Genomic DNA, 1,153,433 nt, shown 5'->3' with positions numbered 1-1,153,433 from the left:
TCATCATCACCATCACCATCATCACCACCATTACCATCATCACCACCATTACCATCATCACTATCACCATTACCATCATCACCATTACCATCACCACCACCATTACCATCGTCATCATCATCACAGTCACCCCTTCTTCCTTTCTTTTACTAAATGTATTTTCTTTTTTTTCTTTATTTTGCTTTATTTTTTATTTTTATTTTTTTGAGATGGAGTCTCACTGTGTCACCCAGGCTGAAGTGCAGTGGCATGGTTTCAGCTCACTGCAACCTCCTGGTTCAAGCAATTCTCCCGCCTCAAGCAATTCTCCTGCCTCAGCCTCTCGAGTAGCTGGGATTACAGGTGCCCGCCACCACACCTGGCTAATTTTTGTATTTTTAGTAGAGACAGGGTTTCACCATGTTGGCCAGCCTGGTCTCAAACTCCTGACCTCAGGTGATCCACCTATCTCAGCCTCCCAAATGTCTTTTCTATATGTCATTGATTTATTTGAGAAAGTGAGGTCATTTTTCATTGTGTGTTGATTCACTTGTTTTTTAAATTTTGTTTATTTAAAAATGTTTTTATTGAGATAGGGTTTCACTCTGTCACCCAGGCTGGAATGCAGTGGCTCCATACTAGCACCCTGCAGGCTTCACCCTTTGGGCTGAAGTAGTCCTTCCCCCTCAGCCTCCCAAGTAGCTGGGACTACAGACGCTACCATGCCTGGCTAATTTTTTTGATTTTTATTAGAGATGAGGTCTCTCTATGTTGCCCAGGCTGGTCTCAAACTCCTGGACTCAAGAGATCATCCTGCTTTGGCCTCAAAAAGTGTTGGGATTACAGGCGTGAGCCTCGGTGCCCAGCCCTCTTTTTAAAAATATATATGCACTATTCAGAGATTTACAACGGGAATATGTTCAGATAGGGTGAAATTAAAACTAGATAACTTTTTGCCTAAAATAACAGAAGAAAAAGTCTGGTCACTCACTCTCACTAGTAGTATTTTGATAGCTCTCCTTCCAGTCTTAATTTAATGAAATGATATGCAAATAATTTTTTCACTGAATAGGGAAGAAGGCAGTCCATGATATTTCACAATGAGCTTCCCTCACTGGGTGATATGTCATAACACATCATGCCATATCATGCCACCGTGGTCCTTGTATATTTGCTTTGTGATAGGGAAACCTCATGTGTGACTATGGCCAGCCCCTCCCACCTGTCCTCATGGCTGGTCAGTGGGACTATCCTCTGTTCCCCACCTCCGTCTTTCCATCTTCATCCCACTATTCCTTGATCATCAGCCCCTGAACTACACCTTCCAGGGGACCCTTGCTCCCTTGTCCTCTGGGATCCTTCTCCTCACAGGGGGTTTACAGCCTGTATGTGATCTCACCCCACACCCTTGTCACACATGTCCTGAGGCCCTCCCACTCCAGACACTGGGCTGGGTATTGGGGACATAGGGACAGCCCGGCTGACATTATTTGACCCCTTACAGGCACCAGGAATTTACTTGTCTAATCCCCTGCATTTTCACAGCCCATGAGGTGTGTTCTGTTATGTTCCTGAACTGAACATAAATAAAGTGAGGTGGAAGTTGCACAGTGAGCAAGAGGAGAGGCCGGACTTCACCCCAGCCCATCAGAATCCAGGGTTGAGCTCATGCTAGTCCATGGCCCGAGCCTGGGAGGAGGTCACCCCGTGTCAGAGGACCGTTCCCCTGTCCCTGTCTTGTGTCGTGAGGAAGGCCAGACAGGGACCTAGGTGCTCTGAGCAGCTGGAACTCGTTGGGATACAAGTGACAGAAAAGCCAACTTTACCCAGGGGATTTCGGATTCAAGCTCCTGCACAGTCCAGGGCTAGAGCTGGCTCCTGCAAGACTGGGTTCAGGCTCCGCGGCACCATCAGGGCCCGATGCCTCTCTCCCCTCACCACTGTCTCCTTGCTCCTTTCACGTTGACTCCTTTCTCTGACAGGCTCCTCCTTCATGGATGCAAAATGGCTGCAGCACCTCCGGACCTCACATTGTCTCAGCTTCACGTCCACCAGGAAGCCATCTTCCTAGGTCCCAGCATTCCCTGCAATCATCTCATTGGATCGGATTGGGTCACATGTCCATCCCTGAGCCAATCACAGTGGCTGGTGGAATCAATGCCCTGATTGGCTTAGGCTTGGGGAAGTCACATGGTCTTGCCTGAGGAGTTCTGGAGCCTTTTCCAAAAGACAAGTCTGAGCAGGAAGGGCCAGCTCAGCAGAGATGCCCTGGCGTGGGCTCACCAGGGAGAGGGAAGAGACAACGCTTGGCACAGCCAACAGCACGGCTGCTCGTGAACACTCACAGACCCTCCGAGTCAGAGGACCTTCCCCACCACTGACATCGGGCTGGGCCATGCGACTGCCTTTGTCTATAAAACTGGAGAGGAAGTGAGGGGCGTGGCTTCTGGGCAGAAGCTTTAGTACTTCATGAGTTGTTCGTCACAGTCTCTCTTCTTCCCTCTGAGCAGCATGAAGTGCAGATGGCGAGGACGACACGCCCAGCCAAGGGACAACAGACGAAGAGCGTGGGCGGGGCGAGCCTTTCCCTTCGTGAGCAGCTGGGCTCGGGGATGTTTGTTACCGTGGCGCAGCCTAGCACATCCCGGCTGGTTCCCACGTACACACACAGAGCGCGTTTGCCATGGACCAGGACCTGGTTATCTCTGGGGTTTGTTTCCCTACAGAGCCAAGTCTGCAGGGCACCCAACAAATAACCCCCAAGTCACTGTTCACGCTGCTCCTGCTCCCCCGGGCTCTGGGTGGCCCCTTCCCCCGCCAGAGCCTCCGCAGCCGCCCGTGCTCCTTGCTCCATCCTGAAGCGCCCAGGAGGACCCAGCGGCAGGTCAGGAGCAGTGACAAGCTCACGCCGCTGAACCGTGGAAATGAGTCTGGTTTCGATCGATTTCCTCGGGGCCTCTGGGCTTGGGTGTGATGAGTTTCTGCCCTGGATCAAATAGCTGGAGGGGAGAGCTTGTCCCAGACGGATGGACACAGGAAGAAAACAAATGTCTTTTACTGTTTTTCTTTCTGTTCTCTCCACTATTCAGGAAATATTGGTGCCAGAATGTTCCCCAGCGTCACACAGGGCCAGGCCTCCAATGCAGCATTTGCTCAGCGGCTGACCCGTTCTTCCGCGCACTCGGAGGCATTGACACCCCCAGAAGCAGTCCCTGCTCCCTCCCGGGTGACGCGGTCTGTGCATTTTCAGGTGAGGGATGGCCTGTGTCATCGTTGGAGCTTCCTAAGACTCCCAGAGGCTGACGGACCTCCCAGACCCGCCTCGGCCCGGCTCCCTGGGCCCTGCTCCAGGGGCTTCATTGCTCCCCGCCCCGGGTCACCCCTCGGCTCTCAGGTAGGCGTCTTCACATCAGATTTGTGGCTTTTCTGTTAAAATTCTTCACAAACTGGCTGTGCCCTGGCGGGCGGGGCCCAGGGCTGAGCAGGGGCCTTGTGGAGAGTGAGTCCCGGCTCCCACCAATTCCGATTGTAGGACATCAGTCTCCTCCTCTGGGGATAAGGGGATAAGGGTGCCTTCCTCCCGCGTGGTTGGGGGGATTGCCCGGGGCTATGTGTGGACATCAGCGCAGCCTGGGGAAACACCAGCACTCACGCGGGTGTTGCTGTCCCTGGGGAGATGGAAGAAACAGCCGACTTGCACCGAGAAGAAAGCAAAACACTCTCTCGTGGGTAAGGGCATTGCGCAGTTGCTCTCACAGGGACCGGTGTTCCCTGTTGGGAGGGATGTGGCTCTGCTGTGAACCAGGCCGAAGGAGTTTCACGGCCTCTCAGCTTGGAATGTTGAGAATTTTAAACCTACCCAGATGTTTCACGCCTGGCTGTGCCAAGAAAATTCTTTTTTTTCTTTTATTTCTTTATTCTTCAATTTGGGCAAATACCTACTTAGAAAAGCAGCATAAATCATGTGCTCCCTGCAGCTCCTACACGGGGCGGCTGCCCTGGGGTCTTAACAGGGTGTTTGGTGCAAACTGCCTCTGTTGACCAAAGTCAAAACCAATTCTGTCCTTAGCCCTATCGATTCCAACTGTGGAAATGTATTCAATAAATGAGTTCACACCTGAACAAAATGTATGTTCACACACAGTGGCCGGAAGATTGTTTGGAGACTAGAGAACGCTCTCACAGGGCCTGGTTGGACACCGCATGCTCGTCCACATCATGGGGCCCCACGGGGTTCTTCCCACGGGAGCCCCGCACACCTGTGCTGACAGCAGCAACCATGGAGCTGTATCTGGCCCAGGAGTGGCCACGTGGTGTGAGTTCCCGTTGGCGTAAATGGGGACACAGGCAGGTGCCCCATCCACCACCTATCCTGTCCCTGCTCAGTGTCACCCTCCTTGCTGTGTGGGGTCCCATTGGTGAGTTTTCAGATGAATCAAGGCTGCTCCAGGTAGAGCCCCTGTCACTCCAGGCAGAGCCCTTGTCTGTGGGGAGCTGCCCCTCCTCGGGTGCCGGGAGAGGGCACATATGTTGGGGGTGGTCAGTGTGGCTCAGGTCTCCACACTACCTGCCCCCTGCTTCCCTCCTGCTGAGGCTGGGTGGACTCTGGGGAGGGGAGCCAGTGTTCTTGGGTTCAGGGACACAGAGCAGGATGTGGGGACAGAAAAATCAAATCCCTGCACAGACCCCTTTGTTCTTCCCACAGATCCTCTTTTCCGTGCCCAAATCACCTGGACACACTTCTGTTGCCCCGGCTGGTTCCTAAAGTGGCCCTGATGCCCGCGTCCAGGGCGCTATCCTCACCACGTGCCTCTTCCCCCCAGCCAGCCCTGATCCCTGCCCCAGCCCACAGCTGCCCTGCCCAGGGGACTTGAGTCCCAGGTCCACAGCGGCTTTTGGGGGTCTCACTGGGAAGGCTTGGGTGGGTCACTCCCATTTCCCACCATCCCACTGGGGCCTTCTTGGTTAGTTCTGGGGTCCAGACCCCCATCTCCTCATCTAGATGGGGACAGTGAGGCTCTGGGAGGGAGGTGGCGCTGGGGGCACCACCAGAGATCAGCAGCCAGGCCTGGACTTGTGTGTTCTCAGGGCGACCTGGGGCCCTGCTGCCTGGCCTCTGGGGCCTCTCAGTCCAGGTCTGCAGCCACCTGTGGTCCTGAGGGCCACACAGCTCATGGTTTGCAATCCCAGCCACTTCTTTTCTAAATCAGTAAAGCCTGACCTCTGTGGTCACCGCCATCACTGCCAAAATCAGGTCCAAGGCAGCTCCCTTGTGCACAGAGTGGGTCCACTTCTGCTGCTGACAGGTGGGAGTCCCAATGCCCTGGGGTGCGATCAGCCACACTTCTGTCCCCATGGCAGGGCCATGCGTGCACCCCCCACCCTGCTGATGGACCAGAGGATACCTGGACACGGAAGCCAGATGTCACCATGCTCATCCCTAGAGCAGCCGTGCGGGGCGTGGAGCAGCAGAGCTCAGAGCTTATGCAGGGCTGATGCGGGGAAGCCGGTCTCCCCATGCTGCGTCTCCCATGGGGGAAGGAGCTCACCTGAAGGGGGCGCTCTCATTGGCTGGGAGCCTCCGCTGACTCCACAGCACTCTTCTGACTTGCGCCAGACACCTTCGAAACAGTCACTGGGCTGAAAAGTGACCAGGCCACGGGGTCAAGCTGTGGAGATGGGCTGGCCCTGGTTGTGGACGGCAAGGGAGGGAGCAGCCCTGGCCTGGGCTCTGGCAGCCCTGCTGAGTCCAGCTCCCTGAGGATGGGCTGGGCCAGGCCGGGGCTGGCACTCTGTGATGCGGAGCGGGGCGTGTTGGGGGAGGCTTTGGTGGGAAGGACTCCTGCTGAGAGGAGCCCTGTGTCGTGGAGGCTGTGGTTCCGAATCTCTCAGCAGGTGTGATTCTCTGCTTATTCGAATTAACTAAACTATAAATCATGCCTGCCACATCCCGTTCCCATTGGTTTCCGTGGATTCGCTGCTCATTTCTTCTTAGAAAGTGCTGTGGGCATCAGGAGTAGCTCAATAAGCAAAATGAAGCAGGTGCGGCAGCTTCAGACAACCGAGTGTCCGCTGGGCTCTGCTGTCTCCTTTTCCTGAAACCAATTTGGCCCTGGTCGGCTCATTATGATAGGGAGGGCGGAGTTCGCGCCTGGGGATGGAGGGGCGGGCTCTGGGAGGATGAACCGGGGCACAAACAAGATGACACGACTGTGGTGGGTGTTCCTGCCCAGGTCCCTCTGACATTGCAGGTAGCACGCTCTGTGGTCCGGCTGCACCCACGTCCTCCTTTGTCCCATCTCAAGAGGCATCCCGGAGCACCCGTCTCAAGGGAATTCCTTCCTAAGCCCATGTTCCCTCCCAGCACGCCCTTTAGTTCTTCTCCAATTTACAGCCTTGCTTTTTAATTCGTTTTAAATGGTGGGCTTTAAAAATGAGTTTATTTTTACCCTGAATATGCTGTGATTCTAAATGAAATGTCCTATTCCACAACAATTACTACTTAGATAGGAATCTCCAAGTTCTCTCTGTGGGCAACCCTGTCTTTTTTTTTTTTTTTTTTTTTTTTTTTTTTTTTTTAAGTCAGTGAGAAATACATTTCTTGTATAGGAAGAGAGTTTACTAAAATACATTTTATACATTTTCACACATTTGTCTCTTTTTTTCTTAATGCATCTTTTTTTTTTTTATTATACTTTAGGTTTTAGGGTACATGTGCACAATGTGCAGGTTTGTTACATATGTATCCATGTGCCATGTTGATTTCCTGCACCCATTAACTCGTCATTTAGCATTAGGTATATCTCCTAATGCTGTCCCTCCCCCCTCCCCCCACCCCACAAGAGTCCCCGGAGTGTGATGTTCCCCTTCCTGTGTCCATGAGTTCTCATTGTTCAATTCCCACCTATGAGTGAGAACATGTGGTGTTTGGTTTTTTGTCCTTGCGATAGTTTACTGAGAATGATGTTTTCCAGTTTCATCCATGTCCCTACAAAGGACACGAACTCATCATTTTTTATGGCTGCATAGTATTCCATGGTGTATATGTGCCACATTTTCTTAATCCAGTCTATTGTTGTTGGACATTTGGGTTGGTTCCAACTCTTTGCTATTGTGAATAGTGCCGCAATAAACATACGTGTGCATGTGTCTTTATAGCAGCATGATTTATAGTCCTTTGGGTATATACCCAGTAATGGGATGGCTGGGTCAAATGGTATTTCTAGTTCTAGATCCCTGAGGAATTGCCACACTGACTTCCACAATGGTTGAACTAGTTTACAGTCCCACCAACAGTGTAAAAGTGTTCCTATTTCTCCACATCCTCTCCAGCACCTGTTGTTTCCTGATTTTTTAATGATGGCCATTCTAACTGGTGTGAGATGGTATCTCACTGTGGCAACCCTGTCTTTTAAGAACTTCCAGAGAGATGTGTTAAACACATACAGGAACACGGAGACGTGTGTTTTCTAAGATCATATAGCACAGCGTGGACTTATCTTCTTCAGAATTTTTTTCATTCTTTTCCTTCCCCTACTGGTTTTTAGGATGGACATTCTGCATCTCTTGTTTCTTTATCTTTTGACAAGTGCATTAAATTCATTACACTTTCATTAATAACCATCTCTGCCTCTTTCTGAATTATAATTATTAATGTCAACAATTGCCCTCTGGCTGACAGCCTGTTAACATACAGCCTTTTAGCTGGGTTTGGTTTTATTTCTTCTGTCAATATTATTATTTAATAATTATTTAATATTGTACCAAATACATCATTTTCTTTTCTCACTGTAACTTACTGTGTTTCAAACTGCTTCTCAGCAAATTGTCTTCTTTATGCATTTCCTTCAGGAACTCTAGTAGGGAGAGGGTCCTGGAGTTAATCCCTCCTTTTTCTATATCTTTGAAAACAGCTCGAGTCTCATCTACCCCTCATATTTTCTATTTTCCTTCTGGCCCTGTTGAGAACTGTGTGGCTGCCTCCGGGATCCCGGGAGACGGTGTCCTCCTAAGAGGTTGACCTGGAGTCACCTTGCAGGGCCTGTTTCTCCCCAGACGCCCCTCGGGGATGTCCCCGCTCCTCTCTCCCCCCCACCTGTAAATAGCCCTCTGTGGGGGCTACGACAGACCCAGCTCGTGGCCCCAGGGCTTCACCCCTCCCTGCGGAGCCCCCACCCTCTGCCCTTGGCTTTGGGCTTGAGCCTGGGAGTGGCTCTGGCCAGCAGAAAGGGATGGGGACGGTGCAGAATCCCTCAGGCTTCCCGTGCCCGCGTCCCTGGCTCCTCACTGCACTGGAACAGGACTCCTGTCAGCAGCTGGGGAGACCGTTCTCTAGGGCGTCCTGTGAAGGCAGCAGGCTGCTGTGGGCTGAGGCACTTTTTAGCCACTTAGGAGATAATTCACAGCTCATCAGGAACACCGCATCACTGCTTATGGGTGTCTCACAACTGCAGTAGGGAAAATAGGTCTCTTATCGGAAGATTAAGGAAGAAAGATTCTCTCCCTACAGACTCCTCCTGGGCAGCCATGCACATGGCGTTTACTCCCAATGGGCGATGGGGTTTTCATCAGCTTCGATGTTCAGAAGGCAGGGCACACCTGGAAGCCGTCGTCGGGGGATGACCTGGTTGAGCTGGTGAGGCCCTGGGCGTGCGGGTAGGGTCTGTTCCTGATCAGGAGCGTTCTCAGCGCCGTGAGCAGCACAGGACTCGGAGGTTCGGAGGCCCCCAGGAGGCAGGCCCTGCAGCGTGGGGCAAGGGATGGGCACAAATGCTGGGCGCGTGCTGTGGTTGCCCTGGGAGGCCTTGGCAGCGGCGGATCCAGTAGCACAGGCATCATCGGGTACGCTCCCTGCTGGGGCCGTGGGGGTGGAGCCTTCCAGGTCCAGGCGACGACACAGGCAAGTGTGCGGCTGTGAGTGCTGGGAGGGGCGGCCCGTGGCCCTGGCAGCCCCAGACCCACACCCTGCTCTGTTCTGGGGGAGATGAGATGATTTTCCTGAAATATTCTTTCTCTTCCTGGCCCTGTTCTCCAGGTGTGGAATATCCTGCTCCAATCAAAGCCATGTCACCTGCTTTGTCCAGTGAAACGTCAATGGACAGACGCTGCCTGGGTTCCAGGGAGCTCCTCACTGAGGCTCACTCCCTGTGCCTCTGCCATCAGCACGGACAGACCTGCCTGGCTGCCTGCGGGCCCTTGAGGACACGCGGTGCGGGAGCAGAGCCAGCTACACTGCACAGCCACACTGCAGCTGCAGGCGCTGTTCATCTGAGTGGCGCAAGGTCAGCTGACACCCGTTGGACCCTCAGACCCCTGAGCCAGCCCCACTGAGATCTGAGCCACTGCGGCCAAAAATAGCAGTCACCTGGGAAGGAAGCCCCGCGTTCCGCCCCTGGGATGTGCGGCGCTTTGCTGTGCAGCAGGTGCGGATGCGTGCGCCTCCAGCCGCTCCCCTGCTCCCAGGTTTTGGAAGCTTTCCCTCTCCTGGGCCTCACGGTGCGAGGATCCACCGCGAGCCATCGCTTTGCTTGTTTCTCAAGTCCAGAGAAGACAGTTTTCTGTGCAGTGAAAACCTTCCTTGTAACACTGAGCAGAGGCTCCGTGTGCATTTGGCCGCCAGCCATGGGGCAGCCTCTGAGCTTCCCCTGGGGTGTGGGTTCTCCATTTTCAGTGGATTCGGCGTGGGCTTTCCTGGGTGCGTTTGCCCCCTGGGTGGGTGCCGTGCAAATTAAATCAAAGGCATGGAAAACAATCTCGATCACAAGGCTGCTCAAACACACTCTGTCCTCTGGACTCTGGTGTTTGTGTTCATCTCAGAAACAGGATCATAAATTAAAGGCCCTCTAAGACCCCTCTGTGTGGTCTAAGCAGGAGGATGAGTGGAGGTGTGGCGCCCACCTGACCTTCCCTCTGTCCACGTACGTCCCGCCCCCCTGCTGATGGGCAGAGTCTTGTGACTAGTCCTGGCCAATGGACTTAGGGCAGGAGGGACCTGGTGACACCTGGCTGAGGTGGAGAAAAGGCCCCCGGGCCCCTCCAGCTACACATTTCCTGCTGCCCTGACTAAGAGGCCACATGCTGTCTTGAGTGTGGGCATGAGGAGCGGAGCCTTGGTCATCAGGGCCCCGAGTGACTCTGTGGAGCCCAGCCGAGCCCCAGCCCTGTGCTCATGGAGTGTGAGTGAGAACTGAGGTTTTGTGCAGCTGCTGGGATTTCAGGGCCATTTGTTACTGGAGAAGCTGTCACAGGGGTCCCAGACCTGGGCCTCCTCCTCACTCGGTGCATCTTGGGAACTCTGGATATTATCATCCTCATCTCTATAGTGAGAATCATCATCATCATCAAACCTCATTCACTTATTGTGAAGATTAAATGAGTTAACAGTAAAGCTTTAGAACAGTGTGTGGCAAATGTAGTCACTGTGTTGGTGTTGGCCATAATGAGGGGAGTCAAACTTTTGAAGACCTTCCATACCAGGCTCAGGAGTTTGGTCTTCATCTCAAAGGCCTGTCTTGGCCAGGCACAGGGGCTCATGCCTGTAATCCCAGCATTTTGGGAGGCCAAGGTAGGAGGATCACTTGAGCTCATGAATTTGAGACCAGCTGGGCAATGTAGGGAGACCCTGTCTTTACAAAAATAATAAACTATTAGCTGTGCATGGTGGTGCACGCTTGTAGTCCCAGCTGCTTGGGAGGCTGATGTGGGAGGATCACTTGAGCCCAGGATTTTGAGGCTGCAGTGAGCTGTGATCATGCCACTGCACTCCAGCCTGGATGACAGAGTGAGACCCTGTCTCTTAAAAGAAGAAGAAAAAAAAACCTGACTTTTTCACAGTGTCTCCTGCAAACACTAATTCTACAGACTATTAAGACATTGTACAAACACAGTATTCTATGTTTTTTTCTCATTTTTTTACAAGCAGTGCATTAGCAAAGTGAATGCATTACTTTTTTTTTTTAACTGCAGAACTTGTCAGTGCCTTTAATCTGAGGGATGAGTCTCTAGGAGAGTTTGTTGTCAGGATTTAACACTTACTCTTGGCAAAGCAGTGATTTGTGCTGGAAATGAACTGGGCAGACCCTGCTCCCACCTCCGTCTGCCCCAATCTCTGTGCTGCCCACTCCCCATTAGCAGTGCCTGTAACCAAGTCACTGCACAACACCCACAAATGGAGAGTGGAGGAACATCACTTTCCACCCCAGGATCATGATGAGGGCTCTTTAACTTTAACAACTGGTCAGAAGACACCTGGGCTTGGGCTTGTACAGCAGCTCTGGAGCCTGCCCTCCCTTATCGTCCATGGCACCATGACTTTGGAGGTTCTCAGCTCAGTCCTCCCTGCAGAGGGGCTGTCAGTGCTGGGCAAGAAATTATGCATGTTCAGGGCTGGGCCCTAAATCTCCTGTGGAGGCACCTGCCATGCCCCTCCCATCTTCCTGTTGACTGAGGTGGTGATGCCCAGGTGACCCTGGAAACCGCATGTTGATGGTAGCTTAGCAGCCGTCAGCCTGGGTCCCTGAATGACCGCATGGAGCAAAGTCTTCCTGCCAACTGGAATTACCACTCCACGTTCCTGTGAGGGAGAAACAAGTGTTTTCCTCATGAGGTTCTTGAGTTTGGGATGTTTCTGAGCCAACGCAGCTAACCCTGGCCCAATACACAAGGTGAGGGCAGACTTTCCCCAAGACGAGAAAAATGGTGTTGGGCAGAGGAAGAGGTGAGGCCAGAGGGCAGGTGTGGGAGGATGACTGGCTCTTCCTGGAGTGGAGGTAGGGGTGGGATGGAGCTGTGGACCTGTGGGCAGGTGGGTGGGGGAGTTGGTGGCTGCCTTCCCACTCCCTCTGGAAAGGCAGCCCCAGGGTTCTCAGAGCTGGACTCTCTCTGTCCAACAGGAAAAGGCAGCCCTGTCCTCTTGCAGAGGGGAGAATACACCTGTGCCTTCCTCCCCACAGGCTCCTGTGGCTGAGCAGCGGGTACAACCCCTTCAGTCCTATGTCCTTCCCTCTTCCAGCATCCCCTGAATTGCTGGGATGAAGTGGGATGTGGACCAGGAGCCCCTCTGTCACCACTCAAGCTCAGGGGCTAGAGCTGGCCTGGCTCAGTTGCCAGGTCTGGGGGAGACATTGAGGATTCCAAAAGCTGACTGAACAAGTCCCTTCCCAAAATGAATGGGCAGAGTGGCCAGCACACTTAGGCCTTGTTTCACTTGTCCTGAGGCAGAATCATCCTCATAAATACAACCTGGGAACATGCACTTTGGAGATGAGGGCCCTGCTCTAGGTTTAGATCAGCCTCCTCCAACCCGCGGCATGTGGGCCACATGTGGCCCAGGACACCTTTGAATACAGCCCAACACAAATATGTAAAATTTCTTAAAACATTATGAGATTTTTTTTTTGCAGTTTTTTAAAGCTCATTAGCTATTGTTAGTGTATTTTATGTGTGGCCCAAGACAATTCTTCTTCCAGTGTGGCCCAGGGAAGCCAAAAGGTTGGACAGCCCTGGTTTGGATGGACAAAGTCTCCACGAATGAAGTGCATTTGGGCTGGGGATGAGCAAAGGACAGGCTGAGGCTCGGTGAATAGAAACCACAGCTAAGCAGGATGCAGGGTCGTACAGACCATAAACTCAGCTGCCAGAAGGCACATTTCCTCCTTTTCCTGTAATTGGATCCATTTCATACCTTGAGCCAATATTATGACTGGTGTAAAAGTATAATTTATTAAATTCTGAAGAAACTTAGACAAGATCAAAGTAATGTGTTAGGGCATGAGTAGGAGTTTTGCAGAAAAAAATCCAAGGAGAGAATTGTGTGTGTGCGTGCGTGCGCGTGTGTGTGTGTATACAGTTCACCCTTGAACCACACAGGAATTGGGAGTGCTAACCTCCCACACAGTTGAAAAATCCATGTATAATTTTTGACTCTCTCAAAACTTAACTATTAATAGCCTACTGTTGACCAGAAGCATTACTGATAACACAGTAGATTTACATATATTTTGTAAATTATATACTGTATTCTTACAATAAAGTAAACTAGCATACAGAGAATGTTATTTAAAATCATAAAGAGAAAATTTATTTGCTATTCACTAGTGGAAGCGCATCATTGTAAAGATCTTCGCCCTCATTGTCTTCATGTTGAGTAGGCTGAGAGGAGGAGGAAAGGGAGGTGTTGGTTGTGCTGTCTCAGGGGTGGCAGAGATGTAAGAGGTGGAGGAGGTGGAAGGAGGGAAGGCAAGAGAGGCAGGCACACTCGGTGCAATTTCCTGGAAATTTTGTCTGACCTGTTCGCTTTTTCATTTTTCTAAAAATATTTTTATGTGAATCCTACTGCCACCGTTTGCTTTAGATTCAGTGCCCGCGTCATAGAAGGGTCCGTGTCAGTAAGGAAGTGAAAAGCAGGATGGAATACTGGAACCTTCCTGGCAGATTGCCTGAGGTCAGTGTGTTTTTCTGGTATGGCTTCTTCTTTGTCTTCTTCCTCATCATCCAGCACTGGTTCAGAAGCACTCACCGCCATCAAGTTGTCTTCTGGTGATTGTCTTCTGCGACTTCCTCTGGTGTGGTGTCTGTTAGCACTTGCGTTTCTCCAAAATCCGTATCTTGAAATTCTTCAACCCCCCATCATTTTTTTTTTTTTTTGCCAGATGCACAATCACTTTCATGATTTTTTTGATTGGCTCTGTTGTAAACCCTGTGAAGTCATGTACAACATCCAGATGTAGTTTTTTTCCAGCAGGAATTTATAGTTTCAGGCTTGATGGCTTTCACAGCTTTTTCTAATGATGGCACTTTCCACGGTGTAATCCTGTCAGACTTACATGACATTCTTGCTACTGGAATTCTGTTCCATAACGCTGACAATCCTTGCCATACAGTACCATGCTTAATGGGCCTTAAAGGTCTTTATGACTCCTCATCTAGAGGCTGAATTAGAGACGTTGTATTTGTCTTGTATTGTATTGTATTAAAGACATTGTATTGTCTTTGGGGACAAGACCACTTTGATGCCTTTCATGTTGAACCCAAGGCGTTCTGGGTGGCCAGGGATATTATCCAAAATCAAACAGACTTTAAAAGGCAGTCCCTTACTGGCAAGGTACTTCCTTACACATCAGGGACAAAGCATCCATGAAATCAATCCAGGAAAAGGGTGCTCACTGTCCAGACCTCCATGTTGTACAAAAGACTGGCAGCTGGTGTTTATCTTTTCTCCTCAAGGCTTGGGGGTTAGCGGCTTTACAGATAAGGGCAGTCCTGACCATAAACCCAACTGCATTTGCACAAAACAGTAGAGTTGGCCTCTCCCTGCCTGCCTTCAGTGCTGGTGCTCACTTCTCTTTCTTACTAATAAATGTCGTTTGTGGCATTTTCCTCCCAGAATAGAGCACTTTCATCAGCATTAAAAATCTGTTCAGGCAGATAGCCTTTATGCTCACTGATTTTCTTAATGGTGTCTAGTAACTTGTCTGCTACTTCTTGGTAAGCAGAAGCCGCTTCTCCTGTTATCTTGACATTTTTGGAAAGCCAAACCTCTCTCTTTCTAAAATTACCAAACCATCTTTGGCTGGCATTAAACTCTCCAGCTTTAGCTTCTTCACCTTCCTTTTGCTTTAAGTTGTCAGATAATGACTTCGGTTTTTCTCAAATCATATTAAAGTCTACAGGTATGCCTTTCTCGTAGTAATTCTGCGCCCATACAAAAGCTGCATTTTCAATATGAAATTCAAAAGTATGCCGCACAAAGTGTGAGGTGTTTGTGCTTGCTGGCATAGCTGCAGCAACGGCTTCATGGATTTCCTTTTCTTTTTTTTTTTTGTAATGGTCCTTATGCTAAATTCATTTATCTTGAATTGGCAAGCAATCTCAGCTGCAGACCTTGACCTAGAGTACATATCAGGCAATTCAACTTCGTATCATAATGTCATGACTTTTCTCTGCTTCTTGGGGCACTTCCAGCATCACTGGTGGCACTTCTCATAGGTCTCATGGTGTTACTCAAGGTTTATGGTATTGCAGTAAATATGATTAAAAAAATACATGAGAACCACAAGAGATCACTTTTTACTGCAATATGTAATTTACTGGAGCGATGAGCTGTGCATGGGGAGGTGATTAGCATCACACTGCATTTCCAGCAAATACTCAGAACACTTGAGCTCACCGTAGTAGCAACAGAGGTGGCCATGAAATCATGACAGTGGTATGTTATGTACTACAGTGAGTTTTATGCAGTTATGATTCCATACTGCATCTTTATGTTTGTTTACATTTCTCTTGACTGTGAATGATGCCATGTAAAGTCTGTGTTTATATGTGTAATTTTGATAAATTTTAACTTTTATAATAATTTGTCTAATATTGTGGTAGTAAATGATAAGATAGACTAGTATCTACATTTATTTTATGTATTCATGGTATGCCTAACTTTAATTTTTTTCCAATATTTCTAGGTTATGTGTTTCATCTGCAGGTTTTTTCAAATTGTTGCAAATCTTCAAATATTTTTCCAACAAATTTACTGAAAAAAATCCACATATAAGTGGCCCCCCCACCAGTTCAAATCTGTGTTGTTCAAGAGCCAGCTATTTTTATAGGTGTTTTCAAAAGTTTGTGGAAAATGTGTCTTACAAAAAAAACTATGCATGGATTTCAAATTTCTTTTGCACCAAAATACACTCATACTAACTTGTTATAATATGTCTGAAAAGTATCTAGTTTGAGACACTAAGAAAGATAAGACATCAGTTTGGAAAGAGTCCCTATCAGAGCAACATGAATTATGCTAAAATTGAAGCAAGAACAAACACCAAATTTATGGTGAAGCTTAGGTAGAGGAATGGTGAAGTCATTGATGCTTTATAAACAGTTTAGGGGGATAATGCCACACAGAAATGAGCCATTTACAAATGGTTACGTCATTTTAAGAAGGAACAGGATGATGTTGAACATGAAGCCTGCAGCAGCAGACCACATCAATTTGAGAGGAAAACATTAATCTTGTTTATGCCCTAATTGAAGAGGACTGGTGCTTAGCAGCATAAACAATAGCCAACACCATAGACATCTCAATTGGTTCAGCTTACCCAATCCTGGCCAAAAAATTAAAGTTGGCAAATTTTCTACGTAATAAGTGCCCAAACTTGCACTCAGATCAGCTGCCAATGAGAGCAGAGCTTTCAATGGAAATTTTAAGCAAGAGGGGATCAAGATCTTGAAGCATTGCTTTGAAGAATTGTAACAGGAGATGAAACATGGCTTTGCTAGTACCATTCTGGGGACAAAGCACAATCAAAGCAATGGCTACCAAGAGGTGGAAGTGCTGTAGTCACAGCAAAAGTGGGCCATCCAAGAGCAAAGGTTGTGACAACAATTTTGGGGAATGTTCAAGGCATTTTGTCTGTTGACTTTCTGGAGGGCCAAAGAACAATAACAGCTGCTTATTATGAGAGTGTTTTGTGAAAGTTAGCCAAAGCTTTAGCAGAAATTTGCCTGGGAAAGCTTCACCAGAGACTCCTTCTCCACCACAACAATGCTCCTGCTATTTCTTACCATCAAACCAGGGCAGTCTTTTTTTTTTTTTTTGAGACAGAGAGTTGCTTTGTCACCCAGGCTGGAGTGCAGTGGCGCTATCTTGGCTCCTGAGTAGCTGGGATTACAGGCGCCTGCCACCATGCCCGGCTAATTTTTGTATTTTTAGTAGAGACGGGGTTTCACCATGTTGGTCAGGCTGGTCTCAAACTCCTGACCTTGTGATCCACCCACCTCAGCCTCCCAAAGTACTGGGATTACAAGCGTGAGCCACCGTGCCCGGCCAAACCAGGGCAATCGCGAGAGCATCCTTGGGAAATCATCAGGTGTCCACCTTTCAGTCCTGATTTGGCTCCTTCTGACTTATTTTTTTCCTCATCTTAAAAAGTCTTTAAAGGGCACCCCTTTTTCTTCACGTAATAATGAAGCCCAAGGAGAGGACATTGCCTGGGCCCTTCCCTGGGGCTGCCCCCTGGCTGGGAGGGGGGCTGACAGTTGCCAGGGGTGGACATTTGGGACAACAAGGCCTTTGTCCTGCAGCCTGAAAGCCCCTCTAGGGCTCCTGTCCCATTTCTCTCTTAAATCTAACCAGCTGTGTCAGGGAAGCTCGTGGGCGGAGAAGGGGGTCCAGGAAACTTTCCAGAGCCCCTCTCAGCCCTGTGATGGAAACAGGGGCCACCTGGGGAGGACGGTCATAGTGTCATCAGGCACAGTGCCCACTCCACTGCCAGGGACTGTGCTGAGGGCTCCTGAGCCGTCCAGGGACACTGCTTACATCCCAGTGCAAGATACAAAAACACTGGGAAAACCTAAGAACCGAACACAGGAAACTGTCTCAACTTCAGGATGGAGGCAGACGAGTGCTCTGCAGAAATCGGGGGTCTCACAGATCTGCGTTAATTAGAAGCAATGGTGTCTGCAATCTAGTGAGATTGGTAGATGACAAAATATTGTTTATAAAGTGGTCCCATCTAGGTATAAACAAGGTTGCATCTATTACATTCTATGTGTGCCTTTTTAAAAGTGAGACTGTAAAAGACGGTAAAAATTCAATCCTAATTGTTCACAGTGATTTGTCCCTGATAATACAAATTTATAGGGTTTACTTTCTTTGTCAGTATTTTCTGACCCCTTCCCCTTCCTGCCTTTATGAGTAATGAATGTGCATTACTTAGGCAGTTAAACAAATAGGAGGCTTTTAAAACTTGGCTTTGTTTCCTGGCTGGCATCTTCCTCTCTGGGCACATCTCCTAGCAAGAACAGCTTCTGAATTTTCCCATGTTTGTGAAATGCATGGACATTAGCTCTGCCTGGCACAGCCAAGAGCAAGGAAAAGTCAATCAGAAAAGCAGAGAAAAACAGATCCAAACGCAACTCGAGTTCCAGAATATGGTGACACTCTGTGCACCCACACTTAGGTTCGCCTCATTCACTCGTCCTGGTGGAAAAGATACCAGGAGATGAGTAATCTAAGAGCAGTCCATGGATGACGGAGGATTTATATTTGGCTTCAGAATAAATTAATTCCCTTTTTAATAATGATCTCCTCCCAGGAGAATGACATTTTTAAATGCTTGACTTGGCTAAATATTAAGAGTGGAGTCCTCAGTTCACGCTGATTAATGGAGAGGGCAGGGGAGGAGCAGGGGTGGGTGGGGGCACAAGGAGGGCACAGGTGGATGGGGAAGCCTGTCTGGGAGCAGAAATCCCATAGACAGCATCCCTGGGCCCTTCCATGCCCAGCAGGAACCAGTGCATGTAGGATGTTCCTGAACCATGGGCGCCGGGGCAGAGTCCTGAAAGTAACACCTTCATGGAATTCAGTAAGAAAAATCTGAGCAGACTTCATGAAATCTGATTTAATGATCTATTCTCATCATTAGAAGGGGGACTCTGGTTTGGGGCAAGGCTAGGGGAACTTACTTTTCAGGATTAATTAAATAAGCCACGTGTATTTCTCCATGGAGACCTGCCCTGTCTAGCTGCGCGCCGGTTAATCAGGGAATTGTCAGGACTTGCTCTTTGCTGCTTCTGGGTCATATCCCCACCCCGCTTTCCCTTTTCCCCATCCCCTCCTCCAGACTGCGGTCACCTACCCAGGCCAGGCTGGCACTGGGGGTAGGGGGAGCAGGTCCGTACTCTGTGGCTTTGTGAGAACACAGGCGGCAGGCGCCCCTGTGCATCCACGTTTCTCTCCCTGTCGCTCCTCATGCTCTGCCTTTGATGGTGAAATGGAACTAGCTCAAACTCGGCTTCCTTCTGTGAAAACAGTGAAAAGGCACAGGCAAACAATATGTGACCGTCACAGCGCAGCTGGGCTGACAGTCCTTCAAGTGTTTGGGAGTTCTTGTAAGGGAGGATAATTACATTTTCATTGTGTTAAAAAAGAGAGGAAATGTGGAATACGCCCGCCATCACTGCTTTCAATCTCCTCTAATTTCGTTTCCTTCTGAAACTGTTGGGAGTCACAGGCAGGCTGGACTCACGACACCCCGGTGGGTGGGTGGGTGAAAAGGTGCTCGGGGCCCTTCAGTGTGGGGTGAACAAAACCCCCAGGCCCTCCGCCAGCTTCTCTCCAGGACTCAGACCCACAACTGCACGAGGTGCTGAGCCTCGGGCACATAACTGAATGCCTCCCCCATAAAGATGTCATTGGTGCGGAAAAAGATGAACGTCATTGAAGAGCGAGTTTCCAGCTCAGCAGCACCTGGGCTTTGTCAAGCCTGGGCCAGGGAGGAAATGCGTTGAGGTGCTTCCCGGCCTGAGTTTGGATTTGGGGACCCGAGGAACCTGTGGAAGGTGAGGAGATTCCGTGTCGGTGTCAGTCCTGGGACCTCCCTGTGCAGAGAGGCTCACGTGTTCCCACGCTCCCTCCTTCAGCATGGTGGGTACCAGAGCCGGATCTGCAGGGAGGGCAGGGCGGAAGCCACGTGAGACGCCCCAAGCCGGGTGATCCAGCACCCGTCAGCGTCAGCGTGAACGCCATTGAAGCCTAATTGTCAGTCATTAAACAGGACAAGACTGCCCGGGATCTCAACTGGATAATTCAAACAATTAGATTAACAAGGGTTTGTTTGGTCCTGACATTGCTGAGGGGGAGAACAGTATTTGTGGCCTTAACTCTGAAAGTGTCTCGTACCCAGGACTAAGCAGGGCAGCCTGTGATTAGCAAATACTTCACCGGACAAAACCCCCCTCTTCCCTGTAGGATGGCCTCGGGGTCCTCCAGGGAGAGCCCACTCTGACCCCACACCCAGGATGTTCAGTACGACACATAGGCAGCTTCTTCGGGGTATAAAAAACATCACATTTTAATGACATAATCACCTCTCTTCATTATGTCATTAGCAAAAGCACCATAATTATACACTTAGAACCTGAAATCATCAATAGGGGCCCTGTTTTGTAATTTGAACTACAATTTATCATGGTGAACCCTCCACAGTTCCAGGCAACATGCAGAGAAGGTAATTTCTAGATAGATGACAAGGGGTGCCTTCAGCAGCCTGGGTAGTCACACTGTTCGGTAGTAAAAAAGAGGTTTGGAGCCCTGGTGGGGAGCTTCAAGTTAAAGAAGCCAAGAAATTAAATAAAGTAGATTTGAAATACACACGGCAAACTGGCAATTTGTCTTTGAGTGTTTCAAAATCACAAACTGTAAAAGACTCTAACACACTCTGGTGTTTTTCAAAGACAAAGGCTGGGATTTCCCCTAACATTTAGAAACAGTTGGGAGCATGTATTGTGAACTCTTGTGTTGAAACTGCTCTGCATTCATTTAGGACTTTTATCTTCAAGTCACCCTCTGAGGACTTGGGCGTGTGTTTGGAAGCGTCCCTCTGGAACCACGTGGGAATACTTAGCGTTCAGCCGCCTAGGTGCTGGGGAGTCTGGAGCAAATAGCACCCACCGGTCTGGGTCCCCTCTTCCTTGCTGAGGGGCGTCTGGAGAAAGGAGGAGCCTACAGGTGGAGGTGGGGTCCTGCCTGTGCCTGGGGTCCTGCTGCCTCAGGTTCAGGACCCTGGGAACCCCACCCCGACCCACCGTGTCCTGCTCTGACTTTGCTCTTGGTGGCGGCGGTGGGGACCGGGGGTCTCTCCATGGTTCTGCCAGGCTGGGAAATGCCTGCTCCGCATCTAGCTTCCTGCTGCCCCCTCACCATCTTGGCCGTCAGCACCGCTCCAAGACCCAAATACTGGGGCTGTGGATGGAGAACCTGGCTGGAGGCAGTCAGGGCTCCGCTGTTCAGGGACTTAAGGGGACTGAGCTGGTCTGGGGTTGGTCGCACACTCGCTACGGCTGCACATTCCCGTTCTCTGCTTCCAGGGCAAGGAGAGGACCGTGCATCCTCAGTGACGGTGGTGCCTCACCCTGCTTTAGAGAAGCCTGTCCTTGCCCCCGGGCTGCTCTCCACGGAGTCCCGTTTGCGCACTGGAGGCCCCTGTGAAGGAGCGTCCATCAGGTCTGGACGCGCACCTGACCTCGCTGACTGAGAACGTGGTGACTAAGGTGACTAATGCTCCATTACTTCTGCGTCTGATACCCAGGTCCATGCAGGCTACTCTGGCCTCTGTCCTTGGATCCTTAAATTAATCCAAGGATGCAGCAGTTGGGGCCTCACTGGAGAACTCGTGTATTTACCACACGGGAGACTGATGCGGGGAGTGGGTTACGGAGCGGACGGGAGAGCTGAGAAGTCAGACGGGGGCTGGGAGGCAACTCAGAGGCCAGGAGAGAAGGCGGCGGCTCCGTCCCTGGGATGGAGCGGGGTGGGTGGTGCTGGCAGAGCCCAGGGCTGGGTGGGGTCTCTGGGGAAGCTGGACCCACAGCAGCCTCGGTGTGCAGGAACGACGTACACAGCAGGCCGGAGGCTGCCTGATTCTCACGCGTGTTCACAGAGGCCCGTGTGCAGCAATGATCCCCAGCCAGCATCCGGGAACTTGGCTTTTGGGACGTTCCCTGCGTGACTGGTTGAACAGGTGGTTTGTGCACTCAGGGAACTAAGCCCTCCCCTACCAGCTGCCTGGACCCTGCAGCGTAATCAGGGCACGCCTGACTTCTGTCACCACAGTGGCTGCACAGGCAGAGGGTGCCTATGTGACCAGCCCCCTGTAGAAGCCCCGCACTCGGAGACCTACACGGCCTCCCTGGGAAGCAACACTCTGGATGTGTTGCTGACTTGATTGCTGGAGCAAGACGCGTGTTTGGTGTGAGGCGCCGTCCCCCAGGGAGAGCTCTAGCCTGCACCTGGCCAATCCAAACTCCCCTGGGTCTTTCTCCCCTGCTGATCTTGCTACGTGGCCTTTCTCTGTAATAAGCCATGGAGTCCGCTCTCTAATCACGCAGTGTGTAGTGACCCCAGGACCCCTGAGACATGGAGCTGGCAGGGAAGACAGGTAGCTGCCCCAGGCGCATGAGGCAGAGAAGGATGGGGAGTAGTCTAGCTCCTCCCCGCCCCTCATCGCCCACCAGGGCCTCTCACTGTCTGAACCCAGCCTGAGGCTAGCTGACCAGGGATGTGGGAAGCCCAGCTCTACAAATTCACAACAGATCAGCCCCCAAACCCCACAAATTCACAGCAGATCAGGAAGGGCAGGGCATGGATGCGAGGGCATCAGGGCCACAGGCCCAGGACAGGCACGTGGGTTGCTCTTGGGGGCATTTGCAGGTACACTAAGCTCCAGGAAGGACACACACACACACATATACACACACATACACACACATACATACACATACACATACACACACAGACACACATACACAAAGACACACATACACACACACACACACACACTCCCCTTCCCTCCCATCTCCAGACCTTGTGGTCCCCATGAGCCTCCTGATTCCTGGCACCGCGGGGCTGTCCTGAAGGCTCTTTTGGCCGGAAATGGGCAGGGATCTGAGGGCACCTACTGTCGGGTGAGTCCTGCTGTACTCATGGCAGAGATTAGGACGAGAAGACACAGGAGTGAGCGAGTGAGCTGGGATGGGGTCTCAGCTGCAGATGACAAGGAGAGCACAGAGGAAAGCCCGGCCCACCTCCCCTCTCCACTGGGCCCCTGGGTGGGATACCGCCATTTCCAGAACGGGCTGTGGGTTGCACACGCTCCTGAGGTTTGCTGAACCGGGGCTCTGAGGGTCCCCAAAGTGCTTCCTCCCTGTCCTGTGCCCCCTCCCCATGGGGTGGAACAGCCACCCTCAGGCCTGGGTTCCGCCATGCACAAGGGAGCTGGACTTTGGTGGCTGTTCAGGAGGGAGTCTCTGGGCCGCCCTCCTGATGACCACACGTCAATCCCCTTTGGCCCCGAGGGAATTTCTCATAACCCTCCCTTGGAGCAGCCCCCTCAGTGCCAGCCCACCCTCATCACTCTCTCCTGAACCCCCACGAACAGCCTCTGTGGCGCCTCCCCCTGTCTTTGTCCTGCCAATCCTCTCTGTCCAGAGCAGCCATGGGGCCTCTTACAGTCTGTCGGCATCACGCGTTTCCTCAGAGTCTCCTCAGGCCAGGTGAGTCCTCGTCCCAACAGGCCCTGTGTGCCCGGCCCTGCCTACCTCTCCTGCCTCACCAGGAGCTGCCCACACCTGTCCTCAGCCAACCAAGCTCCTAACCGTCAGGGATCCTGGGACTCAGGCCTGCCTTTGCTGGACGCTTCCTTCGGATTTCCACCTGGCCACGTTCCACTCTTTCTTAAGGATTCTGCTTAAAAGTCACGTCCTCTAAGGCTCCTCGCTGGCCTTTCCCACCACGATGATGTCCAGGTCAGGAGCTCGGGGGTTTAAGGAGCAGATGGAGCTGTAGGGCTGGGCACAGATATTGAGGCAGGGGTGGGGGCAGGAACCAGGGAGTGTCAGGCTTTGACCCAGAAAGGAAGGGAGCCATCGGAGGGAGCGTGTGACCTGGTGACTGTGGTCGGGAGACCTCTCCTCCTTAAGCGATAGTTGCAGTGGGCATGTGAGGAGTGGCTGGGGCGCTGCTGCATGGCTGGGCTGCGTCTGCCCTGCGGGGCACCAAGCGGGGCAGGTGCTCCTGCAGTGGAGCTGCTTGCAGTTCCTGTCCCTGCCGCGTCACATGGGCCTCCGCAGAGTGTGAGAGGGTCCCTTGCAACTCTGTCTGTGTGATTTTGTAGTGTCTTCCCCAGGAACACCCTCCCAGTCACATAAACCTCAGGCCCACAAGGCCTGGGCACGTCTCCTGCTTCCCTATGCCACGTCCCCGGGGGACGAGGGCCCCACCTGCCAGCTTGTGGATTTCAGTTCCCATCAGTGCTCACCCTCCTGCAGCCCATTCTCACTGCAAATGCTCTTTGTTTTATTTATTTATTTATTTATTTATTTTTGATAATTGGGAAAACTTTTAATTGTGATTCATTACATTAATACCCAATAGATGCATCTGACAAAATAATTAAATGATAAAAATCACAATAATTTTAATTTTAAAATCAAAATAATTTAAATCAGCTTAGTAAAACCTTTCTCACCTTCCACCTACCCATTTCATCAGTGAGAAAAATCTTGGTCTAGTGAAGTTGGGGCAGGGGCAATGTATAAGCCCTCTTACATCCCCAGGACACAGCTTAAGTCTGGAGTAGATGGTTCAGTATGCAGTCTCTTAAACTGCATCGTGATGATGAAGTCCTATATTAAGAAAGATCCCAGAGTTGGTTAATAGCAGGCAGGCTAAGAGTTGAAACATCTAATATTTTCCTTATGAAATACTGCTTCCAGTTTAATTGATTTTATTTATATGGGTTTACACTTAAGCACAGATATTCAGGCAGCACTTGTATTTCCCTGGGGACTCTGTTTATAAACATTCAGAGATAGTTACGGGTAAAGTTAGAATATCTTTCCCTTTTGCTTAATACTTATTAAGGACTTACCATGTGTTATATTCTGTGCTATGTGTTTTACATAAAATATATCATCACAATGACCTTGTTTTGCAGATGAAGAAACAAAAGTTCTGAGCGGTCTTCAGGAACTTGTATATAATTACAGAGGTAATAAGGATTGGTTGGAAATGAAACCAAGGGCTACCTCCTGTCCCCAAAGCTCATGCTCTTAACCCCTTCACCATGAGTTTCTGGTTCTATTCCTAGACTCCAGGCATCAGATACTCCTGTTAATACTTTCTGTCTTCAAGCAAGTCCATTTACATTTATATTATAAAAGGTTAAGTTGTTCATGAATATAGCTTCTAGATTGAGACCACCTGGATTCAAATTTAGACTCCACATATACTGGCTGTGAGATATTGCCCAGTGTGCATAATCTTACCAAGGCTTCAATTTCCTCACTTATAGTGTAGGGAAGACAGTATGGCTTCCCTAGTGACAACGGATGGTTGTGAGGATTAAACGAGATAAATCATGTAAAGCATTTGCCTGACTCTTATTAAGAGTTCAATAATACTATCATAGAGTGTAAACTCCTTTGAAATTAGGCATAAGACTTCAGGTATACAAAGAGCCTGGACAGAGATGTACTTGAATTCATGTCTTTAGAAAACAAAAATTATTGCAACAATCTTCAAATAGTCTTCAAGCCTTCTCCACAAATTGTTGTAATCTATGTAAAGGAAAATAAAAAAGTCTCAGCCAGGCGCGGTGGCTGAAGCCTGTAATCCCAGAACTTTGGGAGACCAAGGTGGGCGGATCAACTGAGGTCAGGAGTTCGAGACCAGCCTGGTCAACATGGTGAAACCCCATCTCTACTAAAAATTCAAAAAATCAGCCAGGCATGGTAGCATACACCTGTAATCCCAGCTACTCTGAAAGTTGAGACAGGAGAATCACTTGAACCCGGGAGGCAGAGGTTGCAGCGAGCCGAGATCGCACCACTGCACTACAGCCTGGGCGACAGAAGGAGATGCTATCTAAAAAAAAAAAAAAAAAAAAAAAAAAAAAAAAAAAAAATATCTGGACCCCATTCCCCTTATGCCTGGAGACTGAGTCATGCAGCACCCCTTCCAAATGAATAGCCGTTACTAGCATCATGAATAGCCAGATCCCCATGGAAAGGTAAAAGTCCTCAGGTATCTAGAAAAGACTGGCCTGTTTTATTTTTAAAATGCAATTTCTTCCAAAGCAAATAACTCCAAAGCAGGAAGGGGGCAGTGGAGCTGAGAGGCACAGCTGTGCAGAGAACGCCCCATGGCCGGTGTGAACGCCCAGCTCCTGATTCACGTGCAGGGTGCTTCACGGCAGGGTTGGAAGGTGGTTATATCAGAATGGCACAGTGGGGGAGGGACTTGCCTGCCATTGCTTGGACCCACAGCTGCAGCGTTTGCATGCTGAAAGCTGTTGTTATTCTAACTGTTGACACGGGGCAGCTCCAGCACAGCTCTCAGCAGGAAGCCTGCTCCTCCTCCAGTGTCTGTGGCACCATCACTGAACCAGTATCTGCAGCAGCCAGCAAACTGACTAATTACTGATGAGCCCCTTGTTCCTCATGACCCCCTGGCTCTCGTCTGGGGCAGGCCATGTGCAGAACATTTCACCCAACAACAGCAGGAAACACATTCTCTCCACCTTCACATGGTACAAGGAATACATCCTATTCCAGGTGATAAAATAAGTCTCAGGAAATTTTAAAGAATGACATTATACCAAGTAAGTTCTCCAGCAACACTGGAGTGAAATTAGAAATCTGTAATAGAAGAAAACTTGGTAAATTGGTCTGTCTGTGAAAATTAGACAACTGATTTCTGAACAATAAAATGGGTCAAGAAGAAATCATAAGGGAAATTAGAAAATACTTTGAGATGGATAAAAACAAAAGCACAATATACCAGAATTTATGGGATGCTATGTCACAGGGAAATTTATTATAGCCACATACATCTAGATTAGACAAGAAGAAATAGCTCAAGTCATTAACCTAACTTTCCACCTTAGGAAGCTGGGAAAAGAAGAGCACACTAAGTCCAAAGGAAGAAGAAAAAAGTGAATACAGATTAGAGCAGAAATAAATGGAATTCTACTCATTTGGAAGAATCAAGAAAATCGACAAAACTTTAGCTATGTTGACCCACGAGAAAAGAGGGAAGACTCAAATGATTAAAATTAGAAATGAAAGAAGAGCATTACCACCAAGCTTATGAAGAATAAAAGATTGTAAGGAAATACAGCTGGGTGCGGTGGCCCACTCCCGTAATCCCAGCACTTTGGGAGGCCAAGGTGGGCAGATATCTGAGGTCAGGAGTTCAAGACTAGCCTGGCCAACATGGTGAAAACCCATCTCTGCAAATACAAAAATTATCCAGGCATGATGGTGGGTGCCTGTAATCCCAGCTACTTAGGAGGCTGAGGCAGAAGAATTGCTTGAGCCTGGGAGGCAGAGGTTACAGTGAGCCAAGATTGTGGCATTGCACTCCAGCCTGGGTGGACAGAGCAAGACTCCATCTCAAAAAAAAAATAAATGAATAAAAAATAAATAAATAAAAAGGATTATAAGTAAATACAATGTACCATGTACACCAACAAATTAGAAAACCTAAATGAAAGGAACAATCCCTAGAAAGTTGCAAATTTCCAAAACTGACCCAAGAAGAAAGAGAAAGCTTGAATAGACCTATAATAAGTAAAGACACTGAGTTCATAAATAATAACGATTTCTACAAAGTAAATTACAGGACTAGATGGTTTCATTGAGAAATTCTCCAAAGGTTCAAAGAAGAAACACCAATCCTTCAAAAATTCTCCTAAAATATGTGAGTGTGGAATACTTCCTAACTCATTCTCTGAGGCCAGTTATTACCCTGACACTAAAACCAGACAAAAGTATTACAAAAAAGGAAAAACTATAGATCAATGGCCTTAAAAATACAGACACAAAACTCCTCAACAAGGTACTATTAATCTAAACTGAGGAGCATATAAAAATTATAATAAAAAATTGTTACCAAATAAGATTTTTTCCCCTGGAATGCCATGTTGATTCAACATAAGAAAATCTATCAATATAACAATATATTAATAGAGTAAAGAACTAAAACTATGTGATGTCTCAATAGATGTGGAAAAAATAGTTGCATTTGACAAATCCAACACTTTTTCATAATAAAAGTATTGAACAAATTAGGAATGAAGGGAACTTCCTCAACCAGCTGAAGGGCATCTGTGAAAAGCCTATAGCTAAAATCATGCTTCAGAGTGGAAGATGGAACTATTTTCCCATAAGATGAAGAATAAGATAAGGATGTCTGTGCTCACCATTTTCATTCAATATTGTACTGGAAGTTCCAGCTATGGCACTTAGGTAAGGACATGAGATAAAAGGCATCTGGATTGGAAAGGAAGAAGTAAAATTATCTCCATTTGCTGAGGATATGATATCTATAGAAAATGCTAAACAACCTACACACACACACACAAAATCTATTAGAGCTAATAAATGAGTTCAGCAAGGATGCAGAATACAAGATCACTACACAATCTCAGCTGCGCTGCTAAACACTATCTATGAAAAACCTACAATGGAAATTAATAAATAAGTGCCATCTATAATAGCATCAAAAGGAATAAAACAGGAATAAATTTAACTAAAGACATGCAATATTTATATACTGAAAACTATGAAACATTGTTGAAAAAGAACTAATAAATGGAAAGACATCCCATGCTCATGTATTGGGAGACTGAATACTGTTAGGGTGGCAGTATGCCCCAAATTGATACAGATTTAATGCAGTCACTAGAAAACTCCAACTGTCTCTTTTGTAAAAATGAATAAGCTGATTCTAATTCCATAAAAGCCCTGACTTGACCATTATGCAATCTATGCATGCAACAAAATTGCACTTGTACCCCAATTTATAGCTTACCCCATAAATTTATAAACTGCATAAATTTATACAAGTAAAAAAATAAAATTCATGTGGACATGCAAAGTACCTAGAATAGCTAAAACAACTTTGAAAAAAGAACAAAACTGGAGGACGCACACTCTCAAGTTCAAAACTTATTACAAAGCTACAAACTGAATAGTCCACAGAAGAGTGAACTTGGATCCTCACTTCACGTTATGTATGAAAAATAACTCAAAATGAATTAAAGACCTAGAAATAATAGCTAAAAATATAAAACCCTTAAAAAACACAAAAGTACAAATCTTCATGACCCTGGATTAGGCAACTGTTTCTTAGATTTGATATATATATAAAAAAAAACCAAGGGGAAAAAACATAAATTGGACTTCATCAAAATTAAAACATATATGCATCAAGGAACACTATGAAGAAAGTGAAAAGGCAACCCAGAGAACATCTGATAAGTATCTGGTATCCAAGATATGTGAAGAATTCTTAGAACTCATCAGTAGAATGAAAAATAAATTTTAAAATAGGCAAAGTATTTGAATAGACATTTGTCCAAAGAAGATACACAAATGTCCAATAAGCACATGAAAAAATTCAAATCATTAGCCATCAGGGAAATTCAATCAAAACCACAATGAGATACCACTTCATACCCACTGGGATGCCTATAATTAAAAAAAAAAGCAAAATAAAATAGTACAAAATAAGTATTGGTGAGGATGCGGAGGAAATGGATCCTTTATTCATTGTTGGTGGGAATGTAAAATGGTGATGCCAACAGAGAAAATAATTGGGCAGTTTCTCAAAAAGTTAATCATAGAATTATCCCATGACTCAGCTATTCTACTCCTAGACAGACACGCAAGAGAATTGGAAGATATGTTTACGCAAATACTCATACACAAATGGTCATTGCAGCATTATTCATAATAGCCGAAGGGTGGAAATAACACAAAAGTCCATCGACAGATGAATGGATTAGATAATGTGGTCCATCTCTACGATGGAATGTTATTTAGCCATAGGAGGGAATAAAGCACTGACACAGGCTACATAGTGGATGAATCATGAGAACATTTTGCTAAGTGAAAGAAGCCAGACACAGAGGTCACATGCCGTACGATTCCATTCATATAAGGTGCCCAGAAACTGCCAGTCCATAGACACAGAAAGCAGCTGGTGGTTGCCAGGGGCTGGGGAATGGAAAGAGGAACGCATGCAATTTTTGGGGGGTGGGGTGATGAAAATAGGACTGTTGCATAACTTTAGGAATGTACTAGAAACTACTAACTCGTGCAGTTGGTGCAATGGTATGGTACGTGAATGATATCCCAGTTTTTAAAGTGTAAAAAATAAAAGAATTGGGGAGCGACTGGACACATTGGGGGTGCAGGTGTGGGCAGTGCAGACCCAGTGTTTGCACTCAGTGGGGGCGGGAAGCAGCCCCTGCCTGAGGCTCCTGCACCTGGGATCCCAGCGTGAGTCTCATTTCTTCCTTGGACTGGGAGGCAAGGGCAGCCTGTGGGTGAGCAGTGTGGGGCTGGTGCAGGCTCCTCTCCTGGGCTCGCCTCCCCCCTCCCCCTGTCTCCTGCACAGCGCCTGTCCCTCCCTGGTGTCTTCTGGTGCCTAATTTCCCGGGTATCCGAGACTCCTGACTACTCCTTCATGAACCTCAGTCAGTTCTGTTTCTGTCCGGCGATGCCTCGCCCAGGGAGGCCCCCACAGTCCCAGTTCCTGAGTTCTGGCCTCCTCCTGGGTCAGGGCCCCAGCCAGGGTGACATCGGAAGAAGCCCTGCTCCCAAGGGAGGCTGTCCGCCCTACAATTTCTCCTTTTAAAATTAACTTTCCTGACATTTTCCTATTCTAAGCACAACTTGTCATTGCAGGACATTTAGAGAATGTAGAGAAGTAAAAAAAAAAAAAAAGTCCCCATTCGTGGCCACTGTTTTCCCGAGTTGCACAAATACAGACAAGTGATATGTTTTTCTTAACAAAAAATGTAACCACCCCGTCCAGGTTATTCTAAACCCTGACTTTCTCACGGCATGGTGTTTTGTAAACGGTTCTTCATGACAATAAAATGACCTTCCTGGGCCTCTATTTCAGCAGCTGCGCGGCACCCCCAGCGCCGTCTCCATGGAGAACCTGACCCCTCATTCGTGAGGCGGAAACTCACCCGAGCTGAGCTCCAGGGCATCTCTGCGGGGAAGCGGGGTGGGGGTGGAGCAGCACCTGCCCTCCTCAGTGCCCCAGAGACAAACTGGCCCAGAACCCTCTTCCAGCAGAGGAGCCCCGCGCCCCCGGGAATGGGGATCAGTGGGCCCTGGTGGGTGGGCTCCGCTGCAGAGGGGGCGCTGAGGCCCAGGAGGGTCCCCACAGGCCAGGCAGACCAGACGATGATGGCTTTAGTCTGAGCCACAGCAGCCTGCCCCTCGGTCTGCCTTTTGCATCTCAGGAAAAGCCCCACCCTCCCGTCCACCAGGGGCACTGGTTTCTGCACCAGCTGCCTTCCCATCTCCAGTAATGGCCTTTGCTTTGGAGGAGCCCATCCCTGTTGGATGTAGATGAAGATGCCAAAGGGAGCCTGACTGACTGTGGAGCCATCATGGAGGGAGGCAGAGCTGAGGGCTGGGGGAGGTCCAGGCTGCATCATATGAGCCCCTGGATCCAGCCACACCTGAAGGTAGATACCCTTGCACCTCTGAGTTACATGAACCAATAAATCCCCTTTCTGTCACTGAGGCTGGAGTGCAGTGGCGTGATGTCGGCTCACTGCAACCTCTGCCTCCCAGGTTCAAGCGATTCTCTTGCCTCGGCCTCCCAAGTAGCTGGGATTACAGGCATGTGTCACCACGCCTGGCTAATTTTTTTAGTAGAAATGGGGTTTCATTATGTTGACCAGGCTGGTCTTGAACTCCTAACCTCGTGATCTGCCCACCTCGGCCTCCCAAAGTGCTGGGATTACAGGTGTGTGCCACCATGCCCAGCCCCCTTTCATTTTCAAGCCAGTTTGAAGTGGGTTCTGTCCCTGACAAATGGAGTCCTAGTTGGTACCCTTCTCTGTCTCTCCCAGCCCAACTTCAGTCTTATCAGCCTGGGAAAATGTGGAGAGAAATGAGGGGCTGTGGAGAGCCAGGTTCTGAGGCTGCGCCCGCTGCACCCCTCCCACCACATAGGTGAGCCGAAGTTTAGGAAACGCTACTTCCATCAAAGCCTTTGGTAACATCCTCGTGCCCGCGGCACCCACGACCGGAGACCCGTCCCCAGAGTTTCTGTCTGCTCTGATGAGCCCCCAGCTGCTCTCCCCCGACACCCCTGTGCTCAGCAAGACCCCAGCTCCTCTCTGATATTGGATCCCGTCCCGCCTCCCCAGCTGCGCTCACCCCTGAAGCAGGAGCTTCGGAATGTCCTGGGTTTCTTGTCTCCTCACAGAGCCCCAGGGTCCCTGATAAATGTCTGGCACCGGTGGTGCACCCGGTAACTGTTCACCCACTCCCATAAATACGCCATTTACTGCTGAATTATAAAGGGTGTGGGAACAGAAGAGAGGTTTCAAATCACTTCTCATTCTTACGGTTTGAATACATTACACAGTGATCTAATTAGGCTTGTATTTCATGCAGAGACCACACTTCAAAGTAAAATTAAAAAATAATTCTACTGTGAGAGGAAATGAATGTTTCTAATATAAAATTTCAACCGCTGTGCTTGGCAGGCAGGGAAGCTTGCGGAGGCTGGTTATCCTAATTGAGGAAGCTCCAGAAAGGAGGGCCGTTAAAAGTGACATTTTCCTGGACGTCTGTCCTGACAGCTTTCCATCCCTCCCGGATGCTCCAGGTCTCTGAGCACTCCAGCCTGTGGGTTCTGACAGGAGGTGGGTGGGGACGGGATGGAGCCCCGGGCAGGTGCCCCAGCCCCGTTGCGGGGAGCAGAGGTGGGGCGGTGGGGAATTGCTCAGACTCTCCTTTTCCTACAGCCCCGGCGCCGCATGGTGGGACTCTGGGCAGGGTCCTCCCTCTCCGTCTTCCCCTCACGGGGACCGAGCACGGCATAGGAGGGGCGGCCAACACCATTTAGACACCAGAACTGTTCGGAGCGTTCTGCCCTCTGTCTTAAGTCATGACTCCGGATTCCCCCAGGCAGCCACACACAGTGGTCTACACCGGGAGAAAGTCGCCGTGAGAACTGTGGCACCGCAGGAGGCTGTGCGTGTTTGCTTTGGTTGATCTGTTTGACTGCAGCCCTGATTTATTCCTGGGGTGGGGTTGAGCTGGTACCGTAGGTGGGTTAGTCTGTGACCATCAGCAGGCAGTCCTTCATCCCACTCTGCTTGTTCCCTTGGATTTATTTTTCCAGCGAGCACAGCGAACCTCCTTCCTTTTGCTAAGGGATGCTGACGGCCTAATTGAATGATTGCTGTTATTGACCCAGCCCAGCTCCCAGAGGCTCCTGTGTCAGAGCTGCTTGGGATTTGTTAAGGACACACAGCAAGCCGTTCCTCTCATAGTCATTTGTCATCTGTGTCTGAATGTTCATGACACGTTTTTCACCTAAGTTACCTGATCTACATGACAAATTATTTGAGAACATAAAATCTGAACTTGAAATTTTAGCAAGAAGAAAGCTGACGTTGTTCACTTTTCACCTTCACTTGGGCTCTGAGCTGTCTCGGAAAGACGTATCTGATTCTGTCACATGAACGACGTATTTCTTTTTTCCCAAGTTCTGAGGCCTCCAGCTCACAAGTCAGACTGGGACCAGGCCCTGAGAGGCAGGAAAATCCTCCTGCCTCAGCCTCCCAAGTAGCTGGGATGACAGGCATGTGTCACAGGCTGTGCGTGTTTGCTTTTGTTGATCTGTTTCACTGCAGCCCTGATTTATTCCTGGGGTGGGGTTGAGCTGGTACCGTAGGTGGGTTAGTCTGTGACCATCGGCAGGCGGTCCTTCATCCCACTCTTCTTGTTCCCTTGGATCCATGTGAGACCATGTGAGAGTTAACTCCTCACTCCCCACAGGGCTCTGGGGGAGTTCCCCTTCCTGCTAGAGGGCTTTGCATGGAGAGCTGGGCCCTGCCAGGGGGAGCCCCTCCAGGCCAGCTGCCCTGGGTGCTGGGAGGAGTGGCTGCCCGGAGGCGAGGACTGATCTGTGTTAAACACTGGAATTCTGAAATGACAGTGGAATCCAAATGAGAGACCAGGGGATTCCCAGACCTGGGAGGAAACTGCATTTTGGCTGGTCAGCCCTTGCCCTTGGCCTCTGCAGCCCAGGACAAATACTTCAGGGCAGTTGAACAGCATTAAGGCAGGAGGAAGAGGACCCTGGGTGGCTCCGGTGAGGGGTGGCCCGGGTTGGGGTGGGAAGGAGGTTGTGCCCGTCCCAGGTAGAAGAACGAGGCAGAACCAGTGAGGAGAGGCCTCTCATCTGCCTGCCCTGGACGAGTTCCACCCCGTGGCCCCGCGTTCTCCCCTGTCCTTTGAGGCTGCCCCAGGGCCATGGTTTAGAACAGCCGGTGCCCATGGGGAGCCCCACCCCACCCAGGCCTCTTGGCCCAACTAGGCTCTGACCTCCTGAGGAGGGTGAAGTGACTAGATGGGAGGCAGGAGAGCATGGGGGGGGGGGGGGAGTTCACTGCAAGTTTAGGTGCAGGGCCCGGGGCTACCCAGAGAGCAGCCACAGCCACAGCCCTGGGGCCGGGGGGCAAGGAGGGGGTGTGCAGGGCCCTGCTCAGGTCAGTGGGAGGTGGGGGCGCAGAGGGCTGTCCCAGGGACACTAGGCAGTGAAGGATGCAGTGAGAAATCTCAGGGCATGGGGCCCACCCGGCGCCCCCTCCTTCTTTCCTCCTGCTCCTGACTCTGCCCTCTGTTGGCCAAACCCCGGCAGGGGCCAGTGGACTTACAGCCCAGACCCCGAGGGTCAGCCTGCTGGACACAGCCGGACAGGCTGAGGAGCCTCTGAGCAGAGCCCGGGGCAGCAGCCTCTCCATCCACCAAGGCCTGGCTTCCCAGGCTGCCCCGGTGCCCTCAGGTCCTGATCCCGCCAGCCTCGGTCCCACCATGGCCTAAAATGGGCCCAGGGCTGCTTGGGAGTGAGTCTCCCCTTGAGGGCAGAGCTGCTCCTCCTGCCTCACCCACCGTGGGCTCTGCCTCGGCCCAGCCGGAGGGACTCAGGGGCCCTGGTGGAGGGGACCGGCCAGAACCGCTCAGAGCCCAGCGTCCCTGACTCCTCAGCACAGGCCGAGGTTCAGGAGCCGTTCCTAGAAGGGCGCCCTGGGTGCAGGTGTCAGAATATGGGGGACAGGTGTGGGGAGGGGTTGAGAGGTAGGTCGGGGTCTCTGCCCATGTGAGGCTGGACCGAGCCCGCCCTGGCCTCCCTGGTTTTCTGTGGACTTTAGGGTCACCTCAGATGTTTCCTCTGACAGCAGCTCCCAGTTCCTGTCCCAGGAGGACCCCATACTGTGCCTGAGGCCACCTGGTCAGGGCCCTTCCTCACTGGCTGATGCCAGAGGGCTCCCACGGCTTAGGGTGGCTCCAGGACATGCCATCTGCTGGCCTGGACACTGGGACCTCAGCACAAGCCTGGGCCTGGGAGGGGTGGGGACAGAGACCCCCAGCTGCAGCATCCTCACAGGTGGAGTCAGCCCAGGGGTTAAGCAGAGGAAGGGAAGGGTGGAAGTGTGGGAGGAATGTTCCCCACAGTTTCGCACCTCCGGGACACGTGGCCAGAGCGGGGCTGGAGCTGTCACGGGAACACCGTGTTGTGGACCCAGCCCCCTGTGCCCTGACCCTGGGCGTGTTTGCTGCATGACATTGAGTGGTTCTGCTGAGCACAGCCAGTCCCCAACTGCACTGCATCCAGCATCAGCTTCCTGGAGGATGGTTCTGCTGACCCCATGTGGCTCTGGGCTTCCTGCTGTCAGCGCCAGCACAATTCCAGTGCCTGGGAGGGACAGCGGCACAGCCCACCTGACAGCAAGCCCCACCCATATGTCCGTGGTGAGGAGTGCGGGCTTGAGGTGACCGTGGGACTGAATAATTAGAGACGACGCAGACATCGGCCCCCTGGAGGGCCCTGTGGTCTTTCCCCGCAGGAAGGCACAATTATAGCCCAGAGTCTCCCAGGGGAACCATCTCTTCTCAGGACCTGGATCTGCATCGCACCCCCAGGCAGGGCCACGGGACCGGAGGACAGGCTCAGTGCCCCGAAGTGAGCCCCTCGCAAGCAGGGGGGAAGCCTGGCCTGGCAGAGCCGCACAGGTGCCCCTGCTCCGTGACCCCAGAGAGCACCACAGGCTCCCAGGGAAACCGGCCACGCAGGCCTGGCGTTGGTGACCTGGGAAAACTCAGCCACTTCGGACATTAAGGGGGCTCCTGGGGGTGGCTTCCGCAGGCCCAGGGCGTCTTTGGCAGAGTGGGGAGGATTCTTGGAGCAGAGAATGTTCCCCTGACAACCCGATTGGGTGAGTTGAGCTTGGCTGAAAGAGCATCACTTGGGGACAGTGACCCACATGTGTTGGTTTGTTCTTTCATTCATTCATTCATTCACTCACAAATGTGTTTCACTGAGGCAACCGAGAGGAATCATGCACAGGTGACCTCATGGGGGACTGAACACAAGTGTGGCCAGTTCATACCAGGAGTCCAAACCACGCAGGCCCCAACCCGCTCCCCTTCCACCCCTGTGTTCCCTGGGTAACCGCCCATGGGGTTCATCTTGCCTGCTGCCTAGACAGAGCCGATTTATCAAGACGGGAATTGCAATGGAGAAAGAGTAATTCACGCAGAGCCCGCTGTGCGGGAGACCAGAGTTCTATTATTACTCAAATCAGTCTCCCAAGCATTTCGGGAACAGAGTTTTTAAAGATAGTTTGGTGGGTGGAGGCTTGGGAAGTGGGGAATGCTGATTGGTCAGGTTGGAGATGGAATCATAGGGGGTTGAAGTGACATTTTCCCGCTGTCTTCTGTTCCTGGGTGCGATGGCAGAACTGATTGGGCTAGATTACCGTTCTGAGTGGTGGCAGCTGATCCATCCAGTGCAGGGTCTGCAAAATATCTCAAGCAATGATCTTAGGTTTACAGCAGTGATGTTATTCTCAGGAGCAATTTGGGGAAGTTCAGACCCTTGGAGCCAGAGGCTGCATGATCCCTAAACTGTAATAATCTTGTAGCTAATTTGTTGGTCCTGCAAAGGCAGGCCGGTCCGCAGGCAAGAATGGGGCCTTTTCCGGAAAGGGCCTTTATCAATTTTGTTTCACAGTCAAACCATAAACTGAATTCCTTCCCAAAGTGAGTTCAGCTTACACCCAGGAAAGAACAAGGACAGCTTAAAGGTTAGAAGCAAGATGGAGTTGGTTAGGTCTGATTTCTTTCATAGTCACAATTTCCTGTTATAATTTTAAGAGAACCTGGGACAGGTTCCTTAATGTCTCTGTTTCTTCCTCTATAGGATGAGGACAGCAGCCAGCTGACCTTCTAGGGGTGCTGGGCTGAGTCCTGCGTGGAAGGTGCTCAGAGTGGGGCCTGGCCCAGGAGGCCCCCCAGCTCTCAGCCGCCCTCACCGGGGAGCTGTGAGGCGGGTGGTAATTGATTTTCTTGTTCTGCTGACTTGAGACTCTGCACCTGCGAGGCGGAGGCTGCCCGGTGCTGTTCAGGGAGCCTGGGCTCTGACTGGCCATTCCGTGATTCAGCAACTTTGGATTCTCACCGTATCCACATGTAAGTTATAGAAATTCCAAGATATGCATTTTGCAAGACAAAATGAGAGAAATAATTCAAATCAAATCCAAGTTAGATTTAACACATACACCATTTATTATCCGCGGTTCATTTCAGTCTGTGTTCTGCTTCCTGAATATGTTTGCATCTGTTCTGTATGTATTTTGGAGAACCACTGAGCACTGTGTTTTGGGGTGATTTGTAAGGGCAATTTTGACCAAGCAGTTTGCTCTCTGTGCCGGCATTAGGACAGAGTCCACATACGGTGTGTGGGTCTGCCCCATAAACAAGGGATCTGTTCCTATCTCAGGATGAACATAAAGGTGTGAAATGAGAATTCTGTCAGTGCCCTCCCTCTGCTTCTGGGCTCCAGAAAGCACTTAGGAGCCTGAGCTGGGGCCACCTGCAGGCTTGTCCACACTGGAGACAGCACAGCTCTGTGTCAGCCGCGCAGGGGACACCGTGCTGAGCCAAGGAAGCCAGTGCTCCTCCTCTCCTGAGGAGGTGGGGCTGTGGGGAAGGCGGGGGCTGCAGGCCGAAAGCATCTGTGACATCCAGCACACAGCGGGTCAGGGTGTGGTCAAATTATAGGGGTGGGGCCAAGATGGAGGGGTGGGGTCAAACCACAGGGGCGAGGTCAGGGTGGAGAGGCATGGTCAAACCGTAAGGGCAGGGCCAGGGTAGAGGCGAGGGATCAGAGAAGGAAATGAATAGAGAGGGGGTGGGGACAGGATGGACAGGTGTGACCAAGCCATGGGTGTGGAGAAAGGGATGAGGCCAGGATGGAGGGGCAGGGTCAAACCACAGGGACAAGGTCAGGGTGGAGAGGTGCGATTAACCATAAGGGCCGGGGTGGAGGCGAGGGATCAGAGAAGGAAATGGCTAGAAATAGGGGGTGGGGACAGGATGGACGGGGGTGGCCAAGCCATGGGTGTGGAGATAGGGGTGGGGCCAGGATGAGGGGAGGAGCCAGATAGAAGAGTGGGTCCAGGATGAAGGGCGTGGTCTAACCATGGAATGCTGTCAAGCAGTGAGGGAAGCCAGGATGGGGGGGACAAGGTCAAACCACAGGGGTGGGGCCAAGGTGGAGACGTGTGGTCAGGGTGTGGTCAGGCCATAGGGGCAGGGCCAGATTGGAGGGGGCTGGATCATCCATGAGCGGGGCCAGGCTGGAGGGGCGGAGCCAGGCAGGGGGTGGGGTCACACTGTCCTGTAACAGGGGAGGGAGGACACACACAGGCTGACGCGCAGCGTTTGAGGTCTCCATGAGTCTCACATCCCCTACTTCACTGCCTCCATCTCTTCCCCCACTTCATGACTGGCCCTCAAGAGTCAGGACTGAATGAACCCCACTGCACAGTGTGTGACACATCACATATCATCTGTGTGTGGATTCCCTCAGGCTTCAGGCTTTATGATGTATTTTCATTCCTTCCCATTCCTCCTCCCATTCCCCTCCCTGCTGTTAGGAAATCACTGAGCCGTGTTTAATGACGATCTTGTTATTGGGATGTGGTCTTGGAGAGTGCCCATTGCTGTTTCTGGGCATGAACATCAATGGTCTCATGTGATTAATTTCACTCTGTGTATTTTTAAGCTTTTACAAATAATCATGTTTTAAAGATGCTCTCATGTCGCTCCGTGTGCACCAGCTCATGCTGTCTCATTGCTGCATGGTTCTCCGTGTGGGCCCACCCAGTTTTCCTCTCTGTTCTCCCAGGGACACCCACCCAGGTCCTGTGCCCCTCCTGGCCCCCACAGACAGGCTCAGAGGTCATCTGTGGGCCTGGGTCAGCACCTCCCTGGGTGTCTACTTGAGGTGGGACCCCTGGGCCCAGGGCCCTCTGTCCACCCCCACCTTCAGGACGTCCCAGCGTCGCTGCCTCCCTGCCCAGGCTGGGAGCCGCCAGCTTCCTAATCACCACCAGGAGTGAAAGGAGACAGCCTGGGTGTGGCATCGTGGCCTGCAGGGATTTCCTCTCCTGGGTGTTGGCTGCTCACATCGCTCCGTCCATTCTTTGGGATTTCTCCTTGTTTCCTTGTGGATTTACAAAGTTACATTGTATATTTGACACGTTGATCACTCTCCAGTTTTAAACTTCGCAAATCTCTTTTCCCATTTTGCCAGTCGTCTAATGATTTGGTTCACGGTCTTCTTCATTAAGCAGGCATCCTTTGTTTTGATGGGACAAAACTCATCATTTTTCTGTGGTTTATGCTTTCCAAACGCGTTTAAAAAATTGTTCCCAGGCACAAGTTCCCAAAGACTCTGTATGTTTTCCTATTTTCTCTCTTTTCATATTCAGGTTTTTAATCCTTCTAGACTCCACCTTTGTTTGCAGTACTGGTTAGGGAATCTGACTTTCCTCCACACAGACGACCCGTTTTCCCGGTACCGGTTTTACACAGCCTGTCTTCTATCAACTGTTTGTGGAGCCGGTTTCATCACAGTTTTAATAAATATCATGTGAACATGTTACTTAGCTTGGTTGGTATTCCTGAAATGTTCTATTTTCTGTGGACTGTGCTCCTTGGGGAAAATAAACCCAAACCACACAGAATAATGGAAACGTCATCATCATCAACAGCCAAATGCCTCCTGCTTTTCCTCCAGCTGCGGTGCTGGTTAAGAGCAGAGCTTTGGAGCCTATCAGGCCTGGTCCCCGGAAGCAGATCCTGGGATGAGGACTTGGGAACAGGTGATGCGTGAAGGGAGGGTCTGGGAGCCGGGACAGGGACGGGGTCAGGACTAGCCAAGCTGTGAGCGCCAAGTCTCCTGACTGCAATGGCTTCCTTGTGGTCCTGCAGGGGCACCCTGGAGCGTGAATCCAGCCTCAGCCGCCCTGTTGGAGGCTCCCACACCCCCGTCACTGGTCAAGGCCTCGCTAGGTGGGGAGGATGAGACAGGGCGAGCTGCTGAGTGTGGAACAACTCGCTCCCGGGGGCAGCAGCAGCACAGCCCCTGCCAGGTTCCTGGGGTGTGAATAATTTCACTATGACTGATGTTAAGCCCGTGTCATACCTGGTTTATATAATTCCTGGAAACTGTAAGCACCAAAATCGTCTCCCACAAGCTGGGAGGAGGCAGCTTCAGCACGGCTGGCCCCAGGCCACTCCAGCTCACTGCAATGGGGCTGGTTGGGCTCAGTGGCCTAAGGACAGTTGTCCAAAGAGGAGTGTCAGGAGCCAGCCCTGGAGAGAGAAGAACACAGAAGCCCAAGAGGGGGTCCTGGGAATGCTCAGGGCCAGAGGATCTGAGTGGAGCTCCCCTGGTGTCCAGGCCCCTGGGGTGGGGATTCCTCTCCTCCCCAGCACAGGCAGGTCCTAGAAGGTTATCAGGGAGCTGTAGCTGTCCCACAGCAGTTTGTGGGAGCTGACGCTCACATTTTCAGGGATTTTATGAGCCAGTTTTTAAACTGGTCCCATCAGCCTGCCATGGCCGTGAAACGTACCAGCCATGCCCATCCCCTCCTGGAGAGAGGAGTTCAAGCTCACAGAGACCGTCAGTGCCAAGATCAAACCCAGGTGATATGGTTTGTCTGTGTCCCCACCCAAATCTCAACATAAACCGTATCTCGCAGAATTCCCACATGTTGTGGGAGGGACTTGGGGGAGCGAATTGAATCATGGGGGCCAGTCTTTACTGTGCTATTCTCATGAATAAGTCTCATGAGATCTGATGGGTTTATCAGGGGTTTCTGCTTTTGTTTCTTCCTCATTCTCTCTTGCCACCACCATGGAAGAAGTGGCTTTCGCCCTCCGCCGTGATTGTGAGACCTCCCCAGTTATGTGGAACTGAAAGTCAAATTAAACCTCATTTTCTTCCCAGTCTCAGGTATGTCTTTATTAGCAGTGTGAAAACAGACTAATACACCAGGCTATTCTGCACTTTCGGCCAACAAGGCAAATCAGCATTCTCAGGGCCAGGCTGTGAGGTCAGCCTGTGAGGGAAGCAGGTGTCCCTGCAGCTCTGGCCCCCACTGCTGGGGTGGGGTGGGGAGGGAGGCCTGTTCCCCAAGGAGAGGCCAAGGCAAAGGGGCCCCTCTTTCCAGAGCTGACAGCAGGATCTCAGGACAAGAGCAGAGAGAACTGAGCAACCCAGCTCTGGCCTTTACCTGGTAGGACTCGGCCTCCCTGCAGCCCCACCTACAGCAGCTGTCCCTGCTGGAGGGACAGAGAACAGCCTGCCCTGCAGACCACAGGGACCACCCAGACCCTGAGCTGTGAGGAGACCCTGGGAAGTGGGAGCGCTGGTTACAGAGGCCTCTTCTGGAAGGGGAAACCCCCTCACAGGCACCAAGGGAGAAAGTGCCCCTGGAAACACAGCTGATGCCTCCTGCAAATAAATTTCCAGGGTGCTAGGCAGATTTGAATTTCAGATAAGCAGGAATGATTGTTACTCTGAGTATGCCCCCCCCGTGGGTAGTGCTCCCAGCAGATGGGCCTGCTCCATCAGGAGGAGGGGGGACCGTGGGCAGGGAGGACCCGTCTGTGTCTGCCCTGAGCCCCAGGACATGGATCACTCTGGATGGGCGGGCCACAGGGTCACAGGAAACACTGGGATGAAAACATTTCAGATAATCTGTTAAAAGCTTATCCTGTGCACTAATTTCCCTGGAAGATTGTCCGTGGGTGGAAAACAAGGTGTATCCTGTAGCTCAGGGGTGAGGACAGCAGAGAAACGGCTCTTTTCAACGCTGATGTGCCCCAGCCATGTTTATGGGCTGGGAAGAGGCAGCCAGAGGAGAGGGAACAGTTGGAGGGGGAGAAAGCCTGGGGCCTCTTATCACTGAGCAGCAGGTGAGGGCGGGGGGCCAGGCTGGCTGCAGCCATGCAGCTCTCCTGAGCCGGGAGGGGACAGGTGGCGGGAGGTGTTCAGACCTGTCCTGCCTTCCTATCTGTGCACAGATGTCTTATGTATAATATGTAAGGACATTGAACACATTGATGTGTCACATATTTAGCTCTTGGATAGAGAACTTTTTTCTAAAATCTGTTATTTTGCTTTTCAGTATCCATTTCCCATTCTGTTGCTAAATGAACCCCAGTGTTCTTTTGGGTCATCACTCGGACCCCCTGACACAGCAGTTCCTGTGGTTTAGGAGGAACTAACCCAGCGCCTCCATTCCCGGAGTCCAGGTCTGACCCAACAGAACCAGTAAGAGGACAGGGAGCTTTCTCTCGTCACCAGGATCCTGTTGCAAAAGGTCAGAATCGGTGCATGAAACCACGAACCAAGGACACGTTTTTCATTATTCCAAATGGAAAAAATTACAACGCTTCGTCCTAAAATTTCCAATCAATCCCCTAAAACAGTTAAAGCACAGGAAAATGCTTACATATGAAGATGCAGCTGTCCCGTCAGGGTGCACAATACTGACAGGGTCCCTTCTTGATCGGCAAATACATGATCGACAGGGTTTTCAGCTGACCACCACCTGTGTGTGGATGGAGCCCCCGCCCAGCAGCTCACCTCAGTGCCGGTGAGCGACCCTCGGTCCCTGCTGGCATCTGGTGCACTTTTCAACACAGGGCTACGTGATCACCACAGGTGTATTCGGAAGTCACTTGATTTGTTCCTGGATATTGTTTTTTACATGGATATTAAGATTTGTTCATGGGAGTTGGATTCATTCTTTTTTTTTTTTTTTTTTTTGAGACAGAGTCTCGCTCTGTCGCCCAGGCTGGAGTGCAGTGGTGCGATCTCTGCTCACTGCAAGCTCCGCCTCCCGGGTTCACGCCATTCTCCTGCCTCAGCCTCCCGCGTAGCTGGGACTACAGGCGCCCGCCACCACGCCCAGCTAATTTTTTGTATTTTTAGTAGAGACGGGGTTTCACCGTGTTAGCCAGGATGGTCTCGATCTCCTGACCTCGTGATCCGCCCACCTCGGACTCCCGGATTCATTCTTATGTAATCAGCCATTTTTTCAAGGAGACATCTGCACTTTCTATGAATTTTGGATATTAAAACCAAGAGGTGATTCGCTGCAATCCCGGCCATGCCCAGGAAGGCATATTCTGCAGATTATGTCAACTGAGTCGGACGTTCTATGGAAAGGAGAAAGTCCTCCAACAGCCAACACTGTGAGGAAGAACAGAGTTGGAGAACCCACATACCTGACTTCGAGCCTTACCTTAAAACGACAGTGACCACGACAGAGTGGTATCAGTGCAAGAACAGACAGACCACTGGGATGAAACAGGGAGCCAGGAGTAGGCCCACAGAAGCGCTGTCAGCTGACCTGTGATGGGGAAAAGCCAGCTCTGATGTGGCCTTTGCCCAGCGGCCACTGTTCAGGATGGGGGAGCAAGGACACAGGTGATGCCAGGGCCCCACAGGGAAGAGCTGGGCCAGTAAACATCTTCCGTCAAGACCCAGAGCCCGTGAGGCCTTCAGACATCTTTTCAGGGCACACAGGCTCTGATGCAGCTACTGAAACCTGCCACTGTTGTGTGAGAGCCACTCAGGAAACAAAGACCCAGCCCACCTGCAGACCCCTCTTCATGGGCCCAGCAGAGGTGAATGGTCCCCGAGAGGCTCCCATGGGCCTTCCCAGAGGACAAGGCCAAGCCGGGGCCTCATTACCCACAGATGTCGCACGGCTCCTCCTCCTTCTCCTCCTCCTCTTCCTGTTGCTCTCCTTCCTCCTCTTCCTCTTCCTCCTTCTCCTCGCCCTCCTCCTCCTCTTCCTCCTCATCCTCCCCTCCTCCTCTTCCTCCTCCTCCCCTCCTCCCTGACTCCTCCTCCTCACCTCCTCCTCTTGTCCCTGGTGGGTGAGCCATCAGCAGTGACCAGCCACACATTTTGAGTCTGGGGACAGCAACCTGGATTCTCGTCTTCCCTCTGCCTCAGCCTCGCTGTGTGGCCCTGGGTGAGTCCTGTCCCTTCTCCAGGCCTCAGTTTCCTCACTCGTAAAATGAGGAAATTGGACTCATTCTTGGCTTCCCAGACTCCAGTCTCCACTTCCTGCCTTCCATGTTCCATGCACATTACTTATTCCACGTTTTTCTTTAAATCATCTCACTTTCACTTCACTAAATTCCTCTAAAGAGGAAACATATTTCACCACCATAAGCAGAAAATCATTCTCATTTACCATAAGCAGAAGGTGGCTCGAACGTGAAATGAAGACAAAATGATGTTATTTACAACTAGCTAAGGCCTTGTCTGCCCAAAGCTCTGAGCCCAATGCCCACTCACAGGGGTCGAAAAATCAAACACCACCAGAGGCCAGGATGGGGTTTTATTTGCATGTTAAAGTGATAATGATGAGGAGGAAACTTAACAATCTATGGTCTTCAGGTGTACCGGCTCACTCAACCCTCGTAAGCGCCAGAAAAGGGGCCGGATGCAGCGGCTCATCCCTGTAATCCCAGCACTTTCGGAGGCTGAGGTGGGTGGATTGCTTGAGCCCAGGAGTTTGAGACCAGCCTGGGCAAAATAGCGAGGCCCCATCTCTATTAAAATTGTTTTTTAAAAAGAGCCAGAAGTGGCAGGTGCTGTTCTCACCCCCACTCACAGACGAGGGACCTGAGGGTCCGAGACACAGGAAGCTGCTCAATCCTTCAGCTGGGGTGAGGAGGCTGAGGGAGAGCCCAGGCCAACCAGCTCTCGGAGTTTGGACTTTCAACCGTGAATTTTCCACAACTGTGCGGAAATGTTCATCCAGGCGTTCTGGAAATACTCAGGGTCTATCTTCTGTTTTCCTATTTTTGGTAAGCATAAAAACAAAACAAAACAAAACAAAACCTTCCCTTTCCCTGTTGGTCCATTCTGAGGAAGCGTCACCCAATGTGGTGACAAACAGCAAGTGGCATCAGCCTCAGCGTGGGAGTGATAGGGCGTGGTGGGGACAGTGGCGCAGAGAGGGTGCAGTCCCAAGGGGAGCAGCAGCACCACCCACAGATGCTGCAGCAAGGAGCCCCGTGCCAGCTGCCCAGGTTATTGGATCCAGTCAGGGATCCGGCTTGAACGTGGGCCCATGAAGGGGGTCTGCACGCAGGCAGGGTCTTTGTTCCCCCAGCATCTATCCCCAGCACCTACAGCAGTGCCCAGCTCAGAGCTAGGGTGCAATAAGTGATGTGTGAACTGGTGAATTCATGGAAATCTCCCACTTTTTAACTATTGGGGATTAATTCCATGTTTTAAGCCTGGGCTGGCAGTGCCGCATGGTCCTCCAGGTGTGTCCTCTGTTGGGTGCTAGAGGACACTCCAAGGACAGCAGGGGCTTCTGCTGGGTCTCTGAGCCGTTATTCTCTCTCCTGCCTCACGTGGACACAGGTTTCCCAGGTGGAGTTTAGTTGAGAGATCTCAGTCATTTGCAGGAGGAAACCTGCTGCTCCCTCAGGGGCGCAGTGAGTTTCAGGCATTAGGACGGAGCCAACACCCACGCTTCCTAAAGCCCTGAACATAAATTTCTCTCAACTCCCTTTTCTTGGGAATTAGCAAATCAAATGCTGTATTTTTCAGTGTTTCAAATCTCCCTTCCTCCCAGCTGAGCCCAAGGAGAGTGAAGGGCAGAGGGTGGCACAGGGTGGAGATTTGAGAAGTTTAATTAAAGCCTCAGGTTCAGGTGAGGGGTGATCATGATGCCTCACCAAGGTGTGGCTGCTCCCACTTCATGAAGAGACAGCCCAGCCCTGAGGATCAGAGCCATCTCTCAGATGGAGGAGAAGTCAAAACCTGTCAGCCTTCACTCATTTGACAGATGCTTCCCCTGAATTCTCCTCTTGGTAATAAAGTGGTCTCCATGGTAACTGTTGAGGCCTTGATGATGGATTAGACAGGCTATTTTTAATCATCCTGAAAACAATGCTGGCAGGCACATAAAATCCTTCCAGAATCTTCCAGCTCAGCCGAGCCTCCAGCAGGATGCAACTGAGGAAGTGAACCCAGGCAACGCCACAGCAGAAGAGCCACCTGGCTGGGCCCTGCCAGAGATCCTGACCACAGAATTGTGAGAAATAATGGATTACTAATTTTGTTTGAAGTGACAGCATTTTTTGGGTGGTTTGTTAAGCAATGAGACATGAGTCAGGACAGGTGGCACAGACTGGGCATGGCTGGGACTTTAGTCAGCCAGGAGGAGATGCCTGGCACAGCTGTCCACCATTCCAGAACCCAGGCCACACCACCCTGCAGCTGGTGACTTGCAGCTCGTGTTAGTGCTGCATGGCCATGTGCATCCCCTCTTTCTCATTAGGTGCTTTACTGCCCTCCTGGAATGTCAGGATTTAATTTCCATTCAGCTTTAATAAGTCCTCCTGGACTGTGTGCTCACACACCAAAATTAATTTCTCCAGCCTGGCTCTGGCGATTTTCATCCTTAATTCCTCCATGTCCCCAGGGCACCTCCAGGCATGTTGTCTTAATTCATCTTCTGTGATTCATCAAAGGGATTGTCCCAGCGTGGGGCACCTGCATGCCACGCATGTCTCACCACAGCCACACCTGGGCCAGGTAGGATTAGTTCAGAGCTGCTTTTGAGGGGCTGTTGTCATGGACACCAAGGGGCAGGTCCATTTCTGGTCACAGACGTGCATCCAGCTTCTGTCTGCAGCCAGATGGAAGCAGCTGCATTTGCTGAAGCCACAGGGGCCTGTGGTCACCTGTCCTGTGTCATTTTGCCTGCCTGGTATTTGTTCCCTCTACTTCCAGTAACAAGCCCTGATGGGCTCTGCGCAGCCACACCTTCCCCCTCAGCTGTCACAGCCCCATTGGAATTGCTTTCTCCTGGCCCAAGCACTTCACAGAGGCTGCACCACTCAGCCCCTCCTAGTCCCCTGGAGAAAGTGGCTGAGGGGGTGGTGGGGGATAATTGCATTTCCAAAGTCCGGGCAATCAGCCAACGTAAACAAGCACCTGAGTCACTGTGTGGGCTCTCTAGGAAACAGGTAAAATAAATTAAATACACACAACTTCCCGACCTTCCAATGCATTTCTGCATGAGCTGGGATGGGGGAGGCCACTGTTCCTCTCAGTTGTTTCTCCTCTCAGCTCTGAGCCAAGCAGCAGGTGGGCTCCTGAATCCCCACCTCCAGGCTCAGGGCTGCTGGTCACCTGCCTGACAGTCCCTTTCTCACCAGAGCCAGGCTCTATCTGCCCTGCTCTGCAGAAACCTCCCCAGCCTGGCCAGCAGCCTCAGAGGCCTCAGAAAATGTCCTGGCTGCAGGTGAAAGAAGACAAGGGTGCAGCTTCCCCAGTGTGCTCTGAGCTCAACCTACCAGACGCAACCCCTTCTCATGGTCACGCGGGCTCCCAGGCTCCCCTGTGGGAAAGGCCAGTGGAAATGGCAGCGTGGACGGAGGCATCCATGGCCCTGTGATGCATGGCTGTGTCAATGGCTGATCTGAGAATTCACCTGGTCCCCAGCACCTCATCCCCGCCAGCCCATCCTGCTGCTCTTCTTCTCTCTCACGACCTTCTGCCCCTCTGGGCTCCTCACTGAGGACCACCAGGACTGTCCCCAACGCTGATGCTGGCCAGGATGTCCGGGCGTCCCTCCCACAAGGTCTGTGCTTGGACAGGGATGGGCGCTGGTGTGAGGCCCACTGGAGGGGAGACCAAGGGTGGGCGGCTCACCCAGGTGCAGAGGGAATCCAGGCAGAGCACAGTGTCCTTTGCTGCAGGGTCTGAGGGTTCTCTGCCCATAGAGCTGCTGCGGCTATGCACTGTTACATCTCCAGAAGATGTGCCTTGCTATGCTCTCAGTACTTATGAAAAAGGAATTCTCTGTCCACAATTTATTCCTGTGCTTTAAAAGTTTGAATTCCAGTGGAAAAGCAGCAAGAAGACATGAGCCTCAAGGATGGTTCTGGAGATGGGTCTGATGATCACGTTTGGTCCACCAAAGCTTCCCACGAGAACAATGTTTGTCGTTGCTGACACCCCCAGCCCCAGCTCAGCTCCTCTCTTGGGAGGCTGAGGGGTCACAGGGCCCTGAGGTGTCCCAGGGCTCACACCCAAGAGGAAGACCTCTTTTCCTCAGGGAGTAATCCTCGCCAAGCACGTCAGGTGTAGGATACCATATGTCAGAAGTCACAATGAGAGGCCAGGCGAGGTGGCTCAAGCCTGTAATCCCAGCACTTTGGGAGGTCGAGGCGGGTGGATCACCTGAGGTCAGGAGTTCGAGACCACCCGACCAATATGGTGAAACCCCGTCTCTACTAAAAATACAAAAATTAGCCGGGCGCAGTGGCTCAGCTATGAGGGAGGCTGAGGCCGGAGAATCACTTGAGCCCGGGAGGTGGAGGTTGCAGTGAGCCAAGATGGCGCCACTGTACTCCAGCCTGGGTGACAGAGTGAGACTCCGTCAAAAAAAAAAAAAAAAAGTCACAACGGGAGCTGATGAAAAGCAAAACAATTTCCTCTGCATCTTCAGTTCTTAGCAGGCTTCCACTGGGTGCTGAGTTCCAGGTCTGTATTTATTCACCATCCCTTCAGTCACTGAATTTGAATTATACACTTTTGAGGATTCTGAATGGGAAGAGGCACTCATAAACTGTCTGTGTGTATAATCCCGAGCCTTGTTGCTGTGTCGGCCCCATGGAAGCTTTTCATTGGTAAATATCAAAATGCAACATTTCCCTCAACTTACCTTTAATCCTCTTTTTATTATGTTTTCTAGACTGGAATTTCTTCTTTCCAGGAAGGCTGTCATAGAAAGACATGTCACCTTGAGGTGTTCCTTATCATTGTCAATAGTGGAGGACACGTTGTCTCTCTTCTCTTCTGTTTCAGCCCCACCGTGGGTCCTGAGAGTCTGCACCTGCTGTAACTCCACCGTGCTGTTTGTGCTCTTCCACCTCAGCCTCCCTGGATGGCTCTTTAAGTCAACTTGCATTTCCCTAGGAAAGGTTATTACTTTGTGCGTAGCTAGGCAGAGCCTGGAGTCAGGCAGCAGGGGTGGAGCCCTGGCTCTCCTTTCACCGGATGTGTGGCCTTGATAAAATCTTTTCGTCAGGCGCGGAGGCTCACACCTATAATCCCAGCACTTTGGGAGGCTGAGCTGGGCAGATCACCTGAGGTCAGGAGTTCGAGACCAGCCTGGCCAACATGGTGAACTCTCGTCTGTACTAAAAATATACAAATTAGCCAGCCATGGTGGCAAGTGCTTATAATCCCAGCTACTCGGGAGGCTGAGGCAGAAGAATTGCTTGAACCCGGGAGGCGGAGGTTGCAGTGAGCCAAGATCACGCCACTGTACCCCAGCCTGGTTGACAAAGAATCCATCTCAAAATAATAAAAAACTAAAAAAAAAAGTCTTTTCATCTCTGTCACCGTCAGTTTCCTACTCTTGGACTGATTGTAGGACATGTCACATAGAGCCGATGGATGAGTTACTAAATATACAGAGGTTAGCACCAAGCCTGACTGGAACACAGCAAGTACTCAATAAATGCTAGCTATCATTATTATCATGATTATAATTCTAAACATTTTGTTGGCTTTCTATATTTCTTTGTTACCTCAGGAGACAGTGTTTCCCTAGAATATTTCTACTGTGGCTCCTGATTATTTACAAAGTTTTGTCAAATCTGAAACAAAAGGAGACAGACAGGAGAAATCCCTGCTGAAAAATAATAGCCACCATGTGTTAGGCATCTACTACGTGCCAAAAACTGTATTAAGGACAATTGTCATCTGTCTTTTAATTCTCACAACATCCCGGTGAGATTTATACTATGATCTTTTTCCTTTTTCAGACAAAGAAAACGAGGCCCGATGCCTGCAGCTAGCAAGTGGCAGAGCCAGCATTTGGATCAAAGACACACCCCCACTTTTCACCATGGGGTGTTTCTCCTTCCTGGTCCATCCCTAATTACCTTAAATCTAATCCTCAATTCTCTCTAGCACAGTCCAAAACAGGACAGAACATCTCTCATTTTAGAGTGTGCTGAGAACTTACTTGGAGACATGAAGATTTAAAAATTTGTCCCCCCTCTTTCAGTTTTAGTTGTTTCCCATGGAGACAAGTCTACTGACCTATCTCCATGATTACGTATTCTTTCCTTACCTGTGTGTCAAGTCTCCTTACCTGGTGTCACACAGACAGTCTGGGGAAAGCGTTCTGCAGCTCCTTTGTTGAGATTTTTCTCTTGCATAAGCATTTCATCCTCTGTGGTCATTTCGATCTCTCTGCTGAAATTTGCTATATTCATTCATGTTCTTCAACTTTCCATTGAAGCCTGTAATATATTAATCAACATTATTTTACATTCACTGACTGACAGTTTCAATGTGTGTGATATCTGAGTATGGGTTTATCATGTTGTCTCTTGACATTGGATTTTTTTCCTTGCCTTTTCTTGTGTTTTGTAATTTTGGTTGGAAGTTAGATATGAGGACCAGGCACAGTGGCTCATGCCTGTAATCCCAGCACTTTGGGAGGCTGAAGCCAGCTTATTGGTTGAGCTCAGGAGTTTGAGACCAGCCTGGGCAACACAGCAAAACTTTGCCACCACCAAAAACACAAAAAACTAGCTGGGCATGGTGGTGTGCACCTGTGGTCCCAGCTGCTTGGAAGACTGAGGTGGAAGAATTGTTTGAGCCCGGGAGGCAGAGGCTGCAGTGAGCTGAGATCATGCCATTGCAGTCCAGTCCAGGTGACAGAGTGAGACTCTGTCTCATTAAAAAAAAAAGTTAGACGTGGCATAGACAATAGGAATTGAGGTAACAGTACTTGTACCTGAATTGGGCATATGCCTCTTCTTTAACTAGGCCTTTATTTGGGATGGGAGGTAAATGATTCTAGACAGTGAGCTGCGTTTAAATGTCTCTGTTCTGTGGTTACTGTCAGTGTACCACAAAGCTTCAAATTCTGCTGGTGTTACCTGTGTCTACAGTAGGGATTGAGTCACTGGAGAATTTTTCTCAATGCTCTTGCTTCACGCTCTGCTGTAGGCTGTATTTATGAGATTGAGCCTCAGACAGGGTCTCTCTATAGCAGCTTACCCCTCTCCCATGTGTTCTGTTTTGTCTTGTCAATGCCTGCTAACCTCATGATGAGGGCTGGGGCATTCTCTGTTGTCCTGGGTCAGCATAAGTATTAGGTAGGCTGTGTGTCACTGAGACTCAAGGGAGAGGCTCACCTAGGGCTCCTGCTCCCCCTCCAGCAGCATTCAAACTCTATCTTGTCGTTTTGGTGTTTCTTGTGTGGGAGTTTCCAGCCCTCCCTCAACAGAAAGCATCTCTTACAATCCGGGCCTAGGGTATTTTTGGCTCTCCCCCGGGAGGGTGTTTCTCTCTTCCCTTTGTCTAGTCACAGTGGGTCTCTGTCTATGGCCTGGAGGCAGCATGATTTGTTGTCCCATCCCCAGTGCCCTCAGTTATTTTTAAGATTTTTGCTCCTTGGGTGAGATTGGAGAGAAAGATCTAGGAAGGCTCTATCCATTTTCTACAGTGACAACTGTACCCTTCACCCAGGCTGATGCCACAGAAGGGAGCTTTCTCCACTCTCATCTTGGCTCCAATATTTCTTTTGAGTATATAGCAAGCTCCATGGGGAAACCTCTGAAAATGTCTGCACACTGCCCATGTATCTGTGCCCATTAGGATTCTATACTCACCAGAAAGAACATACATACAGAGCCTGTAGAAACTTGCTAAACATTTTGGAAGTAATGTTCTTAACAGCATTTATAGAGGCCTTGTGTTGCCCCCACTCCCTGTCCAAGTTAAGCCAGTTGCTCCCTCCCCATCTTTCTTTGGAGGCACCATGAAACCCCAGCTCTCTAATGGCTTTAAGGAAATCCAGTATGATTTTGTAGATTGCCTGGGTTTTCCTTGTTGTTAGTGTAGGAATTATGTTTTTTTTATAGCATTTTACAACCTCAGTGGAAACCACACATAACCCTTTCTGTTAAGGGTGCTGCTTTTTTTCATGACCTATTAGTCAGAAATTCGTTGCTTCACTACACACAGCTAAACAGAACACTGGAGAATGTAGTTTGTGTTCTAAATAGTCATGTACCTAGCTAAATATTTTGACAATGGAAGATGCAAGGAATGGTCATTGAGGTATAACCAGTAGACTCTGCCGCACCCTGGAATCTTCTTATTCTTCACATTTTCCCCTTAATTTTATAAATAGAAATACTAAGGTTGAGAGAAGTGGCATCCTTTGCCCCAGTCACGTGATTCCACAGCATCAGAGCTGAAGCATGAGCCAGTGTCTCAAGATGGGAAAACTTACCTATTCAAGAACCATTCATCCAGGGCCCACTCTGCACTGTGCACCATTTTAAACATAAATGTGATGATGTGAGTGAAAAAAACTCAGTGGTGACGTGATATGGGGAGAAGAGCAGACGATGCAGCAATTCACTATCTGGGCTCATCAGTGCGGCTTCCTTCATATTTCCCAAGTCTTTGCGTGGAGATAACTAACATATATGCCTAACACTTTCTGTGCTGAAGCTTGTTATTTATATTGAGTTCACTTAAGACACAAAGATGGATGGCAGATGAACGTCTTCACTTGTCTTACTGTGAGTTATCTGATGTAGGTGTTTTAATTGGGACTAATATTTTATAAAACATATCTCATGTGTATAAAATTCTGATTAACAATTTAATTTGAGCCTGGGGTAGAAACAGGGGTTCAGGAGAAACTCTCCTGCCTGTGCAAGTAAGATTTTGCAATTTTCCAGTATTTTACATCATTCTGATGGGGAGACATTTCTAGTCTGTTGATCCATCCTAAATCCTCTTTAAATACTCTGCAGCAGTCTGGATGTTGAGGAGGTTCTTCCTGTGCCGTCCTAGGGAGCGGCAGAAGAATAGAGTTCAGGGATTGAGAGACGGTGGCAGGGAGGAGCTACAGGAGTCACTTTGAGCACCCCAGCTGGGGGCTACACATCCTCTCCCCAATACAGGCTGCGGGCTGCCAAGAGCCAGCAGACACCTCCACTCCAGACTCCACGGGCTTTGTTGTTATAAGTAAAATGTTTATTTAGAAATAGAATGCTTGTTCCTCAGTACCTCAAGGAAAAATCAGCATTCGGACAAAAAAGTTTTTCTCAGCAAGGCAATTTTACTTTCTGCAGAAAGGGTGCTCCTCGCAGATGGAACAATGGCAAAAGCACACCTGAACAAAGGAGGGGAGCAATTTTCATCCCTTATGCAGCTTGCCCCTGCTACGGTGTCCTATTTCCATTGGCTGGAGCCAGATTGCACAATCTAAACTAAATCTGACCGGCTAATAATTTAAAACTTTCTTAAATAGGTAAAGGAAATAGAGAACAAAGGAAAAGGGGAAATTGCTTATGAAAAGACTTAGAGAAGTAATAATATTTCTAAATAGGGAAGGGGCATAGACTGTGAGCTGGGACATGACTGTGAGCCTGTTCAGCACAGATATCTTGGTTAAAGTACAAGGACATAGAATGTACATATTCCCTTATGTCTAACAGCTACATAGGGTAGGGCTTAACAAAGAGTTATTAAGAAAAAGCAAGAAGGCTTTAAAGAAAGTTAGTTTTTAAAAGAAACTATTATTTCTAACACTTATGATTTATTCTTTAACAAGAAGGGAAACTTTGAAGAGGAACTTTTTACTTTCAACACTTGTCCATGGCTGTAGCCCCACTGTGAAACACAAAACCTGGCACATAGTAAGTGAGCAGAACATGGTTAGAATGAATTAAGGGACGCACACTACTGAGGACCTAACAACCCCATGTCCCTGAGGAGGCAGGAATCTGGGCTGAGCAACAGGGGAGGGGAGTCCATGGCTCCATGTGTGAGAGGAAGTGCATGGTCAGGAAGGTTCAGCTGTGGGAAAAGAGACCCCCAAATAAGAGTGGCTTAAATGAAATGGGGATTTCCTGTTATTCACACTCCAGGCATAAATTGTCCAGGGCCCTGTGTTGACTCCAGGATGTCAAGGCCCCAATCTTCCAATATGGTTGCTCCACCAGCCCTGGCTGCCCCTTCCCTACTGTGACCCAAGATGGCTTCAGGCATCCACTTTCCTTCAGGGGCAAGTGGAGAGAAAGAAGAGGGCAGGCTTTAGGGGCATGACCTAGAAGTGCTACACACCATTTCCTCTCTCATCCCATTGGCCAAAACATGGTCATGTGACTACACCTTGCTGCAAGGGAGGCTGGAAATTGTAATCTTTATTCCTGGAGCACATGTGTCCTGCTAAATCCTGGGAACTCTATTGCCACAGCACAAAAGAGGAGGAAAGCACACTGGGGGCAGCAGTCACTGTCCCAAGGCTGTGTCCAGGGAGAGTCTCAAAGCCTTGAGGGCCCTTCCCATTTCTAACTGTAATTAATTAGAGATGAACAAAGCAGAACTCAAGGGAAATTTCAGCTGGGTCGGGTGATCACCCACAAGGTTAGGGAGAGAAAAAGAGGGGATTTCAAACAAGCTGGAATTTTAAGTTCATGAGGCTTGTTTTCCTAGAAATAATTAGATAATACAAATTTAAAAATTAAAAAGAAAAAGAAAACAGCCAGCTCCACGTGGGAATGATGTGGAAACTGCTTCTTAAAACATTTATGCTACAGCAGCCAGAAGAGCCCGCCATGAATGCCTAATGATATTTTTAAGTTGCTTTTGTGCTATTGGACTCTCTTTAGCAGTTATTGCTCTTGTTATTTGTCATGATGACAAGCCATTTAATGCATTTCATAAAAATCCATGTGTCAACTGTCTTCCCTTTGCAATGTGAATTCGAATACAGCAATCTCGCTAACAGCTATTTCCTTCCCTGGTCTCCGATACCACCCAGGAAGCTCACCTTGGAGCAGGCAGGGTGCCCTGTCCCTGTGCCCCTGGAGCTGCAGTCAGCAGGCATGGGCAATACCGCTGCTCCATGTGCACACAAGGCCCAGACTCCACACGGGAATATTGCCATCTGAAAGGAGAATTGGAACGCACAGCCAGTCTGACTCTTGTCTTGCTGAGACATTAAAAATGAACACGCCCCATATCTGTATGCACAGAAGACAATACCGCCAGCTGTGTGAGGACCAATCTTTCTCTCTCTTTTCGTGCACAATTTTCCTGCACAATAATCACTAACTTGTCTTTCATTTCTGAAGACAATTGTCCACCCGAGTGTCAGATGAAGGGAGAATTATCTCCAAGATACAGTGCGGGAGCACGACCCTGTTTCCAGTGCTGAGGCTTTCTCTGCAGCTCTCTGAACCTGTGTCAGTGCATCTGCAGGCAGACACGCGAGTCTGTGCTCGGGAGGCAGCCCTTGAAAGGGAGCCAGGAGGCCCAGACACACACAGGCACCTGTGCCCAAATCTGGGCAATGATCCAGAAACTAAACGCCCAGGTCTGTCTCTAATTGTACGTTTCAGCAGCACCGCCTACCTAATACATCACTCTCTGATGTGAAGGGAGGGGGAAATTGCAGCCAGAGAGTCTGGTCTTTCCTCCGGAAAGGTCGGGAGATGTCAGAGAAGTGGCAGCAGCAAGTCATCTCACATGAACCCTGAGGTGCTCTGTGGTCCCCAAGGGGCGGAGCCTGCAGCTGCTGGGGTCTGGGATGAAGGGGCTTTGCACTGGACCACCTGAGCTATCCAGGGTGTGGGGCTCCACAGAGGCCCAGACAGGGGCTCAGGGACTCCCAGCCAGGGCAGAAGAGCTCAGGGGTGGTTTCTGGGCGGTGAGTAGGGTGTTAGAAGACACCAAAACAAAGCCCCTCCCCCTTGGATCTGCAGGGCATGGGCTGGTCGTATGTCAGCTGTTGCTGCCACAGAAGTCAGGGTTCCAGGGGTGGAGTGAGCCCTGGGGTGACCTGGTGATTCTGCAGCCACTGTGACAAGGCATGGAGTGTCTTACGGGTCCCCTGCGGTCCAGTGGTAGAGCACCAAGTTACGTAACCCATGTGCCCCTGGGCTTCCCAACACGGCGCAGGCTTTCCCGTAGACCCTCCTTCACGCTGGAGTCCCTTTGACAGGAAGGGTGAAATCAAAGGAATCGTTCTCTCCATGAGGAATGCCAGCGCTTGCAGCAGCTGCTCTGCGAGGGCTCGCATGTTTGCAGACCTGGACCTCAGGAAGGGAATGCCGGTGACCACAGCAGCGCATTCAGGAGGGTTTGGCGCCAGCTAGCAGCCACATGAGGAGTCTGCCCTCCCAGGTCAGTTGGTTTCCTGGCTCTGGTGCTCCAGTCCAGCGTGGCACAGCTGCCTGTGCCCTGCTCAGAGGACTGCCAGTCTCTTCTAGGACTGCCCCTCTCTCTCCCTGCAGGTTCCTCGGTCAGGGATGGAAGCTGCAGAGTCACTCCCACTCCACTGTCCAGGCCCCGCCCTCAGTGGGCGGGACAGGAGCCTCCTATGTCCATCACAGGACCCTCCCTTCCCAGGAGGAGGCCCAAGTGTGGCTGAGGGCACCTTCAGAAAGCGGCAGCCGCTGCCCACACGGGACTCTGGGAGGCGGGAGACGGGTGCTCCAGGGCCTCCTCCCGTTGCCAGCGCCTGCCCTCTGTGCCTCCAGTCCCTGGCATGTTTCCCCTGCAGGGGCCCAGGGTGAGGGATCCACTGTTGCTTGAATGCTCGGGTCCTAGTTCCATGACTCTTTCTGCTGGAACAGAAGCTTCTCAAAGAGACTGTGCCTGAGCACAGGCCCTGGCGGACAGCCAGGGCGCAGGGATATTGATCGAATGGTTTCTTAGATGGTAGTGACGTCCACAGCAGAGTCCCCACCATCTCGCCATAGGCCGCTCTGATGTAGACCCTCGCCATGGTAGGTCACGTGATCTTCTCTTCAGGCCCTTAGATGGGAAGCGCATCATGTGACCTCTCCAAGCTTTTCTGTGTGGGACACATGGAGGTGTTCCGGAGAAAAAGGTTCAGCCTTTTTCCCCACGCCTTTCCACGGAGGCCCTGCCTCAGAGCTCACGGCCACACCAGCACCATGAATCCGGCCTAGGGTTCCAAGGCCCCGCTCACCCATTCCCCGAGTCCCACCCCAGCAACCCACGGGGGCTGTCCCAGCGGTGACTGCACCTATCGTTCTCAGACACGCCTGGGCTGGGCTCTGCTCCTCACTTCCTCCGTCAGCTGAACACCGGCTGCTGTCCCCACCCCGAGAGCGCGCATCTCTGAGGCCTCAGAACTCTCCACCAGCAGCCAACACCGGGGACTTGTGGAGGTGTCAGGGGTGTGCTGAGGAGAGAAGCGAGGGGACTCAAGCAGAGGGAAGGAGCCCCCGCTTGGGGGCAGGAGGGTTGGCGGCAGCTCCAGCGTTGCTCTGACCCGGGCTGAGGCTGTATCCCAGGGACATTTGCAGCAGGCTCCTCTCCCAGCTCTGTGTGCTTTTCTAGGCTGATCCTCACCTGTCCCTCCTTCCTGACCCGACCCTCTGGGTCTCCAGACTTTACGCAGTCTGTATCACTGGCATCATCAGGTTCATCCCTCCTACTGAGAGGGCTGAGTCTCCAACCCGTAATGGGGCTGCATCTCCCAAGGTCGGTCAAGTGGCTTCTCCGAAATCACCCTGCAGGGTCCTTGAACTATTAATCAGCTTCAGCCTCAGCTATCTCCTGGACTGGGTCACCTGTGCCCAAGGCTCCCAGTTTCAGCCAGACTCAGGCCTCTGATATTCCTCAGCTCGCCCTGGTCATTAACCAGACTTTCTCTCTGAGCCAGCCTCAGGCGTCTAAATGTGAGTCCTCCCCACTTCTGTGCTCACAGAAGTTGAAGCGAGGCGCTGCGGGGAACCAATCTCTTGTTTTTGATGAGATATTTTCCCTGTGAAATGGCCTGCACGTTGCCTTCCATTTCCAGGAGCAACGGTCCATCTGCCTGTCAGATAAAAGACCCAGATGCAGTCCTGGATGCAACCGTGACTCTCAGCACCGAGGCGTCCCCCCTTCAGCGTTCAGAATGTGAGTCCATGCTTTTCAGACACTGACATCTGAGTCTGTCCATCAGCAGCAAAGCAGCCTCCTTAAGTAGCTCCCGCAGGACCCAGACACACACACACACACACACACACACACACACACACACACACACGTCCAACCCCATGGCAGTGATCTAGAAGCCAAACCCCAGGTACCTCTCAGTCAGACATTTCAGGAGTGCTGGCAACCCAGTAATCACCCTAGATTCAAAGTGAGGAGAGAAACTGCAGCTTCCAACCTCTTTAAAACGGCCAGAGGATGTCAAAGGCACCGAATGGGGTGGGCGGTCTCGGTTCTCAGTTACCGACACTGTGAGTGACCCGTGTCCCTCATGGAAGCCGAGCCTGGGACTGCTGTGCACGCAGCGGGGGGAATGCAGACTGATGGCCTGAGTCCTCCAGCAGCGCGTGGGGTGCAGAGCCCCAGGGGACAAGGGCAGGGCTTCAGGATGATTGATCTTCGAGGGCAGATCCAAGGCTGGGTCACCCTCTCAGGGGGTGGTTGTCCTGGGTTTCCCTGCAGTGCCTGGGGGTCTGAAAGCCCTAAAACAAGCCCCCTCCACCTCTTAGATCTGGGGCTCAGAGCACCTTTCAGTACTGTGGTTAAAAACAGGGCCGGGCACAGTGGCTCACGCCTGTAATCCCAGCACTTTGGGAGGTCAAGGCGGGCGGATCACGAGGTCAGGAGATGGAGACCATCCTGGCTAACACGGTGAAACCCTGTCTCTACTAAAAACACAAAAAATTAGCCGGGCGTGGTGGTGGGCGCCTATAGTCCCAGCTAGTCGGGAGGCTGAGGCAGGAGAATGGCGTGAACCTGGGAGGCGGAGCTTGCAGTGAGCCAAGGTCGCACCACTGCACTCCAGCCTGGGTGAAAGAGCGAGACTCTGTCTCAAAAAAACCAAACAAAACAAAACAAAACAAAAAAACGGAATGGGCAGTTTTTCAAATTTTGATAAGTGCTGTCTGTCTGATGACATATCACAATGGCCACAGGTAATAGAATCCACATAGGGGCTTCACTTCTCATCATTCCAGCACCCCCCCACCGTGTGTGGAAATGCACCTTCTGTTCCCTTCTGTTCTTAAGGGAGACGTTCCTCCCATCCAATCATCTGGTTCCAGGAAGATACTGTGCTCATACATGACTCCACCCCCAGAGCCACCACTGATTGGTCTATGGCTGGTCACCTGACCCCAGATTGGCCTTCCTGGGATTTTTTCAAACTGGAACTGACATGAAGCCAAGAGGAGGAAGAGACCGCATGCTTTCTGGCGTATGGAGAAGGCTGATCTACCATGACAAAGAGTTAAGCCAATCTCATTAGAAGACAGAGCAGGTGGGGCTGGACCATCCAGGGCTGGCTGCTCCTACACTCACCTGCACATCTGAGCTGCTCTTTGGCTGCACAACCTGAGTCCAAGAGCAGACCCACAGGGCTCCCTGCAGAGAGTTCAATGCAGAGGCTATTTACAGAGGTCTAGGTAGGGGTGGGGAACCTGCATCCCAAGAACTGGATAAGCAGGGAAGCTGTTATCCACCACAAGCCCCAGGGCACAGGTATGGGGCTTTGTTTCTGGAATGCAGGGAGGGTTGTAACTCTGGGAGAGGGGTCACCTGGCAGGATCTGAGATCTTATTTGGGGAAGAACTTCACTGGTAAACGTAGTCAGGCAGGGGTAATACCTGCTCCAACTTCTGTCTTCTCCCATCTCAGGCTTCTCCTGGGGACTCTCATCGGTCAAATCCAACAGAATCCAGAGGGCAGGGAGCCCCACTGGTGCCATTTATAGAGGTCAGCCTGCTGGGCACAGTGAGGTCAGAGAAGGGCACAGAATCAATGCAGAGGGGCAGTCGAAGAGTAACTTGTGCAAAACAACCCTTCTTGGATTCCTTGAGTCAGTAAGTGTTCCCATTGGTCTTAGCGTTTCTGAGTTGCATTTCTCTTATTTGACTCCAAAAGTCCTGTTCTGTAAGTAACTCCCCAAAGACAATAAGTTTCTCAAGCCAGTCACTAAATCAAGTCTGGGGCTGGTGAAGCTAAGTAATGCTCATTGCATGGCTAGATGAGAAGGTGAGAAAGCACTGCAGAGGCTCCATCAATGTTAGATAGATGCTGCCCTGGTTTCATCATCTGCTACCTACCCTTAGGCAGTGTCTTTGTTAAACCATCTTATGATCTTGCCCAAGATTACCTGTGATGGAGTATGAAGGCCCTTGGCAGCACAACCACTCTTTTCATGGTCTTTGTAAAACCAGCTGCCCAGCAGTGCCTGAGACTGAGCAGTCATTCGATTCATGTTGTTTGAATGAAGGGACAGATGAGTCGATGATGGGTAGATGATGGATGGATGGATGGATGGATGGACGGACAGATGGATAAGTAATTGGATAGAAGAGGAAATGGATAAAATGGATAAATAAGTAAATGAGTAGATGGGTGAATGGGTGACGGATGAATGACAAATTGATGGATGCACGAATGAGTAGATAGATGTGTGAATGACAAATGGATGAGTATGTGGGTGGGTGAATGAATAAATAAATGGGTAGATGGGTGGATGGGTGAATGAATGGAGGATGAATGTACAGACATGTGGATGGGTGAATAACTGGGTGGATGATGGATAGATGCTAGCGACTGTTTCCACACCATCAGGAAGCCATGTGCCCTCTAAGATAATTAGGGGCTGAGACTTCAGAAAGGCAGTGTCCCAACTCATCTCTGTGACTCTTCCAGCTCCACTCCCACACTCCAGCAACTTCCCCCTGGGAGGACCTTGAGCACGAGAAGTCCTTATTTCATGATCTCACCAGAATGAGCAGCTGACCGTCCCTGGAGGGCTTCATGTTGAGTAACTGCACTTATAGTTCCAAAACATCCTCTTGAACTGAGCTTTGCCAAGGGCTGTTTATAACTGTAGTTCGTATTTTATTGCATAAGTTTAGCAAGTGCTGGTCTCTCCTAGTTTTAGTACAGAAGTCTGTGGATCTCAGAGCAGCTCAAGTGGCAATTAAAATCCAGGAAGTTGTGAGGTATCTAGTGTGTGCTGATGTGGAGAATGAATGGACCCGGGAGAAGTCAGGTGAAGGGCCCTTCAGAGTGGACCTGAACCAAGGCGCCTATTCAAGCTCAGACTCTCACTCACTATGGGGGACTTTAGAGCAGGCATTTAACAATCACCTTTTCACCTTTTAAGAACAGACTAGAGTATTTGCTTTCCCTTCTCCCTCTGAAAAGAAGAGCTTGAATCTCTCAACGTTAATCAGGCTAAGTCACCCGGTATAAAGATTTATTCCTCTTCATGGACCACACTGATTCTCCAACCATTAACCAGGCTGACTCCAGACTACTCAGGCTGAATCTCCTGGGAACATCCAGGGAAATCCCTGGATGTTAATTATCCCCGTTTCTCAGTTATTTGCGAGACTGAGTCTCCAACCACATTTCTGCCAGGCCCCCACATTTCTTAGAATCGTTCCCCAGGACCTGGGCCAGGAACTGTAGCATCAGCCAGGCCCACATGCTGGACGCTCCCCTGGTTGACTCCCCGTCATTCACCACGGTGGATCTCTAGATATGAGCCACCCCAGGCCCTGCACGTGGGTCAGCTGATGGGACAGCGTTCAGTCTTAGCCCTTTGAGCATGGCCACGAGGCTCTTGAAGCTGCAGGGCTTGGCGCTGGAGCCTCTGGAGAAGTGCTGGGGAGGAGATAGTGGAGGCAGCTTCAGAGGAAAGCTGGAGAGATGCCAGGAGTGCACGGCCGGCGGCCCTGGTTCTCAGGGGAAGGTTGCAACTCTCTCCAGAAGGGATTATTAACCGTTCTCAGGTGGCGTCTCAGCCCATCAAGGTCTGGGCATCCTGGCCCAGTCCTCTTGGCAGTTCCTGTAAGAGACTAGTCGTGTTCTCCCGGGACAACCCGGGATCGATCCAGTCTCACAGCCCCATACAGGGTCGGCAATGCTGCCCAGGCTCCGGTTGCCTCGCACCTGAGATCTCCGTATTAGGAAGGAGGATTCTCCTGCCTGACACACCCGGCCTTCTGTGCAACATGCCGTTTGGTCTGAATTCATCAAAGAACCCAAAGCTGAGCTGGACTCAGGACTGACGTTAGAGCTGCACACACTGGCATCTCACTGTGAGGAAACGGGGCCAACCAGGCCATGTCCCTAGAGTCCCAAATCTCAGGTCCACATCCCCACTACACTTTCTTCTGACTGAGAGCTGGCCCAGGCTTGGGCGATGGGTAAAACCGGAGGGAGATGGAGGCAGTGCCGGGTGCCTCTGGAATGCATCCATCAGGGCCTCTCAGGGGCAAGAGAGGGAATACCCATTCAACCCGGATTAGAGCATGCAGGAGCCTTCCTGACTCCTTTCACCAGCCGGAATGAGCAAGATTGAGAGGCTGAAAATGTTCACATCCAGTTTTCCTGGTCCATCTCCTGGCTCATTGTCCCTAGATTCGTGTATGTGATGACGGTTCCTGTGTTCTTTTACATAATTCCAGCCCCTGTGTTAGTTTATATTAGGACAGTCCCTTCTCTAGCTTATCTAGGGGCAGGGTCTTCCCTGCAGGTGGCCACTCCACCTCCAGCCCACACCCAGGGGTTCAGATCCAGCAATGAAGGAGCTCGTTCTGGACCACCCACACTAGTCTTAGGACTCTGATTGGACCCACACAGGTCACGTGCACATCGTGAACCAACCACTGTTGAGTTCAGGGGCTCGGGGCTCTGATTGGCCCTGCCAGGAAACCTACATGACAATCAGAGGCCGTTAGTGCAGAGGGGCAAGGCTGGCACCACAAGGTGGGGATGCTTGCTGTTGGCTCCCTCACTACCTGTCCTGGCTGTCTGAGTTCCTGGGAACTGGGAGGTCACAGAGGGGCCGCGCCTTCCTGATACCCACAAGGAACCAGTGTAGCTTCTCATTCCCCAAGTGCCCTAGAGCCTGTGTAGGGGCCTAAGCTCTGGGCGGGACCATGGGAACAGGACTGTGGGAACAGGACCGTGGGAACAGGACCATGGGAGCTGGATCGTGGGACCGAGACCGTGGGAACTGGGCCAAGGGAACAGGACAGGCTGCAGGGCTGGATCCCCAGCTAAGGGGATACACCTGGCCTCCCACGTGGAGAGGAGGGCTCAGCCCCAGTGGGAGTCAGGGTCCCGGACTGCCCTGTTCTTGGGTCCTGCCTGTGAATTCTAGGGACTCAAGTCCAGTTCGCTCTTTTGTCCTGGAGGGATTTCCAGCTGTGATTCCCGGAAGAAGTGGGTGGTGGGTTTTACCTGCGTGACTCCAGAGGTCGTGTTACTTCATCCCAGGCACTGCCCCTGTCCCCTGGATCTGATTTGCTTCTCATTTGTCTGTGCCCTGCCTCTGGCTACTGGGGACTGTAGACAGTGACAGGCGTAGGGAAGCTCAGGCTGAGAATGGAGCCATTTCCCAGCATCACCCTCACTCTCAGGAAAGGGTGTGGAGCTCTAGAGAATGGTGGTGGGGAGGCCATCTGAAGGAAAGCTGTCCTCGCTCTGGTGAGAGATCTCTGACCTTTGGGAACCAGCCCTTCCCCACTATCATTCTACCTGGGGCACATAGCCCAGGCCAGGCCCATACGTCACACACATGCAACCACAGCACCTGGCACCTGGCTCAGGGGTGAGCACAGGAGGGTGTGTGTGTGTGTGTGTGTGTTTGTGTGATAGAGAGAGAGGAGAGAATATATTCTGGGAAGGTCAGGTAAAGCCCAACGATTTAGCCAAGCCTGCACTTTTCAGACACATTAAAACATAAATCACTTTTTTTCCAGACCTGGTTTCTGATTTGCCCATGCTCTGTCTCCTTCAGAAGGCATCCCACTGCTACATATCTGGGGAGCCCGGTGTGCTGGGTAGTGGTCTAGGCCCCATCCCTGCCTGAGTGGTCTTAGGGAACCAGGTCTCCCACCACACCTGTTCCCCCTGTGTCTCTGGGGGGGCTGGGGTGATGCTGTCTTCACCTTATCTGCTCTGAAAGCCCATGTCCTGGTGACTTGGGCAGTGCCCCTTCCAATCCAGGCTGTGACTCTCTGCTTTCTCTAGAGGTTGGAACGCAGTTGGGGGAGAGGGGACCAAAATCCAGGTGGCCCTTCCTCCTGCCTGTCCTCAGCTCCATCCCAGACTTGAGTGGTGTGTCATCCTGAGCCCTCCGGCCAGATAATTCATGCACACCTGCAGGGGCCACCTTGGTAGCCACCCCCTGCCATGGAGCATGGACAAAGCCCAGGTGGGTACAGCTCTTTACTTTCCTGCACGTGGAGGATGCAGGTGATGCAGTGCCTCTGAAAACCCCAGGATCTACACACTCCCCTAGGGACAAAGATTCCATCCACTGCAGACCGCCGGCAGCTTTAGATCATTGGGGGTAGGGAGATGAGAGTCTGATGTTACAGGAAATTTCATTCTTTCAAATCCAGAGTGTCCAAGAAAGTTTTATGTAATGAAAAGAGAAAAGTCAGTGTCTGTTTCAACAGACAAACCAGATTCATCCAAAAAGGAAAAGGTAAAGTTCACATGTGGTAGTCTAGGTACCTTCTCACAGGGACATGAGATAATATGGCCATGAAAACTCAGGTCAGTTAAACCTGAGCTCATGTCTTTACTCTGAAACCTTGTTGCTGAATGACCTTGATTGAGTTGCTTACCCTCTCTGTGCCTTTCTTGTCTGTAAAAGGGTGAAATGGCAAGCCTTATGATATGGTTTGGCTCTGTGTCCCCCCCTACCCAAATCTCATCTCAAATTGTAATCCTCATGTGTCAAGGAAGGGACCTGTAATCCCCATTTGATGAGGAAGGGTGGTGATTGGATCATGGGGGTAGTTTTCCCAGGCTGTTCTCTTGAGAGTGAGTTCTCACTGGGTGTTTGATAAGTGTTTGGCATTTCCCCCTCCTCTCTCTCTCACTCCTGCCGCCATGTAAGATGTGCCTTGCTTCCTCTTCCCCTTCTGCTGTGATTGTAAGTTTCCTGAGGCCTCCACCTCTATGTGGAACTGTGAGTAAATCAAACCTCTTTCCTTTATAAATTACTCAGTCTCAGGTAGTATCTTTATGGCAGTGTGAGACCAGATGGATATACCCTAATTGATGGGCGATCGTGAGGATTAAATGAGATGACACAGTAAGGTCCTCACACATGGGACTTGCTCAGCAGATGTAACACACCTTGGCAGATCAGTCCACCCTCCTAACCTGCTCCCCACCACCTTCCCATCTTGGTAAGGCCTTTACCATCCTCCTGCCTGCCTGGTGCAAACCGTCAAAGCCCTCCGGCCCTCTTTTCCCCACTCCCACCTGTCAGCATCCTGCGGGCTCTGTCTCATTCAACGTGTCTGTCTTCTTTCCTCCACCTGAATTTCAACCCCCAGGTCTAGCCACACTCACGCCACCTCTGGGCTATTTCATCAGCCTCCACCCACCCACTGCCTGCACAAGAGCAGATTCACCCGCCTCAGCCTCCTAAATTGTTGCAATGACAGGCGGGCACCACTGCACTCGGCCCCTGACCCCTTCTTGAGAGAATAACAGAGTTCACCTGCCCCATGTCCATTTTCATGGACACCTGGGGGCAAGTTCTGCCTGCTGTGGCCAAACCTGCATTCTCGTCTTCCTGGATACGTAGCCACAACACACGCTGGGCCCCTTGGTGTTATGTGAAGTTGAGAGACAAGATCAAGATCAAGGGAAGGGAGCAGAAGTGAAGCCACCCTGCTGGGCAGACCCAAAGAAACCTCCCTGGAGCCTCTTACCCTGCTCTTTACCTTCCACCCACCTGACCCGGGTGACCACAGGACCTTGGAGCTCAAGCACTGGAACCAGCGGAGCTACAAGAAGGTAGTGACTGGGGCCCTAAGTCACCTTTGGAGGGGAGGCATCCCTGTCAGGAGCTCACGTGCTGGGCTTTGGTAAGCGAGGACACATGGCTGCTTACCTGCTGAGCCATCTACATGGCTGCATCTGTTTCAGTAGCTGGCATTACCCTCATCCATCCACCCACCCCTGGATCTCCACAGCAGGGTGGCTTACTAGGGGGAGTCAGGTTACTATGCCCACTCCAGGTGAGACCAGAGGCCAGTGAGCTGGCTGGAGTCCTGTTTTGCAAAGGGCGTGACAGTCTGACACCACATCACAACAGGGTGTTCAAGCAGGCCTCAGTAGGAGGTCACACAGGACTAGCTTTTTACAGGAAAAAACTTCGCTAGCAAAAATGGTTTGTTAGGGGCTCCAAGGATCCTAAGCCATCTTAGAACAGCATGTCCCTTAGCATGGACAGTCCTAGCCAGGTTCACTCTTTGGGTCCCTCCCAAGCCCTGCCTGTTGTCCTTTGAGGGGAAACACAGCCACTTGTTGGATCATATGACAAGGGGCAGCCCTCGAGGGTTAGAGAGAAAGGCCACTCAATGCCGGATGATGGGTCATCTTGCTTTCCATTCTGGTTTTCCCCAATCAGTGATTCTTAAGCTCTGCCGCATGTTAGGATCTCTGGGGAGCTTTAACTATTCCCCGCCTGCCTCAATGAACCCAGAGTCGGGAGGTGCACAGGTTTCCTGGGAGACACCAAGGCACAGCAGGTATGAGCACTTGAACCATCCTTGCCTCCTGGGATAAATCCCACTTGCTCTTCACAGCAGCTTCTCAAGCTGCATAAGCACAGTGGCACCTGGGGTCAGTTAAAGTGCAGGTTCTGAGGTTCTGATCAGATAGCCCTGGTGTGAGGCCTGGAGTCCAAACTTCCAGCAAGCACTGAGTGACATCAAACTGTCAGTCCCTGGACCCCACCTAGAGAGGCCTCAGAGCATCTAGAGCCAATGGAAGGCCATCTTTGGATGCACCATTTACAGACACTCCTTGACTTATGATGGGGGCTACACCCCGGGAAACTCATTGTGAAGCCAAAGCATCACAAGTTAATCCATCACAAGTGCAGGACCATCTGTATTTTCAATTGATTTTCATTTGGGCCTTTGGAATCAAGTGGTGAAAACCAACTGAGCTTTAAGCAGCACGAACACACCCACCCCCAAGCAAGTGTCCCACGAATAATGGGCTAAACTCTGCTGCTACTGTTTTTCAGGGAATGAGCTAAGGGGAAGCCAGCCACGGTCACAAACACAGATGCATGACGAACAAAAGTCACGAAGCAGAGGAGTTCCTGCAGCTTAACTTCCACTCAGTGTTCCTAGGTGGAAAACTCACCCAAAAAAACAGGCAACTAGGTGCAGTGGCTCACGCCTGCAATCCCAGCACTTTAGGAGGCCAAGGTGGGCAGATTGCTTGAGCCCAGGAATTTGAGACCAGCCTGGGCAACAATGGTAAAACCCCATCTCTACAAAAAATATGAAATAAATTAGCTGGGCATGGTGGTGCAATGCTGTAGTCCCAGCTACTTGAAAGGCTGAGGCAGGAGAATGACCTGAGCCGAGGGAGGTCGAGGCTACCATGAGCCGTGATCAGGCCACTGCACTCCAGCCTGGGCGACAGAGTGAGACTCTCTCTCAAAAAAAATTCTTTTGAAGAAACAGGTGACCCCATTCTTGTTCTCCCCTCAGAGTCTCTGGGTGATATCAGGGAAGAATCCTTGCTAGGCACCCACAAGGAATGGGAAGCAGACCTGGATGTTCATAAAACCCAGGCTCTTTTCTGAGAGAAGACAAGACCTAGGGCTTCTCGGAGCTGCTCTTCCTTGGACAGTTCTTGTTCCTGAAAAAGGGTCCTAAAGAGACTGCACAGCTCTGAGAACCTCTGAGAAGCTGGCAGCAGTCAGGGGCAGTTTGGAGTGGTGCATGACTCGGACCTAAAAGCCGCATTGAGTGAGATCTCAAGAAAATGCCTCTCCGTGTGATAGAGACATGATGGCTCCTATTGCATTAGAACACTGGACCCTCTTTTTCAAGACAGTCTGGCAGCTTAGAGAAAAGAGTGCTGGGTGGACAACCAGGAAACTTGAGTTCCTGTCCTCATCCCCACTGGACCCACTCTAACCCCTCTCCAGGCCTCAGTTTCCCCAGCTGCAGTATTTGTCCTGGGTGAGCTCTAAGATTCTCCACCCGATGGTCAGCCCCATGGGGTGGCTGGTAACAATGACACAGAGGAGAAGACGCAGTGAAGAGTTGCCGTTAGACAGGGAAGGGAGGAAGGGCCTCCCTGGGGAGTGGTCTTTGAGAAGAGACCTGAACAAGGAGGGGGGAACACGCAGAAATCCAGGGGAAGAGCAGTCCAGACAGGAAGCAGTGAGCACAGAGGCCCCTGAGCTCATTCAGGAACGGAAGAAGCCCCTGTGAGGCTGCAGGTGGTGACCTGGGGAGCTGGGGTGGCAGCTCATGGGCAGAGGCCTCCTTGGCCTTGATGGGAATTTTATTCCAAGCACTGAGAGAGAACAGAAGTGTCCCACCGTGAGAGAGACACCATCTGACTCCATCCGGGGACGGTTTGTGCGGGGGATAATGAGATGGGGAGTCGGAAAGCGGAAGGAGGGAGACGGATTACTTCATCCCAGTGGGAGGAGCAGGGTGACTTGGGCACCCTTTATGCCCTTCTCCATTTACTTATTCATTCATTCATTGCCCATCCCTGCCCTCTAGAACGCATTGTCCAGGAAAGCAAGAAAACCTGCTTGTTTTGTTCATTTCTGTGTCCTCAGTACCTACCACGTGCTTGAAAGATGATCAAAACTCAGTGAATGTTTGTTGCATGAGTGAATGAAGAAATGCATGCGCAAATGAGTGAGTGAATGAATGATGCATGGGTGAGTAAATAAATGAATCTACGTGTGAGTGAGTGAGTGAGTGATTGGGCACATGAGTGGGTGAGTGAATGGGCACATTGGTGAATGAGTGAATGGGCACATGGGTGGGTGAGTGAGTGAATGGGTGCATGGGTGAGTGAGTGAATGGGTGCATGGGTGAGTGAGTGAATGGGTGCACGGGTGCATGAGTGAGTGAGTGAATGGGTGGGTGCATGAGTGGGTGAGTGAGTGAATGGGTGCATGGGTGGGTGACTGAGTGACTGAATGGGTGCATGGGTGGGTGAGTGAGTGAGTGAATGGGTACATGGGTCAGTGAATGACTGACTGAATGGGTGCATGGGTGGGTGAGTGAGCGAGTGAATGAATGGGTGCATGAGTGAGTGAGTGAATGGGTGCATGGGTGAGTGAGTGAATGGGTGGGTGCATGAGTGGGTGAGTGAGTGAGTGAGTGAATAGGTGCATGAGTGGGTGAGTGAGTGAGTGAGTGAATGGGTGGGTGCATGAGTGGGTGAATGAGTGAGTGAGTGAATGGGTGGGTGCATGAGTGGGTGAGTGAGTGAGTGAGTGAATGGGTGCATGGGTGAGTGAGTGAGTGAATGGGTGTATGGGTGAGTGAGTGAGTGAATGGGTGCATGGGTGAGTGAGTGAGTGAATGGGTGCATGGGTGAGTGAGTGAGTGAATGGGTGGGTGCATGAGTGGGTGAGTGAGTGAGTGAGTGAATGGGTGCATGGGTGAGTGAGTGAGTGAATGGGTGTATGGGTGAGTGAGTGAGTGAATGGGTGCATGGGTGAGTGAGTGAGTGAATGGGTGCATGAGTGAGTGAGTGAGTGAATGGGTGGGTGCATGAGTGGGTGAGTGAGTGAGTGAATGGGTGCATGGGTGAGTGAGTGAATGGGTGCATGGGTGAGTGAGTGAGTGAATGGGTGCATGGGTGAGTGAGTGAGTGAATGGGTGCATGGGTGAGTGAGTGAGTGAATGGGTGCATGGGTGAGTGAGTGAGTGAATGGGTGCATGGGTGAGTGAGTGAGTGAATGGGTGCATGGGTGAGTGAGTGAGTGAATGGGTGCATGGGTGAGTGAGTGAGTGAATGGGTGCATGGGTGAGTGAGTGAGTGAATGGGTGCATGGGTGAGTGAGTGAATGAGTGAGTGAGTGAATGGGCGCACGGGTTTGTCAGTGAGTGAGTGAATGGGCGCACGGGTGTGTGAGTGAGGCAGGGAATGCCTGCATGGGTGAGTGAATGAATGCATGCATGCACAGATGAATGAGTGAGTGAATTCACATGCGAGAGAACGACTGAATCAACGAATAAATGCATGCATGGGAGAGTGAGTGAGGGAATGAATAGGCGCACAGGTAAGTGAGTGAGTGCTGAGTGGTGGTGACAAGCAGAGCAGACCTGCCCTCCAACTCCTGCCTGGGTCTTCCGCCCCCTTCATCCAAGACCTGCCTGCATCTGGGCGGAAGCCCTGCACCCCTCTGACCAGTGGAGCCCCTGCCCTGCGTCACACTGCTGCGTCTCAGGCACCTTCATTCTCTGGGAATTTGTGCCCCCACTTTATCTCATTGGTCCTGGCATCTCCACATGGTAAGACAGGCACCCTGTCCAAGAGGAATAGTGGGCTGGCGCCACCTCCCTGGCAGGAGGAGAATGAGTCTGGTGAAGGCTGGGCAGCTGTGCCGGGGCTGGGAGGGGCATGAAGATGGCTTCTCCAGGTCTGGGCCCAGGAACTATGGTTTCTGCACAAAGTCAGAAGCACAGGAGACGGGACAGAGACACGAGTGGACCCAGCATGGTCACCATCTGAGAAGAGTCCACGTGGCAGGCATCAGACCCCACCTCTAGAGACAGCCTCTTGGCGTTCCTCAGACAAGCACCCACGGTCTCAGGCCAGGGATTGGGGGTGAGGTCTACCTCAAGTTTTGCTTCACAGAGAGCATGGGCCCCCGCCAGCTCAACACCCATCACTCATCAGAGTGCCAACTGAGCGGTGCCAGCCAGACCAGGTGGAGCCCAGAGGCTCTGCTCCCCTGGAGATGCTTGAGGGGAGACACTCTCCACCTACCCACTCTGCAATTTTTAACTCCTATTTACATAAATGCTTCGAATGCAAATTTTTAATATAATTAATCCAAATTTTTTAAGTATGGAGTAATGTGGGAGATGCTGTATTTATCCCCTTGGGCTTTTAAAATAAATCTTTTCAAGGTCTGCAGCCGCAGCCTGCTGTGTCCTCTGTGTCCTGAGTAGTCCAAGCGTCCTGTGACTGTTAAGAGTGCCCAGGAAGCATCTGCCATGTGGATGCTAAGAGTGCCCAGGAAGCATGTGCCACGTGGATGCTGCGTCTGCCCTGTGGATGCTGGGATTGTGCTTCAGAATGAGCCCAACAGAGAGGAAGACGCACAGCTTTCCAGAACCATAAAAACACCTCCTGGTGAGGCCACCGAGGGATCAGAGGGCACAGGCGTGTGTCTCCCACCCTCACGGTCCTGGGAGATGTGTGAATAATGCATTCTCTGTCAGCCCATGCTCACCTCTGGGGTCCAGAAAATAGACTCGATATTCATGGAATTTCACACTCCATCCTCATGGGTCTAAAGGCATCATCGGAGCTTGAGGTTTCTGAAGAAGATCTTCTGTTATTCTAGGTACAAAGCAGGATCAGGCCTGAATCGCTGTGACCTAGCACTCCTCCGAGGAAGGATTCTGGCTTGTCCTTCCTGAGACCCGAAATGGAGGTGGATATTCCCCCCACCCCGGGTTCAGTCCTCCTCCGTTTCCTTTCATGATTTCCCCTCTTCTCTTCAGCAATTCAGGCTTGGCCCTGGCCCTAATTCAGGCCCTGCCCTGGCCCTTTGTCTTTTCCAGGCATATTAACCGTGGCTTCAAACATCATCCACCAGCCCTTCTGTTCAGATCTGCAATCTGAAGGCCCCTTCACCCAGGGACCTGGCTGCAGCCTGCTCTGGAATGAGGAAAGGAGCAGTGGCCAGGTCCTTCCCCAACGCCCCCCGCCCCTCCACTGGGCCTGTTTTGGCCACTGACACCCAACAGTGCACCCGGCAGGCCCACCAGAGACCACGCCTCACAATGCCACTGCAGAGAGCAGAGAGGGCTTCCATGTCTTCCCTCTCTCCAAGTCCGCCTGGTGACCACCTTTGCCAAAACGTAACTGGACACCAGCTGGCAAGAGGTCGAGTGGTGGAGAAGGAGTGGTGACAGGCTGAACACTACCGGCCTTGTTTGGGGAGATGCTGGGTGGGAAGGTCTCAGGTCCGTGAGGAACTGAGCCTGTGAGAGGGAACGCCAGGAAACACTGGATGCTGAAATCCACAGGTGTGGGAGGTGCGGATCCAGGATGCGGCGTGCGGGTGGATCAGAGACAGGATGGGCACCAGGCAGGGCAGAGCCCGCACTGGCAGGCCCACAGTCTCCAGCAAACCTGACAGTCACACGAGGGAACCCCACGGCCCTCTGCTTGGCATAAAGTAGGGTCCTTGTCTTGGCTGCAGGAGCCCCTGAAATTTGAGTTGCAGAGAGTGGCAGGCAGTGGGCTGTGGAAGATGGCGTGGAATCTATCTGTCCTCTTTGCAACTGGCTGGCTGTAAGTGTGGCTCTGAACAGGGGCCCTCTAGGACCCCCACATTTCAGGTCTTTGAGAGAAAAAGAGGGTTAAGTCCAAGCTGTACACATGGAGAGGGTGGAAGGGACAAGGAGGAAGAGAGAGGGACAGCTGACAGCCAGAGGAGGGAGGCAGCAACCGACAAAAGGCGGGTGAAGAACACACGGTGGGACGGCATGGCTGTGAAGCAGGGGAGAACCGTGCCCCGCAGTTCTCCACGGGTTCAAAGAACCGGATGTCACCTGTGGCCTCCGTGGATCAGGAACTTGTGGCAGAGGCACAGGCTCGAGGAAGACATCAGAAGACAACAAAAGGTGACGAAAACCGAGGTGGTGGCGCTCAAGAAAGAGGAGGAAGGAAATAGTCAGACATCACAGAAGAGGAGGTCACAATGACAGAAAGAAGGAGAAAGGGCGCGGATGAAAACAGAGCAGCAACAAGAAGGATACGTTTGCAAAATAAACGGAGCAGAAATAATTTCAAGAAGAATTAAAGAGAAAATAATTCATATGAAAGCACAAACAGGGCCAGGTGTGGTGGCTCACACCTGTGATCCCAGCACTTTGGGAGGCCAAGGCGGTCAGATCACCTGAGGTCAGGAGTTCGAGACCAGCCTGGCCAACATAGTGAAACCCCATCTCTACTAAAAATACAAAAATTAGCCAAGCGTGGTAGCACATGCCTGTAATCCCAGATACTTGGGAGGCTGCCGCAGGAGAATTGCTTGAACTCAGGAGGCAGAGGTTGCAGTGAGTCGAGATCACACCACTGTACTCCAGCCTGGGAGACAGAACGAGACTCTGTCTCTCAAAAGAATAGAAAAAAAAAAAAGAAAGCACAAAGAGGTAAGGCGTTTGCATAGTTTGTTTCTGCAGAGAAGAGAAGAGTGAAATGGCGAAGATTCCAGAGATACAATTAAGAGAACTTTCCTGAAATCTCAGAAGGGTTGAAATCAGAAGATGTAAGGTGTTCCGGGTGAAATCAACACGGATTTATCAACCCCAGGCTACTTTCTCATTTCACTAAACTTCAAAGAGAAGCGGATTCCAACAACAATAGCAACAAAAAAACAAGTCATTTTTCAGGACTCATCAATTTGCTGAATTTACAGGAAAATTCAGACTGGCTCAAACTTTTCCAAGCAAAACAGAACATTAGAAATAAGCAACCATGAGCTCCTCTTGAAAAAAATCTGTGAGTGCCTATGAACGTGGGCCACTCGGGAGGGGCAGGGAGGTGCTTTGGGGAGTAGGACGGCTGGTGAGAGGGGATGATGCCTCGCAAAGCGCTCAGGGGCCCAGCTGTGGGGAGGACACCCACAAAGCAAAGGCAGCCTGTGTCACCCGGACGTCATAGAAAGGTCCTCACTGCCACTGCTAATGCAAACCTGTGTATACATAAATATCTATGTCCATGCACACACGCATATTTTAGCAGAAATGGACGTTTAACTGCACATCCTTCCTTTTTTATTTCCTAATCTGACAACCCTAGGTCTCCCTCCTCTTTCTCCCAAGTTGACCCATATCTGGGTCGGCTCCAGCCCCCATGACTTCTGGAAATCAAACCTTATGATCCCTGCCAGCACCCTCCCCTAACGCAGTGAACCCAGGTGGTGTGGGTGGGAGAGTGTGCCACCTCTCCCTGCAGCAGGGACGGGGTGATGTCAGAACAGCCGTGCCCCTCGCTCAAGACTCTGCTTCAGCTGCCGCTGGGCACCTTGTGAGCCTCCTCTGGGGACCACGACATTCCATCAATGCATCCAGCTCACCCCTGTGCATCCTCTGTGTGTCGGGGTAGTGGAGAGGGCTGGAGGCCCCTCCAGGAGCTGTGCAGCGGGTAGCCAGGAGTATGCAGGTGACTTTGAGAGAAGTGGTATTTGCAGGTAGTCACAGCGGCTGCAAACCCTTGCACTGACATCCGGCCCTCTGCCCCCCAGTGCTTTAGGAAGATGGTGCTGCCCTCTGCCCTTCAAGCTCTGAGCTGGGGGTGGTGTGGGGGCAGAACAAGTGCAGATTTGGTGGTCCCTGGAGAGCTGGGACAAGGACAGGAGGGCACTGATGGGGAAGCATCACTGCCGGGCAGCTGGGAATCCCTGGAAGAGCCATTCCTCATCCCCACTGCCTGGCCCCCTTGATGTCCCCAAAGCATCTCACTCCACATCACTGCCTCAGATGTAGCTTCTGAGTCTACACTGAAGCTGGGATGCTGCAGGCTGAGCACAGGCACCCAGCAGAGCCGGGTGAGTGGACGGGAGGGGCCACCAGGCCACGCAGCAACAACCACAATGGCCAAGAGACGGGAGCAACCAGCGGGCCCTGACGGTGAGCGAATATTGGAAACGTGGGATGTCCACACAACAGAGCATTATTCAGCCTAAGAGCAAGGAAGCCCTGCCATTGAAGACAACATGGATGAACATGGAGGATGCTGTGCTGGCAGAAATGAGCCAGCCACAGAAGGACAATGTCACACAATATCCTTATATGAGGCATCTGACAGAGGCTCACGGAAGCAGAGAGGAGCATGCCGGGGGTGCCAGGGGCTGGGGGAGGGGGATGGGGAGCTGTGAGTTCAAGGGCGTCATGTGTCGCTCATAAAATATGTATTGGTCCCTTCTTGCGTTGTTTAAAAGAAACACCTGAGACTGGGTGACTTCTAAGAAAAGAGGTTGAATTGGCTCCTGGTTCTGTAGGCTGTACAGGAAGCACAGCAGCTTCTGCTTCTGGGGAGGCCTCAAGGAGCTTTTACTCGTGGCAGAAGGTGAAGCCGGAACAGGCACATCACATGGGAAGAACGGGAGCCAGCAGGTGGGGGTGGGGAGTGCCACACGCTTTTAAAGGACCTGATCTTTCAAGAACTCACTCACCACCACAAAGACAGCACCAAGCCATAAAAGGTCCACTGCCCTGACCCAAACACTACCCCCCAGGCCCCACTTCCAGCACTGGGGTTACAGCTCAACTGGAGTTGCAGGCAGGGACATGGATCCAAACCATCTCACAAGACGAATACGCCCCGATGTCTGCTGCAGGCGTGGAGCCTCGTCTCCAATCATGTTGTGTGCTAAAAGGGCAGATCTTATGTGAAATGTTCTTATCACGCTCAGAAAAAAACCAATAAACACACGGGGTGGGAGGAACTTTTTAGAGGGTGTTTATGGCATCGGCAGTGGCAGTGGTTTCGTGTGTTTATGGCATCGGCGGTGGCAGTGGTTTCGTGTGTTTATGGCATCGGCAGTGGCAGTGGTTTTGTGTGTTTATGGCATCGGCGGTGGCAGTGGTTTCATGTGTTTATGGCATCAGTGGTGGTGGTTTTGTGTGTTTATGGCATCAGCGGTGGCAGTGGTTTCGTGTGTTTATGGCATCGGTGATGGTGGTGGTTTTGTGTGTTTATGGCATCGGCAGTGGCAGTGGTTTCGTGTGTTTATGGCATCGGCGGTGGTGGTGGTTTCGTGTGTTTATGGCATCGGCAGTGGTGGTGGTTTCGTGTGTTTATGGCATCGGTGATGGCAGTGGTTTCGTGTGTTTATGGCATCGGCGGTGGCAGTGGTTTCGTGTGTTTATGGCATCGGCGATGGCAGTGGTTTCGTGTGTTTATGGCATCGGCAGTGGCAGTGGTTTTGTGTGTTTATGGCATCGGCGGTGGCAGTGGTTTCGTGTGTTTATGGCATCGGCGGTGGTGGTGGCTTCGTGAGCGTACACTCATCTCCAGACCCATCCAGTTGCACACATTAAATATGGATAGCTTTTTGTATGTCAATCATTCCTCAATTAAAAGGTTTTAAAAAATGTTAAGATGGTGAATTGTATGTTATGTGTATTTTACCACAATTAAAAGTAATTTTAAAAGGAAAAAGTTGGTATTATCATTATGCCTACGGTATTATCTTCTTTTTACATATATACATGTGTGCAGGACTTATAAGTTTTATTTCCTCTATAATCATATCTATTTTCAGGCATTCTACAGCGAATCATTGCAATAAGAAAATACAGTGTGGGCAGCTTCTTTTGAAGATGCCTGGGAACCGTCTCTGTGTCTTTAAAAGTCTTATGTTGAAATGTCTGTGAAAGTTACACTGATCAGTGTGGGCAACAGCCGCAAGACCTCTTCCTCCATAAAGCAAGTGGAAGAGAAAAGCAAAGCAACCTCGAGGGTCCTGTGGTCACCTCAAGTGCACAGACTCAGACACCCGTGAAAACTGCAGCTGGCAGCCAGCAGGAGAGAAAGGAAACAGGCTGAGACCTGGAGCTCAGAGACCAGCCACAGTGACCCCTGAGACCCGAGTTTCCCATCCCAGGCCTGTGTTCAAGAAAACCCTCATCTTCCAGCCGCCAGCACATCCTCCCACCTTCTTGAAAGCACAGTTAAGCTGTGATGTTGCCTCTGTCCCCTTTGAGGCCCCTGGGGGAGAGAGGGGTCACACGGGAGCACAAGACCCCAGTGAAGGGTCCCAGCTCCCACCGCTCCTGACCAGGCTATCCCTGCCGATGGAGGAATGGGGTCGCTCAGCTGCCCGCAGGCCTCGTGGACAACAGGCCCAAGGAAGGATGGCAGTCTCACCAGCTGACCAGACCCTGCAAGGGTCCTGCTGCCCCAGGCTGCCCTGAGAGGTGGACACAGGGCCCCTTTATGAGGGAGCACGAAGGGTCGTCGTGGCTCTTTCTGGGAGCAGCCATGCCTTCTGAGCGGGGTGATGTGGGTGGAGCCCGTGGTGCTGTGGAAACATAGTTCTCAAGGCCAATTACACTCTCGCACACTCATATGCACTCAGTTACCTCCAGTACAATTTATGATAGTTCTGAGACCATAGGGGCCGCTCTTTCTATTTATCCCTTGTCCACACGTGCTAGTGGGGAGGTCGCGTGCACCCCCATACAAGTGTCCTTCTGCTCAGAAGCTCCTCACGGTCAGCTTCCTGCCTTTTTCTGAAAACGCCTTTTCACCTCTCTCCTCTCCTGCCCCCTGGCTTTCTCCAGCTTCAGGGCCTCTGCACACGCTCTTCCTGTGACTGGAGACAGCCTCTCCCCGGGGCCTCTGCACACGCTCTTCCTGTGACTGGAGACAGCCTCTCCCCGGGGCCTCTGCACACGCTCTTCCTGTGACTGGAGACAGCCTCTCCCCGGGGCCTCTGCACACGCTCTTCCTGTGACTGGAGACAGCCTCTCCCCTCCATTCTTTGCTTGATTTCTTTCTACTCGCTCTGTAGGTCTCAGCTCACACTTCAAGGTCTGGGATGTGCATCCACCGCTCTCCATCCCATCCTTCATTTGATATGATCTCGAGCGACCTGTCTTTTTTTCTTCTCAGGACTTATCACAAGTTCTAATGACTTATTCATTTCTATGATTGTTTGTTAAATGTAAGATTTCCTGCCTAGACTATAAAATCCATACAGATGGGAACAAAGAGTCATTTTTATGCCGGTACCCGGCATGATGCTGCTAGACATTTGCTGAATGCATAGATGATTTTTCCAGAGCCTGTACTTTACAGGGAGAGCAATGGAGGCCCAGAGGGAAGGTGATTCGGCTCCTCCACTCTGTTGAGGATCATGTCCTAAGGACCAACACATCTCTGAGACCCCCCTCACCACCTCCCGTGAGAGACAGGCTCTCCCTGCCTGAGCTTGGATCCAGGCCCCTTCTCTGCTGAGCCCTAAACACATGCTTGACTGTGGTGTAACAGGGTGGCAGCCCCCACAGCATTGCACATGCCCTGTACTCAGTGTGGGGAGATAGGACGCGTGGACCCCACATTTGCAGGACAGGCTGCAGATGACCAGCTGTCACTCAGCTCCCATCTCTTGTGATAGAATTTTGGGCTCAGTCTTTTCCTGGAGTGCTGGGTGGTGACAATGGGTGTCTTTCAGCCTCCCTGGAAACTAATGTCAATAGCCCCATTTAGCCCTGATGCGCCCCGACCCCTGTGAATGAGAGTTTACCTCTGCAGGAAAGAAATGGCAAACGAACAGCGGAGATAAACAGGTCCATTAGGGAGACATTAAAAGAAGAAAATAAAGTCAACATTACCTTCCCTGCTAAATTTCCCGGAACACCCCGGGCGTGCGTCCCTGAGGGCGCCCACATGGGGTGCAGAGGGCTCCTGCCAGATCCTCCACTGGCGTCAGCAGTGATGACTCAGCTCGGCAGGACAGGAGAGGCTCCCGCTCCAGCAACAGCATGGAATCCAGCGACTCAAAGAGCAAATGTTCCTGGGTTCTGCGAAGCATTTGCTGCTTCCAGTTTTTCTTCTTAAACTACATTTGTCAGGGTCCTTTTTGTGGCAAGTGACAAACCCAACTGAAGCTGGCTTAGGTGAAAAAACAAATAAAACTCATGCGCCCTTTCGTGTAATGGAAGCTTCTGTCCAGACCTCAAGGACAGTCGTTTCCGTCCTCTCTCAGGCTCTCTCCAGCTTTAATTTGCTTTCCTCTGTTGCCTTTAATCGCAGGGTTTTCTCTGTGCGATGCTCTCAGCCATCCCAGGCTGACACCCCACCAGCTTCCCAATTGCAGCGGAGAGAGAGCTCCCTGCTTCTGCCAGTTCCCACAAAGGTCTGGAATTCAGCCTCCTGGCCTGGCAGGGGCCGTGAGCCCGTCTCTAACCTATCGCTGAGTCCAGGGCCAAGGCTGACGCTGACCAGGCCTGGGCTACAAGAGCTGGGGTGGAGGATGGATCAGCCTCCTTCAAATCACAGGTGACAGAGGGAAGGTGGGGGAAGGGAAAGGTAAGAACTGTCTCAAAGGGATGGAGAACAGACGTTTGGCAGGAACAAACCAAGTGTCCACAAACGAAGTTAATTCCTGTGCACTGCGGGGTGAGATCCTCAAGTTGGGAGGAAACAGGACATGGGCCGTTCCAGCCAGAATTAACTTCGGGCCCTTCTCCTGCAAGGAGGCCAGTCTTCTCTCCTTTGTCCCCATATGGGAATCCCCCAGAGCATGTCCCCTGGAACAGGGGAGCTGATACATTCAGACCAAAGTGGGAGGAACTGAGTCTGGACTCACGGCTGTTTGGTCAGGGTGGGGGACAGACCCTAACAGCGGACCCCACTTCTGCAGGGACTTCAACCAGTGTGAGTCGAAAGTTCATTCAGGAGATTCCAAAGTGGGACACAAGATCACCCACCCCCACGGTCAGTCAGGGCCCGGGCTCCTGCGTCGACTCCCTCCACTGTCTTCTGAGCCCCTGGGGTCCTCTCTGTCCAACTGGCTCATAAGGAAGAGAAAATGCGAGAATTGCAGGGCCCTTCTTCATGGGCCCACCTAGAAGTGCTGCCCTCTGGGCAGAGACTGGTCGCCTGACCCCACCTGACACAGGGAGGCTGGGAATGGGTCTAAATGAACCTGGGGATAGGGGGAGGTATGGGGTCTGGGGCACTGCAGGCTCTGCCCCCATGAGGACCTCTCTCTGCAGGCACCCACTGTTTACCTGGGGACACAGCACTGGGCAAAGGACAAAGCTGTCCTGGAATAATTCCAAGCATTTCCCAATGAGGCCAGTGAGTGGGGAAGAGGATGGAGGGGACAGGGTGTGGGCTGGTGCATGCTGGGGTCTCCCCTTCTGAAGCAGGGCAGGAGAGTCCCAAAACTGGGGCTTGGCCCAGGGCAGTAAGCTGAGGGGAGTGGTTGGGGTGGCTCTGCAGTCATATATATCTATATATACCCACTCTTAATTACATGCAAATAAAGGAATGAATTATGCAGAAATTTCAGGAAAACGGTGGTAACTTCCAGGTCTTGGGGTTGTTGCCATGGAAAGGTGAGGTAACTTCACAGTGTTGTCGTGGCAACGGTAAACTGTCATGGCGCTAGTGGGCGTGTCTTATGGAGAGGCGCTGCGGCCTTTCTCTGTTTCAGCCACAGTCTTCAATCGGCTTCAGAGTTGAGCCCTCACCTCCTACCCCACTTCCACGCACGCAGCCCCATACATGATCTCAGCGTCAGAGCACCCATCCCCTGGGACTCAGCCAGGCTGTCATGGGGTTTGATGACAGTCAGAACTCAGAGAACTCACCCTGAGGATCTGAGATTAGGTTGGCTTAGTACCAGGGACGTCTCATTAAGACAGTCACACACCTCCTCATGAGAGCACAGCCTCCTGGGATGGCACAGTTCATGTGCAAAGCCGAGCAGCGTCATCAGATGAAAGCAGGGTCCGGAGGACTCTGGGCACCCCACCAGCTGCATTTCTGATCATTGACTTTCCTGCAGGCAGTCCTGCAGCGGGAGCCAGGGCAATGAGATGTTTAATTGCAGCCTTGCCCCTGACAACAAAGCTGCCCACCCCCTGCCTGGTTGTCCTGCCTGCAGAGATGTGGCCCACCCAGGCCTCCAAGATGTCTAGGATAACTTCATAAGGGCTCAGCTGCCTCTACTTATAAATTCACCCCAAAGTCTCTTGATGACCTGGGAAGGGGCCAGAGCTCCCATGGTGCTGTTGACTTGTATACAGAGAGAGAAACTCTCACAGAAGCACAACCTGGATCTAATTCCCAATGCTGGGCCCCACCCTGGCTGCTGCAATCCACTCAAATGAACACACATGCCTTGATTTGCACAGTGGTGTCCTGGGCCAGGTCAAGACATTCTAGCTCCTGAAAATGGGGTGTGTTAGGAGTGCCTTTCCCAAACATGATCACCTCAGAGAGGGCTCTTGCCGTCTTGCTCGTGATGTGTTTATAATTGCTGGGCGCAGATTCCTCCCAGTTTCCCCAAGACACAGCAGAGGCCCCCACCTGCCCCAATGCCCAGAATCAGCATCACACACTCAGGCATCATGGAGTGACTGAGGTGACTCCCTGCAGGGGCTCCGGGGGCTTCCACCCACTCACAATAAGCCCACACCATGTCCCATGGACTGTGAGGCCCCCATGGCCCGGGCTCCATCTCCCCCTCTGTTTATTTTGCTTCAGCCTCTTTGGCCTTCTTGCTGTTCCTTGAATGCTCCAAGCTCACTCCAACCCAGGGCCTTTGCACTTGCTGTGACACCTGTCTGAACACTTCTCACGACCCTCATCCTTCCCATCTCCAACCAGTGTTTACTCAGAGAGGCCTTCCTTGACCTCTCATTGAATGCAGCCTCCTCACCCCAAGTCACACTCACATCACCCTCTTGAGGGTCTTCATGATACTTGTTGCTGTCTAAAAGTATTTGCCTATTAGTTTATGGTGTTGTTTCTGAGTCCACTGCTTATGGGATGAGGTGCTTGCTCTGAATCCCAGCACTAGCACATCCTGTGTGCTTTTAGGAAGGTGACTTAACTTCTCTGTGCCTCAGTTTCTCATTTGTAAAATGGAGATCATGAGCACATACCTCAGGTGATGTGGTGTCAATTGAGTGACCTGATATATGGGTGGTGTCTAGAATAGCATCTGGTGCATAGTAAGGGCTGTGTAATATTTATTCAGATTGCTAGTACCGTGCCTGCTTCCTCTGCTGACACTATCATGATCACCATTATCACCATCATCACCACCATCACCATCACCTTAATTATCACCATCACTGCCATCACCATCACCACCATATCACCACATCACCATCAACATCATATCACCATCATCATCATCATCACCATCACCATCACCACCATATCACCACATCACCATCAACATCATATCACCATCATCATCATCATCACCATCACCATCACCACCATATCACCACATCACCATCAACATCATATCACCATCATCATCATCATCACCATCACCATCACCACCATATCACCACATCACCATCAACATCATATCACCATCATCATCATCATCACCATCACCATCACCACCATATCACCACATCACCATCAACATCATATCACCATCATCATCATCATCACCATCACCATCACCACCATATCACCACATCACCATCAACATCATATCACCATCATCATCATCATCACCATCAGCATCACCACCATATCACCACATCACCATCAACATCATATCACCATCATCATCATCATCACCATCAGCATCACCATCACCATCAGCAGCATCGCCATCATCCCATCACCATCACCATTATCTCATCACCATCACCAACACCATCTCCATCATCACCATCATCCCATCACCATCACTCTCATTACCATCATTATCACCATCATCATCCCATCATCATCACCATCATTACCATCATGACAATCATCACCATCCCCATCACAACCATCACCATCACCATCATGACCATCGTCATCACCAACACCATCATCACTGTCATTCCATCAGGGACCACAAGCTCAGTGTGATCTGTGAGCTGTTAGTTCACTCTGCCCAGCGTCTAGATGTGTGTCTGGCACATAGGATACAGGCAGGGTATTTATTGAATGAACATGGGAGTTATAAAATGAGTACCTGGGCAAATATCCAGGTTGCGGTGGAATTCTGCTGCAGTGCCAGCATTACAGGGAATAGACATCTCAGTGCTGGAGCCTGACATTACAGGATCAAAAATAAAAACCGCCCTTCCACCCACTCTGGATGCTCTCCTCGCCTGGCCTTCACTCCTAGTGCCTTCTGAGTCACGCGGGGCTCCCTGCAGCCTCATTGATTAATGCCCAGATGCACTAAGTGATGGATTTTGCATCAATACCATCCTGCCTTGGAAGCAGGTCTGGGCAGGAAAACTCACTAAATAAAGACATCCAGTGACGGGTTTGCGAGCCTGGGTGGAGGGAGGCAGGGGAGGGAGCTTCCATCTCAGCAACCGAGGCCAGAGGAGGCCGAGCAGGAGGAGGTGTGGGGGCTGAAGCCTGCGCTCGCTCTGAGTCGGAAAAGCCTGGCTCCCCAGAGCTGATTGTGGTGAGGAGCCCTGAGGCGGCTCAGAACTTCAAAGGAGGCTGGGAAGGTCAGTCAAGTACTGAGTTTCCATCCCATCTGCCTGGAGAGGGCCAGGAAGAAGAGGTGGGGAGGACGTAGAGGTGGCTGTCCACAGTGCCTGGCAACCAGGACATCAGACAACATTGTTCATACAATTTAGCCCTCTGGGTTACAGTAGGAATTTGGTTATCCAATATTAATAATACTTTACTAAACCAGATCAAGAAAATATATGTCTATGTATCATTCATGCTTCCAATAGAAAATTATCACTGAAAATTGTACTTATACCTTCCTTTGATATGTGTTTGTTAAATTGCTAATATCCTTGCACATCTTACACCCCAGCAAATGATATAGATCTTTCCTCAGGATTCTCTTCTTTGGATTTGGAAAGTTCAGTGGGGTCCCCAGGTTTTCACATATGCCCGGGGGGCCGGTCTCCGCTGGCACTCAGCTCCCGATTACTTCATTCATTTCTTCAACGCACACAGCCGGCCTCCATTCTGCCCAGGAAACACCACGAGTTGGGAGGGAGATTTGCTCTTGATTTTCCAAAGGAAGTAGGGGAGGGAGGGAGAAAGAGAGAAGCAGACAGAGAAGGGAAAGTGGGTTTTCCTTGGGGGAACGTAGGTACTCTTGAAAACTGCAGCCAAATATTCGGGTTCACAATGCTTACCTGGGACCATAGGATTCATGCCAGGCGGGTTCCCCATCCGCAAATCAGATGAACTTGGCCAAGATGGACAGGGAACTGCAGGTTGGAGAGGAAGCCAAAGAGAAGGGCCTTATCCCGTGACCCTGTGCTGGGTACAAAGGTGGGGAGACCTGATGGGACAGGGGCCCTGGCTCTTCCCAGGTGGAGACTCATATCACATCCACACCCATCCTCTATATCACATCCACGCACCCTCCACATCACACCCACCCACCCTCCATATCACACCCACACCCACCCTCCACATCACACCCACACCCACCCTCCATATCACACCCACACCCACCCTCCATATCACACCCACCCACCCTCCATATCACACCCACACCCACCCTCCATATCACACCCACCCACCCTCCATATCACACCCACACCCACCCTCCATATCACACCCACACCCACCCTCCATAACACACCCACACCCACCCTCCATATCACACCCACACCCACCCTCCATATCACACCCACACCCACCCTCCATATCACACCCACACCCACCCTCCACATCACACCCACACCCACCCTCCATATCACACCCACACCCACCCTCCATATCACACCCACACCCACCCTCCATAACACACCCACACCCACCCTCCATATCACACCCACACCCACCCTCCATATCACACCCACACCCACCCTCCATATCACACCCACACCCACCCTCCATATCACACCCACACCCACCCTCCATATCACACCCACACCCACCCTCCATATCACACCCACACCCACCCTCCATATCACACCCCACACCCACCCTCCATATCACACCCCACACCCACCCTCCATATCACACCCCACACCCACCCTCCATATCACACCCACCCACCCTCCATATCACACCCCACACCCACCCTCCACATCACACCCACACCCACCCTCCATATCACACCCACACCCACCTCCATATCACACCCACACCCACCCTCCATATCACACCCACACCCACCCTCCATATCACACCCACCCACCCTCCATATCACACCCACACCCACCCTCCACATCACACCCACACCCACCCTCCATATCACACCCACACCCACCCTCCATATCACACCCACCCACCCTCCATATCACACCCCACACCCACCCTCCATATCACACCCACACCCACCCTCCATATCACACCCACACCCACCCTCCATATCACACCCACACCCACCCTCCATATCACACCCACCCACCCTCCATATCACACCCACACCCACCCTCCATATCACACCCACCCACCCTCCATATCACACCCACACCCACCCTCCATATCACACCCACACCCACCCTCCATATCACACCCACACCCACCCTCCATATCACACCACACCCACCCTCCATATCACACCACACCCACCCTCCATATCACACCACACCCACCCTCCATATCACACCACACCCACCCTCCATATCACACCACACCCACCCTCCATATCACACCCCACACCCACCCTCCATATCACACCCCACACCCACCCTCCATATCACACCCCACACCCACCCTCCATATCACACCCACCCACCCTCCATATCACACCCACACCCACCCTCCATATCACACCCACACCCACCCTCCATATCACACCCACCCACCCTCCATATCACACCCACACCCACCTCCATATCACACCACACCCACCGTCCATATCACACCCCACACCCACCCTCCATATCACACCCACACCCACCCTCCATATCACACCCACCCACCCTCCATATCACACCCACACCCACCCTCCACATCACACCCACACCCACCCTCCATATCACACCCACCCACCCTCCATATCACACCCACCCACCCTCCATATCACACCCCACACCCACCCTCCATATCACACCCACACCCACCCTCCATATCACACCCACACCCACCCTCCATATCACACCCACCCACCCTCCATATCACACCCACACCCACCCTCCATATCACACCCACACCCACCCTCCATATCACACCCACCCACCCTCCATATCACACCCACCCACCCTCCATATCACACCCCACACCCACCGTCCATATCACACCCACACCCACCTCCATATCACACCACACCCACCGTCCATATCACACCCCACACCCACCCTCCATATCACACCCACCCACCCCCCATGCCCTGGCCCCAGGGATGGAGGGTGGGCTGGGCAGGGCGACTCTGACTGATGGACGCTGCTGGTCGTTCTCCACGTGCTGCCTCTCAGCCTGGATCTCTTACCCTGGAGAACACAGGGGCTGCTGCCCACAGATGCCACTAATAGTTTCTGTTGAGTTTGGCCAAGGGAGGCCCCAGTTGGAGATTGGGAGAGGAGAAAGGGAAGCTTTTCCACCCCTGCAGGGAGGGAGACTCATTCCGGGTCACACCGACTCCCAGACGCAGAGAGCACCCCTCTGCACACCCGGACATATGGCCTGGGGTCACCCTTGCCCCTGGTTCCCAACGCCTCCTCGCTGTCCAACGCCACTCCCATTCCTCCCCTAGAAGTGGACTCAGAGCTGCCTGAATCTACAAACAGAGCTTCCAGAGATGACTTCGCTCCTACAGGCACTCACAGTAACAAGGGCACAGCCCAGGGAAAAATGCGCCATCGCGGGGAAGACTGCAAGGACAGCGCAGACCCAAGACCCCTCGGTCCCAGCCCTGGCCACCTGCCCTGCATCGGAGGTTCCCAAAGCGGCAAGACACGGACACCCCTGGGAATGTGGGAAAGGCAGCAGCCTCCACCTCAGCATCCGGCTCTGGACAGGGATGAACAAACATGTGCATCCAAAGCCCTCCCCTCCCCCTGCCAAGCTGTTTCTAAGGCAGGTGGTCTGCAAGCCACCCCTTGGGAACACGTCCCCGGCCACACCAGGGCCACACCTCAATACCTCCTCCCTGGGGCAGAGCTGGGAAGATCTCTGGGGTTGGCACGGAAGAGTGTGGGCCCAGGAGCCATTTGTCACCCAGGTCATTACAAGGAGGATGCGTCCCTTGGAATCAACAGTAGCTCTTTAGGACAAGGGAAAATTGTTGTCCAAATAACTTGGCATCTTAGCAACCAGGAACATTGCTTTGTCCTGCCCTTGACGGGGATGTCTTGTCACTTAATTTCAAGCCCCTGCCAGAGAGCTTTTGAAATACAGCCTGTGTGTCCACTGTGTTATAAATGTGCACACTGTTTGCATACACCTGCGTATTAGTGGCATTAGCGTTTTACGAGGAAAATGCTGCGAACCTTTAGGCGGCCAGGACTGCTATCAGCATAGGTCATTTTCCTCTCACCATTATATTAACTGGGAGCATTAAATGGCCACGTAAAAGTCACAGCCGTCGCTGGGAAGGACAGTGTCCTCACCCACCCGTGTGCTCTGGAAGTCAAAGCGGAACATGATGGAACATGATCTACGGGTGGAAGGCAGCCTGTGCTCCCCACTGTTACTAAATTAACTGGCCTGGCGGTGAGCGCAAGCATTGAATTATTGAACACAGAAATGCTGGCCCCATTTAAGCGGACTTCCTGTTAATTCAGTGCTGGGGAAAAGGTCACAGCAGAAACCGCGTGGAGATGAAAGAACCCACACAGAGTCTGGGCCCAGTGGTCACGTGCCGCAGCCAGAGGAAGAAGAGTGCAAACGTCTGGGACGAGAGGAGCAGAGAACCCCAGCTCCCCAGCTCACTGTGGGCCATGGGTCCCAGCCCTCAGAGGGGTTTTTGTTCCAATTCCTGAGGGAGGATCCTGAAGCAACACTGATCTGATAGGAGCTTCTGAGAATAATCTAAGCCAACGCCCATTTCTCCTGCAGCTGCTCCGGCATCTGCTAACCTGGTTCTAAGGATCTGTCTCCTCACTGTGACCATGCCAGGGTGCAGGTGGCCCACCAACTACATGAAAATGCCACATGCCATCCACGTAGGGTCGCTGGGCTATTTGAACTTGAGTTCTCTATTCTAGGTTTAGATTTTGGAGACAGAAATGAACCCTAGATCTTCAGACCTCAATCCAGGACTCTTCCTGACTGTGAAGCAATTTCAGACCAAATTTCTTCCCTCAGGAAACTGAAGCAGCCACCCAGCCCCCGGCCTCCGGCCTCCAGCGTGGCATGGCTGTGATTGGTGAGGCTCTCTGCACTTCTGTCTTCACTCAGCTGAGATTCTCTGTCTCTGGGAGCCTCGCCCATGAATCAACACAGTGAAGTGAGACCCCGTTGTCCACACAGACCCCAGGCGAGAGCCTGCTGTGATGGCCCCTACCAATGGGAAGACGGTGCTCTTCTCCAGAGGCTGAGAACAAATCCCCTTTCTCCAGGACGGAACTTCAGCACCCACGGCTAGGGCTTCCAGCTCTTTCCCACAGCCGGGCCTTGAGGACCCCAGCTGGGGACCCCATGAGCTGCCCTCAGGGGTCTGAGCCCAAAGACTGGCAGGTGGGGCAGATCTGGTCTGGGGCCCTGGGAGGAAGGCTGGCGGGCTCTCTGCTCTCCCTTCAGGCTGCGTCCTCTGCCCGTGGGAAGGGACCTGCTCATGTCTTGGGTGTGAACCTAGAACATCTGAGACAGGTCTCAGTTAATTTAGAAAGCTTATTTTGCCAAGGTTGAGGACACACCCAGGACCCAGCCTCAGGAGGTCCTGATGACACGTGCCCAAGGTGGTTGGGTACAGGTTGGTTTTACACATTTTAGGGAGACATGAGACATTAATCAATATGGGTAAGAAGTACATTGGTTCCTTCTGGAAAGATGGGACAACTGGAAGCAAAGGCGGGAAGACTCAAAGTGGGGAGGGGCCTTCCAGGTCACAGGTAGGTGAGACACAAATGGTTACATTCTTTGGAGTTTCCGATTAGCCTTTCCAAAGGAGGCAGATCAGATATGCATCTATCTCAGGGAGCCGAGGAGTGACTTTGAATAGAATGAGGCAGGTTTGCCCTGAGCAGTTCCTAGCTTGACTTTTCCTGAGAGATTTTGGGGGCCCAAGATAGTCTCCTCTTCCAGGGGGAAGGGAGTTAGGGCCAGCATCCGTGGTCAGGAGGCCGCCTCTGTTCCCACAGCTCCTGTCCTTAGCGCCGCCCCCACCCCGTGACCTCGGAGCCTACCGTGGGGCAGAAGCTGTGTCATCCTTGCTTGCACCTGCACCCGTCACCAGGTGAACGGCACTGGAGACATAGCCCTGAGTGTGGGTGTGGCCTCCTCGGGGCCCCGGCATCCTGCTGTGTAGGTCACCTCCAGGACACCAGTGTCATCTCTGCTGTGCTGTGGGGTCACTTCTGGCTCAGCCCGGGGACTCAGGACACCAGTGTAGCCTCTGCTCTGCTGTGGGGTCACCTCCAGCCTAGCCCAGTACTCAGGACACCAGTGTAGCCTCTACTGTACTGTGGGGTCACCTCTGGCTCAGCCCGGGGACTCAGGACACCAGTGTAGCCTCTGCTCTGCTGCGGGGTCACCTGCAGCCCAGCCCAGGACTCAGGACAAGCAACAAGCCCTGAGTCACACAGGGCTGGTTGCCTGTGCTCTGCGGCTGTAACTTCCAGCTTCAGCTGCTGGAGGAGGAGGAGTTAGGACATCAGGAAAGAGGAATTGAGCTCCTTTGTAGAGAAGCTCAGAGGTTTCCAGAATGCAAAGCAGGCCTCCTGCCTCAGAGCACGCCCTGCAGTTGGAATAGCAAAGCACTGGCTTCCTGAACCCCAGCCCCAGTGGGCTCTCTGCCTTGGGGAGCAGCAGACTCCAGGCTTCAGGGTGAGAACTCTGTTCTCTCCTTGCATTATAAATGTGGATCTAACAATTACAGCTGATTAGCATGCAAAAGACAAACAACATTTGGCAGAGCCTCCATTCACCTCTAATTGTTCCCATCTGAGCTGCCCAAATGGTCGCCTGGCACCTGATTTGAGTGGGCCCAAGGGGTTTGCTCTGCCCCACGGCTGCAGGGGGGAGATGGGGGAGGCCCGTGAGGGAGGCAGCAGCTGGAGCCCAGAGGACTCCAGGCCTGTGGTTCCTTCTGTCCAAGGCCCCAGGTTTGCCTTTTCCCCAGGTTTCAGAGTCTTCCTGCACTTGTTGAGTGATGCCCAGGATATTTTGTCGTGAAACGGAGGAGCCAGGAGGGCGGCACTGCTCTGTCTTGGCAGGAACCGGAGGACCTGTCTGGTTGATTCTTGTGTGGCTATTGTAGTTGTAGCTTTGATGGTTCTGCTTAGGTTTTGAGGAACAGCAAGGTCACTCGGTGTACTGTCACCCAGCCCGTGAGAGCACACAGCAAGGTCACTCGGTGTACTGTCACCCAGCCCGTGAGAGCACACAGCAAGGTCACTCGGTGTACTGTCACCCAGCCCGTGAGAGCACACAGCAAGGTCACTCGACGTACTGTCACCCAGGATGTGAGAGTGCCCATGCACCCTGGTCCAGCCCCTCTGTCAGGTCCCACTGCCCTGACAGCTCGCTGACGTGGATGCCACAATGAAAGACATGTGTCCACAGCAAATGGAAAATGGGCTGGGATCCCTGTCATAACTTGTTCGCTTTTCGGGGCTGGCAGCTGGGGTGTGTTCTTAGGGGTGGTCTGCGGCTCCAAGCTGGACTCTCTCGCCATAGCTCACAGCAGCATGTGCACGGTCACCCTCAGGCAGGAGCCACAGCACAGCCTCAAGGTGCTGCTGCCCATCTGTCTGACAGCCTCAAAGCAGAGACGCAGACGGTCTGGTCGATCCTGAAACAGCTACAAAGGCCCCTAGGACCATCGGCTCCAGGACTGGGGCAGAGGGGGTCAGTCCAAAGTTTCACAAGCCCTGGAACAACCACCAGCCCCTCAGGGCACCCACAGTGTGGGGAGAGGGACAGGGGAAGGGAGAGGAGCTCCTCCGCAGAGGCCAGGGTCTTCTCTTCAACCGAACTCTGTCCCCTTCCATCCGGGATCCTCCCAGCCTCTTAGAGGGGCCTTGAGTTGTGGGGGAGGGGAGCCAGCAGGAGCAGCTTCACGCAGGGCTTCTGCTCGGGGGGAGCCTCAGAGGAGGGAGTCTCCCAGAGGCCACATCCCTGGGGGGTAACTGGAGGACACGGGCAGGTGCTGCAGCCCGTGGGGTGTGGGCGAGACCCCAAGGCCTCCAGACACGCATGAGTTAGAAGGAGAGGGTGTCTGGGTTCTGTGGACCTGGCCAGACTTTCTCCTGCTAGGAGTCACTTCCATCGGCGGGGGAGCGGGCTCTGTCTGACATGAGGCTCAGGACCCCTCAGGCACCTGATCCTGGAAATCCTCCAGGAGCACGTGAGCTTGACACCCAGGAATGAGCTCTCCCGGGGGTGAAAGCCATTTCCCACCCACCCCCACCTCCCACCCAGTGCTGCCCTTTAGGAGCTTCTGCCTGGGGTCGGGGGTGAGGCAGGCAGGGGCTGCACTTGCAATTTGCAGACAAGAGCCCCCTCCAGGGAGGCTGCTCTGACCCCATGGGAACCCAGGATTTAGCTCACAACACCCCTTCCTGGTACTTTAGTGAAACTCCCCAGTGCTCCAAGAGGCAAACCTGCAGTGACTGCTCCCATCCCAGGGCCACATCAGACTGGGGAAGGTGAGGTGGCCCTCTGTTCCCCTGAGAGCCTTGGTGATTTATGTTAGAGATTTGCAGAATCTCCCTGAAATTTGCTTAAAAATGTTATTTGCCCCAACTTTACTGAACTCTCATTAGAGCAATCAATCCATATGCTTGCATAAGCATTTGATCTTAAGAAATAAGAATGCTGGAACTAGGACCATTTTGGCTATTTCTTAACATCTAAGCTTAGCTAACAAATAATTCAACAGGTGGCCGTAGAAAACCTGGAGACATTTCTACCTAAGGACAACACATTCAAAGACTTATGGGTTATTTATTCCTTTAATTTCCCCTCAAATACAGCCATACATCCATATTATGTGGTTTTAATGAATATTTATTTCTCAAATGAAATATGTGGCTGTTCAGATTTTCTAATGAAAGGCAGGGGAGGAGGGAGGCTCAGCCTTTTGTAGGCTCCCGGCCCCGACAGCCCCAGATGCTCCCTAGAGCCCCCAGCGCAGGAGGCCTCCCCCGATTGGCCTGGTCACTGCATGAGGGGAGGCTGGACTGGGCAGGCGCCTCAGCGTTCAGTGAGTAAGGAGGGGGAACTGAGAGACCCAGGGTTCCAAGCCCCCAGGGCAAGCTCCGTTGAACTTCACTTACAAGGCACAAATTCAGACATAAAATTAAGAATTTCAAGATCTTTGCAGCCCGACTGCAGGGCCTCTGGGCATGGAGGGAGCCGCTGACCATCAGACGCATCTGTGCCACACTCGAGTGAGAGGCCCACCTAAGTCACAAAGCTGAGTGCTGGGGGCGCTCCGGCAGCCTCGCCCTGACTGGGACAGTGCCATTGTTGTGATTCCCATTCTGCAGAGCAGGAAACAGGCACAGAAGGCTGGGTAGCATTCCCGGCGTACTTGGGAGGGAGATGGAGAGCCAGGCTTGCTTGCACCCAGGTGTCCGGGTCTGCTAAGATCCCTGCTGGCCACGCAGTGAGCTCAGTGTCGTCGTCACCATCCTTGATGTCAGCCCCACAAGGAGGACGCTGCCCGACGTCCCAGCCTCCCGCTGCGGAAGAGAGAGGTTTGATAAAGAAGGAACGGGTCTCAGAGTCCCGGCCTGTGGGCTCTGGGGAGGGGAGTAGAAATAGTGCTTCCAGACTGCCTGAAAGGAGGGAAGCAGCTGCCAGCGCCACTGTCATTATCTACGTTCAGGATGACACAGCACCCTCAACGATGCTGAGTGGCTGTTTCCAGACTCAGGGGCTCCCCGCCTCGCTCAGCTGAGGACCCGCCCTGGCCGCAGCCCATCCTTAGCCCTCGGCAGAGCTGGGGCCTGGGCAGCTTGGCCGTCTCCTTCCAGAGGGGCTCAGACATTCAGGCGCTGAGGGTCAGCCCAGGTCCTAGCGTGTCCCAGCCCTGGATGTGGGTCCCCCTACATGAGTGCTGGAGTCAGACAGCACCCCCATGGGTGGGAGGAGCCCTTCCCAGGCAGGAGTGTGCCCCGTTGCAGCTCCGTTTGGAGAGAGACTTAACACGTTCCGACACGCAACAGGCTTTCTCTTCAACTCTCCCAAGACCTGGGCATTGATTTTCTCATCTATAGGCTGAAGGACTGGGCTCTGGAGCAGAGATACAGAAATCGAGATGGCAGCCACTGACCCGTCGGTGTGGGAGAAGCTCTGGAGCCCGTGGGTGGGACGAAGGTGGTGGGGACGTACAGCTGCCCCCAGGCCCTGGGCCCTGCTCACCTCCTAGCGCCAGGCACAGCCCCACCCAGAAATCCATAGACAAAGACAGGGCTCTCCAGGGAAACGTGCTCACCCTAAGGGTGGTCTCGCTGGAGACTGGCACAGACTTGGCTTCTGTCCCGCACCAGGTCCAGCCTGGACCCTTCCCAAGAGCAGAGGCTGGGAATGTTGGGAGCCGGGGGGTTCCAGGAGTGTCCCCAGGACCGTCTGCCCAGTGTGGACAGAGACACAGCAACCAACAACATAACACAACACAACAGCTACAACCATACAACACCAGCACCACACCACAACATAACACAAAACAACACTGCACACCACACCATCAACACCAGTGCATCAAGATAACACAACAACACAACAGCAAGAACATCTACAGCCATTCACACCACACTACACCACAACGTAACAAAACATCACCACACACATCACCACACCAACAGAACACAAACCACCACCATACACCACACCACAACATCACAACAGCATCAACCACACAGCACACCACATCATTACAACATAACAACACAGCATCAACCACACAGCACACCACAACGCCGTGACAGCAGCACCACAACACAACACCCTGTGTGGTTCTGTCACGTGCAGTCAAGGGTGCCCCAGCCCAGACGTGCTGGATGAGAAGGAACTCGGTTACAGACGACAAGGACACTCCGGCCTCGCTGGGGCTGAGCGCTTCCCTCCTGGGGCTCCCTCCACATCTGGTCCTGGCTCCCGGTGGCCTCCTGCCTCCTGGAGCAGAGCCTGGCCTCCTCTCCTCTCCCCTCCGCTCCCCTCCCCTGCCCTCCCCTCCCCTTCCCTCACTGCGTTAGTCCAGGGGCTGCCTGGGGGAGGGGGGATCCCAGAGCCACCTGCCCATCCCCCCTGGAGGTCATGGGGTCTGTCCACCTTCCTCCTCCCCTAGTCTGGGCCCCACCTCTTCCCCTGCCCCATCCCCTGGAGGCCATGGGGTCTCTCCATCTTCCTCGTCCCCCAGTCTGGGCCCCCCCTGTTCTCCTGCCTCCCCCATCCTTTAGAAGCAGAGGAGGCCACGAGGATCCAGCACCCACAAGTGAGCTCCGTGCTCCCTTCCCAGGGAGGGGAGGGGAACCCCCACCTGATGTCACCCGATTTCAATGACAAGGCTCTTAGTGTGTGATTAAACCAGCAGGATTGAGCGATTGTTCTTGGACAGGTTCTCGACCATCACCCACGACTCTCCCGGTGTCCACTGCAACCATCTCAACCCAGAAGCCCTGGCAGGTGCCGCGCGGCCCCTGTCTTGGGGACAGAGCCCAGGTGTACAGGTTCAGGCTCTTGGTGGGAAGCGCCAAAGACAGACATCAGCAACTAATGCAGAAACTAACCCACAGGCAGGGCGCTGGGAGGTCCAGGCTTCGGGACACAGGCCCTTCCGCGCCTCCGTCCCCCACCTGAGGTTCTGGTGTCATCGTCACCACAGAGGCAGCCCCGGGTGCAGCAGGGACATTGATGTCCTAACCAGCAGGACAGAGGGGCACATGGCTCCCTCGGATAAGTCAGGGCTCTCCCCGGAGAAGATAACAAGGACGTGTGGTGAGCATGTGCTCCCGGCAGCGCCAGAGCCCGGCACTACAGCTGGGTTCACTCTGCTCTTCTCCATGGCGCTGAAGCACACCATTGTGTCACCACGGTTTTCTGTGGTGTGACAAGTAATGTTTTTCTAAATACCCAGGCGTCACAGGTTGGGAATGTTTTACTTTTTAATAAATAAAAGGTCATTAGAGTAATTGACGGTGGGTGACTTCACCCTTGCTACATTCAGACGCGCTGTGTCACCAGAGAGGAGGGCTGGGGTCACAGCTGGCAGGACAAATGCCCAGCTCGGCTGTCCACAGTCAGGAGAGGGCGAACAGCTGGGGGCAGTTCTCTGTGGAGCATCAGAAACCCTGATGCCAATCAGGAGATGCCCGGGAATGTGTTGTCTCACATAGTGAAGAAATCTAGGTTATTCTAGCTGGTTTCAGGTATGGCTGTGTTCTGGCCTCTAGAGAAATCTCCAGGACGTTCTCTCTCTCTCTCGCTCCATCTCTCTCTCTCTCCTGGTCTCTCTCGCGTGCGCTCCATCTTTCTCTGTCTCTCCCCTGCCCTCCCCTGCTCTCTCCTCTCTCTCCTGAGTCTCTCTCTCGCTCCATCTCTCTCTCTCCGTGTCTCTCCCCTGCTCTCCCTTGCTCCCTCTCTCTCTCCTGGTCTCTCTCTCTCTCTCTCTTCCCGGCTCTCTCCTGCTCTCTTTTTTTCTCTTTGTCCGCTGCTCTCTCCTCTCTCCTTCTCGCTTTTCCCTGCTCTCTCCTCTCTCTCTTCCACTCTCTCTCTCCCCCCTGCTCTCTCCTGCTCTCTCTCTCTCTGGCCGTTAGCTCTTCCCTCCTGTGCTGCTTCCATCTCAGGCCCCACATGCTGTCCCCTGGGAGCCCCAGAATCCCCTCTGGCTGTGACCCCATCAATGCTGCAGCACCTCCCCTCTCACTTGTGCTTAAGAAAAAGCACAGGACTTCCCCAGTAGCTTCTGCAGTAGTCCTATCTTGCTCTGATTGGCCCTAACGAGGTCATGTGACCCACACCCTACAGAGTGCTGTCCTAGGGAGGTTGTCTGTTTACTATGTGGGCCCCATCAAGTGATTTACCTAAACAAAAGGCGAGGGCCTCACCTGGCCTACAGTGACTGAATGTGGGGAGGGGCAGCCCCACAGGGAGAGCCAAGAGCACCACGGGAGGCAGGGGAGGGGCTGGGGAGGAGCCTCGTGTCCGCGTGGCGAGTCCTTCACAGCAGAACCGTCCGTCCTGGTGTTCAGGGGCTGCTGTCTCTATTCACTCCCCGGAGGAACCTTTCTGGGCTCGTCAGAGTCCACATCAGCCCCCAGGAGTGTGTCTGCTGCACACTTGACCGGCATCCCTCATGCACATACACCAGAAGAAGGGCTGAAAGCCCTGGTCTGTTTCACACCTGAGACACTGACCGGGTGCGGTGGCTCATGCCCGTAATCCCAGCACTTTGGGAGGCCAAGGCAGGGGGATCACAAGGTCAGGAATTTGAGACCAGCCTGACCAACATGGTGAAACCCCATCTCTACTAAATATACAAAAATTAGCTGGGTGTGGTGGCATGCACCTATAGTCCCAGCTACTCAGGAGGCTGAGGCAGGAGAATCACTTGAACCCAGGAGGCGGAGGTTGCAGTGAGCCGAGATTACACCACTGCACTGCAACCTGGGTGACAGAGTGAGACTCTGTATAGAAAAAAAAAAAAAAATGAAAGCAAGACACTGAATCTTGGGTGCTTTGGTCCTAGGTTTCTTACATTCTTCGTTTAAGGGCTTTCAACATATTCCTGGACATCGTCTTCTTTAGAGACACTGAAAAGTCTGCAGATTCTGCTAGCTCTTTTGGGCCCCAGGCAGCGAGACACCATAGTATCAGTCAGTCCAGGAATGTCCTTCTCTCCTATTTTTTTTTTTTAACAATAACCAAGTTGAGAACGCTGAGGTTGGCATCCACAATGCAACGGCGAACAGATTTTCACTGTCTTTCTCCAGTTCTCCTTGGTCTATGGCAGGAATGCCGCTTACTCAGTAGCAGGTGGACACGGCCATGGGTCACGTCACCCTGCTTCATGGGAAGGCTTGTTTGTCGTTCCCACCACTGATCCGGACCACAGAACCCTTCCATGCTTCGCAAGAGCATCAGCAGCAACTTCTGTGGCCACAGGCATCTCATACAAAGTATGAAGTTTGCGTTCATGATCCACTTCAATGAGCTTCTCGCAGCCAGCGGCTGGGAAGATGTTCAGCTTCATCTTGAAGCAGCTCTTCTGTTGGTGTTTTCTTTGTGGTTACTATGGGGACTGCATAAAACATCTCATAACAATCTACCTTAAGCTGGTAACAACTCCAACTGCGTGCAAAACCTCTACTCCTTTCTACAACCCCGTGCTTTATGTCCTCAGTGTCACAGATTACACCTTCTTACACTTGGTATCAATTCGCAGAGCTTTGTAGCTGCCTCAGAAAGGCTTCTGGGCCTTGCTGTTGTGAGTTGCTGTTTCTGTCGGGAGGGAGTTCTGGGTTTCCTGTTCCGCCTTTGTGCTCTCCTCTCTGGAGGTCTAAACGCTCAGCCAGGATCATGTGACGGCCCCGGACTCTCTGTGCTTCTGTCCTGCCCTAGAACAACCTCCTGAGAAAGTGCCCAGAAAGAGCGACCTGGCGGGCCTGAGACGGTGGTCCTGGGAAAGGCCTGCTGGTGCGGGTGCCCTTGGCTGGTGTCTTGGATTCTGGCTGCAGCAGTTCCCTGCGCAGACACACAACCTCCCTCAATAGCGAGGAGCTCCTGTGTCTAAACGCCTGTGGAAGCCATGTGGTCTGTCCTGAGCCCGTTTCCTTCTGGGGATCTGGAATGTCTGTGCGCCAAGCAGAGGTGCCCCCGTGACCAGCCCCCTAGTCGCTGGGCGCTGAGTCTCCGTGGGCTTCCCTGGTGGGCGGCGTCTCACTGTGCTGTCACGTCACGTTGCTGGAGGGACTAAGCACACCCACTGTGGCTCCACAGGGAGAGGACAGGGGTGCTTGTGGCTGGTGCCCTGGACTTGGCTGCCCAGCCCCTGGCTGTGCTCACCCCTCCCCAGCCCCTGCAGCCCTGGATGGCCGTGGCTTCCTGCTGATGCCTAACTCAGGGTCACCACCCCACCATTTCTTCTGCAGCTCCTCCAGCCCCTCTGGGACGAGTTCCATGATTAAGTGGCCCCCATGGGACTCCCTAGGTGGCTCTGGCTTCCTGGCTGCCCCAGCCGACTCATAGGACCCTTTTCTACCGATCATGTCCTCCTGGGAGCCTCACACCCCAGGACACAGAAGGGACCTGGGCCCAGCAGGGGGGTTGCTGACCCCGGAGACAGTGTGTCCACTTTGCTTGGGCCAGAAGTCATTTCATTATCTCTAAGAAGCAGATGGTCTGCTCCTCCTGTGTCTATAATTTTATCTACCTTCACACACACACAAAATGTCAATGTGACTTCCTACCTCTAACTCAGCAAGGAGGACACAGATGCTCAGATGGGAAACGGCTGCTGCAAATGCAGCCTGAGTGTGAGGTCAGGGGCTGTGCAGATAGACAGGCAGACAGACAGATGGAGAGATGGACAACAGATGGATAGATGGATAGGCAGACACACAGATGGACTGACGGACAGACACACAGACAGGCAGGTGGACAGATGACAGACAGACACACATGGACAGGCAGACAGACAGACAGATAGATGGAGAGACAGCAGAGACACACAGGCAGACACACAGTCAGGCAGACCTGGTTAGATCCCACCAGCTGCCCTAAGTAGTTCAGTTGACCGTTCAGAGCTTTTATTGCTCACTTGCGAAGAGGGGCGGGGGCTCCGTCTCCTGATCTTTGGATCACCCTCCATCCCCACCTACCCGTGGGGAAGCCCCCGCCCTACTCTCAGTGGACCTGGGGTGCACATAGCACCGCTCCCTGATGCCAGGCTCCTAGGGCAGTTGCGTGGCCCAGGCCTGGGGAGTCCCTGGACTCCTGGTCACAGGGAGGGGCCCAGGATCAGCGGGGTGCGTGAGGTGGAATTCCAGGCTGGCGGGGATGTTCCGGGCTGGCGGGACCCTGTGGATGCGGATGCAGCTCCCCATTTCTTGCCTTCCAGGGTGTTGTGGTTCTGAAAGAGAAACCCCAGTGCAGTAGGTGAATGCGTCCCCCAGAAATCCCCCAGAGGGTCCCCAGTCACAGTGGACAGTGAAGCCATGACTCAAGCAGGCCCCCCATCCCCGAGTCCCACTGTCCCCTAGTCAGAGCCCACGGGGACCCGGCCTGGGTCACTGTGCAGGAAACGATGCTGGACTCTCTGCGGAACCCATGGGGCCCAGTGATCTGGTCTGACCCAGGAGGACTTAAACGGCCCAGTCCCCAGGGACTTCCTGTGTGACATCACAAGCAGACTGACACCCGTCAGAGCCGCCCCAGGCAGTTGTGTGAGGTGCTCTCAACTTACACCCTTTAAAACAAGGAGGACCCACCCTGCTCCCAGGAGCTTTCCAGATCCACCAAGGGCAGGTGGGAAGAGACAAAGTTTCAGGGTTCCAGCCCCAAGAGGAGATCCAAGGGGACCCCCTCCTCCATCTGACTGAGGAACGGACTCCCCGTCTCCACCGCCCCATGTTGTCATGGCTGCTCACAAATCTCATATTCAACTCAAAAAAGGAGGCAAAACTCCTCTCAACGCCTGCATTTTAAGCAGCAGCTCCTCGGCTCCTGTGTGCTGTTCAGGTGCTCGCAGATTGTCCCTGCTCTCCCCTCCCCCCTGCAGTGAGCTCCCGGCAGCTGGGCCGTACGCAGCTTCCCGTGAGCGGAGGATCGACCTGGGAGCCTGGTGGGAGATCTCCGCCCAGACCAAGCATGAGACCCCCGAGTCTAGTGGGACAGGCCACAGACCAGCGACTGCTGCTGCCCACGCCTGTCCTGGGGACTCCAGACAGTGCTGAGGGGAAGAAGAAATCATTCATTCAGCTGTTCATTCGCTGATCCAGGCAATTATTCATTCATTCATTCAACAGATATTGATTGAGTCCTCCCTTTCAGGCAGGAACTGTTTTATGCACTGAAATACAACTTTTTATACAACAGACACTCTTCCCTCCCTGCTTCATGAAGTTCTGTTCAAGCAGGGAGACAAACATTTGTTAAATGAAACATAAAGTCTCAGTGACAATTAGAGCTTTGAGGGAGAATGAAGGAGCAGGAAGAGGCAGAGGAGGAGGAGCCAGGGCTGCCAGGTGCAGTAGCCCAGGTCGCGCACTGCTCAACTTTGCTGTAGGATTCACGTCACAGCCATCAAAGTCACACTAGGGACTTTCCCAGTAGATGGCCGCACTGTGTCTCAGGAAGGGCCCGTTGCCGCTTTGTCCAGGGCCATCTCGTGGGCTCAAAACCATGGGAGGGGAGGGGTCCTGCCAGGATGACACAGAGTCTGGGGCCCTCACTTTCCTCCCATCAGATGATGCTGAGCCTGGGAAGGCACTGAGACCGCAGCGGAGTGGGCCAGGGGGCAGTGAGAGGAGGGGACGTGGGTGGGGCTGGGCTGGGGCACTGGAGGAGCAGGTCAGGGCCGTAGAGCTGGCGGCGGGTGGGACAAGCCCTGACTCAGGGTCCTGGGCAGGAGCGTGGATTTCGTGCATTCCGGGGGAGCCACAGGTCCGGGCTCGGTGGCTGTTGCGGGGGCAGCGGGTGGGGAGGGCAGGACGCATCTCTGTCTACACCTGCTTCACCTGCTTAACGACACGAATTAGCGTCCTCCGGGCAGGGACCCGGAGCTGGCTGGAGGCGTCCGCAGAAGACCCGCGCCGGGTCCGAGGGCTGCATGGGGGCCGCAGACTTGCAGGGAGCGCAGCCCCCGGGTGGGCAGGGCCGAGGCGGGGACCTGAAGCCGGGGAGGGAGGCCCAGGGGGGGCTCCGTGCGTCCAGCAGCGTGTGGGTGTCTGAGCCGCTGGGGGTTCCAGAGAATTCTCAACCGTCCCCGTCTCTCCCCCGTGGGACAGCGTCTCTATTCCAATCTGACACGGACACCAGGAGCTCCCGCTATTTGTCATTTTAAAAAGAAAACACAATTTACTTGTGCAAAGTCGAGACGAGAAAGCTCGCGGATGCCTGTTAGTAGGATTTGTGGGGCGAGACGCGAGAATTCACACCGGTCCCAGCGACCCTCCCGGGAAAATAGAATCCACGAATGTGTCAAGTCTCCATTGATGGATAATCGCGTGTGCGGGGAGGGGCTGTGCTCAGTGTCCCCCGTGAGGCTCCTGGGAGAGCTCCCTCCCCTTCCGCGTCTGGCTATGGGAGGGCCCTTGACCCTGGGCGGCCAATCAGGATCCCCATTGCCTTCGCCAAAGTGCTGGGTCCGGTACAGGCCTGTGACCCACGTGGCCTCCAACACGGTCCCTGTTTATCGCGCTGTCGTGGTTCTGGGGTTTGAGGAAGAAAGCCCAGCGCTGTCGCCATTTGGTCTCCCATCCAAGTTCTAACCAGGTCCGACCCTGCTTAGCTTCCGAGATCAGACGAGCTCGTAGGCTGAGTTAAAGATAGGAGTAAATTACTGTCGGAAGGAAGGAAGATAGAAAGAAGGTTGATGTGATTAGGATTTTCGTCCCAGTAGGAGCTACAGTATATAGTCCTATTGCAAAGAGTATGGTTCGTATGCTGCTTAATAATATGATGAAATAGTAAAAGCATTCCATTAAAGGGGTAAGGAGAGGTGTTAAAGATAAAAATTATGTAGGTGTTCACTTATCTTTTTAAGGAGGAGGGGTTTTTCTTCAGGATCAGTGGTAGGAGCCTTTTTCGTCTGGGATGTTTCCTTCCGAAATAGGAGATGCAAGTCCTCCAACGGTTCACAGCTGTATCAAGACTGCTCTGGCTAATCTTGGGACCCCCGAGCTGACGGTCCTGCAGGTTCCTCAGGGGTTGTGGACACTCTCACACCCAGTGCAGCCGCCTGTGGCTACCCAAGGACAGTCACATGGTGCTGAATTTGCCTCCTGTGTGACGTCAGGACCCTACTCCCCAACGGGGCCTCATCCCCAAAAATGTCTCTGGAGTCTTTGGGGTGCTGCTGTTGACACATGAGATCAGTCCTGCTGTCTGATCTGGCACTGCTGCTGGCCCTGCTGCTGGTCACTCAGCTCCTGGCCACCGTGCTGGGGTCTGAGCCCCACAGACGTCCTCACCTCTCAGCCCAGGTGAAGGAGGGACACAGGGAGTAGAGTGGGGCGATGCCTCCATCACCTCCCGAGGCCCCGGGAGTGAATGCCGGGACCCTCTGTCCTCACTCTCTGCCTCCCTGGCTGTTAACCCACCCGGGCAAAAGTGCACGGTTCAACGCCAAGGCCAGGGCCATGGGCCCTGCGTTTCCCTGCAGAGTCCCTGGGCTTCTCGGCCCATCACAGGCTTGAGGATCGGCACCTGCAGCCTGTGGTTGTTGTTTTCTCATCTGTAAATGCGGATTTGGGCTTCAGAGCTGACTCTCTGTCACCGGGAGCACAGCCTGTCTTCTCTGTTCCTTTCCTTTGTGACTCAGAGGCCCTCTGCGCCTTAGTGGGAGGAAGAGGAATCGTCCTTGTTGCTGACGCCCCGTGACGGCACTGGCTGGACGGGGTGGGCATCGTGCCAGGAGCTGGTCCCTCATTCATCCTCACAGCAGCCCTCCCAGGCTCGCCCACCATGACTTTCACTCCCATTTCACAGACGAGGTCCCTGAGGTCCAGGGAGGCTGAGTGGGCCGCCCTCCCAGCTGGAGCGTGGAGGGGATGTGAACTCGGGCCTCAGGGCAGAGCCTGTTGCTGGCTGGGCTGGGCTGAGCTGACTCCCCAGGGCCGTCGGCTCCACTGCATCCTGACCACCCGGGAACCGTGGCCAGCACTTTCCAGGCTCGAAGGCATGGCTGCTCACAGCATGCCTGAGGATAGGCGTCATCGTCCTCACCCTGTGCACTCACTGTGCAGGGTGAGGGCCCTGCTGGGTCCTACTCTGGGCACTGAGGTAGAGAGGGCGGCCCTCCTGCACTGCCCCGGGAGGGTGCTGGTCTCCACCAGGACACAGAGGGAGGTGGGTGAGGCCACAGCCCAGAGGAGAAGGGCAAGGTGGCGGGGGGGGGGTGCTGGTAGAGGAGTAGGACTAAGGGTGGTAGTGACACTGGTGAACCCCAGCTGAGGAGGGGCAAGGACTCTTCTGCACATCAATGGGGAGCCACAGAAGGTTGTAGAGGAAGGTCATTCTGCCCTGGGTCCCCAGGGAGCTGAGGTCTCAGCCACATTCACCCTCACAGCTGGGCCCTCCAGCCCCTTCCGCCCTGGGAAGTGTGGCCTCTGTTTTTGGTGAGGTCACAGCTGCAGGGAGAGCCAGGGGCGCCGGATGCCTCAGGCTGCAAATGGCTTCACCCAATGCCTCCGGCTTCGGGGCAGAGGCCAGAGCTAGAAATAGACCCGCAGTGACCCCCACCCCAACCACACAGTGCAGGCCTCCTGACCACAGGTCCTGGGCCACCTCTTCCTGCTCACGTGGGAGGGAACCCTGAGATTGGGAAAGTCTGTTCCCCAAACAAGGCTGCCTTGTGTAGCTCTCTGAGGGCCTTTTATAAACTCCTTCCCTCCCCCGAGACAGCCCAGCCGCAGCCCCTCCTCACCAGCGACCCCTGGGCCCTTCGCCTCAGGGCCAGGCTAGCGGGGAGCAGACAGCAGTGTGTGAGGAGGGAAAAGAGCCGGAATAAGGGACCCCAGACACCCGACAGCCCCTCCCCTGCAGCCTCTCTTCCCAGACGTCGAGGTCCCTGAGCTGCCCCGTGCAGGGAGCAGGGCCAGGCGAGGTCCAGCGGAGCCCAGGAGCTGTGGCAGGAGCAGGATGGAGGAAACCCTGGGGAAAGGCCCGGCTCCTGTCCTCCCTGTGTCCCCTCCCCTCCACATGCCTGCCCTGCCTCCTACAATGGTGGGATGGCCTGGAGGTGCAGAACAAGGCTGGCCCTGCCTTCTCTGGGGAGCTCAGCCACTGGAGGTGCCTGAGTCTGGGTTCATCATTGCAAAGACAGAACCTGTTCTGCCGTCTTCAGGGAAGAGAAAAGGGCCCGAGGGAGATGGGGCAGTCCCCCTCGTACCGTTGGTGGCAGTGCACGTAGGAGCAGTCTGTTTGGAGGACATTTTGTGTGATATCTATTCAAATCAGGTGTGCCCAGCCTAACCTGGGGGCCAGTCCTTTACCATCCTCACACGCTCACATTGGCAGCCAATACCTGGGCCATCTAACGAATCAACTGGTTCCACTGACTCACTGACTGGCCTAACCCAACGGCATGAGCAGGGCTGGGGCCACAGGGGAGGAGCAAATTTAGACAGTACAATCTGCCATGTCTCCAGCAATTCTTTAGGACATTCTATTGTACCTGTCCAGGCTCTGATGCTGGCCTCAGCAGCCCCCATCTCCTCCTCGCATGAGGTCCTGGGCTGTTCCACTGAGCCCTCCACTTTCTGAAATGAATGGGGACACGTTCTATAGTTATTTGAATTGTGGGAAATTCGACAGTTGTTTGAATTGTGGAAAAGCAGCCTCCAGAATGTCTTGGAGATGTGACTTAGCAATCTGCAGGTGTCCGCGGTGAGTCCTCCCCAGTAGGAGGAGAGAAGAGTCTCTCTGGAAGGCGAATGCCACAGCTGCCCAGATGTTCTCCTGCAGGGGAACCAGACACCATCACGACCCAGAAGGGCTGCACTTCTCGGGGCTTTGCAGAATGTGGCAGAGGTGGAAAAACTCGAAAGTCCTTAAACACAGGTAAGCAGATAGCACAGTGGCGGTGGTGTTTCCCGCACTTTGAGTCTGCGTTTGCATGTGTGTGCACACGTATCTATATGTGCATTTGTGTGTATCTGCTTCCTCCATGTGTGCATGCATGTCTCTGTGCTTGTATCTGCATGTGCATGTACTTGTGTCTCTGTGCACCTGTGCGTGTGTCTGTGTGAATGTGTTTGTGTATCTGTGCAAGTGTTTGTGGTATACATGCATGCATATATATGCATGCGCGCGTATGTGTGCTTGTGTGTGTCTGTGTGCATGCATGTGTGCGCATGTGCAGATTCATGTTTCTGTGTCTGTGTCATGCACGTGTCTGTACATATGCACATGTACATGGGTGCATTCATATGCACACGTGTCTTGTGTACATGCATGTGTGCCTGTGTGTGTGTGCCTGTTGAGTCAGTTCTGTGCGTCCCCCTGAGGGCCAGGAGGCTGTGGGCAGGGCTGGTCCTGCAGAGCACTTCTTTTCTACGCACTTTGGCTTCCCCCACCGAGTGCAACCCCCGCACTTGTCTGGCTGCTTTCACCCCAGCCCTGCTCCTCCTGTGCCCAAGAACCTCCTCCTTGTCTCCTCCTCAGCCACACGTGTAGCACACCAGGCCTGCACTGAAATGCATCGGGGAGCAAAAGGGAGGTGAAGTCAAACATCCCATCTGCTCCTGTCCACGTCCTCAGGTTCACTGCCAAGTTCTGACACTGCCGACTCCCCACACTGAAGGCAAATGGCCTCCCCGAATGCAAATCTCATTCCCTGCTTGCCAGCACCCAGAGATTCTTTCTGAAGATGTGTATCTTTTCTCATTCACTCTTCAAAATCCTCAGTGTAGAGAAAATGCCTTAGAATTTCCTGAATAAAGAAACAATGGGCAGCATCCTCATTTAGATCCCCTCGGGATTGCTGAATGGAATGCAGAGAGGAGAGGAGAGTGGAAAATAGCCCCTGGGTTTTAGGAAATATTAAGCAGTTTTTCAAGAGCCAAGAGCCCGCAGGAGGCAGAAGAGGATATTATTTTGCAGTTTTGCATACGCTTTTCTCTGGAAGTAGCACTTTTTTACCAGAGGCTGACACTGGAGGGACCACCTGACATCAGATTAGACATTCACAAAAAGGCACTGCAGGCAAGTGCTTCATAAAAAGACCCTCACCAAAGATGCATCTGACCCCCGGGCTCAGGGAAGCTCTGGTTAAATGGAGGATATTATGCCTGCTCTATTTACAGTGGGGCCTCCTTGGGGCCAGTCGGAGGTTGCTTCAAATCTATGCAGGTAGATGTATTCCTGCAATAATACCTCATCTCCACTATATTTTTTTTTAGCAAAAGATACTTTCATTCATGTTTTTATCTTTATATTGTGGACAATTTTAAACATGCAGAAATGGATGAACACCCACTTACCATCAGCCAGATGTCACAATTACCAATAACTTCCTGCATTTGCTTCTTCTCTAGATTTTTTGGAATTAATTCGAAGTACATTGCAATCACGATGGCCTTTCACTTCTAAATTCCACACTCTGCACCTCTAAAATATACAAGCATGTCCGAGGACCACCCTCAACTACTTCGGGTCCCTCAGAAAAGGGTAAGGTCAGCCAGGCTGGACACCATGCTGTGGGTGACCTTAGGTCCTGCAAGCAACTGTGGCCGCCAGCGTCGCAGCGGCAAGGTGAGCCTGAGCATGAGCACGCTGTCCCTACCTGTTTCTGTTTCTTCCTGCCCCCTGGGGTGTGGGCACCTTGCCGGCTGGGAAGCTGTAGTCTGTAACAACGATCATCGTGCTCTTCGCTGCCGTCGTTTCCAACACTGTCCGAGAATTTACGAAGTGCCAGGAATCCCTCTTACAGCTTCTCCTATATTCAACTACTGAATCCACACAAACCTGTTTTACAGATGGGCTTATGGAAGTGCAGCGATGCAAATCCAGACCGTTTAGCTTCCAAGTTCATAGCCACCATCATCTTCTGCTCAATTGCAGAAGCATCAGGGTGAAGCCGGCTGTGCTGGGCTGGTGGGGCAGGTGGCAGTGGCTACCATGCAGGTCCCTGTGGGACTCCCCAGGGGACTTCATGCTGCATGATTCCCACCTCACGTGTGGACCTTGGTACCAAACTTGTGCTTAGGATTCAATTCCACATGTGAGTTATTCCGGGATTCATGTTCTGTACATGTTTTCCAGGTACATCCACTAAAAACAGACAGAAACTTTATATCTAACTGATGGCTCTGCCTAAGACTGTAGCAGGATTGATAAGGAATCAGAGACCGATGGGGTTGAGGAGGATATTTATTATTTAGGTGCACCGGCCAAGTCAGATTAACATTCCAATGACTGAGCACTGAACAAAGAGTTAAGTTACCTTTTAAGCATTTCATGGGGTGGGGGGACGGAGATCTGTGCGGGGGGAAGCATATTACAGAAGCGAGAAACAAAGACAGTTATTCAATTGAGACATGCATTACATCATTTCTTACTTTTCAAGGAAAAACATGTTTTGCGACTTGAGTTTATCTGTCTGGTGACCTTGCAGCTGCACAGCTAGGGAAACAGGGTCTTCACAATGCCTGGGGAGGGAGGAGAGATAAGGCTCACTAGCCACAGAAAAACAGGCAGTTAATTTTTAAAGGACTCCAGCTCTTTCTCTTTCTCAAGCGCAATTGGGCTTTCTTACGTACAACTGAGTTTCTGCTTACACATTCTTTAATTTCTTTTTATTCCTGTTTTAAGACCAGAAAGAAGATGTGGAATGTGGAGGGAGCTGGGTTGTTAGGACATGGAGTTTTGATTGAGTTTTATTATCAGGAACTTCACAGTGAGAATTCCTCAGAGAGGATGGTGTGGTAATGCTGTTCACACTCAGGTGCATACGCCAGATGCCCACATTCAGATGCCCACGCTGGACAGATGCCCATCCCAGGCAGGTGTTCACACTCGGGGGCTCACTCTCAGAGGCTCACCCCGGGCAGGTATTCACATTCAGGGGCTCACCCAGGGCAGGTGTTCACACACAGAGATTCACTGTCAGGGGCTCACCCCGGGCAGGTATTCACATTCAGGGGCTCACCCAGGGCAGGTGTTCACACACAGAGGTTCACTGTCAGGGGCTCACCCCGGGCAGGTATTCACATTCAGGGGCTCACCCAGGGCAGGTGTTCACACACAGAGGTTCACTGTCAGGGGCTCACCCCGGGCAGGTATTCACATTCAGGGGCTCACCCCGGGCAGGTATTCACATTCAGGGGCTCACCCAGGGCAGGTGTTCACACACAGAGGTTCACTCTCAGGGGCTCACCCAGGAACGTGTTCACACACAGGGGCTCACCCAGGGCAGGTGTTCACACACAGAGGTTCACTGTCAGGGGCTCACCCCGGGCAGGTATTCACATTCAGGGGCTCACCCAGGGCAGGTGTTCACACACAGAGGTTCACTGTCAGGGGCTCACCCCAGGCAGGTATTCACATTCAGGGGCTCACCCAGGGCAGGTGTTCACACAGAGGTTCACTGTCAGGGGCTCACCCAGGGCAGGTGTTCACACACAGAGGTTCACTCTCAGGGACTCACCCAGGGAAGGTGTTCACACACAGAGGTTCACTCTCAGGGGCTCACCCAGGAATGTGTTCACACACAGGGGCTCACCTAGGGCAGGTGTTCACACACAGAGGTTCACTCTCAGGGGCTCACCCTGGGCAGGTATTCACATTCAGGGGCTCACCTAGGGCAGGTGTTCACACACAGAGGTTCACTCTCAGGGGCTCACCCAGGAAGGTGTTCACACACAGGGGCTCACTCTCAGAGGCTCAACCCGGGGGTGTTCACATTCAGGGGCTCACTCTCAGGGGCTCAGCCCAGGCATGTGTTCACACTCAGGGGCTCACCAAGGCCCACCTGGGGAGCACAGGGGCTCAGTCCCATACTTTTCACCAGCAGGTCCTCCCAGACCTCAACAGCACTGCTCAGCAGTTTGGGAGAAAGGGGAGCATTTAGAGAACAGAACCATGGGAGATATTATTTGACATGTCCCTCCTCTTCCTCTTCCTCCTGTCACGACATCAGGATTTCCCCAAAGAAAGGGACCTGCACTTTGCCCCAGCCACTCACATCACCAGTGAGCATGTGTCCTATTGCTGGCCAATCAGTCATACACAGCCCAGCCTCATCATGGTGATTGGATAAGAGGTGGGCACATGACCAAATCAAGCCAATCATAGTCCCAAACATCCTCATCACAGTGATTGGATAACATGTAACCACATGACAAGATCAAGCCAATCAGAGTTACACACTCTCATCACAGTGATTGGATAAGGGATGGGCATGTGACCAAATCAAGCCAATCGGAGATGCACTTCCTCCTCCTCGCTGGGATTGGATATTAAGGGCAGTAGATACTGATTTTTGTTTTGGAAAATGATGTAAATTTTCCTTTTTAAAATGGAATTATGTAAAATAAGGTAGTCAATGGAAAGGAAAAAATTAAGTAACAGGTGATAAGCTAATATCTCAAACATGGAGCTCTGTGAAAAGCCAGCCTTGAAGCCCTGAGTTAATCCAGCCACTAGAGCCTCCCTGAATCCTGGTTGAGCCACTGGCCCTGGAGGGTGCAGGGGACATCGTCCACCAGGTCTCCCTGCAGCTCCGCAGCAGGCTGCGGGTACCAGCCATTCTAAATGCAAAGCACATGCCCGCCCTGTGAATTATGAATGGTGTTTACAGTTCCTCCAACACAACCGGGCCATCAATAATTTATAGGTGCACCAATGGCTCTGCCACTCTGAGGTCGCTGGAGGAGGACTGACCAAGCCCGATGGGTTGGAGGAGAAGCCGGCGGAGGGGCCGGGATGGCCTGGCCGGGCCTGCTGGAGCCAGAGGGAGGCCGATTCTAGGACCAGTGTTCTTTCCTTGGAAAACACGGAATGAGCTTCCTGACATCGCTGACCACTTCCATGAGAATGGAAGAAGGAGGATGCACTCCGGAGGGCAGAATTTCCTGTCCCGGAATGCCGGCAGTCAGCGCCTCACTCCCGTCTTCCCGCAGAGGAGGCTCTTCAGGAAACAGATTCCACTCGTCACCGATAAACCAGCTGCAGGTTTCGGTATCCTCGCTGCCAGGCTGCCTGGCTGTGTCTGGCCTTACCTGATGATCTGACACCACAAGTGGGTGCTGTGCTGTATGCTCACCAATTGCTGCTCCTCCTCCCTTGGTACATGGTGAAGCCACATTGCCCAGCCTGCCCAGCAAGGATATGTGGTCACATAGCTGCGTTCTCAATCAATAGATGGGATGGGGACCATTTCTGGCCCAAGGAAGTATGATTACCGCCTTTATAATGTCTTGTCCATTCTCCTGGAAGGACACAGACATCAATGAGATGGTGATTCACATCATGGAAGGGGCTTGGGTCTCAGAAATACACCGTGGAAGAGAGTTACCTGTCTAATAGCCACTTGGACTGCCGTAAAGGCAAGACATAAACTTCTACTGGATTTGAGTCATCACGTATTGTATGAATGTGTGCAGTTGTTTAGACAGAAACTTGCTTGCTGACACAGAGACCATGTGTTGAGTATTTAATATGTGCTGAACATTGTGCTAAATGCTTTGCATATATAGCGTTGCCTGAGCCTCAAAACAACCTGCAGACCTGGAGACTATTATTTTCCCACTTTAGAGATGAAGAAATTTAGATTTAGAGAGGTTAAACTTGCCGTGGGTCACACACCTACTAACGAATAGAATCGGGACTCCACAGCCCAGGTTCTCAGTGCCAGCTAGAGTGTCCTCAAAGCAACATGAGGAAGGAGTATTAGCCATGAAGATATTCTTTCTCTCTGCTCCATCCAGCAGGGAAGGGGCCTGCCTGGAGCTCCCCAGCAGTGGGCCCCAAGAAGGTGGGTAGACAGGAAGAGAGGCCACGTGTACCACTGCACTTCAAGCTCAGCCTGGGTTGGGGCCTGCAGGTCAGTCAGGAACCTCTTTCTGCAAATGGCAGAAACCCAGCTCCCAGTGGCCGACACAGAAAAGGCCACATACATGCTGTTCATCTACCTCGACGTTCCAAGCAAGGCTGGATCAAGGTGTTTCTTGATGAACTCAGGAGTCTCCTTCTCCATCTCTTATCTCTGTTTTCCCTGAAGAGGAAGCAAGGCAAAAGAAACTTGAGGCTCATGTTCTGAAAGCTAGATAGTGAAGTGCCCTCTCCTCTGTAGCAATCACTGAAGACCATCCTCTACACTTGTCACCTTGCAGCAACCACTCAGGGTGACTCACCTGCCCCTGCCACCTGCAGCAACCACTTAGGGTGACTCACCTGCCCCTGCCACCTGCAGCAACCTCACCTGCCCCTGCCACCTGCAGCAACCACTCGGGGTGACTCACCTGCCCCTGCCACCTGCAGCAACCACTCGGGGTGACTCACCTGCCCCTGCCACCTGCAGCAACCACTCGGGGTGACTCACCTGCCCCTGCCACCTGCAGCAACCACTCGGGGTGACTCATTTGTAAATGCTGCTGCATAAGCAATAAGGGTGCACCCAGGGAGGGAGCAGCTGGAAGGGAAATGCAGAGAGAAGTTCTGGGGGGTTCCAGTTGGGACGAGTGATCAGCTGACAGCCCTCCAACCACGATGTGCAGTCCCCCATACCATGACCCCTGTCCCCATCCTGCCTCTGCGGAGGAGTCTGAGAGCTTAGTCCTTGGCGTCACCCTGTTCATCCCTGCATATGTGCAGATCTGCTGTCACACTCCTGAAGTGCTGGAATTCTGTGCAAGTTCAGAATCTCAATTATGTCTGACCTCAACCCTGTAAGCCTCCCATAAGTCTTCTTCCTTTGTCTGAACTCACAATAGCCACTGAAGGGAGAGATCTGGTGACTTCATTCAACATTTGGTTATTAAGTACCCGCCTGTACCGGGCTCTGTCCCAGGCGCTGGGGACACAGCCCCAGGAGAGCCATGGCTCTGCTCTCCTGGAACTTACGTTCCGTTCCAGTGGAGAAACATACAAGTATGTGAGAAAATGAATACGATAATCCTCGGTTGTCAAAACGGCCATCGATGAAATAGAATGGACCATGTGACGGTGTGGCTGGGGAAAGGTCATTATGAGCGGGGGCAGCCAGGAAAGATCTCCTGGAGGGTATGACATTGGCACCAAAAAGGAGCCAACAGCATGCAAACCTGGGCAGGCGCATACCAGGCAGCCGCCTCGCCAGGGAAAGGTCATGCAGCAGAAACCAGTGTGGCCCCGTGAAGAGCAGAAAGGAGGCTGAGGACAAGGAGAGGAGGCCAGAGCTGCAGCAGGTCAGCAGGGGCCAGGCCCCGTGTGCCTTACAGGCAGGGGAAAGGGCCTAGCTTTTGCTAAGTGCCCTGGCCACTGGTAATGTGGGGAGGCAAGACAGTGTGCAACATGCTTTGCCCCCTGAGAGGCCTTCCAGGCTGCACTGCAGAGAGAGGCGAGAATGGAAGGAAATGAGTTTGCAGGCTACTACACTGGTCCAAGCAGGAAATAGGTGTAGCTCAGACTACAGCGGTGGCAGTGGAGATGGAGGGAGGACACTTTTTCCAGATCTATCTTGGTGCTGGAGATGACAAGATTTGCAAATGGACTGGCTCTGGGGAGAGACCGAGAGAGAGAGAGAGACAGAGAGAAAAAAAAAAGAATTGGTCTTCTGATCTTCTCTGCAGAGGAGGAGACAGGTTTCGGGGAGATGCAGGAAGGCTGATGAAGCACTGGTATTGGCTTTCATGCCCGTTTGGAAGCCTTGGGAAGGCCTACATATTCTCTGGAAATAAATTGCTCATGATTCCAGTTAATTATCCACAAAATAATGCAAGGTTTACAATAAACTGTATTTCCCAGCTACTGGGAAACAAAGCTGGTAAGAATGAACGGAGCCCACGCCTGACGTGGGACAGAAACACACGTTCCATCATTCTGAGCTGAAAGGGGGCAGCCTGGACAGAGCACGTCGTGGGGAGAGGCCACTGTTCCCTGCTGTGCCGGGCCGGGGTGACTGGCGGTTTATAAACAGCCCCGCTCCTAACAAAGGGCCCGGGAGCGGGAGCTGGCACAGTCGATGTGCCTTTTATCTTAAGGCTTTCATGGAGGGAAAATATATTAAAAAAAAAAAAAAAGCTGCTAGGAAATGGACAATTATTAATGAAATTCTTTTATCAGTGACTTCACTCGTTTGCCAGGAAGGGAGATGCTGACATACAAGAGTGAGGCCAGGCAGGCTTTGGAAGGGGTCGAGAAGGTGGCCAGGAGCACAGCTCCCTCCCTTGGTTGTCACTGGTTTGCAGGCCACAGATGCCCTCTCTGAGGACAGCTTTGGGAGTAAGGGCTGCTACGAGCTTCGTTTGCCTGATGTCTGGGGAAGCCCGGGGCTGGGTTTGCAGGAGCCCACGCTCATGACACAGAGGGGCCTTCTCTGCAGTTCTCTGCTGCACGTCCATCACAGAGCAGCCGCATTCCCATCTCTGGTGCAGATGGCTCCACTTGCAGGCCCAGGCAACAGCATGGACCTCAGGACTGCACGGGGCAGCTTCTCCCGGGAGGCCCAGACGTCAGCAGTGGACACACAGCTCTCCAGACCAAGTCACTCCTGGGTGAGAGGCCCGACGCTGTGAGGGTCACGTCCTCACTCAGGCTGGTGGCAGCATGGACAGCTGCTCTGCATGGAGGGACGCAGGCCCAGCTTGTCCCTGAAATCCAAACCCAGCAGGCCCTGGGCTGCCATCAGGTGTGCTGATTCTAAGGTGGAGGGAAATATCCAGGAAGCAGGAGGTCCATCTGAGGAAAGAAGCGAAGGCCACCCAGGATGGTGGAAGAGCACAGAGCAGAGTGAGCTGCAGGCATGGGGGGACCTGGCCCAGACGGGCACAGGGCAGAAGATTCGGGAAGGGGAGACAGTCAGCACTGCTGATCCCAGCGAAGGTCTTGAAAACTGACGTGGTCAATTTATGGAGAATTGGGGTTGAATTAATGATAACAAAGCAGTTCTTTTAAGCTACGGATTTGAGGGAAAAGTGAAATATCCAGATGAGGAAAGTGCCCGCGGTCTCTGTCTTGGCTCCATGGTGAACGGGGCTCAGGTGAGCTTGGTGATGTCAGCAGCCAGTCTCGATCTGAGGGAATCCCAGTGGCAGGGTGGACCAGGGTGCCTGTGGGTGGAGCAGGCCAAGGAGAAGCAGGTCCCGACCTTCCCTGTCGAAGGTGGTGCCTCGCATGGAAGCATCAGGAAGGGGAAACACAGGCGTCTCATTTGGAGATGGGAAGACAGACAACACGACAGACGACTGAAAGAATGAAAGGTGGTCTCTGGGGAGGGACAGTGGAGGAAAGAGGGAGAATATCATTTTCGTAGCTATGGAACTCATTAAATTGGGTGCAAATACCATTTCTTTCTGAAAAGTAGAAACAAAATTATTAAAAGAACCAGTCAGTGAGAACTGTGGCGACCAGCCCGCGTGGCTGGAGGAAGAGAAGATTATGACTCATTCGCTGGCCTTGACCCCTCCTCTCTGGGCCAGAGCCGAAATTCCTAGTTTACAGCTGTGGAATGTGTCTGCTTCCTCCTGCACTGCTCCTGCACATATAATTTAAATTGCCCCTGATAGGTCTACTGCTTCAGAGTAACATCCAATCATTCCAGATACTTTGAGCATCTGGAAGCCTATAACAGCTGGAGAATCTAATCTTGAAGCACTAAATGAGGTAAAGCTTGGGTGAGACAAACACCATAGGCCACCTCTTCACCTCCATTATTCATGAAACTATCTCATTATAACTGTGGGTTGCCATGGTGACAGGTAGTGGAGAGACAATTCTAAAAAGTTTGGAGAAGATATTTTATAACTAAGGGCTTTTGGTTGCAAGCGACTAAAACCTGGTTCTTGATGGCTTAAACCGAAGGTTGTTTTGTTGTCGTTGTTTGCCAGCATTGCAGGGAAGGCCTGGAGAGTGCTGACAGCCAGCACCAGGGCCCAGCAGTGTCATCAAGACCTCAGTCTCTGCCCTGGGGGCTCTGCCTTCTGCTCTGCTGCCGTCATTGCTGGGCTCCTGGGGCATCCCCTGAAAGCCCCAGGCTCAAATTACCCTTAATATTAGCAGGCCCAGACTCTAAACAAGTAATGGCCAACCACTGAAAGCAATACCACCAAGGCAAAATACTGTCAAGAGGGGCTGGATAAAGTCTGTGGGGCACAAGGGAGGCATCCAAGAAGGACATCTAAATGAAAACCTGAAGAATAAATATGAACTGTACCGAAAATGGGCACAGGAGAGCACTCCAGGTCAAGGGAATTATAGACACCTAAGAGACAGGTCTGGGAGGATCCTGAACCATTTGAATAACTGATTCCAGGTCCTTAGTAGGAAATGTTCAAGATGTACCTGGGTGATATGGTTTGACCCTGTGTCCCCACCCAACTCTCATGTTGAATTGTTAATACCCAGTGTTGGAGGTGGGGCCTGGTGGGATGTAATTGGATCATGGGGGTGGTTTCTAATGGTTTAGCACCTTCCCCCGGTGCTGTCTTGTGATAAAGTTCTCATGAAATCTGGTTGTTTGAAAAGGGTGTAGCACTCCCCCCTTTGCTCTCTCTCTCTCCTGCTGGCCATGTGAAAACCGTGCCTGCTTCCCATTCGCCTTCTGCCATGAGTGTAAGTGTCCTGTGGCCTCCCTAGAAGCAGAAGCCTGTACAGCCTGCAGATCCATAAGCCAATTAAGCCTCTTTTCTTTATAAATTACCAAGCATCAGGTATGTCTTTATAGCAGTGTGAGAATGGACTAGTACACTGGGTCATCTCAGTGTCTCACAGATCAAAGATGCTGCCATGGGCTCATGAAGTGGTGTCACCCAGACACAGGAGCTAGCCTGACGCTGTCGCTGAACAGGGATGCATTAATACAACATCAACAAGAATAATGACTGCAATGGATTAGAAGACTCAGGGTACATCAAAAGCCATGAAACAGAGTCAGAAATGAACATGTGGCCATTATTACCTACCTTGCAGAAATAAAAGGATTATAAGACAATACTAGAGCAATTGTATGCCAACAAATTCAGAAGCTTAAATGAAACAAATTCCTAGTAAAACACAAACTACAATAACTGACGCAAGAAGAAATAGAACATTTGAACAGACCTACAACAAGGAAAGAGACTGAATTCTAATCAGAACCTCCCACCAAAGAAGACTAGGGGACAAGGTGGCTTCACTGGTAAACAGCACAAACATTTAAACAAACACCCAAAATTATCAAACTCTTCAAAAAAAAAAATAGGAAGAAATACTTCCTAACTCATTTTATGAGGCCAGCATTATCCTGATACCAAAGGCAGACATCACAAGAAAAAATTACAGATTAGTATCCCTTATGAATATTAAATCCTCAACAAAATACTAGAAAATGTAATACAGCAGCATGGTAAAATAATTATACAACATAACCAACCAAGTGGGATTTATCCCAGGAACACAAGGATGGTTAAACATGCAACAATTATTTAATGTAATACACAAAATTAGTAGAATTAAAGAAAAGATTATAGTAGTCTCAATTAATGTAGAAAAAGCATTTGACAAAACTCAACAGCCTCTTATGATTTAAAAAGCAAAACAAAAGCCAACCAAACAAAAAACCAACTCGACAGACTAGAAATGGAAGGCAACTTCTTCAACATGGTAAAAAGCATTCAGGAAAAACGTATTGCTAACGTTGTACTCAATGTTGAAGGACTGAAGCCTTCCCAGCTAAATTCAAGAACAAAACATGCCCACTTTTGCCACCTCCATTCGACATTGTGCTGACATTTCTAATCATAACAATTAATCAAGAAAACAAAATAAGAGACATACAAATTGGAAATGAAGATGTAAAACTATATTCACAGATGACTTGATCTTGTACATAGAAAATCCTAAAGAATTCACACACAAAAAACTACTAAACCTAATAGAATTTAATAAAGTTGCAAGGTACAAAATCAACACACAAAAATCCATTGTATTCATACACACCAGCAATGAACAATCCTAAAACAAAATTAAGAAAACAATTCCATTTACAATGGCACCAAAAATAATAAAATATCTAGGAATAAGTTTGAGGAGGTGTAAGATTTGCACACCTAAAACAAAACATTAATGAGAGAAATTAAAGAAGACCTAAATAAATGGAAACACATCCTGCATTAATTTCTTGGAAGATTTAATATTGTTAAGACTTCAAAACTTCCCAAAGCGATCTACAGATTCAGAGCTATTTCTGAATCACAATCTCAGTGGATTTTTTTTCTTTTTTACTCCTTTTTCCTTTTTTTTTGTAGAAACTGCAAATCAGATAGAATTCATATGAATTGCAAGTTATGGCAAATAGCTAAAATAATCTTAAAACTAACCAGATCGGAGGACTCACTTTTTTTTCATTTCAAAACATATTACAGTGCTGCAGTCATCAAAACAGTGTGGTTCTGGCATAAGGATAGACAGATCAATGGAATAGAGAGTCCAGAAACAGTCCTGTGCATCCACAGTCAAATGACTGACAAGGGTGCAAAAAGGATTCAACAGGGTGAGAATAGTCTCTTCAACAAATGTTGCTGGGAAAACAGGATATTCACACGCAAAGAATGAGATTAGACCTATCCCACTCCATATACAAAAATTAACACAAAGTGGATCAATGACCTAAATGTAAGAACTAAAGTATAAAACTCTTAGAAGAAAGGTGTAAGTCTTCATGACTGGATTTGGCAATGGACTTTTAGCTTTGACACCAATAGCATAAGCAACAAAAGAAAAAAATAGATAAAAGTTGACTTTAGCAAAATTAAACTTTTGTGTATCACAGAACACTGTCAAGAAAATGAAAAGACAACCTACAGAGTAAGAGAAAATATTTCCAATTTATATAACTGCTAAGGACCTAGAATTCAAAATATACAAAGAACTGATACAACTTAATAACAAAAAGACAACCCAATTAAAATAAAATTTAAGAACAGGCAAACGAGTTGGATATTTCTCCAAAGAAGATATATAGATGGCTGCCAAGCACATGAAAAGATGATTATAACATTCGGGGTCATTAGGGAAATGCAAATCAAAACCTCAGTGAGGAAGCACGTCACACCCCGTAGGATGGTAACATAGCAGTAATAATAACACGACAAAGGTAAGAAGTGGGTCAGCATGTGGGGGAAGCGGAACTCTGACGCATCGCCGTATGTAAAGTGTGAAAAATGATTCAGCACTTCCTCAAAAAGTTAAACATAGAATTACCATCTGAGCCAGAAATTCTACCCCTAGGTCTATAGCCAAAAGAACTGAAATTAAGAATTCAAACAGATACTTGTAGATGAATGTTCCTAACAGCACTATTCACAACAGCCAGAAGTTGGAAGCAGCACAAATGGCCAATTAATGAATAAACAAAATGTGGTCTGTCCATGCAATGGAACATTTCTCAGCTTTAACAAAGAATGAAGCACTCACACATATGACAGCATGGATTAGCCTTCAGAGTATCCCTAAGTGAAAGAAGCCGGGAACAAAAGATCATATATTGTATGATTTCATTTATGTTAAAAATATCCAGAATAGTTAAATCCAGAGACAGCAGATAAGTGGCTGCCACGGGCTGTGGAGGAGGGAGGACAAAAGGGATGAAAATGTTTTGGAGGTGACTGTCGCACAACAGTGTGAATGTACTGAATGGCACTGAATTGTACACTTTAAAAGGATTAATTTTATGTTATGTGAGACTCATTTCAATTAAAAACAAGCTATGAGTAAAAGAATGTGTATGGGGGGTGGTACAGAAAAGATATATACAACAAAACTTATTGCACACTTCTGGAGGTTGCTAGGATGCCAATCCATTATGCTGAAAATTGATAAATAAAGAGGAAAACTAAGCATTTATCCTGCCTTCCTGGTATTCAGCGTATTTCATGATAAATCATGGCCTTAGTGGATGAGGGATGGCTCTTCTAAACAGAAGCACTCAAGCAAATAATTTCCGAAGGAGGAAGAGAATTAGAAGTTCCAACACCTTATTAAAAATTAACTAGGTTAATGTCATGAATAGATGGTAAAACTCTTAAGTGGAAGATCGATAGAGAAACTTACATTGAATGGATCATTGTTGCCATCTGAATTCGCTGATCAGTCTCAGCATCATTAAAAGTGAAGTTTAATCATTATGTGTCTCCTGATATGCTGCAGTACAAAGAATACAGCTTCACCTACCAAGTATCCATGCACAGAGAAAACCTGGATCTCATCAGCCCTGGCATTTAATTTCAAGCCTGCAGCAATGTGTGAGGCAGGGGAACAAGTTAAACAGCCCCGGAAGCCATTGGGCAAATCCTAATGTGAACATCTAATGGGACACTTGACTTGTTTTCCTCAGAAAGCCAGCATGAGGCAGGAGATCTGTGAAATGGAGCGGGAGGTGAGGGCAGAAAGAGACGATTCTAGATTTAAAGAGACTTAACAGATAGAGCTTTCTGACATGACATACAGACTTTGCTTGGATCTGGATTCAAATAAATCAGCTACTAAAATTCAGTTTTTTCGATAATCAAGATCTTACCGGAAAGGAGTCCTGATCCAGACCCCAAGAGAGGGTTCTTGGACCTCACACAAGAAAGAATTCCAGGCAAGTTCATAGAGTAAAATGAGAGCAAGTTTATGAGAGAAGTAAAGAAACAAAAGAATGGCTACTCCATAGACCAAGCAGCACCAAGGGCTGCTAGTTGGCCATTTTTGTGGTTATTTCTTGATTGTATGCTAAACAAGGGATGGATTATTCATGAGTTTTCTGGGAAAGGGATGGGGATTTCCCAGAACTGAGGGTTTCTCCCCCTTTTAGACCATATAGGGTAGCGTTGCATTTGTCAACTGCCATGATGCTGGTAGGAATGACTTTTAGCACCTGATGTATTATAATTAGCATTTAACGAGCAGTGAGGACCACCAGAGGTCACTTTCATTGCCGTCTTGGATTTGGTGAGTTTGGGCTGGCTTCTTTACCACATCCTGTTTTATCAGCACGGCCTTTTTGACCTGTATCTTGTGATACCAGCTCTGTCCACCTCCTATCTCATCCTGTGACTAAGAATGCCTAGCTTCCTGGAAATGCGGCCCAGAGGGTCTCAGCCTCATTTTACTCAGTCCTTGTTCAAGATGGAATCGCTCTGGTTCAAACGCCTCCAGCAAAGGGAATTTGAATATAGACTAAGTGTTTGTCTTAGTTAGTTCAGGCTGCTGTAACAAAATGCCTTACACAGGGTAGCTTATAAACAACAGACATTTATTTCTCAGTCTGGTGAGTCAAAAATCAAGCCTCCTGCAGATTCGGCATCTCGCAAGGCCCACTTCTTGGTGCATAGTTGGCGGTCTTCTTGAAGCTGCATCCTCACATGGTGGAAGTATGAGGCAGCTCTCTGGAGCCCGTTTATAAAGGCACTAATCCATTCATGAGGGCTCCATCCTTAGGACCTAATCACCTCCCGAAGGCTTCCCCTCCTAATCCATTATGTTGGTGATTAGGTTTCAACATATGCATTTTGTGGGGACGCAAACCCTGAGCCCACTGCAGTGTTTGATTAAATGAAGGACTTGTTTGTTTTGCAAAGCGTGAGTGTAGAATGGTAGTCATGCAAGAAGAGATTCTTTATTCAGATGCATATCAGAGGATTTAGGAATGTGAGGACATGGGATATGCAATTTGCTTTAAAGCACCCAACCGTGCTGCAAGCCTCTTTCCCTCCACATACATCTCTCTCAGTGCTCTCTATCCAGTCCTGTGCCTGGAGGCTGACCCTAACATCCAGTAGTAAAGGGACTCTGTGTCCTCTGGAGACCTTTGGCTCAACCAGAGGCAAGGGGCTGTGCTCAGAGCACCTGCTCCTCTGCCCCAGCTCGCTCCCGCTCACCGGGCTGCAGTTCTTGTCTGGCAGCCCCTCCTGCAGAGCCAGCTGCTGCCCCGCGGGGTGAGTAACCACCCTCGCTGCCCATGCAGACGCACTGGTCTTAGCTGCACCGCTGAGACCCTGCTAAGATCCCAGCCCTGAAGTGCGGCACTGGCCCTGCAGACTTCCTCCACCCGCCCACGCCCGTGGGAGCCATCCCTGCATCCACCTCTCCCCTGTCCCGTTTAGAGTCACTTGTTACCTGTGGGACTGTGACTCTGGGGGAGGTAAAATGTTTGTGGTTGTTGATGTTGGGCGATGGGTATGTGAGAGTTTTATGTATCCTCTACCTTTCTGTATGTTTTTGAAATTTTTCATAAGCAGAAAACAAACATAAATATACACACTCTATTTTTCCATTATTAACATTATAAATTTATGTTTACAGGTACACATGAGATGTTTTAGAATGATACACACCATATTCCGACTGTAGCTACCTCCAGACGATGGGACTAGGAGGTAGCAGAGCAGGAGGGGGCGGAGTGGAGCGAGCTGGGAGGTATCCGTGAGCTGGGAGGTATCCGTGAGCTGGGAGGTGTCCGTGAGCTGGGAGGTGAACTCTCCTCCCCTCCTCCTCATAACTTCTCCCTCCTCATGACCTCAGCGCTTCCACTTATTTAAAATCACTTATTTAAATGAGTGGACCTCCACTCATGTAAAATCACAGCTCAATATTACTCCCTTTGGGGATGCTTAAACAGGGAGTGCCGTGGGCCGCCCTCCTGCACAGGCCACCACTGCTCACACACTTCATCTTCACAACATTTATCTCAGCGGTCATTTACATTAATCTCTGTGAAAATCTGAGAATTCTCAGGGGGTGATTCTCCACTGTTCTCTGTGGGAATTTCTGTTCCCAGGGCTAGTTTTATACCCATCCATGTGATAATTTGTGGATGCCTCCTAGCTATGAGCTCTAAGGAAGCAGAATTTTTCATTATATTCCCAGCCTTGATCACAGTGCCCGGCAAATGGCAGGTCGTCAAACACATGGGCTTTGTCAAATTCTTTGAAATTTCTACTAGAATGTATTCATTTTTCTGCCATTTAAAAATAATTTTTAAGTTATTGTTTTAATTTTGTTGTAAATTTTGTTTGACTTTGAGGAAAATGTAGAAAAATAATCTAAAATCTTGAAGGTAAGAAAGAACTTCTTAAGTGTAATGTCCATGGAAAGTAAGCAAAAGATAGGTTACGGAATTGCACAGATTTTAAAGTCTCTGAATGCAGAGTGTGTCATCATGACTTTGTAAGGCAAGTGAACTGGAGGAAAGCATTTGAAGACAACATGACAAACAACAAGTTTGTATCCTTAATACGTAAAGAGCATATTCAAATCAATATGAAAAAAGATATCTGTATACAAAGGATTAGCATGAATAAAAAGTTCAAGAAAGAAGACACACAAAAACAATGGAGCCGCAATGGAAACAACATCGCTAATTATCCAAGATACGCAAACAAAACGAAAATACTTCATGTTCATTGGGTGAGAAAAGACTGAAACTAACTGCAATAGCTGATGGCAGTGAGGATCTGGGGGATGGATTCTCAGGGCCCTCTGGGGGCTGGTAAGTGTCCCCTGTTTGAAGCTTCTGGGGGCAGTTTGGTGAAATGTGCCGAAAGGCTTTCACATTTGGAGATGTTTGCTCCATGAAGAAATGCCTACAAGGACAGGCTCACAGGACCTGTGACTAGGGCCAAGCCCCGAAGCATGCAGGGCTTAGCTGCTCCCACTAAGATCACCAGCCCTGAGTCACTGCCTCTGTGCACTTCTACTCTCACATCCCTGTGGGAGCTGTCTCTGCCCCCACCTCTCTGACTCCCCGATCAGGGACATTTGTTTTTTGGTTTATGCTGGAGGAGCAGTAACAACAGACCCAGCCCCTTTAGAGGGCCAGGGGTGGGGACCCACACAGTGAAATGCCACACAATAGGTCCACAGTCACTGTGAAAACGTGCACACCACAATGTTAAGTAATTTTAAAAAGGACCTTTTGTGTATTAGAACCCATTTTGTTTCAAAATACATGTATGACGTTACTATGTAGAAAATGTTAAAGCTGTAAAAACATGAACAGAATGCCTGAAGCGTGGGGCATGGAGGGGCACACTGACCTGCACACGCCCCCCACTTCATGGAAATGCCTTCGCGCTGCTTACTTTCTTGCTTTTCTTTCACAGGAGGCTTGTGTCACTTTTACAACCAGCGAAGCCGTGTGTAGGTGCCGTGTCAAGGAAGAGAACCCCACCGCCTCCTTCTGGATGGCAGGTGTCCCTCTCGGCTGAGCAGGGCTGTCTGGGACCATGACATCCACCTGGGCTCTCCTGGCCCCCAGAGAAGAGCTGTCCAGTGCCTGTGCTGGCTGCACCGCGACATCTCCTATGAACAAGGCCCACAGGCAGTGGCTGGCTGAGCAGACGCCCCTGCCCTGAGGTGGAGTCTCCCCAGGTGGCTGCTTCTTCCCCACCCCGAGGGTCACAGCCCAGCCCAAGCTCCAAGGGAATGGAGCAGCTGCCTGCACCAAGCTTCCCTCCTCGGAGATGGCGCCTCCTCTTCTCTCTCACGTGCTCCCTGATGACCACCCTGCTCCTTGACATGGTTCCCAGGACCAGCCTCTCCCGGGGTCCCGACTCCCAGTACCCCAGTCCTCACCATTTGTGACCCTTCAGCCCCTGCCGAACCCTGCCAGCCCCAGGACAGGCCACAGCTGTCATGCCACGTCCCAGCCATGATGAACGGGGAACGGGAAACTGTCTGACCTTAGGCTGGGTTCAAAAGCAGGGTCAGCCCAGGCACAGAGGCTGTTTGTTTGAGTGAATTGAGTGGGAGGCTGTTTTCTCGCCGGGCTGGGGAGGGTTCAGAGGATTGTGGTATCCAGCCGGGGCCCTGGCAGGAACCAGAGTTCACTCAACCGTTCACAGAAGGGTGCCTTGCAGAGGCACTGGCAGGGTGAGCAAGGATGGCGTGGAACTCGGAGAGGGGAGGCCACAGTGGATGTCGTCGCCACCTCTGGCCTGAGGAGCAGGGCAGGAGCCACGCTGCTGGGTCCCAGGGAGGCCATGTGGGGCCCTCCACAGAAGCTGGGCCTGGAGATGAGGGTCCCAGCTCTTGCCAGCAGCGCAGCCCCATGCAGGGAGGGCATGAGGAGTAAACGCCCTGATCTCAGCCTGTCTCTGCAGCCCGCTCTGTGCCCCAGGGGAGACTCCATTGGTGGAGCCCAACTCAAAAACGGGAGGGAAGGGAGTCTGGACGGACGGAGGGCCCCAGTCATCTTAGGGCGGGTGGAGTGGGGTCGGCGGAGCGGGACGGGGGCCTGGAGGGCAGCGGGTCCCAGCCAGGCCCACCTGCAGACATCAGGGGCCTCATCTGGGAATGCGGGGCCAGGATGCTCTTGAACAAATGGAAGTTTTGGCAACTCTGGACTCTGGAGGTAATCGGCTGGGACCATAGAGCTGTGACCCACAGCTTCCGTCCACGCTGGCTCTCATGGCCACTGGTCTCCCTCACTTGGTCTCCGGCCTGCCCTCTGCCTCCAAGTCTGCCACTCCTCACCCAGCCTCTGTCATTTGCACCCTGTTGATGAACTGCACAGCGCGGAGGTGGAAAATGATAATCTCTCCCTCCTCAAACAGCTCTGGTCCCACTAAGCCCGGCAATAAGGAGGGAATGCAAAATGAATCTGCCGCAGGAAACCAATAAGCATCGAGGCTCAGAGCCTTTGGCAGGGAAGAGCACAGAAATGCCAAATAGGATTTTTTTCTATTAACATTATATCCACAGGCTCTTGTCAAGGAAATATCTGATCAGATCCCAAAACGAGCAATAATGAGAGCTCACTGTGTGAGCTAGACGCCTCTGGCAGAGGAATTTAATTTTGGAAAGTGTCCTATCTCAAGCCATGGGTCTGGCCTGCTTTCTGGGGCAGGAGGCCAGCCCACCAGGGAGAGACTGCTCTGGGGAATGCGTCCCTGTGGCAGAGGCGACCCCCGGTCAGGCAGAGGATCCAGAGAGCATTGGAGGCTCAGTCCTCAAGGTCCCCAAGCATGAGGCCTTTGAGATTGGGGCTGGGGGTGAGACCAGAGAGTCACAGAGCAGCAAAAGCCTGGGGTCCTGTGTGCAGCATGGACAGCAAGACATGGCCACTGACTGGACACAGAGGGGACAAGCCCTAGAGTGACAGCATGGCCTGTCGGGCACACGGGGCCTGGGCTGCCACCAGCAAGTGTGCAAAGAAGGAAAACGTGCCCTCTCAGGACTGTTGAAATGGGAAGGTGCCCACCCCTTCTAGGGGAGGACCTGGAAGAGGCCCCTTCCTAAACTCAGCCAGGGTCAGAGCAGGCACCCTGGGAGCTGGTGGTGGCTAAACCAGACCCTCACCACGGCCGGGAGCCCTGGGGCGCAACCGGTGGCAGCTGGACCCACCCTCACTCCTGGTGCGTGTCCCGAGGGCATGCCTGCAGGGTCCCTCACTAAGGCCCTGGCCCAGGTGGTGACAGATGGGAAGAGAGGAAGGGGCATGGAGGAGGCTCTGGACTCAGAACACCCACCTGGCTGCTCAGGGGGCAGGGAGGCCGGGGGCCACCACACAGGGTGGACCTGGACATTTGCTCTGGGGAGTGGACTCACTGCTGAGGGTTTCCTGGCCAGGAAAGATGCCTGCAGGGCCCACAGCAGGGCAGGAAGGATCTGGGGGCTCAGTGGAGCCAGTGTGAGAAGCAGGGAGGTGTCTGTGAGCTGACAGCCCCCTCCTCAATCCAGGATCTCCAGGTGAGCAGCAGGCCCCTGTTCTTGTCCTCCCCATGGATGGCCCAGATCGTGGGAAGGGTCAGGCTCCCCCAGACCCCAGAGGCAGCCCTGCCAGGCTCCAGAGTCCCAGCACCGTGAGTGCCATCCAGTGACCCCAGGTCCTCTGCAGACACTTGCTCTCCATTCGTGGTCTCCTCCTCTCCTCACCTGATCCCCTCCAGGACTGCTTCCCTCAGCCTGGAATCCACCTCACTGGAGCCCCAGCTCCTGCCCTCCGAGCACTGTCCTGGAAGTGTCCTGGCCTCTCTCCAGTGGGGCCCGGCCTAGAGCTGAGATCTTCTTTCCGGGGCACTAACCTTGGAGGGCCTGGACAGAATGAGTCGGGGCAGCACCTGCAGGATTTCTATTCTAACAGCATGCCCCAGGCAGTTCTCCTAGGCCTGATTTCAGCAGAATTGGCCCCTCTGCCCAGGAACCTGTGTGGAAGCAGAAAACTTGGCTGGGAGGGGAAGTGGATGTTCAGCCCTGTGCTCTCATCTTGGCCAAATGTTGGAGCAGATCCACTCGCAGCCTCCAAATGTGCGCATACATAAGGATTTGGGGAGCTTTTGCAACGCTGCCTACACAACTCACCTGGACATCAGCAAGTGAGTTGTTTGTTTGAATGGAACCGGCTGTCTTTGGGGCTCTGGAGTCACTTGCAGAATGCACGGCGCCCTCTCTCTACTCCCTGCCTCCCTTTGACCATTGATTTGTCCAATGGATGCCAGCATCAAACCAGCAGGGCAACAAAATGCCAGCGTCTGTGACAAGGACCTGGCTTGTTGGCCACGGAAACCTAATCAATGTGGAGCTGCTCAGGGAACAATCCTCCACCTCTGGCACGTCAGGCAGAGCAGGGCAGGGGCGATGGGCAGGGCTGCTCGGCATGAGGCAGGAGAGAGCCCGCGGGGAGCCTCCCTTGGCTCAGGGGTCTCCTTCACCGTAAGCAGCGAGAACCGGGGCCCTTCAGAGGGAAGCAGACGGTCAGGGTCCAATGTGACCCCAGGAGGGTGTGGCCCACCCCAAAAAAACAGTGTTGGGGGGTCTTCTTACCTCAAGCGATGCCCCCTCGGGTCCCTAGCCAACCTGGGGTTCCAGGAATAGATGTGGGAGGAGGGACCCCCACGAAGGAGGTGACTTTCCTGAACAAAGCGACCTGCTAAGACCCTTAGAATCTGATAACCCTTCACTCTTACTCCTAGGGGAGAAGAGTCTCTTCCGGCCAGGCCAAGGCAACCATGGGTTTGATGAGCTGTTGAATTTCCTACTGGAAATTAACAGCCCGGAGCCCTGCTTCTACGGCAGGATCAGGCAGGGTCAGGCAGGGTCAGGCAGTGCTCGCGGCATGGACTCGGGAGTGAGAGGGCCAGTGTCGGGGTTTACAGAGCGTGGGGTGCAGGGAGCTGATTTTTCACTCTGTGTCTCCATTTTGTTTTTTGCAGAATGAGCTTTGGTGTGGATTTAACCTGAACAAGGCAGGCACAGAGTGTATGCTCTGTGTGAGTTGACTTTCTGTATTTTCATCCTTCAGACGTGGAACAAATAGAATCTCCTTTATAAATGCGTCGACCATTTCTGCCCAGAATCTCTTCCTGTTCTTAATCACTTGGCCTGAGGCTCCACTCCTGACCCCAAAACTGTACAGGGTTCCCTCAGGCAGCAGGCTCCTTAAAGAAAAAACTTTACTCTTTTTTTAATGGAGTGAGTCACATCCTTTTCAGAAGTAGCATCCTAACGTTAGTACATAGGGTAATGTCACAAACAGCAGAATGACTGACGGCGACACCTTCATAAGCCCTTGAAATACAGTGACGGACACAACACCCCTCCCTGGACCCACGGGTGGTGCTTCCTGCAGCCAGGGACCAGGTTCCTGTGTCTCCAGCGGATCCCCAGGCCAGGGAGTGAGCCTGCATTTAAGAGCCATGTTGCATGAAAAGCGTGGGTCTCTCTATGGCATGAACACGCACCTCGGCTCCCTGGAAGAATGAAGGGACACCCTAAGTGGCAGGCAGTAACCACTAACCAGGGACCACAGCTTCACTGTCAGGGTCTGCTGGAGCCGTGGCCTCACTAGGGTCCTAGGCTGCTCATCCCTGTGGCATAAAGGCCAACCAAGTTGGTGGAGAAAGGAAATAAATCCCCGCACGCATGGTGAAAGTTCTGTTGGACGTTGAGAGGGTTGTGGCAACAGCTCTCATCTGCGTCTTACCTGTGAGCAGCAGCCCTGTGGAGTGCAGCAGCACCAGTGTGTTCTCAAGAACCTCCTGTCCGAATAGAACAGATAGTGTTGCAGGCGTGGTCTAGTCGAGAGACAGAATTGACTCAAGACATTTCACAGGGAGGAAATGTAATCCAGAGAATTGGTGGAAGAACACAGGAGCCAAACCCAGGGGCGTAGAGCAGCCCCGAATTTAGCAGCAGCAGGAAGCCAGCACACTGCTCTTTGTCTTGGGTTGGAGGGAGAAAGACCGAGGCAAAGCTGGGACTTCGGTAACAGCAGGCGCTCCTAGAGAAGCCAGACACACTGGAGGGAGCCAGACAGAAAAGCACCAGGCTGTGGCCTCCCCACCTCTCCCGCCCGCCATGTCCTGCCGAGGCCTCCCATTGGCCAGGGATGCTGTGGGTGGGCCTGTTCAGGTTCTTGATATCGGTGCACGAAATAATTTGGGAGCAAGTCCAAAGTAAGAGTGGGCAAAGTAGTTTATTGCAAAGCGAAAGTGTGCTCCACTAGCTGGGTCAGAGCAGGCTGCTCTGGAATGAGACAGTGAGACTGGCACTGGGAAATTCCTTTGACGGGAGTCTCACATGATTATCCCTGAAGGAGCAGGAACTAAGCATGTTGTGGGTGGGTTCCTGGGCCTGCAGACGCCGTCACTGTACATGCTGGTACATACATTGCATGTCTCATTAGCATTTTAAATCTCCGCCCAGGCGTGTTTTTCACTATTATAGTGAGCAAAGTTCAACATGAGGACATGGTTCTTGGCTCAGCCTTTAGGACTTTTCCTCCAACAGTCAATCCTCCTTCAGCAAGGAAGTTGCCCACTGCGGGTGACCACAGATGTCTGTCCCAGCCCCTTTCTGGAGCGTCTGTTACTGCCCAGGCCCCTGTGCTAACCTGTTGGCCCCCTTTGGCTTGCTCTTAGCCACCTGCAGGTAATCATGCCTGTTCCCTCGGTAACTGCCTGCTTGAGAACTGCCCAGAAATGGGGGACAAGGAGGCCAGGGAGTACAGCACCCCCGGGAAGCAAAGAAGAGCAAAGCAAGGTCAGTGAGTGGGTCCAAGGGCAAAAGCAAGTGGCCCGCATGTCCCTGCATCTTTGAAGTTCCTGGAAGGTAAGTTTAAATGTTTGCTGTTTTTAATATATTGTGGGGCTCGGGGGCCAATTTTTTTATTGCGGTAAAATACAGATAACATAAAATTGACTATCTTAACCATTTTTAAGTGTACAGTTTGATAATACTAAGTACATTGCTTTTGCTGTGCAACCATCACCACCATCCATCTCTCCATCCATCCATCCCTCCATCCATCAACCCATTCCTCCCTCCATCCATCCCTCCATCCCTCCATCAATCCATCCCTCCATCAATCCATCCCTCCATCAATCCATCCATCCATCAATCCCTCCATCCATCTCTCCATCCCTCCATCAATCCATCCATCCCTCCATCCATCCCTCCAACCATCCATCCATCCATCCATCCATCCATCCATCCCTCCCTTTATCCATCCATCCATCCCTTTATCCATCCATCCCTTTATCCATCCATCCATCCATCCATCCATCCATCCATCCATCCATCCATCCCTCCCTTTATCCATCCATCCATCCCTTTATCCATCCATCCATCCATCCATCCATCCATCCATCCATCCCTTTATCCATCCATCCATCCCTTTATCCATCCATCCATCCATCCCTCCATCCACCCATCAATTCCTCCCTCCATCCTGTGAGTGGGATCCCACTGCACCTGCATCACCTCCCCCAGGTGCATCACACTGTGGCATGTGTTGGAACTTCCTCCCTTCTTAGGTGACTGATAACGGGGGTGGGGTGGGCTCGCCTCTGTCCTTCTGGAATGTGTTTTCTGCGTTCTTTATCGTTTTTCTGGTCCCTCCTTTTCTGCATTGTCTTCTATTGTGTTTAGTCAATTCTTTGTAGTGAAATGTTTAAATTCCTCTCTCATTTCCTTTTGTGTTTACTCTGCATCTATTCTCCTTGTGGCTGATATAATAAAGTTGTTACACTCTAACATGAATTTATCCCGGTTAAATGTCAATAATACAAAAACTTCCACTCCTTCACATCTCCATTCCCACTTCCTTCAGTTGTTGATGTCACAGAATTATATCTTTATATGTCATGTGTCCAAAAACAGAAATAAATAATTTTTAAATGTATCTGTCTCTTAAACTATGTGGAAAATAAAATGTGGACACACAAAACAAGGTTATAATACTACTGACAACTTTTGTACACCTGTTTACTATTCAGTTGGGTTGCCTGTTTCTTACTGACTTACAGACTTTACAAAATATATTCTGGATATAGGTCCTTTGCCAGTTATGTGTGCATAAATAGCTTCTCCTCCCGGGTGGTTTATATCTCTACTTTCGATTTTTTTTTTTGAGACAAGATTTCACTCTGTCACTCAGGCTGGGGTGCAGTGGCAAGATCACAGCTCACTGCAGCCTTCATCTCCTGAGCTCAAGTCATCCTCTCACCTTAGCCTCCAGAGTAGTTGGGACTACAGGCATGCATCACCACATCTGGCTAATTTTTAAATTTTCATTTTTGTAGAGACAGGGTCTTTCTATGTTGCCCCAGGTGGTCTCCAACTCCTGGGCTCAAGCAATCCTCCCACCTCAGCCTCCCAAAGTGTATAACTTTTTTTTTAACTTAATCCCAACTGTGATAGTATAAAACATGTTTTTTTATTTTAATTCCTAATTTTAATTAAGTGCAATCAAGACATTTTAACCCTTAAACTTGTCTCCTATTAAACATCTATCTCTGCCACAAGGCCAAGAGTTATTCCCCTGTTATCTTCTAAAAGTTGTTTCACATTTGGACTATGCTCTACCTGGAAGTGATTTGGGGGAAGATAAGGAATATTGGAAGATGCATTTATTTGCCTATGGATATCCAATTGGCGTGGCATTATGGGAAAGACTCCTGCCACCCTGCAGGGTCACCTTTGTCATAGTTGAAGTCTTGGTGCACACGTGTGACGATTTCTAGGCCCTCTGGGTGACCAATACTTCGGTTGTCTTTCTGACATTGTTGCTTCATCACCGTTGTAACATCTGAGGGCACAGTCCTGCACCTTGGTGGCTGCTGTTCTGCTCATCTTGGATGTCCTCTTTCCTTGCGTGATTACACACCCGTTAGAATCAACACATTTATTTTCGCAAAAACAATCTTCCAGGATTTTGAATAGGCTTGCCTTGAATGTATAGAGACATTTGAGGAGAATATCATCTGGACAAAATCCTTTCAAGCTAAGGATGGTTTGGGAGGGTATATGTATCTGTTGTGGTGGTGGTAGCCCATTAAATACTGTTCATAAACAACCTCTTTCAAAGGCCATTTGGCAATGTCTATTAAAATAGCGAGTGCACTACTCTGTTAGCCAACAATTCTACTTCTAGAAATTTATCCTAGTGATACACTCACTCAGATTCACAAAGATAAACTATTTTAATTGGATATTAATAGTATCTTTGTTTGACAAGATGAGGAATAATCTAAATGCTGTGTATAAGGAACTTGGTAAATAAACTATGGTGCATCCATATCACAGAATACTCTGGCAACGTTAAGAAGAATGAGGTTGGTCCATATTCCCTATGTACAATTGTGGACCCATATATTGTTAAGTGAAGAAAAAAGGAGAATGAAACAGAAAGAAAGAAGGAGAAAGAGAAATAGAAGGAAGGGAGGGAGGGAGAGAGGGAGGGAAGTAAGGAACAGGAAAGAGAGGGATGGAGGGAAGATGGGGAAACACAGGCCCAGTGCCTTCCAGAAAGGAGCTGCATCTGTGTGCGTGTGGATGCGTGTGCATGTGTGTATAGGTGTGTGTGCGCATGTGTGTGTGCGTATGTGTGGCATGTGTAGGAGATATATGTGCCTGATCTTAAGATATCTCTTAAAGGACACTAAACAGCTGCTAAGGGTTGTGCCTCCAGGAACACAAGCTGCTGGCTAGAGATGGGGGTGGGAAGATGTGGCTGAGATTGCCAGCAATTCAGCAGGCTTGGCCCATCTTCCTTCTGGGCACAGTGAGACCACATTGCTCAGCCCATGGTTGGCATGGGAATGTCTCTGGGCAGTGGTCAGGTCACAGGTCCGTTCTGTGCTGCTGTCGTCTTCATCTCTGAGGTCTTCCAGCTGGACAAGGCCTTGTCAGCAGGCGACCCCTCGCCCTCACACAGTGGAGCATTCTTTGCTCTGGAGTGGCGTTCCCCAAAGCACATCTGCAGGCCTCTGCCTCATGCAGGGTCACCTTGACACTGTTGAAATGCAGATTCCTGGCACCATCTCTGCAGAGTCAGACTCTACGTAGAGGCCCAGGATCTGGGGTCTGTGTTTCAAGGAGCCCTGGGAGGGCACTGCCTTTGAGAGCAATCACTTGAGGGCATCACTGCCCAACCTGCCTGATGCACTAGGATGATCCTTACACACCCAGACCTGGAGCCCTGGCCACGGAGATGCAAGTTTGGGAGCTCTGGGGGCCCAGGAACCTGTATGTCAAGCACACGTCTGCATCCCCGGTTCTTACCATGCAGAACACTTGGGAAGCTGCTTTAGGAGACCCCCCTTAGATGGTGTGGAGCCCCCTCATTCTAGGGCATGCGCACGCACAGGGACTCCCTCCCCACCAGCTTCGGGGGCTGTGATAGCATCACAGCTGGGGGAGGAGAGCCAGGCCGTGCACTCGCAGTGGCCAGGTCAGGGGGCCCGCCCTGGAGGGGCCTGCTAGGAGTTTTGCCTCTTGCCAACCCCCTCAGGGTGTGGGCAGGCACCTGGTCATTAGGAATGACAGAGTGGCAGCAGGAAGCTGAGACACACTTGACTGAAATGGGTGACCTTCCTGGAGAAGCTCAATCCACAACCTCTGCTGAGTGCCATTGTCAGCTGTTTTCTCCATCTTGAAATCAGCATCCCAGTGAAAGTCCCATGGGCATGAGCTTGGCCAGACTGCATTGATCATCTCTCTCACTTTTCTTTCTATTCTATTTTTAGGGTTTTTTTTCTCCTCTTCAAAGAAACAAGTTGTGTAAAAGTTGCAAAGGATTGAGGAATACTGAAAGAGATGAAAGGCGTCGTTTCATCCAGGCCTCAGGGATGAGCCCCGTAACAGGTCAGCGCTAGTTTTTCAGAGCCATCGAACACAGTCATGTGAATGTGTGTGTGTGATATGTGTACACGCACATACATACATGTGCACATATAGTCTTCTAGGGCACACAGGATGGTCACTTCTTCAGTAATTGCTACTCAATATTTCATGGTATAATTATGCTGTGATTTGTTTAATACGTTCTCTATTGGTAGAATTTTCGCTCTTACAAATTTGTTTCACTTTGTGCTCCTATAATTTTGCCATGAATAATCCTAAAAATACACAGTTGTGTAGCTATACAAGTGGCTCTGTCCTGCCACGGTTGAGAGAGGAGACTCGGGAGTTGGATGCGTGGGTTAGAGGCACAAATCCAGGCTCAAGGACTTACTACCCATGTGAGCCCTGTCTTAGTCCATTGTGTGTTGCTCTGAGAGAATACCTGAGGCTGCATAGTTTGTAAAGAGAAGAGGTTTATTTGGCTCACGATTCTGATGGCTGAAAAGTCCAAGTTTGGGCAGCTGCATTTGGTGAGGGTCCTAGACTACTTCAACTCATGACAGAAAAGAGAAAGGGCAGCAGGTGTGTGCAAACAGATCACACAGTGGGGGAGCAAGCCAGAGTGGGAGATGAAGGAAACCAGGCTTTTAAAGCATCCTCTCTCTCAGAAACAAGTCCATTCCTGGGAGAGCGAGAACTCACTCACTGCCAAGAGAACAGCACTGAGCCATTTGTGAGGGATCCATCCCCGTGATCCACACACCTCCCATCTCCCAACACCACACTGGGATCCCATGTCAACCTGAGTTTTGGTGGGGACCAGAGAGCCACATCCAAACTATAGCAACCATGGGCCCATTACTCAACTCCTCTTCACTTTCATCTGCTAAGTGTGGAAAATTTGTACTGTCAGTACTTACGTAAGTGCTTACATAAGAGAGCTTGTGTGAAGACTAAAGTAATATACTCAGGCATGTTGGAGCAGTGCTCACTTCACAGTAAGTGCTTGGTAAGTGTGAAGCACAGTTTTATTACTGGTGAGGGGTTTTCTAGTAAATACACAGAGGTGGAATTGTTGAGCGAAAATATAGGTTGGCCACTTCTTTTGTCCTTGGTCAGGTCACAATCTCCTGCAAATCTTTAACAACGCACAGTCAGTGATTTACATGCTTCTCCTTTAATCTCAGACTTAGTTTTTAAAACTAAGTGATTGCCATCTTCACGTTTCATCTCAGGGCTGTAAAATTATCCCAGCCTATGTCCAGGAAGGGGTAAGGGACCCTTAAACAAAGATGGAATGAGCGATGTCCATTCTTTTGCTGTTTCACCGCCAAGGCAGGAGAGATGGGAACAGGGGGGCAGATGTGGAAAATATTTGGAAGGAGATCTGATGACATGTGTCAGCGAGGGAGTGAGAGTGGGGGAACCAACGCTAACTCTCGCATTACAGACACGAGAAACTCAGCGTCACGGAGCCTGCAGGAGCATGGTAGACGGGATATAGGTAGGGTTCGTTCTGGGTAAATTTGAGAGGCAGTACAGGGTGGTGGACAAAGCTGCAGACTCCATATCAGAGAATTAAACGAGACAACCCCAGCAGGGACTAAGTACACAGCAAGCGCTCAGTAATGCCGTCACGATGAATGTCAGATGTCCCAGGGTCATTCAGGTGTCCACCAGAGACATGACCACAGGCTCCAGGGCAGAGACGTAGAAGCTTGTGATCTCCGTGGTGATCGCGGTGGAGGTGGGAACGGATCGGGCTCCACAAGCCGTCCTGCTGGCTGGATCTGCTGGCTGCCATAATGAAGGCTCCCTGGAGCCATGCCACACCTACCCATGTGTGTGTCGCCCGTGGCTGTCCTCACTCTACCACGGCAAAGTTGAGTGACTGCAACAGGGATAGTAAGGCCACAAAGGCTCCAGTCCCTACTGCCCATCCCTTCCCAGGAAGCCCTTGCCAACAGCTGGCTTCTTTTCCTGAGCAGGAGCACACAAAGAGGAGGGACGGGGTCTGAGGCCTCAGGAGCTTCAGCTTAGACATGGCTTACAGGAGAGGAGGGACCGGCGCAGGGCCCCAGGGGTGTCCTGAGAGACAAGTCAGGATAAGGGAAGGTTTCCATAAGAGAAGGGCCAGCCCGCCCCTGCTGAGATCCTTGTGGTTGCTTTGCTCTTCGCCTGACGACCAGATTTCTCTGCAACCTAATCTTCGAGGCAGATGAAGCCCCCAGCCCTTAAGGTGACGTCTCCTCTACCTCAGAGGAGATGTCCAGTCTGGGCATCTTGGAGTGTCCTGGAATCTTCTGGCTCCGAGGCCAAATGCCCAGGAAAGGGCTGGGGTTGGGCCGACTCCTGTCAGGTGTCGGTAAAGACCTAGTCAACTGTCCCTGACAGGCAGGGTCTCACTGCAGGCACTCGGCAGCCAGCCCACCCCGGGTGTCTGTAGTCCCACGTCTTCAAGACACCCTTTCAGTGGCTACCCCCCCAGACTGGGCCAGTGGGAGCCCTTTATTCTGGGAGCCTGACGCAGTGAAGAGGTGTGTTCGGCACTGCGATTCCACAAGGCACGCCAGGCATCTATGCAACTGTCCACTGGAGACTCCAGATCCCAGCTGCAGACAGGGTCGCAGAGTGTCCCCCGCCCACACACACAGCCTGACAGGCGGCCTCAGCTTAGCGCTGACATGGAGCTTTCATATGGCGCTCTGGTTCAGGCCAGCATGACGTGCTTAACTCTGCTACCTACCGAGCCCCAGAGTTCCCCCGGGGCCCCACGTCTGAGACTGTCATGACCACAGACACCAGGGTGGTGACCAGCTGCCTCCCCGGGTGGCCTCCCCTGCTGTGGGCGGCTCAGGGCTGCCCCACCAGGATGCCCCCATCAGCCGCCCAGTCTCTCAGGGTCTGCCGCGGCTGCCCCATTCCTGATTCTAGTCTTTGGGTTTTGAGACAACAGAGCGCAAATTCCGTTTCAGAGGCAACCAGGAGGCGTGCGACATGGCCGCAAATGGGGTTTATTTCTTGGATTTTTCTCTCCAGTGTCTCGCCTGATCTCAGCTCTGTTCATTAGAACTCAGGGCGTTTCTCGCTGATTGAGTGAGAACGGACACAGAGCCCTGAATTCTCCTGGAGGCTGCTCATTGGAAAGTCTGCTCCAATTCACTGCAGATATATAAAGCCTCGCACCAGACTGCATCTCGGGACACACCGTTCTGCCCTGTTCTATTTTGTCCTGTTCTATTTCCCCCAAAGGTTGAGTGCAGAGCTTCCTGAGGCAAAACTCCTGTGGACCCGCCATGAAGCTGGTCTTGAAAGATGCTGCACCGGACGACTCGTGCAGTCACTAGAGACCCACTTTGCCAGAGAAGGGCTCGGGCGTCGTTGGAAGAACCCAAAGCCAGGCATGAAAGGTCCTCAGCGAGGGAGGGCACCGCATTCACACAAATGCTGCGTGTTCCCATGGAAACAGCACAAAACCTGACCGAGGAAATGAATGCCAAATGTAAACTATTTGTTTAATTTTAATGGGAGTCCATTTTTAGCGGTGTATTCCCCGTGCTATTTGAGATTTTCATAGGGTAACAGGAAATGCCTCTAATCTTTTTGTTTTTAATTGGCTTTTCCAGTGGACTGATTCCCTGTGAATAAAGGAGAGGAACACAAGGCAATGTAAACAAAGCCGAAAGCATGAGCAACTCCAGGGCAAACGGAGGCAGAGTCCTCGCGTATCTGTGATCAGCACCGGCCCATCCTGGGTGCAGGAGAGCCCGCTGCCGACTCGCCCCCGTCACAGCAGCTGCCTCAGTGTCCCCAGCCGGCTGTCCCTAGCCCTGGCCCTCACCGCCCCTGCCAGCCTGTGCCATCCTCAGTTTCGGGGCTCACTGCGGCCACCGCTGGGCTTGAGGGAAGGGCAGTGGTGGGGTGAGAGGCGGGAGGTTCTTCTGCAGTGCCGGCGGAGTTGTTTCCTGTGTGGGGTGCAGGCTGCCCAGCTGTGTTCACTGTGAAAATCTACCCGGACACACACTCACAACTGGTAAATTGAACTTCAATAAAAAGGTAAAATGTAGGTCACTCCCTGAGCTGAGAAGGAAGCTCTCATTTATGAGAGGGACTGTGATGGACTACGCTCCATTTATGAGCTGCTCACCCCGGACAGACCGTGGGTCCAAATCGGGGCCTCCAGGGCCCAGCGATCCGCTCTGACCTCCGAACGTGAGACGGAGCTCCCGCCAGTTCTAAGAGCTCCCCTCCTCTCCCTCTCCCTCCCTCTATTTTCTCTCCCCCGACCTCCATTTCTCCCTCTCCCTTCATTTCTGTCTCTCACTCTCCCTCCCCTTTTCACTCTCCCTCTCCCCGTCCAATTCTCCCTCTCCCTCCATTTCTGAGGGACACGGCCTGGGCACTGGCACATGCCATGGTGAGCCCCAGGGGAGGACACAGGCTCCCTGCCACCCCCCGCAGGGGTCACTGAGCATGTGGGGAATAAATGAGGGAACTTGGAGCCTGACATTGTTCGTCTCAGGCCCTGCTCCCAAAGCCTGGTCCACACCCAGCAGCCTCCACCTCAGGACTGGGCAGGCTACAAAAGGGGAGCCTCGGGCCCCTGAATAGATCTGTGCGCTCCAGGGCAAGGGAGAAGACCTGGCTCAGGGGCAGAGAACTGTTCTTGGGGCTCTCCAGAGTCACTGCTGCTGTCAGCAGTTAGGCTGATGGGCAGCGAGACCCATGGGGAGCGAGAGTCCCAGTGGGGAGGGGACCCATCCCCCGTCTGCCTGTTTCGGGGTGCCAGTGTCCCAGCATGGTGGCCATGGCTGGGCAGGGAAGCTAAGCTGGAGTCACATAAGAGTGACAGAGAAGAGACCCGAATCTCCTGGCCTCAGCTGGGAAGCAGCCTCCCCACCTGCTGCGTGGATCCCACTCCCTGCTGCCGCCATGCTCTTGCCCCCGATCCACTGCCCCCAGAAACCCAGGCTCAACCCTGCCTGCGGCATTTCTGGATCTCTGCATGGATGCCTGTTGCCCGTCACTGGGTACCCAGACAAACATCCCCTCCTGGGGAGGCCCCCATCCTCCGTCTAAAGCAGCCCCTTCCCTACCAGTCCTCCCCCGACCCATAGAGCCACAGCCCTGAGCAGCCAGAAGCCTGGAAGCAAAGCCCCCACTCTCTCTCTTCCCTCCTCGTCCAAGCCCAACAGAAGCCAGAGGCTGTGGGAGCCCAGGGATGCTGAGTGTGGAGGTCGGCTGTAGAGGTCAGGACAGAGCAGGGCAGAGATGAGCGATGTGGGGAGGAGATGGGGTGAACTCTGCACCCCTCCCTCATCCCGCATCCAGCCTGCCACCGACTGACTCCCTCCCCATTCCCCCACCTGGCTCCGTGGGCCTCTGAGCAAACTGCTCCATGAAATTGCATTTGACAAGTGGGTGCGCTCCCTTCCTGGGGGGCCTCTGCAGGGCCCTTTATTTATTATTTATTTATTTTTATTCTTTAGAGACAGGGTATCGCTCCGTCGACCCAGCCTGGAGTGCAGTGGCATGATCTGGGCCACTAGCCCAGGTGATCCTCCCATCTCTCAGCCTCCCGAGTAGCTGGGACCACAGGCATGCGCCACCAATCCTGGTTAATTTTTGTACTTTTTGTAGAGACAGGGTTTTGCCATGTTGCCCAGGCTGGTCTTAAACTTCTGGGCTCAAGTGATCCACTTGCCTCAGCCTCCCACAGTGCTGGGATTACAGGTGTCAGCCACCTCGCCAGCTCCACGGCCCTTCAACCCAGAGCGTGGTTATCCTTGACCTGCACACACCTGCTAGGGGCACGGACGGTGTCTGAGCTTTACTTACAAGCAGGTCCTGAGCTAAGTCTGTACAGGGCATCTCTTACACCACACTCCACAGCCCGCAGCCTCGGAGCCCCAACCTGCCACGGAGAGCAGCCGTCCCTGTGCCCTGGTGTCTGTTGTTGGCTGACCTCACCTGGCAGCAGCTGCTGAGTGGGTGCTGCTCCCTCCACGCCCCTAGTGAGCCCAGTGGCTGGGCCCACCTCAGGTGATGGTGTCTCCAGGAGCAGCCAGATGTCCTCCATGAGCACCGTGTCCACGTCGAGCCGGGCAGGGAAGTGGGAGCACAGACGCAGCCCCACAGGCGCAATGGGGGCAAGTGGGGATGGGGACTCCTGTCTTCCCACAGGCCCCCGGGGGCCTCCGCCACTGCTTCACATGGTCCACACCTCCCAACCCTGCCCCCTCCCTGAGGGAGCCTGAGAACCCTGGGTGCCCCAGTTTGTGCACAGCGTTGAGACACCCCAGCCCTCCCGGGAGCCTCTGCATCTTGCTGGCAAAGTCACCTGCGCGGGCAAGAAGAGGCACAGACCTCAGCTGGGGCTTCCTGGAGAGCCGGGGGGTGGTGCAGGCAGAAGTTTCTGGAGAGCGTGAGTGGGCAGGCTGCAGCTCTTGCGCTGGGGGCAGCACCTGGCCCAGCCCAAGAGACCTGCAGAGGCCGGCAGCTAAGAGAACGCCAGAACTCACAGGTCCAGGTATGGTGTGGCTCCTGTGACACCCACAGGCGTGAGTGTGCATGCAGAGGGAGGGGAGGGCAGGCACTCTGCAAACTGTGAAGTGCGGCGCACCCTGGCAGGTGGTGGGAGCACCTTTGCCACCCTCACCTGCTTCTGCTCCTTGTGGGGTGAGGGGCAGCCTCTCCTTTCTCCAGAGCCTCCTGCAGACCCTGATAGGTCAGGACCTCCTGCACTGGGGGCTCGGGAGCATCTGAGGCCATCAGGGCCGGTAGAGCCTGCAAAAGGCTGAGCCTCCCTCCTCCCCTGCCTTTCATTAGAAAATCCTAACAGCCACATATTTCATTTGAGAAATAAATATTCATTAAAATCATATGATATGGATTTATGACTGCATTTGAGGGGAAATTAAAGGAATAAATAACCCGTAAGTCTCTGAATTTGTTGTCCTTAGGCGGAAATGTCTCCAGCTTGGTTTCCAAGCTTATTTAAATGAACTTGCTTCACTTGTTAGGAAATATGCTTAATTTCTACAGTTCTAGAATCCTTTTTTAGTTTAAATTTTTATGTAAAACACATGGGTTTAATGTTCTGTCGAAAGTTCAGTAAACTCAAGGCAAATAACATTCTTAAGCAACTTTCAAATGATTCCGCAAAGCTCTGACAGAAATGACCACACCTGACCGCGCAGAACGCTGCCCCTCCCCCAGCTGAAGGAGTCCGTGGAGACCCTACGTGGTCAGAGCTTGAGTGGGGGTCACTGCGGGTTTGCACCCTTGGAGCACTGGGGAGTTTCGCTAAAGTACCAGGAAGGGGTGTTCTGAGCTGAATCCTGGGTTCCCGTGGGGTCAGAGCAGCCGCCCTGGAGGGGGCTCCTGTCTGCAAATTGCAAGTGCAGCCCCCAAGCCCCCGACCTTAGGCAGAGGCTCCTAAAGGGCAGCACTGGGCGGGAGGTGGGGGTGGGTGAGAAATGGCTTTCACTCCCCCGGGAGAGGTCATTCCTGGGCATCAAGCTCACGTGCCCCTGGAGGGTTTCCAGGATCAGGTGCCAGAAGAGTCCTGAGCCTCATGTCAGACAGAGCCCGCCCCCCACCCTGATGAAACTGATCCCCAGCAGGGGAAAGCCTGGCTAGGCCCACAGAGCCCAGACACGCCCTCCCGCCAACTCATGCGTGTCTGGAGGCCTTGTGGTCTCGCCCACACTCCACCGGCTGCAGCGCCCACCCATGTCCTCCTGTTACCCCCAGGGATGAGGCATCTGAAGGACCCCCTCCTCTGAGGCTCCCCCGGAGCAGAAGCCCTGTGTGAAGCTGCTCCTGCTGGATCCCCTCCCCCACCCCCACTGCTCTAAGAGGCCGGGAGGGCCCCCGCGTGTTTGGGTGGACGTGAATGCTTATTGGCCCAGTGAAGCTGGACCTGCAGAGCGGTTGACATGGGGCTCCTGAGTGGGAAGCAACAGTGTGGGCCTGATGTCCGCCCATTAGCACACACCTGAGGCCAGGGCTGCTCCTAACCTGAGTTAGGCTTTGAAACACGTTCTCCGCCAGCTGCTCAGGCAGGGGAGGGAATCGGTCAGCTTAGTCCTTAGCGGGAAGACCCCTCATGACCCGTGACACTGTGGGCTGGGGGACCAGGGGAGTCTGAGCGCTGTGTCCTCCCCGGTGCTGCCACGGTGCAGGGAAGACCCCTCATGACCCGTGACACTGTGGGCTGGGGGACCAGGGGAGTCTGAGCGCTGTGTCCTCCCCGGTGCTGCCACGGTGCAGGGAAGACCCCTCATGACCCGTGACGCCGTGGGCTGGGGGACCAGGAGAGTCTGAGCGCTGTGTCCTCCCCGGTGCCGCCACGGTGCAGCGCTCGTTTTCTCAGGCTGCGTGGCCCAGGCCCCAGGATGGGGCTCCTTGTCTCCTAGCCCGGGAGTGGGAGAGGAGAAGGGGGGCAGTGTCCTCTCCCTCATATTCAGTGTTTCCACAAAGGCCAGGTGAGAGCTCGCCACATGCCTGGAGCTGTTTTGTGTTCTGAGGCCCTGGTGGAGAATTGAGGCTCTGAGACCCCTGCCCTCCCAGAGCCCCTTCCTGCACTGAGAGGATCCAGGGCCAGCCTCAGGCCTAGGGCTCACAGACGCCCAGAATCAGGGCCCTCAGGCCTGAGAGGGACAGCAGAGAAAAGGGGGTCCTCAGGCCCAGCAGACTCAGACTCACCAGGGGGACCTGGGAGGTGAAGCATTGCAGCGTCCTGGACCTGGATGCTGTTTTCTATCAGGCAGCTTTGAGGATTTCTGGTTGGGACCACCCTCTCCAGGAGGACGGAGCTTCCTGGCCATGGATCAGTCATCTCACCTCTGGTTGAAACTTCCCAGTGACAGGGAGCTCACCACCCTCCAGGGGACAGGGAGAAACCCCTTCCTTCTCCTGCCGCAGGTCAGCCCAGCCCTGCAGACCGCACTGCCCACTCCTCCGCTCCCGCTGCCAGAGGCTAACTTTCCCTGAATCTCTTCTCCAGCTGACACCTCCCCACCAGGCTGTTCCTGCTTCTGAAGTCCCCTCTGGCCAGAGCAAGTGCCCATGGAGTGCCAGCAGCTCCAGCTGCTGCCTCCCCTGCCTCCCTGCTGCAGCCTCAGGGCTGAGCAAACCCCCTGGGTCCACTCAAATCAGGTGCCAGGTGACCATTTGGGCAGCTCAGATGGGAACAATTAGAGGTGAATGGAGGCTCTGCCAAATGTTGTTTGTCTTTTGCATGCTAATCAGCTGTAATTGTTAGATCCACATTTATAATGCAAGGAGAGAACAGAGTTCTCACCCTGAAGCCTGGAGTCTGCTGCTCCCCAAGGCAGAGAGCCCACTGGGGCTGGGGTTCAGGAAGCCAGTGCTTTGCTATTCCAACTGCAGGGCGTGCTCTGAGGCAGGAGGCCTGCTTTGCATTCTGGAAACCTCTGAGCTTCTCTACAAAGGAGCTCAATTCCTCTTTCCTGATGTCCCAACTCCTCCTCCTCCAGCAGCTGAAGCTGGAAGTTACAGCCGCAGAGCACAGGCAACCAGCCCTGTGTGACTCAGGGCTTGTTGCTTGTCCTGAGTCCTGGGCTGGGCTGGAGGTGACCCCGCAGCAGAGCAGAGGCAACACTGGTGTCCTGAGTCCTGGGCTAGGCTGGAGGTGACCCCACAGCACAGCAGAGGCTACACTGGTGTCCTGAGTCCCCAGCTAAGCTGGAGGTGACCCCGCAGCAGAGCAGAGGCTACACTGGTGTCCTGAGTCCCCGGGCTGAGCTGGAGGTGACCCTGATCCTGGAAACCCTCCAGGACCTAAGTGGGGCTAGAGAGACATCCAGGTCAGTGTAGACACACCTGGGGGGTTAGGGAGACATGCAGGCCAGTGTAGACACACCTGAGGGGTTAGGGAGACACTCAGGTCAGTGTAGACACACCTGGCAGTTAGGAAGACATCCAGGCTAGTGTAGAAACACCGGGGGCTGGCACAGGTAGAGAGAGTGAGACGCTGATGGTCAGTGGGTGCTTGGCCTGAGGGACGTTGTGGTGTCCGAGTCCTCACAATGTGTCCCCCTCTGGTTCCTTTGTCCCACCTCCCAGGGCTCCAGTTGCCCCCACACTCCACCCCATGTGCACCCTGACTCCCCAGCCACCCTTTGTCCTCCCCTGGCTCTGCTTCCCATGGAAAGACCCGCCCGCCTCTGCTGGCTGCAATTCTGCACCTCTGTGCCTGGTTCTCCCGTTTGCCCTGAAGGCCCCTCTCGACACAGAGTTGCCCACCTGTGCAGGTCCCATCTCTTCAGTGCCTTTGTCCTTGGGCCTCTGGTTGGGTTTAGTCCATGGGAGCCCTGGTAAGATCAGAGGGAGGGGGAAGCATGAGGTCAGAGTATTTATGTCCCTGGCTACCAGTAGGGTCATGGTGGCTGCTGCAGACTTCGAATCTTCTATTTCCCTGTCTCTCTCTTTCCTTCTCCTCCTGGTTCCAACCCACACACTCCACCATCATTCCCTCTGGCCTGGGGGCTGCAGGGCAGGCCTGCTGTTTCCAGCTCCTCCTCCTCCTGTACCCCTGCCTCCTGTCTGTGCCCTCCTTGACAAACGTCTTATTTACACTCCTTGGCCTCCTGGCTTCGTGTGCCATCTATGTCCTACTTGGATTGTGACTCATGCCTACCTTTCAGGGCCCGGTTCAAGTCCCTGCCTTGGATGAATCCCACGTCAGGTGTGTAAACATGTGTGCATCATGAACCTGTGTATGGGATTCAGAGACGGTTACTCTGGACTTCGTAATTGTTTCTACCTCCCTCACTCACGAGCTCCCTCTTGAGAGCAGAGGCAGCTCTGTCTCATTTATCTGCAGGTGTCTGCAGGTGGCCTTACACACCCTAGGTGCTTAGTAACACAGCTGGATTCCCTGAGCATGGGGAGCTGTCTGCAGCTCTAGCCCTGGACGTTTTCAGGACCCTGGAGAGGTCCACACAGGTGTGGGAGGCTGGAGGTCACTTTATTCGGGGCAGAAACAGGCAGAGGATTTCTATGGGCGGCTCTGGAATGAACGTCTGGTTTTGCCTTCTGCTTTGGACAGCTGCTCCTTAATGTCTTCCCACCTCATAGGAAGAACAAAGTCTGACCCGGGAAAAAGCTCCACTGGGAAGTCTGGGCAGCTGGTGTTCTTGGCTCTGCACCACCTTATGCCCTTCCAGGCACTGGAGACAGACAGGCTCCCTCCCCCTACGCCTCTGGCTGCGGCATCTGACCACTGGGCCAGGTCTCTGTGTAGGTTTCTTTTCATCTACACACAAAGTTTTTGCTGTGACCTTTTTCCCCAGCACCGAGTTTACAGGAAGTCTGCTTAAATGGGGCCAGCATTTCTGTATTTAATAATTCAACACTTGCGCTCACCGTCAAGCCGATAATTTAGTAACAGCGGGGAGCTCAGGCTGCCTTCCACCATAGATCATGTTCTGCTTTGTCTTCCAGAGCACGCGGGCGGGTGAGGACACTGTCCTTCCCAGCGACGGCTGTGACTTTTACATGGCCATTTAGCGCTCCCAGTTAATATGATGGCAAGAGGAAAATTACCTGTGCTGATAGCAGTCTTTGCCACCTATAAATTCCTGGAGGATTCACCATATAAACATTACCAAGGAGTGCCACCACCTCCTCGTAATGACCCAGGTGACAAATGGCTCTGGGCCCACACTCTTCCGTCCCAGCCCCAGAGATCTTCCCAGCTCTGCCCCAGGAAGGAGGTATTGAGGTGTGGCCCTGGTGTGGCCGGGGACGTGTTCCCCAGGGGTGGCTTGCAGACCACCTGTCTTAGAAACAGCTTGGTGGGGGGAGGGGAGGGCTTCAGATGCACGTGTTTGTTCATCCCTGTCCAGAGCCGGATGCTGAGATGGAGGCTGCCTTTCCCACATTCCCAGGGGTGTCCGTGTCTTGCCACTTTGGGAACCTCCGATGCAGGGCAGCGGCCAGGGCCGGGACCCAATGGGACTTGGGTCTGCCCTGTCCCTGCAGAGTCTTCCCCACGATGGTGCATTGCTCCCTGGGCTGTGCCCTTGTTACTGTGAGTGCCTGTCAGGTGCTCTGGGAGCTCTGTTTGCAGTTTCAGGCAGTTCTGAGTCCATTTCTAGGGGAGGAGAGGGAGTGGCGTTGGGCAGAGGAGGCGTTGGGAACCAGGGGCAAGGGTGACCCCAGACCACACGACAAGGTGTGCAGAGGGAGGCTCCCTGGGTCTGGGAGTCAGTGCAGTCTGCCATGAGTCTCCCTCTCCCCAGGGGTGGATCCCTCAACAGCCAATTCCCTGCGTCTCTGTCAGTGCTGTTTCCTCCAGGCAGCAGGCAGAACTCTGCAGGAAGCAGAACTGGCCCAAGTGTTTCACAAGGGATGGTGTAATGAGGTTGCTCTCAGAACAGCGGCCAGGGAACAGAGATCCCACAAGGATGTGGGTGTCCCCAGGACTATCGAGGGCAGGAGGTGCCCCTCCCTGAGGCTCCAGGACAGGGAAGGAGGGGGTGTCCTGGCCATAAAGGGATGGATGCTGCTGGAACCACAGATACAGCAGGAAGGGCTGGGGGCAGTCACCAGCTTCCACCTCCTCCTCTCCCAATCTCCAACTGGGGCCTCCCTTGGCCAAACTCAACAAAAATGATTAGTGGCATCTGTGGGCAGCAGCCCCTATGTTCTGTCTCCAGGTCAGAGACCAGGACTAAGAGGCAGCACGTGGAGAATGACCAGCAGCAGCCATCAGTCAGTCACCCTCCGTCTCAGGGGCCAGGGCATCGGGGGTGGACATGGTGTGATGTGGGGGGTGGGTGTGGGTGTGATGTGGAGGGTGGGTGTGGGTGTGATATGGAGGGTGGGTGTGGTGTGATATGGAGGGTGGGTGTGGGTGTGTTATGGAGGGTGGGTGGGTGTGATATGGAGGGTGGGTGGGTGTGATATGGAGGGTGGGTGGGTGTGATATGGATGGTGGGTGTGGGTGTGATGTGGAGGGTGGGTGTGGGTGTGATGTGGAGGGTGGGTGTGGGTGTGATGTGGAGGGTGGGTGTGGGTGTGATATGGAGGGTGGGTGGGTGTGATATGGAGGGTGGGTGTGGGTGTGATATGGAGGGTGGGTGTGGGTGTGATATGGAGGGTGGGTGTGGGTGTGATGTGGAGGGTGGGTGGGTGTGTTATGGAGGGTGGGTGTGGGTGTGATATGGAGGGTGGGTGTGGGTGTGTTATGGAGGGTGGGTGGGTGTGATATGGAGGGTGGGTGGGTGTGATATGGAGGGTGGGTGGGTGTGATATGGAGGGTGGGTGTGGGTGTGATATGGAGGGTGGGTGGGTGTGATATGGAGGGTGGGTGTGGGTGTGTTATGGAGGGTGGGTGTGGGTGTGATATGGAGGGTGGGTGTGGGTGTGATGTGGAGGGTGGGTGTGGGTGTGATGTGGAGGGTGGGTGTGGGTGTGATATGGAGGGTGGGTGTGGGTGTGATGTGGAGGGTGGGTGTGGGTGTGATATGGAGGGTGAGTATGGGATATGGAGGGTGGGTGTGGGTGTGATATGGAGGGTGGGTGGGTGTGATATGGAGGGTGGGTGGGTGTGATGTGGAGGGTGGGTGTGGGTGTGATATGGAGGGTGGGTGGGTGTGATGTGGAGGGTGGGTGGGTGTGATATGGAGGGTGAGTATGGGATATGGAGGGTGGGTGTGGGTGTGATGTGGAGGGTGGGTGTGGGTGTGATATGGAGGGTGAGTATGGGATATGGAGGGTGGGTGTGGGTGTGATATGGAGGGTGGGTGGGTGTGATGTGGAGGGTGGGTGGGTGTGATATGGAGGGTGAGTATGGGATATGGAGGGTGGGTGTGGGTGTGATGTGGAGGGTGGGTGAGTGTGATGTGGAAGGTGGGTGTGGTGTGATATGGAGGGTGGGTGTGGGTGTGATATGGACAGTGAATGTGGGTGTGATATGGATGGTGGATGTGGGTGCGATATGAGTCTCCACCTGGGAAGAGCCAGGGCCCCTGTCTCATCAGATCACCCCACCTTTTCACCCAGCTCAGGATCACAGTATAAGTCCCTTCTCTCTGGCTTTCTCTCCAACCTGCAGTTCCCTGTCTGTCTTGGCCAATTTATCTGATTTGCAGATGGGGAACCTGCCTGGCATGAATCTTATAGCGCCCAGTTCAGCATTATGAATCTCTCAAGGCCAAAAGCAGAATATTCAGCTGCATTTTTCCACAGTACCTATGTTCCCCCAAGGAAAACCCAGTTTCCTTTCTGTCTCCTTCTCTCTCTCTGTCTCCTTCTCTCCCCACCTTCCTTCTGAAAATCAAGAGCAAAGCTCCCTCCCTACTCCTGGTGTTCCCTGAGCAGAATGAAAGCCGGCCGTGTGAGTTGAAGAAATGAACGAAATGATTGGGAACTGAGTGCCGGAGGAGACCAGCCCAATATGTGAAACCGCCCCCCGCCCCCCAACTGAACTTTCAAAATCCAAAGAAGAGAATCCTAAGGAAAGATCTATATCATTTGCCAGGGTGCAAGATGTGCAAGGATATTAACAATTTAACAAACACACATCAAAGAAAGGTATAAGTAGCATTTTTTTAGTGATTTTTTTTATTGGAAGCATGAATGAGACATAGACATATATTTTCTTGATCTGGTTTAGTAAAATATTACTGATATTAGATAAGCAAATTCCTACTGTAACCCAGAGGACTAAATTATATGAACAATGTTGTCTGATGTCCTGGTTGCCAGGCACTGTGGACAGCCACCCCAAAGTCCTCCCCACCTCTTCTTCCTGGCCCTCTCCAGGCAGAGAGGATGGAAACTCAGTGCTTGACTGACCTTCCCAGCCTCCTTTGAAGTTCTGAGAGGCCTCAGGGCTCCTCACCAGAATCAGCTCTCACGTTCGTGCCCAGCAGACCCTTCAGGCAGCTTTGTGAGATAGTCTTCTCTAACTCAGAACCAGCGCAGGCTTCAGCCCCCACAGCTCCTGCTCAGCCTCCTCTGGCCTCGGTTGCTGAGATGGAAGCTCCCTCCCCTGCCTCCCTGCACCCAGGCTCACAAACCCGTCACTGGATGGCTTTATTTAGTGAGCTTTCCTGCCCAGGCCTGATTCCAGGGCAGTATGTATTGATACAAAATCCATCACTTAGTGTGTCTGGGCATTTAATCAATGAGGCTGCAGGGAGCCCCGAATGACTCAGAGGGTGCTGGGAGAGAAGGCCAGGAGAGGAGAGCATCCAGAGTGTGTGGAAGGGTGGTTTTTATTTTTGATCCTGTAACGTCCAGCAATTAGATGTCTATTCCCTGTAATGCTGGCGCTGCAGCAGAATTCCACCGCAACCTGGATATTTGCCCAGGTACTCATTTTATAACTCCCATGTTCATTCAATAAATACCCTGCCTGTATCCTATGTGCCAGACACAGATCTAGATGCTGAGCAGAGTGAACTAACAGCTCACAGATCACACTGAGCTTATGGTCCTGTGATGGAGGGATGGTGATAGTGATGGTGATGATGGTGATGGTGATGGTGATGTGATGATGGTGGTCATGATGGTGATGGTGATGATGATGTGATGATGTTGATGATGGTGATGATGATGGTGATGTGATGATGGTGATGATGATGATGGTGATCATGATAATGATGGTGGTGATGATGATGGTGATGGTGGTGATGATGATGACAATGACGGTATGATGATCATGGTGATGATGATGGTGGCGATGGTGGTGGTGGTGATGTTAATAGGATGATGTGATTATGATGATGATGGAATGATGGGATGGGATTATGATGATGATGGAATGATGGTGATGATGGTGGTGGTGGGTGGTGGTGATTATGCTCATGGTGATGGGATGATGGTGGCAATGATGGTGATGATAATGGTAATGTGGTGATGATGGGAGGATGTTGGTGATGGTGGTGGTTCTGATGATAATGGTGATGATAATGTTGGGATGATGGTGATGATAATGACGTTGGTAGTGATAATGATGGTGATGATGGTGATGGTGACGGGATGATGGTGATGATTGTATTAGCCTGTTTTCACACTGCTATAAAGATACTGCCGGAGATTGGGTAATTTATAAAGACAGGTGGTTTGACTCACAGTTCTGCATGACTTGGGAGGCCTCAGGAAATTTACAATCATGGCAGAAGGTAAAGGGGAAGCAAGGCATGTCCTACGTGGCATCAGGCAAGAGACAGTGAGGAAGTGCCACACTTTAAAACCATCAGTTCCTGTGAGAACTTACTCATTATCACAAGAACAGCATGGGGGAACCATCCCCATGATCCAATCACCTCCCACCAGGTACCTCCTTCGATACATGGAGATTACAATTTGAGATGAGATTTGGGTGGGGACACAGACAAACCATATCATTTTTTTTAAATTTGAGACAGAGTCTCACTCTGTCACCCAGGCTGGAACACAATGGCATGATCTCTGCTCACTGCAACCTCCACCTCCCAGGCTCAAGCAATTCTCTTGCCTCAGCCTCCCAAGTATCTGGGATTACATGTGCCCACCACCATGCCTGGCTAATTTTTGTATTTTTAGTAGAGACAGGGTTTCACCATGTTGGCCAAGCTGATCTCAAACTCCTGAGTTCAAATGATCCACCTGCCTTGGTCTCCCAAAGTGCTGGCATGAGCCACCACGCCCAACCTCCTTTCACATTTCAAAACCAATTATGCCTTCTCAGCAGTTCCCCAAAGTCTTAACTCATTGCAGCATTAACTCAAAAGTCCAAGTCCGAAGTCTCATCTGAGACAAGGCAAGTCCCTTTCACCTATGAGCCTGTAAAATCAAAAGCAAGTTAGTTACTTCCAAGATACAATGCAGGTATAGGCATAGGGTAAATGTTCCCATTCCAAATGGGAGAAATTGGCCAAAACAAAGGGGCCACAGGCCCATGCAAGTTGGAAACCTGCCTGAAATCTTAAAGCTCCAAAATCTCCTTTGGCTCCGTGTCTCACGTCCAGGGCACACTGATGCAAGGGGTGGGATCCCACAGCCTTGGGCAGCTCTGTCCCTGTGGCTCTGCAGGGTAAAGCCCCCACAGCTGCTTTCACAAGCTGGCATTGAGTGCCTGTGGCTTTTCCAAGTGCACAGTGCAAGCTGTCAGTGGATCTACCATTCTGGGATCTGGAGGATGGTAACCCTCTTCTCACAGCTCCACTAGGCAATGCCCCAGTGGGGACTGTGTGCGGGGGCTCCAACTCCACATTTCCCTTCTGCACTGCCCTAGCAGAGATTCTCTATGAGGGTTCCACCCATGCAGCAGACTTCTGCCTGGACATCCAGGCATTTCCATACATACTCTGAAAGCTAGGTGGAGGTTCCCAAAGCTCAACTCTTGTCTTCTGTGCACCCATCGGCCCAACATCATGTGGAAATTGCCAAGGCTTGGTTGGGGCTCGCACTCTGTGAAGGAATAGTCTGAGCTGTACCTTGGCCTCTTTTAGCCACAGTTGGAGCTGGAGTGTCTGGGACAGAGGACACCATGTCCTGAGGCTGCACACAGCAGTGGGGCCCTGGGCCCAGCCCAAAAAACCATTTTACCCTCCTAGGCCTCTGGGCCTGTGATGGGAGGGGCTGTCTTGAAGATCTCTGACATGCTCTGGAGACATTTTCCCCATTGCCTTAGTGATTCTAAGACGTTCGGCTTCTCCTTACTTATGCAAATTTCTGCAACCAGCTTGAATTTCTCCCCCAGAAAATGGGTTTTTCTTTTATACCACATGGTCAGGCTGTAAATTTTCCAAACTTTTATGCTCTGCTTTTCTTTTAAACATACATTCCAGTTTCAAACCATCTCTGTGAACTCATATAACTGTATGCTTTCAGGAAAAATCAGGTCATTTCTTGAATGCTTCGCTGCTTAGAAATTTCTTCTGCTAGATTCCCTAAATCATCTCTCTCAAGTTTAAATTTCCACAGATCTCTAGGGCAGGGGCAAAATGCCTCCAGTCTCTTTGCTAAAGCATAGCAAGAGTCACCTTTGCTCCAGTTCCCAATAAGCTCCTCATCTCCATCTGAAATCACTTCAGCCTGGACTTCATTGTCTATATCACTATCAGCATTTTAGTCAGAACCATTCAACAAGTCTCTAGGAAGTTCTAAACTTTTTGACATCTTTCTATCTTCTTCTGAGCCCTCCAAGCTATTCCAACCTCTGCCAGTTATCCAGTTCCAAAGTCGCTTCCACATTCTCAGATATCTTTTAGCAATGTCCCACTACCTTGGTACCAATTCTGTGTATTAGTCTGTTTTCACACTGCTATGAAGACACTACCTGAGACTGGGTAATTTATAAAGAAAGAAGATCTAATTGACTCACAGTTCCATATGGCTGGGGAGGCCTCAGAGAACTTATAATCATGGCAGAAGGTGAAGGGAAAGCAAACCACATCTTACATGCTGGCAAATGAGAGACAGTGAGGAAATGCCACAGTTTAAAACCATCAGCTTTCATGAGAACACACTCATTATCACTAGAACAGCATGGGGAAACCAAACACCCCTGCCATGATCCGATCACCTCCCACCAGTTTCCTCTGTCAACACATGGGGATTACAGTTTGAAATAAGATTTGAATGGTGACACAGAGCCAAATCATATCAATGGTGATGGTGATGATGATGGTGATGGTGATGATGGTGGTAATGATGGTGATGATACTAGTGATGGTGATATTGGTGGTGATAATGGTGATTTTGATGGTGATGATGATGGTGTTGGTGATAATGGTAATGATGATGATGGTGATGATTTTGGTAATGATAGTGATGATGATAATGGTAATGTGGTGGTGATGATGGTGATGATTATGGCGATGGTGATGGTGATGATAGTGGTGATGATGATAATGGTAATGTGGAGGTAATGGTGATGATTATGGTGATGGTGATAATAGTGGTGATGGTTATATTGATGGTGGTGATAATTATGGTGATGATGACGATCATGACAGTATCAGCAAGGGAAGCAGGCACTGTAGGAGCAACCCAAATAAACATTACACGGCCCTTATTTGTACCAGACACTATTCTAGACATCTCACATATGTCAGGTCACTCAATTGACACCACAACACCTGAGGTAAGTGCTCATGATCTCCATTTGATAAATGAGAAGCTGAGGCACAGAGAAGTCAAGTCACCTCCCTAAGGGCACACAGGATGTGGCAGTGCTAGGATTTGGAGCAGGCACCTCATCCCAGAATCAGTGGACTCAGAAATAATGCCCTGAGCTAATAAGTAAATACTTTCAGTGACAGTAACAAGTGTCATGAAGACCCTCAAGAGGGTGATGTGAGTGTGACTTGGGGTGAGGAGGCTGCATTCAATGAGAGGTCAAGGAAGGCCTCTCTGAGTAAACACTGGTGGGAGATGGGAAGGATGAGGGTCGTGAGAAGTGTTCAGACAGGTGTCACAGCAAGTGCAAAGGCCCTGGGGTGGAGTGAGCTTGGAGCATTCAAGGAACAGCAAGAAGGCCAAAGAGGCTGAAGCAAAATAAACAGAGGGGGAGATGGAGCCCGGGCCATGGGGGCCTCACAGTCCATGGGACATGGTGTGGGCTTATTGTGAGTGGGTGGAAGCCCCCGGAGCCCCTGCAGGGAGTCACCTCAGTCACTCCATGATGCCTGAGTGTGTGATGCTGATTCTGGGCATTGGGGCAGGTGGGGGCCTCTGCTGTGTCTTGGGGAAACTGGGAGGAATCTGCGCCCAGCAATTATAAACACATCACGAGCAAGACGGCAAGAGCCCTCTCTGAGGTGATCATGTTTGGGAAAGGCACTCCTAACACACCCCATTTTCAGGAGCTAGAATGTCTTGACCTGGCCCAGGACACCACTGTGCAAATCAAGGCATGTGTGTTCGTTTGAGTGGATTGCAGCAGCCAGGGTGGGGCCCAGCATTGGGAATTAGATCCAGGTTGTGCTTCTGTGAGAGTTTCTCTCTCTGTATACCAGTCAACAGCACCATGGGAGCTCTGGCCCCTTCCCAGGTCATCAAGAGACTTTGGGGTGAATTTATAAGTAGAGGCAGCTGAGCCGTTATGAAGTTATCCTAGACATCTTGGAGGCCTGGGTGGGCCACATCTCTGCAGGCAGGACAACCAGGCAGGGGGTGGGCAGCTTCGTTGTCAGGGGCAAGGCTGCAATTAAACATCTCATTGCCCTGGCTCCCACTCCGGGACTGTGTGCAGGAAAGTCAATGATCAGAAATGCAGGTGGTGGGGTGCCCAGACTCCTCAGGACCCTGCCTTCATCTGATGATGCTGCTCGGCTTTGCACATGAACTGTGCCATCCCAGGAGGCTGTGCTCTCATGAGGAGGTGTGTGACTGTCTTAATGAGACATCCCTGGCACTGAGCCAACCTAATCTCAGATCCTCAGGGTGAGTTCTCTGAGCTCTGACTGTCATCATCCCCCATGACAGCCTGGTTGAATCCTGGGGGATCATGGATGGGGCTGCCATTGTAGAGAGGGAGACACCAGCATGCACCAGCCCACACCCCCACCCCCTTCATTCTCTTCCCCCCATCACTGGCCTCACTGGGGAATGCTTGGAATTATTCCAGGACAGCTTTGTCCTTTGCCCAATGTGGTGTCCCCAGGTAAACAATGGGTGCCTGCAGAGAGAGGTCCTCACGGGGACAGAGCCTGCAGTGCCACAAGGCCCATGCCCCCTCCCTCCTGGGTACACTTAGAGACCATTCCCAGCCTCCCTGTGTCAGGTGGGGTCAGGCGACCAGTCTCTGCCCAGAGGGCAGCACTTCCAGGCAGGCCCATGAAGAAGGCCCTGCAATTGTCCCATTTTCTCTTCCTTATGAGCCATTTGGACAGAGAGGACCCCAGGGGCTCAGAGGACAGTGGAGGGAGTCGACGCAGGAACCCGGGCCCTGATTGACCGTGGGGGTGGGTGATCCTGTGTCCCACTTTGGAATGTCCTGAATGAACTTTCGACTCACACTGGTTGAAGTCCCTGCAGGAGTGGGGTCTGCTGTTAGGGACTGTCCCCCACCCTGACCAAGCAGCCGTGAGTCCAGACTCAGTTCCTCCCACTTTGGTCTGAATGTATCGGCTCCCCTGTTCCAGGGGACATGCTCTGGGGGATTCCCATATGGGGACAAAGGAGAGAAGACTGGCCTCCTTGCAGGAGAAGGGCCCGAAGTTAATTCTGGCTGGAACAACCTGTGTCCTCTTTCCTCCCGACTTGAGGATCTCACCCCGCAGTGCACAGGAATTAACTTCGTTTGTGGACACTTGTTCTGTTCCTGCCAAACATCTGTTCTCCATCCCTTTGAGACAGTTCTTACCTTTCCCTTCCCCCACCTTGCCTCCATCACCTGTGATTTGAAGGAGGCTGATCCATCCTCCACCCCAGCTCTTGTAGCCCAGGCCTGGTCAGCGTCAGCCTTGGCCCTGGACTCAGCGATAGGTTAGAGACGGGCTCACGGCCCCTGCCAGGCCAGGAGGCTGAATTCCAGACCTTTGTGGGAACTGGCAGAAGCAGGGAGCTCTCTCTCCACTGCAATTGGGAAGCTGGTGGGGTGTCAGCCTGGGATGGCTGAGAGCATCGCACAGAGAAAACCCTGCGAGTAAAGGCAACAGAGGAAAGCAAATTAAAGCTGGAGAGAGCCTGAGAGGACGGAAACGACTGTCCTTGAGGTCTGGACAGAAGCTCCCATTACACGAAAGGGTGCATGAGTTCTATTTGTTTTTTCACCTAAGCCAGCTTCAGTTGGGTTTGTCACTTGCCACAAAAAGGACCCTGACGAATGTAGTTTAAGAAGAAAAGCTGGAAGCAGCAAATAATTCGCAAAACCCAGGAACATTTGCTCTTTGAGTCGCTGGATTCCATGCTGTTGCTGGAGCGGGAGCCTCTCCTGTCCTGCCGAGCTGAGTCATCACTGCTGACGCCAGTGGAGGATCTGGCAGGAGCCCTCTGCACCTCATGTGGGCGCCCTCAGGGACGTACGCCCGGGGTGTTCTGGGAAATTTAGCAGGGAAGGTAATGTTGACTTTATTTTCTTCTTTTAATGTCTCCCTAATGGACCTGTTTATCTCTGCTGTTCGTTTGCCATTTCTTTCCTGCAGAGGTAAACTCTCATTCACAGGCTCGTTAACTGTGCTTGCTATTCTGGGCTTACTCCGTGGGGGTGTCCTGGAGTTCAGGATCATTCACAGGGGTCGGGGGTGTGGATCAGGGCTAAATGGGGCCATCGATGACACTGGTTCTCAGGGAGGCTGAAAGATGCTCATCATCACCACCCAGCACTCCAGGAAGACTCAGCCCAACATTCCATCACCACAGATAGGACTCAGTGGGGGGTGGCGCTGTGGGAGCCGCCACCCCTGCTACTTCAGAGTCAAAGGTCCTGTCCGTGATGGGGGTCAGATGGGCCTGATAGCCAAAGGAGACTCATGGGCAAGGCTCACAGAGCTGCAGGGTGTCGGGAGCAGATAGCAGAGCAACCACAGTAAAGTGTGTGTCCTGGCCACGTGAGGGGGCCTGAGATGCCCTGGTTGAGATTTGGTGCCTGGAGGAGTGTCTTCCTGGGAGCAGCTAGAACACTGAAAGCCATGTCTGGGAGGCCTGGGGGCGTGGGGGGGCTGGGTGCACGTCCAGAAGGCTGGGGATGATGCCTGGCGGGGCCAGTGGCACGTCCCACATGCAGTATCCCAAAGGCAGCATGTGGCCAGGCCCCCCATGGCAGGGGCAATGGAGAGGATAGCCACTGGGCAGTCTGCCATGGCAGATCCTATTGGGAGCTGGACACATGAGTCCTGAAGGCCAAGGGTCTACTGGGGAAGCCCCGGGCCAGAGCCATCTAGAGGCAGCCCCATTTACACAGTCACAGAGGAGCTGCAGAGTCCACAGGGCGTGGGAAGACCAAGGTCTGCTGGAGAGTGGGTCAGTGGCCAGGACTTGGTGGACAGAGTGGTGGAGCCTCCCGGGACAGCAGCATGCAGGACTGACCATGGCAGAGAGGCTGACATAAGATCACAGACACCCAGCCAAGGGGAATATCCCTGACCTCAAAGCCCTACCCCGCCACTCACTCACTCACTCCTCACTCATTCCTTCATCAGTGAGTGCTCGCTGAGTGCCGGCCAGGTTCCAGGGACTGGGACTCCCATGGGGAACTGAAGAACTCAAATCTCTGTCGGGGGTCATGCAGTGTAGCAGAAACTATCAAGGGAAACAGGGAACAGAAGTAAATATAATGTACATTAGGAAATTACCCATCAGTGATTCTATGGAGGGAGGGCTGGCGCCCACAGGAAAACAGCTGTTTCCAGCGGCGGGTGGTGCCCTCAGGGTGGGTGACCTCAGATGTTCCCTGATGGTCACCACACCTGGATCCCCTGGGACATGCCCCTGTGCCTGTCCCTGCCTTGGTGCAGACACCTGAGTCTCTGGGCTCCTGGATCAGAGCTGGATCCGGGCGCCCAGAAGCCATCCCTCCTGCTCCTCACAGCTGCTCAGCCTTCACCGGACCCCTACCAGGGAGGCCACACCAGGCCATGAATCCTCCTGGAGACTACGCTCATCATCCTTGAGGATGCAGGACTGATGAGATACAGAAAGGGCATAGCTTTCTGAAGAAGACAGAGGGATAACTGAGAGGCAGCCGTGTGACACAGGGGAGAAGCTCCACTGGTCAGAGGCAGATGCAAAGCCCCAGCCAGGACATAGGTGGGGCATGTGACAAAGGGGACGGGACACTACTAGGCAGGAGTTGGTTGACAGTCTGTTCTGCTGGTCACCAGCACTCAGCCAAGAGGCCTTGAGAAAATTATCACCCCCATGTGCCTCCGTTTCTCCATCTGCACAAAGAGAAGTTGTGTGAATGAGCCCAAGTTCCCCTCCATTCTAAGAGCCTAGGCAAGGGGACCTTGTGAAGGACCTTCCGCCAGGGCAGGTGGCAACAGTGGGGACAAACTGGGGGACTGTCTGAGCCTGGAGACCCCTGAGCAGGGGTTTAGAAGGCAAGAAATATCCAGAAGGAGAAAATCAAGAATGAAAGGCCAAGTCATAAATATCCAGACTGCCTCTGTCCAGAAGGTCCAGCAATTGGTCTGCCACTCATTAGGTCATCCACCCCCCCACTCATCCATCATCCATTCATCCATCAACCCCCTCACCCATCCATCATCCATCTGTCCATCCATCCATCATTCATCCATCCATCCACCCATCTACCCATCCATCCATCATCCATTCATCCACCCATCCACCCATCCACCCATCATCCATCCATCCATCCACCCATGCACCCACCCATTTATCATCCATCCATTCATCCATCCACCCACCCATCCATCCATCATCCATCCATCCATCATCCATCCACCCATTCACCCATCCACCCATGCATCCATCCATACATCATCCAGCCACTCATCCATCCATCCACCCTCTCACCCATCCATCATCCATCTGTCCATCCGTCCACCCACTCATCTGTCATTCATCCATCCATCCACCCATCTACCCATCCATCCATCATCCATCCATCCACCCTCCACCCATCCACCCATCATCCATCCATCCATCCACCCATGCACCCACCCATTTATCATCCATCCATTCATCCATCCACCCACCCATCCATCCATCATCCATCCATCCACCCATCCACCCATCTATCCATCCACCCATCCACCCATCCATCCATCATCCATCATCCATCCATCCATCACCCATCCACCCATCCACCCATCCATCCATAATCCATCCATCCATCCACCCATTCATCCATCATCCATCCATCTATCCACCCACCCTGCCCACCCATCCACCCACATACCAATCCAGCCATCCACTCACCCGTCCATCCATCTATCATCCATTCATTAATTTATCCATTTATTCAGCGAATGTTTGACGAGTGTCTGTTGTGTGCCAGTGACTGTTTCAGGTACCATGAACAAAAGTGAACAAAGCAAAATGGCCCCTCCTGAGCACTGCATTTTAATGGGGAGAAACAGGCAATAAATTATTACATTGGTAAAATACGTACCATGTCAGATGATGTGTTGTGGAGAAACATAAATGGGGAAGTGGGTATGGAGATGCCCAAGTCACCCTGCTTCTCCCACTGAGATAAAGTAATTCATCTCTCTCTTCTGCTCCCCTACTCCCCATCTTATCATCCTCCAGACAAACCTTCCCCAGATGTAGCCAGATGGTGTCCCTCCCACATTGGGACACTTCTGATTCTTCCACAGTCCTTGGAATAAAATTTCTATCAAGGCTGAGGAGCCTTCTCCCCATGAGCCAACCCTACCTACCTTCCCAGGTCACCACCTGCACTGCCCCAGCCACTGGTTTCTTTCCATTCGTTGGTTCTGGACACTCACTATAGATGGCTTTTAGGTCTGAGTCACGCGCTGTACCAAACTACCGCTGACTGCTGCAAACTTCTCGGAGGTGCTCAAAGCTGTGCAGTGTCCGCAGGATCCTTTTTCAGGAACAAGAACCATCCAAGGAGGAGCAGCTCTGAGAAGCCCTGGGTCTTGTCTTCTCTCCAGAAAAGAGCCTGGGTTTTACGAACATTAAGTTCTGCTCCCCATTCCTCATGGGCTCCTAGCGAGGATTCTTCCCTTAGATCACCTGGAGACTCTGAGGATAGAATAAGAGTAAGGTTGCCTGATCTTTTGGCTGACTTTTCCACCTGGGGGTGCTGAGATGCACGAAGATGCAGGAATTTCTCTGCCACATGCCTCTTCTTCATCGTGTGTCTGTGCTTGAGACCACAGCTGGCTTCACCTTAGCTAATCCCCTGAAAAGCAGGAGCAGCATTTACCCATCAGTAGTGGGATTTTGAGGGTGGTTTGTTGCTGCTATTTAAACTAAGGTGGTTTAAATTCCAAGTGCTCCCTCCAAAATCCTTCCAAAATAAATGGTGCATCAAGAATGGGCTTCAGGACACTCTGGGGCCCCCTGTCTCCACCTGCAGCATCAGCACCACCTGGAACTCATTAAAGATTTGAATTCTTGGGCCCTCCCCCTCACCTATCCAATCAGAAAAAAACATTTTAACAAGACCCCCAGGAGTCCCTGTGCTCATCAAGCTTGAGAATTGCTACTTTGATAAATCAGTTCTCACACCTGCTGCACAGTGCAGCCTCCTGAGGACTTTAAAAGGTTCCAGTGCCTGCCTGCTTTGCACCCCCAAAATTTCTGAGAGCTAGTTGGCATGCAGTAGGGGAGCAGTTAGAGTGGCTGGGTGACCCCAATTTGTGGCAGAGCTTCAGAATCACTGATTTAGGGAAAGCACGAGAAAAGAACCAGGAAGCCCTGTCATCCGACAGTGGGTGGTCTCTGTCTATGCCCCAGAAAGGCTGTGCCTTATGGTACAATCCAACAGAGGGCTGTGTTTCCCCTCAAAGGACAACAGGCAGGGAAGGGAAGGGAGGGACTTGATCCCAGAACCTCGCTGGTGCAGGATGGTCCTCGCATGTGTGTGGCTGACCCAGCCTTCCCCTTCTCAGTTGTGGTTTTCAAACAACTGAAGAATGTGCTGAGAATGCAACATCCCCTGATAAGGAGGGACTAAAGCAACTGAGCCTCCGTTCCTGCCCCTCCTAGAACAGGATGTCCTACCTCGAGTTAGCCCGTCAATCATGTGTCCCCAGGGTAGACCCAGGGGGGGCACTTTTCCAAGTTCTCAGCTGCAGTGCCACACAAGGGAGACACACAGGTGAGACTCCCTGAACCCTGGGCAGTTCAGCTCGCCTGAGCTCATGAAACTGTTGTGCCATAGATCCAAGGGTTCTGCGGTCCCCTGCTGTCTATCTGGGAGTGATAAAGCTGATTTGTGTTCTGCCTCACCAGAGTCATGTGGGTGGGAGTGTGGGCTAGAGATTGGGCGGCCATCTGCGGGAGGACCCCACTTAGATAAACTACTACAGGGACAGAAATTAAATAAACACAGGCACTGGGCTCTAATCCAGGTTCAATGGGTTTTCCCTCTCTTGGCCCTGGAGAGATCCTGACGGGCACATTCAAGGGGCACCTGGCCCTGCTTCTGTCTCCCTGTGTTTTACCCACCACTCGAGCCTGGGCCAACTCTCAGTCAGAGGAATGTGTGGTGGGGACACGGTCCAAGATTTGGGACTCTGGGGGCATGGCCTGGTTGGCTCCGTGTCCTTAGAGTGAGGTGCCAGTGTGTGCAGCTCTCATGTCAGTCCTGAGCACAGCTCAGCTTCGGGTTCTCTGATGAGCTCAGATCATCCCACCCGATGCACAGAAGGCCGAGTGTGCCAGGCAGGTGCCCACTGACACGTGCAAGGGCTGAGCCATCCTTACTCCTCTGCAGAAGAACTGTCTGTCCTAACACAGAGATCCCCGGTAAGAGGGAACCAGAGCCCTGCACGGGACTGTGGGACTGGATCCCGGGCTGTCTGAGGCTGGGAGGTTTCCACAGAGAACATGACCAGTCTCTTAGAGGAACTGCTGGGATGACTGGGCCAGGATGCCCAGACACCCTGATGGGCTGAGATGCCACCTGAGAATGGTTAATAATCCCTTCTGGACAGAGTTGCAACCCTCCCCTGAGAACCAGGGCTGCCTGCCGTGCACTCCTGGCATCTCTCCAGCTTTCCTTCCAGAAACTGCCTCCACTGTCTCCTCCCAAATCGCGGCAGCACTTCTCCAGAGGCCCGGGCACCAAGCCCTGTGGCTTCAGGAGCCTCATGGCCTGGTTCATCCAGGCTGGTTCATCCTCAAAGGACTAGGACCGAAATGCTGTCCCATCAGCTGACCCACGTGCAGGGCCTGGGGTGGCTCATGTCTAGAGATCCACCGTGGTGAATGAGGGGAAGTCAAGCAAGGCAGCGTCCAGCATGTGGGCCTGGTTGATGCCACAGTTCCTGGCCCACCTCCTGGGGAATGATTTTAAGAAGTGTGGGGGCCTGGCGTGGGCTCATGTTTGGAGACTCAGTCTTGCAAATGACTGGGCAACAGAGATAATTAACATCTGGGGACTTCCCTGGATATTTCCAAGAGCTTCAGCCTGGGTAGTCTGGAGTCAGCCTGGTTAATGGTTGGAGAATCAGTGTGGTCCATGAAGAGGAATAAATCTTCTTACCAGGTGACTCAGCCTGATTAACGTTGAGAGACTCAAGCTCTTGTGTCCCAGAGGGAGAAGGGAAAGCAAATACTCTAGTCTGTTCTTAAAAGGTAAAAAGGTGATTGTTAAATGCCTGCTCTAAAAGCTCCTACAGTGAGTGAGAATCTGAGCTTGAATAGGCGCCTTGGTTCAGGTCCACTGTGAAGGACCCTTCACCTTCCTGCTCCTGGGTCCATTCATTCCCCACCTCAGCACTCACTTGACGCCTCACGTCTTTCTGGATTTTAATTGCCCATTGAGCTGCTCTGAGATCCCACAGACTTCTGTACTAGAGCTGGGAGAGACCAGCACTTGTTAAAATTATGCAGTAAAATATGAACTGGAATTAGAAACAGCCCTTGGTGAAGCTCAGTTCAAGAGGATGTTTTTGAACTATAAGTGCAATTACTCAACATGAAGCCCTCCAGGGACAGTCAGCTGCTCATCCTGGTGAGATCATGAAACAAGGATTCCTCATGGTCAAGGTCCTCCCAGGGGGAAGTTGCTGGAGTGTGGAAGCGGAGCTGTAAGGGTTACAGAGATGAGTTGGGACACTGCCTTTCTGAAGTCTCAGCCCCAGTGCTAATTCTCTTAGGGGGCACGTGGCTTCCTGATGGTGTGGAAACAATCACTAGCATCTATCCATCATCCACCCATTTATCCACCCATCCACACATTTATCCATCCATCATTCATCTATTCATCCATCCGTCAAGCCCTATACACATTCACTTATCCATCCATCCATCCACCCATCCATCATCCATCTATCCACCCATCTACTCATATACCCATATACCCATTCGCCTATTCACCCATCCATTCACTTATCATCCATCCATCCACCCAACTACCTATATACCCATTCACTTATCCATCCATCCATTCACTATCCATCCATCATCCATCCATCCATTCACCCATCTACCCATTTACTTATTCATTCACCTATCCACACTCTCATCCATTCATCATCCAACCACCTATCCACACCTCTACTCATTCACCCATCCATCCATTTATGACTTATCCACCACCCATCTGCCCATCTACTCATTTACTTATTCATCCATCCACCCATTTACCCATTTACTGGTTCATCCATCCATCCATCTACCCATTTACTTCTTCATCTCTCCACCCATCCATCATCTATCGTCCACTCATCCACCCCTTCATTCAAACATGAATCAAATGTCTGCTCAGTCTCAGGCACTGCTGGGCAGCTGGTTTTACAAAAGACCATGAAAAGAGACATTCTGCTGCCAAGAGCCTCTACGCTCCATCAAAAGTAATCTTGGGCAAGATCGTAAGATGCTTTGACAAAGATGCCGCCTAAGGTTGGGTAGCATTTTGATGACCTGGTGCAGCATCTATCTAGCAGTGGTGGGGCCTCTGCAGTGCTTTCTTGCCTTCTCATCCAGCCATCCAACAAACATTACTGAGCTTCACCAGCCCCTATACTTGATTTAGTAAATGGCTTAAGAAACTTATTCTCTTTTGGGGAGTTGGTCACAGGAACAGGACTTTTGGAGTCAAATAAGAGAAATGCAAGTCAGAAATGCTAAGACCAATGGGAACATTTACTGACTCAAGGAATCGAAGAAGGGTTGTTTTGCACAAGTTATTCTCTGACTGCCCCTCTGCATTGCTTCTGTGACCTTCTCTGAACTCACTGTGCCCAGCAGGCTGACCTCTATAAATGGCACCAGTGGGGCTCCCTGCCCTCTGGATTCTGTTGGATTTGGCTGATGAGAGTCAACAGGAGAAGCCTGAGGGTGGGAGGAGACAGAAGTTGGAGCATGCTTGACTGATGTTTGGCAGTGGAGGTTTTCCTTCAAATAAGATCTCTGATCCTGCCAGATAACTCCTCTCCCAGAATTACAACCCTCCCTGCATTCCAGAAACAAAGCCCCACATCTGTGCCCTGGGGCTTGTGGTGGATAACAGCTTCCCTGCTTATCCAGTTCTTGGGATGCAGGTTCCCCACCCCTACCTAGACCTCTGTAAATAGCCTCTGCATTGAACTCTCTGCAGGGAGCCCTGTGGGTCTGCTCTTGGACTCAGGTTGTGCAGCCAAAGAGCAGCTCAGATGTGCAGGTGAGTGTAGGAGCAGCCAGCCCTGGGTGGTCCAGCCCCACCTCCTCTGTCTTCTAATGAGATTGGCTTAACTCTTTGTCATGGTAGATCAGCCTTCTCCATATGCCAGAAAACATGTGGTCTCTTCCTCCTCTTGGCTTCATGTCAGTTCCAGTTTGAAAAATCCCAGGAAGGCCAATCTGGGGTCAGGTGACCAGCCATAGACCAATCAGTGGTGGCTATGGGGGTGGAGTCATACGAGCACAGTATCTTCCTGGAACCAGATGGTTGGATGGGAGGAACGTCTCCCTTGAGAACAGAAGGTGCATTTCCACACATGGTGGGGGGTGCTGGAATGATGAGAAGTGAAGCCCCTATGTGGATTCTATTACCTGTGGCCATTGTGATATGTCATCAGACAGACAGCACTTATCAAAATTTGAAAAACTGCCCACTCCATTTTTAACCCAGGAGCCCAGATGCCCATGGCAGTAACAGCCCCAGTACTGAAAGGTGCTCTGAGCCCCAGATCTAGGAGGTGGAGGGGGCTTGTTTTAGGGCTTTCGGACCCCCAGGCACTGAAAGGAAACCCAGGACAACCACCCCCTGAGAGGGTGACCTTGTCCCCTGGGGCTCTGCACCCCACGCGCTGCTCTAGGACTCAGGCCATCAGCATGGATTCCCCCCGCTGAGTGCACAGCAGTCCCAGGCTCGGCTCCCATGAGGGACACGGGTCACTCACAGTGTTGGTAACTGAGAACCGAGACCACCCACCCCACTCCGTGCCTTTGACATCCTCTGGCAGTTTTAAAGAGGTTGGAAGCTGCAGTTTCTCTCCTCACTTTGAATCTAGGGTGATTACTGGGTTGCCAGCACTCCTGAAATGTCTGACTGAGAGGTACCTGGGGTTTGGCTTCTAGATCACTGCCATGGGGTTGGACGCGTGTGTGTGTGTGTGTGTGTGTGTGTGTCTGGGTCCTGCGGGAGCTACTTAAGGAGGCTGCTTTGCTGCTGATGGACAGACGCAGATGTCAGTGTCTGAAAAGCATGGACTCACATTCTGAACGCTGAAGGGGGGACGCCTCGGTGCTGAGAGTCACGGTTGCATCCGGGACTGCATCTGGGTCTTTTATCTGACAGGCAGATGGACCGTTGCTCCTGGAAATAGAAGGCAACGTGCAGGCCATTTCACAGGGAAAATATCTCATCAAAAACAAGAGACTGGTTCCCCGCAGCGCCCCGCTTCAACTTCTGAAGTAGGGAGGACTCACATTTAGACGCCTGAGGCTGGCTCATGAGTACAGAGAAAGTCTGGTTAATGACCAGGGCGAGCTGAGGAATATCAGAGGCCTGAGTCTGGCTGAAGCTGGGAGCCTTGGGTACAGGTGACCCAGTCCAGGAGATAGCTGAGGCTGAAGCTGATTAATGTCAGTTCAGGGACCCTGCAGGGTGATTTCGGAGAAGCCACTTGACCAACCTCGGGAGACGCAGCCCAATTACTGGTTGGAGACTCAGCCCTGTCGGTAGGAGGGATGAACCTGACTGACTAATGCCAGTGACACAGGCTTCGTAAAGTCTGGAGACCCAGAGGATTGGGTCATGAAAGAGGAGCAGGTGAGGATCAGCCTAGAAAAGCACACAGAGCTGGGAGAAGGGCCTGCTGCAAATGTCCCTGGATGCAGCCTCAGCCCGGGTCAGAGCAACGCTGGAGCTGCCGTCCCCAAGCAGGATAACAGAAGCGTGAACAGCTTCAGGAAGAGGGAACAGAACCACGGAGAACAGAGGAAGACCCAGAGGAAAACAGATGTATCTGTTTTGCTGGATAATAAAAGGCCAATGTGGCAAAGGTAGAAAGTGAAGCTGGGGCGGACGCAGCTGCCGTGTGTTGGTGTGTTGGGGGCAGGATGAGGGAGGACTCTCCTGTGAGGAGGGAGGATGAGGATCTCCAGGGCCTCTGCAGGAGCCAGAGTCTGGGGGTGGATTCCAGAGGAGATGTGCAGCCCGGCCTTGTTTCCAGGGCTACAGCAAAGGGCCTCGGAAAATTTCCTGACATGGTCAGGGCGGCATCTTCCCAGCACTGAGGCTGAGAGCAGAGACGAGGCGAGGCTGCCTGGACGTCCACCCAGCCCCGGATGTTTCTTAGGAATAAGACACGGGGCAGGAGACTTAAGCTCCCTGTGCCTCAGTTTCCTCCTCTGCACAAAAGGGAGAATGACAGTACCCGCCTCATGGAGCTGCCGCAGGATCTCATTACTGAATAGATTCTGGGTGATTTAAGAGGCGGGCATGCAGCCAGACTCAGCCGTGCCAGGTGATGAGCCCAGGATGGGAGGCACCTGCCCTGAGTGGCAACCTGATGTGCTTGAGAATCACAGCCCATGCTTGTATCCCAGTCTTTCTGGGCCCCCTCATTGCTTGCACCTGGTATGGGTCGTGCTTCACCAGTCCCTGCCATGCTGTAATCTCTGCCCTGTGGACACTGTGATTTGTCTGCCTGCACTGGGGAGGCATGTGCGGATCCCTCACCCTGCACTCCTGCAGCTCCGGGGACCAGAGCACAGAGGGCAGATGCTAGCAATGGAAGGAGGCCCTGGAGCACCCGTCTCCAGCCTCCCGGAGTCCCATGTGAGCAGCGGCTGCCACTTTCTGAAGGTGCCCTCAGTCACACTTGGGCCTCCTCCTGGGGAGGGAGGGTCCTGTGATGGGCATGGGAGGCTCCTGTCCCGCCCCCCTGAGGGCCGGGCCTGGACAGTGGAGACGGAGTAACTCTGCAGCCTTGAAGCCTCCATCCCTGACCTAGGGATCTGCAGGGAGAGAGAGGGGCAGTCCTAGAAGAAACCTGGAGTCCTCTGAGCAGGGTGCAGGTGGCTGTGCCACGCTGGCCTGGAGCACCAGAGCCAGGAAACCAACAGACCTGGGAGGGCAGGCTCCTCATGTGGCCACCAGCTGGCCCCGAACCTTCCCGAATGCGCTGCTGTGGTCACCTGTATTCCCTTCCTGAGATCCAGGTCTGCAAACATGCGAGCCCTCGCAGAGCAGCTGCTGCAAGCGCTGGCATTCCTCATGGAGAGAAGGATTCCTTTGATTTCACCCTTCCTGTCAAAGGGACTCCAGCATGAAGGAGGGTCTACGGGAAAGCCTGCACCGTGTTGGGAAGCCCAGGGGCACATGGGTTATGTAACTTGGTGCTCTACCACTGGACCGCAGGGGACCCGTAAGACACTGCATGCCTTGTCACAGTGGCTGCAGAATCACCAGGTCATCCCAGGGCTCACTCCACCCCTGGAACCCTGACTTCTGTGGCAGCAACAGCTGACATACGACCAGCCCATGCCCTGCAGATCCAAGAGGGAGGTGCCTTGTTTTGGCGTCTTCTAACACCCTACTCACAGCAGAGAGCTCAGAAACCACCCCTGAGCTCTTCTGCCCTGGCTGGTGGTCCCGGAGCCCCACACCCTGGATAGCTCAGGTGGTCCAGTGCAAAGCCCCTCCATCCCAGACCCCAGCAGCTGCAGGCTCCGCCCCTTGGGGACCACAGAACACCTCAGGGTTCACGTAAGATGACTTGCTGCTGCCACTTCTCTGACATCTCCCGACCTTTCCGGAGGAAAGACCAGACTCACTGGCTGCAATTTCCCCCTCCCTTCACATCAGAGAGTGATGTATTAGGTAGGCGGTGCTGCTGAAACGTACAATTAGAGACAGACCTGGGCGTTTAGTTTCTGGATCATTGCCCAGATTTGGGCACAGGTGCCTGTGTGTGTCTGGGCCTCCTGGCTCCCTTTCAAGGGCTGCCTCCCGAGCACAGACTCGCGTGTCTGCCTGCAGATGCACTGACACAGGTTCAGAGAGCTGCAGAGAAAGCCTCAGCACTGGAAACAGGGTCGTGCTCCCGCACTGTATCTTGGAGATAATTCTCCCTTCATCTGACACTCGGGTGGACAATTGTCTTCAGAAATGAAAGACAAGTTAGTGATTATTGTGCAGGAAAATTGTGCACGAAAAGAGAGAGAAAGATTGGTCCTCACACAGCTGGCGGTATTGTCTTCTGTGCATACAGATATGGGGCGTGTTCATTTTTAATGTCTCAGCAAGACAAGAGTCAGACTGGCTGTGCGTTCCAATTCTCCTTTCAGATGGCAATTTTCCCGTGTGGAGTCTGGGCCTTGTGTGCACATGGAGCAGCGGTATTGCCCATGCCTGCTGACTGCAGCTCCAGGGGCACAGGGACAGGGCACCCTGCCTGCTCCAAGGTGAGCTTCCTGGGTGGTATCGGAGACCAGGGAAGGAAATAGCTGTTAGCGAGATTGCTGTATTCGAATTCACATTGCAAAGGGAAGACAGTTGACACATGGATCTTATGAAATGCATTAAATGGCTTGTCGTCATGACAAATTATAAGTGCAATAACTGCTAAAGAGAGTCCAATAGCACAAAAGCAACTTAAAAATATCATTAGGCATTCATGGCGGGCTCTTCTGGCTGCTGTAGCATAAATGTTTTAAGAAGCAGTTTCCACATCCTTCCCACGTGGAGCTGGCTGTTGTCTTTTTCTTTTTAACTTTTAAATTTGTATTATCTAATTAATTCTAGGAAAACAAGCCTCATTAACTTAAAATTCTAGCTTGCTTGATATCTCCTCTTTTTCTTTCTCTATCCTTGTGGGTGATCACCTGACCCAGCTGAGATTTCTCTCTTGAGTTCTGCCTTGTTCATCTCTTAATTATTTACGTTTATAAATGGGAAGGGCCCTCAAGGCTTTGAGACTCCTCCTGGGCACAACCTTGGGGCAGTAACTACGGCCCCCAGTGTGCTTTCCTCCTTTTTGTGCTGTGGCAATAGAGTCCCCAGGATTTAGCAGCACACATGAATTCCCGGAATAAAGACTACAATTCCCATGCTCTCTTGTGTGGTCACATGACCATGTTCTGGCCAATGGGATGAGAGAGAAAATTGTGTGTAGCACCTCCAGGTCATGCCCCTAAAGCCTGCTCTCTTCTTCCTCTCCCCTTGCCCCTAAAGGGAAGTGGATGCCTGGAGCCATCTTGGATCACAGTAGGGTAAAGAGGCATCAAGGGCTGGTGGAGAAAAATTGAGACCTTGACACCCTGGGGTCACCACAGGACACTGAACAGCTTATTCTTGGAGTGTCTATAACAGGAGAATCCCCATTTTATTTAAGCCACTCTTATATGGGGGTCCCTGTTCCCACAGCTGAACCCTCCTGACAGATGCACCTGTTCCCACACTGGAGCCGTGGACTCCCCTCCCCTTGTTCCTCAGCCCAGATTCCTGCATCCTCAGGGATGTGTTGCCAAGCACCAGGGGTTTGGTTAGGTCCAGTTACTCACCACATAGAAAGCCAATCACTAAGACAAGTACTGCCAGAGAAGAAGGGCTTGAATACAGACCAGTCCCAAATGACTCTCTCTAATCCACTAGTTAGGAGTAAGGAAGAGGAGTTGGTCAACAAGCAGCAGGTCTCGTTGGTTGGATGCAGTGATCTGGGAAAGTTCAGTTCCTTGATACTATCTGGAAGTCCTGATGGTTGGTTTTCTGAGACATGAACTCAGATAACAATCTTCTCAAGCTTCGGTCCTATGGAGAAATTGGGCCAGTTCCAGAAGCAGGTTTGCTTGGGCCTCAGTGGAGAGGGGGAGGTCCCAGGTATGGTGGTCCAAGGATGCTCTATGAAGCCTGGCTCTGCTCTCTGTAGTTCAAGTATATTCAACTCACAGAAATGCATCCTCCACCTCCTCTTTTCCACTGATGTGGTTTGGCTGTGTCCCTACCCAAATCTCACCTTGAATTGTAATCCCCATAATCCCAGCTGTCACTGGAGGGACGCAGTGGGAAGTGATTGGATCATGGGGGCAGTTTCCCCCATGCTGTCCTTGTGATAGTGAGTGAGTTCTCATGAGATATCATGGTTTTATAAGTTTGCAAGTTCCGCCTTCATTCATTCTCTCACCTGCCACCTTGTGAAGAAGGTGCCTGCCTCCTTCTCACCTTCCGCCATGACCGTAAGTCTCCTGAGGCCTCCCCAGTCATATGGAACTGTGAGTCAATTAAACCTCTCTCTTTGCAAATTACCCAGTCTCAGGCAGTTCTTATAGCAGCATGAGAACAAACTAATACATCCACCTTCTCTCTTTCTTTTTTCCTTGCACAGTGAAAGTATCAGGTAATGACACTGGCCATTTATGGAGCACACCCTTCACCAGGCACTGTGCTAACATGTATGAATGATCTCACTGATACTCATGGCAGGCCTATGGGGGAGGCCATGTTTGCCTCCCCATTCTACAGCTGTGGAAACTGAGGCTCGGGTCCTGAGTACCAGCACATAGCTGGCAAGTGGGCAGGGTGTGGACGGGGCAGTCTGGCTCCTGAGCCCTCTGACCTTACTGCATGGGGAGATCCTGTCACTGTCCCTTGTCAAGCAGAGGAGCCCAGCCTCTGTTCAGGACTTGTTCCTTTCATAATATGTCCCCATGGAATAAGCCATTGGTTCCCCCAGTGGTGCTCTCAGCTAATACTTCAGGTGGCTTCTCCTGACTGCCCCACTTGTGCAGGGTGTGGAACTAAATGTTCTCTGAGGGCATGGCCTGTGTGGCCAAGACTGTGAAGGCCCCACAGCCCTTTGGAAATGTATGGGAGGCTGGCCACAGAGCCTTGACCAACTCGGGCCCGCCATGATCCTACTGGGCCAAGCTCCAAGAATGGTCATCAAGAGCCTGGAGGGAGTGTCTAGGGCTCCCTCTGGAGTGGACACGGCAGCCTGTAGGGGGTCTCTGTCTGCACCTCTCCATGGTGTAACCCAACAGCCTCTATGTCCACCCCAGGCTTGAACCTCACTTTGAGGCTGGGCCTCTCCCACATCACTGCCCACAGCCACGTCAATATCTCCTAGGTAAGGAGCTCCCTGCATTCCCCTCTCAAACTTGCTTCTGCAAAGAAGTCGCTGAATTTACACCCTTAATCCAGGGTGATCTCTTCTTGAGATCCTCGAATTATATCTACAAAGACCCCGTTTCCAAATAAGACTACATTCACAGCTTCCAGGTATTAGGACATAGACGTATCCTTTTGGGGACCACGATTCAACCCACTATACCCTCCATCCAGACTTCTAGCCAAGAAGTTGAGAACTTAGGTTAGGCCACATGTATGGATCAACAATGCAGAAATGTCTCCCCATCAGAGTGATCTAAAATTCTGACAATCAGAAAATTTATCCTGAAACTCCAGGCTCAAATTAAAGTGTTAATGAGACATTTATTCATTTTCATTTGAAATATCTCTAATTTTTTTTTTTTTTTTTAGACGGAGTCTCACTCTGTCGCCCATGCTGGAATGCAGTGGCGCAATCTCGGCTCACTGCAAGCTCCGCCTCCTGGGTTCACGCCATTCTCCTGCCTCAGCCTCCCGAGTAGCTGGGACTACAGGCGCCCGCCACTACGCCCGGCTAATTTTTTGTATTTGCAGTAGAGACGAGGTTTCACCACATTAGCCAGGATGGTCTCGATCTCCTGACCTTGTGATCCACCCGCCTCAGCCTCCCAAAGTGCTGGGATTACAGGCGTGAGCCACCACACCCGGCCTTTTTTTTTTTTTTTTTTTAGACAGAGTCTTGCTCTGTCGCCAGGCTGGAGTGCAGTGGTGTGATCTTGGCTCACTGCAACCTCTGCCTCCTGGGTTCAAGCAATTCTCCTGCCTCAGCCTCCCGAGTAGCTGGGATTACAGGTGCCTGCCACTATGCCCAGCTGATTTTTGTATTTTTAGTAGAGATGGGGTTTCACCATGTTGGCCAGGATGGTCTCGATCTCTTGATCTCGGGATCTGCCAGCCTCGGCCTCCCAAAGTGCTGGGATTATAGGTCTTTATTTTTTTTTTAACAATCCCAGCTGAAAATCCCACATCAGATAAAATAAGACACATGAAGATATCCAGCTGCTGTCAATAGCTGTGACTTATATAAACCCAAAGTCAATAAACCCCTTTCAGTACTGAAGGTATTAAGCATGTAGTTTAATTATCTCCAGGGTTAAGTCTTGGGATAGATGAGGGACAACTCCCTGGTCAACCCAGAAGTGAACTAACACCACTGCCCTCCACACCAGCCGTCTTCCCTCACCAGTTCACTATTGACATTGAGCTTTTTCTCTGATTATCATGTGCGTGTTTAATAGGTGCTTGCTTGGCACCGCATGGGTGCTCAGTGAATGGTTCTTGGATGAGCGAGTTTATCCCATCCAGGGGCTCTGGTCAAGACCCCATGGCTCACTGGTGCAGCACTAACATGACCCCAGTATCCAGGTGCTCTTGGGGTGGCCGGCCAAAGCAGTCAGGACTTTTGGGGTCACAAGCAATGGAAACCGAAGGGGAGGGTGGAACAGCTGGCTGGGAAAGGACAGCTCAGGGTCCACAAGCAGGAGCAGCTCACGGAGCCTGTTCGGGGTCTTCCTGGAGGGCATGAGCCCCACTGACACACTCTGCCCACGCGGTTCTCACTTAGGACCCGAGTGAGGGGGCTGCTTGGGTTAAGAGGGGCATTTTCACCTGGATCGAACAGTGTCTGTGAGGTCTCTTCCCAGCAGGAAATGGGATGTTGTGGTTGAAGGAGGGAAATGGACATGAGTGACTGTCAGGCAGCAATTGTCCACTCACTGATGGTTCAGATCAATAGATTTGTGCAAAGTTAATTACAACAAGACATGGCATGAACTTACAGGGCATAAGGGCCAAAGCTTAATCACGGGTGGCACACGTGTTGTGTCCCTGAGGGCTACAGGACATTTCCTCCAGGGTAAGGGTGACCAGGGACCTGGTGGCAGCTGCTGAGTGAAGGAGGATGTATCCCTGCGGTGTGCAAACAAATCCAGCCCTCGGCCCTCCACGGTGGGTTGGAATAACCTTTCCTGCCTTCTTTCTTTTTACTCAGATTAATTATCCTCCATGGAGCAGTAAATCCCACCGCCTTTCAACAGCCAGGAACAGCAGCTGCTAAACAGAATTTACTGCAGGACAGTCTGCTTCCCTCCCAGGCATTTGCACGGGGCCTTCCCAGTCAGAAGGCTGGGCAGGAGCTTGTGCAGAGAGAACTGGAATTCTGGGAAAACACGTTCCATCACCATGGCTGATTCGGAGTAAAGAACACATTAACCAGGAAACTCAGTCTGCAACCCCTTGTGCAAGAAAGTAACTTTGAAATCGTCTTTCTGTAGTGGAAATGCACTTCCGTTTCTTCCTCCCATCTGTGTCCTTGGCAGAGAGGTCATCCCAGCCAGGTCAGGGTCTCCACTCACTCTTTTCCCTGGTGTTCAAAGTTCTGCAAGGGTAAAGTCAGCATTTTTAAAATACATGTGTTTGGCAAATTTGCAGACCTATGAATGTGAGCTGGATCAGAAATCCCACCTCCTCCCCTTGCATCCAGGTGTGTGTGGAGCTGTCGGCAGCTGCCGCGAGGGCTGATTCCTCACCTGGCTGGCTCTGTGCATCCTCCCAGCCCTGGTCCCCAGCCCTCCCGAGGACAGTTCTGCACACTCCCTGAGAGCCTTTACAGGAGCTCATGTTCACCTAATCAGCCAATGTCATCGTTGGTTCTTAAGGTAAGGGCTTTGACACATGCGTGGGGGCCGTATGACGCCATGACATTGTCTGGGAGGGCACCTGGCGCAGGGGTGGCTGTCCTTGTGGCCTCACTGGGACATCCTCACTCCTATGAGTCCCTCAGAGGAGTCTGGCCTGCTCAGGTCTCTGTGGCTTTCTCCTCTTCCCCTTAACCTCCTCTCCCACCTCCTCCTCCTTCTCCCTTCCTCCTCCTTTTTCTCCTCCCTGTCCTCCCCTCTTCTCCTTCTCCTTCTCCTCCTCCTCCTCCTCCTCCTCCTCCTCCCTATCTCGCTCCTCCCTCCTCCTCCACCTGTCCCCTCTGAGCCACCTGCAGAGTGGTCTGTGGGTGCAGCATGTTCATGGTGCCCTTGCATGCATCCCTCATGGGCAGAGGACTGGGGGAAGGGGGAGTGTGCTGATGGTGGGCAGTAGGGGGCCCAGGCTGTGCTGCCACTGAGCCTCCTGGGGTCTCCTCTCCCTGCTGGCTCAGGAGATTTGAGGAAAACCCCTGTGGCAGGCTGACATAGGGACAGTGAATCAGGGTCCCTCTGAGTGGGGCCTGGAGATACGAGTGGCAGCTCCCCATGCCCGGTGCTGGGCCATTCAAGTGCAGAGTCTCCAGGGCTGGCGATTCCCCTCCAGGAAAGGCCAGCAATGCCCACGCAGCAGGATAATATTGTGAAGCTTTGACTGATGTATGTTTGCCTTGGAGTGTCTCTTTTATTCCCTGACCCTTCCCCATTGGGGTCCTCACTGTTGAGGCTTTAGCTCCCAAGAGGAAGCCCTTCAGCCAAAATAGAGAACAAAGCAATAAAGTACTGCTTTTAGAATGTGTGTTTCAAGTACATGCTGCAATGCAGAGACACTTGGAAAATGTTTTCTAAGCCAGTTTTTTTCCTAGTCCTAAAATAGGTAGAAATTATTTCTGGGTTGGGGAAGAGAAAAGAGTCAGAGAAGAAATAGAGACATTGGGCAGGGTCTGCGAGAAGGGGGGCTGCACCAAACGCCATCTCTCAGTCCTAAAATGGAAAATGACTCATGACCCTGAGACATCTGGGGACTGAAAGCAAAGAGGACTTGGGTTCATTTCCTACCTGGGAATCTGTAAGCAGTGACCTCACGGTGGGCCCCACGCTGCCAGATAAGGGTAGACAGAGAAAAGGTGGCTGGTGAGGCTTCAGGGCACAGAGACTCAGGAGAGACTGGGTTCTCATCTCCCAGTACATGGGCGAGGGAGTGATGCACCCTGGGCCCCAGAGGACCAGGTCAGGCAGTGGAGGGGGGGATGCGGCAGCAGGGCTGCTCTGGGCTAGAGGAGGTGACACCAGACATGCTGAATATCGCACAGCCAGATCCTGAATGGGACATGCACGGACAGCAGGTGTTGACATGAGAGGGGATGGCTGAGGATCTCACCCCAGCCCCATGAGAACCAGCAACATACAGGCAACAGAGCAGGGAAGGGAGAAAATCCTCAATGGTCTAAAAAAAAAAACTACCACCCCAAATTGACGCCGTTCACCTGGAACTGAGTCTACTCTTTTCTGCCATTAGGTAATGTGTGGGCTGTCGAGAAAGACTATACTCAGTTATAAAGGAATCAGGCGATTCTGCACACGTGAGTTGATGGCTTGGGAATAGATGCCCACTGCATTTACAAGAGTGCTTTGGGAGAGATGGTTAAATTCGGTGTAACAAATGTCAAATTTCTTTTAAGGCCAAAGAGGAACAAAAAGATTTTTTTAATTATTAACCAGGAAGTAAGATTGACCCAGGGCCAACAAAGCTGCTGTGAGTCTGATACCACTCTGGATTTGGGGTGGTAGGGGTTAGGGTGAACACTCAGGGTGAGCAGACTTCAGGGTGGGCACAAGGACTGCTCAACCAAGTTCTGGGTGCAGCTGGGCTGAGGAGGAGATAGCAGAAGCCATAGACAAATGTAGGAAGGAGGAGAGAGACAGGGCTGGACTGGGAGAAGAAGCACTCTGCCTTGAGGAAGCCACAGGTGAAGATCTGATTCTTTCCTCAACCTCATGACTTGGGAGCACTACCTCCTTACAGTCAAGGGAGGAGGGATGAAGGCTTCATAGCAAAGGAGGAAAACCCAGCAGAGTTTCTTCATTAGACTCATAAAAAGTTGCTTAATTCATTCATTTGTGCACTGGTTTCTTCATCGCTTCGGGAGAGCTTTGTCTACTACATCACTGACACTGTCCATGCACTGCTGACCAAGGGAGATCAAGGTTAATAAGGGCCCTGTTCTCTTAGAAAACAGACATAAAATGACAAAATGAGCAGTAAAGCAATATAATTTTAGATAGTGATAATTGCTACAAAAGAAACCAAAAAGTGAAAAGATAGATAAAAACTTGGGGAGGCCACTTCCATAGGGTCAGAGAAGTTCTCACTGAAGCGACTTTTGTGCTGAGAACTCAAAGCTGAGAAGGAATCAGACATGTGGATGTATCGGGAAGAACATTCTAAACAGAGGGAAGGGCAAATGCTACATTCCACGAAGAGGGAAAAGATTCACTTATCCTTCAACTTTCAAATAAAGGCCTATTAAAAGAAGAGGCATGCCAATTTCCAGGTATAAATACTATTTATCTCAATTTGTATTGGCCAGTGTTTATCTTAATTTTGAATTATATATGCTGATGTCCAATTTCCAACCAAAATTACAAGACACAGAAAAAAGCACAAAAGAGTTCATTGTCAAGAGACAAAGCAACCAACAAAATTAGACAAATATGTCACAGATGTTAGAACTATAAGTCAGGGAATTTAAAATAATGATGATACTATGTTAAGGGATCTAATGAAAAATATGAAAAACATACATTAACAGGTCAGGAATTTTACTGAAGAGATGGCAACTGTACTGAATTAAATGCTAATGTAAGAGAAAATAATGTAGTGACAGCAATGCAGGTGACTTCCACAGACTTGTCAGTGAACTTGACACAGCTAAGGAAAGAATAAGTAATCTGGAAGATAGAGCAGTAGACATTAAACAAACCCAATTAAAAAGAGAAAAAAGACATAAAAAAATCTTTGTTTCAGAGTAGGGCTCAGAAAAATATGAATTGAAGTGTAAAGTTTACAGCTATCTTGTTTACACTGTGCTGCAGAGATTTGGGAATTGAGCTTGAAATGACTAGGAATGGAACAGAAAGGAAGAATGGTGAGAGGAGAATGAGCAAGGACTTCAGGGTCAGCTTTGAGGTCTGTGTTGTGCGCCTGAGGCAAGTTACTGAGCCTCTCTGAGTCTCCTTTTCTTTGTTAAACAGAGATAGTCATAGTACACATCTGACTGGAATGTTGCAGGAATTGACAGACAGACACAATTGTACCTAACACAGTGTTTGACACATATTATGTGTGTCAGATGTGGGGACTACTGTTTTGTTTTGTTTTGTTTTGATTTGTTTTGTTTTCCTTTCAGCAAGGACTCCTCTTGTGTCCCTCCCTTGGTTCAAATCTGACAAAGCCTGAGTCATTTTGGATCTTTATAAATAACCAGGAGCCACTATACAAATGTTCTTGGAGAGCAATGTACCCTGAGGGAACAAATTAGCATAAAGGGAAAGGTTTAGCAATTATAATAATGACCATAATGACATTCATTGAGTGCTTGCTATGTGCCAGGCTAAACTCTGTTTATTTTCTGACTTATTCCATCTACTTCATGTGATTTTTCCTATAACGTAGATGTGAAAACCAAAGCTAAGGGAGACAAAATGACTGCATCAAGGCCACACCCAGTGAGGGTAGAGACAGGACCATACCTGAGTGTCTGACTCCAGGCTCTGCAATGGAAGTGGCGTCATTCGTCTGGGGTAATACCCAAGGTTCGTTGCCTCATGCCAAGGAAATCAAGGACGTGGACACACACAGAGTGAGGTTAAGAGTGGAGGTTTAATAGGTGAAAGAAAGAGAAAAGCTCTCTGTCCTGCAGAGAGAGGGGCTCCCAAGTGGGTCTTCTGGTCCTGTGGTGCAATGCATGGGGTTTTACAGATAAGCTTAAGGAGGCGGTGTCTGATTTGCATAGGGGGCGAGAGATTGGTCAGACCAGGTGTGCCATTTGCATAACACATGAAGAAGCTGGCCATCCCACCCTAATCTTTTATTATGCAGATGGCGTCTCTATCTGGATGGTGCCTTGTTGCTTGCTTCTTTACTGTACACGTGGTTGACATAGAAAAGGGAAGATGGAGCCTCCATGTTGAACATGTCTGGCTCCCAGGTAGGCTTTTCCTTTTGGCCCAGCTGCTGGCATTCACCAGTGCAAGCTTCTAGCTTGCTTTTCTATGTCTGCAGCTTGATTTTTCAGGCTGCTCTTTGTTAGAAAAGAAATGATTTGGGGGCTGCTTTTTATTAAAAGGGAAACCTTGCCAAGGACTCTCTTCCCTTCACTTAACTGCCTAAACAATTTCTTTCTAGCACCTGTATCACAATGCTAACTACAACATGATCATCGCCCTCAGGGAAGTACAAAGTTATTTAAAAGGACCATCCAGGAAGCCTGAAGTACATGTTGTAAACCAAAAATAAAATTCTAAGGCCTCACCAACTATCTGGATGGACTCTTCCTCTCAGCCAAGGATATTCCAAAGTTAACCTGAAAACCTAGCTCAGGCCATGATGGGAAGGGGGAGCCAGGCATGCCTCATGATACCCTTCTCCCTTCTGGAACTACTGGAACAGACTCAGTGTGATAAAAAGAAAAAAAGAAAAAAAAACATTTACAGTCCATTCTCTCTAAAGCTTGCTAACTGGAGGCTTCATCTGCACGATAAAACTTCCCTCTCCACAACCCTTTATCTTAGCCTGGATATTCGTTTCTATCGATGATAACTCTTTCAGCCAATTGCCAATCAGAAAACCTTTGAATCCACTCATGACTTGGAAGTCCCCACTTCCAGTTGTCCCACCTTTGTGGACCAAACTAATATACATCTTATGTGTATTCATTGATGTCTTGTGTCTCCCTAAAATATACAAAACCAAGTTGTGGCCCAACTACCTTAGGCACATTTTCTCAGGATCTCCTGAGGGCTGCGTCGCAGGACATTGGTCACTTATATTTGGCTCAGAATAAATCTCTTCAAATATTTTACAGAGTTTGGCTCTTGTCATTGACAATGTACACAAACAACATGGGAGAACCAAAATGTGTAAATCCTTTTTGACCTACAGTAGACTGAAATAGAAGGAAGAGAAAGAAAGTGTCCTTCAGTTTTGTTTTCTTTTTCTTTTTTACAACTCAAGTGCTCGAAGCCCTTCCATTTTGACAAACATAAAGAACACTGTCAAGGTGACATGTCTTTCTATGTCAACCTTTCTTGAAAGAGGAAATTCCGGTCTAGAAAACATAGTTAAAAGAGGTGTAAAAAGTAAACTGAAGGGCAGGTTGCATTTTGACATTTCTCAAGAAATGAGCTTTGGTGGAGCTGATGCAGCAATAAGGCTGAGGAATGCACATAGACAGGGTATGGATGCCTGTTACCGTTCAGAATCCTCAAAAGTCATAATTTAAATTCAACGCCTAACAGACACTGGGTGTATACCAGGCCTGGAACTCAGAGCCCAGTGGAAGCTTGCTAAGAACTGGAGAGATGCAGATGAAATCGTTTTGCTTTTCATCAGCTCCCATTAGGGTTTGTGTCATATAGTGCCCTACACCTGACTTGCGTGGTGAGAATTATTCACTGAGGAAGGCAGGCCTCCTGCTAGAGGGTGAGCCCTGGGGCACACTGTGGACCTGTGACCCCTCAGCCTCCTGAGAGATGAGCTGGGGGCTGGGGGTGTCAGCAGAAGCAACCTATTGTTCTCGTGGGAAGCATTGGTGGACCAAGCGCAATCATCAGACCTATCTCCAGGGCTGTCCTTGAAGCTCATGTGTTCTTGCTGCTTTTCCACTGTAAATTCAAACTTTTAAAGCACAGCAATACATTGTGGACACAGAATTCCTTTTTTTTTTTTTTTTTTTGAGAGTCTTGCTCTTGACAGGCTGGAGTAGTGCAATGGCACGATCTTGGCTCACTGCAACCTCCACCTCCTGGGTTCAAGTGATTCTCCTGCCTCAGCCTCCTGAGTAGCTGGGATTACGGGCACCCACCACCACACCCCCACGCCCAGCTAATTTTTTGTATTTTTAGTAGAGACGGGGTTTCACTATGTTGGCCAGGCTGATCTTGAACCCCTGACCTAAAGCAATCCACCCGCCTCGGCCTCCCAAGAGAATTCCTTTTTTTATAAGTGCCTAGGGCATAACAAGGCACATCTTCTGGAGATGTAACACTGCATAGCCACAGCGACTCTATGGGCAGAGAACCCTGACCCTGCAGCAACAGACTCTGTACTCTGCCTGGATTCCCTCAGCACTTGGGTGAGCCACCTGCCCTTGGTCTCCCCTCCAGTGGGCCTCACACCAGCACCCATCCCTGTCCAGGGACTCCTGGACATCCCGGCCAGCATCAGTGCCAGGAACAGTCCTGGTGGTCCTCAGTGAGGAGCCCAGAGGGGCAGAAGTTTGTGAGAGAGAAGGAGAAGAGCAGCAGGGTGGGGCGGTGGGGATGGGGCAATGGGGACCAGGTGAATTCTCAGATCAGCCATTGACACAGCCACGCATCACGGGGCCATGGATGCCTCCGTCCGTGCTGCCATTTCCACTGGCCTTTCTCACAGGGGAGCCCGGGGGCCCGTGTGACCATGAGAAGGGGTTGTGTCTGGTGGGTTGAACTCAGAGCACACTGGGGAAGCTGCACCCTCGTCTTCTTTCACCTGCAGCCAGGACATTTTCTGAGGCCTATGAGGCTGCCAGTTGGGCCAGGGAGGTTTCTGCAGAGCAAGGGAGAGAGCGCCTGGCTCTGGTGAGAAAGGGGCTGTCAGGCCAGGTGCAATGGCTCACACCGGTAATCCCAGCACGTTGGGAGGCCGAGACAGGTGGATCACCTGAGGTTGGGAGTTCGAGACCAGCCTGACCAACATGGAGAAACCCCGTCTCTACTAAAAATACAAAATTAGCCGGGTGTGGTGGTGCATGCATATAATCCCAGCTACTCGGGAGGCTGAGGGAGGAGAATCGCTTGAACCCAGGAGGCGAAAGTTGCAGTGAGCCGAGACCGCGCCATTGCACCCCAGCCTAGGCAACAAGGGTGGAAATCCATCTCAAAAAAAAAAAAGAAAGAAAGAAAACAAAAAAAGAAAAGGGCTGTCAGGCAGGTGGCCAGGCCAGGGAGGTTTCTGCAGACCACAGCAGAGAGCGCCTGGCTCTGGTGGGAAAGGGACTGTCAGGCAGGTGGCCAGCAGCCCTGAGCCTGGAGATGGGGATTCAGGAGCCCACCTGCTGCTTGGCTCAGAGCTGAGAGGAGAAACAGCTGAGAGGAACAGTGGCCTCCCCCATCCCAGCTCATGCAGAAATGCATGGGAATGTCAGGAAGTTGTGTGTATTTAATTTATTTTACCTGTTTCCTAGAGAGCCCACACAGTGACTCAGGTGCTTGTTTACATTGGCTGATTGCCCGGACTTTGGAAGTGCAATTATCCCCCACCACCCCCTCAGTCACTTTCTCCAGGGGACTAGGAGGGGCTGAGTGGTGCAGCCTCTGTGAAATGATTGGGCCAGGAGAAAGCAATTCCAATGGGGCTGTGACAGCTGAGGGGGAAGGTGTGGCTGCGCAGAGCCCATCAGGGCTTGTTACTGAAGTAGAGGGAACAAGTACCAGGCAGGCAAAATGACACAGGACCGGTGACCACAGGCCCCTGTGGCTTCAGCAAATGCAGCTGCTTCCATCTGGCTGCAGACAGAAGCTGGATGCACGTCTGTGACCAGAAATGGACTTGCCCCTTGGTGTCCATGACAACAGCCCCTCAAAAGCAGCTCTGAACTAATCCTACCTGGCCCAGGTGTGGCTGTGGTGAGACGTGCGTGGCATGCGGGTGCCCCACGCTGGGACAATCCCTTTGATGAATCACAGAAGATGAATTAAGACAACATGCCTGGAAGTGCCCTGGGGACACAGGATGAAAATTAAGGATGAAAATCGCCAGAGCCAGGCTGGAGAAATTAATTTTGGTGTGTGAGCACACAGTCCAGGAGGACTTATTAAAACTGAATGGAAATTAAATCCTGACATTCCAGGAGGGCAGTAAAGCACCTAATGAGAAAGAGGGGACACACACAGCCATGCCGCACTAACATGAGCTGCAGGTAGCCATCTGCAGGGTGGTGTGGCCTGGGTCCTAGACCGGTGGACAGCTGTGCCAGGCATCTCCTCCTGGCTGACTAAAGTCCCAGCTATGCCCAATCTGTGCCACCTGTCCTGACTCATGTCTCACTGCTTAACAAACCACCCAAAAATGCTGTCACTTCAAACAAAATCAATGATTTATTATTTCTGACAATTCTGTGGTCAGGATCTCTGGCAGGGCCCAGCCGGGTGGCTCTTCTGCTGTGGCGTTGCCTGGGTTCACTTCCTCAGTCGCATCTTGCTGGTGGCTGGGCTGAGCTGGAAGGTTCTGGAAGGATTTTATGTACCTGCCAGCATTGTTTTCAGGGTGATTAAAAACAGCCTGTCTAATCCATTATCAAGGCCTCAACAGTTACCATGGAGACCACTTTATTACCAAGAGGAGAATTCAGGGGAAGCATCTGTCAAATGAGCAAAGGCTGTCAGGCGTTGACTTCTCCATCTGAAAGATGGCTCTGATCCTCAGGGCTGGGCTGTCTCTTTATGAAGTGGGAGCAGCCACACCTTGGTGATGGATCAGGACCACCCCACGCCTGAACCTGAGGCTTTAATTAAACTTCTCAAATCTCCACCCTGTGCCACCCTCTGCCCTTCACTCTCCTTGGGCTCAGCTGGGAGGAAGGGAGATTTGAAACGCTGAAAAATACAGTGTTTGATTTGCTAATTCCCAAGAAAAGGGAGTCGAGAGAAATTTATGTTCAGGGCTTTAGGAAGCGTGGGTGTTGTCTCCGTCCTAATGCCTGAAACTCACTGCGCCCCTGAGGGAGCAGCAGGTTTTCTCTTGCAAATGACTGAGATCTCTCAACCAAACTCCACCTGGGAAACCTGTGTCCACGTGAGGCAGGAGAGAGAATAACGGCTCAGAGACCCAGCAGAAGCCCCTGCTGACCTTGGGGTGTCCTCTAGCACCCAACAGAGGACACGCCTGGAGGACCATGTGGCACTGCCAGCCCAGGCTTAAAACATGGAATTAATCCCCAATAGTTAAAAAGTGGGAGATTTCCATGAATTCACCAGTTTACACATCATTTATTGCACCCTAGCTCTGAGCTGGGCACTGCTGTGGGTGCTGGGGATAGATGCTCGGGGAACAAATACCCTGCCTGCGTGCAGACCCCCTTCATGGGCCCATGTTCAAGCCGGATCCCTGACTGGATCCAACAGCCTGGGCAGCTGGCACGGGGCTCCTTGCTGCAGCATCTGTGGGTGGTGCCGCTGCTCCCCTTGGGACTGCACCCTCTCTGCGCCACAGTCCCCACCACGCCCTATCACTCCCACGCTGGGGCTGATGCCACTTGCTGTTTGTCACCACATTGGGTGACGCTTCCTCAGAATGGACCAACAGGGAAAGGGAAGGTTTTGTTTTGTTTTGTTTTGTTTTGTTTTTATGCTTACCCAAAATAGGAAAACAGAAGATAGACCCTGGGGACTGAGTGTTTCCAGAACCCCTGAATGAACATTTCCGCACAGTTGTAGAAAATTCGCAGTTGAAAGTCCAAACTCCGAGAGCCGGTTGGCCTGGGCTCTCCCTCAGCCTCCTCACCCCAGCTGGAGGATCGAGCAGCTTCCTGTGTCTCGGACCCTCAGGTCCCTCGTCTGTGAGTGGGGGTGAGAACAGCACCTGCCACTTCTGGCTCTTTTTAAAAAACAATTTTAATAGAGATGGGGCCTCACTATGTTGCCCAGGCTGGTCTCAAACTCCTGGGCTCAAGCAATCCACCCACCTCAGCCTCCCAAAGTGCTGGGATTAGAGGGGTGGGCCACCGCCTCCGGCCCCTTTTCTGGCACTCACAAGGGTTGAGTGAGCCGGTACACCTGAAGAACATAATATGCAAATAAAACCCCATCCTGCGTGCAGGTCACTTCCTGGCCCCTGATGGTGTTTGATTTTTGAACCCCTGTGAATGGGCATCAGACTCAGAGCTTTGGGCAGATGAGGCCTTAGCTAGTTGTGAATAACATCATTTTTGCCTTCATTTCATGTTCAAGCCACCTTCTGTTTATGCTAAGGGAGAATGATTTCTTATGGTAGTGAAATGATGTTTCATCTTTAGAGGAATTTAGTGGAGTTGAAAGTGAGACGATTTAAAGAAAAACATGGAATAAGTAATGTGCATGGAACATGGAAGGTAGGAAGTGAAGACTGGAGTCTGGGAAGCCAAGAATGAGTCCAATTTCCTCATTTTACAAGTGGGGAAACTGAGGCCCAGAGAAGGGACAAGACTCACCCAGGGCCACACAGCGAGGCTGAGGCAGAGGGAAGACCAGAATCCAGGTGGCTCCCCCCAGACTCAGTGTGTGGTCACTGCTGATGGCTCACCCACCAGGGACAGGAGGAGGAGGTGAGGAGGAGGAGTCGGGGAGGAGGAGGAAGAGAATGAGGAGGAGGAGTTGGGGAGGAAGGGGGGAGGAGGAGGAGGAGAGGAGGAGAAGGAACTGGAGGAAGAAGAGGAAGAGGAGGAGGGAAGTAGGAGGAAGAGGAGGAAGGGAGCAGGAGGTATCTGTGGGCTCTCATTGCCCAGTTTCGTCCTCTGTGGGGAAGGCCCGTGGGAGCCTGTCACGGCCCATTGGTCTCTGCACTGTCTGGCGGCTTTCACACAATGGCACATTTCAGTAGCTGAAATGTGGGAGAGCCCCCATGGCCCTCGAAGATGAAGGTATTTCCCATCCGGGTCTTTACGGAAGACGTTTTCTGGCCCAGCTCTACCCTGTGGTCCCCCCCCAGCATCCCCTGGGTCCCCTCCCCCATGTCCTGGCATCCCCTGCATCCTCTCCCCTGTGTCCTCTCCCCTGTGTCCCGGCATCCCCTGTGTCCTCTGTGTCCTCTCCCCCGTGTCCCAGTGACCCCAGCATCTCCTGTGTCTTTTCCCCTGTGTCCTTTCCCCTGTGTCCTGGCATCCCCTGCCTCCTCTTCCCTGTGTCCTGGCATCCCCTGTGTCCCCCGTGTCCTCTCCCCTGTGTCCCCGGCATCCCCTGCATCCTCTCCTCTGTGTCTCCGGCATCCCCTGCATCCTCTCCTGTGTCCCAGCATCCCCTGCGTCATCTCCCCTGTGTCCCTGCGTCCTCTCCCCTGTGTCCTCTCCCCTGTGTCCTCTCCCCTGTGGCCCGAGCATCCCCTGTGTCCTTGCTCCTGGACACCAGCCACCAGGGAAGGGCCACACCAGAGTCAGCTTTCCCCATCACAGATCAGCTGGCTGGGCTTTTGTGGGTCTATTCCTGGGCTCCCTGTTTCTTCCCAGTGATCCGTTTATCTGTTCTTTCATTGATACTGTTACCTGGGATGAATGCGTATGGAACATAGCTGAATTTCTATCCTGCACTAACTCTGCTTATCTTTAGGAAACAGGACTCCCGGGATAAAATTTCCCTTTGTAACCAGACCAGCTGAGACTGGTTCAAACCAAGATAGCCAACCAAACAACTTCAAAAAGACCTTCAGCCTCATTATCATCTCATTTCCATGCTCAGTGACACTCCCACCAGTGCCATGATAGTTGGAAATCACCATGACAATGACTGGAGGAAGCCATAAAAAGACAAAAAGGAAGGTCACACTCCAGTTCCAGGAAGCTCGCTGCCGGCTCCCGGAAAAGACATGAATATTCCTCCCCTTGCTTGGTGTGTCCAAACCTTTCCTGAGACAGTCAGTGCGTGTCAACCTCCCCACCCCTCCCAGGCTGAGTAGATTTGTGAGCTGCGCTCCCACTTCTCAATGCCACGGCCACGGAATAAATCCTGCACTGCGGACACTCACTTTCGGCTCCCACTTCTCAATGCCACAGCCACAGAATAAAGCCTGCACTGCGGAAACTCACTTTCGGCTCCCACTTCTCAATGCCACGGCCACAGAATAAAGCCTGCACTGCACACACTCACTTTCGGCTCCCGCTTCTCAATGCCACGGCCACGGAATAAAGCCTGCACTGCACACACTCACTTTCGGCTCCCGCTTCTCAATGCCACGGCCACGGAATAAAGCCTGCACTGCACACACTCACTTTCGGCTCCCGCTTCTCAATGCCATGGCCATGGAATAAAGCCTGCACTGCACACACTCACTTTCGGCTCCCGCTTCTCAATGCCATGGCCATGGAATAAAGCCTGCACTGCACACACTCACTTTCGGCTCCCGCTTCTCAATGCCACGTCCACGGAATAAAGCCTGCACTGCACACACTCACTTTCGGCTCCCGCTTCTCAATGCCATGGCCATGGAATAAAGCCTGCACTGCACACACTCACTTTCGGCTCCCGCTTCTCAATGCCACGGTCATGGAATAAAGCCTGCACTGCACACACTCACTTTCGGCTCCCACTTCTCAATGCCATGGCCATGGAATAAAGCCTGCACTGCACACACTCACTTTCGGCTCCCACTTCTCAATGCCATGGCCATGGAATAAAGCCTGCACTGCACACACTCACTTTCGGCTCCCGCTTCTCAATGCCATGGCCATGGAATAAAGCCTGCACTGCACACACTCATTTTCGGCTCCTGCTTCTCAATGCCATGGCCATGGAATAAAGCCTGCACTGCACACACTCACTTTCAGCTCCTGCTTCTCAATGCCATGGCCATGGAATAAAGCCTGCACTGCACACACTCACTTTCGGCTCCCGCTTCTCAATGCCACGTCCACGGAATAAAGCCTGCACTGCACACACTCACTTTCGGCTCCCGCTTCTCAATGCCATGGCCATGGAATAAAGCCTGCACTGCACACACTCACTTTCGGCTCCCGCTTCTCAATGCCATGGCCATGGAATAAAGCCTGCACTGCACACACTCACTTTCAGCTCCCCCTTCTCAATGCCATGGCCATGGAATAAAGCCTGCACTGCACACACTCACTTTCAGCTCCCGCTTCTCAATGCCATGGCCATGGAATAAAGCCTGCACTGCACACACTCACTTTCGGCTCCCGCTTCTCAATGCCATGGCCATGGAATAAAGCCTGCACTGCACACACTCACTTTCGGCTCCTGCTTCTCAATGCCATGGCCATGGAATAAAGCCTGCAGAATGCCTTGCTGGGATTGGCTGGGATTGCAGCCAATCACCTCTTGGCTCTAATAGCCAAAATTCATAGAATGTGCAGAACTCTCTTTGAAAAAATGGCCAATGATTACATAAGAGTGAATCCAATTCCCATTAACAAATCGTAATATAATACATCCAATAAAACTACGTCTAGAAACTAAGTGACATCACACATATGCTTGTCATAATCACATGTGTTGAAAACTGTGTTGAAAAGTGCACCAGGTGCCAGTAGGGGCCAAGGGACACTAACACACGCTGACCTGCACTGGTGGTCGGGGGGGCTCCATTTGCAAACAGGAGACAGTTGGCTGACAATCTTGTTGATCATTTATTTGCTGATCAAAAAGGGATCCTGCCAGTACTGTGCACCCTAAGACAATATTTAGACCTTCATATGTGTATTAGTCGGTTCTCATGCTGCTAATAAAGACATACCCAAGACTGGGTGATTTATCAAGGAAAGAGGTTTGATGGACTCACAGTTCCACATGGCTGGGGATGCCTCACAATCATGGTGAATGGCAAAGGAGGAGCAAAGTTGCGTCTTACATGGCGGCAAGCAAGAGGTCTTGTGCAGGGGAACTCCCATTTATAAAACCATCAGATCTCATGAGACTTGTTCACTATCACAAGAACAGCATGGGAAAGGCCCACCTCCATGATTCAATTACCTCCCACCAGGTCCCTCCCACAACACGTGGGAATTGTGGGAGCTACAATTCAAGATGAGATTTGGGTGGGGACTCAGCCAAACCATATCGATATGTAAGCATTTTACTGGGCTTTGGCTGTATTAAGGGATTGACTGGAGATTTTAAGATCATGCATTACAATTTTTCCCATTTAAAATAATGCAAAATGTGTTCTTGGTGCTTCCAAAGCACAGATTTTGACATTTTGCAACAGGATTCCGATGTTAAGAGAAAGCTCCCTGTCACTTACTGGTTCTGATGGGTCAGACCTGGACTCGGGGAATGGAGGGGCTGGGTTCCTCCTAAACCATGGGGACTGAGGTGGGGTCCGAGTGATGACCCAAAAGAACACTGGGGTTCATTTAGCAGCAGGATGGGAAATGGATACTGAAAAGCAAAATTACAAATTTTACAAAAAAGTTCTCTATCCAAGAGCTAAATATGTGACACATCAATGTGTTCAATGTCCTTACATATTATACATAAGACATCTGTGCACAGATAGGAAGGCAGGAGGCAGGACAGGTCTGAGCACCTCCCGCCACCTCTCCCCTCCCAGCTCAGGAGAGCTGTTCATGGCTGCAGCCAGCCTGGCCCCCCGCCCTCACCTGCTCCCTCTGCTGCCTCCAGAAACCCTGGGCTTTCTCCCCCTCCACCTGTTTCCTCTCCTCAGGCTGCCTCTCCCAGGCCATAAACATATATAAACCAGGTACGACACGGGCTGAACATCAGTCATGGTGAAATTATTCACACCCCAGGAACCTGGCAGAGGCTGTGCTGCTGCTGCCCCTGGAAGCGAGTTGTTCCACACTCAGCAGCTCGCCCTGTCTCATCCTCCCCACCTAGCGAGGCCTTGACGAGTGATGGGGGTGTGGGAGCCTCCAACAGGGCGGCTGAGGCTGGGTTCATGCTCCAGGGCGCCCCTGCAGGACCACAAGGAAGCCATTGCAGTCAGGAGACTTGGCGCTCACAGCTTGGCTAGTCCTGACCCCATCCCTGTCTCAGCTGCCAGGCCCTCCCTTCACGCATCACCTGTTCCCAAGTCCTCATCCCAGGATCTGCTTCCGGCGACCAGGCCTGATAGGCTCCAAAGCTCTGCTCTTAACCAGCACCGCAGCTGGAGGAAAAGCAGGAGGCATTTGGCTGTTGATGATGATGACGTTTCCATTATTCTGTATGGTTTGGGTTTATTTTCCCCAAGGAGCACAGTCCACAGAAAATAGAACATTTCAGGAATACCAACCAAGCTAAGTAACATGTTCACATGATATTTATTAAAACTGTGATGAAACCGGCTCCACAAACAGTTGATAGAAGACGGGCTGTGTAAAACCGGTACCGGGAAAACGGGTCGTCTGTGTGGAGGAAAGTCAGATTCCCTAACCAGTACTGCAAACACAGGTGGAGTCTAGAAGGATTAAAAACCTGAATATGAAAAGAGAGAAAATAGGAAAACATACAGATTCTTTGGGAACTTGTGCCTGGGAACAATTTTTTAAATGCGTTTGGAAAGCATAAACCACAGAAAAATGATGAGTTTTGTCCCATCAAAACAAAGGATGCCTGCTTAATGAAGAAGACCGTGAACCAAATCATTAGACGACTGGCAAAATGGGAAAAGAGATTTGCGAAGTTTAAAACTGGAGAGTGATCAACGTGTCAAATATACAATGTAACTTTGTAAATCCACAAGGAAACAAGGAGAAATCCCAAAGAATGGACGGAGCGATGTGAGCAGCCAACACCCAGGAGAGGAAATCCCTGCAGGCCACGATGCCACACCCAGGCTGTCTCCTTTCACTCCTGGCGGTGATTAGGAAGCTGGAGGCTCCCAGCCTGGGCAGGGAGGCAGCGACGCTGGGACGTCCTGAAGGTGGGGGTGGACAGAGGGCCCTGGGCCCAGGGGTCCCACCTCAAGTAGACACCCAGGGAGGTGCTGACCCAGGCCCACAGATGACCTCTGAGCCTGTCTGTGGGGGCCAGGAGGGGCACAGGACCTGGGTGGGTGTCCCTGGGAGAACAGAGAGGAAAACTGGGTGGGCCCACACGGAGAACCATGCAGCAATGAGACAGCATGAGCTGGTGCACACGGAGCGACATGAGAGCATCTTTAAAACATGATTATCTGTAAAAGTTTAAAAATACACAGAGTGAAATTAATCACATGAGACCATTGATGTTCATGCCCAGAAACAGCAATGCGCACTCTCCAAGACCGCATCCCAATAACAAGATCGTCATTAAACACGGCTCAGTGATTTCCTAACAGCAGGGAGGGGAATGGGAGGAGGAATGGGAAGGAGTGAAAATACATCATAAAGCCTGAAGCCTGAGGGAATCCACACACAGATGATATGTGATGTGTCACACACTGTGCAGTGGGGTTCATTCAGTCCTGACTCTTGAGGGCCAGTCATGAAGTGAGGGAAGAGATGGACACAGTGAGGTACGGGCTGTGAGACCCGTGGAGACCTCAAAGGCTGGGTGTCAGGAAGTGCGTGCCCTCCCTGCCCTGTTGCAGGACAGTGTGAGTGAACATCCTGCCTGGCTCCGCCCCTCCAGCCTGGCCCCGCCCATGCCTGACCCAGCCCCCTCCAATCTGGCCCCGCCCCTATGGCCTGACTGCATGTCTCCACCTTGGCCCCCCACCCCTTGGTTTGACCTTGACCTTTCCCCTCCATCCTGGCTTCCCCTAATGCTTGACACCACTCCATGGTTAGACCATGCCCTTCACCCTGCCCCACCCTTCTGTCTGGTTCCTCCCCTCATCCTGGCCCCACCCCTATCTCCACACCCATGGCTTGGCCACTCCTGTCCATCCTATCTGTACCCCCTCTTTCTAGCCATTTCCTTCTCTGATCCCTCACCTCTACCCTGGCCCTGCCTTTACGGTTTAACCACACCTCTCCACCCTGACCAGCCCCTGTGGCTTGACCCCACCCCTCCATCCTGGCCCCACCCCCCCATGACTTGACCACACCTTGACCACACCTCTCGTTCCCGCAGATCGACCCCGCCCCTCCACCCTGACCCCTCCCCTACAGCTTGACCGCACCCTGACCACACCCCACCGTGGCCCCGCCCCTGTGGTTTGACCCCGCCCCTCCAACCTGGCCCTGCCTCCTGGTTCGCACCTGGCCCCCCCGCTTCAGCACAGCACACCTGCAGAGGGCAGGAATGATCCCAAGGTGGGTGTAATGAGCTTTAATCTGTTGGGTCAAGCCCAGCGCTTTGGAAGCCCCTGGGTCTGCACAGGCCTGAACCTGAGCAAGGGGCCCCTTCTCTAATCCAAACCCTGACTCCCTCGGGTGGTGGGAAGCCTGTGCTGGCTCTGGGCCTGGGACAGCTGTGCTCTGTCTATTCCACCTTCCCCGGCTGTCCTACCTCTGTGCACCTGTGTCAGCACCTGAGGAAGGCAGCGCACTTGGTCTGTGGGGAGGAGCCTACAGGGATGTGGTCCCCCATAGCTCCGCTGCTGTCCACACACAGCCTGCCCAGTCTCCCCACCGGGAGCTCCCCTGAGTACCAAGACAGTGACACTCTGTGCACGAGGACCCCGCTGTGCAAACTGAGAATGATGAAGGCGTTGAAGCCAGGCCAGCTGTGCCAGCAACTTTCTTCCGCATTTCTCATGTTATTTCAATGTTGCCTCAGACAGGAAGGTTTTCTAGAGCCAGGATAACGGGGCCGCCATCAGTAGACGCGGCCTTGAAAAGAGACTTAGGGTCCGCGTATTTGAGGTCCCTGGACCGGAGGCCACTTCCCTTCTCCAGGCACCAGGGCCGGCGGTGGCCGAGGGAGCCACGTGCCTTTCTGGCCTCGGTTTCTCCTTCTGTACAACGGGCCTCATGGAGCACCCCTCCCAGGGCTCTGGGTTTATTTTCTACCTTTCACTGCTGCGTCCACGTTTATCTGTCCCCACTGCCACCGCCACCACCACCTCTTCCCAGGAGAACCGAAGTCCCCCAGCCCTGCTGCCTCTCACCCACCGGGCCGTTCTCTGCAGGGGGCCAGAGTCACCTTTTACTACGTTCACTGAATGGTCACTTGCTCCCGGAAAATCCCCTCTGTGGCTGTGCATTAGCCCCAGCCCGAACCACAGGATGGGGCCAGAAGGGAGGCCTGGCCCCCCACCCCACAGGAGAGCGGGAAACACAGAGCGGGGGTGAGGACTGGTAGGGGGGCTGGAAAGAGGGGACAAGGAAGAGGGCAAAGGTTGGAGGGTGCAGGGAGGAGGGGGCAGAGAGGAGCAGGGAAGATAGGCAGGGAGGAGGATGCCGGCCGAAGGGCGCAGGGAGGAAGAGCAGGGAGGAGAGGCCGCATGAGCCGTGGGCTCAGGGAAGCGCTGTAACCTCCCCCAGGCTGGGGCAAGGGGAGGGAAAGTGGGCAGGGCTCAGGAGTCCCCTCAACTGCTGGACCAGGGAGGGACCCACCTCCCACCCAGCAAGGTCCACCTTGGCTGGGGACAGACAGTCGGGCAGGGGCGCCACCAGGGTTGGGACCACGTGGAGGCACTGCAGCCAGAGCTGGGGGCTGGAGAGGGCACTCCTCTAAGGCTCCTCCCACCTCGGGTTCCTACCCACTCCTGTTGTCAGAACCTGGCATCTTCTGCCCAGGAGCCTCAGGCTATCTTTACAGGGTAGAGCAGGGGTGGTGTGGCTGAGTTGGCAGGATACACACACACATACTCACATACTAAAACACACATGCACACTCACACACCCATTTATATACTTACACTCGCATGCACTCACAAACTTACATTCAGCACTGAGGCAGACAGGGCTTGGCAGGCTGACAATAGAAAAACCAAATTCTACTAAGATATTGAAAGAGGTTTATTCTGAGCCAGTGTGCCTGCCCGCAGCCCAGGGAACACAACCTCGGCAGTTCCTGAGAGTGCCCCAGGGGCTGGTTACAGCTGGTTTCATGCATTGCAGAGAGACAGGGCCCGCAGGTACAATCACGAATCCATGCAGGGAAGGGATGCGTTGGCTCAGCCCGCAAAGGCGGGGGACCACGGGAGGCCAGGGCTTACCAGTCACTGGTGGGTTTCCGGAATTTTTTAGCTCACAGCTGGCTGAGACAGCCAAGCTTTGTCTAAAGTCTTGGAGTCAGGAGAAGGGGTGCTGGGGTTAAGAGAAGGGGTCTGCTGTCTGTCACGTGAGCTGTACCACAGTCAGGCTGGAAGGTGAGCCCCATTATACCAGGTTAATAGAAAAATCCATTTCATGAGATTGTATGGTTTTTAGGGTGTGACTCCCCAGGACTCTTCGAAAGGAATTTGGGCAAGAATTGAAAAGGTCAGAGTTCAGCCCTCAAGGGACTGACCCTTGAGCCTGGGATCCATCTCCCTCCTCCTTCCCCCAGCCCTGCTGAACCTCATTAATCCCAGGACACCGCAGCCTCCCCGCGGGCCCTGACCCCTCTGCCCTCTGCCAGCGAGGCTCCCTCTAGGTCTTGGCCGGTCCTGCTCACCCTTCACTCTCTGCCCAGCCCCTCCCCAGGGGGCGTGTCCCCACGCACATCCCCCAGGCCTCGGCCCCTCCTCCACCCACTCCGCACCGCAGCACTGGTTGGTGTCCACTTCAACTCTGTCCCTGACACAGGACCCTGTGCTCAGAGACTGCCCAGCCCTGCCTCACACACAGTAGGCACTCATTAATTGACTGTGGAGGGACAGTGGCCTGGAGAGGATTCTGGGTGTGGCCAGAGGGTCTCAGTGTCTCCATCCCACCCTGGAGGGTTTCCTGCAGGAGGGTGCACTGGCCCCACAGAGAGCGCCTGTCCTAAGAAAATAATAGAAGGAGGGCTCTGCTTCTGGGCTCCAGAAAGCGCTTAGGAGCCTGAGCTGGGGCCACCTGCAGGACTGTTCACACTGGAGATGGCACGGCTCTGTGCCAGCCGTGCAGGGAACCCTGTGCTGAGCCAAGGAAGCCAGCACTTCTCTCTTGAAAAGCTGAGGCTGTAGGAAAAGGGGGGCTGCAGGCCGAAAGCCTCTGTGACACTCCGCACACAGCAGGGAGGGGGGGTGTCCCTAGGGCACCAGGAGGGACAACCACGGCCCAGGAGTCACCGCTCACCCCACCCGGTCCCACCTGGCTGTCCACCAGGCCCCTGGCTCTTCCCCAGACCCACGCTGCCCTGGGCCATTCTCCCAGGTCCTGCCCTGCCCTGGGCCAGGCCACCGTCCCTAATCACTGGGCCAACAGCAAGGGCCCTGCCTCTGCAGGTGCCAGATGTGATCCCATCGCATGGCGGGGCTGAATTCAACCACGGCTCTTGGAAAGGAACAGAGAGGCCTGCACAGAACTCAGTGGGGACTGAGATGCAGCAGAGATCCTGCCACCCTGGAGGGAGGGAGGGAGGGAGGAGGAGGGGATGAGGGAGGAGGAGGGGGATGAGGGAGGAGGGGGAGGGGGATGAGGGAGGAGGGGGAGGGGGGATGAGGGAGGAGGGGGAGGGCGCTGCCAGAATTCTCATTTCACACCTTTATGTTCATCCTGAGATAGAAGCGGAGCCCCTGTTTATGGGGCAGACCCACACACCATATGTGGACTCTGTCTTGACGCCAGCACAGAGGGCAAACTGCTTGGTCAAAATTGCCCTTACAAATCATTCCAAAACACAGTGCCCAATGGTTCTGCAAAATATATACAGAACAGATGCAGAATACAGACCAAAATGAACAGTGGATAATAAATACTGTATATGTTCAATTTAATTTGGCATTTGATTTGAATTATTTCTCTCATTTTGTCTTGCAAAATGCATATCTTGGAATTCCTATAACTCACACGTGGATATGGTGAGAATCCAAAGTTGCTGAATCACGGAATGGGCAATCAGAGCCCAGTCTCCTTGAACAGCACTGGGCAGCCACCACCTCACAGGTGCGGAGTCCCACGTCAGCAGAACCAGAAAATCAATTACCACCCGCCACGCGGCTCCACAGTGAGGGCCGCTGTGAGCTGAGGGGCCTCCGGGGTCAGGCCCTGCTCTGAGCACCTTCCACGCAGGACTCACTCAGCCCAGCACCCCACAAGGTGAGCTGGCTGCTGCCCTCATTTCACGGAGGAGGAAACAGAGACATTAAGGAACCCGTCGCAGGGAGCACAGGAGTGAGAGGGGAGTGGGGTGGGGCCTGTGTGGTTTCGATTCCTGCTCTGAACTGGCCACACTTGTGTTCAGTCCCCCATGAGGTCACCTGTGCATGATTCCTCTTGGTAGCCTCAGTGACACACAATTCGTGAGGGAATGAATGAATAAATGAAAGAACAAACCAACAGGTGTGGGTCACTGTCCCCGAGTGATGCTCTTTGAGCCAAGCTCAACCTACTGAGCCCACGTGATCAGGGGAACGTTCACTGCTCAAAGAATCCCCTCCACTCTGCCAAACACCCCCTGTGCCTACAGAAGCCACGCCCAGGAGCCCCTCTTAAGGTTCACAGTGGCTGAGTTTCCCCAGGTCACTGACTCCCGGGTGGCACTGGGCCCATCTTAGGCCATGGTGGGACCGAGGCTGGTGGGACCAGGACCTGAGGGCACTGGGAGAGCCTGGGAAGCCCGGCCTTGGTGGATGGAGAGGCCACCGCCCCAGGCTCTGCTCGGAGGCCCCTCAGCCTCCCTGGCTGTGTCCGGCAGGCTGACCCTCAGGGTCCCGGCTCCGAGTCCACTAGCTCCTGCCTGGGTTTGGCCAACGAAGGGCACAGGCAGGAGCAGGAGGAAAGAAGGAGGGGGCACAGGGTGGGCCCCATGCCCTGAGGTTTCCTGCTGTGTCCTCCATGGCCCAGCGTCCTCGGGACAGCCGTCTGCATCCCTGCCTCCCACTGACCTGGGCAGGGCCCTGCATGCCCCCTCCTTGCCCCCCAGCCCCAAGGCTGTGTCTGTGGTTGCTCTCTGGATGGCCCCAGGCCCTGCACCTAAACCTGCAGTGAATTCCCCCTGTGCTCTCCTGCCTCCCGTCGAGTCACCCTCAGCCTCCCAAGGAAGTCAGAACCCAGTGGGGCCAAGGGGGCTGGCTGGGGTGGGGCTCCCCGTGGTCACTGGCTGTTCTAAACCATGACCCTGGGGCAGCCTCGCAAGACAGAGGAGGATGTGGGGACAGAGGGCAGGACGTGTCTGAGGCCACATGGTTTGGGGCCCGTGAGGCGAGAGGCCTCTCCCCTAGGTTTCACCTCGTTCTTCCACCTGGGAGGGGTGCAGCTTTCTTCCTGCTCTCACCTGGGCCCCACAGGCCACAGGCTCCTGGGGCAGCCTGTGGTCTTCTTCCTTCTCCCCGTGTGGGGCCCGGGGGCTTTAATGCTGTAAAGCTGCCCTGAAGTATTTGTCCTGGGCTGCGGAGGCCAAGGACAGGGCCTGACTGGGCTGAAATGCAGTTTCCTCCCAGGTCTGGGCATCCCCTAGTCTCCTTTTCAGATTTAATTGTCATTTCGGAATTCCAGTTTTCAACACAGATCAGTCCTCACCTCAGGGCAGCCGCTCCTCCAGGTGGAGAAGCAGGTTCACTAATTACCAATTCCAGAGAGCCCCCCGCTGCCTGGGGGTCATCGCTGTGCCAAAGCCCGGAAGCCAGAGTCCACCTGCTGCCCCAGCATCCTGGGCTGCTGTTTAGGGCCACCATGCCCCGGTCACCTATTTGTCTGCAAGTTTATTACTCACAGGCAGCAAGAAACAACAGAAGGCTGGGTCCACAGTGAGCCCGTCCCCCAGGCTCAGCTAAGCTGCCAGGGTGGACGGAGGCTGGACTGCGCCCTGCTTCAGCACAGCTGAGGGGCCCTGCAAGGCGGCCCACCCTGGGCTACATGCCTCGGGGGACACGTGACCAGAGGGTGACGGTTTGAAGGGCATCCGGCATGCAGCAGAGAGAGGAACAAAGCCCTCACTGTCCCGGGAAGCTCTTCCCTAACTCAAGGTGCTGCATTTCCCAGAGGCACAGGGGCAAGTCCTGGGGGCGGTTTCAGGCAGTTCCTCTCCAGCTGAGGGTGCTGCGTTCCTGCACATTCCACAACTACTCTTGAGAACTACGAGTGAGAAGGGGGAGAGAACCGAGTCGGTCCAGGCCACCCACAGAACTGTCCCACACCGGGACCCAGGGCAGTTGGCCGTGGGCGGGGCTCCTGTTGGCAAAGATAGGGGCTTTCCCTGCAGAGGTAAGTTAGCAGGGAGGTGAACTTCCCCCAGGCCCCCGTGGGAGTGAAAGAGGGAACTGTCCTTCCATCCGAGGTCCAGGGGCCAGAAGTGCTCACGGGGGACTTCAGTGCCTCTCAGGGGCCTGGTCCTATTATGATTTGAGAGCTGGAGGCCTCAGAACCAGGAGAGGAAAAAAAAAAAAAACGTGATTCATTTAACAAAAATCAGATTAACGCACTAGGAAGTCTCAGGACCCAAGGAAAAAGTGAACCTCGGCTTTCTTCTTGCTAAAATTTCAAGTTCAGCTATTACGTTCTCAGATAATTTGTCGTGAAAACTGGATATTTTAGGTCAGAAGCCTATTAAAACTTGTCCTTACCATTCAAAAAAAAAAAATGACAAATCAGTGTTAGGGTAAAGAAATGCTAGGTTTCGTGTCCTGAGTTAGATCATTTTTAAACAAACTTGGGAGCCAGGGAGTGTAATTATAGTTATCCATTAACTAAAGTTTCAGAGTCTGTTAGGGAAATAAATGTTTCCTTACAGCAGTTGTAAAAATAAATCCAGTTAGCACAGCACCGTAGGATTGATGATTGGCTGCTCATGGTTATGTATGAATAAACTATTGTCAACCTCAGAAAAGACATCGGAGAAAAATATCCCCACATACATTGCATTTATTTGGGGATAGAAAAAGAGGATGAGAATCCCAAATGCACTGTGGCAAGTAACGGGTGCCTCCAGTGAGGGAGGGTAAGAAAAAGCTCTCATTGGCACAGGGAAGAAGTTCGCCTGAGCTGCTCGAACGCAGTTCATCGGTTCCAGGGACCCACAGCCAGAAGTGCTGTCAGTTTATTGAAGGAGGGGTTGTCACTGGGAAGTGGTCTTTTGAGAGCATCTGATCAGAATCACTGCGGTCCTCAAGAATGTCTGGTGATAGATAACCCTAGCCATAGAAATGCGTGTACGTGTGAACCACGCAAGCCCTGCCAGGCCGGAGATGCGCGACGGACGCGGAGGGCCTTCTTTTGGGGCTTCAGAAAGTCCTTGGAAAAGCTCTGATCGCAGACACACAGCAGCATCCTCCCCTCCCCCAGGCCTACTGACCCTGTTTCCTCTGGGTATGACAAGAGTGACTTCATCCTGGTGTCTGTCACTTTCATACTACCAATAGTGTCAACTCAATTCCAGGATCCAGAAACATAAATCGGGCTGCAGTTAAACAGATCAACAAAAGCAAACACGCACAGCCTCCTGCGGTGCCACAGTTCTCACGGCGACTTTCTCCCGGTGTAGACCACTGTGTGTGGCTGCCTGGGGAATCTGGGATCGTGACTTAAGATAGAAGGCAGAACACTCCAGACAGTTCTGGTGTCTAAACGGTGTTGGCCGCCCCTCCTGTGCCGTGCTGGGTCCCAGCGAGGGGAAGACGGAGAGGGAGGACCCTGCCCAGAGTCCCACTGTGCGGCGCCGGGGCTGTAGGAAAAGGAGGGTCTGAGCAAGTCCCCACCGCCCCACCTCTGCTCCCCGCAACGGGGCTGGGGCACCTGCCCGGGGCTCCATCCCGTCCCCACCCACCTCCTGTCAGAACCCACAGGCTGGGGTGCTCAGAGACCCGGAGCATCCGGGAGGGATGGAAAGCTGTCAGGACAGACGTCCAGGAAAATGTCACTTTTAACGGCCCTTCTTTCTGGGGCTTCCTCAATTAGGATAACCAGCCTCCGCAAGCTTCCCTGCCTGCCAAGCACAGCGGTTGAAATTTTATATTAGAAACATTCATTTCCTCTCACAGTAGAATTATTTTTTAATTTTACTTTGAAGTGTGGTCTCTGCATGAAATACAAGCCTAATTAGATCACTGTGTAATGTATTCAAACCGTAAGAATGAGAAGTGATTTGAAACCTCTCTTCTGTTCCCACACCCTTTATAATTCAGCAGTAAACGGCGTATTTATGGGAGTGGGTGAACAGTTACCGGGTGCACCACCGGTGCCAGACATTTATCAGGGACCCTGGGGCTCTGTGAGGAGACAAGAAACCCAGGACATTCCGAAGCTCCTGCTTCAGGGGTGAGCGCAGCTGGGGAGGCGGGACGGGATCCAATATCAGAGAGGAGCTGGGGTCTTGCTGAGCACAGGGGTGTCGGGGGAGAGCAGCTGGGGGCTCATCAGAGCAGACAGAAACTCTGGGGACGGGTCTCCGGTCGTGGGTGCCGCGGGCACGAGGATGTTACCAAAGGCTTTGATGGAAGTAGCGTTTCCTAAACATCGGCTCACCTATGTGGTGGGAGGGGTGCAGCGGGCGCAGCCTCAGAACCTGGCTCTCCACAGCCCCTCATTTCTCTCCACATTTTCCCAGGCTGATAAGACTGAAGTTGGGCTGGGAGAGACAGAGAAGGGTACCAACTAGGACTCCATTTGTCAGGGACAGAACCCACTTCAAACTGGCTTGAAAATGAAAGGGGGCTGGGCGCGGTGGCACACACCTGTAATCCCAGCACTTTGGGAGGCCGAGGTGGGCAGATCACGAGGTCAGGAGTTCATGACCAGCCTGGTCAACATAATGAAACCCCATTTCTACTAAAAAATACAAAAAATTAGCTGGGCGTGGTGACACATGCCTGTATTCCCAGCTACTCGGGAGGCTGAGGCAGGAGAATCGCTTGAACCTGGGAGGCAGAGGTTGCAGTGAGCTGAGATCATGCCACTGCACTCCAGCCTTGGTGACAGAAAGGGGATTTATTGGTTCGTGTAACTCAGAGGTGCAAGGGTATCTACCTTCAGGTGTGGCTGGATCCAGGGGCTCATATGATGCAGCCTGGACCTCCCCCAGCCCTCAGCTCTGCCTCCCTCCATGATGGCTCCACAGTCGATCAGGCTCCCCTTGGCATCTTCATCTGCATCCAACAGGGGTGGGCTCCTCCAAAGCAAAGGCCATTACTGGAGATGGGAAGGCAGCTGGTGCAGAAACCAGTGCCCCTGGTGGACGGGAGGGTGGGGCTTTTCCTGAGATGCAAAAGGCAGACCGAGGGGCAGGCTGCTGTGGCTCAGACTAAAGCCATCATCGTCTGGTCTGCGTGGCCTGTGGGGACCCTCCTGGGCCTCAGCGCCCCCTCTGCAGCGGAGCCCACCCACCAGGGCCCACTGATCCCCATTCCCGGGGATGCGGGGCTCCTCTGCTGGTAGAGGGTTCTGGGCCAGTTTGTCTCTGGGACACTGAGGAGGGCAGGTGCTGCTCCACCCCCACCCTGCTTCCCCGCAGAGATGCCCTGGAGCTCAGCTCAGGTGAGTTTCCGCCTCACGAATGAGGGGTCAGGTTCTCCATGGAAACGGCGCTGGGGGTGCCGCGCAGCTGCTGAAACAGAGGCCCAGGAGGGTCATTTTATTGTCATGAAGAACCATTTACAAAACACCATGCCGTGAGAAAGTCAGGGTTTAGAATAACCTGGGGCTGGGCGCAGTGGCTCACACCTGTAATCCCAGCACTTTGGGAGGCCGAGGCGGGCCAATCACAAGGTCAGGAGATTGAGACCATCCTGGCTAACACGGTGAAACCCCATCTCTACTAAAAATATAAAAAATTAGCCGGGCATGGTGGCGGGCGCCTGTAGTCCCAGCTACTCGGGAGGCTGAGGCAGGAGAATGGCGTGAACCCGGGAGGCGGAGCTTGCAGTGAGCTGAGATCGCGCCACTGCACTCCAGCCTGGGGGACAGAGCAAGACTCCGTCTCAAAAAAAAAAAAAAAGAATAACCTGGACTTGGTGGTTACATTTTTTGTTAACAAAGAAAAATATATCACTTGTCTGTATTTGGGAAAGATTGCACTTGGGAAAGATTTGGCCATAGAGGAGGACATTTTTCTTTTTATGTAATACTTGTGTACATTCTCTAAATTTCCTCCAATGATGAGTTGTGCTTAGAATAGGAAAATGTCAGGAAAGTTAATTTAAAAAGGAAAAATTGTAGGGCAGGCGGCCCCTCTCTGTGGGAGCAGGACTTTTTCCGGAGATGTCAGAGGGGCCGCGTCGGGCTGGGGGCCTTGACCCAGTGGGCTGAGGCCTCTCCAGGCGAGGCATCTCAGGACAGGAACAGAACTGACCGAGGTTCCTGAAGGAGAAATCAGGCGCCTGGGATACCCAGGGAATTAGGCACCAGAAGACAGCCAAGGAGGGACAGGTGCTGTGCCTGAGGCAGCCAAGCCCAGGAGAGGAGCCCGCACCGCCCCGCACTGGCCACCCACCACTGCCCTTGCCTCCCTGTCCCAGGAAGAAATGAGACCCTCACTCGGGCCTCTCAGGTGCAGGGACCTCAGAGGTGGGGGCTGTTTCCTGCTTCCCCTGAGTGCAAACACTGGGCCTGCCCTGCCCACGCCTGCACCCCCAATATGTCCAGTCGCTCAATTCTTCTATTTTTCACAGCTTTAAAAACTTAAATATCATTCACATACCATAGAATTCACCATGTCAAATTGCAGGAGTTAGTATTTCTAGTATATTCCTAAGTTTATGCAATAGTCACCACTATCTAATTCCAGAGTATTTTCATCACTACCTGATATGGTTTGGCTGTGTCCCCACCCAAATCTCATCCCCATAATCCCCATGTCATGGGAGGGACCCAGTGGGAGGAGATCGAGTCATGGGGGTGGTTTCCTCCATGTCATTCTCGTGATGAGTGAGTCTCTGATGGTTTTATAAGCATCACATTTCCCCTGCTGGCACTCATTCTCTCTCCTGCAGCCCTGTGAAGAGGTGCATTCTGCCATGATTGTAAGCTTCCTGAGGCCTCTGCAGCATGTGGAACTAAGTGAATTAAACCTCTTTCCTTTATAAATTACCTGGTCTCGGGGATTTCCTTATGGCAATGTGAGAACAGACAAGTACCTGACCCCACCCTCAAAATTACACACACATTCCAGGTCACTCCCCATTCTCTATCCCTCACCTCCAGCTCCTGGCAACCATGACTCTGCTTTCTGTCTCTGTAGTGCTGGCTGCTCTGGATGTTTTCTATGAACAGGATCATAAAACACACAGCCATGGTATGTGCCTTCTTTCTTTTGGCATTATGTTTTTGAGGTGCAGCCGCATGGTGGCCTGTGTCAGTGCTTCATTCCCTTCATGGCTGAGGACACAGTCATGTTCCATGGTGTGAACACACCACGCTTTGTTTATTCATTCATCTTTCAATGGGCATTGGGGTTGTTCCCACTTTTTGGGTACTGTGAATAATGCTGCTGTGAACATTCTCATACTAGTGTTGGTGTGAACATATGTGTGCAATTCCCTTGTGTATAAATACCTAGGAGCAGAATAGCCAGGTCAGATGGTAGCTCTGTTTAATTTTTTAAGGAACTGCCAAACTGTTTCTACATTGGTTGCACCATGTTACTTTCCCACCAGCAATCTATGAGAAATCCAGTTTCTCCACATCTTCACTGCACTCGTCGTTTCTGTTTTGTTTTTTACTATAGCCATCGGCGTGGGTGGAAAGTGGTATTTCCATAGTGAGTAGCTGCTGAGTATCTTTGCACATACTCATTGGTCATTTGTGTATCTTCTTTGGACAGAGGTCTCTTCGAATCCTTTGCCTACTGTTTAATTTGGTTATTTTTCTTTATATTGTTGAGTTCTAAGAATTTTTATATATTCTGGATACTTGTCCTAAATGTATGATTTGCAAATATTTCACTCATTCTCTGGGTTTTCTTCTCACTTTCTTGATTTTGAACTTTAATGCACAAAAGTTTTAAATTTTGATGAAATTCAATTTATGTATTTTTTTTCCTGTGGTTGTATGTGCTTTTGATAGCACATCTAAGAGAGTGCTACCTAATCCAGGACCATGAAAATTTACACTTATGTTTTTTATAAGAGTTTTATACTTTTAGCTCTTACACTTAGGTCTTTAGCTCTTACACTTAGGTCTTTGTTGCATTTTGTGTTTGTTTTAGTCTAAATCTCTGGCATGAGTAAAGCAGGACTCACCCGATAGCAGGCGCTCTCAGATCCCTGCCCATCCATTTCCGGCCAAAAGAGCCTTCAGGACAGGCCCAGCAGTGCCAGGAAGCTGAGGAGGAGGGTCATTGTGACCACAAGGTCTGGAGGTGGGAGGGCACGGGTGTGTGTGTGTGTGTGTGTGTGAGACTATGTGTGAGTGTGTGTAGGTGTGTGTGTGTGTGTGTGTCCCTCTTGCAGCTTCTTAGTGTACCTGCAAATGCCCCCAAGAGCAGCCCGCATGCCTGTCCTGGGCCTATGGCCCTCATGCCCTCCCATCCATGCCCTGCCCTTCCTGCTCTGCTGTGAATCTGGGGGTCTGGGGGAGCAGAGCCATAGAACTGGGCTTCCCACACCCCTGGTCAGCTGGCCTCAGGCTGGGTTGAGACAGCGAGAGGCCCTGGTGGGTGATGGGGCCAGGGAGGACCTGGAGCATTTTCCCACTCTTCTCCAGAGACTTCCACATCCTAGAGCAGGGCTAGAAGCTGATGTGGTCCCCACAGCCCAAGTACCCCAGTTCCCTTTCTGCACCCCCTGCAAAGCAGAATGAATGTATTTTCTTAAAGTTATGGTTAATTCCCTCTTGTTTCTGCAAAGCCCCCACACCCACACCTTCTACCACATTACTTTGAACTTGAGTGCGTTTTCCTAGAATTGACTAAATTATGTTTTCTGCATCAGTCAGAATATTGGGGCAAAAGAGAGAATAACTCTAGTTACATAAAAGCAATTGCATTTGGCATGACTGAGCTTATGAATTCTAAAATGCGAGCCCTCCACAGCCAACACAGGAGGCTGCTGCTGGGATGTCTGTCATGGCGCAATCTGTCCTCATTCAGCCCAGTCTCACCCCCCACCATCCCCTAACCAATGGACACACAGGGCACTGGGCCCAAGGAGAGCCTGCTCCGAGTGTGAGTCCAGGTGGAAGTCCCCGCTCAGGAACCCAAAGCAAAAAAAGGTCAGCATGGTGCCATGTCTACAGCATTGCCACTGCTCAGCCCATTGATTAGGGGACAGCTTCCCCCGCTCAGCCTCCCATACCCTCCAGTTCTCCCGCAGACCTAGGAACAGAGCCAGGCTGGCTCTGGCCCATGGGCTCGAGTGGTGAGAGCTGGGGCTCCTGGTCCACATCCCATGCCATCCCAGCAGCTCAGGGGTTGCTGGCAGAGGGGAGGACACAGGACTGAAGGGGCTGCAGCCACTGTTCAGCCACGTGAGCCTGGGGGAGAAGGGCAGCCCCCAGGCATGGGTGTATTCTCTCCTCTGCAAGAGGACTGGGCTGCCTTTTTCTGCTGGACCGAGGGTCTCCAGCTCAGAGAACCCTGGGGCTGCCTTTCCAGAGGGAGTGAGAAGGCAGCTGCCAGCTCCCCCACCCAAATGCTCACACGTCCACGGCCCCATCCCACACACCCCTCCCCAGGGAGAGACAGTCACTCTCCCACACCTGCCCTCCTGCCTCTGCTCTTCCCAACACCATTTTTCTCTTCTTTGGGGAAAGTCTGCCCTCACCCTGTGTATTGGGCCAGGCTTAGCTGTGTCAGCGCACAAACACCTAAAACTCAACGACCTTATGAGGAAAACACTCATTTCTCTCCTCACAGGAATGAGGAGTGGTCATGGCAGTTGGCAGGAAGACTCTGCTCCATGCAATCACTCAAGGATCCAGGCTGGTGGCTGCTCAGCTACCATCAACATGTGGTTTCCAGGGTCATCTTGGTGTCACCATCCCAGTCAACAGGAAGAAGGGGGTCATGTCAGGTGACCAGGGGAAGTTTAGGGCCCAGGCCTGGATGTGATGCACATTGCTTCTGCCCACATTCCCCTCTGCCCACATTCCCCTGCATAAAGGTGGTTAGCTGACTATGCTCACTGCAAGGCAGACTGAGAAATGGAGTCAGCTCTGGTCCCAGGGGGGAAAATGGACTTACGGAATAGCCAGCCACCTCTGCCCAAGTGTCTTCTCATCAGGGCGCTTCACAAACCTCCCTGAGGTCACCTGTTGGTTTCCAGGTCTCTGTGCCCGTGTGCCACGTGTTCCTATGTCTTCAACAGGAAATTGGAAAATTCAGAAAACTGCTCAGAAATCTCAGGTGCCAAGAACCCCAGGCCTGTGTACTTTGGCCTCTGCATGAGTTCAGTGTGGACTTTCCTAACTGAGAATTTCATTGATGAGATTCGCTGTTTGGGAGCCAAATGGGTGCATTTGAGGGCATGGACTGAATTCTTCATGTTTTTCCTGATAGTTGAGTCTCAGGCTGGCACCTACCAGTGTGGGTAACACTTTGTGGTTCAGGAAGTTCAGGACTTGAATCTGCTATTGGGAAATGCAGTCTCCTCTGCGTGGGTGAGGTTTCTGCACAGACTCGGGCATGTGGGTGGAAGGATGTTAAGTGCCCAGAGCTCTCCAGAGACAGAAGCAGCAGAAGTCATCACTTGCAGCAGTTTTAAAAATTGCATTTCTTCCTCCCAGTGCCCTTGCTCAGGATGAGCGCTGGGTGGAGACGTCTCCTTGGTGGAGTGAGAATCTCCTGGAGGCCGGCTTTCTCTGCTCTCTGACGGAGGGCAGCTGGGCCCGGTCGTTGAAGGGTGATTTTCTGCCCAGCACTGACAGTCCCTCTGGAGGGAGGAATGAGCTGAGATCCTCCAAAGTCATGGTGCCGTGGGTGACAGGGGAGGGCAGGCTCCGGAGCTGCTGCACAAGCTCGAGGCCAGGCATCTCCTGCATGTTTGCTAACGTTACACAGCCCTCGTCATGATCCTGGGGTGGAAAGTGATGCCCCTCCACGCCTCCATTTGTGGATTTGTGCAGCGACTTGGTTACAGGCACTGTTAATGGGGAGTGGGCAGCACGGAGATTGGGGCAGATGGAGATGGGAGCAGGGTCTGCCCAGTTCATTTCCAGCACAAATCACTGCTTTTCCAAGAATAAGTGTTAAATCCTGACAACAAACTCTCCTAGAGACTCATCCCTCATATTAAAGGCACTGACAAGTTCTGCAGTAAAAACAAAAGTAATGCATTCACTTTGCTAATCCACTGCTTGTAAAAAATGAAAAACATTACCACAGAATACTGTTTCCATGCAACGTCTTCATATTCTATAGAATTAGTGTGTGCAGGAGACACTGTGAAACAGGCAGTCCTCTGAAATGAAGACAAAACTCCTAAGCCTGGTATGGAAGGCCTTCGAGAGTTTGACTCCCCTCATTATGGTCAACTCCAACACAGTGACTGCATTTGCCACACACTGTTCTAAAGCTTTGCTATGTTAACTCACTTACTCTTCACCATAAGCGAATGAGGTTTGACGATGATGCTTCTCACTTTAGAGATGAAGATGCTAATACCTGGAGTTCCCAAGATGCACTGAGCGAGGAGGAGGCCCAGGTCTGGGACCCCTAAGACAGCTTCTCCAGTAACAAATGGCCCTGAAATCCCAGCGGCAGCACAAAACCTCAGTTCTTTCTCACTTACGCTCCATGAGAACAGTGGGCAAAACCTCAGTTCCTGCTCACCTACACTCCATGAGCACAGTGGGCTGGGGCTCCGCTCAGCTCCACAGAGTCACTCGGGACCCTGATGACCTGCATCCTCATGCCCACACTTGACAGAGCATGTGGCCTCTTAGGGCAGCAGGAAATGTGTAGCTGGAGGGGCCCGGGGGGCTTTTCTCCACCTCAGCCAGGTGTCACCAGGTCCCTCCTGCCCTAAGTCCATTGGCCAGGACTAGTCACAAGACTCTGCCCATCAGCAGGGGGACGGGACGTACGTGGACAGAGGGAAGGTCAGGTGGGCGCCACACCTCCACTCATCCTCCTGCTTAGACCACACAGAGGGGTCTTAGAGGGCCTTTAATTTATGATCCTGTTTCTGAGATGAACACAAACACCAGAGTCCAGAGGACAGAGTGTGTTTGAGCAGCCTTGTGATCGAGATTGTTTTCCATGCCTTGGATTTAATTTGCACGGCACCCACCCAGGGGGTAAACGCACCCAGGAAAGTCCCCACCAAATCCACTGAAAATGGAAAACCCGCACCGCAGGGGAAGCTCAGAGCCTGCTCCATGGCTGGCGGCCAAATGCACACGGAGCCTCTGCTCAGTGTTACAAGGAAGGTTTTCACTGCACAGAAAACTGTCTTCTCTGGACTTGAGAAACAAGCAAAGCGATGGCTCGCGGTGGATCCTCGCACCGTGAGGCCCAGAGAGGGAAAGCTTCCAAAACCTGGGAGCAGGGGAGCGGCTGGAGGCGCACGCATCCGCACCTGCTGCACAGCAAAGCGCCGCACATCCCAGGGGCGGAACGCGGGGCTTCCTTCCCAGGTGACTGCAGTTTGGCCGCGGTGGCTCAGATCTCAGTGGGGCTGGCTCAGGGGTCTGAGGGTCCAACGGATGTCAGCTGACCTTGCGCCACTCAGATGAATAGCGCCTGCAGCTGCAGTGTGGCTGTGCAGTGTAGCTGGCTCTGCTCCCGCACCGCGTGTCCTCAACGGCCCGCAGGCAGCCAGGCAGGTCCTTCCGTGCTGATGGCAGAGGCACAGGGAGTGAGCCTCAGTGAGGAGCTCCCTGGAACCCAGGCAGCGTCTGTCCATTGACGTTTCACTGGACAAAGCAGGTGACATGGCTTTGATTGGAGCAGGATATTCCACACCTGGAGAACAGGGCCAGGAAGAGAAAGAATATTTCAGGAAAATCATCTCATCTCCCCCAGAACAGAGCAGGGTGTGGGTCTGGGGCTGCCAGGGCCACGGGCCGCCCCTCCCAGCACTCACAGCCGCACACTTGCCTGTGTCGTCGCCTGGACCTGGAAGGCTCCACCCCCACGGCCCCAGCAGGGAGCGTACCCGATGATGCCTGTGCTACTGGATCCGCCGCTGCCAAGGCCTCCCAGGGCAACCACAGCACGCGCCCAGCATTTGTGCCCATCCCTTGCCCCACGCTGCAGGGCCTGCCTCCTGGGGGCCTCCGAACCTCCGAGTCCTGTGCTGCTCACGGCGCTGAGAACGCTCCTGATCAGGAACAGACCCTACCCGCACGCCCAGGGCCTCACCAGCTCAACCAGGCCATCCCCCGACAACGGCTTCCAGGTGTGCCCTGCCTTCTGAACATCGAAGCTGATGAAAACCCCATCGCCCACTGGGAGTAAACGCCATGTGCATGGCTGCCCAGGAGGAGTCTGTAGGGAGAGAATCTTTCTTCCTTAATCTTCCGATAAGAGACCTATTTTCCCTACTGCAGTTGTGAGACACCCATAAGCAGTGATGCGGTGTTCCTGATGAGCTGTGAATTATCTCCTAAGTGGCTAAAAAGCGCCTCAGCCCACAGCAGCCTGCTGCCTTCACAGGACGCCCTAGAGAACGGTCTCCCCAGCTGCTGACAGGAGTCCTGTTCCAGTGCAGTGAGGAGCCAGGGACGCGGGCACGGGAAGCCTGAGGGATTCTGCACCGTCCCCATCCCTTTCTGCTGGCCAGAGCCACTCCCAGGCTCAAGCCCAAAGCCAAGGGCAGAGGGTGGGGGCTCCGCAGGGAGGGGTGAAGCCCTGGGGCCACGAGCTGGGTCTGTCGTAGCCCCCACAGAGGGCTATTTACAGGTGGGGGGGAGAGAGGAGCGGGGACACCCCCGAGGGGCGTCTGGGGAGAAACAGGCCCTGCAAGGTGACTCCAGGTCAACCTCTTAGGAGGACACCGTCTCCCGGGATCCCGGAGGCAGCCACACATTTCTCAACAGGGCCAGAAGGAAAATAGAAAATATGAGGGGTAGATGAGACTCGAGCTGTTTTCAAAGATATAGAAAAAGGAGGGATTAACTCCAGGACCCTCTCCCTACTAGAGTTCCTGAAGGAAATGCATAAAGAAGACAATTTGCTGAGAAGGAGTTTGAAATACAGTAAGTTACAGTGAGAAAAGAAAATGATGTATTTGGTACAATATTAAATAATTATTAAATAATAATATTGACAGAAGAAATAAAACCAAACCCAGCTAAAAGGCTGTATGTTAACAGGCTGTCAGCCAGAGGGCAATTGTTGACATTAATAATTATAATTCAGAAAGAGGTAGAGATGGTTATTAATGAAAGTGTAATGAATTTAATGCACTTGTCAAAAGATAAAGAAACAAGAGATGCAGAATGTCCATCCTAAAAACCAGTAGGGAAGGAAAAGAATGAAAAACATTCTGAAGAAGGTAAGTCCACGCTGTGCTATATGATCTTAGAAAACACACACGTCTCTGTGTTCCTGTATGTGTTTAACATATCTCTGGAGGTTCTTAAAAGACAGGGTTGCCCGCAGAGAGAACTTGGAGATTCCTATCTAAGTAGTAATTGTTGAGGAATAGGACATTTCATTTAGAATCACAGCATATTCAGGGTAAAAATAAACTCATTTTTAAAGCCCACCATTTAAAATGAATTAAAAAGCAAGGCTGTAAATTGGAGAAGAACTAAAGGGCGTGCTGGGAGGGAACATGGGCTTAGGAAGGAATTCCCTTGAGACGGGTGCTCCGGGATGCCTCTTGAGATGGGACGAAGGAGGACGTGGGTGCAGCAGGACCACAGAGCGTGCTACCTGCAATGTCAGAGCGACCTGGGCAGGAACAGCCACCACAGTCGTGTCATCTTGTTTGTGCCTTGGTTCATCCTCCCAGAGCCGGCCCCTCCATCCCCAGGCGTGAACTCCGCCCTCCCTATCATAACCAGCCGACCAGGGCCAAATTGGTTTCAGGAAAAGGAGACACCTGCAGGCAGAGCCCAGCGGACACTCGGTTGTCTGAAGCTGCCGCACCTGCTTCATTTTGCTTATTGAGCTACTCCTGATGCCCACAGCACTTTCTAACAAGAAATGAGCAGCGAATCCACGGAAATCAATGGGAACGGGATGTGGCAGGCATGATTTATAGTTTAGTTAATTCGAATAAGCAGAGAATCACACCTGCTGAGAGATTCGGAACCACAGCCTCCACGACACAGGGCTCCTCTCAGCAGGAGTCCTTCCCACCAAAGGCTCCCCCAACACGCCCCGCTCCGCATCACAGAGTGCCAGCCCCGGCCTGGCCCAGCCCATCCTCAGGGAGATGGACTCAGCAGGGCTGCCGGAGCCCAGGCCAGGGCTGCTCCCTCCCTTGCCATCCACAACCAGGGCCAGCCCATCTCCACAGCTCGACCCCGTGGCCTGGTCACTTTTCAGCCCAGTGACTGTTTCGAAGGTGTCTGGCGCAAGTCAGGAGAGTGCTGTGGAGTCAGCGGAGGCTCCCAGCCAATGAGAGCGCCCCCTTCAGGTGAGCTCCTTCCCCCATGGGAGACGCAGCATGGGGAGACCGGCTTCCCCGCATCAGCCCTGCATAAGCTCTGAGCTCTGCTTCTCCACGCCCCGCACGGCTGCTCTAGGGACGAGCATGGTGACATCTGGCTTCCGTGTCCAGGTATCCTCTGGTCCATCAGCAGGGTGGGGGATGCACGCATGGCCCTGCCATGGAGACAGAAGTGTGGCTGATCGCACCCCAGGGCATTGGGACTCCCACCTGTCAGCAGCAGAAGTGGACACACTCTGTGCACAAGGGAGCTGCCTTGGACCTAATTTTGGCGGTGATGGCGGTGACCACAGAGGTCAGGCTTTACTGATTTAGAAAAGAAGTGGCTGGGATTGCAAACCATGAGCTGTGTGGCCCTCAGGACCACAGGTGGCTGCAGACTTGGACTGAAAGGCCCCAGAGGCCAGGCAGCAGGGCCCCAGGTCGCCCTGAGAACACACAAGTCCAGGCCTGGCTGCTGATCTCTGGTGGTGTCCCCAGCGCCACCTCCCTCCCAGAGCCTCACTGTCCCCATCTAGATGAGGAGATGGGGGTCTGGACCCCAGAACTAACCAGGAAGGCCCCAGTGGGATGGCGGGAAATGGGAGTTACCCACCCAGCGAGACCCCCAAGAGCTGCTGTGGACCTGGGACTCAAGTCCCCTGGGCAGGGCAGCTGTGGGCTGGGGCAGGGATCGGGGCGGGCCGGGGGGGAGAGGCACGTGGTGAGGATAGCGCCCTGGACGCGGGCATCAAGGCCACTTTAGGAACCAGCCGGGGCAACAGAAGCATGTCCAGGTGATTTGGGCACGGAAAAGAGGATCTGTGGGAAGAACCAAGGGGTCTGTGCAGGGATTTGATTTTTCTGTCCCCATATCCTGCTCTGTGTCCGTGAACCCAAGAACACTGGCTCCCCTCCCCAGAGCCCACCCGGCCTCAGCAGGAGGGAAGCAGGGGGCAAGTAGTGTGGAGACCTGAGCCACACTGACCACCCCCAACATATGTGCCCTCTCCAGGCACCCGAGGAGGGGCAGCTCCCCACAGACAAGGGCTCTGCCTGGAGGGACAGGGGCTCTACCTGGAGCAGCCTTGATTCATCTGAAAACTCGCCAATGGGACCCCACACAGCAAGGAGGGTGACACTGAGCAGGGACAGGATAGGTGGTGGATGGGGCACCTGCCTGTGTCCCCATTTACACCGACGGGAACTCACACCACGTGGCCACTCCTGGGCCAGATACAGCTCCATGGTTGCTGCTGTCAGCACAGGTGTGCCGGGCTCCCGTGGGAAGAACCCCGTGGGGCCCCATGATGTGGACGAGCATGCGGTGTCCAACCAGGCCCTGTGAGAGCGTTCTCCAGTCTCCAAACAATCTTCCAGCAACTGTGTGTGAACATACATTTTGTTCAGGTGTGAACTCATTTATTGAATACATTTCCACAGTTGGAATCGATGGGGCTAAGGACAGAATTGGTTTTGACTTTGGTCAACAGAGGCAGTTTGCACCAAACACCCTGTTAAGACCCCAGGGCAGCCGCCCCGTGTAGGAGCTGCAGGGAGCACATGATTTATGCTGCTTTTCTAAGTAGGTATTTGCCCAAATTGAAGAATAAAGAAATAAAAGAAAAAAAAGAATTTTCTTGGGACAGCCAGGCGTGAAACATCTGGGTAGGTTTAAAATTCTCAACGTTCCAAGCTGAGAGGCCATGAAACTCCTTCGGCCTGGTTCACAGCAGAGCCACATCCCTCCCAACAGGGAACACCGGTCCCTGTGAGAGCAACTGCGCAATGCCCTTACCCACGAGAGAGTGTTTTGCTTTCTTCTCGGTGCAAGTCGGCTGTTTCTTCCATCTCCCCAGGGACAGCAACACCCGCGTGAGTGCTGGTGTTTCCCCAGGCTGCGCTGATGTCCACACATGGCCCCGGGCAATCCCCCCAACCACGCGGGAGGAAGGCACCCTTATCCCCTTATCCCCAGAGGAGGAGACTGATGTCCCACAATCGGAATTGGTGGGAGCCGGGACTCACTCTCCACAAGGCCCCTGCTCAGCCCTGGGCCCCGCCCGCCAGGGCACAGCCAGTTTGTGAAGGATTTTAACAGAAAAGCCACAAATCTGATGTGAAGACGCCTACCTGAGAGCCGAGGGGTGACCCGGGGCGGGGAGCAATGAAGCCCCTGGAGGAGGGCGCAGGGAGCCGGGCCGAGGCGGGTCTGGGAGGTCCGTCAGCCTCTGGGAGTCTTAGGAAGTTCCAACGATGACACAGGCCGTCCCTCACCTGAAAATGCACAGACCGCGTCACCTGGGAGGGAGCAGGGACTGCTTCTGGGGGTGTCAATGCCTCCGAGTGCGCGGAAGAACGGGTCAGCCGCTGAGCAAATGCTGCATTGGAGGCCTGGCCCTGTGTGACGCTGGGGAACATTCTGGCACCAATATTTCCTGAATAGTGGAGAGAACAGAAAGAAAAACAGTAAAAGACATTTGTTTTCTTCCTGTGTCCATCCGTCTGGGGCAAGCTCTCCCCTCCAGCTATTTGATCCAGGGCAGAAACTCATCACACCCAAGCCCAGAGGCCCTGAGGAAATCGATCGAAACCAGACTCATTTCCACGGTTCAGCGGCGTGAGCTTGTCACTGCTCCTGACCTGCTGCTGGGTCCTCCTGGGCGCTTCAGGCTGGAGCAAGGAGCACGGGCGGCTCCGGAGGCTCTGGCGGGGGAAGGAGCCACCCAGAGCCCGGGGGAGCAGGAGCAGCGTGAACAGTGACTTGGGGGTTATTTGTTGGGTGCCCTGCAGACTCGGCTCTGTAGGGAAACAAGCCCCAGAGATAACCAGGTCCTGGTCCATGGCAAACGCGCTCTTTGTGTGTACGTGGGAACCAGCCGGGATGTGCTAGGCTGCGCCACGGTAACAAACATCCCCGAGCCCAGCTGCTCACGAAGGGAAAGGCTCGCCCCGCCCACGCTCTTCGTCTGTTGTCCCTTGGCTGGGCGTGTCGTCCTCGCCATCTGCACTTCATGCTGCTCAGAGGGAAGAAGAGAGACTGTGACGAACAACTCATTAAGTACTAAAGCTTCTGCCCAGAAGCCACGCCCCTCACTTCCTCTCCAGTTTTATAGACAAAGGCAGTCGCATGGCCCAGCCCGATGTCAGTGGTGGTGAAGGTCCTCTGACACGGAGGGGCTGTGAGTGTTCACGAGCAGCCGTGCTGTCGGCTGTGCCAAGCGTTGTCTCTGCCCTCTCCCTGGTGAGCCCACGCCAGGGCATCTCTGCTGAGCTGGCCCTTCCTGCTCAGACTTGTCTTTTGGAAAAGGCTCCAGAACTCCTCAGGCAAGACCATGTGACTTCCCCAAGCCTAAGCCAATCAGGGCATTGATTCCACCAGCCACTGTGATTGGCTCAGGGATGGACATGTGACCCAATCCGATCCAATGAGATGATTGCAGGGAATGCTGGGACCTAGGAAGATGGCTTCCTGGTGGACTTGAAGCTGAGACAATGTGAGGTCTGGAGGTGCTGCAGCCATTTTGCATCCATGAAGGAGGAGCCTGTCAGAGAAAGGAGTCAACGTGAAAGGAGCAAGGAGACAGTGGTGTGGGGAGAGAGGCATCGGGCCCTGATGGCGCCGCGGAGCCTGAACCCAGTCTTGCAGGAGCCAGCTCTAGCCCTGGACTGTGCAGGAGCTTGAATCCGAAATCCCCTGGGTAAAGTTGGCTTTTCTGTCACTTGTATCCCAACGAGTTCCAGCTGCTCAGAGCACCTAGGGCCCTGTCTGGCCTTCCTCACGACACAAGACAGGGACAGGGGAATGGTCCTCTGACACGGGGTGACCTCCTCCCAGGCTCGGGCCATGGACTAGCATGAGAGTTCGGAGCTCAACCCTGGATTCTGATGGCCTGGGGTGAAGTCCGGCCTCTCCTCTTGCTCACTGTGCAATTTCCACCTCACTTTATTTATGTTCAGTTCAGGAACATAACAGAACACACCTCATAGGGCTGCTGTGAAAATGCAGGGGATTAGACAAGTAAATTCCTGGTGCCTGTAAGGGGTCAAATAATGTCAGCCGGGCTGTCCCTATGTCCCCAATACCCAGCCCAGTGTCTGGAGTGGGAGGGCCTCAGGACATGTGTGACAAGGGTGTGGGGTGAGATCACATACAGGCTGTAAACCCCCTGTGAGGAGAAGGATCCCAGAGGACAAGGGAGCAAGGGTCCCCTGGAAGGTGTAGGTCAGGGGCTGATGATCAAGGAATAGTGGGATGAAGATGGAAAGAGGGAGGTGGGGAACAGAGGATAGTCCCACTGACCAGCCATGAGGACAGGTGGGAGGGGCTGGCCAGAGTCACAGGTGAGGATTCCCTATCACGAAGCAAATGTACAAGGACCACAGTGGCATGATATGGCATGATGTGTTATGACATATCACCCAGTGAAGGAGGCTGGTTGTGAAATATCATGGACTGCATTCATCCCTGTTTGGTAAAAAAAAAAAGAAGAAGGCATATATTTTCAGAAAAGTAAGACCGAAGGAAAGCTGTAAAAACACTACTAGTGAGAATGAATGACCAGACTTTTTCTTCTCTTATTTTAGACAATTATTTGGTTTTAATTTCACAATATCTCAACATATTCTCTGTGTAAATCTCCAAACAGTGCCTGTATGTTTAAGAAACAAGTTAATCAAAACCGCAATGAAAAATGACCTCCCTTTCTCAAAGGAATGAAGACATATAGAAAAAGACAATCATTTAAGAAAAGAAAGGAGGGGAAGTGTAACTGTGATGAGGATGAAGATGGTGATGAGGATGACGAGGATAAAAATCCCAGCCCCGTTACTCACTCACTGTGTCCTTGGGCAACTAACCACACCACTGAGTGCCTCAGTTTCCTCGTTTGCATATTGAAGATAAGGCAATCCCCACCTGTTAGTGTGCAGGTCTTATAAGTAATTCTCCCACAAGTGTCGTCAGCACAGAGCAGGTATCATTAATACTAGTTCTTCCTGTCAGCACATGGATCGGGGCGGTTCAGGGTTCACATCCTGGGGCTGGAGTCTCCAAGGGCCCTTACAGAGGCCACTCCTACTCAGGCATCCCAGATTTCATTTTACAGTACAGGGAGTGCCTAAGATAATGAACTGTGGGGTCAGACTGCTGGGTTTGAATCCAGACTATGCCAGTCATTACTTGTATGACATTAGGTGAGCTCCATAACCTCTCTGTGGCCCAATTTCTTTATCATTAAAATGGGGATTATGATGACACCTACCTTCTAGGCTTGGGATAATGATAGAGAAGTAATAGATGAAAATCACCTAGTGCAGTCACTGGGACATGGGAGCACCATATTTCGTGATGGCTGAGATAATGGTGATGGTGAAAATGATGACAGTTATGGCAACAGTGAGAGTGAAGGTGATGAGGGTGATGATGGTAAAACATATGATAATGAAGAACACAATAACAGTGATAATGAAATGACAAGGATGGGGGTGCTCGTGATGAGTATGGTAAGAAATATGATGATAATGCAGAAGATGACAATAATGACAGTGATGGTGACGATGGTGTTGATGGTGAGGATGATGGTGATGGTGATGATGGTGATGGTAAGAATGGTGATGGTAATGATGGTGAGGATGATGTTTATGATGATGGTAATGATGGGGATGATTGATGGTGATGGTGAGGATGATGGTGATGGTGGTGATGATGGTGATGGTGATGATAATGATGGTGATGGTGATGGTGAGGATGATGGTGATGAGGAGAATGGTGATGGTAATGATGATGGTGAGGATGGTGGGGATTATGGCTATGATGATGGTAATGATGGTCATGATGATGATTGATGGTGAGGATGATGGTGATGATAATGATGGTGATGATGGTGATGTTGAGGATGATGGTGATGGTGAGGATGATGGTGATGGTGATGATGATGATGGTAATGATGATGATGGTGGCGATGGTGAGGATGGTTATGGTGATGATAGTGATGATGGTGATAGAGATCATAATGGTGATGACGAGGATGGTGATGATGATGGTGCTGGTGATGGTGATAATGATAATGGTGATAGTTATGACAATAGTGATGATGAAGGGGATGTTAACAAAGGTGATGATGGCAAAGAATATAATGATAATGAAGAAGATGACAATAATGATAATTATTACAGTGACAATGGTGAATGGTGATGGTGATGATGAGGGTGATGAAGATAATGATGATAATGGTAATAATGATGAATAGCCAGGTGGTAAGAATAAAATGGACTCCTCCTCCTTTGCCTTTCAGACCTTCCTCCTCAACTCCATTTCCATGTATATCCTTTCATTTCCCTGAGGCAAAAGAAAAAAAGGAGTGTGTGCTCAGCACCCACACCCCTATCCATGAACTTAGGCAACCTGCTCACAAGCCAGAGCCAAAATGGTACTGAAGCCTTGAAGGGCTGTAGCAAGTGGCACAGGCTTTTGTTAAATCAGACATGGCTGTAGACATGGGCCCCACCATTAGGAGCTGAGCCTAGCTCCCGCCTCTGTAGAATGGGGATAATTTTCATGCCTGTGCCACAGGATTACCTTAAATATGCATCAGAGGATGCATAAAACACGCTGAGTCAGCTTCTGGTACACATAAACCAGATAAATGGTGCATGTGTGGTCTTCCCTCCCCTCCACCAGCAGTTCTTCCATCATTAATGTCAGTAGGGAGCCACTGCAGATGCTGGAGCAGGGGCTATGTGTGCTGCATATTGAACATGTATTCTCTTCTCCTCTGCCCTGTAGAAAAGTACCCTTGACTTTTCACCCTCCCAGGACAGGGCAACGGCACCCACTGCCTGCACGACCAGGATCTGGGGGACTGGCTACCCTCTGAGGATAGCTTTTCCCTTCTGAAGCCAGGAATATGTCCCCATTAACCACCGGAAGGGCATTCTCTGCTACAGGGAGGGAGGGGACTGTTTATAGACTGAGAGTCCATGCTGGTTTATATCATTAATAAAATGCTGCAATTATACAAAGCTATAATAATAAAGAAGCTCTTAACCTTATTGTGTTAGAAAATTTTTCCAGCAATCTACTGAGGAGATGCAATAAAATCATACACTCTCTGCCAGTCACGTGACAAACATCACACTAGATAAGAGACATTCTGCCTTCAGGGAAATGGGCACTATTTTTTTTTTCTATTTTTAAAAATCAATTTTAATTGCACAGAGATGCATGAACACATTCCTAGTCCACCATCTTGGGAAACTAATTTTTAGTTGCACACCAGTGTAAGAACATTTTCCCCTCTAAAGCTAACACATAAGTCAAGAGGCTTTGAGTGCCTCTTCCAATCTAACCACACCTCACAAAACCCCCGTAACCCGTGGCCTCTGTGGCAAATATCTGCTACCCTGTGCAATGTTCTTACAAACACACTGATGCATGCACAGAAGCATAAGGCGCATCTGACAACACAACCAAGATCTATCTCTGACATTTTGGCTGAAATGGCCACCATTTTTCCACCTGACAAGACCTCACTGGTGATGCTCTGGCTGTGATATTGGACCACCATTTTACCACTGGGGAAACTGGGTAAAAGTCGCAAAAGGTCCATATTACTTCTTACAACAGCACACGAATCTATAATTTTTCTCAAAATCAAAGTTTGAATTGAATATATGTGATCTTTCATTGTTTACACACATGTACTTAACTTGCTTGAAACTTATGCTTGGCTCATTGGGCCTGTGTGTCAGGCACAGACAATCAAAACCTTGCATTTCCCCTGGCCACAATTATAGGAACATAGATGGATGCATGACCCAAACCTTAGGAGACAAGGAAACTAAATTTTGGAACTCTTGTTTTAAAGTACTTGAGAAATCAAGAACTTCCCCTTCCAGCAGGGTTCCTGAGAGGCTGAGATGCAAGCCTCACAACCTCTAGAAGGTATCTTGACACCACAGTGAGGGATTCTGTCTGAGGATGCAGCCAATACAGAGGAAGCACAGTAAGAGGCAACAGGAGAGAATTATAGATATTTCCTGGATCCAGCCATGCCTGAAGATAAACTACCCCTGGGTAGTTATTTACATCAATAAGCGATTAGGTGTTTAAGCCAATTCTAGAGATTTCTGCCACTTTGACCTGAAAATAAATTCTCATTCCACTGTTGTAGCTCCATCACCAACGTGAAGAAAAGTAGAGCCAAGAGGTGTAAAGAGACAGTCTTCAGATACCTAAGTTGATCTCCTAGATCCAGCCATGCCTGAAGCTGACACAGCTATGAATAGTTATATGTCAAAAAACTTTCCTTCTTACTCAAGTCAGTTTGAGTTGGGCTTTCTGTCACCTACAATGGAAAAAGTCCCGATTATCCTGCTGTATCACAGTGGTTAACACATAGTCAGCATCAGTGAATAATTGGTGAATAATTGGTACATAAAGAACAAAAGCGAACGTTGTGTGACCACCCCAGGATGCACTCTTTCTAAGCACCCACAAGGGGACTAGAATGTCCCAGCAGATCCCATCTGCAGGTGGGAGGCTTAGGACTGGTGACTTCCAGAGGTCGCACATGAGCAGGAACTTCTTAGAGGGGCTGAGTTTACAGTGGGGACTCCAGACAAGCAGGCAGCAGGAGCAAAGGGGCTGGGGCTGGTGCAGAGGACAGCAAGGAGTCTAGGTACCAGGGCAGACAGTGTGTGAGGATGAGAGGAGGATGAAATGGGCTGGGGTAGAGGCCTGAGTGTCCTGGTGAGGGGCATATCTGCACTAGGGTCCAACCAAGGAAAGCGGGGTCACTGCAGGTGCTTCAGCCAGGAAGAGATAATACAGGGATCTGCATGGAAGCTGAGAAGGCAAACAAGGGCCTGTGAGGCAAAGATCAGTGACAACGCGTCACTGACCCTGGGATAGAGGAGCCAAGAGAGAGGGTTCAGTCTTCAGCTCAGGGGCCACAGAGGGGACTGGCACCATGGTGGAGACACGGGCACTGCAGATGCGGCCCAGGCAGAGGGGGACACCCTGGGTCCTCCTGCTGCCACCCTCCACCACAGCCCCTGACCGCTAATCCAGGCAGACACCAGCCCAGTCAGAGCCCGGGAAATGTGGCCCATGGGGGTGAGCCCAGAGACTCATGGGAAGGGGGATGAAGGGGCCTGAGGACAAGCAGGCCCAGGGCAGCCCCAACGTCCCTCCAGACCAACCCTGAGTCCAAGAGACTTCCAGAAGCCCCTCGTGGTGCTGCTCTGAAAACACCACGCTTCAGGAATGAGACAGTCGGCTCTTAGAGAAGCATCATTCCTCATCAGAGCAACAGGAAATGTAGTTAAATAAGCAAAACTCAATCTCTTTTAGTCTAGACATAAATAATGAGATTTCATAGAATTCTAATTTCAAGTGCAATATATTGCACAATTACTATCCCTCTAATGCGATTTTATTCCTTTGAAATGGATTCGTGGATAGATTTGGCCTGGGTATGAATCTGTGTTTACAGCTGGATCATGGACAGAGGCTGATGTCCCCTGTCTCTACGCCCAGTCCCCTGCTGCTGCACAAATGGCACGTATCACGTTGTGCTAACCTGGGTCGCAGCAGGTAGCCTGCCCGCAATGTCCTGTCAAGGGCAAAAGTGCCCGCAGCAAACACACTGCCCACGGTCCCGCACTGGGCTCCAGCGGCCCCAGCTGAAAAGCCATTAGCATTTGACCCACATCGCTCTGCGGCCCTCAGCAAGTGGGCCGAGTGACCCTCCTGGACAGAGCCCGGAACGCCTGCATTTCATCTGGCCTGGAGCCGTGACGCTCATTACAGGACCCATTCTCCAGAACCCCAAGGTCACGGGCTTGTGGATATTCAATTTCACTTTCAAGGTCTGGAGGTGAGTGAGGGACCAAAGTCAGGCAGGCTCGGCTCCTTCCTGCAGATCCAGGGAGACAAGAAAGGAGATGTTCTGGGGTGAAGTCACCCCACCCCTGCTTGTGTGTTTGTGGTTCTGTGCGCCTGTGTAGACGGTTGTTTCTGGGTTTGTGTGTGTGTGCATGTGTGTCTAAGTTTCACCCGCAGGTGTGTGTGTCCGGGTCTTTTCACAGGTTTTGCATGTTTGTCTTGTCAGAGATGTGTTTTCTCTGGATACGTGCTGGCCTCCTGTCTCGCCTGTCTGCATTCCAGCAGCAGGACGGATAAAGGATGAACCCGATCATCTCACTCCCTGGTCACATCCCTCCCATGGCTTCTGCATCATCGGGTTCTTTGCTGTAACCACAGAAGCCCACCCCTCCAGCTGCATTAAGCAGGAGTAGCTCATTACAGATCATGCTTCTCTGACTCCCATTACACACAAATCCCCAGGGGTCTTGATAAAATGCAGGCCCTGACCAGCAGGTCTCAGCTGGGGTCTGAGACTGTGCATTTCCAACGAGACCCAGGGGAAGCGGATTCCTTGGGGCCAGTGTGGACATCACGAAGCTCCCAACCCTTTGTGGGGCAGAGACTCAGTGGCTACAAGTGTCCAGCCCACACCAGGGACTGCTCTGAAGAAGGCCATTCAACCAGATCCCACAGCTCGCCTGATGACCCCAGGAGGGGACATCAACTTCCTTCCCATTCCCCCGAATCCACCAGGCCTTTCCAGCCCCTGCGCCCACACAGGGATCTGCCCAGTGCCATCTTCTTGCCCTCTTCCTGAGCAGAGGCTCAAGGGAGACTTCTGATTGGTTGAGCCTGGGTCACATGATGGGATTCAGGTCACATGAGGGGCCTGACTGCAAGGGATGCTGGGAAATGGAGTCTGGTTTCCTCCTTGGAACTGTGCAAGGCAGCATGAGGGATGTGTGCATGTAGGAAGGGCACTCACAGAGATCATCAGAGGCCACAAAATGCCCATGGAAGCTTCTCCCAGAGCCTGAACTCTGACAAGACCCCAGGCCCCTTCCTGTGCATCTCAGCACACGCCTCCTTCACACCAACCAGGCCCATCCCCAACTCATGTCTGGAATATTCTCCTCACACATCTCCTTCCAGGCCTCAGCCAGAATGTCAGCTCCTCAGAGAGCTTTCCTGACCATCCCAGTCATTTCACAACGTGATACCCAAATCCAAGGCAGCAGACTGAGAAACCTGCCCATAAGGTTCCCCAATGCCCTCCCCCTTTCAACGTGAGACTCTAAAATGTCTTTCCAAGGCCATCCCAGCCAGACACCATGACCCCAGCGGATCTGGTCCATGGATGCTCCCAGGCATCTCCCAAACAGAGGCAGGGCTCCTCCCAGAAGGTATATTCTGGAAATGAATCTGAGTCTGTGCTGCTACCTGTGTCTGTGCACGTGCTTCTTCAAAAGTCTGGATTCTTTGCCAGTGCCCTTTTCTGCCAGCTTGATCAGAGTTCTTGGCCCCAGCATTTAACAAGAATCCACTGTGCATGCGACCACGCTGGACTTCTCCATGCATGACACTTTTAAAGGGTCTGCCCCTCAACAAACAAGGTTGCTGGAGGTGATGCAGGTGCCCAGGATGGGGAGGAAGCCTCAGGATTGGGGTCTGTCTGTCTGCCTTCCTGAAGCAGGATGAAGGACATGTTCTTCCGTGTTTAAATAGCAAATCATTTCCCTATGCTCAAAAAATGAGCCCAGTGATTCAGGGAAGGAAGGAAGATAGGGGCCAGTGGTGCTGGGCATGCTGGGTCTCTCAGCTGCTGCCTATTGTGGGAGGGGCTGTGGTGATCAAAGTGGGTCCATCCCCACAGCCAGTGGCAGGAACAGCAGAACGGCCTTCTGGCATCTCCTGCACGAACTGAAGACCTCTAGCTGGTGTGTCTCCAGGAAGGACACTGGCTCTGGCAGAATGTATCCAGGGACCTGGAGCCCCTCTGTGTGCAATAAATGGATCAGACTTGAAGAGCATGGACAGTGGGTGGAAGAGAGGCCTTCGGGGACTGAGCCGCAGTGGACACCTGGGGTGGTGCTGGATGCTAAGGGACTCCTGGGGGGTCCCCTCATCTGTCCATGCACACACTCACTCCCTCACTAGGTTTGGGTAAAGGGAGCCATGTCTCAGGAACATGGAGGATGGGACGGACAGGGTTGGGGAAAGAGAAGGGAGTGGACAGAGGGCGAATTGAATCACCCAGGTGAATTGAAAGTAAGTTTAGAAGTTTACAAGCAGGTGAGAGCCATGAAGATGGAAGCCAGGGATAGGGAGGGGGGAAGGTGAGGGCAGAGCTGTTGGGATGATAGAGAAATCAAAGTTCTTAATCCCGGCTCATTCAAACACTTGTGATCCCACTCCCCAGGGAGTTGCGGGCAGTAGTAGTGAGGGTTCCCCCAGGATAGGCAAGAGATCAGAGGAGTGAACTGGAAGAGGTTGGATCCCTCAGTTCTGTGGCTGAAATGAGGAAATTCTTCCTAACAGGCAAGCCTGGACATCAAAGAATGACAGAGAAAAATCTTGGTCCCCAAAGTAAGGCTCTGTTTCCTTTCATGCCTAGGATCTTCCCATTACAGTAGGCAGACCAACTCGAATAAAGTGGAGAATCATGAAAAAACACCTATAATTCTTGAAAATTATATTTTATCATAAAACATATAAATGTACACTTTTTTTGCTAATATTTTTAGTGTGGGTTTGATAGCTGGAGATCTGCCCCCTATCTCTTGTATCTCTTGCACCCATAATATGTCCGAGAATAAGAGTTTTATTTTACCTTTTTTAAATTTTATATTTTATTGATACATAATAGATGTACATATTTCCAGGGTACCTGTGGTAATTTGATACAGTCATATAATGTGTAAGTATAATTGGGATACCCACCACCAATTACATGATGGATAGTTGAGTACAAAAATTTACAATTTGAGTACAAAATCCTTCAGACTTCTACCAAATACTTCATAGTTCTTTGATCCCAATGTACTCATAACGGTTTAATTTTTAATGACTCTCTTTATTAAATAATTCTAAAACTAGCAATTCAGGTTTTACAGAATAACCCATTTTGTCCTTTTATCTCAGTGGGTTATGGTGGTTTGTAAAAGTCCCTAAACTCAATAACACATACAACCGGCACAAGCAGATTTCAGACCAGTCAGCATTTCCCCCAGCAGGAGCACACATGTCTGGGGACTGGAAAGGGGCTCAACCTACACGTGGTCCACACCCTTGGGCTGTGGTCAGCGTGTGTAGAGGGAAAAGTAAGTCAATGTGGGGGGTTCACCATGTGGATATAGACCAAAATGCCTTCTACTAAGTTATTACATGGCATAAAATGGGACTCTGGTGTCCACTCATCTAGCTTTTACGATTTAAATATATATAGCCAACAGAGAGAGAGCAAGAGCAATTTAAAGCCATTTAGGTAATTCCAGTCAAGGAGCTAAACCTTGACTGCAAGGGAGTTGTGGGTTGGAGTCTATTGTCCCCTCATCAATCTCTCCTGTGTGTGAACAGCTCACCATCCTCAGGGTGATCCCAGTGTTTAAAATTACATTTTTCATTCAAGAATCCTACAAACAAGGCATTCATTTCATCTGCTGCTCAACAGAAAAGAAAAACAAAAAACCAGTTATCTCTTACAATGCTGAACAATTCCATGATGTCTAAAGGAACTGCGCGTAAACTGTACACCCTACACCACGTAGTTATTATTTTTCATACCCACTGTTTATTGTGCTTCGCCACACCATGCTGGGTCCTGGGTGTGAACGGCCCAGCTTAGACTGGAACAGACTTGTGTGGGAATCCTGGATCCACCCCTTGCTGGATGCGTGGCCAACTCTGTAAACTCTCTGTGGCCTCAGTTTCTACATGGGTAAAAAGCACATGACAGTGGTACCAGCTTCATTGGGTAAGCATTAAATAAAATACTCCATTTAGACCCCTTAGCAGAAGGACTGTCATACAGTAGGTGCTCAGTAAATGCTATTGTTATTAACATCACATGCACAAGATGGACTTTACATCGAAGGATGCAGAAGTAATATAAATATCCATCAAGCTGTGTCTCAGGGCACTGGCGAATGAAGCACTAGCTTAGAAGGCTTTTGATCAAATACATTCACATCTCTCTCGTAAATAGGTACCTGGACTCAAATAATTCTTTATGTTAAATGTACATATTTGTCCCTAAACCCATATTTCTTATTGCCTCAGTCTTAATGCTTAAACCTACATTTTAGAAGAATAACAGGAATTGGAAGCCCTATTTATTATTTTTCAAGATTAAAATTGATTTTCAGATTTTATGCAATATTGCCTTTTTCACACTGCCTATGGGTTATTAACATTTAGTCAGAGATTCCATTTCACATTCTTCATATCTCATTTCTCCTGCTTGCCATCCAGAAGAAGAGAGTCTCTCTGAGTTTTTAGGCAACTCGCTTTAGATGATTTTTAATTTACTCTTGACAGAAAACTGAAACTGCTCAAACTTAAACTTCCCTATTTCCCTCAGGCTCCTATGTCAGCAAATATGATTTCTTTTTCTCCATTTTTTTAGCGAAAATGTATGTCACATAAAATTAACCACTTTAAAGTGAACAATTCAATGACATTTAGTGCATTCACAATGTTGTGCAACCACCACCTCTATCTAGTTCCTCAGTAGACTTGTCCCTCAGTATCCACAACGGATTGGTTCCAGGACCCTCTACAAATACCCAAATCTATGAATGCTCAAGCAGTTTATATAAAATGGCCTAGTATTTTCGTTATTGTGCTGCTAGTGTCATAGGATCTTTGGGGTGTCATTTTTCCAGCCTGAAACCTCTGTGGCTGGTGATGCCTTTGCCTGAGTTTTGCTCAGGCCTGCTGGGCTCATTCTGCCCACTCAGCCCGGCAGGCTGCACTTGGGAGTGCTACCAGCTCAGATCCCATGCCTGGCAAGGGTGCACCAAGTGCAGAGCAGTAAGGGGTGTGTGAGTGAGCATGGGGCCTAGCCACTGTGCACAGCCAGGCATGCCAGCTGTGGCAAAGTGGGAAGCTCCAGGTGCCAGCACAAGCAGCAGCTTCATTCAAGGCTACAGCTGGGCCAGGCATATTGCAAGCAGCTTCCACTGTGGGCACCAGGGAACATGGTGGCACCCAGAGGCTTGGAGATGCCAGGAACTGCAGAGCCCCAAAAAGGGTCTCACAGCCCTGGTTTGGAGAGCCCCTAGGTCTGAGCTCTGTGCTCAGAGTGCAACCTGCTGGTTGAGTGAGCAGAATGAGCCCAGTGGGCCTGAGCAATACTCGGGCAAAAGTGCCACCAGCCACAGCTCTTCTGTCCTTCTTGTTGCCTGCAACATGGTAGGGAGCATGTTTCAGCCCTGATGGTGTTACAACTCTTTCGATTGTGCCATTCAGCAGGTCCCAAGGTCTTGTCCCATGTCCAGGAAGAATGAGTGATATGGTTTGGCTGTGTCCCCATTCAAATCTCAACTTGAATTGTATCTCCCAGAATTCCCAAGTGTTGTGGGAGGGACCCAGGGGAAGGTACTTGAATCATGAAAGCCGGTCTTTCCTGTGCTATTCTCATGATAGTGAATAAGTCTCACGAGATATGATGGGTTTATCAGGGGTTTCTGCTTTTGCTTCCTCCTCATTTTTCTCTTGAAGCCGCCATGTAAGAAGTGCATTTTGCCTACCTCCATGATTCTGAGGCCTCCCCAGCCATGTGGAACTATAAGTCCAATTAAAACTTCTTTCCTTCCCAGTCTCAGGTAGGTATTTATCAGCAGCATGAAAACAGATCAATACAATGAGGTACACAGACAACAGGAAGGTGAGCAAGGTGGAAAAGAGCTTCAGTGAGCTACAGAACAGCTTTCAGGAGATCCAGGGGGAGTAGCTCTTCTTTCTGCAGGCAGGTCGCCCTGATGAGTGTCCAGGTCTCACTGGAGAGTAGACCCACAGTGGGTAGCTTCTTTCTGTAGGCAGGTCAGCTCTCAGTGGTGCCTAGCTATCAGTGGAGAGGAGACCTGGAGTTGATAGCTCCTTTCTGCAGGCAGGCTGTCCTGATGATTTGAGGAGAACCAAAGTGGGTACGTCCTTCCCACAGCTGGTAGTTATGATGTCTCTGTGAATCTGGCTGACTCTAGGGTTTGTGTGGGCCTCAGAAGGGAGGAAGTGTGTACTGATTGGTCCATGGACGGCCAAGGGCGGGCCCACAAAAAGCATCATAAGTTCTTACTCCAGGCTGCAGACACCACCTGGAACTGATTACACCTGGAATTGGTGGGACTCCACCTGGCCTCCATGCTTCCAGCCATCCCTGGCTTGAAGGTGGGGCTTCACTGGAAACCCACCCCTTTCTGCCTGCCCAGGAGCATGTCTGCCTCCTGCTGCCATCATTCATATTGTCCACAGTGCCCAGGTTGTTTGTGTCAATGGGCAGCTGTAGGCTCATGCCAAGCCACCCTCAGCACCACCCTCAGGCTCCCTCCCATGCTCTTCAGCACCCAAAGTCTGGAGGGGGCCAAGGTGGCAGGGTCATGACATCTTAGTGCCACCCTGAGCACATGCACAGCCAGCCAGGTTGAGACAGCATGTGGGCTTGGCCTCAACTTTGCTCCAAAATCAGAGCATCCACCAGGAACAGGGAGAGGCCAGGCAGCAGAAGGCAGTTCTGAGCCTGTGGGGGAAGGGGGATTCCCAGGCCCCTAAGGGTGAAGGAAAGCCTGGGTCTGCAGCCATGGCTGGGCAGCTGCAGCTGTGCCTGGGAGCATGGGGCTCTCACCCCAACAACTCGGAATGGGGCAGGGTTCCCACCTGTTCCTGGCTCCCGCTGGCTCCAGAGAGCATGTAACCCCGGCTGCACCTCCCAGGCTGCAGCTGGTGTCTTCACAGTGGCTGCTCCAGATAGGTCACCGCTGCCATCACTATCACGTGTACACAAGTATTTCTTAGAATACCTGTGTTCAATTCATTAGGGTATATACCTGTGAGTGGAATTGCTGGGTCACATGTCCTATAGGTGAAGTCTGATCCCAAGCATTGGAGGTGGGGCTTAATGGAAGGTGTTTTGGCCATGGGAGGAAATTTCTCATGAATATATTAATGCCCTCTCTCAGGAGTGAGTTCTCACTCCATTAGTTCCCATGAGAGCTGATTATTAAAAAGAGCCTCAGACCTCCCCTTCTCTCTCTTGCTTCCTCTCTTGTCAGTGATCTCTGCATCCCCTTCACCTGGCTCCCCTTCACTTTCCACCATGAGTAGAAGCAGCTTGAGGCCCTCACCAGAAGCCAAGCAGCTGCTGGTGCCATGCTTCTTATGCAGCCTGCAGAACCATGAGCCAAAGAAACCTCTTTTCTTCATAAATTACCCAGCCTCAGGCATTCCATTATAGCAACACTAAATGGACTAAGATATATGATAATTCTATGTTTAACTTTTTGAGGGACTTCCAACGTTTTTATAGGGACTACATCATTCTACGTTACCACCAGCAAGGTACAAGGGTTTAAATTTCTCCACATTCTGGCCAACATTTTTTATTTTCAATTTCTTATTTGTTTTTGTTTTTGTTTTTTCGCTTATAGCTATTCTTAGAGGTGTGAACTGGTATCTCATTGTGGTTTCAATATGCATTTTCTTACTGACTAATGATATCAATCATCTTTTCTTCTGCTTGTTGATTTACATATCTTCTTAGGAAAAACATCTATTTGAGTCTTTTGCAATTTTCAATATTATGTTGTCTTTTGTTGTCAAGTTTTGAGTTTTTATATATTCTGTATATTAGACCTTTATGAGATAAATGATTCACAAATGTGTTCTGCCATTCTGTGGATTGTCTTTTTACTTCCTTGGTAATGTTCATGATGGATGAAATATTTTAATTTCTTATTTTACTTATTTTTTAATTGATAGATTACAACTATACTTACTTACTGGATACAGTGTGATGTTTTGATACATGTATATATTTTGAAATAACCAAATCAGGGCATATAGCATTCCCATCAGCTTATACATTTATCATTTCTTTGTGGTGACAACATTCAAGATCCTCTCTTCCAGCTATGTTGAAATATACAATGTAATATTTTTAACTATAAGCACCTTATTGTGTAATAGAACACCAAAGCTTAATCCTTTTGCCTAACTGTAACTTTGTGCCTATTGACCTATTTCTCCCTCTACCCTCCCCAGCTTCTGGCAAGCACTATTCTATTCTCTACTGCTATGAGATCAACTTCTTTAGATTCCACATATGTGTGAGATCATGTGGCATTTGTCTTTCTGTGCCTGGCTTATTTCAATTAACATAATGTTCCCAGGTTCATTCAAATTGCTGCAAATGACAGGATTTCATTCTTTTTATGGCTGAAGAGTATTCCATTGTGTATCTACATCACATTTTATTTATCTGTTCAATCTGTTGGTGGACACTTAGGTTGATTCCATAGCTTGACGTTTGTGACTGGGTTTGCAATAAACATAGGAGCACATATATATCTCTTTGACATAATTATTTTCTTTTGCATATATAGCCAAGTGTGAAATTGCTGGATCATATGGTAGTCCTATTTTTAATTATTTGAGGGACTATGATATCGTTTTTCATAATGGCTGTACAAATTTACAGTCCCACCAACAGTGTATAAGGGTTCCCCTTTTTCCACATTCACCCCAGAATTTCTTGGGGTGAGGAGATATTGCATTGTGGTTTTGATTTGTGTTTCTTTGATGATTAGTGATGTTAAGCATATTTTCATATATCTGTTTTTCCATTTGTAAGTATTTTTTTCAGAAATGTCTATTCAAGTCTTTTTACCATGTTTCAGTCAGATTATTATTTTGCTATTGAATTATGTGAGTTCCTTATATATTCTGGATATTAACCCCTTGTCAGATGCATAGCTTCCTTCACTTTAAGTCTATTTGTGTCCTTACTGGTGAAGTGAGTCTCTTGTAGACAACATATAGTTAGGTCTTGGTTTTTAATCAATTCAGCCACTCCATGTCTTCTAATTGGGGGACATAATCCATTTATATTCAAGTTAATTATTGATAGGTAAGAACTTACTATACCATTTAGATAATTATTTTCCAGTTGCTTTGTAGATTATTTCTTCCATTCTTCCTCTCTTACTGTCTTCTTTTGTGGTTGATTTTCTGTAGTGGTATATTTTGACTCCTTGCTTTTTATTTTTATGTCTCTATTACAGATTTTTGCACTGTGGTTACCATGAGGCTCACAAAAGACATCCTATAGTTGTAGCAGGTTACTTTAACTGATGTCAATTTAAATTTGATGACAAAAAAAGAAAAAAAACTCTACCATTTACCTTATTTCTCCTCCTCCCATATTTTGAGTTGTTTTCTTTGATTGTTTGGTATTAAGTTATTTTTACTTTAGTAGCTGTAGGGGTACAAGTAGTTTTAGGTTACATGGATGAATTGTACAGTGATGGAAGTTTGAAATTTTAGTGTACCCATGATATGGTTTGGCTGTGTCCCCACCCAAATCTCATCTTGAATTGTAGCTCCCATGATCTCCACGTGTTATGGGAAGGACCCAATGGGAGGTAATTGAATCACAGGAGCAATTACCCCCATGCTGCTGTTCTCATGATAGTGAGTGAGTTCTTACAAGATCTGATGGTTTTATAAGGGTTTTTTTCCTCTCTGCTCATTCTCTCTCCTGCTACCCTGTGAAGAGGTGCCTTCCACCATGATTATAAGTTTCCTGAGGCTTCCCCAGCCAGGCAGAACTGTGAGTCAACTAAACCTCTTTTCTTTATAAATTACCCAGTCTCTGGTGTTTCTTCATAGCAGTGTGAGAACAAACTAACACAGTAAATTGGGACCACAGAGAGTAGGGTGCTGCTGTAAAGATACCCAAAAATGTAGAAATGACTTTGGAACTGGGTAACAGGCAGAGGCTGAAACTGTTTGGAGGACTCAGAAGACAGAAAGGTGTGGGAAAGTTTGGAACTTCCTAGAAATTTGTTGAATTGCTTTAACTGAAATGCTGATAGTGACATGGACAATGAAGTCTGGGCTGAGGTGGTCTCAGATGGAGCTGAGAAACTTGTTGGCAACTGGAGTCAAAGTTACTCTTGCTATGCAAAGAGACTGACAGCATTTTGTTCCTGCCCTAGAGATCTGTGAAACTTTGAACTTGAGAGAGATGAATTTAGGGTATCTGGTGGAAGAAATTTCTAAGCAGCAAAGCATTCAAGAGGTGATACAGCATAAAAGTTTTTTAAAATGTGCAGCCTGATGATGCCATAGAAAAGAAAAACCCATTTTCTGGAGGGGAAATTCAAGCCCACTGCAGAAATTTGCATAAGTAATGAGAAGCCAAATGCTAATCACAAAGACAATGTGGAAATTTTGTCCAGGGTATGTCAGAGACTTTTGTGGCAGCCCCTCCCATCATAGGCCCTGAGGCCTAGGATAGAGAAATGGTTTCCTGGGACAGGTCCAGGGCCCCCCTTTTGTATGCAGCATTGGGACTTGGTGCCCTGTGTCTCAGCCACTCCAGCTGTGGCTAAAAGGGGCCAAGGTACAGCTCAGACCATTGCTTCAGAGGGTGCAAGCCCCAAATCTTGGCAGCTTCCTCATGGTGTTGGGCCTGCAGGTGCACAGAAGACAAGAACTGAAGTTTGGGAACCTCTGCCTAGATTTCAGAGGATGTATGGAATGCCCGGATGTCCAGGCAGAAATCTGCTGCAAGGGCAGAGCCCTCATGGAGAACCTCTGCTAGGACAGTGCAGAAGGGAAACATGGGATCAGAGTGCCCACATTGGGGCACTGCCTAGTGAAGCTGTGAGACAAGGGCCTTTGTCCTCCAGACCCCAGAAGGGCAGATCCACTGACAGCTTGCACTGTGTACCTGGAAAAGCTGCAGACACTCAACACCAGCCCATGAAGTCAGCCAGTAGGGGGGCTGTATCCTGCAAAGCCACAGGGGCAGAGCTGCCCAAGGCTATAAAAGCCCACCTCTTGCATCAGCATGTCTTAGATGTGAGACATGGAATCAAAGGAGAGAATTTTGGAACTTTAAGGTTTAATGACTGCCCAGTTGGATTTTGGACTTGCATGAGGCCTGTGGGCCCTTTGTTACGGCCAGTTCCTCCCATTTGGAGTGGGTGTATTTGCCCAATGCCTGTATCCCCATTGTATCTAGGAAGTAACTAACTTGGTTTTGATTTTGCAGGCTCATAGGCAGAGGAGACTTGCCTCATCTCCGATGAGACCTTGGAGTTGAATTTCTGGGTTAATGCTGCAATGAGTTAAGACTTTGGGGGACTGTTGGAAGGGCATTGTGTTTTGAAATATGAGGACATGAGATTTGGGAGGGGCCAGGAGCAGAATAATGTGATTTGGTTGTGTCCCCACCCAAATTTCATCTTGAATTGTAGTTCTTATAATCCTCACGTCATGGGAGGGACCCAGTGGGAGGTAATTCAATAATGAAGACGGTTACCTCATGCTGCTGTTCTCATGATAGTGATTGAGTTCTCATGAGATCTGATGGTTTTATAGGGGGTCTTTTCCCTCTTTGGTCATTCTTCTCTCTCCTGCTTCCCTGTGAAGAGGTGCCTTCCACCACGATTGTAAGTTTCCTGAGGACTCCTCAGTCATGCATAACTGTGAGTCAATTAAACCTCTTTTCTTTATAAATTAACTCATCTCAGGTGTTTCTTCATAGCGGCATGAGAATGGATTAATACAACCCATCACCTAAGTAGTATAAAATGTACTCAATATGTAGCTTTTTATCACTCACCACCTTCCACACTTTTCCCTTCTGAGTCTCCAATGTCTATTATAACACTCTGTAGGCCTTTGTGTACCCATAGCTTAGTTTCCACTTATAAGTGAGAATGTGCTGTATTTGGGTTTTCATTCCTAAGTTGTTTCACTTAGAAAAATGGCCTCCAGCTTCATCCAAGTTGCTGCAAAAGACATTATTTCATTTTTTATGGCTGACAGTATTCCATGGTGTACCTATGCCACATTTTCTTTATTCATTCATCAGTTAATGGGCACATATGTTGATTCCATAAATTTGCAGTTGTGAATTGCACTATGATAAATGTACATATACAGGTGCATTTTTTATATAATGACTTCTTTTCCTTTGGGTAGATACCCAGTAGTGAGAAAGGAAAGTAGTGAGCTTGCTGAATCAAATGCCAGGTCAACTTTAGTTCTTTGAGAAATCTCCATATTATTTTCCACAGAGGTTGTACTAATTTACATTCCCACCAGCAGTGTAAGCAGTGTATGAGCATTACCTTTTCCCCACATCAACATTAATATCTGTTATTTTTTGACTTTTTAATAATGACCATTCTGGCTGGGGTAATGTAGTACCTCACTGTGGTTTTAATTTGCATTTCCCTGATGATTGAGTGATGTTGAGAATTTTTGCATGTTTGTTGGCCATTTGTATGTCTTCTTTTGAGAGATACCTATGCATGTCCTTTGCCCACTTTTTGGTGGGATTTTTTTTCTTGCTAATTTAAGTTCCTTGTAGGTTTCCAATATTAGTCCTTTGTCAGATGCACAGTTTTCAAATATTTTGTCTCATTCTATGGGTTGTCTGTTTACTCTGATGATTATTTCTTTTGCTGCATAGAAGCTGTTTAGTTTAATTAGGTCCCTTTTTTTGTTATTTCATTTGCTTTTGATATATTACTTCTGAATTCTTTGCCTAAGCCAATGTCCAGAAGAGTTTTTCCTAGGTTTTCCTCAAGATTTTTTTATAATTTGGGGTATTAGATTTAAGACTTTAATCAATCTCAAGTTGGGTTTTGTGTATGGTGAGAGATAGGGATCCAGTTTTATTCTGCTACATGTGGCTTTTCAGTTTTCCCAGCACCATTTACTGAATCAGGTATTCTTTTCTCAATTTATGTTTCTGTATGCTTTGTTAAGGATCAGTCGGTTGTAAGTATTTGGCTTTATTTCTGGGATTTTATTCTTTTCCATCGGTGTATATATCTACTTTTATACCAGCATCATGCTGTTGTGGTTACTGTAGCCTTGCTTGTAGTATAATTTGAAGTCAGGTAATGTAACGTCTCCAGTTTTTTTGTTTTCTTAGGATTTCTTTGGCTATTCAGGCTCCTTTTTGGTTCTATATGAATATTAGAATTTTTTTCTATTTCAATGAAAAAAATAATGTTGACATTTTAATAGGAATTTGAATCTGCAGATTGCTTTGGGCAGTATGGTTATTTTCATGGTATTGATTCTTCCAATCCATAACTATGGGATATATTTCCATCTGTTTGTGTCATCTTTGATTTCTTTCAGCAGTGTTTTGTAGTTCTCCTTGTGGAGATATTTCATCTCTTTTGTTAAGTATATTCCTAGATATTTTACTATTTTTTCGCAGCTGTTGTAAAAGAGACAGTTCTTGATTTGATTCTCAGCTTGGTCATTGTTGGTGTATAACAGTGCTATTGATTTGTATACTTTGATTTTGAATAAATAAAAGGAATAAATAAATACTGAATTCATTTATCAAATCTAGGAGTCTTTTGGAAGAGTTTATAGAGCGTTTTCCAGGTATACAATCATATCATCAGCGTGACTTCCTCTTTTCCAATTTGGATACCCTTTATTTCTCTTGCCTGCTTGCTCTGGCTAGGACTTCCATTACTATACTAAATAGAGGTGGTAGAAGTGTGAATCCTTGTCTTGTTCCAATTCTTAGGTGGAGTGCTTTCTACTTTTCCGCATTCACTATGATGTTGACTGTAGGTTTGTAATATATAGCTTTTATTATTTTGAAGCATCTTCCTTCTATGCCTAGTTTGTTGATGGCTTTTATCATAAAGGGATGCTGGATTTTATTAAATGCTTTTTCACATCAATTAAGATGATCATATGGCATTTGTTTTAATTCTATTTATGTGATGAATAACATTTATTCACTTGACTATGTTGAAGCATCCCTGAATCCCTGGGATGAAACCCAGTTGATCATGGTGAATTGTCTTTTTCACGTGCTGTCAGATTAAGTTTACTGGTATTTTGTTGAAGATTTTTGCATCTATGTTCATCAGAGATATTGGTCTGTAGTTTTCTTTTTTTGTTATATTATTTCATGGCTTTGGTATTGGGATAATACTGGCTTCATGGAATGAATTAGGGAAGATTCCTTCTCTCAATCTTTTGGAATAGTTACAGTAGGATTGGTACTAATGTTCCTTTGAATGTATGATAGAATTCAGCCGTGAAGCTGTCTGACCCTGGGCTTTTCCTTGTTGGCATTTTTTTATTACTGATTTAACCTCACTGCTTGTTATTGGTTTGTTCAGGATTTCTACTTCTTTCTGATTCAAGATAGGAGGGTTGTATGCTTCCAGAAATGTATCCATTTCCTCTAGGTAGTCTAGTTTTGTGCATCGAGGTGTTCATATTATTCTCAAATGATCTTTTGTATTTCTGTGTTGTCAGTTGTAATGTCTCTATTTTCATTTCTAACAGATTATTTGAACCTTCTCTCTTTTTTACTTGATTAGCATTGTTAACGGTCTATCAATTTTGTTTATCTTTTAAAAGAATTGACTTTTTGTTTCATTGATTGTTTGTATTTGTTGTTTCCATTTCATTTAGTTCTGCTCTGGTCTTTGTTATTTCTTTTTCTTTGCTAGCTTTGGGATTGGTTTGTTCTTATTTCTCTGGTTCCTTGAGGTGTGATGGTAGGTTGTCAATTGGTGATCTTTCGGACTTTTTGACGTGGCTTTTAACACTATAAACTTTCCTCTTAGCACTGCTTTTGCTATATCCCAGAGGTTTTGATAACTTGTGTCATTGTTATGCATTGCAAAGAATTTTTTAATTTCCATTTTGATTTCATTGTTAACCCAAAAATCATTCAGGAGCAGATTGTTTAATTTTCATGTATTTGTATAGTTTTGAGGGTTCCTTTTGGAATTGATTTATAGTTTTATTCCATTGTGGTCTGAGAATATACTCAGTATGATTTTGAATTTTTAAAATTTATTGAGACTTGTTTTGTGGCCTATCATGTGGTCTATCTTGGACATTGTTCCATGTGCTGATGAGAAGAATGCCTTTTCTGCAGCTCTTGGGTAGAATCTTCTGTCACATTCTACTCAAGAATATTCTGTAAGTATCTGTTCAGTCAATTTATTCTAGAGTGCAGTTTAAGTCCAGTGGGTTTTTTTTCTTTCTGCTTCAGTTATCTGTCTTGTCCTGTCAATGGCATATTAAAGTCCCCTATTATTGTGTTGCTGTCTAACTCTTTTTTTAGATCTAGCAGTAATAGTTTTATGAGTCTGGAAGCTGCAGAGTTAGGTGTATATATACTTAGAATTGTGATATATTCTTGTTAGATTATTCTATTATTATTATATAATGATATTCTTTTTTTGTTTTGTTTTACTCTTGTTGCTTTAACGTCTGTTTTATCTGATATAAGAATAACTACTGCTCACTCTTGTTTTCCATTTGTTTGGAATATATTTTTCCACCCCTTTACCTTGAGTCTATAAGAATCCTTATGTGTTAAGTGTGTCTCTTTTATTTATTATTATACTTTAAGTTCTGGGATACACGTGCAGAAGGTGGAGGTTTGTTACATAGGTATATACATGCCATGGTGGTTTGCTGCACCCATCAACCTGCCATCTACATTAGGTATTTCTCCTAATGCTATCCCTCCCCTACCCTCCCCACCTGCTGACAGGCCCCAGTATGTGATGTTCCCCTCCCTGTGTCCATGTGTTCTCATTGTGCAACTCCCACTTATGAGGAGAACATGTGGTGTTTGGTTTTCTGTTCTTGTGTTACTTTGCTGAGAATGATGGTTTCCAGCTTCCTCATGCCCCTGCAAAGGACATGAACTCATCCTTTTTTATGGCTGCATAGTATTCCATGGTGTATATGTGTCACATTTTCTTTATCCAGTCTGTCATTCATGGGCATTTGGGTTAGTTCCAAATCTTTGCTATTGTGAACAGTTAAGTGTGTCTCTTGAGGACAGCAGATATTTGGTTTGTAAATTTTTATCCATTCTTCCAATCTGTATCTTTTAAGTGGAGCATTTAGACCATTTACTTTCAATGTTAATAGTGACATGTGAGGTACTATTCCAGTCATCATGTTGATTGTTACCTAGTTACTTTGTTTTCTTCTCTGTTATTGTTTTCTTTTCCTTATGAATTTTATGCTTTCAAGAGGTTCTATTGTGTTGCATATTGACCCATTGTTTCAAGATTTAGAACTCCTTTTAGCATTTATTTTAGGGCTGGTCTGGTAGTGACAAATTCACTCAGCATTTGCTTGTCTGAAAAAAACTTTATTTCTTCTTCATTTAAGAAATTTAGTTTTGCTAGATACAAGATTCTTGTTGGACAGCTATTCTGTTTAAGGAGGCTAAAGATAGGACCCCAATCCCTTATGGCTTTTAAGGTTTCTAATGAGAAATCTGATGTTAGTCTGATAGGTTTTTCTTTATAGATGGCCTGATGCTTTTGTCTCACTACTCTAAGAATTCTTTTCTTCACATTGACTTTAGATAGCATGATGACAATATTCCTTGGTGATGTTATTTTTGCAATGAATCTCCCAGGAGTTCTTTGAGCTTCTTGTATTTGGAGGTCTAAATCTCTAGAAAGTCCAGGTACGTTTTTCTCAATAATTCCCTTGAATATGTTTTCCAAACATTTTGCTTTTTCTTCTCCCTCAGGGACACCAGTGATTCTTAGGTGTGGCCTTTTAACATAACCCCATATTTCTTGGAGACCTCATTTATTTAATTCTTTTTTTCTTTATTTTTGTCTGATTGGGTTATTTCAAAAGCCTTGTCTTAGAGCTCTGAAATTCTTTCTTCTACTTGGTCTAGTCTATTGTTAAAACTTTCCACTGTATTTTGTAATTTCCTAAATGTGTCTTTCATTTCCAGAAATTCTGATTGGCTTTTCTTTAAAATATCTATTGCTTTAGAAAATTTTTCATTCATATCCTGAATTGATTTTTTAAAATTTCTTTATGTTGGTTTTCACTTTTCTGTTGTATTTCCTTGAGCAACCTAATAATCAAGCTCTTGAATCCTTTCCTGGTATTTCAAAGATTTCATCCTGGTTTGGATCCATTGCTGGATAGCTAGGGTAATCTTTTCGGGGGTGTTATAGAATCCTGCTTTTTCATATTGCCAGAATTATTTTTATGGTTTCTTATCATTTGGGTAGATTATCTCTTGTAATTATTTTAATAGTTTTGATTCAACTGTGTTATTTTTCCTCCCTTGAGGATGTGACTTTAATATTTATAGTTTATTGTAACCTAATTTGGCTCTGGGTGCTTTCAGGGATGAAGACTTTGCATAAGTTCCTTGGTTACAGAGAGTCTTTGTATGATGGCTTTCTCAGATGCTGGTTGTAGTAGCAATCTGCTCAGTGTGTGAGCAGGTTGGGAATGGCAAAGGTCTCATGAAGCTTATCTCATGCCCCATTGGTGTGCACTTTTTAATTTATTTATATTTTCCTCGGTGTTTTTTCACTGGGTTGAACAGTTCAGGCTTCAGGCCAGTAGGAGGTGTCCACAAGTGACAAACAGTTGTGGCTAAAGCAGGTGGGTAAATGCAATACCCAATAGTAGGCAGTAGTCCCAGCCTTTACAGAGGAGGCTAGGGGAGCTTCTCCAAAGGAGGCTGGAAGAGAATCCTCCTTCTCCTCTGGGTCTAGCCACCTAGTGAGGCTGCCACACTCCAGGGTGGTGCTGGGGAATGTCTGCAAGGGATCCAATGATGTGACCTGTTGTCAAGTCTCCCAGCAGGCGGTACCAGCACCAGCTCAGTGAGACACATTGAGGTCTTTACAGGGGTAAGGAAACGAGCCACCTCAGCTCCTCTATCAGGCCAAAAGGAAAGTGATTTACCTCCTAGTCATACTCCTGACACAGTGTTCCAGCTATTTGGACCAGACAGGTACTTCTTTTCATCTGCTGGAATGCTGATGTCCTATGTAGAGAGGGATCATGATTCTACCCCTCATACAAGCCTGAACCTGGAGGACACTTCTCCTGTGGGGATGCAGTCACCCTGAAGTGTTCCAGAAAGGCTGTCTACAGGTGGGGTGCACTCATGCCAAACTTCCTTGGGAGAAGCCCCAGTTGTGACTGCAGTGATGGGGATGTGGGAGAAGAAGAAATTTTCTTCTCCAAGACCCTTCACAAGCGCCAGGGTTGCCTGACTGTTGAGGTAGAGCTGCAGACTTTCCCCACTGAGCCCAGCACTACATCTGTAGCTCTGCTGAAAGAAACATCCCATAAGCAGAAAATTCTGGGACTCAAGTCCTGCCACCTGGATACTTCTGTCCCATGGAATGCTCCTTTCATATGGTGCACTCCCGTTTCCCCTAGGAGTAGGAGTCCCTGAGTCCCTGCCAGATACTGTGAATCCTGCTCCTCCTCTGGGTATAGCTACCCCAGACCAGTGCTGGGGAATGCCTGCAAGGGATCCAGTGGTGTGACCTGTCCTCAAGTCTCCCAGCAGTGGGTACCAGCACCAGCTCTAATGAGGGTGGCGGGGGGTGATATAGATTCTGTGAGATTTCCCTGGTTACAAATAGCCTTAGTGTGTTGGCTTTCTCAAATGCCAGTTGTAGTCGTAATGAACTGGTCACATGGACACTCAGGACCTCCTGTAGCTGGGGTAATACAGGCAATGGTAATAGCTGAAGTCACACATAAGTTTTCTCTTTCCTGGGCATTGTGTTATTCTACCTGCAGATGTTATAATAGATTGTTGGCTGGCCTCCAGCCAGGAGGTGGTGCTTGCAAAAGAGTGCCAACTGCAGTGGTAGCTAGCAGTGGGATTTGTGCTTGCCTTGTTACCTAGGGGAAGTACTCTGATGTCTCAGGGAATGGGCAAGGACATGGAGCTCCCAAAAGTTTCTGTCCTTTGTGTTAAGCTACCAGAGAGGGTGGAGGAGCAAAGCCAGGTAGGGACTGGGTCAGGAAAGTCCACATTCTGGCTCCTCACATGCAGGCACAAGCAGCAGCCCCAGCGGGGAGTTGAGGGCAGTTCTCTGGCTATTGGGGTAGTGTTCCAGGGAGAAGCACAGCTGTCTCTGCTGCACAGAAAAGTCCACAGGGAGTGAGGAGTAGCAGGTGTCAGTAAGCTGCTTCTAGCTCCCATGCACTTGGCAAGGCAGGTCTCATACCGGCAGTGTCCCACTAGCAGCAGCTAGCTAGGTTCCAGGCAGTCTGTGCTCAGAACTCGAAACTGCCACAGGCCACAAGCCTTCCCCACTGAGGCAGAAACCATGGCTTTCAGGCCACACCACTACCAGTCTTCCCATGAAGCAGGGATATGCAGTTCCTGCCTCTGTGACTACAGCACACATCCCACTCTCCTGAGTTCTGGACAAGAGTGGTTATCCCCACTTGAGATTATATCATGAATCTCAGTTGGGAGCTTCTCTCAACCTGCGACTGCTGCCTGACTTAGCTGGCGGATTTCTGTGAGATCCCCTGTGAGGCAGGATCAGAAATGGCATCCCTCTGTCTTCACTGGAGTCTGGGAGTGCATACAAAGCACATCCTGATGCCACTCCTTCTTATATACTCCTCACCACTCACCAAATTAGTTCCAACACTGGGTAGGATTAAGGCCTTCCCCCACTGCCTAGATTGCCAGGTTTCCCAGTGGGAGCATATATGCTGGAGGCCGTTCCTCCTCCCTCTCACTCTGAGGACTCACAGTTTTCCACCTGGCTCATGGTGTAGGCTTCAGCCCACCACTTCTTTCAAAGGGTCTGTGATTCTTTCAGTTTTTTCTTCTCTTTTTTTTGAGATGGAGTCTCACTGTCGCCCAGGCTGGACTGCAGTGGCACCATCTCAGCTCACTGCAAGCTCCACCTCCCAGGTTCACGCCATTCTCCTGCCTCAGCCTCCTGAGTAGCTGGGACTACAGGTGCCCAACTTTCTTAAGTGCTGTAGTGCTTCTTGGAAAAAAGTTCATGGCATGAGTGAACATGCTATTTTGTCTTTACAGTGGGAGATGCATACAATGTCTCCAATCTGCCTTCTTAGAAATTTTTTTGTTACTTCTGATGTCATAATTTACATGTTTTATATTGCCTATTTCTTAATAAATTATTGTACTTATTATAATTTTAATAGCTTTGTCTTTTAACCTTCATACTAAAACTATAAATGATTTACACACCACAATTAAATTTAGAGTATTGAAAATTTAACTCCCTACTTATTTTCCCAGTGACTTACATACTTTCAGATGTTTTCATGTTACTCATTAGCACTCTTTTCTTTCATCTTGAATAATCCCTTTAGCATTTCTTGTAATACAAGTCTGGTGGTGATTAATTTCCTCAGTTTTGTGTGTGTGTGTGTGTGTTTGTTTGTTTTGTCTGGAAAAGTCTTTATCTCTCCTTCATTTCTTTACTGAATTTCTTTACTGAATACAGTAAAGAATACAGTATTCTTTACTGAATACAGTATTTTTGGTTGGCAGAGGTTTTTTGTTTTTCCCCACCACCGCCAGCACTTTGACTGTATCATCTCACTGTCTCCTGGCCTGTAAGGTTTTCCACTGAGAAGTATGCTGTTAAACATATTGAGACTTCCTTATATGTTATCTGCTTCTTTTGTCTTGCTGCTTTCAGGATCCTCTGTCTTTGATCTTTGATAGTTTGACGATAACATGTCATGAAGTAGTCTTATTTGGATTGAATCTGACTGAATATCTTTGACTTTCCTGTACTTGGGTATTTATATATTTCTCTGTATTTGCAAAGTTTTCTGGTTTTCTATTATTTCTTTAAATAAACTTTCTACCTCTTTCTCATTGCCTACTCTCTCATACACTGATGACCCATATATTTGTTGTTTTGTTGTTATCCCATAAATCCCATAAGCATTCTTCATTCCTTTTCATTATTTTTTCTCCTTTGAGTGTATATTTTTTATTAACCTGTCTTTGAGCTCACATATTTTGTTCTCCTGCTTGATCAGTTCTGCTGTTATGCTCTCTATTGCATTTTAAAATTTCATTGTATTTTTCAACTCTGGGCTTTCTGTTTGATTTTTAAAACTATTTCAATCTCTGCTAAATGTCTCTGATAAATTTCCGAATTACTTCTCTGTATTTGGTTGATACTTTTTGAGCTTCCTTAACCCTTTCCCATTTAGAAAAAAAAGTGCAGCTCACTGCCAGCACTCACTAAATTTTATGTAAATACGCTCTTTGAAGTTGAGGCGAATCTGATTTTCAATGTGAAAATAAAGTATAAAAACTGTTCTTACAGTTATTTCTAAACAGAAGTAACATCAGAATCATCTGAATCATCAAAATTGTCTATTTTGAAAAAATCAGATTCATCAAATGAATCTTCAGCCAACAACTGTTTGAGAACGATGTTAACATAATGCATAGGAATGCTACATTTTCTAGGACTTGACATTTTCAGTGATCAAGAATTACTATATTTTGTAAATGGAAATGCTACTACTAAAAACAGAATGCTATAAATAGAATAATGTCTTTTGTTTGCAAAGTCGATATACTACAGCAATGCAAAAATAATAATAAAAGTGAGATATTTTGTGGCAAAGTTATCTCGAGGTAAACACTACAGCACAAGCACCACTGGTGAGTATTCTCAAGGAAAATGGGAAAACGGTTACAACAGCTGCTTTGAATTCTTTGTATTCTTCCATCTCCACTTTCTTAGGGTCAGTAACTAGTACCTTATTTTGTGTTTGACAATGTCATGTTTCTCTCATTAATCTTGATCCTTGTGGCCATATATTGATGTCTGTGCATTGATGTCAGTACCCAATCCAGTCTTTATGGTCTGGCTTTTGGAGTTTCCTTCAGCAGGAAGCCTGTCCAGAAATTCCAGGCAGGTTGACTTGGAGAACCTTAAGCCCATGACTGCTTCAAGCATTAAAGCCCTAGAGGTCACCCAGGACCAGGACTACTGCAGCTGGAATCCTTTAGACACCAAGGCTGAAACAGCACTGGGTCACACTGAAAGCCCATGGCCACGGAGACCTGCATAGCACTGAGGCATGCCCAAGACCCATGACTTTTGCATCCTGCCCACCACTGAGGTTTATTCAGTGCCCAAGGCTGCTATAGTCAGCAGGTAGTGGTGTGGGCCAGATCTCACATCCATCTTCCCAGGGGCATGGGTTTCCCTCTGGCACCAATGCAATTAACAGGATCTGCCTATTGGTACCAACCTGGTATCAGGGGCTATGAGGTTCTGCCCAGTGCTGAGTTTTATTGTGGCAGTCCCAGTACTGAGTTCCAAGACAAAGCCCCATACTTTTCCCAAAAGTGAGTACTTCCTCTGCACTACACTGCAGTGCCTGGAAAACGGGTGACATGAGCAATTCCATGGCCACTGAGCCTGACAAAGTCGGGTTACATCCAAAGCCCACAACTTCCAAGATCAGCACAGCACTGAGGCATGTCTAAGGCCCATAGGTGCTATAGTCTGCCTGCCACTGAGATTTATTCAGAGCCCAAGGCCATTGTAGTCAACCAGCAGTGATATGGGCTAGAACATGAGTACATCTCACTGGGACCAGAGGCCCCTGTTTGGCACCAGATGGTACCAGAATAGGTCAAGAGGTTCCCTCTGTGGGTACTAGCCTGGTGTCAGAGACCAAAGGGTGGTGCCCAGTGCTGGGGTTTACTGTGGCAAGCACATTACTGTGTTGCAAGGTAAAGTCCTATGCTTACTTCCTTCTCCTTCCCCCAAGTGGACCATGTCTCTTTCTATGCTGTTCTCCATGGGGTTGTAGAAAGGGTAATGTGGGTAATGTAAAATTGTCCTTCCTACCCACTTCACTACATGTTTTCTTATTATTACGCTAAAACACTGTACTGTGACCTCTCAGCTGTTTCCTGAGCTCTTGTGAAGGTTTTCTTTGTGTGTGAACAGTTCTTCAAACTGATGTTTCTGTGGAGGAATTATCCCTGGAGAGTTCTGCCCACCATGTTGTTTCACTTCTTCTCAAGATTTTAATTTTTACAAAATTCAATTTATTCTTTTCTTCTTTTTGCTGCTTGTGCTTTTGGTATATTTAAAAATCCATTGCCAAATCCAAGGTTATGAAGATTTGCCACTATGTTTTCTTCTAAAAGCTTCATGTTTTTTCGTCCTTATGTTCAGGCTGCTGGTCCATTGTGAGTTCATTATTGCACATGGTGTGAAATAAGGGTACAGGTTTATTTTTTGCATGTGATAATTCAGTTTTCTTAGAACCATTTGTTGCAGAGACTGTGCTTTCTCCACTGAATGGTCTTGACACACTTGTCAAAACTCATCTTACCTTATAGGTGAGGGTTTATTTGGGGTTATTTATTCTATTCCATTAGTCTGTATGTCTGTCTTTATGCTAGTATCACCCTGTTTTGATTTCTGCAACTTTGTAGTAATTTTTGAAATCAGGAAGTGCAAAACCTTCAACTTTGTTCTTTTTCAAGGTGGTTTTGGCTATTTAGGGCCCCTTGAGATTCCATATAAATTTTAGAATGAATTCTCCTATTTCTACAGAAAGAAATTGAGATTTTGGTAGAAATTACATTAAATCTGTGGATTGTGTGGGTAGTATTGTCATTTTGACAATATTAAGACTTCCAATCTATGAGCACAGTATGTCATCCCATTTATTCTGGTCTCCTTTTTTTCAGGAAAGTTTTGTGGATTTCAGTGTGTAAGTCTTTCACTTCTTTGGTTAAATTTATTCCTATGTATTTTATTCCTTTAGATGCTATTATGAGTGGAACTGTTTTTTTTTTTTTGTTACACTTTAGGTTTTAGGGTACATGTGCACAATGTGCAGGTTTGTTACATATGTATCCATGTGCCACGTTGATTTCCTGCACCCATTAACTCGTCATTTAGCATTAGGTATATCTCCTAATGCTGTCCCTCCCCCCTCCCCCAACCCCACAACAGTCCCCGGAGTGTGATGTTCCCCTTCCTGTGTCCATGAGTTCTCATTGTTCAATTCCCACCTATGAGTGAGAACATGCGGTGTTTGGTTTTTTGTCCTTGCGATAGTTTACTGAGAATGATGTTTTCCAGTTTCATCCATGTCCCTACAAAGGATATGAATTCATCCTTTTTTATGGCTGCATAGTATTCCATGGTGCATATGTGCCACATTTTCTTAATCCAGTCTATCGTTGTTGGACATTTGGGTTGGTTCCAACTCTTTGCTATTGTGAATAGTGCCGCAATAAACATACGTGTGCATGTGTCTTTATAGCAGCATGATTTATAGTCCTTCGGGTATATACCCAGTAATGGGATGGCTGGGTCAAATGGTATTTCTAGTTCTAGATCCCTGAGGAATCGCCACACTGACTTCCACAATGGTTGAACTAGTTTACAGTCCCACCAACAGTGTAAAAGTGTTCCTATTTCTCCACATGAGTGGAACTGTTTTATTAATTTTTTTGATTGTTCTTTACTGGTGTCTACCATCACAACTGTTTTTTGTACATTGATATTGTATCTTGCAACTTTGCTGAATTCATTTGTTAGCACTAGTTGTGTGTGTATTTTTTTTGAGATTTTAAAAATATATAGGCTCATGTCATCTGTGAATACAGATAGTCTGACTTCTTCCATTCCAACCTGAATGCCATTTGTCTCTTTCTTCTTGCCTAATTGCTCTGATCATAACCACCAGTATAATGTTAAACAGCAGTGATGAAAATGAGCTTACCTGTTTTGTTCCTGATCTTAGAAGAAAGTTTTAAGTCTTTTGCTATTATGTATACTGTTTGCTACGGATTTGTCATAAATATGCTTTATTATGATGAGGATATTCCCTTCTATTACTAGTTTACTGAGTGTTTTTATGATGAAGGAGTGTTGGATTTTGTCAAATACTTTTCTTGATCATGTATTTTTCATAAATGATCACGTGGTTTTTCTCCCCCGCATTCTATTAACGTGACATATTACATTGACTGATTTTCTTACGTTGACTCACTCTTGCATTCTTGGCATAAGTCACACTTGGTCATGTTATGCTATGCTTTTACTATGCTTTTGAATTTGGTTTGCTCATATTTTGTTAAACATTTTTGCCTCTATATTCTAAGGGATATTTGTCTGCAGTTTTCTTCCTTCTGGTATGTTTGTCTAGATTTGGTATCAGGTAATATTGGCCTCATAAAATAAGTTTGGAAGTGTTGCCCTCTGATTTTTTTGGAAGAGTTTGGGAAGAGAGTTGGTGTTAATTCTGCTTTAAATATTGGTAGAATTTAGTAAAGCTATTTGGTTGTGGGCTTTTCATTATTGGAAGGTTTGTGTTTACTGATTCAATCGCTTTCCTAGTTATAGATCTGTTCAGATTTTCTACTTCTTCTTCAGTCAGTTTTAGTAATTTGTGTGTTTCTAAGAAATTATCCATTTTGTCTTGGCTATCTAAATTTTTTGGCATACAATTGTTTAGAGTATTTTCTCATAATCATTTTCATTTCTGTAACAACAGTAGTAATGGCCCCACATTTATGATTTATTTATGACTATGACTATTTATGGTTTTGGACTTTTTTTTAGTCTAGGTAATTTTGTTTTGTTTTGTTTTGTTTTGAGATGGAGTGTCTCACTCTGTTGCCCAGCCTGGAGTGCAGTGGCATGATCTCGGCTCGCTGCAACCTCCACCTCCTGGGTTCAAGCAATTCTCCTGCTGCAGCCTCCTGAGTAGCTGGGATTACAAGTGTGTGCCACCATGCCTGGCTAATTTTTATATGTTTAGTAGAGACGGGGTTTCATCATGTTGGCCAGGCTGGTCTCGAACTCCTGATTTCAAGTGATCCACCCGCCTCGGCCTCCCAAAGTGCTGGGATTATAGGCATGAGCCACCATGCCTGGCTTGATATTTTTAAAGAACCAACTTTTGGGCCGGGCACGGTGGCTCATGCCTGTAATCCCAGCACTTTGGGAGGCCAAGGCAGGGGGATCACAAGGTCAGGAGTTCAAGACTAGCCTGCCGAACATGGTGAAACCCCGTCTCTACCAAAAATACAAAAATTAGCCTGGTGTGGTGGCGTGCGCCTGTAATCCAGCTACTCAGAAGGCTGAGGCAGGAGAATCACTTGAATCTAGGAGGTGGAGGTTGCAGTGAGCTGAGATTGTGCCACTGCACTCCAGCCTGGGTGATACAGCAAGACTCTGTCTCAAAAAAAAAAAAAAAAAAAAAAAACAACTTTTGATGTTATTAATTCTATTGTTTTTTTTCTATTCTCTATTTTATTTTTCTCTGCTGTAATTTTTATTAATTACTTCCTTCTACGTTTAGGTTTTAGGTTTACATTGCTCTTCTTTTTCTAGTTCCTTAAGGTGTAAAGTTAGATTACTGGTTTGAGATCTTTCTTTTGTAATGTTCATGTTTACTGCTATAGATCTGTGTGTAAGAAGTGCTTTCACCACATTCTATAAGTTTTGGTATGTTGTATTTTTATTTGTCTCAAAATATTTGCTAAATTATCTTGTGATTTCTTATTTGGTCCACTGGTTGTTTAAGAGCATTGTTTAATTTCCATGTATTTTTGAAGCACCAGGCTGGGTGCAGTGGCTCACACCAGTAATCCCAGCACTTTGGGAGGCCAAGGCAGGTGGGTCACTTGAGGTCAGGAGTTCAAGACTAGCTTGGCCAACATGGTGAAACCCTGTGCCCACTAAAAGTACAAATTTAGCAGGGTGTGGTGGCCCACGCCTGTAATCCCAGCTACTCAGGAGGCTGAGGCAGGAGAAGTGCTTTAACCCAGGAGGCAGAGGTTGCGGTGAGCCAAGATTGTGCCACTGCACTCCAGCTTGGGTGACAGAGTGAAAAGCTGAGGAAGAAGACGAAGAAGAAAGAAGGAAGAAGAAAGAGAAGAAGAAGAAGAAGAAGAAGAGGAAGAGGAAGAGGAAGAGGAAGAAGAAGAGGAAGAGGAAGAAGAAGAGGAAGAAGAAGAAGAGGAAGAGGAAGAAGGGGAAGAAGAAACAATTCCAGTTTTTGCTGTGACTGTTTTTTTTTTTTTTTGAGATGGAGTCTCGCTCTGTCACCCAGGCTAGAGTGCAGTGTCACGATCTTGGCTCACTGCAAGCTCTGCCTCCCGAGTTCATGCCATTCTCCTGCCTCAGCCTCCCAAGTGGCTGGGACTACAGGTGCCTGCCACCACGCATGGCTAACTTTTTGTATTTTTAGTAGAGACAGGGTTTCACTGTGTTAGCCAGGATGGTCTCGATCTCCTGACCTTGTGATCTGCCCGCCTCGGCCTCCCAAAGTGCTGGGATTACAGGCGTGAACCACCGTGCCCGGCCTACAATTCCAGTTTTTATTCTAATACTGGTTTCTAGCTTCCATAGTAGTCAGAGAAGAGACTTCATATAATGTCAATCTTTTTAAACTTAGTGAGACTTGTTTCGTGACTTGGCATATAGATTATCCTGGAGAATGTTCCATGTGCACTTGTTAGGAATGTGCATTTGGTTGTTGTTCGTCTTCTACTTCTTATTCGTCTCTGTCTGTAAGTTGTACCCATTATTGAAAGTGGTCCCTCTTTCTTTTCTTTCTAATACTCACTCATATAAAGCATATTTAAATGACCCCCAAAACAATGGAACATCCCTCAAGAAAATCTTTCAGCATCCTTACAGCTGGAGGTATCCCCTTCACCCATTTCCAGGCATATTTCACACTTCCTCTCCTGCCACTCACCATCCAGCCCCTCCTGCTCTCTACAACCCCACATCTCTCAGGAAGGATGATACTCTGCAGCCTGCAGGTAAGGGCTGCAGCTTCACCTGACTAACGCTTCTTAGACTCGGGGAGATAGCAGGGGTAGATCCTGCAACAACAGGACACAGCTGAAGTTCATCACATTGATGAAAAAGCATAAGTTTTCTGGAAATCTAGAATGTTTAACGTATTAGGAGTGAAGTCAAAATAACCTCCTTCGTGGTATACAGATAGTGCAGATTTCATCCTGCTACAATCCCACCATCTCCGCTCCCCAAATCTCTGACATGTGAGTTGATTTACAGGACTTGATCTTCCCACTGATACTCACACCCTGCATCCAGGGGAGGGCCTGGTCCACAATCCACACTCAATAAAGATCAGGTTAAAGAGTGAATGTCAGGGAAGTGTGGAAGGGGGGCCAGGTTCCCAGGGCCATTCAGCCAGGTCCTTGTCATGGACATAGACTTATACCTAGGCTCAACATCATCATAAGAATTAAATGTGGGCTTTTTCCAGGAAGTCATAACCGCCACAGGTCACAGACAACGTTCTAGGATCCATGCCAGAGCTGGTACAGCTGGTGATCAGAAAAGCTGAGAGAAATTGCCCAACTACTCTATAAATAATAGTGTGTGATTCAGACCTGCCAGTGAAAGAAAAAAAAATGACCCCCTCCCTGAGAACCTTTCAAAAATATCAGAAGATCACAGCAAGCAAGGTGCAGTTTCTTAACAAAATCAATCTTTCAATGTATCATTTCACAGTTAGGACACAAAAAGCACAAACACATTTTCAATAGAAAATAAAAACACTTCAGCAGATCACACACTTTCCAACCTGTTTCTTTGCCCCAGCATTTCTAGGAAGTCGTTCTGCTGATCCTCTGCCAAGTCTACTAAGCAAACGGCAGCGTCAGCACTCTGCTAAGTGGGTAATTAGCTCTCAGGATTCCAGTTCACGGTGGTGGTTATTTGGGGCTGACTCACCCTGTTCTACCTTTCGGGATACTGGTGACCACCGCCAGCGTTCTCTCCTGGGCAGCTGAACGCATCCTTCTCACCACATTTGTTTCTATTCTCCATCCTAAGGTCAGCTCTCCCCACCCAATACCTTGCACATACACCCCTGGCCTCAAGTGGAGCTGCCTTCCAGTCTCTGCAAGCTGAAGGGCAGCTTTCCTTTACTTCCAGAACCATAACCACCTATCTTAGATTCCCACTACGGCCCTAACAAATCACCACAAACTTAGTGGCTTAGACAACACAAATATATTTTCTTGTAGTTCTGTAAGTCAGAAGTCTGACGTGGACCTCACTGGACTAACATCAAGGTGTCCACAGGCTGTGTTCCTTTTTGGAGACCCTAGGGGAGGATAATTTGCTGACACATTCAGGTTGTTGGCAGAATTCATTTCCTTGTAGTTATAAGACTGAGACCCCTGTTTTCTCTCTGCCTATCGGCTCAGGGCCTTCCCAACTTCTAGGGGCCATGTGCATGCCTTGGCAGCTTTCTCTACCTTCCACGCCAGCAATACGGTGAGGCTCTCTCAAGCTTTGAATCTCTCCTCCTTCTGACTCATCTCTCTGACCCAGCTGGGAAAGTTATCCTATTTTAGGCACTCACATGATGACATGGGCTCACCTGGACAACCCTGGATGCTCTCCCTATCTCAAGGCCAATACCTTTAGTCACATCTGCAAAGCCCTTTTTCCCATGTGAAGTAACATATTTATACATCCCACAGATTTAGATATGGACATATTGGGGGGGTTGTGATTCTGCCAACCACACCATCCCGGTTCTCCCCACTATTTCCACACACACATACTGTCCTGTGATATGTGGAACTGCTTGTCTGTCCATCTCATGTAACATGAGAGTCAAACTTTCTCAAGGTCAAAAACAGTATCACAATTTCCAAAGATCCATTCAGTGAATATGAGTTGATGCAAAGCTGGAATCTTCAGAACACCCTTGGGCACATGGCTACAGGAGAAATGGAGCAGGTGGGCTGGATGAGCTGGTGAGAGCGTGCCCCCAGGAGGGGATGTCCACTGCTCAACCATGGCTGCCATTTGAGAATGGGGCCTGAGGTAATCAGAGTCCTGAGTGTTCAGGAAAACCAGAAACCTGGATTACAAACAAAACCTCTCAATTTTAAGCATCAGCCACTAATTCAAATGTTAACACTGATCATGTTAAGCAAACACCTGAGGATCTTGCCCAGCATGTGGTCCTCCAGCATGAAGTCTCTGCCCTGGGAAATTTCTTATTTACCAGGAGCCCAGTGCCTCCTTCACAGGCCTGCAGATTAAATCTGATCTTGGTGACCATCATTTTACCCCCTCCCTCAGGGGATCCGGTCCTGGGGCAGAAGGCTTTCCCCTGCCTCCTCTCCAGCCTCACCTGCTGCCCTACCCTCCTCCATCTCCCATTTCCCCCACTCCCAGTAGTTCACTTCCACCCCACTGTGTGCACTCTTTAAGCCTTGGCCCCGCTGGTTTCCACCCCTGGAATGTCCTCTCCTCATTGTCAGCCTGGTGAATCCGCCTTCATGGAGAGCCCCCTCCTCTGTGAAGCCTTCATCTACTTCTCCAGGGCACTCTGGGCATATTCCTCTGAGCCTGTATCTTCCCCATAATAGGCGGCCACCATGCATGATAGATGTTCATGGATTCAACCAAATGTTTACCTACCACTTACTGTGTACTAACAGCCTCTCAATCCTGAAGACATAACAGTGAGCAAGACACACATGGGCTCTGCCCTCATCAAGACAGTGATGCCAGCTATGAAGGGAACCAAATTGGGTGAAACGGTGGAGAGTAGGGTAGGCTTGAAAAAGGGGGTCCCAGAGGGGGTTTCTGGAGAGGTAACTCTCTCACTAGAATGATGGGAAAGAGTTGACACCCAACTGGCTGTGGGAAGAGCTTTCCAAGCAGAAGGAAAAGCAAGTGCAAAGGCCCCGAAGTAAAGAAAAAGGAAGATAATCACAGAGGCAGAGCAGGTTGGAGGTGAAGAAAGTCAAGGACATGACGCTGAGGAAATGAAGACAGAGGAGCATGTAGGGCTTCACAGACCAAAGTAAGGGGGTTAACTGCTGATGTGGATTCCCCCCACAGCCCCCCCCTGCTGGGGGACTCATGAGTGCTGAAAGAGAGCACGCCCCAGTCACTTGAAGGGTGCACCGCAAGGCCGTGGGGTTCGGGCCTTTCTCCACCGTGGGACAGACTTACAGCACGGGCGAGTGCTCCCCGCATCTGGACACAGCTGTGGTGCTGTGGTCGCCCCATGTTAGGCCTTGTTTCTAGGAGACGTTCCCACCAGAGAGTGTCTCTCGTCATTTTCCCCAGGTGATTCAGGAGCTCCGGGTGTCATTAGGTTGCATTTTTCATTCCCAGATCGATGGGAAATCCCAGCCTGGCGTCTCCCACCAGCGCTCACGTGCATATCTGCAGCTCTCTGATACTTTGGGACTTCTGGGCGTGATGTCAGTTTCCGAGTTCACGAATCAGACAATTAGATTAAAAATTCAAATTCCACTTGGAACTCTCAGACCTCCGAAGCTCGGCGTGTTCTGCACTCAGTGGCCGCAGAGTCCGGGTCCTGGCGCGGATGCACTGGGGCTGAAGGACTATTCCTGACAGCGCCGTCCAGAGGTGCGGCCCGCGGCGGGGCTGGGGGAGCTGGGGACCCGCGGGCCCAGAGGAGACGCAGGACGAGGGGCGCCGAGCCCCACCAGGACCGTCCCGGAGGCCTGAAAGCGGTGTCTGGTGGGCCCGAGGAGGCCAAGCCCCGGGCCACGTCCCCGTCTTCCTGTTCCCAGTGTGGGGCCTCGGGGCACAGACTCCACATCTGCCGAGGGCCTCCCCGCTCCTTCCAGGACAGCCCAAGTTTCACTGAGCAGCCCGCCCACCCACAGCTAAGACGCTGGGACCACTACAAAGGCTCTTGGTCTATGGAGGGGCCTGTGGCCCAGGTGTGGTTGGAAGCCCCTTACACTGTCTCTGTGATTGGTGCAGGGCTGGTCACATGGCCTGAGCAAGTCCAATCGGAGTGAGCATCAGGATTTGTTCCCTGGCCAATGGGAAAGGCTGTTACACTTCCACAGGCTGTGCCCTGGCTTTGTGATTGCTGCAGAGCTGGCTACATGGCCAGAGCAAGTCCAATCAGAGTGTCAGGTGGCTGTGCCCTGGGCCTATGATTGGTACAGACCTGGTCACATGGCTCTGACAGTCCAATCAGAGTGCACGCCAGGACTTGCCCCAGGGCTGGCGGGAGAGCTACTGAGCTGAGAGGAAGCCAGGAAGCAGCTGCAGCCATCTTACTCCTTTGTAGGGGGAGCCTGACAGGTAGAGGTCCCTGATTAGGGCATTAGCGGGGCCAAAGCCGCTGAAGGCCCAGATATGAGATAGAAAAAAAGATCACTGGAGCCCTGGATCCAGTCGAGCCTGCAGCCAGGCCGGTGCTGCAGCGTTTCCAGGGCCAGGTCCCCTCCCCGCTTTTATTTCCTTGAGCTCATTTGAGCGTTTCTTGGCTTCTGGGTTTCCTAGCCCAAGGAGTCGTCATCCACACACAGCCGGATCAGAATCCGGAACCCCAGACTCCCCTTCCTCGCTGCGCTGTCCTGACCTGGGCCCGTGGCCTCAGTTTCCCTGCTGTGAAAAGAACCCAGAGGGCGCGGGCGTTGGAAGCGCGAGGGGCCTCAAGGCAGCATTGGGGGGCACCAGGCGGACGCAGCCTGGACGCCAGCCCCGAGCCCTCAGAGCCTGCTGTCCCGGCGTCTGCCCGTGCGGGACAGAGAGACAGGGTCAGGCCGGAGAGGGGCTGCGCCAGCCGTGCAGGAGTCCACAGGGGGGCCGCAGCACTTGCCACCCGGGCAGCAGTGGGACCCCCCGAGCCAGGCCTCTGGACGACCCCTGGTCGGAGCGGGAGTGGCTCGGGCTCGCTTCCAAGGGTCCAGGCCAGCGGAAGTAGGGGCTCAGGGACGGGCGGGGAGATGCCGTCGCGGTCCCGGTCCCGGTCCCGGTGAGGACAGCGGCCGGCTCTTCCTGTGACCCAGAAGGCCCTGTCGGAAGCAGCTTGAGGACCCGGAGTTCCCCAGAGTTTCCTACCAGCCTTCGTCTCTACCCCCGCCGACGCCGCAGTAGAGGGAAGGGTGCGTTCCGCGGGCGGCAGCATGTGAGTATCCCTGAGGCCCCATGCCTGGGTGACACTGGCAGTGTCCACATGTAGCACATAGGTAATAATCATGTCAGCAGCCTGCGTGTGTGACACCTATAAGTACAGGTGCAGGTGGCACAAACATGGGTGATGCAGATACACCCAGGCAGCGCCACACACAGCACCATGCAGGTCATACAAGGAAGGAATCCGCAGACTCCTCCCACGAGCAGCGCACATACGGGAGCATGCGGGAATGGTTTAATACACAGAGCAGCAGGCCCAGGTAATAGGAGGTGGCACACACAGCGGTTTACAAGCAAATGCACAGAAGTAGCCTGTAGCAGAACGCACACACACGACATATCAGGTAAAATACAAGACTCACGTAGCAACACAGATGACCACCAGCAAACAGATGACAGGCACAAGTGACACAAGATGGTGACACATTTAGGTAACATGAAGGCACCATGGTCACAGGAAATACAGACAGTGCACACCAGCAGCCCGCACGGTCATCATAACACACGCGAGCAGCCTGCACGGTTATAATAACACATGAGCAACTCATTCACTCCCCGGGTGAGTGAATGTGTAGGTTGCATGTAGATGGTATGCAGTTAATATACACATAATGCATGGAACGGCCCTTAAAGAAATGCAGCCAGGTGGTACACACATAGAGATAACATGCACACAAGATCCACACTCAGCATCAAGGGAGCATATGATCAGGAAACATGCAGGTAACATACTGGAGCATAAGTGTAGCACACAGGTCACATATGCAGAGATAACCTCCAGATAGCAGCACACGAGAAACACTCACAGATACCACACTCGCTGGGAACATAGTAGTACATAGATCACCGGGAAGGAGCACATGTGTCACACCCAGGTGACACGCAGAGGCTTACACACGTAGGACCTACATAGGTAACACACATTGGCAGCCCGTAAGTCACAATTCACATGGGGACCAGACAGGTAAGGCACAGGTTACTCACACAAGTAACAGATACCACCCACAGGATGCACATCCATAGATACAGACACGGGCAGCACACAGGTAACACATACATGGCTGATTCTGACCCCAGGCTCAGAGGTAAGATTGGAGAAGGTCCAGATATGGACCCAATATTACTTCTATCCTGAATGCCAGATGCTCTGGGAAATGCAACCTGTTTGGAAACCAGGGCGGAGGGTAGAGAAGGATAACTGGCCTGACTGCCTTGCTTGGTCCTAAGAAAGAGATGGCTTCGTTAGTGCATTAGGGTGACCCCTCCTTGCTATAGCACATCACAATTCTAACTCATTATCTTAAGATCATCCACAGAAAAGAACATCACGATGTTTAAATAAGGTAATTCGCAGGAGTTCATTTCCTTTTTCAGCATCACTGGTGCAGTAAATACTTTGCAGTGAAGCCTTCATTTCTTAGATTTTAAAAAAAGAGCTATGCAGACACTACTTTTTGACTTGCTTCATAAATCTTCCTGGTTGTGTCCTACTGCCAAGGCCTGTCCAAGCACCCCTCCCCTTATTGGAAGCGGGTTTTTACTGGGATGTTAAAACTGCTGGGCTGAGACTGGAGAGACGCCCTCAGATCCTAGGAGGCCTCAGGCAACTCTGGGAATCACAGTGGAGCTGGTGTTAGGTGACACTCGAGTTTACTGCACCCATTCCTAATACTTCAAAGAAAGTGGAGGCCAAGGACCCCTGGGAATTTTATAATGAAACAGTGGAAAGTGATGCTGCACCTGGACATTCCATCCTGAGAGCAGTTTCAAATCCTTACCCTTCAAGCGACTTGTACATCCTGTCTTTCAGCACTCATAAGTCCCCCAGCATTGCCAAGGTGGGCCGAGGGAGGAAGCTGTACCTGGGAGGTGGTGTTATCCACCAGGTCCCCTAGGGGAACCCCTACCAGGATGGGGTGAGGATGCAGTTTCACAGATGTTTGCCTGTGAGGCGGCTGTGATCCAAGCTCACTTTCATCTCTCCTTAATATGGCATGCACGAGGCGTCAGAACAGGGCAAAAGTCTCAAGTTCAGGTGGATATACATTACATTTCAAAATGTTTCTGTCTTTTCACGTTGGGCTTGATGGAGATATATATGGAGGTTTTGGCATGTGTATGTAGGCATTTACTATCTATGTAACCCTGGCCAAGTTCTTTGTCTATAAAATAGGGATAATTGGACTTACCCCCTCACATGATTGTAAGGATAAATGAGTAAATATAGGATCCCCATCCTTTCACTGAACCCATTTTATCTGAATTGGCCTGAGTCCAGGTCTGCTGCAAGACCTGGACCTGCAGGAACTATGACTTGTCCCTGGCAGAGATGGTGTCTTTGAGTGCAGCACAGCCTTGGACTCAGGCTACTTGGGAAATGAAAGGCCCTTCTGCAAATCCCTGTCACAACTCTGCTGTGATAGGACTGGCACCCTCACCCTTCGCACTCAGACTCCAGATGCCCCCATTGATGTCCACCATGGCATGGACTTGGGAGCTGGACATTTTTACTACAGCATCTCTGCCCAAGCTTACCCCGAGCTCCCCTCCCAGAATGTCACCTGTCCCCTGTGCACTCAGTGGAGCATAGAGAAGGGAGGCTCTGTGTGAATTAAAAATGTATCAAGGCTCTCAAAAGACATCAAACTCAAATTCAGTTTTCAAGAACAAAATGCATTTCATGGTACAGCATTGCTGTTACTTTGCATTATAAACACCCAGACCCTTTCAGACCTGTCTCCATCTCCTCATTTCTTATGCAAGATCTTAATGCACAGTGATACCCACCTTAGTTGTAATTAAAAGCTTATAATGCACAAAGGTATTTAAAAGGAAAAAGGACACAGATTCTCTGAGGATAATTATGTGATTGATAATAGCTCATTTTCTAAGTCTCGTGATATGTAAAACTAACCCTATGTGTCCACCAGGGGCCTTGATGGAGCTTTGTCACATGTCACTCAGCATGCATTTTCTGATTTTCTACCATGAGCCAGTCTCTGTGTGTTACTGATGGCATAAAACTTTGCAAGACAGAGAGAGCCCCTGCCTTCAAGGAGATTTCAGTCTAGAGAGGAACACAAAGAAGGACTGAGAAATCCTACCAACAAAGTTAAACTAATAGTCATTAAAAGGAAAAATACAGGAGTCTATGAGAACATAAAGCAGAGAAATTCAGGAGAGAAGTCCTGAGGAAGCAACATTTGAGCTGAGATTTTTGAACCAGGCAGCTGAGTGAGATTACAAAGCCTGGTGTTTCCCTGAAGGTCACACAGATTGTCAGTGGTGAAAATAGTGCCCGTGGATATTCAGATCTGACAGTCTGTCTCCCAAGACTGTGCCCAACCACCTTACTGGAATAGCTTACAGCCTCCCTCGCCTTTGGGAAAGGGAGAGGGTGGGCTCCTTATCCTTAGTGCCACCTATCGGCCCTTAAGAGCTGTGATCAAATCCCTCATGATGCCCCAGTTAAGAGCTCCGCAGGGGAGCATGTTCGGAAAAGGCAGATACCACCAGAGAAGGACCATGGCTCATCAGGAAACCAGAAGTTTCTCCAGAAACGCTATCCTGATGCTTTTGTCTTAGCGAGTTTGGAGACACAAACCTAAGGACCATTACATTGCCTCAAATTATTTTCTGCCTCTTCCAAATAGAATCCCTCTCCCTCACCCGCTACCCACTCTACCCCCGCATGAGGAACCTTGACAGGAGTAAGGGCTCAGTCCCAGTCCTGTGCATTCTGCTGCCATGGGGATCACCTGACTTTGACAATGTTGTAGGAAAGAATGTGAACAAATAGTGGTGATCAATAACCCAACCTCCAGGGATGGGGAACACACAGCCCTGAGATCACACCCCAGGCCTGTATGTTTGTGTGGCCACTGGGTGTTCACCCAGCTCTCCAGGTTCACCCTCTCTCGTGCATGTAGGAACTTGTCTTAGTCTATCCATTTTGTACTGCTAAAACAGAATACCACAGACTGGGTAATTTATAAAGAACAGAAATTTACTTCTCATAGTTCTAAAGGCTGCAAAGTCCAAGATGAAGGTGCTGGCATCTTGTAAGGTCCTTCTTGCTGCATCATAACATGGCAGAAGGCATCACATGCTGGAAGGGCAAAGAGAGAGTGAGAGAGCAAAAGGGGACCGAACTCCCCCTTTTATAATGAACCCATTCCTGCAATAATGGCATTATCATTCATTCTCCCCTTGGGGCCTAATCACCTCTCACTACACTCCACCTTTCAGCACTGTTGCTTTTGGGATTAAGTTTCCAACATGCTTTTTGGGGGACACATTCAAACCACAGCAGTGCCATTGACTCTTGTCCCCTTTCTAGGACCATCCAAGAGCTTAGGTTGAACGTATCAGGAATCCTACCCCCAGCTGGAAAGCATCTGTGGGGAATATTTTTACATATTTAACCTTTGACAATCATAGTGTCCAACAAGTACGTCCCCTACAGGGGAGGGCACAAGACCCCAGGAGCCCCCATCAGAATTTCTGACCGGGGGTTTCAGACCAGAGCCATGGGCCTCTCTACAATGGTGTTGGCTGGCTAGGCCAGGAAATGCCAAGCTCTGTAGGTTGATTCTCACAGAAAAAAAATTGATCTGAGAGTCACATTGACATAGAGAAGAAGAAGGAAGAAGGCTTGGTGAGTTTGTGGGTCCCTCCCCATTGAGGCCCCATAGCTTAATGGCACCCCTGCCTCCAACAAGTTTTGGTGAAGTGTGTGTGCAGCAAAGTTCCTGTGTTGGGAATCCCCAAGACCACCCTCAGGCTTAATAATTCACTAGAAGGACTCACAGGACTTAGAAAAGCTGTTATACTCTTAGTTATGATTTACTTTCATGAAAGGATACAGATAAAATCAGCAAAAAGGAAAAGTGCATAGGTTAGAGTCCCGGAGAAGCCAGGTTCAAACTTCCAGGTATCTTGTTGCAGTTAAGTCAGATGGACAGCACTTAATTCTCCCAGCAACAATGTGTGACAACACACATGAAGTACTGCCACCCTGGGAAGGTCCCCCAAGCCTTGGTGTGTAGAGCTTTTACTAACAAGACCCAGTGCAAAATGAAAATGCAGGGCCCCTCACTCAAAAATGAATGAATAAAATGCATTTTCTTAAAAAATGAACAATTGTTAGTAATAACAGAGCATTAAACCAAGCATGGATCTCTTCAAAATGCAGGGCCCTGAGTGTATGCCCATGAAGCTGGCCCTGCCCTCATGAACACAGCAGTTTAGGAGTGGATGTTGTTGAAAAGAGCATGTGCAAAGGCCCCGAGGCAGGAGCCTGCCTGGAGGGTGAGGAACTATGCATTCAAACAGTGTGTGCAGAGCAGAATAAATGCAGAGAGAAAGAGAGCTGAGGCCAAGAGAAAATGGGAACCAGACCACATGGCCCTGTAGGCCATTCCCAGGAGGCAGGCTCTACTATGAGAGGCAGGCCAGCTGCTGGAGCATTGGGAGTAGAGAGATACCATGGGCCTAGCTGGCAGGGCCCCACTTTACCAAGGCATGATTTACTGACAGTAAAATTCACCTATTTGAATGTACCTTTGATGAACTGCAGCCACTGTAGAGAGTCCCCATTCCCATGTGCTCTCCCTCCTGTAGACCAGTTGCTCCCTCAGACACTCCCCCTCTCCAGAGTGCAGTGAGTGTCAACTCCTTAGGGAAGCCCACACTGACCTCCTCGACCAGGTCAAATTGCACCACAGGTTCCCACAGCACCACGAATCTCTCCTCATAGCTGTCCCAGCTTCCTTCACATGAGTGTTTGTGGCTATTGGATTCAAGCCCATCTCCCACTAAACTGAGCAGCACAAGATCAGGGGCTATGTTTGTCTTGAGTCACCATAGAGGCCCTATCACTTGAATGAACATGGCCCGGAGTGGTTGAGCAAAATAGAATTACTGAATGAGTGAATAAATGACTGAACCTATAAAACTGGAAGATAGTAAAACCATTTGACACCCAATGCTGGCTAAGCTGTGCGCAGATGGGCATTGCCACTCCCTACTGTGCAGTGCTCACTGGCCTCTTCTTTCTGGAGTGTCGGTGACAGTTTGCCTTAGATATGATAAAGGTTCTTTGGCCCACTGATCCAGTTTCCAGAATGTATCCACAATACCTGACATATACAAAGATATATCTATTAGTATGTTATGTACTTATAAAGGCAATTATACTCCATAGATATCTACGAAGGTGAAAATACCCATTTCCAATTACGTGGCCATGGTTAAAGAGGGACTCAGACATCCATAAAATAAGACGCTATTCATTACCACATCAGCATGAGTCAATCAGCCTCCTGGGAGAGCCCAGGGTCTGGGTGTGCCCTTCAAGGCTCCTCAGGTGACTCTGAAGTTCAACCAGGGACAACTCATGCTAGAGAAGAAAGATCAATGCCATTAAAAATAAAGTTAGACTGTATTGTTACATTGTATTGTTAAGAAAAAAGCCCAATATTTTGCAGCCTTTAACCCCATCTCCCCATTTCCCTCACCCCCCAGCACCTGGTAACTACCACTATACTCTCAGCTTCTATGGGTTTGACTATTTTTGATTCCACATGTAAGTGAGATCATGTAGTATTTGTCTTTCTGTGTTTGGCTTATTTCACTTAACATAATGTCCTCCAGGTTCATCCATGTTGTCACAAGTGGCAGGATTTCCTTCTCTTTAAGGCTGTTTAATATTCCAATGTGTGTGTTTCTAGATAGAGAGACAGAGATAGAGATATTTTATATTTATCCACTCATCCTTTGAAGGACATTCATGTTTCTGTATCTTGGCTATTGTGAATAATGCTGCATTAAACATGGGAGTGCAGATTTCTCTCTTCAAGATCCAGATTTCATTTCCCTTGGATATATACACAGAAGTGGGATTGCTGGAGCATATGGTAGTTGTGTTTTTAATTTTGGAGGAAACTTCTCTGGCAACTTTAGTTAACAATTTCTGTATTGTATACTTGAAATTTGCTAAGAGGGTAGATCTTAAGTATTCTCACCAAATAAAGGGAGGGAGGGAAGGAGGAAAGGAAGGGAGGAGGGAAGGAAAGAAAGGAAGGGAAAGAAAGAGGAGGGAGAAAGAAGGGAAGACATAGTAACTATGTGAGGTGATGAATATGTTAATTACTTTGTGGTGATCATTTCACAGGGTAGACAAAACATCAAGTGGCATACCTTAAATATATATAATTCCTGTTTCTCAATTATACCTCAGTAAATCTGAAGACGACAGTTATAACATAGGATGAATCCATTTTCATGAAGACAATGCACAAATGTGTAAGTGTATACACAAGCTCTCACATGCACAGAACCTGAAAAGCTATGAAATATTCACCACCGTTTTCTCAGTGGCATAATTATAGGTGGTTCTTTTCCTTCCTTTTGGTTATCAATAATTGACATATTTTCCATAATAAAAAAAAATTGCTTCTAAGCTTCCAAACAGTTGTTGGCAGGTGGATACTTCAGAATGGATATGTAAGATATTGTTAGTACTAATAATACTATCACAAGGGGAAAAATCCCAAAACTCATGATTTTATAGACTGATATAAATGATTGAGAGTTGGAAATGAATAGAGGTAAATATGTATACCTGGAGTCTTAAACCGCTAAATTTTTTTCTAGTAGTTGCTCAAGAAAATGCTCTTTAAAAATTAATAAATGCACACCAATAAATAGATGATTTCCTGGAATAAGGCCAAAACTTGATTCACTGTTCAAAAAAAGTGATGAGTGAAAATGTTTCATTCAGGAAGGAGCAGAAATCTCTAAGCAATCAGGGGGGACTTCATGAGAACAAGTGGAAGGTCTGAGGGTTCATCATGAGAACTAGCTAATTTCCAGGCTGGTTCCTTGCAGCGCTGTCCTGAGAGGACACTGAGGTTAATGGGCCCAAAGAGAAACCAAGTTGACAGTTCCTCCAAGCCTGGCCCTCCAGCCCAGCACTGCAGCTTCCCCTCTGCGTTTATAGTGAGAGTCTGTGCAGGAGCCAAAGAGAGGACGGGAGGAGGTGTGGGAGAGTGATCCCTTCTGATTGCGGGCAGACATGCTGTCTTGAAGAGTGCTTAGCATCCTCAGGTACAGTCAGGGTTCCTGTGCTGCAGCCTCCAATTTCTAATCAACCTTCAGAAGACAGAAGGGAAGCCAATCTTAAAACCCAGCAAAATGGCTGATAAAGACTACTTCACAGACTCGGAGAAGCATGAATGGAAACTATTAACTCATCGTCTGGATCTTCCCCAGGCCTCTGATATCACAATGGTGCCACAGTCTCCTGCTATGGAATGAAACTCACAGGGGCAGCCAGGTGAGGAAAGGTAATACATTAACTGTCACTTGCAGCTGAAGAGTAATGGGGTGGCCTCCAGGACTCACAACATTGCAGAGCCCTCACTCTCTGCCGGGAACATCCATGTTAGATTCCTCTTTGCTGATTGCTTTTCTCTGAAGGCTGTTCTTGCAGGTGGGGCTGGACAGAAAGTGTCCTAGGTGGGGAATGTGAGATGCCTGGGCTGTGACCCCAGAAGGCATGTAAGCCCCTGCTACTCCAGGTGTGGAGTAGGACCTACAGCACAGAATCCTCTGTGAGCCTGTAAGAAATGCAGAATCCCAGGCCCCTGCCCAGACCTAGGAATCAGCAACTGCCATTTAACTAGTGCTCTAAGGAACATGGGGCTAAGCCACAGCAGGAGGGAAGCTGCTTTCTCCAGTAGCAGCACCGCACAGAGGGTCAGGAAATGCACATGCTATGGCCATGTTGGTTAAGGTGAGATCAGCTGTGAGCCACTGAAAACCACAAACACAGGAGCTTAAACGAGACAGGAGTGTACTTATTTCTCACAAAACAGTCTAGAGAAGTGCAGTCCAGACCTGATGTTGTCATTCATCTCCATAAGGGAGGGGGACTCCTCCATCTTGCTTCCCATGCATCCTCAATATTTGATCCTCCTCATGTTCCATGATGGCTGCTTGAGCTCCAGCCCCCACACTGCACTCCATCAGCCTGGGACAGGGAGGCCACCATCCTTATGTGACTCTACTCTCCCACCTTCTCCAGTCACCTCCACATTTGGGCGCAGCTTCACACAAAGCCCAGCAGCCGTGGCCTGCATCGTGGGACGAGCCCTGGGAAGGCCTAAGTAATTCTGCTGTGGGGCCAGGCAGGAGGATCTGTGTGCCTTGTGTCCCCCACACCACATGGAAAGAGCCTGACCAGCATCCGTCTACAGGACCCACCAGGGAGGAAAGAGAGAAAGTCACTTCATTTAGGAAACATCTCTCAAAACCCAGGAGATCTGCAGGACTGGGAGTAGAAAGGAGGGAAGGCACTGTTTGCAATCTCACTGATAACCATAGCTTGTTAACCTAATAGGAGCAGAGGAGTCTCCAGGATATGTGAGCAGGCTGGGCAGCAGGCATCAGTCTGGCCATTATCTCACTCATCTAGACAGACTTCATTAGACCATTGCTCTTTCTTTTTTTGAGATGGAGTCTTGCTCTGTCACTCAGGCTGGAGCGTAGTGTTGCGATCTCGGCTCACTGCAACATCTGCCTCCCGGGTTCAAGCAATTTTCCTGCTTCAGCCTCCCGAGTAGCTGGGATTAAAGGTGCATACCACTGCACCCAGCTAATTTTTTTTTTGTTTTTAGTAGAGATGGGGTTTCACCATGTTGGCCAGGCTGGTCTCGAACTCCTGACCTCATGATCTGCCTGCCTCGGCCTCCCAAAATGCTGGGATTACAGGTGTGAGCCACCGTACCCAGCCTCCCTTGCTCTTCCTTGATTAAATCTTCTCTAACGATGTCTGTCCAGGGAGGGAGAGAATAACCACATCTGCTGGAGGAAATGTGAGGGTGAGGGTGACAGGTGGTGCCCCTTCCAGATCTGTCCACACAGCCCCTCATTCTCCCTCAGCCCTAAGTCAGAAGCAACCAGCGCATGGGCCTTCCTGCCGTGGGGGGACATCCAAGAGGCCCCCAGCTGTGAACAACAAGAAACACTGCCCTGCTGGCTGAAGGGAATGAAGGAATTGTTCTTGTCCAGCAGTGGCCCTAAGGGGATTTCCAGGGCCGGTCCATAAAGCAGCTCCACCCAGAATCAGGAACCTCAGCTCACTCCAACTCCAGAACCATTCTTAGTAGTTAGCTGTAGCCTGACTAGATCTCCTGCATCACATGATGGTTCTTGACTTCCTGGGTGGACACCACGGCATCTGGGGGAGAGACAGGGAAGATGCCCTTATATTGTCATGGGATCCTTGGAGTGTCACTTCACCAGCCAGAAACCTCTGCTGCTGACAGCACTTCTGCCTGAGTATTGTTCATGCTCACTGGGCTCATGTCCACTCAGCCCAGCAGGCTGCGCTCAGCTCACACTACTGACCCAGAACCCACACCTGCCAAGGGCGAGCCAAACGTAGAGCAGCAAGGGGTGTGTGAGCGAGCAAGTGTGGGGTCTGGCCACTGTGTACAACCAGGCACACCAGCTGCTGTGGTGGGGTGGGCAGCTCCAGGTGCCAGCTCCATGTGAGGTGGCAGCTGGACCAGATGTACCACATGTGGCTTCCATTACAGGCACCTGTGTCTGGACAAAGAATGTGGTGGTGTTCAGAAACTTGGAGACACCAGGAACTGCGGAGCCCCAAAGAGGATGTCACAGCCCTGGCTTGGGGAGCTCCTAGGTCTGGGCTCCCCAAAGGGCTACAGCTCTTCTCTCCTCATCCTCCACAACATGGCAAGTTGGGGAGGGGGCGTGTTTCAGCCCTGTTTGTGTTACAGCTCTTTCAGTTCCACCAATCAGCAGGACTGAGTTCTTATCCTGCCAGGAAGCATGAAGTACTCAGACAACTGGAGGGTCAGCAAGGCAGAGATGAGCTTCATTGAGTAACAGAACAGCTCTCAGGAGACCTGAAATGGGTAGCTTCTTTATGCTGGCAGGTCATCCCAAGTGTCCAGCTCTCAGTAAACAGCAGAGCCACAGTGGGTAGCTCCTTTCTGCTGGCAGGTTGTCCCAGTGACTGTACAGCTGTCAGCGGAGAGGAGGCCCACAATGGGTAGATTGTCTCTGAAGCTGCTAGTCCCAACATCTGTGTGAGTCTGACTGAGTCAGGGGTTTTTATGGGCTGAGAAGGGAGGAAGTGTGTGCTGCCATGGGCAGGCCCAGAAAAAGCACTGTATGTTCCCACTCCAGGCCATGGATTCCACCCAGAACTGGCAGCCTGGACCTCATGCTTCAGGCCGTCTCTATCATTTGTCCAGAGTTGAGTCCAAGTTCCAGGGAGCTTCTGTAGCACCAAAGTATCAAGAAGTGGAATCAGATCCCCACTTCTGTAGCTGAGAGCCTGCACACTGCTCATTCCTCTCTCAGTATTCTCCAAGTCCCTAGAAAGACAATAAAGAGGGAAGAGGATGGGGAAGAGAATATTTCCAATGTAGTTAAAGTGCACCTTGGTGACATGCCAGGGGACAGCTGGCAGCCAGAGAATGGGAACTGTAGCTTGTTCCTGCCATGGTGCCAGCAGGCAGCCTATCTTCCAGGGTGAAGTATTCACCAAAGCCTCACCCCACCTGGGAGGGTGGTCCCTCCTCCCAGCCCCCTCAGGTCTTTTTATCTACACTAAGCGGCGAAATGCTATCACTGGAGTAACACTAGTGAGGGTTACCAACCTAGACACAAACCCACTAAAAGGCTGAGATTTATTGTAAGATGATAGAACATTTCTCCTACCCCACACATTACCCCCATGACAACAAGAATACAGAACAGCAGGAACTGACTACAGCTGGAAGAGATGCAAGACGCAGACTCTGTGAGGAGTGTACGGGAAAAGTCCGAAGTCAAGAATAAAGACAAAAGCAAGGACACTAGAGGAATTTGAAGCCTCTGTCACCTACAGCTACAGCAAACATTAAACAGTCCAACTCCTAGCCAGGTAACATAAGTCTTGACATTAAAGGCCTTGTTACCTCAGGTCCTAATACCCAATACAAAGTGTTCAGCTTTTAACAACAATAACAACAAAAATTGCAAGACTACAGATGACAAAAAAACCAACCAAGCATTAGAACTAGGTTCACATATGACACAATGTTGAAATTATCAGACAGGGAATTTAAAATAACTATGATTAATATGTTAAGAGCTATAATGGAAAAAGTATACAACATGCAAGAACAGATGGTTAATGTAAGCAGAGCTGTAAAGACTAAGAAAAAATCAAAATGAAACACTAGAAATAACCCTTTAACAGAAATGAAGAATGGCTTTGATAGGCTCATCAGTAGACCAAATGCTGCTGAGGAAACAATCAGTGAGCTTGAAGATAGGATAATAGAAAATTCCCAGACATAAATGCAAAGAGAAAAAAGACTGGAACAAATAACACCCAAGCCTGTGAGGCAACTGTAAAAAAAAAAAAAAACGTGTAATTGGAGCATCAGAAAAAGAAATTAGAGGAAAGGGTTGGAAGAAACATCTGAAATAATAGTAACTGAGAACTTTCCAAAATTAATAACAGATACTAAACCACAGATCCAGAAAGCTCAGAGAATACAAAGCAGGATAAATACAAAGAAAATCTTGATGTTTCATATTAAAATTGCAGAAAGCAAAGACAAAAAGAAAATCTTGGTCAGAGGAAAAAACGCCTTACTTATAGATGAGCAAGAATAAGAATTACAGCAGATTTCTTGTCACAAACCATACAGGCAAAAAAAGACAGTGGAGTGAAATATTCAAGTTATTGAAAGAAAAAAATCACCAATGTAAAATTAACATAATATCCAGCAAAATGATTCTATAAAGGTGAATGAGGCTGGATGTGGTGGTTCATGCCTGTAATCCCAGCACTTTGGGAGGCCAAGGCAGGTGGATAACTTGAGATCAGCAGTTAGAGACCAGCCTGGGCAACAGAGTGAGACCCCATCTCTAAAATAAAATAAAATAAAATAAAAAATAAAATAAAATAACAACACAGGTGGATAACTTGAGATCAGCAGTTAGAGACCAGCCTGGGCAACAGAGTGAGACCCCATCTCATAAAATAATTAAAATAAAATAAAATAAAATAAAATAATAAAATAAAAATAGGTGAAGGAGAATAAACACCATTTCAGACAAAACTTGAGGGAATTAGCCAGCAGAACTTCCCTGTAAAAAATGTATAAAGAATTTCTCCAGAGAGAAGGAAAATGATACAATCAGGACGTAAACTTAGATCTACATAAAGAATGGAAGAGTATCAGAGAAAAATAAATGGAGGTGAAAGAAAATATTTTCTTTTTTTTTTTTGCTCTTGATTGACCTAAAAATAGCTGTTTAAACTTATAGCATCAATGTAATAGATAATTATACCACATAGACAAGTGAACTGGATGATAACAGGGCATGGGGCCAGAGGGAACTGAGATACAGTGTTTTAAGATACCTGTATATCTGTGGTATACTCTTATTTGAAGATGGATTTAGATTAATTAAAATCTATGTTACAATCTCTAGGGCAATCACTAAAAATAAAATAAAAACTAGTTAAAAATAGACATTGGGCATGGTATTTCATGCCTGTAATCCCAGCACTTTGGGATGCTGAGGTAGGAGAATCACTTGAGTCCAGGAGTTTGAGACCAGCCTGGTCAACAGAGTGAGACCTCATCCCTACACACACACAAAAAAAGGTCAAAACTTGCCAGGTGCAGTGGTGCACACCTGTAGTCCCAGCTACTTGGGATGCTGAGGTGGGAGTATTGCTTGATCCCAGGAGGTTGAGACTGCAGTGAGCTGTGATCATGCCATTGCACTCCATCCTAGGTGACAGAGTGGGACCCTGTCTCTAAAAATTAATTAATTAAAAGTATATACATTGGAATTAAAAAGTAAGTCTAAATTCTACCAAACATTTAAATAAGAAATTATTCCAATTCTAAAAGTCAAAATAGATGGAGACATATTCCATATTCATGGATGAGAAGACTCAATATTGTTAAGAAATGAATTGTTCAAGATTGACCTGCGGATTCATTGAAATCCCAATCAACATCTCAGCAAGGCATTTTGTAGATATTGACAAACTGATTCTAAAATTTATATGGAAAGGCAAAAGGCCTAGAATAGCCAATAGAATTCTGAGGAAGAACACAGTATGGGGACTCATACTTCCTGATTTGAACAATTACCATAAAGCCAAATAATCAAGACAGTGTGGTATTGGAAGGAAAACAAACAGACACGTATGTCAATGGAATAGAATGGAGAACGCAGAACTATAACCATACAAGTATAGTCCACTGATCTTTGATGAAGGAGCAAAGGCAAGTCAATAGTGAAAGGAGAGATCTTCGAACAAATGAGGCTAGTACAACTGGATGTCCATTAAGATAACTACAGGCAAAAAGAATGTGTCTTGACTTCAGCTTCACACCTTATACAAAAGTTATTTTTTAAAGGATTCTATATTTAAATTTAAAGCTGAAACTATAGCCCTTTTAGAAGAAAATCTTTTGGATCTAGGTTTTGCTGAAGAGTTCTAGACATGATACCAAAAGTACAAAAGACAAAATTGATAAATTGAACTTTATTAAAATAAAACTTCTCTTTGGCAATTTCTCAAAGAAGTCAAAGCAGAATTACCATTTGACCCAGCAATCCCCTATTGGGTATATACTCAAAGGAATATAAATTGTTCTACCATAAAGACATGTGCACATGTATGTTTATCACAGGACTATTCACAATAGCAAAGACATGGAATCAACCTAAATGCTCATCAATGGTAGACTGGATAAAGAAAATGTGATACATATACACCACAGAATCTTACACAGCCATAAAAAAGAGTGAGATCATGTCCTCTGCAACAACATGGATGGAGTTGGAGACCACCATCCCAAGTGAACTAACAAAGGAACAGAAAACCAAGTACCACATGTTCTCACTTATAAGTGGGAGTTAAACACTGAGCAACATGGACACAAAGAGAACAGCAGACACTGGGGGGCCTACTTGAGAGTGGAGGGAGGGAGGCGGGTGAGGACTGAAAAATTACCTTACTGGGCACTACGCTTAATAATCTGTACATCAAACCCCTGTGACATGCATTTACCTGTAACAAACCTGCATATGTATCCCTGAACCTAAAATAAAAGTTAAAAACATCAATAAATAAAACTTTTGCTCTGTGAAAGACTCTGCTAAGAGAATGAGAAGGCAAGCCACAGACAAGAGGAAAATAATTGCAAAACACATATCTAATAGACGAAGTGCTCTCTCTCTCTCTCTCTCTCTCACACACACACACACACACACACACACACACACAATGGCATGTCAGAGGGACACAAGATCCAACTGAGAAAGCTCTCAATGGCCAAAGCTGGAATAATTTGAGCAACAAAATCATTAAAGTAGTATTGGATAATAATCCATCAAGTAAGTATCCATGAGTCTGTACTGATATCAATGGCTGAATTAATAAATGGGGAAGAATAGACATCTCCCATGCAGAAGAATTCAAAATAATTTATGCAGAGCCTCCTTCCTTGAGGAGGTAGAACATAACTCCACACTCCTTTAGTGTGGGCTGTGCACAGTGGCTTCCTTCTAAACAGGATGGAATGGGGAGACAGGGAGGGAGTAATTTCCCATTGGAGAAACCGGACAAACACTACCTCAGCTCAGTGACTAAGGTCATCATCAACATATAAGCCATATGTCAACATACAAGTCAACATATAAGTCATGTTGATAGTATGTACATCCCCTTGACATGATGCGATGAGAATGACACTTTACCTCTGTGGTCTTCCTCCCCAAAACCCATAACCCAAGTCAGGCATGAGAAAAACATCAGATCCATCCCAACTTAAGTACATTCTACAACATACCTGATCATTAATCCTTAAAACTGTCAAGGTCATCAAAACAAGGAGAGACTCAGAAACTGTCACGGCCAGGAGGAACCTAAGGAGACGCGGCTACTAAGTGTAATGTGGCATCTGAAATAGTATCCTGCAAGGGAGAAAGGATACAAGGGAACACCTGGAGAAATTGGAATAAAGTACTACTTTAGGTGATACAGTATCAATACTGGTTCATTATCTGTAACAAATGTGCCATATTAACATAAGATGTTAATAATAGAGAAAACTGGGTGTGGGTTACATGGAGACCTTCTGTATTCACAATTTTTCTATAAACCTAAAATGTTCTAAAATAAAATGTTTATGTTTTTTAAATGAGACACGGAGAACAAAACACAGGAATCCAATCTGTGGACAGTAGGAATTCTTTATGAAGACAAAACCATCAGGTCAATAATGGGATTGATATGCAGCCAAGTCTCACCTTTTGATTTACACAGAGCTGATTTTAATTGCTAATGCTGGAGGGCCCTGACTTTCACTAATAAAAATGACTGGTTGAACTCTCTCTCCCATGAGAGGAACTGCATGATAAATATTCACCAGTTAAAAAATACACAAGGTCAATCTACAGTTATGACTGCAATGAAGCTTTTAAGTGATCTTCTTATTAATTACAGCATGATCTACATTGGAAAGACAGGCACCTAGATGTAGGAGACACATTGTTTATTCAAACTGTAGACAATGCTTAGGGTAGATATTGATTAGCAGATACCCTGTTTAAAAAAACTGCTCTGTGTGGCCCACCACAGGCTGGGAACCACGGATCAGTACCCTGGAGGTCTGCCATAGAGTTATTTCCACTCAACCCACAATCTAGTCCCATCCCTGTATTCCAGAAAGTCTAATTAATAGCCACCCTAGCCATGGGAAAATCCATTGAAATTCAGGAAAACAACCCTGATCTCCAGAGTCAACTCAGGAGTAAGAAAAAAGTCCTGGCACTGCGACAGATTTGCATCGCAAACACAGCATAAAAAGGAGAAAATGTTCTTCTCGGAAAAGATTTTCAAGTGAAGCAAGTAAAATTCACAGCATGGCTGTTTTCTTTTATCAGTAAGATAAAAGAACACACTGCATCACATCAGGAAGAAACCATCTGGATAAAATGTGCTGTGCAGCAGAATGAAAACCACAGCAGACTAAATAAAACCTTTGTTGAAAGCAGGAAATGGAGAACTGACCCTGAAAAAAGTATAAATTTGGTAAGTATCGATTATTCTATAAAATATATCCAAAATATCAAGAAAATGTAAAAATAAAATAAAGAAAAATAAGAGATGATGAAAAACACAAAGGACACAGCACAGATTCCCAACTCGTGAACGACAGGAGTCCTAATGGAGATGAATGCACATCTCAAAGACGCCATCGGAGCTGCAGCTCAGAAGGGATAGCACAAAAGGCCTGGGATTCGAAAGAGTGGCATGTCTGTATTCTACTAAAAACTGAGAATGAAAACAGTATCAATATATAATCTGGTTAAAAATTAAACTGTCAGGGAAAGCATCTTAAAATTTTCCAAAGAGATCAGACGAGGGTAAGTTGACTTTCACATAAAATTGTATTATTAACTTCTGAATTTCTCTTCATTAAACAATCATACCTACAGATGTTTCTGGGGAAAAGGATGTGACATCAGAATTGTGTATCTTGACTTACAAAGAAAAAAAAACAAAAGATACTCTCTTTTTTAATAAAATGTTCACATGGCAAGTGTTCACTCAGCAAAGTACTTCAGAACAAATTCCAGAATCACCAGAGAACCAGTGAACAAAGAGGGTGCAGAGATAAGGAAAGACATTAGATGATAAAGCAATCAGTTCTCCAAGGAGACATAACAGTCCTCACTGTGTATGCACCAAACAACACAACACCCCAATACGTGAGGCAAACTGATGAACTGCAAGGAGAAATGGCCAATTCAGATACTGACTGGATTAGAACAAATACCCAAAACTTGGGGAGTAGTGCTCAATATCGTATGCCATTAGGGAACTGATAATTCAAACAATCAAATGTCACTACACACCTATTAGTATGGCTAACATTCAACACACTGACAACACAAAATGCTGGCGAGGATGTGGAACACAGAAACTCTCATTCATTGCTGGCAGGAATGCAAAATGGTGCAGCTACTTGGCAGTCTCTTATAAAACTAAACATTTTTGTACCATACAATCTAGCAATCATGCTCCTTAGTATTTATCCAAATGGGATGAAAACTTATTTCCACACAAAAACCTGCACACAATGCTTATATTAGCTTTACTCATCACTGCCAAAATGTAGAAGCAACTAAGCTGTCCTTCATAGGTGAATGGATAAAGTGTGGCCCCTCCACACAATGGAATATTATACAGCAATAAAAAGAAATGATCTGTCAAGCCATAAAAAGATAGGGAGGAACCATAAATGCATATTGCTATGCAAAAGAACCCCATCTGAAAAACATACGTACTGTATGATTCCAACTATACGACATTCTGGGACAGGCAAAGCTATAGAAACAGCAAAAAAAAAAAAAAAAAAATAGTGGTTGTCAGGCTTAGTTGGGGAGAGAGAGATGAACAGGTGAAGCCCAGAGGGTGTTTTAGGGCAGTGAAGCTACGTGACGCTGTAAGTCAATACCTCTGTCAAAACCCATAGAACAGTACGACACAGAGTGAGCCCTGGTGTAAACTATGGACTCTTGTTAACAACAGTGCATCAACATTCATTTGCCAATTGTGACAGACGCACCGCACTGACGCAAGACATTGATAATCGGGGAAACTGCAGGAGTGGGATGGGGAAAAGGAGGTATGAGGGAGCTCAGTTGTTCTGTAGACTTAAAAGTGCTCTAAAAATAAAGCCAATTATTTTTTAAAAAGTAGATTAACAATTTAAATTTGCTTAATTTATGAATAAGATTAAAATAGCATGAATATGTACAACCTTTAAGAATAAAAACACTAATATGAAAATCCTTTTATTTTTTATTTTTTGAGACAAGGTCTTGCTCTGTCACCCAGGCTGGCCCACAGTGGTAGGAACATGGCTCACTGCAGCCTCAACTTTCCAGGCTCAAGCGCTTCTCCGGCCGCAGCCCCACAAGTAGCTGGGACTACAGGTGCACACCACCACGCCCGGCTAATTTTTGTATTTTTAGTAGAGACGGGGTTTTGCCATGTTGCCTAGGCTGGTCTCAAACTCCTGAGTTCAAGTGATCTGCCTGCCTTGATCTCCAAAAGTGCTGGGATTACAGGCATGAGCCACTGTGCCTGGCCTGAAAATCCTTTCTTTACCAAACAGAAACAAAGTTGCCAACAGTAAGGGCACACTAAATACTAAGCTTTATGGGCCTGTATTATGGCATTAGTGCAGGTGTAGTCAGGGAAAAGCCAAGATAGCGCTGAAGCAAATTATCGTAAAAGATTGAAAGATTGCAACCCAGACATCAAAAAGCAAAACAAAAAAGAAATAAGAGAACAACACTCCCCCCAACCCTCCACCACAACCCCCCAGCACAAAAAAACCCAAGAAGCATGAATAAAATGACGGATGCAAAATGTTACAAATGGATCACATAAATATCAAGATGTCAACTCCCCAATTAAATGCAGAGATCCTCAGACTGGCTTTGAAAGCACAGCCACTAATACGCTCTTTAGAAGGAATCATCCTAGCGCAAACTGGCATAAAGGCTAAAAATAGAGGCTGTGCAAAGAGGAACCAAATGCCATTTAGAAGCAAGCAGGGAATCGGACAATGATGCAGACTGCCCACATCTTCTTTGCTCACATCCAAACTCCCTGAATTTAGCTGAAAAAAAAATTTTTAAAGGCCTGTTGGAGCACGAAAATAATGACTCCCATTTGTGAACAGTAATTTCTGATGCCTCTGAAGGAAGTCAGAGGGAGGCAGGAGCAGCTCGCTATGGAGGAGGGGCCAGGATGCAGGAGGGTACTCAGGGGAACCCCCCCTTCCAGGGTGGCCCCTCTGCCCCATGCTTGCAGCTCCACCAACCTGACTCGTCCCCTCATCCCTAGAGGCTAAAGGGAGAGGCCTGGCCAAGGCTGGGTGTCAAGTGGCTTGTGGGAGAGGGAGGGCCCTGCACCACCCTCGACGGGCGGCCCCGGCTGAGGCATTTCTCTAAGCACCCAGGACGGCCACAGCTGTTGGCTCCTGTCACCATGTGTACGGCTCCCCTGGGACCTGGTCCCACGTCACCACAGGAGAGCACAATTGGGATGAGTGCAGGGCAGTGAATGATACCGTAAACAAATGAAACATCTCCCCTGTATATTCAGAATTGTAGCCACCTTCCTAAGAAAATAAAAAGTAAAGACATATGAAAGACTGTTCAAACTCAGTAGCAATCAAGAAAATACAAATGATAAGTTTCACACATACTAAGCTGGTGATGAGAACACTGCTCACCTTTCCCGTAAAAGTTTTGAGAAATGAGAGTATCAATAAGTTCTGAGAATATTAATAAGTTCTCACCAGCAGTGAAAACTGACCCGATAACTCTTTTGGTAAAGAATCTGGCAGAATGTTTCAAGAGTCATGGAATTCTTTACTTTTTGATGCAAAACCCATTTTTTTCCAGATTTTTAACCTAAAAAATGATCAACATAAAAAATAAGGAAAAGTCATAAGCACAAAGACATTATATCTATCCCTCTATTATATATTATAGATATAAAAAATATTGAAATGTTACATAAATAAAAATATATATACGATAAATATGTAAATGTTGATATATGACACAGAAGCATAGAAATAATCCAGTTATAAAACAGTGCAAGATTTTTGGTAAAATATAATATGTAACGGAACACTTTATATTACAATCATAATTATGAACAACAGAGAGTAATATGGAAAGTGGTTTATGAGTGCATATTAAGTTTAAAAGCAGACGGTGGGCTTGGTGCAGTGGCTCATACCTGTAATCCTAGCACTTTGGGAGGCCGAGGCAGGCAGATCACCTGAGGTCAGGAGTTCAAGACCAGCCACATCAACATGGTGAAACACCAACATGGTGAAACCCCGTCTCTACTAAAAATACAAAAATTAGCTGGTTATGGTGGTGCGTGCCTGTAGTCCCAGTTACTTGGGATGTTGAGACAGGAGAATGGCTTGATCCTGGGAGGCGGAGGGTTCAGTGAATCAAGATGGCACCACTGTACTCCAGGCTGGGCGACAGAAAGACTCCGCCTCAAAAAATAATAATAATAAAAGCAGATGGCTGCACAGAGACAATGTAGGACCATGTAAATTACATCTCTGTAAATTCTGTAAAGAGCAGAAAAGCAGCATGGGGAAGGAACGAATGAGTGTATTTGGGGGTGTGGCATGTGGCTGAACTCCGCCTCCCTTGAAGCAGCGGACGTGTATTTTGCAGTAAATCACCCTGGGCAGACAAAGGCCTGTGCACGTCCCTCCAGGCCTCCTTCCCACGCTTCCTTCCCAGGCGTGCTGCTTGCCCCCGGTTTTTGTTCAGACCCCATCCCTGGGACAGAGGCTCCCGGGGCATCCCCAGAGCAAGAATGTGTGGGGCTCATAGTAGGTGCTGAGTGAATGTCTGCTGAGTCGATCCCAGCCTGGGATTCTCCTGATGTGTGTTAAGAGACTCACAGTCCCGTTCACATTCCACTAGCAACAGATTTTAAGGAGCACACTTTCTTTTAAGGACGTGACGATTTTATTTCATAAAATCACAACATATTTTCACAACTTAGTGTCATCATCTTTCTTCTACTATAAACTAAACATTTCATTCTTTCCAATTTCTTATTTTTGGCCAAATTATGTATAGATAATAAAAGTATTGCAGAAGCCAAAACATAGAGCCTATAAATAAAGTGCACGACTTTCATTCATTGGAAATAAAAGGTTTAGACAGGTTTTGTTCATTACTTATCTTGAAATATTAGCTATATAGATGAATATGGCAACAGTTAAAAACAAATAATTCCATCTAAACTAAAGATAGTTCCTTACTTGATTTGTTTCACTAGAAACTAAATAAGGAAAAATATCCAAGTGTAAATTGTAGGAATACAGTGTTCTCACTTCTAGGTGCTCACAGGTGTGATGAGGATCTGGCACTGTGGTCCACGTGACCTGGTTTCTGGGGTCACGGGAGCCTGGGGCAGTGGCTAAACATGGGACTTTAGTCCATACTAAACATGGGACTCTTCACTGACCAGCGGCCTTGGCCTGCAGCAGCCAGATGTGCCTGTCACAGCACGGTTGCAGGGGCCATACGCAGGGCCCGTGGCACTGTCACCATGTGTCAGGTGGCTGGTGCAGCCCGGGCCTCGCCTGACAGAAGAGCAAAGGTTCACCGCTGCAGACATGCTGCTCCCTGCCTACCCTCCCCATGCAGGAGAGGCCCACGGATGACTGGTCCACTCCAGGTGACCAGGGGAAGAGTTACATTAAGAAGCCACCAGGTGGGATGCAAAAGGGCCACAGGCTCCATAGAAAACTCACTCTGAAACAAGGCAGACATAGGGGTGCGGAGGGGCTGAATGAAATCATGGTCACAGTTTTAAAGGAAGAGTTTCCAGTATCAAACCCAGGTTTGAATGTCTTACCCACATTTCACAGACACCACGAGTGCTGTCGGCACAGTATGAACCTCACAGCCCGTATCTCAGTGGTGTCTTAATTCACATCTATGATCCCAAACCTATGTTCCACAGGATCACGCCCACACACGGGTCCATAACAATTATCCCATCTGCTCTGGGGCTGAGTCTGAGTCCATAAATTTCCCTCAACACAGAAGACACGGCTGTCGCCAGCCCTCCCTCTCCAGGTCAGTGCGGACTCAGCGCAGGTCGGTCTCATGGGGACCAGATGGAGCGCACTGTGCTACCTGCCGCGTGGTCTGCCCATTAGAAACAGTAGAGTGCCTGTGAGTCATGAGAAAGTCTCGGGGAAAGTGGTGCCTTGGAAAATGCTCTTCATTTCCACCTGGACACCAGGCACTGCAGGGACACGGCCAGCTCCTGTGGCCCAAGAACAACCAAGGAGGCTCGCACACGAGGAAGGTGGGCATCTTAAGGCCGAATTGGGGTCCAAAGAGGCAAAACTCACAGAGGACGGCCGAGGAGCTCCCCCAAGCACAGGCGCCATCAGGCAGCCTCAAGGCCCAGAGAGGCTCTTCATGTGAGCAGGGGGCACCCCCCAAGGACAAGGCAGAGGGGTCATGCTCACCTGAAGAGTCAACGACTCCCGCCAACGGCTTGAGCTCGGCTTGGGCAGGAGCCCCAAACTGATGACACAGCGCAGGTTGGCGCACGCCGGCACCACCTACGGAGACACACACCACGGCTGGTGCCGCCTGTGGGGAACTCACCACTCAGTGGATTCAGACACTGGGGACTCCTCATCTTCTTCCCCACACACCCCCAGCTGCCTGCGCCTGACTGAGGGTACGTGGGGACCGGAACCACCTCTTTGGCCCTGAGTCCCCAAGTCCCACCAAGGCACAGACGCTGAACGTCCCCTCCTGGTGCTGCAGGACCGGGCCCCGAGTGTCCTGGCCTCGCTGGGTCTGGTGCTCAGTGACGAAGGGAGGCTCAAGGGCACCATCGCAGTCAGGCCACTGTGTCCTGGGAGTCCCCAGAGGGAGTCACTCAGCCCACAGGTGGACGCGAGGCAGGAGGGCCCACGTTGGCCTGGGCATCAGGCTGCTGGGCTCAGCAGTGTGCTCTGACACCCAGAGTCACAGGGGAGGACAGCTGTCTCGGGGCCACAACACCCATGTCCAGACAGCAGCAAGGAGAGGGTCCCATGGGCAAAGGTGGGGCATTTCATTCCGTTTGGGGGGTGTGTTCTGAGCGCAGCCTGGCCTGGTTGGCAGCCTCCCGGCTCACACGGCTGAGAGGTCTACGCGGTGGGCAGAGTGGCTGCTCTTGTCCCAAGGGCTGAGCTTGGTGGAGGCCGTGCCTGGCCGGGTCCCATTCATCTGCAAAGCATAAGGGGATGAGCAGTGAAGGGCCTGCTCCCAGGGGGACAGCCATAAGCCCAGTGAGTGCTGGCAGCACTGGGCCTATAGCTGCCTGAGGATTCTCCCTGCGGGGGGGAAAGGTGCAGAGAGAGGGCAGCCCCCACGCTCCTGGGGGAGATGAGGATGTGCACACTGTGGCGTCTCCACCCGCAGAGTTCTCCACGCTGACTTCCCTTAAGGGCACTGCAGGCGTGCTGTGCTGAGCGCTCACTCCCTCCTCTGCTCACCCATCTGCCCGGCACCCACACTTTCACTCCCATGCATCTGTCCATGCTGCGTTCATTCCATGGTGACTCATGGAGCGTGCCACACACCCGGCACAGCTGTAGCTGTGGGGCTAGAGCAGTGTATGAGCCAGCCAGCTCCCATGCAGCAGGGCAGACATGGTCCCTAAGCAAATGTAAAGCCACACAGCTGCCGGCGGAGGCGCAGTGCGGAAATGCGTGGGAGCGCCTTGATTGAGCACCGTGTGTGAGGATGGGACACCTGAGCAGGGCTCCAGCAGGTGGGAGGCAGCGGCGCAGTGAGAACCCTAACAGGGCCTGCTCCAGACTGCCTGGGGGCCTGCCTGGGTTCTGGAGGGCAGCGGGGATGGGCCACCTCATGCTCAGTTGATCTCTATGTCCTCCCATCCCTAAGTGAACACAAGAAGCCCTGACTCTTCGGGGTCAAGGGGGAGGGCTGTGGTGACTTCATCAGGACACAGGGCACTGTGTGGGGGACACAAGCCCAGAGCATGTGCAGCCTGCAGGCCTCAGTCAGGCATGAGAGGGGGACAAAGACTGCTGGGCACCCAAAGCCACCTCTGCTGCCTGCACACCCCATCCTGCTGAGGACCGAGCCTGGTGAAGGAAGATGGGCTGGGACCCTCGGTTTAAGGAGGCTGCACTCACGAGGTCCGAGTGGAAGGGCTTCGCGTTGGCGATGCGGGCGGAGCTGCTCGTGAGGGACCAGACCTTGGTTTTGTGCTTGAAGGCGGCTCTCACCTTGAAAGCGGGGAAGGGATCATGAGAGCAATTTCAGAGGCTGCAACAGCCGTAACCAGGAGTCTGTGCCGGTGCAACTCCGGAGCCGGATGCATGAGGGAGGCTGGGATTTGGAAGTATCAGTCGGAGCTGGTGGCTCCACAGCTGAGCTGTGCATCGCTGCTCTGTGGGGCAGACCCAGGTTGTGTCGCAGGCCAGGGAAGCTGGGTCTGGAGTGGTCTCTGCTGGGCTCCTCCCACCCAGCAATGAATGTCCCAGGGTGAGTGTGAGAGAGAAGCAAATAAATGCGTGGCGGGCAGGCAGGCAGGTGGGTGGGTGGGTGGGAGGCAGGCTTCCATGGCTGCACTGCCTTCCTGCCACCTGGATCCACCTCAGGCCTTGCAAGGGGTCACTGGGCGCTGTGGTCATGCAGCCCTTCTGCCCGGCCACCATCCTGCTCAGTGACTCTCTGCTCTGCCCTCCTTGGCCCACCTGGCCTGTCCTTGCAAACGGACACTGCCACTGAGACAGACCGGGCAGGGCAGCCCCTCTGCCCTGGGCCCATTCCCCACCCCAAGGCAGCTCCCACAACCTCAGCCTGGCAGGGGCTCAAAGCTGACTTGGGAAAAATTCTCCTACAGGAACAGAAGTCCTTGGGGCAGCCCCTACTTCCCCCCAGCCAAGTACACGGCAGGTGCCAGGCCCAGAGCAGCACCGAGAATAAGCCTGCACTGGCTGCCCCAGAGTCCAAGGAGGCCACATCACAAAAGTCCTCTTCCCAGCTCCCGTGGACAGAAGTCCTCCCTCTCACAGCCAGGCCAGCTTCCCCAAGGCCCTTGAGGAGGACTGTGGGGAGCACGCCTACATCTCACTCTCCCCAAGATGCAGTCTCCACTTCTCCAGGGAGAGAGGATGCTTACACATCGCTTAGCAACTAGGCAGGGAGAGAAGAGCTGCTCAGCAGCAGGCCCAGGGCACACACTTGTCATCAGGAATGCGGCTGGCTCAGGATTTGAGTCCCAGACACCACCCTGACAGGGCAACGCTATTCCTGCTCCTGTGACCTTTCAGAAAGGAAAAGCCAGCTGCATACTGCCAGGAAGTAGAGTGGACATACCTCTGAATTCAGGAGACAATGAAAGAGGAATATGAACAGTCCCTGGGAAGAAGGAAGAAACACAGAGATTAGAGCCCTTTGTGCGTAGTTAGGAACACTGGAGGTTCCTCCCATGCAGCCTGGGAGTGGCACTGGTACCACATGCTGTGACACAGGTCCCATGACCTGGGGCCCATGAGCACGGAGGGGCGTCCTGGGTCCCACCCTGTGATCCAACCTAGATTCGGACAGCTGCTCGGACCGAGTTCAGAGAGGGGGTGCTGCGTGGGCAAAGGTGCAGCAGCAGGTGGGTTCCTAGGCAGGCTCAGTGCGGGGAAGGGCAGGCATTTCCGAAGATGTGCCACTGGCCTGCAGACACGGATGCAACTTGAGTAGCCCAGGGAGGGTCGGGAGGGCCGTGGATGGTGACGGGGACCCATCCCTGCCCTTCCTTGGGGGCCTGTGGGTCTGAGGGCCCTGACCCTGAGCATCCCAAGTCTTTGGTTCCCAGGTGACCTTCCCTGGCCCTTCACCCAGAGGGCAGCACCTGGGGGGCCACCCTGGCCACCTCTCTGCCTGATTGTCTTTCCAGAGCTGCCGCAGGCTGACTGTCTTACTGTTCTCCATTCCCAGCCAGGACATGCCAACTACAGATGCTGGCCAGAAGCACAGGCAGCCCCGCCCTGAACGGGTCAGGATCCTGCAGGCCCCACTTTCTGAGAGTCCTCAGGCTTCGGGGATGCCCCACATTACAGGCTCCTAAGGTGTGGCGGGGAGGGCAGGCCTCCCTCCCACACCTGCAGCCCTAGCTCCCTGCAAGCCTGCTCCTGACGGCTGGCGGCCCCCACCTCCCTGCCAGTCCCTGCGGGTTCTCACCTGCAGGGAGTTGAGCGTGGCGAACATGTACTGGAAAACCACAGCACAACCGTTGACAGCAAGCACGCCGAAGACCCACGAGGTGCCCAGGATGGGCAGCAGCACGGCCACTGCCTTGGCCGTCAACCTGGAGAGAAACAGCGACAGTCACCCTGAGCAGCAGGAGGGCAGGTGCAGGCTGTGAGGACTGCCCTCAAGACGCCAGGCTTCCAGACAGGTGCAGGCACCGCCCTGCTGGGAGCAAGACCTGGGGTCCCCCCTGCAGGTAGCCCTGGTTGAGGCATTTACCTGGGAGAAGCCTCGGTGTTTCCACACCTCCATCCCCTTACAGCTGGTGGGTGGGAGAGAGCTCTGGAAAAGTTCAGGTAGCACCCAGGGCTCACCCAGGCCATAGGGAGAATCTGTCCAGGCCCAGGGCTTGCATTTGAGCTGTTTGTAAAGATGAGGAGGCGCCAGGCCAGAGGGGAGAGATTCGGGGGACGGAAGCAGCAGAGGGTGCCCCGCAGCGTCCGGAACCCAGGCCTCCTGTGAGACGCTTGGAAGGGGGCAATGAGGCCTGGGCCTGAAATGAGGCCATGGCCAGGAAGACTTGTCCAGGCCTCGCTGGGCTGCAGCCTGTGTGTCCCCTGCTGATCACCCGAGCTCTCCTGTGACACTGACGGTGAGTTCTCAGAGGGCAGGACCAAGTGATCATCTTCATGGCCCTGGTCATGCTCAAAGGACGTGCTAAACGAGGGCTTGCTGAACTGCACTGTGAATTGAAGAGTCCCGTCGCCGAACACACCACCCCCATCAGCATGCATTTTTATCTCCCTAGAGCCCCATGGGCCCTCTTGACACAGGAGAGGCAGGTTATATATTGACCCCATTGTATAATAAGGAAACTGAGGCCCCACAGCCCCTAGTAATGGCTAAGGTGACACAGGGTTTCATCAGGGGCAGAACCAGAGGGTATTGCAGACGTCCCCACCTGGGCCAGAGTTAGCACCCACTCTGACTGGGCCCACCAGCTGTCTGCCTCAGAGCCATTCCTGAGGTGCTGTGTCAATCATGGCCAACTAACTCAAGTCCAGTCCATCCTGACTTCTGAAACAGCTGGGCTTTCCACAGCAGGGACCTTCTGCCTTTGAGCTTTAGAGAAAAGTCTAGAGACTAACGGGGTTCCTGCTGCCCAGGTCAGCCACTGTCACATGCCTCGGTTTACCCCTCATCACTCAGCCCAGTGACTGAGATTGTCTCCCTCATAGACTGTGGGTTCCCTAAAGGCTGGAACTTGGTCTTTTTGTCTCCGTAACACCAAAGTGCATCCCAGCACCAGGACTCAGAGGCTCTCAGGAAATAAACATTGAATGAATGAATGAATGAATGAATGATGAACAAATGGACGGCCATGCAGCAGTGCTGCACACGGATCTGGCACCTCCCCGGGAGGAGGTAAGATGCGGCCATAATGAGCTTCCTTGTCAAGAGCCCGAGAGCCTGGTACTGACAGCTCCTGGCAATGGGTGCCTGTAAAACCCAGAAGTGTTCCAGCACTTCAGCGCTCAGAGAAGCTGCAGCCAGCTTGTTCTCATAACACTAATGCAATAAAAATAAAACATCTGTCTCTGAGAAACAAAGATATGCATTATTCAGCTACAATCTTTAGATCCCGGGAAACCGTATTTGAAAGGAAAGGTCACCGAGAAATAAGTACCAAAATGTGCTACTTTTAAAGTGATGGTTTGACTTTTCTTAAAATGAACAATAGAAGATCTTGGGGGAAGACGCTGAGCTGAAGCTCTGAGGACTCTCAACACGGCCAGAGCTGTCAGTGTCCCTGGTCAAAAGCGAAAGGAGAGGGGTCCCTGGATCTGAAGGAGGCTCTGGGCAGGGGTGTGCTTTCCTCTCTGATCTATGACCCCCTCTTGCTCCCCCAAGGTCGGCCCTGGCCTGGGGGGCTCAGGCCCTGAGTCTCCAGCCCCCACAGCCACCTGCTCGTGGGTGCACTTCTGTGGGGGTCTCACCCTCACGCCCCCGCCCCCAGGGTCCCACTTGTAAAACCTGACCATTCTCTGCTTCTTTTTCAGGAGTGTGGAATCATCATCAATAAACAGAGACTTTTTAAAAAGTGAAAGCCAGGCTTCTCCCCCTTCTCAGACCTCACCTATTCTCCACTCTTCTCGGGGTGGGGGTGGCGGGGAAGTGAAAGCCAACCCTGTGGAGGGCCCCTGAGGAAGAATCTCATCTTGTTATTCACTGAGTACTGGGCTGCTTGGCACTAAGAAAATGACTAGAGTAAAACCAGAGGATGAAGAATAGGAAGGTGCTGGGGAAGCTTCCTCATGATGCAGTGACTGCCTCTTCCTGCCTGGCGCCTGCGGCTCCCCGGCTGCGCTTCATCAGCCCCGGGAGGCAAGTGTTACACAATCCACACTAAGAAGATTGTGAGGAAGCATCCCTGGGGGGTAGACCTGGCCGCCCAAAGGAGAGGAGCTGAAGGCATTGGGGAATGCGCTGGGTTGCACAATGGAGAGGGACCCAGAAGGGTCTGTCCCCAGAGACGCTTGCCTGCGCCTCCCCGGGAGGGACGCATCCCCGGGCTGCCAGGTGCAGACTCATGTGGGAACGATGGGCAATGCCTTCAGCTGTGCCCTGCAAAGACCTGGGCATGCTCTCCCGGGGCACGCTACCTCGAGCCTTCACAAGAGCTGCAGACACAGTGCCAGCCTGTCGCTTGGAGGACATTTCCATGGAGAAGCAAAGGCAGTGGACAGAAGCTGCTTCCTGGGTGGGCACTGATGGGAGGATGGGGGGCAGTGGGGTAGAGATGGAAGGCGGTGCACAGGTGCGGGGCAGGTGCATGGGGGTGTTCTGGTGGCAGTGGAAGTAGTGGTCTCATGGGGCTCAGACAGGGGAGTGTGAGTTTTGCTGGAGACAAGCTGGCAACAGACTGGCTGACCCTGAACGCTGAGGTGAGGGCGTGGGGAGCTGAGGGCTGGGGTGAGGAAGGGACAGGTCCCTCCCCGGCCAGGCCATGAGAGGTCCAGGAGACCAACTTGGTCTCAGCAATGGAAGAGGAAAGGACGTGATCTCTGACCCCACGAGCATCTCTTGCACGGGGCACAACCCTTGAAGGTTTCCAGGAGCTGAACAGCCCAAGGAGGCTGCAGCCTCTTGTCAGGTTAATTTATGGTGTTTGGAATTCATTACAGACTAATTCTCTCATAGATTCGCTGCTGACATATTTACCACTTTTGCTTTCACATCAGAAAAGATATACAGTGGCTGAAGTAACATTACAGAATGTCAGCTGCCTGGTACCCATGCCCTGCTTTTCATAAAGCCCCCAAATTCCCTGTAAGGGACGGCCCCCCCAGCTTTCAGCCCTGTGGTTTGGAGGTGCTGACTGAACAGTCACACGGTCATATGAGTGAATCCCCCTCTACAGGGTCTGGCTCAGGGAGGGCACAGGTCCAGCCTGAGTCCCCATCCTCCTCCAGGCGCAGGCCTCTGTCTCAGCAGGTGGGACAGAGACTCCTCCGTGGGCCTGAACCCCTGCCGCAGCCATTCTGCCACCAGGGGGCAGAGTTGACCTCAGCCTGAAGCCAACACCGAGGACGCCAAGGAGGAGCTGGGCGCCGATGCTGCAACTGCCAAAGAATTCCTGCAACGCCAAGGCTTCTGAGCTCTGGACTTGACAGTTAGCTGCGTCAGTGAGTCCCCCTTCTACTTAGGCCAGTGCATGCTGGGATTTCTGTCACCTGCAATCGGCTGGGCCCTAACAGATGTGGGTCAGGACACCCCAGATGGCAGTGAGTTGTGTGGCTGGAATCCCTCCCAGAGACCCCGCCCTTCTCCAGGCAGGCAGCCCAGAGCACGCCAGGACGTGGCTCTAACTTGCACCTTCCGTGATGTGCCAGCTGAGGGCGAACCTGTTATCATCCCATTCTGCACGTGAGGAAGGCGAGGTGCCGACGGGCTAAATAACTCGCTGAGCCCAGCAGATGGCCAGGGCAGAGGCGGGACTGGCAGGGGCTTTCTGGCTCTAGAATCTTCCCCGTTGCAGCCCCCCAGCTGCTCATCACCCTGGGGTGAAGAGATCCCTAGGAGAACATCCACAGACTCCATTCTTCTACACATGGGAGCTCCGGGGCTGGGTAAAGGCCCTGTCCTGGGTCATGACAGCCAAGCGAGGGCGTGAAGCCACAGCTGCCCCGAGATCACAGGGACACTGAGCAAGTGGAGGACTTTGGTGCCGGCCACAGGAGGCAGGAGTGGCTGTCTCTCCTGTGACCTCAGAGCAGTCCTCTGGGGGCAGAAGGGCCACGGCGCTGCTGTCAGCCTGAGGTCAACTTACTTGAGGGCACCGGGGTCCCCATGGATCTTGTAGCTGTCAGCGCTGATCTGTGAAATGACTCTGGTCACAGCGATCAGGATGCCAATGTTGACCTGCACAAGAAGCCATGGAGGAAGGTGAGGAGGGCCTGGGCTGCACCTGCAGGAGAACTGAGTCCACCTGGCCACTGCCCTCACCACAGGCTGCCCCTGCCCAGCCAGGGCTCCTGGGACACAGAGGCGTCACTGGGACAAATCTCACCCTGTTCCGTGGGCTTTTACCAACACGCACAACATGCAAGCTCGCCTCTGAGAGCTCCTGCGCTGAGAAGACAGCAGAGACAAGTTCTAGTCCCAGGAACACATCCGGGCATGAGGGGATGAGCCTGGGCCAGACCTCATCTTAGCATCTGCTTCGTTAGTGTGACCCTGGGCAACTCACCCAGGTCCTCTGAGCCTCAGTGCCCCAGGTGACGAGAAGGATAGTGCTCACTGTGCAAACAACTGCTCAATGTGCCAGGCCCCAGCATGGCAGCTGGCTCTCATCTCCCGCCCCGGCCCAGGCCTGCGGCTGTGTGAGCCACAGAAGCTGCAGCAGAGGGGGATCATCTCCTGCCAGCACCCTTCCTTGCTGGGAAACTGCTGGAAGGCTCCTGTTGGGACCTATGGGGCTGGGCGGGGCACTGAGGGGCCCCTGGCAGAGGCTTCAGCACAACCTGCCCCTCACCTGGGCAGCTCCGTCAGTAGGAGGCTGGCGAGGCAGGCACAGCATGGGGAAGAGCCCCCCAGTGTCCGCTGGCTGCAGGGTTAGGATAAGGGTTAGCCTTCTCCCTTGTGTCTGAAAAATTCTGAGGCCATGTACAGAGTCAGCAAGGAGTCCAGCTCCAGGATAAAGTCCTCTGCGTGAACCCTCAGGCTCGAACTTTCAGGCAATGAACAGGGCTCTACCTGGCAGCTTCACAGGGCAGCTGCTGTCCCCACGCCAGCCTGGGTGCAGCGAGAGCCTGGCAGTCTCTGAAGGGAGCTGCGGTGAGAGGGCAAGGCACTGGGGCCCCTCAAGGGAATGGCCAGCCTCGCCCTTCCCCAGCACGGGATGGGCCAGCCTCGCTCTTCCCCAGCACGGGATGGGCCAGCCTCGCTGTTCTCCCGCATGGGATGGGCCAGCCTCGCTCTTCCACACATCTGCACCCCTCGCCTAGGCGCCCACGCCAGGCCTTTCTGAAGCGCCTGCTGAGCCCGCCTCACCCTAGGGGCCTTGAAGGCACCTTTGTGCCCAGGACTTTTCCACTGTGAACCCTTCCCCTTCCTCCTCGAGCAGCTCCCAAGCCCATGAGCCAGCAGGAGCCCCCCGCCCAGGGCTCTCTCAGCAGGAGAGCGGCCCTGTCTGCACGGAGGCTTCAGACCCTCCTGGTGCTGTTCTTTGGGGGAGAATGGTGCGTGGTGGGGCCGCCCCCTCCTGCCTAGCCCCTTAGGACACTATTGTGGCAGTGAGCACCCCAACTGTTCCCTCCTCGGCTCCCGTCTTCACTGACAACTCAACACCTGGCAGCTCAGCTCATGCCCAGCTCAGCTGACAGTCTGATGCACCTTAGTTGCCCCTATTTTCCCATGTGTAAAGTGAGGCTAATAATAGAAGTGTCCCAAGGCCAGGGAAGGGAAAAGAAGTGAACGTATTAGCCACCCAGCATGGCGTCTGCACAAAGAGCATGTCCAGAAACGCTGATGCCCTCCAGCCAACCTCACTGTGTAACAACGACAAGAAAAGCCACACTCAACTAGGAGCAGAAAGCGGGAGCAGCGTGGAGGAGAGGTCAGTGGTTTTCACATGCAGTGATGATTCAACTAGGACAGTGACAAACGCGTAAGTGACTAATGTGCAGTTATTACTTCGAGTGGGGATTTCAATTGCAGACGGCTGATGGTCACTGATGTGTGAGTGCGGCCCGTGCCCTCGGAGCAGGCTGGCCTTGGCCATCTGCCTGGGAAGCACTTTCGTGCCTCCAGTGGTGGCTACAGCATCACACAGAGAGGGAGGTGGAAATGGAAGATGCCCCAAGTCAAACTGCCACAGACCCTGCCTGCTCTTCTTACTGAGATTCAGAAGTTTCTCTTGAATAAATGCTTTTAGTGTGCATGCCTTTGTTGCCAGAATTCCGAATATTTTTTCAAAACAATTCTTCCAGTTCTTTCCTTGTTTTGGGGGTGGAGATTTCCCCAGGTCCTGACTCTGCCATTCTGCATCTCATGCCCCTTTCCACTCAGGGGTTTCTATTCTGGGTGCCTCACCCACTGACACAGGCAGAGGCCTTATCTGTAACAAGATTGGAAACAACCTAAATGTCCACACCCAGACAGCAGGGCAGGCCTGTCACTCACACCCAGACAGCAGGGCAGGCCTGTCACTCACACCCAGACAGCAGGGCGGGCCTGTCACTCACACCCAGACAGCAGGGCGGGCCTGTCACTCACACCCAGACAGCAGGGCGGAGCTGCCGTCCACACCCAGACAGCAGGGCGGGGCTGCCATGCACACCCACTCTGTGGAACACTTTGTGGGTCTGAGACAGACTGAGGCAGCTCTTCCTCGGTGAAGAAGCCACAGCCCCCACATACACTGAAGGCCGCGATGGGGGGGTATAGTTACAGTCCCCCTATCTGCACAAAACCCCAGGATACCCATGAAACCAGCATCACGGGTTGCCTGTTTGGAGGGAAGGTGGAAACCAGGGAATGCAGAAACATACATAGGCAGACACATTCATGCATAGATTCTTAAGCTTTTCCTTTAAATTTTGTGTTGCCAATTCAAAAATCAAATTCTTTAAATTTTAGTTTTAAACAATTATAAATTAAAAGGAAATAATATGAAGCCCATTTCCTGTGAACGACTGAGCAGTGTCCTCGGGGTCAGGTGGAATAGAAACTCAGCCATGCAGTGTTGCAGTGATTCAGGGGATGGAGAAACCGTGAAGCCTGGGACCCACGAGAGGGATGCCTGGAGATGGAGAGGATCTCGAGCAACTTGAGTGAGTGCAGAGTTCCCGTCAACCAACACCCCACCTGAGCTCAGAATCCCATCACAACCAACCCAACCAACATCCCACCTGAGCTCAGAATCCCATCACAACCAACCCAACCAACACCTCACCCGAGCTCAGAATCCCATCACAACCGACCCAACCAACACCTCACCTGAGCTCAGGGTTCCATCACAACCAACTCAACCAACACCTCACCTGAGCTCAGAATCCCATCACAACCAACTCAACCAACACCCCACCTGAGCTCAGAATCCCATCACAACCAACTCAACCAACACCTCACCTGAGCTCAGAATCCCATCACAACCAACCCAACCAACACCCCACCTGAGCTCAGAATCCCAGCACAACCAACCCAACCAACACCTCACCTGAGCTCAGAATCCCATCACAACCAACCCAACCAACACCTCACCCGAGCTCAGGGTTCCATCATACAACACCCTACCACCCGAGCTCAGGGTTCCATCACAACCAACTCAACCAACACCCCACCTAAGCTGAGAATCCCATCACAACCAACCCAACCAACACCTCACCTGAGCTCGGGGTTCCATCACAACCAACACCCCACCCGAGCTCAGGGTTCCATCACAACCAACTCAACCAACACCCCATCCGAGCTCAGGGTTCCATCACAACCAACACCCACATAAGCTCAGAAGTCTCATCATCACTCCTGCTTTGCCGCGGGAGGCTATAAAGTCTGGTTCTGCCCCAGACCTCTCAGCTGTAAAGCTGAAAGATGCACACATGACTGTTCCCAGACTTTTGGGACAAGGCCACTGAAAGGATGATCGACTTGCAGCAAAATGTTTTGCCAACGTGAAACGCTACAAGTGATTAATTTGAGATTTCAAGTCCTTTACTTTATCTTGACCGCTTTGCGTAAGATCCACTCTAAGTGTTTCATAACAGTTAAGCTGATCACATTATTACTTGTCAGAATTAGTCATCTTTCCTTTTTCTCCAAAGATTTTGCTGGGTCTCTTTTTTTTCTTTTAGCCTGGGTCAGTCTGGTTTCATTTTCCAGGCACATTTTTTCCATCTTATCAGGATGATACATTTGCTGTGGCTTCCTAAGAGGAGGAGCGGCTCACCACGGCCTCCAATCCTGCATCGGTGCAGTTAAGTGGGGCACTATGGCTGCGAGTGGCACAAATCTGACGTTTCATGAAAATATAAGACACAATCGGGCCTGGCCCCCCTCACTCCATTTCACTCATCCTCACCCATGCCTTGCTGTACGGTACACCCACACTCGACTACAAAGCGGAAAATGCCCTGGGAGTGAGGCATGTCCAGTGTGGGTACCACAGATGTTCCAGCAGCTAAGCACCTCCCCATTGAAGGCAGATGTCAAAGAAACGACTCACAGTCCTCGCTGCAGAAGAAAAACCGGAACGCACGTGGAGGCAGTAGAACTGTAAAGCAAAGGTCTCGTGGCTCCTACGAAGGCCAAGATCACAGTGACCTCTGGTGGGAGGAGGGAGGCAGGACTGCATGGGAATCCTGGTGTTCTGTTTCTTGACCTAGCTCAGGGTCACCAGAATGTTGATTTGTGAATAAACACTGAGCGGGACACCACTATTTCACAATGAAAGGGCTATACAGGTACATACACACATACACAAATAGGTAGTTTACACAACAGTGTGTGCCTCAGTCTGTTTTCTGCTACTATAACAGAATACCACAGACTGGGTAATTTATAAAGAACTGAGATTGATTTCTTACAGTTTGGGAGACTGGGAAATCCAAAGTTGAGGGGCCTGCATCTCGTAAGGGCCTTCTTGCTGCATTGTCCCATAGCAGAAGTCGGAAAAGCAAGAGAGCACAGAGAGAGAGAAGGGGGCAAAACTCATCTTTTAATCAGAAACCCACTTGTTCAATAATGAAAGCACTCCCACAATAGCAGCATTAACCCATTCGCGAGAGCAAAACCCTCATGACCTCATCAGTTCCTAAGGTTCCACCTCTCCGAACCTCTTGCACTGGAAATTAAGTTACATGAACTTTGAGGGAAACATTCAAACCACAGCAGTATGTCTCTGTCTGTCTGTATTTAGGTATCCGTATCTATGTATCAGTATCTACGTGTATCTACAGGCAGTTCCTAACTTAGGAAGGTTCAAATAACAATTTTTCACCTTTTCAGTGGTGTGAAAGCAAGACATGTCAGTACAAACTGTACTCTGCAAACCTATACAACTAATTTTTCACTTCCAGTATTCAATTTCATTTGATATTCAACACTGCATTATAAAGAGGCTTCGTGTTAGATGATTTCGCCCGACTCGAGGCTAATGTAAGAGTTCTGAGAATGTTTGAGGTAGGCTAGGCTATGATGTTCTGTAGGTTATATGTATTAAATGCATTTTCAACTTACGATATTTTCTGCTTATGATGAGTTTATCAGGACTTAGTCCCATTGTAAGTTCAGGAGCATCTGTATCTATCTGTGTCTATATTTATGCTTATCTGTACCTATGCATCTATAGCAATTCATCTGTATCTATGTCTGTATTTGTATCTGTATCCATGTATCTGCCTATATCTGTATCTACATTTCTATCTGTGTATCTGTCTCTACGTACCTGTTTGCATCTATACCTCTGTACATATATCTGTAACCATATCTCTATCTGTCTCTATTTAGACACGTAGCTACGCTGGCTTCTCCCCAAGGGAGACAAAGATTTTAAATCAGAGACTCCTTCTCTTCCCCAGGCCTGGAGGCACTCTCCTTCTTTCCCCGGTGGGGCCAGCACAGAACAAGCCATTCTGAAGGCTCAGGCTAAAGTGCCCCTGCCATCCAGAGTCCCTGTTCTTTGGGGGAATGGGGTGTCTAGGCTCTGTGGCTTCTGGAAAATCAGGTGTTATGGGCTGAACTATGTCCCCTTAAATTCATATGCTGAAGCCCTAAGCCTCTGTACCTAAGAACAAGACCATTTGGGGACAGGTTCTTTAAAGATGTAATTAAGTTAAAACGAGGTCACTAGGGTGAGCTTTAATCCAATGACTGGCTTAAGCTGTCATTTATTTTAAGAGATTAAGATGCAGACATGCACAGAGGGAAAAGCATGTGAGGACACAGGGAAAAGACAGTTATCTACGAGCTAAGGAGAGAGGCCTCAGGAGAAATCAACCCTGGCGACACCTCGATCCTGGACTTCTGGCTTCCAAAACTGTGAGAAAATAAATTTGTTTGAGCTGTAGAGCCTGTGGTCCTGTGTTACAGCAGCCCGATAGACTAAGTCAGTAGAGAGAAAGGGAGAACAAGGAACAGCAGACTTGAATACAACTTACCCTTCCCACCCTCCGTCACTAAACGTCCTTTAAACCCCCTCCCACCTGGCCATGCTCCAGCCAGGAGTTTGATGACCGAGGGGACTGGAGTCCGCTCTGAAAGCGTTTCTGCATTTTGGTTGACAAAATTAATGGTCCTCCCAGACCCCCAGGGAGCGCGGGGACCTCTCACTGAAGCCTCTAACACTCTTTAAAGGGTAGAGTCGGTAAAGCGATGGCAGGTGATCCTCACGCAGCCCCGGGGAGGCGCTGCGGCCCCCAGACCCTAAGAGCTCAACCGCGCAGCCCCAAAGACGTCCCCTCTGCAGCTGACAGCGATTCACTGAAAGAAAAACCAGCCCTGCTCGGAGCTCTGTAGAAGCTGTGAGGGAGGCTCTGATGCCACAAGCCTTTCCCTTGCGACCTCCTCTGCTTGCACAAAGATTCCTGCCCCTCGGCTCGTGGCGTCCCGCCCAACACCCCTGGGCCCCTGATGCCCCTCAGTCCAGGAAGCTGCTCCAGTTCGCTGCGGGGCCCTGACCCAACCTGCAGACGGGAAGCCTGGGCCAGGACGTGCAGCCCGGGCCCAACCAGCCAGGGCCCTCAGAGACAGGCACGTGGAAGTACAGAAGGGAAAGCACAGACTCTGCTGAGGTCACACCCTCTGATCACGACCCCACCACGCCAGCAGCTCCTGGTGTCCACCGGTGCTAACTGCACAAAGAAATCACGTGAGGCAGACCTGACCAATCATTCGACTCCATCCCATTTCCCTGATTGGTTCTGGGACAGACACATGACTCACCACAGCCAATAAGAACCAGCCTGGGACTTGCGCTGGGAGTGCTGGGAGAAAGCCTCCGTTTCCATCCAGAGAGGCAGAAAGCTGAGAGACAAGCCTCATCCCAGCGCAGGTGCAGGAGCGCTGGGCCCAGCCTCCCCACAGATGGTCCTGACTCAGGAGCCCGTAAATCCCCATCCGTGTTTAAACTCTGAGTTGGGGCCAGGCACAGTGGCTCACGCCTGTAATCCCAGCACTTTGGGAGGCAGAAGAGGGCAGATCACCTGAGGTCAGGAGTTCGAGACCAGCCTGGCCAACACGGTGAAACCCCATCTCTACTAAAAATACAAAATTAGCTGGGCGTGGTGGCGCATGCCTGTAACCCCAGCTACTCAAGAGGGTGAGGCAAGAGAATCGCCTGAACCCAGGAGGCAGAGGTTGCAGTGAGATCGCACCACTGCACTCCAGCCTGGGAGACAAAGTGGGACTCCGTCTCAAAAAAACAATAACAAAAACAACAACAAAAAACTCTGAGTTGGGTTTTCTGTCACTTGCAAACCACTGTAACTGTAACTGTTGTGTGTGGTTCCCAGGAGGCTTCTGCTGAGATGCCCCTCTGCAGCCTTGGAGTCCTGGTGACGCCCGAGCAAGGAGCTAGCCGGTGGGTGAGAAGGCGCCAGAGGATGGGGAAAGACGAGCCCGCGCCTGTGCTGTTCTCAGGGCTGTGTGCCTGCACCTGCCGCCTCGGCTACAAGAACCCTGGGGCCTTAAGTGGACCCGCCTGGAAAGCACCGCCTTCCTGGGCATTCAGGGAAATAAGACCTTCAGTCACTGGCCCCGAGGAGCCCTAGCGAGGAGTGACGGAGGAACGATGCTGCATCCTTCAGAAGCTCCTCAGGGAGCCCCGCGCCATCACCAGAGCCCCGCACCCTCTCCTCCTGCCCCTCCCCAGCCCCGCTCTGCGCCCACAAGGGCAGGAAACGTACCACGATGACAAACAGGGCAGGAGCTACAAAGGCCCAGATGGCGCCACTCGCCAACGACAGCCAGCAACTGCGGAGGGAAGCAGAGCCGTTACTTCAACAACCTCGTTCCACCTGCCAGCGTACCTTCATCCAAAAGTAGTTGTTAAGGTGATGTCTTTCTCGGCTACAGGGTCCACCTGGGGCAGTCAAAAAACATTCCTATTCCCTGCAAATGTATTTTTATCCATGATGATCCCATGTCTCATTCTTGGAAAGGACTTTCCAGGTTTGCAGACCAGGACAGCAACCTCTGGAGAGTTTAGCCAAAATCCAAAATAGATTTTAATTTCATTATGAAACAGACCTTTGCTGGGGACTGGCTTTCCTGCAGAGCACTTCAAATATGACCCAGTAGGCGCCTTCTGTGAGGGATTACCATACTGATGAGTCGTCAGCGATGCAGCACCTGACCATTCCCATATGCCCAAAGCTCGGGGTCAGTTCCACTCCCTCAGTGCCCTCCAGCTGAGCGGAAACGTTCCAGAGGGTCCTAGTGGTTGCTCTGATGTCCTGAGAGCAGGGTCCAGTTTGAGGATCTGGCCTCTGAGAAGTGACCCCCAGAACTCAGGTAAAAAAAAGCCAGCTCCTTCACAATTTCATCTCCAGAGCCTATGGCACTGTCAAGAGCCGAAGATTCCCTAGGACCTCTGATCTTCTTGACTCCTGGACACTTTCCCAAGGACCTGAAGTGCCTTTAATTGGATCCGGGCAGGTGTGTGGCGCAGTCCCCACTAGCACACAATGTGGTGTCTCCCTGGGGCTGGCTTATTTCACTCCCTCCGTGACTGCTCACTGAGCAGCAGGTCTGCCCCACAGCACAACAAACTCCATCATCTCATTTAATCCTATGCTGCCCCTGAGGTGGGCGCTACGATCACTCCCATACTGCAGATGAGGAATCTGAGCCCTAAAAAGCTCAGGTGACTTCAGAGATCACTGTGGGCACACCGCCTCCCTGCCCCCATTCCTCCCCAAAGCCTCCCGGACCAGGAGACAGCAAATGCCCCAAAACAAGTGACAGCACCTGCAAGAGGCCCATTCATGGCTGCACACCCAGAGCACGGAGAGGAGAAACCTCTCATCTGAGGATGCACTGTTTAAAAGGAAAATGCACCGCAAGTCTGAATGGTACCTCTGCAAAGGTGCGATTCAAACCAGGCTCTCTGGAGAGTGGGATGCTTCTGCAAAGAGAGAGATTGTGCTTTCCAGCATTTCATGCAGAATTTTAAGTCAACGAGGGGCTTCTGATAGATACTCTATCCTGTTCAGAAACCCGGTGAGCTTCCTGAACCTGGCTGGTGCTGCCTGGCTTTCTGGCAAGAGTGTGGGAAAAGGCTTGTATTAGAGTCAGACCCTGGGACTCGGGACTGTGGGTGAGTCCATCGTCCCCAAGTTCCAGATGCGATAAAAGGGAACAAATGCCCTCGAGCTGTGTTTGAGGAGAACATTCTTCTTCTAATTAGTCCCTCAACTTCTAACAGCATCCAGAATTGAAAGGAACAGGCCAGAACAGTGATCTGCGTAACCACGCCTGTTTCACTGTGCACTCAGACACTGCCTTCTGTAAATGCTTCACCTTCAGGGAACCTGCACCAACGTGGAAAAGGCTGGATTTCTCCCAGTTTCACTATTCGTCTGTACTATTATCTCATTTCGAAGCTGTGAAAATGCTCAACTTCCTTTCTGTTTGTAAGCACCGTCAATATTTATCTTCCATGTTGTCACTCAGTGGTTTCTCAGCTTGGCTAGAACAGGTAGCAGCTTCCAAGAGACATTTGAGTGAAAGCTCTTTTACTTGTAAGGAAAGAAAATCATATTTCTGGAACCGGAACAGCTGATCTGGTCCCGCAGCACCATCCCATCCTCTTCCTGACACAACTGTGGACCCACGAGCTGCATTTCAAGTGGCAACAGGAGATACTGGACATCATAAGGTCCATCCCCTACTACCCAAGCAATGGGACCCTCAAGACCACCTGCCTGATGCAGAGCAGGCCCCACTTACTCCAACATGCATGTACCTGCTCCACTCTCAGTTACTGGGCACACGGTCTGCACAGTGCCCTTGCTGACAACCCCAAGAAAGGGTGAAAGGATCACAATTTAGCCTCCATGGATGAGCAGAACTGTGTCTGAGACCATATGGGTGAAAAATTGCCAAGCAGAAACTCCTACCAGGCCCCCTGCTATTCCGGGAGGTGCTCTATGGTCTTTGTTGCTAGTTCCAAGGCCCCGAAATGTCCAGAGCACAGCTGGGTTGTTTCTCCCTCTCCCTGGACCACGACTTTCTCACTGGCTAGGCCTGTGGGAACCAGCTTTGCACAGCACCCCTGCACCCAGAACAGCACAGGAAGGCAAGAGCCATGGGGCTCTCGCCACAACCTGTTCCATGGAACGTCTGCCAAAAGCAAGGCAGAGCCCTGCACTTACTTGTTGCTTGTTCCGTAACTGTCCATGGCAAATGACAGTGAAATGATGCAGATCAGAAGAGGAAAACCTGCAGAAGACCAGAGAAGATCATGTTCACTTGCTCCAGTTATTTCCCTCCCTCCCCCTCCCCCCCCTTCCTTTCTTCATTCCTTGTACACCTGATATATGTATACAGAGAGGGAACTATGTGCTAATCGTTGGGACACAGAACAGCCCCTGTCCTCAAAGAACTTTTAGTCTAAACAAAGGAATAACACACTCACACTCATACTCACATGTTCACATTTACGTACTAGACAAGAAAGTGTATGAGTCTTGATCAGAACAAAGCACGTGGGTGAGATGTGGCACTGTGACTGGCAGGAAGGGAAGCTCTGCTTGGTCTCTCTAGATCTGTGGTTCTCAACCAGGGCCAAGGTGGCCCCACAAGAGACAACTGGCAATGGCTTAAGTCATCTAGGATTGTCATATCGGGACGGAATCAGGCAGGCAGAGGCCAGGGCTTCTGCTAAACACCCTACAATGCACAAGACTGCCTCACAAGAGTCACCCAGCCCAAGTATCCATAGTGTTGGTTGAGAAGCCCTGCTCCAGAACAGCGGCGGAAAGGCGTGAGATCAGCTGGGACTGAGGGGACGTCGGACATGGCTGACTTTGCCACGCACACGGTCCGCATTCTTATAGTATTTGAGCCCATAATTTCCTTAGGGAACCTATCACACCCTATCTTTCCATGAGGTCCAGCTAGGCTGGTTCCTTCCTGGCTCTGAGGCATGTGACCCAGGACTGGCTGACTGGAACATCAAATCCCCCAGCCACAGCTGTTGGTTCAAAGATGGGCATGTGAACCTGGCTGGCCAAGTGAGACTCAATCAAGGGCTTTCTTGGAAACTGCTGAGAAGAAACTCTCTTTTCTACCGAGCCCCTAAGAGGATAAGGATGGCAGTGAGCCTGGGGTCCGGGCAGCCCTTTGGGCACCACAAGAGAGTGTGTGGCTCCAACACAGGGGAGAGCAGATCTGAGAGATGGAAAAAGAAAACAACATATTGCTTATACTACTTAAGTTCATGGATCAAGCCATATCTGAAGGCCAACATCTTAGAACTTTTTTATTATATGAGCCATTACATTCCCTTTTTGCCTTAGCCAGTTCAAGTTGGATTTCTATTACCTGAAACTGAGTGTGACAAATTAAATGTGTTTAATATTTGACAAAGCCAAGTGAGACTTTGGGGGGTGGTGACAGAAGGGAGGCCCACGGATGAGGTAGAGAGCATCTGGATCACAGCAGTCCCCAGAGCCTCGTCATTCTGCGACGAAAACACTCTACGGCCAAACTACTGTTAGAAACTGACCTAACCCAAATCTGACCTGGCCTCTACTTTCTCTTTGAAAGTGCAGAGGTTTTGTATGCTAATGTGTCTGATGACTCTCCAAAAGGAAGATCGCATTGCAACACTTCTGAAGCTCGGCCATCCACTGAATTTGTCTGGAAACATGGCTCTGCTTCCACATGCACATGTGAACTCTGAAACAGATCCTGCATGAATGGGAATCTGTTTCTGAAAAGAACACACTTCTGGTTACTCAGAAAGTGGGGCATCGTCCACGGGGCCTGCTCTGGTGCAGCCACCGTGAGCACAGCAGCCTCTGTCCTCTGCTCCCTCCGCAGGGAAGGATGGGAGAGAGATGGAGAGACTGCAAAGGACCAGCTCCTTACTCCACCCCTGAACCTTTTCCCCAGGAAGATGCTCAAGAGAAGCAGCTCCTGGCACATCTCGGATCCCTGGGATCGCAGGGTGGGGGATGGAAGCGCACGAAGCGCATGCGGCTCTCTGCCTCAGTAGCTGAAGTCACACAGGTTCTGGGAGATTTCTGCTCCAGAAGAAGAAGGAGGAGGGAAGGTGGCTCCTGGCATCCGCCCGAGTGCCTCCAGGCCACAGCCCTCCAGTGCCCTCTGGGGGCAGAGTACACGCCGTGCCTGCCCTTCCAAACATCAGGGTTTGGGTTTTAAGTTAATTACCCTGGAAAGACATTTCCTGGACAGTCTCGTCTCTGAAATACTTTGTTTTAAATGTCAAAAGGATTTAAATGCATTACAGAATGTCTGGGCAATAAAGTTGTCCAGAAGAAGACCAGGCAGCCTCTGTGGAAGAGGCGCTCAGTTGGGGCCCAGCAGTGACTGTGGGCCTTTGTCATCCTGTCACTTTGAGTTTCCCTACATGAGCTCCTGTGCCATTTCTTCCCCTTCATCTACCCCTGTGTCCAGCGGAGGCCAAGCTATGGGCAAGGACAAAGGGTCTGAGAACAGGGTGGGCCCCACTGTCTGCTTTCTCCAAAATGAGCTGCGGGAGCTGTGAAGTCTGGTGAGTGAGTTTGTGGGGCTTTTTAAGAAGAAAACATTCCTAGGTGGGAGGATGAGGAGAGGGGCAGTAAGATGAAGACAGTGAGTGGGAAGAGCATGCGCTTTGGGGCCAGATGATACCTCATGCTATTCCTAGGGCTGCCCAGGACCAGCTGTGCAGCTGCAAGGAACCAGCCAAAATTCTGTGCTCAGACCGTGGGAATGTAATGAGTTGCCTTCCTCATTAGGATGTGAGGATGACAGGAGCTGTCTATGAATGACGAACCCCTCGATGATGAAGCTAATCCTGCAATAATCTCCGTCATCAACCAGCTCAGACCTCACCCCTTTCCCACCACTGCTGTCGTCCAAAACTCTCACACAGTAACCCGGGCAGACCTGGAACATGCTTCTGCAGAAAATTTGAAGTCCCTCTGGCCCTGTCATCACAGACATTTACTTTGGGTGTTCCTCTTTGCAACATGGTGACCTTTAGAGGGACCAGACCGGTGCTGTCCTTGGCATTTGCCCCCTAAGATTGAGGGTCAGGTGAGGAGCATGTGTTATGAGAGATTAACCGAGGTGGGTGAAGCGAAGGCCTGGGAGGATGGACGCAGGGACAAGGTGTCTCGACAGATGGGGTGGAAGGAGACAATACCAGGGAACTGTGGAAGTCACCGGTGCCACCTATTTCCAGATGCCCCACATGTGGGCACAGGGGAGGTCTGCACCCCTGCCCCTCGGGGCTCTTGAGGCCATGGGGCTGGGTCTGGGCACTGAGTTGTGTACAGAAGGGACACATGTCTTATGGGCTGAGCACATGATTTCCAGTGCAGTGTCCTCTCTGACGCCTTCCCTTGCACAGCATCCAGCAATGGCTCGAGACAGTGCCTTCTCTGCCAGCCTGGGCTCTTGACTGTCCACCACCACTGGCCACCGTGGACATGTAGCATGCACAGGAAAATGACGTTTGTTCTTTCAAACCAAGGAGGGATGGAAGCTGTTTGTTATTGCAGCCTTGCCAGCCTACCCTGACTGATCCCCCTCCTGTGATCATGGCATTATGCAATCTCCCTGGAACGAAAATGCAGCTTCAGAGAAAGGTGGGGCCTAGAACTAAGATGAAGTTTTGTCCTCAGAGGAATAGGAGCTCAAAAGAAACTAAGTTGCAATAAAGAAAAATAAAACGAGTTACATTCCCTTCACCTCTGAGTTTGCAATCAGAGTTTCTTGTCTGCTTCAGTGATGTGTGAACTCTCCAATGGTTGTCACTCTGCCCTCCTGGCTAACTTGTGGGCTCCTTGAGGACAGAGGTTATCTGTCCCTCCCTTCAGAGTTCCTAGCACAAGTCTAGCAGTCAACAACACCTTAAGGTAAGGTGTGGATTTGATGCCCCCACCACCCCACCTCAGCTTCAGAACAGTCTCTAGGTTTCCAAAAAAATAATATTGCTCAAAAACTAGAGTAAGGCCAGGGTGAAATCTGCAGGAAGAAGCCACTCTCCCAGGGGCTCCCCCCGCCATGCTCTGGGTGGGCCTCCAGCTCCTTAATTAAAAACTGAAGGTCGAGAGAACTCAACTGCCTGCAGACCCCCCCGACTTCAGCTTGTAGCCAGCTCCAATCCATTTGGAATGAAAGACACAGTTCTTGGGCTCCTGATGAAATTAATTAAGGGAAAGCTGACAGGGAGATAGATGGAGGTTGCGGGACTCATAGAACCAGCCAGCACTCCATTTGCGAGAGCTGTGTCAGGGACTACAAGCTCGGTCTCCTACTGGGGCCGCACTGGTATCAGAAACCACACAGTTCTCGCCACTGTTGTCAAGGAGGAATATAAACTCAGGGCATCGGATCTCCTCATTTTTCAAAAGAACTTTGTAATCTTGTGTAAAATCCCTCAATCTTAAAATATTGGCAAATAATTCATTTTTTCCCTCCAGCATTGTGCAGATCAAATAAAACATCCTTCCAGGCTGGATTGGTGTGGCTTAGATTCTCTGTCTGTCACACACACACCCCAACCCCATCCTATCGGCGACACAGACAGCCCCGCTACATAGATTCCTCTCACTCTAGCAACAAATCCTGCAGACACTTCTCGTTCACCCAGCTGTCTTTTCTGTGGCTTATGGAGAGTGTGACTGTGTGTGCGTGTGTGTGCGTGCACACATGCCTCTAAATTACGTGACTGTATCCATAAAGAAACTATAATAAACTACAGATAGTTGGCCGTAAATCATCCTCTAAATCCTCCCTGATGAGGTCAGACATCATCAGAAAGGGCAGCTCTCCTCTCTGGGGCGTCACGAAGGCCTGAAGGAGCAGGTCATGCGTGACCTGGAGGGAGGGCAGAGGACACGGGCCTCAGGACCAGTGTGTGCAAAAGCATCCTCGTGATGATGTAGCATGAGCAGCGACACAGGACGGAGGACGTCCGTGGTGACTGGGGGAGCTCCCTGCATGACCAGCTGCTCTGGAGGTGGCTGCCCTAGTGGTCTCTTCAGTCTAACCAGGGAGCCACGAGGGGAGCACAATTTACCTCCACTTAATCCTCACATAAATTACATTTGCCAACTCAAAGCACAAGGTAAGCCTGTTTACCTGCTACTTGCATAACGAAGACTGTGAAAACTAAATGTATTTGAAAGAAGTAGCAGGTCCCTCAAGTCTGGTTAGTGTTTCACAACAATTGCGAGAATGCTAAGTGTCAATGCACAGCCCGAACCAGAGCCTGCAGTGCTCACTGGGACCCCTTGGGATTGGGCAAGGGCAAAGCTCAGCAAAGACGCCCCATCACTGGGGAGCTGACTTCCAGAATGACAGCACAAGTCGCTCAGCAGACCCCTCCCCAGAGACAGCTATCACTGAAAAAAAAAAGTTCTAAAAAACATAATCATTTAAAGTCTCTGTACATTTTCCTAAGGGTATACAGCAAATTAAGAAAAATTGGCTCAAGAAAATCTACTAAATCTTGTTAAGAAGACTGAGTCTGTGGCACTTCAGCCAAAACCTGCTTCCCTGCCCAGCTCGGTGTGAGAGAGGCTCTGCTCCAAGTAGGTGTGGGCAAGAAGACAGGGCTCTACTCCCTCCAGCTCCCAGTCCAGGGCTACGGTATCTCTCCAGGCTGGGGGAGGTGGGGAAGGCTGCCCGCATTTCTCATTCCCCCCAACTTTGTGCTTTAGAAGCTCTACTCCAGGTAAAAGCAGCTGAAAGGTTGGGACTCCCTTCCTCCTCCAACTCATAGTATGCAGGGCCTGTCCAGGTGTAGCAGGCTCAGAACACTGGGGCCTCACTGCCCTCATCTCTGTTGACTCATTGGGCAGAGGTTCTACACTGGGAGAGACAAGCTCTGAAGATTCGAAGCTATTTCCCCCACCCAGTGTCCTGCATGAGAGGCAGACATGTCACTCCACAAAAAGTGGGCCACTGTCCTTGCCTGCAGCTTCAGAGCAGTGCCTCAGGAATTCTTCCCAGGAAAAGAAGCTACCCATTAGGTTAGAGAACTCCAAAGTGCTCCCCATGGGAACGGATTTGAAACAGAGTGGAGAAGTTCGAGCCTAAGGTAGTCTGGGAAAGAATGGAACCTTTGCAGTAGGGAATGAAGAGGAAGCTGGTGGCTCCGTGACAACACCAAGATAAACCATATTCCGGCTGGTTTACCGGAGAGAGCCAGGGAAGGGACAGCTAACAAGAGCCTTCCTGGGGTCAGAACAAACCTCAAAGACTGGCCTCAAAAATACCCCTACAAAGGGGCCTGGATTTAATCAGATCAAGCTGTAGAGCAGCATGTGCCCCAAGCTATTGTTGGAAACAATAGAGCCATAGGCTGGCAATTAGTGGAACCTAACAGATGGTGTTACACAAACATAAGCAGATAGCTTGAGAGAGGGGTCATGGAAAGAGACAGAGAGAGCCCTGCTAAAACCACTGTCGTCCCAGGGTGACTGCACATGCCTAAGACTGCCCTCTGGGGAGTGATGTCAGAGGAATCACACCACAAGGGAAACAGACTGTGCTAAATAGTCCAGCCAAGTTACTAAACAAATAAGCAAGCAGGGAGAAGCCATGGAAGGAGGGAATCAGAATCAAGGGTGGCTACAATGTATCATCTAAGATGACAAGTCTTCAACAAAAAACTATGAGATATACAAAGAAACCAGGAAGTGTGACACATACATGGGGAAAAATCCAGGCAACAGAAACTGCCTGTGAGAAGGCTTAGTTGTCATATTTATCAAAAAAAAGAGACTTCAAAGCCATCATTATAAATATGTTCAAAGAACTAAATGAAACTATCGTTGAAAAAGTAAAGGAACGCATAGTGACCCTGTCTCATCAAACACAGAATAGCAATAAAGAGATCAAAATTCTAAAAAAAGAACCAAATGAAAATTCTGGAGTTGAAAAGCATAATAACTGAAATTTTAAAAATCCACTAGAGGGGTTCCAAAATAGATCCAAACTGGCAGAAGAATCAGTGAACTTGACGAGAGATAAAGAAAGATTATGCAATTTGACGAACAAAGAAAAAAAAGAATGAAAAAAAATCAAGAGTCTTAGAGAAATGTGGAACACCATTAAGCACAACAACCTATTCATAATGGGAATATTAGAAAGAGAGGAGACAGAGAAAGGAACATAAAAAGTATTTCAATAAATAATGGCTGAAATGTTCCCAAATTTGATAAAGAGAATTACTCTACACATCTAAGAAGCTCAATAAACACCAAAAAGTGGGCCAGGCATGGTGGCTCACACCTGTAATCCCAGCCCTTTGGGAGGCTGAAGTGGGCGGACTGCTTGTGCCCAAAAGTTCAGGACCAGCCTGGACAACATGGAGAAACTCTGCTTCTACAAAAATACAAAAATTAGCCAGGCATGATGGCAGGTACCTGTGGTCCCAGCTACTCAAGAGGGTGAGGTGGAAGCATCGCTTGAGGCTGGGAGGCGGAGGTTGCAGTGAGCCGAGATGGTGCCACTGCACTCCAGCCTGGGTGATTGAAACCCTGTCTCAAAAAGAAAAAAAAAAAGGTAAACACAATGAGATACACACCCAGACACATCACAGTTAAAATGCTAAAAGACAAAGAGAAAGCTTGAAAGAATCAACAGAAAAACAATTCTTCAAATACAAGGGACCCCAGTAAGATTAAGTTTTGACTTACTATGAGACACGATAGAGCCAGAGGCAGTGAGATGACATAATCAAAGAACGAAAAGCGAAAAAGAATCTTATATCTAGAAAAACTACTTTTTAAAAATGAAGGTGAAATAAAGGCATTTCCAGATAAACAACAACTAAATCTGTTGCTAGCAGACATGCCTTACAAGAAATAACACAGAAAGTTCTCCAGCTGAAAGAAAATGACCCCAAAAAGTAATCTCAGCACAGACAGAAACATATACACACATAGCAAGCAACAACACCAGATGGAAACTCAAAATTCACAGGAAAAAACACAGAGAACCAGAAATAGGAAATCAGAAGGTTAATGTAACTCTATAAATATGTACTTGCTCTCCTTTCATCCCAGCTTCTTTCAAAGATACAAGATTAAAGAAACAGTTATAAAAATGTATTATTGAATTCTGCCTTATACAGATGTAACATGTATAGCAATAATCACAGAACAAAGGAAGAGAGAATATGCCCATATAAAAATAATGTTTATATCTTGTAATTTAGTATAAATGTGGAATAGATTCTAATATGCTAAGATGTATATAGTAAGCATTAGGTCAATCGCTAAGAAAATAACCAAAAAAAAGTGAAAAAAATCATTAAGAGAATTAAAGTGTTACACTAGGAAATATTCACTTAATTCAAAAGAAAGAAGTAAAGGAAGAATAGAGAAACAAAACAGACAGTAGACATATAGAAAACAAAGAGAAAAATTGTTGATGTGAATCTACCCTATGTGTCATAACATTACATGGGAAAGGATTAAATGACCCAGCCACAAGGCAGAAATTGCCAGACGATTTTTAAAAATCCAATTGTATTCTGTTTACAGGGGATATACCTTCGGTTCAAATACACAAATAAGTGGAAAGTAAAAGGATGGAAAATATATATACTCTGCAAACAGCAACCGCAAGAAAGCTGGAGCGACTCTACTAATCATATGGGAAAAACAGACTTTAAAACAAAACATAAGACTAGAGATGAAGAGGTGTTTTATAAATGTAAAAGGGTCAACTCATCAGAAAGACGTAAGTATAAACATATGAGTACCTAAAAACAGAATCCCAAGCGACAGGAAACAACATCAACAAACTGAAGGGAGAAACAGACAACACAACAAGTGGTGACTTCAATACTTCAGTAATGGACAGAACAACTATTAAAAAGATCAGTGAGGAAATAGAAGATTTGAACAACACTGTAAACCAACTCAGGCCTAACAGGTATCTGTAGACCACTCCATCCAACAGCAGAATACACATTCTTCTCAAGGGCACATGGAACACTTTCCAGGATAGATACTTACTAAGGCATAAAACAAACCTTAATATAGTTAAAAGGACTGAAATCATACAAAATATGTTGTCTTTCCATAATGAAATAAAATTAGACATCAATCATAGAAAAAAGTGAGAAGCTCATGAATATGTACAAATTAAACACAAATAACCAAGGGTCAAATAAAAACTAAATAAATTTGAAAATACTTTGAGATGAATTTAAAATGAAGACACAAAACATACAGGATGCAGCTAAAGCAGTGAGTAGAGGGAAATATATAACCATACATGCCTATATTAAAAAAGAAAATCTCAACTCAGTAACCTCAACTTTCACTTTGACACACTGGAAAAGAAGAAGAAACTAAAGCTAAAATAAGCAGAAGAAATAATGAAGATTGAAGCAGAAACTAAAGAAACGGATAATAGAAAAACAAAAAAGAAAATCAAACCAAAAGTTGGTTCTTTGAAAAGATCACCAAAATTGATAAATCAAGTCAGGAATGTTGGAAATGTTTCCAAGTGATGGGGAATTTTTGCCTTTGATTAGCCAGTGGATTCTCCTTCCTATCTGGGTCTCCAGGAGGCACCAAGAAGGATAATATGAATATGAAAGCACATCTGACTTTCTCGGTCCCATCCTATCAAACCCCATTCCCACCTCCCCACCATCCCACCTGCCCCTTCTGTCCTCACTTCCACCTGTCTCATCCTGTCCTACCTGCCCCATCCCCACCTGTCTCTTCCTGTCCCTCCCGCCCCGCCATCCCACCTGCCCTGCCCCACCTACCCCATCCCATCCCATAGTAGTAATGGTGCTTGCTGTCCTCCGACCCAAAGACCTTGATCACCATGCTGTAGAGGTGCAGCCCCTCCACCAGCATCCATGCGAAGGCACTCAGGAAGAAGTAGTGCAGGAGCACGGCCATCACCCGGCAGGGGGTCTAGGATTTAACCAGAGATGGGAGGTGAGACAGCCCTGGGTGGGCCCTGGGTGTGGCTATGGTCCCAGCCTCCCAGTATCCATGTCCTGGGTGGTCTTTTGGTCATGTGACCATGTTTCTTCCCAGGGTATCTTCCTGTTGCTCAAACCCAGGGATTTGGGTGTAGCGCTTGACTCAGGGCTAGCCAATCACAGCACCATGTTGCCCCCAGGGATGCTGATTGGTTCAGAGAGGGCACAGGACTCAGGCCCAACCAATCAGCAAACCATCCATTCCTTGCAACAGGATTGGCTCAGGGATGGGCACATGACTCACCTGGTCCAATCAGGGTGGATTCTCGGCCTAAGGCAGGGACTACGGAAGAGTTTCCCTCCCCTCAAGTGAGGATTGGAGCAGGGAACTTTGGAAGCCACCTGGCTCCCAGAGAGGTGTGGAGCCTGCCACCTGCCATGTGGCTGAACCCTAGATGCTGGGACTTCTAGTTCTAACTAAATTGACTGCAGCTTCCAAGTTGTAGTTACCCAGAACTGAAAGGGGCTCAGGTGACCACGCTGCTCCACAGGCTTCCCCTCGATAGGGCTCAGGGACAGAAAGGCAGGGCCTTGGGAACCTCTCCATTCCTCGCATGTGGCCTGGAGGCTCCAGATGCCCGGGATGGAGAGAGTTGGGCCCTGCATAGTGCAGCCTCAGATCCTCCTGGGGCTCCACTGCTCTGCTCCCTGTGAGTCCAGGTGCTAGGAACAGCCAGGGCTTGTCCCTTAGCTCTGGATAAAAGGTCCAGGGAATCAGAGCCCAGGAAGGAACACAAACCAAGGACCCCAGGACAACCCAGCTCTGCTGGTGCTCCAAGTTCTGTCCTTCAGATGTGCCCAAGGCAGTTAGTTCTCAGAGAAGGAATGTACAAGCCACTAAATGTGTTTCTTGTCCTCATGATCTGTTATATCTAGATACAAAATAAGACACATCTGTTATTTTTGTTGGCTCAGCAACCCTTGGCCCTGTGTCTTTAAGGACCAGCTGCCCCTTTCCCTTGGGGAGCAGCCCCTCCCTACTCCAGAGGCTCTGGAGGGACCAACCGTTACAATCATCCTCTCCCATCTGGGCACAAAGGTTTACCCTGTAGGCATATCAATCAAACAGGACCAACCGGAGCCCTTCCCTGGGATTCAGACACCGGTCTCTGAGAGTGGGCCAATCAGAGCCCTTCCCTGGGATTCAGAGACAGGTCTCTGGGCGAGCAGGGCCAATCAGAGCCCTTCCCTGGGATTTAGACACAGGTCTCTGAGAGCAGGCCAATCAGAGCCCTTCCCTGGGATTCAGACACCGGTCTCTGAGAGCAGGCCAATCAGAGCCCTTCCCTGGGATTCAGAGACAGGTCTCTGGGAGAGTGGGACCAATCGGAGCCCTTCCCTCGGATTTAGACACAGGTCTCTGGGAAAGTGGGACCAATCAGAGCCCTTCTCTGTGATTTAGACACAGGTCTCTGAGAGAGCAGGGCCAATCAGAGCCCTTCCCTGGGATTCAGACACAGGTCTCTGGGAGAGTGGGACCAATCGGAGCCCTTCCCTCGGATTTAGACACAGGTCTCTGGGAAAGTGGGACCAATCAGAGCCCTTCTCTGCAATTTAGACACAGGTCTCTGAGAGAGCAGGGCCAATCAGAGCCCTTCCCTGGGATTTAGACACAGGTCTCTGGGAGAGCAGGGCCAATCAGAGCCCTTCCCTGGGATTCAGACACAGGTCTCTGGGGGAGCGGGACCCATCAGAGCCCTTCCCTGGGATTTAGACACAGGTCTCTGGGAGACCGGAACCAATCAAAGCCCTTCCCTGGGATTTAGACACAGGTCTCTGGGAGAGCGGGACCCATCAGAGCCCTTCCCTGGGATTCAGACACAGGTCTCTGGGAGAGTAGGATCAATCAGAGCCCTTCCCTGGGATTCAGACACAGGTCTCTGGGAGAGCAGGACCCATCAGAAGCCTTCTCTGGGATTCAGACACAGGTCTCTGGGAAAGCGGGACCCATCAGAGCCCTTCCCTGGGATTTAGACACAGGATTCTGGAGGAAAGATGCTCTCCCAGTCCCCTAGGGCCACCAGCTGGGATTATAGACACCTGGAGCTGCTGCAGACCTGCCTCCCCTCCTGCTGCCAGCACACAGTGGGATCTCGCTCCCCAGTATGGACTTGGACAGGCAGCGTCAGCATCACCTGAATGATTGATAGAAATATAGCATTCTGGGCCCCACCCAGAGCTCCTGAACCAAAATCTGCACTGTAAGGAATCCTCATGGGAGGTTTCACACCGGAGCCTGAGAAGCGTCCAGCAGGAGAACATGAGGCCAGTGCACACCCCGTCCATTCCACGGCACATCCAGGAACTTCTCAGATGCTCCCCTGAGTCTGAGGTGGGGTGCCCTGTGAGGGAGGTGCCTGCTGCCACATGAAGGTAGGTCTGTCCATAGGCAGCAGCCCCAGGACATGCATGGGGACAAAGGGCTCTGCTGCGCAGTGAGGAGGAGAGGCTCTGCTGACCCGCTAGGCATGGGATAAAGCGTTCATCTTCTGTTGGCCAATCCTGATTGCACCCTAAGACCACAGGCTTATCCTGCTGGGTTCCTAAGAGCTTCTGCCAGAATCAGCTCCCTTTTTCCTCCCACACATGAAGCAGGTAGACCTCTGTTTTTCTCTTCCATCAACTGGCTTACAAGCCCACGTCACTCCACTGCTGGGTCACTTCAGAGTCTCAGCTCTTTGCCTTCTGTGAGGTCTAAGACTTCTTAGGGCCCCAGAGAACCCCTCACTCCATGCAAAGGGCAGGGAAAGGTGGCATCTAGGTCTGCAGGTCTGCTTCGCTGAGCAGAGGTGGCACAACTGTTTGCTGTCAAGCACCTGATGAAGGGCACAGCCTGCAGCCGACGAGAGTCCTGGTCTGCCCACACCAGGCCGTCAGCTTGGCCAAGGCCTGTAAGCCCTGTGCCCCAACTCCTTTATCTGTAGGCTGAGAGGATGACAGGCTGGTTAGAGGGTGAGATGGCTTCGCAGATGCAAGCCCTTGTCACGGTGCCTCGCGCATAGCTAGTGCTAGGCAGTGTGAGTGGGTGGCGGCGGTGGCAGCTTTACCCGAGGCTGGCGTGCAGCACAGAGACCAGCTCGTGCACGTCACGATCTCTGCTTCCCCTGAAAAACCACAGCCCTGGTTGTCTGGGGAGATAGGTTCGGAAATTTGAGTGGAAAAAGCTAGCAGAAGGTGCCACCCGGTGACATCCGAGGAGGCAGGGGAAGGACAGTGCAGGAACACGGAGCTGCGCCCACTCACCGTGCCTGGCTCCAGGCGGAAGCTAATGAGCAGCAGGACCTGGGCCACCAGCACGGCGAAGGACAGGTTGGCGTGGATGTGGTAGCGCTGGTTCCGGATGGTGCTCACGGAGCTGAGGACAGAGGCAGGGTGTGAGGCCTGGGCCCTGCACCAACCCAGTCCCCCAGGCTGGGCCCCCTGGCCCCACGAAGTCCCTGTATCCATTCCTCCAAGAGCAGCCAGAGGGGTTGCTGTCACTCCCTGCTGTGGACCGTCAATGGCTCCCTATTGCTCTTGGATCTGATCCCAGCTCCTTCCATGCCCACCCAGCCCTACACAGTCTGACCCTGGGCCATGGCTCTGTTCTGACTTAGTTCTTTTCTTTCCCAGCTCATGTTCCTGCTTCTCAAAGCCCCAGCTTACTCCAGCTGTGGGGCCTTTGCATAGCTCTTCCCATGCGGTAAACCCTCTCCCAGGTCCCTGCATGGCGGCCTGAATGTCTCCCTCAGCATAAGCTTCCTGACCACTGCTGGGACCTAGCTGCACCCCTCCCTCTCTGCCCTGCTGCCTCGTGGCGTGATCACAGTGAAGATGTTTGTTCTCGCTTTTGTTTACTTGGTTATTGTCCAGCCCCCACCCAAGAATGTTCTCATCTCTCTTGGGCACAGTCGGGCCCTCAAAGCTACCACATGCCTGTGCTGAGGAACGTGGGAGCCAGGATGGATGACTTAGCACAGGGTTGAGGTGTCCCCAGGCCCATGGCCACCCCCTTTTACCTGGCTCGTGTTCCACCAGAATTCCTGAGCCTGGGCTGGGGGCCTCTCCAGACCTTTCCAGCTTAGCTAAGCCTGGTGCTCTTACCTCCACAGCCCCTCCCCTCTCCCGTCTCTTCCATCTTGGGATCTGGGGTGCAGGCAGGGGCCGAGGGGCTGTTGGGTGGATCAGAAAAGGGGACTCACGACAGCACGGCGAAGGTGACCAGCGTGGCCACCAGGCAGAGCACGGAGAGGGAGCAGCCCACGTAGCTGATAGACGACAGCGCCACCTGGTGTCCGCGTGCAAGCTGCGGGGAGCAGAGCAGAGGCGTCAGCAGCAGGCCCAGGCACCCCATTAGAGCCTGAAGCTGCAGAGGGCCCAGGTGGGTGCACAGCTGGTCCCCTGGGAGTGTGGTGCTGACCACCAAGCCCTGCCTCCCAGCCCAAATGTCTGTTGCTGCCACCGACAGAGGCCGGTGCTGGGGTTGCAGCCCTGGTTCTGTGCGTGCATGTCCAGTGCCCCGAGGTGCCCTACAGATCACTCAGGCTCCCTCAGCCACAGTCTCCAGACTGTGACTGCCTGGCCTGGCCAGGTGCTGAGCCTCCTGTCCACACTGCAATACACAGGGCTGCAGACGAACAGTCAGCTCCGGAGCCAGACCTCCCAAGTTCAAGTCCCAGCTGGGCCACGTGACACTCGGCTGTGAAATGAAAATAATGACCGCTCTCCACTCCCACAGTGGCGGCAAGGACTCCATGAATTTACAAACATAAAGTGCTGGAGAAGCTAGGGAAGAGCTGGTTACCGCCCCTGCCCAAGGCCACGCCCCTCCCAGTGCCTGCACAAAGCAGTGCTAGGGAAGAGCTAGCTACTGCCCCTGCCTGAGGCCACAACCCTCCCAGTCTCCACACAATGGTTGCCGCCTGCACACTGTGGGCCTCAGGAAAGCTCTCTAAATGGACACGGTGGTGATCACCGCACCCGTGTCTGCTGGGTCCCAACACCTTGTGGGAATGAGGCAGAACAGAACACACCTGGGGATTAAGCGGCTGCAGAGCCACAAAGGATAGAACCGAAGCCGCAGTTCACCGACTGCACAATCCAGACGGCGCTCCCTTGGTTCTGAAGTCGGGGCCTCCAGCTCAGCCAGATGTGACCCTGGGCTCCAGGAGGCTCTGGGCTCCTAAGCCACAGGCCTGGAAGGGCAGCCTCCCAGCTGCTTACGTGCAGGAGGGCGCCTCGTGCTTCCTCCTGTGGCCCATGGCTCTTGTCAGAGGCCCAGCTGAAGCCTGAAGCCTGCATCATGCTGTCCCTGTCTGGCACTGAGACCCCAGACCCCAGACCCACATCCCCCCCATCCTCTGAGACCCTTGCCTCCAGCTTCCTCCTGTGGCATGCGGGTAGGGGGAGTCTAAATGCCTTCTCCCCTGATCACCAGGACAAAGGAACAAAAGGAGGCCACTCTAGTGTGTAAGGAGCTGTTGGCAATGAGGGAGGAGACGCTGCAGGCCCAGGGGGCCCCAGCTCAGGGTGAGGCAGGCAGTGCACTGGACCACGGGGAGCAACCTGGGGCCAGGGGGCCATGGGAAGCCCGAACACTCAGCAAGCACCGCCTTCAACTGTGATTCACAGAGGAGTGGGCTACGGACGTGCTAGATTCCTGGGGGCGCAGGGCTGGGGTAGGGGCAGCCTGGACCCCACAGCCTGTGCCTCCCGCTTTAGCAGGCGCTCACTTTCACCCTGCAGGCCCTGGTGTCCTCTCTGAGATCCAGTGCTTGTGGAGGCAGGGCCTTGGCCTGGCCCCCTTCAGGAGTGAAACAGCGGTTGCCGTGACACCAGCAGCATTTCCCCTGGAGGGGCCCTTTTGTGCTCTCGGGCTCAGGGACAAGGCAGAGAGGCTGAGGGCTGGGCAGAGCCACCTGTGCCGGACGCCGGCTCAGGCCTCAGCAGGCAAGGACCTGCACACAAGCTCCAATTTCCCAGGGGCTGGACTTCCCTCCCCACGGACGTCGTGGCTATCACGGGAAAGGTGGGCACTGCGTAGCCAGGACCAGGGAGACGGAAGAATCCCCCTTCCAGGTTCATGATGCCCCAGGGAGGGAGGAGGGGCAGTCACAGGGGAGCCCATCAGTGTCCCTGAGGATGAGAGGGAACTTTGAAGAAACGGGGCCCCCTGTCCCCTCGGGAGAATGGCTGCGGTCTCTTGTTCCTGTTTCTGGTTATTGCAGAATCATCCAGTTAGGGGTGGGAGAGCCCCACTATTCCTTCCCCCATGGATAAACCTTTTTCCTTCAACTCCTGGGCCTGGCCTCCCATATTTGAGAAGACCTTCAGGCTGTTGACCTCTGCCCCCTGGGAATCACAGCCACGCCCGTGGGCTTCCCTGCAGCAGGTGCCACGATGTCCCCTGGGTGTGTGCCTCCATCTCGGCTTTCCCTGACCCTCATGGGCTCTCCTGCACTGGGCTCGAGGAATTCAAGGTGGAGACTTTGGTGAAGTCACACTGACCCTGCCCAGAGTCCACTCCGTATCCCTGCCTGGCAACACCCAGAGCACCTGGGACACTGTGGGCGAACACGGGCCTCCCAGGGGGCCGAGGCTGCCCAGTGCTGCCCATCTCTGCTCCACCAGGTGGGAGCTGAGGTCACAGGCGTCTTCTGCCAGCAGAAGGGGCCTTGTGGGAGGGGTAGGCACTCATCAGTCACCTTCCGAGTACGTTTGGCAAAACAAGTTCCTCAACAGGCGGGCACTGCCAGTGCTTTCCCACCGCAGCATTCTCGGCAATGGAAACAAACGTCTCCACCTGCAGATGGACAGGCCAACAGCTACTCCCATTAATCGCATAGCCGCAGTGGGTGAAGGGAACTCAATTTCTAGGCCACATTCCCCACACTAAGTGTGTGACACTCCAGTTTCTGCATGACATTATTAGTAAATCGTCCATGAAATGATGTTTCTGGTTTCAGATAAGTTTGGAAAAAGCTCCATTCTCTGCACCCCTTAAAAGACTTTTCAAATGAATATAAAGCCACTTAAGAGTTCTGAGGATTCTGCAGGTAAAATAAAACCCCCCTGTTCAGCTGTGTTCAACTTGGCATCTCTTAAACTCTTTGCAGGAGGAAGGGAAGAGACCCAATGACAACAACAGAGATGTGGTTTAAGAAATGCTGTTTTAGAGGAAGTGAGATTTTTCAGAAACTAAGAATAAAACCAAATACAGGACACACTGACATTATACTGGATATGCAATCTTTCCTTGCTGTCTCCTAAGACAACTGAAAAGTCTTGTCTCTCACACTGATCTCTGCCTAGAGATGGAAGTAAGGGTCAGCTACAAGAGTTTTGGGCCTCAGCAGAGGGAATGATTCTTGGAAACGAACGTCCAGCTCTTCAGCAGTCACCAAACTGAATTCAGTTAAAAACCAATGGAGGCCAGGCACAGTGGCTCAGGCCTGTAATCCCAGCACTTTGGGAGGCCGAGGTGAGCAGATCACCTGAGGTGAGGAGTTTGAGACCAGCCTGGCCAACATGGTGAAACCCCGTCTCTATTAGAAATACAAAAATTAGCCGGACATGGTGGCCCACACCTGTAATCCCAGCTATTCAGGAGGCTGAGGCAGGAGAACCGCTTGAACCTGGGAGGTGAAGGTTGCAGTGAGCCGAAATCGTGCCACTGCACTCCAGCCTGGGCGACACAGCCAGACTCCGTCTCAAAAAAAAAAGAAAAGAAAAGAAGAAAAATCAGTGGAAACACTGCTAGTAAAGGAAGGAAAGCAGTGGTGTCCAAAAGCCTGCCTGGCCCACTGCCCTGGGAAGCCCCCCAAGAGGTGCACCCCACACAGGTCTCCACCCCACAAGGCCCTGGCTCCTCCCTACCCCTGATCATCTCTGCTCTACCCAAGTCATCTCATGTCCCACCAGAGGGATGCGTATCGCTCTCAGACACCACAGCTGCATTTCATGGGGCATCGTCTCTCCCCCAGGGACATGGGAAGCCCTGAGGATGCATTAGGGAAGCTTTTCCTACCTCATCTTGCAGCTCTAAGAACAGCAGTGAGCACTACTGGGCACAATGGTAACCACAGGTATTTGCTGAAGGCATCAGGGGAGAAAGAGCCCTCACATCTACGCATCTGACTCTGCCACTGATTCAACAAAGAGATTTCCTAAATCTACATCACTGATTAATATCTTTTAAATTGAGAAAATAAAGCTTTAGCTCATCTATTTGCAAATGCAGTGAGGTTCCAGTGGGTTGACATGAGAGTTCACTGCACATTGGGTTGCAGTTGGTCAGTCAACTTTCTAAAACATCTTAATCTCCATTCTTGGCCACCCATTCTCCTGGGAATTTCTGACAAATGGGAGTCTAGCCCTAGCCCCAGACCCACACCTACCCACTTATGCCTTAAGCCTTCCAACCATATTATCAATCAACCTTATCGCCAACCAACCACGCCATCAACCAACCCACTATCAATCAACCCACCATCAACCAACCCATCATCAATCATGGTCGGTTTGGTTGATGGCCAGGCTGATTTATGGTAGAGTTGGTTGACGGGTTGGTTGGTGATGGGTTGGTTAATGTTAAGGTTGGTTGATGGTGGAGTTGGTTGATGGTGGGGTTAACCAAGCCTGCCATCAACCAACCTTACATTCAAACAATGCACCATCAGCTAATCTGACTGTAAACCAACTCCACCATCAACCAACTCCACCATCAACCAACCTTAACATCAACCAACCCATCACCAACCAACCCATCAACCAACTCCACCATCAACCAACCTGAACATCAACCAAACTGACCATGAACCAACCTTACCGTCAACCAACCCATCATCAACCAATCCACCAGCCAATTCCACCATCAGCCAAACCCACCATCAACCAACTTTACCTTCAAGTAATCCACTATCAACCAACTCTACCATCAACTGATGTATCATCAGCCAAACTCATCATAAACTGACCTTCAACCAACCCACTATCAACTAACCTAACCATTAACCAACCCATTAACCAAATGCATCATAAACCAACCTATCAATCAACCTGATTATCAATCAAACCCATCGTCAACCAACCCATCATCAACCAACTTTACCTTCAGCCAATCCTACCCTCAACCAACCTACTGTCAACCAACCCTATCTTCAACCAACCTTACCACCAGCAAACCTTACCATCAACCAACCCCACCATGAACCAACCCCATCATCAATCAAGTCTCTTTATCATGTACTTTTATCAAACCCACCCAAAGCCAGCATCATGCCAGGCGCAATGAGGAACACTAAAAAGAAAGACATATGGCTCTTCCCTTGAACAGAGCTAATACCCTGACCAGGCAGCCTTGAAATGATTGTAAGAAACATAAGGCCAGATATACTGGAGGGTCACATTGTACATGGGGCTTGAGTTATAAGGTGAGCCCATAGGTAAAAATGATAGATGATCAAAATGACCTTTGAAAACTCCTGAGATCTCCCATAAACTGGAGTCTCCATGGCTTTTGCACGTAACATCATACATTCTTCTTCCACACAATGGTCTGAATAATGAGGCAGACTTCAGGAGGGATCAAGAAGAAATGGCATGCACACGTCAGGGTCTGCAAACCTCTCTGCTTCAACACAGCTTTCAGGTCCACAGAGTGGACTGGGGCAGAAAGTGACAACCTAGGTGATCCTGATAGTGGCTCACTCCCTTCTCTTTACTACAGGGACTTCCTAGTTGTAACACACATTCAGCCATGGATTTGTCATTGTATTACTTAACCCTGCAACCTGTGTTAAACGTTAACTCCACCACGACCTGCCACAGCCTTAGGAAATTGGAAGGGAGAGAGGGTGATCTGACAGAGGGGGAGAGAAATACTGAGTGGGCCTTAGGAGGGAGAGGGCTTCACACAGGCCTCAATGCTTGGGCAGGAACCTGACAGACAGGACAGGAGACAGCCTTCTAGACCAGAGTGATGTGAGCTCTGACGGTAAGTTCCATGAAGACAGGTCGACTGTCTTGTTTAATTCTGAATCCCCGGGGCCCGACAGAGGATCTGACAAACTCTAGGCATCATGGAGAATCACAGAAGAGTGGTTGGAAATGACAGAAAAGAGGCACCTGCTGCTTGAAGGCATCAAATCCTCAGAGCAAGTCTGTGAGTGGACAGCGTGGTTTCTCTTTACAGATGAGGACACCGAGGCAGCCGCAGTAAGTGACTGCCCACCACGACACAGCTGGTGAGAGGCAGGGCTGGGGCTGACCCCTGATGGCCCCTGCTTCAGCAGCATGTATTCAGCACCTACTGTGTGCCAGGCATGGAAGTCTCATTGCAGTGGGGAAGCAGGTAATGAACAAAGACGTGGATGTGTAAACATGAATAAATACTTAAGGCTGCCAGTGTTGTGTTGATGAGGCAGCCCAGACAGCGGCCACCGTGGGAGGACGGCGGGAGACGGGATGGCAGCAGAGCCAGGCCGGGCCACCAGCAGAAGCTGCAACCAGACCAGCCTGGCCCAGGTGAGGCTGGCGTGGGGGTGCGGGGAAGGGTCTGCATGTAGGGGCTGGAGCCACAGGGGGACACCCATGCCAGCAGGGGCCCAGGCAGGACGCTGGTCCCTTCGCCCACCCCAGCAGCACCATCTCTCCTTGGTTGGACTTGGCAGGAAGCCAAGCGTAGAGCAGAGAGCAGGGCGAGTGGAGGATGGGTTCCCAGGCACAAGAGCAGGACCCCCAGGCTGGGTCCACACTCCACCCCCACACCAGCCCTTGAACCAACCATCTGCTCCTCCACCTTTGACGCCCACCCTGTCCCGGCCAGGCTGGCTCCTCCCTGTCTCTGGTTTCTCAGCGGCTGACATCCAGGCTCTTACGGGGCCTGTCTCCCCTCAGGGCAGCCCTCAGCCCCTGGCTGGGCTCCTGGACAGCACGAGCAACCAGGCCCTGGCGGATCTGTGACTCCAGGCATCCCTGGTTTGGCGGCCGTCCTTGGCCGTAGGCAGCCGTAGCATGTGCCAGCAGCATGCAGCCAGCCTCCCCCTGGGCTGGGTCCAGTTGCTGGCACATTTCACGTCCACTGATGGAAATGAGCCGACAGCCCGGGGACAGGTGGAAATGAGCTGCTTGGCCGCTTGAGGGGTGCTGCGGGACGGGAGAGAACTGGGCACGGGCAGGAGATCTTCCCCGAGGACCCAGCTGGGCTGCTGTGTGTTTGAATAGATGCTGGGACTGGCCTGCCTCAGGCCACCGTGACCTTGTTGAAAGTGTCAGCTGAGGGGACCATTGCCCCCTTGTTTTCCAGACCAGGAACCCTGAGGGCTCCTGCTGCCTCCCCTGGCCGCACAGCTTGTGCATCAGTCTGGGGCCAGCTGGGAAAACAGAAACCACTCCAGCCTTTCAAAGAGTGGAACATTTGACTCAGGGAATTGCTAACCCTCGGGAGGGGAGAGAAAGGGGGACCTCACAGGGGTAGTGAGGTGGCCCAGGAATCAGCCACGTCACAAATCCCCCAGTGGAAGCCAGATCCATAGACTGTCCAGCAGGGCTGCAGCCACAGCAGAGGCGTGGCCGCTGCCCGAAAAGCCACCTGTAGCAGCGAGAGAGAAGAGCTGCTGGGCCTCCTCCCCTCCCATCGCCTGCCCCAAGTGACAGACCTGGACTCAGCACAGTGGTCGGCCCTGGGAGGCAGAGCAGGCAGCAGGAGGCAGGTGGATCTCAGAGCAGAACCCAGGACCCATCATGACTGGGAACTCAGGGCCCAGTCCCCGCTGTGCCCCAGACGATGGCTGCTTTAAACAGCTGTGGCGATGTAAAACTGGACCAGCAGTGCCTCACGGGAACCCATCCTCACAGATGGAGGCGGGATGTGTGCACAGGATGCTGGTCATTTGCTGCGGCCAAAGACCGCCATGACTTCAGTGTCCACCCACGGGAAAGCTACACAGTGGTTAACACGGGAGATGTGGCTCTGTGTACCCCGAGAAGCAGCAACCTCCAACATACGTGGATACATTTTTTAAAGTGTGCCATCTTGCCAGGCTTGGTGGTGCACACCTCTAGTCCCAGCTACTTGGGAGGCTGAGGTAGGAGGATCTCTGGAGCCCAGGAGGTCAAGGCTGCAGTGAGCCGAGGTGGCGCCACTGACTCCAGCCTGGGCCATGGCGTGCAACCTTCTCTAAAACAAATAAATAGTAAATAAAAATAAAGGGAGCAGTCTTTATACTTCACTACCCTTTGTTTAAAGAACAAATAGGTTTGCATCCATTGAGGTACAGAAAATTTAAAAAGCAAACAAAAAAAGAACAAAGAGCAGAGCGGGGCCCCAGGCTCAGCAACTGTCTGGAATGACAGAAAAGCAAGCATGTGTCTAGGCCACTGCTCTGGGCAGGCCCGGGAGGCAGGAACGGTGGCCGTGACCCTAAGCTGCTGCTCTGGGCAGGGCCGGGAGGCAGGAACGGTGGCCGTGACCCTAAGCCGCTGCTCTGGGCAGGGCCAGGAGGCAGGAACGGTGGCCGTGACCATCAGTTTCCACACTCTGCCTTCTGTGTTCTTGCATTTTCCCACATGCATGTATCATCTTTAAAAACAATCCAACCTACAGAACCCCTCTGTCTCCTGACACCCCAGCTTCCTGTATGTCCCAGAAAGAGCCCTCGAGCTCCTGTCCCCACTCCTAAGACGGGGGCTGGCGGCTTCTCAAAGACGGCCCACATCCCCGCTCTAATTCCCAAGATTCAACACACTCATGACAAAAAATACGTGTTGACCAGAAACCTGGCCCGCTTCAGACGTCAAGCCCTGGCCACAGCCTTGCAGCCCACAGCTGCCCGCCAAAGCGACCCGATCCCTCGGCCGGGCTATGCGTCCATCTGCCCCGGGAACGTCCAGTCTGGCCCCCGACCGTGTTCCCAGTCCTGGCCACCACGCCTACCCTCAGCCCCACAGAGTAAGACCCCAATTCTGAGGGTAGCCCCGAAAGAAGATCCCCCGAGACGGGACCACCCCAGAGGCTGCTGCAGCTCCCTCTGCAGAGTGGATCAAGCACAGCATGACTCCAGCGCAGACACTTCTTCAGGAGAATTGGAATAAATGAAGCAACATGTGCTTCTCCTCTAAAAGGAGCAGCCTGGGTCTGGTTGGAGGAGGCAACGGCAATTGAATTTGTCAAGAGGGGCAGGGGTGGAACCCTCAGAACCTTGAACCTACGTCTCCCTACCCCCAGGACTGCGAGGTGCCCAGGCAGGGCTGGGGCTGAGCTGACAGCAAAGGTGAGTCCTGGCAGCTCCTGGCTGCTGCTCCACCCCGAAGTACAGGTTTTCACCTCTTAGGCCCATTTCCCAATGTCCCAGGTGGTCAGCAGCCTGAGAGTCAGGGGGACTGAAGGGAGAGATGGGGGTGGCAGGTGTCAGCCCTGTTCCCAGGGCTCACTCAGCTCTCCACTCAGAGAGGCACAGGCCACAGGGTACAGGGGAGGGCCCTGGGGGCCGAGAGGGGGCGTCTCGAGGGAGACTGGAAGGGCATGGGAGGGGTGGGTAGGGCGGGAGACGGGAGGGGGTGGAAGGACACATGCCCCTGAGCCTCCCCTGGGCGAGCTCCCAGCTCCCATCCCCAGCCCAGCTCTCAGCAGCCCAGGACAGGGCTCAGGAAAACTCACCCGTGAGGCGGGGTGCGAACAGCACGCACCCGTGCACCTGGAGGGCTTGCTGGTGGGATGGTAAGGAGCCCGTGCAGAAGGACCCAGCAGGCTTTGCCCACCACCCTCTCCTTCTGGAAGAACTGCACAGGCTGGGAAATCAGAAGGGATAGTGACAATTTTCTGGGTCTCTAAGAGGATGGTACTGAGGATGCATGCCCTCCCCACTCGGCTGGAAGACACTGGTGAACCATGGCATTGCTTGGGGAGTCGGGGGGGATGCTGAACAAACCAACTTCCTTGATACTCCTGGGCAAGGCAGGACCCTCTTCTGCCTCCAGGATTAGAGGGGTTCAGGGATGAGTAGAGGGGCCTCTCCTCTGAGCCCCTTCAGCCTCCACAGTTACCCCCACCCCCATCAACAGGGCAATAGACCATCCTGCCCCGGTGCCCACAGCCACAGGACTGAACCTTCCTTATGAAGAGTGAATGGAAGGAGACTTGTGGCCATGAACGGATCAGTGCTGGGACGGCTGCAGTTCCAGGTGCAGTAGTCAGGCCTGCTCCACCCCACACCACTCCCACTCCACTCTCATGGAGTCCTCAGGGCCAGGACATCCCCAGGGACCTCATACTCATGGCTCACTGTGACCTCACTCTGTCAGGCAGTGTTTGGGGCTGGGTGCTGAGGCTGGGTACGGAGGCTGGGTGCTGAGGCTGGGTGCTGAGGCTGGGTGCCGAGGCTGGGTGCCGAGGCTGGGTGCTCAGGGCTGGGTGCTGAGGCTGGATGCTCAGGGCTGGGTGCTGAGGCTGGATACTGAGGCTGGGTGCTCAGGGCTGGGTGCTGAGGCTGGGGACTGAGGCTGGCTGGATACTGAGGCTGGATGCTGAGGCTGGGTGCTCAGGGCTGGTTGATGAGGCTGGATGCTGAGGCTGGGTGCTGAGGCTGGATACTGAGGCTGGGTGCTGAGGCTGGGTGCTGAGGCTGGGGACTGAGGCTGGGTGCTGAGGCTGGGTGCTCAGGGCTGGGTGCTTGGGCCTGAGCTGTGCCTACTTCTGCCTCCTCTGATCACCACCACAGCTCCACAAGGAAAGGGTCCCACCCGTGTCGCAGCAGGGAAACTGAGGCTCAGAGCAGGCAGCTGCCCAAGGCCACTCGGCACATCACTGGGAGGGACCTGTGTGTCTAGCTGGCTGGGAGGCAGAGGGGCCACTACTAACACCAGCTGCATGCAGGAGGTGTTATTGGGAGGTGGTCTGGCTAACATTCACACAGAGACCCCATGGAGGGAGCCTGTTTCTGACTTGAGCTGTACATGCTGCAGCTGCCGGCACTGCTGTTGGCACAGTCCCCACTGTGACACACCCTCGGGACTGCAAATACAGTTCAGAGTGGTTCTCACAGCTCCCAGCGACACCGTGTAATTCAGGCCCCTGCCACTGCCCGCCCTGTGCCCTTCCCTGGAGCCAGAGCCCGTCTGAGGGGCTCAAGGCTACACCTGGCTGGGTAACCGCGGGGCACGGGGCCTAGAACCGTGGGTCAGGGCGGAGGCCGCGCTGCCGTTCCTGCCTCAGGAAGGCGTGGTGTGCCCCCACGGTGCCCTTCCTTTCCCACCCGTAGCTAGATTTAGAAATGCCCAGAAAAGCCTGCAGTTGGTTTCAGGACACAGTCTCCTCTGACTCAGAAACCACAACCTCAAATGCCTCCAGAGAGGCAGGGCATCAGCTCAGGAGGCCAGGGGGTGCCTGCAGACATAACCACCAGGTAGGACTGTGCTGCCAAAACGAGCATCCTCCCTCCCACAGTTCTAACCCAAGTCCTTCTCAGTGGATATGTCACTTTCCCGCCCAGACAAGAGCAGGAAGCATTCCACTGTCTCCTAAAAGCAGAAGAGCAATGAGAACATGATGAGGAGGGGCTGCTGCTTGTGGTACGGGGAGGCCATGGGGACCGGGGGGCCCTGGGGACCTAGCCCTGAGTGCAGGGGTGGCAGCCACTCGCCTCCAGCATCGTTTCCAGCCAGAGGGGGAAGCCCAGCGTGGCCACATCTTCCTCTTCTTGTTTTATTTAAAAAAAAAAAAAGAAATCCCAAATTTTAGATAAAATATCTGTGCTTTGGAATGTTGACAACCAATTTTTAAAAATTTAAGCCTCTGTGGGTTAAAAGAAGCCCATTCACTGGCCAGAGTCAGCCTTCAGACCACGGCTCATGACCGTCTTATTGAAGTGCTTTTTCCCTGTGACCGCCAGGCCCCAGGAGGGATGCTCGGGGACTGGCATTCCCAGGTGCGCCTGTACTGGCACAGGGCTCCTGCACCCCCCAGGTCAGAGCCACCCCAAGGCAGGTGCCCATGCCTGGGACACTTCCTACGCCTGAAGCCTGGGAAGTGGCCGCCTGGGAGGAAGTGGCTACCTGCAGGAAGAAAGAGCGCACCGTGGCGGGCCCTGGGGCTCCTCCCAACCCCCCACACGCTCCTCCACCACTGCTCTTCCTCACTGGGTACAGCCTTGGTAGGACTGTCCGTCAATATCAGGGCTCTTCCACCTTAGACAACCAGACCATCTCCCTGGCCTGCACACCCTGAGCGGGGAACACAAGTGCCAGGAGTAGGTGCAGCTGAATTTTCCCTAAGGCCGGGCCCAAATGCCTTCCACGACACCAGTCCCCATGCCCAGCACCTTCACTGAATGTGTGGCTTCGGCAAGAAATGCTGGGGCGTCCATGCCTGAGCCCTCCTCTCGGTCCCTGGCTGAGCCAGCCCACACCTGCATCCACCCCTGTGTTAACCTCAGGTCCTCGCTCCCTCGGACCCTGCCGGCCAGTCCTTAGGGAGGACAGAAAGTTGAGCTCCCACCTGCCTGCAGCAGTACAGACCAGCTGTGTCAGCATGACTGGGATCCACCGACTAAACCAGCATGCATGTGGCATTCTGGCCTCCAAGGAGAACGCATCTCTTTCCCTAAGTTCCTCTCCCCTTGTGGAACAGACTCGCTCCTCCGTACCCTCATTCACACAGCAAACACGGGCATGGGCGTGTCTCAGCGCCTGGGCATCAGGAAGGAGCGGTGAACATGAAACACCACCCCTGGGTAGCAGGCCTCAGAAACACCTCTTCCAGCTGGCTGACTTTATTCATTTGATCATATCACACAATTCCACACAAATACACACCTGGGTCAGAGCCCACAGGCTGGCGTTTACAATCCTTTCTCTCCCCAGCTCCTGCCACTGCCTCACCTGTGTGGCCCCCTCCTGTCCCCGCCCACTGACAACCTTGAATGCACTGTCCATGCCTTTCTGCTAATCACATACCAAGATACAAATGTTGCATATTTAAACATATATACAGAAACACACCCACGCATAGGGGATTTTGGCGTGTCTTTACAAAAATGGGATATGTATCACTCCAGTCTACATCTTGTCCCTTTCACATAATGTTACCTTGGAAATCCCTGCAAAGGCACTGGCATGGTGACAACCCCATTCTTTCACAGTTGCACCACGTTTCCTGACTTCATCATTCCTCTTTTAGTATAGAGATGAATAATCTCCCTTAGCCCAGATGTATTAGAATTTATGCAATCATTAGTGTTATGTTTACTCATGCTTCTGTTATTTCTACTATAAATAATGTAAATATTCTGATTTTATACTTTTTTATGTCATCTTACTTGCTGATTCTTTTAATTCTCTGACGTAGATTCTCATGGGTGTACTGAGAAGTTACAGGGTCTGTGCTGGATGAATTCTCTATCTGTTCCAATGGCCTACTTTTCTAGGATAATTTTATCCAATTAAAAGAACAACTTGTCTTCTCCGGGTCCTTACTGAATCTGGGGTTGCTAATTTCAAAGGTGCAGAAAGCACGCCTGGGGAATGGAGCAGTTGGGGTGGTGAGGGGTGGGTCTGGATGCAGATCTACTGGACAGCCCAGGGTTCATTCCCCTGCTTGACTGCACTCAGTAGGAAAAGTTAGAAGCACCCAGAGATGACGCCATGTTTCTGTGACTCACACGTAAAGCAAAGCTACCCATTCTTGCCCACGGCTGGAGGAGGAATAAATTGGTACACGGTTCCCAGAGTGCAATGCGGCAATGTCTTTCAAAATCAAAATGCCTGTGCCCTTTGCCCACAGATTCACCTGCCAGGAATTTATTCTAAAGAAGCATGTGCAGGGTCATGCACTCCGGAACCACTGGAAGTTGCCAGATCCTGGAAGCCATTGCAGTGTCCGTCAGCAGATGCCTTGACATGGCCTCTCAGGGCCTGAGGTCTAATCACCACATTGACAGCAGCATGCAAAGACAGAGTGTCGTTTTGGGGTCTCCCTCCCCTGGACAGCAGCCCTGGAGCCCACCCCAGCTAGGTCCAGTTCACTCAGGTGAACCCTGTTGTCTGATGGGCTTTCCACAAAAACGGCACTGCCCACTTAAGAGGAAGAGGGCTTCCTGAAACCACCACTGAGGAGGAGGCTGGGTATGGAGAAAAGCCAGGGGAAAACCTCAGAGGGAGAAGGGACACGATGAGGACGTGAGCTCCTGAGCAGAAAGCCTGCACCAGGAACCCAAAGACCAGCAGTGTGAACCCAGGGCCCCATGGAAGACATGACTTCAGGTCACAGAAATAAGGTCACTGGTGCTATTTTTATTAATTCTCTGAGTGTGCTGCAAATTTGGTTTCTACTTATGATATCAGCCTTAACTTTTCTTAATGTTGATGAGAATGTTCATTTTTAGCATGGATAATTTTAAACCATTTTCAAATCAACCTTTTCTGGCAATGAATAGATGTGATTTGCTCCCACGGAGACACCCACAGACTGTCGAAATCCAGTGTCACCGAGAGGGAACGGTGACGGATTGAGACCTTAAGTCCTCTCTGTTCCAGGTTTTTTACTTGCTGGGCCGGGCCCTTCCCTTCCTTCCTCTACCACAAATACACAACACGCACAAACTCAGTTTTCGGCTGAAAGTGTAACTCCCCCTCTCTCTGGCCATGCCACGAAGGAAGCCACACCGGGCTTTAGTTCTCAGCCTAGAGAGGATCCAGAGGAGGAAGCTCTGCTCCCAGGCAGCTGGTGCTCCAGAGCGTGGGCACAGCCCCAACATTCAGGACTTGGCTCAAGGCCGGGCTCTGCCCCCTGATGTGACCTCAGGGAATCACCTATGACTCTTGTCTGTGATGGCCACATGACAGCACCTCACTCATGTGGTGTGGACTGAAGGAGAGGGCAGGCCTGAATGCAAGCCCCAGTGAGGCAGGGAGCACCCACAGGCAGGGAGCCCCCATAGGCAGGGAACACCTTCCGGGCAGGGAGCACTCACTGGCCGGGAGCATCCACAGGCAGGGAACACTCAGGTAGGGAGCACTCACTGGCTGGGAGCACCCACAGGGAGGAAGCACACACTGGCAGGCAGCACCCATCAGGTAGGGAGCACCCATCAGGTAGGGAGCACTCACTGGCCAGGAGCACTACCAGGCAGTGAACACCCACTGGCAGGGAGCACTTGTAGGCAGGGAGTATCCAACAGTTAGGAGCATCTACAGGCAGGGAGCATCTGAAATGGCGCCTGTTATTGTCTTCCCCTTACTCCCGGGTGGTCGGCTGTGTGAAGGCCACAATCACCAGCCAGCATTCAATAAACGGCTCCTGGCAGCCAGTGGGGCCGGTGCCCACTCTGCAGAGCTGTGCATGAAGGAAGCCGTTCCCTGTTCCCTGAAGGCAATGCCTGTGTCCAGAAGCCCCGCCTACTGACCCTTGGTTTGGGCTCCTTTTTAAGCCACGGTCCGTTTCTCCTGTCTCTGAATCTTCCAGGTTCTCTCTTCACTCACTTCCAGGCTGAGGACCTGTCTCTCCAACTCCCTCTTCAGCTCCTGGGACAAGGGAAGTTTTTCACATGCCAATGAGCACACATGTGGGGCCAGACTATCTGTCCTCAGATTTGGTAACAATTGCTGCAGCCATCTCCCAGGACATGAACAGAAATGTGAGCTGATGTTTGCAGACTGGGCGCCTGTGCCTGGGTCTGTTCAGAGGGTGGTCTGGGACCGGTGGGGCCTCACTCCACCTGGGCCTTGTCGGAAACGAGGATGCCAGGCCCCACCCCAGACCCACTGAATGTGGGGTCTGCATCTTCACAAGACCCCGGGCGTCTGGTCAGCACACAGATGACCTCTCACATATGGCTCAGAAGTAATAACTGACGACACTTCTAACAGTCAGAAGATTTCATGAGAGAAACAGATCGCCAGCTTTTTTAGTCGGAAGATGGGGCAACCCTGGTCATCTGCAGTGGCACTCCTGCCCCTCCACCCCCGCCACACCAGCAGGGTGCCAGTTCTTGAGTCACTGCAGCAGCCTTCGCCACCTCTCCTGCTCCCTGCCTCCTGCCCCTCACGACCCCTGGGCCTGGATCCCCTGCCTCAGCCCTGGCGTCTCCCTGAGGACCAACCCTGGCTGCTCCCTCCTTGCCCTCTGTCCCCGCCCTGTCCTCTGCCTGGACTGTCCTCACTCAGGGCCAGGAGGCTCCATCCTCTCCACCCTGAGATGTAGAATCCAGTGCCACCTTCTCAGGCAGGCCCTCCTGGGCTTCCGTCTTTAAAACAGCACCAGCATCACCAGCACTGTTTTAGCGCCTAATTATTCCCAAGTCATCCTACATGATCTCCCGCGTGGCCCTTAAGGGGCAGGACGTGGTGTGCACTGACTTGCTGTGTCTCTGTGAGTGCCACAGCATCCTCACCGCCAGGTCCCCATGGCCCGGGTGCTACCTAAACAGCCCAGGCTCTATCGGTAATTCAGTAACGCACTGTTGAACGACGGGGGACCACCAGCAAGCGCCCCCCTCTCTCTGGAGCTCAGTTTCTCTGCTGGTAAGACGAGCAGCCTTGGCCACAGCACCATGCAGACCGCCCATCTCCAGGAATGAACAGGTGCTCTCCATGGGGGCAGCTCTGCACCTTCTCCCCTGGGCTGCTCCCTACGACACCAGGAGGGAAGCCCAAAGGAAGCCCTGTGGGCCGGGCCCTGGCAGGAGGGGAGATGAGAAACGGAGCCCGTGGGAGGCGAGAGAAGGTGTCACGGCCATCCATGGAGGACGGTGTTCCTCAGACTGAGGCCTGGTCCATAGCAAGAAATTTAAACCCAGGAACTGTTTCTACGTTCACCGCACTCTGGTGTGGGTTTCATTTATTCTGTTTAATTTTCTTTAAATTGCCACCAATGATCCAGGTCATGGCTCTCCCCAGCCGCGAACGGCCCATCTCCACACGGAGGCCCCAGGGTCTGCAGGCCAGGAGAAGAGGGGCCACTGGGAAGGCATGGGGGGGCGTGGGGACTGGGAAGGGGCAGTCGCTGGCTGGGCAGCTGCTCTCGGGGTACCACTCCTTAAGGAACACCCCTCGGGATTGTCTGGCGGGTCACACCTGCCTGCACAGCATTTACCACTGAAGCGTGCGGGCAATGGGTGGGCTTGGGTCCCACCAGCCTCACGACACAGCCGCCACTTCAGAACCTCTAAAACCCCACGGCCCTGAGCCAGAAAGCCCCGGCACGCAAGGGCTTGGCAGTTCCACTTGCTGTACAGCCGGCCCTTCTTGGGGGACCCCGACGGCTTGGAAGCTACTGAGGAGGCTGCTGGTCCCCTGTCACCTGACGCTTCATCTCACGCAGTGCCAAGGTTCCTGGGTCCAGGCTCCAAAGCACGTAGGTCTAGGATGCTGGGTGTGCGTTTGTGCACGAGGGACCCGAGGGTGAGTGGTGCCCCCTCCTATCCACTTAAGATACGTCTCAGAGCCTGGGCCACAAAGTGAGGCCCCATCTCTACAGAAAATTAATACACGCACACAAAAAAGCTGGTGCAGTGGCTCACACCTGTAATCCCAGCACTTTGTAGGCTAAGGTGGGAGGATTGCTTGAAGCCAGGAGTTCAAGACCAGCCTGAGGAACATGGTGAGAACCCATTGCTATGGAAAAATTTAAAATTAGCCAGGCGTTGTGGCATGTGCCTATAGTTCCAGCTACTTGGGAGGCTGAGCTGGAGGATAGCCTGAGCCCAGGAGTTCAAGGCTGCAGTGGGCCATGATTGAAGAACCACTGCACTCCTGCCTGGGTAACAGGGTGAGACCCTGTCTCTAAAAATTAATTTATTTAATTTAATAAAAATAAAATATGGCTTGGATATCTCTCTGCAGTCTCCATAAGTAATTCACAGTGTGACATCAAGCATGCATTTTGTGAAAAGAAAGGGCCTTCTCTTTGGAAACAGGAATAGCTGTTTCCCTCCGGCGTCTTCTGCAGAGTGAGGCTCATATGTGCTCATGTGAGCAGCCGCCCATCGGCCAGTGAGGCCGGGATCACGTTGGCTGCAGGTGTCACGTGCGTCTTTCACCCTGTGAGTGAGGCCAGGATCACGTTGGCTGCAGGTGTCACGTGCGTCTTTCGCCCATGAGGGGCTGCAGCTCAGGAGCATCTGCCATTTTGTTTTCCGTGGAATTTAAAGATGAGGTTATCTCCATCTGCCCCAGCAGCATTTACAAGTCACTTCCAAACACCAGGGACCTGTCTCCATTGATCTGAGAGTAACTGTGGTCCACCAGGCCTCTGCACACAGAACCCCGTGGCTCAGGTTTGCTGGTGGTTTCTGTTGGGGATTGAGGGGCACCTGGGCTGAGCACTGGACCCGTGACTGTGTCACAGTGAACTCGTGTCCTTCCCACAGTAACCCTGGGAGGCTGCATTTCTGGGCCCTCTTTCTGGAATAGGAAAAGTCTCCCAGGATGGGAGAAGGCGAAGCCAGGATTCTGCCTCCGTTACACCTTGAAGAGTTCTGTCTCCTGGTCAACAGGACAGTGGAAGCCCAACCCATTCAACCTCCACAAAACCCACACAAAACCACGCAGGACACGCGGGGCAGCATCACCCTCTGGCCCAGTGCAGACACCGTGGACGCTAGTGGATTCAGGCAGATTCCGCCTGTCCACGGCCTTGATAAATGTGACCACAGAGGCAGGCAGTGACCCAGGCAGGGACGGGTGTTCACGCCCTGGCGACAAAGTGCCTGCTGGGAACCACCCGAGCTTGGTGCCCCCTCCTGGGAGCTGCTGTGATCAGAGACATCCTGACTCTTCCCACAGCCACCCTGAAGAGCCCTAGACTGGGACGAGCCTCCAGAGTGAGTGGCCACGATGAGCACACGAGGCTCTAAGAGACCAGGGCCCCGCGCAGAAGATGAGTCTAGTGACAAATCCGTCCAGGAGACGCTGGAGGCGTCACTGCTTCCCTGCCTGACTTACCCTCCAGGCTGGCCCTCTCTCAGCCCCCAAAATGCTCAATGCCAGCCACAGGTTACAGCCCAGCATCCAACAGATCGCCGGTTCCCAACACATCTGCCAAACCCAGCTTGGCTTGGAGCAGCCACATCTATGCTGTCCAAACCAGCCCTTCTGTGAGCCCAACCGACAGAGGTGAGTGTGGGTGGGCACAGTGTCAACAGCAACACCTCCTTCCACTCCTGGTTTCCACCTACATGAGCGTCCACTTGCCCCACCCCAAACCCAGAGTAGCTCAGACCAAGCTGCTCCCCGGCACAGCTCTCCAAAGGCTTCCTATGCACCTAGAATGAAGCTCACGCTCCTCCCTGAGGCCTGGATGCTGGAACCGAGCCTGCTCCTCCCGGCCTCCTGCCTCCCCAGGGCCTCAGAGCTCAGGGTGCTCCATCCACGGCCACACCAAGCCCCTTCCTGCCCCCCTGCCCTGTGCACTTGCTGTTTCCTGGCCTAGAACATTCTCCCCCCAGGCCTTCAAGACATCAGCTTCCTCTGGCCATTCAGATGCCACGTCCCGGAGATGCCTCTCCTCACCACTCCGTGAAGACAGCCCCGTTCCCTGCAGTCTCCTCACCACTCCGTGAAGACAGCCCCGTTCCCTGCAGTCTCCTCACCACTCCGTGAAGACAGCCCCGTTCCCTGCAGTCTCCTCACCACTCCGTGAAGACGCCCCGTTCCCTGCAGTCTCCTCACCACTCCGTGAAGACGCCCCGTTCCCTGCAGTCTCCTCACCACTCCATGAAGACGCCCCGTTCTCTGCCGTCATCTTCTACTGGGCTGTTCTCTCCCACTTTCTTCTTCCACTGATTCAAAGTGACTAATTTATCTGCTGGTTTGTATACTACCTGTCTTTCCCACCAGAACACAAACTCCTCACAAGCAGGACTGTGTTGTTTTTCTTGTTTACAGCAGAGGCCCCAGCGCCCGGCTCACAGCAGGCGCCCAGTGAGAATCTGCCAGAGGGATGGATGCAGGGACGAGGGGTCCCTCCTTGGATCCCCCCAGGTGCAGTCTGGGCGTTGCTGTGGGAAGCACACCACACTGGACTTGGCTTACACAATCATGGGCTCCTTGGATATTTGCTGGCACCCAATACATGCAGGGCTCTGGACTACAGAAGCCAAGAGAATGGATTCTGTTTGTAAACACAGGCCCCATGGAGTAATGTGCCCAGGGCCCCGTGGGCACTGGCGGGCAAAGCATGCCTCCCGCCCCCACCCGCAGCCTCATGGCACATCCCCCAGGTCTTGAGACCCCTGAGGCCTGGCTCTTACCTCCAGCGGGACCACCTGCATGAGGATGGCAAAGTTAGTGAGGTGAGTGCAGTGGCAGACGGAGTAGGTGAGGTTTCCTCTCGTGAGCACACAGCCGTGGTTCGACCAGACCCCTTCTCCGGAGCTGAGGACACAGGAGAAAGGATCAGAGGAGGCAGCACCGCACCCTTGGCAGGCAGGGGACTGAGAGCAGCACCCCCCATAACGCAGGGCCCCGTGAACTCACGGCGGTGCCCACGCCTGCCATGCCAGGAATGCACAGCCAGACCGTGGTGTGGGGGTTGGGAGGAGAGATTCTGGCCATCAGGCCGGCGAGAGCTGGAGAGTGTCTGCTGCTGGTCAGGCCACAGCAAGCAAGGCCCTCCCTCTGGGACAGGGAAGGGGGAGCCGCTTCGGCACAATCACCCTGAAAAGCACCTGAACAAGGCCCAGCACAAAATGAAACGCACACAGCCCACAGCCCTGCGCCTAGAGAACGGGCAGCGGCACATGCCGGGGACCACATTCAAGCCCGGTCACTGAATCGTGAGTGACGGTAACTTAAATGCCCATCGGGGGAAACGGGTGAGTGCAGTGTGGGAGACAGAAATACGATAAAAGACCTCACATCGGTTAAAAAGAACATCCTTGACCAATGTGTACTGATAAGGATAAAACACCAAAACACAACGTACAGTGACTAATCATGACGCAAGGCCCGGGGAGCCAACAGCAGCACACACTTCCCACAAACACAGCTATGACCGATACAGAGACTACAGAGAAAACGCTCATACAGAAACTCCCCACGGTGTTACCGCCAGAGAGAGGGCGGCGAGATCAGGATGAGACGCAAAGGTCTAAGGAGACCCTTGCTTTTTTATAATGTTTTACTTTTTACGTGAATAACGTGTGGATATATTGCTTGCATAACTTTGTAAAATATAAACCTAGACAAAAATGACTGGAAGCAAACGTGCTCTCGGTTAACTGTGGTTAATCCTGTTGGTGTGAATATTGGTGAATATCATTTTCTTCTCCGTATTTCTCTATATTTTCTTTTCTGTTTGTTTGTTTGCTTTGAGACAGGATCTCACTCTGTTTCCCAGGCTGGAGTGCAGTGGTGCGATCATAACTCACTGCAGTCTTGACCTCCTGCGCTCACGCGATCCTCCCACCTCAGCCTCCCAAGTAGCTGGGACTACAGGTGCATGCCACCGTGCCGAATTAATATTTTTCTTTTTCTTTTTGTAGAGATATAGTCTTGCTATGTTGCTCTGGCTGGTCTCAAACTCCTGGGCTAAAACAACCTCCCTGCCTCAGCCTCCCAAAGTACTAGGATTACAGGCGTGAGCCACTGTACCCTGTCTTCTATATTTTCAAATTCCAAAAAAGAAGATTTAAATGGTTCTTCCCTGAAGTTAGAACCTCAAGTTATCAGTAAAGACAGATCCTTGCTCAGCCAAAGGCAATGGCCCTTGGGGGAAAGCATTTATAAAGGCGAGTAAATTAAAGCGTCTAGTTTGTATTTGCTTTGTATTCACTTTCAACTGTGGTGTCAGCATGGATGTGGCAGATGAGAGCTGTGGCTGTCCGGTGGCATGACTGATGAAGACCCATCTCGCACCTCTCTGGCCAACGTCTACCAGATAGAGCACGCACCGGCAGCCTTGGGTAACGGTAACCCTGCGTTAGCCCTGGGCGATGCGGAGCCCGAGGGAGGCATTTCAGACATGACCCAGGGGTGGCTCTGAGTTTGAGGATGGAGACTCAGACAGCGGCTCAGTGGTGATTTTCATGATTAATGATCTGCTCTTCTAGGCGAGGGAGAAGGCATTTAGCAGAGAGCAGAGGACAAAGTGAGAGCCACTCAGACATACCAATTGAGAGAAGCAAAACTCCATTAATAACTTCAGAATTGACGGGACTTAAAGACGGGGTCATGTCCTCCTCCTCTACCTCCCCACCCCTTTTGATCTAATTTTCCCAGGACCTTGGAGGGAGTCAGCAAACACCAGCTGTTGTGTTATATATTGCGCCTTTGTCTGTCAATTGGCTGCATGAATACCATACTTCAATTTGGGGGGGGGGGGGCCCGAACATTAACAGGCATTGGATTAGGTGAACATGGCCATGGGGATGAGCTGCCCCTTCTGCTTACACAAAGGGTAAGCTACACCATATGAAAGTCACATTGCTCAGAGGGAGCTGCAAAGGTGTGACGATGACCTAGTCAGCCAGAGGAGAAGAGCCTTAAGTGGCATCAGTGAAGATCTACTTCCAAGGGACAGAGAAAACAAAGAGGCAGGCTTGCAGCTGGTGCATAAATAAATCTGCTATGGAAGCCAGATGAAGCAGCATCAAATAACATTAAAGACATGTACGGTCCTGTGACCCAGGAAGTCTGCATCTAAACACAAAAATGTTCAGTCATGCATAAATGAAATGTAACATACATAAATATGGTAAAAAATGTGTGTCCATACACGCAAAACACAGAAACAAAAGGTGGAGGAATGATGGAAGAAACACTGAATTAAGCAACACTATATATTTCCTATGGTTATAAATATAAATTATATATAAATTATTGAAAAAACACACAAAAAATCCTCCCACAGTGGTTATTACTGGGGAAAGGGGTGGAGATCAGGATAAGAGGTAAAGATCAAAGGGAACACTTGCTTTTCTATAATGTTTTACTTTTGAACAAAATAACATATTGATATATTACTTGTATAATTTCTTAAAGTATCAGTCTAGAAAAAAAGCGGCCCAGAATTCTAAGCCTAATAAAAATCTTTCAAGACTAAAAAACAATACTTTTTCAAATGGTAACTGAATCTATTGCCAGTGGACCAGAACTACAAGAAGAATTAAAGGAGTATGATACTAGACAAAAATATACACAAAGAAATAGAACAGCTGGAAGTGGAATAAGTGAAGGTAAACAGGCAATTATTATTGTCTTAATTTTAATTGCTCTAGAAGATAACTCATTGTCTGGGGGAAAATACTGGCAATGCATTGTGTTTATGGTGTCTGTAAAGGTGGAATGTACTACAACAACAGCACACAGAACAGGCAGGAGGAAGTGTGAACCTATTGCTATAGTGTCTTAGAATACATTTGGAATGCTATCATAGTATTTGAAGGCAGGCATGAATGAATTAGACATATATACACTGTAAGCTTAGGTCAACCACTATCAAAAGAGTTAAAAGGATGTATACATTAGAAATCATTTATAGTAGAGATAAAATAGCATCATAAAAGATATCCAACAATCCAAATGAAGTCAGAAAAAGATAACATTTTAAAAAGATAGAAACGTTAGAAGACATCTAGCAAAATGGTAGATTTTAATCCAGCCACACCAATGATTACATGAAATATAAATTGTCTAAACATGTCAATTAAAAACAGAAATTTCAGGACTGGATTAAAGAAAAGACAAGACCCAGCTACATGCAGTCTAAAAGAAACTCACTTTAAATATAAATATATAAATAAGATAAAAGTTAAATTACAGGAAAAGATACAGCACTCAAACACTAACCAACAAAGCTAGGGTAGTTTTATCTAAATTAAACTAAGTAGACTTCAAAGTAACGCGTATTTCCCAGGGTAAAGAGGGACATCATGTAATGATAAAAGGGCTAATTTTCCAAGAAGACATAACGATCCTAAACATACATGCACCTAATAACAGAACTTCAAAATTCATTAAAGAAAAATTTATAAAACTAGGCCAGGCACAGTGGCTCACGCCTGTAATCCCAGCACTTTGGGAGGCCGAGGCGGGCGGATCATGAGGTCAGGAGATCGAGACCATCCTGGCTAACACGGTGAAACCCCGTCTCTACTAAAAATACAAAAAATTAGCCGGGCGTGGTGGCGGGGGCCTGTAGTCCCAGCTACTCGGGAGGCTGAGGCAGGAGAATGGCGTGAACCCGGGAGGCGGAGCTTGCAGTGAGCCGAGATTGCGCCACTGCACTCCAGCCTGGGCGACAGAGCGATACTCCGTCTCAAAAAAAATTAAAAAAAAGAATAAAACTAGAAGTAGACATAGATAAATCCACCACTAAATTTGGAGAATTCACACTCCTCTCTCTTTAATTGACAGAACAAGCTGACAGAAAAGTAGTAAGAATATAGAAGACCTAATCATAACTATCAATCGACTTGGTGTAATTGATATTTATAGAACACTCCACCAACAATACACTTTTTTTCAAGTGCACATGGGACTTTCATCAAAGACTGAACATATACGGGTTTCATAAAAACTTTTAACAAATTTAAAAGAACTAAAATTACACAAAGAATATTTTCTGATCATAAAAAACTATTTACAAATCAACAGCAGAAAGCTCTCTGGAAAATTCCCAACTATTTGGAATTAAACTACACACTTCAAAATAACACATAGGTTGAAGAGGAAGTCACAAGGAAAATTAGAAAATATTTTAAATTTAATCAAAATAAAAACAACATATCAAAATTTGTGGGATGCAGCTAAATCAGTGCTTACAGAAAAAATAGAGCATTAAATGTTTATATTAGAAAATAATAAAGCTTCATAGTAATAACCTAAACCTACATTTTAAGAACTTTTAAAATGAAAAGCAAATTAAACTCAAAGAAAGCTGAAGGAAGTAAATTAAAGACAAAGAGGATAAGTCAATGAAATTGACAAGAGAAACACAAGAGAGAAAAATGAATGAAGCCAAAAGTTATATCTTTGGAAAAATATCAATAAAATTAATAAACCTATAGTAAGAGTGACTCAGAAAAAAAAAGACACAGATTATAGATAAAAAAGTGAAGTGGGAACATCACCACAGACTGTTCAGGCATGAAAAAGGCTAACGATGGAGTACCACAAAAAACTCTGTGCCTATAAACAACTTTGATGAAACTGATGAATATTTCAAAAAAACATAAACAGCTAAAACTTATTTAAAAAGCAGTAGATGACCTACATAGTCCTGCATCCATAAAAGAAGCTGAATGTGTAGTTGAAAACCTGCCAACATTGAAAACGAAGGCTCAGATGTGACTTCATGGTGAATTCTACTAAAACGGAAGAAATAATATCAATTCTATATAAACTATTCCAAAGTGCATCCCAAAGTGTAACTTTTATGAAGGTATCATTACCTCGATATAAAAACAAAGACATTACCAAAAAAAGAAAACTGCAGACCAACATCCGACATGCACGTAGACACAAAAATTCTCAACAACTGTAGCCAATTAGATTTAGCTGTATACAAAAAGATAATACATCATGACCAAGTACGCTTTACCCCAGGAAAGCAAAGCTGGTAAAACTTCCAGCTTTAATCATAATGATCTCACTCTGAAACCTACCCAAATGTTCCTCTACTCGGGAGAAGATAAATAAACTACGGTACGTCCATGTAACGGAATACCCCCTCAGCAGTGAAACGTGAAAATGAGGTGTTGATACATCCAACAACACACGTGTGGCGACGCTCAACACGTTATGCAAAATTAAAGAGGATAGACTCCAAAAGGCTGCCTGTGCCATGATTCCATTTATGCACACTCTGGCAGAAGCAAAACTATATAGGAACAAAAGACAAATCAGTGCTTGCAGGAGCTGGATGTGAGAGGAAGGGATGACTGCAAACAGACACGGGGGCATCTTTGAGGGTGATGGATTGTTCTAATCCTGATTATGGTGGTTGCACAACTGTATTCATTTGTCAAAACTCACAGAACTGTACAATCATCTGCAAGTGTGGATTTTTCTGAATATCAATTATATAATAATAAGTAATAATTGCACAATGGACAGGAAGGATACAGATACTATATTCATGACGGTGGCTGCCTCTGGGAATTGAGGAAAAAGAACAGAAGGAGGTGGAGGGTTCGTTAACTTCATCTGCGATGTTTTAGTTGTTTCATTCTTAAAAATACAAAAATATAAACATGCTAATAACTATAAATTTGGGGCAATGGGTACCTGCATTTGTTATATGATTCTCCATACTTTTCTATGTTCTTACAATTCCTTCAAAAATAAGAACCAACACACCAATTTAGTTCTTACCAAACCCCATCCCGTTTTCTAGTCATAATTTTTTTCTCCAAACAGTGCCCCGGAATTGGGATAACTATTTCTAGGAGCACGTGCTTCCAAATTTTCACAATTTACAAATAAAGGAAAAAGAGCTGCAACCTGCTGAGCCTGACCAGGGCAGAATCACTGAAATTACAGAGCATCCATCCACATTGCAGAGGCATGACGCCAACGGTCATAGCCAGACGCCGACGGCCATAGCCAGAATGAGGCATCCCCGGGGACAAAAATGTAAGCAGTGTTTGCTGGAGGTGACAGGAGCTGGGCTGCATTTTCCTCACTGTTCACAGAACAGAGATAAAGGGGGATTATGCCGACCCACTGCTGCAGCCCCAGCTCAGCGTCTTACAATCTCCTGGCCCTCTGGGTGCAGGGAGCAGAGACGCTTTCTCTGACAGGGACCGTACCAGCAGAGGTGGCACAGCCTGTGTGGATCCTGCCCTGAGGCAGCAGGAGGAGCGAGCTGGGGAAGTGAGTCCAGGCACAGGAAGATGCCCAGGTGTCGGGGAGCCCTGACAACATGCAGGGTGATGGGCCACTAGGCAGCGTGTGAACTGATGTCCCAGATGTGTTCCAGCTGCCTGTGCAGTGTTTTACACATTGGGAAAGTTCATATAATAACCTCGCCACAGCCAGGCACAGTGACTCACACCTGTAGTCCCAGCACTTTGAGAGGCTGAGGCGGAAGGATTGCTTGAGCCCAGGAGTTTGAGACTACAGAGAAACAAAAACAAAAACAAAATCCAGCCATGAAAACTGATGACCTGGCAACACAGGACCTGCAACCTGCATCCCACATGGAACAAACCCCGGGGGCCACAGCTGAGCAGCAGCTGAGGAACCGGGAGCCCCGCCTCTCCCTCCACTCCCGGGCCCTGCAGGGAGCTGAGTTTTCAACACTGCTCTGACTGTGGGAGCCACTCACGGTGGGCTCACGTCTGGAGGAGAATTGTGATCACAGCGATGGTGGGAGATCCCCCGGACATCGGGCAGGTGAGCCGTGGAGGCGAGCTGGGGCGGGGGCTAGGAGGGCGGGAGGTGACTGCACACGACAGGTGTGACAGGTGGACATGGGAGATGCTGGGGAGGACGTCTCGATTGGGGCCCAAGTGGCAGAGGCTGAGGCCTCAGAGTTTTAGGCAGGCCTGATGGTCAGCCTGCTCCAGTGGAGCTGCCAAGGTTTCAAACAGGAAAATGCCAACGTGGCCAGTCAGAAGCCACTCCCCCAACCCCCTTCCTCAGCCGCTCCAGGACCCCCGAGGGGGACAGCCAGGGCCGTAGGGCCTGCCCCAACGGACAGAATCCTCCAGCTCCCCCAAGCATCTGCTGCACTGGCTTGAAAGTCGCCCTGGGCGCTCAGAGGCTTTGTCCAGACACATCGTGCAACAGCAGGCCCCTCCTCGCGTGGTCTGGACGGGGAGGCCTCCACCCAGCACTGCCGCCAGGCCCTGCCCACGTCTCCAGCGTTTCCGGCATTTTCACATGACGCAACCATGTCAGCTGCGGAAATGGGTGACCCAGATCCTCCCCTGGGCTAGCATGGGGCGGGCCTGGGCATGGACACCTCGTGCCCACCTGCTCTCCCCTGTGCAGAGGGTACCTGAAGTCCAGGAAGGCGCAGTACACCAAGACTCGGTTGCTGCTGTTGGTGGCCTCACTGTGCTGCTTACGTGTCTGAAATGAAAGAAAACAAACACGATGCATGACGCTGCTGAAGAGGCCCCTGGTTCTCAGCACTGACGTGAGAGCGAGACCCTCACAGCTGGGCGACCTCGGGCAGGGACGGGCACAGCCACCGATGTCCATCTCCATTCATTGTGGGTGTGGTCCCACGTCACCCCGGCCCAGGTCATGCTGCCCTCTGCTCTGCCCTCCCCAACCCACCCGAGGGCCCTGGCAGGTGCCAGGCCCTCCCTCTAGGACACTCCTCCCCCTAGGACGTGCCTCCCCATAGGGTGGTCCCCGCCAGGCAGCCACAGGCTCCTTCCCCACTCCCCACCAGGCCTCTGCAGGAGGAGCTCCTCAGAGAGACCTTCCCTTCCCTACCTGTTCTAAACAGCACCAGCCCCCTGCCCGCTCTAACTCCATTCCACTCACTGATGCTTTCATAGTCTTGATCACCTGTGGCATATTACATATCCACTGTCCACTGTGCGTTTGCTACCTTCCCCTCTACAGTTTCCACTACAGAAAGGACAGAGCTTATGTCTCATTCATGGCTGCATCCCCAGGACCTAGAGGGGCATCTGGCATACAGCAGGCGCTTACTAAATATCTGTTCAGTGAATGAACAAAAGAATCAGTGAACAGGTCCATGAGACCACCTTGTTCCGGAGACTGGCGTTCTCTCCTGGGCTGCTCCTGGGTGCCAGCTTGGAGGACTCTGCAGCTATGGCCCTACCCTAAATGAGAGGCACAGACAGCTTCAGGAGCCACAGTTGGAGGCTCAGGATGCCAGCGACTCCACCAGGACCCAGAGCTGCTCAGAGGCGGCATGCCTCCAGGATGAATGATGTCTGATGGATTCCCAGTCAGTCAAGTCAAGCATCTCTTATTTGCCCGATGCCCGCTCTGTTCTGTGACCCATTCCTGAGCCATCATTGCTCCAGTGAGACCCTTCCCCCATTTCAAGGTGACCAGCTCTCAGGAAGGCACTGACTTGTGCAGGACAGAGCAGCGAGGACAGCCCCCCTCATGAGTGCAATCCTGCCCTCTACCAAAAGCCCCTCCTTTCCCAGGAAGCAGCAGCTCTGGTGCCGCTGACAGCACCTCGGACACCACTGCAGAACCAAAGGGCTCACAGGGCTCTCATTGCAGTGTCTGTCTGACAGCTCCTCTGGCCTCAATCCAATTATCCTAGCGCTGTCTATTACTAACGTTTTGGCAAAATGGAATGTTTACTCCTTTTGCTTTGTCCCCCATCCCCACCGCCCCGTATCTTAGGGTTATTTTAATCCATCACAGGTTCTCTTAAAACCGCCTGGAAAAGACATCTTCTCCTCTGTCTTCCCAAAGCCACAGCCCGCCGTGAACTCTTGCACAGACAACAGAGGCCCCTGTGTCCTGCAGCCACCTGGACCACAGAGGGGCATCGGCAGGGAAGCTGCAGCACCAACCCCACATAGTAGAAAAGATGAACAAAAACCTGGTGGCCACAGCCCGGTTCTCAGAGGGGTGTAATGAGGCTTCCTTGGCCCCAGGCTACCCCAGAGCCAAAGCCTCCAGCAGACAGCGTTATATATAATTTTTAAATAAGGAGGCGTATTTGTGTGTTACTTGAGTAATTTAAAGGAAATTTAAAAAATAAGTCGGTGACCTGGGGAAGCCAGCAGCCAGACCCATACACATCAACACGGGGCAAGGGCTTCTCAGGAGTGAGGCGACGCCTCTTCCCATCACCCCCTCACCCAGCGCCAGCCCCCGCCTCTGCCCCGGGTGTGGCAGTGCGGCCTCGAGGGAGCAGAGAAGAGGCTGCAGTGGCCTCTGGAAGTCCTGACACTCTGACTTCAGATCTAAATCACTCTTCAAAGGAAATGTAGAAAACAGCCACCACCGCAACAAGCCAAGCATGTGTGTGGTCGGAGGGTGGGGAAGGCAGCTAGCTTTCTCTTGGATCTGAAGCCAAGATCACGCCCTGAAACAGGGAAACTCCCTCCCCTCCATTGTCAGAGGTTCCATCACAGCCTCCGCTCCTGGGATGAGAAAAGCACATTGACTCTTCATGTGTGTGGAGTTCCCCACTGACCGGGAACAAACGCTCTCAGCAAGTCTCCAGAAAAGGCAGCCTCCAGGGCGCCCAGGGGTGTGACATGGGGTGGGTGTGTTTTTGACATGGGAGTGTGGTGCTGCCAGAACGTGAGTCATCTGCATACAGGCCGCATCTCATGCAGAAATGTGGGAGATGCCCACAGCCCACCAGCCTCCCTGAGGCCTGGGTGAGGCACAGAAGCCAGTTCAGTTCATCACCAGGTGGCTGGGGAATGGGAATGAGGTGCTCCCTCCCTGTGGAGTCTTCAACAGTGTTGGGGGACAGCCACATTCACCTGAGCGTCCTCCTGAAACCTCAAGCCAAGAGCTGCTGTGCTCTGCTGGACAGAAGTGAAGGCCTCCTCACAGGGCCGGCTCCACAGCAAGTGACCTAATTTCCCACCAGACACACTTCACTGGAGTATGTCTAATGGGGAGTGCCTGTGAACCCTCAGGAATACCTCCCACAGGATCTGAGATGCCCTCCAACGACCATCATGATCTTTCCAGTCGGGGAGAAGCAAATGGGATTAACTAACTGCTTGTTTATTGCCTACTGTTCACGGGCAAGATACACCAAAGTGTCTCCTTCTAGGAGATACACGCAGAGAGAAGAAAAATATTTGATACTCATGATAGCCTGTGAATGCCCCTTGTTTAGAAATGTGCTGGCTTTTATGTAAGTATTGCTATGGTTTGACTGTGTCCCCCAAAAGCTCATGTGTTGGAACCTTAATTCCCAATGCAGCAGTGTTGGGAGATGGGGCCTTTAAGTGGCAACTGGGTCATGAAGGCTGAGCCCTCAGGAATGGATTAATGTCACTGTTATGGGAGTAAGTTAGTTCTTGCAGGAGTGAATTTGTTCTCATGAAATTAGGTTGATGCAAAAAGCAAGCTCGACTCGCTCTTAACAGCTCTTTCACTCACGCTGGCTTCCCTTTCCCTTTTCCACCAAGAGATGAAGCAGCACAAGGTGCTCACCAGACACGGCTGCCCAAACTTGGACTTCACAGCCTCCAGAACTGCGAGCCAAAATAAACTTTCCTTTATAAATTACCCAGTCTCAGATATTCTATTATAACAACAGAAAATGGACTAGGTGTACAGTTTTACCTATAAATAATTTGGGGAGCTACGTGTCCATCACTGTCCCAAGAAAAAGAGAGATGGCACCATGGTCCTTAAATTTGATGGTAAGTAAAGCAATATAAGGAGCCTAAATACCGACCCCAGAGCAGTGGGTCAGGTGCAGGTGGATCTCAGTGGAAAGTCTGGGGCAGCCCTCTGTGCCACCCTCTTCTCCAGCCCATCTCACAACTAATCAGGGTTCAGGACTTTGAATGCTTGAAATGTCCTACCTTTAGGGAAATCAAGGATAACAGAAGTAATGGGAGAGATACGACAAGGAAAAACCTTGAACCAGCCTCTATTTCTTGGTGCTTTCTGAGGTTTCTTGCTTTCAAAGAGTCATAAGACAGTCCAGCATGGTTGAGGCAGCCACAGCCTGATAGAGGCTAAGACAGGACTTTCAGAGCCTGGTTCCAGCACAGGAAGAAAAAGGTGGGAGGTGGGCAGGACCCTGACTGAGGCATTTCAGGACAGATTGATGAGCTGGGCCACCCCAGTGCTGAGAAGGAAAGGTTAGGCCAGGTGAGACCCTGGGATAGATGGCCCAGTGGAGCAGGGGCTCATGGTGGGGATTTACTACTCTGCCTTCACCCCACTAGTGTCATCTGCATGTGGGCCTGTCTGGTTAAGTCACTCTCCCCACTGCTGGCTCCTGGGAGGAGGTGAGCAGTGCCTTGTGGCACCAAGGATACCCACAGATGCAGCGCTCAGACCCTTAGGACATCCCACTCAGCCCAGGCTGCTTCAGAAACCAGAGGGGTCCTTCTTCCAACATGTGATCAACCCATCTGAGGACAACAGCAGAAGCCCTGTAACATGGCACCCCTGAGTCTTCCCGCTCCAGGCCTCCCAGGCCCATGAGCCTGCAGAGAACTCTTTGGCGTTAAGGCAGCTTGAAGGGGTCTGTCCTTTCTTTTTTTTTTTTTGAGACGGAGTCTCACTGTCGCCCAGGCTGGAGTGCAGTGGCGCGATCTTGGCTCACTGCAAGCTCCGCCTCCCGGGTTCTCGCCATTCTCCTGCCTCAGCCTCCCCAGTAGCTGGGACTACAGGCACCCACAACCACGCCCGGCTAATTTTTTGTATTTTTAGTGGAGACGGGGTTTAACCATGTTAGCCAGGATGGTCTCGATCTCCCGACCTCATGATCTGCCCACCTCGGCCTCCCAAAGTGCTGGGATTACAGGCGTGAGCCACCGCACGCGGCCGTAGGGTCTGTCCTTTCAATGGAACATCTTGACCACAGAATGCAGGCACCACCCCCCCCACACATGGTGCTGACATGTGCACGTCCTTATTTTGAGATCATGGGGCCAGACCTCAACCCTAGAGAGCAGCCTCCCCAACCTCACAACCTACTGCTTCCCTCTTCAAAGGCAACTGAGCATAGCCAACAGACACTGGGCAGAGGGGCAGACCTGTGCAGATAAGCACAGCCCATGGCCACCTGGGACGTGCCAGGGTCAGAGAGACCCACCGATGCCCCCTACTTCAGAAGACCCCAGGAAACATGGTTTTTGTCAAAGATCAAAAAGCTTCAGTTTCCTGTCTGTTCATCGTCAATGTGGGACGCTGGTCTGGTAAGAGACCCACCCTCCAGTGTGAACTGGACTGTAAACTGTGTCCCTCCCTCTGAGGTCCCCAAGTCCCTGTCTCCTCTGTGAAACCTCAGGAGTCCCGTTTGAGAAGAAAGGGGCCCGCAGACACCTGATTCTCAGGCTCGGTTTATGCACAGGTGCCAGCCTGCAAGCCGGAGAGGCACGCAGAGAGGAAACTGCGTTGCTGTTTCAAAACACAAAGAAAAGAAAGAACTCTGACATTGCGTGGGGATCTGGAGTTAGGGCAGCTTGCCTCGAAATTGAACAGAAAGTGTTTTCGTATCACCCCCTCGCCCCAGGTAGCACCCAGTCCTGCGGCTCTCAGTGGAAAGCGCAGCACAGGGAGCCAGGCCGGGATCCACAGCACAGGTTCTGCATTTGGCATTTAGCAGCTGCGATGTATCCGAGAACCCTGCAGAGACGGAGCCCACAGAGGAAGGTAGAGCGTGGACCAGAAGCCACCAGAAGCCGGGCGAGGCGGCTGAGTTCAGTGCTGTCAGCCAGAGGCTGGGGAGGGAGAACCCTGGTGCCCGCATCCCCGGTGAGCCTTGAACCCGGCATCCGGGCCTCCACCCTCTCCTTCCTCAGGCCTCCTGGACACATAGGACCCGCCAGTGCATGCACAAGTTGCCCTCTATGACCCAGCAGCACTGGGGTCACCTGCACTGTGGCCATGGTATGTGTGGAGAGGTTCTATCCTTGGGAAAGAGGTCCTGAATGTCCTGGGAACCAGGAGGAAGACTCTCCAGAGACAAACTGGAGAATTAACCACAGAGACCCCGCCCCCTTAACTCTGCCCCACTCACATGACCCCTTCCCACTCACATGGCCCCTCTTCTCTCAGTGGCCTCGCCCCACTCACTTAGCCCCACCTTCCTTGCACATGGCTCCACCTCCTTTCACTTAGCCCCACCTCCTTGTACATAGCCCCACCCTCTATCAAGTGGCTCCAGCCTCTTACATTCCCTTGATGGTGCAGCCCACAGCCCCTTCTCAGGCCCACTCTGACCCCAGGACTCTTCGCCACCATCCTGGATGGCCGACTCACCCCTGACTCTCCAGGACGTCCAGTGCAGACACTCCATGGCCACATGGGCAGGGCACTAGAGGCCAGCCAACCTATAAGGACACAGCCTGAAGTCACATGTGCTCCATACTCCAATCAGCTAAGGCTGTGGGTGGGGCCAGGAAGGTTCTGCCCAGGATAGTGCTGTGGGTGGAGCCTTGCGGTGATGGACACGCCCTCATTCCCTGGCAACCAGCTTTCCTCCCACCTCGGCTCACTGCGCACCTGGCTCTCCTCTCACCTGGATGATGCAGCAGCTTCCACCCCTGTCCCCTGCACCGAGTCCCCGCCAAGCAGCAGGTCAACTTCTAAAGTGCAGCCCAGACCACCTCTCCCTACAGAAGCCCCAGGGGCTCCCAGCCTCCGAGTACAACCCAAACTCCTACCCGCCTGCAAAGCCTGAGCCCCCTCTTGCGCCTGAGCTGTGGACACGCGACCCTCCCACTTCAGAAAAGAAAAATGGTGTCGCTGCCCTTCGTCTCTGTCTGTATAAGCGGACTCAGCACCAGGGGGTATTTGCGGGGGCTGCGGAGCTGCCTGGAGACCCCCGCCCAGCCACAGAAGGCTCTGGAAGGGGGCGGTCTCTGCTGAGGGCCTGGTTTTGCGGTCACCCCCTAGAATGCTGGAGTCTCGCCTCCTACAGGTCGCGAGCCTGTGGTCCCCCCACTCGAGTGTGACAGGTCCCCCAACGCTAAGCAGAGATGTGGCCCAGAAGGGCTCCAAGGACCCAGGGGGTGCCCAGGGAGGCTCTTCCCAGAGGGAGCATTTTCTCTCTGGGACAGGACGTGCATGCTCAGGACAGACCTGCACACGGACAGGCCTTTGCTTGTGGCTTCATCTCTGTGGGAATAGGAACCTCCACATCGGATCGTCGTGGATGAGTGACACTGAATTTTCTCAGGCCCATGTTGTTGGAAAGCAAGGGACTTTGGCATTTCTATCACAACAAGGCGACCTGTATTCTTTCATACATGCAATAATAATTAACACTTATGTTTTCAATAATTTTCACTCATTAGGCTACTCAAAACGTTTTCATACAGTTGTCTCATTAGGGCTTATTTTTGGCCTGCCCTTTTTGTGCCGAATACAAAAATAATATAATAATATGATACAAGATATTCTCTAAGACCTTGGATTTTGTCTTGTTTTCATGACTCCGCTCTGATACATTGTGCTCCCCTTATCCTTCCAACAAACTACCTTTCTGCTCAGGAGAACCAGAGTCAGCGCCTGTTGCTGACATCCAGACATCTCTAACACCTCTTCACAGGCTGCTAGAAGCCTCCACTGAGCTCATGTGTGTGAGCCCCTTGATGGTTCCTAACGATGGCAATAGTTAACCTTTTCCAAGTACCTGCCCTGCGCCTGGTCCTGCTCTGTTTTACATGAGTGAAGTCATTCAATTGCTCAGCCCTTGCCAGCTGTGCACACTCTTGCCCACTTTACAAACGAAGCCACGAAGCCACATGGTGTTTGGAGGACTCATGGCAAGTGATGGAGCTGGGAAGGGGCCAATTCAGGACTCAGGTCAAGACATCCTGGTTCCAGAGCCCCACCCTGACCCACCATGTTATTCAGTACAGGCGAGTTACACTGATCTTTATCTGTCTTTTCATGCCCTGGGGATGGAATTTTCCTAGAATGGCCACTGGCTCCCCCCGCCTGGTACATCATGGACTTGTAGCACATGGCCCTGCCCTCAGATGCCTGTGACATCAGAGATGGAGGATGGGCCTGCTGGGCTCCCCGGCTCTGTCAGCTCCAGGAGCCTCGGGGTGGGGGGATGAGCCACAGGAATCCACCTGCCTCCCAGAACATGGAAGGCCATGGCCCCAGAGCATCCAAATTCCATCTAATGGCATTTTTCAGGAGGAAAGAAAGAGGCAGAACAGAAAATCTATACAGCTGCTGTGCTCGGAATGAACAAGTTTACCTGCTGAAGGGCACTTCTGCCTAATCTCAGTGCTGCAGTCAGTCCAGAAAAGCAATACCTATAAACGTCTATAAAAGTGTTACAGCTTTTCAATTTGGCTCCTGGGCCATGGCTACTTGAAATCTCAACTAGAATTTAAAGGTTGTTTTTTTTTTTCCTTCCCTTTGTTCTTCTTGTCATGAAGTTGGCCAAATGGTTTCCATCAAAAGATCCAATCCATTCATTATCCTTTTATTTATTTCGTTATAGCTGGCCTCTACCCAAGAAGAATTTTGGATGACTTACAGAAACAAGCGGAAAGCATTGCTAATGCCAGAGTGTCTTTAAACTTTCAGGAGAAGCAGATATGCTGTGGTTTTTTGCCTGAGAACAGTCAGGGGTTCAAAGAGGTCTGTATGTGGAATCTTGTCAAAATCAGTACGGAGTCAAACAGCCTCAGCCACCTGGACCCTCCTCACGTTGGAAAAGTTGTCATGGTACCAAGGCCTAGAGTGGCCAAGCTCATCCCACTCCACGCCTTCCCTCCCTGTCCCTCTGTCTGGTGGGGAAGATGAACTTTCTTTCATTCCTAGTAGAATATCTGAGATTCTGGTCTGTCTAATGTTGGGCCAGAGGCAGAGAAAAGACCCAAATGCCCAGAGTTGACCATTCGAGTGCCACCCATGAGACATGAGCGTGCATCATCAAACCCAGCAACATGGTTTTCCAGAATGGAGCAGGCTGAGGTGTGCAGCCACTCAGCCCACTCGGCCCCAGACCTCTGCCTGTCCGGGGTTCCAAGTTTCCATGGGGTTCTGGAACCAGCCCAGGTCTCCATGGTGACTGATCTGGTGGCCTCAGGAAAGTGGCTGAGGTCTTTAGGGTTTGGTGGGACTTGTCTGAAATCTCCCTCCAGAAGGATTAGGTGCACAGCAATCAGACATATAGGAGGTAGAAGGCGGCCCCTGCTCAGAAGCCAGGTCTGGAGGAGGCCCAGAGAGGCCTGACAGAGCCAGGCACACCTCCTCCAGGGCCTGGGCTGAGCCTGATGACGCCTGACCAGTATTCCTTCTCTGGTTCTTTCTCACTAACAGAAGCAACTTTGCTCGGGGTGGCAACGTGCCCAGCTAGAAAACTGCAAAATCTGCATCTCTGTCCTCCATTCCAGCTCCAGCTCCACCACCACCACCACCAATGCAACTTCCCCACCTGGGGGTCCACAGGCCTCCCAAACGGAGCATGTCCAAACCTCCCTCCTGACCTCACTCCCAGCCCTGGACTGTGCCAGAGTCATGCCCTTGTCAGTTAGTGGCCACTCTGTCCTTCAACTTTTTGAGCCCCCAAATCCTTGACCCTGTCAGCAAGCCCCCGATAGCAGACCTGAAGCTAACACCCTTCACTCCTATCCTGAGCAGGGCTCCCCGCGATGGCCCTGTCTACCTGCTCACCCTGCCCTGTACAGGGTTTGTGAAAGCCCAAGTCCATCACTTCGTCCCTCTGCTCAGACCCTCCGGGGGCATCCACCTTACTCAGGGGAAAGCCGAGGCCCTTAAAGTTGCCCCCAGGCCCGGAAAGATCTGCCCATGGCCCCTGACCTGCCTCCTCCAGCCCCTCGGCCTCCTGGCCACTCCTCAGACTTGAAGGTGTGTCCCCCAACCGCCAGGTGTGTGATGCCTCTCCCCTGATGCCCCACGATCCCCCCATCCACGTGGTCACTCCTCAGGGCAGCCTCTCACAGGCTCCTGCCCACAGGCTTCCCAGGTGCTGCTCCCTGGGATCTGATCTTGCGTGTACCTGTCACTGCCTGTCTGTCTGCCTGCCTGTCACCTCCCCAGGTCCCCAGCACTGGGATGTGAGAGTCACAGGGCAGGATTCAGTCTGTCTGGCTCTGTCCTCTCCCTTACAGCCTGAACAGGGGCACTCTGTGAACTTCGGTGGGATGAACCCACGCAAGGTGGCCTGCGGGAGGGAGGGTACAGGGGGCTGAGGACAATGGCCCAGCCAGGAGTCTCTCTTGGGAGTGAATGGACAGGGCCACTGCCCCACAGCCTGGAAGGTGCTGACAGGCCACCCGAGCCCTAAATATCCTGATGGAGTCACCCCTTGGAGTGAGCAGCAGGTGCAGGCGCCTCAGCGGGAAACCCTAGGGAACCAAAGCCTGCGGTGCTTGCAGATGTGCGATCATATCCTGCGCCCCTCCCCATGGCAGAGGATGAGCGGCCAGGATTACTGTTTTCTAAAAATATTCAAATCTTGTTGTGAGTCACAATCCTATTGTGGCTCCTATGACTGCTGGACTCGGTTTTATTTCTTTACTGCCTGTTCATGAGTCTGGAGTTGCCCCACAAATTTGCTTCCAGTTTGGCTCAAATGGACTAAAGGCCCCTGGCCTGGCACTGGGGCTCTAAGGTTTAACCTCAGCCTCACCCCTGCCAGAGTTCACCACAGAGACATCAGGTGTCCCCAGAAACTCCCCAGGGACTGGGCAGCTCAAAAGGTCCCCAGCGTTCCTGAGAGGCCCGAAGACCAGGGCTGAGCCAGGTCTCCTCCTCCATCCCCGTAGACGGCCCTAACCTGGGAGACGGGGGCTTCCAGCCAGGAGCAGAAATTCAGTCTGTGGTAAGCAAGTCACAACGACTTTTATCCTACCTTATGTGGGGAAGAGAGAGGCAAACCTCTCCCTCATCTACTGATAAAAATACCCCCCTCCCTCGTGCACACACTAACAACCGAGGAATCACACCTTTAAACACACCTGGATTCCGGCAGGGGCCTTCCCTGCACTCTGACCTCCTCCCTCCCATCACAGACTCCGGCCTGGTCTCAAAAGGGACCCAGAGCCTGGGTGCCTGTCACCTGAGATCCGTACAAGGGAAGCTGCCCAACCCAGGACAGATCTGCATCAGGAAACACAGACAGTGACAGGCAAGGGCCTGTCTCTGATGCCTCCTCCCACAGGACAGGGGTGACTCCAGTTCTGTCTCCAGAGGGAGCTGGGTCCTGGCACCGCACACCAGCCTTGGTCAGTGGCTCCAGCAGACAGAGCCGAGGGTCCACGCTGCTACAGCAGGGCCTGAGCCTTCTCATGATGGTTTGCTTTCCAGACAAGGTTCACTCTTGTTCAGAAATCAAACCTGGCACGAGCAACACCAACAGGTGTGTTTTCACTCTGGTCAATCACTTCCCAAGCCACCCTGTCACTCTGTTTTCTCTCACCTCTACTGAGCCACTCACCTGGGACAGAAAAAAATCAACCCTGAACCCCGGCACCATTTAAGATTTGCAGAGCAGATGTTTATGGCATCAGTGTGGGGAATGGGATGGCCACGTGGCTTCTACAAGGGCCAAGGAAAGATTTATTCGAAAAGGACTTCTGAGAGTGGGGAAGGGAGTAGAAGGTAAATGCACACAAAGAGAGAGGAGAGGGAGAATCTGATGAATGAGGGCTGAGATAACAGCATGCCTAGTGCTGCTCATCCTGCTCAGTAGGTCTGGATCACTGGCTCAAGAGCTGGGCATTCTGATGGAATTAATTTACACATCTATAACGCAGGAACTATCTTGCATCTATAATGCAGGAATGCTCACCCAGACCAGTGCACCCAAAAGGAGCATCTCAGCACTTGAGGATTCACTGGTTCCCAAAGAAAACTCTCCTTTCCCTTTGCTTTCTGAAACAACATATGAGAGTGGGGAAAACATTAAGGTTTCTCTGAATTAAGATAAACTCACTTGAGTAGCGAAAGCGTCTTTTCTATAGAAGACATGGGATCCTCAATTGAGTCATTTCCTCCATTTAGAAAATGTGCTCCTTAAAGAGACCAAGTGCCAACACGTTTCCTTACAGTGTTTCATAAATTATGTGCCCATATATTCACATGCCCCGTGAAGCAAAAGATGATAGTATTCTCCTAATACACAGCATGAAGATTTAGAAAGAAAATGCACTATATAAATATAGCCCCAGTCTTCAATTGGAATGCTGTGGAATACCAGCCTGGCTCAATACTTGAAAATTAGTGTAGTTCACCATATTATCAGACTAAAGAAGAAAAAATCATGTGATCATATCAACTGATGCAGAAAAACCAACAAAATCCAATACCTGTTCATGATTAGGACTCTCAAAAAACTACGAATAAAGGGAAACTTCCTCAGTCGAATAACGAACACCTATAAAAAACCTAGAGCTAACTTATTAGTCGAAGACAGAATGGTTTCTTCCTAAGATAGGGAATAAGCAAAGATGTCTGGTCTCATTACTGTTGTTCAAATAGTACGGAGGATTCCAGCCAGCACGGAAAGGAAGAAAAAGCACACAGATCAAAAGGAAGAAGTAAAACTGTCCCTATCTGCAGATGGTATGAGCATTTATGTCAATAATTTCAAGGAATCCAGAAAGAAACTCCTACAATTATTGAGTTCATAGTCACTCAAAAAATGTATATTTAGGTGTAAATTTAACAAAACATGCATAGGACCTGTATGCCAAAAACTACAAAATACAGATGAAGAAAACCAAAGAAGATTTTAAATAAATGGACAGATATGCCATGTTAATGGATTGGAAGACTTAACACAATAAAGATATAAATTCTCCCCAAATTAATATACAGTCTTAATGTAATTCCTATTCATCCCAGCAAGAATTTTTGTAGACACAAAAAATCTTGCTCTAAAGTTCATCTTTAAAGGCAAAGGAACTAGAAAAGCTAAAACAATTTCGTAAAAGAAGAATAATGTGATATGAATCATGTGCTCAAGCTGATTTCACTCTACCTGATTTCAAAACCTACTACACAGCTACAGTAATCAAGACTAGGTGGGACTGGCACAGGGACAGGCAATTAGATCAATGAGACAGAGCCGAGAACCTGGGAACAGCCCCACACAAGTACAGCCAACTGATTTTTGGCAAAGAAACAACAGCAATTCAATGAAGGAAGGAGAGTTTTTTTCCCCCTCAACAAATAGTGCTGAAACAGCAACTCATACAAAAAAAGTAATTCAAAATGGATCATAGATTAAATGTAAAAAACAAAACCATAACACTTTCAGATAAAAACAAAGGAGAAAATCTTTGGGACCAAGAGTTTAATGAAGAGTTCTTAGTGATGACACCAAAAATATGATCCACAGAATTAGAAAATCAATAAATCGGACTTTACAAAATTTAGAAGCTTCAGCGTTGTGAAAAACTCTTGTTAAAAGGATAAAAAGATAAGCTGCAGACAAGGAGAAAATATTTACAAACCATGTAGCTGACACAGGATTCATATCTATAATAATCCAGATCCACAACTCATATCTATCTATAATATCTATAGATTCTATCTGTAATTCATATCTATAAAATAGAAAGAATTCTTAAAATTCAATGATAAAACCCAAAAAGAATCCAATCAGAAAATGGGCAAAAGATACTAAGAGACATTTTATTGAAGAGAATATCTAGATGACACGTAAGCACAAGAAAAAATTTCCAACATCACTAATCACTGGGAAAATTCAAATTAAGACCATGATGAGAACAACTAAAACAAAAAATAGTAACTATACCAAATGCTGTCAAAGAAACTCAATCACTCATGCATTGCTCATGGAAATGTAAAAAGGTACAGACATTCTGGAAAACAGTTTGGAAGATTTTTTTAATATTAACTATATTTACCACATGACCCATGACCCTTGTATTAGTTCATTTTCACCTTGCTAATAAAGACATATCCGAGACTGCATAATTTATAAAGGACAGAGGTCTAATGGACTCACAGTTCCACATGGCTAGGGTGGCCTCACAATCATGGCGGAAGGTGAATGAGGAGCAAAGTCCGGTCTTACATGGCGGCAGGTAAGAGAGAGCTTTCGCAGGGCAACTCCCCTTTACAAAACCATCAGATCTCATGAGACTTATTCACTACCATGAGAACAGTATGGGGGAAAGTGCTCCCGTGATTTAATTATCATCATCTGGCCCCCTGTTTGACATGTGGGGATTAGTTCAAGGTGAGATTTGGGTGAGGACACAGTCAAACCATATCAGCCCTGTAATAGTACTCCTGGGCATTTGTCTCACAGAAATGTAAACTTATGTCCACACAAAATGCCGTCCACAATTGTTCACAGCGGCTTTGTTAGTAATAGTCAAAAGCTGGAAACAATCAAAACGTCCTTCAGTGGGCAAATGGTTAAACAAACTGTGGTTTGGCCAGGTGCGGTGGCTCACGCCTATAATCCCAGCACTTTGGGAGGCCAAGGCAAGTGGATCACAAGGTCAGGAGTTCGAGACCAGCCTGGCCAACAGTGAAACCCTGTCTCTACCAACAATACAAAAATGAGCCGGGCATGGTGGCATGCACCTGTAGTCCTAGCTATTTGGGAGGCTGAGGCAGGAGAATCGCTTGAATCTGGGAAGTGGAGGTTGCAGTGAGCTGAAATTGCATCACCTCACTCCAGCCTGGGCCACAGAGTGAGACTCCATCTCAAAAAAAAACAAAAAACAAACAAACAAAAAAATCAAACTGTGGTTCCTCCATTCCATGAAATACCACACTAAGCAATGAAAAAGTATAAACAATTGACCTACACAACCATGGGAATTATGCTGAGTGGCAAAGTCCATCTCAAAAGATCACTTACTGTATGATTCTATTTACAGACCACTGTCATAATGACGAAACCATAAATACAGAGAACAGAACACTGGTTGCCAGGAGTTAGGGATGGTAGAAGGAAGGAGGGATAGCAACGAGGAGATCTGCTGGCTGGTAAAACGGCCTGTATCTTCATTTCAGTGGTGTTTCCATGAATCTACACCTGTGTTAAAATAACAGAACTATATACATACACGGCACTAACGTTAGTTTCCTGGTTTGACGTTGTGCTGTATTTCTCTCATTTGTAATCACTGGGGGAAACCGGATGAAGGGTGCACAGGACCTCTTTGTAATTATTTTTGCAACTTCCTGTGAATCTATCATTATTCCAAAATAGAAGTTTAAAAAAACAGTTAAATCAACATCAAATCAACTATAAATGAGTCAAGATTTCTAGCTGGAGGAAACACAAGCGTGGGCAGGTGAGAAGAGGATCCTACTATTAAGCCAGACACTTGAACATTTACGTCTCATTTTGATTTGCTGAGTTCTGCATAGGAACAGGGAAGTCAGTGGTAAGCCTGTGAAGGGGACGGCAGCTGACAGCTGGCTATTGATCCCAAGAGGACCCATGACTAACGTTCTCACGAAGCCAGGTCAGATGGGTTGTGGTCTCTCCTCCCCTGCCTTCAAGGCATAATCCCAGCCTGAATCACTGAGGGTGGGAACACAGGGACTTTTGGGGGCCACAGGCATCACCTTGAGAAGCTGGGCGGGGCTCCTGACTGCAGATCCTGATGTTATAAGCCTCATTATACTTATACCGCTGACCTGTAGGATTTGTTCTGAGGCCTGCAGTGGGGGCTGGGGGAGGGAGAATATGACGCCCTGCATGATCCTGAGTTCATTCACAGGGATGAGTCTCACGGGTGTCCAGGTCTGAGCAGTGTTACGTCAAATGCACCCCAGGAGGAGGGACCTTCAGGACTCTGTCCACTCTGTCCTCCATCCAGGTACATGGACGGGGTGGATGAGCCCCTGGGAGGCCAGGATTACCACAGCCCATGAGCTTGGCCCGAGGGTCAAGGAGAAGAAGGGCTGCCTGAGAATCCAGGCAGTGGGACCTCCACGCAGTGAGGTCGTAAGTGATTTTACATTCCACATCCCAAAGTTTTTGATCAAAAGAAACCAGGGGTAGCTATTGATACGTGAGGAAAGAAGGAAGAAACAGAACCATCAAGTGTCACAGGCAGGGGTAACTGACTCTGATGTTGTTGGACAAAGATTAAGAATCAGAATCCAAGTCCCCTGGTTTAGTGGCACGGCTGCTGATGCGCCTGGAGAGGCTGCTGGTGCCCGTAAGGTCCCCTTGGCCATGGCCTCTGTCACCCAGGACTGACTTGGCCAGTCTCTGCATGGTGTGGCCCAGCCAGCGGTTAACAGCCAGCATCGCTCTGACAGAGCAGTGTCCATGCTGCTGTGTCTTTTGAACACGACCCCTGCTGTCGCTGCCTGCGTGGATCATTTGCCTCATAAGCTATTTGATCTGATATGTCCAGTAACCACAGAGGACCAGGAAAGGGGCCACCTAGACAGTCAGTAATTAGCTACTCCAAATACCACGGGAGAAAGTGTGGCCCCACCCAGCCTCTATGAGCAAAGGCTGAGTGGGTCACAGGGCTATGGTGGATGCCCCAAGCATCCCCAGAGAGGTGGCATTGGAGAAGAACGAGTGTGGAGCCATGGGGAGAAGCAACGTGGGCATCAACAGAGCCCTGGGGGAACCCAGCAGCTGTGCGGCACCCAGCCCTCACCAGGACGCCAAGGGACACGGAGCAGGCACTCGGACTTTCGCCCCCACGCCGCAGTGCTGAGGCACATGGCCGTTCCCAGTGGTGGGTGTCAGAGGAGGACTGCTAAAACAGATTTAAATAAGATCCGGAGTGTCATAACATAATAACCAAAGTGTCCAGGATGCAACTGAAAATCATTTGTCATACCGAGAACCAGAAAAATCTCAACTTGAATGAGAACAGAAAACCAACAGACATCAACATCAAATGATGCAGACAGTGAAATTAACTGACAAGGATTTTTAAAACAGCCATCATAAAAATGCTTCCATAGTTACAGACACTCTCGAAACAAATCAAAAAGACAGAGTCTCAGCAAAGAATTAGAAGTGCTTCCAATTGTGGACTTTTTCAGATTTTGACATTTCTGCATTATACATACCCGGCTAAGCATGCCTAAGCTGAAAATCCAAAATCTAAAGTGCTCCAGTGAGCAGTTCCTTTGAGCGTCATGTCAGCGCTCAGCAAATTTGGAGTTTTGAAGCATTTCAGATTTCAGATTTTCAGATTAGGGATCCTCAACCTGTATAAAGGAGAACCAAATGGAAAATTTAGAAATGAAAAATAGAGTAACTGAAATCAAAATCTCAATGGATGGGCTGGGTGTGGTGGCTCACGTCTGTAATCCCAGCAATTTGGGAGGCCGAGGGGGGCCGATCACTTAAGGTCAAGAGTTCAAGACCAGCCTGGCCAACATGGTGAAACCCCGTCTCTACTAAAAATACAAAAAATTAGCCGGGCATGGTGTCTATTAGCGCACCTGTAGTCCCAGCTACTTGGGAGGCTGAGGCACGAGAATCACTTGAACCTGGGGGGCTGGCTGCAGTGAGCCAGGATGGCGTCACTGTACTCCAGCCTGGGTGACAGAGTGAGACTCTGTCTCAAAAAAAAAAAAAAACCACCTCAATGGATGGCTCAACAGCAAAAATAAAAATAGAGAGGACAGAGGAAAGAGTAGTGGACGGAAGGATAATTTGAAGAAAAACAACATAAATTACCCAATCTGAACAACAGAGATAAAATAGATTTTAAAAAATTAACAGAGCCTTGAGGACCTGTGGGACAACAATGAAAGATAAAATATCTGTGTCACTACAGCCCCATAAAGAGAAGAGAAAGGGGGTGGGGTTGGAAACACAGTCCAATGGCCAAAATTTCTTAAATTTGGCAAAACATATAAACACACAGATTCAAGCAGCTGAGCAAACTCAAACCGGAAAACCTAAACAAATCACTGCCAGACACATCATAATCAGACTTCCGAAAACCAAAGACAAAGAAAACAAATTGTTGAAAGCAGGGAGAGAGAAAGGACATCTCACCTACAGGGCCAGACAATTAGAACAGCGTGGATTTCCCATCAGAAACTGCCGAGGATGGAAGGGAGCGGCCTCTGTTAAGAGCTGGAGGAAATGAACTGTGCACCCTGAGTTCTATGTCCAGCGAAAACACCCTTGAGGGATGAAGAAGAAACAAGAACGCTCTCAAAGGAAGACAGAGAATTTGATGCCAACAGGCCAGACATAAAAAATGTCTAAAGTACATTTCTGGAAATGGAAAGGAAAATGATAAAAGAAGGAATCTTGAAACATCACGTATGAAGAAAGATCAGTGGAAAATAAAAATATGGTCCCAGCCTGCAAATGTGTACAGTGGTACCTTGCTCAGCAACTCAAACCCAGCACATTCCAAACAGACCACTGAAAGGGCATGGAGGTTTCTGCTGGGCCGAGCAGCCGGCCCACCCTGGGTCACATCCTCTCGAGGAGCTCCACTGACCCAGGACTCTCACGATGCTTCCCTAGAATCCAGCAAGCAATAGACACAGCTACTGAAAATATGTTCTGTAGGGTCTGGAATCTGAGCCCTCTGGAGGGATGCTATCAAATACAAAACCCAGACTCTGCCATCAAAGGACTTCTAGTCTCATGGGGAGGGCAAGGCCAGAATCCATGAAAAAAATATTGTCAGAAATGAAAAGCATCAAAAGAGTAACCTCTGAAGCCCCTCTTGCTCTCAACTTCTGGATCTAGCAAGTTGCCGTCTGCTTCTCTTAATACTTTTTATTTCCCAATAAAGTTACAAAGGTTAAAATAACAGAAGCTCATTCTCCCTGGTGCATAGACAAGGAAAAACATGGACAAGAAAGAAGCGAGATGAGCAGGAAGACGGCTGCGGTCAGTCCTGCAGGAAAGCACACAGGGTCCTTGACTAGGGAGGTGCCAGTGAAGGCAGAGACATGGAGACCCATTTTCTGCCTCATCCCAGCTCTACCCGTGTTGTGGGTTGAACAGTTTCCCCACAAAATTCATGTCTCCCCAGAACCCTCAGAATGTGACCCTATTTGGAAATGGGGTCCTTGCAGGTGTCATTAATGTAAGGTTGAAGATGACATTGTGCTAGATGGGGACGAGCCCCCAGTCCCATCAGAGTGTCCTCGTACACTGCGGAAAGGACAATGACACACGGAAGAGGAGGCCGTGGGGAGACGGGGCAGAGACTGGAGTTGGCTGCCGCAGGCCAGGACTGCTAGGAGACAGGCGGGGTGGACATTCCCGCCGAGCCTCCAGAACGAACCAGCTCTGCCAACGCCTTTGTCTCAGACTCGTGGACTCAAGAGCTGCAGGAGAATGGGTTTCTGTTGTTTAAAGCCGCTAGCCATTTGTCACGGTGGCCCTAGGAAATGGCCACAGCAGCGGGGACTTGGCTCCGCTGCCATCTGGTCCCTTTTTTCCACCGTTCCCCTTCCAAGCATTCTTTGGTCCGCGGCACGTCTCAACACATTAGGAACCACTGATGCCGTCCAACCCAGCTTCAGGGGTGAAGCACAGAGTTTCTCTCACACACCAGCAGGCGCTCGCCAGGTGGTGTTCCGTGCAGTTCTTCAAACCTGTTTATCACAGCGGGGGTAGCCTGTGATTACTTCCTGCAACAATTTCCTCCGCTTCGAAAATTACACCCATATCGTTGCCACAAAATCATCTCTCTAAATTTTATCCCGTTACTCTAATCATTGTGGACAACACTACCATAATTAGTAATTATCCTCCCCCTCCTTCCCAGCATCCTAAATCTCATCTATTTGGCGAATGTCAACACATGTGAGTCCAAGACCCACGACAATCAACGCCTCCACAACCGGCTCCTGGGACATGGGTGTCTTCAGTTCTCCCCGGGACATGGCTTCCTTCCTTGTCCTGGGGCCCTGGAAGCTGTATTAACACCTGCTTGCATCCAGAAGCGTGTGCTTTGTTTTCTCTTTCCAACACAAGGATCTCTTGTGTGGTCCATGCTAGCATCAAGGGAAGTGATTATCCCCACGGGGTCCATCCCTGGCCTTCCGTCCTGTGTCAGGTTCCATGGTCCACCCACATCAAAGGTGCTGGCTCTGCCTCTAGGTCTCTTTCCAGAATACTTTTCTTCTCAGGTGCCTCTTGCTCATGGAATATTCATGTTATAAATTATTTTTCTCCAGACACTTGGTTAGAATTTTGCCAAGTTCTCCACAACTTCACGTTAATGTTATTGGCGCTGTGATATAGCACAGTATCAGAGGAAGAAAAGAGAAGCCCAGCTTAAAATACAGCCTCAGCAATGATGGGCTCCATGCTTCCCAGAGGAATCCTCCACCTTGGCCTCTTGTCCCCAAATTTTGACAGAGTCAGGGCCCCAGCGTGGCTAGGCCTGAGCCTTAGGAGAACATTCTTTATAAAGATCAAAAGAATGGGCAGTGGCCTCTGCATTGATCATTCTCACTGGTTCCTGTTTCCAATGCCACAACTTGGGATTTTTCCCTATAGCCGGCAAACTTTCCTCCTGAATTGTAAACTAAAGTACAACCTCTAATGTGTGTCTGAAAAAGCATTTACGATCAGAACAAGTTAACACTGCCTCTGTATATCAGTGATCCTCAACTACAAAACAGGACTCTCAATATATTCCTTCAGGGTGGAAGATTTCCGATGATGGGAAAGTTTCCATCATAGGTTTGCCCCCAGGGGACCATATCAGGAGCTCCCAGGGGTGTAATCCTCACTCCTGTGAAAATAATGTTACGGATTTCAAAGTTTGTAAAATTCTGATCTATTTTACAGCCTAGCTCTGTGGCTGTTAATAATAACCGGTCATGTTTGTGGTCTTGAGCCCTCTGATATGCCACATCAAAAATGATGTTATTTTCCATGAAAGATGAGTGGTTTTGCTTAGAAAAGAATGGGGGAATCTGACAGCCCACAATTTGCATCTAGAACCGTCTAAGGAGAGATGTGCTCCGTGAAGCTCTGTGGCTCTCCCCAGAGTCTGTGCTCGTTCATATTTCTGTTCGTCTGCTTTGTCACAGTTTCCCTTATTTGCTATGCTATTTTGTAAGTTCACAAATGAAACAGTTTAAACCAGGTTTTCCCAGGCCTTGAGCACACACATGCATAAGAACTCTTAAGTCAACAACATAGAAAGCCTACCCCTTGAAATTCTCCCCCACATATTAAAGGATAACTTTTAACAAGGTAGATCATGACTCTCATACAGAGATAAAATGAACACATATCAAAGATATTATTTAATGTGTTAATGGATGAGGGAACCTGTGAGATGTGACCGTCACTTCAAAGGGAAATTCAAAGAACCATACGTACGTGAGCCCATCCCAAACGCTGAAATCAACGTGCTTAATAGACACAAAACTGGTGGAACTCGATGTCCAGGGAGAAGAATCAACTGATTCAACCAGACGAGACCTACATGTCAATGGCCAAGGCTCACGTGAATCTGTGGGCACGCTGTCACTCACAGGGTTGTGAGGTGGCTCAGGGATACGGAGGGGAGCACAGACTCCCGAGAATCAGGTAACCCAGATAACGCCCACTTCCCATGAAACGCATTCAGCAATCTTTTTGGTCTATTTCAAAGTCTTCCATAATTCTTCCCTCCACAAATTAAGTGTATTTCTTAAAATCTAACTTTCCAAACTAAAAAGATATGGCCAAGTTCAAAATTTAAATAAAATTTCCATGCACCAGAAATGGGATAGAAACATAAAGTAGCAAGCTCAGTCGAGACTTGTGCCCAAGACAGTGTAACAAGACTGGACTTACCCGCCCTTTGGCACCAACTGAAACCTAAGGCAACTGTGAATTTGTGCCTTTCACAGCACCGGACATCCATCAGGCAATGAAGGGGAGGGGTGCATGAGGGACAGGAAACAGCGCAGAAGCGAGCTCTATGACTGCCCCGGAGCTCAGCCTTGAGACAGTTCCCAGACGCTGCAGCAGCGAGGGGAACCTAGGCAAGACCCGGCAGAGACCCTGGTGCTCAGATATCCAAGATCAGTGACCAGAGAGGAGAGAGCTGCACAGAGCAGAAGGCCCCTCGAGTTCTTGGCACAGCAGAGACTGGCACGTGCAGGGAGGAAGCACCCAGAGCAGGGAAAGAACCACCCAACGGATTACAGGGAACCAAACTGGAGCTCACACAGGGCCGGGAATAGCCTGAGTCCACACCTGCTGGCTTGGAAACCTTGGAACTTCTAGGGCACTGGGTGGAGCGCTCAGAAGGGTCTTGGCTCGTTAGTCCAGTGAGCTAAACTGGACTTAGCTTGACACTAATGGCTTAGCAAAACAATAATGCTGAGTGGAAAACGCCAGGCCAGAAAAGAGTACATACTATACAATTCCATCATACAAAGTTCTAGAAAATGCAGATTAATCCACGGCGAAAGAACAAGTATTAGCGGTTGCCTTGGGACAGGGGAGGGAGGTGGGAAGGGACAGGGAGGGGACAGGGATTACAAAGGGGACCCAGGGAACTTTCGGGGTGATGCACACATTCATCATCTTCACCATGGTGACGGTTTTATGGGTATATGCTTTGAACACTTGACACATGTGCAGTTATTTTTTTGCCAGTTACACCTCAATAAGTGTGTTTTTGTTTTTTTATTGTTTGTAACTATGCAGGTGAAGCAGCTCTAGGCCTGAGGACTCTGATACAGGTTTGGGTTCTCGTGGTGAGGGGCTGAAACCCAAGGTGAGGGGAAGAGAAGATGGGAGGGAGACAGTAAATGGCATAGGCTATAACCAGGTGAGAGATGCTCACACTGACAGGTAATCAGGGAAATGCAAATTACATCTTCAGTGAGAGATCCTGTTTCACACCAGTGAGGGTGGCAAGACTTTAAGTCTACTACACTGGTGGGCTATCAGTGCTGCTCTGGACAGAAATTTGGCAAAAATCAGCAAAACTGAAATGTTTCTCACCATGTGACCCCATTCCCAAGCACACCCCCCAAGTAAACGACATGAATAACCATCAGCAGAGTAACGGCTGAGTCAGTGGTGGGGTTGTCGCGGCACGCTACCTCCCTCGCATTCTGGATGTTTGTCTTTGGGTTGACTTTCTTGAGATTTATCCATGTTGATTAGCACCGTTATGGTTCATTGACTTTGACTGATGTTATGGAAAGTCTAAAATTCTTAAAAACAGCCCTGTTTATGGGGTTACTGTGGGGTGATGGCCAATTACTTCCGAAATGATCACCTGTCATTCCCAGGCCACAAAAATCATGTCAGGTCCTCTCTAAATCACTATGTTTGCTTCTACAGAAAACCCTTTACTTAAAAGATACACATTTTCCTGATTTAGCAGAGCACTTCAGCAGAACTAAGCAGCCTTGATCGAATGAAGATGGGTTTCCAAGAAAATAAAACATTGACAACATGCCACGGCACACACGTGTGAAGAAGGCAGGGTGCAAAGGTTCACGGCACAGGAAATGGGGCAGGGAAGTGGAAGCAGACAGCAGAGGGCCCAGGCCATCACCAGCCTGCACTCCGTCATCACAGTGACTCTGCGGACACTGTCAGAGAAAGAGCTACCAGAAGGACTGTCAATTACGCTTTAGAACCCAGCATGCCACCAGGAGTGACTTGGGAGGCCCCAGTGCCCAGATCTGACCGAGAAAGGCCCAGTCCTGTGCAGAAGAGCGTCATTTGGCCCCACTGTATGGCAGAGGGAGCTCATGTTTTCTGGATCAGGCAGAAAAACAGCCATGGACATGTTCTGTGCTATAAACTGGGGCTGAGGTGCCTTGGGACCCAAGTCTTGGATGCACCTGGCAGACAGTGTCGTGTTCTCCACAAGCAGAGATGTGGGACTGGCTGGCCTTCGGCAGGTCTAGTGGCAGATGCTCCCACCTGCCCTCTCCAGGGTCCTCACCCCTCCAGAGCTACCTACGGCTCCTCAGGGGCTCATGAAACCACAGCATCTTCCTGGAGTCAATGCCATGAGGCCAACAGGAAGAAATGCAGTCCTAGAGGTGGGTTGTTTTGGCCACTCAGAAGCTACTCACACTACTGTCCATTTAACCCTAATTTAATTTCACTCTAGTGGGCCTCTCATTCCTCCCCCCACAAAGACCACTCCCCATTCCCTAGGTCTAAGCCAATCCGTGCATTTTATCCCCCCAGCTGCTCCTGAATAAAGCAGACCGTGCCAGCCCTGACAGAGGCAGATGCCTGGTTGCAGACCTCCAGGAAAGCCCTGGAAGCACCTTTTAATTCCTCAGTGAATGTGAAGCAAGAGCCCTCAGGGAGAACAGAGCTCTTGCCCCGAATGTTCCAGCTACAGAAGAAGAGCTCGCTTTGGGGACTGAGTTCAGGGACAGGTGAGAAGACAGGAGATGTGATGGTGATGTGGGCACAAGGTCGGGGTGAAACGGCAGGAAGCCAGCAGGAGCACCCCCACGCCAGCCTCGGGACACGGCCCTGACCAGGGTGGGACTCGGTGCAGGGGGTATCATCTCAGAGGAAATAAGCCCCAGGAGCGGCTCGCACAGCCCAGTGTTCCCAGGCAGAGCTTTTCCAATTTGCGGAGCAGCAGCAGCCTCCCCTTAGCTCGGCTCCTGCAAGCCATTCTCTCCAGGCCGTTTGTTCTTCTTGGGGTAATAAAGGAGGGTCCCGTGCAGACCCCAGGAGGAGCTGGAGGTTTTCAGATCAGAGCTCGCCATGCAGGGTTATGAAAGATGTGATTTCTGAAGCAGGAAGAGGAGATCTCAACATAAACCTTTAATTAAGAAATGCAAAGCAGGGAGATGCGAGTTTGGAAACATCCTTTGAAGCAAGCTTGATCCTCTCCATATGTATGTTTAAATTCATATTCAATTCAATTCAATTCTCCACCACTCTGGAAACAGAATGTTTTCTCCTTCTTTAAATAATTGCCTACTGGTAGAGAAATGCTAAGAAAGTGTTAGGAAAACAGCTGTCACTCTCGTGCGGTAGCTCACACCTGTAATCCCAGCACTTTGGGAGGCCAAGGCAGGTGGATTGTCTGAGGTCAGGAGCTCGAGACCAGCCTGGCCAACATGGTAAAACCCCGTCCCTACTAAATATGCAAAAAAATTAGCCTGATGTGGTGGTGGGCACCTGTAATCCCAGCTACTCAGGAGGCTGAAGGACAAGAATAGCTTGAATCTGGGAGGCAGAGGTTGCAGTGAGCCAAGATATCGATCGCCACTGCACTCCAGCCTGGGCAACAGAGTGAGACTTTGGCCCCCCAAAAAAAAAGAAAGAAAGAAAAGAAAAGAGAAGAAAGAAGGAAGGAAGGAAGGAAGGAAGGAAGGAAGGAAGGAAGGAAGGAAAGAAAGAAAACAGATATCCACTGCTCTCCCAAGGATCTTCTCCTCCAGAACATTATATGTTGTTCCTGAGATTCCCAATTTGTTTAAACAGGAATTTTGATGGAAAATTACCATTTGAATACAAACACCCAAGTTCTGTTTCAAATGAAATAGCAGAAAAGAAGGAAAATGAAGCAGGCCATTGGCTATTGTTGATGTCAATCACAAGAAACAAGGCATCGTTCCCGGAGCAGCATAATCCTGAACTCCCCACAAGCACGAGCGCCCCGGGCCATGGGCGAGACTTTGTGCATCTTCCTCCCCCAGCCGGACAGGGCAGTGCCCGTCTGAGGCAGGACGTGGTTCGGATCTGTGTCCCCACCAAATCTCATGTAGAACTATAATCCCCAGTGTTGCAGGCGGGGCCTGCTGGGAGGTGATTGGATCATGCGGGCAGCGTTCTCATGAATGGTTTAACACAGGGGGTCCCAACACCCGGGCCATGAACCGGGACCAGCCCGTGGCCTGTTAGGAATGGGGCGCACAGCAGGAGGTGAGCCGTGGGCAAGCAGGCATTCCCACCTGAGCTCTCCTCCTATCAGATCAGCCGGGCGTTTGATTCTCATAGGAATGCAAACCTGACCGTGAACTCTGCTTGTGAGGCATCTAGGTTTCAAGCTCCTCATGAGAATCTAGAGCCTGATGATCTGAGGGGGAACAGTTTCATCCGGAATCCATCCCCCCAACCCCATCCGTGCAAAAATTGTCTTCCACAAAACCAGTCCCTGGTGCCAAAATGTCTGGGGACCGCTGGCTTAACACCATCCCTCTTGGCACTGTCCTCACAATCATGCATTCTCGTGGATCTGGTCGTTTAAAAGTGTGGCACCTCCCCACCTCTCTTGCTCTGCCCATGTAAGACGTGCCTGGTTCCCTTCACCTTCTGCCATGACTGTAGCTCCCTGAGGCCTTCCCAGAATCTGAGCAGATGTCAGCACCATGCTTCCTGTTCCGCCTGCAGAACCGTGAGGCAATTAAACCTCTTTTTTAAAAATAAATTACCCAGCCTCAGGTATTTCTTATAGCAATGAACAGACTAACACACAGGGCAACACACAGTGGCTCATGATCTTGGGAAATTTGGGCTAGAAAAACACAAGTCAAATTTTAGTTCAAGCAACTCCGGAGTACTTGGCCTGCCCAACTAACAGCACTTTCTGGCTACGAATACCACCAGATGTCCTGACTGAGAATCTCATTGATGATGATGATGACGACGATGATGATGGTGATTTCAACTCCAGACAGGAAAATCTGTTATATAACAGGCCACCAACAGGCGATGAGGTTCGTTCTGGCCCAGCAGGACACACTGAATTCCCAGCTTCCTGCACACATTCCTGGACCCCTGTGTATCCAATCTGTGTGCTAAGCCCTATGCAAGAGAAGCATTCGTGCCCAGTTTCCCAGCGAGAGGGCCAAGCCCAGGAAGACGACTCTTCCTGGACCACCAGGGTGACATCTGCAAACCACAAACAACTGTCCTGCTTGTCCAGGTTTTAGATGCTCGGTTCACATCTTTTCCTGCTGTGTCTCCCCCGACTCCCTCTCCAGCCAGAGACCTTGACTGGGAGTGGCTCCGAGTCCCCCACGGACCCCACTCACAGGCACAGCTGGTCCTGCTGGACGGCTAGGCCCATGCTCTCCACCGCCCCAGGAAAGCCATTCCTAAAGGCAGCCCCACTGGCCAGCCGCAAACCTGCCCTTGCTCTGCAGCCTACACAGCCGCCCCTGCTCGCACCCCAGCCGGCAGCACACACTTGAAAGCACATGGTTATGGTCCTGTGGGGCAGACAAGAGGCTGGCAATCCCACTAACCAGCGCTTGCCGGGAGACAGGTGATGAGGTCACTGCTGATCTACAAGGTCACTCTGGGTGGTGCACGGATGAGCACTTTATTTTAGTGACATGTGCATTCTAAGGCATATTAGGAAGTGACATTGTTAACACTCTGTTTCCAGAATCTCTGGCTATAATGGCTTAGAGTGAGGGAAAAGCAGGCATGGAGGTGGAAAAGACGTTTCTCCACATCGAGTGGAGGAAGTGCATGGGGCAAGAGTGTGCAGGAGGCACGCAGGTGGGGCGGGAGTGAGTGGAGCAGAGGATGGGCATCAGGGCCATGCCTGGCAGCACAGGGCTCACCACCTGCCTGCCAAGGCCAGGTCCCACCGTTTGTGTGGCATGCAGCCCTTGTGCCAGCCCTGGGCTCAGACAGTGTCCAAGGCCCCGCCTGATAAGGCAGGAAGCTGAGACCAGAGACCCCAGGGACTCGGTCACAGTCACACAGCTAATCCACAAAGGAGCAGGCACCTGAGCCCAAGGGTCCAGCTTCAGAGTGCTCGTGACGCACGGCATATGAAGTATCATCCGCTTTTCCAAACTCCCTTCCTCGGCCTTCGGCTTTGCTCCCATCCCTTAAAACCCATTCTCACCCTCTCTCTCTCTCTCTCTCATCCCTTAAAACCCATTCTCACCCTCTCTCTCATCCCTTAAAACCCATTCTCACCTTCTCTCTCCCATCCCTTAAAACCCATTCTCACCCTCTCTCTCTCTCATCCCTTAAAACCCATTCTCCTTGTGCTTCCTTTCTCCTTTCTTCCTTCTCAGACCCCTCCTCTTGCCCTGAGTGTCAGGAAGCTAAGCAGGCTGCTTCCCCACCCCCCGGAGGCCCTTTCCCTGCACAGTCTCAGAGAGGGGAGACAGCAGGCCCTGCCGCCCAGCCCTTCAGGAGGGACCTGGTTCCTGGGATGTGGGTGTAGCCCCGTGGTGCACAGGAGGGCCATGCCAGCATCTGAAAATGATCCCTGCCCTGCCCACAAATGAAGACTGGTTTCTCAGAAGACAAGAGTCTTTCTGTGAACTATAAAAAGCTACTGGATCAACAACCTATTATCATTGTGGAAGAAATTACTGATCTGCACGTCAGCTGGGAGGGGGCCTGGCTAGGCCGTCCGCCCCGCAAATCCATGGAGCCCCGGATCACCAGAGACTCCCTCGGTGGCCACGCCCCACAGGCCACACGCCACACGCCACACACCCATCTCAGTGCTTCCCGTAGGCTGTGGGCTCAAACCCGGGAAAGACATCTACACATCTGGGCCGCCCCACAGCTGTAGCAGCGGGGGTGCAGGGAGACACCCGAGGATGGGCAGCTGCTTCCAGCTCTCCACGACAGACATGGGTGCACCCCTGGCCAGCTGCAGGATGTGCGAAAGGAAACGTGCTCCCTGGGGAGTGTGAGACTCACAGATGGTGCGGGGCTGCCCACCCACCGTGCCGTCCACTGCTGGATTCACAGTGTCAGAAGCGCTGCTGGCCCCGGCTGACCCTGCGCCCTCAGCCTTCCACTCAGCACGCTGCGTGCACAAGCCCCAGGTGCCCGGGCGGGGCCAGAGAGAGCTCTGTGTCCGACAAGCATCTGCTCTCCCTGTTTCAGGGTTGAAGGGCCTTTGACCACCAAGCAAGTCCAGCTGGGGAGAGGTCAAGAGCACATGTGAAGCCCCAACCCCCTTCAGGGGAGCCGATGCTCTGCCTCTGCCACCCCCATCCCACCCCTGTGACATGGGATGTGGAGGTGACCAGCGGAGACCCATCCTGGGCTTGGAGGAGAAGGGGCTGGAAGTGGGGGCCAGGTCCACAGGGCCTGGTCCTGCAAGTATCAGATGTTCAATCTCAGACCCTCACTTGAGGGAGAAGCAGGCCATCAGCAGGGCTGTCATTCTTTGGGGGTGGCTGTTGGTGATGATGTCTTTACGCTGAGCCAAGCCTCCTCCCACTGACCCACATCTTCCAAGAAATGCTGAGGTGGGGAATTTATGACCTCACCCAACCCCCAGAGCCACGCACAGTCGTGACGTCCCTGGCACTGACACTGGCTGGCTAACTGTTGTCTGGAATGGTCACGGCAGTGGAGGAGAGTCCCAGCCCCAGCGCGGCAGAGGAAGTGTCCTCACATGAGCTCACAGGGCGGTGCAACTGTCCTCACATCGCACATTATGTCACTGCCTCTGTGGCTCCTCTCACCAGGCCACTGACCTGACTCTGCATCTGCCCCTCTCCCCCCGACAGGGGGCTCCCTGGATGGCTGGGGAGGGGGCGCAAAAGGGGGCCGGGGGCTGCCTGCTCCTGGAATGCTCCCACCCATCTGCCCTTCAGAGCCGTCACCCCATTGTCCAGGCTCCAGGTGAGGAGGGCACCGGAGCAGTCACCAAACCACAGCGTCTCCTGGCCATGGATCACCTGACTCCCCTCCCTCAGGCCAGCACACAAGGACAGAAACTGGCCACAACCACGCCTGGAGCTCCTTACAGGACTCGTCCCTGCCCTCAATGGGCTCGGTCGTCCCTGCCTTAGAGACTGACCAGGGAGGACACTGACCAGGGAGGACACTGAGCAAGGAGAAACTGACCAGCACGAGCACCCCGGCCTGCGGAGAAGGCGCTCCCCAGCACCACGCACGAGGAACAAGAGGGCGAAGCCTGAACATCGGCAACAGAGCGGCCCCGCGGGGACCAGCCCCAAGAACCACGGCGCAGCCACGCGGTGGAATACGGCGAGAGGCAGGCGTGCTCTTGGGGTTTGCTTTCATTTTTGTCCTTTAATGAAGTAGCTCTGTGTGCTGGAAGGAAGTCTCCCAGAGGGCCGCTGCAGCTCAGAACCACACTGGCAGCGTGGTGCCGTCATAAGTGTGTAAAAAGAAACTTGCACACCCAGAGGTTTCCAATGGGTGCAAATCTAAACACGAGGGGAAATCTGGAAAGACAGCCGTGGAAGGGAGGGCAGCAGGGGGGCTCGAGGGAGGGGAAGATAAACCAGGACTGGGAATCGTGGTGAAAAGGACACTGCCAGCATTTGGAATATTTCAGGTTCTTAATGGAGATGTAATTATGTTAACAGAATTACAAATAAATATTTTAAGTGGGCCACTTTTAAAAGTAAAAGGGTGCAGAGCCAGTCCTCCGAGACCAGGAGCTGTGAGTCTCTTGTGACCCCACCCAGGACCAGTCCCCTCAGCCCCGTGTGCTTCTGCCTCTCCTGTCAAGGGGGGAACCCCTGGGTGGACAAGTTCCTGGGAGCCGGACGGCAACACACACGGACCCAGCTCTGCAGACACAGCGTGGTCTCCTCGGCCCCGATGCTTTTGTGCACGCAGGACACAAGGCCACCCACGTGAGGACAGCCGCTTCATCCTTCTAACAAGGCTCAGCGATCATTAAATGGTCCTAACACCACTTCCCACATAGCTAGGACTTCACAGCTGGCAGTGAGAAAGCGATGCTTTATCAGAACCTGTTCTAAGTTCCCACAGAGGTGTGTAGAGATTCAGTTCACTTTATAGAAACCCAATTAGAACCTCTATTTCTTACTGATGGGGTTCCTACACGGTGTCAGGCCTGACGTTAACACCCAGTCTTCCATCCTGTCTTGACAGCTGGTAGAACCAGGGAGCCTCTAGTGGCCCCGCCAAAGGCTTCCCTCCCAACTCTGCTCCTCGGAGTAAGGTCCCCAAAAGACCTCCCTCCTCATGGGGACCAGGCGCACTTCCTGCTCATCCCAGGGTGGCGGGTTTCAGTCCCACCCGCCTGCAGAATTATCCAAGAAGCCACTCACATCCTCCCCAGGGAACCAGGGCACCCCGCCCTCCAGTCACTACGCCCTCCGGTCACTACAAGCCTGCTCCCCAGCCGCACGAGCCCGTTCCCCAGCCCTGCAGGTGCACTCTGCCCCACGTGCATCCCTGTGTGGCCCTGTGTGTGTGTGCAGGGCCCTCCATCCCGGGACCCGAGCTTTCGCATCTTCCTCTGTCCACTACTGGGCGCCCCATGGCCCTCAGGCAGCGCTGCCTCCCTCACCAAAGGGTGCAGAGAAGGAGAGCCAGCCTCCTGCCCACATGCGGCCTGCAGGAGAGAGGCCTGCAAGGTGTCTGCAAGGACAAAGCCGTACGTTCCACACGCCCACGGCCAAGTCATGTTTTGCCAGGGCAGTGAGCGTGGCTGCTGGAGGAACCCAGAGCTGGTATACACCCAAAGGGATGGTTTTCACCCTGTCAGTCCAGGGGCCCAAAGATGCGGGTCCTACTCCCATTTCCAGTGCTTAGTGGCAGGTCTGGACTCACAGGACCTCCGGAAGCCTCAGTTTCCTCATCTGCAAAAAGGTAGTAAGTCCTCTCCCCAGCTCTTCACCACAGCTGTGGGAGGAAGCAATGAACCTGGACAGGAGGCCGTCTGAGAAAATGCACGGCATGCCCACCCCCGGGCTGGGCTGCTCCAGGGTGCACAGGACCCTGGCCTGTCTCGCCCCCAACCCCACCCCGCTGGCCTGTCTCGCCCCCAACCCCACCCCGCTGGCCTGTCTCGCTCCCAACCCCACCCTGCACTTTGCTCTTTGCTCGGCTTTGGGTTGACGCACTTGAGGTCTGCAGGCTCCCAGCTGAAAGCAGGGGCAACAACTCACCTGCCCACAGGAGCCAGGCTGGGCCCTGCCCAGGAGGGCACAGGTCGGGAGGGCCGCAGGGCGGGAGGGCCGCAGCCTCGCATGGGCAGACACTCAGCTGCAGACAATCCAACAGTTACCACGGGGGAATGCGCCCAGCTGTGCCCGCAGGCCCTAGTCCAGATTTCATGTGAAATCAACCATTTCTTAACTGTTGCCAGCTAAATCAAATTATTCTGCTGGCCTAAAGCCATCAATTCCAAACTCTGGCTCCAGTGCTGCTCCCACACGCCCAGGAGGAACAGCCTTTGTGTTGTAGACGCCACGCCGGGGCTGGAGGTCGGCATCCCCCTGCTGGCTCTACTGGTCTGCCGCAGACAGAGCCATAGCGCCTGTGACCCCACCGGGACCGGACACGGAGGTGGCACAAGCCCGCGGCAAGGCCGCTACCTGTTGGGAGTTTCCTTTAGAAACCAAACATCCGAGCTGGAAGCGTGACGAGTCCTCAAGGTTTTCAAGTGGAGGACGTATAGACGTGAAGTCAGGAGCTGTGTCTGCTGGATTTTCTTTAACTCACATGTAATTTCTTATGTCTACGTTCATTCATTCAACAAATATTTACTGTGTACCATGAGGCTGTTTCTGGAACATTCCTCGTGGCTCATCAATGTCGGGGCAGCAAGAACGTGGCTCGGGGGGGTGGGGGTAGCGCTGAGCAGGCTCCAGAACCTGAGGCTCACTGGGGAGTGGGAGGCTTCTCGGGATGATGCCAACCAAGGGCTCTGGGAGGTCCAGGATGTGGCCCCACGGAAGGGCCGAGTTTGGCCTGTTCAGCACTTAAGCTGTTTTGAATCACTTGCTAATATTTTAAAAATCGGGACAGTTCATAACTTTACCAAAAAAATCTGGATCGCCAGTTCTGTAAAAAAACATCCCTGTGGGCAAGTGGCAGCTTGGGCGCAGTGGCCCCCTTTCCTCACCTGCTGCGCAACTGCCCCATGCAGGTGCCTGGGGTGCAGATGATAATAAAACGCCCAAGGACACATGGCGCCTTCTCCTCGGGGACTCGGATTACAAACCAGACTGCAAAGGGAACCCTAGGTCATGTCAATGCCAGCAGTGGCATCTAGAAAAATAACCCAGGAAAGGAGGACCTTGGGGAGGGAATGTGACGTGGGCAAAGACCCCAATAGAGCGAGAATGTGCTTCCCAGGCAGGCGCAGGCAGAGGCCCCAGGCAGGCGGAGGCTGCGGCAATGGCATGCGGTGTGTTCCCCGGGAACTGCTCCCTGATTCATGCATGACATGTCCACTCTAGCACCTGGTGTCCCAGGGTGGATGGCCAGGCCCCTGGGTCTCTGCAGAGCCTCATTAAGCTGCACACCTGCCTCTCCAGCTATAACTGGATGTTTGCTTTTCCGTTTCTTTGATTCTGAATACATGCTGTCCTGGCCACCATGTTCTCGGTCTCCCTGCGGGGTTCACAAAGTGGTCTCGGTCTCCCTGCCAAGGTCACTAGTCATACCCTCAAGGGTGGGGTGGGAGGCAAAAGCCGCTTCAGGTGGCTGGGTCAGCTCCCCAGCGAGACTTTCCACTGGCCGGGGGAAGTGCAGACGGCTGCCGCATCCACACCTGCTCTTCTTCTCCCCAGACAACTTGCTCCTTCCAGGGCTGGTATCCTCTGCAGCTCCTTTGCACCCACATCCCCCACCCACACCCTCCGGCTCCACAAGATCGTCCAAGAACCAAGCCCTGGAGGATCCTTCTGGGTGCCTCCCCACACTCTCTGCACCAGTGGCCAGCACCAAGACCCCTGATTTTCTGTGCTCAATGAAGTCCCTGCTACCCTTTCCTGGTAACAGCATCAAAACATTCACCCCAGGACAAGCGAGGGCATCAGAGAAATGGCATCATCGCCAGAGGTCACAACTCAGATGTCGCCAGGGACCGTCCAGGTGGGGATGATGGCAAACTCCAGGGGGGCCACCATTCAGCCCCGCTGTCCTGCCACACAGCAGGTCAGACCTGCACGGCAAGAAGTTCAGGTTTCAGGAAGAAGCTAGCAATTCTGATGCTAAGTTAAGAATTGTCTGATGTAAATATTGGCCACTGTCTTGAAACTGAAACAGTGTTTGGGTCACCTGTAGGCTGAATGGTGCAAAGGCCGCTGCCTGGAAGGCTCCAGTCCAAGAGCAAGCAAGCCTGCCGTTTCCCAAAGGACTGTCACATGCGATCTGGCAGCCAGCAGCCCCTGAGGCTGGCACACACAGGATTGTTCTATCTCTGTCTTACAGATAACAAGGCAGCTCTGGAGGGCGGGTGGTTTACCCCAAAATCACAGTTCACCTAGGTGTGCACCTGGGGCTGTTTCTGAGCTGCCTGGCCCAGGCCTCTGTTAGTTCCTTGCCCTGGCTCAAGGGTCTGGCTGCCCACTGCGGCGCTCACAGGACGATCGTAGGTCCCTGCAAGTATGAGAAGCCTGTGAGTATTTTGTTTAATAGTTAAGTATTTAATGGATTTTTAAAAGGGTGTGCTAAACGCATGATTTTATGGAGATTACTGCTTAAGACTTTGCCCTTAAGAAATAATATACATTTACTTTAATGTATAATCTAAACATATATAACCACACATCAAAACCACGATTCACCTTTTTAATGAGAGAATGTCAGCTCCTTCTAAAAAAGGAGAAGGGGAGGATGAAGAGCAGGAGGGAGAGGAGGAAGCCACTGACTTCTCTGTACCAGTTGCATGTCTGGTTGACAAAACACCTCAAATCCCTGTCCTGTTAATGACAAACCCCATTCATCTCCTCCAGACTCCTGGGAAAAAGCATCAGAGATACAATAAGGTGGCCCCTGGGAGCAGGAGCCACTTCATGGGTCTAAACTCAGGCTCTACAGGGGCCAGGGAGGTCATGCCTGAGGGTGCTGCTGGTGGGGTGGGGCTCTGGAAGCAGAGCAGCCAGGTCCCTCTGTGGCCCTTGGTGTCTGTCTTGTTCATAAAACAGGGACAGAATGATTCTGTCTGCGCCGGCCTCAGGGGCCGCCGTCAGGGCCACCAGCACAGCTGGCCGCCGGCCCCTTCTCAGATCCCCTATTTGCCAAGGGAACAGAGAACTCCAGCTTTTTATGTGGCATCTCCCAGCTTTGAAATGTCTGCACGTAATTCGTTATTTTAAAGCAGAAAGCTCTGTTCGGGCCCAGCTGAGTCTGGGCCCTTTCCCAGCGTGGGCCTGGGCTGAGCGGCAGGGGCGCGGACCAGCCACCCTCCTCCAGGGAGTGCCACCCCAGCCAAGACGCCCCAGGGTTGGGTTCGGGTGGGTGCGCCCCACGTTTGAAATGGCAAAGCACTCAGGAAAGCCTTCAACAAACAAGTGACCCCCTCGGAGTCCACACAGCCAGCCTCCAGGGCCAGATGTTCGGAGCTGTCCCTTGTCAGAGCTCCCTGCAGGGAACAGGACTCATTTGTCTTTGTTGTGTCTTTCCATCTCAGGCACGGCCGTCGTGAACTCTGTGTGACTTTTTCGCAACTTTCTGGATAACGACCGAAGGTGGTCTGGACCGGGAAATCTATTTTTATGGAAAACCTCCTCTCAGGCTGAGCTGGCTTTTCCCCCATTTCCCTGGCGTTGAAAGGGTCACCCCGTGAGGGTCCTAGTGGGACTGGGGGCTGAGGTGGAGCCTGCGGGGGCCGGGAGCACAGGACTGTCCGCACCGTCCGGGCTCAGCGGGCAGTGGCCTGGAGGAGCACAGGCTCCATGCGTTCCTGCTCCACACACAGCTCGGGGCCTCCGACGGAGGACTAGACGCAGCAGTTTCCCGGCCTCTCGGCAGGTGGTTCCCTCTGAGCTCGGCCTGGAGAGGCTCTGGGGAGACGACCATAGGCTTCCTCCTCCCTAGGGGAATGGCCCTGCTCCCTCCTCCACTCGAGGCCATAACCCCCCTGCTCCATCTGCCCCAGGTGTCGGCCTGCGACCTAGTCTTTTCCCTTTTGTGTTTTGCAAATATTTAAAAATCAGAAGTCTCAGGCAAACAGCTCTTCTGGGAAAATCAGCAGGTTGGGGGACAGGACGGGTCTGGGGGACCCATCACATCAGGTTTGCTTCTGACCCTGAGGTCAAAGGTCAGGTTACCTGTCACTGCCGTCCCCCTCGCCTGCGCCCCAGCTGTGCTCTCGTGGCAGAGTCAGAGGCAGGTGGCCCCTCCATCACCTCTGCCTCCAGCCATGAGGAAACAGCCCACGCTGATGAGTGTCTACCTGCCCCACACCCTGGGCCACTCCAGTGGCTGAGCCTCACAGGCATTTCCACTTGTCACATCTGCCCCCTCAGCTGTAGTATCGGCCCCTCTGTTGTCTGGTCCCAGTCACAGAGAAGAAAGATGCTCTCAACTAGACGGTCCTGGGTGGGAATAAGCAGGGCTCGTTCCCTTGTGGGAGGAGTGTCGGCTCTGCGATACCAAATCAGAGTGGATGCCTGACAACCCGGAGGCGGCAGGCAGGCGAGATGCAGGTTTGAAGGTTGAGAGGAATTCTAACACATGGCTGCCCTGCGCCACCTGCCACCTGCCCCGGGCTCAGTGCACAGGCCCTCCCGGCACTGTGGAGACACTGGGCTATGTGGATGGGGAAAGTCCAGGGCTTCCAGACTGCTGGGTCATCTGAACCCCTCCACAGGGGCCTGGTGATGGTCCCCACATGTCTCAACAGAGCGAAAATCAGCAGAAATGGGCCAAACCCCCAAATGATGCAGTGAGTGAGACCTGGTGTAGTGAGTGAGGCCCCACACAGTGAGTAAGATCCTGGTGCAGTGAGTGAGACCCAGTGCAGTGAGTAAGACCAGTGCAGTGAGTGAGACCCCATGCAGTGAGTAAGGCCCGGTGCAGTGAGTGAGACCCAGTGCAGTGAGTGAGACCTGGTGTAGTGAGTGAGGCCCCATGCAGTGAGTAAGATCCTGGTGCAGTGAGTGAGACCCAGTGCAGTGAGTGAGACCCAGTGCAGTGAGTGAGACCCAGTGCAGTGAGACCCAGTGTAGTGAGTAAGACCCAGTGCAGTGACTGAGACCTGGTGTAGTGAGTGAGGCCCCATGCAGTGAGTAAGGCCCGGTGCAGTGAGTGAGACCCAGTGCAGTGAGTAAGACCCAGTGCAGTGAGTGAGACCCGGTGTAGTGAGTAAGACCCAGTGCAGTGACTGAGACCTGGTGTAGTGAGTGAGGCCCCATGCAGTGAGTAAGATCCTGGTGCAGTGAGTGAGACCCAGTGCAGTGAGTGAGACCCAGTGCAGTGAGTGAGACCCAGTGCAGTGAGACCCAGTGCAGTGAGTAAGACCCAGTGCAGTGAGTGAGACCCCATGCAGTGAGTAAGATCCTGGTGCAGTGAGTGAGACCCAGTGCAGTGAGTAAGACCCAGTGCAGTGAGTGAGACCCGGTGTAGTGAGTAAGACCCAGTGCAGTGACTGAGACCTGGTGTAGTGAGTGAGGCCCCATGCAGTGAGTAAGGCCCGGTGCAGTGAGTGAGACCTGGGGCAGTGAGTGAGGCCCCATGCAGTGAGTAAGGCCTGGGGCAGTGAGTGAGACCCGGTGCAGGGAGTGAGACTCGCTGCAGTGAGTAAGGCCTGATGCAGTAAGACCCCGTGCAGTGAGTAAGACCCCACCTCCCATGAATGAGACCCCCTCCAGTGAGTACAGCTCCCTCCAGTGAGTAAGACTCGCTGCAAGGCTGAGCCCTGCTGTCCCCATGCCTCTCCAGGGGCCTGATATAAAGGGGCCAGGAACAGCAGCAGCCTCATCAAAGTTAATTTCTTTTTATTTTTAAACCCAAATAAGCTTTGTTGTTTTTAAAGCAGGTAAACGAAAAGGAGAACAGGAGAACCTTAGTAGTGGCATAATGTGACTCGGTTTTGGCTTGGGTGTGAATAAATCTCCAAGCAATCAATTTGCCTTTTACAGATATAGTGAAAATAATTAACTAGGAGAATAACATTTTTATCTACATTATAATTTCCACTTATAAAACATTCATGTCTGTGTGCATAAGGCATAACAGGTCTATATCTAGGAAAATGGATCCATTTTTCTCCTTTTGATTTGGCTCCTATTAACATTGTTATAATACAGTTTCTTCGATAAATAATAGCAACATCATACTATGTAAGTGATTGACTGCTGCTGTGTTTCTATTTTCAAACAGGCAACCAGATATCATCTGTGGGGGCAGCTGTTAACACCCCATCATCAATTAAGCACAGAGAAGCTGTGTCTCGGCTCAGTGGATTTCCTTCTTGAGGCATTAAAATGCAGAGGTGGTCTGAAGGTGCAGACTGCAGTCTGAATTTATTCTATGGAGAAAACAGACGCTACCGAAGTCGCACTTGCAGTCAGAACTCCCGGCCCCTTGGGGCGTGACTGCCCAGCTGCGTCACCTGGACCAGCTCATGCTGCTTCTAAGCTCAGCTTCCTTGTTGGCAAAGGGCCCTACTGTGTGGCACAGGCTGTGCATTTCAGGACAAGCATAATGCATGGCGCACACCACCTGGTGGGAAAGGCAATTGTGCACTCTACAGCCACAGGAACAGGACACAGTGCAGTGAGCCCACCCGGTCCAGGAGCGCTGGGAAAGGGCCCCAGGAGAGGCAGCAGAGCTGAGACAGGAGGACGGCCGGGAGCGACCAGCAAGGGGAGGAGGAGCGTGCTCTGGGCAGAGGGGACAGTGTGTGCAAAGGCCCAGAGGCGAGGGCACGGACAGAGGAGGAGAGAGGTTCAAGATGAGGCTGGGCTGACCACACAGGGCTGTGAGTCACAGGTCAGGGTCTGTCTCCACCCTGAGTGACAGGGGCCCAGAAGAGTCCACAGCAGAGGAGGGAGTGACCAGATTTGCTTCTTTTAAAGGGCACTCGTCCTGCTGTGGAGGGAAGGGCTGAAGGGGCTGGAGGAGCAGCTGTAGGAGTGGGGGACCAGTGAGAAAGCCCTGCAGGCCCCAGGCAAGAGCGGCCCTCTGTTCAGGATGGAGGCTGGGGAGCGGGAGCCGGTGTGGTGACATTTCCAAGGTGATGTGACCAGGTTGGTGAAGGAGGGAGCCTAAGGTAGAACCACCTTCTCCAGAGCTGGGGGACACATGGCAAGCCCACCCTGCCCAGCGAGGGGCCACCACCTTGTCCTAGCCTCAGTCATTCAACAAACATGTTTGTGGAGACCCTATCATATGCCAGGTTCTGTTCTAGACTCAGGAAATAGCAATAAACATGACAGCCTCTCTCTTCCCCAACTCCCTCTCTCTCCCGCTCTTCCTGTCTGTCTCTGTCCCTCTCTCTTCCTCCCTCCCTTCCTTCCTCTACCCCATGGAGTTTACTTTCTAGTGAAGGAGACAAAGAAGAAAGAATAAGCACACACAGAAGACAGTGCCGCCTTCCAGGAAAAAAATGGAGCCAACCGATGTGATGAGTGGCTGGCGAGGCTGGGCTGGGCAGTGGAGGACAGTCAGGTCTGCAGTGGCGACTCTGGGAAGGTGTCAACCATGCGGGGACCCAGGGGAAGAGCATTCCACCCAAAAGGACAGGTGTGCAAAGGCCCTGGGGTGGGAATGCACTTGATGTGGTGCAAAGCAAGACAGACGCAGCGGCGGGAGCGGAGTTTGGGGGCGGGGAGTGGCCCAGAATGCAGCGGGGTGGGTAGGGGAACAAGGGTGTGTAGATCTTACTGGAAATGCAGAGGAAGCCCCGAGAGGGTTCAAGCACAGGGTGACGCCACCTGAGGGCCATGTCAAATATTACTCCAGCTGCTGTGTGCAGTGGGGGGCGGCTGGGAGGCCGGCGCTGGCCTCCAGGGGAGACAGTGAAACCAGGGGCAAGGTTGGTGATGGTGACAATGGGTACCAGTGGAAATCAGACATGAGCTGCAGGTGGAGCTGGCAACCCCCGGGGAGGACTGGCAGAGGGTGGAACTCTGTCCTGCCAGGGGCACCGTGAAAATGCACAGGCACTCCTACCTAGGTCCTGCAGATACCACGTGTCCCCAGCCTTCACCCACACCACCCAGGGAGGCTGCTTCCCCCTGGCAGACACAGCAGCCATGGAAATGACCACAGAGGATACACGGCTGTGCAGCCCTGGTTGGGCACCTGCTCCAGGGACCTGGCAACCGCCACATCCTGTGCCCCTGCAAGCCCCTGTGGCCACCCAGGCCCACGGTCAGCCCCCTCCAGGGCCAGCTCCAGTCCACTCCACTGGGACCCCAGCCCTGTCAGCTAAGGCAAGAGAGACATACACTCCCCTCTTCACTGAGAACCTGCCTCGCTGCCTCCGTCATCGCACACCCGCGCAGCCCAGCCCAGCCCAGCAGACGACAAGAATTCCCTGTGTTCAGGGGGCTCCGCAAAGATATAAGGAACCCAACCATGCATGCCACTCTCTGAGCAGGAACAAAGGCCACGTGTGGACGCCTGTCCTGCTCACTGTGTCTCCAGGGCTCTGACGGTGCAGAGCACAGATGCAGTGCTGGGGCAGTGCTTGTGGGGTGCATGATGGAAGGGCACCCTCGCCCCAGCAATGACCAGCTCTGGAAACCCTTGTGGCCTGTAAGTCCTTCCTTCCCACCCATCCCAGCCCCTACCACACAAAAACAAGACAATCCCATCTGGACACGGCTACAGGGGGCCCACCCAATGGCCCTGCCCACAAAAAAAAAGAGCTCGGGCAGGGCCGGCCTGGTCTGCACACGGAGGGTGGGCATGCAGGAGACCCAGGGCACTGCCCCGCACAAGCCACGAATGTCCTGGAGGGCAGGGTGGGGCTCGTCACGCGCCATTTAGCTGGGGAGGAGAGGAGGCTGCAAATGGAGTGGCCTCTGTGACGGGGTGACGATTTCTCTAATAAACGTCATCTCTGTGATGGGGTGGTGATTTCTCTAATAAACGTCATCTCTGTGACGGGGTGGTGATTTCTCTAATAAGCATCATCTCTGTGAAGGGGTGGTGATTAATAAACGTCATCTCTGTGACGGGGTGGCAATTTCTCTAATAAGCGTCATCTCTGTGATGGGGTGGTGATTAATAAACGTCATCTCTGTGACGGGGTGGCGATTTCTCTAATAAACGTCATCTCTGTGACGGGGTGGTGATTAATAAACGTCATCTCTGTGACGGGGTGGCGATTTCTCTAATAAACGTCATCTCTGTGACGGGGTGGTGATTTCTCTAATAAACGTCATCTCTGTGACGGGGTGGCGATTTCTCTAATAAACGTCATCTCTGTGATGGGGTGGTGATTTCTCTAATAAACGTCATCTCTGTGACGGGGTGATGATTTCTCTAATAAGCATCATCTCTGTGATGGGGTGGTGATTAATAAACGTCATCTCTGTGACGGGGTGGCGATTTCTCTAATAAACGTCATCTCTGTGACGGGGTGATGATTTCTCTAATAAGCATCATCTCTGTGACAGGGTGGTGATTAATAAACGTCATCTCTGTGACGGGGTGGTGATTAATAAACGTCATCTCTGTGACGGGGTGGTGATTTCTCTAATAAACGTCATCTCTGTGACGGGGTGGCGATTTCTCTAATAAACGTCATCTCTGTGACGGGGTGGCGATTTCTCTAATAAACGTCATCTCTGTGACAGGGTGATGATTTCTCTAATAAGCATCATCTCTGTGACGGGGTGGTGATTAATAAACGTCATCTCTGTGACGGGGTGGCGATTTCTCTAATAAACGTCATCTCTGTGACGGGGTGATGATTTCTCTAATAAGCATCATCTCTGTGACAGGGTGGTGATTAATAAACGTCATCTCTGTGACGGGGTGGTGATTAATAAACGTCATCTCTGTGACGGGGTGGTGATTTCTCTAATAAACGTCATCTCTGTGACGGGGTGGCGATTTCTCTAATAAACGTCATCTCTGTGATGGGGTGGCGATTTCTCTAATAAACGTCATCTCTGTGACGGGGTGGCGATTTCTCTAATAAACGTCATCTCTGTGACAGGGTGGTGATTAATAAACGTCATCTCTGTGACAGGGTGGCGATTTCTCTAATAAACGTCATCTCTGTGACGGGGTGGTGATTTCTCTAATAAGCGTCATCTCTGTGATGGGGTGGTGATTAATAAACGTCATCTCTGTGACGGAGGTGGTGATTTCTCTAATGAACGTCATCTCTGTGACAGGGTGGCGATTTCTCTAATAAGCATAATCGTCACTGCCCCGCCATACCGAGAGGAAGCAAAGGGGCCCTGGAGGAAGCACAGTAAGCGACCACGTGGAGCTGCAGAGCCCTCTCTGCTCACTGCTGTCCTAAGGGGGCAGCCGAAAGTTCATGGGCAGGTGCTGGCGCCCGGGCCTGCAGTAAGAACACTCGGGGAAAAGGCAACACGGCGGTGGGGGAAGTGTCAGCGGAGGCATCACATGTACTTCCAGGGTACCAAAGTGAGTTGTGAAACCTCCCACTATGCTGAATTTTCAAAGCAGGTGTCAGAACCCGTGAGCTGATTCGTGCTCGTGGAGGATCTAAGCGGGGTCGCAAGGGGAACAATAAGCTGTGAATCTGTGAGACTGTCTTTGAATAGAGCTATTTTGTGAGCTCTGCCTCCACCGCCAGGGTGGAGAGGGAAGGTCTGCTGCCTACTGAATGCCGGTGTAGCCTAGAAGGGGGCTTCAGTAGAGCCTGGGGGAGCCCTGTGTGCCCCTTGCGGGGGACAGGGTTGGAGCTGGTGCCTGACACTTGGAGGAGGACATTTGGGCTGTGTCTAAGGGCTAAGGGCTGCATTTTGGAAAGAAATGTCACCCCCTCTATCTGTGGGGCACAGCAGCAGGAACCCTAGGGCCAAGGGTGGAGTCTGCAATAGGAGAGAAGTCAGGCTAGTTCATCTGAAGGCCTCCCTTCCGGAGCAGCAGTTCACCAAACAGACACAAATGGCTCCCCAGCTTCCCACAGGGAAGGCAGGTAGACACCTGGCACGTGCAGGGAGGAGGCAACAACACCTCTCAGGGTTTCCGAGCATTGGCAGAAGTGACCTGGATGTTTGGTATGCAGAGCTGGCCCCTGGGGAGAAGCCAAGTCACTTCCTGAGGCTTTGGGGAGACAAGGTGTTGACACTCAGGCCCAACCTTGGGGGCACAAGAATCAAAGACACAGAGATCCGTGGAGGTGGCCCTGGGGGTCCATTACTCCTGCAGCCTCAAGGGGAGGGGCCAGTGGGTGACCTGGTTTAAGACCAGGCCTGAAGGAAAGATGGGGGGGCCCATGTTTGCTAATCCTGGAACCTTGGGAAAACAACAGACAAACGCAAATCTGAGAAGCGGTGAGCAATGGGTGACTCGTCGACAGAATCGCATGGGTGAGGGACTGCATTTATGTCTCAAGCTGTGTAAATGGTCATCCCAGCAACATGTCAGAACTCAGCCCCATTCCAATCATGCCCCACAGTCTCCCCGAATCCTCCCGCACCTGGGCTCAGACCTGCAAGAGGCTAAGCCAGGCCTAAAGGGATGAAGGCCATTGTCCAGTGTTTGAGCCGCACCAGGGCAGCACGCAGTACCCAAGGCTGCCCTAGACGTGAGTGGCTCCACTGTCAGAGTCCCCCACAAATGACATGGCGCAGGAAGGGAGGGTGGGACGCAGCGAGCAGCTTCAACAGGACCCCCCAAGGCAGCAGAGCTTCTGGCAGTGGAGCTCAGAGTTGAGACCGCCCAGCCCCTGGCTCCCCGGGGCCCAGTGTGGTGGGTTGGGATGAGGTGTTGCCCTTCCTGCGTTCCGGGCTCCCATGTGGCCTGTTCAGAAACCCTGGCGAAAAGAGCGGCCCTCGGTGGGGGCCCTGGCTGTGGATGAGTGCTCCTCTGGAAGGAGACTCCGACACACTGCACATTGTGACAGAGGCGGCCGTAATCAAGGCGACCCCAGAACAACAGGCTGCAGACACTGCTCAGTGTCTCCCCTACACAATAGCTGACCTGTGCTCTGCACATCCTGGCGTATTCAAAGCGATGAGCCCTCAGCCGCGGGTTAAAGTACTGGTGTCTTCTGTTCTTTACAGTCTCAGTGTGCCACATTGAGCTGTCACTCGCCACAGTCCATGGCATCCACGCTACAGATGCCAAAGGCCACGGGAAAGCGAGTTCGCCATTCTGCTGAGGCGGGCAGGCTACTATTCCCCGGGACATGGCTGACACCCCTCACCTGCCCCGATGTGCAGCTGAAGAGACCCCTCATCCGGCCTTGGCCTCAGGGGAGGGACAATGTCCAGCAAGCTTCTGTGTGACCCTATGTCTGTCACATCAACTGGAGCAGAGACATCTGGATACAGAAAATCCCGTTCACCAAGGTGGGTGCCCTCAGGAGGAAGGGCCTGAGCACGCTGCAACGTTGGGGATGCATTCTGAGATCTAGTTGCATTCTCAGAGATCCAGCCGCTGCCCCGAGAATTTCAGCGGCACGGTCTGGAAGGGCTTCCCACAGATTCTTAATTTACCCTCTGCGGCGGACAAAACACGACGCCCACCCTCCGCCAGAGGGGTCCACAACCTAACCCCAGAGCCTGGAAATGTCACTTTACATGGCAAAAGGGACCTTTCCTATGTGGGTAAATTAAAAGTCTGGAGGTGGGAGGTGATCCTGAATTAGCCACATGTGTCCAGTGTGATCCCAAGGGTCTTGACAGAGGGAGGCAGGAGGCAGGGGCAGAGGAGGGGGAGGCACGGAGGCTAGGGTCGGGGGAACAGATTCTCACTGCAGGTTCAAGAGAGGCAGAGGAGGGGGAGGCACAGAGGCCAGGGTCGGGGGAACAGATTCTCACTGCAGGTTCAACAGAAGCAGAGGAGCGAGAGGCACAGATGCCGGAGTCAGGGGAACGGATTCGCACTGTAGGTTCAAGTGTTCATCTGCATTGACTATAATAGTCAATATGAAAAATAGTCCTGGTAGATTGCAGCAGCAGGCAATGAGTTAACGTTGGAACTATATCGAGAGCTCTCAGAAGTCACTAACAAAACAAACACTCCACTGGAGAAATCACGAAAGAAGGGGGTGTACAACATAAAGAAAAATGCAGATGGCCAGTTCACTTGGGAAGCCTCACCAATAACCAAAGCAACGCACCTACGAATGACAACCAGGTGTGACTCCCTGCGTATCAGAGCCTGCAATGGCGTGGGAGAGGCGGCACTGCCAAGCCCCACCCATGGCTGGATAAATGGTTACGACCTTTCTGAAGGGCAGTTTCACGATGCGCATCAAATTTTTAAATGTGTCTCACCAAAAATAGCCGAGGCCGCCTGGAGTAACAAGCTGGAGGGTTTACACGAGACGATCTCAGGCCTTGGCATAGAACGTGGCAGTTACAATCGTACCGGCATGCAAATGGGATGACGGACAGAGCAGAGTCCAGAAACAGCCACGTCGCCCCTCCCGTGACTGACAGCAAAGGTGGCACCACAGCACTAGCGGAGAGGTTGGTCTTCCCACACGTGGAGCTGGGTAAATTACATATCCGTCTGGGGAAAGTGGTCAGTCTCAACCCCTACTGCACTGCAGACACAGAAACAAGTAGAGAAGGACCACAGGCCGAAACACGAAAGTGAAAACAACAAATGTTCCAGGTAACACAGGAGACTACTTTGATGGCCTCGGGTTAGGCAGGATTCCTCGACCAGGATGCAAAAGCACTGAACACAGAAGAGCTTGATAAACCAGACTGCACTGACGTTGAAAACTGCTGTCCACCAGCAGACACCATTAAAGTCAAAAGGCAAGACCCAGTGGAAGAGATATTTGCAATATGTGTATCAAACAAATGACTCATATTCAAAATACACAAAAACTCCTTAAAAAATCAATAAGAAAGAAAAGCAGACAGCACAACAGAAAAATAAGCAGAAGACTTGAGTAGATTTTTTTAAAAGGATATCGATGTCCAGTAAACATAAAAAGGTCACCAACGTCATTCAGGAAAAGCAAATGAAAAACAGAATGAGACGACATTAGCCACCAGAATGGCTGACCTGGAAAAGACGGGCCACACCCAATGCTGGACACTGGGCTTCTCACGCTCTGCCAAGGGGACAGTGAACAAGTGCTCGCTCTGGAGAAGGCACCGGGCACCATCTGTTCATGCTGAACATGCCCCTCGACCCAGCGACGCCATCCTGGGCAGATCCCACAAAGAAGGGCACAGTCAGGTTCACCAGCAGAAATGAGCTCACTAGAACATCCGGCAGCTCTGTTCCGCCGGCGTCTAGAAGGGCATTCCGTGGTGCCAGCCATGTGCTGCTTCTTGATCTGAGGGGTGATTTCTTGGGTATGTTCACTTTGTAAAAACTGTCGTACCACACACACATGTGCATGCTTTCCTGCAGGCATGTTATACTCCAGTAACACGTTTGCTTTTAAAACATGGCTGGCAGGGGGATGCAGGGTGATGAGAAGTTTGGTTTGAGTAACCTGAACCCCTAGCTCTAATTTTTTTGTCTATGACTCTACAATTCTACCTGCTCCCCTCAGTAAATAAATACAGATCTGGCTTAAACATCCGAAATAAATTTTAAAATGAGAAAAAAATGTGTAGACATTTAACAGAGCAATTCTACCTCTAAGAATTCATCCCACAGAGATAGCCCAGCAAGAACACAGAAGATTCATTACAGCATTGAGAGAATGCAGACCCGAAGCCAGACGCACACCAGCAGGATGACAAACGTAGACTATTAAGCAGCCGTGAAAATGATGATACAGTCTGAGTTACCAGCACAGAAATATAGACATGGTAAATTTAAAAACTGAAGCTGCAAAACAGCACAGACAGCAGAACCCCATTTATATAAAATTGTGTGCGCACACACCTAGAGAAGCCTCCGAAAGAAGTCACCACAATGTTGACACTGGTCATCTCTGGGGGATGGGATTTCAAACGATGTTTGGCTATGTGTGAGTGCATGTGTGTGCATGTGTGGGTGTTATTTAAACAGCCTGCAGAGTAGGAATATCCTGGGTCTACAGTGCACCAAGGAATGACCATGGGAAGAAAATGAACCTTGCTTCATTCACAATCAACCATTTTTCCCTCATTCACAGCAAATCCTAGAGAAATAACAGCTGCGTGCCACAATCCCTACCAGAAAGTTCCTGCCTCCAAGAGAAGCCACCCTCCTGCTTGCATCTCCCTCAAATATGGTTCTGAATCTGAGAAGCACAGGAAAGTGACTGTGTTTAATAGTCTGCAACTGGAAACAGCCAAATTACGGTTACGAGGACGAGTCAGCGGTGGTCTATTCATATAATGGAATATGGAATAGTGACGAGTAGCATCCAGCCGTGAATGCTGCCATAACCCCTGGGAGACTCTCACCTGGGAGTCTCCCGGGGATACTGGCGATGCCTACAGATGTATCTAGTTGTCATACCTGGGGAGGGGCTGCTGGCATCAAGTGGGTAGAGGCCAGGGATGCTGCTCCACACCCTCCCTGCAATGCCCCGGCCAGCCCCACAGCCACAGTGCCCCAACACCAATACATCTCAACACACCAGAACCAGTTCCCTTGGGAGATTAAGCCCCAGAAACATAAGTCGACTTCAAAAGGCCAAAGTCTGGATTCCACTCTATGCCTGGGAATATCCTCTGTTCAGGGGTGACACGGACGCTGGAGCTTCACGTGGTCAGGAAGTGCTCTGGAGCTCACTCCCTTCCAATGCCCTGAGAGATTGGACAGATGATTGCTGATGTCAGTGGCAAAGGACCCCCCCAGACATTAAAATGAGCCCTTTGGGAGAATAAGGGATTCCATCCAGCTCAGAAGGGCAGGAGTAATGAGGCCACCCGGCCCTCTGGAGGGCACCTGGAAAGGCCGGAAGCACGGTCTGTGCCCTGAGACACAGTCCACTGAGACACAGTCCGTGGCCCAGCCACGCCTGCGGCTGCCCCGTCTGTCTGTAGAGTGCAGGCTCCCCAGCAGGGGAGAAGCACAGATGGCACCTCACTGTCCATTTCCACTTGCCCTCTGCAGCCTGAAGGCCCAGACACACCGATGGCACTGGCGCATTTGACATGAACCAGGCACAGGGACACAGTTACGCGTCCCAGGGCCTCCGTGGGCTTCCGTGGTGCAGCCCTGGGGCATGCGGAGTGCCCAACCTCACCCCCAGACTTTACCAGGTGCCCCCTCGGAGCCTCCAGGATGGGCCTGCAACTGTGTCCCTCACACCCTGGGGAGCTTGCACCCCATTCTGTGCCAGCAAAAGAGGGTATCTCAGGCCAGGCACAGTGGCCCACGCCTGTAATCCCAGCACTTTGGGAGACGGAGATGGATGGATCGCTTGAGGCCAGGAGTTCGAGACCAGCCTGAACAACACGGTGAAACCCTGTCACTACTAAAATTACAAAAATTAGCAGGGAGCATGCCTATAATCCCAGCTACCCAGGAGGCTGAGGCAGGAGAATTGCTTGAACCCAGGAGGTGGAAGTTGCAGTGAGCCGAGATCGTGCCATTGCACTCCAGCCTGGATGACAGAGGAAGACTCTGTATCAAAAAAAAAAAAAAAAAAAGAAAAGAAGGCATCTCAGCCTCGGGCCTCAAGACCTCAGCCCATGTTGGGAGAAAACTCCTGCAGCCTCTATGTCATGGTTCCCTGACAATGATGTGGAGGACAAACGTGTGACTCTCTTCCGAGTTCACCTCCTCCTCACGGCCCGTGACAGAGTGCCGCCAGGGGAAATCTTCCCATCAGACAAATCACTTTAACTCAGAAGAGCAGGCCCCTGGAACATCCTCAGAAATATAAAAGCAACCTTCAAAAGAAAAACCCCAAAACCCTAGAGAACGCTTGGCTAAGACAAGCCTTAATTACCATCCTCTTTCAGTATGATAAAAATTCCTCTCCACTTCTCTTCAAGACAGGATTCCTTATTCAAACACTTTCTTTTTTTAAAAATAACTACAGTAACCAACCATTAAAATGGGGACTGCATTTTAATCTACCCTTTCTTTTTCTCTGGTTTTCAAACTGGCACCTTTCATACTTCACAGAAGACACAAACATGGCCTTCTAAAAACTTCCATCCACAGCATCAAGCCCCACAGGGCCTGTAATTCACTGCAGCAGGGAGGCAAGAAGTGCCTGCAGAGACGGTTCCCCCAGGCCACCATGCCGTCCCTGCCCTCCGGCCACGGCCAGCAGGCCTCAGGACCAGTGAGAAAATGGCCCAGAGAGCCCTGCCCGAGCTTCTCACAGACACGCCTGCTGCATTGCTCCCTTCCCATTGCCGCCTTCTCGTGTCTGGGAGGGCTGAATGGTGCCTCAAGGAAAAGGAGTACAGTCTTGCATTGCTTAATGACAAGCACACATTGTGAAAACGCATCATGAGGCGATTTCATCGTGCTGTGAACATCACAGAGGGGACTTACACAAAGCTAGACGACATAGCCCACCACGCACCGGGCTGTACGGAGTAGCCTATTGCTCCTAGGCTACAAACTGTGCCCACTACTGTACTGAACGGTGCCAGCGGCTGTAACACAATGGGAAGGATCTGTGCATCGAAACACATCAAAACATAGACAAGGTACAGGGAAAATCTGGTCTTACAGTCTGATGGGACCACTGTGGTATACACAATCTATCACTGACCGGAACACAAATGAATGTTTCCAAAACACACAGGACGCTCGATTGGGTCTGCTGCAGCACCAGCCACACTGGAAGCCATGGTGGCTTCAGGGACCACTAGAAGCCACGCTCGACCTCCCCTCTGCCCGGAGAGCCAGCACACTGAGGAGCTAGCCATCAGGCACCAGCACCAGGCTCCAGCCCTCCGTGTGGGCCTCTCTGACCCTGACGTCAGAGAGAACACCACTGACCCGGCCAGCGGGGCTGCCTGCACCTGCTTCCTGCACGACTCCCCACAGGCCGCTCTGCCGGGGGCAGGAAAGCACTGTCCCTCAGGGGTGGCTAATTCTAGGCTTTGCCACTCCCAAAACCATTACTCGGATCATCCAGATGCTAACCCCAAACACATCATTCGTCTCTCAGATCCGTTCTGTCTTCATCTGTGGTCGACAGCTCATCAGGTTGAATCTTCAGAAATGACTTAAATCCACACACCAGGGTCAGCAGCAGAAGGCGGCTAGCTGGGGGCCATTCTGAGTTGTCTATTTGCAGAGACTGGTCGTCTTCTCCCTGCTGTTTGTCACTTCATTGCCCCTCAACACTGCCCGAGGGTCAATATAAGGGGAAGAAGGTCCGTCTGCAGGTAAATAGAAACTTTCTGGGTTTCCAGAACAGAGGCTGGACCGCCCACTGCAGGAATATGCAGGTTCACAGGGTCATTTGCTGCAACAAGTTATTTATACAAAATATGGGTAACAACTTAAATGCCCATGAGTAGGAGACAAGCTGAATAAGCCGGTGATGGTTGAGTAAACCCACACAGTGGGGCTCTGTGCAGCTGAGAAGCTGGAAGGCCTCTGCGGATGGGTTTGGAGTGACTTCCAGGATAAACTGAGTACCAAAGAGTTTCTATGGTGTACCACCCTTCACAGGAGACAGAAGGGGCTATTTAAAAAAGTACATGTATCTATTCATTTGGCACAAAAGAGATACAGAAAACACACACACACACACACACACACATGAATGGGACCTGCTTACCTGGGGAAGTGGGTGGGAACAGGGTGCAGGGAATGGAGGATGGGGACAGAGCGGGGGTGGGCCATGCCTCAGAGGAAGTCTTGGTGTAGATCTGCCTTTAGAACCACAGTATAGTTCACATACCCCTCAAATACATCAACACTGAAAATCAACCAACCTGTGGGGGACCCAGAAGAGAGTACCAATGACAGCAGATGAACCTGGCTGTGTTCTAAGTGACGCTACAGGAAGGGAGGCAGAAGAAAAGAGGCAGCTATGGAATGCAGAGAAACGGTGTCTTAACTATATGGTGTAAGGCTAAAAGCAGAGAGGATGTGAACAAACACTGTCCCCTCATCAGTACATACGTTTCCCACAAGGGTGTGGGTTAGCAATTCTGAACCTGTGTGTGCAGCACATTTATACAAATAAAATTATTGAGAATAATGAGAGACAGGTTTCCTACTTTGGGAGAAAGAAGAACATACAAGGAAAGGCTAAATGAATCCCACAGTCTTGGACCAGAAACAGGTATCAGAATGCAATCATAGTTTGCAACACAGACACACACACAGACACACAGAAAAACGCAGGAAGATGCAGGTGCATGCGTGTGCTTCTGAGAACACACACACACAGATTTCCCGGCTCTGTCCACCAAGAGAGAGGACTGAGAAGAGTGACGCTCCAGCAGAAATGAGCACGCCTGTCCCTGATCCTGCTTTCTAAATGCCATTCTCCAACCAAAGGCACCAGAGCTCCTCAGGGAAAGAGCCGATTCCATGAGCCCAGCATATCTTTAATGCCTGAACGTAAGGAGGGACTCAAAAAATAAGGGAGGCATCAAAGGAGGCAGCAGCCAACTGGACAGAGCTCCCGATGGTCACAGCTGCAACAACGGGAGCAACAGAATCCGTAATGATAGAGCCGGGTCTACGGCCAATCCACCCTGCACGTGCCCGATCTCGTCTGATCTCGGATAGAGCCGGACGGCGCCCTGTGGGATGAAGTAGTATCCCTGAGTCATAGCAACACAAGCAACTGAATACATAAATCACAGTTTGTACTTATCATAGAATTTCAATTAATAAATGCAGAAGGAATGATGGAAATAGAAAGTCATCATTAGGCAAATATTACAGTCAAAATTTTTGCAAGCAAGAGCCATCAATGGATGTAGAAATTCATGGAGGAAGATGAGCTGAAGGAGGGTTGTGTAGTTTCACGGTATCCCCCACCACCAAGATATTTATTCTAGGCAAAGGGGAAAACCATCCCTTTACAGTGGGTTCATCTGGCAGACACCACCTCACCCACGCCATCCCAGTGAGCATTACCGGCAACAATGAACATTCACATCCCATACTTGCTATGCTGGAGCCGAATTGTTCCCCCCTAAAGTCACCTGTTGAAGCCCTAACCCCAGGACCTCAGAATGTGACAGTGTTTGGAGTCAGCATCTTTGAAGGGGTGATTATGATAAAATGAGGTCATTAGGGTAGGCTCTAATCCAATGTGAGCAGTATCCTTATAAGAAGAGATCAGGGCTGAGCACGGTGGCTCATACCTGTAATCCCAGCACTTTGGAAGGCCGAGGCAGAATTGCCTGAGCCCAGGAGTTCAAGACTAGCCTAAGCAACATAGTGAGATCTCATCTCTACAAATAATTGAAAAATGAGCAGGGCATTGTGATGCATGCCTGAGGTCCCAGATACTCAGGAGGCTGACGCAGGACGATGGTTTGAGCCCGGCGATCAGGGCTGCAGTGAGCCGTGACTGCACCTCTGCACTCCAGCCTGGGCAACAGAGAGAGACTCTGTCTCAAAAAAAGAAAAAATGGAAGATCAGGACACAGACACGCACGAGGGATGGCCACGTGACGATACAGGGAGAAGACACTGCCTGCAAGCCGAGAAGAGAGGCCTTGGGAGAAACCAAACCTACCGACACCTTGATCTTGGATTTTCAACCCCTAGAACGATGAGAAAATAAGTGTCTGTTGCTTGGTAGCCCACAGGCCGACTCACACAGCCTGATGCTGCAATAAGAAAGGACCATTTCACTCCCCTGGCGTTCTTGTCAAAGACACACAGCATCGGCCTAATCAGGAGGAAGCATCAGACAGTGCCCAGGGATGCTCCACAAAGCACCGGCCGGGCTGCAGCGAAGTGTCAAAGTCATGGGAGACAAAGGGAAGCTAAGAACCCATACAGACTGAGGTTGCCTAGGAGACGTGACAACTAAACGCTCTGTGCCAGCCAAGGTGAGACCCCGGGACTGAGAAAAAGCTGCAAGTGAGGAAACTGACACCATTCAAAAAACGTCTGTCGTTAATATCAGTGTCAATTTACTGGTTTTAATCATTGTACTTAAAAATACCACCGCCAGGGAAGATGGGTGAATGATCTGTATGTCTGTAGACAGACAGGGGAATTCTGTACTATTCTTGCCATTTTTTTCTGTAAGTTTAAAATTATTTCAGAATAAAAATCTTAAAACATTGAGGTTGTAAACTGTTGACCTCCTGGCTGCATGCAACCCACACATAGGGTTTCTTTGACAACACTGGAAACAAATTTGAATTAGCTGCCAACAAGACAAATCCAGGAATATAATTTAAAGCCCAGATTCCGGGCTGCTCTTCGAAAGTCACAAGCTGTGGTGACGGTGACACCCCGAGGAGGTCAAAACCCAGCCCAAAGGCACCCTGTGTCCAGGGCTGCTCCTCACACCGGCCATCCTGAGCCTGGCCCCTGAGAGCCACACCTAGAGGAGGGCCTCGTTTGAGGAGGTGCCCAGTCCTGATGACACAGGTCCCCCGCACTGCACAAGGAGAGAGCCTGAGGGCTTCTTCGAGGTCTGGGGGCCTCGGATCAACGTCCAGGGTTCAGCCTTAGCCAGGGCTTCATGTGAGGGCATCCACAGCTCGGGCAACTGCCTCGTTCAGACCCGGCCCATGTCCAGGTGAGCGTGGCCAACGTTTCGGAGTCTCAGCACTCAGCTTACAGACCTCCCTTTGCCACCAGTGCCTCCGTTTCTCTCCTCAGATCACCAGTGCCCCACTGCGTGTGAGCCTGGGGAACCAAACCTCTTCCCTGATCTCAGCCCTGGGGTGCTATTAGGCATGCATGAGGGGCAGAGCCCTGCCCTGGCCGGAGCTTGGGGTCCTGCCCCGGGAACATCTCCCTGGAGTACCCTCATTGCACTCAGTCCCTTCCAGAATTTGTGACAGCCTGAGCGATGGCCTGGCTTTGGGACTGACACATTCCGATGGAGCTGAGGCCGTCTGATGAGCACACTTTTGACAACAGCAATCAAACTGACAGCACTGGGCTCTTTGCAATATGTATTTTTGGTGCTTATTCTAATTCTAAAATATCCCAAGACTCTGCTTCCCTTATTCCTTGCTCCCTTCTAAGGAAAAAGGTTTCATCTTCATTGACCTGGGAAATTGACATTTCAATGTAGATTTAAAACTTAAGATTTTGATTGAATGCACTGAGCAATTTTGACTGAAAAGAACACTGCAGTTTCTGATCAATCATCATGTCAAAAACCCCTGGCATCCCAGGGTGGTGTGTGGGTACCATCCCTGTCCAGACCCTCAATAGAACTGCTGGAAAGGCTTCCTGCGTAGCCGTGGGTGAGGCACCCTGGAGACCTGCTCTGCCCAGCAGCATAGCCTGAGCTGCAGAAGGTCTCAGCCCACTGGGTGCCCCTAGAGCTGGGTGGGACAGTAGCCAGAGGTCAGGGTGACCAAGCAGGAGCAGCAGGAGCCGGTCCACCAGAGGCCACTGCTGAGTCGGTCCAAGGTCAGGGTCTGAATCTGGATTATTTGATAGTTTGGGGAGCAAACAATGTTAAAAAGCAAAATCCTGCAGAGGCGTCTGTGCAGGGCTCTGAAGTGTGCACACCCGGGCACAGGCTGGGCCACCATGGCTGTTCTGAACCAGAGACCTGTGAGTCTGTGCCCCGGCCTCGCTGAGACGCTGCCTGTCATGTCCCCAGGCCCCAGCCGGGCTCCTGCCCCCACCTGCGGGACCTCACAGAACCAGAATAAGCTTCGGGCCCTGGAAGCCAAAAGCAAAGTCCTTCTCAAACACCTTAGCCTGTCCTGAAAGAAAACGACTGAGCGTATTGAGAAAGGATGGTGGAAATGAAACGGCTGTGCTTTGAGAAAGAAGTTCCACGAGAATGTCCACACCTCTGCTAACAGAAACGATTCAATAGTGCCATTAAACAGCGTTAAGCAGAATACGTTTATTTGCCCTTCATGTGTAAAAGGCAAAATCCTCCCTATCAGGGAGGTGGACTCTTTTCTATTTCATTTTGCACCAGTCATAACTGACTCCAGTTGGTTTCCTAAGAAAATAGAATAGCTGGATTTTGTAACATACGGGTCCTCGTGGCCTGAAGTCAGCGAATGATGGGGCAGCAGGAGGGAAGCGCTGAGCGAGGCGGCCGACCTGAGGTGGAGCTTCCGTCTCGTCTCATTGGTGGACCCTCTTGGTGGGAAACCGCTGGGATGAGCCAATCTCTAAGACTAAGGTTCATCAGGCACCACAGGGGGCGTCCTCCACAGCAGGGGCCCGGCGCGATTTAACCAAAACCCGAGCGGAGACATGCAGACACCTGGGAGAATGAGGGCCTCAGCCCTGCAATCTAACCATGCGGCTGTGATTCAGTTTAATGCCACCCTGCCTTCCTGGGAGCTGGAGGGGTGGGAGAGGAGGGCGCTGCCTGGGCGGGAGAGCAGACAGGCGTGAGGCCCCGGGGTGAGGCACTCTGGAGACCCGCTCTGTGCAGGAGAGGGAGAAGCCGTACCAGACAAAACAAATCACTTTCCACTTTCCAAATTCCAGAGCTCCTACCTGCCGGCCCTGCAAGGATGCAATGTGGGTGTGTGTGTGTGGGTGTGTGTGGTGTACCGAGGCTGGGTATGTGCACGTATGTGCCCATATGGGTGCTGGATGCAGGTATATGCACTGGGTGTGTACTGAGTGTGTCTGTGCTGGGTGTGTGTGCACTGGATGTGTGTGTCTGTCCTGGCTGTGTGTATACTGAGTGTGTGTGTGCCTGTGCTGGGCGTGTGTGCACTGGGTATGTGTGGACTGGCTGTGTGTGCACTGGGTGTGTCTGTGATGGGTGTGTGTATACTGAGTGTGTGAGCACTGGGTGTGTCTGTGCTGGGTGTGTGTACTGGGTATGTGTGCACTGGGTGTTTGTATCTGTGTTGGGTGTGTCTGTGCTGGATGTGTGTGCACTGGGTGTATGTCTGTGCTGGGTGTGTGTGGACTGTGTGTGTGTAGACAGTGTGTGTGGAGTGAATGTGTGTGCACTGGGTGTGTGTGTGCTGGGTGTGTGCGTGCTGGGTGTGTGCGGACTGGGTGTGTGTGTCTGTGCTGGGTGTGTGCAGACTGAGTGTGTGTATCTGTGCTGGGTGTATGTGGACTGGGTGTATGTGGACTGAGTGTGTGTGGACTGGGTGTGTGTGGACTGAGTGTGTGTGGACTGGGTGTGTGTGGACTGGGTGTGTGTGGACTGGGTGTGGACTGGGTCTGTGTGGGCTGGGTGTGTGGACTGGGTGTGTGTGGACTGGGTGTGTGTGGACTGGGTGTGGACTGGGTCTGTGTGGGCTGGGTGTGTGGACTGGGTGTGTGTGGACTGGGTGTGTGGACTGGGTGTATGTGGACTGAGTGTGTGTGGACTGGGTGTATGTGGACTGGGTGTGTGTGGACTGGGTGTGTGTGGACTGGGTGTGGACTAGGTGTGTGTGGGCTGGGTGTGTGTGGACTGAGTGTATGTGGACTGTGTGTGGACTGAGTGTGTGTGGACTGAGTGTGTGTGGACTGGGTGTGTGTGGAGTGGGTGTGTGTGGACTGGGTTTGTGTGGACTGGGTGTGTGTGGACTGGGTGTGTGTGGACTGGGTGTGTGTGGACTGGGTGTGTGGACTGTGTGGACTGGGTGTATGTGGACTGGGTGTGTGTGGACTGGGTGTGTGTGGACTGGGTGTGGACTAGGTGTGTGTGGGCTGGTTGTGTGTGGACTGAGTGTATGTGGACTGTGTGTGGACTGAGTGTGTGTGGACTGAGTATGTGTGGACTGGTTGTGTGGACTGTGTGGACTGGGTGTGTGTGGACTGGGTGTGGACTAGGTGTGTGTGGGCTGGGTGTGTGTGGACTGAGTGTATGTGGACTGTGTGTGGACTGAGTGTGTGTGGACTGAGTGTGTGTGGACTGGGTGTGTGTGGACTGGGTGTGGACTGGGTCTGTGTGGGCTGGGTGTGTGGACTGGGTGTGTGTGGACTGTGTGTGGACTGGGTGTATGCAGACTGTGTGCATGTCCATGTACATGTATGCGTGTGCATGTGTGCTGTGCAACCTCACTGGCTGTGTGGCCCCCTGCAGCCCTGGCACTCAAGCTGTGTTCTCATCTCCTGCCTCCCCTCTCTGCCCGTGCCCTCCCCTCTCCACTTGCCCCCACCTCCCCTTCTGGGATGGTCCCTGACTCCCGCTCTTCAATGTCCCTCAGCCCCTGTGGGGGGCTGTGATTCACAGCGCCCGCCTCACTCACGAGGACAGCTTCAACACAGAGGTTCCAGAGTCCTTCAGAACAAACCTCCCGCCTTTACAGACTATTTTTTTTTTTGAGACAGAGTCTCACTCTACCGCACAGGCTGGAATGCACTGGCGTGATCTCTGCTCACTGCAACCTCTGCCTCCCGGGTTCAAGTGATTCTCCTGCCTCAGTCTGCCAAGTAGCTGGGATTACAGGCTCGTGCCACCATGCCCGGCTGATTTTTGTATTTTTAGTAGAGACGGGAATTCACCATGTTGGTCAGGCTGGTTTCGAACTCCTGACCTCAGGTGATCCGCCCACCTTGGCCTCCCAAAGTGCTGGGATTACAGGCTGAGCTACTGTGCCCAGCTACAGACTCTTGACTACAGGCTTGACACACCTCAGGGCAGTACTGCCCTACCCTCAAGCCTACAAGCTCGAAGTGTCTGTCTCTGCTGCATGTCACAGCCACATTTCCAAACACAGGCTGAGCCCGTGGAGCACACCCTCACTGATGTCACGGCAGAGGGGACAGCCTGTGCAGGGGACCAGGATTCTCTCCATACAAAGAGAAGACACAAATGTCAACTGCACAACTGCAAGACAGGGCACTGACTCCAGCACAGCACTCACTCAGCAAGCATCTCCTGAGCCTCCACTCAGTGCCAAGGCTCACTGCGGGCAGGTGGGGAAGGGCAGTGGGCTCTACACTGGATCTGGCAGCCTCTGAGAAGCTGCAGGCCGTTTAAGGGATTACGGATTACTGATTAGCATAAATGACTATGGCATACAGAGCTGAGACTCTGTGCTAATGCAATGCAAAGACGGCGTGGAGGGAGGTTCCCTTCTGTGCAGGCCGCAGAGGGCTTGGAGAAGAGAAGGCTCCCCCTGAGATGGGTGAACTCAGACAGCAGAGGTGTGGGAGAGGCCCACCAGGCACAGGGAACGGCACCAGCAATGACAGCAGCTGCCTGCTGGGCTTGGAAGGAGAGCCAGAGGTGCAGATGGAAAGCCAGACGGGAAGGGTCTACTAGAGATCTGCCGACAGGCCCAGAGTGTAAATTCTCCTGCAGGGAACCTTGAGTCCCAGAAGGTCTTTGAATAGGTAAGTAGCACCACCTGATCTGTGTGTTTGAAAATACATCTGTAAACTGTGGGGAGAATGGCGCAGACAAAACACGAGGAGGCTGCTCGTCCAGGTGGTGAGAAGTCACTGGGAAGGAGAGGGACACCGGGGAGGGGCAGAGGAAGCAAGGCAGGGGACACACTGAAAACAGGCTCATGGCTGGTCACCTGCAGAGAGGAAGGGCAAGGAGCTTGAGGTGACCAGTCTCATCTCCAATCCCCTCTCCATCTCCATTCCCATCTCCATCTCCAACGCCATCTCCATCTACAACTGGGTCCTCTCTTCATCTCCATCTCCATCTCCAGTCCCCTCTCCATCTCCATCTCCATCTCCATCTCCAGTCCCCTCTTCATCTCCATCTCCATCTCCATCTCCAGTCCCCTCTCCATCTCCATCTCCATCTCCAGTCCCCTCTCCATCTCCATCTCCATCTCCATCTCCAGTCCCCTCTCCATCTCCATCTCCATCTCCATCTCCATTCCCATCTCCATCTCCAGTCCCCTCTTCATCTCCATCTCCAGTCCCCTCTTCATCTCCATCTCCATCTCCATCTCCAGTCCCCTCTCCATCTCCATCTCCATCTCCAGTCCCCTCTCCATCTCCATCTCCATCTCCATCTCCATCTCCATCTCCAGTCCCCTCTTCATCTCCATCTCCAGTCCCCTCTTCATCTCCATCTCCAGTCCCCTCTCCATCTCCATCTCCATCTCCATCTCCATCTCCATCTCCATCTCCAGTCCCCTCTCCATCTCCATCTCCAGTCCCCTCTCCATCTCCATCTCCATCTCCATCTCCAGTCCCCTCTTCATCTCCATCTCCATCTCCATCTCCAGTCCCCTCTCCATCTCCATCTCCATCTCCATCTCCAGTCCCCTCTCCATCTCCATCTCCATCTCCATCTCCAGTCCCCTCTCCATCTCCATCTCCAGTCCCCTCTCCATCTCCATCTCCATCTCCATCTCCAGTCCCCTCTCCATCTCCATCTCCATCTCCATCTCCAGTCCCCTCTCCATCTCCATCTCCATCTCCATCTCCAGTCCCCTCTCCATCTCCATCTCCATCTCCATCTCCATCTCCATCTCCAGTCCCCTCTCCATCTCCATCTCCATCTCCATCTCCATCTCCAGTCCCATCTCCATCTCCATCTCCATCTCCATCTCCATCTCCATCTCCATCTCCAGTCCCCTCTCCATCTCCATCTCCATCTCCATCTCCAGTCCCATCTCCATCTCCATCTCCATCTCCATCTCCAGTCCCCTCTCCATCTCCATCTCCAGTCCCCTCTTCATCTTCATCTCCATCTCCAATCTCCTCTCCATCTCCATTCCCATCTCCATCTCCATCTCCATCTCCAGTCCCATCTCCATGTCCAGTACCATCTCTTGACTGCCCCAGCTCACCCAGCAGCACGAGCATGTGGGCCCCTCCCAGGTGGGGCAGAAACACAGTCACCCCGGAAAGAACAGGAGCACCCACCCAGGTATGCGCACAGAGTCGGCCTTGGCCATAGAGCAGAGCGAAACAGAATGAAATAGAAAATCCTGCCAGGAAACGCCTTTAGTGTTAATTCTGACCAATCACACAGTGAGTTCTTTAATAAACACTTGGGAAAATCTCACCCTTTGAGTGTTACATCAACACCATACCTCCTGACATGAACCTGGCGTGGGGAACAGTGCGTGCGTTTTTTAAAGAACAGCAGCATTATACTGTGGTTGCTCCTCAGATTGTATACATCTTTTGCCTTTTACTAAAGAACGGCAGCGCATCAGTATCCCCAATGTCTCTGTCAGTCCTGCTCACTGGCAAAAACAAACGACATGTGGAGAGGAGAGCGGTTATGAAGCATCAGGACCAACAGCTTATCACGCAATGCCTGAAGCATAAAAATGGTTTTTCCTGAGCTCTGAGGCATGTTTCTCTCTAACAGAACACAGTGCTGCATCTTGCTGATGGCTAACACACACGGTAACTGCGATGGCCAAGGTACCCCCTCCTCCAGTAAGGACACTTGCTATAAATGAGGAAGATCCATGATCACTCCACACACGTCTAGGAGAGCCATCTCCAGGCCTCTTCCCCAACACTGACACTGCGTGGCCAGCCCAGGCACTATGCGAGGGGCCTCCCACTGCAGCTCAGAAACAAAGGCCCAAGAAAAGGAGCTCCAGGGAGAGGAAGATTCCAGTTCGGGCCGGCACCAAGGCTGTTGGCGATTCTTTATGCAAGCACACAGACAACCCAACATTCCTCAGTGTGAAACCAGATCAAAGGCGGCGACAAGGGTGAAGGCACCACCACTCACCAATCTGTGCTTGAGGTGGACTGTAATGACCGGAGAGCCCGACAGGTTCTGAGAGAGGGTGGGCGGTGGGGACACCTCCAGGGAAATCAGGTGGCTGGTGGCGAACAGCAGGCAGTCCTGGTGATGCATGGCCTCCGCGATCCTTGGGAAGAAACGGAAATCATTACAAAATGGGAAACGCAGGGGAGCAGCACACAGCTAGAACCTGGGCTGGGAGCCAGCGTTCCACCCGAAACTATTGAGACGGAAATCTTCTTTGGATGAAACTGTGATTGCTATCATTCAGCTCCAGCTGCTCTCCTTCAAGATGTGAAGCCGGTACCTGCAGGCGAGTTCAACTATTCTGTGTTTTAACTCTGTCCCTTGAATTCTTGTCTTCAATACCTGCTCTCGTTAAGGTCTGATGCCAGGACCAAGAGGTGAGACAGAGCCCTTGACCTCAAAGAGTTTATAAGAAAACTGAGATGGCCCAAGAAGTATGGACAAGCAGAAATGCTCAAAACAACAGGGCATGAACCTCAGCAATTCCACTTAATCAGCTGTGCGACCTTGGGCAGGTAACTCACCCTGTCTGAATGTCAGTTTCCCTGATTATAGGATGGTGCAGTGGCCATCTGCTGTTTTGCCCACCCAGTATTCATTCGTCGTTTTCCTGATCAAAGCACCTGCATTCCCCTCTAGGTGGCCATCCCCTTCTCCGCTCACAGCCCATATAGCCTGGAGTTGACTCTATCTTGGCTCAGGAGGGAGCCCTGGTATCTGGGTCTGGATCAGTCAGTGCACTGCAGCCCTCAGGCCATGGAGACCATTTAGGAATGCCACCCAATCCAGTCAAATCCCAGGAGATGCCACAAGGCGAGGTGGGGGGAGAATGCGGGCTCAAAGACCCTCATTCTCCCTGCCAGACTTCTCCTCATGCCCTGAGGCACGAGGCCCTGGGAGCTGCTTGCAATCATGAGGAGGGAGACTGACTGAGAAGGGGATTGCTGAGAGATGGAGCCCAGTGACATCAATGGGATGCTGGATCGAGCTGCCCCTGAAGCCAGCTGCCTGCAGAGCTCTCGGCTTATGTGATCCAATAAATTCCCCCTTTGCCTAAAACTGTTTAAGATGGGTTTTCCGCCCCTTGCAGCCCAATCTAAAGAAGCCTAACTGAGGTCTACGGTGGCTGTCTCGTGGGGTTATGAGCTTGAAAAGATATTCAGGGCCAGGAGGAGGGTGAGGGAAGCCAGGCACCTGAAGGGCAAGATTGAAGACGGTGCTCACACTGGGCACGACCCCAAGGGTGACCAGCTCCTTTAATTTTGTGCCCTCAGCCCATTTGCCCGATTTGATCACAGCCCTGCCTGGCACACAGCAGGTCACCAAGTATCTGCTCCATGAATTTGAATTTGGGGTGACTACACAAAGATGCCTGAGACGTGCTGTCACCGGGGCCCCCGCGGTCACCCAGCCGTCTGCTTCTGTGTGGGCCTCCCCCGGGTCCTGTGCGCCTCCCCCGTCCACCATCCAAAGCGCTGACTGACTGAGGAATCTGCAGGTCCCTGTTTCGACGCCCACTGAACCACCTTTGGGACATCCCACAGGGCCCGGGGAGCTGGGGGCACCATATTTTTCCTCCCTCAACTTGTTTTTCCTTCTAACTAAGATTCAAACACCATGGTCAGTGACCCTGCTGTGGGGCTCATGGAGCAGGAGCACGTCGCACCTCACCCCTGGCCTCTGCACCGTCTCCTCACACACAACCCCGAAAAAGAGCAGGCCTCCAAGAAGCACGCAGAACTATTCCTGGAACTGTAAATACAAAGTGTTTACAAAGATGGCGCCATAGAGAATGAACACCCTGTCTGTTACCGCAGAAGCGACTTCCTGCAGCTCATCACCAGTTCACAGGGTCTGGAGCAAACCAGGGGCATCGATTCTCAGGCCTGTTAGTAACAACAAGCGACTGCTTGACCTGGTGATTCCTCTATGTGACCACGTTATTGATCCAAGCCCAAAGTCCAGATGACACACATGGAATAAAACACAAACTTAAAAAAAAAAAAAAAAAAACGAAAAGAAAGCATCACCCTAGGTCCATGTGTCTCAACCATTTTTTTCATTATAGCCCCTCTGAAGAGGCTTTTTAGACATTTTTTTCTAATAAACTTGCCCAGAAAGTTTTAGTCCCACAGAGATACAAGCTGTGTTTACGTACAGAACGTACATAAACATTCCACTCCGCAGAGCTGCAGACCTGGGTCATATCTCAGATATTTCCCCGGAAGAACAACATTCACCTTCTGAGAACATTCACCACTGCGCGTGCGTGGGTTCAGTCCCCGCCGCAGAAAGTGAGGGGGCACCAAGGCAGAGCCCCGCAGTGCCCAGCCTGACTCGCTCGGCAGCACCTTGGCCCTGCCCCGCACGTGACTCCAGGGCCCTAAGGCGTGTGGTGCGTACGCTTCAGCCAGGAGCCTGGTTCTCACTCTCTGTGCCCACTGCCCCGATGCTCGTGGCCTTTTCTGCAGAGCTCCATGAAAACACGTGTGCAATTCCACCAAACACGTTGGAAAAACCACGTTTCTAGCAACACTTAGGGCTGTGCCATTAGCCGGAACAGAAGCAGCTGTGGGCTTCAGGCCCTAAACACGCAGCGTGATTTGCCCCTTGGCTTTCCCTCTGTGGACATTCCCTGATGGTGCAACCAGTGGTCATCATCTCCCACCGAGAACAGAAGTTCCCTTGGGGCTCGGAGGCGTTCCCATTTGGTTCACTGCTCTCCCAGCTCCTGGAACCACGCCTGACACAGTGGGTGCTCAGCACACATGTAAGTGAGGGAGTGAGTGAGTGAGTGGATGAATCTACTCACAGGCAAGCAGCGAAGACTTAGATCCATTTCTTAGGAAAAACATAAGGAAAACATTAAGTGAGAACCTTCTATGAACACAAATGATATGAAAGCAAATCTGGAGTGGTTTCCTGGATTCCGCTCCGGGAACACGTGGCCTCCACCAGGCCCAGTTTGGTAATCAGTGCGACGCCAGACGTTGGCCAAGTCAAGATGAGAATGGGGCCAGACGCCTCCTTAGGAGCATTTTCCTCTAGTAAAGGTGGGGACAGAGGCGAGGCGGGGCAGGGTGGGGCAGGGGTGAGGCGGGGCAGGGTGGGGCAGGGGCTGCACTGGCTTTTCCTCTGCCCCTTATACCCTGTCTCCACCCGCCCTGTCCTGTGCCCATCAGCCAGGCTCTGGGCTCTCTGCCTTCATGTGCTCAGCAAAAGGGAAGCCCCAGAAGGTCAGAGGGCGTCGGAGCAGATAGTGGGGCCAGGATTCTCTTCCCTCAGCCCACCAGGGCACAGTCGCTGCCCCGGGGTCCCTCCATCTCTGCCCGGGCATGGTGCACTCCCCTGCCTGGCTGGCCCTGGGGAAAGCAGCGTGCCCCCATTCTTGTTCCTGGCCCGTGACTGTGCTGTCCCCCAGAGCTCTCCACTCCTGATTGCACCTTTGTAAATCCTCCTTCCTTCGATGTGCCCCAAGTTACTACCTGGCCCCATGGAGCCCCACCGATGGTCAGGCTCTGCGTCCTTCACCCCATGCAGCACATCTGTGCCAAAGCCACGCTGTTGCTCCGCCTTCCGTTACACAAAGCGGGGACTTGAAAGTTATGTGAGGCTTCAGAGGAGTGCTGAAATCTACGAGGGGACACAGAGACTTCCCGGCACGTACAGGAGACGAACTCAGGCTCTCAATCCAAAGAAGTCAGAACAAGGGGAGTAAGAAAAAGGGCTGTTATTAGGTTATTTGGAGAATTATCAAGTCCCCACAGTGACCATGTCACACTGGGGAGTGAACAAACATCGCAAATGAAAATATTCCCTGGGAAAGGAACTCCTTGATAACTGGCTCCTGCTGACACATGCCTGTGTGCTCAAGGAATCCCCTCACCCATCCGTCACACGCTGCTTGTCACCCTCCCTCAGCACGAGAATTCAACGCCACCCTGGGAACACAGTGTGAAGGAAACTCCAAATCTTGCCAACAAGGCGGCACATGGCGGCATCTCTGAGTGTGATCTTGGGTGACAGTGAATTCTTGAAGGAGACCTGAGCCCCTGACTGGCACAAACAGCAGAAGGAGAGAGCACCGAGGGTAACAGGCAACTTCCTCAGCGCCGATGCTGCCCAGGTGATGTTGTTCTCTGTTTCCAGCAGTACTGCAGCCAGGGCCTTTCAGAAAGGACAGCAACAGCCACAGTTCCTGCCCATGCCAGGAACCCCCGCAGCTTTGCACTGTTAAATAGTCAAACTTGGAGGAAATTTGCCAGAAAACAGTACAACCCGTACGCTTCACCTACACTCTCAGCTCTTGCCATGTTCACTTTATTGACAAACACACCACACACATACATGCAGGTATACACACATACCACACACGTACACACACGCACATGTACACACAAACATACAAATGCACACACGCACATTTGCATGCCCACGGCACACACAAAACACACATGCACATGTGTGCACACATAACACACATACACCACATAAGCACATACATGCACATGCACCTGTGTGCACACACACACCACACAAATACATGCACACATGCACGTTTCCTTTCTGCTGAAGCACTAGTGGTGTGTTGCAGGCATCACAGCATACTCCATCTCTACCACGTGTCTCCTAAAAATGGAGACTGCCTCCTACATAACCATCAAACAATGATCACACTCAGAAATTTAACGAGGACCCCACGAGATGCCCTAATGCACAGCCCAGAGTCAACTGCACACACCTTGCACCATCACTCACGTCCTCCAGAACTCCACTTCTCTCCACCCAGGAACGTGCATTAGCTCAGGCGGGAACCTCTTTAGTCTCCCCCAGTCCGGAACTGCCCAACTTCTTCTCCCTTGCAATCCAAACCACAGCAGCACACAACATCCCTTAGTTCAGGCGTGTCTGACCACTTCCTCGTGAGGGGCACCAGGCCATGCATCTGACAGGAGTATGCCACAGGAGGCATGGATGTCTCCCCATGACGTGGCAGCAAGAGACACGGGCACACAACGTGTCCCACGTTGATAATGTTGAATGTGGCCACCTGGCTGCAGGGGTGCCGCAGACCTCCCCATCACCAGGCACCCTCCTACCTGGTGACAGCTAGGACTCTGCAGGTCGGTGAGGTCCCCCGCCCCGCAACCCTGCTCCCGCTGGTGTACACATCCACTGATAGCTTCTGCCGGGGTCAGTCACTGCACTGAGGGCTGCAGAACCATGACCTACCGGTTCCATTGGTGCTCCGTGTCACTCTACAGTGACTAAGGACACACTGAGCCAGGTCCACCTCCCCACTCCTCTTTCTCGAGCACCTGTGAGTCCCTCACAGCCTGGGGAGGGGCCCTTCCCTCTGTGGGCTGTGGCTTCCATCTTCGCAGGAGTGGGAGCAGGTCAGTCTCAGCTCCATCCACCTGGAGGAACCGGCCATCCCGGGCCTGGCTGGGCCTAGCACGAGCACCCGTAAAAGCTGAACAGTCTCCATCATTACGGGACCACGCAGCAAGTGAGACTCAAAGGAGCCTAGGGGTACAGGCAGCCTGGCAGGAAGCAGCTAAGCCCCCACCGGGCCGTGGGTGGTCAGATATCATCCCCTCCATCATCACAGGAGCCCTGGAATGGTCTGCCTGGGGCTGGCTGTGGACACAAAAGTTCCTTCCGGCCCAGGCCCCACCCTTTGTGCACTGAGACTCATGTACTGACTTAGACCCTCACCCTCATCCCTGGAGAAGAAATTAAAGGACGCTATGGCACCAAAGCATCCTTTCATCCTCACAAGACACTGCGGACGTATGAGGATGACAGCACACAATACAAAGACAAAGACAGAGGGAAGTCCACTGCAGGCTGGCAGGAACCTGGCATATGTGCGCACATACATGCGCTGCCCGCACGGCGGCTGCACTAACCTGCTTCTCATCGTGCCCAGGATTTGATAATTACCTCAAAGGCAAAATGGCGCAAATGCCCAATCAGCTTACAAAATCACAAAAGCAGGCACTTATATGTCATGTTTAATACCAAGCCCTACTTACACCATTAACTCATTCAGTCCTCCTGGCAGCCCTCAGAAATCAGTGCTATTATTACTCCTGTTTTAAGAGGAGACACAGGCTCAAGTCACTTGCCCAGGGTCACACAGATAAGGAGGGCACCTGCAAACGAAACTCTTTGTCCCCTCCACTTGCGTCCACCTCTTCTGCTACAGGTACAAGGTACACAGGTACAATGTAACAAGTACAGAGACTTTACTGGATGAGCTGTTTGCATGATTTTTTCCCAGGTTAATTTTGATGACAAGGCATCTCTGCACTAAGTGCTGAAGAGAACTTCACCTGAGCTGAAGATCCAACTTCAATGCAAATGAAACACATGTTCCATCGCTGCACAGCAATTGTTTTGGCTTCAGCACGTAAATGTGCTGCTGATGGAACTTGTTGTGGGCCTGGTGTCAATGCTGACGAACCAGGGATGACTTGCCTGTCCAATTTCCAGGCCCTCGGTTTGCAGGGGGAAGTCAGAGTTAGCTGCATTGTTCTGGGACACAGTGGCCTGAATCCTGGGGCTCCAGTGTCCTGTCTGCAGACACCTGGGGCCGTGAGGATAGCAGAGGGAGAGTGAAGGCTGAGGCCCTGGGGACAGGCGAGACAGACTGTCTTCCATCTGCAAGGCTATGGGCTCCCCAGAGCAGGCCCCGCCAGCCTCTCCTCTGCCCATCCCTGCCAGCGCTGATCTAATGGAGGGTCTGGCAAAGATCTGCAAACTGCAGCTCTTGGGCTGGCTGCCTGGTTTTGTAAATAAAGCTGTATTGGACGGCAGCCACTCCCTGGGTCCCCCACGTAGTGTCTCTGGCTGCCTTCCTCCTGCGAGGGCAGAGTTCTGGAAAGCCAAGGCGATTTACAAGCTGGCCCTTCATGAAAGAGCTGGCTGACACCTGGCTGGAGTCAGATTCTGGTGGTCGCAGTGAATTGCCCCTGAAATGTGTGCACCCTGCGTCTGGAAGCAATCCTCCCGCCTTTGTGAAGTTGTGGGCCGTGGCACGGATGCCGCTTTCCCACGCAGTTTCTCACTGTGGCCGCACAAGGTACAGCGACACCTCACAAATGCACGTCTCATACATTTCACAGCAAGGCCAGTTTCGTGGTGGAAACTCCAGCAGGAGGGGCCGAGGAAGGGTCAACTTTTCATCACTATCTTGGAAAGGCCTCCCCACATAACTGAGATGGCATCTTTTTGAGGAATATCGATTGCATTTTTCTTTGCCCATTTTCCTGAAGAATTTTGGAAATCACACATGAAGAGTGGCGGGCTCCCCGCTTCCTTTCATTAGGAGGAAACTGGTAAGCATCAGGCTTCCCCCGAGAAATCTGACCCAGAAGATGGTGTTTCCTCCAGATCACAAAATGATGACTACATTCCTCAGGAAAGAGGCACACCCTCCCCTCCCTCCTCATTTCCCTCGTCCTCCCCACCCTCCCCGCCCCCCTCGCAGTCCCCACCCTCCTTGCTCTCTGGGTTCTCAGGACCCAAACCCACATGAAGCGACCTGCTCCTATGGAGGGGCCTGCCTGGAGGACAGCAGAGGCAGGGGACAGACAGAGCAGGTCTAGACGGCATCCTCAGGGTCCCTGGGTCCAGCCATGACTAAGGCCCATCTGCTCCTCCCTTTTCAGTCCCCTGAGCCCTCAGTTTCCTGGCCTTCCACTTAAGCTGGTGTGAAATGGCTTTGCCCATCTGTGTGTTTGCCCATGACTGACACACACAGGTCTATTGTCTTCCATTCCACGGCAGTGGAAACTGAGGCTCAGAGAGGTTAAGTCCCTTGCCCAAGGTCACACAGTTCTGTCCAGGCGGGTGGGTAGGGTCTTCTAGCCTGTGCTCCTGACCTCCACCCCACCAGCCTGGCCCCGGGCCTGCAGTTCCTGAGTGGCCTTCAAAACGCTGCATGTTTCCTTGCCCAAGCGGTGAAGCGCCTGGTACTCGTGTCCAGAGTTCTCAAACAGAGTTGTGCATGTGGGGCGGGCATCCCTGCGGCCAGCCACCCAGCAAACCCACGCACACCCACGCCCCTGAGCTGGGCACCCCCAAGACTCACTTGGTGTGGGCAGGCCAGATGTTGTTCAGGTAGTAGTGCATACTGTGGTACAGCAGACCCACGACGGTGGTCCAGGCTGCAGAGAGAGCAGAGGGGCAGGCGCTGTCAGCGCTCCAGGCCACAGGCAGGAAAAACACAAAGCCCCACGCCCCGCCATGCGTGGTGCCACCCCTCACTCCCAAGAACTCTCCGAGGAGAAGGAAATGAAGGACACTCGGGCAGAATTTGCAAGGACAAAGACCCTGCGGCAAGTCAGCAGCGTGACAGTGGCTCCCTGCTCCATCCCCTGAGCCAGCTACAGACGTGTGGAGGCTGCAACCCCCCAGGGAGAGCCAGGCTCACCCAGGGCATCACACGGATCTCAGAGCCCCTGCAAGCCAACGGGGGGCAGTGCCAGCCTCCAGCCTTGCCCCACGAATGCATCCCGTCTGCCCTCAGCACACAGAGGATTTAGGGCACCGCTGAGTGAATGAGGTGGTTTTCAAGGGGCAGAATGCAGATTTTCAAGGGGCAGCAGCCACCGGGACGTCTGTATGCCTTTGCCTGACCACACCTCTCTTATATCCAGCCATGAAGCAGGGTCACATGTGCTCTTGCTATTTCACTCCATGGCTCGGCCACGGCTCTGCCAGGATTGGAAATCAGGGCACTCCCAGCAGATCACGCGGCCAGGAGACGCTGGTGGATGTCGGCACCATCCCTGGGCCCTCCCTGCTGATGCTGGTGGAAGGTGGCATCATCCCTGGGCCCTTCCCTTGGCTTCTGGGGTAGGGACATCCCTGCCTCTGCCCTAGGAGCAGGGCACACCTGACATCATGCTAGGTGAGGACAGGGCAGAGAACCAGTCAGGGCACCTTTCCCACAGACAATCGAGATGGTGGCGGGTGCAGAGACCGGCTCCCCACTGCAGAGGGAGATGTCTGATCAGGGCTGTCCTGCTCCGCATCCCTAAGGCAGAACCCTGGGAAGGGGGCATGGCCTCTGGCCAGGGTGACAGGGGAAAAAATCTGAGGCTCTCCCCTGCTTGCCTGAGGTCCCCAGGGAGGGAAGGAGAGGAAGGAGATGTCTGCAGAGTCATATTCACTTTTTCAGGAACCAGAGAGGGTGACGGTCATTGTAGCAAAAAATGGCCAGGGCCATCTGGGCTCCCAACAGGGCTCCCTGCAGAGGCAGCGGGTCCCCTGAGCCTCTCATTTTTTATTATGTGATTTGACTTGGGCCTGCACAGGAGTGGAACCCCAAGTTCCTGAACAGATGAACCCCTCACCTGGCCCACAGCTACCTGAGCAAGAAGGGGAGGTAGCCCCATCTTTTTATCTTCGGCTGACCAGGTGTGTGCTGATTTAGGAGGATGTAGGCAGGATGACTTCCCAGTGGGCCAGATTCACCAGGCGAGCAGGTTTAGATGCTCCCAGACCCTACCCCAAATTCCAGTTCAGTGGCCTGGAGTGGGCACGGCATTAGCATCACTAAGGATCCTCTCAAGTGTGTCCATGAGGGTGGCCTGAGGACACGCTTTGACAACGGCTGCCCAGAGCCCCTCTCCTGCAGGACAGGACAGGCGGCCCGGGGGAGCACTGCAGATTGCTGGCTCGGTGGGCACCCACCAAAGCTTGGAGACTCTTCAGAAAGACTTGTGGGAGCCGCCCCGGAAGGGAGTCCGGTGCAGCCACACTCACCGTGCCTGTGGAAGGCCTCGTGGGGGATCTGGATGAAGCTCTGCCCGTGGGCTGGGAAGCGGTAATGGGAGGAATTCACGGTCTTGGGCAGGATTTTGGCCACGGAAAACTCTGTGGTGGAAGGAGCGAGAGAGCAGAAGTCCCGTCAGAGAGCTCACAGGCTGCAGGAAATCAGACTGCAAAACCCCATCTGCTTTTCTTTTTTGACAGGACAAGCTCCCCACGGGAAGTATAATTACCTTTAGAAAGCATGGCCTCAAAAAAAAAAAAAAAAAAAAGGAAAAAGAAATGAAGAGCCCAGGCAGTGACTGCACAGGGAGGCTCAGCATTCCGGCCCACGGGCGCGCGGCTCCTCACCTGGGGCGCCCTCCGCCCCAGCACAGCCCCTGGCTCTCAAGGCTGGTACAAGGATGGGCTGTGCCCAGCAATGCGGTGACATCGGCTCCTCCCCAAGCGCAGCAGGCGAGGGCAACATGGCCTGGAGGGAGAGGTCTGGGCCGACAAACTGCCACTAAACTAACTCGTGTAGCTTCAGCCCATTTTCCCCAGCTTGGCTCTTGCAGCGAAGTATCAGCACGATGATGCACTCCAGGTAAAGACTTTTAAAATGGAAAGGTCATCACCTCTGCCTCTACAATTAGACAACTGTGACAATTATCCTGGAGCGCAGCTGACAGCAAGCTGACTCCAGAAACCTGAGGCCACCCCTTTTATTCCACAGACACTTCCAGGCACTGCTGCTTCTGCCTCCTGCTCTGAACTGAGACCATCGCCCCAGGCAGGAGCTTGGCCCTCAAGTCACTGGGAAAAGCTTATGGGTCCTGTCTGCATATCATGGCCAAACACACCTGCCCTGATCTGACCACGGGTTTTCCTTCCAAATGTGGTTTGCGCGAGGCAGAGCAGTCAGGGAGACAGAGCATGGCTGTCTGCTAAGGGTGTAAAAAGACAGGCAGTGAAACGCAGCCTCCAGCCCCCGCCCCTGCCATGTGGCTCACCCTTACAAGCGACAGCTACCTGCCATGGCAGACGAGCCCTCCACGGTGACCTGGGGCGTCCTGCCGTGCAGGTTGGAGGATACGTGGCCCATGACGGTGTCAACAGTGTCGATGAGACTCAGTACCACGGCGCTGTCCTGCAGCAACACAAGCACCAGGCGCCATGAAAATCCACCCCACTCAGCCAGGACACCAGGCAGGTGCACCAAGCACACAAAATCAAGCTTCCCCACGTCGGCCACGAGGGAGGAAGAAGTCACACAACTGCCCCTTCCCATGGATCAGGAGGGGACCACACAGAGGGCCACATGCCCGACTGAGCTCATGGAGCATGGACACAGCCCAGGTGGACTCATCACCCCAGCCATCGCCGGCTCCTGCACTTCTACACTTAGACACGGGGACTGAGGGGACCCAACTCCTGGTCCTGCCTCCTCCCTGAACTCACAGAGGGACCCTCAGCACATCCTGGACTCTCCCCCTGCCTCCCTGTGCTTCACAAGGAGGGACTGATCGCCCCCAGGTCCACTCTGGGATGGGGACACCAGCAGCTCTGTCCCCTTCTCCATGAAGGCTGGCTGCTTCCGAGGTGCCGGCACCCCGAGCTATCTCTGACTGCCTTGACTTCCCAGGTGCTTGCCTTCTACTCCAAGAGCCCTCTGTCCTTTCTGAGTTCCAGAGCAGAGGATCCTGGTAGACACTGCCCCCAAGAAAGCAGGGGGCCCTCCCGGCCATCTGAATCTGCAGACAGCTCAGGGCCCGGTGCTCAAAGCTCAGTGCACGAGTCCACTCCGGGCTGACTGCCTTCATCCTCAGACACACATCACCAGGGGAGAGGCCTCTCTGAAGTCCTGCTGAGCTGGGCCAGTGAGCTCTGCCTTCACTGCTTCTCTTCTTCCCGCCTTTCTGGGGAAGCACCTGCCTGCTGCTAAGTCGTCAGCATTCTCCCACAAACATGTACTCCAGGAGAGCCTCATGAGCTGGAAATAGAATGCTGAGGCCAATTTTAGACATTTGCTCTTAGGCCCATGGCCTGATTTCGGTCAGCCAGGCCCAGTTAAGCACATGGAAGTCTGTGTTTCTGGCATGCAGTTCTGTGGGGCAGAGACCGATTCATGCATTCTCTTTAATGCATATTGGACCCTGCCTGAGTCTGGACAGTTTCCTGGTTACTCATATTTTGTAACAGATTTGCATATTTTGCCTTCAAAAGCAGTTAATTTAAAATCATGCACAAAATACGTCTGCGTGGATCTTCCGTCGGCTGTCCTCTGGGTGTTCCCAGCCTGCAGCTTTGGACACAAAGTCCCCTCGAAATCATGAAAAAGGTCATACCTTTTAAAAAAGAATTGTTTTCTAGGTAACACTGTATCCATCTTACATTCTTGAGCCTTTTTTTTCTCTCTTTGCCACTGTTAAACCTAATCTCATTCCACTTGAAATTATTCAAACAAAAGTTTATCAAATGTAAACTCTAACGCAATCTTACTAATAATGAGAGAATAAAATGCCACTTCTGCCTCTCAAACTGGCAAACATTTTAAAATATTATCAGGGCTTAGGAGAATGAGCACTTTAATATCATGGTGGTGTGGCTGGGACTCTTCTGGGCCAAGGCAGTGAAGAGTCCTCCTCACCCTTCTCTGCCCCTGCCTGGCAACCTTGGAAACCACATGTTGAGAAGCCAGCACTGGAAGACAGATGGAGCCACGATCCCTAAGTATCTGGGTAGAGAAGAGGCTCCTCTGACCCACTCTGGACTTTGCATGGGGGAGAGGTAAATTTCTACTGTGCTGAGCCACTGAGATGTGGGGATCTATTTGTTACTGCAGTGCACCCTGGCCTGTCCTGACTAATACAGTGTTGCAGGTGAATACTTAATATCATTGGAAAGTGTTATTGACATAATTAAGGAAAAACAAATTAAATCAAATATACAATATATTCGTTGAATACATATCTATAAGTGAACTGAAAACTAGACTATAAGGAAATATACAAGAATGTTAATAATCTCACAGTTTTAGGATATGAAGTGATTTTTATTTTATGTTTTTTATTATCTGCATTTTCTAACTTCTCCACAACTATTTGTTTTCTTTTTAAATAAGTACAATCAATAGTTATTTTTAGAAATAAAGGAAAAATTATTTCATTCTCCTTTCTAGCTATTTTGAGTACAGAGAACAAGAGAAGCTTTTTTTTTTGCACCTTAATCATGAAGTACATATTGTCGTGTGTTCTCCTTTTCCTTACTAAATCCAGTGACTTTTAACATAAAAAGCTTTCTATTATCATTCAAGAATGATGTGATGGTAAAAAAAAAAATACATATTATATGAAATGACCAAGATGAACCAAATACACATTTCTCATGGGGAATAAACCATTATTTCCTTCTTCCATGTTTAGGACAGTAACACATTACTGATACACGTGCATTTCTTTTGCCTTAGAGGACAAGGCATTGTGAATCCGTTGCACGTCTACTCAAAATGAGCTCTTATATCCCAGATGTCAGGACTGGGAGACACATCATTCTTTTTATGGATGTGACTGGGCCATATTATGCCACTTCTAGGAAGACAAAATGGTTCCCAAGCCACATATGTTTTGAAGATCAAAATGTTCTTTTCTCTCTCTTTTTTTTTTTTTCGAGACAGAGTCTCACTCTGTCGCCCAGGCTGGAGTGCAGTGGCACAACCTCGGCTCACTGCAACCTCCGCCTCCCAGGTTCAAGCAATTCTTCTGCCTCGGCCTCCCGAGTAGCTGGGACTACAGGTGCCCACCACCATGCCTGGCTAATTTTTGTATTTTTAGTAGAGACGGGGTTTTGCCACATTGGCCAGGCTGGTCTTGAACTCCTGACCTCAAGTGATCCACCCGCCTTGGCCTCCCAAAGTGCTGGGATTACAGGCATGAGCCACCATGACCGGCCATGTTCTTTTCTCTTACCTCTGACACAGCAATCCAACCAGGCAGTAGAAGGATCTCTCCCACAGCTTTTAAGAAGGTCTAAAGGTGGATAAAATGACACTGCTCAGCACCCGTCCTTAGGCAACAAACTTGAAGACCTTCAGTTTTCCCCACATCTTCCAATGGGTCTCTATCAACCACCAGTTCAGTTTTATGCACAGCAGTCAATAAAAATAGCTGAGTCATGGACCACATGCTATGTTACGAAGCCCTTTTACGGACGTTATCTTATTTGTTCCCTTGGCAGCCCTGTCAAGTCAGTGACCAGCACTGGAACGTCAGAATGAACACTGCTCAGTGACGGCAGGGGCCCTAGCACAGCGCCTGGGGGACACAGCAGGCCCTCACTGAAAGCCTGTGGAGTGGAGAGACGCGTGGGAAAATCATGGCCTGCTGGGTGCGCTTTTCTTGGGGCGAGAAACCAAACTGACGTGGAAGCACTCATGTTAACTGAAAATGACCTCCCTAGAAAGCAGAAGCTACTCGGGCCCTTGGTCAGGTCACCTTAAAACCATGTTTGGTTCGGCTCACTATTATTCTAAGGAAACAGTGAAATTAATTTCTACTGTTTCCTAATCAGGAGATTTAAATGAAAACATGTGGGTGTTCTACTTCGTTTTAAAAAAGCAGAATCTTGGACACCCCCTAGCCCATATTCCCATAAAACCGTAATTGACCACAGCTGAGTGGCACCGGCTTAGTGGATGTGTCCCCAGCCCACTCCAGACCCCGCCATCTCCACTGCCTCATACTCTCACGTCCATTTCACTCATCTGCATTATTCACACACACTCTTAACTGTTTGTCTCCAACTATTAGCATCAGAATTAAACTTAGAGGCTGACCAAACTCTCATATTTCCACCAAACCGCCATCTCCAGAATGCTCACGTTCTTCCTTACACTCTGAGACACTAAATTCTTAGAGAACGCATCATCAAAACTCATCATGCATTCATTTATCTTTATGAGATAAATATTTTTTGAGACCTTAGAGTGCAAAGCCTTAAGAATTAATGACATAGGGAATAATCGCCATCCTGTGTTCACTGAGCTGGAGCAGGGGCAGCAGACTTCTTAAAGTGTCACACAGGGACGAGGTCAGGCCTCATGGGTCATGCCCTGCATCACAAACACTCAACTCTGCCATGGCAGCGCAAAAGCAGCCACAGACAATACGCAAACAAATGGGCATGCATGAATAAAACTTTATTTCCAAAAGCAAGCAACGGGCCAGATTTGGTTCAAGGGCCATAGTTTGCTGACTCTTGATCCAGAGCAGTCTGTCACACAGAAACATAATATGGGCCACATCTATCATTTTAAATTTTCTAGCAGCAAGCACATTTTTAAGAAGTAGAATAAAAAAGGTGAAACTAATTTTAATAATGTATTTTACTTAGCTCAAAAACCTAAAATATTATCATTTCAACACAGAATCCATATGAAATTACTAATTAGATATTTCCCTTTTCTTTGCACAAAGTTTTAGAAATCCAGTGTGCATCTTACATTCACAGCACATCTCTAGTTGGACGAGCCACACGTAGCTAATCACTGCCTCACGGTACAGTACAGGAAATGACCCCTTGCCATTTTCCTGTCCAGCTGCTAGCGGACAGGTGAGAAGCCAGGACACCATAGAAACTCGTAGAATGGGGCCAGGCGCGGTGGCTCACACCTGTCATCCCAGCACTTTGGGAGGCTGAGACGGGTGGATCATTTAAGGTCAGGAGTTGAAGACCAGCCTGGGAAACATAGTGAGACCCCATCTCTACTAAGAATACAAAAATTAGTCAGATGTAGTGGTGCATGCCTGTAGTCCCAGCTACTTGGGAGGCTGAGGCAGGAGAATCGTTTGAACTCAGAAGGCGGAGGTTGCAGTGAGCCAAGATCGTGCCAGTGCACTCCAACCTGGGTGACACAGCGAGACTCCATCTCAAAAAAAAAAAAGAAAGAAAAGAAAGAAAGAAAGAAAGAAAGAGAAAGAAAGAAAGGGAAAGGAAGGAAGGAAGGAAGGAAGGAAGGAAGGAAGGAAGGAAGGAAGAAAAGAAAGAAAGAAAGAAAGAAAGAAAGAAAGAAAGAAAGAAAGAAAGAAAGAAAGGAAGGAAGGAAGGAAGGAAGGAAGGAAGGAAGGAAGGAAGGAAGGAAGAAGGAAAGAAACTTGTATAATGGATGCCAAAAACTTTGACTTCTCATCAGGTCAGAGATCACTGGGGTTTTGGGTAAATCTGCATGACTCATCTCCAGGGTCCCCAGCCAGATACCCCAAAACAGGTCTGCACCAGGGGTCCCACACGGATGGCACACAGGCTGAGCCTGCCTCGCAGATGTCTTGTATTTGGTCTGCATAGAATTTCACTTAAGATTTCAGTTCACTGCCTGTTTCTTAAAATTGGGAGATGTTCCATTTTAAAAATCCAGGTCTAGGGCTTTTCTTGCAAAATCAGAAGCAGTCACCCTAACGGTTACAGACAGGTGGCCTTGAGTCGCTAGCAACTGCTGGCTGCAGAGCAGGCGGTGCATTCAGGCTGCCACTACCTCCACTCCCCACTGTTGCTCTGTCTGGCCCATGCCATCCATTTCCTTTGGCCCCTGAAGCCACATGAGTCTGCAACCTCTGACTCTCAGGTATAGCTGAGGGAGAGAAGGAAGAGAAGCAGCAAGGAAAGTAAAAGTGATCGAGCTTAAAAAGAAAGTGTTTCCTGTGTAGCCCTGCATTGCCTTGTGTTCCAAACCAGACAGCCAGTTCAGGGACCTGCTGGGTGGTGTGGGCCACAATGACACGGCTAACTGCTGCCACTGCAGTGTCAGGTGCGAGACAGACCCTTTTAGCCCGTGATGAAGAGATCACAGAGCCAGGCAGGCGGTGGGCCACAGTGACTCCGGCCTGCCCTAGGGCAGGACACACACTTCTAGAAGATTCTGAGGAGTGACCTTTAGGACCAGCACCCCACAGGCAGCTTTCCAGATAACTGGACATGCCCCAGGCCACAAGCCCCACGAGGGCCGGGGCAATGCCCGGCACATCCATCACACATCCCCAGCACCAAGCCCAGCATCTGGCAGAGAGCAGAGGCTGCCCAATGTGCTTAATTAATAAAGTCATCAGTGAACCCATTCATGAGAATGCAACTGTGGCTCGTTAAGCCATCCATTTTATAATTAACGAAGCAACCCACCCACAAGTAGGTGTTTAATCAACATTCGTCTAATTAATTAATCCTCGCTTGGACTCCCTCCTTCCCTAGACACCCGGAAACACAGAGGGAGCCTGCTAAGTGTCTGCTGCACATTCCTGAGGATGCTTCAGGGTACCCACGGCCAGTCAGAGGGGAGGGCGCCCGTGCCCAGAGTGGGTGTTTATCGAGCGCCGACTGTGTACCACGGCTAGAGGGAGGCCAGTGCCCAGAGTGGGCATGAAGCCCCGACTGCATACCTTAGCTAGAGGCAGGGCACTAGTGCCCGGAGTGTGTTTACTAAGTGCTAACTGCAAAGAAGGCACCGCCTGTCACAGTGACCCCTTGTGGCCCATCTCAATAAAAACAAGAGTGTTAGTATTAATAAAGCACTTACTGCATACCAAGCCCTGTCTCGGCGCCTCACACCCGGTCCCGTGCATACATGCATAAGGACCCCCAGCTTGTGTATACGGCCCCTTTCCACCCAACACCGCGGGCCCTTCCCTTCAGAGCCCGGAAGTGCTCCCACACTGGGCAGCCGTGGCCCCACCCTAGAGCTCCTTCATGATTGGCTGAACTAGTGGCTAATCCCACTCCCCTTGGTTAGTGATTGGCCCAGGTGTGGTCATGTGGCCCAGCTCTGGCCAATGAGATGTGAGGGGGTGTCTCAACAAAGGGAACCAGGTGAAAGATTTCCCCCTGACGAGGAGGCAGTACCCTGACCCCGTTCTTTCCCTCCTGGAAGTGCTAGGGTAAGGCGAGGGTGCTGGGGGCCTGCAGCTGGGCGAGAAAAGGGCCGAGTGCCGAGAGAATTGTAGCGGTGCCTATCCAGCCCCTGCTGTGAGTGAAGACTGAGTTAGCGAATCCTCGGATTCCCACCTCGGGGCCTCTTGTTGCCTGAAGCAAGTGCATGGCCTGAAGTCTAAGTCCGCTGAGCAGAGGGCCCTGTTTGTCACAGCCAGAAGCACCTGAGAGACATGGGCGATCTCATTGTCCCCATGTCACAGTGGGCAAGCAGGTGTGCTGAGGTTAAATAACCTTCCCACGGCCACAGAGCCGGGAGTGGTGGAGCTGGGGTCAAAGCCAGGTGTCTGTGACTCCAGGACCGCTGAGCCCCGCAGCGCCATGTGGTTCCCTTTAAAGCCCCTCTCAGACTCCATGACCTGTCCTCACTCCCTCAACCCTGAGCCTCTTGCAAGCAGGGGCTATTAGCACTTGGTCATCCTGCACCCCCAGAATCTAGTATGTTCTATGAATGAATGAATTAATTAATTAATTAAATCTGAGAAGTCTAACTTCTCTTACGCGGACAGAAAAGCTGACGGCAACCTCCCTCCATTCCAAGATGTCTCAAGTCCCTGAACACATGGCTCTGCATGTGCTTCTTTGGGTGTGACTTCAGCAAGGAAATCAGGAAGAATTAAGAACCCTTGAGAAGTGCTCACCACGTACCCCGCACTGTTCTGTGCACATAGGAACCCACCTATCCCCGATGAAGCGGGCGCTGTTATTATTTCCTCCACATCTCCGAGGAGCCAAGTGAGGCAGAGACGTTACGTCACTTGACCAAGGCCACAGAGCAACTGCAGATCAAAGGTCAGTGCAGCCGTGGGGCTCCACATACCCTGCTGCTAACCCATATGCTGTGCTTTCAAGGTGAGCCAATCTCAAAACCCCTTCTGTCTTCGCATCCACCAAGATAAGCCCTAGCCCTGGAACAGAAGACAGCAAGTCTACGAGAGCCCACGATCCACCCTCCGCCTTCACCTGGAAACTATTTGGAGGAGCAGAAAGAGAAAGCATCTTGATTTTAATGCCATAAATGTTGCATTCTCTAAGTGTTTAGATAGTTTTGGGGATCCCCACTGTGCACAGGCTGTGGTCCACGCCCCATTGCTGGATCTGCCAGTGAGGCCCCTCCACCTTTTACCTGTTGCCAGGAGGCAGCAGAGTCTATTTGGACTAGGAGTTGCCAACCCACACGCCCACGGGGGCCAGGTGGCTGCACAGGGGGGGACCAGGCAGGTTGGGCATTGGGAAACCACAGCAAAGACTCAAGTGCTCCTAAAGGAGGCTCCACTGAGCTGTACAGAGCTGGCCAGAAGGGCTGCACCAGCTGGTCATTCATGAGAAGCCTGAAACCCAAACGTTTAAGTAAAAGTTCCTGCTTTTTTTTAAACTCAATCTAGATCAAACAGAAACATCTATGGTCCCGGTGAGGGTGCCACCCCTGGTCCACCAGACACAGACATCAAATAGCCTTACCTTGGTGAGATTCAAGGCTGTCTGCTCCGAGAGGGACTTACTGGGTAAGCTGAGGGATACATTTTGGAGGTAACTCAGTATCACTCCAGGACTTTGGAAGGTTTTTCTCTCTTCTGTCAGGTTGGTTATAATGGGATGGTAGGCATCTGTGGGCATCTGAAAGAAATTGGCAACATGAGTTTCCACTAAGAATTAAAACCAAAATATTATACAGAAGTTTAATGTGTCCTACTCTGGGTCGAATGCTTTTTTTAATTTTTTTTTTTTTTTTTTTTTTTTTGAGACTGAGTCTTGCTCTGTCGCCCAGGCTGGAGTGCAGTGGCACAATCTCGGCTCACTGCAGCCTCTGCCTCCCGGGTTCAAGCGATTCTCTTGCCTCAGCCTCCCAAGTAGCTGAGACTACAGGCGTGCACCACCATGCCTGGCTAATTTTTGTATTTTTAGTAGAGACAGGGTTTCACTATGTTGGCCAGGCTGGTCTTGGGCTCCGGACCTCAAGTGATCCTCCTGCCTCTACCTCTCAAATTGCTGGGATTACAGGCATCAGCAACTGTGCCTGGCTGCTCTTTTTTTTATTTATAGAGATGGGGTTTCACTGTGTTTCCCAGGCTGGACTTGAGCAGTCCTCCTGTCTCAGCCTTCTGAGCAGCTGGGACTACAGGTGCAGCCGCCACACCCAGCTGGTCAAATGTTTTTATACCATAATAGTAATATAGCTCCTACTATGTATCTGACACTTTTGTGAATATTTTGCTTATATTAACATTTCATCCTCACAACAACCTTGCGAAGTAAGTCCTCATTTGATGGATGAAACTAAGCACAGAGAGGCTTACTCAAAAATAAGTGGTAGAACTTGGATTTGAACCCAAGCAGATGGGTCAGAGTCTGTTTACTCACTATTATATTAACGTTCTCAAGAAAGGACAGTTCTTTAATTACAAACACTAATTCCAGACAAGAATTTTTCTATATGAATTGAACTTTTCTCCAACATCAAACGAAAAGGGCACAGAGAGAAGCCAAGCAGGGCAGATTCCTCACTCCCCACTCACGGTGCCCACGTCCCATGAATGAGCCCGGTATTTCCTTTTGGGCACCTGAGGTTCCTGGTGGCAGGAACTGAGAGTTTTCCCTTCAGTCACTCTTAGCACCAAGAATTAGTACTGCAGTTGGCTTCCCCTCCATTTGTTATTTCTTCCCAGACAATGTACTGCCAATAACAGAGAGCCCAGACACCTAATGGAATTTTCTCTCTCCCAGCAAACAGCCCAAGCAGAAGGACGTCAGCAAGGGAGGCCAAGGAAGATGCATCTGCTCACCATGGGGCTTGCTGTGGATGTCATGAAGAGGCTCGGCAGCGTTGAAGACAATAAAGCATGCTTTCCTGGAAAAAACAATGCTGGATTAAGGACTAAAACATGGTCACTTTTTTCACCACAAGGAAGAGCTGTCCTTATTAAAAATGTACTGACTTCAGACACATGGAAGAGAGTCTGAGAATGTTTTGAGTAGGAATGTTGCTGGAGATAAATTACGGGCTAAGAAATCAGCTGACTGAGTCGACCGTATGGATTTTCCCAGGTCACATTACTTTTCCATTTGTATCCTCAATCGCTTTTGAACACCCTTCATGCAAGTCAGCATACCAAAAGATGATTTTATACAAGGATTACTGATTTCAAATAAATAAAGAACCAAAAGAAATGGATTTCAGTTGCATCCAGACTGGTCGGAGGTAAAATGAGGAGTGCTGCAACTCGCTGGGCCAGCACAGACAGGAGCCCTGGGAGCGCCCTCCTCCGAGATCGATGAAGTGAGAATAGGCCCCCGTAAAGCAGTGGAGAAAACTCTTCCTGAGCCCCCTCTAGCCCAAGGATTCCAGCTATTCTTTGCACTCGGCCCCCATGGGGTTAATGATGAATAATTACAAACAATGAAGACATTTAAGACTGAAGACTAAGTCATGATTTGCTGTTCTCTGTCTGTTCACCCCCAGCTATTTCTAATCCCACTATTTCCTGATGAGAACACAGACTTAACCAGATATTCTACTTCATTTTTGGAAAATCTCTTGAAGTTGCTTTGGATGAGCTGAGGAGATGACGTCATCACCCCTTGCTGGCTGCAGGAGTGATTGAGCCCTTGGGCTTGGGTGGGGCTGGGCTGCTGGTGAACGCAGAAGGTGTGACGCTGCTGAGAGAACTGGACCCCAGAACCGCTCTGTTCTCCAAGTCAGAGTGACATTCGCTCCTCAGGTGCCAATGAATTACAGAGGAGTCATGTCAAACTCACATTTAACTGGTGTGTGTCCACAAAGCAGAGTAAGGGATAGTGAAAATCGGTCCAGCAATCCTGCCAACCCTTGCAAGCGATGACCACGGAGACGGGAGTGAAAATGAGAATCTGCCAGATCCTCAGTCGGTCCCAGTTCCCATGTGCTGAGTGTGTTTCCAGTGCCCAAAGGTACATGCTTTCCGATTGCACGGATCTGAACATAACCTTCTTCCTCATCTACAGAAAGAGCTGCTGTCCATTCCAGTGGTGGGGGAGAGGGGACACCTGGCCAGGGTGACAGATGGTCAGCACTGTGCCTTTGTATCAGGAAAGGCCACCACACCTGGACGGACCGGTCAGCAAATGGTGCCAGCTCTGGCTCATGAGATTAGAGGAGGGTGTCCCCTCTGGCCAGGTCACTCAGAAAAAGGCCCCCTCTGGGCACCTACAGCCCCAGCACAGCTTCACATGCAGACAGGTCTTCACGTAAAGAAAGACTTCTACCTACTTGTGTGGCCATGTCCCCACTGAGGCCTGGCCTGGCTGGGAGCAGGCTGGATTTCAGTTCCAGCTGTCACTCTGCATGGCTGCCCTGACCTCGGCTGTGTTGGACTCACTGAGCAGTGGTACATTGGGCCCCACACAGGCCTTCCAGGGACTTCAAGAGCCATTCTCCTATACATGCTTTACGTCATATGCCTTGTCTTCAGGACCAGGTCACCAGGTGAGATAGGATTCTGGTCGATCCAATTCTGGTTCAGTTCTGGTTCTGGCAATGGGAGTTTGCTCTGACAAGAACAAGAACCAGAAACAAGGGCACCTCTTTCCAGTGTTACCAAAATAAATAAACTGTCAGGAGGGCAGGATTTGTTTGAAGCTTTTCATAACATAAATACAAGTGATATCTTGGTTTCAAAGTGACAACTCTAAACCCTAGGCAATAAAATGCAGTAGATTGGTACTTTTTTTTCTTCTGAAGGACACTATCATTTGCCCTCTGTCCGTGCTGGGAGAGGGAATGCATTCCGTTGTCCTGGGTGGAAGCTGGAAGATGTAAATGTCGAAGGCTGTAGTGGACATAGGCTGTTTTTCCTGCACAGCATCTGTTCCTTCTGAGACCAGCATCCCTGATTGTCCCCTGGGAATCCCCTCTCCTCCACATGTTCTGGACGAGGCTGACCTCACTGTCATTTCAAGGGGGCTGGGGATGGGGGACTATGACCCAGACCTAAGCCAGTCAGCATATTCTGCACTCCCAGACACAGAAAATGACTCATGGAAGGTGCATGGATAAATGTGAGCCAATGTGAGTCCTGCCCAGCCCTAGCATGGGAGGTGATAAGAGAAAGAAGCTCCCTCTTTTCCGCAGAGGCTGCTGAGGGCTGAGGATGCAACCCTAGAAGCATGACAGCCACCTTGGCACCAGGAGGAGGCTAACAAAAGAGGGCAGGGTCAAATGCAGCGATTCCCACTGACTTCATGTGAGCACCTGGACCAAACCAGTTCTGAAGCAGTTTCCCCTAGAGCTTCCATTGCTAGAGCTGAAAAAGAAACACATGCCTTTCTTGGCTAAAGTTATTTTGAATTGGGTTTTCTCTCATACAATCAATAGGGTCCTAACAACTGAGGGACTCAGCATCAGAAGTGGAACGAGGGCAAGCAGCGTCTGGAACTCAGGCCTTTCTCTCCTGGTCCTGACACCCGCTGTGCTGGGTCCCAGTGAAGCAGCAGCCACGTTGTGAGTGCCTACATGGGGTCTGTCATTTTTTAGCAGATTATTTTATGTGGAAATAAAGAAACCCATTGGGGAAAAAATGGTGCATTCACTTGTGGGCAAAATGAAAATGGAATTGTAGGGGAAAGATGAATATTAATTTTAAAAACAGCTAAGAACCACTGGATTCTTACCATATGCCAGGCATTGTGCTAACGGCCTTACACACCTTTTCTCATTTTATTATCAACACCACCTCCAGAAAGGGAGTAGTAGTATTTTTATCCGTTTAACAGAGCAAAAAAAAATCGGAGAGATTAAGACAAAAAGGTTATACATTACACATTTCCATTTATGTGGAATCTCCAAAGTAGGTAAAGACAGAAAGTAGATTCATGGTTGCCAGAGTCTTGGGGAGGGGAAGATGGGGAGTGACTGTGCTCATTGGGTGCGGGGTTTCCTTTTGGGAGGATGAAAATGTTTCCAAACCAGGTAGAGGTGGCAGCTGCACAATGCTGTGAATGTGCCAAGTACTACTGACTTGTTCATTTTTAAATGGTTGTGTTTATGTTATATGAATTTGACCTCAGTTTTTAAAAATGACTTCCCAAAGTCTCACGGCTCATTATGGCACAATGAATATTTGAACCCCCGTCCACCTACCCATAGTCCCCTGCCCCGAACAACTGCCCTGTGCTGAATAGGAAGAGGTATCTTTGGGGCTTTCCAAGGGCCCATCCCCTGGGAGGCACACAGCTAACATTTGTTGATCAAAAACACTAATGGATCTGGAATATTTGCTCTCCAAAGCCTTCTATAATCCTCCATCACATATACCTTGAAACCCCGTGATGATCAACAGAACAATATTCATCTCAGAGCATCTCTAGTAAATTGTTAACTCCTCTATCTCAGGGAACAGGTGTTCTAACACACAACTGTGTTTATAAGGTTCATTAGGACACATCTCACGCCTGCAGTGCTGATAGCTGTAATGGGAGAGTGGGGAGAAAGGAGGCAGATACCAGGGTGAACCTGGGAACAGACAGCGGATCTGCCCCAGCCCTTCACACTCACTGACCAATGGCAGCAGTGAAGTACATGGCGATCTCATCCGGAGTCAGCGCCCGCTCCCAGATGATGAACTCGTCGAAAGCACCGTTCTCGTAACACTTGGCCTGGTCCTGCTCAGCCCCTATCACGAGGTTGACGTTGGACTCTCCGTAGTCACGAGACACTTTTCCACTCGGATCAGAGGTGCTCAGGGTCCCGTTGACGTAGACTTTCAGGCCCTCCTTGGATTTCCATGTAAATAGGACATGAGTCCAATAGGGGCCTGGAAAAGAGTGAAGGTCGCCATTCTGAGTGCCGTGGGAACGCACAGGCTTTTCCTGCTTGTAGGCCCATCCTTCTTTCTTAAGATGATCAATCACTGTTAACTTTGGTGAGTCCTAATACAAGGTATAACACAGACCTGACTTTCCCCAGTCCTTTGGAGCACAGGAAAGATGTTATCTTTTTGTCCTCATGCCCTAAATTCCAGAAGCAGTTCAAGGAGACTCCTTGTCATTTTAACATAGTAGTTACAAATTTAAATGCCCACAAGCAAGTATGATTAAAATATTTGAAAAATGGCAGGGCACAAGCGCCAACCAATCAGACCATAAGCTCAGTTAAGAACAAAATGGTCAGGAGCGAGGCAAGGATGTCCCCTCCTACCACTCCTTTTTAACATTGTACTGAAAGTCCTAACTAAAGCAATAAGGCAAAAAAGGGAAAAAAAGGAAATAGAATATACATATTGGGAAGGATGCAATAAAACTATATTTATTCACAGATGACGTGATTGTCTATGTAGAAAATCCAAAAGAATCGGCCGGGCGCGGTGGCTCACGCTTGTAATCCCAGCACTTTGGGAGGCCGAGGCGGGCGGATCACGAGGTCAGGAGATCAAGACCACGGTGAAACCCCGTCTCTACTAAAAATACAAAAAATCAGCCGGGCGTGGTGGCGGGCGCCTGTAGTCCCAGCTACTCGGAGAGGCTGAGGCAGGAGAATGGCGTGAACCCGGGAGGCGGAGCTTGCAGTGAGCCGAGATCGCGCCACTGCACTCCAGCCTGGGCGACACAGCGAGACTCCGTCTCAAAAAAAAAAAAAAAAAAAAAGAAAATCCAAAAGAATCAACAACAAAGCTGAAACTAATGAGTGAGCATAGCAAGATTACAGGGTACAAGGTTAATATACAAGTCAATTGCTCTCCATCTGCCAGCAACGAACAAGTGGAATTTACAATTAAAAAACACATTACCATTGTCACTGGTGCCAAAAAAGGAAAAAGAAATACATATATTATAACAATACATTTATAAGCTATATATGAAGAAAACTGTATAACTCTGATGAAAGAAATTAAACAAGAACTAAATAAATGGAGAGATATTCCATATTCATGGATAGAAAGACTCAATGTTGTGAAGATGTCAGTTCTTCCCAAACTGATCTATATCTTCAACACCATCCCAATAAAAATCTCATCAAGTTATTTTGTGGATATTGATAAACTATGGAGAGGGAAGAGAACCAGAATAGCCAATACAATACTGAAGGAGAAAAACAACACTGGAGGAACAACACTACCCAATTTCAAGACTTACTGTAAAAAGTTACAGTAGTCAAGACAGTGTGGCATTGGAAAAAAACAGACGAATAGATCTGTGGGACAGAATAAACAGCCCAGAGATAGACCAATAAAAATACAGTCAACCAATCTTTGACAAAGGAGAAAAGGCAGTACAATGAACAAAGAGAGGCTTTGCAACAAATGGTGCTGCAACAACTGAATATCCACTTTCAAAAAAAAAAAAAAGAATATTGGCTGGGCGCGGTGGCTCATGCCTGTAACCTCAGCACTTTGGGAGGCCAAGGCAGGTGGATCACCTGAAGTCAGGAGTTCAAGACCAGCCTAGCCAACATGGCAAAACCCCGTCTCCACAAAAATACAAAAAATTAGCTGGGCATGGTGGCAGGTGTCTGTAATCCCAGCTACTCAGGAAGCTGAGGCAGGAAGAATTGCTTGAACCCAGGAGGCAGAGGTTGCAGTGAGCCAAGATCGCACCATTGCACTCCAGCCTGGACAACAAGAGCCAAACTCCATCTCAAAAAAAAAAAAATAAATCTTAAACCTGTCATAAAAATTAATTCAAAATGGACTATAGGTCTAATATAAAATGCAAAACTATAAAACCTTAGAAGATAATATAGGAAAAACATCTAGATGACCTTGGGTTTAGTGATGGCTTATTAGATCCAACACCAAAGGCACAATCCATGAAAGAAATAATTGACAAGCTGGACTTCCTTACAACTAAAAATGTTTGCTCTGTGAAAGACGCTGTCAAGAGAATGAGAAGACAAGTCACAGATGGGGAGAAAATATTTGCAAAAGACATGATAAAGGACTATTATCCAAAATATACCCAAAAAGTCTTAAAATTCAACAGTAAGAAAACAAACAACCTGGATTTTGGGAGGCTGAGATGGGAGGATTGCTTGAAGCCAGGAGTTTGAGACCAGCCTGGGCAACCAAGTAAGACCTCACCTGTACCAAAAAAAAAAAAAAACTAGCAAGACATGGTGTTACATGCCGGTAATCCCAGCTACTTGGGCAACTGAGGTGGGAGGATCACCTGAGCCCAGGAGTTAAACGCTGCAGTAAGCTATGATTGCACCACTGTACTCCAGCCTGGATGACAGATCCTGTCAGAAAGAAAGAGAGAAAGAGAGAAGAGAGTGAGAGAGAGAGAGAGAAGATAAGAAAGAAAGAAGGAAAGAAGGAAAGGCAGGGAGCAAGGGAGGATGGAAGGAAAGAAGGAAGGAAGGGAGGGAGGAAAGGAAAGAAGGGACAGAGAAAGGGAGGAAAGGAAGGAAGGGAAGGGGAAGGAAGGAGGGAAGGAGGGAAGGGAGGGAGGGAGGGAAGGAAAAAAGAGAGGAAAGGAAGAAGAAAGGAAGGAAAAAAGAAAGAAAGAAAAACAGTCCAATTTTTAAAATGGGCAAAAGATCTACCTGACCAACCCATAGAATGTACAACACCGAGAGCAAATGCTAATGTGAACTATGGACTTTGGGTGACAATGATGTGTCACTGTAGGTTCATCCAATGTAACAAATGGATCATTCTGGTGGGGGAATGTCCATAGTGGGGGAAGCCGTGCCTGTGTGGAGGCGAGGGTAATGGGAATTCTCTGAACTTTGCACTCAATTTTTCTGTGAATCTAAAACTGTTCTAAAAAATAAAATCTGTTAAAATCTAACAGCAATACAGGCATTCCGTGGCACCCACAAACCCAGTCTGCAGCGGCCAAGGAGCGGGTAAGCACAGTAATGAGCTTTCCCTGAGGACGCGGCTTCTGTGCTGACTGCGGTGCGTGGAAGGGCGGCTGCCCCATCACGAGGTGGCCCCTACTCACCTCCCCCATCAGTAACACGAGAGATGAAGAGCCTGCCTTGCCAGTCTTTTTATTTCCAAGAGAAATTAGAAAATCTTAATTTTAAAATGAAATCACAACTAATGATCGTAAATCATTCCAAATATTGTTCTTACAGACATGGTCTACGCAATCACAATCTAGGACCACAAAACCCATCTGAGGACCCAACTCAGCCCACAGGCCATTGGCATCAGCCTCTGCTCTAAGCGAGGGTGTATAATGTTAACCAACATGGGAATGAGTTGGTAGAGGGAAGACCAACCTCCCTGCTCATTCAGGAACCTCCATCAACCAGCTTTTGTGTTACTCTTGTCTCTGGCACAAGAACCACACTCATCAACAAGAATGTTCATCAGACTTTGACTGTCAGTTCCCCCACAAAGGGTCCCTTTGTTCTGCCAGCGTGTGTGGTAAGCTGTCCTCCTGAGCTTGCTGCTGGGAGGAACAGGGCAGCCCTTTTAAAGGACACACATCACCTCCAGCCAGCTATGCATCTTAGGTCACCCGGAATGACATCAGGGCTTCTTGCCCAAGACTGTGCAACTTTCTGATAATTTTGAGTCTGGAGCACGCTTGGACCCTAGGCTGGTCCAAAGTATTATTGCCCCTGAGTTTGAAAGCAAGAATAACAAATGCCTTCAATGCACACAAGAGAGCATATTGCCACCCAGAAGTGTTTCTAATTGTCGCCCTTTCCCTGGGTGGAAAAGCAGCCAGAGTTGAGCATACTTTACCTTTGTTCAAGGTCAAAGAACCTAATGGGTGCCTGAAACCATGTTCCACCAGCCCCAAGGAGCACAGAGATAAGCTGCTTACAATCGGACTCTGATAGCAAGTGGAACAGGAAGGTCACGGACAAGGTTCAGATGGTTCTGTGTCAGGGTAGGGAGGCAGAGATTATTTCTGACCTTAGGGATCACAGAGGGCAAATTTGAAGTAGATGTTTGCTGAACTGCCCCACTTTACAGAGGTGGAGGCACAAGCTGGTCCGAGCACACCAAGCATCCACAGAAGAAGGCAAACACCTTCTGGGCCCACTGTGCCATCATTCCATGCTTTATGCGTAGCAGCCCACTTAGTTCTCACAGTCACCCTATGATGTAATACTGCTATTACTGTCATATTATGAATGAGGAAACTGAGGCATAGGGCAGTTAGGGAAGGTGCCCAGGTTCACACAACTACCAACATCCAGAGGCGGGATTTGATCCAGCCTGTTTGGCTCCAGAGTTCACACTTTTTAATAACTGGGCCATGCAGCCTCCCTTAAGAACGAGCCAGAAAATGGATTTCCCTTCAATACATCGAAGATGTTTCTTATCAGAGGAGACCATCCTAGGCGTTTGTGCTTCCCCCTCCACCTCTACCCTTCCCTTGTTGGGCTCCAGTCCTAACTAGGCCCCCACTCCATGCCACCCTGAGTCCTTCTGCGTCCCCAGCCACCTGTTCCCCTTCTCCAGCTTCCACTTCAGACCTTCGTCAGCCTCTGCGGCCTCCCACCCCACGTCCATGTCTCAACACCCACCTGCAAACTCAGCCAATGTGCAGGGACCCCCGTCCTCTTCCCACACATCCAGGGCCCCTCCCTCCTCCAAGACCACGCGCAGCCCAGCGCTTCACGCCCTCTCCCCCAGCCCTTCCTCTGCTCCCCGATTCTTCAGCCTCTTTCTCCAAAAGCTTCTTCTCGTCATGCTTTAAACAATTTCAAGTCTATACCACTAAGAAGAAGGAAGAAGACGAGGGGGAGGAAGAGAAAGAGGAAGAGACAAAGAATATGAGAGAAAAAGGAGGAGGATGAGGAGGAAGAGGGAAAATGAGAAGGAAAAGAAGGAGAAATGTAACCACTGCTTGCACTTTGCACACCATGTCCTCAGCTTAATTTCCTGGAAACCGTGAGGTAAGTACTGTTAATATCATCTGCACATCACAGGTGTGATCACTGAGGTCAGTGTGGCCGGGTAACCTACAGCAGTCACACAGCGCACGGGCAGATGGAGCCCAGGCTCTGCATCACCCAAAGGCGGCTTACCAAGGGCACATCCTTGCCTCTCCCCATGCACATCCCCAGCAACCCTTAAAGGAAAGGAGCTCGAGTGCCAGGAGGCAGCGGCATCCCTGGGCCCCTTGGGCTGCACTGGGCTCCTCAGCGTCCCGTTCTCAGAGAGGACTCCACTCCTCCAGGCACAGCCCCCCGGGGCCGACGCTGTCACTCACCTGGGGGGCTGAAGGAGGCCTCCCATGTCATGGAATTGTCCCGCGTGTACAGCTCCACAGAGCCTCTGCCGCCACTGGAGCAGACTTTGAACCCATTGGAGATGACCTGTCCCCCATATGCAGAAGGGATTGGTCTAGATTGTTCTCCTTGTGTCTTCCAGAAAAAAGAAAATGTGACCCCTGAGGAGAGGAAAGTCACAAGATCAGTTATTCACGGAGAGCAGGGGACTTGACTTCTCACAAGCACATGGTTCTCTTTGCTTTTTATTTTTCATTCGAAAAGCGTTTTGTCCCCATTCTAAAGGCAGTGTACGTTCAGTTCAGAAAATCCAGACAGTAATATTTGCTCATGTTTATTAAGGGATCACACAGTGCCAGGCACTTTTCTAGGAGCTTGAAATGAATTCTCGCCTTTTAAAAAGTACAAAAATCCTGCTTCATCCCCATTATACCGATGAAGGAACTGAGGCTAGTTCACTCCAGGTCACCAGTGACTGCTGAAGATGGCTGCAGCCCCAGGCGGTTCCCCGCCCCCACTCCCCGGGAGCATGCAAATGTGAAGACCTACACCCTCCAGGTTTCTCTCCTATTCCTCCAGAAATGCCGTTAGGGTGGCTCCTTCCTAAGCCTCTTCTATAAATAGATTTCACGAAGACATGAACCATCTCAGGCACACTGGTTTATAAACAACATTTCTATAAAATTTGCCCGGCCGTGAACTTCCTCCAATGTCCATAAATGCACTTTCACGTTGTCATTTTTATGTCTGCACAGCAGCGCATTCTAAACAAGTACCACAGTCTTTTTTTTTTTTAAAACAACAATCCCCTGTTGCTGGATCTTAAGGTTTTCTTCCACTTTTTGAAGAAATTTTCAAACAGAACTTGAAGCAATTTTTTTTGCATATCTCAGATTATATGCCTTTAGGATACATTCCCAAGAGGGGATTTCTTGCCAAAGGGAAGCACGCTTTTAAGGTTGTTGATATCTTCAATTGTTCATTTCCCACAGTTGGCTACAGAGAGGCCAGCAGGTGAAACCTTTTTCAAGACCCCAGTCTGCACATTAGTGGTAAGTCCTGACCCCAGGCCCACGCTGCGGGGGAGGAGGGATTGCACCTGGACTAAATGGTCTGAGCGACGCACGTTAGCATGAATGAGCTGGCTCATTAGTTCATTTTGCCTCCGCCACCAGAAGCAGATAGGACATCCCTCAAATGTGTTGTGGCAGTATATTACAGTATATTACGACAATTAGATATTGTACCTTTGTGGGTGCAAAGTCCTACTGTGATCAATGTAAACATGGAAAACAGTGTAATTTTTATGATCTTGATGTGGGATTTCTCCATCTTTCTACCATAAGAGGAACTGCAGGCCGGGCGCGTGGCTCACGCCTGTCATCCCAGCACTTTGGGAGGCCGAGGCAAGTGGATCACGAGGTCAGGAGATTGAGACCATTCTGACTAACATGGTGAAACCCCGTCTCTACTAAAAATACAAAAAATTAGCCAGGCGTGGTGGCGGGCGCCTGTAGCTACTCGGGAGGCTGAGGCAGGAGAATGGCGTGAACTCGGGAGGCGGAGCTTGCAGTGAGCCGAGATTGTGCCACTGCACTCCAGCCTGGGTGACAGAGCGAGACTCTGTCTCAAAAAAAAAAAAAAAAGAGGAACTGCAAAAGCCTAGCTCCTGAGCATGGCCCCCACCTACCCTGACCGCTGTTCTGCACTCACACCCACTGGTCTGGGGGCCAGGCTCTCTGCTGAAGGGGCAGTCGGGGCAGGGCCTGGCTGGAGGCTCCGTGGAGCTTGGGCGTCTCTGGCGTTGCATTTTGGAGCTCTGGTTGTCTCTATTCCTCTTCTCTGCCTCCAGTAGTATCTGCCCACCTGGCCTTTCTTTGTGTATAAACTCGTGTGTGTGTGTGTGTGTGTGTGTGACACTAGCTGCCTGTCAATACATCCAGCTGCCTCACCCCCACCAAGCCTGGCCCGGGCACATGGGTAAGAGGGTTCAGTGGTGCTGAGAGAGAACACGTGCCCAGAACTGGTTCAAAGAGGCCCATGATGGGACGGTGGGCACAGGGGACAGGCAGAAGGATATCTGTCCTGGGCTTTATTTCTATAAATAGTGTCAAATTTAGACCTTAGGCCTTACCTTCACATGAGGTTATGGACACAGTCTTAGAGAGTCACTGACTTCAAAGAAGACATTTGTCATTTGTGTATAAGGTGGTGTCTCATTGCCCACCGTCCTTTCTGTGATGCCTTATGAATTAACGTATCTGTTAGAAGTCTTTCAAATGTCTTGTGACAATATATCAAGACAACTATACCTTTGTGAGTTCAAAGCCCTCCCAGGATTCATGAACAACACAGCATACATTTCATAACCCTGGTATGGAATTTCTCCATTTTATTTTTTAAGAGAAGAACCACCTCAAAAAAATTGGAAGGGGCCTGGACCTTTCTGGACCTCTGAGAGGCTACAATGTACAACTCCAAGCCCTGCGGTGTCTGTCCTTAGGGCTCCTGGGAAAGAAAAAAGCCCTCACAAATGCCCAGTAACGTGGGTCACCGCAGAAGGGTGCGACTGTGGGGGCTGCACAGAGGCCTGGGGCAGCTGACGCTGGTGTCCCCAGACCTGGCGGGCGCCACCCACACCCGCCTCATGAACCGGCTTCCTGCAACACCTGCCTTGTGCTCTGAGGGGCACAGAAGCCAGGACAAACCCCCAAGCCTCCCGCCACTTCCCTCCACACTCAGAAACGACCCGTTTCACAAGGAAGTCAGCACAGTGCATTGTGAAATTTTTGTTATGAAACAAATTCCCAGTAGGATTCATGGAAGTTAATTTTTTCCAAAAACTTTGCTGCATTTTAAAATTCCTTTCACTCAATGCAAAATGAGCCTGTCTTGGCCAAATGTCTTTCTGTTCAGGAAGAAAAAGAAAAATAAAAAAATTCCATGTGGTGTTAGGTAAGAGTAGATTGAAGGCCATCCATGGTGCCGGTAACAAAGATTTTCGTTTAGTTATAACTCAACCCACAAAGCAATGACTTCTACCTCAGCAACAGCTTATATTTAAGTATCAATTCACGTCTTCATAGAGTCATAACAAATTCACAATGTGCCTTCCATATTAGCCTTTTAAGGAACTTTGCCTCATGGAGTTGGGCCATCAAGACAACAAGGAAAAATCTGAAGGAAAGAGAAACAAGTACAATATTGACAAACTAATCTGATAATTTTTTCTTGTTATAAGCACTGAATCCTAAAACATCCAAAAAATAAAATGAGGAAAGATCTTTTTTGACAAGATAAAAAAAGGAAAAATAAAAATCTAGGAGTCATAAGAAAAGACTAATAAATTTGTGTGCATAAATATAATATTCTGCAAGGCAAAAGAAATTACCATAACAAACTCAAAGACAGACAACCATCAAGGGAAAGAATATTTGTCATAGATTTACTAGATGAGAAGTTAATTCCCTTCATATGTAAAGACCACTGCATAAAACAAAGGATGATTTCTAGCAGGTGAGGAGAACTTATATGGGCTGAGGCTAAATCCTCCCAACAACCTGTGAATTAGGGGTCATTACTGTCCCCATTTCATAGGGGAGAAAACTGAAGCACAGAGAGGTGAGGTAACTTGCCCAAGGCCACACAGCTGGTCTGGGACGAGTCAGGATTTGAACCCAAGCAGCCTGGATCTGGAGTCTGCGTTTGTAACCACTGTGCTGTGGCTCCTGCCCTTCCCTTGGAGATCATGCATGGAGCTGCCCTTCCCAGGCCCACAGACTCAGCAGGGTGCAAGAGCATAATCAACACATGCCAAAGAAGCAGGGGGCCAGGAGGGCACGAGGTTCTACAGGCGTGTGGGCCCGCCTGGCGTCCGTACCCCCACCCCAGTCACTGCAGACCACGCACCTGAAGGCTGACTCGGGCTGGGCGGATCAGAATCACCAGGACTGACTCATGCACGGGCAGGTCACCTGACAAAACCAGACCTTGGAGCTTCTGAGCAGATGCTGCTCCCACACCAGGAAAGCAGCCTTGAGAACAGAGCCGGAGCGAGGCAGGGACAGGGTCTGATGGCCGTCCTGGCACCCGGACCAGCCTGTGGCCCACCCCGTTTCCCAAAGAGCCACGAGGATGCGCGTCCCACACGTTTTCACGCAAGACTCAGAGCCCGTTCCCCGGCTGCCTCATGGGCCCTGTGCCTGGTGTGGCCAGGAGGAGACACTCGTTTGTATATCGAGCCTTTAAAATTCTCACTCCACACCCCCACCCCAAAGCCCCACTCTAATCGCTTCCTGAAGTGCCTGGGGCTGTAGGACACTCACTTTCCCCACGGGAATAAGAAATTCTTCCCTTTCCCCTTTCCCTGCTCCTCTAACAAAGCCACACGCAGGCCATCCTGGGGAATGGCCACTGCCTTCAGCCACAGCAAGGGACAGCAGAGAGTCCTGCAGGCTGAGGACAACTGGAAAATGCTGGCCCTGCCTTAAGGGGCGGTCACTCCTTACCCCGACCAGCTGCTGCCTGTGGGGTGCAGGGGAGCAGTTCTCATATTTTAAGAGAAGTCAGAAGTGTAGATTTTTAAATGAAATTTTCCCATATATAAAGGTTGAATTTTTTTGAGACAGTGTCTTGCCCTGTGGTCCAGGCTGGAGTGCAGTGGTGCAATCATGGCTCACTGCAGGCTTGACCTCCTGGGCCCAAGTGATCCTCCCACCTCAGCCTCCTGAATAGCTAGGATGACAGGTACACACCACCTCGCCCTGCTAAATGTTTTTTTTTTTTTTTTCGTAGAGATGGAGTCTTCCTATGGTGCCCAGGCTGGTCTGAAACTCCTGGGTTCAAATAATCCTCCTGCCTCGGCCTCCTAAAGTGTTGGGATTACAGGTGTGAGCCACTGTGTCCTGCCAGAATCGAATGTTAGTTTTAAAAGAAAAACACTGAAAGCACGGGAAGAAATTCCATTACTGGAAACTTCGTGGGCTAGGGTATGTGGATCCAGCCCCCTGGCTGGAGACAATCTAGAAAGTCTCACTATAAAAACAGAAGATCAACACGGCGCCCACCAAACCAAGCACGTATAGTCAGCTGCAGATTCCGGGATGTGGTATCACATGAGTTGCGAGAATCACCTGGAGAGACTGGCTAAAAATGCAGATTCCCAGGCCTTGTCCACTGAGACTTGGAATCAGCACGTCCTGGCTGGGGCCTGGGAACCTGCAGTTGCTGCCATCCAGGGCCTATGAGCTGTACTTGGAGATGCACTGTACCACAGCATCGTGCAGCTCAGGCTCATCTTGCATCCTCTCTGGGCCTCGGTTTCCCCATCTGTTCAAGGAGTGTGCTGAATGAATGCTTCTCTGAGGATCGTCTGCTCCACAGGCCTCCAAGCCCCCTGACCCCAGATCACCTGAGTAAGAGAGTAGCTAGATCCCTGCCAGGCCCGTGTCCCCCAGGCCCCTCTGGAAATTTCTATCCTAAAACTCCACCTGCAAGTATTTTAGCATATTGTTGACAGCTTTTTAAATTTAGGAAACAAATGCACAGGGGGAAAAAGTCAACTCAAAGCTGAGAAGAGGGAAATGGCCGTGCAGAGATGCTCCAGCTGCTGCCTCGGGACCTCAGCAGCCTCCCTGGGGTTTATAAGCAGAAGAAGTTCTTAATGCATGTGAGGAAAAAGCGAAGGAAACATTCACAGAGGGAGGAAGGCGAAGCTGAGGGTCTCATCAGGGAGGCTGCCTTTCCCAGGAGCTGCTAAAGCCATTCACAGTAGAGCTGGAACTAGAAGCAACGGGCGGAAGTTACTCGAGACAGAATCTAGCCCAATATGAGAAATAACACACTAAAAGTCGAGGAGTCCGACAATGGAATGGGCTTCTTTTTCTGCCATTGTCCGTGTTTTTACCTGTTATATCAAATAACATTAACTCAACTGACATAGCAATAAATCAGAGGTAGAAATGAGAGTAAGCAAGGAAGAATTACCTAATAATCTGCACCTTGATGCTGGAAATGACCTTTTTTGGATTTTATGCAATCAGTTCCCTTTCATTTACTTTATTATGGTCAGAAACTTCACATGAGATCTACCTCCCAGCAACATGCTTGAGTGTCCAGTCAGTATTGACTACAGGTTCAATGTTGGGGAAATGACTTCTCTAGGAGTCGTGAATGGCCCTTGTTCAGTATTCAAGTGAAGGTGCAGCAAACCCTGGATGGAGATGCATTCAACGTGCAGTATCTATGGTGTGCCAGGCACTGAGAACTCATCACTGGCCAAGACAGACTCAGTCCTCGTCCTCACTGAGCTGAAGACCAAGCAAGGGAGACGGAAGTGACAGGCCATCATCGGTGGTGCAAGTTCTAGGAAGAAATGTAGGGGGAGCGATAAGGGCATGAGACAGAGGACCTCGCCTGGACTGGAGCTCATCCCTGTAAAGGTTACACCTGAGCTGAGCTTTCAGGGTCTCCAGGTAGGTGAAAGAAGGTGCTAGAACATTCTAGCAAGTGCCCCTTCCTATTTTCAGCTTCCCCACCTGTGTGCTCACTGGTCAGGCGAGTTGAGAGAGAGAATCCTGAGTATTGAGGGAACAGACTGTGTTTTCCAAGCTTAACATTCAAGAATGGCCAGGGATCCAAACAGCCTTTTTCTCTCCAATGTCCTCCAAAGCTTGCCCCATTAGCAGCAGGTGACCTTAAGAACATGTCCCCAGAAGGCACCATCTGCCGAAAGACAGGACCCACAGTAGCTCCTAGAATGAAGGCAGGCACCCAAGCAGCAGAGAGGCTCTGGAAGAAGCAGGGGTGGAGGGAGGGCCCAGAGCGGGGGTCTGGAGCGGGGCTGCAGCAGGGACCTCTGCCTTCTATGGGCACCCTCGGGGGATAGCCACGTTTCTCAGCATCAACCCTGTCTCCTGAAACATTATTTGTTAAAAAATCAGCTGAAAATATGAACAGAGACCACATCAGGATTTGGAAATCAGAAGTATAAAAGCAGTGGGCCTGTTAGGCAGGGGCCGGAGAGCACTTCTCTATTTAAATGTTGTTTTTTGTTATAAGAATAACACGTTATAAGTTTGTGCCCACACCAATAAGTGTGGAGGAGGACTCACTCAACACATCTGAAAAGGCTAATTCAATGCTTCCCACGTTCTAATCATTCACAATTTTTATCAGATCTGAATAACACCTGAATTAGGATTCTTAGGGAATATTTTCCTTTACATCTACCCATTTTTAAAGCTCAATGCTCACTGAAATCTCCTCTTAAATAATACATATGAAAACTCATTTCTGATGCGCCCATTATATTAAAATGAAAACATAACCATTGGTTTTTGTTTTCGTTGCTCCAAGCGCCCCCTGAGAATGCCTCCTCTGCCTCCTGCTACAGGGACTTTAATTTGGAAAATGCTGGGCGGGTCTTCCCTGTTCACGGCTTGTTTTCCCGCACACAGAAGTACAAGCTCATCGGGGCCCCAGGAGAATCCGCCTGAGCCAAAGATACAGCAGAGGAAAGTGGGAAGGGCATGCCATGGCCCTCGCACAGGCTCACGGTCCAGTCACCTTGTGAAGCTGAACTCAAGACCCAGGGGGGCCCAGTGCGAAATGCCCCACCTACCCTCTGCATCTGCATCAGGCCTCACGAGAGCAGCCCTCACCAAGCCAGCATTGATTGAAGGTTCCCTGACTTGGTTTCCTTTCTTTTCTTTTTCTTTAAGTGAGAGACAAGATCTCACTGTGTTGCCCAGGCTTGGTCTCAAACTCCTGGGCTCACGCAATCATCCTGCCTCTGCCTCCCAAAGCACTGGGATTACAGGTGTGAGCCACCGCACCCCCGGCTTTGTTTTATGTCTGGCCATGCTGTAAAGAAAGTGGCCACGTGAACAATATCTTAAAAGTTCTGCTTAACCGCGACACAAAAGAAATGGTCAGCAGTAGGACATGAAGCCTGAGTTCATGGCTCTTTCTTCCACCCAGGTTCTTGTGTGTCTCATGTTGGGGGCATGAAATGACTGAATACATGTCTGGGATTAGACCAAGGAGTGGTGCAGAGTCGGGGCCCAACAAGGGTATGTGGCTATTATGATCAGTTCAACCACAACGGCCCCTCTGTCAGAAGTCACCCTCCAGGCAGGCAAAGTGGTGTTCTTAGAAATGATACCCTAGTGAAGAAGGGCAAGTCTGGAATCATGGACACATGAGCGATAAACCCAAATGGCCTCCGACAGCTGGACCAACCACGTGCCAGGAATATGCTGTAATAGTTCGTCCAGTCTTCACAGCAACTCTATGGGAAGGTCCTTTTCTTCACTCACTTTACAGAAAAGGCTTTTCAAAGGGAAGCAGTGGTTGCCCAAGATCCCCACGAACAGGTCGGAACCGGAAGTGGAACCCACGCCTTCTGGCCCCAGAGTTCATGCTGCGGACCGGCTCTGTCCAACCTGAAGATTATTAAGAGGCGAGAAGTCTGGTGCGGGCTGAGGGGAACTAGAGACGGAAGTCCAGGGCCACCGCGACTTAGCTCCAGCCAGCCAGAGAAGTCAAGAGAGATTTCTCAAGAAAAACAGGAAATCTGTGGAAATTTCCTATTTTTCAATGTTGACAGCTAATTTTAAAATTTTAACCCAATGCCTGTCCAACCGAATACAGCCACAGGCCAGAATCAGCTCAAAGCCCTCTCATGTGTGACCCTGGTGTGCAGACAAAACTTGTCCAGTAGCTCTGATTTCCGGCTGGTCCCACCACAGTCTCCTTTCTTGGGTTCCTCATCTGTGATAGTCCCGGGCATGGGAACCCCTGGCACCTGCACCATCCTTGTCCTCAAATGAGATCGATTCCAGCATGGTTGCTGGAGCTTTCTGGATGCCTCTACTCCAAAGAGAAGCCGTTCCCTAGAAACCCAGAAAAAGCCACCACAGAGATGCCCCCGCCCTTCCCGAATCCAACGCAAGGAAGGAGCACATATTACTCTCCCGTCCTCCTCGCCCCTGCCACCGAGCCCACGCCGAGCCCATGGTTGTTTTTTACTTTGTAAAAATAAATAAGCCTGGGATGTTTATGGAGCTGTTTGAACTCAGGAACAGCTTAAACTATGAGTTTGTAAACCTGACCATGGTTTTGGGCCTCATAACCATTACTCCAAATTCTGGTTTCCACAAAGCCCAAGAAGTGTCCTCCCACATGTTTTTGCCTTGCTAAGCTGTTGTTTATTTTTACTGGAACATGGTCCATATTGTCCTACAATCATGTACAATGAAATCATCACGGAAGGCCATCTGATGTCCAAAATGCCTTAGAGCTTCATACGAGGCCTGCATTAAGCTTTTTCCTCCCTAGAAATCATACTTTTCATTTTGCCTGGGAGAAAGGAACTTGAAGGCTCCAAGCTGGTTTGGATGGCAGAGAACAATTTCCCAGAAAATTTGCAACGTGGTCCAGACGTGCATTGCCTGAAGCCTGGATACGAGACAGCAGGTTACACTTCACACGGTAAAAGCAAACCAAAGCAAGTCGATTCCCAGCTTTTCTTTTGCATCTCCGCTCTGTCCATGGCACGACTTTAGCCACAAGCCTGCGACTGCTTGCCAGGGCAGTTCGAGCCACTGCCCAGCCCCTCTCGATAAATGTAAAAGAACCAAAACCAGGCACGAGTGTTCGTGGGTATGCCCTGCCCGCTCACCGTCAACATCCCAGAGCCAGAAATCACACGCAGGCGCCATGCCATCAATTTCCTTCCCACAAATGCCACGGCCCTGTCCAATCCCCACCGTGACATCGCTGTGTCTGTTTTTTAGGAAGGTTTTTTTTTTCATCTTTTACAAGATTAAGTATTTTGATCTCACATCTCTGTAAGAGGATGTTATAACTTCCAGCCACCAGGACAAGTCTCTGCTTAGTAACCTCCTTGCCTGTATTCCTCCCTCCCCTGCCCTCCGATCCATCGCTGACATTCTCACGCATTCTGCAATTGATGAGAACCTCAGGTTCACATCTGCCAGTCACCAGAGGAGCAGGTGCTCCCTGATAATGAAATGCATGACAAAGATGCCACAGGGATCAGCCACTTACCTTCAGGGCCACACTGCTCTGGCTTGCTAATGCAGGAGCTGTTGTACCTGCCATAATAGAGAAGCGTGACTCCCTTTTCCTCTTTCAGGTAAATGCCTTTGTTGACCTTCCCTTCCACAATATCTAAGGAAGAAAAATAACAACATCATATGTTAATAACCTTCTGAGATTAAAAGTCTGAAGATGTGTGTCAGACCTACAAATAACTTATGTGTAAGTATGTGGTATTATTCAATTGTATATTTATAACATCATATATTATTCTATAATATTAATATTCATAGCGTCAGTAATATTTAATTATTAGTAATTGAATTGTAAATAATTTATGTGTGTCAGATAACATTTAATATTAAATGATATTAATATATTTGTATATAATATGCATGTATTATATACAAATGCATACAGACCTGTGCATATGGATTTCATATTGCATATCATATCATATGATGATGTGATAATTGTGATATTTGCCAACAGATGGGTTACCAAGCGTGGCATGGCGACAGCCTCCTGTCCTGGACTTTGACTGTGCCGACCTGCTTTTCGAGCCCTCCCTACTCCGGTCCTCAGGCTGAGCATTCCAAGTGGAACATTTCAGTGCAAGTGTGAACATGGAACTACAGCTGAACTCCTTCTCCTTTTGAGTTTTAATTGAAATCCCCTGAACCTGGACAGGTAGATTCGGGATTTTAGCGAACCCATTTTCAGGCGCCAGGAGTAAAACCCGGAGTAACATTTTGCATAGTCCCAGGAGAGCCTGCAGGTGACAAGCCCAGCTGGCCGCAAACCCCGAGGGGCACTGCCCCGTCCGATCATCTTGTTGTGTCCTGTTCCCATGGCCAGGGTATCTTATGGTGAGGGTGTGGGGTAAATGGTTTACAGAATATATAAGTGAAGACTATAAAAATCAGGAGTGAGTAGGATTTACTGTTAACTGGGGTCATAGTCGCTCAGAGATCTTTGCTACCACATGGGTCGGGGAGAATGTCTGAACCCCTGGCAGCCATCAGCCCAGCTGAAGACACACGGGAGAGCCATCAGGGTCTGTGGACCTGACCCCAACCCCAGCTCAGGCTTTCCAGCCACATTGTCACATGAATAACCAGCTCTAGGGACCTCAGAGTCTTTCCTTACTGCTTTTAAACTCATTTTTTAATTTTATCCCATTTTTGCTGAAGGAGACCTATATATTGCAAGGTTAAATGGATCACTAGTGGTTGCGTGATTGAGCTAGGCTGTATAAACCCCTAAGTCAGACTGCTTGACTGGAAACATTAGTTTTGGAAGCCAATCACCTTACAGGTGAAAGAGCAGTCAGTTTCTGTGTTAGAAAGGATCACAGGGTAAGATGGACAGGGTCAGAGCTGGCTTCTACACTGATCTAATAAATGCCTCAGTTTCTGTGTTGAAAAGGATCACAGGGTAAGATCGACAGGGTCAGAACTGGCTTCTACGCTGATCGAATAAATGCCTCAGTTTCTGTGTTGAAAAGGATCACAGGGTAAGATCGACAGGGTCAGAACTGGCTTCTATGCTGATCTAATAAATGCCTCAGTTGCTACTACCCCTTTTGCTTTGAGCTTCATGTTGAGCCATGTAGGCTCTGGAGGTTATCAAATAAGACAATAATTTAACCATGATTCTTGTGGGTATATGTTTCACAAACAGCTTCTAACGATTTTTTTAAAGTCCAGCTACAGACGAAATGCTGATTTTAATGTTTATAAGAAATCAAATGTTTGATGAGGTATTTTTAAATTAACTTTAATTTCCCATTAAAATGGCATGTTTTTCCTCCCCCAAAGAAGACAATTCATTTAAAAATCCAAACAATCTCTATGTTTAGAAAAGGCCTCATCTTGGGTCTGTTTTGTTCTGAAAACAAGCAGCTGGCTTAGCAGATCCTGGGAACTTGAAAGAATATATATACCTTCTAGTGCAGTGGTCCCCAGCATTTTTGGCACCAGGGACTGGTTTCATGGAAGATGATTTTTCCATGGATGGGCTGGAGAGGTTGGTTTTGGGATGATTCAAGTGCATTACATTTATTGTGCACTTTATTTCTATTATTATTATAATATGTAATGAAATAATTATATAACTCACCGTCATGTAGAATCAGGGGGAGCCCTGAGCTTATTTTCCTGCAAGTAGATGGTCCCCTCTGGGGGTGATGGGAGACAGTGACAGATCATTGGGCATTAGATTCTCATAAGGAGTGTGCAACCTAGATCCCTCACATGTGCGGTTCACAGTAGGGTTTGTGCTCCCAAGAGAATCTAATGCTGCTGCTGATCTGACAGGAGGTGGCACTCGGGTGGTCATGCGAGTGATAGGGAGCAGCTGTAAATACAGATGAAGCTTCACTCACTCACCCACCACTCACCTCCTGCTGTGCAGCCCAGTTCCTAACAGGCTACGGATTGCTGCCAGTCTGTGGCCCAGGGACTGGGGACCCCTGTTCTAATGTATTGCAATCTTCCTTTAGACTTAACCCTAGTGGTTATTTTTTTAACACCTTGGATCTGCTCTCTTGACTGGGACATTTGCTCACTTGCTAGCCAAGACATAGTGAATTCAGATACTACCAAACAGAATTGGCCTTAGAATTCATCGTAGATCCAAACTTGACAGAACGAAGAACAAAAGTACATAAATGCTCACCTACGGTTGCAGAGAGATTTGAGTAGGCAGAGTCATTGGAATACACAAAGGTAGCATTACGGGAAGGAAGCACAGTGAGCTTGTGGGTTCGGGATGCTGGGTGAAACAACAAAAAGAAAAAGCACAGCAAGTGAGTGAGACAAAAGACAAATGGCACCAACATATCTCTCAACCTGCAGCAGGCACCAGGAGGGGCTCTTTCATCCAAGAGCACCCTGGACTTTCTCTTTGGACCTCACGTCCCCCAGCCTCCACCACCCTTGTTTACTTTGGTCAGCAGCTTGGCCACTCCAATGGCCCCACTCAGTTCCCACGCCAGGGCGTGATGGCTGCTGAATTTGGCTGCAAGCGATAGTTCTAATTTCCTGGCTCCAACACCTATGCGGATACTTAGTTGAGAGATACGAAATTGAACTTGGCCACTTATAACACAGGCTCAACAAAAAGATGAATGGTTATGATGTCACAGGACTGATGAGACAGACACTCTGCATGAAAACGACTGTGTGAGATGATGACAAATGGACAAAACGACGGAGAGTTCGGCAACAAACGACAAAGCTGCACATCCTCAAAAGGCTTGCCAAAGCCATTCGCCTGTCCCCAGCAGCAAAATGTGCTCATGGGGTCTGTTCTTTTCTTTTCTCCCTTAAGAAGCCTGTAATCAAATTGAAATATGCCAGCATAGCATTACAACCTAGAGAAGGCATCCAGTAGGGAAGTGCAGAGAAACCTTCCACATTGCAGTGTTCCAGGACAAACAGGGATATATTAGTGCTTTACTGGAGGTCAATACATTCAGGGAACAAAATTCAGCCACAGTGTGTAACTGTATCTGTGTAATTCTATCACCTTAGGAGAAGAATTTTTCATAGGTAAAGGTTTCAGAGCACCAAGAGTTACTGATTTAAGCCACCACAATGAGTTCAGGTATAGGGGTGAGGAAAGAAAGACACTGATAGGTATTCAAGCTCTTGTTTGGAAAAACTCCTAGCATTTTCGTTGCTGGGTCCTGGAACAGTGAGCTGTTTCAAGAAGGCATTTCCACCTGATGAAATGACCCCATTTCCACGGCTTTAAAATAAAGGCCTTGAAAAAAGAAAACTAGATGCCAACAAAGGAACGTGGTTTGTTTGAACCCGAGCCAGTCGTGAAACAAACTTGCACAAGGGCTTTCTCAGCCCTGCCAGGCCGACCCTTTGGAAAAGACATCTGGCTCTAGGGTGGTTTCCAAATGTGGCCATATTGCTGCCCTACAGGCAGGCGGATGAGAGCGATGCTGGGCAGGGAGTGCGTGGCACCCACGCAGGTGCCCTTCACGGAGTGCGTGCTCCTCAACTGCGCCCCGCTCTGAGAACACCAGCAACAGAGGCAGCACTGATGGTTCTCAGTTTGCAAATTTCAAGGAAACATTTCAGAAGCTTCAGTGGTGATGTCCAGCAACATATTAAATCACAGGAGTGAGGAAAATGCCAGTGTGTCAATGTGGAAATCACAGTCACCGGCAATACATAGTTTTAAAACTAAAACGCCTCCCACGGAACCAGAACAGGGACGACCGAAGCACGTGCTAGGATTGCTGTACAGTAAACCCTCGCCGCCCATGTCAGCCATCTGACATGATCAAGAGCAATCAGTAAATAAAAATGGAAAACCATCGTAAGTCATACAAAACTTAGGGTTTTTAAAAAGTCCTTATTAGAAAGGAAAAAAAAATACCCAGGAAGATGTGAGGTTTCTCCTACCAGCAAATGTCTGAATTAACTCAAACAGAGACTATTTGGAATTGGGTCTCATTGGAAACGTCTTAGGCGATGCTTAATCTTTTCAAATGGAGCTGATGTGTGGAGAAGCTGATTGGTAGATGGGGATGCATTTGCTGAATGAAACAGGGGCCCTTCAAACATGTGAGTTGGTCTTAGTTGGCATGACCTTTGACATCTGCTTCAAATAGGCCCCTGCTGTGGCCAGCGTGCAGATGACGCCAGTCCATTCAACCTAGAAAACAGACTCCTGACTTGCACATCGAGGCATCCTCAGGCCAGCTTCTGTTTCAAGATTGTTGGGGAAAATGCACATTTTAATCATATTTTGAATCAGAAATTCTCCCATTCAATATATAATAGCTCTCTCTATAGCAATTCTAGTAAAATACTTTGTGGCCTGGCACAGTGGCTCACGCCTGTAATTCCAGCACTTTGGGAGGCCAAGGCCGGAGGATTGCTGAGGCCAGGAGCTTGAGACCAGCCTGGCAACATAGCGAGACCCCATCTCTACAAAAAAAAAAAAGCTTTGAAATAACTATTATGGGAAGTTACACAAGTATTTGTTCATCTCTATCACCCTGGCTTCAAAGCAGATTCTGTCCACATCTGCTCCCCTGATGGCCCTGGGATTCCCGGGCCCACAGCCACTCTCAGCACCCTTGTCTCTACCTCCAGTTGTATCCTGAAGTTCATGGATCCCATCCACATTCTCCAGCGGCCAGTAATGGGAAGCAGACGCCAACACCTGAAATCCTTGGGGAAAAAAGAATAAAAGTTTTAAATCATCATTAGGGGGGAAAGAACTAAAGGGTAAGAACCGCTTAGCATACACATTATGGGGGAAGAGTAAAAGGATCACATGGCTATGGGAGATACTGAAAACTTATTTAATAAAATTCAACACACACTCTTGGTTAGAAAAGGAAACTCTTAAATTAGAAGTTGGTAAATAGTTCCTTAACTGGACAAAACAGGGTAAATAGGAATAGATGCCTCTTGTTGCACGAAAACAGAAGCCACTGCATTTACTGGTGACATACTAGAAGCTTGCCCATTCATGTCAGGAAAAGATAAGAATGTTCCATATCCCACTGTTATTACCATTGTTTTAGAGTTAATATCTAATGCAATCACACTATAGAAAAAAATAAGGGTAAAATCATTTTAAAAGAGGAGAAAACTAACATGAATGGTATGCCAGACACTGAGGTCCCTAACAAGCACTTCCTCATTTCATGCTCACAATAATCTGTAAGAGAATTGAATTCTTAGCCTATTTGTGAAGACAGGAAATGAAAGTCTTGCACAAAATCTCACTGCCAGCTCATTGTAGATGCAATACTCACAGAGTAAGTCTTTCTCAATTTAATCCTGGTCATTCCATTTTCCCTCTATGCTTCCTCCACACTAAGCATTACTCAGTTCAAAATTTCCTCATGATCCTTGTACTTTGAGTAAACATAACTTTATGCAGGTATGTTATTTGCTATTCTGCTCTTCTCATTGAATGCTATATGAATTATTTCTTTGTTTCTATCTAGCCCTCATAATTGAGTTTGGGTAACAGTCTCTTGAGTGGCTGCCCCATAACAGGTTTAACCATTCTTCTGCTAATGAACACTCAATAGCTTCCATCCTTATTCGTACAGGTGGCGCTCACATGAGTGGCTTTATGCATACAATTTTAGTCTTCTCTGGGATTAATCCTGTGGGATTCATTCCCAGAAGTGGAAATAATGGGTCCGATGACTAAACAATAATCAACTGCCCCAAGTGACTTCTAGATCATAGAAAAGGACAGACTAATACTCTTTATGTTAGTCCTTGTTTAAAAAAAAAGAAAACTTTTTAAAGAGGAGATAATAAGATCATTATTTTCAAATGATATATGCCTGATAACCAAAGTGGAAAACGATTACAAATAAGAAAAGAATTTCGTAAGTGAAACACTATTACAAACAATAAAAGAATTTAGCAAGGAGGCTTGTACAAATTTAATATACAAATGTCAATTGCTTTTCTGTATTCCAACAATAATGCTACAAAAAAAGAAAAAGAGTTCTCCTAAGTGCAGCCAACAAAAAGAAAATATTTATGAACACAAGAACAAGAATTGTACAAGATTTTCATGAAGAAAGCCAAAAATAATAATTCTGAGGGACGTGAAAGAACCCTTGAATGCATGAAGGATTCAACCTATTCTTGGAAAACCCTACTCAATGTCATAAACTATACTTTAATCTATGAGTATTAGGAAATTTGTTGTAAAAATGCTGAGAGAATTTTGTGGGGGAGATGTCTGATTTTGGAGTTTTTATAAAAAATAAGCAAGAAAATCTGGAGAAGAAACAGAAGAGGATAAAGAGAGGAGATTCACACTCAATAAGGCACAGCATAAAACTACAATAAAGATGGCTGATTGCTACACGCGGATAGACAGTTCAGCGGGAGAAAAATCCACAAAGATCCCTAAGTACATACAGAAATTTAGTTTGTGATAAAGGGGGTCTTTTATTTTTTATTTACTTATTTATTTTTTGAGATAGAATTTTGCTGTTGTCGCCCAGGCTGGAGTGCAATGGCGCGATCTCAGCTCACTGCAACCTCCACCTCCTGGGTTCAAGCGATTCTCCTGCCTCAGCCTCCCGAGTAGCTGGGATTACAGGCACCCACCACCATGCCCAGCTAATTTTTGTATTTTTAGTAAAGACGGGGTTTCACCATGTTGGCCAGGCTGGTCTCGAACTCCTGACCTCAGGTGATCCACCTGCCTCAGCCTCCCAAAATGCTGGGATTACAGGCGTGAGCCACCGCGCCTGGCCCCAAAGCTGGTCTTTTAAATTAGAGGAGAAATATTATTCAACAAAGACATTGGAAGCAGTTCACCACCTGGAAAAAATTAAGATCCCAACCTCACTCTTTATAACAGAACAATTTCCAGATAGATCAAAATTTACATGTAATAAAATAAAACAAAACACAAAAGCTTCTGCAGAAAACAGGCTATACATTTGACAACATACCTTTTTAAGATTTCTGTGCAGAAAAAAAAATCGACCAAAATCAAACCGAGGAGTGTTATTTATATAATACATATTACAGAAAAAGGTACTGATTTCTTTTTAGAGGTATTAAACGTATTATATTAGTAAAACTCCTACTATTAAAAAGAACCAACCGAATATTGAGGCAAAGGAGATAATCAAATAGTTAATGAAAAAGAAATAAAAATTATGTATAAATATATCAAATGATGCCCAACCTTGCTCATAAGTTTAAAAAGTATATTAAACAACAATGAGCCTATTAGAGTTCACCCATCAGACTGGCAAGCAAAAAGTTAGCTATACTAAGCTGGCAACTTCCACCACATTTCTGATGGGAGTTCAAATCAGTACACCCCTTCTGAAGGGTAATTTGGCAATATCTATCCCAATTTTAAGTGTACATTCCAGGCCGGGCGCGGTGGCTCACGCTTGTAATCCCAGCACTTTGGGAGGCCGAGGCGGGTGGATCACGAGGCAGGAGATCGAGACCACGGTGAAACCCCGTCACTACTAAAAATACAAAAAAATTAGCCGGGCGTGGTGGCGGGTGCCTGTAGTCCCAGCTACTCGCAGAGGCTGAGGCAGGAGAATGGCATGAACCCAGGAGGCGGAGCTTGCAGTGAGCCGAGATCGCGCCACTGCACTCCAGCCTGGGCGACACAGCGAGACTCCATCTCAAAAAAAAAAAAAAAAAAAAAAGTGTACATTCCTTTTGATCTAGTAATTCCACCCCTAGGAATTTATTCTAGAGATACACTCATATATATGATCAAAGACCTCTATGCAAGGCTTGCTTGTTGCAGAATTTTTTAATAGTATCAGAAACCTGAGAACAGCCTAAATGCTCATCTACAGAGCGCTGGCTAAATAAATATACCACATCTACACTCTGGACTGGAATACAGCTGGGACGAATACTAAGGTTCATAAATGCACTGAGATGGCATATTCTTTCACTGATATTGTCTAGTTTTTAAAAATTAAGGTGACAAAAATGTGTATACTATGAGCTATTTGTGTAAAATATAGTTGGTTCAGGGCAGGGGTGGAGAAGAGAAGAGGAGAGAGAAGAAGAGAGAGAGAGATGTCTGGAGAGATACCGCAGAAACCAGTACTGCTGTTTTGGGAGTGAAGAAATAAAAAAACTGAGTGCAGGTGTAAGAAGATTTACATTGCATTATCTTTCTGTTCTATTTGAATTTTTCTTTTTTTCTTTTTTTTTTTCTTTGAGATGGAGTCTCGCTCTGTTGCCCAGGCTGGAGTGCAGTGGCGCCATCTCGGTTCACTGCAAGCTCCGCTTCCTAGGGTCACTCCATTCTCCTGCCTCAGCCTCCCGAGTAGCTGGGACTACAGGCACCTGCCACCACGCCCGGCTAATTTTTTTGTATTTGTAGTAGAGACGTGGTTTCACCATGTTAGCCAGGATGATCACGATTTCCTGACCTCGTGATCCACCCACCTTGGCCTCCCAAAGTGCTGGGATTACAGGCGTGAGCCACTGCACCCGGCCTCTATTTGAATTTTTCAATCTGTATTCCTTTAGAAATATTTTAAGGCTTGCTTTCACAATTGAAGTGCCATAGGTAGTTATGAGCATACCATCATTTTCAGATAAGAACTGATGCACCCCATCTAATATCTGAATTTTTGTCCACAGGGTGCCAAACATCCACACGTGTCCCGTTCCTTGGTTCCACTTTTCAATTTGCATCTGTCCCTCCAGTTTCATGTACACAAGTTCAAAATGCAAGCCAAGAACAAAGTTAACTCTGTAATATGAGCTAAAGAGAAGTATCTAAACAATAACTTAAGTGTCTTGTTACTCTCTAAATAAAATAGCCCTATCTAAATAAAGTAGCATGTTAGAAAGTAATGCCTGACTTCAGTTGATTTCCAGTGGGGATAGTTCTGCTATTGTAATGCAATATGAAAAATCTGAAATGCAAAAATCAAAAATATTCATTTTCATTCCTACTGTGCTTTTTTTTTTCCCTAATATCTAGGATATTCATTTTGAAGAGGACAAAACCTCATTGACTTGTTATTCAAGTCATCTGGGAAAAAAAATTGTAAAAGGAAATAACATCTGTTATACAAAGAACAGATGTGTCTTCAGAATCTTCATCTTTATAAAATAAACCCTGTGGACGATAAAGCCCTTCCTATTCTTTCCATTTAAAAATGGCCACAATCAGTCCTGGCAGAAAGGCTGACAGAGTAAAGTGATGGTGTCTCGTTCACCCCAAAGCCAGCCAGGGTTCATAGGTGGCCAGTGATGAGAAGAGCGGGGTTGAGGCCAGAACACTGCCTTCTCTCCACACCACTGCACTTCAGACAAGTGTAAAACACCTCAGTTGCCACAGATGTTTTGCAACTAGCAACACTGACTGGAAACAAGCAATGAAGGGGCTGCAAGCCGTGACACCGGCAGGGGCCGGCGAGTCCTGAGAAGTGACTGGACAGAGTCCAGGGATGGCATCCAAGGTGGTTAACAAGCTGGAAGGCACGGGCCAGACTCATCAGAGCAGGTGCTGGAAACCATCAGCTGGTACCCCCGGAGTCATAGGGCAGGAGAGGCTGTGGCGACGCGGAAAACTGTGCCCTGTCTAAATTAAGCAGCGCCTCCTGATGCCGAAGCATTGCGGCTCTGCAGGAAGCTTTGCCCAGGATTGTCAGGTCTTCATTTTTTAAAGCAGAGTCAGAAATCCAGATTTTTTTAAAGCAAAATCTATCAAAATTTTAATGTTAGCCATTTTTTAAAAATAAAACATTGTGTGGTGCTGATGGGATGGGCTGAATTCAGCCCACAGGTTCCTTCTCCAACTCGAGGAGTAAAATAACTCATAGTCTTACAAGTTTCATCAGAGCAAGAAAGTCTCATTCTTTCGGGAAGAAGGCACTCTGTGGCACTTTTCCCATCGAGAAGGTGGCATGAGACCACCTAGCTCTGCAACCACCTCGATTTTCACCAAACTCTTCTAAAGACTAAACGTCTTCTTAGGCAGGTCGGCCAGCCAAGCAAAACCATGGCCCATTTGAGGACTCCAAAACAACCCCAGCCTGCAAAACAAATAGCAGGGGACAGAGCCAGAGAGAAAATGGGGGGGTGGGGAGGAAGAGAAAGAACAAGAGAGAGAGAGGAAAGGGCAGAGAGAGAAAGGGGTATTTTCAGCCCACATCACCACAGTTCTTCAGAATTAATTTATCATCCATTTGTAGTGCTTTAAGTTTGGTGTGTGTGTGTGTGTGTGTGTGTCAGAGAGAGACATGAGAGAGATGAAAGACAGAGTATTAATACTCAAAACAAGTTAATAAAACCTTTAATTTTTCCTTTTCCATTTTTCTTCCAGATTTCCCTATTCTTCTCCCTTCCCTGTTACTTGTTCCTTGTGTGAGTCCAGGGAAACCTTTATCCCTTGGTTTCCTGTAGGGAAATAATCTTCAGTGTTGCACTGACTTGGTCCAGCTGGAATCTATACCACACAGAGGAACGCCGGCCCCTGCCGATGGTCGGGCTGGCCTTCGTGGCTCCATCCTCCTTGGCCTCCAACGCATGGAGCTCATTTTTCCTGCACAACTTTGCCTGCTGTTCCCACTGCCTGGAATGCTGTTCCTCACGTTTTGTGTAGCTGATCCTGATTCAGGTCTCAGTTCACAGGACCCCTCCCCTCATGCCACCCCTTCGTCGCCACCACCATCCACTCTTTCTTTCAGGTCCTTATTTGTTTTTTTCACGGCATTTACTATTGTTTGGGATTTTTTGTTGGTATATTTGTGTGTTGTCTCCTATATCAGACTCTGTTCCTTGAATGTTCTATTTACGCTGTATCCTCCATGTCTAAGACAAGGGGCCCGGGAGGTGTGTGTGTGTGTGTGTGTGTGTGTGTGTGTGAGAGAGAGAGAGAGAGAGAGACAGATTTTTGCATTTGAAATCTCCCAAATTTTTAATATTAGTAATTTAAAAACTAACTATACAGGTAGAATGAATGATAAAATGCAAAAATAAATACATGAATAAACATAGAATGTAATTATCTGTATAATTCTAGTATTTAGAAAATCTCTATTTGCCAAATTTCCATTTCTTCAATCAGATATAAACATTGTTTTTTTAAAATTCTATGATAAATACTACGAAGACGAAGAATCCAGTTTCTGCCATGGCCTGGCGGTTCTGACAGTTCTTTAGAAACTCTAAGGCATGATGGAGATGTAAGGAATGATAATTACTGTAATTATCTGCTTGGCTCCCAGACCCCTAAATAGAGCGGGTGAAGTGAGCCGCCCCAAACTTCTGGAAACGGCTGGAGCCAGCTGTGCCGTGTGCCCCGGGACCAGGAAACTGCCGGGTAATGACATGCTTCGGGTTTGTTTTAAGTTCCCTTTTCCTCATTACAAATGTCATCTATAAAAGGGCATGCTTATAAACCTTTTAAGAATGGCCTGCAATTCATTGGCCAGTGCCACTGATGGATTCAGATTAATCAACCATCACAGCTTCATAAGGGTGTCCCTGGGGAGCAGAGGCAAGAAATCGGGCAGCCTGGGGCCCTGGAAAAGCTTCCAGATGTGGGGAGGGGCCTGGACTCTGCCGACCCTGGGTTTCCCTCTCCAAACCTGCCTCCTGGCTTCCCTGTAAAGTGAGAAGGTGGCTTAAAAGTCCTGACAGTCCCTCAGCTACGACATTCTAGAATGCCTCCAGAATGACAATCTACGGTCACAGATAAGCAGAGTATGCAATGGCTTAAAATGATTTCAAGTTGTTTGGCAATTACTTACAAAACGAAACACCTCTCTACATGGTAGACATAAAGATCTGGCAAATATCTGGCTACCTCTGCCAGTGTAGACAGGCAAACCAGGTAATACACGCCAAAACAGCCACCCGTGAGCCGAATGCATGCTGGTTGGCTAGCTTTATTGACGCGGTCTACCAGACGACTAGCAAATCTTCAGTGACTATGCATAGACAAGTCAATAAATATATAGATATTTTTTGAGAAAGGGTCTCACTCTGTCACCAAGGCTGGAGTGCAGTGGTGTGATCACAGTTCACTGCAGCCTCAAACTTCTGGACTCAAGTGATCCTCCCACCTCAGCCTCCCAAGTAGCTGGGATTAGAGGCATGCACCACCACGCTGGGCTAAATGTTTATTTTTTATAAAGGTAGGGTCTCACTATGTTGCCCAGGCTGCTCTTGAATTCCTGGGCTCAAGTGATCCTCCTGGCTCAGCCTCCCAAAGTGCTGGGATTCCAGGCATGAGCCACTGCGCCAGCCCAACAAATATTTATTGCGTGCCTCCTGTGCATAAGGCACAGTGCTGAGTGCCAGAATGAGAAAACAAGAAATGCTTAATAGTTGTGAGAACCTTTAACAAAATAACACAGTTGGGTGTGGTTGTGGTGGACAGTAGGCTCTCGCCCTGCACTGGAGACTCCTCCTTAAGGCTCCCCTAGCACCTGAGCGAACCTATGTTCCGGTACTGACCACTTGGCTGCTGTTTTCCAAGAATCTCTGTCTGTATCTGTCTCCCCTAATTCCCCTCACGCTGTGAGCTTCTTGGGCTTAATACTATGTCTTCTGAGCCCTGTGACCTTGAGCAAATCGCTTGATCTGTCTGAAAGACACGCTTCCCCACCTGCAATGCGAGGGCATGGCACCATCGCAGGGCTCTTGCGAGGATGATGTAAAATCATTGAAAGGCCCAACGTGCAGACAAACTGGCCAGTTTTCATAGCTGTTTAGCACTCTTTAGAATGAAATGCTACACGTTAAGGAGCTGTTCTCTTGCGATGGAAACAGGTTGTTTCTATTGGTGTGTTTGTGGCGCCCGTGCCCGTCATGAGCGCTCCTGAGGAGACATGCCAGGGCCAGGCTTCCTCTACCAGAGCTCCCCAGGGGCAGGCGAGCCTCAAGGATGGAAGCTGGAAGATGAAGGAGGCCCCTAGATTCTGGTTCACACAGACAGCCAGGGATGGGGCTTTTCAGCAGGAAATGAGGTGAGCAGAGTCTGAGATGTGGGAAGAGAAAACAAAAAGAAAGGACTGGGGCTGGGTGTGTGGCTCACACCTGTCATCCCAGCACTTTGGGAGGCCGAGGCAGGTGGATCACCTGAGGTCAGGAGTTTGAGACCAGCCTGGCCAACATGGTGAAACCCCGTCTCTACCAAAAATACAAAAAATTAGCCAGCTTTGGTGGCGGGCGCCTGTAACCCCAGCTACGCAGGAGACTGAGGCAGGAGAATCACTGGAACCCAGGGGGCAAAAGTTGCAGTGAGCTGAGATCACGCCATTGCATTCCAGCCTGGGTGACAGAGTAAGAGTCTGTCTCAAAAAAAAAAGAAAGGATTGGATAGGATGGAGGGAGAGGGGGAGGGAGAGAAGGAAATGAGAGAGGAAAATGGAAAAAAGAAAATGAGACAGGAAACAAAGTGAGAGAGAAGGCAGGAGAAAGGAGGGGGAGGAGGGGAACAGTGAGGGGGAAGGGGAGAGAAGGAAGGAAGGCAGGCAGGCAGCAGGATGTTTTGTTCATGGAGGACACCTAAGTGTTCAGCAAATGTGTCCACCTTCACCATTATTCTAAAAAGGAAGGAAGGAGGAAAGAAGAGAAAAAAGGAAAAGGTCAGAAACAATTTGCAGTGAGAGGAGGACGAGGAAGGATGAGGAGAAAAAGAGGGACTGCTAGAAACTGGAAAGCTGAGGGGAGAGAAACCTTCCAGTTTCAAGAGCTCAGGAGGCATGGCCGCCTTCACCATGCTTTCCGACACAGACTGCGGGTCACCACGCCCTTCCGTCCCTTTCTACTGTCATCAGCGTGGCCATCGTTTCTCTAAGACAGTGCCTTGATCAGGAAACATTGATTTCTACCCTAAACCCAGACTTGGAAGAAGAAAGCTTCTATATGGAACAAAGACTGAGTTCAAACTGCTCCTTCAAGTTTAGATACAAGAATGCAAGTGCATGTGTGCATGTGTGTGTGCATGTGTGTGTACATGTGTGTACATATGTGTATGTGTGTGGATACGTGAGCTGTGTAAATGAATGTACATGTGTGTGGATGTCAGATGTGTGTGAATGTGTGAGGGTGTATGTGTGTGCATGTGTGTGCACACGTGTGAGTATGTGAAGACGTGTGTGGATATGTGCATGCGTGTGTGTGGACATGTGTGTGGGGTGTACGTGTGTGAGCATGTGTGTATGTATGTGCATGTATGTAGAGATGTGCGAACATGTGCCGATGTGTGTAGACACGCGGACTTGTGTGAAGGTGTGCACATGTGTATGCATGTGTGTAGAAATGTATGGATGTGTGTGGATGCATGTGGATGTGTGTAGTCTGACTGTGTGTGGTCATGTGTGTAGACACATGGATATGTGTGGGCATGTGTGAATATGTGTAAATACATGTATGTTGACACATGTAGACATGTGTTGGCACATGTGGGTGTGGGTGTGTGCATGGATGTGTATATGTGTGCATGTGTGTCTACACATATGAATTGTGTGGACACTCGTGTGGATGCATGTAGACACATGTTGATGCATGCAGATGTGTGCATATGTGTGGATGCTTTTGCATGTGTATGCATCTGTGTCAACACGTCTGATGTGTATGGATGTGAGTTATGTGTGTGGACATGTGATGTGTGTTGGCACATGTGGCCATATGTTGACACATGTAGACATCTGGTATGTGTGTGTGTGTGCATATGTGTCACCATGTGTGGATGTGTGTGATTTGTGTTGGTGCATTTGGGCATATGTTGACACCTGTAGACATCTGGCATGGGGGGCATGTGGACACGTGCATGTGTGAGGATGCATGTGGGCTTTGTATCATAAGCAGAAGTCCGGGGAGAACCCGCACAGCTTTTCTCCAACACTGAGCAGCAGTGAGGGCCATGCTGGGGCCTCGGGAGCCACCTGCCTGCTGCAGGAGCCAGGTGCGCAGCTCTGCCTGACCGCCCTGCAGTTTAAGGAGCTACCTCTCCCCTCCTCTCAGTCCTCTCCCCTACTGGAGCCCAGCCCAAGCCAGGAGGTCTGCATTCACGAGAAGCAAGGTGTCCAAGGTGGACACGTCCTCTCTTCAACACAGCGCTGGGCATGTTTATTCATTCCCAAGCCACAGGAGCCCTTGTTTCACTCAGCGATTTGGCTGAGGAGAGGGGAATGTGTGGAAACTCACAGCTTCCACAGCTTTGTAAAAGGAGCTCCCTATGCATGTGGACGAAACAGAGGTGGCAGCGTCCCCACCCCCGAGTTGGTGAATGGAGGTGGTGGCGAGGCGAAGATGCCTGGAACATCCTGGCTTGGGGCTGCCGGGCAGCCGGAAAGGAGACAGAGGCTGAGGGCACAGCCCCTGGCCCTAGACCCCAGCAGGCTCCTGGCACTCCACCCAGGAAAGGGGCTCTGCCTGCAGGCCAGGGCATCGCTCTGGGATCTGCCCACAGTGCTGGCCTGAGTCCATTTGTAGTTGATCATTAAAGCCTGGTTCCCAGCCAGGCGCAGTGGCTCACATCTGTAATCCCAACACTTCGGGAGGCCGAGGTGGTTGGATCACCCGAGGTCGGGAGATCGAGACCAGCCTGGCCAACATGGCAAAACCTTGTGTCTACTAAAAATACAAAAATTAGCCAGGGGTGGTGGTGCAGGCCTGTAATCCCAGCTGCTTGGGAGGCTGAGGCACAAGAATCGCTTGAGCCCGGGAGGCAGAGGTAGCAGAGAGCCGAGACTGAGATCTCACCACTCAACTCCAGCCTGGGTGACAGAGTGAGACTTTGTCTCAAAAAATAAAAATAAAAATAATTTTTGTAAAAAGTCTGATTTCCCATCAGAGACAGGCAGGGCCATACAATAGCACTCAGGGGGGTGCCCAGCCAAGCTCTGGTGGGGCTGGGGCAGAGGCTGTGCTCACAACAGGCTTCTCAGCGGGGGTTCAGGCACTAGCAGGGTCTCCTCCCCACCTCCTGCAACTTCCAGCAGGGAGCAACAGCCCAGTGACTGCCCGCTGCTCCCAGAAAGCCTCGTCTTCCCATCCCTGCCCCTGGCTGACCGGAACGTGTGCCCACACTCTCAACAGCAAAGCAAAGGGTGTGTGCCTCCGAGAGAAGCCCCGTCCTGATGCTTCCTGGTCGGGTGTCACAATGGCCACAGGAATGTGGCTCTGGGGCTGGAGCAAGGGTGGCCCTCTATCCTGAGTCCCACTCGTGGCTGCTCCAGGCTAAGCTGGTCAGCACTCTGAGGCTGGAGGTCCCGAGACCCTGCTATGGGCCAGAGCTCCAAGTCCCCGCCAGTGAATCTGCCCTGAAGACATGAGATGGGTGTGGTGGCTCACATCTGTAATCCCAGCACTCTGGGAGGCCAAAGCGGGCGGATCACCTGAAATCAGGAGTTCGAGACCAGCCTGGCCAACATGGTGAAACCCTGTCTCTACTAAAAAAAAAAAAAAAATAGCTGGGTGTAGTGGTCCACACCTGTGATCCCAGCTACTCAGGAGGCTGAGGCAGGAGAATTGCTTGAACCCAGGAGGCAGAGGTTGGAACCACTGCACTCCAGCCTGGGCAACAGAGCAAGACTCCATCTCAAAAAGAAAAAAAAAAGGAAGAAAGGAAGAAAGAGAGAAAGAAAGAGACAGAAGGCATTCAAGTGAAGGAGATCATATTTCCTTAATCACAGCGTTTCATATGACCCAGCTCAAGGGGCCCAGAACCACTTCTCCGTCCACCGCTCAGCCGGTGAGGGTTAGCGGAGCTGCCCAGGGTCACAGTGTGTGGTGCGGCAGTGAGGCCGGGGACGAGGAGCCCAACAAGGGCCATTGGCTGATGCCTCAGAGATGAACAAGTGGGCCGTTCCTGGGATACCCACACTAGGCGGGGGGAGGGCGGTGCTCAGAGTGAGAAGGAAACACTCTTACCTGGGTGGTCCTGCGATCTGGAGTAGACGCCACGCACCTGCGCACAAAAGACCACAGTGTGAGACACGCTCAGGGAAAGCCTCCGGAGAAACCCAGCCCATCGTCATCCTGGCCACTCGGGGACATTACCTGAAAGTTGTAATAAAATAGCAGCAGCCAGGAGTACCAGCAGCACAGCCGCAGCAGCTTTTCCATTGCTCTCTCGGAGGTCAAAGCTCGGAGCCAAGTGAAATTCCTGAGGGTCTGTGAGAACGGGACCTCTTAACCTTCACTTCCTTGGAAAAGGGACATTTTCACAGGTTCCAGGGGAGAAAAAGTTCTGTCTCCTTAAAGTTTGTGAAACGCAGCTGTCTTGGAGACCTAATGGGTGTTTCTTCCTTGTCTCAAAACTTGAGATTCTTCAGTGATCAATAAACACGTTGCGATGACCAGAGCAGCTGTGGAATGCAAGGAGGAGAAACCCAAACCGGACTGGCAGTCCTGGGAAAGCAATCCCAGGTCACCGCTGTGACCGTGACCTGCACCCGGGGACGTGAGGCTGTTTGTCCTGCGGTATTTTCTTTTTATTTCAAGAGCCTCCGTTTGTCTCAGTCAGGTGTGGAGCTTCCCTTTTCTCTGAAGAAGGTTTTGTGCGTGGTTTTTCCCTGGAGCGCCCGCCTGCTCCTCAGGCTTGTCCTGCGGCCGCTCTCGAGCTCCTTCTGGTCTGGCTCAAGTTCACACCTCCGTCCGCTCTCTGGGTGGAGGGGGAGTGAGTGATGTAAGTCTCTCTCCTCAAACTTTGCTCTGTTCTCCTTCTCTATTTATATCCCCACTGCTGTGTCCTTCCTGGGTCCTAACTCCAGCCTCTTAACAACGGCTGAAATATTTTCAGGATCTCAGGCTCAGAATCAAACCAAACAGACGTGTGTGTGTGTGTGTGTGTGTGTGTGTGTGTGTGTGTGTGTTACTGATGCCTTCTGGTCAGCACCTTCAAAAAGTCAGCATAATATGAATAAATACAAAATGCAAAACAAACCATAAACTCTGTTTAGATCTGAGTCTTGTTTGCCCCCAAAAAAGAATGAAGTTGATAGAGGGATGGAAATGAAAAACCAGCACACCCACTGTGCCCTCCATATTAAGCATTGACCACATTTTTCTCTCTAATCCTTTCAGACGTCAGTGAAAGCTACGGAATTAATTACAAGGTACGCTGCGCAATTATACCATACCACATATCCCCCACCCCAGCACCACGAGGATGTTCTCAATGTGATAGAGAAGAGCCCCTTCTCCAGGCGTGCCTCAGTTTACCGAAGACCAAAGTGTATCCGATCTACTCCAAATACACATGGACACACAGAGACACACACCCTATAATTGCCGTCACAGCTATATTTGCTATGTGATTTAAGTAATATTTAATATTTACCACCTCATACTTTCTCCAACATTCACCAGCTGTGCTCCTAGGCAGATTACTCGATCTCTCTTTGTTTTCAAATTCCTCATCCACAAAATGGGGGTCAATAGTTCCTCCTCCTCGGGGCTGTGACAATAAGTTAGAGGACAGATCCAAGGCTCTTCAGGCAGTACTTGGAAAATATGTGGCACTCAATAAATGCTATTTTTATTAAGAAAAATTATCACTCAGTAAATGTTGGCTATGATTATTATTAGCAAGTATAACATAACACCCAGTAAATGTTAGCTGATACAGTTATCTCAATTGTCCTGACTTTAAATGGGAATTAAGAATCCTGAATCCGACATACTTCCTAAAGAGGATAAGAAAATGACTTCCAATCTCTGTGGGATAGAAAAACAGAAAGTGCTGTCAAAACGTTAGGTAATTATTTTTAACTTGTGCCTGCAGCCTACAACCACTCAGATCCTCTGATAGCCTGAGCCTCTCGGTGGAGCTGGAGAAGGGTTCCAGAGAGTTCCATCTCCTAGCACTGGAGAAACTGTGAACTCCAAAGGCCCGGGGCTGTCTGTAATAACGACCTTTATCCTGTTGCTCAGGCTGGTCGGCTTCAGGGAAAACTAATTTACAACCTTTATCTCTGCCATTTCATCAGCTCTCCAGTCCCTCACTGCCTCGCGCTGGAGGAGGTGAAGCGAGGGACAGGCAGTTGCAGGTTTTTCTCAGCCCCAGTTTTAACCTGGAAGAATTCAACAGATTGCTAAATACGCAGACCTTTCCCATCTCCATGACTGAACAAAGCCAGCATGGTTTCTTTTAATCATAAAATTGTCATCAGATAACGGGAGACACCCCGATTCAATGGCTGTAATGAAAACTAGATAGAAAAGCAATTCAGCAGAGCTTGCCCTGCAGGCATCTGCACTCATCCACAGACTCACTCTGACTCTCCATCCTGGACTACAGTCTCGTGCCTCGTGCTATCTGCCTGCGTCCTGCCTCAGGCCTTGTTCAGAGGCCCAGATGAAGAGCCCGCCTCCACGTAAAGCAGCGTGTCCTAAAGCCTGGAGAGTTGAGACAGGGCTTTGAGTGGTCCGTGGGCCTGGAACCAAGCGCCTCTGATGTCTCTGTGTGTCTCATTCCATCACCCAAACGTCAGGGTGTTCGGCACCCAAACATCAGGGTGTTTTTGGTTCCAAACATCACCTTGACAGCAGGTCTCCCTCTCCCTAAAGCCCTCCCCTGCTGCATTTTCTCGATCCCACTAACCACGACCCAATGTACTTCATATCTTAGACGTTCATTTCATTTATTGTCAGTCTCTCCCCACTGAGGCGTAGGCCCCATGAGAGCAGAGAACTTCTTTCTGCTTGTTCGCTCTGTAGCCCAGCCCCGAGAACAGGGCTTGGTACTTGGTGGGTACTCAGCATTTGTCACCGAACCCAGCCTGGCTCTGCCCTCCCGCAGCAAAGCCAAATATGGACGTCGAGATTGCAGCGAGAGGGAGTGAGGCATTTAGAGGAGGGCGCCAGGCGAGGAGAACCTGGCAGCTCACACTTCAGAACTGAGCTCCCCCTACCCCCGACATGGCTGATGGGGGAGGGTTTTTCAAGGTGGAGAGGCAGAGGTTACAGGCTAAATCCCACATGAATAATACCTGGAGGCTGCACATTGATTTGACCTAAAAAGCCAGGACATCTTGAACTGGGGGCCCACAGGTCATATAGGTAGATTCAGAGGTTTTCTGATTTGTGATTGGTTAAGAAGGCAAGGCTTTGCGAAAAAATTTGAGATCAGCAAAAAAGAATGTTAGCTCTGGCCTGTGGGCATGACCTCCTCCAGACCCCTCAGGAAGAAATTTAGAACAAAGAATAGTGGTGGGCCCAGAGGGGTGGATCCCAACACTTTGGGAGGCTGAGGCAGGTGGATCACCTGAGGTCAGGTGTTCGAGACCAGCCTGGCCAACATGGCGAAACCCCGTCTCTACTAAAAATACAAAAATTAGCTGGGTGTGGTGGCACATTCCTGTTCTCGGGAGGCTACTCGGGAGGCTGAGGCAAGAGAATCGCCTGAACCCAGGAGGCGGAGGTTGCAGTGAGCTGAGATTGTGCCACTGCACTCCAGCCTGGGCAACAGAGCGAGACTCTGTCTCAAAAAACAAAGAACAAAGAACGGTGGTGGAGTTCAGCTCTCCACTCCCCCATATCTGGGGTCTGTAAGTCAACAGATCCATTTGGTGGGGGTCCAGGTTCTGAAAAACAACTCCGGGTGGTTTGCTACGATGTTGTCTTTTGTTTCTATGGGGAAGCAAAGAATTCCTGACTCTAACTCTCTTGACTATTGTTTCACGCCACTATTACCTTCTTGCTTCTCAAGTTGCTCATGTATTTCTTAAGACTAGCTAGGTGGCTGGAATTCCCCTTGAAGGAACCCAAGATTTTATTGTATTTCTTTATTTCTTTATTTCTTTTGAGATGGAGTCTCATTCTGTCGCCCAAGCTGGAGCGCAGTGGCACGATCTCGGCTCACTGCAACCTCCGCCTCCCAGGTTCAAGCAATTCTCCTGCCTCAGCCTCCTGAGTAGCTAGGATTACAGGCACCTGCCACCACACCCGGCTAATTTTTTTGTATTTTTAGTAGAGGCGGAGTTTCACCATGTTGGCCAGGCTGGTCTCGAACCCCTGACCTCATGATCCACCCACCTCAGCCTCCCAAAGTGCTGGGATTACAGGTGTGAGCCACCACGCCTGGCCCGATTTTCTTTTCTTTCTATGCTTGGGTGGGGAGTGCCCGGCAGGCAGCCTCACATGCAACATTCAAGTCATAGTTTTGGGCCACATGCATGTGTGCTTTACTTAAGGAATGAAAAACATTGTTACGCTTTGGTAAAATATATCAGACTTTATTGGGAGGATGCTAATTAAACATTAAAAATGAGACCTTACACTGTGATTAGACTCCACTCAAAATTTTACAGGGACATAAAGTGTGACGCCAGCTGCCAATGGGAACGTAACTGGATTACTTGCAAAGCTGATGCCCTGTGCACAGCAGAGCGTGTTTCCTGGTGCTGAGCAGCTCAGATGTCCCAGGAGGACAGATTGGGCCTGAACAAAGAATTCTGTGGAGTGGCCCAAATGCTGAGGGAGAGCTGGACAAGCTGTGAGCACAGGAGTTCCTGATGCCTGATTCACACCACTCCAAGGTGTGCCTCCCTCCAGCTCAGACCCTCCCATACGCCGGCATATTTGTGAGAGGCAGCAAGAGTTGTGTGTCCATCACGTTTACTCCTGTGTAGATAAGCAAGGTGGAGCAGCATTTCGTAAGCAGTGTGCTAGGAGGGGTGTGCAGCACGCAACATACATGGAAATGAACGGTGTTAGAAGCCTGGGGGTGAATTCACTGAGGAAGTCACGTGAAGGAGTTCGGGAATTCTTTCTCTGAGCGGTTAAGGGATGGGACATTCTGGAAAGAAGCTACAGAATGGGCTGAAGCTCCGATGCAGCGTGTCATGGACCGTGGGCGTGTGTTGTTTCTACCGGCCCAGCCTCTCCTCCGGCTCCTGTCGGCTTTCCTTTTGAAGGACGTTTCCTGTGAGCTCAGACGGGACTGTCAGAAGCTTCAGGTGTTGCGGGGGACTTGTGACCCAGTGGGAACACTTGCAGCTCCTCCATACCACAGGCACTGTGAATGGCCCAAAGGTGTACATGTGACCCACTCAGAACCAATCAGTGTCTTCCCTGGGATCAATAGATTGACCATGGGAGAGAAAAGACTCCCTCCGCCACTGCAGTTGCTAATCCAGAATGGTCTTCAATCAAGGCTGGTGATGCCCCTTTTTCCCACAACAAAGAAAAGAATTACACAGAGCTGAAGATAACAAGCAAACATAGAGACTCTAGCCGCCTAGCCTTGGAGAGGGTCAAGAGAAAACCTGATGCTGTCAGCTGAGCCCTTGGATCCTACAAGACCTATAAAGCCAGCATCCCCTGACAGGCACCGAGAAATTTATGTTAGGCTCAAGCAAGTTTGAGCTTGGTTTCTGTCCCTGGTCATTAAGAGTCCTGGTCAATGACACAGATTTGAGAAACCACAATTAATTATATATTCAATGAAAAGTAGGCACAAGTAGGAAAAGTGACAGGGGCTGAGGCTGGAGAGAGTCAACAACATAATCAAGACGGCCTGTGTACGGGGCCCCTCTCGTTCACTTCTTTAAATCTTCTCTGCCCTACTTCTTATCTACCTACCAGTAGGATGATCAGCTCCACACTGGCTTCCACCAGCTTTGCTCCTGATGGTGATGCCCTTAGAAGCCAGAGCGCGCTCCACCCTGGGGTCTCTGACTCAACAGATGGGAGGCCCAGGGAAGCCCTGCAGCCTCAGGCATAAGCACCCAGAAACTTGAGGGACTCGAGCCCATGAAGTGCGGGATCCAGTGGACAAAGCTGCTTTTCTCCCTCCAACCATCGTGGTTGCAACACGGTAGCATTTCCCTGCATTGCTGCTTCCCCACTTCTGTGTCTGTTGCCCCCGTCCCCCTCTTTGGCCCCCTGGACTCACACTTTAAAGCACTGCTCTGACGTGAGTGTTTGCACTGGGCTCTGCTTTCGGAGAACCAAGAACGAGACACTCGCGTAGGTTAGTCCCAGTGAAGCAGCATCGTTTGTCTGGGGAAATCCCCGGGGTTTGTTGTCTCCTGCTAAGGAAATCAAAGACACAGACACACAAGGAGTAGGTTTAAGAGCAGAAAGTTTAATAGGCAAAAGAAAGAAGAGTGCTTCCTTGTGTAAAGGAAGGGGGACCCAGCGGCTTTCGGGGTTTGGGGTGAGATGTGTTTGGTTTTATGGAAGAGCTTGAGGAGGTGGTGTCGATTTACATAAGGTGTAGTGGATTGGTCAGACCAGATGTGTCATTTACATAGCCCCGAAGAGGCTGGCTATCGCACTCTAATCTTTTATTATGCAAATGAAGTCTTTACCTATCTGGCGCCATGATGGCCACACATGTGGCGACAAAGAAAAGGGAAGAGGGAACCTCCATGTTGAACATACCTGACTTCTGGGTTTCCCTTTTCTATTGGCACAGCTGCCAGCATTCACCTATGCAGGCTTCCAGCTTACTTATCTACACTGGCAGCTCAATTTTTCAGGCTGCTTTTTGTTAGAAAAGAAATGACTTGGAGGCTGCTTTCTTATTAAAAGGAAACCTTACCAAGGCCTCCTGGACCCTCACTAACTGCCTAAATCATTTCTTTTTAGCTCCTGTATCACCAAGGATCCCAAAGGCATTCACAGATAGACTTCAGGGATCAGGAAATGCTCTGGATCACATGCACTTTTTTTTTTTTTTTTGGAGACGGAGTCTCACTCTGTCACCCAGGCTGGAGTGCAGTGGCATGATCTCCGCTCACTGCAACCTCCACCTCCAGAGCTCAAGCGATTCTCCCGCCTCAACCTCCCAAGTAGCTGGGATTACAGGCACCCACCACCATGCCTGGCTAATTTTTTGTATTTTTAGTAGAGGTGGGGTTTCACCATATCCGCCAGGCTGGTCTCAAACTCATGACCTCAGGTGATCTGCCCACCTCAGCCTTCCAAAGTGCTAGGATTACAGGTGTGAGCCACCGTGCCTAGCCCATGTGCACATTTTGAATGTGCATATGTAAATTGTGAGGGGAGGAGGTCCATAGCTTTTATCCAGTTTTCAAGGACAATGAAAGCAAGGACGAAAGTGTAAGAAACTGCTTAGTTGGTAAGGAGTGTTTTCAGCAAGAGTATGCACAGAGGGCATTGCTAATTGCCTACCCAAATCTGTTCTCTTCTTTCTCTGTATGCAGAATTGCAAATATATTTGGGTGCCAATATGCACAGGTAAAAAGGTTACTTCCCTTTCAGCTAGGGGTGGCCATGTGACCTACATGCAATGAGAGACAGGCAGAAGTCTCTTGAATGGGCTTCTGAGAAGACATTTTGAAAAGGCAAACTCCTTTTGACCTTTGCTCTTCCTGAAGGCTTTTGACCTTGACCTTTCTGGCTGGAATGTGGAAATGCTAAGCTGAGGTGGAGCAGCTATCCTCAAACATAAGAATGAAAACCACAAGCTTTTCCTCCTGGGATGTAAAAGGCTGGAAATAACATCACTCCCATCATGAGAAAAAGCCAGGTAATCTACAAAATCTTAACTTTTCTTGAACCCGTCAGAGAGCTGAGGTTCAAGGAAATCACCCTGCCCAAGATCTAGGGGAAGATAGGTCTAAGGAGAAATGGGACATGAGCGTCATCTCGCAGGTGGCAGAGTATGAGCTCAACAGGTAAGAAGCATTCAGCAAAAGCTTTTGATGGATTTCTAAAGGCCAGTGTAGGCTGGAGTGAGAGCATAGACTGCTGGCAGCTGCACACCAAGGAAGTTTGTTCCCATCTCAGCTTCTTCTCCCTGGATGCCCAGCAGGGAGAGAAGAAGGACTAGGGGCAGGCAGGAGTCTGGAGAGAATCACTCTGCACAGCTGGAGACGTGAGTGGCCACCACTGTGCAAGGGCACGAAGCCCTGCCTGGACCTTTCTCCCCAAGGAACAAAGTCCTTGTGCTGCTGGGGGAAGGACAGCCAGCTCTGCCAGCCCCAGGGCACAGGGAAGAACCTCTGGGATGCAGTGGGGAGAAACTACCCTCTATTCCCAGGGCAGGGGCAGAGACTCTCCTGGGCCCAGATCATCAAAGATCTCCTTCAGATGGGAGAGGGGCAGGGCCACCAAGAAAATCCATCTCAAGACACAGAGACACAAGGTCCACCTAAGACTGAGACTGGGCCTCAGAACCTTCTCTATTCCCCATGCCCAGGCTTGCAAGATCTAGCGTTCTAGGACTGAGAGGGCAGGAGCCAGAGGAGAGCCGGTCTGACATTCTGGCACACAAGAAACGCTTAAAACTGAAAGTAGAGCAGAAACACTGAGAAAAACCTTCTGCCAAACCAAGCCCCACCCAAAGCACAAGATTCTGCCAGAGGAATGTGAAGCTACCAGTGGACTGAAGGCAACCATAGCAACAGAACCCAAACCCAGCTCAACTCGCCTGATTGACTTAACACACACATCACACACACATGCACGTATACACACCAACACACATACCTTACACACATGCACATAAACACACCAACACACATACCTCACACATATGCACATAAACACACACATCTGCACACACACACAGACACACATGCAAGGACACACACGCATTAATGACCTAGCAGGAAAGACTTTTCCCCATTTCCTGGCATAAATACTATTTATCTTAGTCTCCACTGTCCTATGTGTGATGTCCAGCACTCATTCTAAAATTATGACACACACAAAAGAGAAAGAAAAAACAACCCACTGCCAAGAAACGAAGCAATCAAAACTAGAAGATAGACCATTTTAAACAGCTGTGATTAATATGTTAAATGTTTTACTGGAAAAATGATGAAAACACTGATGAACAAATGGAGAATTTCTGCAGAGAGATGGGAATTATATGAAAGGGTCAAATGGAAATGCTATCACTAAAGAAAAGCAGATAACAGATGAAACATTCCTCCTTTGGGTTCACCAGTACACTCCACACAGGCAAGGAAATGGAAATGCTATCACTAAAAAAAGGTAGATAACAGATAAAACATTCCTTCTCTGGGTTCATCAGTACACTCCACACAGGCAAGGAGAGAATCCATTAACATTGTGATAGGTCAATTAAAATTATCCAAACTGAAACACAAAGTGAAAAAGAAAATATATATATTTTTAAAATCAGAGCATGAAAGAGCAATGTCACAATAGCAAATAATCTAACATATGTGTAATTGAAACTGTAGATGTAGACGTGAGAAAATAAGACAGAAAAAAGTTTTGAAGACATAAAGTCTAAGAATTTAAAAAGAAAGAAAGAAAGATATTCAATTACAGACCCAAGAAGCTCAGACAATCCCAAGCAAGATAAATATCAAACACACACACCCCTAAAAACATTTAGACACATTATCATCACACTGCCAAAAATCAAATATAAAAGCAAAATCATGAAGGCAGCAAAAGGAAAAATATACACTGTGTACAGAGAAGCAAAAATCAGAATTATAGTAGACTTCTTATCAATAACTATGTAAGCCAAAGGATGATGTCATGAAGTATCTAAAGTGCTGTGGGGTCAGGAGGATGAGGAGGGCCCTGTCAACCCAGAATTCTATACCCAGTAAGAATATCTTTCAGAAATGAATGGCAAGTCTGGGAAGGGGGTAGGGGGGAGTGACTGCTACTGGATACAAGCTTCCTTTGGGGGTTGTTGAAAATGTTCTGAAATTAGATAGTGATGATGGTTGCACAACCTTATGAATATACTCAAAACCACTGAATTTTACACTGAAGATGAACTTTGTTGTGTGTAAATTTTATCTCAAAAAAAGACAGAGATATAAACTATTTTTCAAACAGAAAGTGACAGAATCTATTATCAAAAACCAGAACTACAAGAAATGTGAAAGAAGCTCTTTAGACAGAGCACAGTGACACCACACAGAAACTTGGATCTACACAAAGAAATGAAGACACTCGGAAATGATTAAATTTGAAGTAAGTATAAAAGGTGTTTTTCTTATTTTCAGTTGCCATAGAGAGAAAGAATTGACTGTCTAATGACAAAAGAGTAGAAGGTGCTGTGGGTTGATAGCATTTGTAAAAGTAAAATTTATGACTAAATGTAATAAAACGTGGGAGGAAGGAAGTAGGAGCACCCTGTCCTGAGGTGCTCACACTATGCATGGAGTGGTATAATATTATCAGAAGGTAATTTGAAGAGATAGGTTCTATGACAACCACAGGGGGCAGGAAAAAAGCATTTGGTAAGCCTTAGGACAGCCCCTGGGAGAAAATGTTACAGAGGGATAAATAATAAGCCAAAAATATACACGAAAAAGAATCATACATTCTGAATTAATCCAAAAGCAGATGGAGAAAGAAGGAAGGAGAGAACAATGGACAGATGGAACAAATAGAAAATAACTGGCAAAGATGTCCAATTTTATTCCAATCATATCAATCATTGCACTGAGCTTTAATGATCTGAATACACCAAAGAGAAGACAGAGATTCCCTGGATAAAACAAAAAGACCCAACTATATTCTATCTACAAGAAACACATTTTAAATATAAATACTTAGTGAGGTTAAAACCAAATAAAAGAAAACTAGAGCGGCTGTCTGGAGTGGAAAAAGTAGACTTCAGAACAAGAGAGACCATTAGGGATAAAGAGGGTCATTACGTAAGGATAAAGGGGTGTGTAGGGACCAGCCCCACAGGGTCAGTGGGCTTCTCCCTGTGTGTGGCGATGACAGTGTAGAAATAAAGACACAAGGCAAAGAGATAAAAGAAAAGACAGCTGGGCCCGGGGGACCACTACCACCAATGCGCGGAGACCGGTAGTGGCCCCGAATGTCTGGCTGCGCTGTTATTTATTGGATACAAAGCAAAAAGGGCAGGGTAAAGAGTGTGAGTCATCTCCAGTGATAGGTAAGGTCACGTGGGTTACATGTCCACTGGACAGGGGGCCCTTCCCTGCCTGGCAGCTGAGGCAGAGAGAGAGAGGAGACAAAGAGAAAGACAGCTTACACCATTATTTTTGCATATCAGAGACTATTAGTACTTTCACTAATTTATTACTGCTATCTAGAAGGCAGAGCCAGGTGTACAGGATGGAACATGAAGGCAGACTAGGAGCGTGACCACTGAAGCACAGCATCACAGGGAGACGGTTAGGCCTCCGGATAACTGCGGGAAAGCCTGACTGGTGTCAGGCCCTCCACAAGAGGTGGAGGAGCAGAGTCTTCTCTAAACTCCCCCGGGGAAAAGGAGACTCCCTTTCCCGGTCTGCTAAGTAGTGGGTGCTGTTCCTTGACACTTTTTGCTACCGCTAGACCATGGTCCGCCTGGCAACAGCGTCTTCCCAGATGCTGGCTTCACCGCTAGACCAAGGAGCCCTTCTGGTGGCCCTGTCTGGGTGGGCATAACAGAAGGCTCGCACTCTTGTCTTCTGGTCGCACCTCACTGTGTCCCCTCAGCTCCTATCTCTGTATGGCCTGGTTTTTCCTAGGTTATGATTATAGAGTGAGGATTATTATAATATTGGGATAAAGAGTAATTACTACCAACTAATGATTAATGATATTCATATATAATCATATCTAAGATCTATATCTGGTATAACTATTCTTGTTTTATATTTTATGATACTGGAACAGCTCGTGTCCTCCGTCTCCTGCCTCGGCGCCTGGGTGGCTTGCCGCCCACACCAACAACACATAGCAATCCTCGGTAGGTATCTCCCTAACAAAAGAACCACAAATACATGACAAAAGCCACTATAGCTGAAAGGAGAAATGGACAAATCCAGTTATATTTAGAGACTCCTCTCTCAGTAATCAACAAAATAAGTAGACAGAAAATCAGTAAGGATACAGAAGACCTGATTAACATTATCAACTTACTTGGCTTAATGACATTTATAGAACACTCCGTCCCACAACAGAGAAATGACATCCTTTTTCAGTGCACATAAAATATACACCAATTAGACCATACTCTGGGACATAAAATAAACCTCAGCAAATATGAAATTTTGAAATTCTATAAAGTATGTCCTCTTAATCATAATGGAATTGAACTAGAAGTCAAAATGAAAGAAAGATAACTATTTGGGTGACAAAATGTTCTAAAATTAGATTATGATGGTTTTTACGTGAGTGTCAATACACTAAGAAACATTGAACTGTACACTTTAAATGAGTGAACTTTATAATAAATAAATTACTAGAACTAATAAGTGAGTTTAGCAAGGTCACAGAAACAGGTTCAACATGAAAAAAATTAATTTGCTTTGATACAATAGCAATGGATGATTGGGAATTTAAATTTTTAAATGCTATTTTAAATATCATTTTACATATGATATTAAATATCTAAAATGTAATTTTTAATTACCATGTATAATAACAACATCAAAAAATTAAATACTTCCCTTCTTAGGAAAATTTTTTGGAGCATTGGACAAATTTTGTGTCTTATTATGGTAGTGGTTGCATGACTATGTGTTTTCAAAACTCATGGAGCTGTACTCTAAACAGAGTGATTATCTTCGTATATGAGTTACACCTAAATACACCTGCCTGAAATATCCCATAAGCTAAGAATGGCAGAGCCGCAGGCTAGAAGGTGCTCGAGTCCCTGGTGACATTGCAGAACTGCCATATTGCCCCTTTACTTACCTAAGCCACTGGAATCTTGTACTTGAAAAATAATCTCGGCCAGGCGGCCTGTAATCCCAGCACTTTGGGAAGCTGAGGCGAGCAGATCATGAGGTCAGGAGTTCGAGACCAGCCTGGCCAACATGGTGAAACCTCGTCTCTACTAAAAATACAAAAAATTAGCTGGGCGTGGTGGCGGATACCTGTAGTCCCAGCTACTCAGGAGGCTGAGGCAGAAGAATCACTTGAACCCAGTAGGCGGGGTTGCAGTGAGCCGAGATTGTGCCACTGTACTCCAGCCTGGGTGACAGAGTGAGACTCCATCTCAAAAAACAAGAAAAAAGAAAATAAAAAGAATCTCTAACTGACACAGTATGACAAGTGGATTAGGGCCTCATCTTGATTACTCAGGTGATTTCTCAGTCCAGAGTAGCTTTTTTACTTTGCCTCTGAACTCAGCGAAAGTCATGGGATACCTACCTATGAGTCCATTTTTATTTTCACCCACCTGTAACTGAGGAGTAAACAACTCTAGATATTAAAAGGTGGAATCCTATTAGACAGTGAGGCACTACATTATCATCTGTCATCACCACCACCACCATCACATGACCAATTAATAGATCGTCCAGCAAACAGAATGATTTGTCATTTGGAAGCAAAATCAACTGCAGGGGAAAAGACAATCAATTACCTTGCACCTTTTAGAAAGTCATGCTGAACCACTGCAGCAAAACTAGCCATTAATTAATACCTCACTCACTGTCTCAGTGAATAACAACGTCAAGCTCAAAAAAACCTCCAAAAAGAGAATTGCATGTCAAGGGACGTATTCTGGGGATAGCCTATACCAACAAGTGTTCCAATACTTCATTTTGTGAAAGCCCTAGAAAGAGAATTAAACTAGAAATCAAAAAAGATATCTGGTTTGAAAATCAATTGAATTGTACCACAATTTTGTGATGCATGAGGTACTATAACTTAACCCGTAACAATAAAAGGAATTTACCATAATATCCTTCCACAAAACCTTCTTCAAGACAGTATCAATTAGGGTGCTCTCTTGCAAGAAACAGAAAATACAACAGACTTAACCAAAAAGGAGAAAAGTATGTATTTTCACTCAAGCTATTAAAGTCCCAGAGGATGGTATGGCCATCTTCAGGGCCTAGTCAATGGCATCGGGAATTTATTTTCTATTTCTCAGTCTCCACTTACTTCCTGTTGGCTCCATTCTCTATCAGCCTCGTGCCTCACTGTCACAAAACGGCTGCTGAAACATCTTCCTACACCCTAGCATCTGCAGAAAATGTCCCCTGCATTTCACTGGGTCGTGTGCCCATCCCTAAACCAATCCCTGTGATCAAGGGAATGTGTTGAGCTGACTGATGCAGCATTGAGTCAGGTGTTCAATCCCTGGGTCCTAGGGCAGACCCATGTGCAGGCTGTAAGGACTGATAGGAAATAGAGCAGTCATTGATGCTGTTCAACAAATGTCTCTAGTTCTACTTCCAGGCACGTGCAAGGATTTCATTTCCTGCTCATTTGAAGTTAGTGTGACTATATGCCTTGCTGTGCCTCACAACAGGTGAGTGGAAGTGATACATGTCACTTCCATATGGAAGACCATACTCAAGTTTTCACTGTCTCATTGACTGCAGAAACTTGTGAGTGAGTGGATGAAACCTTCAACTGAGTGACTCCAATGAGCTGACCCTCTCCAGCAGTCCAATTTATACATAATGTGAGCAAAAATAAGATGAAATTTTGTTGTCTGGAGCCACTAAGATGTTGGAACTGTTGTTGCTATAGCATATACCTATAACCTATACTGACTGATATAGTGGGTAAGGAATAGAATGAAAATCAGAATCTGGAACTCAAAGAAGGGTGAATGAATGTTGAACAAGCAATCAGTCAATTTCCACTCCGCAGTGCTAAACTGCTGGTTAAGCTTTCATTCCTAGCCAGCGGTACCTCTATTCCTCATGTCCCTGGGCTCAAAACATCAGAATTATCTTCCCCACCCTACTCTTCTTTGCTGGAAAACTTCCAGCTGGTCACAAGGGTGGAGCCCTCATGTGTGGGATTAGTCCCCTTACAAGAAGAGACATGAGGGAGATGATCTGTCTCTGCCATATGAGGACAAAACAAGAAGGCATCTGTCTGTAAACCATAAAGAGAGCCCTCACCAGAACCTGAGTATGCTGGCACCTGATCTTGGACTCCCACCCTCCAGATGATGAGATATAAATTTCTGTTGTTTAAACCCCAGTCTATGGTACTTTGTTATGAAAGCCCAAGCTAAGCCACCATGCTGCAGAAACACTGCCCTTTATTCTCCACCTCATCATGGTCAATCCCTCCTGGAGGACTTTGCCCATCTTGTTTCTCCTGTCTGGAATCCTCTGTCTTTATTATCATTACACAGGTTTTAGTTCAGTTGCCACCTCTTCAGAGAGAACTTTTCATGACCAATAATAGATGATATAGATGTTGAAATTATCTGACAGAATTTAAAGCAGCTATTATGAAAATGTTCAAATGAGCAATCACAAACACTGTTGAAACAAAAGTTAAAATAGAAAGTAGAAAAGTTCTCTGGGATTAACATCTAATCTGCTTTTAGGCTCATTTGCTTTTAGGACAACATCAACCGTACCTGTACCATAACAAATGTCTCTCATAGGAAAAGTTAAATTATGTTTACAACACCATTTGATAGAATTAGAAACACACACACACACACAAAAGTAGAAAAAAATTAAAAATATAAAGAAAAAACAAATGGAAGTTTTAGAGCTAGAAAATACAATAACAAATAAAAAAGATGTTGAACTTGAAGTTAGATCAATAAAGATTAAGCAGTCTGAACAATAGAGAAAAATGATTAAAAGAAAAACAACAGAATATCAGGGACCTGTGGGACAACAAAAACAGACTAATATTTATGTCTTTGATATTCTGGTAGAAGAGGAGAGGGTGTGGTGCTAAAACAACTTTTTTAAGAAATAATAACTGTAAACTTTGCAAGATTGATAAAAAACATAAACCTACATACTCAAAAGCTGAGCAAATCCCAAACAGAAATCCATGCCCAGAGACATCATAATCAAAGTGCTGAAAACCAAAGGCAAAGGAAAAGCAGCAAAAGTAGGCAGAGAAAAAGAGCACATTACCTATAGGCAGACACTATTCAAAATAACTGAAGATTTCTCATCAGAAACCGTGGAGGCAAGAAAAAAATATTTTTCAAAAACTAAAATAAAATAACTATCAACCCAGAATTCTACATCCAGCAAAAATATTCTTCAGGAAGACCGGGCACGGTGGCTCACACCTGTAATCCCAGCACTTTGGGAGGCCGAGGTGGGTGGATCACAAGGTCAGGAGATTGAGACCATCCTGGCTAACACAGTGAAACCCAGTCTCTACTAAAAATACAAAAAAATTAGCTGGGCGTGGTGGCGGGTGCCTGTAGTCCCAGCTACTTGGGAGGCTGAGGCAGGAGAATGGCGTAAACCCAGGAGGTGGAGCTTGCAGTGAATGGAGATCACACCACTGCACTCCAGCCTGGGCAACAGACCAAGACTCCGTCTCAAAATATATATATATTCTTCAGGGAGATGATAAAAACATTGTGAGATAAAGAAAAGCTAAGAAAATTTATATCCAGCAGACATGCTCTAAAAATATACTAAAGAGGCCAGGTACAGTGGCTCATGACTGTGACCCCAGCACTTTGGGAGGCAGGAGGGTAACTTGAGGTCAATAATTTGAGACCAGCCTGGGCAATAAAGCAAGATCCCATCTCTACAAAAAATTTAAAAATTAGAAGGGTGCGGTGGCACACACCTCTAGTCCCAGCTACCTGGGAGGCTCAGGTGGGGGGATCACTTGATTCTAGAAGTTCAAGGCTGCAGCGAGCTATGACTGCACCACTGCACTCCAGCCTGGGGAACAGAGCAAGACCTTGTATCTTAAATAAAAAAAAAAAATAGATATGGTAAAGAAAGTTCTTTCGATACCAGAAGAAAAAAAAAATGGAACATCAGGAATAGCGAAAGAGTAACAGAAGTGGTAGGTATCTGGGTAAATATGATAGAATATTCTTCCCTTCCAGAATTTTAAAAAATACGTTTGACAGTTGAAAGGAAAAAATATAACATCGTCTAGTGGAGTTTTTAATATATGTAAATGTAATATGTAAGGCAACTATTGCATAAAGACAAGAGGACAAAGGAACTTTAGAGTGACAAGATTTCTACATTCAAATTGAAGTAGTAAAACCAGGCATGGTGGCACAGGCCTGTATGGGAGGCTGAAGGGGAAGGATAGTTTGAGCCCAGGAGTTCAAGACCAGCAGCCTGGGCAGTATAGCAAGACCTTGTATCTAAAACAGACAGAAAAAACAAATTGAAGTTATAAAATATTGATTCTATATAAACTGAAAAGTTAAGACTGTATTTTGTAATCCCAAGATTAACCACTGAAAAATATATACCAAAAAATACTCAAAATCAAAACAAGTTTAAATGACCTGCTAAAATATGCTTCAATAAACCTAAATAAGTTAGAAAAGGGGAAACAGAAGAACCAAAAAATCCAATAAACAGACAACAAATATTAAAATGATAGACCTAAATCCAAACTTACCCATAATTAAATTTAATATATGCCAATTAAAAGATACAAATTGTCAGATTAAATTTTATATACTGATGTAAGTATATGCTGTTTACAAGAAACTCACTTCAAACACGACAATAGTGGTAAGTTAAAAGTAAGAGAATGGAAAAAATATATATGTATATATCCCACAAATACTAATTTTATTTTTTTATTATTATACTTTAAGTTCTAGGGTACATGTGCACAACGTGCAGGTTTGTTACATAGACATACATGTGCCATGTTGGTTTGCTGCACCCATTAACTCATCATTTCATTAGGTATTTCTCCTAATGCTATCCCTCCCCTAGCCCCCCACCTCATGACAGGCCCCAGTGTGTGATGTTCCCCGCCCTGTGTCCAAGTGTTCTCCTTGTTCATTTCCCACCTATAAGTGAGAACATGTGGTGCTTGGTTTTCTGTCCTTGTGACAGTTTGCTCAGAATGATGGTTTGCAGCTTCATCCATGTCCCTGAGAAGGACATGAACTCATCCTTTTTTATGGCTTCATAGGATTCCAAGGTGTATGTGTGCCACATTTTCTTAATCCAGTCTACCATTGATGGACATTTGGGTTGGTTCCAAGTCTTTGCTATTGACAAACACTAATTTTAAAAATCAGACTGGTTATATTAATATCAGACAGGATAGACTTCAGAACAAATAAAATTATAAAAGATAAAGAACGATAATATATAAGCGAATTCATCAAGAATATAAAACAATACCAAATGTGTATGCACCTAACTACGGAGCTTCAAAACACATAAACAATTGACAAAATTGAAAGGCTTAATGGACAAATCCACAGTTAAAATCAGACACTTCAGCATTTCTCCCTCAGTAACTATGATGGTTAATTTTATGTGTCAACTTGACTGGGCAAAGAGATACAGAGATAGCTGGTAAAACATTATTTCTGGGCGTGTCAGTGAGGATGTTTGGGGAAGAGATTAGCATTTGAATCAGTAGACGGAATAAAGAATATCCACCCTCATCAATGTAGGTAGCCAAGATCCAACACATTGAGGAAGGAAGAATTTGCCCTCTTCCTGAGTTGAAATATCCATCTTCTCTGCTCTCAGACATGGGAGCTTTTGGATCTTGGGCCTTCAGACTCCTGGACTTATACCAGTGCCCCACTAAGTTCTTAGGGCTTTGTACTTAAACTGGGAGTTACACCATTGTCTCCCCTGGTTCTCAGGCTTTCAGACAAAAACACACCACCTGCTTTCCTATTTCTCCATCTTGCAGAGAGCAGATAGTAGAACTTCTCAGGTTTCATCATCACATAAGCCAATTTCCATATCAATCTCTCTTATTTATAGAGAGGTAGGTAGATAGGTAGACAGATAGATAGAAACATATCCTATTGGTTTCGTTTCTCCAAAGAGCTGTGACTATAGACTAATAGACCATACTATGAGGCAGAAAATCCGCAAAGGATTTAGAAGAAATGAACAGCATGATCAACCATCTGGATCTAATTGACATTTATGGAACACTCCACCCAACAACAGCAGAATACACATTCTTCTCAAGTGCACATGAGAAGCATTCACCAAGATAAAACAGACCTTAATCAATTTAAAAGAAGTAAAACCACACAAAATATGCTCTCTGGACATAATGAAATTGAGCTAGAAATCAACAACAGAAAAAATAGTAGGCAAATCTCAAATCACTTGGCGATTAACAAATATACTCCCAACTAATCCATAGGTAAAGTATTAACTCTCAATGGAAATTAGAAACTATTTGGAACTAAGTGAAAATGAAAATACAACATACCATAATTTGTGGGGTATAGCTAAAGCAGTGCTTAGAGGGAAATTTATAGCATCAAATCCATATATTAGAAAAGAAAAAAAAGCCTCAAATCAATAATCTAATAAGTTGCCATGTTAAGAAACTGGGGAAAATAGAGCAAAATATATTAGAAAAGAAAAAAGAGCCTCAAATAAATAATCTAGTAAGTTGTCATGTTAAGCAACTGGGGAAGATAGAGCAAAATAAACCTAAATCAAGCAGAAGGGAAAAAATAAGTTTTATTACATTATTATATGTTGCCAATGATTTCTGAGGAAGATAATTGTTGGAGAAACTAAGCCATCTCAACATCTTTCCTGCTTAGAGATCTTCGGTGACATATAATCACTCACCAAAAAGAGAATGGTTACTAATGTTCTTCCCCATTATGATCCCACATAACTTCCCAATATTATCATCTTCTCCTTCCCATTTTCTCAAGTAAACTGAGTATTCCAGCTACTGCCAACCATGCTTTCTTGCTCCTCATGCTTCTTTTGTTTACATGGTCCCATTTGGAAGTTCCTTGCCCACCTTTATCTTACATTTAAATTCTATTCAACCTTAAGATAAAATGTCTCTATCCTTAGTCCTACAAATTGAATATTTAGCAGTAAGATGCTGTTTTATATATGTCTTATGTGCATCGTTTTATCTAATATTTCTGATAATTCTAAGAGGTGGGTATTGATAGTTTCTATATCTTTAGAAAGTAAGGAAACTGAGGCACAGAACTGTTAAATAACTTAGCAAAGAGTACACAAGTAGTAAAAAGAGAAATAGAAAATTGAACCCAGACAGGCCTCCTCCTGCATTAATGCCCCTAATCACTTCAGGGCCCTGCTTCCCTTCTCTGAACTTCCAAAGTATCACGTCTGCACCTATCATGGCACTTACCAAACTCTGCCTGAAGTCTCAGTCTTTGTATCCTTATCTCAACTCCCTTAATAGATTCTTAGTCTCCAGAGCACAAAGACCAGACCATATCAACTTTTTATTGAATTAAATTAAGACTTTATACATATTTGTGGGATGGAGGAGGGAGGGAAGGCCACCAAAGCCTTCAGGTGGTGTCGTAAGTGCTTTAAGAGGACAAGTGAGGCTGACCCTTATCCAATGGAGAAAATTCTCTGAACTTGCACAAAATTGTAGAGATCTGATATCATGAGATTTTTCTCAGCGTCAGCCTTTCTTCTCACCATCACCACCTCCCTCCCTGAAACAAAGCATGTTTTACTAATATCTGTGTTCTAAAGAGGCTTCAGCTATCACTGGGTAACAACAGATCAGCAAGGAGCTACACGTCACCTGTCAGCTTATCAGTGTAGTCCATTTAAATTGTAAAAATTGTAAAAGGGAATCAACCTACAAAACAAAAGAAGGAAGGAAGGAAGGAAGGAGGGAAGGAAGGAAGGAAGAAAGGGAGGGAGGGAGGGAGGAAAGAGAAAGAGAGGAAGGAAAGAGAGAAAGAGAGAGATGGAGAGAAGGAAGGAAAGGAAAGGAAGGAAAGGAAAGGAAAGGAAAGGAAAGGAAAGGAAAGGAAAGGAAAGGAAAGGAAAGGAAAGGAAAGGAAAGGAAAAAGGGAGAAAGAAGCACAGCTTGGTGTGCGTGACTTGGGTGAAGGGAAGTGTTACTGCAGTTTGAGGGCCAGGGAAGACTCTGCTGAACAGGTAATATTTGAGCTGAGCCCGGGCGTGCAAAGATCTGAAGAAAGAGAGTGCTGGCCGGGCGCTGTGGCTCACACCTGTACTTGAGGTCAGGAGTTTGAGACCAGCCTGGCCAACATGGTGAAACCCCGTCTCTATTAAAAATACAAAAAACTTAGCCGGGTGTGGTGGTGCATGCCTGTAATCCTAGCTGCTCTGCTCAGGAGGCTGGGGTCAGAGGATTGCTTGAACCTGGAAGGTGAAGGTTGCAGTGAGCTGAGATTACACCACTGCACACTCCAGCGAGACTCCATCTCAAAAAAAAAAAAAAAAAAAAAAGAGTGTGCTGGATAAAGAGATCTTCACATTCCCCATGGCAAGAATGAGCCTGGTGTTTATGACAGCTGGCAAAGTTGGCATGACCAGAAGCAGTAGGCAAAGGGGGAGGCTGAGAAGGGGCTGGGGGTGCACAGGGGCCAGGCGCGAGCAGCTCCACAGAGCATGGGAAGGAGGCTGGACTGGACTCAGAGGGTAACGGAAGCCCGGATGCATTCGCCAATGGACACTGCCAGAAGATTGCTCTGGCTGCGCTGTAGATCCTCGGTTCCCGGGGTGGAGGGCAGCAACCCTGGAAGTCAAGCTGAGACGCCTTTGAGGACATCCAGCCACGACTGATGGCGGCTTGGACCAGGGAAGTGGAGGTGGGAGTGGAGCAGAGAGACGTGGGTCAAGTCAAGGCATCCTTTTGGAAACAGAGCTGAAAAGATGCAGTGATGGAGTGGACGAGACCAGGCGCAGAATCCGGGGAGTGGGACTGACTCCCGAGCTCTGGGATAAGCAGCCAGCAGGGGCAGCGGGCGTGCCCTGGATGAGAAGCAGGCTGGGGAGGAGCAGGCTGTGGCCTCAGACGGCAGAACCTGGAGGTAGGAGGTCCTGACCCCGCAGGGAATCAGCATCCGAGGTCCTGCCCGCCCGGGTCCGTGTGGGTCTCCACAGGCACCTGCTGTGACTCATGACAGCAGGTTGCAGCCATCCTAAGCCTGCCTCCGCGTCGAGGCCCTAAGGAGTGCCCGGACACCGGGAGACTCACGGGTGCAGCGATCAGGTGAACACCTGGGGAGTCATCCTGGGAACAGGCTTCAACCCCGGGATCTGACGTGGGGACGCCCCGAGGGGCCTGGATCCTCCATCTCAGACGGGCTCCCGTTTCCCAGCTCTCTGGGTCTATCCCACATCGGGGACTGTGAGGCTCCGGGGAATTCCCGCAGTGCCCACGGGAACCACTTCAGAAGCCGCCTGCACAACCAAAAACGTCCTTGTCTACTGTGGGGCTTGTCATTGAAGGGGGTGGTGACACCACGTCTGGGCTCGCCGTCTGACGTGTGTTCACGTCCACTTCACTGGTGAGAACCTCCCTGCCTCCCGCCCCCGCGAGCTGCAAACAAAAGAGCCCTTCACGCCCCTTAGAGGTTGCCTTTGTATCTCTTCTCCAGGGCTCACCCGTATTTATTTGTTTTCGATGTGGTGTTTTGCTAAGTGTCCGTGGAATGTGTCTCGGTTGCCAATTGAGCTGGAATAGAACAGAGAAGGAGGCGGCCATCAGCGCCGTTAATTCCTTAAAAATCATTTCTTAAAAAACAAGGAAGCAGCAGCACCCTGGCTGTTTCTCTGTCAGTTTCTCTTCTGTCCTCAGCTGTCATTCATCTTTCCAGAATGAAAGGCACCTGCTGAGTCCCTAGAGCACAGCTAGACCCCAGATGTACCTCAGAGCCCTGAAACCCCAGCCACGCTCTGTCCTTTCATGATGCCACACGGAAGGCAATAGATCAAATGTCACTTTTGACTACAGTTATGATAAAAAGAAGGGGAATGAACTTAGGAGACTCTCCCTGGCTGGCAGAAAGTTCATCAGGGTTGGTGTTTTTATCTTTCGCTTTAATCTATAGTTTCATTTTACTCGGAGGTTAGTCGATAATATAGCTAAGAGATCCCTGTGCCATCTCTGGTGCTAAAATATTTAGTAAATCTGGAAGAAAATGGTTTCATAAACTTCCCAGCTGTTAGATTGCATTTCTAGTTGGCCTCATTTCCCAAAAAGACTTACAACCCACGGAAACTCCAGAGGAGCTGGGTTATCTCACATCGTGTTGTTCTAAAATAAAGTGGCAAAAGCTATTGGCTGTTTAATGAGTCTGAGACTTCTCTCATTAGAAGGGAAATAAGAGAGATGCCATAACGGAGACGACTTTGCGGTTGGGGGTTTCAGGTTTAGGGGAGCACGGTTTGCAGAACCAGAGGCTCTCCTGGTATCTCTGTGGCTCAGGGTACAGGGGACAAGGAGGGGAGCGGGAAGAGTGTAAGTGTGTGTCCCAGCATCCCAGCGTTCAACCTCGCTCTCGAAGTTGCAGCCTCCCAGCCTCAGGGGGAGAGGGACAACAGAAAACACATGTGAAGGGATGAATAATGATTTCTGTGTCTCAATGATTTTATTTATTTCCTTGACCCTAAATTTTGGATGTCTATAAACCACACTTTAAAAAATTTCTCTAACTCAGAATGTGAGGAATTTGGGAAATTGAAAATGTTTATGCCCTGAGCTCATTCGTTTGCCTCCCATTTACCAACACCATGTGGTTCCACATCACTGAGGAAAAATATGCTATTTAGGCAATTACCAAAGATCGTATTTCCTGAACCCTGATCCAGAGCATAACCTCTTGCATGTCACTTTAAACTCATTAATTACCATTTTTAGTAGAAATGCAGTGGCTGCAGGGGCGTCGCTTGTGTGCCTCACTCCTTTTTTTTTTTTGGAGACAGAGTCTCACTCTGTCGCCCAGGCTGGAGCACAAGTGTGATCTTGGCTCACTGCAACCTCTGCCTCCCAGGTTCAAGCAATTATCATGCCTCAGTCTCCTGAGTAGCTGGGATTATAGGCATGCGCCACCGCCCCGGCTTATGTTTGTATTTTGAGTACAGACAGGGTTTTGCCATGTTGGCCAGGCTGGTCTCAAACTCCTGACCTCAGGTAATCCACCACCTTGGCCTCGCAAAGTGTTGGGATTACAGGCACGAGCCACTATGCCCGGCCCTCACTCCTTCTCTGGTTCTTTGTCACATTATTCCTATAATGGTATAAACTGTTCTTTTTTCTGTTGTTTTTGTTTTTCAGACAAAGTCTTGCTCTGTTTCCCAGGCTGGAGTGCAATAATGCAATCATGGCTCACTGCAGACTCGACCTCCCAGGATCAAACGATCCTCCCACCTCAGCCTCCTGAGTAGCTGGGACTATAGGCGTGTGACATGACACCCAGCTAATTTTTTAATTTTTTTGTAGAGATGGGGTCTCACTATGTTACCCACGCTGGTCTCAAACTTCCAGGCTCAAGGGATCTGTCCACCTAAGCCTCCCAAAGTGCTGGGATTATAGGCATAAGCCACCATCCCCAGCCCAGAAACTATTCTTTTTAAATTTATTTCTTTTGTACATGTGCTCAGAGATTATTAAACACAAAGCATGCCAAGTGGTAATGATAAATGTGGGAAGTAACAGTTTGTAATCTATTTACATGAATCATATTAAGCTACAGAACAGCACATTCTTCTGAGAGCCTTTGGCCTAGGATCCCGATCATATCCTGTTAGGGGTGATGGATTTGCCAAAATCCCCTTGAGAACTGGGGCTCCCAATCTGTACACTGACAATTTCAGGAAAATATTTTCAAAATTGTTTACAAAAATCAGAATAAAGTACTTCTAAGGAGTAAAAAGCCCTGGGAAAGATATTGTGTGTGAGAGAGAAAGAGAGGCTGGGCGAGGTGGCTCACGCCTGTAATCCCAGCACTTTGGGAAACCGAGGCAGGTGGATCACCTGAGGTTGGGAGTTTGAGACCAGCCTGACCAACATGGAGAAACCCTGTCTCTACTAAAAATACAAAATTAGCCAGGTGTGGTGGTGTGCGCCTGTAATCCCGGCTACTTGGGAGGCTGAGGCAGAAGAATTGCTTGAACCTGGGAAACGGAGGTTGCGGTGAGCCGAGATCATGCCATTGTACTCCAGCCTGGGCAACAAAAGTGAGATTCCGTCTCAAAAAAAAAAAAAGAGAGAGAGAGAGAAGGCTGAACCATTGATTATAACCAGCAGAGCCAGTTGGCAGTTACTGTGCAGCCAGCCACACGTCTCACTGAGACCTGCAGGAACAGCCACTAAATAAGTGAGAAGGGATGACCCTTGCACACGGCCCTACTCCAAACTCACCGCTGTGTCTGCAGCCCACCTTGTTTCCCTCCGGGAGAAAAATAACCTTGAGCTGTGCAGCTGCTGAGCTGAACATCCAGAGGACCCCAGCACACCCAGACCTGTAAGTGCCACAGAGGAAGCACTGGAATGAGGAGGCTTTAACTCATCCTGGAAGATAAGAACGCACACCTGAAACCATGACCTTTTTGAGATTTTTAATAACGAGCATACTTTTAGACTGCTCTTAAGCTCTGTGTCTCTGAATTTATAGAGAGAAACTCCTCAGTCAAGCAGGCTGTCCAGTGGGGCCAAGTCTTAGTAAAGGCTAAATCACCATCCCCTTCCTTCACCATTTTCATCTCATGATCAGAGACAATGTCATCCTCATCCTCAAAGTGATCACTGGTAGGGCAGCCCCCCATGCCAACCCTGCTCCGAGTGCCAAGCTGCACGCATCTGCTGATTCCTTAGGACAACCCTAGGAAGTTTATGCTATTTTTTTTTTTACTTTTTGGAGACCACGTCTTGCTCTGTCGCCCCCACTGGAGTGTAGTAGTGTGACCACAGTTCACAGCGGCTTTGACCTCCTGCGCTCCAGTCATACTCCTGCCTCAGCCTCCCAAGTAGCTGGGACTACAAGCACGTGCAACCATGCCCAGGTAATTTTTTAAAATTTTTTTGTAGAGATGAGCCACTATTTTTAAAACCTTCTTTTAAAGATGAAGTTCTGAGGGGTAAAGTAAGTTCCCCAAGGCCAGTTTGTGAGTGGAGGATTAAAGGTTCCAGAGCAGGGAGCCGCGCTCCAGCCCCTGAGCTCTTAACCACTCCACCACATCCTTTCCGTGTGTCCTAAACATTCTGAAAGAAAAATATGTTATAAAAAAGAAGTGCCCAAGTAGAATTTATCATTACCTTGATATTATATTCTGTGGTGCTTGAAGACAGTATCATCACCAGACACATGACCTGTGGTCACCTCTAACTCAATTCTCTCACACTCTAAACATCTCAGACGGACACACAGGCTCACAATCACGTGCACCACCAAGAGGATTATTTTTACGTTTTTATGATGATTTCTTGTGCAGCTATTCAAAGGCTTTGGAAACCTTCCCATCTCATAGCATCTTCAAGAGAATGTTTCTTTCTTTAACCCATGGAAAAAAAAAAACCTTCCTAGTCCGACCTTGCTCAAGTCTTTTTAACAATAGTCCCTGTTCCTCAGCCACAGTAATGAAGAATAAAAACGGGTGGTCAAGACACCCAGCCGTGTCCTCGTGAAGAGAGCACCACTCACACTCCGCTCTGCCTGATACAGTCACAAGCTTCTCGGGAAGAATTTCCAGTGTGACAGTCGGGTGGATGAGAAAATAAATGTGCAAGGAACATGTTTGTAAGAATTTACATCCAGCTTGTGCAACACAGCAAAACCCTGTCTCTACTAAAAATAGAAAAATTAGCCAGGCATGGTTGCACGCACCTGTAGTCCCAGCTACTTGGGAGGCTGAGGCAGGAGGATCGCCTGAGCCCAGGAGAGGGAGGTTGCAGTCAGCCGAGATCGCATCACTGCACTCCAGCCTGGGCGATAAAGCAAGACCCTGTTTAAAAAAAAAAATGTCCAGGACTCATAGTTTTTTCTATTTGAGGGGAAGGAAGGATGACGTCAGGGCAATTAGATGTAAACTTTTGGCAGGAACTCAAGAATGACAAATACAAGAAAACTCAGGAAGGAGTGACACTTCTCCATATGCCACTCCCCACACACTAGAGTTAAAATCATGGCAAAAATGTGTTGCCAAATAAGTTATGCTATTGCTGCATAAATACAAAGCATTGCTGGGTTTGTTGTTTTCTGTGTGTGTGTGTGTGTGTGTGTTTTGCTGTGTTACCTAAGCCAAATATGAACTAATACACAAGTACACACAGTAACCATGAATGCAGTCAGACAAGTAACGATTTACGCTGTGTACAGATTGTTGACGTTTTTGGTTCTTTGCAGGGTTGGAATAAATAGAGAACAGAGGCAGAGCATCCAAGAAGGAATAACAGAAGCTCCTGGCAGATGCTGAAACCAGAAAGAGGCATGAGAAGACAGCAATGGGATCTGACACTATGGCCCTGTCTGTCAGGGCTGTGTCAGTTACCAACCCATCTGACAGAAGCAGAAGGAAAACAAACTGGTCCATGGAAGGAAAGGCCAGTGGTGATTCTGGCTGCAGGCACAACTGGATCCAGGGCTTAGGTGACATCCTGGAGTTCAGCTTTGCCCTTCTTTTCAGACCCTTTCCTTGCTGCAGATATTTACAAGCAGTGCCAAGCCTGGAGTCACTCTCTGACTTCTCTTAATTATATCATTAGACCAGCTTTTCTTTTCTTTTCTCTTTTTTTCTTTTCTTTTTTGAAACAGGGTCTCCTTCTGTCACCAAGGCTGGAGTGCAATGGTACAATCACAGCTCACTGCAGCCTCAACCTTCTGGGTTCAAAGAATCCTTCCACCTTAGCCTCCCCAGTAGCCAGGACCACAGGCGTGCACTACCACACCCAGCTAATTCTTTTATTTTTTGTAGAGACAGGGGTCTCACTATGTTTCCCAGGCTGGTCTCAAACTCCTGACCTCAAGTGATCTACCCGCCTCCGCCTTCCAAAGTGCTGGGATTACAGGCATGAGCCACCGTGCCTGGCCTGTTATTACTTTTTTGAGACAGGGTCTTGCCCTTTCGCCCAGGCTGGAGTGCAGTGGTGTGATCACGGCTCGCTGTAGCCTCGACCTCCTGTCCCCACAAATTAAAAAATTTGATCTGGCTACGTTGTTCACAGGGCTGGTCTCAAACTCCTGGACTCAAGCGATCCTCCCACCTCAGCCTCCCAAAATACTGGGATTACAGGTTTGAGTGACTGTGCCAGGCCTCATTAGACGAGTTTTCTGACAAACATGACAGAGAAATCATAATCATTTTCTTGTTGGTTAGTAAGAAATAGAATAGAAAATAGCAACTCATTAATTCAAGCAAGTGAATACGTAGAAGAGGGGGTCCACACAAGAGAGAAGGTGGCCATTTTTCCAAGAAGGAACTCTGACTTGCTGCAGATATTTAGGGGAAAATTCGTAAAATAATGGCGATTTTAGGAAGCTTGGAGAAATTCAAGATGACCTATTGCCAGGTAAAGGAAGCAAGTTGTCAAAAGGTATGAATTTGAGGCTCTAGAATTCTCCAAAAGCTTTAGAGTGGCCTAAATAACCTGATAATATTTTTCAATCCTGGGGTGGCAGTTTATAGAATACACGAGACTAACATGGGAAGAATTCCAAGACATGTCGCATGAAAACAAAAATGAAACAAAAGAAATAAGTTACAGAAATATTAAGATCATGTGATATTATTTACATACAGCATATACGTAAATGACACCTGGGTACATATTACGCAAAGGTATAGGGAAAGTTCTGGAAGGATAGGATGCAAACCAAAAGAGAATATACTTCTGGAGAATGGAGAGAAGGGCCAGAAGTCACAGGTCTTTACTGCCCAGGGGTGTGTCTGGGACTATTCTACAGTCCCAGCTGCTTGGGAGGCTGAGGTGGGAGGATCACTTGAGCCCAGGAGTTCAAGGCTGCAGTGAACTGAGATTGTCACTCCAGCTTTGGTGACAGAGTAAGACATTGTCTTAAAAAAAAAAAAATTAAGGCCAGGTGCAGTGGCTCATGCTTGTAATCCCAGCATTTTGGGAGGCCAAGGCAGGAGGATCACTTGAGGCCAGGAATTTGAGACCAGCCTGGGCAACAAAGTGAGACTTCATCACTAATAAAAATAGAAAAATTAGCTGGGTGTGGTGGTAATTAGCTGAGTAGCTGTAATCCCAGCTACTCAGGAGGCTGAGGCAGGAGGATCGCTTGAGCCTGGGAGGTTGAAGGTACAGTGAGCCAAGATCGTGCCACTGGCACTGCAGCCTGTGCGACAGAGAAAGACCCCGTCTCAAATAAATTAATAAAGTTTAAAAAAAGAGCTCTCTAGCCTTGTCGTGACATTTTACATCTTCACAAGAAGAATGTATCCAGCCAATGACTTACGTAATAAAAATTCTTTTTGTTTTAGATGGAGTTTCGCTCCCGTTGCCCAGGCTGGAGTGCAGTGGTGCGATCTCGGCTCACTGCAACCTCCGCCTCCCGGGTGCAAGCAATTCTCCTGCCTCAGCTTCCCGAGTAGCTGGGACTACAGGCGTGCACCACTAAGCCCAGCTAATTTTTGTATTTTTAGTAGAGACGGGGTTTTACCATGTTGTCCAGGATGATCTCTATCTCTTGATCTTGTGATCTGCCTGCCTCGGCCTTCCAAAGTGCTGGGATTACAGGTGTGGGCCATCGTGCCCGGCCAAAAATTCTGTTTTATAAAAGTTTCAAGCACATCTTAAGACTTCTCATTTTAAGAAACCAGCCTGTGGCACTCTTCTTTATTATACATTCAATTCTTCATCCATCTTTTGTTTTTCCAAATCTGTGTAATTCACTCTTAACAACATCTCAGCATTTTGCAGAGGGAGAAGCCCGGCGGGAAAGCACGCTCCTCCCAAACCACATCAACCAAACCTATCCCTTACTTTCACGCAGAACCAGAAAACAAAGAGGATTCTTCACTAAGTTAGAGACTTTAAAATAGCAGATGAAAGAACGCCATGTTCTTCAAGATTCCGACCTCTCTCCTCTTCTATCTTTAGCATGAAGTTCCTAGGATGCTGTGAATCATTGCTTGTTTGGGGCCAGCATCTGCTGACCTGTTGAAGCAGCTGCCTTCTGTAGTAAGAAACCAGCCTATGTTTGGAAAACCACAAGTCTCTTATTTTTCATTGCCTGGTTGGCACTTGTTGCAGTTAGCTGTGGGTCAGAAATAAGGATCAAGGATGGTGCCTGGTCTCTTGCTGAGGGCCAGAAGGAACAGAGATTGCGTGGTCTCTGACCCAAAGAATTCTCAATCTTGCTGGAAACACAAACCCACAGGGAACTCCAGTTAAGAACGAACACAAATGTGGTGTGTGATTAGCAGCCACAGCAGGCACCAGCTGTCAGCTGGAGGGCATCTCGACCTCACTATAAATTATCTGCAGGAGGAAACGGGACAGATCTACAGGCAGTGGGGACGGGCACTGGGTCTTCTCGTCTGCTCTATCCACGAGAGTCTAGTGGGGGTTTCCTCTGCCACGTGAGCCCAGTGCTTTGGTGGGGTCATGCTTGAGGCACTCATTGGCGTGTTGTTCCCACGGCTTCCCTTTTTAGCCCCTCCATCTAAGCGGTCATTTGGGGTGTGACGATCTTCACTCACTCACTCCTGCCCTGAGCCCAGACTCGAAGGCTCACGTCAGCTGATGGAAGCCGAGATCAGACTCACACACGTGACGCCGCGCCCTCCCCTGCGCTCTGTGCACCAGGAGGCTGATCTCCCCCATTGCCATCGACAAGGAACTCTTGCCCTCTAGCTTCTGGTTGGCTCTGTTTGGAGTCAGACCTCCAGGAAGTGGGGCCTGCCTCACCAGGGCTGGGCTCTCTGAGCTGGGGATTAAGAAAACTGGTTCAGCCGAGTGCGTTGGCTCACGCCTGCAACACTTTGGGAGGCAGAGGCGGGCGGATCACCTGAGGTTGGGAGTTTGAGACCAGCCTGGCCAACATGGTGAAACCCCATCTCTACTCAAAATACTAAAATTAGCCAGGCATGGTGATGGGCGCCTGTAGTCCCAGCTACTAGGGAGGCTTGAGGCAGGAGAATAGCTTGAATCTGGGAGGCGGAGGTTGCAGTGAGCCAAGACCACACCACTGCACTCCAGCCTAGGCGACAGAGCGAGACTCCGTCTCAAAAAAAAAAAAAAAAAAAAAAAGAAGAAGAAGAAGAAGAAGAAGACTGGTTCTATAAAGGCAAGAAGAAGCTGAACATACCAGCATAGTGACCCATTTCTGGGACAATGACACTTCATGGAAAAGAATTCCAAATGGCCAATAAGCACAGGAACCATTGCTCAACGTCACTGGTCATTAGGAAAACAAAATCACAATGATTTCCCACTGAACACATCACACACACTCCGAGCAAGGCTAACATAAAAGACTGAGGACGCCAAATGTCAGCGAGGGTATGGAGGAGTCAGAATTCTCTCTTGGTTGCCGGCAGCCCTGAATGTTTCTGCTCCGGAGTGCTCACCGGAAGAGAAGACAGTGGCTCTGGAAGCCAAAAAGTCATCAGTATCTGCTCTAGAGGCGCCGCGCCTGTGTGGGGATCTTGGGAATATAGTCCTTTCTGCCAGGCAGAAGTGAGGACTCAGTTTGGTAAGATTGTCTGATTTTTGTGGGGTTTTTTGGAGAAGCTGAAAATTCAGAATTTTGTGTAAAACCTTCTGATGTTTCAACACTGACCATTCAAGTGCTCTGAAAAGATGTACTGGGGCCTGGCACGGTGGCTCATGCCTGTAATCCCAGCACTTTGGGAGGCCAAGATGGGCGGATCACCTGAGACCAGGAGTTGAGACCAGCCTGGCCAACATGGGGAAACCCCGTCTCTACTAAAAATACAAAAATTAGCCTGGTGTGGTGGTGGGTGCCTGTAATCACAGCTACTCTCGGGGCTGAGGCAGGAGAATCGTTTGAACCCAGGAGGCAGAGGTTACAGAGAGCCGAGATCATGCCACTGCACTCCAGCCTGGGCAACACAGCAAGACTCTGTCTCAAAAAAAAAAAAAAAAAAGGATGCCGGAGTCAAGTAAGTCCTGGGGACATCCAGTGCCCTGATCTCATAAAGATAGTGAAGCTGACCTATGTACAAAATGGATTTGACAACGAAAATAATAGCAAGTGGGTCAAAGATTGTTTTAGTCCATCCTGACTGCTATACAAAATACCATGAGTGGGGTAGATTATAAACCGCAGAAATGTGTTTCTCACAGTTCTGAGGGCTGGAAGTCCAGGATCAAAGCATGACAGATTTCATGTCCAGTGAGGACCCCCTTCCTGGTTCATCGAAGGCACCTTCTCACTGTGTTTTCACCTGGTGGAAGGGGCGAGGCAGCTCTCTGGATCCCCTTTAATAAGGGCACTAATCCCCTTCTTAAGGGCTTCATCCTCATGACCTATCACCTCACACAGGCCCCCACCGCCTAATACCATCACCTGGGGCTCTAGGTTTCAACATACGAATTTACAGGGAGAGCAGTAACAAACATTCAGACCATAGCAAAGATCATCGCAGATGTTTAAGGCCAGAAGAGGCATCACAATTGCCCCCGATCTCACGCCCATTTTTAAATAATTGTTATTATTACAGCTGAATACTGCAGACCATGGCTGCCGGTCAAGGGATCTGCCTCAGACGCTTTTTCTAAGATCTATTAACCAGCAGGGAGTTTTGGAACTTTACAAGCTCTGCCCCACAATCTTGCTAAGTGATACAAAATGGTGTTCTGTGAACCTTAAAACATCTATTTTCAACTAGGAAAACAGAACTTTCAACTCAGAAAAAGACTTTTTCTTCTTTCAGCTTTCTTGATAATTTTACATTCCCTAGTGGTGTTAAATGTTGCTTAGATTTATAATAGAAAGCCATTACCAGACAAATTCACCATCTCCAGCTAATATGGTTTCCTTTAAAATGCAATGTTTTTGAAGAAACAGATAAAAGCCAGGCTTAAGTGATCACATTGTGTGAGGCAATTCCTTTTATATCTTTTTAAGAGTGATTACAGACAAATTTGCTTTGCCAAAAAAGCCAACGCCTAGTACACTTGTACTTTATTTTTTTGGCATCCCTAAGTCCCTTATTTTTTTGCAATTAGAGAAATATTTGGTGACCATAACTTCTCTCGCTTGGATGAGGTTATCCCCCTTCCCTTCTTCCTCCCTACCCGGCCCCTCCAAACTGTACAGCTTTTCCCAAAATTCCTTCTGTGGGAAAATCCAGCCTCTGGCCCCTGCAGCTTATTTTCACTGCCTGTGGTTTATCTTGATCCAAATTGTAGCGTTTCATTCCAAACCCTCCCAGTGCAAAGTAGACTATATTTCAAGTCAAGGCTGCAGCCCAGCGACCCTTAAGTTTGGGTGGTGAATGGAATGTGTGAATCCTAGCTCTGTCACTGCCTAGCCAAAAAAAATCCCTCCACCACCTGTTAACTGAGTTTTCTCATTCGTAAAGTGGAAAGAATGGTATTTATGCCAAAGGGTAAATTAGCACCCCTAAGGATTAAGTGAGCTTACATCTGCAAAGTTCCCACGTGTAGTAGCCATTCAACAAATATTAGCACCCATCCCTCTCTCCTCAAAGCTCAAGAAAGGACCATATTCTCGAGTTCCCCATCCCCACATATATTTAGCCCTAGGAGCAGATATCAATTACTTTTTTTTATCTGTCCAGAAACCAAACATCCTCCCTTCCTGTAAAGGCTTATAGCAGAAGTGGTTGGCACCACGCAGCATCCTTCTGCTTCTGTCTCTCCCAGCATCCCTTGTAATTATGTTAGCCTTGTAATGAGTTATGGGAATATAAGCAAAAGTGAAGAATATCATTCATCCCCATCCTCTGCTCTATCCAAACCAGGGCATTTAAGATGCATTGGAGGTAACTCCCCTCCTTTTCTGCTTGAAAGAAGAGGGTCCTGAAATGGAGCCCCAGGTTGGGAGAGCCTGGATCCCTGAGTCACTGCATGGAAGGGAATACACTCACTAGGAACACCTGCATTAGACTCTGACACAGAAAATGAACTTGTATCAGGTGAAGCCCCTGAAATGTCTGGAGGAATTTGCCTTTGTGTGTGGGTGGAGTAGGAGGGAACATTTACACCTACCGTGAAAGCTGAAGTGGGTAAAATCCTTCCTTTCCCGACTGATACACTTCGGATCTGTGTCCCTGCCCAAATCTCTGGGTAAAATCCTTCCTTTCCCGACTGATAGGCTTTGGATCCGTGTCCCTGCCCAAATCTCACGTTGAATTGTAATCCCCAGTGTTGGAGGTGGGGCCTGGTGGGAGGTAATTGGATCATGGGGGTGGCTTATCTTGAATAGTTTAGCACCATCCCCTTGGGGCTGTTCTCGTGATAGAGTTCTCGTGAGATCTGGTTGTTTAAAAGCATGTGGCACCGACCCCCTTCCTCCTGCTCCCGCTTTGCCTTCCTCCATGAGTAAAAGCTCCCTGAGGCCTTTCCAGAAGCAGGTGCTGCCAGGCTTCCTGTAGAGCTGCAGAACTGTGAGCCAATTAAACCTCTCTTCTTTGTAAATTACCCTGTCTCAGGTATTTCTTTACAGTGGTGTGAGAACAGACCTGGCCTCGGCTGTGATTCCTGCTGTCCAGCCTTCTGAAGTGCCCTTGGTTGGTTCCATTTTCCAAGATAGACCCTCTAGCTCCACAATGATGCTGTGAACCCCTGACATCCTTTCAAAAATTCCCGTTTTGCCTAAGAAAGTCAGAGTGTTTGCAGTCGAGAGCCCTGACTAATACACTTGATATCAGTGGAGAAAGAATGTTTACACATACTTCGTGCATCCACGGCCAAGCTGGCCACCCCGACCTCCCCTCCACTAGCTCTGATGCAACGGCCGAAGTGGCCACACCCTTGGCAAGATCTCCATGAACATGTCTTGTGAATTTACGACAATCCAACCAGCCAGTTCTGGTCATCCGTTGGCCATAAAATGCACATTGGCAGAGAAGGATCCATGAAGCCAGTGCTGAATTCCAAGAGCAATCTGAGATTTCTGAGCGTAAGTGATAAAACTCGATTCGGGGTGGAGGAAGGTCAGGACAACGCCTCCTTCGTCTGAGCACATGGACCTCCACTCTGAAGAGGGCAGAACAGGAGAGATGGCCAGAGTGAACGCCCAGGGGACAGAGTTTTGTTCTCTCCATTCAGCCCTGCCGTGGTCTCACCAATGCCTGGGCTCACCAGGCAGTTCACACAACTTCTGGATCCATTAACTCTCCTCCAACTGTAGTGTCCCTAGATCCGAACGAAAATCTAATGCTGTGGCCACCGCTGCAGCAAACAAACCCAAACACAGAATGGCTCACACATGGTGGATGTTTCTTTCTCATTCTCACAAGTCCAAAGGGTGCTTCCATGCAGCTGTCAACTGTGTCCTTCACGTGGTGACTCAGGGACCCTGGTCCCTTCCATCCGTGGCTCCCTTTGTAATGTGTGGCCAGTGAAGTTGCCTTGTTAGTCACATCAAGCCAGTAGCAGAGAAAGGGAATGGCTGGCCCTGTGGAGGAAATATTTGCGGGTCACGACTGCAAGTGTCACGTACGGCTTCTACTCACATCCCATCGGCCACATCTAACTGTGCGGTGAGGCCAGGACACTTACCACGTGCCCAGAGAGTGAGGCCATTTGCCCAGGAAGAGGAAACGGGTGGCAAGTGCTGACACTCAGCCACGCAAAGACTCTCCAATGTGGAGGCTGACAGTGCAGAAAATACCGCAAGCAACCATTCCAACTCGAATGGTCAGGGGCTGAGAGCGCAGAAAACACCGCGAGCAGCCATATTCCAACCCGAATGATCGGAGCAGGTGTGTGTTGAAAGAAGGCAGTTCTCTAAATAGGTTGGTGTTTCTGATGACTGCCTGGTCTGCCCCTGGGAGCTAAAGTCCAGGACAAGATGATAAAAGTGTGACCCCAATTGATGCTCCAATTTCAACATGGGGAAGTATGATTTCAACATGGGGAAGTATGATTTCAACATGGAGAAATATGACTTCAACATGGAGGAATATGATTTTAACATGGGGAAATATGACTTCGACATGGGGGAATATGATTTCCACATGGGGAAATATGATTTCAACATGGGGAAATATGATTTCAACATGGAGAAATATGACTTCAACATGGAGGAATATGATTTCAACATGGGGAAATATGACTTCAACATGGGGGAATATGATTTCAACATGGGGAAATATGATTTCAACATGGGGAAATATGATTTCAACATGAGAGAATATGATTTCAACGTGGGGAAATACGATTTCAACATGGGGGAATACGATTTCAACATGAGGAAATACGATTTCAACGTGGGGGAATATGATTTCAACATGGGGGAATATGATTTCAACATGAGGGAATATGATTCCAACATGGAGAAATATGACTTTAACATGAGGAAATATGATTTAAACATGGGGAAATATGATTTCAACATGGGAGAATATGATTTCAACATGAGGGAATATGATTTCAAATAGAGAAATATGACTTCGACGTGGGGGAATATGATTTTTAGGTGCTAAGTATGAGCAGCAGAGACATTAGACTGGCAGACCCTTTGGAAATGGGCCGGCCCTGGATGCTCTGAGGTCAAGGGGGACTCTTAGCCTCAACCAAAACAAACAAAAGAAAATAAAAGAAAACCACTCTTCTCATGCCCCAGTTCAAACAGTTCCCTTTACAATTCTAAGCTGATGGCAGCATTGAGTAGCCGCACCTGACAGCACTTTCTCTCCTTCTTCAAGGCCTGTTTGCCACCAGCTCCCTTCTCTGAGTGCAGAAAGCCGGGGACCGATGCCCGCGAGGTGGGGTGAGACCATAGGCACTCAATAAACTTGGCCACCTGGCCCCCAAACCACCTGCCACCCCCGGCGTCAACGGCTCCTCCTGCCCTACCTCATATTTAATGCAGGATGCAATCACGTTGGCCGTCTGGCAAATCTACATGTCTGCCAGGGCCCCGCCACAGGGCGCGGTGGGAATTAATACTGGGAGGTTGTGCCACGTTCCTGATGAGTGCAATGTGGGTCAGGGAGGGGTGACCTTTCCCTCTCCAGATGCCGTTCTCACCCAGACACCAGCCCAGCCACCCTGAAGGAACTGAAACAGGACCGCTGGAGTGAGCAGGTGCGTGTGGGCCGCTGTTAGCGCACAGCTTCTTTCCAGACATCTAGAGTATGTCTGCAGAACTGTCAATTCTAGAATTCTACGACAAAACCTTTCTCATGCAGTTTAGACTGTGAGCCTCAGCGTTCTGCTCTGCTGCCCCCTCGTGGAGACGGGTGTCTACTGAGCTCGCAGAGCAGGTGGGCGCACCTGTGCTAACAGGTACTGAGTAAGGGGGTCCGTTCGTCAAATGGAAACACGCCACCCTTATCGTGAAAAGGGGAGCCGTCAGTCCTCACTTTCCCCTAATATCCACTATCTTTGCCATCATCTAATGACGGACGACGACCTGGTGTCCTAGCAGGATTCCCAGGATCCCACTGACCCTAGCCTCACCTCCAGATACTCCAAGCTCACCCAGCGTGTGCCCACCATGTTCCAACCACAGGGACCAGCCAGGTCCTCCAACAGCCCGCATCCCTCCTGCCTCAGAGGCTTTGCACAACGCCCCCTCTTCCTGGAATATTATCTACCCCGCCCCACCTGTGGCTCTGTTGGTCAATGAACCCCGATTCTTCCTTGAACCTCAGCACTTCCCTGACTTCTAAGCTCACAGCCCCCGTTAGAGGCGTTCACAGCTGCCCGCTGCGCTTTCTCACTGCACAGCATTTAAAAGTTAGGAATTGCCAATCTCTGTGCTTGTCTCCCAAACCAAAATAATAAGCCTCAACAGGAGAGGCACCAAGTTGAGTTTGACTCACACTTTGTCTCCAGCCACTAGCGCAAGTCGGGCCTCCCGCACAGGGCTGCCCAATTTTCTTGAGTAAAGGAATGAGATGAATCCTGCAGGTGGTAAACAGGGTGGAGGTAGGCTACTGCCCTGTGAGGAAGTGCTCTCCTCGAGGTACATACTGCATGGCACCCTAATACCAAAGCGTGGTTCAAGAACCACTGACATCAGTGTCGGCCGGGGGCCGGTTAGAAACACAGAGCGCCAGGGCACCCCCAATTTCTCATGAAAGTTTGAGAGGTGCTGCACAGTGAAACTGAGGAAAGCGTGCATGAACGAACAAACACCTGTGGCTGTTGTCTCAGAGTCCCTTTGCTAAAATCTTGCCGATTGCCTCTTTCCAAGCATCAAGACCTAATATCCTCTGAAATCTTAGAAATCCCTAAAGCGATGATATTTGACAGAGTTACGTGGCCTTACGAACCACCTGGATAGCTCAAAGGACTTTTCCAGCTTAAAATGATTTATCTGATAGCCCCACAATTGACAGAGCTACTGCAGCTGGCGTCACGACCTTAAGAGCTGCCACAAAGTCTTCTTGTTTTCTTGAGTTTTTATGTTATGCTTTCAATGATTGACCTTCCAGAGACACGATTTCACTGAGGCTTGGAACATTAAATTATTTCAAGACACAGCTCCACACACACATCTTAGTCTCCCTAAAAACCTGGATATTAGGCGCATCTGAACTACCCTAGGTATTCAGTGGCACAAAGTCTCTCTCGGCTTAAAATATGACTTCCTGATAACGTTGTTATTTCTACGATTCCTTTGCTGGCTGTGCATGCAGATATCTGCGGTTTCATGCGCCTCTTTGCAAAGGCAATCAGCCCAAGTAGCCGAGCGTAAACGCATTTCTAGTCATCTGTGCTGCCCAGGACGTCTCAGAAGACACACCAGTCTTTCTTCCCCTAAGTTGTAATGCTTTGAAGCACTTAAGGATTTCATTAGCAATGAACAAATCACTGTTCTGCAAGACCTAAAAAAAAAAAAAAAAAAAAATGTGACCCAGAAAAGGACACCGTCCTTTGGTACCGCTTAGGCAGCTGAATCTCTCTTGTTCCAAACGACACCTGCTTGATGTGGCTTTTCTTCCGTAATAAGTTACAAATCCGTACTGCGATCATTAATCGTAAGAGCCTCATCCATGTCCCCTTTCTGAGAAGGTAAGCTGGAGGGATGATTACCGCGGACCATTTGAACAAATGCTCGTAAGAGTGTGGCCACAGCATGGAGCGTGGGCACCCCCATGTGTCGTGTAGGGGAATTTATTCCATGAATGTTGCAATCACCAATTGCACAGGGATTCTGAGAGGCTGCAGCCGGGCAGGGTCCTGGGTGCCGGCGATGCGGACGTGCATTAGACAGACAGGCGCCCTATCCCCATAGCACATATTTCAGCTGGACAGCAAATATCTGTGTGCTCCACAAACAAGTCCCAGAGGACAGGGACCTCCTGCTTGGTTTACCAATAATCACTGAGCATCTAGAAAGGGCTTGACACAGGTGATCAATAAATATGTATCAAATGAACAAATACAAATAAAAAGATAATTATGCATTTTGGGCAAGGCATGTTGGCTCACACCTGTAATCCTGGCACCTTGGGAGGCCAAGGTCGTCTTGAGACCAGGAGTTTGAAACCAGCCTAGGCAACATAGTAAGACCCCATCTCTACAAAAAATTAAAAAATAAAAACTAACCAAGCATGGTGGCACATGCCTGTAGTCCCAGTTACTCAGGAGGCTGAGGCAGGAGGATGGTTTGAGCTCAGGAGGTCGAGGCTGTAGTGAGCTATGATCACACCACTGCACTCCAGCCTGGGTGACAGAACAAGACCCCATTTCAAAAATTAAAAAAAAAAAAGAAAAAAGGAAATTATGCATTTTAAAAATGCGGTTGCATGGGCCGGGCACGGTGGCTCATGCCTGTAATCCCAGCACTTTGGGAGGCCGAGGCGGGCAGATCACGAGGTCAGGAGATCGCGACCATCCTGGCTAACACGGTGAAACCCCGTCTCTACTAAAAACATACAAAAAAATTAGCTGGGTGTGGTGGCAGGGGCCTGTAGTCCCAGCTACTAGGGAGGCTGAGGCAGGAGAAAGGTGTGAACCCAGTAGGCGGAGCTTGCAGTGAGCAGAGATCGAGCCACTGCACTCCAGCCTGGGCGACTGAGCCAGACTCCGCCTCAAAAAAAAAAAAAAAAAAAAATGTGGTTGCATGTTTTTCTTCTTGAGTTTGAAGAGTTCTGGTATATTCTGGATACAAGTCCTGTATCAGATATGTGACTTTCAAGTATTTTTGCCCACTCTGGGATATACATACATTTTCATTCTTTTAGTATCATTTGAAGAGAAGAAATTCTGAATTTTGATAAAGTACAATTTATAATCTTTTTTATTTATAGATCATACTTGTGTCATATCTAGGAATTATTTACCTCACCCAAGATAACAAAGATTTTCTCCTATGTTGTCTTCCTGAATTTTAGCAGTTTTAGGTGTTACAGCTAATTCTATTATCCTTTTTGAGTTAATTTTATAGATGATACGAAATATTAATTGAAGCTTGCTTTTTCTGCCTATGGATGTCCAATTTCTACAGCATAATTTGTTGGAAAGATTATGTTTTCTCCGTTGAATTTCCTTTGCTGCTTTGCCAAAAATCAATTAACCATATGCCTATGAGTTCATTTCTGGAATCTCTACTCTATTCCATTGATCTTTTTGCCTGTCTTTATGCCAATACCACACTGTCTTAATTATGATAACTTTGTAGTAATTCTAAAGTCGGGTAATGTAAGTCTACCAACCGTACTGATCTTTTTCCAAGTTGTTTTGGCTCTTCTAGGTCCTTTGAACTACCATGTAAATTTTATAATCGCCACGTCAATTTCTTCAGAATCTGCTGAGATTTTTATTGGAATGGCATTGAATCAATAGATCAGTTTGGGAAGAATTGACATCATAATAATACTGAAACTTTCAACCAAGAGCACAGTCTATGGCCCATTCATTTAGACCTTCTTTCTCTTAGTAGTGGGTTGTAGTGCGGTGTCCTTTACATCTTTTGTGTATACATCATTTTTATGCCTTTGTAAGTTATATTTCTATTTCAATTTCTGCTTGTTCATTATGATTACATAAAAATTCAATACATGTTGTATATAAAAATTCAATACATGTTTTATATCCTTTTTTTTTTTGAGACAGAGTCTTGCTCTGTCACCCAGGCTGGAGTGCAGTGGCGTGATCTCAGCTCACTGCAACCTCCGCCTCCTGGGTTCCAATGATTCTCCTGCCTCAGCCTCCCCAGTAGCTAGGATTACAGGTGCATGCCGCCACACCCGGCTAATTTTTTGTATTTTAGTAGAGATAGAGCTTCACTGTGTTACCCAGGCTGGCCTCGAACTCCTGAGCTCAGGCAATCTGCCCACCTCGGCCTCCCAAAATGCTGGGATTACAGGCGTGATCCACCATACCTGGCCCACTTTTCAGTTATAGCACCTTTTTTGTAGATCCTATAGAATTTTCTACATATACAATATACCATCTGCAAATAAATAACGCCTTTACACTTTCCTTCCCAATCCAGTTCCCTTTTATTTCTTTTTCTTGCCTTATTGCATGGACAATTGCACATTGCACTGCACCTCCAGTACAACGTTGAGTAGACATGATGAGAACAGGCACCCACCCGTGCCTTGCCCTTATCATAGGAGAAAGTCTTTTTAACTGCTTAAGTATAAATATATATTAACTGTAAATTTTCCATAGATTTCTTTCATTATGATGGGGAAGCTGCCTTCTAATTGTAGTTTGCAGACAGACAGTTTTAATCAGAAATGGATGTTGAAGGCTGTCAAATGCTCACTAGGCTTCTATTGAGATGATCGTGTAATGTAGCTCCTGATATGTTTAATTATATTGATTAATTTTTAAATGTCAAATTAATCTTACATTTCTGGGGTAATGCCTACTTGTTCATGATGTATTATCCTTTATATATATGTTAGTTTGGATTTGCTAAAATTTTAAGAATTTTACTCAAATATTGATGTTCAGTGCTATAACTTTCCCTCTAAGAATGTAATGCTATAAATTTCCCTCTAAGACCACTTTAACTCATAAGTTTTGATATGCTGTGTTTTCATTCTCATTTACTTCAAAATGCTAATTTTTATTTCGGTTCCTTTTTTGACTTACGGGTAGACATGTGTTATTGAGTTTCCAAATACTTAGAGATTTTGCTGACTTTTTTTAATTGATTTCCAATTTTTCCAATTTTTTATTCCACATGACTAAAAAATATATTTTGTGTGACTTGAAGTCTTTTAAATTTACTGGGACTTTTCTTATGGCCAGAATATGGTTTTCCTTGGTAAATGTTCTGTGTGCACTTGAAAAGAACGTGTCCTACCATTGCCGAGTAGATCGTTTTAAAAGTGTCAACTTGGGTGATGATGTTCATGTTGTTCATGATGATGTTCATCTTTACTGAGTATTTGTCCACTTGGTCTATCAGTTGTTGAGTGAGGGTGTTAAAATCTCTGACAATATTTGTAGTTTTTCTACTTCTTGCACATCTATCAGTTTTTGCTGTGTATATTTTGATGCTCTTTTATTAGGTGCATGAATGTTTATGATTATTAAGATTTCTTGATGAATTTACCCCCTTTATAATTTTGTAATGATCCTCTTAATTCCTGATTTTTCTGCTACAAAGTCTACTGTCTCTAATGTTAATATAGTAGTGAGCTTCCTTGCTGTTAGTATTAGCATACTGTAACTTTTTCTATTCTTTTAACTTACTTGAGCCTCTATATTTGAAGTGAGTTTCCTGTAGGCAGCATCCTAGATTGTCCAATTTGGCATCTCTTTCTTTCAATTTGAGGTATTTATACCATTTACATGTAATGTGATTATTGGTATGGTTAGATCTAAATCTATTATCTTGCCATTTATTTTCTATTTATCCTATCTATTCTTTGTTCCTTCTTCTTTTTCTGCCTTCTATTAGATTAAATGTTTTAAATGATTCTATTGTATTTCCATGCTTTGCTTATTGGCTATAAGTCTTTACTGTATTATTTTAGTAGCTGCATTAGAATGTATCACATTCATCTTACACCTACCACACTCTACCTTGAGGTAACATTACGTCACTTCATGTATGGTATAAAAGCCTTGTAACAATACACTTCCATTTCTCCCTTATTGGTCTTTGTACTATTGCCATTATACATTTTACCTCTACATATGTCATAAACCTCATATGACATTGCTTTAAACGATCGATTATGATATGAAGAAATTTTAAAAGTAGGTAAAATATTTATATACCCACATAGTGACCATAACCAGTGTTTTTTGTTCCCTTGTGTAGATACAGATTTCCACCTGGTATCACTATCCTTTTGCATTTCTTATAGTACAGGTCTCCTGGCGATTAATTCTTTCAGCATGTGTTTGTCTAAAACCTTCTTTCACCTTTGTTTATGAAAGATATTTTTTCTGGCTGTAGAATTCTAAATTGTCATTTGGGGGGTTTATTTCATGATCAGTGCCTTAAAGATGCTGTTCCACTGTCTTTTCCATTAACATTTTTTCTGATGCAAAATCTGCTGTCTTCCTTATCTTTTTTCCTCTAAACAAAATTTGTCTTTCTTTCTCCTTTTCCTGCCATTCCTTGGCTGCTTTGAAGATTTTCTCTTGATTACTAGTTTTAAGCATTTTAAATATAATGCACCTTGCTGTGGTTTTATTCAGGTCTTTTATGTTTGGGGTTTATTGAGCTTCTTGGGCCTGTGAGTTCATAGCTGTCATAAAATATAGAACTTTTTCAGCAATTATCTTCTCAAATATTTTGTCTGTCTACCCCATTCCTTTTATATCTACAGATGGTCCCTGACTTACAATGGAGGAGTTAACATTTTTCAACTGTATGATGGGCTTGTTGGGACATAACCACATCATATATTGAGGGTATCTGGATTTAACGGTGGTTCAACTTATGACTTTTTTAATTTAAGATGGGTTTATTGTGACATTGAATGAATTTTCAACTTACAGTATTTTTTACATACGATGGGTTTATCAGGACGTGGCCCTATTGTAATTTGAGAAGCATCTGGACACTTGCAGTAATCCCACAGATTACCAATGCTATGATTATTTTTATTTTGTCCTTTTTATTGATTTCATTTTGAATATTTTGTATTGCTATGTCATCAAGTTCACTAATATTTTCTTCTGCCATTAATCCTATCAAATATGTGTGTGTTTTTTTTTTAGAGACAAGGTCTCCCTCCGTCACCCAGGTGGAGAACAATGGCACAAACCCAGCTCACTGCAGCCTTGACCTCCTGGACTCAAGCAATTCTCCTGATTTAGCCTTCTAAGTAGCTGGGACCACAGGCATGTGCCAGCATACCCAGCTAATTTTTTTTATCTTTTGAAGAGACAGGGTTTCACTATGTTGCCCAGGCTGGTATTGAACTCCTGGGCTCAAGGGATCCTAAAACCTTGGCCTCCCAAAGTTCTGGGATTACATGCATGAGCCACCACACCCGGCCTGTATTTTTTAATTGAATTATAGTTTTCATCTTGAGAGATCATATGGGTCTTTATAATACTCTCTATATCACTGCTTACCATGATCAGTCTTTCCCCTAGCCTCTTGAACATGTAGAACATATTTACAATAACTGAATGTCCTTTACTACCAGTTCTATCATCTCTGTCATTTCTGGACTCTTTTTTTTTTTTTTTTTTTTTGGTCGATTGATGTTTCTCCTTAACATGCATCACATGGCCAGGCATGGTGGCTCATGCCTATAATCCCAGGACTTTGGGAGGCCGAGGAGGCGGATCACAAGGTCAGGAGATCGAGACCATCCTGGCCAACATGGTGAAACCATGTCTCTACTAAAAATACAAAAAATTAGCCAGGCGTGGTGGCACGCACCTGTAGTCCCAGCTACTTGGGAGGCTGAGGCAGGAGAATTCCTTAAACCCAGGAGGTGGAGGTTGCAGTGAGCTGAGATTGTGCCACTGCACTCCAGCTTGGGCGACAGAGTGAGACTCTGTCTCAAACAAACAAACAAAACAAAAAAAAACAAAACAACAACAAGAAAAAAAGCATCACATTTCCCTGCTTCTTTGCATTCCTTGTATTGTTTTCATTGGGTGTCAAGTGGTGTAAATTTTACATTGTTGGTGGCTGGATATTTGTGTATCTGTGTATCCCTATAAATATTCTTGAGCTTTGTACTGGAATGTTATTTTGTCCTGGGATACACGTTACTTGGAAACAATTTAATCCCTTTAGATCTTGATTTTAAGGTTTGAGGCAAGGTGAGGGCAGTTTTTAGGTCTAAAGTCCAATTTTACATCACTTCTAAGGTTTCAAAAAAAGCCTTCTGGGGACTTTACCTAATGGACTCTTTGAAACTTTTATAGGCCAGGCATGGTGGCTCACATCTGTAATCCCAGCACTTTGGGAGGCCAAGGCAGGTGGATCACTTGAGGTCAGGAGTTTGAGACCAGCCTGGCCAACATGAGGAAACCCCATCTCTACTAAAAATACAAAAATTAGCCGGGCATGGTGGAGTGCACCTGTAACCCCAGCTACTCGGGAGGCTGAGGCACGAGAATCTCTTGAACCAGGAGGCGGAGGTTGCAGTGAGCTGAGATCACGACACTGCATTCCAGCCTGGATGACAGTGCAAGATTCTGTCTCAAAAAAAATTAAAATAAATAAAAATGCAAAAGCAAAAGGTAAATGATGAACTGGGGAAAAATGTTTGCATCTCATTACAAACGATGTTCTTCATAATAAAGAGCTCCTAGAAATGGATTTTCAGAAAGGAAAGACAACTAACAAAGAAAATAGAGAAAGGCAGGCTACGGGCATGCAATTTACAAAGAACTAGGAATAGCCGTTACACAAGTGAAGAGGTTAAATCTCACCAGTGATAAGATAAATGCAAATTAAAGCCACACAGAATTACAGTTTTCACTTATCAGAATGGCAGAGTTCCAAAAGTTTACTAACACAGGCTGGTATCAAAGCTATGGGAGAATGAGAGCTCTCCCACCCTGCCAATGGGAATATGAACAGCACAACAGTGCAGGCCGTTAAGAAACAGCTACCGGCTGGGCGCGGCGGCTCACGCTTGTAATCCCAGCACTTTGGGAGGCCGAGGCTGGCGGATCACGAGGTCAGGAGATCAAGACCACGGTGAAACCTTGTCTCTACTAAAAATACAAAAAAATTAGTCGGGCGTAGTGGCGGGCGCCTGTAGTCCCAGCTACTCGGAGAGGCTGAGGCAGGAGAATGGCGTGAACCCGGGAGGCGCAGCTTGCAGTGAGCCGAGATTGCGCCACTGCACTCCAGCCTGGGCCACAGAGCGAGACTCCGCCTCAAAAAAAAAAAAAAAAAAAAAGAAACAGCTACCGACGTTCATCTGTGACCCAACAATTCCACTTCTAGGGGTTGATCCTGCAGATATATTTGCACATATGCAAAATAACAAATGTGCAAGAATATATTCACAGCAGTGTTTGTAATAATTAAATATGATAACCAACCCAAATGTCCTCAATAGGGGGCTGGTTATTAAATTTTGATGCATCCATCCAGCCTCGATGGTATACAACTACTTAGAGAGATCTCAATACTCACTGTGAAATTATCTCCAAGATATGCTCTTATGTGAAAAAGCCAAATGCATATTGTCTAAACAAACTAGCTTTTGTTTGCTTTTATAACTGGTGGAAGAATAAGAGTCTATATTCTTTTGTGTTTGGGCATAAACAAATTATGACAGGACATCTAGGAAACCAACACCAACCAGTGTCTATCGGGGTGAGACAAAGATTGCACGGATAGGGAGAGACTTCCCACTGGTGAGCCTGTCAGCACTTCGTGGGCTGTGGATCATGTGAGTGTCTAAGTGTTCCCTGTTCAAATAATCCAAAGTATTAAAATTCATCTACGATGGTAAATATTAGATGTCAACTTGTTTGGACTGAAGGAGGCCTAGATGGCTGGTGAAGTATGGTTCTTGGGTGTGAGGATGTTGCCAGAGGAGATGGACATTTGAGTCGGTGGACTGGGAGAGGAAACGTACCCTCAGTGTGGATGGGCACCACTCAATGGGCTGCCAGTGCAGCTGGAACAAGGCAAGAGGAAGATGGGATGGCCTGGCTTGCTGGGTCTCCTGGCTTCCTTCTCTCTCCTGTGCTGGATGCTTCTTGCCTCTCCTTCTGCCCTTGGACATCAGCCTCCAGGTTCTCCTGCCTTTGGACTCTGGGACTTGCACCAGTGGCTTCTGGAAGGTCTCGAGCCTTCTGCGACAGACAGAAGGTGGCACTGTCGGCTTTCTCGGTTTGAGGCTTTTGGACTTGGACTGAGCCACTGCTGGCTTCTCTCTCGCCCAGCTTGCAGACGGCCTATCCTGCGACCTCGTCTTGTGATTGAGTGAGCTAATTTTCCCTAAGATCCTTTCATGTATATATACATCCTGTTGGTTCTGTCCCTCTAAAGAACCCTAATACACCATCAAATCTGTGCACACACACACAACACACACAAGCACACATACACAGTGTGACAACGGAGAAGGATAGACTACCAGGCTGACAGATGGAAAATAAAATGACTGTGCTTTTTAAAAGTCTGTAAGAAACCGGTCACGTACAATGACTTGCGCCATAACGCACAGAAGCTTGTCTCAGAGGGCGGGACTGTGGATGGCTGTGGTATTTCTATATACTGTCTGAATATTTTTATAATTAACATCCACTCGTGTAATAAAAAAAAATAGTAATTTTCTTTTCCTAGCTTGGCGCAGTGGCTCACGCCTGTAATCCCAGCAATTTGGGAGGCTGAGGCAGGCAGATCACCTGAGGTCAGGAGTTTAACAACAGCCAATATGATGAAACCCTGTCTCTACAAAAATACAAAAAGAAAGTGGCCAGATGTGGTGGATTTCAGCCTCTCTAGTAGCTGGGGTTACAGGTGCCCGCCACCACACCCAGCTAATTGTGTGTGTGTGTGTGTGTGTGTGTGTGTGTGTGTGTGTCTTTAGTGGAGACGGGGTTTCGCCATGTTGGCCGGGCTGGTCTTGAACTCCTGACCTCAGGTGATCCACCCGCCTTGGCCTCCCAAAGTGCTGGGATTATAGGTGGGAGCCACCGTGCCCGGCCAATAATAATAATTTAAGACTTTTTAAATATATGCATACGTTAACATTGTTGATTGACCTAAAAATATCCCTCTTTTCACAGTACCTACAGCAGTGCTGGGCCTAATGGTGTCACAGAGGCTCATAGGCACAGGGTGGATGACATTCTGCATGTCCTGGCTGTAGGACCTCGGCTGGTTATCAGGATTATCATAAGAATCCAATGAAGCACAACAGCTTCTCATTATCCAAATATCCTCATCGAGGTTGCAAGAGGAGGCGAAAGTCATCAACACCTGACGTCATTCACTGTTGATCACCTACAAAACGGCTCCTCAGCCTCTCCCCCTGCCTCGTGTTGGCACCTATTGTCCAAGTCAGGGAGGCAAAATCCCTGGCCTTGGTCATCCTGGCCCTCTCTGATGAATGGAATTGGAGTTAAATCAGTTAAAAGAGACATTGCAAATCCTGCAACAGAAGATCACTTGGGGCCAGGTGCGGTGGCACATGCCTGTAATCCCAGCATTTTGGGAGGCCAAGGCAGGTGGATTCCTTCAGCTCAGGAGTTCAAGACCAGCCTGGGCCACATGGCGAAATCCCGATTCTATAAAAACTACAGAAATTAGCCAGGTGTGGTGGCGAGCCCCTGTAATCCCAGCTACTTGGGAGGCTGAGGTGGGAGGATGGCTTGAGCCCAGGAGGCAGAGGTTGCAGTGAGGTGAGGTCGCACCATTGCACTCCAGCCTGGGCCTCAGAGTGAGACCCTGTCTCAAAAGAAAGAAAGAAAAAAACAGAAGGTCCCTTGGGAGAATTGCCTAACTATCCCAAGGACAATCGATGTCCATAAGAGAATATTCTGAGGACGAAAGATGAAGGAAGGGCCTCCAGGAAGCTGATGAAGCCCTGAAGTATTTTCATAGAAATATGTTCTTGGCCGGGCGCGGTGGCTCACGCCTGTAATCCCAGCACACTGGGAGGCGGAGACGGGTGGATCACGAGGTCAGGAGATCGAGACCATCCTGGCTAACACGGTGAAACTCCGTCTCTACTAAAAAAATACAAAAAATTAGCCGGGCGCGGTGGCAGGCGCCCGTAGTCCCAGCTACTTGGGAGGCTGAGGCAGGAGAATGGCGTGAAACCAGGAGGCGGAGCTTGCAGTGAGCCGAGATCGTGCCACTGCACTCCAGCCTGGGTGGCAGAGCGAGACTCCGTCTCAAAAAAAAAAAAAAGAAATATGTTCTTATGATTATGCTGTGAAAACCAAGTGCGAATTGAAGAATAAACTATAATTCTACCATACAAATTACGTTCCTCCCAAATGAACGCAGTTCGTTTTTTGCTTTGTTCCAAGAATCAGAATATAATTTCAATTATGAAATCCATAGCATCAAATCCAAAACTTGTTACATTGTCACTATAAGATTCCCATCCTTGTGTTAAGTAGACTCTTTTCAATTGGCTACTTTTAATACCAATTATCTTCAGATAACAAGACCTTCCTATGACATATATTAAAGAGCTTTATTAAACTAGAGCACTGTGAGGATTTAATAGGATTAAATATTGGGTGATTTAATCATAGGAGAATCCCGAGCCAGCACAATTTCCATCTTTCTCAACATCTCAGCAGTGATGTTGCCTCCAATGAGCACCGTTGGCCCTGCCCTCCTCAGCCCCTGCAGTAATCCTCAGTTGTCAGACACAAAATTCCAGGTGCCCTCAGCCTTCAAGTCCAGGCCATAGACCCCACACACTCCCGCCTTTCCTTCTGTGCTGGCCTCATTAAGATGAAGAGCAAGTACTCCCACTATTTCAAATTCGACCCAATTTCTCTACAATGAAAATAATTTATAAAATTCTGAGGAAGGCATTACAAATTTAACCATAGGTTGATTTCTTTTTTTTTTTTTTTGAGACAGAGTCTTACTCTGTTGCCCAGGCCGAACTGCAGTGGTGCAATCATGGCTCACTGCAGCCTCGACCTCCAGGGCTCAAGCAATCCTCCCACCTCAGCCTCCTAAGCAGCTGGGATTACAGGTGAGTGCCACCATGCCTGGCTAATTTTTGTATTTTAAGTAGAGACGTGGTTTCACCATGTTGCCCAGGCTGACAATTTCTATGTTATATAAACATGTTATAAGGCATGCTGAGCCCCCTCTGTATTCACACATGTGGACACACATGCATGCACACACACACACACGCATGCACACACACACATGCATGCACACACACACACGTAAGCACCATTAGAGCAGAGACATGTGTGTCTCATTCACAGGAAAACGGCAAAGTCCAGCTTATAACAAGAACTCACAAATTCAAATGCCTGTCAGCTAACGCCTACACCAAGTATGAGCAAGCAGGTCCACATTTTCCAGAAGCTGGAGTCCTGGTGATCTGCTGAACTCCAGACAGAAACAGGCATGGCCAGATATCTCATTTCTTGAGAGAAAATGGAAATCCACGCTTTCATGATTTTTTTTTTTTAATTTTAGAGACAAGGCCTTGCTTTGTTGCCCAGGCCAGCCTCGAACTTCTGGCCTCAAGAGATTTTCCCAGCTCCATCTCCTAAAGTGCTGGAATTATAGGCGTGAGTCATTCCATCTGGTCCTGAAAAGTTTTAAGTTGTATAAATTTTTTTAAATGACCTTGGCCAGAACAGAATACATTGCTGGTGGGAATGAAAATGGTTATGACCCCTAAAGGGAAGAATCTGGCAGTATTTAGCCAAATTGAATATGCATTTACCCTTTGACCCCAGTCTCACTTCTGCCACAAAGATGCTCTGGCACAGCTATATGAAATTATAAGTGCACAAGACTCTGTATTCATCTGTTCTCATGCTGCTATGAAGAAATACCCAAGACTGGGTAATTTATAAAGAAACGAGGTTTAATTGACTCACAGTTCTGCATGGCTGGGAAGGCCTCAGGAAACTTACAATCATGACGGAAGGCACCTCTTCACAGGGCGGCAGGAGAGAGAATGAGTGCTGAGTGAAGAGGGAAATGCCAGACACTTAGAAAACCATCAGATCTTGTAAGACTCACTCATTATCACGAGAACAGCACGCGGGAAACTGCCCTTGTGATTCAATTACGTCTACCTGGTCCTGCCCTTGACCCATAGGAATTATTACAAGTCAAGGTGAGATTTGGGTGGGGACACAGAGCTACACCATATCAACTTTCATTACAAAAGACTGGAAATCACCCACATGTTTTTCAAGAGGGTCTAATTGAACATATCCTGGAATATAACATGATGCGATGTAATACCTATGGTGTTGTAAAAATGAATTCAAAAGATCCAGGGATTTATTAATATTTTTCCCTTTCAAAAAAAAATGTTTCCTACCTCTGTCCCCCAGTCAAGTAGCAATGACAAACTGGTAACAGCAAACACCTTGAGCCCCTAGACCCAGGTCTCTGCAGAGCATTTCTCGTTAACAAGAGTCAGGGCTTGCTGGGGAAACAATGATACTTAGTCTGGAGCCAGAAATATGTACGATGATCCCAGGACATTTTGTCATGACTGAAAGCAAAAACGTTATTAAACAGGAAAAGTGTCATACTGCAATGATGCCAAAGATAGTGTAATTTGACCATCAAAAAAGAAAATAATGACCAGGCATGGTGGCTCATGCCTGTAATCCCAGCACTTTGGGAGGCCGAGGAGGCGGGCGGATCACTTGAGATCAGGAGTTCAAGACCAGCCTGGCCAACATGGTGAAACCCCATCTCCACTAAAAATACAAAAAAATTAGCTGGGTGTGGTGGTGCAAGCCTGTAATTCTAGCTATTCTGGAAGCTGAGGCATGAGAATCGCTTGAACCCGGGAGATGGAAGTTGCAGTGAGCCAAGACCTCGCCACTGCACTCCAGCCTGGGCAACAGAGTGAGACTCCATCTCAAAAAAAAAAGAAAGAAAGAAAAGAAAAGAAAAGAAAAGAGGAAAAGAAAAAGAAAAATAATGACTGCAATATGTGGAACCACACCAAACACAAAAATCTACGCCCACACGAGACTGCAAAGGGAAATACTCATCAGCTGCTTCTGCAAGTGACCAGGGCACCAAATCAGTATCCAGAAAATTGATAAGGAAAAAAATCAAGTATTAATTCTGTGTGTTCTACATGAACTGTATTTTAGGATAACCAAATGGTTGATGAAGAAAAGCCATTCTGCACAAGACAATCACACCTGACAAATGCAGGTGTAATAGGATAAGCAAGTAACACATCACAATCATTGATTAATAGATTAAATAGTGGATCTATTAATCATCAATGATTGCAGTCATTGATTGATAGATAAAATGGTGGATCTATTAATAATCAATGACTGCTGTGAAACTTTTTTCAATTAGTTTTTGTTGCTGTTATTTTTTGTTTCTTTGTTAGTTTGTTTGTTTTGAGACAGGGTCTCACTCTGTCACTCAGGCTGGAGTGCAGTGGTGCAACTATAGCTCACTGCAACCTCTGCCTCCTGGGCTCAGATGATCCTCCCACCTCAGCCTCCCAAGTAGCTGGGACTATAGACACACAAAACCACACCAAGCTAACTTTTGCATTTTTTGTAGAGACTGCGTCTCACCATGGTGCCCAGGCTGGTCAATGAGTTTTTTTATTACAGACATTTTCATACATATACCAAAGTAGACCTTTTAAAAACTTATTATCACACAAAAAATTAACAATTCCTTAGAATAATCAAATATAGAGTCCTCAAATTTATTTATCTAGCAAATATTTTTCTTCACTGTTAAAATCAAGATCCAAACTAGATCCAGAGATGGCCTTCAATTCACCAGGTTCTTAAGTCTCTTTTAAGCTACAATTTTACAATTCCACCCCTTGGTCTTTGTTGTAGTTTTTCTAGGAAAATTGCTGTTCTGTTGAGTTCCACACATTCTGGATTTTGCTGATTTTGTGTAGTGTAATTTAACCTAATCTTTCAGATCCTGTATTCCTATGAAACTGTAGTTTAAAAGCTGGATTCAACATTTTGGAATGAAATTTTGCAGGTGGAATTTTCAGCACCAGCATCTTGGTAAGAAAGGCATAAAAAGGCAACAGGGCATCTGCAGTTCCTGAAAACAGAATCGCAACAAGTCAACAAGCTTCTCCGCGGAGGCCAAGAGCAAAGTGGGGGCTGCTGTGAGGAGTCCAGGGAGCCCTGCAGGTGCCGGGGCGTCTGTACCTCTGAGCAGCTGCTACGCACTGAATGTCTCTGTCACCAAGATTCCTATGTTGGAGACTTAACTCCCAGTGTGGTTGTATTTGGAGTAAGGCAGGAATTAAGGTTCCATAAGGCCTAGGGGTGGGACTCAAATCCATCATTCATTTTTATTTATTTATTTTTCGAGACAAGGTCTGGCTGTATCACCCAGGCTGGAGTGGTGACGTGATCTCGACTCACTGCAACCTCCGCCTCCCAGGCTCTTGCCATCCTCCCACCTCAGCCTCCCAAGTAGCTGGGACTATAGGCACCCACGACCATGCCTGGTTAATTTTTATATTTTTTTGTAGAAACAGCATTTCGCCATGTTGCCCACAGGCTGGTCTGGAACTTGTGAGCTCAAGTGATCTGCCCACATTGGCCTCCCAAAGTGATGGGATTACAGGCGTGAGCCACCACCCCCAACCAAATTTTTAATTATTTTTAGTAGTGGTGGGGTCTCCCTATGTTACCCAGGCTGGTCTCAAACCCCTGGCCTCAAGTGCTCCTCCCACCTCAGCCTCCTGAGTTGCTGGGGTTACAGGCATTATCCACCGTGCCCAACTAAAATCAGTCATAAAAAAAAAAAAAAAAAACCGAAATACTTAACCTACCTGACTTCAAGGCTTAAAATTACATAAATAAAGGCCAAGTGTGGTGGCTCACACTTACAATCCCAGCACTTTGGGAGGCCAAAATATACAAAAATTAGCCTTGTGTGGTGGTACACACCTATAGTCCCAGCTATTTGGGAGGCTGATGTGGGACGATCACGTGAGCCTGGAAGATCAAGGCTGCAGTAAGCCAAGATTGTGCCACTGCACTCCAGCCTGGGAGACAAAGTGAGGCCCTATCTCAAACAAACAAACAAACAAACGACAACAACAAAACTACATAAATCAAAATATCTTGTCAGAAAGATAGTCACAGAGATCAATGACACAGAATCTGCAAGTTTAGGAACAGACCCACACATGTTTTGTCAATTGATTCAACAAGATATCCAGGTAATTTAACACAGAAAAGAAATTCTTTTCAATGAACGGTGCTGTATCAACTGGATACTCATGTGGGGAATAAAAATGACTCTTAACACCTCACACCATATACAAGTTTAATCCAAAATATATCACAGAGGTATATGTAAAATCCAAAACTATGAGTCTCTAGAACGGGAAGAAAATCTTAGTGATATGGCATAGACCACAGGAGAAAAAAATTAACTAGACTTCATCAAAATTAAAATATCTTGCTCTGGCTGGGCGCGGTGGCTCACGCCTGTCATCCCAGCACTTTGGGAGGCCAAGGTGGGAGGATCACTTGAGGTCGGGAGTTCAAGACCAGCCTGGCCAACATGGTGAAACCCTGACTCTACTAAAAATACAAAAATTAGCTGGGCATGGTGGTGCGCGCCTGTAGTCCCAGCTTCTCGGGAGGCTGAGGCACAAGAATTGCTTGAACCTGGATGGCAGAGATTGCAGTGAGCCAAGATCATGTCACTGCACTCCAGCCTAGGCAACAGAGCAAGACTCGGTCTCAAAAAATAAACAATAAAATAAAAAAATAAAATAAAATAAAATAAATAAAATAAAATATCTTGCTCTTTGAAATAACCCATTTTTAAAAATAAAAAGGCAAGCCATCCATTGAAGAAAACATTTGCACCACACATGCCAGACAAAGGGCTTACATCCAGAACATGGGAGAACTCTTAAAAGCCAATAACCAGAAAACAAATAACCCACTTTTTAAAAAACAGGCAACAGACATTTCATAGAATAATATTTATAAATAACCAATAAGCACATGCAAAAATGTGCCCCATGACAGGCATGGTGGCTCACGCCTGTAATCCCAGCACTTTGGGAGGCCAAGGCGGGCAGATCACCTGAGGTCAGGAGTTTGAGACCAGCCTGGCCAACACGGCAAAATCCCAGCTCTACTAAAAATACAAAAATTAGCCAGGCACTGTGGCATGCGCCAGTAATCCAGCTACTTGGGAAGTTGAGGCAGCAGAATCACTTGAACCCGGGAGGCAGAGGTTGCAGTGAGCCGAGATCCTACCACTGGACTCTATCTAGCCCAGGGGACAGAACAAGACTCATCTCAAACAACAACAACAACAACAAAAACAACAACAAGTAAAAAAAAAAGAAGGAAGAAGAAGAAATGTTTCCCTCCATCATCAGGGAAACACAAATTAAAACCACAGTGAGACACCACCACACACTTGTAAACAACAGGCATTGTCTCACACACGGCTGGTGGCAACATAAAATGGTATAAATCCTAGAAAAAAATAGGACTTTCTTTCTTAAAACAGTAAATATGCACTACCATATGACCCAATCACTTCAGACTTGCTCCAGAGGAAAAAAATACATGCCCACATAAGGACTGGTATACAAATATCCCTCACAGCTGTATTTCTAATAGCCAAAAGCTGGAAACAACTGAAATACCCATGAAATGACGTGGGCGGGCACTTCATGGACAAAGGAAGGGTGATGTATCCATACAGTGGGATGTTATTCAGCAATTAAAAAAGCAAGCTACTGACACAAGTGATAGCACAGTTGAACCTCAGAAGTACACAGAGTGAAAGAAGCCAGACAGAATCATAGCCGGGCGCGACGGCTCACGCCTGTGATCCCAGCACTTTGGGAGGCTGAGGCGGGCGGATCGCCTGAGGTTGGGAGTTCAAGACCAGTCTGGGCAACATGGCAAAACCCTGTCTGTACTAAAAATAAAAAAATTAGCCGGTTGTGGTGGTGGGTGCCTGTAGTCCCAGCTACTCTGGAGGCTGAGGCAGGAGAATGGATTGAACCCGCGAGGTGGACTTTGCAATGAGCCAAGATCACGCCACTGCACCCCAGCCTAGGAGAATGGCTTGAACCCAGGAGGTGGACGTTGCAATGAGCCGAGATCACGCCACTGCACTCCAGCCTAGGTGACAGTGAGATTTTGTCTCAAAAAAAAAAAAAAAAAAAAAAAAAAAAGAAAAGAAAAGAAAAACAGAATATACTGTATGATTCTATTTGTATAAATTTCTGGAACATGAAAACTAGCATATAATGACAGAGACCAGATCCTGGGGATGAAAAACAGATGAGAAAACACATCCTGGGGATGTGGTGGAGGTAGGGATGGATACAGATGGACACTAGCTTTTGGGGGTCATAGAAATAGCTGCTACCTTGAGTGTTATGGATGTGAAACTCCACATGCACCTCAAAAACAAAGGTTACACCATCAATACCTGTGTTTTAGTGTATTTCAATTATACCTGCATAAAATTGAAATTAAAAATACATGACAAGATGAAACCAATTCAGAATGAGGAATAAGTATAGAAGATCAGAAAAAAATATCTAATATAAATTTAATAGGAGTTGCTGAAGAGGAAAACCAAGGCAGTAATACAAAATAATATTAAAACGTATATTTGGGCCTGGCGTGGTGGCTCACGCCCATAATCCCAGCACTCTGGGGGGCCAAGGCAGGTGGATCCCTTGAGGTCAGGAGTTCGAGACCAGACTGGCCAACATAGTGAAACCCCATCTCTACTGAAAAAAAAAACACACACACACACACACACACACATAAATTAGCCAGGCGTGGTGGTGCATGCCTGTAATCCCAGCTACTCGGGAGGCTGAGGCAGGAGAATCACTTGAACCTGAGAGGCAGAGTTTGAAGTGAGCTGAGATCACCCCACTGCACTCCAGCCTGGGGACAGAGTGAGACTGTCTCAAAAAAAAAAAAAAGTATATTTTGAGAACTGTTTCCTGAAATGAAAAAAGACTTGAAATTAGGTATTGAAAGGGCACAATATCTAGGGAAATTAATCCCAAATGGCTAAGCCCATGTTGCTTCAGACCATCTAAATGACTGGAGAGACATCAGGGACTGCTGGTTAGCATGGAATATACATCTCCTTGCAGAATTAGGATGAATGCCTGTAGGGAAGAGAGTGATGTCATGTCACAGCTACGTGTTCTGACAATGTCAATACAGTACATATACATGTGCCGGGCACTGTGCTGTCAGGTGGGGGCAGGGAAAACAGCATGGCGTGGTTCCAGTGTGCACTAAGAGAAACATTAGCCAAACATGCTCTACAGATGTTCCTGTGGAAACAGACAGTACAACTTTCTCCTGTAACCATCACAGTCAACTATTACATCAGACATACGTCATTGTCACGGTCACCTATTACCATCACTGTCACCATCACCTACCACCATCACGGTCGACTGTTGCACTAGACACACATCACTATCATGATCACTTAGTACACCAGACACTTCTATCAAAATGAAGAAAAAAAATTTGTGCACTTTACTGAATTTCCTTACATATCAATTTCAGAAAGGATTCAAAGGAGGCATATGGAGAGAGTATTAAAAGTAGAACTGGGCCAGGCGCGGTGGCTCACACCTGTAAACCCAGCACTTCGGGAAGCCAAGCTGGGTGGACTGCTTGAGCTTGAGAGTTCGAGACCAGCCTGAGCTGACTCTTATGTAATTTTATGCACCAGGAGTGTTTGGATTCCAGATTTGTATTTGATAGACCACTTCCTGTGTCTCGTCTTGTACCTCTAATTGGAAACAAAACCCAGATGCCAACACTGCGATATGGCCAGAGACCATATGGTGCTGGGCTGCTTATTGCTGGTTATGATGCCTATGGGTCCTCACATTTTCCAAATCTGTCTATCTGGTAACTATTTTGACCACAGAGCTAATGTCCATTGGAGCCTGTTTTCAGTCAGCTCGTACTTACTTGGAGAGACATATATATGAATTTATGGAGTGCAATTTAAAGGAACTGGCTAAACATGGTCTGCGTGCCTTAAAAGAGACACTTCGGATGGGGTGTGGTGGCTCACGCCTGTAATTCCAGCACTTTGGGAGGCCAAGGCAGGTGGATCATCCGAGGTCAGGCGTTCGAGACCAGCCTGGCCAACATGGTGAAACCCCATCTCTACTAAAAATACAAAAAGAATTAGCTGGGCGTGGTAGCATGTGCCTGTAATCCTAGCTACTAGAGGGTGCTGAGGCAGGAGAATTGCTTGAACCCAGGGAGCAGAGGTTGCAGTAAGCCGAGATCACACCACTGCACTCCAGCCTGGGCGACAGAGCAAGACTCCGTCTCAAAAAAAAAAAAAAAGAGAGAGACACTTCCTGCAGAACGGGACCTAACTATAAAGAATGTTCCCATTGGAATTGTTGGTAAAGACTTGGAGTTTACAATCTATGATGATGATGATGTGTCTCCATTCCTGAAGGTCTTGAAGAAAGGCCACAGAGAAAGGCACAGCTGCTCAACCTGCTGACAAACCTGCAGAAAAGGCTGATAAACCAATGGAACATTAGGTGATAAGCCAACCTATATATGTATTATCAAATATGTTAGAAAGCAGGCACCACATACTGATGACAATAATCTATACTTTGAACCAAAAGTTGCAGAGTGGTGGAATGCTATGTTTTAGGAATCAGTCCAGATGTGGGTTTTTTCAAGCAACCTCACTGAAACCGTATCACAGAATACATTTTTCTTTGAGAGTGTCTATAATCATTTTCTAAAAAGTATAGGTATCTGTACTAATGTTTGTATATGAAGAAAAGGTATCTTTGTAGTTTTAAAGACAACTGTGAAATAAAATTGTTTCACCTCCTGGTTACAAAAAAAAATTAAAAATTAAAAAAGTGTGCAGTGGCTCACATCCATAATCCCAGCACTTTGCGAGGCCAAGGTGGGAGGACTGCTTGAGGCCAGGAGTTCATCAGACAACACAGCGAGACCCCTGTCTGCAAAAAATTAAAAATAAAAAGAATTAAAAATAAAAAAAGAAATGAAGTACTGATTCATCTACAACGTGAATGAACCTTGAAAACATGATGCTGATGAAAGGAGCCAGACACAAAAGGCCACACATTGCAAGAATCCATTTCTATGAAATGTCTAGAATAAGCCAGTCCATAAAAACAGAAAGCAGATTCATGGTTGCCAGGGGCAGAAGAAAGGGGGCCACAGGAGTGATTACCAATGAGTATGGAGTTTCCTTTGGGGGTGAAGCAAATGTCCTGGAATTAGATAGTTGTGTTCGCACAACACTGTGGCTGTACTAAACATCACTGGATCGTACACTTAAAATGCTTAATTTTTTTTTAAATTCAATGTTTTATTGACTAAGTCATGTGTGTTGGGCACTGTGCCGTCATGTGGGGGCAGGGAAAACAGCGTGGTGTGGTTCCAATGTGCATTAAGAGAAACATTAGCCAAACATGCTCTACAGATGTTCCCATGGAAACAGACAGTACAACTTTCTCCTGTAACCATCACGGTCAACTATTACATCAGACATACGTCATTGTCACGGTCACCTATCACCATCACGGTCACCTATTACACCAGACCACATCACTGTCACCATCACCTACACCATCACGGTCGACTATTACACCAGACGCACATCACTGTCACGATCACCATCACCATCATGGTCACCTATTACAGCAGACACACATCACTGTCACGGTCACCCATCACCATCATGGTCACCTATTACACCAGACACACATCACTGTCACGGTCACCCATCACCATCATGGTCACCTATTACATCAGACACACATCACTGTCAAGGTCACCTAGTACACCAGATAGTACTACTTTTTTTTCTGATGCTCTGCTATAAATAGGATCAGTAAACTCAGAATAAAGGTTGCAGAGGCTTCTATTATAGTTCAGTAGTCAATGTGCCTAAATTAGTGGCAGATATTTCAAGATGCAGATGTATTTAAAGACATTACTTCCCTGGTTCTATGCATAGAAATAATGAAGTTATTAACGATTTGCTCTCCACCCACGTGGCTTATTTTGGAGACTGGCAACTCCATGACTTGTTGCTGAGATGGCTTTAACCTGACCTCAATAAAACAAGTTTTGTAACTCACTTTCAATAGACTTTTTTAGAGCAGTTTTAGGTTCACAGCAAAATTGGGTGCAAAGTATAGAGAATTCTAGCACACCCCCTACCCCCCACATATGCACAGCCTCCCCCATATCAGCATCCCCCTAGAGTGGTCCATTTGTTACAATGGATGAACCTACAGTGACACACCATTATTGCCCACAGTTCACACTGGGGTTCAGTCCGGTGGTGCACATTTCGTGGGTTTCGACAAATGTGAAATGACATGTATCCCTGTGATCATGTTATACACTGCCCTAAAAACCCTCGGCATGACACCCACTCATCTTACCCGCACCGTCACTACTGATCTTTTTAGTGTCTCCGTGGTTTGGCTTTTCTGGAATGTCATATAGTTGGTATTGCGGCCTTTTCAGGTTATTTCACTTAGTAAAGTGCATTTTTCTCCCATGTCTTTCCATGGCTTGATGGCTCAGTTCTTTTCAGTGCTGAATAATATTCCATTTCTGGATGCACCACAGCTTATTCTTTCACCTGCTGGAGGACATCTTGGATGCTTCCAAGCTTTGGCATTTATGAAGAAAGCAGCTATAAACATCCAGGTGGAGGTTTTGTGAGGACCTAAGCTTTCAGCTCATTTGGGTAAATACCAAGGAACAGGATGGAGGAATCATATGGTAAGATACTCTTCAGTTTTGTAAGACACTGCCAAACTGTCTTCCAAAGTGGCTGCACCATCTGCATTCCCACCAGCAATGAAGGAGCGTTCCTGTGGCTCCACATCCTCGCCAGCATTTGGTGTTGTCTGTGTCCTGAATTTTCACCATTCCCATAGAAGGTGCTGTTTTCTTCCGGTTATGTTTAGAGATAGTCATGATAAAAAGTAGCTACACATTTCAAAATTCTACTAGAGGCTGGGTGCAGTGGCTCATGCCTGTAATCCCAGCATTTTGGGAGGTCAAGGTGGGAGGATCACCTGAGGTCAGGAGTTTGAGACCAGCCTGACCAACAGAGTGAAACCCGTCTCTACTAAAAATAGAAAAATTAGCTGGGTGTGGTGGCGCACACCTGTAGTCCCAGCTATTCAGGAGGCTGAGGCAGGAGAATCGCTTGAACCTGGGAGGTGGAGGTTGTAGTGAGCTGAGATTGTGCCACTGCACTCCAGCCTGGGTGACAGAGTGAGACTCTATCTCAAAAAAATAAAAATAAAAAATAAAACAAAATTATACTGGAGAAGTTGGGGTGCAGCTGGCATAAGAGACATTGCTGGTTTGATAAGTGTTTCAGGCACTGAGCTAGGAGCTCAAGACATAAAGGTGAGCCGGCCAAGTTCCTGCCCATACGTAGCTGAGTACAGCCAGTGAAAAGCAACTGGACGATGTCTGTCCAAAGTCCCTGTGTTCATACAGTCTTTGACCTGCAATCTGGCTCCTCAGAATTCATCCTAGGAAATATGTCAACTTCCCAAAAATAGCTGTATATTCAGTGTGATTTCAATCAAAATTCCCAGTGTTTTTTGTGGAATTTTCATGGAAGCATCGAACATAACCAAAACTCTTCTTAAGAACAGAGAGATAGGACTTGGTTTATCAAATATAAGTACTTATCAAAGTATAGTAAATTTTTTTTTTTTTTGAGACAGTTTCTTTCTTGTTGCCCAGCCTGGAGTGCAATGGCATAGTCTTGGCTCACTGCAACCTCCGTCTCCCGGGTTCAAGTGATTCTTCTGCCTCAGCCTCCCAAGTAGCTGGGATTACAGGCATGTGCCACCATGCCCGGCTTGTTTTTGTATTTTTAGTGGAGACAGGGTTTCACCACGTTGGCCAGGGTGGTCTCAAACTCCTGACCTCAAGTGATCCACCTACCTTGGCCTCCCAAAGTGCTGGGATTACAGGCGTGAGCCACTGAGCCCAGCTTATAGTAATTAATTAAGACAGTGTGATACTGGCCCAGGAAAAGGCATGCTGACCAATGGAAGAGAACAGGGAGGCCAGCAACAGTCATATTATGGATGTGACTGTGGGATGGATGGCATGTCAGATCAGCACAGGAGAAGGAACAATTCATTAGCTGGAACTGGAAAAACTGGTCATCCACAAAAAAAAGACAAAATCAAACCCGTATCTACAGCTGGGCATGGTGGCTCACACCTGTAATCCCAGTACTTTGGGAGGCCGGGGTGAGCAGATCACTTGAGCCCAGACTGACAACATGGTGAAACCCCACCTCTACCAAAAAAAAAAAAAAAAAAAAAAAAAAAAAATTAGCCAGGCATGGTGGTGCACACCTTTAGTCCCAGCTACTTGGGAGACTGAGGCAGGAAGATTGCTTGACACTGCAGGGGCAAGGCTGTAGTGAGCCTTGATCACGACACTGCACTCCAGCCTGGGTGAGAGTGAAATTCTGTCTCAAACAAAAAAAAGAAAAGAAAAAGAAAATCCCTATCTTACACATATGCAAAAAGCAACTCCTGATGGATCAAGGTTCATCTGTCAAAAACAAAACTTAAAAATTCCTAGTATAAAATGTAAGTGAAAGGCCGAGTGCGGTGGCTCACGCCTGTAATCCCAGCACTTTGGGAGGCCAAGGTGGGCAGATCACCTGAGGTTGGGAGCTCGAGACCAGCCTGACCAACATGAAGAAACCCTGTCTCTACTAAAATTACAAAAACTAGCCGGGAGTGGTGGCGCGTGCCTGTAATCCCAGCTACTCGGGAGGCTGAGGCAGGAGAATCGCTTGAACCTGGGAGGCGGAGGTTGTGGTGAGCAGAGATCGGGCCATTGCACTCCAGCCTGGCAACAGAGCCAAACTCCACCTCAAAAAAAATAAAATAAAATGTTAAGTGAATATCTTTTCAACTATGGGATAGGAAAGGATATTTTAAACATAGAAATGTGAACTAAAAGAAGTACCAATTAGTTGAACCATATTAAAATTAACAACTTTTGTGAATCAGGAAGACTTTAAGTGAAAAGAGACGTTACAAACTGGGGAACATTTTGTAACGTTCCTTTGGTGAGCATGTGTTGTAAATGTCCTTTTGATCCAGCCATTCAATGCTGTGTATGGGTGTGTGTGTCCAGCCAAGAGAAACTCTGGCACATTTACAACACAAGATGTAAAGGAGAATGTATAACACGCTTCTGGAGATCAAAAGCCTGGAGACACTCACTCACCACAACTGTAGGTTCAACTGTGTCCCCCAAAAGGACATGTTCACGTCCCAACCCCTTTAATCTCAAAATGTGACTTTATTTGGAAAGAGGGTCATTGTAGATGTAATTGGTTAAGATGAGGCCATACTGGAGTAGTGTGGTTCAGTTTTTTTGTTTTGTTTTGTTTGAGACAGGGTCTTGCTTTGTCACCCAGGCGGGAGTGCAGTGGTGCAATCATGGCTCACTGAAGCCTCGACCTCCAGGGCTCAAGTGATCCTCCCACCTCAGCCTCCTGAGTAGCTGGGACTACAGGTGCAGGTCACCACACCTGGCTAATTTTTTTGTTTTTTGTAGAGAGGAGGTGTTGCCAGTTTGCCTAGGCTGGTCTCAGACTTCTGGCTTCAAGTGATCTGCCTGCCTTGGCCTCCCAGAGAGCTGGGATTACAGGCATGGAGCACCGTGCTGGCATGTGGGTGGATATTCCTGGTGTTCTTATTAGGAGAGGCGACAGAGGGACAGACACACAACATAGGGAGAGGGCCCTGTGATGATGGAGGCAGAGATGGGAGTGATGTCTGTCAGCCAAGGGTCAGCAAGAGTGGTCAGCAACACCAGGACCTAAGAGAACACCGTGGAACAGGTTCTCGCTGGATCCTTCACAGGGAGCACCGCCCTGCTGACACCTTGATTTCAGACGTGTGGCCTCTAGGAGGCTGAGGAATAAAATTGTTCTAAGCCCCCCAGTGTGTAGTAATTTATTACAGTGGCCCTAGGAAGATATTCGCCGGGGGTAAAAGGCAGTGGATTTATGCAATTTCTACACTGCAGCCAAAGGAACGCACAACAGGAAGACAAAAATGATGCAACACATCTCAGTGACACAGACTACGCGAATCCACAGTGACGGAGGAGGCGTTCTCAGGAGTACCTAGAGGTGACATCAGTGATGCAGGCTACGCGGATCCGTGACGATGGAGGAGGCGCTCTCGGGAGCACCTAGAGGTGAGATCAGTGATGGAGACCGTGTGGATCCACAGACGGAGGAAGCCTTCTCAGGAGTACCTAGAGGTGAGAAATCTGTATAAAAAGGAAAGCAAGAAAGACAGGTGTGCCAGTGCATGCCTGTAGTCCCAGCTACTCAGGAGGCTAGAGGATGGCTTGAGCCCAGGAGGTCGAGGCTGCAGTGAGCTGTGATCATGACGCCATGGCTCTCCAGCCTGGACAACAGAGATAGACCCCATCTCTAATCAATTGATCTCTAATGTATTCTCATATTTGGGCCTCCTGGGATCTGGACCATTATGTGCTTTTTATTTTTGCAATTTAAGCTTTCAGTTTCCTCCTGTTATGACATTTTCCTTTGGTTAACACTATTTTTCCACAGATTTTGTTTTGTTTTTTTTTGAGACAGAGTCTCGCTGTCGCCCAGGCTGGAGTGCAGTGGCGCGATCTCGGCTCACTGCAGGCTCCGCCCCCCGGGGGTTCGCGCCATTCTCCTGCCTCAGCCTCCCGAGTAGCTGGGATTACAGGCGCCTGCCACCTTGCCCGGCTAATTTTTTGTGTTTTTAGTAGAGACGGGGTTTCACTGTGTTAGCCAGGATGGTCTCGATCTCCTGACCTCGTGATCCACCTGCCTTGGCCTCCCAAAGTGCTGGGATTACAGGCGTGAGCCACCACGCCTGGCCTGTTCTTGTAAGTCCAAATCCAACATCGTCAATCAATATTTTCTGAGCTCCAAATTGGAGCATCACAGAATATGAATATGTGAGAAGGGGTAAGAGCATACACTGACCTTGCACATCTCTGAAAAATTAAGTGTGAATTTTTTTAATAAAAATATATATTTTTTACTTCTAAAAAATTAGAGATGGGGTCTATGTTGCCAGGCTGGTCTCAAACTCCTGGGTTTAAGTAATCCTCCTGCCTCAGCCTCCCAAAGTGCTGGGATTACAGGTGTGAGCCACTGGGCATGGCCATAAATGTGAATTTATAGAATAAATCACATGAAGGGAACCATGTAATAAAATGTGTGTTAATTCAGTATGTGTTAGGACTTCTGCCTCTTCCCCATGTCCAATGCTGGGGATGCAAAGTGGAAGCTCACACAGCAAAAATCAACAAACGCACACACACAGACACGCACAGAGACACACACACACAGAGTCACATAGACACACACACCACACCAGAGACACACACATTCACACACACACACCCAGAGACACATACACACAGACACACACAGACGTACCCAGAGACACAGACACACACACAGACACACAAGAGACAGATACACAAAGACACATGCACAAAGACACACACACAGATACACACACACACACACACACACCCAGAGAGTTTATTTTAAAAGTAAGTTTGGTTTTCCATCTATTAGGAGTTTATAAAGCAGGACACACCCTCAGAAGTTTAAAGTAACAAACATATGGCCAGCACAGTGGCTCACGTCTGTAATCCCAGCACTTTGGGAGGCCGGGGTGGGAGGATTGCTTGAGCCCAGGAGTTCAAGACCAAAGCATGGGCAACATGGTGAAACCCCGTCTCTACAAAAAAAATTTAAAATTAGCTGGGTGTGGTGGCACACACCTGTAGTCCCAGCTACTCCAGAGGCTGAGGTGGGAGGATTGCTTGAGGCTGGGAGGTTGAGGCTGCAGTGAGCCGAGATCCCACCACTGCACTCCAGCCTGGGTTGACAGAGTGTGACTCTGACTCAAAAGAGAAAAAAAAAAAAAAGTAACAAACACAACAACCTGAGAAGCACGTGGAAGAAAAAGACCACGGATGGTCTACACATCTGGAAATAAACTTCCCTGCAAGAGTTAAACCCACTCCGCTACGCGGCATGCAGAGGAGTGGGACTAGACAGCAACGCGATCTGACAGGAACCACAGAGGCTGTCACACTAAATGACGGCCTGGCTGCGCTCTGGATCACTAGGTAATTATGAATAGTGCTGTAAAACTCACTGACATAGAAAAGCCCGTCACACAAAGTGAAAAATGGTTAGGAAACTGCATGATAGTATAATCCTCTCTTTTTAGAAAACATTTGAAAGGATAGATGACAAAATGTCGACAAGTTACCTCTAGTGGGGGAACTGTGCCGACTGTGTCTGTTTTAACTGCTCCAATCCCCACACTGTCAATACCCAGCATGTACGACTTCTTCCCTGGGTGGGGGAAAAGGAGGTCAGACATCAGGGGAGGGAGGAAGCAAGAAGCAAACGCTTCTCCCCAAGACCTGCAGCTCTGCCCCACCGGCTCCCCTGCCCGGCTTTCTGCTGCTATTCCCGGCAATTGGGTTCCCATCCTTCATGCCTGGGGGGCGGTCACAGTGCTACCTTGTCACAGCCACTCGACCACCTACCTGACCCATGGTTTTGTCACTGGAAACTGACGTTGACCGCAGGTATTGGTGGCTTTAGGCACCGCAGCTCACGCCTCACACTTACTGACTACTGGAGAAGCCCCGAATCCTTTTCTCCTGCCTCGTTAAGAAGCCCACCTGCGTGGGTGGGGCCCGCACCTGGCATTCGCAGTGGCACTCACGCAAGGGATGAGTCTGCTGAGGGGTTGGACGACGAGGCTTTGTGGTGGTCACGGTGCGACCCTCCCTTTCCTAGAGCACAGGCTTGGCGGGGGCAAGGCTGGGTGCCCTGGACCCTGGGCACCCACTCCTGTTGTCAAAATCTTATGACGCTTGAGCCTTCTGTGGCTTCCCACTGTGTTCTAAATACCAAACCTGTAAAGCGGCTTATAAAAAACCCGCACATCTGGGTTGAGAGCCTCCACCTGCGCACCCCACCTTCCCTCCTGCTCTCCAGGGGTGCTTCCCCTTAGGGTCTTTCCTGGACTCCACCGCCCTCCTTCTCAGGCCTCAGACCAGGCCCCTGCGATGCTCCCAGAGCCTCAGCTGTCCATCCTCGCACTCACTGCGGCGCTCAGCCTCATCCCAGGAACCCGACTCCCTGTCTCCCCAGGCGAAGGCTTCATGAGCAAAGCCACTGCAGCACCGCACAGTCTACCTCTGAGCACGGCTGACTTGACAGAAGGACTCAACTGTCCACATTACCAAAGACCGAGGTATACGGAATGGTTTCTATTTTGCTTCCTCAAGGCAGGGAACTGAAAACCAACTAAATCCAAGGTGCCTCTTCCAATGCCTGTGACTAAACTTCAAGCATCACAGCCCCAACACCTGCTGACGGCACCATTTTAACTGAGTTCCAACCCGCAAGCTTCCCGACTGTCCACACTGGCTCTCCCTACTCCTGTACGCCAAAGAAACAAGCCAGAATAAATGGATAAAAGACAGCGTACACGCATGCCTGTCCCAGCTACCCGAGAGGCTGAGGCATGCGAACCGCTTGAACCCGGGAGGCAGAGGTTGCAGTGAGCCGAGACGGCACCACTGCACTCCAGCCTGGGAGATACAGCGAGACTCTAAAAAAAATAAAATTAAATTAATAAATAAATAAAATTAAAAAGATAGTGTAGGCTACAAACCTCAGGAAGGAAATACCAGCATGACTTCAGAATAGTCAGACCTAATGGTGTATAAAGTTCTCCCAGCTCCTCTCCACCCACCTCCATCAATCCCACCCTCTCTCTAACCCCCAAGTTCTCTGTTCCTCGGTGCCCATATAACATTTAATAAACACTAGGGACATGAGAGAGCAGCGACATGGCCCTTGCCCTTGTGGCAATTAGACTAGGAAGGGAAAGTCGCAATCGCAAATTTGCCCTGCTGACTAGGGCTGAGGGCAATCTTATGATGTCTGTAGTCGGACATCTAACTCAAGGTAAAAACCAGAGTGAATTCTAAAGGAGCTAAAGCATTAACTGGTAGGACTGACTTCAGGAGAGGGAAGGGGGAGTTCTGGAAAGCAGCATGCACACAGGTGTGATCTCAGGATGCACGTGTGACCAGAGCCTGCAAGACCTTGTAGGAAATGTGGAGCAGGGGAGATACATCACGTTTTTTGAATAGGACTCTGACCCCTTAACTAAAGATAAGGTTTCCATGGTTAGCTGCGGTTTCTCCCCACCATACCCTCGGCTTCAAGGGTTAAAAGGTGCTGCAAGGAGTTAGGATGGGTGCTGTCCTAGTACAGGGTCTGCCTCGCACAGGGAAAGCTTAGTCTCATGTTATCTTGCTGGGCAGGATAGCCCTGTATAGCCCCAGTGTGGCAGAAGACATCATAGACGATGTCCGTCAGTTTGCTGGCACGAAAAGCTGAATCCAACCCTCATCCCATTTGCTCAGCAGGCAATTTTTTGTTTCTGATCTGTTTTTGCAAAAGAAACCAGAAATTCGCTGTACTTGAGTTCCTTCAGGTGAACAGTTAGCCAGGAAACCAGTCCTCTTTGGAGGCTATTTTGGAGTCTCATCTTCTCCAGACATTTTGATTGATACAATTAAAAAAAAAAACCATTGTTTTTAAAAACCTGGCTCTCACGTAAATTGAAACTACTAATTTACCAGTGTTTCACATTATATCCACACAAGACCTATGCATTAACTATGCTTTTTCTTAATGACTTTGCTCTAATAAGCTATTACTAGTTTGCAGTAACTTCGTATAAAGCTTTCAAGGCTTCCCCCATTAGACACGAGATTTCAAAAATCGGAGAGCAGACTTTTCCCATTTGTACAATCTGGAGAGAACTGACCCCTTCCCCGCCCCACCCCCCACCAAAAGATAATAATCTCTGCTAACTATTCAATATTTCCTAAAGCAAATACTAGAGATGATTCAAAAAATCCAGGCAAAGTAGAAGCAATATATTTTGCAACAATTATTCTTTCAATAAAGGACTTGTAAATTCTCTCCCACACCACGTTAGACAGGTAAGTGACGTCACTTCCAAATTTCAACTGTTACATAGAAGATCCAGAATGTCAACACCACTTGCAATCTCCACAAGGTTACAAAGAACACATACACCTTCAATTCAAAATATCTGAATGAAAGGTTTCATCCCAATTATGGGAAAAAAACTTCCCATCTCACAGGCTGGTTAGAAACTGGTTCTGAATACAGCGTAACATACACAGCAATTCAGATCTTAAGAAACTAAACTGTTGCCAGTTAATACAGTAAGTAGAACTTTATTCAGCTTCACCCTTATTTCATTTTCCATATATTTAAGTGATCCTTTCTATACCTTTTAAGGTAAGCAATCATCTCAAGATAATCAGACATCTAAAGAAAACTAGTAAGCTGGACTATAGTTGTAATTGTATGAGAAAAAAATAGCTCTTAAGATTCCTAACTGCTACAAGAATAGTGTTGATGGGATCAAACTCCTAATTATCCTAATAGACCTAATTCGTTTTTAAATGTGGAAAATATATAAATTAAATGCTTAGTTTAGAAAAAAAAAGGTTTCACCAACTGTTCTCCTTTACTGAGAAGCCCCCACACTGCCCCACTGTGCATATTCCTAGTATTTCATCTGTGTCCTGCTCTGCTGTGCTGCCCTACAAAAAAATCCTCCGGGGGGGAGAAAAAAAAACCAAACGGTGTAGTGTGTACTGCTTAAGAACTTAATGTTCAAGACATCTTTAAAGTCTGGGAGTACCTGAAAACTGTGGGTAAACATGGACCACTTTCCTTGCATATCAACTTCACACTAAGCATCTAACATTCAAACAAAAAAGTGCAAAATTTGTACTTATTTTTAACAGCAAGAATTCCCAACCTCCTGCCATCCACTGATGTTCCATCCTGTTTGAAGTTCTACATTAAAACATGATTACTTTCGCCATTAAAAAAAAATGTTACCCTTAAAATATCTATTTTGATATGTACAAACCACATTATTTTTATTCTGACAGGTCACAAATTTTGAGCAAGTGCTTCCCTAGGTGACCCTACCTAGCCAATGAAGGCGGAGCAAACACTGCTTTAGTTTAACTGCACTAATATTTACACCATGTAACCCTTCTAACCAAATAGAATACTGCTGACCTGTCATCATCAGTTTGTGTGACATGGCTCAAATGTACAAAAATAAACATAGGAAGAAATTAACCCAATAGATTTCAAATTAAGTGATAAAAGCAAGGCAATTCAAATATTAACATGGCATAAAACTTCCCTACTTTAGTGGTTTCCAAATGCTATTTATAAACAAGGGATGAGTTCACTTGCTTAGATATTTGAAATACAACTTTATTCTGATTCTAAACGAAAAGGAATGGGAATGACAGTAACAAACAAGATTTCACCACTGAATATTGTGATGTGACTGTAGCAGTCTTATATTTGAAACTCAAGGAATCAACTGCGTTCCGAAACAGCTAAATATGCAGGTCCAAACAATGAAGGTATTTTTTAAACTGCCACATTCACTCCGAAGCCCACTCATCTCCTTCAGCATTCCACAGATGAAGCACATGTTCCGCTTAGCTAGATAATAATGAGGTGGCACACACGCTGCACCGCTGACATCACAGGACAGCTGCCTATAAAACTAGACTTCTGACGCTGGGCTCCAGCTTCATTCTCACAGGTCATCATCCTCGTCCGGGAGAGCAGTTGTCTGAGCAACCTAGACGAAGAGATGAAAAAATGTGAACACTCCAGATCAAAACTGCCAGGAATAAACAAGCCAAACAGAACAACCTGAACAGCAAAGTGGCCACAATACCTCTAAGTCGTGCTCATACTGTGCTGCCAAAGCTGGGTCCATGACAACTTCCGGTGGGGCGAGAGCAGGCATGGCAACAAATTCCAAGTTAGGGTCTCCAATGAGCTTCCTAGCAAGCCAGAGGAAAGGCTTTTCAAAGTTGTAGTTACTTTTGGCAGAAATGTCGTAGTACTGTTTAAAAGAAAAGTAAAATTACTTTTTAAAATTCATTATTAAGATAACCATTTTTCTAGGACATTGCAACATAAGAAAATGTTAAGACTCTTGGCAAGGCATGGTGGCTCAGGCCTGAAATCCCAGCACTTTTGGGGGCTGAGGTGGGATTGCCTGAGGTCAATAGTACACGATCAGGCCTGGGCAACAGAGCAAGACACCATCTCTACAAAAAAACAAATTAGGTGGGCATGGTGTTGAGTGCCTGGGATCCCAGCTACTCAGAAGGCTGAGGTGGGAGCACTGCTTGAGCCCAGGAGTTCAGGGCTGCAGTGAGTTATGTTCATGCCACTGCACTCCTGCCTGGGCAACAGGGCAAGACCCTGTCTTGAACAACAAAGAATATATAAATACACATTTCAGTTGACCAACCCGGCCAACAGTGAAACCCCATCTCTATCATTCTTTAACAACAATAGTATAAAAAAGACAAAATTATTTCCAGCCGGGCACAGTGGCTCACGCCTGTGATCCCAGCCCTTTAGGAGGCCGAGGCCAGTGGATCACTTGAGGTCAGGAGTTGGAGATCAGCCTGACCAACATGGTGAAACCCCGTCTTTACTAAAAAAAAGTACAAAAATTAGCCAGGTGTGGTGGTACACACCTGTAATCCAGCTACTAGGGGAGCTGAGGCAGGAGAGAACTGCTTGAACTCGGGAAGCAGAGGTCGCAGTGAGCCAAGATTGCGACACTGCACTCCAGCATGGGGGACAGAGGAAGACTCTGTCTTGAGGGAAAAAAAAAAATCATTTCCATATATAATAGACACTGGTTAATTTCATGGTCTTACATATAATCTCCGCTAAGAGAAATAACTCAGGAAGTTTTAATTTTACACACCTGAAGATTCTTCTTTCGGTGGAAGACAATGGATTTCGCCTTCACTTTCCTGTCTTTAATATCCACTTTGTTGCCACACAACACAATGGGGATGTTTTCACACACTCGTACCAGATCTCTATGCCAGTTAGGCACATTCTTGTAAGTAACTCTCGATGTTACATCAAACATTATGATGGCACACTGGGCTGAAAGACACATTTGTGGTAATTAGTACACTCAGTTTACTGCACAAGTGAAGAATGCTAAGAACCACAGACTAGGATTCAACTAGTTATAGTCTTAGACCTCAACGACTCACCTGTCTATCTCCCCTCACCTTCAAGGTCTCTGTCAATTCTAAAAATGTTAATACACGATTCCTCCCAAGAGAGATGAGCTGACCCTATCAAATCTCCCTGATATACTTCACCATTAATACTCCCCTCATCCCAAAAAAGTATCTGAAGTAATTAATACTAACTGAGATTCTGGATAACCAAGCTTTCATATTCTGAGGTAGGGCCTGGAAATATATTCTTCAGAAGGTCTTTAAATGGCCGACTATACTAGAAAACATTATTCCTGTCTTTAAAAATCCAGATAGGCCAAGCAATGTGGCTCACGCCTGTAATCCCAGCACTTTGAGAGGCTGAGGTGGGTGGATCACCTGAGCTCATGAGTTCCAGACCAGCATGGGCAACATGGTGAATCCCCATCTCTACAAAAAAATACAAAAATTAGTCAGGCATAGTGGCACGTGCCTGTAGTCCCAACTACTCAGGAGGCTGAGGTGAGAGGATGGCTTGAGCTTAGGAGGCGGAAGCTGCACTCCAGGTTGGGCAACAGAGCGAAACCCTGTATCAAAAAAAAATTAAACAAATAAATAACCCAGATAAAGTCTATATATTCACCTGCAGGAATAACTATGGTACAGTTAGTAAGGCAAGAAACCACAACTTTTTGGTTAAAGGATTCTTTTGGTGGAAATTCTTGTGTTTATTTGTACATGCTCAAGGAAAGCAAAAGGCATGGAATGATTCCAGATAATATGTTATCAGCAACATGAGGTTCCAAGAGAGATGAGTATTTTCTTTATTCCTCTTTTTGGTACAATGAACATTTTCTTTGCAATCTTTAAATCAAACTATTTGAGAAAAATACTCTGCACAACTTAGTACAAACAATTTAACAAGAAATCAGCTAGTCTTTTATAACACTTGTTAAGATCTCCTATCTCTTCTGGTCTATCTGGTGTTTATTGTTTTCATACAGTAGAAACATTCATTGATCACCACACCAAAATACATAAATGAACCTAAGTTTTCAAATAGTGAAACTGCTGTTAACAGCCTATTATTCTTTTAAATATGACTTGTAAGTCATAGTTTTTTCTAAACCATGCCTAGCATGACACAGCATGCAAATGACACAACTTTAATAAAATTTTCTTTGCCACCAAAATGGTGGTCAACTCCCTGAAGTCCACGTCTTTTTTTAACCCAAAAATGACACTATTTGTTGGAACAGACCTGATTTTCTATAACCTTTAAGACTGAAGTACACAAAACCTCTTAAAAACTGTTCAGCAAGTTACAAATGCCTACCTTGGATATAATAGCCATCTCTCAATCCACCGAATTTTTCCTGGCCGGCTGTGTCCCATACATTGAACTTAATAGGTCCTCTGTTGGTGTGGAACACTAAGGGATGAACCTCAACACCCAAGGTGGCTGAAACGGAAACGATGCGATTGAGTAGATAAATTTACCGATTTCTCACATATTTCCACAAGCAAAGTTTTCCAGCACATACCTACGTATTTCTTCTCAAATTCACCAGTCAAATGACGTTTCACGAAGGTCGTTTTTCCAGTACCACCATCACCAACCAATACAAGCTGTTGGAGAACATATTTTGGAAGTAAACCCTAAACACTTCACCTCTAAAGATCCCAGAGTCACGGAACTTTAACCACCACAGGCTCACTTAAAACAAAGAATGTGGATGCGGGGCCCCATTACAGCCATCGTGGGCCCCGGGAGGAGGGACCCGCGAGTCGCACGCGGTCGGGCTCGGCCGCCTCCCGCCCCGCAGGGTTACCTACTTTGAACTGGACCTGGGGCTCTCCCTGCGCAGCCATCGCGGCGTTCCTGCGGAGGCAGAGGATGGAGGCGAGCGCTCGCGCGGCCCCGCAGCCCATGGCGGCCCCGCTCCCGCGCCCCCAGCGCCCCACGTGCCCGCCCCACAAAGGCCTCTCGCCCGCGGCGCCATGGCGGCCGGGCCTGGGAGCGGGAAGGCAGCGGGCGGGGCCGGCATCCGGGACGGCGGGGCCCGGAGAACGGCGGACGGAGGTGTCGGGAAGGGAACGGGACTGGGACCAGGACGGGGACTCGAGCGGAGGACGAAACGGGGGTTCGCGGGGGCTGGCGCCGACCCCACGCCCGTCTCCTGCCCCGGCCCGGCCGGGCCCGCACCACCCACCTACTCACAGCCGCCCGCTGCCCCTGGGCCCGCCGCCCGCCCCGGCCCTGGCCCCGGCTCCGACCCCTATCCCGCCGCCGCCGCCCCTGCCCCTGTCCCCGCCCGGCCCTGCCCGGCCCAGCCCAGCCCAGCCCAGCCCACCAGGTCTCGCTACCTTCCAGAAGCGTCTCCGCGCCCGTCCGACTGAGCCTGGAAAGATGGCGGAAGCGCAATTCAAACGCCGGAGACGCAGCCGACGCCGGCGCGCGAGAAGGGGCGGGGCAGGCGCGGGGCGGGGTTGCAAGGGGCGGGGCAACGGCGAGGCGCCCGCCCACGTGGCCCGCGCGTGCGCGCACGCACGCAACCCCGTTCGGTCGGCCGCTCCGGCGGGCGCTGCGCTTAGGGTGGGGCGGGAGGCGCGGTGGACCGCGTGGGAGGGCGAGCCGGGAGCGCGCACGCAAGCCGGCCAGTGGGGGACCACGTGCGCCGACGCCCAGGGCGGGCTCCCGGGCGCGCATGCGCTGAAAGCGAGGCGGCGCGCCCCTGGGCGGGAGACGTTGGGCGCGTTCCGACAGTCGCGGCCCTGCTGCCTCCCGGGTGGGAGGCGGTACTCGCTCGGGCAGGCGCGGTCAGGCACGCGGCTTCCAGGCGCTGGCCAGCCTGTCCTTGTCTGTGCCCCGTGGGGTGGGCGTTCTTGAGGTCCTGGGGCATAGGGTGGCGCTGGCGTGCGCGCAGGACGGGTGGGTGACAGAACGAATGAATGAATGAATGGGTTCTAGGCCCGTCCTCCAGAGTCAGCCCGTCTCTACAGATCGTAGCCTTCACGCCCCCAGGACCAGGGCCAGTTGGAGAGCGAGGAACCAGAGAGGGATGCACCCACCCAGAAAAACGGCTACTTATTTTTTTTAAGAGACGGAGTCTCGCTATGTTGCCCAGGCTGGTCTCGAACTCCCAGGCTCGAGCGATCCTCCCGCCTCAGCCTCCCGAGTAGCTGGGACTGCAGGCGTGCACCACATCCGGGGTAGTTTTTTAAAAATTTTTTGAGAGACAGAATCTCACTATGTCTCCCAGGCTGGCCTCAGGGGATCCACCCGCCTCGGCCTCCCAAAGCGTCCCGCTTCTCAAAGCGTTTCATAGGTTGGCAGCCTTGGCCGCTGCATGCTACAGACAAAATGATGAAATATTGTTTGCAGTCTGGACGCGTCTTCCAGCCCTAGTTACCAACGGGGACGGAATGAGTAAGTGCTCAGCTTTCCAGCCCCCTGTTGGCCTGAAGCTGTAAGAGCCCAAACAAGGTTGAGCTAGAGGGACCCGCCTTCCTGGGCGCCCCTGCCGACATGCAGACAGATAAAGACCCAAATCAGCACCGTCAAGCGCCTCAGAAGAGTCCACCATGGGGAAAGAGCCGCAGTGACCGAGAAGTTCTCCCTGCAGTCCTGAGCACATTTGCAGGCGAGTCCGCTAGGAACCCCAGTGACGCAAATGGGGCACAACGCAGGCGAGAACCGGCCTGCTGGGAACGCAAGTCCGAGCTCCCCCAGAACCCTCAGGGGAACGCCAGGCACCTCTCAGACGCTGCTGGCGGGAGAGCAGAATCTAACAGTAAAACGGAAATGCCCGTTGCTTGTGACCCCGGATTTCCATTTCTAGGGAGAGGCCCCAGAGTTAAACTCATGCCTCACGCATGTGCACAACATTTAATGCTGTATAACATTTAAAAGGAATGACGGTCATCTGTTTCAACAGGGTTAGAGAGATGTCAAAAGGATAGTGTTGAGAAAAGAAGAAAGAGGTGATAACAGCTTTATAAAGTCTAGGCCACCTGTAATCCCAGCACTTTGGGAGCCCGAGGTAGGAGGATCCCTTAAACCCAGGAGTTACAGGCTGCAATGGGCAATGATCTCACCATTGCACTCCAGCCTGGGAGACAGAGCAAGACCCTGTTTTCAAAAATTAATACATAAAGCCTAACACTATATGAAACTTTATCTAGAGGGATTTTATATCTATAGTATAATGTTATTTATGTAAGTTTTTTACAAGTACACATAAAACAAAAGCACATTGGCTATTGGATATATATGTATTTTGTTTTTTTTAAATTGACTGCAAGGATCTATATACCACATCCTGATGGTTATTGCTTCAAAAAAGGGTAGAAAGGAGTGTGATGGAACTGAGAAGAGGAGTCAAAGAAGACTTTAACTTTACCTGCAATGTTCTATTTCTTTTTTTTTTTTTGAGACAGAGCCTCACTCTGTCACTCAGGCTGGAGTGCAGTGGTGCGATCTTGGCTCACTGCAACTTCTGCCTCCCAGATTCAAGTGATTCTCCTGCCTCAGCTTGCTGAGTAGCTGGGATTACAGGCATGCGCCACCACACTCAGCTATTTATTTTATTTTTTTTTTATTTTTAGTAGAAACGGGGTTTCATTATATTGGAATAGGTAATCGAGTGGTCACTTCGGCAGCACGTATACCAAAATTGGAATGATACGGAGATTAGCATGGCCCCTGCGCAAGGATGACAATTTTTTTTCTTTTCTTTTCTTTTTTTTTGAGACAGAGTCTCGCTCTTGTCGCCCAGGAACTGGGGAGAGAGTCTCGCTCTTGTCGCCCAGGAACTGGGGAGAGAGGTCATAGAAGAGTTTAACCTTACCTGCAATGTTCCATTTCTTTTTTTAAAAAATGGTAATCAGGGCCGGGCGCAGTGGCTCACGCCTGTAATCCCAGCACGTTGGGAGGCTGAGGCGGGCAGATCACGAGGTCAGGAGATCGAGAACATCCTGGCTAAAACGGTGAAACCCCGTCTCTACTAAAAATACAAAAAATTAGCCGAGCGTGGTGGCGGGTGCCTGTAGTCCCAGCTACTCGGGAGGCTGAGGTAGGAGAATGGCGTGAACTCGGGAGGCGGAGCTTGCAGTGAGTGGAGATCGCACCACTGCACTCCAGCCTGGGGGACAGAGCAAGACTCCGTCTAATCAGGCTGGGTGCAGTGACTCACGCCTGTAATCCCAGCACTTTGGGAGGCCGAGGCAGATGGATCACTTGAGCCCAGGAGTTTAGGACCAGCCTGGGCAACATGGCGAAACTCATGTCTCTAAAAAAAACAAGAAAGAAAATTAATTTAAAAAATGGTAATCAAAGCAAGGTGACAATATATTAACCATTTGTAAAATTCTGGGTGATGAGAACGTCAGTGTTTATACCTTTTGGCATTTTTTCCCCTACAAGAATCCAGTCCAGGATTGCATGTTACACTTTTAACTTGTTTCTCAGGCCTCCTTTAGTCTCTAGTTTTTTTTTTAGAGACAGGGTCTCTGTCACACAGGCTAGAGCGTAGTGGCCCAATCATAGCTTACTGCAGCCTGGAACTCCTGGGCTCAAGTGATCCTCCCACCTCAGCCTGCTGAGTAGCTGGAACTACAGACATGTGCCACCAGGCCCAGCTAATTTTTTATTTATTTTATTGTAGCAATGAGGTCTCACTATGTTGCCCCGGCTGATCTCACCTATATACCTATATGTGATTTTATAAAGACATAATTAGGTGTGTGTGTATATATATGACTTTTTTTCTCTGAATTGAGGTAAGTGGCAAACACGATGCCCTTTGATGTGCATTTCTTAAAACCAAGGACATTCTGTTACATAACCACTGTACACTTACCAAAATCAGGCAGTTAACATTGCTCTAATTTCATTATCTAATCTCGACCTTTAACTGTCAGTTGTCTCACTAATGCCATTTGTCTGGTTCAGGATCCAGTCCGGGATTGCATGGAACGTTTGCTTGTCAGCCTCCTTAAGTCTCTTTCCATCTGCAAGTCCTTCAGCCTTTCTTTATCTTTCATGACCTTGACACTTTTTGCAGAGTTTTTTTTTTTTTTTTGAGACGGAGTCTCGCTCTGTTGCCAGGCTGGAGTGCAGTGGCGTGATCTTGGCTCACTGCAATCTCTGCCTCCCGAGTTCTGGCAATTCTCCTGCTTCAGCCTCCTGAGTAGCTGGGACTGCAGGCGCACGCCACAATACCCACCTAATTTTTGTATTTTTAGTAGAGACGGGGTTTCACCATGTACCATGTTGGTCAGGATGGTCTCGATCTCTTGACCTCATGATCTGCCCGCCTCAGCCTCCCAAAGTGCTGGGATTACAGGCATGAGCCACTGCGTCCGGCTGAGTATTTTTTCCCCCAAGACAGAGTCTCGCTCTGTCGCCCAGGTTGGAGTGCAGTGGTGTGATCTCAGCTCACTGCAACCTCTGCCTCCCGGGTTCAAGTGATTCTCCTGCTTCAGCCTCCTGCGTAGCTGGAATTACAGTTGCCTGCTACCACACCTGGCTAATTTTTGTATTTTTTGTAGAGGTGGGTTTTCACCATGTTAGCCAGGCTAGTCTCAAATTCCTGACCTCAGGGGATCCACCCACCTGGGCCCCCCAAAGTGCTGGGATTACAGGCGTGAGCCACTGCGCCTGGCCTTGCAGAGTATTTTAGAGGCCAGTTATTTTGTAGATTGTCCTTTCATTTGGATTTCTCTGATACTTCCTCATGATTAGATACAGGTTATGCAGTTTGGGTAGGAAAACCACAAAAGTGATGTTGTGTCCTTCTTAGTGTCTCAGATCAGGAGGCACAGGGTGGATTTTGTTTGTTTTGTAGTGACAGGGTATTTCTCTGTCACCAGGGTTGGAGTGCAGTGGCGAGATCATGACTCACTGCAACCTTGAGCTCCTGGGGTCAAATGATCCTCCCACCTCAGCCCCCCCGAGTAGCTGGGAATACAGGCACGCACCACCACACCCAGCAATTTTTTTTCTTTTTTGTAGAGATGGGGTCTTGCTACATTGCCCAGGCTTATCTCAAACTTCTGGCCACAAACAATTTTCCTGCCTTAACTTCTCAAAGTATTGAGTAAACAGGTGTGAGCCACTGCATGTGACCCAGAGTGATCTTTTAAAACCATATCAGAGGCCGGGCGTGGTGGCTCACACCTGTAATCCCAGCACTTTGGGAGGCCGAGGCGGACAGATCACGAGGTCAGGAGATTGAGACCATCCTGGCTAACACGGTGAAACCCCGTCTCCACTAAAAATACAAAAAATTAGCCAGGCATGGTGGTGGGCGCCTGTAGTCCTAGCTACGCAGGAGGCTGAGGCAGGAGAATGGCGTGAGCCCGGGAGGTGGAGCTTGCAGCGAGCCGAGATTGCGCCACTGCACTCCAGCCTGGGTGAAAGAGCGAGACTCCGTCTCAAAAAAAAAAAAAAAAAAAAAAAAAAAAAAATATCAGATCATCCTCTGCCACTGGTAAAACCTGCAGTAGTTTTCTATCTGTCTCACTTAGATCCATGAAATCTGTAGCCAGGGAGGTACTATGGGCTCTAGCTCATGCCTACCTCTCCCACCTCATCTCCTGCCTCTCTCCCTGTAACCTCACAAGACTTTCTGTATCTTACCCCAGCCAAATTTGTTCCTGCCACAGGGCCTTTGCACTTACTGGTCCCTCTGTTTAAAAGTATCTTACCGGCCGGGCGTGGTGGCTCACGCTTGTAATCCCAGCACTTTGGGAGGCCGAGGAGGGCAGATCACGAGGTCAGGAGATTGAGACCACGGTGAAACCCCGTCTCTACTAAAACTACAAAAAAAAAAAAAAAGTATCTTACCTTGGCTGGGCATGGTGGCTCATGCCTGTAATGCCAGCCCTTTGGGAGGCCAAGGCAGGTAGATCACTTGAGGTTAGGAGTTCAAGACCAGCCTGGCCAATATGGTGAAACCCCGTCTCTACTAAAAATACAAAAATTAGCCAGGTGTGGTGGCGCACACGTGTAATCCCAGCTACTTGGGAGGCTGAGGCAGGAGAATCATTTCAGCCTGAGAGGTGGAAGCTGCAGTGAGCCATAATCGAGCCACTGCCCTCCAGCCTGGGCAACAGAGCAAGACCCTGTCTCAAATCAACAAATAAACAAGATGCTCTTCTCCACACATCTTAGCCTGGCTGGCTCCTTCTCACCTTTCAGGCCCCTGACCACCCCCAGGCTTTCTCCACTTCAGCACCCATTTTCTTTTCTTCAGAGCACACTATTGAGAACATATTGCTTACTTATTTACATGCTCGTTTTTCAATCTTTCTTTCCTTCACTAAAATAAGTGGCATACCATGTCATGACATTCAAAGTATCTAGCACAGCGCCTGTCATATAATGTATGCTTAAACAATATTTATTGAAATATAGAATGAATTACTTTTTTTGTTTTGTTTTTGTTTTTTAGAGACACAGTCTTGCTCTGTTGCCCGGGCTGGAGTACAGTGGCATGATCATAGCTCACTGCAGCCTCGAACTTCTGGGCTCAAATGAACCTCTTGTCTTAGCTTCTCAAGTAGCTTGGATTACAGGTGTGTGCCTCCTGGGTGAATGAATGACTCTTGACTCCTTCTGAATACAGAAAGAGGAATGAGACACAGCAGCATTAGATTATAATAAAAATAATAGGCCGGGCATGGTGGCTCACGCCTGCAATCCCAGCACTTTGGGAGGCTGAGGCAGGTGGATTACCTGAGGCCAGAGGTTCGAGACCAGCCTGGCCAACATGGCGAAACCCCATCTCTACCAAAAATACAAAAAATTAGCCAGGCGTGGTGGCGGGTGCCTGTAATCCCAGTTACTTGGGAGGCTGAGGCAGGAGAATTGCTTGAACCCAGGAGACACCCGGGAGGCGGAGGTTGCAGTGAGCTGAGATCGAGCCACTGCACTCCAGCCTCAGCGACAGAGCAACACTCTATCAAAAAAATAAAAAAATAATAAATAATAAATATGCAGGCCTACTGAATGTTAATAATGGTGCTTCATGGCAAAGACTAATCTTTGCATACACTGCACTCCAGCCTGGGTGACAGAGTGTGACCCTGACTCAAAAAAAATTTTTTTTTAATTTAAAAATAAAGCCTGGACACAGTGGCTTATGCCTGTGATCCCAGCACTTTGGGAGGCTGAGGTGGGAGGATCACTTGAATCCAGGAGTTCAAGACCAGCTTGGGCAACATAGTGAGACCTCGTCTCTATAATTTTTTAAGGTTTTTTTTTTTTTGAGATGGAGTCTCGTTCTGTCGCCCAGGCTGGAGTGCAATAGCGCAATCTGGGCTCACTGCAAGCCCCGCCTCCCAGGTTCACACCATTCTCCTGCCTCAGCCTCCCGAGTAGCTGGGACTACAGGCGCCCACCACCACGCCCGGCTAATTTTTTGTGTTTTTAGTAGAGACAGGGTTTCACCGTGTTAGCCAGGATGGTCTCAATCTCCTGACCTCGTGATCTGCCCGCCTCGTCCTCCCAAAGTGCTGGGATTACAGGTGTGAGCCACCTTGCCCGGCCCTTAAGTTTTTAATAAAATGTTTGAATAGAATTGTTTATAATCTTTTAAAATTTTATTTTATCATTTTTTTTTTTTTAGACAGAGTCTCACTCTGTCACCCAGGCTGGTGTATAGTGGCACAATCTCAGCTCACTGCAACCTCTGCCTCCTGGGTTCAAGCGATTCTCCTGCCTCAGCCTCTGAAATAGCTAGGACTACAGGCATGTGCCACCATGCCCAGCTAATTTTTATATTTTTAGTAGAGATGGGGTTTCACCATGTTGGCCAGGCTGGTCTTGAACTCCTGACCTCAGGTGATCCACCCGCCTCGGCCTCCCAAAGTGCTGGGATTACAGGCATGAGTCACCGTGCCCAGCCTGTAATTTTTTTTTTTTTTTTTGAGATGGAGTTTTGCTGTTATTGCCCAGGCTAGAGTGCAATGGCACGATCTCAGCTTACCACAACCTCCGCCTCCCGGGTTCAAGCAATGCTCCCGCCTCAGCCTCCCAAGTAGCTGAGATTACAGGTGCACACCACCACGCCCAGCTAATTTTTGTATTTTTTTTTTAGTAGAGACGGGGTTTTACCATGTTGGTTAGGCTGGTCTCGAACTCCTGACCTCGTGATCCACCCGCCTCGGCCTCCCAAAGTGCTGGGATTACAGGCATGAGCCACCATGCCCGGCCTGTAATTTTTTTTTAATTTAAAAATTAAAAAAAATTTTAATAAATATTTAAAAAATAAAAAATACATAAAAAGATGAAAATAGTGCTGAGTGTACTTTTTGGTGGCCCATACGAAACAGAACCTTCAAGGGCGTCATCTGACCTGTGCTGGGGTGAGTCACAGCATGCTCTCCATCTGAACTCATTGACAGCGTTTTAAGATTGGATGGTTTTATGTCTGGAAATTTTTTGATCCCCCTCCATTGAAAAGGTTGATTCTAATTAATGTCTCCTTGAGTGCGGGCTGGACTTAGCAACTTATTTATAACAAGTGGAATATGTCATAATTGACAGTGTGTTACTTTGGAAACTAGGTCACAGAGGTTCTGTGGCTAGAATCACTCACTCTGTGGGGACCCAGTCACCATATTGTGAGGACAAACACAGCCCTACGGACAGGTTCTTGTGACAAAAATCTGAAGTCCACTGCAAAGAGCCTATATAAACCTGCCAGCCAGCCAGGTGTGGTGGCTCATCCCTGTAATCCCAGCACTTTGGGAGGCCAAAGCAGGAGAATTACTTGAACCCAGGAGTTTGAGTCCAGCCAGGGCAACATAGTGAGACCCTGTCTCTACAAAAAATAAAAATAAAAAAATGTAGCTGAGCATGATGGCCTGCGCCTGTAGTCCCAGCTACTCAGGAGGCTGAGGCCAGAGTATTGCTTGAGCCCAGGACATCCAGGCTGCGGTGAGCTATGATCCTGCCACTGCCCTCCAGCCTGAGCAACAGAGAGAGACCTGGTCTAAAAAAAACAAAGCAAAACAAACCAGAAAACCTGCCAGCCACACGAGCGCACCATCCTGAAATAAAATCTTCCAGCACTGGTCCAGCCGTCAGGTGACTGTAGCCTTAGCTGACATCTCACCTGCAAATTTCATGAGACCTGGATCCAGTTAAGTCACATAGAAACTGTGTGAGATAAAAAGGGTTGATTGCTGTTTCAAGCCATTAACTTTGTTAATGTACTGAGTACTTTGTTACAGAGTAATAGATAACTAATATGAAAGAAAAGGATATTTCACATAAAATCCAGGTATCTGGATTCCTTTGAAAATCATAATAAGATTGGGAGGCATTGAGCCTCCTTTCTTGTGTGGCTACAACCTTCTGGAGGTATATAGCCACTGCCCCCTACAGACGGGGCAAATGCTGCCAGCTGCCATTGCGCTAGCCCGCCATTCTCTGTTAAATCTCAGACGCAGGCCTCAAGCCATTTGCCCCTTGTCCTCTGATGCTCAGCCTTTTCTGCGTATTTGCTTATCTGCCTGAGCCCTGAATTGTTTGAGTTGCGAAACTCTGCTGAGTCTAAGAGGGATGAAAAATGCACAGATGTATTAGTTCACCCACCTAATATTGATTGAGCATCTGCTGTGTACCAGGCACTCTCCAGGGACTGGGACATTGAGTAAAACAGACAGAAAATGAACCTGAGAATTAAGTAACATCTATGAAATAGTGATGATTACTAAGGTGAAAAATAAAGCAGTTAAAGAAAATACAGGCCTATCTCACAACTGTAATCCCAGCACTTTGGGAGGCTGAGGTGGGTGGATCACTTGAGGCCGGGAGTTCATGACCAGCCTGGGCTGGTGAAACTCCATCTTTACAGTATATACAAAAATTAGCTGGGCATGGTGGTGTGTACCTGTAGTCCCAACTACTCGGGAGGCTGAGACAGGACAGCCACTTGAGCCTGCAAGGCAGAGGTTGAAGTGAGCTGAGATCCCGCCACTGCACTCTAGCCTGGGTGACAGAGAGTGAGACTCTGTATAAAAAAGAACATACAGGCCGGGCGCGGTGGCTCACGCCTGTAATCCCAGCACTTTGGGAGGCCGAGGCGGGTGGATAATCTGAGGTCAGGAGTTCAAGACCAGCCTGGCCAACATGGTGGAACCCCCATCTCTACTAAAAAATACAAAAATTACCCAGGTGTGGTGGCGAGCACCTGTAATCCCAGCTACTCAGGAGGCTGAGGCAGGAGAATTGCTTGAATCCAGGAGGCGGAGGTTGCAGTGAGCCGAGATTGCACCACTGCACTCCAGCCTGGGCAACAGAGGGAGACTCCATCTCAAAACAAACAAACAAACAAACAAAAAACATACAGAAGGTCAAAGGAAGGAGGTGGTTGTGCAGGTCGGGTGCCCAAGAGACCTTCCCTAAGATGGTAATGTTTGAGCAGAGGCCCACAGAAGGCAAAGAAAGGAGCCATGCAGATATTTGGAGGAAGAGAATTCCAGCAAAAGGGAGGGGCAAGTGCAAAGGCCCCAAGGCGGGAGACTGCCTGAAGTTGTCCTAGGACAGCAAGGAACCCAGCTGGCTGAGGCAGGTGAGCACACACAGGAGAGAAGGAGGAGGGCTCAGCCAGGTGCAGAGAGGAGAACATGCTGGCTTTGTTGTTGTGGAAGCTCGGGGTTAGGGTGAGGCAAGGAGCTTCTGCTGTGGTCTGAATGTTTCCTCCCCAAAAACTCATCTGTTCTGATCCTAACCCTGAAGGTGATGGTACCAAGAGGTGCGGCCTTTGAAAGGTGATTAGGTCAAGAGGGTGGGGCCCTCATGAATAGGATCAGTGCCCTTAACAAAGGGACCCCAGGGAGCTCCCTCACCCATTCCACCACCTGAGTTCGAGACCAGCCTGGGCAACATGGCAAAACCCTGTCAATGAATGAATGTTAAAAATCCTTAATTTTGGCTGGGCGCAGTGGCTCATGCCTGTAATCCCAGCACTTTGGGAGGTTGCGGTGGGCAGATCACAAGGTCAAGAGATCGAGACCATCTTGGCCAACATGGTAAAAACCCGTCTCTACTAAAAATACAAAAATTAGCTGGGTGAGGTGGCGCATGGCTGTAGTCCCAGCTACTCGGGAGGCTGAGGCAGGGGAATCACTTGAACCCGGGAGGTGGAGGTTGCAGTGAGCCAAGATTACACCACTGCACTCCAGCCTGGGTGAAAGAGCAAGACTCTGTCTCAAAAAAAAAAAAAAAAAATTCTTAATTTTGTGCATGGCACAATATAATTTACAACTTTGTGTGTTTTCATTGCTAGTGCTTTTATTTCTGTATATGTTGTTGTTAAATGAACTCTATTATTAATTCACTTATTGGGTGTATTTTTCTGGGTTCTTTGACTATTTCCACATATTGCTGTTTTTGGTAATCTTTTAAAGTATATTTACCAATACGTTTATGAATTATATAATCTATAATTCACTTTTTTCAATTTATCAAATCCAGTGGAGATTATAGCAGTGAAAAGTCTATGAACCAGAAGGCACCATATTTAAACCAGACAGCCAGTCCTCGGCAGACACCCTATGTGCTGATGCCTTGATCTTGGACTTCCCAGCTTCCAGAACTATGAGAAAGGAGTTTCTATTGTTTATAAGCCACTCAGTCTATGGTATTCTGTTATAACAGCCTAAACGGAGTAAGACAACCGCCCCTGTTAGGAACAACAGTAATGTCTTTTTTATTTTTTATTTTGACATGGAATCTCGCTTTGTCACCCAGGCTGGAGTGCAGTGGCACAATCTCGGTTCACAGCAACCTCCCCATCCTGGGTTCAAGTGATTTTCTTGCCTCAGCCTCCTGAGTAGCTGGGATTACAGGTTTCCCACCATGCTTGGCTAATTTTTGTATTTTCAGTAGAGATGGGGTTTCACCATGTTGGCCAGGCCGATCTTGAACTCCTGACCTCAAGTAATTCGACCTCCTCGGCCTCCCAAAGTGCTGGGATTACAGGCGTGAGCCATGGCACCCAGCCAGTAACGTCTTTCGTTCGGTGTTACCTGTCACTTTAGGAGAATCTAGTCTAATTAAGGAGGACAGAAAAAAATGTAGGAAAACATAAGAATATAACAGAACTTCTCAAAGGTTGAGAGATGCCTAGGATACTTCACAGACACAGAGTTTCAAACTTTACCTGTTACATTTTCCACTGTGTAGTTAAATTTTCAGTATTATTTTTAGGGTTTCAAAAATTGTGGACCATTTTGAATGCTTGCTTTTAATAAATTGACTCTTCTAACACATACCAACACCCAGTGCAACATAACTGTGCTATTCATAAGATAATTATAGGGTACCATCACCTTCCCAGGGCTGCCGTAGCAAAACACCACACACCGGTACCTTACAATAACAGAAATTTATTCTTTCACAGTTCAGGAGGGTAGAAGCCTGAAATTGAGGTGTGGGCAGGGCCGTGGCCCTCTGGCGTCTCGAGGGGAGACTCCGTCCCGTGCCTTTCTCTTAGCCTCTGGCGTTGTGGGCAACCCTTAGTTCTCCTTGGCTTGTAGACACATCACTCCAGTCACATGGCAGTCTTTTCCCTGAGTGTCTCCCTGTGGCCTATGAACGTGAGGCGTCTCTGTCTCTATGTATCTCTGTCTCTGTCTTTCCTTAGAAGGACTCCAGTCACCAGATTAGGGCCCACCCTGATGACCTCATCTTAACTCGATTACCTCTGTAAAGATCCTGTTTCCAAAATAGGCCACATTCACAGGTACAGGGGAGAAGAACTTCAACACATCTTTGAGAGGACACAATTCAACCCACAGCACAGGTTTTAGAAATATGTGTATACTGGCCAGGCACATGGTGGCTCACACCTGTAATCACAGCACTTTGGGAGGCCGAGGCGGGTGCATCACTTGAGGTCAGGAGTTTGAGACCATCATGGCCAACATGGTGAAACCCCGTCTGTACTAAAATACAAAAATTAGCCGGGTGTGGTGGTTCGTGCCTGTAATTCCAGCTACTTGCGAGGCTGAGGCAGGAGAATCGCTTGAGCATGGGAGGCAGAAGTTGCAGTGAGCCAAGGTTGCGCCACTGCACTCCAGCCTGGGCAACAGAGCGAGACCCCACCTCAAAAAAATAAAAATAAATACATAAACACATGTATATTGGCCGGGCACAGTGGATCACACTTGTAATCACAGCACTTTGGGAGGCCTAGGTGGGCAGACCACCTGAGGTCAGGAGTTTGAGACCAGCCTGGCCAACATGGTGAAACTCCATCTCTACTAAAAATACAAAAATTAGCCAGGTGTTGTGGCATGTTCCTCTAGTCCCAACTACTCAGGAGGCTGAGGCACGAGAATCGTTTGAACCCGGGAGGAGGAGGTTGCAGTGAGCCGAGATCATGCCACTGCAGTCTGGCCTGGGTGACAGAGGGAGACTCCACCTCAAAAAACAAAACAAAATGAAATAAATATATGTGTATTACATACACATGTAAATATATTATATTTGCTTATATATAAATTTAGAATATACTTTGGTAGAATAGTTGAGAACTAGGGCACGACTTGAAGGCTAGCCGGATGGCCGCCTTCCCCTGTGGGTCCTCACAGTGTGTTTCAGGAGCCTGGTACATGACCTCACCTGGGTGGAGATGGGGAAGCCGCAGCACTGCTGACTCATCTGATATGACTCTCTGCTGTGCACAAGAGTCACTGCATTGCTGAAGCCCAAGTTATTCAGACCTTCCACTACCAATAGACCTTCAGGCTTTTCTAGCTCGCTTTCCCACGAACACAATGCAGCAGTTAATATCCTTAAACATGTATGTTTGCACACCGGGGCTTTTATTTTATGGACCTTTAGATTCCTAAAGGGAAATTGCTAGGTCAAAGAAGTGTGCATTTTTTTTTTTTTCAGAGGTAGTCTTGCTCTGTCGCCCAGGCTAGAGTGCAGTGGTGCGATCTTGGCTCACTGCAACCTCTGCCTCCTGGGTTCAAGCAATTCTCCCACCTCAGCCTCCCAAGTAGCTGGGATTACAGGCACCCACCACCATGCCTGGCTAATCTTTTTGTATTTTTAGTAGAGATGGGGTTTTGCCATGTTGGCCAGGCTGGTCTTGAACTCCTGACCTCAAGTGATCCTCTTGCCTCGTCCTCCCAAAGTGCTGGAGTTACAGGTGTGAGCCACAGTGCCTGGCCTTTTTTTTTTTTTTTTTTTTTTTAGTAGAGATGGGGTCTCACTATGTTGCCCAGGTGTCCCTGAAACTCCTGGGCTCAGGGGATCCTCCCACCTCAGACTCCTGAGTAGCTGGAATTACAGGCATGAGTCACCATGCCCAACTGAAAGTGTGTGTTTTCTATTTCTGCTTTCACTAGAAGTTGTGAAAATGGTGTCACACCATGGTTTCAATTTTTAAATTCTATTTAAAATAAATAGAAAATATTTGATTGGTTAACGTGGAAAGTCCCTGGGTGTGGTGGCTCACGCATGTAATCCCAGTACTTTGGGAGGCCAAGGTGGGAGGATCACTTGAGCCCAGGAGTTCGAGACCAGCCTCTATAAATAAGTAAGCAAATAAATAAACAAGTTAAACAAAAGTCAATATGTATGAAGAATTTCATACTATTTCCTTCTCATTCACATAAACTGATACATGAAATAATTCTCTGAAAATTGTGGTTGGCAAATAATGGCCACAAGGAGGTCCCTGCCCTGGTCGCCGGAAAGTCTCAATGTCCCCTTCTATGGCGAGAGAGAATTTGTATTTGCATGACAGGTACAGATTTTCAGATGGGGAGATGATCCTGGATTGGGCAACTCTACTCTGTCTAATCGGTTGACTCCTCAAAAGTGGAGCCTGTTTCTGACTGTGGTCAGAGAAACACATGCATGGAGAAGGGTCAAAGTGGTGGCGCATTGCTGGTGCTGAAGACGGAGGATGGGTCAGGAGCTAGGACGTACGGGCACCTCTGGAGGCCAGGAAAGGCAAGGAAATGGATTCTTTCTGGGAGCTGGCAGAAAGCAGCCCCCTTCACTCCACGGATGCCCGCACCTGACATCTGACCCCCGCCAACTGCAAGATGGCAAATCCGGGTTGCTTTAGGCCACTAACTTTGCAGCCATTTCTGACATCAGGCATACGAACCTGATACAGCAAGTGACATTGTACTTTGAAAGCCATTTCCAGATAATGTATTCGGCCTCATCTTTAAAAGGATAGCTTATTTCTTTTCTTTCTTTTTTTTTTTTTTTTTGAGATGGAGTCTCACTCTGTTGCCCAGACTGGAGTGCAATGCGATCTCCACTCACTGCAACCTCTGCCACCCGGGTTCAAGCGATTCTCCTGCCTCAGCCTCCCGAGTAGCTGGGATTGCAGGTGCCTGCCACAGTGCCCAGCTAATTTTTGTATTTTTAGTAGAGACAGGGTTTCACCATCTTGGCCAGGCTGGTCTTGAACTCCTGACCTCATGATCCACCCACCTCGGCCTCCCAAAGTGCTGGGATTACAGGCGTGAACCACTGTGCCCAGCCTAGGATAGCTTATTTCTAAACTTAAACTTTGCATAATTGTTAGAAATAAATTTTTGGTGACACAAAAGAAATAGCATTAGAGCATAAATTTTCTCAGCAAGGCAATTTACTACTATAGAAGGGTGCATCTCACAGATGGGGCAATGGCAAGAGCACACCTGGGCAAGGGAGGGGACAGGGTTCTTATCCCTGACACAGGCAGCCCCTACTGCTGTGTGGCTCTCCTATTGGCTAGGGTTGGACTGCACAGTCTAAGCTAATTCTGAGTGGCTATTTTAAAGAGAGCAGGGGTGGCCGGGCGCAGTGGCTCATGCTTGTAATCCCAGCACTTTGGGAGGCCGAGGTGGGCGGATCACGAGGTCAGGAGATCGAGACCACAGTGAAACCCCGTCTCTACTAAAAATACAAAAAAATTAGCGGGGCGTGGTGGTGGGCGCCTGTAGTCCCAGCTACTCGGAGAGGCTGAGGCAGGAGAATGGCGTGAACCCGGGAGGTGGAGCTTGCAGTGAGCTGAGATCGCGCCACTGCACTCCAGCCTGGGCGACAGAGCGAGACTCCGTCTCAAAAAAAATAAATAAAAAAAAAATAAAGAGAGCAGGGGTACGAGTCGGAGCGGCAGGGGAATAGTTTGGCGAGAAGGATGGTTACAGAACAGGTGACTCAAGATGACTAAGAACAGAGCAGTTCACCAAGGATGACTAAGGTCACAGCAGGGGACAAGGGTGACTAAGGTCAGAGCAGGTGATAGAGGCTAGGTAGGGGTTGTTTATTGAAACTAGGGGCAAGCAGACGAAGAGAACGAGGAAGTTTAAAATGAAGAACAAAGAACAGGGGAGCTGAACATATGGATACATTGGTTCTTTGGAGAGGATCTCAGAACTCATTGTACTAAACAATGTACAGGCTAAAACCTTTGAAGAGGAATTTATTCTATAATAATGATAAACAAGGCGATTGGATTTTCAGATATCGTTAAAGCTTCATACCCACTTAAATTTACATTCTGTATCCAGGATGAGGAGAAGACACAATGAATTCTAAGCCAGCCTTGAACTTACAAGCAGAAAAAACACTGCTGTGGTTGACTGATATTCTCAATTCTTTAGCACCGTGAATGGGGTAATGGGGATGAATTTTAAATTTTCCCTATTATTTCATAAGTCCAGAGAAATGTAATGCTTTGAAATCACAGAATTTTATTTATTTATTTTTAACTAAAAACATTTTTGTAGACACAGGGGTTTCTCCATGTTGCCCAGGCTGGTCTTGAACTCTTGTCCTCAAGAGATCCTTCCACCTCAGACTCCAAAGTGCTGGGATTGCAGGCATGAGCCACTGCTCTCAGCCAGGATTTTAAAATAGGAACCTTGCTGGGTTTCTATCCACATTGCTGCCAAACAGAAGCCTCCTCCTAGGGGTGACAGGAGATTGAATGGGTTAGAAGGCTGTATACAGAAACTGCCTTTGCAGAATTATAAGCAATGAGAGAAGCCTAACATGACAGGCTCCATCTGGCTTCTAACCTCACAGGCTAAATATTTTTTTTTCTTATTCTAGCACAGAGGCCATGATAACTATGAAAGGGATTTAGTTTATGAAACTTGGAGGCTAGGGAAACTGATGCCCCTCTTGTCTGGAGACTGAAGCCTCATTCATGAGGCAAAGTTAAAAATTATGGTAGTGGCTTGGACTTTGCTAAAGAATAGGCACAGTTAAAGGATGACCTCCGACTGCTTGGCGTCTTTTCCTAGAAGTTGCTGACTGCCCCAGAATCACATAACCTGGCGGGGGTTGGGGGGGGAGTCACAAAATTTGTAACTTCCCCAACTACTCCTATCGATGACATTACTATTGCGAATCCTAAAGAACTGGTCTTTTAGGCCGGATGCAGTGGCTCATGCCTGTAATTCCAGCACTTTGGGAGGCTGAGGCAGGAGGATCTCTTGAGTTCAGGAGTTTGAGACCAGCCTGGGCAACAGAGTGAGAACCCCGTCTCTACAAACCACAAAACTAGCCAGGTGTGGTGGCATGCGCCTGTAGTCCCAGCTACTTGGGAGGCTGAAGTGGGACGATCACTTGAGCCCAGGAGGTCGAGACTGCAGTGAGCCATGATTGTATCACTGCACTCCAGCCTGGGTAACAGAGTGAGACCATGTCTCAAAAAAAAAAAAAAAAAGAAAAGAAAGAGAAAAAGAACAAAGACAGCCTGGTACAGTGGTTCATGCCTGTAATCCTAGCACTTTGGGAGGCTGAGGTGGGCGGATCACCTGAGGTCAGGGGTTTGAGAGTAGCCTGGCCATATGGTGAAACCCTGTCTCTACTAAAAATACAAAAAATTAGCCGGGCGTGATGGTGGGTGCCTATAATCCCAGCTACTTGGGAGGCTGAGGCAGGAGAATTGTTTGAACCCAGGAGGCAGAGGTTGCAGCGAGCCAAGATCGTGCCACTGCACTCCAGCCTGGGCCACAGAGCAAGACCCTGTCTCAAAAAAAAAAAAAAAAAAAAGAATTGGTCTTCGAGATCATTTTCAGATTTTTCATTTTGGTAGACCAAGAGATGCCACCTAGTCCTGAGAATCCCCTTCCCCTCCTGGGAAGGGACTCACCTGTGCAAACACACCCCTGGGATTTCATACCCAGCCAGTCAGTTGTTCCAGTTCCCCAGACCCCTGCCTGTCAAAGTATCTTTTAAAAACCTGAGCCTCCAAGTCGCAGGGAGAGGAGCTTGAGAAGTTTCTCCCAGTTCCCCTCGTGTGGCTGGCCCTGTGGTGATTAACTCATTCTTTGCTGCGGCACCTGCTGTTCTCATTGGCTCCTCCAGGACAGCAGGCAAGAAGAACCCGTCAGCCTGTGATACCCACACAGGGTGAGCGCTCATTAAGCCATGAATGTGATCGGAACCAAAGTATTCACTCTGCAAATTGAGGCCGTGAAGTTCACAAACTTGTAATTTGCTGTAACTCACCCACCACATTTGCTCACCCATTTACTTTTGAATGGATAAACGTACTAAGCAAATTTTGCAGTGTAACCTTTTTCTTTATTCATTCACTCGAAAAATATTAAAAACCTCAGGTGTGTCGGGTGTGGTGGCTCACACCTGTAATCCCAGCACTTTTGGAGGCTGAGGTGTGTGGCTTAACTGAAGTCAGGAGTTCAAGACCAGCCTGGGCAACATGGCGAAACCGTGTCTCTACTAAAAATACAAAAATCAGCCTGTGTGGTGGTGGGCGCCTATAATCCCAGCTACTCAGGAGGCTGAAGCAGGAGAAACACTTGAACTTGGGAGGCGGAGGTTGCAATGAGCCAAGATCACGCACCACTGCACTCCAGTCTGGGTGACAGAGCGAGACTTTGTCAAAAAAAAAAAAAAAAAAAAAATCAGAAAACAAAAAACAAACAAAAAACTTTAAGTGTGCCGGGCACCATTCTAGGTATGGAAGATAATTTGTGAACAAAGCAGACAAAAATCCCTGCCCGTAGGTTTTTGAGGAGGAAGGCAGGTGAGAAACAGCAGACGTCCCTGTGTTGAGCAGAGCCTGAGGAGGTTGCAAGTGCAGCGGGAAAAGCGCACAGGGGAGGGGATGGTGAGGGTGTCCCAGGTGGGCAATAACGTGCATTCGGTCTTCCTCTGGGTTCCCAAAACAGGGCTTCTGAAATCCTTGGAATTTCCAAGTGATGTGGCAATAGCGGCTTTTGTTATTCATAACAGGCCCTTTCACCCGTTCTAGTGTTTATGCTAATGAGGTGACTCCTGGAGGGTCTTAGGTTGCCCCCAGATGAGGACTGGTTGCCAGGGGAACCAACCTTGGGATTAGAGGATTGGGACTTTTAGCTCCACCCTTGATCTCTGGTGGTTGCAGATTGCATTAATCACCACTGGCCAATGACAGCAATCATGTCTACCGAATGGGCTCTCCGTAAAACCCGAAACTATGGGGCTTTGCGAGCCTCTGGGTTGGTGAATGCCAGGTGGCGCTGAGAGGGGCAGCTGGTAGGGAGAAGGCCTGGGCAATGCATTGTTGCCTGGGCAACACAGTGAGATCCCATCTCTACAGAAAAACAAAATTAGCTAGGGGTGGTGGCATGAGCCTGTAGTCCCAGCTACCTGGGAGGCTGAGGTGGGAGGATTGCTTGAGCCCAGGAGGTTGAGGCTGCAGTGAAGCACGATTGCACCACTGCACTCCAGCCTGGGTGACAGAATGAGACCTTGTCACACACACACACACAAAAGGATTCATCTTCAAGATCATTTTCAGATTTAGCATTTCAGCAGGCCGAGAGGTGCTGCCTAGTCCGGTCCCGAGACCTCCTGCACACCCCTCCCATCCTTACCTGGCCCTGGGCACCTCTCCTTGTGGCTGTTCCTGAGTTAAAGCCTGTATAATAAACTGGTAATAGTAAGTGAAGCACTTCCCTGTGTTCTGTGGCCCATTCTAGCAAATTATCAAACTTGAGGAGGGAGGGGCTGCAGGAGCCTTCTATTAAGGGCCAGTCAGTCAGACGCACTGGAGGCCCTGACCTGTGATTGGCATCTGAAGTGCGGGGCCGTCTTGTGGGCTGAGTCCCTGACCTGTGGGGTCTGGACCAATTCCAGGTAGTTTGGGGCAGAATGGAATGGAACCGTTGGACACTCTCTTGGGGTCTGGAGAGCTGGAGACTGGGTTGCTGGGGTGGAAAAGCCTGCAAGTCTCTTGTCTGAAGTGCTGTGCATAGAACAGTTCAAAGGGGGTGGCAATTTTTAACCGGATGGGTCTGAACAAACCTCACAGAAAGGTCATGGAACCAAAACCCCGAAGAAGGCGCGGGACAGAGCTGGTCCCTGTGGGGCCAGAGCAGCTTCTGCAGAGGATGCCAGGGTAGCAGGGATGAGGCCTGAGAGGCGCTGGCTGAGCTCGGAGTGCGCAGGCCCCGCTGCTGCTGTCAGGGTATTGCTTGGAAGTTGGCGCGGAGGAGCCATCTGACCCTCTGCAGGCTCCCCGAGTCCTCTGCTCCGCGCTTGCCCTGCTCCCTTCTCCCTGCGTGGAGAGTATGACTAGTCTCCTTCCCCCATTCCCATCTGTCTTGGGTCCAGTTCCTGGGAAACAGGAAGTCATTGGGAGGGTTGACACTCAGGGAGGAGAGAAGAAAGTGGGATTGGGAAGTGGGTTTGACCACCAAGGCCTCACTGAGGTGCTCCTGCCCTGAGCTCCGACATCCGCGCGGCCACTGGAGTTCTCCCACTTCACACCAGTGGGCATCGTGGCATGCAGCCGCCCCCAGGAAGCTTAGCGAGGGACTCAGGTGATGCCGTGGCTCCCGCAACACACGGAGCAGTGAGCAGGGAGTCCCTGAGGCCCCAGAAGGATCTGGGGGGCCCACAGTGGCATCTCCAGGGCGTCATCTCAGTGATGCTTTTCCCAGTCGACCTGCCTGAAACTGCACCTGCCCCGACACCCGCTGTCCCCTTTTCCTGCATCATTTTTCTCTGGAGCACTTTACACCCAGAACTTATTATGTATTTTACTTTTTTTTTTTTTTTTTTGGGAGATGGGTCCTTGCTCTGTTGTCGAGGCTGGAGTGCAGTGGTGTGATCAGAGCTCAGTACGGCCTCCTGGACTCCTGGGCTCAAGCAATCCTCCTGCCTCAGCCTCCTGAGTAGCTGGGACTACAGGCACATGCCACTGCACCTGGCTAATTTAAAAAGGTTTTTTTTTTTTTTTTTGAGACAGAGTCTTGCTCTCTCGCCCAGGCTGGAGTGCAGTGGCGCGATCTCGGCTCACTGAAAGCTCCGCCTCCCGGGTTCATGCCATTCTCCTGCCTCAGCCTCCCTAGTAGCTGGGACTACAGGTGCCCACCACCAAGCCCGGCTAATTTTTTTTGTATTTTTAGTAGAGATGGGTTTTCACCGTGTTAGCCAGGATGGTCTCGATCTCCATACCTCGTGATCCGCCGGCCTCAGCCTCCCAAAGTGCCGAGATTACAGGCGTGAGCCACTGCGCCCGGCCTAAAAGGATTTTTTGTAGAGCCCAGCTATGTTGCCCAGGCTGGCGTCGAACACGTGGCCTCAAGTGATCCTCCCACCTTGCCTCCCAAAGCACAGCAGTTACAGGTGTAGCCACAGTGCCTGGCCTTTCTCTTTTATCTTGTTTCTTACACACACACACACACGTGTGCACACACACATATGCACACACACAAATGCACACACATGCTCACACACACATGCACATGAATACACACACACTTCCACGCTTGAATATAAGCACACACACGTGCACACACATGCACACATGCAAATGCACACACACTCTCACACATACATACACATGTATACACACACACACACTTCCACCCTTGAATATAAGCTCTGCGAAGGCACGAATTTTATATTCTATATGTATACAATTCTATATTCCTGGAGCATAGAAGGGTCTATGGCACATACTGATATGAACCCAAAAGTCTCTGAGACACAGGTCTCAACCAGTTTAGAAAGTTTATTTTGCTGAGCTTAAGGATGCACCCATCACAGGCTCAGGAGGTCCTGATGGCTTATGCCCAAGGTGGTTGTGGCACAGCTTGCTTTTATACATTTTTGGGAGACATAAGACATCAATACATGTAAGAGTTACGTTGGTTCGATCTGGAAGGGTGGGACAACTTGAAATGGTGGAGGGGGAGGCTTCCAGGTCCTATGTAGATTTAAGACTTTTTTGATTGGCAATTGGTTGAAAGAGTTACTGTCACTAGAAAGAAATGTCTGTGTTACAATAAGCGGTTGTGGAGACCAAAGTTTTATCATGCAGATGAAGCCTCCAAGTAGCAGACTTCAGAGAGAATAGATTGTAAATGTTTCAACAGACTTAAGGTCTGTGTTGATGTTAATGCTGTTCGGCTTTTCCTGAATTCCGAAGGGAGGAGGGCATCATGAGGCAGGTCCAACTCCACTTCCCATCGTGGCCTGAACTGGTTTTTCAGGTTAATTTTGGAATGCCCTTGGCTGAGAAGAGGGGTCCATTTAGGTGGTTGGGGGGCTTAGAATTTTATTTTTGGTTTACAGTGGGTACTAAATACACATTTCTACATAAATGAACAAGATTCTCTTTAATTATTTGCTCCAGTTATCTACTGCATAATCGACTACCCAAAAACTTAATGGCATAATACAACAATGATTTGTAATTTCTCATGATTCCGTGAGGGAAAAATAAATACTCGGACCCCAATTCACTCTGCCAAAAGAAAAACATTAAGCTGAGACAGAGTCATGAATGAAACTGCCTTTCCTTTTGTTCTGAAGCAGACAGCTACAGATCGAAGGTTAAACACCTCCTCAGGTTGCTACTCTGCATTCACCTTATCTACATAAAGTGCAGCGGCTCACACCTGTAATCCTAACACCTTGGGAGGCCAAAGTGGGCAGATCCCTTGAGCTCAGGAGTTCGAGACCAGCCCGGGCAACATGGCAAAAACCTCATCTCTACTAAAAATACAAAAATTAGCTGGGTGTGGTGGTGGGTGCCTATGATCCCAGCTACTTGGGAGGCTGAGGCAGGAGAATCATTTGAACCTGGAGGGCGGAGGTTGCAGTGAGCTGAATTCACACCACTGCACTCTAGCCTGGGTGATGGAGTGAGACCCTGCCTAAAATATATATACAAAAATAAAAAATAAAGTGCTGATTTACTGGGCACTAGATGAATACATAATTGATGATTCCCCTACCTGCTCCTTTTCTCTCACAGCATGTGGATGACCACGCCCTCCCTTTTCCCCTGAAGCCTGCTTTTCCCCTTTAAACACTAAAGCCCTCAAAATCATCTTTGGAGAAAGGCAGAGGCCACAGATGATTGCTTCTGTGAGTCTGTGTTTATTTCTTCCAGGCATGTCCTTAACCTACATTGATTGAGACCTGTCTCAGGTACTTTTTGGTTTACAATTCTGAGGGTCAGGAATATGGGCAGGGCTCAGCTTGCTGGTTCTTCTACTCCAGGTGGTGTTGGTTGGGGTCCACTCACTTGCTACATTAAGCTGGCAGCTGGGTTGCGGTGGAATGCCCAAAATGGCTTCACTCACTGTGCTTTTGTTTTTTGTTTTTATTATTTATTTATTTATTTATTTATTGAAATGGAGTCTTGCTCTGTCACCCAGGCTGGAGTGCAGTAGCATGATCTCAGCTCACTGCAACCTCTGCCTCACCAGTTCAAGCAATTCTCCTGCCTCAGCCACCTGAGTAGCTGGAAGTACAGGTACCCACTACCATACCTGGCTGATTTTTGTATTTTATTTAGTAGAGATGGGGTTTCACTATGTTGGCCAGGCTGGTCTTGAACTCCTGACCTCAAGTGATTTGCCTGCATTAGCTTCCCAAAGTGCTGAGATTATAGGCATGAGCCACCATGCCCAGCCTGTTTTTCTTTTTAAGATGGAGTCTCACTCTGTCGCCCAGGCTGGAGTGCAATAGCGCGGTCTCAGCTCACTGCAACCTCTGCCACCTGGGTTCAAACAATTCTCCTGCCTCAGTCTCTGAGTAGCTGGGACTACAGGCTCGTTTTTTTGTATTTTTAGTAGAGATGGGGTTTCACCGTGTTAGCCAGGATGGTCTTCAGCTCCTGAACTCACGATCCACTCGCCTCAGCCCCCCAAAGTGCTGGGATTATAGGTGTGAGCCTCCGTGCCTGGCCCTGTTTTTTGTTTTTAATAGAGACAGGGTCTCACTCTGCTGCCCACGGTGGAATGCAGTGTCACAATCACAGCTTACTGCAGTTGACCTCTTGGGCTTAAGCGATCCTCCCACTTCAGCCTCCCAAGTACCTGGGCCCACAGGTATGCACCACCACGCCTTGCTAATTTTTTATTTTTTATAGGGATAGGGTCTTGCTATGTTGCTCAGGCTGGTCTTGAACTCCTGGACTTAAGTGATCCTCCCACCTCTGCCTCCCAAAGTGCTGGGACTACAGGTGCAAGCCACGATGCTGGCCTCCCTTGCTCAGTGCCTATTAACTTTCTCAGATTTCCTGTAGGAAGCAGTAAAGAGTATTTTTCAATCTTTTCTTCATTTTATGAAGCACATTTGTCATCATCTTTTATAAGGCAATATCATTCCTTATAATGAAGGACTTATGTTCTTAAGGTTTCAGTGCTTTTAAAACAACAGGCCAGGGGTCAGGCATGGTGGCTCATGCCTGTAATCCCAGCATTTTGGGAGGCTGAGGAGGGTGGATCACTTGAGCCCAGGAATTCAGGACCAGCCTAGGCAACATAGGGAGACCCTATCTGTAGAAAAAATAAACAAAATTAGTGGGTTGTGGTGATATACAGCTGTAGTCCCAGCTACCTGGGAGGCTGAGATGGGAGGCTTGCTTGAGCCAGGGAGATAGAGGCTGCAGTGAGGTGAGATGGTGCCACTGCATCCAGCCTGGGCCACAGAGTGAGACCCTGCCTCAAAACAAAAACAAAAAACATGATGCTAAGCCCCTGTTCCCCCATCTCCCTTTCTGCCGGCTTCTCTGCCTACTTGCTGGAAACCTTATTCTGTATAGTCGGGGTGTTCAGCCAGGCTTGTACACCAAGGAACACAAACACTACGAATATGAATCTAAGAATCCCATAAATCTTCATGCCATGTTACCAATGTGCTCTAATCTTTAGAGTGTGGGCTGAAACTTCAGTGTGCTTATGAATCAAGGCTATAAAAAAAAGAACAAGATCATGTCCTTTGCAGGAATGTGGATGGAACTGGAGGCCACTGTCCTTAGCAAAGGAACACAAGAACAGACACCAAATAACCACATGGTCTCTCTTAGAAGTGGGAGCTAAATGATGAGAACACATGGACACATAGAGGGAAACAACACACACTGTGGCCTTTTGGAGGGTAGAGGGTAGGAGGAGGGAGAGGATCAGGAAAAATAACTAATGGCTACTAGGCTTAGTACCCTGGTAATGTACTAATCTGTACAACAAACCCCCATGACACAAGTTTACCTATATAACAAACTGGCACGTGCACCCCTGAACTTAAAAGCAAAAAAAAGAAATCATTTCTTTTCTTTTCTTTTTTTCTTTGAGACAGAGTCTTGCTCTGTCCAGGTTGGAGTGCAGTGGTGTGATCCCGGCTCACCGCAACCTCCAAGTCCTGGGTTCAAGCTATTCTCCTGCCTCAGCCTCCCAAGTAGCTGGGATTACAGGCACCCACCACCATGCCTGGCTAATTTTTGTATTTTTAGTAGAAATGGGGTTTCATCATGTTGCCCAGGCTGGTCTCGAACTCCTGGCCTCAACTGATCAGCTGGCCTCCCAAAGTACTGGCATTACAGGCATGAACCACTGGCCAACAACCATTTCTGATGGGTGAGTCAAGTAGGAGAAATAAAACCAGTGGTGCAGAGGAAAATCCTAGACTGCACAGAGAAAAGCTGGGGTATGTTAGATTGAATAGAAGATGTGTATATTGCCTGTGAGTCTGCAGCCTGTGAACTCTCACATCTGTTTCCTATTGTGATTTCAGAATACATTCAGCTCTGTTCTAACTTTATATAGGCCCTTCTCATTCCCTGGGGACTAACTGAATATTTGATTTATTCAGTTCATGTCCACCAGAAACATAGCTGTGTGGGGTAAGGAAGGCTACCAAGATCAATAAATCACCTTCCTTGCCCTGTTCATTCATTCACTTGTAACATTTCTTGACAAGGGGTACATAATATATTATCTATCCTCCAGGCTATATCCCCTATTCTTCAGGAGCTAAATACCTAATTTTACTAAATGACTGTTAGTTTTCTGTTGCTGCTGTAACAATGATAAAGATGTAGCAACTTTAGGGCCAGGCACAATGGCTCATGTCTATAATCTCAGCACTTTCGGAGGCCAGGCAGGCGGATCACTTGAGGTCAGGAGCCCGAGGTCAGTGTGGCCAACATGGTGAAACCCCGTCTTTACTTAAAATACAAAAATTAGCCAGGCATGGTGGTGGGCGCCTGTAATCCCAGCTACTCAGGAGGCTGAGGCAGGAGACAGAGAATCACTTGAACGTGGGAGGCAGAGGTTGCAGTGAGCAGAGATCATGCCACTGCACTCCAGCCTGGGCAACAAAGCCAGACTCTGTCTCAAACAAAACGAAACAAAACAAAAAAAGATGTAGCAACGTTAAATAAGGCACATTTGTTAGCTCCCAATTCAGTAGGTCAGAAGCCTGAGTGGGCTCCACTGGCTCTCTAGACAAGGCTGAAATCAAGGTGCAGCCCCTGGGCTCTTGTTGGGAGGCACAAGGGAGAATTCACTTCCAAACCCACTCCTATTGCTGGCAGAATGCAGTTCTTCGCAGCTCAAGAACTGAGGTTCCCATTTCTTTGCTGGCTGTGTACTGAGGTCCACCCATAGCTCCTAGAGGTCCCTCTTGGGCCCTTGCGTGGGGTCCCTACATTTCAGAGCTAGCAAGAGTGCATCAAATCCTTACACGTGGGGTCTGACTTCCGCTTCTGCTACATCTTTTATTCCAGCTGGGGAAAGTGCTCTGCTTTTCAGGGCTTGTGTGATAGATTGAGCTAAATCCCAGTACTCCAGGAAAGACAATGACCTATGATTATAGACTTTGCCATCTAAGGTAACATGGTACAAATTCTGGGGATTAGGGTGTACTTCTGTTGGGGCCCATTCTTCAGCCTGTTACAGGTAGACAGGCATGAGTGGGGCAGGAGAGGGCTCTCCCCTGACCCCCCAGGAATGTCAGGAGATCATCAGGTGCTGGTTCAACAATGATCACACTGCCTCTCTCAAAATGATAATTCAGCAGCTAGCGCCAGGGAGAGACAATCTCCTGATGGTCTGCAGCTGTTATATTAGAGTGTTAATTGAAGGCAGGTGCCAGGGAGAAGCAGAAACGGCTTCCAGTAAAATCTCAGGTATTGGGCAAGGGAGCCTGAGCATGTGCATTAGGAGACAAAATGGCGGAGTATGACCTCCTGGGGGGCTCTCTGCTGGGAAAGGGAAGAAAGCCTCAGATGGGCATGTGTACAGCTTCCTAAACATACAGCACATGCTCACTTCCCCAGCGTGAAGAAAGCACTACACATGTGGGCAGCCCACCCTAAGGGAAGAATCACGGGAAAGGGGCGCAAGATGCCAGAGGTGGCCCAGCATAGAAAGTCCTAGAATCACAGTTAAACGGGGCACTTGACCTGTTACACATACAGTATATACATATTATACATACAGTGTATACATACTATATGTATATACTGGGCATGGTGGCATGTGCCTGTAGGCTACTCAGGAGGCTGAGGCAGGACGATTGCTTGAGCCCAGGTGGTCAAGGCTGAAGTGAGCTGTGATTGTGCCACTGCACTCCAGCCTGGGCAACAGAGACTCTGTCTAAAAAAAACATACATATATATACACACACACATGCACACACACATGCACACTATACATATATAGTATATGCATACTATACACACATATGGTATATGCATACTATACACACATATGGTATATGCATACTATACACACATATGGTATATGCATACTATACACACATATGGTATATGCATACTATACACACATATGGTATATGCATACTATACACACATATAGTATATGCATACTATACACACACATATACTGTAGTATATACTATATAGTATATACACTATACTATACATACTATTTATAGTATGTATATACTATAGACATACTTTTTATAGTATGTATATACTATAGACATACTTTTTATAGTATGTATATACTATTTGGTATATAGACATACTATATATACATATATACATATGTGTATATATACCACATGTATATACTATATACATATGTGTATATATACCACATGTATATACTATATACATATGTGTATATATACTATATATACTATATACTATGTAGTATATACTATATATGTGTATATATAGTATATATATACTATAGTAGTACATACTACATAGTATATACTATATATGTGTATATATAGCATGTACTGTATGTGTATATATAGCATGTATACACTATACGTGTGTATATCACTTGCATGTACTATACGTGTGTATATAGCTTGTATGTACTATAAGTGTGTATATAGCATGTATATACTATATGTGTGTGTATAGTATGTATATACTATATATTTACAGTGCATGTGTGTGTGTGTATATATATATTTTTTTAGACAGGGTCTCACTCTGTTGCTCAGGCTGGAGTGCAGTGGCACAATCACAGCTCACTTCAGCCTTAACCTCCTGGGCTCAAGCAATCGTCCTGCCTCAGCCTCCTGAGTAGCCTACAGGCACATGCCCCCATGCCCAGCTAATTTTTAAAAACTTTTTGCAGAGACAGGGTTTTGCTATGTTGCCCAGGCTCCAGTCAGATTTTCTCAGGAATGTAACTTAGCCCTTTGTTTCTCTTTTCTTTTCTTTTCTTTTCTCTTTCTTTTCTTTCTTCCTTCCTTCTTCTTTCTTTCTTCCATATTTCTCCTTCCTTCCTTCCTTTTTCCTTTTTTCTCATTCCTTCCTTCTTTTTTCTTTCTTCCTTTCTTTTTTCCTTCTTCCTCTTCCTCTGCCTCTTTCATGTTTTCTTAAGTTTTTTTTAACATTTATTTATTTATTTTTTAGAAACAGGGTCTTGCTCTGTGGACCCAGCTGGAGAGCAGTAGCATGATCACAGCTTACTGCAGCCTCCAACTCCTGGGCTCAAGCAATCCTCCCACCTCAGCCTCCATGTAGATTTCACTCAATGTTAGTGTTTGGCTGTTACGATGGTGTTTTGAACGCACTGTTGTGATCTGCCTGATGCTTTGACCCCGAAGACACCTTGACTACATATGTATGTATGTAATACGAACAAAAATGATAAATTACACATTATTATTTATTAGGGGAAATTCAGCCAGATATCGGGCAAAATTCACCTCCGATATTTCACGTAGGTTCTTTTCTATTTTCCCTAAGTGTCGGCTGGTCTGAGAAATAAAGGGACAGAGTACAAAAGAGAGAAATTTTAAAGCTGGGTGTCCCGGGGGGAGACATCACATATTGGAAGGATCTGTGGCGGGTGCCTGTAATCCCAGCTACTCAGGAGGCTGATGCATGAGAATTGCTTGAACCCGGGAAGCGGAGCTTGCAGTGAGCCAAGATCACACCACTGCACTCCAGCCTGGGCAGTAAAGTGAGACTCCGTCTCGAAAAGAAAGAAAAGATATGGTTTTTCTCTCCATATCCTGAACTTCCCCACCGGAATGCCTCCTGGACCGTGCAACAGGCAAGCACTTTTCTTTCAGCCTTCTTGCCTCAGCCACCACCATTTTAATTCTCCCTCTCCAGTAAATACTGGCCCCTCCCTCGTTTCTCCCTCTCCCCCAGCAGATTTTTCTAAAACATATAATAATAATAATAATAATAATAATAATATTGGCAGCAGCTGGATGGTGTTGAATTGGCAACCAAAACTTTTTGTTTGTTTGTTTGAGACAGGGTCTTATTCTGTCCCCCAGAACCCCATCACACCTAGAACCAAGTCCAAAACGTCCTGTTCTTTTCTGTGTAGCCTGTTGTTCTCAAGCAGATTTCTTAGCGCTGCCTTCTGGTCAGATCAAAGCCACCTCCTCCAGGAGGCAGTAAAGACTTTAACCTTGTTTAAAAAGAAGTCTTGCCTTGCCTTCTCCTCCTGGAAGGCAATCTTTGTTTGCCTGGGAGTCTTCGGCTAGCCAGAGATTAACAGTGTGATTTATGGTGGGGGCTTAGGGTTACATGGATATCACTTAACCAAGAGGCTGAGATCAGCCATGAGAGCAATCAAACAATCAATCAATCACGCACATGCAATGGAGCCCAGTAAAAGTTCTGCACACTGCGGCTCGAGTGAGCTTCCCTGGCTGGCAGTACTTTGTGTGTGTGGCCACACATCAGTGCAGGGCAAGTAATGAGGCCTGACTACACAGGGAGAGGACCACGGGAGGACCTCGAAGCTCCACGCTGTAATCCCCAGACTCCCCCTCTGCCCTTCTTCCTTGGCTGATGTTAATCTGTATCATTTCCCTGCTAAGAAACCATAGTTGTGAGTACAGTAGTTTTTAGTGAATTCTGTGATTCCTTCTAGCAAATTATGGAACTTGAAGGTGGTTTTGGAAACCGCCAGAATTTGCCGTTGGTGTCAGAGGCGATAATGGTCTTGGGGACTGTTCCCCCAGCCTGTGTAGTTCACCTAAGCTCCTGCACCTTCATGACGGCCTCTCTGCCAGTTCTTCTCTGTGTCCATGCCCTTACTTTCTTTTCTCATCTATCATTTATTTGTCTGTGTCTGTATTGCCTGTTTCTCCTGCCAGAACGGCATCCCAGGGCTGGGCCTGCGGGGGCTCTTCCCGTTACCGCCCCCTGCCATGTTGTGCTCCTTAAGCATCATGTGTGGTACACGATCTCTTCTCCTTCATTCACACCCGAGGCTGGGCGTGGACCGTTAAAGAGAAGGTTCGGCATATGTATTACTCAAAGCTGCACCCAGCACATTCCGGGAGCTTTGCTCTTTGTCACTATTCGTTGAATGCTCTATATTTTGATAAATAAAACAATGAATGTGAAAGCATAAAAGCAGATCAAGAAGGGACAAACAGCACCTGTAGCGGAACTGCCAGCCTGGGGCTCGGCCAGACCCCGCCCCTCCCCGCCTAGGCCCCACCTACCAGGCCCCGCCCCTCCGGGTTCCCGCAGGAAAGCACCGCCCCCGTGTGGGTGGGTGCGGGGCGCGGCGCTGGCCGGGCATGCGCAGAGCGCGCGGGGCGCGGTTGCCGTGGCAGCGCCGGCTCCGGAGAGGGCTGCTGGCGCTGGGCCGGGACCGCTGGGCCTGAGGTGGCGACCGGAGAGCCCGCGGCCGGGCCGGAGGCAGCTCGGGACAGGCTTGAGCGGCGGGGCGCGCTGCCCGGCCGGCGGGGATGCGGGACCGGCTGCCAGACCTGACGGCGGTGAGCGGCAGCCGCGGGTAGCGGTTCAGGCCCGGCCGGGGCAGGGTGTGGAGGGCGGGCGGGGGCTCGGGGCGTCTTGGGCGGGGCTCAGGGTGGGTCCCCAGGGCGGGGATCTCCGGCGTTCTGGGGCGGGGGCTGCGGGCAGGGTCTCAGGGAGTTTTGAGCGGGGGCTCCTGGTGGGGTCCCCAGGGCGGGGGTCCCGAGAGTCCCAGGGTGGGGGCTCCGGGCGGGGTCCCCAGGGCGGGGGTCTCGGGAAGTCCTAGGGTGGGGGCTCCGGGGGTCTCGGGGAGTCCTAGGGTGGGGGCTCCGGGAGGGGTCCCCAGGGCTTCCTGGGCGGAGTCCTCAGGGCGGGTTGGGGCAGGAGGAGGGAGCGGGGCAGGTCCCGGCCTCGACCCCCTCTTCAAGCGTGGCTCCCTGTCCGTCACTCCGCCTGGCGGATTCTATCTGGCGCTTACCCAGCCGGAGCCCACCGGTCTAACTTTGGTCCGCCCCACGGGGTCCCCGCAGCGGGCGTCAGCCCCGGGGAGCAGGCCGGGTCCTCTTGGTCGCTGCTTTATCCCTGGGGCTTCACACAGGACTCTGCACCAAGCGGGAGGCAACAGATGGGTGTGAAATGCGGGCGCCTTAGAGTGCTGGGTGCATGGGGTGGGGCGAGCGCGAACAACAGCTCGTGTCTGGTCTCCTACTAGTTTGCTTTGGGAACTGGGGCCGTGTGTTGACTCTGAACGCACCTAACGCGCCCAGCAGCCGGGCACACAGCAGATTACTGTTTACTTTAGCAAGGGAAAAGCAGGTCAATAAAAATTTTGGAAGGATTTTGATGCATTCTACACGTGTAAAGGTGACAGGACTGTGCATGGTGCAGTGACAGCGAAATGGTAGTGATGGTCGTGCACTTTCAAGTTTGTCTAACCCAAGACGGCTTAGGCCAACAGAAGTAGTTATGACTTTTTCCCTTTACAATACAGGTACTAATTCATGCTGCGTGTGTGCACAGATAGAGCCCCTGGTCTCTAAATTGTTGGCAGCCTCAGAACAGGGGTGCTAAGGCCCACAGCCCTACGGCACCCATTGCGTGTAATAAATTATTCTCTCTCCTCTGCTGCTAGAATGGAGCTGTTATGTACCCCCGAGTGGGAGAATAGAGAAAAGAGCCACTTAAATCATTATCTGTGTTCTGTGGTTCAGACGAGGAGCTCTGGTTGAGAAAGGCAATGATTTCATCCTTAGGATCATGGAAATTATGCTTTATATTCATTCCAGGGAAGTTTCTTCACAGTGATTTTTCCTTTTTTATTAATGGACAAATATTCCCTGTGGTCCGCAGGTCAATATCATCTTAAACACAGCAAATTATAGTTGTGTTGTCTTGCCCGATAGATTATCTTTCAGTGCCGTGTAGTAGGAGCTCAGATATTTATTTAATGAAGAAAAGCCGTGGCTCACGCCTGTAATCCCAGCAGTCTGGGAGATCAGGGTGGGGGGGATCACTTGAGCCCAGGTATTGGAGACCAGCTTGGGCAACACAGGGAGACTCTGTTTGTCAAAAAAAATTGAAAAATTAGCAGGAGGTGAGTCGCAGTGGCTCATGCGTGTAATCCCAGCACTTTGGGAGGCCGAGTTGGGTGGACCACTTGAGGTCAGGAGTTGGAGACTAGCCTGGCCAACATGGCAAAACCCCGTTTCTACTAAAAATACAAAAATTAGCCGGATGTCATGGCGCACACCTGTAGTCCCAGCTACTCTGGAGGCTGCGGCAGGAGAATCGCTTGAACCCAGGAGGCGGAGGTTGCAGAAAGCCGAGATTGTGCCACTGTACTCCAGTCTGGGCAACAGAAGGAGACTCTGTTTCAAAAAAACCAATAAAACAAAACACGCACAAAAAAAACTATCCAGGTGTGGTGACTCAAACCTGGTACTCAGGAGGCTAAGCTAGGAGGATTCCTTGAGCCCAGGAGATAGAGGCTGCAGTGAGCCATGATTGTGCCATGCCCCTGCACTCCAGCCTGGGTGACAGAGTGAGACATTGTCTCAAAAAAAAAAAAAAAAAAAAAGCGTAATGTCATTGAACATGAGAGCTGTGACTATTTTGGCAAAATATAGCCAAATTTATATGTTGGGGAATCGTGAGAAAGTACCTTTTCTTGGCTTGAATAGCAAAAAGCAAATAAGGCAATTATTTGTCACTCAGTTTCTATATATCCCAACCCTTCCTGAAACAGTAGAACATGTCAATCAGTTTTGTTCTAGAATGGCAGAGCTCAGAAGTCAGCTCATCTACTTCAATACTATCCTGCTTTAGATACAGCCACTGAGCAGTCAGAGAGTATATCCGTGGAAGTTTCCACTTCTGGAGTTTCTCATCTTGGGCAAATAATTTTTACATGTCTCACAACTTTTTCTTGTACATAAAGTGGGGACAGTGGTATCTCTCTTGTCCATCTCATAGAGGGAGTTACAAAGCATAAAATTATCTAATGTGTGAAGCTCTGGGAGAAGGTGGGAGGGAGCAAGTGCTATGTAATTATAAGTGTGATTAATGTTTACCAGAATTTTTGTTTTTAGGGAGTTATAAAAAGCAGCCTTCTGGCTGGGCGCAGTGGCTTTCATCTGTAGTCCCAGCACTTTGGGAGGCTGAGGCGGGCGGATCATTTGAGCTCAGGAGTTCAAGACCAGCCTGGGCAACATGGCAAAACCCTGTCTTTACAAAAAACATACAGTAAATTAGCCAGGTGTAGTGGCATATGCCTGTGGTTCCAGCTACTCAGGAGGCTGAGATGGGAAGATTGCTTGAGCCCAGGAGGTGAAGGTTGCAGTGAGCCAAGATTTTGCCACTGCCCTCCAGCCTGGGCGACAGACAGATTGAGACCCTGTCTCAAAAAAAGAAAAAGGAACAACTTTCTCCCTAATATAAAATAATAAGTTAAAACTGAATTTGAAGTTTAATAACTTTTAATATTTAAAAACCCATGTTAAAGTTACCAGATACAAGTTTAATTCCCTCCCCGCCCGCCCCAGGAAATGCGTCCTTTCCAGATAGTTCTTAGAGTAGTTGAATGTGTATTCACAACCATGCTTCTAAATGGCTGGTGTTTTTTTTCTAGGTAAAGTTTAATATTTTGTTGGTTAAAATGCCTCATCTACAATGTCCATATTAACAAAATATTTGTGGTGCTTCCAAAAAGTTTATTTTATTAGGTGTTGATGCTTGTTCCTGTGAAAAATGTACCTCTGATAATTACATGGAAAGGGCTTAAAAATTAATTTGCTCAATAGAATTTGTATTGACAGATGTCGTTTCTAATCAGTGATTCTGTTTTTGAGCAACCAGTCATTTGGGCATAGAAAGTTTGCGTGACTTGGTCCAGATCTCCGACTCTCTTAAATCCAGAAAGATATTTCTGATTTACAGAAAGTAAAAGACTCACCCATCCAACAGGTACTTGAATGTCAGGCCTCTAGCAGATCATGTGCTGGGTGCAGAGAGACACAGCAGTGAACTGAGTGTGGGTGCAGATGCATGCAGCCTGGGAAGGAAGAGTGACCGAGGTGTAACGAAATTCACTTTAGGATGTAAGCAAAACGGAATAGCTATTCTATAAGATAACCACCCCAAACATATTTTGATTACTTTTTAAAAAAAGTTTATGAACATTGATATATTTATTATATTTGATATATATTTATGATATATATATTTATTATAGTGAGGAATAGATAAACCACATATTTCATCTGTGGGAATTGTTTGCATGATAATAAACAATAAATACACAGTAGCTCTGTGGTGTTTTAGTAGACCTAAAAGAAATGAGAACGTTATTTTTCATCCTGGTTTCAAAGTGATGAACTGCAAATATAATCTCTTTTTTTTTTCTTTGAGACAGGATCTCACTGTGTCGCCCAGGCTGGAGTGCAGTGGCACGATCACGACTCATTGCACCCTTGATCTCCCAGGCTGAAGCCATCCTCCCACCTCAGCTTCCTGAGTAGCTAGGACCACAGGTGTGTGCCACTGCACCCAGCAAATTTTTGTATTTTTTGTAGAGATGGGGTTTCGCTGTGTTGCCCAGGCTGGTCTTCCACTCTTGAGCTCAAGCAATCTGCCCACCTTAGGCTCCCAAAGTGCTGGGATTTCAGGCGTGAGCCACCATGCCCGGCCTGCAAATATAATTTCTTAAATGGTGGAAAACACTGCTCAGATATTTTTAAAAGTTATTTTTTGACAGCTCATGGTTGCCCATGTAGTGCAGAATGTTGTAGAAGATTCAGGTTCCAATTCATAAAATAAGAAGATTAAAAAACTTCATTGGAACTTAAAATACTAAGAATTTCATATATGAACATAATTTTATATATGCATATATTTATAGTTTAGAATTTCATAATTTATGCAATCCTGCCAAATTTTTATATTTTGTGTGTTCTCATACAAACAGTTCCTGCAGTTGGAGTCTGTAGTTTCTCTATTCTTAACTATAATAGGTTTATTCATTTGTATATCTAAACATGTCCTTTGGTTTGAAGAGCAAAATCTATACATTTTCACAGATTAATCACTTCTTGTTTTTAACTTGAGGTCTATTCTGAATTTAAGGAGTAGCAACTCTAAAAAATAACTGATCCATAGAAGAGCTCCCTGGGAGCCCAGATCTATTGCCTTGTGGTGGCAGGATTCGCTCCTGCCTCCGGACTGATATGCCCCCTCCTCCCTGCCCTTGCAGGTGCTGCTCCCTTTGTCTCAACCACTGGACTTCTCCCTCTGTGCCTTCTCTCTTGCCTTGTACCCTTTTTTTTTTTTTTTTTTTGAGTCAGAGTCTCACTTTCTTGCCCAGGGTGGAGTGCAATGGTGCGATCTCAGTTCACTGCATTCTCTGCCTCTAGGGTTCAAGCAATTCTCCCGCCTCAGCCTCCCATGACACCCAGCTGATTTTTGTATTTTTTAGTAGAGATGGAGTTTCACCACATTGGCCAGGCTGGTCTCGAACTCCCGACCTCAGGTGATTCACCTGCCTCGGCCTCCCAAAGTGCTGGGATTACAGGTGTGAGCCACCGCACGCAGCCTCTCACCTTTTTTAGTCTCGGGTTAGGCATCACCAGGAAGCCTTCCTGCCTCCCTTTCCTCACATGTTCCCAGAGATGGCACATCTTGTCTTGGGGCATTCTGGACACAGATGCAGTCCTGTTTTTTCCTGCACCCTTTCCCTGGCTCTTCAACCTTTTCAGGGCAGATGCATGCTGTCATTTGTGCTCTGAAGCCTCAGTATTCTGCATGGTGCCTGATCCAGAGCATCTGCTAGGTATTTATTGAATCAGTGTGTTTTCATTTGAAAATGCCCATGGTAAGAAAAATGTAGATGCCACTGGAATCTGTTGTCTTCAAGGCCTTTTGGTTAAAAGGGACAGAAACCCATCAGCTAAAGCAGAAAAGGGAGATTTATTAAAAGGCAGAGTGGGCTGGGTGGGGGGGCTCATGCCTGTAATCCCAGTACTTTGGGGGTCCGAGGTGGAAGGATCACTTGAGGTCAGGAGTTCTAGATCAGCCTGCTCAACATGGTGAAACCCCGTCTCTACTAAAGATGCAAAAATTAACTGGGGTAGTAGGTGCCTGTAATCTCAGCTATTTGGGAAGCTGAGGTGAGAGAATAGCTGGAACCTGGGAAGTGGAGGTTGCAGTAAGCCAAGATCCTGCCACTGCACTCTAGCCTGGGTAACAGAGTGAGAATCCATCTCAAAAATAAATAAATAAATAAATAAAAAAGGTAGAGTGATTTCCCCCAGGCTTTGAGGGCACGTAGTACCATCAGCCCTCATGAGGGATGGAGTTAGGACGCAGCGAGCCACTGAGGTCCTTCCTGTCCTTGTGTCGTGGCCGTTTTGCACTTGCCGGGTCTCTGTGTGTGTGTCTCTGTTTCCGTTTCTTGGCTTCTGTCATTTGTGTGTACTTTCCCACTCTCCTCCCCCTTGTCTGTGTCTGCCCTTCTCTTGCTCTTCATTCATTCATTCAGTCGTTTGTTGACCTGGTCATCACTGACTAGTGGCTGTGTGCCAGGCACTGCTGTGGGCAGGATGCCTGGGTTGTGAAAAGACAGAAGTCCTTGCTCTTGTGCAATCTGCAGCTGGGAGATAGACAGCAGCTGAGCAGATGAATCAAGTGTCTTTCTCAGTCCTTGCTGTGAAGGAATAAGCAGGGTGAGGGTGAGGGTGTGGGTGTGGCTGCCTTGGCCGGGCGGGTCAGGGGGCCACCCCGTGAGCTGAGCTGAGCTGTGGATAAGAAAGCGGCCGTGGACAGGGCTGGGGGAGGGTGCCCTGGGCAGAAGGCATAGCAAGTCCAGAGGCCCAGAGTTGGGAATGAGTTCATGCAAGGGACAGAAAGATGCTGTCGGTAGTGAGTGGATGGTCAGTAGTGGGCGGAGGTGAGACATGAGTGAACTGGAGAGGTTGGCTGGAGCCAGATCATGTGGGTTTCTCTTCGTCTCCGCAACCTGGTGTAAGGAGGCGGCCCCCAGCCCCCAAGTTTAAATGCTCTCTAGTTCAGGTTCTCAGGGCTTCATCATGTCAGTTCTGATCCTCATTCCTGGGGCAAGATCATGTGATGGGCCCTTGGTAGCTCAAGATTAGCCTGGCAGTGTCTCATGTCCACGTGCCATGCTGGGGGCATCCAATTTATTGCAACTGCTTTGGAGAGCAATTTGGCATTGTTTAGTGAAGCTAATGATGCTTAAACCCCATGGCTCAGTGGTCCTCTCTCTGCATGTGTGTGTGTGTTCCAGAAAACCATCCTGACATGCATGTGCAGCCATGTAACTGGTTTGTTACATTGTTGGTAATGGAAAAATATTAGGCACGATAGGAGCCTGGATGGATACATCATGGCTTCTTATATAATGGAGTGTATGCAGCAATAAGATGAATGTATGAGGTTGAACCATATGGTGTGGTTTCACCTAACACTAGAGCGATATATGCTGAGTGGAGAAATCTGAATGTATAGCTGAGAGGAAAAACAAAAAAAGTGATTAAATTGCAGAGGCAGGCGGGGTGTAGTCGTTCACACCTGTAATACCAGCACTTGGGGAGACCAAGGTGGGAGGATTGGTTGGACCCAGAAATTCAAGGCCAGCCTGGGCAACATGGCCAGACCTCATCTCTAAAAAAATATGTGTGCCTGTAGTCCCAGCTACTCAGGAGGCTGAGGCGAAGGGATCACCTGAGCCCAGGAGGTCGAAGCTGTTGTGAGCTATGATCACACTACTGCACTCCAGTCTGGGTGACAGAGCAAGACCCTGCCTCCAAAAAAAAAAAAAAAAAAATTGCAGAAGTATAATACTATTTACATAAATTTTAAGTGCCTGTTAAAAAGTATTTATATAATAATAATGGAAACAAATGTTAGTAAAAATGCAAAAAAAATAAAAAAGTATAACATTTTATTATAGGTATAAAAGTGTAATTAAGCATACAAAAATATGAGAAAGTAGGTTACGTTTAGCACCGTAATTACAAACTGGCCCAGAGTCAGCATTTACATGTTTATTTATTTATTTGTTTTTTGAGACAAAGTCTCTCTCTGTCACCAGGCTGGAGTGGCAGCATCACTGCTCACTGCAGCCTCAATCTTCTGAGCTCAAGGGATCCTCACAAGTGTGAGCCACCACGCCTGGCTAATTTTTGTATTTTTTTTGTACCAAAAATGGGGTATCACCATGTTGCCCAGGCTGGTCTCAAACTCTGGAGCTTAAGTGATCCTCCCAGTTAAGCCTCCCAAAGTGCTGGGATTACAGGCATGAGCTGCCGCACCTGGCCAGCTTTTACCTATGTTTAATTACAAGTATTCTTTTCTTTCTTTACCCAAGTGATTTAATTGTGAAAAGTAAGTCAAAGTATTCTAGCAACAAAGTACTAAAACCACGGTGTATATGCCAAGGTTTATAATTTATTTGCCCACAATTATTATTTGTATGGAAGGTCCTTAGCGTGTGTGTGAACAACAGGCAGAAGAAAGCCAGGATTCTGTCCAGCTTTGGACTCTGCCATTTGTGGTAGTTCAGATTCTGTTGAATTATAAATGATGATCGTTCCAATGGCAAGTTACTCTTTTCTGTTAAATAGTCTCTAAACCAGGAAGCTACCTGCTACCTGTTCCTGACAATAGTATTCACACAGGGAGAGTTGTGATTTTACTATAATGCTACTTTTAAGGAGACTTCTGTTAACATTTAACAGAAATGGAATGTTGATATTTAAATGTTTATCCTGTACTTTGACACTTGGGAAATCAAGTATGTCATATAGGAGAGTATTCCCTGGCTTTTAGTAAACATTTGCCACAAGCAGTTTGGTTATTTACGATAAATACCCTCTCATAATCATGGCTATTGCACTATCTCAGCTTGAAAGACTGAATATGGACATTCATTGAAGACAAGAATAATGTAGCTTAGGGATAAAGCCAAAAAGATTGCTTTGGTCATTTTGTTTTGTTTTTTTGAATGGAAAAGCAAGGACGGTATTATTTCTGTTTCCTGTTACCTAATCAGTTTTGAGACTTCCAGGTAGAAATAAGACATATAAGTCAAGGCTTAAGAATAAGAAATAAGACAATAGAGGAAACATATTCCAGTCATGTGGATCTTTCCTGGTCTACAGGTAGAGAAACAAACTGTTTACCAGCAGGCGAATGACTCGGAACAAAAATCTGCCCGTGCCGTGGGTTCAGAGTGGAGGAGGATTGACGCCACGCCACTGTGGGGAGTGCATCGCACAGCATGGGACGGTCACCATGGGAGAGGAGGGTTGAGAGTCTGATTGTTTACGCCACGCCACTGTGGGGGTGCATCACACAGCATGGGACGGTCACCATGGGAAAGCGGCCTGCTTTCACAGGGAAGCATGGTGCTGGGGAGCATTGAGATGGGTGCAGCCTCTTTCCTGGAGCCGCAGGTGCAGTCTCCACAGTAGCATCTGCCTCGTGGGATTTGCCTCAAGATGGTCTTGTGGTGTGGGGGTAGGAAGTAGTGGGAAGCGGTGGGTGTCCACCGGAAACAAGACAGGCTGTAGCTTGACCATTGTTGAGCCTGGGTGACGGCGACACTGAGGGCTCACCATAGTATTCCTTCTACTTTTGTATATGTTTACAGTTTTCCAAACAAACAAAAATGAGGTGACTTTGAATCTAGAACCTAAAGTTCCTGGCAGAGCAGGGAGGTATGAGATTCCCCGAGAGCCATGTGGCACCTCCAGGGTGGGGTGAAGCACTTTTATGGCCCGGGGCTCAGGGCCACAAGCGCAGTCTGCAGCTCAGTTTCAGCTCTCCACCCCTCCTCCCCACCCCCTCCATTGGTATTTGGGTGAATGCACAGTCAGTCAATGACTTAACGCGGTGATGCTTCACTCCATCATTCCTGGCCCTGCGCCTCAGACCACACAGCTGAGAAGACAAGGCAGATAGCTATAGGGAACCAGTGAGACCAGCTAGTGGGATTTAGTGCCCAAGTGAGCACTTGGAGACAGGGAGGGAGCAGGCTGTGGGCCCGAGAGGCGGGGCTGGCACGCACAGGGGAGTAGATCCTCTTTCTGAGAGAGGGGGTCCCCCGCAAGGGGAGTCTGTGGGACCTGGCCACCAGGCCTGGCCTGCATGGATGGTGGGGTTCCGCAGCACAGCTCCTCCCCCCATCCCATCTTCCCCCAGGGTAGAGTGTGCTTGTTAGAGCAGGGTGTGTGGAATCACAGTCACAGGCCGTTTCTGCTCTGCCGTCCCTGCTGAGCGATGCCTGCACTGTGTTTCAGCCTCCTCACTGGCAACATGGGGACCATAAAATTAATGAGAACGTGTGTGTAGAGTATCTCAAATTACCAACTCTTGTGAGCTGGAAGTAAAGGATGGCTCTTAACTCTTTTCAAGAGGATCAACATAGTAATAGTACAGTTGTTAAGATGGGAAGTTTTGTAGAGTCAGACCTGGCTTCAGCTACTGGTTCGGCACCGCTTGGCTCTGAGACCATAACCATTGAGCATGTGTTCTACTCTGAAATAGCCATGCCAGTACCTGCCTCCTGGTGGGGACTAGGGGGTGTGGTACCAGGAGGATTGACAGATAACACACCTGGTTTGCCTCTTGCAGACCCTGGGCACCGGCACTCAATATCCTTCAGCCGTTCTGTTTTGGTTTTTAGAGTGGTGTGGGATCCTGGAGAAGAGTGTTAAACTATGTGTGTCTGTCTTAATGTTAGTTTCTGCTGCTTGTCAGTTGATTGCCATTTTGTCTTTTCTTTTTTCTTTTTGAGACAGAGTCTCGCTCTGTCGCCCAGGCTGGAGTGCAGTGGCGCGATCTCGGCTCACCGCAAGCTCCACCTCCCGGGTTCATGGCATTCTCCTGCCTCAGCCTCCCGAATAGCTGGGACTACAGGCACCTGCTACCACGCCCGGCTAATTTTTTTTGTATTTTTAGTAGAGACAGAGTTTCACCGTGTTAGCCAGGATGGTCTCGATCTCCTGACCTCGTGATCCGCCCGCCTCGGCCTCCCAAAGTGCTGGGATTACAAGCATGAGCCACCGCGCCTGGCCCATTTTGTCTTGAAGTGCTGCTTTGCTTAGAATTATGAGTGTACGGGCCGGGTGCAGTGGCTCATGCCTGTAATCCCAGCAATTTGGGAGGGTGAGGCGGGCGGATTGCATGAGCTCAGGAGTTCGAAACCAGCCTAGCCAACATGGTGAAATCCTGTCAGGTGCGTGTAATCCTAGCTATTCAGGAGGTTGGGGCACAAGCATTACTTGAACCCGGAAGGTGGAGGTTGCAGTGAGCCGGGATCCTGCCACTGCACACTCCACACTCCAGCCTGGGCGACAGAGTGAGACTTTGTTTCCAAAAAATAAGAGTAGGGACTAGAAATAATTTTATTAATAAAAGCCTTTATTGGTTTATATATTAATATTACCCATGAAAGTAGTGTTACCTTATAAAACACGGATAAATATCTTATCCTTAGGGTCTTCTGATGGAGATGGGACAATACTATCTCTATTTCATGGACAAGAGGCAGAGACTGAGACAAGCTAATGGGCTGCTGGGGAGGAGGCTGGAGCCCAGTTCTTCAGCTCCTGATCAATGGTCATTCTTCCGGGTGATGCTGGGTTTTTTGTTGTTGTTGTTGTTTTTTGTTGTTGTTGTTTTGTTTTTAGAGACAGGGTCACTGCAGCCTCAACCTTCCAGGTTCAGGTAGTCTTCCCACCTCAGCCTCCTAAGTAGCTGGGACCACAGGCATGTGCCACCATGCCTGGCTAATTTTTTGTAGAGACAGGGTTTCACCACGTTGCCCAGGCCGGTCTTGAATTCCTGGACTTAAGCATTCTGCCCCCCTCAGCCTCCTAAAGTGCTGGGATTACAGGCGTGAGCCACTGCGGCTGGCCAGTGTTTTTACTGTTTATGGAAAATATGCAACACAAGCAGTTTTGCTTCTTGAGGGTAAAACTGACCTGTGTTATATTGACTTACATAGTGAGAACTAAATGATTCTAAGCAGCTTAGTTTTGAGAAAGCCACCCCTTGCTTCTCTCCAGGTCTTCCGCCTTCTGGCTGCTTCAGCCAGGATCTGTTGTGTTGAAAATGTTGGGGAGTTCAATTGGGGTAGATAGTGGTGGCTGCTAGTTTGTTACAATTTGGTGCTCTAGTGAGTTGAGATCTTGTGGGTATTGAACTGTTTTTGTATTTCAGTTCGCTATTTGTGCCTACATAAACATTTAAAAAAACTGAATTTTCCATTTTTCATTGTAGTGTAGGAAAAATGATGATGGAGACACAGTTGTTGTGGTTGAGAAAGATCATTTCATGGATGATTTCTTCCATCAGGTAAGAGCGTTTAATGAAACCCAATCATAGCCTGCCTACCTGTCCTCCCTCCCTCCACCCCTCCCCCTCCCCCGCCCTCCCCCTCCCCTTTCTCCCTCCCTCTCCCTTTCCTCCCCTCCCTTCCCCACCCCTCCCTCCCTCCCTTCCTTTTTTCCTCCCTTCTTTCTTTTTCTTTTTCCTTTTCTTTTTCTTGTTTTTGGAGACAGAGTCTTGCCCTGTTGCCAGGCTGGAGTGCAGTGGCACAATCTTGGCTCACTGCAACCTCTGCCTCCCAGGTTCAAGTGATTCTCTTGCCTCAGCCTCCCAAGTAGCTGGGACCACAGGTGCATGCCACCACGCCCAGCTAATTCTTTTTTTTTTTTTTTTTGCATTTTTAGTAGAGATGGGGTTTCACCATGTTGCCTAGGCTGGTTTCAAACTCCTGAGCTTAGGCAATCCGCCCGCCTCGGCTTCCCAAAGTGCTAGGACCACAGGTGTGAGCCCCCGCGCCCAGTGGCTTTCTTCTTTAAAGATTTGTATCAATATGATTGTGCATTTATCATATTTGAAATAATACTTCAGCTAATATTTTTAAAAGTTGTTGTTTGAATTACGTAAGTTCTCTGGAATTTTTAGTATGATCACAATGTTAATAATGAGAAAAATGCAAATCATCGTTCTGATGCAGTCCGGGAGGGAATTGGGTGCGGATGGTGGAGCTGTGCACGTGGCCTCCGCGTGGGCTGGGGCCGGGCCTGCAGCGCCCTCTGCTGGTGGGCGGCCACTTCTCCCACCTGGTGCTGGCTGCTGCGGCAGTGCCTCTTCCTTTCAGGCTGCCTTTTGGAGGTCCTGCGGCGCCCCTTAAGAGAGTTTTACAAAGGCCTCCCTGCAAGACGGGCAGTGTCTCAGAACGAGGCCTCCTTGGTTCTTCAGGAAGTGGTGGTTCCGGCAGCAGAGGTGGCGCCTGGCTGCAGGTGCAGGGGTCAGGTGTGCGTGGCTCCCACCAGCACTGCCACCCTTCCACCGGTGGGTGTGAGTCCTGAGGCAAGTGCCTAGAGCAGAGGGCTCAGGGTCTGAAGTCGGTGACTGATCAGCTGTATATGAGCTCAGGCAGAAGACTCAGAGGAAAGTCACAGGTGACCCAGTGGCTGATATTTTCAGACGTGGCGGCCTGCCGGTGCTGGGATCCTATCTGAGGTGTGAGGCCTCCCCCTCCTGCTTATCTCCCCAGCGCAGCTCTTGGGCTTAGGCCCTGCTGAAATTCTCAAACCTAAGAATTATCTGATTGAATGTAGCATAATTTCACATTTTTGAAATTGAGTCACAGAACAAATACATTGACCTTGTAAAACATGAAGAAACGAAAACACACGTCCAGTGGGTTTTTTAACGACGGAACCTTCATTGCAGGACTCGCCTTGATTATGCTGAGTCTCATGGGATAGTTTCACTCAGCAGCCTCATCTGGCCTAGCAGGGCCTGGATTTGAATATTTTAATAGGTTTATAAAAGCATATGGAAAGTTATTAGTTTTTCATCTTCAACCAGAATTTCTTGAATATCTCACATAAGCCTAGTGACTGGTTTTCTAGTATTTGTTAGTTGCTACTGTTATTTAAAGGAAAAAACCATGAGATTAAATTGTTAGCTACAAGGAACTTCCTTTAATGTATAAAGGAGTTAAGATGCTGGGATTTCCTGATTTCACTTCTTGGAAATGAGACTTTTTAAATTGTCTTTAGCCTTCCTGCCCCCTTTGTCAAATTATTATTTTTCTGATTTAATTCCTTTTACTTGGTTGCTTAACTCTTCCATGTAAGTTCTTTGTAAAAATGTATTTATTTTAAAGAATCTCCTGCCATTAAGTGTTGCATTTATCGCTTCTCGGCCTTTTGGCTAAGATCAAGTGTGAAGTGTTGCATTTAATAGAAAAGTTACATAGTGCAGGCTGGGTGCAGTGGCTCATGCCTGTAATCCCAGCACTTTGGGAGTCCGAGGTGGGTGGATCACCTGAGGTCAGGAGTTCCAGACCAGCCAGGCCAACATGGCAAAACCCTGTCTCTACTAAAAATACAAAAATTAGCCAGGCATGGGGCGGGTGCCTGTAATCCCAGCTGCTTGGGAGGCTGTGGTGGGAGAATCGCTGGAACCTGGGAGGTGGAGGTTGCAGTGAGCTGAGATCGTGCCACTGTACTCCAGCTTGGGGCAACAGCTTGGGTGACAAAAAAGAAAAAGAACAGAAAAGTTACATTGTGCAATTCACTGAGTGCCATTAAGCTGTGGTCTTTGTCGAACTGGTGCCAGTCTGTCTTTGCTGCTGGCGTCTCAGGGCCATGTGGGAAACAGGTTACTCGTGCTTTTTAGGAAGGCTTGCCCAGTGCTTTTCCTCATTGGGTTCTAACTTAAGCTCAAGCTTTCATTTGTTAGTCAATTTATTTTGCACTTAATTTCTGTGAAATGACTTCCTAGACAAACACAGAAGCAAATAATGTTTGTTAATATAAACTCATTCTGATCTTCAATATCACATAGAAGTTTGCAAGAGAAATGAATTTCACATGGTGTTTGGTTAACACTAAAACAGCGCTCTGAAGGGTGGCCAGGGAGTCTCGTTTCTGTGAAGATGATTTATAATGGAGCCAAAGGACCCCTGTGCTATGTTATTCCCGGACATAAAATGGTAGCTGGCACCATTCTCTCTCAGTGCCTGTCTGGGTCCAGGGTGTATAGCCCTGCAGTTTCCTGTTCCTCTGGAGCCATACGGGGGCTTGGAGTTAGCAGCGGTATATATTGCAGAACTCTCCAAGAGTTAAAATAATGTTTTTTTTCTTTTACTTTCTAACATATGTGTATTACTTTAGAAATGGTAATTTTTCTTTCTTTTTTTGAGACGGAGCCTCGCTGTGTCACCCAGGGTAGAGTGCAGTGGTGTGATCTCAGCTCACTACAGCCTCCTCCTCCTGGGTTCAAGCAATTCTCTTATCTCAGCCTCCTGAGTAGCTGGTGCTACAGGCACACCACCATGCCTGGCTAATTTTGTATTTTTAGTAGAGACAGCATTTTGCCATGCTGGCCAGGCTGGTCTTGAACTTTTGACCTCAAGTGATCTGCTCGCCTCGGCCTCCAAAATGCTGGGATTACAGGTGTGAGCCACTGCTCCTGGCCTGCATGATTCTTTAATACTTAGACTTTTCAAACCTGGTCTGGGGTCCCTAAGACCCTTTCAAGAGGATTTTGTGGTCAAAGCTCTTTTCAAAGTAATACTAAGATGATCATTGCCATTTTCATTCTCTTATGACTGCACAATGATGGAGTTTCTCAGAGCCAACACACCAAACCCAGAAATACCTGTGATGATCAGGATGCTTTCTATTAAGCTAGACATTAGATTTACAAAAAGTGCAAATCACTGCCCATTTCCACCGATTTTTTGGAGATCTATTTTTCACAGAAATGTCTTATTTATGTTGATATGTGTGTCAGTTTCCTGCTGCTGCTGTAACAAATCACCGCAATCACTGTGCTTCAACAATACGTTTATCACCTCCTCCTGGTTCCCTTCAACAACACGTTTATCACCTCCTCCTAGTTCCAGGGCCTGGAGAAGCTCAGGTGCTGGCAGGGCAGAGCTGCAAGCCTCCTGGAGCTGCCTTCCTCTCCAGCTTCCGCAGGCAGCCTGTGTTCTTGGTTTTCCTCCCTCTTCAAAGCCATCACTCCAGCCGCTGTTTTCATGATCAAGTGTCCTTTTTCCAATGTTGGTCCCCTTGCCTTGTCTTATAAGGACTCCTGTGGTTACGTTGGGCCCACCCAGATAATCCAGGGTAGTCTCCCATCTCAAGACTCAATTTGATCATATCTGCAAAGTTCCCGTTGCCATGCAAGGTGACATATTCACAGGCTCTGGGGTTAGGATGTGGATTGTGCCACAACATGTAATGGTTAATAATTACTTCTTCCTTTTTTTGTTTTTAAGAGCAGGGTCTTGCTCTATTGCCCAGGCTGGAGTATAGTGGTGCAGTCACAGCTCACTACATCCTCAACTTCCTGGGCCCAAGTGATCTTCCTGCCTCAGCCTCCTGAGTGGCTGGGACTGCAGGCATGCACCATCGTGCCCGGCTAATTTTCCTTTTTTTTTTTTTTAAGTTTTTGTGGAGATGGGGTCTCTCTATGTTGCCCAGGCTGGTCTTGAACTCTTGGCCACAAGTGATCCTTCTGCCTTGGCTCCCAAAGTGCTGGGATTACAGGCATGAGCCACTGTGCCTGGCCTATAATTACAATTTTGAAATGAGGAAGGAGGTAGGAGCTGGCAGCAGAGGATCTTGCTCCAGGGCCCACCTTGCTACTTCTGTAGCTGGATCTCCCTCTACTGCTGTCTTCTAAGAACACTTGCGACTTTATCCCATTTATGCCTAGTGTTCCATTATTGGAATGCTAAGCTTTTGCGAGTTATTTATATCCTACTGCTCAGGGTCATCACCAAGGTCTGATTTTTCACACACACACATTGCAGCCTCTGGCATAAATGGGTTAATGAGGACCGAACTGGAAAATTCAGGATAATTTCCCATCTCAAGATCCTTAGTTTAGTCACATCTGCAAAATATCTTTTGCCCTATAAAGTAACTCACAGGCCCAGGGATTAGGAACTGAACATCTTTGGGGCCATTATTCAGCCTACCATAGAGGTTTTTGAAGATAATGTTACGACTCCATCTAGATAAATCTTGCTAATGATACATTACATTTTGAAACAAATATTGAATTTAAACATTTAGAGGTCAAAGATAACAATTATGAAGGCTTGGCTGTATGAGCTATAGATACCTCCTCCCATAAGAGTATTATTATTATTATTTTCTTCTTTTTTTTTTTTGAGACAGAGTCTTGCTCTGTTGCCTAGGCTGGAGTGCAGTGGTGTGATCTCGGTTCACTGCAACCTCTGCCTCCTGATTCAAGCGATTCTTGAGCCTCAGCTTCCTGAGTAGCTGGGATCACAGGTGTGTGCCACCTCACTTGGCTAATTTTTGTATTTTTAGTAGAGAAGAGGTTTCTCTGTGTTGGCCAGGCTGGTCCTGAACTCCTGGCCTCAAGTGATCCGCCTGCCTTGGCCTCCCACAGTGCTGGGATTACAGGTATGAGCCACTGTGCCTGCATGTTTTATGGGCTTACTTCCTGGTTATACTGAGAATGGGTATTAATAGTAGGATGCTTCTAATTGGCTCCATCTGTGTCATGCTTGGGACTTGACTAGAAATTTTTACAACCTAGTAGGTTTTCCTGGTGAATGTTGATTGGTACTGCTTTAGGTATGAAGGTAGAAATATTCATAGGATATATCTTTATTTTTTAAATTTAATGATACCAGTGTGAGAATGGGAGAGGCTTTTATTTCTTATGTGGTAATTATTTATTTCCCTCCTTTATTCTTCCCCTTTTCGGGGATGAAAAGTGGTCACAGATTTGAGTTTGCCATGCTGTAATGACTCTCTCTCTCTCCTAGGTTGAGGAGATTAGAAACAGTATTGATAAAATAACTCGATATGTTGAAGAAGTAAAGAAAAACCACAGCATCATTCTTTCTGCACCAAACCCAGAAGGAAGTAAGTTGTTGGTTTTCACATCAAAAAGTTTGTCTGTTTGTGTGTCTCTCTTGATGTCTGCAGCACAGGCCTCAACTCTGGCTTCACGTTACATTCAGGGGAGTTTGTACGAAATGCTGATACCCTAGAGAGTCTGAGGCGTTTGGCCTGGGGCGAGCCAGGGCATCTGTATGTTTTTTTTTTTTTTAAAGCTGCCCGTATGATTCTAGTGGTCAGCCAGGGTGAGGACCACGATGCATCATATCCTAAAGAACACACGAAAGTGGCTCTGCAGAACTTAGAGGCCAAGATTAGACCACAGTTCAGCAAGTCAGCATTTTCTGTTCGGAGGGCAGTGAGTCAGGGATTGATCTGGAAAACAGTACTTGTAAGAGCAGAGTGAAATAGGAAGATGCACTGAGGTGACTCTGAAAGTCTTAAGGAGGGGCTTTTGTATGGACTGTGCTGCGCTCCGTGCCTGTGGAGGATGGCGTGGAAGAAATGGGTTTCTTTGTTTACCTGTTTATCCAAGTTCTCCCTGCCTCACATTTGCTTCCTTTTGAATCTGAGGCACACAGGAGAGTGAAAGGAGCTCAGTGGAAGCAGCTGGAGAACCTGGATTTTTGTCTCAATTTGCTTCCCCATGGTATTTGCATCTCCTCATTGGGAGAAAAGACATGGTTTTAAATTAACTCAGCGTTAGGGGCATGGGAGCTATAGGGAAGTGTTTCATTGCTCTGGAATGATAAATATTGAAAGCTTTACAGGGGACATGGATCTGAGCAAGCCAGAGATTACAAATTGGAGTCCACACATCATGGTGGGGGGAGTTACTATGTTAACGACGTTGAGTCTTTGAATCCATGAAAATGGCCCCTACCTCCATGACTTAGGCCGCCTTTAATGCCTGCCTGCGCCATGCTGTGGGTTCCAAGGAGGGGTCCGCACATCTTTTGTTGTATTTATTCCTAGGTAGTCAATGTTTTGATGTTAATGCAAGTCGTATGTACTTTATTTTTTATTTATCTAATTTTTTTTTTTTTTGAGATGGAGTCTCACTCTGTCACACAGGCTGGAGTGTAGTGGCACAGTCTTGGCTCATTGCAACCTCCGCCTCCCGGGTTCGAGCGATTCTCCTGCCTTGGCCTCCTGAGTAGCTGAGGCTACAGGTGCCCATCACCACGCCCAGCTAATTTTTGTATTTTTAGTAGAGATGGGATTTCACCACATCGGTTGGTCTTGAACTCTTGACTTTTGTGATTCACCTGCCTCGGCCTCCCAAAGTGCTGAGATTTCAGGCATGAGCCACCGTGCCCAGCCGTATCTCCTTTAAATGTCATTTTCTCTGTTTGTTGTTGGTATATAGAAATACAATGATTTTTGCTTATTGGCCTTGTACCCCTTGTCTAATGAGTTATTAATTCTAATATTCTCTATAGCTTATGTTGGATTGTCTCTGCACCCAGTCATGTCATTGTGAATAAATAGTGACCGTTTTTTCCGTGCAGCTCTTGTGGTTGTTAGTTTGAACTGACTTATTTAGCTGACCTCCAGTACAGTATTGAATAGAAGTGGTGATGGGGGCACATGTACTCTTGGTCTTAGAGGAAAGTTGCCAGCAAATACATTTTTTGTTGGAATATTACTTAGTGTAGCCGTACGTTGAAAAAATAAGAAAGTAGTATTAAATAGAAAAAATGCATTTTAAAATTTTGTGTGTCTTGTAAAATAATGTTCTGAGCCTCTGTTTATACCCTCTCAGTGACTCAGAAGTGTGTTTCCCAAAATGTTTCTGGAGCCGCTGTCTCATGAGCTAGTCCGCGCAGCCAGGGTGCTGCGTGCGGCCAGATCCTTCCGGGGACCTCTTCGTGCCGTCGCCCAGCCCCTCTTGGGAAGTTGCAGTACCTGTAGAATAATCAAGTCTCTGAGAAGTCTTCCTAGAAGGAAGCCTGTTTAGCTTTGTTTAGTGTTTCACACATTTATTTGCCCGTAGGACCTTTTATGTAACATCTGTTAACATCATGCTTAATGCTTAGGGAAATTGTATTTGAATAAATATCAGCGCTTTTTTTTGAATAATTTACCTCCAAAACATTTTTTTTTTTTTTTTTTAAGACGGAGTCTCGCTCTGTCGCCCAGGCTGGAGTGCAGTGGCTCAATCTCGGCTCACTGCAAGCTCCGCCTCCCGGGTTCACGCCATTCTCCTGCCTCAGCCTCTCCGACTAGCTGGGACTACAGGCGCCCGCCACCACGCCCGGCTAATTTTTTTTTGTATTTTTACAAAATAGAGACGGGGTTTCACCGTGGTCTCGATCTCCTGACCTCGTGCTCCGCCCGCCTCGGCCTCCCAAAGTGCTGGGATTACAAGCGTGAGCCACCGCGCCCGGCCACCTCCAAAACATTTTTGCTGCCAAGTCATAGCAGAGAGAACTATTTTTTGAGTAAATTTAGAACTGTTACTGTTTCATGATAGTCCCTTTTGGGCTCTAAAGAAAACCATTGCTTTTTTGTCTTTTGTTTTGTGAGAATGTGAACCAAAATGTAGGCAGCAGCCTCCAGCCGCTTCCTTGGTCAGTCTTTAAAAAGCAAAATGCAGTGATTCCTCTATCCCAGTGATGGGCCCGGGATAATGCAGAGAGGGACAGCCTCTTGGCCTTCCCGCCTTGTTCCTAAAGGAAGAGGGGAAGGTGGGAGGGAGGAAGGGGGACTACTGTGCTCCGCTTCCCCCGTGTCTCCCCATCCTCGGGCAGGCGCTCTGCTTAGGTCCCGGTGAGCAGGGCGATCCCCGGGCTGCTGCCCTCCCGGAGGTCCCCCATTAATCTCAGGACCCGGGGCAGGGCTGGGCACGGCGGCCGCCAGGTGGCGCCAGAGGCAGCTGGTCCGGGGCGGGTCCCCGGTCCTAGCACCGCCCGCGCCGCGCCACCTGCAGCCGCGGATGCCAGGGCAGAGGTGGACGAAGGACCTTTTACCTGCATTTTTCTTTTTTCACTTTCTACTTTTGTATTGTTTCTTTTTTCTTTTGTATTAAAAGGGTGTCTTTGCAAAACGTAGAAATTTCAGGCCCTCCAAGACGCGGATCCAGCCCTGCAGGAGCATGAAGTGTGTGTGATTCTGGTTTGGGTTTTAGTGACGACGAGGCTGGGATTCCCCCTGCAGGACGGCGGGGATTTGATTCGCTCCTGCAGTCAGCCGTCAGCCTGGCTTGCACCCTGTGTTCGGGTGCGGTCGTCCTGCGGCTGCGTTCGCTCCCGTTTTCTCTGCTTCCTGTTCCCTCAGCGGTTCCCTGGGGCTCCGCTCCGAATGCGCTGGGACCGCGTCTGCACCGTCTCCATCTCCAGCGCAGCCTGCTCCCGTGCATTCTGTGCTTTTCTGCGGGAAATCAGACTCACGGAGACGCGGCTCCTTGTGCGGAGGCCCTGGAGGGAGGGCCTGGAGGAAGCCGCGCCTCTGTGGCCCTGGATTCAGATCCTGTTCCACCGGTTATCCCTGTGTGGCCTTGGACGCATCACTTAACCTCTCCTGGGGCAGTTCCCACACGTGTGAAATGAGCTAGTGGTGGCATCTGCCTTTCAGTGCCGTTGTGATTCTTCCTCCCCCGCCCCAGAGGAGTCTCCCTATGTCGGCCAGGCGAGAGTGCAGCTGCGTGATCTCAGCCCACTGCCACTGCAGGCTCAGCCTCCTGGGCTCAGACAGTCCTCCCACTGCAGCCTCCCAAGTAGCTGGGATGACAGGTTTATGCCACCACGCCCAGATAATTTATATATATATATATATATATTTTTTTTTTTTTGTAGAAACAGCGTTTCTCACTATGTTACCCCTCTCCTGTCCCCTCTCCTAAAGGGCATGGGGGCAGCTCATGGGGCTTTCTCCCTTCAGAAATGAAGCCGCGCGTACTCCCTGTAAGGAGCTGTGTGGCCAGGCTCCGGCATCCCCTCCCGCTGCAGGGCCTTCCTAGGGAGTCTCGGCTCCAGGACCCCTGCCCTGCTTCAGCCCAGCTGCCCCCACCACAGGCTGAGACCACCCCACCCGAGGCCTTCCTGCCCTTGCGGTTCCTCTCCCCTTCCTTCTTACCTCCTTCAGTGAAGATTCGCTATTATCTGAAATTATCCTCAGTTTAGTATTATTCTCGAAGGATATTTTCACTGAGTAGAAGATTCTAGTTTAGAAGTTATTTTCTATCACCACTCTGAAGATTTAAAACATATTTTTCCAGTGTCTTTTGGCTTCACTTTTTTTTTTTGGGTCAGCTAATTAGAGCTTTTAAGATACTTGGTTTTTGGTCTTTGGTTTTAGCAGTTTTACTTTAATGTTTAGAGATGTGGTTTTCGTTTTCTTTTTCTCTCTTATAAGGCTTCTTTAATCTTTGGATTGACATTTTCTGGCTGTGTTTTGAAAAACTTTGGCCATTACTTCTTCAAATAGCATCCTTGCTCCATTTTCTGTCATCTCTCTTTGCGACTGGAATTGTATGTCTTTTAGAGCTTTTCAGTGTATCCCTTCTGTCTCTCCTCTTTTGTTCTCTATTTTTCATCATTTTTTCTCTATATATTTTATTTTGAAAATGTTTTCCCTGACTTATCTTTCGATTTTTCTTCAGTGATTGTCTTTCAGGTCAGGGAATCTTTCTTCATCTATGGAATTATTTTTGGATTGGTTTTAACTCCTAGAATTCCATTTGGTTCCTTTTAATACTGTCCTATTCTCTGACAAAATTTATGATCTTACATTTTACCTCTTTGAATTTGTTTTAACGTCTGTGTCTTGTAACTTCATTAACTGGTGCCTCTGTGGATGGGTTAGTGTTGTCTGTTTTTGTTGGGTTTTTTTCATGTGTTTTTTTTCTTTGTTTGCCTGGTTATTTTTGATTGAGTTTTGAGCTTTGTATTGGAATTATTTGTAGTAATAATTTGAGTCCTAAATGGTATTTTCTTTTTAAAGAGATGATTTATTTTTATTTCTGGCAGATGGCTAGAAGCACCAGCAATTCTGGATCTAATTTTAGGGATTTAGATGATTTAGACTGAGGCTTCAGCCCCTGCGAGGGCCAGCTTCCCACCTGACTGTTCCTCCTAGGGCATTGCCTCTCCAAGTCAGCAGTTTTCTCAGCTTCTCTGCAGCTCAGCTGCCTTTTATGGAGTTGGCACATGCCCCCAGGTAAAAGTGGCTGCAAAGGTGGGGCCCACCTCTTTGGGTTTTCTTCTTCTGAGTCTTCTTTCCTGCCTTGTTAGGTTTCTTTATTATTATTATTATTTTATTTTATGTTATTTATTTTCACACCTTGTTAGGTTTCTAATGGCTTTACAGAGATTTGAAAAGAGCATTGTGTCTACCCTTTCTAATTGTTCTCAGCAGCAGGATTGAGCCGAACCACCTAGGCCGCTGGAAGAGGAGGTTCCTGATATTCCCGTCTGGTCTCAGTGATTTGAAATACCACCTTTATCAAATGTGACCTCATGGCCTGCGTCTGCAGCTTGCAGGATCGGACAGGCAGTGCCTCTTTTATTTTGCTGATGAGTTGCTCAAGCCTCGTGTGCCTGTAGTGGCACCTAGTTCACTCTTTCCTTCTTGAGTGCCCCCCACCCGTGCTGTGTAAGGGCCAAGGGCTTTCTTTGCCCAGGGGAGTGAGTCCTGCTGTGGACCACCAGCTCGAGAGGGAGACTCTCATCCACTGGCAGGCTCACCTCTCAGATCTCGTGGTTTCTGTGGCTGCGCAGTGGCTCAAGACCGTCTCCCGAGTCTAGTTGTCCTCAGCTGTGCTCAGGCGCTGGCTGGGCCGGACCCCTGCACAAATGCCCTTGCTGTGTGTACGTTTTAGCTTCAACTCCTACACTCAGTCCTCATTCCCCAGGCACAGTGGCCAGGCCTTGGGGGTGTTTGCATCAGCCTCACGCACCACAGGAGCCAGCATCCCTCCCACAAACTATGGACCTGCCACCCTCTTTATTCATAGCAAGTCTCTCTAATTCCTGTTAAATGCCCCATTTTATAAGGCATTTTGTGTTCCCTTTACTATTCTAAAATGAAGTTCATAGATGATATAGCCTACCTACCTCCATAATTTAAAAAAAATATATAATATCCAAACTAATATGAAGGAGACATAAAATGGAAGTAACTTACATATTGAAGTACAGATTGTATTGTGCAGGCTCAGGCACAACACCAGAAAACAAAATTCAGGTGCTTGCCCCCCTACAAACAAGTCCTGTGACTGTGACAGCCAAGGCTGCAAGCTGATGAGGCGTTGTGATTCAGCTGCCGTTAGCAGGCTTCTCTGTGCTTTTCCTAAGGCAGTTGGTGTCACTGAAATAGAACGAAGTACAGCTTTCTTGCCATGCAGAGCGGTGACATGGCAGTTGCATTCCTGAAAATCCACTGGATATTGAAACGATGCAGATGAAAATAGGGCTTATTTGTAAGCTGGAGTCAGGTTCTGGGCTCAGGAAAACAGGTCTTTTCTCCTGCCTGAGTGAGCAGTGTGCATTTGGCAGTTATGCAGGTCAGTGGGTGATGTGCTGATGTAATGAGGTTCGAGGGTGGCACATGTCACACGTGCACGAACACCCCGTCGTCATGCTCAGGAACTACAGGAGGATGGAGGCCAGTTCTTTGTTGTGTGGTGCTGGCTGGTGCCATTCCTGGCTCCTGTCTTCTGGATGCCAGCGGCTCTCCCTTTTTTATGATGACTGGAAGTACCCCACAAATTTCAGAATACCTCTTGGGGTGGTAGAAAGATTCCCCTGAGAATCTCCCTTTAGAAACATGTTCACAGAGGAGAACCACGAAATGACCCATTTGTGTCTAGTTTCTCTTTTTTTCTAGTTTCATCCATTATCAGAATAATTTTTCTTCATTTTTTCTTTTTCTTTGCTTTTTTAAATAGAGATGGCGTCTTGCTAATTGCCCAGGTTGGCCTTAAACTCCTAGGCTTAAGTGATCCTCCCGCCTCAGCCTCTGAAGTAGCTGGGACTACAGGTGCACACCACTGTGCCCTGCTTAAAAATAATCTTTCTAGGCTGGACGCAGTGGCTTACGCCTGTAATCCCAGCACTTTGGGAGGCCGAGGTGGGCAGATCACGAGGTCAGGAGCTCGAGACCAGCCTGGCCAATATGGCGAAACCCCATCTCTACTAAAAATACAAAAATTAGTTGGGTGTGGTGGCGGAGGCCTGTAATCCCAGCTACTTGGGAGGCTGAGGCAGGAGAATTGCTTGAACCCAGGAGGCAGAAGTTGCAATGAGCCGAGATTGTGTCACTGCACTCCAGCCTGGGTGACGAGAGCAAGACTCTCAAAAAAAAAAAAAAAAAAATCTTTCTAATGCATCTTTGCTGATATCTTTCTTTGCTCAGAAACCTTCAGTGCTGACTGGTGCCCTCAGTAAAAGCCCCAAACTCAGGCAGGCCTGCACACTGCTGCCCAGGCAGCCTGTAGTTGGCCTCCTCCCACACTAGTCACTACAGCCCACCGTCCTGCTGCTCTGTGCCATAGACCCTTCTTCTGCCTGGAATGGAAGCCACCAGTCTCTCCACTCCCAGGTCAGATGTCCCCTCCTGTGGGACAGCTGCAGTAGACGCTTCTCCTCCTCGCTGCCCATGGCATTTTGTGAAACCTGTCTCGTCCGTTGTTAGTTTCTGTGTGGCATTGGCACTTCCTGGGTTTGTCTTATCTTTTTTTCACCAAGTTGTCAGATCCCTGGTGATCGTCTTAGCCTCCTTAGTGACATGAGCCTTCGCACACATAAAGTACTCAGTAGGTATTACTGGTGCGTGACCTGTCACCTCTGGAGATCGTTCAGCCTCTGATCTGGCTCTGAAACCCTGGAGGAGCCAGGCTGCGTCTGATGACTGTAGCTGAACATGGAAAGAAGACTTAGCACACGCTTGTATGCAGTGGGTACTCGGGGCACCCTGCATGTGCTCAGCTGAGGGGGTGCCAGGAAGAGAATGGGCATCTCTGAAAGCTTTCATTCTTGGCCAAGTTGTCTATGGCAGAAACATTTGCCTTTTCCCCGGCTGATGCGTGTGAGATTGAGTGAGAGAGGCAAGTGCAGGACTCTCTAAAACGACAACAGGGCTGCCGCCCTGTTTCAGCAACTTCTGCCCAAAGGAGAGAGAAGCCCCCTTCAGGTCACTTCAGCCACTGGACTGGCAAATGTGAGTGTGCGGCATGGAGCAGACATCCTGCCACCCCCCTGGGCTCTGGGGCAGCCAGGCATGAAAGCAGAGGCTGCTGTGATGCCCTGGGTGGCCTTAGGTCTCAGCACCGCCCTGGAGTGTCGGCTCCTGCTCTGCTGGCCTCCCTCCGTGTTAGGAGGCTGGTCCCTGCCTCCATCGCCCCCTGCTTGCAGCCCTGAGTGTCTGAGAAGCCAGGCCAGGGCGACCGGCCCAGCAGCGCTGAAGTGGTGGCTGTGATTATTCGGGCGTCTTGGGGAGACAGCTGACAGCACGAGAGAAAAGCACACACACGGGAGACTTTGTTGAGATCATCATTACGCCTCCGTTTTCCTTTTCCAGGTCTAGGTGTTAGCAGTGGATTTAGGCAGCAGTTTCATTCATGGGTATAGACCAGCAAGTCTCAAACTTGTGTCACCTGGAGGGTTTGCTAACTCAGATTGCTGGGCCACTGCCCCCACCTCAGTTTCTGAGTAGGTCCAGGGAGGGCCCCAGGGATTTGTGTTTCTACTAAGCTCCCACCTGATATTTATGAAAGCTGCTATTTAGGGACCCACCTTGAGAACCACTGGTATAAGTGGTAGTTTTTCTTACAGAAAAAAAGTGAATATTTACTAAGCATACTGTTTCACTTAAATTTATTGGGTATCATTTATGTTGGATATTATAGCTCAGATGCTGTATTTTATTTTTTTATTTTAAATTTTTATAGAAATAAAAGAAGAGCTTGAAGATCTGAACAAAGAAATCAAGAAAACTGCGAATAAAATTCGAGCCAAGTTAAAGGGTAAGTTTGAAGTTTTATGTTTAATTATTGATGTTGGGAGTATGGGTATTTGTTATTTTATTCTTTATTGGTTTTTGTTCTTTTACATTTTTAAAAATTAAAATAGTGACTGCTTTAAAATAAATTATTTGTATGTAATTCAGGGTACTAATTCATATTCAAAAAGGTTATGTGTTTGCTTATAAACTGTTATACTGTTACATTTTTTATGACATTTCAGGCTAAGTTGCAGATGTTTGGGAAGGTGAATTGCCAAGCTGTTCTTGAATGGACCCTTCAATTGCTCATTTCTTTCAAACTTTCAGTAGAATTTATTTGATGATGTATGGCATTCCGCTTTAGCAGCAGTAGTATTTTGGGAGGCTTATAGCTTTTACATGGGACTTAACCAGGGGTTGCTTTTTCTTGATTTGGTAGAAGAACACATTGTATTTGATTTTTGCAGAATGGCATCAAGATCAAAAACACTCTCTGTGCAGATGATAAAATACTTTCATTACGGCAGGTTTCAGATGTGTGCAGAAGCAGAGAGAGGCGACCACAAGCCGACTCCCCACCTCCACAGTTCTCCATGAGCTCCCACCCCCACCCGCTCCCAGTCTATTCTGAAGCCCATCCCAGCCATCTGAGATTTCATCAGTGTGTATTTCAAAAACAGAAGCTTCTCCAAAAGCACAACCACAATTATATCTAAACCCAAATTCATTATAATTACTTAATAGTACAAAATATCCAGGCAGAGTTTCTATTTCCCCAGTGGTCTTACGATTTTTTTTTTTTTTTTGACAGTTTGCTTGAATTGAGTCCCAAATAAGGACCAAACCCTGGCTTTTAAAAATGAGATTCTCCCTTCATGATTTTTCTCTCTGGCACTTTTTCCTTTGGATGGTGAAACCAGGTCATTTGTCCTACAGAATCTGCCATGCTGCAGATTTTGCTGATCTTACATCTGCAGCACATTTAATAGGCTCTGCTGTCCTCTGAATTTGCTGTAGGTTGGTAGTTAAATTCTCCAAGCTTTATCTGATTCAGGCGTTTTTTGTGGGTTTTTAAAATGTAAAGATGCAGCATCTGATTACAGATTTTATGTCCTCATGGTTACCTTAAGATGTTAATGGTGGCTGGGCGCAGAGGCTCATGCCTGTAATCCCAGCACTTTGGGAGTCCGAGGCGGGTGGATCACGAGGTCAGGAGATCGAGACTCATCCTGGCTAACACGGCGAAACCCTGTCTCTACTAAAAATACAAAAAAAATTAGCCGGGCGCGGTGGCGGGTACCTGTAGTCCCAGCTACTCGGGAGGCTGAGGCGGGACAATGACGTGAACCCGGGAGGCGGAGCTTGCAGTGAGCCGAGATCACGCCACTGCACTCCAGCCTGGGCAAAAGAGCAAGACTCTGTCTCAAAAAAAAAAAAAAAAAAAAGATGTTAATGGTGACATTAACATTTTTTCTTGGCTCTAAGTAAGTTCAGTAAAATTTTAAATAAGATATAACGTTCTTTTCTATTCTGTGATATTGTCAAAAATGGATGATTATTTCCAAGATCCATAATTCATTAGAAGTTGCAAGCAGTAATATTCTGATTTTATTTTATTTTAGTTTTTATTTATTTACTTATTTTTTTTTTGAGATGGAGTCTCACTCTGTCACCCAGGCTGAAGTGCAGTGGCACGATCTCAGCTCACTGCAGCCTCCACCTCCCGGGCTCAAGCAACTCTCTTGCCTCAGCCTCCTGAGTAGCTGGGACTACAGGCGCCCACCACCACACCTGGCTAATTTTTGTATTTTTAGTAGAGATGGGGTTTCGCCATGTTGGCCAGGCTGGTCTCGAACTCCTGACCTCAAATGACCCGCCCGTCTCAGCCTCCCAAAGTGCTGGGATTACAAGCATGAATATCCTGATTTTATTATTCCTTCTTTGTTTAGTTGCTGGAATAGTTATTTAAAAAGAAACCTTTCCCCTTCAACTCTTGAATTGGGTAGTTTCGAGAATTTAACTATGAGCCCACAGTAAATACAGAGGACAGCAGAGCCTACTGAACGTGTTGCAGGGTGAAATCAGCAAAATGTGCAGCGTGGCAGGTTCTGTAGGATAAATGACCTGGCTTCTCCAACCAAGGGAGCCAAAGCACATTCTGGGTCACAGATCATGGAGGACAGAGAGGATCTGCGTTGGACTCTCTCTCTCTGGTGTAATTTTCATAGGGCGGTTCCCTGGACTCCTCCAGAGATGACCAGGGAGAGTCTCTGTTGCTGCTTCTTGTCCATCATCCTGAACATACGGATTTAAACACATCTGATGTTTTCATTGCTGCGTTATCCTTAATGCTCAGATGGTCTCTTTGGCTAGTAGGATGGACTCTTGAGTCCTTTTGGTAGCCCCCTCATTGTTTGTGACAGCCTTTCCACTTTTTGCTGTGACAAAAGTCCCTATGCTCATTTCACCCCTTTCCTGCCCTGGGCCTGGCATCAGCCATTTCCCCAGGGAGCCCTGCTCCTCTGTCTAAAGAATGTTCTAGACACCGAGATCGGCATGCTGGGGAATGTATGGCTATACATGACGATGACCTGACCATTCTTTCCTAGGCTTTTTCAGTGGACCGGGCTAAGATTTTTTTTAAAAGATAAAATGAATCATGATTTGTTACTGAGACTCCAAATTAAGATTAAAGGAAGGACTGAAAAATTTTTTTTGAAAGGATTTTCACTTAATACGGGCAATATTACATCTTTATCTCCTTTCAACTATGCCCCGAATTCTGGTTCTCACTGACACATAATTATTCACTTGCTATTCATAGTACATACACAACAGATTCAAAATAATTATGCCAGCATCTACTGTCAAGAGTATGATTACTTAAAGGTTTATTTTTTATTTTTTTTGTCATTCTTTTTGTCTATAGGTATATCCCACTGGGCTATATAATCAAATTACTTTTTGTTGTTGTTGTTTGACCTGGGGTCTTGCTGTGCTGGCCAGGCTGGAGTGCAGTGACTGTTCACCAGTGTGATCATAGTGCACTACAGCCTCAAACTCCTAGGCTGAAGTGATCCCCCCAGCACTTGTGACTACAGGCACACACCACTGTGTCCAGCTACAAATTACTGGGTTTTAAAGTTACTTTGAATAGTTTTTCCTCTGTGTGTTTATTTATTTTTTTGAGATGGAGTTTCGCTCTTGTCCCCTAGGCTGGAGTGCAATGGCGCTATCTCGGCTCACTGCAACCTCCGCCTCCCGAGTTCAAGCAATTCTCCTTCCTCAGCCTCCCGAGTAGCTGGGATTACAGGCACCCGCCACCACGCCCAGCTAATTTTTGTATTTGTAGCAGAGACAGGGTTTCACCATGTTGGCCACACTGGTCTCGAACCCCTGGCCTCAAGTGATCCGCCTGCCTTAGCCTCCCAAAGTGCTAGGATTACAGGCGTGAGCCACTGCACCTGGCTCTTCTGTGTGTTTATATCATTAACTTGACTTACTGTCAGGTTTGTTTTATTTTTCCTTTGAAGTTAAGGGATTTTTTTTAAATTTAGTTTTGCATTAAGTTTTGTGAAGTATTTATGTCATTCTGAAGTCAAATATATAAAACATATTCAGAGTCTAGCTTCTTTCTTTGTCGTCCCCTTGTTTCTCCTTTCCCTTTAGTGGTACCTAGTTTTAAAATTTGTTGGTTATGTTTCCATTTTTTTGTATGAGTAAATACGTAGTTGTACATATGTGTGTATATATATCTGTGTGTATCTGTGTATATATGTGTGCATATATGTGTGTATATATATATATCTGTGTGTATCTACATATACATGTTTCCTCTTGATGGGGTTGGGCACAGTGGCTCACACCTGTAATGCCAGCACTTAGGGATGCCAAGGCAGGCAGATCACTTGAGCTCATGAGTTCGAGACCAGCCTGGGCAACATGGCAAAATCCCGTCTGTACAAAAAGTACAAAAATTACCTGGATGTGGTGGCACACGCCTGTAATCCCAGCTACTCGGGAGGCTGAGGTGGGAGGACTGCTTGAGCCTGGGAGGCGGAGGTTGCAGTGAGCCGAGATTGTGCCCCTGCACTGCAGCCCGGGTGATAGAGCCAGACCTTGTCTCAAAAAATAATTTCCTATTGGGGGATTGTCTTTTTAGTAGATTGTTTTAAAAGGTCACTTGTTCATTAGCTTTAGTTTTATAAAGATACTTCAAAAATAAGAAATAAAAGGAATTTGAAGTCAGGCTTGGAACATTTTCATTTTTAAATTTGGAAGGTAATTATTTCCTATTTGTTCCTAGCTATTGAACAAAGTTTTGATCAGGATGAGAGTGGGAACTGGACTTCAGTGGATCTTCGGATACGAAGAACCCAGGTTTGCTATCAGCCTCGTTTAGATTGAAGTGATGTCGCAGAATAAGTGTTTTTACTTTCTTCTTGGAGACTCTGAATAATTTCATCTTTACTGTCATGCTTATCCTCATAGTGTTTCTGCACAAAAATAATATAGTATTGTAAAACAAAAGTATCTGAAACAGAGGTTTATTTTGCCAAAGTTGAGGACACACTTGGAAAAAAGAAATACAAATTAGAGTAGGATCTGTGGTTTGTGCCTTTCCCGAAGAGGGTTTTGAGGACTTTAGTATTTAAAGGGGAAGAAGCGGGCAGGAGAGGAAGGAGGAAAGGGGGAAAAAAAGAGAGAAAAAGCGGGGATAGGCAGCGAGGTGGCCACGCTGCTGTGAGGCTTTGCTCAGTGCTCACTGCGTTCACATTTCACATGTGGGAAGAGAGGAGTGGGGGTCGATGCTGCACTCCTCCCATGCCCAGATGCGCCTCTTACCTGGGCCAGTGTGAGCCTGAGTTGAGGGAGGAGCTACACATGCATTTCTCAGGGTGGGCCCAGGGTGACTTCTAGTCTTGTCTTTGTCCTGTACCTGTGAAGATAAGCAGCTAATGTACATTGTCAGGGTGAGATTCTGCAGAACTCTGTTTTAGAGTTAGTTTTTGGTGGGGGGGATATGGATTCTGAAAGATTCTGGGACCTACGAGGAATTTCCTTGTGAGCACTTTGTGCGGGAGGATGCTGGGGAGATGTGCGGTTTCTGTCACTGCAGCCATCTGTTTGGGAAGAGGAGGGAGGGCAGTATTTTGCATGACTCAGTTCCCAAGCTTAACTGTCCGTTTGGGGTAGTGAGAGTGAGGTCCTGCGATTTTATTTTCCTTTCACAGTATTTATAGAACATCTCTTTATTGTGAAGAAAAATCTATTCAGTCCATCAACAGAGTTCTATTCCGAAGAGTAGGGAGTTATCCAAATGATTTGTGTTTGTGGTAAGGCCGCCACGTTTTAGTGGTTTGTGGTACAGCCCAGAGGAAGACAGAGCCCTGAGGCCTCGAGGGCACGAGGCGATGAAGCACTGGGCTCTGGGGTCCACCTGCCTGGGTCCCCTCATGGGCATGAGGCGATGAAGCACTGGGCTCTGGGGTCCGCCTGCCTGGGTCCCCTCATGGGCACGAGGCGATGAAGCACTGGGCTCTGGGGTCCGCCTGCCTGGGTCCCCTCATGGGCACGAGGCGATGAAGCACTGGGCTCTGGGGTCCGCCTGCCTGGGTCCCCTCATGGGCACGAGGCGATGAAGTACTGGGCTCTGGGGTCCGCCTGCCTGGGTCCCCTCATGGGCACGAGGCGATGAAGTACTGGGCTCTGGGGTCCGCCTGCCTGGGTCCCAGTGCTGATCCGTGTTTATCAGAAAAGCCTGTGACCTTGGGCTAGTGACCTCGAAGTCATGGTTTTCTTTAAGTAGGGATGTGACTGGCATAGTAGGGCTCTTGTGAAAATTAGGTCAGATCATGCACGCAAAGTTCTTAGCACAGATACTGCCATGGGGACTTTGCCATCGTCATTTTCCATTTGCAGGAGCAGAATAACATGTAGTTTGAGTTTCCAAAATGCATGTCTTGCATGTCACTTTCAGTAGAAGGCATGGCCCTCAGATACGAATGTAGTTTTCCTGTGTTGTTAGCATTCGGTGCTGTCTCGGAAGTTTGTGGAAGCCATGGCGGAGTACAATGAGGCACAGACTCTGTTTCGGGAGCGGAGCAAGGGCCGCATCCAGCGCCAGCTGGAGATAAGTGAGTAATGGAGACTCCGTCTTTGTTAAAATCATATTTTTCTCCCTTAAGGTCTCACTTCAAATGACTTTAACTTCAGAAAAGGAAATCCGTGTCTATTTTCACCAATACTGTAAAACCCAAAGACCACTCGTAGCTTCCGGTGCCGTGAGTCGGGCAAACCCGTTCTTCCTGTCTTCAGGAAGTCCTAAGGTGGGGTTTACCTTGCTCATTGCTGTTGCTTTTAGAGTTTCAGGGAGATTGGGAGAGCACTCAGTCATTTCCTTTTTGAGTGTTTCCGTGTCCTCAGTCCCGTCCTGCCCTGGTTCCGGGGCATCTTCGTGGCTCCTCACATCTCTCCTTGTCTGTGAGCAGAGGCAGCGGCCCTATTGCCCCAGACTCTTTTCAGGGGTGTCTGTGGGGACAGTCGGCTGTGGCAGTGGAGATGGCGCCTTCTTTGGGGACAGACGGGTCTGTTTCAGGGATAAAGGTTGGTCAGGTTTGCAGACTCCCCATTGTGAAAGATTGGGGTTCCCAAGCTCGGGTCCTTCAGCTGTGACACAAACCCACTGTGAGGACGTCCCACTGCAGCTGCTCTGCCTCTCCCCATGAGACTGGGGGCTGTGGGCAGCTGCTCATGAGCCTCAGGTTGCCTGCTGTGCTGTGAGTAGGAAATCCCTTTGTCCCTGACCTGGGGCCTTGAACCTTCTGCCAGCCTCCACTGAGCCCTGGCAGGCCAGTGTGTCAGCTCGCATGTCAGGTGAAGCCTCAGGCCCATCCCGGCTCCTGATGCCGCACATCCCCCCCAGAGAATGTTGTCATACGCCCGCCAGGCATCCCCCTCAGAGAATGTTGTGATACGCCCGCCAGGCATCCCCCTCAGAGAATGTTGTGATACGCCCGCCAGGCATCCCCCTCAGAGAATGTTGTGATACGCCCGCCAGGCCGCTTGACCTTGTCCCACAGCTCAGCGAGGCTCCTCATGCTTTAGGTACTCTTTTCCGGTGTGTTTGCTTTTGGCCACTTTCTTTTCCTTGTCTGATCTGCCTGTAACCTCCTCTGGTGTATGTTTCATCTGAGACACTGTGGTTTCTGTTGCTAGTTCTGCTGGGTGTTTTACGTGTCTCCTGTGTTGCTCTCCACTGTACACCTGGGACGCACTTGTAGTAACTTGTCACGTCTTTGTCTGCCAACTCCAGTGTCCTGTCTGCTCTGGTTGGTTGATTTCCTTCCTTTCTGTGGCTTGTGTTTTCCTGCTTCTTTGCGAGCCTGGTAAGTTTCGAGTGTGTGCCAGACATTGTGAACGTTAATTTGTTGGGTGCCGAGTATTTCTGTATTTTGAGTATTTTTGTAAATCTCCTTGGGCTTTGTTTTAGAATGTAGTTAAATCACATGAGCATGGTTTAGCCTTTGGGATCTTGCATTTAGAGGGAGCAGAGCAGCTTTATTTGAGGGCCTGTCGTTCCTCACTCCTGAGGCAAGACCCTTCTGAGCACCTGCTCTGATGGCCGTGAACCTCATGGCACCCTCATCTGCCTGGCAGCGTGTTCCCTCTGGCACGCCGGTCAGCACTCCAGTGAGCATGCGGGGTCTGTGCAGCTTGCTCTCTGCATCTCTCTCATCTCTCGTACTCCATCTTGCAAATCCAGTTGCCTTGGTCTCCCCTGAGCTCTGTGCCTTTGCCTTAGGACCTCCCCTGGGCTCCACCTGGGCCCTGTCTGCTCTGTGGCTGACACGAGTTCCGTCTGAGGGCAGCAGCAGGCTCACCTGGCTTGTTTCCATCTGTTGGGAATCACTGTGTGGCCTGATGCTCAGTGTCTTGGAAATCATTGTTTTGTAGATATTGGTGGGTTTGTTGTTGTTATTTCAGGTGGCAGGGAAAATACGGTCCCTGTTGCTCCATCCTGGCAGAAATGCTCAATCATGATGTCGACTAGACTGCTTTTCTATGAAAAAGTTTTTACAAACCACTTTGACTTCAGGGATCTGTTAGTCCTTTTTAAAGTGAAAGTCATCATTACAGGCAGCCAGTTGCACTGTGAGGGTTTACGCTCTGGGACTCTGTGGTGAGCGCTTTTCTAGCACAGAGTTCCCCAGCCTGGGGTTGAAGGGCCCGCACCATCTCTCCTGCAGGTTCTATCCTGTCTTCACTCCCGATGTGAATCTGGTGGCGTGATCAGATCGCCTGTCTCTCCTCTTTCCCACATTATTCTATCTCAGCCCACAGAATTCATTTCCAGTTTCTTCTCTTGTGATCATACTCTGTCGAATGCAGTACTGTTTGTGAAAGTGTCTTACAAGCAATGAAGTATCATATACATATCGGGAGTTTTTTTTTTAGTAATTTCTTTAAGTCTGTTAAATTCTAAACCCTCCATGTGGCTATTCTGAAGTGAGCAGGTCTATGCACACTCACCCCCAAAGGCTGAGCGAGCTGAGGGGCCACAGAAAGAGGCTAACAAATCCGGTTTCTCAGAAGGAAACGTTGGCTAGGGACGTATGAACAGAAGCCCCTGAGAGACAGAGACGGTGGATCCCATAGCCGCCTGCCCTCAGAAAGCGTTCTTTACACAGCAGGCTTTCAGGGTAGAACGTGTGCAGCCGGCCCTGTCTTCTCACTTGCTTGACAAGACTTGTGACCACTGGTCAGGTTGGATGAGCATCTTGAGAGGTTGCCTGTGCCGGAGGCATCGTCTTCAGACCTTGTTGCAGAACAGCTTGGCATGCACGAGTCAAACATCGGTCATCACGGCGGTTTTGCTTCAGGATGGCATCACTCTGGCCACACAGCAGGCTGTCTTCATGCAGTGGTCTTCTCCAAATCCTTGCACCTAAAACCATTGTTTCCCCTTTCTTTCTTCCTTCCGTCAGCCCTGTCATCAGGCAGGTTTCTTACCTTGTATCACAGGATATTTTTTCCTGTGGTGTATGCTTTATTTCTTCAAATGGCAAGTGACTTTCTTCTTGGACCAGGGCATGTTACATAGGTCCACAGTGCTTTCTCTGGAATGGTTGGGGCTGTATGTGTTTCAGAGTTCAGGATTTTTCAGATTTTAGGAAGATAGTACAATGTATAAGAGGTGTATTATGTAATCCCCAGGTGGGGTCTAGGACTGCACCCTGGAATCAGGCACATTCACATAGCTCTCCAGTGAAATGTGAGGATTCACAGTAAGGGGGATGAGTTAAGATTGTAAATAGCCATGACTCAGTTTAGGTCAGATTTTGCCGCTCATTGAATTTTGACATCAAGCTTAAGGAAAACCCAGTTTTCATAATGTTTTGGATTTCAGCATTCTGGATAAGGAATTACGAATGTACACTACATTTCACATGCCGTAACTCCAGGCTGTTTCTCAGACTTAGCAGTTAGCCAGTGGGAAGAGCTTTGTGAACATGAGACATGAACTGTAACTTTTAGTTTTTTTTTTTTTTTTTTTGGAGAAAAAGTCTCACGCTGTCACCCAGGCTGGAGTGCAATGTTGTGATAACCACTTATTGTGGCCTTGAACTTCTGGACCCAAGGGATCCTCCCACCTCAGCCTCTCGAGTAGCTGGGACCACAGAAGCACACCACCATACCTGGCTAATTTTATTTTTTGTAGAGACGAGGTTTTCACTGTGTTGCCCAAGCTGAAATTTCTAGTTTTGATGATTATATTTTACATTATTTAAAACAATTTTCATGTTTTTAAAAAAGCAAAGCAAAACGCAGAGAATCTCCTTATTGAGCTATTTTGAATAGATTTTTAAGTTTTATTTTATTTGTTGTAAAGATGGGGTCTTGCTATGTTGCCCAGGCTAGTCTCAAACTCCTAGCCTCAAGCAATCCTTCCACCTTGGTCTCCCAAAGCACTGGGATTATACATGTATACCACTGTGTGTGCCCTTAAATAGATTTTTAAATGATTGAGAATTACCTCCCAAAAAAACAGTGTAAGTAAACAAATTTTGCAATTTACTAACTTTAAAACTTTTTTTATTAAATGACATCTCAACAACTTTATTGAGAAGTAAATCTCTTAATGTGTGAATGATATTTGCAGCATACAATTAATTCAGTGGTTTTTGGTGTATTTCCACACACAATTTAAAACACTTTTATCAACCCAAAAAGAAACTTAACACCCACCACCAGTCATTCCCCATTTCCTCTTCTCCTAGCCCAAGGCATCTGCGTTCTACTTTTTAGCCCTGTATATTTTCCCATTTTGGATGTTTCGTATAAATGGAATTATACAATATGTGTTCTGTGACTGACTTCTTTCCTGTAACACAGTCTTTCCAAGGTTTCACCATGCGGTGGGCAGGGTGTGGTGGCTCACATGTATACTAATCCCAGCATGTTGGTTGGGAAGCCAAGGTGGGAGGATCACTTGAGGCCAGGAGTTCAAGACCAGCTTGACAACATAGCAAGACTCCATCTCTGTAAAAAAAAAATTTAAAAATAAACCAGGCATGGGTGTGTGCCTATAATCTCAGTCACTTGGGAGGCTGGGGCAGGAGGATTGCTTGAGCCTAGGAGGTCAAAGCAGCAGTGAGCTGAGATTGCACCACTACACTCCAGTCTGGGTGACACAGTGAGACCCTATCTCTGTTAAAAAAAAATAAAAAGGGCTGGGGATGGTGGCTCACACCTGCAATCCCAGCACTTTGGGAGGCTGAGGCGGGCAGATCACTTGAGGTCAGGAGTTCGAGACCAGCCTGGTCAAAATGGTGAAACCACGCCTGTACCAAAAAATACAAAAATTAGCTGGGCGTGGTGGCACATGCGTGTAGTCCCTGCCACTCAGGGGTCTGAGGCATGAGAATTGCTTGAACCCGGGAGGAAGAGGTTGCAGTGAGCTGCGATGGTGCCCCTGCACTCCAGCCTGGACGACAGAGTGAGACCCTGTCTCAAAAAACAAAGCAACAAAAACCAAAAGTGTCCTTTCTTTTTGTGGCTGAATCGTACAAGAGTGTGCAGCTAGACCGCAGTTTACTCTGTCAGGCATCAGGGCTGAATGTGGCTGAATCGTACATGAGTGTGCAGCTAGACCTCAGTTTACTCTGTCAGGCATCAGGGCTGAATGTGGCTGAATTGTACAAGAGTGTGCAGCTAGACCGCAGTTTACTCTGTCAGGCATCAGGGCTGAATGTGGCTGAATCGTACATGAGTGTGCAGCTAGACCGCAGTTTACTCTGTCAGGCATCAGGGCTGAATGTGGCTGAATCGTACATGAGTGTGCAGCTAGACCGCAGTTTACTCTGTCAGGCATCAGGGCTGAATGTGGCTGAATCGTACATGAGTGTGCAGCTAGACCGCAGTTTACTCTGTCAGGCATCAGGGCTGAATGTGGCTGAATCGTACATGAGTGTGCAGCTAGACCGCAGTTTACTCTGTCAGGCGTCGGGGCTGAATATGTCAGTGTGCAGCTAGACCGCAGTTTGCTCTGTCAGGCATTGGGGACAGACGTTTGCGTTGTTTCCACTTTTTGGCAATTATGAATAATGCTGCTTATTAGATGACATTTGAATTATGACATTTATTCATTTACTTTTGTCTTCTGTGGCACAAACTATGAAAAATAGTAATTAACAATTAGGTTTCCAAAATCCTGTGTACGTGTTTCTTAGAAGTCATTACACATTTAACTCAAAAGGAAAGCATTAACTTCCAAAACATAGAAAGTGTTCAGGCATCTGACTCTCATTACGTGGACTTTATTGATCCCCATTTAATACATGCTACATTCAGCTTAACCCCCTTTTACCTGAGGCAGAGTTAAACTCTTAGGGAAACCAGTGTGCCGAAACATTGTTTACCGATTTCCTTTCTGCAGTTGTTTCTCACTAATATTAAAATGTTTATAAAGTTTCTCGGAGTATTTTTAGTTCTTCCTGTTCCTCAATCTTAGGTTCATTTCTCATTGTCAATATCTGCTTAAGAAAAGGTTAAAAAAGTTATTGAAAAATGCTAACAACTACGATTGTAGTTGTAACTTATGGTTGCAAACGGCTTTGTTTTTAAATTGCGCTGCATTCTGAGTGGGGCTGTGGTTGCGGGTCTTTCAGCTGGGAGAACCACCACAGACGACGAGCTGGAAGAGATGCTGGAGAGCGGGAAGCCATCCATCTTCACTTCCGACGTGAGTGGGGGTGTGGCCCTGTGGCTCCGTGTCCTCTTCTGTAGACAGAGCTTTTTAAAAACCCTTTAACGTCCACACCCATCATAAGTTTGTTAATATTATCTTTTATTTTTGTTTTTCCAAGATTATATCAGATTCACAAATTACTAGACAAGCTCTCAACGAAATCGAGTCACGTCACAAGGACATCATGAAGCTGGAGACCAGCATCCGAGAGTTGCATGAGATGTTCATGGACATGGCTATGTTTGTGGAGACTCAGGTAGTTACAGACTCTTGCATTCTCCAAGAGAGATGTCAGTCATATGTAAAATCTTACTGCATCCCACTCTATCTAGTGGATGTATTTAGGAAAGCTGTTATTTTGGATCCACCAAATTCAAGTTAATTGCAGTGTTAAATGTGATGCTGAAATGCTGGAAGCAGCTTTAACAGTTGAACTGTTAACAGGAAGGGACTGGTTCAGTTGATTAAATTATGGAGTGTTCATAGGTCAGCCTTTTAGGCAACCATAGGCAACCTAAACTTTGTTCCTGGAGAATTCTTACTGAAATATGCAGATGTTTGTGCTAGAATTAAGAGAAAAGGGAGATACAAAGATCTTCTGTGTATGCCCATACATACGTATGAGTACATAAACACAAACATGTGGCATGAGCTCGGCTCCATAAAACAGTATTCACAGAAGGAAAGGCGTATACCAAACAGTGTAATGGCAGTGAGACTATGGGAATTTTAATCTTCTCTAAAAGTATTTCTTTTCAGATTTTCTATAAGGAGCATATATTACAGTAATAACTAGGAGAAATGTCTGAAAGAATCAACCCCAAGTGGGGATACAATCTATGACACAGATACAAGCTTGTGCCTGTTACACGGGGTTTCCCATCTGTCCAGTATCACAGACAGGGAGTGAGAGCAGGTGTGGAAAGGCCCTTCTGAGTGAACCAAAGAGTTAATGCAATTCTTAAAAAATAGAAAACTCCTCTGGGAGGCTGAGATGGGAGGATTGTTTATGCCCATGATTTCAAGGCTGTGGTGAGCTATGATCACGCCACTACACTCTAGCCTGGGTGACAGAGTGAGACCCTGTCTCCAAAAAAAAAAAAAAAAAAAAAAAATATATATATATATATATATATGTATGTATATATTGAACTCCATGTAAAGTACAGGATGGATCACAGATCACATGCTCTGTGATGTGCATGGATATGTTCACACTCGCTCTTTGTCTTTGAATAAAGTCCTCTCGTTATTTTTTCAAATACCATGGAGATAAGACTGTTGCTGGTTAGGATTCAGCTGACCACTAGGTGAAGCGGAAGCATTTATATCGAACCATCCTAAGTAAATGGTTTCCTCACGTGTCCTGAGCCTGGTTTCGGATCTGTTTTGGCTGGAGTCATCCCCTAAGTAGGTTCACATCTGATGGGCTTATTTTCTGAGACTGCCTGGATTGTGTAAGGATAGGAATCCATCCACACACAGGATTGTTCCTGCCTGCTTCAGCAACCTTGTTAAGAAACACTGTTCATTTTGAGGAACTTTATCATGAGAATGTGTGTGAAAAACTCAGGTACCACGCCTATTTTTTTTTTTTTTTTTTTTTTTTGAGACAGGGTCTTGCTCTGTTTCCCAGGTTGGAGTGCAGTGGTACAATCTTCGCTCACTGCAACCTCTGCCTCCTGGGCTCAAGCAGTTCTCCTAACTCAGCCTCCTGACTAGCTGGGACCACAGGTGTGCACCACCATGCCCGGCTAATGTTTGTATTTATAAGCATTTGCTAGAGGAAACCAACAGCTACACAGAGGGCAGGGATGGGACGATCTTACTCCTTTTTGATTTTGGGGCCCCGTTGCCATTCATTATATGATAAGTGGAGTGTGGGTAGTCTGATTACCATTGGTTACTTATTTACAGGAAGCATTCCAAAGGAAACCAGCTGGACAGAAAGAACGAGTGATGATTTCTGTAATTACTAAAGCTTTTGTAGTACCTTAGACTTCAACTGTAATTGCTCTATACCAAATGCATTGCATTAAGCTCCGTTAGAAAAATGGCTGTATCCCTGGCTTTGTTTCACTGTTTCCTTTTAGAAGTCTGTTGGTATTGCATTATATTGACTCATCTAATGCAAATGTATGCATAGTCAGAGATTACTAGTAAGTTGAAGTTTGTGACTGAGTGAGTTAACTCTCCGTCATTCTTCAATGCTTTATGATTCACTGCTGCAGGTTGTGTCTGTGGACAGAAAACCAGGTAATACGTTTCCTCCCTCACACTTTGCTGAATTCACCTCCATTTACATTTTGCTCATGAATGTAGTCAATTGAGTATCAGATGTGAGCTATGCTCAGTTTACTGATTTGAAGAAGTAGTTACAATTTTCTACTTTGTGGAAAAGATGTCATTCTTTGTACATTGTCTGTCTGTGCATAATGGTAAAATACTAGTTCAACCAAAAGCTGGCTGCCTCCCTTCACCCTGCCATCTGTGGAAAGTGTCTGCGTGTTAAAGGTATGTCAGAATTGACTTGAGATGCCTTTAATTATCAACATGGTGGCCCATTCCTTTTCGTTCTTTTTAAAATATAAATTGAGTTTTAATTGCTTTGCACTGGCACATGTATAATGGCCTCATCTTTTATCTTTCTGTAAATGTGAAAAAAAACCTCAGTATCCATTACATGCACATTGTGTTTATATAAAAACTTTGTCCTGTGGTTGTCTTAAAGATACATAATTAAGCCATTTGAAAATGTCTTCTAAGTTTGAAACTTTTTGTTTTAAGGGTGAAATGATCAACAACATAGAAAGAAACGTTATGAATGCCACAGACTATGTAGAACACGCTAAAGAAGAAACAAAAAAAGCTATCAAATATCAGAGCAAGGCGAGAAGGGTGAGTTTGGCTTCGAAGAATTAAGCTGTGTTTTTCTCTTCATTTGGTTTCAAGTTGTGATACATTGATGTAAGCCTGCCTAAAAGGTATTCCAAGAAATAATTAAATAAATGTTTTGTTTTAAAATGGAAATAATTCTTTTTGCTAAAAATTTAAAAGGTTTATTAGATGAATTATTTGTAGTATAAACCCTTTTGTGTTCTAAGTAATGGAAACCCTAGGGCTGGGTGTGGTGGCATGCCTGTAATCCCAGCACTTTTTTTTTTTTTTTTTTTGAATTGGAGTTTTGCTCTTGTTGCCCAGGCTATTAGAGTGCAATGGAGTGATCTTGGCTCACTGCAACCTCCGCCTCCCGGGTTCAAGTGATTCTCCTGCCTCAGCCTCCTGAGTAGCTGGGATTACAGGCACCCGCCACCACGCCAGGCTAATTTTGTATTTTCAGTAGAGATAGGGTTTCACCATGTTGGCCAGGCTGGTCTTGAACTCCTGACCTCAAGTGATCCGCCCATCTCGGCCTTCCAAAGTGCTGGGATTACAGGCAATTTGGGAGTGAACCACTGTGCCCGGCACCAAATTGTTGGCTACACATTTGATGCAATGAACATTTATTTTTAATTTAGGTTATTTGTGAATTCTTGGTTTGGAGGAAAGAAGACAATTATTTGAGACCGTGGACCTGCAGTCTTAGGTAGCACCCACTTAAAGGGATCCTCAAAAGAAGGGAGCCCCTTTCACTCAAGATGCACAGACTTTGCATTAAAAGGGTTCAGGGAACCCTGTGTGATATTTTGTTACAGGGGCAAAAATTTAAAACTTACTGTCCTAACTTAGGCATCTTATGATAGTGCCTCTGACACTGGAGAGATTATGGGTTTTCCACATTGTCACCTCCTTGTGCTAATACGCAGAGATGCTGATATTCACCGTGTTAGGAAAAAATGGAGTGAGATGGTGTGTGTGGATGCACCTCCAGGTGATGGCCCTGAGACGCACCCCCGGGCTGCAGGCTCAGCCGCCAGGGCACACCCTCACTCACACCCCCGGGCTGCAGGCTCAGCGGCCAGGGCACACCCGCCACTTTTCCTGGGTATGTCTAAGTATGCTCGTCATCTCCGAAATGCCAGACGTGGTTTCTCACGTTATTTCATTTATTGCTTTAAAAAAAATTGGCCCCTAATGAAAATTGAGATGAAGAGATACCTGTATAAAGTGCTTAACTTAGTTCCAGGCCCAAGTCAGCTTTCATTAAAAAAAGGCAGTCCTGTTCCTTTTCTCCATGACCTGAACACATCAGTCTGGTGAAAACGATAGTGGAACTTCATTGGTTTTACAAAGGAGGAAGGTGGTGGGTGTGATACGTCTTCGTTCTCCTCTGTGGATGAGCAAGCCTGGCTTTGTGAGGTGCTTGGGGTCTGTGTGGTACCTGGCGTATGAACTCGTCAGAGGCGTGATGCTTGTTTCAGAAATGACACTGTCTTTTTGATTAGATGCCTGCTAATGGAACCCTCCTGGCTCGTCTCCCTGTCCCCTTGCCACCCAAATGCTTTGCTGCTGCCCCTGGCTCAGGTGTGGGTCGCCCCCACTCCTAGTTCCTGCATTTGTTCCCGGGGAGCCATGTGGCCCTCAGAGGGAGGCCAGGCAATGTTTGTAGAAGGGTTTTTTTTTCTGTATGCTGTGTCAGGAGCAGTGAAGAAGTAACTGCCAAGAACATAAAAGAAGGAGCGAAAGGCCGAGGACTGAGTGTGTAGGGGCTTCGTTGACGAGGCAGCGGGGCTGTCCGTCACTGAGCTAGCAGGCCCATACCTCTGTACATGCGGAAAACTAACTGCATGTCTCAGTCATCAGAAATGTGGCAAAATGACATGGTTGTGCTGTCCGCATGGATGAAACGTGAAATAACAGTTACATAGCAGCTTATCGCCAAGCAGTCTGACCTTACTAAGTCACTCTCAAGAAGTCGCGTAGCAGTATTAAGCAGTGTCCTGTAACTTAGCTTCTAAAGTGAGTTCTGATGGGTGTTTTGCTTTATTTTATTTTATTATTGTTTTTGAGATGGAGTCTTGCTCTGTTGCCCGGGCTGGAGTGCAGTGGCACGATCCTGGCTCTCTGCAACCTCCGCCTCCTGGGTTCCAGCGATTCTCCTGCCGCAGCCTCCTGAGTAGCTGGGATTACAGACCCACACCCGGCTGATTTTTGTATTTTTAATAGAGACAGGGTTTCGCCATGTTGGCCAGGCTGGTCTCAAACTCCTGTCCTCAGGTGATCTATCCGCCTCCGACTCCCAAAGTGCTGGGATTACAGGCGTGAGCCACCACTCCCGGCCAGGTCGTTTTATTTTAAGTGAAGGATGTCTTTTAATGTGGCAATATGAAATTAACCATGCATGATATAATCAGCTTGCTTTTCTTTGACAGAAAAAGTGGATAATTATTGCTGTGTCAGTGGTTCTGGTTGCCGTAATCGCTCTAATTATTGGCTTGTCAGTTGGCAAATGATGGTGTGGATGACGTCAGTGTGCATGCCTCTCTGCCAGGGTGGGAGTAAGTAACTCATCAACTAAATTACTTACTAACTTTTGCAATTAACCAATAATAGTGTTTGCTTAATTGTAATAGACATAAAACTAATAAAAGCTTGCCAGCCACGCAGTACAGATAATGCCATCTAGTGATACATCTGCCTGTGTGCTGATTCTAGTGCCCAACCACTATGTTTACTGAGAACAAACATAGGCTGGGTGGTAACTCATTTTTAAACCAAGGCTACCTTCTACCCCGTTTTTAAAAGTTTTTTTGAGACATGGTCTTGCTCTGTCACCCAGGCTGGAATGCAGTGGCGTGATCATGGCTCACTGCAGCCTTGACCTCCTGGGCTCAAACTATCCTCCTACCTCAGCCTCCCGAGTAGCTGGGACTACAGACGTGCACCACCACACTCGGCTAATTTTTTAAAAAATTATTTTTAGTAGAGATGAGAACTCTCTGTATTGCCCAGGCTGGTCTTGAATTCCTGGCCCTCAGCCTCCCAAAGTGCTGGGATTGTAGATAGACATGAGCCACTGTACTCAGCCTGAATCTTTTGTTTTTGATCTAAGGAGACCATTAGCTCTTTACATGTAGTGGGTCCTTCATTAAATCTCATAGAAATATCGGTGAAGATTAATTCTCAGTTAAAAAACTTGTAATGTTTTGTCTCCTGAGTTTTAACTTTTAGAGTAATTGCAACACTGAAAGGTACTTTATGAAATACACTAACGCATCATTTTACTATGGAATCGAGGGCATGCATTAACGCTGAGAAAAACATTGACTGAAAGGAAAATCCTTCGGCCTTTCTATAGGCAGTATCTATTTTATTTAAAAATACTTCCTTTAATTTTAAAAGGAAAATTACGTATTATATTTAGTTAGCATGCCTGTTAATTCTTAAAGAATTCTGAATATAACAGATATCAGTTTATTTAAAGAATCATTGCTTTTGCTCGCGGTGTGAGTGTCCCCTTTCCTAAACTTCAGTGGGCTTTATGGTTTCCCCGCACATTGGGAGCCATCCTTGCACTGGCCCTGAAGCGGGAATGCTGTCGGTGTGTTACAGGTGGACACAACAGTGATTTCTCTGTAAATGTTTGTTTGGCAAAATTCTTGCATTAGACAGTTGTGAACTGTTCCCAGGTGTCTAGAGTGTGGCAAGTCATCCCCGATGAATTTATTCTTGGGTTATGGAAGTGACTGCAGACTTGATAGTCACCCAAGGCTTTTTAAAAAGTTAACATACAGCAGAAAGGAATCATGAGCATGGTTAAGTCACATTATTGCTTTGTAATCTTTAAGATTTATTCGTTCAACATGGCAACACCCTGTCTCTACAGAAAAAAAAAAATCCAAAAACTAATTGGGCATGGTGGCACATGCGCCTATAGTCCCAGCTACTCTGGAGGCCGAGGCAGGAGGATCACCTGAGCCTGGGGAGGTCGAGGCTAGAGTGAGCCTAGATTGCACACGGCACTCCAACCTGGGTGACAGAGTGAGACCATCTCAAAACAAGAGATTGATACCTTAATGTGAGCATCTGTTACGCTTACCATACACAGCTACCAGATGAGTTTTCAAGTTAGTCTTCTGACATTTATGCAAAAGCCACAAAATTACACCTGAAATTACTCCATAAGGAGCTCTGGGATGCTGTGTGTGTTAACATTCCATTATTTGACAGTCAGAACTCTCTTACAGTCTATTTTTATTAGGCAGGATGTTTGTGTAGGATGTTTATTAGGCAAGATGTTCTATTTTTTTCTTCTTAGCTTTGCTGAAAATATTGTATGTGATTTTTCTTCATTGTTATAGTAGTATTTTTCAATATTTTCATGATTCTAACATGTACTTTCTGAGTTTTTTCCTAGTAGCTATAATACGGTTAGTTTAATGTGGTTACACTAAAGATAAAATTACTATTTTTAGCGTGGACACAGTGAAATGCGCTACTTTTCATGGGCACTACTTGGCATTAAGGTTGACTAAAAGAAGGCTCCTCTCAGTGTGACCCCTGGGGAGTGGGGCTTGAAGTCCTGTGCCCTGGGCCTGGCTGGCCATTTCACCCTAGTGTCTGTAAAGAAGAATGAACATAGAAGGATCCTCATTCATAAAAAACAGACCAAAATGAATACCAGCAGTTATCTTTGCATAGGAAGGCAGTGGTTAATGTCCTTAATTTCACTTTTAAAATATTAACATAGCCTTTCACCCTTTAGCAATTGGCCTTCTGGGGCTGGGTGCTGCCCCTCCCTGCAGGGTGTGCCAGGTGCAGGCCCGTCACCCCGGAGCATGGGTGGGATGTGCTGCTTTAAGGAGACAGGTGGAGTCTTACAGGTTTTCGGTGAGAGGGCCCTGGCCCCGACCTGGAGCTGGACTCCCCAGGGTGTGCCCTCTCCAGGAGATTAGATGACTCCTGAGTCCTGTATCCTAGACTCCATGTAGTTGACAGTCATCCTGAAAGCCAGATGTGGCAGGAAAGCGCACACACGTTGAGCACCCAGACACATGGCAGGCAGCGCAACAGCAGCAGGAGATGAGAGCGCGCTGCGTGAAGCTGACTCCTGGTGGCCCAGCTGCCAGCACACTCACTTGCTGAGCGGGAGGGCGCGCGCCTCCCTCTGGAGGGAGGGAAGGCATCCCAGAGAAAAGGAAGAAGACGTTTCTCTAGGAAGGTGCTGCTGAGAGGGGCATAGGAGCGCATGTAGAGGATGAGAGAGTGGCTGGGGCTTTGCAGGAAATGTGTGTGATGTTAACAGGGAACCAGAGTTTGAGGGAGGGGCCCTCCTGCAGGCAGCTCTCCCTGGTCCTGAGGAGTCACTGGGAGGCTCACCGGGGCCTGCCATGCACCTCTTGATAACCCTGCGTAACTGACTGAGCCAGCAGTCTTGGAGCTGTCCAGGCTCAGCAAACAGGATTTCTTAGGTAAAGGCACTCATACATTTGGAACTGTAATTAAAATGATGGATCTCTGCTGTTCAAAAAGAGAACTCAAAGTCCTACAGCGCGGTGCCTCCTGCCGTGTCTTTCTTCCCTTCCCTCAGACAAGCTTCCTGGAGGAGGCTCCATTTATTAAGCCAAAGGTGGCCTCGCTTTCCCTTGTGTGAGGATACTTGTTAATTTTTAAAAAGTTAAATGCTGTGTCACGCCCTGCTTCGAGACCATCAGTGCAGTAGAAGAATGAATGAATGTCTTGTTGATTTCTTACACATGTTTGTCATATTTAAATGTAAAAAATGGATAAGTCCAGGTGCAGTGGCTCATGCCTGTAATCCCAGCACTTCAGGAGGCCAAGGCAGGAAGATCGCTTGAGCCCAAGAGTTCGAGACTAGTCTGGGCAACATAGCAAGAGCCCATCTCTTAAAAATATATTTTTAATTAGCCAGGCATGGTGGTGCATGCCTGTCATCCTAGCTCCTTGGGACACAGGTGGGAGGATTGCTTGAGTCCAGGATGATGTGTTTGCAGTGTGCCATGTCTGCACCACTGCTCTCCAGCCTGGGCGACAGAGTGACACCTCCTTTCAGAAAAGAAAGAAAAAATAGGATTTTTCAGCCAACAAGAAATTCGTTTAAAGTTTTAAAAATATGTGTAATTCATCCAATTAACAGCAATCCTGGAGTTTTATTATGATTAAAAGAAAGTGTTGGCCGGGCGTGGTGGCTCACGCCTGTCATCTCAGCACTTTGGGAGGCTGAGGGGGGTGGATCACGAGGTCAAGAGATCGAGACTATCCTGGCCAACATGCTGAAACCCCGTCTCTACTAAAAATACAATAATTAGCTGGGCGTGGTGGCGGGTTCCTGTAGTCCCAGCTACTCAGGAGGCTGAGGCAGGAGAATCACTTGAACCCGGGAGGCAGAGGTTGCAGTGAGCCAAGATCACATTCTTTTCTATGACATGGAGGAGTCCTTTCTTGATAATGGATGTATTTTTTAAACTATCCCAAATCCCAGAAGGATTAGTTAGCAAATGACATTGTTGATTTCTTTGATACATTGCAAATTAATGTTTTTCTTTATCTTGCAGAAAATGATGTTCATTATTATTTGTGTAATTGTTTTGCTTGTGATCCTTGGAATTATCCTAGCAACAACATTGTCATAGCAACCATGTCCCAAGAGCCATTTATCCTTGAGACTCAGACCACATCTGCAACCAAATCAGCATCCTGTCATTTCGTGAATGAATCTCAGACGCTGTAACCCGGCATCGAGTGCTGACCTTTTAATGTATGAGTTCACAGAAGAAGCACAACCGAACGTCTTGTTCGGTGAAAGCGCCGTAAGCACAGTGGGTGTGATGCATGACCCTGAATGACACACTACAGAATGTGAGCAGTGTGAGACTTCTCTCACTGGCCTTGAAATAAGAAAATATTGAACAGTTTAATATTAAAAATATTTCAGTGTTACAAATGTGCATGAAGTTTAATTAGGAAGGAATGCTTTATGTTATGAAGCTCTTTTTTTTTTTTTTTTTTTTTTTTTGAGATGGAGTCTCACTTTGTCATCCAGGCTAGAGTGCAGTGGTGCGATCTCGGCTCACTGCAACCTCAGCCTCCCGAGTTCAAGCAATTCTCCTGCCTCAGCCTCCCGAGTAGCTGGGATTACAGGCGTGTGCCACCACACCCAGCTAATTTTTTGTGTGTTTTTTTTTTTTTTAGTAGAGACAGGGTTTTACCATGCTGGGGCCAGGCTGGTCTCGAACTCCTGACCTCGTGATCCACCCACCTCAGCCTCCCAAAGTGCTGGGATTACAGGCGTGAGCCACCGGGCAGGCCGTTCTGAAGCTTTTAGATCTCAGGTCTAAGGCTTCCTTTCCCTCCCTCTCCCAGCTAGTATGTGCTAATTAAGAGAACTTTTATACTGTTATGTTTATTGCCTGTTTGAAGAAATAATTTTTATCACATGTTTTTGTAAGATATCTGTAATTTTAAATGTTTATAAATTGTTTAATATATTAGCATCTTAATTTACCCCATTTTTATATACTGAATGTGGCCTTCTGAGTGAAACAGGAAGCTTCATGGTGTTGGAGCCACCTTTGTACAATTGTTTACAAAGTTTCCCATTGTCACAGAAAACATTGGGTGCAAAGCCCCTCAAAGCCCTCAAGTGCCTTCTGTGAGTTTAAACGTGCTGGTGCCCTCCAGAAAAGCCTCGGCCTCAGCTCCATTTCCGCCTGTTCCCTCCCCCGGGATAATGAATGGTTACTGCACTTAAAGACCGTGGTCTCTTTTCACTAAATAGGAAATTCGATTTTCCCAGTTTACATGAATAAAGTCTGAATTTAAGGCGGTGATGAAACTGAGGTTCAGTACTCTCGGGACTCGAGGAAATTATTCCTGAGACATGGAGTAATTCTTACAAATTTAAACTATTGTACAGATCACATACATATTGTTAAGTACCTAATGTTTTGCTGAACTTTAAAAGTTAATTTCCAAATTGTATAGGGATTCATGATCATTAAACCTTTTTATTGTTCATTTTTTTAGTAGAAGAATATGACTTATTTTTAGAATTGTAAAATGTATGAACTGGTGAGTGGACATCTGTTAAGAGAGTCACTAGTCAGAATGTTAAAGGGGTGCATGAAGGATGCCTCAAATATCGTAAACTCCTGTTACTCCTGCATGTGGTGGTGTAAGCATGTGACTTTTAACGCCGTTTGGTTTGAAACTAATGTAGAGATGCCTGATTCCAAACAGGTGTGGAGAATATTGAACGGCTCAGAAGCCGCGTCCCTTACTTAACACAATTCTGAATCTCCCTCATCCATGACGCGTCCATTGGATCACTCGCTGGTGGTCACTGTGTGGCAGAGTTACTAGGGGAATTCTGCCTCTGTTTTTTTTCTTTTGGTCTTTAAATACCCTGTCGTGGGACGTGCTCACTGATTTGTGGCTATGTTGAAGGTATCACTTGTCTTGAGGGTTTTCAGTATTTCAGGATCATGCTGGTGGCAACAGGACCCCACGCCTCTGTGGAATCATGTCCTTGGGGGGACCTGCCTCCCGTGATGTCCCACCTTTCCTTCAACATCCGTCATATGAGTCCTCCCCTTTTACAACACTTACTATGGTATTTTTCAAGTTGTTCTTCTTAGATTTGCAGTACCCACTGAAATTTGGGTTTTTATAGTTGAAGTTAAGAAAATGCTATTTGATTTGTATTTAGCTATTTAAGTCACTTGTCCAATGACGTGTATGTCTAAGCCTCATGTACCGATTTGAAGTCAGACTTAAAAATGTATTTACAGATTCACTTGTGGCTTTTTAATCGGTTCTTCAAATATTTCATGTTTACATTAAGAATTTCCAGAGAAGCATAAAAGTATTCACTTCCTGCCTTGTCATTTCTGGAAAGATTTTGGGGAGATATTTTATTGCATATTCATTAATAAATTGTTCTACTAGGAAAATTGCTCTTGTGGCTATTACTATGTGTAATGATGTAATTTTTGAAGTATTTGGTAATTTTTTGATTATTAGTGTTATATTACAAGCTTCTGTTGTTCATGGCTCAGTTGTCAGTACCATGTATTAAGGGACTTGCTGGAATTCTTGCTGTTTCTAACAGATACCAATTCAGCGAATTTGGGCTCTATCTCAAAGTCACTCTGTTTGAATTCTTTGTCAATTTGACACATTCCATTTGTTAATGGGGGGATCTCCCCGCCCCTCACTATGTTCTGAGTTATTTATCCTCTATACTTAATCCTCATTCAGGGTTTTTCTTATTAAGTAGAATTTCTTTCCTCAACTGAATTCTGAGCATATGGGAAAGTGACACTTGAAAACCACAATTTAAAAAAAAGAGAAGATAGAACTGGAGAAAACTAATTCATAGAGACAGAGCCCTAGATGTTAATTTTAATCTATTTCTCTATTTCTCCCAGAATGCATTTCCTTTCAAATCAGTCTTGACGTGTACAGTCAATATTTATGCTTTTTAAAGACACTGTACTCGTATAGTATTTATTGACTAAATGACTTTTTATGAATGTCTTCAACAAATCTACACTCGCATCCTTTCATGAGTTTAAAAAGTGGATTAAACCGAGGTGGAATTCAAACTGGAAAGGTTGCATATCCACCAGAGGAGCAGAAAAACCCGAAAAACTGCTGGCCTCGTGGAGAGTCCCACTCAGCTCCGGGAAGGGGTAGGGCTGGGTCCCCCACACCGTGGCCAGTGCACAGATGCCTCCTCCCACCCCTGCCCGCGCTCCCTGACTCCTGTGCTCTGCTAAATACAAACGCGAGTGCCCCAGGCGTGGGTCTGTGGCCGGTGCCTGCACCCAGGCGTGGGTCTGTGGCCGGTGCCTGCACCTGCGGAGTTGCCGAGGTTCTCCTCCCCAGGAGCACTGGCTGGCTCCTTATTTTAGTTGCCGCAACACTCACTGTTAACAAAAGCGAGCCCTAAGGGAAAGAACAGATCATACAGGGGCGCACACAGCTTCTCAAATGAATAGAAACCAGGCCCTCGGCGCAGCTGAGGAAAAGCCTAATGCGGATTTTCCTAGTTGGTTTCACATGGAACCAGATGGACCTGGTACCACGCAACCTTTTGTTAAGTTTTGGTTTTAAGATGTTGTTAAAATTCGTATGTGCGCGGTGTGGGAGGGGTGGAGGGTAACACCGGGTTTAAAGCAAGAACATTTAGACATCCAGAGGCAGGAGCCCTCCGGAGACGGGTCTGATTTTCCTGGCGTCAGAGGAGCTGTGGAAATGCGCGCCAGGCTCTAAATGACTGGCAGGTGGCAGGCTGTGATGTGGACAGCCCTGTTTCATTGTTTTCCGTTTGAGCAGTAAGATAAATTCAAGGCGGCACATGGCCCTCCTGTTCTGACTCGCAGCCTTTGAACAAGAGAGTGCAGATTCCTAAGCTTGAGAAAACAGGGCCTCTGGCTTCTTGGCAGGGAGAGGTTCCAGAGAGCGCAGGGGAGGCCCTGCCTCCCGGGGTGGGGTGACCTGGGCCTCCTGGGACCTCAGTTCCCTGCCTGTGAAAAAGACGGACGGAGTTGGAGAATCCCAGGGTGCCTTTATGTAAATTCCATCCTTCGCGAGTTCACTGTGGAGCGCTCTCCCGGGGCCCAGTCTCTAGGCGCAGAACACCCAGTCAGGTGATAGCTCTCCTTTGCAAATTGTACTTTTTAATGTGTCGTTGAGTTTGCTAAAGCAGGTTGCTCTGTGAGTAAAGGCTGGTCGTCAGGCGGGGAGAGTGACAATGTTTTGAAATTGTTGAATTTCCTGAGCATGCACCAGGCTCAGTGTCTTGGAGCAATGCGGGAAGGCTGGTGTTGCGGCGGCCCGGAGAAGCACAGCTGCAGATACTAAACGCAGGCCTGGTGAGCAGGAAGCCGGGGCGTGGCTCAGGCGGAGGGGAGAGCCCAGGGCAGGTCTGGCCCGGCCATGGGAGCCAGGCTCTGAGCTGGAGAGCAAGGTAAGGTCCTAAGCGTCATGTCCGGAGGAGTGGGCAGACAGCAGGGGTTGCACTGAAGTGGCGGGAGACTGGGGCTCTGTGACGGCCTGGGGGTGAGGCCGTGGAGCACGGGGTGGTGTGGGCAGCGGACTCTCCAGCTGCTTCCTTTCCCCCTGTGTGGCGTGGGCAGCTGGGTCTCTTAGGACTCAAAGCCCCCCCAAAAGTTCATGTCTACAAGCTGGTGTGGCCTTGGGTCAAGTAGGGGCAGGTCCCATGGGACCAAGAGATGGTCCATGCAGCTCCCAACATTCCCTGTGTCCTGTGCTGCCACTAGGAATTAGGACCCCGACGCTGAAACACTCAAGTGTAGAGCACTGCGCGGGGGGCGCCCAGTGCGGGGAGGGAGGGCCTCTTTCTCTGGCAGGCCAGCAGCAGGCCTGGAGGGGAGTATTATCTGCCATTCTTTCGTCGTGTTTGAAAAAGTGCTTTACTGAGGTATAATCTACCATACATTCATCCATCATAACTGTGTAATTATATGATTTTAGTAATTAATAGAGTTGTGTAACCATCATAACCCTCTTTTTTGGGAACATTTCCATCACCCCAAAACTACCGTTACGCCCATTTGCTGTTAATCCCAGCTCCCATCCCGGCGCTAGGCCACCCCCGGCGATGCTTTCTTTCCATCAGTTTGTCTTTCTGGACGTTTCGTGAAAGTAGGGTCAGGTATGAGAGCCTTCTGCATCTGGCTTCTTTCACTCGCAGCGTCCCCGAGGCTGTCCCTTTGAAGCATGCGTGGGTAGTCGGTCCCCTTTTGCTGCTGAGCGTCCTTTATTGTAGGGGGACACTTTGTCCCTTTGCCACCTCATGGACATTGAACTGTTGCCTTTTTTTTTTTTTTCTGAGACGGAGTCTCGCCCTGTCACCCAGGCTGGAGTGCAGTGGCATAATCTCGGCTCACTGCAAGCTCCACCTCCTGGGTTCACACCATTCTCCTGCCTTAGCCTCCCGAGTAGCTGGGACTACAGGCGCCCGCCACCACGCTCGGCTAATTTTTTTGTATTTTTAGTAGAGACGGGGTTTCACCGTGTTAGCCAGGATGGTCTTGATCTCCTGACCTCGTGATCCGCCCGCCTCGGCCTCCCAAAGTGCTGGGATTACAGGCGTGAGCCACCGCACCCGGCCGCCAGTTTTACTATGATGAATAATGCTACTATGAACATCTGTGTACATATATTTATATGGACTTATGTTTTCATTTTCCTTAGCTTTCTGGGAATAGAAATACTGGGTCATATGTAAATTTATATTTAACATTTTAAGGAACAACTGAACTTTCCAAATGCTGTGTCATTTTACTTCCAAGTAAAAGGGATGTATAAGGATTCCACTTTCTCCACGTCCTCTCCAACTCTTGGTATTGTGGTATGTTTTTAAACCTATCTATGCTAGTGGGTGAGGAGTGGTGTCTCACTTTGGTTTTCATTTGCATTTTCCTACTGATGAACAATGTTGACATCTTTTCATGTGTTTGTTAGCCATTCATAGATCTTTTAAAGTAAGATATTAACTCAAGTCTTCTGCACATTTTAAATTTGGCTATCTTATTTTTGAGTTTTATTTAATTTTAATTTAATTTTTTTTTTTTGAGACAGGGTCTTGCTGTGTTACCCAGGCTGGAGTGTAGTGGCACAGTCATGGCTCACTGCAACCTTGATCTTCTGGCTTCAAGGGATCCTCCCACCTCAGCCTCCTGAGTAGCTGGGACTACAGGTGCGTGGCACCATGTCTGGCTATTTTTAAATTTTTTTGTAGAGATAGGGTCTCACTATGTTGCCCAGGCTGTCTTGAACTCCTGGGCTCAAGTGATCCTCCTACCCCAGCCTCCTCAAGTGTTGAGATTATAGGCATGAGCCACTGTACCTGGCTTATTTTTGAATTTTAAGAGTTCTTTATATATTCTGGATAAAGTTATTGTCTTATACAATCTTCTATCTTTTAAAGAAGTTAATAAAATAAAGGAGAACGTATATTTGCAGACTGTTTTATGTTGACATACATAGTGACATTTCTGGTGCTCCTCATTTCTACCTGCAGGCTTGGATCACTCTCTAGAGTAGTTTTCTTCCAGCCCCAAGGACTTCCTTTGGTATCTCTTGTAAAGCAAGTCTGTTAGCAACGCATTCTCTGTCTTTTTTTCATCTGGGAATTTCTCAATTTCACCTTCAGTTTGGAAGGATAGTTTTGCTGGATATTGAATTCTTGGTTTACAGTTTTTTTTTTTTTTTCTTTCAGCCCTTGAGGATCTTATACTATCACTCTCCAGCCTCCTCTGTCTCATGTATGAATTTGGCTGTTAATCATATTGATGCTCCCTTATATGTGATCAGTCATTTTTCTCTTCCTGCTTTCAAGATTTTGTCTTGTCTTTTAGAAGTTTAGGTATAGATATCTGCATATTCTGTTTTTCATCGCATTTTGGAAGCTCTGGGCCACTATTTGCTGAAATGTTTTTTCTGCGCCTTTGTCTTCTTTCCTCCTGCCACTCCCACTGTGTGTATTTTGGGATGCTGGATGCTGGCCTATATGTCTCTGAGGTTCTGTTTGTTTTTCTTCTGTGTTTTTTCTTTCTGTTCTTAATAATGGGTAACCCGTGCTGATCTAACTTCGAGTTCACAGATTCATCCCTGTACCATCTTGGATCTACTGCTGAGTTCTTCTAGTGAGTGTTTTCATTTTGGTGATCACTTTTCAACTCTAGAATTTTAGTTTGGCTCCTTTTAAAAAATAATTTCTGCATAGTTGAGAATCTCTATTTGTTGATTTGTTATTATTTTAATTATTTAAATATAGTTTTCTTTAGTTCTTTGTATTTTATTTTTTTACCTGTACCTTAAACTATTAAGCATTAATATTTCTTTTTAAAATTGTTTCTTTTTGTTTTCAAGACAAGGTCTCACTCTGTCACCCAGGCTAGAGTATAGTGGCGCAATCACTGCTCACTGCCGCCTCAACCTCCCTGTGCTCAGATGATCCCCACTCCCCCAACCTTAGCCTCCCAAGTAGCTGGGACCACAGGTGCATGCCACCATGCCTGGCTATTTTTAAAATACTTTTCATAGAGACAGAGTTTTGCCATATTGCCTAGGCTAGTCTCAAACTCCTGGGCTCAAGTGATCCTCCTGCTTCAGCCTCCCAAAGTGGTGGGATTACAGGCGTGAGCCACCATTTTAAAAATTTTTCTAGAGATGGGGTCTTGTTATGTTACCTAGGCTGGTCTCCAACTCCTGGGATCAAATGACTTTCCCACCTCGGTCTCCCGAAATGTTGTGAGTACAAGCGTGAGCCACCACACCTGGTCTTCTTTAGTTCTTTGATCCTATTTATAACAGCTGCGTTGAAGTCTTTGCTAAATCAGAAACCTGGAGACACACAGAGAGAGTTTCTATTCGCTGCTTTTTTATGCTTTCATGGATGAGTTCCACTTTCATGTTTCTTTGCATATATCATTTGTTTAAAACTGGATGTTTTTAGTAATATAGTAATTCTGGAATCGGATCCCCGAAGATGATTGTTGTTGCTGCATTTTTGATTGTTCATTTTTAATTCCTTTCTTTGTTAGTAACTTGCCCAGGCTCAATCTGTGAAACCTGTCTGTGGTATGTAGGCGTTGATGTCCCTCCTCAGTTTTTAAATTTATTGTTTCTATTTTACGTCTGCTTCCCAGGGGTTGTCCCCTTGTCTGCATACGTCAGCGTTCAGCCAATAGCTGACAGAAGTTGAGCTGCATGCCCTCGAGCCTTGGCTGATGCACCTGTGTGAGGGTGGGGAGCGACTTCAGAGGGGAGCCTGTTTTTGAGTCCGCCTCAGCCCTTACTTTCCCCTGTGCCTCCAAGGTAGACGAGGGAGTAGGCGTGAGCCTGTTCTTCTCTATCTGTATCCCCTTTCCCACCACCCTCAGCCTCCTCTTGCTTTGTGCCCAGGTGCCGGGCCTGAGGGCCGCATCCACCCCTCATCTGTGCTCAGATTCCTGAGGCTCTGCGGTGGGAAGAACAAGCAGGAGGAGGGGCATAGGGCGTGCCTTCACTGCCAGCTTGCTTTGGACCCACGCCCCCGGGCTGGGTCACTGCCTGACCACAGTTCCCACCATGAGGAGACCCACCTTCCCTGGCCTCCAAAAATTCTGTTTCTCTCTGGTCCCTTCCGGCCTAGGGTGATGGGGACTTCCTGCTGTCACTGGTCTCTGGGCCCCTCAACATCTGTCCTTTGTTGCTTATCTCTGTCCCCATCCCTGAGAGTAGCCCTTCCAGTCAGGCCTTTTCATGGAAATCGTCCTTCTCACAGCTTGTTTCCTGCGGGGATGCTGAGGACTCAGGGGTGGTGCCCAGGCAGACAGGTCAGTGGTGAGATCATTTGCCAGGAGGAGAAAATGCAGGGGAAAGTGTTTGCTGGTGAATAATCAAGAGTTGTGCTTCGTAAATGGTAAACCTGGACATAGAAGTCAAAAATTAAATCAGCCATTGAAGATATGAGGCTAGAGCTCGGAGGAGGCGCTGATGACCTAAAGTCAGGGAAGCATCTGTGTAGATGGTGCCCCAAACCACAGACTAGAGGAGACCAACCCAGGAGAACGTGGGAGGCGAGAAGGGGCTCAGGACTGGGAGCTGGGGCATTGCAGAACTAGAGGTCTGGAAGAAGAGGAGGGTTCAGCAGAGGAGCCTGAGGTGGAACTGAGGGGAGGGCAAGGATGGGAAAGAGTACGGGGTCCTCAAGTCCAAGTGAAAAAAGAGGTTCAAGAAGGAGGGAGTGGTCAGCCAGGGAAGCTGCCCCTGGGAAGGCCAGGAAGGAGGGGCCACCGGGTTCAGCAACACGGACCTCGCTGGTGACCTGGACAGGTGTGGTTTCAGAGGGAGCTGGGGACGGAAACCTGAATGAAGTGGACTCAGCAGAGTTGGGAGGTGAGGCCATGCCCTGCTGAGATGGGAGGTGAGGCTGTGCCCTGCTGAGGTGGGAGGTGAGGCCGTGCCCTGCTGAGGTGGGAGGTGAGGCTGTGCCCTGCTGAGGTGGGAGGTGAGGCTGTGCCCTGCTGAGGTGGGAGGTGAGGCCGTGCCCTGCTGAGGTGGCAGGTGAGGCCATGCCCTGCTGAGGTGGGAGGTGAGGCTGTGCCCTGCTGAGGTGGGAGGTGAGGCTGTGCCCTGCTGAGGGCTTCGTTATACAGGGAGGATAACTGGAGGGAATGTGAGGTCAGTAGAGGGTGTTAGTATTTTACATGGGAAATAATAGATACTGAAAAGGGAAGAAATTATATGCAAGAGAGAGGGATTAATTATAGAAACCAAGACCTTGAGTCAGTGACAGGGTAGGGGAACCAGGGCAGCAGCAGAGGTTCGCTGGGCAGCAGGGGTCGCTCATCAGCTGGAGGGGACCAGGGAGCCGACACCTGCCTCCACCTCACAGCTGGAGGGGACCGTGGGGCCGACACCTGCCCCCGCCTCACAGCTGGAGGGGACCACAGGGTGGACGATCACGCGTGGAATAATGCAGTGTGCTTGGGTTCGTGCCTGGCACGTCGTAAATGTGAATTAGTATTGTGTGGCTTTACTCTTTGGTTTTCTGAACATTTTTATTCTTGAGTAGAATTCGGGCTTTATCTTTGCCTGTAGCCAGAAGGCCTATCTGACTACTTTCCCCTAGACCAAAACAACAACCAACTACGCTCCCATGACGTCTCTCCAAACAGGATTCTCTGTAAGTAGAAAAAGATGACTGAGTTTGAAAATATCAGTCGCTCCCCGGTTCTCATTATCATATTGTCAGAAGCATCCTGTGACACCCACAAAGTTTAGCACATAATCCCATGCACGGCAAGCCCAAAGCTGGCGGGCTGGGGCGGCCCGTGGTAGAGAAAGCTGTCGCCTTCGGGATTCCAAGACAGCAGCCTTGGTGCCACTGGGGTAGAAGCATCCGCGTCTCCGGCATTCGGTGTCAGCATCTACAGTTAGACCTTCCCATCCTTACGGGCTGGGCCCCTCTGCTGTCCTCGAGCTGCGTCTAGCACCGGGGAAATGAGTCCTGACGACCGAGGGACGTCACCAAGAATGTCACCACCCACGCCGAGCAGCCACAGGCTCCATGTCCAGCCCCTCCTTCCCCCGGGAGGGTGAGCCCAGGAGGTGAGAGCAGAGATCGGGGCCTGGAGGTGCGGCCTGGGAAGCCTGTTGTGGGTGCCGCCTCCCTGAGCCACAGCCTGTCCTGGGGATCAGTAGACGCTCCGTGGCTCTGCAGAGCTGCTTGTACTGCCCTTGCTGGAGGAGGAGGTGCTCGCAGTTTGCTTCTGTTTGTGGATGAGAGACAGGTGGGTTGGTTGGTTCTTCCTATCGAGGCATCACAGCCATTCCATGGGAGGCGATGGCAGCTGATCGTTCTGAGTCTCTGCTAAGTGGAATCACCCCACGACCTCGAGTGCATGGACCCACTGGGCTCTGGGCACCACAGAGACGTGCCCAGGCCTGGATGTGCTGACTGCTGGGCTGTCCCACGCAGCTGGAGCCAGGAGCCCACGGTGGGCAGCAGGACCTTGACTCCAGGTCGGCAGAGCCAGGCATCTCCTGTCTCCTCCCTGCCCTGGCTGGGGTAGGTTTGTGGAGTAACTTTGCTAGAGGGAAGATTCTGAGGCATCTGCGATCCTGAGCTGCTCCGGTGGGCACCTGCCAGAAGACAGGAGCCCAGGCTGCGGGAGTCGCTGGTGGAGGAGGGGTGAGGCGGCGCCCTGCCTCTGTGGTTCTGCATGGGGCAGGGCCCCTGCTGCTCCGGGCGGGGAAAGAAGGTAGGAGGCCCTTGCTCCCGTGATTCACTCCAGGCTCTACACAGGTTGGAGTTTTCTATTTCTTTCTGAGCTTCTGATGCAGGAATCACAAGCTCAGATCCCTTACAGATGCTATGTTTTGCTTCGGCGTGCATCCTAGGTGGGATTCTTAGACATGGGAAACACACAGCAACATCTTGCCCTTCCACAAAGAAGTATGTATGCTCCCCCAGCACCCTTTGTTTTTTGAGATAGAGCCTCACTGTGTCACCCAGGCTGGAGTGCAGTGGTGCAGTCTCGGCTCACTGTACCTTTGCCTTCCAGGTTCAAGTGATCCTCCCACCTCAGCCTCCCAAGTAACTGGGTTTACAGTTGCCTAGCATCACACTTGGCTAAGTTTTGTATTTTTTATAGAGATGCGGTTTCACCATATTGCCCAGGCTGGTCTCGAACTCCTGGGCTTAAGCGATTCTCCTGCCTCGGCCTCCCAAAGTGCTGGGATTATGGGTGTGAGCCACTGCGCCCAGCTTATTCTCCTACTTTTTTCATGAAACATGCAGCTCTTTTGTTCTTCCGATATTTCTACAACACTGACTGAATGCCAGGGAAGATTCTACGTGCTGAGATCCAGCAGTGAATGGTCCCGGTAAAATTACTGTCCCAACAAGGTGTAATCTAGAGGAGGGAGACAGGAAACAAACAAAATGGTTAAGTCAAATGTATCTGTGCTGGGTGGTGATAAAAATTTTGGAGAAAAATAAGTCTCCGAGGGGATGAAGAATGCTGTGTGGGGATTGTACATTCATGTGTAGGGCAGTCGGGAAGCTCTTATGAAAGGTGATATTTAGATGATGACCAGTGACAGGTAAGCGAGCGATCCCCTTGGATTTCTGGGGAAGGAGCTTTCCAGGCTGAGGAAGAGGCACATGCAAAGGTCCTGAGGTGGGCATGGGCCCGGTGTGTCCGAGCAACTGCAAGGAGGCTTGTGTCGCTGCAGTGACAAGACAGGAGGGAGAGAGACCACAGGGCGTGTGTGCTTGGGTGAGTGGGTGGGGGGCCAGATCACTCAGGGTCTAGGGGGCCATCATATGGACTGTGACTTTGACTCTGACAAAAATGGAAGTGACTGGAAGACCGTATACGTACAATTGATAACACTTACATGTTAAAGGCGTTGTGCTGACTCCTGTGGGTAGATGTGTCAAAAGGGTAGAAAAAGATAGAAGACCAAGCCAGGGGCAGCGGCTCACACGTGTAACCCCAGCACTTTGGGAGTCTGAGGCAGGATGATCGCTTGAGCCCAGGAGTTCAAAACCAGCCTGGACAACATAGTGAAAAATTAAAAATAGCTGGGTGTGGTGGTGTGTGCCTGTGGTCCCAGCTACTCAGAAGGCTGAGGCAGGAGGATTACCTGAACCTAGGAGGTCAAAGGTGCAGTGAGCTGAGATCCCACCACTGCATTCCAGCCTGGGCAGCACAGTGAGACCCTGTCCCTTTCCTCCTCAAAAAAACAAAAAGGAAGAGTGATTATGAGGTTTCTGAGGCCATCTAGACAGGAGGTGGCGGGGACTTAGTGTGACAGCTGAAGTTGGGGCAAAAGAGGTTGGACACTTTGTAAATATACTTTGAGGTTTGAGTCAAAAGCCCTTTGGCTGGGCTGTTAGAGGGTATGGGGTGTCTTTATGCGGTAACGAAAAGATTCTAAAATTAATGGTGACGGTTGCACAACTCTGTGAATATACTAAGAAGAATTGAATCGTATGGTATATGAGTTATGTCTCAACAATGTTATTAACAGAAATGAAGATTTGCAGATGGATTTGGCATTGGGGTCTGAGAAGGAGAGGAGGCAAGGAAGACCAGCCTGGGCAGCTGGAAGGACGGTCTTCAAGGAGGAAAGCAGAGAGGAGGGGCAAGTGTTAGGGGAGGGCTAAGAGTTTCAGGAGTTCAGTTGTTTTGTTTTGTTTTTTGACATGAGGTCTTGCTCTGTTGCCCAGGCTGGAGTGCAATAGCGTGATCATAGCGCACTGCAGCCTCAAACTCATGGGCTCAAACAAATCCTCCTGCCTCAGCCTCCCAAGTAGCTGGGACTACAAGTGCACACCACCACACCTGGCTAATTTTTAAATTTTTTATAGAGATGAGGTCTTGCTATGTTGCCCAGGCTGGTCTCTAACTCCTGAGCTCAAAAAATCCTCCTGCCTCGGCCTCCCAAAGTGCTGGGATTACAGGTGTGAGCCACTGGGCCTAGCCCAGGAGTTCAGTTAGGTCTAGGCTGTGATCAGATATGCAAGTGGATATGGGGGAAGCATTTGGACACTCAATGCTGGCTCTGGGGAGAGGGCCGCAGGATGAATGACAGGAGCACCTGGCTGGTGAGTGACGGGGAAAACAAGGGGCAGGACTGAGCCCTGGACCCCTGCTGCTCCCAAGTTAGGAGGGGAGGGGTGGCCAGCCGGGCAGGGGATGTCCCAGAAGCCAGGAGGTTCTGTGGTTCATTTCCCCACCAGAAGCAGAGAGCATGGGCACAGAGAGAACTTTCTTTACTGGGCAGAAGCAGCGTGCCAGCCCACAGTACATGACAAGTGCCTCAGCATGTGGGATCAGGGAGTGGGGATGCTGGCAATTGTGGATTGGAGGCTCTGGGTGGCAGGAGGCTGCTTTGGGGCTATAGCTGTTGCCATGTACAAATAAAAGCCAAGGGCTGCTGGGCATCAAATGTTCAAGAGAAACTGGAAATGATGAGATTTTGTTTGGCTTTTCAAAATGTCCGTTTCATTTGAGAAACAAACAAAAACCTATATGTGCCTAACCACACAAGTGTGTGTCCCCACCTGGCCTGTGGCCCGTCAGTGTGTGTTCTGCTCTCTCACATGGGGAGTTACTGCCAGGGGCATGTAGTCTCTGTTGGGCCTTTTCCTAGGCAGCTGTACCCTGGGAGAGGCACGGGCTGCTCAGGGCGTGGGTGCACCTGCACTGGTGTTAACCCTTAGCGTGATGCCAGGCAGGGGCCCTCAGCCCCCCAGGCCCCAGCTAGGTCTGAAGTTAAGGGAGGAGGTGGAATCCTGCATGAAGAAAGCTCTGCTGGCTGACAGCCTGGCTCCCACGCTAACTGTGTGACTGTGGGCAACTTATTTAATGATCCTAAGCCTGAGTTTCCTCCTCCGTAAAATGGGTTCATAGCAGTGCTCAAATCTTTGGGCCACAGTGAGTATTTAATAAGACTGTACATAAAAGCCAGGAGTGGAGGCACGTGCCTGGAGTCCTGGCTGCTTGGGAGTCTGAGGTGGATCACTTGAGCCTTGGAGTTCAAGGCTGCAATGCACTATGATCATACGTGTGAATAGCTGCTGCCCTCCAGCCTGGGCTGGATAGTGAGACCCCATATCTAAAAGGAAAAAAAAATTCTACACGTACAGAGCTTAGTGTGTTGCTTGACATACAAGAGACAGTAAATGTGACGAAATGTATTTTGCGTGATATTTCGGCTCTGGCTGCTTGCCAGGTATTTACACTAGTCCGGAAGGTGAACCCTGTGCTACTGAAGTTTTTATAGCAGCACTGTGAGCGTAAGCAAAACCAGCCACAGTGCAGCAGAACAGTAACAGGAAAGCTGGCTGGGGCCAGAAGCCAGCAGCTGGCCAGGAGCGCTCTCGTGGAGACAAAGCCTGTTGGGACCCCAGCTGCAGCCTTTTCTAGCCCTGCGGCGGCGCGTCCTCCCCTGCACTGCTACTTCCTGTTTGAACGATAGGATCTCAGTGCAACTTGATTCAGCGAGCATGAAATAAAATAACAGGAGAATGGACTTTCGCTCTGACCCCGGCCATAATGTTTGCTGTTACTACAAAGTGAGGGCCAGTATTACAGCAGATCCATCCACACGGAGGTTAGAGGTGTTTTCGGGGTATTGTCAGAGAGAGACTAACAGAACTGTCTTTGGACCCATGGATGGTTTTATAAGGAAGTAGTGCCTAATGCAAGTTGTGGTAAAGACCCATGGATAAATGAAAACGCCTGGCCTGGGACCCGGGAGACTGGGAGGGAGCTCCAAGGCTCTTGGCTCAAGGGCGACTTGCTGGGAGGTGCCTCCTTCCAGCTGGGAAGCCAGTGCCCAGAGCAGATGCCTCTGCTCCTTCACAGCGGCTTTGAAATGATGACTCAGGCTTCGTGCACGCCCACTGCTGCCCGTCAGAACTCTCGGCTTCAGCAGTTAGCTTGGAAGGCAGTCGTGAGCGGGGTATTTTGGGCAGCATCTCAGCAGAGGGGCGCCAGCTGTGCGGGTGTTCTCCCCCTCTGCAGGCGCTGCCTGCCCTGCAGAACTCCCCTCCTCGCGGCCCGGGGCGGCCGCAGGGTGCAGTTGGGATGACCAACCTGGCTCGGTTGGCTCCAGCCTGAGCCTTTGGGGCCGGGCTCCTCAGGGCAGCAGGCGCGAGCTGTGAAGACGATTCCAGCGCTGTCCACCATCGCTCGTGCCTTCTGTACTGCAGGTTTTCACACTGTGTGCTTCCTCCACCCTCTAAGGAGAATGAGATCCTTCCCCTGGGCTCCCTTTTTTCATGCAGAATGGAGTCGGGAATGGGCAGAGTGGAGAAAACAAGCAGAGAGCTGAGAGAAGGGGGAGAGGGCTCTGGCCGGCCCAGCTGGCTCCAGCACATTCCTTGGTGGGGAAATCAGAGTGAAATGAGTGGAGAAAAAACTAAAAAATGCCAGAGAAGCTCAGGTGGGCTGTGAAATAAAAAAGCTGAACAAGAGGAGGAAACCCAGGAGGGACTGAAACTCACAGAAACTGGGTGCCAGGAAGAGTGTGTTTTGGGGGATAGGTGGGCCGGGTAGGGAGTTAGTGAGAGAAAAGCAACAGAACAGATTGTAAAGTGCGGAAGAACCGAGGGTGAAAGGGAAGGAGATGTTAGATGTTACTGCTGCAACTTCCCTGTAAATCTAAAATTATTCCAAAATAAAAAGTAGAAGGCCAGGCGCAGTGGCTCATACCTGTAATCCCAGCACTTCGGGAGGCCGACGCAGGTGGATCACTTGAGGTCAGGAGTTTGAGACCAGCCTGGCCAACATGGTGAAACCCCATCTGTACTAAAAATATAAAAATTAGCCAGGTATGGTGGCAGGTACCTGTAATCCCAGCTACTCAGGAGGCTGAGGCAGGAGAATCGCTTCAACCAGGGAGGTGGAGCTGCAGTGGGCTGAGACTGTACCACTGCACACTAGCCCGGGTGACAGAGGGAGACTCCATCTCAAAAATAAATAAATAAATAAAATAAATGTAGATTTTTAAAAAGAAAGTATTGCTATGGATTATGAATTAGATGCCCTAAAAGCTTTTCCAAGAAGCACAACTAAAGACAGGAATTGCTTTTTATCACCTTTGGTTCATGAATCATGGTATTTCTTTCTATGTGGGCCACGCACAGCCTGGTTCACATGGGGCCTGGTTTTTGTGTGGGTTACAGGAGATCTTTTTATTCTCTCAAATCACACAATGATTAATGTGTTCCCTTTTAATGGGATGTGCCCTGTTCACCTTGATATTTGGGTTTTTGAAGAAAACCTATTAAAGCTGTAAAACCCGAACCATGAGGACACCCCGGGGGCACATGGGTCAGTCTGTTGGACACAGTGTATTTTCTCATTCGTTTCTTCGCCTCCTCTGGTGATATCCAGCCTTACTGCTAGGGAGGACATTTGGAAAAACCCCTTGAAGAAAGTCTGGGTCCCTTGGCAGAGTCATGTAATCTCCCATGTCCGGGCTACAGATGGGATTGATAGTCTTTGACCACTGATTTTAAGCAAGACGCACGGAGATCTCTGTGAGCTTCCAAGAGACAGACTGCAAGTCTGCAATGCAGAAGGGATGTGCTGTGTCCTCAGGCCCCTTCCCTGGCTAAAATGGCTCCTTCATTTAATATCCTGCTTGCTTTTTTTTTTTTTTTTTTTTTTGGAGACAGGATCTCTCTCTCACCCAGGCGGCAGTGCACTAGTGCAATCACAGCTCACTGCAGCCTCAACCTCCCAGGCTCAAATGATCCTCTTGCCTCAGACCCCTGAGTAGCTGGGACCACAGGCGTGCACCACCATGCCTGGCTAATTTTTGTATTTGTATTTTTTTGTAGAGATGGGCGTCTTATTATGTTGCCCAGGCTGGTCTCGAACCCCTGGGCTTGAGTGATCCACCTGCCTTGGCTTCCCAAAGCACTGGGATCACAGGCATGAGCCACTGAATCTGGCCTGCTTGCTCTTTTGATATATTTCTGATTAATTAAGGTTAATGCATCTGTTAAAAAAAAAATAAAGAGAAGAGAGACTTAAGAGAAATACCAAAGGCGGTCTAAACCATGTTGAGATTCCAATTTGAACAAAACCAACTGAATTTTTTTTTTTTGAGATAAGCAGATACATTTATTACAGACTGGGCATTAGAAGATAGGGATTGGTGTTAGTTTTGTTGGATGTGATAATATCACAGTGTTATGTTAATTAAAAAGTCTGTCAGTTTACAAAGCATCCGGAATACCCTCCTCTTCACAACCTCTTTAAAGACCTAAAAACCTAAGAATGAGCTCCCGGGCAGCATGCAGCGGTGTGCGTCGTGGGGCCTAAGAGGGACAGAACACTCTTAGGTCTGTCACTACCACTGGCCTTCTTGTTATTTCTCTCTCGCTGTGCTTTAAAAAAATATCCTAGGATGGTCTTTCTGAGCTCAGAGTGGGGGATCCCTGATGTTGGCACGTCATGGGGTGACGTTGATGACACAGAGCCTGGTGAATGGCTGCAGCTGTCTTGAATCAGTGCGGTGAATGCAGGCTTAGCTCAGGGGACACAGTCAATGGACATGAATTCAGAACAGTAGCCCTGCCAGCCCCACGGCCTTCCCGGCCTCTGAGAGGGCCGATTCAGGGTTCTCGGTGAAGTGTTGGCTTCCCAAGGCTGCCTTAGCAGGGAACTAGACATAGATACCTCTGAGCAGGAAACATAATCATCAGTGGATGAGGGCCCTCTCCAGGCTGGAGAATCCTTTCTTTGGGGAGGTTGCTGGGCTTGTTGATGACAAAGACTCAGCCGCCATGTAAGAAGGACTTAATGAATCCCTGGGGAACTGAGTTGTCCTCGGAATACAGATAAGTTATCTGAAAATCCAGCCCCCTTTCTTTGCTATAGTATATATGTGCTTGTGTGTGTGTATTTTTTCCTTTTTACAATAGGGACTGGTGGCCAGGTGCAGGGCTTGTGCCTGCACTCCCAGTACTTTGGGAGGCCAAGGCAGGAGAATCACTTGAGGCTAGGAGTTCAAGACCAGCCTGGGCAACATAGTGAGACCTCATCTCTACAAAAAATAAAAAAATTAGCTGGGCATGGTAGCTAATTGGGAGGCTGAAGTGGGAGGATCATTTGAGCCCAGGAGTTGGAGGCTGCAGTGAGCTGAGATCATGCTACTGTACTCCAACCTGGGTAACACAGCCAGACCCTGTCTCAAAAAAAAAAAAAAAAAAAAAAAATATATATATATATATATATATATATACACACACACAATAGGAACTTGTTAAAAATATCACAATTGTTGAATTTCCACATAAGCCCCTCCAACACTTTTACCTTGTCCTCTTTCTGCGTACACCTGCCTGCCTCTCCATGACTGGAGGTGGCTGAAATAGTCACCTTATCTTTCCCCAGATCTTTCTCAGATGGCTTAAAATCCCCCAGTGCGGGGTGGCCTCACTGGGAGTCCCCTCTGGAAGGCTGTGTGTCCTTGCTCTCACGCTGGGTCCTGAACCTCCTGTGTCTTGGAGGCCAGTGTTCAGGAAGTGATCACTAATGTGGTTTGGATATTTCCCCCTCACTGTCTTGTGGTAATGAGTGAGTTCTCACTCTATGGATCCCTGCAAGGTCTGATTGTTAAAAAGCCCAGCAATGTCCTCCCCTTCCCCCTCCCCCTCTCCCACTCCATGTGCTACACCTGCTCCCCTTCCCCTTTCTCCATGAGTGGAAGGAGCCCAAGGCCTCACCACATGTTGTCATATGCTTCTTGTTCAGCCTGCAGAATCATGAGCCAAATAAACCTCTTTTCTCTATATATTACCCAGCCTCAGGTATTCCTTTAGAGCAATGCAAAGTGGACTTAGATAGTCAATGAAACAAAGGGGGATGTGAGGCTGGTGGCCCAAGTCAGCTGAGGATGCTGGGCTGAGAGCATACCTTCTCTCACCTGCTGGTCTCCACGGCACGAACCCCTTTCTTTCCTCACTACAGCCACTGTATGTAACCAAGTCCCATTTTCTCAGCACCTAGAGCTGTACTGGGCATGAAATAGATACTTGAAGGAAAGAGCCCAGGTAGCAGAGTCAGCAGCAAAGCCAGCATGTGTCGCCCTGTCTAACATCGCAAGCCTTTTCAGAGACCCAGGGGCTGCTACCAGCTAAGGCAGTGTGCAGCCATTCAGCAAATATTCATCAGCACCTGCTCTGTGCGAGGCCTGGCTCTAGGTGCCCTGAGCAAGCCAAGCAGGGAACTTGCTCAATGGAACTTAGGTTCTAGTGCAGGAGATCGACAGTAAACCAGCCAGCCAAAACCCCCACACAGCTCTGAAATCAGAGCAAGAGAGAGACTGTGAAGAATTGGGAACACGGTATTGGGATAGAGTGGCCAGGAGGTGGTGGAGGTAGGGGTGTTCACCACAGTGGCCAGGGAGAGGCCAACTGAAGGGAGAACGGCTTGTGAAGAAGGTGGAGGAGTGGGGAGAAGACCCCTGGCTGCGGGACCGGTGAGGGTGGAGGCTGTGGAGTAGGAGCAACTTGGCAGTTTAAGGGACAGAGTGAGGGGTTGAGCGCAGAGTGTGGCGAGTTGGGGAGATTGGTGGGACCAAGGTAGAGAGGAGGGCAGTGGCCAGAATGTGTCGGGTGTGTAGGTCATGGCGGGGAGTATTCAGAGAGAAGTGTGGGACCATGGTTAAGTTTAAGAGACAGGTGTTCTGGTTCAGGGAGGCAAGAAGAGGGCAGAGAAGGAAGGCTGTATTTGGGTGTTATCTGGGAATTAGGGAAGCAATAAGGAGGAGCATGGGTTGCCAGAGTAGAGGCAGGAGGTTAGGAATACATTTTACATCCAAACAAGTGAGAGGGGACCCTGATCTCCAGAGAGGTAGGTTTGGGTAGCCATTAAGGGGAGGCAGATGGCCACGAGAAACACAAACAAATCAGGGACTTGGCTTGTAGTCTCAGGTTTAGCATCCACTGCTGTGCAGACTCAGAGAAGTCACTGACCCCTTCTGGGCCTTAGTACCAACTATAAATGAGAGAGTTGAATGAGGCTGGTAGGAGACCCTAACCAGCATAAGAGGTGATTTTTGGTACAATTAGATGCTAAAATGTAATTTTCAAAAGGCGGAAAACAACCGTTCTATAAATATAAAATAAGCACATGTAAAGGATTGTATTTAACTCCTCAGTGAACGAGGGAACTTGTAAGATGTTGTATTTAACTCATCAGTGAACGAGGGAACCTGTAAGATGTTGTCTTAGTCTAATTTGTGCTGTTAGAACACCTGAGGCTGAGCAATTTATCAAGAATAGAAACTTCTTTCTGACAGTTCTGGAGGCTGAAAATCAAGATCAGGATGCTGGCATCTGACAAAGGCTTTCTTGCTGCATTCTTATGTGGCAGAAAGTGGAAGGGCAAGAGAGAGCGAACCCACTCCTGAAAACCCCAGATTACAGAGGCACTAGTCCTTGTATGTGGCTGGGGCTCCCATGACCCAAGCACCTCCAAAGGCCCCATCTCCCGGCAACGTTGCGCTGGGGATTACATTTCCAACACATGAATCTGGGGAGACAGATTCAGAACATAGCAGATGTCAAGGCTGGTTCAAAGGACAACGTGAAGAACAAAGTCACTCTGAAATGAATTTGATAATAGATGCAAACTTGGGTAACATCCTACAGGACAATAAAGTGTAAGTAATACTTGGGATCATCTTTCCTTAGGCATGGGCGTCGATTGCATCTACAGTGAACAACACTGATTACAGTACCATAGAGGAGGCTTTGTGTTGCTCTCAGATAAGAATCATGTGCACTGCTGTATTCTCTACATGAACTTCTATTCTGCAGTTGTAAAATAGTTCAGTCAATAGAAAGCGAACCACAGAGACACACCTAGTAGTTTGTTTTTGCCTATTTTTAAGTTTTAAATATTTTTCATAACAGATACAACATTGAATCCGTAGTGAAGTTAATCACTTTTTAATTATCTATTTTTCTAATAATTAAATCAACAAGGGAGTCTCCTTTGGGTGCCAATCAGTCTCTAACCTTTCCAAACTCCTTGTTTGAAAAAGAGAAAGGCAGAAGTGGGCCTCAAGCATGACGCCTTCAACTGACTGTACAAGCTAGCTGCAGTTTGATGATACTGTTTTATTTTCTTTATTATATTGTTATGGTTACCTTTTATTAATGGCAATGGATATATTAGTTTTCCATTTTTGGCTGAGATAAGAGGCTTCCTTTAAAACATATTTAAGTAAAAAAGAAAAGTGAGTCAATGTGTTTAAACAAGCCAGAAGTATTCAAATGATGAATGGTGTAGATGGGGTGAATAGAAAGTCATGGAAAATTTATGGTGATCACTGAAGCTTGGGAAAAACCCAATCTGATGAACACTCTACTCTGTGCCAGGTCCTGCCTGCTGTGCTTGTCTCCCTGAGTGTCTTTTAACTCTCACCTTCTTACAAATAGTTGAATCTTAATAGCCATTATTACCTTACATTTAACAAAATATGCATATGCATATCTTTTCATTTTTCTCCCTCTCCACTAAGGAAAACTTCAGAGAGAGAATTTCTCCAGGGTCAAGCATCCAGCTGAGCATTCCAGTAGAGAATGGCAGTGCTGGAATCCTCCGCTGCTGTCCAGCTTCAAGACTCTTTTGCACTGCCTCCCAGCCCTGCTCCCATGGGAGTTGTGGAGAATTCCCAGGGTGAAGAAAGAACCTGGGGATAGAGCCTCCTTTTTGCATTTTTTCCTTTCTTTCTTTTCTTTTTTTTTTTTTTTTTTTTTTTTTTGAGATGGTCTTGCTCTGTCACCCAGGCTTGGAGTGCAGTGGCATGATCTTGGCTGACTGCAGCCTCAATCTCCTAGGTTCAAGCGATCCTTCCTCCTCAGCCTCCAGAGTAGCTGGGACTACAGGTGTGCACCACCATGCCTGGCTAATTTTTGTGCTTTTAGTAGAGATGGGGTTTCATCATGTTGGCCAGACTGGTCTCAAACTCCTGACCTCAGGTGATCCACCTGCCTCAGCCTCCCGAAGGTCTGGGATTATAGGCATGAGCCACTGTGCCCGGTCTCATTTTCTTTTCCTTTTTACAGAAATTGAAATAACATGGTAGGTCATAAGGAGCTGACAGGGCTGGGGTTCCAGTGAGTGTCTGCCCTGGCAGTGCGGCAGCAGACAGGGGAAGGGTGGGAGGTCATCTGAGCTGGTAGGGGTGAGAACAAATATACATCTCAGGGAGGATCCACAAGGGAGCCCATATCTTTGGTGCCACACAAATGCAGTAAGAGCCGAGCTGTGGACACGTGAATACCAGGGAGTGTTTAAAAGTCCCACAGGCAGAACACACACAGAGAAAACACGAGACTAGGCACTGTGGGTTCTTGGGAAGGAGCTGATTTTAGCTGAAAACGCAGAGGAAACCCCAGACATTGCATGGCTTTAGGCTTTAGCCCCAGCACCCTCACAAGTCTTCTGTCTCCAGGGGGCCATCGGTGCCTCAGTTCCACTCGGTGCAGACCCCAAGGTTCTTCCCACCCCTGCGAGCCACCCATCAGGGTGAACTGAGAGATCAGCAGAGTCACTTACAACTAAGGGGAATTGTTTTGGGCATTGGTTAGTAAACAGGAGAGCAAACGGGGAGAAGAAAATCGTGTACAGGGGTTGAACATCTCTAGCCGAAGAAGGTGAGGGATAGAGGTGTCTTATCACCAGGAGCGGATCTGAGTCATGCAGCACCAAGATACGTATTTGAATCATGGCATCAAAATGTTCCTGGTGGTGAATTCGTGTCCGTGTGGGTCTGCAGCAATCTCCATTCTTGCCTCCTCAGAAGAAAGAATTCGACTGAGGGGCATGAGGCAGAAAGAGAGATCGAAGCCAGTTTCAGAACAGGAGTGAAAGTTTATTAAAAGGCTTTAGAACATGAATGAAAGGAAGGAAAGGATACTTGGAGAAGGACCAAGCAGGTACCTTGAAAGGCAAGTGCTTTTTTTTTTTTTTAATTTTTTAACCCCTTCCTAATGTCACTGGAATAAGGGGCTAGTTCCAGACCCCAAGAATGGGTTCTTGGATGTTGGGTGAGAAACCATTCCAGGTGAGTGGCAGAGTATAGTAAAGTTAAAATCGTTTATTAGAGACCGCTTGGTTACAGAGTAGGGCGTCCTCCAAAAGCAAGAGAAGGAACGCTCACAGCTTAAATACGATTCTTGTTTATATAGGTTAACACAGCTAAGAAGGGAGGTCTTTTGTGCTTTATTACAGAGGCTGGTGATGAGCTTCTGAGAGGCTGTTAGTATTATTTTCCTATGTTACTACTGATTTCACCAAGAATTTACGAATGTACCATTAACCTTAAATCAAAGCCTACTCTTAAACTAAGAATGCTTTTTGTTCTTAAAATATTAAGACATTGCCATAAAGTTCTGGGTCTTTATTTAGTTAGCATCATTAACTTGTTGCCTCAACCATAAACATCTTGTGTCCAAGAGTGCCTACCCCCTGGGAGTGTAACCCTGCAGGCATGGCTATATCCCACATTTATTAATGACAGATTCACTGATTAGGACGCCTCTGACACTAGTGTTTGATCCTGAGAGCAGGATGCCCCAAGCTGATCATGTAGTGGTGATGCTGCTGGTGTTGCCTGCAGACAAGCCCGGGTGCCCCTCCTGTACCTGGCCTTGCCTACTGGGCCAGGTGGATTCATACCCAGGTGGGATCCAGGCTGAGGCTGGAGTTGAAATGGAGCCATCTGTTTGTGGACCACTGAGCACCAGCAGTCCATCCTCCTAATTTTGTGTTCTTTTGGTAGTGGGGAGGAGTGGATGGAGAGTTGCAGTGTCCTGCTGGGAGGGAGGTGCAGGGGTCATGGGAGGTTGGGCCCACCCTGCACATCATTCTTGGGCTGTCCTGAGTGCTCACCCTTTCTGTCTGCTGGGTGAGGGAGCCATCCCTGTAGCACTCCTCCTCCCAACCCTGCCCCACATCCGAGAGGCCTTTGCCCTTAGGGATTGAAGGGCCAAAGGGCCCAAGCCACCTCCTAGGATTTTTTTCCCTTGCCTTCTCTCCCTCCCATCCTCTCCTTTTTCCTCTTCTCCCCCCAATTCTTTCACTCCCTTCCTCCTTCCCTCTCTTCCTCCCTTTGTTCTTTCCACTCTCTTTCTTTCTTCTCTCTCTCTTTCCAAGCTTCCATCAGCAATGCGTGATAATTTCATGGTTTTACATCTCACTACTGGCATGGGACAGTGATAACGGTGGTGACGATAGGGATGGTGGTGATGATTTTGGTGATGATGATGATGATGGTAATGATAGTGATGGTGATGATAATGGTAATGATGGTAATGATGATAGTGATGATGATGGTGATAGTAATGATAGTGATAGTGATGATTGTGATGATGATGGTGGTGATTATGATGGTGATGGTGATGATGACAATGGTGATGGTGATGATAGTGATGTTGATGGTGATGATGGTGTTAGTAATGATGGTGATGATGGTGATGATATGGTGATGGTGGTGATGGTGTTAGTAATGATGGTGATGATGGTGATGATATGGTGATGGTGGTGGTGGTGATGGTGGTGGTGGTGATGGTGATAATGGTGGTGATGGTGGAGGTGGTGATGACGATGGTGATGATGATAGTGGTGGTGATGTTAATGTGAAACTGGCTTTGTAAGGCCTGAAGCTTATGCAAATTGGTGACCTCTTTAAGAAATACTACCTGGGCTTGAACCGTTGCTGCCCACTGTGTCCCTGCCTGAATCACTTCCACTTTCTGTGTCTCGGTTTCCTTGTCTAAGAGTCAGAGCCAACAATATTAATAGTTCTCCCTCGCAGAGTGAGGATTAAATGTGGTCATGGTCAGCATTTTCAATAGTGCAAATAGTAAGCACTTGATGGGTGATTTCTGTTTTCAACCTGACTCTGAGGTCTCCTCTATCATACATACACTTATTATTTTATTCCATGGTGAAGCTCACATAACATAAATTAACAATCTTATTAACTACTCCAAAGTGTACAATTCAGTGGCATTTAGTGCATTCCCAATGGCATGCATCTACCATTTCTGTCTAGCTTCAAAATACATTCATCACATCAGAAACAAACCCTGTTGCCATTAGTAGTCCCTCTCCATTCCCTCCCCACGTGAATCTACTTACTGCCTCTGTGGATTTGCCTTTTCTGGACATTTCCAATCATACAGTATGTGGCCTTACATGCCTGGCTTCTTTCCATTAGTGTGGTGCTTGCAAGCTCCATCAATGTTGGAACATGGGTCGGGGCTTCATCCCTTTTGATGGCTGAATGACTTCCCAAGGTATGGATATTCTGGCATTGAGATTGTTTTAAGTCCCTGGGGTGGAGGTGTGGGCAGGAGTGAATACACACTTCCAAGAAGCTGCTCTGAAGAAACTCAAGCTGCTCTCCCTCTACCAGCACTCCATGACATCATGAACATGATGATATCATCAACACCATGATATAGTCAGCACTGCATCATTAACACCACCACATCTTCAGCACCATGACATCATCAACACCATGACATCACCAACACCACGAAATCATCAACACCACATCATTAACACCATGACATCAACACAACAACATCATCAACACCAAGACCATCATTAACACCGTGGCATCATCAACACTGCATCATTAACACCATGACATCACCAACATGACAACATCATCACCATGACATCATCAGCACCATGATATCAATGCTGCATTATTAACACCGTGATGTCATCAACACCATGACACCATCAACACCAGGACATCAACACCATGACATCATTAACACCACGACATCAACACAACATCAACACAATGACATCACCACGACATCAACACAACATCAACACAATGACATCACCACGACATCATCAACACTGCATCATTAACACCATTACACGATCAACACATGACATCATCAATACTGCATCATTAACACCATGACATCACCAACATGATGACAGCATCACCATGACATCAGCACCATATCAACGCTGCATTATTAATACCATGATGTCATCAACACCATGAAACCATCAACACCATGACATCAACACCATGACATCATTAACACCACATCATTAACACCATGACATCAACACAACATCAACACAATGACATCACCACGACATCATCAACATCACATCATTAACATCATGACATGATCAACACATGACATCAACACTGCATCAACACCATGATGTCATCAGCAACATGACATCATCAACACCATGACATCAACACCACATCGTCAACACCACATTATTAATACCACATCATTAACACCATGACACTATAAAGTCCATGACATCAACACCACAACATCATCAACACCATGACATCATCAACACCACATCATTAACACCATGACACTATCAACACCATGACATTAACACAGTGACATCACCAACACGACACTTTCAATACCATGACATCATCATCACCACAACATCAACACATCATCAATACCGCATCATTAACACCATGACACCATCAGCACAACATCATGAACACCATGACAGTATCAACACAATAACATAATCAACTCCATGACATCATCAACTCCCCAACATTAACGCCATGACATCAACATCGCATCAACAGCACGACATCATCAAATCCATGACACCATCAACCCCATGACATCATCCACGCTGCATCATCAACACTGCATCATTAGTATCATGACATCAGCACCACGACATCATCAACATAACATCAAGACCATGACATCATCAACACCACATCAACATGACATCATTAACACATCAGCACCTGTCAACACCATGACATCATCAACACTATGACATCATCAACCCACAACATCAACACCACGAAATCAACACTGCGTCATTAACATGTTGGCACCACGATATCATCAACACGATGACATCATTGAAACCATGGCATCAACACTGCACCATTAATACCACAACATCATCAACACCATGATATCAGCAAAGTGACATCATGAACACCATATCAATACCACAACATCATCAACACCACATTAGTAACATCATGACACCAACACCATGACATCATCACCACCATGACATCACCATGACACCATCAACCTCACATCATTAACACCGCATCATTAATACCATGACATCAACATGGCATCATTAACACCATGACATCAACACTGTATCATCAACACATCATCAAGACCATGACATCATGAACACCATGACATCATCAACTTCAACACCACGACATCATCAACATAGAAGACTCCTGTGAGCAAACGCAGAATTGGGCTTTTCCCCACCATCGAGTGAGCAACAGTCCTGTAGCGGACACCAGCAGGGGTATCCTCCAATTCCATTCTGACCCCTCTACGTGGAGACAGCATCTGATCACACAGGGAGAGGGCTCAGTCCCTAAGACCGCCCCCCCCCACCACTCCAGACATAAGCTGCACGTCTCTGGGCCTTCTGACCAACTTCTTGATGTTTGGGTTCCCACAACCCCCTCTTTGGGTTTGATTAATTTGCTAGAGTGGCTCATGGGACTCAGGGAAACACGTTTCCTGGTTTATTATAAGTGATATTGCAAAGAATATACATGAAGAGATGCACAGATGAGGTACGGGGAAGGGGCACGGAGCTGCCATGCCCTCCCTGGGCAGCCCCTCCAGGAGCTTTCTGAAAGCTCAGCTTTCTGAAAGGTCCCTGAACCCTGTCCTCTTGGGCCTTTGATGGAGACATCATTGGACAGGAATGATTGACAACCATGTAGAAATGCGACTGGATAAACAAGGTGTGGTATAAACCCAGCAGGGCTTGTCTGTCCAGACTTCTTCTTTTTTGAGACGGAGCCTCACTTTGTCACCCAGGCTGGAGTGTAGTGGTGCGATCTCGGCTCACTGCAACCTCTGCCTCCCAGGTTCAAGCAATTCTCCTGGCTCAGCACCCCCAGTAGCTGGGATTACAGGCGCGTGCCACCATGCCCGACCAATTTTTGTATTTTTAGTACAGATGGGGTTTTGCCATGTTGGCCAGGCTGGCCTCGAACTCCCGACTTCAGGTGATCTGCCCACCTCGGGCTCCCACAGTGTTGGGATTACAGGCGTGAGCCACCGCACCCAGCCCAGACTTTTCTCAGCTTCTTGGCAGCATTTCTTCCTCTAGGGGATGGGGCAGAACTCACCCTGGAATGAGGATCTCCTGACCCACAGTCAGATTAGGGTCTTGAGATTCAGCTTCCTGACGCCTGCTTTGAGACCTAAATTGCCCCAACGTGATAACAAAACACTATAACCAGGGCTGTGTGAGTTATGAGGCAGGAGCTGTGGATGAAAACACACACATTTATTCCACGGTGAAACTCACAGAACATAAGTTAACAATCTTATCAACTACTCCAAAGTGGACGATGCAGTGGCATTTAGTGCACTGTGGACAGATGATTCAGTGGCATTTAGCGCACTGTGGATGGAAATGCAGGGGAGTCGACTGCCCTGCCACTCGCTCCGAGCCTCTGAGGGGTGACTGCCACACCCTTTGGCATTGAACTCTACATCCTTTGGGTCTGTCAGCACCTTTCCAGCAATTCCTTGGGTCGAGCATGTGTGATTCACTTGCTCTTAAAATGAATGGTTAACTGTGCCTGGGCTGGTACAACTTGGTGCTGTGTGACACCAGCTGTCCTCAGCCCTCCTTCTCACACCCCCACCTTGGCCAGTACCCACCTGGATTTCTCTCTGGTCCTCCAAGCTGCCGAGCTTGTCCCCTCCTCAGGGCCTCCAGCCCAGCATGCTCTTCCCTTGGAGCGCCGCGTGCTACTTCTTACAATTTTGGGTCTTGCTCAGATGATACCTCCTTGGGGCAGCCTTCCCCGACCACCCTGCCCAGGCACTCCCTGCCGCAAATGTCCCCACTGCACTTATGCTGTGGGGAGTTCTCTATCCACTTCCTTGTTCACCCTCACTGGTCTCCCCAAGAAAGCTCCAGGAGGGAGGCGCTGGTTCTGTGTATTCACCTGTGCCGGGGCTGGTACTCCAGGCAGAGCTGTGGCGGAAGGAAGTGGCCCGAGACACCCTGATTCCGTTTTTTGGTTTCTGTGTGTTTCCTCCTCATAGACCTGCACCAGCGAACAGGGAACCCGCAACCAAGGGGTGGACACTGAAATAAAAACAAAGTGAGACAGAAACTTCTGCTCCTGCACCTCGGCTGCCCTCAAGTGCTCAGTGGCGGGGCTGTGGCTGCTTGTGGTCGCAGTGCGGAACTTGCCTTGCGGAATGTTGTGCGGGGCAGCCTGGACCCCACCGTGGAGGGTTAGCCTCCTGTCCCTGGCCCTCCAATGCCTGCACAGGGCGTGTTCTGCATGGCTGTCCAAGGAATGATGCAGGCGTCCCGGCGCGGGAAACGGTGACCGGATGGAGCGACTGCTCTCCAGCCTTGTCCTAGCAGACAGCACCATCTGCTGGGCCCTGGGTTTGTGTCTGCAACTGGATGGGCTCTAGCGGGGTTCTGCCCAATCTAGCAATGTGAGGTGGCATATCTACACCAACATCCACCTGCTGTTTACCAGATGCCGTGCCAGGCAGGTGGTCAGCAGCGTGGATGCGGCCACCTGCTCACGGCCTGCACTGAGCTGTGTGTGTAGAGGGACCTGCGGGACCTGGGTGCCGCTTGTGGTGCAGGCCCAACCAGGCTCAGGGAGGGGCGTCTGCTGCTCCGAGGCCTCGGGGGGTGCCCACCTGCCCAATGGTCACCCACCACGTGCGGAGCAAACGCCCACTGCAGTGCTCACCTCCAGACAAACATCGCTGCCTTCCTGCACCTCCGTCCCAGGCAGGGAGGCACAGATGAGACGTGGTGGGCAGATGAGACGTGGTGGGCAGATGAGCTTGTTTCAGGTTGTGTTAGACAGTGTGGAGGAAGTCAACAGGGTGCCGTGGACAGTGACCGGGGGCGATGGGCAGATTAGGGACTGCACGCAGGAGTCAGTCATGGGAGGGGAATGGCACCACTGTTCCAAAAACAGCAAAAACGAGTCCAAGCGTGGCACTGATGGGACATCAGAGGAGACAAAAGGCGGTGGCTCTTGGTGGTGCGGTGAGGGGAGGTGGCTGTTGGTGGTGCGGTGAGGGGAGGAGTCTGGGAGGGGGCTGGAAGCTTGGGCAGGGCCTGTTGGGCTTTGCATTCTACTCTAAGCGCCATGGGAAGCTGTTGCTGGGCTTTAGGCAGCGCAACGAGAGGATCCGATTGAGGCTTTCTGTGCTGCTAGCAAAGGAATTCAACATTCCTGACACGGGTGAATGGAGAGAAAAGTGATGGGGCTCTTTCCAGAGGTCAAGGTTAAGGGGGCTTCCATGGATGGGATGCATGCTGGGACCAGCAAAGTGGGAAGCGGTCGCCTCGCCCAAGCCTGTGGGGACCAGAGCGGGAGTGGTCCCTGGAGGCCCACAGAGTAGGGCCCAGGACTGGGGAGGACACAGGAGCACCAGAGGCTGCCAAGGGAGTAGGAGGTGCAGCCGCCCTCAGATCTGGCCTGCAGGGCTGGAGCAGGAAATGACAAACACCCACCTCTTCTCTTGGGTATGGTGGAGCCTGGGGCACCACGTCCACGGTGTCCTCTTGGGGTGGAGGGCAGACCTGGTGGGGCAGACACACTCTCAGCTTCCAGAAAACTTTGACTCCGAGAAGTCACACTGAGAGATACCCCGTCGCTGGAGAGATCTCCTTTTCTGATATAACCACTTTATTCCCATATCTCTGGAGTATCTGGGGAGGTGACTCAGTCCCTCCAAAGGGAATGAGCATGAACTGGGAGGGTGTGTTGGACCCAGGAGACTTTCACTGCAATAACCACATCTCCCCTTGCCCTTTCAGCCTCCTTCAGTGGGACCCACTTCCCTTCCCTGCACTGAAAGGGGGTGGCTCATGGGTATTTTTAGATGAGGAACCTCTGCCAATGCAGTCCCAGGCAATGAGCTGAGCTCTCAGTGTAGTTTCCACTTCACTCCCGTCTAAGCTGTACCCTGCTGTGGGCTGAGGCTTTAGCAGGGGCCAGATGAGGGTCCTCTGTCAGCTCCCTGCTCAGCCCCTTATAGGCTGGTTGTGGTTTTGCTCCCCACAGCAGGCAATGCTGGCACCAGGAAGAGGGGTAAAGAGACAGGGCTGGGCTCGCTTGGCAGGGCTGTGGTGGTTGTGTGGGCTGTGGTGGTTGGCTTTAGGTGTCAGCTTGGCTAGGCCATGGCACCCAATTATGTAAACACACATGAATCTTGGTGCTCCCGGGAAGGTATTCTGTGGACATGGTGGATGTGTCCCGTCACCTGACTTTTAGTAAGGGCGAATGCCCTCCACAGCGTGAGTGGGCCTCACCCAGTCAGCTGAAGGAAGGAGACATTCTGCCCCAAGACTTTAACCTCAGCCTCAGCCTGGGTTTCCAGCCCGTTGGCCTGTCCTACAGATTTCAGACTTGACAGCTTCCAATCACATGAGCCAATTGTAAAAAGAAATCTCATATCTGGATTCACATCTACATTTATATACCCATATCCATACATATATCCATGAATACCTCCATATCCATACTTCCATCCATGTCCACGCCTCCATCCACATCCATGCCTCCATGTACATACATGTCTACATCTGTATCCATGCCTACATCCACATCTGTGCCTATGTCTGCATCCATGCCTACGTCCACATCCATATCTACACCCACATCCATATCTACACCCACATCCATATCTATACCCACATCCATGACTATACCCATATCCATATCTACACCCACATCCATATCTACACCCTCATCCTTATCTACACCCATGTCCATGACTACACCCACATCCATATCTACACCCACATCCATATCTACACCTTCATCCATATCTACACCCACATCCATATCTACACCCTCATCCATATCTACACCCATGTCCATGGCTACACCCACATCCATATCTACACCCTCATCCATATCTACACCCTCATCCATATCTACACCCATGTCCATGACTACACCCACATCCATATCTACACCCTCATCCATATCTATGCCCTCATCCATATCTATGCCCACATCCATATCTACACCCTCATCCATACCTACACCCACATCCATATCTACACCCTCATCCATATCTACACCCTCATCCATACCTACACCCACATCCATATCTATACCCTCATCCATATCTACACCCTCATCCATATCTACACCCATGTCCATGACTACACCCACATCCATATCTACACCCACATCCATATCTACACCCTCATCCATATCTATGCCCTCATCCATATCTATACCCACATCCATATCTACACCCTCATCCATACCTACACCCACATCCATATCTACACCCTCATCCATATCTACACCCTCATCCATACCTACACCCACATCCATATCTATACCCTCATCCATATCTACACCCTCATCCATATCTACACCCTCATCCATACCTACACCCACATCCATATCTACACCCTCATCCATATCTATGCCCTCATCCATATCTACACCCACATCCATATCTACACCCTCATCCATACCTACACCCACATCCATATCTACACCCTCATCCATATCTACACCCTCATCCATACCTACACCCACATCCATATCTATACCCTCATCCATATCTACACCCTCATCCATACCTACACCCACATCCATATCTATACCCTCATCCATATCTACACCCTCATCCATATCTACACCCATGTCCATGACTACACCCACATCCATATCTACACCCTCATCCATATCTATGCCCTCATCCATATCTATGCCCACATCCATATCTACACCCTCATCCATACCTACACCCACATCCATGTCTACACCCTCATCCATATCTACACCCTCATCCATACCTACACCCACATCCATATCTATACCCTCATCCATATCTACACCCTCATCCATATCTACACCCATGTCCATGACTACACCCACATCCATATCTACACCCACATCCATATCTATGCCCTCATCCATATCTATGCCCACATCCATATCTACACCCTCATCCATACCTACACCCACATCCATGTCTACACCCTCATCCATATCTACACCCTCATCCATACCTACACCCACATCCATATCTACACCCTCATCCATATCTACACCCTCATCCATATCTACACCCATGTCCATGACTACACCCACATCCATATCTACACCCACATCCATATCTACACCCTCATCCATATCTACACCCTCATCCATATCTACACCCACATCCATATCTACACCCTCATCCATATCTACACCCACATCCATGCCTACGTCCACATCCATATCTACACCCACATCCATATCTACACTCTCATCCATATCTACACCCACATCCATGACTATACCCATATCCATATCTACACCTTCATTCATATCTACACCTTCATCCATATCTACAGCCTCATCCATATCTACACCCTCATCCATATCTACACCCACATCCATATCTACACCTTCATCCACATCTACACCCTCATCCACATCTGTACCCACACCCACATCTACACCCTCATCCACATCTACACCCTCATGCACGCCAGCACCCACATCCACAACTACACCCACATCCACAACTACACCCACATCCACATCTACACCCACATCCACAACTACACCTACATCCACTTCTACACCCACATCCACGCCTACACCCACATCCATGCCTACACCCACATCCATATCTCACCCTCATCCATACCTCCGTCCACATCCATGCCTACATCTTTATCCATATCTACAGCCACATCCATGTCTACATCCACATCCATATCTACACTCTCATCATATCTACATCCACGTCCATTTCCAAGTCCATATCTATGTCTATACCCATAGCCACCTCTGTATCTATACCCATATCCATTTCCATATCCGTATCTATGTTCATAGCCATATCTGTATCTATACCTATATGTACCTCCATACCTATATTCATATCTACATCCAAATTTATTTCCATAGCCACATCTGTATATCTATATTCATATCCATATCTGTATCTATACCCATATCTATGTCCACATCCATATCTATATCCATATCTATGCCTAAATCTGTACCCATATCTGTATCCATATCCATCTAGATCCATATTCATATCTGTATGTATACCCATCACATTCATGTCCATATCCATACCTCTCTCTATATCCATATCCATATCCATATCCATATCCATATCCATATCCATCCATTCCCATGCTCATGTCCACTTCCATATCTACCCACGTCCTGTTACTCTGCTTCCCTGGGGACCCCTGGCTGAAACAGGAGGCTTCTATTGAACTCACTGGATGTGGCAAATAAAGAAAGGTTTCTCATGTTCTGGGGTCTTAGGTGACCCCTGCCGGTCCCCTCTGTCGGTGGTTTCCTTGACCCTGGGGTGCTGCCCTCTCTGCAGCGTCAGCGTCTACTGGTTCTTGAAGAGAAGCAGCAGGCCAGCCCCACCCCTCCGGCTTTATACGTGGGGGCAGATCTCTCGGTCATGGGTCTCATAGGTGCTAGCACCACAGCATGGAGTTATCTGAGTCGTCATTTCAGAGCAGGAACTCATCACCAAGGAGAGAGTGCCAAGCCATTCATGAGGAATCCATCCCCATGATCCAACACCTCCCGTCAGGCCCCACCTCCAACACTGGGGACCACATTTCAACATGAGATTTGGAGGGGACACACATCCAAACCACATCACCACACAGTTGTGGTGATAAGATATAAAATCTATCATGGCAAAGGCAAAAAATAAAAAGAAATGAAGTTGAGTTTAACAATCAGTGGTAAGTGGCAGCTATAACTGCTGTGTCTTCTGTCTCTTCGTGGAACACCGAGGCATGGGGCAGCTTCCCATCACCTTACCTTTGATGATGGTGCCTCTTACCTTTCTTCTTGGGGCCTCCATCTCCCCATTTGTAAGCAGAGTATTGGATTTGCTAGTTCCTGCGGTCCTCCCAGGGTGACATGCTAGGCTGCTGACTGGAATCGCAGAGGGGCCAGAGCAGACCGGCCCCAGAAGGGCCCGCCCAAGTAGGAAATGACAGCCTCCCTGCCTTGTCATCTCCTCCTCCCGAGTGGACGTATGGAGACTTCACTGCACATGTGGGGATTGTGCTTGTTGAGCTTGTAGTTCCCTCTGAAGAGGGCATTTGGGTCTCAATAGAGGCCCAGTTGCTGCCCAGGGAAATAAGAAATCCTGTAACATCCACAGCTTGTATGGCCTTAAAAACTCAAAGAAGGGCCGGGTGTGGTGGCTCACTCCTGTAATCCCAGCACTTTGGTAGGCCAAAATGGGCGGATCACAAGGTCAAGAGATTGAGACCAGCCTGACCAACATAGTGAAACCCCATCTCTATTAAAAGTACGAAAATTAGCCGAGTGTGGTGGTGGGCGCCTGTAGTCCCAGCTACTCAGGAGGCTGAGGCAGGAGAATTGCTTGAACCCGGAAGGTGGAGGTTGCAGTGAGCCGAGATCGTGCCACTGCACTCTAGCCTGGCAACAGAGCAAGACTCCATCTCAAACAAACAAAAAACACAAATAAACAAAACCAAAAACAAAGACAAAAAACTCAAGTCCATATGTTTAAATATTTGACAACCATTGCCCTTTTGGGGGATTCAAAGGGAGCAGGAGGTCTTCAGGGCTGCTGGGGCAGAATTAGCACCATTTACTCAAAGCTTATTGCTTCCTGAGCTCTTGTCTGTTAAATGTTCCTAGATGGTTCTAGCCAATGAAACTCATCTTAGTTTGCTTCAATTTTCCTGTCTCTGTTCATTCATGACCAAATGAACTATTTTGGGAGAGAGAAATTGCCTTTCCTGGTGAATAACAAGTTAGTGGATCATTGGAGGTCAATCCAAGGCCAGTTAGGAATAAATCCAGCCTTTGCAAGGATTATTTCAAAACCTGGCATTTCCATCAAAAAATCAAACTGGGCTTGCTGTTGACCTGACCACGTGTGTTGAGACCACAGTCCTCCGTCTTACTTGGGTCATGTTGACTCATACATCAGTAGTTTGGAACCCACTTTGTCCATGGAAATGGTGGTGTTGGTGGAAAATAAAGCATGGATAATTAAAAACAAAACTTCTGAAGTTACTGTCTGATTTTTTTTTTTTTTTGAGACGGAGTCTTGCTCTGTCGCCCAGGCTGGAGTGCAGCGGCACGATCTCGGCTCACTGCAAGCTCCGCCTCCTGGGTTCACGCCATTCTCTTGCCTCAGCCTCCTGAGCAGCTGGGACTACAGGCGCCCGCCACCACACCCGGCTAATTAAAAAAAATTTTTTTTTGTATTTTTAGTAGAGATGGGGTTTCACCATGTTAGCCAGGATGGTCTCCATCTCCCAAACTCGTGATCCGCCTGTCTTGGCCTCCCAAAGTGCTGGGATTACAGGCATGAGACACCATGCCTGGCCTACTGTCTGATTTTTAATTTACCTTTGAGCCAGCTTTTAAAATCAGTCCCCCTAATAAATGAGGGAGGTTGAGAGGTGAAAAGGAGGAAGACATCCCAGCAGCAGGCTAGGTGCCAGAAGGAAGCTGTCCTAGGGTTAAATGCTGGCCAAGGCTATTACTGAATGGGTAACTCAGATTCAGATGATGGAATCTGGCTGCATTTAGTGAGCTCTTGCATGTGTATATTTTTGTGCCATATACTGAACTTTCTTAAACTCAAGGTATTTGATGCACTTCATGTAGTGGTTCTGAGCAGGGAGCCTGCAGCTGGACTGCTGAAGTTTAAATTCAGTGTCTGCCACTCACTGGCTGTGTGGCCTAGCGCTGGGCTTGGGGTGACGGGAGTGAGGTGCCAGAGCAGTGCACGTGCAGGCGGACCCCTGAGCAGGGTGCCTTCTTAAATTCTGGGCCCCAGGCGCCTCACTTGCCTTGTCACAGTCCCAGCCCTGGAGTGACCCGGAGCTTTGTTTAGCTCTATACCTCAGTCTCTTCATCTGTGAAAGGGGGGTGACTGTGACACCCACCCCATAGTGTTGCATTGTTGGGGATAGCTGAATTAAAAGACTGGAGGTATTTAGGATGGCTCCTGGCACACGGCAGGCGCTGGGCAAGCATCAGCTGTCACTCAACACACACCGAGGCTGTTTTCTCAAGGGCAGGAAGCAGGGGACCTTGAAACTTTTCCTTCTGGTGGTCCTGCAGTTTCCATGCATGTGGTACTTGGAAGCCACTGACTTTCAACATCGAGCTCCTGCTGCACCCATTTTCTGGGGCTGGCCTAGTGCTTGGGAGCCTCATTCTTGCCTTGCCAGGGTCTCCCTGCTGGACTGGCCACTGGTAGGCTAGAGGAGGCTGCAAGGATGAGTGGAAGGGAGGACCTGTTGCCCTGCTTCCCTTTGGTTCCTGGTTTACTTCCTGTTCCGGCCTCACTTCCTGCTCCTGCTTTACTTCCTGTTCCTGCCTCATTTCCTACTCCTGCTTTCCTTTCTGTTCCTGCCTCACTTCCTGCTTCTGCTTTACTTCCTGTTCCTGCCTCTTTCCGGCTCCTGCTTTACTTCCTTTTCCCCCTTTAGTTTCTGCTCCTGCTTTACTTTCTGTTCCTGTTGTGCTTGCTGCTCTGCTTTCCTTTCCCACTTCCTGCTCCTTTGCTTCCTGCTCCTGCCTCACTTCCTGTTCCTGCCTCACTTCCTGTTCACTCACTTCCTGCTTCTGGTTTACTTCCTGTTCCTGCCTCACTTCCTGCTCATTTGGTTCCTGCTTCTGCTGCTTGTTCCTGCCTCACTTCCTGCTCCTGCTTTACTTCCTGTTCCTTTGCTTCCTGTTCCTGCTTCACTTCTGATTCCTACTTTGCCTCCTGCTTCTGCTTGGCTTCCAGTCTTGCCCTTCAGCTCTCACTCCTCGTCCTGCTCCTGCCACTGCTGCCCCACAGCATGACTTACTGTTGGTGGCAGGCGGGCTTGACCTTAGGACTTTAGCACCCAGAATGGGGAAATGGGCGGGAGAAAGTGGTCTCCTGGAAAGGCGGAAGGTGGGGACTCTGTGGCTCTGGGAATGTGGGGGTGCCAGAAGCCTCCTACCCTGCTGGTGGGAGTGAAAAATGGTGCAGCCGCTTTGGAAAACTATTTGGCAGCTTCTTAAAGAGTTCAACAGAGTCTTACCATGTGACCCAGCAGTTCTCCTCCTAAGTATTAAACTAGGAGAATGAAAAACGTGCCTTCACACAAAGGCTTTCTACAGATGTTCCTCATAGCATTATTCCTAATTACTATAGAAACTTCAAACAGCCTGAATGCCCATCCACAGGTGCCCACCTGAGCAAGTGTGGCCCATGCGCCCAGGGACTCACTGCCCCGCCGTCAGAGGGGATGCGCGGCAGCTTCACACCACAGCAGGCATGGCCTCCGAAATAGTGCATGACATGGAAGAAGCCAGATGACACTGCAAGACTTCATGGATAGGAAATTTCTGGGAGAGGCAAAACAGTAGAGACAAAAAGTAGATCTGTGGTTCCCTGAGGATGGGGGTGGGGATTGACTGCCAGGGGTACAGGGAAGCTTTCTGGACTGATGTGGCTGTCTTAGAACTGGATTTTGGTGATGGTTGCTGAATTATATGTTTACTAAAAGCCATCTAATGCCATCTTTACCATGGATCAACTGTATATTCATTATAATCCTATAAAGCTGCTTTTAATAAAATCATTGTCCAAATATTTAAGGTGGTGGATATCCCAATTACACTGATTTTATCTTTATAAATGATATGAATGAAATGATCACATGAACCCCCCACATATGTACACCTGTTATGTATCAGTTAAAAAAAAAAAAAAGTTAAAAATAAACAGTGCCTGGCCAAGATGGTGAAACCCCGTCTCTACTAAAAATACAAAAATTAGCCGGGCGTGATGGCACACGCCTGTAATCCCAGCTATTCGGGAGGCTGAGGCAGGAGAATCGCTTGAACCCGAGAGTCGTAGGTTGCAGTGAGTGGAGAACGCACCACTGCACTCCAGCCTAGGAGTCAGAGCAAGACTCCATCTCAAAGAAAAAACAAAAAAACCCCCAAATAACAGTGATTGTCCCCTTCTCCGTGCAGGACTTGGGACCGGGACCTGCCCTCCCTCGGGCATTTGGGGCGTTCTCCGTGTTCGCTCCCGCGGCCTGCAGAGCATGGGGTGAGCAGCAGAGAGTGTTCCACCACAGCTCCCAAGAGAAGCTCCCGCCCAGCTGTGGATACGGCTGCTTTGTCTCTGGCAACTTTTCTTAAAAAACTTGGGTCAATAGAATCTGTGTCAATCAAATCCCATTTTCTCCTTGGCCTGCGTGACCCCTTAAGAGCTGTGTATGGCCTCTGGGACTTACGGCCTGGAAATCCAGGCTGCACGAATGATCCGCACACAATGGCACCCGTAGGGCGTCGCTCCGGGGCATCCCTGCCCGAGAGTGCTTCTGTGAGATGGAGACCATTCAGGCCCTGTGGAGGATCCCAGACAGCAGGGGGCTCTGGTGGTCAATGGGTGGGATGAGCCCGCCGGCCTGTGCTTTCCTGCACAAGGGCCTCCTGAGGGGAGGACTCCAGGGGGTTTCCCACAATGCCCAGCAGCTCTGAGTAATCCTCCTGGGATGGGAGAGAGGGAGCACACAGAAGAGAATTCCTAGGTGACTGTGCCAGGGACAAATGGCTCAGCAGGCGGCTTGTCCCGAAGTGCTGTGGAATCTGAGCTCCGGTGGAATCCCAAGATTTAAAAACAATCAGTAATAAGAAGAAAACAGGCTGGGCACGGTGGCTCAGGCCTGTAATCCCATCACTTTGGGAGGCCGAGGTGGACAGATCACCTGAGGTCAGAAGTTCAAGACCAGCCTGGCTAACATGGGGAAACCCTGTCTCTACTAAAAATACAAAAATTAGCTGGGCGTGGTGGCACACGCCTGTAATCCCAGCTACTCGGGAGGCTGAGGTAGGAGAATCGCTTGAACCTGGGAGATGGAGATTGCAGTGAGCCAAGATCGTGTCACTGCACTCCAGCCTGGGAGACAGAGCGAGTCTCCATCTCAAAAAAAAAAAAAAATAATAATAATAAATAAATAAAAGAAAACCCACTGCACTAAAGGAATGTAACAATGCCCTGACAGTCATCTTCTCGCTAAGGCCCCCTTGATAAGACGAAGCTGGCCAGGTAGCGAAAGGGTTTAGACCTGGTTGGAACGCGACTGTGTCTACATGAAATGCGGGTTATTTTATCCTCAGGCTGCTGCGGCATCCACATGCCTGCTCTGAGGCGGCGGGACAGGGTTCGGTGACCAGCTGAACTGAGGGTGGGTTGGGAGGACTGAAGGTTTGGAAGCTGTGAGGATAACAATGCCACCGGCTTTGATCTTGTTAAATGTGAGATGCTGCTCAGACACACTGGGGCGAGGGCTATGGCCAGCTTTCACTATGGGTGTGGACAGAGAAGGAGTTTGAGCTGGAGACAGATCGGAAAGTTATCAAGGGAAGTGACGGCAGACCACCTGAGAGTGGTTTCACTTCCTGGAGGATGCACATTTACATGTATTCAAAAAAAAGCTCGGTGCAAGACCCTGTAAAAACAATCTGAAAATCAGTCAAAGAAGACAGATCTAGCTAAAAAGATGGAGAAATCCACGTGGCCAGAGAGTAAATAAATGAAACAATGCAGTGAAAGCAGCTCTTCCCATCAACAATTTTTATGGCAATTTTGAAACATCTAAAAAGGGAGAAAGAATTGTTCTGTAGCACAGACGAACCACCATCTGGATTCTGCGGTTAGCATTTAGCAGCATCCATCATCTCACCATCACTCTCTCCATCATGGAATCTGTCGTAGTATTCTTTAACCAAAATCAGCTTTTAAAATTCTAAAATTGAATTTTAGACTCAATTCTAACTTTCAACTACACAATTGAAAGTTATGTTGGCATCCTAAAGTCCCTTCCACTCCATAGGGTAATATTTAGATCAAATCTTCCTAATGGAAAATGTCCTAGAAGCCGGTGCTGCTCACAAATAAAGAATCTCATTTCAAGAGAGCAACTGTGAACTCAGGGTAGCGAAATCTGTCCACCTGCACAGGTGATTGAAAAAGCGTGCCAACCCTTCATTATGTGAACGGAAAATACCTTGGGCCTCTTCAAGCTGGGACCACACAGGGCAAACCTGCCTCCCATTCTATTCAAAGTCATCCCTCTGCCCAGAGATAGATGCATATTCTGATTGCCTCTTTTGGAAAGGCTTATCAGAAACTCAAAAGAATGCAACCATCTGTCTCTCACGTACTTGTGACCAGAAGCCCCCAGTGGGGGGCCTAGCTTTGAGCTGTCTCTGCCTTTCTGGAAGGAACTAATGTACTTCCTACATATATTGATTGATGTCTCATGTGTCCCTAAAATGTATAAAGCCAAGCTGTGCCTGACCACCTTGGGCACGTGTTGTCAGGACCTCCTGAGGCTGTCTCACGCGTGAGTCCTCAACCTTGGCAAAATAAACTTTCTAAATTAACTGAGACCTGTCTCAAATTTTTGGGGTTCACACTTAGTTAAACATGGGACGATTGAGGTAGCCAGTACTCGTGTGTGCAAGGCACTGTTCTCAGCGCCGTTCACGGATTCCCTTATTTCAGGCTCACACAAACCTACGCAAACCAAAAATAGAATTCTAAGGCTCCCAACCATCTGAATGGGCCCTTCCTCTTGGCTAAGGGCATTCCAAATTGAACCTGAAAAACTAGTTCAGGGCATGATGGAAAGCGCAGGTCGGTCACGCCTCATTTTCCTATCCTACCTTTTTTTTTTTTTTTTTTTTTTGAGATAGAGTCTTGCTCTGTCACCCAGGCTGGCGCAATCTAGACTCACTGCAACCTCTGCCTCCCGGGTTCAAGTGATTCACGTGGCCTCAGCCTCCTAGGTAGCTGGGATTACAGGTGTGCACCACCATGCCCAGCTAAATTTTGTATTTTTAGTAGATATGGGGTTTCACCATGTTGGCCAGGCTGGTCTCGAACTCCTGACCTCAAGTGATCCTCCTGCCTGAGCCTCCTAAAGTGCTGAGATTACAGGCACAAGCCACTGCGCCTGGTCTTCCTCTCCTTCCTTTTGGAACTCAGGAAGAGCTGACCAGCATTTAACATCAACGCAGACCCTAAGTCTGAAGTCTGCTACCTGGAGGCCTCATCAGCATCATGAAACCTTGCTCTCCACAGCCCCTTATTGTAACCCAGACATTTATTTCTATTGATAGTGATGCTTTCAACCTGTGAACCTAGAACATTTGAGACAGGTCTCAGTTAATTTAGAAAGCTTATTTTGCCAAGGTTGAAGACACACACCCATGACCCAGCCTCAGGAGGTCCTGATGACACGTGCCCAAGGTGGTTGGGTACAGGTTGGTTTTACACATTTTAGGGAGACGTGAGACATCAATCAATACATGTAGGAAGTACACTGGTTGGTCTGGAAAGGCAGGACAACTGGAAGCAAAGGCAGGAAGACTCGAAGCGGGGAGGGGCTTCCAGGTCACTGGTAGGTGAGACACAAATGGTTGCATTCTTTTGAGTTTCTGATGAGCTTTGTCAACGGAGGCAATCAGATATGCATCTATCTCAGTGAGCAGAGGGATGACTTTGAATAGAATGGGAGACAGGTTTGCCCTCAGCAGTTCCTAGCTTGAGTTTTCTTTAGTGATTTGGGGGGCCCAAGATATTTTCCTTTCACAAACCAACTGCTAATCAGAAAATTTTAAATTTACGTTTGACCTAGAAGTCCTACCCCTGCTCTGAGTTGTCCCACCCTTGCAGATGGAAGCAATGTAAATCTTACATGTATTTGGTGGAGGTTTCCTGTCTCCCTTAATATGCATAAAAGTAGGCTGTGCCCCCACCACCTGGGGCACAGGTTCTCAGGACCCCCTGAGGGCTGTGTCACGCGTCATGGTCATTCATATTTGGCTCAGAATAAACTTCGAATATTTTACAGAGTCCGACTCTTCGTTGATACCTGTCGGGCATCAACACTCTCATCACTCCGTTTTATGGATGAAGAAACTGAGGCCCAGAGAGTTTAGGTGACCTGCCCAGGGTCCCACAGCTGGTCAGGGGCCATGCTGGGATTTTACCAGAGCCCAGATCTCTGGCACCTGTCAGCACACCGTGCTGCCTCCCAGACAAAGCAAAGAGGTGCCATTTTAAACCCTCCAAGTGAGCCGTGATCCGTAAAAAAGGATGATGCTTCCTGTTGGCGGGGATGCAGCGAGAGAGGCCTGCCCACGGGAACGGAAGTCGGTACATCCTGGAAGGCTGTTTGGCAACCTGACTCAAGGGCCATGAAACGCATGTGTCGATTGATCCAGGCATTTTGTTCCCAGGAATAAATTGCCATGAAACAATGCAAGAGGTGGAGCCAATGTCCCATCCAGGGGTATTCGCCAGAGAATTTGACGAGTGAGGCACCAAGCAGCAGAAGACGCGTATCGTATACGTTATAAAATGCTCCTGTGATAGTAACTTTCACGGGTCACGATTTAAAGAAAAATTTATATGATGAGACAGTGTTTACTCTGTAGAACACATCAGGTTACAAAACAGAATTTAGGAAAACCAAATAAAATCACAATCATCTTCGCCTACTGTTATATGTGTATACAAGTACATATAATAAGTATAATGTATGTATAGTCCATCAAATAATAACATAAAATACATTGGAAAGGTAGGTGCCAAAAATACCAGCAACGGTTATTTCAAAGAAGGGCTTTTTGGGGTGGACTTGACATTTTGCTTTGGGCTTTTTTGTGTCTTCTGCAAGGGGCATGCATTACTGTATTACCTTAGGAATCTGAATGCTGTCCTTCCATTCTCATAGTGGTAGTTACGTAAGAAGAGACTGCAGTCAGCTCAAACGCTTCCCTTTTTTATTCCGGGTGCAGAGGCTTCGAGGGAGAGGGAAAGCTGTCAGTAGGTGGCGCCAGAGGATGGCAGTTGTCTCACGCCGCGTCAGGGCTGGTGCGAGTCAGCCTGGCCCTAAAGTGAAGCCCTTGGTTCTCTGCCATCCGATGTGCAACTGGTGATTTTGCAATTTCTGCATCTGTGTGGGGCCTGGCTCCCCCGTGGCTGGAGGCCTGCATGGAGCAGGGGGCATGCCAAGCTAGATAGTGACAAATTACTCTCATCAAGGGCACCTAAGCACACCTCGGGCTCTATAAAGCACAGCCAGAGCCAAGACGCTGCCCTTAAAAATCAGATAATCTCAGGCGGGTGTGAAGCAAAGTGAAAACAGGAAAATGCAAGGGGCGGAGAAGCTGTCGGTGGAGACAGAAACAGTGGAGAGTTCTGCCAAGAATCTTATGCAGCTTTTTCCTCTGAGGGGACAGAGAGGCTGGGAGAGTGGAGAGCTGACCCTGGTGGTCTAGACCCTTTCCTATGGAGGGAGCAGGAGTGAAAATAGCAACCCTGAGGACACGGATACTCTAGGTCAGTGTAGTAGTTGAGAGACCTTGACCTGGACAAGCCAGAGATGTATGGGTTCAGGCTCTCAGAAAAAATGGAGTCAGTTTCTCCCTCCATTAATGGGAATAGATAAACCCAGCTCAGCTAAATTCTTTTTTTTTTTTTTTCCGTTGCCAGGCTGGAGTGCAGTGGCACGATCTCAGCTCACTGAAACCTCTGCCTCCCAGGTTCAAGCAATTCCCCTGCCTCAGCCTCCTGAGTAGCTGGGATTACAGGCACGCGGCACCACACCCTACTAATTTTTGTATTTTAGTAGAGACAGTGTTTCACCCTGTTGGCCAGGATGGTCTCCATCTCCTGACCTCATGATCTGCCTGCCTCAGCCTCCCAAAGTGCTGGGACTACAGGTGTGAGCCACTGTGCCCGGCCAGCTCAGCTAAATTACAGAAGTGTTTATTGACTACCTTGGAAATGATCGTAATGATGATAATAGTAATTACAATTGCCACCAACTTTTATCAAACCCTTACTGTGTTAAGTACTTAACATGGGTTATTGCATTTAAGCCCCACCGTGGTCCAGCAGGTGGATATGACTGCTATCATCCCTGAATTACACATGAGGGCACTGAAGCTTAAAGAGGTGAAACAACCTTTCCAAGGTCACCCGTGGCTATTATTGCACACTTAATGGGGGCCAAGGAGAATTAGTCAGGATAGGGCAGGTTATGCTGCTGTAACAAACACATTGAAAACCTCAGTGGCTGAAAAATATGTTTATTTCTCAATCATGTTATATGTCCATTGTGTGTCATCAAGAGGGCTCTGCTCGTTGTAGTTCCTAGGGGTCTGGGTGGAAGGAAGCTCCATCTGAAAGCATTTTTCCATGTGGGTAGAGACAAGGAGAAAAGATCATGGTAAACCACACACGGACTCCTACAGCGCCTCACCTGAAGTGACACGTATACCAATGGCTGCTCATAGTGTGTTGGCTGGAGCAGGCCCCATGGCTGCTTCAGTCAGTAGAGGGGGATGGGCATGAATATGTTCCTCTTGCGAGAAAGGGAACCAAGTATCTGGTCTCCTTATTCTCCATAGCAGGGGTCCCCACTCCGGTCACAGAGTGGTGCCACTAGGAACCGCACTGCATGGCAGGAGGTGAGTGGTGGGCAGGCATGACCACCTGAGCTCCACCTCCTGTCAGCTCAGCAGCAGCACTAGATTCTCATAGGAGCGCAAACCCTTTTGCGAACTGTGCATGTGAGGGATCTGGGTTGCCTGCTCCTTGTGAGAATCCAATGCCTGATGAGCTGAGGTGGAACCCCTCCCCACCTCGGTCTGTGGGAAAAATTGTCTTCCACAAAACCGGTCGCTGGTGTCAAAAGTTTGGGGACCACTGCTGTATGGCTCCTATTAATGTGCATTTGTTTGGAAAATGTACATTATTTTATTTGATTTTACAACACACTGTGTTAGGCACTATTATTATTTTTGTTTTATGCAAGAGAAAACAGAGTTTCTGTAGCATACGCTAGCTCACATGCTAGTAAGCGGGGTATGTATGATTCAACCTTAGCTCTGTTCCAGTCCAGAACCCCAGCTCTTCAAAAACAGTTTTATCCCGTGGCGGGGAGGGGGGTCTCAGTAAATACGTTCCAGGAAGAGTATGCTTCTTGGTTTATAAAATAAGATTTGGTATTAAATATTTGGTATTTAAATATTGCATTTAAATATTTGTATATATTTAAACACAATGTAAACATTATATTTAAATATTTGTATATATTTAAATACAATTTAAATATTGCATTTAAATATTTGTGTATATATTGTTCCATTATTTAAATATTGTATTTAAATATTGTATATGATATATATGTTATGTATACCTGTATGTATATATGTGCATAAGCATGAACATATATGCATATACACATATACGTATATGTTATATATATGTTATATATACGTATATGCATATATGCGTATGTGTTATATATACGTATATGCATGTATGCGTATGTGTTATATATACGTATATGCATGTATGCGTATACATATATGTGTATATATACGTATATGTTATATATACGTATACATATACATATATAACACATATACAATATTGCACATAATATATATATATGATATACATATATCACTTCTCAGGAATGTATTTAAAGAGAAAATGTAAATTTTGGGTCCCTAAGTTCAAGGCAATATTTTAAACAAAATGATAAGTGGACAAAATCTCAACTCACACTCAACGTGCAATGCATAGAGCCTCGAAACCTTGTGTAGAAATTTTGAAACGGTCGCCCAGTGTCAGCAAAAGGACCGGGCATCTCACCGGGCATCTCAGACACGCTGGCACTAAGGGAGAAATCCTGGGGCTACCGCATTCAAAATGACGGTTTGTAACAATCATATGAATTGCTTGACGGCCAGGGAGTGACGCTCTGAGATTTCTACCTACCAACATGACAACGCGCTGTGTATATTTGGGCCATGTACTGGTTTTCAGTTATGTTTTAGGAAATTGGGTGGCACGTTCGGGTTTATGTGTAGCACATAATAGCTTAGTAATAGAAAGAAACTAGGATTCTGGAGAGGACTTTCACAAAGAAATTCTGATATTTTGGGAAGAGATTGTTGAGATATTAAATGAAAGATGAATAGTGGAATCAAGTATATGGTACAGCTGAAAAATATTACAAATTCTTGAGTCCCTGACATCAAGACATAGAATAGGAAATAAGGCCTACGCACCTGTCTGTGTGTGCACAGGTATGCATGTGTGTGCACATCTGCTTATGTTCAGATGGAGGCTGTCCGTCTGAACTTAAAAAATAAGGACTAATCAAAATATCCTCCAGGGACTCTAAGAAATAACCGAGACAGGGGTTGGGGTGGCCTAAGAGACTCTGTTATGCACGCTGTGGTAATAAACCTGTGAACAGCACATTGCTATGTTAATTCACACTTGTAGACACGTTGGCGACGCATACGGATATTTAGTCTGTGGAAGACTCTGGGGAAATCTCCTGTGTGAAGCATAAAACCCCTAGCATTACCATATAATGATTTTTCTTCTTTCCAATTATACTGGGCTTTTTGGAATCATCGTGTCTTAACCTAAATGAGTATCCTTCCGTGGTAGAATTTTTTATGTTTGAGCAATGGGTTGTCGCATGAGATGTATTTACACCAAGATTTTATCTTGGTCTTTGACTGGTACCATTCTTTCCTTAGCTGCTTCTGCCCCAAGAGTCTTATCGGCCTGTGCCATTCCAGTGTTGTGTATTTTAGTTGCTGTTGTTTCTGGATCATGCATTAAGCAGTAGGCATGACACTGACGGTTTTCTGTGTCGCTTCCTGAGGTGGGCTGGAGAGGGCCTGTTCCTGGAATTAGATTTCCTTTCTGGATCTGTCGACAAACGAATTTCACACACAGCTTCTCTGCTGGCATCAGCATTTGCTATTCCCCATGGAGTCCAGGGTTCATAGCTTTTCTGGGCATGAACCCTATGATCTATCAGCCGACTGGACAAACAGACCAGGCGGAAGAGCCACTCGCAAAGCCAGAAGCGCGTACACGAGCTGCTGGGTGGCCCAGGGAAGGTGGGCTGGAGCAGCTTGGCCCTTAGCCACCAGTCTCATGGAGACCCTCACGGGTGTTTTAAACATCCTTCCTGCTGGGCTCACCTCTTAAACACATCAGCAGCATCTCAGTAGCGAAGTAGATGTGGAGGACGCTGACTCTGGGAAGGAGAGGAGGAGTGGTCAGCCTCATGCAGAACCTTCCCCTAGTGGGAATGTCACCTGAATTAGGGCCTAAGAGCTGCTCATATTTTAACTGAAAATTACCTTGTGGGGAGAAGGACAGGAAGAAACCCTAAGAAAATATAGTGCAGTCTATTTTACCACAACTATATCTGGATCTTAAAATGAAAAGGAAGAAAATTGTTACATTCGTTTAAAATGGGTTTGAGCAAAGCAATAGAATACACAGCTAACAGTGGCTTAACAAATAGGGCTTTGTTTTTCTCACATGAGGAGGAGTTTGGATATGGTCAACTGAGCACAAGGATTCAATGCATCAAGGATGCCTGGCTGTCATTCTTATGATTGTCTGGGCCTTTGCCTCGTGGTTGAAGGATGGCTGCCACAGCTCCAGCCATCACATCTGAATTCAGAATGGGAAGCAGGAGAATGAGGAATGAGGGATAACATTAACTTCATCTGTTTCCTCTTATAAGGAAAGCCAACACTTTCCCAGAACTCTCTCCTCTCTATGCCCATCAGATTTTTGCTTAGAGCTCATTGGCCAGAAGAGTGTAACACAGCTACCTGTTGATCCAGCAGAATCAGGGTTCACTGCCACCCTGAATTAATCAGTATATTTCTGTTTATATAGGAAAAGGGGTGAATGGATATCAGAAAGCATTAGCAGTATCTGTCCCCTTAGGGGTACTGAGTTTTGCCTAGTGACTTTCTCCTCTTCTGTTTAGGAGAACTTTTCACCCTGTATTTCACCAGGGAGAGGGCGACGCCCTCCGCAAGGGTTCTCTCCACCAAATCCAAAGGTCATCAGTGCCACAGAGAATCCCAGCCCCTCCAGCAGGTGCCCAGGGATGCCAGGCTGGACAGACACCCAGAAATCAGTCCACTGGAGGTGAACAGTGAGGGCCCAGGGTGGGGTCGGTGTTCAGGCAGCTCAGAGTAAATGCCCTTTGCATTATTGGCCTGTAGATAAATGAGCCTGGAGAGCATGGCCCCCAGGAATGACACAGAGAAAAGAGCTTTCTCTGTCTTTGGCATGATTTCGAGATTTTTTCTACTGCATTAAAAAACTTTTATCATTTTGATATAATTTAATGCAGAAAAGCAGCAAGAATAGTGTAAATAACTCCTTCAAACCTTTATCCAGAATAACTAAACTGTTTATATTTTGCCCCAATTTTTTATCATTGGTTGCTTGATATCTGTCTATCTATCTATCTATCTATCTATCTATCTATCTATCTATCATCTATCTATCTATCTATCTATCATCTATCTATCTATCTATCTATCTATCTATCTATCTATCTATATTAATCATCTATCAATCTATTGATCATCTATTATCCATCATCTGGCTGTCCATTATCTATCATCTGTCTACCTATCACCTATCTATTACCTTATTACCTATCAATTATCTATCTATCCATCTTCTATCTATCATCTGCTATCCATACAGAGAGAGGGAGAAGAGAAGGAAATAGAGGAAAGAGATTCTCCCCCAGAATTATGTATTCGAAAGTAAATTCACATATCTTACCCTTTATCCTTAATATTTCAGTGTGTTTTTTCTAAGAACAAAGAGATTCTCTTATACCACCACAATACAAAGTTCAAAATCTGAAAATCTAATACTGATACAATACTATGACCTAATCTGCAGTCCGTATTCTCATTTGATCAATTGCCCCAATAACCTAATGGCCACTTTGTTTCCCAGTCCAGGGGCCAACCCAGAATCTCACTCTGCATGTGTTGGCCACATGTTCCAGTCTCCTTCCATCTGGAGCAGTCCCCGTCTCTTTGACATGAGTGAGGAGTACAGCCAGTTACTCTGCAGGCCATCCCTGGGTTTGGGTTTGCTTGGTGTTTTGTCATGATTTGGTTTAGTTGTGCGTTCTTGGCAGGCCCATGGTATGTAGATAATTTACTGTGGAAGTGACGTCCTGGCCTCAGTATCCCTATCAGGACACGCAGGACTTTGGTCAGTCCCGCTGCTGGTGATGTTGACTTTGGTTGCCTGGTTCAGGTAGTGTCTGCTATAGATGTCCCACTCTGAGGCTACTGGTTTCCCCTTTGTAATGAATAAGTAGTTCGTGGGGAGATGCTTTGAAGCTGTGTAAATACCTGGTATCTCACCCATACATTAGAGGTGCAGCCCCCATAGCTTTTTTACCAGTAGGGATATCTAAAGTTTAGAAATCTTTGATCATTCCTGCCAGTAGAGGTATGCTAAATACATGTATATCATCAAAAAGTTTGGAAAAAAACTTTGACCAAAAACAAACAAACATTTGGCCAGGGAACAGTAAATGTTTTCTGTAAAGAATAAGACAGTAAATATTTTAGGCTCAGCTGGCCTTATAGTCTCTGTCACAACTAGTTAACTTTGCCATGAGAGTGCAGAAGCTGCCATGGGGAATATGTACGCAATTAGTTGTGGCAGTGTTCCATTAAAACTTTATTTATAAAAACAAGTGGTGGGCCAGAATTGGTTCATGGGCCATAGTCTGCTGATCTGCACCTTATACCACAGTCAACTTGTTTGGCCCAGAAAACTCAGAATTCCCCCTTGGGGTGATATTTCTACTCTCTCGCATCTGATCTGGAAGATTTAGGGTCTTATTTGCTGGCACATAAATTTGCAATGAAGGAATCAAATTGTGCAGCAGCCTGTTGTATGATCTCCAGGGTGCTGACATCAACTGCACTTGGAATGGCCCAGTCCCCTTTGCCTGTGTCAAGAGGTTTTCCTCTAGAAACTTGTCTTAGTCTTTTCTCATGCTGCTAATAAAGACATACTCGAGACTGGGTAATTTACAAAGGAAAGAGGTTTAATGGACTCATAGTTCCACCTGGCTGGGGAGGCCTCACAATCATTGCAGAAGGCCAGGAGAAGCAAAGGTATGTCTTACAAGGCGGCAGGCAAGAGAGAATGAGAGACAAGTGAAAGGGGAAACCCCTTATGAAAGATCAGCTCTCATGAGACTCGTTCACTCCCACAAGAACAGTATGGGGGAAACCGCCCAAATGATTCCGTCATCTCCCACTGGGTCCCTCCCACAAGATGTGGGAATTGTGAGAGCTACAGTTCAAGATGAGATTTGGGTGGGGAACAGCCAAACTATATCAAAATTATTGTAAAGAAGGACCTCAACCAAGAGCTGACACACATGGGTTTTGTTTCGCTTGTACAGTTTTAAATTAATCTGAATTATTTTTGGTGGGCGTGGGCTCTCCAGTTCCCACGAGCCCCACTCCCTGCTTCTGCCTCCCGCCTCCCCACATTTATGGGTTCCGCTTGACCGTGAGATGACGTTTCTTTTCCACCTCTTTGTGAGGTCTTGACGATTAGGGAATCATTTTCTAGAATTCCTATCTCTTGCAGCCATAGGATGCTAAATCCCAGAAGGAAAATTCACCAAATCAGCATGTTTATATTTAGTGCCTCAATTAGCCACACTCCAAGAAGAGAATCTTCGTCATTGTAAGGCACACTCCAGGGAACCCAACGCTTCAGAAGGATGTGGCTCTTCGCTTAATTTGTTTAGTTCTGTCTGGTTGTGCAGATTGGGCAACGTAACCCGGATTAGTCAGGACAATTCTGGATCAAAGTATTGCACCCACAGCCGGTTCTTGGTGGCAAAAGAGCCCAGGCTTCTAGTCCCAGGGTGTTTCAGGTGACCACCAGCAAGTCAGCAGCTGAGGGGAATGAGTGTTCTAGGCTTGGGGGTTGGTTGGAGACAATCTGTTAGTTTATTTTCTCAGAGAGGGAGGTTTGTGGGCGATTCTCACAGTGGGACTAGATTGAAATAGTCGACCTGCTGTGTGACAGCCACCACACAGGCTCGACCAACAGTGGGGTTCTTGCTCCTGGATTTCCGGCCAAGGAGGCAGGGGTGTCAGCCAGTGAAATGCGCAACGTGAAGATGTCCGGGACTGGTGGAAACATGCAGCGTGTGCACACTTAAGAACGTATCTGGGGAGACATATGTGTGTGGACTCCCTTGGAATCTGTCTATCGGGGAAGGACGTGGGGGTGCTGGAGACCCACATCTCAAGCCATCTCTGTGTATTCTGTTTTTTTTCCCCTTTGCAAGGAGGATCGATAGTTATTTTAAAAAGTTGAAGTGGATGTTTCTTTTTTTTATTTTTATTTTTATTTTTATTATTATACTTTAGGTTTTAGGGTACATGTGCACAATGTGCAGGTTTGTTACATATGTATCCATATGCCATGTTGATTTCCTGCACCCATTAACTCGTCATTTAGCATTAGGTATATCTCCTAATGCTGTCCCTCCCCCCTCCCCCAACCCCACAACAGTCCCCGGAGTGTGATGTTCCCCTTCCTGTGTCCATGAGTTCTCATTGTTCAATTCCCACCTATGAGTGAGAACATGCGGTGTTTGTTTTTTTGTCCTTGCAATAGTTTACTGAGAATGATGTTTTCCAATTTCATCCATGTCCCTACAAAGGACATGAACTCATCACTTTTTATGGCTGCATAGTATTCCATGGTGTATATGTGCCACATTTTCTTAATCCAGTCTATCGTTGTTGGACATTTGGGTTGGTTCCAACTCTTTGCTATTGTGAATAGTGCTGCAATAAACATACGTGTGCATGTGTCTTTATAGCAGCATGATTTATAGTCCTTTGGGTATATACCCAGTAATGGGATGGCTGGGTCAAATGGTATTTCTAGTTCTAGATCCCTGAGGAATTGCCACACTGACTTCCACAATGGTTGAACTAGTTTACAGTCCCACCAACAGTGTAAAAGTGTTCCTATTTCTCCACATCCTCTCCAGCACCTGTTGTTTCCTGATTTTTTAATGATGGCCATTCTAACTGGTGTGAGATGTATCTCACTGTGGTTTTGATTTGCATTTCTCTGATGGCCAGTGATGATGAGCATTTCTTCATGTGTTTTTTGGCTGCATAAATGTCTTCTTTTGAGAAGTGTCTGTTCATGTCCTTTGCCCACTTTTTGATGGGGTTGTTTGTTTTTTTCTTGTGAATTTGTTTGAGTTCATTGTAGATTCTGGATATTAGCCCTTTGTCAGATGAGTAGGTTGCAAAAATTTTCTCCCATTCTGCAGGTTGCCTGTTCACTCTGATGGTAGTTTCTTTTGCTGTGCAGAAGCTCTTTAGTTTAATGAGATCCCATTTGTCGATTTTGGCTTTTGTTGCCATTGCTTTTGGTGTTTTAGACATGAAGTCCTTGCCCACGCCTATGTCCTGAATGGTATTGCCTAGGTTTTCTTGTAGGGTTTTAATGGTTTTAGGTCTAACATGTAAGTCTTTAATCCATCTTGAATTAATTTTTGTATAAGGTGTAAGGAAGGGATCCAGTTTCAGCTTTCTACATATGGCTAGCCAGTTTTCCCAGCACCATTTATTAAATAGGGAATCCTTTCCCCATTTCTTGTTTTTGTCAGGTTTGTCAAAGATCAGATAGTTGTAGATATGTGGCATTACTTCTGAGGGCTCTGTTCTGTTCCATTGATCTATGTCTCTGTTGTGGTACCAGTACCATGCTGTTTTGGTTACTGTAGCCTTGTAGTATAGTTTGAAGTCAGGTAGCATGATGCCTCCAGCTTTGTTCTTTTGGCTTAGGATTTACTTGGCGATGCGGGCTCTTTTTTGGTTCCATATGAACTTTAAAGTAGTTTTTTCCAATTCTGTGAAGAAAGTCATTGGTAGCTTGATGGGGATGGCATTGAATCTATAAATTACCTTGGGCAGTATGGCCATTTTAATGATATTGATTCTTCCAACCCATGAGCATGGAATGTTCTTCCATTTGTTTGTATCCTCTTTTATTTCATTGAGCAGTGGTTTGTAGTTCTCCTTGAAGAGGTCCCTCACATCCCTTGTAAGTTGGATTCCTAGGTATTTTATTCTCTTTGAAGCAATTGTGAATGGGAGTTCACTCATGATTTGGCTCTCTGTTTGTCTGTGATTGGTGTACAAGAATGCTTGTGATTTTTGTACATTGATTTTGTATCCTGAGACTTTGCTGAAGTTGCTAATCAGCTTAAGGAGATTTTGAGCTGAGACAATGGGGTTTTCTAGATATACAATCATGTCATCTGCAAGCAGGGACAATTTGACTTCCTCTTTTCCTAATTGAATACCCTTTATTTCCTTCTCCTGCCTGATTGCCCTGGCCAGAACTTCCAACACTGTGTTGAATAGGAGTGGTGAGAGAGGGCATCCCTGTTTTGTGCCAGTTTTCAAAGGGAATGCTTCCAGTTTTTGCCCATTCAGTATGATATTGGCTGTGGGTTTGTCATAGATAGCTCTTATTATTTTGAGATACGTCCCATCAATACCTAATTTATTGAGAGTTTTTAGCATGAAGCGTTGTTGAATTTTGTCAAAGGCCTTTTCTGCATCTATTGAGATAATCATGTGGTTTTTGTCTTTGGTTCTGTATGCTGGATTACATTTATTGATTTGCGTATGTTGAACCAGCCTTGCATCCCAGGGATGAAGCCCACTTGATTATGGTGGATAAGCTTTTTGATGTGCTGCTGGATTCGGTTTGCCAGTATTTTATTGAGGATTTTTGCATCAATGTTCATCAAGGATATTGGTCTGAAATTCTCTTTTTTGGTTGTGTCTCTGCCCGGCTTTGGTATCAGGATGATGCTGGCCTCATAAAATGAGTTAGGGAGGATTCCCTCTTTTTCTGTTGATTGGAATAGTTTCAGAAGGAATGGTACCAGCTCCTCCTTGTACCTCTGGTAGAATTCGGCTGTGAATCCATCTGGTCCTGGACTTTTTTTGGTTGGTAAGCTATTGATTATTGCCACAATTTCAGAGCCTGTTATTGGTCTATTCAGAGATTCAACTTCTTCCTGGTTTAGTCTTGGGAGGGTGTGTGTGTCGAGGAATTTATCCATTTCTTCTAGATTTTCTAGTTTATTTGCGTAGAGGTGTTTGTAGTATTCTCTGATGGTAGTTTGTATTTCTGTGGGATCGGTGGTGATATCCCCTTTATCATTTTTTTTTTTTATTATACTTTAGGGTTTTAGGGTACATGTGCACAATGTGCAGGTTTGTTACATATGTATCCATGTGCCATGTTGATTTCCCACACCCATTAACTCGTCATTTAGCATTAGGTGTATCTCCTAATGCTGTCCCTCCCCCCTCCCCCCACCCCACAACAGTCCCCGGAGCGTGATGTTCCCCTTCCTGTGTCCATGAGTTCTCATTGTTCAATTCCCACCTATGAGTGAGAACATGCGGTGTTTGGTTTTTTGTCCTTGCGATAGTTTACTGAGAATGATGTTTTCCAGTTTCATCCATGTCCCTACAAAGGACACGAACTCATCATTTTTTATGGCTGCATAGTATTCCATGGTGTATATGTGCCACATTTTCTTAATCCAGTCTATCGTTGTTGGACATTTGGGTTGGTTCCAACTCTTTGCTATTGTGAATAGTGCCGCAATAAACATACGTGTGCATGTGTCTTTATAGCAGCATGATTTATAGTCCTTTGGGTATATACCCAGTAATGGGATGGCTGGGTCAAATGGTATTTCTAGTTCTAGATCCCTGAGGAATTGCCACACTGACTTCCACAATGGTTGAACTAGTTTACAGTCCCACCAACAGTGTAAAAGTGTTCCTATTTCTCCACATCCTCTCCAGCACCTGTTGTTTCCTGATTTTTTAATGATGGCCATTCTAACTGGTGTGAGATGGTATCTCACTGTGGTTTTGATTTGCATTTCTCTGATGGCCAGTGATGAGGAGCATTTCTTCATGTGTTTTTTGGCTGCATAAATGTCTTCTTTTGAGAAGTGTCTGTTCATGTCCTCTGCCCACTTTTTGATGGGGTTGTTTGTTTTTTTCTTGTAAATTTGTTTGAGTTCATTGTAGATTCTGGATATTAGCCCTTTGTCAGATGAGTAGGTTGCAAAAATTTTCTCCCATTGTGTAGGTTGCCTGTTCACTCTGATGATAGTTTCTTTTGCTGTGCAGAAGCTCTTTAGTTTAATGAGATCCCATTTGTCGATTTTGGCTTTTGTTGCCATTGCTTTTGGTGTTTTAGACATGAAGTCCTTGCCCACGCCTATGTCCTGAATGGTATTGCCTAGGTTTTCTTGTAGGATTTTAATGGTTTTAGGTCTAACATATAAGTCTTTAATCCATCTTGAATTAATTTTTGTATAAGGTGTAAGGAAGGGATCCAGTTGCAGCTTTCTACATATGGCTAGCCAGTTTTCCCAGCACCATTTATTAAATAGGGAATCCTTTCCCCATTTCTTGTTTTTGTCAGGTTTGTCAAAGATCAGATAGTTGTAGCTATGCGGCATCATTTCTGAGGGCTCTGTTCTGTTCCATTGATCTATGTCTCTGTTGTGGTACCAGTACCATGCTGTTTTGGTTACTGTAGCCTTGTAGTATAGTTTAAAGTCAGGTAGCGTGATGCCTCCAGCTTTGTTCTTTTGGCTTAGGATTGACTTGGCGATGCGGGCTCTTTTTTGGTTCCATATGAACTTTAAAGTAGTTTTTTCCAATTCTGTGAAGAAAGTCATTGGTAGCTTGATGGGGATGGCATTGAATCTATAAATTACCTTGGGCAGTATGGCCATTTTAATGATATTGATTCTTCCAACCCATGAGCATGGAATGTTCTTCCATTTGTTTGTATCCTCTTTTATTTCATTGAGCAGTGGTTTGTAGTTCTCCTTGAAGAGGTCCTTCACATCCTTTGTAAGTTGGATTCCTAGGTATTTTATTCTCTTTGAAGCAATTGTGAATGGGAGTTCACTCATGATTTGGCTCTCTGTTTGTCTGTTATTGGTGTACAAGAATGCTTGTGATTTTTGTACATTAATTTTGTATCCTGAGACTTTGCTGAAGTTGCTAATCAGCTTAAGGAGATTTTGGGCTGAGACAATGGGGTTTTCTAGATATACAATCATGCCATCTGCAAACAGGGACAATTTGACTTCCTCTTTTCCTAATTGAATACCCTTTATTTCCTTCTCCTGCCTGATTGCTCTGGCCAGAACTTCCAGCACTATGTTGAATAGGAGCGGTGAGAGAGGGCATCCCTGTCTTGTGCCAGTTTTCAGAGGGAATGCTTCCAGTTTTTGCCCATTCAGTATGATATTGGCTGTGGGTTTGTTGTAGATAGCTCTTATTATTTTGAGATACGTCCCATCAATACCTAATTTATTGAGAGTTTTTATCATGAAGGGTTGTTGAATTTTGTCAAAGGCCTTTTCTGCATCTATTGAGATAATCATGTGGTTTTTGTCTTTGGTTCTGTTTATATGCTGGATTACATTTATTGATTTGCATATGTTGAACCAGCCTTGCATCCCAGGGATGAAGCCCACTTGATCATGGTGGATAAGCTTTTTGATGTGCTGCTGGATTCGGTTTGCCAGTATTTTATTGAGGATTTTTGCATCAATGTTCATCAAGGATATTGGTCTGAAATTCTCTTTTTTGGTTATGTCTCTGCCAGGTTTTGGTATCAGGACGATGCTGGCTTCGTAAAATGTGTTAGGGAGGATTCCCTCTTTTTCTATCGATTGGAATAGTTTCAGAAGGAATGGTACCAGTTCCTCCTTGTACCTCTGGTAGAATTCAGCTGTGAATCCATCAGGTCCTGGACTCTTTTTGGTTGGTAAGCTATTGATTATTGCCGCAATTTCAGAACCTATTATTGGTCTATTCAGAGATTCAACTTCTTCCTGGTTTAGTCTTGGGAGGGTGTATTTGTCGAGGAATTTATCCATTTCTTCTAGATTTTCTAGTTTATTTGCATAGAGGTGTTTGTAGTATTCTCTGATGGTAGATTGTATTTCTGTGGGATCGGTGGTGATATCCCCTTTTTCATTTTTTATTGCATCTATTTGATTCTTCTCTCTTTTCTTCTTTATTAGTCTTGCTAGCGGTCCATCAATTTTGTTGATCTTTTCAAAAAACCAGCTCCTGGATTCATTAATTTTTTGAAGGGTTTTTTGTGTCTCTATTTCCTTCAGTTCTGCTCTGATTTTAGTTATTTCTAGCCTTCTGCTAGCTTTTGAATGTGTTTGCTCTTGCTTTTCTAGTTCTTTTAATTGTGATGTTAGGGTGTCAATTTTGGATCTTTCCTTCTTTCTCTTGTGGGCATTTAGTGCTATAAATTTCCCTCTACACACTGCTTTGAACGTGTCCCAGAGATTCTGGTACGTTGTGTCTTTGTTCTCGTTGGTTTCAAAGAACATCTTTATTTCTGCCTTCATTTCATTATGTACCCAATAGTCATGCAGGAGCAGGTTGTTCAGTTTCCATGTAGTTGAGTGGTTTTGACTGAGTTTCTTAATCCTGAGTTCTAGTTTGATAGCACTGTGGTCTGAGAGACAGTTTGTTATAATCTCTGTTCTTTTACATTTGCTGAGAAGAGCTTTACTTCCAACTATGTGGTCAATTTTGGAATAGGTGTGGTGTGGTGCTGAAAAAAATGTATATTCTGTTGATTTGGGGTGGAGAGTTCTGTAGATGTCTATTAGGTCCACTTTATGTAGAGCTGAGTTCAATTCCTGGATATCCTTGTTAACTTTCTGTCTCGTTGATCTGTCTAATGCTGACAGTGGGGTGTTAAAATCTCCCATTATTATTGTGTGGGAGTTTAAGTCCCTTTGTAGGTCACTGAGGACTTGCTTTATGAATCTGGGTGCTCCTGTGTTGGGTGCATATATATTTAGGATAGTTAGCTCTTCTTGTTGAATTGATCCCTTTACCATTATGTAATGGCCTTCTTTGTCTCTTTTGATCTTTGTTGGTTTAAAGTCTATTTTATCAGAGACTAGGATTGCAACCCCTGCCTTTTTTTGTTTTCCAGTTGCTTGATAGATCTTCCTCCATCCCTTTATTTTGAGTCTATGTGTGTCTCTGCACGTGAGATGGGTTTCCTGAATACAGCACACTGATGGGTCCTGACTCCTTATCCAGTTTGCCAGTCTGTGTCTTTTGATTGGAGCATTTAGCCCATTTACATTTAACGTGAATATTGTTATGTGTGAATCTGATCCTGTCATTATGATGTTAGTTGGTTATTTTGCTCGTTAGTTGCTATAGTTTCTTCCTAGCCTCGATGGTCTTTACAATTTGGCATGTTTTTGCAGGGGCTGGTACCGGTTGTTCCCTTCCATGTTTAGTGCTTCCTTCAGGAGCTCTTTTAGGGCAGGCCTGGTGGTGACAAAATCACTCAGCGTTTGCTTGTCTGTAAAGTATTTTATTTCTCCTTCACTTATGAAGCTTAGTTTGGCGGGATAGGAAATTCTGGGTTGAAAATTCTTTTCTTTAAGAATGGTGAATATCGGCCCCCACTCTCTTCTGGCTTGTAGAGTTTCTGCCGAGAGATCAGCTGTTAGTCTGATGGGCTTCCCTTTGTGGGTAACCCGACCTTTCTCTCTGGCTGCCCTTAACATTTTTTCCTTCATTTCAACTTTGGTGAATCTGACAATTATGTGTCTTGGAGTTGCCCTTCTCGAGGAGTATCTTTGTGGTGTTCTCTGTATTTCCTGAATCTGAATGCTGGCCTGCCTTGCTAGATTGGGGAAGTTCTCCTGGATAATATCTTGCAGAGTGTTTTCCAACTTGGTTCCATTCTCCCCATCATTTTCAGGTACACCAATCAGACGTAGGTTTGGTCTTTTCACATAGTCCCAAATTTCTTGGAGGCTTTGTTCATTTCTTTTTATTGTTTTTTCTCTAAACTTCTCTTCTCTCTTCATTTCATTCATTTCATCTTCTATCAGCGATACCCTTTCTTCCAGTTGATCGCATCTGCTACTGAGGCTTCTGCATTCTTCGTGTAGTTCTCGAAACTTGGCTTTCAGCTCCATCATCTCCTTTAAGCCCTTCTCTCCATTGGTTAGTTATCCATTCTTCTAATTTTTTTTCAAAGTTTTTAACTTCTTTGCTATTGTTTTGAATTTCCTCTCGTAGCTCAGAGTAGTTTGATCGTCTGAAGCCTTCTTCTCTCAACTCATCAAAGTCATCCTCCATCCAGCTTTATTCCATTGCTGGTGAGGAACTGCGTTCCTTTGGAGGAGGAGAGGTGCTCTGTTTTTTAGAGTTTCCAGTTTTTTTGGTCTGTTTTTTCCCCATCTTTGTGGTTTTGTCTACTTTTTGTCTTCGATGATGGTGATGTACAGATGGGTTTTTGGTGTGGATGTCCTTTCTGTTTGTTAATTTTCCTTCTACCAGACAAGACCCTCAGCTGCAGGTCTGTTGGAGTTTACTAGAGGTCCACTCCAGACCCTGTTTGGCTGGGTGTCAGCACCGGTGGCTGCAGAACAGCGGATTTTCGTGAGACCACAAATTCAGCTGTCTGATAGTTCCTCTGAAAGTTTTGTCTCAGAGGAGTACCCGGTTGAATGAGGTGTCAGTCTGTCCCTACTGGGGGGATGCCTCCCAGTTAGGCTGCTCAGGGGTGAGGGACCCACTTTAGGAGGCAGTCTGTCCGTTCTCAGATCTCCAGCTGCGTGCTGGGAGAACCACTGCTCTCTTCAAAGCTGTCAGTCAGACAGGGACATTTAAGGCTGTGGAGGTTCTCGCTGAGTTTTTGGTTGTCTGTGCCCTGCCCCCAGAGGTGGAGCCTACAGAGGCAGGCAGGCCTCCTTGAGCTGTGGTGGGCTCCACCCAGTTCGAGCTTCCTGGCTGCTTTGTTTACCTAAGCAAGCCTGGGCAATGGCGGGCGCCCCTCCCCCAGCCTTGTTGCCGCCTTGCAGCTTGATCTCAGACTGCTGTGCTAGCAATCAGCAAGACTCTGTGGGCATAGGACCCTCCGAGCCAGGTGCGGGACACAATCTCCTAGTGTGCCGTTTTCCAGGCCCGTTGGAAAAGCGCAGTATTAGGACGGGACTGACCCGATATTCCAGGTGCCGTCTGTTTCCCCTTTCTTTGACTAGGAAAGGGAACTCCCTGACCCCTTGTGCTTCCCGAGTGAGGCAATGCCTCGCCCTGCTTCTGCTCGCGCACAGTGCGCTTCACCGACTGTCCTGAACCCACTGTTAGGCACTCCCTTGTGAGATGAAACCGGTACCTCAAGCAGAAATGCAGAAATCACCCGTCTTCTGTGTCGCTGGGGCTGGGAGCTGGAGACCGGAGCTGTTCCTATTCGGCCATCTTGGCTCCACCCCAGGAAGCACTCCCCTTTATCATTTTTTATTGCATCTATTTGATTCTTCTCTCTTTTCTTCTTTATTAGTCTTGCTAGCGGTCTATCAATTTTGTCAATCTTTTCAAAAAACCAGCTCCTGGATTCATTAATTTTTTGAAGGGTTTTTTGTGTCCCTATTTCCTTCAGTTCTTCTCTGATTTTAGTTATTTCTTGCCTTCTGCAGGCTTTTGAATGTGTCTGCTCTTGCTTTTCTAGTTCTTTTAATTGTGATGTTAGGGTGTCAATTTTGGATCTTTCCTGCTTTCTCTTGTGGGCATTTAGTGCTATAAATTTCCCTCTACACACTGCTTTGAATGTGTCCCAGAGATTCTGGTATGTGGTGTCTTTGTTCTCGTTGGTTTCAAAGAACATCTTTATATCTACCTTCATTTCATTATGTACCCAGTAAGTCATTCAGGAGCAGGTTGTTCAGTTTCCATGGAGTTGAGTGATTTTGAGTGAGTTTCTTAATCCTGAGTTCTAGTTTGATTTCACTGTGGTCTGAGAGACAGTTTATTATAATTTCTGTTCTTTTACATTTGCTGAGGAGTGCTTTACTTCCAACTATGTGGTCAATTTTGGAATAGGTGTGGTGTGGTGCTGAAAAGAATGTATATTCTGTTGATTTGGGGTGGAGAGTTCTGTAGATGTCTATAGGTCTGCTTGGTGCAGAGCTGAGTTCAATTCCTAGGTATCCTTGTTAACTTTCTGTCTCGTTGATCTGTCCAATGTTGACGGTGGGGTGTTAAAGTCTCCCACTATTATTGTGTGGGAGTCTAAGTCTCTTTTTAGGTCACTAAGGACTTGCTTTATGAATCTGGGTGCTCCTGTGTTGGGTGCATATATATTTAGGATAGTCAGCTCTTCTTGTTGAATTGATCCCTTTACCATTATGTAATGGCCTTCTTTGTCTCTTTTGATCTTTGTTGGTTTAAAGTCTGTTTTATCAGAGATTAGGATTGCAACTCCTGCCTTTTATTGTTTTCCGTTTGCTTGGTAGATCTTCCTCCATTCCTTTATTTTGAGTCTATGTGTGTGTGAGATGGGTTTCCTGAATACAGCACACTGATGGGTCTTGACTCTATCCAATTTTCCAGTCTGTGTCTTTTAATTGGAGCATTTAGCCCATTTGCATTTAAAGTTAATATGGTTATGTGTGAATTTGGTCCTGTCATTATGATGTTAGCTGGTTATTTTGCTCGTTAGTTGATGCAGTTTCTTCCTAGCCTTGATGGTCTTTACATTTTGGCATGTTTTTGCAGTGGCTGGTACCGGTTGTTCGTTTCCATGTTTAGTGCTTCCTTCAGGAGCTCTTGTAGGGCAGACCTGGTGGTGACAAAATCTCTCAGCATTTGCTTGTCTGTAAAGTATTTTATTTCTCCTTCACTTATGAAGCTTAGTTTGGTTGGATATGAAATTCTGGATTGAAAATTCTTTTCTTTAAGAATGTTGAATGTTGGCCCCCACTCTCTTCTGGCTTGTAGAGTTTCTGCCGAGAGATCAGCTGTTAGTCTGATAGGCTTCCCTTTGTGGGTAACCCGACCTTTCTCTCTGGCTGCCCTTAACATTTTTTCCTAAATTTCAACTTTGGTGAATCTGACAATTATGTGTCTTGGAGTTGCTCTTCTCGAGGAGTATCTTTCTGGTGTTCTCTGTATTTCCTGAATTTGAATGTTGACCTGCCTTGCTAGATTGGGGAAGTTCTCCTGGATAATATCTTGCAGAGTGTTTTCCAACTTGGTTCCATTCTCCCTGTCACTTTCAGGTACATCAATCAGACGTAGATTTGGTCTTTTCACATAGTCCCATATTTCTTGGAGGCTTTGTTCATTTCTTTTCATTCTTTTTTCTCTAAACTTCCCTTCTCGCTTCATTTCATTCATTTCGTCTTCCATCACTGATACCCTTTCTTCCAGTTGATTGCATCAGCTCCTGAGGCTTCTGCATTCTTCACGTAGTTCTGGAGCCTTGGCTTTCAGCTCCATCAGCTCCTTTAAGGACTTCTCTGCATTGGTTATTCTAGTTATCCATTCGTCTAATTTTTTTTCAAAGTTTTTGACTTCTTTTCCATTGGTTTGAATTTCCTCCTGTAGCTCGGAGTAGTTTGATCGCCTGAAGCCTTCTTCTCTCAACTCATCAAAGTCATTCTCCGTCCAGCTTTGTTCCATTGCTGGTGAGGAGCTGCATTCCTTTGGAGGAGGAGAGGCGCTCTGCTTTTTGGAGTTTCCAGTTTTTCTGCTCTGTTTTTTTCCCATCTTTGTGGTTTTATCTACTTTTGGTCTTTGATGATGGTGATATACAGATGGGTTTTTGGTGTAGATGTCCTTTCTGTTTGTTAGTTTTCCATCTAACAGACAGGACCCTCAGCTGCAGGTCTGTTGGAGTTTGCTAGAGGTCCACTCCAGACGCTGTTTGCCTGGGTGTCAGCAGCGGTGGCTGCAGAACAGCGGTGGCCGTAGAACAGCGGATTTTGGTGACCCACAAATGCTGCTGCCTGATCGTTCCTCTGGAAGTTTTGTCTCATAGGAGTACCTGGCCATGTGAGGTGGAGGATTCCATTCTTAAGGTGACCTCATAGGCCAGTATGGTGGCTGAAGCTCCAGCCGTCACATCTACATTCCAGGTGGTAGACCAGAAGAAGGGGAAATGGGACAAGAATGCCCCTCCCAGAGGGGCCTACCTTTAAGTGACCTTTCCTGCAGTTTGACACACAATCTCCTCTTATACTCATTGGCTGGACTTGATGTGCAAGAACTTAATTAAGGAACTTAATTTTTATTCTGGACAGCAATGTGGCCAGCTAAAAATCAGTTACTGGAGATGATTGTAAGGGTAAATATTATGTGGATAAAGAAAATGTGGCACACATACACCATGGAATACTGTGCAGCCATAAAAAAGGATGAGTTCATGTCCTTTGCAGGGACATGGATGAAGCTGGAAACCATCATTCTCAGCAAACTAACACAAGAACAGAAAACCAAACACCGCATGTTCTTACTCATAAGTGGGAGTTGAACAATGTGAACACATGGACACAAGAGAACATCACACACCGAGACCTGTTGGGGGTGGAGGGCTGGGGGAGGGATAGCATTAGGCGAAATACCTAATGTAGATGACAGGTTGATGGGTGCAGCAAACCACCATGGCATGTGTATACCTATGTAACAAACCTGCACGTTCTGCACATGTATCCCAAAACTTAAAGTATAATAAAATTTTTTTTAAAGGTAAATATTGTGTAGCATCTAACTTTTATTTTTAAAAAAGGAATTCTTCACTTAGGCGATCTCATGGCGGAGGTCAGAGGGAGGCACTGGACCAGTTTGAGGGGACAGAGCATGACTCCCTCCTACCTCGGGTCTGAACTTTCCTGCAGTGACCACCCTTCCTCCTGGGTCATAAGGAATTCTAAAAACAACAAGCAGACTGACAAAAATGATGATGGTGATGGTGCGGGACTTACCTGCAGCCTCTGTCTGCCATCTCCCACTTCTCCCTAGGTCTCAATGCAGATGCCTCCTGCCCAGGGTGACTTCCTGAATCCCTGGAGTGTCTCAGGACCCCTGTTCTGTGTTCCCACAGCTCTCAGCCCTTTTTCTTCATGCACCTTGCTGCAGTTTGCAATGACAGCTTCTGCGACTACAGCGCTGATGCCAGTCCCTCCCCAAGGGCAGACCTGAGCCCATTCCGTTCACTGTTGTGTGTCCCAGTGCAGGAGCCAGCACATAGGGGCCACGCGACAAAGAATTGCTGAATGAATGAGTTACCACAGGACCCAATATAAAAATAAAGGGAACTATAAGACCAGATGATAAGCAAAATAAAAAAATAAAACCAGAGAACTAAGAGAGCTAAAATCATGTAAGTAGAAAAATTTAATAGCTCAAGAGCTAGATCTCAAGGCATCTTCTATTTAAGATAAGGAAAGCTAAAGGTGGGAATCAGTAGTGGAAGAACAAAAGAAGGAAATAAAATAGTTAAAACAGGGGCAGTAGAGAGACGGCTGGCTCCAGCTCTGACGTTTAGGAAACCTGGAAGCCATCATTTGCTTCCAGCAAGAAACAGCTGAACAAGCTCAGAACCCGAGGATGTCCTCGGCCCCCTCAGAGAACAGGCTGTGGATGAGCCACCACCCCAAAATCTGGAAGGATGGGTGAATGCAGGCCTGGGGCAGAAGCCGTGGAAACCTCGAATGATGAGGGGAGGATGGGAACACTCCGGTGGTGACTTTGCTGAGCTGCTGCAGGTTGAGTGTGGAAGCTTGAGAGTGAGAGACTGTGGGGCCACCCTCCTAGGGGTCCCTCACACTCCTGTAGTTAAAGCCTCCAGGAAGCCCACTGGTTCTCACAAGTGAAGGTCCAAGAAAGATCCCTGTTGGCTCTGGAAAGGGGAGCAGAAGAGTCACCCTTGTGGAATCTGCCCAGAGCATCCTCCCCAACACAGGCTTGCTCCGAGGCCTGCCCAGGCTGGGAAGGCACTTCTTCCACCCCAGCCCCCTTTAGCCTGCCTGTCTCACCCAAGGGGAACAGAAAAGCTACGTCACTGGAGGAACGCTTGCGAAGGTCATAGCCCCTAAAAACGGAGACTCCATCGTGGGGTGACTGGATGCTTTCCTTCCCCCACACCTCACCGCCACACATACACGGCTCCGGTGCCATAACCCTGGGTTCCAACTGAAAGGGCTGCAAGATGTGGACCCTCCCTGAGGAGGAGGACTTAGGGAAGCCCCAGGTCAACAGGGGAGACACCAGCAGGGACGTTAGAGGAGCCGGAAGCCTCTGGCACCCCCAGCTGCAGCAACCAGTCAGCAGAACCCAGGCCCAGCCATGTACGTCCTCAGACTGCAGCCCTGCTCACCTCGGTCCTCTTACCTGGTACAGCATGTCTGGTCTCAACAAAAAATTGCAAAGCCTGTAAAAAGGGAAGAGAAAAATACAGAGACAAAGTAACCATCAGAGCCAGACTTAAAGATGACGCAGATGTTGGAATTATCATACAAGGATTTAAAATAACTACGATTAATGTGTTAAAGGCTGTAATGGAAAAAGTGGACAACATGTAAGAACAGATGGGTAAATGTGGCTGCAGGTACAGAGTTTCATGTGTGCAGGATGAATACGTTCTGGAGATTGAATGAGCGGCATGATGATTATGTTTAATAATACCGTATTGCAGACTTAAAACCTGCTAAGAGAGCAGATCTGAAATGTTCTCATCACACACAAATACCAAAAGGTAACTGTGTGTTGCTGGCTATGTTAGCTTGACAGTGGTAATCATTTCACAGTCAAAACATCACATTGTGTACCTTAAATAGATATGATTTTTATTTGTCAATTATACCTCAATAAACTTGGGGAAAAAAAGAACAGATGGATAGGTAGAGAAATGAAAATGCTAAGAAAGAATCAAAGAAAATGCTAGAAACTAAAATCACTGAAACAAAAATGGTGAAAGCCTTTCCCAGACTCATCGGTAGATGGGGCATGGCCCAGGCGAGTCAGTGAACTTCAAAGTGGGTTGGTAGAAACTTCCCAAGCTGACATGAGAAAAACGCAATGGGAAAACAAGCAGCAAAACAAGTCAGATCGAAATGGCATTCAACAACTGCGGGACAATATCAAAACGTGTCATGTACAGGTAGCTGGAATATTAGAAGGAAAAGAGATTAGGGCAGAATAAATATTTCAAGTAATAAGGGCTGAGAAATTTCTGAAATTAATGTCAGAACCGAACCAAAGATCCTGGAAGCTCAGAGAACACCAAGTGGGAAATACACCAACAGACATGGCTAGACATGGCACAGTCACACCGTGGAAAAGCAACGGAGAGACATCCTTGGGAGAAGCCGGGGGAAATCACCTGACTTGTGCAGGAACAGGGATAAGAATTCCCTGGGAATTTTCACCAGAAACCACATACGCAAGAAGAGAGAGGAGTGAAACATTTAAGGTGTCACGGACACACACACACACACACACCCCAACCTAGAATTCTATATCCACCAAAATTATCCTTCAAAAGTGAAGGAGAAACAAAGACTTTCTCTGACAAACAAAAACAGAGGGAACCAGGGAAATGAAAATTAAAACCACAGTGAGATATCACCTGATGGCCATTATTAAAAAGCCAAAAAACAATAGATGTTGGCATAGACGTGTTGAAAAAGGAGCGTGTGTACACTGCTGGTGGGAATGTGCATTAGTTCCACCTCTATGGAAAACAGCATGCAGATTCCTTAAAGAACTAAAAGGTGGTCCCATCATTGGATCCGGCAATCCCACTACTGGGTGCACAAAGGAAGTCATTATGTGAAAAAGACACACACACACAGCTGTATGTTTATTGCAGCCCAGTTCACAATTGCAAAGATATGGAGGCAACCCAAGTGCCCGTCAGCTAATGAGTGGATGGAGAGAATGTGGTATGTATACACCATGGAATACTTCCCAAACTCAGCTGTAGAATTTCTTTCGCAGCAGCTTGGATGGAGCGGGAGGCTATTCTTCTAAGTGAAATAACTCAGGAATGGAAAACAAGGAGCACGTGTTCTCACTTATAAGTGGGTGCTAAGCTCTGGGTATGCAAAGGTCGACAGAGTGATAGAGTGGACACTGGTGACTCAGGAAGGGGAGGCTTTGCAGGGAGGGAGGAAAAACTACTCACTGGGTACAATGTACACTACCTGGATGTACAATGTACACTACCTCTGGCGGCCGGGCAGAGGCGCTCCTCACTTCTTCCCAGAGGGGGGGCCGGGCAGAGGCGCTCCTCACTTCTTCCCAGACGGGGCGGCCGGGCAGAGGCGCTCCTCACTTCTTCCCAGACGGGGCGGCCGGGCAGAGGCGCTCCTCACTTCTTCCCAGACGGGGCGGCCGGGCAGAGGCGCTCCTCACTTCTTCCCAGACGGGGCGGCCGGGCAGAGTGCTCCTCACTTCCCAGACGGGGCGGCCGGGCAGAGGCGCTCCTCACTTCCCAGACGGGGCGGCCGGGCAGAGGCGCTCCTCACTTCCCAGACGGGGCGGCCGGGCAGAGGCGCTCCTCACTTCTTCCCAGACGGGGCGGCCAGGTAGAGGCGCTCCTCACTTCTTCCCAGACGGGGCGGCCGGGCAGAGACGCTCCTCACTTCCCAGACGGGGCGGCCGGGCAGAGGCGCTCCTCACTTCTTCCCAGACGGGGCGGCCGGGCAGAGACGCTCCTCACTTCCCAGACGGGGCGGCCGGGCAGAGGCGCTCCTCACTTCCCAGACGGGGCGGCCGGGCAGAGGCGCTCCTCACTTCCCAGACGGGGCGGCCGGGCAGAGGCGCTCCTCACTTCCCAGACGGGGCGGCCGGGCAGAGGCGCTCCTCACTTCCCAGACGGGGCGGCTGGGCAGAGGCGCTCCTCACTTCTTCCCAGACGGGGCGGCTGGGCAGAGACGCTCCTCACTTCTTCCCATACGGGGCGGCCGGGCAGAGGCGCTCCTCACTTCCCAGACGGGGCGGCCGGGCAGAGGCGGTCCTCACTTCTTCCCAGACGGGGCGGCCGGGCAGAGGAGCTCCTCACTTCTTCCCAGACGGGGCGGCCGGGCAGAGGCGCTCCTCACTTCTTCCCAGACGGGGCGGCCGGGCAGAGGAGCTCCTCACTTCCCAGACGGGGCGGCCGCTTAGAGACGCTCCCCACCTCCCAGACGGGGCGGCGGCCGGGCAGAGGCTGCAATCCCAGCACCCTGGGAGGCCAAGGCAGGCGGCTGGGAGGCGGAGGCTGCAGCGAGCCAAGACCACGCTACCGCACTCCAGCCCGGGCAACACCGAGCACCGAGTGAGCGAGACTCCGTCTGCAGTCCCAGCACCTCGGGAGGCGGAGGCGGGCAGAGCACTCGGGGTCAGGAGCTGGAGAGCAGCCTGGCCGACATGGCGAAACCGCGCCTCCAGCCAAAGGAGAAAAACCAGGGAGGGGTGGTGGAGCGCGCCGGCAATCCCAGGCAGCCCGCAGGCCAGGGCAGGAGAATCACGGGAGCCGGACGCAGAGAGTCTGCAGCGAGGCGAGTAGATTCCAGCCTGGGCCACAGAGGGAAGAAAAGAAAAGAAAAAAGGAAGGAAGGAAGGAAGGAAGGAAGGAAGGAAGGAAGGCAGGCAGGCAGGCAGGCAGGCAGGCAGGCAGGCTGGCAGGCAGGCAGGCAGGCAGGCTGGCAGGCAGGCAGGCAGGCAGGCAGGCTAGTCCCATATCTATTAAAGAAACACAGTGAACACTTAATAAGCGTGCAAAACAACCACGGCCCAGGTGGCTGCAGCCAACGTCATAGTTAGTGGCGAGAAACTGGACACTTTCCCTCTAAGACTGGGGACAGGGCAGGGATGTCCCCTCTTACCTGTTCAACTTTGTATACTGCAAGTCCCGGGTAGTGCAGTAAGATGAGAAAAGGAAGTAGAAGACATACAGATTGGGACGGAAGGAATGAAACTGTCTTTATTTTTATTCATTTATTTTTTTGAGATGAAATCTTGCTCTGTCATCCAGGCTGGAGTGTTGTGGTGTGATCTTGGCTCACTGCAACCTCCGTCTCCTGGGTTCAAGTGATTCTCCTGCCTCAGCCTCTCCAGTAGCTGGTACTACAGGTGTGTACCACCACACCTGGCTAATTTTGTTTGTTTGTCTGTTTGTTTCTTAGTAGAGACAGGGTTTCACCATGTTGCCCAGGCTGGTCTCAAACTCCTGACTTCAAGTGATCTGCCTGCTTTGACCTCCCAAAGTGCTGGGGTTACAGGTGTGAGCTACCACGCCTGGCCTCAAGAAATTTTTAAGCACAAAGTACAGTATTGCTGACTGCAGGCCCGATGCAGTGTGCCAGATCTCTAATGCACACTCACCCAGCGTGGCTGAGACTTTACACAGTTGATCCCCAGCTCCCCGCGCTCCCTCCCCAGCCCCTGGCAGTTACCACTCTCCTCTCTGCTTCTGTGAGGTGTTTGACAGTTTCAGAGACCTCATCTAAGTAGAATCATACAAGATTTGTCCTTCTGAGACTGGCTTATTCCACTTGGTGCAATGTTAAGGTCCACCCGTGTTGTTGCGTGTTGCGGAACTGACGTCGTTTGAAAGGCTGTGTAGTATTCCACGGTGTGGATCGTGGACCGTGTCTAGTGTATCCATTCATCTGTTGATGGACGTGTCAGTTGTTTCCACACCTTGGCTATTGCAAACAGCGCTGCGTGAAGTCCACATTCTGTCTACGGAAGTCTTGCAGGGTGGGGAAGAGGGCAGCGGTGGGAAGCGTGCGCAGAAAGCAGGAGGTGGTCATTGTGAGCAGCGCACCTGGGCTGAGACGTGCACTGGGAAGAGGACATTGTGTGAGGCATTTGCAACGGCCCAGCCTCTTGAAACAGGCAGGTGGCCCCTACCTGGCCGATAGCTATTGATCACTAAGCCAGCAGTGTCCTTAGCCCAGGGTACTGTGCAAACAACCAAAGCTTGCTCAGGGAAGACTGGATAGTCCGACAAGTAACTCAGACATTGACTGCAGACGTCACTGGGGGGATTCTGCCATGAGTCCCTGTGAAGGGATTGGCCAATATCCTCACCACAGGCTGGACACCAAACCCCCCGGCCTGGTCTGTCTTCCTCTGACGTTGTTCAAGATAGACTGCTGCTCATTTCACGTGGTGCCATCTTGTCCCCTCACAGTTTTCTGAGCTCAGAATCATTATTTGGTAAAGATCCTCGTTTAGGAACATTCTAGATTAGCTCTCGGGATGGCCTTATCCATGGTGTTGTGGGGCTGCTTTCTCGAGGAAGCCCTCCTGCTTTCTGCTTTATCTAGCCCCTTTGGGAGGGGCTCTGTGCGCCCATGGCTCTTGGGACAGGGTCCTGTGTGTTCCCTGTATTCAGTCTGAAGAAACCTCCATCCGTCATCTTTATCACTTTAAACTGCACGTTGCATACCAGAGACCTACACACAAGAGAAATAATTGGAAGATGCCACATAAACATACAGATCTCCGATTTGTCTTGAAGACTCAGAAGGTTCCTTTCTTAGGTGGCGACTCACATGGTGGCCCTGAGCAGGTCAGTGACTGTGTGCTCTTGGGTCCACCCCCTTCACTTCCTGCTCTGCTCTGTGGCCCCTGAAATTACACCCCCAGGCTCCCTTGCTGGGTGGCCACAAGGAGGATCCATGCAGGAAGCTATGGATCTCCAGAGATTGGCGAGTGGGGCAGAGAAGGGCCAGGGCATTTCTCCTGCTGTCTCTGCTCAGAGCACCACCTATGCCCATAGATCTCTTGTGGCCCCAGCTTTCCCTGGACAACACTTTCTTCTGCGGCCCCAGCTCCCCCTGGAAAGCACCTTCTTCTGTGGCCCCAGCTTCTGGGGAGCAGCCCCATCCTGGGCTCTCCCTACCTACCCAGCCTATGGTGTTGGCTTCCTGCTGTGGTCTCCGGGGTGCCTCTCTATCATGGTTGAGTTGTGTCTCCCCAAATCTATACATTGAAGCCCTAATTCCTAGCACCTTAGCACGTGGCTGTATTTGGAGACAGGGTTTTTAAAGCGGTGATTAAGGTCATGAGGGCTGGCTCTGACCCAATAGGACCAGTGTTCTTATAAAGAGGAGATTAGGACGCAGACATGCGTGGAGGGATGAGGACACAGGGAGAAGATGCCATCTGTAAGCTGAGGAGAGAGGCCTCTGGAGGAACCAGCCCTGTCAACACCTTGATCTGGGACTTCCAGCCTCCAGAGCTGTGAGATAATATGCCTCTATTGTTGAAGCCATACGTCTGCTGTATTTTGTTATGGCAGCCTGGACAAGCTCATATACTCACCATCCTCTGTTTGGCAATGGATATCAAGTTCCTCTTATTAAACGACCTAGTGTTTTCTTATCACTTTTATTATAGTAGAAGTAAGAGGAAAGTGACATATCTTTAATCCGATGTGCCTATCAAAAGCTGGAAGATACGAGACCCCAGGGGGACACGTGTTTCTCACTCGGCATTGACCCTTCCATGTGACCTGCTTGGTCCCTGGTCAGCATCTGACTGTGCAAACCCTGATTTAAGCTTTCAACTGTTCTGCTAAAGCAGTATCAAGAAAGACGAGTGCTTTTTATTGGAGTTTATTGAGTTTCCTGACGAGCTGGGTAAACTGATGCTGGTTTCATCGCTGGGGCCTTCTCTGTAATTGGTGGGACACACACAGTTTTGAAATTTCTGTACAAACAGGAAAAAAAAGTCCAAAACGTCTCTACTGCTCCTTGTTCATGAACATGGGTCTCCTCTGCTTTTAGATGAAATATTCTCAATGTTTTTTTTTTTTCACATAATCAAGGAGATGAAACAATTCAGATCTGTCTAAGGCTGTCAGAAATGTCTCCAACCAATCTCTTTCAGGGTTTATCTGTGCTTCGCTATGTTGGGCTTCAAGTCATTCTTTTTATAAATTTTTGGAGAAATTCCAAAGTCTGTAAACAACTCTTAACTTGTTCTTAAAGGGACTGAAGAAAAACACACACTCTAAGCAGAAGGAAGATAAAATAAGAGAAACCGCATCTCTGGGACTTCTGGGCTTGAACATGATGTCTTTGTAGATGTGAGCACAGGGGCTGAGCCTGATGAAGCGCCAGGCACGTGGGTTCTAAGCGGCTTTTTGCTCCTCTGGGGAAGTGTATTAAGAGTGATGCGTGGAAACAGCCAGTGGCCAGCGTGTGCCCCTGCCCCTTCCCAGGTTCCTTCTGTGCAGGGCAGCTGCCTTCTTGTTGGCTGTTACCAAACGATTTCATCCCTGAGCCAATGGAGAATTGTGATGTTTGACTTTGCGCTCTGCTGGGATGACTGTTAGAGCCAGCTTTTAAAAGCAGCAGACACCAGGCTGCATGGCTCTGCCCAGATCCCTCCAGTGACTCTTGTCTTGCTCACAATGAAGCAGGAGTTCTTGCAGCATCTAAAAGCCACACAATCTGGCTTCCGGGTCCTTTCTCTCCCTCCCTCTCTCCCTTCCTCCCTCCCTTCCTCCCTCCCTTCTTCCTTCCTTGTAACCCATCCATGCTGGCCTCTGCAGTTCCTCAAACACGCTGTACATCTCCTCCTGGGGCCTGTGTTCTCACCGTTGCCTCCACCGGGCACACGTTCCTCATGCACACCGGCTCCCTCATTCCCCAGATCACTCCCTCCACGGCCACCTTCCCAGGCCCTCCTGGGCCACCTCAGGCCCATCTCTCCCCAGTCCCTGGTTTCTTAGTACTGATTGTAACTGCCTTGCTAGTATTGATTGGTATTTGTTTACTGTTTGCCTTTCCATCCTGAGCACAGAGGCTCGGTGAGAGTAGGGGCCTTATCAGCATCTCTGCTGAATTCTGAGCACCGCGGGCAGTGCACGGCACAAAGTCAATGCTTGGAAAGATGTCCTGATGGGGGGGTGGGGGGTGGGGAGGTGGGGGTGGGGAGTAGGGGGAGGTGGGGGGGCGAGGGGGCGAGGGAAACTTCTCTACTCCAGCCACAGAGTCCACAGCAGGAGAACCTTCTCTACTCCAGCCACAGTGGTCGGCCTGTCTCTCCCCCTTTCTTCCTCTCTTTCTTTCTTCTTCTGCTCCTCTTTCTCCTCCTCCTCCGCCTCCCCATCCCCGTCACATCTACCTCTGCTGGAGGTGGAGGAAGGCCTGTCTCACCTGCAGAGGGAGACCAGGTGTGCGCTGTGATGGGATGCACGCCCCCTTAGCATTGCCTGAACTCGGGGGTAAGTTTCCCCAGTAGCTGGGCCCAGTGGTTCAGGCTTTCTTACTGTGCCCTGAAGGACTGTGATTTTCTGTTTTTCTTAGGTTTTGAAAGTAACCTTTATTTTTAAAAAGTTAATGTATGTGTTATAGGAAACTGAAAAACACAAGAAGCAAGAGCAGAGTCACCCACAGCCACAGCAGTGTACGGTGGGATGTGGGACTGGGATTTCCTAGCACAGGAAGAGCTGCTCGGCGGCAGCCCCAGATGTGGAGCCATTCCTCAGCCTCAGCAGGAGCTGCTGTGGCTGCTGGGACAGGTGTCTCCACAGGGAGTGTGAGTGTGAGTGCGAGTGTGAGTGCAAGTGTGATTGCAAGTGTGATTGTGAGTGTGTGTGTGCGAGTGCAAGTGTGTACTGAGTGTGAGTGCAAGTGAGTGTGTATGAGTGTGTGTGCATGTGAGTGCAAGTGTGTACTGAGTGTGTGCGAGTATGAGAGTGAGTGCGAGTGTGAGTGTGAAAGTGCGAGTTTGTGTGACTGTGAGTGTGAGTGCAAGTGAGAGTGTGAGTATGAGTGCACGAGTGCGTGAGTGTGAAAGTGTGAGTTTGAGTGTGACTATGTGAGTGCAAGTGAGAGTGTGAGTGTGAGAGTGCGAGTGTGTGTGTGTGTGACTGCAAGTGAGGGTGTGAGTGTGAGTATGAGTGTGTGAGTGCGAGTGTGTGAGTGCCAGTGCGAGTGTGAGTGAGTGTGAGTGTGAGTGAGTGTGAGTGTGAGTGTGCGAGTGTGTGAGTGCCAGTGCGAGTGTGAGTGTGTGTGAGTGTGAGAGTGTGAGTGCGAGTGTGAGTGTGAGTGAGTGTGAGTGTGAGTGTGAGAGTGCGAGTGTGTGAGTGCCAGTGCGAGTGTGAGTGTGTGTGAGTGTGAGAGTGTGAGTGTGAGTGCGAATGTGAGTGTGAGTGCGAGTGTGTGAGTGCCAGTGCGAGTGTGAGTGTGTGTGAGTGTGAGTGTGTGTGAGTGTGAGAGTGCGAGTGTGAGTGCGAATATGAGTGTGAGTTGAGTGTGTGTGAGTGTGAGAGTGTGAGTGTGAGTGTGGACGCTCCACCTTCCCCCGGCACAAGGCTCTGGATGAGAGGAGAGCTCTTCCCACAGTCCCAGAACCCAGGAGTCAGGGGACCTGAGATACCAACCTTCCATCCCGCACGGTGCAGTCTTATTTTGGTGGATTATCGAGGGCCGATTTTGTCTTCGATGCTTGCGTCCTATGTGGATATATGTGCATGTGTGTGAATATGTGTAATATCTAACATGTATATAGTATAAATTTAGTGATATTTAATAATAGCCTTTAAAAATAGCTGTAAGATTTTATCGTAAACACAGTAAATTTACCCTTTTTAGGCTTAAGTTCAGTGATTTTTACTAAATAATAGAGCTTTGAGTAAAAGAGAGATAGTGGTATAAAAGGGATCTTTCACTCCCAGACTCTCAGTCCCCAGCCCCTCTCCCTATGGAGGTAACCACCATTCCCATGGTGGGCATCCTGTAACAGTCAGTACACATACAGGCATCCTTGTCTAATATGCAAATACGAGACTACATAATACCATTCTTTTTTCCCTACTCAGTATGTTTTGGAGATCGTATTGTAGCACCACCTCATTGGGGGCTGCTGAACTGTGTGTCTATATCCTTTGCCATTTTTTTTTTCTATTGGATTGTTGGTCTTTTTCTTGTTGATTTGTAGGAGCTCTTTATATATTAAGCAAGGTAGTCCTCAGCTTGTCAAGAGACAGACTTATGAAACCAATGACGCTTAAATTTCAGAGACCTCTCTGCATAAGCTCTCGTGAGACCCTGGAGAGGACCGAGCAATGGGTTCACAAAGTTGACTCAGGTTTATTTTAACTGCAAGCATTTAAAATGATTGTATCTTTCCACCGAGGTTTTCCCTGGTGTGAGTGATGTCAGAGAGGGTGTGGGCATTTTTGGGGACTAGGCTAAGATAAATCTGAGTTACAGTTACCTTGAATTTGAATTTAGTGGGAAGTGTTTTAACTGGTTTGCTGTCACTTCTGGGTATGTATTATCAGCAGCCATCATGGTACCACTTCCTGTCATGCTTCCCCCACTCTCTATACTGAATTATTCTTCATGACCCTGTGTGACCAAAGCTCATGTCATCATATAACATGTATGGTATTTGGCACCACAAACATATGAGTAGCGGGTGAGAAAGGAGATTTGAAATGGGTGGGGATCAAACCCAGTCTGTGGCTAATTCTTTCAGTCTTTAGATATAAATTGCAAATGGGGGATGTGGCTGTCACCAATGCACGGTGAGAAGAAAAGTTCTTCTGTCCGGAATATTCTCAATGATGCAGCAAACACAAGTGTGAACCATCTTAAATTTATTTTGTTTCTTAATGGTACTCAAATAAAAAAGACTTATCAGAATTCCTGTGCTTAAAGGACACATTCTATAATAGTAGCTTAAACAGCAAACCCATTTTTACTACAACTCTACTTGAAATAAATTCATTTAAAAAATCATTTTTTTTTTAACTTTCATTTTAGGTTTGAGGGTACAAGTGAAGGTTTGTTACATACATAAACTCGTGTCATGGGGGTTTGTTGTACAGATTATTTCATCACCCATGTATTAAGTCCAGTACCCAACAGTGATCTTTTCTGCTCCTCTCCCTCCTCCCACCCTCCACCCTCAGGTAGACAGTAGTGTCTGTTGTTTCCTTCTTTGTGTTCATAAGTTCTCATCATTTAGCTTCCACTTATAAGTGAGAGCATATAATATTTGGTTTTCTGTTCCTGTGTTAGCTTGCTAAGAATAATGGTGTCCAGCTCCATTCGTGTTCCTGCAAAAGACATGATCTGATTCTTTTTTATGACTGCATAGTATTCCTTGGTGTATATGTACCAAATTTTCTTTATCCAATCTGTCATTGATGGGCATTTAGGTTGATTCCTTGTCTTTGCTATTGTGAATAGTGCTGCTATGAACATTCACATGCATGTGTCTTTATGGTAGAATGATTTACATTCCTATGGGTATGTAACCAGTAATGGGAATGCTGGGTCGAATGGTAGTTCTGCTTTTAGCTCTTTGGGAAATCGCCATACTGCGCTCCACATGGTTGAACTAATTTACACTCCCACCAACAGTGTGTAAGTGTTCCCTTTTCTCACAACCTCACCAGAATCTGTTATTTTTTGACTTTTAAATAATAGCCATTCTGACTTGTGTGAGATGGTAGCTCATTGCGGTTTTTATTTACATTTCTCTAATGATCAATGATATTGAGATTTTTTTCATGTGCTTCTTGGCCACATGTATGTCTTCTTTTGAAAAGTGTCTGTTCATATCCTTTGCCCATTTTTTAATGGGGTTGTTTTTTCTCTTGTAAATTTGTTTAAGTTCCTTATAGATGCTGGATATTAGACCTTTGTCAGATGCACAGTTTGCAAACATTTTCTCCCATTCTGTAGGTTGTCTCTTTACTCTGTTGATAGTTTCTTTTGTTGTGTAGAAGCTCTTAAGTTTAATTAGATCCCACTTGTCAAATTGTGCCTTTGTTGTGATTGCTTTTGGTATCTTTGTCATGAAATCTTTGCCCTATGCACAGGTTGGTATCGTCAAGGTGTTCCAGGGTTTTTATGGTTTTGGGTTTTACATTTAAGTCTTTAATCCATCCTGAGTTGATTTTTGTATATGGTGTAAGGAAGGGGTCCAGCTTCAGTCTTCTGCATATGGCTAGCCAGTTCTCCTAGCATCATTGATTGAATAGGGAGTCTTTTCCCCCATTGCTTTGGTCAGCTTTGTCAAAGATCAGATGGTTGTAGGTGTATGGCGTTATTTCTGGGCTCTCTATTCTGTTCCATTGGTCTATGTACCTGTTTTTGTACTGAAACAGTACTCTGCTGTTTTGGTTACTGTAGCCATGTAATATAGTTTGAAGTCAGGTAACAAGATGCCTCCAGCTTTGTTCTTTCTGCTTAGGATTGCCTTGGCTACTCAGGCTCTTTTTTTATTCCATATAAATTTTAAAATAGCTTATTCTAGTTCTGTGAAGAATGTCATTCGTGGTTTGATAGGAATCACATTGACTCTGTAAATTGCTTTGGGCAGTATGGTCATTTTAATGATATTGATTCTTCCTATCCATAAGCATGGGATGTTTTTCCATTTGTTTGTATCTTCTCTGATTTATTTGAGTAGTGTTTTGTAATTTTCATTGTAGAGCACTTTGACCTTCCTGGTTAGTTGTATTTCTAGGGATTTTTTTCTTTTTGTGGCAGTTGTGAATGGGATTGCCTTTCTGATTTGGTTCTTGGTTTGACTGTTGTTGATGTACAGGAATGCTAGCGATTTTTGTACATTGCTTTTGTGTCCTGAAACTTTGCCAAAGATGTTTATTAGCTGAAGGAGCTTTTGGACTGAGACTATGGGGTGTTCTAGATATAGAATTATGTTATCTAGGCCGGGCATGATGGCTCATGCCTGTAATCCCAGTACTTTGGGAAGCCAAGGTGGGTAGATCATGAGATCAGGAGATCGAGATCAGCCTGGCTTACATGGTGAAACCCCATCTCTTCTAAAAATACAAAAAATTAGCCAGGTGTGGTGGCACGTACCTGTAGTCCCAGATACTTGGGAGGCTGAGGCAGGAGAATCGCTTGAACCCAGGAGGTAGAGGTTGCAGTGAGCCAAGATCGTGCCACTGCACTCCAGCCTGGGTGACAGAGCGAGACTGTCTCAAAAAAAAAAAAAAAAGTTATGTCATCTGCAATCAGAGATAGTTTGACTTCCTCTCTTCCTATTTGGATGCCCTTTATTTCTTTCTCTTGCCCGATTGCTTTGGCTAGGAATTCCAGTACTACGTTGGATAGGAGTAGTGAGAGAGGGTATCCTTGTGCTGGTTTGTCTTGTGCTGGTTTTCAAGGGGAATGCTTCCAGATATTGCCCATTCAGTTTGATGTTGGCTGTGAGTTTGTCATAGATGGCTCTTATTATTTCGAGGTATGTTTCTTCAATACCTCGTTTATTGAGAGTTTTTAACATGAATGAATATTGAATTTTATTGAAAGCCTTTTCTGTGTCTATTGAGATGATAACATGGTTTTTATCTTTAATTCTGTTTATGTGATGAATCATATTTACTTATTTGTGTATGTTGAAACAATCTTGCATCCCAGCGATGAAGCCTACTTGATCATGGTAGATAAGCTTTTTGATGTGCTGCTGGATTTGGTTTGCAAGTATTTTGTTGAGGATTTTTGCATTAATGTTCATCAAGGATATTGACCTGAAGTTTTCTTTTTTTGTTTCCATTTCTGCCAGGTTTTGGTATCATGATGATGCTGTCCTCATAGAATGAGTTGGGGAAGAGTCCCTTCTGCTCAATTTTTTGGAATAGCTTCTGTAGGAATAGTAGCAGCTCTTCTTTGTACATCTAGTAGAATTTGGCTGTAAATCCATCAGGTCCTGGGCTTTTTTTTGGTTGGTAGACTATTTATTACTGATTTAATAAATCAGAGCTCATTATTGGTCTGTTCAGGGAATCCATTTCTTCCTGGTTGAGTGTTGGGAGGGTGTATGTGTCCAGGAATTTATCTGTCTCTTCTCGGTTTTCTAGTTTGTGTGTATAGAGATGTTCATAGTAGTTTCTGATTGTTATTTTTATTTTGGTGGGGTCAGTGGTAATATTTCCTTTGTCATTTATAATTGTATTTATTGGACCTTCTCTCTTCTTATTAGTCTAGCTAGTGGCCTATCTATCTTATTTGTCTTTTCAAAAAACCAACTCCTGGATTAGCTGATCTTTTGAATATTTTGTGTGTGTGTGTGTGTGTGTGTGTGTCTTGAATTCCTTCAGTTCAGCTCTGATTTTTATTATTTCTTATCTTCTGCTAGCTTTGGGGTTGATTTATTCTTGTTTCTCTAATTCTTTCAGTTGTGATGTTAGGTTGTTAATTTGAGATTTTTCTAAGTTTTTGATGTTATAAATACTTTTAGTGCTATGAATTTCCCTCTTAACACTGCATTAGCTGTGTCCCCAACATTCTGGTATGTTGTATGTTTGTTTGCATTAGTTTCAAATAACTTCTTGATTTCTGCCCTAATTTTATTATTTACCCAAAAGTCATTCAGGAGCACATTTTTAAAATTTCCATGTAATTGCATGGTTTTGAGCATTTTTTTTAGTCTTGACTTCTATTTTTATTGTGATGTGGCTTGAGAATGTGTTTGGTGTGACTTCAGTTCTTTTGAATTTGTTGAAGATTGTTTTATGTCCAATTATGTCATAGATATATGCCATGTGGCAATGAGAATAATGTATATTCTGTTGTTTTGGGGTGAAGAGTTCTGTAGAGGTCTATCAGATCCATTTGGTCCAATGTTGAGTTCAGGTCCTGAATATCTTTGTTAATTTTCTGCCTTGATGGTCTGTCTAATACTGTCAGTAGAGTGTTGAAGTCTTCTACTATTATTGTGTGGCAGTCTATGTCTCTTTGTAGGTCTCTAAGAACTTGCTTTATGGATCTGGGTGCTCCTGTGTTGGGTGCATATGTACTTAGGACAGTTAGGTCTTCTTGTTGAGTTAAATACTTTACCATTATGTACTATTGCCTTTTTTGATCTTTGTTGGTTTGAAGTAGGTTTTTCTGAAATTAGGATTGCAGCCATTGCTTTTTTTCCTGTTTTTAATTTGCTTGGTAGATTTTCCTCCATCCCTTTATTTTGAGCCTATGGGTATCATTATGTGTGAGATGAGTCTCTTGAAGACAGCATACCATTGGGTCTTGCTTTTTTATGCAACTTGCCATTCTGTGCCTTTTAGGTGGGGCATGTAGCCCATTTACGTTCAAGGTTAGTATTGATATGTGTGGATTCAATCCTGTCATTGTGTTGTTAGTTACTTATTATGCTGGCTTGTGTGTGGTTGCTTTGTAGCAACACTGGTCTCTGTGTTTAGGTGTGTTTTTGTATCAGCTGGTAGTGGTCTTTCCTTTCTATATTTAGTGCTCCTTTCAAGGTCTCTTGTAAGGCAGGTCTGGTGGTAAATTCCCTCAACATCTGCTTATCTGAAGAGGATCTTATTTCTCCTTTGCTTATGAAGCTTAGTTTGGCTGGATATGAAAATCTTGGTTGAAGGATTTTTTTTTTTCTTTAAGAATGTTAAATATAGGCCCCCAATCTCTTCTGGCTTGTAGGGCTTCAGCTGAGAGGTCCACTGTTAGCCTGATGGGGTTCCCTTTGTGGGTGACCTGCCCTTTCTCTCTAGCTGCCTAAAAAAGACATTTAAGCTTTGAATAATAACTTTAAAAAGCCAATTTTGATCATCATGCTAGAGGAAAGAGCTTTCTTTCCGTTCTCTCAAAAGAAAACAAAATTATAAAATTATTGTCATCTGGAGAAGTAATCAAAGATTACACAAATAGTGTTAAAAACAAATATTGTACAAATATTATAAGGTGATAGGTAGCCCAATTACACTGATTTTATTTTTATACTTACATGAATGCATCAAATTAGCACATGTACCCCTAAATCATGTACATTTATCATATATCAATAAAAATGATATTATAGTAGAGTCCTAGGCAGTTAATTACAATAAATATATGCTATTTTTCTGGATTTTGTGATATTTGTGGGATTTGTCAGCATTTTAAAATCTGGAATTTGTTGTGATTTATTTTCTTATTCTCGATAAATGATCATTTGTATATTTTGTATTGGTGTTCTTTGTGTTTTCTTTTTCTTTTTTTTTTTTATTATACTTTAGGTTTTAGGGTACATGTGCACAATGTGCAGGTTTGTTACATATGTATCCATGTGCCATGTTGATTTCCTGCACCCATTAATTTGTCATTTAGCATTAGGTATATCTCCTAATGCTGTCCCTCCCCCCTCCCCCCACCCCACAACAGTCCCCGGAGCGTGATGTTCCCCTTCCTGTGTCCATGAGTTCTCATTGTTCAATTCCCACCTATGAGTGAGAACATGCGGTGTTTGGTGTTTTGTCCTTGCGATAGTTTACTGAGAATGATGTTTTCCAGTTTCATCCACGTCCCTACAAAGGACACGAACTCATCATTTTTTATGGCTGCATAGTATTCCATGGTGTATATGTGCCACATTTTCTTAATCCAGTCTATCGTTGTTGGACATTTGGGTTGGTTCCAACTCTTTGCTATTGTGAATAGTGCCGCAATAAACATATGTGTGCATGTGTCTTTATAGTAGCATGATTTATAATCCTTTGGGTATATACCCAGTAATGGGATTGCTGGGTCAAATGGTATTTCTAATTCTAGATCCCTGAGGAATCGCCACACTGACTTCCACAATGGTTGAACTAGTTTACAGTCCCACCAACAGTGTAAAGTGTTTTATTTTTCTTAACTGTGGCTCCCCACATTATATAAACTCCAGGCCCCACAAAATTGGACCCACAACTGAATCTGAAATATGTGTTGCAAATATGTTATCTCAGTTGTAGCCAATCTTTTGGTTTTATTTGTGGCATTTTTCCACTGTGCAGAAGTTTACATTTCCATGTAATCAAATTTAATCAGCATTTCCTTTTATTTTTCCTGAGTTTTCTTAGAAAGTCCTTCTTCATTTGACAAAAATGAAAAAAATTCATAATCTTTCTAGAATGTCTAATTTTTCTTTTATATGTTTGAATACTTGATTGATCTGGAATTAACTTATGTATAAGAACTTTTTCCCTTAATTATCCTGTATTCTGACCATTATTTATTGAGTATTCTATATTTTCTTATTGATTAGAAGTACTGTTTTATCATATATTAAATTCTCATATGCAATTGGATTTGTTTATGGACCACCCAGTTTGTTCTATGGGTCTGTCTGTTCATGTACCAGGACAAAACAATTTTATTTATATATTTATAATATATTTTAATGTCTGGTAAAACTAGTTTTCTTTCATTACTTTTTCTTGCCTTCAACAAAATGCCTGGGTTATACTTTTGTGCTTATATTTCCATACTAAGTTTAGAATCAGCTTCCAGAGGTCTGGAAAAAATCTTGGCTTTATGTTGATTGTCATCATATTAAATGTTAAGGTTGATTTCAGTAGAATTTTATAAAATTTAAGGACCCTCTCCAAGTGTGGGGTTGGCTTTTCTTTTTGCTCGATTTTTCTTTTATTTTTTCCTCAGTTTTCTTCATATATATCTTACACATTTCTAGGCATGCCTTTCTTTTTGTATGCTATTATAAATGGAATTCTTTTCCCCTTCCATTATACTTCCTAACTGATTATTGCTTTTATGTAGGAAGCCTATCGATTTTTGTATATTATTTTTGTTCCTCCAAAATAATATGCAATAATATATAAATATATATTTGCTGGGAACCTAAAATACTATACTATTCTATTCAATTATGGAATATATCTAGAGCTCTCCTTTATTATTATTTTTTTTATTTTTTGAGACAGGGTCTTGCTCTGTTGCCCAGGCTGGAGTGCAGTGGTGTGATCATGGCTCACTGCGACCATCACCTCCTGGGCTCAGGTGATCCTCCCACCTTAGCCCCCGAGTAGCTGGGACCGCAGACATGGGCCATCACACCTGGCTAATTTTTTGTATTTTTCATAGAGACAGGCTTTTACCATGTTGCCCAGGCTGGTCTCAAACTCCTGAGCTCAAGTGGTCCTCCGGCCTCAGCCTCCCAAAGTGTTGGGATTACAGGTATAAGCCACCACGCCAGACCTATTCTATCCTCTCCTATTCAATTCTTATTTGTAACAGTTTTTCTGTGATTGGTTCATCTGGGTTTCCAAGTAGATCATCATGTCATCTCCAATACTGCCTAGTTTTTAGACCTTTCTGACTACCCTACTACTTGTAAACAGGGCAGGTTTTTCCGAGAGATGTTCCTAGCTGAGTGCTGCACTTATGGTGAACACCCAGCTTCAAAGGCTACTTGAAAGGATTTAGGGGTCTGCACTTACCCGCTGGCCTTGGAATTGGCCTCATAGAAAACTTGCTGTGCTTTGTGAAAGCTTGGGCCTGCAGAGGCGCTGATGTTCAGTGTCAGCACAGACCTATTATTAGCTGTCCAGCGACAGGAGATTCCACTTTAATGCTGAACCTTCAGAACTACGTTGCAAACAAAATGACTGGCATTTTCTCAGACAGCAGTTCCAAGTGGAAACTGTCTAGTTGTGCTGTCTCCGTACGTAGGGCTGGAAAACTGTGAATGGCAATTATGCAGCTTTGCATCTGACACTTCCTGACATCTGGCAAACACTCGTTCCATCCAGGACCAGATAAAACAAATGGTGCCTTATTCACAGGAGTCTTTAACAGCCTAATAGACCCGATGAGTAGCAATGCCTTTGTGTGGCCTGTGTCCAGTCCAGAGCTAGCAGGTTGCCTATAACAAGCGCTGGAGGGGGTCAGCACTTTTGATTCCATCACCGAAACTGGTCCCCACCACAGCAGCTCATTTTTCAGAACTGGCTAGCTCCTTCCTGCTGGGTTGAACACGTCCTCATTCTTCACAGGCCCAGAATGGCTTCATCTGGATTGTTAGTTACCTATGAAAGTCTCTGGTTTGTTACATTTTTTTCAGTATTTTATGCACAAAATTTACCTAATTTTTGTGAAATTAGAACATGACACCAAGAAATGGAATCCTGCATTATTTTTCTTTTCTTTCCTTTTTTCTTTTCTCTTTTCTTTTCTTTTTTTCTTTTTTTTTTTTTTTTGAGGCAGGGTCTCACTCTGTCCCTCAGGCTGGAGTGCAGTGGAGCAATCACGGCTCACTGCAGCCTTGACCCCCCTGGGCTCAAGTGATCCTCCCACCTCAGCCTCCTGAGTAGCTGGGACCACAGCCGTGCACTACCATGCCCAGCTAAGTCTTGTATTTTTTGTAGGGATGGTGTCTCACTATGTTGTCCAGGCTGGTCTTGAACTCCGAGGCTCAAGTGATCCTCCCACTCTGGCCTCCCAAAGTGCTGGGATTACAGGCATGAGCCACTGCATCTGGCCCTACATTCTTTTTCTGATTTGACCATGTGTCTCTTGGCAGCTACAGTCAACTCTTTGGTCTCAAGTTGTCCAGCCGACAAAGTGGGCACCTCACGCCGAGACCCATGACGTGCAGCCCCCCCCACACACGGGAAACTGCAGATGACAGTGCAGCCATGACAGAGACTCAGTGGGGCTGGCGCAGACAGCAATGGCCCTGTAGGGGGAGCACCCAGCATCTTTGAATGGAAACATTTTTTGCAGCTTATTTGTTTTAGAACCTTGGCTTTTTGGCCTATATGATCCATGGCATTCCTTAAAAATTAATTTCCTCTCTGCCGAGAAAATAGAGGTGGAGAGTCATTTTCATGCCACTGAATGACCTTTTAGAAGAGTGAATCCTTTCTAAGGGGGAATAGCTTTATTTCCTTCTGTCAAATATTTCATTTGTCCCCTAGAAGAGCCCCGTGAAGTAGACATCATATGATAAGTAGACACGATCATTTTACAGATGTGGGAAAAGACTGAGCTGCTCCAGGCCACACAGATGGAGCGAGGAAGGGGCAGACTGGGTCAGTGGGGCCCAATTCACAGGCGCTTTCTATGGTCTTTTCATATGTTTTTATGAGGTAAAGTTCACATCACATAAAATTAACCGTTTTAAAGTGAACGGCATTTAATACATTCACAGTCTTGTGCAACTGCCACCTCTGTCTTGTTGCAAAGTGCTCTCACCACCCCAAAAGGAAACCCCACTCCATTAAGGAGTCACTCCTCATCTCCTCTCCTCCTAGCCCTCGGCAACCACCAGTCTCCTTTCTGTCTCTATGAATTCGCCCATTTTGGATATTTCATAAAAATGGGCTCATATGATAGATGGGCTTTGTGTCTGGCTTCTTTCCCCAGTGTGGTGCTGTCAAGGTCCATCCATGTGGTAGCATGAATCAGTACTTCATTCCTTTTTCCTGGCTGAATAATATTCCATTGTATGGATATGCCACATTTTGTTTCCCCATTCATCCATTGATGGGCACTTGTGTCATTTCCACCCTTTGGCTGTTGAGAGCAGCACAGCTGTGAACACATGTGTACAAGTATCTGGTAACCAGTGCCTTCCACGATTTTCTGCAGTCTTGTAGTTCCTGTGACCTGATAACTCTGCTGCAGGGTGAAAAGGAATTGTCTGTGGTTTGCCACCTACTCCTGGATACAGCACGTATCTCTTTGTTCCATGCACAGAGGCTGGGGCCACTCTACACAGGACTTGAAGCCTCCAGTCTTGCAGGCAAATTCAGAGGCAAATAATTCAGAAGCCTATCCGGGAGGCCAAAATGAGTCCTGACTGGGAAAACTCGCAGGACCCGTCTGCCACAGTGTTGAAAAAGTTGTCTTAGGAAGAGGTTTCCTCTGGCTGTCTAGGTTTGAGACCTTTGCGGTTCCTTTAAGATCACAAGCAAAACCACGGTGATGGGAGGATGTGTTGGTTTTACTAAGGAGCCCATTTTTTAAAAACTTGTAAAGTGAGTCTGATGGGAGAAGCAGCAGAAAACACCTCAGGACAAGTCCTTCCTTTTTGTACAAAGGACCGTGGTGAGCCCTTCCTCGGAATTCTTGTGTCCAGCACTTGAGTCTTGTCCCTGCACAGGGGCCATCATTAGTAGGAACCCTCAGAGCCTCAATTAGGGCATGTGGAGCCCAAAATACCAAAGGGGTTTCCTCTGCATGAGCTACCTTATTTAGCACCTTTCAGTCACAAGCCATGGGATTTTTACCCCAGGGAAGGAAGGGCGTGTGTGAAGTCCGTGCATGTTTCCCAGGGTTTTTTCCCTCCTGCACCACCCGGTTGCTAGCTAGCGGGTATATCTGTGCCACCACCTGAAGTTCTGTGGGAAGGGGGAAGCCACGGGGCCACTGGAGGTTTGGGGTGGGGAGGGGAGCCAGACAGGAGAGCAAAGACCCAGGCAGCTTGGGTCGCTCCTCTTCATCACTTAATTCTGACGGCGCTTGAGTTTCTGAGCTTCCTGGAGTAGAGCCCAGGGCAGCTTTTACCTTGATGTGCTGATTGGTTGCCTGTGGGTTGCAGGAGACCCCCGGCCTCCTGCAGGGAAGATCTTGTGCTGTTTTCCCAGGGATGGAGGGAAAAGCACCAACCCCAAGCCCTGCGTGGCTGAGAGCTGTTTGTCTCCATCTCTGTCCGAGCTTTTCACCACAGCTCTGTGAAAGAGAAACTGGCAGTGAGGGGTATAGCCATCTTGGTGTGTGTGTGCACGTGTGTGTGCATGTGTATTTGTGTGCATGTGTGTGTGCGTGCGTTCAAACACTGACGTTTCATAGGCTCTGGTTACTGCTGCATGGCGGATGATCCTCTCTCTCTGTCTCTCTCTCTCTCTCTCTCTCCCCCTCTCTCCCTCTCGACCTGCTTGCCTGCCTGCAGAAAACTAATGAATCATGTCTAGCTGAATGCAAGCAGTGCGGACACACCAATGCCCTGCAATGTTGACTGGGCGCCGCCTCTGCCTGCCTCTCCCTCCCTGTCTCTCCCTCTGCTGCTCCCTCCCTCCCTCTAACCCTCTCCCCCTCCTCCCTCCCTCCCTCTCTCCCTCTCCCCCTCCCCCTCCTCCCTCCCTCCCTCTCGCCCCCAGTTTGTAATCTGACACAGTACACTGCAGTTGTCTCCGCGGTGAACCTCCAGAGCCTTGGCACAGCTCGCTTCTAAAGGTAGGCTGAGATTTATTTTTTTCTCCTAAAAATAGCTTCCCATCTCCCCTCGCCTTTCTGCACACGAGCTGCAGCGGCAGCGGCGTTGATCACAGGGGGTTAGCCGGAAACTCTTTGCCCAGACAAAGTTTATTTTGCAGCGGATGGAGGATGCCCTTCAGCGTGGGGTCCAGGGGCGCTGGGTGCGGGGAGCAGCGGCTCGCCCTGCTGGCATGTCGGTGCTGCTTGGAATTCAGGATCATCTCGGAAGGGAAGGGCTGACCAGCTTCTTCCTGGATGCTGGGTGTCAGCTGCAGGGGTGCTGTGGCTCTGTCACGGCCCCCACCCTAGGCTTTTCAGAAAGACCCCTCCAGGCAAAGTTTGGCACCCGATGGACACAGCCCCGCTCGCCTGGGGAGTGCGCCCCAGGCTTCCCAGACAGCAGGCGGCTCAGGGCCTGGACTTGTCTTCTTGGGGGCGGGGTGGAGCGGGGAAGGGGACGTGGGACAGACACATCAGAGTCCCCAGCTCGGCTCAGGTGCGAATGCACAAAGCCAGCAGGCTGCGCCCAGGAATCTGTCAATTCACGTCCCATGGACTGACTTGAATAATGTGTTTGTTAAAACAGATGTTCCCCGACAGAGTGTCTGCGTGTGTGCGTGTGCCTGTGTGAGCAGTGTGCGCGGGCTGCTGGCCGGGGGCAGACTCTCCCAGTGGAAACCGTATTTCACCGGGAAAGGCAGCGTGTAGGGGATCACCCGCCCAGGAGCTTAGGTCTGGGTAGGTCCAGGTGGGGGCCCGGACATCTGTCAGCAGAGGCCTCCTGTCCCCGGGGAGCACACGCTGGCTGAGGTCGGGGTGACGGCTGGCTGGAGGGAGGGAGGGAGGACTGCTTCACCTCCCGGCCTGGTCCCTGGCCCCAGTGGAGGCGGGGGGGTGCTGGCTCCGTGCCTGCGTGGCCTCTGGGTCCCTGGAGGTTCTTAGGGTGAGTGAGGAGGGAGGGAAGGGGACCCTGTCCAGCCCCATATTTCTCTCACAGAGGAGCCCTGAAGGAGACTCTGCTCACAAGGGTGAAAACCCCACTTCATCCAGGGAAGGGAAATGTCACAGATGGAGCAGGCCTGAGAGGAGAGAGAGCGGCTCCCTCTGAAAATGGAAGATCCGTGGGAAGAGGAGGTGTCCGGGCTCCTGGGCCCTGTGGCAGGCCAGGCTGCTGGCGGGCGGCAGCCACGTCGGGCTCTGAGCGGGAGTGGGCAGGGGAGGGGAGCTGGCGTGCAGGCTCGCTCACCTGCTTTCTAAGGGGAACAGTGGGGGAAGGCTCTAAAAAATCACCACCTCCCCCACGCACACGGCCCCTCCCCGGCTCCCTCCCAGCCTTGCTGGGCTGTCCTGGAATTAGCTTCAGACTCAGCCCCCGCTGGGCTGTGGGGTCCTGGCTTCTTGTGTGAGATGTGATCCCAAGCTCCCAGCGGGATGGGCAGGGTCTGACCGGCTCCGGAGGTTCCCCGGGGGCGTGGTGTGAGGGGAAGGCAGGCGGGCACCCCTTCTGCAGTGGGGGGTGGTGGGGCGTCCCTGGGGTCGGGGGCTGTGCCGTGGCCATATGGCACCCGCCTGGGGCTCAGAGTGGAGCCCTTCCAGGTTATTTCAGGGAAGGCGCTGGCGGCGGCTATTCCCCTGTGCCCCTTCCGAGAGGATGGCAAACTGGGTCAGGGAGAGGGTGGCACTGCCCACGTGCCCGGGAGACAGGAAGATGCTGGCGCTGGGGGGGCCGCCCCCCACGCAGGAGGCAGGCGCCACGCAGCCCTCCCCGGGGCATAGCAGCCGGCCTCCCCCATGCTGCAAGCGCCACGGAGAACCCCAAGCCTGCAGAGTCCGGGGGTGGGCGTGGGTGGTGGAGAAGCTTCCCAGGTGAGGCCAGCGCGCAGCTGGGCTGAGAGCTCTTGGCCGTGAAGATGAAGAGACGAGCGGTGGACCCTACACTGTGGCTTTCAGTTTCGTCTCTTTGGCCCCATGCACTGTCTGCGCCTGGAAGAGACCAGCATGTGCTCAGGGGGCGGGAGGAGAGGCAGGAGCTGGCTCTTTCCTGAGCTTGCTTCGCTTTCCATTTCAAATCCACCCCCTGCCACATTTGTATTTTTGGAGTCCGGTTGAAGTTTTAATTGGAGCAGCGATTCTCACACGCTGGTGAGCGCTGGCATCCTGGCGGGTGGGTTAAGGGGCCACAGATCTCAGAACCTCTGATCCAGCAGGTCTGGGGAGGGGCCGGGAATCCGCATTCCCACGCAGTCCCAGGGGAGGTGGAGGCATCCAGGGACCCCACTTTGAGAATCCTTGAATACAGCGTGACCAGGAGGCGCTTTACACATCTCTGGGGCATGTCGTCAGCTCTCTGTTGGCCTTTGGCTGAGGTCATACATGAAGCTGAGCGCACACCTCATAGGTTGGTCTAGACCCGCAAGTGCCAAACCTCAGGGACCAGAGGGCCTGACCCGGGAACTTCCTTTGTGTCTGGGAGTCTCCCTAGGGCACAGCAATGAGCATCGGTTCCAGGTGGGCAGAGACTTGCCGGCTGAACGTCTCAGCGTTTCCCACGTCTGCGTGAAGGTTTGGAATCCGCGTGGCGCTGGGAACCCCGGGGGAGAACCGGATCGGCTGTGCTGGTCTCTTGTTGATCAACCAGAGCTGCTGATTCCAGAAAACTCTGTTCTTCACTCGCCTCATCCCATGTAGATAGTGGTAGTGCATGGCTTATGTCCTCAGTTTCTCTTGTGACTTTCACTCATTTGAAAAGCTGTCTGATCCTCTGTGGTGTGGGAGGAGGCTTGCAACCAGCTGAGGACACCTGCGTCTCTTGTTGGTGATGCTGGTGCCACCACCCTTGTGTGGAAAGGTTTTGCTGAACCATATTCCTCAGTCCCTCCCCCCCCTCCCTCCCCCCTCCCTCCCTCCCCCCTCCTTCCCTCCCTCCCTCCCCCCTTCCTTCCTTCCATCCATCTTCCTTCCATCCATCTTCCTTCCTTCCTTCCTTCCATCCATCTTCCTTCCATCCATCTTCCTTCCATCCATCTTCCTTCCTTCCTTCCTTCCATCCATCTTCCTTCCTTCCTTCTTTCCTTCCTTCCTTCTTCTCTGTCTCACTCTTTTTTTCCTTTTATTTCAGTCTCTCTGTCCCCTTCTTCCCTCTCTTTCTCTCCTTTTCTCTCCCTGTTTTTTCTTTCCTTTTCTCTCAGTCTCCCTCCCTCCCTCCCTCCCTCGCTCTTCCTCTCCCTCTCTCAGCCTCTCTCTCTGACTCTCCCCTCCTTGTGTCCACCACTGGGCCACACTCCTGTGTGCATCCATCTTTCCTTGAAGAAAATCTCCCAGGTCACGCCCTGCATAATAACGACATTTCAGTCAATGAAGACCACGCATACTGCGGTGGCTGTGTGCGATTAGAACAGACCCGAAAGATCCCCATCCCAGTGTGGCTGTGGTAGTTTCTCAGCTTGAAGCTTTACTCTTACATGTTTAATGACGATGGTGTGGGTGAACCCACCGTGCTGCCTGGCGTGTGAACGTCCAGCACATACGGTCATGCATGGACATGATGCTCGATGATAATAAACGACTATGTTACTGGCTTATGGATTTACTGTAACTTTTATCATGATTTTAGAGTGTATTGTTTCTACTTATTAAACAAAAGTGAGCTGTGGAACAGCCTCCGGCAGGTCCTTCAGGAGGGATCCGGAAGCAGGCATGGCCATCGTGGGAGGCGACAGCACACCTTGCGTTATTCCCCTGGAGACCTCCCAGCGGGACAGGATGTGCAGGTGGAAGGCGGTGATGTGATGATGCTGGCCCCGGGGAGGCCTAGGTGAATGTGTGTGTTTGTGTCTTAGCTTTTAACAGCAAAGTTTAAAAAGCAAACAAACAAAAAATCAAATAGAGAAAAGTGAATAGATGAGGATATAAAGAAAGAAATTATTTTTGTACAGCTGTACAATGTGTGTTTTAAGCTAAGTATTATTACAGAAGAGTCCAAAAGGTAAAAAATTAAGAAATGTATAAGGCAACGAAGTAAGCTGAGGGCAGTTATGGAAGAAAGAATAAATTTAGCATAGTCTAAGTGTGCAGCCTCCGTAGGGTCTACAGACATGTACAGGAGTGCCTGGGCCCTCACATCCACTCCTCACTCACTCACTCACTCACTCACCCACCCAGAGCCACTTCCAGTCCTGCAAACTCCATTCATGCTAAGCGCCCTATACAGGTGCACCATGCTTTATCTTTTAGATCTTACTTCTGCTGCCTCTCTTCTATGATTAGATGCACAAGTACTCACCACTGTGTGGCAGTGGCCTATGGCACTCAGTACAGTCACGGGCTGCACAGCTGTGAAACCAGAAGCAATGGGCTTGCCCATCGAGCCAGGGCGTGGAGGAGGCTGTGCGGCCCGAGTGTGTTGCAGGTACACTGCGTGTGAGGTGCGCTCAGTGACGAAATCACCTAATGAGGCATTTCTCTGAACGCATCCTTGTTGTTAAGCAAGGCGTGACTGCTTTGATCTTTGAACAAGCCAGTCATACTGTACTAGGGTTTGTGGGGTTAAAAGTATTCATTTATGAGGTGGGTCCCTGAAAAGTAACACTTAATCTAAATCTATTTTAACTTTTTTGTGGTTATTTTCATATGTATGAGAAGCAAATGCATCTGTAATGAGAAATCTTCACACAATATAAACTTTAAGTCCAAATGACGTCCTAAGTAAATCACTCCAAACAGCATTTTCAAAAAATGGAGAAAAAAGACAAAGCACACTCGTTTTAAAAGCCCAGAGTAATCTTGATACAAAACCCTAGTGAGGGCGTCAGAAGGAAGAACATGTACTGGCCAAACCCTCATGATCACAGACACCACATTCTAAGTCAAATATTAGTAAATTAGAAAATGGAATCCAGCAAAACGTGAAAAGGGTAATAGACATTTCTTAATTTTTCCCTGGATGAGGAACCTCAGAAAATGGAGGAAATTGGGGCTTCTCTGGATTTGTGAGAGGCTGGATAGCTTCTTTTTCTTTCTTTTGAGACAGAGTCTTGCTCTGTCACCCAGGTTGAAGTGCAGTGGCACGATCTTGGCTCACTGCAGCCTCCGCCTCCTGGGCTCAAGCGATTCTCCTGCCTCAGCCTCCTGAGTAGCAAGGATTACAGGTGTGGGCTACCATGCCCGGTTAAGTTTTGTATTTTTAATTGAGATGGGGTTACGCTGTGTTGACCAGGCTGGTCTTGAACTCCTGACCTCAGGCGATTTCCCCGCCTCGGCCTCCCAAAATGCTAGGATTACAGGCGTGAGCCACTGTGCCTGGTCAGACAGCCTCTTCTTAATGCTCACCTACACGAGGAAGGGAGGTGGCTGTCAGGGCTCCATGGGTCCCCATGTGTGAAGTGCGGGGCCTGTGAGGATTGGGAGCAGTGGGGCTTGTGGAGGAGCAAGTAGAGCAGGGAGAGGCCTGAAGACTTCCATCTGGGATGTTCTCATTTGTTCGTGTTTTGTGGTCTGTCGTTGGTAGGTGCTGGATAAGCACTTGCTGGAAAGACCCAGTGTGGGAGATGGGGGGCTCTCTCCTTGGCCTGGCTGCATGGACAGTCCTTCCTGTTGGCGCTGAGCCCGGGGCGGGGGAGGGGCAGCACCTGCCACTTCTCTATCTGTGTGGGCCCCAGGAAGGCAGGGCATGACCTATTCATTCAGCAAACCTTTAAGCACCTGCTAAATACTGACTCACATTTTAGGTGAGCAGTGAACAAGCTAGAGTAGGGTGCTGCCCTCATGGGGAGCACGTGTGTGTGTGTGTGTATATGTGTGTGTGTGCATGCCTGTACGTGTGTGTGTGCGTGTATGTGTGTGTGCGCGCATGCATGTGTGTGTGTGTGTGTGCACGTGTGTAAGACAACGGGCAAGTGAATGAATAATCACTACACCAGAGACAGCTGACCTGACGGAGTGCCCAGCAGAGGGTTCTGACGGCTGATGTCGGGGGCTGCGCCTGGGTGATCTGGGAGGGTCTCAGGGAGGAGGTGGTGTTGAAGCTGAGACAGGATCCTGAGAAGGAGCCAGAGGTGCAGACACCTGGGAGAGAGGTTCAGACCCCGAGCGCTGAGGGAGGAACAGATCTGCGAGCTGCTCGGTGGCTTTGATTCTCATAGGTGTGTGCAGAAAGAGCTCCTTGGGTGTTTTTGGAGCAGCTGGGACCACAGGGGCTGCAGAGCCAACCCTCTCCTGGAGACCCTCGGTGTCCGCCCGTGAGTTCCTGGGGATAGCCGGAAACCAGGGGGCTGGAGGTGAACTTTGTCATTTCCATCCATGGGGAGTTGGTCATGGTGTCCCTTTGGGTGGAAGGTCCTCCTTTCCCCTCCTATGCCTCTTGCCGCGCTCCTTCCCCTGCCTCCCTCCTGCCCGGTGCTACCAAAAAGAAAGCCCATTTGGCCATTTTGGCAGCAGGGGCCTCCTGGGGGGGCCTGGGGGTGTGTTGGTTCGGGTTCCTCTGATTAAACACTCCTGGTGCCACAGCCAGTGTGTGCCCGAGATGGGAATGTCAGGAACCGGCCGCTGGGTTGGGTGGGAAGGGGGGGTTTTCCTCGAGGCATTCTTCATGCTTATTACCGACGTATTCCAAGACCAGAAACATCCCATCACGCTGCCCCTGTACCTCCTTGGACAGAGATATTGGGACGGGGGCAACAGGCTGCTTTGTTTCTGACTCTTCCTTCCCTCTCCCTGAGAGGGGAGCCCCAAAATCTTGGGAAATGATGCCTTGACTCAGCTCCAGGTCTGTAAAGGGCGCCGTGTTCAGGGGCCAAGGGCTCGAGGTGCGTGTTGACTCCTTAGCCTGGAGCTGCCCCGCAGGCTGCAGGTGCCAGAGCTCTGCTGTCGGGTGTCACGCCCAGAGACCTGCCCCAGCCCCAGCTGTGGTGTGGGTTCTGCATCTTCAGCCTGTGGCTGGGTCCCCGGTGCCCAGCGAGTGGCTGGGACCTGGCTGGGGCTCAATAAGTGCCCCTGAAGGAAGGGTGGATGCAGCGAATGGCAGGTGGGGCCCCTGGAGGGCCAGTGCCTCTGTCCAGACAGTTCCCCAGCTTCCTTCCTGCTCGTCCCCAAGCCCACCAGCCCTGGAGACTGCCACCCACATCGTGGCTTCTGGATCGTGAGAATTAAAGATGGGAACTTGTGTAAACAGCTTTTCCAGCTCAAACGCAGCAAAATGCATCCGACTGCTGTTGCTGGCACGTTGCTGGGTGCCTTCCTCGGTTACATGCATGACACAGCCCTTCTGCGGCAAGCTCTGTTGCTCGTGTAGACCCATTTTACAGACGAGACAATAGTCTTTGAGAGATGGACGGGCTCTCTGAAGATCACACAGCTGGGGAGGGATGGGCCCAGTTTCAAACCCGGTCTGCCCGACCGCGAAGCTGGGTTGGGACTGCAGCGCTGCACTACCTGCGAGATCCCGGATAAGCTGGGGTGGAGCCAGTTCTGGGCCAGATGCAGTCCCCAGGAGCTCTGAAACACGCCTTTGTCCAGGGCCCACGCGAGCCTCTTAGAGGAAGTGCAATGAGCTGGGGCGCAGGCATAACGGTATTTTCAAAGCAGCTTTATTTCATGTATTTGTTTTTTTGAGAGAGGGTCTCACTCTGTCGCCCAGGCTGGAGTGCAGTAACATAATCCCGGTTCACTGCAGCCTCGACCTACAGGCTCGGGTGATCCTCCCACCTCAGCCTCCCGAGTATCTGGGACTGCAGGCGCGTTTCACCATGCCTGGCTAATTTTTTATATTTTGTACAGACAGGGTCTCACTATGTTGCCCAGGCTGGTCTCAAACTCTTGGACTCAAGCGATCCTCCTGCCTCAGCCTCCTGAAGTGCTGGGATTATAGGCATGAGCCACCATGCCCAGATTTAAGACAGCTTTACTGAGATATAACTTACCTACCATCCAATTCATCCATCTAAAGTACAAGTCGGGTTGTCAGTATATTCAGAGTTGTGCAACCATCACTGTTGTATTGACAACAGTGTTATATGTTAGAATATTTCATCACCTCAAAAAGAAACCGCATGCCATTAAGCAGCCAGTCTCCTCTCTCCCCTCCTCCCAGCCCTGGCAAGTGCAAATCTGCTGTCTCTATAGATGTCCTGCTGTGGACATCTCACATGAACAGAATCATACTACACATGGTCCTCTGTGCCCGGCTTCTTTCCCTCAGCACAGCATCCTCAAGGTTCACCCGTGTTGTGGCGTGTGTCAGAGCGTCATCCCTTTTTATAGCTGAATAATATTCCGCTGTGTGGACGGACCACCTGTTTACCCACAGGCATCAGTACTTTCTAAAAGGCCTGAGATTATTGCAAATATAGTCATGTGTAATGCGTATAGTCTCTATCTCTCCCTCTCTCTCAACCCCCCCTTTCTTGGCTAAGCATTTTCTTTGCCAAACATGTCGTCTTCCCAGCCTCTATCTAGCTGTTCCCTACATTTGACCCACTAATATCCACCACTTTCCCTTCACATCCTGAATCTGAGCTCCTCTTGCTCTGGCTGCCTCGGTCCCCTTGGCCAGAGACCCCGGTCTCGTCCCTGGGCCACACTGCCTCAGTCCCCCCAGGCCTCCTGTGTCCACCTCTGCCTGCAGGGCACTCTCACACAGCAGCCAGAGGGCTCCTGTTGGAAACGGCTCAGACCACGCACACTCTTGGAAGCTTCCGATTGCATTTATTCTCACTCACAGCAAGCGTGAGGGCCTCCTGACGGCCACAGGCCCTGCCGGCTCTTCCTCCTTCATGTCTTTGTCTGGAAGGCTCTTCTCCCAGCTACTTACTCATCATGTTGTTCAGGGCTCTGCCCAAAGGTCACCGCCTCTGAGAAGCCTTCCCTGACTGTCTGCCATCTGCCCCTCCTGTCTTATCACCTGTTCTGTTTCTCGCTGTGCCTCCCTCCCTCCCCATGGGAGGACTCCTGGGCATGGGCGGGACCTTGTTCCCTGCTCCTCCCGGCTGCCTCCCTTCAGATGGGCACCGTTCCATTCCGTGAGGGCACGAATCCTCCGGGTACCTACGCCAGCATCTGCGGCCGGGTACGGCTGGCAGTTGGAAGTTCTGAGTGTGTCTGCGTCTTCTCGGGTTGTTCTGTGACCCCACCGCCGTTCCCGCTCTCAGGCCTGGGTGTCCCCTGGGCCGCTGTCCTGTCTATACCCCGGCCTGCTTCAGCTCTCACGACCGGGCCCTGCTCAGAAACAGGAAAGAGAATCTTGTCGCTTGAGGACATGTTCAGTTACTTGATGTTTTCTTGGTCATTTCAGGATTTTGCGTCATGAGTTTAGGATTTTTCTCTCTTCCACGGGGTAGGGCTGGGCAGGTCGGTCTCTCAGCAGAGGCACAAGCTAGACCTGGCAGAGCTTGTGGGAAATACCCATTCTCCATTAATCTGCAGAATGAGCCTGCGGCATTTGGGACCACTGGCGGCTGCCGAATCATTCCATGATGATTTTGGTGATGAGTCTGTTTGGAGAACAATAGCATAAGCCATGAAAACAAGAGCCGGCCTCATGGAATCCTCACTGCCCCTCAGGCCCGTTCTGCACGCTTCCCACCAGCTAGCTCATTTAATTGTCAAAAGGCACCAACACCCAGAAAGGTGAAGTCACTTTTTTTTTTTTTTTTTTTTTATTTTGAGATGGAGTCTCGCTCTGTTGCCCAGGCTGGAGTGCAGTGGCGCAATCTCGGCTCACTGCAAGCTCCACCTCCCAGGTTCACGCCATTCTCCTGCCTCAGCCTCTCTGAGTAGCTGGGACTACAGGTGCCCGCCACCACGCCCAGCTAATTTTTTGTATTTTTAGTAGAGACGGAGTTTCACCGTGGTCTCGATCTCCTGACCTCGTGATCTGCCCGCCTCGGCCTCCCAAAGTGCTGGGATTACAAGCGTGAGCCACCGTGCCCAGCCAAGGTGAAGTCACTTGCCCAAATCCTTATGGCTCCTGAGTGGAGCAGCCAAGATTCACTGGGCACTTTGGCCAGAGCGCCTGTCCCTGGCCACTACGCCACGCTGCCACGGGGAGCATGGAGCTGCCTGTGCCTCACAGCATCTGCACGGGGAGCTGTTCTGTGAACGTGTCCTCGGAAGCAGCCTTCACTGGTGGAATTAGCCACAGTCACAGGGCAAGGTCTGGAGCCAGGCTGGCAGGCTCCGATCTCTGCTCTGCTACTTCCGGCTGTGTGACCACATTCTCTCTTCTGAACCTCTCTGGGCTTTCATTGTCTTATCCATGAAATGCAGGTAACAATAGCATCCATCTTCTCCTCGAAGGATTATTATTGAAGGCATTCACCGGGGAAGAGTGCTTAGTATCTTGCAACATTCAATAAAGATTAGCAATTGCCTTTATTTTCATTCAGTTGGGGACTGCAGAAGGGGTGTTTTGATGATTAAATGACTTCAATGGCATACAGCATTTAGAACAGGGCCTGGTATAGTGTGAGGGTTCAACAAACATTAGCTATTATGATTCCTGCTATTATTATTAAACTCCAAACAGACCAACCATTAGCATGTGAATAGAATTAGTAGAATAATACCGATAGTCCCAGAAATGGGTCCTCTGAAGTTTGTGCAGCCCAGATTGCTTGTAGATGCTTCTGCAGTGTATTTATTTTCCCTTTCTCATGAGCAGAGCTGTCTAAAGTGTGTGCAAAGTGAGCTGGTCACGGTAGAGCCGGTCACGGTAGGAGGGAGAGACTTTTGCACAAAGTGACCATCAGCATTTTTGTGACCTTGCGGGGATGGGTAGGCTGGGAAGAGAATGGCTGCTGCCTCCGTTGGTCGCAGCCACACCTGGCAGCCTGGTTGGTGGGCGTTTGCCTTGGGGCACTGGGCCTGCCCTGTCTGTGTTGGGATGTTTTTGCAGGCTGGGCACCTGTGGCCCTGCAGCAGTTCACTCCTGCCATACCCAGCGTGCTCCAGCGTCACAGAAGGAGAGAAAGAGCAGGAAAGCGGTGTGTAGTGGGAGAGGCGTGAGAACCACAGAGAAACACAGCAAACGCCTGGGCGGAGTTTTTCATTAGTGAGGAGCTGGTCAGGAAGAGCGTTTCACAGAGAACCACATGGGCTTCTGTGTGGGCCTGGGACAGCTGCGTCCCTTCCCCGCCAGCCTCTCCCCCAGGAGGCTTCTGTGGCCCACAGTCATGGACATGACAAATGGGGAAACAACCTCCTTTTCCCCAGAGGTGAAAGATGCGTTAGGAAGCACAGGGCGGTGGTGTGGCTGCCAGGACCCTGGTCTTCGTTGCGTGGTGACTGGCTGGGAGGCTCCGGGCGGCTTCATGAGCTGTGTGGTCTTGGTCTCTGCTTTTCACAAGTGGGAATATGAACATCTCATCGGTTCTCCTGGGCTTTGGTTATGCAGGCATCTTCTTCTTAACTCATGCATCCTCCAGTGCCATTGATTTGTGAAAACCTCAGTTTCAGGCATCCGTGTGACTCTGAAGGCGGAACTAGAGCAATGCAGCCGGGGAGAGGAGCCCCTGGAGGCAGCCGGTGCTGGCAGAGGCAGGGATCCTCACGCAGCTTTGGAGGGAGCTGGTCTTGCCACCCCGGCTTCTGGCCTCTAGATCTGTGAGAGAATAGATGTGTGTTGTTTTGAATCTCCCAGTTTGTTGTCATTTGTCATGGCAGCCCAGGAAACGAGCACAGGAGGGTATCACTGTCCCCACCATCGTGGAGGCAGAGACTTGGACGCACAGACAGGTGAAGGAGCTAGCCCAAGATCGCACAGCTAGAAAGCAGCGACGCCAGGACCTGAACCGGTGACCCCGGTGGCGGAGCCCGGAGCCTCGGCCCGTCTTGCAGGTGCTCGCGGGCCGGCAGTCTACACTTTGGGAAACGGAGCTGTGGAGGTGGTGGTGGCAGGGAGAGGGGTTATGAGTCCACAGAGGGAGCGCCTTTGGAAAGTGGGTTAGAAAATGCAGAGTGCCACTAAATTAATTTGAGATTCAAAAACTTCCCTTTAGAAGCCATTTACTTATTATTATTATTATTAATTATTATTGAGATGGAGTCTGGCTCTGTTGCCCAGGCTGGAGTGCAGTGGCACGATCTCGGCTCACTGCAACGTCCACCTCCCGGGTTCAAGTGATTCTCCTGTCTCAGCCTCCAAAGTAGCTGGGATTACAGGTGCCCACCACCACGCCTGGCTCATTTTTGTATTTTTAGTGGAGATGGGGTTTCGCCATTTGGGCCAGTTGGTCTCAAACTCCTGACCTCAGGTGATCCACCTGCTTCGGCCTCCCAAAGTGCTGGGATTACAGGCATGAACCACCACCCCTGGCTTTTTGTTTATTTTTTAAACAAGAGGTCAGGAGGAGCCCAGCCCTAATGAGAGCTGCTTTGGGACGCGGGTTGAGTTGCCAGGGCCCACAGAGCACCCTCCCTCTGCCTCCTCCATCCTCATCCCTCCTGCTGCACCTCCTCCATCCTCCCTGTCTGTGTTCTGGTGCCTGGAGGGAAGTCGACCTGGCCATGGGGCGCTTCCCCAGCTGCTTTCCAGATGAAACTGAAATTTTAAAATGCTGCTTCATCTGGAAGGATGGGGCTCTGATTTATAGCATTCTTGGTACACAAAGGGAGATATTTAAGGGAGACTTTGCTGATGTCCCTAAAGTAGCAGGAAGGTGGTGTGTTCCCCTCACCGGCCAGCACAGCCGGGGCACTGCCTCCTAGGGTGGTCGGGCCCCAGACCTCCGTGCTGCCTTCAGGTTCAGGCTCAGGCTCAGGGTTTCCCTCCGTTGTGCTTCTAGACCTCTCTCTCTCTCTCTCTCTCTCTGTCTCTCTGTATTTCCTAAGCTGTTCAATTGTGGGTGCTGTTTTTCTTTGTTCTCCTGTAGGAAACACCATTTCAAACACACCCCCAATATACTACACATGATAATTGCTGAATCTTATTTAAGACGTGGAGAAGCCACCTGACCCCAGGGGAGGCTGCGCAGCGGGTGATGTAGAGTGCTAATCGGGGTTAGGCGGTGGCCCCCAGTCACGTGAGGGCTAAAGCGCCCGGATCCGATTACGGGATCGGATGGAGCCCACACCAGGGCCTGGCCCTCAGACTGCGGCTCAGCCCTGAGCTGAGCACCGGGTGGTCGCAGCAGCGGGTGAGGGATTGGGGAGGGCAGGCGGGTGGCCGAGGGAGCGCCCGTGCCACGCTTTTAAAAAACAGTGATCGTTTGAGAATACAGCACTCTTCCTACCACAGTTCTAACGCAAGGTCATTTTCAAACACTGATGTTAGATGGTGATTTTCTTATTAGTGAATTAGGGATTCTCAGGCAGGCTTCATAATAAGTGCAGGAACCTGAAAATGTCTGGGGCGGGGGGAGCCCATCTGGAGGTTAATCGTGATGCACAAGGCCAACACCAGGCATCAACTGTCAACCAGGAGGGTGACTTTCCTGGTTAATTGGCTTCCCCCATGCTAGGAGGCCGGACCACTTTGGCAACTGCAATTATCTCAGGCTGCCAGGCAAAGAATCCCACCCCTGGCCCGCTGCGGTGACCCAGTGACCTGGAGGCATTACAGGAAAATCCTGTTCTAATGAACTTCTCCGGGCATCTGAGGGGCAGCAGCATTTTTCTGAAATGAATAAATTGCTGGAAATCAGTCTCATTGTCTCAGCCCAGGAGGAAAGAAGTAGATGCTCTCAACCCCTGTCAACGCAGGCCCTGGCTGAGCACCCGGGATGGTTGACTTCATGGAATTTCCATACAGCCGTATGATTAACTCCAGTTTCATGGATGAGAAAATAGAGGCCCCAAGAAATTAAGCAACTTGTCCAAAGGCGCACAATTTGTAACTGGGTTTGGGGAAGGGGCCCAAGATTCTGATCGGGATCATCTGATTCCAGGGCCTCTGTCCTCACTGCCGGGCCATGGTTCTTACTGGAAGAAATTAATACTAACAAAACAGGCAGGGCTTGTACACAGCCTGTCTTGCTCTCACACACACCATTCCTATTTTCTTCTCCTTCATCTGACATGTCCTTCCTTCCTTCCTTTTCCTTCCTTCCTTCCTTCCTTCCTTCCCTCTTTCTTTCTTTCTTGTTTTTTTTTTTTTTTGGAGATGGAGTCTCGCTCTGTTGCCCAGGCTGGAGTGCAATGGCATGATATCGGCTCACCACAACCTCTGCCTCCAGGGTTCAAACGATTCTTCTGCTTCAGCCTCCCAAGTAGCTGGGATTACAGGCATGTGCCAACACGCTCAGCTAATTTTGTATTTTTAGTAAAGACGGGGTTTCTCCATATTGATCAGGCTGGTCTCGAACTCCAGACCTCAGGTCATCCACCCACCTTGGCCTCCCAAAGTGCTGGGATTATAGGCATGAGCCACCGTGCCCGGCCCCACATGTGGTTATTTCATTGCTGTTTGTGGTGGAGGCAATTTGGAAATTTACCCAAAATCATTGCTAAGGGTTCAGCTAGAGAGAAGCTTAGATTTTCCTCCCCCACTGTAATGCAAACAGCTGGGACCCTTGTTGTTTAGTTAGGAAGAGCATGTGTCCTGTGGGCTGGAGTCATCCTTGTACTGGATTATTGACTGAAATTGGCCGGCCACAGGGAGCAACATCCACATGAGGGCCTTTTTCGTGCCACGTTATGTTTTGGGGGGTCTTGTGCCTGCAGTCGCCTCCCCAGAACAGCATCGGCACGAGGCTGTCTTTTGTGCCACCTTATGTTTGGGAGGTCTTGTGACTGCAGTCCCTTCCCTAGAGCATCTGCTCCTTCTAGAACATACGTGTGTGGGCCACATGTGCCTCCAGCAGGGTGAAGGATGCGCTATGGGAAGGGGTGGGCCATGGCAACCCTGATCCCGGCTCCTTGGTTTTAAGGCAGGTTGTCAGGTGTAACCTGTTTCACCCACTGAGTTGAAGGATGCATTATTAAAAGACATGCTATTATTTGGCCCAAAGATCTTGAAGAAAAACAATGAATTTTGCAGCTTCCCACACTGTCAAGCAGGAGCGATTTGTGTCCCATGGCTTTGAGGGGGCTCAAGTCAGCATCAGGTGCTGTAGTCGGTCTCACAGTCTCACGCCTTCCTTGCTCAGAAACCTTCCCCTAGCAACATGCCCGGCAAGGCACTTTTCACCCCAAGTTCAGACGCGGGCCTGACTGTGAAGTTTTCCCATGCCCGGCTCCCCTGGGCTGCTGTCCATCCCTGAGTGTGATATGGTGACCTACTGGCTATCGGCCTTCTTTGTTCTTTGGAACCCTTGTGTCTGTAAACTCCAAAACAAGCAGTTCCATGTGTGATGCAAGCTGAGCGTAAGGCAGAAAGTGCCATGTAGCTTTTACGTCTTCCAACCACAACACCTGCTGGTTCTGTATTTATAGAACACTCCAAGGCCTTCCCAGGCAGCTTGGCAAAGGTGTCCACCCCGCTGTGTTAGGGGGGCTTACAGCGTGAGAGCCCTGGCTCAGCTCCCACCTGCTGGGGGGCTCTGCTGCTTCCCTTCTCACCCCGTGGGCATGGCTCAGAGTGGCTCCCTGTCTACGGCTGAACCCAGTGGCCTCCAACTGCAATGACATCCTGCCCATCCTTCGAAATCACACGGAAACTTCGTATTTGTGTTTTAGCCCTTCTCAGTGTTTACCTGGTGTTCTAGAGACCTGTGCACTCTTCTTGTCTGTCCTAGAAAACTACTTGCTAAAAGGCAGGGCCACGTTACATGGGGCACACACACCATGCTCAGTACAGGAAGTGCTTGTGCACAGTGGTGCTTACAAAGTGTACACAGTGGGTGCTCACAAAGTGTGCACTCTGTATGCAGTGGACACTCACAAGGTGTGCACAGGAGGTGCTTGTTGTGTGATGGAGCATTTGGAATTTGTTGGGTGGTTGGATCAGTTTCCTGCAGCTGCCATAATAACTTAGGATGAACTGGGGGACTTAAAACAACAGAAATCTCTTCCCTCCCAGTTCTGAATGCGAAAGTCTGAGATCCAGGCGCTGGCAGGGCTGTGCCCCAGGGTGGGATCTTTCCTGCCTCTTCCAGTTTCCAGTGGCTCCAGGTGGTCCTTGGCTGTGGCCACACCCTCCCCCCCGCCTCTGCCTCTGTCTCCACATGGCCTTCTCCTGTGGCTCTGTGTGGCCTTCTCCATCTCCAGAAGGACATTCTCATTGGATTGAGGGCCCCCGACCCAGTATGATCCCATCTGAATTCCTGCCTTAAGAATTGCATCTGCAAAAACCCTACTTCCAAGTGAGGTCCCATTCTGAGGTCTCGAGTGAACGTGATTCTCAGGGGACATTCCTCAGCCCACTGCCGTGGTTGACCATCTTGCAGACCCTTGCGGGGTGTGGCTGGTGTCTTAGAGATTCCTCAACTCCAGGCATCTTTCTGGGGAATGGGTGAAGGGAGAAAAGGACCTTGGCTGATGCGGGCCGGGGGCTGTGTGGGCCTTTGTAGAAATGGCCTGCCGATTTGAAATTGAGAGAAAATGAATGAAAAACCACACCAACTGGAAGACCATCAAATGTTTTCTGGCCAGTAAGAGTTCAGGAAGCATTTTCCTCAGTTGGGTGGCTGGGGAGGGACCATGGCTGCCCCTTAGGGGTAGCAGATGGGCATCTGTGGACTGAGAGCCACCCACACATGCCTTCTATTTGGCCTACGTAGAATTAGGGAAAAAATGGTTAAAATTGGTTGCTAGCATTTTAAAAATTGGGATATTTTAATATAAAACCTGTATTTCTTTTTTTTTTTTTTAAGACAGAGTCTCACACCATCACCTAGGCTGGAGTGCAGAGGCGTGATCCCGGCTCACTGCAACTTCCGCCTCCCAGTTCAAGTGATTCTCCTGCCTCAGCCTCCCGAGTAGCTGGGATTACAGGCACCTGCCACCACGGCTGACTAATTTTTGTATTTTTAGTAGAGATGGAGTTTCACCATTTTGGCCAGGCTGGTCTTGAACTGCTGACCTCAAGAGATCCACCCACCTCAGCCTCCCAAAGTGCTGGGATTACAGGTGTGAGCCACTGCACCCAGTCTAAAACTTGTATTTCTAGCATCTTTTGTAAACCGCACACAGTGGAATTTTGTGGGGCTGAGTCATGCTTGTCCCTTCCTGACGGGTCATGTGAAGGAGCAGCAGGAGAGGCAGAGACCAGGACATTAGGAGCGGTGGCAGGGATGGACGGCCTTCTGATGTGAGCAAGTTAAGGACAGTGTTTGAGTCCGTATGGAGGTGGGTTCTGTGGCTGTAACGAGACCCAAAGGAAGGGGCTTCACTAAGTCACGGTTGCACCCCCTCTGGCTCTGTGGCCCACGCCTTCTCCCTTGAAGGTCTTTATCTCTGGGGTCTGTTACTCTGCTGTCTCCTGGTTCCCCTCCCACCTTCCCTGTCCTTCTCTGTCTCCTTCATGGCCCCTCCTATGAAGAAGGGCCTCACAGCACAGCTCTCAACTTTCTCCTCTTCTCCAGGCTGTCCCTCTCCACACCTGTGACTGCAAGTTAGTAGTTGAAGACGGCTCAAATCCCTGCCCCAAATGTCCCCCTAAATGTTAAACATGGTTCCAGCTGCTTCCTAGACAACTTTTCTTGATTCTTGCATTTCCTGCAAGTTCAGCACATCCCAAATGGAGCTCACTGTCTCTTCACCAACATTTGCCCTTCTTTCCACTTTTATTTTTGTTTTTTTTTTAAAGAGATTGGGTCTTGCTTTGTGGCCCAGGCTGGAGTGCAGCAGTGCAATCATAGCTCACTGCTGCCTTGACTTCCTGGGCTCAGGCGATCCTCCAGCCTCAGCCTCTGGAGTAGCTGGGACCACAGGTGGGCACCACCGTGCCTGGCTAATTTCCCTTCTGTGTTCTTGATGAAGGTTGACGGCACCACATCCAATTTAGGAAGGACAAGAACAATCGCAGAATATTCCTCCCTGAACTTCTACCTCCAATCAGTTGCCAAGGCCTGCCAATTCTACCACAATTATTATTATTTTTATAAAAAGGCCAGGTCTTCCTCTGCACCCAGGCTGGAGAGCAGTGGTGCAATCATAGCTCACTGCAGCCTTGAACTCCTGGGCTCAAGCAATCCTCTCGCCTCAGCCTCCCAAGTAGCTGGGACCACAGGCGTCCACCACCATACCAGGCTATTTTGTAGAGAGATTTTGTAGAGAGGGGGTCTTGCTATGTTGTCAGGCTGGTCCTGAGCTCCTGGCTTCAACCAGTTCTCCCGCCTTCACCTCCCAGAGCACTGGGATTACAGGTGTGAGCCTCTGCGCCTGGCCACATGAATACATCTTGAGTCTGGAATTCTCTATGATTTCTGTGGTCTTAGTTCAGGATGGCTTTCGCCCGGTTTTGTGTCTCCTGAGGTACCTCCAGTCTGGCACTCTTCATTCATTCCATCCTGTGTGTTCATTATAAATATGAACCTGATCACATCATCTTATTTGACACCTTTTAGAGGCGCTTCTTTATTGCTTACGAAATAAAATCCCCTGTTTTCAGCCTGGCAGGCGAGGCACTTCCCAATCTGACTCCTGCCCACCTTACAGCCCCCGTTCACCTCTCCCTTTAGCCATGTGAGATGATTTGTAGCTTTCAAAACATGCTCGGCTGCTTCCTGCCTCTGTGCTTTTGCAGAAGCTGTTCCCACTGCCCTGAGTACTGCCTTTCCTCTGACCAGATACAGTGCTTGCCAAACTGGGACTCCAAAGAGAGGTTTAAGTGGCTTCTCAAACGTTGCTGAACAACGTGGCATTACAGAACAGCACATTTATTTCCTTTTAATTCCCCTTACTCCTTCTGATTAAATCAAGGAGAAAGTCTCAGTTTGGTGTTAGTTGGACTTTATATTTCTAATTCTTGCTAATCACCTTTGTTAAACCTCATTTGTTAAATGATCAATGTTCACAATGATCGCTTTGTGAACCTCTGGCTCAAAATGCTGAGTCAGCTCAGCTATCTGGCTAGAAATTCATATCCTTCTGCTTTTTAAAACAATCTATGTTAATTGTTACTTTACATTTAAGGATGATGATGTTGGCTTTCATTTTGTGGTGGTGATCTATAAATTTAAACTTTACTCAGGTTGAACGTCAGTAATTTAAAGAAAATTATTAGATCAAACTTGAGGGATGCAGATGACACATATTGAAGGTAGCCTCTGAATGACTGATGTATAGAAAAACCAGATCACCACACACATCCCCCACATTCCCATCAGTGGCCTCTTCCTTTCAGGAACTGAGTCTGTCTCTGCCCTCCCCAGGCAGCTGCGTTTTGCAGGCATCTTCTGCACTCCCAGTAAGGTTTTGTGTGTACCCGTGTTAAAGCCCTCATCATGTGCCTGTCCTTGTGGACACGTCAGCCTGCTGGCTGGGATGTGAGCATGGAGGGCAGGGTTGTGTCCATGCATCGTTGGTACCTTCTGCAGCTCCTGGAATTTAGTAGGTGATCAGTTGCCCATGTAGCATCTCCCCTTGGTGACCCAATGCACATCTGAAATGCATCTGTCCAAAATCATATACTTGCAATTTCTTCCTCCCATAAATGTACTCCTCCTCCAGTGTTCTTCATTTTTGTAAATGGCAACTTATTTCCTCTAGTTGCTGGAGTATAAAGCCTTGGGATCATCCATGGCTCCTCTTCAAGCCCATACCCAAACCATAGCACATCTGGACGTCTCTAAACTTTCAACATACCTAACCTCTTCTTCCCACCTCCCCTGCTAGCTCCTTAGTCCAGACCAGCCTGCCCGTCACCTAGACAGCCGTCCTAGCCTCTGCCTCATCCCCCGGCCTCTAGTCTTATTGATCAATGGTCGGTTGCCACTCAGAAACAGGGGTTGATCTTTTTGAAACAAATTAGGTCATGTCACTCTGTTGCTTAAAACCTTCCAGTGGTTTTCCTGCCCACTTGGAATGAGGTCCCTGCCTGGACCCCCCACTCTCACCATGTACCACCCTCCCTCCCAGGTTGGTCTTCAACTCTTGGACTCGAGCGAACCTCCCACTTCGGCCTCCGAGAGTGGTGGGATTACAGGTGGGAGCTGGCATGCCTGGCCTTCAATAGTTTATTTAAATGTCAAGTGCTTAACAAGGTTGTATGGAGATCAGCACCTTTCCATCCTGTCACCGTAGCTCTGAGACAGCGTGTCACTTATTTGGAGATCAAGTTGAAGTCTGAGTGTGGGTTTGGTGAGATGGGAGACTGAGGCCACGTGGTCCTCCTGGCTCGCGTGGGAGCTGATGCGGCTGGAAGCTAACAGAGTGAACAGGAACACAGGCTCGGAGGAAGAGGGGCCCTGCGGTCTTGTCATGACCAGGGAAGGCTCCAGGCGGGGTGTAGCATGTGGGTCAGACCTGGTGGCACTTGGATTATAAGAAAGAAAACCTCAGACAACTAAGTGGAGAGGAAATGCTCCCCGTTTCTGTAGTGAACAGATGCTCCAGAGCCTAGTGGAAGGGCAGATACTGTGTTCACGACAGTGGACATTTGCGTTCATAATGGGAGTGACACCGACGGGAAACTGATCTGTTGTGGGATCTCGCTTATCCTCAGTCTGACCTGGAATAAAATTTATGGCTCAGTTGCTGGGTTCTGTTTGTGTACTCATTTGGTTAGTGTTTGCTGATCACGTGCTATGTGCTAGGCCCTGTGTGAAGAACAAGGGCTGAGAAGACGGCTGTCCGCCTGTTCAACGTGGCTTCTTCCCTTTCTTTGTCTGCCCTCTCCAGGGCCGTCCTGAGCAGCCGGTCCACCCTATCATCTTTGTAATCACTTTTGTCAATGTCTGCTATCTCCTGTGTGGCAAGCAATGACAACTGCAAGGAACGTTGCCACCACGGGGACTAAGCCAGTCCAGGGGAGCACCATCCATGCAGAGAAGAAGGATGAGCAGAATTCTCTATGGGAGGGCCGTGGAAAGGAGCCTTCTAGGCAGGGGGGCAGTCCCGAGAAGGCCTTGGGCAGGAGCGCAGAGAGGCCGGCATGCTGGAGCGTGGTGGGAAGGAGAGAAGCACACAGTGAGGTTGGCGATGAGGCAGGGTGATATCACGAGCAGCAGTGAGGACTCTGGACTTTATCCTGAAGGTCATGGGTAGCCTCTAAGGTCCTTTATGTAGAACGATGGTTAAATATCCACTTTCAGATGATTTTTCTGCCTCCTACATAGGGAGAGAACTACAGAGGCCATGACTACTGTTGACTGACTGAATGAAGGGCAAAGTGCTGAGTTGATATTAAAGCCAAGGTTTTTGGCTCGTTCCCCTGGTTGAGGGCAGTGGCCTTGCAGTGACTCCTCCTCCAAGGAGTGTTTTGCTTGAGGGTTCTGGTTTGTGCAGCCTCTTGGCAGTGGTGGGGCCTTCACACAGCTGGCATTCACCACCCCCTTCTGGTCCACATGCCTGGGATGAATGTCCTGGACATCTCATTCAGGATTATGCTCAGTTACGCAGTGCCTCAAACAAGAGAAGGGTTTATATTCTTATGGCATGGAAGTTCGGATGAAGGAATCCCAGAGCTTCCTGGTATGCAGGCTCCACTGCATCCTTAGGGACCTGGGCTCCCTCTGGCTTGCTGCTCTGCCATCTTGATGACAGCAATCCTGTCTTAATACTCTCAAGGCAGCTGGTGGAGCTCCAGCCAGCACACCTGCATTCCAGGCAGGAAGCAGGGAAACGGTAATGGACGAGGGGCAAGAGAAAGTAAGTGACAGATGAATCATCTGCAGTTAAAGGGCCTTCTTGGGAACAACGCCATTCAGTGACTTCGGCTTACACCCACTGGTTGGAGCTGTCACGTGCCACCCTAGTCTGCACCAGAATCTGGGAAATGTAGGTATTTAGCTATTGCCATGACCACCCCCAGAGACTTGGGTTCTGTTAGAGAGGAGAAGGCCAAAATGCATATGGGGTGGGCCCCAGTGATCTTCAAAGCACCTGCTCTCCTCTCCCAGTGGACATTTACTTTCTGGCCCAAGAGCCTTTCTCGCGGTAGGCGTAGAAGTGGATTCTACACATAATTGCTGGGCATCACTGGCTTTGGGGGTCACCAGTTCTTAATGGAAGTGGTCTGAGAAGTAGCCATCCTTTGCGTGCTTGACCTAACAATCCTCAAGGTGCCCCCCCACCCCCATCACAGGCATCGTTAGGCTAGCGCGGGATTGTCTGTAAGTGTGTGTATACCCAGACTTTCCTCAATTGCCTAAATTATCTTTAAAAATGGAGTGAGAGATGGCCCTGTGCCTTTTTTTCACATTTCATTCATTCATTCATTCTTTCCTTCAATCAATTGAATCATTACATGACCATGGCATGGAGCATGGAGTCATATCACAGGAACCTCATGGGCATGGTGGGGAGACAGACGAGTGTTTCCTGAGAAATGCTCCCATAGGAGTACGGGGGCAGCTGGAGGGCCATAGGAGAAACTTCTGTGTTCAAATCATGTCTTAAGTACTTGGTCATGGAGCAACCTTCACTCTCAGTTTTCTTGTCTGTAAAATGGAGCTGATGCAAGTTCCTCACTTGTAAGTGTGTGTGCCATTCTATTCCCTAACTCTCACCTGTTCCTTTCCATCCCACTCCAGCCATTCAATCCCATCTCTCTACCCTATCCTACCCTACCCTACCCTACCCTACCCTATTCTATCCTACCCTACCCTACCCTAACCTACCCCACCCTACCCTACCCTATCCCATCCCATCCCATTCCACCCGTCCCATCCCACCTCTCCATTCTATTTGATTCCATTCCACCCATTCCATGTCTTCTATTCTATTCTATTCTATTCTATCCCATTCCACTCATTCCACTGCACCCCATCCCATTCCATGTTTTGTTTTTAAAGATCATTCTATGCCCTGCTAAATTGATTCCACAATCCAATGCAGCAGGACCTGCAGCTTGGGTAACTCTTTTTAAGAACACACCTTTGCCATTCCTGGGGAAAGAGGGTTTGGGGTGGTCTAGGAGTCAGGAGAGAGGAGAGGAGGCTGCCTCAGTCTTGGCTGGAGGGAGACCATGAGGGTCTCGGTTAGATTAATTATTGTGAATTGGGGCAGGGTGCTTTTAATGGTTTTTAATTAAAATTTAATAACTAAAAAGGAGAACAAAAGACTCATCAAATCATTCTTCATTCTTGGTTGCTCAACACCAGGCAATTAAGATGCTTTGTTATAAACAAGCAGTGGGAGGAGAGGGAAGGGGTAGGGGAGAGGATGGAGTCAATGAGGCATGAATAGGCTTCTGCAGCAGACCTGCCCTGACCACACAGCCATGTGGGGCCCCCCACGTGCAGGTGAAGGTGCCATCTCATGGGGACTCTCCTTCTGGCCCACCTCTGTCCCGAGAATGCTGAGGTATCATTCCAAAGGCAGGAGTCAAACCCAGGCCTCTCATCTCCCAGTGTAGTGAGTTCACCCCTTCCTGGCAAGTTCAGCTGCACACCAGCTCTGCAGATGCCTTCTCCAATTCCCTTTCTAGTCCTGTGATTACAACAAATAGAATCTCCTTTTTCATCGTGGCAGCATCCAGGGCAGTTTTCCTTAGACCCCTCGCAGCACCTGCGGACCACGTCTTAGACTGTATCCGCTTCTCCTCATTGCAGAAACCCGTCCCCCTGCCATGTTCCAGGCCCAGCTCTAACCACCCGGTGCCTCCACAAGGAAAGCACAGTCCATGCCCTCAGGAAGCCTCTATTCTCCTGCTAATTTCTACTTGAAGATTATAATTTTGCACGTCATCTGAACTGGGGGTGCTGGCACCCCCGCCGTGTGCTGCACTGTCTGCATGAGTACCCTCCCTTCTGGGCTGTTTTTCTCCCCCAAGAGCTGGGTGGGGCTCCCTGTGGTACCCTCTTCTCCTTTGTTTTGAGACAGGATCTTGCTCTTTGGTCCAGGCTGGAGCGCAGTGGTGCCGTCTCTACTCACTGCAACCTTCACCTCCTGGGATCGGGTGATCTTCCCATCTGAGCCTCCTGAGTAGCTGGGATTCCAGGTGTGTGCTATCACATCTGGCTAATTTTTGTATTTTTTTTGGAGAGATGGGGCCTCACTGTGTTGCCCAGGCTGGTCTCAAACTTTTGGGCTCAAGTGATCTGCCTACCTCAGCCTTCCAAGGTGCTGTGACGACAGGTGTGAGCCACCACACGCAGCCTGTGTACCTACTTGTTAAGTGAAAGGGGCATTCCTGGGTAGAAGGGGCTGCAGCCACCTGCCTGTTCCTGGCCTCTTTTTGAGCACACGTTCCTCGGGTTGGTTCCACTGGGCGTTCACCGACTCCCAGGAAGCCATTGCTGTGGTCAGCTTTGCAGGTGGTGGAGTCACAGGCTTCCTTTAGGTCTGGGGTGGAGTTACTGTGGGAAAACAAGGGCACTGGAGAGGCTTGAGCCCCTGCTCCTGGAGGCGTTTGAGATTTCTCCCTTTACATCTTATCCCGCCCTGTCGAGGCAGAGCTGGCAGCTCCTTTGAGGAACTGACCTCTGAGGAAAGAGAAACCCATTTGCTCCTCTCTCTCCTCCCCCAACAAGAAACATGCTGATTAACGTTCTTCCCTGTGGGCCGCTGTGAATTACAGGGCATCTCACTGGGGAGCGAGAGGAAGATGTCCCTCACCAGGCTTCCCTGTGGGCCGTTGGGTTCTCTCTGCATCTCTGAAGTGATATTTGAGTCCCAGGCTTCAAGCTCCTGATGTGTGAAATCATATTCCACCCAGAGAAAAAACTCAGCCCTTTTGTCATGTCTCTCAGTGTTGGGAGCTTCCGGTGGAAGTGTGTGGCCTGCTGCAGTTGGTGGACTCACTGCTAGCCCTAAAGGTTATGCGAAAATAGTACAGTTATTGCAATCAGGACCATTGGTTGCAAGCAACAGAAAATCCCTCTCCCACTGGAATTAGCCAAAAAGGGATGCATGGGCCGGAGTAAGTGAAAAATCTAGGATACAGCAGACATCAGGTGTGGCTCGATTCAGGGCTCAAATCATGTTGCCAAAGCGTCTGTGTTTCTTCTTTCTGCATTCTGAAATGGGCCCTTGCCTCATGATGGCAAAACGGCTGTCCAAGCTGTTAGAGCCACATTCTCTCAGGTTCTTGGGCAGCAGGAAAGAGCACCAGTTTCCGTGGCGGGCAGACCTCTAGCAGTGCCCAGCAAGATTCCGTGCTCCAATCTCTGGAGCCTGTGGATGGGACAAGGTCTCTCTCTGTGCCCATGGTCCCCACCCCCGGGGCATGGTGGGCCCTGAGAAAGGGAGGCCACCTGGGAGAACCCAGCCTAATCCCTAGAGCCAGCACAAGCCGAGAGCTTTCTCTGTCAGGTGGCAGTAGGGAGAGGTAGAGGGAGCAGAGGCAGCAGCAGGACTTGACCCACTCTTTCTGACTTTGAGGACAGAGGTGAGGACCTGAAGGCACTGCCAGTTGCTGAGAGGCCCTGGCAGCACCAGCGGGACATGGGGCCTCAGCCCTGCAATTGTGAGGCGCTTAACTCCCACAGCCTGAGTGCACTGAGAGTAGGTTCCCCCCTTACTCCTGAGCCTGCGGACAAGAGCCTGCCTGGCCAGCATCTTGAATTCGGCCTCATGAGACTGTCAGCAGAGCGCCTGGCTGAGCCTGCCCAGACGCCTGACCCACAGAGCTGTGAGCTAACACGTGGGGCTGTTTAAGCCGCAGTCTGTGATCATTTGGTACGATGCGTAGCAAACGAACACAGCCTCTCTACTGGGTCCTCCACTCGCGGGCAGGGTTTACAGTGATTGGCTCCACTGGTTCTGTGTATCTCTGTGTCCATCAGCACTTGGGATGCAGTCTCGAAGTGTTGATGGGCACATCCCGCTCCCCAGCTAAGCCTTGGGATCAGAGGCAGCTCCTCCACCTGTTCTAACGTCCAGGGGAGAATGGTACTGCACGGGAGACAGCCTGGGGCCCAGCTGAGCTGCTACTGATCCTGGATCATCCTTTTCCTCGGGCTTGCAGTTTGCTTATGTGTCAGGTCTAATGAAAGAGAAGGGCATGTCATTACTTATTTAAATTAATTAATTTTTGAGATGGAATTTCGCTCTTGTTGCCCAAGCTGGAGTGCAATGGAGCAATCTTGGCTCACTGTGACCTCCGCCTCCCGAGTTCAAGCAATTCTCCTGCCTTAGCCTCCCAAGTAGCTGGAATTACAGGCACGTGCCACCACGGCCAGCTAATTTTTGTATTTTTGGTAGAGACGGGTTTTCGCCATGTTAGCCAGGCTGGTCTCGAACTCCTGACCTCAGATGATCCACCTGCCTCAGGATTACAAGCATGAGCCACTGCGCCCAGCCCAGGACATGGGAGCCCCTCACGTTTGGTGCAGCTGTGTCAGCATGGAGGGGTGTGGGTTGGAGAAAATTGGTCTTGAGGATTTATCTGGTGTATCAATCAGTGTTTCTGTAAGTGCAGGCCATAGCCCATTAGGGAGCCATAAAATCAATTTTGTGGGCTGTAATCAGCACATTTCAAAATGAAAAGGGACAGAGGATATCAGCACATGCTGGGCAGTTCTCTGCTGCCTGCGACTGACCTTTGCTCCGGTTCTGCGGGGCAAAAGCGGGGTGGGCTGCTTCAGGCAATATGCGGCCCATGTTTCAGCCAGCGTTTTGCAGAGTTTAGACTTGGTTCGAGACATTCCAACTGAGCAGTTGGAATTGGGGGCCGGAGGAGATGGTGATGGTGGAGGAGGTTCTGTGTCTCTGTATGAGCCCCGAGGGGGCCATGTGGCCTCTGTTTTGGGGTCTGTAGAATGTGGGGTTTTAGTGTCCCCCTGCCTGTACCTGTCACTTGCCCTTGGGCACCAAGAAAGGCCAGCACACCCTCCTGCTGCAGGGCTGGGAGAATGCCTGCCGGCCATGCTCAGAGTCCTAAGGGTCACCCGGGGTAACCGACGGGGTGTAACCGATGGGGGGGGTGAAGATGACTCATGCTTGGGGAGCTCTCGGTCACATGGCCGCCCCCACAGAGGGACAGTGGTGTGTCTGTTCACTCAATGTGAAGTACTTCTCTTTCTCTTTCATTAGATCTGATACATAAGCAAACATATGTGTTATCCAATGGCCCCAGAGTGTTCCAGAGTGTTCTAGAGTGTTCCTGTGGCTCCCTGAGACCGGGAGCAAGCTTGGGAGGCCAGTGAGCCTGGAAAGGCTGGAGGTGAGGAGTTCAGAAACAGTAGGAGGGCCTGCCAGGTGCCCACGGTGCAGAGCTGGGCATGTGTTGCCCGTGCCACCAAGGCCGCTGAGAAGCCACCACATGACTGTTCACAAAGCCAAGTGGCATGAACGGTGCAGGCTGGGCGGGGAGGTGTGGGGCTATGCTTGGAATGGCATCAGAACCTGGTCACCGAGTGCGTCATTTTGTAAGCTCTCTGGTGACTTCTATGATGTGCCCCTCTTTCCCACAGTACGAATGTTAACAATAGTTGATCTGAGCTGTTGGCCAAGATTGTCAGGTCTTTGGGCTCATTTCACTGGCTCTCGTGGTAATAATTTTCTAAAATCGCAGATTGCTTTGAGCGCTATTTTAATTCATCTGTGGATACATGTTGGGAAGTAATTGCCAGCATTTATCATGCTGCTGCAAGCTCATTTCCTGAGGCACGTGCCCGAAGCACACTCTATGTTCAATGAACGTTTGCAAGTCAATGAATTAAAAGTAAGCCATTATTATACTTTCTTAGTAAAAGCCCATGGATTCTTCCATATGTGAATATGGGTAGAAAGATGTCTGAAAGTCTATATGCTCCAGATGATGGGAGTTTCTTAATTTTTAAGCATTTGCTTCCTTACCTTTCTGCATTGCCTAAATGATTTTCCATTCTGAAAGCACAACTTGTGTTTATTCATCTACTTTGTTCAATGCCTAGTCACCTAGAAGCTTTACCCACAGAAACAAACATCTAGGAAAATACACATCACAGAACCATGCAGAACAAAGGCACGAAGACCACCTTTCACACATCTTCTTTGTTTAGTTTTCCTTTAGTTTATAAAAAGAATTATACAGTGAAATGTGCAGAGACCACCACCTAGATGTGTTGGAGAGCGTGGGCGACTGGTTAACCTCCTATACCACATCTTACAGGTAGATTAAAACGCGAGGCATCTCTGAAATTGTTATGCAATAATAGGGCCATCGATCTCTTAAACAGGATTTACTTATGAATCTTTCGGGGACAAATATTCTTATAGATAGGGATACTCACATCTGAAAGAGGCACTTGGATGTGACCAGTCATACTCGTCACTCCCGATCCTGCCCTTTGAACATGGTTTTGGAGGACGGGTCTCTGATTCATAAAGCATCAGGAACTAGACGAGGTTTTAGCAGCAGGATCTGGGCGCTGACCTGAAAAAAGCTATAATGACATTTTCACTTTAACAAGGTAAGATAATGAAAGGATTAGCTGAAAAGAAAATGTAGTCTCTCCACGGTGATTTTATTTGGAAGCGGGTCTGTAATCGCTGCGCTTTGCAGCCTGTGCAAATGCTTCCCAGCGAGCGCGAGGTATCCGCCGGCAAATGGGTTGGTGCAAATAGCCGCCTGTGCCTTGCGATGTTCTCTCCCCACTTCCTTCTGGGCTCCTAGCGGTCTCTTCCTCCCCACAGAGCGTCCCCTTCTCGCCTCCACACCTTTTCCAGTTCACACTCCTTCCTCCTCCGGCCCCGCAGCCATCTGCTGCCCCAGGCCCCCGACGGTGCTGGCAGGTGCCGCTCACGCCTGTCGAGGGAGTTGGAAGACACGGCCTCGCTCCCGCTGGTGCGGAGGCCCGAGTGCTAAACGCCCTGGCCGTGTGCGCGTGGCCCGGGGCCAGCACGGCTGTGCCAGCGTTTGCTTCACCATCAAGTCCTGATCTTGGCAGACTTGGCTCCTCTCCTGGCACAGCGATGGGCTGTAATCTCAGCAGTAATTTAAATTTATCCGCCTCTACTTTCAGCCACCGGGGCCAGCAGCACAACGTGACTCCGGTGTGCCTGGCTCGTGTTTGAATGTCTCGTACGGGGTAAAGGGGACGAGGTGCCCGGGTTTCTGTCTGGGCCGAGCTTCTCAGTGCTGCTGCGCTTTCCTGGGAGGGTTTGAGCAATCTGACAGCCTGGGGGCGCGGGGTCTGTGCTGCTGCACCTCGCAGAGGGGAGTGAAGCGTGGCAGAGGCGTTTCTTAACCCATTGTCCTCCTGAGTGACCATAGCTCCATGATGAGGCCACAGAAGCAATCCTGGACTCCAGAAGGAGGGGCTTTATTCTAACCGATCCCTATGGCGGTAGGAAGGGGCAACAGGAACGTGGGGAGGGCTCTGGCCGTGACTCTGCCAGTCTCCAGGGCCGGGCAGCCTAGGTTTTCCCTTTCAGGGGAGGAGAAAACCAGCTAGGAAGAGCAGGTGCGGGGCGGTGTGCAGTGCGAGGCGCTGGGGCCACGGTGGCAAGGACCAGACAGCAGATAGGAAGTCCTGACTTGGGGTGCATCTGCTCCCTGGGGGAGGGATGCTGGGGGCCTTCTGGGGCTCATGCTTTGGGGGCGGGCCTGGGTGGGCCTGGGGGAAGGAGAGGAGCTTCAAGAAAATTTGGCTGATGCACATTTTGTTCCGGTCCGCCAGTGGACCAGCGGACACGCAGTTTAGCTCATCTCTGAGAAGGCAAAGGCTGAGATTTTGGAGGGGCTGTGTCTGGCCTTGTCACAGGTAAACAGAGCAGGGCATCTGTGAATCTCATCTCAGGCCTGAGGGGAAGGGGGCTGTTTGGAGTGATCTGCTTTTAGAACATAAAGAGTTGCAGGATCTCTTTAACCTGCGCCGTTCAAGGGCTCGGAAGCACCAGGCCCAGTGACTCCAGCATTGCCATGAGCTCCGGCGGCCACGCGGCTCCCTTCCTACCTGGGCTCTTTGGAAATGAGGCTTTTCGGTGGCTGCCGGGCCACTCAGTCTTCAAGGGGCAGAGATTTTGAACCCAAATGCTCACAGCGCCAGGCGGACGATGTCACAGGGTGAAGGTGCCTGCCCAGTCACCTTCTTCACTTCTCCAAAGGGACCTACTGTCTCTGATTGTTCTGGAATCATGCGGCCTTCCTGGTTCCATTTTTAACATCTGGTTTTCAATTTTATGTATTTATTTAATAGCTTTTATTGTGTATATTTAAGATATACAACATGATGTTATGAGATCCGTATATAAAGGGGTTACTGTAGTAAAACAAAGGAACATCTCCACCATCTGGAGACCGAGAGGTAAAAATGCACTTTCTTCTTAATCCTATCATTACTGTAACTCCATATTATTATTAATGAAGCAGAGTGGGGCTAGAAAGAGACGCCAGCAGACATTGTCCCAGGTGTGGGGGAGATAAGAGAGAGTGGCTGCCATTTAGGAAGGTTGCAGGAGCTCCTTCTTTTTCAAGAGAAACCAAAAAGTTTGGTTTCTGGATTTATCTTGTAAGTTTTAAATGTGGGTGATGAACTCATGTTGAGAAAAATGTTACTAGAAAGGGGTCCCAATCCAGACCCCCAGAGAGCGTTCTCGGATCTCCTGCAAGAAAGAATTCAGGGTGAGTCTGCAGTGCAAAGTGAAAGCAAGTTTATGAAGAAGTAAAGTGGTGAAAGAACAGCTTCTCCATAGACAGAGCAGGACATTCCCGAAAGGAAGAGGAGGAACGCGTCCACCCTGAGGGTAATACTCATATATATATGGGATAAAAAAAGATCATGGGGAGATGTGCTCTGCTGTAAGGGTTTGTGAAAAAGGATTAATTTTCTTAATTACTATATTTTGCAAGAATCGATATTATTATCTTTAAAGCAAAATTAGGAATGTTTCTGTTGTCGAGATATTGGGATATCAGGACACGCCTAAGTCCGGGTCTTTTTAGTAAATGTTATCAAACTGTTACCTTAACTGCAAACATCTAGAGGCTGGGAACACCTCACCTCCTAAAAATGCAGCTCAGCAAGCCCCAGCCTCGTTTCTCCCAGCCATCACTCAAGATGGAGTCACTATGGTTTGAACGCCTTTGACAAAAAGAGTGAAATTCCGTAAAATATTTGAAGAGATTTATTCTGAGCCAAATATGAGTGACCCTGGCCCATGACACAGCCCTCAGGAGGTCCTGAAAACATGTGCCCAAGGTGGTTTGGGCGCGGCTTCGTTTTATACATTTTTGGGAGACATGGGACATCAATCCAATGCATTTAAGATGTACGTTGATTTGGTGCAACTCAAAGTGTGGGTGGGGGTAGGGGTTGGGACTTCCAGGTGATAGGTAGATTTAAAAATTTTCTGATTGGCAGTTGGTTGAGTTTATCTGAAGACCTGGAATCAATAGAAAGGAGTGTCTGGGTTCAGAGAAGGGGTTGTGGAGGCTGAGGTTCTTATGATGCAGATGCAGCCTCCAGGCAGCAGGCTTCAGAGAGAGAATAGATTATAAATATTTCTTATCAGACTTATAAAGGTGCCAGACTCTTAGTTGATTCTCTCCTGGATCTGGAAAAAGTCCTGGAGAGGGAAGGGGATTCTCTACAGAAAGGATTCAGGGTCTGTAAGGTGAAAGCAAATTTATTAGGAAAGTAAAGGAATAAAGATTGGCTATTCCATAGGCAGGACAACCCTGAGGGCTGCTGGTTGGCTACTTTTGTGGTTATTTCTTAATTATATGCTAAACAAGGGGTGGATTATTCTTACATCCCCTTTCTAGACCATATAGGGTAACTTCCTGACGTTGCCATGGCATCTGTAAATTGTCGTAGTGCTGGTGGGAGTGTAGCAATGAGGATGACCAGAGGTCACTCTCTCTGGTCACTCTCGTGGCCACCTTGGTTTTGGTGGGATTTGGCCGGCTTCTTTACTGCAGCTGTTTTATCCGCAAGGTCTTTATGACCTGTGTCTTGTGTCGACCTCCTATCTCATCCTGTGACTTACAATGCCTTCACCGTCTGGGAATGCAGCCCAGTAGGTCTCAGCCTCATCTTACCCAGCCCCTATTCAAGATGGAGTCGCTCTGGTTCACACGCCCCTGACAATACCACCAGAGAATTCATTTCCTAGTTCATTCATCGCCAGTGATCAGAGCTGGGGGCCTTCACAACCGGAATGCATCCTCTGGCAGCTCTGGAGGCCGGAAGCCAGAGGCCGGGGTGTCCGCAGAGCTGCCTTCCCCCCGCAGGCTCTGTGGGGCATCTTGCTTCCTGTGTTCCCCCGCTGTCCTTGGCATCCTTGGGCTCATGACCACATCACTCCGACCTCTGGGTCCACTGCCATCTGTGTGAGCTTTCCCCTGTGTCTGTGTGTGTCCTTTTCTACCTCTCATGTGGACACCCTCATCAGATGGAGGGTCCACCCCAACCCCGCTGGATCTCATCTCTATCCTTACCTTAATTATATCTGCACAGACCCTGTTTCCAAATGGGGTCATGTGGGTTTTTTGGGGAAGGCACTATTCAACTACTACAACCTCACCTTAAAGATAACGAGACAGTGAGCCTCCGACATAATTAGACAATAAAATAAGCCCATCAGCTTCTAGAAACATGAGTTCCTTATAAATGCTTTTGGGACAAATGTTTTGCTCATAGCTCGGGGTACTTGTATCTGAAAGAAATACTTGGATGTGAACAATCTTATTTGAAATTTCAGACTCCTGTGGAAGGCTCCTTCCCTTGTGAGCATGGCTTTGGCCATTGGGTCTCTTCTTCATCAGTTATCACCAGGAGCAGAAGTCCGGGATGCAGAGACTGGGCGCTGCCTCCTAATGCCTGAGTGACTGGACCCGTCCCTCACAGGTCAGTGTCACAAAGTGACACAAGGAAATTGATGGTCTGCCCCCACTGCACGCACTCCGTGTCTAATATGTTTGGAATTGTTTGGAAGATCAAGTTTTACAGCATACAGCTATTTTTTAAAATTCAGCTTTTTAGCATTCAGCAGTGGCAACTTTTATTAAATGCCCCTGGTGTGCCGTGCATGATGTGAATGTAAGTTGCTCACATCCGTGAGCGGCGCTGGTGTTAGTCAGGTTAGTGTCGGCTGCAGCAAAAATGCAGGAACTGCGGGGGCTCAGCACAGCCTGTTTACTTCCCCTTGCAGGGAGGTGCAGTGGTCGGCGAGTGGCTTCCTCCACGTGGTCACTCAGGAACCTGGGTTTCTGTCATCTTGGGGCTGGCAGTGCTCCAGGGCCCCAGAGGCCACAGCATCCAGCTGGCAGTGGGGGAAGGGAGAGCGGACAAGGCTCTCTGGTTCAGAAAGAAGATTCATCCCTTGGCAGTGGGGGAAGGGACAACGGACAAGGCTCTCTGGCTAGGAAAGGAGATGCATCCCTTGGCTTGGGTCACATCCCCTCACCGGGATAGGGGACGAGGGTTGGGAAGGTGTCCCTGGGTGGGCCACCACCCAGCAGCAATGCCACGCTATGGAAGTGGGACCCCACATTTACGAGGGATAGTGAGATCTGTCTTTGCCACATGTATGCATAAGAAATACTTGCATGGCTGGGCACAGTGGCTCATTCCTGTAATCCCAGCATTTTGGGAGGCTGAGGCGGATGCATCACTTGAGGTCAGGAGTTCGAGACTAGTCTGGCCAGCATGGTGTACCTACTAAAAATACAAAAATTAGCCGGGCATGGTGGTGAGACCCTGTAATCCCAGCTGCTTGGGAGGCTGCAGCGGGAGAATCACTTGAACCCAGAAGGTGGAGCTGAGATTATGCCACTGCATTCCAGCCTGGGCTACAGAGAAAGACTCATCTCAAAAAAAGAAAAAGAAAAAGAAATACTCGCATGAGGTTGTCATGTGAGGGGTGGATAAAGAGTTATCACATCTTAATTACCAAGGCTGGCAATTAATTTACACGACCTTAGTTCATCTTAAAGTGTTGCTTAAACTTGGCTTATTAACGTGAAATATGAGATTGATTTTTAAAAAAAAAATCAACAGAAAGTAGAATAGAGGTTACTAGGGAATACGGGATGGAGGAAGGGGGAGTTATTGCTTAATGGGCATAGAAGTACTGTTTAGAGTGATAAAATATTCTGGAACTAGAGACAGGTGATGGATACATGGATTGTGAGTACACTTAAAGTTACTAAGGTGTTCACTTAAAATGGTTTACATCTTATTTGATTACAAAAAATTTGTAAAAAGTACATGCATTTTTTTATTTTTAATTTTTTTTAGAGATAGGGTCTCACTGTATTGCCTGGGCTATTCTTGAACTCCTGACCTCAAGTGATCCTCCCACCTTGACCTCCCAAAGTACTAGGGTTATAGGCATGAGCCCCTGCTAATCACAGTCTTTGTGAATAAAAGTTGGTAAGTATAGGAAGCTACTGTTACAGAATTTGCAATTATTGTTCCTCTTTAGAAATATTCAGCTTTGGGGCTTGAGATTTCTCTCTCACCTCTGGTGTCCTGATACCAATTATTAATTATCAGGAAAGCCTGCACAGAGAATGCCCTGTAGATGCTACAGAGATGAGTATTCCTCTGCATAAGCTGAGATTTCTCCAGGGTTCAGCTATGGAGACAGATTTAAAAACATACTTCAAAAGTTAATCTATCACACAACAAAATCTATACAGCACGAAATGAAGTGTGGCAGGAACTGTCCTCCTCCCACCCAGTCTCTGAGCCCAGGGCCTCTCAGCCTCAGCCGTGCTGCCGTGGGGCTGGGCTGCCCTTGTCATGGAGCTGTTCCGTGCACTGTAGGACATTCAGCAACGTCCCTGGCCCCTACCCACCAGATGCTGGGAGCAGCCCTGGCCACTCCCCAGATGCAATAACCAAAATGCCCCCAGACATTGCCAAATGCTTCCTGTGTGTATGAGTGGGTGGGGGCAAAATTGCCTCTCCACGAGAGCCGCGGTCCTACAAGCAGGCAGTGACGTTGGTGTCTTGTGTTATTTGAGCGAGAGCCTTTGCATGTCCAAGTGTGCATGTGTATGTGTGTATCTGAGTGTGTGTTCCCACATGGCCAAAACCCACAAGTGCTGCTTGACTGTGCCCACTGCCCTGCTTTTCTCACTGAACAATATGACACCATCCGTGTGCTCACAGCTCTGGCCCCCTCCATTCAAAGGCACCCATGGCACCGTGTACTACGGACTGGCACACAGGAGCTTTCTTAACCTCACTCTTACAAACCAAGTCATCCTCAACGTCGTTTCACGCTTGTGTTTGAATCCTTGTAGGATAATTCCTGGAAGAGAATCTGTAGGGTCACGGGGTATGTGCATTTTTAGTTTTGGGAGATTTTTACTGAGAACTTTCCAAAGAAGTTGGACTAGTTTTCTCTCCCACCAATAATGCATGGGAGCTCCTGTTTGCACACAAAGCATATTGCCTGCATGGCCACACTTGCCAGTCCTTCCCACGGTGATCCCACTGCCTGCGTGATCACACTCACGGGTCCTTCCCGCGGCGGGCGAACACACTCCCTGCGTGATCACACTCACAGATCCTTTCCGTGGTGGGCGAACACACTCCCTGCGTGATCACACTCACGGGTCCTTCCCGCGGCGGGCGAACACACTCCCTGCGTGATCACACTCACAGATCCTTTCCGTGGTGGGCGAACACACTCCCTGTGTGATCACACTCACGGGTCCTTCCCGCGGTGGGTGAACACAGGGACATTCATCTTTATATTTTTTATTTCTTTGTTTGAGAGAAGTTTGGCTTGTCTTTCTCATATTTAAAAGCCACTTATGTTACTGTTTCAGAAAACATGGATTTGAGGGGAGGGTAAAGTATTTTTGTACAGTGTTTATTTTTTAAGCCCAGTATCCATAGAGAAAAGGCTACACATCACAGCCATCTGAGCTGCTAGATTCTCACCAGGCGAATGCGCCCGCACCAGCGCCATCAGACAGAGACAGGACACCTCAGGACCTCGGGAGCTCCCATGCCCCGTCCCTCACCTCCCCAGTGAGAGAAGTCACCGCCTTGACCTCTAACACCAAGGATTAACTTTCTTGTGCAAATGTGAATGTTTAAAAAAGCGATTGTGAGATTAATGGTTTCTCCAAGAGAAAAGAGGTTGTTTCCTAGTAATTAACGAGTTGTGGGTTATGTCCTGCCCCGTGGACAAATGGTTCTCTAGACAGAAATGCACAGGGCCAGTGACCTTCGGTTATGCCAGGCTCTGTACTGGGTAAAGGGGAATTAGTCAAATCCAGTGAACTGGAATCCCAGCCTTCCTGATGATAAATGCAGGGTTTCCTAATTGTACAGGAGAGGCAGGTGTTCATTAGTTTGCATTACCTAAAAAAGTCCACATTCACAATTTATCATTCGTCTAGATTCTATAACCCTTCCTTTTTTTAGTTGTTGTTGGGAAATGATCAGGTTAGTCTTTTTTTATTTATATTGCAGTAAAATTCATATAACATAAAATGAGGTATTTTAAAGTATCCAATTCAGTAGCCTTTAGTGCTCTCACAGTGTTGTGCAGACATCACCAGAGTCTAGTTCCAAGATATTTTCATCACTTCCAAAGCAAACCCTGCCCTCTCTGGCCACCATGCCTCATCCCCTCTCCAAGCCCCCGCTGACTATGGGTCTACGTTCTGCCTCTGTGGATTTTCCTGCACATTCTGGACATTTTATAGAAATGCAATCCTAGGCTGGGCATGGTGACTTACGCCTGTAATCCCAGCACCTTGGGAGGCTGAGAAGGGCTAGATCACCTGAGGTCAGGAGTTCGAGACCAGCCTGGCCAAGATGGTGAAACCCCGTCTCTACTAAAAATACAAAAATTAGCTGGGCATGGTGGCACGTGCCTGTAGTCCCAGCTACTCTGGAGGCTGAGGCAGGAGAATCACTTGAACCCGGGAGGTGGAGGCTGCAGTAAGCCGAGATAGTGCCACTGCACTCCAGCCTGGGTGACAGAGTGAGACTCCATCTCAAAAAGAAAAAAAAAATGCAATCCTGCAGCATATGGCCTTCGTACCTGGCTCCTTTGACTGGGTGTCGTGTTTCCAAGGTTCACCCACGCTGTACCCTGAGTGGGCACTTCGCCCCTTTGGTGGCTGCAGAATATTCTATGGCACAGCTGTACCATGCTCCACTCGTCCACCCATCTGCTGATGGATGCTTCAGTTCTATCAACCTCGGGCTCCTGGGGACAATGTTGCCGTGAACACGTGTGCCAGGGCTTGTTCTCCTATCATGTTTCCTGTTGGCGTTTTCGCTGCTCCCCCAGCCTTCTTAATGAGTGTGGGTGGCACCAGACCCTCTGCTCTCTGGAGGCCTGTGTCTGGCTCTAATCCAGGCAGAGGGAAGAGTGGTCTAGGGTCATAGAAGCTGCACCCAGGTTTGTTTGTGGGAGGGACTTTGATAAGGAAAGAACTGGGCTCTTCCCCATCCAGTCACCCTCAGGCAATCCAGAACAGTCCTTTGTTCTTCCAAGAAGAAGGGGAGAGAAAGAAAGAAGGTGCCTGCTTTAGGTGCTGAGCACAGTGGGTGCAGAGAGGAGGGGAGAGGGAGTGAGGTGGAGGAGGGGTGCCTTCTGCGGGGCCTTCAGGCCAAGGCAAGGGTTCATCTGGGTGCGATGGAGAAATGGTAACAAGGTGTAATGTGATCTGATTTATGCTTTAAAATGAACATCGCTCTGAATGCTGGATAAAGAATGATTTTGGGGGACAGTGGTGGAAATTGCCGCAGTGGTCCGGTTTGGCTCAGGGAAACACACAGTCCTAAAGGCTTGACCCCACCCCAGATTGGTTTTGTATTAACAAATAGTTAACACCTGTGCTAAAGGTAATCTTTGTTTGTTTGTTTGTTTTGAGAGAGTGTTTCCCTGTCTCCCAGGGTGGAGTTCAGTGGTGCGATCTTGGCTCACTGTAGCTTCTGCCTCCTGTTTTCAAGCGATTCTCCTGCCTCAGTCTCCTGAGTAGCTGGGACTACAAGTGCCTGCCACCACGCCCAGCTAATTTTTGTATTTTTAGTAGAGACGGGGTTTCGCCATGTTGGCCAGGCTGGTCTTGAACTCCTGACCTCAGGTGATCCGCTCGCCTTGGCCTTCCAAAGTGCTGGGATTACAGTTGTGAGCCACTGCATCCGGACCTAAAGATAACCTTAATGGAACACACTCACTCATCATCCCAGTGTGCTCACATGACTGGTCACTTGTGAGCACTCCCAGTGCCTCTCCGTGTGCCTTTGTGGTTGACATAATCATCATATGCTTGGCCCATTTGTGGGGGCTGCCATGCTCCTCATAGGAGGCTGAGCAGTGTCCCTGGCCTCTACCCACCAGATGCCAACAGCACCTCACCCTAGTCGTGACAACCAAAAATGTCTCCAGGCATCACCTGCTGTCCCCTGGGGGCCACAATCACCTCCTGATTGAAAACCCCTAATCTAGACTATGTTCCAAAACTCACATTTGTGGAGGTAGGGTTTACACAGGTGCCTTTCTAGGTGCACACTGCAGTGACTGCTGACAAATGCATGCAGCTGTGTAACCCACAATCATCATGCCATGGGCTTTTTCCTGTCACCCCTAAGAGTTCCCTCCTGTCCCCTAGCAGGCATTTCCCTCCCCTCACCCTGACCCCAGCAGCCCCTCACCTGTCCCTGCTGGAGTTCTGCCTCTCCCTGCAGGCCACATGTGTGGGATCGGCAGGAAGCCTGTGGGTCTGGAACCCTCTCTTCTCATGGTACATTTGAGACTCATCCATGATTTGGGCTGTGTGGTGGTTTGCTCCTTTTCATGGCTGAGTAATATTCCACTGTATGGATGTGCCACTGTGTGTGTGTGTGTGCACGTGTGTGTGTGTTTTCTTTTTTTTTTGAGACAGAGTCTCGCTCTGTCACCCAGGCTGGAGTTCAGTGGCTCGATCTTGGCTCACTGCAACCTCCACCTCCCGGGTTCAAGCGATTCTCCTGCCTCAGCCTCCTGAGTAGCTGGGACTACAGGCACATACCACCACACCGAGCTGATTTTTGTATTTTTAGTAGAGATGGAGTTTTACCATGTTGGCCAGGATGGTCTCCATCTCCGGACCTTGTGATCCACCTGCCTTGGCCTCCGAACGTGCTGGTATTATAGGGGTGAGCAACCGTGCCTGGCCTACTTTTTTTTTTTTTTAATCCGTCCTCCACTGAGGGACATTTGGATTTTTTTTTCCAATTTTGGGCAGTTAAGAATAAAGCCCCTAAAAAAAAATTCACCTACAGGTTTTTGTGTGAACACATGTGTGTCCCAGTTCATCAAGGCTGCTGTGGCAAAACACCATCGACGGGGTGGCTGATAAACAGCAGGCATTGATTGCCCACAGTGCTGGTGGCCAGCAAGTCCAGAATCAAGACATCAGCAGGTCCGGTGTCTGATGAGGGCCACCTCCTGCTTCACAGATGGAGCCTTCAAGGCTGTGTCCTCACACGGTGGCAGTCGGGAACTCTGGTCTCTTCAGCCCCTTATGGCGCACTAATGCCATCATGAGGGCCCCAGCCTCGGGCTCTCATCGCCTCTTACAGCTCCCCACCTGCTGATACCACCACCTTAGGGGCTTAGAACTGCAGCATGTGAAGTTTAGCCGGGGGTCCCACATTCAGATCACGGCAGTGCGTTTCCATGTATTTTGAGTAAATACCCGAGTGAGATTTCTGGGTCATAAGCACAGTAGTTTCATAAGAAACCACCCAGCTGTTTAAGAAACTGGCTGTACCATGAACCTGCAGACTTTATATCGGAGTGCTGTAATTGTATCAAAGTCACGTGGATTTTTTCTTTGTATAAAACTGAAACCGATCTGATTGGTGTGGCTTTCAAAGAGCGGTTTCGGGGGAAACCTAGGATTCTCTTTAGACACCCAGAGCTTAGGATGGACGGCCTGGAGGATGGGGCTGGACAAAAGGGAGTGGGGACAGGAAGGAGGCCTGGGCACTGCAGGAGCAGGGGCTCTGTTGGAGAAGGGGAGGCAGCAACTCAGCAGGGAGATATTTTGCTTCTGTGCGGAGCAGGCGGGCGGGTGGTGGGTCAGGCAGAGCTGGGGCAGCGGAGCCTGTGGGCACAGACACAAATGAGGACAAGTACTGGGTGGGGAGGCCTGTTCCATGGGGTGCTCTGTGGAGCAGGACGAGGAGAGAGGGAGGCCTGGTGGTTGGCCTTAGGTAGAAGTGTGAGATACCCGTCGTTCCCGAAGGCCTGTGGACAAACCCGCAGAGGCCGCGGCCCCGCCAGCCAGGGCTTGTGTCCCTTCCTTCAACCACTATTTGGCGGCCAACAGGTGGTGTTTCAGGACAACTTGGGTCCTAATCCCAGCTGTGCCCTTTTGTAGTTTGTGTCTTTGGATCAATGATGCTCTCTTTGACACGAATGAGTGGGAACATCTGTAAAAAGCCCACTGCACGCCCCTCTACAGATGAGCAGATAAACGAAACGTGAATGTGTTCCATCCACACGATGGAATCTGATTCAGCCGCAGAAAGGAATGAAGCCTGACACGCTACCACATGGATGAACCTTGCGGACACGCCGTGTGGAAGAGGACGGACCTGAAAGGCCACGTGTTGCAGGATCCCACGTATACGACCCGTCCCGAGCAGGCAAACCCACACAGATGAAAGCAGGCTGACGGGTTTATGGGCGTGGGTGGGGAATGGGGAGCAGCCGGTCATGGATATGGGGTTTCGGTTTGGGGTTATAAGAAGGTTTTGGAACTGGGCAATGGTGATGGTCACCTAACATTGTGAAGCCACTCCATGCCACCGTATTGTATAAAAATGGTCAATTTCAGGCTGTGTGAATTTCACCCTAATTTTAAAATAACCCACGTGAGGGGTATTGGATCATGTTAGGGATGGTACAGGGGTGTTGGTGCATGTCGCTTGTCCCTGGCTCGCCCAACTATGCAGAACTGCCCAGGTGTCCAGGTGCACACAGGTGTCACCACACTGCCATCCTGCTCTGTCCCCCAGGAAGCAGCCCTGCTCTGCACAACTACGTCCTCATCCCCTCTGGTTCTGTGTGAGTCCATTCTGACATTGCTGTAAAAAACTACCTGAGACTGGGTAATTCCTAAAGAAAAGAGGTTTAATTGGCTCATGGTTCCACCAGCTGTACAGGACACATGGCTGGGGAGACCTCAGGAAAATTTTTATCATGGCGGAAGGCAAAGGGGGCGCAGGCATGTCTTACATGGCTGGAACAGGAGAGAGAAAAGTGAAGGAGGAGGCGCCAAACACTTAGAGAAAAAGTGAAGGAGGAAAAGAGGAAGCACCACACACATTTTTTTTTATTTTTTAAATTTTAGACAGAGTCTCACTCTGTCACCCAGGTTGGAGTGCAGTGACACACTCTCGGCTCACTGCAGCCTCTGACTCCCAGGTTCAAGCGATTCTCCTGCCTCAGCCTCCTGAGTAGCTGGGATTACAGGTGCATGATACCCCACCTGGCTATTTTTTTTTTTTTTTGTATTTTTAATAGAGATGGGGTTTCACCATGTTGGCCAGGCTGGTCTCAAACTCCTGACCTCAGGTGATCCGCCTGCCTCAGCCTTCCAAAGTGCTGGGATTACAGGCATAAGCCACCGCGCCTGGCCCAGTGCTACACACTGTTAAACAACCAGCTCTCACAGTAACTCACTAACATGAGAAGAACACCAAAAGGGAAATCCACCTCCCTGATCCAGGCACCTCCCACCAGGCCTTGGGGAATACTCCCAAACACGGGGGAATACAGTTTGACCTCAGATTTGGGCGGGAACACAGACTCAAACCCTCTGAGGTTCCATGAATGCAGTTCCAGTTCTATTGCAACGACCTTTCATCCAGGCTCGAAGCAGGATTTCTGGCAGGCCTTGGCCCACGAGTGGCATGCCCACCTGGCCTTCTTCCCAAAGCTCCGTGGGCCTCTGGGCTGTGGCGCTTCCCCAGCCTCTGGAGGTCAGTAGCTGGTGAGCCACGGGGATTTATTCTGGCATAGCTGAGTCATCACAAGGTTCGTCAGCGCCTCAGCATCCCTCGCTGCAGCTCGAGGTTTGGTTTTGGGGGTACTGACCATCTATTTAGGGTTCTGCCAAATAGGCTTTTAGCCTCTTGGTGCCGGCAACAGGTTGATGGGGTGGCAGCCCCTGGGAAATCGGACGGCCAGTCCCAGATCCAGGATGAGGTTGGCAGATGAGCCAGCCCACGAGTTGAGTTGTCCAGCGAGGGACCCACCTCCTTTGCCTGAGCAGCTGCTGCCATTTACTAGGAACCTAAACGGGGAGCGATGTGTGGATGTTCTAACAACTCAACCCAAGTCATGGTCCTCCAGGAAGGGCGGGAGCAGGCACTGGTGATTCTTCCATCCTCGCGTGGGAACTCTTCCTTGAGAAATCTCTGCCCTTTTTCTGAGACAGACTGTTCTTTCTTGGGGGCTTCCTTTGTTTCCTGAGAGTGGCACAAATCCCCGAGAAGGAAATGACTTGAGGTGGCTTCCTGAGGAATGAAGGAATTCGGGCAGAGGAAAGGGTGAAGGTCACAAAGTGTGGATCTAAATGCTAGGATAAGGCCTGCAAACGCTGTGTTTTCAATTTTGAATCGGTGGCTAATGTTAACAACCCACAGCACAAAACTTTCCTACCATAACCTGAATTTCTGACAGTTGTCTTGAAAAAAGAAATGAGAGGCTCCGGCGACACCTGCTCTGTTTCTGGGCGGCTGCAATCAGCTTGCAGAAGGGAGCAGTGGTTCTTCAGTTCCCCAAAGCTCCTACCTCCCTGCCTGCCAGGCTGGCCTCTGCAACCCCCCGTGGAGGTTTTCCTGTTAAAATCTTCAGTTCTGGTTCTGGCTTAGCTGGCAACTTGCCCACGTACTGCTTCAAGTTCGCATCTGCAAATAGAGATGCCGTAAGGCCGTTCCCCTCTGCAAAAGGAGGTACTGTTCTGGGAGATGCAAGGTCCTAAGTAGGTTTGGAAGCACTTGCGAGAGTTAAAAGAGGCCTCACAAAATGGAAGGTTTGGTTCATAATTACGTGAGCACGAGCTCAATCCACCCTAGCGACGCGAAGTGGTGTTTAGCCACCCTCAAACTTGCTGATGGAAAACGATTTCTTATTTCCATAAATAATCCTGCCAAGCGAGTGATTTAATTGATTTAATGAGTCGTATTGTGAGATGCAGACCTGGCCAAGAGCACATATTTATCTTTGTCTCCATCTGTGGAAATTTCCTTAGAATTAGAGCAGAGCATTTTTAGTGAGAGATTTGAGGGTTTGAAAGGGAATTATCTTAGAATTCTCCGAGCATTGATGAGACTTGGAGGCACGTTCTGAGTCGTCCAACCGACACGAATCTGTGGAGTTTTCAGCTTCCACTGGAGGTGGGAAATGTAAGAATGTAGCCCTTTTCCACTCTGAAACCGTATCATATCATCTCAAATTATGCCCAGGAACACGTATGCAAATATGCTGGCCCATTGACCATAGCATCATGTGATTCATTTGACAACAAATAATTTTCTTCTAAGTGGCATGAAAATAATTTTTTTTTTGGTGCCTGACTTTCTCATCTACCAGTATATTTCAAAATTATATCATTTCCACAGGCGCTTGGAGGAGGCCATTTCAGGCAATCATTAAACCCATTCATTAAACCAGCGGTTCTCAACCGGATGATTTTGCCCCCAGGGACACTGGTAATGTCTGGAGAAGTTATTGGTTATCACAGCTGGGGTGGGGATGGGGATGTGCTGCTGGCCTCTGGTTGGTAGAAGCCAGCGGTGCTGCAAAACATCCTTCGATGCCCAGGAAAGCCCTGTGCAACAGATGAGGCAGCCCACAGTTTCGATAGTGTTGAGACTGAGCAACGCTGGCTTGAACAAATCTTTGGGGCGGGGAGGTTCGTGTTCATAGGCACCCATCTAGGCACTGGGGATAGGCTGGTGACTAGGAGAAGGTCCTGTTCTCACGCGGCTTAAATCCCAGTGGTGGCGTAGAGGAGGCAGTCAATAATGAGATAATTTTAGTTTGTGCAATAAGGGAAATTGATCAGAGAAACGTGGTAGAGATGATGGAGGGAAAGACGCAAGTCAGAGTTGTTAGGGACGGCCTCTTGGGTGAGGAAACAGAGCAGTCAGGAATGACGGCATCTGACAGTGAGGTGGCGTAAACAAGGGGGGCTTCATTTCTCACTGGATCAGAAGTCTGGAAGTGGGCAGCTGTGACACTGGATCAGAAGTCTGGAAGTGGGCAGCTGTGACACTGGATCAGAAGTCTGGAAGTGGGCAGCTGTGACGCTGGATCAGAAGTCTGGAAGTGGGCAGCTGTGACGCTGGATCAGAAGTCTGGAAGTGGGCAGCTGTGACGCTGGATCAGAAGTCTGGAAGTGGGCAGCTGTGACGCTGGATCAGAAGTCTGGAAGTGGGCAGCTGTGACGCTGGATCAGAAGTCTGGAAGTGGGCAGCTGTGACATTGGATCAGGGCCGGGGTCTCTTATTTTTTTTTTTGCCCCCTCAAGGTCACAGAATGGTTGCTGTAGCTCCGGGCACCGCATCTGTGCTCATGGTAGGAAAAATGGCACCAGCCCCGTCTAGCCCCTTCTACTTTTCTGTCCTATCAGAAAAGGAGAAGACTTCCCGGCCTGTGTGGTGGCTCACGTCTGCCATCCCAGCACTCTGGGATGCCAAGGCAGGCAGATCACCTGAGGTCAGGAGTTTGAGACCAGCCTGGCCAACATGGTGAAACCCCGTCTCTACTAAAAGAGACGTACTGGTGGGCACCTGTAATCCCAGCTACTCAGGAGGCTGAGGTAGGAGAATTGCTTGAACCTGGGAGGCAGAGGTTGCAGTGGGCTGAAATTGCGCCACTGCACTCCAGCCTGGGCAACAGGGAGGGACTCCATCTCATAAATAAATAAATAAATAAATGGAAAGAAAAGTCTTCCTAAAGCTTCTTTAACAGACTTCTCATGAGCTGGTGGGTGGATCTATGCCCCATGGACAACCATAGCTGCAAGGGAGGGTGGGACAGTGAGCACTTCTCCTCTCCAGCCTCTCTAGTGGAGGCGGGTGCGAGAGAAGGGTGCTGGGAATGGGTGTCGGATTGGCGGCTTCATGGTGCTGAACAAGTGTAAACTTTATGTTGAGACCTCAATATATATAAAGTCAGCTAAGGAGCTGACCATGGAACACCTGGGGGAAGGGTGCCTCAGTTGGAGGGAGCTGCACATACCAAGGCCTTAAGCCCAGAGCTAGGAGAGAGAGCAGGGCTGGTGTGTTCATGAGAACCCACATGACCACCGCCCTCTAGTTTCCCAAGGCAAAATGCTCACACGCTGGTGGCTGTCGGGAAGATCCGCTTCTCCAAGCCTCCCTAGGACATCCATGAGTAAGAAATCACCATAAATATAGAGTCCTAAAACTTCAGTTCTGGAGATCAGAAGTCTGAGGTCCTGGGGCCGAGATCACGGTGTCGGCGGGGCTGTGCTCCCTCCCAGAGCTCACGGGGGGGCCCCTTCCTTGTCTCTCCCAACCATAGGCATTCCTGGGCTCCTGGCAGCATCATTCCAGTGTCCGCCCCCGGGGTCACGCTACCCTCTCCTCTTCTGTGTGTCTGTGTGCTCCTCTGTGAGTCTCTTATAAAAACAGCAGTCATTGGATTCAGGGCCCACCTGCATAATCCAGGATGCTCTCCTCAACTCAAGATCCCTAATTTAATTATATCTGCAAAGCTTCTTTTCCAAATAAGGCGACATTCATAGGTTCTGTAGGAAAAGGCCTAAACGTGTCTTACTGAGCCCCAGCCTTCAACCCACCACAGATCCCAAGTGCAGACACTTGAAGACAGTACTTGCTACTTCTTGGGTGGTTTTTACCGTCAGTGGCTACACTGCTTAGAGAGAAGAATCCTGGCAAACTTGGAAAGGGTATTCTGACCACAGGCACTAGGAAAGACCTCCTGCATTCCTAGTGTGTTCGTCCGTTCTCACACTGTGATGAAGACATACCCAAGACCAGGTAATTTATAAGTGAAAGAGGTTGAATTGGCTCACAGTTCCACATGGCTGGGGAGGCCTCAGAAAACTTACAAGCATGGCGGAAGGTGAAGGGGAAGCAAGCTTGACCTTCTCACAGGGTGGCAGGAGAGAGAAGAGTGAGGCATGGAAGGGGAAGAGCCCCTTATAAAACCACCAGATCTCGTGAGACCTTCCTCACTCTCGTGAGAACAGCATGAGGGAAACCGCCCCATGATCCAATCACCTCTCACCTGGTCCCTCCCTGGACACGTGGGGATTATGGGAATTACAATATAAGATGAAATTTGGGGTGGAGACACAGAGGCCAACCATATCATCTGGTGTGTCTTCTCTTGGATCTTACCTTGTTAGTACAAGCTACTATTCCAGTTTTTAGCCTATTTATTACATAATTATCAAGCATGTGCTATTTGCATTCTGTGCTGTGAACACTGCCCTCCCAGCCCAGCATGAGTCCTGCTGCTTCAGTCATGTCTCCCTCACCACATTCTTGTGTCGCCTCTCACCCCTGTGCCCTGGTTTGGGCTGTTCCCTGTGCAGAATTCTCTTCCCGCTGGTCTCTGTAAGATACATGGATGTGCTTTGGTTAAGGATAGGCCGAGGCAGATGTCCGGCCAGAGTGACTCAGTGAGTTTGGCACGCAGGCGCACATCTCTACGTGTTATATAACCTGTTTGTTTAAGTTCATACTTGGCTCTGAGCCACTGTTGTCTGCAAAAGGTATAATTGCCCTGCTAACACTGTACAGGGGCTCTCGGGGCTTGGCTTGGCTCAACTTGACTTAACATGGTGGGTGCACTGGCACCCAGAGAAAGAGAGAGAGAACCAGAGCTGTCCATCTGGGGAGCCCAGGGCATAGCTCGGCATGGTGTGGCATGGCATGGCACAGCTTGTGCTTGTGCCCAGAGAGAGAAAGAGTTAAGCTGCTAACCCTGAGGGCAGGGGAGAGCCGGCCATGCAGCTGCTTGTGGGAGCCACCGGCTCAAGCCGCTGACACTGGGCGGATGGTGTAAAGAGCCAGTGTGAGAAAGCTGCTAATGAGAGCTCCTGTTGAATAAAACCACTTCACCTGCCTATGGCCCCTGAGTGTTCTTTCTGCTCACCCACCCACTCCCCTCGGACCTCAGCATGGGCTGGACCCGGACCCCAGGATCTGACCATCTGACCATCTGACTATCTCATCCCACACATGCCGCCTCCTTTGCCCTTGCAGCTCCTCAGGCGCAGGAGGTGCACAGGCTGCCCACTGTTTCTTCTGTGCACTCTGCAGCCATTCTGTGCAGCCTCCCGTCCCAGGTCCGTATCTCTCTGAGCCACGGGCCCTGTATCTGTAAAATTAGGATATTACAGCTGCCCTGCCATACAGGCTGTTTGTGGGGGCTGAGTAGGGCCCAGGGTCAGGACCCTGTGTGTTGGAAGCACTAAAATGTTATTGAGTGTTCTTACCATCACCTTCACATTGAACTTGGTCTCAATGCAATTCTGACACTCAGTCCTCAGCATTAGGTCGGGTTTCACAGGTTAAGGGCATGGTCCATCCGAGGCCCCTGTGCTGCAGACACCAGTTACAAGCTCCAGGAAGGTGGTTTCAGGGGTTTCAGGGGTTTCAGGCCACTTGTACTTCTGAACAACTGGCTGCAAACCTGAGGAATTCCCATGACCCCCTCAGGTTTGAAAATTCCCTAAAACGCCTCAGGGAACTCAGGAAAGTGCTATGCTTATTACAGATTTGTCATAAAGGACACGAGTCAAGAGACACACAAGGCCAGGTCTGAGGGAGGGTCCCAAATGTGAAGCTTCCATATCCTCAGGACAGGGCACCACCCCCGTCTATCACTGGCAAGGAAGCTCCTTGAGCCTCAGTGGCCAGAGTTCTTACTGGGGCTTCATTCCATGGGTGTGATTGATGGGAGTCATTGCCAGGTGATCAAACTCCAGCTCCAGCCCCCGCCCTCCCTGGGGGTCAGGCTGATATCACCTGGCTCTCAGCCCCAAACCTCTAATCACAAGGTCCACCTTTCCTTCCCGACCAGTCCTCTGCCTGCAGCTGTGTAGGGGCTCAGCACAATCCCCTCACCAGGGGTCCTGGCTGGAAGGAAGCAGGGTGGCTCTTTCATCCCTGCTGGAAGCTTCATCCCTTTCTCCGAACTCACAGTGCCTGCCCCACATTGCTCTCCTCCCATGCCACATCATACCTTCTCTCTTCTCACAAGGGTAGGCTTCCAGATTTTGCCAGCCTGTGGAAACATCACTGTCTTTTTGATTCCTGTATCCTGTGACAACTCTGTAAACAATTCCTCTATTCAGTGCTCTTCAAATTATCCAGTTGAAGTGAACCATCTGTTTCCAGCGGGGGCAGGAAACTGTCAAGTCTCTTTTCTCCTCTGAAAGACAGGGATATTGTCTCTCTCTTCTCCCTTCCTCCTTCCCGCTTTCCTTCCTTCCTCTCTCCTTCCTTCCCTCCCTCACTCCCTCCCTTACTCCTTGCCTCCTCCCTTCCTCCCTCCCTCCCTCCCTCCCTTCCCTCTCTCTCTCCTTCCTTCCCTCCCTCACTCCTTTTTTCTCCCACCCTCCCTCCCTTGTTTTTTCCTCCCTCCCTCCCTTCTTCCTTTTCTCCCTCCCTCTCTTCTTCCCTCCCTCCCACCCTTCTTTCATACCCTCCCTCCCTTCCTCCCTCCTCTTCTTTCTCTCCCTCCCTCCCTTCCTCCTTTCCTTCCTCCCTCTGTCCCTCCCTTCTTCCTTCCCTCTCTCCCTCCTTTCCTGTCTCTTTTTTCCTTCTTTCCCTCCCTCTCTTCCTCCCTCCCTTTTGTTCTCTCCCTCCTTCCCTTCTTCCTTGTCTCCCTCCCTCCTTTCCTCCCTCTATTCTCTCTCTCCCTCCCTTCTTCCATCTCTTCCTCCCTCCCTTCCTCCCTTCTTCCCTCCCTCCCTCTCTCCTTCCCTCCCTCTCTCCTTCCCTCCTTCCCTCCCTCTCTCCTTCCCTCCTTCCCTCCTCCCCTCCTTCCCCCCTCCTTCCCTTCTCGCTTTCTCCTCATTCCCTTGTCCTTCCCTCTTTCCTCCATCCCTCCCCTACCTCCCTTCCTTTGGTAAACATTATTGACTGGTCTCCATGTGCCAGGATCTGTGTTGGGTATGGGAGACAGTTACCACCTCTCCTCTATAGGACACAGGATTGAACTCACAGCAGGTGATAGTGAAACTGGGGTGCACTGGGTGTGATTCACAATTTGGTATCTTGGACCGAAACTTTGTCTTGCAAAGGCAGTCCTGCCTTTAGCAATGTATGCAGTTTTTTGAGCATTAGGATAAAGGAAGACAATACTGCTTGGTGCCCTTGTATTGCAGAGTGGCTCATGAGTGGCATTGGTGGGTAAACAGAGAGTCCTCCAGGGCTTCGTGACCTGCGCCAAGCCCCTTAGAAGTGAGGGGTGTGCCATGTTTTAGACTCTCTCTCTTCTTGCACACTTGCTGCTTCCATATCCCTTGCAAAGTTCTGATAAAATAACAACTTTCCAGGTGTGCTTCTGTGTTCATTTGTTTTAAGCCCTTTAGTATTAATTTTAGAAAGAAGGGGGATCTTTTTTGGTAGCTTTTAATTTTGCTATAATTTCACACTTACCAAAAAAATGTGCAGGGATGGAACCCATACACCTCTCCTGAGGATCCACTCACTGCCGGCCTTGGGTCCTGTTAGCTTTGTCTTTCTCTCTTTTCTACAAGTTGCTGTGAGATGATTCAGAAAAAGAGGGAGAGAGGATGAGGCAAATGGCATTTGAGGGTGAGTTCCAGACGTGACACTCCCTTCATCCCATATGTGTCCCAGCATGCATTTCTGAAAAGCAGGAGCATTCTTTACAAAACCACAGGAAATAATCAAGAGGGGGAAGTGTAACATGGCTGCAGTATCATGATGAGTCTGCAGTCAGATGGTCTGAGTTGCCCCATAAGGTCCTTTAGAGCTGTGTGTGTGTGTGTGTGTGTGTGTGTGTGTGTGTGTGTGTGTGTGTCTTGTCCAGGATCCAATCCAATACCATGTGCTACTTTTACTGGTGATGTCCAGTCAATCCCCTTTAACCTGTAATGTTTCCTTGTCTTTCTTCCCTTGGACCATTTTTGAAGAGTGCAGGACAGTCGTTTTACAGACGGTTCCTCACGGAGGGTTTGTCTGATGTTTTCTCACAATTAGATTCAGGTGTTTTTGTTTGTTTTGAGGCAGGGTCTCACCTTGTCACCCAGGCTGGAGTGCAGTGGCACAATCTCGGCTCGCTGTGGTGTGATCTCAGCTCAATTCAGCCTCTGCCTCCCGGGTTCGAGTGATCCTCCTGCCTCAGCCTCCCAAGTAGCTGTGACTACAGGTGCACGCCACCGTGCCTGGCTAAATTTTGTATTTTTGGTAGAGATGGGATTTCACCATGTTGCCCAGGCTGGTCTTGAACTCCTGAGCTCAAGTGATCCACTCACTTCAGCCTCCCAAAGTGCTGGGATTACAGGGGTGAGCTGGGGTATTGTGTTTTTTTGGGAATTTGCCTCCATCTCCGAGCACGGTATCAGGAAGCACATGATTTCAGGATGTCACGTTACTGGGGATGTTAACTTGATCACATGGTTGAATTGCTCCCCCGTGAAATTCCCAGGGCCCCCTTTTCACATAGCCAGGAGTTGTGGTAGGGTTTGGTAAGTGAGTGGAGACTCCAGTTCCTCGCTGGACTCCAGCATGCTGCTCACACCTGCTGAGGGCGGCTCTGGTCCAGACCCCTCGCTCTTCCGGTTGATTGATTAGCACAAGAGGCAGTTTTCCTGTTGTCCCTCCAGCCTCTGTGAACGGGCCCATCCTCGGCAGGGAAACCTTCGCTGTCCTGCTCCGCTTTATTTATGTTCATTTATATCGGTATGGACTGATGGATTCTTATTTTATTCCAAGGTTAAATTTATTGCCATTATTTTAAAGCTGAAATTGAAAGGCCAGCGGGAGCACCTTCAAAGCTGCTTCTCATGTCTTTTGGACACGTGGCTGTCATTTCTGAGTCCCTCTTTACTTTCTACGAAATGAGATGCTGTAGGATCAACCTATACTTTCTCTGCCACAGCTGTAGAGTTAGCCCCTTCCCGAAGGAGCCCCTGCTTCTCTGGGTGGCGAGTGATATTTGGAAATCAAGATCCGGGTGCGAGGAGTGCTCATGACAACTGGTGTATCACGACCTCTAGGTCCTGCAGTTGACAGAGCCAGGATGGGGAGTGCGTGCGTGTGTGTGTGCGTGCGTGTGCATGTGTGCACGTGCGTATGTGTGTGCGTGTATGTGTGTATTTCTGTGTCTATTTCCAACTTACCTCTATTTGATGCTTTCAAATCCGGTTTAACCGCACATGTTTTATTCCAGCCTCTCCTCTTTCTGTATTTCAGCTCCCTCCTCTGAGAGTGTGAAACCTGGATTCTGTTTTAGGCAACATACATATTTATCTGCTTAATCCTGGGGGAAAAAACTTTACCAAGTAGGGTTCAGTATTTGTTGACACTTCCTTTTTCCTTTTTCTTTTTTGAGCCCGGGGGTTACTATAGATACACAATACATATATATACAGTTTTTTGTCAATTAAGAAATAGGTTTTTTAAAAAACCCACAATATAGCCTGGAAATTGCTCTATAATGCTTCACAGAGATCTCCCCTCCTCAGGTCCTGCACGGTTCTTCGCTGTGTGAAGGCAGTGCTTATTCAACCTGCCTCCTATGTGTGAGCATTTAGGCTGTTTCTGGTATTTCACAATTATTAACAAACCGGCATGGAATAAGCTATACATATGTATTTGCATATCATTAAAGGCCATTTTTATGTTGTCTTGAGGGTAAATTCCTAGAAGCAGGGTTGCCAGTCAGGAAGCCATTGAACCCAAGGCTTTGTTAAAGGACGAGCAGGAAGGTCCGTTCTGACTCCTATCCCACCCAGAGGCCTCTGGGGGCACCCATGTCACACAGTGTTGCTAGGCTGCGTAACTTGCCAGTTTGAGAGTATCTCAGTGTAGTTTTCATTTGCATTTCTCTTGTTACAGGTGAAGTTGAACATCTTTTCATTTTTTGAGTGGCATTTTAATGTCTTTTTGGTGAATCATCTATGTTTCTGGCAGTTTGTACTTTTATAAATCTAATTTTTACTCTTAGTTGTGTTTCTTCCTCTTTTCAATGGAAAAAAGGCAATTTTAAGAAAAAAAAAAGAAGCTTTCTGTCTGCTGCTGAACTTCCCTAGTTGAAATCGCTATTTTATTCTTTGGCCAGTCATGTGGATTTGAATCCATGAAAGGCCAGAAATTCTGTCCAGAGGTGCCTGGCCCTGTCCCAGGCTGTCCCAGGCTGTCCCAGGCTGTCCCAGGCTGTCCCAGGGTGCATGGACAGGGCTGTCTCCTCTCTGTCTTTAGGGTGTTTGACAGCAACTTCTGAGGGGGGTGGAGCAGGAGGGGAGGAAGGTGGCAGACACTTGACCTCTGACCGTCAGTCATCCCAGCCCTTCCTTCACTCTGACTGTCATCCTCTTGACACTTGGAAAAATAATCCAGCCGGCCCCTCCTGCCTTCAGAACCTGCTGGTTGAAGGCATTACAGCCAAACTTGGCCGCACGTGGGAACCACCTGGGATGGTTTAAAAATATCCAGGTGACTTCTTTCCCACCCACAGAGATTCTGGTTAATTATCCTATGGAACAGCTGGGACATCCAGATTTTTTTTTAGACAGGGTCTTACTCTGTCACCCAGGCTGGAGTGTAGTGGCACGATCATAGCTCACTGAAGCTTCAACCTTCTGGGCTCAAGCAGTCCTCCCAACTCAGCTTCCCAGGTAGCTGGGACCATAGGAGTGCACTGCCACACCCGGCTATTTTTTCTTTGTGGGGTAGAGATGGGGTCTTGCTATGTTACTCAGGCTGGTCTCAAACTCCTGGGCTCAGGCAATCTTCCTGCCTTGGCCTCTTAAAGTGCTGGGATTACCAGTGTGAGCTACTGTGCCCAGCCTATGTAGTTTTTTTTTTTTTTTTTTTTTGAGACGGAGTCTTGCTCTGTCAACAGGCTGGGGTCTAATGGTGCGATCTTGGCTCACTGCAACCTCCACCTTCTGGGTTCCAGTGATTCTCCTATCTAAGCCTCCTGAGTAGCTGGGATTACAGGCACACACCACCATGCCCAGCTAATTTTTGTATTTTTAGTAGAGATGGGGTTTCACCATGTTGGCCAGGATGGTCTCGATCTCTTGACCTCATCATCCACATGCCTCAGCCTCCAAAAGTGCTAGGATTGCAGGCGTGAACCACTGCACCCGGCCTCCAGATTCTTAAAAGCTTCCCAGGTGGCTCGGTGCTGAAACTAGCTGGCCTAGGAGACATAAGCAGGAAGCCTGGCCAAGGAGGAGACGCGAGACTTGGACCGTGCAGGCCCCCATGTCACCCTTCACATTGGCGAGAATTGCCCCAGACTGACCTCTCCCAGAGCTTGACGGGTCAGCTACTGGCTGGATTGAGGATGAAATTTAGGGAATTTATTGGAGGGGCCAAGGGGAGAATCCAGGTCTTGTGTGATGAGCAGGAGTGAATGCACCTGGGAGGGTGCTCAGGGCAATGGAGTCCGTGTGACCCATGCTGGGGCGTGGGGCCGGCTGCAGCCTGCAGAAGCACCTGGTGCAGCCCCATTCCCTCCAAGTAGGTAAGCCCAGGTGATTGCAGTCCTACACAGGTGAGACTCGGAGCTCCTAAGCGTCTTGCTCATGTGACACTTACAGAAATAGTGCAGAGAAGAGGGAACACAGTCCAGACTTTCAGAGTTCTGGAACCTTCATTTCTACAATTGTGACCGGGAACAGAGATGCATACTTACGAAGGGGCTACTCTGCAGGTGCGAGGCTCGGGTTTTTATCTAGGTGGCTTCATTTTATCTTCACTGACTGTGGTTATTGCATCAGCTCTGACTCATCAGTTACCAAAACTCTAACCCAAACTGTGCTTAAGCAGAGAGGGGAATTTATCGGTGAGACTGACCTGTCAGAGGCTGGGCACTGATAGGGTCATTGCGTGTAGTTATGTAAGCTTTATGCCACATCGGATGCTAATGCCTGCTACACATACCACAGCACTGCAGATTTGCTCACCTCACTAGACAGCTGCCAGTGGTTAGCACCTCCTTTCAGTTTGTGCAAAGGGGTCATATGACCAGTAATGGTTCAGGAGCTCAAATACTGTGTGTAGATCCTTGGTCTCTCTGCACTTCTCAGCCAATGGCTCACATGCTTCTGGGCTAGAAGGCCGGGGAAAGGACCCTCTTTGTATAACTCCCACAACAATGCTGAGGCTAGTTAATTACTAGTTAATTACCAGCTCAGCTCACCTGCCTAGCCCTGAGCCAATCACTGTGCCCAGGAGAATGATACCCTCCGATTGGCTAAGGTGTGGTCACATGACTGACCCTAAGCACCAGGGGCACCCAGATCACCTGGACTCAGTTGAGGAACAATAGATTAGTCCACAAGGAAAGCCAGGTGTCCTTGCCACCAAGAGGAGGCATGGCTGCTGGAATACAGATTGCGAATGGCAGCTGTCCACCATGGCAGTTATTCTGGTTTTAAGGTAAGAAAATTGAGAATCTGAGATATTATGTAACTTTTTTTGAGACAGAGTCTTGCCGTGTTGGCCAGGCTGGTCTTGAACTCCTGGGCTCAAGTGATCCCCCTGCCTTGGCCTCCCAAAGTGCTGGGATTACAGGCGTGAGCCACCGTGCTCAGCAAATTAAGTCATTTTCAACATTGTGGGTCTTGTAGAGGGCAGGCGGGTGGTGGGTCTGAATACAAGTCTGCCTGGCCATGATGCAGACGGACTGTGTGACAATGCCAGCTGTGATACTTCAGAGCCCTGGCACGTGCCACCATGTGAAATTGCACATGGGTTCAAGGGGCTCTGGCATCTTCACCTCAAATGCTCAATCGGAGAAGCAGGGTCCAGGGAAGGCCCCCACCTCACCTACCAAAGAGCTGAACCTGGGGTGGGGGCACAGGCAGGGTGGCCCTACTCCTGTAGCCTCCAGCCTGTGGCAGGAGAGCAGTTTCTGTCATAGGCCCCGGAGTTCGAGGCAGCTGGAGTCTGTGCCACCCCAGAGACCGCAACTCTTCCAACCCTGAGCCTCCAGCACCATCCAGATTTCTCCATATTCACGTCCCCATTTCAGGCCATTCCTGTCTCCTGGTTTCCCCTCATACGGTTCCCACCAGAATCCTGCCCCTCCTCAGAGACCTCCATCCTCCTTGGCCCATTGTTCACGTGGCAATAAGAACAGTCACTGAGAGGAGATTCCCATGAGATTTCAGAGAGGAGAAGGGTAGAGAATGAAGAGAGGAGGTTCCTGGCAAAATCTTTGGGCTTGTTTATTTATTCATTTTATTTTTTTGAGAAAAGGTTGCCCTGTTGCCCAGGCTAGAGTGCAGCGATGTGATCATGGCTCACTGCAACCTCTGCCTCCCAGGCTCAGGTGATCCTCCCACCTGAGCCCCCTGAGTAGCTGGGACTACAGGCATGGACTACCATGCCCAGCTAACTTTTCTATTTTTTGTAGAGATGGGGTTTCACCACGTTGCCCAGGCTGGTCTCAAACTCCTGGCCTCTAGTGATCCACTGGCCTTGGTCTCCCAAAGTGTTGGGATTAAAGGCATGAGCCACTGAGCCCAGCCTTCTGGCATATTTACATCCCAGTTACCAAAGCCAAGAGCTGTGGGCAGTGTTCGTGCTTCCTGGAGGTCTCCCAGATGTTTTATGTCAGCACCTGCTCCCTTCCTGAATACATGGTGCAGCGCTATCCCGGCCCTCTGCCTGTCTCATAGACAAATGAGCCACGTGTGGCCATCGAGCTCTGGAACTGTGGCTTGACTGAACAGAAATGTGTCATGTTAAGATTTTTGAAGACGTAGTAAAAGAATGGGCTGGGCGTGGTGGCTCACGCCTGTAATCGCAACACTTTGGGAGGCTGAGGCAGGCGGATTGCTTGAGACTAAGAGGCAGAGGTCGCACTGAGCCAAGATTGTGCCACTGTACTCCAGCCACGGTGACAGAGTGAGATCTGTGTGGGGAAAAAAAACAGAATGTAAAATAGCATTAATAACCTTTTTTTTTTTTTTTTTTTTTTTTTTTTTTGAGATGGAGTCTTGCTCTGTCACCTAGGCTGGAGTGCAGTGACAAGATCTCAGCTCACTGCAACCTCCACCTCCCGTGTTCACGCCACTCTTCTGCCTCAGCATCCCGAGTAGCTGGGACTACAGGCACCGCCACCACGCCTGGCTAATTTTTTATATTTTTAGTAGAGACAGGGTTTCACTGTGTTAGCCAGGATGGTCTCGATCTCCTGACCTCGTGATCTGCCCGCCTTGGCCTCCCAGAGTGCTGGGATTACAGGCATGAGCCACCGTGCCTGGCCGACATTAATAATTTTAATTATTAATTCATTCCATGTTGAAATGGTAAAACTTTGGATATACTGAGTGAAATAAAATATGAAAATTAGTTTTATCTGTTACTTTCCACTTTTTTTAAGGTGGCCACTGGACAGCGTAAAGTTATGCAGGTGGCTGACACTGTGTTTTTCTTGGATAGCACTGGGTGAGCCCACTCCTGACCTTGCCGTATACAGATCTTCAGTCTTTTCCACAAAGGGGGATGAAGATGATTTACGGGGAGTCCGTGTGCTGGCATGGTGGAGGAAGGGAGGTTGAGTGAGGTGAGGATGCCAGGAGCATGGTATAGAGCCGAGAGTTTCAGCATTTTTTCTCACGTGTGCACTTGCATCTCTACCTGGTCTATTGCCACCCGCCTCCCTGTGCAAGACCATCACTCACATTCTTCCAGGATTCAGGACACAACAACGAAGGCTCAGCGGGTGCGGGCTGGCTGCAGGAGCAGAATCCTCTCCTGCCCAGAATCCTGCTCGGGAGGGAGCTTGTTTTTTCTCGTAAAATGGCCCCAGCCTTGCTCCTCTGTGGACTCAGGGCAACCGGAGGCTGCAGCTACCGCACTCGCCTATGAATATTTAAGTGGCAGTTTAGCTTTCAGACCAAGCACATCAGTGGCCAAGATCAAGCTTTTTGACCTTTTGTCAATTTACTCAGTGAAATATGACGCTCCTGGTCTCCTTTTTTTAAACTGTTGTCTGCCGTCTTTTTTTTTCATAGTTGAAATGGCTGCGTGTTCCCCAAATGCAGCATAGACACTGCGAGTGTTCGCATCGATTGCAAATACATGCGTGCAAATGACAGATTCGTGTTCTTGCCCAGAAGGTAAGTGCGCGTTGGCTGCTTCAGAGATGGCCTGACTATGTGGAGTTTCGGGACCAGTGGCTGCTAGACAGTAGCCGGCGCAGGCGGTGCGTGTTAGTATTTGCTCAGGCTGGGCTCGGAGAACCCTTCTTGTCAACATGTGAGCCTGGCTTGTGCTGTTCCCTCCTCTGGGCTGACCTTCCCGCCCCAGGCTCCTGGAAGGCATGGCCTTCCGGTCACAAAGCTGCCCTCCCGGGCTGGGGCATTCGCTGCTGGTTAGTGCCGTCTTCTTTTAAGTACTGGGAAGGTGGGACGGAGTGGTGGAGAGAGGATGTGGGGAAAACCCAAGCGCCTGGGAGGCAGCGTCACGTTGCTGAACTCTGAACTCTGAACTCTGCTCCTACGCAAATGCGCGTGTGGAATGTGGGTTGCCTTGTGTCCAGCCGCGCTTTCTCTGATTTTAAATATTCTCAACCAGACCTATTTAAAGCCAGATAAATAAAACACCAAAAGGGAAATGTAAAAAACAACTCGTTGGGTAGCTGGTTCCGTGTAACATCAGAGGTTGGGGATCGCACACTGAAACCAGAGAAAATGTTCCAGTGGAAGGAGGGACCTGGAGCCTAGCGCGCTGGGGCTGCATCCTCCTCCGCCCTCACCGCCCCGCAGCTGGGGCTCCATCCTCCTCCGCCCTCACCGCCCCGCAGCTGGGGCTCCATCCTCCTCCGCCCTCACCGCCCCGCAGCTGGGGCTCCATCCTCCTCCGCCCTCACCGCCCCGCAGCTGGGGCTCCATCCTCCTCCGCCCTCACCGCCCCGCAGCTGGGGCTCCATCCTCCTCCGCCCTCACTGCCTCGGCAGAGCACTTCTGCGGGTCACTTCTCCCCTGTGCCCTGGACGGAGGTGCCGGTGGATGCCGCTGCATTGCTTCGACGGTGGATCTTTCTCTCTGTCTTCCATCCCCCAAGCTCTATCAGTTTAGTTATGAGAATATCCAAACCACATCTGACCTCGTCTGAACTTAGAGCTTTTTCTTTCTCCTCCCGGGGCCTGCTTCAGGCTGGGAGCCTGCAGTGTGTGCAGCAGGGGGATGATCTCTGCTTTATTTCCTGGCTGTTATGAGCTGAATTGTGACCCTCCCACCCCACAAAGGTGTTGAAGTCCTAACTCCCAGTACCTGTGAATGTGACCTTATTTGCAAATAGGTCTTTGCAGATGGGTAAAGTTAAGATGAGGACGTGAGGATGTGCCCTCATCCCATATGACTAGTGTCCCTAGAAGAGAGGGAAATTTGGCCACCTGTGGTGACACACACCTGTAATCCCAGCTTTGAAAGGCCAAGCTGGGAGGATTGCTTCAGCCCAGGAGTTTGAGATCAACCTGAACAACATAGCAAGACCCCATCTCTAGAAAGAAAAATGCAAAAAAATGGTAGGCATGGTGGTACATGCCTATAGTCCCAGGTCTGTAGGAGACTGAGGCAGGAGGATCACTTGAGCCTGGGAGTTCAGCTCAGTGAGCTATGATTACACCAATGCACTCCTGCCTGGGTGAGAGAGTGGGACCGTTTTAATTTTTTTTGGCAGAGTGTCATTCTGTTGCCCAGGCTGGAGTGCAGTGGTGCAATCTTGGCTCACTGCAACCTCCTCCTCCCAGGCTCAAACCATCCCCCCACCTCAGCCTCCCAAGTAGCTGGGACCATAGGCGTGCACCACCACACCCAGCTAATGAGACCTTGCTTTTTTTTTTTTTTTTTTTAAATACATAAATTTTAAAAAGTTAAAAACATAAAAATTTTAGAAAGGGGAAGTTTGGGCACAGAGATAGACAGACGTGGGGGGAAGACGGTGTGAAGATGCGGGGAGGTCACTCACAAGCCGAGGAGTGCCTGAGGCTGCTGGGAGTCAGGGGGAGCCCGGGGCAGGTTATTCCGACAGCCTCAGAAACAGGCCTGCCGGGCTGCTTGATCTCAGACTTCCAGCCTCCAGAGCTGAGAGAGGAAATTTCTGTTGTTTAAGCCACTTGGTTTGTGGCATTTTGTTTGCCTCAGGACACAAATGCCCTGGCTTAGTCCCAGGAGAGGGGACATGAAAGGGAAAGCTTCTCTCTGTATGATGCTGTCAGGAGCTGGCCCAGCCCCACCGGGACAGGCAGAATTCCAGCCCCTGCCTGCCAGGGGTCCCTGGAGATCCTACTTCCTCCTCCTCTTCCCTCCCCTTCCCCTTACGGGAGGGAAGGCGCCTCCTCAGATGGCTCCTTGTGATTCTGGCCAGGGTCCCCCTACCCCTTTAAAGACACATCTTCCACAGAACATTAGACAAACTGAGGCCTGATCTCTCACTCCTGGCCCTCCCGGGGCCCATACAGAAGCCTCTCCTTATTCTGCTGGCAGAGCAGCTGGCCACGTCCCCTCTCCCCACCCTCCACCACGTCCCCAGCCTCCAGCCTGCAGGCCGGCCTTGCTGGAACCCATGCTGTAAGATGGACATGAGGGAGCTCCCTCCATCCCCCAGAAGGACTAGATTCCAGGACAGCGCTCCCACCAGCATCCTCCTTCCACTTCTGGCTCTCCCAGCATCTTCCCTCTTGTCCCCTCTGCCATGGGCTGCGTGGTGCCTTTGCCCACATCCCTGTCGCCTGTGCCTTGGCCTGAGGTGCTCTGTCTGAAGCCAACGTCCCTCCCTTATCATTCTGGCTGGCTTCAAGATGGTGTCCAAACAAGGGCAAATTTGAGGAGCTGAGGGAGAGCTGAAGTTGATGGTGTGTGTGTGTGCACATATGTGTGCCTGTGTGTGCATGTATATACATGTGTGTGCCTGTGTGTGAATGTTTGAATAATTGAACTCTGTTCGCTCTGTGTAGTAACCACACACTTTTTTTTCTGTGTCTATGCAACATTTACAAACATAGATCGTATTTTTAGTTCAGAGAGAAAATCTCAATAAATTCCCTAAAGTGGAAATCAATGGTTTGGGGCCTATTCTATGGCCCCAGAGCCTCTCTCCACTGACGGTGTTTCTCCAGCTCTCTGCCCTGCCCACCCCTCCTTGGTCTTTTCCTCTCTCTCATGTGTCCTCCTCAAGTCCTGTCTTCTTCCCTCCCACAGATATTTGAATAGTTACAATGCATCGGGCAAGAGAAATAAGGTCCTTACAGAGTTTGCCTTCTCACAGAGGGACAGACAGTTGGTAAATAATGAAGTAATTTCAGACAGCAGCAAGGGCAATGAAGAAAATAAAACAGGGGAGTAATGCTGGCTGGGGAGGCGGGGTGATGTTACACGCAGATTCTCCTTCACTGGAGAGGCCTTTGCTGCCCTGCCTAGGGCACACTCCTCTTTGTCCTCTGTCCAGCACCCCATTCTCTCCCTGTAGAGACCTTCCAGTGTGTCATTTGTGCATTTTCTGCATCCAGATTGCTGGGTTATGTTGATATGGTTTGGATGTGTGTCCCCCCCAAATCTCATGCTGAAATGTGATCCCAGTGTTGGAGGTAGGACCTGGTGGGAGGTGTTTGGGTCATGGGAGCAGATCTCTCATGAATGGCTGGGTACTATCCCCTGGGTGATGAGTGAGTTTCTGCTCAGTTAGTTCATGTGAAATCCGGTTGTTGAAAAGTGTGTGGCACCTCCTCCCTGGCTTTCTTGCTGTTGCTCTCACTGTGTGATATGCTAGCTCCTCTTTGTCTTCCTCCATAATTGGAAGCTTCCTGATGCCTCACTAGAAGCTGAGCAGATGCCTGCACTCTGTTTTCTGTACAGCCTGCAGAACCATGAGCCAATCAAGTCTGTTTTCCTTATAAATTACCCAGCCTTAGGTATTTCTTTATAGCAATGCAAAAATGGCCTAATATGGAAAATTGGTACAGAGGAGTGAGGCATTGCTATAAAGATACCTGAAAGTGTGGAAGCAGCTTTGGAACTGGGTAACAGGCAGAGGGTGGAAGAGTTTGGAGAGCTCAGAAGAAGACAGGAAGATGAAGGACTGTTTGGAACTTCTTGGAGACTGGTTAAATGGTTGTGACCAAAATGCTGATAGTGATTTGGACAGTGAAGTCCAGACTGATGTGGTCTCAGCTGGAAATGAGAAAGTTAAGGGAACTGGAGTAAAGGTCACCCATATTATGCCTAAGCAAAGAACTTGGCTGCATTGTATTTGTGTCCTAGGGCTTTATGAAAGTTTGAACTTAAGAGTGATAACCTAGAGTATCTGGTGGAAGAAATTTCTAAGTAGCAAAGCATTCAAGATGTGACCTGGCTGCTTCTAATAACCTATGCTCAGATACAGAAGCAAAGAAATGACTTAAAGTTGGAACTTATATTTAAAAGGGAAGCAGAGCATAAAAGTTTCAGAAATTCACAACCTAGCCATGTGGCAGAGAAGAAAAAGCATTTTCAAAAGAGGAATCCAAGCGGGCTGTGGAGCGACTACTTGCTAGAGAAACTAGCATGACTAAAAAGGACCCAAGTGCTAATATCCAAGACAACAGGAAACAGGCCTCAAATGCATTTCAGAGATCTTTTTGGCAGCCCCTCCCATCGCAGCCCAGAGGCCGAGGAGGAAAGAATAGTTTCAGGGGCCAGGACCAGGGCCCCACTGTCCTGCACAGCTTCAGGACACTGCTCCCTGTATCCTGGGCACTCTGACTCCAGCCTCAGCTCAGAGGGCCCTGGGTATAGCTTGGGCCACAGTTCTGAGGGTGCAAGCCATTAGCCTTTGGGGCTTCCACATGTTGTTAAGCCTGCAGGTGCACAGAATGCAAGCATGAAGGAGGCTTGGTGGCTTCCACCTAGATTTCAGAAGATTTATGGGAAAGTCTGGGTTCTCAGCTAGAAGCCTGCCACAGGGGTGGAGCCCCACAGAGAAGCTCCACTAGGACAGTGCCGAGGGGAACTGTGGGGTTGCAGCTCCCACACAGAGTCCCCACTGGGGCACTGCCTAGTGGAGTTGGTGAGAAGAGGGCCACTCTCCAGGCCCCAGAATGGTAGCTCCACCAACAGCTTGCATTCTGAGCCCGGAAAAGTCACAGGCACTTAACTCTAACCTGTGAGAGCAGCCGCAGGAGCTGTACCCTGCAAAGCCACAGGAGCCTACCCCTTGCACCAGTGTGCCTGGATGTGGGGCATGGGGTCAAGGATTATTTTGGAGATTTAAGATTTAATGACTGCCCTGCTATGTTTCAGAGTAGTATACACCTTGTAGCCCCTTTCTTTGGCCAATTTGTCACATTTGGAATGGGAATCTTATTCAATGCCTAGACCACCACTGTATCTTGGAAGTAAACGACTTGATTTTACAGGCTCATAGGTAGAAGGAACTTATCTCCAAATGAGACTTCGAGCTTGAGACTTGAGATGTGGGACTTCTGAGTAAATGCTGGAATGAGTTAAGACTTTGGGAGACTGTTGGGAAGGCATTATTGTATTTTGCAATATGAGAAGGACATGAGATTTGGGGGACTAGGGGCAGAATGATACGGTTGGGATGTTGGCTGCTCCAAATCTCATGTCAAAATGTGATCCTCAGTGTTGGGAAGGGGCCTGGCGGGAGGTGATTGGATCATGGTCGTGGATCCCTCATCAATGACTTAGCACCATTGTGAGTCCTCACTTGGTTAGTTCACGTGAGATCTGATTGTTTAAAAGGGTGGCACCTCTCCCCTTGCTCCCATTCTTTTTTTTTTTTTATTATACTTTAGGTTTTACGGTACATGTGCACAATGTGCAGGTTTGTTACATATGTATCCATGTGCCATGTTGATTTCCTGCACCCATTAACTCGTCATTTACCATTAGGTATATCTCCTAATGCTGTCCCTCCCCCCTCCCCCAACCCCACAACAGTCCCCAGAGTGTGATGTTCCCCTTCCTGTGTCCGTGAGTTCTCATTGTTCAATTCCCACCTATGAGTGAGAACATGCGGTGTTTGGTTTTTTGTCCTTGCGATAGTTTACTGAGAATGATGTTTTCCAGTTTCATCCATGCCCCTATAAAGGACATGAACTTATCATTTTTTATGGCTGCATAGTATTCCATGGTGTATATGTGCCACATTTTCTTAATCCAGTCTATTGTTGTTGGACATTTGGGTTGGTTCCAACTCTTTGCTATTGTGAATAGTGCCGCAATAAACATACGTGTGCATGTGACTTTATAGCAGCATGATTTATAGTCTTTTAGGTATATACCCAGTAATGGGATGGCTGGGTCAAATGGTATTTCTAGTTCTAGATCCCAGAGGAATCGCCACACTGACTTCCACAATGGTTGAACTAGTTTACAGTCCCACCAACAATGTAAAAGTGTTCCTATTTCTCCACATCCTCTCCCCCACCTGTTGCTCCCATTCTTGCCACATGATGTGCTGGCTTCCCTTTGTATTCCACCATAATTGTAAGTTCTGTGAGGTCTCACCAGAAGCAGGTGCCGGCACCATGCCGCGTGTACACCCTGCAGAACCATGAGCCAATTAAAACTCTTTTCTTTATAAATCACCCAGGTTCAGGTATTTCTCTATAGCAATGAAAAACAATCTAATACATATGGCAAAACCTAAGAGCCTTGCAAGACCACTGAGATGCTCAGTATCTTCAAGGGAATGCAGATACGGCCCAATACAATCCATTAAGAAGTTGATAATAGAAACCCCCCACTCTGCAAATCTAACCACTGGACAATATTAACAAAAATGAATGTAACAGATTAAAAAGTTAAGGCACCAAAGAGGGAAACAAAACTACAAACCATTTAGAAGTTAAGGGCAAGGACCTTGCATTCTAAGGGTTGGCAAACTTTTTTGGAAAAAAGTCAGATGGTAAACACGTTCAGCTTTGCAGGCTAGATAGTCTTTGTGGCAACAGCTAAACTTTGCTGCCATATACTAAGGCAGCCATAGATACTATGTAAACAAGTGGTGTGGCTGTGATCCAACAAAACTTGATTTGCAAAAACAGGTGGTGGGCCAGATTTGGCCTAAAGGCTACATCGTTTCCTGGGTCCTGCTATATACCAATACATAAAGTTATGCCAAAGCTACACTCCAAGGAAAATACATAGCTTCAGATCCTCTTATATTAAGAAGAGTATTTAAAAAACCCAAATTAACCAAAACATTCAATGCCAGAAACTATAAGACTAACAAGATAAAGCTGAGGCAGGAGGAAAGAGTAAATAAAGAGAAAAGCAGAACACAATGATTTAGCAGACAACAGCAGAACCAGCAAACAACCTCAAAGCCTGGTGCTTTTTAAAACTTCTATGAAATAAAATGCTTTTAATTCCTAAACATTTTTTTTAACATCAAAATGCTTTCCAAAAGCTATAATATGATAACTGCTAAGACACAGGACTTGTTCAGTCTCTCAGTGAAGAGTAGAGCTGGTACATAATCTTACAGATAATTAAATTCCAAGCACAAATTCATAATGTGAAATGTGTTAAATTCATGAATGTGCATCACTAGAAATCTTTAACTTAAGAGTCTCACAAAGGGCTGGTTCTTTGAAAAGACACACAGAAATTAAAAGATTCAGCTCGAAGGGTGTTTCCAGATCCCGCCCAGGTGAAGTTTTGGTCTCTTCTGGGTTCGCCGCTGCATTTTCCATTAACCTGGGGACCGCCATGCTGGGACGGCTGTGCCGTGGGCAGGCTCTAGGGCTGCCCGTGGTTTTCTCCTCTATAAAGTGGGAATGACCATCTCACCTGCTTAATAGGGGAGTGATGAGCATGACACGGCTTTGCACGTACGCATCACAGGCTCAGCACCCTGCCTTGCACATGGGAAGAACTCCGAGATGTTGACAGCCTCCTCAACGACATCGCCCTGCCGTCTATGTAATCACAGTTCTTACATTCCCCTCTAACAATGGATGCTTTGGAACCTGTCTTTCAGAGCCCCCTGAGGTCTCCTCAGGCTGCCAGCAGGGCCCGGTGATCTCTCTCACCCCTGCCTCCAGTGCATGTGCCCTTGGGCAATACTGAGTACCCTGCAGAATAAAATTGAAAAGTGCTGAGCTTTGTGGGACCCCGGAGGTTGGTCTTTTTCAGAAAGCATCCCTGAGAAGCTTTGCTTGGAGGTAGAGAAGCTTTAAGAAGCCAGGAGTGGAGCCTCAGTCCTGACCCAGGCTGTAGTTCTTCATTCTCAACAGAAATAAGTGGCTCGGAAGCTTTCTCAGCCTCCGCCAAGCATCCTTCCTGTGACATTTACAAAGCAGTTTCTTTTTTTTCTTTCTTTCTTTTTTTTTTTTTAAAAACAAGGCTGTGTAAATTTTTGTTCAAGAAAACGCTGCTTGAAATCTCTCTGATATTTTCCTCCAAGGTCAGCAGGCTTGCATTTATTACCAGCGATTTTCTTTTAGGGCACAGGCCTAATTTAAATTATAAAAGCAATTGCTTGTTTTGAGGGGAAAAACGTCTCCCCCGACGCTCCACTTTGCCCCCCAGAAAACAATGATCGGTTAAGAAAACAACTCAAGAGTCTCCCTTGTTTACTGAATTGGTGGAAAGGGGTCTTCAGACAATTAAAGTAAATCTGGGCTTGGACTGAGGTCAGCATTTGTATTTGAAAGCACAATTTTCAGAAGGCTTCTACGGCGGATTTCAAATGCCAAGACAGGAGCATGCTCTGGGGACCCATCTGCTCACGTGTGCTGCTGCTGCTCACGTTTACACGGAGCCCCCCCCTCCCCCCAAGGTGGGCAGGCCCCTGTGACTGGGTCACGTCCTATGGCAGGGCTTCCCTGCTGAATCCACAGATAAAGAAAACGTGTTGTGAGATACTTGAATTTAGCAAAGTGGTAGCAATGAGCAGAAGGCTGGCTGGAGTAGGAAGAGCACAGATGTGGTGTTAAGAGCAGTTCTATTTAGAGCCCCAGGCTGGGAACTGGCAGCACGTTTCGGAAGGGTGCCCAGATGTCCCCTGGAGGTTTTTAAGAATGGACCCGGCAGCTGGCTGCTGGGGAAGGTGGGCACGAGTCAGCCCCCAGGGACCATGCTGCACATGAAGGGCAGAAATGTACCCTTTAGACAGCTTGCAAGCTGCCCACCAAGCCCCCTTGATGCTGGGGGCAAGGCAGCAACCGCAATTTTCTGTGTAGACTGCCTCCTTGGTTGCCTGCGAGCCCCCACTGCGTGTCCCCACTGCGTGTCCCCGAGGGTTCACCCCACACTTGAGGGACAGGTCCTCAGGTTTGTTTTTTTACAGCTTCAACAATATACTCTACACATCCCTCATCTCTGAGAGTCTTGTACTGCTTGTTCCTGTTGAATCTCCGACCTGCAGACAAGGCTTGACTTTAGACCCTCCTGAGCCTATGGGTTGAAGGCAGGTGGGGCAGCTTCTCCAGGGCCCGCAGAGTGTGAAGTGCTGGAGTCACTGAGTAGAGTACTCCCAGCACCCGCACGTCCCCTTCTGGGGCTGGGATAGCTGGGCACCCCTCCCTGTTCGGGTGCTGTCTTGGGTGAAACTGTGAGCAGGGGGCAGGGAAACCACATCTCTGATTTTCTCAGGACTGAGAGGATTTCCAGGCCTGAAACTGGGAAAATCCAGGCCTACCAGGGTGAGTGAGTTGGTCCTCCTAGCATGGGGTATCCATTGTTTGGGGGTCTCCTATGTGGCTCGTGCTATCTCTCCAAGGAAGAGTCTGCTAGCCATTCACCCCAGACTTTTCCCCATTGCACAGAGTGGCTGTGGGAAGCCGCTTCTCAGCGGAGGGGCACATTTCCCGACAGCCCTTGGGTCTGGCTGGCCACGTGGCTTGTTCTGGCCAATGGGAGAGTGGAGCCCTGAGTCGGGGGGGAAGGCACCGCCCTTCCCAGTACCCCACTGGCTGGATGCTGAGGCCATGAGGCCACAGGGGTTGGGGAGCCATGGAGGGAAGGGGCCTGGGTCTCTAAGTCACTGCATGGAGGGGAGCGGCCTCCAGCCAGGAGCACTCATTTCTCCTCTGAGGAAGAGGGAAAGGTACGTTGCAGCAAGCCCCACATTCCAGCGCCTTTCTTCGTCACACACACACTTGGCACGGTTCTGTCCCTCCGGTTGCTCTTTCATCCATAGCTTCCTCCTGCCACCCCCTGCCCACCTCCGACTGAGCCTATCGGCCGCCATGAAGGGCAGGAAAAGCCGGGAGATCTGCTCCCGTGCCTCTGAGTCAGGAGGTCACTGAGGATCATGGAATCCACATGAAAATGGCGTTCAGGGCCCACAGTATTTAACCCATGGTGCTGCAAAAATTACCCTGTGCGATCCATTTCTCGGTGGCTCACGCCTGTGATCCCAGAACTTTGGGAGGCAGAGGCGGGCGGATCTCCTGAGGTCAGGAGTTTGAGACCAGCCTGACCAACATGGAGAAACCCCGTTTCTACTAAAAATACGAAATTAGCTGGGCGTGGTGGCGCAGGCCTGGAATCCCAGCTACTCGGGAGGCTGAGGTGCGAGAATCGCTTGAACCCGGGAGGCGGAGGTTGTGGTGAGCCAAGATCGCACCACTGCACTTCAGACTGGGCAACAAGAGCGAAACTACGTCTCAAAAAAAAAAAAAAAGATACTAATTTTAGATAGTTTTTAACTTGATTATGATTAATGGAGTAATGTATATTTATTGTAGAAAAAATTTTAAAGCACAGAAAATAATTTAGAAAAACACATACCTCATTAAAATCATCATGGATAACATCATATGTTTATAGCTTGAATTTGATTTTGCTGGGGGATTTAGAAAACGCATATAGATGGAATGTATTTTAAGGGGATATTATGAAGTTTTTATTTTCTCCTTTATGCTTTTCAATTTTTTTTTACAATGAATACCTTATGTGTGTAATTCTAAAAGATAAGATGATTCAGTCCTGTCCATTATTATCCTTTAAATAAATTTATGAAGGTGGAATTTCTGGGTCAAAAAACCATGTTTTTAGGGCATTGAGAAGTGAGAGTTTGTGTCTGTTTCCTCTTCCATTAGTGGTGCATGAAATGGGATTTCCCCTTTTCCCTTGACAGCCGTGAGAAACATTTTTTCATCTTTAATATTTACGGTTGAAAATTTAGAAAAGAAAGATGTGTAAAAGTTTAGGAACTCATAATCTAGGGATGTATCTGCTCGGTGATGATCAGCGCGTGACTCCTGTCATGCCCTTTGGCTTTCTGTACCATGTGAGGCGTGTGTGTGCACACGTGTGTGCATGTGTTATCCAACGGAGCTGGGGTCCAACTCATTCACCGCAGTAAGGCCAAACAGCCACACCGAGGTTTGCAGCATGAGAAAGAGAGGCATTTAGTGCAGGGTGTCTAGCAGGGAGAACCTTATGTGGAAGACCTGGACTGCCGGATGGCTGAAAGGGGAGGGCTTTTAAAGGCAGGGAGGTAGAGGTTACTGGCAAAGTCACACACCAATACATGGAGGTTATGCATTGGTTTGACATAAAGGGTGGGATCTCTGGATGCAGGGGCTTACAAGTTGTAGGTATATGCAAAGATTTTCTGATTCATAGTTGGTTAGGAGGAGAAACTTTGTGTAAAAATTTAGGGTCATCAGAAAAGAATGTTAGCTCTGGCTCATGAGTGTGACCTCCTCCAGGTCCCTCAGGAAGAAATTTAGAACAAAGACTGGTGCTCAGAGCTCAGTCCTCGGCCCTCCCGTGTCTGAGGTCTAGGTGCAGGTGAATCCATTTTGGGGGTCTGGGTTTCTGAAAAACAACTCAGGGACAGATGCGATGATGCTTTAGCTTCTATAGGGAAGCAAACATCTCCTGACTGTGACTCCCTTGGCTGTTGTTTTAAGCTGCTATTACCTTCTTTTTTGTTTTTGGTTTTTTTGAGACGGAGTCTTGCTTTGTCACCTAGGCTGGAGTGCAGTGGTGCGATCTCAGCTCACTGCAACCTCTACCCCCGGGGTTTAAGAGAGTCTCCTGCCTCAGCCTCCTGAGTAGCTAGGATTACAGGTGTGCACCACCACGCCTCGCTAATTTTTGTATTTTTATTAGAGGCAGGTTTCACCATGTTGGCTAAGCTGGTCTTGAATACTATTACCTTTTTGCTTCTCAAGTTGCTTATTTACTTCCTAGGGCCAGTTAGGTGCCTGGAATTCCCCGTGAAGGAACCCAAGATTTTCCTTTATTTCCATGCTGAGGGGAGGGGGCCCACAGGCCCCTTAAGATGGGTCCCCACTCTGCCTCACATGCACATGTCTGTCCCGTGAGAATCGCATAGGCTAAGGCTGTGCCTCTAGGCCAGGAGATGGGGAGCAGGTGCAGCTGGCAAACACCGATGTGGCTCCTGGGCTGCTGGGCGTCCTCACCCACTGTCATGCCCATGGTGCCTGTGGGTTGTGGCTGCAGAGTCTGAACTGCTGGGTTCTCAGCCGTGGTTCAGGGACTCTGCGTGTGAATTGTGCGACCTGCAATAAATCATTCGCTCCTGGAGATGGCTTTCTCTTGCTCTCTAGGAGGTGACATCGAAGATTTTTTCCAACTCTAGCTTTGTACAATTTTAAGTTTTAGATAGGGCTTCTCTTTTCCTGACAATGGGGTAAATTTAAAGCTCCCTATACCTCTAAGATGGGTTGTCATTCTTCTTGTGGAGATGCGTGTGCTTGCGACCTTGGATTGGGGCAAGAAAGCATGTGAAAACAGGACCTCAAGGAGGAAATGGGAGCAGAGGGTCATTAGGAGCTAGAGGAAACAAGCCCTTCTGCAGTAGTGAGGGAGGTGGTGGGGGAGGTGATGAGGGAGGTGATGAGGGAGGTGATGAGGGAGGTGATGGGGGAGGTGTTGGGGGAGGTGGTGGGGGAGGTGATGGGGGAGGTGACGGGGGAGGTGGTGGGGGAGGTGACGGGGGAGGTGGTGACGGAGGTGACGGGGGAGGTGGCAGGGGAGGTGGCAGGGGAGGTGGTGGGGGAGGGTGGTGGGGGAGGGTGGTGGGGGAGATGGTGGGGGAGGTGGTGAGGGAGGTGGTGAGGGAACCGGCTGCCGCACCACAGATTTCAATGCTTCGGTGAAACGCAAAGTGTTGTTCCCTGGGTTTTTTCTTTCCTTCTTTAAAAGCTTGGGAGTGCAAACAAAGCTATTCAGTGATTTAGTAACTGAAAAGAGCTTTAATGAATCCATTTAGTTAGGCAAGGAAGACTAAACTGTAAAGACTTGGCTTCAGATTTCTGTTGGTAAGAAATCTTTCTATTCAAAGAAAGCACATCTCCAAGTGGCTTAAATATAAAAAGGATGTGTAGGTTTAAATAACCTGAAAGTCCAGCAATAAGGAAGAGATCAGGCACGGTTTGATCCAGAGACTTAATGTCATCAGCAAGGACTTTGTTTCTTCTCATCCTTCTCTCTGCTCTTTGGGCTAACACAGACTCCTCTTGTAGCCACAAAATGGCTTTGACCTTGTCCCCCAGGCTTTGTGCTTGCTCCAGTGGGAGAGGGCATGACTTTCTCCAGTCCTGAAGTTCACTTTGGACTGGCTTGAATTCTCTGCCCATCCCGTGTCCTGACTGTAGGGGTGGAAGGTGCTGGCTGGTTAACCCGACATCACATCCAGCCAGAGCAGTGTGAACTCCAGGGGCCTGGAGGGAGTGACTCCAATGTCTGTAGCATACGCAATTCAATTCTGGTTTATTTTCTCCTCTGGATAACAGAAGTTGGTTTTGGGGGAGTGGTGTGCTGGTAAAAGCTGTGATTTGTAGAGAGCAGCCTGGCCAGCATGGTGAAACCCGTCTCTATTAAAAATACAAAAATTTGGCCAGGCGCGGTGGCTCATGCTTGTAATCCCAGCACTTTGGGAGGCCGAGGCGGGCGGATCACGAGGTCAGGAGATCGAGACCATGGTGAAACCCCGTCTCTACTAAAAATACAAAAAATTAGCCGGGCGTGGTGGCGGGCACCTGTAGTCCCAGCTACTTGGGAGGCTGAGGCAGGAGAATGGCGTGAACCCGGGAGGCGGAGCTTGCAGTGAGCCGAGATCGCGCCACTGCACTCCAGCCTGGGCGACAGAGCGAGACTCCGTCTCAAAAACAAACAAACAAACAAAAAAAAAACAAAAATTTGCCAGGCGTGGTGGACACACTGTAGTCCCAGCTACTTGGGGGGCTGAGGCGGGAGACTCTCTTGAACCTGGGAGGTGGACAGAGGCTACAGTGAGCCAAGATTGCACCACTGCACTCCAGTCTGGGCAACAGAGTGAGACTGTCTCAAAAAAAAAAAAAAAAAAAGTTCTGATTTGTAGTCTTTGCCTATTTCTGTGGTGTAAACACTCCAACCACAACTGATTTCAAACTACCTGTGACTTAACGGGTTCACAGTGTTGCTGAGCATTTCACAGTTTGAGAGACTAGGCGCTGGCTCCCAGAATGTCCTTGGTCATTGCCACTGGCAGGTGCTGGTTAAGGGGCCTGTGTGGGGAAACCCAGTGGGCCACAGCCCTTGGAGTCAGTCAGCATGTGAAGTCAGCCCGAGCTGTTGGGTGCTTCCCCCAGTGTCTCTGTGCCACGTTCGCAGCCCGGAGGATGATTTCAGACACACCGAAGTAACGCAGTGGTTGTGGCCATACGCTCCCGAGGGCTCAGGGTCTCTGTCCTGTGGCTTTTCCAATGTCACTCGCTAGCCTTGCTGCCCCTGAAGTCTGACGGTGATTAGGATCACTTGGTTTTAAAATGTCTCCCATAATTCCTGGGCTTTATACGCAGACACTGGGCTTAGATACAGGTGTGCTCCCTTGCACAAATTAATTTGCACTTGATGATAAGGCTCCTTGAAGTAAGGATACTTTTAATCTTCCCATCCCATTTATATAGATTCTTTGTAATGGTTAATCTTCCTAGACTGGATAATGAATTCAGCCACAGGTAGAGTCCAGATCGATGTGCTATTGTATTTTAAATGCAGCACGTGTCTTGGGGCTGGATCTTACGGTGCTCTTAACCAAGGTGACACGTGTCTGCCCTAATGGATTAAGAGCTGAGCGGCCCGTGAAAGATAATTTGTCTAAAACCACGGGGCAGGACGTGGTGTGTTTCCTCGCAGCACCCTCTCTGCCTTCCAGTCTTGTAGCAAGTGTGTGTGTGTGTGAGTGAGTTCGAGGCCTTGTTACACAGTCTTTCTGGGTGAGTTCGAGGCCTTGTTAGGGAGTCTGCCTCTCCATCTCCTTTCCTTCGTCTCAGTGGGAGAGGCTACAGGCCCCTGAATCCACAGTCTAGCTTTTCTGCCAGTGAGAGCGGAATCCTTCACATCCATCAGACTGTTGGTGAGCACTGTTTTGGGAGGGTGGCTGCCTGGGTTCCAGCTCCTGCCTCAGGGCCTTTGCACGTGCTGTGCCAGCTGCCTGAGGTCTCTCTCTCTCTCTGTCTCTGTCCCAGCATGGCTGCCTCCTCTTCACTGCTCTAGGCTTTGCTCAGAGGACACCTTCTCAGGGGGGGCCCACCTTGACCACACTCTCTAAAATCGCTGCCCCTCGCAGACCCCACTGCTTGCTCTCTGGTTTCCTTGTTCTGTTTCGCTCTCATGAGCTGAAACTGGCTGTTGTTTGTTTGCGTGTTTCTTGCCTCTGTTGCTCTGTGGGCATGTCCGCTCCTCTGGGGCAGGACCTTACCCTTGCCCCGTGTTATTCACTGACGCATGTCCCGCGGTGTTCAATAAATGTGAGTGGAGGGGCGTGGAGCAGTGGTCCCCACCTCCACAGAGTGCGGCCTGGGTGGGCTTTCTTTCCCTCCGCATGTATAGAATTTGTTTTCTTATCTGTAAAGTGGGGGACCTCTTCCTGACCTAGTGATTTCTGTAGGCACCAGCTCTCCCGTCCCCGGTCCCATGGGGGGCCTGTCTGTGGCCCAGTCATTTCTGTAGGGACCGGCTTTCATCTCTGTGCTTCCATGGTCCTGGTCCTCAGGAGGTTTGGGCTCCGCCTTCCTGCCCTTCATCCTCTTCTGCTGGTCGCTTGTGGGGCTCACCTCTCCCTGACACAGGAGACACACGCTCCACACATATCATGGGACCTGCCGATGGGAGCTGGGAGCTGCTGCTGTGGCCCGTGCACCCGGGGCCAGGGCGAGTGTGAGCTCCCCGCATTCCACAGCTAGGAGGCCTACATGTCTCTGTGCAGCGGGGAAGTCTCGCCGGGGCTTAGCTCTCCTCTTAAAATGAAAGGTTGGCACAGGTTGGCAGGTGGCTGTTGCAGGGTCTTCGTTTAAGGACAGCCAGCTGAGCTAGGACCCCTGAGGCAGCTGTTGGAGAACCATTGCCGTTTAGAGAGCCAGGGATTTGGAATGTGTCCGGTCCAAGACTCAAACTCAAGAGCAGGTGGGGGTATAAATTCATGCTGTTCTGGGGAAAGAATTGATGGCACTCCACGGAGGGAAGCTGGTTCCTTCCTTCTAGCCCCTCTCTCAGTGAGCGGCAGTGTGGCCTGGCCAAGAGGGCACGTGTCCCGTTCAGAGCCAGCCTGGTTCAGATCATGGTGCTGTGACCTGCTGGTGTGAGCTTCAATGCGTAGCCTAGTTTTCTTATCCCCAAAGTGGAGATAATGATGGGACTTGACTTATTAGGTTGTTGCTATCAGGATTAAATGAGTGAATTTAAGCAAAACATCGTGGACAGTGCCTGGTGCTTAGAAGAGGATAGATGCATGTTAGTTGATGTGGGTTGTCAAAGTAATAAAGGTTATTATGCCTAGTGGGATAGTCTGACTTATAAGATTAAACCCAGGCTGGGCGTGGTGGCTCACGCCTGTAATCCCAACACTTTAGGAGGCCAAGACGGGCAGATCACCTGAGATCAGGAGTTCAAGACCAGCCTGGCCAACATGGCGAAACCCCATCTCTACTAAAAATACAAAAATTTGCTGGGTGTGGTGGCAGGTGCCTGTAATCCCAGCTACTCAGGAGGCTGAGGCAGGAGAATCACTTGAACCCAGGAGGTAGAGGTTGCAGTGAGCCGAGATCGCGCCATTGCACTCTAGCCTGGGTGATGAAGCAAAACTCCATCTCAAAAAAAAAAAACAAACAAACAAAAAACTAAACCCAGAGTCCCAGCCAGAGCCAGGGCCTCTCCCTAGAGTGTGGGGCATCATCTGGGGTGTCCTGGAGGGGAAGCCATTTTCTCTTTCTGGTCTGCCTTTGATTCCCACACCCCGTCCCCTGAACCCCGAGTACCAATGCAAAGATTTTTCAGGCTCTTGGGGCAGGAGGCTAGGGGTACAGGGGTTAGAAACATGGCTTTAGCACCCGAGACATGGATTTGACTCTGGGCTCTGCTATTTACAAATTGCGTGACCTTAGACGGAGCATTCGATCTCTGGTTGCCTCAGTTTTCTCATCTGTACAATGGGGATAGTGGCTTATCTATAGAGTCAGGGTGGGGATTAATGACGTACAGCACTGAGATATGACCCCATCCTCAGATGGCCCTGGTGAGCTGTCATTGTCACCTGTGGCTTTGAGGGGCCCACCCTGGTGCAGCCACGCTTGGCACCCCTTGCCGTGTTGACCACTGTGTCCTCCTGGTTTACTCTCCAGCCATGCATAAGGGGTATGAGATGCCCTGAGGCTGACTCATTTTCCCAGAGTGCTCTCAGCACGGCCACCTCTTCCTTCCCCAGGAGTCCAGGAACAATATAGGCGCAGTTTGTTTTTCTGTTTTGCATGGCAGTTAATTCCCAGGCACTAATGAGGGGCTCTCTGCCCATGAGGCTGATTAGCAGAGAAGAATTGAGGGCGGCAATTATGACGCAGAAGAAAGGCAAGGAGCTGCAGTCACGATCCTAAATCCAGCCCATGATGCCGGGCTGAGTGTCCGACAGTCACCATCCTAAATCCAGCCCGTGATGCAGGGTGACTGTCTGGCAGTCACCATCCTAAATCCAGCCTGTGATGCCAGGCTGACTGTCTGGCAGTCACCATCCTAAATCCAGCCTGTGACGCCAGGCTGAGTGTCCAGCATGCCACCGTGAAATGAAGGCTTCCTCCAGCCTTGGGTGACTTGGCCCTTGCAGTGCAGTCAGGGCTCGTGATTTAGCTTTCTGTCCTTGGAATGGCAAATAGAAGAGGACTTGGAACCATCTGACCCTTCCGTGATCTCGTAATTATGACGGCATGCATTCCAGTGGCTGCGAGTAGGGCATTGCGCTGGCGTTCCAAGGCACGTGTTAGAATCGGTTAAAATGATGGCAAGACCGTGGTTTCTCCCGCCCGTCCACAGAAACAGCGCTGAGTGCCGGGACGGCTGTGACGCCGACATTAGTTAGCTTTAATAGGGCCATGTCTGCCCTTTCTTTGGTTGATGGCGTTCCCAGTAGTTTCCTAGGATTGAAGTTATCAATTTAATGTTTCCAAAGGCCCACTTAGGCTTTTCTTTCATATCTGAAAAGAGAATAATTTTTCCTTTGTAAACCTTGGTGGCCCAGAGCGGCTGCCTCTCTCCCCTTGGTCTGTGTTGATCCTCTAACTTAGGGGGTGGCACAGGAGGGCCCAGAGGTGAAGCCAGTGGCTGCGTGTGGTCCCTGGGGCCAGATACCGACGTCCAAATCCCCACGCCTTGTCTTTCGAGCTGTAGGACCAGAAGGCGCCTGAAGCCCTCTGGGCCGTGGTGTCTCCCTCGTAACACGCGCAGTTCATCACAGTGCCTACCTCACGGGCTCTTTCGAAGCTTCAGTGAGCACTTTGAGTAAGATGCTGTGAACCTTGCTTAGCACAAAGTAAGCTCTCAAAAGGTTGGCTGCGGTTACGGACACGAATAGTGTTAATAATTAGCATTAAAACGGAAAATGAAATTCTGGACATAACTTTATTTTAGAAAATGGCACGATACACTGAACTTCGGTTTGAAAATAAAGAAATAATTGGGCTGAAGATAAGCTTAATCTGTGATGGAAGGTTCCATACATAATTGTTCCAGGGCTTTTAGTGGGAGCAAAATTAATTTTCGTGTAAGATGATTAAGCTGATGAAATTGCTCTTGAGCGGTAAGTGTGTTTAATTAAATGCAAGGCATGAGCTCAGGTACACATTGTTCCCGGGGAGTGTCCTGTTCTCTGAGCTGTTTCCTTGAGCAGCAAGGGTGGTTCTAGGCGGTGTGTTTGTTCTGCATCTTCCTCGGTGGCTGAAATGTCTGTGTTTGAGAATAACATCGTGAGATGCCCATTGTTCTGGGGCGGAGTGTACAGGCATGACCTGTGGAGTCTGCAATAATTCCAACCAACTAGAACTGACTAGAAAGCTAGCCAGGTCTCCACAGGGTGAGACTTCCTGGAACAGAAACGCCAGGAAGCCGAGGGCTCCCGCACACGTCAAGAATTTATGGAGTCATCGAGCGTCTTAAGCTCTCCGGAATTATTTTATTGATTTATATCTCTGGAGAATGGAGCAGCCTGACTACGTTTCCTGAGGGAGGTTTTAATTTTGGCTTTCGGTTTTTCACTTGTTAATGTTCTGTCATTTGTAGCTAAGTAGAGACACAAGAAATAAAATATTTCATTCAACAAAATAGTTAGGGTGCGGGTCCCATGAGCCAGGTGCCATTCGGGGTGGGAGTATAGCAGGGGACACGGCAGTCCCAGCCCCCGAGCTGCCTGAACTCATCTGAATGAGCCCAGCCAGCTGACCAGGAGGAAATCCACTGACCCGGAATGGTGTAGATGCTTGCTGTGTACAAAAGAACAGCAATTAAAAGGGTGAGGTACTTTTTTGGTCAGTTTTGAAAAAAATTTAATAGTTGTTTTTTTTTTTTTTTTTTTTTGAGGCAGGGTCTTGTTCTATTAGGCTGGAGTGCCTTGGCCTCCCAGAGTGCTGGGATTACAGGTGTGGGCCACTGCACCTGGCCAATAGATTTTTTTTTTTTTTTTAAGATGGAGTTTTGCTCTTATTGCCCAGGCTGGAATGCAATGGCGTGATCTCGGCTCAATGCAACTTCTGCCTCCCGGGTTCAAACGATTCTCCTGCCTCAGCCTCCTGAGTAGCTGGGATTACAGGTGCCTGCCACCATGCCCAGCTAACTTTTGTATTTTTAGTAGAGACAGGGTTTCACTATGTTGGCCAGGCTGGTCTCAAACTCCTGACCTCAGATGATCGACCCGCCTCGGCCTCCCAAAGTGCTGGGATTACAGGCGTGAGCCGCTGTGCCCGGCCAGACTTTTATTAAAAGAGCAGTTTTAGGTTTACAGAAAAACTGATCAAAGAGTACAGGGAGTTCCCAAGCACCCCCTCTTCCTGACCCCACAGTTTCCCCTGTTATTAGTATGGTACATTTGTTTCAGTTGATCCAATGTTGATATTGTATTATTAACTAGAGTCCATAGTTTAGATTGGGTTTACTCCTTGTCTCGTGCATTCTATGGCTTTTGACAAATGTGTCTCTGTCATAGCATCAGACACAGTAGTTCCACTGCCCTAAAAATCCCTCCTGTTCTACCTGTTTTTCCCTTCCTGCCGCTCACCCCTGGCAACCACTGATTTTTTTTAACTATCTCCATAGTTTTGCCTTTTCTGCAATGTACTATAGTTCAGTGGTCTCCAACCTTTTTGGCACCAGGGATCAGTTTCATAGAAGACAACGGATGGGGAGGGGGAAAGGTTTCACGACGAAACCTCAGATCATCAGGCATTAGATACTCATAAGGAGCACGCAGCCCAGATCCCTCACATGCGTAGTTCACAGTAGGGTTTACATTCCTATGAGAATCTAATGCCTGATGATCTGACAGGAGGCGGAGCTCAGGCAGTCACTTGCTCACCCACCATTCACCTCCTGCTGTGCGGCCTGGTTCCTAACAGGCCACCGTTAACAGCCTGCAGCTCAGGGCTTCGGGACCCCAACAGAGTTGGAATCATACAGTTTATAGGCTTTTCAGACTGGCTTCTTTCACTTAGTGATGTGCAATGAAGGCTCCTCTATGTCTCTTTGTGGCTTGATAACTTATTTTTTTAAAGTGTTGAGTTATTCCAGTATCTGGATATATCATTCTTTCACCTATGAAATACATCTTGGTTGCTTATGGGAGTAATTCTAAGCTGAACCTAATCGGCGTCTATTCCCAAACAGGGTGGCTTTAATGTGTGTCCATCTGGGGAGATGCTGGAGAAATCAAGAAGGCCAGACATTTGCGATTTCTGTGCTCTGGGCACCAATTTCGTGACTCACAAGTTATTCATCCATTGCTATCTCATTCTAGCAACTAGATGCTGGTGAAGTCACTACACCAAAGCAGCTGGGGCTGGGTTCAGAGGACGTTAGAACCCACGGTCATGAAGTTTGCATTCCAAGAAGCCTGATTTTCTCAACTGTCCACACGGTCAATGCCAAAACATTGGCCAAAGTCCTCAAATAACTTATTTACCAACCAGAATATTATCTTCTTAATAACTAAAGTCAGTAAAGCTGGCAGGACCCAGGGAATCTGCTCATCCCTCCTCTCCTTTCCCATGAGCTGTACAGGAAGGTACCCCAAGCCAGGCCCAAAGGTTTCTGGATAAACAACAAACGGGAAAGAGGACATTGTTGCCAGAAGGACATTTACACCAGGACATTGCAGCTCCACCTCATTCTGTTAGGCATCAGGGTTGGTTCTAACCAAGTCCCACAAATGCCCTTGCTCCTGGCAGACTGTGCAGGAGATACATCGATCAATTCTTTATTTTCATTAATTTTAAGATTCCTTAACTGTGGCCCGAAGCTTTGGTTCTAATCACGTTACTCTTATTATATGTTCCCAGGGTTGGTTTACATTGCTTTCATTTTAATGGGGGCTGCTTCTTGAACTCACTAATTGCATGACTAATTACACTAAAGCATTGTGGATTCTCCAGTCCGACGTGCTGTCTCAGGCACGCATTATTCATTCATTCACTTGACATGTGTCGATCCAGTGTTTCCTGCGTTCCAGGCACTGCTCTAGGCTGGGAGGGGCCCCGTGGGCTGTGAGACCAACAAGAGCTCTACTCCCAGGGGCCTCCCATTCTACCGGGGCAACTGGTTTGATAAGCATTTTAAATGGTGATGGGATAGGGAGATGCGGTGGGGCTTTAGCCTCTGCTGAGAGGTGATCTGAGGACAGGATGAGGCAGCAGAGACAGGAAAACAGGATGCAGCTCCCCAGAACATCTCAGTGCAAAGATTCAATGGCTATGGAGTGTGGAATTTTCTGTAGATACTGCTATGAACACTTTCCCATTTTAACATTCAAATGCAACCTGGAGCCAAAGAGATGGTACTGAATAGGCATGGCGTACACACCTTCATGATTCTCTGCTGTTCTGTATCCAGAACAAGGCAACAAGACACCAACCCCAAGACATTACTAGGTGTGTATTGGTTTGGGTTTGGTTTTTACTAAAAGTGGCAGAAAACCTAATTACACTGACTTAGTCCTAAAAGGGAATGTGTTGAAACACAACTGAAAAACCCAGCTGTAGGTATTCTGCTTCTGTTACAGCTTGATCCAGGGGCTCCAGTAATGCTGTCAGGACTTGGTTTCTCCTCATAGCTCAGCGCTGCTCTCTGCAGTACTGACTCTACACCCAAACTCCCTGTAACGCCAGGCTGACATTCCTACCTTGCTGGGCTCACGTCATGGGGCTGGCTGATGGTTTAGTGTTCACTCATTTCCCCATCCGTTCATTTCTTCAATAGTGTGTGAGTATCTGGCACATACCCAACACTGGGCTAAGAGCTATGTGGTTGTTACCTCATCTAGTCCATTTAAGAAGCCCTTGGATTAGGGGATACTATTATACCTACTTCAAAGCTGAGTCAATTGAGGTTCGGTGAGGTCTAATGAGCGTTCAAGGTGATTCAGCTGGTAAAAAGCAAAGCTGGGATCCTCGCACCTGCCCAGAACCAGCTGGTAAATAAGATACATACAACCGCCAATCTCCACTTGGTTCTAGCTTTGTGAGGACCACCAATAGGTAGTTAGGAAATTAGGAATCTGTGTGGTGCTCAAGAGTGCTGGTAGGGAGGGAAGATGACATGAGAACGCAGATGAAAGGTCTTAGAGGGAGGGCTTCCTGGGCGAAGTGACATCTGCCTGAAAGACAATAGAGCCAGCCATGTCAGGACAAGGAGTGTAGACCAGCCTCGCTGGGGGATAGCAAGTGTGAGGTCTGACCAAGAGAGGCCAAAGACTCCATTTGAGATCTTGGAAGGAGTAGTTCATCATAAAGCGTGGAAAGGGAGGGTGGTGGCAAGAGATGAACCTTGAGGGCTTAGCGTAACCAGGTCACGAGTGGCATGGTAACCTTCACTCAGAGGCTGGAAGGCAGAGGGGCTTTAGCAGGGGAGGGACATAGATTTCGGTTTTGCAAGTTGGCTGTGTGGAGAAGACAGTAGGGGGTGGTGGAGTGGATGTAGGGGCCCCGGTAGGAGAATGCAGGGGAGTGAAGTCAGAAGCTGGAATGTAGAGCGGGGAAGGGTTGGAAGGACGCTAAGATGTGTGGGCATTCATCAGGCCCCTTTCAGATGTTAGGTGGGACTGCACCCCGGGCCCCATCTTTCCATATGGGCCTGTGCATTATGCATGGAAACAGTAGCAGTTGCCACAACGAGATAGCATTGGATGAATAACTTGTGAGTCACGAATTGGTGTCCAGAGCACAGAAATTGCCAGTGTCTTGGGGTGTAGCTCTCAATGCCAGCAGTATCCCGTTGAGCTTCTTCTTCCCGCTGATGTGCAGTGACCCAGGTGGTGGCCATTCTGTCAGCCTGGGTCCCAGGTGGGGATGATTTGGAGCAGAGCTACAGACACAGGGCAGGTGCCGCCAATGCACCCAGGTGATCTTAAGCCACTGTAATCAGAATTATTTGTAACCACAGCAGAGTCCAGCCTATCCTCACTGCTACATATGGGAAGGCAACAGAGAGGTTGAAGACTTCACTCATTCGGCATCTCAACAAGTGTTTCAGTAGCTCCTTTGGCCGGCTGCTCTCCTGGGTGCTTAGAATACGATAAGCAGGGTCCCTCCCCTCCTGGAGCTGACTGTCTAATGGGGACAGAGGTAGGTCCAGGCACGGGCCCGCCTGGCTTGTGGTTTTTTACAGCAGTAACCAGCAGCCCGTGCAGTGGATGTGGAGAAAATGAGCTGCTGAGCTTCCTGAGGCTGGAACAAAGCAATCTGATGAAAGGCACCTCCTTAACTCTCTAGAAGCCCTGGAAGGAGAACGGAGAGGGGATGGGCTCCGTCCTGCCTGGTCCCCTGGGGCAGGGGGAGCTGGGCTCTGTCACCTGGCTAGGGTCTTCTCATCTCTGAATCTCAGCTCCCTTTTTTTTTGTGCGCTCTGGATTCTGTGACTTTCATTAATGTGCTGGAGACTCTGTTGTTATTGGAAACAGAAAATGATTTGGTTACAGGTAGAGTCAGCCGGGTGCGGTGGCTCAGGCCTGTAATCCCAGCATTTTGGGAAGCTGCAGCGGGTGGCTTACTTGAGCTCAGCTGTTTGAGATGAGCCTGGGTGACATAGTGAGATCCCATCTCTACAAAAAAAATTTTTTTTTTAATTAGCCAGGCATGGTGGTGAGCACCGGTAGCCTCAGCTACTTGGGAGGCTGAGGTGGGAGGATAGCTTGAAGCTGGGAGGTCGAGGCTGCAGTGAGCTGAGATGGTGCCACTGCACTTCAGCCCAGGTGACAGAATGAGACCTTGTCTAAAAAAAAAGTCATCTTTAAAGAGAGGCAGATTTCTTTGGATTGGATGATGTGACCTGCTGGACCAAAGGCAACATATGGCTTGTGATGTGAGATGGACCAGGGCTCAAAGACCCCCAGTCAGAGACTTCGGGTGTGATTGTTAACCTGCCTGAGGCTGATCGTTCATTTGCTCTAAGGGCTTTGATGAGGAGCACGTGAGACAGGGCGTAGAAAACATTAAACCTGGGCACTCCTGATGCAGGTGAGCTTTTCCTCCCTCTTCCTCACTCCACGTTTCTTGCTTCAGGTTCCTTCCCAACACGTCTGTCTCCTCTCTTTCCATGTATACTGCTCAAGAGAACAGGTGGCATTTCCCGCCTCCCCGTCTCCGCTCCCGAGGATATGTAATTCTGTGTCATGCATCTCCAGGAGAGTTGATCTGGGGTGGGAGATTCGGGGGGAAGAGAGCGACTGAGGAAAGGAAGGTGGTGTCTTGTGACACGGCTCATTGTGGAAGGACAGGTTCCCAGTGGCTCTGAACGCTGGGTGCTTTTCCCCCCGTGACTCATTATGACAGGCGTGCTGTGTGCCAACGGCTCCCATTCGCAGATTGAATTACCATCCTATTCAGCTGACACAAAGCAGTTCCTGGCCGGCTTGGGCAGCCCATGAATAAGTAAATAGCCTTCCAGCCTGGTGCGGAGCACAAACATCCGAGGCTCAGAGAGGCTGGCGTCCATGGGGACGGGAAGGGGGGCTGGCTGGGAGGCCTGGACCAGTCTGTCTGGTCCACTAGACCACTGATCTCCGGTGCCTTGTAAGTACCTGCTTTTGGGGCTGGGGAAAGAGCCCTGTGGGTTAATGAGATACAGCTTAGACACAGATGGGAAATCGATCTCTTTCTAGGCTGCGGGCTGTAGAGCAAGGGCTGTTTTCTGGGCTGAGAGGTGGGAAGAGGCATTTCCAGCCTTGGGGGGTTGTGATAACCCCCGGTTTCTAAACCTTTGGGTCTTAATTGCGGCTCAAATCACTGTTACTACCCTGTGGGTGTTCTGTTGCAAATCTGTCCTCAGGCCCTGTATCAGGCTAGAAAAGAACTTTGGTCCCGAGGGTCAGTTTGGGTAGGCTGTGGGCAGGACACTCGGGATAGGATGTGGCTCAGGAGGAAAGGCAAGGGCTGAGTGTTCCGTTATTTGTCCCTCCAACTTTCCTCCCTCAAGAATTCACTATTCTGGTGGAAACAGTTTGGTTTTGCTAGTTCAAGCATCACAGAACTGGCATTAGAAACAGCATCTATTTGAAGTTGTGAAATCTCAAGTGGAAATTCCTACTCTGTATTAGATTTTTGTGCAGCATTTTCAATTCTTTGAGCTCAAATGATGAGACAAAGTTGAACACCCTTTAGATAATGAATATACTCAGACAATGGATATAATTGTAGCATTTTAATTTCATGTAGGTCCACTGTTAGTTGAAATATGCAGCAAAAACGTGAGGGTGCTGACTCTGGCTTAAGAACTGGGTTTTTTTTTTTTTATTCTATGTAGCGAGGACCTTGTAGTAAACAGATGAAATGAACTGCGTCTATGCCTAACATTAAATAGCAAGAACTAGCTGCTCCCTCCTGGCAGAAGGCATGATCCTGTGCTCTGTGATGAAGATGTTTATGGGGCAGAGCAGGTGGCCGGTGTTTTATGTGTCCTGGCGTTCGATGGCAGCAGCAGAACGTACATCAATGTATCATTGGTTTTGTTTTCCTCTCGCCTAAACGGCTCTGTTAATTAAAACTTTGTGTAAAGTGGTCTTCGAGCTCTGTACTCAATTTTACGTGGGCTCATTAGGGTTGGTTATGCACAGCCCCGCGAATCCTTTATCTTGCCGGACCACTTTTGAATTAATAATTAACATACTTCACATGTAACCATACGGAGTAGTTTTTTATGCCCTATAATCATTAGCAAGCTCTCCAGTCAGCCTGGTGAGATATTAGAGCCCCTTAGCCTCTTTAACGATCGAGCAGGCTGAGCCGAGGGCAGGAGGGGCCCCAGAGCAAAGAGAACAGGGTAGTTGAAGAGGCACATCCCAGGAGCCCGGGAAGATGAGGGGAGAAAGCGGTGGGTTTACTTATTCTATACCGAGGGCACTGACATTCACTAAATGCATTGACAAGCCAGGAATCATTGCCCCACCTAAAATGTTTTCTTCTTTAATAGAACTAGAAAAAAAAAGTACATCACTTGCAGATTATCGTGACTTCCTGTAATCTGGTTTTTTCATGTTATTCTTAATGATTTCTCTGAGAGAACATGATTCCTTAGAGGAGCAGAATAGGATGTGTGTTGGTGGAGGTAAGGACTTGGTGGTATGCATTAAAAGGAGGTAGTCAGCAGTGATGACGCTGTGCCTCTGCCTGCAGGGATCTCACTGGAGGTGTCTACCTTGATTCGTTTGCATCCAGCCCATCTGATCATGGTTAGAAACGTCTCTGTTTTATTGTTTGCCGAAATCGTCCCACGATGAAGTAGGTGGACCAGTGGTGTTACATCAGTTGATTTTAGGAGATGTATAGATTTTTAAAAATGTTTTTATGTGATAGCTATTTGTTTCATGTAGTTTAAGAAAAGACATGAGCATATCAAGTAAGTTAATGTGATAGTATAAGGTTTCCTTTGAGAAAGATTTGTGGAGGAAGACTTCAGTGAGTTCCCAAACTTGACACAAGCATGCTTTCCTTTGTGCTGCAACAGTAGTTTTTAACTTGAAAGTGCACGCATATAATTTGAAAAATTAAGTGTATAAAGGTATATGAAAAAAATCTCGTGCTGTCTCTTCTTTCCATACCCAGTGTCTTGAGCCCACTTTCAATACTTCTAGTGGTTTCTTCTTGAAGTTCTTAAATAATAGTAAAAATTGCCTATATTGTGACTTTTTTTTTTGACTTACCAGTTTTCCAAAGTAAAAAATATTAACAGCACTTTCTGGGGAGGTAGATAAGTGGTTCTCAAAGGGCTTTGAGTGGCCAGTTTTGCCTTTCAGGTTTGGTGTTGGGAGACACTTCTGTTTGTCATGATTCAGGGAGACGTGTGTGCTACTGGCCTCTGGTTACTGCTGGCAGGGATGCTGCTGAACACCCCATAGTGCACAGGACAGCCTGCACAAGGAAGACTTAGCTGGCCCCAGATGTCACACTGCTGAGGTTGAGAAGCTCTGTGGTAAATGAAGATTTAGTTATCTTAGTTTCCCTCCCCCAGTCTATACACATAGTTAAATTGTTACTTTAAGTGAATACTTAGTCGTTACATTGTTATTGTGTGTATATTGTTAATGGTAACACGAATTAGTGACTGGTTACATTCCTTTCATTGTATGGCTTTTTAGTTTTCCTGAAGTTATTAATAGCCTGATTTTCAATTGTGCCATTTGCAATCCACGTATTAAAAACTCTTCTCCAGTTCTTTCTGATATCAAAAGCTTTTCTTGAGTCTGTCTTTTCTCTAGATTCTTTATTTCTAAAGCCCTTTGTCGTCTTGTTTCAAACCGATTGCTCTTGAGAGCTAAGGCTCAGCTGTCACCTTGGAATTCTTCTCTATCCCTGTTTAGGGTAGGATTTGTTGTTTCCTGGATGCTGTGGCTTTCCCTTTTATCTTTTTTTTTTTTTCCCACTTGTTTTGCTGCAGCACATCTTCCAGTCATTTCCTAAGAAAGAACATGCTGCGGAGGTACATTTTATGAGTCTTTGCATGTATGGTAATCTCTCTTCTCTATCCTCACACTTGACTGACAGCTTGTTTTGGGTATAGAACCTTAAGTTGGAAATAACAGTCAATCAGAATTTTAAAGACATTCTGTTGGCTTCCAAGATTGCTGCTGAGAAGTCTAATGCCCTAACCCATTTTTTTCCCTTTTAAAATTCCACCTCTTCTTTCTAACAGTTATGGGAAGTATTTAGGGCCTTCTCTTTATCATTCACCTTCTCGAATCTCATGGTACTCTTTGCTTAGGTTTTCATCTGTGTTGCAGAGCACTCAGAGGTCCTTTAATCTAGAACATGTTCTTATGTTTTTCTGACAATTTTCAATTTATCGTGATTCTGGGCAGTTTAAAAACTCTAACAAAATAGAAGTAAAGGAATTTCTGATATTTTGGTTGTTTATGTCAACATGAAGGTCTACTGATATATAATATGGGAATTTTTGTTTCTAAATATTTGGTTGCCCAGATGAGAATTCCCCAAGAGTTTATGTGTAGCATGCTTGTTGGTTTTTATTTTAATTTTAATTTTTATTAATTAACTTATTTTTATTGATTAACTTGAACGATAATAACTCTTTCTGTAGTTGGCTGGGCATCAGTCAGCTGATTGTTATTATTATTTTCTCTTTCTAGAAACCTTATTGGTAAAAGACCTCCTGGATTGATAGTCTCTTTTTTTATTTAATATTTCCTAGCACTTTGGGAGATGTCTTTTATCATCCAAATCTGCTATTAAAATTTTTATTTCAGCAACTATCTTTTTCATTCACAAGAGTTCTTTTTGTCCTTCATTGGTCTTTTTAGCATCTTGTTCTTGACTTTTACATGCTTTCTGAAGATACTTGTTAGACTTGTTGCTTTTTTTTTTTTTAAGCTTGTTTGGTTGGCTGGATGATCTCTCTCTCTTCTGGGTTTTATCGTTATATTCTTTTACTCTTCCATATTAGAGGTTTTTAGATGAAGCTGTACTCCTTGGTTGACTGCTTTTGGAGCATAGTCTTGACAGGTTGGGGGAGGTCAGTGGTGAGCTCACTCCAGGGTAGCTGAGGGAGCTGAACACATTTTGTTGTAGAAGCTCCTCATGTCAAACGTGGTCTTTGCCCTTGGATTGTAGTTTTCTACCAAAATATTTCCAGTCTCCTGCCTAGTTTGAGAGTGGTGTGGGGTAGCATCCACCTACCTGCTTAATGCATTGGGTCTGGGGAGGGGTATCTGCAGGCGGGCTGTCTAATTTCTGTTTTCAGTATAATAGCACTTGGCTGTTATGACCTCTACCTGCTGCATGTGAGTCCTGAGCTCCCTCATTAAATATCTCTAGAAAATAAACTTCAGTCTCCTGCCTAGATGTCTTTCCCTCACAGATCGCTTGCACAAAATTCTAAATTTTATTAGATTCTAGCTTGAACTAACATTATGCGTGCCTGTTCTGGTATTCCCTGTCAGACGGAGAGTCCTGGAAGGCCTTGATCTTACTCATGCTTGGGCCTAACAGCTGTCAGGACCTTTGCAGGTGCTCAGAACATGTTTGATAAATTGAAATAAATTGAATTTTGGCCATACAGATGGTTTTTCAGCTCCAAGTTCTAGGATAAAGCCTCACTTGCTTTTTATCCTTCCTCTCACTCCTGCTGGTTCATATGGATGCAGGATATTAGCAAGCTTTTTGATAAAACCTAAGTTAATTCAATTTGTCATCTTATTCTGTGGTTCTGAGCAGGTTAATAACCCTTTTTAACAAAACAGAAGTAAAGAAGTTTCTGATATTTTGATTGTGCATGTCAACATGAAGGTCTAATGATATACAGGAATTTTTGTTTTTGAATATTTGATGGCCAAGGTGGGAATTCTTTTAAGAGTTTACTATGTGTAGCATGCTTGTTGGTTTTTATATATATTTTTATTAATTAATTTGACCTATAATAACTCTTTCTGTCATCAGCTGGGCATCAGTCACATCTTGATAATTAAGGATATGTGCAGTGCATGCCCAGATATTGACTTGTGCCCTCAGTTCTGTCCCTTGCTATCATCTGTCTAACCTGGATAATTAGACCTAAGTGCCTTTCTCTTGGCAAATTCAGGAACTTGATGATCTACTCAAGGAGTCACGAAAGCTTCGTGTCAATGGCTGTGTTGTATTGTTGCATTGTTCCATACCAGGAAATTTGGTTGAAGGGAAAGAAAAATCTCAGGCTGGGAGGACCATGAGTTCAGTTTCAAATCTGTCCCTCACTCAGCCCTCAGTGTTCGGAACTGGAAAATGGTAGCAGAATTCCTGCCTCTCCCTGGCTCTTAGGCATCAAGGAAGGTGAAGGAGGCAGACAAGCGAACTTGCAAGTCATTCTTTGGTGACAGAAGATTGTGTCTGCTTCTTTCCGCAGCTTGGAAATGACCCGCCACACCTGAAGCCTGCAGGTGCTGAGGCCACATTCGATCAGACGCAAGCTTTCGGTGACCCCTGGGGAAATTTCCCTCTTCCTGTCCTGAGACCAGGAACTCAGCAGAGAAACTCTGTGGTAAGTCGTCCTTCCTTTTCTCAGAAGCAGTATTCCTCTGTGTCAGTTAGGGGCTGTGTCTGTTCTTTCATGGTTTGTTGATTTATTTGAGGCATATTTATTGAGTGCCAACTGTATGTCCCCTCGTTAAGAGGACTGAGTAGTAAGCAGAGCAGATGTGGTCCTTACCCTCACAGAGAGAGAAACATCATGGGGAACAGCCGTGCAAAGGCCCTGAGGCAAGAAAGAACTTGATGCCTGAAAATCTGGGTGTCTAGCACACAGATGGGGACAAGTGGACAGGGCAGTTCATTCAGGACCTCAGGGCTGGCTGTGCTAGGGTACTGATTCTACATCTTAAGAACAATGGCCAGAGAGTAGTGATTGATTTTAGGTGGAGAATGACATGATCCAATTTTTATTTTAATAAGATCGCTCCTAGTTCTGAATGGAGGTAGAGGTAATCGTGGGAGCAAAGAGGATTAGGCGGCAACCCTGTAGTCCACATGACTGGCAAGGGTGGCCTGCACCAGGATGCTAGTGGACGTGAGGGTCATTGGAGAGGTCCTGGATATATTGGGGCAGCAGGACCTGCTAGCCATTGTGATAGACTGGGCTGAGAGGGAGTGCAAGGGGGTGACAAGAATGGCTTTCATATTTTTGGCGTGGGCTGCATGGTGGAAGGGGAGGACCATTTCCTAGGATGAGAAAGACTGAGAGAGCAGTAGAAGTATGGGGAGATTCACATTCAGGTTTGCGCTGAAGCCCAGTTTTGAGTTTGAGTTACCTGACCAACACCTAAATACAGGTAAAAATCCACAGTTCAGGTGGATGTGGATCCACAGTTTCATGGTCAGGTTCAGGGTTCAGGAGAGAACTCTAGGCTGGTTTCTTCATTCCTTGTGAAATGTTTGGTTTGAGGTTTCCTGTGCAGAGGTGTGATCTGAACTCAGGGCAGTAGTTCACCCTGTGTGATCATGAGACAATCTTGGGTAGTAAGAATAACAGCTGCTTTCTGTTGCTAAAGGGTTTCAACCCCGAAATGGCTGGCTAGGCACTGGTGGCACTGACTATTCCATCTGCATTTGATCCCGCAGCAGAAGATCAATCAGCTGGACCTTTGGTGCCCCTGCTTGGGCTTGGCAAATGAATCTGAGTCTCAGATTCCGGTAAGCATGGTGGTGGTGGAGGAGATGGTGATGATGCCAGCGGTAGTCCTGGTGATGGAGGAGATGGTGATGATGCTGGCAGTAGTTGTGGTGATGGAGGAGATGGTGGTGATGCTGGCAGCAGTCGTGATGGAGAAGATGGTGGTGATGCTGGCGGTAGTCATGGTGATGGAGGAGATGGTGGTGATGCTGGCAGTAGTCATGGTGACAGGAGGTATGATGATACAGTAGTTGTGATGGAGGAGATGGTGATGACTTTGGTAGTCATGGTGATGGAGGAGATGGTGATGATGCTGGCGATAGTCATGGTGATGGAGGAGATGGTGATGATGGAGGAGATGGTGGTGATGCCAGCGGTAGTCATGGTGATGGAGGAGATGGTGATGCTGGTGGTGATGGAGGAGATGGTGATGATTTTGGTAGTCATGGTGATGGAGGAGATGGTGATGCTGGTGGTGATGGAGGAGATGGTGATGATTTTGGTGGTAGATAGTCATGGCAACAGAGGAGATGGTGATGATGCTGGCGGTAGTCGTGGTGACAGAGGAGCTGATGGTGATGCTGGCGGTAGTTGTGGTGATAATGGTGGTAATGGATCCAGTCAGTATGTGTTCAGTAGACCTAAATCCACACCCAGTCCTCTGATTCCTATTTTATGCATTCATTTTCCATACAAGAAGGCAGAAAAGGTCTGATGTGAAACTTAACTCTTTCCAATGTAGGATATATACTTGGTAATCATTTGTTTCTCGTTACAATAGAGCCACTAATCATCACATAATGAGTAAAGGCAGCATCCTTGGAGGTGGGTAAGATTCCTGAAAAATATTTCAAAACCCTTTTGTTTTCATTATTAATATAATGGTATCAGTTTCTTCAGTGAATATAATTTATGACAATATGGTTATCTGTATGCCCTAAAAAGACAAATTGTGTCATTAAGAACACTTTCAAAGAGTGTGTTTCAACTGAGTGGTGTGGGTTATTAGTTGTAATTTTTTTCCAGTGCATTTATTATACTTGGCCTATGGGATACAGAAGCCAATCTGTCCTCCTAGGGATCACAAGCAGATTATTTTGAGGGCTTATTACTTTTTTGATATTTTTAAATTTTGGTCATTCTAGGGTTGGAAGCTAGAGTGGAGTGATGTATGTGTGTATGAGTCTTTCCTATATTTGGAATGAGCTGGTCTTTTTTTGATAGATTGTTGGCTGCTTGGAATTGCAGATGCATCATTAAGCTATTGCATTTAAATTTAGCTCTTGTTCTCACTCTAGAAGGGAATGGAATGTTTGAATTATTTCACCATGAAGGGAGAGCAATTAGAAAATAGGTCCTCATGACTGTTTGAAAGAGTGGGCCTAGTTCGTGAGTCTGAGATGGGCTGCACATTTGACTTGGAAGAGGAGGCTCTCTCGGAGTAGCTCCAGTCTGGAGGAAGTTAGAGCTGCCTGAAGCACACCTCAGTGGCTGCTAAATTTTAATCTCTCCAAAGGCAGCATTTCCTGTCTAAATCCACAATGACCATTCTCAACGGCTCTGTCGTTTCCCTCCATCCAGACAGGTCTCAGCGCCCCACTATGTCAATAAAACATATTAAGATGCTTATTCACAGATCTGAGTTGGAAAAGTTATCAACAACTTTCACAGGGGTTGTGAGTAAGTGTGAGCAGCTTTAAAGTTATGCTCATTTCAAAATCACTGCAAGAGAATAATTTGAATGTGCCTAGCATAAAAAGATGAATGTTTAATGTAATAAATATCCTAATTACCCTGATTTGACTTTCACACATTATATGGGTATATCAAAATATCACATGCACCCCAATAATATGTCCATCTATTATGTATCAATTTAAGAAACCCAGATACATCGGCTGGCATGGTGGCTCATGCCTGTAATCTCAGCACTTTGGGAGGCTGACATGGGCTGATCACGAAGTCAGGAGTTTGAGACCAGCCTGGCCAACATGGTGAAACCCCGGCTCTACTAAAAATACAAAAATTAGCTGGGCGTGGGGTCGTGCACCTGTAATCCCAACTACTTGGGAGGCTGAGGCAGGAGAATTGCTTGAACCCAGGAAGCAGATGTTGCAGTAAGTCGAGATAGCGCCATGGCACTCCATTCTGGGCAACAGAGCAAGACTCCATCTCAAACCCAAATATAATCCTAGTTAAAGTGAATTAAATCCATACAGTAACAGAAAAAAACAAAATTATTTTACCTTGTCAGCAGATTTGAAGGGCAGCAGATGCTCACTGAAAAAGTCACATCTCACAGAGATGTATAAAGTGAAACATTAAAGTCCCCTGATAAATATTTCCCATTCCTAATTCCCATTGGCAATCATTATGAGTCTGGTGTTTCTTTTCAGAATTCTCAAACCTTTCCCCACGCATACACAAATACACACACACACACACACACACACAATGTCTTGATGTAAAATAGAGGCAGGTGTATAGACAAAAGTGGATGTGGACACACAACTCTATGTGTGCATGTCCAAGTACACACATAATCTGTTCTGCAACTTTTAATTTTCATTACTTACATACTAAATTTATATATTTAATTTGTAAAATCTCATGTATCTTGACTCTTCTACCAAGCTAACCACTGTCATCAGTTTGGACCTTCCAAACATATGTGAAACTCTGTCCTATAATTTTGTATATGCTTTAAAGAAAACTATATTTTTCTGCAGATTAGTATTTTCCATTTCCAGAACATTTCTTAGAGACCTTTGCCTGTTATTTCCTATGAGTACGTTGGCACCCAACCTCAGCCTTGTAAATCGCTGTGTATCACCCAGCAGTGTAGCTATACTGAGTGTCTTAGCCTGGGCTCTCCTAGAGCAAGCCCAAGGTAAGGATTCCAGCAAAAGTGGTTTCATGGGGAGGTGACCCCAGGAAATTTTGGGAGGGGAGTGTGGAAGTGAGACAGGGTAGGGCAGGAAGTCAGTAATGGGTGTGTGTTATCCAGCCAGTTGCCACTGTGGGTGATGGGGGCTCAGTCCTGCTGTGGAACCCCTCTGGGAGACTGTGGTGTATGCCATGGGATTATCTGCTTGAGGGATGAGGGAGCTGGGGTATTTATCCACCGCACTCTTCACTTGGCTGAGGCGGTCTTGCAGATGCATGGAGGCTCCAGCATGTCTTGCTTGCCCTGCGTGTAGGCCAGGCTTGGGTCTCAGCTAGACTGAGCCCCCAGGCACAGAAATGCAGGTGTTAGTGGTAATCAGCTTGGCGTGCATGGAGTTGAGTGCTAAGAGGTTATGGGAGGCAGCTTATGCCCACTGAAGGCACTTGCTGCTGTTGATGAACAATTGTGCTATATGTATATGCACACATAGATGACAACAGTTAACTAACTGTCCCCTAACCACGCCTAATTATTATCAGTACTACTGCAGGGAACATATTTGTCCATGCTACCTGTGTACATTACTCTAGAATCTATGCAAATGTGCTTCTGCTTCAGGGGGTGGGGGCAAGGTGAGGGAGAGCATTAGGGCAAATACCTAATACATGTGGGGCTTAAAACCTAGATGACAGGCTGATAGGTGCGGCAAACCACCATGGCACGTGTATACTTGTGTAACAAACCTGCACGTTCTGCCCATGTAGCCAAGAACTTAAAGTAAAATAAAAGTGCTTCTATTTGTATAAGTGTTGAAATATATAGAAAAAGCTAAAGGGGAATACATGTGTGTGTTCATCATAGTATGCTTTTTAAATTCAATAATGAAGTATGGAATTACCTCAGTCTTCAATAGTATTCAGTTGACCTTAGTTTTGTATGTATTTGTGTAAGTAGCCCAGCAACCTGATTTTATACACTACAGATGCTTGGCAAATATTTGTTGAGATAAGAAACCACTGATACTAGAAGGAAATGGCCCCACCAGTATCCCCAGACCTTAGTCCACGCCATCTGTTCTTTCATTTTCCCTGTTAGATGAGTCTTCTTGTTCCTACCTGCAGGGCTTAGCAGGCAAGAACTGTTTACTCAATGCCATAAGCTCTGGGAACAGCGGTTACATCTAAGCGTTGAGCAGGGTCAGAGAGAGAGAGAAATTTTGTCTTCTGTGCCTTTTGTGGAGAATTTTGCGACTATCAGCCTAGTGAAGGCATTGCCTAAATCTGCCAACTAGCCCAGTATTTCCAAGAGTGTTGTACAGGCAATAAAATAGACAAAAACAATCAACAAACCCTAGCTAGCTATGGTCATGTATTTATTGGAAAAAATACAGTTATTAGGAAAAATATAACTAGTAGGCCATGTGCAGTGGCTCATTTCTGTATTCCCAGCACTATGGGAGGCAGAGGTGGGAGGATCGCTTGAGTCCAGGAGTTTGGGACCAGCCTGGGCAACAAAGTGAGACTCCATCTCTATTATCAAATATATATCATATATAAATATATAAAAAAATACTAGAGAATTATATGTACAATTAGTGAATAGTGAATTTATATACAAAATAACTAGTGAATTAACCAACAGTTTTGTGTTGTAGTTTCCTTTTTCAATATAATTATGTATGTAAAACACAAGCTCATTTAAAGAAAGAGGGTCAGTTAATAGTTGGCACAGAGATGGCAAAACTTGTGATGTTTGGGGAAATCTCAGTTCCCTGGAATCTCCCATGCAGCCTTGTGGGGGCTTCACATGTGCTCCAGCAAGCCACAGGCCATGCCTGTTACCCAGGATCTAACCTGAAACAAACAGGCCTGCAAGTTCTCAGGGCTCATTTTTACAGGACCCCAAGACTAACTGTCTCGGCCTAATTTTATTTGTGCGGAAATGTCTAGTTAAAATGGCTCTTAATGTCATTACTCTTCATGACTAAAGCAATTATATATTTTAAATTCCATTTTGTTGGTTTCATTTTGTTCTGTTATTATTTTTTTAAAGCAGACAAGTCAACATGGAATGGGCTCTGTTGATATTGAAGTCTCAGTGCCAGTTATAGTCAAACGAGTCATTAGTGCTGTCCTGGGCCTGTGGGGAAGTGTGTGTGATGCTGGCCTGCTGGCCTCAGTACCAGGCTGGGTTCAGCGATGGTTCCAGGTTTACCTTCCAGGGCAGTAAAAGGGTAGAGTACAAATGTGTTTGGCAAGAGCTTTGGAAATATCGAGGAAATAGTCACACTTCCAGCTATGGTACACAGGTCTCGGTATCATCCATTTCACTCCTGTCTCTTGGTAAACTCGGGCCCTAGGATGTCATTTACTTGCTCCTTTTGTTCTGCAGGACAGATAAATGAGGCTGCTGATATAGCCGTGTGCTCAGAGAGGCCTTGGGGCTTGCTATGCCCCGTGGTATTATACTATGTGTGTTGCCGTCTTCAGAGTTCAGATGACACAGAACCAGCTCAAACTAGCCTCAGCAAAAACGGGAGTTCTTGACGGGTGTAATTGAAGAGAGGAGATTCTAGCTTCAGGAATGGCTGCATCCAGGAACTCTGCCGATGTTTTGGGAATCTTCATCCTTTTCCTCTGTGTTGGCGTCAGTCTAATCAGAGGCCCTTAATCGTGCATTTGGAGTTCACAGGCCTGGCGCTGTTCCCATATTGTATTATCATATCTACAGTTAGGCCCAAAAAGCCAGCAGGGCTGTGTACGACCATGGCATGGGCCCCCTGCTTTTCTCTCATGGGGAGGATCCACCTGGATTCCATCACCCTAACCCTCACCTTTCAGAAGACCCATCTCCAGAGCCTGGTGACTGAACTCAAGGGTTTCCAACTCACCTAAGGTCACTTTCCACGTAGGAATGACCATCTCCCAGGGAGCTGGTAAAAAAAAATGAACCCACCCTCACTAAGGGGTGACTCCATCTCCTTACGGAGGTGTGTGCATGTTTTCAGGCCTCCCCATTCAGCCAGATCTCAAGGCAGGTTGCTCGCCCGCCTTTGGCTAATGTAACCATGCCAAGGATGGCTCCCAGGGCTCAAGCCACACAGGTGCCCCAGGCCCGGAGTCCAGGTCTGCAGGTTCCAGGTGCTCACCACTGCTGGGTGGGGTGGTCGACTGCGGGTCACAGAGGTAGGTCTGTTACGGGGTGAGTGGTGTTCCCTGCAGAAAGAATGTTGGAGGCCCAGCCCCTCAAAATGTGATCTTACTTGGAGACGAGGTCTTTATAGAGGTGACCAACCTAAAGTGAGGTCATTAGATTAGGCCTTAATCTACTATGACTGGTGTCCTTACAGAGAGGGGGATTTGGATGCAGAGAACACTGGCGGGGATCGGGGTGATGCTTCTAGGAGCCATGAAATACCAAGAATGCCAGCCACCACAGAAGCCGGGGACAGGTACGGGCAGAGCCTGCCTGTGAGCCTCAGGAACAGCCCTGCCGACACCCCGAGCTTGGGTGTCTGGCCCCTGGGACTGTGGGGCCGTGCATGCCTGTTCTTCAAGCCTCCTGGCCTGTTGTACTTTGTCATGGCAGCTGGAGGAAACTAACGTGAGGTCTCTAGTTGCAAGAGCAGAACCTGGTGCTGGCCACCTGAAGGGGAAGGGGATTTGCTAGAAGGACCAATGGTGAGGGCCAGCGAAGCGTTAGGGATTAGGACCAGGCATCAGGGAGGAGGAGAACTGCAGGATGACCTGCCTGGTGTGGGAGGGAGGCGGGGACGTGCTCTGGCCGCTGGTTCTTTTTTTTGTCCTTGGGTCCCTCTGCTCAAGATTTAAATTCAAGGGACTGATTGTTTAATTGCCACCGCTTGGGTCTTGTGCCCATCCCTTGGCTAGAGAGGGTGAGGTACCATGATTGTCCTCAGCAGACCACTTCCAAAGCACAGCCCAGAAGCCCTGACCAGAAGGGTGAGCCACTGCCTCGGAGGCCCTTTTCAACCCATTGCCGCAGGGGTCCAGGAACCTCTTTCTCTACATCAAGTCAAGTCTGCACACCATGTGTCGTGGGGCAGATTTCAGCACAGCCCCGCACACCTGCTCCATGTTGGCCCTCTGTCTTCCTCACGCAGTGCACCAAGGACAGCATGTGTCTGCAGGACCACCTCTTTGCCAACACAGTTACTGTCCTTTTACGTGCTTTGACCGGCTGTCCACCCCGGGCCTGTGCAGTCTCCAAGAGTAACCAGGCAACAGAAGCATTTGCCGCTGATAGACATCCACAGAGAGCAGCCAGCTCCCCGGTGCAAACAAAAGGGCTTCGGATTAGGAGAGGAGGTTGATAAGGAACCGTGAGCACAGCTAGAGCTTACTCTTTAACCCGGGGCCGTGGCATTTGTGCGGTCCCCTTGGTGACACGCCGTGGCTAGATTAGAGATCCACACTGAGCAGTCGCCGTGGAAGGAATAACACGTGCGTGTGCATTTCCTGTCTTGTGTGAACATCTCCCAGACCCCTTAATACAGAACTGGGACTTTCCAAAATCACCGCGTGATTTAGCATGGGTAACTCGCATGCATCATCTCCACTCTGTACACTGGAAAGTTTTAGATATCTTTGAATTTGAAGGGCCAGTTTCCCAAGGAGTAAAAAAAGGGCGTAATGATTTCAGCCCTGGAAGAGGTGAGGGAATGAAAGCTCTGACTGAACTCCAGAGATTGGTTTTGTAAAGCAGTGACTGTTGCATAGCACCCTCCGCTGCCTGAAATCGTGTGCGTTTGTGGTCTGTGTGACCTGCTATAATGTGGACTTCGCTGAGGAAGGGATTTCACCTTTGCTCGCATAGTATTCCCAGTACCTGGAAAGCTGCTCTGAAAATAGTGCAGAAGTTTGTTAAATAAATAATTGGATGATTGAAGGAAGAAGTGGATTAATGAATATTAACATAATGGGAAAACATATTTCTTCAGTTTTGCCTATTTGGTGCCATAATTTGAAGGTTGCTTGCTACAAAGTAAGGAGTGTGTGTGTGTGTGTGTGTGTGTGTGTGTTTAACATAGAAAGTCCATCAGCAATAAAGCTGTTAACTAACTTCTGGCTTTTAGATAAAGACCCATTTGTGATGAAAGTCTGGATAGAGGTCCAAATATTCATCCTCTCTTCCTCCCTCCATCCCTTCTTTCCTTCTGTCCTCTCTTTCTAGGTGGGCTGAGGCTTGCACTATTAGCCAGATACTTGTACAACTGGGTGCAGCTAAAATCTCTTCTCCATCCTGTTCATGCACAGTCTCCCATTTACGTTGCTTTATGTTGTTGAAATTTTGAGTTTAAGATTATTTACATTACAAAGCTATAAAGATGTTTCCGTCTAGGCACTTTTAATGGAAGGCATTTTGCCTGAATCACTTCCTGAGGAGCCTCCCACCTGCCTTCAGGATGCTTGTTCAGGTGTGGCCGTGGGCAGGAAGGGCCGCAGAGCTCCTGGGAGCCCACAGCACTAGGCAAAGAGGCGACCACACTAGCCCCTGGATGTGGCGAACCTCATCCTTCCCCATCTGCTGAAAACCGGGATGTTTCAGGGAGGGCGAGAAACCTAAGACTGAAGGGAACCTGATCTTTTTGTATTTACCAGGAGGAGGGGGCCAGGAGGATCCCGCTGTGGGGCTCCTTGGACCAGGACCCATGGAGCGAGAGGAAGATGCTACGATATATCCAGTGCTGTACATTGTCTATAAAAAAGGTTAATTAACACGTGTAACCTTCTAATCTGATGTTCTCTGGAAAGAGCTTTTTGTGTTGACTCGACCAAGCCAGGAGTGAATGTGATGAGAGGAAGGCATTGAGTGCTGATCATATGCGGTATGAATGATTATTTAGATAATACATTAATATTAGGCCTGGCATTGACGCACAGTTACGGCAGGCAACCTGCCATCTAGGGGACTGGAGAACATCATTAGCTCTTCATTAGCAAAATTGCTTTGGGTTTCCATGACACTTACTAGAGTTAGATTTTCTTTCTTTTTCCCCTTTTTTACTTTTTTTTTTTTTTTTGTAAAGATGAGGTCTTGCTGTGTTGCCCAGGCTGGTCTCAAACTCCTGGGCTCAAGTGATCCTCCGGCCTCCGTGTCTCAAGGTGCTGGGATTATAGGTGTGAGCCACCACACCCGGCCGAGTTAGATTTTTCTAAGAATCTCCGAGTTCTAAAGAGACCTGGCAATCTGAAAATCAGCTGATACAATCATAGTTTTCCAATGATTGGACAGGATCTCCAAGTAGCCCAGACGACGGAGCGATTCCTGTTCTACCACAATAATCTAATTCAGATGTGCTCTGTGAATTCAGTACTGGGGTGCCTCTGCGGACCTTTGAGGACTGAGGGTGCTGGGCTGCTTTGCGTCAGGTCATAGACACTCAGCCCAGGGCCCTCTCTGTTACTTTCTGAAGCTTCAGCTGTGTTAAACAAGCAGCAGCCCACCTTTGCTAGAGGAAAGGCCTCCTCCAAGCCCTTCTCAGTACCTCCCGCTAAGCAGCCTCTAGCAGTAACTAAAGCCAGTGTCAGGTGAAACCTACTTGTCATTTCTGCCTGGAGCTGTAGCTGGCCTAGGCCTGTGGGGCCAGAGCATTGATTGAACTCTCAGTTGGTGCCCCAGGGCAATGTGTGCTAGGAAAAAAACGGAGTCTGGTGAAGGGAGATGGTGACTCACTCCTTCCAGTGAGGAGGGAAAGGAAATGTCAGCGAGAGGCAGAGGGCAGGGATGACGTCATTTGCATGAGGACGGACCTGGGTTCCAAGCCTGGTCCAGCAGCTCCCAGCTGCAGGGTGTGGGCCTGGGCTCTCGTTCCCTAAGCCTTTGCGTCCCTGTGTGCTGGAGGGAGGTGGCAGCACTAACTTGGGGTGGGGGGCGGGGGTGGGGGATTGTTGGTGACAATGAAACACAGAAGAGACTGGTAGGGTCTCAGCACCAGGCATGGCCCACAGGAAGCTCTCAGAACATGAGATGTAAGGCTGGCGGTCCTGGAAAAATGAGAGATGGGGTGGAACCTCTCATCAGTGGGACATGGGGGGCTCTGCAGAGGAGGAGGGGCGCCCCTGCACCCCAACTTCAGGTCAGCAGCTGACACCAAGGCCCATGTTGCGGGGACCCACAGCCCACAGAAGCAGTCCCCGAAAACCTTTCCTTTCTGCTCAGGCCTCTGGCAGAGCTCTCCAGGCCTCTGTGCTGGAAACCAAACTCACCCTCTGACTTCTTCCTGTGGTCCTGGTTGTGCCGGCCAAACTCTTTGCTGGCTGCCACATGGCAATGTAGAAGGAGCTCTCCTGTCACTGGGAGAGACTCCAGAGCACTGTGCTGACCCCATCTTGGGACGTTCACGTCTTCCTGCCAGCCCTGGGCTCTGCCTTGATGAGCTGGGAAGGTGCGGGATTGGGAAGATTCCTTAACCTCTATCCCATTCGTTGTCTCCTAGGACGGTGTCCTGCACATTTGGGCGCTCAGTAGACATGGCTGATGGGTGAGCGACTTTTTCTATGCCTCAGTTTCCTTAGCTCTTAAATGAGTTTAAAAATAATCCTGCCTTGTAGACAGGTTTGAGGAGAAATCAGCAAGCCCTCAAGAGGTTTGCAACTGTGGTAGTTGCTCAGGTGATTCTGCGCTGGCCCGAGCCAGGAGCCCTTCTGAAAATGGCGACAGTCAGAGAAGATGAGAGGAGGAGAGACTAATAGGGGAGGCAGAAATAAGGAGAGAGGAGGAGAAGGGAGCAAGACGGAAGAGAGAGAGACATGGGAGAACAGATGGGGGTACAGAAAGGAGAGGAGAGTGGGGAACCAGAGACAGAACGTGGCATGTGTCTAGTCGTCGTCTTCAGATGTCTAGGGATGAAAGGGGACACCGTGAGCAGCTCCCCGTTTATCTGGTGGGGAACGTGCAGGCGGAACGTTGTGATCTGTAACGTGAGACATCCCTTCTTGGACACAGCCCAGCATGCAGGTTTAAGGATGCGAAAGGCGGGGTGTGTGCATCCGACTGCGTCACTCTCCTGCCAGGCAGGGAGACTGGTACCTGCCAGAGGTGAGAAAACGAACGCTGTTGTCTAGACCACGTCCCTTCCCAGAGCAGGAGGGCATCTAAGAGGCATACAAGGACTTCTCCACGTAGCTTGTCTGGGTGGGCTCAGGGGGGCTTCCAAGAGTGATGGCAGACGTTTGAAACCTGTGCCAACCACCACAGGAAAATGTCTGTCACTGTTCATGAAAAATGGTACTGTTTAAACTTAGTGGGCATTGGTTTTCTTAATCCTCCTTTCCTAATTCTTATACAATGTCACATTCCATAGCCCAGGTAAGCAATGCATGTCCCTCCACCCCTTTCTCCCTGTCTATAATCAAAGACAAATACCTGTATCCCCACAGCTAGGCCTTGGGGGATTTGTTGGTTTATTAAAATGAGAATCTAGGCTAGGCCTAGTGGCTCACACCTGTAATCCCAGCACTTTGGGGAGGATGAGGTGGGCGGATCACTTCAGGCCAGGAGTTCAAGACCAGCCTGGCCAACATGGTGAAAACCCGTCTCTACTAAAAACACAAAAATTAGCCAGGTGTGATGGCAGGTGCCTGTAATTCCAGCTACTCTGGAGGCTGAGGTGGGAGAATTGCTTGAACCCGGGAGGTAGAGGTTCAAGCAATTGTATATTATATTGTATATACATAGTTATGTATACATAATACACATATGTATATATACATAATACACATATATACACACATACATGTGTATATATGTATATGAAATATACATGTATATTTATACACATACACACATAAATACACAGTATCTGCACGTTTCCTGCCAGACAAATGAGGAGCTGTCCAAGCTGTCCTATTTCATACCTACACATCTGAAGAGGACACACAAGTTATCAAAAAATATGTATATAAATAGTTTATAAAACATTTTATAAAGCACATATAAAATATATGTATTTATATACATATATTTTATATATCTGTATTTTATATACATATATTTGATAACTTGTTTTACTCAGAAGTGCGTCATGAATATTTTTCGTGTCAACACATAGAATTCTAACTTGTGATTTTGCATGGCTTCATTGTAGTCTGTGGCACAGATACACCACGATTTTATTTGACCACCGTGAAAAGATGTTCCTAGGCAGACCTGCGAGATTTCCCCGTTTTTCTTCGCCTCGTCAGCGCTGTGCTAAAGATCTTCATGCGCACATTCTTATGTTTTTTATTTTATGGAATCAATTTCTGGGAATCTCTGGGTTAGAATTTGTCTATGCTTTTTAATTACGCCTCCGAGAGATGGCTTCACAGAAAGACTCCAGGACTCAACATTCCCACTGGTTCTGTATGGAGCGGCCTGTTCCTTTTTCCTCATACCCCAGCGCTGGCTGTTCCTGCTCTTCAGTTTTCCCACATCTGACGTGTGAGAAGTGTTGTGTTGTCAGGGCAGAGGGAACGTTGTCAGTCTGTTTACGTTGCTCACTGAACGTCTTCTGAGGATAAGGGGGGTTGGGCACAAGGTTGGAAATTAATCACTTGCTTTTCGCTGCTGATTCCTGCGGGTGCCGCCCCGACTCCTGTTAGCCCTTGGCCGTAAGTCACTTCTGTTTCTTTATTGTGCTCTTTAACGAACGGGAACAACGGCATTGATTTCTTCTGCTTCCAATCACAAAGTATATGGGCAACTGTGTTACCCAGTCTGAAGTGCTACCGAAACATAAAGTGTAGGCCAGCCTGTTGTGTCAGATGGGACAGCGTTCAGCTGCAAGTAACAATAGAACCTGCTAACACTGCCCTGCAGAGACCGGGCTGGCTTTTCTCATGCAGAAAGTCAGAGGCCACCATTGCAGAGGTGGCATGAGGGCTGAAAGGACCTGCCTCCCTCCCTCTCTGCTGTCGTTGGGGTCCTATGGTGGCTGTTGCACCTTCTGGCATTGTGCCTGCATCCCAGGCAGGAAGAACGGAAAAGGCCGATGAGGGCTGTCTCTTAATGAGACTCAGCTGTGTTTTGTGTTTTTTTGTTTTATTTTTTTTTTTTTTGAGACAGAGCCTTGCTCTGTTGCCCAGGCTGGAGTGCAGTGGTGCGATCTCGGCTCACTGCAGCCTCCGCCTCCCAGGTTCAAGTGATTCTCCTGCCTCAGCCTCCCGAGTAGCTGGGATCACAGGCACCCACCACCACACCCAGCTAATTTTTGTATTTTTAGTAGAGATGGGGTTTCACCACATTGGCCAGGATGGCCTCGATCTCCTGACCATGTAATCCACCCACCTCGGCCTCCCAAAGTGCTAGGATAACAGGCGTGAGCCACTGTGCCTGGCTGAGACCGAATCTTTACCCAAGAAAGGAAGAAGTCTGTGCTGGGCGTTCCCTGCTTGCCTCCCAGATCCACCCTCTACTTCCTTCTGTGCTGTCCTCTGCCCGCGGGGTGGGGGGCTGGGCGCACTGGACTTCCTCACTCAGGTTCTCTTGCCCAGTGGCTTCCAGGTGGCTTGGCCGATGAGGTTGCAGCAGGAGCCTGGAGATTGAGGCAGGGGTATCTGTGGGTTGCCCATTGGCCCTCCAGTGGGGTGGTTGCAGCTCCCACAATTGGAGTACCTGGGGGTGGCGTCCCCTGCCTTGTTGGCCCCGGCAACCCGCCAGCACTGCTGTTAACTCTCCCTCCATCCCATCCCCTCATTACTCACCAGGCACGGCCTTCTGGCTGGTGTCCTGGATTCTGACAGATGCGACTTTCCGAAGGGCACTCCTGAGGACAAAATGTCACCTCGTCATCCTTGTCGGCCGGGGAGCTGGGAAATGTATATCAAGGAAGGCCAGGGAGAAACAGCTGGGGAATGGTAACCCAGGGTCTAAGTAGCCTGTGCAGGTGGCAATGATGGGGGGCTGGAGACTAGGTGGAGGCTATGTAATCGTTGGGGTTACCCGGGAGGTTCTGGACTTGGGGGAGGGTGGAGGGAAAGGAGAAGCTGTTTTACCCATCCGGGTTCTATATTGCAAGTGACAGATCCCAGCTCAGCCCTGCAGGCTGTGTACCTTGCTTCACCCCGATGGGGTCTAAGCCCAGAATAAGGTACCAGGGTCTGCATCCAGGGGAGCCTGTGGTGATGTCAGCACAGTTTGGTTACTGGGGAAGCCAGTTGTTCAAGACGTAGAGCTGTGTTTGACAAGCTCCTCCAGGTTTCTCCCGATTTTGCATTTACACTGTTTCCGCTGAAGTCTTCCCATCACAGTCTTCACCATCCTGTCAAGATGGTGTTTTAAGAATTATTTTAAAAAACACCATTTTTCCATAATGTACTCTTTTAGCTTGGGTTGCTGTACAGAATACCCCAGACTGGGTGCTGGGCTGGGGACCCCCAACCTAGGGTGGCTTTTCATTAACCCAGCAGCCAGGCCCAACTTTGTCTGGATTGGGCTTTGCACACAGCAGAGCAGCTCACGCACTGTGAACTTTCAACCCCTGGCCTGAGGGCTTGTCTAAGCCAAGTAAATATTCATACTTGAGAGAGAAGGTGATGCTTTATGAAAAAGCCAAAAACCGGATCCCCTGGCCAACTGAAACACTCGGGGCCGTACTCGGCCCTCAGAAGGCCTGTTTTCACCGTGGAAGGTGAGGCTGATGGAGTGAACAGGTGGCGGCCTGTTCTCCAGTCTGGGCCGGACACAGGCCAATCCAAGCAGCTACTCTCCTTGGAGGCCACCTCTCTGGCCCAGAGAGGTGACCTTGCGTGACTCTGAGCTGTGCTGTGTGACGTCCGAGCACCTGCCCTGGCACGCTGTCTCTGGAGGACTCGGGTCTGCTGCCCAGATCCCTGCAGGCCCCGTGGGCTCTTCAGGGCAAGGACTCATGACTCCTTAACTATCCAGGACATGCTTCTCAGAGAATGCATTGTATCTACTTCAGGTATCAATCCTGCAGCCAATTGGTTTTCCCCAACTTTCTACTTGCAAAGCAACTTCTTAGGCCTGGGGTCCTCTCTTGCAGGTGCCCTGCACGGCAGAGAACTTTTTCCACCACAGCCTTTGTGTAACAGACAGTTACATGGGTTTCATGGGGGGACATGGGTTCCGTGTCTGCTTGCCGGGCCTGAGCTGTTTGTCAGGTGTACAACTGTGAGAGCCTTGCAGACCAGAATCCAAGACTCTGCAGTACGTGTGTGCCGGGGCGGGACACGAGCTGTTGGAGGAGAAAGCCATCAGTGTATTTAGAGGCAAAGGGCTCCCTAAATCGATGCTGTGCAGGCCTCCTGAAGGTCCTAGCCCAGGCTACGGAGGTAAATCCTCTCCGTAGGAGAGGCGTCCCCGCCAGCATGGTGGCATCTGCCGCTTACACCTGCAGTGAAGGCCGGCAGCCGGCAGCCAGCGTCTTCCAGCCGAGGATCGGGGGCAGCGATGCGGGTCAATGAAGCAGCCCCGGGCGCTCTGGCTTCTGCGGGAGTGGAAGACAAAGGGGCCCCAAATATCCTGCAACGTATTGTCTGATGGAAGCTGCAGCTCAGAGAGATCCTTTACAGGAGGGACGTCAATCATCAGGGAGGACAAGGAGGCTCCTGGAGTGGCAGGCACTGAGTGCTTCCCCACTGTGGGGTCTGGGGGAAGTGGGGGCAGAGCTCATGGGATGGGAGGGGAATGTGCGGTTCCGGGAGCTGCGGCGGCTCCCCGTCCCTGTGGTGTTGGCAGCCATGCCTGGAGGCCGGAGCCCGTGTCAGTGGCCTGAGGCTGAGTTCAGGCTCTGCCTGCTTTGGGTGGCGTGGCTAGAGGCACAACGCTCCTTTCTCCTGGCCTTTTTGAGGCCTCCTCTGTGAAATGAGGTGTTGGATGAGACTCCCCAGGGTGAAGTCACCTGGGAGCTGACCCTGCTAGAGCTTTAGAAATGAGGGAACTCGAAGGCAGAGTGGCCGCGGACTCGCTGGGCAGCAGCAGCCTCCGATGGATGTGAGTTTCTGAGACATTGCAGGTGTTACTGGGGGGAGGCGACAGTGAATTTAAAGCAGGAAAAGTACTTTTATCAGTCACAAAATGTTTGTTAGTCTCTTGTACGTTGTTAGGACACTACTTAGTTTTTACCCTTTTGTTTTTATTTATCAAAGAGATAAGGGTTTATTAAATCTATTAAGTATTATACAAGCATGGAGAGGTTTTTAAAAAATTACCTGACTTTTGGGGCCACACAGATGGCGTAGACCCTCCCTTCAAAGTGTAGCTCTAAGCCCTGGAAATGGAGCAAGACTTGATGAAGAGAGGACCCTGGAAGCTGAAATGCCAGAGGCCCCAGAACGGGAGGGGCTGGGAGGAGCAGGCTTCCCATTTCCCCCTGAGAATGGGAGGGGCTGGGAGGAGCAGGCTTCCCATTTCCCCCAGAACGGGAGGGGCTGGGAGGAGCAGGCTTCCCATTTCCCCCAGAACGGGAGGGGCTGGGAGGAGCAGGTTTCCCATTTTTCCCCCATGATGGTTGACTTTGTGCCAACTTGACTAGGTTAAGGGATGCCCAGAGAGCTGGCCACACACTATTTTTGGGGGTGCTTGTGAGGGCGTTTCTGAAGGAGGTGAGCATTCGGATCAGTGGAGTAGTGAGGAATCGTCACAAATGTGTGAGGGCATCCTCTGATCCATCGAGGGTCCAAGCAGAACAAAAAGGCAGGGGAGAGGGGAATTTGCTCCATTCTGGAGCTGGGACTTCCGTCTGTCCTGCCCGCCGATGCTGAAGCTCCTGGGTCTCAGACCTCTGGACTCCGGGCCCCGACCAGTCCCCTTCCAGTGTCCTACCCCCACTTCCCAGACCTGCAGCTGTGGGCTGGGAGCGATACCGTTGGCTTCTCCAGTTGAGAAGCGTGCAGTCTCAGGCTGAATTCCCACCATCAGCTTTCCTGGCTCTCCAGACAGCAGATCATGGGACTTACTGGCCTCTGTAATCACATGAGGGAACTCCCCAAATAAGTCTCGTCATGTGTATCTATCCTGTCCTATTTCTCCAGGGAACCCTGACTAACCACCCCGCTTCCATCCAACAGAAGAAAGTGACCCAGGGCCAACGTTTCCTGACCCCTGACCTCATCAGAGAAGGTCCCCCAGGTGGCTCAGTTCTCCTCTGGTTGGGTCGGGGTCCCTCTGACCATATCACTAAGGAGGGCTAAGCAAGAGCCCTGCCAACATCAGTGTCGGGATTTCATTTTTTTTTTTTTTTAATGGCTGAACAGCATTCCGTTGTGTAGAGAACACATGTTCTTGGTCCATTCATCCATCGATGGACACTTGGGTTGATTCCACACCTTGGCTAGTGGGAATGGTGCTGTATAAACGTGGGGGTGCAGACAGCTTTGCGACAGACTCAGTTCATACATGGGGGTGCAGACAGCTTTGCGACAGACTCAGTTTATATGTGGGGGTGCAGACAGCTTTGCGACAGACTCAGTTCATTTTCTTTGGGTCAGTGCCAGTGGCATAGTGGGCTTATGGCCATTCCATCTTTGCTTTTTGAGGAACCTCCATACTGTTTTCTGACAACATGGATGAACCTGGAGGATGCTCCATTAAGTCATTAGGCACAGAAAGACAAATACTGAATGACCTCACTCATACATGGCAGCTAAGAAGTTGATCTCGTAGAAGTAGAGAATGGAATGTGGTTACCAGAGGCTGGGGTGCTGGGGGGCATGGGGAGATGCTGGTTAAAGGATGTGTAATTACAGTTAGACGGGAGGGTGCGTTTCAGATCTACTGCACTGCAAGCTGACCATAGTTAATGATGATGGTTAAAAACGTTGAGAGAGTGGATATTAAGTGCTCTCACCACAAAATAACTATGAGGTAATGTACTTGTTAATTAACTAGATTTAACCGTTCCACAAGGTACATGTATGTCAAAATACCACGTGATACATGACAAAATCATATAAAACAAACCAGAGTCCTAAAGAGGAGTGGCCTGGGCAGCGCTCTGTCTCTACGGGGCCTGAGTCACCCCTCCCCAGCAGAGATGCTTCTCCCCACTGCCCACCTCCCCCCAGGAGGAGGGCCCTAGCCCAACAGCTCCTGGCCTAGGGAAGCCTCTTCATCTCTGAGGAGCTGAGACTTCCCTCCTCCCCAGTAGAGAGACACCAAGGTGGGTGATCAGACCTGCAAGAGGGACACGGAGCCTGGACTGAAGGTCTCTTTGGCCTCGAGAACTTGAAACTTCCCTGAAGTGCCCAGAGAAACCAGTGTAGGCAGGAGGCTGCATGCAATGCCAGTGGGCTGTGCGTAGGGAATGCTGTCTGCGACCTCCTGTGGTGGCGTCATTGGCCTTCCTGCCCAGCATCCTCTATTCCTAAGAGTGTCTTGGTTTCCCATTGTCCTGTTGTGTGTTGTTTTATTCAGCCACGAGCTTGGAGAACTTGCCCGTTCACAACAGAAACCAAAGTGTTTTCTAGCAGCTCTTTCCACTGGGTATTTTTCCTTTTCCTGCCCTGGTTCCCAGGCAGGGGCTGTGGGGTCAGACATGGAAGGTTGACTGATTGGAAGTGCTCTCCTAGGATGCTGAATCTTTGAGTGAATCAGGGAAAAAAAAATCAACGTTTTGAGCATATTTACTTCTGTGGCAAGTTTCCAGGTTGGGGGACAGGAACTTCTGGCAGGTCCTTTTGCAGGGGAACCCCTACCTTCTGTGCCTGGCCCTCCAACCCTCTGACCCCCACACATTCCCACATCCTGCTGGGAGCTCCCCTTTTGGTGGAATCATGGCCTTTATTTCTGATGCTTGCACCCAACACTGAACCTAAGCGGCTGTAAAAATGGATGCCTCTGCATGGTCAGCGTGGAGAGAAAAGTGGAAAAAACGGAGATGGAACTTGAACCTGGTGGAATGAATAGTTTTCTGGGGCTCTCCTTACTGAGTGCTCTGAGCAGTTTCTGACCAATGCAGGCTCCTCCTTGCTGGGGAGTCGGATTTGCGTCTGACTCGCTCTCGGGCTGAGTATGGAGAAACAGTTGCCGGTGAGGATGACTTAGGGAGGTGGTGTTTTCATGCCTGTCCCCGAGAAACTCACAGGAGATGATCAAAGCACCATGAATAAGCAGTGTGTTCCCACCGAGCGTGTGGAAACATGGTCCTGGGTGTGGAGACATGGCAGAAACCCTGTGAGAGAAACCCACGGATGCACAAGTAGCCACGATTAGCCGGGGCACTGTGTGGCAAATTCAAGGAAATCTGTCGACTGGAGGCACCGTCTATTAAATATCATCTTAATCAGCCTGTTAAATTGTGATCTGAGCAGATGCGGTCATGGGTAGGGCCCTTTCTCCCCCATGGAAACATCAGCAAACACTTAACGGGAATATTTCAGATGACTGGGTCTGTGGGAGAGTGAGTGCTCTGCCCAGGTGCGTTACAGGATTTAAGCTGGGGCTATTTACAGAAATTAAACGTGAAGAAGGAACACTTTCTACACCTCAGGCTCACTGGTAGGGCGAGCTGTGTTTAAAGAATTTGAACTGGGCCGGGCGTGATGGCTCACGCCTGTAATCCCAGCACTTTGGGAGGCCGAGGTGGGTAGGTCATGAGGTCAGGAGTTCGAGACCAGCCTGGCCAAGATGGTGATACCCCATCTCTACTGAAAATACTAAAATTAGCCAGGTGTGGTGACATGTGCCTGTAATCCAAGCTACTCGGGAGGCTGAGGCAGGAGAATTGCTTGAACCCGGGAGGCGGAGGTTGCAGTGAGCTGAGATCGTGCCACTGTACTCTAGCCTGGGTGACAGAGCAAGACTTCGTCTTAAAGAATTGGAACTGCTTGTTGTGGTGACTTGGACTGTTGCAGCCTTGAGACATTTTGCTTTATTTTTGACTTCAAGTGAAAGCCAGGCTGTAGCACCAGGGCAGAATTCTTCGCAAGGGTCGTATTTAGAAGGTGAGGAGGAGGCTGGAGACTCTCTCCAGTTCATGATCTCTACCGCTTGCTCCGACAGTTTACAGCTCATGAAGTGCAGACTTTCAGATAAGGTTTGGATGGAAGCCACTAAGAGTTTTGCTATAAATGGCGAATCCCAAGAGACACTCCACAGAATACCTTTTGGGACGTGTTGGCTCAGCTTCCGCCTCTTCAACCTGCACTTCTCCCCGCCTCCGCAGCGCTGGTGCAGTGACAGCCACCTAAAGACCTGCCTCCTTGTGTGGAACTGGGGAGCTGTGTAGACGTGTGACTCCCTGCCCACGCGTCCCGCTTGTGCCTCTCTGCAAACCCTGTGCTTCCTTTTTTATGGCCTAGCCCAGGCAGTTAGTGGTAGAATAATAGTGAGAGGGGGCAATCCCAGGAATGCAATGCTCTGACTGTGATTTTTAATTTGGGAGAACGTTTTTTCTTAGAAACATACAGACAAGAAAACACCTGTGTGTAACTCCCACCATATAGACTCTCAGGCAGGGCCAATCTTTTTATTTTTTTATTTTTTACCATATTTACTTCCAGTTGTTATTGTTCATACTTTCAAAAAGTTACATATTAACCTTTCATTTTTAACTTTTTTTTTTTTCTTTTTTCTTTCTTTTTTTTTTTTGAGACAGAGTCTCACTCTATCTCCCAGGCTGGAGTGCAATGGCACGATCTCGGCTTACTGCAACCTCTGCCTCCTGGGTTCAAGCAATTCTCCTGCCTTAGCCTCCCAAGTAGCTGGGACTACAGGCTCCTGCCACCATGCCTGGCTAATTTTTTTTTGAATTTTCAATAGAGATGGGATTTTACCACGTAGATCAGGCTGGTTTCGAACTCCTGACCTCAAATGATCCGCCCGCCTCAGCCTCCCAAAGTGCTGAGATTACAGGTGTGAGCCACCGTGCCTGGCCCATTTTTAGCTTTTACTTATGAAAAATTTAAAGCATACCTTGAAATGGCAAGAATAGCACAATGAACCCCCACACAGCGCACAGACGCAATCATGTACGAGCGTTGTCATATTTGCTGTCTGCCTGTCTATCATCATCTATTTTTTCACTGAGTTATTTCAAAGTTGTAGATATTGTCACTTTATTACTACTTTATTATGCATCATTAAAAATAAAATCATTTTATACATAACCACAATACCATTATCATACCTAAAAATTAACAGTATTTCCCCAATAGCATATGGTGTTCAGCCCATATTCAAAATTTTTAGTTATCCCCAGGACATTTTTTATACCTTGTTATTCTGATTGAACCCAGATCCAGCCACTCCTCATGTATGATGTTGGCAGCCACGTCTTTTTAGTCTCTTAGTTGGAAACATGGTTTCCCTATATGATTGATTTATTGAAGAGACCAGACCACCTTTAAAAATAAATCAGGCATCACAAGTAAAGTTCAATTCTTTGATTTATAGACTCTACTGCAACACCTACCCACCCTCCACTCCCGGAAACATCCATCATATTATTAGGATAGTAGGTATCTTTTCAGGTTTTAAAGCATACTTTCACAGTCCTGTGTCCTGAGCAATGGGAGGAGTTCTGAGAAGGGCGTGCTGGCGATCTCGTCATGTGAACCCCGCAGTGCACTTGCACAAACCTAGCCGGGGAGTCTACTGCACCCCGAGGCTGTGTGGTGGGGCCCATTGCTCCTGGGCTACACACCTGTGCAGGGTGTGACTGTACTGGACATTGTAGGCAACTGTAACACAATGGTAGGTATGTGTATATCTGAACATGTCTAAACCTTGCAGAAAAGGCACAGTAACAGGCAGTATAAAAGATAAGAAAAAGAGGCCGGGCGTGGTGGCTCACGCCTGTAATCTCAGCACTTTGGGAGGCCGAGGCGGGCAGATCACGAAGTCAGGAGATCAAGACCATCCTGGCTAACTCGGTGAAACCCCATCTCTACTAAAAAATACAAAAAACTAGCCGGGCATGGTGGCGGGTGCCTGTAGTCCCAGCTACTCGGGAGGCTGAGGCAGGAGAATGGCATGAACGTGGGAGGCGAAGCTTGCAGTGAGCCGAGATCGTGCCACTGCACTCTAGCCTGGGTGACAGAGCGAAAGTCCGTCTCCAAAAAAAAAAAAAAGAAGATAAGAAAAGGGACATCTGTATGGCGCACTTACCATGAATGGAGCTTGCAGGCCTGGAAGTTGCTCTGGTGAGTGAGTGAGTAAGTGGTGAGTGAATGTGAAGGCGTAGGATGTTCCCGTGCATGACTGTAGGTTTTATGGACACTGAACACTCAGGCCGCACTGAGTAGCCTAAAACATGATTCAAAGGCATTTTTCGAAAATTGTTTTTCTTCAATAATCAATTAACCTTAGGTTACTGTGAGTTTTTTTTTTTTTTTTACTTCTTTAAAACCTTTTTGACTCTTGTAATAACACGTCTTGAAACAAAGACATTGCACAGCTGCACAAAAATCCTTTATATCCTTATTCTATAAGATTTTTTTCTATTTTAAAACATTTTAACACTTTTTAAAATGTTTTAAAAACAAAGACAAACACACACATCAGTCTAGGCCTTCCTAGGGTCAGGATCATCACATCACCATTTGGCACCTGCAAGTCCTGTCCCACTGGAAGGTCTCCAGGGGCAAAGCACGCATGGAGCAGCCATCTCCTAGGGTGACGAAGCCTTCTGGATACTTTCTGGAAGGCCTGCCTGAGACTGTTTTACAGTTATTATTTTATAAGTAGGAGTACACTCTAATGAGAAAAGTATAGCATAGTGAAATATCTAAACCAGTGACATAATTGCTTATCACGTATCAAGTATGATGTACTGTGCATGATCATATGTGCTAGGCTTTTCTAGGACTGGCGGTGCAGTGGGTTTGTTTACAGCAGTGTCACCACACACATGAGTCATGCGCTGTGCTACGATGTTACCTTGGCTGCCAAGTCACCGGGCTATAGAGCTACAGGGAGCTTTCAGCACTCTCGGAATCTTACGGCACCACCATGGCAAGTATGTGTCCCTCCTTGACAGAAACATTGTTCCTCAGCTCATGACTGCAAGTGTATCTTATGCCTGTACTTACCCATCTGTCAGTCTCCAGAAAAACATGGTTTTATGTAAATTTTCTTCATAAATATCATACTGGGTACATGATTCTGCATCTTCTATTTCTGATCTGCATTGTGTTTTGAGATGCACTGGGGCTGACAAATTTTCCTTATCCATTTCTCTATTGGGTTTTCCCACTCTTCTATGATGCAGGTGCTTACACCTGCCTTCCGAGCGCATGTGTTGAGTCCGTTGAAGTTAGTAGGGTTATGGGATGTGCTCACTTCTATTTCAACAGAGACTTCCCAGTGCTTCTAGCAGCTGGGCCAACTGACTGATGGTCCTGCCAGCTCTGTACAGTGGGCATGCTTCCCTGCCTTGTCAACACTTGGTATAGTCAGATTGGTAAAACGTGCATATCTGATGGGAACCTGTTTACATTTGCATATCCTGGATGGCTAGTGATGGCCATGTTTTCGTGTGCTCATTTGCCACTTGAGTTTATCTTTTGCTTGTCTTTTTATTAGTACCGTTTCTTGATATATTTTGAATATGAAATATGGTGCCAATTTTGGTTTTAAAATTATGAGATTGACAAGTGAAAATTGTATTGCTTCACTGAATAGTGCTGCAACTGAAAACCTCATCTCTATAAATGAGAAATATGTTCTTCTCCTCTTCCGGGAGGGGGTGTGTAAATTATTCCTGATAGACCCCTTGCAGGGTGAATTCTCATAGCTAAAAAGTATCATTGTCATAATTCAATTTTTGAGCTGCCAAAATAACACTTCTCTATTTGTGCTAAAAGAACACCAAATCCTATTAAAAATGGAAACACATTCTTAACATTGTTGATTACAATATGGTGCAACAGAACCACCCTTGGCGAATTCTTCTGTCATGCGACTGTCTACATCTGTTTGTTCAATTCTTTAATGACTGTTACTTACACATCAGATGATGATCAAAGTACACGTTTGCCACCAAAAAAGTGAAGCAAAAGAAGTCAATGGTAGCCCTGCCAGTGGCACACAAGGTGGGAACCATCTCATGCTTACAGGAGTTCCCGGGAGGCAGCCCCCAGCGCTACCACATCACAGGTGGCCTCATTTCTGGGACATGGGCACACCATCCAAACTGTCCTTGGAAATGCAAGAAACCTCTCCCAAATGGAAGGAGGGCATTGAAGGACACATCCTCCTAACTCCAAAGAGTGTGTCTGGAGCACAGCCAGCCCCACCTATGGTGCCGAAAGTGCCTTGGGAACTTAGAGCTGAAATGGATAAGGTAGGTTAGGTGTCGAGAGAGATGGGCAGCCTGTGTCATCTTCTGCAAAATGTGAACAATGTGGGTACCTACTTTAGGATTTTTTTGATTATTATCAGGGCTAATGGGTTAATGTTTGTCATATGCCTGGCACAAGTTAGTACTGTATAAATATTTCTTTTTTCTTTTTTCGTATTTTTTTAGTAGAGATGAGGTTTTGCCATACTGGCCAGACTGGTTTTGAACTCCTGACCTCAGGTGATCTACCCACCTCGGCCTCCAAAAGTGTTGGGATTACAGGCGCGAGCCACCATGCCTGGCCATATATTTCTTAAAGAAAGAAAGAAAAATCTCTGGAGACCTTTCTTGGCCAGAGGCTGCAGGGGGGTATGATAAGGAGCTGTCTCTTTATTCCTTCTCATTGACATTCCATTTAGTTAAAAGGTTCACTGAAAGCTTCTACAGGGATTATGTCACACCTATTTGCATACTGAACATACATAGTAGCTGCTCAATTAAATCTTTAATTAAATTAATGTGCTCCTCCAAGCAGTGTCTTTCCCAGCAATAGGATCAAATTCTCCTGTCGTTTGAGATTCAAGACTGTTGAGTGTGTCTTTGAAGAAGTAGATCAATAACTCTCATCCTAGTTACATATGCACAAAGAACCTGGGATGAATTCAGAGTGACTTTGGAGATAAGCATTCTGCGTGTGCTGGAAGATAATTGCATTACAGAGCTCATAAACCTCTCCCCAAACACTGAGGTCTCTAGACTGGGCTAAATGATGCCTTGGAGCTCAGCACCACTGTAATAACAAACTTAATTAAGGTATCAAGCTGGAAGCCAGGCTGGGCAGTAAATTAATTTTTAATCCATGGATGTAGCTGGCTTTTCAACATGATGGATGTACCACAACCCAGACGCTGTCAATCCAACAAGAAGTAAAAGATAATCACATTCGCCAGCCGGTTTGCTTTTTTTTTTTTTTTTTTTTGGCCTGCCCACTTTGACCCCATCCCCAGGGTGGGTGAGCAGCCTGTGGCTTTTAGGCAGTTGATATGGTTTGTCTGATTTCACTCAGGTGAGAGCTCCGGCAGCCTGGACTAACTCAGTTTTAGCTTGTGATCTTGATTACTGGTCATCCTTCTGGTTGGTTAAATCACACAGAGAATTAGCCTTGGCAGTAAGTGTGTTAACCAAACCCTGATTCCCAAACATGCTTGCTCTCCTGACAAGGTGTATAAATGCTCACCGTGAGTTGAGTGTGGACTTGCAGAGAATGTGCAGTCAGCACCCTGGCAGGAAATGAAGGGTGTGCTCAGCTAGGGTTTGGAGATGGCTACAAGGGACAACTTATAGAGGTGTGGGGAGGTTAAGAGAACCAATAAGTAGTGATGCATACAGGGTCTAGCAACAGCAGGAAGCTGTTACCATCCCTAGACTTGAAGGGAAAGAAGCAGCATTGTAGCAGCTTGGTCATCCCTTAGAGGGTTCAGTTAAATGAGTTTTCAGATGACCTACCGGATAATGGGCTTCTGGCCGATTTCGGTCAGGAGCATTCTGTCTTATAGACTAAGAGTATATATTGGTTTTAGGGTGAAGGGGCTTATCACAAGCTTGGAATGTTTTTGTGTAGGGGAGAAGTTTATGGTCGTGTTGGAATGTCTCTGGGCCGAGGGGAGGTTCTGTTGGGGCCGACATCCTTCCGGCCACCAGGGAGGTTCCGTTGGGGCCAACATCCTTCTGGCAGGAGGGGAGGTTATCTTGGGGCTGGCCTGTCTCTGGTCGGGGAGGGGTTTGGAATGTTTCTGGTTGGGGACGTCATTTGTGTTGTATGGTCATGCTGACCTTAGCCATTAGGCTGATGCCCTTTGGATTTTGGTGGGTTTTGATCAAGGGGAAACTTACAATGGCAGTACTTGTCCAAGACAGCAATGCTGCTGCTCTGTCAGTCCTGACAACATGTGCCTAAGGTGGTCGGAGCACAGGTGGGTTTTATCCATTTTAGGGAGACATGAAATATCAATCAGTACGCATAAGATGTACACTGGTTCAGTCAGGAAAGGTGGGACAACTCCGGACTAGAAAGGTGGAGGCAGAGTGGGGGCTCCCAGGTCACAGGTAGCTAAGAGACAGACAGTTACATTCTTTTCAGTTTCTGATGAGCCTCTCCAAAGGAGGCGATCAGAGATGCATTTCTCTCAGTGGGCAGAGGGGTGATGAATAGAATGAGGGAGGTTTGCCCTCAGCAGTTCCCAGCTTGACTTTTCCCTTTAACTTAGTGATTTGGGGCCCCAAGAATTATTTTCCTTTCACAGTAGTTTCACTTGGGTGAAAAATGTAGGGATGAAATGTCTGGATATAGGTAGGTGTGCATTTAACATTTGCAGAAACTGTAAAACTGTCAATATATACAACTATAACACATTCTAGTTAATTACCAACTTATTTAAATGGTGGGGCCATTATATACTCCAATTAGCAGTATATGAGAGTTCCAGTCATCTATATCCTTGCCAGCACTTGCATGCCCAGTGTTTTTAATTCTGGTTAGTTTAATGGGTAAGTCATGGTATTATGATATTTTGAGTTTTATTTGCACTTTCCCAGTGACTAATGCTATTGCTCATCTTTTCATGTGCTTATTTGCCATATGTCTTCTTGGGTGAAGTGTTTTTCAAATCATTTTGTGCATTTGTTTAATTGGATGGCTTGTTTTTTATTGAATATTGAAAATTCTTAGTATAATCTGCATATGCTCTCTTGTCAGATATATTATTTGCAAATGTCTTCTCCCAGTATGTTGCTTTTATTGTCATTCTCTTAATGATGTCACTCAAAATGCAGAACTTTGTACTTTTCATGACATCTAATTTACCAGTTTGTTCTGACAGAATGTACTTTGGTGTCAGATCTAAAAAAAGTTGTTTAATCTAAAGTCACAAATTGATGATCTATTTTGCATTAATTTTTGCGTGAGATGTGAAGGATGGGTTGAAGTTCACTTACTGCGTATGACTCTCCAATATTTCCATCACCATTTTTTGGAAAAGATAACTCTTTCTCCATCAAATTCTCTTTGCATCTTTGTTAAAAATCAGTCGTAACTTAGCATGGTGGCTCACAACTGTAATCCCAGTGCTTTGGGAGCCCAAAGTGGGAGGATCGCTTGAGCTCAGAAGTTTGAGGCCAGGCTGGGTGACATAGACCCCATCAAAAATTCCAAGACAATCAGTTGCTAATACATTTGTGGGTCTATTTATGGAATCTCTATTATTTTTCAGTGGACTATTTGTCTATCTGATGCTATTACCTTACTATCTTGATTACTGTAGCTTTATAATAAGCCTTAAAATCTCCAATTTTTTTTTTTTTTTTTTTTTTTTTTTGAGACGGTGTCTTGCTCAGTCACCCAGGCTGGAGTGCAGTGGTGCGATCTCTGCTCACTGCAAGCTCCGCCTCCCGGGTTCACGCTATTCTTCTGCCTCAGCCTCCTGAGTAGCTGGGACTACAGGCGCCCGCCACCACGCCTGGCTAATTTTTTGTACTTTTAGTAGAGACGGGGTTTCACCGTGTTAGCCAGGATAGTCTCGATCTCCTAACCTTGTGATCCTCCTGTCTCTGCCTCCCAAAGTGCTGGGATTACAAGTGTGAGCCACCAAGCCCGGCTCCAATTTTGTTTTTTTTGGTGGGGTCTATTTTACATCCCTTGCTTTTTAATGTGAATCTTTAGGATTAGCTTGTCAATTTCTACAAAAAAAAACATACTGGGATTTCGACTGGGTCATGTTGAATCTATACATCAATTCATTAAAAAATGACCACTTAACAACATAGATTCCTCCGATCCACAAATGCAAGATCTCTCTCTGCTTATTTAGGTTGTCTTTAATTTTTCTCAGCAATATTGTGTAGTTTTCAGTTTGCAAGTCACTCCTATCTTTTGCCAAGTGTGCCTGTAGATATTTCATATTTTTAAGGCTATTTTAATCTGTGTATTTTTTAAACTTTAATTTTTTGTTTGTTGCTAGTATATAGAGATACATTATTTTTTGTATGTTGATCTCCTTTTCTGCTACCTTGCCAAATTCATTTAATAGTTCTTTGTAGCTCTTTTGCTAATTCTATTGGATTTTCCACCTAGCCTATCCTGTTGTCTATAAATAAAGACCATTTTCATCCTTCTTTTCCAATCTATAAATGCTGTCTATTTCTCATTCTTGTCATATTGCATTGGCTTAAACCTCCAGTAAAATTTTAAATAGAAGTGGTAAGGGTGACATCCTTGTCTCGTGTCCAGCCTCAGGGAAAAGGCAGTCATTTTTTTACCTTAAGGTTGTTAACTGCAAGTATTTCATAGCTGCTCTTTATCTCATGGAGGAAGTTTCTTTCTCTTATCGTGTTGCTGAGTGGTGTTATCAGTTATAGGCATTGTCATTTCTCAGATACTTTCATATGCATGTCTAGTTAGATCATCATAGAATTCTTTGTATAATGAATAACATCGATTGATTTTTCAAATGTTAAACTAAACTTGCAATCCCAGGATAAACCCTATTTGGTTAAGATGGGTTATCTTGACCAGGCCTGGTGGCTCACGCCTGTAATCCCAGCACTTTGGGAGACTGAGGCAGGTGGATCATGAGGTCAGGAGTTTGAGAGCAGCCTGACCAACATGGTGAAACCCCATCTCTACTAAAAATACAAAAATTAGCTGGGCGTGGTGGCACGTGCCTGTAATCCCAGCTACTCAGGAGGCTGAGGCAGGAGAATCACTTCAACCAGGGAGGCAGAGGTTGCAGTGAGCCGAGATCATGCCACTGCACTCCAGCCTGGGTGACAGAGCGAGACTCCATCTAAAAAAAAAAAAAAAATAAATAAAAGCTATCTTTTTAATATATTGTTGGATTTAATTCCAAAATTGTGTTTATAATTTTTTGTTTATGAGTCATAGTGACCTACAATTTTGTTATAATGTTTTTGATTTTGGTATCAGGGTAACTAATACTAGCCTCAAAGAATGAATTAGGTAGAATTCCTTTCCTTCAGTTTTTTGGAAGAGTTTGTGCAGAATTGGTATTAATTTGTCCACAAATAATTGTTAGAAATCCCCAGCAAAACTATCTGTGGAGTTTTCTTTGTATGAAGGTTTAACTATGAGTTTCTTAAGTAAACTTGGAGCCACTCAAGTTATCTATTTCTTCTTGAATGGACTCTTGGCATTTGTATCTTCCATGAAATCCATCCATTTAATGTGAGTTATTTTTGTAGAAATACTTACTTCAGATATATGGTTTGGTTATCTTTGAAAAATCTGACTGAAGAGAGCAGAGTGATTGGATGGCCTTTCCCAACGGCACAGGAATATCAGTGGGGCTGTTAGGGCCTCTTAAAATGTGTGTCCTTATTTCATTTAACAAATGTTACTGAGCACTTACTGTGTCCCATGCACTGCATTATGTGCTGTGACTCCGGCAGAAAAGACAGAAAATCCTCTTTGCTGTGTATTCAGTGGCTCTAGGCTTCGGCATTTTGTGTGCTCGGGAATTCACTCTACGGTTTTCCTACGTTGTGAGTGGGTGTTACTAACTATGTGTGGTGAGCCTCAGTTTCATTGTCCTGTAGGCAGGGTTCACATCCTGGTTTTGCAGTTGATGGGCTATTGTGGCCTTGGGCAAGGTTGTCTGAGCCTGGTTTCAATGCCTGTGAAATGGGAAGGTGGGGGTGGGTCATAGTGCCCCTTTCTGGGTTTTGTCAGCATCGTATGAGGAGATGAAAGTAACGCCCTTGGTGTAATGACTAGCACTCAGTAAGTGCTCAGTAAACGCAGGCTGTCGGCATTATTACCCATGGCTTCCTGGCGAATGGGTTTCCACGTGTCTGTTTTCTGCCTTCCTGCCTGCCTGCTTCCAGACAGTTGTGAGTTTAAGAGCAAAATCAGCTGATTAGTTGGAACCGCGCACACATTGAGGGTGAGTGGATGCAAAGGGAAGGTCCGAAATGGCCTCCTAGAAAGTAAACCGTGTGACATCAGGGACAATGGCTTTGCAACGTCTGTGTTGGTTACTGGGATGTCTTTCTAGCATACTTCTGGGCTGAAGCAGTACGTTCACAAACTGCACAGCAGATTTTCAAAAAGAAGAGGTATCATGGTATCAGTGCAAGATTTCTGTGTTGGAAAATACCATCAATGTCCACACTGGGTACGTCAAGTCCTTCTGCCTTTAAGCCCCTTGCACACTTGGTTTCAGAAACTCAAGTTCCTTAGCCGAATGCTGGCTGAAGGCATCATGCTGCACTCTCCCCTGCTCCCTGGCACAGGGCGTTTGCCCTGCTCAGCTCCAGGGGCGCTGTCTTTGAGCAAAAGTCTCCCAGAGGTGCTTCCCTTCCCTCCCTCTGCTGTGAGTGCATGCACATCTGTTTCTCACACAGGCTCTTTGCCGCTTCAGAAGCAATGACAGCTGTGAATTATTCAAGGCAAGGAGAGATGCTTGTTAAAGATGAAGTTTTTTTTTAAAATTTTTATGTATTTATTTTTTGAGATGGAGTCTCACGCTGTCGCCCAGGCTGGAGTGCAGTGGCGCGATCTTGGCTCACTGCAAGCTCCGCCTCCTGGGTTCACGCCATTCTCCTTCCTCAGCCTCCCGAGTAGCTGGGACTACAGGCACCCGCCACCACGCCCGGCTAATTTTTTGTATTTTTAGTAGAGACAGGGTTTCACCATGTTAGCCAGGATGGTCTCGATCTCCTGACCTCGTGATCCGCCCGCCTCGGCCTCCCAAAGTGCTGGGATTACAGGCATGAGCCACTGCGCCCGGCCTAGATGAAGTTTTAATAGTCCGAGTTTAGCTGCAGGGTAGCCCATCCGGCTTTGGGCATGGTTTGCTGAGAGAGATGGTTCAATCTCATGGGTGTGAGTACAGGCTCCAGAGCTGGACTTCCTGGGTTCAAATCCAATCTTTGACTGCTACTAACTGTATGTCTTTAAAGTGCATTATTTAACTGGGCTGTTCTTTTACTTGCTCAGGGGTAATATCTGCTAGCGCCAATCTTATAGATATAATGGCCTTAATAACACAGGCAGTGTTGTAAAATAGTGCCTGATAGGGCGTAGAAGTTTAGCAAATGTGAGCAGCCACCATTACCATAATTACCATTGCTGTGTTTCATTGTATTACTCCCCGGCAAGAATAGTTTGGCCTTCTTTGCTCAGGACATTCTCATCCCACCCTAAGTTGAGATGGAAGATGATTTATGGTTAAAATAAATCCAAAATATCTCTGGGAGTTGTTTACTTTAGAACAATGGGTTTTTAGAGTTTTGGGACCATAAATCATAGACATGTACATGGAGATACAGTAGTCACATGTACATACATACTTACATATACACAAACATACACACACCCCTTAAAACAAGCTTGTCCAACCCATTACCCATGGGCCACATGCAGCCCAGGATGGCTTTGAACAGAGCCCAACACAAATTCATAAACTTTCTTAAAACACTATGAGATTTTTTTGCAATTTTCTTTTAGCTTATCAGCTACTGTTAGTGTATTTTATGTGTGGCCCAAGACAGTTCTTCCATTGCGGCCCAGGGAAGATCTGCCTTAAAAGATAAGTATTATACAGGCAAACCTCCCTCTTCTGTGTGCAGTGCAATCTGGAGTCTTCTGCTCACCTCTACCTGTCTTATCTTCTGTCTTGTTTACAAAATACTGGTCGTAATCCACTAGATTGACCTGATCATGAATGGTGACCCACATTTTGAAGGATGGTTCTCTGGCAAGAGCTCAGCCAGAGGTAGCTTTCTGATGGTGAACAGTCTGAATTGGGAGTCAGGGATTTTGCCAGGGTCTTGACATCACGTGACTGTACAACATGACAGAAGGCTCTTCCCAAAAGTGAAACTCATCTTCACTTGGTAAAGTGAGGAAAGGAAGACAAGGCCAGCAAATTCTTCAGTGTCTGCAGTGGACAGATGCTACCTTCCTCCGGAATGTTAGGAGGGTAGAAGGAAATTATTGGTGTTGAATGTTTTATGGATCAAGACACAGCCTTCTGGTATTGCAAATAATCATAACAATACTACTGAGATGCTGGTGTGGAGCTGGAAGACGCTGTAATGCAAACCACCATAAGAGAACCTCATAACATTAACCGTTACTGAAACAGAAACCTGAGATGTAGCGACTGGGAAAGGAGATGGAAAGTCCTCTGGAGATGTGAGAAGAGCAATTCTTGACAAGTCAGTAATTATTTTTCAACCACCCATGAAACCAGGGATTTTCAATGAGAGGTCGATCAGCGAATGTTGCCTTCAGACAGACACACTGTGCTTGGCATGCAGTGTTTGGAAAAAAATACTTGCTAACATTTAAAAATGGAGAGAATTCACATAAAGTCAGGATTTCCCATAAAATCAGACTGGACATGCATGACGTGGAATGGCTCCTTCAAGGACAGAGCTGCCCACCTCCTGTCGCCGTCCAGCCCGCGGCGCACCCAGATTCTCCTCTCCCTCCAGCCGCTAAGGGTGTGGGACCTTCTTCAGTGCTGAACTTCACTTCCTGCCGAGAAAGGTTTTCTTTTCTTCCCGTCGAAGTTGCAAATGCGGATAATCCCATGGCTAACAAGATTGGTCTCTCAATTCGTAGGTGCAGGAGTGTTTCTCAAGCGTCTTCCCTGTGCCGGGCACTGTCACTGTGGCTGTCCTTGGGTGTGTGGAGGAGGCAAAGCACCCCCAACCCCATCCTCCTGGGCCCAGCCATTTAGTGGCGGGAGAGCAGCGTGAACGACAGCCTGTTGCGGAAACGTGTCCAGTGCTGTGATGATGAGGGCGGCTGTCACGTCAGTTAGAGACTGCTGTCAGTGGGGAGAGTGCCTCCTTGGGGAGCCACACTGGGGCCAGGCCATGAGGAGCGGGTGGGAATGGGCTGGTGGAGAATGTGCTGGCAGGGATGCTCTAGGTAGAGGGAATGGGCCCGGGAAGCGCCTGGTTTGTCTGAGGAACTGAGCCGAGGCTGAATGATGCGATGTGGATTCTGAGTGGAAGCAGAGCCCTGGGAGGATTTTCAGCAATGCAGTGAGATGACCAGGTTTGTGGGTCTGACGTTTCCTCTGGTGACAGCGTGGAAGATGAGGCCAGGAGGGTCAGCGTGGACACCGCACTCTCACCGCTCCCGATGTCGCAGCCCGGATCCTCCCCAGCTCGCTGTCCATCTCTCCTGCTGCCAATTTCCCTGCCTGGGAAACAAATCCACATGCTGGGTGAAAGCCTCTTCTCACAAATGCAGGCCGATTGGCCTGCCACAGCCACGGCCCCCCTGGTTCTCTGTGCCCTCAGTAACTGCCTGCTGGGCAATGCATCCTTTTTTTTTTTTTTTTTTTTTTTTTTTTTTTTTTTTTTTGACAGAGTCTCACTCTTTTGCCCAGGCTAGAGTGCAGTGGTGCGATCTCAGCTCACTGCAACCTCTGCCGTCTGGGTTGAAGTGGTTCTCCTGCCTCAGCCTCCTGAGTAGCTGGGATTACAGGCACCTGCCACTGCGCCCAGCTAATTTTTGTATTTTTAGTAGAGATGGGGTTTCACCATCTTGGCCAGGCTGGTCTTGAACTCCTGACCTCGTGATCCACCCGCCTCAGCCTCCCAGAGTGCTGGGATTACAGCTGTGAGCCACCGCGTCTGGCCAGCGCATCCATTTTTACACAGAGAAGCAAGTACCCACAGGCAAAGGCGTGGCTGTCAGAACAGAAAAGAGACCACTGTTTTGTTCCCCTTCCCTGTGTCCACAGCCTTCCTGGCACTGGGACTTAGGATAGTTTTTGAGTGTCCACCCTCCAGGACTGATAGTAACAGGTTGTGGTGAAGAAGCTTGCTTGACTCAGTTACACAGGTGGAAGAGGACATAGCTAACCTATAACCAGCATGTGGCATGTGCTGGTAATCAGTCGTGAGGCTGTCATGAAACAGCTGTCCATTTCTTGCCTCTCGGGAGGAAGAGGGGCTGTGGACAACCAGCCCTATAGCCCCTTGAGCCAGCTTCAAGCTGGGAACTGAGGGACAGTGGGGATGCAAGCTTGAGCTTGTTATTTGGGGACTGCTGGCCTCTTTGTGCTGTGGCCCTGGGGAGTCTATCTCCTGGGCTCTGGGGAGATGAGGTTGATAAGGAGCAATTACGTGTGTTGTCAGTTGGCAGGTGGCCTTGAGCTTCAGCCTAGGGTGTGGGGATGACATTCCTCAAGCTGGATTTCTGCTTCCTTCATGTCCAGTGCTGTGCTGAGAGCCCTCATTGGAGAGACCGCTTGGCACTGTTACTTGACTCTAAACTTGCCTTTCCCCGTGGGTGTGGGGATTGCCTTCCTGGTGTAGAAGTGTCTGCAGGAAGAATGCTTTCATGTGTTTCCTGTAAAGATGTAATGAATTCTTAGTAGATTTGTATCTGAGAGTCGAAGACTCCAATCCCTCCCAGAAACTCACTCAAGAACGGCAGTTTCTAACCACATCTGCACCTGGGGAGCCCAAGGGGGCCGCGCCAGCGCCTCACCCTGAGGACTGTGGGTTAGCTGCTCTGGGATGTGGCCGGGGCTTTGGGAGTTTAAAAAAATCCCCTGGTAATTTCAACGTGAAGATAAGTTTGGAAAGCCTGGCTTGAAGGTAGGCTCTAATTTTCACGGGGAATCAGGGTGGGTTCAGGAGGAGCTATTCAAACTGGGTCAATTTTTAAAAAATTAAAAACACTTAATTTTTAATTTTAAAGATAATAGTGTCTATAAGCGTACACCGTGATGTTTCAATCTATTTATACATTGCGGAAGGATTAAATCAAGCTAACACATCCATCACCTCACCTGTTTAGTATTTTTCTGTGGTGAGAACAAACTGGGCGTGGCTGGCACTCCGTCCGTCAGCCATTTGGTGGAGTTTCAGGAGTTAGCTGCCTGTGTGGCAGGACCGGAAGCCACAGCCTTCATCTTGTCCTGGGGCTGACCCTATCCTCCAGTGAAGATTTCAAAGCAGCTCCCTGGGAGAAATGAGGAACTTTGTTTGCAGAAAAGAAAATGATTCATTGAGTACATAAATGAGTGCTTTTCACCAAGAGCTATTTTCTTTTTCTTTTTTCTTTTTTTAAAGAGTCTTTCTATTCATTTTAGCAGAAAGCAAAACAAAACAGAACAAAGCGTGTGTTGCATGTGTGCGGACATGTGCACTTGTGAAGGTGTGTGTGTTTGTGTGTAAGAATCTTTTGATGAAAAAGCCCACGTTACTTTGCTGGAATTAATTGGGTTGACAGCCCTGCCAGGGTCTTCCTGAAAAGGATTATTACATTTCATTGTTGTTACTGACTGTAGCTGGGATATGAGGGTAGAGTCACTGGAGATCCGAACATTGATTTTTCAATTACTGGTTAGCAAGTCTGATCGACACACAGTTACCGACTTCTCTTAGGACAGAAAGGACAGAAGGCTGACGTCCCAAGTGTTTAATGTACCAAAGTCTGGAGGAGATTAATTTCATAAGGAATTCCTGATTCCGTCTTTGCAAGTCCCCCGTGGGGCTTGCAGCTACCAAAGAAGAATTTGAATCATGTTCAGGACACCATTTTAAGCACAGTCTATATCAGATAAGTTTTGTGAGCTCTATTATGTGGTCACCGTGGCAGACACTCAGGGAAGCTACTGAGCTTCCTGTTTCGTCTGGGAATGAAATGATATTCATGTGTTCAACAGATGACAGGATAATACAATATATACTAGGTAACAAAGTGAATATGCTCTGCGGAGATGTCCCCAAATGCTTTCCGAACCATTGAACCATATGGCATTGGACTCTCTTTGTTGCCTCCTGAAATCTTTCTGGTTCTGACAACGAGGACCTCTCTGGTGAGTGCTGATGCACGTCCACTACCTCTCCAATGGCATGTCTCCCTTCAGCTCGTGCAGAAAGAATAGGTCTTGGGTGACTCGCAGTGACCGGGGCAAGGTGGCGCATTTAGCCAAGATCTGATTGAGGTTGGCTTTTCTCATGTTTATTTTAATGGCTACTGTTTGTAGTGAATGATGCTGGTTCTCCATTTCAGTGTAGTGAACTCAAGTCTCCTTGAAGGTGAGTCTCCTTGAGAAAATGTTAAAGTGAATTGATTTAAATAAAAATATTACAAAATGAACTAAACAGACCGGATGTGGATATGGCACCAAGGATGGATGGAACCTGCTTGTCAGAGGGTTGGGGAATACTCACAAATGAAGCTCAGGGCATGAGAAGGGGCTGGAGGCTGGAGAGAGGGGGATAAAGGGCTTCCTGGAGGAGGCAGGACTCGGGCTGGGTTTTGAAGATTGGAGAGGAGTTGGATTGTTGGGCCAGAAGGGAAAGGAGATGATTCAGATGGGATGGGGGAACAACGGGTTCCAAGGCTCAGGAGCAGGAATGGACAGGAACGGGACTGAGATGCCGAGGGAGGCGAGGACCCCGGCTTGCTGGATGGGGGGTGCTGGCAGGACTGTGTGGAGGGACAGAGGAAGGACAGGGGCATCATATGTGCCGGCAAGTGCAGAACTGTGTGTGTTAGGCAGCAGCAGCATCCAGGCATGAGGGGAAGTTGGAGGACACCACTCCCTTCTTCCTCTTCTTCTTCTTCCTCTTCCTCTTCCTCTTCTTCTTCTTCTTCCTCTTCCTCTTCCTCTTCCTCCTCCCCCTCCTCCTCCTCCTCCTCCTCCTCCTTCTCCCCCTCCTCCTCCTCCTCCTCTTCCTCCTCCTCCTCCTCCTCTTCCTCAGATGGAGTTTCTCTCTTACTGCCCAGGCTGGAGTGCTGTGGTGTGATCTCGGCTCACTGCAACTTCCGCCTCCTGGGTTCAAGTGATTCTCCTGCCTCAGCCTCCCAAGTAGCTGGGATTACAGGCGCCCACCACCATACCTGGCTAATTTTGTATTTTTAGTAGAGACAGGGTTTCTCCATGTTTGCCAGGCTGGTCTCGAACTCCTGACCTTGTGATCCACCCACCTCGGTCTCCCAAAGTGCTGGGATTATAGGCGTGAGCCACTGTGCCTGGCCTCTTCATCTTAATTTATAAATTCTCCTGAGGGAAGACAAAGCTATGAAATACATTTGTCTTGTCAGAGACAGATTAGTGAATATTTCCTGGTTAATCACCGAAAGTGCCTGTGGTCACTTTCATAACTACTTTTGAAATACTTTTAAGCTACTACAATACATTTCAGCAATATTAGAGAAATCAGTCATAGGAAAACAATGAGCTGCTCCCACATGGGTACTTTGGCCCATTTCCTCCTCTCTTTTCTCAGGGACACTTTGATTTTTAGTAGTCTTAGGGCTGGCAAACTCAAAAGGCCTGTGAGGGCCAGACCAAGAAGTGAAATGCGGGAATCAGGCAAGACATGAGAGAACCCTGCAGAATCCAGGGCAGCGGGGAGTGGTGGGGACTGTGACCACGTTGCCTACTTCCCTGCAGGGGCAGCCTGGACTCGCTCCCACTGAATTTCCTGGCCTCAGTGCTGCTAGATCTTTGGATTTTTCAAAAGATGCTAGAAAACTAGATTCTCATGCAGAATCTTTTGGTTTTAAAAATTGGCCTTTTTTTTTTTTTTTTTTGAGACGGGGTCTCACCGTCACCTAGGCTGGAGTGCAGTGGCACAAACATGTCCCATTGCAGCCGGGACCTCCCCAACTGGGCTCAAGCAGTTCTCCCACCTCAGCCTCCCGAGTAGCTGGGACTACAGGCGCATATGACCACAACCTGCCCTAAAAGTGGCCATTTAATTCAATATTTTCCATTTTCATGTGTGCTAATACTGAGTAGACCAAACAAAATGTGTGTGGGCTGTGAATTTCCTACCGAGTTTTCGACAAATGTATTTGATCCCCTTTTCACTCCCCAAGGGTCCAAAATGCATCTCCCCGTCACTCCGCCTCATGAGCAGAAAGTAACAAACCAGAGGGCCCTCCCCTTCTCCGTGGGGGACATGGTTACACCCACGGTTTATAACAGTAGCAATGATGGGGCTAGGGTGGTCATCGGATTCAGTAGCTCACGCCTGTTATCCTCTCAGTTTCGGAGGACAAGTCGAGAGGATCACTTGAGCCGAGGAGTTCGAGATCAGCCTGGGCAACAGAGTGAGACCTCATCTCTACAGAAACAATTTTTTAAAAAATTGCTGGGCATGGTGGTGTACATCTGTCGTCCCAGCTACTCAGGAGGTAGGAGCATTGCTTGAGCCCAAGAGATTGAGGCTGCAGTGAGCTGTGATCATGACACTGCACTCCAGCCTGGGTGACATAGCAAGACTCTGTCTCAAAAAGAACGAAACAACTTTAATAAATAAAAATATAATAGTTACAAAAAATGAAATTTTAATACAAAATAAAAAATAGTTACAAAGAAAAGAGTAAAAGATGATGGTGATAGTGATGGTAGTGATGAAGGTGATGATGTAATGGTGATTGTGGTGATGATGTAATGGTTGTGATAGTGATGATGTAATGGTTGTGATGAGGTGACGGTGATGAGGTAATGGTGGTGATGATGTAATGGTCGTGATAGTGGTGATACAATGGTGATGAGGTGATGGTGGTGAGGTGATGGTGGTAATGATGTAATGGTCATGATAGTGGTGATGTAAATAATGGTGGTGATGTAAATGATGGTGGTGATGTAAATGATGGTGGTGATGTAAATGATGGTGATGATGAGGTGATGGTGGCGATGAGGTGATGGTGGCGATGAGGTGATGGCGATGAGGTGATGGCGATGAGGTGATGGCGATGAGGTGATGGTGGTGATGATGATGTTATGGTTGTGATGGTGGTGATGTGATGGTGGTGGTGATGTGATGGTGGTGGTGAGGTGATGGTGGTGGTGAGGTGATGGTAGTGGTGAGGTGATGGTGGTGGTGAGGTGATGGTGGTGGTGAGGTGATGGTGGTGATGATGTAATGGTTGTGATAGTGGTGATGTAATGGTGATGAGGTGATGGGGGTGATGGTGATGTAATGGTGGTGATGGTGATGATGATGTGTTGGTGGTGATGGTGATGCAGTGATGGTTGTGATAGTGATGATGTAATGGTAGTGATGAAGGTGATGATGTCATGGTGATGAGGTGATGGTGATGGTCATGGTGATGATGATGTAATGGTGGTAATGGTGATGAGGTGATGGTGATGAGGTGATGAGGTGATGGGGTGATGGTGATAAGGTGATGGGGGTGGTAGTGATGAAGTGATAGGGGTGGTGGTGATGAGGTGATGGGGGTGGTGGTGATGAGGTGATGGGGGTGGTGGTGATGAGGTGATGGGGGTGGTGGTGATGAGGTGATGGGGGTGATGGTGATGTAATAGTCGTGATAGTGATGATGTGTTGGTGGTGATGGTGATGCGATGATGGTTGTGATAGTGATGATGTTAGTGATGAAGGTGATGATGATGAAATGGTGACGAGGTGATGGTGGTGATGGTCATGATGATAATGATGTAATGGTCATGATAGTGATGATGTAATGGTAGTGATGAAGGTGATGATGATGATGTAATGGTGATGAGGTGATGGTGGTGATGGTCATGGCGATGATGATAACTAACACCTACAAAGTGTTTATTAGGTGCCGGGGCCTTCTCAAGCAGTTTTCTTTCATTAGCTTATTTAATCTTCCTGACAATCCCTCAAGGAAGGTGCTAAAATCCCTCCTTCACGATGACGCTGGGGGCGCGGAGGCATTATGCCGCTTCCCAAAGGCCACACAACAGAGTGTTGGGCCTTGCCTTTGCTTGCCCAGCTAGCCTGGGGACGCAGTCTGTGCACTGAATCATTGCAGAACTGTGCACCTCTCATTGATGGTGGCATTTGATATTTAACATGTTGGTTATTTAATCCCCCAGCTGTACTGTAAATTCTTGAACAAAAAGTAGTCACTCCTAATGACTTTTATATCTGCCCCTTGAACATTCTTAAGTGTAGAAGAGGATGTTAACAAATACCTGTTGACATCACGCTTTTACAGTCAGTCACAGTGGAGGTGGCATTCAGTTATTCATTCATCAAACACATTCTCCGCACCAGCTTTGTGGCATGACAGTGTTAAGGGAGTTGGAATGAATGAACTAGACAAATGCCCTGCTCTTAGGAGACTTGGAGTCTAGGTCAGAGCCCAGATTACACCAGAACCACATGGAAGGCTTGAAAGACAGAGGGCTGGGCCCCTCCTGCAGTTTCTGATTCAGCAGGTCCTGGGTTTGGGCAGAGAATGTGCATTTCTTTCAGGGCCCTGGGTTATGCTGTCAGTGCTTTGGGAACCACTGGTCTAGATCAAGCGAAGGCAGTGTGGTAACAAATAAGACTTTATGGCTTAAGAAACCCACAGCTATCTCTAAGCTGGCCAGCAGCTGGCAAATGCTTGTGCTCACTGGAGCCACTCATGGTGCCACGCGTCCCCCCTCTAGGGGATGCGTGCTTCCTGACTGCAGGCGGCCGGGCATGGCAGGAAGAGCATAGGCTGGAATCGCACACTATCTGCCTCTGCCACCTCTGGGCTGTGTGTTCTTAGGCAAACGGCCTGACTTCTCTGAGCTTCCACTTCTTCACCTTTGAAATGAAGGAAACAAGAATCATTCATTCATGTGTGCAATACTAGTTTATTGAGGGTCCACTGTGTACCAGGCACAGAAAATACAATAGTGAACAAAACAGATAAAAAAAATCCCTGCCCTGTGCAGTTTGCCTTCTAGTGGGAGCAGAAAAGCCAGCAAAATAAATGAGTAAAGGCATCTGCTGTATTCAAAGGTAGGGAGTGCTATGGAGACAGCAGACGAGGAGGGAGGGAGGTGGAGGGGTTTGTCATTTTAGTTGGATGTTTAGGGAAAGCTTCCCTGAGAAGAGGCCATTTGAGTAAAGAGTTTACGTGGGTGAGGAAGTGAGCCACGTGGGTATTCACGGAAGAGAGTGCCAGGCGGAGGCAGCAGCAGGTGCAAAGGTCCTGAGGTCAGTAGTGGTGGCGATGGTGAGGTCAGAGAGTGACTGAGCCAGGGAGGGAGGAGAGGCCAGGTCATGCAGAGCCTTTCGGGCCTTTGTTTTAACTCTGAGATGGGAAGTCATTAAAAGGTGATATGCAAAATAATAGTGTGTGGCTTATTTTTTGGTGTTGTGACTTCTGGCCACCATGTTGACAGCTTGCTAATGGGGAGTAAGAACAGACCAGGAGAAACCCATTGAGAGGCCGTTCTCATAACCCGGCGAGGAATGGTGATGACTCAGGCCAGGCTTATAGCAGTAGCTGTGGAGAAAGGACTTACGTTCTGGATATGTCCTGAAGTCAGAGTCCACGGGACAAAGAGAACAGAGGAAGGAAGGCGACGGGTCTGAGGCCTGAGCAGCGGAGAGGCTGGAATTGACACCTGCTGACGTGGGAAGGCTGTGGGGTGGGGAGACTGGCAGGAAGGCCGGGAGCCTGGCTTCACTCTGGATGCACTTATGGTGCCTCTGAGACCTCCACTGGGACAGGCTGGGTGGGCAGTGGGGGTGAGCATGGACCTTGGAGGAGGGAGCTGGGATGGAGATGGAACTTTTGGAGTTTTTGTAAAATCGACTCTTAAGACAGAAGTGATCTGAGAGTAAGCTTGGAAACCATTGCTGGAGCAGATGGGGCGCCTGTGCGGGCTTCAGCTCACCAGATCCACGCCCCCCACCCTATTGTATTTGAACCTGACTCCTGGCACACCCCTGTGTGACCTGGGACCATGGGGCATTTCAGTTTATGACCCAGAGGCTGCCACCCTTGAGCTAGTCTCTTTTGTATGTGACAAACACACTGCTCTGTCCAGGACCTGCCTGTCTTGGAAACCATCACCCCCAGTGCCTGGCCCATGAATATGAGCAGGTGAAGGGCAGGATGAGGGTGTGGCCATGAGGCCCCTGTCTCAGTGCACAGTGTGTGGGTGGCACTGAGAAAAGCTGGAGCCAAGATAGGAGATATTTTAATACACACACACACACACACACACACACACACACACACACACACACACCACCGCTGGGTCTCACTCTGTCTCCCAGGCTGTCTCTCGGCTCACTGCAACCTCCGCCCCCTGGGTTCAAGCGATTCTCCTGCCTCAGCCTCCCAAGTAGCTGGGATTACAGGTGTCCACCACCACACCCAGCTAATTTTTGTATTTTTAGTAGAGATGGGGTTTCACCACGTTGGCCAGGCTGGTCTTGAACTTCTGACCCCAAGTGATCTGCCTGCCCCAGCCTCTCAAAGTGCTGGGATTACAGGCGTGAGCCACTGCACCCGGCCTTAATGCAATATTTAAAATATCAAAATTAATGCAAACAGTCCCTGATGAACAAAATATCAAACTTTCCAATAAAGGCGATGTATTAGTCTGCTCTCACACTGCTAATAAAGACATACCTGGGACTGGGTAACTTACACAGGAAAGGGGTTTAATGGACTCACAGTTCCACATGGCTGCAGAGGCCTCACAATCATGGTGGAAAGTGAAGGGGAGGGAAGACACGTCTTACATGGCGGCAGCCAAGAGCATGTGTGCAGGGGAACTGCCCTTTCATAAAACCATCAACCTCGTGAGACTTATTCACCACCAGGAGAACAGCATGGGGGAAAACCACTGCCATGATTCAATCCTCTCCACCTGGCCCCGCCCTTGACATGTGGGGATTACAATTCAAGGTGAGATTTGGGTGGGGACACAGCCAAACCATATAAGGGTCAATATTACTTTTTTTTTTTTTTTAATGGAGTCTTGCTCTGTCACCCAGGCTAGAGTGCAGGGGTGCGATATTGGCTCACTGCAACCTCTGTCTACCGGGTTCAAGTGATTCTCCTGCCTCAGCCTCCCGAGTAGCTGGGATTACAGGCACCTGCCACCATGCTTGGCTAATTTTTTTTTTTTTCTGTATTTTTGGTAGAGACAGTGTTTTACCATGTTGGCCAGGCTGGTCTTAAACTCCTGACCTCAGGTGATCCGCCTGTCTTGCCCTCCCAGACTGAATATTACTTATTTTGAATTTGGCCCTAGGCTGTGAGCCCTACTGATCTGGTCTTTATTAAGTGATGGTTTTGCCTCCCTTGCCTCCCTCGAGCTCTGGTTCCTGTACTGTGGTCAGGGAACTGTTGGACCCTTCACCATCGCTTCTGGTCTGATGGTGAACACGACAATCGCTGGGTCCACTCATCCAGTATTTATTGACCGGGCACGAGTGTGAGGCCTTAGTACACAGGACAGATAAGGTGCTTTTACTCAATGAGCTTGTGCTCAATGGGGGAGTGTGCTGGCGGTCCCCGAGACCACCTCCAGGTTTGCTGATTGTCTCAGGACTCACAGGACTCAGCCCACAGTCATACTCACAGCTATGAGGGTTTTACTCTGGCAAAAGTATTCAAGCAAACCAGCAAAACCAGCAAAGGGAAGAAGAGCATGGGGCCAGGTCCAGAGGCAACCAGACACACGCTCCCAAGAGCCGCTCCCAGTGGGGTCCCACAGGATGTGCCTAATGAGTTGTGACAATAGGTGTGAAACATCATCTACCAGGGAAGCTCATCAGAGAGTCAGGGCCCAGAGTTTTTACTGGGGACTGCTCATGTGGGCGCCCTCTGCCCAGCATGTACCGAAATTCCAGGCTCTCATAAGGAAAGCAGGCATGTAGTCCAAACCACATTGTTTCTAGAAAAGGCCAGGCACTGTGAGCCCTCTTAGTAGCCAGGGAATGGGGTAAGCCCTCCTGATCCAAGATCGCACAACCAGCCGGGCTTGCAATCAGCCCTTCCTCAAAAGAGGGGCTCAGACCTGCTGTGTGAGCTCTTTTCTGCACCAGGAGACCAAGAACAAACAACTGAAGCAACGGGCTACGATGCCCCACCCCTTCCTCACAACTCCGATATTCAAAAGGCCCTGAAAACCAAAAGATCCTGAAAAATAACTGATTTGGCATTGAAATCGGAAACAATGGATGTGAGACAACTTCTCATCTTTTTTTAATCCCACTTGATTTATATTTACGTATTTCACAGCAGAACTATGAATATATTTAATAACGAAAGATGGTGTCAGACACCACTGGGAGCATTAGTTATGTTTGGTGCGCATCTTATAAATCCAAGCCTTTCTGAATTTCTGCACATGTTCAGCCCTAGGGGTCCAGACAAGGACCTGCGACTTCAGACAGTGGAGCGTGCAGTGGAAGGCACAAGCTAAGTGTGGAGACGGGGTGGGGTGAGGGACTCGGTCGTTGGGTAGCGAGGGGAAGTCTCTGAGAAGGGGGCATTTGCTCTGAGAGCTGAATGTCAAGGAATGAGCTGCTGTGAAGATCCAAGGGAAGCCTGTTCAGGCAGAGGGGCCTGCAGTGCAGAGGCCCCAAGGCTGGAGCAAGTTTGCTATGATCAAGAAACAGAACACAGGCATATACGACTGGGGCCAGGAGAACAGGGCTGTGCATGGCTGAAGACGCAGCTGGAGAGTCAGGTCAAGGTGAGGTTGGACAGGTGAGGCAGGGGCAAAGCTGCAGAAAGTCTTAGATGTCAGGCAGGTTTGCACTTTGTACTGCTGGCAGCTGGAAGCCATGTTGGATTCTTGTGCAGATCAGTAGCCATCCAGAGTGATGCTTGAGAAAGATGATTCCGGAAACGGGGCAGAAGGCATTGGGTAGACCAGAGGCCAGTGGAGACAGAGAACAGGAAGGTTCAGAAGTGGATGAATGGAATCCTCTGAGCTTCTGCCCTAGCTCTGGCCCTGACCCAGGCCTACTCATCAGCTCCCAAGCCTGCACTACCTCTGCTTTCCTGGAATCTCTGAATCCTGTGAATAATTTGCCACAGTATGCTAATGGGTGATAATGGCTTAATGTGAAACCATCCAGTTGACATTTGCCTTTCAGAGAAGATATTTTTTCCCCAACTTTGTTGAAGTATAACTGACAAGTAAAAACCCATAGCTATATAAGATGTATGGCAGGGTGTTTGATGATGTATACATTGTGAAATGATGACCACTATCAAGCTAATCGGCATATAGTTACCTATATACCACAAAGGTGACGTTACTATATACTTATTTTTTTGCATAATTACCATTGTTTAAAGAGATGTTTCACATGAGCTCTGAGGGTTGGCGAGTGGGGAGGGATTGAATTTCAAATGAGATGGAGGGATGTCAGCTTCCTGTTTATTGCACCATAAAGGCATTTTTAATTATAATATTGACAATAATGATATAATGATGATAATAATAGCAATAACGTGGCTGATAGTTTGACTGTATGTCCCTGCCTAAATCTCATCTTGAATTGTAATCCCCACGAGTCAAGCGAGGGACCTGGTGGGAGGCGACTGGATTATGGGGCAGTTTCCCCCGTGCTGTTCTCATGATAGTGAGGGAATTCTCATGAGATCTGGTGGTTTCAAACATGGCGGTTTCCTCTGCGTGCTCGTGCTCTCTCCTCCTGCCTTGTAAGATGTGCCTTGCTTCCCCTTGACCTTCTGCTGTGACTGTAAGTTTCCTGAGGCCTCCCCAGCCATGTGGAACTGTGAGTCCATTAAACTTCCTTTCTTTAAAAATTACCCAGTCTCAGGTGGTATCTTTAAAGCAGTGTGAGAAGGGATGAATACAGTGGCAGTTATAATTATAGCTAGCATTTATTAGGCACCATTTTCCACCCAGTGAGTCACATATGGTTCTAATCAAATCTGTCACCATAGCTGCCCTGTGAGTCAGACACCGTTACCATCCCCGTTTTACAGATGAGAAGACAGGTGCAGAGAGCTTAAGGCACATGTCCAGGGTCACACAGTGAATAGAGGGGACTGGATTTGAACCTGAGCCTCTGGTGTACACTCAGAGTAACAGCACCAGTGGAGAAAGGGGTGGGTCATTCTACCAGACGAGAAAGGAGAAATCCTTCAACGCAGCCCGTCATGACCTTGCAAACCTCAGGCTGCAGCCGGGACATTCTGTCTCCGCTGTAAAGGTCTGGGCCATCCCCTTCAATTCTCTTTGTCCCCATCTCTGTCCAAAAGTTCCTGTTCCACCCCGCGACTCCTACCACACTGTCGGTCTCTTTCTACATGGAGATCTTTGCTCCCAGGCACTGCGCCGGGACACACAATGGAAACACGCCATTCTGCAATCTCCATCCTGGTGTGATTCGTTTAGGACTTGGAGCTTGTGTTTGTGGCATGTGGTGCGCACATATGCCTCTCGGCGCTCAGTGGGGCTCCTCCTTGCTGCTGCTGGCAGCTTGTGCTAAGGACTCCCTGCCGTCCTCCCTGTCCTGCCAGCTCGTGTTTCATCCTCATCTCTCCATTTTCCAGACCCAGGGAGGCTCACGTTTACCAGCCACTTGGCTGGGAGGACTGAATAGTCTGGCTTGATTCTCTTTCCTGGGTGATTGCTTTGGTTGTGGGTATGAGCAAGTGCACACGCAGGGGCCATCTGCTTCCCATGGGCAGAGATACTTACCCCGCACAGCTCGGATGCCGGCATGCAGCTGGCCACCTGCCGGCTGCCCACGGGTAGTGTGTTTAGGGCTCTGAGGGTCGTGGGCCAACCTGCTGAGGATCTGGAAGCACAGCTCACAGCGATTCTCAGAGCATGCAGGGCCATTGCTCTTGGAAGCAAACGCCCATGTCTATGGTCATGAAACTCTCCCTTCCTTCCGTCCCTGTTTGTAGTTTTTGCTTTGGGCCTGTGGTTTTCGTGTGCACATTAAAAGATACAGAAAGGTCAAAAAGACGTCTTCTCATGCTCAGGATACAAAGCAAGGTTCCTACCGTGGCCTACAAGGTACGGTCTGCAGCCTCTTCCTCCCCCTCACCTGTCTGCAGCCCCTTTGCCTATCAGTCCCCCCACACCGGCCTCCCTGCAGATCACACAATTACCACTGTGATGTCTCCACACTGGGAGTTCTTCTGTCCATGATGCTCCTCCTCACTGCAAAGAGCCACCCAGCTCACCCTTCATTCTCCTCTGCTCTGAATTCAAATATCCGGGGGTGTCCTGTTAACCAGCTTTCCGGGGAAGTAAGGAAAAAGCCCAGAACACTTTGGTGTGCAGTTGGCCCATTCCCACAGTGTAAATATTTCCACCACGATTATTTGCAAGTTACCAGATGACTTCAGCAAACACGATCTTCCTGTGAGCCCGTGTGAGCGGCTCCAGCGCAGCCATGTCCAAGCGGCCTCTGCTGACCACCCTGTCGCCTTCATCCTCCATCCCCTTCATGGTGCCTTGTTTTCACAGTGCTTGTCACTACTTAGCATGTTGCATCAACGTGCACGACAAGGAGAACAAAGCTTTGTGTGTTTCCTGCACATTTGGATCCCCAGTGCCTAGAACAGGGCCTGACAGTTGCAGGCAGGAATGGGTCACGTAGTTATTATGGGTGAATACATACACTGTAACACTGTTGGTAACAGTAGAAAGAGATGTATTCACTGGTGGGGACTTGGCTTTACTTCGATGGAAATGTCACATGAGTATTGCTTAAAAGGGTTGGAGGGGAGGAATTCTGTTCCTGTATCTGCCTGGAGAGTTTAGATCATGCCATAGCAGCAAACAGCCCCCAACTTCTCAAGTGTGTTTCTTGCCTCAGCGGCATGTCCATCTGGGTTGGTGGGAACTTCTGCTCGCTGTTGTCCCTCAGGGACCCCAGCAGCTCTGGTACTGTGAGCATTGCAGGCTACTGCCAGGGGGTGGGGGTGGGGGGTGTGATTCTGGAGGACTTGGCACAGGGCAGATGGGGGTGGGGGTAGGGGGTGTGATTCTGGAGGACTTGGCACAGGGCGGGTGGGGGTGGGGCTGTGATTCTGGAGGACTTGGCACAGGGCGGATGGGGGTGGGGGTGGGAGTGTGATTCTGGAGGACTTGGCACAGGGCAGGTGGGGGTGGGGGTGTGATTCTGGAGGACTTGGCACAGGGCGGGTGGGGGTGGGGCTGTGATTCTGGAGGACTTGGCACAGGGCGGGTGGGGGTGGGGCTGTGATTCTGGAGGACTTGGCACAGGGCGGGTGGGGGTGGGGGTGTGATTCTGGAGGACTTGGCACAGGGCGGGTGGGGGTGTGATTCTGGAGGACTTGGCACAGGGCGTCAGCACTCAGGTCTTCTGCTCACAATGCATGGGTGAGACCTGGTCGCATGGGCCTAGCTAATGAAGGGGTCTAGGAAGTTGTCTTCCCTGTGAGTGGACAGAGCGAACCAGGCTTGGCAAGCAGTGGGTGACGGCCACAGTGCCAAGGAGCTGATGCACAAGGAGGTGGTGGCAGAGGGAGTGTGAGCCCTGGGGTGGGTGCTGGGGCTGCTCAGGGCTTCCGATGCTCTCTCTGGAGCCCTTGAGAAAGCCAGGGACCGCTGTTCGCTCTTCCTGTGCTCCCAGCAGTTTGAATGTGCTGCAGATGCTGGAGCTTGTGAGACCTCAGACCAGAAAGGGGAAGCTGCCTGGGGCCTACCAGGTTCAGCGATGCGTCTCCATGTCTCTTGCACACACTGGGAGCTTTTATGTAAGAGATAAAATGATGGCAACCACAGACTTCTTTAAAAGGAAGTAACTCGCCCCAGAATTCTCTCATGTCGTTGGCAATAGAATGAGACAAGAATTTGACTCTGTTGTGGGGGGTTTTCTTAGGCTGACGGGGAATAGGAGCTCCTTGAGTCTGAGTTCCTAGGGAAGGAGGTAGCTTGCCATGTGGGGTGTCCCCCTTGGAGATGAACACGGGGGCTGTGGATGTCACCACCCACCGCCATCCCCCCCAATAGGACAGCTGCTGCTTTTTCTCAAAATGCTGCATCTTGCATTTATTTAGCTCCAGCTAGAAACAAAATAGTGCTTATGACAAGGTTTTATTTTGGTCTGTTTGATAATTTTTTCTCATTTAGATTTCCTTGTTTGCTAGTTATGTTTTACTCTAAATCCCTCTAAGGGGGGAAAGTAAGCTTGACCTCCCCGCATGTCATCCCTTAGTGCGGTGATAATCCCTTGACATGAAAACCCACTCGGGGAGACAGACCCAGCTGCTTAGTTCTCTGCTTGCCATTTTCCTTCCCACCAGAATTGGCAACTCTTTCCCTTCTTCACTTCTGAATTCCATGCGTGTCTGCAGGGATGTGGGTGGAGGCTGGAAAGTGAGCTGGAGGGGAGCGTGTTGGGGGAACTTGCTGGGGATGGGATTTCTGCGTGGACAGCCATGCTCCAGGCCTGGATCAGCCTAGAGGGCTTTCAAAATGACCTACATCCCGAAGTTTGGCAGCTTGGCTGTGTCATGCTGACTTAGCATCCTGCGTTTCTCCACTTGCACCCTCCTGCCCCACTCCTGCACCCATGTCCTTGGCTGCCCCTGTCACTGAGGACCAGACACAGCCATCGCCCCCCCAGGTGGGGGTCAGCTCACCCTGCCCTGTCCTAGAGTCATATCTCCGAACTTCAAAGACTCTGTTCAGACCCATCACCGATGTCTAATTAGACCCAGATCAGAGAATCGCTAATACATTTATGCAGCTCATTTTCTGAGCACATCTATATCTCCAGTAAGCACACACACCTCACACATGCACACCCACATGCACCCACGCACACATGCACACACTCACGCACACACTCACGCGCGAACACTTATCTGTCTTTAAAAGTATCATACTAACAATAAAGAATATTTAAAAATATTGACCTCTGATCCTACTGCAATCCAACAGTTATTTTTGCAATCATCATCTCTATGCTCTGAGTCTTTTACTTTGTTATTTACAATATATAAATATAAAAATATTTATCATATATATGAAGTATGTAATAAATATAGAATAAGTGTAGATACATAGAATAAATACATATATACCTCTTTTTGTGATGAAGCCATTGCTATAGGGGGCCTGCAATGTTGCTTCACTGATTTCTCAAAGGCTGCCATGTCTGCTTTGTGGTCTGACCACGTTTTGGGGCAGGCGCTGGGCACTTGAACTGGATCTGCTTGGCTGCAGTGGCTGTGGGAAGAAGGCTTCATCACTCGCAGCTGCCGTGGACAGCTCTGTCCCCCCGGGGGAAGGATGCCCTGCGGCAGAATCTGGGTCCCTCCTCAGCTCCCACAGCCCTCCTGACCCTGCTCCTACCCTGGCTCCTGCCTCGCTCCACCTGTCCCCTGAGTTGGTCGGCGCATCCCTCTGGCCACGTCCTGTGGTGACAGCGCATGCAGGCTGTCCTGCTGCACACGTGCTGGCTGTGTGTCAGGGTTCCCCAGAGCAGTGCCCCTTCTCCACTGAGAAACCCTGTGAGTCCCTGCACAGCCTCTGGATGAATTAACTCAAATGAGCATAAGCTGCCTTCTTCTGTTTGCATCTCTTCTGTCTGTTTTGTAGCAGTGCTTTTTATAACAGCACATCATGCTGTGGAAATCCCTGTCACATCCCTGCCCCTGTCAGCTTTCTAGAATCATCCAGCAAGTTCACGCAGCCCAATAAAACCTGCACACAGGGGCAAGGGATGGCAGAACCAGGTCGTCTCCAGCCGCCTTGTAAAGGATGAGTCCCCCGTCAGGCCCAGGGAGCCGAGTGTCCAAGGAAGGTCCCTTCTATACCTGACGCTAATCCGAGCTGGGAAGGAAAATCAATGGGTTTTTTGTGACTGCTGGTTGTGGGGGTGATTCCATGTTTGGGGTTACTGCGAGTGCATTTGTGACTCAGGAGTGCGTGGGTCTTCAAAGGCATCTTTTGCTGATACGTCCAAGTAGCTGGGACCTCCGTGGTGTGTGCAGTGGGAGGCCCCTCCTCCTAAAACATCTGTGGGTTTTCCAGGGGCTGGGGCCTGTGTCTCCCTGGCCGGTCCACACTGTGGCCACTTCATCCCTGTCACCCGTGCTAAGTTTCCTTCATCCCCGGCCTTCCTCGTGACTCCTGGCCACGCTGTTTCATGCACTGGGGGTGGAGCAGGGAACTGAAGTGAGTCTGCTTTCAGAGCACATGCTAGCTGGGAGACAAACAGTAGATACACCAATGGCTAAGGCTGGCACGGATGCAGCTGTGCAGGAGCAGCGAGGGGGTAGAGGTGACCGAGGGCACTGGGACAGGCCGACCATCTGAGTGCAGCCAGGGACGGTGTTCAGGGTGGAGGGTGCTCTAGGGGTGTCCAGGTGGGAAGGGGCAGCATGTACAGCCCCGAGATGGGCTCCCTGAGTGTGTGAGGGGGCCACAGGGAGGCCAGTGTGGGGCAGCAGAGTGAGTGAAGGGGACACAGCAGACGGCAGGTCTGAGAGGCCGCGGGGCCAGATACAAACAGCCTTGGAGGCCACGGTGAGGTTCCCATTTTGTCCCAAGTGGGGTGGGATGGCACGGAAGGGTCTTGAGTATGCAGGTGGTGCCAACTGTCTGGGCATTAAGAGGTTACTGTGGTGTTCAAGATCAGCCTGGCCAACATGGTAAAACCCCATCTCTACAGAAAATATAAAAATTAGCTGGGCATGGTGGCAGGCGCCTGTAATGCCAGCTACCCGGGAGGCTAAGGCAGGAGAATCACCTGAACCTGGGAAGCGGAGGTTGCAGTGAGCCGAGATTGTGCCATTCACTCCAGCCTGGGCAAAAGAGTGAGACTCTGTCTCCAAAAAAAAAAAAAAAAAAAAAAAGTTACTGTGGGTAGCAGTAGCAGACACAGCAGCTGAGTCTTGTGTGTGGCAGCGAACACGTGGTCAAAAACCACTAAACATCTAGGGTCGGGGAGTTGCAGTTCCTAGACCTGCCAGGGTCATTCCCCTTGCGGGGACCCCTGCGTGGCTGTTTTCTGTCGTGGCCTCCCACTTCCCCTCCCCTGGCTGAGCTACTTCTCTTCCCCCATCTCTAGTAACCCCCCATCTTTCTCCCTTTATGATGCAGACACATTAAAACTTGTCTCTCTCTTTCCTCCTCCTTCCAGAACTCGGCCCTCTTCCCGCAGTGGATTAGGCCCCTTCCCTCAAGTGCCAAAACAATGACCGCAGTACGTTTTCTCTCGTGGCATTTTTTTCTCAGTTCCCGCCATAAATTCAGTTCTAAGCTCCATGAGGGCACGGCCTTTGCCGGTTTCTTCCCCATCTTTGTGTTCCTGGCAGGAGCAACATCCCCCAATGCATAGTAGGCCTTCAATAAGCACTTGCTGAGTTAATTTCTCCTTTATCCACCTGCTTAAAGAAAAGCACCTGACCACTCTAATTGCTGCGGTTACTTTTATTCTGTGACCTTTGCTGATTATTCCCAGTCATCATCATGTTCGTGAAAGTGCGTAAGAAGGACCCGATGTTGCGCTTAACCCTGTTCTCATGGCGTCAGAGTCTGGTATGACTGTGGTGGGAACTGCTGGAGTCACTGCTCCACAGATGGTGGGGAGCAGGCGGTCTAGACGACTCCTCCACGGTACAGAGAGCAGGCGGTCTAGACGACTCCTCCGCAGCCACATAGAGCAGATGTCGAGCAGGTGGTCTAGCCTAGGTCTGTCTAGTTCCAGGGCCTCACCTCCTACCTGTCACCTTCTGTTGCTCCTGTTTTATGCTGTTCTTCAGGTGTTGACATATCAACGTTTTCCTCCTTTCTGAAGTTTATTCCCATAAAGAGCTTGAAATTTCAGGGTTTTTGTTTTGTCTCTTTTTTTGAGACAGAGTCTTGCTCTGTTGCCCAGGCTGGAGTGCAGTGGTGTGATCTTGGCTCACTGCAACCTCTGCCTCCTGGGCTCAATCTATCCTCCCACCTCAGCCTCCCAAGTAGCTGGGCCTTTGGGTGCAAGCCACCATACCAGGCTAATTTTTTGTAATTTTTTAGAGATGGGCCTTTACCATGTTGCCCAGGCTCATCTCAAACTCCTAGGCTCTAGTCATCCTCCTGCCTTGGCATCCTAAAGTGCTAGGATTACAGGTGTGAGCCACTATAACTGGCCTAAAATTCCAGGTTTTAATAAATCACAGAGACAGAGGAAAGAGAGTGACCTTCCTGTCAAGCAGACCCGGGCTGTGTTTGGTATGTTGGAAATAATCAAGGTGTGTGATTTTCCTACAAACATGGTGGCATCTTTCCTCGTAAAGGTGTGTGAAATGAGTTTGTGCAGAGCAAGGTAGGTTTCCAATGAGTTCATTATTTATATAAGCCGTTAAGTAGATGCCTTTTAAATGCAAATAATTGGCCGGGTCATGTTGTATCAGGCCATATACATATTGTTGTAAAGAAATACGTGAGACTGGGTAATTTATAAAGAAAACAGGTTTAATGGGCTCATGGTTCTGCAGGGTGTACAGGAAGCATGGCTGGCGAGGCCTCAGGAAACGCTCAGTCATGGCGGAAGGTGAAGAGGGAACAGGCGTCTTGCGCAGTGAGTGCAGGAGCAAGAGAGAAGAGGGAGGGCTGCACGCTTTTAAATGGCCAGATCTTGTGAGAACCCACTATCAGGAGAATAGCTCCAAGGCGATGGTATAAACCATGATCCAATCACTTCCCACCAGGCCGCACCTGTAACCCTGGGGATTACAATTCAACATGAGATGTGGTGGGGATGCAGATCCAAACCATATCACATGTCAGTTTATGTAGACAGGTATTTGTTCCAGTTGGGGACAGCTGGTTTTAGGTTGCGTGGCTCAGCCCCAGCTTTCTCAAGAGTCACTGGAGTGCGGTGAGTTTTTGGAGAAGAACTGGGCTGAGAAGAGGGAGCCTGGGATTCTGTTAGTGAGACAGCTGGAGGGGGACGTTTTGCTCTTTAAGCTAACAAGGCTTTCTCTTCTCCGGAAGCCGCCTCCTGATGTTTCTTCATGAGTCCGATGCCTGCAGTTCAGGTCGTGACCGAGGTCATGCTGTTCATGGGTGACATGGTTCACTTAGAGCCGGATGAGACTGTCCCAGGGCCCAGGGAGCTGACATGTCCTGGACTAGCAGTGTGTGGACTGTCTGGTAGGTGCTTCCAGTCCGCTTCATGTGATCCTACGTGAATAAGGTTTTATACACGGAACTGAAGACAGTCATAAAATACACGAGGATGTCCTGTCTGTCCCAGCTTCTCGGTGGGGGGTCTCTAAGGCAGTAGATGTCAGATAGGTGTCCCGTCACTAACACACAGCTCCAATAGTTCCAATGGCTGTGTGAGGAAGGCACGTGGCATTTTAGAAATCAACTCTAGGAATTCGGGTTTTATTCCATTGGATAATGCCCTGGGATCCAGAAATGGCTTTCCTACTCAGCAGACGCCCTCTTGGCACTCAGATAATTCTGCCCACCTCACAGGAGCTGGCTGGAAAAAAAGAGTTTGCGAAATAGCGTGTATCAAATCATTTACGTAAGAAACACGACTGTGGGATTGGGGAACTGGAAGTGTTTTCAACAGATGTCTCAAAGCAAAGCATTTAGCTCTGAGCACTTGGGAAGAAGCACACAGATCAAGTTGGCAAAGGGGCTGTTCATCTGGCAGAGACTTTCATTGCCACTGGAGTGTCCTGAGCCGCAGAGCTTATCTCTCCATTGCTTCTGGGTTTCCCAGAGGGGAGCTCATCATTGTCAATCCGAAATTAGAAGTCAGGATCAAAGGGCTGAATGTCTGCTCACAGCTCTCTGGGACTGGCCCCAGGGTCTGTGTGGATACCAGAGAACTCTGTCCATGCATAGGAGCTGACTTAGGGTTACCACTGATCCAACCAAACCGTTAGATCTGGGTTCCTGGGAACTTATTGCTTAGCACAGGAGGCAAAGGAGCTAAGTGTCTGGGAGCTGAAGCACTTGAGAAACAGCCACAGAAGAGAAAGTCTCAAACCCCCACACCCCCATGCTGAGTCCCCTGAGATATCCTGGGTCTCCCCTCTTGCAAGGTTGGTTGGTTGAGCTTTGCTTTAGAAGTTATGAGAAACCCTGCCTATGAGAAACCCTGCCTTCTTCCTATAAATTTACATCCTACCTTAAGACAGCCAAAGGCCATTTCTGTTGCTGACAATGGAGAGAACCTTAACTAATATGGAATGGAGGGACACCTGATGTTAGATTGCCAATCAGCAGGCTTTCTTTTGGAGGAAACATCCTATATAATGGTCCTGGGACCAAGGGCCTTTTTTTTTTCCTTTGTGCATGGCAGGTGATGTTCATGGGATGGCTCCAAGGCATAGGTAAGACAGGCCAAGGTACACTGAAAGGCACAGGTGTATCAGGTGGGGCAGAGTCAGGAGACAGAGCTCATGCTAATTATTTCCACAGAGAGAATTCCCTATGAAGAACTGCAGGCTGGGTAATAGAGACCTGGAAAGACGATGCTGAGTGGCTCCCACCGCAAGGCTGGAGGACCAGGGGGAAGAGGTGGGATGATTAAGACTTAGAGACAGGGTGGAGGGGACCCAGACCCCTGAGAGGGGTGTTGGCCACTGTGGCTGCTATGCCCAGGGGGACGTGTGATGCTGAGCCTGCAAATGTGGGAAAATGGCAAGTAGGAACCTGCTGCCCCTTCCCAGGGATGTGCCGGTGCCCAGTTATGTGGGAGCAACGGGACAAAGACCCTCAGGGACCCTGCCTCCTCCCTCTCCCCCCTTCTGTCTCCCTCTAATGTCCCTTCAGGCAGAGTGGGGGATGGAAGGGTGGGTTCCAGAGGAGACAAGACACACTCCAGCCTGGAAAGTACATCAGAGTACACATGAGCACGATCCTAATGTGGTGATGTTATGAACTCACATTTATCAGAACACATGCAAACTAATAAGCATCAGCCTTTCTAGTAATCAGTTTGTGGTGGGACAAGTGACTCTGCCTTCTCGTGATGCATACGCCAGCTGCCAGACCATGTGGAAACCTGGGGTCTGCAAAAATGTTCTGTGTCTTTAATCCACTGTTGTTTCTCCTGAATCCATAGATAATGATTATGTGAATACTTACAAAAATTTCACCCATCTGGATACTCAAAAAGCTTCCTTGCTTATAAAGAATTTTAATTTTCCCTGGCTGTATTTTGTATTTGACTTCCCCTGAGTTTAGTCTGGTCAGAGCTTTTTATACCAACTTCCTTCACCTCTTTCATCTTCGCTATGCCTTCCTTTCTGACTCTGCCTTTGAAAGCATTTCCTACTCTCCTCTTTTCTGTGCATTTAAGCCCACCCTAACCATCCAAGCTGTAGGCACAGCTGCCCTCTGCCCATTAAAGGGAGCTGAAAAACATGAAGGCTGGAGTGGTAATCCCTTAATGCAGCCCTAGGAGACATTGAGCAGCATGGTATTGTATTAGTTATTGTGTTGTATCAGTTATCAAGTGCTGTGTAACAAATTATCCCCAAACTTAGCAATTTGAAAGAACAAACTCTGGTTATCTTGCCATTTCTGAGGGTCAGGATCCTAGAAGCAGCCTGGCTGGCTGGTCTGGCTTCAGCTTCTCATGAGATGTGCAGTCAAGCTGTCGGCTGGGGCTGCAGAGTCCGGAGGCTCAGCTGAAGCTGGTGAATGGATCATTTCCAACTTGTCTGGCGTGGTTGCTGGCACATTCAGTTCCTTGCTGGTCATCGGCTGGAGGCTTTGACCCTCAGCTCATGGACCTCTCCATAGGCTGTTCATAAAATGGTAGCTTGCTGCTTCTAGAACAACTCATGAGAGAGGGACCACTGTGTTTTTTATAACATAACCTCAGAAGTGACATATCACAGTTTCCCTATTCTGTTAGAAGCAAGCCACTCAGTTTAGCCCATAATCAAGTTAATCTCCACCTCCTTAAAGACAGGAGCATCAGGTAATTTGTGGACATATTTTTCAAGCCACCTTGCACCTCTTTTCTACAGGGGCAATAGCAGCTCCACTTTCTCTATTATTGCCTTACAGGAACTGGGGCCCAGAATTGCCCAAACACCTGCTATGCTTTAGAAGCTAGGACTGTTGATTGAGTGTGTGTGTGTGTGTGTGTGTGTGCACACACATGTGTGTATAAATTGGCAACAAATTAAAAAAGTTAAACACTATGCAGACTGAGCAAAATGAATTCAGCCTCTGGGCTGGCAGATTACAGCCTTTGACCTTGGGTAGGCAGTTTACAGATTTGACCCTCTTTATCAATGACAAATTCCATTGCATAGTTCTCATTAGGAACTGATACTTGACAAGCCTGCTAGGAAAAAAATGCATCATCTCCGATACAGGTTTTCACATTCTCACCATTCATTTTTGGGAGTAGAAACAATATTATTTTAAAGACAATCGAATATGGCAGTGAATTGGCTCTTCCCTCTTCCATCTCCAGCAAAATTGGAATGCTGTGTGGTAACAGCCCTGAAATCACTGCTTTCTATTTATTTCATTGACAGTGTTTTTCATATCACCCTTTGTGCTGCTGTGAACAAATGTGATGGTAATAAATAAAAAGATCCACAAAGAAAGACCCCATACATGTTATTGAGCTACAAAATAATTTTAAAAAGAGGGGACAAGGAGTGGGCTTTGTAGTTGGGATACTAGCAGGAATCTCTGAGTTAAGGGAGCTCATGGTTATCCTAGAAATAGTGATAAAATGGGGGATGGCTTGGTTCTTTTCTGAGAATGAGGAAGCAACCACATGTGTATCCACTTAATTGACACATAGTTTGAGCCCACCTCTTTTCCAGGCACTGCTGTAGGTGCTAGGATCCAGCATCAAATGAAACAACATTGCTGATGCATGGAATTCAGGATCCAGTGGGGAGAGACAGCTGACAATGATATGATACCTGGTTCGAGAGTGGAAGTGCTGGGTCATAGCTGACTCTGTGTTTAAAATCCTCCATACCCTGTTTCCCATTTTACATCCCTACCAGCAAGGGCTGAGTTCCAATTTCTCTACATCCTTGACAACGTTTGTAACTTTCCATTTTTTAAAAAATTATTTTAAATTATAGGCATCTGAACCTGGGAGGTCAAAGCTGCAATGAGCCATGATCACACCACTGTACTCTAGCCTGGGTGACAGAATTCTCAAAAAAATAAAAATATAGGCATCATAAAGGGCAGGAAGTAATATTTCATTGTGGTTTTGACTTACATTTCCTTCCTCCTGCTGCTTTATGGTGGTATAATTGGATACCAAAAGCTGTGCATAATTAATTTATACAGTTTGAGTTTGGGCCTATGTACACGTTCATGTTATCACTATGATCAAGGTAATAAACACTCTTCACCTCCAAAAGTTTTCTTCTGTTTCCCTGTTGTTTTGTGTGTGTGTGGTAAGAACACTTCAATTGAGTCTACACTCTTAACACAATTTTAGTGTATAGTACCTTATTAACTGTAGGCTCAGGGCTGCAAAGCAGATCTCTGGAACTAATGCATCTTGTATATCAGTGAACTTGAACCCCATTGAACCACAACTCCCCACATCCCCCTCTTACATCCCCTGCTAACCACCACTGTTTATAGAGGCCTTATATAAAAGGAGTGTTACAGTATTTGTCCTTCTGCAACTGGCTTATTTCACTTAGCGTAATGTCTTTGAGGTCTATCCACACTGTTGCAAGTGGTAGAATTCCCTTCCTTTTTTCAGGCTGAGTAATATTCCATTGTATGTATATACCCTATTTCCTTTGCATCTCCCTGATGGCTAAGAACGCTGAATGCCCTTTCATGGGCTTTTTGGCCATTTATTGTACCATTGTTGCTGGCGAAATGTTCACTCTAAAATAGTTGATTATATGTTATGTAAATCTCACCCCAATTTTTAAAATGTTAGAAAAAAGTAAAAGATTTGGCACATGTAAATGAGAAATGCTTTGGGAAAAAAAACACAGTGCTGAAAAGACGGGGGAAATAAAATAAGGAGGAAGGGGACATCTGAAAAGTTCTAAAAGGTGGTCAGGGTAGCCTCAGATGAAATATGACCAAAGACCTGGGGGGTGGGGGAGTTAGCCACGTGGGTACCTGGGAGAAGAGGAAGAGGGGACAGAGAGAGGTGCAAGGGCCCTGGGGCTGTGACTGCCTGGCTTGTATAGGAACAGCAGGGAGGCTGGTGTGGTAGAGATGGAGTGGGCGAGGGGAAGACGTAGCAGCAGAGGAGGCTGGGAAGCCGGGTTCTGTAGAGCCCAGCAGGCGTAGGAAGGGTTTTGGCTTTTGTATATAATTGAAACGGAAAACGACTGCAGGGTTTTAGATGGAAGAATGATGCAAGCTGACTTACATTTTAAAAGGATCGCTCCAGCTGCTGGGTTGGTGGAGAGGGTGAGGTTATTACAGTAACACAGAGAAGAGATGGGAGTACCTATGAACCCACTTCTAGTCAATGTACATTTGAGATGACTTGACTACTGGCTTAAAATGGCCAACCCGGCTCAAGATTTAAATAAGCATCACTGAAAAAATAATTGCAATTAAATAAAGCCCCTGTTGCAGTAGGGCATGTTTGTTTATCCCTTCAAAGGATGTTAGCATTAGAAATGACAGCTCCCAGGATGGTCTCAACGATGAGTCACCGTTTTCCTACTTGATTCCCTGTGAAGTCTGACTGGGCCATTCCTTTGAACAGCTTAATAATTGTAGAAGAATCCTAAACCTTTTGCTATTAACCTTTGATCTGGAAATTCAACCCCATTGACTTTCAGGCAACTCTTTGATCTGTTCTTCCATTTGGTATTTGAACCAATTCAGCCTTCTCATGCTCAGGTTAATCACTGGACTTCCAGCTGGAGATGCTGCCAGGTGTCTTGTTGAGGAAGAGGCTTGGCAGGGTATAAGAACGCGTTTCAAGTAGTAATTCATTTATTTGTGGAAGAAAAAATGTAGACTGGTTTAAGGGGTGATGGGAACAGGAAATTGACAGGGTGGGTCCTTGTGTGTCACTTGCACTTAAGATTTTAAAATGCTTTTTGAAAAGCCCTCTTAGATTTAGAACCAAACTCAGGATAACAATGTTTTAGCAGATACATTTTATGCAGCGTGAATGGGTTTTTAGCTTCTAGTTTAGTCCTCAGAAAGATAGATGAAATCAGTAAAGTCAAAAGCTGTCCACGGCCAGCCGTCTGTCATACCAAGTTACGATGTCAGAGATTTCTGCTTAGATTTTATTAAATGCACAGTGAGTTACTCCCAGCTCAGTGATTTTCCCCTGCCTTTCAAATTCCCTTCACTCTTGAATGTGCCCAGTGGAATTCTGACAAGCTGTCAGATACGGACCACTCTTACAGAAGTGAGAAGGCACTTGGTTGCTTACTGACATCCATTTTTCATTTATTCCTGCCAAACAGAACTCCAGCTGCTGCTGTTTTTTTAGGTATCCACTCCTTTTCCAAGGACCCCACCCTTGTAGCCAAGGCTAAGCTCCTTTGGCCTTAGAACTCCAGCCTTTATGAGGGGTTGGTCCTGGACAGGGGATGTAATCCAACTCTGGCCAATGACAGATGAGGAGAGGCTCATAGGTGGCTACTAGAAAAGGTTTTTCTTTCTTCTATGTGAGCTTCCAGAAGTACTCCTGCACTTCCTTCCCTTGGTTGCTATCAAGCAAAGGTGACTGGTCGTGCTGAACCCATGTCATTCCAGCCTGACAGCAAGTTTGATATACAGAAAAGAGTAGAAGCCAGGCACTTGCCAGTTAGGGTCCCTGGATCAAGTCGTTCCTGAAGGCTGATCTATGTCAGGGCTTCCAGTTAGGTAGAGTCATAATTTTCCATTTCAATTAACCTGGCTTAAATTGCCTTTTCTATTTCTAGCATATAAAACTCCACTCTATTAAGAATTTTATGGAACTATTGTTCCTTGTGAATAAAGTATTCTAAGTTTCATGGAGGGTGGCTTTGCAGTAAGTTAATAAAATCCAATTTTAGATTACACCCAAATGTTTCATTTGCTAAGTATTAGAAAAAGAATGCACTAAAAGAGTGATGGATATATATTTTAAAAGTCAAACTTTAAAAATTGATGATATATCTCCCCTCCTTGTATGTCTGATTTTATGCTTTATTTCACAGATCAAAGATACCGTCACTTTTGCAGAGTTTGATAGTTTTCCCGTCATTTTTTTCTGCACTTTTCTATATTTTAACATTTTTTGACAGTGAACATATATTACTATAACCATCAGAATAAATTATTAATAAAAGATAAATTCAGATAAATTTAAGACTCTTCTCAAACTCTGGAGAATGAAAGATCTCATCCTAAAATCTGTTTAACAGATTTGTGCAGCAAAAGAGTTGTGTGGGTTAAAACTAAAGCAGAGTTTGAAAACTGAAGCCAGCCTTGCTAGTATGTCTGCCTCTGCATTCAGAAACTCCCTTTTATTACGTTTAGTGAATATTCATCCCTTAGCTTAAAAATGGGAATTGAGATGCATTTCAGAGCTACCACAAATGACCACATGTGTTTAATGGCCAGTTGGGAGTGAAACATATCCGTATTCTGTATGTGATTCACCAGAAAAATCACACCTGATTATGCAAGAAGGACCCCTCCCGCCACCCAGGGTTCTCTGAATCAAGGAGAAAGAGGCTTACAAACTCCTGCAATTAAGAAGAAGGTGGAAATTGGGTTTGGGGTACCTTGCTCTTATCAGTCAGGTTCCCAAATAACTATTTGATGCTCCTCTTTTAACCACATTGACCTGGGCCTAGCTTCCCTAAATGTGTTACCTCAACCCCTGGTTTGAGACATCAGGAAAATGAATGAAGACATAGAATATGTTGCACTTTGGGAAAATGAGTGTCTCCGTGTATTTGTTTGCTAGTGCTGCCATGACAAAGGACCACAGACCGCACGGCTGAAACAAAAGACGCTTATTCTCTCCCAGTTCTGGAGGCTGGAAATCCGAGATCAAGGTGTTGGCAGGGTTGGCTTTCCCTCAGGGGTGTGAAGGAGCCCTGTTCTGGCCTCTCTCCTGTCTTCTGGTGATTTGGTGGCCATCTTCGGGGCTCCTTGGCGTGCAGAAGCATCACCCTGATCTCTGCTTTTATCTTCCTGTGGCATTCTCTTTGTATCTGTCTGTGTGCTCACATTTCCCCCTTTTATAAGGACTGTAGTCATATTAAGTCAGGGGCCCACGCTGCTCCAGCATGGCCTTCTCCTGACTTACTACATCTGCAATGACTGGTTCCAAAGAACATCATATTCTGAGGTTCTGGGGGTTTTAGAGCTTTAACAGATGAATTTGGATGTGAGGGCACAATTCAGCCCTTAATACTTAATTACAAGAAAATTTCAATATGGGCTCTTGGGCATAGGGAAGGAGGCCATGATGAGATATTTTGGGTACAGTCTAACAGGTTGATCTATGCCTGTTGAACATTACTTTTAAAGTAGAGTTCCATTTGGTTAAGACACATGCGATTGAGGAGCTGCTCTCCTGACTCATGAACGTGGGCCACGGAAAGGCACAGCTTGGCCATGGGAGGAGTCAGCGTTACTGTGTTATGGGGAGAGTGTAACCCATGGTTTATGGTAGGTTAGACTGGGGAGCTCAAAGCAGATGGGAGTGGGAGCGGAGCACCTCCTGCCTCCCAGAGAACAATGTCTGGAGACATTTTGGGTGGTCACTACCGATGGGGGGTCTAGTGGCCTCCACCAGTGGGTGGAGGCCAGGGGTGTGGCTAAATGTCCTGCCCTGCACAAGACAGCCCCACAGCAAAGAATCTTCCAGACCAAGATGGCCATCAAGCTGAGGTTGAGAAACCCTGGAACCGAGACCCCCGACTCTGTCCTCCCCACAAAATTAAATCTACAGTGAAATTAAAAGGGAGATGAAGTTAAGGAGGTTTAATAAGAATGATAGCCTGGAATCTGAACTTAGGAAGTCTTTTACGACATTACCTGAATATGGTGGGGGAAATAGAAATTCTAGCTGCAATAATACTTTGCCTTTATAACACATTTTTGGCTCTGTCTAGGAGAGTTGTAATTCCCAGATCTTGGATTAAACAAACCCTAGACTTTGGCTGTGTGTTGTAATTGAGTGGCAGCTCTGCCACTGACCAGCTGTCTGCCCTTAAGCAAATCACCTCCTGCTCCCATTCTCAGTTTCCCTCTCTGTAAACTGGGGGCAGAGTGAGTTATAAGAGCAAATGCCTCATGGGTGCAGAGCATGTCCTAAACAACCCTTCGAGGCAGGTGTTACCGTTGTTCATTTTAATTTTAATTCAGCCTCTGAAGAAAATTCAGAGGCCTTGAGCAGTCAAGTAGCTTGCTCGAGGTCATCTGGTTACAAAGTGGTAGATCTGGGATCTAAATACCTGCTAGCTCCAAGGTTGACACAGTCACAGTGTGGCTTCCAAGCCAGCACCCTTAGGCTCTACAGCATGTGGTCTGACGGAGCTCTGGAGAGTTAAAGAACTAATATGAATTAGGTACGTCTGTCAGTGCCCTGCACGCAGTCCCAGCCCACCCTTAACAAATGGGAATTGTGTTTGTTAAGAGAGCATGAGGTTCACCATCGCCAGGGTGTGGAATCAACCTAAGTATCCCTCAGCGGATATAAGGATAAAGAAATGTGGTGTACATACACAGTGGAGTGCTATTCAGCCATGAAAAGAATGAAAGCCTGTCATCTGCCCTTACCTGGATAAACCTAGGAGACACTATGCTAAGTGAAATAAGCCAGGCATGGAAAGACAAATGGCACGCGATTTACTCATAGGCAAAATCCAAAAAAGTCGAACTCACGGAGGCAGAGAGGAGACTGATGGTTACCAGAGGTTGGGGGCAGGGGATGGGGTAGAAGGTGGGGAGTTGTTTTTGGAAGGATACAAAATATCCGTTAGGTGGAGTAAATTCTAAGAGAACTGCCTGTGTAACAATGTTTTGTATATTTGAAAATCACCAAGAGAGTAGATTTCAAATCTTCTCACCACAAAGAAATAAGATTGATATATTAATAAGCAGGATTTAATTATTCCATAACATAAACACATATCAGAACATCACATTGTACCCCATAAATACATGCACTTATTGTCTATTAAAAATAAAATCTAAAAGCCAAGGTATTGGCATAAGAGAAGATAAAATCATCAGAAGTTGAGATTATGAAAATATAGACTAGTAAGCTTTTAAAAAAGAGGGAGAATGTGAGTTTCTAACCTACTGGACAATTTCAATTTCATGACCAAGTCAATAAATTACTTGGGAAATATATAGTGTTTGTTAACAGCAAAATGTCATTTAACAACATTTTTGCAAGGAAAAGTATCCCCTTGGAAGCGGATTAGAAACACAGAATTGTAAGCTCCTCCCTGGACCTAGCAGGTCATCATCACTCTTTTCACAGGGGATTCAGATGCCCGTGCAGGACTTGGACGCACTGCTCAGACCAGCCCTTCTCAAGGGGGCCACCTGCCCTCTGACTGCAGACCCAACCCCGTGAGTGACACCACAGGCTGGCTGCATTCCCATTCTCTTCCCTTTGTCTCTGGGGCTCTTCCTGCTGACCTAACAGCGTGCCTCATTCTTTTGTGGGTCCCCAGAGTTGGACTGAGCTACACGGCTGCTGACGTACCCTTAGCCTGACTTGAGTGGAAGTAGCCAGCAGCTGATTTCTGTCTGTCACCATCACTGTGAGGAAGAAAATTTGCTCTTTCAATCTCAGGAAGTACAAAGCCCAGCCCCGCCCCGGCAGCTGTGTGTGTTTGCAGAGAGAGGTGTGTCTGTTGGTGATCACAAAATATTATGATCCCATATGTCCAAACTGATCATAGCTGTGCAAATGTTTGTTTCCAGATTTATCTGCCTTCTAATTGTTAGGGTGTTATTAGCAAGCTCTTCTCCGTGAGACGATGAGGGGAGAACTTGAGTGGATGCTGTCAGCTAAAAAACCGTCAAGAATGACCCCACGAAAAGTCAGCCTGCCACTGCATTTTGTTGTTGTTTCATTCCTGGGTGAACAGAATCAAATCATCGTTGTCATAACCATGGTAATCATTACAGCTCATAATCACTGAGCATTTATTCTATGCCAGACGCAAGTCTGAACACTATCTTAAGCACATATTTCCTCTTATTTGCTTGTTTATTTCCTTCTGCAACACAATGAGGTGGACACTATTATCACCCGACTTTTCAGTGAGGAACTGGAGTCGCAGGAGCCAGGAGTAAGTAACTCGCCGAAGCCACAGCTGTTCAGTGGGAAGGGGCAGGAATTGGAGCAAGGCGGTTTGACTCCAAGGTCTGTGGTGGTGTCTCTAGATGAAGGCGGGGCATTGAACAAGGTGACACTGTTGTCTACAGATAAGTCCAGGAAAAAAGAGGATTTTAAAATGTGTTCTTAAAAATCAATTTCCCCAGGTAGCTGAATTTGTCATCTATAGCTGTGACCTATTTGTCACCGATTGCTGTGTAATAAATTACAGCAACTCGGTGGCTTCAAACAACACACATCTGCTGTCTTGTTTCTCTGGGTCAAGAGTTCGGGCACAGCTCAGCCAAGCCTTCTGCTCAGAGTCCGTGATGAGTCTGCCAAGGCATCATGTGGGGCTGCCGGCTTTGGAAGGGGCTTCCTCTTCTGAGCCCAGGCGGGGGGTGTTCCACGTCCCAGCTCACCCCAGTGGGGTGGGACCCGCCTCCAAGGTCACTCGCATGGCTGAGGGCAGGCCTGACTGCATTTTCAGACGGGCTGATGAGACATGGATGAGTTTTTTGGGCTGCTGGAGCAACCGGCAGCTTACACAGAAACATGTGGCCTGACAGTTGGGGGCTGAAGCTTGAGCTCCAGGGGCCAGCAGAACTGGGTCCTCCTGAGGCTGTGGGGGGCTCCACTGCAGGCCTCTCCCTGCCTCTGTGGCTGCCAGCACCCTTGGTGCTCCTGGGCCTGTAGGTGCTTCACCCCTCTCTGCCCATCTTCACCTGGCATTCTTCCCATGTGCAGGTCTGTGTGCAAAGGTCTCCTTTTGATAAGGACACAGGCATATGAGACGAGGGTCTGCTCTACTCCAGTATGACCCCATCTTAACTCCTCACATCTGCTAAGACCCTATTTCCAAACAACGTCACATTCTGAGGCACTGGGGGTTAGGACTTCACATATGAACTTGGGGTCATGGACATAATTTAACCCACAACAGGATATGACCATCTGTTTAGATCAGGAAGCTGAGATGCAAGGCGATGGAAGACGTCTCTGCACCTGCACCCTAAAGGTGCACAGTGCTGGCTCACTTGCTCACAGGCCTGGTGCTCTGACCTTCTCCATGTCTCATCCTGACCCCCTTCCTGCTCCTCTCCACACTGGTCCTGGGGGCTGCACTGCACACTTGGGCTCTAGCTGTCTGCCTTCCATTTGGGCTTGGCCAATGGTGATGGCACCATCTTGAGATGGGAGGGTAGCAGGTGAGAAGGTAGGGAGCCTTCCCCCGTCTCCATTCCTTCCTGGTGGGGTGTTTCCAGTGGCTGCACCTCCCTGCAAGGCTCCAGCTCCCCTGGCCTGGGTCTCCCCAGGTGGGGGTCACCAGCTTCTCACAGTTGCTTGGTTGTCCAACCTGAGTGCCCGAGTGTCCCTGGCTTGACTTTAATTCTGCCCATGCCCCTCTACATTGCTCCTTGTCTAACTTTTCAGAATCCCAGCTGGAGGTGCTATCTGTTTCCAGACAGCACCCTGATTGGTACTGCTTCCCGAGTTCCAATCATTTATCTTAGACAAATGGTAAGATAAAAATTATGCAAACAGTGAGAATGAATCATCAGTCTCTAGGGCTTCATAGAAACCACCTTGATCCGTTGGATATGAATTTATCCTATGCCACATGAGGGGAAGGTCTGGGCCATAGTGCTTCTTATCCTGCCGCCGGCTAATGAAGATCCGGGCAGACAGAGTGCACGTTGCCAGGACGGGCCTGCTGTGGAGTGATAAACAAAACAGAACAACAAAACTCTGCATTGAAAACCCAGGCTTGCTTGAAACCAGGAACCCAAATGCAGCAAGCCTTGACTCCCCGGTCAGAATCCGGCGCAGTGCTGTTCGTCCTGTTCATTTCCTCTCCTCCTCCCCGAAGTACGAGGGGGCAGAGGCTCACCTGCCAGCCATGTGGTTGCCATGACAACCATGATGTTCCTGTCGGGTGCTGCCTCCTCTCCGTGCCTGGCGATGGGCCTGGCTCATTGAAATGTATTTCCGAGAGCCGGCCTGTACGACTGCCTTTCATGATTATTGCTCAGAATGGAACCAGATGATGATTAACTTTTGCCAGGCATGGGGCATCATTTTCAAGGTCTCGGACAATCACCTTCCTCTGGTGTATGCAACTGGCTTTTGCACTAGCAGCTTCGTGTTTTAGCTGCTTTATCGAGAAATCCTTCTGAGGTCAAAGCCATAAAAGCATCATAAAAATGCCTGCTATAAATCAGAGGTGAGGCGGTTGTTGGAATAGCTTTCCTGTGCCCTGGATAGATCTCTTATTAGATTTTAAAACATTCAGATGGTTTTCTGGGAAACAAATGTATCTACACTTTTGTCAGTTACCACTTCAATGTGTTTTTCTGTAATAATCATATTTCTGTCCTCAAATGAGCCATGCTATGTGTTCAGGCTTGCATTTATCATCCTCGAGTTCATTAAGTGGAATAAACTTCAGAGGCTAAAGTATAAATACTAAGGCCGTCTGTGTCCAGGACGGTGAGGGGTGCGTCACGTGAGACTCATGCTGCTTCTCATTTTGACTAACTGCTGCCATAGCCAGGAGCTAACATGGGCTTTTGGAAAAGGCTTTTTATTATTATTATTTTTAATTTACTTATTTTTTCCTGTGAGGGCTTTCTGCTGAATCTGATTGTTCAACAGAAGCTGTTTTCCTGATTCATCTCAACAGTGGCAGAAGTTCACCACAGGGAGCTGATATAGGATAGTACTTAAGCACCCAAACCCTGAGTCAGATCAAGTCTTTTCTGTGTGACCTCAGTGAGTCTTTTAACTTGTCTTGGCTCTGTTTTTTCTCTCTAAGATGGGGATAATGATGGCACCTACTTCATAGAGTTATTTTGAGCTTTGAATAAATTAGTGTTTATAAAATGTTTAGAACAGCACATAAGTGAATTCAAATCTTTGCTAAATATTTAGGAATGCTGTTCAACATTGCCTTTCCTGACAACTTCTCTTGTCTCTCTTTTCTCTCCATAAAATGGAAATAATGATGGCACCTGCTTCATAGTTATTTAGAACTTTGAACAAATTAATGTTTATAAAATGTGTAGAACGGCACATAAGTGAATTCAAATATTTGTTAGATATTTAGGAATACTGTTCAACAGTGCCTTCACTGACAACTTCTTTTGTCTCTGTTTCCTCTATCTAAAATGGGGATAATGATGGCACCCACTTCATAGTTATTTTGAACTTTGAACAAATTAATGTTTATCAAGTGTGTGGAACAGCACGTAAGTGAATTCAAACATCTGTTAAATAAATATTTAGCAGTACTGTTCAGCAGTGCCTTCACTGACAACTTCTGTTGTTTTTAGTCTGTAATTCGTAAGCCTAAGTAACTGTCATTGAATTTGAGGGTGATGTTAGGGTCACTTTATGAGGGCTGTATATTGTATCCATTTCATAACCACAAACATGAGGTTTCACACGTAGTTCATATGCACTCTCTACCTGTTTGTGTTGGGTCTCCTGAGAGTCATTAGGATACTTGAATGAGGGGGCAGGATGTTAATCACTCCCTGGGCACTTTCTATGTGCTAGGTACTTTAGCAAACATTGAATTGAATTATGTCATTTAGGCCCCAGAAAAGCCCCCTGAGGTGCGTAAGAATTGAGGAAACTGAAGCTCAGAGAAGTTGAGACTGGTCTAAGATCTCACAGTTAGTGATGGTGGAACAGAAAATTGAAGTTGGGATTCCTGTATTTGCTCCCTGAGTCCTTATTCTTTGCTATTACGTATGCTTTCTCTCTTTTTTTATTTTTATTTTTTTGTCTATAGTTAATTCACTGCTTCCTGAGATCAGTGAGTTTACAGATGGTCACCCCTTGTACTCCAAACTCGGAACACAGTTGGCTCACAGTAAATGTTTGCTGGACATAGGAATAAATATGTATTTCTTTCGTCCTTGGAATTTTTACTGTGATTCCGTAAATCTAGGGTCCTTAATTCCAATACCTTCTCGATATTCTTTGAGGCCACCACCAACGAAATGAATTTAACTCTTGTTTCCTAACAGTTTCTCCATCTTTATGTAGAGTTTGGGGAGACAGAGATTTTAGTTCAAGTCCCAGAACTGCCACCTGGCAGCTCTATGTCTTTGGCCAAGTTATTTAATTAATTTATTAATTTTTTCAAGACAATTTTCCCTCAATTGTCCAGCCTGGAGTGCAGTGGCGCAATCATGACTCACTGTAGCCTTGACCTTCCAGGCTCAGGTGATCCCCCCACCTCAGCCTCCCAAGTAGCTTGGAATACAAGCATGCACCACCACACTTGGCTAATTTTTGTATTTTCAGTAGAGACGAGTTTCTGCCATGTTGCTTGGGCTGTTCTTGAACTCCTGGGCTCAAGCAATCCACCTGCCTTGGCTTCCTAATTGTCAAGTTATTTAATACCTAGCATTCAAATTCTATATATTAAGATTGATATATTGACATATAAATCTTGATATATTGATATATAAGGGATGATAATAATTATGCTCACTTTATAGAGTTATTGTAAAGGTTAAAGAGAAAATTTAGGGAAAGTGTTTAACACAGTAGCTGGCAGACAGAGGCATTTGATAGGTGTCAATTATTATAATAATAGTATGTGTTATTGTGTCCAGTGCTTCCTTGGTGTGGGGCTAGCCAGTCATATGTCGCCCTTCCCTTTCCTGCATGTTTTCCCTGATTCAGAGGTGATCTGTCCTATTTTCTTTTCTTTCATTTTTTTTTTTTTTTAAAGATGGAGTCTCGCTGTGTCGCCCAGGCTGGAGTGCAGTGGTGCGATCTCGGCTCACTGCAAGCTCTGCCTCCCAGGTTCATGCCATTCTCCTGCCTCAGCCTCCTGAGTAGCTGGAACTACAGGCGCCCACCACCATGCCCGACTAATTTTTTGTATTTTTTAGTAGAGATGGGGTTTCACCATGTTAGCCAGGATGGTCTTGATCTCCCAACCTCATGATCCACCCGCCTTGGCCTCCACAAGTGCTGGGATTATAGGCATGAGCCACCACGCCCGACCGATCTGTCCTATTTTCTCTGAGATAACTATTGCTGCAAAATGGAATGACCCTGGGTATCTCTTAATCAGCACCTTGGACAGTGCACAAGGCTCTGTCACGCTGGGGTATACACAATCTCACTTTTCTAATCGGTTTCTGTGATCAGTGCAGACAAAAGACTAACATGATCCTTTTTATCGTGAATTTGTCTACTAATTTTTATGTTAAACTGGCAGAACGAACAAGCTGATTTGTTGTGAAAACATGACCTTGCTACATGAATTTCTAGTGTCAGGACTAATGATGCTTGTTTCCCGATCTGCTCACCAGCAGTTTTTAAGATGTCATATTTTAGTGGAGTGCTATTTAGGGAAATAACACTCTCATTATCATTTTAGCCATCATCTTGTCATTATTATTTCCTGTTATGTTTTAGACAAATCTTGTCCTAACTTATTGCAGTTATATAATTGTCTTGAAAAAGATATTAATACACTGATTTTCTTTTATAAATTTATTTACTTTTCAAGTGACTTTTGGAAAGAAGACATGATTTGTCTTAAGGGAACTTTGCTTATGTGGTTATCACATGAAAAATATTTGGCTTCTTTTGACTGAGCCTGTATACACTGCCCACTGCCCTCTACCCCCTACTCTGGCCAACCAAAATTATTCTGCAGAATGTGAATTTCATGAGTTCTCCACTAAAACCTATGAAGCAGTTGATATTCTTTCATTTATTAGAAGCTCTCTTATTGATTTTATGTCTGCTGTGCCTTAGCGTCATACCAGCGAATGCATCTTATAGATGTTAAAGCAGTTATGAGCCCAAGCAACCCATTATCCAATTTAATCCAATGCTGTGGAAATGACTTTAACATCGGTTTAACAATTCATGTAGTTCACATGGGATCTGAAATCACTGGATGCAGTTTTGTCAGTTAAAACCTATTTTAAGCTCATAATTCATGATTTACCACTAACATAATGTGAAACTGCAAGACTACGTGGTGATTTGGGGATTTAATGTAGGAATCCACTTCTGTGGGATGACTGGAAGGCCCCTTTGTGGAAAAGAATTACCTCTAAGTGGAATTCTTCCTTGATGCTTGCTCTGGGTCTTTGCAGCATTGGAGGGACCCACTGCAACACTACAGATGGAGTCCCTTCTGTTTCCTTGGGTTCCTATCTCGCCTTGCTCTATTTGTGCATTTTCTTTTGTCAAGAATGCGCAATTCTATAAATTAGACACTGGGAACTAATTACAGCCATGACATCACCCCTGTAATTCACTATTGGACTAGCAGCCCTTGCCAAAGCAATACGATAGGAAAAAAAAGAAATCTAAGAACAGGCAAAGAAGAAAATTATCATGATTTGCATTCTATATTTTTTAAAATAGCAAACTATGGGACTTTTTTTTTAGATTAACATTTCTTTTTCATGCAACATCTGAGTGCCTATGGCCGTGTACCCATGAACACAGATAAGACAAACGAAGTGAGAAATATCTCATGAATCAAATCATGGGAAACAGTCTCTGGGCTTCTAGGGTGATAGCACAATTGCATGAATTGTTTTCCTGCCATTTAAGCCCCTCTGATGCCAGCTGCTTTCCACCTTTCTCTACCAGCATGACTGGCCAGGCTAGCTGGCAGAGATCCTGTTTTCCAGGTGTGGCTTAGACTTCCACACCTGGGGCTCTTGCTGGAGTCACCCTCCTTTTTGTAATTCCTGCTTCACTTGATTTAATCTTCTGAGAGTTAGATCAAGTAGCATCTTTATTCACCAATATCCAATCAATAACATAGACCTGGTGATAATTGTGGGTCAGGTAATGTGGGATCAGCCATGAGCAGCACATAGACACCAGCTTCTGGAAGGTGGTGCCACACATCATGTCACCACATTTTAGACACACACAGGTGCTTGCTTTCCAATTAATGTGCTGTGCCCACTTTTCATCTCAGTAACTTTGTGATTACTTATGTGCAGCTTCATAAAGTCACTTACAGTCCATAAATGTCATTTTAAAACTTTCTATTTATGTCTCTGCTTTCCCAAGGAGACCATAAGCTCCCTGAAGACAGAGATTGCCTTTTATGTCTTTTATAATCTTCCAGAGAACTTAATACATCACCTCAAGTGTAATAAGAAAACCAAATGTATTTGTTAAATCATGGATGAATTGGCAGAGGGCCACCCACATCATGTCTAATGACATGGCATTTTCTAGTTTAATTTTTAACCTTTTTTTATTTTGCAATACGTTTAGACTCACATAAACATTGCAAAAATAGGACATAGTTGTTCAAGAGTATATTCTTTACCCAGCTGAGCCCAGTGGAAACATCATTCACCACCGTGGTACCATGACCACAGCCTGGACACCAACATTCACCCAATATAATTAAAGTACAGATGCCCTCAGAATTACTTTCATTTGACTTTGAAGGTTTCAGCCTACTTTCATCTTTGCTATGTGATCATTTTTACCATTCAAATGAAAATGTTCCTGGGCTGTCTTTATGTTTGCAGGAGAAAGCTTCCTGAACATCATCACTTTTCTCTATGTGTGTCTTTTAAATTGAAATATTTTGGGTGGAGCAAGTTGTAAGTCCCCTTTAGTCTGAGGCAGAGAAATGGAATCTCCATGAGCAGCATACAAAAGCCACAATTGATGCAGCAGACGTCCCTTTTCCCGGGACAAATATGCTCACTCATGGCCTTTCTCTTCCCATAGTTCCAATGTAGACAATAACTACCCTTTGTTTTCAGAAGTACTTGAATTACATCAACAGCGTGTACTCAGTGAGATACCGTCTCACACCTGTCAGAATGGCTGTTGTTAAAAAGCCAAAAAGTAACAGATACTGGCGAGGTTGTGAAGAAAAGGGGACACTTGGACACTGTCAGTGGGAGTGTAGATTAGTTTAACATTGTAGAGAGCAGTATGGTGACTCGTCAAAGAGCTAAGAGCAGAAACACCATGCACCCAGCAATCCCATTACTGGATATATACCCAGAGGAATGTAAATCGTTCTACCAAAAAGACAGATGTGCATGCATGTTCATTGCAGCACTATTCACAATAGCAAAGACATGGAATCAACCCAAGTGCCCATCAGTGACAGACTGGATAAAGAAAATGTGGTACATGTACACCATGGAATACTATGCAGCCATAAAATAGAATGAGATTATGTCTTTTGTGGAAACATGGAAGGAGCTGGAGGCCATTATCCCCAGCAAACTAACCCAGGAAGAGAAAACCAAATACTGCATGTTCTCACTTGTAGGTGGGAGCTAAATGATGAGAACATGTGGACGCAAAGGGCAACAACAGACATTGGGGTCTACTTGAGGGTGGAGGGTGGGAGGAGCAGAAAAGACAACTATTGGGTACTGGGCTTAATTCCTGAGTGATGAAATAATCTGTATGACAAGCCCCTGTGATATGAGTTTACCTGTGTAACAGATCTTCACTTGTACTCCAAGCCTAAAATACAAGTTAAGAAAAAACACTGTAGTGTTTTATTTCTTGACAGTAGCCAAAGATCACCAAGTCATTTTCACCTTTATTTAAAAACTGTCATTGTATCATTCCCCCAGGATAGGCATCAGATGCCAGCTTAGTCCACATAGTAGGGGCTGTTTTTATTTGGATTCGAGGATGCTCTCAGTTGGTTCAGTGCTGGAGAAAATGATGAAATATCCACCAGCCTAGAGTTACATGTTTGAATTAGGCAGTCCTCCCCAAATGAAATCACACTGAATAAAATCCTCTATGTCTGCATTTCTTACATGTTTCCTAGGAGTATTTAATTAGGGGTAGAATAAAATTATTAGCACAGATGTAGTTTTCACAGACATACTTTTGCAGAATTATTGGCACAGAGTCAGTTTCGCAAAAATCTTTTGAAAAATACCACAGGGCTGCTAATCAAGAGTGGTCATCTCAAGAAGGGTCTCACCTGATTAAAACAAAGTCCAAGAGGTAGGCCAGGCGTGGCGGCTTATGCCTGTAATCCCAGGACTTTGGGAGGCTGAGGCAGATGGACCATGGGGTCAGGAATTTGAGACCAGCCTGGTCAACATGGTGAAACCCCGTCTCTACTAAAAATACAAAAATTAGCCAGGCACGGTGTGGGAGCCTGTAGTCCCAGCTACTTGGGAGGCTGAGGCAGAAGAATTGCTTGAACCCGGGAGGTGGAGGTTGCAGCGAGCCCAGATTGTGCCACTGCACTCCAGCTTGGGTGACAGAGTGAGACTCTGTCTCAAAAACAAACAAGCAAAAAAACCACAAAGTCCAAGAGGTAACAAGGCTGTGATGAGCATGTCCCTGGGAAAGATCAGAGATGGAATTTTAAGGGCAGTTTTGTGGGCATGATAGATCATGTGAAAACATTTTGTAGCCTGATAAGCTGGGGAGATCACAATCTTAGCTTTAGCTATGAAAATGCAGTGGAAGGCATGGAAATAAAACATGAAACTTTTAAATTACCCATTGCCTTTTACCTACAGAGACTGAACTTGGAGACCATTCCAGAAATGGTGGCAAAGGGGAAGATGAGAAATTAGAGAGATACGGGGCTTCAGTACTCTGTGCCTCAGTTTGCTTTGTCTCTGTGTATTTCAGGCCTCAGAATCATGCCTGTCACTCTTGTTCACATTCCTAACTTCATGGCCCGAGTGGAACAAGCCGTGGGCTTCTTGTCTTCCGTCACTTCTGTCCATGCTTTGAATGAGAGTACATTTTGGTCTTTGATGGTCTTTGGATCATGGTCAGTCACCAGAGGGTGACCAGGGCAGGCTTTTCTGCTGCAAGTGGCTACTGCTTAACACGTGGTCATCCTTAGCCCCATACTTGAAGGTCTGTGCATCATCAACAGCAGAATTACAAGACATTCAGTAGGCAGAGAAGAGATGAAAGAGAGAGATTAGGCCTTTCTTGGTAGAAACCTCCTGCCTAGAAGCTTAAATGAGTATTTCTTAAATATAATAGGTTTCTCTAATCCGTCTTCACTGAGATGAAAAACAAGAATACTGGAGAGTGGGAACAAGCGTAGGCAGTTTTCTATGATCATGCTTTGCTCTGAGATCTCCTGGCATCAGGAGAGTTACTGAAGGGACCGGTTGGGAATCGCTAATGATGCAGCCGTGTCCTGATCTTCCCCATTTCGGGGCTGACGTGAGAGAGTAGCTCAGGCATTTCATTTCTTTTTGCAGCAGGGATCAATGTAATCTCTGTACCCTGTTGCCAGGCCAGCATTGCTGCTTTGGGGTTTTATGAGGTCTCAAGGCCTCAAAATGGAAACTGTTGGGAGACAATTTCTGTAGCTAGTGTTAGCATGAAAAGTAGACCTGTGATTAACATGACAATAAGTCTAACAGACGATAAAATACGATAGTGAGAAAACAGGCTGCCTTTGGGCTCTGTGTTGCAGGTAATGTTTATATCAATCAGAGATGTGAGTTTCTAAACAATCCACACAACTGTGCCCAAAAGATATGTCCCCCCATTATTTGGGACAGGAAACCAACTACACTAAGTAATAGTGAAGAAACTCAAGGCTTGGAGAACTCTTTCTGTGTGAGCATATGCATGCTTAAAGATTTTTTTTTTAGTTGTCTTCAATATTAAAAGAGCCCTAACTGTCTTGAGCTTTGCTGTATTAGGTGAAAACATACAGAAGCATTTTTGTTTAAAGAACAGAGAAGACACAGACATAAGAAACAGATTACCCAGTCGCATTTTATTTTCACAGTCTCAGTGGAAGGAGGGGGACAGGGAAATATTTCCATGATATGAGAAATACAACAGCAATGATAACAGTGGTCCCTCCTCCTCCCCAGCACTGGGGAGATGATAGGGAGTGGGTGGGGGTTGTGGTGGGTCAGCGGACGCGTCATCTCACAGGGCCGGCCTCTCATTGCATCAAGCGAAACTACAGGGAAATAGGCCAGGGTTGCCAGCACTTCCAGCTTTACAGAAGTCAGAAATCCAGACTTTCCATGTAAATTGTTTTGATTTTGAAATATTGGCAGATAGCCAATTAAAAAAACAAATGAGTGAGTTCTTGAAAATCACTGCGTTGACTAACACATCCACGCGCAGCCTGGTGGGCTGCCGTTTACCGACCTTCTTCTAGACATGGGAGATTTCGTTTTGCACAAAAAGAAGGTTGTCTCTGGAAAATAACAATATCATATTTTCTAATCTTTGAAGAACGTTGGCAGAAATAAGCAGTAGACTGGGCACGGTGGCTCATGCCTGTAATCCCAGCACTTCGGGAGGCTGAGGTGGGCAGATCACTTGAGGCCAGGAATTTGAGACCAGCCTGGCCAACATGGCAAAACCCCATCTCTACTAAAAATACAAGAATTAGGTGGATGTGGTGGCACACACCTGTAATCCCAGCTCCTCGGGAGGCTGAGGCAGGAGAATCACTTGATCCTGGGAGGCAGAGGTTGAAGTGAGCTGAGATCACACCACTGCACTCCAGCCTGGGTGACAGAGCGAGATTCTGTCTCAAATAACTAACTAACAAAAAATACAAACAACTTAGCCGGGCATGGTGGCAGGTACCTGTAGTCCCAGCTACTCGGATGGCTGAGGCAGGAGAATCACTTGAACCTGGGAGGCAGAGGTTGCAGTGAGCCAAGATTGCGTCACTGCGCTCCAGCCTGGGCAACAGAGTGAGTGAGACTCCATCTTAAAAAAAAAAAAAAAAAAAGCAGTGATGCAGTGATATTTGTAATTGCTCAATGAGATCCCAAAAGGGGACAGGACTCTCCCATGAGGGGCATATGTCATGCTAAAACCCACTGCTGTTTGTCTCTTAGTCATTTCTTTACCCAAGCTGTGTTAAGATTTTTTCCCTACTGTGCTGAGAATGAAGCTAAGTCCTTTTTGATGAGCCCTAAATCCTGTGGCTTTGTTTTTCCACGATCCCATAAACTAGATAAGAACAGTATTGGCACAGAATATGATATTTTAAACATTTGTATGAAAAATGGGACCCGCACGTTCTCACATGCTTCTGGTGTTGAGGCAGCAGTGATGGCTGGCGGAGACGGAGATTTGACGGCTTTGAAGAAGATTCTGCGTAATCCCCATAGCACAGCACTCCCCTCTCCTCCCCAGACGTGACACTCGATGGTGGCTCTGAACTGGGCTCGTTCCTCGGTCACGTTAGCCCAGCTGGGGTCTAGAGGGATGCACCTGATAGAAATACAATGTCAGCCTCGAGTGTGAGGCACGAATGCAATTTTACATTTTTGAGCAGCCACGTTACAAGAAAGTAAAGAGAAAATAAGTGAAATGAACTTGAATAATGTATGTTTATTTAACCTAATAAACCTTAAATATTGCTTCAAAAGGAAATCAGTATAAATTAATTTAAATCAATATTTTATAATACGTTATAATTTATCATAATACCTCATTTTACAATTTTTTGGCATTGAATCTTGAAAATCTGGTGTCTACTTTGCATGTAGGGCACATGTTGGTTGAGACAGCCACATTTCAAGTGTTCAGTAGCTGCAGGTCACCAGCGGCCCCTGCCTGGGACAGCAATTACACGTCTAATTCTAACATCTGCTGTGCTCAAGATGTGCTAAGTACCAGGGAGTCCTTACGAGAAAGTTCTGCCTTTGAGGACCTTATAGTCTTGTTTTTTAAAAATTTTCCAAATGAAACACTTGAAAAATAGTGATATATAGGTACAATTTAGTCCCCAAATAGATTTATCAGTAAACTGTTTTATAAGTGAATGTGAGATTTTGGTATTTTGTTCAATGGATGCCCCCCCCTCAAAAAAAAATGCTTGAATCCTGTCCTGCCGCAGACACGTCCTTCAGAATATGTTCCTGAGGCAGATGTGCATTCAAGAGCTAGAAGCTGATGCATTGCGTTAGTTTCCACTCTCACCCGCGCTCTCTCCGTCTATCTTAGCATGCAACCTGAAGTATAAAGGCCTCCGGTTCTTTTGGAGGCAGAGGCGGGCAGATCACCTGAGCTCAGGAATTGGAGACTAGCTTGGGCAACATGGGGAAACCCCATCTCTACTAAAAAAACAGCGGGGTGTGGTGGTGCATGCCTGTAATCCCAGTTACTAGGGAGGCTGAGGCAGGAGAATCACTTCAACCTGGGAGACGGAGGTTGCAGTGAGCTGAAATCACGCCACTGCACTCCAGCCTGAGCGATAGAGTGAGACTCCATCTCAAAAAAGAAAAAAAAAGGCCTCCAGTTACATCTGGATCTAAATCTTAGATTATAACGCTCTGCTGCCTGCTGTGGTATAGGCCTATGAAAAATGACCAGTGTGCTAAGATGCTACAAGGAGTGAGAACGCAGGGAGAGGGAGAGAGGGAGGTGAGTGGTGTCTTCTCATGGCAGTCTTGCTGGTTGTCCTGCTTACTGTATCTCAGCATCAATGGGTAGGATCAGGCTTAAAGGGGGATGCTGGACCAGCTGGCCAATCCTCTCCCAGGAAGCAGCAGAGAGTGCTTCCCGTGCGGCATGGCTTAAACTCAGCGCTAGACAAAACAGATTAACAAAAGCACCTACTGGGGAGGAGAGCGATATTGCAGAGGCATCTCTTCCCCTTCCAGGACGTTGAGAGGGTGGAGTGTGTGGCCAGGAAGTGAAAGGGGTCAGGACAGAAGAGGCAGGACATCAAAAAGCCTTACAGATAGGATTTGGATGAATGGAGAGATGGGGGAAGGCAAAACTGCCCTTAGATGTTTGAGACAAGAATGGTAGGTTCCAGGCTATGTAAGATTCTCCAAGGGATCTAATTAAAATTTCTCCCAGAAACCAAGATGAGTGATCATAATGTGGTTTGCATAGAAAAACAAAAACAGGTTAAAACGGTGACAACCCTACCAAATACCTTCAAGAGAAGCATTCTATTAAATCAACATCCTGAGTGCCTAGCAGGAAAGGTTTCCAAAGCTCAAAAGGCATAAAGTGACTTAAATTGCTGTTAAATTGGCAGTAAGGAAAACATTTATCTGACTGGCAAGACGTAGCAGTGCCTGAAACTCTTATAGGTGAAAGCATTTTTTTTTTTTTTTTTTAACCTGGTGCACCCAACTTAATTTTCATGATGTGGCCAAATTCATGTGGTGTCATTGTGTTGTCTCCTTGGGTTCCTGTAGATCTGGGGGAATGGAGGAAATCTCCCTTTTAACGAAAATAGGTGGCCCCCGTCACTCTCCACGGCTGATTCCTTGTGAGGCATCTTCATATTTCCCAATCTACAGGGCTCACCTTTGGAGAAGAGCTTTGAATCCCCAAGCTCACTGCCTCTTCAGCCTGCTGGTCTACCTCCCTTTCTGTTTTCTGCTGGCCTGAGTTTTTCTGCAGCAATATGGTTGGTATGGGCTAGAATCTTCTCTGAACTAGAATGACAACTCTCATTTCCTTTTCCAAACAAGTAATTTAAACTTTTTAAAATGTGTTTTTCCCAGAACATGAGATAATAATTACCAAAGAAGTGGCCATATTTGGGGGCACATGGCTAAGCAGTGCATGAAAAATGTCAAGGGCTACAAACCAATTCAAATAGCAAGATAATGGGGATTTTGCGTATAAAATCAATAGTTCAAAGAATGCTAATGCTGATGTTGACGAGGGTGTGAGGAAACGCCATTCAAGTACACTGTCCATGGAGGAAAAATTGAGAGTCAACTTTCTGGAAGGACATTTAGCCTGATAGCCTCATTAGGGCAGAATATTGAAAGATAAATGTGGGGACTACAAGCACGTACCTTCTCAGTTCATCATCCAACCCTGAGAGACGGGAAGGGCAAATGGAATCAGCCTCATGTGGAGAAATTACATACCCACTAGTCAGCAACCCTCCACCCCCACAGATTTGTCCAGCAACCAACTCACAAGATCCACAGAAATGTTGTGTTAATGGATGAATGAGGAACAATGGAAATGTAGACCATGACTTTCTATTTCTTAAAGCATCCTCATAAACCAGTTGTGTTCCTATTTACAACAGAAAGAATGTTTTTCCCATTTGCCATGGAAAACCTGGGGTTCCACTGAATGGAATTCATTTTCACGGAGGTTGAATTGTCTTGGTCAAGGCAGATTGCATCTAGAGTCACAAGGACACTGATGACTGTGTCTTCTTGGGCTGCTGGCCTCTGTGTTCTCCTTCCTTGACTATGGATATTAGAATAGTATTGTCGTGCAGAGAAAATCATTTTCGATAAGTGCAAGATTATTCCTTTAATAATTCTTTAAAACTGTGAAGTTCAGGAACTCTCCCTCATCTCCCACCCTCTCCTCAAGTTTGATTGGCTGTTTCCTTTTTCTGCAGCAGGATTCTGTGTGTTTTCAAAGGCAGGGGATTCAACAGATAATCTGTGATAAAAACTCATCTCAGATTCTAGGGGAAGGAGAGAACTGATGGTGCTGGTTTGAACTTTAGCAAGAGTACTGTAGACTAGATTTGATGTCTTATGGAAAATGTGCATATGTAGGGGTCTTCTCACCCATTTGTCTTCCCTACAAGACTGCAGTCACTTCCTGCTGCTTCTCCAAAACCCCAAGCACTTGCTTTCCTTGGGCCTTTGCATGCACCAGCCCCTCTGCCATTCTTTCACATCATTAAGGCCTCTGCTCTAAAATTTTCCAGCCAGCATCCTTTCCCCTCTCTCTTTGTGCTTACTTCATCTTGTCATCTTCACAGAACATATTTTTACCTGACATACCACATTTCCATTTCCATTTTCCCAATAAGGATGTGAGTTCTGTGATAGGGGTTTTGCCTTCTGTGGTTTTTGCTGTACCTCCAGTGCTGAGGCGATGCCTCCACTTAGAGCCCCTGAGTATGGTTGTGCCAAAAGTCACCTTGCCAACACTCAGCCCAATGGCTAGGTCTGCCAAAGGGACATTAGCTTGCTCAGAAGAGAACCTCTGCTTGGTTTACATAAAGGCATCCCATGAGCTAGTACACCTAGAAAGCATTCAACAAACATATATTAGATGAGTGGAATGAACACAATAATACAAATATAGTGTCTGCAGCATGGCTCGGCACCTGGAAGGTGTGACGTAAATGTTGCTTCTGGTGCTCTTCAGCTGTTGCTCCTGATAATCTCAACTCCATGGCCAGATGATGCCTGCATTAGAACATTTCAAAGAAAACATTTCCAATTTCCCTTGGCAAAGAAATCATAGACTAAAAGGCTTTCATTGGCATGGCATTGAGATCACATTTTAAAATAAGCTGATGAGTAAACATCTATATTCAATGAGAGGAAGGAAGTCACTTTCTTAGGCCCAGTGAGTACAGCTGTGTTTTCAGCATTTGCAGTTAAATAATGAATCATTCCATGATCTTTACTCAATATCATCCACAAGTTGCCTTCATTTATTTTGGTATAAGAGGAAGAAACACTCCAAAATGCCTCAGCATCAGACTGGAGAGAAAGCAGTGACCTGTAGACACCACTAAGAGTTACCATAAGGAAAGAATCCTAGAGGGATTCCTCTGTGATCGCAGAAAGCAAGCGTCCATGCAGTGTGTAGCTAACCTGAAGAAGGATCTCTAATCTCAGAGTTTCAGGGCAGGGGAAGTGAGGGAGGAAGATGAGAGACAGGAGGATGCCTGCTCCATAGAGAGAGATTGCACAGGAGTGCAGTGTGCTCCGCTCATTTTCTTCTTTTGATTTTAATGATGAGTGTGAACTCTGTGGCCCTGCAGTGGCCTCTTGCTCTGGATGGAGCAGGGCTATCACGCCTCCTCTTCCATCCTGTGATAGCCAATGTTAGCAAGCCAAGAGTGTTCATCTCAGCTCTTGGTAGCCCTCCAAGCCTCTCTGGTTCCATCTCTGTGGATTGTCAACACCACTGCATTTCTCAGAACAAAAACTCGGAACTCCTTCCTTGCTCTCACCCCCACATGAAACCCATTATCAAATCCCCTTGAAATACCCAGAAACTGTTACTGAAATGCCAGGGCTTGGTCTAGGTCCCTGCTCACCACACGGAAAGCCACTCACTGAGACCGTCAGTATTGCCAGGGAAGAAGTGTTTAATTGGGTGCTGCAGCCAAGGAGATGGGGGATCAGTCTCAAGTCCATCTCCCTGACCAACTAATACTAGGGGTTTATATAACAGGAAGAAATTTAGCCATGTGTGGGGGAAAACAGGAATTAGGGAGGGAGTTGGTCAGCAGGAAGCAGGTGGTCCCTTAGGCAGTCATGACGGGCGAAGGTTCTGGTGAGTCACTGTCCAGATGCGGTGACCTGGTGAGTTTCAGTTCCATGATGCTATCTGGGAGGCCTGATGGTCGGTTTCCTGAGAAAGAAACTCAGATGAGACAAATGCAACTTTCTCAAGTTTCAAGACTGGGAGGATCATTTTCTAAGTTTTTTCAAAGAATCCATAAATGTCAGTTCTACAGGACAACTGGGGTGATTTCAAAACTGGTCCCTGCTCACCTCCTTTCTCACGTGTGATTCCTTAATTCACCTGCCTTTGTCTGTCTTAGCCGACCACACCAGCCTACGCATGAGTCTGCCCAGTGCCTTCCTCATCCACCGGCAACCCATTTTCCTGTCCATCCTCTTCCCAAGGCCATCCTTTCAAAGCACACATTGGATGAAAGCTACTCTCTTGCTCTCAACCCTGCATTGGTTTCCATCAACTTTTGAACAAAACCCAAGTTCCTGCCATAGCCTACACCTGGCTACCTCATCGACTGCATTTGCCATATCCTACACCTGGCCACCTCATCTACTGCATTTTCCATGACGCCTTCTCCCCAGCTTGCTCCACGTTACCGTGTTTGTGGGTGCTGCTCCCTCTGCCTGGAGTTCCTCCCTCGAGATGCCCACAGCACTCACGCTCTTACTTCCTTCACATCTTTGCTCAGACGTCACCTTCTTTGATCACATTTTCTAGAAATCTCTACATTTGTTTGCTCCTTCATATTCCTACCTGCCCTTCACTGACACTGTTCTTTACATGTTATATATATGATATAAATGTAGTATATTTTATGTATGCATTCACTGACACCATTATATAATACGTGTATGTAGGGAAATAATGAAGGAAACAAGTAATATAAACATTATACACAAATTGTAAATATATATATGTATGTATATATTCTCCCCCAAAGCTCACTGATGATAGGGATTTTTGGAAATGAATGAATATGGATGTGTTCCAATAAAACTTTATTTAAAAGGGGCAAGCTGGATGTGGCCTGCAGGCCATATTTTCTGAATTGTGGTCTAGAAAGCCACAGAAGATCATCAACAGCCCGAGGAGCTCTGCAGAGTGCCGTGGACATGCCCTGCAGTTTTGCCACCCTCAGGCCCACCCTGCCCAGCTCTCAACCACCCGGCTTCCTCCCACCTTGCCTGGTGCTAGAAATGCATGGAGATGGGCCCCCACCCGATCCCCAGGCAACATGGGGAGGGAAGAGTGGGAGCAGGAAGCCATGTTTGTCACTGCCCACAACTCTTGAGCCTCTCTGGGAGAGCATGTGAAGTCGGTTGGGAAGCAGGCTGTATTTGGTTCTCTGCTGCCCAGGCCTGGCAGCAGCTCTGTAATGCTTGTGACTCGCTCTATTGATGCAAATGCTATAAAATCCATTTTGCCGTTTTAGAAAACGTACTTGCTTATTATAGCTCAGAGGTTCAAGAGCTGAAGTGTGCAGACTCTGGCATGCAGGGTGGCACAGGGAGGGAGGCTTTTCTTGACGGTGTGAATTAATGTAAATGCAGGGCCAGTTGTATGCATAGGTGGGTGGGTGGCTGGGTGTTGGAGGAGTGTTGAGTGGATTCGGGGATTCTCTGATCTTTCTTAAATCATCTCACTTCTCTGAATTGAGGTTTCTGAGGGATCCCAGAAATGAGTAAGGGCAGTGAAGACCAAAGACAAACATACGGACGTTTACAGCTAATTGTGACCACGTGGAAATGCAGACCCAAGATCGCCAAATTTTCTGATTTTTTTTTTCCCACCAGAAAGAGCTTTTGGGAGAATATATAGAAAGAAGAAAGCACTTTAAAATATTATTTGTATTCTTTCATTTTTATATTAAATTATCTATTTTTTAAATGTCCTAATGACACTATTCGGTAACTTGGGGCCCCGTAAAACAACTCCACGGTCAAATGCAGTCATGAACTGCCATCTTGGATCATCTCCTTCCTGCCACACTGAGGAATGCATGAGGCACTATTTGTTTTTTCCACACTGAGGGGTTCTACTGACCTGCATTTTGCTTTTGTTGGTTTTTGGAGTCTAGTGATCCTGTGTGAATAAAATGGAAACAGCAGATTTGTTGACAATTCCATCCTTCCATCCGGAGGGAGACAGCAAGAGCAAGTGTGCTTATAATTAGCAGTCATTTCACCCTGAGTCCAGCCAAAGGGGCAATTTCAAACATGATCTGAGCTTAGACCTGAGCGCTGACATAGCCTCTCTAATGACTTCTCCATGCTAGACAGGTAGGCAATCTCATTTCCTCCTATAAAAAGCAATCAGGATGTATTGCTCTGTTCTCTGGGGCTAATGAATTTATGATAGGACAAGAGTTTCCTTTGCAATTTGAGATGCACTATGTATATACAGCCTGGGCCGAGAATTCTGCATGAGGTGAACAGAAATTCACCTTCATTTTCCTTCTAATATGCACCCGGATCTTTCACAGGCTGGTTTATTTTAACCTTCTCAATGACCCCACAAAGGTATGGGTCAGCATACTCATTTCTCCAGGAGAGGGAAGTGAGACTTCAAAGAGGTTAAATCATTTGCTGATGGCAATATGGCAAGCATGTGTGGGTGCTGGGAGGCCTCCAAGGTCCTGCCCTGCATCTCTGTTTGCCTTGTACTGTAGGGTGATAGAGCCACCTTCTTTCCCAGCCCTCCTCCCTGTCTTACGCTGCTAGTGGCAAAGTGGGATTCATGAAAATAAATTTCACTCTTATGAGTGTCAGCTACAGAGGCAGGAGGCAAAACTTTTGGGGTAAAGCCAATAAGCGAACTCTGGCCTCATGTCTGCTTGAAATGCATTCTATGGAACCAACCCCAGCATTTGCAAAGACACAGCTGCAGTCAATGCTGTGTTTAGGAAGAGCTGGAGTGTAAGTGGCCCTGGTGGTATCATTGTTCTGCCCTGGAATCCCATCCAAGACAGCACACTGCATCTGGCCATCATGCCTCCTTAGTGAGAGTTTTCTTACTAAGATTTGTGAGAGTTTCTCAGTCCCTCCTTGTTTATTGTACCTTGATACTTTTTAACAGTACTGGCCAGATATGTTACAGAATATCTCCCAATTTGGGGTTGTCTTGTGTTTTCCTATGATTAGAATGGGGTTCTAGGTTTTTGGAAAAGGTACCCCAGAGGAGAAGTGCCCTCCCCATCATGCCATATCAGGGGCTTCACGGTATCAGTGTGACTTACTGCTGGTGATGTCAGCCATGGTCACTTGGTGAAGGTGGTATCTGCAAAGTTGCTGTTCCTCTCTTATCTCACTTCAGAAAGCAAGTCACCAAGTCCAGCCCATAGTTGAGAGGAAGGAAATTAAGCTCTACATACTGGCATTTTATTTGACTTAAATTAAATTTAAAATTAAATAGCCAGACATGACTGGTGGCCACCATATTGGACAGCAGGGACTTGCAGCAACTTCTATACTCCAGGGCCCAGCTGGTTGGGGAATAGATTGTTGCAGAAGTCGGCCAATCTGTAAGTGCCCAGGGGTTGACTATGGCTGAAATAAGTGGAAGTCTAGATACTATCGTGCAGTTGGGGTGTGATGGTGAAATTTTTTGATGCTAATAAAGGATTCTAAAGACCTTTCGGAAACCATTACCGGACGGGGATTCGTAAAATCCAGCGAGAGCTTGGTCTTCATTCTTGAGGCTTGGGTATTTTGGAATAAATTCAGCCAGTCAGTGTTAAGCATAGAGATTAACAGTGTCGACCTATTCCGGGGGTCATGGGCATTTCAGGAGGCCAGGGACAACCAGGAGATGCCGTCTGTTAACCCAAAATGACATTTACGTTTATGGGTGAAGAACCTGTCCCCCAGCTCCGCACGCCTATCTGTCTCTGTTTCTATCTCATTTTTGTACATACCCTCCACACTATTACTTAAATGCCTTTTGTCTCCTTTTTTTCCATCCATAAAATGGGAATTAAAAATAATGCTGCAACTGGGCATGATGGCTCACGCCTGTAATGACAGCACTTTGGGGAGCTGAGGTGGAGAGATTGCTCGAGCTCAGGAGTTCGAGGCCAGCCTGGGCAAATTGGTGAAACCCCGTCTCTACAAAAAATTAAAAAAAAAATTAGCAGATATGGTGGTGCCTACCTGTAGTCCCAGCCACTTGGGGGGCCTGAGACAGGAGGATCACTTGAGCCCAGGAGGTTGAGACTGCAGTGAGCTGAAATTGTACCACTGTACTCCAGCCTGAGTGACGGAGCAAGACCCTGGCTCAAAAAAAAAAAATATATGTATATGTGTGTGTGTGTGTGTGTGTGTGTGTGTGTATATGTGTATGTGTGTATGTATATGTATATATATGTGTGTGTATATATGTATATATGTGTATATATGTATATGTGTATATATGTATATATGTACATGTATGTATATATATGCGTATATATGTGTGTGTGTGTATATATATAGAGAGAGCGCTGCGTTTTACAGGCTTGTTGCAAGGATTAAATGAGTTAGTCTGTGTAATGGTGCTTAGATTAGTACTTGTGCAGTGTGTTAGTCACTGTTGTTATTAATATTACTATTTTTAGAGACAAAGTCTCATTCCGCTGCTTGCCCAGGCTGAAGTGCAGAGGGATTATCTTGGCTCACTGCAGCCTTGACCTCCTGGGCTCAAGCGATCCTCCTGCCTCAGCCTCCTGGGTACTGGGACTACAGATGTGTGCCACCATGCCCTGCTAATTAAAAACAATTTTTTATTTTTTATTTTTTAGTTGAGACTAGGTTTTGCTATGTTGCCCAGCCTGGCCTCAAACCCCTGGCCTTATGTGATTCTCCCACCTCGGACTCCCAAAGCACTGGGATTAGGAGCATGAGCCACTGCACCCAGCTGATTAAGGTTCTTTTTTCAAAGCATTATCATAAATTCATCAGCCCCAGAGAACAGAGCAGCAGCTGCTCCCTAAGGAGGAAGCTGACACACTCCGAGGCCCTTGCTGAGGGAGCCGGGCAGCGATCAGAGGTCAGCAAAGGTCTGACGTGAGCTTGCTAAAGGGCAGCCGGTGAACGTCAAGTGGGCTTCAGGCAGGCTTTCCTTAGTCGCCAACATCTTCAGATGGGGATGTTTTACATAAAAATATTGATTTGGTTTCACTTCAAAAATAATAGTGGCCCCAATAATGGTGGCCCATGTTCCTCATGGACCACACCTAGCTGGAGCTCCGTGATAGACCCTTTCCGAGACAGGTGGACACTCTCCTCTTTGTGCCAATCCTAACCACTATGGATGATTTTCAGCCAGGCTGCTTTGCTTAGATGTAACTCCTAGAGGTGTCTGGGTTTGGACTCTCGTGGAAAATCGGATACCTGCTGGAATCTCTGAAATCACCACCATTTGGCTTTTCGAAGACAGAATCTATGACATGGGTGAACTTAGCTGTGTTCATGCCTCTGCAGGCACTACTGTGCCACACCAAGATGGCTTCCATAGAGAAGGATTGACAGCACCAAAGTTGGTGAAGATATGAAGCCATGGGGAGTCTCAGACTTCCCGCTACATTTGCATATATTTAAGGGGTACAAGTGCAGTTTTGCTACATGGATATATTGTGTAGTGAAGCCTGAGCTTCTAGCATAACCAGATTGTTTTTTTTTTTTTTTTTTTTTTAGTAGAGACTGAGTTTCACCATGTTGGTCAGGATGGTCTGGATCTCCTGACCTCGTGATCCACCCGCCTCGGCTTCCCAAAGTGCTGGGATTACAGGCGTGAACCACTGCACCCAGCCAACCATCACTAGAATATTATACATTGTACTCATTAAGTAATTTTTCATCATCCACCCCTCCCACCCCCTTCCACTCCCCTCCCACCATCTCCCACTCCTTCCCACCACCCTTCTAAGGTTCCAGTGTCTATCATTCTACTCTCTCTCTCTCTCTCTCTTTTTTTTTTTTGTTAAGATGGAATTTCGCTGTGTCACCCAGGCTGAAGCGCAGGGGCATGATCTCTGCTCACTGCAACCTCTGCCTTCTGGGTTCAAGCGATTATCCTGCTTCAGCCTCCAGAGTAGCTGGGATTACAGGTACGCACCACCATGCCTGGCTAATTTTTGTATTTTTAGTAGAGATGGGGTTTCACCATGTTGGCCAGGCTGGTCTCGAACTCCTGACCTCAAGAGATCTGCCTGCCTCAGCCTCCCAAAGTGCTGGGGTTACGGCCATGAGCCACTGCACCCAGCCTATCATTCCACTTTCTGTGTCCACGTGGAGACACTGTTTAGCTCCTGCTTGTGACTGAGAACATGCAGTATTTGACTTTCTGAGTTGTTTCACTTAAGATAATGGCCTCTAGTTTCATCCGTGTTGCCGTAAAAGACATAATTTCATTCTTTTTATGGCTGGACAGTATTTCATGGTGTGTGTATACCATATTTTCTTTATCCAATTATCCACTGACGGACATTTAGGTTGATTCTCTATCTTTGCTATTGTGAATAGTGCTATGGTGAACACATGAGCGCAGGTGTCTTTTTGATACAATGATTTGTTTTCCTGAGTGGATACCAGTAGTGGCATTACTGGACTGAATGGTATTAATAGTTCTATTTTTTGTTCTTTGAGAAACATCCATAGTGTTCTCTATAAAGGTTATACTAATTTATATTCCAAATCAGTGTGTAAGAGTTCCCTTTTGTCCACATCCTTGCCAGTATCTGTTATTTTTTGACTTTTTCATCATAGCCATTCTGACTGGGGTAGGAAGATATTTCATTGTGGTTTTAGTTTGCATTTCTCTGATTAGTGATGATGAGCACTTTTTCGTATACCTGCTGGCCATTTGTATGTCTTCTTTTGACACTCCCCACTTTTCTAAAAGCTGTTTAGCAAAAGCTGAACACATGCATCTCATAAGATGTAACTCCTAGAGGCTAAACATATGCATCTCATTAGACGTAACTCCTAGAGGCATCTGGGTTTGGACTCTCATGGAAGGGACACCTGCTGGAATCTCTGAAAGCACCACCATTTGGCTTTTAGAAGACAATCTATGACATGGGTGAACTTTGCTATGTTCATACCTCTGCAGGCACCACTGTTCCATTCCTAGATGAGTAATTATGAGAAACATGTACATATGCCTCCAAGAAAACGTGCTCAAGAATGTTCTTTGAAGCATTATTTTTAATGGTCTCAAACTGGAATCATCCTAATGTTCAATAAGAGTTGAACATAAATAGATAAATCTCGGAATATTTGTATAAGAGGATACTACACAGTAATGAAGGGCTGCTATTTCACAGATGTGGGTGTGTCCTAGATAAAATGTTGAGATAAATATCCATACATTACAAATCTATATTTTATTACATTTACATAGAATGGAAAAACAGGCAAAACACATTCATGGGACTAGAAATCAGACAGTGGTTACCTTTTGGAGACTCAGCTGGGAGGAGGCAGGGGAGAGGTTTTGAGGTGGCAGCGAATGTCCTACTTCTTCATCTGGGTCGTGGTTATACAGGTGGGTGTACTTTGTAAAAGTTAATGGAGTTGTACATGTATGATTTGTGTATTTCATGTATGTTTTACCTCAATTTAACAAGTTAACAAAAATATCTGAAAACATCCATCTGGAAAGGAATTTTGTCTGATTTCTATGGCCATAGATATGTCACTTGATAAGCAGAAGATAGATTTGGATCTAAACTATGGACACATTTTCTAATACTTGGAGGTCTCTGAGTCACCCTGTGCATAAGGCAAATTCAATCGGTCATCAATCAAAGTGATCAGTCCTTGGGGAGAGAGGCATGGTCGTCTTGAATGAGCAGGCAACATGAAGAGTTGCTCAATTTGTACAAGTTCACAGCCTGAATCTGCACCGTGGACCAGCTTGCAGAACCACCAGTTTCAGTCGCTCATATAACTGAATGTGGCCTTGCTCAAGAATTTGAAGTGTGGTGAAGAAAAACCCCTAGTTTGGAAGGAGAAGGTGAGAAGACAGAAGCTATTTAGGGAGTAGTACCATGTTGCAGCAGTTCTCATAAAATCAGCTCTTGAAAAAGCAAGTGATTTTTTTAAAAAAGGCAATCAAATATTTTTCATTGCTTTGTCATTTGTGGCAGAATCCGAGGAGGCACATCCTTCATGTTAAAAAAGTTATAATTGATAGGTTTTCCCCCAGGCACTAGCAGCTGGCAAGCTCACAGTATAAATGTAATGTTCAGTCAATAGGTAAAAACCCTTTTTATGTGATTTCCTGGTATAAGGTTTTCTATATATTGTCCCCTTTTTCTTTTTAAAAATTGTTATTCTTAGCTGTCTTATTGTATAAATATTTTTAGTATAAGCATTCTTAAATCATTTTTTGGGAGTTAGGGGAATATAGCTTATAAATTACCATGCATTATATAGTCTGAAGAAGCATTCGGTAGAGTCACATTTTGTGCAGGGGTTTAGTGCTAAAGTCAACACGTTATACCAACATCACATATAGAAAAAAATTACCCTTGCAAATCCCTAGGGAAGGAGCCATATTGAACATATCAAGTCTCGGTAAGTTCCCCTGGCTAAGCTTTCCCTCTCATATTGGAGCAGATTGTTATTGATTGGTAGAGAACCAAATGCAGTGGCCGGTTGTGTTTAGAGGTTCCACTGTCCCAAGAATGGATGTCCTTACACACCAGAGTGGCACTCAGGTGAGATTCTTTCAACAGGAGACACCCAGGGAAACATACCGTTGGGATACAGGTTTGTCTCTTTTCCCTTATAGCGTGGGTCCCCAACCCCTGGGCCATGGACCAGCACAGGTCTGTGGCCTGTTAGGAACTGGGCTGCACAGCAGGAGGTGAGCAGCGGGCGAATAAGCATGATCGCTTGAGCTCTGCGGCGGCATAAGATTCTCATAGGAGAGTGAACTGCACATGTGAGGGATCTAGTTTGCACACTCCTTATGAGAACCTAATGCCTGACAATCTGAGATAGAAGTTCCATCCCAAAACCATTCCCCCCACCCCAGTCTGTGGAAAATTTGTCTTCCGTGAAGCCGGTCCCTGGTGCCCAAAATGTTGGGGACTGATGCCTTATTTTGCTGGGAGGTTGGGTGGTATCTTTTAAAAAGAAATTGACATAAAATTGCCGTAACATAAAATTAACCATTTATAGTGAACCATTCAGTGGCATTTAGTACATTTGCAGTGTTGTACAGTCAGCACCTCTAGTTCCAAAACATCTTCATCATCCCAAAGGAAACCCTGTACCAGCCATGTAGCCCCTCCCCTTTCCTTCCTCCTTCCAGCCCTGACAGCCACGGGTCTGCTTTCCGTCTCTGCGGATTTACCTGTCTTGAATATCTCATGTACGTGGAATCATACAACGTGAACATTTGTGTCTGGCTTTGTCTACCCAGTGTGATGTTTTTGAGGTTCATTGCTGTTGCAGCGTGAATCAGCATGTCATTTTTTGAGGTTCATCCCTGTTGTAGCATGAATCAGCATGTCATTTTTTGAGGTTCATCCCTGTTGTAGTGTGAATCAGTGTGTCATTTTTTGAGGTTCATCCCTGTTGTGGCGTGAATCAGCGTGTCAATTTTTGAGGTTCATCGCTGTTGTAGCATGAATCAGCGTGTCATTTTTTGAGGTTCATCCCTGTTGTGGCGTGAATCAGCATGTCAATTTTTGAGGTTCATCGCTGTTGTAGCGTGAATCAGCATGTCATTTTGACGTTCATCCCTGTTGTAGTGTGAATCAGCATGTCATTTTTTGAGGTTCATGCCTGTTGTGGCATGAATCAGCATGTCATTCCTTCTGTAGGCTGAATTATCTTCCACTTTATGGATGGACCACATTTGGCTTATCCATTCATCTATCAATTGACACTTGGGTTGTTTCTGAATTTTCGCTATTATGAATAATGCTGCCGTGACATTTGCGTATAAGTATTTGAACACCTGTTTCCAATGCTCTGGGCATAAGCCTGGGAGTGAATTGCTGGGTAATGTAGTGAGTCTGTTGAACTTTTTAGGGAACCACTAAACTGTTTTCTGCAGTGGCTGCACCGTTTTACATCTCCACTGGAAATATAAGAGGGTTCCCATTTTTGATCTCCTCAGCTGTATGGCATAATTGTTCTCTCCTAAGTTCAACCCCATTGTTTTGGTAGAAAAGGGTTCCCTTTGGGGCTGCCTGTGTCCTGATTATACTGACCAATATGAAGCAGATATAAATTTAACCATGTTTCTTTTCCACTAGGAAGTCAGAGTATGCATTGCAGATACATGTAAGTTGATGAAGTACAATTATTGAGAGACATTTTTATTTTAAGTTATGGGGTACATGTGCAGGATGTGCAGGTTTGTTACACAGGTAAACATGTGCCATGGTGGTTTGCTGCACCTGTCAGCTCATCACCTAGGTATGACGCCCAGCATGCATCAGCTATTTCTCCTGATTCTCTCCCTTCCCCCACCCTCCACCTCCAACAGGCCGCAGTGTGTGTTGTTCCCCTCCCTGTATCCATGTGTTCTCATCATTCAGCTCCCACTTATAAGTGAGAACATGTGGTGTTTGGTTTTCTGTTCCTGCATTAATTTACTGAGGATAATGGCTTCCAGCTCCATCCATGTCCCTGCAAAGGACGTGATCCCATTCCTTTTTATGGCTGCATAGTATTCCATGGTGTATACATACCATGTTTTCTTTATCAAGTCTATCATTGATGGGCATTTGGGTTGATTCCATGTCTTTGCTATTGTGAATGGTGCTGCTGCAGTGAACATATGCTTGCATGTATCTTTATAATAGAATGATTTATATTTCTTTGGGTATATACCCAGTAATGAGATTGCTGGGTCAAATGATACTTCTGGTTCTAGGTCTTCAAGGAATCGTCACACTGTCTTCCACAATGGTTGAACTAATTTACATCCCCATTAACAGCGTAAAAGTGTTTATATTTCTCCACAGCCTTGCCAGCATCTGTTGTTTCTTGACTGACTTTTTAGTAGTTGCCATTCTGACTGTTATGAGATAGTATCTCATTGTGCTTTTAATTTGCATTTCTCTAGTGATCAGTGATGTTGAGCTTTTTTGCATATTTGTTGGCCACATAAATGTCTTCTTTTGAGAAGTTTCTGTTCATGTTCTTTGCCCACTTTTTAATTTTTTTTTTTTTCTCCTCTTGTAAGTCTGTTTAAGCTCCTTGTGGATTCTGGATATCAGCCTTGTGTCAAATGGATAGATTGCAAAAATTTCCTCCCATTCTGCAGGTTGTCTGTTTGCTCTGACGATAGTTTCTTTTGCTGTGCAGAAGCTGAGAGAAGCCTTACTTAAAAGGTGAATGTAAATGTCATAAACTCGCCTGAGAATCTGCTTCATGTATTATATTTTTCCACTTGAGCTTGTCTCTAACCTGTGTTAGGAACACAGTTTTTAAATAGCACCATGTGCTTCCCTGCAATTGCATTATTGGCATATGTGCAATGCTGAAATATCAAACAGATCAGGAATAGCATGTATCAGTCATGGTTGAAGCAAATTTCTGAAAATAGAAGGGAACGGAGAAGTTTGGAGTTGCTCTCTCCAACCTCCCCCAGAACCCTCCCCCGACACTGGGAAACCAGAAGCAATTGCTTTAGTGCCAGTACCTTTATTAGCATAATATTTCACATTCAAATTGCCCTTTACGACTTGAAAAATACATTTATATGAATTATCTCATTTAAATTGCCAAGAATACTTAGGCTAAATAATTTTCCCCAAATTACATCAGGTCAATGTTAGGATAGGCTTCAAACCCAGGTCCTCCAAGTCCCAACGGTCCCTCCACACCCTGGGATGACTTAGCTGACTGCCCTCGGCCTTAACCTCAAGGGGCGGGCGGGAGTAGGGTGCAGTGACCATCAGGACCCTGGACAGCAGCAACCACTAGCCTTCCACCCTGTGGTTTCTCCTTCCCTCCTTAGTTCAGGCTCCCTCTCCAGGCTTCCCACCACCGGCTTTTCTTCCCTTCCCTTCCTTCACTTTAGTCTCCCACCCATGACTTTAGGCTAGAACCACTTATGAAGCCTTTTCAGAAAGAAAAAATATTACCAAGCACACTCCAGTGTTGACTTAGATTATTTTTATTGTACGTTATTATAATTGATAATTACATCATTCTTATATAATATTATCTACCAGACTTGTATATTATAACTATATAGTCTGTGTTTGAGCATAATATGGTTATGTATTTATAATTCATAATGTAATTACATGTGTCCAGAGATAAAACTGGTTATAAAATTTTTATGGCTTTTCTAAACCATAAGGCCAAAATGAATGAGCAGATCAAAGAGAAACAACTTCAAGACACCAATAAAATTCAAAATCCAAACTCACTGTGACTTAATGTGTCATGATATTTAACTTAAATCACATTTCCTCTTATAAGTAAAGTTAATGCCTTTGTACAGTTGGCTGGAAGTTGACTCAATTCCTACCACTGATCTCTTTCAAACTCTTGCAAGATCTTTGATGCCTGAGCCTGTAGAAGTCATCTGGCTTTCACTGAGCACGAAAGCACCATTGAAGTTAGCTTTCATTGTCTTTCCGCATCTCAGGACAGTCAATGCGGTGATTCTTCAGGCCGGCACAGGAGGGCCCACAAACCCAAATGTAGATGTTGGCCTTTGGTCCTGAACAGGGTACAAAATTGTTCCTTTATATATTCTTTTAGATTTCATGGAAATAAAAATACCAGGAAATATTTTTGTAGGCCCCCAAGACTGTATCTGTAGTCTCCAGCGCAAGGGAAGATGCCCCAGGCCTTCCAGAACCCCCCACCCCTGCCAACTGGAGGCATTTCTGAACCTTCCTCTGGGCCTTGGGACCCAGGGAGTGGCTGGGCGATGCTCTTCCTAAGGAGAATAAGAGGTGAATTGGGGCAGGGAGGAGGGGGTCTCAAACCTGACAGCTTCACAGCCTGAGCTTGAGTCCCACCCCTCCACATGCTCGGGGGAGGCTGCTCGCTCAGTTACTTAACCTCCTTGAGCTTGAATTTCTTCCCTTGACAAGTAGGATAGCAAGAATGTCTGCCACATGGCAGTGCTGAGAGGACTGGATGAGATTTCACAAAGAAGAGGAGGAAAGCAAAGAGCTTATGTTGGTTCTTGGCCCAGCGTAGAAGCCCAGGGGATCAAAGCTGCTGCATCATCCAACACGAGCCCCTTGGGTCATCTCCCCTCACATGATCTCATCCCCAAGTGCCCCATCCTTTTCTCTGCTGCCCTTATGTTTTCCCCATGTGTCCATCTGCACCTGCCAATGTCCCCACGAATGTTACCACCCTCAGCCTTGACTGGGCTTCCTGGAGGGCTGCTGTTCCCAGCAGCTACGCACATCCCACTCGCCTGTGGGAGGAAGGAGGAGTTACTGACTCTGTGACTGCCTCCAGGGCATTCTCTACCTTCCTTAGTCATCCATGCCCCTAGGAGGCTCTAATCATGACCTTGTCTGTCTGCGCCTCTTCTCACCCAGTGCTCTGCAAAAAGCATCTCCTTCCTCTTCCTCTTTATCTCCCACCCATTGATGCTGCCCTCTGCTTATCGCATCACCAGAACCTCTCCTGGGGGTCATGGAGATGTCCGCAATGCTGCTTGGCTTCTGGGCAGTAGCTGATCTGCCGGTCCCCACTCTCCAGGCTCTGGTCACTCAGCTTCTAGGACAGCCCGGGGCTCGCTTCCCGTTTTTTCTGCCCTGCATTCTACAGGATCGGCTCATGCCCATTTGTGATGCCTGGGCTTCTCCCAGCTCTGTCTCCTGCTCCTTAATCTTGCTGAGAGCTCCTCCCCTCCCATGACTTAAAGTGACATCGGTATCAGTGCAACTTTCACATCTGGGTCTGGGTCAGGCTCTCCTTCCTGAGCTCTGGGCCATGTGGGGACCTGTCCCCTGAGCATTCCTACCGGGCCTCACGTGGGGTCTCACACTCACCAAGCCCCAGCGCAACTGAACATGCCCCATCCCTTAAACCTGCACTTTCTCCCTCCTCCCTGCCTCTGCAGCCCCAAGCCAGAATGTGGCACCTTCTTCTCTAGTCACCAACCCATGCTATTTCACTTGCTTTAATAACTCCTGTACCCGCCTTCCTCTTTCTGCTTTCTGCTGCCATAATCTCAATTCTGGCCACTGGCACTTGTCCCCTAAATGAGTGCTAATTGGTCTCTTTGACTCCAGCCTGACCCCTCTTCAATCCCTTTAACATCTAGGACAGTATTTCCCAAGTGCAGGTATTATTTTTCTATTATTTCACTTAAACACCTTCGACAGCTTCTGCATTTCATTCTAAATAAAGTACAAACTCCTCAGTGAGGCTCACAAAGTCCTCGCTACCCGACCCTTCTTGCCTCTTTACATCTGCTACCCCCAGTGCCTGTCCAGCCAGAGCCCAGCTGTCTGCAGCTCTCTGCATGTGGTGTGTCCTCTCCACTGTGGGTCTGTGCATGGGGCTGGTCACTCGTGAGGTGTGTCCCCTGCTCACTGCAGCCTGGTTGGGCTCTGCTTGAGGCCACCGGGAATCTGGCCTGGCTCATTCCTCTGGAACCACAGGTAGAGGACAAAGAAGAGCAGAGAAGAAGCTTCTGTACTCATGGGAGGTTGCATCTCATTTACACAAGAATTAATTGCATTCATGCTGTCAGAAAGATGTGACGGGTTAATTATCATGTCCACTCTCTCACTGAGGTGCTTCCCATGTCCAAATCCTCCTCTCCTCAGGAGCAGCGTCCATCTCCAGGGCTGGGAGCACCACCCCGGCATCTGGAGGCAACCTCTTTACTTTGAGGCCAGCAGAGCAGAGGCTGCGAGGAAGCGTCTCGCTGGGGCCTGTCCAGTGTGGCCAGGAGATTGGATGTTCATGGTTTTGAATCCTGTAGCATGGATGCCAGATTCTCAGAGCCAGAGGCCTTGCTGTGGCCTTTCATGCCTCTGTTATGTATTTGTGCTGGATGGACCCTCTTCCCCACCTCTGAGACCAGACCTGTATCAGGAGATACTGAGAATTCCTCTCGCCTCTCCCCATAGCAACCAGCATTCCTGACATCACAACCTGGAATGCCCTGCGCTGTCTGCTGCACCCACAAGGCTGGGGGCAGAGGCTGCTCCTCACGCACTCACTCGGGCCCCCTGCTGAGCCCGGTACTGGCACGTACACACTCAGTGGTGGTGGTGGAGGGATTATTGAAATGAATAAAACTGACAAGTTTATCGAAAGAACGTGCTTTTTCCTTTCTTTTGTCAGTTTCGCCCCCAGAGAAGTGGCCACCTTGTCTATTGAAATGGGGATTTAACTGGAGCTCCTGATGGGCAAGTGGGTGTCTCCGGAAGACCCAGTTTCTTCCTTGACGAGCCCTTGAGCTGCCTCGGGAGACTCTGGGAAGGCTCCTGTCCATGTCTCATTGCTTTAGCAGAGGCCGTACACTAGCTCAGGCTGCCATAGCAGGATCCCACAGACCGGGCAGCTTAAATGACAGAGTTCTCCTTTCTCACAGTCCTGGAGGCTGGAAGTGTAAGACCAAGGTGCTGGCTGATTCGGTTCCTGGTACGAGCCGCTTCTTGACTTGCAGATGGCTGTTTTCTCACTGTGTCCTCACACGGCCAGGTAGTGGGTAGGGGACAGAGAGAGATGGAGGCAGAGAAACCCCCCCCACACACAGAGAAATAGAGACAGAGAGGCAGAGAAACAGAGACACAGACAGACATGGAGGCAGAGAGAGGGGCAGAGTGAGACTGGGAGAGACAGAAGGAGAAGCAGAGAAACAGAGACATGGAGACAGAGACAGAGAGGCAGAGAGACACAGAGGCAGAGCCAGAAAAATGAGCAGAGAGATAGACATAGAGGCAGAAAGAAAAACTGAAACAGAGGCAGAGTGAGACGGAGAGAGACCAAGATCGTCCTCCTCTTAGAAAGCCCCGGACCCTATTGGATTAGGATCTGGTGACTTCGTGTAACCTTCCTTACCTCCTAAGAGTCCCATCTCTAAATAGAGTCACCCTGGGGACTAGGGCTTCAAAGTACGAATTTGGGGAGATGCAATTCAGTCCACAGCAGGCAGGGAGACGGCCTCAGGCACTGTGGGCCATCCTCCGTGGAAACCCACCTCCTCCTCCTCTCCCTGCACACAGGAAGTCCACGCCTCCCTGGGGCTCCCTGCACCTCTCCTCACCCCACCTGCACTTGGACTCTGCACAAGTCTGCTTTTACGCAGCGCCCCACCTTGAAGTCGAATTCTGCCTGTAGATGTGTTTATTTTGGAAGGGAGCCCATGGTATGTGTGTTTTGAGTTAGTAGCCACCATATCCAAACAGGGATGTTTTGGATGGAAAGCCAGCGTCCCAGCTCCTAAAGACATAGATGGCTGTCAGGGCCGGTTCCCATCCCCACGTGGCACCCACAGGAGGGACAGGGTTGCAGCTGCCCTCTAAGACTGGGGCCTGGGCTGGCCAGTTGCCACATTCCCCGAACCTCTAGCACCTCTGGCCCTGTCCACCGAGTGTGTTACACGGCTCTCCCTGTGGGCAGTGGTGTTGGAAAGCCTTGCCTTGGCCCTTTTCCTTCCTCCCTCATCCTCATTAGAATTCACTTTTTGCCCATGATTTTGCAACACAGCAGCTAGAAAATCAAATAAGGCTATTCCTGTTTAATGTGTTAGTGGATATTAATGGATTAAAATATCTCCTTAACTGGCATGTTCTGTAGCTGCCCTGGGAGGGGGGTTTCAGGGACACGTGGCCCTAGGAGTCCTCACATCCAACCCCAGAACACTCTGGTGGGCATAAGTGGAAGTAAGGAAGTGCCCATCCTTTTTGTGGCTGCAGACAATTAAATTCCACAGACTGTGTGTTTTGATTCTTACAGGGTAGGCCCTGTCTCATGGGGGCATCCAGTGGCTGGGAAACCCTAAACCCTCTTTTATGTGGCTTTAACCTCAAAGGACTGGAGACTGAAACGATTCCTGTTGCAATGCTTACGTGTCCTTCCCCGGAAAACAAAGCCATTACATTTCTGAAGAAGCAAAAAGTTACTGGAAGCTGAGTTTTCTCTTTTCACGATTGTTATTTCAGGTCACGAAGCTAAGACGGGGGTGGTGCCTACAGCTGGAGCTCAGAAAGTTCTCCCGCTCAGGGTCCCAGCAGTGTGGGAGTCATGGGCTTCCTGTCACTAGGCAGGGGGCGTGAGTCCTCACACTCGACCACTGGCACTCAGATGTGGTCAGTACTCAACAGCGTCAAAGCCCCACGATGGGGGACCCAGCAAGGGTGTCAGTTACATTGTGGTATGGGACCGCGTGTGCATTTGTATGATCTGAGGCACTGATGTGCTGGTGCCTCCTCCTAGGCTGTAGAAAAGCTTGTTACTCAGAGTGTCAGATTATATTAGACCCCCCACGCCCCCAATCCTCCTCTTCCTCCTCCTGGGGACTGTCACGGCTGGTGCCACGGGTGCCGGCTGCTGGGGGAATCTCATTTTGTTGTGTTGTGATCCCAGGCCCACATCTTGGAGGCCTTCTGATCTCAAGCGTGCAACCAGCACACAGGCGATCTGCATTTTGCTTGGTATTCCTGCAAAATTTCTTCAGTGGTGCTGATTAATTCAGAAAGGCTTGATTTAATTGGGGTAGTGTCCACCTCCCTGTGTGGACAGCTCTGGTAGTGCACAGGGTCAGTTATGAGGCCTTCCAGGTTAAGCCATCTTGCCTTTCAGCATCTTCACGGGATCAGAAGGGTGAGCGGTAGGTGTTTTCTGATTTCCCCCCCGAGGCCTGCAAACACATGTGTGTCAGGGTGGTATCTGTGCCTGCCACCGCAAGGGACAGTGGGGACCAATGCCGGCTTCCCTGCTGAGCTGCTTCTGGAGCCACACGTCCCCATGCCCACCTCTGGGCTTCTTCAGGGTAAGCGTGGACAGCGTGGGATGCTCATAATCTGATAAATGAAGTCTTATATTATGAGGAGGCTCAGGCTGGTACCTGTGCTGTTTTCTTTGTGCCTTTATCTGGCTGTCTGTGTCACTGAATGGGTTTCCTTTACCATCACAGTAGGAAGGGCTTTGGCACTTGGCTAAGTTTTTTGTGATTCTTTTTTTTTTTTTTTTTTTTTTTTTTTTTGCTCTTCTGCAATTCAGTGTTTTATTCTTTCCAAATCTCAGGCTTATGCACAAGATGGAAGAGCACTGTTAAAATAAAAAATGGACCTAAAGTGGCTTGGCTGACGTGGCTAGCTGGCCACTGAGCCGCGGGTCCCGGGTCCCACCCTGCTGTGGGGGGAGTCCCTGGGCCCTCTTGGCACTGTGTGGCCTGTGTGCACCCCAGGTGACCAGGCACCGGGACCCCTGCAAGGCAGAGCAACAGGGCAGGGGTTGGCCCTGGCGGGGAGTGTCTCCAGCTGCCGCGCACCCGCAGCAGCCCGTTGTCCCCTCCCGGGCCAGCTGGTCTTGCAGCCGTCCTGGCAGAGCTGGGGGCAGAGCCCGCAGTCTTATTCCCAGAGGTCTGGAGTTGCCGCAGGTGGTGTTGCGGTGCCTCTGTGCCTGATGACCCAGCCCGGGGCTCCCTGGCTGCGGCACCACACTCAGAGGATCTGCTCGGTGCTGGAGGCCGAGATGTCCAGGAGCCGCCAGGCCGCATAAGGGTTGAGCTCGTCCTGGTCTCGGCAGAGCGCCCATACGTACAGCATCCGCAGCACCTTGTCCGGGTCGCCCTCCACCACCTCGCCTTTGGGGTTCCTGATCACCATCACCAGCTGTGCCTGGAAGGTGATGATCAGCACCGGCCCCTGCTCCATCATCTTGCCCATGGCCAGGTCAACGTTGTCAATGTCTAGGATTCGAGAATGGAACTGGAGACCCAGCGCCTTGGCCTGCTGGATGGGGTGGGCCAGCTGGCTGTAAGTAGCTTCATAGCACCAGTCTTTGAGAATGTCAAGCTCTCCAGAAATCATGGCCTCCAGGACATTGGGGATGATGTCGTTCTCGCACTGCTTCAGAAACCGGTCCTTATCAAAGGCCGGGTCCACCCGGAGGATCTCCGTGAGCACCTCCGACATCTCTGTCTTGGAGAACAGACCCCCCAGCAAGTCGGTGACCTTGTCCGTAAGGGCCCGGGACGCCCGGATGAACGCGTTATCGCTTTCGTCATACTTCATCTTCATCTCGAAGAACCGGTTAAACACCACGTTGTTCTCCTTGAAGTCCTTCCACTGCTGGTACCACTTGGAGTCCTTGTGCAGCACGACCCCCAGGGCCTCCTCGTTTGGCTCAAACACTTTCTCCTCCTTGAACTTATCTCCCGCAAACTCCGTTCTCTTCCGGAGTTGCTGGGGCCTCCGGTAGGGCCCGGTCTGTCCCAGGACGCTGTCGTCAATTTCCTTCTTCACGGATTCCACCCCCTGGGAGAGGGCTCTGAAGGCCGCCGTCCTGCCCAGCTTCTCCCCGCCTTTGGATACTGACTCGGCCGACTGCTTGGCCGTCTTGGCTGCTTCCTCCACGCCCTCCTTGATTTTCCGGCCGAGATCACTTTTACTGACTTCGTGAAGGCTCTCCTTCACGGTGCCCGTCAGCTCCCCAAGCTTCTTCCGTAGCACCTCGCTCGTCCGCACAGTTTCTGACTCGATGGTTTTGTATTTCCTTCGGGCCTCCTGGAGCACGTCTGATTCTTCTAGCTTTCTGGCCTCATCACGGAATTTTTTAATACTTTCTTTCATTTCTTTGTTTTTGGCTAATTCTTGTTTGACATTATCTAGCAAGCCGGACAGAAAGCCTTTTCTGTTTCCAGAAGAATATGATTTGGACAGTGGCAGCTCTCCACCCGGCCGGCACATCTGATAGGTCGACCCATGGGGTAGGTTGTGGCTGGAAAGAAATTGGATTCCACTGCCGAGGCATCTCCGTGGACAGCGGCACCAGCCACTCCGCAGCGCCGCCGCCGCCAGGTTGGAGAATCGTCAGTTTTTTGTGATTCTTGAAGTGTGAGGTAGGGGGTCATTAGTTTCAAGTAGATCTCCCTCTGACGGGCTTTTTTTTTCTTTCTGGGGACGGAGTTTCACTCCTGTTGCCCAGGCTGGAGTATAATGGTGTGATCTCAGCTCACTGCAACCTCTGCCTGCTCAGCCTCCTGAGTAGCTGGGATTACAGGTGCCCACCACCACGCCTGGCTAATTTGTGTGTGTGTGTGTGTGTGTGTGTGTGTGTGTGTGTGTGTGTGTGTTTAGTAGAGGCGGGGCTTCACCATGGGCAGGCTGGTCTTGAACTCCTGACCTCAGGTGATCCGCCCGCCTCGGCCTCCCAGAGTGCTGGACTGGCTTTTTTAGGGTAGGGTGTGCCCAGTATAGTAAGTGGTATCTGAAGTGCCTAATCACGCTTGGACCAATTTGGGAAGCTACACTGGAAAGAGATGAAGATGTTTCTCTCCCTTTGCATGGGGATATCATGGGTTGGTGTTTCCTGGACAGGATTTAGATCCTGAGCTTTTTTCCTGAAAAGATTGATTTCATTTCATCAGGATAAGCAACTGACCTTGAATCACTAAGATGGAATATAAATAAAATAAATAGATGTAAGCATTTCTATAACCACCAGAAAATTGGGTGAAAGACCAGCCTTGTTTATCTTCCCTGTGCTCCCTTCTTGCAATTCACTCTTCCTAAATGTGATGCAGAGAGAGGTGGATGGCGTGAACCAGGTGGCTGTGTGGTGGCAGAACGTGGAAGAGGCAGGCAGTCATTGCAATGCCTTCAGGAGGGAAGGGGCCACTTGTTTGAGCCTTGACCCTGTGCAGTAAGATGTGCTCTGTGTTCCATGAGATTGATGTCCTTGAATCCTCACAATATCTGCTAGGGTTACAGCTTAAGTCACAGAGAATGCAGGGAGGCCAGGCAGCTTGTCCAAGGTCACATTTAAGGAGAGCTCCCATTTGTATTTAGGCAAGTTGACCTCAGAACCCATAATCTAACCCCTATTTCAAATGTCTCTTGTTCTCAAATTCTCTGAGCTATTGGTGCCTTAGTTTACCTTGGGGCATGTCGGCCTCTGAGGTCAGCAGCCAGGTGTTTCGATTAGTATACCCATTCCATCCCCTTAAGACCTCCAGGGATTCCCCCATGTGGAACATGCTGAAGAGTCTGCAGTTCTCTCAAGCAACCAGTGTGGGACTACATTATGATCTGTTTTACTTGAGAAAGGCAACGATAAATGTTATGCCATCCAGACCATCTCAGAAGACAGAAGGGAATTGCTCCATTATCAATCACTTTCCCTAAGGTTGGGGGATCATTGTTTCCCAGAACAAAGCACCACCATCTTTTATGTTTGGGTTCCTTCGCTGTGTTTTATTGCTGTGAAAATGTAGCTACCAGGGAGTAGCGGAGCTCATTATGACTGTGGCTAAGAAAAAAGGAAGGTTGACTGAAAAATGGAAGCTGAAAATGGCCAGGAGGAGCCTCTTTCCTAGTGGGAAGTGTTGAAACCACATGATTTCTTGCTGCTTTTCTGATGTGTGAATGGAGCCTAGACTCTGAGCACTCGAAATACTGTAACAGAGATGAACCAGATCAATTCAAGATGTGGGTGTCCCACCAGTATTAATTCATTTAGGGTGTGAACAGAGAACAAACTTCAACAATTGGGAAAAAGAGAAGTTCTCAGCCTGACAGCTGGTAGCTGGTGTGGTTCCAGCTGCCTTCCACTGTGAGTCATTGATTATCCCTTCTGCTTGTCTTCCTTTTGGAATGGATGTCATTCCTTCTTTTAGGATTCTCAACTTATTGAAGTCCTTTTCAGGTTGCTTTATTATTTTTATTTCCTCTGGAGTAAATTCATCCTGGATTATTAATTTTGTGGGATCTCTTTAGTAGGGTTAGTTCTCTTTATGTGTTCTGAAATTTCTCTTTTCAGACTCATCTTGAATGAGAGATTCTTAATCCCATTTCTGTGCCCACTCTCCCTGTCTTACCCATTTGTAGTTACTGTACCACATCCTAGGTGCTCTCAGTCTTGAATTAGATTTTATTATTGGCAGCTCGGAGATCCTGTGCCATGGTGATAGTAGAGAGTAAGACAAGTCCTAAAACTGAGCCTAAAAATGGATCTTCTCCCTCTTGCCTCTCTAGGTGCATGACCCCATAAAAGCTATGGATCTAGGCAGAGGTGATGGATTATTTTCAGCTTTCTTTGGGGGCTTAACTGTTGCCTCGGGTCATGTGGTGACCTTAGTTCATGTCTCTTGTCTTATGTGGAATACACTGAATCTTGGATATCTTGAAAAAGCTGGACTCTTAATTCTCCCTGCCTATTTTTGGACTCTGAATCTAGAAGATTCCAGAAGTTCCACTCACCACATTGTGTTCTAGCCATTTAGTCCTTAGAAAGCTTTATCTTATTTTTGAGTGGCTAAGTATTTCTAAACTTTCTGTCTCTATTGTGGCTGTATGTTTGGAGCAGTGTTCATGGGAAAAGGGATGGGTCAAAGCTTATTAACAACTCCAATTGGTGAGAAGTTCTGTTGCTTTTTTAGGACACAGATATTAAGTGATTAATATGTATTATTGTATTATATTCTAATCATTGTAAAATATAACATGATTGCCTTTTGTAGATTTGGAAACTTATGGTTTGGAAAAAAGAGAGAAATCAGTCCCAAGTCATACACAGCTTATGGATTGCAGAATCAGTGCCCAATCTTGGGTCTCATTTCCACATCGGAGCTCCTAACCACTGCACTCTACCAAGTCTCTAAACATGGGGGCACCATCTCACATGTCCTTTCCTTTTGTCCTAGGAAAATGAACTGAAGGATGCCACCCAGGGAGAGTATCGCCTGAGATCCCATCATGCAGGCCTTCCCACAAGGGCCTGGCAGCATGACAAGGTAGCTGATACCACTGTCCACAGACCATCTGGGGCCCTGGAGGGAGGGCGCTGGGCCAGGGAGGAACAATTGGGAAGGGGCAGGGAAGAATCACTGAGCACCAATGTGAAGGTGGCCTGAGAGGCTGAGCCAGGGCTCTCTCACTTCTTCACATGACCAGCATGTGAGGCACCCAGTGATGTCTCATCCACTGTCTGCTGGTTATCTCTGCTTGGAAGTCTATTAGGCACCTGTATCTTTAACAGCAAGGCAGAACAAACCCATTGGTGCCCACTCTCCCAAACCACTTTCTCCCCAGTAAATGGTGTGGCCACTCCTGGTTGCCTGAGCCTCCATGATGGTGCCTCCTGGGTGCTGCTCTTTCTTCATCTGAATCTAACTCCCTGCTTGAGTCTGTTTTCTGTTGCTTATAACAGAATACCTGAAGCTTGGTGCTTTATAAAGAAAAGGAATCTATTTCTTAAGCTATGGAGTCTGAGAATCTAAGGTTGAGGGGCTGCATCTTGTGAGGACCTTCTTGCTGATGAGGACTCTGCTGGGTCCCAAGGTGGTATAGGGCATCCCGTGGCAAGGGGGCTGAGTGTGCTCACATATCAGCTCAGGGCTCTTTTCCTCTTCTTATTAAGCCAGCAGTTCCACTCCCCTGATAACCCATTGGTCCATTAACACATTAATCCATGAATGGACCTATCCATTCATGAGGGCAGAGTCCTCATGATTCAGTCACCTCTTAAAGGCTCCACCTCTCAGTACTGCCCTGTTGAGGATTAAGTTTCCCACACATGAAATTTGGGGGATGCATTCAAACCATGGAGCACACCAAGCAGCCACCTCAGTCCCAGATGTGCCCCAGCTCTCCTCCCCTCCTCTCCACTGTGGTCATCTTCTCTTTCCCAGATGCTAAAGCCATTTCCTAACTGGCCTGTCTAGCTCCCTTGTCATCCTGTGGTCTTTTCCCTATGGCAACTGGAGTGATCTTGTGATACCCTCTGGATCATGCAATCCTCTGACCCTTCCAATGCCTTCCATAAATAAAACTGAGGCTTTTCCCTGTGGCTGCCATCCTGTCCATCTTGCTACCTCCCGTCCACCTCTGACTGACTTTTGTTCCTTGGATCCCTAAGCTTGTCTCAGCATTTGATGGTTGTTTCTACTTAGAACACTCCACTCCATCATCTTCAACAGCTGGGAGCTTCTTGCCCTTCAAGCCTCAGGTTAGGCGTCCCTCCTGGTGAGGATTCGTGGCTCTAACGGCCCTCCCTCCATCCCTTTTTTCTCTACGTGACAACACCTGTTTTCATGGTCTTTGTATCTTTTCTTGCTATCTTAGTCTATCACGGGTCTTCACTTATGTGTTTGTCTGTCTCCTACGAGAATGTGGGCTTGGGATTGCAGAGAGCTTTGCTGTCACATCCATGACTGTCTCTCCTGTACCTTCAGAGGATGCATAGTAGGTGCTTAGTCAACGTCTATTGAATGATGGGTTGTTTTAAGCTGTTAATTTTGCAGCTTTGCCAATGCATATTTCAAGGAATAACTGAGTTCTAGTGATTAAATATAAAAATTAGAGGTTTCTTGATTTGACACTTTCTTGCTTTCTTGTTTGGCCATTTTTTAAAGGTATGTTTTTCAGGAAATTACAAGTGTTGATGAGGATGTAGGGAAACTGGAATCCTGCACATTGTTGCTAGGAATGTAAAATGGTGCAACCACTATAGAAAACAGTATGTAAGTCCCTCAAAAAATTAAAAATAAAATTGCATATGATCCAGCAATCCCAATCCTGGTATAAGAATTGAAAAGGCAGTCAGGCGTGGTGGCTCATACCTGTAATCTCAGCACTTTGAGAGGCTGAGGCGAGTGGATCACCTGAGGTCAGAAGTTGGAGACCAGCCTGGCTAACATGGCAAAACCCCATCTCTACTAAAAATACAAAAATTAGCCAGGCATGGTGGTGCATGCCTGTAATCCCACCTACTTGGGAGGCTGAGGCAGGAGAATTGTTTGAACCTGGGAGGTTGAGATTTCAGTGAGTCGAGATCATGCCATTGCACTCCAGCCTGGGCAATAGAGCGAAACAGTCTCAAAAAACAAAATTGAAAAGGAGGGTCTCAAATAGATATATGTACATCTTAGAAATTTATAGTAGCCAAAAGGTGGAAATAACCCACATTTCCATTGATGGATGAGTGAATAAACAACATGTGGCATATGTGTACAATGGAATATTACTGGCCCTTGAAAAGGAAGGAAACCCTGACACACACTACTGCGTGGATGAACTTTGGGGACATTTTGGTAAGGGAATAAGCCAGTCCCAAAGGGCAAACACTGTTTGATTCCACTTATATGAGGTTCCTAGAATCATCAGAGCCATAGAGACAAAGAGTAGAATGGAGGTGCCAGGGGCTGGGTAGAGGGGGGATAGGGAGGTGCTGTTTAATGAGGACAGAGTTTCAGTTGGGGAAGAGGAAGAGAGTTCTGGAGATGGGTGGTGGTGATGGTTGTAGAACAGTGTGAATGTCCTTAATGCTACTGAAGTACCTACACGTAAAATAGTTAAGATGGTAAATTTTATGTAATGTGTATTTTATCATAATTTTTCTTAAAAAGGTGTGTTTTAGGCGGGACACGGTGACTCACTCCTGTAATCCCAGCATTTTGGGAGGCCGAGGCGGGTGGATCATGAGGTTAGGAGATCGAGACCATCCTGGCTAACACGGTGAAACTCCGTCTCCACTAAAAATACAAAAAATTAGCCAGGCATGGTAGTGGGCACCTATAGTCCCAGCTACTCTGGAGGCTGAGGCAGGAGAATGGCATGAACCTGGGAGGTAGAGCTTGCAGTGAGCTGAGATCACGCCACTGCACTCCAGCCTGGGCGACAGAGCAAGACTCTGTCTCAAAAAAAATTGTGTTTTAATATATCCTGACCCTCCAATTAGTATGCTTTCCCCATTTTTCTACCAGCCCCCACTTTCCAAACCTACACTTGCAGGAAAGGCTCTGATAAACTCACACTGAGGTCTGAATGCATCATAAGGCTTTAGTGACTTTCTTAGGCCAGGAGTATTTTTCTTCAAATAGGAGGAAAAATATAAAAAAGATGGGGGTGTTTCAGGCCTCCAGTCCGGGCTGATGACAGGGCTGGTGGGGAGCTGGGTGCAGGGAGGTTAGATCCTGGGATGGCTTTCTTCCTATGACTAAAATAGCTGCATGTGTACACGTTCCGCTCCTGAGCTGGGCTGCTGCACCTGGAGAGGCAATGCCAGCTGTCGGGGGACAGGGGTGCTGAAGCTGAGCCCTGCAGGCATTGACCAGGCCAGCAAGGGCCGGCAGAGGTGGGGGTCCCAGCGCTCAGCCCTCACAACGGAGGCAAAGGTCTCCTTTCCTGGATGGCTGGTGGTGCAGCTTGACATCCCTGCTCCCGCAGGATTCAAACCGCTTTGTTTGTTCGCTTGGGGTTTGAATTTCTCCCCCTGCTGTCTTCTCAGCTTGGCCTTTTAAACAAGGCTGCAAGGCACAGGAAATGAGCTGGCCTTTGCTTCTGCTTCTCATGGGTGTCTGAGGGAGCCCAGCAGCTCACCCGGCGTGGACAGGAATAGCAGTGCTTTGAGAGAGGCAGCAGGGGCACCCCAGGTCTGTCCTGCAGCCTGCTTTGCGGAGCTTGGCTTTGCTTCCAAGTGCCTGGGGGCCGGCTACCTGCATGGGAGGCATTGAGGGAGTGGCAGTCCCCAGAGACTGTCTCTTGGGCCGAGCATCTTTGTGGTAGCTGGGGAGGCTGAAGGTGTGGGGGTGAGTTTGTGCTGATGGAAGCATTCAACTGTCCCTCCAGACTCATGGGTAGGCTTGTCAACGCAAACCTGCAGAAACACCAGCACCCTTCTGGATCCCTGGAGACACTTGGGGATCAGCAATTCCCCTACCTGATTCTTGCTTGGAATTGCAAAATGCTTTTCAGTAGCACTGATTAAGAGACGGAAATTAATTCTCAGAGCTCTTAATTATGAATGCAAAGAGACTGCATTGTCAGCATTTTTCCCTGTGTGGAAATGATTGGTTCTTAGGTGCAAACTGTGGTATTGGGCTGTCTGGAGTGTTGAATTGAATTCTCTTAGGCAGGCAGCCTTGTGGGAGGAAACTGATGAGCTGAGATCCAAGACATAGTGCAAAGAATATGCTTGATGCCTTTGAAGCTGCAAAGCTAACCTTTTGTTGATTTCAGAAAAAATAATTGAAATTTCTTCTCTGTTTGGGTTAGGAGGTGCCTGTTAAGCTCCCTCCTCCCCGCACTGGGCCACTGTTCCTGTAGCAGTTCTGAGGTTCAAGGTTTTCGTCACATTGAGTATCTGATGCCAAATATTTCCAGCTTCTCTTCCACCTGGTGCCACTGTTGCTGCCACAAGAACCTATTTTGAAATAGAAATGAGTCCAGTGTCTGGATCTAAGTGAAGAACAGTTCACGCTTACGAGATTTTTTTAGAGAATAAAATCCAGTCCAGTGTCTGGATCTGATACCCAGGGTTGTTAATGTGCTGTTGTGTTTGTGTGTGGTGAGCACACAAATTGGAGAATCACTCAAACCGTGTTAGTACCTGACATTCTGGAGCTGGGTACTAGTAGGTCATTAAGTTCATGACCTATGACCACATGCTGTAGCATGGGTCAATTTCCTACAACCTAGGGAATCCTCTTACCTGCTGGCCAGAAACCCAAAAGGTTGTAGAAGTATAGGCACAGCTAGGAAACACTGGTATGAAATGGCAACCATGCAACTTACTAGCAATTTCCCTCTTTAAACATTTTTTTTCTAGTAAAAAAATTATGAAAGTTTAAAAGGATGACACACATAGACATTTGGGATTCGTGAGGCTTAGTTTTTGACTGAAAGGTGAGTGTCCAAACCAGGGTTGCAGCTGAATATTATTCTCTAAAAAAATCTCGTGAGAGGGAACTGTTCTTCACCTGCATTTAATCAGGACAAAGGAGGAGTTGCCTGGGCGCCTAACCTCGAACATCTAGGACATTTTGTCTTTGGTTATGGGTCTAGTGAAAATCTCTACGTCTTCTTTGTCACTCTGAGTCTACTTTCTCCTTTAGTAGGAGACTGATTTGGCCCTTGAGAACATCCAGGAGACTGTTCTAGTCCAAGAGCAATGGGACAGGGACCCAGGCCAGGAGCGGTGGCTCATGCCTGTAATACCAGCACTTTGGGAGGCTGAGGCGGGTGGATCACCTGAGGTCAGGAGTTTGAGACCAGCCTGGCCAACATGGAGAAACCCCGTCTCTACTACAAATACAAAAATTGGCTGGGCATGGTGGAGTGCGCCTGTAATCCCAGCTACTCGGGAGGCTAAGGCATGAGAGTCACTTGAACCTGGGAGGTGAAGGTTGCAGTGAGCTGAGATCACACCACTGCACTCCAGCCTGGGCGACAGAGCGAGGCTCTCTCAAGAAAAAAAAAAAAAAGTGATGGACTTTGAGGCAGAGACCTTGATGTGCCAGGGATCCCAGAACCCCTATATTGTGCTCAGCCAGAGGCCAGGGCATTTGTCAACCAATGACCCATCCACCAAGACTCCTGGCATGAGCTGGGCTGCAAAGCCCAACCAGGCAGAGAAGAAACTGCCAGGCTCTCTTCTGGGCTACTGGCCCCAGGTGCCCATTTGAGCCAATATTTATCGTGTTTTAATTTAGTGGCATCAGTTCTCTATCCACGTGGGATCAGTGGCTGCTGAATTAGAGAATGCCCCCTTCTCCAGGTTTATCAGCTGGGGTTATTTCCAGCTGTCCCTCACAGAAGCCTGAGCTTGGTGGGTTTCACACGAGGGGCACTGTTGTGCTCAGGAAGCCCAGAGGTGGTGACCCCGGCCAGAGGCAGCTGCCTGGAGAAGGGGCGAGGGCCTGGGGGCTCCTGTCCAGCAGAGACGTGTGTGGAAGGTGGCTTCCGTGACACCGAGACAGGTGGTATTCCATCTCGAAGGATCGCATCCCCACTGTGGTGGGAGGAAGAGGGGCTGAAGCTTTTCTCACGAAGCTCTGTTTCATGAAAGTCATTGTCCTCTAGAGATTTCTGCTCCAGGCTCATCAGAACCATGTCACAGACGGTCTCAGTCTGGTCCCAGCAGGAGAGAGATGGCACATACCGCAAAAGCAATTGAGGAGGGTTGCCAAGCATTCTTAGGGAGGTGCAGGCAGGGTTAGGGGAGCCAGCGGGGCGACTGAAGCCCTGGGGGCTGCACCAGTAGAAGTGGCAACAAACCTTGACTTGGGGGAATAGGGAGGGGTGGGGCCCAGCTCACTGGGGCTTTGGGCTTTCCAGGGACAGATGCCAGTTGTTGGTGTAGAGTGACAATTTGACACGTGCTCGCGGTAATGAGGACTGCTGTCTAGCTGATTTCCGCATCAGTCGCCTATTGCTGCTGTGACAAATTCCCAGAAGCACGCCATCGTGTCTCACCGCTCTGGAGGTCTTAAGTCCTAAAGTCAAGATGTCAGCAGGCCTGTGTGCTTTCCTGAGGCTCTGGGGGAGAGTCTCTCATCTTGCGTTTTTTTGGCTTCCTTCCCTGATCTTCAAAGCTGGCAGCAGAGCATCATCCAAGCTCTCTCTTTTTTGTCTCTGACTCTGCTTTTCCTGATAAGGACACTGTGGTTACTTAGAGCCCATCTGGATAACCCCGGTGCTCTCCCACTCTCAGGACCCTCCACGCAATCCCATCTTCAGGGTCCGTTCTGCCGCAGAAAGTGATGTATTCACAGACTTTAGGAATTTGGATGTGGACATCTTTGTGTGGGGCCGTAATTCAGCCATTATACATCCAGGAAATCAGTCTCTTCGGTTCTCCCTCCCCTCTCCTTGTCCACACACCCTCTCCTCCCTGTTGCGAACCAGAGCCGTGGCCTTCATCATTCTGGTAAACAAAAAGATGACGCTATGGGGAATTTTAAGTCAAAGAAATGCAAAACCATAATTGTGGCATGAGATGAGGTCCACAAAAGAGTAAATATTGGCCGGGCGAGGTGGTTCACATCTGTAATTCCAGCACTTCGGGAGGGCCGAGGTGGGCAGATCACTTGGTCAGGAGTTCAAGACCAGCCTGGCCAACATGACAAAACCTTGTATCTCCTAAAAATGCAAAAATTAGCCAGGCATGGTGGTGTACACCTGTAACCCCAGCTACTTGGGAGGTTGAGGCATGAGAATCCCTTGAACTCGGGAGGTGGAGGTTGCAGTGAGCCGAGATCGCATCACTGCACTCCAGCCCGGGTGACAGAGTGAAATAAAAAGAAAGAGTAAATGTCATTGGCTTGCCCCTGAGGTCCTCCACGGACTCTGCCTGGACTCTTCACCTTCCTCCAAGAACTTCTTTTCTTTTACTTTGCTTATGAGCATCACCTCAAGGTCAACAGACCCATTCGTTCTCCCAATATTATTGCCTTCTGTTAAGTCACTGCAATTGCCACCCTATTGTCCACTGCAGAAACACAGTGTTTCCGCTCTACTGTGTTAAATTTAGCTCCTTTTAGCTCTATCGTGGGACAAATAGGACTTAGGGGCCAGCTGGACTCTAGCTTCTGGCCGCTGTTTGTAACGTACCCGTGGGAGAATGCATTCCGGCGCTCGGTAATTTCTTTCCAGGTTCACACTGGAATGGCAGCCTGTCTGCAGGTTGGAGGTTGTCTGTTCTTGACCAAAGCACTGGATGCTGCCCCTTAGAGGGCAATTCCTGACTGTCCAGTGCTCTTATAAAAAGCTGGATAATAAATGCATCTTCATGCTGGGTTCTGCACATGGAGCCTGAAACCCAAGTTGGCTTCTCTGTGAAACATGAGTCTAAATCGATTCCTCCCCAAACTAGAAACTCCTTATGTAGGGAGCCTCTGAGCCATCATGTTGCTTCTGGGCTGCTAATGTTTTTTTTTTTTGGAGATTTTACCCATCAGGGTCACAATAGCAAATACACAGTACTTGCAAACTGGAGGATGGAGCAGAGTTTCGAAAACAAAGTACTAACAAAGGTGTGGGTGCTGTTTCCGGGGCTGGGGGGGGCGGGCAGGGGGCATGGGCAGGACACTTGCAAAGGAGGTTGGGAGTCTGAGACCAGCAGAGGCCGGGGGCCATGGCCACCTGCTATGGGTACAGGGAGAAGGGTGTGGGAGAGGCCCTCCCCAGAGAAGGACAATGTGTTGGGGGTTACCCCAGTTCCACCACCCAGTGGGAGGACTTGCAGGGATCAGTGTGCAGCTGCCCTCAGGGCTGTGACTTACTACAGCAAAAGGACACACAGCACAGGTGGTGAAGGGAGAGGGCCCACAGAATGAAGCCGGGGGAGACCAGGTACAGGCTCTCCAGGTCGTCTCCCAAGAGGATTCCCAAGAATCACACAGGATGCTTAGTGGACCCTCAGCTGCAAGCTGTGATGTGTGTGAAATGTCATCTGTCAGGGAAGTCCATTAAAGACTCAGCAGCCAGAGTTTTTATGGGGTCCTGGTCACACAGGCACTCTCTGTCCAGCACATACCGAAATTCCGACTCCCAGAAGGAAAGGTGTTCATCATAAACCGTCTTGTTCAAGCAGCCTAGATATGGTAAGCCACCCTAATCAACTAGAGAATGTAGGAATTCTCCCCAAATCCCAGTTCCCAGGCCTCCAGCCAAGGGCCAGGCTCACCAGCAGCCTTTCTAAGGGGAGCAGCTCAGGGTAATCCCTGCAGGCTGGTGGGGAGGGCCGGGGGCCGGGGGTCATGCTGATCCATCGTTTCTTGATCATGCCTTCCCCTGGGCAAGCCTGATTAGAAGCCGGATGGTACGGGGGGTGCAGGCCATGAGGATAAGCCTCTTGGGACACAAAGAGGGGATGGATGACAGTGGGGCCTGTGTCTGGGAGGGCTGACAGCAATAGTCCACCCAGGAGCCAGGGCCACCTTTCCATCTTGGAAATTTCCTCAACACCATTCCATTCAGTACAAAAATCTTGCTCGACCACTGACTCCCTGCCAGGCAGTCCTCTGGGCTCTGATGATGGGAAATTGCAAGGCGGAAGAAAACTTCTGTCTGGTGACATTTCTGTTCCAATGAGGAGCAGCCACAGGAAGAAGGCAAACAGCTGCAGAGGACAGTGCCAAGCACACGTGGACACCAAAGCATGGTGGTGTGGGAGGGAGGGGCATGGAGGCGGGGGTTGGAGGCAAGGCTTTCGTCACCTTGCAAGGGTTGGGAAGGCCTGTCTGAGGTGACACCTAATGAGAAGGAGCCATACCTGAGCAGACTGGGGCAGGGCAGGGTAGAGATCTGCAAGCAACGGAATCAGCAGGTGCAGGGGCCCCGGGGTGGGAAGAAGCTTGACCTGTTTAAGGGACAGAAGGAGGCCAGGGTGTCCCCAGCATAGTGGCAGGAGGGTAGCAGGTAGGTAGGACTTTTAGACCACCAAGGAGTTTGGATTTTATTCTAATTTCTGTGGAAACCATAGAAGGTTTCAAGCAGGGAGAGGCAAGATCTGGCAGGTATTTCAGAAAGATGGTGCTGGTCGCTGTGTGAGACTGAATTTAGGGGCATTCAAGCATGACCCCCAAGTCCTAATGTTCTTGAACAAATAGGATGCAAGAAGTGATGCTTCCTGCAAACCTGCACCCCAGGGTATTGAGGTTCAGAAGTGAGGATGGTTTAATTCAAATGGGTCATGACATTTTCACCAGGGGCATTTGGATTATTTCTCTAAGTTGCCTGATAACATCACATTGCAGCAAAATGGCATTAAAATATTCCTTCGAATGAGACCTCTCTACGACCTCTTAATAACAGCTTTCCTGTAACCCTGTTCCCATTTGGGAATGCCAAGTGGGTGCTTGCCTTTCTTTTGGTGCCCCAGAAGTTGTCAGGTTAAACTAACACTTAGTACAGAAAGTATTTGAAATAGAAAGGACTTCTGCAGCTGAAAAGCATGACATTATGTTAGTCTGTTATTGAAGCCATAATTCACATCATAACGCTAGAGGAGGAGGAAAAGAAATTACAAGGCTGCCGTTGGGTTAAAATATGTTGCCTCCACAGTGGAAATGAATGGGAAAGGAACCATGGTGACTTTCATTCACAGCATCCCCTTACCTGTTTCGAAGAGGAGAGAGACTGAACATGGTGCCTGCCTTCCCAATAAGCTTGTAGCTTGGCCTGGGGGGCTGTGGCCTGAGAATGGAATTTATGTGGTTTTTGGGTTTATTGGGGGAATGCATTCTAGTTCACGTGGAATTTCATTGGCATTTTTATTCACTTTTAGGATGAGGTAAAATTTTTAGACAAGAATAAATATGCTTAGACAGTGGGAAAACACTTGTATCTGTTAGGGCTCTCATGGTTACAGGGGACAGACAATTCAAATTGGTGTAAGCAAACAAGGGTAATCTATTGGTCCAAGTGACTGAAAAGGAAAAGACAATTAGCTTCAGGCTCAGCTTGATCTGGGTGCTCAAATGATGCCATGGGGATCCTGCTTTTCCCTCTGCGTCTCTCTGCGTTTATCTCATTGGCTGTGTTCTCAGATCGGTTCTTCCCTCGTGATGGCAAAGGCTACAGTAGTTCCAGCTTTTTGTCTTTAACTTTCCAAGTCCAGTGGGCAAAAGGGAGAGTTCTTCCAGTTTCCTATACAAGGGCAAGATCTCATTCCCCCAGAATGCAACTGGGTCATATGACTTCCCCAACCAATCACTACATCCGGGGGATGAGATTACACTGACTGGCCAGGCCTGTGACACATTTGCAACCCTGAGCCAATCACTGAGGCTGTGGTGGAGGTGGTGGGGGGGAGGAAGATGGAGGTCGTCTGCTGATTGGCCAGCCCTTGGTCATGTGTAGTGACCCCTAGTAGGAGTGGACCCAGTCCATGATGGAGAAGGAGGGAGGGAAGGATCCTCTAAGAGGAAATTGAAGATTTTGCTCCTAAAGAGGAAGCAATGGATACCAGCTCTTAGGCATGTTGTGATAACCTCCTTGTCTCCATCCCTTCCGCTTGCAGGTGAAGGCAGAGTATGTGCATCTCAACCACTCGCTCACCCTGGTGACCAGAGAGCGCGATTTGGCCGTGAAGGAGAAACACCAGCTCCAAGCCAAGCTGGAGAACCTAGAACAGGTCCTGAAGGTAAGCTGGCTTTCTGCATTTGGGACCGCTTCTGCTCTTTGTGAGGTCAGTGTGAGGAAGGAGGGGCTGCAGGACCCTCAAGCAGAAGATATGTAAAGCTCCTTTGGAAGCCATCATCCACATTCAGAGATGTTGGGGCTGTTTTTCCCCTTTTTGTGGTATAAAAAGCAATAAATAACAAAATTCCAGTGTTTCTGGAAGCAATCCCGTAAAGCCAATTATGCATTTCCATTTCTTAGGATGTTAAACACAGCTGAGCTGTGCAGTGGCAGGCACACCGCTCCTGAATGGAAATGGAGTCTGCCTACGTTAAAGACCAGAGGTGGCTACAGTGGGTTTCAAACTTCAGGAATTTTAAGCTGCTCCTCAGACGTTTAATGACCTGTGTTATGAAGAGGATAGCTAAACCAGAACCTTACTCTATCAGAGTACAGGTAACTGGATGTTCCTCATGCATTCCTGATGAGCTGAGATCTCCTTCAATATTTAGCCGGTGGGTTGATTTGCTATTGATGCCACTGAGTTAAGCTGAATGAATTTTTTCACCAAGTGTTAAAATTCGATTGGATTCTCATTCCGGGAAACATTTTTTTACAAAAATAAAAAAAAAAAGTCATCTCCAGTTCTATGATCCAGTACATATATTACCGGGGTCATTTGCATTTCACAATTACAGAAAACAGGATTAGGCTGCATCCGCAAATACTCTTTAAATCAAGAAGTGATTTCACCTCCATCTGTAGCCTCTTTGGGGAAGCGTTTGGAGCTCTGAGGGGAGCATCTGGGTAGTTGCCAGGGATGGTGGTGGGGGGAGTGGAGGGGGTGGGGGATGAGGATGAGGAGTGACCCCCTCCAGGGATAGTTGGGGAGTAGAGGAGGTGGGGGATGGGGGTGAGAAGTGACCCCTCCAGGGATAGTGGGGGGGCAGTGGAGGGGGTGGGGGGATGGGGATGAGGAGTGACCCCTCCAGGGATGGTGCTGGGGGGAGTGGAGGCGGTGGGGGGATGGGGATGAGTGACCCCTCCAGGGATAGTGGGGGGAGGGGAGGAGGTGGGGGACAGGGATGAGGAGTGACCCCTCCAGGGATGATGGTGGGAGGAATGGAGGGGGTGGGGGGTGGGAATAAGGAGTGACCCCTCCAGGGATGGTGGTGGGGGGAGTGGAGGGGGTGGGGGGTGAGGTGAGGAGTGACCCCTCCAGGGATGGTGGTGGGGGCAGTGGAGGCAGTGGGGGGATGGGGATGAGGAGTGACCACTAAGGGGTATGAGGTTCTTTTTGGAGTGATGAAAATTTTCTTGAGTTCGATGATAATAATGGCTGTAGAACTTTGTGAATGTGCCAAAACCATGGGGCATTGCACACTAACATGGTGACCTTTATGGCATGTGGATTCCATCTCAATTAGAAAAGAATGATTCCATCTCAATTAGCAAAGAAAGATGCCCTATTCTCTGACTACCAGCCCTGAATGTGAACCAAGCTGCTCCTGCAGTTCTCAGCAAGCTCACTGTCCTGCTTCTCACTGTGTGCTCTAAGTTTTCAGAACGTAACCCTCAAGAGAGGAGGTGCTACCACGTAATTCTTTAAGCAGTTGCCTCGATGACTGACTGTGAGTTTTCTGAGGGCACACATCGTGACTTATCCAACCCTCTGCCTTTAGTGCCTGGGACACACATTCAGGGCTTAGTGAATTTAATGGAGGGTGTGCCATGAATCCCTGGGAGGAAGGAGCTTAGCGGAGAGTCTGCTGGATTAAAAAGCCATGAAAGATGGTTCTCAGCAGGGCCAACTTGCCCTCCAGGGGATATTTGGCAATGTCTGAGGACACTTTTGATTGAGATGACTGGGGAAGGGGAGGCCAGGGATGTAAAACCCTCTCCCACGCGCAGATCCATGCAGATCAGTCTCCTACAGCAGATTATCACCTGGTCCCACGTGTCAGTGGTACTGAGCTCAGAAACTGTGTATCTGTTTCTTATCGCTGCTATAGCAAGTGACCCCACAGTGTCTTGGTGGCTTAAAGCGACGTAGTCATAGTCTCTTACAGTTCTGGAGGTCAGAAGTCTGAGATGAGCCTCACGGGGCTATGATCTAGTGTTGGCAGGACTGCATGCCTTTCTGAGCTTTGGGGAGAATTCATTCCTTGCCTTTCCAGCTGCAAGGGCTGCTTAGGGCCTCATGTTCCACCTTCAAAGCCGGCGATACAGCCTCTTCCCTCCTTTCTGACCTCATGCCCTTTGAGTTGGTGGCATTTTTTCTTTTGTTGTCAGTGATGTGAGTGGAATTGGAACCTCAACACAGTTTCAATCAACCTGATTTGCTGAGAGCCAAAGAGGATTCTACTGGGATCAGAGACCCATCCTGGGAGGATGTCAGGTGGTGCAGGATTCCCAGCTAAGTGTGCCTGAGGGCCGGCTCACAGCCCCTCTCCTTTGCCTGCACAGAACAAAGACGCTGAAGTGCCAGCCTGGTGAAGAGCCTGGTGACCGGGCCACCAAATCACACCCACCACTGGGTTTTACTGAATTGTGAACGGGATGTAGTTTTCCTTCCAAATATAAAAGCTTTCAGTGAAATAGAAAAGACTGAAATTGGGGCTGAATGTCTCCTAAAACAATCGTGGGAGAATAATACTGAAACTGACTAGACACCTCCCCGCCCCCAGCATGGATCACACAGTGATATTTAACCTGATTTGAGTCCCTCCTGATTTTCATACTTAAAAAATGATAATTGATGACTTCATTATCTGTGAATGTGTTTTTATTACGCTTCTTTCCAAGGATAAGGCCTAATTACCAAAATCATTAAATATTAATGAAGGGATATGAAGGAAGTAGAATGTTTGCGTAAAGAGAAGAAAGAACTAAAATATACCACCTTGGAGGCTGAACATAGTTACTCCAAGATTCTCATTTGGCTCTGAGTTTCCAGGGAGGCTGGACAGAAAAGAAAATATGAACAATTGCATAATTCTCACTCCTTCGGGGAAGGGAGCTCACTGCTTCCCCAGCAAAACAAAACATGGTGTGCTGGACATGGTTTTCTTACTCGGAATGTTATGTTAGAGAATGCAGAAAAATACAGAAGAAACGGTTGTCAGGAACATTTTCATAGCAATGGAGGAGCAATTTTCCCATCTCTTTCTTTGGAAAAGAATTGCCTAATGGTATATGGAGTTTTCAAGCCTTTTTTGCATCATTAGCAAGGAGGATTGGAGAGGAACGCTAAGGCTAGATTGCCCCATATATGGGAAGAACCCAAGAAGAGTTCTTTGGTGTTTTTTTTTGTTTTGTTTTTTGTTTTAGATGGAGTCTTACTCTGTCACCCAGGCTGGAGTGGAGCGGCATGATCTCAACTCACTGCAACCTCCACCTCCCGTGTTCAAGAGATTCTCCTGCCTTAGCCTCCCGAGTAGCTGGGATTACAGGCACCCATCACCACACCCGGATTTTTTTTTTTTTTTTTTTTTTTGTATTTTTAGTGGAGACAGGGTTTTGCCATGTTGGCTGGTTTTGAACTCCTGACTTCAAGTGATCCATTCGCCTTTGCCTCCCAAAGTGCTAGGATTACAGGCATGAGCCACCGTGCCCAGCTGTGTTCTTTTTGATGGGACTTGTACAAGAGAAAAGGTAGTATTCCAGAGCCCTTCATTCCTGGTCTGTGGAATTTAAATTACTAAGAGATGGGAAAGCACTGGAGTCCGAACCAAGTGGGGTGGTCTGACTAGACTCCGCCTGCATGATGGTCTGACTAGACTCCGCCTGCGTGATGGTCTGACTAGACTCCGCCTGCGTGATGGTCTGACTAGACTCCGCCTGCAAGTCCACCCTGTCTTTTGGGGAATTTCCCTGTCCCCACCATCCCTACCAAGGGAAAGGGAAACACCGGTGCACCTTAACAGGGATCTATATCGTGAGACACACATGGCATCCCTGGGCCATGAGCTGCTTTATTGCATGACCATTCATTCACAAGGATTGATTGAGTGCTATGTACCAGGCACTGTTGCAGGCACCAGGGGTATAGCAGTTAGTAAAATAGACCTCAGCATTCAACTCCCCAATGAAGAAAAAGTCAAATGCATGTGATATAATGTCAGGCAGTGAGAAGTGCTTTGCAGAAAAATAAATTGGGTAAACGAGCAGGAAATCAGTTCCTGCTGATGGTGGCACTTTAAAAGAGTGGTCCAGGAGGCTTCCCTAGACATATATGTTGAGCAGAGGGTGGAAGCAGCCCTGTCAATGTTCAGGGAGGAGCATCCAGGCAGGGGGGAGTGCTGAGGGCCTGGGATGTGTGGATGCTTGACATGTCCAAGGAGAAGGTGGGCCGGACAGTGAATGGGGAGGGGCAGGGAAGTAAAAAATGAAGCCCGGATTGGCAATAAATTGGCCAGAGTCTTATAGGCCAAGGTAGAATTCTAAGAATTGTAGAACTGTATGTATTACCCCCTGTCCCAATAAGGCTGCATAACAAACCATCCCGAAGCCTGGGGCTTGAAGCGGTCATAGTCCATCATTGCTCCCAAACCTCTGGTTGGCTGCATGGAGCTTCTCAGCTTGACCAGACTGGACTGAACAGCTCCTCCGGTCCAGCCGGGGCTCACATGCCCCTGGGTGGCCACTGGAGGGTGTTGGTTGGTTGGGCTGGGATGACCGCCTTGCTCCTTGCTCTCCCCTCCTCCATCAGGAGAGAGAAGGCTCCTGGCCAGGGCACAGCTGGGCCATGAATGAGGCAGAGGCACAGAAGACCTCATGAGGCCCAGGCTTGAATGGGGCAAGGCACTTCTCAAATTCTGCTGGCTAAAGCAAGGCTGAGGGTCTGCCTGGTTTCAGGGGATGGGGAAGCTAACTCTGTCTCCAGCTATGAGGAGCCAAGAAGTCATGTCAGCAAGAATGTAGATGTGCAGGGCAGGGAGCCCCCAAATCAGGGCTTAGGCTGGGAGGGTTCTTGGCTTTGCCCAGGGAAGAATTCAAGGGCAAGCTGGTGGTGGTAGCAGCTTTTACTGAAGTGTCTGTGCATAGCAGCAGCAGAGGTCCTGCTCCTTGCAAAGCAAGGCTACCTCACAGGCTGTGTGTCTAGAGTTGTGGCTCAAAGGCAGCTCCGAAGTCGTATTTAAACCAGGTTTTAATTACATGCAAATTAAGGGGCAGGTTATGCAGAAAATTATTGGAAAATGGTGGTAACTTCTGGATGGCTGGGTCACTGACATGGAAAGGGGCGGTAACTTCTGGATGTTGCCATGGCAATGGTAAACTGACATGGCACTGTGGGTGCATCTCATGGGAAGGTGCTTCTGCCTAGGACCTGATTTAGCTAGTCCTGTTTGGTCCAGAGTCCAAGCCCCATCTCTTACCCTCCTACTTCAGATGCAGGGAGTGACTGTGGCATAGTTTTGCAATCAGTTTATGTCAGATGCCACTGGAATTGAGAGAGGAGGCGCATCTGGCTTTGGTTTGTAGAGGGTCACTCCAGTGGCCACACAGAAAAAAATCAGGAGTGGAAGCAAGGTCCCCACTGGGAGCCATGTCCTGATGCGAGATGATGGGGGCTTCCACTAAGCCAGGGTGGGGAGAAGCGTGCAGGCTCGGGGTGTGTCTTCAAGGTTGAATCAACAGGGGTTGCTGATGGACTGGACGTGGAGTGTGAAAGGCGAGAAGGAGTCAGGTTGTGAGTTTCTGGGACAGCAATGGTGTCATCTGCTATGACAGGGAAGCCTAGGGATGTGCGGTTCAGGGTCAGGGCCTCACCATGTGTGGGAGACAGAGTGCGTCGTGACCCCTGGATCCTCGGGTGGGAGAACTCCAGGTTCGCACTCTACGGACCTCCCTGCTGATCCTCGAGAAACTGACGTTCCATTATTAGATGACACGTGTGGTAGAGTGATAGAAGCGGCTCACTTGGGTTAAAGCATGAAGCTCAGGCAGCCATCACCACGGCCTTTCATCCCAAATCCTGTGGTCACCGTTGTCTCATCTCGCACCTGATGCATCTTGTGTCTTCCACATCCTAAAGTGACTGGGGGGCAAGAGGGGACGTGCGGCCTGTGAATTAAGACTGCTCGTCTTGTGTTAATGGGGATAATTACAGCTGTGGAGCTGTGCCAATGTGCATTCAGGGCCTGTCTGAACTGATAATTAGCCCACTGGTCACATTCATATGCTGGCTTTTTTGTTTCCAAATATCACTGATGTGCCACCTATCTTAATAGTGATCATTCAATTTAGCTAAAGACAACGTGCCCTGCTTCCCTGCAGCCTGTGATTGGTTATGCACAGCAACACATGGTTTATTTCTTTATTTTTTGTTGTTGTTTGTTTTTTCTTTGAGAAGGAGTCTCGCTCTGTTGCCCAGGCTGGAGTGCAGTGGCGCAATCTGGGCTCACTGCAACCTCCGCCTGCCAGGTTCAAGCGATTCTCCTGCCTCAGCCTCCTGAGTAGCTGGGATTACAGGGGCATGCCACCACCCCCAGCTAATTTTTGTATTTTTAGTAGAGACGGGGTTTCCCCATGTTGGTCAGGCTGGTCTCGAACTTCTGATCTCGTGATCTGCCCGTATTGGCCTCCCAAAGTGCTGGGATTACAGGTATGAGTCACTGCATCCAGGCCACACGGTTCTTTACAGAGCCCTTTTTGACTGTATTATGGGGGCTGCCAAGTAATTTTCACTCGAAGAGTCAGAAAAGTATGTCCAGATATACAGATTTTAAAGGGAAATGGATTTGTTCACCTCAGGCACTGGCTTCCTGAAGAATTTCAAAGCCTACAGTCCTTGCCCTGATTAAAACCTATATAACCGCACATGTGCCCCTGAACCTAAAATAAAAGTGAAAAAAAAGAGAAATCTAATTGAACCTACACCTAAAGACATATTCATTCAAAAATATTGAGCAACCACTTTGTGTCAAACGCTTTCTAGTTTCTGGAAAAAGTGATCTAAATCCATGGCCTTGGTTCTGGTAGAGAGTTGATAAATTAAAGTGCAGGTCAGGTGGGGAAGTGAGAAGAGGTGAAGAGTGGTAGTCATGGAAGAGCTGGTTTACATTTAGTGGTTGGGGAGACCTCACTGTGGGTGAGTCCTTTGAACAGAGGCCTGGATGAAGCCAGGGAGGGAGCTGTGCAGAAGTGCAAAGGCCCTGGGGCAGAGGGTGAATGCCTGCTGTGTCTGAGAAGTGTGTGGAAGCCCGAGGTGCAGGAGTAGAATGAACACAGGGAATAGTTAGAAGATGAGGGAGATGACTTGAAGCGGATCACTTAAAGCTTTTGAAGGCCAATATAAGGGCTTTGGCTCTTTCCTTCCTGAGCGAGATGGGAAGCCATTATAGGGTTTTCAACAGTAGAATGATGTGATCTAACCTGGATTTTTAAGGAATTATATCTGCAACTCTGTAGAGATGTAGTACGCAAGAGGAGATGCAGGGAGACCCGCACAGAGGTACACCAGTTAGCTATTGCTGTATCACAAAGCACCCTGATATGGTTTGGCTCTATGTCCCTACCCAAATCTCATGTTGAATTGTAGTTCTCGATGTTGGGGAAGGGACCTGGTGGGAGATGATTGGATCATGGGGGCAGATTTCTCCCTTGCTGTTCTCGTGGTGGTGGGTGAGTTCTCACAAGATCTGTTGGTTTAAAAGTGTGTAGCCTCTCCCGCTTCATGCTCTTCCCTGTTGCCATGTGAAGATGTACCTGCGTTTCCTTTGCCTTCCACCATAATTGTAAGTTCCCTGAGGTTTCCCCAGCCATGACTCCTGTACAGCTTGAGGAACTGTGAGTCAGTTAAACCTCTTTTCTTCGTAAATTACTCAGTTTTAGGTATGTCTTTATAGCAGTGTGAGAATGGACTAATGCAACCCCAAAACTGAGTGGCGGAGATTAGTGATTTGTGTTGATGTCTCACGGCTGTGTGGGTTGACTGGGCAGCTACATGGTTCTCACGTGGGGCCTCCACTTGGGTAGTTACACTTAGATGGCAACTGAAGTTGCAATCATCTGCAGCCTTGGCTGGCTCTTTGCCTGCATGTTGTCCTCTCCTGGGATGGCTGGAAGAGAGGGGGCAGGCCAGATATTTCTCTCCTCATGTGGCCTCTCCACAGACTAGCTTGGATTTCCTGCACTGAGTGGTTTTTTTTTTTTTTTTGGAATGCTGTTGCGCTTGTATTTCTGATTCCTGGTTTACTGGGTCTCAGTTTCATGTTGCTTTCCTGGTCACCTGGTCTAAAGGACCAGAGGCCTCCTTGCTGGTCACTTGCACATCACTGGGTTCCATTTCTTCAGCGCACTCATCTTGTCTGCTTCAACTGTCTGCCTGTGTATTTGTCTTCCCTACCAAAATGTAACATCCTCAAGAGAGCCTTTGTTCTAGTGCCCAGCACAAAATCTGGCATATAGTAGGCACTCGATAAATACTGATTGATTGATGAATTAGTAACTGAGCAAGTGCATGCATGAATGAGTGAGGGGTTGAGAGACTGCCTCGCTGAACCGACCTGCACTGCAGACACTTGCTGCCTTCATGGAGAATGACTGGGCAGCCAGAGGCCTGGAGTCAGGGTGCTTCTCTACAGAGGTGCTTCTCTGGGGCTCACAGGTGACTCTATAAAGTCACATCTACAGATCAATCTGCAGTTTCTTTCTGGAATAGACAGATACTCTCCAAGGGGAATAAACACGGGAGAGTTCATGATTTCCGGGATCTCCTCAGCCTGGGCTGGTGTCGAACAAGGATCTCCCCACCCCGCACTCCCTGTTGCATTTAACCCACAGTCAATTCTCCACTTAGGTCCTGGCACAGGAGTCTGATCAAAACACCCAGCACTCCTCTGAAGCAGGGTGCCTATCAGAAGTGAGCGCATTGTGATAAATAAAATGCTTTTTATCCTTCAGCTTCTCAGATTCAAGTAAAAAACACATTGGGCTTTTTTACTCACTGCAAAAAAACAAAAAAGCCTCATGTGTTTTTCACCTGAGTTCCTACTGCCTGATACCTAAGACATTCTGGGTCCTCAGCCTCTCCCCAGCTCCTGGGTAAAGGGACTGCAGCCTGTGGTGCTTCACTCACAGCAGCAGTCAGAACGCATCTCTCCAGCCCCTTCTCCCACTGCCCATGAGACTGTTCTGTTCTTCGGATGCAGTAGAGTGACAGCTGCTTTTATTTTAGAGTCCTGGCAGGGAAGAACGGTTTAACTTCACACTCACAAGCTTTCTAGATTCAGAGAGCTCAATCTAGAAGCAGTTAGAGGCAGGGACTGGTGGAAGCACCAGAGGCTGTGAGCAGAATCAGTGGTTATGGAGCCCAGGGAGCAGAAGGCAGGTGAGAAGCTTCCGGATGGAGGAGTGGGTTGAATTGGTCTCCCCACAGTCACGTCCACCCAGAACCTGTGCGCGGGGCCTAGTTTGGAAATAGCGTGTTTGGAGATGTAACCAGGTGAAGGTGCGGTCACACATCAGGTAGGGCCCTCGTTCAGTGACAGGCTTTGGAAGAGAAAGGAGAGGGGAGTTTGGATAGAGACACAGATGCTCAGGGAGGAAGCCAGGCATGGATGGAGGCAGAGATCAGAGCGCTGGGACCACGAGCCATGGAGTGCCTAGTAGCCTGGCGAGGCGGGGAGGAGCCTGCCCTGGAGCCTTCGGAGGGTGCGTGGCCCTGTCCACACCTCGACTGAGGACTTCCGGCCTCCAGGGCATGAGAGGATGGGTTGCTGTTGTTTTAAGCCCCCGGTTTGTGGCTCTTTGCTGCTGCGGGCCTTGTGGACTCACAGGATGAGAAGCGGGGCCTGTCGGGGGAGCCAGATACACATCCCAGTCTCTCTGTACTCTGCTCAGTGACGTCGGAGCAGTCATGGTCTGATGGCCCGGGCAGAACAACTTGAGGGTCCCACTCCTCAGGGAGAGGACAGGAGTCCCGATGTGCAGAGAAGTGCCTGGTCCTTGGCTCCTCCGGGTGGCCTGCAGCCGAGAGAAAGGTGTGCCTGAAGGAGGCCATCACAGGCAGGAACCCACCATGTGGTCAGTTTCTGGGGAGTGGGTCTGCCCGGCGCCATAGCTGCTGGGGACCCGGCATAGAATGGGACTCAGTGATGGGGACATGGCCTTTCATGAGGCACCACTGTGTGCTGGTCTCCCGTGGACAGACACATCCCTCCTGCAGGAAGTGGACAGAGCCTCACCCCTCGCAGCCTCCTCTACCCCAGAGCTGCTCAGCAGGGCTGCTGAGACCGGAGTGAGGACAGTGAGATGATGGATTAGTCCCTTTTCACGCTGCTAATAAAGACATACTTGAGACTGGGTAATTTATACAGGGAAGAGGTTTAATGGACTCACCATTCCATGTGGCTGGGGAGGCCTCACAATCGTGGTGGAAGGCGAAAGGCATGTATCACGTGGGGGCAGGCAAGAGAAGAGAAGGGAGTGAGAATCAAGGGAAAGGGGTTTCCGCTGAGAAAACCTTCAGATCTTGGGAGATTTATTCACTACCACAGGACAGTGTGGGGGAGACCGCCCCCGTGATCCAATTATCTCCCACCAGGTCCCTCCCACAACACATGGGAATTATTGGAGTTGCCATTCAAGATGAGATTTGGGTGGGGCACAGCCAACCATATCAGATGGCTACAGGCATGGATGTACTCTCCGCCACAGTCTACAATCCTTTACGGTTTAGGGCCAATGAGTCAGCGGCAGAATCATCACCCACCCTAGGGGGATATTCCTGTAGATCTCAGTAGCATGACCTAATTCAAAGACTTTGGGCTTTTAGTTAGACCAGTCTGGGTTCAAATTTTAATTTGATCATTAACTAGTTGTTTACGTGTGATCAAGCTAACTAATTTCTGAGAACCGTGGTATCCTCTCATCTTTAAAGTGGCCGTAAAGTACCTTTCTAGATGTAAGGATTCAAAGCATAGAATGCATGCAGTGATCTAACATAGTGGCTGGTGCTGGAGAGGTTAGTGATCAAGAATAGCTAATACCGTGAGCAATTTCATTGATATACACCCTCAAAGGAATCTACTAGAATAGAAGGATAGCCAGGTACCGTGCCAGGTGCTTGGAGGAAAATGAGGAGCAAGTCCAAAGTTATTTTTTGTTTTCATGAAACTTACCTTCTACTGGGGTGGGAGGAGCACAGAAAAAATCAGGTCATCTAGCAAATAGATAAGAATTTCAGAGACGGAGGAAGACGGTGATGAGCCAGGGTGACCTGGAGGGAGAGGGGAGCGCAGGGCACCCTGCACATGTCTGCTAGGGGGTGACGCTTCAGCTGAGGCCCACGTGACGACAGCGGCCTGGCCAAGCAATGTCCCTAGGGAAATCTCACAGGGGCAAGAGGAGACAACAGGGGCAGCCCCGAGGCGGGAGCCACTAGGGCATGTACCAGCATGGCTGAGGGCTTGGCCCGGGGCAGGTGTCTAGAGGCATGAATCCAGGCAGATGGGGAGCAAGTGAAGCAGCCCCCTCATCATTTTAGGGGATGTAGAGGGTCAGCTGCCTAAGTCCTAAATCTATGTATCTGTGAATATGACCTTATTTGGAAATGAGTCTTTGCAGGTGTCATTAATATAAGGTTATGCTGGAGTAGGGCAGGCCCTAAACCCAAGGACTGTTGTGCGTATAAGAAGAAGAGGCACAGAGACACCCAAGGGGATGGGAGTGAGGTGTCTTCTGGTCAAAGATCACCAAGCGTCGCTGGCCACGCCAGCAGCTGGAGCAGGGCATGGGGCGGCTTTTCCCTCAGAGGTTCCAGGAGAGGAGCCGGCCCTGCTGACACCTGGATTTCAGCCTTCTGTCCTCCAGGGCTGTGAGAGGACACTTTCCGTTGTCTTAAGCAAAAGTGCCAGTTGTGGTACTTTGTGACGCAGCGGTCACGAACCCACCCCTTTCCCACGTACGGCCAATTGCTCTGGACAGCAAGGAAGGGGGTGTGTCCTGAGTAACCAGCACACAGGGCTGGAGTGCGGGGTCCCGGAGGCCTCCGTGGGTTACCTGACTCCTACTTTGCACTTTCTTTCTTTCTTTCTTTTTCTGACAGGGTCTCATTCTGTTGCCCAGGCTGGAATGCAGTGGGGCAATCTCAGTTCACTGCAACCTCCGCCTCTTGGGTTCAAGCAATTCTCCCGCTTCAGTTTCCTGAGTAGCTGGGATTGCAGGTGCCTGCCACCAAGCCTGGCTAATTTTTATATTTTGAGTAGAGACAGGGTTTCACCATGTTGGCCAGGCTGGTCTTGAACTCTTGACCTCAGGTGATCTGCCTGCCTCGGCCTCCTAAATTGCTGGGATTACAGGCATGAGCCACTGTGCCCAGCCCTACTTTGCACTTTCAAAGCACGTTTGCATCCACCGTCTTACCGTAAGACTGTGTGGAGGCAGGGGCAGAGCAGTGCAGGGAGAACCACAGTGGCGGGGAGGCGCGGACTCCCAGGCCTGACGCTTGCTGGGGTGTGGAGTGGGCTCCAGGAGGGCCAGGGCAGGGTCTGTCCTTCTGAACCGCTCTGTCCCTGTCCCCAGCGCAGTGATACAGAGTGAGTGCTCTGTCCCAGAGTATGGGATGTACTCACAAGGGGCTGAGTCATCTCCGTGAGCCTCAGTTTACCCATCTGTCACAAGCTTGTAGTTTTACATCCTCACCCAATCAACACTTGTCTTTCCCACTGGGATGTCAGCCCCACACAAGCCAGGGCCCCTCAGCTTTGTGTCCACTGTGTCTCCAGTGCCTGTCGGGCCACCTGGACGCAGTTGGTGCTCAGGAAACAGTGGACAGGGGAGAGAAACAGAAAGAGCGGATATCGGGTAAATGTAGCAGGCTAGACCAGGCTGTTTTTCTCCTCGTAGACTCTTTCGTACACATAAATGACACTTCAATGAAAACGTAGAACACTGTGATAGGGTTTCAGTTACATAGACGGAACATGTAAGAATTCCACTTAGAATGGCAAGTTTTAATTCTGAGTAGATTGTTTAAATTTAAATATATATATTGAGTTCCCTGGGGCAGCCACTAAGAGTGACATAGAGACATATAGAACAACACTCCACGGAGACATTAAAATTGAAAACCAGGCTGGGAGCGGTGGCTCCCGCCTGTAATCCCAGCACTTTGGGAGGTTGAGGCGGGTGGATCACCTGAGGTCAGGAGTTTGAGACCAGCCTGGCCAACATGGTGAAACCCCGTCTCTACTAAAAATACAAAAATTAACCAGGCGGAGTGGTACACACCTGTAATCCCAGCTACTCAGGAGGCTGAAGCATGAGAATCACTTGAACCTAGGAGGTGGAGGTTGCAGTGAGCCGAGATCGCGCCATTGCACTCCAGCCTGGGTGGCAGAGCAAGATTCCATCTCAAAAACAAAACAAAACGAACAAAAAGAAACAAAAAAACAAAAAGAAGGGAGGAAAGGGGAGATGAAATAATGAAAATGGGAGGGAACTAACAGAAGCCAAATCGAGTGGCAGGCCCAGATCAAACTTAGTGATATTTACATGAAACGTAATTCCTGTGCAGGTCACTTTGTTGTTTTGTTTTGGTTTGGTTTGGTTTGGTTTGTTGAGATAGGATCTCCCTCTCTCACCCAGGCTGGAGTGCAGTGCGTTATCTAGGCTCACTGCAGCCTTGACCTCCTGGGCTCAAGCCATCCTCCTGCCTGAGCCCCGGTCCCCTGAATAGCTGGGACTACGGGTGTTCACCACCACATTTGGCTAATTTTTTGTGTTTTTAGTAGATATGGGGTTTTGCCATATTGTCTAGGCTGGTCTCAAACTTCTGGACTCAAGCAATCCACCCACCTCTGCCTCCCAAAGTGCTAGGATTACAGGCATGAGCTGCCGCACCTGGCTTCCGTGCAGATCCTTTTGAATCTAACATTTAATCTCATTCTTGCAACAACCTAGGAAGGACGGTTATTTTTTGCTGCCATTCCATAAACGTGGAACCTGAGGTTCAGAGAGGTACCTAACTCGCCCCAGGGCACACAGCCTGTACGTGTTGGAAATGGCATTGAACACAGGTCCAGCTGATAAGATCCCCTCCACCTGGCTGGCCAAAATCCTGGGCTCACAGCCGGGAGCCACTGGGGCAGGACAGAAACTGTGTGTGAGAAAAATAACCCTCTCAAAGCAGCATGAATGAATGCTGCCACCCCTGCGTCTCCAGGATTCATCAGGGCCAGAGGAGAAGGAGGGAGGCTTTGGGATCAAAGACCAATCAAGACTCAGAAAAATCTCTCTCTCTCTCTCTCTTTTTTCCCCAAAAGGAACTCCTAAGGATCCATTTTTTCCCAATTTGAGAAACTAAAATACTTGGGCTGAAATAGACCTCACTGAATTCACATGAATGTTTTTCACGCACATTCTCATTCTGAATGAGGGTGACTTCTGTGACTAGGACAGACAGTCGTGATGCCATGAAAACAAACAGCTTTAAAGACCTTGTCTTTCTTGCTTTTGACGACGTGGGTTCTGTGAGTGCTTGCATTCCTTCCGCCAGGTGCTGGGTGAAAGGAAATCGTGTGTACATAAATGCTTCATTATTTCTACCACACGTAGCAGATCCCACTAATGTGACATTCAAAGTGTCACCGTTAACTCCTGTTTGGGGAAATTGCTTTTTCCTTAATTGCTTCGCTCAGGAAAGGCAGCGTCCAAAGCACAGGACAAGTCCACATTTGATCTGACGTTGAGGAGATAATTCAGTTTGCTTCAGGTTCGTCCGTTCCGTGTCACATCCGAGCTTTTCCCTGGGATAGCGGCACCCTGACATTTGTAGGCAGCTTAAGTGCTGCCGTGAATGTCGACAGTCGGCTATAAATATCGCTGCTTTAAAAATAAATCCTGCCACAGGCAGAGCATTTCAGACAGGCAGTTTTGGCCGTGGTGCATAATCCTGAGTACTTTTCAGATGTGAAGCCTTCCCATGAATGACAGCATGTGCCCTGGGAAGGTCTCTGCGCGGAGAAGCGGAAGCCTGGTGTCAGGGTGTGGTGGGATTCTGTCTTTGGGCGAAACCCGGGGTTTTCAGACTCCCTTTGGGAATCCTTGGGCCCTTTGCGCTCCCAGGAACTGAGAGAATCTTAGCTGCTTGTGGAAGTCATGAGAAGGAAAGTGCGATTGCCCCCCAGGAGAAGTGCAGATGGCTCTGCGACAGAGGCACGCACGGTGTGCGTGGTGGCCTGAGAACTCCGGAAGGAAGGAGGCGGAGTGACTTCAGGGCACTGCAGAAAAGATTCTCATGTGTAGTACTGCCTTGCAGAGAGTCCCAGCAAACATCAGCACATCCCACAAAAATGAGAGAGGTCCTGGAGGAGGCCTCTTAGACAGCAAAGAGCACAGACAGTGGAGAGAGAGCGAGCTGGGCTCGCTAGGTGTAAATCCTGGCTTGAGCCTTGACTAGCTGGGCAAACTTGAACATGTTACTTAACCTCTCTGGGCCTTGGTTTCCTTCTCTGTAAATGGGAATAAAAATATCACCTGCTTCAAGGGTTGTTGTGCAGATTAAATGGGTGATATGTATTCAGTACTTAGCATAACAGTACTTCTAGAACTTAGTAATTCTCAGATGTGTTTAGGTGAGCATGTGGAGGCGGATGTCTGGAGCCAGGCTGGGTCTCAGGCAGGTTCTCTGGGGAAACTGTGCCAGCAGTGTGCATGCAGGAATAACACCATTTTCCCACCATTTGTAGGTGGTGACCTGTGATAAACACTAACGTGCCACACACAGGGCGCGGGAGCTGCTGCGTAGACCGCTTCCCACTTCACCCCCCACCCTCCCTGAACTCTGACCACATCTCCCTCTTTTATGGTGTGGCTGAGTTCCGGGGTGAGTTGGCATTTGGCTTCTCTTTTAGTCCTGTGGACTGGCCGGTAAGCTGAGGGGTTTACTGCAGCCCCCCCTTGGCCGATTCTGTTGCTGAACTCACAGGTTTCAGCCTTCCCACCAGGGTGCCCTGCAGATGAGGTTATTTTCCTTGAATAAGATTGTTTATGGCCAGTGACTTTTATCTTAGGACCTTGTTTCCTGGCCCTTGGAGAGAAATGGCAGCTGGAACTTACCGAACCTGCCTTTGCCCTGTGATGTTATAACTCTTGAGGTAAACCAAGCACTTCTATGCCCACCCCCATCTCCCTGTACCCTGATTTATACTTCCGCTACTGATTCATTAAAGTAGCTCTCAGCCCGGGATTGTCTGACAATTGGGACCGGAACAGGCTTTCCTAGTTGGGAAGAAGCATCAAAACCGTTTATTTTTTGATAGGAAAATTTCAAGCAAACTAAGGGATAGTAAAAAATCCAAGCTAAATTGTAGATAAGTAAACAAAAACATTATCAGATTGTACATTTTCCTGGACAGATTTATTTTCTGCTTTGTAGATGGTCAGCAAAATCAACATTTCAGTGAGTTTTTTTTTTTAACTTAGAATTGTTACAGTAAGTCTGTGAAGCAGGTTTGAATCCAGTTGTAACAACTCAAGTGAAAGAAACAGAACAACCCCTTCAAAATTACTTAATTCAGTTTTCTTTTCTTTTTTCTTTTTTTTTTTTTTGAGACAGGAGTCTCGCTCTGTCGCCAGGCTGGAGTGCAGTGGCGCAATCTCGGCTCACTGCAACCTCCACCTCCCGGGTTCAAGCGAGTCTCCTGCCTCAGCCTCCCGAGTAGCTGGGACTACAGTTGGCTGCCACCACGCCTGGCTAATTTTTTGTATTTTAGTACAGACGAGGTTTCACCATGTTGGCCAGGATGGTCTCGATCTCTTGACCTCGTGATCCACCCTCCTTGGCCTCCCAAAGTGCTTAATTCACTTTTAAGACACTCATTTTGAAAGAGTGATAGAAATGTGCATCAATTTGGAGTTGGCCTCATCCTTTTCCTTCAGTCTACCAGTCAGACTTCAGTCAAAAAGCAGGAGCCAGCCAAGGTATTTCAAATGGAGGGACATTAATACAGGGGATTGTGACACACACATGGACGAGCTAAGAAGCCAAATGGCTGCGTCTTGAAGCTGGCGTCACCCCTAAGGCTGAAGGGACAGTGGGAGTGATGATAATCTCAGAGTCAGGAGCAAAGACCGTGGGTTAGGGACAGGAGATGGAGCCACTACCGGAGACAAGTCAGACAAGTCGAGAGACAAGAGAGAGGGGGAGAAATCCCTGGCTTCCCTCCTGCTGATGCTGCCTATTGACTGACCACCCAGAAGCAGAGGGCGAGGGCGTCTGGGAAGTGTAGCTCTTTCTGATACAGAGCAAAACAAGAGAAGGAGAGAGAGTAGATCTGAGAGCCTTGAGGCAGTTGATTGGCACACCAAGGTGAGATCTAGGCTGGGGTGCAGGGTGACCCAAAGCCAAGATGTCGTGGAATTCCATCCTGCCCTCATCCAAGTGTACACACACAGATTCCCACCATTCTGTCCGATGCGTATTGCTTATATGTAGGCTGTAAAAGTAGACAAGCCACCGTCTACCAGTTGTTTCCATTACTTCAGAGACAAGGGTAAAAGTTACATGAAGACATTGTAAAATATAAGACATGAAAGAATTTAATTGTTTAGTTGTATGCATTCACGTGGGCTCTTAGCTATCCTGGGATCATTCAGAAATCCTTGCCAGGCTGTTTAAGCTCCATTTTCTCAACTCCCCATGCTAGCCGTGAGCTCTCTGGGAGTCAGCTCTCTGGAACTTTCCAGAAAGCAGAGCCAAGAGCCCATCTCTATAGAATCTACCAGTGTCTATACATGCATTGGTTCTTCTCAGCTAATCTGTCTGCCTCTGGTGAAGCAATATATTTCTGCAGATTAGAAGGGAAATCTAGTCTCAGTTTCTCACAGTGACCCCTCTGTATGCTGTCTTCTTGATTCCCCTTATCTCTGCAGACCAAAGCCCAGGGGAGTCCCCAGATTCTGCTCTTCCCTGACCCATCTCTCATCCTCCCTGAGGCAGTGAGCACAGAATGGAGCCCTCAGGATGAGAAGTGGGAGGGGAATGGAGGAGAAATAGACGGTTAGTGATAGAAAGAAACACTGATTAATATCTCAGCCTTGCAACACTGATTTTTCTATAGATGTTTCAACAGAGACATACACACTGGCTACATTTAGAAAAGTAACGCTGTGCAGAATGAATCAGTACGTCCTCATGCCAGGATGGATGGATATATTTAGCATGTCCGTGTGTTTGTGAGCCTTGTCTATTTCTCTTTTTTTTGGCTGGTTCGTAGACCTCACTAATATTAAACTCACGGCCCCCACCACCCCCTGGCTGAGCTATCTTTCCCCTACCATCCACCTAACACCACGAATTTCAGCCTTTGCAGCCAATATCTCTCCTATTTTTGGCTTAAACTTTTCTTCGCCATCCACTTCACTCTACCCTCATCAGTCTCAAAGCCCGTCTCCGAGAGATGTTTTATTATAGCTGCGTGACTAATTCTGCCAGTGTGATGGCCTCCAGGAGAACCAGCTTATGTCTCTGGTTCACAGTTTTGACTGTGGGTTTGGTGAAATGTGGAATCTTTGGTAGTGAGGATCCAGTCTTCTCTAGACTCCTCAAGTGTTAAAGTCTAGTTTCTAGACAGCCATGGGATGGATCCTCCACTCAAAATCATTGCTTTAATTCCACTTAGAAAATGTTAATTAGACTCCTGTTGCCTGTGGAGTGCACACATGGAAGTGGAGCCATTTCTAGTCCAGTTGACAACGTGAGAATTACATGAAATTAGAATGGTACAAAGCAGGTTACAGCATTGCTGCAGAGTCATGTGGGAGGCTGTGAGGGATGGAGAGGGGAGTTTGGGCTGGGGGCATGGGGCAGATGTTCTAGGCGAGAGGCCTCACCTTTGCTATCATTGATTCTGCCTCACCATGTGTCAGAGACTGTTCTGGGCTAGGGGTGCACCAGCAGACAGGGAAACAAGTCCTGTAATCCTGTGGTTCTTATGGACAAGGGTAGGGAGTGGGATGGAAAGGATGACACAGAATAAACATGTAAATAAAATAATCTCTGGTCACTGGTCAGGACACTTGCCATGTCTTTGTCCATTTTGTGTTGTTATAAAGAAATACCTGAGACTGGGTATTTTGTAAAGAAAATAAGCGAATTTGTCTGACAGTTCTGCAGGCTGTACAAGCATGGCACCAGCATCTGCTCAGCTTCTGGTGAGGCCTCAGGAAGCTTCCAAACATGGCAGAAGGCAAAGTGGGAGCAGGTGCGTCACATGGTGAGGGAGGTAGCAAGAGACAGGGTGGAGGAGCCAGGCTCCCTTAAACAACCAGCTCTCGAGTGAAGTCAGAGCAAGAACTCACTTATAGCTATGGGGAGGGCACCAAGCCATTCATGAAGGCTATGCCCTCGTGACCAAGACACCTCCCCCCAGGCCCCACCTCCAACACAGGGGTCCCATTTCAACCTGAGGTTTGGAGGGAACACATCCTAAACCCCATCACGCCATGAAGGGCTGGCCACGTGGTGATGCAGGGACAAGCATGTCGGACAGCAGGAATGGCACTCGCTAAGACCTGGAGTTGGGGATGGCCGTGATGTGATCACTGAACTGAGCAGAAGCCAGCATGGCAAAAGCACAGTGAGGAAGGGGCAGAGGCGAGAGGTGAGGGCAGAGAAGAGGCTGGATCACAGAGGAGCCTGTTGGCTGCAGCCAGGAGTCTGGATTTTGTTCCCGGTGCAGTTGGCGGCCTTTGCACAAGCTCTTGAAGGAGAATGGCTGTGGGGCGTTCTCGGGTGCAGCCAGTGGCTCTGGAGGAGCTGTCTTGAGGCAGAAAGGGCTCTAAGAGCTGGTTAGGGTCCAGGGGAGAGATGGGGTGGCAGCGCTGGACACAGGAGAGAACGGCAGACATGGGTGGGGGGAGTTTGGGTGCACATTTTTTTAAACTGGGAGGTTTTTTTTTTTTTTTTTTTTTTAAAGATCTGGATGTTGAACAAGGCGGGAAAGGGGGCAGGAAATCAAAAATGACTCTCAGCTTTGCATCTGGAGGAGCTGAGGGGATGATGGTGTCCTTGGCCGAGATGGCACAGCTTGGGGAGGGAACTTGTTTGAGGAAGAAAATCAAGAATTCTATTTCAGATAGGCTAAATTTGAGCTTCCTCCCATACGTCCATGTGGGGATAATGAGTAGGCAGTTGGGTATGGGGGGTGGGGGGCGGGGATGAAGGGTTCATTTGGAATTATGTGGCAATTAAAACCTCAAAGCTGGCTAAGATCACCTAAGGAACGGCATAAATAGAGCCGTGGCCCCTCCAGGATTTAGAGCTCAGCGGGAGGCCATTGCAGAGGTCAGGGGGAGAGACCAGGTCAGCACGGCCCGCGGGGACCGGAGTCCAGGGCACGTCCAGGAGGAGCGGCCCTGGCGTCGGGTGCTGCTGAGGGATTTGGTCCAGTCAGGGCAGGAGAGTGGCCATGGGCTTGGGCTGCAGAGACTCCTCAGCTGCCTTAGTGGGAGAATCTCAGCCGAGTGACAGGAGGGAGGCCGACTGGAAGGGCTGGAAGAGCACATGGGACGGGAGGCTGTAAGGGAGTGAGCAGAACTCATCCTTTAAGAAGTTTTGTTGAGACGGGAAGCGGATACATGGGCAGTGGCTGGAGGGGGATGAGGGCTTTGCAGAAACAGGGAAGATTTGGAGAGATAGATGTTGAAGCCAAAACAAGCCCCAGCAAACCTTGTCCTCCCAGCCATGGCATCTGTGATGAAACTGAGGCTGCCCTCGAGGGCCGAGTGCTTCTCCCGCTCACGCCTTTCTGACAGCTGCTTTGTATGGACTTGGTTCATTAACCCTAGAAATGGAAAGGCTTCTTCCCTGCACTTGTTTCCATCCATCTGATCTATAAACCCTCGTCTCACTGGCACCCCGAAGCAAGAGCCCAGCATAGCATCCGCCACCCCTTTATCCTCAGTGACTCTGAGGCTGCAGGACCACACCCGGAGCTGTTTCGGTGCCTGGTGAATCTACCTGGTGAGTCCTGGTAGGGAAGGTGGCACCCTCCTCTCGCCAACAACTTCCTTCCCAGAACTAAATAAAGATGATACAGGCTGCCTTTGGCAGTACCCCCTTCCAAAATAAAGAGAAGCACAAAATTAGCCAGAATTAAGCCAAAACGGCAGAATTAAGCAGCTGCACAATCGGCCACCCAGGCCAGGTGGGCCGCGAGGGAGTGGAAAGCTGCTTCTCTGCCCCGGCCCCCGTAACGCTCCAACATGACCATGGCTGGGGTAAGTCATCTCAACCCGGAAGTGGGGCAGTGGCTGGGGGCAGACTGGCTGTGAGTTCTGGCGTTGTCATCGGCCATGTTGCAGCTGTGGCTTTAAGCCCTTGCTCAGCTTCCCTGAGTCTGTTGCTCTGCTGGGAAGCAGTGACCACAGCACCCAACCCTCAGCCTCAAATGAGACAGTGCCTGGGCAGGTATAGTGCCCTGCACATAGTAGGTGCTTAATAAATGACAGCAGCCACATTCCGATTTCTCACTGTCATTTTACCAATGTGGCAGTAGCTGTCCATCATCCTGTTGGTGCAGCCCTGGTTGCCTCATGAGTCCCTCCCTCCCACCCTGCACCTGGTGTTTAAGTGGCATCACACAGGGCTACACACATCCAGTGGGAAAGGGTTTTCTCTTCTTGGGACTAAAACATAACACAGAGAACTTAATAGATGCCAGGTACTATTCTAGCTGAGGTAAAATTCCAAACACCTCTATGAAGTAGGTGTTAATTAATCAACATTAGTTATTTCATTAATCACTAACCAATTGAAAAAGAATAGTGTTGAAAAATTAATCCAAAAGAACATGGAGACCAGAGAGGTTAAGTACCTACTCTAAGACCACACAGCAGGCCAGTATCAGAGCTGGGATATGAGCCCAGGTGTTCAGGCTCTTTAATGGCTTTTGTTGACCTGAAATGCTGGAAGCACCTTTCCCCCAACCTTCCCTGCCAGCCCCTGATGTGGGGAGCGTGGAGAGCTCCAGGGGCTGGGAGGAGGCCTATGTGGCTGGAGAAGGGGGTGGCGGGGACAGCAGTGGGACTGAGCTCCAAGAGGCCATGAAGGCGGCGGTTTGATTATTTGGCATCTGTGCTGAGTGACCCATTGTGGGGACAGGGACACAGCGGGCCAAGGTGTCTGCTCATGTTCCAGGGGGAGGAGCAGATAGCAGGCAAGGGAGCTGGCCAGTGCGTTAGGGATGAGGATGCTCAGGAGGAAAATAAGGCAGGTGGAGAACATGGTGTGTCCAGGAGGGGCTGGGCGGCCACCAGGCTTCACTGCGAAGTGGCGTTTGGGCAAAGGCTGGAACGTGAGAGTCAGACTAGCAGGGAGAGCAACACGTGCGAAGTCCAGAGGTGGGCACTGGTCTGCTCTTTGGAAACGGTGCGAAAGCCAGGGTGTCACAGCAGGGTGTGAGAGGCAGGCAGACAGTGGTGGCAGTGGCATCAGGAGGCAAGAGGCAGTCAGGTGGCCCTGTGACAGCACGCCGCTTTACTCCCCACCAAGGGGCTCTCAGCTGGGATGCGACATTGGGCCAGGGGTCCACTTCGGGGGGCATCGGGCTCATTCCAGCCAAGGACACCTAAGTGACAGTGGCTGGCAGACTCTGGAGAGACGTTTCGCCTCCAGTCTATCCTTCCCATGGGACATTGTCCATGCCAGCGAGCCAGTGACTGGGGAGACTTCTGGGGGCTTTCCAGGAGCTACGGAAGCCCTCTCAGGCCCCGTTAGTGGCGTGGCTCAGGGACACATCTAGGTGAGGGTGGGGGCCCCGGGCACCGTGTCCAGGTGGGGACGGGGGCTCCGGGCACTGTGTGTAGGTGGGGGTAGGGGATCGGGGCACTGTGCTGTCCCGCCTTCCACCCACGGCCGCATGGGGCTCTGTCTCTGGTTTGGGCCTTTGTTTAGCACCATCTTGGTGGGGGGCTTCCCTGGCCTTCTTAGCCGACACACCAGCCCCCAGCAGGACTGTAGCTCCCATCCCCTTTTTTTTTATAAAAAATAAAAGTATATTTTTAACAGTTTACTTTTGCTATTTCTCCCCTTTTATTTATTTATTTTTAATTTTTTACAATTTTTGTGGCTGCATAGTAGGTGCATGCATTTGTGAACTGGGCTTTGTTTGTTCATAACACTTAGGACCGCCTGACCCCATGGTGCTTAGGACTGCTGACCCGTGTACACACACAATCGGTGTATTTGGATGAGGTCTGTCCCCTCCCCTGCAGAATCTGACCCGTGTACACACACAATCGGTGTATTTGGATGAGGTCTGCCCCCTCCCCTGCAGAATGTGAGCTCCAAGAGAGCTGGTTTTGTTTTGCTTTTGTTTTGCGTTGCTGTAGCCTTCAGAAGCCAGCAGGGTGCCTGGCACAAAACAAGTGCTTGGGTAAATATTTGTTGAGTGAGTTGAGTGAGCCAGTTCTCCTGGTGGAATCTGGCTGAAATCTCCTCCTCGTATCAGATTGAGGCAGGTGTTGGGATGTAGGAAATGGCCGCTCGTGTAAGTCCAGGACCGCGGACGTCATTTGGGTGCCTCCGCCCTGCTCCGTGTCACACTCGGACCCTTCTCGTTTCATCGATCTGCCTTCACTCTGCCCCTACTCTTGGGGTGTTCTCTCATGAAGACACGTTTGTCCTGTTCCATGTCCCCAGCTTCTTGGCACCTAGTAGGTGCTCAATAAATGTCAGTCTGATGAACCAATATCCAGAAGAAGCAATGAATGAATAAATGGAGTAGAAATAGTCCTCTCTGGAGCTGGAAGCCCCACACGGAGGGCCTCATGAGGGTCTGCAGACACTGGCCATCCTGAGGACCTCTGGGATCCTCATGGGGAAACTTGACCCAGAGCAAAGCCACACCGCACTGAGGTGGCAGCCAGGGTTTGGAGGAAAGTTCCCAAAGCTTCCCAGGAGCTTGGGGAATCCCTCGCATCCCCCAGGACTCTCTGTCAGTTTGTCTGTCTTGGTGGCTTGTCCCCATCCTCTTAAAAACGCCTGCAATGTATGCAGCTGGTTTGCACTCACAGTGAACTGGTGGCGGGCGGTGGCGGGGAGGGGGCTGGCGGGGAAGCTGAGGCTGTTGGTAAGAGACCGTTAGAAATGGCGAGGCCCAAATGGGCTGACAGCCCAGCGGGCGGGGAGAGCGGTGTGTCAAGGAGGATCTCGGGAGGGCTGTGCAGCAAATACCCAGGGCTCCTTCCCAGGAGGGCCAGGCCTGCCCAGGCTCAGAGCTGGAATGAACGTGGGAAGATACAAGCACGGTGTTTCCCTGGGACCCATCCAACCCCAGCGTGAACCGGCGAGGGCCACTGACCGCGACACCCATGTTTAATGGGGTTTTGTTCATGTTTTAGGGAATTCCATATTCTCAGGATCCCGGGTTCTTGTGAGAGTTCCCATAGCAACAGTGAAGCCCCCAGATATCTGTGGGGGTGCAGGGTAATTCCAGCTTCCGAGTTCCCTGGGAGCCTCTTCTGGAGACAGCAGAGAGGATGCTGAGTTTATTCAGCTTAAAAATGTGGATGAACCAGCACGTGAGGTCGCCGTGCCTGAAACATGGGCCGGGAGGAAGACTTCACTTTTTAAACACAAACAAAATATCCCACCAACCACAGCGCTTTGCAAAATGAAAAGTAGAGGCCTTCCCCATCCTTAGTTAAAGTGGTTCTGTTTCAAGGTATTTCCCAGAAGAAAGGAGCTTTCAGAGGCGGCAAAAAAGGTAGCAGTAGGGCTACCTTTGGGAAGCTGGCAAGAAGAATGTAATCGGGCTGTCTGCCTTCTCCCTCGGGGCCACACCCCTCTCCCCGAGCCTGGGTGCCCACCCTCACCACCTGCCTCCTCCCACAGGGCCACATCCCTCCCCCCGAGCCTGGGTGCCCCCTGCCCTTGCTGCCTGCCTCTTCCTGCAGGGCCCCACTCCCGCCCCCGAACCTGGGTGACCCCCAAGCCCTCGCTGCCTGCCTCTTCCTGTGGGGCACCACACCCCTCCCCCCGAGCCTGGGTGCCCCCCTGCCCTGGCAGCTTGCCAGTCTCAGCAGGGACTCCCTTGCCTCCCCCCCCCGGAAAAAAGTCTCCTCTTTCCAGCTCAGGCTGAGTTGGCAGCAGTCTCAGGAAACCACGTTAACCTTCTCTTGGACGTGTGTGCCCGACCTCATGACTTGCGAAGGCTACAGGCCTTTAAGACTCCAAAACGAAATAAAAATGAGTAAAAGGTGGTTGGGCGTGGTGGCTCACGCTTGTAATCCCAGCACTTTGGGAGGCCGAGGCAGGTGGATCGCCTGAAGTCAGGAGTTCCAGACCAGCCTAGCCAACATGGTAAAACCCCTTCTCTACTAAAAATACAAAAATTAGCCCAGCATGGTGGTGGGCACCTGTAATCCCAGCTACTAGGGAGGCTGAAGCATGAGAGTAGCTTGAACCCAGGAGGTGGAGGCTGCAGTGAGCCAAGATCCTGCCACTGCATTCCAGCCTGGGTGACAGAGCAAGACTCCATCTCAAAAAAATAAAAATAAATAAAAATGAGTAAAAGGCTAAAAATCAATAGAATTGAAAAATAATAAAAAATAAATGACCAAGCAGTTCCAGCCCAGGAGGAAGGTGTGTTGGTCCCCCATGCCTCGCTGGGTCAAGGCACCTGCCTTAGGACCTGGGTCATCTGTGTGGCCCTCGGATGTCAGGGGACGCGGGAGGTAGGTCCGTGGGGCAGCAGACATCAGGGGTGTACGCCATCGGGGACGCGGGAGGCAGGTCCGTGGGGCAGCAGACATCAGGGGTGTACGCCATCGGAAGGGGCAGCTCCCACTCCCTTCTCAGTCCTTTCCTGGAGGCATGCGTGGCCAACTCTTCCCATTTTTGAAGGAATCTGGTATTTTATATAAAAGACCCAGATTTTACAATGTTGACCACGAAATCACCACACGTGTGTGTGTGTGTGAATGAATGAAAGGAAATGATAGTGAAATTCCAGCATCTTGCAGCTGGTTGTCCAAGCCCCCAGGAGTGGCTTGGGGGCCCCAGTGACTGCCCACCCGCCCGCTGTGGCCTTTTCTACCCGATGTCATTTCCCATGCGTTTCCTCCTGCAGGCCGCATGGTTCATGGCTGGTCACTGCTGTGAGCCTCATGGGTCTGGGGGCCCGGTCCTCACTGTCAGGGTCCCGATGGTGACTCTGGGCTCATGAGACCCGTCAGAGAGGGGGGAAGGGCCTGCAGAGGGCGAGTAGGTGAGAGTTGAACCCTGGGCACTGGGGATTAAGCACCGCCCCTCCAAGCATGACAGACGGATTGTCAGGAGGAGAGGACAGAGCCAGGAACACGGCTCCTCCTCTCTGCTGCAGAAAATGGGCCTGGCTGATGGGGGCCACCTTGTGACTTTCCCAGAGGGGTAAGTGAAGGAATTTGGACTCCCGGGTCGGAGTGCACTGGTTCACTGGAGTCAGCAGTCAGGACCAGAGCCTGAGGTTTGGAAGCGCCTGGGAGGGTGTGGACTCTGGGTTTGGATTCTGAACAGGTGTCTGCTTCCCAGCTGTGTGATGGGCAAGGATGACTTCCTGTGCCTCAGTTTCCCTCTCTGTAGAATGAGGCTACTTAAAGAACCTACCTCCTAGGCTTATGATGGGGATGATATGACTTGAATGCAGAGAAAACCCTGAACCAGTGCTGGGCACATAGGACAACATCAGTAAGCCTTTGCTGTTATATACAAAGGACCTGGGCAAAAAAGTCAGAGGAGGGAGATTAAATTTTTCAAAACAAGCAAAAAGAAGAAAGGCACCTTTGCATGAGAACAGAGTTCTGCTCAAATGCTCGCTGCATTCAGAACCTGCGGAGGAAAAGTGGCAGGTGGGGGGCTTGTTCATGTCATGGCTCCCCCATTGGGAGTGCCACATCTGGAAGAGCCCTGTTGGCAGCACGGAGGTGGGTGCCCTGCGGGGCGGTGAGGGGCTGCTCTGGCGTGACTGGGCTGAGTCAGAGCCCGCCTGGTGCAGGGTATAGGATGCACGCCCATGGGCACAGTTCATCCAGGCCTCTCTCTGTCCCCACAGCATATGCGAGAGGCGGCTGAACGGCGGCAGCAGCTGGAGTTGGAGCATGAGCAGGCCCTGGCTGTTCTCAGTGCCAAGCAGCAGGAAATTGACCTTCTGCAGAAGGTAAGTGGCGGGCAGCCGGGTGTGGTGTGCGAGGCAGGGAGTCCACGGGTGGGCTGGGGATCCCTGGTGTGGTGGAGCGGCCAACCTGCAGCCTCGGCTCCCAGGCCTCTCCCTCTCTCCTTGCACAGAAGAATTCAGAGTCATTTCTGCTTTCCTGCTCTGGTGTTTCTTAAGTAGACCTGTGTTCACGTTTTATAACGTGAAAGCAGATGCAAAGCTCTAACCTCTGATGCTGGTGAGGTTGTAGGGAAAAGCACATGCGTAGAGGTGGCTGGCAGGGTGTGAATTGCTTCAGCTTCTGGAAAAAGCAATGTGCAGCATCCGTTTAAACTAAAAGTGCACACAGAGGGTGACCCTGCCACCCCCATCCTGGACGATGCCCTGCAAGGAATACAGGAACCATTTCAAAAGGAGTTTTGTTTTCTTGCAGTGCTGCTGTGTGGCAGTGGGGATGGGGACTGGACCCAATTGATGCCCACCTAAGGGTGATGGCTGTGTGCACCGTGGTCCATCCACACCAGGCACCATGTGATGTCAGCGAAAAGGATCCTGGTGGTTTGATTCTGCTGTCTTGAGGCTGTTGCATGACGTGTTATCAAGTGAGAAAACTGAGTTGCAGAGCAATATTTGTAGGCAGATCCCAGTAAGAAAGGAAAAAGGGAAGATAGTAAGACAGAAAGGAAAAGAAATCAGGAGAGAAAGGAGAGAGGCACCAGGGAAGGAGGGAAGGAAGGACTGAGTGATTTGGGATTTATGCCTCCTGGGCACCTGTGATGGGTGTGGGGACTGAGAAAGGTAACCTCACCCCACTCCAGCCCTCAGCCACGGTCCTGCTGTCGCTCTCCAAATAGGAGGGTGGTGCTCCCGGAGCCTGTGGGCTTGGGGTGCCCCCAGGAAGAAATCGGAAGGTGAGGACCTGTGAACAGTTCTCATCTCATTTCCTTCCAGAGCCCAGTGTCCCCACCCAGCCTTGCCCTCTCCTCCTCCTGGCAGGGCAGCCACCCCTATGGCTAGAGTGCAGCTGGCTGGTCTGCAGCCTCCCGCCCGGCGCCAGCTGGGATGGGCCACCCCTCTGCCCTCGGTGGCCCCTCGATCCATTGGACAGCTTCTCCAGGTCTTGGATCTCAAAGGACTCACAGTAATTCGCCCAGCCTGGGGGGCGATAGGAATCTGCCAGAGCAGCGTTTCTCCTCCAGAGTTTATTAGCAGAGCTTGTTGAAACAGGTAGATAAGTTCTGATGCCATTTCTCTAATCATTTAGCATGAGATCGTATTAAGGATAGATTTCATTAAGCCAGCGCTGATGGGAACTTCACAGCCCTTATTACCTGTCATAATAAGGTGGCAGGCACCCGGAGCAGCAATATTTCATTAGATGTTATCCGCAAGGGATATTGCTGGGACATGGGCAGGAATATTACTCTTATCTTCTCCTGCCACGTCTCAAGGACCTTTCTCGCGGCCGGGCCACGCCCGATGGTACCTGTGCTCATTCATTGCCACTCCGGAAGCCACGTCCCCAGGCGGGGACAGTCTGAGACAGATAATGAGTCTGTAGAAACACAGAGACTGTCCAGGAAGGGGACAGGATGTCTCCTCTCAACAGAACATTTTCTAGGAGCCTGGAGTTATATTTACTAAGCATTCAATGCCAAGGAGAATGACCTGGAACCAACTCTGTTATTCCACGTCTGTGATCTCTTTTGTGTACTGTCCAGTTCTCTTTGTGCTCTTTATCCCCCCACACTCACCGTTGTCTCTGTTTTGGACACACTGATGCTTCATCAGTGGGGCAGGGGGCAGAGGGAGAGAAACTGGATGAAATATGAATGGGCGAATTTTGTAATTTCTGGAGGCTTTGATGTAGTTTTTAAGCGTGAGAAGTGGAAGTCTGACTCTTGAGTGGAATGAGATCCGGGACTTCTTTCCAGAGCTCATCTTTGCATTCAGTTTCCACTGTGGGTGGTCGTCACGCTGCACTTGTGACTAGCTCCCTCGTACCGTCATTCACCAGGGGTCAGCTCTCTGCCCCTCCGAGCAGCCACTCAGCTGCCGTTCCAGAAGCAGGAACACAGCCGCGAGTGGGACACGGCTCTGCCCTCCCAGGCTAAAAAAGGAAGATGAACAAGTCATTGAAAAAGCGAGTAAGCCCAGATGATGGCAAGGGGTGAAGGGAGTTGAGAAGATGGAGTGGCGGATTGATGGGGCCGTGACTTTAGATACAGGTGACAGTTCAAGGAGCAGACGACGCCCACCACGCCAAGGGCTGGGGCAGGACTGTGTGAGGGTTAGGGAGCAGCACACACACAGGCCCCCTTGGGAACCAGCCCAGCACATCCAGGGAAGAGCAGGAAGGCCGGGTAGCTGGGGTGCAGCCAGGGAGGGGACAGGGGTTGAATCTGGGCCTGAGGCATAGAGCTGGAGTGCTTGCCCCACCAGGCAGTGGTGCCTCCACCATGCAGCTGAAGACTGGCCCTCATCCCCCTACCAAGATAGAAGTCACCAGTCGTCTTTGGACTCTCCAAGGCCCAAAGATGATTCTGATGAGAGGGCTGTGGAGCTGTCTCAAAGGAGTGACCCTCTTCTGTCTTTCTGCAACCCCAGCTCTTTCTTGAACCTGCCGTCACGGGACCCCACCCTCAACAAGTGGCTTTTGTTAGTGTCACCCATACATGAGGTTACAGTTCAATGGGTAGTTCTCTGTCCTCATTTTCTTTGACCCGGGGGCCCAGTTTGAGCTTATGGCCTCCAAGGATACCACCCTCTCCTGGTTTCCTTCTCCACACCAGCCCCCTACACATCACAGGTGACCCCAAGACTTAGTTCTCAAGTCACATCCCTTCTCAGTCTATACTCACTGTCTCGTGACCTCGTGTAGACACGTGGATTTCAGCACCACCTCTGCATGGTAACTCCCGGATTTAGACCCGGAAGCCAGATGATGCCACTGGCCCCAATTCCTTTAGTCACCCTCTGCTTGACACCACTGCTTGGGGGCCTCTGACGCCATGTCCCACACGGAACTCCCCTCTGCCCTCACCAACATCTGCACTTCTGTTGAACTCTAAACAGCAGCATCTCCCGTTTTTGTACAGCTCTTCCTTTCCCTGGAGTTAATTGCCTTTTTTGTTTGCTCGTTGTCTTACTTCTCTGTGTACCCATCATTCCTTTGTTCCCCAGTTCCCTGCTGGAGCTGTAAAATTCCTCTCAAGAGAGTCTCAGTCCTCCAGGGAACTTCTGATTCCATTTTCCCCTTGGAGACGCCTGCCTGGAGCCCCTGGCCTCTTCCTTCAGTCCGGCTCCTGGAAATGCCCCTCCCCACCGTCTGGGGGTCTCCTCCCTGCCTCTTTGTGCTTTCATCCTCAGCTTCCTCCATCCTATAATGTTGTTTTTCTTGATGTGCAATGCGAGGCAGCAGTTTATTTTTCCTGAAATACAGGTGGATTGTGCCACATTGTACAGTACTTTCCTTTGTGGGATCAGCCTCACCTCCAGACCTGAGCACCCTTGAGAGGGTGCTGGACATCCAGGTGTCTAATATCAGGGGCCTGCATCCCAGCACCTTGTCCAGAGGCACCTTTCTCCCAGGCAGCTCCACCTGTCCTCCTGCCCGGCACGGCGGTCGGGAGAAGCACGTGAGATCATGTGACAGGGAAAGCATTTGTTAAATCGCAGAAATAAACAAATGGGTGAATGACGAATGGGTGATGGAAATGCCCAGGGCTCTCCTCCCGGAATCCAGGGACGATGAGCTCACGCTGCAGCCCTCGTCGCTGGGAGCTGAGCAGGGACACAGTTTAAAAAGGCAAAAGGCAGCCAAGCCAGGAGCCATGCTGTCTGCTGGCAACCTCAGGCTCTCCCGGGAGACGCGTGCTTCCTGGAGACCGGGAGCAAGAGCTCATTCACAAATCCCTGCGTCCATTCACTCAACAGACGTTTACGGAGCGTCTCGTGTCAGCGAAGTCCCACCAACACAGCAAGGAGTGGGGCGGTGTGAGAACAGGCTGTGAATGGTCACGACGATGGTAGGAGCGACTCTGGGCACAAATCCGCTGATGCGGCGTGTCCGGGCTGGGACCCGGAGTGCAGGCGTGGCCTCCTTTGAGCTGTGCCACCTCTGCTGCTCCTCCCGCTCCCCATGCTGCAGCTGCTTCCTACTCTCCCTGGACCGTGCCAAAGCCAGTCCTCTCTCGGGGACCCTCATCAACAATGCCTGGTCCCCAGGTTGTTGAACCAGAGAACTGGTTCATTTCTCTCATTGAGTCTCCCTCAGACCAGATGCCACTCCATGCCCAGACAGAGGGCATGTCGCCCCGTTTACTGATGCCAGAACATGCCTGCTTGCTCATGTGGCTGTTTGCCGACTGCCCACTTCCACCTGCTGGCGCTTCAGCTCCGTGAAAGGCGCATCGGACTCCTAGGACATCACCTGACCCCTAGGAGCTCCCCAGCAAATCCTGGATGGGCAGAGGTGCTCAGGGGCACAGAAGGAATTGGAGATGTGATGAAGTTCCGTCAGTCGGGGCAGTAGGGTCAAAATCCCATGGATAAGATGACCGACGATAAATTCTCATCAACACTCAGTAAATGCCTGTGCAGCGAATCAATGAATAGTCAGCCCTCGTGTAACCTGCGGGGCGGAGGCACCATTGTTTTCTCCATGTTACGGATAAGGAGGCTGAGGCTAACATGCCTGTGGTCCACTTGAGACCCGATTCTGACCGTTCACCTGAGGCTTCCTCTCCAGGTGAACGGTCAGCCTGGAGTCCGGCTGCGCTCCATTGCTTCAGACTTTCAGTTTCTTGTGTAGGTTACATCCTTGTCTTGTGACAAGTGGCAATTATCACAATCCAGTGGTGTGAGCTAAAGGGCTTTTCCATATTTATAATTCATCTGCAGACTTGACTGATTTTACTTCGGTCTACAGTTCCTCTTACTGGTAGAATGACTGCTTTCAGTCTTAAGGCTATTACTGAAACGTGTGATACTAAGAGAAGCTGAGCTCACCGCCCGATGCATAGTTAATGCTTTGACTGAATTTGCTGTGCTGCCCTCAGATTGTCGGCCTCAGTTGTGTGTGGATGGCTGCGGTGGGTCATAGCTGACCCTCTGTGTTAACTTCAGGTGGTGTCTGCCCTAATCCTGTGTGCTCCCGGAGTATTAGAAAATGTCCATCAGCCCTCAGCTCTGCGGAATTCCTGTTTTGAAGGTCCTTGTAGCCCTCGGCATAGTTCCTTGAGTCTCACTGACTTTTCTGCAGAGCTAATGTTTCATAACACCCAGAGGCCCCTCACTCTGCTCCATCTAAGCCAATGCCCGTTGTCCCATCACAGTCGCCAGGGGCCTGGACGGCTTATTGCTCTGTGCCCCATCCAACCCAGCTAGATGCCCAGCACTTCGGCCACAAGGAAGCTGCCCTCCCTTCTGTGAGCGCTGTCTCCCCAGATGCTACTGCTCCTCCTGCTGCAGGGCCTGCCCGCCCTCCCGGATAGCAGATCCTCTGGGTAACAGGCCTGTTCCTCAGGCTTCTTCCTCCAGCGTCGGGAGCTCCAGTCTCCCTGCTCCGCAGAAACCACTCTCCGTCAAGGTCGCACTTTCCCTGTGCCCTAAACGAGCCTCGCTTAAGCTGTTGCTTGGATTTTGTAAGAATTCAGCGCTGCCAATTTTAACAGTCTATTCTGATTGCCCAAATGGCCCAGCTTGCAAGTAGCCTGCAAAAATACACTGGTTTTCATCTGAAGCTGGAAGCGAAGTTGTACTGCCAGCTTGGCTGAGTTTTAACAGCCTGCTGGAATATTTTTTTGTTTTGTCCTTTTTTTCAATCCTGCCAGTTGAAAACTATCTTTGATTCAACTGAGTCAGTGGTGGCATCGTTTATATAATCCCTGTATGTTCCCTGCTTGCTTGTCTCTTTTTCTGTTTTGCTATTTATTGTTGCTCTTGCTGGTTTTTGCTTTGAACGGAACAGTTTTCGGCCTTCGACGGTTGAGCTGAACTGAGAATGGTATAATTAACGTGCTGTGTTCCAGTCACTTGCCCAGCTCTTAAAACTCTCATTGGAAATATGTGAGAATGGAACGCACATGAATGAACTCTGCAGAAACCGCAGACGACTCTTCATTTTTAGCCGGGGAATGGCAGATTTCCCCTTGGCTGGGGAAGCCGAGCTCTTCCCTCTTTTCAGCCCACGGAATTTTGCGAGTGAGAAGTAGAAGCTGTTAAGATAATGTTCACTTGTGTATTTATGATGTTGAATCGTCCATCACTAATTATTCTCCAGGCAGCTAGAGGAAATATTTCTCTGGAAACTGAGAATTCTAAATGTAAGTCGCAGCGTAGCATATGGATTCTTTATTAGTGCTCCACGTTTTAAGAGCTAGGTGCACTCTGGTGTCAGAAAATAATGCTTCTTAAAAACCCCCATTTTCCTGCTCCACGGGGAATGTTTGGGAGACGCTGATGTCAGTGTGAGGGGTGCACAGTGTGGACTGTGCTGCAGGCGGGAGCCTGGTTTGTCTTTTCTTCTCTGTCTCATTACAGCTTCAGGAAACCGAACTCCAGTGTCCCGCACTGTAGGAAGTGTCCCATGCTTTCACAGTTGAGGATGACGTTCGTTATCCCGCGCTTTAGGAAGTGCCCCATGCTTTCATAGTTGAGGATGACGTTGGTTATCCCGCACTGTAGGAGGTGCCCCATGGTCTCACAGTTGAGGATGACGTTCGTTATCCCTCACTATAGGAAGTGCCCCATGGTTTCGCAGTTGAGGATGACATTGGTTATCCCGCACTGTAGGAAGTGCCCCATGCTTTCACAGTTGAGGATGATGTTCGTTATCCCGCACTGTAGGAAGTGCCCCATGGTCTCACAGTTGAGGATGACATTGGTTATCCCTCACTGTAGGAAGTGCCCCATGCTTTCACAGTTGAGGATGATGTTCGTTATCCCGCACTGTAGGAAGTGCCCCATGGTTTCGCAGTTGAGGATGACGTTGGTTATCCCACACTGTAGGAAGTGCCCCATGCTTTCACAGTTGAGGATGACGTTCGTTATCCCTCACTGTAGGAAGTGCCCCATGCTTTCACAGTTGAGGATGATGTTCGTTATCCCGCACTGTAGGAAGTGCCCCATGGTTTCGCAGTTGAGGATGACGTTGGTTATCCCACACTGTAGGAAGTGCCCCATGCTTTCACAGTTGAGGATGACGTTGGTTATCCTGCACTGTAGGAAGTGTCCCATGCTTTCACAGTTGAGGATGACGTTGGTTATCCCTCACTGTAGGAAGTGCCCCATGCTTTCACAGTTGAGGATGACGTTCGTTATCCCGCGCTTTAGGAAATGCCCCATGCTTTCACAGTTGAGGATGACATTGGTTAGTACTCTTGGTTTCAAGTGACAGAAAACCCAAACAGGAAATTGTATTTGTGCCCATCATTGAAAATGTGGCTTCGGACATGGCTGGATCCAGGGCTCAAATCTGCTGGCCTCAGACCCAGCAGAATCCAAGGCCTCCCCGATATCACCAGGACTGGGCTGCTCTCTGCCCTTCTCTGGATCAGCTTCAGCCTTGGTTTCCCTGTGGAGGCCCCCGGCCACTCCAGCCCTGACCCTCCTGGTGGCAAAGTGGCTACGGCAGCTCCAGTCTCATCTCTTCCCAAGCCAAAGTCCAATAGAAAGGGGCCTCCCTCTCTTGCAGCATTCTCAGGCAGAGGCCCCTTGCCCTCTGTAGGCCCCACGCCACCCAGGTCACCAGTTGCTGAGGGTCCAGACCGTGCTTAGCACAGGGGAGGGCCAGACTCCAGCCAGTCCAGAGGCTCTTCCCAGGAGAGGAGGGCATCGAAACCAGGCAGGCAAACACGACAGGCCCTTACCATCATGATGATGCTGGGACTTCCAGGCCTGTGAGGACAAGAAATAACAGTGTTTGATGCTGGCACTTCCAGGCCTGTGAGGACAAGAAATAATAGTGTTCCATCTCAGATGTGCTTGAATCTGCCCTTTGCCCAGGCAGCAGCCATCCCGAGACATTTCTGTAGTGAAACGTGTGAAGTTATTCTGTGGGTCCCAGATGGCTTTGCCGCCAGTGCTTTAAGGAGGGCGGCCCTGCCACAGGCTGCAGGTGCCAAGGCCTGTTGCGTGCTCAGGACCCAGCCCCGGCCCCTCCTCCAGGGCCTGGTGAGGTCTCAGGGAACCTAGAGCTGATTGGGGGTCAAGTCTGCAGGATTAGGTTTTGTTTCCAAAGCAGTTCATCAGACATATGGGCAGATGAAGGTGCTGTGAGAGGCATTGGAGGGATGCTTCTGCCACTAAGCTTATCACCTGGGTGAAGAAATAATCTGTGTGCCAGACCCCCCAGACGTGCAATTTATCTGTACAGCAAACCTGCACATGTATTTCTGAAACTCAAATAAAAGTTAAATAATGAATGTAGGAATAATTTTAATTCCTCTATTAAAGGAATAAAAATAAATGATCCCCCGCCCCCACTGATTCAGACATTGATCCTATTGTCTTCTTTCCCCTTTGAACATTTACTCTTTTCTCTCTTTTCATCATAAAAAAGGCTCAGGTTGAGGCTAAGAAGGAGCATGAAGGCGCAGTGCGGCTGCTAGAGGTAAGGAGCGTGCCCCTGCTTTCTGCCCGGGGGTGGGGGATGTTGGGGAGAGTTGCACTGATGCCTGCTAGAAATAATAGATGATGTTTATGAAGTGTGCCTGGTGCACCAGTTACTAGATGGTGTTCGTGTGTCTTCTCATGTCATCCTCACAAGCAACCAGTATGACAGGTGCCAGGACCAGGTCTGTTCTTACAGGGAAACTGAGGCACAGAGAGGTTAAGCAGCTTTCCCTTGGCCACACATCCAGACCCAGAACTGTGTGTCTCAGGTGTGATCTGCTGTCCTCTGCTGGCTCCTCCTGGGTGGAAAGCGAGGGGTCATGGCTCACTCGCTTGCTTGCGAACTGATTGCCCCAGGGGGGAAAGGCGAGTGGACCCTCTGGAGGCCGTCCTGGCCCCTGATGAACTGCCTTGGGGTACCTTTTTAAGGTATGACACTCATGCTAGGGAGGCATTTGTAGGGTCAGAGAAGGGAGGTCCTGGGGAATCAGAGTCCTCAGCGCCATCTGAGGCACTTCCCCGGGTGTGGTCCTCGCAAACACGACGTGAGTGGCCTTCTCCTGCCTCCCAAAGACGTTTCCCACTGGGGCCTTGGGAAGGAAACAACGGCTACGTCTCACCTGTGTGAGTGGCGTGTTGGGAGTGACCACCCCTGTCCCTGGCTCCTGGTCCAATGCCAGCCTTCTTGGGAGTGAGTAGCCAGGCAGACAGGGAGGGCTATGGGGTCCCCTTGAGGCCTCTGCTGTTTGCATCCATCATGCACAGTGGCTGGGCTATGGTGAGCCGGGGCCCCCACCTGCTGAAGTCAAGGGTTGTGTAATTCACCACCCCACAAGGAGAGATTTACGTAGAAGTGGATCAGCCCTGGGGTGGCCTCCTCCCAGTAATGTTCCCTTAAGAGAGGCCACGGTTTCCCAGTATTGGAAGAGGCTGCCCTCTTCAGAATGACCTTGTCCCTTGTCCCCGGGGGAGCAGCAGCCACTTAAAACAGGCTATGTGCATCTCTTACGTTGCCTTTTGAAGTCTATTCCTCCCACAGGAGAAGGTTTCATTATTATCATCCTATATATTAAAATGGATTTTCTGAAAGCCTCCATTAGTTAATGACTATCTGGAGGGAGGAGAGCGATGAGTAGCAAACAGGAAAATATATAACCTGGGAGGATAGAAACAGACCTCCAAATGGTGATTTATCTCCCTGGAAAAGAATTCACTTTCCCTGGCCTGAGTTATCCACCGCACTTTAATTTGCATCATCTCCTGGCAGAAAAGGTAGTTCCCTCTCCCCAGTTGCCCCGGAGCCCATCGACGTGACCCTGTGTGGCTTCAATCCGCCTCTGAGGGACTGCTGCACCATGATCCCGCTGTCACCTGTCACCCCATGCTGCTGGTGGTGCATGCTTTCAAATGTGACAGTCGCAACATAGTGTGCTTTGGTTTGAAAAACAGAAGGCAGTTCGGACGTGCTGGGAATTGTGTCTTTTGTTTACGGCGTCTTTCTGTAACTGTCTTGCTTTGCTCTTCGTGCAGAACACCTTGGACAGCATGCAGGTATTCTAGAGAATAGCATCTTCCCTGCCCGGCGTGCTTGGCGATGCTTTTCCCGTGAGTGGACGCTGCCATGAGTCCTGGGCCTGCTCTGACCTGCCTCTGCTTCCTGAACTGCAGCTTCTGACGCAGGTGGGGGGTGGTCAGGGTTCCTCAGCCTGGGGGAGCCAAGGAGCTGCTTCGAGGAGCTCCGTGAGCAGGGCATCCCCCTCATCCGGGCGTCAAATGCAATGCTTTGCTCGCTGAGGTGCCGCGCAGGCCCAGACACATGGCTCTTCCCGTCCTGCCAAGGCTGTGACTCTCAGGCTGGGAGAGCAGTCCTGGGGTTCAGATGACCACAGGGGAGAGAAATTGTGGGTTGATTCTACCCTTGGTCCAGAGTTGTTGAGAGAGCCTAGCGGATAACCCTGAATTTGGTTAATTCGGTTACCGGTCATCAGAATTCAAGCTGCACGCCTGAGCCTCACACCCTTCCATTCTGCCTCTGCGTTGTGCAGACAGCAAGCTCCTTCCCACGGGCCAGGGAGGCTGCCTGCGCTCCTCTCTGTCACAGACCACCCCCTTGCTATTCCCCTGGGGTGGAGGAGAGGCTGGGTTGCCCCCGGGACAGGCCTTTGAAAGTTTTCCACCCCTCTAAGTTGGATGGTGAGTTTGTGGAAGGAACGGCCATTCTCACTTCTGGACAAGTTGTTCTCTAAGTGGGTTCCCTGGGGCAGCAGCAGCACCCAGGAGCTTGTGAGCAAAGCAGCCTCTCAGGCCTGGCCTCGGACCTGCTGAATCCAAACCCCTCGGGGAGGGGCCCCAAGGTTGGTTGTAATCACCCTTCCAGATGTGTCTCATGCCGCTGACGTCTGAGAAGCATTGTTTAGGGAGCCTGTGAGGCCAGCTCCTGGGAAGCAGAGAGTGTTCTCAGCAGTGCGTTCCCTGGGAAGCTCTGGCCTTTGCAGGGTGAGCACCTTGGGAACCTGATCCCAACACTGCAGCTGTTGACCGAGAAACCATGGCTGTCAAGTCCCACCCACTCGCCCATCAAAGAACCACCCGTGGTGTGCAGTGGGGGTTTCATGCCTAGGTGTTTGTGTCCTTGGAGAATGGGGCATATTGGTGACTTTCTGTAGACAGAACATTCCACTAGGCAGAGCAGCCTGCTTCCATGCTCAGCCAGATGCCATAGAGAGCGCCTAGATAGGATACACCCCAGAACACGTGTTACATAAAATGCCTGAGCACACGGAGAAACAAAGGTGTCTGAGATGGGTCTCAATCAATTCAGGACATTGCCAATGTTAAGGACGCAACTGTGACACAGCCTCGGGAGGTCTTGACATGTGCCCAAGGCGGTCTGGGTACAGCTTGCTTTTATACATTTTAGAGAGATGTGAGTCATCAATAAGTGTAAGATGTACATTGGTTCGGTCTGGAAAGGTGAGACAATTTGAAGCGGGGGCTTCTGGGTCATAGTGTAACTGCCTAGTGGGTTCGCCTTGCCCGTTGCCTAGATACAGTGAATTTATCAAGACAGGGGTGTTGCAATAGAGAAGGAGTAATTCATGCAGAGCTGGCTGTACAGGAAACCAGAGTTTTATTACTACTCAGTCAGTCTTCCTGAGAATTTGGAGACGGGTTTTTAAGGATAATTTTGTGGCTAGGGGGCCAGTGATTTGGGAGGGCTGATTGGCTGGGTTGGAGATGAAATCACAGGGGGTCGAAGCTGTCCTCTTGCACTGAGTCACTTCCTGGCTGGGGGCCACAAGACCAGATGAGCCAGTTTATCCATAGAGGGCAGGGTCTGCAAAATATCACAAGAACTGACCTTAGGTTTTACAGTAGTGATGTTATCTCCAGGAGCAATTTGGGGAGGGTCAGAATCTTGCAGCCTTTAGCTGCATGGCTCTTAAACAATAATTTATAGTCTTGTGGCCAATTTGTTAGTCCTGCAAAGGCAGTCTCATTTCCAGGCAGGGAAGGAGGCTTGTTTTGGGAAAGGGCTGTTACCTTCTTTGTTTCAAAGCTAAACTATACACTAAGCTCCTCACAGAGTTCATTCAGCCCACACCCAGGAATGAACAAGGACAGCTTGGAGGTTAGAAGCACGACGGAGTTAGATCAGATCTCTTTCACTGTCTCAGTTATAATTTTGCAATGGTGGTTTCAATAGGTAGAGAAGAGACAAAGGGCTGCATTCTTTTGAGTCTCTGATGAGTCTTTCACTGAATACACAATTTCCATGTGAGAGGGAGGCAGAGGAATAGTCATTTATGCCTTAGTCTGGCTCAGTGAATCTGCATTTTTGCATAAATAATAGGGCAGAAGAAACAATCAGATATACCTTTGTCTCGGGTGAGCAGACGGTTAGGAGCTGACTTCTTTGTCCCACCCCTGTGAAGATAAACGATCAATTTACATTGCCTGGGTGAACTTCCACAGAAGTGTTTTAGGTGAAGATATCCAGGCCCACAAGGAATCTCTGTGTGTGTAAATTGTGAGCGAGGTGTGTAGCTTTTTAATCTTTGCGGCTGTCTTATTTAGAAATAAAATGGAAGGCAGGTTTGCTGACACAGTTCCCAGCTTGATGCTTCCCTTTGGCTTCGTGATTGTGGGGTCCTGAGATTTATTTTCCTTTCACGGTACTCATATACACAACTCCAGTGCCATGGACACTTCTAGGTCCTGTTCTCTAAAGAATGAACGGCCAGGAGGTTTCGGTGGCAGCGGGGAGGTGTCTTTTTTCTTGGTCACACTGCATGAAGTCCTGAGGCCCAAGGAGTACCCTTGGCTAGTTTTGGGGTTTAGCAAAGTTGTGCATCAGGATTGAAACATATAACGGAGGTTTTCAGGAACTTGCCTGTCAAGACAGCTCTTTTTGTAAACCTAAGAACCTGAGAGCAGGGAGATTCCAGCTGCTAGGAGTTAAGTAATTTCTTTGGCACTCAGAGTCGTATCAAAACAGAGAAGCAAAAGCAAACAATGAGAGCACCACCACCACCTTGAACAGGTGCCCTGTGCTGGGCCCTGTCCTGAGAGTGCGTAGGAGAGACATCGAGACATCCACAAGATAATGCCCATTTCACCTGATCTTCTTCATGTCTGGGGGAAATCAAGACACAGGGAGGTTAATGAATGACCTGCCTCAGGGTCTCAGATAGTCATGAGCAGAATCCCATTCGAGCCCCAGGAGTTTGGCTCCGGAGTTCAGGCCTTCAACGGCTGCTGCAGAGCACAGCTTCCCGTCAGTTCAGAACTCTGACCTCCCTGCAGGTGCTGGGTGGGGGCAGAGGGGACTTGCCTGTAGAGTGTACTGAAGGCTGAATCAGAAGTCAGTGCTGGCAGCTCCAGACTGAGGAAGCACTGGCCGTGCCATCTTCACCCGCTGATATTCCCTCGGTGTGCAGCAGTAGCAGAGGGTAGGAATGCAGGAAGTCGCTTTACCCCAGGCCCTTGAGAAATACAGTCATATTTAACCCTTGAAACCACTGTCTGAGGTTCTCTGTCACCTCATTTTGCTGATTAGGCAATTGGGGCACAGAGACAACGAGCCACTTACCTGAGGACTCACAGCTCCCAAGTGCCAGGGCCAGGGCCAGGCCCTGAGGGCAGGAAATCAGCCTGGTAACACCCTCTCACGTGCTTTGAGAAAAGTCTAGCAGCTGGTGTGCTTGTCACCATGTGGCTGGGCTAAGAGATGAGGATCTGGGCTTCCTGGTCAGGGGAATGTCGTGAGGACCCTGCACCAGTGCTGTGTGCTTGGCGTGTGTGTGTCAGCAGCTCTGTGGTGATTCTTCAGGGCACCCTGATGGGAATCCCTCGCCTTCTCTCCACAGTGCCTTGGGTGTCTCCTCGTGGAGCGAGGCATCGAACCGCAGGTGACATCAGCCCCGGTTCGTCTTGGCCTCAGAGGAGCCTGGCTATTTTTCCTGAACAGCCCCCCTTCCTCCCTGGGAGACTTTCCGGGTGGCCAACGTGCTTGCTTCCCAGGCAGGCTGGGGTCTACCTTCCCGCAGGGGTCTGGCCTCAGGCCTGCAGTGGATGATTGTGGGCTGTGTGGCCTTTGCCTTTAGGGGTTGTCTCTTCCTCCATAAAATAATCCTAACAGATGTGTTTTGCATCTAGGGTAGAATAAAGATGAGTATTATCCAGGTTGGATGCATTATGTATTTCTCACCCTTTTTCACTTCTTTTCTGATTTTAAAAGAAACTAAAATGGAACCATGTCTGTGGGCCCCTGAAGGTAAAGGGCTGTGGTCCCAGGCGCTGGGCCTGAAGGTAAAGGGCTGTGGTCCCAGGCCCTGGGCCTGCTCGGCCTGCAGGGAACCAGCCCTGCCTGGCTCTTGTTCAGAGGCTGGGTGACCCCTGGGCCAGTGAGTGTGTTAGGGGAATGTATGGGTGAGTGAGGGCACAGGCTTGGGCTTAGGTGGGCTCTGGACAGAGAGACTCAGAGGCCAGAGAGACTGGGTGGGTCCTACTGCCCGCTGGGGGTGTGACCACAAGTCCCTGTTGGCCTTGTCTTCTGCCCTGGTGCAATGGCCTAACACCAACGTACCCAGGAGATCTCTCTGAGTCAGCAGCAATGCATGACTCCCCCAGGCAGGGCCAAGCACGTAGTAGGTATTCAGCCAGTGAGCAATGAAATCACATAGGGCCTGGCACATAGTTGGTATTCAGCCAGTCAGCAATGAAATCACATAAAGACAGCACATGGGACAATTTGTTTCCAAATTGCTCCTAATGTTACCGGAAGGCAGCCTCGATCCAGACCCCAAGAGAGGGTTCTTGGATCTTGCGCAAGAAAGAGTTTGGGTGAGTCCGTAGAGGAAGGTGAAAGCCAGTATGTGAGAGAGGTGAAGAAACGAATGGATGGCCACTCCGTAGGCAGAGCAGCAGCGTGGGCTATTCCCGGTTGTTTCTTGATTATATGCTGAAAAGGGGTAGATTGTTCACGAGTTTTTGTGGGGGGAAGGGGTGGGCAGTTCCCGGAACTGAGGGCTCCACCCTTTTCAGGCCATGTAGGGTAACTTCCTGATGTTGCGGTGGCATCTGTAAACTGTCATGGCGCTGGGGGGAGTGTCTTTTAGCAGCCAATGCATTATAATGAGCGTATAATGTGCTGTGAGGATGACCAGAGGTCACTCTCATTGCCATCTTGGTTTTGGTGGGTCTCGGTGGCTCCTTTACTGCATCCTGTTTTATCAGCAGGGTCTTTGTGACCTGTATCTTGTGCTGACCTCCTGTCTCATCCTGTGACTTAGAACGCCTTCACCATCTGGGATTGCAGCCCAGTAGGTCTCAGCCTCATCTTTCCCAGCCCCTATTCAAGATGGAGTCGCTGTGGTTTGAATGCCTCTGACACTAAGTCAAGTGACCGGGTGAGCCTGGACCATCCTTGGGTTCTGCCTGTGATTCTGGAGTGATTATGCGTGGGACCCCTTGCTCTCAGAACCACCCCGTTTGGAAGCCAGCTGCCAGCACAGCGTCTGCTTATCACCCCTCTTCACAGAGGCCGGGAGGCCAGAGGAGGGCACTGAGCCAGGAGCTGGGGGAGCTGCGGGGGTGTCTTTGGATGCTTCCCCCTTGTCTTTAGAAATAGCCACATCCACATTTGCAAGCCTCTGCTGCTTGTTCCAATTATAGTTGATTTGCCTGATGACTGTGCCATCTGTTCCTGCCTGGTCCGGACTCAGTTGCTTCTGAGCAGTGCCCTGCAGGCCCTAGCGCCTGCAGGTGGCCTCGGGATGGGGAGGAGCCAGCACCATGGGGCTGGGTGTGTCTCTGCATCCCTGCAGCTGGGGTGACACCCAGGCCCAGTCCCAAACCCAGACAGGACAGCACTCTGTATCCGGAAATAAATATTGTGGTGTAAATGCGCCTGCCTGGGGCAGGACCACAGGTTGCCCTTTTCTCTCAGCATGCTTTGGAAGCGGCTCCTGCTGGCAATTCCTCCCCATAGGCAACTGGAAGCTCTTAGCCCCAGCAGGGACCCCCCTGGCAGTCACGAGAGCCTTCCCTGCTGCCAAGAAGCCAGGGAGCTGTGCTCAGGCAAGGAGCCTAAAGGAAAGGTGCAAACAAGCTGGGTGTGGGTCGGCAGGACTCTTAGGTTCTCCTTGGTAGGCATTTGAGGTGGGGGAGACTGTGCCCCTGTTCCACACCTTCAGGGTAGGTTACAGGGAAAGCAATCTCACAGCGGATTCTCCCAGCAGACAAGCATTTACTGAGCATGTGCTGGCGGACCAGCAGGCATGAGAGGGTACATTCCATGCCTGGTCTGGGAGCTCCACGTGGTGCCAGCGCTCTGCCCTGCTCGGAGGGTGCTTGTACGTTGGCCCCATGATACTCATTCGGGGAAAGCACATGAACTGCGCAGGGACTAGGGCCACCAGATTCCTCGAGTCAGCGTCCGCATGCAGGACCAGCTAGAGACCCAGCTCTGAGCAGTGTGCCTGAGACCGCAGGAGCAGGGCCTCACTAGTCCACACCCTGCTCGTTCAAAGGTGGGGCAGTGCTAAGATGTGTGAGCTGGGTGACACATCTTCATTTTAACCGAAGAATGCCCGTTTCTCCCATCCCTTATGCTTAGGAAAAAGCCAATAATTTTACTGTTTATTTTTCCTGATATTGGTCACGCCGAGTAGCATGCCTTGGGCCTTGGTGGAGACGCAGCCAGGCAGGCATCCTCAGGGCAGCTGTCTCCAGGCTTGCGGCAGTGCGGGCTTCCTGGTGTCTACACTGGCCACCCCTGGGTGGGATCCTCAATTATGGCAATGCATTGCCCAGCTTGTCTGTAAGTGCGTGCTCAGTGCCCAGGTGGATGTAGGCATGCAGAGGGTTGCAAATTCTAAGTTCCAGAGCCCCCCAGGCCCAGGAGTAAGTGAGGGATCATCCTGTGTGTTGGAGGCTTATGTGGGTACAGCTGGGGGCATCTACAGGGCCATGAGGGCATTTGATCCAACCTGACCACCCCCCCCCACACCCAACCTGCTGATGCGGGAGTGTCACCATGCTGTCATGCAGAGCAGCACCACGGCCAGCAGCCACAGCCTGCAGCCATCTCTAGATATGCCTGTCAGCCCAGGCTGCTGATGGACCTTTAAATACTCACCAGCATTTAAAATGTGAGATTTTCCCGTGAACTGAAAATTCCCTGGGTGTGTCAGGCCATTCTTGCTATAAAGGAATGCCTGAGGCTGGGCCATTTATGAAGGTGTATGAAGGTGAGAGTTACTGGCTGATGGTCCTGCAGGCTGTACAGGGGGTGTGCTGGATTCTGGGGAGGTCTTGGGAAACTTACAATCATGGCAGAAGGCAAAGGGGGAGCAGGTGTGTCGTGTGCTTACAGCAGGAGGGTATGGGAGGTGCCAGGCTCTTTTCAACAACCAGACCTTGTGTGAACTTAGCCTGCTCGTTATGGCAAGGACAGCACCAAGCTATTCATGAGGGATCCACCCCCAGGACCCAGACACCTCCTGCCAGGCCCCGCCTCCAACACTGGAGGTCACATTTCAACATGAGATGTGGAGGGGACGATGCCCTGCTGCTCCTGGGAAACCAGAAGCTTTAGCTTTGACTTTGGTGGGCTGCACCTGGGCCCTTTGGACAGAGCCAGTTGCCCTGCTCACCACCCCATCCTGAGTTCCTGCAGGTCTGCCCTGCCCCTGCCCCTGCCGGCACCCCTGCCAGTCTGCGTGCAGGGCTGTGTCCACACGGTGATTTGCCGTAGCACTCAAGTCCACCCCGGGACCCCCCAAGGTGTAAGGAGCAGTTGGCAAGAAAAGCTGGGTAGAGCCGGCGTCCTTACAACCCGCGGGCCAGGCTCTCTGCAGCCCCTTGAGAGAAGCAGGGCAGCGTGGTTTGGGCATCCTCCCATCCACATCTCATGTGGAAATGTGACCCCCAGTGTCATAGGTGGAGCCTGGCGGGAGGTAGCTTGGTCTTGGGGACAGGTCCCTTGTGCATGGTGAACCACTGGCCCTATCTGGTGACCCCTTGGAGGAGAAACACCCTCTGGGAGGAGGTGACAGCTGGGAGCCTGGGGGTGTTTCTCAGGCTTCAAGAAGGGAGTGACTTTGTGTCACAGGAGGGCATGGAATCTCCTGTGCAGTGAGCCCAGGTCCTGGCTGGGGCGAGAGGACTGTGGGGAGGGGACTCGAGGCGAGCTGGCTCTCCCCCCTCACTGCTGCCCGTGGGCCTCCTGCTCCCGACACCCCTCAGAACGCGGTGGATGTCCCCGGCGCCAGGCCCTGGGGAACCTGCGGAGGAAGCAAGGACAGTGGCTGGCTGCTACTCTGCTAAGAATACCAATATCCCTGCTGTTGCTGCTGCTAATACTGCATCTGCTGCTGCTACTAACACCACACTGTTACTGTGAAGGATAACACCAGTACACTTGCAGGTAGTAATAATGATACTGCTGCTACTAGTACAAATAATACCAATATTGCTGCTGCTGCTGCTAATACTATGCTGCTATTAATACTAATACCAACAGCACTGTTACTATACCACACTCATACCAACGCTATTCCTACAAAAAATACTACTACTGCTACCACTGCTGTTAATGCTGTAATACCAAAGCAAGGCTTCTACTACTGCAGGTTATAAAAATACCAGTACTACTGATACTAGTACTGCTAATCAATACCAGCGCTGCCACCAGGATTACAGCTGCTCCTGCGAGCGCCGCTGCTGCTGCTAACAGCAGTTCCGTGCGTCCAGCATTCCACCTGCGGCCATTTTCTGAGCACTAAGCCCGCATTGATGCACTCCGGCCTCACGCACATCCTAGAAACAGGCTGTGTCATCATGGCTGTTTCACAGAGGACGGGACTAACCTCTGATGGGCACTGCCCTGGCTGCTCACGGGCACTCTGGCCCCGGGACTTTTTTTTTTTTGAGACAGAGTGTCACTCTTGTTGCCCACTGCCCCCAGCTGGGGAATGTTCAGGCATTTCCCGCCCCTCCTCCCTCAGCTCATTGCCCAGTCACCCCAAGCCTCGGCCATAGAGAGAAGAGGAGTCCGGCCCTGCTAGGGGAGTCTGGCCTCAGGCCCTGAGTCTTGCGTCTGTGGCACTGGGGTTCAGGCATTCGTGCGGACCTGGGTGGTGTGGTCTTTCCTTACCCGTGGTCACGCGCTGTGTCATCGCGGGCCTGGGTGTTCATCAGGGCTGGGTTCCCTCTCCCACGGGGAACCCTCAGCTCTAGGTATCCTGTGAGTCTGTGCTCCAGGCCCCACTCTGTGCACAGAGGATGCAGGCCCCTCGGTAGGCCGGTGGCGGCCCTCCTTGAACCCCACCGGCCCCTGGCAGGGGTCTCAGGGTTCCTTGGTGAGCCACCCAGTGGCTGCTCCTCTACCCGTTTTCTGTCTGCCTTGGACAGAGGTGACCTGGTTCATCTCTAACTCAAGGGTACTCCACACTTTCTGTGCATAGATATGTTTACCCACAGCTTATTGTGATCTGTTAAATGCCCACCCTGTGCCAAGCCCTGAACTAAGAGTTGAGGATGGACTGATGGGCCAGGCCAAGGCCCTTAACCTTGGGAAGCGCCACTATGGCCCACACAGGACACGGGTGTGGGAGTGGCCCTGCCAGGCCCTGGGGACCAAACCACAGAGAGTGCAGCTGCTGCTCGACTCACCCTCATCCTTGGCCCCCCACCCCCCATCATTTCTGGGAGTCCCACGCAACCATGTGAGAGCAGACAGCCTGCCCTCTTCCCTCTGTATTGCAACAACCCGCCCTCCTGCAAACAAAAGCAGGCAGCCCGCAGCCTGCCGGCCGCTGCGTAGGTGAGTATCAGATGCAGAACCTGCTTTAGGCTCCTGCGACCTCAGCCGCCCTTAGCCCCCTTGATGGGGTGGTACCTTTCATTATTTTCACCGTCTCTGTATGCCACCTGTATTCTTAGTTCCTATTGTTTAAAATCTCTTCATTTCTGAAAACTTTATTTTGAAGTAATTTTAGGTTCACGGGAATTTACAAAGACAGCAGGGAGAGTTCCCACGGCCCCTCTTCCGGCTTCCCGGTGGTGGAGTCCCCGTGGCCAGTGTGTGTTCTCAAAGCCGGGAAGCTGGCGTGGGAGCAGCGCTATAGCATGCTGGGGAGTTTACTTGCTTTCTCCAGTGTTTATATCCACTCTTTTTTTTTTTGTATATAGCTCTATGGCATTTGGTGGTATATACAGATTCTTGTAACCACCACCACCATCAGGTGTACAGATGGCTCTGTCACCCAGAGAAACTCCCTCATGGTACCCTCCCTCGTCACACCCTCCCCTAACCTGAAACCCTGACAACCGCTGATCTCTTCTTTATTGCTATAATTTTATCAAGATTGTTGTATGAAAAATCTATTTTTTATTTTTATTTTTTTTTTGAGACAGAGTGTCACTCTTGTTGCCCAGGCTGGAGTGCAGTGGCTCAATCTCGGCTCACTACAACCTCTGCCTCCCGGGTTCAAGTGATTCTCCTGCCTCAGCCTCCCAAGTAGCTGGGACTACAGGCACATGTCACCCTGCCTGGCTAATTTTGTATTTTTAGTAGAGACTGAGTTACACCATGTAAGCCAGGCTGGTCTCAAACTCCTGAGCTCAGGTGATCCGCCCACCTCAGCCTCTCAAAGTGCTGGGATTACAGGCGTGAGCCACCGCACCTGGCCTATTTTAGTTAGGTCATTTTCATAGACACGACGTTAGGGAATGGGTGTGCCAGTTACACGCTCCCTGTAGCATGCTAGAATGAATGCATGATTATTAAACGTCTCCTGTTTCTCCACGCCCCGGGAAGGCTCCGCGAGTGCCCCACGGGTGCCTGGGGGTTTGTTGGCTCACACAGTTGAGTTCAGGGCCCTCCGGGGTCTGGCCTTGCCTGCAGTGGGCAGTGGCAGCTGTTCCCTGGCCAGGACCCTGGCTGCCCTGCAGGGCCCGTCACTCTGTCTTAAGGGCTGAACCAGCAGAGTCAGAGCCCCTGCAAGCCCTGGGAAGCCGAGTCGTCATCCCACCTGCAGACCCCACATTTGGGGTCAGAGCTGTCCCCGGGCTTGGGTTCCCTCGGATGCTTTCCATGTCAGGCCCGGGAGCCCCTGGGTTTTTAGCTCTATACCTTCCTCGGTAGACACAGCCGGCTTGGCCAAGCCCATTCAGCTTTTTAAAGAAGAATACTGCTGATTTCTTTTAATGAATCAAAGAAATTAATTATAGGCTTTGGATTTGTTAGGTTTATTTTAGAAATCCATGATCTCAGCCATAAATAGTGCTTCATTCTGGACTAAGGAGCTGAGAAGCCTGCTGCCTGTAGAGGGATAGTAGGGGAGAGGATGGATGAAGAGGAGGGGTGGAGGAGGGGGAGGGGGAGGTGGGGGGCTGTTGCTGAGCCCTTCGCTCAGGTCCAGGACGCAGCAGGAAACAGGCAGACAAAGCCCTGCCCTCATGGGGCTGACATTTCACTGGGGGAAACGTCAGTGTCGTCAGCCCCACAGATGACATTAGCAATCCCATAAACGGGATTCTTCCAGCCATCCTAAAGTAAGGAGTGGCAAGAAAGCGGCCTTGACGCAGACCCGACGAGCCATCCCCACAAGGAGCGCTGCCCACAGCTCAGGGCTCACCTTTTTCACTGATTCAGCAAACGCTCTTTGAGCAGCTGCTGGGTGCTGAGTCCATGCAGAGTATCGAAGGTGTGTCCATGAGCCAGAAAGCAGAGGCTTGGGGCCGAGAGTGTAGTCGTGGACACCGACAAGAAACAAACAGCCCAGGAGCTGCCGCAGTGCCGGGGGGCGGTCAGCACGGTGGAGAAGGGAACGCGGGGTGAGAAGGTAGAGTGGGTCCTTGACCCCTCTGTTCTGCACCTTCTGTGATGGGTGCCAGAAACCCACCTCAGGAAACCATGTCTTACGTAGAGCTCAAGTCCCAGGGGAGCAGGGAGCGGGGCTTTGCCCATGCACCTCTGACCTGGGAGGAAGCCCACAAGGGTCAGAGATGTCCTGAGATTGGACACAGCCCAGGCCCGTCCTGCCCCGAGGAAGGAGCTTTGCTGGGCTACCCCTTTCCTGTGTGTGTCCCCGGGGGAGATGTTTGCCTTCCCCAGGGCTCCTGAGGTGCCTTCGTGTCGTCTGCAAATGCAGCAGTGTTGCTAACTGAATGTAGCAGATAGAGATTCCTTATTGCTCAAAGTGGCGTTCTTAAGGGTTCTGCAGATCGAGGGGGCGGGTGCCCTGGATGAGAAGAATTGCATCCTTGCATCCATGGGACAGCACCTGAGCTGCTCCCCTGTGTCTGGGCCACGTCACAGCCTCATACTCTAAGTTCCAAACAGCTCTAGCAAAGCCTGCCAACTGCAAAGTGCCCGGGCTGCACGCACAGCCCAGAACAATCTACGGTTGGCTGGGAGCTGAGCGTTTGCAGGATTTCTTGGCACCTGTGGTTTCTCACATTGGCCAGTAGCCAGGTGGCAGGAGAAGCTGGGTTTATCAGGCACTGCTCTCCCGTGGAGGCGGGAGGCGGCCCCTGCTGCACACGTCACATACAGACACGTGCACACACGATACATGCTCATATGCACATGCACACACTGTCACCACATATGCATTTTCAGACACGTATGTGTGTGCACACGTGCATGTGTGCACACATACAACACGTGAACAGGCGCACACACATTTCCACCACCAAATGCCTCCGCTGACCCCGGTCCTGCCTCTGCCGTGCAGTCCAAGGTTCGAGAGCTGGAAGAGAAATGTCGGACTCAAAGTGAGCAGTTCAACCTGCTGTCCCGGGACCTGGAGAAGTTCCGGCAGCACACTGGGAAGATTGACCTGCTGGGTGGCAGCGCGGTGGCCCCCCTGGACGTCTCCACGGCCCCCGGCAAACCTTTCCCGCAGTTCGTGAATGGCCTAGCCACCTCCCTCGGCAAAGGTAAGTGCCTGGACCTTCCGCCTTGGCTGTGGTGGGGAGAGAATGGCCGTTGGCCGCCTGCGAGGGTGTGCACAGATGAAGTCGATTTGGTGACACCTGGCAGAGGGTACAGGGACCCGCCACCGCAGTGGGAAGGATGAGAACAGGGCTGCTCACAGCCATGGGGGCACACGGTGCACTCAGCACCTCACAGGCATCCACAAATGTGGGACCCACACATTTTCTCACCTGTAAAATAGGCCCATTTTACAGGCGAGGAAAACCAAGGCACTAGTGTGGGTCACACAGATGCTGATGAAGGCTCAGTCTGGGATTTGAACCCAGGAGTCCGGCTGCAGCGTCTACACTGGCGACGACTCCACGAGGATTTCTTGGCTGGGAACTCCAACGCTCTGTGAAGCTTGTTTCTTTGTGTTCGTTGTGTTTCCTTCCTTCTCATCTCAGTAACCTGTTGGTGATGCTGCGATGTGCTTGGAACCCCTATTCCAGCAAAGGCAGTGGTGAACATGAGCCCTCGCCCGTCACAGTCCTGCTTAGAGGCCTGGTGGGGAGAAGCCCCCTGTGTGTGTGCTGGGGGGTTTAGTCTTGGTCGCAGGCAGAGCAATCACGGGTGTCCTTTAATCAGACCTCGGTGGAGGTGTAATGTCCTGGCTGAAGGTCAAGTGGGATGCAGAGGTTAGACAGGTTTCATGGCTAGGTCTACCCACCTGTTTAAGAAGTTGGTTTAAAAAAAATTAGGGGAGATGAGCATCTGAACCTCACTTTGGAATTCCATAAAAAAGATAATTTGCAAATTTTCCCTAGTTCTTATCAGAATATATAAGTACCTTGGGTGCTTTTTATCATTAAAATAAGGAGATGCCACTTGTGTCTTGCTAAAAAACATTCTCCTGCCTCTCTCCTCATCCCACGCCTTCCCACGCCCTTCCCTTTTGGTCCATGCATCAGAGAGAATGCTGGGCGGGGTAAGTGGCCATGGCTGTGGAAGGCCAGCGGGCAGGGACCAGGGTGCGAGCACTCTGCCGCTCATCTCCAGGCACTCACGACACCTGGGCTGCATGCCCTGCCCAGGTTGCGATATTGAGAGACAGACAGGGCCCCGTGCGGAGCTCCTGCTGGTGGGCAGACGATACATGGGGAGCCTCTGATCCAGACGCTGCATGCAGACCAGGTGACGAGGTGGACGGTGACTTGGGCTCTTCTAGATGGTCCTGGAAGGCAGCTGCCAAGAAACCACATTTGAGCTGTGAAACCTGAAGGGTGGAGGAAAACAAGCTGGTTTCCGTTCTTCCCAGGGGAAAACAGAATGCACGTGTCTCCACGTTCTCTCTCTCCCTCCCGCGAAGGGCCACACAGAGCCCGGCTCCATGCGACAAGAAATGCACGGCTTCTGCTCTGGGAAACCCACTGAGACCCTCCTGGGGGCTGCTTGCGCGGGCACCGTGCCCATGAAGCTCCAGACTCCCGGAAGGAAAGCAGGTGTTGAGTGAGAGCTGTGTGGTGTGCACAAGCCAGGCCTGCCTTTATCAGTCAGGGGACGTTTCCGTCCAGTGTAGGGGACATTTCAGAAGCTGAGTTCCAGACACCAGCCAGTGACCCACCTTGCAAGCTGGCCCTTCTGAAAACAGCAGTCCCAGGCCTGCCCGGTGAGCCCGAGGCTCACAGCATGTGAATGTGGAACCCGCTGCAAAGCTCCCGGGTCAGGGAGGCGGGAACAGGGATTGGCCAGCGTGGAAAAAGGAATCTGATTAACCACGATGGAAAATGCACACTGCGTAAAACCAGAAAAACAAAGCAGTACCGCGCCTTTACTAAGCCAGGGCCGCCTGGCAGAGAAGAAGGTTTGCATCACAGCTTCTGTTTAATAACCGTCTGGAAGACGCACCTTCCTAATGAACCCAGCTCATTTAATCAGTTTCCTCACCCACCAGGGGCCCCCTGGCATGGCCCATGCCCGTCTCCCCTGGTATTGCCCTGGCACTCTCCTCACAGTGCATGTAGCTTATGGCGGCAGCGGACACCAGCGCCGACAGAGAGCTGCCCTGCACCACCCCGATCCCACCAGGACACTCCTCCCTGCAGGCAGCGAAGGCCCCTCTTCCAGGCCTCTGCTTAGGGTCTGCTCTTGTTTTATTCTTTCTTTCCCCACTCTCTGAATGCGTTTACTTATTTTTGTGCATTTTCCTCCTCTGTGTTTACTTATTTTGCTACATTTTTTCCAACTGTGAGGTATAGTGGATAATTAGAAATCATAGGTGTTTAAGGTGTACAACTTGATCTGATGTAACATAAATCAATTGTGAAATAATCACCACGGCCAAGCTAATTAACATACCACGTCCTATCCACGTCCTTACGTGGTTGCCTTTTCTTTTCATGGTGAAAACCCTTAAGATGAGCCTCCTTGGCAAACTTCAAGTCTATAATCCAGCGTTCTTTTTTTTTTTTTTTTGCAATGGAATCTTGCTCTGTTGCCCAGGCTGGAGTGCAATGGTGTGATCTCGGCTCACTACAACCCCCTGCCTCCCAGGTTCAAGCGATTCTCCTGCCTCAGCCTCCCAAGTAGCTGGAATTACAGGTGCCCGCCACCACGCCTGGCTAATTTTTGTATTTTTAGTAGAGATAGGGTTTCACCATGTTGGCCAGGCTGGTCTTAAACTCCTGACCTCAGGTGGTCCACCTGCCTCGGCCTCCCAAAGTGCTGGGATTACAGGCGTGAGCCACCGCCCTGACCTACAATCTGGCATTTTAGCTGTATTCATGTTTCTGTGCAGGAGATCCCCAGAGTGTATTCATCTTGTGCCCTTCAACCAACAGCCCCCGGCCTGGCCCCTGGTAACCACTGTTCTGTTCTCTGCTTCTGTGAGTTGGCCTTGTTGAGGTTTCGCATGTGAGTGGGGGCCGTCCGTGCCATGTTTGTCTCTCTGTGCCTGGGTTGTTCCACATAGCAGAGAGTCCTCCAGGTGCATCGTGTTGTCACAAAGGGCCGGGTATCCTCCTTTCCTGAGGCAGGATAACATCCCATCGTGTTCATATCCGTATTTTTTACCCGTTTATCTGCCGCAGATCTTCTTCCCACACTGACCCGAGAGAGAGGATGGTGGAGGGTGCAGGGCTGGCCGCAAGACAGAGAGGGAGTCCCGGGTGGATGTGCTGCCACCCGCCACTCACCTGCGCTTTCACCCAGGGCTCCTCTGGCCCGTGGCTGAGGCAGGCCACAAAGGGACTTGCGCCCTGTATGGGGAGGCAGCTGTGACACAGAGTGAGGCTCTACAGTCAGTATGTGAGGCAGGCGTTGCCCATGGACCACACTGTCCCTGGCAACCTCCTAGGAAGGAGTGTGTTGGGGAGAGGCGTGGCCTCTCCTATCCCTGGCACAGCCAGTTTTCCCTCCAGTATGGGAGCTGGGTTTTTTGAATCAACATTTTTTTGAGCCATATTTTTCTAGAACATACGTATTTTGAAGCATTCCCATCATGACGGAGTGCGGTGTTTGCATCTCGACGGGCCCGCGGGAACCAGCCCCACTTGAAGGCGCTGCATATTTTGTTTCTAATCTCACCTTGTCTTCTCAGGCACAATGGCAGGTAAAAGCTGCCATGGGGATTACGTTATTTTTCCCTAGAGAGTTGGGTTTGGATAAATTAAGTGTGAATCCAAGGTGACTGCTCTATTCATATCACCTTCATCAGCTGTGCCGTCCCCTGCTGTTCACCGTGGCAGCGGTGTCAGGCAGGAAGGGCTAAGTTCTGCTGCAGTCACACGCAGCCCCCCAGGTCTTGGAACACTGGAGGACAGTGTTTCCTCTCTGGAAAGTTCCCTGGCCACTGTGTGGGGAGGAAAAGTGGCTTTTGCCCACAAGTGGAGCCTGCCACTCCCCTCAAGGTTCACTGGCCCAGGTGACTCTTGTGGCTGGGAGCAGAGGAGAGGCAGTAATGCCAGTCGGAAGTGGAGGAGCCTGCGGCAGGCTCTGCTCTTGGCTGGTCGGAAGTGGAGGAGCCTGCGGCAGGCTCCGATCTCGGCTGGGTTTCCGAGGCTTCTGGGAGCTGAATCGTTCGATATTCACTTTGCACCTGCTGCACGCCGAGCCATGTTATAGTGAATACGACAAGGTTCTGCCCTCCAGGATCGGATGTTCTCACAGGGGACCCCAGGGCAGGGCTGCCCCAGCTCCAGTTCCCTGCCGTGGTGGCGCTGTCCTGCTGTTCACTCCAGCCTGAAGTTGTGGGGCCTGCCAGGGGCGGCTCCCAGGGCAGCCATTATTGGAACATTCCTCATGGTTTTTTAAATCATTTTATACTTCCTGATTTGGACTCAGCAATTCATATTCATCAGTGAGGTGACTGTCATGATGTGACAGTTACAGAGGGACCGAGGACCCCAAGGAGGAGGTGTCATCATTCCTAGCACCGGAGAGCTTGGGAAGGAAGCAGCCTCATTGTGTTTCACACCTGGATCCTGGTTAAAGTGCCGCGCTGTCGTCTGACACCCAGGCCAGCATTAGCCACGGTGCTCAATGCTCCCTTCCAGGCGACCAGGACAGGGCTCAGCAGCCCCTGAGACCCCAGGAGGATAGGACGGGATGAGAACTATTTCAGTCCTTGCAAATCTCTCGTCAAGAGTATTTTTTTAGTCACAAACCCACCCCTTTGGCCAGTTAGGACTCAGGGTCATAAGTGACAGCAAAGCCAACCTAAACTGGTGTGAGCAAAAAGGAGTCTGTCTGTCACCTGGAGTAGATGAAGAGCCAGGACGTGGCTTCAGGGACATCTTGAACCAGGGGCTGCAAGCCCATTGCCGGGATCCACTTTCTCAGTCTCGCTGTGAGCAGGTGCCATCCTCACGGGAGCGCTCCTCTTGCATGTGCAGGAGGTTTGCGGCCTCCCTGAGCTTCACAGCTGCTCAATTTTAAGCCAAGGAAAGGAGCAGCCTGTTTGCTGTCAACTCTCCTTTAGTTCCCTCTGCCTGATCCCATCCTCGTCCTCAGCTCCCAAACAAGCGTTACCGCCAGGGTGGCTCTGCCAGCTGGATGGGCCCAGAGCTGAGGGTGGCGTCATGCCAGCCTACGTAGATGGCGAGCAGGAGACGGGTGGACCCCAAAATGAAAATCAGCGGCTGTTGTCAAAGAGGGGAAAGGCACCCTGGGTAGGCACATGACCAATGCGCTTTGACAATGTTATTTGTATATTTGTTTCAACTTGTTTTAATGTTCGTGGCCAGGTCAGGAGAGCGCTATTGGAGGCGGCTCTGCGATTGGTGAATATATCCGGCCCCTTCCGCAGCCCAGTGACAGGCGGGAGCCTCTGTCCACCAAGCCCACCTTCCTGTCAAGATCCGGTAGCCCAAGATGCAGATCTGAGTCAGACGTGAGTCCCGCCCCGCAGGGGCCGCCGGGCCTGCCTGTGCCGTGTGTGTCTGGTGTGGACGTTGGCCCTACTATGTGCTGGGATGTGGGGGCCCCTCTGTGAACACAGGCAAGGTCCCTGTTCTAAGGGGGAGCAGAGGAGAACACTGGCAAGGCAGCGTTTAGAAAAGCAAATCCCGTCGAGGGGTGCGAGGATGACGCAGCGAGGCCGTTGACGCAGAGCTGGCCGGGAGGGGCCTATGGAGGCTGGGGAGGGGTCCTGTGCATCTTGTCCTGTGGCATTGATGGGAAGGGGCTGGTGTGGCTGGAGAGGGGGCGTGGGCAGGGACGAGCTGAGGCCAGGGCAGAGGACAGCGCTTGGCTTTTTGTCTGAGTCCGAGGTGAAGCCATTGAACGTTGTTAAGGCAGGGGGGTGATGTGGTCTAATTCCTGCTTAAAGACTGTTCCAGCTTGTGTGGGGAATGCGCTAGGGGGAGCAAGAGTGGGATCACTGTGGGGGTCGTGCATATACTGCTCAATTTCACCCCCACCCCTATGAGAAAAGGCCACGCCGCTGACTCCCGGGATTGCTGGAGGAGACACTGGGCGGAGTCCCCACACTCCACAAACTCCGAGACAGGAAGAGAGGGTGGGGGCTGAGGGGACATGGCGGCTCCCACCACCTCCCCATGTTGTCCTCCTGAGGCGCTGGGCATGTCACACGGTAGTGGGGGGCCTCTTCCGTAGATTGAGCCCCTGGAGGACCAAGTGCCCAAAGCAGCATGCACCTCTGTGTCTTCCACAGACGCCACAGGGCCTGGCGCCCTGAGTGTCTCACACCCTGAATTCTTTTGGGAGAAGGCCCTGTCTTCGAGCCTTACCTTCCTGTTTGGGGACTGGGTTCTCTACAAACACAGAGGGGGCCTATGTGATAAGGGGTCCACACCGAGGGACCACCTTCCTTTCCAAGCTCGTATGTGGGGGTGTGGGTGGCAGTGCCTCCTGGGAGTGCCACAGTCTCAGGCCGTCCCTCCTGGGGCCCAGGAAGCTGCGAGGAGCTTTCCCGTGTGCCACAGGAATGGGGTGGGACACCTCCAGCTTCAATAACCCGCACACCCATTGCCTTTTTCACAGATGGAGAATGAACGGAATTCCAATACCTCCAAGCAGAGATACTCGGGGAAGGTCCACCTCTGTGTTGCCCGCTATAGGTAAGTGTGGCCCCTCCGCATCCACCCAGCCCCTGTGAGTGGGGCAGATGAGATGTTGGATCTGGGAACACTCTAGGGGCTGAGAAGTTCCCTTCTCCCAGGGCACAAGGAGAAGGTGGGATTTCAGCCTGGCCTGGAGGCTGAGCAGGGTTCGGTGGAGAGAGTTTGGGTGGCACGCAAGTCTCCCAGGGCTGCTATGACAGCAGGTCACAAACCTGGTGGCCTAAAACTACAGGTTTCTCCTCTCCCAACTCTGGAGGCAGAAGTCTGAGATGGGGGTATCGGCAGGGTCTCGCCCTCTGAGGGCTCCAAGGAAGGGGTCCTTCTTGCCTCTTCTGGCTGCCGGGAGCCCAGGCGGCCCTGGTTTGTAGCTGCGTGGCTCCAGTCTCTGCCTCCATCCTCCGTCCTGCCTGGCCGCCTCGCCCTCCCTGTCTTTGTGTGTTCTCCCCTCTTCCTTTAAGGATACCCGTCCCTGGGTTGGAATCTGCCCCGCTGCAGTGTGACCTAACTCCGTCACATTTGCAGACTGTTTCCAAATAAGGTCCCATTCACAGGTGCAGGGGTTTGGCCATGACTGCGTCTTTCCAGGGGACATCCCACCACCGAGAGTGAGAGGGAACGTGTCCAGAGCCCCGATCCCCCACCGGTGAGAGTGAAAGAGGGGTGCGTCCAGCACCTTGCTCTCCTGCTTCCTCACCCTCTGCTGGGCGCTGCAGGCTGCATCTCGCTGCGATGACAGCCGCTGAGTGGGCTTCCCTTGCAGGGGCCTTCAGTGTTTGTGCTTGCTGAGGAGTCATGAGAGCCAGTTTTGTCCCGCACACACCTCTCAGGTCCTCCACGGGAGCCTCCGCAGAGGCGGACGTGGACGAGGATGAGAGGTCCCCCAGGACTGCACTACCTGATCGTAAGGAAAGCAAGCTGCAGCCAACTCTGCCCACAAGCGGACATTTGGGAATTCATCAGCCAGGGGCAGCAGGCCCAAGACACAGCAGTTCACCCCCATTTCTTCGCACTCGTGAAGACCCAGCCTTTTGTCTCACAGATGCTCCAACAGCTCTGAGTGCACGCTTGGCCTGAGGCTGACCTGACGGTATTTCAGAGGCAGATATCCCTGCCCTTCAACTGGCATCGGGCAGCCAGAGTCCCCTGTGATCTGTTTAGGGACCAAGCTTCAGTGTAGATGCCACCCTCACTAGATCCTTAAACTCTGTTCATGCAAAGGAGGTGACTCTCGATTTAAGCCAGTCCATACACCTTGAATACCTTTTGCTTTCTCCAGCAAGAGCTGTTTCTAACACCATTAAGAGGATCAGTGGATCACATTCCGCTCGTTGGTAACACACCAATTCCACCGATGCAAACTCATTTCCAAGGTTCAGGTAGCAGAAGCACTGGGGTAGCTGCCCCTGGGCTGTGGGCTCCCCAGTTAGAATCCAGCCCAGGCAGATGTGAATGCTGGCTGCACCCAGATGGGGGCAGGCCCACCATCCGCTCATCTGTCACCGTGCTGGAGGACAGCATCACAGCACTGAGAGGCTATTGGATGCAGACGCACAGGGCCACAGTTGGCGGGGCCAGGATGAAGACCCAGTCCCACTCCTGGCTCCCTCAGTCCCGTTCTTGCTGTGTGGAGCAGGCCCAGGCACAGCCATTCATGGAAGCCTCAATGTCTGCACAGGGGCAGTGCTGGGCTGGTGTCCTCTGAGCCTGGCCCACGCTGAGGTGGCTTCCCAGCCAAGCAGGGGCCTGGTGTGCCACAGACGCCTTCCTTCCCAATCACGAGCCTGGTCCAGCGAGGCTGCCACATGCGACCTATGACGGCCAACCTCAGAGGGCCACTGGGCTCGCATTCCTGCCACTTCTATGGAGAGGGCATGGCTTATTCCAGGGGAGCTGTTCTAGAGCTAATGTCCCCCGAGGACTGACGCATGGCTGGTGCGGCCCCAGAAGCAGGGGGCGTGACGAGCCAGCACATCCGCCTCTCCCGTGGCCATCACCAGCCACAGCCCACGCACATTCTCCTTATCTCACTCTTTCAGTGGTATTCCTATTTTACTGATGATGGATTTATGCCTTTTTTTTTTTTTAACCACCTACCCTCCCTGAAACCAAGTCAAATTGTGAGGGGCATATAGTGCTGGTCCCGGAGGGAGCTGTTTCTGAGTTTTCTGAAAGCCCTCAGAGCCCCTGAGAGACGGCTTTGCAGGTAGATGTAGGGAGGGGGTTGTGTTTTCTGCCCCGGGTCTAATCAGTGTCTCCTCTTGCTGTCATTATTCAGCAACCTGCTTAGACATTTCTGCAAACTGAAAGCCTCTTGCTCAGCTGGGCGCTCACTCTGGGTGCCTAGCGGCCTCTCCCCGCCCTCCATGCAGGGGCTGCCTCTGTGTCCATGTCTCCTCCCTTCCATCGGGTGCAGCCTTCGCCGCGGGGAACACCTGGCTGAGGGATCCTGGGGCCTTCGCACCCAAGGTCCAGGGTGAGGCTGACACATTCATCACCATCCTTCCTTTCGCCAGCTGTCGGAGAGATGGTCCTCACTGCACAGTTCACCCATTTGCAGTGTGCCGCCCAGGGCCACTGCTGTGCTCACAGATGCCACGGCCACATGTAGAGGGCTCCCATCGCCCCCCAAGAACCCATTCCCAGCAGTGATCACCCGTCCCTCCTCCCCCACCTCCAACGCTGAGTGACCCCTAACTTACCTCTGTCTCTGTTGAGTCCCCATTCCCAACGTGTCCCATGGCTGCATCCATGCAGTACATGGCAGCGTCTGCCCTGAGCACCCACGAGGTTGGGTGGCCTCCAGGGCCCACATGCAGGAGCACCCACGAGGTTGTCACGACAGTCGTAGGATCTCCCACTTCTTCTCCGTGCCCTCACCAGCCGGGGACCTTCTTCCACCCTTCTCTGCGTGCATCTTCCCTCTTGGCCTCCGAGGCTTCCCTCTTGAGCTCTCAGGGTGCGTCTTCCCTACCTGCTCCCTGGGGAAGCTTCTCTTCCTGAGTGTCAGGTGTGGGCACTCCTGAAGGCGTAGCCTGGGGGCTCCTGTTCCTCTCGCTCCCTCCTCCTCCTCTGAGAACACTCTGCCAGCTTCTGTGTCTCGGCCATCTACAAATCCAGACCCTCTGCAGATCCCCCTGAAGACCCCTCTCAATGACTTGTGTCCCCTCCTGCTCGCCCTGAGGCCAGAAAGCCGAGGGTCCTCCTGCACCTCAGTCCCTCCTCCCTGCACCCAGGCAACCCGCATTTCCACAGCCTCCTAAGTCGCTCCCCGACCAAATTCCTTTGCTGGAACTCCTCCACCAAGTCCATCCACACAGCGCCCAAGAGGTCTCTTTGTAAAATGCAAACATGATCCTGTCACTCCCTGGCTTCAAACTCTTTCATGACATCCCACAGCTTGTGAGATCAGGTTATAACCAGTCTGGTCCCTGCCAACCTCATCTCTCTCCTTCCTGCCTCTGGGCCTTGGCACTCACTGTTCCTTCTTCCAGAACTCTTGTCCCGTTCCACCGCTGAGCTTTGTGTTAGAGGTTCACCCCTGTCAGTTCCTGGTGCACAGCCCTCTGGGCTGACCTGCTGGCTGCTGTCAGCCTCTTGGATTGGGTTCCTGGACCTCTGCACCCTGACCATGAGGGGCCACGTAACCTGGTATGGTTAAAACTGTGCAGGACGGGTCAAGAGGTCTCAGCTCTGGTTCCCCTTCCACCACCTCATAAGCTTGTGACTTTGGGCATGTTGCCTGACCTCACTTAGCCATTGAGACTGGGGACCTTATCTTCTCTCTTTTCCTAAGATTTAATGGCCATCAAATAAAACGTGTGTAAAAATGTTTGTAAACTGCATAGTGCCACTGATGCGCAAATCATTTCTATATCATAATTATGATATTACAGTGCCTGGGTCTCTTCTCCAACTCTAATGTTATTTTCATTTTTTAATGAGTTCTTCACTGTTATTTTAATTTGCCTTTTATTTAGAAAATCCCCAATTCATCTGAATTTGTTTCATGTGTTTGATTTTCCAAGTTGGACACAGCTTTGAAAATTATTAATCCCAATATGTTGAGGACTGGAGAATATGGATACTCTTATATTCCTGGGGGTGTGGTGGGGGAGGGTAAAATCATGCATCTGTTTTTCTGAGCATTTTGACTGTCCACACCCAAGACCTTAAAAATGTAGGTGCCTTTGACCAAACAAATATATTTCCTAGGATTTATCATTAGGAAGAAATTGTGGAAGTGTGCAAAAATATGTTTATAAGAATATATAATACAATACTAATTATATTAGCCAAAAGTTAGAAGAAACCTCAATGCCCAACATTAGGAAACTGGTTAAATAAAGTATGTTAATATGTTCAGTGGAATACTCTACACCCATTAAAAAGAATATGATGATAATATTTCATGAGGTAGAAGTATAGGATGCTATCTTGCAAGGTGAAAGAATAAAAAGATTGCTAAATAGTGTATATGATTCTGTTTTCACTAGATTATATTATTGAAAGATTATAGCGTTAATTTTCTTCACATTTGCTTGTTAATTTGGAGATGTATAGTTACGGCAGAAGAGATAAGTGTGAATAGAATGTCAGAATCATAAACCTGTTATCTGATGCAAATAGTTCTGAGCACATAACTTCATTTCAGAATTGCATTTTTACTTTAAATCTGTGTGTGTGAGCTGGCAGTGGCCTGAATTTCCAGTGTACGGAGAACTCATCAGCCCCAAACGATCACGTGGGTTTGTAATTCCCTAGGAGTGGGAGAGAAGCCATGTGCCCGTCTGGCGTTCTGCAGGGACAGGGGCGCGGGCTGTGTCCTCCAGAGCCTCTAACGAAGGAACTGTGTTTTCTCTGCAGTTACAACCCCTTCGATGGACCGAACGAGAACCCCGAAGCTGAGCTGCCCCTCACGGCGGGAAAATACCTCTACGTCTATGGAGACATGGATGAGGATGGGTTCTATGAAGGTCTCTGTTGGAACATGGCTGTGGCGGACGTAGGCTGGGCCGGTCCACCCCGCAGACCACCTTATCCAGGGGCCTCATAGATGGGCAGGGCTCCCAACATCCTCCAGCTGCCCAGCCCTCTGCTCTGACCCTTCCCCAGTCTGACCTTTCCCCACTCCATAGTTACCAGGTTTCTCCCCTTTGATGACTGGAAAGAAACCTGAGTGGGGTTTCCAGTGTTCAGCTCCAAGCTGACCTCTGACACATGGTAGATGTTTTCCACTAATCTCTGCAGAGCTTTCGGCAGCTATTTGCAGACACACGGGGCTGACAGACCCTCTGCTTCCAAAAAGGTCTCTCCTGCTCTTGTCTTTCAGCATCCTTGGGGTCTCCCAGAGGCACCCTCTCTGGCAGAGCTTCGTTCTGCTCCAGGTGACCTCACGGGAAGGTGGCTCTTGGCACCTGCGGAAGGCCATCCATCTCCTTGACTTTGAGGCACTGTTGTCAACTTAGGGGGTGGCCCCAGGTCACCCCTGCTCATTCCCTCGAGGTCTCCTCTCCAAATTTGAAATCATCTGAAACGCCCCGCCTTTTGTTGCCTTTTTAGCTTGAGAATAAACATGTCACAGCACCAGCAGCCCATAAATCAACATTCTAAAGGATTTGATTCCCTAATTCCCTCCATGTTTCAACTGCCCTGGACTAATAGCGTGGCCTTGGTTTCCTCCTCTTCCCCCTGAGCAGAAGGGATCTTGCTTGCTAAGCTAGCAGGTTTCTCTTTCGTGACCTCATGCTGTTTTCTCAGAGCTGATGGAAGCCCCGGCTGCCTTTCCTGGGTGTTTACTTGGGGTGAGGTCGGGTCACCTCTAGAGGTGCCCACGTGCAGGAGCCCAACAAGTGAGCTGCCTCGCTCACCACTCACTCACCAGCTCTTCTTGGTTCTGGATGGTCCAGCCAAGAACTCTCACCATAGTTGGTAGCAAAGCAGTTTGAATTCTTCCCATAAGTCCACATTATCATTGTTGATTTTCACATAAGCACAGAAATATGTGCCCAAGGCAGCTGCCAGAAAACCTGTGTGGAAATCTCTGGAACTTTCTCACCACACATGGAGCCCACAGAAGCGTTCCAGGAGCCTCTTTGCAGGCAGGGATCAAAACTCAGGGCTCCATTGTCTGTGTGACAGCAGGAAACTTCCTTCACCTCGCTGTGCCTCAGCTTTCTCTGCTATAGAATGGAGACAGTAATAGTACTCACCTCATAGAGGGTCTGTGAGGATAAATGAGGTAATAGATATGAAGGTCTTAGGATAGAGCTTAGCACATAGTAATTGTTCAATAAATAGTAGCTATCACCATCACCACCACCATTATAATCATCTTCATAACCATCACCACCACCATCATCACCGCCACCATCATCGTCATCACCACCATCTCCTCCTGTGCCAAACTAAGGATTTTTAAATAGTGTATCCTCAGTGCAAAGGATTGGCTCCTGCAGACCTGCACCCTAGGTGGAGGTTTAGAACAGAATCCAAGTCCTTCTTATTTATTTTATTAGCATCCAGGACTAATTCAATGGTTGACATGTCTTCCCCTGGGCCACAACACGTCACATGCTCCCCTGAGGCAGGGAGTCTTTTGGGCACAGAATCCAGTGCTCAGCATTTCCCAGCCCCTCTCTGTGGGTCTGTGGGTACCTTGTGATGAATTGGTGGAAACGGTCCATTCTGGGTCTGTGCTGGAAGATTACCCAAACTGCCTCATCTTTGAAGCTCTGAACGCTTCTCCATTTTCTGGCCATCTGCTGTTAGCAGCCTCGTGAGCCCTACTAATGAAGAAAGCACATAGAAGTTAGACTTTCACAAAATACGGTGGTCCCCACTACATCCACTCTTAGCCACAAGAGCTACTTTGACTTTTTTTTTTTTTTTTTGCCACTCAACTTGTGGTTCTGACACCAAATTGATAGTTCTGTGTCACATCAAATTGGACACATTGTGGATTCATTAAGATGTGCCCAGTGCTTTTCAAGGGGGACAGGAAATCACCTTTTAATTCTTACACTCAATCAAAAGTCATAGCAAGATGTTTATTTTCTTAATCTTCAAAGGCACTGATTTGACTGACTTGTCCTTCTAACAAATCTTTCCTGTGCACTGTTGTGGGCCAGCTGTCACTAGGGCTGGGCATTCAATAGTCGTGAGGTCCCTGCTGTCCCCGAGTGTTGTTCATGTTGGGAGGGGGTAGTCAGTGTATGTACATGGATACACAAACATAACGGTTTCAGGTTGCGATAAGTATCATGGAGAAAAGAAGACTGGGCCATGGGGACGGAGGAGCTGGCTCTTTAGATGTTGGGTGTGGAGCTGGCCCCAGCATGGACTCCTGGGAACAGTGCGGGAGCCCCAGGGCAACCCTGTTGCTCCGCCTTACGGTCCTGATGGGGGAGGTGGGAGTGCGCTGGGGGCCTCGGGGCCCCTGCTGTGTTGGCTGGGTGATAACTCTGTCCTTGTACCCAACAGGAGAGCTCCTCGATGGCCAGAGGGGTCTGGTGCCCTCCAACTTCGTGGACTTTGTGCAGGACAACGAGTCGCGGTTGGCAAGCACGCTGGGGAACGAGCAGGATCAGAACTTCATCAACCATTCCGGCATTGGCCTGGAGGGAGAGCACATCCTGGACCTCCACTCCCCGACCCACATAGATGCGGGCATCACCGACAACAGTGCTGGGACCCTGGATGTGAACATCGATGACATCGGAGAAGACATCGTGCCTTACCCTAGAAAAATCACCCTCATCAAACAACTCGCCAAAAGTGTTATTGTGGGCTGGGAGCCCCCAGCGGTGCCACCAGGATGGGGAACGGTGAGCAGCTACAACGTCCTGGTGGACAAGGAGACGCGCATGAACCTCACTCTGGGGAGCAGAACTAAAGCCCTCATCGAGAAGCTCAACATGGCTGCCTGCACCTACCGCATCTCCGTGCAGTGTGTCACCAGCAGGGGCAGCTCGGATGAGCTGCAGTGCACGCTGCTGGTGGGCAAGGACGTGGTGGTGGCCCCCTCCCACCTGCGGGTGGACAACATCACACAGATCTCCGCCCAGCTCTCCTGGCTGCCCACCAACAGCAACTACAGCCACGTCATCTTCCTCAACGAGGAGGAGTTTGACATCGTCAAGGCCGCCAGGTACAAGTACCAGTTCTTCAATCTCAGGCCCAACATGGCCTATAAGGTGAAGGTTCTGGCCAAACCCCACCAGATGCCGTGGCAGCTCCCGCTGGAGCAAAGGGAGAAGAAGGAGGCCTTTGTGGAGTTCTCCACGTTGCCTGCAGGTGAGCCCTGTGTCCTTCCGCGGGTCCCCCAGGGCAAGAACGCCAGGATGTCACCCTGCTCATGGGGAGGGAAAGTGGGGCAGGCAGAAGCAGGAATCCCCATCCTGACAGCATGACCCCGGAAAATCCCTTAGGTCACCCGAGAAGCACAGAACGTGTGTGCGTGTGCGCAAGAGTCCTTGGACCATGTCAGGGACCATGTTGGCAGTTTTTCTTTGAACACTTGCATCAGCAAGAGGCTCATCCTACAAAAGACAGGAGGGAAGTGAGTCCCCCCAGGGGACATGGTTACGTCTTCCGTGTCACATGCACCTCTGGACACATACTCATTGAGTTGGATAGTGCCTGGAAGTGCTTACACGCCTCTCAGAATCATTCCTTCTTTCTCGTCCTTGGAAATTATTACTATTATTATTATTTGAGATGGAGTCTCGCTATGTCACCCAGGTTGGAGTGCAGTGGTGCAATCTCAGCTCACTGCAACCTCTGCCTCCCGATTTCAAGCGATTCTCCTGCCTCAGCCTCCTGAGTAGCTGGGATTATAGGCACCCGCTACCATGCTCAGCTAATTTTTATATTTTTAGTAGAGACAGGGTTTCACCATGTTGGTCAGGCTCGTCTCAAACTCCTGACCTCGTGATCTGCCTGCCTCAGCCTCTCAAAGTGTTGGGATTACAGGCGCGAGCCACTAAGCACACATACGTGGCTTGTATAAAAGATGTGGTTTCATCACAGAAGCTATTTCCACTGCGATGTAAACTCCAGTGTTCTTTTCTGCTCTCTCCGCTCAAACGGGGAGTGTGATGTGCCCCCTTCCTTTCCTGGGGAGATGGTAGGGAGGTGGGGTGAGTGTGGACACCTCCTTCATCTTCTCGCTCTCTAACTCGCCAGGGTCCCAGTGCTGCTGAGTTACTGGGCAGCCAGCACCCCAACCTCCGGAGGCCTCCATTGCCCACTCTGGTATTCATGAAACCTTTGGTCAGCTAGAGCCTGACCCAGCAGTAGTGTCAGGAGTAGGTGGGACAGATGCTGCCTGAGGGGGGACAGCACGTCCAGGTAGCAGCTAGCGTAGGCAGGGTCAGTTCATCTGTGTTACACGACGACATTTTATTTCCTCCCCAACTGCCCGGCATTGATCAAGAATGCTGGGATAATGAGGCCACCCGCTTTTCACTGACGCCTCCCGCGATGCCTTCCGATGAGTGCTGGGGGTGAAGAAAGAGAAACACCAGACACGGACACTCCGTGGGGAGTTAGGAGGTGAAGGGCACATCTCTCGGGGCCTTCAGGAAAGGCTCTCCTGGACGCTAACTTTGAGATGGAGAGAGTCAGGTAGAGGAGGGGCCCCAGGCTCACCCCAGTGACTGGGAATGAGGTCTCAGAGTGGGAAGTAAACTGGAGGGACATGTCTGTGTTGGAGGAAGAGGGTGTAGTTGGGACAATCACATGTAGGTCGGCATTTCTCAGAATTCATGCCCCAACCACACCCCATGTATCATCCCCCCATGGTCTTGGGTATGGCCAGGGTTAGCCATGCCCGGGGATGGTGGTGCAAGGTTGGTGTTCTTCAGAGTAACACAGCTGGTGGGAGATACGGATGTGCTTATACTCACACACACCCCACATAAACACACACATCCCCATAGACCCACATACATGAATACATATACACACACCCACAGACACCCCCATAGACCCACATAGACAGATATACATACACATACCCATATACACACACACAGACACCTCCACAGACCCACATACACAAATACACATACACACACCCACAGACACCCCCAACACCCCTACAGACCCACATACACAAAAACACATACACCCCCCACACACAAAAAAACACATACGCCCCCCCCACACACACACCCACAGACACCCCCACAGACCCACATACACAAAAACACACCCCCACACACATACCCCCACAGACCCACATACACAAAAACACACCCCCACACACATACCCCCACAGACCCACATACACAAAAACACACCCCCACACACATACCCCCACAGACTCACATACACAAATACATATACACACACCCATGGACACCCCCACTGACACCCCTACAGACCCACATACACCCACACACACCCACCCACAGACACGCACACATATATACACACACACACAAAAAAAAACATACACACTTATACATACACACACACCCACACATACACACCCACATACACATATACCCATATACACATATATACATACACATGCGTCCACATACACCCACACACATACACATGCCCACACATCTACACACATACATACACTTACACACATCTATACACACCCACACACACATACACCCACATATACATACATGCACACACATGTACATACATACACATGTACATATACATCTACATACACACCCACATATACACATATATGCACACATTACACACATACACCCATACATACACATTTGCACACACACATGTACACACGCAGAAATGGATTCTCAGGTTCAACGATGTCATCAGACCTGCTCTCTTCATCTCTCAGTTTTGCTCAATTTCGTGGGGTGGTAAGATGGGGAATATGAGGTCCAGCCAGAGGGTAGAGGGAGAGAAAAGAGACAAGAAAAGGTGAGAGGACAAGGGGTGGGCAGGGGAATGGGGGGATTGCCTTCTGCCAAGATCTCTCTTCCATTTGATCTCCCAAACGCCGGCATCTCGTTGGCCCCTCTCTGAGCTAATCGTGTGGCTGCCTGGCCAGGCCTGAGACCCCTGGACAGAGGTAGCTCTGCCGGGTCACAGAGACAGAGGACGGGTAAGGAGATGGTTCCACAGACAGTTTAGGTTTGCATTTCCCAGAAGATGGGGACTAAATGCCGAATTTAAAGGAAAAGGGCAGCTGTGCATCCTGGTACCTGACTATACCCTGGCCCCACCCTCCCACCTCACCACAGTTTCTGATGTGCTTTCAACACTGTCTTCTCTTTTTCCCTGGCGACTTTACCGAATGATCTCGTTTCCAGGTGAGGTGGGCAGGGTCCAGTCACGGCTCACCTGCCAGGGCCGGGCCCTGAACACCTCCGTTCCCTTCTGTCCCCTCCCAGGACCCCCAGCACCCCCACAAGATGTCACCGTCCAGGCTGGGGTGACCCCCGCCACCATCCGGGTCTCCTGGAGACCACCTGTGCTGACGCCCACCGGGCTGTCCAACGGCGCAAACGTCACCGGCTATGGCGTGTATGCCAAAGGGCAGAGGGTGAGTTTTCGTTGGGTGGGGGGGCCTTTGTTAGGCTCTAACGCAGCAGGGACTGGCCCGGTATTTGCTCAGTGGAGGAGGCAGGGTCTACCCTTCCAGCCCTGATCACTGGAGGCACCCTCAACCACGAAGACTCCATCAGCGTGCACTAAGCACCACCCACCCCACCCCAGGGCCCCTTCCTCATTTCCAGCACTCCCCCCACCCCGCTCCCCTCACTCATTGCCTGCCCTGCTCTGCCCCGGATTAAAAATGCAAGGGCCAGAAAGGGTATCAGAACATTCTTGATTGATGACCGCCTTATTAATTTCAACAAACTGAGTCTTAGCAAGATGATACCCATGGCTGAAGGCGCGTCCCGCCTTTAAAATACTGCTGGGTCTGCACATTAACAGGTGACCAGGCCTTGACTCCAAGAAATGGGTATATCCCTGGTGCCTGGTGTAGGGAACCAAGGACACCAGCCCCCTATCCCTGCCTGGGGTGAAGTAGAAGTGTCTGCCCTCAGGGAGGGCTTGGGAAAGCAGCTGCTACTCACCGTCCCCAGCTCCACCCTGCAGGAGCAGGGGCGACTTGGAAACAGAGGCAGTGCGTCTGCCTGAGCTGCTTCCTGCAGACTCCTGTGCTCTGAGGCTGGAAGCCCCCGGCATGGGCCCTGGCCTCTCTCCCAGCAGTCAGAAGCCCACATTGGCCTCTGCCTGAGCCCCTCTCTTCCCTCCAGCTGTGGCAGTAATAAACCTGACACTCACTCCCCTCTCTGGCCGCTGCATCTACTCAGAATGGCTCCAGAGGATGGGAGATAAACGGTTGACGTCACTGGCCTGACGGAACCCCCTACCACTGATTGGGTCCTGGGGCCTGAGGTCTGTGAACCTGCCCCGCCCCCTCCCAGCAAGACTTCCTGGAGCTTCCATACCTGGCGGGTGGTTGGAGTCCGAGGTCGCTGGGCGTGGTCCTTTGCACCGGGCATCTGGGCAGAGGACTGGCCGGCTCCCCGTGCGGGACCGCGGGGCTCATCTCGGGCAGCCCGCAAGCCAGCTCTGCTTGTCCACAGGTGGCTGAAGTCATCTTCCCCACGGCAGACAGCACGGCCGTGGAGCTCGTGCGGCTGCGGAGCCTGGAGGCTAAGGGCGTGACCGTGCGGACCCTCTCCGCCCAGGGCGAGTCCGTGGACTCTGCAGTTGCTGCCGTTCCCCCCGAACTCCTGGTGCCTCCTACCCCCCACCCGAGACCTGCACCCCAATCAAAGCCATTAGCAAGTTCTGGAGTCCCCGAAACCAAAGACGAGCACCTGGGTCCCCATGCCAGGATGGACGAGGCCTGGGAGCACAGCCGTGCACCTGGCCCTGTGCATGGGCACACACTGGAGCCGCCCGCGGGCCCCGGAAGGCGGTCGCCCTCACCCAGCCGCATCCTGCCGCAGCCACAGGGCACCCCAGTGTCCACCACCGTCGCCAAGGCCATGGCCCGGGAGGCCGCGCAGAGGGTGGCCGAGAGCAGCAGGGTAAGGCTGGGGCACCCACCTCGGTGGCTCCTCAGTCCCTGAGCCCTACGGGACGAGGCCCCGTAATCTCCCCAGCCCGTGGAGGGGGACCCGCATCCCAGCTTGCAGGGAGGGGGGCCACGCTCAGCCCACAGCTTTGCTGGTGGACTCTGTCATGTGCCTGTTCCTGATTGAGTTAAATGGTGTTTTTTATTTACTAATATGTAGCCACATAACTAAGGAAATGGCAGGCACTTGCCTGGCGTAGAAAGCAGGCTCAGACAAATCCAGACAGGGCCTTGGTGTGTGACAGGGGGTCTGAGAGTTGTCCGGTGGAAGTTGGCCAGGACCCACTTTCCTGAACCAGCCTCTTCCTGGTTTGGCTGGCTGCAGAGTCCTAGGTTCTGTGTGTGTGTATGTAAATATACACACACACACGGACATGTGTCTATACACATATGGACATGCACCCATACGATACACATATCTGTATGCATCCTCACGTATACACATCTATACCTATGTGTAGAAACGCATATGGGCATATGGGTCCCTGCGTGCATATTTGCATGCCTGCTAACTGAACTTTCCCGGGTCCAGGAGAGAACATTTGGATCGTGGTAGGGCACGTTCCGGAGGATACATGCAACGGGACCTGCATTTTTGAGAAATCGCCTGCAGAATAATGCCTCCCGTGCAGGGTTGGGGGAGGAGATGCGGGGCTGGGAGCCAGACAGTGTGCCCGCACCCCTACCCAGAACCCGCTCTCTTTTTCTCCCGTTGTGTTGAGCCCGTTTCCACCTGAGGTGGCAGCACAGCCCTGGTCAGGGCCCTCGGCCCTGCTGGGTCAGCCTGTGGGGTCTCACCGGGACCCTACACTGTCCTCCTGTGAGCGTTCCTCTGGGCTGGGGGCCAGGCCAGGGAAACTGAGGCGGGGCACGCACCCTGAGAGGTCGGTGCTGAGCACTGTCTAGGAGGACAGAAAGGATGATGGTGACACGGGACAGGGAGCCACCTTCTGCCCACACCCTGTCCTCCTGAGTGGACCTGCCCTGGCAGCGCCTCAGCACCTCTTGAAAAACTGGAAATCTTCTGTGAAACTTCCTAATCCATTCAACATTGGCCACTAATAAAAAATACTAAACATGCATGTGTGGCCTTTCTGTAAAGGAAACCCTTCAGAATATGTGAATTCACCATGGCTCTGATGGGCTCACAGGCAGGAGCCCAGGCCCCGAGCTTGGGAGGTGGTGCTTCTGGGGAGGCCGTGGGCAGGAGAGGGTGGCAGCTGCCCTGTGGGATGCAGCTCCACTCTTGCTCCCCCAAGAAGGCTGTGAGGGCAGGGAAGCCTAGGGCAGGAGAGAAAGCAAATACTTCCAAGTCCTATGTTTCAGACAAATGTGAATTGATCAAAGTATTAATAAAAGCTGGGCAGAGGGGACCAATGGAGGGAATGAGGGGTCATCTGTGTATCCAAATGTTACCTCAAAGGTTAAAAAGAGGCCGGACACGGTGGCTCATGCCTGTAATCCCAGCACTTTGGGAGGCCGAAGCAGGCAGATCACGTGAGCTCAGGAGTTTGAGACCAGCCTGGCCAACACAGTGAAACCCCGTCTCTACTAAAAATACAAAAATTAGCCAGGCATGGTGGTGTGCGCCTGTAGTCCCAGCTACTCCGGAGGCTGAGGCAGGAGAATAGCTTGACCCTGGGAGACAGAGGTTTCAGTGAGCTATGATCACGCCACTGCACTCCAGCCTGGGCGACAGAGTGAGACTGTCTCAAAAAAAAAAAAAAAAAAAAGATTCTGGTGGGTCTGGGGCAGCGAGAGGGTGGCAGAGCGGGGCCCAGAGCAGTGTCGGGGGGTGCCTGGCCAGGCTCTGAGGGGCTGAAGGTTTGGCGAGTGCGGGTGGGGCTAAGTGTGGCTGAAGGTGGCCCTGTCTCACCCCCGTGCCTCCTTTCTCTTTCCAAGTTAGAGAAAAGGAGCGTCTTCCTAGAGAGAAGCAGCGCGGGGCAGTACGCAGCCTCGGACGAGGAGGACGCCTACGACTCTCCAGACTTCAAGAGGAGGGGCGCCTCGGTGGATGACTTCCTGAAAGGCTCTGAATTCGGCAAGCAGGTGAGTGCAGGCCAGGCCCCATGCCATCCTCCGGGTGGGCACAGGCTCGGAGCAGGCCCCGTGGAGATCAAGAGACACGGGCAATTTCCCCGCTACCCTTGGGTCCCTGAGAGAGATAGAGACACCCAGCTGGGGTCCCAAGTCATGCTAGATTTCCAAAGTTTAGGTTTCATGATGCCTGTCACATACCCTCATTGGGGATAGTTGAAACAGTCGAAGTGCAGGGCTTCCACCCTCCCCCACTGCACCATCTCAGTATGCGGTCATGGGGGTGGTTTTGCGGGTCCGGGTAGGGTTAGGCTCAGTTCAGGCAGGACCCGCCATTCGCTCATTCACCTCGGTTAACTGCGCAGATGTCTGTTGGCCATCTGTGGGCTAGGGAGGCATCATGGGAGACAAAAATAACACAGTCAGTGTTCGTCCTTCAGAACAGCAAAACGGCAGAGCCGGGCTCATGAGGAAGACATTCGGCCAGTTTGGGGTTTCTGTCTAATTTCCGATCACGCATTTTCTAATGGAAGTGCCCTCGGATGCTGTAAAGAACAAAACTTGGACAACAGGAGGGACTGGAAATAACCGAGGGCCTGGGGAATGCTAAATCATGGGAGTTCAAAGACACTGCAGATATCAGATCACACAGTATCCTCTGAACCCACTCCCACAGCAAAACAGCCCATACCCGGAGAGGGGGACTGGCATCTCTCAGGCCTGGGTTTACATCCGAGCTGGTTACAGACCACAAGTGGGCAAGTCCCCCGATTCCTCCAGCCATGATGTCATGGTCTTCATCTGGAGGATCCAAATCATTCAGAAATGGAATGTCCAACTAGTCACGGCTAAGACGACAAAGACGTTTAATTACCCCACATCACAGGGAGTCTGCAGTAGAGGCTGCGAGGTGGATTTTTGGCTCTCAGTGTGTCATGGGTCTGGGTTCCATCTCTTCCATTCTCTTGGCCTTTCTCTCGTGGTCACAAAGTGGCTGCCATAGCTCCAATAATCACACCCTCCTATGAGAGCACCCCAAGAAGGAAAAAAGGGATGGGTGGAAGCCAGACTTCCTTCCAGTCAGACTTTCCATGACATCTCGCTGAGCAGACTGAGGTCACATGGCCACTACACAGGCAGGAACCGGATTCCAGTGAATGGCTTATCAGTGATGTGTCATCCAGAAGCCCACCAGGAAGGCTCAGTGGTAGAAAGGAGAGCTTTATTGGTGACATCAGTTTGCAGACCAGGAAGAGAGAGGCTCTGGCGTGTGCTGAGGGTGCTCTCTCTGAAGAGGGAAGGGCAGGGTGGTTTTTATGCCTCACAGGGTCCACATTACACAGAACCATATGCATTCAGGTTGGGGAAAAGCTGTCCATCCGAGAGGGGTCACACGCACACGCAGTGAGTAGACATATCTGTAGCATCCTCCTTGTGCACCACACATGGGGAGGGGTTTTAGTGTTAGAATGAGGTGGAATTGGCTCTTTGCATCAAAAGGTAAACCCCAGGCTCAAAGCCTAAGCTAAAATGGGCTTAAGCCTCTTTAAGCTGAAACTGGCTTAATGTCTACAGTCGCTTATCAGAAAAGAGTGTGTGTGAGGCCGGCCCTCTGCCCAGTTGGAGTTGCGTGTTCTGGGTTGTAAATGAGAGTTAGGAGGAGTCCCATAGCGCCTGTTGTTGTGGAGTTTAGTAAGAGTGTGGGTTTTCTTGCAGCGTAGGAATTTAAAGAGCAGCCATGCCAGCCAGGCCTTGACCCCTCAGCCCCAGGTACCTTTGATTTCCCTAACCTTAGGGGCCATCTCAGTTGAGAAAGAGGTATCTGTTTTGGTCTCTTGGGTCACAGATGATTCATTCTCTTGGTGCTGGGCCTGGGTGAGTTCTGGATATAGGATTTCTGTTGACTGTTGTACTGGTCTGCTGGGGCTGCCATCACAGAATACCATAGATCAGGTGGCTCAAACGACAGAAGTCTGTTTCTCACAGTGCTGGGGGCTGGAAGTCCAGGGCTGAGGCATCAGCAGGGCTGGTTTCCCCTGAGGCCTCCCCGAGGCCTGCAGATGGTGCCTTCTCCGTGAGTCCTCACGTGGCCTTTTGTCTGTACATCCCTGGTATCTTGTCCTCTTTTTATAAGGAAAACAGTCCTATTGGAATAGAGCCCTGCCATCATGATGTCATTTAATCTTAATCACCTCTTTAGCCTATCTCCAAATAAAGCCACCTTGGTGGTTAAGGTTTCTGAATAGGGCGGGGTGGGGAAATACAACTTAGTCCGTAGCAAATGTCGAGCCAGCAACACCTGCCACGATAGCACAGGTTTTATGAGGCTTTCTGTGTATTACATGACACGCAAAACGCAACTGGCACGTAGTAAGTGCTCAGTAAATGTGAGCTCTTATTTTTTATATACAGGGAAACTGCGGCCCACAGAATTGAGAATTTTTGTTCATGATTATGCAGATGGTCTTCTAACAGAGCTGGAATTAGATTGAACTGAGGTCTGCAGACGACCTGTTTCCATGCCTTTCCCAATGTGCCATGTTTTCCCCACCTATCCAGGAGTGAATCATTACCTTCCCTGCAATCTGCTCAGGTTATAAACCCAGAAGAAAGGCTGGAGCACTTGTTCTCCGGGTGTGGGACCCACACCCCCACTGCTTTTTGAGATCGGCATTCAGCGCTGTCTTATGGCAGCCACAGCCCCAGGTGGCCACAGAGCCCTTGACATGTGGCCACCTGGGGCTGAGTGTGACTGAGGCCCTGAAATTTTACTTCTATAAAGTTAGTTCCAGATTAGTTTATATTCTAATTAGTTTACATGTAAACAGCCACACGTGGCTGATGACCACCAGTGCTGACGCCCAGCTCTGGATGACCACACCTGCTACAAGAGATGACTTTTCTAGGGAAGAGTAGAAGCAGCGGCAGAAACACAGCTCTGCACTTCCGAGGGCCTCCCCTCCTTCTGATGAGACTGCCGAGGAAGTCTGTGTGGCCAAGCATGCTATTCACATGTTTTCCCGCTTGTTTTCTTTTTTAACAGAGCAAACAGGTCTGTTTCTATTAAAATTTAAAGAGCATTAATATTTAGCAGCATTGTTTTATGTTGTATTCATTTAGATGACAAGTGATACTTATTTTCCATTTACAGTTGAGTTTTTTTTTTAAAAGTAACATTAAATATTGATTCAAGTCAAAGAATACATTCATTAATCATACAGATGGCGTCTGGCTAGGTGATGCATCATGACAGTGGTAGGGAGTGACTGACATTGAGCTGGTGCACAGACTGCCAGCTCTACAATCCGGGAAGCATTCCCTGACCACTTCCCACGCTGCCTGCCCCGTCACATGAGCCCTTACCCCTTGGTGCTATCCCATCTGCTCCAAGACACTGACGTTTTAGCGAGCGGAAGCCTCCACTTTTAGTTGACTACGGTATCTCTAGCATTTCACACATAGTAGGTGCTCAGTGAACGTTTGTTGAATGAATGAATGAAAGAAGGGAGGCTGAGAGTAGCTGGGACATTTGCTCTGAAAAAATCACCTCCATTCTCCCAATATTACAAATGCATTTTCATTAAGTCCACAATGAGAAATGCTCACCGTACCAATAAATAATATCTTTAGTTATCTATTTTTAGAAGTATTTCATTGACAAAGATTGTCTATGTTCCAGGTGTACATCTTGATGACTGGATGTGGGTACACATTGTGTAAAGACTGTCATGCATGGCTGAGCATGGTGGCTCAAGCCTGTATTCCCAGCACTTTGGGAGGCCAAGGCAGGTGGATCACTTGAGGTCAGGAGTTTGAGACCAGCCTGGCCAACATGGTGAAACCCCATCTCCACTAAAAATATAAAAATTAGCCGGGTGTGGTGGCAGGTGCCTGTAATCCCAGCTACTCAGGAGGCTGAGGCACGAGAATTGCTTGAACCTGGGAGGTGGAGGTTGCAGTGAACCGAGATGGTGATACCGCACTCCAGTCTGGGCAACAGGGTGAGACTCCATCTCAAAAAAAAAAAAAAGACCGTCCCAGTCAAGTTAATTAGCACATCCGTCATCGCTCATGCTGAACACCAGGCCCCCGGAACGTGCTCTGCATGTAACCAAAGTCTGTACCCTTATTAAATCTAAAGAAAGAGGCTTGTAAGAGGAATTTGCAGGTTTTAGTTTGGCGAGAGGAAAGGTGGTTTGCCGAATGATAAGACTGACGTTTGCTATAGTGATGATCCAAATCCTGTCTCGTGGAGGCTTTACCTCAGCCTCTTTATAAGTGAAATTTATAGCCACAGGCCTGCTGGATGTGGGGCTCAGCATCTCCCCTATCCCCAGGGAGGGCCATCTGCCTGCTGGCATTCTCCACTGAGGACTGGAGGGTAAAGCTGCGTGTCCCCCTAGGAGAAGGCATCCGCCAAGTAGAGTGTCTAAGGTCATGTTCTCTGTCAGCAGAGGCAAGGGCAGACCTGGACCCTGGTCCCAGCCCTATCGTTTACTTGCTGAGCGCCTTTGGCCAGTCACTAGACATCTCACTGAAATGCTGGTGACTTTGCTTAGAACACTATTCCAAGAATGGAGAGAGGGCTGACCTCAAGCATCTGGCGAATGCCAGACACCTCCTTCCATCCCAGGAGTTGACCCCTAGCTCGCTGCTGCAGTTGAATAAAGTGAGACTGTGCGGTGGTGCAGGAAGTCCCTCCCTGGGGGCCTTGGGAGGGCCTCGTTAGACCCAGACTCACCTTTTTAATCCATTTAAACCCAGTTCGCTTTCATGCCTTCCGCTTGGAGCCTGGTTGGAAGCATTAGGGCTGGCGCAGCTGAGAGGCTGGTGTTGCAGACTGCCCGGCCGAGGCCCTTCCCATCCTCCCTCTCACGGGCTTGGGGCAGGGAACCTTCCACCCGCAGCGCCACGCAGCCTCCCTCAGCAGGCCAGGAACTGACCGTGACGCCAATGTATACACATCTTCATCTAGGTTAGTGATTGAAACCAGATTTTTTTTTTAGATAACTACGTCACAGAATGCTATTGAATACCTTTGTCTTGCCACACCGCCGCAAAATAAACTGTTCTTAATTGATACCATGTAGCAAAAACAGAATATCTTTGTGGATGTATTGCATTCATCAATCTGAGTGCATCAGAACGTGTAGTCTGAGTTGTCGAAGGATTACTTTGCTTTGAATACCATTACCACGTGACCAGGTGCTTTCTCTGTGAGTGGAAACCCAGCAGCTGCTGCTGGCACCATCACTGGGAGAGACCACCAGGGCTGTCGCCGTCTCCAAGCTGGCATGTTACCAGGTAGCCTCTTCATTTAAACACACTTTTTTGTTAAAGTCTTTATGCTGTCGGCAGCCTCTGCCCAGCGCCCCTACTATCTGCACAGTCTTCATCTCATGCTGAGGCTGAGCTGGGCCTGGATTAAGCACAGTCTGTGCGGCGGCTCCATCTCCTGCCAGGCCAGGCTGTCTGCCAATGTCTGCGCGTGTGTATTAGACAACGTGGCATGTTTTAAAAACCTAAGCGTCTTTTATTTTTATTTATTTATTTTTTTTTTTGTGAGACGGAGTCTCGCTCTGTCACCCAGGCTGGAGTGCAGTGGCACAATCTCGGCTCACTGCAAGCTCTGCCTCCTGGGTTCACACCATTCTCCTGCCTCAGCCTCCCGAGTAGCTGGGACTACAGGCGCCCGCCACCACGCCCAGCTAATTTTTTGTATTTTTAGTAGAGACAGGGTTTCACCGTGTTAGCCAGGATGGTCTCGATCTCCCGACCTCATGATCTGCCCACCTCGGCCTCCCCAAGTGCTGGGATTACAGGCGTGAGCCACTGCGCCCGGCCTAAGTGTCTTTTTATGGTACATATACACCTCACCTTACCACGATCCCCCTGCTCCTCTGACACAATGCTGGATCCGGTGTACACCTGGTGTGCACTCATCCCCACTGTCACCAGAGTTTGGAGCCTTTGTCCAGCCAATAAGTTGGAGAAGCTGAGGATGCCCAGAAATGGACATTCTGCCTGTGTGTCTTGTAAGCCCCAGTGGGTTTTCTGTCTTGTCCAGAGCTCAGGTGTTTCTGGACCCGTTGGAGCTGAGAGACCTGCGCTGATCCCGTCTGTGCCACTTCAACAGACAGAGTGGGTGTGTCCTCTCTCCAGCCTCACTTTCCAGAACGAGTAACACACACCCTGTGCCCGTGTCTAGGCCTGTGAGCCCCGCGAGTGGGCAAAGCAGGGAAAGGGTTGGCAAGCTCAATGTGGCCTCTTGTAGGATGCGGGAGGAGCCACCGCTCAGTAGCCCTTTTTCTTGGCCCCCAGCCACACTGCTGCCATGGAGACGAGTACCACACGGAGAGCAGCCGGGGGTCTGACCTCTCAGACATCATGGAGGAGGACGAGGAGGAGCTGTATTCTGAAATGCAGCTGGAAGACGGAGGAAGGAGGCGGCCCAGCGGCACATCCCACAATGCCCTCAAGGTGAGTGGCTGGGGAAGGGGGACCCTGCACTCTGTCCCCAGAGTAGCTCCATCCACGTCCCTTTGCTGGGGCTGGTGAGGCAGGCTCCAGAGGGGCCTTGCCCTACAACCAGTAGCCCTCGGATTTGGATTCGCTTCTTTCTCACTATTGAATCTGCATTCGGGAATTACCTACACTCCTGTCTTGTTCTTGGCCAAAAGGTCTGGGTAAAGGAGTTTAGAGGAATCCATTTGGCACCCTCCAGGGGCACCCAGCTCTGTGCCAGGAACTGAAGTGGGGGGAATAGAACAAAGAAGACCCCCCTCCGCAGCCTTAAGTCTCATCTCAAGAGAATTGGCAGCCAAGAGAGCGTGCATCAGCCTCTAAATCTAAAGCGGAGGCCAGGACGGTGTGGTCAGCAGGGAGCTCCTTAAAGGAGGGCACTATGGTGGCCCTGTCTGGCGGTGGGCAGGGGTCAAGCACAGTGAGGTCGGAGGAGATGGGTGTCCCACATCTGATCACACCAGCCTCACAGACAGGCTGGAGGCTCCATGCACCTGCTCAGACCACCTCCCGCTAGACCCTCTCCCTTCTGCTCTGGCAGAGGCCATCAGCAAGGGGTCGACGGGAGGTTACCTGCAGGAATATTGAGCTCGAGGCAGCCTAGAGCCAAGGAGGGTGGGTCTCCCATCCACGTGGCTTCCCCTCGGTCCTGGCCTTGGGGAGATGTTTGTCACTGCTGCTGCGGTCGCTGGCCAGTGCGTCCGACTCCCGCGTTCATGTGCTCTGCAGGGCAGTGCGGGATGACCAGCTCTATGCACCAGGCCCTGTGCTAGGCCGAGGGGTGCCCTCTGCAGGTCCCAACCTAATGGGGAGACAGACAAAGGCAAGCCATTGGTAGGAGCTTTGTGGGTTTTCCAAATGAAAAAGGCCTTGGAGAGGAAAATCCCGCGGGAAGAAGCTTCCCAGCACTGCTTTCTCCAGGAACACAGGGCGTGCATTTTGAATGGTGGACAGAAGGCTCATCCAAATCTGGCCTGCCGACTCGGTGACTACTTGCATAGACAAGACTGACTTATGTTCTCCTGGCAAAGGCCCCTGGCAGGGCCTTGGGGATGTCCTATCACCAAAGAACATGCCAGATCCCTATGCAAACCCTGCATGGTGCAGCACGTGCTATCCCCGGCGGCTCCTCCGTCCCCACTCCCAGGTGATGCCACGGAGCAGGTTCACACTGGCCTTTGCGGAGTGGTCCAGTCTGACCCCATGACCCTTCTGTGTGCCCCAGAGCCAGGAGCTCCGAAAAAGTGCCCATGGGTCAGGCCCGGTGAGTCGGGCAGCTGGTCTTCCCACACCCCTGATGCCTCTCCTTTTGATGGAGGAAGAGCCCGGAAATTGCTTAGTAGAGAAATAATGTCACCTTCTCTCCTCAGAAGGTGGCCCAGGGTCAAGCAAGTTCATCATAAAGTTCCTGGGCTGAGCCCCACCCCCTCCACCTCTTAGCAACAGGGGGATCGCCGGGGCTGGGGCTCGGCCAGGATGGCAGCAGCCTCCCTCTCCCATCCACAAGGTGTTGTCAGGTTTTAGAAATCATGTAGGAGGCGGGGCACGGTGGCTCATGCCTGTAATCTCAGCACTTTGGAAGGCCGAGGCGGGCAGATCATGAGGTCAAGAGATCAAGAACATCCTTGCCAACATGGTGAAACCCCGTCTTTACTAAAAATACAAAAATTAGCTGGGCGTGGTGGTGCGTGCCTGTAATCTCAGCTACTCGGGAGGCTGAGGCAGGAGAATCACTTGAACCCAGGAGACAGAGGTTGCAGTGAGCCGAGATTGCTCCACTGCACTCCAGCCTGGGCAATAGAGTGAGACTCTGTCTCAAAAAAAAAAAAAAAAAAAAATCATGTAGGCAGGTCTGGATTTCTGGATTCTCTTTAGAAATTACAAGACGTGGTACAGAGATCTGGCCACTCAGCGTGCACGTTCCCACGTGGCAGTGAGGAGCTGTAGTGGAGCCGGGTCCCTGATGGGCATGGCAGGTGTTCGGCCCCTGCTGGCCTGGTTCACTCATCCTACCTGCCTTCAAAAGTGCCTGGGGTTGCCATCCCTGTACTCTAAGGATGGTTTGTTTTCGATGTCCTCATTTGCTCCAATATTAGCTGATGTGCTCCCAAATCTGCAGAAAGTGAAGGGAGAGAGCTATCAGCTACACAGTGTGTGCCCCGATGCCTCCTCACCTGGCTTGTGGCAAGTCCCAGACCCATGGCAGACCCTGTGTTAGGCAAACCCCACATGGTCCCCAAGATCAAGGGGCCCACAGCCAGAGGGGGGACAGACAAGTGGCCCTGTTCCGTGCCCATGTGGCTCATCTCTATTGAGCATCCCCAGGACCGATGGCCAGGACCCAGGGGCATGCTTTGCCTGGGCGGTCAGCCAAGCCCCCTCGAAGGAGAGACCAGTCAGTAGTCCTTCACGCTCTTCGGGTAGAGGGTGAGTTGAGGCCTGTTCCCGGCAGATAGTGATGACGTGCAGACGGGCAGTGTAAGAGCCATGGACGCTGGTTAAGCAGCTCTCGGTGAGGCCAGCTCCATGCCACCCACTCAAGATCATGATGGCTCAAGTGTGGCTCTCAGGGACTCCAGGGTGCAGAGGAGACAGGCGGACCCCAGTCCTTTGCTGACACAGACTCCGCAGGATGGTGTGCGGGCGCTGTTGGTAGGGTGGGGGATGGCGTGGTTTCACGCAGCTTGTATCTTAGCAGGGAGAAGGGTGACACGTCGGCCTAACTAGAAAGTCCTGCAGAGGGTGCCGAGCACTGGAAGGGAAGCGGGCCCAGTGGATGGACAGGGACGGGTCAGGCTCCCTGTCTGGTGAACTGTCTCTAGCCACGCTCAGCCTGCAGTGGCAGCTGCCCTCAGGGTTTCTGAGGACGTGGCCCCCCGGGCAGTCTCCCCTGGCACCGTGGCCACACCCCCCCTCCACAGCAGCGGTACCGCGGGCACCGTGGGGCCTGATGTGCTGCCAGGATCTGACCTGCCCTTTCCTTGGCTGGATGCATGGCGCTGGCTCCTGCCCGGCCCGCTGGCTCCGCGTGTGCTCTGCCTCAGCCTCCACCCCGCACCAGCCCCGTAACCCATTCTGTTTTCATTCCAGAGCCCTCCACGGCATGCCCCCGGCCTGAGTAGACGCATGCTTCCCGCCCCTCGCTGCCTCCAGGACTAATTCTGTCTGTATTTTCTTTCCTCCCCTGGCCCCCACTTCATGCTGACCACACACTCTTCCCCGCGCCTGTTCTTGACACACCACCCCGTAAGGACTGCACTGAGCATAGGACCTCTGAAGGCACTTTCTGGGAGCAGCCCGAGTTTCCCCACCAGCCCCACAGGAAGAGACTTTTCAGTATCCCTGAAGTAGCGGAAGAGGATGGAGAGTGCTGTGGGCTGCTGCACAAGCAGGGTGCAGGGCCGTCCCCCAGGGCCAGGACGGGGCTGGCCAGAGAGCCCAGGCCCGGCAGGCCCTACAGGGGCGACGAGGCCCCTCGGGGCTCCTGGTTCCCGGTGAAGCACAGGGGCTCGGGGGCCGTCCCCCACGCAGAGGACTTCCTTCTGGAAGACAGGGGCTGTCGGTTCAGCCGCTCGGCCACCCGGAGCCCGGACAGCGGCCTGGACTGTGGGAGTGAAGAGGAGGAGTCGCGGTTTGGCTTCGGAAACACCGTGGCCACGTGCCGCCCAGGCCCTGGCCACTGTCCCTGCAGGAGGGGCCTGAGGCCGCTGCTGGCCCGGCGGCGGACGCTGACCCGGCAGAGCAGCGTCGAGGAGGACTTTGGGGAGCAGGTGGGCCCTGGTGGCCTCCTCAGGAACGACGACCCCCAGCCCAGCCCAGAGAGGCCGCCCCCCAGGAAGCACGGCTGGGGCGAGCCCACCGAGCACCGAGATTTTCGGGGTGTCTGGAAGAAAAGCATAACCATGCCCGACAGTAGGGCAGCTGCCCCCCACGCAAAGCCACCTCCCAGAGTCGCACAAGGCCCCCTGGTGTGTGACCTAAACTTCCTTTTCACAGCCACTTGCCAAACCAATCTGTTTCATCCTTTCAGTGGTTTTCTGTTTGTTCTGGTGTCCATCCCTGGGGACTCTTGCTGGCTGTCTTTCGTTTTCCCCGCATTTTTGATTTCTCAAGTCCCATTTCTTCCCAACCTTTTGACCATGCTGAAGATTTCTTTACTTTGCTTAGAGTAATGATTTCCACCCCCCAGAATCAGTAATGAGTATGGCTGCTTGAATTAAAGGACAACTGAATCTAAATTTTAATTAAGGGTTAGCTGAAGTGTGATTATCTGAAAGTTTGGCAACATGTTTGTGTTCACAGGGACCCTTAGGGATTTATTTATGACTACTAGTATTGTCGAGGGTTTTTTTTCCTTGTTATTTTGGAGTTTTTTTCATTGCTTTTTGACGTTTATAACCAAAAAAAAAAAAAAAAAAAAAAAGAACAATGGTTGAAGAAATCTATTTTTTTTTTTTTTTTGCATATTGTTTCCAAAGTTCTTGTTTTTTTCCCATTTCTTTTCTGTGCCCACAGTTTCCAGAACAAATTTTCCATGATCAGCCTTCTCCCCGCCAGCCCTGCCGTCTGGGCTTGTTGTTGGTTTTGAGCTTAGGGATTCATCGAAGGCTTCATTCATCTCTATATTGTGTCCTCTTTTCAGAACATTTGCTCCTGTCATGCTGACCTTTTCATTGAAAACACAGGTGAGCCATCCACATGGCGCCAGGCCTTGGGTCTGAGGCCGTGTGCTTGTGATGGGTCCACCCAGGAGAGGTGCGAGATCCATGCCTTGGTGACTCAGCCGCCCATGGTGGCCCGCAGCCTCCCCTGCCCCGCTGCAGGCTCTGCAGCAGGCACGCCTCATCCCCGGACTCCCTTCCCACCGTTCATGCCTGTGTTCTGAGAACTTCCTCACTCCATTTACTTACTAGCAAGAAGAAGGTTTTGCTGTGATTGTCTTTAGTGAATCCTAACCCTGATCTAAAGGTGAATTTAAGGGGGAACTTAGCCAGAAAGGAGACCCGTCAGAGTCCTAGAATGTTACCAGCATCTTCAGATTAGGAGTAGAATGTTGAGTTTTGAAGCTGATAAAATGTAGAAACTTCTGTCTTTGAGTTTTTTGAAACCTCACACACAACTTTTATCCAAGCAGGACAGGAGGAACTGCAACGTCTTCCCCACTTTTGTGACAGCTGGGAGGGTGGCATGTGGAGACTAGGAGGGACTCAAGTGCTCCGAGGAGCCAAGCTGGGGCGGGATGTGTTCAAGCCATTGTCTCTTTGGTCCCAAAACATTTGTCTTCAGCACCAGCAGCAGCAACCAAAAGAGACCCCCCACAAGGAATTATTTTTGCCCTCACCCCACCATGCGCCCAGCAGCGGCTCTGAGTAGACAGCGGGGTGCTGGTGCACGGCTTTGTTCTCTCCCAGGCCATTCAGCTAACCTTTCAGTTAAAAGCTAAGTTTAGTTGCCTTTAGAGATTCTGCTTCTGAACCCACTTGATTTGGCTAACTGAATTCTTCAGTTCCCAACGCTGGCGAGACTTACGACTTTGCTGTTGTTTTGTCTTTAGATTTTAGGGAACCCAGCCTCTGCAGGACGGGTGGATCACATGGGCCGGAGGTTTCCCCGTGGCAGCGCTGGTCCTCAGAGGTCCCGGCCTGTGACAGTCCCATCCATCGGTTAGTGGCTCCATCATTGCTGTTGTGTCTTTCAGCCGCGGAGCATGTGGCTGCTTCTCCATCTAAGCATGAACAAAATTTTAGGAGTAGCATTTTCAGCTAAGCAAAGAACACTCTGTTATTCATGGCAAAAAGAAAGCAGGAACAGCACAACAAGACAAATGAAAGCTATTTGTAAGTATTCTTGAAATATCAAATTGGCCTTCTACGTCCGTGTTCTCCCCACTGATTTTTTCCTGGAGAGCTTCACAGGGTAAGCACTGAAGGGGGGACCACTTTATGTCGCCTCCCTCACCCTGGCGTGGGCTCCCTGTGACACTTAGGGTCAGAGTCCATGGCAGGTGCAGAAGCTGGATGTTAGCGTGCCTCGGGTCTGTGAGCCCCACCCAAGGGAATGCTGTCTGTCTGCAGAAGACACACTGGCAGCAGAGCTAAGTCCTGGGGGACACCGTGCAGCTGAGTGTGCCCCTGAAATGTGTGCTCCCCACATCCATCTGGGCACCTCCCCTGCTCATGAGTCATCATCTGGCATTCCGTTTCCATTCTCTTCCTGACTTTTTGGAATTCAGCCAGCCACGCTGAAAGCTGTCGTTTTAGTCATCCTAATCAATCCGTGGAGGGGGATACTTCTATTATTGGAATCAGTCATGGCAAGGAGAATTCCAAAAAGTATTATGCACAAGATAATGGAAGCTGGTCATCAGCACAGAGGAACCAGGCTTCTATGAAAACGCACGCACACACACACACACACACACACACACACATAAATGCAGGGAGAACTCTTGATACAACAGAAATAGATGAGGAGAAACTGTCTTGGTTTGGCATGACAGGGCTCAAGGAGGATAACTTCTGGATAGTCTAGACCCCTGAAAAGCCACCTGGAATCTCACTGAAATAGCTGAAGTTTAAAAGGCCATTGGTCTTCTTTTCCATCAACTCAAAATGAAGAAAGGCTTCATAAAGCAAAATAGATTCTTTAAAATTGTGTCCTGCCAGACTTTTTCTTCCTTGCACAATTCAAACAATAAGAAAAAAAATTTCCTTTTCTATCTTTACAGTTTTTAGATTGTTTTTATCTTTAACCAGTAAAAATTTCATGCAATGTTAAAGATCCTTAGGAAACAGTATTTTCAGTTAACTGAATAATATAAGATGCAGTCGGGGTCAGAGAACATTGATGGCACTTATTACAGATCAACTAGCAGGGTTAGTGGAGCCCAGATTCCTTTCGGGTATTCTAAACCTAGCATGTGTCTCTCAAATCTTCATTCAATTTGTGTGTAATTCCCTCTGGAGGAACTACGGAGCTTAATAAATCGGTTCTCCTGGCTTTCATGTTAAATGACCTGTCCAAGATGTCCTGTCTTGAGAAACGAGGTGGGGAAAAGGCCAATCCCCCTGTTCAAGGCTCTCATTCTCTCTCTGTGGTTAGGGTGAGTTTTCGAGTTTTCATTTGATTGTAACTTTAATGAGTGAAGACTGCAAGCATTGCTCAGGAAATGACCTGGTGATGGTGTAGCTGCTGAAAAGTTAATGCTGTGGGCACTCAGAAAGGACGTCCTTTGGAAGAGGCATGGTGGGTCTTCTATCCCAATCTCCTAGGACTGAGAACTGAAAATTGTGCTATGACAAATCAGCACTTGAGCCAGGAAATCAAAGAAAACCAATCCTGGGCCTGCAGTCTTGCCAGGGTGACCCTCGCTGTCAGAGTCTGGTTTAAATCTACTGTCCTGGGTTGTCTTGTTGCTTGGACTTAGACTCAATATTGGCTTAGATAATTATTTTTTGTCTCCACTTTGGTTTGCTATTTTCCCAGATCAGTATTGCTTTTCAACTGGCTGTATATTGTTGAGAGTTTTTTTTAAAACTACATTCATCAGCAGTGAGAAGCTTTAAAGTTTTATTAGTATCATAAAAACTCTTCCCAAATGAAACTACTTTTGATTAATTTGGTTGGATTTTTCTGAAGCTGTAGAATTCCAAAGACTGCATATGTGTCTTAATTTCAGTAGGACACTTGTTAAATTGGGTGAAAGAGCAAATCTGTGTCAACACCTTAACAAGGAAAAAGCCTGTGAACATAACTCAGAAAAGAGTTAACTGACAAACCTATGATAGGTTTGCTTTAATTGTGCTGACTTCTTATCATGTAGCAAGCCGGGAAACCACGTAAAAATAACTCTAACCAGGCACTTTATACACAAATACACATCTCAGCACCTATTATGGTTTCAAAAGGAAACAGGCGGAGGGTGCTTATCACCCACCTGAGGAGAAGGACTCGGCAAAGAGCTTTGGGAAATGAACATCAGTGACAGCTGAACAGACAGGATGTTCCTCTAGTTCTCATTTACTTCTATTTTTCTTGTGGAAATATTAGAAAACAATATTTTAGAAATCTGTATTTCAAAAGCATTACTTTTCTTTTTCAGAGGAAATGAAGTCTGTAAACCATATACTTCCTATTTTTAATACACAGTGGACCTACAATGAAAAATAATATAACTTTTAATATTCTCTGGATTGCCAAAATTTAAAAAAAGTCCTTCATGATTAAAAAACAAAATTATGTAGCTTCATATCTGATAAATTCTAAACCATATAATTAGTATAAAGAGGCCTCAACGTTGATAGATGTCTTCAAATGTATACTTACTTAGGTTTGGTTTTTATCCTTTATAACTTTTAGTCTTTGCATTTATCTAGTTGTTGACCTGTCAGAAGGCCTGTAGCTTCACTCTTCTAAAACCGAGGCACCACGTTCAAGAGAATTCTGTTCTTAGGAATCAACTCTGAATATCTCCTCTGTATTCTCCCATTTTTTTGTTATTTTGGCTACTGAGCCTACAAAGTGAGGACAGTCCAGCATGTTTTCTTTGTGTCCAGGGAGGAAAAATGAAAACATTAATAACTCTATTGACAAAGCTTTGCCCCTTAAAAAGGAGAGCTCTTTTCTTCAGGTTTCCCTGCAACAACAAAAATCAAAAGCTGTCAACTCTGTTTAATAGATGATTCCCTTTATCTCCATAGGAATTACAACAGACAGTAGCAGTGAGGGCAGTCAGTCCGGGCCAGGTAGTGAGGGAAACCTCTCTCCTATAGAAGACGGTGCTTATCCTCACGGCACCGGTGGATTTGGGAGCTCACCCGGGCGGCCAGGCATGAGCCCTGATCTCCCACACGATATACACACCCTTCCTCCTAACAAAGACCCCTTGGGCCAGCACACTTCCTCAGCAGGACGGGAGGCAGTGCCCACTTCCCCCAGGGTCAGACAGACAGCTGTAGGTAAGTGCTTCTTTCAGTCTCGCCTGCCACCACCAAGGACAAGGGACCCCCAACTGCCCAGTCCAGTCTGCAGTGAAGCCAAGTTTCCATGGACACATTCCAGGGAGGCTGCTGCTCTCCCCCTGTAGAGGTTTGGTGCTCATAACGCACCCAGTGCATCCTCTCTGGAAGAATGTACGGTGGAGTCACTGCATACGCGTGATTTTATTCACATACGTTCAACTCCAAGTGCTCCACCCACCTCTACCCCATACCTGTCTTCCCCCCAAAGCAAGGTGACCTTGTGGGCAGTTCTCTGGAAGGAGCCTTCGTTGGGGGACTGGCCTCAGGCAGCTCTGTGTTGGGGTGTCTGCCTAAATGCCTCCCGTGGTGTGGCCAGTTGCATGGTCCATGTGAGTGCGGACTTGAAGACACAAAGATGTGTTTTCGCAGACCATGGTCCTTGAGCATAAGCCACCTACTGAGAAGATGCACTCCTACATGAGCTATAGGAGGGACTTGAAAGATTTTTGAGGGGGATGTTGACCACCCCCAACTCTCTCTAGGATCTGACCTTAGCCCCGACCCCTCTGCACGTTTTGATGCCACAAACTTGCCACATAAACTCAGCTGGAAACTGCTGAGAACTTGCTTGGAAAATGCTGTAGCCAGAGGTTCTCCTCCACCGGCATTTTTCCGTACCTGGAACTGCATTCATAGATCACACTGACATGGTCATTAAGTTTCTCCAGCAGAATGGAAAGCAGGCGTCCTTCTCACGCAGCCACAGCTGTTCTCCACCATCATCCCTGGGTGTGAGAAGGGGCTGCACAGCTGTGCCTGCTGTAGAGGCCACGGAGTGCTTCACATTCTGTTGAACTCGGATACCACTTGAAACTAGAAAAAAGTCATCAGGTTTTTTCACTGATTATCAACAAAATCAAAGCAGCCTAGAGAAATTAATGAAGGCTGCTGTGGAAAAGATTTGTTCCCTGGCAGAAATTACATTTTAGATTAGGCATTCAAAAAAGACTGTATCTCAATAATGTAAACAATTCTCTGCATTTTAAAATTCAACCTTTCCTGCAGCCGAAGTGCTTTTTATTTTTAGACTACATGTTTTATTTTTTCTGGTGAAAGAGGCCAAACCGTTTGGTTCTTTCTCCACCACCTGTCCTGTCTCTTCTGCATACCTGTGTCGTCTCGTCCCACCACCTGTGTTCCTCGTGCTGGGACAGAAGCTCACACTGGGCTGCTTCTCCCAATCCTGCTCTCTCTGCTGCCAGCTGGCGTGTTTCTCACTCGCTTCCCTGATGGTGTTGTGAGACCACCTCCCATGATCAGACCAATATTACCTGTCAGTTCCCTCTCCCCCCATTCTCTCTCCATACATATATACATATGCACACATATATCTAATGATGTTTAGTGATACATATGCATATATATATGCATATGTATTAGGATTTCCAAAATAATTGTTTTGATTTTTTAAAATCAACTTTCAACTTTTCTTTTGGATTCACTGGGGTACGTGTGCAGGTCTGTTACATGGGTATAGTGCAGAATGCTGAGGTGTGGGGTACAAATGATGCCATCATCCAGGTAGTGAGCATAGCGCCCTGTCAGGAGTTTCTCGGCCCTTGCCCCCTCCCTCTTCCACCGTCTAGTGGTCCCCAGTTTCTGTTGTTCCCATCTTCATGTCTATGTGGACCCAATGTTTAGCTCCCACTTATAAGTGAGAACATGGGGTATTTGGTGCTCTGTTCTTGTGTTAATTTTAGGATGATGGCCTCCAGTGGCTGCAAAGGACATGATTTTGTTCATTTCTCTGGCTGCGTAGTATTCCATGTGGTATACGCACCACATCTTTATTCAATCCACTGTTGATGAGCATCTAGGTTGATTCCATGTCCCTGCTATTGTGAACAGTGCTGCGATCGCCATATTAAGTGCCTGTGTCTTTCTGGTGAAACTACTTCTTTTCCTCTGGGTATATACACAGTAATGGCACTGCTGTGTCAAATGGTAGTTCCAAGTTCGCCAAGAAATCTCCAAACTGCTTTCCACAGTGGCTGAACTAATTTCCATTCCCTCCAATGGTATATACATTTTTAAGTGTTTCTTTTCTTTGCAGCCACCCCAACGTCTATTTTTTGACTTTTTAATCGTCATTCTGACTGGTGTGAGATGGTATCTCATCGTGATTTTGTTTTGGATTTCTCTGATGATTAGTGATGTGGAGCATGTTTATTTATTTTTATACATTTTAAAAATATATTTTATATTTTATTATCTGGTTGTATGTTATCTTTTGAGAAGTCTATTCATGTCCTTTGCTCTTTTTAATGGAGTCATTTTTTGCTTGTTGATTTAAGTTCCTTGCAGATTCCGGACACTAGACCTTTGTCAGATGCACAGTTTGCAGATATTTTCTCCCATTCTGTAGGGTGTTGTTTACTCTGTTGATAGTTTCTTTTGCTGTGCAGAAGTTCTTTAACTAGGTCATGCATGTTAATTTTTGTTTGTGTTGCAATTGTTTTTGTGGTCTTAGTCATAATTCTTTGCCAAGGCTGATGTCCAGAATGGTATTTCCTAGGCTTTCTTGCAGTATTTGTATAGTTTGAGGTCTTATGTTCAAATCTTTGATCTATCTTGAGTTAATGTTTGTATATGGTAAAAGGTAGGAGTCCAGTTTCAATCTTCGGCATGTGACTAGCCAGTTATCCCAGCAGCATTCATTGATGGGGAGTCCTTTCCCCACTGCTTATTTTTCTCAGCTTTGTCAAATAGCAGATGGTTGTAGGCATGTGGTTTTATTTCTGGTTCTCTATTCTGTTCCATTAGTCTGTGTGTCTGTTTTTGTACCAGTGCCATGCTATTATAGTGACTGTAGACTTATAGTATAGTTTGAAGTCAGGTAATGTGATGCCTCCGGATTTGTTCCTTTTGCTTAAGACTACTTCGGCTATTTGGGCTCTTTTTTGGTTCCATATGAATTTTAGAGTAGTTTTTCCTAATTCTATGTAAAATGACAATGGAAGTTTGATAGAAATAGTATTGAATCTGTAGGTTGCATTGGGCAGTATGGCTACTTTAATGATATTTATTCTTCTAGCCCATGAGCATGGAATATTTTAGCGTTCATGTCATCTATGACTTCTCTCAGCAGTATTCTGTAGTTCTCCTTGTAGAGATCTTTCACCTCCTTGGTTAGGTACATTCTGTGTATCTTGGTTAGATGTATTCTGTATATTTCGTGTGTGTGTGTGTGTGGCTATTGTCAATGGGATTGCATTCTTGATTTGGCTCTCAGCTTGAACAATTTATTGGTGTACAGAAATGCTACTGATTTTTATACATAGATTTTGTATGTATACAAAATTTTATTGAAATTTTATTGAAATTGTCTATTGGTTTAGGAGCCTTTTAGCAGAGTCTTCAGGGTTTTCTAGGTTTAGAATCATATCATCAGTGAAGAGAGATAATTTGACTTCTTATTTCCTATTTGGATGCCTTTTCTTTCTTTCTCTTGCCTGATTGCTCTGGCTAGCACTCTAGTGTTGAACAGGAATGGTGAGAGCAGGGATCCTTGCCTTGCTCCTGTTCTTAAGGTGAATGCTTCCAGCCTTTGCCTGTTCAATATGATATTGGCTGTGGATTTGTCATAGATGCCTCTTACTATTTTGAGGTACATCTTTCAATGCCTAGATTGTTGAGGGTTTTTTTTAATCATGAAGGGATGTTGTGCTTTTTCTGCACTATTGAGATAATCATATGGTTTTTGTTTTAGTTCTGTTTATGTGGTGAATCATATTTATTGATTTGCATATGTTGAACCAATCCTGCATTTTGGGGATAAAGCCTACTTGATCATGGTGAATTATCTTTTTGATGTGCTGCTGGATTCAGTTTGCTAGTATTTTATTGAGGATTTTTGCCTCTGTGTTCATCAGGGATATTAGCCTGTAGTTTTCTCTTTTCGTTATGTCTGTCAGATTTGGGTGTCAGGGTGATGTTGGCTTCATAGATTGAGTTAGGGCGGAGTCCTTCCTCCTCAGTTTTTTGGAATAGCTTCAGTAGAATTGGTACCAGCTCTTCTTTGTATGTTGGTAGAATTCAGCAGCGAATTCATTTCATCAATATTGGTCTATTCAGGGTTTCAGTTTCTTCCTGATTCAATCCTGGGAGGTTGCGTGTGTCTAGGAATGTATGCATTTCCTCTAGTCCAAAAGAACCACTTTTAGAAGCTGGGTGGTATATGGTGTTGAAACCCAATTCACCAGGAAATTATTAATTCACTGTAATAAGGATGCGTTTGTTGCCAGTTACATATTTACCTAAGTGAACAGTTGGTCACCTCTATGGACTTTGACTAACATACAAATGTATTTTAAACATGGGCTGTGCTTAGCTTTCCATTTTGCAGAGTGTGTGGGTCCTGGGAAGGCTCCCCAGCATGGGCCATCCTGCCCCTGGCACGGCCGCAGCTCCTGCCCCAGCCTGTACTCTCTGGGGAGACCCCCGAGGCCCAGCCCCGTCTCAGTGCTTTCACATGCAGTGTGGCCAGGTACAGAGTGTGGCTGTAGTTATGTGCTTCTCCAATTCATCTGACCTAGACCTCCTGACCTATGTCTGCCTACATGTTAAGACACAAAAAAGACAAAAGCCAAGGAACTGCTGCCATCCTCACTGCTTTCCAAAGCTGCATTTCCTGTGCGCGCTCCTCAGTTAGGCTCACTGCCGCTCTGTTCTTCACCCCCACTTGCTCGCAGACGATTACGGGCGAGACCGCCTTTCTCCAGACTTCTATGAAGAGTCGGAAACTGACCCTGGCGCCGAAGAGCTCCCGGCCCGGATCTTTGTGGCTCTCTTTGACTACGACCCGCTCACCATGTCCCCAAACCCAGATGCTGCAGAGGAGGAGCTTCCCTTTAAAGAAGGCCAGATCATCAAGGTGCGGGATGGCTGCCTGGGGCCGGCTTCATCAGCCCCTGCGGCGGGTCTGGGTCATGGGGGCAGAGACGGGTAACAGGGTGTCGACCTAGAGATAGTCACTGGCCTTCTCCTGCAGGCCATGGGCAGGACATGTCAGCCACCTTCTCCTGCAGGCCGTGGGCGAGGCACGGGCGGCCGGGTACGGGAGGAGGTGGCACGGTGCTGTGCTGGCCAGGGCCCTGTCCTCTGCAGAGTGCCTTCTCCAGCATCTGCCCGGTTTGTGTGCACACAAACATACCCAAATATGTCCTGTGAACTCTAGATTCTATTAGGGCCTACACTGTTGAGAAAAATACGACAGGCTCCAAATTTTAAAACAACACTTGTCAGTCAGCAGGTAGGCAGGGAAGAGAGGAAGGAGGGAGAGGGAAAGGGAGGGAAAAAGGGAAGAAGGGAGCATTAGCAGCTAGAGGCTGGAGTTCCATGCCTTCGTTCTTTAACATGCCTGATGGAGGCCGTTTGCTATCCCTTTGATAGCCAGCCACGTCTGTTTTATTTTTATTTTTTTGAGACAAAGTCTTGCTCTGTCACCCAGGCTGGAGTGCAGTGGCACCATCTCGGCTCACTGCAACCTCTGCTTCCCAGGTTCAAGTGATTCTCCTGCCTCAGCCTCCTGAGTAGCTGGGAACACAGATGCGTGCCATCTTACCCAGCTAAATTTTTTTGTATTTTTAGTAGAGACAGGGATTCACCATGATAGCCAGGCTGGTCCCAAACTCCCGACCTCAAGTGATCTGCCCACCTTGGCCTCCTAAAGTGCTGGGATTACAGGCCATGAGATCCAGCCTTCTGAGAGGAGAGGAGCCTTGTGAGTCTCAAGTAGGGAAAATGAGAGAAAGTGTGCTGTTCAGTGGGAGAGGGGAAAGAAAGAGGGCCTTGAACCCTGTTTGCAGTTTCAGCAAGGGTCCTGACAGTTGGCATTTGAGAACAGTCAGAATGCCTGCTATGTGGCACTATCTTGTTACGTAGGAACCCATTTCAGGTAGACAGAAACACCACTTTGTGCAGCCTACCTAGTCCTTCTTAGTAGAGCGGGTTCTCATCACGCACCCTTTTAATGTGCGTGAATTTAAATACACGCATTCATCCAAGCAAACACCCTGCCTGATGAGAAGAATGGCAGGTTGTCCAAACGCTAGATGAAAAACTGGCTCTTGAGTCAGAGTCGTAGAGGGGGGGTTACACGTACACATCTACAGCATACATGGGGGTGGCCTATGCAGGTGATTTATGGTATCTTTAAACTATATTTAAAATATATTTTCGACTATACTCACTTACCGTCAGTGGGACTATTATATTTCTGAACCAATCAATTACAATGCTTGATTTATTTTCCCCCATGGCTCTAGGTTTATGGTGATAAAGATGCTGATGGATTCTACCGTGGGGAAACCTGTGCCCGGCTTGGCCTTATTCCTTGTAATATGGTCTCTGAGATACAAGCAGATGATGAGGAGATGATGGATCAGCTTCTTAGACAGGGCTTTCTCCCTCTGAATACACCTGTGGAGAAAATAGGTAAGTGCAAACCCCTATTCGACCTTCCCTGTGCATTTTATCGCACAAAACACCTGCCACTCAGAGAGGCAGGCGGTGATGAGGAGACCCCGAATTGCATCATTTAAATATGCCAAAGTCATGGAAATGTCGACCAGTGATTTTTCTTGGGCAAAAGCCACCCTACAAACCAGGACTTCCAGTAGTCTCCTGTGTGCTTTAGGGACACAGGTACACCTAAGTGTGAAGACACAGATGATCTAATGGGCGATAAAGTACAGTCTTGCTTGCAAAAAATTTATCACATCTAGAAAACACATGATTCGCTGTTTTCGGGTAATATGGTTTGAACATCAGCCTGTCTACAATAAATTTCAGTGGGTGGTCGGGGGAGTGCTATGCCTTTCATTCTTTAGGTGACCTTTGCTTATCCAAGAGGCACAAGCTTTTTTCTCTTTAGTTTGGGTAGACATGAAACTCCTTCATTTATCTTAAGCCAGTCTGCAAGCACCAGTGAGAATGCAGCAAAACTATTTTCAGTGATTTTTTAAGCAACATTACATTTATGAGTTTAAAATTTTTTTCCATGTGCAATGACAATGTCCTCATTAAAAAAAGCTTCTATAGTCACAAAAAAGCCTCTATTTTTTCTAAAAAGCTGTAGAGAGATATCAGTTTTATATCATTCATATTTAAAGTTTAATACTTCAAAACTTGATTAGCTTCTAAATCAGACTTCAAAGACAAAATTCAGTGCTTCAAAGACTATACATAATTTTAAGGATAATCGCAAAATCAAAACATTTCAACCTTTTTTGGCATTAATAAACGCATTGTCTCACGATAGAATCCACATCTAATAGTCAAGGTTTAGTGTGAATATATCGCCCACATTAAATCCATGATATCGAAGATCTTTGAGCCCTTTATCCCCTCTACCCACTTTTGTTAAGATCTCCTTTCCCGAAGTTGACTAAGACTGTTTCAAAGAGAACACAGGCCCTGTACACCACAGACCCAGAAAGTATACAAGCATTTCTGTTAAGGAATGGTAACTTGATTTATATTATCAATTAGATTAAATTTTTTTTATTCTATTTTTCTAAATGTGGATGGCCAAGGGAACCTAGCCTGGTATATCTATGTGCCCCCCCACCATTGCCAGAAACGATCTTCCTTAATGGTGAAAGGCTGAATGCGATCCGCCTAAGACCAGGCACAGACAAGGACATCGGCCCTCACCACCCCTTTTCCACATCAGACCGGAGGTCATAACCAGGGCAACATGGTGAGGGGAAGTCACACCTGGTGTACAGACTGGAAAGGAAGGAATCCTTTTTCTATTCACAGATGACATGGAAATCTACTTAGAAAATCTCAAGGAATCTCAAAGGATAAAAAAGTTCCTAGAACTAACAAATGGAGTGTAGCAACATCAATGGATACAAGGTCAATATACAAAAATCAGTTGTATTTCCATATGTGAGCAATGAAAATTTAGAAATTAAAATTTTTAAAAGTAGTGCCGTTTACAATGACCCAACAAAACATGAACTACTTAGCATTAAATCTAACAAAACACATGCAGTATTTGTATGCTGAAAATCAGAAAACACTGAGGAAAGAAATCAGATACCTAAATAAATGGACAGAGAGATCATATTCATGGACTTACTGTTATGTCAGCTGCCCCAAGTTAGCCTACAGATGCAGTGCAAGACCATTGGAAATCTGTGCCGGGAGTTATGTAGAATCAACAAGCTAATTCTAAAATGTATATGGAGAGGCAAAGGAACTAGAATAGCCAAAACTATTTTTAACAAGAGCAAGAAGGTTGGAAGATTCACATGAGCTAATTGCAAGCTTACTACTGTAGAGGTATGCTAATAGAGACAACGTGGTATTGGAGAAAGGATAGAAACATAGATTAATGGGGCAGAATGAAGTCCACAAACAGACCAATACATATGGAGTCCACTGATTTTGGACAAAGGTAAAAAGGCAATTCAACGGAGAAAGGATGCTCATTTCAATCCCTGGTGCTGGCATTACTGCACGTCCATATGCCAAAAATGAATCTTAACCCACACTCTCACCATATTAAAAACTTAAATAAAAATGGATCATACTTTCAAGTATAAAAATTAAGACTTTAATATTTCCAAAAGAAAACACAGGAGAAAACTTTATTATAATCAGGCAACGATTTCTTTGACAGGACATTAAAACATGATACATAAAAGGAAAAAGTCAATGTTAGGCTTCACCAAAATTAAATACTCTGCACTTAAAAAGTGCAAAATAAAAACACCGCCACAGGCTGGCAGAAAATACTTGCAAGTAAAACCCACTGGAAAAAGGACTTGCATTCAGAACACACAAAGACCTTTCAAAACTCATCAATAAGAAAACAACCCAATAAAAATATGTACAAAATATTTAAATGACCTTTCACCGAAGATGCTATGTGGATGGTAAATAAGCACATGAAAAGATCTTTAACATCATCAGTGAGACACAAAACCACCATGAGAAACCAATGCACACACACTGAGAATGGCTAAGATTAAAACGACTGGCCATCGCAGGTGTGGGCACAAAGTGTGCCAGGTGGGCCTCTGCACTGCTGGTGAAAGTGGAAAATGGCATCACCGCTCTGCAAAACAGTTCGCTGGTTTCTTATAAAGTTATATGTGCACTTACAATACAATCCAACAACTTCCCTCTTACACACTTACTCAAAAGAAAGGGAAACTTATGTTCACACACAAAAAAACTGTACATGAATGTTTGTTCATAGTGATTTGACCAACGGTCATCAAAATCTGGAAACAACTCAGGTGCTTTTAGCTGGTGACTGAGTAATAGAACGAAGGCGCCTCCCACAGTGGGGCCTACTCAGCAATGGAACAGAGCCACTGCTGATACAGCCAGTGCCAGGGATGAATCTCAGAGCGTCATCCAAATGAAAGAAGCCTGTCTCAGAAGCTACATTCTGTGCAAGTCCCTTTCAGTGACATTCTGGAAAGGGTCAAGGTCTGGGACAGGAAACAGATCTGTGATTACCTGGGCTGAAGTGACTACAGAGAACCATGGCCGGTCTATATCTTGATTGTTGTGGGGTTTCTGGACCGTGTGTGCTTATCACAACGTAAAGTACTGCACGCTGGAAAGAGTGAGCCTTAGTGTATGTAAGTTTGACCTCAGTGAGAAGTACATGTGTGTTGTTATGCCACCTTTCAAAAGTCATACTTGTAACATTCCCTGTAACATGAACAATGCTGAGAACCACTAACCTCTGGATAAGGTCCTAATGCAAGGAGACACACATGTGCAGGTCCTGCAGAGGACACGTGCACAGAGGCGTGTGTGCGTCCTGTAAGCTACAGCAGTGGCTCCTAACCAGAACCCAAGGGGAGAGTAATCGCTGGAATTTTGCAGGGCTACAGAGCTGGCCCCTGTACCTGCTGAAAGCCCCTGTACCTGCTGAAAACCCCTGAAAAGCCACATCGCTGACGTTAGTTGCGGTTAAGATATTTGCCTTTGATAGTTTTCAACTGTGTGTTTGGAATTCCCCAAATCAAATGTAAGCAAAAAGTGGCTGTGTTTAGAAGAAACACATAAATGCCAACTTTCGCCAGGAGGCAAGTCCTTCACAGCCCCACCCCTTCAGTCTGACAGGGGTTTCGTGGTTGGGCCAGGTTCTGCCGCTCTCCACTGAGGCCTCCTTGCGTCCTGAGAGTTTTCACCTGCTGTCTGTGTGGGCAATTCCTCTGCAGCCCCTTCTTATGCTTCTGAGTGTACTGGGATGACGCCCAGGCCCCCATCTGTGGCAGAGACAGAGCCAGGCCGTGGGAATGCACCTGTAAGTCGACTGTGCAGAGCTGGGCTCTTCTCCACGGCCGCTGCTAAACCACGATGGAAGGATGCCAGGGAAGCAGCGTGAGGGAAGCCACTGGGCTGGGTGGAGAAGGCATCCCTCTTTACATTTGTGCTTCTCCTGAGGACAGTGCCTTAGTTTTGCCTCCATTTAGGGGAGCATGACTTGATTTTGTAGCGCCACCATAGTTACACAAACAGGCACTTTTAAAACTGTGTCTATGGGGCTTTCCCAGAGCAATGTCACAACCGTGCACTGTGCAGGGCCTCCAGAGCCACGGCCTCCCCGTGCTGGCCAAAGCCGTCTAAATTTGCTGTTTGAGAGCCCCGTGCTTCATGTGAGTCTCACTGGTTTAATGGACAGACTGGAGGAAGGAAAATGTTCATGTTAGTCTAAGGGGGAGAAACCACACTACAGCAAAAATATAAGAATATGGAGTCCCAGACGACTGACCCAAAGTAGAGACGTTTGCTGATGTGAGTGCCCAGGAGCACGTGGCCCTGTTAGCAGTGCCAGGTCTCGGCTGCACTGGCCATGTGTGACACGGAAGGAGGGGGAACACCGCTAAGTTTGAAATAACCTCATGATGGATTTCTTCTCCCCTCGTGATTTGAACAGAGAGAAGCAGGAGAAGTGGCAGGCATCATTCAGCATCTACCCGGAGAATGGTGGCCTTGTATGACTATGACCCCAGAGAAAGCTCGCCCAACGTCGATGTTGAGGTACCAGCCAGACACTGCACTTCATGACGGACACAAAACCACACCCTTCCCTTCCCTCGTGGTACACCACACCGAGGCCACATGTGTTCACCTTCCCATTCTTTCTCTCCGAACCATCCGTAGGAAGGGCTGCCAACCCGAGGGATGGCTGATACAGACATGGCCACGCAGGAGAGAAATCATGGGATTCCTACAGACACGGCCAGCCCCTGACAAGCCCCGTCCCTATGGCCCAGATTTTCCTGTGCCACGACAGAAAGAGCGATCTGTCATCCACATCTAATGGTGATGCCACCTAAGGGCCATCTTTAGGAGAGAAATAAAAGCCCATCACATGTGGTCAGCAAACAAAAGCAAAGCAGTCAGGCCCCACACATAGAACAGTAGAGAGGAAAGCAGTGATAGGTGAGGTTGTGTCGCCCGGCACAGCTTGGCATGCCTGGTGCCTTGAAGGCTGAAACCACTGCGTTCAGAAATGAGAGATGGGGTCTCCAGTCTCTGCAGCTACTAGCTGAGATGACAAGATGTATGTGAACCCATGTTACACAGTACTTCGCTCTGACAAGCCACTGGCTCGCCAACTATATTCCCTCATTTTGACATTTAGAAAGAAAATGTGTTTGGTTGTGAATATCATCTAGATTTCTGTTTCCATGTTCTGCTGGGTGACTGGGAACTGAAATGTGCTGGGTCAGTTGGACCCCTGAGGGCAGTGGGGTGTGTTTGACACCGCCTGCCTTGGGGCTGCAGCCCGGCCCAGCGTAGACACTGAATAAAGAGATGTTTAGGCTGGGTGCGGTGGCTCACGCCTGTAATCCCAGCACTTTGGGAGGTGGGCAGATTGCTTGAGATCAAGAGTTCAAGAGCAGCCTGGGCAACATGGCAAAACTCCATCTCTATAAAAAATATAAAAATTAACCAGGCTTGGTGGCACACACCTGTAGTCCCAGCTGCTCAGGAGGCTGAGGCAGGAGAATCGCTTGAACCCGAGAGGCGGAGGTTGCAGTGAGCCGAGGTTGCACCACTGCACTTCAGCCTGGGCAACACAGTGAGATTCTGTCTCAATAAATAAATAGATGTTTCATTAATAATTGAGTAGGTTTTAAAATACTCAGTGAAAGGATATTTACGTAATGGTCCTTATACTGCAGAGAACATTGCCCTGATATTCCAGGTTTTTACAAGTAACTATTTCACTAGCTTTAAAAATGTATTCCCAGTAGAACATCGTAATAATCTTGAATTTTGGCTACAATCAAAGCACTGCAGCATTTTTCTTTTAGGTGGACATTATCTTGGTTTGTCCTTACTTTCTAGAAGACTGTGGACAGAGCCATTCATTAGCTTCTACCTTTATTTGACTGAAAGAGTAGATTAATACCAGAAATTCTCAAATAGGGAAAGCATAGAGAACTTATTTTTAAAAAACTACTACTGTTGTATAGAAAAATGCTATTAATTTTATGTTTTATCTCCACAGGCTGAACTTACATTTTGCACAGGAGATATTATTACAGTTTTTGGTGAAATTGATGAAGATGGATTTTATTATGTAAGTTTTTGAAATATCAAGAAATACCATTTGATTTTTGTATTCTTTTTCATTTATTTTGTGTGTTTTGTTTTGCTAGTCTGTTCCTTCTCTTAAAATTGGGCATGAACTTCATATGGCTGCTGATAGCTTTGCTTAATTGGCTGAGTTATAGAACTTTGCTGAGTTATAGATAATCTAGAAAGTTGGGACCGTGAACTTGTTTCTTCCTTGCTAACACTACTGTTTTCAATGTATATGCACTGTAAACAAAACAAATACATTCATATTCTTATTTTTTAAATTGCTGCCAACCAAGCATTTACAAAACAATTTAAGTTTCTAGATTACTTACTGTATAGGTCAAAAATAAATTTTAGGAAAAGGAAGAAATATAAATAAACAACAAAAAAATACAAAAATAAAACCCCACAGATTTTAGGACTTCTCCCGTACCATTTATCCAGAGCCAACTGCTGTTAGCAGCACGGAACCTCCCCTTACCCCCACCCCACCCACCTCTTGCTGCTGGTGATTCCCAGCAGGGACCTCAGAGCCACCCTCCTTCCTTTTCTGTTCCCCTGGAGCATGTCTCAATACTCCCTGGGGCAAAGAAGGGAGGGAATGGGGTGGGGTTATCTCAGAGTTTCTGCAGCTGGGGCATCTTTGCAAAAGTAGCTGCCCCTCCCTGACCAGAAGCCCACAGGGCCACTTAGGACCCTGCGCAGAGCCCAGTGGGGGTCCCCATCTTGCACATGTGTTTCCACCTGCTCCCCCACCGCCTTTATCAGAATCGGCAAGAAATGATGACATCCTAGATGGTAGGTTTCTCTTTGAGTCAAACAGATGCTACAGCCACAGGCATGTGTGGAATTCCCAGGCTCTCTCCTCTGCCTGGTTTCTGATTTTTAAGAGTTCAGCCCTTGGTGAGGATATTCATACTTTGTCACATGTGTTTCAAATAGTTCTTTCCAGCTCAACCTCTGCCTTTTAACTTTGTGTGTGTGTGTTTGCTTCTCCATTTTTGTTGTTTATTAAGGATGAATTTCATGTTTGCATGTGGTCAAATGTTTCTGCCTAAAAGGTCCTTCAAGGTGATAGAAATAATCACCTCATTTTGTTTCAATTTTATAGTTTCACATTCCACATGTAAATCTCAAGTATCTACCATGTTTTCCTAACTATGAGAACTAATGTCTCAACACATTTACTAAATAATCTGCACTTTCCCTACTTTAAAAAAATCATTTTTTAATAATAAAAAATGTAATACATTTTAAAATTAAGGTGTAAATGGGAATTTAATACAGAGTATTTATGGACTTTAACACTACTCCATGCTGTCTTAATTATTGTATTTTTATAATGCATTTTTATATTTGGGAGGGATCATTTTGTAAAGAGTCCCACCTCCACAACAAACCTATAATTTTTTGTTTAGAGGTACATTTAGCTTTGGGAAGAAATAGACATAATATTGTCTTTCAATGCTGACATAGCGTGTGCCTCCTTTTAAAAAGTTTTTCCTTTCTTCTGTCAGAAAAGATTCATAGATTTATTCTTATGCATCCTTTATATATCTTAAGTTTACTCCTAGGAACTATATAGATCCAATGGCTGGGCATGGTGACTCACGCGGAGGCCGAGGCGTGCTGATCACCTGAGGTCAGGCGTTCGATATCAGCCTGGCCAACATGGTGAAACTCCGTTTCTACGAAAAATACAAAAGAATTAGCCAGGTGTGGTGGCGGGCGCCTGTAATCCCAGCTACTTTGGAGGCTGAGGCAGGAGAATTGCTTGAACCCAGGAGGCGGAGGTCGCGGTGAGCTGAGATCATGCCATTGCACCCCAGCCTGGGTGACAGAGTGAGACTCTGTCTCAAAAACAAACAAAAAGGAATTATACAGATCTTATTGCGATTGTGAATGATTTTTCCCCCTAGTATATATTCCACTGGTTATTTAGAAAACATGTTGGAAAAGTGTGTGTGTGTGTGTGTGTGTGTGTGTGTGTGTGTGTATACATGTCCCCCACAAATCATTTTTCTGAATGCATTTATTTCTGTTATCAACCGATTCCCTTGGGTTCCCCCAGATTGTCATAATTTTGCCTCCTCTTCACCAATATTTAGAATTTGTCATCATTTTTAATTGCCTTACTAATCACTTAGAACAATTCTGAATAACAGAGATAAGGAAATCTGTGACTTGTTATGTATTTTAGTAGGAATACCACTAATATTTTACACTGTTACATGTAGGTTAGACTATCAATAAAGATAGATGGTCTTTATAATGTGGAGAAAGTATCCTTTATAATGCTAAGAAGGTTTTAGTTTGCTTTGTTCATTTTTCATCAGTAAATTACTAGCCATCATATATAATATTTTTAAGGCACTGGAAGTTGATATGCTAATATTTTATTCAGAAATTATATTCCAGAAATAATAATCTGTATTCTTTGGAATACCTTTGTTGTAGCTTTTGATATCAGGATTATGCTAGAATTACCAAATAAACTAAGAAAATTTCAACCTTTTTCTATGCTTTGGAGCAGATTAAGTGACACAGGAGTTACTATTATTTGAAGGTTATTAGAATCTGCCCAAAGATCCTTTAGGTTCAGTATCTTTTTAGACCGCAGTTGCACAAAAGTTTTTATTTGCTTAAATGGTTATCTTATCAATTTTTAACAATCTATATATTTTTAGAGGAATGTACTTTTCATTTAGATTTTCACATGTAGAAACAATGAGCATGGTGCTTTCTTGGAATTTAAGATTTTTCTAACTTGTCTGCATGTTTCTATTCCTCAGTTGTGTTTTATCTTCTTAGTTTCTTGAGTAGTCTTGCCTAAGTTTTTATATTATAGTGGGAATCAGATCTAAATTAATACTAAACGTATGCTTCTTTTTATTTACCACTCCAAATGGTTTTAGAATGATTTTGCTGGTCATGTTCACTGAGCGGACTGCCCAGTTCATTTAAGTATTTCTTATTTGATAAACAATGACAGGGGACACCTAATTTGACACCAAAAATCTTAAATTTCTTGAAACTTTGTTTTCTGATGTCTGTAACCTTAAACATCTCGAGAGAGTGTACTCAAATACCCCACCGGTCCTAATATTGTAGTATCACCCTCCTCTTTCTCTGTTCTGCTATATCCCATATCAATAAAACAAGCGTGAGCAGGGGCCCCCGAGGGACCCGTGCTGTCCTCCCTGGCCTTTTCCTCCTTTTGCTATTTCATAATTTACATCAGCCCCCATTTTTTTTTTTTTTTTGAGACGGAGTCTCGCTCTGTCCCCTAGGCTGGAGTGCAGTGGCGCGATCTCGGCTCACTGCAAGCTCCGCCTCCCGGGTTCACGCCATTCTCCTGCCTCAGCCTCTCCGAGTAGCTGGGACTACAGGTGCCCGCCAACACGCCCGGCTAATTTTTTGTATTTTTAGTAGAGACGGGGTTTCACCGTGTTAGCCAGGATGGTCTCGATCTCCTGACCTTGTGATCCGCCCGCCTCGGCCTCCCAAAGTGCTGGGATTACAGGCTTGAGCCACCGCGCCCAGCCTACATCAGCCCGCATTAAGTCACTGAAGACTTCTAAGACCCCACCATATTTTAAAGCACGTGCTGTTCTTGCTATAGCCCAGCATCTTGGTATCTGAAACCTTAAATCCTGTACCTTCCTATGTCAAAAGCAAGCCATCACGTGGCATACTAAGGTACGGGAGATAATCCAGAGAAGTATGCCAACACGAATGGACGTCTCCCTGACTGGGGCACAGAGAAAACTGGGAGGGAATCCATTTTGGTGTTTTCTGCCATTCAGCCTATTCCCATTCCGTCTGGACATTAGGCCTCCAGGTAGTTACTGTTTGGCCTCAAATCGAGAAGTGGTGGGAAATGAGGTGTAGGAGAGAAGCAGAGATCAGATTACGGAGGGACTAAGGAGGGAAAGGTCAAGGTGAAATTTTTTTAGAGAAAGTTATTCTGTAAAGGGTTTTGATGGTACACTTTTGAGGGGGGATGGGAGTGGGTCCAGGAGGCTGGGTAATATGTTATATGGAACCAACCAGGCAGGAAACATGGCCCGAAATACGTCAGTACCAGGGGAAGGCAGACAAGAGGCCGACTCAAGACGATCTTATCCAGCGTTCAGACTGTCAGTCAGAGGGACAGAGAATGTTGTCCAGGGGAGCCTTAGATTCTGACCTAGGGTGCCCTTGAGAACGCAAGGATAAGAACAATGTTGAATGGAAAACCTGACTTAGAAACTCTTGAGCTTGAGGGCTATGAACAGGACCTCTGAGCTTCTCCAAACGGAATGGAACTTCGGCCAAAGCAGTATTCACACCGCAAGCAGTTCCCGTCGTCACTTCGGACGCAGTAGCACACAGTGGTAGAGGCATCAGACATGGGGAAGGGAGTGATGTGGCACATGTACGTTCTGACGTGGATTTTACTAGGGCTATGTGTGTTCAGCCCAAAAGAACAAGAGCAGTAACCAGTGCAGGCAGTTCCACCCACATTCTACTCAGCCAGAGCAGGGGCTGGCCTGGAGGCCTGGCTCTACAGGAGCCTCTGAAGGTTGGTGTACGCACACCTCTTGTGGTGTGAGCATGACACCAGTGGAGTTGTGTGTATATCGCTGTGTGTGTTCACAGAACACAGTCCCCAAATATAAGCCAACTACTCCATCTGGTGCTCAGCCAAAGGAAGAATCTTTTCTAAGGCTGGAGGAGAATCTCTGTTGGACCTAATGAGGGGGGACTTGACTGGTTATAACTTTTGAGTGTCTTTGTGTTTAGATGTCATTAAAAACCCTTGATAGGAAGAAATCACCAGGGGCACCTGCAAAGTAAAAAGGATAGGTGGCCTAGAAATAGTCTGTAACGTCAACAGAGAAAAATAAGCTAATAATGGAGCTGGAGAGAGAAGGCCCAGGGCAGTCACAGGTAAATAAGAGTAGGACCTTCAAGGTCCAAACAGAAGAGTGGGGCAGGGCAGGGCAGTGAGTGTGCACCTGGCAGGGTTGCTGAACAGGAAGATGCAGGAAGTATGTGGGGCTGCCTCTTCCAATTGATTTTTGTGATAAAATCTACATAAAATTTATCTAAAATTGGCCAGGTATAGTGCCTCAGCGTGTAATCCCAGCACTTTGGAAGGCTGAGGCGGGCGGATCACCTGAGGTCAGGAGTTCAAGACCAGCTTGGCCAACACGGTGAAACCCTGTCTCTACTAAAAATACAAAAATTAGCTGGGCATGGTGGCGTGTGCCTGTAATTCCAGCTACTTGGGAGGCTGAGGTGGGAGAATTGCTTGAACCCGGGAGGTGGAGGTGGCAGTGAGCCGAGATCACGCTACTGCACTTCAGCCTGGGTGACAGAGTGAGCCTCTGTCTCAATTAAAAAAAGATCTAAAATCATTTTTAAGTATACAGTTCAGTAGTGTTAAGTACGTTTACATTGTGCAAACAATCACCACCATCTGTCTACAGAACTCTTTCCATCTTGCAAAACTGCCATCTTGTTTTCAATAGCAGCTGTACCATCTCACCTTCCCACCAAAAGTGCACCAGTATTCGTTTCTTCATATCTTCACCAGTACCTGTTTTTTCCATTTTGTTTTTGATAGTCACGTGAGGTGGTACTACATGGTTTTGAATTGCATTTCCCTGGAGATTCGTGGTGACTGGCATCTTTTCATGTGCCTGTTGGCCACCTGAATCTCATTTTTGGAGAAACGTCTTTAATTGGGTTTTTTGATGTTCCTTATGTATTCTGGATATTAACCCCTTAGCAGATAGATGACTTGCAGACATTTTCTCCCATTCCACAGCTGCTCATCACTCTGCTGTGTCCTTCACTGCATAGGTGTTTTGATGTAGTAGGCTCTTTATGTCATTTCCTAGACCATATAAACAGAGAAACAGGATTCTGTGTTGCCCAGAGCCAGCCAATTTTGAACTTGGTTTAGGCACTTTAGGGGCAGATGAGTTTGGGGAAGAAGTGACGTGGTGGTCCTTTGAGCCACTTGGTGCAGATGACCAGTAGGCAGATGGACTTATGGATCTCGACTTTAGACAAGGCATAGATATGTAAATGAGTAGAAAGATCTGGAAGGATATATACCAACCTGAAGCAGTAATGTCTGAGGAGGTATCAACAGACACTTTCATTTTCTCCATATTGTTTGAATGTTTACGATAAGAACGTGTCCATGAGTAAGAGGGAGGACAATCTTAAGGCTCAGTAGATCAGTAGCTCTCAAGCTTGCCGCCATGTCAGGACCACCGGGTCCCTACCCTCTGACGGTGTCCGTCATTGGTCTGGGCTGGACCACCGGGTCCCTACCCTCTGAAGGTGTCCGTCATTGGTCTGGGCTGGTGTGCTGAGCGATGGTGTTTTTAGCAGCTCCCTAGTGCCTCAGATCAGCCAGGCCCGAGAACCACTAAACGAGATCTGCCAAGGAGTGTTTCCTTCAGAAGCCTGATCCTAAGAATCCCAGGGACTCTTTGGCCAAAAGGCAGATTCCTCAGCTCCCCAATGAACAGGCGAAATCAAGACCCCAGGAAAGGGGCTTAGGACTCTGCATGTTGCTGAGGAAAATTTGGAAACCCTGATTTAGAGTCCTTTCGAGTCCTGCTACTTTTGAACCAGAATAAACTCACCATGTACTTGTACTCTGAGCTGTATTCTTTTAGCTAAAGCAAGATGTGGGTTTCTAGAAAAATAAATAGTTCTTCTGCCTCACCCCTGGTGTTTTAGGGGGAGCTGAATGGGCAGAAAGGCCTTGTGCCCTCAAACTTCTTGGAAGAAGTGCCTGACGACGTAGAAGTCTATCTTTCTGATGCTCCATCCCACTACTCTCAAGATACACCAGTGCGCTCAAAGGCAAAAAGGGTAAGCAAACCTATTTAGCCTTTTTAATCTCTGTCCCGTTCTGCCATATGTGGTCTAATACAATCTTTGCACTGATATTTTTATATCTTGGGCCGAAAAGCATATACCCTGATTTTTTCTTTCTCTGCCCTTCCATGGGAGTTGTGCCTAAAAATTCTTAATTCTAAATCTTGTTTTACAAAAAAATGACCCTTTCAATTCTAATAAATCAAATCAATCTGCCTTTACTCACAAAGAAATGTCCCATCCTACATTATAGAAACACATTTCAGTTTGATCAAGAGTGAAAAGGGGATGGCTCCTCTTCAGATTTGGTGGGCAATGGAGGTTATTTGCCCTCTGTTAGGATTTCAGTCTCTTCACAAGGATCCCAGGGCTTCTCAAGCATATTTAACTATTAGACTACATTCATGTTTAGTATCTCATTTTTATTTTATTTCATCACTGCAAGTTTTTATATATTATATTTTTATATATATATTTTTATTTCTTTGCTCATCTGCTTGGAAACAGAAGAAGAGTGTTCATTTCACACCTTAATCAGGCAATGTAGCCTTCACGTAAGTGAGCAACTGAAGATACCGATAAAGATACCAACTTAAGCTACCTTAAACGGGCCAATGTGGTAGACTTAAGGCTTCATTGTGGGGTTAAAAAAAAAAGATAAAAAGAAATATGTCTCAAAAAACTATTGGACCTAAATAATTAGAATATTACTTGGTCTCAGTTGTAAAGCAACTGAATTTATAGTGAAGCAAATCATCTTTCTTTAATAATCATTTCCTACTATTTGCATCAAGAATATTTGAAAGGCCAACATTGGGAACATATTTCTTAACAAGCTAACTGTGTGTTTACATAGACAGAGCTGCATATTGCATTGTTAGCCACTCTTGGAAAAAGCACAACCTAACAAACATGTTTACTATAGGAAGTTTTACTTTAGAAACTCAACCCAAGGTCAAGCAGATGAGTAGTGAACGTAGGTGATCGAGTGTTGGCTCTGAACACTGGCTCGAACGGCCAGAACGTGTTTTCCTTAAGTAACCATGCCTCTACCTTATGAGAGAGCTATGCTCCTCCTCAAAGCACAAACATCCTGTGAGAGAAGTTGCTGCCACACGGATTTGTTGTTGGCACACCAATGCAATACTAAGTTGATGAAGCATGCAGCTCAAATGATCGCATTAGACGGAATAGATGGTATCTTCAGGTGTACTTTGGGATGCTTTACTAGGTGTTTTCCATTAGAATTAGACCTTGATTTTAAATCCAAGCAAGCTTGAAGCCCCTTGGCTTATAGCATTTGCCTGCTGAATACTGAACACTCACATGGCAAGAGCTGCTCTGGAGAGGTAGGGCCAGAGGAATGCTGCTGCTGTCAACTCAGGCACATACTTAGCTGTAAAAGGAAGCGAAGTAAAGTCGTCCTGCAGCGTATTAGAGTAAAAGTCTACCCCTCTGAAGCACTATTAAGCGCTTAACATATATTGAAATACTACCATGTGCTATCTACTGAGGAAGATTCATGTTCCATTATTTGGAAATAATGCAAGCATCCACTAAGGGCCTTTAAGCTTTCTTTGATTATAATTAAGGTTCATTTTAGTTTTTTTTTTTTTTCTTTCAACCAGTGTGCCATCTCCAATATTTCTATCGTATACTAACCAACCCAGGAATGCACTTTAACAACATCAGGATTTTATATAACCAAACAGTTTCAAATACAACAAAATTCCCTTTATGAACTTTCGCTTTTTAAGATGACTGATGGGTACTCGGCCAACTTTACTATCAACCTAATTACAAATCATGTCTCCCCTGCCCTTAGTCTTCATTTATCAAGTGAATTATTACCTGCCTTAGCTTTGCCAAAGCAACGGCCACCCCGCACTCCCTCGAGACAGAGAAACGGAACCCACACATTTATGTCTGGGCCCTCTCTCTGGCGTGCTGTGGGAGAGGACCTTTGCTCCTCATGGCATACTTTGACAGCTGAAAGAACAAATGAACCCCCTTGACCTTTCCTGGTGGGAAACGGGGACAGTACGATGTTACCAAGTGAATTCTGTTGTTGGCGCTCACACACTCAATAAACTGTAACACTGTACCTACTAGGTTCCTCCTGAGGGTTCAGGTACAGCAAGGAGAGCTCCATCCCCCACAGTCCATCTCCATTCGGGGTCACCTACGTCATCTATGGGTTCTGGTAGTCCTGGGAGAGGCAGGGAAATGTCCTCGAGAAAGAAAAAGGGGCTGCTTTCCAAAGGCAAGAAACTGCTGAAAAAGCTGGGTGCAGTGAAATGATTCATGTGCTTCCGGACAACTGCCAAATCTATGTAATTTTCTTTAATTCCAAACTAGGGCTTTCATGACTCAAGTACTTCCTAAAAAAACCCAATCTTCTCCCCTGACACCAGTAGAGAAATGCCCTTTTGCACTACCATCCACTTTAAACCAACCGCGACAACAAAGAGGAGCGGTTGCTCTCTGTCACCGCTGGCAGTCTGCTCTCATTGTCCAAGCTCTGATTTGGGAGGTGGGAGGGGACGTCTTATTAACAAACAGGGGCGCATAGCTATCAATCACCTGTAGCTCCCTCCCTACCTGTAATTCCAGTCTTTGTGCATTTGTCATCCGCCCTTAAAGGAATGATTTTCAACCTTTCTCCCTTCTCAAAATGCTTGCCTCATAATGCATAACTTTCACTTTGACTCTGGTCTTGAAATTCCTAGTTTAATTCGCCTTGATGTTCTGCCTTATAAATGCACAATGATTTGTACTGTCTAATAAAAACACAGTGTATACTTTGTATGTGTCGTGCATTCAGTGGTCTTCATCCTCACTGACAGTGGTTCGAGATCAAGTTGTACAGCCTGTGCATTTTAAGATACTAGTTTCAGTCTTTCGAAGCCAGCCAGGCTACACACAGAAAATGTTTACTCAATCATTCAAAAAAGAAAAGGAGAGAAAGTAACTTTGTTTGGTAAAGCACCAGTACTCCAACCTTCCAGAAAGCCGATAATCTTCATTGCTTTTAATGTTCTATTCTGTGGCATATGGTTTTCTGTTACTTTCGTTGTCAAAATGCCATACCCAAATACACAGCAATGAATGGCACACAAGTAATCCACATAATGCATAAGCCACACCAAAACCAGACTCAATTTAAATCTGCTCCAAATGAGTCCATACCCATCTTCATCATTGGCGTTTGAACAAAAGACTTACAAAGTTGCTGGCAGATGTATTTGATGGTTACTCTTTTGTAATTCTTGTCCACTTGTAAATTGTTTTTACTCTTTATACATACTTTTCAGACTGCCTTTCTTTTGTAATTTATGGACGGTTTATAAATGAATGACAAAGCTTTCCCCACTGTGTCTTCAAAAACTCTATTAATTATATATTGTAATATAATAGTATGTGGTAGATTTATTAAAGGAAATCCATGTGTGGTTAAGCTCTGTGTGGGTGTGTGCATGTGCACAGTTAGTGTAAAATATTTTCTAGAAATAAAATTTGTTATTTTATACAACACTGTTTATTCTCTTTGTTTTAAACATTTTATCATAGCGAGATAACTGAACAACTCCTTTCTCTCATGTGTACAAAAAGCACCATAACCTTACTGTTTCTGGGAGTATTTTTTTTCCAAAAATAATTTGGTCTATGTTTTGGGAGCCATTGACAATGTTGTGACACTCTCGTACTACTGGTAACAGTCCAGTCAGTGACAAACGAAAGGTCATTCACACAGAGTCAGTACAAGCACTACCAGGATGAATTCAAACACAAACTGTTAATTCCCTCTGGCAGCTTTAGAATTCACGTGAAATTAATGAACAGCTACAGCAACATAATACAACAAAATATAACAACAACTTCCCAAATATACAGAATTTTCCTAAAAGCCTTATCTTAGAATTCTCCAAGTAACCAGATGTCTTTTCAAAGTAAGAGGTAAAACCAACACACTTACGGCAAGATGAAAATATAGTTCAAGTACATAATTTCATGAACCTATTATTTATCTAATAATTGCTACCATAATGTCTTTACCTACCGTATTTATAGGAAAAGTTGAAGAGTTGCTAACAAAAAGTATCCAGAACTAATGTTTCCCTAGATCTTTTGAAAATATTTACCAACTTCCCAAAGTAGGAAAATGTAGGCAAACCTGAAGTAATAATGAGCTGGTCTTAGCTTTTCTTCCCCCCTATTTTATAAGTATGTACAATTTTCCTAAAACCAAAGCACCCACCCTGAGGACAAGAAAGTGCTTAAGTCACATTTAATTACTCATTCCAGCCCCAAGTCCCTCCCAGACTGAGCTGAGAGTCACTTCAGCAATCTCCCTTTTCTGGTGATAAGAGAAAAACCACGTTTTGCTTTTGTTTTATGACCGAAAATTGTACCAGACAAGTTAGTTAGGAAGCTCTCCATTACCAGTGTGAGTGTAATTTTCTGTCTTCACAGGTTAGTCTAAAAGTCGAAGCCCAAACTGTACAGAGTACTCAAAGAACAGAAACCATTTCCTCTTGCAGTTAAATGGCTCCAACCCTTCCTCCTGCTGCTTCTAAGTGGGTGCAGCCCGACCCATGAGCGCCTCCCCATGTTACCATCCATTTGCCTCTGCTGCTCCCCCTCCCCCGCCAAAGAAACAAGTGGTTCTTTCGATTCAGAATGACCTTCCCATTCTCATCCTGACCTGTAAAGGCACAATTTTCATAGAACCAACAACTATACCTAAATTCTTAATTTTATTTTCTGTTATGACTTTCCTACGTATATTCAAAATGAGAAACTTTCGCCAAATTTTGTTTTGCAGCTCTCATTCACATAAACATTTTTCTATTCTCTTGCTAACGCTTTTCAAATAAACTATCTGCTTAAACTAGAACACAAAACTCCTGTGTTCTGCCAAGTGAGCTTTACTGTATTTTCTTATTCTTGAAAATTATTTAAAGCTGCACTCAAAAAAAATGCAAAAAGCCCCAACTTTCCAGAAATGTCTACGGTACTTTTTTCTGTGGCTCCGAGGTAACGGCAGTCTGGCCGTGATGAAATGGGTTCTTGGGAAAAGTCCTGCGAAATAAAGCTTGTTTGCAGATGCAGGTATATGGGAAGCTTTTGCGAAAGGAAGAAAACTACACTGAAAGCCTCATTCATATTAAAAGAAAAGAGATATACTTCTAAACGTTTTTAATTTTGAAAAGAAAACCATTTTATGTGAAGTGCTCTTTCATATGGGTAAAGAAAAAATACCTAGCTATCCCCTGGCTGGCTCCGTGCACCTCCGCGTGCAAGCTCACTGTTGCAGCTGGACTTCGGGCCCTGGTGCTGCCAGCTGGCGCAGCCTCTTCCTGCAGCCCCTCTCATCACAGAGAACTGATGCCTGAGACTACCAAACAGTATACAGAGCTTATGGTAAAACAGCAATAACCGAAGTCTCTAAAAAAGGATGAATCAAGTGTCAAAGTGAAATTAATATAAGAATGCGAAAGAAATCTGACCCTATGTGGAAATACTCCAGGGAGCAGGAGGAGCTATGCAGAGAGAGTGCTGAGAAGGCCCAGGTTCAGGCTTTCCACCCACATGCATGGGAGGGGCCTTCTCTACCTTTAGAACCTCACCCCAAAGACATCAATAAGGAATCTGTAAAATACAGCAAACACAAAATGCCCAACTTCACTAGCTGAAGAAATAAAAACTAATAATGCAAAATTTTCCTGCTCCAAAGTTGCCCAAAAGCCAAACGTGAAACCGCTGATAGTGGGGAGGATGGGAGCTCCTGCCGTGGGGGCTGCAGTCTCTTATCGTGTGTCTTATGCACTTGGCCAAGTGAACTTTCTAAAGCCTTGAACGTGTGTGTTTATGTCCTTTCACTGAATCACATTTCTAGGAATCCAACTGAAAAGAGATATCTAGGCGAGGATTTAAGAACTAAGAAATGTGTCACATTACTGTAATAGTGAAAAGTGGTAAATTCACAAAAAAATCCAATAGTGGTCTAGTGAAATGATAGCTATTCATCACAGGATTCAATATTCACCAGGTAACTGACACACACACACGTGAGGACGGTGACCGGGTGATCACAACATTCAGTATTCACCAGGTAACTGACGCACACACGTGATGATGGTGACTGGGTCATCACAACATTCAGTATTCACCAGGTAACTGACGGACACACGTGATGACGGTGACTGGGTCATCACAACATTCAGTATTCACCAGGTAACTGATGGACACACGTGATGATGGTGACTGGGTCATCACAACATTCAGTATTCACCAGGTAACTGACGGACACGTGATGATGGTGACTGGGTCATCACATTGAATATTCACCAGGTAACTGACGCACCCACGTGACGACGGTGACTGGGTCATCACAACATTCAGTATTCACCAGGTAACTGACGCACCCACGTGATGACGGTGACTGGGTCATCACAACATTCAATATTCACCAGGTCACTGATGCACACACGTGATGACGGTGAGTAGGTCATCACATTGGATATTCACCAGGTCACTGATGCACGCATGTGAGGATGGTGACTGGGGGAAAGGCTCTCATGGTCACAGGCCCCCATCAGGAGCAGCGTTTCTGTTGAGGTGCAAGGACCCCTTATGCATGCCCCATGGGTGTCGCAGGTGGCCTGTCTGCATCCTCACCCCTCTCTGGCCCTTCTCCATTTTCTCTGACACTCAGACCCTCTCTGCTCGCTTGGCCTCATCTACCACAGCTGGTGTCTGCCTCCAGCCTCCCTACCATTCTGCTGGGGTCTTTGCCTCCTGCCTCGTGACCATTCTGCACTTCACAATCCCTATTCCATTTAGTTACCAGAAGAAGAAGATACATGTAAATAACCATACAAATTGAAAATAATAAAGCTTTTTTCTAGTCCCTTCTTAAAAGACTTCTTTGGGGATAGAGTAGGAGGAAAAGGGATGGGGAGGAAAGGGTTAAACAACAATGCTGCCTTTTGATAGCATTTGATGAGCAGTCACCGAAACAGCTGCCTCTAATTTTCCAATAAAATCCTTGTAGAGACGGCTGGACTTGCGTCAGATTTGGGGAATAATCTCCACACACTGTGAGGGAAAAGGAGAGAGAGCAAGGCCCCAGTGAGAATTTGCAGTGCTGTCTCACCCACGTTGTTCCTGAAGACGTTGTTCCCGAAGCGGAGCCTGTGAGAAGGCAGGCGGTCTCACCTTGGCAAGAACCCGGGGCTCAGCAGCCCTTCCTCTTCCTCAGGCCCATGTGCTGCTGGTTGTCCCTCATCCAAATCAGCAACTCCTGAGGAACTTAGTAGGAATCAGGGAGAGAACAGTGAGACGCACGCAGCCATTCTAGGGACACAGCCCTGGAGTGCGGTCCACACGACAGAAGAGGGGAAAGAGGGCAAGCACCTCGGGGACAGCTCCTGCTGGGACTATGATTTTCCATATGTGCCAGTGCACAGAGAACCATGTGGGGAAGGCAGGAGGCTTCAAAGCAGTGAGACAGGGACCAGATAAGTTGTGCAGGCACCAGTCCTGGAAAAGAAGCTGCCCAGCAGGTGAGAGACAAATGACCAGGCCAAGCCAGCCCACCGTCTAGCCCAGTGATGGGTGGGTTGCATACAGCCCTCACTTGTTTGAGGGGAGAGAAAGAAAACAACAAAAAGAAAGGGAGAAAGGGAGGGAGGGGAAGAGGAGCAGAAAGACAGGGAACAAACCCAACAAGGTCTATGACAAATGAGTTCAGAGTAAGGGGTAGGAAACAAGACATGAGATCCTTGAGTCAGAGACAGAAGATGTGGTTAGAAGCAAAAAGAGTATAACTGGTACCCGTTGCCCAAGCTCTAATTCCGAAGGAGCAAAGTGAACGGGACCAGGTGATGCCACATACACAGGTGGCTGAATTGGAGCAGGGGAAACCTGGGCTGAGGGACCCTGGAGTCCTTTGTAACGGGCGGTAACCTTGTCTGACTTTTGCCCTGAAGCAAGATATTGTTTTTATGACCCTGGCCTGTAAGCATGCCTGCCCTCTGCTCTGAAGGGAGACACCATCTCTACCTTCTGGGGCAGTCTGCTGTACAAACATCCCCACAAACATCATCTGGACAAAGGTAGTCAGTACTGCTTCTCACCAGATAGGCAGAAACATGAGACAGTGGACCACTGTCTTACAGCACTATTTTCAAATGTATTACATTCCAAAACCTGGAAATGAAGACATCGGAAAAGATTAAAATACCTATTCTATCTGCAGTACTAAGAGTATGAAGCCGAGTACCAGAAAAAAACTTGTTACAGAACTAAAATACTAATCACAGTGCTAATTAGACTGAACAATACATCATAAAATCACAACTAAGCTTGGTTACTATTTTTTAAAAACTCAGGGTTCATGTTAGGAGCTCTGGTTTCCAACAACATGGTAAATTAACCCTGGCTACTAAGTGGAAGTTAAATTATCAAATGGCACTAACTTAGAAATTTTAAAAAATACACTTCTAAAGAACTCGTGGATCAGCTATATATATAGAGAGAGTGGATTACAATGAAAGCACGACAAGCTTGCAGGATGCGGGGAAAGCAATGCTTCAGGGGAAATTTATAACTTTATACGAGAAAAGACACACTAATGAACTTAAGATATTAGATAGAAAGAAAAGATAACCGAAGAAAAGAGATAAAGAGTAGAAGCCAGTGACACAGAAAACAACAATACGAAGTTGATGGGAACTAACTGAACTAGACTAAAGGAAATACATCTGGGAAGGTTGATCACAACAAACAGAAGACGTTAATAATACTTTTAAATTAAAAAGAACATAATCATACAGCCGATTTTATAAAGATGAAGTATTATCAACTCTCTATTAATAAATTAGAAAGCCCAGAAAAAAAATAGACAAATGCCTGGAAAAAGTGTAAAATAATGACACTGATCAATAAAAAATTGAAAGCTTAAAAAAATGGTAAGTACAAATGAAACCAAAGTAATAAATTTTTTTCCATAAGAAAAACTTCAGGCCTAGAAGGTTTAACAAAAATAATCCTACCAAATACTCAGACCATCCCAATCTTCTATAAACCCTTCCCAAAAATAAAAAGGCAACACCCTTCAAGACATCTTAAGAGAAGTGCATAAATGGACACAAAACCGAAGATAGTAAGGAAATGAAAAAACTGTAAGCCTATTTCATCATGAATGTAAGTGTAAACACTCTAAACAAAATGTTAGCAAACAAAAGCCAATGGCATATTTAAAAAAAAGAACCAAGTTAGTTTATCTCAGGAATGCAAGAATGATTAAATCTGAGAAAATCTTAAACTAGCATAAACTATATTAACAGAATAAAAGATAAAAACCATATTATCATCTCAATAGATACAGAAAAACTAAAAAAACTCAACAGAAATGCCTTTGAAAGCTCTTAGAAAGCCAAGAATAAATTGTTAACCCAGTAAAAGTTGTTTATAAAAATCCTATAATGGACGTAATCTTAAATGGAGAAAATTTAATAAAGTGAAAGCATAAAGATTGGAAAGAAGAAAACAGAATTATCATTGTCTGCAGAGGATACAACTGCCTACATAGAAAACACAAAATAATACAGGCAAATCATTAGAAATAAAAGTGTATTAAAGCAGCTACATGTAAGATATTAAAGAGCTCAATTACATATACTTGTAAAAATTAGAAAATATAATCCTTAAAAGAAAAACATTTACAATGGCAACTCTAAAAGCACTTAGGAATAAATCAAACAAAAATGTACAATATCAGTACACAGAAAATTATGAAACTTTATGATGAAAGACATTTTAAAACTCAAATAAATGGGATAATAAGCCATTTGGAGGATGGTAAAACCTAAAATCATAAAGATTGTTTACTCTCCCTACATATTCCTATTGATTCTATGCAATTTAATAAAATCTTAAGTTTTTCATGAATGTCACAAACAAATTCTAAAATTCATATGGAGTCATAAAGGAACGTGTCCTACCAGACATCAGGATGTAGGTAAGTACAGTAATTAAAACAATGGGATGCTGATACTGAGATAGATCAACTAACTGATCAATGACAAATGGCCCTGCACATTTATGGGGCTGTGATGTGTGAGTGAGGTTTAAACGAAAGATCAGTGGAAAAAAAGAAGCCAGGCAAGGTGGTGCATGCCTGGAGTCCCAGCTACTCGGGAGTCTGAGGCAGGAGAATCACCTGAGCCCAGGAGTTCGAGGCTGCAGCGAACTATGATTGTGCCATTGCAGTTCAGCCTGGGTGACAGAGTGAGACTCAAAAAGAAAAAAACAAAACAAAAAAACACTCTTCAGGAAAGGGACGTGGAGGTGAAAAACGACTATCTATTCCATACAGAGAAAAGGGAAATTGTTCCCTTACTATAGACCTTACAAAAATCAACTTGATCTACTCTAGAGATTTAAAGTTTTAAACTTCTAGGAAAATATAGATGAACATATTTCTGACTTTGGGTTACAGCAAAATTTTTAAAACACAGAAAACTCTGTCTATAAAAGAAAAACTGGCAAATTTGGACAAGGATATGCTGTAAATTTTATTAAGTTCAAAACCAACTAAAAATAAATAGTAATTAATACTGACCCATGTACATTTGCTAAAACTTTTTCAACAGGCAAGGGAATGATAATTTCAACAGCGTCCACTTTGGCAGCAGAAAGGTCAGGAGACAGGAAGGGGGTGGTGTGCATGGGTGAACGGAGACAGGAAGGGGTGGTGTGCATGGGTGAACGGAGACAGGAAGGGGTGGTGTGCATGGGTGAACGGAGATAGGGAGGGGGTGGTGTGCATGGGTGAACGGAGATAGGGAGGGGTGGTGTGCATGGGTGAATGGAGACGGGAAGGGGGTGGTGTGCATGGGTGAACGGAGACAGGAAGGGGTGGTGTGCATGGGTGAACGGAGACAGGAAGGGGTGGTGTGCATGGGTGAACGGAGATAGGGAGGGGGTGGTGTGCATGGGTGAACGGAGATAGGGAGGGGTGGTGTGCATGGGTGAATGGAGACGGGAAGGGGGTGGTGTGCAAGGGTGAATGGTGGCTATTGCCGGGGTTTAGTTCCAGGATTGGGAGATGGGCTCAAGGGGCCTTATTATTAAGGATAATTATTTCCTTATTATCATTTCCTTATTAATAAGGAAAATAAAAGATATGCAGGGGTCAATGATAAACTCTTGTAAAACAAGGATTATGACAGCCCCAATTCTGAGCATCTGAGCCTTTCTAAAAGTAAAAATGAAAAAAAGAAACAAACGATCTACTTATTCCTGTCTTACCTTCTCCCATGGCATCTAAATAAGAGGATCAGAGAGAAAGTCTGAAGCAAACCATAACATTCCCAAACCACAGCATGTGTGGTACTGATGGCGGTGGCTTAGGTCTTTGGACAGACCTGCACAGGGAGATTCAGAAGAACATGCAGCAAGGAGCTTCAGAAAGTTTCATTTGAAAAACAGACATCTATCAAGATAGACAAGTGAAGGACTGATATGTTTTTAAGGCCAGATTTGCAACTTAAATGTCATTTCAGTTACTTGGTAGAAAGAGCATGACTTTTGATAGGCATACATTTATAATTGGAGGGAAGGGAGGAGAAGTCACATTTTTCAACAGCTTTAATATACCCAGTTTCTGAATTTTGGGGACATCACTGTAACCAGAAAGCCCCGAGTCACAGATTTCAGCGCAAGTGTCAAATAACAAACATGTCTGTTTTGCCTTAAAATCTCAAGACACTCCTCAAACTGATCCGGAAACTTGAAATAATAAGTTCTTATCATCTCTGAATGTGCATGCACTGCCCTGAGGTGTTGAACATGAGAACTTCACAGTCAATGAAACATCTATAAGCCATTCATATATATGCATCATCAGGAAAACAGGTTAAACTGCATCATATATTAAAGCAGTACTTACATTAAGTTAAAAATATATTTGAGTGGGTGTTTTGTTTCACAGTTAAGTAGTTAACTATGTTAAACAGTTATTAAAATCAGGCATTTGATGAACGAAAGCAGCACAGCACATGAACTGGAACGAAGTCTAAAAAACCCACATAAGGATGTTATGAAATAACGATTTCAACAGTAGCTCATGGTAATATTTCAACAATGAAGAAAATACTTTAAAAGACAATTTTGAATTACACAAAACACTTTAAATTCCATCCAATTACAAACTGTAAGAAAGCTTCTGAAAATAAATTTGCAGCACTGTGGACAGGCAGGTAAAGTGGGCAGAAATATATTAATTAACATTCTTTCTCATCACCAAGCCAACTAACTACACACTTCATTACCTATGGAAATGAAAACTAATAGTTCATCAAAAGCAAAGACTAACAAGCCCTGCAGTATAAAAATCATAATAGTGTATTATGGTGAGCATGGAAGAGGTAGAGAAAATGCACAGCAATTTTACCAAAAAAGAGATGTTGTGTATGTTGTTTCAGGGAATTTTCTCTAAAATATCTTTCCCTTCTCTAAAATATTTCAAATACGAAAACTGGAAAATGAAACTGATAATAAAACAAAGAGTAAATAACTTCAAGATGAGCATCTGTCAGATTTTCTATTTTTAAAAGAAGTCGTCTTTTTTATTTTTTAAAAAGGTCATCTATTTAGGGTCTCCTCTCAGGAAGGTAACATGTTGGGAGGCGTTAGAGGACAAAGGTGGACAAGACTCTGTTGGTTTTCTATGACCAAGGTTTGTTTTAAAAGATGAAAACATACAATAGTTTCAGTATCTGTCCCTTTCATGGCCAAGCTTGTATAAAACCACGACGCATCCCAGCAGCTCTTCTGGAAACACGCTGGGCATCCCAGGAACCACTTCATATGGTAATCAATAAAGCTCCTGACTTTGGACTTCTTGACCCTCAAAGTGGGTCAAGAGGTGCCATTCAACGTATGTCTTTAACATGTTCTTGTTGCTTTATGGACGAACATCATTTTGTACCATTTGAAGCAGCACTCACCCATGCCCGTAAGGCAAGCCTACGTGCTGGTACTCAGCGTCCTTATCTGGCATGTATTCAGAGCAATCCTGATCTCAACTCACTGGGAACAGACATCAGTTAAAGCTAGGCTAGTGCCTAACTTCTCTTAAAACCTGGACAAACTGAAAAACTGAACCAGATTTCATTAATTACAAATTTATTGCTTATTCTTCCCCAAATGAGTTTTCCTGAACATAATGGAAATGGCCATTTCAACAAAGTGCTGAAAGGATGTCAGTTAATGTACATGCCACACACACATCTGTTTGAGGGTTACTGTCTTCATTCGCTTATGTATCAACTGGATTATACTGTAAGTCTAATAATGTTCACCAAAGAGACATTTATAAAAGGGAAAATAAAAATCAGGAACAACCAAAATTTCTAGCAGTGGAGGAACATTAAACAGAGTATGGAAGATTTGTAGTTTGGAAGACTATGCACTCATTAAAAGGAGAGACATGTCATGACACAAAAGATGTTCATGATAATTTTTATATGAAACAGCAAGTTATAAAATAGTATGATCAAGTTTCTGTAAACACAAAAATGTACATCTATAGAATAAAACAATAGGGGTCAAAAGAATGCTGTTTCTGCAGAATGATAGAGATTTGTGTTTTATTTTGCATTTGTATTTCCAGAAATTTCTACAGTGAAACATAACTTCTGTAATAAGCACATGTTAAAGCAAATATGCCTTACCACAGGCTAAATGCTTTAACAAAAATTATGTAAAATTCGGAAACCACACAATAGGTTTCTAAGAACCAGCCGGGGGCTGGTTTATGTAGCACTTGGTGCCTCTGCAATTTTTGTCTTGGGTACATGCATTTAAAAAGCACCCCAATCTGGAGTGGGAGGTGGGGAGCTGCTGAGGCTCACGTACTCTTTGGGCCGCGCTATCACCAGGAAATCTGGAGAAGATCCCTGACTGCAAGAAGCCCCATCATTATAATAGAGGGAAGTCACAGACATTTTACCTTGGCTTTCCTGTAGGCAGATCATAGCACTTCAAGTTCTACCACAAAGATACAGCTATTCGATCCCTAGGAAATCCAAGTGGGGGCTCTGGTTTGCTGTTAGAACTCCTAGTCACTGACCCTGATTCCTTGTCTCAGGAGTAAAGCTGCCTCCGATTCTCATAGGGAACACGTCTCCTCAATTTGTATTCTAGGCCAGCTACTGCCTGCAGGCCCTGGTCAAATAAACTTGTCCCTCATGAGATAGCCTCATCCTGGGCATATCCTCCTGGTGGAATGCAATTTGTACAAGAGAAATGCAAATCTATTTATGCATCTCCAATTCAATAAAAACTGGAAGACTTATTATGGGTTAATTCAATTAAGAATTTTTCGCACTGGATAACAGTAAAGCCTTGATATATAAAAGTTGCACAGTCTGGAACTGATAAAGCTTGTAATCTATCTTGTTGAGTAATCATGGAAAGGAGAATTTTGTTTACACCTAATTTGAGAAATAAAGTTCCTAAAATGCATTTAAACAAATATTTAAACTAACCAAATATGTGTAAACTTTCTTACTATTTCAGCTTTCCAAAACAGTGTACTACTAAAATTGGTTTAAAAAATAAAAGCATACTTAACTTGGGCTTTCTGTAGTATTATTTGACTGAAACTATGTAGAGTTTAAGGCAAAAATTCAACCCAGGTTTTGGCCAATATAACAATAATTAAACAGTATAAACCTTGGGGTGGGGGGAAATAAGGTAAGAGGGAGAGAAGAGGAAGACATTGAAGCTCGTTAGCCTCAGCACTACAGAAATTATGAAGACACCTGATTCTATCAATGATTTACTGAGAATTCCTGAAAAGCCTAACAAAGTTATTACTCAAAAAATTATTTTGCTTTTCAATGTGGCAGTTTGGAAATGGAGAGAATGGGGTTATTGTGATGACAAATCCATTTGGCCAGCACGTGGCTCTGGAACACTCACATCAGAAACTGCTGTGGGCACAGGCTCAGACCGTGGTGGCCCAGGCCCCTAAGCAGCATGGTGGTCAGGAAGAGGGTCAGGGAATTTTTGTTGAAGTATTTAGCCTGCAGAGGCAGCAACGAGGAAAACTCAGCGGCTCACAGGTCCAGGCCTACCAGACCCGGGAGGCAGCTAGAAGACTCGGGGGCACAACACACACCTTAGGAGCTGCAAGTGGATTCACAGGGTTGGGACCCAAGGTCCACACGGGAAGTGACCACTGAAGATATAGGTTGATCCAGATCAGGAAGGGCCTGGTGGCCCCTGCTAACAAATTTTAATTCTCCAAAGGCAGTAACTTTACCCAAACATCAAACACCTCCATTCTACCTTCCATTGCTCCCATAACTAAGTGCCACCTAGCCTGATTTTTAAAAAGAGGATTCAGTATATTTGCAGAAGACCTATCTGATAAAGGACTGTTATCTAAAATATGCAAAGAACTCTTACAACTCAACAATGAGACAACAGCCTGATTAAAAAAGGGGCCAAAAACCTTAACAGGTACCTTAGCACAGAAGACACACAGATGGCAAGTGTGCATAGGAAAAGATGCTCCATACCACATGTCCTCAGGGCATTGCAAAGTCAAATGACAACGTGACACCATTACACACCTATCAGAATGGCCAAAACCCAGAACAATGACAATAGCAAATGCTGGGGAAGATGTGAATTAACAGGAACTCTCATTTGTTAGGGATGGGAATGCAAAATGGTACAGCCATTCTAAAAGACAGGCAGTTTCTTACAAAACTAAACTTACTCTTCCCTTATGAAGCACACTGCTTGGTTTTTACCCAAAGGAGTTGAAAAGGTATATCCGTACAAGAACCCGCACGGAGATGTTTATGGCAGTTTTATTCATATTTGCCAAAACTTGGAAGCAATCAAGGTGACTCCCTCAAGCAAGTGAATGGATACATGTACTGGTACATTCAAATAATGGAATATTAGTCAGTGCTAAGAAGAAATGAGCCACAAAGACATGGAGGAATCTTAAATGCATATTACTGAGAGAGAGAAGCCAACCTGAGAAAGTTACATACTGTATGATTCCGAATATATGACATCTGGAAAAGGCAAAACTATGGAGACAGTGAAAAGATGACTGGTTACGACGGGTTGGAGGGGAGGGAGAAATGAAGAGGCACAGCACAGGGAGGCGTTAGGGCCATGAAAGGACTCTGTGTCGTCCCATGATGGTGGACACATACATTATACATCTGTCCACATCCACAGACAGTCCATAAAAGGACTGTTATCCAAAATACACAAAGGGAAGGGCATAGGCATTCTCTCAAACTTGATGGTAGATACAGGAGTGAACCCTCATGTGAACTGTGGACTTGGGGCAATCACGATGTCACTGTAGGTTCATCAAGTGTAACAAGGAAACCACTCTGGGGGGTGGGATATGTTGATATGGGGGAGGCTGGGCCTGTGTGGGTGAGGGGAACACATAGGAACTCTACCTTCTACTCAATTTAACTGTGAACCTAAAGCTTCTCTAAAAAATAAAGTCTAATAAAAAAAAAATAAGACTCATTGGACTTGCTTCTTAGTTCTACCTAGGGCCTACTTTGTTTGGCTTTGTTAAAATCAAATGATGAGCAAATGGAGGTGCCAGACACCCCAACAACAAGAGAGACTTTCTCCTGCACATAATCAACAGTAACATAATTGAAAGAAAAGAAGTTCCTCAACACATGATTCTGTGTTACTTAAGGCCCTTTCATCTTGAGTACTACCTTCAATCATCTTCCACTTTTTGGGGAAGATAACCCAGGGCAACTGGAATTTGGACAAGTATAAAAAAGGTATGTGACGCAAGAAATCAGCTAATGTGCCTTCAAATCAGTCAGACAAATATGGTGTCATCCTTAAATGTAAAATCATCTAGAGTTTCTCCTTACTCAACCTACTCAATTTTTTCAAAGGATAAGGGATATTCCACAGAGTTCTTTGCCTCTCCCCTCCACCCCGACACCTCAGTGGTCTTCTTGGTTTCAGAGGCTCAGCAATTTCCCTTTCTTTACTTCTAGGCAGGATGAAACCAGGTTCATGATACTGGTCTTTTTTTTCCAGTTTGAAATTAGTAGTAAAAATACAAAAGTAAAAAAAAGTTGGGGGGTGGGGGGAGAGGTTGCTAGAATATAGGCAAACCAAACAATGGTTACTGCTTGGATGGGACTTGGGATTAGAGAGCTGAAGGAACTGTCAATGCTTGGATGGGACTTGGGATTAGAGAGTTGAAGGAGCTGTCAATGCTTGGATGGGACTTGGGATTAGGGAGTTGAAGGAACTGTCAATGCTTGGATGGGACTTGGGATTAGGGAGTTGAAGGAACTATCAAGGAAGCACTTTTGGTTTATTCAATCTGGTTTGAATTTCAATAAGAAAAAAAATTGTACAATTCTTTTATATGACAAATGTGCGAGTGTCTGCTATGTGCCAAATAAATTTTAAAAGAATGAAGAAAAAAGACATTATTTATAGATACCAGTACCGGGTACAAATGAAGTCAACTGCCAAACTTACATTAAAGTAAGTCTATCTCACTCTACAGCAAATTAAACAGCTAAGGAAGATACTTTTTTCCAAATACCATTCCAAATATTGGTTAGTAAACACTGCAAGTCAGAATACAAATCAAGAACTTTGGCAGCCTTTTTTGACAATTACATTTTCAACCATGCATGATGCACATCCAAGAGTAGGAAGTGTTAAGTCCTCACCAGATGGTTCTCCCCCATCACTGGACTTTCAAATGCAGTTGTACAAACGTCTTCTCTTTGAATGATACTTAAGAAAGCAAAACAGCAAGCCAGAAACTGGAAGGAAATATTCACAGTGCCTATCTACAACAAAAGATTTGTATCCAGAATACATAAACAACTTTTACAACTCAATAAAAATACTTTAAAAATGTGCAAGAGATTTGAACAGACATTTCATAAAAGAAGATGTAAGAATGGCCAACATGTAAACAAAAAGACGCTCAGCAACATTACTCACCAGGGAAATGCAAAATAATAACCAAAATAAGGTAAGACTATATACCCACAAGATGACAAAAATCAAAAGACATCATCAAATTCTGGTGAGGATGTGGAGCAATGAAATTTCATGCATTGTAAAGAAAAAGGGAAAAGGGCATAAATAATTAGAACACAGCTTGTTAGCTTTTCATGAAGTTGCAGACATGCTTCCCATATAAATCCAGCAGTTCCACATCTATGTATCCACCAGAGAAATGAAAACATACATCCCCACACAAAATCCTCAACAGTATTTTTCATGGTAGTCTACTATACTAGCCAAAGATTGGAAACATCCAAAACACCCACTGACTAATAATGAATAAACAAATGGTGAACTCATCACAAACTCAAATACCACCCAGCAAACAACCCACTTACACAGATACACAGACTCTGCTTTAAAACACCAGGGAGACCAAAAGAAGCCAGACACAAGAGTGCATGCTACACAGTTCTCCAGGTGAGATGACAGAGCTGGCAGAGGCAGGTCACTGCTGCATCTGGCCCGGGTGGGGAGGGCTGCTTGCAAAGGGGCAAGAAGGAACCTTTGTGGGAGGAAAGGCATAGGCATTCTCTAAAGCTTGATGGTGGTAGTAGATACAGGGGTATAGACATTTGTCCAAACTCATTACACTGGATTCATTTACTTTATGTAAATAAACTATACCTCAATATAGTTGATTTAAATCAAAAGCAATGGCATGTAAGTTGGGTCAGGGAGAACGGCATTAAAGTGTTTAAAGATTCTTACGCTGTCCAGAAAGGAGGTACATATACTACTCCCGCTCTCCACTTCACAGGGCCTGGGACCAAATGGGAAGGGTTGGCCTCTGATGGAAGTTGAAAGCGAGCAAATCACGAGGCCAGATGCAGCCCCCAGGCCCCAGACCAAGGGCAAAGTGCCCGCTTGTGCTAAGGTAGCTCAGACCCTGCCACAGCTGAGGCCGCAGGGCCACACCAAAGGGCTCCTTTCCTGCCTCCAGATCACACCCTGGCATTGCACTTATGCCACATGGGTGGGGACGTGGCCAGGATGGACTCCTCCAGGCACCCATGAAGAAAACCACCCAATGCCAGCAGAGCGTCTGGTGTTCAGATACAGCCGGAAGCTGAGATTTAGAATCCAGGTTTCTCGAAAGTCGGGTTGCTTTTTGTCTGTCTGGATGGTCCCACCTCTCTGCCTGGTGTAACTTACATCCCAGGGGAGATTTCTAAACATATCCATGCCCAGGTCTCCAGCTGAGATTCTTCTGTGAACTGCGTGCACACTGACATTAGGGGTTGCTAAAGCTAAAGCTCTCTGGTGACTGCCATGTGTACCCAAGGATCGAGGATCACTGTTGGGGCAGAGCCCTTCAACTTTAACATGCCCAGGAAATACTAGGGGCTATTTTTCTGAATTGTGGGGGGGCACTAGTTATTCATCTATCCATTCAACAAATATTTGAGAACCTGCTATATACTGGGGATCATCTAAACTGGGAAGACACAAGTGAACAAAACACTCAAGAATCCTGGCCCTCATGGGCTCAGCACCTAGCGGGAGATGAGTAAGAGAAAAGGTAAGCTGGGTACTCCGCTAGCTAATGATACCAATGGAGCTGGGGAGGAGAGGCGCAGGGTAGGTCTCTAGGCTGCACGCTCACAGGGGGTGGTCACAGAAGGCTTCCCTGTGCTGGTGCCATTTCAGCCCAGACCTGAAGGAACACATGGGAACCTGGGCTCCGAGCAGGGCAGGCAGAGGAAACCAGGCAGAGGCCCTAGGGCAGGAGGAGAACTGAGTCTCCTGTGAGCAGCTGGGATGACAAAACATGGGAACCTGGCAACGACTCTGTGTTCCTGAGACGGGGATCCATAGTGGGACTGCAAGCAGATGTGTGACTTCATCACTGTGACTACTTTGCTGAAAATGGACCAAAGTCGGGGCAGAGGCCAGAGCAGAGACGTGGGTTAGGCAGGCTAGGCTGACAGGACTAGTGGACAGGTACTCATATTTTGAAAGTGAAGCTGATAAACTTTACTGAGGAATCTGAGGTGTGATATAAGAGATGACTCCAGGATGGCTCCCAGGTTTCTGGCCTGAATGAACATTTGGAAGGATGTAGTCCTGATTTATGGAGCTGGAACAGGGCTGCAAGAAATCACAGTTTAACTTTGAGCACACTGAGACACCATTTCAACCAGAGGTTGCCAAATGCCGTCTGGAGGCCCCTGGAAATCTCAGACTCTTTTGGAGTTCTGTGAAATCAAAATTATCTGCATGACACTGAGAGGTCACTTTTCTTTTGCGCTGTAACGCTCCCTCAAGCATACACACGGTTTTCCAGAGGCTACACGACATGTGCTGACAGCATCATGCTGACAATGGAATATGGGCACGCATATTTTTAGATGTTTTAATTTTTAATATGGTTACCAACAGATATAATTCACATAAACAAAATCTCTGTGTCCTCAGTAATTGAAGAGTGTCGGGCAGTTCTGAGACCAGGAAGTCTGAGCATCATTGTGTTGGACAGCCCAAGCGAGACATCCGGGAGACAGCTGATGACATGAGTGTGGAGTCCAGGGAGGAAGCTGGGCCTAGAGATGTGGTCTGGGAAGCGTCTTCATACAAATGAGTCAGGAGTGAAATCACAGCGGAGGAAGAGCAGAAAGCAATGGGATCCTGGCAGAGTCTGAAGGCACACTTAGGCCTTAGGGAGACCAGGAAGAACCAGCAAGAGACTGAGAAGGAACAGTCAGGTATGGGGAGCCAAGAGAGCATGGTATCCTGGAAGCCAGGCAGGGCATGTTTCCAGGAGAGAGGGGACACCATGCCAGGCGTGCCACAGGTCTGGCTGGAGGATGGCCAGGAATTGAGCAGCTGGCACTGGATTCAAGAGAGGATGGGGAGGAAAGAGGTCCAGACAACACAAGAGTTTTGAGGGAAAGAGAGAAGTGGAACAGTAGTTAAGGGGCAATGGGGCCCAAAAGGCTTTTATTTTTTAACACAAAAAAATGACATCAGTTTTGCAAGCTGCTGGGAATGAATAGGAAAAGAAAAATACTAAAGCAGGGAAACAAGGAGAGATGAGATTCCAAAACCACATCCTCCAAAAATGAATGTCTTGTGCCCAAGCAGGTAGGGTATGCACTGGCCAAGTGCACAGACCGTGCTGCCACAACACCAGGCTGCAGAGTGAACGTGGTTCAGGTGGGAGCTTGTGAAGCTCGGCCTGGATTTTTAGTGAGATAGACAGCAGTTGAGAATGAGGATGGAGGTGGTGGTGGTGGTGTAAGGAGACAAGGTATGAAAAACGTCAGAGAGCCGTGGAGCCAATGGCTAGACATACATGTATTAACAGCATTAAATGCCTGATTGTGATCATGAATTGAAATACAACAGTTACACAGGGCTGCGTGTTTTTCTCCAGCCGTGTTTATTTGCATAGGAACAGGCAAGTAGGCAAAAAGCTGGACTTCACTGGTGTGTTTTAGCCAAGAATTAGAACAAAAGCACCACAGGACAATATGAGCAAGCCAGGAGCTACCATCTGCAAGGAGGAATCTGAGCTCGGGAAGCATAAAGTGACAAAGGGAGGGGGAGCGGCTGACATGATCTGATCAAAGTAGATTCAAAGCCGAGTGGTTTCTTTTTTGTGGGGGTCGGGGTGTCTGCAAGTATCAATGAGGAGCAAGAGGGACACCCACCTCACCCTCCAGACCTCGCCAGACGAAAAGTGTAGAGACAACAGCAGCACTGTGAGTGTCCCAGGAGAAAGCCGAGTTTGTTAAAGGGAGATGTAAAGAAACCGCCCCTAAGAGGCTATTGAGAACGAGCTCCAGAGGACACAGGAAAAGTGGAGGAGCAGGGGATGGTGTCAGAAAAGAGACTGCAAGGAGCTCCTCAGAGATGAGTCTGAAACAGGAGGGATCACCTGCAGCTTTGGGCTTGTGGGAAGAGCCCAGGGATGGGGCATGCCACTGGTCGTGGGGTTCCCAGGCATGGGAGTGGGAAGGCTGCGACGGACGAGGGCAGAGCGCTGGGCTCAGCAGCACAGAGTTCTAGGTGCCCACTTGACTTCTGGCAGCACAGGGTGCTTGAAGGGGCAGCTTAATTCAGAGTGTAGAGGCCATGGAACCTCCTTTGAATGGTGGCCTAGAGAGAAGAGTCATCTTACTCCAAGTGCAGGGACTCCCTCCTGACTACTCTTGAAAATTTTACAGTTTCTCTATTGTACATAATGGATTTTTAAAATCACTGGGTAGTAATAATGAAGGTAAAGAAAACTAAACCTAGCTTTTGAAATCTTGTATCTGAATGACAATACCAATTACACAAACTTTAATTAAGCTTTTACTTTAGAAATGTACGAAATATCTGAAGACTCATATCATAGTATCAGAATGAAACTGCTGTTGAAAACACTTTCTATTTGACTCTGAGGAGAGAGCCAGAGCTGTCACTGTGTGTTAGCAGCAGGTTCAGGAGATTACTCTGAAAAACTCCTGTAGGACTTAAGGAATGCATGTAAAATTGCTAAATAGAAAGTTTCGATGAGTGCCACATTTTTGAATTTTGAGGGAAAAATCCTGTGTACCCAGAAAAGAGTGGACAGACTTCCTACAGGCATGCACTTTTGGGGAACCACCCACCAAATCCCTGGGGTTCCTTCAGGAACCGCCAGGTAGACTGGTCAGACGAAGCTTTGGGAAGGGAGAGCCTGAGGTCAGTGTGTTTAACACTAAAGCTTTCAGACGTCCCACTCAGATACGCACATCCCATGTGAAAGGAGAAGTCGGGATTTCATGCAGTCTCTGCTTTGTTCTTTGCGAGTGCTGCAGTGAATTCCCTGACAGTGCTCCTTGTACTCGGTGTGGCTCAGACATCAACCTAGCCTCTGTCACCGCATGCAAGAGGTCTAACTGATGAAAACCACAGCAGAGGCATAACCAAGACGATGTTAAGGAGACCTCTTTCAACTAGCATTTGCCAAAAGTCCCTGGCAAATCACCTGGGACTCATTTAATAGACTGTTCACCTGGCCTCTCCCCTGAGAGTCCCGATTCCTAGGTATGGTTTGGAACCCAGTCTGTGTTATCACAAAGCAAACCAGGTGCTGTCTAACAGATTAGTAAATTTGGGAAGCATTACCTAGGATGATGACAAAACCAAGCAATACCGCTTTTTTGGCTTAAAATAACTTCAGCCAGTTTTCTGTCCCTTTCAACTAAGTCTTTCTTGATATAGTGGGGGTCTTTGGACAACTGCAACTTTTCCAGAATTATCACATTAACCAATTTTTCATGGTTCTAAAGACATTAAAGTCAATTTTAGCTTTAAGGCAGAGCTGAAGACCTGCTAAGAATGAGCTTTTAATGACTTAAGGAACTGACTAGCCACAAAAATCCATAAATAAAGATTAACACCTCAAATTAATATTTTCCAGTCGTATGATTAGACTTCCTTTTATTCCTTAATGCTAGGACAACCTTAAGCAACTTCTACCATTGAAATGTTTGTCTCTGGCCTCCTTTTGAAGGTCACACTGTTCTGTGTTTCTTGTCTTCTCATGCTTAGAAATCGAACAGGTTTATAGTCCTTTGGGTATATACCCAGTAAAGGGATGGCTGGGTCAAATGGTATTTCTAGTTCTAGATCCCTAAGGAATTGCCACACTGACTTCCACAATGGTTGAACTAGTTTACAGTCCCACCAACAGTGTAAAAGTGTTCCTATTTCTCCACATCCTCTCCAGCACCTGTTGTTTCCTGACTTTTTAATGATGGCCATTCTAACTGGTGTGAGATGGTATCTCACTGTGGTTTTGATTTGCATTTCTCTGATGGCCAGTGATGACTATAAAGACACATGCACACGTATGTTTATTGTGGCACTATTCACAATAGCAAAGAGTCGGAACCAACCCAAATGTCCAACCAACAATAGACTGGATTAAGAAAATGTGGCACATATACACCATGGAATACTATGCAGCCATAAAAAATGATGAGTTCATGTCCTTTGTAGGGACATGGATGAAGCTGGAAACCATCATTCTCAGTAAACTATCACAAGGACAAAAAACCAAACACTGCATGTTCTCACTCATAGGTGGGAACTGAACAATGAGAACACATGGACACAGGAAGAGGAACATCACACTCCGGGGACTGTTGTGAGGTGGGGGGAGGGGGGAGGGGGGAGGGACAGCATTAGGAGATATACCTAATGCTAAATGACGAGTTAATGGGTGCAGCAAAACAACACGGCACATGGATACATATGTAACAAACCTGCACATTGTGCACATGTACCCTAAAGCCTAAAGTATAATAAAAAAAAAAAAAAAGAAATCGAACAGGTTAAGGAACCCGGGCTACTTGCCCAGAACAATGTTAACAACAGTTATTAGCTCTAAGAACTAAAAGGAAAATAAAATGGTTTTCATTCATAATATGTTAATGAGGCTAAATCCAGAATGAGACCATGTGCCACAAAGGTAAGACAAATAACTTGAGTGATCTGCATTAGTTTAAATTACAGTTCCAGGGACTTGCGTATTGTCATTAAAGCTTACACTCATCACATTTGTAAGCAATGTTTAAAGGTGTTCCCGGGATTTACAATAATTCATTAATTTTAAGCCTTCTCTTTGCAAATGTTCCTGAGAATTCCTATAAATATGTAGCTATAAAAAACTATAATTACCAACTTCACAACACCACAGACTTCTTAGTCTGTGCTTCCTTATAAGCTGTGGATACCTGTTCTCATACTACAAATATTGGAGGTGGCAGCATTTCCTTAAAAAATTTTACTCTGACATTAGAGTTCATAAGAGACACTAATTGAGCTTTTTTTTTTTTTTTTTTTTTTTTTTTTTTTTTTGAGACGGAGTCTCACTCTGTTGCCCAGGCTGGAGTGCAGTGGCGTGATCTTGGCTCACTGCAACCTCCGCCTCTCAGGTTCAAGTGATTCTCCTGCCTCAGCCTCCCGGCACCACACCTGGCTAATTTTGTATTTTTAGTAGAGATGGGGTTTCACCATGTTGGTCAGGCTAATTTAGCTTTTATGAATGGAATTGTATGCATTTTAAAAAATTAACTGAAAAGAAAACGCACATACTTTCAGTAAAACAAGAATTACAGTTATTCAAATAAGGTGACAATCACATCAATTTTATTTTATAACAAATAGCATCATGTCCCAGTTCCAAAACAAAATAAATAGTAATGTTAATATAGAGATTTACTAATGGCCTTTTTTGTTAAAGAGTCTTAAAATGTTTCTTTGGACAATTTAAAAATTTTCAATCTTTTTTTTACTCCCATACAACCTAGCCCCCCTGCCAAATAAAAATTAAGCATATTTTCTCCTGTATCTTGTGTACAGGTTATATAATAGTACCTTTTATCTTTAAGATATGAGATGAAACCCTACCTATGATTGTAGTGAGCATCCTACTTTATGCCTCTTATCTCCTTTAAATTCAAAATAGGTATTTCAAAAATAAAGTTAATATAGGTTTATAAGTAGGATTTGCTCACTCCTGAAAGTACTTTTAAGTAAATCTCCATATTTCAAATACTCTCTGAGAGTCTGTTTTATACTACAAAGTATCTTATCCACATTTCTTCAAAATAAACAAAAAAAACCTCCAAAATATCTATGAGAAACAAACAAGAAGATAAAATATAAAATCTTAATTTTTACCTATAAAATAAGGAAGCCAGTGAATAGCAATGCTAGAAATAAAATGCTACATCTCCTAATTCCCTTCCCAAGTTTCATCCAGAAAGATAACGGTTAAAAAAAAGTAAATAAAAGCTTAAAAAAATCCCAAAGTTATTTCAAAAAGAAAAAGCGGCTGCATCTTCTTCTGCAGGTTAGAGGTAGTAAAGGCGGTTTGACAGTGACAGATTTGGCTCTCTGTGAATACTCTGGCCAACAAGAAAAGCCAGCTTGTGCGCATACTGGCAAGGAGCAGGAACACGAATGACACCCTTTAGTGGAAGGAAAAAAAGGTTCTATTACTCTAGATTTCGCCTCTTTCAATTGCAAATCTCAGTATTAACCCTAAAAGCCTTTTAAACCACAGCTATTTCATTTTGAAAAGTGAATCTCCTTTATTTGCTAAACATCAACAAGTAGAAACACTTACTGGCCAGTTGTAATAGATGTGACACAGCTTGTAAGTCAAGCGCTGTATGTGGTCCGGCTTTAGGCCGCTGTTGTCATAGATGACGTTGTAATGTGTGGGAGAAACACTACCACTTCTCACAGACTGGCTCACAATAAAAAAGTCATACCTGGAATTACAGAAAACACATGGATGTACTGAAAACTAAAATTAGGACGATTCCAGCTTCTTACAGTGAAAAGCTCTGTACTACTCTTCACTGTAAGTTACTGCAGTGACCTCATCCCTTCTCACGCTGTAACGTGCTTCCTTGAAGTCCAGGAGCGTGTTATTCATGAACCATTCGGGACTGCTTATGTGTGAAAGATGTTTATCATCAATATTATGATTCTGATTTTAAACATCTGTCATGATGCCTCCCAGCAGAACCAGGCATTTGATATGGGTGCTAATAACTGTGGCCTACTTGGCCAGTTCCTGTTTTCCACCCCCACACCTGAACCATGTGACTGAGCCTTCAGACTCTGGAAGCACAACCTGTGGGGGCAGTGAGTGGGTCGAGCTTCAGGGACAGTTACTCCCCAAACTGCTTTTACCACGGAACCTTTTCCCCTCTTGCTGTTCCCATTGTTATTTAACAAAAATATAATTCATTTTAATCCCCAGGAATTTAATGCAAATCTTTAAGTGGAAGGGAAGATGAAAGAATATAAACTAGTATGGGACCAAATGGAAGAACAAAAATCAAGTATAGCCATCCATTGGGAATTGGTTCCAGGACCTCCCGAGGATACCAAAATCCTCGGATGCGCAGGTCCCTAATAAAAAATAATGTTGTCTTTCTATAACCTCCCATATACTTGAAAGTATCGTCTTTAGATTATAATACCTAATACAATGCAAATGCTATATAAATAGTTGTTTTACTGTATTGTTTAAGGAATAATGACAAGAAAAAGTCTGTACATGCTCAGTACAGACTTTTTTCCAAGTATTTTTGATCCGAGGTTGGTTGAATCCATGGTTGCAGGGCCTACAGATAAAGAGAGCCGCCTGTAGTACAAATATGAAGGAATACACATCAGTTTTTTTTCATTTTCTTGGTACCAATAAAATATCAATCCAGAGATGTTGTAATTTGACCCAATAAAAATTTAAGGAAATTAACCCTGCGATTTATTATGCCCATCAAAACTAGCAAAATTAGGAAAGCAGAACTGATCTACAACAGATGGTACAGCTACTTTTTCAAAGAATGAGGAGTTTAAAAATGTTAAATGACTTGTTCAGAAAGAACAGAGAAATCACGCCAGGGCTGGAATCCAAGCCTGGCTTCCCAGCTTAGGCACAAACCATTTGCGGTGCTGATTACAGATGACTTTGGTGCTCATTAAGAGCGGGCTTCTCAGTTGCAACAAAAGCAAAAATTGACAAATGGGATCTAATTAAACTAAAGAGTTTCTGCACAGCAAGAGAAACTATCATCAGAGTGAACAGACAACCTGCAGAATGGGAGAAAATTTTTGCAATCTACCCATCTGACAAAAGTCTAATATCCAGAATCTACAAGGAGCTTAAGCAAATGTACAAGAAAAAAAAAACCAAACATTAAAAAGTGGGCAAAGGGCAAGAACAGACACTTCTCAAAAGAAGAAATTTATGTGTCCAAGAAACATACACAAAAAAGCTCAGCATCACTGATCATTAGAGAAATGCAAATCAGAACCACAATGAGAGGCCGTCTCACACCAGTCAGAATAGCTATTATTAAAAAGCCAAGAAACAACAGATGACAAGGCTGAGGAGAAATAGGAACGCTTTTACACTGTTGGTGGGTTAGTTCAACCATTGTGGAAGACAGTGTGGCAATTCCTCAATCTAGAATCAGAAATACCATTTGGCCCAGCAATCCCATTACTGGGTATATACCCAAAGAAATATAAATCATTCTATTATAAAGATACATGCACATATATGTTCATGCAGCACTATTCACAATAGCAAAGACATGGAATCAACTCAAATGCCCAATAATGAGAGACCGGATAAAGAAAATGTGGTATATATACACCATGGAATACTATGCAGCCATATGAAGGAACAAGATCATGCTCTTTGCAGCAACGTGGATGAAGCTGGAAGCCGTTATCCTCAGCAAACTAACGTGGGAACAGAAAACCTAACACTGCATGTTCTCACTTATAAGCAGAAGTTGAACAATGAACAGTGAGAACACACGAGCATGGAAGGGAACGACACACACTGGAGCCTGTTGTAGGGTAAGGGGGAGGAAGAGCATCAGGATAAATAGCTAATGCATGTGGGGCTTAATACCTAGGTGATGGTTGGTAAGTGCAGTAAACCACCATGGCACTATGTAACAAACCTGCATGTCCTGCACGTGTGTCTCAGAACTTAAAACTAAAAAAAAAAAAAAAAAAGAAGAGTGGGCTTCTTCAGGTGTCTGAATAACATCAGCAGTTGCTACATTTTAATAATATCTAGTGAAAACTCAGACGTTTTTTGTATTTCATAATTCAACTGGGATTTTACCCAATTTGTTTTAAGTTACTGTCTTCAGGCCAATGTCACATCTGGGCTTTGGCATTCAGAGTAGTAGCAATGTTGGAAAGCATCGGGGGTCGTTTTGAATATGGTGAAAGAGAATCCTGCAGAAATGAATTTGCTATGTTAACATAGCCTTCTTTTGTCTTTCTAGCCAATTTTTCCCCAATAGGTTAGAATTCTTCTGAGCCAATGCCATAACATCTGTCTGAGAAAAAGACAGAAATTCAAGATAATGTATTTCAAAATAAAAATTTCTCTCCACTGTCAGATAACACAGCAGACTAGATAAGACTAGACTCTGTATGCTATTATCATTTTCCACCTAAAGTCACTATAGTATTGCCTCATTTACCCAAGATTCACACAGGAAAATGTTCCACATGTCAACTTTGCACATAGGCCGAGACTTTATCCTCTTAAAGTCGCCTTCTTCACAAAGGTTCCAAAGCACCTACATATAAAACAGAAGTCCTCCCAATGATTCGCTCTCCTGAGGAGAATGACTCATGGGTTGCCATCATGAACGTGCTCACTGCACTAACCACACCGCACACAAAAGGATTTTTGAGGAACTCACCACAAATGGAACAAGTTTCGGCTGGGAGTGGTGGCTCACACCTGTAATCCCAGCACTTTAGGAGGCTGAGGTGAGCGGACCACTGGAGGGCAGGAATTTGAGACCAGCCTGGCCATCATGGTGAAACCTCGCCTTTACTAAAAATACAAAAATTAGCTCGGCATGGTGGTGCATGCCTGTAATCCTGGCTACTCAGGAGCCTAGGGCATGAGAATTCCTTGAACCCAGGAGGCGGAGGTTACCGTGAACCGAGATTGTGCTACTGCACTCCAGCCTGGGGAACACAGTGACTCTGTCCCAAAAAAAGGAGCCAAGTTTCCCGACTTTCTCACTGAATCCTCCTGTGCTACTAAGGCCATTTCCCTGTGCCTGCCAGTGCCCGCTGTAAGCTCCGGCTGGCATTCTGCTTTTCTTGCAGTTGGTGAGTGCAGCTCGGCTTAGAAGCCACTTTTCTCATAAGCACCTCTGTCTCGGATAAAACTTCTTGACCTTTAGACAACTAAGTGTATTATAAATCTAAACATTTTTTACCAGAAAACAATCTGTGGATAGGTTACGTATGTAAAAAATACAAAAGCAATCTACAGAAGCAATTCTTAATCTCCAGATGTGTAGTCAATAGCACAGAAAATAATCCCCTTCCCCCCAACGAAAAACTCTACTTGGAAACCTCTCTTCAGACACTAGGAAACCATGGGCTTTATTAATTATGTTTGACCAAAGTAGTTGAAAAAATTAATGTTTATAAAAAATATAAGAACAAAAGTAAAATGTATTAAAATTTGTAAAGCATAGGGGCCATGCTAAAGAAACAACCACCAAGGAGAAAACAACCTTCAGCTCTACACACGGAACTTACCATTCTGGCCTGGTAACCTCTACATCAATCACTGTTCCAGGAAGTGGATTCTGAAGTCTTCCTCCAGACTGAGCAAAAAATCTGGCGTTCACTCTTTTCTTCACCACAATTACCGTTAGTCTAGGGCTTAAAAATGATGATGAATGTAACTACATTTAGCCAGTCATATGTTCAGGGCACTCATTCATTCAGGTGTTCATATGCTCCATTTAAAAAGGAACACACCCCTCCTGGGGTGTATCATCTGTCCAGGTTGTGGAGAAGGATCAGGATCTTACTCTTGACAGGAGTAAAGACCAAGGATAAACGGTAAGAGGGAAACCAAATGGCACATATGTCCTGTGACACGCGGTCATGTAGATGGCTTATCCATAGACCAAACACATTACATACCTATCACACCAAAATGTTAAATCCAGCATGTCTTCAAAATTCACAATTTATAACAGTCTTCAGTGGGCATTTTCTACTGTGTAGAAAATATAATATTAACCCTAAAATCTTTAATAAGTAAGTGGATTTAAGTAGCGCTTTTCAAAATTACTGTTTCACAATATATCAGGGGATACACACAGACACACACTCATACATACATACTACATATTCATATACCTTTTTCAGGAGGAGTAACTTCATTTTCATATTAGTGTTTCACTGGAGTCTCAAATGACATTTTGTGCAGACCCTAGGACAGCCCCACATTCCCTGGCCTACCACATGTCAGATGCACCCATACTAGAGGCTGCCCTTTTTAGCCATCCATCCCCACCTGGATTCTTCAGGCGGCTCTCCTGTGTCAAGGTTCATCAGGCTTCTTGGCCTGGACACATCCGTGCACTATATCAGCTGTCCGTCCCGGCAGATCCCTGGCCCTTCTGCCCTCCCTCTGACCCTGCTGAGAGCAGCCCTGCACTTGCACTGTGTGGTCTGCTTGAGTACCTTTCACATCCTTTTCCACCCCCTCCTCCAGGCTCACGTCAAATCCTTCTGAAGCAGCCACACTTGGACACACATAATCCACGTAGTTAATCCATGAATTAGAACAGGTAGCAATTAGAACAGCACTGCCAGGTAGTAAGCACTAGATAAACATGAGTATTAGCACCTCCATCTCTTAAGAGGACAGATAGACTTGATTTCCAACGCTGGGAAGCAGAGGGTTTTATACAGTATGGACCTAGCAGTGTCTGACTCGGCAATTTTGCTGTTGTGTTTCACTGAAAATTAAATAGGGCAAGAAATTCAATGAGAGTACTTTAGTAAGCAGAGGACATCTTCAGAAATGTCCCTATCTGCCTACGTAGACCACTGCTGCCCAGCGACTGCCTGCGCTAATAGCTCTGAATATAACAAAGCCACAGTGAACGTGTTGAAAACATGTGCAGCCCTCTGTTTCAAATGCCTCTGCCACTTACAGAGATTAAGTTCAGCATAGGGCCTTGTTGGAAAGTGATGACTATCTAGGACTTCATGATAGCATCTAAAACAAGTATCAGTCTTGGGAACAGAAGGACATAAGGTGGATAACGTGAATCCTATAACATCACGAGAAACAATTTAGCAAACAGAGCAACAAAAACAGGTCACAAATATGCTGGCATGACTTTCTGATTTGTTCTTGTATCAAACACTCTAAATCAGCTGCCCTGTGATAGGTCGCTATAAAAGCTTAAAAGCAACATTTCAATTTGAAAGCAAACATTGTGGTTCTAATGATAACTACTATACAAACATTTAAGTCCAAACTTTGCAGTTTTTAAAAGTGAAGAATAATTCTCAGATATTTTACCTTTACGTACAACTTGAAGGTTTTTCCCGGAAGAACTATCTACCATGTATTGAATACTTACTGGATACTGTGTGAAGTGCGTTACGCATATTTTCATTTACTCCTTGCAATGCCTCAGTTAACTGTTCCCTTCTTCTACAAATGAAGGTAAAGCTGGGATTAACCGAACTCTGATTTTAAGACATATTGCTTTTTACCACTGATCTCTACTGCCACAGTTCACAGTGTGCAGTCTACTTCATGCAACAGTGCGCTAAGTGTCAGCCCAAGCAGTCGACTTAGGTTCTCCTTCCCTGCAACACTGTGTTCCCATTCGCTGATGGAGCTGGGCAGGTGCACCCACCAGCTGCACCAGGCTCCACTCTGCACACTCAGGACGACTGTCCACAGGTACTCATTCACTAGGGTGGCAACCTCCTTTTCAAGAGCCATTTCTGCCAGTCCTTCTGGGAATCAAACCCAAAGGACCCTAAGAAACAGAGATGACCCAGCAAGGCCCAGAGTGTGTACTCCTAGTAGCCCTACAATTCAGCTCAAGGGAATGTGACGAACTTGCACTATGACCTCTATTCATCATTTCTTGACAATTTCCTTCACTTCAGGTGTGAGGACATGACAATGCAGACTAGAAAACACTGTGTGCTCAAGTAGTAAATCACAGGAAAAAAAGAGGAGGAAAGAAGCAGTCCAAGTGAGATCCTCCTTTACTGCCTGCCGCACATACCACAGCACACCTCCCCACACAGACAGAAAGGCCAAGTCAGAGAGCAGCATACAACAAGGCTTCTAAAGCCTGAAAATAAAAAAGTATCATTATTTGACAAAATATAAGCATTCAGAGTCTTAAGGGAATAGGAAAGAACATTAACTTTCATTTCCAAAATATTAAAAAAATGCATGGTCTTTTAATCTGAAACACAACTGTTTCAAAAAAGATAAAAACACTCCTGACTTTCTCTGAGACCTTCATGGCATCACATCTCATTTTAAGAAATGTCTGGGGCAAACACTTATTGTGTGGGGCCTTTTAGCATTGGCCAAAGATGACTCTGAAGCCCCTTAGTAGAAATAAGGAATGAGCTCTTGGTGCTTGTCCTTTTCCTATGCACCAGGTAAAATCAAGCCCCAGATGTGGCCAGTGGCTTTCAGAATCCCTCCTTTCTATAATGATACAAAATGCTAAAATACAAGAATAATGGGTGTGTAATATGTATGTGCAAGCACACAAAACAGGGTGCAAGATCTCCCAAATATCCTGAAAAGTTCAATCTTTAAATCTGTAATCTATTATGCACTTAGCCCTTAACACAACAGTCCCTGATTTCAAATCGCTCACAGATCTGATAAAGAGGACTAGTTAACGTAACTGGTTAGAACATCTCTCTCGCGATGGTACACATTTTATTGACTCATAATGGCACTGACGGAAATGTCTGTAGGAGAGCAGAGGAAGACAAAAACCAACACGGGTTTCAAAGGAAAACAAGTGCAGCATCTGGATACCATCCTCGGCTGTCCACATCGCTTAAATGGACAAAGTAGAGACTGGGGGTTGTGGCTCATGCCTGTCATCCCAGCACTTTAGGAGGCCAAGGTGGGTGGATGACCTGAGGATAGGAGTTCGAGACCAGCTTGGCAAACATGGTGAAACCCCATCTCTACTAAAAATACATAAATTAGCTGAGTGTGGTGGTGCACGCCTGTCATCCCAGCTACTCAGGAGGCTGGGGCAGGAGAATCGCTTGAACCTGGGAGGCGGAGGTTGCAGTGAGCCGAGATTGTGCCACTACACTCCAGCCTGGGCAACAGAGTGAGACTCTGTCTCAAAAAAAAAAAAAAAAAAAAAAAGGGAGAAAGTAGAACCACCCCCTGCCCCATGAGACTAGATGCTTGCCAATCACCTTACTGATCAAACACTAGTCAAGTCCACAAGGAAATGAAACAAGTATTCAGTAAGCTAAGACTGTCAGGAATACTTATTTCAATAATGAATCCTGTGGACGCCTTTGGATGTACAGAATTATCAGATACTTGCACTCCAAGGCCTTAGGTAAGAAAGAAGGCTGATCGATGATTGGTAATGGGTGTCTTACTGTCCTATTCTGTGAAGGAATGACCCTCTATACTACCCCTCAACACGGCCTTCTTGTGAAAAATTTCCAATAGAAACTTCCCTCTGCCCTTCCCATCACCTCAAAGGCCCTACTGTCCCCATCAAGTTAGGTTCTCCCCTATCCTTTCATCTTGTGATGCTAATTTCAAAGATACAAAGGTGCAGTTTTGTAAAAAGAAAATGCTTTACAATTTGCGTGCTTACTTGTAACCTCTACCAATGGATTTTAGACAATCCAAAAACTGCGGCACTTCGTAGTTCACCAGTGTTTTGAGTTGGCCGTCTCCTACGCCATCACGGTACACGATGATCCGGCTGGGCATGTACTCATTGCAGCTATTCCAAGCCCTCAGAGCCGCTGAAACAGGCCGGAGAAGTTTTACGTCAATTCTTGCCTACAACACAACTAGTCTGTTCTTCCCAAATTCTGGGCACTTCAGTAACACAGTTCAGGGTAATTTCTGGAAGACCCCAGTTTAGACAGCAGAATGGCAACCCCACAGGAGACTAACCTTGCAGGCAGACTTTGAGCCCATCTACCAGCTCCTGTCCTCTATCCTGAAATATGCAGCGTGAGAACCAGCTATTCAGAGAAAAACACAGCTAGAATAAGAATGCAATTGTCTTATCAATTTTTCCTTTCTGAATTATTCTATATTTATTTCACTCTTAGCAATCTGTCATCTTTGTAACTGCCTTAAAGACATCTGTTAACGTCTCCAAATACTTTATAACACCTTACACAGAAGGAGCAGGATACAAGAGATCCTGTATGAGCATCACAACCTGTGTCTGTTTTCATTACCAATCAATACCATGATTCCAGCTGCTAAGGAGAAAACAGAATTTAGCTATCATACCCAGAGGCGCTGTCCAGGTTTATTACACCTAAATACACACAGAAGCACATTCATGGCTGTGCTCTTGAGAAACTATTCATTGTAAGTTTCACTCTTCTAAAAGATAAAAGACCTTCAGCTCCATCCGTTACCTCTAGCAAACTAGTGCAGGAACAGAAAGCCAAATACCACCTGTTTTCACTTATAAGTGGGAGCTAAATGATGAGAACTCATGGATGCAAAGAGGATAACAAGAGACACCAGGGCCTACTTGAGGGTGGGAGGTGGGAGGAGGCAGAGAAGCAGAAAAAAATAACTACTGGGTACTAGGCTTAGTACCTGAGTGATGAAATAATCTGAACCACAAACCCCATGACACGAGTTTACCTATGTAACAAACCTGCACATGCACCCCCGAAACTAAAAGTTAAAAATGACAAAAGACCTTGAAACATATCCATTACTAATGTCAACAACTAATATACCTTCAATTTTCATGTATTACTATTCTTGGCAATTCCCCTAGTTCCAAGAAAAGCACTGAAAATAATGTTATGTTGAAATACAAGTGACTGGGTAAACTGAAGTTGTTTTTCTACATGAAAATGTGAAACTACATTTCAGTGGCCAGTAAATATTATTAAACAAATACACTTTTAGAGAGAGTCACATTTAACAAGATGTACTTGCCAATACATATGATAAAAAAAAAAAAAATCTGAAATGCAGTTTGACGAATACAGGATGAAAGTCATTCAAGAGCTAGGGTAGGTCATTATTTTTCTTTCCTAAATTCGTTGCTGTATATAATTGAGAAACTGGAAGGATAACAACGAAGAATGAACACTGCTCCTGAACCACCAGACGCCTGCTTTATGTCCTCACTGCCACCCACAGTAGTCCAGTCTCACTCACCGGGTCATCCCTTCATTGATGCTGGCAACAAATCCTGCGATTGACCTCCGCCCAGCTGTCGTGTCATGGTAGCAATCGATGCCAACAATCATCACGAGCTTCAGCTTCAACACAAATGTGGTAATTTTAGATACAATGGAGTACCAGCAACATTTAAAAAGTAAATCCATGTTCTTAAATACCAATTTTAAAACTGCATCTACCAATTAAATCAAACTCACGGGGACGTCCACCCTCCAGAGCTCTCCTCCCATCTTGCAATTCATCTGTAGGGCAATCTTTGTAGCAATGGCCATGATAGTTTGCTGTTTACCTAAGGTTCGGGCCACCACACACTGACTTGGGGTAGGGCAATCTGTACACAGGTATTTTTTAATAGCATCATATTTGTCCTTCCGATTACTTGACAACAGACAGACAACCTGAAAACAAAGTGCCCTCGTTACAAAGAATTAGGAGACAGATGATTAAGAGTAAAGGAGAGGACAGGAAACTAAACTCACCTGTGAAGTATCAATGTCAAGAACATGATCACTTATTTTACTATTCACTTCAGCCGCACAGCTAATCAGTAGGACATTAACAAATACTGCTCATCATGTTCAACTAAATGATAAGTGCGCGTGAAGGAAATAAATCATATTAAGCAAAATACGAGTCAAAACTGAATACTGTTTAAACTTGAGAACTTAAATATGCTCTGTGTAACTAGCGCAGAAAAATTTAGAGACAGAGAACAAGGTAATACAAGTTAGTGATAAGTGACAGGTAGACAGATGAAAGATTTTCCACAGTCTTAATTTACTCATGATTCACCTACAATCGTAACTTGTAAGCTTTAAAGCTCTGGATTGAGAATCTTATCAAACTATGAACTTCCACAGGAGGTCCATGGACAATTTTGGGGACAAAACAGAGTGCCTGATCTAAATGTACCCCTGCCCCAATTCTGGGCATCCAAGTTTAACTTTCTGGAGTTTGTTTTGTTTTGTTTTTGAGATGGAGTTTTGCTCTTGTTGCCCAGGCTGGAGTGCAGTGGCACGATCTCGGCTCACTGCAACCTCTGCCTCCCAGGTTCAACTGATTCTCCTGCCTCAGCCCCCAGAGTAGCTGGGACTACAGGTGTGTGCCACCACGCCTGGCTAATTTTTGTATTTTTAATAGAGAGGGGGTTTCACCGTGTTGGCCAAGATGTTCTCAATCTCTTGACTTGTGATCTGCCCGCCTCGGCCTCCCAAAGTGCTAGGATTACAGGCGTGAGCCACTGCGCCCGGCCTGAATCCAGCTTTTAACTCATTGCCATGTTCTCCAATTTATATTCCCAGATTATTCTCTTCCCTTTCTATAGTGCCCAGCAAAATAATTTTCCCACCTTGGGTGTTTCCATTACCCAGATAACATAATAGCTATCTGCCTGTGGGATCTAAAGTGTGACATGAAGGGCTAAAATAATGAACATCTGAACATTAGAGGAAGCCAATTCATTTCTCAGGCTTACAGCAACACAGATGTATTGTTTATCACTAAATCTGTCTTTGCCAACTCACTGCAATGTGGCTATACGAAAACTCAACGGGGCAGAAGAAACTCATCCTAGCACTCGATACTCCACGACGTGCTGCTGTCTTCAGAATGTTTCCTGTGAACTAGAAATGTACCTTCAACTTGTTTTTAAAATAGCCAAGGATATAAATGCCTAATAATCAGTGAAATCGCTGAACTAATCATTATTCACATGCATGTCATTTTTCCCTTCCTACTTCACAATCATAATCACATAATAGTAGAACCTATCATAATTTTCCTTACCACTTACATCTTAATCTCATATTGTCATTCTATCTTTTGCAAGTTCCATGTTCCCTCGGCAGATCTGTGGCAATTTTAGGCTACAGGTATAAAAAGCAGTAGGAATTGACTGAACTTCTATGTGACACCCACTACAGTCCCAGGCTACTATGACCTTTCTATGTCAGTTTTCTAACAATAACCAACCAACTCTGCTAAAAATAAGGAGCGCTGAAGTACTTGTCTTGGACCCCAACAAAATAGATGGAATATTCAAACTGGACCAGTTGAGAGAACCTGAATAAAAGGACTACTTATAAGACACCCTCCCCCACACCCAGGGGCTCATGGCAGCAAGAGCAGGGGCAGGGAATGGTTATGGGAACAGGGCATGGGGGTGTAGAGTGCAAAGAAAGCTCTTCAGGGGTCATGGTCTTTGGCTCGGCTGTGCTTTCACTTCTGCAAAGTAAATGTCTAAGCCCTATTCTCTTTCTTCCACTGTGGACCAGGAAGTCTTGAGGCCACAATTCCAAGTTCTTGGACAAAGACTGAATGCAAAGGAGATTCTAGGCCAAATGTGATTAAGACTTGGACAACTCCGGAGTTCCCTGACAATGAGCCTGGCTCTATTTTGCTACATTAGCCTGGGTGTGTGGACTTAAAAAGAAAACCATGGCACTGCTCATGTTTACAAAGGCTACATTCTAGATGCAAACTAAAAACAATAACCAATCAATCTTGACAGAATTTCAGGGTGGGAGGAATGTTAGAGAAGAAATATAACTTAGAAAGCTTCCAAGTTGAAAACTTTGCTGGAAAACACAAAGGCAAGTTTGAGAAAAGTGTGTCAGAAGTGTGTGCAGGGGTGTGTGCATGAGAGAGAGGATGAGCAGGATGGCGGCCTGACCACGCCTAAAGCGCTACCATGGTGAACAAGGCCAGGCTGTAGTCGTACAACATGCTGGTGCCTGGAATACAGAAGGCCCTGTTCTCAGCGCTGGGGACATGACAGGAACGAGGCAGATGGCCTTGCACTAGAGAGCAGTGTGCCAGAGTGACAGACAGTTTCTAACTAACAATTTATAGAAAGCTGGACTAACAGTGAAGTCAGGACATACCTGACAGCCTAAAAAACTAGCTTGAGAAAAGGGGGGTAATTTTCCCCTGGATAATTCAAAACACTGATGGGATTGGGAAAATGAAGAGTTAACTCAGACTCGCTGAGTTTGAGGAGCTGATTGGCAGCAGCAGCAGCAACAGCGATTAACATGTCCTGGGCTACTAGGGAGGGGCCGGGCATGACAATGCCATTAAACTTCAGAAGTGCTATGAGGGTTCACTACTATTATTACTACCATCTTAATTTGTTCAGAAAAGGAGATAAAGCCAGAAGCACTTGATGAAGATCAGGCAAATGGCTGAGCCGGGATGTGAACCCCGGGGGTTGATTTCAGAGTTTACCCTCTTAATAACTGCGCTACAGAGTACAACAAAAACGAAACCACAACACACACTGGCTGCACGTCCCCACAATTTCAGATCACCAATGAAAACCACCCGTCATTAAGTGGCTGCCATCACCTAATGTCCCCGTCTCCAATTCCTAACCCTCTGTACCTCCCACCCACCCACGCTAGGCAGTGAGACTCTGGCAAACAGGCATATGGGCTCTTCAGGACTCAGTCCTCCCCTCCCGAGTCATCACTCGCTCACCTGGATGGGTGGGTCAAGCGCACACAACAACAACACGTTTGCAGATAAAAGGGGAAAGAGCTTAGGAGAGTGGTTGCATCCGTATCCCGACCCCTCGGGGTGACGTGGATGCACACGGAAGCTGACAAGCTGCTGAGTGTCACTCAGGGCTCCCTGCTCTCTGCGACCCTACTCTTCCCATACCTGGCACTAGGCTGTCCGGGGAGCTTCCATGTAATTACGTAATTGTACATCTACGTGTGCTGAACAACAGCTGATTTTTACTTTTGTGCTTTTCTGTATTTTCCAAATTTTCTAGACTAAGTAAAGCCTTTGGGTCCGAATAAGTTGAAGATGGCTTTGTTTTTCTCCACCCCTTCCTCACCTTTTGCAGTGTGTAAACCAAGCTCCTAGGTATACAACTAAAGCCAGCATTAGCTTAGCTACTTTATGGTTACAAAACATATTTTGTGCCTAGTTTGAGAACCTATTAACATTTGAAAAAAGAACTCCAAGTTACAAAATGTACAAATGCCCCCTTCGAAAAAGCTCTTTCACCGAAAACTGCCTATATGTCAATTAGTTACTTACTATCTGGGTGTCTGCTGTGACCTTTTGCTGTAAGACTCTTAAGTAGCCTTCAGTTCTATCATCCACTTCAATCCTAGAATGAAAGTACACAATCCAACATTCAGACAAAGTAACGACAAATGGACCACGCATAAACACTTTCCTGTGTAACACGAAACATTTCTGTATAAAACATGAAATCAAACACCGAGACTAGCCATTCATGCCAAGGGCTGTTTCTAATACAAACAAGAGCAGTATTTTAAGCACGCAGGTTTCAGAAACTGTCTTACTTGGTTGATTCTCCCATCCATTCTTAGTTATTAAAATATATTTCTGTTTATCTGCATTACAGGGAGCCACATCAAATCTTTCAATTAAGATAACGTAGTTTGTATTTTTAATAGTTCCATCGCTTTTGAGTTCCCACCCCCTCCAAATGACTGCTAAGCAATTTTCAGAGCAGAAATGACTTGATTAACTTACATTATTGCTTTTTTCATTTGCATGCCCATGGCTGGTGTAACTTTAAATAGATTTTGTATCAATGAATTGGCTGCTTCATAATTTCTTCGCGTATAGATCAACAGCCAGTTATCTAGTGGCTTAACACTAATTAATGGTGCACCTCTTGTCTCTTTGGACCAATCTGCAAATTGTGGATTGTAATCAAACTAGAAGAGAGTTCAGACACACTGTAAATTCCATTGTAAGTTCTCAGTGATCAAGCCAAAAAGTCTTCAATAATTCTACCACGGCATATTTTGAAACTTAGTGTACCACTCTTATGCTTGAATTAAAGGGACAGAGAAAATGCCCTCAATAGGGGCACACTCTAAAACATATCCAAAGGATGATGGCAATTTTACTTAAAATACACTCATACTGACAGCTGCCATTCAAATGCTTACTTGGACCAGGTACTTCCCTAAGTGCTTTAGTTGCATTCTCCGTAATCTTTTAAAAAATCTTACGAGCATAGCTATTTTCTTCATAACGAAAATATTAAAAAATAAGGCTTTGAGAGTAAAGCAACTTGACTGAGGTGTTATATGCCGCAAGCAAGCTACAAAAACATCTGACAGCAAGACAGAAAGTGAAATAAACACGAGGCACAGCCCCCGAGTGCTGGTCGTCACAGGGAGCAGCCCGGTGTCTTCTGCGTGTCCTGGCCACCTCCCTGACTGGCCTCATGCAGGGGATACAGTAAACAATGCAACCAGAATTTTAAACTACATTGTGAGATCACTGTTCACAGGACATTTCAAAGGTAGGAAGGACAACATTTTCTAAAAAAAAAAAAAAAAAAAAAAAAAAAAAAAAAAAAATTAAAAATGTTGGCACTTTACAGTGCTTTAATTACACTAAAATATTTTTAGAATACTTTTCCTTTTCTGAAAATGAACCATAAAAGGTATCATAATAATTAATATATTATCTCTATAAACAAATGGTCCAGGCCAATCAAATCAGGGATTTTCCATCATTTTAGTGGCCGTCAAAATATCAACCCAGGCAGATAGTTAGAATTCTACACTTTAGCTCAAGTTACTGAAAAAAAAAGAATCGAACCACTTTTTAGCTAAGTCTTACAGATTATTTTTGAGGACCCAGCTACAGGCTCCACATTCTCTAGGGCTTCCACATTTTCTCCTCCTGGGGTGTACCTATTTCTGAGGTCCCAGGCTGCTCACGTGGGTTGATAGAGAATGGATGAGAGGAGAGAAAGGGGAGAAGAGAAAGGTGAGGAAAAGATCATTCTGGCATGGAACTCAGTTATTCCCACTTGCTTTATTGTGATTTGACCCAAGTCTCACTTGATTGTCAACTTTAAAAACTGCCTTGCTTGGAGCTTGCATTGAGCTGAGATTGCACCACTGTACTCCAGCCTGGGGGACAGAGCGAGACTCCATCTCAAAAACAACAACAACAACAACAACAACAAAAAGCTGCCTTACTGTTTTTCCACCTTGGTGAATCTTTTCTGTTTGCAAAATTCTTCCTGAGAAGGACAGTAAGTTGGAATCAAAGCTCAAACCCCAGTCTCGAAGCTCCCTTTGAACATTATCGTTTCTGTAAATTTAACACATTTACGTGCCACTCAACAAAGAGACACAGCAAAAAGACACAGTCAAACAGATATCCACTCCAGCCTACAACACATTCCAATGTCGCCGTCAGGGTTAAGGCGCTGGGGAGAATGCCAGCCGGCACAGGAGCACAATCATCTTTCTCTCATCACCTTCAGGCTTCTCTTCATGACATTCTTTAACTTAAAATTCTGATGCCCAAACTTTCTCCCCGTCAAAGGAAACCCCTTGATATAACAAAGATAGAAAAAAGATTTGACCAAAAACATCCCCTTTTTCTGTTGTTACCTTTTGCTAACAGAAGAATTAGAAAGACTCCACGCTACAAAGTTTAACTTCATTATTTCCTGAGGAGTAAGTGAGGTACAGGCAGACTTGCTTAGAAACGCAAAGAAAAAGCCCACCCCAAATACTACAGATACCAGAGGAGAAAGTTACTTTATGCCACTCCCTCAAAAGATACCCCTCAAAGCCACATAAAATACTAAACACAAAACTGAAACCATGCCCCAGTGAAATCAATGACTTACTTATGAATGTAATCAATGAGTCGTCCCACTTCACGCTGCCTTTGCTCTGGAGTTAGCCTTGTATGAACTGCTAAGTCTTTCATCACGTTAAAATCATTACGCATTTTATCAGTTAGACCTTTAGATAAGACATTGAAAGGCATATGGTTAAAAAAATAATCATCAGGTCTAAATAACTGGAGTATAGGGTGATGGTGAGTGGGAATTCCCAGGAGACAAGGCAGTTTTAAGAAAAGGTTTTCTGGGGGGAGGGAAGGGGAAGGAATGTCTGAGGACTCCTCGGAAAGAAAGGGTAAATCCAGGGGCTTCCTTCCGAGTGAACGAAATGAAACAGTACCTGTAAGATAGCAGAGCTCAGGAATGAGCATGGCAGGCCCTGGCAGTGTACCCCCGGGGCCCCGCCTTCTCTTGGGCTGGCTGACCAAGACGGGCTGCTTCAAGTCGGTGATCTCTTGGTTGTACTGCTGCTCAAGAGAGGAAAGGGTCGCTGTTCATGGCAAATGCCTCGAGTAGCATCTCAGTGGGCAAAAAGGGTTTCATTTTTTAAAAAAATAAACAGCTAGGCCGGGTGCGGTGGCTCACGCTTGTAATCCCAGCACTTTGGGAGGCCGAGGCGGGCGGATCACGAGGTCAGGAGATCGAGACCACGGTGAAACCCCATCTCTACTAAAAATACAAAAAATCAGCCGGGCGTGGTGGCGGGTGCCTGTAGTCCCAGCTACTCGGAGAGGCTGAGGCAGGAGAATGGCGTGAACCCGGGAGGCGGAGCTTGCAGTGAGCCGAGATTGCGCCACTGCACTCCAGCCTGGGCGACAGAGCGAGACTCCGTCTCAAAAAAAATAAAAATAAAAATAAACAGCTGATGCCAATAGCAAGGCTGGTAATAGCTTCAGGGTAAAGTTTTAAAAAGGCATTTTTTTTTAACCTTCTTAAAACAGACGTTGTGATTTCTATGCTCTACTGAGTGCCCTGTCTTTTTCCTAAAAACTGTGATGGTCCAGGACAGTATGGTTCTGAGTTCAGACTTTCTTAGTCACAGTTCTCGTTGCTTAATTTTTTATTTCTTGGTTTAGAAACAGTAGTCTGTGTAACTCTGCATCTTCCCCATAGGATGATTCCTCTAAAACTATTTTCTGTTATTGTGAGAACTTACTAATAAAAGCAGTCTCACTGTAAGAATAAAGAGGGGAAGGGAAGAAGTTCCTATGATACAGGGCATTTTTAATCAAAGTTTTTATAAAATACTGATATTTTCAAGAAATCAAATTTCAATTGAGAAGTATTAAGGTTCCCCATATGCAATCACTGCCGAAAATAAGCATTCACAATTTGTAAAACAACAAAAAATGACATTCGTGATTTTGTTTTTTTTTTTTGAGATGGAGTCTCACTCTGTTGTCCAGGCTAGAGTGCAGTGGCGCGATCTCGGCTCACTGCAACCTCTGCCTCCCGGGTTCAGGCAATTCTCCTGCCTCAGCCTCTCGAGTAGCTGGGACTACAGGCATGCACCACCATGCCTGGCTAATTTTGTATTTTTAGTAGAGACAGGGTTTTGCCATGTTGGCCAGGCTGGTCTCGAACTCCTGACCTCAGGTGATCTGCCCACCTTGGTCTCCCTAAAGTGCTAGGATTACAGGCGTGAGCTACTGCACCCAGCCAATATTCATGATTTAACGTCCTCAAAAGACGAGCTCTCTGGCCTCCAGCTCAGCTCTGCAATTCTAGAACCATGACAGGCTTGGAGTTCTCTTCACTACAGGTTCTGGCCCTGTGTCTCAAAGATCCTCTTTCCTACCATCTCCTGTATCTTGCTGAAAAGAGATTTTCTTAGCAACCTGCTTAATTCAGATCTAGCTTAAAAAAAAAAAAAAAAACCCACACACCTCCACTGAGCACACTAGAAGAACATCATCACAGCATGTCCTTAGTCTGTCTCTCATCAGCAGGCTAAGGGTACTTGCAAATTTCTTATTCCTAGCATATGACAAGGTCCTGGCCACCTATTACAAACCCTCGTGAATTAAGAAACCATGAATTCTAGCCTGTTCTCAACTTATTCTGATGGAAGCAACCATCCAGGAAAGAAGTTAATGTTCTTACTTCAAATAAGAATTTTTTTTTTTTTTTTTTTTTTGAGACGGAGTTTTGCTCGTTGCCCAGACTGGAATGCAACGGCACGATCTTGGCTCACCGCAACCTCTGCCTCCCAGGTTCAAGAGATTCTCCTGCCTCAGCCTCCCTAGTAGCTGGGATTACAGGCATATACCACCACGCCCGGCTAATTTTGTATTTTTAGTAGAGATGGGGTTTATCCATGTTGGTCAGGCTGGTCTCGAACTCCCAACCTCAGGTGATCCACCCGCCTCGGCCTCCCAAAGTGCTGGGATTACAGGCATGAGCCACCGCACCCGGCCAAGAAAATTTTAAGTGGAACACTCATATCTGACCTCTGCTTCACATAGCTGTACTACCTATTTTATCACATGTTTTAAAATGATAAGTCTGGGAACAGTTACCCTCTACACCACATCACTGACTTGCAAACACACACTGTAGAAGTTTGGTCATAATTTCAGAAGTGTGTCCTCTCTCACCCTATTTCACCCGAGGCCTTAAGGGCATGGTTCCTGATACAGAACTTGTACTCACCACCCCCCTCCACTTTTATATTCTTAGGGTCCAAACGGCCTGTCATTCATTCATTCATTCATTCGAGACAAGAGTTTTGTTCTTGTAGCCCAGGCTGGAGTACTGTGGTGCTATCTCAGCTCACTGCAAACTCCGCCTCTGGGTTCCAGCGATTCTTCTGCCTCAGCCCCCTGAGTAGCTGGAATTACAGGCATATGCCACCACACCCAGCTAATTTTTGTATTTTTAGTAGAGATGAGGTTTCACCATGTTGGCCAGGCTGGTCTCAAACTCTTGACCTCAGGTGATCCACCAACCTCGGCCTCCCAGAGTGCTGGGATTACAGGCAGGAGCCATCATGCCTGGCCCTGTCAAATCTTTTTAAACATTTTCCTCTACACCTGAAAAAACAGCACTCTCATTTTTATTAAACATTACTGTTAAACCTTTTATTTTAAAAACCAACTATGACCTTCTCTTCCAAACACCCTTACTTCTTCTACTCTGTTTCCTAGATATTATCTTCAATCCCAAACCATCACTTACTACTAAAACTGCATTTCTACCAGAAAATCTAAGAATGCTTTCTTTTAAATATCTTAACGTCAACCTCTTTCATTAATTATTTCTACTAAAGACATCTGATTATCCCTGATTTCCAGAGAAGTCTTCCCTAGAGAAAGAAGCTGAGCTGAGATCTCAAGCACAAGCATACAGGGTGTGTCCAACAGAGGGGACACAGTCCTATGTTTAGTCTAAAGGCACAGTGGGGGACACGCCATGAGAATAAAGCAGCAGGCAGGGTCTCATGGAGAAAGATCACCACACTTCACAAGACACAGGGCCACGGGTGCCACATCATTTCTGGGGGGAAGGGGAAGATGAAGAACAGATGTGTATGAGTTGATTGATCAGAAGGCAGAGGAAATACTAAGACTAGTTAAATGAATTATAAAAATAGGGCCTGGACAGGAGATGCCATTTAGAAAAGGAGAAAAATGAAGGCAATTCAGATAACAAAGTGGGTGACAGAATTGCACAAAGAGAACTAGGAGGCAGGGGAAGGTGTGGAGATCTGATGTGTGACTCATCCACCATTTGTTTATTCAAATATCCAAGAACCTACTTAGGCATGGGGTATATAAACCATAAAATCTCTTGCCTCTGTCCAAGATACCTTCTCCGCCTTGACCAAGAGTACCAAGTAGGGGCCGTGTTGGGAAGACAGAACACATTCAACATTGGCAACATGGGAGAGGTATCTTTGAGTCATCCAAATACTTAGAACAACCAGGCAGCTAAGCTTAGACAAGTCTAGGCTGGAACTGGAAGTCTGGGGATTCTTAACATTTCATGCCTGAAGCCTGGGCAGAGGAGACTGGAAATCACCCAGGGAGTGAACATATAGTAAAAGGGGTCTGGGCAGAGCTCCTAAGTATGATAACACGTAAAACACCACTCACAGGACGATGAGCTGCCACAGGACACTCAGTACTAGTCAGGGAAGGGGACAGGTTCCACTGACCTTGCTTCAGGTTTAAATCACAGTTTCAGCTGATGTTTCCTTTATATTTGCTGTTGATATACCAACTTCTACCATCCCTGAGAGTGATTACTAAAATTAACGACAGAAAAATGCCACAACTCATTCCTCACAGTAACCTCTGACACCCAGAGGGATCCAGGTTAGGCATGGTTGGAGTCCTCAAGGAGTAAAGAGGCTGAAAACAGTGGGAGGAAAGACATGCCGAAATGACCCCTGGCTGTTCCCATCGTGCCAGGAACAAGGTCAGCCCTTCACTCAGCGTCTCATAGAATCCCTCCCTCCGCAGTGGCCTCTTATCTTTTTAGTCACAGCAGAGCAGCTGGACAGCAGCACACAGACCTTCCCAAGGTCACTGGTAAGATGCATACTTTGCATGCAAAATATGAGTACTTTTCATATTTAAGCTCATTTATCCAAATTTTTAGAAACAGGAAATACTCTATTGAAAGTAGAAGAAAATGTGAAATGTCAGCAATTCAAAGACATGTTTTGAGATTTTAATTGATAGTTTTCTAGAAATAATTTTCCCGCACTTTTAACATATCCAACAGAACGTGGTTCTAAGGATTTGGGGGCCAGATCTGCTCATCTCTGAGTACTAAAACAATGTTAGCATGCATTCTTATATAAACAGTTCAGTTTCTTCTAGTCAATAGTTGTTCTTTCTTGCTATTTGCCTTTGATGATCTTTTCAAAACTAAAATCATCTCTTTAAAAACTGTTTTAGATGATCGCCCAAAAGACTGATCTAGCTTATGCTAACAAGCCTGTCTGCATTTTGTTAACATGTAAATCAAAAGTTAAGAGTTAACCCACAGGCAGTAGATTTAGCAGAAATGATACTGAAGGTTCAAAGATCTTTAATTCCTACCCGTCTCCAAGGTGAAATTAAGTGAAATGTTGATTATGGAGGGAGAGATAGTATAGCAAGCTCTTAACTCCCACTGCTCACCACCTGTTATCCAACCTACTTGTCCTCCACAGGCTTCAATTTAAATGTAAGCTTTCATTCTACTGGAAAAAGGGAACCAGGACAGGGCACTTCTTATTATGTGAACTGTACCAAATAAAAAGAGGCATTTTAATAATTTGGTAATGAATAAAATTATGTTGTGATTGCCCTAACAAATACATTTACACACAGCTTTAAAAGCAACTTGTTCCAAATGTGCAACAAGTGTTAGAGAATTCTACCAAAGATATTTTGGATTTCTCCTAAGATCTAACTACTTCATATTAAAAAGATAACACCACTAGCATCTTACCTTCCTGTAGTATTCTAAGAAGCTGACTTCAGAGCCGTCGGCTTTCTTAAAGGTGCTGTTGGGATTCTGGTCCCAGTCAATATCATCCACTCTGTACGTCTTATTGTTATACCTAGGGATCAGTTGAGATTTGACTGCATTTGATGGAAATGTGAAGAACTAATATTAAAAAGAGAGACTAAACAGCATGTATCCTCTAAAATTGCAAATCACCTGGTTATATACAAGGTTGGAAAAAGAAGGAACAGGGTTTCTTACAGACTATGCCAGATGGATGGGGGAAGTGACTAAATTACTAACAAAAAATAATTTAAAAGGATAAAAATCACTAGCTATTTGTCCTCTCCAGATGAGTTATGTTACCCCCAAAACTATGATCCTGGGAAAGGTGAAAAATACCCTCACCCTTTTTTTGTGCTATTCCCACCGCTCAACTTTAAACACTATTTCTTAACATTGTAGAACTAGAAAGCCACAATATTTTGACTCACAAAAAATTATTTTACACTTTAAAAAGCAGTCTTACTTGGTAAGAACAACTAAACCTATTAGTTCTTTGGAAACTTGTTCTTGAAATTTATGTTCTTCTGTCTGATGATAAAAGTTGAACATGAAATCCAAAACGGTCTCACTTCGAAGGACTTTATGGCTAACGTCAGTGCACAGCATGATGCTGTTTTCATACTGAAGGATGGAAGTAGTGAAGCCAGGCCAAATCACCAACCTGTCAGACAAGATGGGGGTCATGAAGAACCCCTCCACATTCAAACACATTCTGCACACACTAAGTTGCGTTTTCACTTTTATTAACTGGGTCTAAACTATAAAGTTTTTGAATGAATCAATTTCCTTATTTCTAGGATTTACATGGTTCCAGCTTTAAGACCTTTAACAATATTATAATAATTGTATAAGTTTCATTTTAAATGAATGTACTAACTTTATTCAACTATTCATTACACTGGCCTAAGACTTTTTGCCAATCTAATTGAAAGCACCTACAATTATTATGATAAACTTAAACCTGTTTGGGCTGCAATATTTTCTTTCTTATTTATTTATTTTCTTAGATAGAGTCTCACTCTGTCACCCAGGCTGGAGTTGGTGTGATCTCGGCTCACTGCAACCTCCGCCTCCCAGGTTCAAGCACTTCTCTGCCTCAGCCTCCCGAGTAGCTGGGATTACAGGTGCCCCCCACCACACCCGGCTAATTTTTGTATTTTTAGTAGAGACGGGGTTTCACCATCTTGGCCAGGCTAGTCTCCAGCTCTTGACCTCGTGATCCACCCGCCTTGGCCTCCCAACGTGCTGGGATTTCAGGCATGAGCCACCGTGCCCAGCCTTTTATTTCTTATTTCAACTTTAGATTCAAGGGGCACACGTGCAGGTTTGTGACATGGGCATCCTGCATAATGCTGAGGTCTGGGGGATGAATGGTACCATCACTGAGGTAGTGAGCACAGCACCCAGCAGGCGCTTTTCTAGTTGGGCTGCAATCTTGATACACCACATTAACTGATTATTTTTATTACCTAAGGGCAAAAATACAAACTTAGCACTGGACAACTATGTATTCTTCCCTAGTGACAGGTAAACTACGTGATTTTTTTAAAATCCAAATATTCTGGGATGTCTCATTATTCAAGTTAAATAGTCACATAATGTGATGGGTGGCATTAACAGTCACTGTAGTAAATTTGACCATTTCAAATTAGGTTATTATCTCAAAAGTTTGTAATTAAGCCTAAGGAATATTAAACGTTCTACTTCATACAAACCTGTGACTTGGAATATCAATTGGGTCATTTGGGTTATAATAATTTCGTCCAATTTGTTGCAAATTCATGATTTTCAAAAGCCTAGAAATTGAAAGGTCAGAAGAGTGAATACTGATAAGTATCTCTAATACGGCAATCAGCACGGCATGTCGTTTAGAGCAGGGGTTGGCAAACTATGGTCTGTAGCCAGGCCAAATCCAACCTACCCGCTGCTTTTTATGTCCTATGAGTTAACAATGGTTTTCAAATATCCTTGAGGTTGGAAAAAATAAAAGATTATTTCATGACACATGAATTATCTGAAATTCAGATTTCAGCATCCACCAATAGTTTTACTGGCACACAGCCATGACCGCTCACTTACACGCTGTCTCTGGCTGCTTTGGCGGTCCAGTACTAGAGGTGAACAGCTGCAAGAGATGACATGGCTTTCAAAGCCTAAAATGTTTACTATCTGGCCTTTTGCAGAGACAAATTTGCCAACTCCTCATTTAGGGAAAAATCAATCTACCAGTTACATTAACTCAAAACAAGTATGTATCACAATGAATTGTCCTATCATCAGTGACAGTTATCTTATGACTAACTTAAAGAGGGAAATTACAAATACAAGAATTTTTTTTTTTTTTTTTTTTTTTTTTTTTTTTTTTTGAGGCGGAGTCTTGCTCTGTCGCCCAGGCTGGAGTGCAGTGGCGCAATCTCGGCTCACTGCAAGCTCTGCCTCCCGGGTTCACGCCATTCTCCTGCCTCAGCCTCTCCGAGTAGCTGGGACTACAGGCGCCCGCCACCACGCCCGGCTAATTTTTTGTATTTTTTTAGTGGAGACGGGGTTTCACTGTGGTCTCGATCTCCTGACCTCGTGATCCGCCCGCCTCGGCCTCCCAAAGTGCTGGGATTACAAGCGTGAGCCACCGCGCCCGGCCCAAATACAAGAATTATGCCCCATTATTCTCATGAAAATTTCAGCCTGATCCAGATTGTTTCTCATCCCCCTCGAAAAATAAGAATTTTTGCAGAACACGTGTCTTGCTTTTGGATTGGGAATATGTGATATGTATACTGAAAGCAAATTATCAAGCATGCAGTATATCTCCTGTGGTGGAACAAACGACCTGAACTCTGCCCCGCCTCCTGATCAAGGACCCACCGTGGGGAGAAGGAACACCAAGTTCGCAATAGCTCTCGAGGATACGAGTGTTCTGAACACAAGCTCAGACAGTATTTGATATGCTCAGACAGTATTCGAAGTCAACAGAATTAGGGAAGTAAAGGCAGGATACTTGCTTAAAGCAAATAGATGAATTGTCCTTCAGTAAACCACACCTTAAGTTACTGCAATACAGAGAAACTCAATAATCGCAACCAATGTTGAAAATCTAGGAGAATTGAATGCAGATGTTCAATGTACAATCATTTCAACTTTGCTGGTTTTTTCTTAATAAAATGTGGAAATAAAACACATACCTCCTGAAAATAATATTATAGAACTGCAAACAAGTTGGTGATGTTGGTGGAAGTTCATTTGTTAAAGTGATCGTTATCCTCACATCCTCTCCATTCCGGGTCTTACTATAAACTTCAGTAACCTGAAGCCAGAGAGGTGGAAAACCCAAACTTTAAATCCTTAAAGGACAACTATGCCCAATCACATACTGCTTGCTTAATAAGGCAACACTGAAAACTACAAAATGTTTTAACTGGATTTTTTTTTAAATGGCTCTGAGAAAAAGAGTGGCTAAGTGTATTATAACTCAATTGTAATCATCAAGTTACCTAGACAAATATGACAATGCTACAATAATGCCAAAGTACCCTATGTGTTTATTCCAAGTCACATCAGACAGGAGACTCCTGGGGTCTCTCTAAAAGCCATGTGAACTATCTTACATTGTGGTACTTCTGCTTTGAAGTGGAAATCCCCCATCTCCCTTTTCCCAAATAACCTTTTGCTGTAGTCTTTTAGGTAAAAATAATATCGTTCCATCAAAAGCATGACACTTTCCAATTAGATCTTCATGTTGAAAAAGAAGAGCTGAACGGAGTCTTCTGGCTTCCATCAGTGGGTTATAGTCAATGTGATACTGATATAAGGCCCACTGGGGACGGGATGTCAGCCGGAAATGGTTAGTGCTTAACCTTACTACAATGCCTGAAGAACCTGGAAAACCAAGTTATAGTCAATTAACAAAATATCAGGTTTATTTTTCCTTGAAACCTTTCCTACCATGACAAGGCAGGCACAGTTCCGTAAACACAAGGCTAAGGGCAGCAGACAACATGAAAGTCCTCAGACATCTGACTTTGGAGACCACTAGTCTATCTCTTTAGGTGAATTTCTAAAGCAGCATACATTTAGAAACAAATCTTCCTTAGAATAAGTAATTTACAAATAATTTGCAACAAAACCAACTAAATCTCTTCATGGCAAAGAGTTTTAAAAATGATCTATTAATATTTAATGAGTTGATGTTTCAAAATGCGCAGTTAAAGATATCTATAACCTACTTCATCAACGCCAAAAGAAGGTGAGAGAGAGGAAAATGGAAAAGCCATGCAGGATCCTTGGGCAAATAAATACCTAAAGTGCCTCAATTCACTGTCCTGTGTACCTGAGATGTAATCTCACAAAACTTATTCTGAATTAACCTACCTGTTTTTGATTCTTTAACATGGTCTAGGTTCTGCCTTGTATTCACACCAAGATCGTGAAAATCTCTACGACGACCTCCTCTCTCTGCTAATGATAACTCCTGAAATCCAGCAGATATCTGGAGTTCTTAAAAGAAAAGAAAAATTATGTACTTGGGCAATATAAAGCATGAAATAAAGGATGACAATATTAACTCCCATAGTGCTATTACATGTAATCCAAAGGATACTGAGGTGTAGAAGACAAGGCATAAAACAATCCTATCAACATGTTTTAGGTATCTGCCAGCCTAACGAGAGAATGGTTTCCTAGTTATAACTTCATTCATAAAGGCCTTCTTGTCACTGTCCTGGGCAATTGCAGATGCACCCTTTCAAGAGCTGTACACCTTGAATCAAGAGACCAAGCCAACTGGACCGTGGTACAAGAGTGAAGGAGCATGTGTTTGCTGACTGGGAAATTATTTTTCTGTATTGTAAGTCTGATAACTACCTAAAGGTCTTCATGCATTTTCCACAGTCTGTTATGATGCAATTACAGCTACAGAAATTGGTGGTTTAGAGGGTTTAAATCTGTAACCTGGATTAGAAAACTTACATCTAAAATGCAACTTCCTCACTACCTGATTCCCTTCAGAATCAGAAGAGTGGACTTCTGCACCTCCACATATTCTATGACCATGACACGCATCTCATACTGGTATAGGTAATAAGGTCATGATTAATCAGTTCATGCTTAGTGCTACAAGCTGTGGTTATAAGAACCTAAATTATTCAAGTCATTTGATTTGCTGAAATTATACAATTATCTGAGATCAACAATATGATGTGGGCCAAAAAACGAATATGAACTTTGTAGTCGAGTGTTAAAATTCCATCTGTCAATTAATAGGCATGTTATCTTGTGTAAAAGAGATTACCAGTTGACTATCCAATAACTAATTCCTCATTCTTTAAAAAAATTCTATTTTGGGAGTAATATACTTAATAGACTAAAATTTCCACCCTCCCCATGGTTGGGGATGGCCTAAGAGACTTAAGCAGAAATTGCAGGATGACACTTTTGGAAAAATTCCATAAGAGAGCCAATAGCTGACTTGTGACTTTTGTACTTCCTGCCCCTTTGCCCTGCCCATGGAGCCTGGAATCTGGATCTGGCAGGGAGGGCTCAAATACAGAAGTTCTGAACCAAACAGATATCTTAATGATGGCAGTCATGAGCCCAGGACAAAAGAACAAAAAGATCAGAGTCCAGTTCTCTTCTGACCACAAACACCAGAACTGCCTACTTTCTAGACTTCCTTAGAGAAATAACAGTGGCTTAAAATATTTCAGTTCTTGCTATACTTTGGAAACCGGTTATTTAATATGAGCGTCAATTCCTTCACCTGAAAAATTTAGAATAAGCACCACAGGCATGTAAGAAGTTTTAAGTATCACATCTAAAGCACTTTAAAAGGCGCTTCCATGTTTGTTTCTGTACCTCATGATTTGGAGGGGGCTCTACCTAAAAATCCTTTAAATATGTAACTGTTGATATTTGTCTCTCTCAGTGAACTTTTTATCCCAGAGACTTGGTTTAAAGTATTGATAGCACTGGGTGAGTAATTACACTAAATCATGCATACTGAATCCAACCTGATGACACTGAAGGGTCATAAAGGCTGATTTTTTTCCTTAAAAATTTTTAATTTGTCTTAAAAAATTCAGTTCTGGGTGCAAAAATCCAATCGCCAGTTTCTGAATATAAACAATGATGAAATCTGTTCTGCTTGAGATATACAGTACTGCTATGACACTTAGCCAAAGCTTGATTTTGTCACTCGATGAAAAGGACGGATTTCAGAATGGACAAGACTGGGAACCTTGCTAATCCCCCCTTCCATGCAGCTCCTGGAGTGATTTTATTTCAAACACAAATCAGACCTCACACCACTGTGCTATTTAAGAATCCTTCAATGGGCCAGGTGCGGTGGCTCACACCTGTAACAATCCCAGTACTTTGGGAGGCCGAGGCGGGCGGATCACGAGGTCAGGAGATCGAGACCACCCTGGCTAACACAGTGAAACCCCGTCTCTACTAAAAAATACAAAAAAATCAGCCGGGCGTGGTGGTGGGCGCCTGTAGTCCCAGCTACTCGGGAGGCTGAGGCAGGAGAATGGCAGGAACCCGGGAGGCAGCGTTTGCAGTGAGCAGAGATCACGCCACTGCACTCCAGCCTGGGAGACAGAGCGAGAATCCGTCTCAAAAAAATAAAAAAGAATCCTTCAATGCATCCACATCCCCTTTACAGAATGAAAATCAAGGTCCAAACAATGTCTAATTAACAATAATCTGTTAAACTTATATTAATTTCTACAATACATTAGGTACTTGAGCATTTACTGTGACAAGCAATTCTCAGATATAATCCCTAAAGAGCAGTGAGAGATGACAAAATAGGGCCTTCATTTGTTATCCCATGTGTTCATGGTCACAATGATCTTTACCTCTACAGGTAGACGCTACCTTGTTACGGATAGGGAACTGTTTCATAGAGTTAAATTTGAAATCCTGAGTAACCATTTTTTTTAAGTCATTTATTAATGAAGACTGATACATAGAATGTTTAAGAAATTATATTTAAGTATTTTCCACAATTGTATTTGCGTGTTATGGCAACATTATAAGGAAATGTTTCTTAAACAGTTTCAGCACAAATTTTTGTACCAAGTTGTAATTCAATAAAATTTGCTGTATATGTTGAATACAGTTGTTAAGACTTCCTTTTACTTTCTCTTCACCTTGTGACTTGGCTGTTCCTCCTGCTGTTCCTCTCTGCCGTCCATGGCCAAATAATTCCCCCTCTGCCGGTGGCTGCTGAGGCCTAGGCTGAATATAACCAGGTTGCTGACTCTGTAGTTACGTGCAGATAAAGAACATTCTTTTTGTCAAGCGGTCCACAGACACCAGAGAAAATGTCTAGTCTTAAGTCACAGGAATTCAACCAACACCTATCTAAATTAATAATCAAATATTTTATTCTTAAAAATAAATTTGAGAGAAGAGTCACCAAATAAAGTCACGAATCAGCTTCGAATATCCTGAGGAAACAGGACATGATCTCCCTTGCTCACCTCCTATATCCTTCCCAGCACAGTTTTTAGTTCATGTTCAACAGCCTAGGCTGATCAAGATTCAAAGACATTTTCTGTAGTCAGAAACGGTGAAGCACTCACAGCAGTGGGGCCCACCAGCGACGCTGTCTCCTGGCCACGGGCCCTTCCTCTGGCTCTGGCCCTGGCTCGCCCAGTCATTGTTTTCTATTTCTGGAGAGGAAACAGTCTTGAAGACAATACTCAATGGAGGCAATCACATTGGACTATTTCTACAATGTTACTTTAAACTTCTTTGAGTTTCAAAAGTAAGCTCCCCAAGCAATTATTATGTATCCTTCTAATCTTTAATGACAGTTTTTTAATGTAACATTCCTACATTCAGCAAACTCAGTTGCTTACCTTGCACTGGGCACTGCAGTAGGACCAAAGGGGAAAACCTATTTTAATATAAGACTTAGTTTTTCATTTGGAGTATTTATTATAAACAGACTTAGGGGGAGAAAGTGCTGAAAGAATTAGGATGCTGGTGGCTGGTTCTCTTTCCCATTTGGAGATACACATACACACACACACGTAACACATATTCCCATCCACAGACACACACACACACACACACACACACTAAAACAGGCACTTGTGGCAAGTGTCCCACCAGGCCCCTTAGAAAATCCTTCTGCATACATAATAAATCCTCCTGGATCTTCCCAGTGTTCCATATGTGGCTTACACTGAACATACCCAAACTAGTATCTCTTCTACCTCATGTCTCATAATTTCATTCTTGGTGAGTGGCATCACCATCTACCTTGTTATTCAAAACTACTCCTTTATTTCTCCTACATCTGCCAGGACCATTCTCTCCATTTCTTCAACATCATGGTGGTACTAAGTGCCTCCTGTGAGCTGGGATCAGCTTTGGGCTCAGCTGTAACAACCTCTCACCCTCATCGTGGTGGTACGCAGTGTCATCAGGCTATTAAGGGTAGACGCCTCAGAGCTCAATTGTCTGAACCCAACTCCTTCACATTTTAGACAACATGAGAAAACAACATAGCCTGTGACTCTTTGACAAATGGTTGGAATAACCTACTGCACAAGTCAATGGTGAGGATCAAATGAGAACTCACACTGGCCTCTAGTGAGCAGTCAACAAACATTAGCCCTGATGGAAAGGGCAGGTAAAATTATAACTACACGTGCTAATACACGTTATTTACACACAGCTTTAAAAGCAACTTGAAGTCAGCTTCTTAGAATACTACAGGAAGGTAGGATGCTAGTAGTGTTATCTTTTTCATATGAAGTAGTTAGATCTTAGGAGAAATCCAAAATATCTTTGGTAGAATTCTCTAACACTTGTTGCACATTGTTATCCACCTCTAACAAGATTTAAGCTGAAATGGAGAATTAGGAACTGGAAGGTAGGGTGGTACCAGTCTTCTACACAAGCAGTAACAACCCACACATAAGTGCTTGAATTGGATGCAGAACCAAAAGACTTCCAGTGGGACTGGAAAGGGAAGGAACAAGGGGAGTGGAGGAATTCACGTGGGCAGGGAGCAGACTGCTCAGGGTCCTGCAGACAGCTTGGATACTCAACACATGAGAAACCATCAAAGGTTCTACATAGGGGCAGGCGATGACATCATTTACCATCACTCTGCCTTAAGTCATGTCATCTTTTTCATCCTCTGAGTTTTAACAGCTTCTAAAATTCTTGGCTTCATGATCTTCACAGAAAGATAAATCTAATGCCATTTTTCAATTTTAAAAACCTCCGACTTCCTATTGTATTTTACAGGATTAAAGTAAATATTCATCGTATAAGACCCCTTACAATATGACTCTAAATCAGCAATTTCCAAAGGAGTTTACAGAGGATAATCCGCTGAGGTGCCAGCATATTACAACTAATTTTAAATCTCATTTTAAACTGCTTTGTATTTATTTTATAATGTGCGCATCATGACAATGATTACGTATGCATGCTCAGCTTACACACTGGGCATACTGGTGCATGAAAGTCTCTTACCAATAATCTACAGGCAGCGTCCCCAGCACCACCACCACCGCCACCACCACCCCCCGCCTCCCTCCACCACCACCACCACCACCACCACCAACGCCCCCGCCCCATGGACCCGTACCGGAACCAGGCCACACTGCAGGAAGTGAGCCGCAGCGAGTGAGCACGACAGCCTGAGCTCCCCTCCTGTCAGATCGGTGGAGGCATAAGATTCTCCTAGGAGTGTGAACCCTACTGTGAAGTGGGCGTGCCAAGGATGTGGGCTGCCTGCTCCTTATGAGAATCTAATGCCTGATAATCTGAGGTGGAACCGTTTCATCCCGAAACCATCCCTCACCGGTCCTTGGAAAAATTGTCTTCCATGAAATCAACCGGTCCCTGGTGCCAAAAAGACTGGGGACTGCTGATCTACAAATCAATCTGAAAGCATCCGCTTGAGACTACAGCAAACACGACTTGCTTCCTATCACTATCGATTCCGTGACTCACCGTATACCGTGGCACATCCTCTGCTAAAAAAGCCTCACCCTCCTCTGAAACCACAAGAATCCACTGAAACGCTTAAGGACCAGCTTGTAGGCCATCCCTTGCTCCCTTCTCCGAAAGCCGTTTCCCCAGCGTGACCACGGTCACCCTACTACATGGTGACATGTTTTCTCCCTCCCCACATCCCTGCACTCCAGAGCTTCTCCAGCTAGGCTGCGAATCACAGTTGATGCCTTTGCACCCAGTCCGACGCTTGACACCTTACAAACAATGGTGTGAAACAGTGATTAAAAAACAGCGACAAGCTGAACTCTCATCTCCAGCAGGAAATATTCCTAAAGCAGCACATCAGTTTTCAAAGCCTGGTCCCTGACGGGCAGCATCTGGACTGGCTGGGAACAGAAATTACGGGGTGGGGAGCGGCTCTCAGCCCTCCCGAGTTAGAAGCCGGCTGGAAGCAGCCCTCCAGCTGATTCTCATCATCTCCAGGGCCTGAAACCCACTGCGGCGCGCTGTGCTGGTCACTAAATACCTGGGGGGCTCAGCGCTCTACGTCCAGGTTTCCCAGCACAACTCCGGTGTCCAGCTTTATCTCCTTCCAGTTTCAAAACCACCTCCGTCTGGATATCGAATTCTGAAAGTCAGAAAGCAAGTGTGTGCTTCCAATAACCACACTCGCTGGAAATCACATTCCCGATTTGCTACCAACTCTGCCAAAGACGCTTCCACCTAACAACGTCCTTCTGGCGCTGAGCTCAAGACGACGCCGTGCACGTGGGAACCACCACCGCGCCCCATGCCTAAAAACCGTTGAGCGGTACATTCTATGCTAGCGGGATCTCTCTGGCCACAACTTAAAAACGAAAAGAAAAGCGCTCAGAGAACAGGCTGCGCAGGGGTCCAGCCGGCTTTGCCCTGGAGGCCACCGGGGCTGAAGACAGCGAGAGCATCCCTCCCGGGACGCCGCCGCCCCGCCGCCCCTTTCCCTCCACAGGTGCCAGGGGCCGGGCTGCCAACACCCGCGAGGACCCCCGGGCCTCGCAGAGCCCGGCCGTCGCCTCACTTGGGGTCCTCCGGAGTTCCGTCCTCTTCCCAAGGCTCCCGGGGGCGCAGCGCAGCGGCGGCGGACGCGGGAAGGGGATCTCACCCTTCGCAGAGATCGCCCCCGCGGCCGCGTGGGTAGGGCGGGAGGTCCCGAAGGCCCTCCTGCAGGGCTCCCAGGTCCCCGCAGTCTCACGCATGGCCGCCACTGCGGAGACCTCCGCCCCCGCACCCCGCATCCCCGGCAACTCAGGCCTCAGCCTCTCATCCCGGTCCCTGCACCCCCCGCACCTGGGACCTCGCCCCCGCACCCCGGCCCCTGCACCCCCGCACCCCCGCACCCAGGCCGCGCAGCCCCGGCAAGTCGGGCCTCAGCACCTCACCCCGGCCCCGCAACCCCACACCTGAGACCTCGCCCCCGCACCCCGGCCCCTGCACCCCAGGCTCCTGCATCTCCCACACCTGGGACCTCGCCCCTGCACCCCGGCCCCTGCACCCCAGGCTCCTGCATCTCCCACACCTGGGACCTCGCCCCCGCACCCCGGCCCCTGCACCCCAGGCTCCTGCATCTCCCGCACCTGGGACCTCGCCCCCGCACCCGGCTCCTGCATCCCCCGCACCTGGGACCTCGACCCCGCACCCGGCTCCTGCATTCCCTGCACCTGCGACCTTGCCTCCGCATCTGGCTCCTGCATCCCCCGCACTTGGGACCTAGCCCCCGCAACCCGGTCCCCGCACCTCGAGCTTCACCTCCACATCCCGGACCCCCGGCCGCCGCCCCCGCACCCCGGCTCCCGCACACCTAGCACCTCAACCTCGCCCCGCACCTTGGACCGCTGCCCTCGCCCTAGTCCTGGTCCTCGCACCTCGGCCCGAGGCCAACAGCCCCAACGGCTCCCGCGGAGATCCCTCCGCGCCGCCGACCTCCCAGGACGTCCTTCGGCCCGCGCCCACCTAGCTTTCGGCGCTGGATTCCCGAGAGAGCCAGGGACACGCGGGCAGCGGACAACAGGCGCTCTTTTCCTGGGCGGATGAACACCACCTCCCAGTACGACATGCGCCTAGTAACGGCAAAAAGCGGCGCGCGCCACGCCCTCATTGGCTGCCCAGCAAACGGCAGTTTCTGATGTTGCCGGGGCGGGAGCAGAGGAGCCCCGCCCCACAGGTCCCGGCCCCGCCCCTCCAAGACCCCGCCTGGCCCCGCCCAGACACCCCGCACATGCCCTGCCCCCTCCCCATATGCCCCGCCCCTGCCCCGCCAAGACCCCGCCTGGCCCCGCCCAGACACCCCGCACATGCCCTGCCCCCTCCCCATATGCCCCGCCCCTGCCCCGCCAAGACCCTGCCTGGCCCCGCCCAGACACCCCGCACATGCCCCACAGGCCAGGCCCGCCCCGCCCCACAGGCCCCGCCCCACAGGCCCGCCCCTGCCCCGCCAAGACCCCCGCCTGGCCCCGCCCAGACACCCAACACGTGCCCTGCCCCCTCCCCACAGGCCTCGGCCCGCCCCACCCAGGCCCCGCCCTGTTCCTCTTCTGCTTCGCCCAGACCCCTGGCCTTCCCTGGCTTGGCTCGTGTAGTTCCCCCAGTGCAAAACCCCTGCAGGCCGACACTGGGTCGGGCCAGTTCCCTACCAGCTCGTGGAACTGGGCGGCGGCGCACGAAGCAGACCCTCCATAGACTTCGAAATTGTGCCCACGTGGGCACCGAGCGCGCTACTGTAGCAGTGGACTCGATCTTGAGCTGGCCCTTAACGTCGGAAGCTCTTTCACTCAGCACACAGAGATTTGAACTTTGCCCCCAAAGAAAATAAAACTGCAATGCCAGTCTAAGGTGCCAGGCGGCCGTTACCTGGAAATTTAGCTCTCAATGACTTGTGCCTTGGGTGCATGCCAACGTGGACCGCAGGGGTTCTCAGCCTTCACCTGCGGGGGATCATCTGCAGGGCTGGCTAGGACGCAGACCAGAGATTCCGGTCTGCAGGCTCCACAGGTGGGCCCCGCCGGCTGCATTTCCAAGGCATCGCAGGTGGTACTGACCGGGTCTACGCCGAGCTAGGTGCCCTCTATAGGAGTTAATTTCTTCATTGAGGCAAAGTCAACAGCCACAAAACAACCGGAAATATTGTAAGATAGAACAGGTTTATTTGTCAAGGTGGAAGTGAGACTGAGGCTCACAAGCTGCCTGACTTGTTATGTTCCATAACTATAAAAATGATTGTAGGAGGTAGTAGAAATAGGGTCGCCTCTGCAGACAGGTTTTAAAGCTACATTTATACGGTAAACATAGTGCTTTACCTTTTTTTTTTTTTTTTTTTTTGTGAGACGGAGTCTCATTCTGTCGCCCAGGCTGGAGTGCAGTGGCAGGATCTCGCTCACTGCAACCTCCGTCTCCTAGCCTCCTGAGTAGCTGGGACTACAGGCACCCACCCCCATGCCCACATAATTTTGTGTTCTTTGTTTTGTTTTGAGACAAGGTCTGGCTCTGTCAGTGAGGCTGGAGTGCAATGGTGGGATCATGGCTCCCTGCAGCCTCGACCTCCTGGGCTCAGGTGATCCTCCTGCCTCAGCCTCCCGTGTAGCTGGTACTACAGGTGTGTGCCACCACACCCAGCTAATTTTTTTTGTATTTCTTGTAGAAAGAGGGTTTCATCATGTTGCCCAGGCCGGTCTCAAACTTCTGGGCTCAAGTGATCCACCCACCTTGGCCTCCCAATGTGCAGGGATTACAGGCATAAGCCACAGAGCCCGGCCTACATATTGCTTATTATTCATACTTAAAAGCGCATGCCTGGGAATTGGGGGCTGGAGAGGGCTGAAGGCTCCCGAAGCCACCTTCCCAAATCCTACGTCTCATCTGTGCCATGAAAGGGGCAGGTTAGATGTCAGCGTTTCCCACACTAGCCTGAGTGTAAGCATCCACTGAGGGAACTTCCAAATGATACAGACTCCCAGATCATGCTGATTCCAGGAGGTCTGGGATGGGTGCAAGGAATTTCAAGAAGTAACATCAAGTTATTCTTATGCTCAGAGAAGGCTGATAAATTTGGGGCAAGGCCAAAAGGCATTGGAAGCCAGTAGTTTGAAAGAAAAATAGCTTTCCAAAGGCTTTCGCTTTGTAAAAACTAAATGGTGCCTTTTGGAATACAATGTGAACGTAACTTTTCCAAGGATTTAAGGTGTTGATGAGAAAGACGTTGAGACCTGCCAGCAGATGGAGCTATAAAACAAGAAATAGATGTTTACAGCCTCAACTCGGGAGAAAAATACCGTGAATGGACCTTACACTATAGAAGTAACACTTTTCCCTCTGCTTTATTTTCTCTGTATGCTAAACTCCTTGCCTCTGCTAAAGAACATCGCTGGAGTGTCTTGGTGTGTGAAGTATGAAATAGTTTCTAAAGACATAAGTTGTGATATAACAAGACAGAGGCAAAACCCCTCATTCTTCTGAGAGTGTAAACATCATGTCGCAAGAAGCTCACCTAAAATTTGAAAAGGAAAACTCAAAGAAAATTTGAAAAGAAATTCAAGGAAAAAAATGTGACCTTTAAAAGTTTCTGTGTTGACAGCACCATCAGGACCCCTTCTGGGATCCGTTGTTAGGTATAACTTCGTGCCTGACTCTGGAAGTTAAAAAATGAGTAGTTAGGATTCTTTTTCCGGGAGCCACCTCTAGAGGGGTGCACCCACCAGGAAAGGTGAGCAGAGTGCCACCAATCCTGTGGGTGCTCAGAGGGAGGTTGCTGAGGGAGGCTTCGTGACTCAGTGCTGCTGAAGCCCTGAAGGCTGATTTGGGTTTGCAGGGAACAGGAGGATCGGCATGGCGGAGCACGTTGGTCTGAGCACATGTGAGGTATTTAGAAAACTGCAAGTCATCCAGCATAGGAGGAACGCCAGGCACAGGCAGGGGAGTCACAGGGGATGATGCTGCAGAAGGGACAGACCAGGTTCTAGAAGTTGGCGAGCAAGGAAATGTGAGCATCTGGACTGCCGAACGCACCCTGTTAAGTGCTGTAAAACACACTCTGTCCTCCCATTGATGTGAATAAAATGCACTCTGCCCTCCCGCTGATGGCCCAACAAGGGAAGCAGGGAGTGTGACAATTGGAAACGTGGATGCTGACCTGAAGGGCCAGTGGCTGCTTAGTCGTAGCCAGTTACCAGGAGAGAATGAGGGCTCAGATTTGCTGGGCCTCACATGATGGCTTTGGTTGGCTATTTTTTTTTTAACTGAGGTGAATTCACATAACACCACATTAACTATTTTACAGTGATCAATTCCATGATATTTAACGCATTCATAATGTTACGCAACCCCCTACCTCTAGTTCCAAAACATTTTCGTCATCCTAAAATAAAACCGTCACTCCCCATCTCCCTCTTCCCCCCACTACACTGGCAACCACGAATCTGCTTTCTGTCTCCTTTTCTGTTCATTTCATAGAAACAGGGTCATACACTAGGTGGCCATTTGTGTCTGGCTTCTTTCACTCAGCGCCGTATTCTCAAGGCTAACCTACATCGTAGCCTGTGTCAGAGCTTCCGTCCTCCTTATGGCTGGATCTTACTCTGCTGTTTCGATGGACCACATTTTGTTTATCCACTCATCCATGGGTGGACGGCTCAAACGTTTTTAAAGGCGAGCGGGAAACTTGGACATTTTCTGGTGCATTTTTAGGAATGGCCACCAGTGCTCTCTAGTGTTGGGCAGAGGAGCATCCCAGGGAAGGGGAACAATGGAAGATACTCAGAGAACAGAAAAATCCCAAGTTACTTCATGTAAAGCTGAAAATATGATCTGGGTCGATTTATGCTGGGGGTGACAGGGACTAGGTGGAAAAGAAACTCATCATGAACCCTGAATGCTGTGTCCAGAGCTTTGGACTATATTCTGTAACCAGTTTCCCAAGTTTTTAAAGCAGAAAACAACATACTCAGAGCAAGCTTTGACCTAGTTCCTTTCATTCAAGGATCTCAAAGCCCGTTTAAACCCATGATCCATATTTTGTTTGTAAAGGAAGAGATAGAGTTGAAAAACAAGATCTAAGGTAATTCCTATGAATCCCTTCAATGTCATTTTGCATTTCCCCTCTCCCTTCAGACTCATGTCGTTCTGATTGGGCTAAATTGAAGAGCTGCCCAACCTCTCCCCTGGCCCTGAGACCCCTGATCTAGAGGGACTCACTAGAGGGACGGCATGGCAACGGCAGATGTACCCAAGACAGCACGCCCGGCGGTTTATCCGGGAATATTCATCCACAAGGAAAGAGCAATGGGTGAGGCTGAAGTTCGTCTGTTCTCTTATGTACAAAATGTGAACAAATCCTGAATATCACAGTCTGGTCACAAGGGGGATGTTTCGGAGTGGGCAGGGTGATGGAGGCAGGGGGTCCTGACTTGGCTCCCCAGGAACTGAGTTCTGTTCTGTTCGCTTAAGCTCTCTGCATTCTTTTTTCCACGCTAGACGACGAGCATGTTGGACCAGATGGGCACGTGTCCAAGTGCACCCTATGGAACGTATCAGCATCCGCCTCGCCTGGAAGCCTGATAGAAATGCAGATTCCCAGGCCCTGCCCGGGCCTGCTGTATCCGGATCTCTTGGTGGTGGAGCCCAGGGATCTGCATGTCACGACATTGCTCAGAGTATCTGTGAACTGAGTTCAATCCACAGCCCTCTACTCCAACGCTAGCCAGACCCTGGGGCCATCGCCTCTTCCCCCACGTGCCCCTCCATACTGTCAGCACCTCTGCATTGTGGCCTTTCTGCCACCCCCAACCGACTCGGGGATCCCAACTACCCACACCCAGGGGCCTGCACCAGACTGCAGAGTGTGGCCTGTGGTGACACAGTCCATAGTCATCCTTTTCTCCTCTCCTTCCCAGTTAATTCCATTTTCCACGCCTCTCATGGTGATTCCTGACCTTCACAGGCCCCAGAGCCTCCAACCCTGGTGTTCCCTGTGAGAAAATGAGGCCAGGGTCTGTGAGCTGCCCATGCCATGCCTGTGCCTGCCTTGTCACGTTGAGTCCCTTTAACTTAGCTCTAGGGTCCCCCTTCTTGCTTCCTCAAAGATTCTCCTCTCTCCCAAGTTCCCCTTCTTCTTCTCAACACTTCTCTCTTCTGGGGCTTCCTCCTTGACACGTCAATGTTGTCTAGCTGTCTTCATCAATTTTCTTTATTATTTTATTTGTATATATTGTATTTTATTTTAAGACAGGGTCTTGCTGTGTCAGCCAGCCTGGAGTTCGGTGGTGCAGTCGTAGCTCACTGCAGCCGCGACCTCCTGGCCTCAAGCGATCCTCCCACGTCAGCCTCCTGAGTAGCTGGGACTACAGACATGGGCCACTGCACCGGCTAATATTTTCTTTTTACTTTTTAAGAGACAGGGTCTTACTAGTCATCCTCGCCTTTAAGAACGAAGCAAAACAAGGGTCTCAAAGAGATATTTGTACCCCCTGTTCATAGCAGCATTATTAAAGAGTTAATATGTGGACCCAACCCAAGTGTGTTTCCGTTGATGAATAATGAGCAGAACGGGGTCATCCGTGCAGTGGGTATTACCAGCCTTAGAAAGGATGGGAATCCCGACACACGCTGCAACATGGATGAACCTAGAGGACATTAAGCTCAGTGAAGTAAGCCAGTGACAAACAGACAAATATCATTCCACTTCTAGGAGGCACTTAGTGTTGTCAAAGTCAGGGACAGACAGTAAAGCGGGGTTACCGGGGCTGGGAGAGGGGAACGGGGTTGGTGTTCCGTGGGGACAGTGTTGCAGTTTTGCAAGATGAAAGTGGTGGTGGTGGCGGTTGTCCGACATTACGATATTATGAATGTATTTCACACCATTGCGCTGCACACATGAAAAGGATTAAAATGGCAAATTTTATGTTCGGTGTATTTTGCCACAATAAAAACAGTTGGGGAAAAAAAAGAAAAAAAGAAGTAAAACAAACATGAATCCCTACGGCTCCTCCTTTCCTCTTTTCCCTCCAGAGTCTGTCTTCTTGAAAGAATGGTTTCTTCGGCCCCACGTCCACGTCTTGCCCTCCCACAGTGTGGTGTTGATTCTCAGAGGCCTCCATGGACTCTGGAACCCTCTTGGTTTCTAATCCCAGTGGCTCCTTTCAGACAACCTGTCTTCCCTGGGCCACATGAGTGTTGCTCAGCCTGCCCCATCCATCTCAGCACCATCCCCCTTGCCCTCTGTGATATGGCTTTCTTCCTCCAGCTGTGGCCAGTCATTGGAGTGACCCACAGGAGCTTGCCCTTGTCGTGCCTCCTCATGCAAACGCACTGATGAAGCGGCTCTCCAAGTTCAAATGTGGCTTGGAGCTCCAGCAGCACTGGGACCTGTTGGACATGCAACTCCTCGCCTCCCAGCCCTGACCTGCTGAACCCAAAACCCTGGGGCTGAGCCAGCCGTGTGTGTTGCCAACCATGTTGGGTCCAGTTCATTCTGGTTCACCCTGCAGTCGAGAACCACTGGGCTAAGCGAGCTCACCCTCGGCCCTCAGCAGTGACGCTCAACACCCTCCCGCTCTCAGGATTCTCAGGCCTCTGCAGCTGAGCGGCCCTGGACGACTCTGGCCTGTGTTAACCCCTGCAGTTTATATGTGCGTCTCCCAGTGGCCTTGGCCCTCCCCTCCCAGCACTAGGCCCGGTTACTTCACCGGTGGCCTCTAGAGCAGGACATGGAAGGCCACCGCAGGAGGCACAGGGAGAGCTTCTTAGCGTAAAGTTCATTCTAAAAATAAGAAAATAAGTTAAGCTGTGACCATATGTAAGATGCGGGGGACACCCGTACCCTCCTTCAGGTCCTGCATCTTGTGAATAACGGCAGTGTCCCCGCATGGCGGGGTTGGTAGCCCCCATCTCTGACTCGTGGCCAGCCTCTGGTGACCTGCTTCGGCCTGGTGGGCCCTGTCAGCAGCGGCCAGGATTACTAACCCAACTCTCTCTAGACCAACCTTCACAAAAAGAAATGGTTGGAAAAGATTTCTCTGCAAAGAAATCATGGGTGGGGGAAATACGGAAAATGCAAACATCAGCAAACCCCAAGAAATGATTAGAGCTGATACCTGCACTTCTTTCTACTCCTCCTACAAGCTTTTGGCAGATGGAAAGGCTGAGTTATTTTCTTTTTTTTTTTTTTTTTTTTGAGACAGAGTCTCGCTCTGTCGCCCAGGCTGGAGTGCAGTGGCGCAATCTCGGCTCACTGCAAGCTCTGCCTCCTGGGTTCACGCTATTCTCCTGCCTCAGCCTCTCCGAGTAGCTGGGACTACAGGCGTCCGCCACCATGCCCGGCTAATTTTTTTGTATTTTTAGTAGAGACGGGGTTTCACCGTGGTCTCGATCTCCTGACCTCGTGATCCGCCCGCCTTGGCCTCCCAAAGTGCTGGGATTACAAGCGTGAGCCACCGCGCTGGGCTAGGCTGAGTTATTTTCATTTCACACAGTTGAACTGAAAAGAAATAAGTATCACTCATAGTTATTGTAGTGAGAAAAAGTTCTTACCAAATGAAAATGTTTATTTAATTCACTGTTATTTTATTTTTAATCTTTAATTAGCGGTATATTTTATTATGTGCCTAATATTGTGGCATGTTGCAAATATATATAGTGGCATACTGCAACTAAATATAAATATGTTGGATGTTCACGCTCAAAACTTTGGCTGTTCCGGGTGCATGATGAAAAGTATTTGAGGATTGCTAGGCTGCAAGGTCAAACCCACGGTCTGTGGCGTGGCTTGGCCACCCTCCATTGACCTGACCGACTTTGCTCCCTTCCCAGGCTCTCCCCAAATCTGGACCCCAAGCTCCTGCCATAGAGAGCTTCGAAATTCAGCTCCTGGGCGCTTCCTCCATGAGGTTTTCTTTCCTTCATTTTCCTCTCTGTGGATCAGCATCCCTGCAGTGAAGGCCTCTCCTCTGCGGTTTTACCTTACCGGCCTTTCTATGTCTCTACAATGGCATTTATCACACCGAAATTGTAAGTAAACACGTACTTAACCCGTTTCCTTCATTATTGGGAAAACACATTGAGGACAGAACCCTGGTCTTACTCAACATTGCGCCTGGTTCCTGGCATTCCGGGGGACTCAGGAAATATTTCTTGAATACATGAACATACATAATAGTGTTCAGCTTTATGCAACACCTTTGCACAACAGAAAAGTATAGATACTTTGTCCATTTCCATTCTTGTGTACCTCTCAGAACTCAGGCCGAGGGCAAAGTCACGGGCCTTTGGCATTCTTAATTTTTAAATACCTGTTGTGTTCATTTCTTCTTCAAATATTGCATCCTTCTCTCTGACCATTTCCTCCTTCTCTCTGACCATTTCCTCCCCAAGAGCTGTGTAGTGTTGTTTTGCAGAGGCCATAACTACTGGCTGTTACGCCCAAATTAATTTGAACACAGTTTCCTGGCACCAGAGACGCCCAAAGACAGTTTACTACCTTCTTTTTTAAATTGACATGTCATAGTTGTACGCATTTTGGGGGTACTTACGATATTTCATAGGTTCATGCGATGTCTGTGGATCAAATCGAGGTAACTGGGCTGTCCCTCGCCTCACACAATCGTTCGCTGCCTCCTCTGCTCTCAGAACTCAGCATGTTGTGGGGTGGCTACCACTGCCTTAAGTAACTCAGGGTTGGTTTGAAATGATTCTAAACAAATGTGGCAGCTCCAAAACCTTTGCCAGTAAATGGTGTATTTTAGACCTCAGCATGTGAAACAATCCTGGCCAAAGACGTACAAGAGGATTTTATCCGGGGTCATTAAAGGAAAAAAAAAAAAAAAAAAAAGGAAAAAACAGGGCATAACAAAGAGATGGTCTCTTCCTGCCTCTGGACTTTGAAGTATGTGGTGCCCAGAGCTGCTCTAGCCCTCCTGGGACCATGAACAGAATTCCAAGAGATAAATTTTCTTTATTGGTCATGCCAGTTACACTGGGGCTTTCTGATGGTGCAACCCAGGACACGTTAACGGAAGATGAAGCGGGTCCCACCTCAGGATGTGCAGCAGGGCCGCCTGGGAGCTTAGCAAATATGAGGATTTCTGGACCCAAGCCCAAACAACTGAACCAGTCCCTAGAGACAGGCATCTGAATTTTTAAGAGCCTCTCCAGTTGATTTTGATGTCAGTTGGCCAAGATCAGACTTCGAGAAACACTGCCAAGTTATGTTTTCAGAGTAATGTGTTTTGAAGCAGAAATAAAATTCGGAATTCAGTTGGGGACACATTCAGTTTGGGCAAATATGCAGTTTACCTTGGTGAACTTCAGGGGTAACTGTTTTGCGGTAAACAAGTGCCTTAAAATGAGCAATTGTGTTGTATCTATCCATCTATCACTCATCGGCCTCTAACCTGTACAAAGCCAAACTCTACCTTGTCCAAATTACTTTGTTAGTAGAAATAATCACAAAGTTTCAGTATCTGTAGCTTGCGGGGAATTCACATAAAAGATTACTCTGAAAAATTATCATTCAGATTAAGACTCATATTGCCTCAATTGGTAATACTGAAATCACATACATAGGATTAAAATTGTTGATATACATTTCCATTTCTCCCCATGTTTAGTCACACAGTTACTCTGGATTTTGCACTGGTGTAAAATAGATCTCTTCTGGAGATTGTTGAGTGTATGAACTGACCAGTAGCAGAGGTAGAACTGATTTGGGATGTGATATGCCAACCCCATGTACATTACTATTTAATTAGTCACCTATTGGTGCCTTTGAAATTTCACCCATCATCACTTCAATTCTTTAAACACCAAGAGCTAAAGGAAAATACCTGCAGTTTTGGCTGCTATAAATTGTGTGGAGCTGTTTGACATGATGCATCACTGCACACGGTATGGATTTTCTTCCTGCGCAGATCAGAAGTGTCCTAGAGATTGACACTGAAAACAGAACTTTGGGATGACAGGTACAGTGTGGTGAGCAGAGGTCAGACTCTATCTAGTGTGAGACGAAACTTGGATTGAACCTGCGAGTCAGTAGGATCATGAAAATTAAATGAGATAAGGTACATAAAGTGCCCAAAACTATTCCTAGAATGTAGTGGGTATGCAATACACTTTACAGGTCAAGCTAAGAATGGGTTTATAAGCCTGATTATAGGTAGAGAAAGTGACAGTTACTTTGGTTTTATTGATCACAATGAACACAAAACCTTATTCATGTGATCAGTGATGGTGCATGGGAAAATTTTACTATGTTAAATTTTGTTAATGAGAATGCTGGATAATGCAATCTTAATTGAGTTGAAGTTTATCTTTGTACTTCAAGGAGGGTTTCAGATGCAAATCAATCCTCCAAACAAGATTGCAGAGACAGATTTAACCTACTTAAGAGAACCACTGTTCTCAAACAAACGGCATATTGTATTGCACAGGAACTGCTAATCGTGAGTTACTTTTATCTGTTTCAGCTGGATCTCTATTTGCAAACCCATAATTAGCAGTTTATCCTTGTTGCCACGTATATTTAAAATCAGTCAAATTGCTTTTTAGAGAAAACATTCCAAAAGGATTAAAAAAAAAAACCAGTTCCCCTTTCATTTAATCCTGATTAGTTACACTTTATGCCTTTTAAAATAGTCAAAACAAATAATGATACTATACAAAGTTTGGGAAATAGAGGAAAAAGCTCACCTATAATTTCCAAAAGCTGGTAATGCCTTCAAGCTTCGTTATGTATTCTTATCTGTGAGTTTTCCCTATATTTTTACATATTTTCAGTTTTAGTTTATCCATACAATTTTATAACCCACTTTTCCTCTTATCGTGTAATAATTGTTATATAACTTTTAAATTACCATTTTGATGACTTAACTATTAAGTGAATTTACCCTATGTTGAAAAACTGTCTCCTTTCGATTGGATTTTTATATTGATTCCAGATTTTCAACATTATAATCAATGCTATATTTCACATGTGTTTTTTTTTTTTTCTTTTGAAAATATCTTGAGGACAAATTCCCCGGAGCATGGTACTCCATCTCAGCAAAATGTTCATTTTCATGACCCTTTGCACATTGTAAAATTGCTTTTCAATAAGAGTGGAGCTAATCCACACTGCCACTAACCAAGTAAATATAGCAGTTTTCCTGCATCCTGTCTAGCTCTGGGTATTACCATTTAGCAAATGTGTAATCCTATCGAAGGACACAAGACAAGATCTGAACCAAGGGAAGGAGACATCAAGTTCTTGGCTGCGAAGGTGACGATCTAAAACATTATTTCTTCTAAATTAACTTACAAATTAAAAGCTATTCCAATTAAATTTTGTATTGGACAGATTTTTAGAATTATATTTATATGGAAAATAAATTAGAATAGTTATTTAAAACAAGGAAAAAGATGGTAAGCACTAGCTTTCTTATCGAGTATGAACACTAGATTCAAAACAATACAGAAGTAACATTGGAATAGATAAACAGACCAGAAGACAATAATAGGGAGATAAGAAATAGACACCGGCATAAATGGGACTTTGATATAGCAAAAGCAATGTTTCAATTCAGTGGGAACAAGATAGATTTTTTGATAAAGGACTGGTGCAACTAACATAGCATCTAGAGAAAAATCACATTGTATTTCTAGCTTCCAATGTATACGAAATCTAACTTTTGGTGGATTAAGACTTACATGCAAGGAATAAACAACATAAGCATTTGAAGAAAAGTCAGGAGAGTATCAATTGCAACCTAGGAATTAAGGAGGTTTGTGTGACTTAGAAAACCTAGAAATGATAAAAGAGAGTATAAACACATTTACAAATTTAAAAATTTTGTATGGCACCAGGTACCATGAATAAAATACATGAAAAAATCATGTTTTGAATAAAATACATGAAAAAATCATGTTTTGAGGCAAATACCTGCAGCACAGAAGACAGACGAAGGGTTCATGTCTATAATATATAAAGAGTTCTTGCAGTTCAATAGGACAGCCAGACAAGGATACAAACAGACATCTCATAAAGGAGCATAAGAAAACGGCCAGTGTGGAGTCTTGCTCTATTGCCCAGGCTGGAGTGCAGTGGGGCGATCTTGGCTCACTGAAACCTCCACCTCCAAGGTTGAAATGATTCTCCTGTCTCAGCCTCCTGAGTAGCTGGGACTACAGGTGCCCACCACCACACCCAGCTAATTTTTGTATTTTTAGTAGAGATAGGGTTTCACCATGTTGGCCAGGCTGGTCTCAAACTCCTGACTTCAGGTGATCCACCTGCTTTGGCATCCCAAAGTGTTGGGATTATATGTGTAAGCCATGGCACCCGGCCTCCAATATGATGTTAAACCTCTCAAATAGTCTGTAGGATACAAAAGACAGTGACATCAGGCATAAAACGAAGACTGCATGTTAGAAAAGAGGTCACAAATCAAAGACTGCCAATCAAAATGACATTAGACTATTCAACATCAACACTGAAAGCTAGAATTCAGGGGAGGATATATTCCACATCCTGAGGGAAATGATTTCCACCATAGATTGCCCTACCAAACCCCATTCGTCAGTCAAGTCCAGGGTAGAATAAAGACATTTTGAGACATGCAAGGAATTAATCACTTACTTCCCTTTCTCAGAAAGCCATTGCAGGGTGTGTTTTACATAGGCTAATAGATAAAAGAACTTCCAGGAAGATAGTTAAAAGAAGACTTGAGTTGAGAGAAACCCCATCTCTACTAAACAGTAAACAGTCTTAGAAGGCCAGTGATTCTGGGAATAGTAGCAAGCCTCTTCTCATGTCTCAATGGCCAGAAATGTGTAATGTATCCTTATATGAGCCAATCACTAGCAAGGGAGTGACATATTCCTAAAACCAGTAAGGGCCAGCCCCAGGTCCATGGTTGAATGGGAAATGGATTGAATAAAGTCAGGTTCTCCAAGGAAGGAGGAAGAGGATATTGGATGTTGGTTGGGCCATGGACAGTAAGTGCGACAAGCACTCCAATCATATGTTGATATGTATGTGTGTGTGTATTTATTTTCTGGTTACTGATTCTCTTGTAATGAACTGTATATCTAGCTTTGTGTCAGTGCTACACTGTTTTAGTTATTATTGTTTTATAATGTGTTTTAATATCTGATAGAACTTGTCATCCACTTTAAAAATTTTTCTTTCCAGAATATTGTTTTATATTGTTGTTCTTTCTTCTAGATAAGACATAGAATTATTTCATCAAGTGGGTAAAGTTGCACATATTGGATTCAAACAGACCTGAGTTTGAGATTGGCATAAGATATGACTGTTTATTAGCTTTATTCCTGGGGAAAGTTTCTAATCTGTGTAAGCCTAAGTTTTTTCATTTATAAAATGAAAATAATACTATCTAAATTAGATAAAATGAACAAATTCATAGAGAGACAAGAACTACTAAAACTGATTCAAGAAGAAATGGAAAATTGGGTAGACTTATAACAAGTAAAAACTTTGAGTTAATAATTTAAAAACTACCTATAAGAAAAAAACTCAGGTCCAGATGGCTTCACTTGTAAATATAACTACAAATTAAAAAGAGAATTAACATAAATTTTCACAAACGTTTACCAAAAAAAGAACAGGAAGGAATATTTTCCAAGTTTTTAAATGAGGCTAGTATTACCATGACAGTAAAACCAGTCAAATATTTTACAAGAAAACTGTAGACCACTATTCCTATGAATACAGGTGCAAAAATCCTCAACAAAATATTAGCAAGCTGAATCCAGAAACATATAGAAAAGATCATACACCATGACCAAGTGGAATTTATCCAAGGAATGAAAGGTTGATTTAACATCTACAAATCAACTAATGTAATACACTGTATGAATAGATTAAAGTACTCAAATCACATGGTCATTTCTACGAAGAAAAAGTATTTGACAAAATTCAACATTCTTTCACGATAAAAAACACTCCACAAACTAGCATTGGAAGGGAACTTCTTCAATCTCTAAAAGGAAATCTATAAAAAACTCACAGCTAATATCATACTCAGTGGCAAAAGACTGAATGCTCTCTTCTTAAGATTTAGAAGAAGAGAAAGGTATCTGCTCTCATCATTCCTATTCAGCAGTGTCCTAGAGGTTCTAGCCAGGCTAATTAGGCAAGAAAGTTAAACAAAGTCATCCAGATTGGAAAGGCAGTAGTAAAACTATTTCTGCTTGCAGATAATGTGATATATATAGAAAATCCTTTAAATTACAGTAAAAACCTATTAGAACTAGAAACAAATTCATCACACAGTATACAACATCAGTTCTGAAAATCACCTATACTTCTTCTAAACGCTAGTAATGAACAAATCAAACATGAAATTAAGAACACAATTTTGTTTATGAGCACATCAGAAAGCATAAAATAATTAGGAATACATTTACCAAATGAAGCACAAAACCTGTACTCTGAAAATGAAGAAATATGGTTGAAAGAAATTAAGGAAGACCTAAAGAAGTGGAAGGATATTTAATATTCACGAGTCAGAGGCTTACTATAGTTAAAATGGAAATATCTGAAATTAATCTACACATTCAATAAATCTCTGTTGAAATACAAGCTGGCCTCTTGGCATAAATTGACAAGCTGATTCTAAAATTTATAAGAAAATGCAAGAGACCAAGAAGAACCAAAACAATTTTTAAAAAGTAGATCAAGTTGGCAGGTTCATAATTCTCAATTTCAAAATTTACCACAAAGCAACAATAATCAAAACATTATAGTTCTGCCATTAGGATAGATATAAATAAAATTTAATTGAAGATTCAGCAGTTAATTCTCACATTCACAGTCAAATAACTTTTGACAAGTGTGCCAAGACCATTCAGTGGGGAAAGAATAGGTTTTTCAACAAACAATGACGGAAAAACTGAATATCCACATGCAAAAAGATGCAGTTGAACCTCTACCTCACACCATATACAAAAATTCACTCAAAATGGATCAAAACCTAGAAGCAAGAGCTGAAACTATAAAACTCTTAGAAGAAAATATAGGATTGTATCTCCCTGACCTTGGATTAGGCAATGATTTTCTAGATATGACAATAAAAACACAAACAAAATTAAAAAAAGATAAATTGAAGTTCATCAACATTAAAAATTGTGTGCTTAAACAAGAAAGTGAAAGAATGGGAGAAAATACTTATAAATAATCTGATGAGGGAATAGTATCTAAAAGATATAAAGAATTCATACAATTCAATAACAAAAAGACAATCCAGTGAGCAAAGGATCTCAACAGAGAAGGAAGGTATACAAATGCTGATAAGCACACCAAAAAATGCTCAGTATCATTATTGTCAAGAAAAATAAAATAAAAACTACAATGAGATACCACTTCATACCCATTAACATGATTATGATAAAAAGAACAAGTGTGAGTGAGGATGTGGAGAAACTGATTCTTCTGTATACTGCTGGTGGGAATGTCAAATGATGCAGCTATTTTGGAAAATAGTCTGGAAGTTTCTCAGTGGTTAAACATAGGGATACCATAGGACCTAGCAATTCTGCTCCTGGATTTATATCCAAGAGAAATAAAAACATATATCCAGGCAAAAATGTTTACATTAATATTCATAATAACATCATAAATAATCCACCCAAGTGGAAGCAACCCAAACATTCATCAACTGGATGATGAAGAAAATGTGGTGGACCCATGCAATGCAATATTATTCAGCAGTACACAAGACGAAGGACTGCTATATGTCACATCACGGATGCGTCTTAAACACATTATGCCAGGTGAAAGAAGCCAGTCACAGAGAACCACGTATTATATGAGTCCAATGATATGAAATGTCTGGAATAGGCTAACCTATAGGGACAGGAATTAGATTAGTGATTGCTTAGGACTAGGCAGGTTGAGTTGAAATGAGAAGTGACTCATAATGTGTACATGGTTCCTTTTGAGGGTGATGAAAATGTTCTAAAATTTTAGTGATGATTGCACAACTCTGAATATACTAAAAATCATTTGTTTTACACCTTAAATTATACCCTTGATGAGTGAATTGTATGATATATATAATAAAACTACTATAAAAATGGAAATAATAGCCCATAGGGTTGTTATGAAGATAAAATGAGATAAAATTTAAAGAAATGCTGAACACCATCTCTGGTACACCCTGGACACTCTTTAAAGGATAGCTGTTACTATTAATGCTACTGTGACACCACCGTTAAGCTCCAAGAAAAGTTCTATTGTAATTGGTCATGTCAGAAACCTGTATGTTGATTTGGGAAAAATGGACATCTTCATGCATTTTCATTGTTCCATCCGAAAGGATGGTGTTTCATTCCAATATCTGTTCTACTTTAGCTCATGTAGATCATCTACACTGGATCCTGGCACTGGATAGAAAATCCTCCTGTCATCTCCACGCAGTCCCCAAGGCTCAGCCTGTCCTGGGAGCTGTCACCTTCCTTACCTTTCTTCATTGTCCCCAGCCACAGCAAACCTGACTCAGCTCCTTTCCCCACTATGAGCTGTCTCTCATCTCAGGATTGCTGCAGGTGCTATTCCTTCTGCCTGGAACACTGCTCCTGCCTCCCATTTGCCCTCAGATCCAACGATATCATTGATCAGCTATAAACTTTGCTTCCATGTCCAGCATTGGTCATCATCATTAGCTTAGCTTAAACAATGCCTTTCTTCTTTCATCATTGCCATCACCATCATATCCAATGTGTACTGAATATTTGCAGGTATCAGGCACCAGGCTGAGTGGTTAAGAATGTTACTCCTAGGAGCTAAGTGTTGCACTCATCCTTGCTTCAAAGTTGAAGAAACTGAGACTTGCAGGGATTAAGGAACTTGTTCAAGGGCACCACATACTTAGATTCAACAGCTTGTGAGTCCAGGTCTCTTTGGAGCCTCAATGCATGCTCTTAATAGCTAAATGATTAAGCCCAACGACCCTGCGCACGTGTTTGTATTTCTCTACCTAAATCAACGCACATATATTTCAGTGCATAGTAAATTGATGCATTGCAATCATGTTGACACAATTCTCAATAGCCGATGAGTCTGTTTGAGTCTATCAATATAATGACATGATATTTGTAGATTCATATAAAATAATTCATGTGGCTGACGTGTATTCTTCGGTTCTAAAGACAGATGGCTAGATTTTTGGTTTGGTGCAGTTTAAAAATACACCCTTAATGAGTGTAATACCATAATGAAGAAGGCACCTCATTGTTTGAAAGTCAAGGTTATTAATGTATGCAAAATATACTAATTTTACAGAAATATATCTAACTTTGTTTTTACATTTACATTTGGGATCTTAGAATATTTCCCGAATGTAGCCTCACTCTCATAATTATTCTTTTCATTTAGATTAGGTTTATTTCTTCTCTCTGCCAATCTGTTTTGTTCCTCAAGGAGATCTGACATATTTAAATCAAGGGAATATTAATACATTCCTAAAAACTGAGTTGATAACAGTTGAGAGCTAGATAACTGAAAATACTGTTCAAATTTGACTTTTATTAATGCACTCTAAGGATAGCTGTGTTTGAGTCAACCTCCAGTTAAATGATAGAAAACAGATGTCCTTAAAACAGGCTATGTGAAAACAACAGAAATGTCCATTCGTAGGAGAATGTTGGAATAAATTACAGTATGTACAGCAGTAATATCTGCAGCCACTAAAAATTATGTGTAGGTCTATGTTTACTGGCATCAAAAAATACACAATTTATTGTTATTGGTAAAAGCTAGTTGTGAACTTGCTTGTATTATATGACCTCTTCTTAGAATATATGTCCCCTCCCCTCCCCTCCCCTCTGCTCCCCTCCCCTCCACTCCCCTCCCCTCCCCCTCCCTTCTCCTCCCCTCCCCTCTCATCCCCTTTCCTCTCCTCCCCTCTCCTCTCCTCCCATTCCTGTCCATCTCTGGCCCTCCCATTTGCTCTCCTTCCTTCCCCTCCTGTCTCCTGCCTTATTCTTGGCTCCTCTACTTTTTCTCTCCTGTATTTCATTCTGTCTCTCCACGTATTTAGAACTATTCCCCGTGTGTGTGTGTGTGTGTGTGTGTGTGTTCATGTGGCACGCATGTGCATGTATATTGCAGTGAATCTATAGATCCGGAAGGTCGGATGTTCTGGAGAGTGGCAGTATTCATGCTTATTTTCCACTGAATGCATTTTGTATCATTTTTTTTGTGAAAGTACATTCCTTTCAAAATGATAAAAATAAAAGAACAACAGCTTATTTCCATTAAAAAATAATCAAGCAGTAGCTGTTGATGTCAGCTTAGGGGATCAGAGGTTGTAATTGTGTTTTCAGTTTCATTGTAAAGGGCGGGAATCCAGACACCAAATCAAAATCACGGTGACCCTTTGAAAGAATGACATTTAACATGTCGAGACTGAGCTCACAAAGAGGTTACAGAGCTTTTCAACCATAATTTGATTGCTCCAATATCAATATAGATGAATATTTCATCAAAACGGAGCACAGTTATGCAAGGCATGCTCCCTCCTGATAGTACTGAACTTGCCCTGGGCGGTTTCCCCACAGTGGGAATTTTATTATATAGTAGCCTGCCGAGCTCTCCTGGGGGCAGGGGGTTAAAGCTACAGAAATATGATTTGAGAATCATCTGAGCTCAGCTTTGTTGGAAAGATAAACAGAGGGATTAACAAAGCCTTTTTACAATGTTATTTAAATGCCCCGTGATGGGGGTGGGGTTGGGGGAGCAGGGATAGAAAGTCTAATCACAACCAAACCTGTAAACACCAGTGTTGCGTTTACGAAATACTCAGGATGCCATGTGCCCCCACCAGACCCAACTCCGCAAAGTTCTATTTCCAGATATGGATTGTTTTTAGTTTGAAATGATTGAAGGCCTCTCCCTGGCCTCTCCCACTTCATTAAATGCTACAAATTAAAACAAATGTCCATGAATACTGTCCTCCCTTGGTGTTCCATTTGTCACAGCGTTGGGCAATGGTGCCACCTCTGGAGTTTTCATGATAAGACTGGCATGGCCATGGATTTTAGGCAGTGGTGTTACCTCTGTGCATATCAAGAAGCTGTTTATACTTCAATTTTATGCTCATCTGGGGTGACTCTGGTGGGAATTAAGCTCTATCCCAACCCCAGGTGCTCTGTTTTGAAGTCCCATTGCTGCCTGTTCCACAGAGTGGAGCCTGTATCTTGAGGGCAGTGCTAGGTGCCAACAACAGGCACTGGTGTTTAGGTATAGCTGGTGACATGCCAGTTTTGTTTTTTTTGTTGTTTTTTTTTGAGACAGGGTCTTGCTCTGTTTCCCAGGCTGGAGTGCAATGGCATGATCACGGCTCACTGCAGCCCCAACCTCCCAGGTTCAATCAGTTCTTCCACCTGAGCCTCCCAAGTAGCTGGGAATACAGTGGGCGCCACCCAACACAACTAATTGTTTTTTTTTTTTTTTTGAGACGGAGTCTTGCTCTGTCGCACAGGGTGGAGTGCAGTGGTGCAATCTTGGCTCACTGCAACCTCTGCCTCCGGGGTTCAAGCAATTCTCCTGTCTCAGCTTCCCAAGTAGCTGGGATTACATGCACACACCACCACACCTGGCTAATTTTTGTAATTTAGTAGAGATGGGGTTTTGCCATATTGGCCAGGATGATCTTGAACTCCTGACCTCAGGCCCCCTTTGGCCTCCCAAAGTGCTGGGATTATAGACATAAGCCACCATGCCCAGCCTTCTCCCAACTAATTTTTGTGTTTTTTGTTGAGATGGGGTTTCACCATATTGCCCAGGCTGGTCTCAAACTCCTGGGCTCAAGTGATCCTCCCATCTTGGCCTCCCAAAGTGCTGGGATTACAGCATAAGCCACTGTGCCCAGCCTACCTGCCATTTTATATGCATTTTTTCCCAAAGAAATCCACAGTTCACCTCACTGGATCCTACCAGATGAGCTGTGGCTGGTGGTTCCTTGGGAAGCCTTGGCTTTGAGATTTACTTTCTCAGCCTGTGGTTTTCTGTTTCTGGCGTGTGTGTGTGTGTGTGTGTGTGTGTGTGTGTGTGCATAGTTTGGTTCACTTTCCTATCATTTCCCTGTGGCTACAATAAGTTGCTTCCCTTACATGTCATCTCTAAATGGAAATAGAACAAAGAAAACAAGACACAAGAAATCAGGGAATTTTCCAAAGGCACATTTGATGTACAAGTGTAAACAGGAATGAGATGCCGGGGGATACCGGAATTGCCAGCGTAGACAGCTGTTAGTGGGTGTTGTCGGCGGCACTCAGAGAGATGGAGCTGTCTGCGAACTTGCAAAGGAAGAGGACACAGGAAAGGAGAGGGTGCAAGGAAAATTCCGCCTTTCTGTTGCTACTTCAAGTTACATTTGTACTTGCAGACTTGAGTAAATGTCTGATTTATTCAACTTTACCAGTAGGAGTTAGTTCAAATACATGGGGCAGGACATTTACAAAAGTCTGGACACTTCATCTCTGAGTGATTGTCAAGGTGTGAAGACTTGGACTCAACTCTAACTGCAGGCAGAGGAGTGGGAGACGTTCCCAGGCCACTGAGGATGAGGTTCAAGTGTTGGAGGTTGCAGTGTCTTTGCACGCTGCTGAGTCAGGCTGGGTTTTGACACAGCCTGGTTTTATTTAAGAAAAGCTGGAATAAATAACAGGGTCAGGGGTGCATTCGGGTGTCAGGAGTTATGGATAAACAACCACAATCCTGGTATTCACTTGATTTTTATCAGGAGACCACAGCATCTCCCATGCTGTGTTAAATATATTCTAGAAGATCTTGGGCCAGAAACAAACAGAGCAAATGGTATAAAAATGGGAGGGGAACAAAGGAAAAGGAAAGGGAAATTCTCATGACACCTTTGAACTTGAACTTCCTGCTTTATTCAGCCAATGTAATTGAAACCGATGTCTCCTTTCTCCCTAAACTGGATTGTGACTTACATGTGTGGAACCAGGGCGTTTTCATTTTTCTAAGAGGGTAAGACTGCACGTCTTCCTCTCCTTTCGAAAGAACATCTAAGGTAACTTTTTACCTTAGTGACAATAAAGTTAGCAGCAGCACATTGAAGTATGAAGCGTTGGGGGGGGGGGGCGGTCTATGGAATACAATTCAGTAAGTAAGATCTGGGCGCTAGAGGCTGCAAATCACTTGATATTTACCATCTTGCTTTGTTTTCACAGCAAGTCTGCCGAGCCGATAGTCTTGTGACTAGCTGACAGATGGTAACAGTGATGGCCCAAGGAGATTAAGGCACTTGCTCAAGGCCACGGGCTGGTAAGTTATGGAACCAGGATTCAAATCCACACAACGAATCCACGCTTGTGAAGATTCTGCCTGGCATCACGAAGTACAGTTTGAGTGTCAGCACCATTTGCTGGGCTTCTCTCCATGCCTGTATCATTTTAATGTCTGTGGTAGAGTCAAACTAAGGTGATATAGATGAAAACCAAGGAATTCACAAAGCTAGGCAAATCCACAAAGCAGTATATCAAATTAAGACAAAAGTGGATGCAATTGAGAAAAACAGAGTTAGGTGTTCCTGGCATGCAAACATTTTTTTTTTTTAAGTTAAATAGTTGACAAGAAGGATATTACCTGCCACTTCTCTTCTAAGCTATTTTATTTGACATGAAGTTCTCTAAAGGGCACAGAGGTTGAGTTGTGTCATTAAGCTATGCATTCTTCAAGTGTCAGATTTTCAGATGCTGTAGCTTAACCTTTGCAATGCTATAGAACCTTGTTCCCAGTCAGCTAAGTTCTTTTTTAACTTTCTTTTCTTTTTTCCTGGTGTTGTTCACAGGCGGCTGCAGGCCTAGAGCCCTTCTCATGAAGAGCAGGAAGTACCCGAAGCCACAGCCAGGATTAAAGAGTTGATCTAAACCTTAGATCTTAGCTTTAAGGTTGTAATGTACAGTGAATTTGGTTACATGGAAAAGGAAACAGTAATTGTTGAAGTATGTTTTCTTAAGCTACAGAATAATTTTTGAAATGCTTGCCTTTAATCTGCAGACAGGCTCGCGTTTGAGAAAATATTTTCTTGCTGCTCAAGATGAATGTGAGTGTCTGAAGTACTGGATCTTTGAGCTACATTTTGTCATTTTTTCAAAAAATGAAAAGATGACTCGTGTCATACAATAGAGTTTAAAAGGTTGCTTTTTCTAGCTACCATAACTTTGGTGCCCTGGTTGTGGAATGTTGGAATGGTTTAGTTTCTCGTGCTTCTTACTTAAAATTTGAGACAGTGCTTGATTAAAGAAAAAGAGTAGGGCACCGGTGAGCTCATTATAGCTAGACTAGAACTTTATCTCCCCGTGCTTGGGTCAGAGGGTGGAGAGTATCAGGGCTCTGAGCACCACACTTGATTCTAGCTTTGCTTCTTTCCAGATCTGAGCATCTGTGCTATTGATTCAACTTTCTCAGTCTCCACTTGTTGCTGTGAATGCTGGGTACCACAAGTGATTCCCTCATATGGGAAGTGCCTGACTCAAAATTATGAGGTTTGCATGCGGTAGCTATATAGTGTAACCAAAACATTAGATTGTGGATCCAATAGTAGAAGCCTGCAACTTCTTATCTACCGAGAAAGCATGCAAGAACTGCTAACTCATGCCCCCATGCCTAACAACATGGGTTTCTCAACTTTTAAAGGATTAGAGTCATCTGTTGGTCTCAGGAACCAAAAACTTTGGTGCAACTCCAAATAGAAGTAACAAACATGTAGTTTTCCACTGCTAGACTAGCATAATTCCCATGTGTTGTGGGAGGAACCCAGTGGGAGGTGATGAATTATGGGGGTGGGTCTTTCCTGTGCTGTTCTTGTGATAGAACAATCCGCACAGTCCTCTTTTACCATCCTAGGATTCACAGTTGATTTTCTTGTCTTGATACTGTCTCAAGGATGACTGTAGGATGCTCAAGTTTCTGGACAGGTGATGCTGCTCTAAAGCAGTGCTTCCCACACTGTCAGTGGAAATACCAGCTTTGTTGTTGTTTACTTCCCATATGCTACAAACTGCTACTTTTATAAAATACAACAAAGATAAATTTCTAGGGAAAAAAGTGAAATGAGAAAACACAAAGATATGCAAAATACAAGTTCATGTCTAAAGCCAGTGTCAATTACCAACGCCATCAAATTGCTCTGGTGCCTCCTCTGGCCTTCTGTACCAATTTCTCTCCAATGTGTGACAAGCAGTGCATGGGCTGTCTCGAGTCTGTGGGCCACACTTTGACTGGCACAGTGATACGGCCTTATAGCACTGGGTATTAATCCCAACTGTAGTACTAACCAACAAAGCATTCTATCACTTGCAAGGAACAGCAGTGGCACCTGCCTTGGAGTCAGACATGCCCGCTCAGAATGAAGTGTCTTGTGTACCCAAGATTATGTGTTCTGGATGCGCACAGATCTTGGGGGATAATATAGTTTGGCTGTGTCCCCAGCCAAGTCTCATCTTGAACTGTAACTCCCACAATTCCCAAGTGTCAAGGGAGGAGCCCAGTGGGAGGTGATTGAATTACGGGAGTGGGTCTTTCCTGTGCTGTTCTTGTGATAGAGAATGAGTCTCACCAGATCTGATTGTTTTAAAAATGGGAGTTTCCTTGCACAAGCTCCTCTTTTTGCCTGCTGCCATCCATGTAAGACACGACTTGCTCCTCCTTGCCTTCTGCCATGATTGTGAGGCTTCCCCAGCCACGTGGAACTGTGAGTCCAATAAAACCTCTTTCTTTTGTAAGTTGTCCAGTCTCAGGTTTGTCTTTATCAGCAGCATGAAAATGGACTAATATAGGGAAGCTGAGGAAACTGGACTCTCATCCTATCCTCAGATTTTCGGGTCTGGTTTGACAGTCAGAGAAGAAATAACCCCAGGATGAGTATTATAAAGAAGAACATGAGCAAGATACCAGATACTCCAGAGAAGTCAGGAGACCTTTCACCAAGGAGGGGATATTTGAAAAAGGTTTTTCCTTCCTTCTTTCCTTCCTTCCTTCCTTCCTTCCTTCCTTCCTTCCTTCCTTCCTTCCTCCCTCCCCCTTCCTTCCTTCCTTTTCCTTCCTTCCTTTTCCTTCCTTCCTTCCTTCTTTCCTTCCTTCGTCCCTCCCTCCTCCTTCCTTCCTTCCTTCTTTCCTTCCTTCTTTCGTTCCTTCTTTCCTTCCTTCCTTCTTTCCTTCCTTCATCCCTCCCTCCTTCTTTCTTCCTTCCTTCCTTGCTTCCTTCCTTCCTTCCTTCTTTCCTTCCTTCTTTCCTTCCTTCCTCCCTCCCTCCCTCCTTCTTTCTTCCTTCCTTCCTTCCTTTTCTTTTTTTTTCTTTTTTTTCTTTTCCTTTCCTTTTTTTTTTGGATGGAGTTTTGCTCTTGCTGCCCAGGCTGGAATGCAATGGTGCAACCGCAACCTCTGCCCCCCAGGACCAAGTGATTCTCCTGCCTCAGCCTCTTGAGTAGCTGGGATTACAGGTGCTCCCCACCATGTCCAGCTAATTTTTGTATTTTTAGTAGAGACAGGGTTTTGCCACGATGGCCATGCTGGCCTCCAACTCCTGACCTCAGGTGATCCGCCCACCTTGGTCTCCTGAAGTGCTGGGATTACAGGCATGAGCCACCATGCCTGGCTTTGAGAAAGGTTTTCAAAATGGTTAGACATCCATTGGATGGATGCTGGGGGAATGGGGTCGGTGGATGGAGCTGAGAGGTGGAAAAAGACACCCTAGTGATGCAGGACAGTGAGCCCCAAAACTGGGGCTTAGCCTGGAAGGGTTCTTGACTTTGCCCAGGAAAGAACTCAAGGGGGAGCCGGTGGTGCTGGACAGCAACTGTTATGGAAGTGGCCGTGCACAGTGGCAGAGGCGCTGCTCCTCACAGAGCAGGGCTCCCCCACAGGCAGTGCGCCCAGAGCAGCAGCTCAGAGGCAGGGCTGCAGTCGTATTTATACCCACTTTTAATTACATACAAATAAAGGGGCAGTGTATGCAAAAATTTCTAGGAAAAGGGTGGTAACTTCCAGGTTTTGCCATGGCAATGGTAAACTGACATGGCACACTGGTGGGCGTGTCTTATGGAAAGCTGCTTATGCCCTGGCCCTGTTTTAGCTAGGCCTCAATTTGTTCCGGTATCCAAGCCCCACCTACAGAGTCAAGTCCCACCTCCTACCTCACTAGGCAGGGCAAACAGTGGGTAAAATGTCCATAAACTTGGGCAATAATTAAGACCCTCGAGGTCAAAATTTCCTCCCCTGTGAAATGGCGCTGACAATGCTTGCTTTGTGTGGATATTAAAAGTGATGATGTGCAAAGCATCCGCATCTGTGCCTATGTTGTATTCACACAAATAAATGCTAGTTTGTGTCTCTACCCCAGCGTTGGTCCAGAGGCAAGGACCATGGGTAAGCAGTCATCCCCTGCTCTTGGGAATGTGATGCAGGCTCAGAGATCACTGGGCGTCGGGAGAACTCAGTGAGGGGACCCCTAACAGACAAGTGGGCAGGGTAAGGACACCTTCCAGGGACAACAGGGCACTCCAGGATGGTTCCCCAGTGATGGGGAAGCCCTCACCTCCCACAGACCTGAAGAAGCAATGGCTTCCAAGGCATGAGGGGATGGAAAGCGCCAAGGGCGCCCACGGAGAATGGCAAGCATGCCGGGTTTAAGGAGACGTATGTGTGTGTGGAGGGGGGCTGTGGGGGAGTGAGTATTAAGGGATTGTATTTTAGTTATGCCTTGTGATGAACAAGTAACACAAAAACTATAACAAAAGGCCAAATGTGTTCATTTCTCTACTAGAGTCAAAAGTAAAAGCTACTCGAGAACAGCAGGAGAGGTTCTGTCTGGCCGGAGGCAGGAGAGATGCTTTCCGAAGGAAATGACATTCAATATAGTCCTTGAATAACCACAAAACAACAACAGCTGGCACTTCCGAGCACTTACTAGTTGCCAGGCACCATTCTAAGTAATTGGTACATATGAGCTCATTCATCCTCACAGCCTTATTAAGGGGCATTAGGGATTGGATTTTGACCTCTCCAAATTTATCTATGGAAGTCCCAACCCCAGAAACTCCAAATGTGACCTTTTTTGAAAATAGGGTCTGTGCAACTGTAACTGGTTAAGGTGAGATCATTAGGGCGGGTCCCCCCTCCGTTGTGATGAGGGTCCTTCTAAGAAGGGGAAAACTTGGGCACAGGCTTGCACGCAGGGAGAATGTGAGGATGGAGGCAGAGATCGGGGTGGAGCCTCACACTCTCGGAATTGCCAAAGATGGCCAGCAGCCATGGTCAGCGAGAAGAGAGGCCTGGAGCAGAAGAAACCAACCCAGCCCACATCTCCACCTCAGACCTGGCCTCCAGAACTGTGAGACAACATATTCCTGTTGTTTAAGCTGCCCATTGTGACACTTTGTTACAGCAGCCCCCAGAAACTAATACAAGGGAGTCATTATCATTGTTCTCTTACAGATCAGGAAACAGGCACAGAGAGCTTATGTGCCTAGGACAGTGATCCAGGGCACGGGGTCTGGGGCCAGACTGCAGGGGGGAGCCATGCACCTGCCATGTGTTTTCCAGGGGCAGAGACTGCAGGCAGGGATACCAGCTAGGAATCTGCAAGGATGAGGCCAGAAACAAGGGCAGAAGAGGGACTGGGGGGCAGCATGGATGGGAAAGATTGTAGAGCTCTGATCGCCAAGACTTGAAGACATATTTGCTTATACACAGAAAGATGGAATCCTTCCCAGTGTTTTACAAAGCCAGCCTAATCTGCATTCCAAAACCTAACAATTCAAGAAAGAAAATAGAGATTATTCTCTTTCATAATTAAAGATCTCTAAATCCTAAACAGACTACTAGAAAATCAAATTCAGTACTATGCTGAAAAGATAATGCACCATAGCAAATTAGGGGTTTTATTTCGGGTGATGGAAGGATAGCTCATTATTTAGAAACTTACTAATACAATTCACACGAATTGGCTAAAGAAGGAAACCAGTGATCATCTTGATACATCTGTGGAGGCATTCGATAAAACATAGAGACAGCTGGGAATAAATAGAAAGACCCTGAGTTAATGTGAGGGTGAATATCCACCTTCAGCTAATAGTCAGTGCTGTCCTGAAGGTACAGAGGAGAGGCATCCCCATAAGAGTCAGAATCAAGGATTTTAAATATCATTACTCATATTTGATAACCTTCTAGCTAATGCTAGAAGGCAAGAAACAGAAATAAGAAGTGGAAATAACAAAAAGGAGGAGACTAAAATAAATGAGCAGAATGCATAAGAAGAAATCCTAAAACGTTGCTATGACAATAAAAATAAATGGAGAGAAATATGTATTCCTGGGCAACAATGCTGCGTATTGCAAAGGCATCATTTTCTCCAAAATCATAAATATACTTAATTCAGTTCCCATAGTATGAATTTTGGAACTAGATAAAAATGATTCTAACCTGCATATAGAAGGATAAGCATGAGAGCCAGTGTGGGTGAGCAAGTAGCAGGGGGTGCCTGCCTCAGTCATGCACCCAGAGAACATGGTTCCTCAGCAACCTTTGACCCTGGCCCAACCCTTGACATGAGGCCCCATGGTCCAGGCTCCTGCATGTCATGTACCGGGACACCAGCTGTGGCTCACTTGTGCCCCAGAGGGGGCCTTCCTGTGGCCCAGAAACTAGGACCCTGCTGGCCTGAGCAAACCAGCAGACTTCTCTGCCATTCCAAAAGGGGCAAGGACAGCCTTCTCCAGTGAGGTCTGAGCCCAGCCTGGCGAGGGGCCTTCCAGCTTGTCCTTCCTTAGTTTTTCTATCCCAGTCCTAGAGTAGCCTATATTTTATACTTAGTCTCTTATCATCATCATCATTTACATTAAACTTTCCCTGTTTAAATCACTGTGCAATTTCTGTCTCCTGATTGTACCCAAACTAGTACAACAGGTAAGTGTGTTTTGAAAACAAACAAGGAACGACTTTACCAACAAAATTTGTATATAATCTATCTATATATATATATATATATTCAAATTATATTTGGATAAAATACGTTCGGAAGTCAAATGTGTGTGCATGTGTGTAGTAATTAAGATAGAGGGGATTTGCAAGGATATGAACAGACAGGTCATTGGAACAAGATATAAAGTCAAGGAGAAGACCAAATAAGAAGAAAGATAACATTTCAAATCAGAATTGAAGGGTGAATTGTTTATTATAACATTTGTTTTGAGACAACTAGATAGCCATTTGGATAGCCATTTAAAATAAAATTAATTAACTTAAATCCCTAACATATGACTTTCTCTGAATACATTTTAGGCAGTTTAAATATGTAAGTGTAAAGAATGAAACTATGGAAATGCTAGACCACAATATTACATGGCTACACATCTGTTTCCATGGTAAAGAATGCCTTTCCAAGGATGAAAATGAAATATCTTCCTTAAAAGAGACTAAGGAAAAGATTCATGTTCATGACTACAGAAACATTTAAACTTTTCCATAAAATTAAAAATTTCAAAAGCTAACTTAAAATGCCAATAACAAACTACAAAAAATATTGTGGATAAAGGTTTAAAATTTCAAATATCTAAAGAATTCTTATAAATCAATCAAGTATAGCTAATGTACCCAGTGGAAAAATGGGCAAAGAATAGATGGTCACTTCAATAGCTAGTAATTTTTTAAAAAGCAAAAACAGCAAAAACTCATTATTCATCAAACAAATGCAACAGCAAAGGAATTTCATTTTATGCTTATCCCATAACCAAGTCTAGAAAAACAACAGCAGGTGCGGTGGCTCATGTCTGTAATCCCAGCTGTTTAGGAAGCCGAGGCAGGAGGATTGCTTGAGCCCAGAAGTTCAAGCCCAGCCTGGGCAATGAAGTGAGACTTTGTCTCTACAAAAAATCAAAAATAAATCAGCCAGGTGTGGTGGCTCTCGCCTGTGGTCCCAGCGACTCAGGAGGCTGAGCTGCGAGAATCACTTGCACCTGGGAGGTTAAAGTTGCAGTGAGCTGTGATCGTGCCACTGTATTCCAGCCTAGGTGATGGAGTGAGACCCGGTCTCGAAATAATAATAATAATGATAAAAATAATAATAATATCCCGTTAGTGAGAACCCACACGGGTGCAGCCTTTTTGGGGATATTTCCATAACACATATCAAAGTTCTTCAAAATCTGCAAATCTCTGACACAGGAATTCTACAGTGAAGAACTGCGCTTTAGGAAATGGTAAAAAATAAGCTTTAAGAAGTATAGACAGAGATATTCTTTAAAGCACTATTTATAATATTGAAAAATGGCTAACAAAGTTAATTCCCAATAATAGGCAATTGGCTAAGTAAAGATAAAAGGCATGGGGTGAAAATTTGTGCAGTAATTTTCAATAAAGTCACAAAATAATCCTTAATGACACATGAAAATGTTTATGGTATATTTTAAATGGAAAAAAATAGCATGTAAGAGCAAGCTGCATATGTACAAATTACAAGCAATTGTTTGATAAAAATATCCCATTTTTTAAAGGGGACTGCAGAGCCAGTGTCAAATTGTCAGCTCAGGAAGCACAGGGCTTCTTTCTAGAGGCCCTTGTCTTGGGCTGGGTCTTTCTGCAAAGACTTTTCTGGAAAAGGTGGGCATCCCCCCGTCCATTGATGGCCCCCGAGGTTATCCTCTTGCCTAACTTCCATGGGGCATTATAAATAGAATACCCTCTTCCTTCAGAAAGGACAAAGTCTCTCGCAGATGGGTGTGCTCCTATCTCTGGCAGCCAGACCTCACAACTGGGATCACAGGACTCTCTCTTTTTCCATCTCAATGAGCGTAGCGGAAAGTGACAGCAAATGGAACGGTTGGCAGGATTGGCCTCTCAGAGGAATATTATCAAATGGGACACCAGCGGTGCTTGGTAATCAAACCAAAAGCAGCGGTAGGGAAGAGAATTTATAGGTTAGAGGAGACACTGGAGAATTAAGGTGCCTCGGGAGAAGAGTGCAAATGCCAGCTGACTTCACTAAAACATCTGTCCTTTATGACTCTGAGTTTTTAAAAGCTAATTTTAATTTGGAAGCATTACTGGAGCGCTCGGCGAGCCCAGTAGTTTCCCTTTTTGCTGTTTTGTAGATAAAATGAAAAAGTCACTCATCCCAATAAGGATCATCTTTATCGCTTGTACGGAGCCAAATGAGTCAATGATAATCTTCAAATCAATCAGGGTCCCAGCAGGGAGAAGAATCTCATACAGATAGTTCCCTGGAAGACATTTCCATAAAGGGACTCCCTCCAAAGGTGGGCAAGTTTAAGAAAACAATAAGAGAGGCTGAGGCCCTGAGGGAGCGGTGGTGATAAGGAGTCGTACCCTCTCCCCCAGGCCTGGGGGCAGGAGGAAGGAGTGGTGTTCCCAGTTCCCAGAGCTGCAGATGGCCAGGGCCTTGGACACGGCTTGGAAAGCAGGAGCTGCAGGTGCGTAGGGCACAGCCACACTAAGCCCTGAGTGTGGCAGCAGAGGGCGGTGGGAAGAAACGTCCGACCTGTCTCTGCTGCTGCTCTCTGCTTCCTGGCCAGGGCCTCTCACGGGCCGAACCCACTTTGAAATGCAACAGCAACTGAGTCTGAGGGATGCCACCCTCAGACGTTGAGGAGTGTCTCCTCGGCATTCACGTCCACGCCCAGTCTCAGAATGGGCTTGTTTGAGAATAGAGTCTTTAGAGGTGTAATTGGTTAAGGATCCTGAGCTGAAATCATCCTGGATTCAGAGTAGGCCCTAAATCCAATGACTGGCATCTCTGTAAGAAGAGGAGAGGACCCAGACACAGAGGAGAAGGCCATGTGGCTATGGAGACAGAGGCTGGAGAGGTGCCACCACAAGGCGAGGGACAGAGAACAGCCAGGAGCCACCAGAGTGAAAAGGGATGAGCAGGGATCCTCCCTGGAGCCTTCAGAGGGAGCAGGACCCTGCTGCCTCCCAGATTTCAGACTTCTGACCCCCAGGACTGTGAGAGAATACGTTTCTGTTGTTTTAAGCCACCCAGTTGGGGTGATTTGTCAGAGCAGCCCCAGGAACTAATAGCAGTCATGAGTGTCAGCCTCCCATGGCAGAGAGTAGGGCCCTGCAGTGGGGGCTGGAAGGGTCTTAACCGACAGTAACCTTACAGCCCTCTCCCAAAGGAAGGAAGCTACTGGATTGCTTCTGTACATTGGCTGCAAGCAACAGAAATGAACTCTGGCCAGTGACAATGAAAGGAACCAAAATGGAGCTCGCAGAACTGGAGAAAAGGACGGGAAACCAGCACTAGAAATAGGCAGAGACTCGGAAACTCGGGGGCTTGGATGCAGGGGCTACAGGGAGCGGTGCTGGAGCAGGAACTTGCAGGTCAGGACGCAAGGACCCCAGAACAGCCAACACCATCTTGTAAAAGAACAACCAAGTTGGAGGACTCATAGTTCTCAATTCCAAAGCTTATAAAGCTATAGCAATCAAAACAGTGAGGTGCTAGCAGAAATACAGACATATAGCTGCTCATCGGAAGGAATAGAGAGCCCAGATTACAGACTCTTATTTATGGCCAGTTAACTTTCCACAGGGAAGCAAAGACAAGCCCATGGGGGAAACGATTGTCCTTTCAATAAATGGTGAGAGACAATTAGATATTCACACGCAAAAGAATGAAGTTGGATGCCCACCTTATACCATATTATACAAACATTAACACCAAATGGAACACAGCCCCCAAATTAAGAGATAAAACTATAGAACTCATAGAGGAAAACATAGGCATAAATCTTCACGACTGTGGATTAAACAACGGTTTCTTAGCTATGATACCAAAAGCACAAGGGAGAAAGGAAAAAAATAGATACGAGTTTCATCAAAATTTAAAACAGTTTTGTGCCTCCACAATATACTGTAAAGAAAGTGGAAAGTCAATCTACAGAAGAATGTATTTGTAAATCATACATGTGATAAAGGGCTTGTATCTGTAACATATGAAGTACTCTTACAACTCATAAAAAGCATGCCTTTTGAACATGGAAAAAGGATCCAAATAGACATTTATCCATAGAAGACATATAAAAGGCCACTAATCATATAAAAAGATTCTCAATGTTGGCCGGGCACGCTGGCTCACTCCTGTAATCCCAGCACTTTGGGAGGCCGAGGCAGGCAGATCATTCTGGCTAACACAGTGAAGCCCCTTCTCTACTAAAAATACAAAAAATTAGCCAGGCGTGGTGGCAGGCACCTGTAGTCCCAGCTACTCGGGAGGCTGAGGCAGGAGAATGGCGTGAACCCGGGAGGCGGAGCTTGCAGTGAGCCGAGATCGTGCCACTGCACTCCGGCCTGGGCGACAGAGTGAGACTCCATCTCAAAAAAAAAAAAAAAAAAAAAGAAAAAAAAAGATTCTCAATTTTATTTGTCATTAAGAAAATGCACATCAAAGCTACAATGAGTATTACTTCACACCCACTAGGATGACTGTAATAAAAAAACAGACAGACAATAACAAGTGTGGTAAGGGTGTGGAAAAATTGGAACCATGATACATTCCTGCTCTGATTGTAAGTGGTGCAGCACTTTGGAAGACAGTTTTGTTTGTTCCGCAAAAACATAAGCATAGAGTTACCACATGATTGGCAATTTGAGACCTAAGTATATACCCAAGAGAATTGAAAGCATATGTCATGTAAAAACTTGAACCTGTATGTTCAAAATAGCCCAAAGGTTCACCAATAGACAACTGAATAAACCAAATATTGTATTCTATACAATGGATTATTATTCAGCCATAAAAAGGAATACAATACATACACTACAATGTAGATGAACCTTGAAAACACGCTGAATGAAATAAGCCAGCCACAAAAGACCACAAACTGTAGGATTCCATTTGCATGAAATGTTTTGAATAGGTAAATCTGTAAAGTCAGAAATAGGTTAATGAGGCTGGGCGTGGTAGTGTATGTAATCCCTGTAATCCCAGCACTTTGGGAGGCCTAGGTGGAAGGATTGCTTGAGGTTGGGAGTTCAAAACCATCCTGGGCAACATAGTGAGATCTTGTCTCTACAAAAGTTGTTTTAGAAATTAGCCAGGTGTAGTGGCATATGCCTGTCGTCCTAGTGACTTGGGAGGCTGAGGTGGGAGGATTGATTGAGCCTAGTAGTTTGAGGCTGCAGTGAGCAATGATTACACGTCTGCACTCCAGCCTGGGCAACAAAGTGAGAGAAAAAAAAAAGGGCAGTGAACGAATGATTCTGAGTCCTAGGGAGAGGTGGAATCAATAACAACTGCTGCTAATGGAGATGCTGTTTCTTTCTGTAGTGACGAAAATGTTCTAAAATCAGATAGATTGGTGATGGTTGTACGATGACGTGAATCTACTAAAACCTACTGAATTATAAATTTTAAAGGGATGAATTTTATTGTATGTGAGTTATGGCTCAATAAATTTATTGTAAAACGTCTAGCCCTTTGAGAATAATTTATTTTTCGCAATCTTGCCAAGGTCTTTGTACAAAATATGTATTTTAATAAAATCATTTGGAGGACTTGGAATTTCCCACGAGCTTCAGCTCATATTATGGTCACTTACTACACAATTGATTTTCTTCTAGGTTGGGTCACTTGTGTTTATTTTCCTGTGGGGTGTCCTCAGCAGGAAAAAGAGGCTCTTTTTTTTGGCACTGTGATAAAATTTCTTCATGTTATATTTATAGAAACATAATAAATTCTTTTAAAATAAATGGTAATGTCACACTGGTCTTTGTTTCTTTACCCTTTTAAATATACCCTAGTATCCTAGCTTTTTTTTTTTTTTTACCTCTCAGCAATGACATAAAGTATTTTTTGTTTATAAACATCAAAGGCTCTTTTTAAACAGGAGAATTGCTTGAACCTGGGAGGCGGAGGTTGCAGTGAGCTGATATTGCACCACTGCACTCCATCCAGCCTGGGCAACAGAGTGAGACTCTGTCTCAAAAAAAGAAAAAGGCTCTTTTCAAAAAAATTTTATGCCATTCGCATATTGTAAATCTTTTTTAATACTTCTGGTTTACAATTAATCAGTGTAATATGATCTATAACACCACATCATATAATGATCTCTGGAGCTCTGTAAAATATTTGTCACCATAGCTAGCTATTTATCAAGAGAATATAAATTAAAAATGAAAACTCTGCATGCTTTGTAAGTGCATGACTTTTATGAGTGGAGAGAAATCTCTACAATAGGATATTTTTTCTTCGAGGCTGGAATATTTAAGCCTGCATTTCACAACGAAGTTTGGTTTACACGGGTATTTACTATTTGAAAATATCTGTGGGTGGTTTTAGGCTAAAATAATCATCTATTTCCCAAACCTTGATATCAGGTTTTATATGGCAATAGTTTCCTGCTTTCATAAACAGCACACGTGTCTCCCTTCAGGGAGACTTGACTTTGATACCTCTGAGTCCCTTGTGTCTGAAGCAGGAGCTGATGGGTTCTTCCCATTTGGGTTTTCATCTGTGACCATTTTGCAGTTTATCTTAAAGAGGAGCTTTCAGTGAGAGAACGTGTGCTTTGCACTCCCTTCCCTAAGTCATGCTATCCTAAGTAGTCCCTGTGCTAATCATCACAGAAGGGATGCTCATATCATTTATGGCACAAATTAGGACCTCTTGAGAATGAAAGATAATTGCTCTTCACAAGTCACAGGACAGCAGGTGTCAGCCAGGACTGTTTGAGCAAACCAGGATGCATTGCCACACTGGTCCTGGGGGAACCCTCCAGTCCGAGAATCATCTCCACATTGAGACCACCTGACCTGTGCTGAGCATTAAGCTAACACTGTGTGTGTGGTGCGTTTCCTGACCTCCCATAACAACTTGATGAAGTGGGTGCCATGACATCTCTACACAGAATGAGGAAGCCATATGTAACATACATGCCTGCAGGATTCCATCGATTGATCACGCCCTCTTTAGATACTCCACACCGATTCCTCTCCTATTCCCCCCTCTCTGTCTCTCTCTCTCTCTCGTCTGTCTCCTTTGCAAGCTCATCCTTCTCTTCAGGGCCATTCAAAGAGCATTCTTAGGCATGGTCCTAGACCACCTCGTTCTCCTCTCTCCCATCTCACTCACCCACATGGCTTCACTCAACACCCATATGTGGATAACTTACAAATGTACATCTCTAGTGCAGTTACTTAACATCTGCTTTGGAATGACTCAAAGGTATCTCCAATCCAGCATGTCACCTTTTCACTCTCATCCTGATAGCCAAGTCTTACCTATGAACCTTCTACATATCTTTCAAATCCGACCACTGTTCTCCATTTCTAACCCCACCCTTTAGCAGGCTCCTTGCATCCTTCACTTGGACAATCGCAATCACATCCATATTCTTCCAATCTGCCCTCCACAGAACTCCCTCCTGCACAAAGCCCTCCAGTGGCCTCCCAGTACTTTCAGGACAAACACAAAACTCTGTCAACAGCGCCTGTAACACCTTGCATGACGGGGCTCTTCTTTACTTGCCCTGGCTATTGCAGATTAATTCCTTCAATCTTTCTCTGACCCCTGTCTTCTGGTTGTGTAGATCAGAGTGGCCCACGGAGGTACGGCGGATGGCACAGCCAAGACACGCACACCGGGGTTTCCACCCCAGGCGTTAAATAAGGCATTTGCATGGATGCCTTGCGGCTGGCACATGTTGGCATATTAGGCTTTCTCTCTCGCCCTTAGCAAGTGTGACTATGAAATCCTGCTGTTTTTGTGTTCTCCAAGGCTGTGGTAATAAGTACCATAGTCGGGCGGCTTAGACCACAGAGGTGCATTCTCTCATTCTCCTGGGTGCCAGACATCTGGAATCAAGGTGCCGCGGGGTTGGTTCCCTCTGAGCATGTGAGGGAGAATCTACTCTGGGCCTCTCTTCCCGGTTCTGGTGGCCTTGGGCACCCTCCCTGTGTCTTCACGCTATCTGCTGTCTGTGCATACCTGCCCTGCGTCCAAATTTCCCCTTTTGATAAGGACATCATATTTGATTAGGGCCCATCTTAACAACATCATCTCTACTTGGCCTGCCAAAGACTCTATTTCCAAATAAGGCCAGTTTCACAGGGATTGGAGGTGAGGACCTATGGAGGGTGGGGAGAGGTAATTCCGCCCACAACATCTGCCTTATCCTGCAAGCCTGGGTGAGTCCAGCACTGGGGCCCTCATTCCGCAGCTCTTACAGAGTGCCTGGAACCTGTCCAGGTGATGCCGCACATCAATGTACACAGCCGACAAATATCTGCATGCAGTGGAGAAAGCCAGAGAAGGATGGAGATCCAGGGAAGGGGTGCTGTGATTTCGGATGGCACCCTCGAGGAGGGCCTCACTGAGAAGGTAACATCTGAGCAGGGGCTGGGGGACTCGAGGCAGCCACATTTGTCCCAGAGGGAAGTGGGTGAGGTCCAGGTAGGGGAAACAGCAGCGGTAGAGATGTCCAGGCTGGAGCATCTGGCCTGTTCAGAAACTGCGAGGAGGCATTCAGGCTGGGGCAGAGGGATCCAGGAGCAGAGGGTGCAGCTGTCAGAAGAGGAACGGAGACCTGGCAGCCTTTGTGGCCTTGGAGGCGATCATGGCTCTGACTCTGTGAGAGAGAATTTGGAAGGCTGCAGTGTTGGGGAGACCGGGGGTGGGGACAAGAACAGTAGTGGGGAGGCCGGTGGGGAGGCGGCTGCCTCATCCAGGCAGGAATCCAGGTGGCTTGGAGCCACGTCCATTGCTTTCATGAGCCCTCTTTTGCCTGACTCCCTCCACAGCTGGTTTCCCAGCCCTGAAGTCTGGTCTCACTGCTCGCCACTTGTTTGTTGCTCCTGGCATGTGTTTAACACACAGCGGTTATGCGACTCTTGGATGCTGACATGCTGGTAGACGCTGGGGCTGAATGGCAGGTCAGGGTTGGCCCGTGTTGGGCAAGGAGCTCAGGCCCAACTGTGGACTCTGGTTAGTCACAACCTGGGAATTGCAGGGCAGCAAGTTCTCCAGTTCTTCCTCATGAGCTGCCAAGGAGGCTCTCCCACAGCCCGACACCCTGGAACCCAGGGAGGCAGGACTCGTGGGCAGTGCTGGAGGACTGTGGAGGCGGCTGTGTGCTCTGTGAGGAGCTGGGAGTGCACAGCTGTGTGGCTATGGGGTTGTCACAGCTGCACCCGCCCCTCCATCTAGAATGGCAGCTGACATCTGCAAAGGGAGATGCAGAAAGGGTCCAGGGTGCTTCTGAAAAAGAAAGCAAAGGCTTAGCCTGTTGATGCCCCACCTCCTATGATAGGAAAGTCAGCACAAGAAGAGAGCCCAGGAGAAAGTCTCCTGGGAGTCTCTCCTGAGGAATCATGGACAAACAGCAGACACTGCTCCTGTCTTGACAGAGCCTACCATCTAGTGTGCAGCACAGACATCCGGGAAGCAAGCACATGCATGTAAGCAGAGCCTATGATGAGGGACACAAAGGGAACCTCCAGGGAGAGCGAGAATGTCACACGGCAGAAGCCAAACCACGTCTGTGGATGTGGACAGGCTTCGGGGGAGGTGTTGACTGGGCTGTGGGCTGCAGTGGCTCTGGGCTGCTGCTAGTGACACATAGGGGGTCAGGGCATGAATTTCGTGGGTTGCAATGAGCACGTTTTATAAAAATGAAGTATTAATAGAACAGAATAGAAAATAAAAGATTGCATGGCACAGACTACATGCTATTTTGTGAAACTTTTGTTTCAGTTATACATACACACACACACATAAACACACACACATATATACAAATGCACACACATACACATACATACACATATACACACAATACAGGCATGCACACATGCACATACATACACATACATATATAAACATGTGTACATATGCACATAAATATACACACATACATACACATTAACACATACATGCATGCACATGCACACACACATACACACACATACATGCTCATAAACACATACACATATACACACATATGTACACACATACATAAACTCAGACACAGGTACATACACACACATGCACACACAGACACACATACACACGTACAAATACACACATACACATATACATGCATACACATACACACATACGTATACACACATAATGCACACACACACATACATACAGACACAGACATGCAAACACACATGCACACACAAACACAAAACACATACACACGCACATACATGTACATATACACAAACACACACATATACACATGCACATACACACACACACACACGCATGCACAGTTGTGATAAAAATGCTTTTCTGACCATAGGCTGCACTCCGAAATGTTTGAAGGAAAAGTGGGAGGGAGGGGAATTGGGACCGGCGCAGGGACGAAAGGCACCATGTGTAGAGTGGACAGGCCACAGGCCGTGGGGCAGCAGAACCGTGTGTAGAGTGGACAGACCACAGGCCGTGGGGCAGTGGACAGGAGGCTGGCGCAGCCGGGGCCACAGAGGAAGGGGAGGCTCTGGCAGGGCCAGCACCACAATCCCAGGTGGCCTGAGCTCCTCACAGCAGCAGGGCCAGATGATGGGGAAACAGCAGGAAGAGCCACAAGGAGGGGGCCATCCAGGAAGGGGGAAGGGCAGGGCTGTGCAGACATGCAAAGGAGGCAGATCAGAAACAGTGGGGCAAACCCAGGGGTGAGCAGCCAGGATCTCAGAGTCCTGGCAGCAGAGGAGCTGGTCCCTGAGTGGATGGAGCTGCCTGAGAACACAGGAGGCGAAGGCGGTGGGTGAGAGATGGTCATGGAGCTCGGGGGCTTGAGATGCCGAGGCCCCTTTCTCTTTGAACAGAGAAACAGGTCCTGAAACCTAAATCTCCACCTCCCCCATCTCCATGGAACTAGCTGAAATGTTGGCTTGACTTAATTGGTAACTTCAGTGAGCGCTTTTCACCATGATGGCATTATTTTACCTAAGTAAGTAACCCTCACCTCGTGCCCATTTTGGGGGGTATACTTCCTAGTTAAAAACAAACAGGTCAGTGTGTCGATTTTAAAAACTGGGTTCTGGTTTTTCCTTTTCAACTACGTCTCAAATTCAGCCATGACGTTGCCACACAGCTGCCCTTGGTGGAGGTCAAATAACAGCCGCTGCCTCATTTCTTAAGCATTTAGGCTGTATTTCACTGATTCAAAGACTAACGTCTTTCATTTCTGACGTCTGTGTGGGCTTTGCTCCCAATGGCATCTTAGAATTGCTGTTGGGCAGGTCACTGTGGTGACATGGTGGTCATCACAGCCTGCCCAGGCTCATGCGTGGTCGTGGCTGTTCTTCAGTGACTTATGTATGCTGTCAGCACTACATGTGTTGAGTTTAGTCGCTGTTGAAATGTTATTAAAAAAAAACAACAACACTTTGGTTTGGTTATGAAAAGCAGGCCTCAGTAGGCTATCAAAAAGGCAAATAGTTGTCTTAAGAGGAATGACTCCAATTTCACATTTTTTTCTTCCAAAGCAACATCCAAGGGCTTTAGGGAATCCAGGAAGACATCCACAAATAGATGAAGCTGAGATCTGAGCACAAGGATGAGCCCTCACGTGCCAAGCAATGCCAGGCTTAGCCAAAGGCACTGACCCGGCTCTCAGAAAAGATGAGAGAAACTTCACAGCCAAGAGTGGTGGGGTAGCTGTTTCATGTGCCACAGGAGATTATAATTAAGACATTACATCAGACTGTATTTGGCAGTGACATTTCTTCCTTAGTGGTGTTTTGCGGCGTTAAAATAACAATCATTTATCTTGCTCACGAATCTTCAATTTGCGCAGGGCTTAGGGGGACAGCTTGTCTCTGTTCTGTGAGGTGTCACCCAGGGCCGCTTGCCTGGGTGTGAAGGATTTACTTCTAGCTTGGCAGGAGTGTGGCCGGTGCTGAGGGCTGGTGGCTTTGGTTGCTTTCCACGTGGGTCTCTCCAAAGGCTGCTTTAGCTTCCTTACAACATGGTGGCCAGGGCATGAAAAAAGCAGGCATCCCGAGAGAGGGGGTAGAAAGTGACAGGGGGTCACTCCCACCATAGTCTACTGGTCAAGCCATTATAGAACCCAGTATCAAGACATAGTTCCCCAAGGTCATGTCCTTTGCAGCAACATGGATGAAGCTGGAAACCATTATCTTAAGTGAACTAACGCAGGAACAGAAAACCAAATACCACATGTTCTCACTTATAAGCAGGCGCTAAACACTGAGTGCACGTGGACACAAAGAAGTAAGCAGACACTGGGGCTTACTTGAAGGTAGAGGGTAGGAAGAAGGAGAGGATTGAAAGGGTACCTATTCGGTACTATGCTTATTACCTGGGTGACAAAATAATCTGTACGCCAAGCCCTTGAAACTCTCAATTTACCTATGTAACAAACCTGCACATGCGCCCCCAAACCTAAAATAAAAGTTAAAAAAGACATGGTTTCCTGTTTTTAAAACATACTGATTTATAATTCACATGCCATAAAAATTCGCCCTTTAAGGTGTAAAATTCAGTGGCTTTTAGTATATGTACAAGATTGAGCAACCATCACTGCTGTCTAATTCTGATATGTTTGTATCACCCCCCCTCCCCCTGCAAAGAAACCCCATACCCATTAGGAGTCATTCCTCACCTCCTCCTTTTAGCCCCTAGAAATTACTAATCTGCTTTCTGGGTCTGTGGATCTGCGTATTCTCAACATCGTGTATACATGAAATCATATGATCAGTGACGTTTCTTTCGGTGTGGCTTCTTTCATTTGCCATGATGTTTCCAAGGCTCATCTGTGTTGCAGCGTGTGTCAGCACTCTCCTCTTTTTTATGGCTGAATAACATGCTATTGTAGAGGACATCACATACTGATTATCAGTTTATCAAGATAGACACTTAGATAGTTTTGACATTTTGGCTATTACAAAGACGCTGTGAACATTTATGTACCAGTTTCTGTGTGGCCACAGGCCTCCAATTTTCTTGGGTATGTACCTGGAAGTGAAATTGTGGAGTCATATGATAACTCTATGTTTATTTTAATTTGTTTTAACTTTTAATTTAGGTTCAGGAGTACATGTGCAGGTACATGTTTGTTATATAGATAAACTCATGTCATGGAGTTTGTTTTACAGATTATTTCATCACCCAGGTACTAAGCCTAGTACCCAACAGTTCTTTTTACTGCTTCTCTCCCTTCTCCAAACCCCCACCCTCAAGTAGGCCCTAGCACCTGTTGTTCTCCTCTTTGTGTCCATGTGTTCTCACCAATTAGTTCTCACTTATAAGTGAGACTGTGTGGCATTTGCTAAGGATAATGACCTCCAGCTCCATCCATGTCCCTGCAAAAGAAATGATCTTATTCTTTCTTTTGGCTGCATAGTATTCCACGGTGTATATGTACCATGCTTTCTTTATTCAGTCTGCCATTGATAGACATCTAGGTTGATTTCATGTCTTTGCTATTGTGAGTAGTGCTGCAATGAGCATTCACGTGCACCTGTCTTTATGGTAGAATGATTTCTATTCCTTTGGGTGTATACCTAGTAATGGGATTGCTGGGTGGAATGGTAGTAACTCTATGTTTACATTTTTGAAGAACTGACAAACTATTTTCCAAAGGACCTGTACCATTTTATAATCCCACCAGTAATGTTTGAGGATTCCAATTTCCCTATCTGCCTGCCATCACTTATTATCACTCTTTCTGATTGTCGGCAGTCTAGTGGGTATAAAGTTGTATCTCATTGTGTTATTGATTTGCACTCAAACAGTGATTAATGATGTGGAGCATCTTTTCAGGTGCTTATTGGCCATCTTTCTACCTTCTTTGGAAAGAATAGAAAAATGTCTATTCAGATCCTATGGCTGCTTCTTAACTGGCTTATTTGTCACTTTGTTACTGACTTGCAAGAGTTCTCTGTATGTTTGAGATATGAGTCTCTTATCAGAAATGCAATTTACAAAAACTTTTTCCCATTACATGAGTTGTCTTTTCTTGATGGTGTCCTTTGAAGTGTACAAGTTTTTAACTTTGATGTTGTCCAACTTATCTTTTTCTTTTGTTGCATATGCTTTTGGTTGCGTATCTAAGAAGGCATTGCCAACTCAAAGTCATGAAGATTTACCCTTCTGTTTTCTACTAAGAGTTGTATTGCTTTAGTTCTCACATGTAGGTCTTTGATCCATCCTGAGTTGATTTTTGTGTCTGGTGTGAGGTAGGAATCTCACTTATTTCTGTGGATATCCAGTTGTCCTAGAAACATTCACTGAAAAGACTATTCTCTTCCCCAATGAGTTGTCTTGGCACCTTTCTTAAAAATCAATAGGCCATAAATATGAGGGTTTATTTCTGGACTGTCAATTCCATCCCATTGATCTCCATGTGTATCCTCATGCTATTGCAATGCTGTGTTGATTACTGTAACAGCGTACTAAGTTTTCAGTTCAGAAAGTTTTAGTCCTCCAACGTGGTTATTTTTAAAATTTGTTTTGACTATTCTTAGTCTCTTGCATTTCAATGTGAATTTTACGATCATCTTGTTAATTTCTGCAAAGAAGCCAACTGTAACATTGATAGAGATTACCTTGAAGCTGTAGATCAATTTGGGGATATTGCCATCTCAACAATGTTAAGCCTTCCCAACCATGAACATGAGATATTCTTTCCATTTATCTAGTCTTTAAATGGTATTTTAGACAGTATACATACCTTGTACTTCTCTTACATTTATTGCTAGGTATTTAATGCCTTTTGATGCTATTATCAATGTACTTGTTTTCTTAATTCCATTTTTGGATTGTTCGTTGCTAGTGTGTAGAGATTTTTTTGAGTTTTACATGTTGATATTTTGTCCTGCAAACTTGCTGAGCTCATTTATGGACTCTAATGGTTTTTTTTGTGGATACCTTCGGATTTCTTTTTTGTTTGCAAGATCATGTTATCTGTAACTAGAGATAGTTTTACTTCTTCCTTTCTACCTGGAAGCCTTTCCCCTCCCAATCCCACTTCTTATACAGAAGAATGTCAAAATACTTGGGGTTCTGTTTGAAAACTGTCAACCTAATTAGTAGTGGTATATAATTAATGGTGGGCCTTAAAATGGATGGCATCTAAGATTTGAAGACGTATAGTTGATATAACTGGTTATTTTAAATATAGCTCATTTACTTTTCATGTTTCCAAGAGATAGATGCTATTATAGTCTCCATTTCACAAATGAGGATCCTGAGGCACAGAAAGGCTACACCACATGCTGGAGGTGATCCTGTTGTGAGGTGCTGGGGCTGGGATTTAAACCAGATCATCTGGCTCCAGCTCTTGTCCTCTATTGATCTCTAAGTCATCACACCCAATCCACTGTATTAAATAAGGTACGCCACCTGTGAAAGCAACCATCATTTCCCCAGCAACTGTGTCTGTCTTCCTCCTCAGGAGAAGAATAACACTTCTCAAACAGCTTGCGCTCCGCTCTCGTAACATACATTTATGTTTTGATGAATAATGGATATCCTGCCTGGTCATTTTGAAATTTGACTTTGCCTTTATTGAGGCCATCTCATTCTCAAATTTCCTTGTGAAGTTGTAGTGTTTGCCATGTCATGCTTTTGCCATCTTTGGACTATTTAGGGTGTTGCCTTTAAGATGCACTTCACTTTAGGCCATTTTCAGACGATCCTCTGTCTTGGGTGGAGCTCTCTGTGCTGGGAGAAGAAAAATATCACGTGCAAGTTGTTGAGGCTTGTAATCTTTTTGTTTGTTTGTTTGTTTTGAGACAGAGTCTCTCTCCGTCGGCCAGGCTGGCATGCAGTGGTGCGATCTCGGCTCACTGCAAGCTCTGCCTCCCCAGTTCACACCATTCTCCTGCCCCAGCCTCCCAAGTAGCTGGGACTACAGGCGCCTGCCACCATGCCCGGCTAATTTTTTTGTATTTTCAGTAGAGACGGGGTTTCACTGTGTTAGCCAGGATGGTCTTGATCTCCTGACCTTGTGATCTGCCTGCCTCGGCCTCCCAAAGTGCTGGGATTACAGGTGTGAGCCACCGTGCCTGGCCGAGGCTTGTAACTTTTTACAGTATATATGCTGCGTAAAAAACTTTTGCGGCCAGGTGTGGTGACTCACACCTGCAATCCCACCACGCTGGGAGCAAAGGCAGGAGGATGGCTTGAGCTCAGGAGTTCAAGACCAGCTGAGCAACATAGTGAGACCCCATCCCTACAAAAAAATTTAAAAAGCTGGGTGTAGTGGTGCACATCTGTGGTCCCAGCTACTCAGGAGGCTGAGGCAGGAGGATCACTTAAGCCCAGAAGTCAGAGGCTGTAGTGAGCCATGTTTGTATCCCTGAACTATAGCCTGGGCAGCAGAATGAGACTTTGTCCCATAAAAGAAAAAAAATCATTTGCAATTAGACTCCTGAGCATGGAGTATTTGTTTTAATCAGCACCATCTTGGTATCAAGTCTAAGAGACTGCAGATATTTAAATTACTAAATAAAAGAACTGTGGATTCTCTTTAGAAAGAGCACAACTCAATTCTATAATTCCAGGTTTATGTTGACAATGTCTACAATTTTAATGTTTTTCTAAAAAAATGATTTTTCTATAGTACTGGGGAAACAAACGAATATCCAAAACTGAGCCCTACCAACAGATACTGCAAGTATCTGTTAGGAATTACACTTGTCTCCACAAAACAAAAACCTGACTCTAGTGGCTTTACCAAATAGGGGTTTGTTTTGCTCACGTAATAAGAAGTCACGAGATGGAAAAGCCCAGCTGATGCAGTAACCCCACTATCTTCCCGCTCCACCCTCCTTAGTGCATGGCTTTCATATACGTGGTGACCTCGTGGCTGCAAGAAGGCTGCCACACCTCCAGACTTGCATCTATTCCAGGCGGGAAAAAGAAGGAAAATCCCAGATGAGAGCTAAAGAAAGAAACCAAACCTTTATGGCATTATCAGTCTCTATGACCTTTTGAAAAATTTTAAGGCTATGTTGAGCTTTTAAGGCAATGTTGATTAGCTTCAGAAGGAGTGTAGAAGGTAGGCGATCCATAGAGGCTTAATGCCAGATTGTGAGAAACTCTTTAGAGTACAGACAATGGCAGAATGCAGCTCTGTTTATTTACTTGGGGGATATAGAAGGAAATGTCAATATTTATGTCAGACAAACATGAGCCATCAGGTAGGTGGAGAAATCATTATTACTTCCCCTTGTTCATGGCATATGGGCCATGTCCCATAAATGTACAAGCAGACTCTCACCTCAGGTTCTGCCAGTGCTTTCCCTTTTGTCTGAACTATTTCTCCTTGGGTGTCAGTGTGGCTCATTCTCTCACTTCCTCTGGATCTCGGTGTGTGCTGGTTACTGACCTGTCACCTCTCAGCTCCAAACCCACCCTCCAACGTTCTGCTTAGCATTCCTGGGCTGGCCTCTGCAGCGAATGCTTCTCCTCTGCCAACCAGTTATGTTGGCAGGGGCTCGGTGCTAGCGAGAAACCACGAGGTTCAGAAAGGGCCTCCTTCTACCTCCTTGCTTGCTGTCCGTGTTGCAGCCACTCCAGCAACAGCACTGTCCAGCCAGGGACACTTCACCCCAACATCAGCAGTGAATCCAGCTTCCGGCTTCTTTAGCACTCCCAGAAGCAGCCTCTGATAGAATAGAAGTGGGGCTTCTCCTCAAGCTCCTTAGGTTCCTGCATCCACTGAATAGCACCCCCTCTTCAGGGACCTGAGCCACGGCTCCAAGGGCTTCTCCTCTGAGCTTCTAAGTGCTGATCACCCGTCTCTTCCCCTGCTTCCCAGCCTAGGGTGACAGTGGCATCTGTGGTTACCATTGCGGGTTCCTTTCTGTTCCCTTTTGGCTGTGTCAGTCCTCCAGCACCCGTGTTACCCATTTCCCATATTAGATTCCCTCTGCTGAAATACCTGCTGTGACCTCTGTCATAGGGCCTGAACCTAGACTGATACACTGCTCAAGTGACACCTCTGCGAAGAGGACTTCCCTCATTACCCAGTCTAAAGTAATACCCAATGTGTCATTCTTTGTCCCCTCTCTGCCTTTTTTTTCATAAAATGTATCTTCACCTCACATACACATACATATAAGCTCCTGTGTACCATAGACCGGGTGGCTTAAAGAATAGCAATTTATTTCTCACAGTTCTGGAGGCTGGAAGACCAAGATCAAGGCGCTAGCCTATGCAGTTCCTGGTGAGGGCTCTCTTCCTGGCTTGCAGATGGCTGCCTTCTCACTGTGTTCTCACTTGGTTGACAGCAGAAGAGCTGGCTCTTTGGTATCTCTTATGATTAGGGCACCAATTCTCTTCTGGAGGCCCCACCCTCATGACCTCATCTAAACTGAATTACTTCCCCAAAACCCCATTTCCTGACACCACCACATCGGGGGGCAGAGATCTGACTCAGTCCATAGTAGATTCTCTTTCCCTTTAGTGATTTCTGTTGAATGACACATTCTGTTTTCTTTCCCAGCTTTTTATTATTATTATTTTTTAGCTGTTGGATTGATTCTTGCAGATGCTCTAACCTCTCTACAAATGAATGCATCTCAGGGCAAATGACATTTCCCTGCAGATTCAATTAGTTATGAAGGAAAGTGGGATCTGACAGCAAGAGTTAGGATAAGGCAATATGCCAGCTGTTCATACCCACATTCTTGATTATTCTGCAGAATAGATTCATTTTGAAGTCCCTTAAAAGCATTAATACATCACAAGGGCATAAATTCTCTATTTCTCATGTATCATAACCTCAAAAAACCTTAAAATTCTTATTAATTTTTTACTTTGCCTTTCTTGATTAAAAAAAAGGATGCTTCTTTTTAATCCTATAGGCAGAACCTAAGATATGTATTCAGTATTGAAGTGGGTTATTCAGTGTCCTATTTGAGCAGCCACATTTGAAATGATAGGCTTTTCATCATTTCAGTGTTTCAGGTAAACAGTTGTCTATTAGCAGTGAGAATACAAAATAGGGCAGAGAGCCATCCCTGCCCTCAAAGCACTTACAGTCAATATCAGTCAAGGTTCTTAATGTCAAGCCACAGAAAGCCACTCTGGCTAATTTAAGCAGAGAAAAGATTGACTAATTTAAGCAGAAAATAGTTACTGGTAAATTAATAAAGTTAGAAAGTAGAATGGTGGTTTGCCAAGGGCTAAGGGCAGGGAGAATGGGGTGATTGTTTAATGGGAAAAGAGTTTCAGTTTTGCCAGATGGAAAGAGTCCTGGAGATGGATGGTGGTGATGGTTGCACACTGTGAATGTATTTCATGCCACTGAGTGGCTAAGATGGCAAATTTTGTGCTATGTGTATTTTACCACAATTTAAAATTAAAAGGTATTAAACAGCAAATATAGTTTCTAGGTTAGCCAGAGAACAAGGCTTTGTGGGTTCACATGCAGGGGCGTGATGTGGGCTTCCACAGTAGAAACAGACACTGCCATCTGTCCTGAGGGCTTCCCCACCAGGACGACCTCTGGAGGCTGATCCATCGCTTGCTCTCTCAGGGTGGATCCCATGCAATCTCTCCTTTCCTCCACTAGTGACAGGTTTAAAATCTCCAATGCATACCTCTGATGGTCAGAGCCTGGGTCACCTGCCTGCCAGCAGCTTCAGGATAGTGTGGCATCTCCGTATCTCCAGTGGGAGGTAGGCTCTGCTAGATCAAGTGGGAGACTCCCTGGGACTAAGATAGCGGTCAGAGCAGGTGGATGTAGCAATCATCAGCACTCTTCACCAAATACTTTCACCTCCCCTCTTCTTGCCCCTGGTAGGGTGTACTTTCCACTTCCTTGAGAGCCATAGCAGCAACATGACCTGCTTTGGTCAATGAAGTATAAGTGAAAGTGGCTTGCAAAACATCTGGCAGAAAGCTTCAAAACCAGTGCTTGGTTTTCCCATGTCTTCTCTCTTCCGCTCTGCCTTAGAAACCCCTCTACAATCCAGATGAGTCTTCTCTGCCAGGTCCTAGAATGGCTGCAGACAACTCTCCGTGAACTCATAACACAAAGTATAAGCATTTGTTCTTTTAAGGCACTGATACTTGGGGCTTATTTGTTATTGCAGCATTCCCTGGACCATCCTGACTGATACAAGAGCCCAAAGGAATCACAGTGTTTGCTGAACAAAAAGTAGAAGCTTCAAGCTGGCTGAAAGACTGTTAGAAACAAGCTTTTCCTGGCAAAGAAATGTTAGCTGAGCAATGTGTCATTTTCAGTTATTCCACATGATTAATTTGGTGATCAGTGTGAGTGTTAGTCATAACAGTAATAGCAGTAGCCTGTGAATGACTCTTCTTTCTCAATTTAGAATGCAGAGGATTTTGAAACTGTCAAATTGTGTTCAGTGAGGACATGCTCACAGTCCCTATGACACAATCCATTGTACTTGGGTGATAGTGTTTTCAGCCACCTGGTGGGAATGACCTCACTTTTACAGGTCAGGCCTTACTTGCTTTTAGGTGAGCATCCTTCAAATTAAATTAGTGGTTTAGGATTCATCGGGAGGGTCCTGGGAACGTCAGTAGCATTTCCTCATTTACCCTTTGATGTGGGAATTTCCTGTGCCCCTGAAGTCCTTCTCTTAAGAGAGAATTGCAGAAAGAAACAGAGACAGGCCCGCAGATGGGGCATCTGAATGCCTGGCTGGCTGTGGGTGTAGTGAGGGGCAGCCCGCATGGGCACAGGGCATCTCCCTCTCATTTCCCACTGTTCCTGCTTTGAAGCCTGAAACTGGATGAAGGCCAGTTTAAGCAAAGCCGGGCACATCTCTGCAATTGATCCTCTCAAAGTGGCTGGCTGTGCAGACCTAAAGGCCGTGGAGAGACAGCGGTTAAATTTTTTTAATAACTCCATGTGTTTTATGTCGTTCTCCCATCCTACGGATGAGGAGACTGAGACAAAGAGATGTTTACAGATAGGTCAGGAACCTGTGGCCTCATATTAGAGCAGAATTTTTGACCCAGGCAGTCTCTTTCAGGAATCTGCAAAATACAGTGCATGTGTGTATTGCAAAAATATTTTTGGTTACACAGATATGGTGGTCTCTCCAGGTGTACCTGTATTAACACACAGCACCGCTGTCATGGGGGTAATTTTGAATTCAAAGGACAAACTGAATGGTGTCTGTATAAATTTGAGTGAGAGATCCTGAATCTCTAATATGTCGTATCATCATCAAATTTTTCTTTACACTATTTTCACACTAAGTTTGTATTTCTGTTTTTCTGTGCCCGAGTGAATGTAATGGGTTGACAAAATCAACACAGTACAGTATAACATGTTGTTCCTATAAATCATCATCTAGAGGCACAGTGTAGTGCGGTGGTTAAGTCACGTGCCCTGGTTCGAATCCTGGCTCTGCCACATGGTCCTTAGCCCTCTCAGTGCTTCAGCTTCCTCATCCATAAAATAGAAATAATATTATCAATCTCATTTTGTTGTTCCAAGAGTTAAACGAGTTAATCCAAGTCTATGATCCTTTCTTGGCCTACATCCAACAGCTCTGGAAACCTTACACTTTGCAATAAGAAATGAGGCTATTTATAGTCTTAGTACGATGACACAGTGTGAACACACATAATTTCACTACAGAAATATGACTATGTTATTGCAAGACACTGCCGAAGTTTCAAAACGCATCTGGACCTCGGGAGTTTGGATGAGAGGTTGAGGAACTATCTATGTGAAGATACATATAGAAATAGATTTAAAAAAATGTATACACACGCACACACACACACACACACACATATATACACAGATCCATGGCAGCCCATTCATTCCAGTTTGTCCTCCGTAGCCTGCCCTACAACCTAATCCAAACACTCTCTAAGAGTCCAAACTATTATTTTTATTTTGTTCTGGACAGCAGGAGGGAGAATGGGTGATAATGGCTTTATATGTTACTGTGGCTTACGTGAACATCTGCGTTCTCTAATAGGGATCTTCCAGAAATAACATCTTAGCACACATGAGTAACATTCTGGGGTGGATACCTCCAGTACTTGGTGGAAAGTTCAGGTGATGAGTCAGTCTGGCCTCAGTCTCTGCTCTAATTATTCTAGGGAGACAGGCAGGCATGTGGGGCCAGGGTGGTCTGGCAAATTCTAATCACCAACCAGTTATACCAGCCCTACAAATTTATATCTTGCTTATGCGAAAAGTTTATCACTGGGGGAATATTCTTTCTGCTTTTTCAAAATACAAATTTTAGACTGTCTCATTGCAAAAACTTGCCACACCTTAGCAGCACTGATAATCAGAAATTCTGAAGTCTGAATATTTTCGGTTATAGTTTTCTCTTGATAATACCAGTAATTAATAGAGAATACTAGTAATACTTGATAATATTAGTAATCATAAATAATCTTTAATGTTACCTTGAAATTTTTAAAGCACATAGTCAAATTTTAGCCAGAACATTATATATATTCATATATGTGTGTGCATATATAAATGTATAATATATGTAATCTATATTATATAGACTATGTAAATTGTGTATATAATTAACACATGTTTAAAATGAAAAAGAAATTTTAACTATATTTCACTTGTATAAAAAATTAACTGATTCACAAAAGTACAAGCAAGCAAAGGCCACGCAAACTGAAATACACCAGCTCTCTGTGCCTTCCTTGAGGGCTCAAGACTCCTGTGACCAATCATAAACAAGAGGTATTTTCATACAAAAACTTAATTTGAATATGCTATTCAACATACTAGCCTCGCGAACCGTTAAAAAAGTAGTCGTATTTATGTGCACAAAATCCAATTTCACTAATTTCTCCTAATATCCACCCCAGAGGATTCATACTCAACTGTTATTTCCAGGGAGAGCGACAAAGGCGAGAAAAGGTCAGGGGGAAATTGCACTTAATGTCTGATTTGATTTCTTCGGATAGAGATGCATGTATTGCTATAAAAATTTTGCACACACGCACACACACACACACACACGACACACGAATCAACATCCGTGGCTTACATTGCTTTCTGTTTACCTTCACAGCAACCTTCGAGATGTGTGAGTTTAAGCAGATGCAACACCCTTTGACAACAAAGACGCAGCACACTGGGTTAAAGTGGATTGAAATCAGACATGTCACATTTTAGGAGAGAATGCATGCAAGTAGGGCATTAGTCCAATTCTTTTGTACTGAGCATTTCAAAGTTGAGACCCAGTGGGTGGGGCGAAAATAAATCAAGCCTTCCTATGGCGAGAATGTACACGGACTCCAGCATCTCCAATCTGACCCTATCTATTGCTCTCCGGATTGTCAGCTGCTTCGGGGGTTGTCTGATATATGCCTCCTTTTCTCACTTCTAAGACTTTTTAGCTGGGAGTGTGTTTGAAAACACTTCAGAAAAAGGATGGAAAACACAGTGTCTACTTTGAAATGCATTCCTTTGTTAAATCCCTCTCCCAGGAGGACCAGGCTCCCAACACCTGAGGGCAGCCGATGACTGGCTCTGCTCTCCCCGGTGACCTCACATGCTCCCGGCAGCTCCAGCACAGAGCTCTCGTTCTCACTCAGCTATTATAACAAAGTTGTACAAGAAAAGAAAAAAGTCCTTCGTCCCATCCTTAATTGGGCACTCTTTAGAAAGGAGATGCTGGGAAATGTTTCTAGACATCTGACTCTTATAAGGAATTCTACATATTATCTAAGGGTAGATATGAAAAGTCTTTTCTTGACAAATCATCCCAACATTTAAAAACATTTACCTCCAGAAAAGTATCTGAGTATTTTCTCTTAGATGACATTCCTCAATGATAACCTCATTGTGAACAAGGTTGTAATGTGTGTTGATGGTTACAAATGGTAACAGAGCTTCCAGTAAAATGTGTTCTATTAGTAAGCCCTCATGGTGTTTTAGCTCAGCAGAAACAGAAAAGAAGGCTGATTTCCCTCCCTACATTTTATTATAAAAACTTTCAAACATACAGAAAAATGGAAAGAACTGTAGAGAGAACTCATAATGCCCACACTGAGACTGTGCCCCTGGCATTCTGCTTGGCCTGCTTCCTCCCAGCCTCTCATCTCTCCATCCGTCCAGTCATCCATCAATCCTTCTTGGTCTTTTGCTGCCAGGAGCCTAATTGGAGCTGTCAGTGGTTCTGTCTCAGGGAGGGGACATGATGATACATCTCCATTGGGCCTGTCTGAAGAGCATGGGGAGGACACACACCCTGGCTGCCGGAAGAGGGCACTGTACTGTCCTAGCAGCAGAAGAGCAGACCCTTCAAGGACTGGATGCTCCTCCCTGTCTTGACACTGACCTTTTCCTCATAAGGCTCCTCCACCAAGATTTGTACCCAGCTTACAATACTGCAATATAGATCTTATCATCCAGCCAGAAAGAAACCAGGTACTCCCTGGGTCCTAGGCAGACATTGCTTTAGAACCTCTATGCTCTGTAAAAAGGGGCCTCTTTTATACACATGGAATATACATCAAGTGTACAAATCTTTTTTTTTTTTTTTTAGTTGTAAAAAAATAAAGAGGCTGGAGTGCAGTGGCATGATCTCGGCTCACTGCAACCTCCTCCTCCCGGGTTCAAGCAATTCTCCTGCCTCAGCCTCCTGAGTAGCTGGGATTACAGGCACCCACCACCACACCTGGCTAATTTTTTTTGGTATTTTTAGTAGAGATGGGGTTTCATCATGCTGGCCAGGCTGGTTTTGAACTCCTGACCTCAAGTGATCCACCTGCCTCGGCCTCCCAAAGTGCTGGGATTACAGGCATGAGCCACTGCACCTGGCCAACTGTACAAATCATAAGTGTTCAACTGAACAAATCCCTACATCTGTATGCATTCACAGAAGTACCACCCAGTTCCAGAGAGAGCAGGGGTTTCCAAACCCTGAGCATGGACTGGTACTGGTCCGTGGCCTGTTAGGAACCAGGCTGCACAGCAGGAGGTGAGTGGTGGGCGAACAAGCATTACTGCCTGAGCTCCATCTGCTGTCAGGTCGGCAGTGGCATTAGATTCTCATAGGAGTGTGAACCCTATTGTGAACTGCACGCTCCATAATTCTTTGCTGTGGGGCAGTCCTGTGTACTATGGCATTCTATCAGCAACCCTGGTCTCTACCTGCTAGATGCCAGTGGAACCCTCCCAAGTTGTAACAACCAGTAATATCTCCAGGCATTGCCAATTGTCCCCAAGAGAAATTGTCCCCAAGAGTAATGGACCCCAGTTGAGAACCACTGACATAAGCAATATGAAAAACCAGAAAAGTCAAAGATCCATGCATTATCTGCCTGACATTCTCTCCATGTTTGTGGTTTACCATCCTGGACTCCAGTGGGTCCTTATGAGAATCTAATGCCTGATGATCTGAGGTGCAAGTTTCATCCCAAAGCCATCCCCCAACCTCCACCTCAGCCTGTAGAAAGATTTTCTTCCACAAAACCAGGCCCTGGTACCAGAAAGGAACACTGAGATATAGGACATTTCTAGCATCCAGAAGTCTCCCCTGAGCTCACCCCCCAGGGGAATCACAAATCCGACCCCTGAGACCCTGAGTTCGTTTTGCCTGTTCTCCAATGTCGCATAGGTGAAATCGAATACTCTGTACTCCTTTGAGTCTTCTCCAGCACTGCCTGCTAGGTTCATCCACATTGTTGCTTGTATTAGCAGCCCAGTCTTTTAAATAAAGGAAATATTAAAACTTAAAATGAAGAAGACTAACAGAATTCTGATTCTCCCAATGGTGTCCACTTGGGTGCTGTATTCATCTGTTTTCATGCTGCTGATAAGGACATACTTGAGACTGGGCAATTTACCAAAGAAAAATATTTAATGGACTTACAGTTCCATGTGGCTGGGGAGGCCTCACAATCATGGCGGAAGGCAAGGAGGGGCAAGTCATGTCTTACGTAGATGGTGGCAGGCAAAGAGAGAGCTTGTGCAGGGAAACTCCAGTTTTTAAAACCATCAGATCTCATGAGACTTATTCACTATCACAAGAACAGCATGGGAAAGACCTACCCCCATGACTCAATTACCTGCTGCTGGGTCCCTCCCATGATATGTGGGAATTGTGGGAGCTACAATTCAGAATGAGATTTGGGTGGAGACACAGCCAAACTATATCAGGCGCCTTTTTTCAATGTCAAATTTTTTTCTTTTCAAATAAATGTATGCATTTGTTGGCACCCCAAGCCTGTGTTTTCTCTGCCTTCAGAGAGGGAGACCTGTCTCCAAAGCCCACTGGAGTCCAGGATGGTAAACCACAGATGTGGAGTGAATGTCATTCAGATAATGCATGGATCTTTGACTTTTCTGGTTTTTCATCTTTATTTATGTCAGTGGTTCTCAACTGAGGTCCATTTCTTTTCCCGGGGACAACTGGCAATATCCAGAGATACTACTGGCTGTTACATCTTGGGAGGGTTTCACTGGCATCTAATGGATAGAGACCAGGTTTGCTCATAGCATGCCACAGAACACAGGAGCGCCCCCACGGCACACAGGAGCGCCCCCACAGCAAAGAATTATGATGCAAAATGTTAGAATGGTGCAAAATGTTGAGAAACCTGGCTTATGCCTTTTATCCATCTCTAATGGATCTCTTTGAACCTCTATCTCTTTGAGCTTAATGTGCACTGAAGTCTGGTTCAAGCTCTGGTCTACCCTGGAAAGCCTCCTCTGAAGGCCGATGGGTGCCTCCTAGCCCCTCCCAATGGGTGAGACAATAAGACCCCTATCATTTACCATGGCCAAGATACTAAATCAGTAGTTCTCAACCCTTGATGTTCATTAGAACCACCAGGAAGGGGCCCCAGCATCTGAGATTGGTAAAAGTTCTCTAGGTGACTCTAGCGAGGCTGAGGTCAAAAACCAAATCTCTGGCCCTTGCTACTGTAGGTGTGGTTGAAAGTGTGGCAGCCCCATCACCTTTTTACATATGCAGAATCTCATCCCCAACCCACCCATGCATGCACTTTTGGAACCAAAATCTGCATTTTGACTCACATGCCCGTCAGACATGGGAAACTCCATGCTGGATGATGTAGCCCTGCCTCTCTCCAGCCTCACCCTCAGCCCTCTTCCAGCCCGTTCCCAGCCTCAGCCATCCTCCCTGGGGCTTCAATGCCATCTTCCCAGAGGTGCTGGCATATCACCCCCACTTGCCCCTCCCACTTCATTGCTCTGTTTTCTCCATAGCTCATGTCACTGTCTGAAATTACACTTTTTTTCTGTTTTTTTTTTTTTTATTTGTTTGCTTGTTTTTTTTTTTTTTTTTTGAGATGGAGTCTCACTCTGTCACCCAGGCTGGAGTGCAGTGGTGTGATCTCGGCTCACTGCAACCTCTGCCTCCCAGGTTCCAGTGATTCTTCTGCCTCAGCCTCCTGAGTAGCGGGGACTACAGGCACCTGCCACCACACTCAGCTAATTTTCGTATCTTTAAGTAGAGACAAGGTTTCACCATGTTGGCCAGGCTGGTCTCAAACTCCTGACCTCAAGTGATCCGCCCGCCTTGGCCTCCCAGAGTGCTGGGATTACAGGCGAGAGCCCTCGCGCCCGGCCCGAAATTACATTTTTATTTGTTTGCCTGTTTGCTTTCTGTCCTCCATCTCCTCCCAGGTAGCCTTCACTATGGCAGAGACTTTGCTTGTCTTAGGAATTATATTCCTAGCATGAGGAATAATGTTGCTGTTGAATTTCTGAATAAATGCTGCTGCAACTCTTTGACATTTAACAATTAATATCCTTTTCTTCTTATAGACCTCCTCTCCCCAACTTGATTAGGATCTTACCTCCAGGAAAACATCTTTCCATTGATGGGCGTTGCTCTTGAGTGCCTGGCCTGGAGGCTTCTTGTAGGCAGTAGATACACAATAAGTATGTATGGATGGTGAGCAAGATTTTGTTGATTCAGGTCATTTTTTTAAATAGTAAATACATTCAATGACCAATCTTCCACGGTGAGGGAGAGCGTGTGCTGTGACTGAAAGCCACATGTCACCACCAGTCCTATTAGAATACTGATCATCAGCGCTGTGAACTAAAGCAGAACTAATACTTTTACCTTTCACTCTTCTCCTGACCCCATCCGCCAAGATAAAGATGGAAAGACCCTGGCATTGTCCAGTGGGAGGGAAAAATCAAGCTCCACAGAACTTTTCTAAATTGGATTAGCATCTCATGCCTTATGCGCTTATTTATTCAGGGAATTTCCAATTCAGTGTTGCAGACATGAACGTGGCAGGGGATTGCACGCTTTCAGGATGAAAGTATTTGGGCTTCCTAAGTGCGTCGACGAGAAGAGACCAATTACCTCACGTTTCTTCTTATTTTATCTTTAGCCTCTAAACATAGCACCCAGTAAATCATCTTGGACATCTAGGGATCCCTTTCTTCAGATGATAATAAAGACTCAACTGAAATTGCCGTTATCCTTATTTCACGGGGAGGAAAACAGAATGTTAAGCTGTGCCTCTTGCTGCTGATCAGCCAACTCAAGCCAGGTGGTGGGTGTGGCCCAGTAGGCACGATGACTCCATGGTCCTCTAGCCATGTGGCCATCCTCACGAATCACACGGTTTCCAGACACTTAAGCGTGTGTTCCATTCCCCACCTAACAGCCCATCTCTCATCTCATCAATGCTTGGAGGAACCAAGGAAAAAATTGGTGCAAGAAGTCCAGAGAAGGAATCTCAACTTTTCACTCTTTGCTCAATCCCCGGATTACATCTCTGAACAGCCTGAGCCTTAAATAAGGGTTTAAAATAGCAGAAAGACAGATGGTAAATGCAACCCCGCCCGTTAGGTGCTATTCAAAACAAAAATGCCGGGGGTGGGAGGTTTGCGTATGAAAAAGCCATCCAGGGTGGTGTCCATTCAAGGAGCCCCTCCAGAGGGAGCAAGGGGGTGAGAAACTTTGTGAAAAGTGTTTGGGGGTGGGGGAATAAAGAGACCTTAAAAGGAAGCTGAACGCTTTGCTGCCTGGCGGTGGCAGTGAGCAGCGGCTCCCTCCTGCCGGGGGAGTTGATGAATAGCTCTGCAGCGTCAAGCTGGGCCCAGGCTCGCGGGCTGGGAGGCCAGGCTAAGGCAGTGCACGCGGGGCTCAGCCACTCTAAACGCAAATGAAGGGGACCCTTTCCACCCAGGCCCAAAGGGGGAGGATTAGAACACGCAGTTCAAAGCTCTAAAATGGCTTGTTCGTTCTTTCTTTTTTCCTCCCCCCCTTTATTTTTTAAAGGGGCCAGAAATATGGCTGGTTATTATCCCAAGTTATTGCTACAAAGAATTTCGAAATTAAAAGATAAGCACGCCGAGGAAGCTCAGTAATTTTCATAAAAGGGGACTTAAAACAGATGTGCCCTCTTTAATCGAAGCATGCTTGAAAAAATAGGAATGCATTTTTAACATAGCAGGGGGAAAATCACATGGCTTCGCGTTTGTCCCCTGAGAGTTGCTGTGTGTGAATATCTGTGCGCACAGCGAGATGGTACTAACGCGCTAGGGCAGCCGCAAATGGCAGGTGACCGTGCTTTCATCTTCCTGGCCCTGGGGTAAATGACCAGCCTCTGTGCTCCAGACCTTTTGCTAACTAGATAATTTATTTTTTTTTAAATTTCTTAAACAATCTGCCATCCAAAATGTGACGATGGCATACAAGCAACAGACCATTATTTGCAAGGAAACCCAGATTTTGTCAACAACGTAACCCTTTTCTTCCTCTTTGCAGGAGACGGTTTTTCCATGTTTTCTTTTTGACAATTTGCACAAAGCAAATTCACCCTTAAACAAGGTTGGTTTGTTTTCATTTCAGATTGTTGACATGTCAGCCATTCGGCTTTAGCCCCAATTCGTCCATTCACCAGATGAGAGTAGCTGTGTGTCAATTCTTACCAAAACCGGAGTGTCACGTCTACTCATTTCCTGCATGGTGAGAAGGAAATGAAAGTGCTGGGTCTGAGATTCCCTGAGAAGAGAAACCAAAGACCGTCAGACCAACAACAGTGCTTTTAACCAGTGAAAGAGGCAAACATTTAAGCATATTTAGGAGTAGCAGGGCACTAAAGGCAGCAGTTGCTTGATTCTCTGTTGTCATTTGGCTGAGCGTGTGTCCCAAGACTCCCTAGCGGCTTCCCAAGTGATGCAGACTATTGGTGGATACTTTTGATTGTTGTTACTTTAAATGTTTCCTTTCTATTTTCCATAAAAACCATTTAGCTCATCTTTCTCATTGAAAGTAGGCAAATAAAACCCCAACTCCATGCCTTGGCTATAGTAGATAATAAATATCGGCTGACTTTTATTGCTTGAATACTTTTAGAATTATTTCTTTTCCTTTTTTTTTTTTTTTTTTTTTGAGATGGAGTGTTGCTCTGTCGTGCGGGCTGGAGCTGCAGTGCAGCAGCACAATCTCTGCTCACTGCAACCTCCGCCTTCCAGGTTCAAGCAATTCTGTCTCAGACTCCCAGGTGGCTAGCATGACAGGTGCGTGCCACCATGCCCAGCTAATTTTTGTGTTTTTAGTAGAGACCAGGTTTCACCATTTTGGCCAGTCTGGCCTGGAACTCCTGACCTCAGGTGATCCACCTGCCTCAGCCTCCCAAAGTGCTGGGATTACAGGCATGAGCCACTCCGCCCAGCCTCTTTTCCTCTTTTAACTTGGAAATTAGGCTATTCAAATCCATTTCCACCAGACCTCATAATGAGACATTTTACAATCTCGGGTTTGTGGAGACTTTCTTTGAATCACCTTCTTTCTTCACCTCTTCGTTGACACTTCACCTAAAACTGACCTAAAGAAACAGCAATGGTCAAAGGGAACGTAACCTTACTGGGATGCTTCAGGTCTGTGTTTATTTTGGTTTTACAAGCATGAATTTATTCTTTGGGCATCTAAATTTTTCTATTATTTATTTTAACATTTAAGTAATTATCCTTAAATAGATACTACATTGACAAGATAGCAAATTTAAAATGTAACAATTTCACCCCAGAACAGTAACAGCTTATGGACTGCCATTCTTATCAGTGGCTAGGCCTACTTCTGGAGATCATTTTCGTCCATATAAGAAGACATGTCTGGGCCGGGCGTGGTGGCTCACGCCTGTAATCCCACCACTTTGGGAGGCTGAGGCAGGCAGATCATTTGAGGTCAGGAGTTTGAGACCAGCCTGGCCAACATGGTGAAACCCTGTCTCTACTAAAAACACAAAAATTAGCTGGGTATGGTAGCACATGACTGTAATCCCAGCTACCTGGGAGGCCGAGGCAGGAGAATCGCTTGAACCCGGGAGGTGGAGGTTGCAGCGAGCCGAGATCATACCACTGCACTCCAGCCTGGGTGACAGTGACAGAGTAAGACTCTGTCTTAAAAAAAAAAAAAAAAAAAAAAAAAAAAAGAAGATATGTCTGTCTGTCTCTGCATATATATCTTTTAAAAAACTACTCCAATAGTGGCACACTCTAACACATGTACTTTCACCCTAATTTTGCTCTGCATTAAAAAAATTTTATTTCTATAGGTTATCAGGGAACAGGTGGTATTTGGTTATACAAGTAAGTTCTTTAGTGATTTGTGAGATCTTGGTGCACCCATCACTCAAGTAATATACACTGAATCTGATTTGTAGTCTTTTATCCCTCACTACATTTTTTATCATGCCACACTCTGAAATTATAATTTTTAGGAATTGTTTTGAACATGTAAAAAATATTGCATAGGTGACAGAGGAATTAATGCTCATTGTAAAAAATGTGCACAATATACACGGTATAAACCTTGGAGGCCTCCCTGCTCTCTCCCTTCCATCCCCACAGCAGGTCTTCTTCCCGAGGGGCTGGTGGTCAACACCCTGCTGTTTATCCATATCCACCCCTGTGCCTTTTCCTCTCCATTTACTTGGATTTGTGTAAATGTGTCCACAGAGAGCAATCATCCATGATTTTTATTTTCTCGTGGAACGATTTGTTCTATGGATCACTTCTCACTCCATCTTTTTGTTTAACTTTTATTTTAGGTTCAGGTTGCTAGGCCTCTTTCTGGAGATTAGTGTACAGGTTTGTTATAGAGGTAAACTGATGTCATGGGGTATTGTATGGATTATTTCATCACCCAGAGACTAAGCATAGTACCCTACCCAGTAGTTATTTTTTCCATTCCTCTCCCTCCTCCTACCTTTCACTCTCAGGTAGGCCCTGGTGTCTGTTATTCCCCTCTTTGTGTCCATGAGTTCTAATCATTTAGTTCCCACTTATAAATGAGAACATGTGGTATTTGGTTTTCTGTTCCTGCGTGAGTTTGCTTAGGTTAATGGCCTCCAGCTCCATTAATGTTCCTGCAAAGGACATGATCTCATTCTTTTTTATGGCAGCATAGTATTCCATGCTGTATACGTACTGCCTTTTCTTTATCCAGTCTACCGTTGATGGGCATTTAGGTTGATTCCATGTCTTTGCCATTGTGAATCTCACTCCATCTTCCTAATGCCCCAGTGTATTTAACTGTGGGAGGTTGTTCTGTTTGCAGACTTGAAAACCAGCATCTAACATTCCCAAGGCAATTACCAAGAGTCACCTGAGTCCAGCTCCTTCCTAATCATGGTTTGTGTGTGTATATGTTTGACCATTCCTGTTTAATTCATAGTTAACCAAAATGGTTATTCAGTTCACCTAAAATGTAGTAGCCAAAGAGAGCTAGGCATTTCTCTTCGTATTAAGAGTGAATCATTATAGTTGCCATTTATTAAGCAATAGTGATGTTCTGGGATTTTTAGCTACATTCTCTTGGTTCCTCACCATAAACCTTCATGATAATATTAATGTTCGCATTTTATAGAAGTGGGGGCTGATATGAGGAGTGATTAAGCAACTATCCTATGTTGACCCAGCTGGTGACTGGACTTGAGTTCAGGCACCTCTGACATTCCAGTCCAGGCTTTCGTCACCTTTATCCAGTGACTCTTAAAATTTTCAGGAAAGAATGTTACTCAATGTCCTTGGGTCGAGTCTTTAGTATTTTAACTCTCACAGTTGAAACACATCTCTTTTTTTTGAAAGTTTTTTCCTGATATGTAATGTAAGGCTCCCTGCATCCAGCTGAACTTTTCTCAACAGGGAGAAGGATCAGCTGAGCGTACGACATCATCACAGCCATCACTGTCCATCATGACACCGAGTGTCTCGTACATTCCCTTATCTGCTATGTGGCATACGTGGACTTACTGCAATTTGACGCACTTCCAGACAGAAGCTGGTCCCAATGGCTAACACTTGCAGTCTACCAAAAATGAGAAGAGGCCCCCTCCAGTGTTTTGGGTGGGAGAGGTGCTCACTGAACCCAGGCCACAGCGTTATCCTGGGATGCCTGGTGAGCGGCTAGGAGGAAGTTAAAGTGGCAAACCACGTGCAAGGCAGCACCAGAGAGTGGATGACTAAGAGGCTGAATTTGGGGGCTGGATTCCTGGGCTCTATTTGGGCAAAGGACTTCCAGTCTCTAAGCTGTTTCTCTTACTGCCTTAGAAGTAGTGGAAGGAACTTATGAAGCAGCCAGGTATAGTGAGCTTTTACGTATTAAGAAGTTCATCAATATATTCAATTTTGTAGCTTATATTTCATGAACATTGATAAATTTTAATAGTTTTAAACTGATGGGGTCCTGGCTTAGAGATGGTTTCATGCGTGAGCCCCACGTTACAGCCTCCTCCCCTCTGGGGAGGCGTGGCAAGTGTCATGGAGAGGGTGATTCAGTGTGCTCAGGGCCACTCAGGGTGGAAACAGAGGGTTCAAGAAATAAAAACATCAATCAAGGACTGGATTCTATCCTATGCTTCAAATGCAGCAAGTTCAGAAACATGGCCCCACATTTACTCCCGTCCAAAGCAAGCCCTGTGTGGGTGAAATGCATGAAAGGGCAGAAGGGACCAGTCATCGGACTCAGCCCGAACTGTGTATGACATCATCCTTCATCCAAATCTATGTATGTAAGGCACACTTGGATTGTTTTAGGCAGTGTGTGTGCTCAAGATCTCCAATTCTCAGAGAAAAAGTAAGTGTATTTACAATTCCTTACCTGAATGCAAGCTCAAAAAAACGTGTGTTTTTTGACCTCTGGAACCCAGTGGCTAGGGCTGAGCTGGACCCACAGCGGGGGCTCAGGAGAAATTGGTCAGACACGTGCAGGTCAGCTTCCTCCATGGGAAGGGTTTCGTCTCTTGCTTGCTTTCTAATGTTGTGGGTTGACTTTGGTAATTGCCAACTTCTCAGAAGAAATGGGATGCTTAGAAATGATGGTTTTTATTTGGAGGAGGTGACGATGCACCTTTCTGTTGAAATGGCCATAAAGTAAACACTATAAAGGATGTGTCTTCTCTCAGATTTCCAAGGACCAATGGCCAGTTGGCTTTGGTGCTTTGACTATGTCACTAAAGTGACTCATGATCTATTCATGAAGTTCAGCAAGTTGAATAATGGTAAAGCACAGTTGCTATGCACCTGCTGTGTGCATATCCCCTATTTAATCCACACTGTGAGCAAGGTGCCATTATCACCCCATTTTATAGAAAGGCATAACCTGCCCAAGAAGGAGGGGAAGAACTTGACCCCGGCAGTCTGGCACCACTGTACACATCTAACCACAGAACCCTACAGCCATTCTGTAGCAGAGATACAGAACGATTTGTCTCCACTGTTGAAAATTGTATCATAAAATATCAAATAAGAAATAAATAAATGGATGTTCATAGACAGGAGGTCTCAATATTGTAAAGATATCAGTTATTCTAGACTTGATCTATATATTTAATGCAATACCAGTCAAAATCCCAGCAAGTTATCTTGTGGCTATCAACAGACCGATTCTAAATTTTATATGGAGATGCCAAAGACCCAGAACAATCAACCCAATCAATATTGAAGGAGAAAAACAAAGTGAGAGGACTGACACTACCCAACCTGAAGACTTACTACAAAGCTACAGTAATCAAAGCTGTGCAGCATTGGTGAAAGAACAGACAAACAGATCAATGGAATAGAATAGAGAGTGCAGAAATCAGCCCACGTAATTATAGTTGACTGATCTTTGACAAAGGAGCAAAAGCAGTGCAATGGAACAAGATCATCTTTTCAACAGATAGTGCTGAAACAATGGGCCACCCACTGCAAAAAAATGAAGCCAGCCACAAACCTTACACCCTTAATTCAACACAGGTCACAGACATTTATAAACATAAAATGCAAAACTGTAAAACACCCGGAAGAAAAAGCAAGAGGAAACCTAGATAGTCATGGGTTTGCTGATGACTTTCATGTATAACACCAAAGGTGCAACCCATGAAAGAAATAATTGATAAGCTGAATTTACTAAAATTAAATTTCTAGGCCAGGTGCGGTGGCTCATGCCTGTAATCTCAGTACGTTGGAAGGCTGAGGAGGGCAGATCGTTTGAGGTCAGGAGTTTGAGACCAGCCTGTCCAACATGGTGAAAACCCATCTCTACTAAAAATACAAAAATTAGCTGGGTGCGGTGGTGGGCACCTGTAATCCTAGCCACTCGGGAGGCTGAGGCAGGAGGATCACTTGAACCCAGGAAGTGGAGGTTGCAGTGAGCTGGGATCCCACCCCTGCACTCCAGCCTGGGTGACAGAGTGAGACCCCATCTCAAAAAACGTAATAAATTAAATTAAATTTCTGCCTTGCAAAAACAATGTCAAGAGAATGAGAAGATACACCACAGACTAGGAGAAAACATTTGCAGAAAAAACATTTGATAAAGAATGTTATCCAAAATATACAAAGAACTCTTAAAATTCAACAATAAAAAATGAATAACCCAATTTTAAAATGGAAAAATATGTCCTGAATTGATATCTCACCAAAGAAGATAGGCAGATGGTACATAAGCACCTGAAAAGATGCTCCACATCATAGGTCATTAGGGAACTGCAAACTACAACAACGGTGAGATAGTACACATCTATTATTATAAAATGGCGCGAATCCAAACCATTCACAAAGCAATGTGCTTGCAAGGATATGGAGCTCTCATTCATTGCATGTCTTTTCACCTGGGAAGACTATCATGCTCCTTGGTATTTACCCAAATAAACTAAAGACTTAGGTGCACACAGATGTTTATAGCAGCTTTACTCATAACGGCCAAAACTCGAAAGTCAAAGCCACCAAGACATCCTTCAGTAGGTGAATGGATAAACTGTGTTACATTGAAACGATGGAACATGATTTTGTGCTAAAAAGAAATGAGCTATCATGTTATGAAAACACGTGGAAGAAACTTACATGCATATTACTAAGTAAAAGAAGTCAATCTGAAAAGGCTATGTGCTGTATGATTCCGACTATATGACACTCTGGAGAAGGTAAAACTATGGAGACAGTAAAACATCCAGTGGCTGCCAGAGGTTACAGGGGAGGGAAAGATGGATGGGTGGAGCCCAGAAAGTTTTTAGGGCAGTGAAAGTACTCTGTATGATAATAGAATGGCAGATACACATCATTATACACTTGTGAAAACCCATAGGATGTGCAACACCAAGAGTGAACCCTAACGTGAACTATGGACTGTGGGTGATAATGATGTGTCAGTGTAGGGTCAGTGATTGTAACAAATGGACTGCTCTGGTGTAGAATGTTGATAGTGCCTCTGTGGATAGAGAGGGTACATAGGACCCATCTGTACTTTCTGCTCGATTTTGCTGGGAACCCAAAACTGCCTAAAAATAAAGCCGAAGAAGAAAAGAAGAAGAAGAAGAAGAAGGAGAAGGAGAAGAAGAAGGAGAAGAAGAAGGAGGAGGAGGAGGAGGAAAGAAGGAGGAAAGGAGGAAAGAGGAAGAAAGAAGGAAGAAGGAAGGAAGAAGAAAAGAAAGAAGAAAGAGGAGAGGAGGAGGAGGAAGAAGAAGGGGAAGGGGAATGGGGAGGAGAAAGAGAAGGGGGAGGAGGAGGAGAAGGTACAAGAAGAAGGAGGAGAAAGAGAGGAAGAGGAAGAACAAGAAGGAGGAGGAGGAGAAAAGAGGAGGAGGGGAAGGAAGAGGGGGAGGAGGGGAAAACGGGGTGGAGCAGGAAGAACAAAAATAACAATTTATTTCAGATTTCAAAAATCTCAACACAGGCTTCAGAATCAGCCACGTCTGAATTTAAATGAGGCTCTCCCCGACATTTTGTCTCCACGTATCTTTATTAGAAGAAAGGGAAGGGCGCCTACGCTAACACTTTGCATTTCTGTTGCATGGATTCACCATAATGTAGATGGGATTCTGGGTATGGTGGCTGGATTCTGCAGGCATCAGTCAATATCTACAATATTGGAGTCACCAGGTGAAAGCACTCACACCCCGGCCCATTCATGGTCAGCCCTAGTTTTGAACTCACTCAGCAACGACCTGCTCTTACCTGCCTACCTGCCCAAATCTAAATTGTTGGATAAATCGCTTTGCTAAAAAATTCTCATAGTTGAGCAATTTGACCATTAAAGTTCTCTGATCTATGTGTTCTTGAAAAAATTTTTTTAAAAGAGCTTTTTCATGTATCTACTATATTATTCAACTGTATGAATATATTTTCACAATAATGGTAGGCCATTATTTTAAACATGTATGCCTTTTTTTCTGGTCTGACCAACATCATGGAAGGAATATAAGGGTTTAATTACAAGGCAATCACTAGAATTATGAAAATGTTAGTCATGCCCTAATTAAGATGGATATAATCTTCAATAGTATAAGATCTGTAAACAAATTTCAAGATATATCACTTTGATAACTGCGGTTACTTATTTATTCTGTGTTCACACTTTATCAAATTTTGAAAAGACTTCAAATTATGTCAATGAGTGATCATTAAAAACAAGAAAGCTTTCTGTAGCTTAGATTACTAAGATTTTATGGTCAATTTATATGAAGTTACATTATGCAGAAGATGAAAATGTTTTGAGACTGTTTATCTGTAACAGATTGCTTTATAATAACTATTTCTAAAGGAGAGTAAACTTCATAAATCATGGCAAGCATGTGATGTAACACAAATCAAAGGAAAACAAAAATAAGAATACTAGCATTTCGTTCTAGCTCTTAACGACTCTTGACTCTTTGACCTCTAGCAAGGCAATTAATATTTCCGAACCTCAGTTTTCTTATCTGTAAATAAGTGTCTGTCTAGTTTCCAAACTCTGAGGATGAAATGAGACAATATTAATAAAACCCTCAACAAGTATAAAGCATTTTGTATGGGTAGAATATTACTATAATTAATGCAAGAAAATACCTAAGTCGTGTGAACGAATATGAACTTAGCCTTTGGATGGATCCTGAGTGGCTAACCGAGCCCAACTTTAAGACTGAACCCAGGGTCCATTTGCTGGCTAGAGGCCACACCCGTGTTCTAGTGTGACAGGACTGATGACAGTCCTGCTGAGTTTCATGGCCTTTCATGATCATTCATTTTTATCTCCTGAGTTACCCCACAAATTTTTTTTATCTTTGGGACTTTCAGAGCTCAGATGAACCAACCAACCAGAGTTCACCTGCCTTAGCCGGTCAGGGCTCAACTGTATCAACCAATCAGGGCTCAAATGCATCAACCAATCAGAACTAAGCAAGTTTCAATTCTTCATTTGCATAAACAGATCTGATTGGGAACCCGGGCAGGACATTTTGCTTTAAAACCTGAGCCTTCCTTTTTTTCTCTGCAACACACCTTCATTTTATAGGAAAGGTTGCATCTCCCCAGTTTGCAAACTGTTTACTGGAATAAAGTCTCTTTCCTCCAAATTCCTCTTCAGAGAACTTTTGTTCACAGTTGTTTAGCAAACCAGTTCATTCTCTTTCTGGGCTTCTCTGCATCTCAGTGGTGCCTTGTTGCCCTTCTAGCCAATGGAATGTGAGCAAACAGACACAGACACTTCCAGGTGAGGCTGACAAAGCTTCCAGGAGATCTTCCAAATTGGCTGTGCCCTGCCACCATCAAGATGTGGAGATTCAAGGGAGCACTGCCATTCAAGAAGATAAGGAGCCACTGGACTCTGGGAGCCAGTCCTTGAGGACAGCTGCCCAAGAGGGCTGCCCAACCAGCCACCTTCGCAGCACTTCCGTGAACAAAGAGTACACATCGACTGTGTCCAGCCATGGAGGTTCTGAGCTGTTCTATCTTAACATGAGCAATGTGAATTCTATATTATACACAAATTGCATAATTAAAACATTTTTAACTTTCCTTTGTCAAGAAGAAAATAAGCTACAAGTATCTGGTCTTTATTTTTTACATATGTGATTTTTTTTAAAGACCATAAAAATAGAAATTCCTGGCCAGATGCAGTGGCTCATGCCTGTAATCCCAGCACTTTGGGAGGCCGAGGCAGGTGGATCACCTGAGGTCAGGAGTTCGAGACCAGCCTGGCCAATATGGTGAAACCCTGTCTCTACTAAAAATACAAAAATTAGTAGGGTGTGGTGGCGGGTGCCTGTAGTCCCAGCTACTCGGGAGGCTGAGGCTGGAGAATCGCTTGAACCTGGGAGGTGGAGGTTGCAGTGGGCTGAGACTGTGCCACTGCCTAGATGACAGAGTGAGACTTTATCTAAAAAAAAAAAAAATAAAGAAAGAAGAAAGTCCCCATGGGCATTGTAATTTAGATTCTGAGAAGGAGACAGACAAAAAAAGAGTTCATTTACCTTTGCTATTTGTAAATCTCTTTTCACTTATGGGTTTTTCCCAACGGAGTGGTTGAAAATGCTTTTTTTTTTTTTTTTGCTTATGATCTAAAATCTTAGAAATTTAAACTACTTTGTAAACTCAGCCAATGCTTGTAATTCTGACACTCAATTCTTACTTCATAATTTTGAAATTACTTGAGTGCTCAAAGATTGTGGCTAGTTAGTTAGTTGGTTGATGAGTTGGGTGGTTGTATTCAGATTGGCCCAGTAATTGTCTACAAATCAGATGAACTCTGTGCTCATATTTTCATAGCTAAAACCAGGGATTGGAGCAAATCTTATTTGTTGAATGCTCTGGCCAACCACTGAGATGTGTGTGTGTGTGCGTGTGTGCATGTGTGTGTGTTGTGTGAACAAGAGAGTTAATGGAATCCACTCCTAGTTTCCATTTCAAACAGGGTGAGAACATCTGACCTTATTTGATAAATAATGGCACCTTTAAACATTTCTATTATCAACTGTCTGCAGTAACAAAGGGAATACTGTTAGAAATGTTTAAATAGTTTAGAGCAATAAATATAATATGCGCCTACAAATGTGCAGATAAATAAGGTTTTAACTAAAAAATTTCTATCATGACTTTGAAAAGAAATGAAACAGCCTGTACTAGAAATCTCCCAATTCAATTAAATATTTTATTATTAACGGAAAGCCCATGCTGGGAGTGTGAGAATGGATATTATTTGAGTATGAAAGTTCATAGACATTTTGGATGTCCAATTTCCCTTTCGGTGTAAGGGCAGGCATTAAGAAACTGGATCCTCACTGAGCAATGATGGTTGAAGAGGGGAACCTGTGCCAGGTTACGCCAATAATTGCCAGCCCCCCAGGATTCTAGCTCAGAAATTTTTGTATGTTCTCAGGAGACAAAAATGAGTGATCATCAAAGGCAGTTGAACTCAGCAGGACTGTCATAAGCCTGAAGTTACAACTTAGACATGCAATAGAAAATATCATTGGTACCTCTCCAGTGCATCGCCTGTAGTAATTAAAAACTTGATCCCTGCTGTTTTATCATCTCATTAGCAATGGGGGCACACGACTTTTATCCTTGTTTGTCAGGAATCAAACATACCAGAGGAACTCTGATTATAAATTGATGAAAGTAAAGTTAAACTTTTAAATAAGAGAAGTGACTGTTCACAATGTTTTTTTAAAGCTGATTAAAGGGATCTAGTTTTTTCTCTTAAGAGTAATCTCTCTGTCCAGCCTAGAATTGCAGAGGTCATCTCCAGGATTGCTACATGTGACACATTTTATAAAGGGCGTTTGCTTTGTAAGCCATTCTGATTTAAAATAAATATCAGCCCTGAAAAACTTCCTGAAAGCACACATGCAAAGAGTATCATCCTTTTCAAGCCTTTTGATGAAGTTGAAACACCTTCTATCCCTCTCAGTTATGTGTATTATAACGTCTTTTATTCAGGGCAACTGACTGGCCTCATCGTTTAAAAGCCCAGCCAAGCTTTCTGCTTGTTTTAATAACTTGTTTTTCACAGAGGACAGGTGAAGGACCTGGGGACCCTTTCATGCAGCTAATTTCTCCAACATTTGCCTCCAAAATGGAAGTTTTTCATCCTAACCTACATTGTTTCCCTTGGGTCCAAAAAACAAAAAAAAAAAACAACCCCAAACAGGTAGAACTGTATTTCTCTATGGTACTCGAATTCTAATCTACACCACAGAACAATTGGGAGGTTCAGATTTGAAGAGAACAGCGTACTGCACCTTTCATCTTATGTTAAATGCCCTTCACCCATAATTAACAAATTGCCTATGCATTTAAAGCATACTGCCAGAGAGACTGGTAAGAACCGTGTTCTCTGGCAGGTGCTAGGATATCGAGAAATAACACAGAGCTCCGGTTCGCCCGCAACTTTAAAACTTTATTCTCGTCCTGCTAAGTTGCTTGAGGAATTATAGTCCAAACAACTTAAGGAGTTAAAGATAAATAAATAAAAGCGACATATTCTTAACCTCAGGACTAACGTCATTTTGGGTCAGATGGTTCTGTGTGGTGGGGGCTGTCCTGTGCACTGCAGGCGGTGAGCAGCCTCCCTGGCCTCCACCTACCAGGTGCCTGTGGCCCCCCACCTCCAGTGTGACAACCAAAAATGTCTCCAGACATGGCCAAATGGCACCGGGAGTCAAAACTGTCCCCAGCTGAGAATGACTAGAACAATGCGTATATAGCATATTACCACGTGTGTGACACACGTGATTGTGAACATGGAAGCGATCCTGAAAAGGAACATGCTTTCTGATTTCATCAAAAGTCATTGCCTCTCCTAGGTAAAGGAGAGGAACAGAGGAGAAAAGGCAACTTATTTTCTCGTTATACTGTTTTGTACCTTCTAAATCCTGTGGCCTGTGTGGATATTACCCATTCCAAGCAAACAACCAGACAAATGAACGGATAATTCAAGCCAGGAGTTCCCACTGAGGTCAATAAGTAGAGAGCTAAATTAACAAGTAAACGAAGTGCATGAATGGGTAAGTCAAGATACTATGCTGAGGCTTCTTACAGATGAATGAAGGGATCAGCTGTACCCCAAACCTGATGGCCCAGTATAGAACTCATCAGAATTATTCTGTAATAGTGAAATGACAGTGTATGCTTATATACAGTGACTTAGATAGGTGTTTCTGATTGTATTATTATCAGCAACATCAATAAAAAACTATTCTCTCATTCCTTCTAGAAAATGAAAGGTTTCTCAGCCTTCAAAAGCCCTGCAAAGTCACTTAAGACTTTTAAGCCTCAAGACTCCCTTGAAGGAGCAGGGTTTGTCCTCATTGTACGGGTTTGTGTTTATAATGCCAGCATTTGCTCTGATGAGCAAAAAGAACTCTTCTCATGGGGCAGCTGCCCCCATGCCCCAGTGAGGGTGAGGCCAGTGTCGTGTCCCAGGTAGAAAGCAGGTCCTGGCAGCCCCATCAGGGGCATCACAGAGTGCCTGGAAGCATTCAAAAAGCTGCCACCAAACTGGAGGTCACAATGAAAGTGAAGTAAGCCAGGCACAGAAAGACAAATGTCACTTATTCTCTCTCACGTGCGGGAGCTAAAAGAAGTGGATCCATGGAGGTAGAGAATAGAACGATAGACACCAGAATGGGGAGTGTGTGTGTGTTCGTGGGTGGTGGGGAGATGAAGAGAGGTTGGGTAATGGACATAACACCCATTCGTTATTGGATGGGTATTAGATGCATATTAGATTAGTTATTGTATCCATTACTAATGGGTACAGTACTCATTAGTAATTGGTATGGGTACAATTACCCAACAGTTAGAAGGAATAAGTTCTCATGTTTGATAGTACAATAGGGTAACCATAGTTGGAAGCAATGTATTGTATATTTCAAGATACCTAGAAGAGAGGACTTTTAACATTCACAGCACGGAGAAATGATAAGTGCTCAAGGTGATGTGCAGCCTAAAACCCTGACTTGATCATTACACATTCCATGCATGTCGCAAACTACCACAGGTGCCTATCAGTATGTGCACATATTATGTATCCAAAAAAAAGTCATAACCGTTCCAGCTCTCCCTCCCCATCTTAAAAGCTGCCTAGTGTGAACACCATCCTGTGGTCACGGGCGGGCCTGGCTCTGGATCAGATGTGGAGAGCCAGCCTGGTGTTACAGGAAGAGCTGTGAACTGGGAGCACGGAGACTTGGCTCTGTCACCAGCGGAGGGCGATCTTGGTAAGAAGGTTCATTCCCCAGGGCCACGTGGATTCATCTCTAAAGCAGAGACAAGTAGGAAATTCCACACGTGCCATCCAAGGTCCAAAGTGCTGCATCTCTTCCTCTTTCCTTTTAATAGATGCTCAATAAATCTTCATTTAAATGAACGGAAAAATGAATGAATGAATGAATGAATGAGTACATGGTCATCAACTTTTTAAAAATAATTGCAACTTTTATTTAAAATTCAGGGGGTCCACGTACATGTTTGTTACATGGGTCTATTGCGTGATGCTGAGGTTTGGGGTACAGTTGATCCCTTCACCACGGCAGTGAGCACAATGCCCAACAGGTAGTTTTTTTAACCCTCGCCCCCTCCACTCCCCAGGAGTTTCCAGCACCTGCTGCTTCCATCTTTTTTTTTTTTTTTTTTTTTTTTTTTTTTTTTTTTTTTTTTTTTTGAGACGGAGTCTCGCTCTGTCGCCCAGGCTGGAGTGCAGTGGGGCAATCTCGGCTCACTGCAAGCTCCGCCTCCCGGGTTCACGCCATTCTCCTGCCTCAGCCTCTCCGAGTAGCTGGGACTACGGGCACCCGCCACCACGCCCAGCTAATTTTTTGTATTTTTAGTAGAGACGGGGTTTCACCGTGGTCTCGATCTCCTAACCTCGTGATCTGCCCGCCTCGGCCTCCCAAAGTGCTGGGATTACAAGCGTGAGCCACCGCGCCCGGCTGCTGCTTCCATCTTTATGTCCCCGAGTGCCCAACGTTTAGCTCCCACTGATAGGTGAGAACTTGTGGCATTTAATTTTCTGCTCCTGCATTAATTATCTTAGGATAATGGCCTTCAGCTGCATCCATGTTTCTGCAAAGGACATGATTGTGTTCTTTTATAGGACAGTGTAGTATTCCTTAAGGTGTCTTCTTAAAAGAAGATTTCAATAACCAGAAAAAAAAGTCTTCTTCCTAAAGCTAAATTAAGTCAATAACATGACTTAAAATTCATTATTATACTGAAAACACTTTATCGCACAGGAAGTGCCTTTTTCATTTTTGTAAGGCCATCTATCAGAATATAGCCTTTCACCTCAATGATTTATGGATATGCAGTATTACAGTCTCATCAAAATCATGGATAACATGAGGATTAGAAATGTCAAATGTTAGGAATAACAGAATCAGAATCAAAATATTCTGAGAGTCTATACAACTTAACAGAGAATTACAGTCAGTTCTGTTTTAATGTGACATGTGCGTACCTGAGAATGTCTGTGCTGTGCAAAAGCATGCCACGCAAATCACAGGGCTTGTAAGGAAAGCAGGATTGGGGCACAGTGCTCAAAAACACATCAGTGACACATTTGAGAAAAAGACAGAAAGCTAATAAAAATTCCAGCGTGGTTTTACACATGTTAAGTGGTTAAGAAATAACATAAATACCACCATGAATATGGCTCTTCACACAGAGGGAACCCTGAAGATTGTTCACGGGAGTAGGTACCGGAAGGACTATAGCCCATGGGTTATTGTGAAGTGGTGGAAATGGCATTATCTGCAATTGGAAGAACCGAGTGTTGGCAGGTGTGGATGGAGTAGTTCCTAAAATCTCAGTGAACTGAAAACGTTGGTAGATGTTTGAGGCGTGGACATGAGTGGGTTTTGTACATTTCTTTGTTGCTCTGTTCAGCCCATGCAGTTTTCTGTATTGAGCTAGTGTTTATCACAGATGAAATTGCCCATGAGCAAATATGAATTTGGGGCTGAGCTCAAATCGTTCCCTACTGTCTCAACTGCATTGGTACAAACGTGTATCTTCAAAACAAGTGTTACAGCAGAACTGAGTAATATTCTGCACTTAGGATAAAATAATATTGTTAGAATAATAGGCTGGGCGCAGTGGCTCATTCCTGTAATTCCAGCACTTTGGGAGGCAGGGGAGGGTGGATATCACCTGAGGTCAGGAGTTTGCGGCCAGCCTGCCGACATGGCAAAACCCCATCTCTACTAAAAATACAAAAATTAGCCGGGTGTGGTACTGGGCACCTGTAATCCCAGCTACTCAGGAGGCTGAGGTGGGAGAATAGCTTGAACCCAGGAGGCGGAGGTTGCAGTGAGCCGTGTTCACACCACTGTACTCCAGCCTGAGGGACAGAGCAAGACTCCATCTCAATAATAATAATATAATAATAATAATAATGCTAGGTAACATTAGTATCAGGCACCAGGCTTGCTCTCTGCTGGGCACGCTGCCCAGCACTGACATACATTAAACCTTCTTCATCCTCACTCCCTCTGTGAGGCAGGCGTGTTATCATGATACCATTTCATCACAGGGAAAATAAGGCACACAGAGGTTGGTGGGATGAGCTGGGAGGTGACACGGAGTTTTTCCGCAGAATCGTCACTCCACCGCGGATAGGCAGTGTTGCTTTAGGGAGTTGTGTATTCCACATGCTTCAGCCATGGGCTGGGACCGTAACAACGAAAAAGCAACGATGTCTTAGGCAGCTCTGGTGAAACTTCAACATCAGGAAACAGGAAGCGATAAGCCCTCTCTTTGTCTCTCAGGACATACCATCCTGGAGTATTCAGTCCTATTCCGGGCACCACACTGCTAAGGGGAGGGGTATAAATAAGTGGGATTTAAGGGGATATAAATAAAACCATGTTCAAAGGAGTGTAAACAAGATGGCGAAGGAATTTAAATTCATGTCGGATGAGATGCTGTGAAGGAACTTAGGATATTTAGAAGAGAAAAATGCAGCCACATGAGAATTTTCTTGAAATGTTTGAAGGGTTAGAACATGTCGAGACTATTAGATGTCCCTGGTGTGTTTGTTTTCCCATCATGAACCCATGGTGTTGAACAGGATGGGTGTGACAATGGCTAATGCTCACCGAGTGCTGAGTCCCAGGTGCTTTGCATGTAGCACCCAGGTTACTCCTGGCAGGGGCCTTGTGACGTCACCTCTGATCATCATCCCCACTGTACAGATGGATACATGGAGGCAACAGAGATCAGGAGACTCGCCCACGTCACATGATGTGTTAGTGGCAGAGCAGGGGTTTGAACCCAGGAAGTTTGACCTGAAAAGTTACATTCATCACCCCCTAAGCAGAAGAAGGTATAGAGAAACCAATTTGAATTCCACATAAGGGAGAACTTTCTAGAAATCAGAAGTGCTTTAGGACAGAGCAAGCCACTTCTGAAATTTGTCAATATCTGGTCCGCAGAGCTTTTCAAGCACAGGTTGAATGACCTCTTGATGGGGATACATAAACGAGATGCAAGAACAGGTCAGATAAGATTAGCTTTAAAGGCTCTTTCCAGTGGGTTTCTGTGGTTCTAATAGGGAGTGTTCAATGCATGGCCTAACAATGTAAATGTAAAAACAAACAAACCCACAGCAGCCATGCCCAGGGACCATGCTGGGTTTGCTAACGTCTTCATTACTCAGATATTTCTGCATAGGGTTTTGCAGTCACTGAATCTGAATTAAAAAAAAAAAAAAAAGATCGGTTTCCATTTTGAGAGATGTAAATTCATTGTGTGGCTCTGTAAAGTAAATATATAATCTAAAGTGCAGTGAGTGTTAAATGTATGTTTACAATATCTTTGCCCTGTGGAATCTTGCAGGTATCAGTTGAAGGACCTTTAAAATAGTCCCTCCCATCTTAAAACAAAACACTCCTGCCAACTGATTTCCCTTCAGCCATTGCATAATCGCTTTTCTGCCTTCGCAGTTCACTCCTTGAAGAAGCTGTGTAGATTCCCACCTCGGCTCCCGCTCTTACCAGTCTTCACTCAACCCGCCTCTGTTAGTGATACAGAAGCTCTGGCTTCCTCCCCAACCATCCTCTCCCATCACTGAACCCAATGGACAATCCTTAGTCCCTATTCTTTCTGGTCACGCTGTCGTATCGGAACCATTCTTCTTTTTAAGGTGCTCTGTTTTTGAGATTTTTGTTTGGCATCACACACTCTTAGTTTTCTTCTCACCTCTCTGGCCACTCATTCCTAGTTTATTTCGCTGACTCATTTCTTTCACCTATCTGCTAACATTGTCTATCTTCACCGTTCCATCATTTTTATCTTGCTGACTTATTTGACACTCTCTCTGTCTCGGTGTTCTTTGAGTGTTCTTCTGTTAACCTTTAAACAACAGGTGCCAAAGGGTCCTCTTTGGTTCTTACTATAGCAAACAGGACGATGTGGTCTCCTTCCACAGCCCCAGACACCAGTCATTGAGGATGACTCTCAACTCATGGACTCATACCACTCTGAGCTCCAAAGCCATGTATCCAGCTGAGAACTGTACATCTTCTCTCAGACGTCTCTGGATAACTCAGCAAGTCCAAAAGGGAGCTCTTTCCTTCCCTGCAGCCTCTCTCCCCTTTGTTCCTTATCCTGGTCCATCCTAAAATCTGCGAGTCATCTCCACTCTTCCCCCAGCCCCTCTACTGACCCAAGCATCTGGTTCTGTTTATTCCATTATCAGACCCAAAGGTCTCTCAAGCTGGTGCATGTTTTCCTTCCTTATCGCCATCGCTCCAGCTACAAATCTCTTCACCTCTTTGTTGCCTGTTCTCTGCTTCTCTCTCCAAGTTTATCTTTGCTACCAGATGCACAGACTCTTCACTCCGATCACTTCATACTGACGTTTTTTCGGTCCCTGAAATTTGTTCTTCTCACATGTACGCCAGCTTTTGCACATACAGTTTCCTTTGTCCAGAATAGTTAAAGTGACTTTACTTTTTGCTTGGCTAAGTCATACTTACTCCTCAGGTACCAGTTTAGCTGTCATTTCTATGTAAAACTTTCCAACTTCCCTGTAACATGCTCTTTTGCACATTCCCATCATACCCTATTCTTTCGCCCAGTGAAAAGAATTTAATGTTGGACCTTCTTTTTTTTTTGAGACGGAGTCTGGCTCTGTCGCCCAGGCTGGAGTGCAGTGGCGCGATCTCGGCTCACTGCAAGCTCCGCCTCCCAGGTTCACGCCATTCTCCTGCCTCAGCCTCCGGAGTAGATGGGACTACAGGCGCCAGCCACTGCGCCCGGCTAATTTTTTTTGTATTTTTAGTAGAGACGGGGTTTCACCGTGTTAGCCAGGATGGTCTCCATCTTTAGCCAGGATGGTCTCGATCTCCTGACCTCGTGATCCGTCCGCCTCTGCCTCCGAAAGTGCTGGGATTACAGGCGTGAGCCACCGCGCCTGGCCTAACGTTGGACCTTCTTGTTATGCCTGTTTATTCATTTGTATGTCCGCTGCAATTGCTAATTTCATGAGAACAGGGACAGTCTTATGGCTAGCACGCAGTAGGTTCTCAGTAAGTATTTGTTGGATAAATATGAAAATTGAGATGCTATGCTGTGTTTTCCAGCCAATCAACTTTTGCTTACCATTAGCTGTTGTACATGACTTCATGGGTACATGTACAAAAGTCAGGATATTCAGAGTTTAGGCATGAAACTAGTCCTTCATACATCTTCCCTATGTTTCATAAACTTCATCTTAGATTTGCATGATGTTCTGGCTCATTAGCTTTGCATTTTAGATTTGTTTTTATGGAGCACATAATAAGACTTCATGACTGCATTTGTTGAGAAGTTGTTGAAAAAGTAATTACATCCCGAAGAGTTCATTTTCTAAAGCCATAAATCAATGGAATTTATTCACAGCTTAACAATGGGGAGATGAACCTATTTATAATTACGAAGGACCTTTCCATTTTAAAGGAAATACTACACAGCCTTTTACTCAAGAAATATTTTGCATGTATTAAAAAGTCATAAAAATATGGTACTAATAGAAGACAGGTAGACTGTTTTGGTAATTTAGTCAATGAACAGTTTCCTTTTAAAATTGAATCATACATAGTGCCCATTCACCTGTGGGGAATGCTGGTTAAATTCTTCAGTAGTGGTGTAGCTTTCTAGGTTAGAGTGGTTTTAGTCGACAAAGAAAATCGAGATATGACTTCCGTGTCACAGACAGTTGCTGTATTAAAAAGCTCCTTTGTATATGTAATAAAATAGAAGACGTTTTAAGCACTTAGAGAGTTTCCACATCTAAGATAGCAGTCCCTGTAAGACTAGATCTAACTTACCCTATTGTAATGGAGCAGAAATACATGAGACATGATTTTGTTTGAAATATTGGATCATTTTCCTTTGATTCTGTGATTTCTAAGCTATCCCCACCCTCCTGTGTGACTTTAATGCAGTCTCCCTTCTGTATCCTGGTGCCTTTCCAAACCAGGCAGGTGTGAGAAAGGTTCTGCATGTGTAAGTCAGCTCCCCAAGGAGACGGTTTCAAAGCAAAGTTACTTTCTTGATCCCAGGGAAGATAATATTAAAGAATAGTGACCAGGCCAGGAAATAAAGATACACTGAATTTTGAATCAATTTTCAGACCTAAACATTTGTAAGAAGAAAAAGAAAACATCGAAAGTGAGTAAAATGGGCTATGGGAGAAATTTAAAAGTAGATAAATCCACCGATAAGAGCATACATTTCCTTCGCTCTGCCTTCCAAAGGAGCTTCTTATGCAAAACTTCACACCAGTCAAGAAAAGGAGGCCAAGAAAAGCCTGTGCTAAAACTCTTACAAGGCTGCCTTTAAAAAAAACTTTACTGGCCAGGCGTGGTGGCTCATGCTTGTAATCCCAGCACTTTGAGGGGCCAAGGTGGGTGGATCACCTGAGGTCAGGAGTTCGAGACCAGCCTAACATGGCGAAACCCAATCTCTGCTAAAAAAAAAAAAAAAAAAAAAAAAAAAAAAAAAAAAATTAGCCAGGTGTGGTGGTGCATGCCTGTAATCCCAGCTACTCGGGAGGCTGAGGCAGGAGAACTTGGGTGGCGAAGGTTTCAGTGAGCCAAGATCGTGCCATTGCACTCCAGCCTAGGCTACAGAGTGAGACTCCATCTCAAAAAAACAAAACAAAACCAAACGATAACAAAAACAAAAAATACTTTACCGTATTGCCTCTTTTCATCTAACATAAAAAAGACAAATGATCTCTCTACTGCTCCAAATACATGTGTGCTTAATACAATCTCTCTCAATGCAAGTGTTTACACTTTCCTATCAAACTGCCTCCCTCTTGTAGAGTCCCATTCTTGACTCAACTGTGAGCATGAAAAGGCGAATGCTCCCCCTGCCCTGAACACAGCATTGATGCAGTTAGGATACAGGCTGAACTGCTCCAAGAGAGAGCACAAAATAGAGGCTGCCCCAAACAAGAGACAAGAAAAACACTTATTTCTATCTCTCCCTATGGGACAGAGGGGCAATCTGGGGTGGGTCCTTGTCTTCTGGGCCACTGGCTGCACCAGCTTTTGCCATTCCTGGCCAGGGCTAAAGGGAGAGCTCCGAAATAGAGTCTCTAGCTGGGTGCACGTGCCGAACCTCGGGAAAACTGAGGATAAAGCCCCTTGGCTGCCCTGCACTCCATGCTTTGGGTGAAGCCCACTCAGCCCCACTCTGACAAATGTGCCTCTCAGGAGGAACAATCGTTTGTCCCCTTCCAGGGCACTACTGGCCAATATCTACTGCTTTTCCAAAGATTTTAGTGTTTGTAATCCTTCCTTATAAAATTACAGGTCACATGGCCCAGGCGTCAACTACTAGTGAATATACAGCTATTCATTCATTCATCAAATATTTACTGATCACTGGAAGGCAGTGAGGGACAGAACACACAGGTAGCTGGAGGAGCAGGGGCCAGGCAGAGGGAGATGCTTGCAGATCCTCTGGATGGTGGCGCCTGGAGGAACAGAGTGGCCTGGAGGAGCAGGAGATGGAGAGAAGGGAAGCAGACACCCTCAAGAAGGTAGTGGGAGATCACAGCACTAGGAGCCTTGAAGGCCACTGTCAGCTCAAAATCCTCTGCTCTGGTGGCCCTGGGAAGCCTTTGGAAGGTTTGAGCAGAGATGTGTCTTGATTTGTCTTTAAAAAAACATCTCATGTTGCCATGTTGAGAATCAGACTAAAGGTTGCAAAGATGGCAATAGAGAAGCTGGTTAGGAGGCAATTGTGAACATCTGGGAGGAGAGACAGTGGCTTGCGCCAGGGCAGTAAGCAGCAGCAAGGGAAGGTCACGTTCTGGGTCTTCTGAAGGTGGAGCTTATAGGATTTGCTGATTGTTTGGATGTGGGTTTTGAGCAACAGAGATGAGTCTAAGAGTTTTAGTGCAAGCAACTAACTAGAAGGATAGAATTAACCACCAACTGAATTGGGGGCATTGTGGGAGAAGCATGTTTGGGAGAAAGACCAAAAGTTTGGGTTTGAATATGTTAGATTTAAGATGTTTCTTAGATTTCCAAACGGAGGTGTTAAAAAAGTGGTTGAATACGTGTGTCTGGAGTTCAGGGAAGTGGTCCAGCCTGGAGAAGGAAATTTGGATGGATTGGGGAGTAGCTCGCATATTGGTGGTAATCCAGGCCTTGACGTTGGACATGTCCAGTGAGTGCTCGATGTGGGGTACAACTGTGCTTCCCCTTTGCTGTGAGGTGGGGTCCTGGGTCCAGTTCTGACCAGGCTCACACTGTAGTCAGGTCCTGCCACTCTTCCTTTCCCTCTGGCGTGCAGCCTGGCCACGTGTCAGCAGTTCCGTTAACCTACGTCCCCCCCTCCCTGGGGGCAACACGGGGCAGAACTCCCCCGGAGATCCGTGAGGAGCCTGGAACCTCGGCAAGAAAGGAAGCTTGTTTTTTCAGTCACGTTGGGTTTCAGTTTTTTATGATCTCAACTCACCGAGTCTGCCCTGGCTCTGGGCATGGGTATGGCTCAGATGCTAGGTAGAGTAGCCAAATTATAGTGTAGGGAAATGGATAATTAGGGATTTATTTTTGTGATTTCTTTGACATACAGTTTGAGCCAGGAAATACCTTCATTTTCCAAACTGAAATGGAAAGAAGTTAACTGGAAGTTAAGGAAGTTGGTTATGGCTGGGCGCAGTGGCTTACGCCTATAATCCCAACATTTTGGGAGGCTGAAACAGGGGGATTGCTTGACCTCAGGAGTTTGAGACCAACCTGGGCAACGTAGTGAGACCCCATTTCCACAAAAATAGAAAGAAAATTAGCCAGACGTGGTAGTGCACACCTGTAGTCCCAGCTACTCAAGGGGGCTGAGAGAGGAGTATCGCCTGAGCATGGAGATTGAGGCCCAGTGAACTACCATTGTGTCACTGCACTCCAGCCTGGGCAATAGAGCAAGACCCTGTCTCAAAAAACAGTTATAAATCATGACTATTTCACTAGCAGCACGGAATGGCTTATCCATAAGATCCTTGAACGTTCGGTGCTGTTTGAGTGCCCGCCTCAGTCTCCCCCAGCTTTGGAAAGCAACTGGCCCCTCTTCTAGTGGCCTGCTTTGAAACACATTCTATTATCTATATCTGTATCTATATATCTACATCTATATTTACATCTATCTCTATATATCTATATTCATAGATTTTCCTACTAAATGCGGCAATGATGTCAATAGCTCACTTTAACTGAGTGTGTACTATGTGCAAAATGTTCTCAATTTTGCACATTCACAGAAGCCCTGCAAGGAAACTGCCACATGCCTTAGAGTTCCCAGGTGCTGGAAGAAGGCACCCCAGAGCTGCACCCCCAAACCCCATGGCAGGCCCTCAGCAGACGAGGTTTGCCTTGCACCACCGCTCCCTCCTCCTAACTTATTTCTGTTTTGTGGTTCTCGCCACAGAGGTAAGCTATTAGAAACATTTATTTCAGCCTACATACATGACGTTTTCTAAAAACCCTAACATTCTTCTTTCTAAACTCAATGCTTTGGACAAGCTAACATTCCCTGCCACTGTTCCCCATTGTGTTTTACGGAGGCAACAGATGTTTGTGACATGCAGATGGGTCTTGTACTCTCTCTCAATTAGTCCCCGCAATAACCCAGAAAGAATGTTATTCTCACCATGGGCCAAGGGGAAGCAGAGGTTCTCAGGCTGTGAGCAGCCTGCCCAGAATTCACCAGGGACGACGATGGAGCCAGGACCCAACCTGATTTAATCCTACTCAAAATATTCAGTAGGTTGAATGACAATGCTTGCAAAGCAGTGAAAGTCAAGGGTTTCAGAGGCTGTTAACTCAGCGATTCTGGGGCCATCTGGGGATGCTGGGACCTCTGGTCACCCTATCTCTGGATCTGAAGTACTTAACACTGACTTGTTATGGCACCAATAGGCAAGGCCAAGCACCCACTTACTTTAGGAAATCACATTTATGGCATGTTTCCTAAAAGGCAAACATGTGTCTCTTTTCCCCAATCCCTGCCTTCCTCGTTAAAAGTAAACCAAAGCTGGGCATGGTGGCTCATGCCTGTAATCCCCTCCAGCACATTGGGAGGCTGAAGCGAGAGGATCACTTGAGGTCAAGAGTTCAAGGCCAACCTGGGTAACATAGTGAGGCCCCATCTCTACAAAAAAAAAAAAAAAGTAGTTGGGTGTGGTGGTACTGAAGAACCACTTGAGCCCAGGAGTTGAAGGCTGCAGTAAGCTGTGATCAAACCACTGCATTCCATCCCGGACAACACAGTGAGACCCTGTCTCTAAGAAAATGAAAATAATGAAGTACAAACAAACAAAAAAACGAAGGAATGGACATGGAAAAACGGCCTTTCAATATGGCAGGACGTTGATAATGGCCTTCAATATTGCCTTCAGAAACCTCTGCTGGGCTTCCAGCTCTGGCCTCCTCCTCAGGTCACCAAACCCTCGCAACAAACACAGACCTCGGCACTTGCCGGGATGGACAGCTTGCCCTGCCCCTGCAGCCGCAGCAACACAGAGCCAAGGTCTAGCCACAAAGCCCTGCCACTCACTGCCGATTAGTTCTGTTTTCAGTATAAACAGCACTTCAAGAAAAATACAGCCTCCCAGAGCATGCAGAGAACTGTTTATCGCCCCATCCGCAAACAGGTGAGGGATTGTGGGCTCACTCACAATGCAGGAAAAGTGGGACACTTGGCTTGCTTTCCTGCAAACTGCATTTTGAGGAAGGCCACCAGGAGCCCTGATGCCGAGTCACAGAACAGGCCTCATTCTACAGAGGCGGAAGGCAGAGAATGAACAGAACAATGATCCTATTCTCTACCCTCTTTCTGGCAGATTTTTTTTTTCCTGTGATGGTTGTTGGCGTCTGTGACAAATAGTCCGCAAACCCCGTGCATTGGCAGAGCCGCCGCGAAAGGCCTCTGCGCCCAACACAAAGGCATCTGTTACGCGGTGCACCTCCCATCAATGAGCGTCCGACCCTTATGCTCTCTTTGTTTAAAAGGAAAAAAAAAAGGTCCTACTTAAGCAAAAGTAAACCACAGCCTGATACTGTGCCAACTATATTAACTAACTTCTCTTCAGAGCCTTTGAAGTTGGCAGGGGGCAACATGCTTGTGGTGCGAGGAGAGAATGATACTTTAAGCGATTCCTTTTCATCCCTTTAACTTAATGAAAGATTAATGGCCTTGTTATTTTTGTTTCTGCTCTTTTTTTTCCCCTTTAATATCCACCCCCACCACCCCCACCACCCTTGCCATTGAAATTGAAAATCCTTCCCGATCGTGGTTTTCTGGATCAGTGGGTTCTGTGAATACAACTCCTGCCCCTTCGTTACCATCCGCAAACTGGGTCAATGACTCCAAGTCCAAAACACCCAGGTGTCTTCAAGGAGGAGGACCCTGGTGGATGAACAGGTGGGTGGCAGCCCAGGAGAGCTGGATTTTCTTCAAACAAACCCCACCTCCTTTGAGTCAGGCTGGAATGCCTTGGCGGGGATTTATTTATGTTTTTCCTTGAAGACACAGTGCAGTGTTTTTGGCACCATCTTGGGAGGCGGGCCGTGGGCTGATCAGGAGGTGGTCACACGTCACAGGCCCAGTGAATCCTGCTGGCGGGGAGGCAGTAGGGCACCAACACAAAGTTGTCAGTCAGCAAGAGCCTTCCTCCCCGCTCAGCCACTCCATTTTCCAGGCTTGTTCTCCTCCCTGTCTTTCTCCTGCTGCTGAACGCTAACTCCATCCACCAACTGTAGGTGCCAAAAAACATAGGTGTCTTTCCGGATACCAACTCACACTACCCTCCCCACCTATATTCAGCTGATTAGCAAGACCTGTTGGTTCAGTCTCCAAACATATTTCAGGGACAGCCGTTGCTATTCATGCCCTCTTCCACCCAAGCACACACCACCTCACCCCTTGCCTGGAGGACATTTGGAGTCAGCATCTTCTTTCTGAACTCTGCAGCCAGTGGGACCTCTCTAAAATGAACACCGTGCTACTCTCTTGCTTAAAACTATCTGTGGACCCACGATTCTCTTAAGGGAAAATGCCAACTCCCTCCTGGGGGCTGGAAGGTCCTGTGTGACCCGGTTCCTGCCCAGCTCTCCTGGGCTCCACACAGTCCTCTGTCTTCCCTGGGCCCCGTGGGGGCTTCAGCACCAATGCCATCCTCACCTCCTCACAGGATGGGCTTCTGTGGTCATCCCAGCCTTAGGAAAGTGCACCCTCTGAGACCCACAGCATCCACACACCATCGACAGCATCCTGCTCACCCTGCCTCCTTGTGCTATGTTACCTCTATCCCTTTACCCCTGGTTTATTTTCTTCTAAACACTCATCTTTATCGGAATGTATTTGCGATGGATGGCCCAGCTCCTTCTATGGGAATGCCAGAGCCATGGAAGCAGTCATGGTAAGTTGGACTTAACTGCCCCTTGGTGACCGATGAGTGCCCTCCTTGTGCCGGGCATGCTGCTGGGTGGTGATCCGGGCCACCTCCCTCTATTCATGGGGAACAAATGGCATTTGCCTTCATGGTGGCCCTAGTATTCAAAGCACCATGTAAAAAGAAAAATTCAGTAGCAGAGCCCCATTGAAGATTCCAGAAATGGTCTCAACTATTTGGCCAGCTAAATCCAAGAAAAGTGGATGCCCATATGAAGACACCAAGGAGATATTTAGAACATAGCCAGAAGTCCCAAGCTCATTCAGTTGGATAGAGTCGCACATTTAGTTTGCACCTGGCCAGCTTCTGCAAACTCAGAGATTGATTACTAAGTGAACCTCAACAGAACAACCTAGAAATTATGTTACCTAGAATGGGGTAGCACCTGGTTACTCACTGGTTCTGCTAATTCAAGAAAAATCTAATGATATCTCATTATGAAAGGCAGTAAGAGGCTGCATTTATTCAAAATTTCTATTGCAGATAAATTCCATAAAACCCAGGAAGGCTCAGCTCCTGGTGAAACCCCCCAGGTGGGGTGGAGCTGATGAGATCCCCCCCAGGTGGGGTGGAGTATATGCCTCTCTGCACCTTCTCAGACCTGACTTGTACATCCCATATTTCATGTGGATCTTCGACAAGTAATTGTCTTCCAGAATATTTTAAAACCTCCTCTAGGGCGGAAAATGAGTCTTACTCATCCCATAGTAAGAACTTGGTGAGTGGTTGTTTATTCTAAGATCTGTGAAATCCTGTAACTCAGTGTAAGACCCTCCCATCAGCAGAGGGATAAGCAAAAGGCAGCCAGGCACAGTTGTTTTGCTCCTTCGTGGGCACAAATATTGCTCATGTAATTATAATTTCATGTATGTGATTGAAAGTTTCTGACACATCCCATGCTTACCCCAGTTCTAGCTACGTCATTGATTCTCACGTTCTGGTCAATTGCATTTTAAAAACTCTTAGTTACAGTGAAAATATATGGTAGAGAATTATTTTGGTCCCGTGATTCTTTAGCTTGGGATTTTCAGACCCATTTTTAGCATTTTATGGCTGACTTTCCCGCCAGTCACTAAAATGGAAGAGTATTGGGCTGTGCACACCTGACATAGACTGTCCCAAGAAAGGGCTGCTGTCTCTTTTCCAAGCAAACAATGGCCATGTTGCATAAATGCTTAAACCCTGTACTTGGAAGAATTTAATGAAGACGGACCCCGATGCATGACATTAAATACATTCCCTTCTTTTAATAACTCAGGTTGATTTCAGATCGGGAATCACAGTCGTCTAATACTATGAAAATTAAACAGAAATTTTCTGCCATTACACCAAGCAGCCTGCTTAATAAATCAGTAATGAAAAAGAATAATTTATTATGGCTTGTGAATTCTGACAGCTCTAAAAAGATGTCCTTCCTCTTCCCCCAGAGGGAGAACGGAATTTTCTTTTTACCTTCAATACACTGGCATTAAGCATAATTTCTCTGTCTGTAGGACTTTACTGCTGAAGAGGAGAAGGGATTAGATTTTTACATCACAACCTATTTTAAGCAATTATAATCCACAAGTAATCTTTCTCATTCATCCCCCCTGGGGCGAGGAAGATGTAAGAGTCTGTTCTGGGGCCTCAATTTAGATCAATGTTTGCATTCCTACTTGCTGAATTAGCTGGGATTCTGGAGTGTGGAGCCCATTTATCTCAGACGCTGTGAGAATGTGGGCCTCACTCACAAAAGGAGGTTTTTGCCGATTGAGTGCCATTAGTGCAGTCGAATAACAGATCACCCCCATTCTTTGCCCTCGAACATGTCTTTTGGTCTTTGGCCTCCTTGTGCCAGTGCAGGAAGAAACTTCTCACTTTGTGGGAAGCCATTTGGGAGTTAACGACCTGGCTTTCCTTCAAGCCAGTTACATTTCTGGGTCATTCTCAGCATCAGGTAGTTGTGCGCTGGAGTCTGTTCATACCGGCTTTTTTTTTTTTTTCCCCAGGAATTTTGTGAGCCAGTTGTAAACATAGAATTATTAAAAATTAAATTACATAAATGTAAAGCAATTGTATTGGAAATAAAGGTAGAAGAGAACTCAGAGTTTCAATGCACTCCATGATGACCT

At 48.3% G+C, this 1,153,433-nt stretch overlaps 7 protein-coding genes, 5 long non-coding RNA genes, 1 other non-coding gene and 3 pseudogenes across 48 annotated transcripts in view; 6 read left to right on the top strand and 10 right to left on the bottom strand.

The window, feature by feature from the left end:
* Positions 1 to 82,636: 82,636 nt before the first annotated feature.
* LOC134732163 (uncharacterized) lies at positions 82,637 to 89,136 on the bottom strand. Its single transcript, XR_010115048.1, has 3 exons — positions 88,939 to 89,136; positions 83,830 to 83,956; positions 82,637 to 83,695 (listed from the first exon to the last, which is right to left on the bottom strand). It is a non-coding gene; the product is annotated as an uncharacterized lncRNA (long non-coding RNA).
* Positions 89,137 to 94,957: 5,821 nt separating this feature from the next.
* LOC129460272 (small ribosomal subunit protein eS6-like) lies at positions 94,958 to 96,950 on the bottom strand (annotated as a pseudogene).
* A 100,477-nt stretch (positions 96,951 to 197,427) lies between these two features.
* LOC134732162 (uncharacterized) lies at positions 197,428 to 198,654 on the bottom strand. The gene is made up of 3 exons (XR_010115047.1): positions 198,370 to 198,654; positions 198,078 to 198,171; positions 197,428 to 197,971 (listed from the first exon to the last, which is right to left on the bottom strand). It is a non-coding gene; the product is annotated as an uncharacterized lncRNA (long non-coding RNA).
* A 74,605-nt stretch (positions 198,655 to 273,259) lies between these two features.
* Positions 273,260 to 453,456, bottom strand: ADGRD1 (adhesion G protein-coupled receptor D1). 2 transcript variants are annotated; one of them, XM_055237915.2, is made up of 26 exons: positions 452,832 to 453,456; positions 452,703 to 452,739; positions 440,412 to 440,495; positions 437,977 to 438,072; positions 435,307 to 435,429; positions 425,217 to 425,396; positions 419,597 to 419,851; positions 415,847 to 415,911; positions 414,525 to 414,680; positions 409,058 to 409,117; positions 406,122 to 406,239; positions 405,105 to 405,215; positions 403,426 to 403,501; positions 395,286 to 395,427; positions 335,282 to 335,355; positions 327,588 to 327,711; positions 307,548 to 307,651; positions 306,610 to 306,721; positions 303,142 to 303,295; positions 293,543 to 293,609; positions 291,074 to 291,140; positions 283,000 to 283,091; positions 278,661 to 278,787; positions 277,806 to 277,847; positions 276,617 to 276,709; positions 273,260 to 275,681 (listed from the first exon to the last, which is right to left on the bottom strand). In XM_055237915.2, the coding sequence occupies exons 1-26, from the start codon at positions 452,895 to 452,897 to the stop codon at positions 275,586 to 275,588; spliced, it is 2,721 nt and encodes a 906-aa protein (XP_055093890.1). In that variant the 5' UTR covers positions 452,898 to 453,456; the 3' UTR covers positions 273,260 to 275,585. The 2 variants fall into 2 exon arrangements, with proteins under 2 accessions (XP_055093890.1, XP_055093892.1); XM_055237917.2 differs by lacking the exon at positions 437,977 to 438,072.
* Positions 349,893 to 354,733, top strand: LOC129460293 (uncharacterized). Its single transcript, XR_008650192.2, has 3 exons — positions 349,893 to 350,384; positions 350,643 to 350,741; positions 354,645 to 354,733. It is a non-coding gene; the product is annotated as an uncharacterized lncRNA (long non-coding RNA).
* On the top strand, positions 413,324 to 418,552 carry LOC129460292 (uncharacterized). The gene is made up of 3 exons (XR_008650191.2): positions 413,324 to 413,855; positions 414,449 to 414,568; positions 415,788 to 418,552. It is a non-coding gene; the product is annotated as an uncharacterized lncRNA (long non-coding RNA).
* Positions 453,457 to 491,718: 38,262 nt separating the features above from the next.
* On the top strand, positions 491,719 to 511,298 carry LOC129460271 (proteasome subunit alpha type-1-like; annotated as a pseudogene).
* Positions 511,299 to 521,660: 10,362 nt separating this feature from the next.
* RAN (RAN, member RAS oncogene family) lies at positions 521,661 to 528,616 on the bottom strand. 3 transcript variants are annotated; one of them, XM_055236657.2, is made up of 7 exons: positions 527,223 to 528,616; positions 526,692 to 526,737; positions 526,400 to 526,484; positions 526,192 to 526,317; positions 524,606 to 524,793; positions 523,553 to 523,723; positions 521,661 to 523,453 (listed from the first exon to the last, which is right to left on the bottom strand). In XM_055236657.2, exons 2-7 carry the CDS (start codon positions 526,725 to 526,727, stop codon positions 523,409 to 523,411), a joined length of 651 nt encoding a protein of 216 aa, XP_055092632.1. In that variant the 5' UTR covers positions 526,728 to 526,737; positions 527,223 to 528,616; the 3' UTR covers positions 521,661 to 523,408. The 3 variants fall into 3 exon arrangements, with proteins under 3 accessions (XP_055092632.1, XP_063471302.1, XP_063471301.1); XM_063615232.1 differs by having other exon boundaries at positions 527,210 to 527,300; XM_063615231.1 differs by having other exon boundaries at positions 521,661 to 523,723; positions 527,223 to 527,340.
* Positions 528,617 to 529,501: 885 nt separating this feature from the next.
* On the top strand, positions 529,502 to 529,605 carry LOC129461300 (U6 spliceosomal RNA). Its single transcript, XR_008650458.1, has one exon. It is a non-coding gene; the product is annotated as a U6 spliceosomal RNA (small nuclear RNA).
* A 28,537-nt stretch (positions 529,606 to 558,142) lies between these two features.
* On the top strand, positions 558,143 to 608,775 carry STX2 (syntaxin 2). 8 transcript variants are annotated; one of them, XR_008650018.2, is made up of 11 exons: positions 558,143 to 558,327; positions 570,101 to 570,175; positions 575,655 to 575,754; positions 584,621 to 584,695; positions 588,980 to 589,053; positions 590,702 to 590,810; positions 596,844 to 596,917; positions 597,042 to 597,179; positions 599,711 to 599,821; positions 601,503 to 601,822; positions 602,236 to 602,361. XR_008650018.2 is itself a non-coding variant. In XM_055236647.2 (11 exons), the coding sequence occupies exons 1-10, from the start codon at positions 558,298 to 558,300 to the stop codon at positions 602,314 to 602,316; spliced, it is 867 nt and encodes a 288-aa protein (XP_055092622.1). In that variant the 5' UTR covers positions 558,143 to 558,297; the 3' UTR covers positions 602,317 to 602,361; positions 606,379 to 608,775. The 8 variants fall into 8 exon arrangements, 7 of the variants coding, with proteins under 7 accessions (XP_055092622.1, XP_055092623.1, XP_055092625.1 ...); XM_055236647.2 differs by lacking the exon at positions 601,503 to 601,822 and adding an exon at positions 606,379 to 608,775; XM_055236648.2 differs by lacking the exon at positions 601,503 to 601,822 and adding an exon at positions 606,440 to 606,470.
* Positions 582,235 to 582,332, bottom strand: LOC129461377 (uncharacterized; annotated as a pseudogene).
* An 8,443-nt stretch (positions 608,776 to 617,218) lies between the features above and the next one.
* RIMBP2 (RIMS binding protein 2) lies at positions 617,219 to 1,017,880 on the top strand. Of its 18 annotated transcripts, none has more exons than XM_055235652.2 (24): positions 693,922 to 694,218; positions 694,620 to 694,695; positions 782,636 to 782,770; positions 889,075 to 889,164; positions 900,174 to 900,296; positions 927,316 to 927,420; positions 935,981 to 936,031; positions 950,280 to 950,484; positions 955,705 to 955,850; positions 956,963 to 957,039; positions 961,906 to 962,015; positions 964,522 to 965,334; positions 968,427 to 968,578; positions 969,633 to 970,082; positions 972,032 to 972,178; positions 978,488 to 978,646; positions 981,940 to 982,656; positions 984,243 to 984,351; positions 992,400 to 992,581; positions 993,975 to 994,143; positions 998,621 to 998,724; positions 1,000,205 to 1,000,276; positions 1,007,023 to 1,007,157; positions 1,009,276 to 1,010,695. In XM_055235652.2, exons 6-24 carry the CDS (start codon positions 927,319 to 927,321, stop codon positions 1,009,462 to 1,009,464), a joined length of 4,089 nt encoding a protein of 1,362 aa, XP_055091627.1. In that variant the 5' UTR covers positions 693,922 to 694,218; positions 694,620 to 694,695; positions 782,636 to 782,770; positions 889,075 to 889,164; positions 900,174 to 900,296; positions 927,316 to 927,318; the 3' UTR covers positions 1,009,465 to 1,010,695. The 18 variants fall into 18 exon arrangements, with proteins under 18 accessions (XP_063471312.1, XP_063471307.1, XP_063471306.1 ...); XM_063615238.1 differs by having other exon boundaries at positions 694,412 to 694,695; XM_063615239.1 differs by adding an exon at positions 751,826 to 751,930 and having other exon boundaries at positions 693,922 to 694,695.
* LOC134732225 (polyadenylate-binding protein 1-B-like) lies at positions 782,783 to 786,695 on the bottom strand. Its single transcript, XM_063615248.1, has 2 exons — positions 784,145 to 786,695; positions 782,783 to 784,107 (listed from the first exon to the last, which is right to left on the bottom strand). Exons 1-2 carry the CDS (start codon positions 784,343 to 784,345, stop codon positions 783,820 to 783,822), a joined length of 489 nt encoding a protein of 162 aa, XP_063471318.1. The 5' UTR covers positions 784,346 to 786,695; the 3' UTR covers positions 782,783 to 783,819.
* Positions 884,371 to 886,239, bottom strand: LOC129459231 (mitochondrial import inner membrane translocase subunit TIM44-like). The gene has a single exon (XM_055235682.2). It carries the CDS (start codon positions 886,118 to 886,120, stop codon positions 884,873 to 884,875), a length of 1,248 nt encoding a protein of 415 aa, XP_055091657.1. The 5' UTR covers positions 886,121 to 886,239; the 3' UTR covers positions 884,371 to 884,872.
* Positions 993,992 to 1,067,302, bottom strand: PIWIL1 (piwi like RNA-mediated gene silencing 1). 8 transcript variants are annotated; one of them, XM_055235673.2, is made up of 23 exons: positions 1,067,084 to 1,067,214; positions 1,065,709 to 1,065,810; positions 1,064,812 to 1,064,876; positions 1,062,785 to 1,062,874; positions 1,062,350 to 1,062,461; positions 1,059,567 to 1,059,692; positions 1,058,860 to 1,059,074; positions 1,058,381 to 1,058,502; positions 1,056,917 to 1,056,997; positions 1,055,665 to 1,055,862; positions 1,055,139 to 1,055,250; positions 1,050,037 to 1,050,163; positions 1,049,700 to 1,049,817; positions 1,049,038 to 1,049,152; positions 1,047,566 to 1,047,753; positions 1,047,101 to 1,047,173; positions 1,043,251 to 1,043,451; positions 1,043,030 to 1,043,133; positions 1,041,788 to 1,041,858; positions 1,041,480 to 1,041,633; positions 1,037,374 to 1,037,499; positions 1,033,391 to 1,033,538; positions 1,032,387 to 1,033,232 (listed from the first exon to the last, which is right to left on the bottom strand). In XM_055235673.2, the coding sequence occupies exons 4-23, from the start codon at positions 1,062,860 to 1,062,862 to the stop codon at positions 1,033,116 to 1,033,118; spliced, it is 2,586 nt and encodes an 861-aa protein (XP_055091648.1). In that variant the 5' UTR covers positions 1,062,863 to 1,062,874; positions 1,064,812 to 1,064,876; positions 1,065,709 to 1,065,810; positions 1,067,084 to 1,067,214; the 3' UTR covers positions 1,032,387 to 1,033,115. The 8 variants fall into 8 exon arrangements, with proteins under 8 accessions (XP_063471317.1, XP_055091648.1, XP_055091646.1 ...); XM_055235671.2 differs by lacking the exon at positions 1,064,812 to 1,064,876 and having other exon boundaries at positions 1,067,084 to 1,067,209; XM_055235670.2 differs by lacking the exon at positions 1,064,812 to 1,064,876 and having other exon boundaries at positions 1,067,045 to 1,067,183.
* An 82,979-nt stretch (positions 1,067,303 to 1,150,281) lies between these two features.
* Positions 1,150,282 to 1,153,433, bottom strand: part of LOC129460836 (uncharacterized) — a 4,526-nt gene continuing 1,374 nt past the window's right edge. For both annotated transcript variants that reach the window (XR_008650316.2, XR_008650317.2), the window contains exon 3: positions 1,150,282 to 1,150,483. This is a non-coding gene — a long non-coding RNA (uncharacterized lncRNA). The remainder of the gene's footprint in view (positions 1,150,484 to 1,153,433) is intronic.

The sequence above is a fragment of the Symphalangus syndactylus genome, chromosome 13 (genome assembly GCF_028878055.3).
Source record: "Symphalangus syndactylus isolate Jambi chromosome 13, NHGRI_mSymSyn1-v2.1_pri, whole genome shotgun sequence".
In the NCBI taxonomy this organism is placed as follows: domain Eukaryota; kingdom Metazoa; phylum Chordata; class Mammalia; order Primates; family Hylobatidae; genus Symphalangus; species Symphalangus syndactylus.
The sequence above is the reverse complement of the archived record's forward strand: the minus strand, read 5'-3'. Positions and strand labels throughout refer to the sequence as shown.

Coding starts and splice junctions, on each gene's coding strand:
- ADGRD1 (XM_055237915.2), bottom strand. CDS start 452,897: ATGGAAAAGCTGCTGCGGCTGTGCTGCTGGTACTCCTGGCTGCTGCTA. Junction 278,788..282,999: donor GGGGACCCCGGTGCCCTCAA/GTAAGTTGACCT, acceptor GTTTCTCTCCAG/GTTGACGGCCAAGGCAGTGG. Junction 276,710..277,805: donor ATTGTCTCCTGAATTCAGAG/GTATGTCCACTC, acceptor CCCGCTTTCAAG/GTGAGAGCCGCCTTCAAGCA.
- RAN (XM_063615231.1), bottom strand. CDS start 526,727: ATGGCTGCGCAGGGAGAGCCCCAGGTCCAGTTCAAA. Junction 526,318..526,399: donor ATTTGAGAAGAAATACGTAG/GTATGTGCTGGA, acceptor TTTCCGTTTCAG/CCACCTTGGGTGTTGAGGTT. Junction 524,794..526,191: donor AGATGGCTATTATATCCAAG/GTAGGCATTTGT, acceptor TGTGTCTTTCAG/CCCAGTGTGCCATCATAATG.
- STX2 (XM_055236647.2), top strand. CDS start 558,298: ATGCGGGACCGGCTGCCAGACCTGACGGCG. Junction 570,176..575,654: donor TGGATGATTTCTTCCATCAG/GTAAGAGCGTTT, acceptor TCTCTCTCCTAG/GTTGAGGAGATTAGAAACAG. Junction 599,822..602,235: donor ATCAGAGCAAGGCGAGAAGG/GTGAGTTTGGCT, acceptor TTTCTTTGACAG/AAAAAGTGGATAATTATTGC.
- RIMBP2 (XM_063615233.1), top strand. CDS start 617,566: ATGGGGCAGGGCCCCTGCTGCTCCGGGCGGGGAAAGAAG. Junction 994,144..998,620: donor TACACCTGTGGAGAAAATAG/GTAAGTGCAAAC, acceptor TGATTTGAACAG/AGAGAAGCAGGAGAAGTGGC. Junction 1,000,277..1,007,022: donor ATGAAGATGGATTTTATTAT/GTAAGTTTTTGA, acceptor CTGGTGTTTTAG/GGGGAGCTGAATGGGCAGAA.
- LOC134732225 (XM_063615248.1), bottom strand. CDS start 784,345: ATGACTACCAAAATCATCACCATCTCCTCCATCACCACCAGCATCACC. Junction 784,108..784,144: donor TCTCCTCCATCACAACTACT/GTATCATCATAC, acceptor GACTACTGCCAG/CATCACCACCATCTCCTCCA.
- LOC129459231 (XM_055235682.2), bottom strand. CDS start 886,120: ATGTGCCGGCCGGGTGGAGAGCTGCCACTGTCCAAATCATATTCTTCT.
- PIWIL1 (XM_063615246.1), bottom strand. CDS start 1,067,274: ATGTCGTACTGGGAGGTGGTGTTCATCCGCCCAGGAAAAGAGCGCCTG. Junction 1,059,075..1,059,566: donor TGTTAAAGAATCAAAAACAG/GTAGGTTAATTC, acceptor TTGGTTTTCCAG/GTTCTTCAGGCATTGTAGTA. Junction 1,047,174..1,047,565: donor CAAATGAAAAAAGCAATAAT/GTAAGTTAATCA, acceptor CTTTCATTCTAG/GATTGAAGTGGATGATAGAA.